This window comes from Anas acuta, chromosome 16 (genome assembly GCF_963932015.1).
Source record: "Anas acuta chromosome 16, bAnaAcu1.1, whole genome shotgun sequence".
Taxonomy (NCBI): Eukaryota; Metazoa; Chordata; class Aves; order Anseriformes; family Anatidae; genus Anas; species Anas acuta.
This window is the reverse complement of record NC_088994.1, coordinates 12,144,058-13,280,437: the sequence shown is the minus strand read 5'-3', so window position 1 is coordinate 13,280,437 and position 1,136,380 is coordinate 12,144,058. Positions and strand designations below refer to the sequence as shown.

The 1,136,380-nt window shown below is 39.3% G+C and overlaps 12 protein-coding genes and 3 long non-coding RNA genes across 28 annotated transcripts; 5 read left to right on the top strand and 10 right to left on the bottom strand.

Annotated features, from left to right (window-relative positions):
* Window positions 1–380: 380 nt before the first annotated feature.
* Window positions 381–36,138, bottom strand: OSBPL2 (oxysterol binding protein like 2). 2 transcript variants are annotated; one of them, XM_068700786.1, is made up of 16 exons: window positions 36,022–36,138; window positions 35,167–35,263; window positions 23,074–23,238; window positions 19,385–19,514; window positions 17,002–17,149; window positions 16,678–16,753; window positions 15,260–15,394; window positions 14,431–14,528; window positions 13,531–13,713; window positions 10,664–10,771; window positions 9,274–9,363; window positions 8,514–8,637; window positions 5,764–5,892; window positions 4,764–4,887; window positions 4,057–4,147; window positions 381–3,141 (listed from the first exon to the last, which is right to left on the bottom strand). In XM_068700786.1, exons 5-16 carry the CDS (start codon window positions 17,088–17,090, stop codon window positions 3,039–3,041), a joined length of 1,350 nt encoding a protein of 449 aa, XP_068556887.1. In that variant the 5' UTR covers window positions 17,091–17,149; window positions 19,385–19,514; window positions 23,074–23,238; window positions 35,167–35,263; window positions 36,022–36,138; the 3' UTR covers window positions 381–3,038. The 2 variants fall into 2 exon arrangements, with proteins under 2 accessions (XP_068556887.1, XP_068556886.1); XM_068700785.1 differs by lacking the exon at window positions 19,385–19,514.
* Window positions 36,139–60,479: 24,341 nt separating this feature from the next.
* HRH3 (histamine receptor H3) lies at window positions 60,480–65,010 on the top strand. Its single transcript, XM_068700723.1, has 3 exons — window positions 60,480–60,800; window positions 61,082–61,248; window positions 62,156–65,010. Exons 1-3 carry the CDS (start codon window positions 60,563–60,565, stop codon window positions 63,041–63,043), a joined length of 1,293 nt encoding a protein of 430 aa, XP_068556824.1. The 5' UTR covers window positions 60,480–60,562; the 3' UTR covers window positions 63,044–65,010.
* Window positions 65,011–75,888: 10,878 nt separating this feature from the next.
* On the bottom strand, window positions 75,889–82,337 carry MTG2 (mitochondrial ribosome associated GTPase 2). Of its 2 annotated transcripts, none has more exons than XM_068700732.1 (6): window positions 82,016–82,337; window positions 80,719–80,866; window positions 80,007–80,122; window positions 79,600–79,818; window positions 78,019–78,157; window positions 75,889–77,631 (listed from the first exon to the last, which is right to left on the bottom strand). In XM_068700732.1, the coding sequence occupies exons 1-6, from the start codon at window positions 82,163–82,165 to the stop codon at window positions 77,237–77,239; spliced, it is 1,167 nt and encodes a 388-aa protein (XP_068556833.1). In that variant the 5' UTR covers window positions 82,166–82,337; the 3' UTR covers window positions 75,889–77,236. The 2 variants fall into 2 exon arrangements, with proteins under 2 accessions (XP_068556833.1, XP_068556834.1); XM_068700733.1 differs by having other exon boundaries at window positions 80,719–80,990; window positions 82,016–82,142.
* Window positions 82,338–82,540: 203 nt separating this feature from the next.
* SS18L1 (SS18L1 subunit of BAF chromatin remodeling complex) lies at window positions 82,541–99,390 on the bottom strand. Its single transcript, XM_068700731.1, has 11 exons — window positions 98,736–99,390; window positions 95,367–95,443; window positions 93,811–93,895; window positions 92,832–92,976; window positions 90,166–90,363; window positions 89,044–89,208; window positions 88,033–88,134; window positions 87,595–87,687; window positions 86,225–86,344; window positions 85,024–85,151; window positions 82,541–84,817 (listed from the first exon to the last, which is right to left on the bottom strand). Exons 1-11 carry the CDS (start codon window positions 98,802–98,804, stop codon window positions 84,791–84,793), a joined length of 1,209 nt encoding a protein of 402 aa, XP_068556832.1. The 5' UTR covers window positions 98,805–99,390; the 3' UTR covers window positions 82,541–84,790.
* Window positions 99,391–99,405: 15 nt separating this feature from the next.
* Window positions 99,406–105,719, top strand: PSMA7 (proteasome 20S subunit alpha 7). The gene is made up of 7 exons (XM_068700734.1): window positions 99,406–99,580; window positions 101,544–101,670; window positions 102,642–102,766; window positions 103,970–104,092; window positions 104,497–104,616; window positions 105,158–105,220; window positions 105,494–105,719. Exons 1-7 carry the CDS (start codon window positions 99,485–99,487, stop codon window positions 105,584–105,586), a joined length of 747 nt encoding a protein of 248 aa, XP_068556835.1. The 5' UTR covers window positions 99,406–99,484; the 3' UTR covers window positions 105,587–105,719.
* A 2,990-nt stretch (window positions 105,720–108,709) lies between these two features.
* Window positions 108,710–120,331, bottom strand: LSM14B (LSM family member 14B). Of its 7 annotated transcripts, none has more exons than XM_068700724.1 (10): window positions 120,023–120,323; window positions 115,575–115,738; window positions 115,085–115,220; window positions 114,516–114,632; window positions 112,492–112,662; window positions 112,289–112,369; window positions 111,100–111,261; window positions 110,767–110,920; window positions 110,412–110,591; window positions 108,710–110,066 (listed from the first exon to the last, which is right to left on the bottom strand). In XM_068700724.1, the coding sequence occupies exons 1-9, from the start codon at window positions 120,141–120,143 to the stop codon at window positions 110,420–110,422; spliced, it is 1,278 nt and encodes a 425-aa protein (XP_068556825.1). In that variant the 5' UTR covers window positions 120,144–120,323; the 3' UTR covers window positions 108,710–110,066; window positions 110,412–110,419. The 7 variants fall into 7 exon arrangements, with proteins under 7 accessions (XP_068556825.1, XP_068556826.1, XP_068556830.1 ...); XM_068700725.1 differs by having other exon boundaries at window positions 112,289–112,366; XM_068700729.1 differs by lacking the exon at window positions 111,100–111,261 and having other exon boundaries at window positions 120,023–120,331.
* A 10,659-nt stretch (window positions 120,332–130,990) lies between these two features.
* Window positions 130,991–134,142, bottom strand: LOC137865370 (uncharacterized). Its single transcript, XR_011101876.1, has 2 exons — window positions 133,383–134,142; window positions 130,991–133,250 (listed from the first exon to the last, which is right to left on the bottom strand). It is a non-coding gene; the product is annotated as an uncharacterized lncRNA (long non-coding RNA).
* Window positions 134,143–134,216: 74 nt separating this feature from the next.
* TAF4 (TATA-box binding protein associated factor 4) lies at window positions 134,217–171,820 on the top strand. The gene is made up of 16 exons (XM_068700384.1): window positions 134,217–134,579; window positions 136,560–137,651; window positions 155,662–155,828; window positions 156,187–156,306; window positions 158,075–158,194; window positions 158,534–158,656; window positions 159,603–159,692; window positions 160,739–160,981; window positions 161,980–162,127; window positions 162,478–162,592; window positions 163,224–163,393; window positions 164,009–164,139; window positions 165,463–165,588; window positions 166,253–166,309; window positions 166,391–166,510; window positions 170,291–171,820. The coding sequence occupies exons 1-16, from the start codon at window positions 134,264–134,266 to the stop codon at window positions 170,456–170,458; spliced, it is 3,306 nt and encodes a 1,101-aa protein (XP_068556485.1). The 5' UTR covers window positions 134,217–134,263; the 3' UTR covers window positions 170,459–171,820.
* A 30,902-nt stretch (window positions 171,821–202,722) lies between these two features.
* Window positions 202,723–870,892, bottom strand: CDH4 (cadherin 4). Of its 4 annotated transcripts, XM_068700721.1 has the most exons (18): window positions 870,811–870,892; window positions 867,901–868,005; window positions 729,690–729,819; window positions 658,555–658,666; window positions 384,465–384,688; window positions 366,811–366,987; window positions 304,708–304,863; window positions 297,311–297,455; window positions 283,253–283,425; window positions 248,223–248,360; window positions 228,783–228,968; window positions 223,937–224,190; window positions 220,958–221,100; window positions 217,165–217,398; window positions 215,872–216,105; window positions 211,366–211,505; window positions 209,300–209,464; window positions 202,723–207,989 (listed from the first exon to the last, which is right to left on the bottom strand). In XM_068700721.1, exons 4-18 carry the CDS (start codon window positions 658,577–658,579, stop codon window positions 207,783–207,785), a joined length of 2,601 nt encoding a protein of 866 aa, XP_068556822.1. In that variant the 5' UTR covers window positions 658,580–658,666; window positions 729,690–729,819; window positions 867,901–868,005; window positions 870,811–870,892; the 3' UTR covers window positions 202,723–207,782. The 4 variants fall into 4 exon arrangements, with proteins under 4 accessions (XP_068556822.1, XP_068556823.1, XP_068556820.1 ...); XM_068700722.1 differs by lacking the exon at window positions 867,901–868,005 and having other exon boundaries at window positions 870,811–870,831; XM_068700719.1 differs by lacking the exons at window positions 729,690–729,819; window positions 867,901–868,005; window positions 870,811–870,892 and adding an exon at window positions 660,683–660,959.
* A 188,723-nt stretch (window positions 870,893–1,059,615) lies between these two features.
* Window positions 1,059,616–1,061,170, bottom strand: LOC137865482 (uncharacterized). Its single transcript, XR_011101920.1, has 2 exons — window positions 1,060,953–1,061,170; window positions 1,059,616–1,060,873 (listed from the first exon to the last, which is right to left on the bottom strand). It is a non-coding gene; the product is annotated as an uncharacterized lncRNA (long non-coding RNA).
* Window positions 1,061,171–1,078,438: 17,268 nt separating this feature from the next.
* On the bottom strand, window positions 1,078,439–1,090,209 carry CDH26 (cadherin 26). 2 transcript variants are annotated; one of them, XM_068700058.1, is made up of 15 exons: window positions 1,089,669–1,090,208; window positions 1,088,061–1,088,138; window positions 1,087,854–1,087,976; window positions 1,087,184–1,087,345; window positions 1,085,921–1,086,068; window positions 1,085,097–1,085,263; window positions 1,084,802–1,084,930; window positions 1,084,127–1,084,312; window positions 1,083,645–1,083,913; window positions 1,082,883–1,083,025; window positions 1,082,414–1,082,647; window positions 1,080,867–1,081,088; window positions 1,080,656–1,080,780; window positions 1,079,470–1,079,553; window positions 1,078,439–1,078,733 (listed from the first exon to the last, which is right to left on the bottom strand). In XM_068700058.1, the coding sequence occupies exons 1-15, from the start codon at window positions 1,089,699–1,089,701 to the stop codon at window positions 1,078,524–1,078,526; spliced, it is 2,313 nt and encodes a 770-aa protein (XP_068556159.1). In that variant the 5' UTR covers window positions 1,089,702–1,090,208; the 3' UTR covers window positions 1,078,439–1,078,523. The 2 variants fall into 2 exon arrangements, with proteins under 2 accessions (XP_068556159.1, XP_068556160.1); XM_068700059.1 differs by lacking the exon at window positions 1,087,854–1,087,976 and having other exon boundaries at window positions 1,089,669–1,090,209.
* Window positions 1,090,210–1,091,377: 1,168 nt separating this feature from the next.
* FAM217B (family with sequence similarity 217 member B) lies at window positions 1,091,378–1,099,496 on the bottom strand. 2 transcript variants are annotated; one of them, XM_068700067.1, is made up of 5 exons: window positions 1,099,415–1,099,496; window positions 1,097,860–1,098,063; window positions 1,096,554–1,096,659; window positions 1,096,377–1,096,462; window positions 1,091,378–1,095,978 (listed from the first exon to the last, which is right to left on the bottom strand). In XM_068700067.1, exons 2-5 carry the CDS (start codon window positions 1,097,952–1,097,954, stop codon window positions 1,094,790–1,094,792), a joined length of 1,476 nt encoding a protein of 491 aa, XP_068556168.1. In that variant the 5' UTR covers window positions 1,097,955–1,098,063; window positions 1,099,415–1,099,496; the 3' UTR covers window positions 1,091,378–1,094,789. The 2 variants fall into 2 exon arrangements, with proteins under 2 accessions (XP_068556168.1, XP_068556169.1); XM_068700068.1 differs by lacking the exon at window positions 1,099,415–1,099,496 and having other exon boundaries at window positions 1,097,865–1,098,062.
* Window positions 1,099,497–1,099,526: 30 nt separating this feature from the next.
* Window positions 1,099,527–1,105,084, top strand: PPP1R3D (protein phosphatase 1 regulatory subunit 3D). Its single transcript, XM_068700075.1, has one exon. It carries the CDS (start codon window positions 1,099,837–1,099,839, stop codon window positions 1,100,761–1,100,763), a length of 927 nt encoding a protein of 308 aa, XP_068556176.1. The 5' UTR covers window positions 1,099,527–1,099,836; the 3' UTR covers window positions 1,100,764–1,105,084.
* A 145-nt stretch (window positions 1,105,085–1,105,229) lies between these two features.
* SYCP2 (synaptonemal complex protein 2) lies at window positions 1,105,230–1,136,017 on the top strand. The gene is made up of 46 exons (XM_068700082.1): window positions 1,105,230–1,107,078; window positions 1,107,291–1,107,668; window positions 1,108,759–1,108,803; window positions 1,109,476–1,109,616; window positions 1,109,857–1,109,985; window positions 1,110,892–1,110,996; window positions 1,111,531–1,111,555; window positions 1,112,467–1,112,552; window positions 1,113,440–1,113,528; window positions 1,114,074–1,114,108; window positions 1,114,721–1,114,863; window positions 1,114,942–1,114,994; window positions 1,115,501–1,115,546; window positions 1,115,768–1,115,863; window positions 1,116,496–1,116,556; window positions 1,117,105–1,117,253; window positions 1,117,869–1,117,943; window positions 1,118,378–1,118,530; window positions 1,119,571–1,119,670; window positions 1,120,653–1,120,771; window positions 1,121,526–1,121,621; window positions 1,121,752–1,121,824; window positions 1,121,940–1,121,997; window positions 1,122,562–1,122,699; window positions 1,122,792–1,123,149; window positions 1,123,667–1,123,785; window positions 1,124,420–1,124,456; window positions 1,125,105–1,125,169; window positions 1,125,273–1,125,324; window positions 1,126,014–1,126,069; window positions 1,126,616–1,126,664; window positions 1,126,785–1,126,953; window positions 1,127,334–1,127,398; window positions 1,128,258–1,128,440; window positions 1,129,003–1,129,189; window positions 1,129,607–1,129,857; window positions 1,129,973–1,130,152; window positions 1,130,890–1,130,971; window positions 1,131,545–1,131,706; window positions 1,132,050–1,132,162; window positions 1,132,753–1,132,847; window positions 1,132,927–1,133,026; window positions 1,133,892–1,133,950; window positions 1,134,247–1,134,325; window positions 1,134,798–1,134,854; window positions 1,135,206–1,136,017. Exons 3-46 carry the CDS (start codon window positions 1,108,780–1,108,782, stop codon window positions 1,135,275–1,135,277), a joined length of 4,584 nt encoding a protein of 1,527 aa, XP_068556183.1. The 5' UTR covers window positions 1,105,230–1,107,078; window positions 1,107,291–1,107,668; window positions 1,108,759–1,108,779; the 3' UTR covers window positions 1,135,278–1,136,017.
* Window positions 1,133,453–1,134,386, bottom strand: LOC137865226 (uncharacterized). Its single transcript, XR_011101841.1, has 2 exons — window positions 1,133,864–1,134,386; window positions 1,133,453–1,133,803 (listed from the first exon to the last, which is right to left on the bottom strand). It is a non-coding gene; the product is annotated as an uncharacterized lncRNA (long non-coding RNA).
* Window positions 1,136,018–1,136,380: the final 363 nt, after the last annotated feature.

Sequence of the window (1,136,380 nt, the reverse complement as noted above, 5' to 3'; positions counted from 1 at the left end):
AAGAGGCCGATGTCTGCAAGCAGCTGCTCCCCCCCCGCAGCTAAAATCGCCTCAAAGACACAACTCAAAAGCCACCCAATTAATTTTTTCCTCCCACCACAATTCAGCAAAAGCCCCGGCCCTGGGCACGTCCCTGGACAGAGGGCACAGATCACCACAGCTCACCCCAGGGGCTGCTCTCACCCCTCACCCCACAGGTCCCCCACAGGACACCACAGTGGGTCCCAAGCTGCGATTTAAATCGCTTTTTGCCCGATAGCATCACCGTGATAACAAAAAGGGACCCGGCTGTGGCCGAGCAGCAAAGCAAGAGCCATCCCCAACAGTTTTCTTGCCCTAGAACGCGAGTCTCACTTCACAAAAACCTCTCTCTCACCACCTAGAGGCCCAAAGGGAATTAAGTATTTATTATAATCTCTTTCTAGATGGTTTCTCTACATAGTCGTATTAACATATACTAACACATTTATCTTATATACAGTGTTTAATCAAGTTATAAAAGTGACATTCTTTTAAAAGGTGCAAAGTTATTAAAGTTTTGACATGTAAACTACTGAGGCGAGATCTGCGTTTAAAATAAAACTTTTTCACTTTCAGAGCAATCACAATGTGGTTTAGGCATCCCACGGCTAGCCAGGCATATTTTTTTTGGCAGCAATGAGAAAATATTTTGTTAATGCTTTCGATGAAGAACAATAAATTAAAAGAACAGATTTGGAACCAATCTGAAATTTCACTAAGAACATTACACTAAGGGAAGGGGAGAACGGGGTAAAAGACATAACTAAAGAAGTGTTCTTATTTTAGAAACCTTTCCAGTTCGTTTTTAAATTCCATGAAAATGCTATCCTGAAGTTTTGATTAAACGTGTTGTTACATTTGTCTCTGGTTTTGCATAATGAAAAGGGTTTAGTTCTTTTAATTAGAATTACAACCTAGAGGAGAGAGATGCTAACCTGTACATTCCTTCTCAAAACCAGAATATTTCTTTAGCAATTACTCTTTTCCGTTCTGGTAATTCTATTTATATGTATTGTTTTAGAAACATGACTCAAACTTTAAACATATTATTTAGTTCAAGCAAGTTTTAAACTCCCAGATGTTAAACTGGCTTAAACTGAATATTTTCAACCCTCATCCAATATAAATGGCTCCCCAGTCAGCTTGCAGGGAGTCTGCAAGGAGGATTACAGTGCTTGGAACAGTCATTAAAATCCATTTTTTATAAAAAGGATGAAAGTGTTTTTATGCTGTCCCATACAGATCAGCAAGGACTTCTTAAAAGTGTCTATGCATTTATTAGGAGAAAATACAAACTTACTGTCTGAACCTTATTACCATGTCTAGCTCGTGTGTTTGAAAAATTTGCAATCAGCTCAAAGCATGATTTCTGACAACGGAATAAAGTTGCCATGAGCATGTTCAGATTTGGCCCTTCTTATTGCCCTGAAATTTTACAATTTCTCCCATTTTTCCAAAGAGGAAGAAAACAAAATCCCCCCAATTTAAAGTTAATCCAATCATTAGATGCTTACTTTGAGACAAAAATGTTTCTCTCTGTATGTGCATTTTCTTTTGCTTTTTAATCCTGTAGCTGGGATGGAAGAACAATATACTCTTCCGATGAAGCCACAAATGTGTTTAGGCATCAGTTGGATTCATTCTTCCACATATTCCTCAAGGTGCTGATGGTCAACACCAGCAATTTCTGAACTTTACCGTAAACCTAACAGTAGTGTAGCCACTCTCCATTTTTGCCTAGTTACTCGATTAGAAGCTTTCATAAAAGAACAAACAACCGTAGGATTAGTTTTAATTACTGGACCTAAGTTTTCAAGCCTCCTTTCCCCCTCTCCCCCCCAAGAAGTATACCACTTTGAAAGAAAATGAATGCATCAGTTCAGTAATTGATCTGTAGCTCAGTTATGTCCAATATTATCTGTCTTCGATGTTTCGATATGGAACAAAAAAATCCCAAGTCTATGACATCACGTGCTCACAGAAAACATGTAAAAGGTATAACTATGCCACAGCTTTAAATTGATTCTGCTTTTTCACAACATACAAAACAGACATGACCTAATAAAGAAAAACATGCAAACAAAAACATCCTGGAAATATGAACCTGTGTGGATATATATACCAAGTGCTTCCAAATAAAAGTTTAGTCTAGAAGCGTACACAGTGCCAAAGCTGCCAAAAGTAGTGCGGAAGATCTAAGCCTCCAAGTGGTAGCAAGCAATATATTTTACATTGTAACCACCTCTACATTCCTACAATTGCTTCTGAAGCTTCTCTTATTTTCAGAACAGCATTTGACTTCAGAAAAAGCACACAATTTTTAATGCACCTTTCTCTTCTCTTAACATATACTTTTATGTAATTTTATCACAGGTATACAGCTTAATGCTCACAGTGTCCAAAAATTGTGAAGACTCTGTAACAGACAACTACAGTTTGAGAAGCTAAAGTTGTTTCTTGTTTCTCCAAGTCTTTGAATTATTAAATCATGTTGAGAGAGAGGGGCCAGGAGCTCCAATCCCCGTATAGTGCTACATACCGTATGAAAGTTTCACATGCATCTCTTCACAGGAACAGTACTAGATTTTATCACGTTGGTACCATATCAACTTTTCATCCCTGCTCCAAGTTCAGAAGACTTCAGATTCTTCACTATTGTACTAAGAGGATATTATCTCTATTTTATTAAAGTTACACAGTTTTCAAGGATGTTATGAGCTCTACCAGATACAGCATACCTTCCTGACAAAAATGAGGGTGGAAAAAAATGAAGAACCAAAGGTCCCTCTAAAAATTAGTGAAAACATGATGATTTCGGGTGCAGCTTTATGGGAAGAACGCAACAGTATTTAAATATTTGGCAATCCAACATTAGTGATAATTAAATCCTTGATTGTTGACTGTTTTGTTAAAATTTACTTAGAAAAGCTGTTTTTTGCTATTAACAAAACCAGAGTAACTGGCTTAGAATGAAATCTAGTGATGTCCAGATGAGATGAGCAATTGGTTCCATAATTTCAGTATATGTCTGGACAGTCTGAGAAATTTCTATCAAAATAGCCACCTGAGTACAGCCAATCTGAAGTCCCAGTGTATGGGTTAGTGCCTTGATGAAACCATCTGTGAAAAAAATAATAAAAAGAAGGCAAACTGTTAGAAGAGCGGAAAGAAACAAACAAAAAAAGACTTTGTTTCTTTCACAAGAACGTTGTTAAAAGACACTGGTATTTCTTACTGGAAAAAAAAAAAAACACTCTGTAAATCTTCAAACATGAAAAATAGGGCATTAAACTTCCTACATTTTCCAACAGATTTTCAAAGGCATTAACTGGAATTAGTCTGTAACTGTTCCCCAGGCTTTGGAAACAGAATGCTGAATTCCATGAGATCTTCAGAGCAGCCCAGAGTTCTTGCCTTTGAAGGAGACACCTGCAGCAGCTGGCCTTCAGCGTACACCTTACTGTACAGCACTGGCTCCTGAGAGGAACAGCCAGCAGGAACAGGAGCCAAATCATGCCTCACTGCGATGCACTCTATGACTGAGAAGTCATTTTATGCAATAAAAAATGCAATTTCTGAAGTAACCAAGCCAAGAAATCCAAAGGAGTTTGAAAGTAAAAGGTCCTAGAGAGCCACAACATGTTACTCAACTTCCAAGCTGTACAGAAATTGGTTAAAGGAGAGATGAGACTTAACTTTTTATTTATTCTATCAAAAAAGATGACCTCCATAGGCTTTAGAACAAAAAAAACAACCACCACCAACAACAAAAAATAAATACCAACCACCCAGCATTACCAGTTACTTATGACAGGTTGCAGCATTTATTATAAAATAATTTCTCTAGGACAAAATTATCAGCAATTTTGCCTTCCAGCTACATTATTTAAATATTGACCCAGCAAATGCTTTAAGTGACACTACAAATTGTGCTGTCATGAAAGAAATCAAACACACGTTGTCTTGAATAAAAACATTTCAGGCAACAAAACCCCACCACTCCAAGCAGTAAATGCCCAACTCCCTCCTCCTTACCGTGTCTGCCACTCCACTTCGTCTTTTGCACGCTCCTTGCGAGCAGCTCTTTGTTTCTCTTCTAGCCTCTCTTTTTCTTTGCTAGCCACATCTAACAAACATTTCAATAGGAATAGGTTATTTAGTAAAATTGAAACAAAAAAAAAATGCAGAAAAAAATGGAAAAGACTGCAGAGAAATAAAACACAGCTCATTTAAACAAGAGAAGCCATTCGCTGTACACAATCTCACATCACAATGACAACTGCAGGTAGCAAATGTAAAACTGTCATTTCAGAAAAGTTGTGACTACAAGCTGAAATTATGGCCTTTTATCTTTCAGAAATACTGCACTCAGACACCAGGGAAGAATTTAATCTACAATGCGCATAACAGTGCTTTTTCCACTATTTCATCTTGTGTTCTTCCCAACAAACGTGAGAGCAGGACAGCAGGTCTGGCAGTTTTCCCCGAGTAAACAAACATGCAAACACACTGTAACCCAGGGCAGCAGTCTCGGGATCCCTCTTGGACACACTTGCTCTCCCAGGCATTTCAGAGAGAAAACAGACACGGCACGTTGTTCAAAAGCATACTCGTTAGCACAGAATGAAATAAAGTTAAGGCTGCTCTGGGAATGAGAAACTGAAGACAGTGTTCCTATATCCCTCCAGTCATTCCTCCCAAATTTTAGTAATGTTAAAGTATTTCCTCCAGCAAACACATACCCATGTTTCCGTTTTCCATATTCCTGATGTCTGGACGTAGCCGACAGTCGGTGGGAGCCAATATTGCTTCCATGCCCTTCTCTAGTTCATTGAGACTCACGGCAAAACTGGTGAAATTGTACATCTTAAAAGCAAATTAAATACAGGTTATTTTGGCAAAGTAGCACTAAGTTTCCTATACTGAATGGACACAACAAAGATTCCAAGAGAAATTATTGAGTCAAACCTTTTCCCTCTGGCTACCCTGAAAGCAAGTTTAGTCCCAAATAAAACTGACTTATTTTAATTTTTTAAGTGGAGAGAAGGCAGGAGCAACAAGGAAGGGCAGAAGAGAATGGAAATCACACCTTTAATTTTTTAAGCAGGCTTTGCTGCAGAAGATAAAGATGCATTTTCCTCATGCTTGATACTTAGTACAGTGATTTAAAAAAAAAAAAAAAAAGAATCCACACCTAAAACTAAAAAAGCAAGTCATTTTTCTCAGGAAAGCAGACATCCTTTCCTTCATTCCTTTCAGAGGACAATATTCTGGGCTTTCTCAAGGCAATAGCTAATTCTGTAAGCACCTGTTTGTGCAATTTCCAAAAAGTCTACTTGAAACTATGTAAGTTAATAGCCAGATGCACGGTTACTGCACGTTTTGTAAGCCTGTCTCCCAACAGCAGGGTCAGCAGAAGGGAACATGCAGCCATACTTTAGCCACTCCAGGTGCAAAGATCCTGACAGATCAGACAAACAAATGACCCCAAATTCCACTCTGAAGCAGCTGCAGGCAGATCACGCATTCTGTCTCCTTTGACACAGGAGTGATGCTTTCAGCACAGGGATGAAGCAGACAGTTTGTTGTAGTTTAATTTTGCTGCTGCAGCAAGAACTGCCAGGATGTGTCAATAGGCATGCCACAGATAGACACTTCTCCAGGGTTTCCTTTGAGCATTGCTCATGTTCCCTGGGATGAGTCACTACTAATAGGAACACACAGACTGATGGAAACAGTTACCTGTGATGAGTTTGGTGGTCTACAATTTATCCTCCAAAGCAATTTGCTGCCTGGCACAAACTGCACGGTGTCTTGAACTTCTGGCATATCATCAGCCTCATCATTTTCAGATTTAATAACATCTTCACTCTGAAATAGAGATAACATTTGGCAGAGGAACAGAGGGAAATTAGACAGTTTCATCTAGGGTTCTACAGGGTGACTGCTGGGGAGCCCGTTCAGATTTGAGATGCTACTCTCGCTCCTGTACTGCTGCATCATCCTTCACATTTGCTTTTCCTCATTCTTTACACTGTTCCTCCAACTTTCATCTTAACATCTTGCTTCTAATATAGAAGAATCTCTCACCACCTATGTGCAGCTTCATCATCCATTAAAAAAACATAACAGTAATGTCTTTCAGAAATGAGATTCCCTTCTATCCCATGCCAGAGCTTCATTTTGTCTAACTACTAATTTTGCCTATTACTTCCTCAGGTTTAGATGAGTCAAGGCAGCAGTTTAAACCAGTTCTCATAATGGCATAAGAAAGATAAACAGCACACGCATGCTTTTGGGTATTGCTTCATCACTTGCAGAAGATTTGGATGTGGGATTGAAAAACAGATACGCTCCTGTTCCAATCTGATTTTCTATGATACAGATTCTATTAGCCGTTATCACTGCCACTTCTCTCACTATGAAGACTTGGTACTGAAGTTAAAAATATGGTGTCTCTCTCTCCAAGTTCCTTCATAAAATCAAATGCAACATTCTTCACCGGGCTGCTCTCAGAAGGCCAAGTCACAGCAGACCTGCTCCCAGCTCCCTTTCATTGCTCGAAGTGGAAGGACAACAGAGAAGGCTTGCAGCTCTTATAGGAACGCAGTGATTTCTTAGGCTTCCAAGCACAGAAAAGCCTTTTTATCCCCGCTCTAGGTCAGATACGCATCACAGAAGCTACTTGGACCTTTAAGAGTGTCATTGGAAAAGACAATTATGTCCTTGTAAATGATTCCTCCTGTCACTCACAGCTGCTGACTTCTGCCTAGGACCTTCGGTACAACTCTGCTACCAAGTGAGCCTTTACAGGACCCCCTGACATTAATGCAGGCTGACATTCTAACCCTGCTTTTACTTCTACTTATTTTTCCTGTTCTTTTCTTGAAGTAGCTGCCACTTAAAATTCCCTGCTGTTCCTGGTGCCTCTGTGGAGGCAGAATAATTAACTTCCTAAACTAGGTGCTTAATGTGACAGAAGGCCTCACCAATTCCATCTACCTCAACCTAAAACAAGCCACTTCTTCACATCAGGACTCACAGCTCGCCTCAGTGCATTTACATTAATGAACATGCTGCCTAAATTGCACTAAGAACTCAACAGCTAAAAAAGAAAAAAAAAGTCTATTTTCCGTGGCTGTGGCCAGCATTCCCATTCTTGGTGCTACAGTTAAAGACAGCCGTGTGTCTTCACGGGCAGTCTCGTCGGGCTGGACTGTCACTTCAAAATGCTGCATGGGGGTGGAAAACAGAATGAAGAGTTTTATTTGATCACCTCACTATTTTTATTCCACTGTTCACTCCACAGACCTCATTCACTTTTGTTCTGGCTTTATCTATTTTAGGAAGAAAATACAAGCTGGTTCTGTAAGCAGTTAGAGGAAAGAAAGAGGCTGCACACAGCACGAACACAGTGGAAAATAACATCTTCCTTGTACAGCTGAAAAGCGAGCAGAGCACACACAACTTAAGCATTCTCTCTGCACAGGATCAGGCCAAACAACACAAGCTGTCAAGCTGTACCACCAGATGTGTTTTCACCTACTTGAACTCCACAGACCACAGATCACAGGGCAGCTTCCCCCACCTGCCTGAAAACTTATTTTCTGCATGTTCGGTTCCTGCCATCAGCCTGAACCAGAGGAGAATCTGACAGTCTTAGCACACAGCCATGTTGTGAGAGTTCAGAGGATTTCACCACGAGAACGGATTTAAAACCACACCAACCAGAGGAGAAGAGGCAAGAACATTCTAGAGTTACAGCATCGCTTTTTCCTCTCCCCTTTTATTTTCTTTCTGCCTCCTCTGACATGGCTCATTTGTTTTATTCAAAAACACCCCATTAAGTTAAAGAGGGCCTGTTTTATACACTGGAAAATAGCTCCATACGGTTAAAATTCTAATTTCAATCCTTTGGTTTGAGTAGACACTGTTCTAAAAGACTCTCTTTGACTACTTTCCATGTCAACATCTGGTTTACTGTTAGGCAGTTCCCCATCTAAATATAAATTCAGCAGGAAGGAAGGAAAGAAAGAGTTGATTTTCTTAAGATGAACAAAATCTTATTATTTAAAAAAAGTCAAAACATAAACCTGCACCGTGACAGAATCCAGAGCAAAAAAACAAGGCCTGTTGTTGCTCTAGATTCCTCTCGTGAATATCTAAAAGAAAGCTCAGGCCTCTTAAACAGCAGCTAATCACTCTTAACTTTAGTTATCATTTTCATTTTGTACGAATGACCAGGGTTTGCAAGACTTCTGTTGCCAATGGGCAACCCAACAGTCCTCTGCACCATACAGCATTTTGCATTTTTCTTCTAACACTAAGGCTTGAGAGTAACTTGTCTGACCTGGTCTACAAGTGATGAAAAACCCACAAGTCTCCAGACCCCTTTGTTGTCAAGGCTGCCTGCATCACAAACTCTAGAAGGCTGCAAGCCCAACATAACTGATTTAAGCATTCTTTACTCCCTAAAGAATCCTTCATCTTACCGGCTTCAATTTCTTCTGCTCACCGCCTCTCTTTTCATTCTTTTTGTAAGTCTCATATGTAGTGGGATCAGTGCACCATAAGCATTCTGTCCACTTGCCATAGATCACACACAGCTTCTTTTTGCTGCAGAGAGAGCGAAGGAGACTTAGCTTTTGCTTCTTACAAAGCCTAAGGTGAGTCATTCAGATTCTAGTCTATATTAAATACACAGCTTCCTACTGTTGTATTTTATATTTCTTTGCAAAATTTCTTAGTAGCCAGATACCTGATTAACGCAAAGAAAACAATTCACCTTATTCTAGTCTTTCTGCTACACAGTCTTGCAGAATGCATCCTCATGACTTAGTCACATGCTTTTTGTTACTGTTAAAACGAGTGTGGGTGCAGCGAAGCCAGCAGCTTACCATATAGACCCCCAGAGTCACATCACAGCTTCAGGTTTGATTAAGTACTTCCAATAACTGTATTCTCATTCTTTTAAACTGAAGACTGGAGCCGTGACTGTGAAACAGTGAAATCAATTGCAACTACTCTGCATATTCCCTGAATACCTTTATTTCAAATGACTGAACTGGAAAATTTCTCCTAATAATGCTTAAGGTGCTTATCCTTGAATCAAGGAGTTTAAAATCGATGCCAAGAATAAATGATTATAATCTGCATTGCTATCAACTTTGCAGTCACATCAGTTGTGGTCCAGCACTAAAGTAATGCCACGGTGCTCAGAAACAGAGAGGCCAACAGGAATTTATCACTTACTTTTTGTCCTGGATGTATCCCTCTACTCTGTGAAGCTCTTTCCCAAACAGTCCACACGGTTTAAAGTTAAGGACACATTTATCTCCAGTACTGTAGAGGAAATAAGCACACACTTAAGTAAGCAAGCCCCGAGATACATTAATAAATGCACTTTTTTTTTCTTTAACTACACCTTATTTTAGCTTTTTCTATGCAAGCACTGTGGATTAATTATTTATATCATTATTTTTATTTAACTATGGTTTATTATTTTATTAAGGCATTTCAAAACACCATAAAAAAGACAAAAAAAAAGCACACAGGAAGACAAAACAAGCCTGTGAAAGCCAACTGAAAACATGACTGTGCTTCTGTATTTCATGCATATCTAAAATTAACCAAAAATGTAAGGAATAAAATGGAATACAGTCTTGCATACAGCTTAACATACACTATTAACACACCAAGGTTCAGGTTAACATCTGTTTACAACTAACTGGAATTAAATAAAGCTTTATGAATGACCTACACAGGGAATCTCGTTAATGGCATTCAAGAGTCACCTTGAAATTGCACATCAAAAATTCTGAACTAAATATTTTACAAACACAAAGCAACATTATACGTCAGCATCTGAGATGTACACATGTGCAAATACTGTCTCCCAGGGAGGTTTCTGACCAAGTTGCTACATTAAGCACAAAGCACACAGAGACCATCCCAAGTCTTACATGGATGTATGAATGCAAGAGACAGAAACTTAGATCTGATGTGATGAGAAGCATCAAACCAGCAGCCCTGCTGAATTAAAGCTCTAATCTACTGACAGAAAAACAGGTGCAGAATTAATAGTTTTCATAAAATCCTCCCTACTTACAAGAGGTCATTCTCTCTTTTATTTTCTGTAAGGTAAAAAGCTTTTACATAGGCAGTTGGCAGAGCGATTGACACGCTTTAAGTTCACATTTTCCTACTCTGCAGTCATTTTTCTGTGCTGCACCCTTAAATTAAGGCATTCTCTATTATTAAAACTAAAGTGAGTGGTAAATCACAATCAACAGGTCAATCAACGGGAGGTCTCTACTGCAAGCCTCCAACAATTATTCCATTTAATGGTTCTGGAGTTAAATCTAATTTCTGTCCGTTGTCAATAAGGCTGAACGTGAATAGGTAACTCTCAAATGTAAAACCTTTGCAGCCCGTAAGCCATCTAGCCCTTTTCCTTTTATATTATGATGATGCTAAGCCCAATCCAGTGAGTAGCTTGCATTTGTCAGAAGGTGGAAGAAAAAAAAAAAGTCTTCAGACCTATAAAGGTCTGTGCATATCTGAGAAAAATTAAAAGTATCTGCTTTGTAACAACAATGCACCAGCCCCATAAGCCAGCCCTCAGTTCCATGGTCAGCATTACCTGTGATTTACAATTTCTACTGTTCCATATTGTTCTAGCCACAGTTTACCAATAATTACATTATGTACACAACAGGTTGGATTTGTCCACGTGTAGGCTTCGTTATGTCTGTAAAAAACATAAGTAGAGAAATAAATCAGGTTCTTGAGCTTGAGGCGGAATGTAAGCCTTATTACAATTCTATTTGTGGCAAAATATTTAGCACTCCTGAGAACAGCCCGCAGTTAACTTCAAAACAGAAAAGAAACAGACTTTTCTTTATAAGCCAACAATGTGCTGTATGTAAACATTAGTGTGAGTTCATAAAGTGATATCCCCTTTACTTTTCTCCCCGTTACATAGTTGAAGTAGTCAGTTTTTATAGTTGCTGCACTTTTGATTACAAATTCCAGCTCAGCTTAAAGAGCAGCCCAGGAATACATCTTCTTCTGTGCTTTTAAAGCTATACGTGACAGGTAATGCTCAGATGAGAACTGGACAGACAAAGCCTAACATTGTCTTCTATTCAGCTACTGCAGCAGCATTGCAAATTTTACCCTAAAGCTTTCTTGTAAACCTGTACCATAACCTAGAGAGGTTATTTTTATTACTGAAGATGGATGTCTGAGTCTTCCAGCAGAGGTTAGTCACCACCAGACCTGACAAAAGCACTCGAGGGTCGGTCAGACTAACCACTCAGGCAATTTTTCATACAAACTGTGGGTGGTAAAGGCTTTTGAACCTGAGAAGTACAATAGGAGTCAGAAAACTGCAGAAATGGTTTCCACAAACACGGCATCAGTGTGTGAGGCCTGAAGGTGGGCCTCACCGAAGGCAGGTTTGGGGGGGTGAGATTAATTTTTGTTTGAAATCAGTTGGGATGTGACAGCACTACGTTCAGTCACATAAGCATGATGTTTAAATGTCAAATTTATTATTCAATTCCTTCCTTCTCCCAAAGATTTACTGAGGAGGAAGAGTCCAAAAAATGGAGGAATTTTCCACTTACTTTTGTCTTTTTTCGTTTGTTTGGTAACATTTTGTAAAAAGCTTTACGAAGATGAGTTAACAGATCCTAAACCCTTAAAAAACATTCAAAATGTTAAGTAACAGGATTCCTTTTATCACTAGCCTGGCAGCATCAAAGCCTCCTATTCTTATGCCTCTTTCAATACTGATAAAAGAAATACAAAAGTTACCTGGTTAGCAATCAACCCATCTTAGAAAAGCTTGCAAACTCTATTTTAGTACCAAAAACACAGAAACAAGGAGCGTCCTCTGTGACAAATGCCTTGTGCTTCTACTTCCATTAAGCATGGAGAGAACACACATATTTAATATTTCCACCTGTCAGTTTTCAGCACAGAGAAAAAACAGATCAATGATGTCTGACTATTTTCCACAGCAAACTATCTTCAAGCATACTTTAGAATAACGACTACTCTTCAAGTGGAAAAAAAAAACCTGCATCGTACCAGCCTTAGTGTACATTTTTATTCATGAACTACTTGACAGCAAAATCTTGTGTAGCATAAAATATACCAGAAGACACTCATGCCCTGTGCAGACAAATTGAAACGTTTGTTTGTGCTGGAGGAGCGAGGAAGGTGTGTTTTCTAACACACCGAAAACAGTTGTTTTTAGCATAAATACAGTACTTAACAATGACTACAATTTTGCTCAGGCCCCGTGTAATTCTCAGACCGCTCAAACCAACAGAGCAGGATGAATCAAAACATTAACAGGCTCAAAATTTGAGCTCAGCTTCTGCTACTAACCTGTGCAAATATTTAAAACAAGTGCTTTAGTTGTTTACACTCCGGTTTAAATCTGTACTGTGATTTGATTAGGCAGAGCAAGAATTTTAATAGTCTTCTACATAAAGGCTCTCCCTCCACCAAATATTCTTGCCAAGTCTGCATCCTACATTGAGATTCATAGCTACTTCTACATTCAGAAGAAATTTCCTCTATTTACAGCACCATTTATATTCAAGACCAGCTCGTACTTTTATAAGCTTTGGAAGATTAGATGCCAGCAGCTTGACAAATAAACTGTGCTTTCAAAAGAAACTACAAGAAGAGTCGATGCTTGATGCGGCAGTCAAGTTGCCTCTTTATTGAAACCAAATGTTTAGAAGTTTCATAAGATATTTCAAAACAACCTCAAAGTCAGGCCTGAGGAAAACTTTTGGAAAAGCACCTTTAAGTGTTCAATTGCAGAATGCTTGTTCCGTGGTAGTGCATGCTTGTGACCCATTTTGGAAAGCTCCACAGTCTTTGTGCCACCAGGGCACAAACCAGCTTGTGCAAGGTCGCCTTATTTGAGACTGCTAGGCTTGTCTCCAATCAAGCACGTAACCTGGAAGGGTACTCATGATTTTACTTGGAAAGTGATGGTACACAGGGAATATTAAATAGATGATAGAAATCCTGACAAGTTCCTTGCATTCACCATCACATAAAGCAGCTAATCCGAAGCAGCAGTTCTTTTTAACCAAACATGCACACAAACAATCAAAACCAGCAACAATATTTAAAAGTGAAACGAGTTTGAATAGCCTGGTAATAGAATTTTAGTTCTGATTGAATTTTAAGTGCCCTCACAGAACTAGCTTTCAATTGCATTCCATTTTAGGAAATGTTAATTTTCACGGTGCAAAAACTGGGTCAAATTGCAACAGCTACACAAGCATGGCATAATTCCAAAACCAGAGTTCTTACATTAAGGATTGAAAAATAACCTGTAAATAATTTTTTACCATCTCTTCAGCAAGAGGTTTTCAGATACTCATCAATGAAGAGCCAAAAGGAGGATATCACCTGTATTTTTATTCAAGTTAAGTGTTAAGGATATAAGCATAAAAGATATTGACTTCTTATACTCACTTTAGAAGCTCCAAAGTAATTGTTCCCCGAGGCTCCGCTTCTATACTCTTTCCCCAGAATTTTAGTTTGGGATAGATTGATCCATGAAAAATAAAGTCCTTATTGAGGCCTTCAGAATAAAATGCACTAATAGGTGGGTGATGGCTGACTTGCTCAGATATAAACCTAAATCCTAAATCCTCCCTAGTAACACACACACAAAAAAAAAGAACATTAACCCCTAGATCAACCTCTTTTCTTTTCTTTTTTTTATTGTTACAGAATAAAAAAGTAACTTTTTTTTTTTAAAGGATTTTTAGATTACTCTGAAGGTGAGTTTCCCTTTTCTAGTTCCATGACACTTTTACAATTAATAAAATGAAAGCAATTATACACTTAATACTTTTTCCCCTTTAAAAACACTTCTTTATACAAAGAAACAATCCCCATTCAAACACCTAAGTGGCTTTCTACCCAGAAAGGCTTTTCAAGAAGTTTGACTGAAATAACTCTTGAAAACACTGAAACTGCTTGGGCAGTAGTAGAAGATCTGACTGGAAATTGATTTCTTCACCATGTACATATCACTCATTTAAGCACACGGTAAGTCTCCCAGACTAACTCCTCTACCTGACCTGATCAGCAAAACACAATTTAAATTAGTTTATAGTCTCTGGTCAGGTGTCTTTGTCAGAAGAATTTAGACCCTTTTTTTCTGAATAATTCAAAGAATATATAAACACAAAATTATTAGCTTTTATGAAACTTCTTAAATATTTAAAATTAGTTTGGGGAAAAACAATTTTAGCTTTAGTCAGAAATGTATGATTGTAGATTTTTACTTATTTCCCTGAATAAACACCTAAACTAGCATGAGAGTGTGCTCCCACGAATAGCCTCAGCTCCCACTTTAATTATTACCTGGTTAATTCATAGGTTTCTCCTAACAGTGGGTTAAATGGTTTGCCAGTTCTCTCCCACTGAGAAGCTACAGCAGAAACTGCAAAAGCAGCTACAGCCTATAAGCAAATAAAAACACATTGTTATGAGAACAGTATATTAAACTCGTAATTTCAATGTATTTGTTCTATATTGCAGTATTTTATTATTCGCACCAAAAGAAAGCTCTATATATTGCTTAAGGCCAAAAACTTGGTCAGGCATGCATCATTTCCAACATGGATGAGGTTTCTCAAATATTAGCAGATACAAATGAATCTTAGAATCTCTTTCAGGCTGGTAAGTAGGGATATGTACTACATACACAAAAACAGAATACAAGTAGTACATCTCAATTTCACTCATGTAAAACAGAGCTGTAAGCAACACCCAGGCCTAGTATCACAATATTCATTCAGTTTCTTGTTGTGAGCCTAGTACTACAGAATCAGGGATTACACATAACGAATAGAATAAAAAACAGTTACTGGAACAACAGAACAACAGCCAGTCTGGAGAAGAAGAATGGCGAAGTTTGTCTCTGTCACAACAATTTTTCGTCCAGTAACTTAAAAATCACAGAGCCACTGAACAAATCAACTTAAAACGTTTTAAAGCCAAGATCTCATTTTCACAACAAATAAAGACATAACAGGAGCCACAGTTAAAGCAGTCCTGAAAAAGTTAGGGCCTTGTTCTTATGATAGCACCAGAGAAAAGAAACACACTCCAGTCAACGTTTTTTAGAAAATGAAAGGTGACTGGGAGAGAGCAACTTCTAACCAAACAGAAGCTGGTAGCTGGTACTTACCTGCATTCTTTCCAAGGGGTCTGCATGACTACAAGCCTTATTAATGAGGTATATATGTTCCATATATTCTGTTATCCGCTGAAGGAAACTCAATGGCTCGTTGAACACAATGGGCATTGTAATCTTGGACAATTCCTAGGTAACAAAAGGATACGTTAGCTTTTTAGACACTATACTAAGTTATCAACTGAGAAGAATTTTGAAAAGTTGTGGGTTAGTTTAGTTCATAGAATCATTCAGGTTGCACTGACAAGTGCACCACTACACCATGCTACTGAGTTCTACATCTACAAATGTTGGCATAGCATTCTTCAAAAGACATTAAGCAAGGCTGCAGCACAACTCTAATTGCTATAGCTGGAAGGGGTTAAAAGCACTGCAGATACTTAGCAGCAACCTGAAAGAATAAAAAACCTTCAAAAATTGATCCAGCTAACCCAGTAAATTCAAGAAAAAAATTTACCTTCCGTTCTGTGTTCTTCTTAAAACAGAATAGGTTTAAATTTATGTAGATAGCAGCACTGATGTGTCAACCAGCTCATTAAAGGTATTTAAGTACCCCACATTCCTTTGAAAACCTCACGTACCTATTTGCATAAAATCTAACTATTTTAGATTACTGCAGGAAGCACAAATTCTTTTTCAAAGGAACAGTTATATAAAGAATACTATTTGAAGCGCTCTAACAAATTTTAGGGGCTTTATTAAATCCACCTGTTCCTTGCGTCAGTATGTTTCTCATTTCGCATGTGGATACAAGACAGAGACAGAGTTCAGGCGGATTTCCAGCTCCCCAGGTCTTACACCATATCCAAGCAAATCTGTTTGGTTGTTAAAAAAGTTGCACTCATGACTGAGCACTTCAGTCACAACTTACAACTTAGGGGAAGGGAGAATGCCAGCAGACAGGAATAAAACATTTTCCTCACGTTGTCACAGGCATTAAGGAAAAGCAACTCCAAACTAACTTGATTTAGTTCAAGCAAATTGTTCTAGCAGATGTGTACTCATCCTAACAAAAGGAGTTTAGACAGTGCATTTCTCTCTCTTAGAGGACATAAACTAAAATGGCAAAAAATTGTCTGTTGCATTCACATGGTACTGCACTGGCAGCCCTAGAGAAGATATGAATGTAATTGCTTAATGCTTCCAAAAAGCATCTGTGGCAGCAAGACATCAGTGTAGAACACCAAGAACTACATTCTTAATGACTTCAGTCCAATTCTTTCAGGACAGCATTAGAAATGCCAAACCATATGCTCCAACATCTAAAGCAAGTAAGGCAATAGAGTTGCAGTTTCTTACAGGAAGAACGCAAAAGGTAGCAGGTACATTCTGTAGGCAAGTTCTAAGCAGTACAGTTAATGAGTTGAAGTTAGGAGACTTAATATCAGCATATTTCATCTAGGCTAACTTACCAGTCCAATGCATTTTTTTAATATGCTCCACACACTAAAATCACTCCTAGAAAACATTGGGGCAGGTAATGATGTCCTGTAATTGGAAAAAAGAACTGTCACCATAAGCCCCTTAAACAACAAGATATTTTAATGTACAGGGACTCAAGTACTTAACAAAGAAAGCAAAGCATTAACCCACAGCTGACACAGGAAGCAGACAGGTGAAATCTGTGTTCAGTTCCAGAGAATAACTTCTTCCAATGGTGAGAACAGCAATGCCCCAAGAGATCATGAGCCAGCACGTATTCATTTCACGTTTATTAGGCAGTACTGTGTGCTTACCTGTGTCTCTTAATTCCATTTTCTTGAATCTCTGTCTCCCCGTTATGCTTTTCAGTCCTATTGCTTTGGTGCGGATCTAGATCGAGCATTTCTGTGACTTTATGATTTGCTTCTGAAAAGTCTCCCGAAGAATTGTCAGAATCAAAGCCTGTAGAAAAAACATAAAGTGGTAATTTCCTTAGGAACATTATTACGCTACAGAGTGCCACTCACATTTTACAACTCTCACAGCATAAGTACACTTATACCAGGTTATTTTATTTTAAAAAACATCAGAGTGAAGAACATTTATTAAGTGACCAAAGAGTATTTAGAGCTAAGCATTGCATTAGGATCAAGGATTCTCAACCATTTTTTCACACTGCTGAATCCCACAAGTTCTTCAGCAGCTCCTGATCAGATTAGCTGTATTGTCTCTTCTTCAGAGCTGCAGTGTGACTGCAATAATTTTGTTTAGTTATGTAGTTCTCCTTAAAGACTCAGAAAAAAAATTTACTTTGCCTACTCACTGCTAACAGCCAAGGAGCAATAAAGAGGAAAAAATACGCATTTCACAATCCAGCGGCAAACATCCAGACTACTTGAGCAACAGAAACATAGGATATCTAAACTTCTTTGTTTCCTACACCCAATTCCATCCACTTGGATAGACAGCTACTTTTTAACCCACGAAACCATTGTGAATGATGAGTCCTGCTTTCCTGGAAGTGGCTGAACATCTGCCTGCTGATGGGAAGCAGCAAGTTAACTCTTTGCTTTGGTTGCACGCGTGGCTTTTGCTTTACCTAGTTAACTGTCTTTATCTCAACCCATAAGTTCCCATGCTTTTCTTTCTGATTTTCTTCGTGATCCTACCCAGGGAGGGTGAGCAAGCAGCCCTGTGTACACCGAGAAACAAAAAGCTACTTTTTCTTTTAGGGATAAAAACAGTAACATCCAAAACTGGGAAAAAGAAGTACCACTGATACGATCCTATTTGGTAAACAGCAGTTATACAGGGTGATGTAATGTATTAAACCCTCTCCTACATTTTGATGTCACAAGCGTGTAATTATACAGCAATAACCCCACCTTAAAAGGTCGTAGTACTTAATTGGAAAGTATGATGGTTATAGATACTCAGGTTATGAAAATGAAGATTACCCTGAAACACCTGTCTTTAAAAAATAAAACAACATGCCTATCTTCAGCCAACCCACAACAAAACAACATTTATCATTTCAAAATGTCATTTCTAACCACATATTAGTTTTTTTGGAACCTGTTATGGTGCAAGGAGATGGAAAAGGCAAATTCTGTAGGCCATAAGGATATAACTTTGACTGATGAAGCGGGGGAAAGACACAAGAGCTTTCCGGCACACATGCCCTCAGCCAGAAGGCTGATCAAGCGCACACAACATATGGAACTGCATCACATTTAATGGGCATTTCAATTAGTTGAGAGCCCAGTGTTTAACTGTGCCTTCAATCTTCACTAACAGCTGCTACAAGCCCAACCACAAAGTTTTAAAAGCTGTTCCTCACTGAAGCTCTATACTGATTCGGAATAAAACACTTTACTGAAATGCTTTGGTACAGTTTCAGTAACTTCCAAAAGTCTTTCTCCAACTGCTATTAAAGCCCTGAACTTGTAAAACGGAGCTTTAGCTTTAATACAGGCTAGCTTTTGTAGTGAAAGGCCACTAGGAGTGAAGAGAAAAGCTGGGATTTAAAAGTAGGAGAGGAAATCGCACAGAGAAATACAGTTTCAAAACTCAGCATAATCAAAAGCCCCAACTTACATGCGGAAAGGGTCAAACAAAGCTTTTAAAAAGTCTTAAATTTTAAAGTCAGATATCTAAGCTGGTTGACAGCATTAATCTACTTCAAGAGCTTAAAGAAAAAGGACTTGCCAGTAACTCTAAGTTTCATGGTCTTCTTCTTCCCCATCCTGCAAATGAAACAAGTCCCCTGAGCCTACGTTACATATCCACCTGGGAGGGAGCGCAGGCACAGCACTGAGTCACCGGCAGCCACACGACTGCCCCGCATGCATTCAGCAGCTTCCTCACATACTAATTAAGCGCTGTCACTCAAGACAGAATAAGAATCAAAACAGCATCATCCTGGGAGTCCTCAAACCTGAAAAGGGTATAAAGTCTAGGAAGAGAAATATGCTGGAAGTGTACGTAGCAAGTAAAAGAAGTAACTTTTCCCCTGCCAGAAGTTGCCAGGGTTGGGTTTTGGTTTTCAACCCAAGCCTTTGCCACCCGCAGCCGTGTCATGCTGCTTCCAACAGGAGGCAGGCTGCGCTTCCACAAGGCTCTCAGTACTTAAAAACTGGCAGAATCTGCTGATTCAATCCGAACATTGTGAAAATATATACGTCTGGCAGCAGGTACCTCACTTCTTGCTCCCCAAGAGAGAGTTTACAGCGAACAGGAGCCAAGCAGTAGGAAGCAGAAGGGCAACACGCTCACAGATGCTCCGGGCCAGATGAACCTCGCAGGCACACAACAGATTTCCCTGGAACTGCAGGTCATTTAAAAAAATGAAATGAAATTGTTAGCCAAACATTTTGCTGTTCTATTGCAATCCTTCCATAAAACACCTTGGCAGAGACAGATCTGGCAGAATTAATGAAAGATACAGGTCCGACCCGGCAGAAGCTGATGGCACACAGTCCGTAACAAGTTTGTAATGAGATTATCAATCCTGAAGTGACATAGGCCAGAGGCAAGCGATCAAAGCTGTGTGCTCCCTGTCTCGCAGAAGACTTCGAAGAATCTGAATTCCTCCAGGAACTGGATTCCTCCAGGCGGTTTGCCTGCTCCAGTCTCAGAGCATGCTGCCTCCCGAACCTGAGAAAAAGCAGACGCCGTGTTGCCAAGAACTAACTGACCTTGCAGGTAACATTTTCAAGATTCCCACGGCAAGTACTCATTGCTGCAGTAAGATGCCACGTGTCCAGCTAATCGGCAATGACAATCACCTCTGAATGCGAGGAAACTTCACTACAGAAACTCTCTCCATCAGTCACAAACCTGACTCACCACCTGTACAACACGGCCCGTCCTGGACGTTTATGAGTGTGCTCATCACCCAGCCACCATGAGGGTGAGTCCCAGCCACGCAGCACGGAAATCCATCCCATGAGCGTGACTTCTGGCTGTGATGGGGACGGTGTCAGAGCAGGAAGCTTCCCAGCCTACGAGATGAAATCCATCACAACAGAAACCAGGTGTCTCCTTAGGAGAGGTTTACATTCTAGGAGTGGTTATCATCAAGGAATAACTAGAAGTTATTTTATAACTAGAAGAGTTGTGGCTTCCTCAAGGAGCCAATTCACGTTTTAGAGAACACGCTACAAGGGCTGCTGCTCAGATTGCTGCAGAATTCTAAAGCACAACTTCTGATGGAGCTCCGTTGCCCTCCGAAGTCTGGTTTGCTATTTATAGGGCAGAAACCACAGTATCCCAATCACTAAAAGCAGGGAACCTACGGGAACACATTGCAACTCCTCCTGGGGAATGCAGGGCCCAGGATTCTGGGGGAGGAAGTGGAGAAGAGCACGAGGTACACACTGTTTTCGTCTCCACATGGAGGTGAGGCACAGCTGGAGAATGTGCTTGTTCCTGGTAGCCACATCCCAGCCAGAGACTTAGAGGAAAACAAGTACACATCTAGGACTGGCTTCTGCCCATCTACTGATCTGACTTAAATTATGGAGAATGTTCCTGGAAGGAACAGACTGAGGAGTCTGCCAATGGCATTTCATTTTTTTTTTAATCAGAATTTGCAACCCCAAATCCTGAGGTTCTCACTGTGGAACCCAAAAGCTTACCTTGACTCAGAAAGGACCTCAGTTATGAACTTGATCTCCTGGCTGAACTAGGTCTACGGCTACTGTTTCCAGACCATCCAAAAACTAAAAGAATAGGCAGGCACAATCAGGACCCATTAGAGTCTAAAGAATCCAACACAGCGCTGCCTGAAAGACACAGTCCACAGAATTAACAGGAGTAAAGAGTTGCTACAGGCACCAGCAGCTGGGAACACAAATGCAGATAGACACAGTTAGAGCTGCTCTTAGCATCACACTTCTGTACGACTTGGACAAGACACAGCTACAAACAACTAGGTCTGGATTTCATTATGTTCATGCAAGTAATCCATCAAACTGTCAGTAATTTCTAAAGCATCTAGCTGAACGAAGAGATTGAACACCTGTCTTTAAAAACAGTATCAAGGGAGGAAGAAGCTGCAACAAGCTTCTCCAAACTGAGCACTCCTGGTAAACCAAATACCTGTGGGGCATGCTCCAGGGCAACACAGACCAGGGAAAAAGTTCAACCTCATTTAGTTCCTGGAGCAGCTGCTGCAGACCAACACCCTCCGTCAGAAGAGGGCTGTGCTGAGAGCACATCAAGACATCTGATTTTCTTTTGCTTTGAAGCTTCTCTCCTCCCATCACATGTCACCTAGTAGAAGAACAAGCTGAGGACAGGACAAGGAGCACTCTCAGAACTGACGTGTTACGTCTCACTCATGAGCAGAGCCAGCAGAGACTGCAAGGCACAAGAACAGCTCTCACGTACAGCAGCTCAGAAGTCATTACCACTTCAGCACTTGTAGGGCAAATCAGCCTGTTGGGGTTGAGGAAAGAGAGGAAAGATGAAAAAAGAAAATTCAACTGCTCCAACACCGAGGGCTGTGTGTTTCTGCAGCAAGAGGCAAAGGAACACACCAACATCAAAACGGCAAGCCACAGAATCCAAGCTTAGATGCACATTTCTGTTCAGCTTTTTAAATTAAGCAATTTCTAGTTCATTCATGGTTATGGACCTGAAATCCTGGAATTATAAGATCACCAAAGATGCACTGGAACAATCCATAGTATTTTCAAGATTTCTACAGCACACTTTACAGATTTTACAGAGCAATTTGGAGTACTAGCCCCATCACTCCTAGCTAGCATGAACACAATCCAAATATCCTTCTCTTCCCCCTGACATAACTGTGACGAGTCCCGTACAGTTTGCTGTCGGTCACACTGGTGACCCAGCTCCCACTGTTCATTCCTCATAGGCCTCTTCAGCCATGTCTAAGTCACAGCATCATCGAATGGCTCAGGTTGGAAGGGGCCTTACAGCTCACCCAGCTCCAACCCCCTACCACTGGCAGAGATGCCACCCACTAGATCAGGTCACCCAGGGCCTCATCCAACCGAAGTCCACCTTACCCACTTGCATCTACATGCTACTTCCATTCCTTCAGCCTTCCCATTATTCTCTGTTCATTCCCTGGCTTTTACATTAAGGGCTCTACACTCACCGCTGCCAGCATTTCTCATTTCACCGCTATTACAGAATTTCTAAGGAGACAAGTGGGAAAGTTATATTGTTCAGGATCTTTGAAAGGGCTTTTTTTTTTTTTTATTAGAATACTTTAAGCATTTTGTTTCACAGCTAAAAACACGTAAAGCCCTTACGAATAACCATTTATTCTTATTAGTTCAAAGAAAAGTACTATTTGGTACACTGCTTCAGTGTGAGGTGATCACCGTTTGCTTTGCTAGTAGCAACACTGGATTGCAAAGACTTTGGGCTCCCTATCTTGAAAGCCACTTTCACAGCAATTTGTAGAAATGTAAAAACACATTTCTACTTCAATTCTTGGGAATAAGTTTTCTATTAAAATAAATAAATAAATTACACAACTGTAAAAATAATCTACAGAAGATGTTTCACCTTTCAAAGGGTCTTAAAAGCATTACTTCTCAAGCTGCTATAAAATTACCTGCATTTTACTGAAAATGAAAGCAAGACTCTGGCACTGAAGGACTGTTGCAATGATAAAATAATAGCCAGCATTGAGCTTTAAGGAAAAAAAATTAAATCATTTCCAAGTCTGAGCCTGAACCTAAATTATAATTCTACCTCTCTTCAGAAGAGGGTGCTACAAGTTTCACCAGAAACATTTTTATTTTAACCTGTAATGGTAACACACTACTAACACCTCACCACACACGGAGTGCAGCTCATGCCTTCCCCCCACACCTTTTTTTTTTGGTAGTGTGCCCATCACTCACCCGTAACGGCATCATAGAACTCTTCTTCACTATTCATCCTTCAGTGTGAAATCTCTGTACAGCCAGGCCAGCTTCCTCTAATGCATTGTTGAATCTGATTGAGAGATGAAGTATCTGTACGCTGTTGAAGTCTTCTTTTGCAAATATCCAGCTGCTTTAGATGATCTATTTGACAAGACAGGAACAAAGAATTAGCAACATCCACGCTTTTTGTACTCACAAGCGCGCACACACTCGAAAAATACTGATTTTCCTATTTCTTCCACAACAAAAGGAAGTGCACACGCCTGGATTCTTGCATTCGTGCTAAAGAGTCACTTCTGACACCAAAGTCATTCTGAAGATGATCGCTACCTACCACAAGAACAGATGTGCTATGCCACGCTTGTTCTCTCTATATAAATAGATTTTATACTTTATTGGAAAATACACCTTATTTACTGCAAGTCACAGTTCAGGCAAGTCCAACTAGAAGAGGAGAACAAAAGGAAGAAAAGGACAGCTGGCCAAACAAAAATTCTCCTCTTCAGCAAGAGGATAAACCTTACCGCATCCTTAGCAAAAAAGATGGGAACAAGAAAAAGACCCTCACATGCCCAAATCTCAGTGTTGCATAAAAACACAGGGCCTCACGCACATTATGCAACTGTTATCTAACCACAAGTGCAGAAGTTTTGTCGGGCTGCTGCTGTGATCTCTCAAAGGAACCACAAGAGGTTTTTCCCCTCGAGATGGAGAGCGTAAAGAAACACCAACTTTTGCTCAGCGAAGCCAAGCAGGCTGCAAATAACTTACAGATTGGTGAAGCATTCCAGCTCTACTTTACAGACAGACCGAATTAGATCTATTCCAGATGGCTGGCGGTGGTGTAACGCAAGCAGTTTTACTTCACCCACTTTTAGGCAAAGCAGACTCATCAACTAGCTGAGTTTCCACTCTCCCTGGTGCTCAGCAGGTACCAAGGACGAGCCAAGCACACGGTGGTGAGGAGCAGCACGGCTTGCTGCCGGGATCTCCTCCAAAACAACCTCAATACGTCAGTCACAATTTTTTATGACCCTTGATGATCCCACTGCTTTTGTGAGAGTAGCTTTTCCAGCGTAATTATAACTTGCACAACTCCATCCCAATTAAGAGGAACAAAGCCAGAAGTGCACTCTGCTCCTAGCAGAAGAGCTTGCCATGTTTCAAGCCAATTCCTCTTCTCTGCGAGAGACCAAATTACACGATTCCCCCTGTACTTCAAGGCTTTTCACCTTGCTGCCCAGAACAAAAGCTGTTTGAGTGCCTCACACACAGAGAGTTCTCCCAGCTCTCTGTTCAGGAGCAGGAGCAGCCTATTTCAGACCTCAGCTAAGTTAACGAACGCGGCATTTGCCTTAGAGCATTAGGTCTCCCAGTGCCAGGTATCTCAGTTTCTCCTTAGGAACCACCTATTTTGCCCAGCACCGTAGGATTTTACATCAATCTCTGCATCATAGTTACTATCTGAGCTCCCACACAATCTTCAGCAATTTCCCCCCTTTACAAATCCTCATCTCCACGAGGAGGAAACCTTCTGCACCTCCTGCAGCTGCCTCTCTTGACTGTTGCTACCACGCTGTTGCAATTGCTCTCAGCTGAAGAAGTTTCCTTCCCTTTTCCCTGGGCTCCAGCCACAGCCCTTTAAATCTTCTTCAACTTTCTTGCCCACCAGCAACAGGTTTCTGATTTGGTTTTGTCAAAGTGCCTCATTCTTTCTCAGGAAGGATGCAACAGCTCAGAAGATGCACGCACAGACAGGGATGGGTGCAGACTTCCAGCCAGGGCCATCAGCAAGTGCTCTGCCTGCAGAGGCACCGCAGCAGCAGCTTCACTTCGAGAAGATCCAGGGCGTTCAGGCTGCTGACAGAAGCAGAGAAAGGGAGAACTGAACTAATACCTGGTGCAAAAGCAGCAGCTGGCCCAGATCTCTGGGTGAACTGACCAGGATGCCATGCTCCTGCATTCAGCTGAGGATGGGGGGAGAAAAGGGAATCCTAGGAAGCTACTGCTTTCAGCTGCCCACAAATACCGCATCCTGCCAGCACAACAGCAGCCAGCAGCGCCAGAAAGCTGGCCCAGCACAACACACAGCACACAAATTCCCTGATTTCCTCCACGCTTTCCCATCTCCAAACACAAGAAAAGTGCAGTGAAAGACTTGAGAACGAGGAGGAGTGATGCCGCGTTCTCCTTGTGATACAGACCTCACGACTCACCCTACAAGGACTGTTACTGAGCACAGAACTTTGCCGTATCCCTGGAAGTTGCATACAAGCAGTGATCTACTCCCTAAAAAAACAAATATTCATGGATGTCACTTTAAATAATCGCCACAAATTCTTTTAAAGCATTAGGAGCATTTCAAAAAGGATAAAGCAATGTTTTTTGCATCGGAGCTGCACTAGGAATAACTTAACGCTCCTATCACTGCTTTTAAATTCGGTTCTTTTATTTAGCAGAGATTACCATGAATTTGCATGCATCTGAACACACAATGATACCAGCATTTGGCTTTCATGAGCCAAAAAGCTAGGATTAAGTCCCTTTCTTTTTCTAAAAGCAACAGCAAAAAGTTACTTTCGACCAGGCTGAAATGCCCAAAGACAAAAACATCCTGTTTGCTTCAGATTCAGTGCTTGTAATCTGTATTTCCTCCCCCGTGCCCATCATGTTCTGAAAAGATTTCACTTCCACGCTAGCAATTGTAGCTAACAGCTCTTCTCAAAGCCGCCACAGAGCCCTTCGAGGAAGGGTGCACAACTCCCACGTCAGACAGACCTCGGGGGCTCAGGACTGATTCCCATCCCTGAAAGCCTTTTCTGAAGCACAGACACCAGGTTCTGCTCACTCCTCGTCCTGCAGCACAGATGAAACACAAAGCACAAGCCAGTGTTTTCTCCGCATTCCCGATGATCACTGTGTGGGACATAAAAACAAAACGGTTTTCCACGTAGGGCTTCCTTCCCACTCGCTCATTGGAAATTAAGGATGCAGAGAGAGGCAGCCCAGCCGTACGTGCCTGCTGATGGCAGGTGGAAATCAGCTCGCTGGGTTTCTGTGTAACAGCCAGTGCCAAAAGGCTGTGCCCAAGTAGGAGGCCCCGACACCCAGAACGGTGCTTTGGGCTGGGGATTATGCTCTGGCTGTCTTGCCACATTTATGCCTAAAGACAGGCTGCACATAAATCACTTTACGAATAACACGAAAAAGCTGCGAGTAAAGGCATTTAGCAGCACTGGAAATTGGAGATTTAATGATGACAACACACTCCTGACCACAAGCAGCACAGGCTGCGTGGCTCACAAGATAAATGACAAAGCTCATCTATTTTCTCCTATTTAAGGCTACAGGTTGGTAAATGCTAATTTGATTTATTACGGGTCGTGTGCGCATGCATATAAAGTGCCACATTTACTTTTATTTTTCTAATAGATTGATTTCCCTACAGGAGAGATGCTATTTTGAAGGTCAAACTGGAAGAGACTACAGCTACACTACAAGAACAGATTAAAAAAGCCTAACGCCCATCGCAACAACTTCGTAATTGCTTGGTGAATCTGTACTGCAGGCTGTAGCAGCCTGTATTTTGCTCTGAGAAATTCACTATACAAGGTTATTACGAATATTCAGAAGACAATTTTACTCAAAATCTATATATAAAGTGGGTGCAAAGCAATTAAGAGAAGACAACAAAGTTTAACATAATCTACTCAAGCAAGCCTTGAACAAGCAGTTTGGGCAGAAGCTGCTTTTCCTGATCATTTTGTTGATTTGCATGGCACTGACTGCAATATGCAAAACCAGCCTAGCAAGAGTTAAGCCACACATTGCATGTGGAGGCCAGAACTTGGAACATCTTCTGGCTATCTTCAAATCAAAGGACTGCCACTTCGGGTCCCCTGACAGGAGCTTTGCGCCTCACTGATGTTGTAAAGCCATCCACAAACAGGTTCAGCAAGACCCGATGCTCTCTGATAACACAATCTGAAACGTGAATGCCAGTGCTGAAGTCAGAATTCCTTGCTGGTCCCAGGCAAGTAGCCCTGAAAGGCAAGGGGCTGCCATGCAGCTGCCTACCAGTCACCCGGGCACGAGCTCTGGTTTGCTCCTTCATTACCCAAAGGTGTCATCAGTGCTGCAAAACCAGTCATCAAAACCAAGTTATTTCATTAAACGTCTTTCAACTCTCACAATTTATTAGGGAAGCTTTGCACGCTGCTGTTTGCCCCATGACCAGGGCCAGGCCTTTTCATTAAGGACATGAGGATGCTCTGCAGGGGCACGGCAGTGCTCCCTTTGGGATCCACGTGCAATAAGCATGTGCGAAAGCCCCGAGGGACACACGCAGGGTAAGGCACAAGCAGAGGGTGGCCAAAATAAGAGCTAACACTCACCCGGTTTTTAACAGGTAGTTAAAAAAAACAACAAAAAAAAACTCCTTCAAATGCAAACTCCTTGCAAGAAGAGGTGGAAAATGCTCATCACCTGGGATGGTGCACAAAGGAGCATGTCCTAAAAGCCAAGAGATGGACTGGGCAGACCAGGAGCAGGGCCCTGCTCTCTCCTGAGGAAAAGCATCATAAAAGGCAGCGAGCTGCCTAGCAGCCCCTTTGCCTTTCTCTCAGGGAGGGAAATAAGAATGCAGGTACAGCAGAGATGGAGAAGCACGCAGCTGCGTTAAACCCCGCAGAAACGGGAGCCGATTCCTGCAGCAGCCTGTCCCACACCTTGCAACCCCTACAGAGAGAAGGGGATTCCCCAGACAACTTGCTGCTTTCCAGAAGCACATCCAGCAGGAGAACTGGAACTGACAGCTGTCCCCAGACACACATGGCACACCAACGGTCACAACAGGCACCACAGCACACCCCAGAGGGCTGCTCTTGGGGAAGGCGTGCTTCTCTCCAGGAGAGAACTCTCACGTGTATTTACTATAAAAACCAGGACAGCAAGGCACAAGACTTTGCAAGTCACCTTAGAAAGCACCTCATGTGCTCAGGACACTCAGTGACACATAGAAGTGCCGGTAGGAGAGCAGATGCAGACACTTGTTTCTGAGACTGGTCCATTCCCTGGAAGCAAAGGTGCGGGGATGCTCTCAGCAGCTGCACACTCCAACACTAGGAGCCAGCTGAGGCTGCAAATATTACCTGCAAAGGCTGTCTAGAGCATCTCCATTCTTCAACAGAAAAAAGAAAGAAAAGGAAAAAAAAAAAAAAAAAAGAAAACCAAACAGAAAAGTTTATATCTGTCTTGCTAAGATTCTGGATCCTGACCACTTGTACACCAATTTAAAAAGAAACAACACCAAGCCTTGTCCAAAAATAAACCCCTAAGAGCCAAACATGCAATTACCATGCTTTAGCTGATCTAACATAACGAGTTACTCCATACTAACTTGTTCTTCTACGCTAATCACCAACAAAGACCCAGCTGGTTAACCAAAAGCTGTCACTCCTCCTCGAAGCAGCATTTCCACGCTGCAGGAAGGGGAGCTTTCACAGCTGGAGCAGCTTGTTGCCCTGGAATGCAGCTCAGCAGGAGCTGCTTTGAGGTCCAGCTGACAACTACACCTGTTCTGTTTCAGTCCTCCAGACCTGAAGTTGAAGTTCTACACCACGCTGCCATCCTGGGAAGCAAACGCTGTACTGACACCGTCCTGCCACCTTCACGAGGCCTGGGTTTTCGCTCTAAAAGTGCACGTTCTGCCCTATGAGAAATAAATAAAGCACACGGACACGTTCATCGTACAGCCAGCGACTACAGACACTGCATCTATTCGTCAGATGGAGGAGCACTGGAGTAAAAGCACACACGGGAACAGCAAGCACTTGCGCACATGAACAGGCGCTCGCCAGCATAAGCAGGTAGGGTGTTAGAAGTTCAGTCCGCTGGAATTAACGTGCCACCAAAGAATTAATGAACCAGCACATTCATTAGGTTTTTCACATGCCTGGCAAGGTTCTGCTGGATGTGCACTTCCAGAGCAAATTTTAAAACAAGTTGAGTTGGTTAACTTGAAAGGAAAATACTTGCAAGCAAGAAAAAAGTTATAAAACACACACCAAAAAAAAAAAAAAAAAAAAAGGAAAATCAAACGAGGTTTTCATCACACACAAAAAGAGAATTTTCTTTCCAGTCTCATATGGTAAAAATGCTACACAGATATTGCCAGCAGGGAGGCAGAGCAGGGGCAAATCCCACGAGCTCTGAAAGGACACTCAGTTTTCAGATTTTTGCTTTTCTTTAATGGGTCAAAAGGGCACAGGCTCAGTTCAGTGGAAACAGCTTGGTCAGAATTCAAAATTAGCTCGGTACAAAGGAAAAATAACTCCGTGGCCTGCTTAATCCACCCGACAGCGTACGTTAATAAAAAATAACATTTCCATTAGTCTGATATCCTGCATCCAGGATACAGCTTCTGTCCAGAAACAACCTCCAGAAGAGCCAGGGGAAGATCAAATACATCCAGCCTTCACATCCACACTTGAAACAAAAACACAGAAACCACCAGACAGCAGCCCTAAAACACTGGTGAATAAGAGCCAACCCCACCTTTTCTCAAGTTGCCAGCTGAAACGAAGCATAGCTGTAGTACTTCAAGGGACAGAAATAAACAGCTTCAACTAGAAGATAAATATTAATGTGGTTTTGCTTCTTCTGTATCTCCTGAAAGCATCAGACTGCAGTGTTTCATCTCTGAATGAAAGCTTCAGCAAGGATGAATCTTAATTGACTCACGAAATTAGGTTACCGACAACAGTGGATCTAAAACATCTATAAAAATTTGCCAAGAAGTCATTTTAATTGGCAATTTAGATGCCTGCTGTAATTATGCACTTGAAATCTCTTCACCCAGCGAACAGCTCCACAGATGGCAGAATCCAGAAGAGGATTTTATTTACCAAGTCGGAATTGTTTCTTACTCCAAAGTTCGAACGTAAAAGCATCTCCCACCAAGATACCTTGGCACGATGCAGCTCACCCAGCGCTTCCAGCAAGAGGAGGCAACTTCTCAAGCCTGGCAAACGGAGAGCACGGAGGGCTTGGGAAGAAATCGGCCGCAGGCCTGGCCCCCTGCCACTCCTCCAGGTCTTTGAAGGCTGCAGCTCTCCCTGCTGCAGGTGGTTTTGCACCACCTGGCTTTGTTTTATTTTATTTCTGGTTTTTCCCCTGTTGCTTATTACGCTGGGGGGTGGGCGGCTGCGTGGGGGCGAGCTGCCTGCCCGCTGACCCCCTGCACAACCACAGCCAGCAGCTTACCTCAGCCTGCTCCTGTAGCAGCAAAGCGAACATCCCAATATTCAGCCTTGGAGGCACGTGCCAAGCAGGTTTACGGCAGAGAGAATCGTGTTTTGTTCTCTCAGGGCTATAGATCTTTGGTAATAGTTCACAAGGATCGGAGCCAACTGAAATGCCAGTGCTCTGCTCTGCAGCTGAGGAAAGGCTGCAAAATTGGCTTCGTTCTGCATCAGAACCAGCACCAGTACCTGCACACACACCCAGCACAGCCCTGCTGTCAGCAGCATTATTTATTGAGCACAAACACTTGTAAAGATGAAACTGGACAGAGCAGACCCTAGCAGAAGGGTGAGCCACTGCGTTAGGAACCGACAGCTATCCCCAGCTCCACTCCAGCCAAAAACAGAAGTGCAGAACTGGTACCAAACCTAACAAAACAAACAGACCAAGGAAACACGATTCCAGCAGATCAGTATTTCACTGATTTTTTGTAAATGCTCTGACTTTCAACACTGCATTAATATTTGAGACGCTTGGGTGCAGCGTTCTTTGGAGTCTGTAGCCTTCTCTTGGAAACCAGGTCACTGTTCACGATACTAAAATATCCTAAAATTCTTTTACCCGCCTTCCCTACCCATGGTGCATAATGCTAGACTGGATGGTGACTGACACACCAGCTCATTTCTAGCCATGCTGTTAAAAAAAAGTAATTCAAAACTGTCTTGAAAAACTAGTTACTAGGCTCCTGCAGGATTTATCTTACTTGAAAGAGGGACAAGGTAGGAAGCAATCAGTAACTCCAAGCACAGAGGCTTTTTTGGTGTATCTATCTCTGTCGATAGATGGACAATCAACCATTTATGAACTAGTTATCTTTGAAGCAAAACTTACTTGGAAGGTAAAATTAAGTGTGTTTCAATATTTCTCATCATATTGTGACCACCCCTGTAAAGTGATCCTTGGAATGTAAGGATACGAAGGCAGTTCCAGCATTTAAGATCACCAGAGAAAAGAAAAGCCCGTTCCAGTTCAGTTTATAGGTTTTCCTACTCAAGGGTGCTTTTTAAGCTTTGTCTCCGCAGACCCATTCTCTCCAAGCAGGCACAGTCTTGCATTTATTCTCTGCGAGGTACTGGGCTACTTCTCTACTCACAAATCATGTTCAGGAGCCTGTGAAAAATTCGGATAGTGATCATACTGTAAATAAAGCAGGACCGCACAGCTGACTAACCGAGTGCAAAGCCCCACAATGTAAGCAGCTGTATTTTAATGCCTACCAACAGCTCCTCACGCAAATTTTGCAGCACCAGCTCATACAAACAGCGCACAGAAACGTTTCTGTGAAGCTGGCAGGCCGTTTCTTAAAGAGTTTTAAGATTATACCAGAAATTCACAAGTTTTATAAAGTAAAGGGATTGCTTTTATAACTTTCAAGGGTTGTGATTGCTTTGGTTTTTTAAAAAAAAAAAAAGCTAAAATTTGACTTCATGACCCAGGATATGTATCTCTGTTGCTTAGTTTTAATAAAAATTCCACCTAATTGTCTCCTTAGTAGCCTTAATCCTCTTTGATAATAAGTTTGTACAGCACCATGTTTAAAGCCATGTATATAAGGCCATGTGTATAAAGTTATTTGCATCTTTGTATATAGACAGCATTTTTCTTTTATTACTAAACCACAAGGTCCACTAGCTTTCCTGCTGTTCTGCAAAGTCTGGAAAAAACACGCCCTGGCAGAAGAGCACAGCTTCTTCCCCGAGTTCGGCTGTCCCACAACCAACCACGTTCGGTGAGCTAGCTCCTCAGCAGCCTCACAACATGCAAGATTTTTAATTGGGGGTTACTGAAGGGATCCTTGCTTCCACTTACTCGCTCACTGTAGGGAACAAAGCCTGCGCTGGCCTCTGCCACCTACGTGCCCCTTGCTGGGTAGGTCTGAGGCGACTGACACGAAGCACAGAGACACGGCGGGGTTCACACGCCTCCCGTCGTCAGACCTTCATAGAATAATTAGTTTTGAACTACGATGAGAAGCAAAATACAATGAGCTGTGGTACCGGCTTCTTTTGGGAGCCCTTAAAACTGACCTGGAAGAGTTAAAGCAATGGTAGTGAAAATACAGCCAAGTTACCAGTTCATGAACGCGCACTTCTAGACTGTGCCATGAGCGTGGAAACTCCTCGAAGCTTGACCCCATCCCTACAGCTCCAACCTCACCTCATCCCCATGGCCCCAACTTCACCCCATCCACATCTGAACACCAGAGCAAAGGAACTGAACCCAAACAGGAATCCCACAGCTCAAGGATTCCACTAAGCTAAGCAAACACATTACAAATCCAACAGTTTGGGACTATCAAGGCAAGAGGGCCAAGATTAAAAGGCCCACCCAGACGTATTCCTGCAGCTGCAGGAACAATTCACCTCTTGTGCCCGCTCCCGACAGATTATAAACGATCACGGGAGGAAAACACTGCCCAGCCTGCTGCATTTCCTGAAGGGAGGGCAGTTGTAACTCGCTGAAATCTGTCTGAATCGATTACGTGCATAACAACGCACACCGAAATAACCTAAGGCTCTGTCTAGACAAGGAAATGAATTTCCAACCGTATAAAAAAAAGCAAATTTAAGGAAGCTGGGTCTATTCTTGTACCCTACTGATCCTGCAAATTAAGCCATTATCTTTGTGCACTGAATCTACAACACGTTTTTGAGGAGCATAACTGAAAGCAATGATCAGCCACGTTTGACACATCCTAATTGCTTGCTGCTTTCACGCAACGAGGCTCTGAGCCTACAAAGTAAATAATTACATCATCATCTGCTCTTCTCACGGTAAGCTGTTAAGAATTAGAGGTCTGAGATCCTGTATTTTTTAATTCCAAATTCCTTAGTGGCCTCTTAAAAACAAAAAACACATAAATGAATCAATACAATATATAACCTTCCTTTTTTTTGCCACAGGAAGCCTATCAAAGCCCTGCATCTTCCTAAGCAGGAGATAAAAAGTGACCAACTTTCTCAGGGCTGCCACTTCCCAATTTATTTCGCCTGGTGACGATGCCCCCGTGACCAGCTGTACATTCAAACTCAGCGAAAACATTCGAGGTGAGCACTCCGTATTTAACACATTCTCTCTGCAGGCCTGATGTTGTGCATTGCTTTCAAAAAACACTGAGAGAAACCATTTCAGGTATTTCACAGAAAACAGACCAACCAGTCAGCACAACAGTGTCAAGGACAGATGTTTCTTTTCGGTATCTCTGTGGCTCAGGTGACAGCACTGACGCTCAGCAAATGACTGCAAAAAAAGCCAGCTGGTAAATGAGGTCCTAGCCATCGAGCAGCATGATGCAACATTGCACTGCTCCAGACCAAGTTACTTCAGATGCCAGAGGTAATGAATTATCTGCCGAAAAACAATCAGCGGACTTGCAAGCAAATCCTGCATTCAAACAAAAAAAATCATCTGGCTGGCACTACAAATAGCTATGTAAAGACGCAGCCTTATCAAAGCGAAAAAGCCTGCCCGGGATGTTTTCCAGCCAGCACTAACCTCGCAGAGAGCTGAGCTTTTCGCCGTTGTTCTAGGTCAGCATGTGTGACATTCACACAGTCGGATTCACAAGAAGAAAGGCTGGAAGAATTAACAGCTCCAACAGAACGACCCGGCAGCTGGAGCAGGAGCGCAGCACAGAAAGCAGTCCCAGTTTTAAAACTGGTTTAAAGAAACCACCCAACCCTTAAAAGGACCCCCCGGGACCACAGTTCCCAAACCAGCTCCATTTGCACGGATGTTAGCAAACAAACAGCTCCCTGCACCACGCTCAATTTTCCTTTTTCAGGATCACATCAAGGGAAGCCTTTAACCTGTCCAGCCTTCAACTACTTCCAGGCAGGGTTTGTTATTGAATCATTTTCTCTCCTGTTTACAGCGTTACATTGGCGTGGCTGAAGAGCTCATTTTGGAAGAAGCAGCCTATTTATTCCTGGACAGCAGATGTCACGTCAGGGAGAGCTCAAAGGAAACACCGAGACAAGTTCATTACGAGGTACTGCTGTCGGTTCAGGAAAGCAACACCAAGAATCACTGCTGATCTTAACCCAGATTGCCCTCAGCTCTGTCATGTGGTCAGAAATCTGTATGACTTGACAAGTATTTTAAAGAAAAGCTATGTTTACAGAAACTGAAAACCCAGGGGATTACTCAGGGATAAGTCTCTGCTCGGAATTTCTTGCCTCTGTGCTAGTTTAGCCAGTTCTCCTACTTCCATCCCACGGCTTTACGCTTGGAAGTTACCCAAGTCACTGCTTCCAGAAATCGCCCTGAGGTTTTAGAAGTCCCAGAGCACACTGGCATGAAGTCTGTAAGACGATACAGATGTGGTTGCCCCCAGTAACAACAAGAATGTGGGGTTACCGAACTCTGGAAGGCTAAGCTGGAATTAAACAAATTTAATTCTTCTCGCATGCGTATGTTTGCGAAAAGGAAATGTTATGAGATGAGTAGTGCACTAACGCTAACCCAGGCTGCAGATCCAGTCTCTTTTTGAAAGTTTAAGTGAAGGCCGTGTATTTTAATCAAGAAAATTCACAGTGAACAAAACTACTACCTGCCTGCACTGAGCGTGCTTTGGTCAAATACTTCTGAAGGGAAATGCTAGACTAGAGCAGCCAGAAAACAGACAGTGAATTTCAGCACATATCCGAAATTCTGGCCTGCGAATGCTGCAGAGCGATGAGCACTTCTGAAAGGAGCCCTGAGTCTAAACAGATAGCACAAGCATCATTAATATCCAAATTAAGTAAGTGGCAATGTAACTTGTACCTTTGTAACCATGCAGAAGTTCTGGTGGCATGTTATTTAAACAAAAGCCTTTTTTCCTGCTGTTTTTCCCATCTTGTTCGCCTCCCTTTGAGGAGCTCTGGAAGAGAAACATTGAGGTGACTGCAGAGCGACAACCAGACTCCTGCAAGCCCCCACAGCTCAGGCCTTCAGCCGGGGCCTCAGGGGCCCCTCGAGGCTCCCACATCGCGCTGAAGCCGGGCTCAGCGCGTTCACCTCAGGGGCCGGGGCTCAGACTGCTTCCCGCAGCCACCCGGCTCCAAAGGCAGCCAGGAGAAGGGGAGAAGAAAAGATAAGGAACAATTTGCCGCGGCAGGGCTCGTGGGGCTCCAGTGCCTTGCAGCCTGTGCTGCACGCAGAAAGGCCTGAGCCCCGTCCTTGTCCTGGGCCCTGCTGTGGTCTTGGTCTCTGTCCCCTGTCCTGGCCCTTGTCCTTGTCCCCGTTCCCATCCCATCCCTGTCCCCATCCCATCCCTGTCCCTGTCCCCATTCCCATCCCTGTCCTTGGCCCCACTCTCACCCTGTCCCCATCCTGTGCCCTGTCCCCATCCCTGACCCCATTCCCATCCCTGTCCCTACCCCGATCCCTGTGCCTGTCCCCATTCCCGTCCCTGTCCTGCTCCTTCTCCCTGCCCCTGTCCCTCTCCCTGTCCCCATCCCATCCCCGTCCCCCTCAGGCTCTGCCCCCGTCCTGCTGAGGCCCCGTCCCGGCCCACCCGTCCCCACGTAGCCCCGGGATGCCGCTGGGGCCGTGCTGTCAGGACGGGCCCCCCACAGCTCCCCCCAACCCCCCTCAGTCCCCTCAGTCCCCTCAGCCCCGTCCCGGCCCCGCCATTACCTGGCCCTGGCCCTGGCCCCGCCGCCGCCGCAGCCCCCCCGCCCCGCCCCGCTGACACCCAGGCGGAAGTGCGGCCCTCGCGCCGGCGGAGCGACGTGCCCCTCCGCCAATCGCAAAGCGAGGCCTCGCCCCGCCGCCGCGCGGACGGACCAATCGCTTCCCTCGCCCTCTCGCCAGGGGGCGGGGTTAATGCTAATGAGGCGGAGAGCTCCGCCGTCGCGAGGGCTGCACGGCCGCGGGGGTGGGTGCTGGCCAATGGGGCGGGGTGGGGGGCGGGGATATGCAGATGAAGGTGGGTACCGTGAGCCCCCGCGGCGCTGAGGGGGGTATTCGGAGCATTTATGGGGGGAACGGGGACGTTTTCACTGCACAGACGAGCACGGAGGCGTTGTACGAAGTGTGGGCGAGTGTACTCTGTGGGGTGGCTGCACTGGTATCGTGTCTGTGGGGAGAGATCAAATCACCATAACTTAAGTAGCACAAAGCCACCTTCTGATTGATGGGCGGGGAAGATAGACGCTTCTTTAGTCCATTAGAAACCTTTTTGCGGGCGCTCTGTCAGGGGGTGTTCTCCTCAGGGCTGTGCGTGTTCTGGTGTTAATTCACGTTTTACATCAGGGGTTGCCTATAGAATCCAAACTATCCTACAGAATTCAGATTTACCTTGTTTTATGTGGTAAATTCTGTTTAGTTTTAGGGTACAGCGCGTCACCCACAGGCCTCAGTGCCCAGGTCTTTCCTTTGCCCTCTGTGGCCTCGGAGCAGGTTAACGGTGCCTGGAGAGCCCAGCGAAATGCTCGGGCTCAGGACTCAGAGCTGTGTCACCAGGACAGCAGCCAGCAGGTGCCTTCGTTTCTCTCCCCTGAACTCGCACCTGTCCGTACACAGCCGCTAACTCGAGGCAGGTTTGTAATCGCCCCCCTCGCTTCAGAGGCAGACTAAAGCAGTTGACGTTGTTTGTAAATGTTGATGCAAGTATCAAAACTCTGAGTCAGGAGCTTGAAGTGAATTTGATTCATAACATTTCTCTTAGATAACACCTATTCTGCGCTTTTTATTTGCCTTCTCGTTTCTGAATCTGCAAGGAGCTTTGCCTTCACATGTGCTTAAATGTCTTTCATGATCAAAGAGACTCAAAACTCTCATCCTCCCAAATGTCTCCCGCCCTCCCTCTTCATACTTGAAAGCTAACAATCAAACGGATTCTCACTGGACCCAGCAACCACGACTTTAAAAGGAAAAGGAAAAAAAATATATGCATAAACTAAACAGAATGTGAAGCGTGCACAGAGCGAAGTGCTGCAGCTCAGCCAGCCATAACAAGCATCCTTCTGAGGAGTTAGGAAACCAGGCGGTCTGGATGAAGTACGTCTCCTATCACAAAGACGAAAAGACCCGCTGGTAGTGACCCAGGGAAGCCTTGTTGTCCTCCTGAACGGAAGTCATCCTGGACATCAGGAGGAGCAGGCACAAGAGTTAGGAAAAACCAGTCAGGAATGACAAGCTGGAGACTGAACAAGGAACTGGAGGGAGCGAAGGAGGGAGATGAGTCACAGAAATACTTATCCTCTAAATGATCTTTCCCAACAATTGATGCACTTCTGAATGCAAAGCAAGTGGAGCATTTTGACTCTTTAGCACTGAGGTTTTTCATCCGAGGAAGTTACAAATGCTTTTAACAGGGAATGACTCCAAGGCCAGTGAGGAAATCACTGCCGGAGACCTCTGCCACCAGCACAACTCATTGTGTCGAGGCTGGGATTAAGGACAGGAGGGCCGGGCAGGGTTATCTGGTTATCTGCTGTAGACAGCAAGGAAGTCTTGCAAGGATGGATGGTGGTCAGAGGTAAGACTGGAGGCAGAGACCCCGATCGTGACAGTTTCTTCCTCCACCTGCACTTGTATAAAGTGAGTTTGTTTTCAGAGGTTCAATAGCAAAACCACAAACCATTCCTTTGCTACCTGGCTCCCTCCTACTATCTCCAAGCACTTTACGTGGCACACTGTATGCCAATTCTGGAGTATTACTCACTCCTAAATGAGCTGACAGCCCCTGGCCATCAGCCACATGCTGACAATACATGAGACATGAATTAACAATGACAATGCTCCTCGCTCTGGAGCAAATATAAATTCTTAAATAAAATCTCTCTGGAGAATTTCTCACACACATTGGGATTCAGGAGTGTTCGGGGGAGCACTGCTGGCTCTGAGGATGTGTTGGTCTCTCTGGATCCAGTCTTGCTACACCCACACGTTGGTTTAGCCCTGCAGTGATGCAGGCTGTGTTGCAAGGCAGGTGTTGTTGGACTTATCTTTTGGGAATGCAAAGCTTTGGGAGGAGAGGATAATTTGTTTCATTCTAAGTCCTTTTACAAGATCTTACTGATTTGCCCAGAAAGGTGTTTTTTTTTTTTTTTTTGGTTGGTTTGTTTGTTTCAGTAAGTCATTATTCAGCAATCCATCAGAATTTAAGCTCACCATGTGGTACATAAATACTTGTACTGCAGCTTTTAAGCAAAGCCATTGTCATGAGTAAGCAGCTGATCTCCAAGAGTTCTCCAAAACCATCATGGAAAGGGAAATCCACTGATATATGACTAAGGAGTACTGGTTTCTTGTACCTGTTCAGATTTAATTAAAGGTGTGCACATTTGAGCTAAATGCCCATGCTTAGGAAAAAAATACAAATAAAATGAAATTTTCTTCTGTTGCTAAACATTCAGGGTTATTCCTCTCTAGCAGTATTAAATCAAATGTATGTATGTATATGGGGCAGCAACAAGAATCTAGATCCTTATTTGTTTCCGTCTTGTGCTGGCAATGAGGGGAAAGAGCAGTTGCCTTATAAAGGAGATGGCATTGAAAATTTTGCCTTGCTGCCAAAAGTTTTGCAATGTTAAACATAATTGAAATGGGGTTTTACAGTGGAAAGTACGGAGCAGCTGCCTCATACCTAGGTGTAACTGTCAGCTCCACCTGTAATAAACCCAACTCTTCACCTACCGTGGAGCAATGCAATCCACTTCAAAACTATTCCAAGAAAACCTTGTCACTGCAGCAGGCTTACAAATGACGAATTGCAACAGAATAAGGGAGGGCGAAGTGGAAAAACAAAACGCATTGATCCTGTACTCTAGAGGTAATCCCATTCCTGTGTGGCGTGCTACTGCACAAGTACACATAGTCCTTCACCGGTCGCAGGTAAGCAGAGACAAATGCCTCTTCTCTCCTCCTTGAAAGGGAGCCAGCCTGCAGAGGCAGCCACTTCAGTCACGGCGTGTTTGGGCAAGTGCTCACCCCTGCCACTGGATGACTCCTAGTAAGGGCACTTCAAAACCCAAACCATTTGTTTAGCAAGCACTCCAGTGACTTCTGCCTGACACCGGCAGTCCCTCCTCCACGCTGTGCTCATCTGCAGCTGACCCGGGCTCCCCGCACGCCACTTCTCCAGACCCACTCGTGCTATGGGAAACCCAGAACGAATCTGGAGCTTCCCCTTGCATCAGAGAGTTTCAAAGACACGGCGTTGTCCTTGTGGGTATGTGCTGAGCGTGCTTGGAAGCATTCTTTCTCCTGTCTACCAACAGCTATACTTCACAGGAGCACGGGGCTTGTCCGTGCTTGAAGGCTAATTTGTTCTGAGGGAGGGTGTGAATTAAAAGCGTGGTAGCGATCCAGAAATATCTCTGAGCAGATAAACCCCAAGGTATCACAACAATGGATTAAACACACCATCGCTAAATGCAAGATCAGCGGAGAAATGCCCCAAACAGTGCACCCAGGAGAGAAGAGGGTCGTGCAGCGTGGCGGGGACGTGGCTGCGGGGCCTGGGGCTTGTCTCCTACCACAGCTCCAGCCTGATGGAGCTGTGCCATCAGCCACACAGCGAGACTGGGAACTGGGTGGGATGGGTGGAAGGAACAAGCCCCAGGAGAAAACAAACAGGACTGCAGCGAGGAGCACAGACCCTGGTTGTTGCCCCTTGGGTGGTGCCTTTTGCGTGGGCAGATTCCGGCCTGGAGAACTGCAGTGTGCCTCTGACTCAGGTGGAAGTGGTGGTTTTCCCCCTCCTGTTCTCTGCAGTCCTGCAGTTTGCTTGTTAAATATTAAATCGTGATAATTCGGGTAATAAGACGGCACACCCCGTGCCACGCTGTGCTGGAGGCTGTGCAAACATGGAACAGGAAGAAACTTTCTGCCTCTGAGAGCTTGCATTGAAGGCACTCCCACTTTCCAAACGAGAGCAGGCTGCATCCAGGTACCAGTGAGGCAGACACAAGTTTGCAAAATGTGAAACATCCAAATGTTCCACAGTCTGAATAATGAAGGTTTCCTTCTATAGCCTGTCCCATCTTGCAAGACAGACATTATAAATTCAATTGACTGGAATACTGAATTTCAAGCTCCTGGCACTAAAAAAAAAAAAAAAAAAAAAAAAAAAAAGAAGATTGTGAAGCAGCTAGTGTCACATGAATGTATTCAATATAAAACAGACACTAAAAAAGCAGACATTGGTAATACTGATAAGGCTTTAGCGGAGGACACGGTAATGCTGAAACCACATGAATTTTAACCAGCATCTCGAAGAAAAGCAATTCAAGAGAAAAAGGAATCCATAAATAATGGGGAACATGGCAAAAGCTGAATAAGTAGAAATAGCCAGTCTGTTAAAAGGCTGAATAAGCATGTTCTTTGTAATGGCATGTAAAGGAGAAGGCACAACAGGCTGTGTCCTCCGCTTCAGTGATAATTCCCCTGGGAGCCGCACACATTCAGCTGAGGGCAGGGCAGGGTCTGAGCCACTTCTCTTCAATGTAAACTAAAGTCTTGAAATTCTGCATAGCCAAACTTGTGAAAGCTTAAAAGCCAAAAGTTGAACGTACGGGGACTTTCCAGGGTAAGTGAGAGCGTTTCTTAAAACATTTGCTTTCTCACGAAGTCTAGAGGTTGCCCTGCCGAATCCTGAACTCCTCTAATTCCAGATACAGCTCTTGGCACTGGACACTTCCACTCCAGGAGCCAAGCAGCGATGAGCAGGAGGCTGTGCTCTGGATGAGAACAGTTGTGCAAAACTAGGTCAGCTCCGTATCCCGCCTCACCCTCCCTGCAAGGATGGTCCTTGCATTCCTTCCACCTCCACAGAAGGGAACATGGGGACAGGGCAGTGTCAGCTCCCAGCTTTAATCACCCCCCCCATTTGTACAGGGCTTGGGAAGCACCAGAAGAGTCCCTGCGGAGCCCAGTCTCTGGAAACTTGCTCCTGCTGCAGGCTGGGCACCAATATGCCTCGGCTCTTTCTGTTTCAGGAGCAAACCTGAGGATGCTCCATTTTCCCAGCACCCATGCACCAGCACGCTGCCACCAGTTATCTGCCAGCAGTCAATGATGCTTTCTATCCTAATAGAGGTTTATTTGTCAAACTTGGCCACAAGAGTGCCTTATTTAGAACTAATTACAATGTCTGGTTTTAGCTACATGTACAGCAGCGTGGCAAGTCACCTTTGTACTCTCTGGACCAAATTTCTACCTATGGATGTCAGCATTTACATCAGAGACTAATTCAACAGCTTGTATGATGCTTTCTTTCTGGAAATTTAAGTCAGTAGAAGCTAATTGTATTTATTGATGCAAGATCAGAACTGATGTGTGAGTAAGATTTAACCTGACTGAGCGCTTCCTTGGTAACTTGTCTCCGTCTCCAGGATCTCACCATCACCAGCGGCTGACCGGGATAGGTGTGCACGAGGCAGGGCGAAGGGATGCTCCTCACAGCCCAGAGCAAAAGGGTACTTTCCTTTGGATTCTCCCCACAACAAGTCAGAAAAACAAACAGATTTCTACTGCCCAGGTAATGCAGAGGTGTTGCTTATGTCAGGTAAATTAATTTCAGTAAGTTCCTTGTAGAATTAGATACTATTAACTCAGTAGCACAGTGTTTCCCCAGCTCAGCACCAGTTCCCTCTCCACATGCTTTGTGGCTGAAATGACAGCAGAGGAGAGTTTCCTGTAGCATGCACGCACCATTCCTGTGTATTTTCAAGCACACCTGGTGACACGTCCACACTGTGCCCCACAGCACGGAGAGGAGCCACCTGGACTGGCAGAGGTCCCAGCATGGGGACAACTGCCCTCCAGCAGGGTGTCACCTCCTCACCATGCAGCACAGAGCTCAGGCAGGCACTACCCCTGGGAACAGGTTCTGTAATTTTATAAAAAGTCCCTGACTTTTACCTTACTACTTGTAGCTGCCAATAACACCTGAAAAAAGAAAAGGTGGGGGTGTACTGCAGATAAGCTTTTTTACTGATAAACTCTAGGCTGCTCTGAGTCAGTGCAGCATGTAATTTTCTTTATCTTTGCAAAATTACCACCATCAATCCAACAAATATTTATACGCACATATTACTTGCTGGGACAGTTTTCTGTGCTGAATGTAACAAAGTCCTGTTAACTGGTCCCTAGGCAACCACTAGAACTAATTAGTAACCACTAATTCACACACATCCATCAAAATAAGATCCACATTCATTTTGTGCTTCAGTATCTTTTGTGCTTGAAAATCATCACGTAAACTTTCCAGAAATAAATGATTCTCATTTGCAGATTGGTTAAAAAAGGAAAAGAATAAAAATGGTCTCATTGTGAAATTCCACAAAAGCAAATCATAAAATATAAGGAATATTTGAGCGTGAACAAAAAAATCAGCTCCTGTCCCAGATGGAGTTGGAAAGTTTGGCTCGGGATCTGACGTCTGCTGTACAAGCAACCCCGACAGGCAGAGTAACTACGATGCCTCTCTCTTCAGCTTCTGTGTCAGCTACAGCTGACTGTGCTTGCTTTTAGCCCAGAGGAGGAATGGGGAGCAGAAGGAGAAGAAAACCCTTAATTGATATTCACAATGATGTCTTACATGTTCAGCATTATTTTTGTCTAAGGGAGCTCTTCCAGAAAATGTGAGAAAAAAAGTTATTAGGTAAAAGAATGGCCATCAGAACTGAAGAAAGGACTGTTGGGAAGGAAGGGACTGCATAACTCGAGGTATTAAAGTACCATGAATCATTTTGGTTATCGTGTATATATTTGGAAACTGAAAAGTAAGACAGATTCAGATTGAGCACAGTGCAAAAAAAGAGCCCATTACCTTGTCTAAGCTAAATGCCAAACTGGAAGTCTCTAATGACCAAGGCAGATGGGTTGAATTTGCAGCTGACAAGTAGCCATTCCCTTGTGCTGCCAGCATACGAATGCTAAAACCTCTCCACATCCCCATTTCCATGCATAAAACCCAAAGTCCTGAACCCGAAGCCAAACCTGCTGCAGCCCTGGGGGCTGTGACACCAACAGGTGGCCAAGGCCAGGGACAACATAGTCGCCAAGCTCTGTGTGGCCACCAAAAACGCAGCCCTGCCTGCCGTTTCCCAAGCCCAGAGCACGATCCCTGTGTTCCAGCCACCCAGCCCCAATGGCCAGGGCAGGCAGGAAGGAGCCTCGCCAGCTGGCTGCTAGCTTAGGGCTTCCAGCAGGGAGAAGCCCAGACAAAGAGCCTTGCTCTCCCCCAGCACTGCCCAGGGACTGCTTCACGTTTGGATTTATTCCCAGTCACCAGCTCTGCCGGGGACGGGACCTAGCAGTAGGGCAGGAGGGGAACCTGGCTCACCTCTGCTGGGTTTCCTCGGCCTGGCCATTCCCTATGCAAAGCGTGCTGCCATTTTTCAAGCCCTGCCACTTGGAAGCGGATTTTGCAGGTACTCTCTCCTCGTTGGCACGCGGGGAGGGCTTTGGCTCGAAGCACGGCATTTACCCTGGCATGAATAACAGGCAAGAAGACAGAACTCACAGGAAACTTCTAATTGACCGAGATGTGATTCATTACCAGTCCTGCGCAGTCTGAATTAAACCAGCATTACAAAAATAAATAAATAAATAAATAAAAACCTACTGAACCCCCAGGCTGTCTGGCAAGCAATACCCCGATAACCCAGCCGTTCTGGTGGGGATGGTGAGGGCTCCTGGCAGGCAGCTGCCACAGCCCCCGGGCACCGAGCTGGGCTCTGCCCACGGCTGCCACCTCTCCGTGTGCAGCCATATGGCTTCGGGCAGGGCCTGACACGGGCCAGAACCAACTCTGCTCTGGGAGCGTGGGAGCGGAGGGAATGCAGCCAGGCCAGAGGGAGAAGAAGGAAGGAACAAGGATCAATTAGCCTCTCATTTCCTCAAATTAGTGTTTCAGTTGTCATGAACACAGACCATCCATTCCAGAAGCAGAGAGCAGAGATTAGGAAGGATTTCAGGCAGCAGCAGAAGGATGGACTTCAAAGGAAACCCCAACTCCTGCCTCCAAACTAAAGGCTGGGGCGAGGCTTGCCATCACCTACCATCACCTCCACCTTGACCAAACCCTTCACTCACCCACAACCAGCTGTGACATGCCTTCCCAGAGCACCTAAAGGACCAGAAGCATCGGAGAGCAGAGCTCTTTGCTCCCACCCTTTCCTGTCCTCCCCTGCATACATCTCCCCTGGAGAAGGAGCTGGGGCAGCTCTGTGTGTCAGCCCCATCCTTGCCACAACAGCCAAGGAAACATTTCAGCCCGGACCATGTGCACACAGGAGCAGCAATCCAGCCCTCCCTGCTATGGCCAACCCTGAGCTCAGCTCCAAACCCTCACTTTGGGTTTGGGAATCCCGTGGAGCTGTAGCCAAGAGTCTCACCAGCATGTGCCCCCCATCAGCTCAGCACAGAGACTTTGGTGAAGAAAAGCCTCTGGGGAGAAACCTCTGCTACTTTGCTTTGGATGGCTCCATATGTGTGAAAAAGATTCCTGAAGAAGAAGAGCAAACGCTTGGCTGTGCCATACATGAGCTGATGCTCAACCCCCTGTCCAGCTGCAGGGGATCAGAGAACAGACACGTTCTCCAGGAGATTGCGGTGTTGAGTTTTCCAGATTTGCAGGCACCGAGGTGACAAAGTGCAATAGGTGGAAATGAGACAAACAGCCACCCCTGGCAGCGCTCGGACCAGCGCTGGATGTTCTTCTAGCCCAAAGGGGGATTAGTCTGGAGCAGCTCCCTGCCAAGCGGCAGAGGAGACAGGGCTGCCCTTTCAGCTGTGGTGAACTTCATCAGGTTTTCAGGAAGAAAAACAGATTATCTGCTTGCAACAGCAGCCTTGGAGTGCCACACATGTTCTTGTTGCTTCAGGTGAATAGATGCAGAAGGGCTTTTTCCTATCTTTTGTATGTGCAGCCGCTATTTAATGTAAATGCACTTACCAGAAATTGAATAACTCCCACACGAGTAATTTTATACCCATCCGACATTTAAATTGTGAATGCAATAATCTGCAGCACCACGAGTTACAAGGCAAGGCTAGAATTCCCAAGGCAAGAAGCCTATTTTTAGACCTTTCAAGCTCACATTTTTACTAGGTGCAGAAATTTGCTCCCTTCTGCTGCTTTGGAAGTTAATTCGCACTGAAAGTTTCCGGATTCGTGTTTCTGACTTTTGGGTGCTGCCTGGTCAAAACAAAACTGCTGCTTTCTGCCACCAGGCACTGGGGAAAGTGTGCAAGGAGGAACCCCCAGCTTGTGGTTCTGTAGCTGGTGCCCAGGTCGTGATTGCCTAATGTGGTTGCTCTGAAAGCACGGGGAAATGAAGAAATTGCTTGTTTCCCTTGATGACATCCTCCAGCTGGGATGTGACCTGGCTCCGGAGTTGTGTGTTCAGCTTGAACAGGGGCTGTGCAAATGCTCGCTGAGTGCTTCCAGTTTTAATCTGCGTGACTGACAGCAGTTGTACAACTCTGCTGTCTAGAGACTGCATAGAAGATGCTCCTGAATCTCATTTGCAAATGCTGTTTAAATTCATGGGTTATTTTCTTCTCCATTTTTGGGAGGGCTTTTTTTCCTATCGCAGAGACTTGATGTTTTACTTGTTGCTCTTGTTCTGTGTGCGAGACCCAAGAGAGACCCAAACACGATGCAGATCTCTTGTTACCCACTTGTGCGTAGCAGTCCCAGAAAATAAATGAAAGGGAGAAAAGGCTCAGATACACTACAAAAACAGAAGACCCTTTCTGCTGGTCTCTGCAAGGGGTCAGTGACATCTAGAGCATGGAAAAACACTGCTCTGGGAAGAGCAGCTCAAGGCTGAATCACTTTTTGCTTCATGTAAAGCCCTTTATCTCAGAAGAGGCAGGAGGCAGGGCTGATAATCATCGGCTGCCAAGATGTGATGCTCTTTCCAAATCAGGACTGGCAAGCAAAGCCTTCCACGTGAGTCTTGGTCTGGAATTACAGCGAAGCGAGAAATCCCAGCTCTGGCTCTCTCTTCCCTGGACAAATTGTCTCCTCACCATTTCTTAATCAAACAGTGCCAAACCAGGGATGCTGGTACTGGCTCAGCTGCCGTGCTGGCCAGCCCTGAACCCAGCTGTGCAGCAGCTCAGTGGCAAAAGCTGAGCACCGCTGTTGAGCATCTGAATGTTGTGTGGGGGGCACATACGGAAACAGAGGGTAGGGCTCTGCAGGAGCCCAGGCTCCCCAGTAAACCCCCAAAGGTTCTAGCAGAGTAGATGGACCTTAATTTCCTTCCCTCTGCAGCGAAATGCACTGCTCTCCCCCATGGCATCAGGCTTTTGCTGTGCTTGGAGAGAAAAAAAAAAAAAAAAAAAAAAAAAGATTGTGGTGCAATTGAGGTGCAATTCTTTTAAAATGTTCTTTTTTTTTTTTTTTTTTTGAGAAGTAGCAACAACAAAAATTACACGAAGATCAAAGAGAAAGGAGACTATATTCAGAGACAACTCAAAAAATAATATGGGGCAGTTGCTGAGCAACTCTCCGATGCAAAGTATTGCTATTTTCTGGTGCCTCCCCCAGCTGTACAAGAGGGACGGTGTCTAGTATTAGTCAAAGAAAAGTCTGTGTGATTGCCTGAGCACAATTAGATCTAAGGTCTTTGCAAACAGCTCCTATCAATCAACCTCCAGCCATTGATCTTACATCTAAAGCACTTATTGAAAAATAAATGATGCTTTTTTGATCTAATCAACTATTAAGGATTCTTTTCTTCCTTTCTGAGGCTAGGTAAATAAAATTCTTCCATCAGAAGTTGCTTAATAATTATTCTGGACACACAGCGGACCAAATCCTGAGTGCGAAGCAAAGCGATGACTCAAAGGCTGATTTCTTTTTCTCCGCTCCTCATTTTTTGTTCGAATATCTATTCTTCCACCAGGCATTCACACAATTTGGTGCACAATGCTAAATTCATTCCCATAATCAGGGCATTGTCTGTTATCTGACTGGAGTCGCGACGCACATGTGCCGTGGGGATCTGCCTGCCTCAAAGTGGTGCCCAAGGACTTCACCTTCCGCCTCCTGCCTCCAGCCCGTCCCCGTCCCGCTTTTGTGCCATGTCGGTTACAGCTGCAAAAACGCTTCTGTGGAGGGACAGTGAGTTTCCACCCGTGGGGATGCTTCAGCATCAAGATTGTGCTAACGCCGAGTGCTGTCACAGCGCGCGTGGCCTCGGGGAGGGCCGGGGGGACAGGTGCCATGACAACTTGGCAGCAAGGCTGGGACAAGGAGCGCAGGCAGGGGAACGGGTCAGATGGTCACCATCCATCGTGCCTGCTGGGCTCTCTGGGGAGGAGATGTTTAGATCCCTGATAGCCATGGAAATAGGAAGCTTCTCCTCGTTTTGTAGTAGAAGTGAATAAATGTGGGACTACAAAGTGAGGAATTAGCAAGGCGGCGCTGGGGCTGATGCAGGCGAGAGGGGCAGGGATGGTGTCTGCGTTCATCCCTCTGCCACAGCGCGTCTGCAGGGCAGCACAGGGCCCACCATAGCACACCTGGAGCACAGCAAAGTGGCCCTGCAGCCCCTCAAACACACGAGGGGGTCACACCCAAAGGGACACAGGACAAAGAGCCCGCAGCTCCAGTGACCCCCGCCTCAGCCTGCAGAAATGGGGGCACCCCACTTTCACATCGGGACGGGATGGAGAAGAGACGTGGCGTGCATGAAAGGGCCCTGCGAGTGTGACCAAAGCGGTGTCAGCCACAGAGACCGCACAGCGCTTCTTCCCAGGGGCCAGGACCCGAGGCAAAACAGATGCTTGACCCACGCCGGCATCAGCACAGCAGGGCTTGCCCTGCTATTTTCCAGAGTTTTTTAAAAATGCCCCTTTGAAAGCAGCGCAGCCGGCTCAGCTCTGCCTCTTGGATGCTGGCACGCTGCCACCCTTTAATTAAGTCTGCTGTTATGTCTAACGCTGGTGGCAGCATTTCAGGGCGGCGGCGCGGAGGCTGTGGGAATCGGCACAGGAGATCAGGTGGCTGTGGAGCTGTGGGATGACTTGGATGTTTGAGTTAATATGCCAGAGTAATAGAGTTGATATTACCACACTTGCTGATCAGATCGATGGGGAGCACAGATCTAGCCAGGGCACGGCTCCTTTGCATGCAGGGAAGAGGACGGCTGGGAGCAGAAAGCATTGGTTTGAAACCCAAATCCTCTTTTCATGGCACAAGGCACGGAGAGAACTACTGCCAGAGGCCTCTCTAACATCCCCTGGCACCAACGTGCCAGCTCAGCCCCAGACACCTACGCCCCTTGCATGCTTTGGTCTGTGCCTGGCTGCGAACTGAGCTCCCAGCACAGGCAAAAGGAGTGGGGACTGAGAAGGGGGCAGCTTCTGCATCTTTTTCTCTGTGCTGGAAAGCAGACCTCACGTCCAAGTCTGGGTGTTTTTGCCTCCACCTCTGGTAGCTCAGGGTGCAGCAGCGCGGATTCATGCTGTTTCTTATGGCTTCAATAAAAGTAGAGTCTGTGACCAAGTGCATTTCGCTACTAGAGAGACTGTTCCTTGCAAAACACAACTTTTTTGTGCTTTCTGCAGTGCCATTTCTCCTCACACCACCTCCTGGGAGGAGCAGCCTGTTCCTGCACCTCTCCCCTACACACGAGCTGCTGTGGTTGCACAACCCCAGGGCTGCGTTTGTATGCACAGGACAGGGTGACAAGGCACACCAAAGCCTATACCCACTTCCAACACAGCTTTCCAGCAGCCACCATGCTGCACGTCTGTCCCCACGCCGGCTGTGTCCTGCAGACAGGGTAAAGCTTCGAGTGGGCAGCCTGCAAAATCAGTCTTGCGTTGCAAAGTGCTTTGGGATCGGGACTGGGATGTGAGACTCTGCCTCCACCAAGTGATCGGCAGAAAGAAGAGAAAAATCCTGCCCGAGGTTGCACTTCTGCAACTGCAGACTGTGAGGGGCAAAACCCAGCGATTTGTATTCTGCCGCTCGTTTTTGTCAGCTGTACCCTGCTGCCCCGGAGAAGCTAACCTCTGCTTCGTCCCCACAAGGCAGTTTGATTTGATCTGCTCTGCTTGTGGATAGTGCCACGTACAGAACAGTGTTGCAATTAAATATTTTCTCCACTCTATGCTAATGAGTAGCAGGAAGAGCTAACAGAATGCACAATGGCAGATAATTACAGCCAAGCAATTACTGACACAATCCTATCTCCTTGTCCTCGCACTGCTTTTTCCACTGCTAAATGCTTGCCATGAGCCTGCCACAGCAGCCGGAGCTGCGAAGGTGGCGAGCAGAGTGGTGGGAAGGCTCCTGGAAGCACGTCCCCTGGATCCCCATCGGCCCTGGCCACCTGCCCCTTCCATGGCTGAGCCTTGGCAGGGCTGCATCGCCAGCACAGGAGGGGCCAGGCTGACTGCATCTGGTCCAAGCTGCTAAAACTAGGATCATCAAAGGAAAAAAAAATCTTAATTGCCATAACTGAATGAAAGGAAAGCTAGGGAGCATTTCCCGCTTGCTTTCATGAGGGCCTGTATCTGACTAGAACTTTGTGAAGTCTAGTTGCCCTAAATGGCCCCCCATGTGCTTTCCCAATCACTTTTATTTCTTGCTCAACCCTGAGTTTCTAGGAGCTGCTGTTCAAAATACCCACGCTTTGCACAATTACTTGGGATATAAAACCCTGTCGGTGTCTGCTGATGCTCAGAAAGGGCTGTGGCAGGCTGAGGAAATCACACGTTTAACATCAACAGAAGTAAACAAATGAGCACTTTTTTAGACATGCAGGCTCAGACAGAATTGCTTTAAGCCAATGCCGTAACATTCTTAAATGCCAAGCGTCACATGAAACCTTACCCAGAGCCACCTCCTTCTTGCTCAGAGCCTGCTCGCAGACAAGTGGGACCCACGAAGCCTGGCTGTGGGCACTGCAAAGAGCATCAGCTGCGTGTGGTGCATTATTAACAAGAGGAATTATGAACTCTGTTCCAAAAAACTTCTCAGAGCCAACCCCAGTGCCACTACACACGATTATTTGCAAAATTAGAGACCATGATTTGAGTTGGACGATTCATCTTGTACCTGAACAAATGCAATTAATTCAGCACTGTGCTCTGCATCCCCTCCCTTTTTCCATTGCACCACAGCGTGCTGTCAGACAATGCAGAAGGACAGCATGAAACAAAGAGAAGGGGAGAACAGCATCTGATATTACAGGGAAGCCTTTCCTGCAAACCACCAAACTCACAGCGTAAATCAGAGCAGGACGAAGGGAATTAAATGAGAAAGATGAATGTGCGAGGACAGCTTGGTGGGACAGAAAGCTGCGGATGCTCGCATCTAGGGAGATGAAAACCCCAGCTCCTCACCTTCTGGCAGAGCTTTAGCCACCAGGGAAATACCAAAGGTGACCGGTGCCAACCTGGTCCTGCTCCCTTCCCAGTGCCCTGACCGTGCTCCTTCACCCAGCCCCGTGCGCTTGCCCCAGCTGCGGCTCTGCACCTCATTCCAAGCTTTGTTGTTGTCCTCTGTTTTCTAAGCAAATTATCACGGAATCCTTTGCTCACCTCGCACCACTACAGCCTTCATTAGCTACTTCCACATGGAAGAATTGCACATCGTTGTCTTCTGTCTGCTTGCCACAAATCTTCAGGCTCACAGGTGTCTCATATGCCCTGGAAAGAAGAGCAAGAGAGACAGGTGGGGAATTATTTCTCGCTTCCCATCCCCTGCTAACAGGCAATGTTTCACAGCCTCAACTCAACTGAGACGTGTGGGAAGTGACAGAGCCAGCAGAATTTCTGTGGCTGTCGGTCTTGAGATAATCAGGCACGGGGCATTCAGGCAGGCTTAAAGGAGACCTGGCTCCCAGAATCCCCAAATTTTGGCTCATGTAGCGCAGGAAAATTGCTGATTGACCATCGTCCCTTGGAGGCACAGGGATCAGATCTGCAACCCGTGCATTACGGGGCATGCTGAGACAGAGAACAACAAGGGGGTAATGGCACAGGTGCTCCAGGTGGAAGACCTGGCTCCCATGCAGTGAGTTTTCATACCCCTTGTGTGACTCAGTACCTTCCCTCACACAGGAGGCGTCTAACGTTGTCTCTTGTCCTTGGCTTCTCCCAGCACACCACATCCTACTTCAGTGCAGCTGCACCCCTGCCTGGGGGGGTCAGCACTGCAGGACCTGATTTCTTACTGCAGAGGGGAGGACTTTCAGTTTTCTTTTTTTTTTCTTTTTTTTTCCCATTATTTCTTCCAGGACGTTCTGAACTTGGTGAAATCACCATGCCTGTTGCGTTCAGCAGCAGCTATGTAACATTTGAATCTCCCGAGACAGCTTAGCTGAGTGGTTTCACAAGAAGAGTGCCATAACTGCGGTAAGGAAAATGAGAATCTTGTTATTTACAGCAGCAGCAAATTCCCTGTCTTTACAGGGGAGCAAGGGTAGCACAACAGGCCAGAAACCTCGGCAAACACCAGGCTGGCTGCTGAAGTGGCTTTTGTTGCTAAAATGCTATTCATTGCAAGCTAATCCAATAAACAGTTCTGCTCAGGGTTCCAGCTCCTCTCTGGACCCAGGGGAGCTCTGGTTTCTTTGTCCTCTCCTATTTTTCTGCACCAGTCTGACTCCAAATTACTGGCTTGTCTGGAGGCCAGAGCAGCCCAGGAACGTGTATTTGTGCTTGGAAGGGGAATGACAGCTGAGAGCAGCACAGGCACAAACATCCTGGGTGTTGTTGCTGCTTCGCCTGCAGTGAGCTGATGCTTCCTAAATGCTTTACCTTCCTCCTGTCGCCGTATCCCTTTTAATCCCTCTTTGCCGTGCTTTTGTAGTCGGGTGCCTGACATACTCTCTATTAGTCTCTGCTGGCTTATAACAAACATCAAAAGAAAGCCTGAAAAGACGAGGAATCAGAGATCAGAACCTAGAGCAACAGCTAATAGAAGAGAATACATTAGGCACACTGAGGCTCAGTATGAACTACATTTTCCATCTACCTTTGTTAGACAGATCTAAGTGCAGGCTTGACATCGACGTGAGCAGTCAGAGATGTGGCTGAGAAAAAGGTTTTTTATTAGAAATGCCAGGAGTCAGGGAAAATCCTTGCACAGATGCAATTCTTTCTCAATTACACTGATCTGGAGACCAGTGAGGCATAGTTCTGGCTTCAGGAGGAAATGGGCAGGTGGAGGAAGCAGCATCCTTCTGCTGGCAAACTTTAACTGAGGAGCTGAGCAGGATCTGGCTTGTTCAAACAGCAAAAAGGAGGGCAGAGGAGCCAAGGGTGACCGTGACTCACAGAGGGTGGGACAGGGAATCCAGCAGAGCAGATGAGGGCTAAAAGGACAGGCAGGAAGGGTATTTTCCTTTGAAGGAAGTGCATTTTGAGAAGTGAAAACAAAGCTGTTGGATTTAATTGTGCAATGCCTTTCACAGATTGCCCTTGAAAGTACTTTTAGGAGCGCAGCCACTTAAAATTCCTGCAGACCTGCTACAAGTGGCAACAGCTGCGTCTCCAGTGACGTTGGTCTGCCCCTCACCCTCAGGAGATGGATGTGGGGGCGAGCCCAGGGTGACCAGGTAAGCCTTCTGATGAAGGTGCTGATCACAGCCCGTGACTGCACAGAGATGTTTCAGACACTGGGTGCAAAGGCAGCTTCAGCCCAGCCAAGCTGATTCTGCACTTGCACCTCCCCGGCATCTCCTTCTTCCCAGGCAGCAGAGTGGAGGTTTTGATGCCCTGTTTTCCCCTCTCGGGGCAACCTGCACGCTTCAGACAAGATCTCCAGCCACCACGGAGGTCACTGGTGACAAGACAGCAGCCTTCTGCAATCAGACCCCTCGAAACAGCCTCTACTGAGGAAGGGGCAGCCTAAATCCAACGTCACCTTTGCTCTCTTTCCTTTTGGCTCTGGGGGACCCATGCACCAGGCTCAGGGCTCAGTGTGTGCAGTGTCAGATCATTTTCAGGGGCTGCCTGCAAACAGAAGACTTTTCTGGTTCTCATGGCTGGTTCAGATGAAGAGTCCCCTACCCCAGGATGTGTAGCCCAACCCAGAACAGCAAGGACAGCTCTGGGTGCAATAGTGCCTTCACCCTCGCACGGAGAGGGGTTCTGGTGAGTGAGAGCTCTCTCCATAGGACTTGGACAGACTCTGCTTGAACATTTCACAGAGGCTGCTGGGGAGTTGGAGAACAGCAACAAGCTTCAGTCCCTGTCGGCTAGACGCTGTCCAGCAGCCTGGAGACAACAGACTTCATTATCACGGGCCTAGCAGAAGTCAAATGATCAAAGAAAGCAGAGTTAAAGCTAGTCAGACTTCTGATTTTCCTGATCTTAGCAACAAAGGCCTTGTTTGCCTTCTGCTGTACAGAACTACCTCTACTTCTGTGCTGCATTTCTTCTACAGATGAATATGATTGTGAAATAAATACCAGACTGCAAATCCAAACCTTGACTTGTAGAAAAGCTCTTCAGGCATTGTACCCAAAGGGCCTTTCAGTTTGCAAGACACTGAGCACCTGACGGAGGATTTGGGGACAGCTTCTGCTTTCAGTGACACCAGCACTACTTAGCAGGAACTCCCTTGGTTCAATCAAGTCACACAGAAGTGAGAGCAAAATTGCCTCTACATTTCTGCTTGGAAAGCATCTGGAGGAAAGAGAGCTTTGCTTTTCTCCCCATTGCCCACAGTGAATAAACATGGTTGCATCTTTGTAAGAGAGGAGAGAATTGGGCCCACATGAAGTGGCGATAATGAATTAAACTGAATTAAACTTTGGTACATATTAGAGAGATGTTAGTTACTATATAAAGTAATATAATTAATTAGCCCAGGAAATCTGTTAAATATTATATGAGGTTACCAATGGGTTTCCTGCCTCTGGGCCCCACAGACCAGCAGGAAGCGAGGGAGTTGACATTTGCAGATCTTCTCCCATAAGAACCTCGTGGCAGCTTGGAAGAAAATCGTGGGCTCCATAAGTGTTATTAAACTCTACCCCTCTAATTGCTTAATGTCATTTAGTTTTATAAAGTTTGATCAAGCGTTAAGAAGCAGACTGCTCTGCAGCTTGCACCAGCCAAAGTCCAGAGGAACCCAGCTGGTTTCTCTTCAGCTGCTCCAAGAACAACGCTGGCTGCAACAAGAAATTGTTCAAATGCTCCCAATTAGCTCCTAACCAACCCTACTTACCACCACTAAGAGCATTAGGAATGAAGCCCAGCCCTGCTTTTTTTAAAACGTCTCCTGATGGAGTACCAAATCTAAGTGATATTTTTTCAGCAGAACTCTAATGTTTGCTCCTCCACGTGGCAAAATGCTTCCAGCAGCGTTGGTTACAGCTGTATGTGGATCTCATGTCTTGTTACTCAGATCCTGCTGCCTCTCTCTGCAAACATCTATTGGCCGTAACAGCTGATGCCAGCTCAGTCCAAGCTGACAGATGCAGAATGACTTTTGGTTTTATTCCCCTTGTGCTCTGAAATTTTCATTTCAAAATGCAATATCAAATTGGCCCTGACAAGAACCAGGTGTTAATTCTGATCAGACAGTTACTTCATTACTCTCCGTATTACTCATCCTGCTCTACTGCCTTTTCCTTTCCCAGAGTAGCTAAACTCAGCATCTTCCTGCTCGTAGAAGTGCAGTTGGTTTCCACAAGACTGGAAACGTGACTTTCTTTGGTGACAAGGTGATTTGTAATTTTAGGGAGTTAGTTCCCACGAAGAGACCAACAGTCACTGATGTTAGGGACAGGTCCAAGTACCAAAAATCCCCCTGTGCAAAAAGATCCAGTTGTTTTTGTACACTTTGGGAGTCTGGGTTGGCAGGTTAGAGTTAGAGGTGGGGGTGAAGAGAAAGAAGGGTGGAGGAAGAGAAAAGAAGGAAGGGGAAAAAAAAAAAAGGGGGTTGTTGAACACTGATGGACCACAGCCTGCCCAGGCTGGAGGCAAATCCTCTCCAGTGTTTGGGGTCTCTTCAGGTGCTGCTGGCGCTGTGCTGTATGGCTCTCAGTGCTGTGCCACTGTGAAAGGAGAGATACCAGCGCTGTCCCTGCCTTTTTGAAAGCTGAGTTCACAAGTGCATCTTCTCATTTTTGAGAACTATTCCCGTCATCGTTCTCTATATCCAACATGAAACTTGCTCAATTAAGTCCCTTGCAACACAACAAGGCAAAGACCTCCTGCCACCAGCAGAAGTTGTTTTGACATCCCGCTCAGCAGCAGGATGAAGCACACCCAGGAGCTGATTTCATGACATCCCATCCAGGTTTGGATTGCCATGCTGTTTTTCAGCCCTAATAGCTCTCCAACTTTGACAGACAAGCTGTTGTTTTTATTTTATATATCAAAGAGTAGCATCTCGCTGGAAAGGCATCTCTAGCATTGGAAATGCTCCCCTGGCATTTTCTCTACCTTATCATCTTATCCTAGCTATAAAAAATTCATCTTTGGGTTTGGCTTCCCTGTTTGCACAGTGGCTCAGTGGTCTGGCAAAGCAGGAGCTCAAGGCCTCCTCTGGAGATTTCATCCTTAGCTGCGCCGAGTTCTTTTCTCCGCCACACTGCCCTTACCCTCACCCACGTGTGCTGGTAACTTCTGAGAGGATCTCAAAAAGGCAATTTTCCAAACTGAGTAAACATTTCCTATGACGAAAAGCAGAACAAAAAGAAATAAAACAAAGGGATGGGTCCCATAGTGACAGATACTTGTGTGAATGCCAGAGCACTTTAAACCCTCATCAGTAAAGACATGAACACAAAGAGGTTATTAAATCATCTCTTTCTTTAAAATTTGTTTCACAGACAAGCTGGCTCCACAGGGCAAAAATAAGCAATGGAAAAAACTACAATCATGCATAGCAATAGCAGCATCTCTTCTGGAGGTTTGGGGCTTGCCCTACCTCCAGTCCTGCACTTTCTCACTGCTCTGTAGAAGAGCAAACCGCTCAGTGTGAAAGTGCCAACTTGGTGAAAATGCAAAGATGGACATGCAGCAAGAGAAGGTGTCAAGAAAGCTCTTGTTTCGCCTTTAAATCTTCCTGTTGCTAATGTGTCTTCTGATTGCCATCTCTCTTGATTTCAGGACACAGCTGTCCTCACCGTGTAATGGCAATGATGCGTATCTAAGCCTGCACCAAAGTGCAAATGCCTCCGCGGAAGGGTTGGAAGAGGCTGATCAACATCCAGGGGAAGTTACATCCATCCATGTGGATTATGGATAACCCCCTCATCGTCAGCACCTTATAAACCCATTTTATTGTGTTTGTTCCAGGAGAGATGGGAGCTTCCATCTCTCCCCTTCACAAAGAAGCGAGTGAGAGCAGCACGCAGACTCACACACACCTTTGCTCCTGCACAGCTGAGCTCGCACGAGGGTGGGATATTTTGCCCAAACACCTGTGCCCCACAACAGAGGCACTTTTACTGATGTCAAAGCGCCTTAGGATTCCTGAGCTGCAGCCAAGAGCATTAGTGCAAGCACTGAATTATAGATGTGCCTGGAACAGAGGGGCAGGAAAATTTTGAACCTTTTCAGCCAGCTGCTGCCTGGTGGAGGCGGGGGCTGTTTGTTCGTAGAGCTTGGCTGCAGCCATCGCTATTGGTTTTGACTGGGATGCGTGTGACAGCGATTCCAGGTCATGTATTCTCCGAGACAAACCACAGGGAGACTGTGTTTTTGTCTTAATGATTCAGGCATGATTATCACTTTGTCATTTGTAAAAGATCACAGTCTCTGAAGGTGGGAGATGTTGTCAATTATGTAGCCATATGTAATCAGCTGGCTATGGAGGAATATCCTCCCACCTCCAGGTTTATTACATTGAAAAGCTTTCTGTGGGCCAAGAAGGTGCTGGTTTGAAGAAATTCTTTAATGGACTCTTCTAAAAAGACATTTCATGGAATAAAACTTAAGTGGATTAGATAAAAATACCAAAGCAAGCCAACGAAGTTATCTCAGCACAGACATACTGACATGCCTCCCAGAGAGGGGAGAAATCCAATTCCTTGCATCTGGATTTCCTGGTTCATTAGAAAGATACAGAGCATCCAAGACAATCTAAGAACTGAATAAACATCTAACAGAGCATCAGCATCTCTACAACTCTTCTAAGAAGCTGAAAACAAATTTTGTAGTGCGGTGCTCCAAGTCCAATGTTTTGGCATATGTTGTCTTGAGATTTTCATGAATTGCAAATAAATGTATGAGGCAACCAGAAGAGAAAGTGACAGTGCCCCAAGACAAAACAGATGCATGTGTAATAGCTCAGATTTGGCATGGACTATAGCATATGCCTTGTAGACCAAGGAACACCTCAAGTGTTACAGGGAAAACATCATGGTTTAATAAAACCATGGGTTTTATTACACAAATTATGGGGATTTAATAAAACTACGCGATGCTAAATTTGAGAAACAAGAATAATTAAACCTGGCCTGTAGAAGAAGGTGCTCCGCTGAGATGAGCAAATCCCAGCACTGTCTTCGGTGGTCAGAATAAGCAGCCCACATGGAAACTTCATTTATTTGCACAAGAGTTCTTGGGAAGGCAGAACTTCTCCATTCCTCCTCTGTCCAGCTTGTAAATCTATGTGCAACTCTGCAAGTCACAGGAGAAAACAAATATGAGATGCTGTACAGAGGAAATGCATCTGTGCAAAGGAAACTCCAAATTGGTCCCTCTAGGACCTCCAAACTAAAATAACAAACAAGAGGAACAGAAGCCAGTGGCACTAAGCCATACGCATACAAAACGTGTACAAACCACTTGGTGAGACTGAGCGATTGTCTGCGACCAGCACCAGCAGAGGCACTGGGCACCGGCAGCAGTCGGTGGTCCTGCGGCAAAGCTGTGATGCGGCACTGCACAAATCCTGCTGTGCCCAGAATCCAGGACAGGGCCAACTCCAAAATTATGTCCAAAGCTCCTTAAACATCAGGAGGCTGCAGAAGCTATTTGTCTCTCAGCCTGGAGGCTTCACAGAGACACTCCCAAGAAAAACCATTTTCCAGGAGGGTTATTCACCCCTTCTTCACTCGCCACTTGAATCTGAACTTGCAAGGGCAGACTTCTGCTTCTTTATAAAGCAGCCTTAAAAAAGTCATGTATAACCTCTGTCCTTTTTGAAAGGCATAGAACATCTGCAGAATTCACGTTCAAGCTAAATGCTTCTCAAACATCAAGTAGGGAAGGAAGCAGAGAGGGGAGGAGAGGTCCCAGTCCCCTTGATCAGGAGTCTCCCAGGAGAGGAGCTGCCCAGCAGTGGCTCACCAGGAATTGCTTACCAGTGGCAGTGGGGCTGCCCCCAGGCTCTTCACCCCTTCCTTGGGGCTTCTAGGACTTGTCTGCTGGTGTAGCTGGAGCATGAGCCTGGGAAACATCAGATCACCTTAGCACCTTGGCTGCAAACTGTGGCTCCTCAACTGCCTCATCACACCCAGCTGAGATTCATGGACACCTTTAGGAGCTGGGTTCAGGGGGAGCTCTGGGCTAGGAGCTCTGCATTGGCCACCTAGGGACTAAGTGGTGTACAAGCTGTGAGGCTCAGGGGGCTCCCAGCCCCGAAGAGGACCCTAAGGGGTGACTACAGGGTGATCAATACACCCCGTGTGGACATACCTAAGCACTTGTGAACATTTCTGGGATCTCCACGTGACGTATGTATGCCTAGGCCAGGTCAGCACGTTAGCCATCGTACTGCCTGCTTGCATGGCCTTACGTGATCTGCTCTAACTGGCGCTCCTCAGCTGGCCGACGCCTTTGCTTCATCACCAGAACAGCACGTCTCCTGAGGGCAGTAGACAGATAGTTGTCCTGCTGCTGAAGCAAGAGAGAAATATCTAGAGCAGCAAAACTATAGTCTGCTCGGCTCTCTCATCCTTTATTTATCTGACCTGCCAGGCAAATTAGTCTGGATAAACAGTAATTGAGAATCGTCCACATTACGTTTTACAAATCACTTTGTGAATTACCTTAGGTACAAAGCACAATTCCTGCTTTCTGTTCGGATGGCGAAAACTCTAAATAATGAGTGACAGCTAACAAACGGCAAACAGCTCCTAGTGATCGTGCTGCAGCATGCACACAATCATTCGGCATTTGTAAACATTTTAATGAACACTAATGATTGTCTGAAGAGCTGGAGATTACAAATAACACGAGATCCTGAACAGCCGCAGAATAAAAGCAGTGTGGTGCCTCATTACGACATCCGCCCTCCCTCAAAAAAAGAAAATTTAACTAAACGCGATTCTCTGTCCCATCTGAGGCAACACACACGCAGCTTGGAGCCTCCACAAACTGTTGGGTGCTGCCAGCTGGGTGCTGAGCTGGGAAAGGGGAAGGAAAAGGGAAAGGGGAAGGGGAAGGGGAAGGTGCAGGACGCGGCTTGGGTCCCTCGGGGGCGCCCTGCTGCGAGGTGCCCTCGCCCCCGGCCCCGCGGGGCTGACAAGAGCCCCTCGGCCGCCCCCCAGCAGGGCCGGGTGGGCTGAAGGGGAGCTCTGCGACAGCTCCTGATGGGAAAACGGCTCTGGGAGGAACCTGGAGGCGACAAACCTCCCCGCGAGGCAGCCTCGTGCGCGGTTCTGGGTTCCCAGAATTTTGTTGCTTCGCTTTAATGTTTGGTCTGTGTTCTTCAGAGACGTTCCCAACTTCTCCGACTTCCCCAGAAGAGAAGGAGCTTGGTCGGGGCCCCGGCTCTGCCCCACGCCGCCCCGTGCGCTCCGTGCCCCGGGTGCCGGCGGCAGGAGCCGCATCCCGCGGCACCAGAGCCGAGTTACTCCCAAAAATCCAACACGTGCGGTCTGGAGGGGGGGCAAGAGCATCGCCCCCTGCCCCGGTGCTCGAGGGCCGCTGGCTGGGTGCTAATTAAAGGACAAATGAAGCCTTTATCGCCTCTCCCCGCAGCCCCGGAGACCTGCGGCAGGCACCGGGAGCGCTCCCCACGGCCGCTGCTGCCTCCGGGGGCGCTTCGGGGAGGCGCTGACACGGCCCGGGGGGGCTCGGGGGAGCGCAGGGATGCTCGGGGGGGGTGGGGGGACGCAGGATGCGGCCGGTTTTGGGGGAGAAGGGGAGGTCCGGGCTCCCCCCGGGGGTGGCCGGGGGGTCGGTACCGGGGGGGCGGGGAGGCGGGGCCGGGCCGGGCCGGGCCGGGGAGGGGCGGCGGCGGCGGCAGCCCCGCGGCTGCGGCTGGGTGCGGAGCGGCGGGGCCATGGAGAGCGGCGGGGCCCTGGGGGGCGGCGGGGCAATGAACGGCTCCGCCGCCGCCGCCGCCTCCGGGCGCTTCGCCCCCGGCGGTACGGCGGCGCTGGGAGCGCTCATGGCGCTGTTGATCGCTGTCACCGTGGCCGGTAACGCGCTGGTGATGCTGGCCTTCGTGGCGGACTCCAGCCTGCGAACCCAGAATAACTTCTTCCTGCTCAACCTGGCCATCTCGGATTTCCTAGTGGGTAAAGTGCCGCCCCGCCGCGCCGCGCCCGGCTGCAACTTGGGGACGGGACGGGACGGGACGGGACGGGCAGGCACCCGGGCTCCATACCAGCCAGCACCCCAGGGGCTCCCCGCTTCTCCCCCCGGCACCCCTCTGCACCCCCCCTGCAGCCCCGGGGCGAGCAGAGCCGGCAGCGGCCACGCTCCGGCCCCGGGGCTCTTGCGAGGTCGCTCCCGGCCCCCGTGGCCTCCCCCGCGCAGAGTCCCCAGTTTCGGTGTAAATGGCCCCCTCCGGTTGCAGGTGCCTTCTGCATTCCCCTGTACGTGCCCTATGTGCTGACGGGGAGATGGATCTTCGGGAGAAGCCTCTGCAAACTCTGGCTGGTGGTTGATTACCTGCTCTGCACCTCCTCGGTCTTCAACATCGTGCTGATCAGCTATGACAGATTCCTCTCGGTGACAAGAGCGGTGAGTCCTGGCATGGCAGCTGAGAGGGGAATAACTCTGCCCCTTCTTTATCCTCCCAGATTCGCTGCAATAATTAAAAGCTTTTTTAATCCTTCAGGAACCATGCATCTTTTAGCCCGGTGATGGAAAGCAATAATTATCCACAAATACATAATTCAGTTGTGGCCTCAGATTATTGTTTCTGGCATAATTAAATCGTTTAAGGTTCAGACCGCATTGTGCAGGTGTTCCCTTCTCAGATAACAGTACAGTGTACAAAGTGAGTCAGCGAGGTAAGCAGACCTATTGCTAACTTCCAGGGGCTTGTTATCTCCAGGACAAAGAAGCAGATTGTGATTGGACTCAGCTTCTTCCTGGCCACCAAAGCCGAGATTTCAGTACCAACTTCAGCAGGGCACTTCTTGGAGGTCATTGGGCATGGGGAGATGAAAATGCTCAGCCTTTTGCAGGAAGGAATGAGCAGCTCATGGGCTGCTTGTTTTTTTCCGTGACTCCAAGTATGAAGTGGATTAACTATGAGGAGCCTGGGTTCAGAGAGACCCAGAGCTAAACGCCTGCCTAGCCCAGAGTTTGAGGCATGCCTCTCCCCGGGAGTTGCAGGGTGTAGCTAGGGACAACTCACACAAGTGGCTGGGAGCAGCAGCCTGCCGGGCTCAAACCAAGTCAGTACATTTCCACTGAGCAGAAGCCACGTCTGTTTTTGGAGCTGCAAGACGAGGGTTCTAAGTCTTCCCTGCAGGAGTGTGATTTATCTAGCAATTGCTCCCGTTGCCTATGGCATATGAATTTGTTACACTGCTGGGAGATTGCCTAGCAACTTTACCAGAAACGCTAACAGTTCATTTGTGAAGAGCCTCAACCAGTTGGTGTCTGTGGCCATCCTTAAGGAAAGGTTTCCCCACTGCAGGTCGCCTACAGAGCCCAGCAAGGCAACACCAAGCGAGCAGTGCTGAAGATGGTGATGGTGTGGGTGTTAGCCTTCCTGCTTTACGGACCTGCCATCATCAGCTGGGAGTATATCTCAGGCCAGAGCATCATACCCACCGGGGAATGCTACGCTGAATTTTTCTACAACTGGTATTTTCTCATGACAGCCTCCACGCTGGAGTTTTTCACCCCTTTCATCAGTGTAATGTTTTTCAACCTGAGCATTTACCTGAACATACAGAAGCGCACCAAATTACGCCTGGATGTTTTCCATGAAGTGCACAACCAATCCTTCACTGAAGAGATGGAAATGAGCCCAGAAGCCAAGCTTTCTTTGAAATGCTGTAAGTGGGAGCAGCAGAAGGAGCCCGCTGAAACCCTCGACCTCTCTAAGAGCAAAGCACAAGCAGTAGCCTCCACTGCCAGCCTTGGTGCAAAAGATCTGCAGACGCCCAGCTCAGGGAGCTCTGAGAAACCCAAGTGTTGCCACAAAAAGAGCTGTAAAAATTCAGCGTGCACTCTGTCCTTAGAGAAGCGGATGAAGATAGTTTCCCAGAGCATGACTCAACGCTTCAGGCTCTCTAGAGACAAGAGAGTGGCCAAATCACTGGCAATCATTGTGGGCATTTTTGGAATTTGCTGGGCACCATACACCCTCCTCATGATTATCCGTGCCGGCTGCCATGGCCACTGCATCTCTGATTACTGGTATGAGACTTCCTTCTGGCTGCTGTGGATCAACTCAGCTGTCAACCCTGTCCTATACCCTCTCTGTCACTACAGCTTCAGAAGAGCTTTTATTAAACTCCTCTGCCCGAAGAAGCTAAAGATCCAACCTCACGATCCTCTCCAGAACTGCTGGAAGTAAAGCTAGCTCTGTGTGCGGATGAGAAAAGCCTTCTGTAACACAGGTTTTTATAAAAGAACAGTACTGTAGCTTGCTTCCTTGGAAGAAGCTGGGGCCACTGGTCTGGCACACGTGAGAAAGGCAGCAGTGAGATCACTGTTAAATAACTCTAGTTCCTCACCAACAGAAACAAATGGAATAGAAGGGTAAGGCGGTTGTTTTTTTTTTATTTTTATTTTTTTTTGTACATTAATCACGGACAGTGAAATAAATCTGTGTCCTGCACCTGCACAAAAGAGCACAGAAGAGCTCTGCTGCCACCTAGTCAGCCTGCGTGGCAACAACATTTTGTTAAAATAAGTAACCTGAAACCACTGGACTAAACTCCAGTTTACACTTAGGATATTACCTGATTATACGGAAAGAATGGACCTCAGAAAGAAAACCACCTCATTAATCATTGCTACTACAGCAGCTTCAGCCATAAGATGGGTCCCCACTGCACGTGGTGCTGCAATAGATGTCCCTTCCACTCCCCAAGAAGGGACAAATCTCTGCCACGAAGAGCTTATGGATGGACTTAGGGGCACCAGCTATCCTGAAACATTCTGTTGGCATTCCCTGCTTCAAAATGGATCTGATTCCCTTTGTGTCCAGCCGCACACCAGCCCTTACTCCCATGATATGTGGGTGCGCTTCTCTCCTGCCCTTTGCCAAAGCTTCCTCTCCTCTCTCAGAAGCTGTCCTTCCTCAGGCACTGCCCTGTGTCCTGCAGCAGCTGTCTGCCTTCCCCCCTTTTGACTGTCAGCTGCTGGACCGGCTGTGCCGTGCACCAGGTGGATCAGCAGCACAGCACCACAAGGTGAGCAGCATCCAGCCCAAGGGCGTGCAGCAGGAGCAACAAGCACAGTCACTGGCCCTGCAGGATGGTGGGAACCCTGACAGCCTCAAAGAACAGGGCTGCTGTGCCTACAGGAAAGGCGTCAGCAGGGTTTCAGCTTCTCCACGGGCTCTCCCTCAGACTCCTAAGTCTCATCTGCAGGACCTCATATTTACTCTTCCAGCGATGCGTTACCAATGACAAGTACTGGGAGAAGTGAAGTTTGCATTCCATTTTTTAAGGTAGTTTCAGACCTCCTAACTTCAGCAAGCTCTCCAGAACTCTCACATGCTGTCTTTTAAAGCACATTATTTTGAACAGAGACCCTGGTCAAGCTGTTCCAAGCAACATAAATATCTTTTTACTATTATTTATTTGTAAAGCAGTCAACTAATTCCACAGATAAAGCACCAGATTCAAGAGACCAGGGATCTATTCTCAGTCTTAACAGGAGATCTGGGGCATTTTATCTCTTCTTCCCATCTCACACTTTATCATGCTTGCCCATGCAGTCTATAACCTCTTTGGGAACAGAGCCAGAATGACCATAAAGTGAAAGACTAACTCCCGATCTCTGCTGGCATTGTTCAGTGCTATAGTAATACGAATACATAATTAGTTGCCATGGCAAACACTCATATTTAACAGTATTGTACAAGGAAGCTCAAAATTGTAAGTCTGAAAACTACATTTATAAATGGAAACCCAAATGCCGTAAAGTAGAACCCAAAAGCTTCTGATGTTGTGATTGCCCATTACACTTGGCTACTGTGAGCAAACTGTTTCTTGGCTGTTGCTAGGAATAAAGTAAATCACTACTCAACTTTTTTCCAGTGACATTTGCTGAGTAGATCAATATTGTTGTCTGAAGTCAGGTTTTAAATGAAGTCTTGTTTTGTATATATAGTTCAGTCTTGTGACATGTTCAGTCAGACCATTATGTATGAATTCAAATATATGCTTTGAAGTAAGTGTGCTAAGAACTGCCAGTACACACTGTTGAGCCTGCTTGTACCTTTCCTTGTGTCTGCTACCTTCTGAGAACCCCAATAAAGTATTTTTCTACAAAACTTGCCAAATATTTTATGGTAACCAGTGTTGCTGGAAACAACGAAAACCAACTGAAAGTAAAACCTCTATGGGTTTGTCTGAGGAGACAATTAAAGCCTATACAATTTACTTTAATAATAATAGTAAAAAAAGCTCCTGAAACAGCTGCATTTCGCTTACCGATGATTAGTAGGTTCTTGATGGCACACACAGTTGGTGGTGAGCGCATAGCACTTAATTCTTTCCAATTCTAGTTCTTTTCCAGAGCACATTACATGAAACTTAGATCCGAAAACATTACATTAACCTTCTCTCTTCCTGTGACTCATGAAATCCACTAGTCTGCCTAAAAACAGACAAAGTCAGAACGTGAACAAGAGACTAGTTTCCAGCTGTGTTTGTCTTCATTTGTTCACAAAGAGAGGACTACTATATTGTTCAGTCTGATAAAAGAAAAGTTACGTTACTTTAAATTACACCTAAAGAAAAGGAAGGAGGAATCGTTCCTGTCTGTTTTACCTAGTATTCAAAACAGCAGGTAATAATCAAAACCCTTCTCTATCTGTCTGTATCCTATGGTTCTAAAAGATGACTTCTGATACTTACCTAAACTTAGCTGTAAGTGATTTCATTCACTGGCAGATTTTGCAGGGAAGATACTTCCATTCCTTCCTCCTGCCTTGCCAAATACAAAAGCAAAATAACTACTTATGCCTGTATGTGAGGTCACACCTGAGCCTGGTTTTCATACTCAGAATGTTATCAGCTAGTTTGAAGTTTCAGGGTAGCTGATGACTAATTCAAATAAGGTAAAAGGAATATTGGAATTCTGCTGGTTTTTAGTGTTCGGAATATAAATGTCTATATGCACTTGGAAGAGGCAGGGAGTAGGGAGCATCTCGGCATAATCAAATATGAACTGTGAAAAAGCGTTACCATTAGGCAATGCAGGGCTCCTCATCAACTAACCTACCAAAACACACACGTATTCTCTGCTACCGTACCTCTTAAAAAAGTTGCCCAATTTCTATTGTCTAGACACAAAAAAGCAGACAGGACCTGTTTTCAAAAATAAAATAAAATAAAAAAACATAAAAGATGATTTGCTGTAATTTTGAATATGCACCAAGTAGTTGTGGAAGCACAGACACAGAGGAAAAAAAAAACAAACAACTATTTCCAGAGAGAAGGATCCAATTTATGCATGGAGTGTTAGTAAACAGTATTCATGCAGTTATAAATTGTACTCAGGAGCTTTTTAAAGAAACAGGCTAAATGACTTACTGTAAGACCCGCTTGGAGGCAATGTCAGCTCCCTTAATACAAATCTACACTCCATTAACTAGAGGATGGAAAGGGCACAATAACGAGGTCTGTGGTCCTTTCATAGAGCAGTGTCTGCATATCAATAAACTATCAAAGAACATTTTTCATCACAGCTACTTTCTTTTTGGCTCTGTGATGCTTCCTCCCTAATCACCAATAATGAAATATCTCTTTCCACAGATAGAAGATCCTTGCTCACACAGCCTCTCTTCAGTGCCCTTCCTCAATTATGATTCCTTATTTGTTCTCACCAACCTGTAGTTATATAAATTGCTGCATTGTGTTCCAGAGACATCACTGAAGCTTCATTAGCTCGTGTAGGAGGCTACACAGGAAGAGACAATGCAAGAAGAGCTTTTGTTGAAAAACACCTGTCTGGGATAATCAATGAAACTTGCCAAGAGGGACAGGCTTTGAAATCAGGAAGATGTGATTTTATTTTGATTTGAAAGAGTGCTAACGTTTTCCTTCCTTGTTTGGAAGGAAACATTCAATCTCAGAACTAGGACGGAAAAACACTAAGTTAGTTTCATTCATACAGAGAAGTTTAACAATGTGGTTTCTAAGAGGGAGGAGCAATTTTTCATAACCCCAGCCCCTATGCAGTGATACCAGAACAACTTTGAAATTTGGAACTGGCCTTGAAAGAGACCTTTCTCCTTCACCCTACTGAAATTATTCTGCAAATAGATGGAACAGAGCAAGGAGTATTTTTATATTATTATTTTTACTTCTGACCTAGGAAACACAGGCAAGAACAAAAACACTTCACTAGCCACCCTGGATGAGAGCCAAAAGAGAGAAAAACTCACTTGGTTTCTGACACCACAAAACTAGCATTTCTCATAAAGGATTTCACAGAAATACTTGTGGATAGCAGGAAGCTCATAATGCTGCTGTGTTCCCTCATCCTTGAAGGAAACCTCCCTTTCCTCCATACCTTTGCACAACGTATTTTTCTGCCAGTACAGCTGTATTTGCAGCATTAAGGCAATGTTATATTATGAAAAGCAATCAGGAATTGTGCAGGGTGAAAGGTATAATCTATAACCTGTTACCACAATTTTATCAAAATATTCAGCTACCATGATCAAATCCCACCACTGCCTGGGGAAAGGAAGACTTGGACACACCACGAAGGCAAGACAACCAGGTCTGTCAGCAACCCGCTCCAGTGAGCTCAGGAATGCTTATGACTCATTAAATCAGCACCATTTTTGACGCTGTAGTCCAGGATGTATGAATACTACTTATTACTAGGTATTTACAAACCACACACTTTTACTCCATAATTTACAACCTGTTTGCACAGCCTGAGTATAAAAGGGAACTGATATTTAATCCAATTACCAAGCATTATCGGTAGTGCTATGCATACACATTTGTGGGGGAAGAACGGGACTATTATTTTTCCATTTGTAAAATTCTACAACTTGATACCATTTAACAGTGACTCAGATGCACCAGGCAGGACTTTTTGTTGTAATGTAAAGGCTTTTCTTACACATCAGAAACCTGTCAGTAATTCCTAGCCCCCCCCGCCGTAACGGACAATGATCATACATTAGAGATGGCAAGGCAGTGCCATGGAAGTAGGCAGTTGCGGTGCATATGTGTACAAACACCACAAGCATCCATCCTGTGCACGAAAATGTAAAGTTCATGGCAAAAATAGTTTTTATAGGCAGGCTGTGTCCACAAGCTGACACCTGTCCTTTAAAGCACAAAAATGCATCCATGATGTGGCATTGACTTCTGAATTCTTTTTTAACACAGTATCCCGGGATTCAGCAGCACAATTAACACTGAAGGAAAACTGATTGCCGTGTAGTTAATAATCTCAATTCAAGATATCTCTCTGAGCATTCACAAACAACAAGCTCTCTGCTAGAAGGGCAGTGACAGTTCTGGCAAATACTTTAGCCTTTAAGTAACAGCTCACACACAGCTTTAGTCATTTGAAGCTGTTTATTGAACAACAAACAATGACGGGAGTTGCATATATAATTCCTTGAACATGAGGTTGCACAGACACCCTGCAGCGTTCATGAATTGATGATGGATTGACAAAGCAGAGCTATTACCCTCCATTATGAAAATAATTTACTCTCTAAAAAGCACAAATTCAATAGACCATTACAGCTAAAGCACTGTTTAATATCTCTGATACAGCTTGTATTCAAAATATACAAGGATAAAATAATATGTATAAAACTTGCATGAAGCCTGTGTTAAACAGTCTCATAATTAGGAATTAAGCTGTTATTCAAGAGCTTTCATGAATGTAACAAGCAGGAAGATCCTTTGTTGTTGCTTTTGGTACTTGAATCTATATGACAGTGGCAAAGTGCTTCACAGAACCACATGGACAGAAGAATGCTGACATGTAGCTCCTTCTAGAGTAAGGTAAAGGCTGAAGTCAAACATGCACAGATGACGGTCACTGCCTGCACAGAGCAACACAGCAAATCAAAACCTCGACAGAGGGACAAAATGCCCAACATATCCCTTCTGAAATTCTCAGCGGGAAGAACTCATGCAGACAAAAGCATGCAGAACAGTTCATAAGGAGCTTAAATCCACTAGAAACTCCCCTTCAGAAATCCCACACAGCTTCTGAGCAGTTTCAAATTGGCCATCTCAAAAATGCTTTCCGAAAACACAGGTTTGAGTAATTTCCTTGGAATAAACTAGAAGCACAACCTTTTTAACTCATCTCTTGAGAGCTAGCCCCAGCTGAAGTGTTGAACAAAAGACTACGAAAGTAGAAATCAGCTATTTAAGGTCATCACGACCAACTCATCCAAGTAACTGTGTTTTCATCTCAGCAATTAATTCACCAGGTACTCACTTTTATAGAGTGCCATTCAATCACAATTCATAAATAAGGACATTTTCTAATCAGTGTTAACCACTCACAAATCTGGCATGATGGGGTATGAAATCAGCAAATAATACAACAGAAGAATTGCCTCCTCCACACCAAACCAACCCAGAACATGAACATTAGCTAGCCTAAATGCAAGCTAGACAACAGTGTCTAAAGAGGTATTAGTTTTGCTAGGTTCCACCAAATCGTGTTAGAAAAATTGATATATTAAAAAGAAGAGCAAGCATAAATTATTTGCTAAATCTGAAGAAGTTTATTCTTTATTCCATGATATTTGTGACCCTCTGTAATTATTTCCTTTCTTAACATGGAGGCACCAAGGCTTTAGTAGCATTCCCACTTTCACACCAATATTTTTTAGTCTGAATATTCACTAAAAGCAAATTTCAAATTGGATACTCATTAATCGAGTGATGAATTAAGTGACCCAGTTAGTTAAATGTATTATTGGTTTTGTTCCAGACTTAGTACATTAGGAAATTGACTTATGTAACACTAACTTCATTTAGTTTTAGTATATTCTAGAACTGTTCTACATCGATCACTTTCATAAACCACTTGAATACATTTAGCAAGCATTTAAAAAGCAATCATTATCTTTAGAACTTACATGAATTAGTAGCACCAGTTAATAAGCTGTGCAGGTTGATGTGGCAATATTGTTGCCCTTCTACAAATCAAGGTTTATTTACCATGGAAAACAACCTGAATGCCTTCAGAAAAAATAGGAGATAACTGAAGTCAGCTCACAGAAAGATCCTAAATGCTAAAAAACGGACTGCAATACCATGAATATGGACACTGAATATGGCAAAATGGGTACTGAAGAAGTGTAATACCTCGCAAGAGTATTGCCTGTTCTGGGGAAGGCAGATGCGTAGCAGCACACACAACTGGCCACCTCTTCAGTAAGTCAGGTATTTCTGTGCTTCTCTGTAAACACCTAGGTGAAGTGCTTTGAGGCTACAAATACAAACGTGACATATCTGGTCAGCTGTAAGTTATGCTCATACAAGGCTCCTACAAATAAAAGATAGTGTTATTGCAGGGCTAGCACCACGCTCAAGTTTTTCCAAATTCCAGGCCCTCTGTCTCGTCACACATTTCCTGTGTGACTTTGCACATCACTAGGGTACAGATCCACAGGTCCACAGGGATATTTAAATACCAATTTCTTAAAATTTAGTGGGACATAGGCTTACAGCTAGACTTGCACCTCAGTCTTCTGTGATTCAGTTTCCACCAGGAAAAGGTGGTTAGTACATCTAACATAAGGTACTGTATTTGAAAAAAAAAAAAAAAAAAAAGAACATGAAAAGACAGGATGTAAAATATCAGTTTTTCATCCCTCAAAGCCATTTTCCTGATGGCAATAAATTATTGAAGCTGCAAAATTTCTGTTGATATAGAGACATCTTCACTTATAGAAATGAAACAAGTGTATGTATAGTTAGAAGGGTTGTATGGACCTTTCAAAGCTAGCATAGACGTAACCCATCGCGTGGATGTGCAGGCTTGAAAACCGCAACTGCTGGCACCGAAGTTACATTTAGCAACTCTTATCAGTTTTTGTTTTTCTAGACAGAGCTCACTGTCCCAATAATAGTTTGTTTGAACTGATGTTTTAAATTTCCATTACATGTCTGGTGTGGGGGCGGGTAAATGAAGAAAATAAACATTTTCTAAAATAATCCAGTAAAAACATTGATTTCACGCAGTGACCTTTTACCAGGTTATTTTTTAAATGTGATAAATGTGTGTCCTGTCTGGACAAAGCAAACTAGCTGCCCAAACTCATCTTCCTGATTTGTAACAGAGGAAAACAGCAGGAAATGAATAGCCACAAAACAATATGATTTCATGAATAAGATAATCAAAATATGGATACTTCATCTGTAATATCACAGATGTCTTCTTGACAACCAGTGTTTTAGCAATTACATTGCCTCATGCAAATATTTTTCTTCATAAGCATTTTCCACTTTTAGTGGAAGATTAATTTATCTAGATTTAGACAATGAATAGCTAACTTCTATCAATGGTTGATTAACGTGTGTACAAAGGATGTACTGGGTGGGGATTCACATGTCTTTGGAAAACAGTGATGTTCCAATTTCAATGGGAATTAAGCGCTGAGGAACCAAATGTCAAGATTCAAATGAAAAATCTTTAAAATTATGACCAAGCTTTTCCACAGTAAAACCAATCCAAGCCCTTTATGTTTTCTAAAATGCTGACTCTTCCCTATGCATTTATTGGCTGTGCATTTCTCTGGTTACCAAAATAAAAAGGCATCCACTAAGGATTTGAATAACAGGAGATAATTTGTTCTGCTGGTAGTTTTTCAGCCGTGCTTTTCAATCAGTGTTAATATGTCTGGATCTAAGTGCATTTCTGAAAGGTGATTTAATCTGCATAAAACATTTTCAGCCTATGTGAATAAGCACAAGACTCTTCATGTTTTGTGTGTCTTATTCTACCCAATAACCATAACAAAATGACGGCATTTGAGCACACTGCAGTGCTGCATTTTGAAGGAAAAACACAAACAAAAAAACACAAAAGCAAGCAACAACCTGGACCTGGGTCACCAATGCATTATGCCAGAGTGACTCCAATTAAAATTAATGGAATGTTACCAGAATAAAATGAATTGTAACAAAGTAACCAGTCATACCATTACCTCTTACTGAAATTGAGCACGCAGAGATGAGCTAGTTATTAAACCGTAATTATATGGTTTAGTAGCATGGCCAGCCTTTTGTCTTTGCTCCAGGGAAATCCAAATGTAACACAGGAATAATTCCATCTTGGTGACAGGAAGAATATCGCCTCACAAGGAATGCACACTTCAAGGAGTCCAAGTGTTACTTTGGATAAAAAAGGGCAGAGGGAAAAAACAAACAAAAAAATGGAATAAACCCAGCAAACCTGGTGGATAAGGCATCAGATGCTGTTAAGGTCTCCTTGGACAATTCTATTTCAATAAGGAAAGAGGAGATGAAAAATTACTCTCTGTGGGAAAATGAAGGACAAACACAATTTCAATATTAAAACGAGCTCGATAAAAATCTCCCTGCCTTTGTCCTACCAGCTATGCTTTATACCTCAGAAAAATGGGCACATACCACATAATAAATCTCAGAACTGCACAGAGAAAAATCAGGAGTGCAGCCCGAAGGTAGCTTTGTTCTGTTATCAAGAGTTACCAAATCATCCCTTATCGTTATTGGCACACATACATAACCTGCCCTCCAAATATTAATAACTGCAGTCTTTCCAGATCTTTGTAGTGCGGGCACAATTAATCCCTGTTTAACAAGATGGGGAAACTTGTTAATGGGGAACAGTGTTGGCAACTGCAGCATGGAAGAGAGAAGAAAACAACGCTGGTTTTTAAAGGCCAGGCACACAGCAGTATTGGGGTGAAGTTTTAATTTATACCAAAGCCAATTTCACAGTGGTGATGAATTTCATCATTAACAGAGGTAGTCCACATCCCCATCCATTTAAAAACAAAATATGACTTCCAGGGACATGACAGGGCTGCAGACCCACTGAAGATAAGCTAAGCTCAAAGTTTACCAACTCTCCCTGTGCACGCTGTGCAATAGGCCCAATAAAGGAGATTACCTCTCCCCTAAAGCCTCGCCTCTCACAGCCTTTATGCAAGACAAAAATCTGCAGATTACAGACTATAGAGTGCCCCCCCAAAATAAGAGCTCTGCATGTAAAGGTTATCTTGCTGTTGGTAAAAGTCCATTTTTACACAGCGATAATTTCCTTACAGTGATTAAACCAAAACATTTATTCATTGTCTTTTAATTTCCGTTGCAGAGTTCACAGTTCATGCAACTCAACAGCATTCCAGACCTTTCTGCCCCTTATTTACATTCCACCTGCCATTCAATTAACGACGCATTTGAGTTGCACACCTGCAATGCACCAAGCCCCTGGCCCCAACATCAGCTTCACATTACAGGTGTCAGCATACCAAGGAGCTCATTTAGCAACATGATGTTGAAGACAAGACAGACAAGGAGTTTGACTGGTGTTCTGCAACCAGTTGTTCGTAAATGTTTGTACAAACCATGACCAAGTCCTGTTCTGCTACCACTTGTATCTGTTTCATAGCCGTTCCTGGAAATGCGTAATTTGAGTCAGTTTGTTTATAAAAAAAACAAAAGCAAATAAACAAGTTACAAGCCTTTAAACATGCCTGAGTCAGAGAAAGTATTCACTTATCACAAATTTGCTTAAAAATAAGCAAATATTTTTTATATAAAATATGAAGAAAAATCACCTAACACACACACAGTAATGAAAAAAGTAAGTTCAAAACCTTTTCCTTGCAACAGAAAATGAAATCCTGAGACCAAATGAGATTCGATACCCCTGGTAGCCTTCCCCCTGCCCCCAAACCTCATAAGTTGTTTGTTACAATAAATCAAGAGAAGCGTTAGTAACCCAGCTTCACCAGTAGTAACAGCTAAGCTCTTCAGCCCAGGAGAGCAGCACCAATTTCCATTTGCCTTTCATCAACCATAGCTCTTTTCAGAATTTCAGGTGCTGTGGGGGCTTTTCATATCTCACTCCCACATCCCTCCCATGACATTTCAGGGACTGCCTGGTTTGCTTCTCTCCCATTTCAGATTTCTCCACTCCAAACAACCGTGACACAGGAGGGTGGGCAGGCTGACCACAGCTTAGGATACCACTAGGTCCCAGCCCTACAACCCATGGAGTGGCCAAGAGCAGGGCACACACATGGAGCATCTGGATGCACCTCAAAAAAAACCATCAACAAATTATCTCTACAGGTGCCTCTAACTGCTAAGAATTCCATTTGCTTGTATCACTGGTTACTGCCCTTTTCTCTCTTCTCTTCGTTCTGAGGGCTGTTTTGGTGCCACTTTATACTTCAGTCTTTGATAACCTTTCTGTAAGTGAAAGGTTCGCAATCCCTGCGTTCAAGCAAGTGGAAACCTACCGCTGTTGCTTCAGTACCACACCTCTAAGCATACATATTATCAGACTGTATCTGGTATCATTCCTGCATCTCGCTGAGACCCTGAGCAGAAATGCTAAGTGCAGTTCCAGTGAGACTCAGTTTTACTGCTGGCAGTTCACTTCACTGCAAAGATGTCCTGCTTCACCTTAAAAATATTATGCTACATGAAAAAGGGCTTAACAGAACAGTGTAAGTAAACAGACTGCAAACTAGGCCATGCTTAAACACACTGATCCAATACATTTTACATAATGGACTGCAGTGAGTCCTCAATAAGCATATGTTTAAAAAGTGTGATCGTTTTTTGTGTTTTTACATCAATATTTCTTCTTCTGTTCAATTGATGCTACCTACACTTTCCATGAATCTACAAAGGGGGAGATTACAAATAAATATAGAAAAAACAATTACGTCTAAAATACTCCTGTAATCATTTACTAAAAATCGTATCAAAAAAGATGAGGAGTACTAGAACTGCAAAGTGCTAAACTCAATTATGGTTCAAGCTTCTCTATGAAATATTAAATAGGCTGAGCTTCAATTTGCACTAAAGTAAGGCTTATTGTCAGAATGAGAAAAAAATCCCCCATCTCTTTCCTCTCGTCAACTTGAAAAGCACAGACAACATCAAAGGTTTCAGTAAAGGAAAGCAATAGCTACTTAGGGAAAGTCACCTAGAAGAAAGTCACTGAAACCACTCCAAAACCTAAAACAAAAAGAACATGCTCCCCCTCCAAAAAGGGGAAGAAAGCCCGCAGTGCATCATTCTTCTCTGAAACCATTCACCCAATTAATCTGAATAATTTTTTTTCCTCTTCTCCTTCAAGTGGGATGAGCATCCTGTGTAAATTCCTTATTTTCAGCAGAAACAGAGTTTACTCTTCGGTTCTGTACCACCTAAGAATTATTTACAGGAGATCTTCACGCTAATGCAGAAGGAGCACTATGGAGAAAGGTGAGCTAAGCTATTAAATCAGTGCTGGGTTGAGCAGCGCGCAGTCACACCTTTTGGTTGGCATTAACTTAGGGACCTGTACCATGAGCCCACTTTGATAAAGATCTATATGGGCTACAGAAAGTTCGAGCTCCTATGAACAGTTGTTCCAGCAACAAAGCTGGAGCTATTTGGCACTTTCCATCAACACATGAAGGGATACACGCTCCTGTAAAACCTCTTTGAAACTTCTAAGCCTGCGGTTAAGAACTCGGTCTGTCATCTCAGAACAGGTGGCTGAACACGTTAAGAACAAAGAAACCAATTACACGATCAATAGGACATTCTGTTAAGCTGTCTAGCATCCCGCTGCGCTGTTTGCACATCGCTACACAAAACACTCTCCACTCTCAGCGCTAAGGCTGCATGAGTGCTAGGAAGGCAGTGTGAAAGCTCCTTTGAGTACAGGGGCTTTTAAAACGGTCTCTGTCATTCCCAAACACTGGCAAAACACTACAGTGCAGTCAGAGCACTGAGTACCTGTAAGTACTGAACAGCCTGCAAAGCAGCTACCCCAGCTTTTGTGTTCAGGCAACCTTCAGGTTTTATTAAATGTGGCTGAAAAGCATACACGAACAGAAGAGAAAACCAGTGAGACCTAGAAGTGCTGCACAAAACCAGTCGGAAGGACAGAAGTGAATATTCTCTTCCACCTAATTCAGTCTGGGAAATCCCTGGGATGAAGCAAGTAGGAAGCAAAACACGAGAGCAGCTCTGGGATTTAATGCTTCTGTTTTAATTTTTTCCCTGATCATATTTATAAAGATATCACTGCTTATGATGCATAGATTGCTTTTCACATCTGATCAGATACAAGTGTGCAGAATAGGAATTTAAGAAACATAATTACTTATGCTGATAATTTTCTTTAATTTAAGAATCTGACTATTTGAGTTAACCTTGTTCAGAATAAAAAACTGCTGCTCTTAACAAGAAGGAGCATGCACCTGCTTTCTTACACACACACAGTTCTAACTCAGTCATAATCACATATCTAATCCCAACAGCAGGAGGATGAGTTGAGTTTTAATATTGAAATTGAACAAGATTGCTCCCTTCCAGTCATAGGGAAAGAGTTATGGATGGGGAGAGGAGAGAAGACATCATCCAAGAAAGCCAGCACTTTAAGGAGCATTAATAAGACATGAGATGAAATCAAACAAAACATGCAAAGTGACAGAAACAGAATTATCACTTCTTCTGTAGTACATATAGACAGAAGTTAAAGGAACGCTACAGCTTTATTTTCTTTAAACACAGTAATTCCCACTAGTGGTGATACAGTAGAAAGTATGACAGTCAAAAAAAAAAAAAAAGAGCTGACACCAAATCATGAAAGTACTGTATTGTTCTTTTATTTGGAGTATCTAAGCCTAAGACTCCTCAGATCGTTACTGAAGATTCCTCAAGGAAACTAGAGAGCTCAGAACTGAGTCTCAGATGAGTGTTCTGTGGCTACTTTATACAGCTATTTACCTGCTGCCAGCATTTAAAGATAGTTATTTATGCTAATGAGGAAATAATGTCAATCATTAATTGCAGCTGTTTCACCACATTCCTCCTCCAAGATGGTAAGCACCTGTACTTGTCTGAGTTTGAGACAACTGAAAGTAGTCGTGGTACAGAGATAGACACGAAGGACCACCTTATTTTTATTTTAGAATCTTTGACAAACACAAATTGAGTCTTCACATCACTCCAATTCAGCCAACCAGCCAACATACCCTGCAGCTTGTGCATTTCAGTAATTTCCACCAGATATTCTTTTATTTCCACAATTAACTACCTAATGCCAAACAAAATCCCAGTTTCCAAATGAACTTCCAGCATGATTAAAACTTTCAAACTTTGTTGGAAAACATTTGAGACACCTCAGAGGTGGAAAAAAAAAAAAACAAAAAAAAAAACTTTCCAATGAAGCACTCCAAAACATATCGACAAGCTGTGTCCAATGCATTAAAAACAAACAAAATACAACAAGGAGAAAAAAAAAACAAACACAGACATTATCTAACCAAATGATGACTTCTTCCTTCCAGTACAGTTCATAGTAGTTCTGTGTCCTACCACTTGACTGGCCTTTGCCCTTGTGATTGTTCTGTCTTCACATAAATGTCATACAGTTCTCTCAAATGCAACAACAGTTCCTCTAGGTTGTCTCCTGTCAATGCAGACAGCGCAATGACCCGGTCATCTATCTGCTCTTTAAGGAGTGGGAGATTAATCCTGGACTGAGCAAGGTCAATTTTATTCCCAATGACAACACACGGCCTCTCTGACAATCCCTTTTTGTATTGTTCCAGTTCATATTTTAAGTCTTGCAGCTGAATCCACGGCCGAGGCACAGAGAGATCCACCACATACAAGAGAAAGCGGCATCGTTCGATGTGCCTTAGGAAGGCCACCCCGAGGCCCCTGTTTTGATGAGCACCCCTTATGAGGCCAGGAATGTCAGCAACTACAGTGAGAGAAATTTCACAGTGAATTGAACACATTCAGCAACAACAAAGTCTTTCACTGTCCAGCGCAAGTACTTTCAGAATGACATCTCAATGAATCAATACCAGAGCATACCTCATGTTAAGTCTGGCTATCATGTTTTACAACCCCCAGATTTAGATTATTCCACTGAAGACAGGATTCAGATTGCTGGTTTGATATTAGGGGCACGTAGAAGTGAATGACAAATGGGCTTTCAGTTGTTTTCAGCTACATTAAGCTTGAATTCTTGCTATTTTTATTGGACTTCAATAGAATTGCTAAACTTCCTCCTACAGCATTTCAAAGATAAAGCCACCTGACACCGACTGCTATCAAGGTACAGACAGCATCCTGTAATTTTTACCTGCCACTTGTTCGTAGTCTTCATAGTGGACAATGCCAACGTGGGGGTTGAGGGTTGTGAATGGGTAGGCAGCCACCGCTGGCTTCGCGTTGGACAAGGCTCGCAACAGCGATGATTTCCCAGCATTGGGAAAGCCCACCTGGAATACAAGCATTTATTAGAGCCACGGTTCCAGGTTAACACAAAGAGAGGAAAAAAAATGTAAGCTTTTGCAGATGTGGAAAGATTCTTTTGGCAAGAATATAACACTAATTTTGCATGCTTGGTTCTGAAAAGCAACTTGGTTTCCTTTATTTTTCCTAACTCCTCTTATTCATTCTCATAAATATTAAAAAGGTCAAAACACAGAAGGATCACCTTATTTTTTTTTGTGCACACAATACATAAGTATTTATTTTGTTCTGAGTCAAAACGGTATACCATAAAATCTTTTACCCTGAAAAAACATTATGGCTTTGTCTTGCAGTTCACATTTTATCCATTTTCTAATTGTGTGATTTATTATTTTCCAAAATAATTCAAAGTTAGTTTTGACCCTAACCAATTCAGTAACAGCTTGGCCTGTAACTAACCAGAAAGCTTACAAGTCTGCAATCTTACAGCTCTCAGTCTTGATATCCAAGAGCTTGGCCTTCCGAGGAGAAGACAATTTAAACAAACCTATCCTACAAAGGAAGTTACTCTGGGATATCCTAGAGTTGACATACCACAGATAGACAGATGGCCAATAATCTGTAGATGGAAGTAGATCAAATCCTAGATTCTCCCGTCTACTGATGCCAAACACACTAAATACTTGTCAGAGGAAATACAGTACAGAATTTTATCAGATTTCCAAATTTGGTCCACTTCTCACATTTTTGGCACCGAGTTTCCAGCTGGACATAGAATTAGATGTTTTGATCCACTAATGCTCTTACTCTAAATAAATATGTGAAATTATGCTAGACTAGACAGTTATTTTGCCCAAACAGCAGCAAAACACTTGGCAGAAATGCGTGATTGTAACAGTTTTACCAAACAGGGTCAAAATGTTACCATACTTAAATACAAAATCAGGTTAAGCCCTAAATTGACTTCGCACTCATGTCTAAATGGTATTTTTGTTTCAGAGGATGCTAAGCCAAGAATTAAAAGTCAAATGTTTAATATGTGAAAAAAGATAAATATGAGTATTAACTATAAGATAATTATAACTTTATACTTTATTAAAAAAAAAAAAAAAAAGAAAACAAAAGCTAATTTAGAAGAGTTTTCCACAGTCCATCTGCAGATTTTCCAGAAAAAGCCTGCCGTACATCATCAGTGAATCTGTTAATCACTGGTGAATCTTGAGCACTGCTTTTCTATATATACTGTTGATTTTAGCAGAAGTAGAATGACATTACATAGCAAGACAGTGACAGCTCTGCAAATCGCTTTGGACACCCTTCTACCAAACAACAGCAAGAAAGCATCAAGTCGTATCTCTAAATAAGCACACCAAAAGGCTAACAAAAATGTTACCAAACATTATTTCTTCAGTCAGTCAAATGTCACTGTACAACGCTAAGGAAGTTGAAGAACCACTGCTACACTCACCAGTCCTGCATGAGCTGTTGTCTTCAGTTCCAAATGGAGCACCCTTTCCTGACCTGGCTCTCCTGGAGTGAATAACATCGGAGCTCTGTTTTCATTGGAAAGAAAAAAGCGATTCCCCTTCCCTCCAGCTCCTCCGTAAGCTGCAACGTACTCTTCACCATGTTGCGTGAGGTCAGCCACAACTACCCCGTCCTCCTTAACCGATGTACCTACAGGGACCTTAAAGTGAAGGGACATGCAATTCAGTGTAATGCGTACAAAGCCTTCAGCAGAACCAGCTAATCTCAGATTTGTCGAATGTTATATACATACAAAGCTCCTTGTAAAAATGTACATGAGAATTTTCTTTCATCCACCAGGAAAATCAACAATGTCAATATAAAGCTAACATAGCAGCCAGAACTTACCTTAACATACACACTTGCACCATTGGCTCCGTAACAGTTTTTGCTTCCTCCTCTCCCTCCATGAACACCCTGATAGAAAGGGAGGACTGAAGAAAGCGATTTGATTTGCTGGTCAGCTGTAAAGCAAAACACGTGGATCTTAAATGTATTGTTTTAGTACAACAGGCAAAGTAGAACAACCTCTTAGCTGTTCTTTCCTTTCTGAATATCTGATTCACTGTGCCAATGTAGCATATCGAGGAATAGTGATATTAATTTAAGTTGTGATTAAGTTTAACTGCCTTTACTTATCTTCCTAGGTTTGTTAACAATGCATTTCATTAAGTGGCCATTCCAAATTGGACAGAACCATCACTAAATACTCTGAGAAATGCATTTGACAGATTAACAGATTTTGCAGGAGGGCAATAGCAGAAGCAGCTTTATCTAACTTAAAAGTAAAGTTTGTTGGGTTACCATTACATGCAGGTACCAGCCACTAAAACTTCTGCAAAATACCATGTTTTTTAAAATGCTTTCTAGAGACTCTTCTAAGGCTGTTGCTGTCATTTATGTCCTTTTTACCATGGCTCAGGACAAAGCATAAAAAACAAAGGCAGCTTAGAGAGAAATTACCTTTCCCCCCCCCCCCCCTTTTTTTTTTTTAGGTAGGGGACTAAGGTGTTAAAAGATATGACGGTAGGAGACAAAACAGATTTTACTTCACTTTTACCTTTCAAAACAACGTGACCTCCATCACCCCCATTTCCACCATCAGGACCTCCAAATATTTTTCGAGGTTCACTATAAAAGGAATGACCGCCATCTCCTCCTTGTCCTCCAACCACACGCACTCTCCGGTGATCCACAAAATAGCGTGTCTGCAAAGAGGATGAGGTTTGTGCCTTGTAAGTGCAGTTCATCAGAGTCATCTTCCAGCAAGCTGACTGTTCTAAAAAATATAATAATATGCAGACCTGCTGTTTTCTGTCATGCTGAGTTCCACTGAACAGGTGAAAAATAACTCTGCTGTCATTCACAAATCACTTAAATATAGCCTACTAAGCATAACACTGAAGAAAATCAGATTTTTAAAGTATTTTTAAGAACCCCCTTAAAATATTGAAAGTACATGCCAGAAGTTATGCTGATATAACCTAATAAAGCAGCTCAGATACAAGAAGTGCAGAACTCACATTAGGACAGCTAATAACAGGGAAAGTATCTTTTTAATACAGTTACATACTGCTAACACAGACGGTTTAAGAGAGCTACCACACCACAAACTAGAATCACCCAGTAATTGTGTTCCTATAAGTGAAAATCAAAATGGAAAAAAGTCTTTTTAAATTGAACTAAAATTTACAAAGGGGACATCGTGCCCGTGGGGGAGAGATGTTCTCACAGCGACTCACTGCCTTCTATACCAGGCGATGAAAGTAAGGCAAACTTCAATCTTTGAACAATTAAGAAAACTATTATAAAGAAAAAGAATAATCTTATTTTCAAGCATAATAAGTGGAATTAATTTTAATATATATCATAACCAGTTGCTTAGGGGGTAAAGAAGATACAGAGTGAAGAGGATTTCGGGTTCTGGCCCTGTTTCTGACAGGAACTCGGTACCTGACTTCTGGCAAACCAACTGTCCCACACTGTGCTTCAGCTTTCCTGTCAGCAAAGGAAGGTTTTGCTAATTAAATAGCCCAATGAGTATACGTGGGATAAAGAGGCATTGTTATATAAAGGTAAACAACTGCAAAAGTACAGAACTCTCGCACAACTCGAGTCACGTCAATGCCCTGAGATTTCTTAAAAATCCTCTCTTAGAGAAGCGTTTGGCACCACCATACGGCAAGACGGGAAACTAACGCTGCCAACTGAAAGCGACGAATCGCTCGCTCGGACATAACAAATTCTATTTAAATCGAAGACCACGAGGGAGGAGCTCTCCGCACACCCCGTACACAAAGCGCAGCCAGCCGGGCAGCTGATGCCACCCAAGGCACACCGTTTACCTCAGCACTTACCAGTTTCCTTTCCGAAATGGCTCTTTTTTGCCTCAGCCGCCTGTTCTTCCCGCAAGCGACGCGTGTTGTGGAGAAAGCCGGCTTCCCCAGCAGCAGCAGCCCCAGGAGGGGAGCGCCCCGGCCGCCCATGACGGCCCCACACAGCGCCATGGCTCCGCCACGGCCGCCACGCGCAGCCGCGGCCCGCCCCGGCCCCGGCCGTTGGCGAAGGGCGGGAAGGCGCCGCCCGCCACCTCCCCTCAGCGCCGCCTCAGAGGCCGCTGCCCTCACAGCGAGCCCGCGACACCAGCATAATGCCCATAAGGATGCCGCCGGGCGGCGCTGTTTGCCTCGGGGGTCCCCTTGAGTCTGTCAGCCCTCTCGCCTCGCTCTACCCAACGTTAATTGGGCGTTAATTAGGCACCCACCCACCGCCCTACAGCGCTGGAGCTGGGACAACCTCTGGGTGCGACCCCAAGGCATCTCCTCTTGCCCCTCTGTGGTTTCCCCTCAAGAAGTCTGCGTCGTAAGAAAAGCACCACCAACTTGATTTCCAGATCATTTTTAACCTAAACAATTGTCAAGCATTCTGTATTACAAAACAGAAGATGATACACTTAATGGGAGAAGTCAAAATGCTGGCATCACTTTGTTTCCACATTGACACATAAAAATGAACAACACATTAAATAAACGTTTTGTTATTAACAATTAGAAATATTAACACCAAAATCATGTATAAATTAGGAAATAAATGTACAAACTATTTCCAAAGTGCTCTTTCAAATACATTATATACACAACATTCAAGAAGTTCTTAATGTAAGACATTTCAGATTGATGTGATGTTGCTGTTTCGTTTTGTGTTGATCGTATTCTCTCAAAAGTATTTCAGCGCTTTCAAAAACCACATAAAAAGGCATATTTCCAAGCTGGCAAAGAGCAATATTGCATTCTTCTGGCTACCTGTAATATTAACATATTGTAAAGAAAACAATCTTATTTCCTTTCCGTTCCTTGATATTTGAGAGTACTTATTTGTATGAAAACACCAGCAGGAAAGACGAGAGACATGAGGACTGACCAGAAATATCTTCTGTTTTATCAGTTATTAAAAATGCTAATGTTGCAAGGGCAGTGCTTGGACAACATTTGATAGCTGTCACATTTGGTAGCAACATTGATCTTTAGCTGTCCAGTTAAAAGATTTTCCTCTATAGGAAAAAAAGTAATGAAGTGAGAGTTTTTTTCATTTTACTTGTGGTCTTGGTTTTTCAAAATACGGAGTACCAAAACTCAAAATCCCATAAATACACCAGTTCAGACAAATGAAAGGAGAACATCCTACAACATAGGGCAAATTTACTCTATATTGTAAATTTTCAATTAATCTCTATTCAAAATTGATCACGGATTATAATCATCCTAGCCTTTTGCCACAGAGAAGTTTGGACATGTTACTTCATTCAGCAGTTATATAAGCACTTTATAAGTGCTTTATTCAACACTTTATAAGGACATATAAAACCAGAAGTGACTTCATTTGTTCATACTGGCTTTTACATACCACTAGTTCATATTTCTAAAATCTCCCTCTATAGGTATTCTCTCACTGGTTGACCCCATTAACAATTCCCCTCTCTATATGTATATTGTTTCACAATTCAAGATGAATTTAGTTGCTTTCCTGGGAAAAGAAAAAAAAAAAGAATTTTTCTTTTTTCTTCTGAACTATTTCTGTCAAGGTACAAGAGAAAAATGAACATGATGTTTAAGCTGTAAGAACAGTAAACCATAAAACTGACAATATTTATGGTTATAATACTTGCTGGAAAATCTGAGCAAGGGCTATGGGAGAATCAGAAATAAAGGAGGATGCCAGCCACCTGCCTGTGAAATTTGGCATGAAAATGTATATATGCAAGTTGTAAAAATCGGAGTAGCATATTTAAGACCAGAATTCTGCCAGATGTTTTTCTCAGCTAAGCACAATATGAAGCAATATTGACATCTAGTAGGCTGACACTGCAGATCTCAGAGTTCCCTTCTATTTTTCTTTCCATAATAGAAACATCTTATATATGATATGCATATATAAAAGGTGGGCCTAGTGATTAATGTATCTTTAAATATAGGTTTTGATCATCTTTCTGTACCGTTTATAATAAAAACAAGGATTTATGCAGATTGTTGAATTATAAGACCTGGGTAGTTCGCTCTGGTAGGTATTGCAGAAATTGCAATTAGTCTTACTTTTATCACATAGCATGGAACTGTCTTCACATAAGGAATGTGACCTCCCCATTATTCTTAAGAAGTAAAGTCAAGAGCCATGTATTTCAGCAGCTGGCAGGTAATCTGCAATGCATTTAGTTAAAAAAAAGATCAATGACCTACCGTAGGATACTTCCTCGGGCTGAGATATGACTGAATGGCTTTGTATTTAGCCAGAATGCCGAACAGCCTGGCTGTCTTCCAGAACGGGGGGCACAACTGTGATCAAATGATCCTAAAGCTATTTAGAAACATCAAGAATGGGGGGGGGAAATTAAAAACTTCTGCATCGTATCAACATACAGTACTATACACAGCACCAAATATCAAACCATTAAAGCATTGTCTTGTTACCAGTAGTGCACTGCTTCATATCCAGCATGAAATGAACACTGTTCACATACAGACGCTGCTTTGTGCTAAGGGGTAACCAACATATTACAATTAATCAAAACTGTCGGTACATCCAGTTCAAAAGATGGATATACTATTGAAATGAATCTGACACGGGATCATATTCTTTTATTGCTGATAATTTCCATACTGTCCCTATAAAAAAAAAAGAGAGAAATAAAGATGTTGGAGAATAACATGTCAGAGGTTTACAAACAGTGAGTTAATTTTCTGTTGGTTTATTAATGTTCAAAGACCCACCCAAGCATCACCAATATGCCTACACCAAATTATCAGATGGATTGATGTGAGGAGCTAATAGATCAATCTGCTTTCTTATAGGAGAGATTTAGATGATTTACCTGCTCGTAGCCATAAGGCCTCTGTTGCTGGGCGGATGGTCCCGTCTGAGAAGCTCTGTAACTTCCATATTGCTGCCCCTGTCCCTGTTGGTAGCTGGAATACTGTGAAGATGCTCCTTGTGCAGGACCTGAGAAGACAGTGAAATCTATTAATAGGGCTTGATTTGCTGGGGTGAGTTCTTATGGTTAACAAAATGTAAAACGTGATGGTAATAAAGCTTTGCGAGTATGAACTGTGAGTAGATTTTGCCTAGACTTCCACAAGTTGGTTCTACGTCCCTCTGGGAAATCCTATATTTCTCTGGTCTTCTAAAACGTTACCCTGAATCTACGGTTTTGAGAAGCATCAATAAGCTCCCAGCCACAACTTCCCCCTGCAAAAACAGAACAGGAGCAGAGTACTGAAGCCGTTTGGAGTGTCAAACATGAACCTGTGAAAAATTAGCAAATTCTGCACCTTTAGAAAGAAGAATCCAAATGTTAACATTAAAAACTGAGTTTTGGGTTTAATAGAAATGCTTTGCCTTGAAGCTAGTATTTAGAATATTCCCAATCTCTCCAGCCCATTTTTGTCCTGAATAACCTGAAATGGTTACTTGCTTTCAGAGACTCAGGATGCATGCAGCTGTCCAGAGAACTTAAAGGCAGCTATCAGACTTAATTTGATGACAATGGGGAACACAGCTCCTGGTGACCAGAACAGTTCCAAAGTCCTGTGCCAGTGTTAGCTGCATGTTCAAATCACTTCCACATTTTTCTTTTCACCTCAGTTCCAAGTTTACCAAAGATTAACATGACATTGCAAGAAACCTAATTGAGGGAGTAGTGATTCTCCGGATTGTTGATGTTATTTTTTACGCCAGTTGCAGAACTATTTGATGTGTAGGAGGCCTGAGAATGCATACAGTGACCTCCTACCAAGGCTTGTCAGGAAGTCAACATGAGGCATGTGTACTGGGTAATTTTCTCAGTTTATCAAGAGAGAAGACTCAGGATGCTAACATAACAGTATGAAATGCAGTGCTCTGCTAATGATGTTACTGCCCAGAATTCCTTTTCATGCTATGCTGTTTGGCTATTTATAGCATGTAGATGTCCAAGGTTAATCAATAAAATAGTTTACACCATGTTTTAGATTAGGAGTGGAAGCATCGGGTTGAAGTATTGCAAACAATCGACCGGTCAGTGACGGTTTCCTTACCATATCCTTGCTGTTGTCCTGGGTAACTTTGTTGATTCGGGTATTGCTGCTGGGAATATGTTTGCTGTTGTGCAGCTCCCTGTTGGTATCCTGCCTGCTGCTGGCTGTACTGAGAATTTCCTAAACGGGGAAAAATTGGAATAGTTTGGTTATGGATGAAGCAGGTATTTCATCATACATGCTAATCATAAAGAAAATAAGGGAGTGAGGAACGCTGGTGTGGGACCCATAGACAAGTACTCTTTTCAGAAGCAGATGTTGCATTTTGCCAATCACGATGAGTTTATTTCTCTAGTGACTTCTAGGATTTTTGAATGGGAGAGAGTTGTTTATACACATCATTAAACAAGCAACCTGCTCCACCAGGATTTGTTTTACTCTGTGAGAGTTTCAGAGAAGAAAGAGTCAGAGCTACAAAGATAAGGCTGCCAGGGTAAATAGCTGTTTTTTCAGGAAGCCCTCCCACTGTATTCTGTTCCAGATAATGATGTTTATTCATACAGCCCAGACAGACAACACATTTAGTCGTTACTGATATTTTTAAAAACATCTACAATGGAAATTCCATTTGTGGTATCCTAAAATAATAATGAATGGAGACTATACGGAAGACATTGCCTTTCCAAATTGCCACCCCGCTGTATCATAATAAAGTTAATATTTTTACAGTTAATTTACAGGTCAGACGCCTTAATAGCATCACTGATTCAGTTTTGTAGTGGTACAACTATAGACTCAAAATCTTGGTGATTTTCAAGGATCGGTTTCATTTAGCATGTTGTTTTTCACAATTTGTAAGGTGAATTAAGTAAGACCAAAAAACAGTTGGTCCTGGAATAAACCAGTAGACTTTGTCACTCCAGGGAAATTTTCATTCAACTGCAGCAGACTAGTTTACCCTTAGTTAAGCATAACATTTTACTTTAATACAGCCATTTTTATTTGCACTCTATAAAATGCTCATTAAACAGTTTTATAAGACTAGAGCACACACTCAGATCCTGGAAGTTTATTCTCTCTTTGCAAAAAAGGTTCACTATTCGTAGTGATAATTCCACCTGGCTCAACTACACCTCAGCATCATTTTTCTAAGGAATATCAGGCTATGCTATTAGTGATTCCACAAGGCTGCAGAGCATAACTACCTCACCATACCATTACTGACACGATACTGTGGATACAGTCTGATACAGTATTGCTACAAAAATGCTATACATAGCTCAATTCTATTTTCTAGACACTAAATAGCAGCCTTGTAATGCAGACACTGCAAGTCACGTTTTATATTTTGATAAGGACATTGTATCCTTGGTCAGTATTTTAGGGGAACAGAGCTTTGTTTTATGAAAATTACCAATGTATTTTCCTACCTCCTTCATAATAGTGTTGTGTAGAGTCATCAAATGACCTGTCATAGCTCTGCTCTGTATAGGATGACTGCTGATAGGCATAATCACCATGTCCTATAAGAAATTGCAAAGATTTATCACATACATTATTAATATAACTTCCTATACACTGTTGACTCCATATATTATGAAGTTGATTATGCACAAATATGAGGCCAAGAGAAAGTCTGAATATGTGGCAAGGAAAGTCACACCCCCAGGGAAATCACTTGGATATACGAGTCCCAACTTTGCTTTGTGCTCTTTCTGAAGTGTGGGTGTGCAGGCTCCCATGCAGTGGAATTAAAATTTTCTAGCATTTAAATTGGAAACAAATCTTAATGTGTTTGCCACGTCCTTGGCAGTCATGCTGGTCTATGCTTTACCAGTATTACAGTGACCAGAGCTTAGAGGAATTACCGTCTGGATAATATTGCTGATTCATAGGTTCTGATGAGCCTTGTCCATGACTGTACTGTTCGCTGTAATATTCTTCCTGACCCATGTACTGCTGTGAGGAACCTGCAAAGCAAAGGCAAGAGAGAGCACACTGAGCCCGTGGACTCCTAGGGGATGTTTTTTCTTATCTAATTTTCTTTCTAAGAAAACAATGTTTACATCTGGATAAGTAAGCAGGCTATGTATGTTCAGAGCGGTTTCAAAGATGCTTTGCCCACTGGAAAAAGGAAACAACTTTGTATTTTCAGAAAAAAAAAGCTAGTTGAAACAGAAATTATGCAAGTGTCAGCAACACATCCTAAAACCACTCACTTGGGTGTCAATACCGAAAGAAAAGGCTACAATTCATCTACTGATCTGAGTTATTAGAAAGCACAGGAACGTATGCCATGCTCAAGAACACAGTTAGAATTAAATATATTACAATTAACGTATTCATTTCTTTCTTAGCAAAATTCACTTTATATTAGAATCAGTCTAGCAGTTTTATTACCTCTATGAAGTTTTTCCAGAGGTGTTAGAACATGGTGGCTATCCTCTGGAATTTTCCTTGCTTTGGCCTAATTTTTCTTATTAATTGCTGGCAAACTATATCTTGTTTGCAGGAATGTGTTCCTTGTTAACTCTGCCATTTTACAGCTGATCCAATACCATTTGAAAGAAACAAAAAGGTTCCCAATGACTTCAGTGAGCTGTATATCAAACTTTTCTTCTTTTCTTTAGAGATATATGATCTCTTCTAGACAGAATTATTTCTAAACACCTGAAATAATTAAAAAAAATACACTTGAAAAGAGATTAAAGTTCTGGCTGTCATGGTACTTCCAGCATTTCAGATTTTCTGTCTTCCCAGACGGGTTCTCTATTCATAGAAGTAGCTTGGAAATCTTGGTGACTTACCTGCCCTACATGATGGGCGGAATATCATCAACCTACTGGTAATTATATCAGTAAGCTACTGATAGATTTTACCTTGCTGTGAAGCTCTGTAGGGGCCCATCGGTCGCTGCCCCATCATACTGTTGCCCTGGTTGCTCTGACTCATCATGGCAATGGAGGACTGGCCCTGGTAGTGCTGGCTCCCTCCTTGCGCCGAGTTGTAATGTGATGTTGCTGCTTGCTGGTGCATCATGGAGACTACAATGTACATGGAAAATACCATTTTATAAAAGGATATAACTCTTTTCCCCCTAATCTCTTTGGAATCAAGTTAAAACCTTCAACTCACAACCCGATCATTCTGTGATTTTTCCATAGGGGGAGACGTTTTCCTACAACATGCATTTAACTCTTCTGCACTGTAGTCAGAAAACGATGTTCTTTACATGGTTAGTTCTTCCCATTTGTTTCAGTCACACACTTGAAAATACATCTAACCTTGATAATTATTACCTTACTTAAAATAATGGAATCGTTATTGCAGTAGGATTAAAGAAAGAACTGATATTTGTTCCTCACTCCTGACTCATTCATTGCTGCATTTGTTTTCTAGTCAATTCTTCCTTCTACTTTGATCTTACTACATACCTGATAATTATACAGTTTAAATAAACTGACATTCCAGGATTTATTTGCTCCCTACATTTCATACTGTCTGAAAGAACAAGCATTGGACATCCCATTCAATATTCAGTAGCAATCATTTTTACAAGTCAAGAGGTAACTTCTGAGTTGTCTGCTAGCCTCTCTATGCATAAAAAATGTGGTAGTAACGTATAAATGGTAGATCTGCAATACCCTTTGGCTGGCAGGCCCTTTCAGCTAGGCCAAAGGTGCTTTTCTGAGCTCTCCCACAGGCGTGAGATTTGCCACCAGGGCCTACTGGATAGCGCTGCTGCACCTTTAGCTAATTAATCCTCTTTTGCACAACTCATTGTTAATCACGGCAAGTCAATGGAAGTTGAAGCAAGTCTGAAACCGTTCTCACTTCCTCTGGTGCCCAACACCTTAAAATTCAGAGACATCTTAAAAGCTTTTCCTCTTGCATGTTTGCCCCTGTCTACAGAAAATATTTACAGAACACATTCACCTGTGGTAAACCTCTGAGGTCACTGAAAAGTCAAGTTGGCCCAGAAGGAGGAAGAGGGAGTTTACCTGGATTAGACTGCATGTTGATGTTTGTTCGAGAGACATAATTGCCTATTGACCCCTGGCCTTGCATTGGCACATTCTGAGATGCAGGCACTGTATGGCTATAACCAGGCCCAGTTCCATGACTGCTGACAGTCATACTCAGAGAGGTTGTGGGCATAGTGTTCTGGCCTGACTGCTGCATAGACACGTGATTAGGACCTAGAAAAATTAGAGAGAGCAACAAGAAAATCTGTGCTATTATTGGCAATGTACAGTGAGCATTAAAGCCCTTGCGGCCTTTCTAAAATATGATAAGGCAAAACAAAATGAAAAAAAATCCTCATTATTAAAATTCCCTGGTATGTACAGACAGATTAAAATTGCCTCCTGCAAAATTAGAGTGATCTTCCTCTTCCTGGCTGCCAAATCTAGGTATACAGAATTGCAGACAAGAAGAAAAACATCAGCAGCACCAGCCTACAGCCAGTTTTCCACGGGCTGCTGCAGATCTTGCAGGCAGCAGAACGAACAAATGTAAAAAGGAATTTCAGATACTTCAGAAAACACACACACACTCTGGTAACATCCCAGCCTTCTGAAATTTGTTTCTTTCCTTCCTCCTGTCCTGCTGCCAACTCATCTTCCCCATTCACACGAATGGTGACGATGGGGGGCACAGCAGTGGCTGATAAACTCCTTGCACATTGCTTCATTCAGGCAGCCCTATAACCATGGCTGAGACTTAGTAGCACCGAGGGAACCTTCCCTCCCAGGGACAAGAGGACAGGCCTGCCTCTCCGTTTCCTTCAGCTTGCCTGGAAGAACCTCAGACTTTCAGAAGATAAATCTTCCAAGCCACCATAATCATCATCACTACTGTTACAGCACTCCCAGTCCAATATCCCAGTATGTAATTATCCCACTGCTCCAATTGTATCCTGATATTGTGAGTTATCCTCCTCCTTACCTGGCAGTATGCTTATTTTTAAGAAATACTATTGCTGCTGGATAACTAACATTGGGGAAAACTGGTCCTGGTTTTTGCTGTTAGTTGCTGCAAATACTTTTATGAATGAGTTTTGGAAAGTTGTTTTCGCTGGGTATTGTTACTGTATAAATTGTGATAGTGTGCATTGTTGCCTATCTAAACTCAACCATGTATTGTTGTCTATCTAAATTAATTTAGATAGAATGGAAGACATGCAGAATTCCTAGAAGAGACAGCATTGTGTTGCAATGTTTAGATAATGATATTTCAATTCAGTTATTAAGCATATCTCCAGCCTCTGAAAAATGTATCTAATTTTCTTAGTGCAAACCTGATTAATTACTCTTAATGATATTTATAGACATCAAAATGAGAAAAATTGCTGTTGATTATTATATTTTCCTCTGATGGAGAGAAGCAAGCAGCATTTTTAACAGGAGATGAACAGATCTAGGCCTACAGAAATCAGCAGAGCCGGAGATACACATACTGCTACATGTTCTACCTGCTCATTACACACCTTCATCTCCACTAGATGAAAAATTTTCACAATTCCATGTATTCATAACTGTTTGTGCATACTTACTCCTAACTTGCAAAAAATGCTGTCCACTAACTGTTGACAATCGTTAAATAATTTCTCAGTCTATACATCGAGTGATGTGTCACACAGCAAAAAACAAAATGATGTTTTGACTGATTTATTCTAATACTTGCACTAGTTAATAAATCCTTCAAAAAGAAGGCTCAGCTAAAGTTAAGAAGTTCCTTTTACAGCTGGAACTGTTTAAAGTAGATACCTCATCCATTAGTTTAAAAGGTACCATCAGCTTGACCACAAATAGATTTTTTAAAAGTCCGAAGTAATTTCATGGTTTGCATCTGCTCTTAAGTCCCCCTGCCAAGGTCTGTGATTTTTACAGTCAGATATTTCTATTTATAGAAACTGTTTTTCTCTCCCCGTCACTTTGGGAAAGACCCACATAAACAAGAGCTAACTAAATAATCGTTAGATACAAAATAAATAAACAGATTATTCATACTATAAAATGCACAAAGTAAAAAAAAAAAAAAAAAAAAAGTCTTTCAGTGAGTTTCTTTTCAGTTATGAGAACAAAAGAAACAAATAGATAGAGTTGTATATTTATCTTATCCATATAAAATGTCTGTGCAAACTCTTTGGCTACATAGTACAATCCCTGCAAGCTTCTGCAGAGGACAAAGACTGACATTACACCATTTTATTTTTAAAAAGGCATTTCTCCTAGAAAGCCTTTGCAATCTAAAGGCTTGGTTGTGCAGTCAGTTATACAAGCAATCCTAATTTACCCTGGCCAGCACCACCGCCTTCAAGATAAAAATACTGCAATATATCTTTTTTTTTTTTTTTTTTTAACTTAAAACTTGAAGGCATCTTTACTTGGTGATTTTCATTATGCTTTTTTTTTTTTTTTAAACAAATGCTTTTTTTTTTTTTTCAATTTCCCCTACAGAAATACTGAGCAGCCTGGAGTCCTTGCAGAAGCCAACATCATTACTGACTGTAGCCATTTTGTGATGATTTCAGCATGTGCCTGAAATCTCCATATGCCTGAAAGGTGAGTTAGGAGAGGTCTTTTACAGCTCTCTAAGTATATTCTGCATTAATGATTTTGTTGCCAAGCAACAGCAAAGCAGCACAAAGGGGACCAAGGCTCACCATTGCTAATCTGACTCTGCATGAGGGAGGAAGGAGGAAGGCCCGTCCCAATTGCATCACTGAGATTGCTCTGTGAATGGAGAGATTGGTTGGATGCACTCTGAGTCATTCCTCCTGGGCCCAAGTTTATGTTTTGCGTTGGAGGCTGCAAATAACAAGGAGGAGAAGCAAATTTTTGGTTAGGTTTTATTTAGAAAAATAATAGCCCCCCAAATTAGCCTGACTATGACTAAAAGCTGCCTCAACTAAATGCGTGCTTTCCTCACTTTTTAGGCTTGCTTGACTAAACCTTTTTTCATTTGACTAGGATGTGCAAATGACATTCAGCATGACACAGGGAAGCCAGCAGGCAGCACAGCGAAGATCTCAAAATTGGGCTTATAATAGAGCCTGGCTTCTGTGCCCATTCTTCTGTACTAACGTGAATTTCATTTTGTGCTGGTCTGAAAGTAACCGCTGAGGGTGTAAGCGTTAGCAGAAACTATACAGAAGAGCGTTGACAAATTGACCCTTGTCAAGCATAAAGCTATTTTGTGTTTTGTGACAGGTGGGATACTTCCAAACTCAATCGCTTTAGCAAGAATAACACAACGTTTAAAAACAACACAATGCCCAAATGCTAAATTAGATTTTTGATATAAAACAGTGGCATTTTTTTCCTGAGTAAAGAATATAGCAAGAATAATTAAAGAATAAGAAATCTGGGACAAATGGATTCTGTTCAGATCTGTGACACTGCGGCATTTATAGGATATAGACCTTAGGTCACAGAGCCAGATATTAACACTAACATCCTGAAGAATGGGTTTCAAATACAGTTAAAGTAACTTTTGATTTGTTTAGTGGCCTACATGACCACTTCAAAACTTTTCACCGGAAAAATACTAAAAAATGGTTTGCTGATGGTGATCAGTAACAGTATGAATGAACTTTTCCCTCTGGCACTGTAAACGTTTCTGATGGTAGCACTGGTACTTACAGCAGGAAGCAAGGACTGCATATTCTGGTTAGAATCTGCTATTGTTGCCAAGTAAACGAGGTTTCTGTGCAAGATTTGTTGGTATCTACAGAATAAGGAGCAAAGCTTATTTGGAAAGGGTTAACAATACAGAAAATTACAACCTTTTTTTTTCCTTTTTTTTTTTTTTGGTCTTTATAAATGGCTAGTGAAGTTACATTAGCCCACTTTACATCAGTCATAATAAATAGTACTGGCCTATATCTGTGCTGCCATGCTTTTCAACAGCGGGTTCAACACCCAACTTACAAATGGGTGAACCCGGGGGAAGGGGCAAGAAAAGTACACAGTTTTTTGAAAGCACTTTGAGTGATATGTAAAGATGGGATCTCAGGATTTCTTTGAGTACTGACACTGGATCAGCTGCTCTAACTGTCAGCCACAGCTTCTTCCTCTCTTTAACCAGGGTCCTAGTAGTAATGAAACTCCAAAACCCAAAACCTGTTTGCCTTTCCAGCAAGATATAAACAAGATTTTTTTTAAGAGTGCTTTAACTGGAGTGTTTACTCAAGTTAGCACCACCAGAACCATGTATGCTTCTTCACAGTTCTCGATGAACTGGAAAAGCTCCTAAGGAAGAACAGGAGAGCATCCAAGAGCAAACTACAGCTGTGCCACTGAGCAAAGTGAAGAGCCAGACATGGAGGGTTCCATAACAAGGCAAGAAAAAATACTTTTTAGCATGATTTTTCTTCTGATAAGGGGAAAATGTGTGGAAAGCAGTAGAAGTGGCAAAAAATAAAACCAGGACGGTGATATGAATACAAGAAGCATGGAACTTGGTATGCTCCTCCCAAATGCACACATACTCCCGTAGTATTGAAGCATTCCGTGCTGACCCTTCAGTGCTCAAAACATTCAATGGATTCATTTCCAAGCAGGCAGTGCATGCATTATTAAAAATAATTCAAATCTTTTGTGTTGAATTCAGCGAGAGCTGAATCATAAACTCATATAGACAATTTTTTGGAAAGTACAGCTCTTGGATTTGGTCTCACAACTTGACCTGTCATGGTACAGACTGGCTATTCTTCCTGAGACTTAACCCATAAGGTTTATAAAAGCATTTTACTTTCAAGATTAGGAATAGTAAATAAAACAAACCAGTATGTCTATGTGCATATTGTTTTAGCCATAGATAACCACTGGTGATCCTTAACATTTCATTACTTTCTGACAAATCTGTGTTGTACCTGATTCTACTCATATTTAGTGAGTCTGCATAAAGCAAGAGGTCTAATATCACCAGGGTGATAATCCTCTATAATTATTTTAATAAACGATCTATTAAAAATATTCAAAATAATACATTCTTTAATATTTTGGAGGAAAAACAAAACCAAAAACCACTAAAACCTCTGTCCCAAGAACAATCTGCATTTCTTAATACAAGTGAACCTAAAAAGTCAATAGTCCAGGTATTTTCTTAGTGGCCAGTAAGCAGAGCTGTTCACAGTACTTCTTGAGAAAAAGTACACCAAAACTCTCCAACATACCCGAAAACTCGTAATACTCACTGAGTACATTCTGCAGTTTTCCCCTTGCTCTGGTAATCCATAATACATTGTATTAGGTGGTGGTTTTCATCTAGCATCTGCATAAAAGAAACATGATCAAAACACGTTACTAAAAGAATCATATTCAAGTCCCATGTTTTTGACATTCCACGTTCACCCTCCTTCACCATGGATTGTGTTTTGTACACTACTGTTCCTTTGGGATATTACAAAGTGCTTTTCAAATCATTCCTTTATGAAGTTATCTTCAAATGAGTTAGCTGAAATATTCAACAAAGAAGAATTAATGGACTTACCTTTTTTGCTCCTTAAAGAAATGCCAGATAGATTTTATGCTGAAGAATGAAAATACTTCCCCTACAAAATAGGTCTCCCTCGTTCTAAAGTTATCACCCAACCCTCTGAAAAACTTCAGACACTTATTTTCAAACAGGAGACATACTTTCAAACAATTTAAACCTACTTGTTTTCCTGCATGGAACTTACTTGTGCCTGCAGACTTTTGCACTTTGACAAAATATAAAATTTGCAATGCTAGATCCACTGAAACCACATTTAGGAAAATTACATTCCAATAAGCCCTTTGGGGTAGTTCAACTGAAATACAGGGAGGGCTTCAAATGAAAATACAGAGTAACTATAGTGCAGTTAATTTGCATGTATCGGTGGCTGCTAGCTTAGCTTCATTCCGTAAAATCTAGTCACTGACTTATTTCAAAAAAATCAGGGCTGCTGGACAAAATACCACCTCTCATTTAATTAATGAACTTACGACACAGTAAAAAAAGTTAAAATATCCTATTCTTGCTTCAGAATTTCAAAGATAATAGTTTGTCTCTTGCCCCCAGCTTTCTTGAGAACGTGGCAAGCTTTCTGCAGGTGAATGAATGGAAAAATAACAATGGTATTTACAAATTTATATTTGCCTCTAGGAAAAACCCACTACATAATACAATTTGTGGGTTCCACTGCTATTAAGTGCTTGCAAGGTTGGGCCTTTGAATTTGGGCATCAGGACATAAGAACTCATCAGGAAAGTGTAACATCTTTTATACAAGCTAAATATGAATTCATCTGTGTGGGTACATGTTCTGATCAGAACAAGTTCCTGACCCATTTAGAAGCAGAGAGCTAGGTAACAGGAAAATGAGCAGGAGAGTTTTTTCTTTGTGCCTGGTCTGGTCAGTAACTCCTTTGGTGAGCTCGGCTCATCCTGCTCCTTGCTTGGGACTTGCAAATTGGCCAATCTTCGCTGGACACCCCTGTCCACCACTGGTTGCTGCTGACACCTGCAGCGACCTTGTCACCCAAGCCAGTGAGGGGCTGAGGACCAGCAGGATGCCTGGGTGGTGTCCTCAGCCCTGGCGGGGAACGTTCACATTGTGTTGGATGAATCCCTGCTCCTCTCGCACATGTGCCTGAGCTCACCTGGGAGCAGCAGGTTATCTTAAGAGAAAATACTCCTTCCTGACTCACAGTGCAGCTCCTGGCTTCACAGTCTGTATTCATCGTTGTACAGAATTTTCACCGGTGCCAATGGAATTCTGTATGCAGAATTGGCAAAGTATTTAACGCTCTCCTTATCAGCTTTCACTGGCAAAAACATTTTCACATTCAGTGAAGGTATGTACTCCACACCAAGAGTCCAAGCAGTATCACAGGTATCTGTCAGAAAAGGGTTATTATTCTTCCACAATTAGCTGAAGAACATTTTGCTTACCGAAAAAAAGGAAACAGGAATCACCCTTCTCCTAGCTTCCTAGGAAAAAAGAACTGAGTTCTGATCTCTGTTGCACACAAGAAATCATAGTTCGCTGCCCTAGAAATGCTGTTTGGTGAATCATTTTAAAGCATCATCATCACTGCTGTGTTGACAAAAGCTCTAACTTCCTCCGCATGATTTATTTTAGGATGATAGTGTGTACTTGAATAATAAAAGCTTTAAAGGACTATTAAAACTGAGTTAACAAAAATACGCAGCTTATACATTACAAATGCAAATAAGAATGATGTTGTTTCTCAATAAAATTGGTGTGTTCTAAAAAGCTCACTTTAATAAGAATTTTAAGGAGTCCATAGCCCAGCATCTGTTCCCTCTCTGAGTGCCCCACTCCTTGCACTTGGCTGCAAAGTCTGCTCGGTTGCTGAGCCTGCCCGGCAGCACTGCTTCAAAACAAGGAAACCACCCGAAAACACCAGGGAGCTGTCCTGAAGGAAGGTGCCAACAAACCTACCCGAGATGGGAAACGGTTTTGGGTGTTATTTGTACAGAAAGAACATTTTGAAGCCTCCATAAAGTTTACGGATATGAAAAAATTGGAAAGTGCTTGAAAATTGCAATGAAGATACTTCGGCTGCCCGTTGCTTATGGATACGATGGTTGTGTTTTTCCTAATTCCACCTGAATTAGGAAATTCCGCCCTAACCTCATCCAATCTGGAGGTTTAGCAAAAAGCTGAGCCACGGGAATGTTTTATTATTTAGAACGAACCAGCCACCAGCACACACGTGCTGCAAGCGCTACGCAACGCGGGATGCGTTTCCCAACCGCGTCCTGAGCTCTCCCTCACGCTTCCACCTCTCCCAGCAGCTGTTCTGCCCCTGCATCTCTTCCATCCCAACCCTCCAAGGACTTTTTTCCCCCTGAAGCCACCAAGTGACACCAGGCAATGCCCCCGACCCCCTGCCCCAAGGCACCGAGCACCGAGGCCCAGGGGCGGCCGGAGCAGAGCGTGCCCGGGCTCCTTCGGCATTTCCAGCCCTGCCTCGCAGCTTTGCCTCCTGCAGAGGAGCCTGAAGGCTGCGTGCATCCCCCGTGCCCTGGGGAACAATACCTCCCGGCCCTGGGCTCCCTCAGCACAGCCGTGCGGGGCTGCCTCTCCCCGAGCTCCGTCGCCCCGCACACCCCCAGCAGGTGGATGCGCGCCCTCTGCCTCCCCCGCCACCCAAACCCCGCAGCCAGATACAAAAGAAGCCTCTCGCAATTTCCTCGTTTTCATTCATTTGCCCTTTTTTGGACAGAAACCCCCCCGAGCCCCGTCACGCACTGCGGATGCCCGGCAGCACCTCACGGTCCCCCCCCCCCCCCCCTCCCGGCAGCGGGCGAGGCGCCTCCCGCCCCTGCCCCGCGCCCCCCCGCAGCCATCCCCGCACCTCGGCTTTGTTCCTCCTCCTCCTCCTCCTCCTCCTGCCCACCTCGGCAGCACCTCCATGAAGGAGCCTTCCCCGGGAGCCCGCAGAGCGCTGCCTGCACCGAAAGCATGCTTTATTTTTTTTTTTTTTAAATTTTATTATTATTATTATTTTTTAATTTTATTATTTTTTTTATTTTTTTTTTTAATTTTAAATTTTTTATTTATTTTTTTTTACCTTCTGGATAGTTTGCTGGGTGACCTCCCCTTTGCCCCTCGGGCGAGCAGAAGCAAAGGCGACCGACATGGTGGGGTGCACTAAGTGCCTATCGCATGCCGGGCGGGCTGCGATAATGTTGTTATTACCCGGCGAGGGGAGCCGCAGTGCGCGGCGGGGGGAGCCACCGCCGATGGTACGCTCCGCAACGGGAAAACACCCCCGGGCTCCTCTCCTCCAGCCTCCCCGCCCCGCCCGGAGCCCTCAGCTTGTACCGGAGGCTCTCGGCGAGGAGGCGGTGGTGAGGATTTGGGGAGGTCGAGGAAAAAAACCCGAGTGGCTGCCGCCGGCTCCCCCCCGCCGGCCGCTCCCTCATGGTGCGGCCCAGCCGCCGGGCTCCCTGCCGCAGCCGGGCGGCTGCTGCCGGCCTCCTGCCGCCGCGCTGCGCCAACTGCGTAGGGCGGCCGGCGGTTACGCCAAGTGCGGGAGAGCGGGGGAAACGGGGGGCGGGCGCTGACGCCTACGCCGAGTGCGCAGCGCCAGGTTGGGGCCGCCTACGCCGAGTGCGCAGCGCCGCCCGTCCGCCTACGCCGGCTGCTTACGCCGAGTGCGCAGCGCTGCACGCGTACGCTAAGTGCGCAGCCGCGGCCGCGTTGCCTTCCCCTTAGCCGCCGAGGCTGCAGCGTACGCTGTTGGCGCAGGGGGCGCCGTTGGCGTATCCCGGAAGCGGGCGGGGGGATGAGTGTGCGGTTCTGAGGGAGGCGGCGGCCATGAGCTACGACCGGGCCATCACCGTCTTCTCCCCGGACGGGCACCTCTTCCAGGTGGAGTACGCCCAGGAGGCGGTGAAGAAGGGCTCCACGGCGGTGAGTGAGGGCCGAGAGGCGGCGGGGGAGGCTCCCGAAGCCCGGCTGGCTGAGGGGAGGCCTGGGCCTGAGGGAGAGGCCGGGAGCGTGAGGAGGGGGCGGGCGGGGAAAGGGGCCTGGAAAGGGGCTCCCGGGGGCACGGAGCGGCTGGGGAAGGGCATGGAAAGGCTTCGAGCTCCGGCCCCTGCCACAGGTAAGGAAGCTGCCCCTTAGGTCGGGTTGCTCAGGGCCTCGTCCGGCCTGGCCATGAGCACCGCCGGGGTTGGGGCGCCCGCAGCCAGGGGCTGGGCTCTTCTCACAGGGAGCCGGGGGTAAGAGCAGGGGGAACGGCCTCAGGTTGTGCCAGGGGAGGTTCAGGGTGGAAATAAGGAGATATTTCTTCTCAGAAGGAGCAGCCGGGTGTTGGGACGGGTTGCCCAGGGAGGTGGCGGAGTCCCCGTCGCTGGGGGTGTTCAAGGAGTGGTTGGATGTGGTGCTTGGGGACGTGGTTTAGGGGGTGACATTGCTGGTAGGGGGCTTCACAGCTCAACAGGGTTTCGGAGCTGTGTAAAAGTGCTGCTTCTTTCCTCCAGGAGGGGCTCTGCGCTGTGTGCAGGGCTTTGCCTCAGTTTCACACTTGTTGGAGGGGGCACGGTGGGGTTTTTGTTCGCTGAGGTGGGTGTCCTGGGGTGGTGGGAGTGATACGGCAGCTGTGGGCTGGCCGCTCAGGGAGGCTGAGTTAGCAGAGCAGCCTCATACCTGCCTCAGGGAGCAAGACCTTCATACCTGCAAGACTGGCAGAGCTACAGGAGATAATGATCCTCGACTTTGTAATTTTGCACGTGGTCAAAATGGTAACGTTTTATCCTAGTGAAATGTACAGATTCCCAGCAGATTGGGAAACATCAATACAGGCACATAGGCACGACTTTCTGGCTGCCAGTTTCAGTCTTCCAGTTGCCCCAGACTTTTGCTCAATTAAGAGTTTTACCATTGGGGAAAAACAAGACAAAACTATTAATTCCCAAATAACAAAACGCCAGGAAGAGAACTTACTGCTTTTGGGATGGGTGTAATTCACAGCATGACTGGAAGGTCTCTGAGGACTGCAGAGCTTCTGGGCAGCCCGTGCAGGTCAGAGCCCCCTCACCCTACAGCACGGATGTGCTTCCTGGTTTTTGGAAACAACTTGCTGTGCCCCAGTTTGTGCCCGTGGCTTTTTGTCCTGGCACTGGGCACCATTCCCTCCCCCCCCCCCCGCCCCCCCAGAAATTTTTTCCCCAGAAAAACCTTGTAAAAGTGGAGTTAACACCTAATGTAATCTACCTCTGTCTTGCCTCTTGTCGGGTAGTTGGTTGAGTTTAATGTTTTAGAAACATCTGTAACATAACTGGGGACACTCATAAGAAATGACTGGTTCCTGTCACCCTGTGAAAAGCAGTGGAAAGAAAAGTATGAAAGGTTGACTTTTTTTCCCTTCCATAATGCTGGAAAACACACACTTGAAGTATGCATTTGTACAGTAAAGAAGCAGCCCATTGACGGGCTGCTTGTACGTTTTGTTTGCTCTAGTCTCAAGTGGCTTTAGTTGTGACTCGAGCAGTATCAGCGGACCAGTCACAGTGGCAGTTTGATTGTTGATCCTGCCTCTGGCTGCAGAAATCAGTCAGATTTCCCCTGGTGTCAGGGAAAATGGTCAGTGGGAGGAGAGGGAATCTCTCAGGAGCTGCACGGATTTAAATTGGTGAAAGCTGATTGTGAAACTCAGAAACCTAATGCAATTTTGGTTACATCAGTTCTTTTCCAGCTTGTAGCATTAGGAAAAAAAATACTGGCTTCAAGTTGAAATCATGCTTATAATGTGTTTTTGTGTGATTTTCCCCCCCCCCCCCCCTCCCCTAATACTCATTTCAGTAAAGTCTGCAAGTATGAGGTCCTTCAGGCCTAGCTTAACTTTATTTTTTTCTCTTTTACTGCATTGAAGGTTGGAGTCAGAGGGAAGGATATTGTTGTTCTAGGAGTGGAAAAGAAGTCTGTGGCAAAACTTCAGGATGAAAGGACTGTGCGGAAGATCTGTGCTCTCGATGACAATGTCTGCATGGCTTTTGCAGGTGTGTGAACTCCTGGGGTTTTGGTTTAGGCACAGCAGTTATGGGAACACCTTCTGTAGGTTTATGGTTCTGAGGACGTAACAGTGTAACTGGCTGGCTGTGTTACAGGAGGTGTAAGAACCATTCATCAGTTATGGGGACTTTTTTTTTCCACAAGCATTAAGCCAAAAAAGCTGAATTGCATAAAACAAAGAGTAGTCTTTCATCTTCAACTTCAGAAGATTCCTTCTAAATGAACATTTATGTTTGAAGCATAAATAGTTTAGTTCCACAATCTTTCTGTTCCAAGTGACTCAATTCCATTGATCAGAGCTTAAACAGGAGGCATGAAAGTTTAAAACCAACGTAATTGGAGAGAAAATGTATTTCAGAAAGTTTCTCTCATCCTCAAGTAATTCAGAATCTTTCAGTCAGTATTAATAATGCTTTAAGGGGAGATTTAACAGGCAAAAGTAGTGTTTTTTAGATGTAGCATGCAGGAGTGATAGGCTTGGCCAACTTCTGCTGCTTTGCTTCCTTAGCTCAGGATCCTCACGTGTGCAGGTGGGGTCACAAGCTGGAGTTGTGTAGTCGAAACAAGTCGCAAAACTTGTGAGAGTGGCATATTGCATAAGAAATAGAACCAAAGCCATGTGAGAATTGAAATTGCTTTGATACTTTGCTGTTAGATGGAGTGCTTTCAGCGTGTCAGTAGAGGTCTGATTGCCTGGCTCAAAATTGCACGTTACTTAACTCACAAACGTGAAAGCTGTAAACAAAAATGGTGCAATTTTGCTGCATTAAGTTCCTATTATTGTCTCTTAAATGCTGTCCTTGCTCAGCAAACCTAAGAAATGATGAGCCCTTGTTTGCTTTTTTCCCACTGCTGTTGACATTGTCCTCGTCAGCCTTTTAGGGCGAGTGTAGTTGTTTTGTGTGTGCGAGTGGTACGGAGCCTGTGTCTGAGCATAGCAAATGCGCTGTCGTTGCAGGGCTCACAGCTGATGCCAGAATAGTTATAAACAGAGCTCGCGTGGAGTGTCAGAGCCACCGGCTGACCGTGGAGGATCCTGTCACCGTGGAGTACATCACACGCTACATCGCCAGCCTGAAGCAGGTAAGTTGTACTGCGTGGAGATGTTGAAAATATGTCCTGGTGAGCAGCGCCTGATTGCGTGAGTAGAAGGTCTCTGCTGGCCATGTTCTGCTTAGCTGGTAAAAAGCAGTGCAACAAAGCACATTGTGGTGGCTTTCTGGAAACAGAAATGTTGTAATGGGATCGATCACTAGTTTTCTTCCAAAGATGAAATGAATTGGTATTTGTAATGGCTGCGTGAGCACATTTGTGATGTTATCGGGAACACTTTGCTAATCTGCAGCTTCAGTGCACTCTCAGGGTGCCAGCGCTGTGTTACCGCCAAAACATCCTCATGGCTCCTGCTGTAGTTTTCCTTCCACTGAGACATTGCAGGGAGTGATAAGAGGGGAGCAAAGCAGTGCAGCACTTAACATATTCTTATGTTTTATATTTATGAATTTTAAGCAAACTAGTGTCACAATATGCCCAACCACATTCTATGATTTAAAGTTATTTTCTAGTGTATTACAATAATTTTCAGCACTACTTGGGATCAGCAAAAATCTAATTTACACAGATATGTTAGTATAGTGATAGTGTAAATCTTGTAATAATTACCTGTCTGCCAGAGCAGAATACCACTTTCCAAAATGTCAGTGTTCCTTCACAGTAATTCCACACTTGTCTTTCATTCTGGTACACTGTCACTGCCATAATGCTGCCAGCCTGGGGCCTCCTTGCCTGGGGGCACTCCTGGTGCCTGATGTGGCAACTACTTTGCTAAACCAGTAAAAGGGCTTTAACACCGGTTTTCCTGCAGCCAGCTATCATCAGAGATGATTCCATGCTTTGTAACTCACAGAATTGTTGCAAATTGTTAGTGAAAAACTGGCTTTGTGTTCAGTTGTCATCCTCCTTCTTGGCTTCCTGAGCATGTTGTCAACGCACGGTGTTACTAGATCTGTCTGTCTCGCAGCAGCTGCCAGGAGAGATTCTTCCTGATAGCTGTAATCATGCAGAAAACCTGAACAGATGTTAGGAGAAAGGATTGAGCAGTTACTTGCTCACTTTGCTTGTGGCATTCTGTAGGATATGGAATCCTGATTTTAATAGGTAGATTGTTAAGCCAGCCTCCTAAAATACTTCTGATGCCTTTTCTGGTTGTAACATCTACAGACTCTGCTTTTTACTTCAAAAATGCTTAGAACTGCTTACGAAATCAAATCTCTTCTTTCTGATTAGAGGTACACTCAGAGCAACGGTCGCAGACCTTTTGGTATCTCTGCTCTGATTGTGGGATTTGACTTTGATGGAACCCCCCGGCTGTACCAGACTGATCCCTCTGGCACATACCATGCTTGGAAGGTGAGTTGATTCCATCTCTTACGGAGAAATAATTAAATATTCAGGGAGTTAATGCCTCCTTTAAAGAGGGACTGACGTAGAAAGGAGATCTGACTGACCAGATGGTGCTGGCTCACAGCAGCAGAGATCCATAATGATCATATTGACTGGGAATGGCAGTCTGCAGCTCAGCTCTACTTGGGACATCTGTGTTTCTTGTTTACCAAACCCATACCTGTGCCTGGCTACTGTCTTTGAGTGATGTGGGGGAAGAAACGTGTTCAGTCTCCTGAAAAACACATGGTGACCACAAAAGGGTTTTGGATTGTGTAATTGCACAATTCCTATTTCTTGCTTACTGTATGAATTAGGTCTTTTTCCCCTAAACTTCTGTGCTATTTTTTTCTTCCCCTCACTGTTTCCAGGCTAATGCCATTGGCAGAGGAGCTAAGTCTGTACGTGAATTCCTGGAGAAAAACTATACTGATGAAGCCATTGAAACAGATGATCTAACCATTAAACTTGTTATCAAGGCTCTTCTTGAGGTGAGTCAGCTTCAGAATGCTTGTGTGACTCCTCACTCTATGTCTGGATTAACTCCTCAAATGTTAGAACACCAAATCTTCATACAGTAGTATAAATACCCATGAAAACTGTCCTAATTGTAGACTATAAATATACGTACTGCCAGGTTAAATTCAGGGTGCTTCAGGTAACGATTCCTGTAGTTTACATGGAAGAAGTTGCTTGCAGTTGTCCAGGGAAGAAAACAGATTTGAGTTCTGGCAACTAAAATAAATGAACTAAAGGTACTGCATATAAAGCCTAGTGCACATCTGGCTTTTGTGTTAAAACTTAAGATGTAGCAAACTTAAACCCAAAGTCAGATTGTGGAATTGTGGTGTTCTTCAGCACCACCGAGCGCACTGAGGCCAGCAGGAGGGCCCCTTTTTTTGGGGGGTGGGGTTTACACTACAGGCTAGGGATCTTAGAGCTAAATAGTGAGGTACTTTCCCCCCTCTGAAAGGGGGTTGTTAGTTAATCTAACAGATGTGCTCCTAATACCTGCCCCCAACTGTTGTTAAGGTTGTGCAGTCTGGTGGGAAGAACATCGAGCTGGCTGTGATGAGACGAGATCAGCCGCTGAAGGTAAAAGCTTTGTTTTGCTTTTCTCCCCCTGTAGCCTGTTTCTCTGATAGCGTTGCTGTAGAGCCACCACAAGTTTTAGTCCTTAATCTCACAGTCTGCACTGGCAAATATTTCTATTTCATGTCAGTGGCCAAGGAATGTTGTTGTGTCTGCACAATGTACCTGTGTCTCTATAAACAGCAGTTAACTTTCTTTCCATGTCGGAGTTAGAATCACTTAAATAAAAGCCTCTGAGATGTATTAGTATCTTAAGGGTCACTTTTTTCTTTTAAGATTCTAAGCCCTGAAGAAATTGAGAAGTATGTTGCTGAGATTGAAAAAGAAAAGGAAGAAAATGAAAAGAAAAAACAGAAGAAAACATCATGATGAACAAAACTCAACTGCTTAGCTGCTTTTTAATTCAAGCAATGGGTTACTCTGTATAGACATCATGTAGGCATTCCATTATTGATACTGTGCCCCTCTTGAGACCTACAATAAACCTACTGATTTTTTTTAAGCTCTTATTTTAAAAAAATCCGTCTGTTCCTTATATTAATTACCAAGGATCAATTGGCTACAGAACAGCAGTAGCCACCCATTAAAGGAGGAAGACTTTGTTTACAGTTTTCTTCTAACACCTCACTTAATGTGAGAGTCATTAAACAGGCTCAGTTTGTTTTTTTTTTTAGTGGTTGTCTCAAGCGTGCACTGGCCTTAATAGAACTAGTATGGAACTGTGCTTCCCCCCAGCATTTTCACATTTGGAGGGGTAGAGCCCAAACATGAAGCTTCTGAACAACTTGCACTAGGTGCTTGACTTACACTAAAGACTTCAAGGTGCAGTGTTTTGAGGAAAGCAGCATGGGCCCTGGCTTTTCTGAAAGCATGTCATAACAGAGGAGTGCATGACTTGCTACTTGCATAGACTTTGCATGATTCATCGGGTTTAGAATAAAGTGTTGGTGTTGTGATTGCCCACTAGGGGATTTGTAGACCAGTAGCTTCCTAATGCTAAAAATAACTCCAGAAATGTTACATGCAACAGCTGAACGATAAAGCTCTACTCCAGTTTATCCTTTTGTATTTACCCTCATCCTGCTCCTTCCACACACCTTACCCCCGGGACAGATCTTGCTGTTTCTGGTCCAGCCTCTACACAATTAAAGCAGCTTCCTCTGCCACTTCTTTGCCTTTCAGCAGAGGTAGATCAGTCACTCCCCTGTAAGTGGTTAACACAGGCCTACCTCTGCACCACTGTGTGAGAAAGTCGCATTGCACTTGAGACAGGATCTGCTCTGTGCAGTCCCTATTCTATTCACTGACTAGTAACCAGTGTGTGTAACAAAACTGTAACAATACATTTAAAAGTGGCAGGTAACAAAAAAAAAAAAAAATAGCCTGAAGGGGAGACGAGTGAATACCCAACTAGGAAGGTTCAGCTGGATAGCTATCTGTATCATAGCACCTCCAATATCCTCAGCTGAGGCCTTTGAAAGGCCATTTCCAGTTGACTCACCTGCTTTCAACATCCCTGCTCTTTAAGGAAGCTGATCCCAGCAGGTCTGAGCTCAGCCCTGTTGATTAGTCTGAGGCTTTCTGCAACACAAAGACAACAAAAAGGGGCAGGGGTGGAGCTGGAGTCTTGCTTTAGCCCAGGTGAGGCTTTTCCTGCTGGCCTGGATGGGGTCTGTGGTGCTTAGATCAGGTGGGGTTCTGGGTCCGTGCTGCTCTGAAGCAGGAGGTGGGTGTACAGCAGAGGGGTCTCCCATCCTTTATGCTGCAGAGAGGACATCAAGATTGACCCTGGCCCCTTTTCCTTGTCTCCACATTAAAAATTGTCTTTTTTTTTTTTTTTGCTGCAGCACTGTTTGTCTTTTCCTACAGCCCTGAAGTTGTGCACAATAAAAGGCTTTGCCCATCACATCTGTATGCCTGAGGGAATCTGTTTACTCCCAGCACTGAGGGGAAGCTGGCAGGAAGGGGGCCACTCATGGCTTAGTGCTTACCCCTGCTCCCACTGCACAGAAACCTCCCCTCAGGAGCTCTCACCTACAGGGCTCCTCACTACCTGCTGCAGCAGTGAGGGAGCTGCTTTGTTAATAAATATGGAAACTTTTATATCTGCTGAGGGGTTGAAACAGGAATTAGAAGAGCCTTTGAAAGCAGTTCTTCTGTAACTGACAAAGGGTTTTTATAAATATAAAGCAAGAACTCGCACCAGAAGCAAATAAGAGACCCAAAGCATCTTATCAGTACCCTGTGATGTGGAGCTCAGCTCCCCGAGCCAAGCAGCGGGACCTGCAGCACGATGTGCAGCGCTCCCTGCGAGGGAGGCGAGGCAGGCTCCCGTTTGACTATCCCACTCGCGCTAACTCACGTGCTTTCCCTGGCCCAGCACACCACAACGAAGCTGTTTACAGCTAACTCCTGCAAAGCAAAGTGTGGGCTGATTGTGGTACAGGAATCAAGGACAGGGAAGCTGCGGTGCTACCATCCCCTGCTCAGGAAAGCAGCAGAGAACAAACCAAAAGAAATGGAGTTACCAGAGTACTGTGTCGGTTCATTTATCAGTCCTCAGACTGGAATTTTGAAAGGAATGGATAGTTATTCTGCACTATCTTTGCCTCGTGTCAGGAATCTTCCCCATGAAAGCTGATAGTGCTGCAAGGCAGCCCTGTGGGCAGCTGTCTGCCTCAGACCGCGCTGGAATGAGCGCTCCTGGCAGACGAGGACAAGCAGGGAATGAGCCCCAGCATCCAGCAGCCACCCTTTGTCCCCACATCACTGCCACAGAGTGAGCCAGGTACCATGCTCAGCTCAGAGGGGCCAAGATCTGTCCACAGGACAGCAGCTCCAGGAGCGTCAGCAGCACCAGTTGTGTCTTACTTATCAGGTTGAGGTTAAGTGCAGCACAAAGAGAGCTACTGCCTTGGAAAGGAATTACAGACGTTGGAGTTGAGTTCTCATTTCACCACAGTCACACAGGACAAGCTCTGAAGCGCTCACCACTCCGTTGACTTTGGCAACGCAATTCCATCTTCACACTGCAGCACCCCAGTGGCTGTTTTGCCATCACAGAAATGAAAGGCTTGCAGCAGCTCCCAAATAAGCTATTTCAGCACACGCCCTGTGTGCTGCTCTGAGCCCAGATAAAGGCAGTTGTGGCTACCGAACCAGAAGCCACCCAGAACAAGCTCTCATTAAGCTCCACCAGCACAGACTCAGGCTGCAGGCTCAGGGCAGTTTGGGCCACAGCACCATTCCTTCGGGTCACAGCACCCTTCCTTCAGGCAAATTCTCACCACCCAGACCTCCCACAGGGGGCAGAACACAGGATACCAGTAACAGCAGCATTCAGTAGCTGTACCAGAGGTTTTAAGCACCCTTTCTGAACACTGCACGACCCTTCCCATCAGTTTCCTCTGACCAATTTGAGCCCTGGACATCTGACAAGTTGTACAGGCTGATGCTAGCAAGCTACGGACAGAACAAAGTAGGAGGAAAACATTAAACATTTACATGTTTATTATAATTACAATTTACATTACTCCAAAGAGCAGCCCCACTGCTATGTTCTAACTCTTAGCAAGAAAGTCCTACAAAAATAAATCCAAGCTTTTACAGTAACCTAAGTCAATGCATAACTAAAAAAATTCTAGCTATGTAAGGGGTTCAGTCATCAAGGTGCTTTTTCAACAAAATTCCCTACCAACCGAAAAAGGGACACATGCCTATAGCAATTTAACCCACTTATTCATGCAAACAAATGTAACCCCTTCCCTCCCAGCCCCTCTCCCCACATACAGATTTTTAAAAACAAAAAGAAAAACAACTAAACTATTTACAGTATGGGGGTATAGAGGAAACAACTTAAACATGCCCGTCTGTTAAGCTTCATTATATGGACTCCCCATTCCTAGTTTAATGAAAACATTCCATAGTGTTCCACCACAGTCTACTAGTGTACAGAGAACTGTTTGCATTCAGTACTGAATGAGCAAGGTACAAATTGAGGCGAGGAGCCAGAGCTCCAGCCCCCCGGCAGCCAGCTGCTGCCACGGACTCCCCACTTGGTGCACATCCACCGGCTGCACACAGCAGCAGTGTCCCCGCTGCTCCACCCTGCTGAGGACACAACACACTGCCCTCCCGCCCTGCCCTGCCCTGGTGAGAGGCTCGAAGCCTCTGAGGAGTGCCCAGCACCCTTAACTCAAGGGAGAGTCATGGTTCTGCACGAACCTGCTGTACCTCCACATCAGTACCAGGTGGCAAACAGTTGTACAGTCGTTTACACTACTACATGATCAACAATCCAGTATTCCCAAGTGACAATATACATAACTCCCCAGCACCAGGAATCCACTTTTTTTTTCAGATGCCAAGTGCTACTTCACACATGCTGCCAAGAACAGTAAGACCAGCAGCACCAAAGAATTCATTTGGTTACTCAGAACAAACAAGTTAGCTGGTTTATTTCAAGTGAGCTTTGGTTCCATGTTAAAATACCATGATTTATCTTCTTCAGGGTTCAGAAAAGGAGTCTGACTTTGAGCTTAGACTATAGCAGCCTTTGAGAGACCCAGAAAGAAGAACCATGTAAATTAGTCTGCACTTAAAAAGAAAAAAAAACAATAAAGAAAAGACACCCTGAAGAAGGTACCCCTGAACACATTCCCTCTTCCAAAGAATACTCCAGCTGACAGTTGCTGGTCCAAAAAAAGTCCAGAATATAAGCAGTAGTACATGAAGTTCTGTCACTTGAGCTGAGACAGTAAACAATATGAACCATTTTCCCACATTAGTGCAGCAGTTGGTTGTTTTCTTTCTATGTACAGTTTCATCCTCTCAGGAGAGAAGTTCGAACCTATGCAGGAAAAAGGCAGAATTAGGGAAGATCCCCTGGATATCAAACCTAAGAAAAAGCAACAGAAGTTTATATTTGTTTATCAACTGACATGCTTGGCTGGAAAGCCTCACTGAAACAAACAGCTCTCACTTTCTGGAACAGGCAGAAGGTTAACCCCAGAAAAATTAAAACCACCGGTATTTCCCTTACATGACTTGTAAGGGCAGATCAGACACAGTAAGGGATGATTCTTGATACATCAGAGACTGGAGAGCAAGGTGAGGTTGCAAAGACAGTTCAGGTAAAGAACAAGAGAAAAGCCAAGCTCAGGGACAGTATTTGTTCCTGCTAAAAAAAACTTGCCTCTGCAGTTACACTCTGCCAGTACCAGCTCTGTGAGTGGTTTGGTTCCGTCTTGCTGCTCCAGTACCCCTTCCACCTCGAAATCCACCACGAAAGCTGCGGCCACGAAGGAACCGGCCAGACACTCCAAACGTCTCAGTATTGAGTTTCCTTTCTTCAGCCCATGTGGTACGTCTAGAACTGAACAAGACACCATTCAGACTTGTGTGGCCATACTCCCTTCTGAAGATTTTGTTCATTTTCCTGTTTTTTCTTCTTGCATTTTGAGACTTAAGAGTTGCATATTACACCATGCTACACATTTAGCTTTTTACACAATTTTAGTTATAATTCAAGTTTTATTAGACATACTCACCTGGATTTCAGTTCTGAGGAGATGTTGTCAAAGAAAGACTTGGATTTATCATAATAGCAGTTGGGTCCCAGGAGGTCCTCCTCTGCATTACCATCGTTGTTTTGGGTTGCCACTCCAGGGTCCCCTTTCTCTTCCCCCGTCTCTGCTTTGTCATCTGAAGATAATAAAACGCATTACACCTCCTTGAGGCACACCGAAGAGCCATTTGTTCTCTTGCTCCCTCATACAAGATTTGAGATGCTGCCACATGTAATCACGCGATTTCTCAGCATGAGTTTTTCTATGCAGTGTTTACTACTAGCTCAGCAATTCATATTTAATGAAGCCACAAACCTTTAAAGTTTAGTTTCTTCTTGAATTCTTTATCAAGTTCCTCTCTGTTGAATTGTGCATTTGCACTTTCAAAGTCAAAGTCACCTTCAAACTTTATTGTATTTTCCTTCACAGTAGTTGGTCTGTTTTGTCCTCTAGAACGATTTCTGGTTCTCCTGTTTCCTGAAAGCAGGAGAGTTTAAACACTTGGTAACGTGCAGGGAGGTTAAATGACTTGCTCAAGACCAGAGGAAACCAGGATTAGAACTCGGGAGTTTCTGGCTTCCAGTCCTGTGGTTAGGCCACACCTCTTTGAAAGTAACTTCTGAACTTGGCTGTAGAAAACATATTACAGTGATATTTTACCTTTCTGAAAAGCATTCCTGAACGTCACTCTTACCACTAAGACAGAGCATGTCCAACTTTCCCTTCAGCATGAGGACAGAAAACAAAAGAAGTACTACACCGGGTAAAGCTAAGGGAAGGGACAGGCTATCAAGTCTGCTTGCTGATTTGTGAGCATGTTACCTATGGTCTGTAAACCTGTTACGATGGGACAATACCCAAGACTCATCTACCCACAAAGGGAGCTTGTACTTTGTAATTTCTTAGTTGTAAAGCAGAAGCTACCAGCTCCTTTCTGAAAAAAAAAATATATATATACACACATATATATATATATATAATTCCCCTTCTAAAGCACTGCCTTCAGCCAAACAAATTTGAAGACCCAGCATCTCAACTTCTGTTTCCTGCCTTTTCTCATGTTGCTTGGGCAGGGATGTCTCCTTGAAGTTAACTTCACTTTCTTTTGACCTGTGCTTAAACTGAAGTCATTATAAGAACTATGTTCTACAGAACCAAGAACTCCCAAAGACCTTTCTACTTAAACGTATGAAATCTTTAAACAGGCTGCCCTTCCCAGTTAAAAAGATAAATCAGGTTTCAGAAAAATCTAGTTGTTGCTGCCAAGTCACAGCATTAGTTTTTTGTGATGTACCTCTGGTTTCCAGAAGACACCAGAATTTTGTTCCTGGAAGGTTCTGAACTTCTATGGCTCCAGAAGCTATTTTGTTAGGGAAGCACCTCTAGATGGCCAAAGACTTATCAAGCTTTACTTTGCCCCTAGCATTCTGTCCAATAATCCTTTGTTCAAATTAACATTTGCTTTTATATGCTAAAGCACATCTTTGGTGTCAGATTAACCTACCCGATCTTCTCCTTTGAGGTCTTCTGTTTTCATCATTCACCTGCCCTTGGGGTTGCACAGGTGGTGCCTGAACTGTATCTACTGAACAAGAAAGCAACTCAATGAAGGAGCACAGGAGCAGAACTGGAAGAGTTGAGTCTTGCTATACACCTTTGAAGGATGCCTAAAAATGGCACTTCAAGGCTCGAGTGGTACATACGCACCATTTGTCTTAGTGTTGCTCTGCGGAACCTGCCGTCCATTGCGCTGAACCCCCGGAGTTACTTTCACTGGGGGCGGCTTTTGTGAATTCATGTTGTCAACTGGGCCAGTCTGAACAGCCTGCTCTACCATGGGGCTTTTGCGGACTGGGTGAACAGGCGGAAAGCCAGCACCTGGAAAAAATTCCAATGATTAAGTGCCTCTCAGACAGTGTGCCGATGTTACTCAAATCCTACCCACTCCTATGGAGAAGCCATTTTGTCAAGAATTACTCAAAACCTTGTGTTTATCATTGCATGCTATGCTTAAGTGGCATATACACTAGGTAAGGCACTGCTGCTGTAACAAGCCTTGGCTCTCAAATCTAGAGCCTTAAATCAGAAAAAAACTACACATTTCTTAAACCAAGTTCAGAGACACACTTCAGATAAACAAACCAGGTCAGTCTCAGAGTTTATACACCTAGAAATCAAGTTTTGCTATCTTTGGTTATGCAGGATTGTACTTTACATGATACTTTATATCTGAAGCAAAAAAAAAAACACCCTACCACTTTGAAATCACTCAAGAAAAAGCTTCCCCACTTTTTTTTGTCTAAAAAAAAAAAAAAAAAAAAGTTTGCTGCAAAAGTTCAACAACCTCAACAATATCCCATTCTGTAAGCCATTTTAGAAGCCCTTTAACTACTTGAAGTACTGTCATTGCTTATTGTTAGCTTTCCAATAAAGAAAACCTGAAACCAGACCAGGATCTCAAAGTTACCCTTTTAAATTCCTTCTTGGTCAAGGCCAAAGTGTTACCAAGACTTCTGTTGCTCTTCCATCCAGGCTTATTTATTCACACTACAAAACATGTAAATACTTTTCATGGTTTGGTATACCTTACACCAATTATATTAGAAAGTGACAGTCTTCAGTACTCAGAAGAAATACTGCATTCTAGGTTTAAGTAGAAGTTTTGGAGCGCTACAGCTTTACGTAGTTATGCATAGGAACCACTTGGAAGCGAACTTTAACTGAATACACTTTACGAGCAAGAAAAGTGAAAAAGCTGAAGAGTACACACAAACCAAGCCACTGACACTTCTGGGTCACCCAAGTCCACATGAGATATACCCAGTAGGTAACATCATGCAGGTTCCCAGTTATGTACACCTGGAAAACTTGCAAGGAAGACAGACACAGCCTAAGGATTATTCAACAGGACAAAGCTGCTGTGCAAGTTTAACATGAGAAAGTTTCAAAGCGTAGCCAGAATATTGGGAAAGTACGTACAGATGGATGGCCAAAACCAGAAAGTAAGTAGAAACAGTTTCATGCCAACACAAGCATACATGCTTAAGTTAAAAACAGATGAAACTAATTACCATGTTTAAATGCAGGCTGCACCTGGACACTCTGCTCTGAGGATGGTCAGTCTAGTTATCCCTACTCAAACTCCTTTAAAATTTGTTTAAGCATAGAAGCAGGCACCCAGAACTGTTACCTCAGCTTACCACAACTCAGAAATTGCTTACTGTTAGTCATGCTTTGCTAACTGGGAGTCTTGACAAGGTACACTGCCCCATCATGCACAAAATATATCCTGAAGTTTCCTCAATTACAACAATTCCCCTGTATTTTCTACTAGGTTATTTATTTTTTAACAGCAAGGCCACCCACAATTTAAGCAGTGTGCTTGTCTTTCTAGGAAAGACCAACTAATTCCTCACCCAGTCCCTAAGCTGACGCATGCTCCTGGGCAGGATGTAGCACAACATCCCTAAGCCTCAGCCCTCTCCTGATACTTACACAGGACGATCCACAGTCCTTTACTTTCCTTTCTCCTGTTTCCTCTAATTGATACTTCTGGAACAGGAGGAAGTAATACTTCATGTAAGGAAAAGCAACAACAGCCAAGAACAAACTCGTTTGACTAGCATTACCCATGTAAGTACTATCGTTCTAGGAGGGGGTTAACAAGAACAGATTGTTTGCAAGTGCCATGCAGTTCTTCCAAATATTTGGAGTCCTCAAACTGCTGTTACCCTTGGAAGAGAGCTGATGGGGCTCTGAAGACATGTCAGGCTCTGAAACAGGTTGTGGAGACGGAGAAGAACTAGGGCTGGAAGCAGCTGCTGATGCTGGAGGGCTTACCAATTTCTCTAAAGAGATAGAGGGAAGAAGAGAAAGCAAAAAGATATATGGATAAGATACAAGGTAGTGAAACATCTGAAGGACTTGGAAAAGAGATACAAGAATCTCTAGAACAGCATTAGAGCAGCTTATTTAGTCCTCTCTGGGAACACAAGTTCTTTTTCACGTGTGCTGTGTGTGTAAGGTATGTTAGACTAGAAATAAACTGGCCTCAATGTTAGGGATTCACATTACTTTCAGAAAAAAACTTTAACTCTTTAGTCTCTTTCGTGTATGCATGCGTCAATGAAAGATGGGCCTCCTTGCAGTAAGAGTGCTGCACAAAGGTGTTAACTTATTCACTGGTTGCTGCAGCCTGACACTCGGCAAGGAATTCAGCATGAGTTACTGTTATTTGCTGTCACGGTAGCTGTGTACAAGGACCGTACCTTTATTCTAGCAAGTAAAAAACTGTACTTACCTAAACCTAATGAAGCTGCGTACTGCTGGCTAAGTAAAGAGTTGGCAGCAAGCTGGCTGTAAGGTGGCATACCTCTAAACGGGCTGTAAGGCACATGTGGCTGAAAGGAGGATGTGGAGGCAGAGCCCAGTGAAGACTGTAACAAGACAAAGTACATTTCCATTTACAGTGTCCAGAAGTCAACTTGCTTTGGTAGTGATTCTTTACTTCAGTACAGCGTTATTAATGCTTAAGAAAACACTGAGAAGCGTTAGTTTGCCCACATCCTCAGCTAGTAAACTCTCTCAGGTTTTCTTGACAGAAGTCTTTAATCCTGCTAATCTAAACATTAAAGTGAAATTCAGAATGCTTCCCAAAATCTGAAGATTCTGGATTCTGAAGATTCAGGAGACATTGACTGGCTTTCACTTCTATCACTTTATATCAAAATCCAGTCTTTCATCGCCAGCGTTTTACCATAGCTGCCTAGCTCCACTTCAGGCTAACTTACTTGAACAATGGCAGGATCTTGTGGCAGGGTATGTTGAGCTTTTGGAGGTTCACAGACCGTGATGTCTTTGATGTCGCTTCCTCGGAAAATAATGTATTCATAGATTTCTTCTCTTGGAGGAGCAGGTCTGTCTGTGGGCCGGTCTTCAGTACCAAAGGACCGCACTTTAGCATCAGAAAGATTACCATTAGTCCAGTATTATCTTTACAACACTGCACAAGTTAAAACTTACACAATTACAGTGTTCTCGTAATGCTTTGGCTCCCCTTATCCCACACAACTCTCAAATGCCAACTTTCCCAGCAGCCTGCATAAACATATTTGTTTACAACTAACTGTGAAGGTGAAGACCATAGACCAGTTGCAAAGAAGCCTACCAAAAACCCGAGGATTTCCCCACAGTGCTGTACTGCCATAGTCACCTTCCCTCCCCATCCCATATACACACACAGCTTGAGACAACTGCCACTGCAGAGAGGCCTCTGGCAGCAGGGAAAAATTCTTAGACTTCAGGGCTCAAATTCGTACCTTTGGTTTCAGTTATTTGTTACTCAGATTTTTACAGATAAGTTCATACAGATATTTTTTATTAATAACAAGAGGTTACTGTTGAAATTCACTCCATGCTAATGGTTTCATATTTAGCTTTTTAAGGGATAAATCTAAGACCTTAGCACCTACTGAGGCTTTGCTCAGTTTCAGGCACCAGAAGACTTGAGCAGGTACCAGGCAGAATGATGTCACACATTAGAGTGGAAAAAAGGCAGTAATTGAGTGTGTGGCTGCCAGGGAGGAGCGTAAATTAACTCAATCTATTAAACAGGAAGAGGTCAGACTCAGACTTACTACTTAGTTAAGGAAGGAAAACAGGCAGCAGTCACTTTAGACACTGGAGTATGAAAGTCTGGAATTAGCTACAGAATGAGCACATTTGCAGATTTTTTGCCACAACTTAGAGAGGTTTGTTTTCCATCTTCATGGAGCTTGGTCAATTCAGATAAACACCAGCACAACTTCACCTGATATACGCACTCTGGCATTGGAAAAATTCCAGGCTGGAGTTGCATCACTCAGTTCTAGCAGGTTACCACCTAACTACCCAGCCTTTCAGCCAGGACCCAGCAGCAGTCCTGCAATACCTTCACAAATTCCATCCTAACCAGACCTTTCCCAAGCACCTGCCATATCACAGCCCGTGGTGGTGTGGCAGCCAGCCACCACTCCGACTTCCCAGCTGGACAGATAAGCACCGACAGCCCCGTCACGTAGACGATAGGGGACAGCTCCCTCACAAAGAAGGCTGCAAGAGCTGGACCAGCTCAATCCTCCTGCTGAGCATCCCTGCTATCCTGCAGCAGCACTAACTTATTAACAAGTGGTGATGGTTGGAGGCAGGACTGCCTGTCAGATGTCCTCAGATGGAAAGCTGCGTCCAGGCAAACTCCCCCACGAAGCCAGGGTTCATACTGCACCGCAGTCGTCGAGTCCCACTTATGCCCAACACACGTGAGCTCACACAGAGCATTAAGCTCAGGTCAATGCCAAACTTGTCCCCACCTTGCTGTTTTAGCACCTCAGCTTATACCTAAGTGGTGCAAGCACAGTCAGTTGCTTCCTCTGAATGCCATCTTCCATTAGTTACTAGGGTAGAAAAGCCTCCAAGTTATTTTAGATCTCCAGCTGCTGTTTGATCGTATTACAACTGTAACCTAGTCAACTAGAAGCAGATTATAAACTGAAAGCAATACTTACAGCCTTTTAGACATGAACCATACTGATATCCCTGGTCAAGATTAGATTATTACAGCATCCAGCTCAGGGCAATGGATGTTAAAGCTACCCAGGAGCTACTGCAGAATCCCACAGCTAGCTGGGAAAGCACAATGCCTTCTCTCAGCCCGTCACTTGCCACATGGAGAAATTGGGTACCTGCAGAGCCTGAAGCTGTGCAGGCAGCCTCTCAGTTGGCTGGGCTCAAGGTTCCCAACTGAAAGGGTGGCAAACGATGTCCTTGTTGTAGACAAAACAGCAGTGATGGCATTTGAGAGGCCTCTAGGAGTTGAGCACACCCACCCCTGTATCTGAAGTGTTTAATGATTTTTGGCACAGCCCAAAGCACAGCTTCGGGTTTCTGGGAGGACTGGAGGGCTGTCTCCCATGAAGAGTTACAGTGACTATTGTTTACAGATGAACAGGAAATCAATCCCACACTGTGCTGCAGCTAGTGCTCCACGACACAGTTTGTATTCACATGCAGGACTCAAAGCTAGACCACTGACGGGTCAGGAAGCACACAGAACAAGAGGGACTGGATGCCTAGAAGAGCTCACACGGGTGTTTCTTGCTCAAAACCTGTAGTTTCTTCAGACTTCTGCAGAAAGTGAAGTTACTGGGGCTCACTGCCAGCAGGAGGCTCATTATCTACTGTGTTCTGACCACTGCTTGTAATTTAAGTTTAACATCTAACGAGATGGACAACTTTCTTTCAGCACTTAATTAAGCACATGGAATCTTCTTATCCAGCATTTAAGTTGTTGCACATGTTGAGATTTAACAGGAACAACGTTCAAATCAATTGAAGTGAGCTCTGCTTTGAGTAAGAAGCTGAACCAGAATCCTTCCTGAGGTTCCTTTCAACCTCGGTTGTTCTTTGTACTATTTGGGATGATAAAAATCAGGAGAAAAGCAAAACACAATACATGCAGTCTGTATTAAAGTTGTCTGAACCATAAACATTGGCATTTGGGGATTAACAATAATTTACCCGCTATCTAGACATCAGTTGCCCATCAGTAGTTGGTGGCAGTGCTTTTTTAACCCTCCAGACCACATGCTTTCAACCAAACCCACCCAAACAGTGTTGGCGCTGCTGTCACTGACTTCAGCACCGTTGCCGTGCTCGTAATTCTGACATTAATTTTGATATGAAGTCTCAGAATTTTAAAAAGTCTCTGAGCTGCAACAAAAAGCAGGCTTTGCACTGCAAAGTTTAAAGCAGCAAGTGGAAAAATTAGCATTTTTCCATGTACCGTAACTACTCAGAAATTCCAGTTCTTCAAAACTGAACGCTGAGAGCCCGATAAACACAAGATCTGGCAGATTTATTATAAAGAGCATGTGCTTTCTCACACCATAAAACATTTCATCACATGTGCCTTTGAAACATACCACTTCAGCTCTGCAGTAGCAAGTGCTATATGGAAGCCAGAGCTACATGAGAAACCATCCCTGCTTTCTGCTGCAGGAAGGTGAAGGCCATTCTGCACATACAGAAAAGGAACCGCATCCTTTCTGAGGTATCTCACTTAATTAATAGCAGTTTATACATTTAGACAAACAGCCCTAAAAAAAAAAGTGAATTCATGAAAACTCACATCCTTAACTCCAGATTAAATACCAGCAGGTTTCAGGTGCTTGTGCTCAACACAACCCAAACAGCAGTATGCTGAACCCAGACTGGCCTAGGCTGCCTCAGGTAGAGCTGAGAACCAGGCAAGCCAGCGGCTTGTTCCAGCAGATAGTCACGTGAGACAAAAAATGTTTGGTTTCTGGACAATCCCAATGGGTTGTTGAAGGCAGTGATGAAGGTTTGAACTTCCAGAACAGAGAAGAACATAACTCAGGGACACAAAAAGCTGAGACGCATTAGCTAGACTAGCTGAGCTGGACCATAAAAGCAATACAGAAATAAGACCTTGTTTGAGAGACTAAACAAGATAGGACAGGCTTTTCTGAGAGTAAATACAGGAGGCTCCCAGCACAGGTGACAATCAAATGCAGATTACACCACACAGCAGGAGACAGATGACTATTTCTACACGGGACCTTGGGGAGCAGCCTGCTGGGTAGGACGAACCAGCCCCACGTGCAGACACCCCACAGCGCTCTGCGTGCCCGCTCCCAACCCCTCACCGTGAGCAGAGCCCAATTATTGATCACAGGAGGAACAAAGACCCGCCGACAGCCGTGCAGCTTCCCCCATCAGCGGCCTGCATCCCTACCCAACCCCAGCGCTGCCTGGCACCCAGCTGGAGCCCAGAGGGGCAAACCCAGCCCTAACACCACCACATAATTTTTTAGGTAACAACGCGAGGGGACAGAACCAGCCCCTCAGAGCTCTGCCACCCCCGGGCAGGGGGGTAACCCCCCCCTCCCCCCAGCCCCTCAGGAGCCCCTCATACTGGGGGGGGAACCCCCGGGGCTGAGGCAGCTCCGGCTGCTGCTGACTCACCCGGAGCCGCCCCCCCCTTCCCTGGGCAGCCCCCGGCCGCACCTCAGCGGCGAGGCCCAGGCTCATTGTTCAGGCCCAGCCGGGCCCGAGGCGCCCCCCCCATCCCCTCACAGCGCCGGCCTAGGCCCTGCCTCCCTCCCCTCCCCCCCCGCTTCCCAAAATCTCCTCACAACACCCCCCCCTCCCCACCTCACCCCCCTACCCCCCCGCGCCTCACCCTTGGCCAGCGCCACGGTGGAGTTCTCGGTGTCGATGGTGTAGAGGATGCCCTCATAGCGGATCTGCGCCTTGGAGATCAGGCTGATCTTGCTGCCGATGTAAGGGGTCCCCGAGCTCATGGCGCCGCCGGGCCGGGGCCGGGGCCAGGACCGGGGCCGGGCCGCTGTGAGGGGCGGAGGCCGCGCGCAGGGGGGGTGCCACCGCCGCCGCCGCCCGCCCACGCACACTGCGGAGCCGGGAGCCCCGCCGCGCCCGCCTTATATAGGGCGGAGGGAGACGCGCTGGGGGGGAGGCAGCGCGGGGGCGTGCTGCGGCCCGCGCCGCGCATGCGCCGTCTGCGCGCCGCTATTGACCAGACGGGAGACGGGGTCAGACGCGGAGGGATAGGAAGGGGGGGGGGGGAGGAGGAGGGAAAGAAGGAGGAGGGAGGGAGGGAGGGGGGGGGGGGGGAAGCCCGCGGCTCGCGTCACGTGACGGGCCCAGGCCAGGTTGCCACGTGCGCTGCGGGCGGGGCGGGGCGGGGAGGGGAGGGGCGAGGGCTCGCGCGCTTCCCGCCCTTCCCGCGCGCTGTGAGGGGAAAGGGGGGGGGGGGGGGGGGGGGGGGGGAGGCGTGACAGGGCTGCGCTGCGCCGCCCGCCCGCTGTGGGGGGGGGGTTGGTTGGAGACATAAAGCGGGTCTCTGTCACACAGCGTGGGGGTGTCACACACCTCAAGGTTCTCCCAAAACACGGGGTTTCTCCCCAAACACGAGGGGTTGTCCCAAAACGCGGGGGTTCCTCACACAACTCACGCCCTCCTCACAGAACCTCCCCGGGGGCTGCCATCGCCTCAGCGCCCTGACGGGAGCCGCTCCCCCCCCCCTCAGCCCTCAGCCCGCTCTGACAGCAGCCCGGGAGCTGATGGCCGCCTCCCAGCCCCTCGCCCTCATCCTCCGGCTCCGTGCGGCCGGCGGAGCTGTACCCGGGGCCTTTGTTCCCGGAGCCGGGCCGCAGCTGGAGGACGGGGCCGTGCCCGCCGCCTCCCCCGGGGAGCTCCGCGGCCATCTGCGGGGCAGCCGGGGCCAAGCGGCGGCATCTGGCGGCCCGGGGTGGCGGGAGGTGAAGCCTCCGTGAGGCGCTGTGTGTGTGTGGGGGGGGGGGGGGGGTCGGGAGGGACGGGGCAAGGCGACCGCCCTCAGGGAGCGGGTCGCTAATTCGTGTGACGCGAAGGGAGCGGAGTCAAAGGCGGCAGCTGGAGACAATGCAGCGGGAGCCATTGTCTGGGCGGCAGGAGGCTCGCCTCCAGCCCCCGGTTGCATCTTCCAGCAAGGGAAGGAGGCGGCTCCGGCCTCCCGGTACCGGGACCCGTGGGCCGTGCCTGGGAGCCGCTCTCTGGATGCTCCCGGTGTGGTTTTTGTGGTGGTTGTGGGGCCCCAAGAGCTGCCCATCCCCCCCCAGCCTGAAGTGGAACGATGCCTGCCTCGCTCTCCCTTACGGCCACAGGCTTTCTCTTGTCAAATCTTCATTGTTCTTAGCTTGGAGACAGTTGCTAAAATATCAAATAAATGGTTCCATACATCCAAATCGGGCAAAGTTTTTTTTTTTTTTTGAATATAAATTCAGCCTACCTGTCCTTAGCTCGGCCTTGGGTACAACCTATACAGAGCAAGAAAGATCCTTTTTTTATTGAGGTAAATGGTGCTCCTCAGTGGGCAAATTGCTGCTTAAAAACTTACCTGATGGAATAAACCTCATCTAGCTTCCCTATATGAGGAGTGTCTCGTTTAAGCATGTGGAAAAGCTCAAATGGAGAAAAGGCAGGGTGAGAAGGAATTACCAAATGCTCAATTCACAGGCAAACAAATAATTGTTCTGAGTGGGGCAAATGATATTAGTAAAGATAACGTAACCCAAGGCAGAGCAGCAGTACTTCTGGCTTATATTCTCAAACTTTTACCCTTTCACTTTTTTTCCCAATAGCAGTAGAGGAAGGGACCATCCAGCAGTGTGGATCCTGCAGAGAGCCTAATTAAAACAGTGTGAAAAAAGAACGATACATGAAAGTGGCATAAACTATTCACAGGTAAGGAGAAATATGTAAACGTATGGAATTTTAGTTATCATCATGGCCATAAATCGACCTGTCTCTGGAAGATGCTCTTATTATAATGAATTACCTCAGTATCTTCTGACAACAGGCAAAGATAACAAGTGAGCAGCAGGACGGAAGATGACACCTGACATTTTAAATGCCCTGTTAGTTTTATTTATTCTGCTAAACAATACAGTTCTTCATCCCTTAAGCACTGGAAGGGAGGCCAAAAGAACATGTTTCACTGTTTAAATTCATGACAAGTATGCAATCCCGAGCATCCCTCATATAAAGAGGGAAGATTAAGCTTCATATCAAGAAGCTGATTGCAGTTCATTCTGGTACCAGAAAGAAACCTCACAGAGTGGTTGGTACCTGATGATAGCAGCAGACACAGCTTTCACAGAACAGCATTTTGGACCACCAGTGACCACTGGAGCCTAGACAAAGGGTACGGTCAGAGGAAAACTATGTTGCCAGAACTAAGAAGACTCCCATGACAGCTGGAATGCAACCACTGGCATTTGGGATGGTCACCACTGATAGATCTAATATCTAAAATCTAATCTAACTATCTAATAGCTAAAAAAAGAGATGTGTGACTAAGAGCAGTGATGAAAATTTGTGGGGTTTATGATGGAGAGATCACAGTAATGTGACTGATGGCAGCGTCCATGGCAATGTAGGTTGAACTGGCATCTGGCAGAGTTAATGACAGAGGGCAGCTGTTGGAAAGACGTCTGCAACAAACTCCAGCTGCTGGAAGAAGGGAGCCAGGCACTGGCTGCTGAAACATCTCCTCTTGTGCCTGGGTTCAGTGGGATATGTTGGCAGTTAGTTGCTGGTAGTAGGAACTACTGGGATACTCACAGCTGCTGAGAAAAATGGCTGCTGGTGGTAGCAGTGGTTGAACTGGAACCTGTAGCAACTGGAAGAAAACTGGTGACAGGACAGGTAAATTTTTGTTAGCTTGACAGATGGAAAGACGTCAGTGGAATTTCGAGTACAATAATAATACCACTCTGTATAAAGTGGGAGAATTAACAATAGGAGGATTGTCATTGCAACTGGAGGAGAGATCAGGGATGTGGAGTGCTACAAGTGCTATTTGCTGGTAGGAAAAAGATGAGTATCTGAAAGAGGTAGTGATTTATTTTGTGCTGCCGTATAAATTCTAGAATTTGGTTGGACGGAAAAATACCAGAGGTGGCACAGGGAAGGCTGCAGTCTTAAGGGCCTGCATCCCTTCCCCAGGGAAGGAAGAGGGAAGAGGAGGGAAAAGAGGCTGGTGTAAAAAATGGAGGAAGTGAAAGTGGAACGGAGTTTTGAGATTGGGTATAGGAAACAGCACACGTTATATAAAGGAAGGCAGAAGCATGAGCCTTAGGAGAAGAAATGTTAGAAACTTGCTGGTAGTTTCAAAGAAAATGTGGTAGCTGCAGGGAAGGAAGGTAAGGTCACCAAGTACAGAACACAATTCTATAGTGATATGGGGAATGTGGAGTAGGAAAGAGTCCAGAAATGAAGGAGGGACTAGAAAAGGAACTGAAAAGATGCAGGAAAGATGAGATTAAAAAAACAGGATCCACGCATGTAAATGTTTTTATCCTTTAAAAGAAAAGCACATGAAGTAGAATAAAGAAAAAATATGTAAAGTCAACTGAAGAAAATTAGAATAAAGGGAAAAGAGAAGGAACAAGAATTAGATAGGAAATGAAAAGGAAAAATAGCAATATGAATAAGTAGAAAAAAAGAAAACTTGGCAACTTTTCTTTAGATAATGGATGCATCATACCGTTAGTTTCTCAGTGTCCTGTAGTCTAAAAAAAGGAGACACGATGATGTATGTAGGAAATATTGCTTCATTACATTAGTTTGTCCTACATCTCAGTGAGAGGGGTATCTCTCCTGAAGAAAAATATACATGTCATAACAATAGATGTTTTCTTTTTTTTGTTGTTCCAGAAATAAATACAGATATTTTAGTGCACGTAATGCTGTTCTGTCCTTTCTCCCCCTTTGTTCCTCTCTTTTTCTCAGTTTTGAGTCTGTACCTCAGACATTTCAATTTTGACATCTTTCATTCCACCCCCATACATCAAATTTAAAGTCAGTTTAACTTCTGGATTTAAACGAAATATTTTATAAAATGCCATAGTTTTAGGCTTGTGTGGGATTGTCTCTCCTAATTAGTACGTTGACTGCATAATTAGTGGGACCAGCAAAAATCTGCATTATTCCACTGCATTTCTCAGCAGTCCATATGTGTTGCGCAGTCAAGACAAAAGCTATTTCCCCAATAAGGATGCTGTGGTAGAGAGCTTAAACCTCTCATCCAGACCCACAAAGTTTGTGAGGATCAAAGCAAGACCATAATTTGGGCATTTCTCTCTCTACAAACCCTAACCAAAACCCCTAACCCTGGCCACAGTGTGCTGTATCTAGCCACAAAGGTTCGACTCTGGTCCTATGCTTGAAACATCCTCAGCGTCTATTTCAACAATCTAACTGTAAAAAATACAAATATAAGAGGAGGAAGTGTTTGCGTGAGTTAGGCTGTACAGACACAGCCTTTATAGCGTAGAGTTTCAGTATCTAAGGATAAGTTTTAGCTATAGAGATATAAAAGGAGCATTTGGAATTACCTACTAGATTTAACAGGTTCTTAATACTTTTAACCAGCTTTATTATAAATACATTCTCATTAAAATAGCATTTATTTCTTTTCTTGTTCCATGTATGCACTTTCATACTGTAGTCAGTTTATTCTTTTCCCTGCTAAATCAATCATTTTCTGCGGGGAAAGACAGTTCTTTGCTATACAGCAAAATGACACTTTCATTTCTATTTGTGAAAGGCAACGGTAAAATTACAAAAAAAAAAAAAAAAAAGAAAAAAAAAACCTGCTGGAGGATTTATTCTTTTTGTGTAATGCTCCCAGGCTGCCTCTATACTTCCACGTTTTTTTAGAGGAGCTTGATATCTTCACATACGTTTATGGGGTAAGTCAGCAGTGCCTCTCTCACCTGCCCAGTCCTTGCTGCTTCTACCTCACAAATGCACAGGGCCTCCTTGTAGAAGTTATGTTTCATTACCTGACCTGAAGTTAGAAGTCAATGCGATGCTTTTGATGCGACAGAGTAAGGAGGGAACATTTACTTATTTTAATAAAACTGAAATATCTCTGACATGTATAGCACCTTTTATTAGAATGAACACAAACTGCTATTCCAGACTTTTTTCGTACTTACCTCACTACCCTACAGTGCCTACTTTACAAGCTGTGAAACTGAGGCTAAAAAAACACCCGTGGCACTAGACATAAGACCAAGAACATAACCCCAGATCCTGTCCACTCCTGTGATTCATCTCATCATCGAAGCATGCGGAGGGGGAGTACAGCAGTTAGAGATGTGCAAACACCTTTTATATTGAGGTGCACATTTTCTGAATCAAAGATGGCAAGGTGAAGTTATCCTGGGTTACCGGATGGTGATTTATTCATGGGTTTGGGAGCTGGAGATAATTTTATGAGATCCTTTCATGAAGCTGGGGAAATGGATAATATAGGGGATAAAAAAAAAAAAAAAAAAAAGTTGATGAAGCTGAAGTTTGCAAATTGTTCACAAAAACTGAAGGATGAAGTTTCACAAGCCAGACCTAGATTCTAAAAAAGGTGTTTAGGCATCTATCTTCCATTCAGATGAGTAAGAAGATTCAGACCTAAGTTTAGAAATAATTAGGACATAAAGAGAGATAGCTGTCTATCTGGGACACTGGGGAGCACTGAACATAGCCTAAAATATGAAGTTCCATTAGGAAAAAGCTCTGACTGTTTGTTTTGCTGCATTGGCTGTTCTTTTTTTTCTTGGGTAGCGGTGTGCTGAAGTGAACTGCAAGCCTCTGTATATCCTCAACATTGGGCTGAGAAAACAGAGAGAAAAGAGCTCCTTTATTTGATGTTTTAGTTCAGGGACCTCTTTAGCATCAACTGTCTACAGTGGATTCTGTTCTCGAGGCACAGAAATGAATCTCCCTCTCCTTGCGTGCTTTGCAAACAACTGGTAGATTCAGCTTCTCTCTCTGCAGCTAGGTAATGTATCGCTTTACCTAGCCTCGGCTGGATGCTGTTCTTTCCCTGCGTAACATCTGCTGCAGTTTTCATAGCTCAAATTGTTCTTTGACTGGCTTTAAAAGGCATGTTGCAGAAACGTCTTTGAGGACGTGAGTTATTATTTGTTGTTTCATCTGCTAGAGTGTTCTTCCTTTATGTTTGTTATTTGACTCCTTAAAGGAAAACTAAACAGGCTTTCGAGTTTAAAGTTTATAGGTTTTAATTGATGTTTTTAGTTAAAGATCCCAAGACTGGTAAGGCTAAATCATAGCAATAGGATTTTAGAGCAGCTTCAGAAAGTAATTTATTTTTGTATGACAATAAACTGGCATTTAATCTCCTTCGTCTTTTAGAAGCTAAACTATAAATCAGACTTCACTTAAGATGGCAGCAGCACTCCGGTTGGTCAGTTCTCCTCACTGCTGTGGTATTTGTGTGCACATTTTCCACATACACCTGGAACTTCTGACCTTTGCTGTTCCAAAGCTTTTGCATTATTTGTATTTCATACCTCATTTCTCTATCACTTGAGGCATGGCAGGGGGTTTATTAGTACAATTTTAAACTGCGTTTTTGTTCTGTAAAGTGATCACACCAGCACTTGTTCCAGTGTGCAACTTGACATAGCTTTTAGGGTCACAAGGAAGTTAAGTTTGATGAGTTCTTGCTGGGGACGAGGGTGTAGCAGAGACAGCTTCAGGCTGCCAAGTCCTACAATTCTACACAGACGGCTTCATGTCAAGGAATAGCAATGAGTGAGTGAACTTACTGGCCCACTAAACTGTACAGAGCAGCAAAACTAGCTCCCTCTTCTGCTCTGCTGAAAACAATTAAGAGAAACAAGGTTTGCAGTTTTGGAAAAACAACTTCATTTTCTTCCAGAAGAACATACAAATTGTTGCTTCCCAAAGTAATCATTTTCTTTAACCAAGGTGTGGTGTTTCTTGCTTGGCATTTTGTCCAGTTGTTAATAATTGGTTAGCTCACACAGATGGATGGGTTTGCTGTCCTAGCTAGAAACCTAAGTAACAATGACTCACTATATATAACTCTGCAGTAATGAAAGAGTATTGCAAGTAACCCCATGCAGAAAAAAAATGACAATAAAGAATAACTTGACATAAAAAACTTGGCCCTCCATCTGGGGTGTCATTTCCTTTGGGTTGGCAGTTTTCCCCATCTCGTATTTTGAGAGAAAATATCTGTCTGACTTGTTTCAAAAGTTGTACTAGTTCCTTCTCTCAACTGTGGGAACTCATCCCATATTTAATTGAGTTATTGGATTTGTTTGGAGCTTCAAAAATGAGCAAAAGCTCATTAGAGGAATAGGGGCCAGTCCTTGAACTCTGACAGTGAGGATATATTTTAGGTAGTGTAAGAAAGTAACCTATAGGCTGGAGTAATATCCCTAACTATTTTAGGACTGCTGGAGAATTCAGAAGAAAACACTATATAATAGCCTTTGGTGCTGTGCTTTCATAAAGCTTGAGGCAGCTCAGAACAGAAGATACAGCATGATTTATTTTAATCAGTTAATACAGAGAGTTCACTAGAAAGTAAGAATAAAAAAACCTTGGCAAAATCTTGCTTACATACTTTTTGCATTCCAAATCCACAAAATGTTTAGATACAATCTCATTTCATCATAACCAAAACAAACCTCCTTTACTACATTTCTTGCACTTTTTTTTTTCTTTACGTGATGATGTTTCCATACCTCTTCTGTCTCCACTGGCTTTCCAGTTCAGTGTCTTTCGTGTCTGTTTTCTTTATACTGTCACTAAAATTAGTTGGGTTGCTCTGAGGAATCCTATCGTCTCATACTGCTTGGTAACAGCATTTGGCAGACTACAGACTAGAGATGGAGTAAGGAAAACGACTTAGCCATTTCTGTCATCCGAAGACGACTTTCAGAAAAGCTTGTACATGTGACTATTTTTCCAATTAAAATCTACAAGAATCTGGATCTCAACCTATGTGCTATATGTACACTGAAAATTTTACCACCTCTTTGGCCTGCTGTTTCCATTTGATGTTTTTTCTTGTTGAGCTCCAATGTGCATATTCAGGCACACAGCCCTCCTTTGAAAGAACTCTATTTAAAAGAGAGGTACCGGGGGGCTATTGAATGATTTAGATAAGGGCAGAGGGACGAAGAATGCTTCTAGCTCTGTTCCTGTAACTTATGGTCTCTAGGCATTGTGATAAAACAAATGCCTATCAAATTCCATGGGACAAATGTTTTCATCTACAGCAACTGCTGTTTCACAACTGGCGTGACATTAACTGTACCTGTTCTTGGCGCTGACCAGAAGCAAACAATGTGAAGATTTATCTTCAGTTATTCCATTTATGATCCATTTTATTACTTATTTTTGAAGATGAGTGAATGGAGGGCAGCATGTGAAGCAAGGGGATAAATCTGCTTGCCATAACCGGCCAATTGTTAAACAAGGGTCTGGTACAAACTCTTTTTGAGAGGGCAAAAAGGCAACAACCTAAGAATGCCGTATCATTGTATTGACTGGGAAAAGCTGAAGCAGCCTTCAGTTCTCTAGGGAGCTCCGTTTTAAGAGTGCAAATTTCATAGAGCCTGCTGTATGTCGTATGTAAAAGTGGCAGGAATACGTTGCATCCCAAGAGAATTAATGGAGACCAGGGAATAAAGAAAACCTTAGAGAAGACAGGTTTTTGTTTTTGTTTTTCTGCAGGGTTCTAGTGATGATCCAACCTAGAAAGGTGAGGCTGTGGCCTTTGGAAATGCAAGCCAGTTTGTCCAGTTGCTAGCACAGCAGAGGCTGGGGAGGTAAGGAAGAAGTTATACCTTTACCTGCCGTTTTTTTTTAGAGTGTTTGGGGGCCTGTTGAATTCAGCTTATTTTCTTAGAATAGTTTTGTTCTCAAAGTTATGTAAGTCAAAAGCGACTGGCCCGTGTGAGGGAAATCTGAATTCCAGGAGCTCTTTGCTCTCTCAGTCACTTTAGGATGAGGGTTGGTTCCAGGCATGGGAACTATTCTGGTTAACCACGACCCTTAGCAGGAGATAGGGCTGGTGATAGTGCACGTGCTTTCCAGATGGGCTAGAGTAAGATGAGGGGAAGCACATAGGCCTGTAAACAGACAAAATACCTCTGGCAAAGCTACTGGCACTGGGAAGAACAGTAAACAGGACAGAAGCTGCCTTCTGACCTTATTGGGCTACCAAGCTGGTGTCTGGAGGCAACAACTGATTTACCTATTGGTTTTGCGATGCTGGGAGGTGGAAAATTGAAGCCTAATGGAGCTGTAAAGGAGGAAGAGGACCAGTGATCTGCGCTGCTCAAAAAGTAAATGGTGAGGACTGGGGAAAGTCAGAGAAGAACCAAAGCAGCTCTGAGCTAAGAGGGCTCAAAAGAGTCCAGAACTGAAAGATCCATTGCATTATTATACCAAGGACCTCTGAGAATAATTGTTGACAAATATCCCTGGCAGGGTAACAGTTTGCTCACAAAGAATACCGATTGAAACTGAAACTGCCAAGGCCACCTCACACTAAAAACAAGTATTTCAGACATATTCTAACAGGTCCAGACCATAAAATGTACAAATTGGATTTGCAGTAATGAGACAAATCACTAGGCACAATTTCTTGACATATTCTGTCAGAATATCGCATGGAAGGAGGGATTGAAGTTTCCAAAACTTACTTTAATTTACTTAGAGAGGAAAGCATTTTCATTTTGCCCAGTCAGTTCTAATCGTTTGCTAAATTCAAAATAGAAAATTATTGAAACTAGCTGTCATGACCAAGAAGGACCATTCATCCTTTAACAATAGTTTTTCTTCCCTGAATCATGTCGATTTGCACAAGTATTTTTTTTTTATAACAGATAAAACATAAATCTTTATTGACATGGCTGCTTCTTGTCTCTTCTACAAACATTATTCTGGACATTTGCTAGTAGTCTTCATTCAGAAGATTTGCTTTAAAAGAATCTGCTTGCTGCTGAGTGCATAGTTGGAAACTTACATCTTGTACAAGTGCTCCTTTTTCTTAGTAAGTTTCCTAATTCTTCCCTTGTAGATGAGTCTGGATTTTGATGCTTCCTATCTTGGCACGCAGTAGCGAGCATGACAAGTTAGATTAATAGCAGTTGGGAAGGAAAACCAGTATTCCACAACTCTTTGATACTGGAAAGCCTTGAAGGCCTTTAGACAATGATCCTTTATCCCACAGTATATTCTCTGGGCATCCTCTTTTGGGCACAGGATGTTGGGCTGCATGGACTTTGGTATAGCCATACTTAAGTAACTCCCACATGAATTGCATGTGCAGGGATGCACTCCTCAAACTGTCCTTTAAAAACTAGAAAAGATTCACAAGGCAGTTGCATGCTCAGCTTTTTTTTTTTTTTTAAATCTAGTTCATTAGTAGCCTTTCTCTAAGAGGTTGTTGTTATTTATTTCCCAATAACCAGGTACAGTTAAATAATTTATTTTTTTAAAGGGAGAAAATCCATGAAGTTGTCACATTTTTATTCAAGCATATGTCACTATAGATCTTACTAGCATCTTCTAAGGAAAAAAGTTTTTCTTCACCACTTCTGAAGTTACATCTACATAATAGTAGATGGAAATCCTAACAAATGGATTATTTTGGTGTACCTTTTCCAATCCCTGACTATTAGGAACACTAGACTTAGAGATCCACCAAGTGACAGCTGAAATATATGCTGTGATTTTAAGACAACCAAGACTTCAACGGTACCTTGAGTTTCCAAGAAGGAGACAGCAAAGTACAAACTACAAGGAGGCACTAAAGTTGTTTTATTTATCTGCATGTGCTTGGGTGTAGTAAGACTGCATTTGCCCCTCAATTCAAAGTAAAATGTTCAAAAGGGGAATACTTTTTGTACAGGTTACTGTCAAACTTTTTCTATTCCAGATGCACATGAAGCCTTGCTGCTTTAGCTCAATGCTTGTTGGTGCAGACTGACACTCCTTTGCAGAAGGATCAGCATGCAGACTCTCAAGCTGACAAACTGTTTCTGCATAGGTCTGCATCATCCTCAACCAGAGCTCCCTTATTTTGTCTCTTTCTCTTGACACTGTACTTCTGCAATTGTCCATTAGCCTCCTGTGCTCCTCCAAACAATTTGGAAATGTACACACAGACGCAAACATGGAAAGAAAGTGTTTCTGCAGCAGAACTTCAGTTTTGTAACAAGCCCAGAGCACTGTGAAACCAGGGTGTGGACATCAATGGGACAAAGTATTCTCCTCCAGCCACGCTAGGTGAAACACAGTCGCTTTCATAAAACAAACACTCTGAAGTAAAGCAAGTATTTATTTTGAAAATAGGTCTTAATTCCATGAAAACTGTACAAAAATGTCAGAATGATGAACATTAAGTGTCCCTCTGTGTTACCTGCTACCAACAAATTATTCTCCATTGGCTCCAACCACTTCTTGAAATGTTCTGATTCAGGTTTGAGGTAATTACAGAAAACAGATTTGAGGAACATTAGAGCAACTTTTAGAGTAAGAAGGAGGCAGTAGAATACAGAGGAGCTGGAGTCCCAGGCCTGAAGAATCCCATCTAAAAAGTTACTTCCAATAGCAAATGAAAGGCAGAGTGCAAAAAGATAAATTATCCAGTAATAAATCTTACACACTTACAACACACAAGTCATAATGCATTTCAGTTGCTCTTGTAATTTGGTAAAGTTGTTTACCTAATATGGTAAATGTGCCATATGGTCTACTAACGAGAGTGCTAGAACAAAGACTGATGATTTCTAGGTTTTTATTTCTAGTTCTGTAATACAACTGTAAGCTACATTCCAGCTGCCCTAAAATACGAGCAGTAGAAGAACATAGGCTGCTCTAACCCTTTGTGTTGACTACTGCTGCCATGGGATAATTTAATCCATCTCTCATGTCGCTCACTCTGTTCCTCCATCACTCTCACCAGCCCAGCTTTGGGCTATACACCCATTTAGGTGCTGCAAAAGAAGGATGTGCAGCCACTCTGCACCTTCAGGCTGCTTCAGCTTAAGCCTAGCTCTCCCCCATAAATCATTTGAGCAGCTGATGTAGATTAATTCTTCCACTGTTTGGGGAATGCAAAGAGACTTCTATTCTAGATAGTTCTTTGGTATGTTGCTTATAGAATTTCATCACAGCTAAAACTGGCAGTGTGCTTGACTGTGGCAGCAACAAACCGGTAGACGTGACTCTGCCTGAAGTAGCATTCCTGCCTTGCAAGAAGTGGGCAACTACTTAGCAGCATTACAATTTGGCAAAAAAACAGATAAGATTGAAGGTAAAAGCTGTGGAGATGGAAGGGGTATCTTCTTTTTCTCCCTGAGTTTTGAGTGATGATTGAGAAAAAGTATGAAGACAAAAAAAACTACTAAGTATAAAATATGTGAGAGCAAGGATAAAGGATTACAAAACCCTAATTTAAAACTTCTCAGAGGAGCTATGCAGTCCCTTCTAGTGACATCTTGTAAAGGGCTCAGAGCTGTAGGAAATGCTCAGCATCGTAATTTTAATTCAGCAGCCGCTTTGTGCAGGTGAGAGGGAGATGTGAGAAACCACAACAGTTATTGAAATAGTTTATGGTAAGGGCTAAAACTTGATTTAAAGATACTTACTCACCTTATTAAGGAATAGCTATCAGTTTTTACTGTTTCTTGAGTGACCTTTTGGCAAACATCTCCTGTAGACATATTTACGTGTTTGGGAGCAGGGTAGGATATGGAACTACTTCAGGACTGTTCCCATCGCTTACTGGGCCAACTGGTGAGCAGGGCAATTTGTTCCATGTCACAGCACTAGGAGTTAAGTGATCACCACAAACTGTCACACAGAAAGCACTGGCACCCATCTTTGGGCCACCCTAAGCAGAGAATCCTCTCATCCCTGACCTATTTACAGCAATCCAGTCTCAGGGAGCTCAGAGCACTTACTCTTACCAGTCTCCACCACTGCAGCCCTGCTGTCACAGCCAGCAGGCCGGTGAAGTCTGGGCAGGGCATTAGCAGGTGCTGAGTCGATCCCTGCAACGCAATTCCAGCCTTTAATGCCATCCATTCCCAGCACACAAGAGCAGAGCTGGTTTTATAACCCTGGACCCTGCTAACACCGGCACACGAGGCCCTGCTTCAGGCTCGCTACCTCCCAGAACTTACCCGTGCTCTCTCTTCCCGCTCATTTCGCTCCAACGCCTCAGCCGCCTTTGGAAAGCAGCACCTGGCCAGAGAGAGCGTTAGCGAGAAGCCAGGTCCTATTTTTTTCCACCCCGACCCTATTTATTGACTTCCTTGATGGCGCTTGCACAACGGGGTCAAAGTGCGGCCCCCCCCTCACCCCCCCCCACCCCATGGGCGCGGAGCTGTCCCCGCAGCAAGGCCCCAGAAGGGAAAACCCGGGGGGGGGGAGCCGGGCCCATCACCCCCCCACACACACACCTCAGCGTGCTGCCCCCCAACCCGGAGCCGCCTGTCTGCCTGTCCATCCGCCCGTCTGTCCATCCCTTCCCCCCCCCCCCCCTCCCGTCACACGCCTCCAGCACAGGTGCGGGGCGCCCTTCGGAGCCGGGAGCGGCGGGGGGAGCCGCAGCCATTTTGCGCCGGGGCAGACAAAGAGCCGCGGCCTCCCCTCTTCTTTTTCTTCCTCTTCTCCCCCCACCTCCCCTCCCGCCCCCTCCCACAGCGGCCCCCTCCTCATCCTCCCCCCTCCCTCCTTATCACCCCCTTCCCTCCCCCATCCCCTCCGCCACCAGCGCCGCCGCCGCCCGCCTCCCAACTGAGCCTCCGCAGCCATTTGCCCCGCCTTTTATAGGCGGCCGCCGGCCAATCAGCGGCGGGCGGAATCCCTCTCCGGCCGCTGAGGTGAGGCCGTGCCCGCGCGCATGCGCGGTGGCGGAGCGCGGAGGGGAGGGGAGGGGAGGGGGGGGAGAGGCCTGAGCGTGTGTGTGTGTGTGCGCGGGGGGGGGAGGGGGGAGGAGTGGAAGGGGGAGGGAGGGGGGGGGGGAGGAGGGAGCCGCTCACAGGAACCCTCCAAAAAAAAGATGGCGGCGGGCTCGGATCTGCTGGATGAGGTTTTCCTGAACACGGAGGTGGACGAGAAGGTGGTGAGCGACCTGGTGGGCTCCCTGGAGTCCCAGCTGGCGGCCTCCGGCCACCACCACCAACACCACAAGGCGCAGGAGCCCCTGCGGGCCGCTGGGGGGCTGCTGGGGAACCATGTTGTGAGCAGCGGCAGCCCCAGCCCCAGCCCCAGCCCCGCCGGAGCAGGAGCAGGAGCGGGAGGAGGCACCGCGAACGCCCAGCCCGAGAGCGGCGGCGGCAAGATGGGGCTGAGCGCCCCGGAGCTGGCCAAAGCAGGTACCGCCGGGGCAAGGGCTGGGCTTGGGCTGGGCTTGGGCTGGGCTGGGGGGCGCCGGGGCCCTCCCCTCCCCCGCTCTCCCCCCCTTTTGCCTTCCTCCCTCTCCTCCTCCTCCTCCTCGCCCTGCCGGGAGGTTGAGGGGGGAGGTGGGGATGGAGGCTGTGGGGGGAAAAGCCCTCACCCCCCCTCAGGGTGTCCCTGTGTCCCCTCAGGGCTGTGTGTGCCCCCTCAGGGTGTCCGTGCACCCCCCCGGGGCGCCCCTTCCCCTTTATTCTCCCTCCTCGCCTCAGGATGTCTCCCCCCTCGGCTTTAGGGCCCCCCCAACACACCCCATACTCCCCTATGAAGGGGTTTGGGGTGACCCCGGCGCTGAGGGAGGCTCTGGCCACCCCCCTGCACCTCGTGGGGCGCCCCCCGTGCCCTGCCCGGGGTTAGGGGCTGCTGGGGGGGGGTGTTGGGGGGATTTCCCCCCTTCTTCCCCTTAGGGCCGGCTGGGGCAGCGCTCCCTCCCTTCCCCCGGCCCTGTTCCCTGGAGCGCAGGGGGTGTTGTGGTGTTATTAATCATGACACCTATTTCCTGCGCGGGAGGAAGCCAGGGGGGGATCTACGAGGGGAGGAAGTCCCTCAAAACGCGCTCTCCCCCCCAAAAAAAAAATATCTACCAACCTGGGTATTCCACCCCGCACCCCCCCCTTTCTCTCTCCCTCCTTGCGGGGGCTTCAGGGGGCAGCCGCCACCTCCCGTTCCTCCTCTGCCCTCAAGGGGGGGTTGTCACAACGCCGGGTCCCCGGCAAGGGGGAATTGAGGCCATGGCACCCCACCTGGTGCACTGCCCCCCTCCCCGTCCCCCCCCACCCCGCTACCTGTCTGTGTGCTCCCTCCTCGCCTCCTGCGGATCCCAGGGGGTGGGATCGATGCTAGGGGCTGAGGGCTCGCTCCATGGGAATGGAGGGAAGAGGTTTTTCCAGGGAATAATAATAATAATAATAAAAAAAAAATGTCTCCCCAGAATCTCTCTGCAATTCCTCCCCTCCCCCCATTATTTTTTTTTTTTGCTTCTTTTCTTGTTGCTGAAGTGTAAGAAGATGTTACAGACCTTCCGTCATGATTAATGAAGCTCTTCTAGGAGGATCTCCTCGACCCTCGTAACGTGCATCTTGATGTTTGCCTGTCACTGTTCTTTTCCCCTTTCTGTCTCCGTAGGGCCAGGACCCAGGCTGTCTGTGATTGTACTTGTGGTAACGCCAGGCCTCATCAGGGGGGCGTGAGGATTATTCAGGACAAGAAGCTACATCATCTTGTCCCTTCTTAAACTCAGCTTTGCTTTTCATTTGTTTATTTCGTGGCTATCTCTGGCTGTGGGAACTTCAGATCCAGCAGAACAAATCCTGTAATAAGGGGGAGGGGACTTCTTGCAGCCTGCGCCAGGCCTCACAGGACTTCTTACCTTGGCAGGCTGATGGTTTTGTTTCCCTTCAGTTTTTCATATTTTGCTCGTGTTGAGCCTCCTGCTCTGACTGACTGTGTAGGAGATGAAAGGATTAGGGGATAACATGTGCTGGGCATAAGGAATATGTCTTATTAACGTGTCGTCTATTGCCATTTGCCCCTCTTGCAGTTGCAGTCCTGTTGATAAATGTGGTATCAGGCTCTAGAATGGGGAAGAGGGCTGAGATGATCTTCCTTCTTCCTTCCCTCAGATCATATCAAATCTTTTTTTCCCAATTTTCTCTTACTGTAGCGATGAGGGTTGAGGGTGTTATGGCTTGTATTGAAGCTACCAATCTTTGGTGGGAAATTGGGGGTTTGAGGATAATGTCTTTAAATCCATCTTCAGTTTATTCTCTATCTCGTTCTCTGGGTTGCGTGCAAGTAGCCTCGGAGATGGAAAAGACTTGGTGATGAGGGAGAACGTTCTGCCTTTGCTGGAGTTCTCCTCCTGCTCGTTCTCTCTGTTTAACCTTGTTGTTGTTTTGCAGGAGCAGGAGCGGTGCAAGGGGGTGTTATTAATCATAACACCAGGTCCCAGACTTCAGCTCTGGATGGAGCCACCACGACGAGCACCAGCACCACCACTGCAGCAGCAGGAGGATCTGAAGTCACTGCTGCTCCAGGGACCCTCAGTCAGGGCAAATCGGTGGTTATCAGCACCATGGCGACTGCCATGTCCACCAGGAATGGCAAGATCGGGACCACGACAGTGCAAACTCTGAATGGGAGTAACGTGGTGATGAACTCTCACCACGCGGGAAGTGCTGCTTTCTCTGGGACTCCTGTGACTGCCAACCCCGCTTCTGCACCTGCTGTTGCCCCTCTTGTTAACAACGGACCTGGATCTGTGGGAAAAGGAAATACTGTTAATGCCGTTTTGCCCTCAGCTTCCAACACTGTCATCCAGACTTCTTTCCTTAATACTGCTGTGTCCTCCGCATCTTCCTCCTCGCCCACAGTTATCTCCTCGCAGCCGCCACCGAGCGTTGGAAGCGGGGCCCCTACGGTGACGCTCGTGAGGCCACCGATCCACACAGCAGGACCCACAGTGGCCGCAGCTGGGGCGGCCACTCAGAATGGGAGCAATACTGTGATCAATTCAACCATCAGCGTGGGGAGTTTTCCTGCTGTTGCTACAGCCACTGTGGGATCTGGAGTTTCCCTCCAGACGTCGTCGCTTGTGAACAGCCAGCCTGGTACCACTGTACCGGCAGCTCCCGCCACGCAGGTCATCAAAGCTGAGTCTCCTAAAACGATAGTCCAGGCAGTGTCCCAACAGCAGACGCTGGCTACTGCTGGCCAGCCCAGTACTACAGGGGGTAACATGATTATTGGGCAAACTATGCAAGCTGGGCTCTCCAATGTTGCTCCCAATCCTGGTGGGATACCTCCTGCAGCACCTGGCACCCCGACGGGAATGGCTAAAGGCACTGCCAACACCGTGGCACAAACTCTGCCAAGGACTCCAACAGCAACTACGAGTGGAATCAGAGCAACTTTGACTCCTACAGTTTTAGCACCTCGTTTGCCTCAGCCACCTCAGAATCCAACTAACATTCAGAATTTTCAGTTACCACCAGGTAAGCAGAAGCTCAAGGGCTTTTATTTCGGGAACGTACTTGCAGGGAGGAAGATGTCCAAATAAGATTTCTTGCTGTTTAATTGTGAATTGTGGAAAAGGCATCGCATTTAACAATGAGCATTGTCTGGTGTTGAGCAGTAGTGTAGTAGCATTCTACTACTAAGGGTATGATTTCAGGTGGCCAGAAAGTCTTGTGAGAAGGAATAATTCAGAAATAATTCTATCTGGTGTCTTCGTTACAGCATTGCCTGTAGATGAAGCTGCAAACTGCCAAAGTGTGACAATGAAAAATTATCAAATGAGACGTTGCTGTTTCATTTTCACAGAAGGCGTTTTAGGGTGTTTTTTTTTGGTAGTTTGTATAACCTCTGCGTGCTGCTCTGTTCCCTCCCTGTCCCTGCGTGCCCCCAGTACCATAGAGCACTCCTGAATAGAGGAGCGGCAGATAGAACACAAGAAAACCACCTTCTTTTCCTTTAAACACCTTCAAAGTCTGCCTTAAAAACTCCCAGATTTGAAGCTTACGATTGTCTTTTTAGTCACTGGAGTTCTGATACAAAAGGCAGTCTTCCTATGTCCTTACCTCACCCTGTTGTGTCTAGGGTTGCAGCTTTTGTAGTAGTAGCTAGTATCGTGCTCAGTGCAGAGCATCTCTGGGCACGCAATCGAGTCCTGACCTCAGTGGGCGAGTAAAAGGCAGGATGAGAAACATTTCTCTTTTGAGAACTGTTCTGTCCCTTCCGGAATACCCCAGATTTGGAGGTGGAAGGTTATCTATTTACTAGTATTTTGAACCTGGCTTGTACTTGTATCAATGCTTCCTTTCGAACTGAAAGTAGGAGTGCAAGCCTACACATAATTCCCTGTGTTTTTAATAGTGTGTGATAACAGGTAGATTCTTACTGTTTGCAGGGCAGTGTACAAAGAGCAACTAATTAAATTTTACTACCAGTACCTAATGGAATCAGTTGTATTTGGATATTATCTATTTCATTAGTCTTAGTAAAAGCGTGTCTGTTGAGACACCTAACAAACGTGAAAGCAGTGCACCTGCTGTACAAGGTAGAACAGCAACCACACCGTGTGACTGCACACGAGCTTTCTGTCAAACATGCTATTTATGGTGTGTGATGCCATATAGTTCGATGAAGTCTATTGAGCATTCAGTACCTCTGAGTTGTAACTGGCATAAATATTCCATGTTTTTTTGTGGAGAGAGCTATTCTCTGTATGAGTAATTTGATTGAGACGTGCTAATTTAAAAAGCATCACTGCAACTCAGACCTTGAATTCCTAGTGCTTAATTTGAAGCCTGTAGGTTAATAGTCTGGAAAAGCCTTATTTATTTATTTATTGCCACAGTGTATCAAAAGATTTTTCAGGTTTGCAATCTATTGCCATGTATACATCCATTTTCACTAATACTGCATTATAAATCTGATTATGGGACAAATGCTACTGTGGAGCCCAATGGGACCTCTTTTCCAGGTAGCTGATGTTTTCATACCACCATTGCATACTGAAATGTGTTACACATTGAAGCAGCCCTGCCAGTCCTTAAGCATAATTGGACCAGAAATTGCTCCTTTGGAGGTCTTGATAGATCAAAGTACAGCAATATAGTTTCTAAACACTTGGGGTTTTTTATTAAGCACTTTTCTTGTCTGTCCTACACTTTTAAGAATATTTATAACTTCAAAAGAATAGCACGACTCTTAATATAAGCATATATTCATGACTGAATAGAAATAGGAACTTAGATTTTTGCATGATAAGACAGACTTAATATTGGAAAGGATTTTTTTTTTTTTAGTGGAATGTTTTATGTTTAATTCTTTTGGTTTACATTTTTATACTTTGCCAAAGAAGCCAACTTTGCAAATGTTCTGCACGAAGCAAAGAACAACTTGAGAACTGATGGATGCTGAGCTCTTAACATCTTGCAGGTGCAAGGGCTAAGCACTTCTGAAAAACCTAACCGTATGCAACTGCTTTAATCTTTAGCAGAGTTCATCTACATTCATAGTGAAAGCAGAATAGATGAGTATGGTTTCAAAATCTTATTTCAAATTACATTGTGATAGGCCAGAGTTTTAAAGGCAGCTTGGCAGTGTGAAGCTGCAACTGCAGTGCTTGTACGCTGGGCAGCCACTGTGTGCACCGCATTTGCATCCACAAGTTTGTGCCTAAAAGTTAGTGGTGTGTCTGTACCAGAGGTGGTGAGACTTAGTGCATGAAAGAGCTGGAGATTAAAGACTGAACACGTCACTTTTTACACTGCTATTTACAAATACCTGCAAAATCCTCATGGAAGGTGTGACCAATAAGCACCCTGTGTTTTAGAGTTATTTTCATACCCTGATACACTGTTTCTGGCCCTCCAAAGTACAGTTACAGTTTCTCATTTATGAAAAGCGGAATGTAAAATGTCAGTAAGTGTTATTAGCTTGCGCTTTGGCTAGAGGTTTCTAATGTTCTCTTAAAAAGAGCATGTGGAACATAAGTTTGATCAGCACGCTCTAAAATACGTCACTTAGAATAATGTTTTGTATCGCATCAGGGTGGTTGTATAACAAACAAATCATGTAGCAAATTTATTAATAACAAATTGGAGGTGTTTGAATTGCTAATAGGATGAAGTTGTTGTGAAATTGCGGGATTTTGGTATATGGTTTCCCAAAGAAACTGGACTGTTCAGAGCATCTGTGCGTTTATAACAGTTTCCCACTGATGTCTATCAGGAAGAGAACTACTGCTCAGTCTTTTCTTCAGTAGCTTCATGGTCCAGCTGGACAGATCAGGGTAGCGAAGGTCCAAAAGTAACCTTATTTATTACTTTATAGCAAAGACGTGGAAATGTTGACAGGTAACTTGCTAGGGAGCAGGGAGGGGGTAACACAAGCATGCTTCTCTTTATGCATGCGACTTTGAAGATGCAGCATCTTTGAAATTGTGACTGAAAATAAATTAGATCCAGTTCTTTGTTTTGGAGTACTTCAAGCAATAATATGAAATGTGTTGTGTATAATCACCTGTTAAGAGGTAGGAAAATTTGTGAGTTTGTTAAAAACATTGTCAGTGTTTTGCTGGTACACTTTTCTGCTGGATCTTCTGAGTAACTGAGACTTTGCTGTAAGATTAATCTTTTGCAATGTAGGGGTTCATAAAGTGATTAGAGACCATCACCAGCATGTAGTAGAATCATCTTGTAAGGTGACTGACTTGTGTGCTTTAAAATCCCTTTTCAAAATACTATCTCCTCCTGCAATGCTGTAATACAATTTCAAAACCAAAGTCCAGGAGCTTATGCTCACTTTAGCAGTATTGTCAGCTTGAGGGTTCAAAGATTTGGTTTCTGTTCTTGGTGGAGGTGCTTTCTGTCGCTACTCTCCTGCTTCATTTTTATGTCCAAGCATCTCCTGACAACCTTTAAGGTGCCTGCTTAGAGAAAGGAGCAGCTTGGAGAGATTGCTGCAGGTATGCAGTAAGAACAATATGCAGCTGGTAGCTCTCTTGGATGGTTTTCTAGCTCAGGTGAAAATGAAATCTAGAAACCTTCACTTCCCTCTGCCCCCTTTTTTCTTTCTTTTACCTTCTGAGTGAATATTAGTACACACAAAAAATTGCCAGCTTGATCCTAAAGTTTTTTTTCTTTTTTCTGATTAAGCAAGATTGCGACATTCCATTCTGTTTGAAGATAGGACAGGTTGTTTTTATAGTTTATGTAATTTTTTTTTAACTTCTGAGCTCCTGATCAACGTTCTCATTAGCAGTAACGCAATTGTGCAGCTATAGCAGAGCAGCTATACAGGCTTGTTTTGCTTTGTACCTAATGATAAAACTTCTTCATTGCTTCTACAAGACTTGGTTGAACCTGCCAGGAGCTGCTGCTAGGGGTGAGAGTAGGCTTCTCCACCTTTTCCTTTGTGGGGGCCTTTCCTGTTCTCTGTGTGTGGTGACTTCGGGATGGGTCATTTCTCAGCCCTGGGAACCATGGGGCAGTTTGAAAAGTTGAGTGTTCCAGAACTCCGAGCAGTGCTGGTGCAGCTGCCCCGGCCGTTGGTTTCAGCTTCCTGCTGGTGCTTCTGAGGAGCAAGGGGAGCTGTCCGAAAATCGGGGCCCTGCATCAGCATGCCTTGGAGGATGGCATACCACTGGGGATGCCTCGAAGGTTTGCTTTACAGCCAGAGAGGCTGGATACTGAATTCGGTTTGAAACGGGAGGTTAACTTTCGTAGAAACCACCGTTTCTTAGCTCGTGTCAGTTGTTCAGTGAGGATTGTAATGCCTCAGGCCTCGGTTATTCTGCGTTAGGATGGGAAAAGTACCTAAGCACGTGCCTAATTTAAAATGTGTTCAGGTCCTGTCAGCTTGAGCAGTGATATTTTTTGGAGCTGGCATCACTGAAAAATAATTTGTACAGGACTAGTTTGGTTTCCTTCAGTAGGGAGTTGGGGTGCTAGGCTGTCAGGCAAAAGAGTAGGTAGGGATAGGAAAAGGGCGCCAGGCTGAGGAGAATCAGACCACCTTGTCATTGTAAAACACTTGGTAAACACTTTGTAAAACGCTTTTTCAGTCCGAGGGTGGCATTTTTCAGGTTACTTTGTACTTGAAGTGTACCCCAGAAGTGCCTAAAATAATTAGACAATAGGAATATAAACATATAAAGGATCTACAGCCTTCCATGCTCTAAGAAATACAGAAAGGAACAGAAGAAAAATACGAAGTAGTGGAATGTTGTTCTTTCTATTTCTTACTATCAAGCGAGTTCAAACATATCCTGATTATAGCTTCCCTGCATCACGCACGTGCTGCCAATATTTTGCCTATTAGTTGTGTTGGCATGGCTGTGTTTTGCTCCAAACATCTCGAACATAAAGTGATAACGGGAATTTCGTGCAGCACGCGTAGTCTGCTTTACTTTCAAGGCATTTTACAAAACTCGATCCTTGCAACATGCCCGTGTGGTTGGTAAATAAAGTAGTATGAACTCTGCTTTAAAGCTGGGGGAAAGAGCGAGTGAGAGGAGTTCTGACTTGCCCAAGGCCATGAGGGAATCGATAGTGAGCCAAGATTAGAGCTTTGGGAGTCCTGTACTTGGCGCGTGAAGTGGTAGCTCGCTCTCTGAAGGGTAACCGTGGATCTCGTCTGAGTGTGGGGTGGATTTCATGTTCAAATCATGCATCAGCAAAAGGAACATTCTGCTTTATTTGAAATCTGTTACATCAGATCTGCCATATGTCACCAGGCTGAAAGTTCTCGCTGCGACTTCTCTAATTAAGGAATCCTGCGTGCTTAGCTTTGTACCCCAAGGAACCTGAAAATGAGAGGGGTGCCTGGTAGGATTTCTGTTGTTGTTACAGCGAATGTCACAAGGCAAACAAATGCTTTGTTTGTACACATCTGATAAAGGTGTCTCTTTAAATGTTGAGATTTAATGGGAAATATAATTGTGATTCGACTAAGCTGAGCTATGAAAGACATTAACTTTGCTTACTGCTCACTTCTGTTATGGAAAACGCTGCTGCTCCCTGCAAGAAGAGCACGCATGGATTTGTTTTATATACCTGTCCACACTTCAGGTCACCGTCTGTCTATGGCTTGGATATCACTAGTTTTGTGATGTTGATAGGTGAGTAAAAGTGAGCACGTTGTGTTTTTGGGGCATTTTGCACTCTGCTGTTGTGGGAAGCTGTATGGTGTTTGCACGCTCAGTGAGCGAAACGAGTTTCCCATCTCTTGAAATGTCTGTGGGTTACGCTGAAGTCCAACTTCTTGGTTAGAGGACCACCAATTTGGTGCTGCCTGGGACTCGAGTCACTCATGCAGGAGAGCACTGCAGCAACGTTAGCAGCTGAGAATGAAAACGTACCAGCGTTGGACACTGATGTGATAAGACACAAATCAGTAGGTAATGCAAACGCTCTTCAAACGAAACCTTTTGGTGTATGAAAATCCTTACTGTTGTTTGTCTGCTCTGTCTCGGGAAACGATATGTAAATATAATCCTAAGAAGCCCGTGAAGGAGTTCAGGAGCACAGATAAAATACTGGTAGTAGCCCAAGTGGGTTTTAAGAGAAGAGATGGGCTGGTGGAGAGCCTGCTCTCTGCTCTCACCAAAACTGACAAATAATGCGAGTCTCTTTGGTATGAAGCAGGCACAGAAACCACATACAGGCAGGGCACGTTAAACACTTCTGGGCTGCTACTTGCAGTTCTTGTCAGAAATATTTGAGACGAACAGTTTAACCTGAAAATAACTCATCTTGTCAACTCTCATCAGGGTTGTTTGGTGTCTTGAAACTTTTTATGAATGTTTACGACTCCATTTATCTGTCTGCATCCGCTCCCTGAGTTTGCTGTCACTGCTTGATGTTAACAAGAAGGCTTCTGCCAGTTGGAAGGCACTAAGTGTTGCCGAGCTAACTTTTTGGTAGGTGTGCTACCCCTTGTGAGAAAAGATTTGAAGAAACAGCTGGATGAAAACATGTAACTTTGAAAAATGTGTTTCCCACAACTGAAGGCAGTGAGAGGAAGGAATTTTCAGTGGTACCTTGCAAGCGGCCGCTTGGTTTGTATCACAAACTGAGAAGCTGAAAGAAGACTGAGCTCAGAGAGCTTACCAGGAGCTTTGTGAGTGCATGGCCACCGTTGGGATGTTCCTGCCCGTGAGTCCTGTCACCTGTGAGCATCGCAGCTTTCCCTCCTGCACGTTGGGACTGAAGCCTCGGCACACCTCTGACAGGTTGCACACGGCTGTTTTAACAAGACGGTGGCTGTGTAGATACTCAGGAGCTGTGTTTGTATTGTTACGAGTTGTTAATGCCCTGACTTGAGTTTGGTTTTAAACTAATTAAGTTCTTGATGAAATGCAAGAGGCTGTAGTTTATTTATACTGATACAGGCTTCCTAAAAGCTGTATAACCTTTTTTTGTCTGGACACAGGCTTTACTGCATCGCCCCTCCTGCACGTTTCCTCCTGGCAGCAGAAGGGAAACGGTTCATACAGCAGGCGGCTTTTCCAGAGACATAGTTGTGTCCCCACTGCGTGTGGTTACCCTGAAATATTGGGGCAGAATGGTCCCGTTTCCACCTGAAACGTTGAGAGAAGTACAAAACCTGTGTACAGATGAGGCTGTAATTAAACAGCTGTAAAGATCGTGTGATCACTCATATTTCAAATGAAACGAGACCTTTTTCATCGAGACCACAGACACATGAATAGGTTAGCCTAGAAAAACTGCTGCCTCAGGAGCAAATTATGATTATTTTTTTCCCCTTCCAGGACAGTTTTACCTCAGCTTAATTTCAGTTTTTCACCCCAGTTCTATTCTGTAGTAATTTCCTTCCAGAAATGCTGGTCTTTTTCTGGAGGCACCGGAGACTCGAGGAACCGAGAGCCAAGTTTTTACCACAAAGCCTCCTGCCTTGGAGTAATTTTCTTCATATGTCTTTAGTGGAATATTTAAGGTAAAATAAGTCTCCTTGAGGCCTTAGTTGTGCCTTTAACCAAGTGCTTTTTTAATATAGATTTTTTTGGTGAGGACAAATCGTTGATTATCATTGCTATGTAACGGTATAGGTTATCAATATATAATCAAGAAAGAAGTGATAACTATAGGGAGCTGAGAGCAGGCTCAGCACTGCCTTGGCAGAACTGTTCTTAAGGCCCTGTACAAACACAGACATAATCTGTCGTCCTGGAGCTCTCGTCAGGTTAGAAATAACATGTTAAAAATACGACTTTCTGCACTTGTATTACCAGTGATGAGAAAGTTATGCTTGGATTATAAAGGGCTGACTCTCAGCAGAGTGCAGAAGTAGGCTGTAAATCCTTGTACCCAGGGACAGTCCTTTTACTCAATATTTGTATGGGGTTTAGCACAAGGTTTGACTGTTGCCACGTTCTTTGTGCTATTTAGAAAAGTATATTGAGAAAAATCGAGTAACTTGTTAGTGTACAACTCTATAAATATATGTATGTTATTTATAAGTTGATGAATCAGAACCATACGTTACGAGTACCACTTATCTTTAATTTTGATGCTTTTTTCCTTAAAATGCATTCCTAAACGATTCTTTTTTCCCAGTAATGCATTGCAGCTGGTACCTGGACAACTGGCCACACAACACTTGCATGAGTGAGCGGCGTTGTTTCACGTGGCAGTACGACTGCTGTAAGGTCTTGCCTCGAATCTGCCTGCCTGTAAAAGCGGTCCAGCTTATTCCACCTGCTCTGAGAACCTCACACTGCCTGAGTTACGCTGGTAAAAGCCATCCCAGGCCTTCTGCACAGAGCAAAGCACGTGCTGGGTGCTGTGCAGCCAGCCAGCGCGGATCCACCTGCAAAATGTGCTGGAGATAGCAGCGAATAAACAAAAGCTCAGCGCTGAGCTGCCGTGCCGTGCTCCCTGTCCTTCTTACACAGCTCGGGGGGCAGCGGGGCTGGGGCAAGCTGTCTTCACGCCTCTCACACTTTATGAATCAAGCAGCTCGGTGAGGGAGGGTCAGGTGTAGCCCGGCGCTCAGCGGTACCAGCATCAGGTGCGTTGCAGCTGAGTGGCAGCGCGGCGAGTGGGACCAGTCATGCCTGTGAGTCAGAAGCGCAGCTCCCAGGAATTGCAGCACCCGTGGCGAGAGGCAGAGGAGGTGACCCAAGAATGTTTGCTGAGGGATCGGTGAAGGAGGCGGAAGGGATCTCGAGTCTGAAGGCTCGGAGCGGCCGAACTCTGCGCGAGTTTGTAGGGACGCGTGAGCTCTTCACAAGCAGCCATGTGTCATGTTTGCTTTGCGGTGGTGTTAAAGAGTGGACCAGGAAAAGAGGCAAGCGGTCACGCCACAAACTTGGAACTCCTATTTCCTAGCATTCTTCCTTTTTTTATTTTTTGCAACGTATAGTTGGGTTTTCTTCCCTCCCTCCCCTCCGTGGGGGAGGGGGAGAGCAGGCACTAATTATTTATAAGTGTTAGTCATACCCAGTCATTAAGCTTAGTCATTACTCAGGACTGTGCTTTTGACGGTTAGTAAAATCAAAACTAGGCTTCGTTTCACTTAAAGCGTTGCGAGCGTGAGCTTACAGGTGTGAAAATACTTTTATTTTTGGGTTCGTACCCTGGCCGAAACAGCAGCACTGTTTAATAAACGTTGCTATCAGCCAGGTGATGTGCAACATCACGTCCATGGTGAACATTTGTATTTGAACTTGCAGGCATTGTGTTTGGTGTGTTCTCAAGGCAGAACACCTCCTGTATCGGCAGCAGGAGTCGTAAAATCACAGGCTGCTTCTGCAGAGGAGGGTTGGAAGTGAAAGCTTGCACTGGGGCTGCCCTTGTCCAGGGAATCATCCAGCGTGGGGTCCCTGTGGCTCCATGTGAAAAGGCAGCACCCGCAAAGCTTCGTTTCCCTGCCAAAACTGCCAAGGTGTACCCAGAGCACTCAGCTCTTTTAGGGTGTCATTTTTAGAAGGAGGGCGATGAGCATTTACTGCGGCGTTCCTCGCTAGGTGTTTGTGTGCAGGCTGTGGTGAGCTCAAAGCAGCGTGCCCATTTCCATTCCATCGCATGCTTGAACAGCTCCCGTGTGCTGGTACACCTTGGTGTAGGCAATCTGTTGGCCAGAAAGGAAGGCTGGCTGGGTTGTAAAATCCCCGATTCAGAACGACATCAAAAGAATTAGCAACCCTCTGTTCAGTGTCTTCCTTTCTCAAAGGCAAATCTGATTCTGGCATCACTGTGGTGGTGTTTGCTGCGAGTACATTGAAATTAGCAGCGGAGCTCAGTCTGCATCGCTTCGAGATCAATAATTAAAGTAATTGGTTTAGGACCTGGTAGTGTTTTTCTTTCTTAGCTCTTTCTGCACCAGACGAAAGGCAGATTTGTGTGCTGGTTGGGCTGCAGTTCGACAGAGCTCGCTGCTGTTCTGCCCCGATCTGCCTGACCAGGAAGGAAAGCTAGCACGCTTTCAAGGAATATGGCTTTCCAGAACAGTCAAAAGAGTTTCAGTTCACATCATGGTGTTGAAGCATCTGTCAAATACTTCTTTATAAAGAAAGAGGTGTTTGTCAGAGCACTTGCACACCTTTCCAGCTGAGCAGGTAACATTTCCCTGTATGGGGTCACTGCTGAACACTGTGGCTTTTTGGCATTCCAGCCTGACATTATTCCTTTCAGCATGTTCTTGAAAGACTTGGGAATCAATACTGACAAGTTGTTCACTTTGCTACTTGGAGAATATGGTGAAGTTTGGTAGTTTGAAACTAACTTCTTGCATAGTAGGAGTAAATAAAAGCTTTTCCTATGCAATGGAGTCCCTTTTGTCTCCTAACTCTTTATGAGGAGTTATAAAATTATTATTATAAAGAAAGTTATTATAAAATAATCTTTTATTAGAAGTTTTTCATGATGCAGACTTGTGTACTTCATCTTAAAAAAAATAATTTAAATTTCTTCTGCTGTAGTCAGGATTCATGGTGATTTTTGAGGTCTGTTTCAGCTTTTTTAGTAATAATCATAGGTCAGCTATTCAAGAAATAGAGTTTCAGTGATGGTCTGTGTTGTGTGTGCACATGGGATGCGAGGGGAGAGCAGTGACAGACAAAAGGACTGGAGTGCTGTAGGAAACCAGAGCGGTACCAGAACTTTGAGGCTTTGTAGCGCGGTGAAATCTGTGTTTGTTCCACCTTAAGCCCAGCAGGTGCTGAGCACTTAACAGCCAGCCTTAAGGTGTGCGCAGCATCTTATGGCTGTGCGTTGGGTCCAGCTGCACAAATCCTGGCATTTGGTGCTGTAGGGTGCCCGTAGCTCTGGTGGACGTGGTCCAGGGGCTCGGTGTGCTGGACAGCTCTAGCACTGCCTGGCAGCCTCGTACTTGCAGGCCTGCTTCTGCTGGTTTGTGTTCCTACAGGCTGTGTGGCACAGCGAGCCGTGGGTTGATTTTCAGCCAGCTTTGTGGGGTCTGAGACCTGCACTGCACCATTAAGCACTGCAGTAACGCTTATAGGGCCGAGAGACTCCTACAGGTGTCCCAAACCACCCAGGTTTGTTCATGAAGCTTAAGAGCTTGCATTGCTGAACACCTCAGAGATTTGGGCAAGAAAATTCAGGTAATGGTTTTCCCAGGTTGGTTGTGCAGTGCCTGAGGTTCAGAGCACCTAAACTTTGCTCGCTCCCCGCCCTGTGCCCGTACCCACAGCGTGCCAGGAAATGCACGGCGCGAGGAGGGGTCCAGGCTGCGGCTGAGAAACTGCCCCACTGTTAGGTCCTGGCTCCCCTTCTGCTTCGTGGCGTGGTCCCCTCTTGATGAACTGCTGTCACAGTCTGCATGTGACAGAAAAATGGATGGAAATTATTAATGCAATTAATGGAAGCTCGGCCGAAGTCCTGACCCGTTTTTACAGCCCCAGCAATATGTCATGTTGAATCCAAGCGACTTTCAGTTTCCCTTTGAATCTGTGGCTAGTACTTGGCACTCTCTGGTGGGGTTGTGCAATAATTCAGGGTGGAAGGGACCTTTGAAGATCACTTGAACTAAACCTCAGCTCCAAGCACGGTGAACTTCAAAGCCCGGTCAGGTTGCCTGGGGCCCATTCCAGCACCCTCACCTTGCAGTGCCCTGTGCTGCGCTTGTTCCACTTCGTCAGTATTTCTCCTGCTCCGGGGGGCCCCAAACTGAAGATACTCCACATGCAACCTTGCAAGTGCCAGTTAATGAGACTCACACTTCCCTGATGAAGCTGGCTTCACGTGTGCTAATACAGTCCAGTGTGTGGTTAGCTGCCTACCCTGCAAGGACGTGCTGCTGGCTCCTTTCAGCTTGTGTCCACCAGGACCCCTGTGTTTCTTTTTTTTTTCCTGTAGAGCTTTGGTTTTCAGCCTGTGCTATAGCATGGGGTTCCTCTGTCCCAGGTTCAGGACTTGTTTGTCCATAGACTTGGTGAAATTCCTATTGTCTTAATCCTCTAACTTGTTGAATTCTCCCTTAAAGGCTGCCCTCCCTCGTAGCATATCAGCACCTCCCCCGGTTTGTTGCCCTGTGCAGACTCGATGAGTGTTTTCCATCCCATCACCCAAGTCACTGATAAAGCCGGTGAGAGGTTTTGGTGCCAGCATAAAGCCCTGGAGGCTGCCAGCAGTGGCAGTCTGATGATGGTGCACAGCTCTCAGCAGGTACAGAACAACGCATCCCTGGTACCATCCAGCCCACGGCTGCGTTGCCATTGAAAGTTCTGCGCTGTTCATCGTGTTTGTAACCAATACTTCTCATGAACTGCTGTGCAGATGGTCCTTCACGAGTGCTGTGCGCCTGATGGTTTATTACAGAAGCTCTTTGACACACATAAGCAATTCCAAACCTGTCTAAAGTTGTCCTGTGCGAGGGGAGGCTTCCTTGGCTTACTGAGATTATCACGGGGCTGCCAGGAGCTTGCAGACCCGTAGCCTACACGAGCTGGCTTCAGTAGGTTCTTCCCTCTTTTACTGGCTTCTTATTCCTGCAGAGTGAGAACTTTATAGGCAGGCCAGTTATCATAAGAGGAGTTAGTGTTGGTGTCAGCACCAGGCTGTCCTTCCCTCCCTGTACGAAGGGCCACTGGCATAGATGTAATTGCTGCTGAATGCTCGCCCTGTGGTTAATCTAGGCAGCGATCCTTTGCTCCAGCTGTCTCTCCACTTTTCTTCCACCTTTTTTATATTGGGAAAATCTTAAAAACTTCTTTTTGTAAAGGTTTTGTTGTTCCAGGGGTCTCTGTGCAGCTTGATCAAATCACCTAAAGAGCACTGACTCACCCCTCTGCTTCTTAGGGTGTCTGGTGTGTAGGGGATCAACTTGCAGACCCTTATGGACACTTGCTTTCCTGTTCATTGCAACAATCTCTTCTGACAACACAGAGAGGATACTGATACTATCATAAAGCTTTCTTCTGCTAATAGGGCACTGCCCGTGTACAATTACTGTCAGATTTTTATGCCAGCTCGGAGTTCGTAACATCTTGTCGCAGCTGACTGTGTGCCTGAGAGCTGTGGGTGCTAACTGCTTTGGCATTAAGATAACCTCTTAGGTGAAATTTCCTGGTAAATCTAGATAGGATTTGAAGATTTGTCAGGTTCCAATGAACTTTAAGATCAATTACCTTCTTTTCTAGAGATATTTGTTCAAACTTTGGTTTCCTGCACCTGGACTGTCAATCCTCTAGTTATTCTTTGGGGCTTGGTCATCTTTTCTGACATGGGCGCTCTGTGTTGAAGGTGATGCTGTGCTGTCTAACAGTGCTCCCTGAGCCTAAGGGTGTGTGTGGTTTTTTCTTTTCCTGGAAGCAAAGCTCAGTTCCTTTTTTGCTTTGAGAAGAGAATCTCAGAGAATTTCCTCCAAAGACTGGAAAAGTGTATCTTTTGTGTGATTCCAAGAACATGCGTCCATTAACTCCTCTGTGTCTGTCTCAGCTACAAAAAAAAAAAAAAAAATTATTAGAAGTCTATGTTCATTAACGATGATTCTGAGTAGGTCTGGATCAGACCATGGGCTGTACTGTGGGTAGTGAGCAAAATCTAAGTTTCAAGCTATTTGTTCTTCAGGTCGGTATCAGAAATGCTGCAGTTGCTTTTGATCTGATAGGACACTTTGTAGGTTTTGTATTTCACAGCTACGGAAGAGTTTCAGTCCTTCATGCAGGTATGACAGGAAGGAATGCCCGTGCCTGCTGTCCTCGTGCTGGGTGCGTGCTGCAGTTTCAGCACCGCCTGGTGTGCGAATAGTCCCTGAGCAGCGCATCCAGCGCTTGCTCTGAGCTGGGCTGACACCTGGCTGTGTCTGCTGGGTGTGCTCATCAGGATGACACTTCTGGACCCCACAGCTCCTCAGGGCTGTAACCTGCAGATGCCTGCTGTACCTGCTGGAAGTTTGAATTCTGTCATTCCAGCTCTTGTACCTGTTATTAATCCAGCTTTCTAGGTTTACCAGAGAAAACATCTCTGGTTCTCTCACATATGGAGGTTCCCTGCAAGAGAGAAGCTGCATATCTCAGGAGTTACCCAGGGTGGTCTACAAAGGCTACAAGATCGCTTTTTATTTTTCTATCTTTATTATTCTGATAGGAATATTTTTTTCTTTAGCCTTTGCTAAGGCATGACATCTTTCAAAGGAAGGGGAAGGCGTTAGAAGAAAGCCTGGTTTGTGTTTCTCTGACATGTCATATGGGCAGAGCTCTTCACATTTTATTCCACTGCACGATTTTACAACTTCTATTAATTTAAGAAAAAAAAAAAAAGGAACAAAACCCTTTGAAAATAGAAATGCCATTAGCAAATAAAATACAAATAGCAAGAGGCAAAGAAGACAATGTAGAGTCATGCCACTATGCCATATAGTAATGAACTTTTCCACCCAAAACGCCTCTTGAAAATTAACAAGATCTGGAAAGTTCTCTGCAACAAGAGTATGTGAGATGACCATTGCACTAGTTAGGAGGACAAATCCTTGTCGGCGTAAGGAGAAACCCAACTCAATTTTGCTAATCCTTCATTTGGAGTCGTGATGAATTGTTTAATTCAAACTAAAATAGGAGCCTCTTTCAGGATTCTGTTAAGCCTCAAACTTCTAACAAAAATAGTAATTAATTTTAATTTTAATTAGTTTTTTAATGAGGGCCTTGGAAAGAATGCTTGAATGTTTGCATTTTTAACAACGAATATGATTCTTGTAGTACATATTATTAGACTTTCTAGGAAAAAAAAAAGGCAGCGATATTTAATATATGCAGGGATTTTATTGTCACTTCTTTCTAAAAGAACATCTGCAATGATCTTTGTTAACTGATTGGCCTGAAACAGCGATTCAGCCACTTGGGGAACAAAAACCTGGATTGTAAGCTTGAAACAAAAAGCATTTTTAATTCTTAAGTAAATGTGATGCTGAGTTTAATGGAGAAGTGAAGTACCTGGGTACACTTCTAGCTGTCGTCTAGTACCTGCTGGTCCTTTCTGGTCCTGATCATACAGCATTTGTACCCTTATGCTGTGGAGTGTGAGATTATGGTATTTCTCTGTATATCAATATTTAAAATATACATTTTTGGAACTGAAAAGATGTATATATTTCCTTCACATGTGAAGGTGTCTCCAGCTCCCTTTTACAAATTGCCAGCAAGGTCAGAGAGATGTGAAGTGGTCAGTCAGAAATTAGTCGCCCTCCTTGTGTTACGGATGAATTTCTGCATGAAAGTTTCACTAACAAACTTCATCTCCAAAAAAGGTGTAAGAATTTAGATGAAATTATCTCTCTTCCAACAAGACACGATTTCAGGCAGGTAATATGTGTGAAATCATCGCGCTGTGATTAAAGCTTATGCAAGGCTGGGCTGCTGCTTGTAATTGTCTCTGCGTGTACACGTAGCCGGTGAAGTGCTATTGCACAGCAATTTATCTGTCAGCGGTAGACCCTAACTTAAAGATATATTAGAAACTGTATAAATTGAAAATAACTGTGTATCAAACAGGAGTGCAGTATAAAGGAGCTATTTAAACAAGGACAGATAGGAATGTAGCTGTGCGTGAATTACTTTTTTATTATGACTTCAGGACTGGAGTGAAGATTCAGGCTTGCCACAGGTAGACATCTAACAGGGCAGTGCCCAGAGCCAAGGCTTCGATTACAGCTGATTGTTTTGTCTGTCGACTGCCAAAACCTGAACTTCCTTGGTATGTTCTGTAAGGCTTACGCTAACCTGCTTTTCACCTGTGTCAGCAGCTGTGCTGTGTCACCGTGTAGGCATGCTGTAGTTTGCGTGGAGCTCAGGGAGAGCATCTCATGGTCCTGGCACAGTGCTTGCCCTGCAGTGCTGGTCACCTTTGCTTTGGTGCTTATCTCCAGGTGGTATCTGTTACACTGGGCTTCTGGAAGGAGAGAATACACAACTCCCCTAATGAGCTTGTGGTGTGTTCAGTGTAGCAGGAAACCCCAGAATTAAGAAAACTTTGTTATGGATGTCAGTCTACTTCTGTGCATTTCAGGGCTTAAGCGAAGCCCTATGTAATTGTGCTTGACCTTTTGATTTGCTAAAAGTTAAATGCTAATCAGCCAGATTTAATATTTGATGTTGTCTTGAAAATAGCTCCTCTAATCAGGCTTCCACTGTCCTTGTGTCTTCAGCTATAATAATACCAGAGATTTCCACTGATGCAGTGTTCAGTTTCTTCAGCTGATTATTAAGAAAGGTGACAACATTGGGCAACAAGAATTCATCACCTAAGATTTCGTATTTACACATTGGGAGATTATTGCCAAGTTCTTTTTGTGCAGGAATGAGCTTGGCAAGCTAGCAAGTCACTTCTTAGGCTTTAAAATACTGAATTTCTTCTTATTTTACTTTTTTTTGGGTGTTGGTAACCCTGTTCCTGTGTTGTGAGGATTTTGTTAAGAACCTGTTGGTGGTTCTAATGAGCAGTAGAGAGGAGCAAGCTCTGAGGTTATAAAATTTCTTGTAAGCTGTGCTGGTGATGAGTGGCTTTGCTGTTGTAATTAAGATGCATCTCTTGACATAAGTCACAGGAAAAAAGACCTTACTACTTGTGGTGGCATGGACAACGGTTTTCCAAGCTTGACAGCTAAACTTAAGCATATTTAGTTCTGCAGTCTTCAAGATTATAAGCATTTTCCCCCTCCACCATTCCTTCAGAAAGACAGCTTTAGAATATGTGCTTCTAGATACAGCTCTTGTCCGTAGCACGTAGTGCTCCCACCTTAATGCTTCTAAACAAGCTGTGATAGAAATTTACCATTTTATATAAATGAGCTTTTTGATGTAAATTTTGTATGTAAATGATGTAAATTAACATCTGTGTAATACTAATATAATAATTTTTTCCTTTTGATCCTATATTTGTAAAAATCAGTATATGGATTTTGTAGCTGAACGCTACTTTTCAAACCATCCAAGCAAACTTTTTAAGGCGCTGTCTGTAGACATTTCAACACTTCGACTAGAAAACCAAATGAAAACTTGATTCTTTTGTGGTAGTCATGCTATGAGATTCCAGAGAAGAGATCTGTCTCCATAGAACACATATAGGCTTTTTATCCACAGAGTAACAACTAAAAATGCCTGGTTTCAGTAGTGCCTCTTCATTGTTGTGGTGAAGTTTCCTCCTGTAGTTCGTTGCTCCAACAGGCTAACAGGTTTTGGGTGCCCAGTTTGTTTCCTTGGGTGGCTTATTCGGAGCTCCCAAATTCCTGAGACTCTCACAGACTGAGACATGAGGAATGAATGAACCTTTGAAAAAAGTTCTTGTTGTCCTGATCCTGTACGTGCTTCAAGAAAAAGAGACTAGCATCTGAAAATCTGCCTGTTTGGGTCTGGTTCCCTGGAGCTCTCCGGTGGGGTGAAGTGCATCGATCGGAGTGATTGAGCAGGGAACGGCTGCCTCGTTTCCCTCTCCGTTTTATTTCCCTTTTGGGGTGTAACATGGCACAGTGCAGTCTGTTGCTGATGCACAGGAGAAAAATTACAATTTTATAACTGCTTTCATTACTAAATTTGTTGCAGGGAAATTAATTTAGAACTTAGACAATTGTGTTCCTCTTGCTGGTGAAACCTAGTTTGATTTTAATTTCTCAAAAAGTAACAGGAATCTTGCTTAACGGGAAGATTTTGTTTTAGTTGCTGTGTTAAATAAAGCATCTTTTACTAGAAAAACAGCAGCAATTTTTATGTGATTATCAACTTTAACCTCTAGTCTTGTGAGATGTTTGGTTGGGAGGGATGTGACTCGTGTGTGCTCATGGACACCATGCAGAGCATTTTGATGAATAAAGAGTCCTTCAGCAGTTAAGCTATTCTATACAAAATATGGTAACACATCAAGGTATTTTGCTTTTATTCCAAACTACTTTTGCTAGCTGTGTAATACTTCAATAGCGCATTCATTCCGCTTACATATCCAACTTGGATAAACCAAAAAAATGTATTCTTTCACATTTGAAAAAGACGGTATGTTTCTTGACTAATTTCTTTTTTAACAGGCATGGTCCTTGTGCGTAGTGAGAATGGGCAGTTGCTGATGATCCCTCAACAAGCCTTGGCGCAGATGCAAGCACAGGCACATGCCCAGTCTCAGCCTCAGAATACTATGACTCCTCGTCCTGCTACACCTACCAGTGCTCCTCCAGTACAGATATCGACGGTGCAGGTTTGTTCAGTCATTTGCAGTGTTTAAAACAAAACAAAACAAAAAAAAAAAAAAGAGGCTTTACCTGAGAAGAATATGCCAGAAAGTAACATGTATTTGAAGATTTGAAGAAGCCATCGATGAAACTGGTGATATACAGACTTTCCCATGTGGCATGGGCATTGAGTTTTGTTCTGAATCTGTTACAGTTTGGCTGGCCTTCATCAAAAATATTTTTACTTGTATGCGTGGCATTAATTTTAAAACTTCTTTATATCAATAAAACCATTCAAGACCAAATATGGTTAATAAGGGATTTGTAGATTATATTTCAATTTAGGAACTACCATGTTTGATTTTTTTTTTTCTCTCTCCCTAGGCTCCGGGAACGTCTATTATTGCACGACAGGTGACACCAACTACTATTATCAAGCAAGTGTCTCAGGCTCAAACAACAGTGCAACCCACCACAACGCTACAGCGTCCTCCTGTTGTGCAAGTAAGTCCATAGAAACAAAAGGTGTGCCTGAGGTACCTCACTTGTTAAGATAAGGTGAAAGCCTTGAAACTGTCAGAAGTACAGGAATTATAATTGGAAGCTTAGTGCATGGAAGAAATATTTTATGGATTATCCTTTCTAAACCATTTGCAAATCTTAATTTACTTTAGATTTTGGATGAGGCTATAAATATACATATGTGATTTTTTAGTATGTATATTTTTCATATTATACCTGTCTGCATATGTATGTAAAGGTGTCCTGCTATAATTTTTTATAATCGTATAACTGGCCAAAATAAAGGAACTTTTATGCCTTCTCCCTCCAAAAAGTGACACTATTTTCCTGTAGATTTGGAGGTTTGGCAGTAATCCTCTGATGGATCTGAAGTCCTCCAAATCCTGCAACAAACTTTACAATTGCAAACAAACAAACAAACAAAAACTTGCTGTGGTAGCCTTCTCTTCCACAAGCCTTCTCCCTCTTCTGAATTTGTGCTTTGGTTTGTGTACTTGTGGAGATTCTAATAGCCCTAGGATAAACAGTGATGTCTTAGTATGGCGAGGTCTCTTCTAATTGATCAGCCTGTATTAATGAAAGGCTTTCTTGTTGATTTATTTTTTTTGAGGGGGAGGAAGGGGAATGCCAAGTTTAAGACGCAGTACAGAAGTGTGAAATTCTCCCGTTGACTTCCAGGCAACAACACGATGTGATTGCTGTTGCCTAATCATATAATAGTGCTTTCTTCATCCTTGGAGTAGAGAGGATTAGAGAGTTTTCATTTAATACATGCAGGTTTTGCTGTGCACGCTGTTAACCTTTTTCCCTCTCAGATCCTTTGCCTATGCCAGTGGTCTTTGCAAGTCTAAGAGTTAATTTACCCGGGTCTCACTCATCTACACTGCTGTTGTATGGGAGGAAAAAAATCATTCCATCTGCATATTTTGTCCTGTAATGAGCATGTCATGGTCTTCATTTATCCTTATTACAAAAGAATGTGATGTGTTAAATCCTTATCTCCTTTTCTGTCTCCCAAATACCAGTGAAGGTTATCTTTGGCACCACTGGAGCTTTTTTTCTTTGTGTATATTTGTATAAAGAGCAAGTTTACAAATAAATTGTTAAAGTTCTGTGAGTTGGCTTTAGCTTGATAAGAATTAGTGTTTCTCTGATTGGGTTGTCATTAGTAAATAGAATGTGTTGGAAGTCTGAGTGGGGCTGTACGTCTGAAAAGTTCTTGTTTACAGTGTTGTTTCTTTTAAGGTGGTATTCCTACCTTGAATTACCAACTTGTCTATGAAAGTAGAAAAATGTTTTGTCCTGTTGGTTATCAAAAAGACCTAGAGAAGACCAGGGTATTTGTGCCCATTGTGCTTTTTAGAAAAGTCTCCTTTTGAAAGTAGCATTTAAGGAAACAGGCAAAAATAGTTACTACATTGACAGAAACATAGTGCTTTTTTAAATCATGTTGTGAAACAACAGAGTACAAGGGTATGTTTGTGGTATTATTTTGCGATTTTTATTGAGTAACCAAAAATCCTGCAATTGTTAATCAACTTTTGCCATTTCAGTTTTGAATGTGTAGTGTTTTGTGCCATCTGGTGGCTCTTTCTTTCCACTGCAACGGATAGTAGATGAGCAACTTCTTTTTTATAGTAGCTGTGAAAGAAGATGCCCACTGCCCTGAGGCATGGTTAATTTGATGGTCTGTTAGAAAACAATCAGGTACATTCCAAGTATAATAATTTTATGTTTGTATTCTCTGCAGCCTCAGATTGTTCTGGGTGGTACTGCACAAACAACTACGTTGGGGACAGCAACAGCTGTACAAACTGGAACTCCTCAGAGAACAGTGCAAGGAACGACGGCAACCTCCACTGCTGCCACAGTAAGATACTGAGTGCATTTAAAAACCCTTTTATTACAACCATGTGTGTATATTTATGCACATATACACACACAGGCATTGGTCTGAGTGGAGAGTAGTAAAGGTATAAGTGTTCTGTTATCTGATGGCCTTGGGAAAACAGTAAATTTTTGGCAGTACAATATAACTTACAAAATGTGAACACTTTTTGTAATTCGGGGACCTGAATTAATAAATATTATTATTCAGTGATGAACTAGAGGAGGACTTTATTTCTCAGAATTCAGATCAGAGTATTTATGACAAAGAATTTATTTTCCTTTCTGTTTCCCTTCTACTTCCCCTGCCTGCCTCCATCAGGAAACTATGGAAAATGTGAAGAAATGCAAAAACTTTCTATCCACATTAATAAAACTGGCATCATCTGGAAAACAGTCTTCAGAGACTGCAGCTAACGTGAAAGAATTGGTACAGAACCTGCTGGTAAGGAAAGCTCATATGAAAGTTCATTAAAAGTTGTAAGAAACAATATGTGGGCAAATTTACACTCAAAACTGAGCGTTTATGATGAGGAGGAAGTTTCTAAAATGTGAGATAAACCAAATACTGCTTTGCATTTATTACAGTATATGCAAAAATTTTCTTTTGAAGCTTGTAAATCAGACATTGCTGCTCATATTCGTGCATGAGAACTTAGCCATGACATTTGTTAACTTATTGTAATGGACCTATGTGAGTTAAATTCAAGTGCAAATAATATAAATGATGACTCTTTAAATTCTATGATTTTTATTGATAAAGCAATGAATAAAGAGATGAGTTATGAATTGTCCAATAAGACAATGCAGCTAGTACAATAGCTAAGTGTAGGAAACCACAAACTTTTACAAAATAATAAATAATATTACCTAAAGCTAATGTTAAAGCTTGACTTACATAATATTTATGGAATGAATAGTAATACTACTTATTCTAGTTGTGAGCAGCCTTCAATTTAAGGCAGAGGTGTGTATTCCAGATGTTATGAGATAACCAGAGGTGGGTGGTCACAAGACCAAAAGTCAAAGTATCCTCCTAAGAGGAATATACAACTAGTTTTGTGAAAGATATGCCACCTTAGTATATGATGGGCACACCTTTAATTATTTGAAATGGAGGAGCTATAGTACTTTGGAAAAGAGAACACCAGAGATGGGGCTGCCAGGCTGTTCAGAGCAGTTGATAGTTCTTGATAATTCTCTGTGGCTGACGTTTTAAAACTGCATTCAGAAATCATTGCTATGATAAAACTTGATAACTAAAATTAGCGGGGGATGATAAAACTGCTTATTTTCTATAGATTGCTAAGACTTAAATTTTTTGTTTGTTGTTGAATAAATGTAAAAGGTAATTTCTGCAAGTTCATTTATTTTGTTTTTCTGTTCTGAAGGATGGAAAAATTGAAGCAGAAGACTTCACCAGTAGGCTCTACAGAGAACTTAATTCTTCACCTCAACCTTACCTTGTGCCTTTCCTGAAGGTAATTTGGGTTCACAAGTCCTCATGTATAACTGTGCTTATCTGCCTGCAGCAATGAGCACAAGCACATCTTTTACCAGTACAGATGGAATTCTGAGATGATGTAGATGGAAGTTTTAAACAGTGCCTGGTTAGACTTCTGCTCCCTTTGTTAGCGTGATTCATTGGCACAACCAATAACACAATTTCTATTAGTGTCAAATCATTGCTACTTTTAAGAAATCTGAAAAGTGTGGGTTGTCTTTCTGTTACTTACAAGCTGTTTCCTTCCATAGCATCAAGCCTATGAATTGATTTATTATCATCTCTTTAGCCTCTTAAAAAAAAGTGGGGATTGAATGATACAGAAAACTGTACCTTCTGGACAAACTCATGCTCTTATTCTATATACCATGTATTCATACAGATGAATAGGAAATTTGTCATCTCAATAATAAACACCATTTGTCCTGAACGTTTTAGTAATTCGACGCATTTCAAAATATTGTTTATTCTGAAACATTTACTGTCTGAAAAATCAGAGAAAGCACAACAGCACTATGGTAAGAGTATAACTCTGCTTGACTAATGTATGATTAAGGGATATAGTTGTAGGTGTGTGTTGACATTTCTGGATTCTTAAATACTTGTTCATACGTGAGTTGTTCGGAAGGACAAAAATTGCAACCACAGGTAGCTAATGGAAGAATTCAGTAAAACTGCAGTCTTCTAAGCCATCACATCTCATAGGTTGCTGTATGCAGTCAAGTGAGGCAGCATGAGCTTAGACTATTAAATACGTACCAAGGGTTCCAGATGGGCTCAATATCCTTAGATGCCTGATGCCCAGGTTTCCACAACTAAAGGTCCTGTTGCTCAGTCTAGCTTTAAACATGAAGTGTCATGGTATTTCTGTGTGCTGCTGTCATATTTTCTCTTCTGATGTAGATGTCCATGCAGACCAATGCAGTACATTGACATTAAACGCATTGCTTTTTATGATTAATGTTTTCTTCTGTTATCTAGCATTAAGATACTCAAACAAATTCTTTCCCTTCCTCTTTTCAGAGGAGTTTACCTGCCTTGAGACAGTTAACACCAGACTCTGCAGCTTTCATTCAGCAAAGTCAACAGCAGCAGCCAACGACGCAAGCAACGACTGCACTTACAGCAGTGATGCTAAGCCCGTCAGTTCAGCGCACAGCAGGGAAGGCGACTGCAACTGTAACGAGTACTCTCCAACAACCTGTAATCAGCCTAACTCAGCCTACACAAGTTGGTGTTAGTAAACAAGGGCAGTCTACACCACTGGTACGTAAGTTGAAGCGCGTCAGCTGTTACTACACAGTTGTTTTTTCAGAATGCAGTGAGTTTGCTTCACAAATTGGTTGTTTATCTCAGTCGGATCTTTAACCTTTTTAGAGAAGAGAGCTACTAAAAAGAAAAAAGGTATAATTTAGAATCCATTCACGATTAAAGTACTGTATTTCCTGCTTTACCAAGAAATATTGACGGATTTTTCTCAATCACTGCATCCCATGAGCGCAGTGTTACAGAGCATTTTTCAATTCCCATTTCGTAAGCCTAACAACAAATTACCCCAAAAGAGAAAAGAGAGGAATTTTCTTAGGCCTGCATGTAAACCTTAAAGAAAACCATATAAGAATATTACAATATGCACCGCTTTTTTTCCTGTTCTCATAACAAAATGGTATCTGCACCCAAGCTATTTCTAGGATATGTATTAATATGTGTTATTAAATTGATAGGGTTTCTTGCTGCTTAGTGCATAAGCATTGTGTGTAGAACATTTGCCATTCATCTGAGCTTCTCTATCCAGAAATTTTTAAATAAGATGAAGAGATTGCTTCTGTCAATTTATAAATACTTTCTACTTAACTTGAAAGAAAATTGGTGATCATATCAGTTTTATGGTCTTTATAGCCTAGGCATTACAGCACAGGGTTAGGGACCTAGGGAAGAAAAAGAAATTGAACACTATATATATTTCTATATCTAATGCAGAAATCACAGGTAGGACTTTTACCAGTGTTGTTGTGATTATAGGTAGTTTTTTTAATAGCAGTAAGGCTTTTTTTGTATCACAGAAAGTGGATTACTTTTCCGCTGAGTAATAATTTGTCTAAAGAAACTCAAATACCTTAAAATGTGCTGATTCTAAATCAAGGAACAGATGTGTTAAGATGATAACAATTTATAAGTTTATTGTTGGGCTTTTTTCTTCCCACCAGATTCTTAGGCTTAGTTGTTTCAGATTGTTCACAGTTCTTCTTTTTACTTATCTGCAGGTTATCCAACAGTCTCAAAAAGCAGGGACATTGATAAGGCCTCCACAGGTAACGTTGACACAGACACCGATGGTAGCGTTGCGGCAACCACATAGTCGTATTATGCTTACTACTCCTCAACAAATTCAACTGAATCAGCTTCAGACAGGTAGGAGGTCAAGATATTTAGTACATATTGCATTGATAGCACTAACTGAAGTCCATTTTATTACTGTCAGTTCTTAAGTGCCCCGTAGCTGTACGCTGGCTATTACAGTACAGATAAAATTTTCAGTGCATATTGCCGTAGTGGCTGGGGGTGTGCATATGGTAGGGCAGCATTTACAGTCAAGTAAAATGTCTGGGAGCTGGAAGTGCATGGGAGGGTCCTGCCTTAGGTGGGTGAAATGCTGGTAGAAACTGAGTGTTTGTGCCAGGCCCCTGCCATTACTACCCATGACTGGCATGTAAATCTGAACTCTGAAATTTGATGTACAAATGTTGTCTGTCTTCTTGCAGTACCTGTGGTAAAACCAACAGTATTACCTGGAAACAAGGCTATTGCCACTGTTTCAACACAAGTAGCTGCTGCTCAGAAGAATAAACTGAAAGAACCTGGGGGAGGTTCTTTTAGGTGAGGAACCATATGCTTATTTGTACTTGTACTGCCTGGGCAACCTGCTGAGCTCAATGGGATTCTTCTGTGTAGTCCAGTGGTGCTGAATCAGGCTAGGTAAACTCGCAAGAACTAGAAGTGAATTTTCTGTAGCAGGTTTGCTACTTAAAGACTTGTACAAACAGCTGTGGGTATACTTGTGCCAGACTGGTTTTAGCATTTAGCTGGCACTAAGGGTAGATATCAAACCTCACAAACAAATCTTGTCTGGACAAGCAAATAGAATTCATTCCTCTGCTCCTGCCAACTCTGCTCAGGTCGTTTGGATGTATGGCCTGTTGTACAGTGATGAGTGCAGTTTATTATTGTTTGGTGGTAGTGATGTCTAGTCTCCTGTTTCTCAAGATGCTAAAATGTTGCATAAGAAAAAAGCTTAAGAAAAACAGTTAGAAAGTGCAAAATGGCAAAAATACTTTGGAACCAAATGTTAGTTTTATTTTAGTGTATAATAAAAAATAAAATGTAAAAATGAAATAAAATATTCTGATTTGTTGTGGAACTTATGTGCAGTTGAGGTTTTGTAGCAGCGTGTGTAGATACAAGAAGTATCATGAAATGTTATGGTTGTAATGAGTTCTCGTTTCTTAAGGGATGATGATGACATTAATGATGTTGCATCAATGGCTGGAGTCAACCTGTCAGAGGAAAGCGCTCGAATATTGGCAACAAACTCTGAGCTAGTGGGCACGTTAACAAGGTCCTGTAAAGATGAAACCTTCCTCTTCTCAGCACCTTTACAAAGAAGGATATTAGAAATAGGTATGTTGATGTTTCTAGAGATTTAAGAAACATTTAAAAAACAAATTTCACTAGCGTCAGGTGTGCTTGAAGACATTTTCCATAGAAATTGATTTGAATAATTTTGAAGTTGCTAGAATACCTTTTGTGTATTTGGATGCTTGTGTGGGCAGTCATTCAGCTTATGAAAGTAGAAAAACAGTGTAAGCAATAACAAAGCTATAGAAATATTTCCTAAAATGATGGCAACTTAACATCAAAATTACTGGACCTGGTTAAAATTCTGACTGTATAAAATGATAGAGCAGCTAAAATAATCAAATCTGTTTTAAAAAAATAAATCCAGAAACAACTTTATCATATTTATGTACAAGTTTAAAAATGATAGTATAACTAAAAATGTTCTTAGGTTACTTGCTTTACTGTGGCATGCAACATTTGTTAAGTCGTAAATTTTGTTAAGCTAATGTAAACTTTTATATGCATACCGTTTCCTGTCTAATGCTTGTTCTCAGAAATACATGAAGGCCTAATTTTTTTTGAAGTGCTTAAATTTTCACGATTGAGATTGTCCAGATGTTTAGCTGCATGTTATAATTTTTTTTGTTTTTTTACAACTTTCTGTCCTGATTGTAGGTAAAAAACATGGAATAACAGAAATCCATCCCGATGTAGTTAGCTACGTTTCACATGCTACACAACAAAGACTACAAAACCTCGTGGAAAAATTATCGGAGACTGCTCAACAAAAGAACATTTCTTATAAGGTAACTGTATTTAATTGCACAGATAAAATTGCACAGTTTCCATGCTGTGATACATGTGTTTAGATGTTCTTCATTTTGTAAAGTTTGTTTGTTTATTGTCTCTGACTGATTTACCTTAGACTAAGATTATTAATATACATAGATGATTAGAGTACTTCAGCTTGCCTTGCAAAATTTTTTTCAAGACCATGTTTAGGAGCTGTCCCCACCCCTTTATTATGTCAAATGTTTGAAGTCTGAGTGATTGTACAATGAGAGAGGCAGATAAAAGATGTGATTTAGTATTGTTCACCACACCCAAGCATTATGTGCCATCTGGTGAAGGTCAGTCAGCATCAAGTCTCCCAGTGTAAGGCTGAATGATGTGATGGATGAGCATTTTTCATTTCCTTTCTTCAAGTGCACAGCATCTTTGCAAACAAGCTTTTTGATCTTCTTCTGAAACTACATAGAGGTGCTCATCTCCAGAAGCCTTTTTTGTGCTCAGTGATGATCTATTTGTAGAGTCCTTGTGTTCTTTTATTTCTGTAATTCAGTCTATATAGGCCCAGCAGGTACTGGGAGAAAGACTTGGGGGGAGGAAGGTGAATCATTGAACATGCAGTTAATATTCCCTTTCAAGGAAATATTCTTTGGCTATGCTGACCTTCCAAAAAGGTATACACTAAGTCACAGAAGTACAACTCTACAAATGCTCAAGCATGAAGAGGATGCAGCAAAATTTAGCATTGAGGCTTATACCACATTATATCCTTTCTTCCCCCAATGTGAGCATATAGGAGAGAAAAATATATCATATTTTCTTCTCCTTTTTGGTGGTAACCCCTTGTTAAACAAGGCACTTTGTATGGGGCGAAGTGACTGAATGTAAAATGAGCTGTTTCACCTGCTCTTCGTGCATGTGGCCATGTTGTATTAGAATGAGCAGACTGCACCTGTTGTTAATGCTGTTGGGATCAATGTGGGACTAGGGAGCACTGCTCTGAATTCTCAAGAGACTTCTATCTGACAGATGTGTGTTCTTAATAGATGCAAATGCCTAAGCATTAAAAAATAACAAAAACCAGTTCTCTCTGAAATATGTTTGGGAGGTTAAAGCCGTGATGATATTAGCATAAAAGTCAAAATCTGATGAATTCATGGAATAGAACAAAATGCTTTTAAGAGCTCTAGCTGGTTTGACTGGTGTAAATATACACTTGCTATTTGTTTGAAAAGGACAAAGTGAACACTTAGCTTTAAATGTATATGTTCTTCTACAGTACAAGCTAACAGCTTTGTTTTTAAGATACATAATGAGAAACATATTTGCTATGTTTTCAGGATGATGAAAGATATGAACAAGCAAGTGACGTTCGGGCACAGCTCAAGTTCTTTGAACAACTTGATCAAATAGAAAAGCAGCGTAAAGATGAACAAGAAAGGGAAATTTTAATGCGTGCAGCAAAGGCAAGTGCTTGGATTTCACACACACTTTCAGTGTCATTTTTGACGTCAAAAGTGCAGAGTTTCTTTGCATTCTAAAGGACATGTGATGAAGGGAAAGACTAATCTTCAGAGGTAGAACTTGATGAATGTGTTCTTTAGATACAGCTGTGTTCTGCTTTCCTTGGTAAAGCACGTGAGACAGCTGCTCTACCATTCTTGTTGCTTTTTCTCAGATTTAGTAGATCTTAAAAACTAGTCCTTGCCTTTTTCATTGAGGAAAAAGGTTTATTTTATATCTTGGTGGTATGCATAAATGAAATGGTATAGAAAAGCAACAAGTATGTTGGAGAATAGAAATAGTATTCAGAAAGATTTTGACAGGATGATGAAATATAATAGATGTGAAGCAGTTGATGTAAGCACTAGACTTTGTGGTTGTACTCAGTGACCTGAATATAGGATGAGTATGACTTCCTAGGCAGGACCACTCTAGAGACAATTCCCAAAATAATCCAGGATTTCTGATAGGTTTAGGTTGTGTTATTGTGTTATTAATCCAGTTCCCACAGAAACTTAAGAAAAGCTTTCATACACTGTGTAAAACTTAACATGCTTTCCTGCTTTTGTAACAACTTTTTTCCTTCTTTTTCCTTGTCTCTTCCATATTCATTGTTTATCAACACAGTCTCGATCTAGACAAGAAGATCCAGAACAGCTTAGGTTGAAACAGAAGGCCAAGGAGGTGAGTGTTCAATTTAACATAAACTTTTCTTTGCAAAATTAAAAGAAAAAAGATTAACCGTACTTGTTTTGACAAATGCAGATGCAGCAACAGGAGCTAGCACAGATGAGACAGAGGGATGCCAACTTGACTGCATTAGCTGCAATTGGTCCCAGAAAGAAGAGGAAAGTGGATTCACCAGGATCTGGATCAGGGACAGAGGTACAGTGCAATTGCAGTCCTTGGTTTTGCTGTGTCACTCTAAAAGTCTTTTTCTTCACAGTTTTCTTTACTAGTTTGTAGAAGTTTTTGAGTAGCAGAAGTGTATTTTGAAATGTGCTAAGATTTGCTTGCTTCAAGGCCAGAACCAATTTTTAGTATCAGTGTGGTGGCATAAGGGATAGAATTTGAGTAGTCATATTTCCCAATTCATGAAACTTGAGGAATGTTAGAAAGCCATCGCTGTTCTCTCAAGTTGTGCTGCTTTGGACCTAATTTTAAAACAGATTGTCACAGCTGTATCCAAACTAACCGAGAACAGACTAATGCCTTTAATGAGGTGGGTGCAGTGGTAGAATTGAATCACTGCTGAAGTTTACATCTGGACCTTCGGGTTATAGGAACTTGCCTAATTTCTTCAGCTTTTGATTGCCTTGTAGTTTTAGGATCTCTACAGCAGATCTGTTTGAGTGTTTCTATTTGATTAGCAAGTTTGTATATATCCCTTGTATGTTCTACCATTTAATCTTGCGTTTTAAAAATTAAAAATGCCTTTCCTGACAAAGCTATTAGGACGCTCAGTATTTGTTTGGTTTAATGTTCATTTAAATTCAGGTAGATTGATAGACTATCTGCTATATTTGTAAACAAGTTAATGAACACGGAATAGTATAAAATTACTTTCTGCATGGAAGATATTGGATGAAGAATCTCTAGTGCTTGGAAAGAACAAAGTCTTCTGAAACTTATCATTAACAGGTCGAAAAGCACTCTCTTCATAATTTGAGACTTTTTTGATGCAGAGTTTTGTATCTGATAGCAAGTGACAGGTTACTAATAGTTTAATAATTTTGCTTATTTACTCCATGAACATCCCACATTTTTGCTGCTAAAGCAACTCATTATATAGAAAAGTCTAATTTCAGAATAGTTCACTTTCTTTTATACTAAGTTACTAGAAGCAATAATTTGTGTGCTTGATATAAAATTTACAAAACAATCTGAATACTAACAAATTTTATTTTTATATTAAAAAATCAAACCTTTTGAGCATCCTCATAAATAATTTTGTGTTTTGAATGTTACTGAAATGCCTGATATTATTAATAATATATCAGGCCTCCTTATTGATAGACTTGTTTTTATATAAGTTAATTAATTATTGTGTTAAAGTTTTATAAACATAATTTAAAATTAGAAAAATTGCAGAATGCAGCACTTGGAAAGATCAATATGTTTATAAATGATGTGGTCTCTGAGGAATATCCTGAAATATTTCATGGAGTGTTGATGTTGGCATTGCCTGCTTATGCATGCTCAACTGTGCAACATTAATAGTCTGCTAATGTCACTTAAGTTATGGAAAGTATTTTGCATCTACTGCGAACACTTGTTTGTATTTCATGTAAATCTGACTAATTTAGTTATCCTAGATTAATCACTTACTGGTTAACCAATTAACTACAGGTTCCCTGGAAATCTAATCTTTTTGTCTGTTTAATTAAGAACCAGCTGCTTTTGATCTGATAGACTCACAGCTGTGCTTTTGCTGCTGTGTCACTTAACATTTTTAAATTGAGCTCCACTTGTCACCATTTGTATGCAGTTTGTAGTTAAGGCATGTTAGAAGAAGTGTGGAAAAATCTACTTAGACACAGATTTGTAAATGTAAGCTTCTGTTGTCTAGGGATGCGGAATCTTAATTACATGTAAAAATCACCTCTAATAATCGTACTGTTTCAAAATTCGATAAAACATGTTGCTGTCGGTTTTAGAATTTTAGGTCCAACTGATTTTATTGAATGTTGTAAGAAAGCTTTGTAATTTATTCTGGGCCTAAATGAGCAGCATAGTTCTGTCTTTAAAAGAACTCCTGATGTTTTACTTTTTTATTTAAAAAGCTGTAGTCTATATAACCAGGATTGAGCTAAGGTATATTTAAAAGCAAACAGCTAACCACTGTATCTATAGACCTTTGGTTATTAACCTGTGTGCATTTGAAAAAACTTATTTAGCGTCCAACGTTGTCCTGCATCTTCTGATGTCCATTGAAGTAGATGGAAATTAGGCACCTAAATTGTGCAAGTGCTTTAGAGTGACCTTTTGAAAAGTGTCCTTTGCTGTTAGTGGTGTGTTGATGTAAGAAGGGCTGCAGTGAACCCAGTATGCCACCACCTCAGAGATGGTTTCTTAGTAGTGTAAACTGATCAGAAATGCATTACTTTACCATGTGGAGGGCTGTGTTAGTGTGTCTCAGCAGCTTATTCACATGACTCTGGTGCTACTCTAAATATTTTTGGCTTTTCTCCACTCTGCAGTGTTCTTATTCAGAACACTTAAAATGCTCTAAACTGCAGGCAGATGAATCTTTATCCACTACTGGATTGTATTTGGGACTTGTGGTGTCACCTAGTTCTGAAGTTTTATTTAAAAAGGAACATTAGATTATTCTAGTAAATGTAATAGGATGGGGAAAAAAGTATCCAGAAGTAAGTGATAGAAATATAAACTGTTCCTAATCGTCAGAACATCTTCATTATCTATATAAACAGACAAATAAAAAGGTATCAGCAACAAGCAACTACCCAAAATATTTCTGATTTTAGAAGTTGAGCTGCAGGTTGGCTTTCTGGTCTCTTTGTGCCATCTACTGGCGACTGTGCCTCACTGCTGCTGCTTCCACCCTGCAGGCGAGGAAGAGCCAGGGAGGCTGGTTGAGAACTTCCTTGGGGGCTGCTGCTCTGATGCTTGCTGCTCTTTAGCTATCGCCAGCCCCAAGCCAGGCTGCACCCCGGTGCTACCAAGGAAATGTCTCTGCTGCATGTGCTAGAGAACCCTGGCTGTGAGAAAACCCCAGGCTTTCTGGAAAGAGACGCTTTGTTATGGGATAGTGTTCCTGCCTAATCTGATGGCTTTAAAGCACTACAGGATTTCCTTGCTGGTGTAAACAAAAGCATAAAAGACATAAAAGAGTTGTATTTATCACATGTATCCTACCAGAGCTGTGACTGCTGCAAGCGAGAATGCATGGGGAGCTCGCCCCAGCAGAGCTGCTCTGCAAACTCAGTCACCAACCAGTCTGTATCTAAACAGTTTGGGCATCTCTAAAGAAATCTTAGGTTTCTCCTCCTGTTTTTTCAAAGGAACAAATAACACTCTGCTTGTTTCTCTTTCATCCTGTGTGGCAAGCTACCGGTGTGTACCGATGAGGGATAAGTGCTCCTGAATGATAGAGAGGAATTCAGAGATCATTAGGGAATGTCTGCCGGTGTCCAGAATAGCTGCTGCTTAATATAATGCTGAGCCTGGTTATAGCTGGTGTCAACAACAGGCAGAGCTCGTGGCACTCTACTGGGAAGATCAGGGGAGACCGAGGATATTCCTTACGACCTCACAGTCAGGCTGCTAGGAGTGCTTCCCAGCTCAGCAAGAAATTCAGGGCTGCCCCTGGGATCCGTCTGCTAACCTGGTGAAGAATACTGAGAGTAGTTGCGCTTGGGTTTCTGCTTGTTGGGATTGTTGGTCACTAGAGCCTGCCAGCAGATAAGAACAGCACTTTGCTTGTGTGTTTTCAAAACAAATCTATATTAAACATCATCGATAGCTTCTACTTATTCAACTATTGTTTCTAAAATAGTAATTAAAGTGAAGTCTCTAATCTTGTAGCATACACTGTTTGCTAGCCTCCTGGACATAGTTTTTACCCCACGCGTTTTCTCTGAACAGTTTTGGAATACCTGTGGCATTACCAAGTCCTGATTTCTCTGCTCTTCTCATTCACAGGGATCTGGTTCAAATGCAGCAGTCCCAGGCAGCTCTGGAGTTGGAACAACCAGACAGTTTACGCGACAAAGGATAACGCGGGTGAACCTCAGGGACCTCATATTTTGTTTAGAAAATGAGCGAGAGACAAGCCATTCACTATTGCTATATAAAGCATTCCTTAAGTAAAATGGAAAAGATCAAGGTATTTTTGACGGAGAGCCGCCTGAGGACATTTTTTATATATTTGCAAATTACGCCTTTTTGTAACAAGCAAATGGGATATTGTTTAAAAAACAACCACCTCTTTACATGGAACAGTTTTATATTCCTGTTTATAAATAAACTCTTCAGTATAAGAGAAATACATTTCTGTAACAGTGAGGATACTTACAAGGCCTGTGGATACTATAAAAGGACAATTAAATTTTAACTCATCTCTTGATTGAGTGGCCTTCTTGCCAAACAAGCCATATATAAAGACTGATGGAATCGTTTAGCAAATAACTAGCTACCCTTTGTCAGCCCTGTAGCAGTTTTGACATTAATTGTGCATTTTAGTTCAGTTTTATTCAACTAAATCAATTATATAGGCATATGTCTACAGCAGATGACCTCATTTCATTTAGCTTTTTTTTTTAAACAGTCAGTTAGCAAAGCAAACTGATTTTTTAAGAATATTTATCTTTCCCCAAAATGTTCAAAATCTAGAGGGATATACAGTTAATTTTAAACATAACCTCAATTTTAATCACATTATTGCTTATTAGAGGCCCTGAAATCCCATAAAGGAGGGTTACTTCTGAATGTTTTAGCAGCATCTGTAAAAATGCATTTTATTTGCTATAGTTTGTAAAGCTGTAAAGTTAAAAAAGGAAAAAAAGGAAAAAAAGAGAAACCTTTTCAGCATAAATATATTTTACTTGCACTGTGTTTTTTAGCTAAAGTGAGAGCTTAGATTAAATAAAATCAAAGTTGAGAGGAATCATCAAAAGACTGTTTCTCAGTGTGAATCAAGTGTTGAAAAATGGTTGGTGTATTTTGTCAGTAATTGTACATAATTTTTGGCACATAACATAAAAATGGCTATGTAAACTATAATTATTTTGCTAAAAGACTGTATGCAAGCTGTGGGCCTACTTTAAAGATGTCCAGAGCAAAGTCCCTTCTTTGTACCTATTTTTTTATTACAAATATACTAATTGGTTCTTTATATTTTCAGAGGTTATTGTATTAAATTGTCTATTGATAGTACTTTTATGACTGTAAATACTTTGGCTTTCTTTGTGTGAACTCTCATGGTAGAATTTAACTCTCTTGCGTGTAAACTGAATGCTGATCAGTATTTTTATCAACACCTGACAACTGTTACACCCCTTTTATTTTGTCTTTTAGGAATCCTGTCTTTCCATTTTTTTTTCATGTAAATTTTGCACAGTTACTTGTTCATATGTAAATATTTTACTTTCAAAAATGAAGTTTTTAATTGCTATTGTTTTATATAGGATTGAAAGAAAATTAACTCCTTTATTAAAAACAAATTTATCTGTATTTGCTAATGTATTTTTCTCTCTAAATCTTTTCTCTTCTTGGATTTATTTTTCTTGGTACAGTAAAATACTAGTCTACCTGAGGGGATGTTGTTTCCTAAAGATGCACTTTGGTTTTTTATATTGTTTTGTTTTGTCAGTGTTTTGGAGGTATGAAACTTTATGAATCTTAAAACTTCATTATTGTCTTAGGGATCTTGGACAAACATCAATGGATAGTGGTTTTGTTTTGTTTGCTTTTTAAGCAGGGAAACTTTTTGAAGAGATCTTCAGTGTTTTGTTTTGATCCAGTAAAGATTTAATAAAATACCCTCTCATTGAGGGCAAGCCTACTCCCTCAAACACAATTAACCACAATGGGTTTCAGAAGAAGATGTGATATAAAACAAAGAATTTGGAACACAATTATGAATATCATAATAAGGAACACATTTTTGATTACTAATATGAAAGTCAGAGGTGTATTTCTGATGCTCTGTACTGAATGTTTAGCTTTATTTTTTTATTTTTCCTCTCTATGTGGGCAGCTATAAAAAAAAAATCACAATTTTGAGGGCCCAATCCTGCTATTAGATGAATAGAAAAATCATATTATTTTGATAATTATTTCTTGTACATGGACAAACCTATCCACAGGCTACTGCAGCAAGCACACTGCTAGTGAACTGGCACTCGGCCCGGCACTGATGTGGTCCACGTGAGACCGGTTGTCTCGCTGAAAAAATGGATTAGCTCCAACAGTGATGTGTTCACCTGATATCATGCGCGACACTTACTTGAAGATTTTAATTGTTTGTAAACTCCAAACTGTCTTTGGAATTATGTAATGTTATTAAGTGGAAAGAAACTACTTTGACTTTTGGCCAAAATATTGTCATAGCCTTCCTTTAATTGTAAAAAAACAATTGTGAATGCTAATCACTGACCATCCAGCGAGCGAGCACGCTAACTGCAAAGCTGTGGCAGGTAAGTTGAGAAGAAACTGACCTTCAAATGTGGCTTCCAATAATAAGTGGGGGCTAAGACATGTCTGAAAAATTGAAGTTGTTACATGGTGTGCTATACTGTGTCTTCTTTGTGCAGTAGGTGTAGTAGCACTTGGTTTTAAATAATATCTTCTTAAGTGCACAATCAGCTCTTCACTCTGCACAATTTTTTTCCTGGCTTGTAAAAGACTTTATTTTAGAAGCTGGTAGGGCCCATCTCCCTCCTTCAGTTCAAATTGATATAATTTTTGGCTGAAATACCGGCCCTCGACTATCATTGGTGCTGGATTGCTTGCCTCATGTGGCTGTTGGCATACTTCTGAGATGTTCTTGTGTGAGATCAGCTGCTGATTTTATTTTTTAATTATAAAGATAGCGACTCCCTTTTGAAGCATTTCAGGAGTTGTATGTTCCAGAGCAAACCCACAACCGAGGAGGACTGACATTTACAGGAACCGTGTATGCAGAGCAGCTCTTACCTAGCATGTTAGTGACATGTAAAGAGAGAAGCTGTGATCTTTACCTGGCCCCAAAGCTTGCACAGCTCCACCAAAATGCAAAGGTTCATTTGCCACCAGGCTTGAGCTTAAGGCTGTCCCTTTCCTTTGTCCCCTCAGCACCTACCCTGGGCTCTGTGCTGCGATTTCTGGCACCCCTGAAGCTGGAGGTGAGTGCTGGGGAGACTGCTGCAACTGGCAGGCTCTTCCTCTGCAACTCCCCAGTTATTTGTTAGACTTTCAGCCCCACGTCAGCAACACCTTGCTTCTCTCTCTTGTTTCTGAGTTTTACAGCACTTCTGCAAGTGACCTAGAGGTGGGCTCTGCACCTTGTTTTGCATTAGCCTTGATATCTCTGTTTTAACACCTTTGATTAGGTAGCGCGTAGCTGTAATGTTCCTGAACTATCACTATCATTCTTTTCCTAGCCAGTGGAACAATTAGGATATAATAAGGCACTCTGGATTCAGGTTTTCATATTTCAGAGCTGTATAATTAATGTGCTTTCAAGGCACCTACTGAAATACGTAATGAAAGATGCATGCCTGAACACTGAAAATGCCATCAATTTCACAACAGTTAAGATTTCATTGGAGATTATTTGATCCAAGAAATTTTCCTATATTTCTCTGATTGTCTAAATTAAAATAATGGTGTGAGAGTAGTCTAATGCAGTGAGTGTTGTAACCATTTTCTTATGTTTACAGATATTTGTCCATCTGTAGAGAAGAGTTAACTTTGTGGGTAAGCCAGAAACGTGGTTGGTTACACAACCATGGTTACAATTTCAGCAGCATTTTTTCCCTGGACTGTGCATGTGTGCCTGTGTGTCTAGATAAGTGTGCAAACCCTTACACTTGTGGGTTTGAGCTGGGAAGGGTCTCTTTAGGGATTTCCAGTGCTTATGCGAGGATATTTATGTATCAGGGCTTCAGGCAGGTGCAGGCCAACCTACTGTATTAGCATGTGGTAGAAAGTGTGAAGAGGGAGTTAAGGTATTACAAGTTGATCCTAATCTTTAGATTTCTGAAAATGTCAGAGAGACAGCACCCTGTATAAGACTTCTCAGTATTTTGGGAGAGTTTATTTAGCAAGTGACATTTCCCTGTCTGCAAAAGTTGCCAGGCTGATTTATTTGGGGGATACTCATTCCCTGAAGGGCTAGGTAGGGAGGGCAGCATGCTGCTCCTGCTCGGCCTTGCTAATCCGTCTTTAGTTTGTCCAACAAGGGCTACGTACAAGTCCTCCCAGTCAGAAAATCCCTCGGGCTGCAGATTGTGGTAAGTTGTGAAGCAAAATTTGAAGCCTTTACTTCAAATTGTGTTTTAGTAGCACAGACCTGTCCTCCATTGAGCTGCTGTGGCCAAAATCTGCTCTGCTCTCAGCTCCCCCTTCTCCCATTGCCCTCCTGGGCAAGCCAGCGCTCCTTTATTGTGTGTTACTGAGACTACCCGATAACACACCGAGCCACGTGAAAGGGAGGACGTTCTTTACAATTTGCTTTTAGGAATTCAGTCGCAGTCCTTGTGTTTCTGTGGCTGCTGAATGTTGCCTCGTGCTGACGTGGGAGTGCAGGTGGGAGCTCTGAGCGCGCTGGGGAGGCTTCATGCTTCACAGCCACCGCCTGATTTTACTTTTGTTCTTCTACTTCAGAAATAGCTTTCCTCATGAAACCCGGTATATTTTTCCTTTTTTTTTTTTTTTTTTTTTTCCCCTGCACAGCATATTTACTGTTATTTTTTTTTTAAAAGGAGCTAGGTTGCACCCAGTTTGGTTCCCTCCCGGGAGTTTCCCTGCTCTGAAGTCAATTGCCTACTTGTACAAACAACGCGAGCAGCGCTTGGGCTGTGATATGTGCGGCGGTTCTCTAAAAGTACTGCATAAATACATAACAAATCTCACTTTTACAGCGTCTCTGCGCTGTGATAGTACTATATGGTTTTACTTGAGCACTTATGTACTTTTCAATGCAATAACAAAATTAAGTTGCCAAAAAAAAAAACCCACCACTTGTAAGTGCTTTCTAGTTGCTTTCTAGTTTACTGTGATGCATTTGGTGCTCTAATTTCAAGCAAGCACGTTGGAGCATTGCCCAATTATTGCAGATTGGTCTCCTGGGAAATTAGATATATTGTTCTTCACGGCCCAACTCAGTGATGTTTAGATACAGGCTCTTTAAGAGGAAATGAAGATGCTGACGGTGTCACCGTTTAGCGTCCAGGCTCCTTTACTCCACTGTGGGACGGACTAGGGAAAACTCTGGGTAAGTTATGGGTTGAAGGCTCTTCACAGAGATGTGGACTGGTGGGATTAATGATTCACACTGGAAAATAGGTGTTAAATGCCCAAACCATTAGATTTCCTTGCTCTTTTCATACCTATGCACAGCAGCATTAACTCCAGGTGTGTGATTTTTTTTTTTTTTTGTCTTTATATAGTAGCTTTTCCCCTTTGCAAAGGTAGGAAAGGTATGTTTGGTGTGTGCATTCTTAATCTTAATGCCCCTATTTCAGGGTCTCTGCTCAGAGCACAGCCCTAGAAGAGTGGCGTGAGTGCTGGTGGAAGCGAGCCCCATCCCCACCCCAGATGGTGGTCAGGGAGGAGGGAACCTGGGGCCTTGCCCCCATAAGCAGCTCTTCATTCAGCTGGGGCAGCGATGAGTGACGGGCCTGGGGCTGCACCCGCTGCTTGGTTTTATGGCTTGGTTGGTTTAAATGGGAGAGAAGCTCCTCCTGGGCATGGTCTCTGCAAAGAAATTATATTAAAACAATAGCTAAACTGGGCACCCGGAACCTGCATGCTGTGAAAGGCAGGGCCGTGCGAGCATCCGCTGTCTCCTTGGCAACTGAAGCAAGCAGGAGAGTGCAGGGGAAAGTGCGTTAGCGTGATCGAGTGAGTGTGAACATGATCGAGTGAGTGTGAGCAGGGCTAGAGCCCTGCCTGGCCAGGTTCGTGTATGGCCCAGGGCTTTCCTTCCCAGCACCGCCTCGCTGAGCTGTGCACTGAGGGCTTGGGGGTTTCTAACAGACCCAGGCTGATTTTTTTGTGAGCTTCAGAAGTTGCTTTGCTGACACAGAGCAATGTCAAGGTGTGCTGTGTGACTGCTCTCCCCATTGCCCCAGCCACGTCCCGCTGCTGCCCTGCTCCCAGGACCCTGCCCTACCCCAACCCTGACCCCATACACACAGGCACTGGGGCACCTTTAATAAGCCAAGTAAGCAAGGAGAGCTCAGGGCTTGATTGTACCCTTCCCTCTAATGCAGGGAGGATAAACTTTTTTTCAGTTTTGATTAAAAAAAAATAATTAAAAATGCAAATATGTAAAGTCTGCTCTGCAGGGAAGCTCGGTCCTCCCGCTGCGGGGCCAGGTGTGTGAGGCAGCCGGGCTGCTGCGCCCGCAGCCCTGCCTAAAGCTGATTTTGCAGAATGAGGGAGTGTAAGTTGTCGCTCAAAGCCGCTTAGAGGTGTAAGAGAGGATGGTTTTTGACTGTGCAGCAAGGAGCTTCGCAGGTGTTTCATCCTTGTGCATGAAAGACGTGCAGTGGGATGCTTGCTCTGGGACTGGGGGCGCAACAGCTGCTTTGAGAAAAGCTACTGTTTTTCCGTACTCATCAAACACTTCTGCTGTAAAGCATTTCGTGTCTGGGTTTGGAAAGGCAGGGGGTGAAAGTGGGCGAAAATGAGAAAAAGGTAATCAAAGGATTGGAGAAGTAGCACAAAGCCCTGTGGGAGCCTAATGGCAGTGACCAGGGGTCAGTGTGGAGTTAGGGCAGGGAGTAAAGAGGTCGGTGGTGGCCTTCTGGAGCCCTGTGGTTGATGGAGAAGAAAATGATGATTTCTGGAAAAATAAATAAATGAAAAAAAAAGGGAGTGGGAGACATGAAGGCAGCTGGTGCTGCAGCAAGTAAAGGCTGGGGTGGTTGTGGTGTGTGGTCCATTGTGGGATCATGGCCTGTCCCAGCCCTGCTGTGCCAGGGGTTGGGTCTGCATCCCCTTTGACACCACACATGGGGGCAAGGAGGATTTTCATGCTGCAGCCCCCACCCCAAATCCCCGTGGGTCTGGGGGCTGTGTGGTGCTCCATGTCCTGTGCCTCTGCCATCTGACGGGATTAACGCCGCATCCCCTTCCTGCCTCATCACCGACGGCTGCAATCACCCTGGGGGAACGCACGGAAACCCCTGGGCTGGGAAATGCTCTGTAATTGCTGTTATCTCATTAATACGGCGCCGTTATCCCTTCCCAAGCCCCTGCGGGGAGGGAGGGCCGGGGAGAGCCGCGCTCAGGCGAGCTGATGGCGGCGGGCGGCAGGTGGAGCTCCGAGCCCGGCCACGCCGAGAGCCCGGCCCTGCCCGGCTCGGATCGGCCCTGGCTGGCTCACATCGGCTCTGCCCGGCCCTACCCGGCTCTACCTGGCTCGGCTTGGCCTTGCCCGGCCCTGTTCTGCCTGCTTTGGCCTTGCCCAGCCCTGCTTGGCCTTGCCAGGCCCGGCCCTCCTCACCCCTACTCCCCATAGCGGCCCTGCCGCAGCGGGAGGGGAGCATCTCAGCTCAGCATAAACTCTAAATTATTAATTTGCCAAGTGCTAAATAATAGCAACTGGGAAGGGGAGAAAGGGCGGGTGTAATTTAGTCGACGGGATAAGAAAAAAAAAAGAGAGAACTCCAATTAAAAAAATTATAATAAATAATGAGGACATCCCTGTGTGCTTCAGCTGGCTTTGATCAGAACGACTGCCCCAGACTATTTATTTATGTATTTAAGGCTTTTTTTGGAGGGCACAGTCACCGAGTGTAGCAGATGTCTGTGAGCTTACAAGTGCAAGCGCTCTTACAAGCCGGGGGAATTAGTCAAGGTGCAGAAGAAAGCGTGCTGCGAGATTAGAACCGTTTACAAAACGGGACACAGCTGTTCAAAGGGAGCTTCTGGTGATGGCAAGATGTAAGAAAATCAGTGTCAGAAAGCAGAGTACACACTGAATCAACATTTTAACCACAGTCTTTTAATTTCCCTTCTTCTTTCAAGTGCTATGATTTCTACAAGTTACAAATCTGTAAGGCTTGATGCAAGATCCTTTTGAAGAGGGTCGAGGTAAGCCGAAACCAGGAGTTGCGGCTGCTGGAGGTAGAAAATGCCAAATATCTCAGGAATGGGATTTGTGAGCGCTGCCAGGTGGTGGGAGCGGCTGGATTGGCATCGCCACTGGGTTGGCATCACCACGGCTTTGCGCCTTGGCAGGACACCTGTGCACAGAGGCACGGGAGGCCACATGTGCTGCTCCGCAGCTCTCCTGCTTGTCCCTGTTTTAGCTGGGCTTTCTTTGGCCCTAAATCCCAGTTAATCTGCAATGAGCTGATACAGGGGATTTTCTCCCCCTTCGCCCATCGCTGTGGGATGCCACGATGGGAAGAGATGGGCACGGAGCCACTCTGCCATAACCGATGTGGCCCCTGGCGAAGGTGAGATGGCATCAGGGTGAGCCCCCTTCGGTCCCATCCATCCACACCGCTTGCAGCAAGCAGAGGGGCGAGCCGGCCCTGCCGCCTCTCTCCATGGATGCTCACCCCATCATTGCTGCAGGGGCTGGGGCTGCTGCAGATCTCCCAAACATGCCCTCACGGCCCCCCACAGCTCCTGGGCTGGCTGAGCCCCGGCTGCCAGCACCACTGTGTCCCGGCCCCAACAGCAGCATCGATTCCAGGTCAAACTGCCCCAAGGGCAGCGCAGTGTCAGGGAATCGTTGTGTTTTCTAGGTCGTTAAGTCCTTTGCTCTTTAGCTTTTTGCCTCGTGAACACCCTCAAGGTGTGTTATAATCACCCCAGAATGCAGCCTCTAATTGTTCTGTGTCCCCGTGGGGGAGAGGAAGAGCAGAGTCGCATTAAATCACAATAATCAAGAGCTTTTGCAACAAATAAACTCCAACCTACTTGACAGGAGGAAGCAGAAGAGCTGCCTCGCTCTCTGCAAAGGGCCATGTTTAGTGGTAATCTGATTTGTAATCTAATCAATATGTTTACTGAGGGAGAGAATATCATCAAGTATTACTTTAAGACACTTAGGAGATGTGACACCGTTCACAACGCAAAGGTAAAGGTATTAGCTGACTGCAATTGCTAATAGGAAAAACAGGCTGTGTTTTTGTGAAGGGCGGCAGCAGAGAAGGACAGAGGTGACTTGGGCCTTTCCTTGGGCTCATGGGTGCACGGTCACCTCCGCATGGCTGATGTGGGCACTGCTTGGGGCAGGCATCACCATCTCCTGTCCCATGAGGTCAGGGAGGTTCAGCTTGTGAAGGTGATGCTGTTTTTTTCCATAGGACGTCGATGGGAGATGACAAAACCTCAACCTCCTAGTGCTTTCCATTGGGAAAGACAAGTGACATCACCTTGCTTGCAGTATATCTTCTGCTTTCTCTGTGTGCTTTGCTTCGTGCTGACCCTTGACTTGCTTGGGTGAGCACCAAAGCTCCTGCGGGGCCACCTCCGTGAGTGAATGAGGTCTAGAATTGCCTCTTTGAAGGAAGAGGCAGATCGAGCTTTGGAGAGGAAGAAACACTTCTAAGAGTGAAATTGGGCTTATGTTGGCTCTGTAAGTCACCGGAGAGGGAGATTTTGGTGACTTTCCTGCTGGCCAGGGGCGAGCAGAGCAGGGCTGGTGCCAATGTGCCAGGGACTTGGGGCAGCCCTCTAGGGGTCGAGTCTCCTGGAGTCGAGATCTCCCGTCCAAAGACCTGCTGGCGGAAGGCTCCCAAAATCCTGGGGCTTGGCCACTTGCTACTGGAGCACCTTTATTAGCACCTTCCCTGTGTAGCTGCGAAATACCAGCTCTGCAAATACTGCAGGACTGGGGGCTTTCGGTGGCCAGGGAGGGATCCAGGACCCTGTGGTGTGTCCCAGCCGAGTGCCAGCCTGTCACAGCTGCGGGTGGCCACCAGCCACCTCCGTAGCTGAGGTTTCTCATCTATAGGATGGCGCTTGGAAGGAGCTGTTACTAAAACAGGGATTCCTGAGAATTGCTTGTCTGCCACTCGCAGGGCTGTCTGAGTGGTGCCATGCTTGTGCTGTCAGAGCTGCGCGCTCCCAGCCTGCCAGGGCTGGCGGTGGAGGCTGGTGATGGACAAATGACACAACCAGGGGGGACGTGTGGCTGTGGGGAAGAGCACAGGCTTTTCAGACTCTTCAGAGCCACAGCCCGCAGGCAGCCCCAGCTGAGATGGGAGTCAAAAGGATGAAAAATCAGGCTGCTGATGCTTTTTTTTTTTTTTTTTGGTCAGGAAAGTTTGGAGGTTTTTGTAGAAATATATAGGGCAGCATATAGCATCCATAACAAACAATTAGGTTCTAATGTGCCCAGTGGAGGACTTTCCTTCTCACCCCAGGCAGTTAGAAGGTGCCTTTTATCCTGAAACATGAGGGTTATATGTATAAAAGTGTATATAATGTTTCCCTTATAAAATTTTTATCCCATCTAATGTATCCCAGAGCTCTTTAAAAACCAAAAACACAAACTCCAGAGGCTTGGCTGCAGTTGCAGGAAAAGGGACGGATGCTTAATTCATTGCAGTCATTGCAGACCAGCAGGCAGAGAGGACATTGGGTCCTAGCAGGGCAGAAACCTTGTCCAGGAGAAGTGGGCTGGGACCATCCTGACCCCTCTTGGCTGCATGTGCTGAATTCCTGGAGCCACTGCCAGGGGCTGGTGCTCATCGCCTGCGCTCCACCTCACCCCCTCCTTGCCTTGCACCCACTCCGCCACTGCAAAGCCCCTTAAATCTGAGCTAAACTGACAAGGAAGCTGGTAAGGAAATAAAAACGACAAGGAAAATAAATGCTGCCCGTTTAATTATTTAAATTAAGACTTATTTGAAAGCTGTGTTTGCAGCAAACACCCCCCACCCCCTTTATTTTTTAATGAGCTCCAGTGCATTGAAAGGGGAAAAAAAAATCCAATAAACTCCCCCTTGCAGTTTCTTAACATGTTTAATTAAACAGGTAGGAAAAAACCCTCCATCCAGCGCTTCCAGAACAGGCGCTGTCAGCACTCCTTCCCCAGTACTTTATCCCTGACCTGCGGGAAAAGGCCCTGGGGGCTTCCCTGCACAGAGAAGGGGCCTGGGGCTGGGCGGTTGGGGCTGGGGGACCCCACGATGACCCAGGAGAGGTTTTGGGGGTGCTGATCAGAGGGGTCATAGAGCTTCTCCCCAGGGAAACTGAGGGCCAGCGCCAACCCTGCTCATGCAAAGGCTTTCCCGCATCCCCGGCGCTGATGATGCAGAGAAATTGGCTCGTCTTTTCCCTAGAATAAAGGAAAAAAAATAAAATAAAAACAACACCAGGGGAAACACATGTCATTTCTTCCCTCCTTTTGTCATTTTAATTGAATTGTGTCATATTGCTTTACTTTGCTATACATCGTAATGGAGAGTTAATTAGCAGCTCAGAGGCTGCCGGACGGGAGCAGCGGGCCAGCGGACGCGGGGCGGGCTCGTGTCGCTGACGTTAATGCGGTACCAGCGGGGCTGAAGTGGGGAGTCACATAAAATAAATAATCTCGGGTAATAATGAAATGCTCGGAGATTGCGGAGCGTGAGGAGGTGGAGGAGGTCAAGCGTGTGATTAAACGCTGGGGCTGTTTGCAAGCTAATTGCAACCGGTTATTTGCGTGAGCAAAGAGGGGCCGGTGGGCTTAGGTGGGCTCTGAGCCTAGCAGATAGCAAAAAGCAGCTGGTGGGAAGAGCAAAAAAATCAGGATTTTGGCGTGCTTTTCTCCTCTCTGTCTCCCTACCTGACTCGTGCTGTGATCTCGTTCGGGAAGGGCCGTCTCTCCCTGTACAGCCCCACCACAGCGGAGCCCAGTGTTGGGAGAGCCATGATTCATTGCCACGTTTCAGGTTATTAAAACCAAAATCAACCCAAAGTGAACCTTTCTGCTTCAGCTGCACCCCAAAGGCAGGAGGGCAGCGCAGGGGGCCGGGCTGCTTGCTGAAGCCTCTCATTTCCCATTGCATCTCCAAAGGTGCAGCCTCAACTTGTGTGTGCTTCCTTCAGCTCTCCCAACCCGCTGGCAGTCCTGGGGCTCAGCTGCAGGTCTGACCATCTGTGAGAGCCGTTTTGGAGGGGTTTGGACCACGCCGGCAGCTGCAGCACAAAGCCCAGACTCTCAGGCACCAACACAGCCTCGCCTCGCTGCTGCGGCGGCTGCAGGGGGTCGGCTGCAGCATTCCCACCTGCATCCATGGAGAAAAAAAACATTCAGGGAGGTGGGAAGGACTGGGCGAACCAGTATAAAAAACACCGCAAAATGGCATTTACCAAGGTCCCCAGGAGGCTGTGAGGATGGTGGATACACAAGTACCCAGACAGAGGGGCCAGGAGCAGCAATCGTGTGTCCGGTGCTTTTTGCAGGTCCTGTTCGTCACACCACAGCCTGCTCTGAGGCCGGACAGCATTTATGTTCCCACGTCTAACAAATAGGCTGAAGTTTAAACTGCTGGGGGGGATGGGACACATTGATCGCTGCTGGTGGCACTTCCACCTTCAGAAACTTTATCCCTGGCTGCTGTCCCTCTGTCTCTGCCTATCCTTGTAGTGCGGATGCTGTGCTGCTCCTGCTGGTGGGGAAGGACTGGACCAGGTCTTGGCATATCCATACCTGGGAAAAGGATTTTGCTTTAGTTCTGCTAAATCAGATACACTGAGTCACACCAGGATAAATAACACCGGTATTACAGTCTGTGTGTGCCTTGAAAAGATGTATTTGAATGCTAACGTTGCTGGTTGTCACCATGTTTTGAGAAATGTTGTAGAAATAGAAATGGAGAAAATATAATAGATTCTTCAGATTTGCAGCCTTAATAGCTTTACAGCACATCCTAATTATTATATATCTCTCACATCAGTATACTCCGGCACTCATGTGGTATTTTTATTTGGCTCCATCTGGTGTATGATAACATGCTTCTGATACCGAAACGAGCATGAATCGGGGAGAAATCTAAGACACACTTCTGCGGAGAATTGCCTTAAAAGGCATCCTACAACAGGCACGCATCGTGTAAAAACAATGCTACAGCCTGAAGAAGGGTGGACAGGAGGGGTGTGATGGACTGAAAGCACACCGACACCGGGACACTGGTCCAGGTTTCCTGCTGTTATCCTGTAGCTGAGGTGTGGATGCAATGCTTGCTCTCATCGCAGGGTTTGTGCCAGGCTCTGAGCTCTCAGCAGGGCTTTGGACAGGGCTGGCAGCTGGTGCAGGTGGGTGGCAGTGTTGGCCAGCTCTGCGGGAGCTGCAGGTGGGGAAGGGACAGTCGGATGGACACAGGGGACTTAGAAACAAGATGGGAATGGGCCAGCTCATGGACAGTTATTCCTGGCGTGTGAGCTAAAAAGGAGCTGAACCTGGTAAATGTTTTGAGTGTTTCTGGTGTGGAACATAAACCACTGCTGCTGGGGGGTTGGTGGTGCCCTGATGTGAGCAAAGCCCAAAGGACGGATGGAGCTCTGCGCTGCAGGATGTCCATGCCCACCAAAGGTCCTGCTGTGGAGGGCAAGATCAGCCTGCTAGGAGGTGTCAAGGGTTTTGTTTCCTAATTCCAGTAAGGGGAAGCTTGCAGCTTGCTGCAGGGCATTTGCCCTCCAAATCCTCTCCGGCTTAGAAAAATGGAGCAGCATGTTCCTGCAACATGCCCTGCGAATATGGGCAACATGGAAAGGCATAAATATTGAACAGCGAAAGAAATCCTGCTTGCTGTTGACTCCTTTGCCAAGAGTTTCTGACTTCCTCAGCTGTGTGGTTGAGAAAATGACTTTACTTAAATGGTAGAAACAATAAAATAAATTCCCCACTCGCTTCCCTCCCTCTCCGCAAATGCTCGCTCCCCTGGGACACGCATCCGCTGCCAGCAAACAAGGGGCCGTGGCGCTTAGATGCTTCCAGCAATCACGGCGCCATTAAGTGCAAATGGAACAAAACTGCGGCGCATTGCAGGACGCATGCTAATAGGCAGGAAGGTGTTTTGTGGGGGAAATTCCTTCCTGAGCTACACGGGGTGGAGGAGAGGATGCGTGCGAGTTAAGAAGGAGCTGAGACCCTCCTGGCTTCTCCGCTGGCTGAGATTCACCATCGCTTTCTCGCAGCCGTGCCCCAGAAAATGCAATTGCTTTTGTAGTGAATGACACCGGTAATGAACTCCTGGGCTCTGCGGAGAGTCTGTTTATAGCCAGCCTAGCAATGAGCAAGTCTTAAACACCTGGCTCCATCCACCCTCAGGTGCCCATTGCAATGCCCCTCCAGGCTCTGAGGCCACTTGTGTATGCAGTGAGGAAGCAGTGGCTGCATTTCTACCAGTGAGCAACTGCACGAAATTTTCAGGGAGTGCTCCTACCATGAGGTACAATCTTTATTTGACACAGGTAGCTGAGCTACAGCCTCCCCATTTTGGCATCTGTGGGTTAAAGTGCAATTTTACAGTTAAATCTCTCTTCACCTCAGTCCCAGGACACGAACATATCCACACGTTGAGATCAGGAAGGGCAATTATATTGTATTATACATGAAGCTGGCCCATAGCATCATGCTGTTGGTCCTGCACTAAATGCAGACACTTGCTTGACTAACCCGTACCATCAGATGAATTAGGGGCTGCCCTGTATTTACTGCTGGACTGCTTCTAATCATACATTTTCCTCCAAACAAAGAGTTGCCAGCTTGGTACTTAGAGATCAATACATTTTAGTCATCACCTCCAGGCAGGCATCATTTCCTATTAACGCTTTTCCCACTTTATAGTCTAATTAAGGTCATCCAACCAGCAGAACGCTGCTGGGTTTGTTTTAAACTACTCTAACTAATTATTTTTTTTTGAACCTTGCATGGGTACCCTGCGTTACAGCGGCATGTCCGTGCTGCCGGCTGGGGGCTCAGCATCAGCTTGCTCCTGCAGCAGCAGCCAGCACAGGGGCTGTTAGGGATGTAGCACATGGTATCTCATGATACTTTTACTTCTTTTAAGATTTGGGAGCTCAAAAGAGGCCCTGGAAGCTGCTCAGCATTGGTCCAGCCTTGTATCCAGAGTGAGAACAGGGCGCCTTGCTCCCCAGCCTCTTAAGAAGGGGAAAGTCCAATTTGATCCTGGTGGTCCCGAAATGCCCAGCAGTGGTGCATCTCATCTAGTTTTTGTCAATGTCATCCCCGTGATCCCAGCACCGGCTTCACTGAGCTCAGCTCGGTGTCGCATCTGGTTTAGTCACAAATAACCTCAAAATCCTTTGAAGGGCATGGCTTCCCCTAAGCAGATTGTAGGACCTCCACCCACCTCTCCTCTACGTTTAAATCAGACTTCTCTGAATATATTACACCGCAGAGCCATATGTTCAGTGCCACTTCCCTTGGCATGTCACGTATTTCATCGGCTATAGGCTTCCTGAGGTATATGGACATTGCCAAGAAAGGGGGCGGCGGCCGAGCCCTCCTCCTGCTGCAGCAAGGAATGTTTTCAGATGGCCGACGAGGAGAGCAGGGCTGGGAGTGGGCTAAATCCCATGCTTGAAGGCTGATGGTGGGTTTCTCCTGAACTGTGCTCCATGGACTGCTTTCTGTAAATGCTGCAAGAAGTTTTGGATTGTCCCTGCAATGCTCTGCTTGGCAGGAAACCTCTGCAGCTTTCTGCAGATGTTCCCTGGTGCTCACTGAGCTCTTGGAGCTTCACACCTGCACCCCAGAGGGGCTTTTGCCACGCACAGCAGTAGGCAGGGGGATCAGCTCCACTCCCCAGCCATGCTGTGATAGCTCCTGTGGGCACCCCCACGTCTGTAGGGTTTTCTGAGCATCCCTGTTAATATCCAGTGCCCTCGGTGTAGCCCTGTCCTATGTGACATTTTTCATGGCTTTCGGTTTGCATTTCCATGTAACACTTGGCTGGATAAAGAAATTGGAGTGAGTCAGACAAAGGCTCCGAGGGCATTAATAAGTTACTGCTGCCGTGGGGGGACAAACATGCTCCCTTCCCACCTGAGGAGAATGGGATTTGTCAAAAACCCACCGGCTTTCATCTTCGCTAATATTAACAGTCTCTCGATGGGTCGGTCGGGTGCCCAGCCCCATCCCATGGTGGGGATTGTATTTCCCACCCCCTCCCAGCGCCACCACCATCAGACTATTCCCTCCTCGCTTCTGCCACCCAATTTTCCGCCTCCTTTCCCCCCGTCCCTGCTTTCTGCACCCTTCGGGGTGGCTTCCTCTGCTTGGTGCCCAGGAGCAGTCATGGCGCTGCCAGCCCTGCTGAGCGGGCGCCATCGAATGCAATTACGAGGCTGAAATGCACTTTTCTGTGACTGTGTTCCAGTGCTGGCTAATATATGCTCTGATATTGGCACCGCTTTTGCTAATATTCCTGCCAGCGAATTCTCTGCTCTGCTTGAATATTCATGGAAAGTGAATGCAAAGAGAGGCACAAGCCTAAATGAGGTGAGTTCATTTAAAAATTCAGGCTGAAAATTCAGAGGCTATTTCTTGCAGCACTCACCCAAGCGTTTGCTCCCGCACTCTATTAATTTGGGTCTGTGTTTCGGACTTCTGAGCAAATTTTTGGTGTTTCTCCCTCACTGCATCTGCAAACTCTTCCTCCCGCTCCCTCCCCAAGATCAGTAGCTTTGTATAAAAACAGCAGCTCTCCATGCTGAACTTTGCAGTCAAAGGATTTGTTTTCCCTGACTCTTATTTAAATTATTCTGCTTTCACCTCCCCGTGCATGGTTCAGAGCATGCTGTGGCTCTGTGCTGGGATTGAAATGATTCTTGCTTAGGCAAACTCTCATTTGAACTTGTCAAAGGAATTCAGTGTGTTTGTAATTAAATGCCTATCACACCTTCTTTAACCTTGCTTACACGAAGTCAAAGCACTAGAAAAGCCTGTAAGAGGCAGGAAAGGCTCATTTGCACCTTGAAATGCCCATGTTTTTGGAGATCAGTGCTGTCTGTATGGAACAAAACTATAAGCAACTTTCAAGCGCTTTTCTTCTGTAGAGCCTCTTTTACAAATAGGATTTATGTCTGATTATACATTAACATGCAAAATTATATGAAAGCAGCCTCTAACATACTAACTGCTCTACACACTTAGTGCATCTAACATGACCCCGTTGATCTTTCTAGTGTTTACCCGTGTTCATTCTCCCCTTAATATAATCACGCCCAACTGTATGACAGAAGAGAAGCCCTAACATGACCGAGCCAGGCTGATGAAGCTCAGCCTGTGTCAGAACAGTTAATTAGGGTTTGCCCAATGCTGAGCTGTGTGGCTGACGCCAGGTGTGGGGCTGCTGGTGAAGCAGTAGGCCTCGCTGCTCTCCTTGTCGTCTCCCAGTGGGTGAAGTCCCGGCCTCATCCTCACTGTTGGGCTACGGGGTGGCTGGAACCACTCTGAATCCTCGTGTCCACGCTGAGCTGGGGACGGAGCAAGATGCCTCTGTCCCCCTGAGGTACAGCTCTTCTGCGGTGTGGTTTCGTGGCCGCCTGGGAACAGGAACCTCTGCAATCATCTGTGGCCCAACCCTGGAAAACTGTGAAATTTTCAATTACTATGAAAAAATTGTAGATAAGCATGTAATTTGCAGTCCAAATTGAATCAAGCTTCCTAGCACGCTGTTCCCTCATCGTCACCTTATATCCACCGCCACTATCTCCCTTTTGTTTTTCTTTTTAATTTGCATCAGACATTATCCTTGTACTTAAAACTCGGTTAGTGGGTGGAAGGAAGGGGCCCATCTTCCTAATTTGATATAAAGAAAGGCTCTGCTGTTGCTGGGCCCCAGTACTGAGGCTTTGTTTGGGTCTCAGCACCCTGCCGTGTGGGCTGGCTGGGCTGCAGCCGGCTGGCTCCGGGCTGGCACAGCAGAGGGAAGCAGGGAGCTTCGTTCGAGATCGGAGCTGCCTCGGCTCAGGACAAGGAGCTCTAAACCTGACGGTCAGAAAGCTCTGTGGAAGATATGGAAGCTCTGCTGAGGAGTCAGGAGGCTCTACCGAAGGGTTGGGAAGCTCTGCCGAGGGGTCAGGAGGCTCTGCTGAGGCGTTTGTGTTACAAACATGTTGACACCTCTGAGTGTGAAAAACAGTGATAATATAAATGGCCCGTTTCTTAAAAATCTCAGAGTCCACAGATGGTCCTGTAGGGATCCTGAGCAGCTCAGTGATCAGGAAACGAGATGGTGTATTACACCTGCAGGGTCAGGCCAGTGAGGCCAGAGGCGCATACAGGCCATGGCAGCAGTTAGGCCTCCCTTTGCTCAGCACAAAAGCTCCTGTCCCTCTCACCTGGACTGAGCGCCCTTCCCAAGGCTTTCTGGCATTCACCGCCTGTCAATATTTAGCAAGCAGAACCCTACACAGACCTTTTTTAATTCTACCCCAGCGTGAAGCTATGGAAAATGTTGAAACCGCAGGGATGGACAGGGAGCCCGCTCCCAACGCCGGGCTCGTCAGAAGAAGCACCGATCAATTATTTTTCTGTCTATGCGGCAATTGTTCCTAATTGCTGTCTCTGTTGCGTGCGTTCTGGTTTCTAGCATGGCAAGTGGGAGGTTTGTGCGCAGCTTGAAAGGATGCAGGCTTTTAATGATCAGCTAAAGCTCCAGCGAGCTGGAGGTTCACAAAGCGGCGCCCTTCTTTCTGATTTCCAGGACAAACTTCTGGCTGCAGCTCCTGTGATTTAATAGCATGGGGGAGCTGCAGGCAAGTGGTGGATGGGGGGTGCTGCTGCCATCGGTTTGGGCTTTGAAGCAGGATTTGGGGCTGCTGGCCAAGCGTGGTGGGATGGCGCTTAGAGATCTGCGTGCCTGGGGAACTCGGCCTCCTGCTGTACTCAGCAGGATCAGTCCTGCAGCCACCAGGATGCCCCTGGTGGTGTGTTAGAGATTTTGGGGCAGCTGGGGGGGCTCCACAGCAGCCGCAGGAATGATGGTGCCTACAGCAATGCCAGCCAAGCGCTGCGCAGCGAGACAGCCGGGTGGAATCGATGCCTCCTGCACTTATGCTGGAGGCTTGGCTCTGCCTCAGCACTTGTGGAACAGCAGAAGAAACCTGGATCCTGCCACAATGTGCGTTAATCCCAGAGGAATTCAGCTTGGGCCAGGTGAAAGCGTGGCTTGGAGCTGCAGGAGGAGCAGGCCCATGTCAGGTCACCCTGTCCCAAAGTGGCCTTTACTGGGAGAACAGGAGCCTTGGTGGGACAGCCTGGTGGGGCAGCTGGTGACGATGGCCATGGGTGATGGTCATGGGCTCCTGATGGAGGCAGAGGGCTTCTCGGCATGGGGCAGGGCTTGCAGAGAGCTGGAGGTGCCACCAAGCCACCTCCTCCAGGCCTGGGTCTCATTCAGCCGGCTGGGTTCAGACGTGATCCTGCTCGTGGTGATCGTGGGGTAGCGAGAGGCTGGGAAGGGCTCCTGCAGCTGCACGACCCGATTTCCTGGTGTAGCTCCATGGAAATGGGGATGACTGTCTGGTATTAACTAGGTGGGTTTTGATGGAGAGCTTTGCTCCTGTCAGAGGAGACAGGAGAGTGATGGGAAGAGAAAAGAGCGCGACAAAGGGAGCGGGAGGTGAGGAGTGCTGCTGAGGTGCTCCCGGCAGACAGGGAGGAGGTAACAGGATGGGGGGAGATGTTTCCCTCTGCTGCTTACATAGGCAGGGGGAAGACGGGGGGCTCAGGCTCTTCCTTAATGTTTTCTCTCTCTCAGCCCCGTGATCACATTCCTGTGCTTTGGCTGCTGTTTTGGGAGATGCTCCTGAGGGAAAAGGCAATGTCAATGCCCTCCCAAGCAGCCCCATAGTCTTGTTTTCTGTTCTTCAAATATGCCTTAAAATGGGAACTGAAACGCTGAAAGAACAAGAAACTGTGGCCTCGATGGGGGAAGAGCTTCTCAAATCCCTGTTCCCAGGGCAGGGATCCACGCAACCACAGGGAGTCCTGGAAAAAAAGGCTGGTGATACCCAGGACATGGGGAAAGAGCCAGCAGGTCTCAGAGACTTGTGCTTTTATTGAATCCTCCCAAAATGATGCATTCTCAGGTTTGTAGCTGCTGTGTGTGCAAATCATCGGGTGTGCAAATCCCCCACGTGCTGAAGGATGAAAGAGCTGCAGGATGAAGCAAAACTTGTCTCAATCACATCACTTTTGTAAACGCGACCCTGACACCTCCACACATTAACACAGCTCTTCCAGCTCGCTGCTGGAGGTTTTGTAGTGGAGGCTGCTAAAAGGGGGGAAATTCTGGCATTATTTACAGCTAAAAAGATTGGGTTTGACACATTTATGGCTGAGATAGTAAATATGACTTACGGCAAATCAATTTGCCGCGTTCGACTGCGACACCGGCGCCGCCAGGGGTGTGATTGAGAACTGACGGGTCGTTTGCTGGAGGGCTGGGGGTGCTCGGTGGGCTCAGCCTCCCCCACCCACCCTGCACCCTAACCTGCTCCTTGCACCCTGACAGTCCCAAAGCCACAGCCAAGATGCCAAAAATGCCAAAATGCTGAAATGTCAGGTCTTGCCCGCAGGAGGAGGATGCTGTGCTGGCATTTCCTCAGCTTTGCCAAACTTTCCCCTTGGTTTTTCCATCCCTCCCCCCTCTCCTCAGAGCCCGTCTGGGTTTCTGAAAGCAGAGATGCCGAAAACTGAATTTATGCTTCAAACAGAAGTAATATAGATAAGGGGGGAAGGGGGAAGTTAGAAAGGCAGCCTTACTTTTTATTTTATTTTTTTTTGCTGATGGCAAGTGGTAAGCATGTTTTATTTATGTATTCAGAGATCCGCCAACGTTATGTTTTTCTCCTGACTGATGCATGGGCTGCAATGACAGCTTACACCAAACCGGCTGTGCACGAGGCTTATTTACCCTCCACAGAAGGCTTCCCGAGATTGACAGTGAATTATTCTGCACCTTGAACTGCTACTCACTTAATGCAATGCAAATTTTGCCTCTTCATTAAAAAATGATTTTTAAAAATGCGCAAATTATTATTATTATTTTCAATGAAAGGGGCTAGAGGGTTTTCTTAGATGAAAAAAAAAAAACAAAAACAAACCCCCCCAAAAAACAAAACAAGCTGTCTTTACAAAGTTTACTAATTCTACTTTCCACCTATCTTGCTTTTTGCTTGCTATTGGCATGTAAATGCTAGGAGGGATTTGAGCGATGGCTGTGTGCCTTTTTCACTCCTCCTATTGCTGCTGAAAAAGCAATATTTGTATTGTACAGAACTGAACGCCTGTGAGAATAGCCCCGTGCGTTTCCAGTGTCTTCTCTCCTTTTCCAGCTACACTTGTGAAACATGAGTTATTGACTCCTCTCGGAAACACTTTTTTGGGTCCTGGTTGTGGAAACCAGAAATGGGCAAAGATGGAGGCACAAAATGGGAGTGAAATGCTGGGGGTGCACCTGGGGGGAGCTGCTCACGCTCAGGCATGTGTGTGCATGGTGCACGTGTGTGTGTGCACACACACGTGTGCCAGGGAGAGGCTCACAGCAGCAGGAGAGTTGGTGCTGATACCACCTTGCTCTCCCTGCCACGGCATGGCCTCGCTCCTGCTTCCAGCCCACATTTGAAACTACTTTGGCAAAAATCAGCCTAAACGAGGTTTTTAGCAGCATGCAGTATGGAAGGCATCCAGGGTTGTGGTTTTCCAAGGTAACAGCCGAAGGAAAGAAAAAAAAAATAACAAGGTAAGAGTGAGCTTTTGTTAAGTAATTAAAGAATTGAGGCTTGCTGGAAAGCCCCAGGGCTGTGCTTCCGTGGCTGATCGGGAGCCTTTGTTTGCATGAGGCTGGTAAACAATTTGCAATTCTTGGCAATAACCTGAATTATGCGGAACAAAAAGGAAGTTGTAAATGATATTTTCATATATTTATTTCAGGCCAAGGGAAGAAATGAGGGAGGGGGTTTCTGACAGCGGATAGCATTCACCGAGGTCAGCGTGAGGATGCCCTCCCTTCTCTGGCTCTGTCCACTGGATGTTTTTCTGTAAATAAATAAAGTTCAGCAAGAGCAGGGAGCCCAGAATTAATCAGAGCCCGTGCTCCTTCCTTTGGAGCAGGTCTAGCCGGTGCTTTTCAAACAGCAGGGCTCGACGCACAAAACATTAATATGCTCCATATGTATTCTGGCTGTACGCTTACAGCACAGAGATTTGCATGCTAAATCTATGCTCCTGGAGCCTGTACACCCACATCTTTAATTAAGCAATGCCCCACGTTTCTGCTCTATAGGATAAGTGAATATATGCAACTCTAATGCACAGGAGATAATTTTGTAATGATTTTTCTGTTTGTTTAACTGAGCAGGAAGTTAACTTTGTGGGTTAGCCTTACCGCAAGCTACATGTAGTTGGGAAAATAAATAAATAAGCCAGGCTGTGATTTCCCAGCTGGCACCAGCTGCTGAGATGGAGCTTGCAGCGGAGGGAAGGAGGATTATCTGGGGAGGCCTCATCGCTGCTCTCGTCCCCTCTCGGTTCTGCTTTGCGGCTGGGGTTATCCCAATCACAGACTCGTTCAGGTTGGCAGAAACCTCTAAGAGCATCCAGCCCAACCTTTAACCTAGCACTGAAGTCCACCAGCCCGTGGGGCATGGTCAGGGGAAAGGTGAAATTTGGAATAAAGGCAAGAAGTGCATCTAAAATACGCGTAGCACTGAGCCACCCTCCGAGGAGGACAGTTTGTGGCCTGGGGCCAGGGAGCACCAGGCTCTTCAGAGGAGATGCCCCCAGGTGAGTCTCTGTTTTGAACACAGTTGCCTCTGCCCAGGCTGAGGCCAAATGGCACTTGCTAATGGACATGAACCTGCTGGGCTTTGTGAACCCACTGGAGGATTTTTGTTGCTGCTGTTTTTTTTTTTTTTTTTTTTGGTTAGGTACAACCACCCAGAGTCATAAAAAGCTTCTGGAAGAGACGCCCTTCCTCACCGCTCTGCGGAAAAGATCATCTGAATTAACATGAGCTTCTTGGCTATTAAACGGAAATTTTAAATGGGAAGAAAATTCTGCAGTGGCTGCTAAATTGTGTGTCAGCAGAAAGGGAGAAAAAGCAACGTGTGTCATTCCTATTATCATCTTGAAATCCATCTTCCCTCTACATGCCATGACGGTGGATAATCCCCAATATGATGCCTGAATCACTAATATTTGCAGAGGCAGAATTCCTATTTCGGAAGACTTTTGTTCTGCATATCTTCCCTCCACCCCTGCAAATACAATTTCAGGTGAGGGCCCTGTTAAAGGGTGGGTTTGTTTGCGGTTGTGGGGTAAAGACAAGGAAATGGCACTGTGGAGAACCAGACCTTGAGTGTGCACGGTGTGGTGTGTGGCACAGAAGAACCCCAGGACAAATCCCTTGCTCAGCAAAGTGGCCTCAGTGCTGATGAATCCCCCCCAGCCCCCCGTCCTGCTCCGCCTGGCAGACAGCAGGAGTACAAGGATGGCCAGGAGGAGAAATGTGTGCAGGGGAGGATGATAAAGGGGGGAAAAAAATAACAAGCTAATGATGCCGACATTTGTGCAGAGGTTAAAAATGAAGCAATAAAACCTTTACACAAACTTCTGCAGTCACACACTGCAGCTCAGAGCAGGGAATAAATAAGAAAAAGCACAACCCTTTCTGGGGCTGGGGAAAGTTGATAGAGCAATTACTCGCTCCTGGGAGCAGCGTGGCGAGCCGCAGCTTCAGCAGTGGCAGCATGAGATGTGTGTCCCCACGGTGTCCCCACAGCATCCCCCTGCTGTCCCTGCAGCCCCAGAAACCATTCAAGGTTTCCTAATGCCCACGAAGGCAGCAGGGGCTGCCCACAAAGCTGAGTGTGGTCCCGGGCTGCCGGTGCCGCTGCACACCGAGCCGCTCTGCCAGCAAATGGACGATTTTTGCATTCAGGATATTGACAAAACCTCCAACTCAATCAGCTTTCAGCAAAAAGGAAGAGAGCCTTATTCCCCGGGGGCAGCGAGGAAGGTAAAACCGGAGTGTATTTAAACCGAGGGTTCTTGGCATGTGTACAGCTCGCCGCAGGGTCTGGCCCGATAACCTCGTTTGCTTCCCAGCCCCGTTAAGCTCTGCCGTGGTGACCAGGAGCCCCGTCCTTGTCCTTAGCTGCTGACACGGCCTGGGGGGGCTTCAGGGTGCAGGTTATTGTTAAAACTGGCTGGATCCTCCTGCCCCCGTGTCCCAGACATGGCAGCAATGAGCACTCTCTCTCTCGATTGTGGTTTCCAGCCCTCTCCCCACCCTTTCCCAAACTGACACCTTCCAGCACTGACTGCTGTTAACAACAAAACTAAGCCGTTGCTGACCTGTGCGGCTTTTTCACATCCACTGTTGGCCTGGACTGAGCTGTCTGGGATTTATTAACAGATGCTTTAGTTTCTGGGGTCAGTCGTGCCATCCCAAGGAGCAGTGGAAGCGGCTGAGCAGCCGGGGATGTGGCATGTGCCGGGGCTCTGTGGGGCTGGACCCTCCCCACAGAAATCTCACAGCGTGTGGCTGGGAAAGGCCAGGGAAAGGCTCTGTCCATGCGAGAGGGGATTCCTGCCCATGTGGCAGCCGTCTGAAGGGCAGGAAACATGGTTATCTTTCACATGGCTTTAAGTGGCTCAGCGTAATGGGACTGGTTTTATCCTTTTACTCTTTGCCTGGGGAGGTTTGAGTTTGATCCTGCCTCCCGAGCTCAAGAAATTGGTGTTGCTAACTTTCTGCTCTTTGGGCAGCTTTCCTCCCCTTTGCTTGCCTCCAGGAGATGGTTGCCTTCATCTGTTCCTTACCCGGCCCCATTTCACCCTGCTGTCCTCCCCCACAGAGCTTCAGCCACTTGCGATGGAGGAGAGCAATGATAAAAAATGCTTTCTGAGCACAGTCCCTCTTCCTAAAGCTGATGCACCAACGATCCTTCAGCCCTGCCTTTGCTTTGGCTGCTCTGCCATGAAGATACTTTGCATCGGGCTGGTCCAAAGCAGCTCTGCACCTTGCTGCCAGGCTGGGTTTGGGATTCCTCCACCAAGAGGTTATCAGGGTGCTGGTGGGAAGCAGCTCGTGGAAGGGCAGCCGTGATTCTGCACTGCACCTCTGGGGGCTTTCATGCTGTTCACACCACCACAAGGCTTTTCTCAGCTGCCTCTCTGATGAGAGATGCTGAGGTGGTGTTAATCAACCAGCAAGTTTCCAAAGGCAGCGATGTGCTGGGAGGGCAGCTGGACCCCCCAGCTCCATGTCCCACACCCCTCAGCTGGGCTTTGTTCCTGTGAGCCGAGGGCAGCCCCTCTGGGAGATGTGCGTGTAAGGGACATGGGAGCGTGGCGCGGCTCCCCGTGAAGCTGCTGAACTTGCCGGCTCCTTAGCTTAAGGCCTGGTAAAGAACTAATTATTTGGACCTGAGCTTAAATCTCTTTCCACAGAGATGGATTTGTGACTCTTGCCAGCTGCCCCCACAGGATTCCAACCTCATTTTTTTTTTTTTTCCTTGTGAACTTCTGCTGAGGTGTAAAATAACAACAATCTGGAGAGCTAAAATTGCTGAAGGATGGATTAAATTGTAACACAATCAGTCCGGAAGACCTTCTGTCTGCAAGCAGCAGCACCACACCACCCTGGCTGTGCAGGATTACCCAGCCTGGGCCAGCTGCTTTGTCTTCACCAGGAAACTGCATTTCTTGGGCAGGGAGATTACGTTATCATTCCCTGAGTGCGCTCCTTGGGAGCCTTGGCATCACCCTGCCCAGACAGAACTCACTCTGTGAAGAGCTGGATAAACCCCGAACAAAACCCACAGCCAGGACAATCGACAGTTCGAGGTCTGCAGTGAATTCCCAGGCAGAGATTGCAACTCAAGAAGTGAGCCTGAGGTCTGTGTGTGGTATCTGGCACAGCAGGGCCCCGTCCCTTTGGAGGCTTTGTAGATCTGTCTCGTGCATCAACAGGAGCGAGCCCCTGGGGTGTTTGTCACACGTGGGGCATTTGAAACCTTGAGCCCCGGCTTCATTTTCCAGCTGGGGCTTGGCAATCCCAGCTCCTGGTGGGACACTGCCAGGCTCTGGCCCGTAACCTTGTAAGAAGCCATTTCACAAGTGCCAAAGCAAGGAAAAGTCGGGGGCCTTCTAGCTGGCTGCAAATCCTGTTGGAAGTTTTTTCCCTGTTCAGGGCATATTAAGGTCTCTTCGCCACAGAAGGTCTTTTTTTTGCCTGTTCATGTATAAATTCTGTTTCAGCTGCTCCTTGAATGAAGCGTTTGTAGGAGGTAACACTGACGAAGCTCTGCTCTGGCCCTTTATTTTCCACAAAAGGTGCAGGGACTTAATTCCCTCTCTGACTGTGGCCAATTTGGCTGCTCCCCATCCATGAGCTCAGCGAGGCAAGTCAGGGGAGTGGGGATGCAGGCAGAGCAAGGCTGCTGCTTCTTAAGAAATGCTGCTAAAAAGGCATCTCCTTTCTGGATATGTCCCTGTGCTGCCCCCTGCTCTGTGCTTGGGCAGCAAAGAGTCTCAGTATTTTTTCTCTGCCTTTAGTGGGGTGCTTTGGAAAGGTGAGTCCCTGCCCTAAGACACCCCTGCAGGAGGCAGGCTGAGCCTGGCCTCGGTCCTTTGGCTGATCATCTGTGTTGTTCCTAGACATTGCAGTGAAGATTTGCTTTTGAAAGGGACCTCTCCTGCCTGGCCTGAAGTCTGTGGGCTTACCTCATCATCCCCAGAGCAGGAAAGAGCCCAGTCAATGGAGTCTGCAGTGGGTGGCACTGCCGGGGCTGTCCCAGGGACTGGGTGCTGTTTCCCTTTTACACGAGGTCTCATTTACTGGTTCTTGGCTGAGCTGCTTCCCCCGTTGTTCCCCTGCAGACTGCCTCTGTGCCACTGGGTCCCCTCTGCAGCTGCAGCCGTGGGAGAACAGGCAGGAGGGACAAGCAGCGAACAGGACCAGGACAAATGGAAAACCAGGATGCTCGGTGAAATATTTAGCAAGCCATTTAGAGCAAGGCAAAGATTGTACCTCTTCTATTTATTATAAGGCTCAGAAGTGAGAGGCTACCAGCTTGCGGAGGGCTGAATATCTGCAGCGAAACCTTGCCTTCTATTTACTCATTTCCTCGAGTGAAGACATTAAAATGCTTTTGATCGGCGGCACTTTAACAGCAAAAGCCTGCCGTACAAGTGTGTTCTGCTGCTCTGATGTACTTCAGAGCATGTCTCGCACGCCTGTGGTGGTGGTGCAGGCGGGGTGGTGGCACCTCCTGCTCGCAGGCCCTGGGATGTCCCCTCCTCAGGAGCAGGAGGTAATGCAGATTTCGTGTCAGCCTTGTTTTGGGTCCCCAGAGCCGGCACGGCCACTGCGCTGAAGTGATGTCTGCTTGTTCTGGGATGGGTACTTGCTCCTGGCGACGCGTCTTTTACAAGGGCACAAATGTAATGTCAAAAGAAACCACTTTGATAATGTACTCGAAAGTTAAATATTTTATACAGTACTACAACAGTGTGATGTCTTGCCTTCATGGCACACTTTGCCTTCAGTCTGGGGCTGGGGCTGGGCTCCTGCTCACTGCCTGGGCTGGCACCCTGCTGCCCTGAGCTGCTGCCCATCCTCTGGCCCTGCTGGGCTCTGTTCAGGATGCCTCTCTGTCCCTGCAGAAGAGTGAGAGCAACTCCAGCTCTGCTCCTGGAAAACACTGCATTCTGATCATGTGCTGGTTATTGTTTGAGGCTCTCAGGATCAATAGTGCTATATTAAAGCAAGGTACCTGCTCCTTCTCGAAGTGCGGTGTGAAAGGAGAGCCCAGATGATAAATGCACCCCCGTACAGCAGCCTGCACGCTCGGTGCAAGGACCTCGGCTGGGGAATGGCTGGCTGACAGGCCAGTTAGTCGTCACCTCGATGAGTACAGATACAGGTCTGATTTGCATCTCCTGGTGCCCCAGCTGAGAGGTGTGTGGCTCAGCGACCTTATCATAGGCACATCCGATGCAGCGCATGCTCTGGAAGGCTGGGGCTGTTACACACGGTGTCAGCGCTATATAAAATGTACTGGCCCGCTTTGTGCAGCCAGCAAATTGCCTTCGACCAAAACCAAAAGACCTGCACGGCACTGACCTCACCAGACCTGCCCACCTTAGCAGTATGAGGCATCCCCAGCAGTGCCTGGCACTGTTTTACCCCCTGGCTGGGAAAAGCTTTATGGGATGTTGCAGGAATCCCCACTTGGGCTGTGCCATGAAGCCCCAGGATGGGATGTCAAACCCCTAAAGCACAGGATTTGCTCAGCAATACTGCTCAGCACTGGGGCGGATGCTTCAGGTGCACGTTGCTTAAATTTGGTCCTGGTTAATGCAACATCTGGCTCTGCCTTGAGTTTTGGCTCTGCCATCACCAGGGATGGAGCTTGCTGGTGTTTGCACAGCGACGCCCTTGGTTTGCACTGACGGGGCTGTGTTGTGTGTGATCACTAAAACTGCATTTTTGCAGAGGGTTTTACATGCTCTTTGTATTACCTGGCAGTTAAATTCCAATCAATATGTTTTTCACAGAAGAGGATTAGTTATGTCACCTTTTGTACTCTAAGGTAACTCAAAGTACTTCATAAAGTAATGAGTTAGCTATAGATAGCACAGGTTAATGGCGCGGCCATTATGTACTCAGTGAGAAAGCTTCCTTGTGGCCTCAGATATTATAAATCTGGTTTATTAAGAATGGAAATATTGACAGAGATTGGATTCTTCCTTATTCCTCCTGCAGCTTCGCAGGGATTTTTGACAATCCACTTCTGGCAGCTTCCAGTACAGATAGAAAGAGACTTTAATCTCTCCGAGGAAAACTGCTATTTTGAACAACGCAGCAGCTCCTGCACACAGGGTGAGAGTTAACCCACTGATTTATATTTGCAAGCAACTGTTGGGAGGCTAAAACCAAGCAAGGGTAAGCATAAACCAGGGGGGCTGTGCTGATGCTGCTGTGGTAGGTTTGAGCTCTTTGAAATGCCGTGTGGTGTGGCCGGCTCATCTCTGCCCAGCCCCAGCATCACCACTGCAGCTGCCCCAGCTCGGTTTAGCAACCAAGAACGATCCCTCTGTTATTATTTTACTTTTTTGGCCAGATCTAGAGGCAGATTTTTAACAGTGCAAACGACAAGCGAGCACCCAGCAATTCAATAACTACAAATGCTCTTGGTGGCAGCTGCTGCTTTCGGTTAAATTCCTGCACGAGCTGCAGGTCCTGCTGCCTGAGCAGGGCTCTTGGTTGCTGGCTGTGAGCAGCCAAATCCCACACACAGGAGCTGAGATGCTGCTCACAAAGCAGGGGGACACAGCCTTTGGCTGCTCCATCCCCACATGGACAGGTCCTGCCTTTTTCCTGTGCTGATGCTCCCTGCAGTTATTTGACTTCTTGCATAAACCTGTGGTGGATTAAAAATATATATATATATCTCCTTAGCTCTAACTCAGCCTTCTTTTTTTTTTTTTTTTTTTTTTTTTTTTTTTTTTTTTTTTTTTTTTTTTTTGTGGCCTTTCCCACTGTTATCCATGTGTGCAATGCCCAGTCGTGCTGTTGGCCACAGGGCAGGGGAGCTGTGTGCTTCAGGCTGGACGTCTGACGATGCAGGAGGGACGGGTGGCTTCCCCCTCTCTGCAGCTGGAAGCGGCCCTTCCTGAAGCCAGCAGGACGATAATTAACGCAAACCCACGGCCTTGCTTAAAGTGAGTTTTTTTTTCCCCATCCAGCCCCCTTAACTGAGTGTAGCTCACGAAAGCTTCCAGGGTTTTCAAAAAAAAAAAAAAAAAAGCTTAGGGGTCACTGGGGTTAGGCTGGCTTAAAAACCACCTCTCCGAGAGGCAGATGAAAGATGTCAGCTCAGGCTTCCCTCTTCCCACGCCTCTTATCTCCATCCAGAGGGGCTGGATGATGGCACCAGGAGGCAGACCTGACAGCAAGCCACGGCCTTTCAGGAAAAAAACATCAATAGCAACTTCATCGCATTCGTTTTTACTTTTCAGCCCTGGCCTTTGCGTGAGGTCCTTGGCACCACGCTGGGTGTGTGCTATATGGCAGGCTGGGCGGCAGTGCCATGCGTGCCTGTCATGGCTACGCTGTCCCCCAGGTGAATTTCTGGAAAACTATGAAAAAAAATCCAAATTGGGCTGAGTGGGAGGTGAGGGGGAGGCAGGTGCCTTGGTGAGGCCTGTCGGAGGCCTCAGCCATTGCTCAGAGCCACCGGCCCACCACCGGTTCCCTGCTCAGAAAAAAAAAACACAACAAAACACAAAAAAATCGTAGCAAAAAAACGCAAACATTTTCTCATTAAAAAAGAAGGTGGAGAGGTGGGGAGGGAGAGGCAAGAAGCGGGCGAGATGGATTGTGCTGTGGTGCTGAGATGAGTGCGGGGAAGCTGCACATTAATCATCGCGAGAGGGGAGGGGGAAGAGAAGAGCTCCTACAGCTCTATCAGGGGAAAGCGTTCGCTGTGGAAAACTGGTGTGGGTGGCCTGCCTCGGGGCCTGCGCCCTGCTCCCTGGCTCCAACGCCTCCCCTCTGCACCCTGCACCCTCTGCTTGCACCGAAATTCAGGTCCTTGATGGGCCGTTGGCTCTGCGCCCCGAGGATCTGCTGGGAGTGGGCAATGAGGTGGTTGTGAATAAATTGTGAGCATTGTCTGAGCGAGTGGGCTGAAGTGCTGGTGGGCAGGCATGGCGAGGCTCGTTCCCCTTTGCTAACCTCACTTCTCCATATTTCCTTGCAGTTTATCCAGGACTGAGAGAAATGCTGCTGCTCTGGCTAATGTGAGCACGTGGTGTGTTGCTGCCACTGCTGAGGCCTTAGGAGCCATGCCGGAGGTATTTTAATGGGGTGGAGCAAGGCACCGCCTGGGGAGGTGCCTGGTTCCCACCCGTGTCTGTGTATCCCGTGTCCCATGTGTCCCACAGGCACCTTGCTCCTCTGCAGCACTTCTTACCCTGCTTGCCTGGGGGATTAGTACCTAACTCAGCTGCACGTGGGGCCCCCTTCAATATGATTTTTGTGCACGAATAAAATAAAACATAATAATTGTAATAATTAATAATAATATATCAGTGATGTGCATACCAAGAGGCTGCCAAGGTAAGAGCACACAGCTGACATGAGCTGGCTCACATACACGAACAGAGAAAGTTTGTGTGACACAGAGAAAGTTTGGCCAGTGGTTAAAAAAAGGCATTTCATCCTCCTGACACTCCTCCTCTCCCAACCTGGGGTCTGTTCTGACAGTGACATGGCATTAGAGTTTTGGGTAGATATTTTATTGTCACATAAAACTGCATAATGAGTCTATTAACTTATGAAAAAAATGCTTTTGATTTGAAGAGAATTGGAGAAAAAAGGGCCAGATAACTCAAGGGTTTTAATCCAGATAACAAATAAAAGTTTTTTATTTTAGTTTATTGGGAAGAAATACACCAAAACCCTGTGTGCTTTGGCTTGATCTGAACAAAATTCTATTGCAAACTCTGGTGTCTGCCTCTGACTTGGGAGAGCTGTTCCCAAACCCGTCTATAATAATATCTTTAATAATACTTGTTATTATTTTTAATTTTAGTACAAAAGTCAAGGGATTTAGAGGAGGGTGGCCATTTTCATCAGCTTAGTAAAGCTATCCTCATGGTCAAAGTTACGCATGCAGCTAAATCATTTTAGGAACAAGACTTTCTCCAGGCAGATAAGAGCCTAATAACAGGATGATGAGAGCACAGACTTCCACAGATAGCAGAAACTAATATTTGTGATGCAACAGTCTTGCATTATTCAGTAGTTAAAGATAATTCTAAGAAACAGAACAGCTTGAGAATTAGCAAAACCAGCAATAAAATATTCTTAGTTGACTCTGGGGGGAAGTAAATAGCTACGTACAGGATTTGTATTCATCTTAATGTTTATTAAAATGAGACAACGCTGCTTTCCACGTGCTTGCCTGCAACAGCTCCATGCCGTGCTGGAACTGCTCATCCTTCCTGGCCCGTACTCACCCCAGGGTGATGAAATGGGGAAAATGCTGGAGGACGGACAGGGCGGGCAGAGGCCACTTGTCCCAGCCCCTTGACATGGTCTCGAGGTGCTAAAATGCAAACACCTGGTGTCAAAAGAAATCACCACCACCCATGCTCCCAAACAGGCTCAGAGGTGTGCAGCATTGTGGGACCAGCAGCCCGCCATTCCTTGCTTTAAGGAATGCAAACTTGCCAGCCCCCAGACAAGTGCAGAAGCACCTGGGGACTCCGAAAATACCATTGATGCCCATGCACACAGACCCAAACCTGTGGCCAGGCCATTGAGCTTATTTGCCTCACAGCAAGAGGAAGTCTGTCATCAGCAAATGCAATGGGCTGGGCATGGGGGAAAGTGAAATGGAATTAAAAAGAAAAAAAAAGCAAGTGAGACTATTCAAAAGGGGGACTTTATTTTTATTACACTGGAGCCAGGCGTCAGTGCGCCAGTTCAGCTTTGATACACAATAAATCAGCAAAGCTGTTACTCAGTTTGGAAACCAAGATTGCAGTGGCACTAAAAACACATTGAAAACATTTACTTTCTTCCCTATTTTTTTTTCCCTCTTTTGATTTTGGTACAAAAATGGTACAAACAACAATACAAAATATTTGTGCTGTTGACGGTTACAAAAAATGGTTTTTGAACTCGGTTAACGGACGCAAACTGCTTTTGCGCTTCAGCGTGAATACAGCAGAACAGCAGAAGTCTTCCTCGAGAACAACCACAGTCATGCGGGCTGCTACACAGCTTCTCCATCGTTAAAGGAAACATGCAAAATCATAATTAAAAGAAAGTGCTCCAATTATACATCTATATGTCATCGTTGTTTTTTTTTCACCTATCTGCTTTGTAGCTTCAAGCACTAACTACATTATGTACACATCATGGTGAGCAGTTGGGCATGGGGTTTGTGTGTACTTGAGATAACTTTGATTTTTTCCCCATGAAACTGAGTTAACTTTGCGTGGGAGACACCTACGTTGTCTAGCTGCTGTTTTAAACATCATGTTCATCGTTACACAGCATTCCCCCCATTTTTTTTCACACTTACAATGAAGAGCTTCAAAAGACATCACAAATAAAAGTCCCGTATTTTACCTTAATATGTTTCTTGAGACTAAACAAAGTCGCAATCTTGGCATATTGTGTTGTACAGACCCTGCCTGCCCTGCCCGTCACAGTTCTCCAACGCCTGGACGTTGACCCTATGCCAAGTGGGTGCAGGTGACACAGCCACCTCCGACAGCCCACTTACTGCTGGAGGGTGAATTTGGACCCGAGTATCCCCGAAAGCTCAGCCACAGAGGCTCAGGTGACTGCTGCACGGACATGAGCTCCCCACCACCCCCTTACAACCATCAATGGCATTGCCTGGTCCAGCAAAAACAGGAAAAACAAACAAACAAACAAACAGGAAAATGCAAAACTATAAGCAGAACTATGAGTAGCACTTAGGACACCGATAACAGACTTGCCTATTTACTGTCATTAATTACCTGCTGAATTTCCTTGTTGCCTTGCAAAGCATTTCCGTGACAGATGCTTCTCCCTTTCTACAGGCTGTGCAATTATCAGACAGGGGCCGTGCCCCAGGTGGCTGCGGGCACAGTGGGGACCTAGGGCATGGATGGTCCTGGCTCAGAGATGGGTAAGCTTCATGCTGAGGAGGTGGGAGCCACACGAAGCATCACTGTCCCTGTCCCTGTCCCCTAGACACTGCTGAGAGCTGTGGTACTGGCTCCTGGCAGTGGTGCGGGGTATGGGGGGAAATTGGGTGTGAAAATGCTCTTTTTGGGGTGGGCTCCCCTTCATCTGTCTGAAACCAGTGCTCTTTCCCCCGCCGCCTCGTGGTGGGCAAAAAGTGGGGCTCCAATGTGTGGGCGCCACTTATTTCAATAGTTTCTTGAAGTTGGTGCTTCAATTTATTTATTCAGAGAATAACCTTGTGTGGCCTGTAAGAAAAGCCTGTAAGTTTAGGGAAAGTTGGTGTTTCCCCCCCTCAGCTCCTGGTAAGCTGCAGCCACCTCCAGCCGTGAATGGCAATGCCACTTCTTCCACGGGACCCCTCAGATTAATGTATACTGCATTATCTTAGCTGGTTATAAAGTGTAATTCATATTAACAAGCAAAAAGCTTTGCAAAAAGTGTTCTATTTTCATTGCTAGATGTGTTGCTCGCTTACCTTCTGCCTGTTCCACCGCGAGGAAAGGGGCCGGACCCTGCGGCCACGTTTGTGGGACTGCAAAGGTGAGTGTAGAGGGTGCGGGGAGGAGGAGGAGGAGGAGAAGAAGGAGGAGCAGGAGGAGGTTGTCCTATGGAGGGAGACTGAGCAGAACTGGGTCAAAAGATAATGAACTAGTTGGTTTGATTTATAGGCTTATGGGGTTGGAATGTCTGGATTGCAAATGCTGCAGAAAAATATCCGCTGATTTTTAAAGAAAAGTTTCCAATGGAAGCAGGCTGATTTATTTTTAATCACTCCGACAGTTTTGTTTGACTTAGGTTGCATAAAATGTTCTTAAAATCCTGAACTGTTTAGACAAGCTGAAGTCTGACAGCGTCTCCCTCCTGGCTGGGGAGGGAGCTGCTCCTATCTGCAGTGCTAGGGGGGCGGCTGCCCCCTGCAGCCCTGGGTATGGCCCCTGGGCACACACCACAACCTGTAGGCCATCGCCATGGCCAACAGCACGCCAGGCATCAAGCACCAGGTGCTCTGGAGCCCATGTTCAGCTCCTGCTGATATAGCCAGGTGTCCGCACTGCTTGGCATCCAGGCCAGCAGTGCTGTGGGAAGCGGGTGCCATCGGCTCCTCCTGGCCTCCATCCGCCTCCTTCACCTGGTGGTGAGGTTATGGTGATGGGCACAAAGCAAGGCCGTGACTGGGGAATTGTTATTTATTATGCTGCTGCTGTGGCCGGGTGGCTTCAGAGGAGGAGCACACCGAAGTTGGTGCCAGCCTGCAGACAAGTGGAAGGCCTGAGGCAGCAGGAGGGGGAGGCCGAAGGCTCAGGGGGACCCCAGCAGCTGGAGGCTGGGAGCTGCCAGGCCTGCCGGAGGCTGGGGGGGACAAGGGCGGCCAGGAGGAGGGGAAGGCTCACGGCAGAAGCACGCCAAGACCTTCATGGTGGTTACATGAGACAACCGAGTGCCCAGCTCTTGAATAGAAACCTGCAAAGGCCGCCCTTCATGAGGACAGGGCGTGTGCTGCTTGCAGCCGTGTCCTCGCCTGGCTGCGGCCACCGCTCCCGGGTCTGCCGGGGCTGAGCCATCCATCGCCCCCGGGGCTCCTCCAGAAACTCATCTGAGCGTGTGTTTGCTCTCTGGGCCAGTGAAAGGACAAAGTGACCGGGCGGCTAACTGACCGACCAAGAGAAAAAGAAAGATCGCACCCTCGGTAATTAATAACATACTGGTAACGGTTTGAGTCCCCTTGGGCAGACTTTTACCACATTCCACTTCATACAAGACACATTTCAAATGCTCGTTAATTTACAGAAATTGCATTTTATAGAAAATATGATACAGTGAAATATAAAATGCACTAGGAGCATTTCAAAAATCTATAGAGACGATCTTGCAGCCTAGTATACCCTCTGAAACAACGTCCACTCGTTACCACAAGCTCTCTTCTTCTCATTCTCGCGCTCTCTCGCGTGCACGCGCTCGCTCCCCCCGCCCCCCCGTTTAACTCTTAGCATTCAACTTGAGAATTAATCAAGATATCAAAAAAGCATGATTATCCCCTGGATAATCACCTTCCAGTACTGTGCACATTCTTGGATTTAAATGAAAATATATCTAAGCACTTTTACAATTTTTAGCGAACCCACTGCAAAATCGTCTGCAGAATATAAAACACAGGTAATCCAAGATTTCATAGCACATTAATTAAGTGGCTCATAATCCATTAAATGTGGTTTATATTACACATCCATGCAGTCTAAATCATTTTACAAACATTAGACAGAAACCCACTAGTCCAAATCAGTAAAGGAAAAATGTAATAAAAAAAGCTAATAACTATTTGTTATTGGTTAAACTGACCCTACATATAAACTAGGTAGTATGCTACCATTTATAATACTGATGTTGAATTATGCCTGGATGCTGCAAAACCTCTTGCTTGCTTGGCAATGCTCGAGCATATTAACCACAAGATACTTAACAGGCCCTCGTTGCACTTCTTCTCCAAAAAAAACATTTACTACAGATAGCAGCGCCTACCCATCGAATATAAAGGACACACATTAGCTGAGTTACATGATGCTGTTGAGCTTTGGCTACTGATGCTCCAAGGCATTAATGTCGTTCTAGGCTAGCTCCATACTTACGGATGGCAAAAGTGCTGAGCGCCGGCTTCTGCCCATCGCGTGCCCCAGCCTGCAGTGGGGCAGAGACACGTGAGAGGCAAAAGAGCATCGGCTTCGTGCCTACGGCACCACTGGAGACGTGGGACAGCACCACGTAACCCAGCCGGTATTTACACCACTCGTGGGAGCCAAAACACGCCGATAGCATAAAAACAAACAAATGGGCCTTTGGTCATTTCACGATTTACTTGTAGGGTTTAGGCAAGGGCTGTTGGAGAGTTCTGTGGCAATAACCAAAGGCTTTATCAATGCTATAGTTCTATGCAGCTACATTGAGTGTGACCAGGTTACAGCAGAGCCCCCTAGTCGGTATTTTGCATCTGATAACACTGAATTATATACAACATGATGACTAGTTCACCACCTGCTGAGGCTTAAAGATGGCTGTTAAGATTTCCACTCAAAACATCTCCCCCTCCCGCCCCCCATCCTCTCCACCCCAGAGTGAGTCACCCCCTTAAAAAAAAAAAAAAAAAAAGGCAAAAAAGAAACAATCTCCACAGTTCCTTTTTGTTAACTCCTTCCCAGCTAGAACTGGCTTAGGGTCACAGGGAGTGCTGCCCAGGATGGTTGTATGTTTGTTTTCATCACTCCTGAGATTGAAGGGAATCTGATACATGCACCAAAAGGCACTTTCAAATATATATATATATATATTTTAAAAACAGTGCTTCTGTTCTAAGAAATTCAAGTTAAGACAGAGTGCCTTTCACTCTCTTTAGTCATAAAGCAGATAAACGAGCAATATCCCAGCTGACATTAAAAAAAAAAACAAAAACAAAAACAAAAAAACCTGCAGCAGAGACAAGTGTTCATGCGAGACAGCTCAATATTCTAAAAAAAAAAATTGAAAAGAAAAAGGAAAAAAAAATAAACCTCCTAAATCACCACTAAAAATAACAATACAGTCAGCAGGGGATATTAATTAAAAAAGCTGCCACATCTGTACAGTTCTTTGCTTCTGCATCGGCTCTTTCTGTTAACGTTGTCGTCTGTGGGTTTGTTTTTAATTGTTTTTATTTTCTTCTTCTTCTTCTTCTCTCTCTTTTTTTTTTTTTTTAAATAAGTGAGGTCAGTTCAATCCTCCTCGCCTCCCCCGTACATGTCCGCCAGTTTCTTGAACCTGGGGCCCCAGTCGTTAAGGTAATCGTAGTCCTGGTCCCCGGAGCTGGAGGAGTTGAGGGAGCTGACGGAGCCGGCGGTGGAGCCGCTGCCCTCGTAGTCAAAGACCAGCAGGGAATCGTAGGGGGGGGCCGTGGGGTCATTGTCCGCCGCACGCAGGCCCTTGGGGTGGCAAAGAGACGGTGTTAGTGCCCATGTTTCATGGTGATGGTGCTGGGGAAGGGTGCTGGGAGGGTTGGGATGCCTGCAGCAAAGCTAAAGGAGGGTGGTTCCTGGGGATCTAAGCAAGTGGGGGCACAACGCGCGCCCTCTGCTCTGCATCCAGCAGAGATGTGGGGTGTGAAACACTGGGCAGGGGGTTCCGGGGGAGGCAGAAAAGCATTGCTGCTCCAGCTTGTGCTAAGTGAGTGTGGTGTGGGCAGCAGTCTGGGCCAGCACCAGAAATGGCCTTGGGATACGGAGAAAAAGAATTGCTTTGCTGCAGCCCAGCGCCAGGAAAAGCCACGTGGAATAGACCTGCAATAAAGAAACCTGGTCTGTGCTCACACGTCCAGAAACTCCAGCCTCAGTGTGGGGAGACGGAGTCCGTCTTACTGCAGCAAACAGCAGCCAGAGCATGCATGAGAGCGAGCCTCCAAGTGCATGTATGTGCATGACTTTGAGTGTGAAGGATGGGCAGGAACAAAGGAAGAAGGCATTTTAGGGAGGAAAATGAGAAAAAGCACAGCAGGAAATTGATATAATAATAGAAGTAAATCGCCACAACATTTATTTTTCTGACTTGCAGAATGGATGGTGGTTTTTGTCTCAGAGGAAATAACGCATTGATTGGCTTGCAACCACTCAATCACTCATTTTAAAACTAAAAATGAGGTGAGATGCTAAATTGATAGATATTTGTACAAGTAGATAAAGGAACAGTAATCTGAGGTAAAACAAAGAAACCCTCTCTGATCTGTGATGAATCTCTGTGCTCTGCAAACTCTTTGAGTTTGAGACCAAATAGAAAAGACACAGACTGGTGAAATAATTGCAAGTCCAGAGCCACAAAAGGCACTTCTGGCTTTAGGCAAACCATCCGGCTGTCCGGCCACATGGCAAGGAAATTCCTCCTCTGTCCCCATCCAGGCAGTGTATTTACTGACAGCAACTGCAGCACTCAGAGCAGTCAAAGGGAGAGCAGGAGCAGGTTATACTGCCTGGATGCTGAAAAGTGTGCTGTTTTTGATATCCGCAAACCAGAAATCTCAGGGTTTTTGTTTGCACTTTGGCTTTTATAGGCTTGGAGCCTTTCTTAGACCAAGTCTTGCTTCCTTTGCTCATTGTAATCGTTCCCCGTGCTTTGATCAGACTTCTCGTGGGAGGAATAGCATCATTTGGTCCATAAAACAGCCAGGAAAATGTTACACAGCTGATGCTAGCTGGCTGCTCAAGCTTTTAAGATGTGACACAGGACACCCTTAAGAACATACCTCATTTATAAAGTCACCAATATCCCCGGGATGTGGGATTACTGGTCTTATAGGATACTGCGGTTCAGCACCAATAGGCCTCTCATCCACCCTTCTGACTCCAGGTGCCTTGTTCAGCACGTGATCCATGGTCTCTGGCTGCTGGAGCTGGCTTAAATCATAATCCTGTGACAAATGGAAAGGCACGAAGTGAAACCAAGGTTTTTCATTCAGATCACCTACGCTCCTGACATCGCATCAACATACAAAGAAGTTGAGGAGGCTAATCTTTTCTCAGCTCAAGTTCGATGCCAAATCTTGTTCCTGGGTATGTAGCGCCTCCATCTAAATTACAGATGAACCTGACCTCTGAGTAGCTCATAAAATTGACTTCATAAGACTGTATCTTAAAACATAAGTTAAATCAAATATTTAAATACCTTTTGAATATTTAACACAGTGTCCAAATCTTTGGGATAAAAAATTAGCTTTGGTTTGCATGTGCCTAGATATGTGCATAAATTTTGGATGAAATACATAATATAATGTAAATACATGGTGTTGGTAGACATATTATTGCAATTACATTTGTACAGAAGTAAAAACATTAAAATGTGTACTGCATTTATGCATGTAGGCCTTTTAAAGTAATTATGTTCTTTCTGCTTGTGAAAAATCCCAGCAGAATAGGTTTCTATCAGGGAATGAGAACCAGGTAATATTCCATTAAAAATGTATTCATGTAGGTAATGGTGTTTTGCTGCTTTTCCTCTGCTGTTATTTTTAACGAATCCTTTCTAAAATATTTAAGCTTACAGTGTAGTTGCCTGAAACCAGATACTTCAGCGAGTCTGAATGTTTATAACAGTACTTTGTTCTACTGGTAAAACTGTTCTTGTGCTCAGATGGGGATGATTGAATCTCCAGGAGCAATATTTATAAATATCTTGTCAGTGACAAGAAAAAAGAAATGCTAATTGCAAGGATTTTTCTGTTGAATAAGAACTTTACAAATTTTGGGTGAAGTCCCTGCCTCGGATCCCTGGGGTGGCTCTCGCCGTGCTCCCTCGCTTGCTTTTGGGTGCTGGGGGACCTCCAGGGCAGGACGTGCTGCAGTGCCTCAGTCAGCGCCAGCCACTGACCTCGGGACTCCTGGACACCAGCCCTGACTACTATGTGGTCCATTTCAGCAAGCAAAAATGAAGCTGTGACATGATGCAGAGACATCATTTGCATGAACAAAATATTTGAGAGTGTCCTGGGCTCTTCTGTTAGGTGGGAATAAAATAAAAAAACAGTGACCTAAACACAAGAGGCCAAACTTTGGAATTTTAGCCAAGGAAATACATCTGTAGCAGAGGGACAGCACATCCCCAGAGTGCAGGCCAGGGATGTCTACATGTCACATCAGCAGTGCTGTCTGTAATAAGAAGCCGCCACAGAAGAGCTGACACGTTCGGGCAGACGTGGCTGAGGGCTCTGTCCCCCAGCAAAGCTTTGCCATTATAAGCTCTGTGGTGAGAAAGAAAATCCCCAAATGTATTTAGACATTTCTCACAAACCATGTCCAGAAATTAGAAGAAATTAAAGGCACACCAGGGACAATTAAGAAAATACAGGGGAAGTCAAAAAAGCTTTATGCTCAAGCATACCAAGGCAGGTGCCTCCAGCCACAGGGCTGGGGTGGGCGGTAGCCAGTAGTTGCTTTTCCGGAGATCTCTGAAGGGGTATGGGAAAATACATGCCTTTAATGACCAAAACAGCAGAAATATTGCTTGAACATGAGTGTCTATGGATTGATTTATAACCCCTCCCCAAGAAGCTGGGCTGGGGATAGCAAAATCCATGTGGCACCGTGCTCCTGGCATGGTACTGCTTACACAGGAGCATGTCCCAGAAACATGGTGAAAGCCCTGGCCCTAGGGTGGCTCTCATCAATGCCTACCCCACACTGGGGAAGACAATAAGGCTGCCTGGGCATAAACAAGGGGGGACACAGCCCTTTGCAAATACACTAGTGAAAATGTGGTTTCTGCCCTTTTTTGAGAGTAGAGATTGCACAGCTACTCTGGCCAAGACCTTCTCACCTGATCTTCTTCTCCACCTCCCTCTTCGTCGTACTTCAGGATGTTGTCCCTCACGTCATCCTCGGGGTCGATCAGGAGCTGCTTGGTGTGGCGCTCCTTCTCCCGGCGTTTCATCCACACCACGAAGAGCAGCACCATGGCTGTAAGAGTGAAGGAGCTGGGTGAGCTGGGATGTCCCAGGCTGCATGGGTCAGAGTGTGGTGGCACCTCCTAACACCTCACCTGCGCTCTTCTGCTGTGGAGGAGGCTGACTGCTAGCTGAGAGGCATGTCCCCTGGGTTTATGCAGCCACCAGGAGAGGGAATAAATACCCCTCTTGGAGTAGCAGCCCCATTTTATGAAGACAAAGGATACACTGACATTAAAAGCTAATGATATTTTGAATAATTTCCCATGCAAGAATCCTCTGCACATGTCAGCGTGTGCTGAACAAATGTTGAATGAACTGCATATGTTGCAACTTACAATAGATTGCAGACCACGATGAGTTTGGGGAAGAAAACTCACTGACTGCTAGTAAGAGGAAAAAAATGTTATCCTCTTGCATGTTCTAATTTATAAGGGAGAGATCAGTGAGAGCTGTAAATGCTATGACAGGCCTCCTCCAAACAGTTCTTTAAGCTCCATCACGAATGCTGATTGAGCTGATGTTTATCAGAAGTAAAACACACAATCAAAGGAAAAGCAAACGGCAAGTGTGAAAACAGCAGCTTTCTGAAGACATTTGATCTAAATCCTGAGTTTTCTACAAGAAGCATAAAATAAAAACAAAGGAAAGAGAGTTGCAGAGCTGCTGAGAAGCAAACAGGTACAGGCAAATGAACAGCACCTTTGCACTAGTGGTGGTCTTGCCAGTGTGCACACTGATGTCAGCTCGGGTTGTGAGCCCTGGCCTTGGCAGTCATCCTGCTGAGCTGTCTGCAGTTTGCTAAGGAAGACTGATTTGGGGAGGTTTGGTAACACCGGGTTGTGTAATTTGATTTATACTCACTCATATTCTTCTTTGGTAAGTGAGGGTGGCATTCTAAACTTCTAAAATCATATTAGCCAGGCATGAGCATATGCATTTTACCATCGACTTGCAAAGCAGATCTAAGATCACGGGAAACCCTTTCAGCTTTGCAGAAGGGAGAGCAAATCTGGTATCACACAGCAAACCTCTTCAGCCATCAGCATTTGCGTGCCAGGCCCTGGCTAATCTCTCAGTACAGTAACAGAGAGAAATGAGCACTTGCGTCTTGAGAAAGTTTTCTCAGCTTTAACAGCTTTACCCAAAGGGAGCTGGCTCCCTGCTCCGTAACCACCTTCTTCAGATGGCCACGGCCTACAGGCTGTTAAGTTGCTTTGGGAACTTAACTTTCCACTAATGTAAAGCAACCAGACCTCATCTTCTCCAAGAACTTGAGTCACTAGCTTTCATCCTCATCCTCTGTAGCTGTAAGAAATGCAACAAAAACTGCAGCTACACCTCCTGGTGTCTGCTTTCCCCTCCATTCCCCATGAGAGCTGTGGTGGTGGCAATCAGCAGGAGAAGGGAGAGACGGACAGACAGTGTAGCTGGGAATGGGTGGCTTGGCTTCATCTCACCAGGGTTAACCTCAACCATGCCAAATCAATGCAGCCAACACAAGGAAACCCAAGTAAGATGGAAGATCCCAGGCCATCACTGTGCTGTTAGCTGCACGAGGAGAACAAGCAGCTGCTGTTTCCCACCATCCCATATTTTATTTCCCCTTGCCTCCTCCTGGAGCACGTAGGGCAAGCAGAGGGGAGCAGCTCGAGGCCTCCTGGACCGTGGGGGCTCAGGCGGGCAGCCCAGCTGGCAGCCCCCGCCACAGGGGGAGGTGGTTTAGGTGGATCTGAGTTTTTCCTCCCAGCAACGAAGCGTTTATACCCAACAGGAATTCACTGAAGAGAGCAGAAGAGGACTGGACAGCTAATTACCGCCATTGTGTGCCAACTGGCTGCCATCCTTGCCTGCTAGCTAACAGAATTGTTTTCAGATAGTTCAGCATTTCTTTAATGCTTATCCTAGATCTATTCAGGAGACAAAAAAGAAAAAGGGAAGAAAATGTAACTCTTATCTGCAATATAAAACCTCAGCTATTTAGCAGACTATTGAAGTCCTTTTCTCGTCTTTCCTTTTCAAGTCTCTCACAACAAGATACCTGCCTAGTCCACAAAGACAATATTATAATGGTTACCAGTTTTTTTTTCCCTTTATTTTTTTCAAATGCTACTTTTTCATGCACTTGTGGAAAAAACTGTGCCATTAACGCCTTTACAGCTACCTTGAAAAAAACCAAGACCTTCAAAGTGTCAATAGCGGATGTAGTGCACTCTCCTTCCTTTTATTCACTCTGCAGAATGGGAAGTGCTATTACTGCTGTTAGACCCATTTTCACTCTGCATGTAGTTTTTCTTGAAATCTATTGTCTTCACCCTTCACAATTTTTTATTGCATTGCTCTTCTCCTAAATGTGTTATTCGTGCAGCTAATACATCAGGTATTAGGAAGAAGAAAAAACCTTTGAGCAAAGGTAAAGGCAGAAACTTCCTTCACCTGAGCAACCTCAGATCTGTCCCCTTGCTGCTCCTTTCTTTTAAAGCCATCAAACTTTGACCTGCTGACTCTAAAATGGACAAATAGCACAAAAAAAAGTCCTATCTGCCTTTTTGCAGGCTTTTGTTCAGAGGTCACGATATAAAATAGATACAAAGGCGGCAAAACACTAGAAGGATGTAGCTGAAAAACTCCGTTCATCGCAAATTACATTTTTCATCACTGATACAGTGCTTTGCAGCTCTTGAAGATAAAAAAAAAGTCAATTAGAATTACAATGAATGTAAAAATAAGCTTTTGTAATAAAACCCATAATTTAAAAAGGGATAATGTATCTGCGAATGAAAAGAGGAATCTCTTAAATCAAACGTCCTTCAGCTGATGTTAATTTCAGTCAATAGGATTTTCAACTGCTTAAATCATATTTTAGGACTGGATTTAAACAAGAGAAGCAAAAAGAAGTCCTGTGTTTTATCGTCTCTGGGACTTGTGGTGCAAACTTTTCCCGTGCCCTCATCCTTAAAGTTAGGAACTGATCTTCCATGGGGTGGTGAAGCCTGCAGAGCGTCAGTCATAGGCACATAAGCATGCCTGCAAGACCTGCTGTAGAAAACGTGTTGGGAACTGATGCAAGCCACTCCTTTTTCAAGGTGTGTAATTGCAGGTGCCCACATTCACAACAAACATGCATAGTGAAAGGGACAGCCTCAAACATTTCGCTGCTGGGACCCCACATCCAAGAAAGGGCAGAAAGCGTGCATCAGAGCTGTGCACGGGGATGTCTGCACCTGCTTGGATGGGCTGGATGAGGAGTTGGGGGGCTGCACAGCCACAGGCACCAGCTTTGCTGCTCCCTCTCCAGACTGGTAGGGTAAATCAATTATACGACTGTGTATTCCATCACTGGCCCAGGAGGGTGGATGTTTGCCCAGAGATGACCCATTCTCTTAATGTACCATATCGTATCTGCATTAGGTGACATTTGTAGCATACGTTGCTCTGTCTGTTCTCTGTTTAAACACATTGGGGGTAAAAATTAAATGTGATTTAACACCATAACTCCCATTAGCTTTAATGGGAGTCCCATGGTTTCATCCTGTGTTTCTTGATGAATATTTACCTCATTGTTCATTTCAGCGCTCATTTTTATCTATCCCTACTGTGCCAACTCCTGCTTGAAGTTATAATGATATCATTTTTATTTTTAAATGTGCGCACACATGGTTATTGGCAATGCTCATGAAAGCCCGGGACTAATAGCATTGCTGGGCAATCGGGAGGGCTGTGCTTCTGCCTTGGCTGACAGCACCCCCAGCCCTTGAGCTCTCCCTACAAACCAGGAAGATCCTTCCTCTGCAAACACTAACAATCCACCTCGATTCTCCAATCCCTTGCAATTTTACAAGCAATAGGAATAACTACCATTCTTTTTTTTTTTTTTTTCCCTTTGCATTGAACAACTGGAAAATCACAGCTGTGTACTGGCTCCGGCAGGGACCAGCTGGACTCCCATAAGTGGTGCATCTGGAACTGGGAACCAGTAAACCCCCAGTCACATAGGGACAGGCAGTGCCCCGAGATCTGTGGGGCATTCTGCCACAGGACTGGGGACAAGTCATTCAACTTTTTTTCTGCAGAATGCGGAGAATCGTATCATACTCACTACCTACAGGATGTTGTCAGATGCAATGAATGTTTGTAAAGTTCCTGGAAGTCCTAGAAAGAGAAGTCTGGCACACGCAGTCCGTGGTCCAGCTCTTGCTTTGCTGACACTGCACTGAAGGAGGTTGGAATGCAGATAAATGAATCCCCACCCGCAGCACAAAGCTCACAGCTCTGCCCTTTTCATGGAGCTTGTGAAAAATACAGCATATAATGGGACCAAGGGGAACAGGACGGGAAATGTGACACTTCCCAGCAGCGTCACCCCCTGCGGCACTTACTTAGTAAAATAATGATGCAGATCAGGATGGCAATGATGGCTCCCGTGCCCAGTCCCGCGGCAGCTACTGCCCCGATGGTGGTGCAGTCGCCGTTCTCATCGCACGGGCACACCTTCACTTTGATCACGGATGTGTTGTACAGGGGAGGGTTTCCCGAGTCCGTCACGATGATCGGCACGTCGTACACACCGGCTTCCAGGTACATGATTCGTAAGCTGAGCTGGGCGTAATCGCCTGGAGAAACCAAGACAGGCAGATGGATGGCAGACACTGGGGGAGCCCTGCAGCCGTATTCACGCGGGTAGCGCTCCTCTGATGGAGCAGGCTATGGAGTCCAGAAGAAGAGGCTGCCAATACCACAACTGGGCCCCAATGCTCAGTCAGCAGTCAGCCTGTGGTTTGTAAACTAAAGTGTGTCTCCGTCACCACGCTAACATACCTTGGTGCCATTTGCAAACCCCATTGCATGCGTTTAAAATGGGAGGAAATGCCAAAAATGAAGCACGAGTGGTGGTCCCCTGGTCTGGGCTGCACCTGGCCTCTCTGCAGGCTCTCTGCTTGCCCACCCTCCCTCCATGGGGCTTTAGGGAAGCCCCAAACCCATCGAGGACATGCTCAGCCATGTAATCCTCCTTGTGTTCCTTCCCATTGCAGCACCAGAGCTGGGGGCTCAGCCCCAAACCACAAGGGCACAAGGCTGGCAGAAGGTCCCAGACCTCAGCGAGAGGGAGCAGCTTTGAAGACAAAACCAGCCCTGAGGCTCCAGGATGTTTTCAATCCTCTGCTGAAACTACCAATCAGAGAAGCAATTAGGGCCAATTGTGGTTGCATGCTGCAATATAAAAATCCTTCACATACTGGTAATCTTCACACTTACCTAGCCCTCCTGGTTCCATGGTAAATTAAAAGGCTGCCTTTATGCAATTATGGTCAGAGAAATGAACATTGATCCTGATTGTGGCTTATGACAATTACACTGGAACATAAGGAAGACTGATAATAGCTTTTTTCCCCTTGGCCATTATGGATGATTTATACTCTGTTCAGTACTGATAACCGTTCATAATTATGAACTGCATTAAAAAAAGCCAAGTGCCAAGGCTCTTAGAGTTATGCTGCAGGTCTGATACAAATCATTTCTGATTAACTATCTTGTCTATAATGTCAGCTATAATGTGCTTTAAAAAATAAAAATCAGATAAAAAAGTAGGAAAGTTTGGAAGTTTGAAACCACACGTGGCCTCATTAGCAAATCAGAGTCCAAATGTCCTCAGGATTGCCTGCCCCATTTACCATTCAGCCGTGTTATGGTCCAGTTCTTCCTCACCGCAGATGGCACACTTGGCAGCTCGAAGACAAAGGGCCCAACGTTTGGATCGATGTCAGCATCTGCGGCTGTTATGTTGATGACATTCAGGTTCGGCTTTTCACAGATCTGTGCCTCCTTTGGCAGGAGCTCAGGAGCGTTATCGTTGATGTCGATTAGGTAGATCTGCAGCGTGCCAGTGCCACTGGCTGGGGGTATACCTGAGCGGGAGAGGCAGAGCTGAACAAGGACCGATGACCATCACCTGGGAAGCAGCGGGTACAACAACACCATGGGCCAACCCACTCTCTGCCTTCCAATTTTGATAAATCAGGATTTTTCTCCCTCCCTCCTTGGACCTTACTAGGGACATGCTGCACTTTCATGGTCCCTTGCTTTAAGAGGCATTATTAAACTTCCCCAAGCCTCCTAATGGTGCTGTTTTTTTGCTCCAGCAGAACATGGATGTTCAGCTCTGCAGATTTGTAGCCTACAGCAATGTCTTTAGTCAAATTCTAAAAATACAAGGAGGTGACGCCAGACTGTTAGTGTAAATTTTGGTAACTGTTGCTCTGAAGAGGAAAAAAACATCGGAAAAAATAGCTAAAAGGAGGAAGAAGAGGGCTTGAAAGAAAAAAATAAATGGTGTAATCCTTTAGTTAACATTTACTGTGGCACTGGCTAGCCAGTTTGTAGATTAGCAGACCACTACGCTGCTTCAAAGATGGTCCACCTCTACAGCCCATCTCACAGTAAGTCCTAGCTTTAGTGAAAGGTCCTTGCTCAAAGCCTACAGAGTGAGCCAACCATCACCAAACATGTTGGGCTGCTACTAATCCATGGCAGCAACAGTACGTCCCAATATAGGGTTCTTCAGCATCTCTACATTTGTCCCAACCACTGGGGATGCTACAGCACAACAGTTTTGGTCCTTCAATCTCTTGCTGGTGAAGAGCCACATTTGGCTGGCTGGTGACCAGTTACCCAAAGTAAGGCCCTCCCTGGCATGAAAAAAGAGCCTTTCCAGAAATGGTGTGGTATTTTAAAATTTTCTCCCCATGCATACATCCAGCAGCTCTGCTCAGGCTTGCCCACTGCCTCCCTTTCCAGGCAGCTTTCCTTCAGCAATTCTTTTTTAAGTTTGTATTTTTAACTCTGGCTCTTCTTCCCAGTGCTGGATACAAAGCTACACAAACCATCCCCTCGCTAGACTTTCAAACATTGCTTCTGCATCCATGGGCTTTCCTGCCTATATTCCTCTCCTTTCTGCTTCCTTTTTTTAAGGGAGCGTTGAAAACTCTGAAGGAGCCCTGGAAATCCTTCTTTCATGATTCCTACATTAGCTCTTCACTCATTGATCTCACCCTTTCATCTTGTAAGCACTGGGTAGGTCTCCCTCTAAAACAATGTCTTTGATCAGCCTTGAAAGTTTCTGGAGAGACAGACAGCTCACCAGGATACCGGGGCTGAACAAGAAAAGAGACTTCTGGGACCAAGAAAAGTGATTGCGCTATTTTCATGTTGCCTAGAGTATCTTCTGGGATGAATGCAAGGCCCCCACACATCCACAGCTTCTGAGATTGGTTGAAAGCAAACTAGCAGTCCTGAGAAACTCTAACTTGCATCTGGCTGAAATACCCTACAATCGCTTCATGTACAAATGCAGTTTTGTGTGGGTATCTGGGTATCGCTGTGCTCAGGTTCTGGGTATTTTTGGCTCTTTGTGTTCCTGAGTGCAGTTCTGGGCCAGGCTCAGGAAAAAAAAAAAAAAAAAAAAAATGTCCAATTATTGCAAACCAAGTAACATTTTGCATAATTTCAGCTGTTATGTGGAGAGAGCAAAGGTGTGGACAGAGCAGGTACTGATGTATTACAAGGGATCCTTGGACTTTATGCCTAAGAGATGTAAACTAGCACAGTGCTACTGGCTTCAGTGGAGAAATTGGTTCATTGCCTGGAATTAAGATTGACATAGTAACGAGAATATATATATATATATTTTTTTAAAGGGAACATACCACTGCTACCTCTACACTTAACTGCTGTATTCCAGGGAGTATTTGGCTAAACTGCTTATCACGCACTGAAAATAGCAAAAAGAACTTGAGGAAACAAGATGCTTCTGCTGCAAGAAAGAAAGAAAAATCCCCACAAAAACACCCAAACCAAAGCCTTTCTTTGATGAGTACATGGTGCTGGAGAAGCTAGAACTTGGGAGAAATGTGAAAAGGGTCTATTAGTCTAGATGAAACTTTTGCTGTTATCCTAAGCACTCCAGACAGAATTTTAAATAAGGTGTTGCTTTATGTGCATTTTAACAGCTGCAATATACCAGTGATAGATTAATTTTTCAGAATAAGAGATCTATCTAGGTCCTCACTTTCTGAGCTGCTGAATGATGGATGTGGAGGTGCTGATGTTGAGATGCATCAGCACCAAATCCAGGGAAAGGGGTTAACTCCGCATCACCTTGTACTAAATGCTCTGGCTTTGCAAGGTCAGATGCTGAGTTTTAATTTGATGGGTTCAAGCTCTACCACTGCTTTTGTGTATAGCCTCAGCCAACTCATTTGACCCATTTTGCCCTGGGAATCTCGCAAACGCTGCCAGAACTCATGGGGCTATTTTGGATTTCACTGTCCCAGCTGCCTTCACAGGGAAGAAGGTTAGGATGGGCCCACACCAGCCCTACCACGGATGGCACCAAGGTGGAGTAAAATTTGCTGCTTGGTACTGCTGCTTAGCACCCAAACTCTTCCATGACTTTGCCTTGCCCCTGTGACTCAGGATGCAATGAAGTTGGAAAATCCCAACCAACAAAGATTTTGTTAGCCCTGAAAGCATTCCCGTATCTACTTATAGCAGACACAGCATCCACCAGCCTGAGGGATGGCAACAGCTAACGCAGAAACCAGCCTGAAGCACCTACAGGGTATGAACAACACACTTAGGTGCCCACAGCCAAGCCTAGACTTAATTCTGTTGCTGAAGCATAACTCAGGTTCGGTTTGAGCATCCAGCACCCTGAGGGGAAAGGCGAGGATGGGAGAGGGGGAAGAAGGCCTTCTGCTTGCCCAGGGAAGCTGCTGCAGCAGCAATGGGCTGCTTGCCCTTGAGTGAGGCCAGCGCTGAGGTTCACAGTGCTAATTTGGCCAAAAGTGCTGTGTGATCTTTAATGAGTAGAGAAGATCAAGCCTTAACTTCTCCGTGAGAAGATCTGTATTGGTCTCAGCGACTTTGATAATAAAGTACAGCAGCATCCAGATGCTCTGATGATGGCTGGACATTTCAGAAATGGTAACAGACAGAGAGAGACTAGCACTGATGACAGACAGACACCTTTCATGAAAGCCATAGCAGTTCAATGGATTGGCTTATTTTTAATACCCTCCTGCCATCCCCTGCAATTATTTCTGGTTTCCCAGTGGAAGGCTTCCTGAATGCTCTGATCAGTGCCTTTGGGACGATTACCAGGACCACTGTGTTCAACAGCCCTTGGAGATCACATCCCTTTGATATTTTTTTAAGTTCAGGCTACACCACTACACTGAACTCCCCAAATCGATTTTCCATTTGCCCTCCCTTTCCCTTAATAACACTCTCTGTATACTGTGCACATTTAATTTACTCCAGCAATTTCCCGTCCCACTTTCACATTTTTGACCATAAAAACCTGGGGAAAAGATAACTTATACTGACAACTCTGTCAGGGCATCATTTCTCTTAATGCATCACATTAGAGTCTTATTGAAGCATGAACAATGTGAAGCCTGGGCTCACCGTTGTCAGCCGCCAAGAATGTGGCCTCGTAGACATTATTCTTAATGTAGTCTGACTCTCGATCAAGGACAGCAGCGGTAGTGATCTGACCATTTGTGGCATTAATGTTCAGCCAGTTTGCAGGATCTGACAGCTTAGAGTATCTACAGAGAAAGGAAATAAATACATGGCAGTCTTTTCACTGACATATCCTTAATATTGCTTGAAATAAGGTTTTTCTGGACTCCTGACCCATGATTCAAAGGACCTTTAGATAACTGGTTTTGTTGACAAACAAAATGCTAATTGAGTATCCGGTTTTTGACCTCCACAATTATTCAATTTTTCTATTTCTTTCATTTTAAAGGTTTTCCTTTCTGCTAAGTGCCACTTACACGCCAGCTTCCCCCAACTGGGAGTGGATGTAGCCTGAGGACTTTGCAGCCAAGAAGAAATGGGGTCTGCAATGACCACTGCATATGTTTGCCTGAATTAGAGGACAGATTCCTGCTCTTTCTCTTATATTGCTCTTCCTGAAATAGCTCTTGCTCTAAATCCATGGACATTCCTGTTTTCTGCTGCTCACAAATAAACAACAGGTTGGGAAATACCACTTGGGAAGAACGGCAGTTTTCAGATATGTTAAACACTGTTTTGGCCATGCCACTCCTTCGTATCAGAATCACATCCTCAGGAGTATAGCGGGAACTCACAGCTCTATTAAGGCATGGACCAAAGGCTGAAGCCTCTCCTGAAGTATTTTATATGGCTTTGATACAGCGGGTGAGGTGGTGCTATGCACAAGGGACGTTTGCAGAGAACAGCAACAAGGAGATGGCTGGAAGGGCCGAGGGGCACATTAGTAAGAGTGCTCCCCATGGGCAGCAACGTGGGGCTATGAGCAAGAACAGATGCATGAAGACAGAGCCCTTATTTGATACCAGTGATCTCAGGATCAACAAAGTCCAAAAGCACAAAAGAGAAGCCTTCTGTGGGACCAGAGAGTAGAGACAATCTACTTTCTGGACCAACATGTTCTATTTACCTTTCTCACTTGCTTTCTTGCTTCCATTTTCTTCCTTGCTTTGGATTCCTACCTCTGTTTTATAAAGCTTGAGTTGAGATGGACACTTATCACTTGTGGTTCAACTGGAAGCTAATAAATGGCCAAGCTATAAATCACTGAAATAAGCACACGAAAGATGAGCTTATTTTATGAGTAACTCAGACCTGCTGATAGTTTGATATTATTTTTTTTGGTCTTTATATATGCAAGCAGGAGAACCTCCAGCTGCTGGTGAGTAACCATTTCCAGAAATGGGCTGTTTGAAGCTGAAACTCAAAGTGAAACTTGAGCTGTGTGAATCCATGTGAGCAGGAAAGCAACAGCACAGCTGCACAAGCCCCTGCCAAAGGAAAGAATTACATTTCATGGAGCTAGACTCTTTGGGATGTTTTCATTTCTTTTTAATATCATTGCTGTACGTCTCTTGCCCTTTCACTGCTAAATGACCAGGGATCCAGTTTCAAAGCTGGCTTTGTGAATGCATCTGTGGCTAATGAGGATAACTTGAGGTGTGACATTGGCCATGCCAAGCTGTGCCTTACTGGAGATGCTCCTGCTTCCTTACCTTGTATTTGTAAAAACTCCACTTTATCAAAGACTATTTAAAGCACAGCTCTGACAACAGTGTGCAAGGCTATAACAGCTGGACCAGCTCTCTGAGAACTGCTCACCATGGATCCATAGGATTAGCTTTTAGGGTATCTTTTTTTTTCCTAATTTACCAGTGCCAATGATGAAGGAAAAACAAAGTACCTTTGGATAGCTACAGGACCCTAGCAGCATCCTGCTGCCTCTTGCAAAGCCTTGGCATCAGGCTGCCCTGATGAAAAGAGGGTAAGAGAGACTGTGCTTTTGTTTGGAAACAAAGCACTCCTGGATTCACAAAACATGTGTCCTGGGAGCACTGCGAAAAATCAGCTCAAGTAATTTGCTGTTCGTATTTACAGCAAGTCTTACAAGAGCCTGTACAGGCACTGTGCTATCCCAGGAAGGGCTCAGCAGAGCCAGTCCTACCCCCTGAAATGGATGCTCATTCGGGGTTACAGACCGACCACCTCCGGATCAGGGGAGCATTCAGCCAGAAACGAACTGCTCTCTCCTGTGAAGAACCAGACTTCCTATGGACTTCAGGGAAATAAAGACTCTTCAAAGGGCAATATTTCAAGAATAAAAGAAAAACTGGCTTGTTAGTTAGGAGGGTCTCTCTCCTTAGAAGTCGCAATACCTGTCTAAAGACAATGAGACGAGGCAGTGAATAAACAATCATTTTCTAGACCAGACAGTGCAGTGGCAGGTGAAATATTTCAAACTCTTCCTGACACAAAATGTCACAACTGATGTAGGTTTAAGAGGCCTCTGCTGTGGTCACATAGTATGCTCACACTGTGCTTTTAAAGACAGGCTAAAGCTAAAGCCTCCATAAGCAACACCAGGCATAATGAAAAATCCCAGTCACTTCATCTGGAAATCTAGCCCTAGCCCCTTCTGTGCCTCAGTTTCCCCTCCGTAAAACAGAAATAACAAAGCTGTCTTTTCCCATATTGTGTTTACAAAGTGCAAAATCAACATAGGTCAACAATTTTATGACAAGGCAGTGTAAAAACATTTCATAAAATGTAGCCTTGATCCCTGTCTCTGTACTGACACAGGGACCCCTGCTAGTGACTGGTGTCACAGGAAGATGAGAACTGCCCTTTTGCCATCTGGTAACATGGGATCCCATTCTACCTGCCCTCCTGGACCAGAGCCTGGCTCTTAGAGGGAGGATCAGATGTTCACCAGCTTGTGGGGTGTTCTGCAAGCACTCGACTGGGGCTGCAAGTACCTGCCAGTTATTTAACTGATACCACATCAGTTAGTTCACAAATTCAGTTTCAGCTCCTGCTGAAATTCCCCTCGTGTACATGAGCTCCCGTGGCTGTCTGGTCTCCCACCTTACTGCTTGCTGCATGAAGCGATCAGGATCCACAGCAGAAAACGTTGTCAGGACCGTCCCTGTGGGCACCCCTTCCTCCAGTCTGATCAGCTTGTGGTTTGTTGGGAAATACGGCGCTTCGTTGACGTCTGTAACCGAAATGGTGACTCCTGCTGTCGACTGGAAGGACATCTGGATTCCACTGGCCAGGGGAGCTTGGTTTGATACCATCACTGTCAGCATGAAAGCTCTGTTCATCTCGTAATCGACTGCCTAAAACAAACAAACAAGCAAGAATTGAACCAAGCAGAGAACAAATTCAACCTTCTGGCTGAAAGCTGCAAGATTTAGACGGCGGATGATACCAAAATCATTGCCTCATCTCATTTCCTTCTGAGCCCAGTTCTTTTGACCAGCTTCAATCCTCCAGTATTTGGAGGACCAAATAGTTAAAAACCCACAAAGTAAAAATTGCAAACACCAGGGAGGATTTGTGTTGTGTTTTGCTCCACTGCTCCGTGGTTTCCAGGACAGAAGCTGCCAGTGCTAGTTTAGCACTGGATGAACAAATCCACTGAGGGCTGCCATAAAACCAATAGGCAGAGCCTGGTCAGAGGAACTGGACCAGTACTTAACGGTTCTGTTAGCACTTAAAGCTGCTGACTAAGTAGCCAGGACAGTCTAGGTGGACCCACGAGCCTGAAGTGCTTTTCATTTTCCCTCTTAATTAAGATTATAAGCAAAGGTTGATCTGCAAGGAACAATGCTTGGTCCTGCTGCTCAGGTGGCCCCTCCAGTGGGACCTCTCGTCCTTTTGCCTTGTGATCTCTGGAGGTTTCCTGCATGCTTACACACTTGTTGGGTGGCCACAGATCTCTTTCAAAACGCACATAAAGGTGATGTGCCTTAGGAGCCAGGAGGAGTGAAAAGCCTTTGCTGGCACGACTGACTGAACTGCAGTATAATAATAATTTCTAACCCATCCCACTAATTATTATGAGGGAAGTCACTAATCATCTGCCAGGGATGCTTGAGTTATGCGGGATCACACCTCTGCTTCTTAAAAAATGCTTTGCTGTAATTTATGAATTTAGAAGCGTAACATCTCCTCAGTGCTGAGTCTGCAAGGCGTACCCTCACTGGTGTAAAACGCCATAGCTACACTGACTTTGGTAATGCTATCCTGATTTACATCAGCAAGAGCTGGCTTCCCTGTTCTGTTTAAAATACAGTATTGTCAGGAGAGAAATCAAATCATAGGAGGCTACAAGAGAGAAACAAATTTCAGGGGCAAAAGGTAAAACAGTGGAATCTCTATTCAATTGAAGTGCAAATGCTCCTATTGCTAAACGGTTTCCTGACAGGCAGGGCCAACATTTAATAAATAAAAGGAAGCATAAAGATTCCCAATACACCCACCAGCACTGACTCATGGACTTCTACCGCATTCAAAAAAGATGCATGGTAAAAGTTCCCATTTAAACACTATTCACGGCCTTGAAACAATTTGACTAACACATTTCCTCAATGTCTTTCATGTGCCTCTAATTTATATTCCCCCATTTTTTATATATATATATTTTTTTTCTGTGTGCTGGCCTGTTTGCTAACCTTGCCCACAGTCTGTACCCAGTCCCTGCAGGGGCTCAGCTGGGGTGGGCTGGGCAGCACCCAGGGGTTGATCCGAGCAGCCTCTTTTGCTTCTTTTCTGGGAAGTCCCAAACCAGGGATGCAGAAATGCAGCACAGGGACTGGATTGACCCCATAACACCCATCCCATTGACTTGTTGTGGAGGCATCTGTACCCCATGGTGGCCTGTGGTGGCACAGCGTCTGACACTTGTCTGCACGGGACAGCACATCTGCCTCCCTCCCTGCTGCGCCCAGTAGGGTCCCGTTTCACATCTTTTCTTTTTTCTGCAACATTTGCCTGTAATTCCCCTCCTTCACGCCCATCTCCTATCCAGATGCAGCAGAGTCAAGCTGAGGGCTTGCCACGTGTCTTCCTTTACTCAAGGTACTTTTAACTAAAGGGAACAAATTTGCCTTATGTTATTGTTGAAGCAAATAATAACTGAAGCTTTGGAAGCATCTCCATTATAAATTCACAGCTCTGATCCATGCAGAGTTTATAATAACATTTTACTCAGCTGGCTGCCACAGGGCAGCCACTGCTGCTCTTGGAGATTGTTTCCAGACTCTGCGATGTCTCAGCTGTGTGCGAAGTTACTCTCTCCTTGATCAAGGCTTTCTTTGAAGATTAGGGTCTTGCACAGATATGGAAATGGTTTAGAAAAGGCATGAACAGAAAAAGGAAATGCTATGCTTTCAGTGATTGGGCTAGAGCAGCAGATGAGATTTTGCTAAGAGAAGCTGCAAAACGGCCATCATGAGCATCGTGTAAACTCCAAAGGGCTTCTCGGTCTGGAAGTATTTCTGGCCCCAAACTGCTGCTAGAGGAGTGGGTTTCTCCACAACATGCCCTTCTCTGCACTGTGTCTGCCACTGCTGCAGCCTAGACACAAACCCCTTTGCTTGCAGTTGTGGGAACTGTGTCGTTACCTGTGTTTTCAGCCTATACTAGGGATGAAAACAGCAAGAGACTGCTCCCATGCCACGAAGAACAAGCTCTGGCTGGCCACCCAGTTTGGTGTGCATACATTCCCCTAACCTTTAAGCATATTCACTTATTAACGGAGAACAAAATATTTCAAAGAAGAAGGTGGAATCCTAAGAGTCTTCCCTTCTTCACCATGAAAATTTAATCATAAGCATTTTCACTTATTCTCCTTGCTGAAAATACACCAAAAAACCTCTCAGCTTGATAAGGGGAAGAAACTCCGGGCAGCCAGGGGGATAAGGTGAGGTTATACAGTAAAGACATTCAACGCAATTTCAAGCTCTGAGCTCAGCTTGACAAGATGGGATTTTCGGGTGGTTCTTTGCATTGTGATCACTGTGGGTTACACAGCAGTGGAAAGTCAACACCAGCATCAGAGGTGCCTTGACAAATCTGCCCGGCTTTCTGCTTGCAAGTTCTGAATAAGGGACGGTTCATTATGCAAAAGTTCTTGTGTGGCAGAGATGATCTTGTAAATCCCCTGTTCTTCACTTTGATGTGGCTTTAAACTACAGTTGTGACACTTTACTAGATTAAGTCTAAGGAGTCCTCCCCTGCTTTCAGTCATAGTGTTGGCATTTTGATTTCAGACTGGCTGCTGATGTCAACAAAAGTTAAATTGTTCCATTTTACTTTGTTGAATGTTTTCTGTTTAAGCAGAAAATACATACATATGGATAAGTGCATACTTAGATGCATAAATGCATCCATATACATGCATGTCCAGAAATACTGCTAGGCCTGAAGATGTTTTATAACATTGCATCAGATAAGGCTGTCAAATGTCATTACAGAGCAATAAAGAGTGATAAATACAGGAACCCTGCTGAAATATCATCTAGCAGGTAAGATGATGTCTTCCTTAAAGTGGCAAAGTGGCAAAGTGGCATCTGCAGACACACACGCATAGCTTAGGGGCCAGGGAGCAGGACAAACTCACAAGCTCACACGTTCCCACCAGTGTAACCTCACTGGCATTTCCCTGGTGTCATTTTTTCGCATATCCGAACTGTAAGAAATAAGAATGACTGCAACTTATTAGCCACAAGGGAGTGGGGCTCCTTTTTTTCAACACGGAGGTATTCTTTGATCAGGTTGCTCTCTAAACACCAGCGTTCCGTCCTAAGTAGTTGATTACAACTTCTTGTTAGATGAGGCCAGGCCTGTCAGAAGATAAAGGCTTTGTCCATCCCAGCATGTATTATCCATTTCGGGAGCAGCACACGGCACGTGCAGTGCAAGGCCCTACTGATCACAGCAGCCTATTCATGATACCTTCACTTTCTTGGTAGTCAGTGGGAGCATCCATAGGCATCTTATCTGGGAAGAGATTCAGGGAATGCTGAATGAACCTGGTTAGTTTCTGACTGTGTGTAATTACTGCAGAAGCATTCATTGCCTGGGCTGCTGGTCTCAGTAACCGAGTGGGGAGAAAACTCTCAAATGATGATAAAGGCATGTTCTCTGGAGGCAAGAAAAGAAACTGAATTTGATACTTGTGGAAATACCTGGAGGGTCTGTGATCTCCTAATGTGGAAGGCAATGGATGGCAGAAAGAAGGGGTAGAGAATATTTACAGTCTTATTTCTCAGAGCCTTTGGACAAGATTCTCTGATGATCTAACGTGTGGAGCAGCCTTCACTGAGGATGTGGTCCACACTGTGTGTTTATTGCTTGATACTAGGAAAGGAACATTTCTCCAGCTTTTTATTTATTTATTTTTTTTTCTGAATAGCTCAGAGGAAAATCTTCTCTCTTCTTCCCTTCTGTTACCAAGAAATTCTCTCCTTCTGAAATGCCTTCTGTACTCCCTGCAGATCAGTTGGCTGATCCCCTACAGTGAAGTGCTACCCACTGCTTCACAGGTAGCTGGCAAATTTCTGGCTCAGAAAGGAGAATCACAGCTTCTGCCTCAAACTGCCAAGCAGGGCAGGACTGGACAGTCCAGGCACCAGTCCCGCTTCCAGAGCTCAAAAAGGAGCAGGTCAGGCTCTGATGCTGGCTGTTGCCTTTGGCACGTGAGAGTTTATGAAGGCTTATGGTGGGAGAAACCCAGAATCATTGGCATAACTCAAAACAAAAATATTCAGGACAACTGCACAGAGAGAGTGGGTAAACAACAGCTTGAAGCACTTGTACTCCCAGGTAGGGAAGGCATGAAATAACAGCAGGCCTCTGGCAGTCCTTTTGGCCTTAGTGAGCTTAAAAGGTGACAAATACATCTTTGCTTTGGCTTCCCACTTACCTTTACGACGGTTACCATGCCTTCGTTGGTGACAGGGTCCGTCCGGATGGTGAAGTGCCCAGAGGGGTCCCCGCTGATGATGCGGTAGATGGCATTCCAGTTGGGGGAGTGAGGCTGGTCCCGGTCCATCACCGTCAAATTTGCAACCACAACCTCCACTCTGTTCTCAGGAACTTCCCCTGAATACTGCAAATAAAAGACAGGAGCGGTCACAGTGGGATGTTTTTGTTGGTCCTCGTGGCTACATCCCCTTAACCAGCACACCAACAAGGATATCAGTCCCATGAAGAGGACCACAGCTGCATACTGTGAGCAACATGTTCCTTTCTCACCTCTGCTTTGCATACTGTTTTTCTTTGAATATTTTTCCAAACCTTTTTAATTCTAGCCTCACTTTTTAGCCCAAAGGAGAACAAACCCGCTATCACCCAGCCACTGCCCACATTTTAGCAAATGCTTGAAGCAAAACGAAAATGTTCCTGACACTCATTCATTTACAGCAATTGGAGAGTTAATTCTCATTAGAGGGTAAAATGGCAGACTAAAATGTGCTGTTTCTACGATGACTATGTCCCTTTAAAACAAGGTATTTTGCCTCACTCAGATTCCCGTCATGGCATTTGCTTTTTCAGCGATTTTATTTCATTTTCTTTCTTTCTTGTACTTGATTTGATTTTTGTCTCATTATTTAAAGTGTTTCTTGTGATTTTGCCACAGCCTTTCCCGGTGCTTAATTCTCTCATTTAGCACTGATTTTCATGGAGCATGTCCAGCTCAGGCATATCCTGATGCATTAGCTGCATTCTTTTCTGCTTTCCAGTCCTTGATTTATCATATGGCTGATCAGGGATCCTGCTCTGCGAATACTTCCAGTGTTTGGGGCTCAGAAGCTGCCAGTAAGACACATTCCCAAATTTTCAAATGTGCTCATCCCTCAACATTGCCTATTATCAGCACTTGCAAATCAACACTCTGATTGACATATGGCAAATTAAACACTAGGGAAACGATGGGAGCGGCTGGCTCGGAGTCTGCAACTGAAAGCCTGGCCCCAAACTGCAGGAGCAGAGCATTTTGAAAATCTGGCCTTTGGTGTGCACAAATGCCAGGTTATGTAAATGATAATAAATCATTCCTTTGTTAGCACAAGAGTCCCTTTCCAGTACTAACCCATACCCATCCTTTGGAGTCCTTCAGCTATGTGTGCTTATATTTAGTATACATTATTGCACTTCTGCCAGGAAAAATACTCAATCTGCCCTATGTTAATGTAGATTTAAATTTGCCCTTTAGTGGTATCTTGAATGGCATTTTGCCCTCTTCTCTGGTATGCACCTTTCCTAAACAAGTTTTTGTTAGTGAATGCAGATGGCATCTCTTTCCAGCCATGCTGAGTGGTGGGGAAGAACAGTGGGAAGCTGCGAGATAATTCTAGTTCCAGCACATGCTACAGTTCTTCTTGTCTCTTCATTTCCCATGATTTCACGGGTTCTTTACCCATTCTCGTGCCCAATTTGGAATCTCTGCGGCACACAGCTTAAGCAGGGGAAAATTTATATGGAAATTTATCAAAAGCCTTTTGAAAAATCCATTAGATTATGTCAGATGTACACTCCTATTACCATTTTTTTTTCTGAATCCTGCTCAACAGAACTCAAGGAGATTAGTTAAGTAGGATTGTCTCTTACTAAATCCATACTAGTTATTGCCTATTACATGAATTTTATGTTGTATGGCATGCCAGCAACGACAAGCTGATGAGCCTCCAGCCTCTTCTAGGAGATGGCGGCACTGCTAACATCAAGGCATCATATTTGTTGCAATTTCAAAAGATTTTAGCACTTTATGCATCTATCCCAAATCTCTGACCTTAGCCCACAATTCTTTGTCCACCACTACTAGGCTTACACCTTGCAGAACCAAACAGGATTAATTCATTAAGAGCAAGCTAAAAGCTCTAAGACACTTAAGAGGACCAGAATTGCAGACTGCTGAACACCTGTAATAGATCATAATCCAGGTGTCACCAATGAGTTTGAGTCACCTGGAAAAATACCACACAATTGCCACCAGACTTTAGAGCAGCTTTTTGTAAAAGCCATCACAATACCTGTTTTTGGCCTGTAGCAATGTAGTAAAGGCATATTTTAAATATAGGAGGTACAAAAAAAAATTATAAGTACACAAGGACATCTCAATATAAAGTCTAGAGGAAGATCATAGCCCTCTATAAAGCTTTTCCATTAGTGTAAAGATGAAAATGCTCTGCATATACTGAGGAATCCAGGAGCTGATCCAGTTGCAATGCCTACTAGGCATTAGTAAGTTCTTTTAGTTCTATTCAGCGCTAAGGGTAAATATTGTCTATTATGCTTATAAAGCCAAATATTTTTCTGATGACAACAATACCTACTCTAGAATCAAAAGACCCATCCAAAGCTGTGCAGGTCAAGAAGCAAATACTGGGGAGATGCACCACAAAGAAGAGAACAAATTTTTATCATCTATCATCAGCAGCTACTGGGAATCCAAAACGCAACCCATCTTTCCTCCTGCTAACACTCCCCCACTATCATTAGTGTAAGTAAATGCTGTAACATGCATTGTCCACAATTGTCTTTACTGTTAATAAAATTAAATAATGACATTAAATTACATTTGCTAAAGGAAGGATGGCAGCTCAGAGCTACCCACACTTCTTTAATATCATTCCCTCCCTACCCTGGAGTAATTTAGGATAATGAACAATGCCATCTTTCACTGTGCTGCTTTACAGCATTCCCTCTGCTGTAAGTTTTCTTTCATAAGATTACAATTGATTTTAAATAAAGAGAAGCATATCTATTCAAACAAGGTAAAACAATGGGCAACGCAGGAGCTGCTGAAGTAAACACAAGATTGATAAAACACCACTTGACCTATACTTGTAGCATTTACCCGTATTCCCCTGTAATTCATTTGGCTTCACTTTCAATTGTTGCATTTGAAGTCCTTAATTTCCAGAGTGCTTTTTTAAAGACCATTCGCAAGGATTTCTATGGCTGATTGTTACACACTCTGTTTCCCTTCTGAGATAAGAATTTGTTCTGAGCTTGGTATGCTTTTAAACTCTTAAATTCTGTAGGGTCTTTTTTGTCCCTTTTACCATAAAAGTATATGCTGGCAAAAGTCTCTCTCATTCCTGTAGAGCTGGCCTGTCTGAACTCATGTCTTGCTGAAATGGTAATAATTCATTCTGATATTCTGGTTGCATCAGATTCTACTAAAATTGTTTAATTCCTGAGTTTGTCTTTTGTCTCATGCAGTGTTTGACAGCACATAAACACGCAGACCAGTATCACTTGGGAAGAGACAGGGATTGATGTGGGGGGACAAATGATGAATTCACACAGTGACTCAACTATGTGCTATAAATCTGGAGCCTGGGTTGTGAAGCCACGCACAGCAGAATAAAACCAATTAGCTCACTGCAGCCACTCCTAGGAAGGTGTTGAATTGAGATGGACGAATACAGAGATAATTCAGGATTTCTTCTAAAGGGAATTCCTTTTTTTCCAATGTTCAAATCTTTTCCTAGCTGTTTTTGATAAAAAGCTGTGAAAGCAATGACTTGTCCATATGAGCAGCTGTGAGAAAGATTTTTTTGTTGTGTTTGCTAATGACGACACAAAATTTGCCATAGGCAGACGCATGTTATGAAATCTGGATTGCCCAGAGGCATAGAGTGTTTTGTCACCTATAGCTATGGATTCACTTAGAAGAATAAGGGCATCTTCATTCTCATATAAGATTCTGAACCCTTTCCTGGACAGCTAAAATTACCACAAAGTGTTACTTCTCTCTGGGTCCCCTAGGTAGAGAGAAGCCCAAATGAGAGGGCACAAGCACACGTGGGCATGTGGCATGGGGTGTCCATCTCTTCCTGCCTTCTGCTGCTGGGCCACCCCATAACACAGCAAACCCAGGGGACCTGAGGGACCTTCACAAGGTGCAGCTGGGGAACCCAGTGCCCAGAGATGCATGCCAGGCTGCATTTGCCTACATAAACTGTGATATACTCCCATTGAAGTGTTGGCTTGTGAGCCAAATGTTTACCTTTTCCACATGATATTTAACAAAGATGCTTGAATAGCACGCAAATTAATAAGCCACTGCAGTCTGGTTGCAGCAATCTGTGTAAAATGGAAAAAAAGGCGAAAATCTCCTAATAAATCATTAATTGTGATGTGCCTGCCCAGCTGCAGCACGGAAACAAGCAAATGCCAACCTAATTGATTGCTTCTTATTCCATCTTTATAGGCCTGCATTTTTTATTGTGGGGGTTGAATAAGCCCAGAGGTGTAAAAAACCTCTAGATTGTACTCTGTGTATCTGCCAACTTGATATTTAGATCAATAATCCTCTTTTTTTTTTTCTTTTTTTTTCCCCCTACTCCTACTACTGGTAATTTAGCTTTTCTTCCTAGATGCCTAATTGCTGTTTTCTTAAGCCTTGCTATCAATTCTCTGACCTTTAATTTCCAATATTGTTTGCTGTATGGATGACTGTACTAGGTCTGCAAGTTATCCTGCCCAATCTACACTGCACAGTCGCATTGGGCTATCAGTTTCCGTGACAGCAATTCACTGAACTCCAGGTTCTTGCTCCACCTTGGCCACGGTGCAACAGAGGCAACAAATGCACTTGAAACTCTGTATTCTGAAAAAATTGATCCGATACATACAGTCAACCATACTTTGCATGCAAATCGATTTTAAAATGCAAATTTCTTAATCACATTTCATTAAAGAACTACTCTTGTGTGCTCGTGAAAGATGATCGTCTTCTAAGTACCGAAGTCTGCATGGTTTTCTGAAGCAGCCCAGTGTCTGCCTCTGCATTTCGGAGGCAGCAAGCCCCTGTGTTTGCTGTTGATTTTTTCAGGTTCATGCCCACAGCAGACCCTGCACCACAACATCCCTGGTTCAACTCCATGCTCATTTGGGTCTACTCCACAGTCAATACACGCACACATAGATAACTTCAGATGAGTTAAATGCCATGTGGCAAATGTTTCTCCAAGCGTTATCTATAAAGCCCAACGTGCTCCTGCCAGCTCGCAGTTTTGCTCCACTGGTATGAAGCCCAGCTGTCACAGAGCTCAATCAGAAATGAACTGCCGAGGTTGTAGGCACTGGCTTGTCATGGTCTGGCAGGAGTCAGCCTCATCCAGCTGAGGGCATGACAACCAGCTCACCAACTTTTGGAAGTTCTGCCTTCATCTTCAGCAGTTCACATGCCACTAAAATGCCCCCCCTTGCCAGTAAGGAGCTCTCCAACCTGGGGGCAAGGCTCTACACATGGTGTGGTGGGGCCAGGCTTGTTTACCAAAAAGTTCTACAAGAACACTGGATGATGGATCTTAAAAAATAAGAACAAAAAGCATTAGAAACACAAAAGTGAGCCCTAAACTTTCACACTTCTAATGTGATCCTCTGATGGGGTGCAGACAGCATCCACTTGGTGCCTGTAGCTGACAACAACCACTGGCTTTGGGCTTTTTCTTTAAAGGTGTTATTTTTTCGAAATCATGAGTAATGACTAATTTTGAATTAAATTACAAGATTTACTCTTTAAATATGAAGACAATGCAGTAACAGAGGAGAAGAAAGCAATATCCTTTCTTTCAGAAGCAGCAGATGAAAACCCTCTCATTTCAGCATCTCCGGCATGAGGAAGGAACGTGCAGGTCTAGCTTTCACCTTGGTTCAAAGACTCTTCGAGTACATGCCAGGAGTTCAGAGACAAGAGCACGGAATAGTAAAAGGATATTAAAAAAAAAAAAGTTCGCATGTCTGACAATGAGCACTAATTTTCTTCATTATCAGATGTTACATTCTTGTGACAGTCTGAAAAGATGCCAGAGAAATGATGACACAAGACACTACTCTGCTGCAAGATAGCCATTTCCAGATAAATATATCTTATGGAACGAGGCTCAAAGTTTGCATAGAAATTTAGATATTTTATAAAAATGCATTACAACACAAAGGAGCTTTTTACAACATTCTTATGAAAGGTTTAAAAAGAGATTAAAATTAAGTCCTTGGAAAGGCATATAGCCTTGTCAAGGAAAAAAAAAAAAGTACATTAACCCCGTGTAGGAAAGTTGTACTTTATCTGTATTTCAAAGGCTATAAAGAACCACTTTAATCAACCTACTTGACTTTGGGGACTTGCATGTCTCACTGAAACTCATGAAATCTGGCATAGTGTGGTTTCCAGAACACAAAAGCCTTTAATCTGTAACCCAGCACTCTTGTACATTCAAATCCTGATACTATCTCCTTGTTAGGAAGAAAAATTGTGAATTTATCCAAAATGGGATCTCAACTCATCTAAATGATGTAGCCTTTGCAACAGTGACCTTTAACAATGGTTATACTCAACCATAAAAGATTTTATCATCTCAGGAGCCAATGGAAACAGTATATGTTAAAATTCTGATCTGATAGCACAGCCTTTTATTTTCAAGTTTTAGACAAGAATCCTTTGAACATTTAATTTGCTTTCTTGCCTAACATACCTTTGTTTCTTGCCTACAGAATGAACAGTAAGAAAAGGTAGCTGATACCTTTCTGCAGACTATTTGATTGTCAGGTGTAATTAGCAATGCTATCTTTTAAATAAAGGCATAGATTTTAAAGCAGCTGGAACTGCCTACAAAAGGCGCATTCTTAAAGAAATGCATACATTTATATAATAAAACATTTTTGCACAGATACATCAGTGCTTTACAACAGCTGACAGCCCTATGCTTCCCTTTAGCAACAGCATTGTAGGCTAAGTGAGTTGCCCTTGTCTCACGAGTCCTAAATCTGGTGCTGGAGCGCCTGGGCTGGATTGGGATGCTGAGAACATTGTGAAGATCAGTTTTTTGGTCTCCCCATTGGGTTGTGTCGCAGCTCTGTGATACCTGCTGAGCTATGGAGAAGCTTCGAGATAGGCAGGCTGGCAGTGAACCCTGTGAATGGTGGGCACCGTGTGGGGTATGAGCTGGATAACCAGCACCGCTCTTCCCTAGGCTCTGCAACGTGTTGGCTTCAGCAGAAGAACCTGAACATATTTCAGATGTATGAGAAGAGACTTGCAGCCACACAGGACTAGCCAGCGTGCTCAACTCCCTGTGCCCGCAGTTAGGCATGTAACTATGAACACTTCTGAAGTGACCTGATGGTCATTTGTGTCCAAATTTCCTGCCTGTGTAAGTTCTGTAAAATAAAAAATTTCCTTAAAAGCAGGTGAAATTGTTTAATCTGTTGAAATGTCAGGTCTCAAACGTCTTTCTCTTTGCTCAAAGCCCAAAGCAGAAAATAACTGCACTGTTTTGAACAAAACCTTGAAAATGCATTTTTCCCAATTTACATGTGAACCAGACTGACAAAAATGGCGTGACAGCATTAAGCTCCTAAGTGAGCAAAATGTACTTCACAGGCCTGACCTGTATTTTTTGGTGAAATGTGTATAGAAGAGAATGTTTTAATTCAGGGCCCTGTAATGAAGTTTCATAAAGAAAGGCCTTAAGCTGATAAATCTGGTTTAGGATTTTCTTATTAACTGCCCACTTCATAATAAAATAATGAGTTTTTAATTTAATTTTTTTAAATTTAATTTAATTTTTTCAAATTTTAGGGCATATAAAAGCTGCTCTTGTGCCGTTGGGATCTGAAGATGAATATTCGGGAGAGAGAGAATTTTAAGAGTACTGAAGCTGAATTTTTTATGCACACCATAATCCTGGTATTGAGATTTTTAACAAGTTTCCTGCGTAGCACAGCTCAGCCAGACTGCATGATGACTTCAGCTCAAACCTTCTCCACGTTACAATTGAAATCTCTGTTGTTTCCAGATTAGTCTCAGAATTAGCATACCAAGGATTTTTTTTTTTTTTTCTTTTTCTTTTTAATGACTAGTGTTGAACTCCACAATCAGGTGCTGCAAAACCCACAAGGGCTGGTCATAAACAAGACACAGATCCTTGTAGGAGACAGGCATGGAAGAATGGGTTTTATTTTAGAAATGCTACTATGGTTTAAAGTTGTGACTGCCTCAGCTGATGCCATGATGATCTTTATATTATTACTGCTGAGTGAAATGTAAAGGCACTGCCTATCAGTGGGGCTGAGAGCTTCTGCTTGCAGGGAGATTTGTAGGTCCCCCATCTGCACCCCTGTGCCGTGCTTTCTAGGGGAAGGTGGCCAGGAGGGGAGGATGCGCTATGCTCTGGTCAGCCCTGTGGTCTGGAAGGCAGCAGGTCGGAGCACACCCTGAAATGCACCATCTCTGTGCAGCAGGGGTTGCTGAAGGGTCCCCACAGTTTGCAGACAAGAGCAGACAGATGCAGCAGCAGCACAGCCCTGGAGTCGCTAAAATCAGGCAGAAACAACAGAAAAATGCATGCCTGCCTGCTTAAAGTAATTCAGAGCACAGAATGAAAACTAAATTAAATGCTGTGCAATTCATCAGACTTGCCATGAGAAAGAGACTTCTTGCTGGAAAAGAAGGGAGAGCTACAGGGAAGTCAAAGTGTGTGTAACAGAGAAAGGAAAACAGTGAGAAATGGGAGGGTGGTGGATCCTTGTAAAATTAGGAAGGAAAACATTGTTTCTTCTCTGTTATTTTTTTGGCAATTAAAACATTCCTGCACAAAGCAGGAACAGTTTGAAAAACTCCATGATGCTCAAAAAACTGTGGGAAATCTTTCAAACTTCCTCTCTGTTTTTAATTCTCGCTGCAGTCTGTGTTCTGACCCTTTCTTCTATGGCTGGAAAGTGTTAAGGCATCCTGGACAGTTAGAAATATTTGATAAGAGAAAACTCACAGCACTGCCAAATCCTTTGCTAAATCTCTCTCTTTTTTTTTTTTTTTTTTGTATGTCACTAAAGATTTCATAACCAAAACGTGCTTAATGAAATTCCAGATACACATCCTCTTAAAATGACACCCCTTGGAAGCAACTGTTTTTAAGGCAACAGAATAATGAAGAATTAAAAACCTGCCGACCCAAACAAGTTAGCAACTCCAGAAGGGGATTTATTTCAGCTCCTCGCAATGACGGAGTTACAAAACGCGTTTAAATTTCTCAGACCTGCATCAGTGCCTGCGACGGTGTGTACTTTTAAGATAATGAAATAATCCATTTCCAACGGGTATTTGCCTGGGACACCTGGCAGACACGGAGGTGTACCTGGCAGGGCTGGCTGCACGTCCTGCCTGACCAGGACCCCTGGAGCTGGCTGGCTGCGCTCGGGTGGCCAAATTATGCCCTCTGATTCCAGGGATGGGCTCAGGAAGAGAATTAGGATTTGGGTATTCATCCAAAAGCAGAAAGAGGTACAGAGTCTATGAAAGATCCTTCCGATCTGAGAAAGACATTTCAGATAGATTTTAGAGAAAAAAAATTGCTGGTACGGGTAGATATGGGAGCATTAATGTCTGATTTTCTCCTTGAGGTTTTAGCTTGACTGATGCACGGGAATGGTCTCTAATCAACGTGTACCTACCAGGCAGTGCAGAACACAGGGATTTCCATCACAGCACAGCACAGAGCAGGAAAGGTGGGTGATTTTCTGCAAAGATGTCGTTTGACCCTGTGGATTATGTCATGCACGTAATGCCTGGTACAGAAAGCATGGCCTGGGGGTGCGGTCTCCACCTTTCTGCTCCAGACCCCACACACATTAAACAGGGAGGGAGAAGGAGGAGAGAAGTGACTGCTGAATGAGACACCCCACCAGGAGATACAGCTCTGCCAGGTGCTGCAAATGAAGGGGCTCATGACAGATGGGTGACGGGAAGGGAGAACTGATGTGTGGTGTCACGCCGCATGGTTGGGGGTGCTGTTGCCAGCGTACAGCTCTTGCCTGTGTTTTGACAACATTAACCTGACCATACGAAGCAGCAAAACAGCAGGCAGGAGGCTCAAACATCCAAACAAATTATTACATATTACCACGCTGCTGCTGATGGATATGCATGCACTGCTCTTCCCATTAACAACAGCTTCCTACAAGAACCACAAGGAAAGGAGAGTGCAGAGCCATACATTACAGGTGGGAATATATTTACGAGGTATGTAGGCACAGAGACTGTGCCGTAATTTCTGGATTTTGACCACTTACGTGCTGGGGAGCAAAAAATGAGCAGCGCCGTGGGCTCAGCCCCCTGGTGCTGCTGTAGCTGTAATTGGCTGAGATTGTGCTCTCTTGTACAGAGAGCAGAGGTGGCATTATTCTTGATTTTACACCAAGCAGTACATGTGTCCAATTTGAGAGAGACCAATAGAGCGTTTTTTTAATATTCCTTTTTTTTTTTTTTTTGACAGAAAATTGAAATCTGTAATGAAACTATCGTCCCCATTTTTTAACTCACTGGTCGTTGGCAATTTAAACTCCAAGGTCTGAAAAATTCATTACTACTAACTTCCATCAAGGGTGTTCCTGAAACCAAAATTACTTAATCAACTCAATTTAGCTTCTTGTGTAGACCTAATTCAGAAAAACTTTATCTTCTTGAATTGTTATTGCAATTAATTTCCCCCCCTTCTTTTTCTGCAGCAGACGACATTTCAGTAATTAGATATTTTATAAAAATGAGTTATTCATTCAGGGTAGCTTCACTTTTATATTTGATTAATCATATTACCACTGAGGTCTGGGGCTTGTCTCCAAGGAAAGTTTAATGACCTCATTTTAATCCTTCTTTTAACCACCAGGCAGGTATCAATGAAGAGAAATAAAATTATATTCTTTTTTTTTTTTCCCTTTTTCTTTCTTTTATTTTTTTTTTTCAATCTTAAGATTACATTGGATGTTTTTTTTCTGTGTGACTGACCCATTTACAAGGAAGAATCTATCTGATTTCAGTCAGATTCAGGACAGAATCAGGCTAAACAGAGCCTTGAACTATGCCTTAAGAACTAATGCTCAGTGTAATGGAGAGGAACCAGAACTGTTTCACCAAATGGCAGTTGGTTTCAAGTACTGCAGATGATTAATCTGGTGATAATTTGAAAATGAATGTACTGAAAGGAAATAAACAAAACAAAAGCCATTGTAAATTTAGGTTTTGATTAATGGAGTCTATTAGTTAGAGACTTCTATCAAGGAGACCACGTTCTTTTAATAAATGCATATATACCCCCACAATGTAATGGAATAATTCACATAACTGCAATTTATTTGGGAGCAGGGACTTGGGTTTCATTGATGACTGTTCGCATTATATCAGTGTCTATCTATGCTTTGAACCTAGCTATGTGTATATTTATCTCTGTGTATTTGTATACGTACATCTTTGTACCTACCTATCCATCCTGTAGATTACCCTAAGTAGTCTTAACATTATTTCAATCCCTTCTGTCATATGCTATGCTGATGAAATCACTGAAGAGGCTGATGCTCTTTTCATTAAGACACGGGGAATTACTGTTTTCTCATAAAGTGAGAACTGACTTTCATTATAGATGAAAGGTGAGAAAATAAAGAGCAGAAGTTGAGTATCCACAAGGGGGTATGCGGCATGGTTTGTTTTCCAGAGCAAGGCACTGAAAAGGCCTCCAGGCACCCCAAGAGGGTAGAAGGCACCAGCAGCCCTCTGCCCTTGGCTCCTAGCACCCCTGGACCCACCCAAGGGTGCTCAGCCCCAGCAGCCACAGCTTGCACCTGTGCAGAAATCCAAGCAAGAACGAGGGGTGAGGTTTCAACAGGACAAACTACCAGGTTTCCTGACACTACCCCAAGGGATTTTGCCAAGCTGTAAAACCTGCACCCTGAGGTGAGGCTCTCCTTCGGTCCTTATCTGAATGAAAACTGTGTGGCCATCACAGCTCCTGGGCACTGATGGGCAGGCTTTGTGGTTAGGTTGGGACTCATATCCCAAGGCTGGTTGATTCAAAAAGCAGGTCATGCTGTCAGCAATTTTCACCACAGTGTTGCTGCTTTCCTGACCAAGGCTAAGCTGCCTGTCTGTGGCATTGAAGCCTCCAGACGTTAGCGTAGTGAGTCCTGGGTAAGGCTGAGACAAGAATCATAAAATCATAGAATCAGACAGGAAGAAAGAACAATTTTTGTTTTTCTGTTTGTTACTGCTACCTCTTGACCCAACATCCTTATTCTAATTCATTGTTTTATGACAATAAGCAATGGCTTTCATCAGGACTCGAAATGTAATGAGAGGCAGAAAGCCCATTTCAATTTATGAACACCGAATTCTTATTTAGGAGAAGCAAACTGATTTGTAGTTTTTAGACTTCACTGACTATGTATTTAATTGAAATGCACACAGAATTAGGTAGATACTCATGTACTCAAATGCTACTGGGCATATTGGATTCACTTGAATATAATAATTTATTTCAGTTAGAAGATGACAGTTCTATAACAGCCCGAGCTTTACTGTGTAGTTCGGCTGAGCTTCATTTTGATTGGAAAATAGCAAGCAAACGGCAGTCACCTGGGATTTGCCATGAAAGCACAATTGATTTTTAACAATAAATCCTGTCTGCAGGACCATACTGAACTCCTTCTAGCTGTAAAACAACACAGTCCTGTTAAATTTTCTCACTGTGGTATTAGGTCTTTCCCCTTGCCAGCCATGACCTGTGCTGTTCACCTTGATTTCTGGCTCCTGTGACAACTGCCTCTAAATTATGCCATGGGCATTTTGATGATTTTAAAATACTGTGGCGTGCAGGCTAATCTATATTCAAACATCACCGAATGGCACAGGTGTAACGACAAGCACTGTGTGAGCTGAAGGGGCAGAGGCACTGGGTCCCTGCCACACTGGCAGCCTTAGTCCTTGTGCTGGGAAATTGGTGCGTGGCGCTCAGGATTGAAGCCCTTGATCTTTTCCAGATCTGGACATGTTCCCAGGCTGTGGGAGGTAGTTAACTGCCCGAGTCCACTGATTTTCCCTGCATTGGGTATGTTAAGATCTCTCTTTAGGGTGCTGCTTGGTCCATTTTGGACCATCCTGGTCTGTTCTTCTTTCCATGGGAACCTACTGAAATCCGGCTGGATTCTCCCTTCACAGCATAAGATTAATTTGTGAAACACTAGCATGCATGTAAAAGGGATTTCTCATAATGCTCACATGTACTGAATGCCTCCTGGTACATCTGGCTATAAATGTGCTTAGGAAACCCCAAACCACTAGCAGGCTTACTTGGCTTCCTGTTCTGGTTTCCTGTGGCCGTTTAATATTATTTCTCCAAACTAGGGCTATTTGCATTTTTGCACTGTAGCCATTTGAAAATCAATATTTTTTAGCCTGAATGAAAAACTGAGGGAGTCTCTCTGGCACTTGCTATTTCTGAAGTCACTGTTAGAGACAGAGCTCAGCAGGATACAACTCAGGGAGCTGGAAACCAGGTGAAGCATTTTCTCAATTCTTTGCCACTTGAAAAGAAGTCATCACATTTTTACAGCTCAAGTCAGCATTTTCTGCAATATTGGACAGTGTTGCTCTTTCTCTGGTTGATGCATGGTTTTATTTTGTCTTCAGTGTTAACATGAGAAGAAATACACATAGAGGAAGGAATGAGATTTTGGCTTGCTTTTGTTTGCTTTTCCAGAATTTTGGCAAGTTTGCAGAGCAGAAGAACTCTTGTTTAAGACACTGAAAATCTCATCTGAATTATTATATACAAATCTGGTCAAAAGAAAGAAATCTGAGCAGAATCTGGTGCACAGCAGGGTTGCTGAGATAATCACAGGAATGGAAAGCTGTGATGTAAAATGGGTCTTGAGGAGCTTGGCTTGTTTAGCATCACAAAATACTGTCCACTGGTGTATCAGGGTGGAGATGGGAGAAAATGGGAAGGAAACATCGAAATGGGAGAAAGAACTATTTACAGTAAAGGACTATGTTAGTGCACCCACGATGTCCTGAGATCCCGTTTCACTTTCAAATTTCAAAGCACTTCCCAGAGTGGGCTCATTAACATTTTCCACAGTGCTCTGAGGAGCCAAAATACCTGCAGAGACAGAGGTCAGAAATTTTTGGCAGCGCACTGCCAATAACAGAAGCCCTTTTAACTTGGGACTCTCTCTTTGTCGTTTTGCTCATGAAGCACCGAGCTCACTGCTGACTGATCCCGTCCTGGGTGAGCCGGGTTACCACCTCTGAGATCAGCCTGATCTGACACTTAGTAATTAAATAGCTCTGTTAAAAACTGGCAAAGACTGCTTTTCGTGATGCACTTGCAACAAGTGTTTGTTCCTCCACTGATAAGCCAAATCCACTTTGCAAACAGATTAACCTTACCCAGCGACACGGCCCTTTCTGTTAGGAGATGAGCATCTCTCTGAGCACTGAGTTATTCTGTACTGGCTCTTCTGCTTTCACGCCCAGCCTTTGACCAGACTGCCTGCCCAGGCCACAAGACTCACCACTGCCTGACAGTCCGGTCCTAAACCTTCAGAGCTGTTCCTAATGGGAGATCAGCCTGAGAGGTGGCGTGGCAGTGAAGGCAGTCCTAGAGAGGATGCTTTAAAATATGCTCCACTGGGTTCAGCCTCGCAAGAGAAGATTCTCAAAGCAGTGCCAAAGGGCAAATTTTAAAGTAGCTTTAAATAAGACCTCCTAAGGCTCAGGAGCTTAAAGAACTTGAATAGCCCAGATTCTTTTTTCCCCTTTCTTTCTTTTTTTTTTTTTTTTTTTCCTTTTCTATTTTTTTTTAAAGGAGAGGTTGATTGCCAGCCAGGTTCTTCCAAGAATCCACAAGCTCAACTAATCACAAGCACTTCAGCCCTATGAAATAATATTTCCCTTACACGGGCTACTATAAAAACAAGTTCTGCACAGTAGGCAAATTTAAAATAACTTTTAATTAACATTTAAGACACAGAAGTCTGATCATGCAAATTCATCTGCGTCTCCTCTCTGCGCCTGATTGTTCCTGATTGAATACGATAAAAATAGACTTTGTAAGAGTCAAGTGTAGGCATGGATTCCTTTTACTTCTCCTCCCCTCTGATTATGCATTTCCTCAGATAAAGTGGAAACCCTTGGATGGCTATTAATGGTATGATGGGTCAGACTGGAAAGGGCATCCTGCTTGAGAGGAGCTAAAGATTTCATTGACATTAAAGGTATTCCTTCCATGAGCCAAAAAATGCCTCTCCCTTGCATAAAATCTCACCTGAGACTATCCTGCATTGTTCTGTCTCAGCTGATGTTTAATCTTTGAAACACCAACACTAATTTCACTGTGCCTTCTCTGTATCTGAGACGAGCATCTGGCCAGAGGCTCAGCCATGGATCTATATTAATGTGAAGAAAGCGCAACTCGCCTGCACACAGGAGATAAATATTTGAAGGGAGGCAGAGGAATTTCTACATCGAGAAGTGTCAGAGGACATGACCCTGTTATGAGTAGCAGAGACTCTGGATAGCAGAGGGCATGCTGATACCAGTATCTTTATCGTGTAGCAGTTAGGGAGCAAGTTTCCCAGTGAAACTTGCTACAAGGTCTTTGCAATGCAGACCAGTTAAAATTTTACTATTTTATACCACTGATGATCTGGGAGGTGCAAACCCATCAAAAATGCCACAAGAATGAATGAGTGCAGTGAATCACTCCAAAAGGAAAACTTGGTCATGGGAGGTGAAACTTTTGCAAGGCGTTCCACCCAGAGCCTGGGGGCGCAGGCTGGTTGGGCACACAGTGGAGAATTAATGTCACTGCTCTTTGGCAGAGGGAAGAATCAACTCCATCCATTTATTTTTGCAAGCAGCAAAGTCACATGAAGAACACAACACAAAGAGCCGGCTGCTGAAGTCCCTTAGCTAGCCAGAAGAGCATTCCCTGGGTCACTGTCCTGCACTAAATCATTAAAATTGCCCAAAATAGCTGTCTATGATGTTTACAGCACCATAGGATGCTCCACTCTTCTGGCACAGATCTGTTTCCCACTCTGTGGCAGTATCTCACGGGACATTTCCCCCCGTTAGCTGCTCTCTGATGCTTCTCAGCATGGTCAAGTAGCAAAGCAAATTGAGGATGCATTCACCATCACAAAAATCAGAGCTGTAAAGGACTAGAGGAGGTCACCTCATCCTTGCCGTGCCCCAGTGCCTCCTGCTTTGATGCTGGTAGGCCAGGTCACGATGGCCACAACTGGTCGTGACTCCACTGATGGGGACTGGGCTTAGCGTTAGCAGCAGACTTCAACTCAGAATTATTCCCTTTACAGATTGTGATTTTTTCCCATCTTATAACTTCAGAATCCTTTGTGTGAGAAGGTGAAGATTCTTCTTCCCCTGGCCTTTCATGTAATGTACGAAAGGATATGAAAAATAGATCGATCCACTTTCATGTAAGCAAACAATCATTTCGGAGTTTTATCTGACTATCTTTAATTCAAACGTTTAAGGATCTTCTGTGTGATTTTATTACTCGTTTCTGACTTCTCCTCTAGCACTACATCATGATCACTGCCTGCTTAGTATTTTGGATGGCTGTTAAACAAAGCACCTGGGCAGCCCATACCCTCCCGTGGATGTGTGATGCTGGCACTCATACGCTTGTGTCTGGCCTTCCACCTGGTCTGTGCATGCAGCCTCCTCAGCCGTGCCTGACTACCAATGTGATCCAAATTTCTTGACCATCACAGGGTCTGCTTTTTCCCTTTCCTGTCCCGTTGTTAAGTTTTACACAGCAACATTAATTCCTGCTGCTGAACACATGAGCTGTGACACCAGCATGGAGCAGCGTCCTCCCGAGCAACATTCTTATCCAGAAACGATTAAGTCTAAAACCACCCTGGCTGAATGGCAGGTAATTTAGGAGCGCTATAGGGTTGGCCTTTGTGTGCTTCAGAGCTGAATATAGTTGCTCCAGTTCCTTTCATCTGGCAACTTTCCAAGAGCAAACCATTATTTCAGTTATTCAGCCTATTTTGTTTTTACAACAGCGTCTCAATACAGAAGTATTTTAAATAAAAATATACCGTATCTCTCCAAACAGTCTCTGGTTTTAAAAGACACCATGGGCTTTCTTATCCTCTGAGAGCTGTAAATTTTCTGGAAAGAGATTTTGCCTTTTTTTTTAGAGGTGTTAAAATGCAGATCAGACTATTTGAGGACAGCAAAGAGATTCAGCTTAGGTTTAAAGAAACTGATTAGCCTGATGCTTTTCTCTATGCCAGACAGGGAAAAATCGTATTACACTTTCATACTCACATGAAATTCATCCTGACTATACCTGGGAGTATATCAAAGATATTTGTTTCCATAGAATCAGAAAACATTATTGCAAGGCACACTTGGTTTTCAAATCTTTATCAAGTCCCTAGTGCTACTGTATAAAGCCCTTTGGCCTTTGCAGAACTCTTTCTTTAGTGATTAAAATTAGAGAAATAATGGTACACATCAGCCCTGCTTAGAGGAAGAGTAACATTTTTTGATCCATTTAACACAATCCTATGGGTAATTCTCTTGATGACTTTTATTCCTCCTAGGCCTTACAAACACTGAAACATTAAATACTTAGAATTCACCTGAAAGCAAATCTCTGTTATCTTAACCTTCCATCTGATTCAGCTTTGGAAAACATTTTGGACAGACTTCAAAATACATCCCCTTCAGATGTGGATCACTACCTGAGGGGATGCTGCCCTGCAGAAGGCACTACCAGAGACTTCGCTTCCTACCTTTCATTTGGAGCTAAGGGTCATCCAGAACAACCTGTGCTTAAATGATGTGGCCACTAGATGTCATTCCTTTTTCACTCAAATGAAGGTTAAAGAGATATTTACCTGGCAGAATAAGCCCCCCACCCAACATTAGCATGCACAAGTACTGTTGTGGTAGAAAGTCCCATTGCCTGGGAGATGCCAAATTGTGTAAGACCAGCCACTACAAAAGTTTCCAGGGAAAACAATCCCATACTGGCAGGAGAAGGGGCCACATGGCTCAAGATCTGCATCGCATTTTTACAGCTCTCCACAACCATATGTATCATATGTAAGGAGATATGTAATGACAGCTTCACAATACAAAGCTCAGTGTATTCACCGCAACAGATAGGAAGCACATGTGCTGTTGTAAAACCCAAGCTCTACCCGCTGCAACAGCAACAGACTGGAGGCTGAGGGCCAGACCTGAAAATGTGTAGGGTGCCCATTTCTCTCTCATTCAGGAGGAATTTAGTGCCGCTCTTTTTCTGAGAATCTTTGTCCTAGTCACTTCATCAAAAAAATGCTGTCACTGCTCAGGAACTGAGCACACTGTGACCAAGAGCTCAGGTGATGGGAGGAAAGGATCCCACAGCTGGCATAGAGCCCATCTGGGTCCATGGTGGGATGAAGTGGGCTTTTGCACGACTTCCTTGAGTTCTGCTGCATATTCAAATTTTGTATGGGTGTAAATAAGGGGAAACTCTGACACTATGTGAATAAATATTTGCATGTCCTGTAAAATGGAATGAAAATTCATAATAATATAAATAATAAATGCATTCCTTAAATGATATTCAGTGACATGAGCACAGTGCAGTTTTGACTTCTTGTATTTTTAGCGATCTGGTATCTGTTTGAGATACATCATTTACCACTCCTGATTGTCCCTGATATGCATATAGACAGTGGTTACACAGTGATTTCTCTTTTATTAGCATGTAGACCTCTATGGTCCTTTGTGGTTACTATCCATGTTTTGGATGTCTATCTCTACGGATTATGAAGGCTGGAAAGAACCAGACCACATCATTTCTCCTTCCGTCTTTTCATTTTTATCTTAACCAACTCTAATCATTTGTCATTTGCAATCTCTTTATCTTTTCCACTTCCTCCCAAATAATAAAGACTTGGAGCACGTAAGAATGAGATAGAGAAATACTGTACTAATTTAAGTAAGATCTTACACTGATTAAAACCAGATGTACTGAAGTATGTCTGTGCGTTTACTGCTGGCACACACAAACACATCTGTTAGAGCTATCAGTGTAATACAAATTTTACCAAATAACTGTTACCATTTAGAGTATTTACTGCTTCTTTGAAATCGTATCCAAGCTACTAAACCCAAAATATCTCTTACTGCTCAGGATTTCACTTATAAGTAATAATAACTCTGAGACATCTACAGCCAATTGCTGTGAAACAACTGTATCCTCTTCGGTGCAATCAGACATAGTCTGTTTGCCACATTATTTCAGCTCCTTTAGTACCTCAGTGAAATTGGTTGCCAAATAGTTTTGCTAGTTCATAGATCATTCTTTTTTTTCCTTTTCCTTTTTTCCCCCTTTTTTTTTGTCCCCGAAAATCTTTGTCCCACAGATCTATCAAGTTCCTCCTGTCTGCCAGACCAGCAAAGGGAGATGACTGATACATAAATCCATGAATTCTAAACACGCTGTGTGTCCATGCATTGCTGTGCTGATATATTGATACTTACAGTGCTCGTAGTGAATTCGGGTGGGTTGTCATTCACATCTGTCACCGTAATGATTGCAGTTGCCGTGTTTGAGAGACCATAGTTAAGATTTCCTTCCATATCTGTGGCTTGAACAATGACTATATACTGCTGAACTTTCTGGAGCAAAATAAAAGAAGAGAAACAAAAATACAGCCTGTAAAATGCCTGGGTTTATTTTCCATACACAAGTGCAGTTATTATGAAGTTAGTTGGACTCAAAATGTTAGTAAGAAGACATAAAATTTCCTATCATATTTTTGAATGGATTTTTGCATAGATTGGAGGTTATCACCAATTTTATGGGAAAATAAAAATCTTAAATACAGAAATTATAGGTTCAAACAGACGTTTTTGTTAATTTTTAAGCATTTTCAGCAACATTAGTTTGTGTCTTTTGAAAACCAGTAAAAACTTGGCTGATGTGTTTTCACTGAAAACATCACCAAAACATTATACCCCCCAAGCTGAGAGCAACATTGCTTGGTGGTACTCCGGGTGGTTCTGCCAACAGTTTGATGCCCACAAAGCGACACTTAAGATATCCTCTCCGTTTCAAACCTTAACACAAACTGGGTAAAAAAAAGAATTTAGGTTAAGAATGAAAAAAAATAAATCTATACAATAAACAAAATTGGAATTTCAAGGAATTTCAGAGGAATTCCACGCTATCAAGGAAAATGTCTTACAGAGCAAGCCATGAAAATCATTCACAAAAGTTCTTCTGGAAGACACTTAGACTGTATGTTAATGCAATAGGAAAACAAACCTGAATAAAATAAAATAGGAGAGCAGCACCTGATCTTGCATGTTTGTACATCTCCCTGCAATGACTCTTTATTTGTGAATATCACCTGAGAAATGAGACCAACACCCTCCTCGCTGCACCCTCCTTTCAGGTAGTTGTAGAGAGCAATGAGATCTCCCCTCAGCTTCCTCTTCTTTAGCCTAAACAGCCCAATTCCCTCATTGCTCCTCATAAGTCTTGTTTTGTAATCCCTTCACCAGCTTTATTGCTCTTACAGGCAGATATGACGGCAAAGCTCCTGTCCTCTGTAGGCAGCTGGAGAGATGTGCAGAGGACCAGGGAGGGATCCAGCCCAAATCCGTGTGGCTGAGAGGAAAACTAAACCCCCCTACCCCCCCAGGACCTTGCTCTTGGTAAGCCCTACAGCTGGTGTGCTCGCAGAGTGAATAAGTTTTGAGGGGACAAGTAGGAGATGCTGCAGGATTTGCTTTGGATGCCTACGGTGTAATTACGGCTGTGAGTTGGGACATGGGGATCAAGCTGCCCTGGTGGAGCAATGGAGAGCCCAAGGGGTGTGAAGATGAGATGGAGGCACAATGTTATGCAGGAAAAGCTTTTCGCAAAGCCAAGTGGAGGGACTTCGATGGGAGGAGAAACCTGCCCGGAGCAGCCGTGTGCTGGATTGCTTCCTGCTGTTGGAGTCCGGTTCAGCTACTCGAGGGCTGCCCTTTTCCTTGGCAGATGTTGCAGGCTTGTGTAAAATGTCAGATGTCCTTTGAAACTTCAAAGGGTGAGAATTAGGTCAGTTAGGTCTGTTTACTCCCATACAGACACTCTTGAACTGCTGTAACTGCTTTAATTCTTGAATTCTTCTGAATTGCTAGAATAACAGAGATCTGAATTTTAGCTTTATCTTGATTCCAGCTCATTTAATTGACAGATATTAATCTGCTAAATTGACAAGACATCGCACATAAGGATCCATCAGCACCTTGCGACTAGAATATATTATGGAAATGTACTTTCATTATCTCTTGCTACCTTGTCTAATAAAACATGAGGGAGAAACTATTGTTAGCCCTTGTTTTTCCTCCTGCAAAAAAGTTGCCATTCATTGCTCCATTTGCAAAGCACCGAGTAATCGTAAGGCTGAAATGTCCTTATTAATGAACATAATTTCTATTTCATATTTTGCCCTGTCTTCCTTCCCTCTTACAGACAATTTAGGAGACTGACAGAAGTATTCCCAAACCGGCCAAATGCTTGCAAGCCAAATTAGGTTTAAATCATAGAAAGGGGAAAGATAGTTAAAAAATAGTGGCAATCAGATTCCACAGAAATTAGAAAACCAGGTCGGAGGCCCACATTAGAGACCACAATTCAATAGTACATTTAAATGGCAAAGCCACCTCTAATATTCCTGGCTGCAGTGAGACGGAGCTGTGTAACGTGGCGTTTCCTATCTGATGGCATAGCTGTCGCCCAGCATTTTAAAAGCTCCAGTACTTCCACAACCTCCGTTTGAAAGAAACCCACACACTTTCCTTCTTCCCATCAAAGAGGGCAAGGAAACAGCCTTCAGCAGTGGGGGCTCTTCTTTTTTAACTTTGCGATTTTCAGTTTTCCCCTGTCTGCAGACTGAGGTTGCATGGCCAGGTCCAGCAGCAGAGCGGGGCTGTGGGAGCCGAGGTGGCTCGAATTCTGTGCCAAAAGTGGTCTTGAAACCCTGCCACTGCCAGGCAAACTTTCTTCTGAGCTCCGAGAATGAACTGCAGACCTTGGATAAGGTCACATGTGGTCTGCACAGAACTGACTTATATTGGGACCTGGGCTACAAGCCTCCCGCTGCCTTCATCTCTTTTCTAGTTGGCTTCGTTTGGCCCTTAAACAAAGCTTCCCCCGGGAAAAAAAAAAAAAAAAAAAAGAATCCTCTCATACACGAGGGGGAAAGGGACTAGAAAGTCTCATTTAAGAGTTCTGTTAGCCTCGCCATTGTGCTCCATGTACAGATATTAAATTATACGCACTCTGATGACATGCTTGCATGTGTGTGTACTCAGAGACTCTGTCTTATTAATCTCAGATTTACAATTCGGGTTTTTTATTTAACAAAATGCAGTTCACCGAGCATCATAGCACAGTGTTAATAAAAAATCCAGAACAAATTCAGAACACTACTTTAAAGAAATTTAAAAAAGAGATTGTATCTATCAGATAATACAAACCCAAAAATGAAAATGCCCAGAATTTAGTAAGGTACCAGCCACAAAGAGCTGGTTCACGCGGATGGGAAGAGGGAAGGAAAACACAGAAATGCTGCATATGTGAAAGCAAGCACAGAGGCAGATGAGAAAATGTGAAGTATTATAGCAGATAGCAAATGCATGGAGTGATTGGACAGGATCGTTTTGGGATCGTTTTGGGAGTAGAGAAGTTTGAGACAGGTGTTCAGGGTTGGAGGCAGCTGCAGCAATCAGGGACCAAGCCAGAGCTAAAGTCCTGATGCAAACTTCACCAAAGGTGCTCTGATTTTCCTCAGCTGAAGACACAACTATCCTATTTAGAGCAGAAGTGTGGTCTGACAGAGAGAAAGATCTTGGCTGGCATGTAAAGTTGTGTCAAACAGGAAAACATGTAAATGAAAGTAGACTGGGATTTGTCAGACCTTTAGGCACTCGGTTGCCATCCACATCCAGTTTCATCTGAAAGCCTCCAGCGTGGGCATATAAAGGTGGCACACTCAAGTACCTAGTTTAAATTTATAACTAATTCAATCTTCAGTGAGATTGGCCCCAGCAGACAAGAAATTACTGATTTTTTGTTTTTCTGTAGCTAACCTTTTTGCTTTTGTGCATTAAGCTGATTTTATTGAACTATTCAATCAATTTCAATTTCAACATGTCTTTCCAATTTGTCACCGCATCTCCAGGGGCATCTTAGTTTGTTGTCCTACTATTATTATTATTGTTACCACTATTAAAAAAAAAAGACAGCCCTGTGCCCCCAAGCATACGAGACATTTTCTTGATGGGGTTTTGATCATACAGAATAATTCTGATATTCCCTTTCTTTGCAGAAGTGACATTTTAAGTAGCGCAGGGCAGAAACTACAGCATGGATATAGCGCTGAATAGTCTTAACCCAGAAAAGTAAAATAGTTCCTATATGTTTGCTCTGGTGGTGATGCTGTGGAACAGAAGAAACAAGTTTCTGCCCTGGCTGGGGCAGACTAAAAACCCAGCCCCAGTGAAGTCATTGGAGGTCCAGTGGCCGGTATTTTTAATAAATCTAGCAAATCCTCATGCTAGATGAAGGTGAATGTGCTACTTCTACTTAATTCATGGAAAAAAAGAAAAAGCTGATCTTGATAAGTGCTGAGCTTTTAGTCTGACCTAAAAACTAAGAAGGGCTTTTGAAGGAAAAAAAAATTACAAAGAAAAGAATAATTTAAGCACTTGTGGCAGATCTAATCTGTCTGCTCTTCTGTCAATCACCTGATACAGAGCCACAAAGACATACATCAGCTAAATTCCAGAGGATGGGAATTAGCTGAAGAATTGGTTTAAGCTGGTTAATGGGAAGTTGATTCAGGGCTTGGTGAAAAAGTTAGAAGTGCCTTGTACAGGAAGAGGTAACAGCTTGGAAGAAGGGTCAACAGAGAATTAAATAACAGAAACAAGATAGGATTTCTTAGTACAAAACAGAACATAATGCAGCAAGGGACCAACAAGAGGACTTTTGTGGCAGCTGGTTTAGTGGACATGAGCAGGAAGGACTGGCACCACATCCCATCAACTTCCTGCTGTGCAGCAGGAGACAAACAGCATTGGCAAACGCACCATGTACAGTATTAGCCTTGCAGATACAACGATAGTATTTCTTTGTGCCAAGCACTGAGGGCTCATCTGGATGCTGAGCACAATCCAGGTCACTTGTATTCACCGCTGAGCAACCCGGATCCGACCAGGTGCTGGGAGTGAAGAGCCCATCACCGGAGAAGAGCCTAGAAGAGCTTGGCTTGTTTAGTCTAGCAAAATGAAGGCTGATAGCAGATATGATTGCTGTCTATAAATACATCAGGAGGATAAACACTAGGAAGGCAAAAGAGCAATTTAAACTAAAGGACAATGTTGACACAAGAATGAATGGGTATAAGCTGTCCCTGAATAAATTTAGGCTGGAAATTAGTAGGTCCTTCACCACTAAACCCGTGAGATGCTGGAGGAACTATCTAACACAAGGTCTGGGGAGAAAAATGTTCAAAAGAGTATATTAAATTAGGGGTAAAGCTTTTTTGGTCTTGGTAGAAATTACAACAAATTGAGCTAAAGCAGAAATCAGTTCCCTCAGTATTCTCCAGCTTCAAACAACTTTTGAAGACAAAAAGAGAAAAGCCCTTTCAGTCCATATACCACAATCTGTTTGGATGAAAATGGTTTAAGACTTAACACCGATCAGTAACGTCAAACCAGAATGTTACAAAAGGCATGAACAAAGGAATAGGTGCCCCCCTAAAACTGCAATTATTGCAAGCAGCTCTGCCCATCGTGGTGCAGGCTGGCACCGCAGACAATACCTCACATCCCCTTCCTTGCTGAGAGAGGTTAGAAACCAAAGTAAATCACACTCCGAGAGACATTCTAAAAGAGCAAAGTAGTTTCTAAATGAAATTGTAGTAATGAAGTGCTATCTGTGATCCCAATTTCCAAGTCTGCATGCACAATATTTTTAGGAATATGGCCGTTCCTGGTTTACACATGCAATTATTATATATCATACACGTGCTGGGTAACTGTGGAAGCCAAAGCCCAGAAATGCGGTAATTATGTGATTAAATTAATCTGCATTATGGACAAAGGGTTTGCAAAATTAGGACCTACATTTTCAAAGCTCTGTACAAATATTGTCCAATTAATTACCACTTCCTGAGAAATGTATGACTAACTAAATTTAGCATCCTGTCTGTTAAAGCAAATAAGGTTACCAGGATGTTGCTGTGGGATTTATTGAGTTGGAAGATATTGGTGAAGGAGAAAGGAAGTCTGAAGTTGTTAAAAAAAAAAAAAAGAAAAAAGAAAAAAGAAAAAAGGTTGTATTTCTTCTCTTGGCTATCCTTACATCTTCTTCTTTATATTTATGTATTTTTTCATGTCCCCTAACTTGTACATTGCCAATGAGAAGGGCATGGCATGTTCCTCTGGCTTGTTTTCTAAATCATTTCTTCACTTGCTACTGAAATTTTGATGTTTGCTTTTTTGGTATAAGACAGTTGCCCATGAACACATTAGTAATAAATAGTGTAACATGGCTGGGAAAGTCAATTTGAAAACAAACAAATACCCCAACAGTCACTTGACTCTAGCAGAAACACTTTATCCAAAAAGACCTAATTAGCCATTGTTTAAAGAAAACTCACAGGCAGACCTTTCAAAGCATCTGTAACGCTCCCTACTTAGCCATGGCTAAATATGAACACAGATTCCCAGAAGAAACCCTTATGCTGGGAGCTCACTGCAGAAGGCAGCTTTCACAGAACAACCAGAACGCCTGACACCTCTGGCAGCCCCCCCAGGGACTGGTGGGCAGCGAGCTTCGTCTTCATGCCCGAGCCGAGCCTTTGATAGAGCTTGACCTTTTCCTTCCTTACATGCGGTGCAGCATCGTGTCATGTAGGCAGCACCTTCAGCAGACTTCAAACCCTGGGCCCATGAATCTTAATGCACACGCTGCTGCTGCCTGAGCTAAAAGGATGCAGTTTGCTCCATCCCGATGTCTCTATACAGGTCCGGCTGCTATCAGAGGCATTTCACGTTCTGCTAGGACTGTAAAAAGGGAGAGGATCCCAGCTTTAAAATGAACCAGGCCACACATTCCTGCACAACCGCTAGCCGGGAAGCAAACAGACAAGTTTATTTTCTCTATTTGGCTGGGGTTGTGTTTGCTTTTCTTCCCAGCATGGCACAGTATACCCTGGCTGTGAGCATCTGGGCATATTTGATTTTACAAGCTATCTGCAACTGCAGAGCTCTTGGGCAGGAGTGGTGCCTTGGTCTAACTCTAGTGATGCTGAGTCTCCTCTCCTGGAAATGGTGGTGTGTTAATTAAGCTCGTTCTCCTCCAAAAAAAAAAGGTGTTGATGAGAAACATCCTGGCTTCTGACATACAGGTCCGAGCCCTGAATTCCTGCTCCCATCAGACTGACCCGCCTGCCATCCTCACATCGATGAATGCCTCCAGCCCTTTCCCTCCTGCAAGCTGTGCTGCTAGAAGCAGGCAAGAAGCAGCCTTGCATTTGGAGTGCTGCAGAGTAGCGTTGCTTTTCCCACCTCATTTCTACATCCCTGCAAAAGCTCACGGCCAGCCTCCACCACCTGCAGCTCTCCAAACTGGGCTTTGCAGTGCCTTGGACAGCTCCTGTGCCATCCAAACCACAGCTCACAGCCATCATCCAGTGCCTTCCAGCCTGGTGGCCCAGCGCAGAGACTGGGAGCGTGGAAACGCTGGTGCACATTGGGCCAACTTCAGCAGATTTTCTCTGCTCTTCTCAAAGGGTGAAGCCCTGTGCCATGGCTCATCCCCTTCCCACTGTGCTGCTGCCCCATAAGACTTATTTAACTGGGACTGAAAGAGGAGGCAGGGAGTGAAGACCTTCTCCCACTAACCTTGCATCCACCCAGTGGGGGATTTCTGCCTGCAGAACGGAGTTGCCGTGACTCAAAAAGAAGGACAGAAGGACAATATTTATTCAGGAGTCATCCTGATGAACAATTCCAGTGTTTGCTCTGACTCACTGGCTGAAACAAAGACGGCTTTCACCCACGAAACTATGCTGGGAGAACTGTCCCACAGATCTTTATAAATCAGTCTAACACATGCCAATTTTTTTCTGAGACAAATAAAGGTCCAGAGGCCACAAGCTAACCTCCGGATTTTCATTTGGTACTGCACATATATTGACAATCGACCTTTAATAAGCAGCTTTCATCTAGCAGTGTGATTAACAACCATGAGTTAAGCTTTTTTTTTAATGCTTTTCCTCGCAGCACCTGGGCTCTGTAACCTGGGGGATCTCACACCTTACAGATCTCTTAAGCTACTGCAATTTAAGGCAATATTTTAATGTGTTGCAATTTGCAGATTTTTTTAACCTGTTCACAACCAGCAGGTACACAATCAAATCTTTCAGCTTTGACCAGGGTGGGCGTTGAATTTGAAGTGCAAATGTTCCCTGTTCCAGCGCAGCAGCTATTTTCTGTGTGGTGGCTTCTGAAAGCACAACAACGCCTGGTGGTGTGTGTAACAGCCAGCGAGAGCTACCTTAGCTTTCATATGAAAGCACGAGGAAGTGTTTTAAAAGTCACCTGAAAGAAAGTGAGTATGATCACAAAGAGGTTAGAAAATCACAGAGAGCTGGAAAGCCCTTTGGGAGCCTACTCTGTTTGGCCTCTTAGTAGTGTTAGACCAAGCAGTTCGGCTTCTGTTGCCTCTGGCTGCTTTTTTTCTGTTACTCAGGCACTGGAAGTGGTGAGTGGAAACCTTCCCTAAGCACACTCCAGGTACAGAGAAGACCCTGACAGCCACACAACAAGCCTTCCAGCGTCCTGGCTGTGTCCACAGCCCCCAGGACAGAAGTTATGTGGGCCAAACTGAATCACTCACCTCCCTAATTTTATTGTGAGAGTCATGATTTTGCTGAAGAGCCAGCTTCAGGAGTTGTGTTATTGAGTGAGAATCTCATCTCTGAAAGCGATCTGCTAGTTGTCAGGGATACAAAGGGAAGCTTAGAAATATCAACTCCAAACACTAAAAAGCCCTGAAACAAAAACAAGTTAAAAAAAAAAAAGCAACAGCAGACATACCAAAATAACTGAAAATGGTAACACAGACTGGTTGTCCTGGTGGACCATTTTAGTTATGTTCTTAATGTTTTGTGCTAGCAATACTGTCCATAAGAAGGACTGTATTAAACAAACAGAGATGAGTGTGATCCATCTGATTTTTATTTTATTTAATTATTTTTATTCCTTGGGGATCAGGCACTGAGCCTGGGCTATCGAGGTTTTGAAAAAACTCAGGTTGAAACCTCATTGTATTGGAACACATGAGGAATATCAATGCAGAGATTTCTGTGTGAGGAGAGGACCTACTGGAAAATGCACCCATCAAAACAGTCAACTGACCCAAATGCATCTTGCAGAGGGTTCCCCGTACTCTCGCCCTAGCTGGCCTCTTCTCTTAAGGCAATGTCACATTTTCAAATATACTATATACCAGGTTAATACCAAAGTAGGGGCTGTTTAACCTGGCACTTATTCTAGATTTTGAGTTGCAAAGGGCGGGGATTGGAGGTATAAATATTTTATCTGATATGTCAGCATAGGAGAATATCAGAACTCGAATGCAGCTGTTGGAAAAACTTCAGCCCACGCAATATTTTTGGATCTGAAATATTGCTTTAAAATCAATTTCATTCTTTGAAGTTCACTCAAAATCTAAATGGTACCTCTGTTTTGAAGATTGTGACAGCGTTTTCCAGTTTGGAGAGGTTTTATAACATGGACACAATATTTGTTGAGCCTTTTTTTTTTTTGTTTTTCCATTCAGCCTTGGCAAATGAGACACCAAGCCCGGAGCAAATAGAAAATAGGGACTGGGCTGTTTTCAGAAGATAAGTATGAAAACAACAATAACTTCAAGCAGTAGCCACTGTTCTGCAGCATTTTTTTTATCTAGTCTTGAAATGTTTTATTTACTGATGCTGCTACTGATGGACCTAACAGGTTTCCATGCCTCCAGCAGTCCTATGAAGGCATCTGGGTTGAGTCTATTAAAGATGTTCAGGCACTACAGACTTACCTCAAAGTTATTATCAGAATTATTAACCAAATTGTTATCAGAAAATCCACTGTAAGAATGTCTGTAGTTCTTGGACAGTATTGACTTTCCTATTTAGAAAGACTGTCAGTAAATGGGCTTCTTATATGGTTCATATTTAATGCGTAAATTAGAATCAAAGGATCATTAGAAATAGGTTACATCTCAATCTTTAGTGATCAAAACTACAGATCAGACACAAGTCCACAAGGAAGCAGGAGAGGAATAAGAAAAATAAATTACATACTTCTGATTGTCACCACTGATAGTCATGTGAGGGGGTTACAGTGAGCTGGTATGAGCTACAAGTAAATTTCATTTAAAGTAAGAGATATGACGAATATCTATGATAATGTATTTTGATTATGACTACAGCCAATGAGTTGGTGCCAAAAAAGAGTAGGACTGTGATTAAGGCTACAGGCTGCAGCTTGGATTTCTTTTGCATTTTCCCAAACACTCCCCAGGTGACCTTTAGTAGGTCATTTAATTTTTCTGTGCCTCAAAGAAATTGAAAATAACACTTCAAAATGAAATGAAAACACTTTCTTATCTTACAGTGATATCGTGAGAATAAAATCCATTAGTTTGCAGAAGCACTCAGACATTTCGATGAGGAGAGCTGCAGAAGGACCCATCACCAGCACCCTTCTGCTGGAGGTAACCGTGTGCTGGGTATTGCTGCAGGAGTTGGTATTCTTTTGTATCTCCACATCGACAGGAAGCAGCTCAGACCTAGCAGACACTGCTTTCAATTCACATCAATATTTTGCAGCCTTTATGCCCCAGAGATGCCAGGTCATCCTGCAAAGCACTTAAAAGGAGACCTGAGGAATAAGCCTTCTATCTTTTGGCTGAGGCAATTTTTGTAAAACCATGAAATTACGTCCAGCTTTTCTTGGACAGGAAGAGACAAGCAATAGTTCAATGTCTAGGTGGTCACACAGCAACTGTCGCTGCTGAGAGGTGCCCTTTGGAAAATCTGCCAGCAGTAAATTGATGCTGCTTCCAGTTTCTGTCTGCCACTTTTTGACAAAAGGAGTGAGTGTTGAGAGAAAGGGAAAAAAACAAAAACCCCAGGCAGACCACAGAAAAGGGAAAGCAAACAACAAACCAAGAAACATTTTTGAAAATAAAAAATAACCTTCTTTGGACTTGTGCAAAACCACATTCTTCCTCTAGTGTGTATCTTCTTGGTGCTTACCCAAAGGCCAGGCTTTAGGAAAAAAAATCCTAGTTATGTCCACTGCACTTTTATAATCTGCAAAACCTTTTCTGTCAAATGCTGCCAGAGCAATTTAATAAACAGGGAGAATGCCTTAATGTATTCTGAAACCTGAAAACCACCCATCATTAGCCCCACATGCTGTTTTCTTACTTTCTCTGCTTTAAGCCATTTAGCTGTTACAGCTCTTTTTCTTGTAAGCCTGACTTCTGTTTTTATCAGCCTGATTTGTTTTCTGGTATATCTGGCTTGATTAAAAAGAGGAAAAAAACTTTTACAATCCAGGTAAAACTGCCTTCTTCTTTAAGCTCTGTTGGGCTAGAAGCTTGAAACAAATCATCAAGAAGATCAGGGTAGGTCAATAAATATTCATAATATTGCTCATAATTTATACTTGGTCTCATTTTTGCAGATAGGCTCGAAATGCTGCGCTCATGGCACTTCTGCTATAGTCAGAGCTTTTTATTCTTAGCAGCATGAGGTTTTCTAAATCCTATCAATGCAGCAATTAAAAAAATAAAATCAATGTAATATATATTCGATGTAATATATTCAAGCCATTTCTCTACTCCTATGTGTTTACACATGGCATGCACACCATAACAAGGATCCTGGATTTTAAAATTTATGTCAGTCAGAAGAGGAACACAAGTCTTGGGAATCTGTAGGGTGTTGACTATATGGTCAGGATAAAATAAATTAATTTGGTGTTATTCATTATTCACTGCTGAGAATCATTCCCTCTCTTTCAAGAAAATAGCTTGGCTAAGTTCTTGCTAGCTGCATATCATATATGCCTTCACCCTTATGAACTGAAAGGAACATCCAAATAATGGAGGAACATGTTATAGTCGGAAAAGCAGCTGATTTAATTAAATTTGGCAGAATGAAAGGTTAGTGGAAAACAATCAAATAACTGAGAAGAGATTAATGTGAGATGCTCCCTATTGTATTTCCCTTAAGAGCTGCTTTACACAGTATGGGTAGGGTCATGTTGTGTCGATTTGCTGAGAGAGAATTTGATTGACAGAATTACTGGAAAAGAAACTCGGTTGGGTTGTGAAGCTGGAAATACTAATGGGGGCTTCTGTCAGAAAGAGCTCTAGCTGCAAATGGCCTCGCTTCTCTGGCTTTTAAGAGGGCTATGATCTTCTAGGTACAATACACAAATACTTCGGATTTGATCAACTGAGCTAGTTAAGTTAGTGGAGGCACAACTGGAAGACCCTGGTTTAAAGGCCATCATGAAAATTATGCCTTGGTGCTATAGAAGATCACTACGCTCTGTCTATGGGACCGGTGCCGGGGATTGAGCACTTAACCCAAAAAGTCCTGTATGCCTCCACCATTTCTCTCCTCCACAAACTTTGAACCCCCAAACCCCATGAAAATATGCCAACCTTTTAGTTAAAGCAGAAACTGTTGGGTTGCTTTGTATGGCAATTATCCAGTCCCTGCTCCGACTGCAGCACGGAGAGCTAACTTGCAAGCATCCTAGAGAGCATCCTAGAGCTAACTTGCAAGCACTGCTGGGTATGGAAAAGACAAATTTTATGAGAAAACAGGTGCAAAGGAGAAAATTCTCAATGCTGTGGGAAAAGTAGCCAGAAGCTTATTCTGTGAGTGGAAGAATTTTCAGCTGGCTGGAAATTGTGACCCATGCCATGAAACGACGATGTTTGAACATGAACAAGATTTGATCTTGTTCACTTTGTATATATTAATCACATCAAAGATGTAACGTGCAAAAAATGAAAATGTGCAGTTGACTCAACACTTGATGGTTGTACTCTGTCTCAGTGTAGAAGAAGGGATACAATTCAGACCGAATCTGATAGAAAAAAATGAGCAAGAAGAGAGCAAAATACAGTAATTAGGGACAACTTACAAAATGCAACATAGCTACAGTCACTTAGGTGTTACAAATCACTCACTGAACAGGATCTAGGATTAATGAAGGATAAAATGCTACATTTTTTGAAGTAAAGCATTTCAGTAGTTTTTTAGAAGCTAATGATCCTAATGTTTATATGTAGATGTACTATATTATACAAAAGAAAGTTTTTTTTTTTTTAATTAAACATAGCATTAGTGAATTTAAGTCAAGTCATGAATGAATATGTGTACTCTTACAAAAGGAAGGCCACCAAAAATAAAAGAAATTTTGCAGAGAGCAGTCAATACTGCAGCGCTTCCTACGGAGCTTGCTGATGTTCGCAGTGCTCCCTGCTCTCTGGAATACAACATTTGGGGAATGAGAAGCAGATAGATCCTGGGAAGATATTGATCGATACATTGAACAATCATAGGTTTGCAATAGAAAGTGCCTGCAGGGCATTTGAGCAAACGTAGGTTTTGACGATGATGTCTGCAACTTTTGAGTTTTGGGTTCAATTGTGCTCAAAGACTCAGTAGAGAAATACTGCAGTGAGGTCTGAAACCCAGCCCCTGTGGACTCAGAGGCTTTGCAGACACCTATGGATGTCTATGATGGACACGATGCTGGCTCTGTGGGAGCCCAGCTTCAGCAGGGCTTCAGCACCCTGCAGGGTGGGTGCTTGCTGCTTTGGAGAGTAACGACCTGTACACCTCAAGGCACTGCCTGCTCAGGAGGTTTCAGACAAGAGAAGGTTTCAGCCTGGGAAAGTGAGGAACTGGAATGAACAGCATCATGATAAACTGAGAAACTGCTGATAAACTAAATGACTGAAAAGGCAGGCTGGCACAGTGCCACTGCGAGTGTTCTCTGAGTTGAGCAGGACATTTTCCTCTCCATATTGGGCCTGTCAGCCTTAATCAAATATCCTAGAGCCGAGTCACCGTATGTCCAGGTGAGACTACAAAAAGAGTGATCATTATCATCCTGGAAACAAAGTGCTCAATGTCAACTGTGGGAGGAGAAGCTCAGGTCAGAAGAGCTTTTTTTTTCATAAAGTACTCCAAAAGAAGTGTTTTGATGTACAAAGTGTGAAATGTAAAGGCCATTTTTATTAATTTGATATAGAAGCGAGTAGACCCTCAAAGGTCCCAACTGTAAAAGAGACCTTTGGCAGGGTAACTTGGGCTTCTTCTTGTGACTATATGTAACATGAGGATTGCATGGTAGCCACAAGCCATTCCAATAACTGAAGGCAGAATTTAATTTTCTCAGATCAGAGCCTTAATCAAGCAGCATTTAATTGCAATGCTTTTTGTCATCTAAGGGATGCACGGGATCTTTGCAAGTGTCAAAGGCCTTTAAGTGACCAGGAGCTGGTTCCTTCTTATCAGGGGAAATCTTATAAAGGAGTCAGCACCACAGAGAACCACTTGACAACCTCCCAGATTCTCACAGTGTGGAATTAACTTCACCTTGCCAGAAGGTATGAAAGTGGAACATGCCAACCATCTTTATGTGATAAAATGTAATTCTTGCGGTTATATAATTGGAGAAATGTAACAGTTTCTTGGCTATTAGCTGCAAGAGGGAGTTTCAGCATTTCAGTTTTCTCCATTTCTGGCTACATTTTCTCTTAAAAAATATATTTGTATGGAAAAGCTGAATTTCATACAAGAAGCAAAATGACCCTGAATTTAGTAGCATACATTATAAGACATTCAAAACTAACAGACTGGAATGAAAAATTGCAATGCATAATTCTGCCAAGATAATTAACCCATGACCTGATCATATATGATGCTGTTCTGACGAGCTTTCTGGTACGCTATAAATAATGCTGGCATATTTTATTTTCTTTGTAGGCATAAATATTGACAAATTCATACTCATTAAACTTCTGTGAACTGGGAATTATCCCTATTTCTCAAATGAGGAACAGACAGAGGAATTAAGACTATTTTTTCAGTGTCATTCATCAGTTTGGGGAGCCCAGTTTGGGATACTGAATACAGTTTCAAGCCGCCTTTATGCACAGAAGTGAAGCTATATTGATCAAATCCATCCTGGCAATGTTATTTCCTTTCTCCTTGCTCTCAGCTGAGACCTGTTTCTATGTGCAAGAAAAGTCCTTTTGCTGAGATGCACCAAGTTTCCTGAGCAGAATTCCTTATGGCAGGGAGAGACTTTTTGCCATTGTAACTAGATCTACTGTAAAGTTTTGGCAGCAATTCATCGCTTTATACTCCTAACTGACAGAACTAGCCCAATAAAAGTTAACTGCAGACTAAGGATATATAAAAATTTTATTCTGAGACAAGCTGTGGTATGGATATACAGTGGTTTTGTCACTTCTCAGGACCTGCTTCCACTCACCCCTTCACCCACAGAAAGTTCTGGGTAACTCATTTCACTTCAGGCTATGACGCATTAGTGGTTATTTGTCCAGGCTACCTTAGCTGCAAATGTTAGTCCTTATTCTAGTTCTGATACTTCCCGACAATTAGAAAGGAAATGGTATGCTGTGGTATGAAGAATTCCTGGTCATTATGGGGAATTCAAATAAAACCTTCTCAGCTGTAGGACTACGTATGGAGTGTCTGCGGCCCCACGCTCTACAAACTGAGCATCTTGTGGGACCATCCTCTTCACACAGACTGTGAAGGGATGGAGGGCTCTGATCCTTGGTTTCTCCTAAGAAAAAGCTGGAGGCTGTGTAACTATGTGTCAAGGTTTTTGTGAGATGGATTAACTCCCTATCGGGAATAAGGTAAGATCATGAAATATATTTAATTTTATCATAAGTTGCACTCACATTTGTGTCCCAGAGGTGAAAAGGTTTTATCTCATCCCACCAACTGCTGTGTTTACCTTATGCTCAGTTAATGGGAGTAGTATAGATTTTTTATTTCTCTTTTCTCATAGCAAATGTCAGAACAGTCCAGGTTTAGAAACATTATTATCTGACAGCAGAAACAAAGCACTAACTCAAACCAGCTGTAACAGGTCCTTACTTTGAGTCCTTAGGGTCTCTAACTAAACCATTAGCTCATGGAATCATTGATTTAGATGATAGACCTTGCCCCAAACAAAATCAGTCCTGGCACTGGAAAGGTAGATGTGGAGAAAACAACGCCCATCATACAGATGCTATTTTCACCACTTGATTCAAAACCCATCCTGGGCTCCACTGGTCTAAATGCTGAAGGCGTGCATCTGAGGGGGGCAGAATTATCCAGGAATTATTGTGTTGCCTGCAGAGGAGACGCGATGTGAGCTCAAGCCGAGGCCCTGGCATGCTGTCAGCAGGCTAGAGTGGGCATGAAAGGGATGAGAGGGGATGCAGGGGCATCTCCTCAGGTAATCTTCTCATTTGTTTTACTGGGTACATAACACTGAGCCTGTGGTTCCCAGATGCTCTGGGGCCAGGTTGCTGCTCTCTGGGGCTGTGTATACAGCATGCAGCAGAATTGGGCCTCGATGTTTTTATAAAAGGAAAAGAAGCAAACAAACAAAACCAACAGATGGAAATCCTCAGATGGAAGGGGACATACTGGTTATTTATTTAAAGAGCTGCTGAGGTCTAATGGAAATTTTCAAGAAACGTTCCATTTAGAACTAGCAGAGGTTTATTTAGCCCATATTTTCTGTTTGTTTTCAATCATTTTTCATAGCAAAGAACATTTGCTACCAATGCTCATTCCTAGCATCTTCAATTGTCTGTTCCCCAGCACTACCCTGGTTGCTACGGAGACAACTGAGATGTCACAGGCAACAGCAAGGCTCTTCAGGTGTGGAAGCAGTGCGCGAAGGAGAGAAACATCCTTTGGAAACAAGAGACCTCCCTGCCCTTGGGCACAGGCATGGGAGCCGGGTGAGGGTTACAGGACACACTATGTGCTGGACCCTGTGTCTAAGCAGTGCTTCCCCAGTTGCCTCCCCAGTGCCAGCTGCTTTTCAGGCTGCACAAAAGCCATGAACCATGTCGTTCCAGCCTCAATGCCAAAGAACATTTTCTACCTGGATTTGAATAATGTGAATATATTAATTAAAGTTGATAATGGCTGGTAATGATTTCCATCAGCAGTAGAATGATGCTATATTTATCATTATCTATGAGATTCTCGTACCTAAATAATTTATACAGAGACTTGAAGTAACGTGACTTGCTGTCTTAACAACTTTTCTGACAACTCCTTTAAAGTAACAGAACATTGTTTTCTCAGACAACAGAGTCCATTTCTTGTTACGTGAAGGAAAGGAAATAGAGGAGATCAAAACCTCCAGGTTTTGCTATGAGCAGGTTACGCTTGAAAAAGAACTGATTTTGAGACTGGCCACAGCATTGGCAAGAATCTATTTCAGAGCAATTTAGCTTGTATTTATTACAGTGACATCGTTTTCAGACCCAAATAAGGCTCAAAGTAAAAGGAGATGGAGAGAGGGAGAGCCGAAACTGCCTTTTGGGCTGGAAGATGTCTTCTGCAGCCCAGCTCTCAGGCTGGGATGGTGGGAACGCCTGGACCTAGCCTCGAGGATGCAAAGTGGAGACAATCAGATTCCACTAGGGAAGCATCTGCATCCTCCAGCGGTGGATCACAAAGGACTACAACCCAGTGGGGTAAAACTCATGGCTCAGCTCTGGTGCCATCTTGATCTGGATGTGGGAAGCCTTTGTGCTGCTGTTGTGCCAGAGCTCAGCAAATTCTGGTGGGAGAGCCCCTTTGAGAAGAGTCTGTACAAAAGGACAGCCAGGCACTGCACATCGGCCACTAACTGTGCTCTCATGGCACTGCAACTTAAAACAGCCAAACCACCCCTGACTTTAGAATTATTATTATTATTATTTTATACCGAGTCACTGGATATAGCCATGCAACTGAAAATTCTGGAAAAAAATGGAAATAAGCATTTGCTATAAAATACATCTCAGTGATATAATGCGCTTTCATGAAATATGCAAAACAGATTCACTTTTAGCTAGTAAGGACAAGATTCAGAAGCATCGGCAACTGACAAACAGAGGTCAGAACAGTTTGCAAAATAAGATAGGAAAAAACCTTCCTGGAACCTCAAAATCCCTCAAAGCTGATGACATAACTGCTCTTGATTTCAGCAGTCTTAGACTCAAAGAGAGAACAACAGGAATCTTCTTAAATATTTGTTGTTAAGGTAAATCTAAAATGATTGTCTAGCACAATGTTAATTACATTGTACAGCAATCAAAACAGAGACGCTGAGTCTAATGAATCCCTACTCTCACCTTTGGAACAGAACTGGAGTGTCTTGTTCACCTCCTTATTAGCCCATAAATATTCTAATTAGGAAGCAACTCCAGATGAATAGGATTAGCAATAAGGACATTTTAGACTAGGTACACAAGAGATACTCAAAACTCTCATGTCTTATCTAAGGCTCTCCTGACATTTATAATCATGTAGAAACGCTAAATTTACATAGCTCTGCCTAATTAGACATGGTTGCAATTATGTTTGTGGGCTTTCTTTTTTTCCTGCCCAAGTATAACTTACCCTGTCAAAACAGGAAACAGGAACTGAATAGAATTCAGCAGGAAATAAAAATATATTCTGCTATTTATTTTTTGCCTTTTTTAATTTTTTTTATTTACTTTTTTAAATTCATGTTTCAAACCCACTTTTTAGATCCCAGGTGAAAATTGGCTATTATGGATCTAAGTCCAGATCACTGCTGCTTTAAATGTGAAAAAGAGCTTTTTTTAGATCAGGAGCATTTCAAGAGCAGGCATTAAAACAGGCCAAATTCTGCAAAAGGTCATACATGCTCTGCGTGTACTCAGTGGGTTGCTCCTGCTCCTGATGAGAGGAGGAAGCAAAGATCCCTGAAATTTTCCCCCAGCCTATGAATTTTTTCTGACTGCCCTGTGGTTTTCAGATTCAGCCCCTCTTCTCCAGCCTGAAAGAGCCTGAGCCTGACATTTCTGAAAGAATTCTGTGTTTGCCTTTCTTGGCCTTCAGAAAGATGGTGAGAAGCAGATAATCCATCAAGATATATTTTCTGTGCAGCAATTGCTGGCATTATTAGGCAGGGACTTGATAAATGATGTGTACATTATAATAACTGAATTTCAATATATTGTCTTTGATGTCTATAATCACAGAGAGCGTTCTTTCACCTTAGCTCAAACATAATTCAAAATAAGAGTATGCACTCAATTCAACATCGAGCTGAACCATTGACATCAAAACTCATCTGTGTCAGCAGACTTCCCCTGCACAGAGCTCACACTGGATTCAAGGTGGATGGAGATGGCCATGCACATGGACAGACACCCTGGATTAGGGCACTACTAGGGCAAACAGCCACAAATTGTATTGACTGCTTAAGGTCTAATTCTCTCTACTCCTAAATACCTTGTTTATCAGAAAACCAGTATGCTATTTGATTCACATCATGTTTCAAGCTCCATGCAAATGATGCCAATAGATTTACAGAGCCCCTGCAAAGCAGGCTTCCTGGTGGCAAAGGTCAGTGGCCTGAAGCACAGCAGCACTAACGAATGCTGTTTTTAATAAAGACTCACGAGGAATAGGAGTATAACTGAGGAATGGTATCGAAAAATCTCCTGTTTACAGCTTAACTGCTTGGAGTGTAGGAGAGGTGGAGAAACAACAGTTCTGCTTGTGCAAATTTGCAAAAGCAAGAAGTAATCAATTAAGAAATCAAATGACCTCCTTTTACTGATCTGAAGAAAAGAGAATCATGCAGTAAACTGATTCATGTGAGCACTCTCAAACTGTTTAATGCACAACACAGGTCAGTAACACACACCAAGTCTAGGGTCAACCCAAAACTTGCTGAAGCCCAGCTGCAGTCTTCCGATGAATTTTACATTCATGCTCCACTGAAACAGAAAGATCTGTCATGCTTCTGAATATCTCCATGAAATAAGGCCAACAGTCTGCTTCTAAAAGGATGTAACCGGTATATTCTCTTTGGGTAGGACATCAGCCTGATGTCTGCTTTCTTATCAAGCTTTCTAATCAAGAGTTGCATCAGTCAAGATAGTTGGATCTGAAAGCTTATGATGACAGCCCAAGGAGTTGAAACAAAATCAATAACCATACAAACACCACTCCCATCCTCTGCTCTGCTATATTTAAGATCAATCAATATGCATAAACGACTAGCGCCAGGCACATCTGCACTAGTCTAGCACATAATCAACTTTGTCTTGTCTCAACTTAATATAATTTTCCACCATATTAGCAGTCTTTATGATATCCTGTCTTTTCAAATAGACATAATTCAGAATCACTACATAGTTCAATTGGATTATTTTAGTTGCACACAGACCTGCACTTGCACACACACAAATCTGCCCTTCGGTCTCTGTTCACTCCACTGCAGTCGGGATTATAGCCACATTTAAAGTGTTCACAAGGAGGTGACATGTGAAGCTCCAGACAGCTTTTCCCAATACCTCTGGCAGAAAAATGTATGTGTGGGTGTATATATGTATACTTAACGGACTGGGAAAAGAAATGAACAAACTTATCAAATGCCATGCTGAAACATCCATTAAAAATTGCACACACTTTTAATGACTTGGGTGAGGGTTGCTGTTGCATAAATTTGTTTAACGTTAATGTCCCTTGTTTGCTGTAAATTTCACACTGTGAAATTACCAGGGCAATTCTAATGGTGCTGAAGCCTACAGCTGCTCTCTATGATAAAGGAGGAAATAATTATGAATTCCTCTGGGAAGCCAAAGAAAGTCAAAGATCTCCCTCAAAACTGCTCCCCAATGAGCTGCTCATCAGCCAGCTCATGAGGTGCAGAACCGCTCTCCAGAGCCGGGGGAAGCAGGGAGCAAGCGGGACGCTCGTGCTGACAATGACTGCACCATCAAGTGACATTTAATCTGAAAGGACTGAACACTGGTGTCTGCAACAGCTTCTGCCAAGAAACGTAGGAACAGTCAAGACAGAGCACGGAAGTGTTTTTACGTTCCAAGTTAGGATGATACTGTGTAATTTTACATCTAATCAGCTAGTGTGAGACATAACCACCAAGCACACAGCTCAAAGAGCTCATGCTTGAAGCGCTGACAGATGCCTGTATCATAAGAGGATGCTGAATTACATGGGCTGTCCCATCTAGAATGGGACAGAATCTTTTATATCTTCTATATCTAATCTTCTATAGAATCTTCTATATCCCTCTGAATCCAAAGCTCATAACTTTTGCCAGAGTTCACAGGAGAAGTGCAAAAAGGGCAAAAATAGTGACTGCAGAAAGTCGTATCACTATGCACGGAAGACAGGGAGCTTCAGCTGAAGCATCCTAAATATGCTTCACCCTTATTTGATTTCTTTCCAAGCCTGCAGTTGTGAGCATTCACATCTTTCATGGGTTCTAAGCTTTCTTCCTTCAACATAAGATACCCTACACTACCAGCACCATTTACATATTAACCGGATTTGATTTTGATCAAGGCTGTTTATGTCCCATCATCACAGTCACTATGCACTGGGATAGTTTTGGTGAGATGATCCTAAACCTGATCAGGCTTTGCTAGTAAGCCCTTTGTGCCAAACTCCTTAATCCCTGCAAATATCTCCTCCTCCTCCTCTTCCTCTTCCCTGTCCTTGTCCTCCCCTGTATCTCCTCACCTGTGGAGCAGCAGAAGGGTGCAGAAGGGATCTTTTCTCCAATCTCCCTTCCTTCACATCACTATGGGATCTCCTGGCTGCAGTGCTCTGCCTGCAGATGAGTGGGGAGCCCTGTACTGGGGGCACAAGTGGAGACCCCAGCCCCAGCACTACACCCTGTCTCCCTGTGCTGCAGTCAGGATCCTCCCTTCGGCTGGCTTTGAATTCAGACCCTATAACAACTGACTCAATAAATGGTCAGAGTGCACTTCTGAAATGATAAAGCAACTCATTCCTGGTAAGGAAAGAGGAGAAACATAAGAAACAAAATCACCTAATGGAACAGACAGGCAGAATTTATTCAGTTGCTCCCTGTGCGTCACTCACAATAACGTGTTGCAGTGCACTTCAGGCTTGTTTCCTGAGAACAAATATAATTCTTATTTATAATGCAACAAAGGATAAAGCAGGTTGCAGGTTTCCTGATTCTGATAAGTGACTCTCTGATTATTTCTTCAATAAAAACCACCATGTCTTTCAGATTATTCTTTCATGTTTTATTCTTGTTTGGAACAGAGAAGTTGCAGACAAGCCTCTCTGCGCCTTCAGTCACTTCATTTATTTTCTCATTTATAAAACCCAGGGACCCACTGGAGAACACTTCAGTGGTACTTAAGAACTTTTGAGCACTGGATTGAACTTTGTGGACTGGACTTGCAGTGGCGTGTAACCAATGCATGGCTATGGAAAGCGTTAGTGGTTATCAGGTAATTGCATCCTGTGAGATGATGATGCACCAGCAGTAGGCGGGTGGTATTATCACCGCGGATCATGACATAGCACTCTCCTTGAATAGCAATAATCTGGCTTGCTGAATACATGGTGAACCAATATGCTGCTGGGAAGCCTGTCAGCAAAACCCCCATACTGTAAATCAGCATGCTCCAGGCATCATCTTGCTGTGCTGAAAGGGGGTGAAAGATGTTAAATGAAATGTAATCACCTGTTTGGACTTTCTACTTACATTCAAATTTCTCTAGCAAAAATGTATCATGTTATTTACTGTGTCTTCTTCTAAGGTATCTGTTACCATACCATTTAGAAACACAAAACACACCAAAACTAGGATTTTCTGTGTCAAAGTGTCCCATTGAAATTCAGACACCTCCTTCTCACAGTCTGTGCAATGCTGCGAAGTAAACAGGGCCTGGACCTCATCAGAAAAAATCCCTCAACAAACTGCGTGTTTATGTAATGGTGCATGTATTTAGGGCCACTCCAGAGAGATACAGCTGGTTAGACTTGAAAATAACTGCCTGCGAAAACACAAACAATAATTTATGGAACTTCAAATGAGTTTTTGCAAGACGTTTTGATGCATTTTCTCTGAATGCTCCCTTGCACATCGAGTTATTAACTATGCCATTTAGCCACCTTATTTCCTATGGACATTGTACGAAAAGCACTGTGCCTGTGCTCCACTCTAAACATGCTCTGGCACAGCATCTGGGGTCAGCACAATAATGCAAAATCCGTTTTTCAAATCTGTCAGCCTTTGAAGATGCTAATACTGCAGGCGATGGTCACTCCGAGTTACATTAATAGGTTCTTATTGTGAACAGTGGAATTAGCTCTCAGAAGAACATCCCTAAATACCTTTTTTGATATGGTGGGATGACAGTAGTGGCAGAGACCATATAGAGAGCTGAAGGGGCCTGAGGATGAAATCTGGTGGAGAATATTATGACAAAGTGTTTTTTTATCAGAAGTCACTAATGGTGACTGCTTCCAAGGAAGGACGTTCAAAATCTCTCTCTTACTTGAAATTTATTTCTATGTTGCAAAATAGTCTCTTTTTTAAGGATTTGAGACATGTTTTTAAAGAATTGATCTTTTAAAATGTCAAACATCATTTCAGAAGACCAATATCAATGTGACATTTTTGCAGCTATTGAAATAATTTTTTTTCTTCCAGCTTTTTTTCTGATTGGTAATTATGATTTTTAAGATTTATTATTTTGCTCTAGTCTGGGGGCTGTGGAACTCTTATGGGGGCATTTCATGCCTAATCAGGACCATTTACATAAATGACTACTGCTGCTTCAATTTGCAATCACATGGCTGTAGCTGAGATACTCTCCAGCTCTCCAGTCTGTGTGCTCACAGAAACTTTGCCATGACAAAAGCAGCTCCAGGTGGGCCATCTACCAAAGATCCATTCAATGTCCTGCAGATTTTCCTGAACTTCAAGCTATTTTACTAGCACTCGTAAGACTAACTCATGGAATGGCAGTTTAGATATGTCTATGTGAGCCACAGCCAGGGCAGTGATTGCTTTGTAAATAGCTGGTATGTTGGAGTCACGCAGTCATTCAGTGCCTCTCCAGCACATGCTGAGGGAAGCTGTCTTCTCTTGTCATCTGTAGGGCAGATTTTGGGATAGTGAGGAGCCCTGGTAACCCTTTCAGATTTTCTCTTTATGCTTCACAGAATCACAGAATTTTCTAGGTTGGAAGAGACCTCCAAGATCATCGAGTCCAACCTCTGACCTAAAACTAACAGTCCCCACTAAACCATATCCCTAAGCTTAAATATGTATTCATTCAAACCACATCTAGCTGCTGATTTACAAGCAAATACTGTTCATTACCTTTTCTGCCAAACATCATGTCTTCTGATATCAAACATCAAGGGGGGAAAAATGCACATAATTTACAAATCTAATAACGCATTTCCCATCACACTCCTCTGCATTGCCATGGCCACAAAAAGATGGAATCAGCCAAGATGAAAGCATTTTCAGGGCTGAAGTTTAATGGCTAAAATAATTGCAGAAACATACACATCTCCAAAACAAACCACTTCCAGAATGAATAATGTGTGGAGTAGCCTCTCATCTACTACTCCACTTCACCTCAGTACAAGCTCCCCTGTGAGCAAAACACATACAATATATTGTAGAATATTTCAGACCCTGCAGATCTCTACAGCTGGGACAGCTCTAAGCTGCTGCAAACACATTGCAGGGTTTGCAGGGAGTTAAACAAAAAAGGATGTATTGCTGCTCTTCTTATCTCTTCAAAATCCACTTTCAGAAGGTGAAGACAATTCTTTCTAAATAAGCATTTTATTTTTAATTTGACACATTTGCTTGGGTGGTACAAAATCCTACCTTTAGAAAATCAAGTATCCACCAGAAAAGTTTTACTGATTCTGCAAGAGTCACTCACAGCTAAATCACAGACTCTGCTTCCCTTCCTCAGGCAACAGAAATCAGCCCAGCCAGAATCTCATAAAATGAGATTCTTCCTTCTAAACTGATACAACTTCCATGTTGGTATGAATGTGAAACTGCAATCTATTTATTTTTCATAGACTTACATAATTAAGACTGTAAAGGCTGACTTATTGAATGCCTGGATAATATGAGTCACCACATTTTATCCAATTAGTTCCCCTTCTAAATTTTAGCCATCCGATTTAAGGTCTCTCAGTATGTGACCTGTTTATTTTAACTGAAAACTACATTTATTTTTCTAGAAAGTCATTCAAAAATAGAAAGCATTTTAAGTGCGAAAAATGAACGGCTTGAATAAAACATAATTGTACTGACATATACTTTACTTAATGAGGATTTCTCACATTAAATCCCCACTGCTTTGTAGAATTGGAATAAAAGAACAACAATGAAAAGGAAAATATTTACCCTAAAGTTTAGGGAAAATAAAGAGAGATTATTATGACAAAAGAACAAAGCGCCTTACTACTCTGCTACTACGAGCTCCTAGATGCTTTAATGTGCAATTCTGGGAAAGATAACACACAGCTCCTTCCTGCCTGCACATGACACCTGGTTGGCCTTATCCAAGAGATCTTCTCTCAGTCTGTGGCCATGGAGAATATCCCAAACATGAAGTTGTGTGTGGTTATTTATAGCCACTCCAGCGATGCTTGGAAGTGTCTAACAAGAGAAATTGTTCTCTTCAAAGAGCTACCTTCTGCCACCTTTTTGGTACTAATTAGTACAGAACTCAAGGAATTAGACAGTATTCACGGTGCAGAATAACGAACTCCCACATTTTTGTCCTTGTTCACACATTTCTCTCTTTTTGGAAGTATTACCTCCCCAGCAACTACATGCTCTGTGATCCTGACACTATTCCAAAGCTCTGATGAGATGCACTATAAAGACAGCAGATATACCAACGTTTTAATTCCAGTTTACAGAGCACATAATAGTCTCTCCTTTGTTTACAATGATAACTTTCCATTCTAAGAATACTTTCAGAATACAAGACTCTTTATCTGTCTTCTGACAGTTACATACCTTTGCATTTACACTGCCTTTTTCACATGCTTTGTTAAGAAAAGTAGCTGCTGCAGACTGAAACATCCTGTAAACTCATTCACGCTCTAGGAAATGTGTCATTGCTAATATTTTAATAAGAAATGTAGCAAAAGATGCTCATAGGAATGGGTTGTATTATCAAAAAAAATACTACTATGTCTACAAAGAAGAAGTTAACAAAGTCTCTCTTTAAAATGCTAATAACAGACAATGGTCTGTGGATAAGTTAATTAGCGGAGCCAGCTTGTGTTTAATTATTTCACTTGACCTGGTGCAGATTTAGACAATAATCCCTTTAGAGAGGGGAAGGGGCTGTTGGAAAGTATGTGATGTATCAGAGAAAAAACTTCAAATCTGCCTGAGCTGAGCGGGTAGTCTTCTATCTAAAATTGGAATGATACACTATTCTCTACTGTAAGACAAGCTCAAATGGAAAAAGAAATGCAGGTCTGAACTAGAGAGATTATGCTAAGGACCTGGTGAGCTTTCCACTCCGATACTTAAATTTTTTTTCTCTCCCCATTCAGCTGGGATTTTACTACTGAATAATGTATAAACCAACTCACTGTAGTCAGAGGTGGGATTTTACGAGCAACTTGAAACAAGTGCAACCAGACTGAACCAGAACTCTCTGAACATACTAAAATGTGTGTGAAGAAAGAAAAGGGTCTATAGACTATTAGTATATATGGAATGTTCTTACAGGAGAGGCTCTGAAGATTTCCACATTTTTTTAAAAAAAAAAAACTGATTAGGTTGGGTATCAGTCCTATTCTTGCTCAGACTCTATAATCGGATCCAATTAAACTCAAAGGTTTGTTTTATCTGAGTAGGTCAACCCCAAATCAAGTAGCTTTTCAATTTGGTAATAGCTCTTCAGTAGCTTGCCCAAATATGAAAAAGAAGTCATTACAGTTTAAAATGTGAAACGGTTACAATCTCCTCCAGAAGCTATAGCATCTTAATGCCAGCAATACTTAAAGAAAGCCAAGTGTATAAAAGAAAGTACAAGCCAAATGAAAAAAAAAAAAAAGAAAAAAAATACCCACATATTGGGGAGCTGCTCTGGCAGGCAGTAAATAGCTTCATACACAATGTGTGAGTGGAAAGAAACTCTTCATTTTAGCCAAAGGGTAGGACTCATTCGTGGTGGAATCAGCTCCACAGGAGATGAAACTGGTTGTACGTTTACTTTTATACTCTGGTTGTTTCTGTTTTGTGGCTAGAACATCCTCCTGCATGCATCGCTGGACAGGACACAGTGCACAGGGACTTGAGATGAAAAACTTCACAGAACAACTAGACTGATAAAAGTAACACCGTTGCTCTGTTTGATCCTCTTTATTAAAAACGTAATGTGATGGGGAACAAAATACCCTAGGACAGGAGCAAGGCCAGACAAATGCAGGCCACGTGTGGCATATCACCTTGCTAGATACTAACTGTAGAAAAAAGAGCTATGGTGCCAAAGTGGGATCCCCGTCAGCTCTTCTGACAGCCACATTTCACTGGAGCATGGGGACTGTCAGCCTAAGGCATAAAACTCCTCATCATGAAAAATGAAGCCTCCTCAGCTACCAGTCTGCATACATGAAGCCAGCCTCTGAAGCTGATCTGCATGGCAAAAAAATCACGGTTCCCTCTTCATCCCTCACAAACAACTCAGCCACAGGACACCCCAGTCATGAATTAGGCACCTAAACAATGACAACAGCAAAGCAAAGAATTGCTGAAGATGAATTCAAAATCACTGTTAACAAAAACATTAGAGCAGAGAGAGTTTGTAAGACTGCTGTCCTGGTGAAACGTTGACCATGATTTTCTGAGTCCCAAAGACTTTGTGTTGCATAGATAAAATAACAGGAAGAGTGGGATAAGGTTTCATGGAAACTATCAGACCAAGCAGCTCTCTTAAACAAACAGGCATTGTTCAGCCGTGTTTTTGCAGGGCACACAAAGTGCCCCTTCCCCAAAAGCAGAGACATCAAGGATTAAAAGACACACATCTATCAGAGGCTAGCAATACAGGCTGCCATAAAGCATGCTCTGCCTGTCCAGGCAATATGATTAAATATGTGTTCTCTGTCTTAATTCATTAGTGTTTATCTTTGTCAGTGTTATTAACTTCCTAAAGCCCCCAACGACAACAGGGCCATTAGTGTTTAAGCACAGAGAGGATAATGAGTGCATGTGTGCAGATGAAACAAGAGTTAGGCTAAGCTGCACATTTGCTTACAAAAACCCCCTCTTGAACTCTGACAACAGATCATCACCATTTGTACAACCAGATAGTCTCCAGCCGATTACATGTGTCCTGATCATCTTGAACTTCTTCCTTTTTTTTTTTTCTTTTAAGATAAATTCTGTGAAAAGTTTCTCCTATCGTCTCCAAAAACTACTTTCTTTTTTGTATGTGTGAGAAACACATACTCACACTACTGTCTTCCAGGCCCACAGCTCAGAGCCCCATCTCTATCAGCCTTACCACTCTACCTATCAGTTTTTTTTTATCAAGGAAAACCAATCAAACATAACTTTCCATACACACAAGCTCTGAAAACTGATTGACAGTGTTGTATTCAGAGAGCTGCAGCATAAGACAGAAAGGTACAGGTGATGCTGGAAACAACTACCAGAGAGACAAACCACCACTGCTCTTTGGGAAATGCAAATGGGGAGAAATATTCTTTCCAGGTATAGTACCAAGGTTTCAGAACCACTGACATAATTCCATTCTAATTTAAAACAAAAGGCATTGTTCCTTTGATGAGGCTTTGCTCACATCTCTCCCGTACTGCAATGACAGCTACTGAGGAATCCACTAAGCGATGCCGGGCCAACAGCGCATGGAGCAGACCCGAGCCCTCCCCATCTGCTAACTTCTGGTAGCTCAAATTACTACAAGTGGCCCTCCACTGGGTGCATGATGCATTTCCAAAGGCACTAAATGGGGTTAATAAAATGAACCTTCTTCACTGATGAGTGGGAGTGCTCCTCACCATAATTTGCTGAAAAAGGTCATTCTTGCCTGTAATGAGAAAATGAAATGCATGCTGGAATGATGGAGCAAGCTCAAATCAGTCCTACATACGATGTAGAAACATAAACCAGAATCAAGCATAAATCTACTGGCTAAATTCAGCTTATGGCTAATCAGCTCTTCCTTTGACAGGATATGCTGCTGTGGAAATGGGATAATTTTATAACTGAATAATTTAACCAGTTTTATCTTTAAGTAACGATTTCAGACATATTAATATATAAAGCCTTAGTATTTACATTTTTGTTACATGGACCTGAGAAATTACAACGTATCAGGAATAACAGCATTTGGTGATAAGTGACATCTATTGAGTAGCTTTCATTCCCCAGAAAGACTTTGTGTTTCACAAATCCCCAGGATGGAATGTGCCAGGGAGGGCAGAGCCTGCTGTGTGGCAGGTGGGGAAGAAATGTGTCTCAATAGCAAAGCAGGCAAAAAGGAACAAGAAAGGGCACATAAAGGTCTCTGACCAGCTGTACTGAATATTATATTTTACCTGCTTACCCCTGTTAAGACTCTGGTAATATATGTCTGTCTACAAGATACATTCAAGAAAGACTTCCAACCATTATTTGAATACTGCAAGAAGTGGAGAAGCCACCTACCCTTGGAAGTAACAGTCCTTCATCATCTCAGTCACAGGAAAATACTTTGGGAGCCCTCAAGTCTAGAAGCTAAATATGGAGATTTGTGGTCCAAATTCACAGAAATGGATATGCCTTACAGGTAAAATAATTGCTAGTCTCTCACTCTCGTTCTCCTCCTGTGAGCTCAGCTGCAGATGCATTTTTCTGCATATGTTTTAATGCAGTGATAGAAGAAATTCATCTTTAAAAGGACGATACTTGTCTTCAGCAAAATCAAACAACCTTGTTTTAGTTCTTCTCTGGGAAAAATAATAGAGAGAACATGAAAACCAGAATCCTACTAAATTTACAGAACTCCTGCAATAGATACAAATAGCAAATGCTGTGCACACTAGATTGTGCCTGTCAGAAGGTGATATCCTCTTACCAGCTCTGCATTAGTCCTCACTGCTCCTTGGAGATGGCTAATTTGAGCACGGAAAATGAGAAACAGAAATTCTGACGATGCAGCCAGGCCATCTAGATGTCACTTTCCCTCACTCTTTGTATTTTGTCAGTACACATACACGACTGATAATCTGCTCAGATTCACCATGTCTCACCTGCATGATGCAGAGAGCCTTCAGGCTTGTGCTGCAGCAGATGTTCCTCCAGCCCCACTCTGGGGAGGAGGTGCAGCTTTGCAGAACATCGCATTGACGTGCAGTGAAGTGGAATAATTAACACAGATGACCATGATTTAGAACAGAATAAATTCCTTTTGTTGTATTCCAGGGGTGGAAAAGGGATTGAAAGATGCAGCACCGTCCTGTCACAGGAAAACTTCCTGGTGTTGCAAGCAAGGCTCAGTCTGTGTTCTCTGTCTGCTACAGTTAGGGTATCCGCTGGATGGCAAAATCCAGATCAAACCCAGATTGGCTGGCAAAAACCAAACCTAGATTGGCTGGCAAACCCAAATAAAAAACACCATATGGGATATTCCACAAAGGACAAATTGTAGCAGTCACAGTGGCTAAACTGATTCCCAGCAGCAGCATTGTACCTTATTTAATCCTAGTCAACATCAGAAATCAAGTTAACGAGGAGATTTTGAAAAGATCTTGCAATGGCCTGGAGATACAGATACCCCAAATGGTTACTGCAGGTTGTAGACACCAATCACAGCTTAGTTTTGGAGGAGCAGAGCACCACTTTTTTGTTGTCTTTAACCTAACACTTAAAAATTCTGCTCTACAAGAAATGTCTAGTTGCACCAAAACCATAGCACTGGAAAAGAAATCAACTGTCTCTACCAGTAAGAACTTCTCTTCCCTGCAAAAATCCTGCCACTTCGTTCAGAAATCAAATAAGGCACTAACTCAGTTGCTGGCAAACTCTCCCTTTTATCTTTCACTCGCTTCAGGAAGGCTAGCAACATCACATTTTTGGAAAGCCAAGTGTAGTAATCATAGAATCGGATTGCATGCATTTTTAAAAACATTTGCAGCAGCAGAGCGCCAATCACCTTTAAAAGAAATACAAACATTCAGAAATTCTGAGGAAGCAACTTAGAGCTCCCGACTGTCTTCATTCGTTTAACACCAGATGAACGTGCTGGGAAGGGTCCCCGTTAAAAGAAGACCTCAGAAAGTTAGCAACATTACACTACAAGCTCCACGGAGCCAAAATACTTATTATCTCATATAAGGCTGGATGACATTTGAGATATCTCAACGTTTATTGGCCTGCCAGCAGAATGTGGAATCAACCAGCTCCTTTTCTCTCCGATCTTTTTTTCCCTTTTCCCCTGCTTGCTCAAAGTCTGTGTTCATCAAATATTTAGTGGAAGCTCTTCAGAGGATGATATTGCCTATACTATAGCCCCAGTGTGGGTTTACTGTGAGACAGATATTCTGCCACCAGAGAAATCAGAAGAGCTGATCTAGTTGAGTGACTGCACTGGGAGCTCACTGGTGGCTGTCAGACCCAGCTTCTGGGCTCCATCCCTGCCCATGACCCCAGCAGAGCAGCGGTGGACAAAATAAGTGAATGTGCATAGCAGATCTGGTCCCTTTGCAATGCTTATAAGGAGAAATGTTCCTTTTCAGAATGGAAAACAGAAATATCAGTGTTCTGCCTGTTTCCAAGCCCCAGCTGGGGACAGCTGACCCTTTTTTACCCCTTGTTATTTTCTTCTCAGTAGAAAAGAGCAAGGACATCTTGAATTCAGATAAACTGCTAAATTAAGCTATCACTTGGTTAGCAATTCCAGGTAACCCATTTCTGCAGCAGCCTGCCATAAACTGAATTAAATAGCACGGTTCCCCCCGCCCTGCCCTGAACTTTGTTACAACCTGCCCATTTTCCATGTTCGTAGCCTTCCCTATTAATCCATAAATTTGTGTTCCAACCACTATTTGATCTTTCCCTCCTAGCTTTACTAAACCAGCTACATTTTCTTGACATTTTCCTGTATTAGAGCAAGTATCTACTTTTAACCTTCTCATCTCAGCCTGGCCGTTTGAATGTACCTTTGAACCTCTGTCACATTCTAAATCCCTATGATTTTCCCTATTAGTTCAAGGGGTAGACATTTCTTTGTTCCACCTTTGGCATTTTTCACCCTTAGGCATCCAGGAGCTTAAATCAGACTGTTGCCAAACTATCCTCCTTTAATAATTTTTATGAAGTGCAGTCCAATTATCTTTATCTTCCTTGGGGATCCATTCAATTAAGCACAGTCGTAATGAGTGAATGGACACAGAGCATTGTAACCATATTTACATCCAGATTAATGGGAACCAGGTAAGATAACTTTAAAGCCATCAATATTTTAATACCTTGGCTTTTCATTTTGCTATCTTCTATGTCAGACACATTTAGAGAGACCAGCACAATTTTAGAGGCTGAGTTTTTAATTTCCTCCTTGGTTTGTGGAAATGAGGGTTTAGAAACAGCAGTAAACTACATGAATTTGTCTTTAAATAGGTTTCTTGCAGGTTAACTGAAACACTTCTTGTGATAAAAAGCAACCTGGAAAGCTTAGTCCAGCTTCTTGGACATTTCTTGAATTGAACATAATGGAAGAAAACAGTAAATAACCGATTGGTTAAGTGGAGATGCTGAGATGACTGCTAAGCGTTGCTTAGAGAGCACACGAGATGCTGAGCTTGAAATACCAGTTTTGAAGTGACTTTTCTCCCTGCTGAAAGACAAATGTTGGATCTGCACGACGGACCTATCCCTCAGATACAGAATAGCTTTGACAGTTACTTTCACACCTTCTTTAAGGCACCTTTGCATCAAGGTGCCTTAGTCTCAATTTGATCCTTCAAAAAGGTCCTGCCAACCTCGTTCTGTTTCAACACAGCTTAACATAACAGTGTCATAGGCACTGATAAATGTGTCAATAAGCATTTGGAGAAATATCTGGTATCCAGGGAATTTATACTGGTTGTAGTAGCTTCAGCTGAATAGGTCAGATTTGTTAACATTTTAATTTACACAAATCTGCATTCCAAATACTGCTCTTAGGCTCCTTTTCCTAACAACGAGAAAATGTCAGCAGCAAAACCAAATTTACTCCTCTAATAGCTTTCTCAAGATTTGAGGAAAAACAAACAAAAACAAAAAAACAATCTGTGATAAAGCCATGTAGTGCTTAAACACATTTTTTCAATTTAGCCCTAATATAATTTTATGTTAATAAAACAGAAACTTTTTGCCAATTCCAGATGTAATCCTGAAAGACAGCGGAGAGCACTGGGAACGAGCATGTCCCATAGCTGCAGGGCAGCCCCAGGTCTGTGCCCAGGGCTGCTTGTTCTGCCTTGTTCTGAGTGTCCCTCGCCCATCCTGTGGGATGCTCAGTGCTGCATTTCCACACACAGACTGCCAACTTACCGTCACTTCCCAGACCCGGTGCAACAGTGGGCCTAACACGAAGCATATGGTTCCCCTGAAGTTTTTATTATACTTCAAGCGCAATGAGATAAATCTGAAAAAATATCACCATTCTGCTTTACCCTTTTCCCCTATTTATCGCCTGCCTCTTTTTTTTCAGCTGATTTGCTGAGATTAAAACCTCTCGCCCAACTCGCTATAGCAATCCATGTCTCTGAAATTAATATAAACCTATGACCTTTCTCTATCTGTAAAGCCCTACATTGCAGTGCTGGCCCCCACTGATGTCAGGGGGGCAATAAAAGTTCTGTCATTTCCTTAAAGCCAGCATTTTCCTGCCAGAATTCAGATCCCTCCTCCAAGTCCTCTGCTGCCGTCCCCTGAGCGCAGCCAGAAATCTCTCCCGCAGCCTCCATGCAGTCCTGGAGCAGAAAAGCAGCCCCACGTATGCAAAGAAACGGGCACAAGACTTTGAATTTTTTATGTTGATGTAAGTGAAGTTTGTGAAGATTGTGTGATGAATGTTGATGAATGCGTATTTTCATGATATTAATGATGTGCACAGCAACGCACATTGGCTATTGCTTGTCAGAGCATTGCAGCAGGGCTGACGGTGCCACTGGGGCTGAACTGTAAAGGAAAAAAATTCTTATGTGCTTGGGGACACAGATTTCATTCCTTCAAGGCTGATATCCCCATTGGTCACAGGGGAGGGAAGAAGAGAACAGAAGAACAAAACCAATTTCTGGTGCCTTCTCTTAGAAATGCACACTTGATGCTCTCAGAAATGGATTTTGCAAGACTTCTTGTCTCTGTGGACTGCCTCAACTCAAATATCTTGACTTATGGCTAAAAGTAAGTCCTTACTTTTGTATATGTTGCATAGCCATACTATTGGTGGCTATCCATTCAGTGAACAAATGACCTTTCCTATCACTTACAATCTGATCTCCTAACGGCAGTGGACAGGTGACATTCCATGAATGACACAGTCCAACGGGGGAAAAAAAAAAGTAGAATTTAAGTTTCCCCTCTCACTTCACAACCACAGACTGCTGTCCCCTCCTTCTACTCCAACCCACCCTCGAGTTTTTTTAACGTGTGAGGTATAAATGCTTTCTCCTTGAGTTATACTCACAACCAGAGAAGGCAGAGCTCTAAGAATCATACTACGTAGCTTACACCACCAGACCATATTTTGGTCCTTTGTAATGGTATTTTTTCTGTATTTAGAAGAGCTGTAACTTGTAAAATGCCAGGAAAAAAGGCTATTAGAAACAGGACTGTACACAAAACCAAAATCACATGGTTGATAACATACATCAGAAGACATTTATCTAGTTTGGAAACAATACAAGGATGCCGTCATGAAACACACTACATGTGTGGAATATAGGCTGTGTAACTGCTTCCAAATAACATACAGAGAGGTCTAAAAAGGCCTATAGTCATAAACCTTTTTATCTGTCCCATGACAGAAGGGGGAGAAATGCCAACTTATTCATCCCCTTTTCCTTCTGGAGTATTTTCTGTCTTTGAGTTGTGCACATTTACACAAGGCATATACAAGCATCTCGAGTCTGAAGACTCTCCCAGGGTTTCATTGACCACTATGAATTAAGACAACAGTATCACACCGAAGCCACAATGCCCCATGGTCACTGCAGGAGCAAAGACCATGATCTCCACACTGCAACGCAAACTTTTGGAAGGTTTGGATTGGAGAGAGGATTTGGGCTTTGCAGGTCAGTAACCCTCAACAACTGGAAACGTGGTGTGATGGTTTTCAAACTCACCTCTCTGTCAAGGCCAGCAGCCACGGTGACGATGTCTCCTGTCTCGCTGTTAATGGTAAACATGTTTTGTGATGGGCTCTGTGGGGTCTGAGTCACAATTCGGTATCTCACCATCCCGTTCGCTGTAGTACTGTCATCAGCATCATTTGCAGTCACCGTCATCACATAGGTACCTTGGACCAAGAGAAGACAAAATATCAGGACTATCACATGGCACAGCAGATTTCAGTCTTGTTGACTCAGGGTTGTGCATTTTACTCAGAAATGCACAGAGTAGATACCTCATTTCAATCTAGACATTGCGAGGATTATGAAAATAGTAACAGTGCCGAGACTAGATGATCAGTAAGGATACTGATTACATGTCACCGATATATGGAGAGAAGTTATATGGGGATATCTATGATTAACTACTAATTCTTTCAGTGATTGTAAGTCTAAGGGCAGCATTTTTTTGTCCTGTAATTTCATATAAATTCTCCCAGGACATTTTTTTTCCCATTTGCCAATCACTTCATTCACATATATTCAAAAGTATTTCCATAGTTTAATGGAAGAAAGCCTGTCAGAGTTCTCAACAGCTTCAGAAGGATGCCACCAACATGCCCAGGACCCCATCACGATGCCCAGTGCAGCAACCTTCTGCTTCTTCCCGTCTTTGGAGAAACGTCCACCTTTCCAGCTCCTTCCAGAGAAAAAACAACATTTCTGCAGAGCAAATGGAACAGCTGCTGCCCAGCAGGACAGAAAATCAATGATTTGGTATGTGTGGCCAGTGATGTATTGAATCATTGGTTTGTTTCTTGCTAATCATCAGTGTCTTCATTTGCCTTGCAAAAAAAAAAGAAATCCCTACTTTCTAGATACTGTTGGGAGCGCACTGATGCACTGACAGGCTCATTATCACTGGAGTTTGGCAGCAGGGTGTTCTGCTAAAGTGGGAAATTATCATTATGAGGGTAAAAGATGTTACTTGATTGGATGGACTCCTGCAGATGCATGGTCCTGTGACCCCCCTGAGCTCATAGGGCCCAGCTTTACGCTCGTTATACTGGTAGGAGAGAAAGACTGAAAGGGCAGACACATATTGCTTGCAAAAAGCAATCTGCAACAGTGTATGAATCTAATGATATGAGACCTGAAAAGGAGGAGTGGGAGGCAAAGAGACAGTGAAACCAGACATAACCTTGCTTAACAACCATCAGAACTCAACAGCATCAATGGAAAGTACCGCTTGTACACTGCTCATTTGGGAACTCTGAACACAATGAACCAACTTATGAGCGTGCCAAGCTGGAGGAGATGCAAAGCGGTCCCAACAAGAACCTGGGCTCAAGACATGGCCATGTGTTGTTTTGCAAAAAAAAGAGCTGAGCTCGTTCTGCCCACTTGGTTAGATGTGAGCTGCTGGCAAACTTGAGGCCATGTGGCTACATCAGCATTGCATCATGTCTGACCTAATACACCCAGATTCCCAGATTGATCACAAAGTTAACCAGCTTCCAGTTCAGAGAAGGCATGGAGAACCAGAGGGCTTGTATCTGTTTGCAGGAGAATTAAAGAGCTACCCCTTGCTCTAAATGGGCAGCTCTATCAACAGCCGCAGCATGCCCAAAACTGCAGCCTACTCAACTGCCCTGAAGACAGCATGTAGGCAATGCCCCCAAATGCCCCCAGTATCTTCCCCAACTTTGGAAAAAACAAAAACAAAAACAAAAACCCAACAAACACATTTTTCTGTATTAGTGGCTTCCTAAGTTCATATTTTTGCAATGTGGAAAATGCTTTCCTGAACTCCTTCCATCTGGCTCTCTCAGGCTCTTTTTGTTCTCTGCGGTGATAACATATCCCTGTGAGTTTTCTTAGTTCAATAGGAATTATAGATTAAAAAATAAATGAATGTGTAAGGCAAATTCTTAATGATGAATACATTCCTATCATTCTGTGCTAATCCTGATTCACATTTGTGAAATGAAAACAAACTATTCAACAACTAACATTTTTCCAATCAATAAACGTCAGGAGGAGGAAGGAACACTGCACTGAAACAAGGTTGCACAGGCAATGGATTTTATCCTTTCTCTTCAGGCATTTTTTTTCTCCTTTGCAAAACCAGTTATCATGAGACAACTGATACAAATAAAGAAGCCATTCCTTAGATAGGTACAGGGGAAACGTACAGGAGAAATTTAAATAGGAAATATGCTGAATGAGGAGATGTTTGATTTGAAATCTATGTTATCTTAATGCATTCTATACTGAAAATATCTCTGAACAGAATGTCAAAACCTGGGGCTAATGAAAACAGAAGTGGAAGAGGAAAACAGAATCTATTTTAGGACACGTGCAATCTTAGGACTTACTCCAAATAACAGGTGGTATTTTGTGATTCATTTTAAGTGCAAGAAAAAGCTCAGAAAGAAAAGTTACTGGGGCTCCTGCAGTCCTGGTCCCTCCTCGTTCAGGGTCTCTCAGACTGCACCATAGGAGATGGGGGGTTCCCACCCTGGCAAGAGGCTACAGCTGTGGTGGGCATGGGGGTGACCTGACAGTAGTTCTGTTGTGGATGGGAGGACACATATACAGCAGATGTCTTTCGCTCACTCCCTCACCTTCTTTCTTTTCTGCAATGTTGTATTTTGACCACTGGACTGAGCTCATCTGCTCTAAAAGAAACAACTATTTTGGCAGCATTTGACCTACGTCTCCACAAGGGAGATGGGAGTGGACAAATGTCTCTAATGTCATGAACTGACACCAGGGAGCTGTATTTCAAGGGGCAATCTGCTCCCTATCCATCTCATATCTTTAATTTCCCTTATGAAACCCAACCGCAGAGAAAATAGAGGAACTTGGCATTAATTACTAACTTGTAACTTAATAAAGTATCCTCTGCAAAGGGCCCTGTGTGGCTGCAGCACTCGGCAGCACATGGTGGAAATCCAGCAGCCGCTTCCTTCCCCGGCTCTCCACCACTCCCTGGGGCTGCTTGTCTGACCACAGTCTGCTGGAAACCAGTTTAAAATTATTTCTTCCTTTCTGCAGTCTGGATGGTGGCTGGGAAGAGCTGATATGTCCGTTCCCATCCCTATGCGTACACATTTCCCACTTGGCAGTGCTGACCCAAGTGCAGCAGCCTGATGGCATCTCCTGTTACCCTGCTGAGAGCTATTCCCGAGCACTGCTCCCAGGGGATCCGTTGCTCTAACCTGCACTCACCGTCAATGTTCCACTCAGTTTTCTGTATATTTACTTTGTCTTTAAGCAAGACATATCCTCTGGATACCGATGTGCTGCGGTGAATGACATAAATATATATCTGTGCACAAGAATTGCAGTAGAGTGCTGTGGATATATGCTGCTACAGAGCCTAACATCTTCCGGGTGCTATATAAAGTCTCCCACTACAGGAAGGTGGTTGGTGATGATTTATCTACTATAAAGGTAAATAATGTCATGTTTCTATGTTGCATGGGGATATATCTTCATATACTTTATATTAAAATAAAGGAAATACATCCTCACATCTAGCCCGTTACTACACAAATTAGGCAAACATACAGTGGCAGACTGTACATTTCTTACACACTTGAGGGCTGAGACTGCTATTGTTAGGATTCAAGCGAAAAAATCCTAAAAGTGTGCCAGTTTTGGGTCAGACTTGGCCACTGGTGATGGAGAAAAAAAAGAGGTGTACAAACACGACAAGAGGGTCTTTACGCATTTGGTGTGTGAAAGAAGCATTAGCTTTATTTTCTGCTCTGAAGAACTTGCTTACAAGCATGCTGACAACATAAAAAAAATGCACAAAGTGAAAAAACTCAGGATTTTGCCCAAGTCTGTGCTGTGTATCAAATAATGAACACCCAGTCCAGACGGTGTTTGATATAACTGTATTAACTTATACACCTGGCCTGCTAACTCAGGTAGATAACCTGTTGAAAGAAAAACATTTCTCATCAAATCAGGCACATGGTATGTTAAATGAAACACCTAACCTAGTACATCATGTCAATATTAAATCACATTTGTTGCATGTTGAACAGCTCTTCTAAGAAGCAGATTGAATTATCATGCACAGCTAGTGATGACAAGATTACTGTGCATTAGCTTTTCATTAACTAATGTGCCAAGTTCATATATCACCTGAGTTAAAATTAATGTATGGCATGATGAAGGAAGTCTATCAGTAAAAGGCAAGACCCCAAGAAACTGAACTTCACAGTGCATTCCCTTTTATTTCCCAGAGACTGCCATCTCCGAGATATTATTTCGTCAAATGAGATATTTTTGTTTCAACCTGACAATAGACAAGAAACAAGAGAGATGCTTGAAAGCACCCCTAATGGAAAATATTCCCATTAGATTAATCAAGCATTCTACAGGATGGGTAAAATAATACCTTACAGAAACTGGGGAGATAGAAGCAAAGGGAGATCATTTTTTACCCGTATATTCAGTTTTATTGATTTTAAAATTAATTGCATCTGTTTGTAAAAGACTGCAAGAAGATTTGATGTGCACTACATCTCATTCGATCTGTGTATGTTTGTAAAGTAAAAAAGGAGCAAAACAAGGAAGATAGCTTCCCCGTATATATACGAGCAGATAAACACACAGTCATAAACAAATGTCTCCTGAAAATTGCTCTGGAATTTGAGAATCAGGGTGATTCTTTCTAGCTCAGATGCTTCCAAAGCATGCCAAAGACTGCTGATTCCCATCACATTGTCTGCAATCTCTGCTCTCCCATCTATGCAACTGCATTTCTCTGTAAAGACTGGGCTGTCATGGTTTTAAGGCATACAAACAATATCTCAGCACAGTTGTGCTCCCAAAGTCTTTGTTACAACTCCTTCATAATTACCATTTTTCTAAGCTGGTTTGATATCCATTAGTTAGATTTAATGCATGTAAAAAGAAAGAGCTAATGGGCACTTATCAGGAATACAAATAAAAAAAAAGACAAAAAACCTTTCACTTTGCCCTTTATACCACATATTACTATAAAAATACACAATCCTCTCTGTCTACTCCTGTGATATAAACAGAAAAGCTAAAACTTCATCCTATCTTTTTTTTTTTTTTTTTTTACTGATAATGCTGATTCCTATTGAACTTTATCTTACAATTTATGTTTTTTAATGGCTGGTAAATGGTTGCAGAATCATTAAAGGTTGGTTAACCTTCTCAGTCTAATTTTGACCTACAAGATACTTAATTTAATCATTCCCCCATAGAAAAGGATTGAATCATTATGTGCAGACATGTGGTGATGGCCATATTACATTAGATCTTCATTAACCCAAGTTAATAATGGCTTTGTACTAATGGAAACCTCCCCTTCCTCCTATTTTTTTTTCCAAGTCGAGAAGCTCACTTAGAGAATACTCTGCATCCGATGCTGGATAGAGAGAAGACAATAATTGTTGAGGGGAAGATTGAATACTGAAAAGTAGTGTAAAATTTACAACACTTCCTAAAAATAAAATTTTCAGTGCAGAAGAGTTTCCTGATATTGGCTTTCTTCCCCACAGAGGACAAGATCTCATGGCCCTACTCACAACAGGAACACTTTGCCCATTAAGTGTTTTCATGCATTGCAGCAGGGTTTCAGGAACAGAAAGACAGCATGTTATAAAAGCAAAGTGTCAAAATCAGATTATGATAACTACAATGGGATCCTGAACAAGTCCTCAAAGTACAACTATACCCATAATTACTTAAATACAATTTTTCTACAAACAATGCTATTTTATTTCTAATGAGCATGTAGAAGTGTGCTTATTGCATTTGTCTTTTTAATTGATACATAAAACTAACAAGATTCTTCCATTCCAAGTGTATGGAGGGCAGAGGCTGACTCCAGGCATTCAGGTTGTGATGTGCAGAGCAGTCTTGAAGATAATTTTACCTGCCCTAACTCGGATAGCAGGAGCAGTCTAAATGGTACAGCACAGAGCTCCTCATGGCAGAATTTACCTTGCAGTAGGTATGGATGTTAGAGCACTATTTGCAGAACTGCTGTAGCATCAAAGACTAAAATGGCTCAGCAAATAAACCTGCATCCTCAAGTGAAAAAAAATATCTATTCAATGGGTGATTTGAAGCACTTTCACATATTCATTGTTAAAGATTTCAAGTGAAAAACGAGGAGCAAACTCACCAAAGGTGTTCAGTGGAGTCGCATAAGTAAATAGGAACGTGTGCAAGACATCAAGATGACAAGTGCCTGAAACTCTACTGCAGATGTAATAAATTGCAAATATACTTAAATTAAACTGCATCCCACACTCTCTGGATAGAAAACTAAATAGAAACAGCACTTTCCTTCTAAATGATATTCCTTCAGTCATAACTGATAGCTGCTGTCATTCTCTTTCCCCATTATTTTTGTAATCACTGGCAAATTTTGACCTTTCAAGCAGCTAACCTAATTCATAAAGGATGCCACTTCCTAATTAGTGGAGACATCAGATCCTCAGCCTCAAACAATGCAAGAGTCAGCCTAATGAGAATAAAGAGAGCAAGTGGGTCTGGAGAGATGACTGAGCAAGATGAAGCAGCTGCTGTCACCCGGAACTGAAATAATGCCTTCTTATCATTAAAAATAAAACAAGTACCTCAGGAGAGAAAATGAAGTGATGCACCAAATACAACACACGCATGGGAAGGGCCAGATTTGAAAATAACACCTGTACAGCAGTCTGCAGCCTGCCGAGACCCCCAGCACCACAGAGAAATAACAGAAGCAAAACTTCAAGATGGGCAAAAGCACACTGAGCCTCCGAGCAAACAGTTCTGATTGCATAAATCGATGAACCTCGGCTCGGCTGAGTTCCTGCAGATGAGTCCTCTCCATTCCCACAGGCGAATACAAAAAACGGAGAAACCATGACTTAGGATGAGATATCCTGAACACCACCACCAAACTGTGCTTGGACGTATGGCTGGGTTTTGTGCATAGCTGAAGGCATATGCGACCAGTGAAACCACGCAGGCCAGGCTGAGCAAAACCTTGTGAGCAAAACACAAGGCTTGAATCCAACCCTTGTATTTTGACTGAGAGTAAGAGCCATGCAGATTCGCAACAGTTTCTCAACGTTTCCAGTGCACAGCAGGAAATTTTGATGGACATCTGTAGACTGCTGGTGCAATCAAGTATTTGGGATTTACAGTAAGCAGCGCTCGGCTTGGCTCAGCGTGAGAGCAGGAGGCAGAGGATGCGCTGCTGGAGCGCTGCTGCCTCCCCTCCCTGCGTGACGGTGAGATTCTGGCGGCATCACAGGAGGTCTCTGGGAAAACAGTGAGATCTGCTCCGTCCCCTTCCAAACCCATCCAGAACACTACATGTGTTTTCTTTTAAGATGTGGTAGCAATAGGAGATGAGGTACCAAAGAACAAAAGTTCACTGATTTCATGGATTCAGCCATCAGACCACAGCTGTGGTAAATGTTCGCTGGCTGGTGGAGGCTACACTTGTGTTCATCATGCGAAGGACAAAAAAAGCAGAATGCACATGTCTTTGTACACGTACACATGCAGACACCTGAACACCTAAAACACTGGAACTACATTTTTGTATTATTACAGGTGGGCTAAATAGCATTAACCATGTAATTCCCTATCATCTACAAATTTTTGTTCCTTTTCTCTTGTATTAAGTGCATCTTTAGAACAGTTGTTTCGTAGCAATACATGTAATATAATGTAATAAAAATGTAAATATAAATATATATAGTATATATATATATATATATATTTTACTAGATTGTTTGTAACTGCTGGTTAAAATGTAGTGGAGAGCAGACTACTGCAGAGTCATAACTCACTTCAAGAGTGGTCTCAGAACATGATTTCCACATTGTTTTTCTTTATATCAACCTGACCATTTTTTTCTGGAGAAGAAAAACACCAGTCAGGGGATTTGCATTTTTTTTTTCTCACTTACAGTCCTATAATTCACTTCCTTGCCATTGGGACTAGATGTTTCTGAAAAGGAAATTAAGAAGAGCACGGATTTCATAACCACTCACCTCGAAATAAAATGGAAAGCTCTACGATGTGTGTGCAGAAAAACAATTTCTTAAAATTGTGCTTGTCTGAGCAAAAGAACTTAAAAAGAATATTGTGTATCCCTAGTCTGTGTGTAACAGAGTCGGGTTGGACAAAGGTATTTTTAACAGCACATAACGTGCAAGGACCAGACTAGCACCTACCCAAGATGAACAAGATAGCGCTGCATTGGGGCGTATGCTCAGGCTTCTCACGGGCCCAGAAGTAATGCACCCAAGCTGTGAAGAGCTCTGGGAAGACTGGAAGAAATTGTCAAAGCTTATTCTGGCACATGAAGATTTTATCTTTACATGGTCTCTCTGAAACACGTCGAATTTGCATTATTCCTAGCTTTTAGTGCTATCAGCAGGAAAACGCACCTGCACAGGCTCCAGACTCCCCTGAGCGATCCCCATAGTGAGCAGCCTGAGCTAGCTGAGGTCTGCAAACCTGCGTGGGTGCTCTGGTCAGCCAGGGCTTTACTTAATGAAGAATACCAAATCTTATTTACTTCATGCTGGTAAAAGAATATTAAACATTTTAATTATGAGCAGCACAACTGTGTTTTTGCAATGATTCATAATGGGAGAAAGGGGTTTGCACTCAGCGCCCCACTCGTTTTCAAAAACGAAGCTGCTTCTCTTTGGTGATTCCAGATTTTGGGCGCTGCCACTTTCCTTTCATCCTGTTCCACCCAGTAACACCTGCCCTGTTTTTCCACTGTAAAAACAATCTGCAGGGCACCAAACACCTCGTCACTAATTGTACTATCAGGATGGAAAAGAGGAAGGAGCTCAAAATGCAGAATCCAAATTCTTCACATGAATATATATATATATATATACACATGCAACTATAGGCCTTAAAAGATTAATTTCACATGCCTTAAATTGCAGTTTAATTTGAAAACTAATTCAGCCTCATAATTGGCTTTCTGCTCAAATCACTGAGGCTAAAGATTTAAATTCTTAATATTCAGATGACTTTCAAGTTTCTGGCCCCATCTGTGCGTTAGTCCATGGTGTTAATCTCTGAGGGAATCTCTGCTAGCATAGATATAAAATAAACAAACTGGGACACTAATAGAATAATCGGCTTTTTAAATCCTTGTTTTTTTTTAATATACTGCTTATTTTTATGAGATTTCTTTAACTCAATTTGCCACATATAGATTTGGCTCCCAGCTATTTCATTTTTCACGTGGCATGCTATCAACAATTATTCTACCAGAGTTCCATGAAATCAGGAGCAGATGGGGAAATTTTGAATTACAGCATTTTTCACGTAAGAAATACTGATTTTCCTTTATTTTGGAGGGCTATTTGTACTTTCACAGCACTTGTAGGGAGGGTGGCCAGAATAAACTAACCTGGAATTAACAACACCATAAGAAAGAAGAGCTAGCTGAAACCCGAGTTTAAAAGAAGCCACTTGGACTTTTGCTTTATTGACTTGAAAGGGACCAAGATGCATCCAGAGAGTTAGCGAACTGGAAAGGATGAATGAGAACAGAAAAGGCCAGTCTGACAGGAACAAATTGTTTTGGAGAGATGTGTTAATTTTTGACAATCTTTCTGTTAAAACAAAATAGATACAACCCTGAGCAAAGCACTCGAGTCACCGCAGAGCATTTCACATTGACCTTTTCAGAACTGAACGCTTCAGTTAAGTAAGACATCCCCATCCCACTGCAAGGTACTTTTTGTGTCGGTTTCATCAAAACCGAGCTTCTGCAGTGACCAAGTAATTTTTCTCCATCACATTTTGTTTTGTGATTAAATTCCTTTTTTCCTTTTGCAGTTAAGCATTTTCACTTTATCTTATACAGCCTGATTTTTTTTTTTTTTGAAACTGTAGAATTTCATTTGAAGCAGCACTCCCCTCCCCTGGGATGCCCCTGGGATGCTGCAAGCCCAGCTGTGCCAGCACAGTGGTGGGGCTCCTGGAAGGCAGTAATTGGGGTTGTACAGAGGGGGAAAAAAACACCCCAAACCTGTGCACAGCCACAGGCTTTGAAAGGGCAACAGAATCCTGAGCCACAGAGCTGTGCAACCCGTCCTGCTTTATCAGCGCTTGAAAGGCAACTTGGGCAGCTCCAGGAGAACTTTGCTGATTAAGGCTGCCAGAGGGACCAGGGGAATTTCAGCTCTAGCTTGCAGCTGCATTTTTAAAACTTGTCTGTGTTCTTCATATAGAGGCAAAGTTCAAAGAGGCAGAACATTATTCAATATGAGTAAAACAAGGCCTTTTAAGATACACTTTCAAACAGTGGCTTGTTAAATCAAAACAACTTGTGGGGGATAGAGACAAAGGAAGAAATATGGTCCTGTGGAATAGAGAATCCTGCATTGCTATTCCTGTTCTGCATTTTTGGAAGAGCCTGCATGTACACATTTAAATTGTCCAGCTGCACGACCTTAGGCTAGATAAACTAGAAATGCATTAAAATGCTTTCCAGAGAGTGTCAGAAAATGAAAAAGAAATGCAATTCAGTGTAAGAGCCAGCACACATTTAAGGATGTACATGGGCCAGGCTGTGACACACGTGTTCACACTATCGAAAACTTCATGTGTTCTTGATTTCAAGAACACTATGCTCTGGTGCAAGACATTATTTCAATTAAGTTGTTATAATCTTAGCCAGCACCAACAACCTATTACAACCTATTATAATTAATAATACTTGATTTCTCTTCTATTCCTGTCAAGGGTTGCTTCAAGGTGACTTGCACACCGCAGAGAGCTCGCTCCTGGAAGCTCAGGTGTTTGAGTGCCCTGCAGTCTGGGAAGCTGGGTCACTTAAACCCCAGTGACTGTCTCCAGCACATCTCTTCACACTGCTGCCAATTCTTCAAGCTCTTGGACAGTCCCCTTTGCAGGCTATTTGTATGCCTGAAGCAAAACTTCCATGGGAGATAACATGCCCAGCAGTACCACAGCACACCAGAGGCTGAAGTACACCATCCTGTCTGCATTCCCATTTTCCTGGTTAAGGCTAACTCCTTTTGCCTTATTCACTGCAGATTCAGTAGGTCACATCTTATTTGGCCACCCTCCCAGCCCTGCAATGGCCAGGCATGATATCCAGCTGTCCTGCAGGACCAGAGGTGGCAGGGCACCCTCCTCTAGCTTGCTGCATCCCAGCTTCTATGAGGGGACCCGGCTGCAGCATCTCCTGAAGGTACCATCCTACCTGCAGTGTCCCCGCACCAGATACCTTTGCTTTGCCCTGTACTTTGGGGTGAGCACTGACAGATCAGCAGAGCCTTTCTTATTCTCTTTGAATGCAATGGGCTCTATTGATCCTGAAAATCAGCCTTGCAGGGGCCTTCTTTACAGCTCAAGGTCACTGCATCCTGCTCAACAGCATATTTTTGATGGTCTTGCTCTGGGAAATTTCCATGGGTAGAGATCGAGCTCCATATGTCCCTTTTCCTTTTTTTAAAATCTGGGCAAAATTCCTACTGACTTCAAACAGACATTGGCTGCTCATACTAGCTGCCCTCAGAGCCAGCATTTATCTGGGATACTAACACTCTAGTTACTTTTCTCAAAAAAGGTGTACAAAATCATGCAGAACTTAGCAGATACTATGCTAATCGAGGAACACCGCACTTTCAGTCACAGCCATTATAAAGGGGCATATGGAAGATGTGAGAAATAACAATTGCACAGGATGTCCAGGGAAGCATTTTCAGTCCTCAGGCATACTTCAATGCCAATGAATAGCAGAAAATGAATGCTGAACTCCTGGATCACATAATAAGGTTTTTTAGTTTGCTTGAAGCAAATCTCTACTTTGTACATGGATATGCACACATATGCATATATATTTATAGATGCATGTGTAACTTAATTTTGAATCAATATTGAACACATTTTGCTGCTACCTCTGAGATTACACAATGTCTTTCATTTGTTGACCACTGCCACAAATAATGTTGAATTCTGGCTACCTATTTTTCCTTTTGCAAAGACTCATTAGTTATTACAATATTCTGAATTATCTTGAACTATAAAGAAGCTTCTGAATCTCTTCAAAATCTATGCTTAACTAAATACACTGTCTAAGTTTGTGTCTATGCAGAACAGGGATACATAACTTTGAGGTAAATGAGGAGCGCGCAGACTTTCACAGTAAGTATATAACCTCTCTATCATTTCTCTCAAAGACATAACATCATGTTTATTGCCAAGTACATGGAATGAAGGCCTCAGATACCCAAATTCCCAGGTGGTTCTACAAAAGCAAGGAACAGAAATTCAATACTAATATAAACCTTTAAAAGAATACCGATTAAACAGGAAAGGGGAGAAAAAAACAAATACATCAAAGACAAATGTAATTGCTTTTGAATAAAACCAGATTGCTTTCTACCTACCTGCCTTAAAGGCAGACACAACAGACTGGGATACAGAATACCAAAAATCACTGCTGGAAGCAGAGGCACAACCATTTTGTAGGCAAAGGTATCCTACTCTGATTTAATAGCTCAAAGGCTTATCTGGATTTCAAACAAGAGGATGCAATTTACTGCTTCTTTCACACAAATGAGCAGAGCTAGTTAAAACATCTGGGAACACTTTGAATATTGATTTGTCCTAGAATAAGATGTAAGAAATTTGATTTGCTATGGAAATGTATTAATCTTCTAACCTTGATATGCTGCAAAGTGGCCTTCAAGTGAAAGGAGGAAAAGTCCTCCTGGACGATGCCATCTGAATGAGCAGCTCAGAGACTTCTCACATCACCTCTGCAGACAGGATTTGGAGCAGCACTTTGAAGCCTGGCATGTCACCATCCAAAGCATATCAGAAAGGAAGCCGTACATATATTCCTTCCTCAAAAATAATGTCACACGCTGTCCCCAGTACGTGTCACCACAACAGCCTATTCCTCACAATGCTGAAAGACAATCAATCACGGCTGCAGTTCACCTTGTTAAAAATAGTGGCCACTGGAGACTTTTCAATGACACCTCAGGCAGTGGAGAAGCCATGACAGATGTTTGCTGCCACAAAACAAAGTCACGTGGCATCTAATCCCTCTGCTGAGGATCAGTTTATCTTGGAAAAATCTCACGCGGATTTCAGGAGATGTACTGAAGTACCGGTGACAGTTTTCAAAATATAATTTCAGCTTAAGTAATGAATACATTCAGAGCAGTTATGTTCAGCAGCAAGCTAAAACCACCCTGGTTGCCATATTGGTAACTGTACATCTCTGCTGCACTTAAATAACAAATCAACAATACAGTTGAAAAGAAGACATTAAAGTTCTTTACAACTGTATTTTTCCAAAGATATAAACATACTCATGTAAAAATCATCACTTGCATTCTGTGTATAGCTTACATCCTCACTAACGTTTCACTCATAATTTTTCTGAAAATCTGCCTCAGATTTTTTCTACATTTTGCTCTTTAAGAAAAATCCATAAGAATGGAGGGTGACCCAGTAATTTCAGTGGGAACATTCCCACTTCAATCGGTCTGCATTGGGCCCAAATAAGACAGTAATTCCTTCACACCCTGGGACACAGACTGTACTGAAGGCTTTGGGTGTCAGATACAGAGTTTGTAAATGACTAAATTAAATACCAGGGAGTCAGATATTCAGCATTTTGGGCACAAGGTCAGTGAACGGTCAGAGATGGGTTTGCTTTCTGTACTTTGTAGTTGGAATAACAGCACTGTGTGTTTGCAACAGGCATATGGGAGAGGCAATACCAAGCATTACTCTACACAACTGATGCTTTTGCAAAGTCCACATCTAGGAAAGCACTACCAGGATCCAGGTTCCCTCTAAGCCAAGTTTGCATTTTCTCTGCATCAGGAGAAAGAAATACCAGCTAAATCATTCTCATCTCCATCAGTCTTCAACAAAGGAGCAAGCAACAGAAAACCTCTCTTGTGTTTCCTCTACTTCAAGAGGAGGCAAAGCCACAAAGTCAGATTAATGTTTGAAAGCTTGTGATAACTTTAAGACTTTTTTCAACCGTACCTGGTTTAGAGCCTTCATCAACAGATCCATTATAGACTTGGTTTATAAACTCCGGTCTGTTGTCATTCATATCAATCACATAGATGTAAAGGTCAATAGGATTCTCCACTTTGTTTCCATTCATATCCACTGCATGAGCCCGGAGCTGGGAATAAGCACAATGAAAGCATAATATCAGCAATTGGATTTGTTGCAGAATGAGAAACCATGCTTTGTAAGAATTGACTTCAGCCCATAAATACCTTCTCAGAATTGAACTAAGAGGGTATCTAATTCCAGCAGAAAGCACTGACGTGGTTTCCATCTGAACTTTACACTCTACAGTTTTTCAAGGCTTAACATAATATTGAAATAATATTTTAAAATATTGTCAGTGGAAACACGTTAAGTCTGGTGCAGCGATGCTATCCCCTTTACTGCTAATAGATCACTGTTTTAATTTTAAGACATGGTGAACCTTGTCTGACAAGCTGAAGAGCAAATTTTGCTTAGTTCCAAACACAGTGAGGAAATGAGATTGACTTGAGAGGTTTCTTGTGGGAACCTGCAGCCTTTCATATCCACAATAACAGGGATTAATAAGCAAAGAGATTTCAGAATGACATTAGTATTGTTTATTCTTTGTATAATCACAGTCTCTAGTCTCAGCAACAGCAACCAACCCCATCACTTTATGCACCGAAAGATATAAAAACAGTCCCTTTCTCTCAAATGACGGGAGCCCCTGTGGCACTAAGAATGAAATATTTTCTCCGGCTTAACTAAAATATCAGCGATGAAGCATTACAATAACCAGAGCCACAGTGTTAAGTCCTCAGCTAAAGTGGAACTGCAGCTTTATCTTATTAGCAATAACCATCAGTAATAATGCTGGAAAACAAGAGCATCTGTTTTCTGAACAAAAGGGACAGCTACAGCATGTCAAAATGAGTAATTAATAAAACAAAGCAATCAACATTAGACTGGAACAATCGGTAATCAGGTGAAAAAAATGGATAGCTTCCTCATTCAAGGGAACAGATGGCTACTCTAAATGGTGTGAGCACTGAACGTCGCTGCCGGCTTCAGGAAAAAGAAGACAAGCGAAGAAAGAGCCCCGTGGCCCCTGGCTTTGGGTGGGCAGCGGAGGGACGTCTGCCTTGGTGGGGGTGCTGCAGATGTTGTTAATCAGCCCTCTTTGTTGGATAGTGGGCAGGGACAGGGGACCTTAAACACCTGCATGATCTAATCCCTGTGAGCATGCCGATAGCCAGCAGCCTGTGGCTACTGAGCAGCGAGGGCTCTGGTCCCTGCCAGCACCAGCCCGGGCCATCGGGATGCTGCCGGCATGGGAGCTCCTGTGCCACGGAGGTCTCCAGCTCTCTGATGCGTGACGAATAAATGTGCTAATTGTATTAGCACTGGTTCCTGGCTTCCACTTCCCTGTGCCTGTGATTGATTCAACTTTTGCCTTCATGTATGGCATTCAGAAGTCCAGAGCTTAACAAAAGAAACTGCACGCTGTTATGATGGGCTAGATTAACATTTAATCAAGCAAAGAGAACAAACTGCCACGTGAAATAGGCTGAACGAAGAACATTTTTTAAAGGAAGTTAAGGAGCACTTTTTCTTTAAAGACTGAAGAAGTCTGGCTTCGTTTTCAATACAGGATGTACCATTTGTATTTCTTGATTTGTAATGCTCTTAATATCTGCATTTCTTGCCGGAATATAAACTGCTTTGACTCCCACCTGTTGAGCTATCCTTCATCATGTCAGATGTAGCAATTCAATAACTTTACAAGTCAGAGGTCAGATTGCCTTTGAAAAAAAAGTAATTCGGAGCTAAAATTAAAGTTATTATCTTCAAACTGAGGCAGCACTGGGCTGCCTCTTGCTGTATTTCCAGGAGCGGAAATGGCTCCATTCAGAGATAAAGCAGAGAGCAAGGCTGATATCTTTCCCCTCAGATCTGACTCTCCCCCTGCAAATTTTTAATTACATTTGACAGCTTTTGTTTGAAACCTCCAGGAGTAAGGAATTTCTCAGCAATGCACATCTATCTGCTTGTTACACTTAGCACACATTGCTATGAACAGGGTACTTACTGCCTGCGCTCAAGGAAAGAAAAATTTCAGTGAGCAAGGCTGCAGGAATCTCACCCACCTGCATCAAGCTAGCACCTGCACCTGGCTGAGCTATGGGAGGCAGGATGGTGTCCTAATTCATGGCATTTGGGCAGCCAGGAGGATGGCACTCATCTCGCTACCCGCCTCGGTGTAGCAGACACTGTGCCTTCATGTCCTGGGTTGTGCTGGTGTCTGGGTGCACACTCCTCTTTCCTATCCTGCTCCCTTTTTGCCTCATTTCAACGAACTTTTCATCTTTTTTTTTTTTTTTTCCTCTTGCACTTGCTTGCATGAATTTTCTCTATGAATATTCTTTTAACAATTTTTCCTGGTAATATCTCAATATCATTTCACAACATGTTACTCCTCTGTGGTCAGTGCCAACTGCAGCAGAGGGAAATGTGGTGCTTGAGCCAGAGACTGGAATATAAACTGTGCTCAGCAGGAGGTCTTCCTCATTAGAGACCATTCCTAATTAGACACCCCTCCCAGAGGAGGGAGCAAAGGGAGATGGACTCCAACTCAGCAATCTGTCCACTGAGAAACAAGCTGTACCTCCAAGGCAGATCAGATACTGCATTCCCTTTCCTTAATTCATCTTCTCCCCTGCCCTCGGGCCCTGCTCTCCGTATTCATCTTGCATCCTCAAGCTGGACAACACTCTTCCTTTTGGAGTCATTCTTCAGATGCTCAGATAGGGCTCATTTGTGCAAGGCAAGAGCCTAACAAGGTGCTCAGCAGAGCAGGCTGCAGTCTGCTCCCACCTGTACCCAAGTCGGTGCTTTGGAGGTAGAAGGACGGGTGGGCATGAAAAGCAGGTGCATGAGTGTTTCACCATGGCTTGTGACAGTGGGTAAAGCACAAAAAGTGATGGCTCTGCTCAGTCAGACACAGACATCACTTAGAGCTGGAAAAAACAGCTCTGAAAAATCCAGTGAGCACAGCCTGGACCAGAAGACACACACCACACACAAGTGTGCGCAAGTGTTCACAGGGAAGCTGATGGCTAGCTGGAGATACAGCTAAGAAACACTTATAAAGTTAGCTTGAAATATTTACATTGTCCCTAAGAGGGAGAACATGACAGGAGTAGAGAAGGAATAAATAATAAGTGAAACACCATGCAGAGGATTCTTAAAAATTAATACAGGTATAGCCGGCTAATCTTTAGTCAGTGTACACTGTACACCAACCAAAGAGCTGGCTCAATATTCTTTAACAAACATTGCTTAAAGGTATGACAATTGTTGCTATCATATTCAGCAACAGCTACCACAGGTCTCTGAGGTTTTTCTACTGACAGTTTCCCATGTAAATGTAGCTGTTGGCATACAAATGATTCAGTATCATGATTATTGATTACACCGGAGGCTGGTGGTATCTGAAGGTAGTTAGTCAAAGTCAACAGAGTAAATTGTGTTAAATATGAATATTACTTATGCACTAATACTACTAATACAAATATATATTATCAATCAGTGACAGGGACTCTAAGCAATAAGCATACAATGTCATGCCTAATTTGTGTGCTCTTAATTGTGATTAAAAGTGCAAATTAGGACATTGTGACACAAATGGCTGGCATTACTCACTAGAACTTGGTTAAAAATACTGGAATTAGCTCTTGTATCCCTGACTTTTGAGAGATCTTTTATGCCTTCTTGCACTGCAAATAACTCCTTCTCAGACTATAACTAACCTGTCCTGCTCCAGCCATTTCTGAGACAATATTTCATTAGTCTGATGCTGAAGGCATACATGTGTCTGGGATTGGATTAGGACTTGCTTTAGAGTTCCCTCATAATGTACATTACTTGGGTACCGTAAGCAATGACTGCTTATTGACACGTTGATGTTGATGGCTTTTAAAAACAAAGCTTGCAAAATATCTTTGGAAAAGTAACCTGCCAGTTTGCTATCCCTAGCACTTGCCAGGGCTAAATGCAGCTTGCTATGAAACCCATGTGGATCAGAAAAGACATTCGGAGTCACTAATTCAGGCACCAGTACAAACAGGGCTTTGGGAACGCAGCTAAATAAGGCCAAGAGAGCTCATGCATATTAAATATTACTACCTGCTGAAACTTACTTGGCATGCAATAAACATGAAGGGCTGACTAGAGTAGGAGAAGCAATGACAAGCCGTGCCTGCCGCAGCGAGACGGGGGTGAGCTGGCGCTTGTGCTGGGAGCGCGCCCCGAGGCTGCGTTCCTGCACACGCAGCTCCCAGCACACCGCTCAGCACAACACGCGCTTCTGCAGCACAACGTGGTGCTGGTTAAGTGGCTGCAAAGCCCTTCTCATTTTTTCCTGATCATATTTGCAGCTGACACTGCATCTGGGATGTCTGCAAGGTCCCCGGAGAGTTTGCACTCTGGTTTCTAGTGCAGACGAGAAAACAGATGAGGCCAAAATGCGGCTGAACTCGCGATCTCTGCCCCTGCCAATTGTGCTGGTGAAGTTAATGCAGGGCTGCTAGCACACACTGCACCTGGGCAGACAAAGCAAGTCCCCGAGGAATGTATGTCTCTGCATACATCAAACTCAGAATGATCCTCCCTAAAAGTTCATGAAAACGTATGGGGAAGTTCTGCTAGAGAACTCCTGAACTAATTAGAAAACATCCATTTCTCCTTAGGGAAAAGGTTAGGTTTCATCAGACAAATGGCCTGCTAAATGTGGGGAGAGTTAAAACACTAGTATTTTTAAAATGGTAGTCCTGAAGCAATGCAGATAATTATGCATAAGAAAATATGTGTTGAGAATGTAGGAGTTAATGAAACAGAACTCTTCATATGTAGCCTCACAAACACTTGCAAATTATTATTATTATTTTTATAATTAGATTCTAGATTACCTGGGAATGAAAGCAATGAGGACAACACTCAGCAGTGACAGAGATGCTGAACAGGCTTCATTCTGTTTAGAACTGCAGAAAACCTGAGGTTGTATAAATACCCCCATTTTCACCCTGAACCACCAGCCCCTGTGCTGCTGCGGACCAGGGGCAGTGCCCAGAGCTCCGCTGCCAGCCTTCACCCACTCAAGGGTTAGATCCAGAGCTACTAACTGAGCTAACAAAATCTCCACAGCAGATGTAAAACCAACTTAAAGATGGCTAAGCTTTATAGTCAGGATCCAAGCCTATACCTAAGTTGTTGTTTTTTCGGTATGAGCCTAGCTTCAAGTCTGTCTGCCTTTCAGTTAAGGGTTTGGCCATTTGAAGTGGCATTTATTAACCAACTTCCCTGAAACTTGCAACAGTCAAGACTTGGGACTCTATCTTCTTTCTGGAGGCTGGATTATTGTTTCCAGCTTCAAGGATCATCCATTTCTACTGTAAATTTCTTCACTAGTGCTTGGGTCATTGCTTTGGAGACAGTGTATTTATACATGCTTTGTAGAGGATTATTAAATGAACAATTGATGATTCAGTAAATCATCAATCAACTGCTACTGAGGCTAAAGGATCTAAAGGTTGTTTACAGCCATGACTAAAATGATCTCCATCACCTTCTACTGCTCTGCTAACAAAGATTTTCTATCACTCACTATTCTTGTCTATAAGGTCTCACAATGTATTTATCAACTATTCACTCCATAAACTATAAATTCCTGTAACCTGCAGATTGTGAATATGCTTTCTTGTGCCTGGAATTGCCAGTTCAAGGTTTTTGTAAGAAAAAAAAAAGACTGGAAATTCTGCAGTGTGCACGAGGCAGACTTACCAGTTGCCTTTGTTAAGGTGAGAATTCAGTCTACTGAATTTCCTGTAACCAGCAGATTAACTTTGTTATTAAGGCATTGCATGATTTGTTATTACAGGGGACAAAATTTTTTTCATCTTATTTTTTTTTTTGACTGAGAATGTCCATTACTAGACATCATAGCAGCTCCATCAAAAGTGTTAACTTGTGCATTGTATTATTGACTGCACTGTTACAATAACCTGGCACTGCCGAAACAATATCAGCAACGATAAGATGACACTCAGAGTATCTCAAATATTTCTTTTTCAAAACAATCTCTCTTCATATTTTCACAGGCACAAAAAAACAAAATAATTGTTCTTGTTCACAGAGGATAAAATAATTTTCCTTCGGATTCTCTTTTACACAGGGGAAATCTCTTTTTCCACCCAACTAAAGAGGTAATCTATTTTCTTTATCCTTCCACCCCAGTCCAGAAGCTGTGTCAACATGGTTAACTGGATACCTGATAAAGCTGACAGAATGTGCATCTCCGACGGAGCAGTTAGGAATATGGTGTCACTGGAAGTGACCCGTACTGTTTCACTGACATTACAGCATCCCTGGGAACGGCTATTATGATGCCAATAGATGTGGCTAATGCTGATACAAAGCAATCCATGAAACAACCTTTCACAACCACTCTGGGAAACAACTAAGGCGTAGATGCAGGAAGTGCTTGAAATTTTGCGGGGCTATCATGCAAGGTGCAACACTGCTTTTAAAGCAATTTGTGAGACTGGATTCGCTGTGCAATTATGACATGCAATACATGGGCTATGATTTATATCAAAACATAATGACCAATTGCACTCCAAGTATTCTGCAGGTAGGGCATTTTATCAACTAGGGTAGTGTAAGGCAGCACTTTTGAGTGTAATTAATCTTAATTAATTCCCTCATATTCAATATTAGTCTATCTGCATATTTAAAAACCTATCTGACACACCCCCATCATACTTCCTGAACATCTCCTAGTGATTTAAAATGAAAAATGACTATGCCAATTATTGCATGTTTAACTGCAGTAATGATTCCTAAATTGGTAGTTTCCCAAGACACGCTAATGTAGCGGTTGGTTTCTCATGGTTTTGGGGGGTTCACTCCACAGACAAATTTACAGGGATTTAATAAGCGGCATGAAGTTGCATCACTTTATACAAGTGATTGTAACCTTATTTCAGAAAAGGAGATTGGTTTAATGCTGCTTTGCATTGATGCAGCTGATAAAGCAAGGGCAGGTTATGCTGAAGAGAAGCAGAAACAAAGCTAACGTCTCCACACACATACACAATTGCTCCAGCACAGATGGCACTGAGACTTGTGGTGTTAGTTAACCTTGTACACCTCTGCAATCAGCTCCTCAGGGCTTTGCTGACACAGAGATACCAAACTGGTATCTGGGCTCTGCTTTTGAATGCAGATCCCAATATTCTCAAAATTACGTGTTCCTAAACAAGATGAGACTCCCTGAACCCGGCAATTCTGTGAACCTAGATAAAATCCAAGATGTGTTTTTTCCCTTGGCATCTTGTGCTTACATGGTAGGAAGCTCTTTCTTCTCTGTCCATCGGGCGAGTCACATACATCCTGCCAGACACAGGGTCAATGCTGAAGACTTCCATTGGCGGCTGGTCGGCTCCCACTCCAGTGATGCTGTACCTGATATGGATCTCTTTGTCCTTATCGGAACGAATCTAGATGAAACAACAAAGACAGCAATCAATAAGTTTTGGACAAAAGCCATATGGATGTTTAAACAACTTTAAAGATCTGAGCCTGAAAGCTGCATAAATGTAATACTGCTGTCAATTTTGACAAGGGAGCTGTACGCCGAAGGTTTGGAAAAAAGCCAGTACAAGTGTATTCCACATATTTTCAGTTATTTTTCTGCTCTTTTATTCATGATGATTCTCTAGGAATCATTGAAATTCCAACTTTTTGCCTTAGATGTAGAAGAATCTATATGCACAAAAAATGCCATTTACTTGTTATTGAAACCATAAGCTCCTGAAAATGTCCAAATTGTTCAGCTATACCTGGCGTCTCACAGCCATTAATCACTTCCCAAAACACTCTGCTGTCTCCCCCATCACATTCTCGTTCCCTGTAACCGTGCACACAAATACTCCCATGACATTTGGAGAGCAGAGCTGCTCACTCCTGCTTTGTCCAGCCCTGCTGGCTTGATGAGGCAAGGATGGGAATGCCGGGTGGGACATTACCATTTCATTTGACTATTTGTTGAGGAAAAATGCATTTGGTACATTGCTTTTGAAACTCTTTCCCTCCCATGCCTTGAGAAACACGACAAATCAAATACAGCTTGATGAATTACAGGAACCTTGGATTCAGAGAGAAGAAAATAAAAAAGGGAGGTTAATATGTTGTCCTAGCAACCCCGACTATCTCTTTAAAACCAAATTTAATTTTCTGATCAAATGCTGAAAGAAGTTCTTGCAACACCATGACTATTCCTGAAACAAAGTGCAAGGTACAAATAAATTACCACCCCCCGCACCATCACAAACTGTCTTGGCAGCATAAAAGTGGTGTATTTTTTTTTCCCTAACAGGTCTATGAATACAACAAAGTTGTGGGCAGATAATAGAAATCTTGTAGCTGAGGGCACGTTAGCGTCTCTGCTCTGGCAGCTGCTGGGTGGGCTCAGCAGGTTGCAGGAGGCCCCCATGCCCCTGAAAGCAGCCCCAGTCTGGGGAGCAAAGGTGTTTTCCCCAGGAACAAAGGGTTGGGATGGGGCCATGGGCTGCTTTCACACTCCTCCTGCAAACAACCTAACGTTATTTCCTCCTTTCCTGACATGGAAGGCTGGCAAGATGCTGAATGCGTCGGCGCAGAATCACACCAGTTCCCCCAACAAGCATCTTCAAGAATCTCCTCTGATGCTTTTGTCCAGATCATTACCAAGCTTGTATGCTGGTTTCTTTGCACTGCCTCCACTGAGCAGCCTGCTCCTGTTAACAGCTAATAATGTCAGTTATTGCTAGGCACCGCCAGGATTGATTCGTGCTGCACCCACACTGCTGGAGCTGAAGGTCAGGGAATACAGACAGTTTCATCTGTCTTTTCTCTACAGGATTCACTGCTTGTTTAGGCTGTTAGCACCAAGAAAAACTGGACGTGCACTTAAAAGAGATACTGGGGACACTAGGAATGTGCCCTCACGTTGCACACAAGCTTATATGGGGTTTTGTGTGCCTGATGGGTATTTGTAATATGGACCCAAGTAGACAGGCAAGAATCCAATTTTCATTAGCAAATCCATGGGTGAAAAAGAGTATATTAAAATTAAGCTTTGCTTGCACAGCTGTGGTATTAATGATGGCAACTGGCTCCTCAGTTCAATAACTGCAGTCTATAGTCCCCATTTTTAGAAAGTCAGCTTTCACCCTGTCAGGTAGGCAGGGCTGAAAATTGAATTTATGTGAATGTCTTTGCAAATGAATAGCTCAAGTCAGGAGTTCAAGCTCTAACCCACTATGTATGTGTTTGCAGCTAGGCTCAAGGTAAGAGAAAATGTAGACAGCTCCATTCATGCTCCAGCTTTGAGTCTGTACAGGGTTCCCATATTAGAAATTAAGAAGAAAGAACAGAAAAGGGTAACTCGGGACACATAATTGAGTACATGTCTCCATCAATGCACCTGCATCAAGGTATCTGCACGTTTCCTGACCTGTCCAAGGTATCTGCACATTCCTCCTGAAGCCAGGATGGTGTCCCCAGGCCTAGCCTCAACCCCCAACGTCAACCCCAACCTGGCTCAACTACTGGTACGACTTAAGCACAAGCACCAGCAAACCAGCCTCCCTCCCAGAACTAAAATGGAAGTAATTTTAACGTGAAACATGGAAGGGGAGAGTCTGTTAGTTCTTCGTGGACATTTTTATGCTCTATTTCCTGTTGCATATAGTACCCAGATCCCATTGTGATAGAAGCATTACAAATGCATAGAGAGAGACAGAAACATGGAAAAGGAGGCTAGATTTAAATATTCAGTGCTAAAGGCACTATATTTTATTTTCAGGAAAGAGAGATAAACAGAAGCTCTCTAAGAAAGCTATGTACAGTTTAATAAAGTGCATGCTATAGGATGTCCTTGCAGCACTTTATTAGCATTAATAGGGTCTAAGCTGTCTGTATGTAAATCATTGCAGATCTAGGAGATGAAATATATCACAAGACCCACACAACTTACCCAATTATGCTAAGAAAAATACATGAGATGATTATACTGCACTGAGCAAAACAAAGATAGGTAAATACGTTGCAAATATTCAGCAATGACTCATTATTTGTTGTTAACTGCCAACGTCCTACAACAGTTTGCTTGTTACCTGCGCTTAATTCCATCGTCATTAAGAACACAAGGATGTGAAGTGCTCAGAGGAAACACACAAGTAGCATTTGTCACAGGAAGTTGCAAAGACCATTGACAATGAAGCATAGTACGTATTACTACCAGGGAGATATTCATCGCACAAAGACACATGCTTTTTATATTGCAACATGTTATTTTAGTGCTTTTAATGAGATTTTTTAAAAAGATTTTTTTTTTTTTTTACAGAAATCCTGTAACATTTTGACCAAAAGTTTCATTTGCATAATTCCCAGGGTGCAATTTAGTAAATCTTGTTGAGAAGTTAAGAACATTATCTGAATACAATGTAAGGTTTACTTCTTTTGTTGAAACCATTACTGGAGCAGTTTACCATAATAATAATAATAATAATAATAAATCTCTATTCCCATGAAACTCACTAGAACGGGAGAAAAAATTACTGGTTGGGGAGAATTTACTAGCTCAGGAGAGAGTTTCTTTTTCATTCATTTATGCCTGGGAAGTGAGAAGATGGCAACATATCCATATTATAATATTCTGACTGGAGAACATACAGATGAATTTTATTCATTTACCTTTCATAATGCAGTCAATAGCTATGCAGGTTTCTGGGTTATAAAGCAGAAGGCAAAAGGATAGTTTTCCTTAGCTGTATTTATACATTTTTCACTCAGAGAACCCTTAGAGCTTTGAGCTTCTCCAGTGCCAGGCACGGTACAACCCTGCGTCTAGTGCTGTGAGCAGGGTTGATGCCTCATGAATGTCGTAAGAGAATTTTGCTTGTAAAGCAGCTTTTACTCTCAAAAAGGAATGGAGCTCAGATTAGATTGCTACACTGGTGAGGAAAAACACCTCAGAGAGAAAGCAATTTATGGTGGAAGATGCCATCTTCCATCTGATTGTATCTCATAAACACAGGTGAAATTTTCCACGCGAGCAGCCTGAGAAGCAGAGAACCCTTCTGTGCTGGTAGAGACACATGGACCATTTGTACCCTGCAGCCTCGCAGCTGGAGGGTGAAGTAGGGGTCTGACCTCCAAGAATTGATGCTCCAGACAAAACAGAGCCCAAATGTGGCAGCCAAAGTTTGCAAGTCAGAATGCCGAGAGCCTGACTCAGCTCTCGTTTCTATAGATCCCAGAAACAGAAGAAATCAGAGTGATTTCACAGATGGGTATTTTCCACTGCAGGTTCTGATATAATAACTAACGTGTGTGAAAATGAGCATTGCAGATCTTGAGATAAGACAGAGCTAAGCCCTTCAGAGCTGGCTTGCTGCTTTGTAGCAATGTCACATTTAGATGGGCTTGAAAAGCAGCCAGCTTGTGACACAGGATTGCATCCCATTTTTACAGATAAAATCTTAGGGTTCGTGCATCTCTGCCAGCGTTTAACGTGGAGCTAAACTGTTCTCACAAGTTTTACTGGCAAGCAGAATTTCCACTGATGAGCTTCTCTGAGGCACCAGATTTTATCCCTCTGTTTTGCTCCTGCTGATCCGTATCCGTTTTGTGCTCTTAGCACCACCATCCCTTGCTGCTGTGCCCTGAATTCACAAATCCTCTCATCCCGGCAGCTGACAAAAAGAACCACAGGGAACGTGGACCACTGAAAGTTGCGTGGTCAGCACATTGGAGAACTCCAGCGAGTCCATAAATTACATAGGTTTTGGAGCATGACATTGCCAGAAAAAAAGTGGCTCAGTAGAGGTTGTTTAGAGAGTAGTAAGGGAAATGCCTGGAAAGGTAGCAAAGAGGGAATGTAGGGAAAGGCTGAACAAAGGAGGGCAACTGAGCCTACAGAGAGAAGACGGGGGCTGTACCAACAGCATTCCTGTATGTAGCAAACTATATTTAGAGGACAGGAATAATCTCATGTTTATTCCTCTCTTCTGGATATCCACAGATTTTCTACAGCTTTCAAACCACTATACTGGTAGTGGGTTGGGGCCCAATTTAAGTAACACAGCAAAAGGAAGAGCGTGCATGCAATTGCAGTGAAAAGGCTCATGTATTTTATCCTTGTGGATGTGCACAACAACCTTAGTTTAATTTGTTTTTTCACACCATCTTCTCAAATGAAAGGGAGCTGGCAACAAGCAAATCAACCCATTTCTTATATGGTCTCCATACCTTCAGATATGCAATTGTCTTTGACTTTTAGGACCTCTGATTTAAGGGGGCAGTGTGTGATCATGTGGATCAGTAAAATTAAATCTGATGTTGGCATTTTTATTGTAATGTAGCAAGAACCAAGCTACAATCTAGATTCACTGCTAAATCTGAGGATATATCACCTAATCATTTCCATGTAAGAGCAGGGACCCAGGACATTGGTGGTGGTTTCTCTTGTTCACAGTTCGTGGGAATTAATGCTTGGTCTTCTGAATGTTTATTAATCAAACAGTCAAACTCTGCACAGAATTACCTTGGTGACTTGCAATGTCTTCTGGTACATACAGGAATTTAGATGACACGATGTATTAACTATGTCCCTTTTTAAATCACAAGCTGGTTTCACTGAGCTGTACACGGTCTGGGTTCTGCCTGTCACTCTGGGATGATAATGTGTAAACTGCTGGGAATGCATCAAGAGAAAGCAAAGCAGGCAATTTATACTCTGTTGCATTTTCTGTTCACAGAACAAGCTAAAAAAATAAATTTCCTTTAAAATACTTCAACTTGTTCTATAAGGATAGGATGTCAAGAATGCCCTTCAAAAAGACTTCATTTCCCAAATCTCCCGGAGAATACTATGCAACAATTGCACTAACATGACCTGTGGAGACCAGGGCCTGATTTTTTTGTTTTATAAAACCCACTATAATTATTAATGACAACATAAAATAATGTAAATGATAAGCAGTAAGTGTCTTCTATTATTAAGCTCTTAGCTATTTTGCCCATTAAGAAAACCAAATTAAAATAATTGAAAACTATAATCTGTCATGCATTCAAAATGCTCCATAGAAATTCAGACAGGCAAACATATTCAAAGTCTTTAAATGAGCACACTTAAGAGTCAGTCTAAGCATTCCAGGATTGGCTCATTAATTTTAGTGGAAATATTTTAATTCAGCTACTCTTACTGCTTATTGAAATCCCTGCTAAGGACTGACTTATTTATTTTTAACTGAATCTGCAATATGTTTAAGAGTCATTTGTATAGAAGTTCTTAACTCTTATTTCACAGTTGTTTCAGAAGCCAGTAAATAGACACATCTCTAGCTCTGTTTTTCCAAACAAATTACTGCATATTGCTTACTGAGTCACATATGTTTTCAATAAATATCTGCAGAAGTCAAATGGACAGGGAAAAATTAAGACAGATTAAGAGACCCAACCAGGTTAAAGTAATATTTATGAACTCCTGTCCCCTTTTATCAGACCTGCCAATGATCATCCCTACTTCCCAGAAAGGAAAAAAAACAAAAACAAAAACAAAGACAAAAGATCCTCTGAAATACTTCAGCTGTCTTCAGAGAAAACAGAATCTATTCAGCACCTTGCAAAGCGGCTGCTTTGAGATGGCAAGGACAGCTATCAAGTTTGACTAAAAGGAAAGCTTCCATTAACTACAGCGCTGGGTGTAGCAGCAGCCTGAAAGTCTGTATCTACTGCTGGACAAAACTCCTGTCAATTGAGCTAAATTCCCCCTGCTGGCACTATTTGCAAACAAGGTTAAGTAGGAAGAGAACTCTATTGGCAAAGAAAGACAGGATGGAAACACCACACACATTTATAATTGTGGGTTTCTTCCTTCCCCCAGCTGGGACTGGTTTCATCTCATACATAACTTTCTAAAAACTTTGTGTCTGGTCTAACACAGACAAATAAACATCTCAGAAAAACACTTCCAGAAGAAAATCCATCCTCTTGCCTTAAACACTTCAGTATACGTGAAATTTCCTGGAAGAAGTGGTTTTCTGTTTCTACACATTATAGAGAGAAAACCCAGGGCTACACTTAGACTCGATGCCTAATTTTTCCATGGTTGAAATGCACTGTGATGAATGCTGCTCTTCATGCACTTACAATCAGCATTTAGCTACTGTCATTATTACTATGCAAGAGCTTAAGTTTCTTCCTCTTCTTTTATAGAATGTGAATCCAAAGCCAAACTGTAAAAATGCTTGCTTTGTCTTAACGGCTGGATGTTTTTCATGTCAGGTTGTATTTTCCTCTGCTCCTATTGAAATTTTTGTAAAATGACTTATAATGTATTTATTTTTGTGATGAAACAGAGTAAAACTAATACATCAGAGATATTAAAGCTTTCATTTAAGTTACTGATGTAACTAATGATGCAGCCTGTGCTAGGGAAAGAAGTGAAGCTACCAAGTGTTCAAACCCTAAAGAGAAACCATCTCTCACTGCCCGGCTCCCTGCATCGCCGGGCTCTGTCCCCGCAGTCCGCAGGGGAACCCAATTCCCTTCCAGCTCATCTGCTTCTTACCATGAGGAGTTTACTCCCTCTGCACTGACCCCGCAAGTGCTTGGCTAAAGCAATTCACCAAATGTTCAGCTGCGGAAAGCTTCCAGCCTTTCACAGGTCCTTTGGCTCTCAGGCGGCTGCCTCTGTCCAAGGGCTGTTGGCCAAAGCAGTAGCTCCCTTCAGGCCAATTACATCCATGTGGATCTGTTTCTCCGGAGCTTTCCCCATGCCTATCAGTAGCTTTGATAGTCTTTGCTCCCTCTCTCCCTTCCAGGCTTTTTGAATTGTTTATCAGTGTTTTTCTCCTGTACCTGGAGGAAGATGTAACATTGAGCAGATGGAGAACAGGAGAATATAAATCAGGCTCAATAAGGAGACTGTGATGCAGCAGGAAAGGAGACTTTCTGCCTGTGGTCCTGGCCAATAACCAGGTGTGACCCCAAGTGTGAATACAGGATGAAAATGAAGCTGTCAGACTCACAGCCCAATTTAAAACTACCATTATTCTTCTTGGGATAAAAGGGAAATAACGATCCTCTTGCCTCGGAAGCCTAATTTCTCATGTGATCAGATGAGCCATGGCAAGCTGAGAACACCTGGTACGCAGCTCTGTAACTGGGCTCAGGGTCTGCTGCATTTAGATTTTGATTTCATCCATGCTGCAAGCGCAAAGAATTTGTTTTAGCGCGAGTTTCCTGGATGCAATGAGACTGAGGTCTGCAGGATCTACATAACCCTCCAGTTGGGCCAAAGCTTCCAAGTGGTGACTTGGGACTGAGAGCAGCTAAGACAATGCCAGTGCTGCCAGGTCTGTGTCTTTACCAGCAAAACCTCAGTAAATTGCAATTTGTTGCGTGGTCTTCATGATTAAATAATTAAGCAATTTTCATTACTCGCTATTATGAAGGTCAAGAAGCTAATGTGTCTGTATCAGGGACTGGCCAATGCTAATGGATCTTCCACATCTAATGATAACTGATACGGCAGAGTAATTTCTAAAGCAACATGTGCTTTTCTTCAGGCCCTCTGCAGCCAGCTTGGGTTTAAAGTACTCTGCTGTGGAAATGCTTCAGACTGCAGCAAGGTGAGTGAGAGGGAGGAGAGTGGCGGTGATGGGAAGAGATTATTACAGATCAGCAGAATACCGCCATGTGACCAATGTCTTATCACTGCCAGAATGGTGATAGCAGAAGCAACAAAACTCGTTTTTACTAGTCTTTCTCTTATCTCTCTTACAAGAGAGCAGATTCTTCAGTGTTGTGACTGAAGGCATCCCAGTGGAGCTGCACATGCTGCTATCTGGCGAATTTTGGCCCTGAAGAACTGAGTCTGGTTCATACTGTGCTAGATGCGAGTGGCTGATATTAAATAACTGGGATTTGAACCAGCTGCACAAGCCCTCCTCTGCTGTCAAGGATGCTCCATGACAAAAGGTCAAAGAAAATACCTCTGAGAGTTCAAAACACTGCCTATTCCTCCAATAGAGGAGTCATGTCAGACAATAGATCATTCCACGTAATCTATTTATGAAGGGCTACACGCTGTTATCCTAACGTAGGACATCCTGCAGTGTCTTCTTGCAACTGACCCCGCTGCTGCCTGCCACAGCTATGCCTAAATGAAGACTAAGCCAGGGAAAATAAATCACAGGAGTTTGACTTCATCCTGATTTCTTTTTGTAGTATGTCTGCCCCTAAACCTCGTACAGCATCTGCTGCAAAGTCAGCCTGGCAAAGAGAACCCAACGCCCTCTGTGTGAAACTGAGCAGGACACAGAAGCGCTCAGTGCCGAAGGTAAACGAGGGTAGCAAACAGTGACCTTCCCAGGAGTAACCTGAGCACTGCAACTAATGGTCGAAGCCTTCAGCTAGTATAAATCAGCGTACACTTGCTGGCTTCAAACACAAGCATGTTAATTTGTTTCAGCTGCAAATCTGGTCCATGGCATTTAAAAATTAAGCTGCACGAGAGAAGAACAAGGAAGAAGGGTCCTTGCACAATCTCACGCAGAAATTCAACACAACAGCATTCCTCTTGGTAGAACAGTGAGCTTGGACACAGGAAAAAAACATTCACTGGGGAACAAACACACTCGTGTCCTAATGAAAAGAGTTTTTCCCAGACTCAAGGGATATAATTGGTCTTAGTATGACCTTTGCTTCTATAATGAGTGCTGGCTTTCCCCCACTGATTAGTTTTTCTGACCTTATATTGCCAAGCATTGAATTTACACTCTGCACAACACCTACAGATATCACTGATCATGGAGAAGTGGTGCTGTGGCATGATTGTGAGTGCTATTCTCAGCATAAAATTAAGCTTTTAGACCTGTCTGCAAATAGCTAACAATAGGAAACAACAATGAAATCCTTTAGTGTGTATGTTTTGGAGAAAAATATATGCTGAGGCTCATGTTTGAGACACTACTTTGGGACACTTGCAGAGCAGGATTTAAAGCTCCACAGTTTTCAAAGTCTCGCTAATAAGTTTAATTATAGGAACAACAAACCCATTCATTTGTTCTGTAGGGCTGATTACCCCACACAGTGTATATAGAAGATATTTCAATGGTCAGTAAATGGAACCATCAAAGCTGAGAAGGCTGAAAATGAATTTCTTCCTATGCACTACAGGAGCAATGCTAACGGGCATCATTGCAGATTTAGTCTATCATTTATTCTCCACTAAATGAAGCCAGCGTGAGATGATGTTGGTTTTAGGATTCTTATTCTCGTGTGTTATGCAACTCTCAGATGAAATACTGGATCTTCTTGTTTGCCAAATTCTGTCCATGGATGGAAATATATATATATACACTTCCTTCTGCAAGACAGGAGCAGCTAAGCAGGGAATGAGAGCAGCATTTTTCTTTCTGCTGAGCAAGACACTGTGAGAACTCTGTGGTCAGGAAAATCCGGCACAGTCACAACAAACAAGCAGAAGCCAGACCTGTGTCTGCACGTGCAACCCCGCCTGCACCGCACGGCCCAGCACAGTGCCCACACACACACTCTGGGCTTGCACGTCTATCTCCTAATACAGACTGTGCACAACCACCAGTGCAAAAATGCTAAAGGCCACACGCACACACACACAGAAACCACATGTATGGCAGCTGCATTCCCCATCACTACATCACATCTGCTTCAGAACTGCTCAGATCCACCACAAAATAATTTGCTAAGACTTGCTCCACCCTTTCAGGGCAGTCCTAAGATCAGTCCAGCACCCCATCTACCCTTCCTGCAGCTCAGCTGGGGCCATGCCTCCCTCCCTGTGGCTGCTGTTCCCATGCTCCTGCCCCAGTTTTAAAGATACCTTTCCCTCTGGCTCTCGTTATGCTGGAACACCCATCATTTCTGCAAATCTGCTTTGTTCATTAGGGAAGGGAGATTGCCTTCTAGGAAATTTCAGACCTAGCTGAACTCTGCTTATTTGGAACATTTTCACAGTGCTAAATTTTTGGCAAATGTTTCTTTTTCATTAACTGTACTTCTGTGAGGGTTAGAGCTGAGACCCTTGCTTACTTTGACTTGAATTCACATTAGACTTATTCATATAATTTATTGATGTGCTCCCTGTCCACATGCTTTTAACACAAGGGGCAGACAGACCTGCTCAAGGACATGGCGCCATATAGAGCTTTTACTGAAAAAAAAAAGAAAAAAATAAGAAAAGAATGCCATCACTTCTGACATGGTTTGGAAGCTTTTTCTGTCTCACTTCCTTTTACAGCACATTCAGAGTTTTTAAATTTAACCCCCAAAGCAAGGAACAGTCCTCAAAAGTCACAGGCACAGAGGCAGCCTCAAATTAATACTCCAAAGACCAATCTCGAGAATCTCTACAATCAGTACTGTTCCCCTTACACCTAATGTACAGGGGGTACACATTAATTTCCTGATGCCATTTGCCTTTCCAAGCACTTACACAAATAAAAGCTAGGTGCAAACCCCCTGGCTCTGATTTTTCTGTGCAGATCTACAGCTTAGTGGACCTGGCAAATTAGGACTGTGGAGCCCAGACTGATTTGAGATTCCGGTGCTTGGCTGTCTTTTTAATTGCAGACACTCTGACAGACATACTGAATTTCTTGTTTAATTTTTTGCAGTATTATTAATTGATAATTTAATTTCCGATCTGGTGAATTACATGCAATTCCTTCACCATCAGTTAAATGACAAGTTTAGAGCAGAATAGTTTAGGTAAGCAGATTGTCAGTGCTTATGGCTGTAAGACATAATTATGTACAGCCAACTGTGTAACGCGCTTGAAAAAATTACAAGCCTAGGCACAGAAATTAAAATTATTTCAAGATGAAGTTGTACAAATACAGCTGCAAAAAGCTGCAAAATCCTATTAATGAATTCCAACTGTAGTGGGTAGTGCAGCAGGGTTCCAACCCCCACCATCCTGCTGAAGAAAGTTTAAGTATAACACACAACGAATCAAAGGACGGATGCTTACATCTAAACATGGCTCCAGAAAACTATTTCAGCTATTATTTATGTACTCAGAAACTTCTGGGCATCAGCTGGTAACTTGGCATGATGACTCCCCAGCACGTCAAGGCAAACATTAAACGCTAAATTACCATATGTCAGCTTAGGGTAGTTAATAATTCTACCACATCTTGGACAACTTGAAGGCTTTTCTGAAACTGCTGTCAAATCGAATCTTTCCTTCGATCAATAAAGCAGCACAATGAAATCCGCTATTTGTAGTGTCTGAAAGAATAGATTAGCAAACTACAGTAAATGCAACTGGCAGGGACTAACTCTATTTCTTAACCAGAGATCCCAAATACGAGTACGAGTATTCCCAGTGGTTTCAGCAATGCAGCCCACGTGAAGGAACGGGATCACCTAGGCACCTCTTTGTTATGTGCACCTCTGGTTTGTTACTAGCCCCCTGAATGACCCCACAGCTGCACATAACCTGCGGATCCCACAGGCAGCAGTTAATTACGGGAGCAATGTTTTGTTCCACACTGCTGGGTCTGTCAATCTCAGCCCGAGGAGTAAAATAGAGAAAGACGGAAAGCATAGAGAAACAGTCTGACCTCCTGTTTGTTTTCCAAGCTGGATAATAGAGATATCTCTGGCAATACGGAGAAGAAGGCCGAGCAATAATCACTGGGAACAGCCAGAGAAGGTGGACATGCAGAAGTCTGCATGCTGGACTTCATTTAAACAGGTACCATGAACCCCAAATCACACGTTTGCTGTCACCGTTAAGTCAAGTATGCCTACACCTACCACAATACAACAGTAAGACTGATTGGAAGAAAATATTACCTCATTCTGTGCATTGGAGAGCATCAGTGACACATTTCAAGGTATTCAGCGCTGGCAAATCAGGGTGAGACCTTCCGTACAGTTGTATTCCTGCCAAAGCACTTTCAATGAGAGTCAAATTATTTCTAGGGCTCGCTAAATATGTTATTATGAATCTTTAGAAAATCTGTCCCTGGCTTCCCTTAGTGGGGCCACAGGTCACATGTATCCTCCAAATCCTGGTAAATGAGCCCTGAAAGGGGTTTCTACTTGACACAAACTGAAAGCAAAGGTATTGTACTGTCGACATTTTCATTGCGTAGTACCCAGCCTGGTTCTCACTCACGAGAGCAGCCCTCAAGGAGCAAAACAGGGAAACTATGCTCTAGTTCTTGTTTAGAAGGACAAACAAAATCTGTGCTCTTACAACATTTCTGTGTTTTCTCATGCTCTCTGGTCTGTTTGTGATATCCACTGTTGTGTCTGATTTTATAGTTCAATTGTAAGCCATAAATGCGTCCTCCAGGCCTTACAGAGCTGTCCTGTACAGCACCTGCATCTTCATCAAGCTCTGCTAGAGACCAGTGAGGGCAGGATTGGACCTGAAACAACGGTCCCCAACAGACACTGGCTGGACACACAGCTACTACTCCTGGGTGTACCTACTCTTCCTTGCCAAAAATGACCTTTAAAGCCATCAGCGGTGAATAAAGGAAAACCATTTCTTATAGAATGCTCTTTTGAGCATTTTATTTTTTCTTAATTCAAGTCACTCCATCCAATTTTCCTTTGCTGGTGGATTCAGCCGTAGGGGCTGTTCTCAGGCTGCAGGGCCCTGAGGAAGTGAGGTGAAAGTCACCGGTGGCAAGAAATTGCCTTCATAATAGTTTCAATATAAGTAAGTTGATAATAGTGCAGGGAATAGGTCCTGTGGGAAATGGGAGGGTTGAAAATACTCCACCAGTGCAAAAATTGTGAACTGATGACTTTCAGCATTTAATTGGGATAGATCTTTATCCATCAATCCTGCACATGCTCGAAAGGTGATAGTGAAAAGGAACAGATTATTATTACTTTATGCCATATCTTTTTTTCTGTCAGAGGAAATTAAAAGAAAACAGTCTGTCACATACCAAAATCATGCAGTTGCTTTATAAGCCATGCCTTGCTCTTCAAGCCAGTGCAAATCAGCATGGCTTCTTTGAGTTCAGTGGCTTTACACTGACTTCAACTGCCTGGCAAGCTGACCCAGTATTTTGGTGGTGATTAGAGTGAGATATCTCTTCATGTTTATTTCTAGGAAAGCTCAAAGTTGGCTCTTGAGCTTTTGAGAAGCTGGATGTATGTGGGGAAAGATTTTTTTTTTTTTTTCAAACTCTAAATCTTCGGGGCTCTTTTTTTCTTCTTTTTTAATAAGAAACAGGAGGAAGATTTCCTGACCCTCTGAACTATCCCTGGGCTTGAATAAGCTACATGGTAAACAGAAGAAGAAAGCTCTTATGTGAAACTTCTTAAACTGAGAATGAAGGACAGTAAATGGGATGCAAGCCAAGGAACATGACAATTAGCACAGAGAAAGTTTTCAGGGTTTATTCCATCAGTCAGCACTTAAGGAGGCTTTGAAGGGGAAAAAGCATCCTTTTATATATTAATCCACTACTTCTGCACTTTCCCCCTATTCCATGGATTTAGTGCTTAGCTGCTAAATATCTATATGCAGAGCTTTATTAAGAGGAGTTGGCTTATTTTTTCTGAAAGATTCCACATCCATTAGTTTATACGGAGAAAAAAGGCAAAATCATTTTGCCTGCTGCAGTATCGTGAGTTTAAATGACAATTTACTCTTCCCCAGCTAATAGTACTTAAAGACAGGGGTGAGAGGAGAGCAAGCATTTCTCACAATGCTATTGCTGGTCACCATTTTACTTAAGAGTCAGATTGTGCTACTGATGATAAAGGAACTCAGTGAAGACAAAGAGAAAATCGCCCACATTTCACCCCCTTCCTGCCCTGTCTTGGCAGACTTCACATCTGAAGAGGCACCTTACTGTTCCAAGATAAAATATTTTCCTTTTTCTTTAAAAAGAAAAAGTTCTCTCAAGCAAGAAGTTGGGCAACAGCAGGGGACAATGCCATGCCAGTATTAATTAGCAAATTCCAAATGAATCATAGTTTCTGCTTAGCGGGGTATGCTTGAAAAGCATGTGAACTTTTAAAATGCTGTGTTGTGCATAATAGTTGTAGCTTTTTTGTTGTTGTTAGTCTTATTAAAAATAATAATAATAAGAGAAAACATTTCTTTGGAAAGGTATCTTATTCATTCTCTCCATGGCCCCATTCCCAGGCAGTTTTGTTCTTGCCCATCTCTTTATTCAGAAGATGCCAGCTTCCCTTAGCCTGTCCCTTTTGCTCTGAGGCCACCACTGGGGGGACAGCATTTTCCCTCTAATTAAGAGGTGGCATGTGCAGTTGTCCACACTGCACCCCCAATGCCTAGCAGGGGGCCCTCTGTGACACGCCACACTTGTCATTTCTGCAGCTCTTTGATCCCAAGTCCCCGGGACTCTGAAATCTGCCTTCCCCACAGAGGAGTGGTGCTCCTGCTGCCTGCTGCCTCTCTGTGCCAGGGCTCCCACTGCTCCGCAGGCTGGAGCTTTCATGCACCCAACTCTCCGCCGCTGCACGGGAGGCAGAGCTGGGTACTCACTACATATGGCAGCAACGGCAGTGGCAGGCTCCGATCTTAATTTCAGGATTATTTAGCTTGTGATTGAGCTGGGGCACCTGCCTGTGCAAAGCTCATCAATTCTCTTTGATTTGGAAGACTCTGTGCATCTGTGTCAGACTGTGAACTTCAATTTCAATGCAGAGCTTCATTGCTGTTTTTCCTCTCTTTCACTTCAATATTGAGTTTAAAAGACACAGGAGTTGAGAAAAGAAATTTGTGCTTCAGTACAAGGTAAGCAGTAACAGGAAGCTGTGAACATTCATTCAGACAGCATATGAGGAGAAAAAGATGCCCTTGGCAATCTATGAAATGCCAGCATTTCGGCTCCTAACTTCAGGGTGATGGTGAACAAACAACAGATCAGAGCATGGGCGTCTTTGACTGTCTGAGCTGAGTTCCCTCAAAAGCTCAGGAATTTGGTATAGGAAAGGTTTCACTGGTCAGCTTGAGGGCAAAAAGACAAGGTCAAACCAAACCACAGGTGCTTGGGACCAGCTGGTGATTCAACATTACAGGAGAAGATGGACTAGGGACCCTGTGGTGTCCTATGCGAGGGGCTTTGTGGTGATTTAGGGTGGTCAAACATTGGAATGAGCTGCCCAAGGAAATGGTGGAGTCCCCATCCCTGGAGGTATTTAATAGGAATGTGGATGGGACACTAAGGGATATGATTTAGTGATGGGACTTGCCAGGTCAGGTTGATGTTTAAACCTGATGACCTTGAAGTTCTTAACCAACCCAGATGATTCTATAATTCTGCAACAGGAGATCAATGCCCCCTTTCCAGGGGAGAAACTCTTTTGAGGTAGGTAAAGGAAAGGAAAGACATGTCAATTTTCAAAGGATTATGGTCTAACCCCCAAAATGTTCCACAATGAAACACTTATTTTTTTCTAGGCCTGTAAATTTCTTGAACCAGTTAAAGGAAGAGCAGTCTTACAAATTGCTACTAATCCTGTGTGCTTATTTGCCAGGAGGAGGAAGACAAAAGGGAAAGCAAAGAAGATATATATCCTCTCCCCATTCCTGTGTCCACGATAACCCCACTGCTTGCAGGAAACAGGCTGTGGAAGGACTCTGCCGCTCACACCCAGATCTCACAGCATAGATTTCATGTAACTGAAACTTGTCCATCACGATTTAGCAAGAACGGTGAGAACTGAGAGATTCACGTCTCCTTTTACATTACCTTGGCAAATAGAATTGACTGTGCACAGAAAAGCTGGGGGCTATTGCAACCTAAAGAACAACTGCAAGGTCCACTGGGATCCAGAACATTCAAAGCTATTTTAATCAAATTACTATCGATTAGGGACAAACTAGAGTCTATTGAAGTTAATGGACAGATTTCCATCGACTTCAAAGGGCTCTGAAACAGCCTGTAACGCAGAAAACAAGCAAGTATCAAAATGAAGAAAATGCATTTTAGTCTAACCCTAATTGCATGAGATGAAAGAACTGTTTCAGCTGAAACTTTTCAAAAAATATTCTGCCGGAGACAAACATCAAACATCTCAAATGGTCAAAATCCAGCAAAGCTACCCGTGAATAAGAAAACAGCCTGATAACAGCAAGTGCAGTCAGCTACGGGTACCAGAGACGTACCAATAGAAATTTTAGCTCTACCAGCAGCCTCAGAGGACCTTTACTAACAAATATAGGAAGAAAAAGAACACACAACAAACCTTCTCAAAGTTGTGCATGAAGAGATATAAACACTGATTTAGCTTTACTTTCCACTCAAATTTATTTTCTCTAAGATAAAGAAGATCCCTCCCCAGCCCCAGCATTTAATTCCTGGCTACAAATACATCATTTACCCTTTTGTCTTTGCAGGACCTAATCATCTTTTCTGACAGATGAAGATGAAATCATGACACAAGCAATTTCTTTAAACTAGCTTCTCTCTTATTACTTAGCACATTTTGTTGTCTTTAAGGTTATATATTTATGTGACAGCCAGACATCCATTAAAGCCACAAATCTGAAGGTCTAAGAGGTATAAAAGGGATTTCTTATTTTAAATTTTATAAGAAAAAAAGTCAGGCCTGAAGACCAGGTGGTCATGACTTTACTAACCTTCACAATATTAAGGTTCTTCCCAGAGCTGGTATAATTAAGTACTGAGTCTGTGGAAGAAAGGTTTTTTTTTTTTTTCCTATTAAAGAAGCTAAACTGAGAAAGCACTTTAAAGAGCTTGTAGGTACTAGAAGCACCATGTTTTCCTCAGCTCCGGAATTATACTTCCCCAGCTTTCATTCACTCAAGAGGTTTAGCAAGTAAACAGATACACCCTACTCAAAGCCTCCTGTGCTGTGCTCAAATGACAGCAGAGGCTGTACTAGCTCTTTTAGCCACACACAAAAAAAAAAAAAAAAACAACAACCAACCAACCAACCAAAAAAACAAAAGCAAACAAACAAACAAAAAAAACACCTTGAGAAATTTTGACGTAGTAGTTAAAGGAAGAAAGATTCTGGGTTAAAACGGTCCATCCTGTGTTATTCCTTTTTCTGTCAACACTCCATAGGACATTTAATTCAAAGTGTTTCAGAATAAGTACCAGAATCAGTCCATCCACATGTTTTTAATGGACAGATAAGAATCCCAGCACCACCATGATCATCAGAAGAACACAAACATCCAACAAATATGTAGCTACCAGAGCCCCTGGAACCTGGTCTTTTGGTAGAAAAGGAGCCAGAACATTGCTCACCCTAGGCTCCAGGCCCAAGGCTTTACAGACAAAGCTGTCCTTCACAAAAACCCACTGAGAAGTACAAATCCAAAGCATAGCAGGAATTGGTGGAGCTCAGGAGATGCTGTTTATTGCTTTCCTTCACATTGCTCTCAGCTAAATGGTCACCTCAGTGGTCATCTCAGTGTGTGCCACAGCAGCATTGGCCAAACTGCACGTACCTCCTCACTGCTTTAGATAACCATGGCTGGGATCGAAAGATATGATTCAAATACCTCTTAATGTCCTATTATCTGTGGATCACCGACAGGGTTGATTATAACTGTTTGACATGACTCCAAAGGACCTGTTACAGTCTATTGTATCAATAGGTACCTAGGGAGCCTTTAATCCACAGATACACATGTAATAACAGCCCACTAAAACCACTTTTTTTTTTTCCCTTAAAATTTGCTACTGCTGAAGCAATAAAAAGAAGTGAAAGTAATGTTCATTGAAAAAAAATAAAAGCCCTGTCATCTTTCACATGACAAGAGCACAAAAAAGTCTGAAACCCAAGATTGCTTCCCCTTTCAGTTGTAATATAAAAATGATCCAAAATGTTTATGCCAGGAGACAATTTGGAATGACTTGTTTTCCTGCTGAGCTATAATCTTGATCAGCAGGAATGCTACTGATGTGACTCAAACTGCATTGCTGCTGTACTGCGAAGGCAAGAAGGGGCGAACTGTCATAATTCTTAAATTAACGGAAACGTTTTCTGTGTACATGATGTGTGAAAGTATGAAAATAAGCATGGGGGAAAATTGTTTGTTTCCCTTGGAAACTGGTAGATGGATTTGATTAAGAAAAGTCTACTTCCATGTTAGGTTCTCCTGAGGTTCCTGGATACTGCAGAGACATGTGTGATGTAGAGGTGCACATGCAGAGATACAGAACGGAAATAACACCTAGAATATACAATTATCACTTGTGAAGTCATAGGCTCTTGTTTTTCTTTTTTCTTCTTCTTTTCCCAGAGTAGATACCTTCAAAATACTTATTTGTTCAAGGAAGTCTATGAGAAACCATATAACCAGAGCACAGAGACGTGCAAATATGTATTCCTGGAAAATACTGTTAAAAATGTTTTGCATAAAAAGAACTCTGTTTACATGAAGGGAGCTAGAAGATCCTTTGGAAACATTTGATTGCTTATTCTTTAAGAAATATCTTTTGCAGGTACAAGCTAGTTTTCAAAAAAGGGTATAAGGTACACAAACATCTGCTCTCTCTAATGAGAAGAATGTCGACTGTTCAGCCTTATTCCTGTTTAGTCCTGACACAGAAACACATTCACAAGAACTTTTGTAAGAGAATAAACATTCATTATGCTAGTAGTTAAAACCTTCTGTAAGGGTCTTAATGTTTCCACTGATGGTCATGATAGAAGAATGTCAATATCTCCAGAGAATTTTAATGAAAAATTCTTGAATATGGAACTGCACTTGTGTGATTTGAAGCACTTCAGTCTCTAGGTCTTCAGGGAGAAAAGACTGGGTCAAAACCACCATAAGATAAACAAATATTTGACAGCGTGTTTCAAAACATTATTTAAATAAGACTTCTGTTCATGTTATTAATGCTTTTAATATGGATTCTCATCTCCTCTTCTCTTTTTATTACTTTGTGTGTCTTTCTGGTTATTTAAAAGTTCTGAAAGAGCTGGTCAGCACTTCAGAGCTCCCACTGCTCATCAGCAACAGATGCTGACCATAAACTTAAAGCCAACACAAAACAAAACAAAACAAACAAAAAAAAACCAACACACCAACCCAGAATACTTTCTTCTCTTGAGGGAAGGAAGGCAAACACATCAATACCTCCCTGTCTTGCTTCTCCCAGCTTCCTACCAGGGAGCAATAGCAAGACAGTGCTGAGCTCACTCAGTTGTTTTAATTCGGAGTATGGGAGCACGAGCTCTTTGCAACTGTTAAGCACTGTATCACCTGAACCAAATGTCCTGTCCCGTCAGTTCCCACAGGAGCATTAGAGAAGCCCGTGAGAACATTTCACATCCTCTGAAGATGAATCTGTGAGTGCTTGGGCAGCATGTGGCCCCTTTCCCCTCCTATGGCGCTGCCCTTTCCTCGGGGCAACAGCTGGCTTTGACAGCCTGTGGGTTTGATGGTGTGGATGTTACACACATGGGAAAAGGGTCACGGTTTCCAAATCATCTGGTGGAGTAATGGGAGGAGACAGCTCCCCAGCAGCAAGAGCCAGAACATCTCAGCGCTCTGACATCGCATCAGGGCACCAGCACAGTCAAAAGAAAACCAGACATCTCCCGTGCACTGAAACAGCTGGTCATCCACATCAGACCGGGGGTGGTGTCAGATCGTGCCAAATGCATCTGGGCTGCTTTCCTGTTTGCTTCATCTTCCACACCTTCACTTTGAAATAATTCAAAGCATAGATCAGCTGGTGAATTTTTAGTGATCATGAAAACTGGGACCATTAAACACAGGCAGAAAGGGGCAGATAGAGTCTGAAGGTAAAAATTCAGTCCTATTTTCTAATACATGTAATATTCTACTCTCAGGTTCCCTCAGTAATAGTTTCTTATCCTGACAATCCAAATATTTACATAACATTTTTCACATTAGTAACACAACAAGGAAATAAAGAGCCAGACGGTTCGTGTTCATGAGCAAACTAACTACCAGGCATACAAGGATAGCAAGAGACCTAATCCATTTGGAGTCTGAAATCAGATCTCAGGGGATGCTTTAGATTGTTGCCCTACAGGATGCCTAAGTTTTTTATCTAATGTAGTGGTTTTCCTAATATCAAAATGCTACTAATGAATTATATGGTTGGATGAAAGAACTTTTATATAGTCACTTGCAACCAGATTAAGCGTATCAAGATGTTTTCTTTGATATTGTCTTGTCAGTTCATATCAAGTGACTCTTCCATGCTTTCATGTCTGGTAATTCCCAAGAAATTCATGGCTACAATCTAAAATAAATGTGTGACTTTCAATTCAGTAAGAGCTGAATGATAGGAATTTTAAATTGCTGGGATAAAACTGCAAGCTACTTCATAACACTCATGCTGCTTCCAGATTTAATACCTGCCTTTTCAAACACTATCAATTCACTTAATATGTCAGTAGGGAATAACATTATTTTATTTTCCTTTCCAAGGATCATGAACCATTTTCTCTTACAGAAACGTACCAATTACCCACATGCCAATTGTCCCAGACACACTCTGATCTTACAGCATGGACATTCAGATCAGACGCACACAAAGCTTTCTGATGCTACAAAAGAAACACTATGGGCTAAATTCAGGACTGATGTAAGCAGGCAAATTTCTGCTGACATCAATGGAACTGCACTGCTGAATGCTGGTTCTGAATTCTGCCCTCTGCCCTAAGAATCTGACAAATGCGGATGGAAGTCGGAACAAAACCTTTCATGTGAAAAATACCTAATTTAAGGAATTAGCAGAGCAAAGCCAAAAAAAAAAAAAAAAAAAAAAAAAAAGAGGATAGAAATAAGAGGCTATATAGCTACAGTTATGCTGCAATAGACAAGTTGTGTCTTAACTCTGCCAGCAGGGACACTCGAGGATGGGGAGCTGCTGCTGGGGCAAGGCATGAGGTGTTGGTACTGCTCCCTGCCCCCCCCAGGACCACTTGGCAGGATGAGCACAACAGCAAAAAGGGGGCCAGACTTCAGGAAAGGCCTTGGTCATGGAAACGTCCAGGGGTCAGGCATGCACAGTGACACAGCTTGGCCACTCAGCATGTAACACTTGATGCAATGGCTACAGGGCACAGGAGTTAGCGCCAGAACGGGGAGCCGTGTCTCTAAGCCTGCCCTCGCTAATTAGTCCTGCTGAGAATTTGGGTACAGTAGCCAGGGCAGAGTGCCACACTAATGAAGCTGTACTGCTCCTGAGAGAGGGGCTGGTGGCTCGGTAGGGCACTGCCCTGCACTCGGCAGCCTTTCCAGGCTGCCCCCAGCTACCGCAGTCATCTCCACCTGCCGCTGCCCTGCGCCCAGCTGACTTTCCCTGCGGCTGTGCCACGGGGAGCTCTGCCTCCTGCACGTGCTGCTGGTAAAGCAAGCTCTGACCAGATAAACGAGCTTGATTATTCTGAAGCTGCAGTCCCAGGCTCCATCCCAGAGCTACTGCCTTGCTTTACCTTTTGCATAATCCCATGGAGGAGGCAGGGCGCTGCACTTTGATCCTGAGAGAGCTGGCAAGGCTGGGAACTGCATTAGGTCACTGCCAATTTATTTCTGATAAACTGTCCCGCTGCTTCAGCATTGGGTACAGTAATTTATTTAGAGGATATCTGAATATACATTATCTATGCAGTTCCCACCGACGCGTGGTAGACCTTATTCTGCATTGGCTGGGACATGCTGGGAGACATGCCAAACATAGTTAGCAAAGAATATCACATTCTACTTGGAAACATTTACCTTGAACTATGAACGTCTTTCAGCAATGAATACTCACCTGTCCTGCTCTTTTGAGAGCTATTAATAAAGCTCTAGTTCAGGAATTTGTGTTATATCACTGATGCTAATGCAGGTTATGAACACACATACCATTTTCATCACGGACAGATGATCTGCATGTGATATCCTAAGCACTGGGGAAAAGAAACCCAGCCCAAAGAAATAAACAGGGCTTTTTAGACTTCAAAAGTTTTTGAGATCTAGATGACATATTGAGAAGAACTGAAATGCAGAAGCCAGGCTTTCAAAACCAAAAGTGTTTTTCTTCTGGAAACTGAGCACTGCATAATATTCCTCAAAGGCAAAAAATGATGGGATCCTCAGACTGAAGCCATGACAGGGCTTTTTATCCCAGCAAGGCATCCTTTATCTGGCTGCCCATTTTCATAGTATGTGTAAGAATGAATTCTATGCCTCTGTAACATTTGGTTCAACCAGCTAAGAGGTTCAGCAGACTTGTTTAAGAAACAGGGTTAAAAACAGTTCACAGTAGAATTATTCCTCTGTTTTCCAAATATTCAGATGGCTCACACTGACCAGCCTGACAGCTGATGGTAAGCTTGTGAGCACCTCTCCAAAACCATACATCACTGACTGCTAGAGCAGCTCTTGCTGAGTAGAGCTGCCCCTGTTTGTGAGGCTGGTGTAACATTAAGTTCTTGGAGCAAAACCATAATGTAGGTCCAACACTGAACTGAACTACACATTTGTTTGACACTGTGGCAGGGAAAAATTAGGCAGAAGTGATGGGAAAGAAATCACACAGAGCAGCATGATAAAGGAGAAGGACCTCACTGTATCTGCAGACTTTACTGTAAAACCTCTGTGAGCCAGTAGGAAAGATATTAATGAGCATCAGACAAATCTAATAGGAGGTATCAAAAGCAGACACCAAATGGGATGCAAATGATGAAAGAGAGGAAAATGTGCAGTAAGAGAATAAGGATACTAAAAATTGTGTTTTATATCTCTCAGACCACAAGAAACAATTTAATTTGCACTGACCTGCAAGAAGCAGTCATAAATTTGATTTTAAATTAGCAGGCTGCAGTGTCAGTGCTCACTCGCACAGCAGACTCCTGCTCACCTCCTCTGCACGGTGGTGGAAGATGAGGGATTGAGAAGACAGCTCCGGCTTGAATTTTTCAGCCATTTCTGGCAGAGCTGGGGCCAAGTGATAAAAGCCCCGGCGCTGCAGGAGCCAGGGCTGTGTCACGGCTGACTTGTTTTCCTACTGGCCAGCTTGTTCATGGCATATTCCAGGTTGCTCCGGTATTGACTCAAATCAGTGAAAACTGGATTGCTCCCCCAAAGGGCTTGAGTGTTAAATACGAAAAAAAGTTCAAAAGACCTGATCCTCCTTATTTTTTCATTCTTATTCCCAAAGACCCAACAGGAGAAAGCTCAAGAATTGCTCTGTGTTCCTCCCTTTCGCTGCTATACCTCGAAAATATTTGAAGAAAGTTATCCTCGCTTGGCTTTGGCACACTGGGCAGCCGAATGCCTCTGTGTAAGATGGGCTGGCGACCTCTCCATGCGGCTCCCTTGGATGCACGCCCTGCACGCATGCTGGCTGAGCCTGAGGCTGGCAGCCAACCTCCCCGCGACTCTGCTTGGACAGGGACTGGTTTTGTTTTATCGGTCTTCATTTTGCTTTCATTTTAATGTGACGGTAAAAATTTTATCTGATAATCTAAACAAGGTAATAATTTTGCGCCATAAAAGTGCCTGTCTTCCGTTGTTACCGCCACCATCGTATATTGAGAGTAATATTTGCAACATTATACAAAATTGTTATTCTATTAAAATGATAAAATGGCAGTGGTTTTATTACATGAGTGATTTTCCAGGCACTGAGATGCCCTTTACTGCAGACAAGAATAATAAACACATTATTCACCAACACATTAGGGAACAATCCTGTGATTTTGGAAACCAGTTGTAACAAACAAGTAAATTATTACAGCAACACGCTCAGGAAATGCAGCCCCCAAATCTTACCTACTGTAACTAAATGCTGCTAATGGCCAGGGACTCTGTGTGCTTTGCACTTCAGCAGTTTGTTCCCAAGCAGATCATAAGAAAGATGCTGAGAACTGTTCATGCACTTTTTTTTTTGCAATTCCATCTAATCCAGGCCTTGGGATTTTAACCCTTTCTTCCTGACCAAAGTATTAAGGATTTGCCATCTGCCTCTGACGCATCCAAGAGGATGAAGAAGGGGAAAGGATTAAATTAATTAACAAATTCTAATCCTAAAACAGTGTTGGCAATGTTAGGGCTCTTTGAATTCTAATGAGCATTTAAATTAATGCTGACTACTCCCATACCAAAAAGGGAGGAAAACAATGTCACGTTAGCGCATCCCTGGTCTCTGGCCACCCTGCTCAGCACTCAGCATTTTATCCGATGGGGTTTCTTACATGGAGCACTGAGTTATCTGAGGTGCCTCCCCAGCCACATGTGCAGCCCCTCTGCACAGTTCAGAGTTATGCCAGGCTTGAAAATGTTATCAAGGTCACACACATTATTGTACATCCGCTAAGGTTTTTTACAAGGCAATCCTAAATCAGGTAATATATCTGACTGGCAAATAGACCTTCAGTTACATTCCTCTCTCTTCACTAACTCAAACACACTTGCACTCATGGCCACCCAGAAGTGGCAGATGCTCTACGTCTGCAGTTAAGAAGCAGGAGGACCACAACAGCAGAAACAGGTCTGAAATGCCTCAGGTCACCAGTGATTCCAGTTTCATGCCAGAACACAGCAAACACAACAACACGGCAAAGCAAAGTAAGGCAAAGAGTGCTTCAGCATGGACAACATAGCGTTCCCCTCCTAACGTGTTGTGTTCTTGTCATAAAAATCAAGCACCAGATGAAAATCAGATCTTTGCCTGCACTTCAAACACCTAAGTGTACTTAAGGACAATGCGGCGATATACAATGTACCCTCTCCACAGCAAGCAATGCTACATGTAATAGAACAATTGTTCACAGCCCCACATGCCATTAGAGGCACTTGACTTCTTGCAGGAAAGTGCAAATTTAAGTCATGGTGGGAAAGGAATTTCACCAGGGGACCTAGGCCCTTTGTGCTGGGAAGTGACTTTAAGTTTCCTGACGTTGCTGTGAATTTGGAAAGAAAACATATGGAAACCAGATGACAGCCTTCACAAACTGCCAAACAGATTTTGTGCGGTTTTAGAGCACGCATACTCCAGGGAGTGTCCACAGCAACTCAGTGGTCCCGATGGCTAACATTTGTTCTGAATCCTTATGCAGAAGAACTGAGACACGATCGTTCATCTGTCTCATGTTTCCATTCAGGTGCACACTTCCCAGCCGTGCTACAAAAACAGATGTTGCTAACAAATATGTTTTAAAGGAAGGAAAAATAATGGGAGGGAAGGAGAGAGAGAGGGAAGGAGGGAGGGAGGGAGACTACTCAAGCGGATCGGAAGTTTGGATGCTCTCTCCTGGAGAGCCCCAGTGGGGAATGCAGATGCACTGGCTGCAGCAATCGGTCCTTGGAGCATAGGGTCTTTATGGAAACTATACACTACACTGCAAATGAAATCTGTTTTCTTATTAGTCTCCACGGTGGAATAATAAATGGCAGAATTCAGAGTATCTAGAGACCAGTGGCTACATTTTGATTTTCCAGCTTTTGCAACCTCCGTGCGCAAACAAACTCTTCAAAACAAATGCAAATTTGGCAGTTCATGCAACAGCGAAAGCCACTTGGGGGGATTAAAGGCTGATGTACTATCAGCTGAAAAAATGAGTAACCCTGAAACACAGAACTAGAGCTCCAACATTTGTATATTGATCCTCGATATACTAGCGCTGTAAGTAGATTCTGAAGGACACCAATTCCTTATTTTTAAGCCTGCTAAGTAGGAGGAGGCTGAATAGATTTGACTGTTTACATGTTGTGAATCCCATTTTCAAAACCAGACCCTGAGTTTTAGAAGCAGAGTTTGTGGCATACAAGATGCCCAATTCCATTATTAAAATTGATACCAACACTACCAAAGCCTTTGAGGTCTTATTAAAAATTAAGCCTGAAGTATTTTATTTATATTTTGATGCTTGCTTTAGAGGAAAGATTGTGATGCACAATGTGATGCATTTGTATGTATTCATCCATCTCTGTACCCCCAAAGGCTAGCTTTCTGAATTTTAACCCAATTTAATCTCAATCCAAAATCTTAATCCAAAGGAGTATTTATCCTTCATTTTTAATAAGGGATGGCCCACCTGCTCATCAGAATGAGAATGTATAGCTGCCAATGTACTTAAAAACACTGTTTGAGAAACTAAATAAAAATTTAAGCAACAGAAACTTGAATCCTATTCAAATCAGCCTGTCTCCTTTGAGACATACTGTTTGCCTAGCAAGACGACCAAAAAAAAAAAAAAAAAAAAAAAGGAAAACCTTTTTATTCTGCACATTGTGCCTTAAAATATTGTTATCTTTAAGACATTTTGTTCACTTCTTGAGAAAACCTTATCAGGGAGACACAGTATGTTATAAAGACTAAGTTGCCATGCACCCAAAACGCGTGTGTGTGGGTGCATATCCACTGGCAGAACTAAAATAGATTAAAAATACTTCCACTTGGCCAAACAAAACTGGAATAGGGGCTGGTAATTATATGTGCATTCCAAGTAGACTACACACAGTGGGGGATTTAAAGCATTCATATAAATTATACCAATCAGCACAGAAAAAAGAAAAAAACAACACTGAGGACATCAAATATGACACTTCCCTATAACTGATACACACAAGTACTAAATCACGGCAAAATAGTACCTTAGAAAACAGGGACTGAAATGTCATCCTAAGATTAGTTCCATCTACAGCTTTGCTGCCTCTCTAAATGCATATGATCATCTTAATGATGTATTTTCAGGAGACATGATAAATCACTGAGTTAAAAGACCCCATGGAATGTGAAGACGTGGAGATTTTCTGTAGAAAAAAATATGTATTGCAAATGAACTGGAGTTTTACATTTGGAGTATTACAGTTTTTCTTGTTTGTGTGTGTGCTTGGTTTTGGTGTGTGTGCGTGTCTGCGGTTAAACATTGAGGTTCAACAGCTTCTGGGATGCGATAAGGAAACTGGTTTGTTAAACCCCATGCAACCGCCGCATGGGATAAATGACATGGGAAATGATGCGTCTGGAGTGCCTGACCTACATGCCAGGGAAACCAGCATGACAATGTTTTGTTAGGAGATCTCCAGTCATGGTGCCTCGGGACAAGAGAATTAGAAAAAGAATTAGGATAATCTTTCCAGGCAGAAGATTTAAAGTCTGCTATAGTTATACTTGATCGATCCCCAAAAGATTGCCAAGAAGTGTGTATCTTAAAACTGCTGCTAATTAGGAGGTTTTAAGACACTGTTATAAAATACCTTCTGCTTGGCTTGTAAGGGAAACCATTTAGACTAGTAGTATAGAGAACAAAACAGTCATAAAATGTTATTTGTAGCTTCTATTATATTACCATTACACTATATTATCACCAGCATAGTTACATACCTAACATAAAACCATTTAATGAAACATTTGAACTTTCAGAAGACCTACCAGTAACCTGCTTGTTTTCAGCAATGGGATGACATTTGTTGTTTGCTGCAATGCAAACAATAATAATTACATATAGAGATGTTAATGAAGATGAAAACTAATATTTTGTGCTGCCGTCAGCTCATGACCATGCACATACTTCTACAGAATTTGGGATTACTAATTTAGAAGGAGTTTTTATTTTTATTTTTTACTAAAATGAAACTGATCCATGCTGTATGGGATACTTTTTAAGTTTACATTAGAAGCAGTAACAGACATTTAGAAAGGCTGCTTGAGTGAACGCATGAAGGAGACTTGATTCAGCAATCTGAAGAACTCAACGTTCTTTTCATTCCTGTAAGAATGAAACAACCTTTAAAAAGTTTTCATGATCAATTTGCACTCTACGCATTACAGCTGTTTTAAAACATGTATTTGTAATACGTTGCATCTAAATGCAAGTTGTGATGTCTGAATGTTATTATTTTTTTTTTTAGCCTATAAAGATGGTTAATCTTGCCTGGCCAAATTGCATGACCTTCAGCTATTCCTTAAAGAGGAGCTAATGGAAGTTCATCCCAGTCAATTACTTGAGATGTCAACATGAAAGGTTAAAATAAATAAAGATGTTCCCTAATTTTCTCATGCTTTTGCTCCCCCTTGCCATTATTTGCACTTTTCTCCTTACCACTTGCTTGTCTGGATTTCATTAACAAGCCAAAGGCTTCTGCTTTTCAACTCTGCCATCAAAATGCAAGTTTTGCAGGATGTTTATAGTTTTTGGTATTCATGCTACATGAAGTACCATTTACAACAATCAGATGTGAGAAAACATCCTGAAATAATATAGGTTGCCCCAAGAATTGATTTGTGTGGGGATGTGGAAAATGATTTATACTATTGTCTGTTTGTTTTCTTGCAATGGCTCACAGAAATAGCTTTCTTAAGACTTCTGTAAATGGAAAGAAATCGCAGGTTTAGGTAAACAGAATTATTCTTGATCACAATTCAATTACAATGCTCCATCTCTAACAAGCGAAAAGGGTGCAGACAGCAGGTCTGACTTGACTTTCCATTTGAAAGCTCAGCTACTCTGATGTCTTTATGTCTCTTTTTTACATGTTTTCTCATGATAATTTAGGATTAGCAGCTCTGAGAATCAAACCCTAGAACAAAGTTTCTTGAGCTTAAATTTAATTCTGGCTTGATTCTCATCCAATGCCTTTGTACATTCGCCAACTGTGCCAAAAAAACATCACTGAGTGATCTTTTAGGCCTTGCAGATTTTTTTTTTCTTGTTGAAAAACAGAAAAAAGATTAGGAATTATGTGTCCTCAGCACATTTCAAAATATTTAACTAGATGTTTAATATTACAGGATTTATCCCTTTTGAGATCCGCTAAAGCGGTTGTGTTTTAATACTGCATCACTGAAATCACCTGGTATATGAGAGGGACTGGGTCAGCTCTTGGTCACGAAGAACCAGTATGATTGACAAGCATTATTGCAGCACACCAGCAACTTACAGGCACACCAGTTTGGCTTTAGAGACCACCAGAAAAAGAAAAGATAAAGCTCCTCAAACACTAAAGAGCAGCATGCAGACATGAGATATTAGTAAACTCAAATATAACGACGTACCGACCACTGGACCATAGCTATGAAGTCTGGGCAGACCTCTCTGCGTCACCCAGCTCATCGGCGTGTCCTGCTTCTCTCCTGCTCCGTGCCTATTTCCCACTATCACTCCCAGGGGTGATATTAGCATTAGAAATGTCACTGTGGGCGACAGCTTATTCCACTTTCACAGTGAAATACTCCTTATAGACTGTCTGCGTGCAAATAATGAGGGTGCAGTAAATTCCCTCTCTTACTGCACGCTCCCATTTGATCTCTGAAGCTTTTAGCTACAATATGGGAAATAAATAACCGGGAAGAGCCATCCCCTCCCCTTTGAGCAACGACTGGCCTGTCATTGAGAAATGACACGACACGGACCAAACTGCTCCCTCTGCAGCCTCTCTGGATGTTTAGCTCTACTAATGCCTCTGTACTCCCCCAAGAGCAATACCTGCTGCAGCGTGAGGTGGAGATGGGTTATGACAAATGTGAGACACCTTGATCCGGGTGCAGCTGGAGATGGGAAGGAGATTCAACAAGCAGGAGCTGGCAGTCTATCTGGAGGAACCTATTTCAAGTTGGATCAAGGCTGACCCTGCTCCCAGTGGTCATGCACTTCACCTCATAGCGTAGTGCAGAAGAACGTAAAAAAGCAGAGGCTGCTGGGTCTGATAGCAGGAGACATTGTTATGTATTAGGGGGAGGCCACAGGAGAGAAATGGTGGAATTCAGAGGAACACTAGCTTTCTGTGAAGAGGATTAATGCAAGAAAGCCAGGGGTTTAAAATAGCCTAATTGACCCAAGCATAATGTAGTTCACAGTCACATGGTGAAAGTCAGGCAGTATTTGAATGCCTCCTCATCATTTAATATAACATTTCTGGTAATAGAATATTTAAATTCTATTTTATCAAAATCTCATCACTCAAATGTAGGAGTCTTTTCCATTGCTGGAACATACAGTGTTATAAATTCATGAAGGTTGTAATTATGAGCAGCTTCAACACTGTAAATGTGTTTGGCAAAGATATTATGCTCCTTCTAAGACTTGAACAACTCTAGCACACAGTCAGAGTTACAGGGGTTTTGCTTTTCACGTGGTTTGCAAGCAGCAGACTGCTTCCTTGAACCCAAGATTCCCGTTCAGAGGGAAATGCCCTGTAGCAAGAGGCCACCCCAAAAACACTGCCACTGCTTACCCAGCAAGCCTGACAGAGGAACACTCCTTCTTCCTCAAGAAACTGGAAAAGTAGCATGTAAAAATCTTTAAATAAGAGATTTCTGTTTCACATCTGAATAGTTAGGTACTATGTTTCCCAGGATGCAAAAACTGATCACCCTTGGTGCAACTTTTGCTTCCTCAGACCTGTGCTGCAAGAGGCTTGGAAGCCCTAGCACCAGCCCTGCAAACTCTCCTCCCTCTCAGGAGGAGTGCTTTTATTTTATTTTTTTCTTTTATTTTTTTTAAATTTCTTTTATTTTTATTATTTTTATTTTTTTGATAGGCTCCTCTCTGCCCAGACCTAACCCCACAATGTCCCTCCAGAGCCAGCACCGAGCTGGCCACACTTCCAGGCAGGGCTTGGATCTACACCCACTGTGGGGCTGCTGGCGGCCCTCCTTGGTGGCACCAGGAGTACACAGGATGCTTTGCTCAGAGATGGAAATCTGAGCACAGCCTGCAATGCTGCAGAAGGCAATGCTTGTTTCAGGTCCCCCCGTGCCCGGGGTTGCTCACACACTATAACCCATAGAAATAGTGAGCGAGCATAACGGCACATAGATTTCTCTCTGTAACACCTGGGCAATCTAAAAAAGATTCCATTTGGGCTTTGGGGCTGCTCTGGATTTACATTGTAAGAAAGGAGATGAAGCTCCTGTGACAGGGCTGGCTCTGAGCAGAAGGCTGCCATGTGGGGAAGCCAATTTGTGAAGCTGTGACAAAACCAATGCTGCTCCCTTTAGCCTCGTTTAGTTATTTCAGTGCCCTGGAAAACCAGTCTGGCTGCTGCCACTGCTACCATCAAAGGAATAAAAAAAAAAAAAAAAAAGAAATGGCAGTGCTAAAGGCTGGGGTGACCATTTCCATGCACATCTGTCTTTTCTGTAGGAACACTGCTCCTCTCAGCCCTCCCAGGACTCTCTGTTCCTGCTCCCAGCTCCATCCCCTCTCTGTGGCATCCAGCCACTGCAATTCACCTGCAGTGCTGGGAAGCCTTGATCTGGCTCCAGTTTAGCATCTTCCCAAAGAAGGGCACATGTATAGCATGTATAAATTGTCCTTCCATAGGGAAAACTGACCAAGAGGTTAAAGTCACCTGCAAAAAATTCAATGGCAAATCAGTGTCAGCACTGAGATTGCATTCACAGAGACTAAGATCAACTTCTGCTTTGCAGTTTGTGAACTTGAATTCTTCGAAGAAGTAGGCACCCATTTCTCCATGCTCCTGACTCATTCCCCATGACCCAGGCCAGGTGAGCCAGCCAGCGGGCTCTGGCTCTGTCACTGAGTGTTTCAAGGCGAGCATCACTTGGGAGCATCCTGGAGCTGCTCTGTGATTAATTCCTTTGCAAACAATAAATCTTCCCATTCCATCCAGCAGGTAAATCTCTCACTCTGTGCATGTTGTTATATGCTGTGCAGCTTCTATACACTATGTATGCACATCCTAGCGCCCAGCTACCCAGTACTTTCTATTTATTTATTTAATAAAATAAAAAAAAGTACTCTCAAATCAACATTAACTCAGTCCCATTGGCTGTATCAGTGCATACCACAAAATAGTATTTCAATTCCTGCTCAGGCAACCAAGCTCATCCACAAGTTAGACACTTAAAATAACCCTGAGTTATTTTATTTTTATCTGCGTGCTGAGAAATTAGTGCCTGCTCTTTAGCACTACACAGCATGGTAAATTAGGCACATCTTCATAACCTATTTCATCAATTGTTCCCTCATGGTTATTAAGAACATATTTTTTTTATACAATCCTAATGGCAAATTCCAACAATTTTCCAATTCTACAGCTGCTCTAAGACTACTGAAATCAGTGGCAATTCGCACATGAGCAAGCCACAGTTGGACTGGGTCCTAAGCAGGTCCTTATTTTATAAGATTTGACTCACAGTTATCAGAAAGAACTATTTTTATCTGAAAATGCTCATTGCTAAGTAAACTGGGTATGGTGGGATTAGAATGATCATCCTACTAAAGTACCTAGTAAGCTTGATATGGTAAAAAAGTCAGAGGTGACCTCCCTTTCCATTCAGACCTTAACTTTTGCACACAAGTATCACGTATATAACTTTTCTATTGCTACAGTCGATGGTAAAGTCTGTCATGAAACACAATGAAAAAATCACATTTAAGATCTGCAGAAGTAAAAGGCAGCACACATAAAAGCTACCGCAAAAGCTACTAGTTTTTTTTTTTCTTTTTTTTTTTTTCTTCACGGTCATGACTTCTAGGTTGCTTTCCAGCAGGATACAGCCTTAAAAGCCTTTTGTTCACATTCTTTATTCTCTTCCTACTTGCAAACATTTAATATGAATGAAAGCCAACCAGCTACACAAAGAAGATAGCCAAAATGCTCAGATGCAAATAAAGGTTTGAGATAGATACTTTTTAATAATCAAAGCCAGCTTCTAGAATTTCATACTTCAGAACCGAGAAGAAAAACCAAAACCTTTGGTATCTTAGCTATAGAAGATGGGCAAGGGGACAAAGGCTGACAAGTAAATGTTGAATCAAACAGAGCCCTTGGTTAATATTTATGTTCATGCTCTAGATATTCTAACATAATTGATCAGATCTGCAGTTTTAAGACAAAATTCTGAACATGCTTTCTGCAATGTGTATTTTAGCTGAACAATGAGGTTTTGTTGAAATGAAAAATATTCTAGAGTTTGAGCATTTTGCTTATAGGAAGATGTCCACAGTACTGAACTGTAGTCACTTCTCATCAGAGACACAGAGTGGAAAATTCAATCTAACAACAACAACAAAATACCCAAACAACATGACCTTTTTGATTAAAGAAAGGAATGCTTTCACACAACTTAGCTTTCCCAAAGTAAAGATGTCTGAAGTGTTTTATTTTCATCCCATTATAAAACAAATTCAGGAGCTTCGGAAGCTCTTGCTGTGGTGGATTTTGGGAACACACTAGAACAGTGGAAGGAACCTGACACAGGGCAAGGCTGATGCACGGTGTTAAGGGCATGAAAAAATGGGTAAGCATTCCAGGAGGGCCGTGCACATAGACCACAGCACATCCCTTGGTGATTTCTGAACCACTGATGCTGGGTCTAGGTGTGGGGTTAAGAAAGGCACACTCCCAAAGATGGGTGGAAAATTGTCTAGCAGGATGAAAGGAGTCAGAAGAGTATAGGATAGGTGGAGAAGGAGGTCTCAATTTAACCCTTTCTTTGTTGATCACTGTCTCCAGCCAGCCCTAAACATAAGCAACGCAATTTTATTATACTACTAAAGTGACTCTTGGAAGGCTATTATACTGATAAACATACCAGAACTAAATTCCAAAGGAAGAAGTGAAAGTTGTTATACTAACAAGACAAAAACCAACATAACCCACTGAGTTTTAGAAGCTGAAATCAATCGAAGTCTTTCTATTGACTTCAGTGAGAGCTGGATCAGGATTTAAAGAGATTACAGCTCTGAAGTTCATCTCTGTTGCAGTTCAGAATTTTTCTTTTGTTTCACATCACATTAAAGATTCAGCATCTCTCTTCCTAATGCTCTGAAATATAGTGTGATCTATAAGAGAACAGAAAACAGAACTCAAGGGGAAAAAAAACCCTCCTACACCTCATTAAGATCTAAAGTTTGTCCTTAATGTGCCTATGAACTCAAAATGAGTGTCTAAATGGAGACATTTTTTTCTGCTACAGGGTAAAGTGATTATAAATGTCTCTTTGTGCAAAAGCTTAGTGGTATTTTATGCAGCTGGCACTGCAGAGTTTGAAACAAATCCAAGAAAACAGATTGTATCTTTAAGGTTAGAAATCAAACTTTCCATTGCTAAAGTGCACATTTCCTGGTAACGGGCTAAGCTCTGACACCAGAAGCTATGCAAACGGGATCTCTGGTGCTATGTTAAGTGAAGTGTATTGCTGTCTTTATTCCCTATTGCCTTTTTATCTGTTCATTCCACTCCCAAACTATCATTAAATGGACATTTCAAAGTAATTTTTTTGCATTTTTCTATTCTTTTTTGTATTTCTGACTTTTTTTTTCTTTCTAAATACCCATTTAGAAGTCTGCTATACATCATTTCCCTTAAGCTTTTTAGATCACATTTTCCTACACACCAGCAAATACCATAGGTGCCTTTGTCAATCAGCAAAACCTTCAGTTTACAGGTAGCAATACCTTATGCTGCTAAACCTTAGCTACGGGGAACCTTGCACAAGAACAGAGAAAGCCCGCATCCACATACTGCCATTCTTCCCAGGCTTCAGCAGGCATTTCGATGCCAAGCACGTATTTTGTGCATGTACCTTCTAGCTGGAGTACCACACACAAGCCCTTCCAGGACTAGGGAGGAGGGACTGATCTGCAAGGGATCCTGAACTGGAGCTCACTCGCTGCCCCTCAAGCAACTCCCTCTCACTGCTTGGTGATGTGCAGGTTAAAAACAGCCTCTTGAGGTTCATTTGACTCCCACGCAATCCTGCAAGCCATGAGGGGGGCTGCTCTCTGCATGATGAACTACTCAACGACTGGCAGCTGTGTTCTAATTCGAGCTCCTGACTAGTCCTAATGAATAACCTCATGTACAGTACGGGCAGCAGAGGAAGGATTGGCCTCCTATTCCAAGCTAGAGGCAGATGAGAAAAATCCTATTTTTGCCTACAATTGGTGTTTGATCTTCCACAAGCAGCTCTGCTTCTAATAAAACTCCACACTCAATTGCGCTCAGTGGGGACACCATAGTGAAGAGCGAAGGCCATGGAAGATGCAGGCTTGGAGAATGGCAAATGAGTCTGTGAACCAGCTGGATTTATGACCCGCAGTTTGATCCAAAGAGGTTTGTGGCCAGTAATTCCTGCCGGTACTGTATAGTAGTGGCTTTTAGCTAGCTCCGTGCTACTTCTGCAGATGAGGGGAATCTATTCTTTCCAAGACGTGTGATTGCTGCCGAGAAACTTTGCCTGAGCTGTCATCTCACCTCTAGAACTTGCTCGGATGTATCCTACACGGGTACAAAGCACATCCTCTACGTAGGCACATATAACAGAGACACCACACTTTTTCAGCACATTACTATTAGCATTCCTTACATACTTGTAAGTGTGTGGGTTCGGATAACATATCATGTTAATACACAGCTCTGTGACTTCCATCAGCTCGGTGGGTATGGTCTGACCCAGCCACACAGACTGGACATGCTTGAGGAATGAGCATCCTTGCAGGGTGCCAATCTCAGCACCTCCACTCCCCTCACTTCAAACCAGCTCCATAAATTCTAGCTTCTCTGTGAATCACTACGGGAAAAACCAAGCAGCTTACATTTAAAGTTTACCCACTTGGCCTACAGCATAGGAAAGGTGAGTGCAAATATAGTGTATCTCCCTGTTGGCATAATTCAGAACTGCGATCTCTTGTCACTGATACCTGCTCAAACATGACCTTGACTCAGTCTCTGGCAGCCGGGTGCCACTAATAGCTGATAGACAAACAGGCATATTTACTTCATGTTTACCTTTCCCTTTACCTCCATTGCACCAGCTAATGCTGCAGAACCAGGCTCCCCGATTAGTTCTGCTGACTGCAGTAACCCTGTGGCCTTCGTTAAAGAAAAACATTTCAAGAAACTGTATCCGTTCCATTTTCTATCATCAGTCCTTTGTGGAAGTTGAATTGAAAGCACCTCGGTGGTAAATCTACCTCTCCCAGAGGTAAAATGCAAAGAGCAGAGAATGATGTTTGTCAGTGGAGAGAGGAAGCGATTAAAGGACAGAGAGGGAGAGAACAGAGGAAGAAATGTTGCCTTTAAGAAGAAATTCTTGGGATAAATATTGAAATTCTTCATTTTCAAAGCGGCACCTTTATTTTGGTTTCTCCTTCAAGGAAATCAACAGCGCTAGTCCCAAAAGCAATAGCACGAATTAGCCTGTTATCATTTGGCAATCAGAGACAGTACCCTGCTTACTGACAGTGGGAATTTCACTGTTCCTACTAATACATTTCAAACATCTGGATCTTCCTGTCATATTTACTATTTGCATAAGCTGATACACTCCTTTAAAAAAAAGGAAAAAAGGGAAAGCGTTCTGGGGGGTAGCAAAGATTAAAGGAAGACTGTCAGTCTGGCTCTGCCTAGTTTTTATTTTCACTCAAATGAGTGGAGTGCGTATAAATAATGCCTTTGATTGCTTCAAAGATGGGGCTGGTGTCACCATGGCATTTGAATCATGGCACTTTCTCTTTGTATTGCTTCTGTCAGTCAGGAACAATATAGAACTTTTTTGTTAAAGAAGCCTTTAATTTCACATAGTAATTACCTATTTGATCAGACAAAAGGTGCTGTGAATGAAAGTCATTTAGTTGTTTGATGTGACTGAGACTGAGTGTTACTACAGCTGCGAGACTGTCAGAGAAAACACTAGTGGCTGATTAGATAAGCAGTCCTATGCAGGGGGAGGAAGGGTGAAAATGGAATGAGGGGCAAAATCAACTTCTACCTGTTCTCAATACATGGAAAATGAGAAGTCCCTGAGAATATAATTAACGTAATCACCAGAAGACGCAATTCCCATATAGCTTCATTGAGGTCAACTTTCCAGCCACTGAGTTGAATGCCTCCCCTCTCCCCCCACTTCATCAGACAAGGCTGATTTACAAAGCAACTAATGATCTGGTGGAAACTTGCTGAACACCTGCTGCTGTGTCACACATGTATTCACGCAGCCTTAGAAATCATACTACAAGGACATGAAGAAGTATCATCTGCTTAAGCCAATCTACCACTATTCAGACATTTTTTTCCTCTTTGAAATCAGAGATGTCTGTTTTGCCAAGAAGAGCCTTTCGGTACCTTCTGGGTTGCAGCAGTAATTCCAGGCTGTGCTGGGGATGATGTTGGTTTGTGGGGACTGAATCCAGCTGTTCTTCCCCAGGTGGATTGCATCTAAAATGTGGAAATCCAGGATGCTGAGCTGGACTTTCAACTCACCTAGACCTAAGCCCTGAAAATCTCCCTTTCAGGTTTGGTTTTGGCTCTAGCATGGACCCAGCTGCAGATAGGAGCAGAACTTGGATCTGCATGTTCAGATCCTGTGCCCTACCCCAAAAGCAGCCGTCTACCTCTGAGCAGTCAGGCTGGGTTCATCCCTGATCTCTCTGAGAAATTATCAGGATTTTAGGGAGGGAAGGACCATCTTCTGGATGGGAAACTGATGAACCAGAGCCCGCAGGATGAACTCGCTCCCCTTTTATCTCTACTTCACGCAACAAAACCTCTACTCTGCAGTGCAGCAGCAGCACCTTTCCCCGTTACGTGCAGGAGGGCACATAAAGCACAGGGCTGGCGGCTTCAGCTCCCCAAAAGCTTTTTTCCTCTCCCTCCCACCCCCTGTAAGAGCAGCAAATGAAGGGGCTGCAATTTCCAGAAGTTCTTTATTGGTAAGTGTAAAACAGGAGCAGTTTGGGATGCAGGCTGTCTCATCCGTGCTTGCTGTTGGCCTTTCTGCACTAGCTGGCTAGTGCCGAACATGTTTAAAACATTGACTGGAAATATTTTATTCTGTTGGATAACATATCAAACACCAAAGGAATGAAACTTTCAAGGGCTTAGAAACTGTGCCTGCAGGTACTTGAGAGGTCTCGTGGACTCCTTCAGCAGCACAGCCAAAGAATCCCCAGGATGTGTTTTTTTTTCCTGTGTCTTTTAAGTGACTCAACACGAGTGACTCATGTAGCATGGAGGCTGAACACCTTGATTTCTCTTTCTACACGCTCTCAGACAAGGCAGAAGGTAGGCATTCAAAAGGAAAGCCCTCAGCTAGCTGACCTCAATTTAATGTTTCTCGGTGCATCCTAAATGTGGAAGGCAACTGGTGTGATGTGTGTGATGCTGGGGAAGGTGGGACCCCCAGTGAGGGGCCCCGCAGCCTCGACCAGCAGGTAGCACAAAGGAGGGCATGTCCTCAGCTCCATCCATGTGAGGAAGGCTGAAAATAGGAACCTGTCCTGCCTCCAGCTGGCATTGCTCAAAGCACTTGTCCGTCATACATGATGCAAGGTGTTCTCACTGCCTTGTCCGTTACCTCTGCTTGGGTGCTGGCTCTGCTGGACCAAGTGTCCTCCAGACTGATGAGTCTCAGACTTCACGTTCACTCTCCCTAACCTCAGCTGGGAATTGCTTTTGAGGAGCTGCAACACCGTCTCCCATGAAACACTCCAGAGCTACAGAATCTCACAAAGGCAAAGCCAACACCATGGCAGGAACAGTTCTCTAAAAAAAGCAAATGGACCCCTTATTTCTTTTTAAAGCTTGCTCTCAAAACCTAATTTCACAGCATGATCAGTTACTGCAGTGGAATTACTTGCCTTCTTATTTGAATAGCATAAAAATGAACATATTAACAAATCATACTCATAAAATTCACCGGACAACACAATGGAAAAAAATTACACTGCATGAAGAACTAGGTTACAGAAGTTACATCAGCATTTGAATCAGATGTAATATGCATCAACCCGGAGAGCCTGTATATAGAATTAAAGAAATCATTTAATTTTAAAGTAATATTTTATTCAATGCATCCCTCAGTGCATGTAACTGCTAAATGAAATGCACTGCATGCTCTACAAACACATCATCACCTTGTAAATGAAATACCCACGATATTAAAACCAATATAACATTTATTAAAGCCATTATGCAAAGAACAAGGTTGGATACTTGAACTGCTGAACACAAGCACTAGTTCTGGCCTCTCGAATGTACATGAACTAAGCAGCTTGTGCCTCTGAAACAATAAATGGAGAAGCCTTTCCTACGGGTGAGAGTTCATTCCAGCTGGAAAGAAATCAACTTTTCCTTCCCCAGGATGAGTAACGAAATGTGCTGCAGCATCAGGCAGAGAACTGTGCAAGATCAGAGGTGCCACTGGCTCTGATGAGCAGCATTACTGCCCCAGTGTAGGGCACCAAGGTGGCTGGTTTGTTCCACATGAGGTCACTGTAAGAGCATGTTAAATCCTCGACAAAGCTGAGCTATCTGGTTTGATATTGTTTCTTCCCTCTAGACTAATAGTAAAGTTTAATAGTAACGTCTTTCAGGATCAGAATGTGACCTGTTTTCTCAGCAAGGCAGAGGCTGGAGTGCAGAGAGGATTTGGTCTCTCTGCCTTACAGATCTCCTGTGATGGCCAAGGGATATTATAATCCCCAGACTGAAAGAAAAGGAATTATTTATCTGAGAGTCCCAGAGTGGGTTGAGGAGAGGCTGCATGCAGGAGGGAACAGCATGCCGAACCCCAGAAGGCCAATGCTGCCTTCTCAGGAGAGGGCACGTGGCTGAAGCATTTCTGTGTGTCTCTAGACATCTTTCCGCATCCCTGCAGAGCATCCTTGCTGGCTAGTCTCTCCACATATTTTCAAGACTTTTGGCAAGTTTTTCAATCCATGCACCTTTACCATCTTCCTTTTTCAAAACGAAGTGTTGTACTACTAATTAATCTGTAGGGGATAGGTCTGACTGCTTTAAAAGCACAGCTCTATTGTGTATGTTTGAAGTATATTTTTAAAGGAAAATCTCAGAATTTTACTTTATACTATCATTTCATTCTAGCCTATGACATTTTCAGCTTTGCACAAAGGATGTCTCTCTGCAGAACGCTAGCAGTTCAGCTGAGTTACACATTATAAAACCCTTCTATTTGCCTTCGAGCCCGTTCAAAACGAATTCTGGTTAGGATATGTGAATGTAAAATGCTCTTGTTTCCTAATGAAGCACTTTGAAATGCACTGTAGGAGAAGCTTGATTTTACCCTTCCATGGACACAAAGAGGAGTTCTTGCTTTTAAGTGTTCTATCCTGAAAGATGAATTCACATGAGCCACATAGAGCTCAGGCTGTAAGAAAGGCAAATACAAACTCTCTTCCCCATCCCTTTCAACAAATCTCAGTCTAGAACAGAGAGAAATGAAGCATACATTCAGCAGAAAGGGATTAAGAGACAGACAGGGGAAAATCCTTTTAAATACTAATATCCACTGAAATTAATCTCCAATCACATCACAAGTGAGGCAGGTCCTTGACAAACAAAGAAAAAACAATCTCCCCCCATCTAAGCATACTCCATGCTGCCAGCCCTACATCTTCCCCAAGCCAAAGTCACAGAAATCTATGCATTCCTAGACAAAACTTATTAGCACAACCCAATGCAAGCTGTGATTTCAGTTCATAGGCATTATACGCCGTTCTCCACATATGAGGTTGTCAGCACTTGGTTATCAGAAAGAGCTAAACAGATGCAAACCCAATCACGGTCACTTCTAAAAGCAAGGTAAACCTGGCATCTCAGCATTTATTATAAACTGGTGAGGGACCTAATGAGACCAAACAGTTTGGAGAGACTTCACACTAGGATTTGTACCTGTTTTTGTATGCAGCTGGCAGCAGCTGAAATGGAAAGGTGGATGTCCTGCAAGGAAGCCTGCTTGCTGTGCAGCTCACGTTTGAAAACTACCCATGGCTGTGTTTGAACTGCCCTTCTGGCATGTTATCATACGCTGGATCAGCGGCACTACTCTGTCTGGGAGCTGCCAACTTTTTTTTTTTTTAAAATAAATGAAAGCACACATTGGTGCCAACCTCATACAATTTCCTATCAACTTTGTACAACCCCACATGGGACCCAGTCCTCCAGCACCTGCATGCTCTGCTTCAGTGAGGCAGGACAACCATGGGGGGCAGGACCACATACTCCCAACCATCCTTACGTGCAATCCAGTGACAGTTCTGTATTTTGCAGCAAAACCAAGTGACTGAATTAAAACATTCGAGAACACAAGCTTGAATTTAAATACTCCATGGATAAAAGTATTAAATCTTTTGACTTTCAAATATCTGAGCATTGGAAAATTATGTTGGAGAAAACATGCCTGGACTGACTTTTTCAATAGCACCACCATCAACTGCTCACTTTCATGAGTCACACACACTGTCCTGAAATGCTGTAGACTTTCTGGTCAGATGTTTTTAACACTGACCAAGAGAACACGATGACATTTCATATGGTGACATGCTGATGACATGCTGATAAAAGCTCTCCCATGCTTAATTCTGTAAACAGGTATAGTTGCTAATTAATGAATTAAAGAGGAGTAAGAAACCATTGGCAAGAACGGAGCCTTGGCCCCAAAACTCCCCTGAGTAATATCCAATCAAGTGAACAAAGTCCTGTTAGCACCCACTGGCAGGTGCAGTCAAAGCAGCCACTGAAGAAAACCAGTGTTTTCCCAATTTCACATTTTTCCTCTCCGTTTCCCAGCTACTAAGAATTTTTAAAATCCTTTTGCTTTACCAGCACACAGCTGATATCATTACATATGCACAACAGCACCACACATCAGGCATGAAAACAAGGAGTTAAAGGTCAAACAGCACCTCTCCAACGACAGCACGCATCCGAGCGGTGCTATCTTCTCCTAACCTCCTGCCATCCAAACACGGCAACATGTTCAAAACATAGCGAAGCCGTGAACGCAGCAAGCTGTTCAAATACGCCTTGGCTGCAGATAAATCTTAAGGAAATTAAGGAGTGTGTTTGGATTCAAGTAGAGCTTTCAGCGTTTCCGTGCAGGAGGGAGTGGGACAAAGTTATGAGACGGTAGGGAAATCATTGTGTGGTGGCAGGGAATACACACTTCTTGCTTCGATGCAAGCAGTAAAGTGTTAAAAGAGAAGTATGAAAGCTGTAACCATGCTGGGTAGAACAAGGAAAAATTACTCTTTCGATCATACTGCAGGTTGCCTTGTTTTTATGCGATGATATTCCTGTTTAGTTTAGAGCTCCTGTTTTGCATATGAGGATTTCAAAAGTGCTATTAAAGCTTTATTGTAAACATCAAAAGCAGCACTGTTAGTCCAGCCCTGAACTTCTGAACATTTTTAAGTACTATACTCTCACCAAGAAGAAAGTGGTTGCATTTTTACTATACAGAGTTCAGAAACCTTAGGCTGAATGAATTTGAGAGTTACCAGTTAATATTTCAGGAGCACAACACAACTATGTTCTAAAGAACAGCTCTTGAGAAATGGGGCTTTTCCTTTATCTGCAGAAAAGCAATGGAAAACAGAAAAAAAACTTCGTAAAAAATATACTCTTAATAATTTCAGCCAAAACACTGTCAGATTTTGAACACTCAGACCTCTGTTCATTATGAAAAATACATCAGTAAAGATGATAATGTGAATGTGAAACACAAACTAAGTTTCAATTTGGTTTAATTTTATTTTTAAAACTAGATTTGATGAAAATTTCCTGTAAGCTCTGCTTAAAAGTTACCACCATCAATACCTTAACAGCTCCAGAGCAAACAGAAAACAGGTAAGGCAGTGGGGGATTACACTAGGGGATTTGGTTCAGTTCTCAAATACACCCTGGATTTCCCTTTTGACTTTTTTCAAGTCATTTAGCCTCTCTCAGCATCAACAGCATTTGTGTCTGCAATTCAATTGTGAACTGAAGTCTGAAACCACGTACTACTAAATATCTGAGAACAAAAGTCAGGTAGCTAAAGCTATAGATTCATCCACAAATCAATTTGCAAGTAAGAACTGGAGCCATAGGAAGAGAGGCTGGACCTCAAACTTGTTAGAAAATTCCCTGCTTAATTTCTATCAATTCCTCATTTTACATTTTACCAGGTGTCAGCCATAATTCAGCTGCAATTGGTTTTGTGTACTTGTATTATGAATACGCTATGCACCGTTTACTACTCAAGAGCAGTAAGAGCTACTTGGATTTATACAACATTTTAGCATATCTAGTGCTTCAAAGAGCTTAAGAAAAGGAGATAACTCACCAGGACGGCAAGCCAACCTATCCATTACAAAATAAATAAATCAGTTTTAAGTTCAGACTTCAAAAGGGAAACAGGAGATGCCCCACGAAAATCTCGGTAGGTGGAGGTTTCCACAGAGCAAGAGCTGAGCGGCTGCTGCTGCAGCATCCCTGGGTGACACATCATGGTCCTTGCCCAGCGTAGATTAATGAACAGCGGGAATGGAAATGCTAATAATTAAGAAAAGGTTAAAATGTTCACACTGTGTGAGAATGATGCATAAAAGGATACAACTGCTAAAAATCACTGCAGCAATGCATTTTTTTTTCCTTCCTTTTTTTTTTTTCAGAAACTCAATTCCAACTGGGAATATATTAAGACAAGAAGAAAGGAAACCTCAGAGGAGAAAACCAATGCAAAACAGCCAGTGAAAGCCAGTCAGCTCTGTGGCATGAGGCACTATGCACGTTATAAACTAAAATTCTATTCTGAACTAAAAGCCATTTGAAAAACAAGTTCAGGGAAACATCCAGACACGACAAACCCAGAAATTACTGCTTGAAAATTATTATTTTTCTTTAAAAATAGACACTTATCCACATGAACAGTTTGTGTTCAAAGCAGTATTTGTCCATTAAAACTCTCCTACTCCGGCTGTAATGCAGACTAAGAAACTTAGGGCCAAATTTTCAAGGCATGCATTTAGTACTACTGCTTATTCCATCATCCCATTAAACACTCAAGTGATCAGCTCTGCATCAATCTAAGCAGTCGCTTGTGTTTTCACTGACCACATTTCCCTGGTCCATCATGTAGATTTTATGCAAAGCTTCACACACAAATTTCCACAAGTTCTTGCATGCCAAGATTTTAAAATTTGCTCTTGGCATTTTTTTTAAACCCCCCTCTCCCTCCCCCCCAAAAAAAAAAAAAAAAGACTATATACATGTAACTGCATAGTAAGGAAACTAAACCTTGCAAAGATCAATTATTTTGAGGACTCTGTGAGGGCAGTAATACACAGGAGATTCCTCTTGCTTGTCTGGGTTAAGGGTGGCCCAACTCCATCGTTTAACAGGGGTGCATTTGTCAAAGCCTTTGTTGCCAGGGAGGAGCATTGGTCCTGCTGCCCACAGAACAGACCCTCTTCCTTCCTTCACAGCTGACACAGAGATCAAGGTCTTGGTGAGTATGTGATAAATGCTCCTTTACACCCCGAAGGTCAGGAGACCTTTCTGCTGCTTCTGAGCAAGCACTTCAAAAGCAACAGCAATAGCCCTGGGCTCATCTGCCTTTAGCGATAGCTGACCAGGGCTGACACACAACCTCGCCTCAAGGGTCTCTGCTCTGGACAGGCTGGAAGCCCTTTTTCTTCTGTGTATGTCATGGTTTTGTTATTATTGTCCATTTGAAAGGTTATTTGAAAACTGAAGATAAAATTACCCAATAGTGATATCCCACAAACTGTCAGGTCGAAGCCCCAGCTTTGATCTCTCTCCTGCACTTGAAAGTCTTGGCCTGCTGAAAGAATGAAGCCGTGGATCCTCAGACAGCCCATGTTGCCCCTCCATCTCCCAGGGGTTCCTCCTGGAAGCCCTGTACTGGTGGCTCAGTCCCGTCCCATCCCTTCTGGGCTCACTAGGGCTGGCGCTAATACATCCCAAGGCACAGCCACGTCCTGACATGGTCCTCCATTCACCATGTCTTGCTACCACACTCGCAGATGCGTGGTTTACACAAACAATTACATCAAATCCATCCTAGTTTATAACATATATTCAGAAATTGCTTTTGCTATGCGTACAGAGTTCACTATGTGCTGGCTGTTAAAACACTCGTACAGATCACTAACTGCAAATTATACCTGACTTTCCATCTTCTCCTAGGCCATCCACTAGTACCTGGGACCTTGGCAAGTCCATTAATTCATCTGAACCTCAATTTACCTATAGGTTGAATTGATATACTTATTTGCTGTAGAGTCCTTCAGAATTGCTTTATGAAAGGGTTATATATAATGGAAAGTGACCATGAATTGCAAATAGAAAACTATGGTTCCATCTATTAACAGCCCCTCTGGCAGGCTTTACAGTTTCTCTGAAATCTCAACAACAAGATGCTACAAGAATGCAGAATATTGGCAAAGCCTCATCAATTGTGCACTACATAGGTACTTGCAAGTTGAATTTATGGCACTACCTAAACCACACAAGGAATGAATGTATAAGGTGTACCACGCATGCATACTACATATGTCAAGAGAATTAATAAATACAAGATAGCTTCTTTCAAAAATTTAGCAGTCACATTCACTTTCTGCTCCCCAAGAACTGCTTTTGCAACATGATGTAAGGGAAGAAACTTGCTATCACTAGTCAAGAAGTAGCATAAGGAATAGTGATGACCCTTCTTCAAACAAGCGAACCAGGATTTTATCTTGTCTTGTCCATTATTTTCAAATACTTGTCTGAGATTAAATGATTATCTCATAATTTTATTTTTACAGAGAGTTAATTTCCACTTTCATAGCAATTATTATTTGCAAATCCCTAGACTCGAACACAGAAACCAGCACACAAATTTTCCTCGAAGACAACATTAGCATTATAGCAGAGAACACCTAAAAGGAAAGCAGTGCCTGTAGAATATGGATAGTTCCCACCTGTCCAAGGGATTCTGTTAGCAACTGGTTTCCTAATCACCACAAATTCATTCTCCCTTTGCTTGCTGCAATTACGCTATTGAAACCTGCAGGTCTTTTTTTTCCTTCTCCCCTTCCCTTACTCTGAACAGAATTCGTTTTTAATGTCTACTGCAGAAGGCCAATGTGATACAAAAACCCAAAACATTTCACTACTCATACACTCTTATTCATAATATCACATCAAATTGCTGAAGTAGTACCATATGGCGCTTGAGCACCAAGCCAGAACAAGTTGTTCAGCTTGTCATAATCTCAAAAGCTGCATGAAACTTAAATAATTTCTCTATGAAGTGGAAGATCTTTGGGTTTAATATAACTCATCAGAAATGGCTTCTGCATTTTCCTCCTATTATTTCCCATGTTTTCTCTGATTCACATTCCGTTTTCCAGTGCAAGCTATCAGTTTAAGTGGCTACAACTACAGGGATGAAAGGCTCTAAAAACATCCTGTCCATACTTTCTTCTTGATCATTCATCATCAATTTGAATGAATAAACAACTTTCTCAATCACATAGATATATAATTATAAATTAAAAAAAAAAAAATCAACCAGAAGGGCTGAATGAAAAAGATTAATGAAATCTCCCACACTTAGATTCAATCCTTAAAGCAATACCTTCAGCTGCAAAATGTCCACACTTCCACCCACACTGTCCTGTAAGAAAATAACAGCAACCTCTCAAGAATATTGTAACTGGGACATTTAACTGGTATTTAAGTCCAAGGAGCGATGGCAATGGGAATTCTCAAGGTTTCATCATAGATTGTACTGTATTTACATGCTCAATTCCCAAAGACATCGCAAGTCCACTCAATTTTTATTACTATTATTTTTCAATATTTCTTACGCTTATACGTGTAAAGAAAGATTTGGAATGAAGTACGAATGGAGACTGTAAGTGCAAGAACTAGAGACTTGGCTGACCTCACAGCTCTCAGGGACGACGACCGACTCTTGGTTTTGAATGGCTGAGTAGCAGGATCGATGCTATCTGAGATGGAGAATGCACAGAGGGAAATGTTCCCAGGACTGCACAACAGCAAAAATGAAAGCGTGAAGGCAGAAGCAGATAAGACCACCAAATGGAGGAACAGGAGACAAGTCCAGCACAGGGAATGTCAGAATTCATTGAAGAGGGAGGCAGGAATGTAGGCTACAGCATTGCTCTGTAGGGGAGGAAAGCATTGCAGAACAGCTCAGAGGGAAAGGTCATTTTAGCAGCTGCTTAATCAATTGAAGAATGAATGGACAGCACCAAATCAAGCAGAATTTCCTAGTCTTTCTTAGCATGTATGTTCAAGGCTGTTTCACAGATGGGGTTGGGATAGGCAAGAACTGGTGCTGAGAACCATAAACTGGCACATGTATTCCAGACTGCTACTACACAGCCTTTTGCTTAAAAATAAAATATAATTGGGACTTGTCTTCTGGAGCTAGCATGCATTGGGAGTTTCCAGAAAAACATTTCTATAATGGTTACATATGTGATTGTTCTTTTTTTTTTTTTTTTTTTTCCCCTAGCTATATGGAGAAAAAGCTACTTGTCACCAGCCCAAAGGGAAAAGCATTTGGCTACATGGGGGAAAGACAGGACTTGTTACATCTGTGGCTTCACAGAAGGAAAGGAAGAGCTCTTTAAAAAGGCAAGGCATGCAGAATATATCTAGGCTCTATAAGTGAAAGGAATCAGTCCTCCCCTATGGAAAGATGTGAAAATTAGCAAAACCCCCCAGTTGCTATGCACATGAGATTGGCTACCACCAGGCAGAGGCAGCCTGGTGGTCCTAGCCACAGAGCTGGGACAGCAAAACCTGCTGGAACCAGACTGGGACCAAAACCAAGGTGTGACCTGGTGTCCCCTGGACAGAGGAAATGGTGCTGGATGCTCAGCTTCAGAGATTGTTTTTTTTTTTTTTTTTCCCTTGGCCTGGCCCAGGTGGGTTTGGGCAGCTGATGAGCCAGAGGGGGCTCATCCCTGTCCACAGAGGTCTGCATCAGCCCGTGTTACTGGGAGGAACTGGGAGGGTGCTGGAATTGCTCCACAGATGCTCCAAGCTGCTATGCTTTTTCTTTCAAGGGCTTTTACCTTTAAAGATCTAAAACAGTATAAAAAGACAAGAACCACCATTGCTACCTTCTGTTTTTCTTTATCCTAAGGGTGTATCACCTGACAGAGCACAGTAGTGGAAAATGGTCCTGAGCATCAGAGATCCGCACATTAAAGGAATCTGGGCATAAGACAGGATTTGTTAACGCACCCAGCTATCCGATTCCCATCAGCCCATAAGGGAATCTAAATCAACAAGGATTGATTCTGTGCTTTGCCCGATGCTCCCCCGCAGACCGCCTGAGGTACAGATGTAGCTTCCATCATCGCAGTGCTCCTGACACAAAGGAACACAGGAACGTATTTGTCTTCCCATCCCCTGCAAGGTACAAGGTACTTTGTGTGCCTGTCTGGGCAGTGCAGGTGAGCGCTGAGATGGAGTCAGGCAGGCTGCATCTCCGCTGCCTTTGAGTGCAGGGGCAAGCTCTGCTTCTGCTCCATGCTCGGTGAACAACCCCTGCTCTGGGTGAGGGTTTTGGGGCAGCTATCAGAGAATTAAGTATAATGTTGTGTGAAGAACTAGGGGAAGGCTGCAGCAAAACAGCGAGTCCACCCACAGTCCCACTCTGGGCTACCTTTTTCTACCTTCCCAACAGCCTGGCCCTGGTTTCTTCTATTTGTGTCTCTTAATAAATATAGCAGCTCCAAGACATATATATTTAAATCTGTACAGAGTAAAAAGCAGAAAGCAGAATAAAATATTTGATATGGACTGCTCTGATGAGCCTTGGTGCAGGGCTTCCATCAGCACAGCCCAAAGGCAGTATTCCGAGCAGCGCATAGAAATGCAGAGCCTGCCTTGCTTACAGCAGGTGTACTGGCTTCAAGAGCTCAGACAACACAACATTTTGCATTATTTTAAATTATGTGTTGAAAGCACCTTATCCCAGAAAAGAAAAAGGGAAATGAAAAAGCTGTTGTGTGTAATTAGCAGCTCCCTTTGATGAATCCTTTCCAACACTACCACCTTTGTGAGAATACTTTGCTTCTTGAGAAACAGTTTTGATGCAGCCAACATGGGCAGAACTTCAGAACAGGATTACCAGAGAAGATGAATTGTCAATTACAACATCCATTAACCCTGGTAGAAAACTCTCCCCAATCTGGATTAACTCCTTAAATGCCCGATGCACAATCATAGTAAAGACTGATGGAGAGGGAAACTCAGGTTTTCCTTACTTCAAGATCATACCACTCAGCAGTTATTCTGTTCTTTCAACAATATACACACTCAGTGCTCTGTACTTATGAATACCCTCTATCCAATTAATACCCCATTAAGCCGCACGCCTGCCGTGACTTTATCCTCAGACCACTGTATGGTAGCTTTTAACTCCATAATACCCTGGCATTATTACAATATTAGACTACAAGGGATTGATCCAAAGCTCACTGAGGTTAATGAGGGCTCATTAAATTTTGAATTAGGCCCTAACTGCTCCGCAAATACAAAGTGAAGTGAAACAGTACGTGTCAGTTGCGATGACAGAGGGCATAGTAAACTTTAAGCTGTAATATTGAATGCTGATCATGACAAAAATAGGCAATAACGGGAGTGTGTGTGGAAAACAGCTAGGGGAGAGAATTACAATGATGTTACACCTCATATTAAGCAGCTTAGATTCACGCCTGTATAAATAGATATTGCCTGGTCTGACTCTGATATGATTTTGTCATCATATGCTCAGACATAGCATAATATTGACACTACAGCTTTCCTTTAGATTTTAGTCTTGAGTTTCAGTTTGAGAGTATGATACTAGAGGCTTGAAATCAGTATGACTCCTTCCCTAATTACTGATTAATCAAGAGCTAAGGTTGCTTACATAAAGAGTCGTGGGGAGAAGGAGGAAGTCTCATTAGGAACAAGAGGTTAAAAAAAAAAAAGGAGGGGGACATTTTAACAACTGGATGGATGGATACAGAAAGAAGAAAAGAGCTGATTTCCTAATAGCATGTTATACCTGAATGTTAAATTTTGTATTCATGTCTAATTAAAAAATTATAAGAAAACATTTTAATACTTGCAGATACTGTGGGTTATGGTTCAAAAGGAATAATAGAAAGTTTTTTTTGTCTTTTAATGACTTCAGAAATACATATATGTTGTGTCACTCTGTCCCTTAGGTGCTCAAAAGGCACAGCAGCTGTTTCATAAATTTTGAATTGCCTTTTCCTTTAGCATACAAAAATCTGTACCATAAACATAACGCTGTCTGAAAAATACTCAGTAAACCTAGACAGTTGTTGGAAATGCTTCCTCCAATATTTAAATTCCTCTCTTAACAGGAGTTTCCCTGCAAAAACAGATGCTAACGAATAGTGTTTTTGCCATCAAGCTGAATGCGAAAGCTTTGGTGCATTATTTCTTTTTCTTTTTTCTTTTTTTTTTTTTTCATGGAGACAATAGAGGGTGCATTTCCCATCACTGAAAGAAAACTGCCACCTTGCTTCTCAATTGTTTGCTTTCAAATAATAAATAACAGCTATAATCTTCCGTTAAAGATTTATGTTCTGATGATGTCTGATGTTTCCACTCTAATTTCTTTTTGTTAGATGCAGCTGAATGCTATTTACTGGTAAGTAAATTGTGTCATCATTTCACTACAAACCACACCACTGAAAATGTTAAGATGGCCAAACATTTATTTTTGCTTTCCAACTAGCTGAAATCCCTAAAGAGAGTTGCAGAATAACCAGCAACACTTTTTAGTTAGGATCCTTAATCTTAATTCCTTTCCCTCTCTCACCTAATATGCTTCCTTCCAGCACTGTTACTTCTGAAATAACTCCAAATAGCTTACAGTGTGTGCAGAAACACCGCCTTTTAGCTGCCACAATTTCAACAGTGGCTTGGAAATACAGCAGATCGGCCATTTTCCCTGAATTGTTTGAGCGGGGCACCGCAGTGAGCCGCAGCTTCACCGCTTCCCACAGAGGGGCTGGAGGACCACGTGTGGCCAATTACTCCAACAGGGAAAGTACTGGCCCCATATACAACTTTCTCACAGTGTCACTCATGCCTTTTGTTTCATAGGCAAAAACAACAAGCCTGCCCAGCATTTCTTCTGCCTTAAACCACCCCACTTCTTATGACAATAAAATTAGCTACTTTGCTTAAGTAAATGTTACAGCTCACGAAGCCTTGGAGCACAAATCAAGTAAGTCAACTGCAAAACAGCCCAGCAGGGCTGTAAAACCAAGTACAGGTGCAAACACCTCCTCAGGTCATTTAATATTTTGATTAAAATGAGCAGATCGCAAGTGAATAATGGCTGGAAGGTGAACTGTCCCTGTGATGCCTGCCAGCACTACAGCATTTAAAGCTCCGTTAATGTTTCCAGTGTAAACTTTCAGTTTTGTGTGTTTATAACTCAAGTCACTGAAGCTTTGTGCTGGTCTCCAAAACCCAATACCCAAAGCAGAAATACTCAGGTGAAGCTTTGCAGGGGGAGGCCATGCCCTGGTGGTTTGTTTTGGCAAGACCGAACATACTGAGTGACTTTCTCTTTTACTTCTAGATGTTACATATAATCCAAAGTATATATCCCCCAAATCATGCATAGAGCTGGAGTAGGGAGAAGACCCTTTACACACATTTATGGAAAAGTGCTCTAAAGCATTCTCTCACCGGAATCACAGCCTGCACCAAAGCACAGCCCCATCGCACATGGGGCTCCCACCATCTCATACCCAAGATGTGATCAGTCACTGGCAGGATGGCACCAGGGGTGTGCAAGGCTAGGTCCATGCTCAGCAGTCCCTCATCAATATTAAATAATGCCAAGGCCTTGTTTTCAGTTTCTACCCGCTCATTAGCTAGCTTGCTCTCTTTCACATGAGACATTTAAGTTTTGGCCAGAGCAACTTTGCTCTCCCCTCCAGTCTTTTGTAGCTGAACCCTGAACACCCTCTGCACATTTACTCACCTTGAAGCTCTTTGCCAGCATCTCTCCCTCATCCTTAATGAAGGACAAACAGTCCCTGATCTTCCTAGAGGCTTTTTCTGCAGAATACCCACTGTTTAGGTCAGCCGTAGTTAAGCACACCTCATTCCTCCCCTGAGAGGAGGACTGTATCTGTTGCACCTGCAGCCAATCCTTGTCCTCTGCAAGGCTGAGCTCAGTCTGAGAGGCAACTGCAGGGGCTTTCAGAGGATGCACAAGTTTCTTGTGGTTTGTGGGGGAGGGGGGAAAGAAATTCGTATTTCTTTAACTAGTACCAAAAATATGAAACCGAGTCCCCAAAGTATGAAGTCGAGGTCTACTGGATAGCTTTCCAGGGCAGGCTCCTGGCTTGGTGTCTGCTAGACAGAAAGGAATATACTTGCATAGCATATGTGAGGCTTGGATGGGTGTGTACATCTGGAAGCATGGCCTCTGTATGCCTGCAGTCTGTGAACAGAAATGTGAATAACATAGGGACTGTCAGGAAAACTATAGGCATGGCCAAAGAGGTTGCTGCTGCATAACGCTCAATGGTTGGTCTTAATCCAGTAAGGCACGACTCGTGTCCTCAGCTTTCAGTCACTAAATAGACTCAGAAGAGACATTGCAACTATGTAAAGGCTCAAATTTAGGCACGTACTTGAAATCTCTGCTGAACATTGGCCAAAATGTTCAGTACCATCTGCATATACCCAAACTGCCTTGGGCAAAATGTTTCCCTTAATATAATCCAAGGTTTTGTTTGTTTGTTTTTCAGTTGTCTAACTGTTCGGCTAGGAGGAAAATGTCCTTTAAATTAAGGAAATTAGCAGCAAATATGAATCTTATTAAAAATATGGTCATTATTAAAAATATGGTAACAGCAATGGAAAACAGAAATAGCTAAGAGATGAAGACTTTAACAAAACTGTGGTAAACTGCTGCACATCCACTCTTTACTGCTCCCCAATCTAGGCATGGCTTACACCTCTCATCAGTCTGCATTAGACATAGCTGAGAAAGGATTTAGCCAGTGACACCTTTACCTCTGAAAATCTCAGCTGTTATAAATAAAACAATTAACTGCAGCAGTGAAAGCTTAAAATTAGCCCAAGAGTAAATTCTCTCAAATCTTAAAAGCTGGCATCTTAAATTCCAGGGTGCTGAATTTAATTCTTCAGCGGTGCAGACTAGTGAGAACATATGCAATAGTAAGGAAAGAAAAAGTGTGGATTTTTTTTTTTCTTCATATCTTATTCCAGCTTAAAACAGTGAATTTCAGCAACAGCTTATCTGTCAAGGTTACATCTGCACCATCATTCTGCAAATCCAAACTCACACCCACGCAGCCCCCACTACGTCTTTGGGACTCCAATTCATCAAGGAAGCCTCGTCCCACAGTAACCTATTACTAACGCGGGTGATGAGTGTTAAATAATGAACTATTGAAGCAGAGAGGCAGATTGCAAGTCCTTTGTTTGTGTCTTAGTTTTATCATTATTATTCTTTGGAAAAGGCATGAGCAAACCCAAATCATCTTCTTAGCAAATTAACCCACTGTTTGTGTGTACCCTCTGTCTTTACAGATTTTCAATAGCTTTCATGAGCTGTGTACATTAGCTCAGACTATGCCTTCCTGCCTTTGCCTCTACACATAATGACAGCCATACTGAGCGGCTATTACAGTTATTTCACTTTCTGTAGAGGATGGGGATGTAATGATATGCTGCAATATGTGCAATGGGGTATTACAGCTAAATACTCTTTGGAGTGATTGATGAACTATTTTGCAGTATGGCTGGTACGACAGTTCAAGGCGAGGGGTACTTATCCTTCTGTGCTTCCTACTTTTTCTGTTCTCTAGGTGAACTCAGAGCAGGAGCTAAAAGGTAATGGCAAAATGGGGGTTGTGTAATCAACTGAGAGCAAGCAGGGAAAGAGAGCTGCTGCTTAGTCCCTGGATGGTGGCAGACAAGCACCTTTGCATCCCTGTACATTAGCAGACCAGATGTGCAGACCTTGCAGCTGAACTCAGACATGAAATACAGTGACTGAATATAGCCATCAAGAAAAGATTTCTGAATACTCAGTAAAACCTGAATCCATTATGAGATTTTTCTAATAACCCAAGGACTGAACCAAATGTAGAGCTTAGGGATATGGTTTAGTGGGGACTGTTAGTGTTAGGTTAGAGGTTGGACTCGATGATCTTGAGGTCTCTTCCAACCTAGAAATTCTGTGATTCTGTGATTCTGTGAAATGCTGATACCTGGAGAATGGTGCTCATGGTTGTGACAATACCTCTGTGATCTTGGACAAAGTCTCTCTCCCTTTCAGACTTGATTTCTTATTTGTGAAACATAGGCCACCCTCACTTATGCAAACAGGTTGAAAAGATCAGCCCCTGTATAGAAAAGCAAAGACTGTATAGATATAATTTTTTTTTTTTTTTTTTTAAGTAGCAGTTGGTGTTATGGTCACCAATAGCTATTAGTGTGGCCCTCTCTGCTGTACCGTGAAGATTCTGAATGACTGCAAAACAGATTAAAACATCATATGTGAGGTCAGACCAAAGGTCTGTTATCAGGCTACCCTTTCTGTTTCACTGACTGTACCCCAAGTTTTCACTGTCTTTCACTCTTCATAACATCTTAGTTTTCACGCTTGCAATATTAGTAGTTACATGTTGCCTTTGCTTTTTAGAAATGTATGTAAGCACCTGTCTGACCAGGATCTGTACCATTAGGTGACCACACATATACATGGCTGTAAGTTTTAAGACACAAAGTACCAAACACAACCTCTGATCCTGTAACAATTGCACCTGAACAATCAACTAAAAACATATCATCCTAGGATTTCACTTAAGTTTTATCAATGAATTTTGATGCTTCTGAAATTTTATGCTGATGCTTCCTGATCTGAATGGGAGCAGAGTCTCATTGCTGCCAATGGTGTTAGAGAACCTCAGGTTAAAAATTTGTACTTTTTTTTTTTTTTTTTTTTTTAAAGCCATTGGGACTATATTTCATGGAAAATTTATCACTTCCAAATTGCATGGCATTTTAGGATTTGGTTTTATTTTATGATTTAGTGGGTCTTTTTCCTGCTTACATTACTATTCCCAAAGTGTTTTGGTAAATGGCAAAATCTCAGGGGAAGTTTTTTAAGCTGTATTGGGCAATGGGAGTTCCTTGATATTTGTCCGCAAAGTGTCAATCACCTTAAAACCCCAACCTCATTTTCAACAGTTCTCCATGAGTAAGTAACAAGACTGGGCTGGCAAAATAGAATTCTTCAGTAACATACCAACATATTCAGAACCACAAGGCACTGAATTCCCCCTCAGTCTGGATCTGAATGCATAAATAAATAAGGCTCTTGCATTTCTTTCTGCTAGAAGATTGTATTATTCCATTCTGCAATTATGGAAAAATGCAGAGCACAGGCAAGATTTACTGTCTGAGTTTTTACTGCAAGACTTATGTCAGTAGAAAGGCATTTGTGCTCTTGGGAATCAAAGTGAGATTCACCCATTTGTGGCAGGTGTTTTAAGCACTCAGCCTAACAATCTACCCACGCATGGCACTACAGCAATTCAACGACTAAATTAAATCTCTGAATATTAAATTAATGATGGAAATCTAAAATATTAATATATTCTAATTGAATATTCTGCGATAAATTATCTGGGCATTCTCAGCAATTTGATTTTACTTTCATTTCTTAAGGAACTTTCAGCTGCATAAATACAGCTATTAAAGCAATTCAAAAAGGGAACATTTTCTGCTCAGACAAGAGAACTCTAAACACAAAGAATCTAAAAATTTCTTTCATATGATTGATTAAATCATAGAGCCCAAGACAGCTGAATCATTAAATGACTGCTTTCCTTCAGTCCCTCTGGCTTTAGCAAGGACAATATAAATTCCCCATGGGTCTGAATACAAGGAAATACAATATGTATAATTACAGTATAGGCTTGAATGCTGTTGTAAGAGAATTTCAAATGGAGCATTTATGCTGTAGCTGCACTTTTCAATCCATAATGCTGTGTGTGCGCATGCATGTAATGCCCATAAAGCACTGGGCATCTGCTTTCTTCGACCTAGATTCCCAAATGGAATACGCTGGTGTAGCCCCACCAGCTTTGGCAGAGATGCCTGAATTCACATCAGGATCTGGCTTGCAATTTCTGTGAAATGATGGGAGAGTTAAGGGTGACATCCAGTCTTCATATGCCAGCAAGAATACAGACAAAGGAATGTAGTTTGAAGAATGTATATAGTGTGGTATGTATTTAGGAACCTGCTTTAAACTGCCTGCTTATAAAAAATTTCGAATGGAGGTGTCAAGAGTAGGTTTTCCTTTCCCCATTCATCCAAAGTGTGCAGATTCCTGCTTTGAATGCACACTCCAAAAGGACAGGTTCATACCAGAGCTGGGACTGTGGCAACACCTGACCGTGCTTATTGAAACATTTTCCTGCTAATCTTTCTCCGTTTGGTTTCAAGCTGGTTTGTGTCATGAAATCACAGCCAAGGGCTGTTGCCATCTACCATCCTTCAAAGAAATCTGTGGCTCTACAGCAACACCGTGTGCATGATGGCCCATCTCCTCTCCACCTTCTTGGCTTGCTCCTTTTCATCTCTCTACGGCTGCCACAATAGAGACCAAAGTGCCTAATTTTCAAATTTTGGCCAATAATGCTCATAGTGGTACCAAAGATGACATGTACTGAGAGCCAGAATCATATTTTTTGTTGTTGTTGTTTGTGGCTAATAAGGCAAAAGAAACACCTGTTCCCACAAAGAATAAGGAAGATCTAGGCCTATTTGTAATCAAGGCTGTCTGTGTCTCTCTCAGGAGAAGTGAGGTCTGACATCCTTGGGGAAGCATTTGCGAGGCCTTTTCTCAACAAACCTTCTCTCACCACAGACAGATGCCATCTGTCTTGCAGCTGGGAGTTAATGGATTCTGAACTGCCAATTTCACAGCAGTAAGCAACGTCATTGATAGAGGAGGCATGAGGGATTTCCTACAATAAAACTATTTAAAAACAGCACAAAGGTGCATGCTGAAATACCTGTGGATGAGCAAGGGAAATGGCAGTATTGAGGGCTGACAGTCCATGACAGTGGGGATTTTCTCAGTATACCTTACATGCACGTCCAGCAGTGGGATTTTAGACTTTTGGAGAACTGTCTCACTACGTCTGTTTCCTGAATTAGGACAGGCTACAGCACCCAAATAGTCCGCAGAGCTCAAGACTCTGTTATCAAGTCTTTTCATATTAAATATCTGATTTCACCGTATAGCTTAACGTGTGCTAAACCCCATCCACAAAAACCTTGGGGTTCTCCAGCATGCTGAAAAGAGCTCTCTGTTCCATTAACATGCATCATGCTGCATGAAACCCAACCAATCAATTGCACCTCTGCTAAGAAGCAAGGCGAGAGTCTTCAGGTATATTATATTCTGCCAACTTTCCAAACCACTTCAGGACTTTCTGATTAAATTTACATAAAATGCATCCTTCCCTCTTATTCCCTGTTATACACATTAGATTATTTATAGTATTCTTGTGTCTGAGATTACCAGCGTTCACATATGAGGGAGCATGCTGTGCCTGTAGCACGCAATCAAGGCAGTTTGTAAGGGCACTGAGATCCCGTCTTGGTCATCCGCAATGGATTTTCTTGCCAGCGTAATGAGAACAAACAAGTTTTTTATTGTAAGAGATCTCACAGGCAAAATTCACCTGTTTCAGTTCCAGATTTGACACAGGCAAGTTGGGAAAATTAGGGTCACTGCAGATCAAGATGGAGACAGGCAGCTCATAAGAGCTCTAGAAAGAACCTAGAGATGAAGCTGGAAGTTTGGAGCATTCCTAAGGGTGTATACAGTTGCAGTGGTTGATACAAGAGCCTGTTATCTAAGCTTGCCACCACTAAAAGCTGCTGTCTTTTAAATGAATGTTTTTCATACAGCCCAGTGAGACTGGCTAAGACTTCAGCATCTAAAACCATCAGAATATTTCCATCAGAGACTGATGGAAATCAGAGACTGGACCCAAAACTGAGGTAACTTTTTGAAGTTAAAAAAAAGATGAAATACAGGATAAGCTAATAGATGATTAGATAATAGATAATTAAGAATTAGCTACGCATGTAGCTAAAAAGCATGAATCAGTGAGAAACTAGAGGGTACTCTGCAAAGAAGCAACTATTTAATATGCTATCTTGGTTGATCAGTGTGCCTGCATGAGTCATTTGCTTGGGGAAGGATAGGGATTTCATATTGTTTTTGTATTTTTAATAGGCTTTTTTATGGACCTCATAGTTTTAATAATGAGAGTACCTGACAATTAGTGATGAAATTATCCTCACTACAGTAAAATATTTCACAGCGTGTAAAATATTATTCCTAATACAAAGGTGGAAATGAAGCACAAGGAAATTAAAACCAAGAATTTCATAAATGTTTGCAAAATAAATATGCATATACCGATAAAATTTAATAACTTTCTTCAGCTTGAACAGAAAACCAAAATTTGAAAAACACTGATACCAATAAAAAAATTATACCTTATACATAAGATGTTTATTTACAATCTCCGAAGAATTGGTCTTGTATTTGTATTTATAGGTAGATTTTTTTCAGCCACTGAAACTCATCAGAAATTCCTACTTTTTTTACATACTGTTTTTCTTAAACACATTTCCTAGTTAGTGTGGTTGATGCATATGAACAGACACGGATGTTCCTTTGAAAGAAAAAACCCTGTAATTAACAGAGGGTTTTTTTGGCAGGAATAATGTTGTGACTTCTTCCTTTTTTCATTTTTTTAAAAGTTTTTCATTTAACGTATTTTATCAGAATGAAATGCTTTAATGAGCACAGAATTACAGTTGATCCCAGCTGAACCAGATAGGGCTGCATTTTGAGGTGTGTGACTCCCATCAAGCTACGTTCACCTTTGCTATAATTTAAACTTCATTCAGGCACAGCCTTGCTAAAAATACTGACAAGTAACTAATCAACTTCCATAAAATGGAATTTTTACCTTCACAATAGGAAGCAGGAGTGGGAGGGAACCAAAAAGATTTGCCTATGCATTTCAAATTAGTCTGACCTATAAAAACGCAACCAGCAAGTGGTACAATGAAAATGTACCTCTGGTAGGCCTTTTTTTTTTTTTTTTTAGTATTCAGATTTTTCATGCCATCCCTTCCTTTCCTTCCATGTAAGCAGAACCAAAGATATGATAATGGAAGGACTGGTTTCCATTAGTTATACCTCTAAAATGGAAATACAAGCAGGGCTCTCTGGAGCACAAAAAGTCCAGTGCCCAGGAACTGGCATTAAGTTTGAACACTTTATAAAAACTAGCAGAGAAAACTGTGACAGACTTCTTTCCATACAAATGAGATTTGTGCTGTAACTTCACATGTGCACTTCTAGCTCCAGTTTGTGAGCAGATGGACACAAAAATATTCAGCGCCCAGTGAGCAAAAGCATGGGAAATCAGATCAAAACTGTTACCTAGATCTAGGAGACAGCAGAATGCTCCAGGGCAATCTGAAGATTATGTGGATGGAAATAACCAGATAGTGCTGGTCTTTGAAGATGTCTATTTGTCCTGTTCTGGATAATTAAAGAGCAAAGCCTAACAGAGAAAGCTGTAACTCCTGCTAGGAATCACCCAAGCTTCATATTCAGGGGCCAGCAAGTAGGCCAGTTGCTGCAGATGAGCAGAAACTTGACCCAAGCCCGAAACATCAGGGGTTCTCATGCTTAATCAAGTTACACCATTTGTACAAAACTATGATATTCCCTGTCATTACAATACTTTCTGCATGTCAGGAGAAAAGGAAAGCAGCACTTTATAAAAAAAATTCTCACTTTCCTACCCTATTTTTTATTTTTATTTTTTCAGTATTTTCTTTAGCATCTGTATTTAAAAACCACAATGGAGTGTATTTTCTTGACAATCTGGGAGCCCAGTGTTTCCAACAGCGAAGTTGTCTTTCCAAGGTTACCTTTCCAAGGTTACCAGTAGTATAAGTGATGAATATAAATTCTCCTGTACCTATATAAAATTTAACATTTGCCACTTCCATTAATACTGGTGTATTGTATTCCCGAGGCCTCATGTTTTATCTCCAGACTGTAAGAATAAAAACTGCCACAGAGATTTCAGTCCTTATAAATCAATAAATTTTCCATGGCACAGTGGTGTCAAGTTGTCCTCGCTGTCTAGTCAAACCCAAAAGAAATCAGCAGGGAGTGGGCCAGGGCATAAGATCATTTTGCAAGTAGCCCACTTATTTTTCACAGAAATTCAGGAATTATTCTAAACTATTAATCTGATTTATGGAAATATTTTGACACATTCAGTAATCTTCCTCTTCAGACATTTCTCCAACTTGCTAGGCCAAAACATTAGCAGGTCACTCCTCACCCAGCACTGAAGAACATACAGTGACTCCTTGGCAGACTCCTTTTTCTAGGACACACACAAAAACATTTGCCACCTGGTACTTTTTTTTTTTTTTTTTTTCCAGTTATTACTATTCCTTGTAACATCTCCCTAATTACACAAAGAAATGTCACCAACAATTCAAGTGTACCTAATACTCAGTGAACTGAGCACCTGTACCTTCAGTCATTACAAGAGTCACTGAAAGTTCACTTGGACTTCTAAAAGACTCAGCCAGCTCCTTGTGTGCTCCCAGACATTGGTTGTGCATAACAGTTTGAGCTAATTCATGTGAAATGGATAATGATAACAACTCATTTGAATCCAGGCACTGTTTCAAGACAACTAGGTGAAGTTCCTGATGCCAATTGCGCACCACTGTCACTCAAAATAAGTTCTGAAATTTTATAATTGTCACCATTTTCTTCAAAGGGAAGAGCTGAAACATCCTGCCAGAGAATTCTTTTCTTACAGTCAATATTTCTACTGCTCCAAAAAATACAACCAGCGCCCGTAAGAGGAATAGCAATGTGTAATTGTATTTTACTAACACTTATCAATAGCAATAATATATCAACCAAATGTGTCTGTCAAGGCTTCTTTCCCCTTCTTTTTCTTTTCCTGTCATCCAATAAACCATCACAGAAAACCACATGGGCAAACTTGATCTCAGTGATCATCCTTGTAAAGAAAGAAACCAGCAACATGCAGAGGATGAGGGATCCATCTGCGGCGGCAGGCAGCCAAACTCCTTGAGCCCCGCCATGCATCTGCACTGCGACTCGGTGCAGGAAGGGAAGGATGCAGCACCCCCTCAGTGCTGGGTGTCACCAAGCCCAGCTTTACACCTGCAGCCGTTTTCTGGATGAGAGCGCGGGCAAAGTGCCATCTTGGCATCAATGCCGGCGTCTCCTGGGGGACTGGCTGGAAGGAGGCGATTAGGCTGCTGTTCAGCTGGGGGAGGGAAAACTGGGACAATTCACTTCAGAAAAGCAGTGCTTCAGCAGTGTGCAAAAGGCAACTTTTCCTGCACAAGGAAGGAAGAACAGAGAGCCCCTACTTCAAATCAGCCTTCCCATGCCACGAGCTTGGACTGCACCTATGACTTCACTAGACCCATGGCAAAATTACCATTTTCTCCATCTCTTATTTTGCCTTACCCGAACCAGCTGCTGCGGAAAGGGGCCTCTCGAATTTTCTGGCACGTTGATCGGTGGGATGACCCAATCTCGCTTTTGCCGCCGGAGGCCATTAGCGCTCTGATGCTGGCGCCATGGGAGGAGGGTGTCACTTTGCTGCTGCGCCAGCTCCCCGGGTATGCTCTTCCTTCCCTTTGGCTGTTTAGGAAGCAAGAAAACAAACCCAGTTAGTTTTTTCCTCGCTTCTTAGGACCTCTCCCAACAGCAGCGCTTCCCTGTGTGCAAATGGTCACATGTAACTGTGAAAATTATTGTTATTAACATGATATATTTCTGCATCACAAAGACACAATATGCTTTACTGGCAACTCTGCTGCCACTTCATTTTCACAGATATATGGAGCTGTCACTCTCAAATCAAGATGCCTCCCAGAATATATCGTCTTCATTACACCAGCTGCAGGGAGCTTTAGCAGCACTTTGGGGTAAAGACGTTTCTGCAAATTTCTAATAAATGCAACCTACCAGAACACAGTAAAAAAGAAGAAAATTCCTTTAATGCCTATGTCATGGGTTCAGGTTTTATATTACAAAGTTACCCTGCTCCTTGGCATTAACAGGGTTACAACAACCTGTGGTCTGTGGTTCTGCAGATGTATCCTGCCAAACCAAACAAATCATGACCAGAGGGAGAGTCAGCTCCACGGCTACAAAGGTGAATTAGTTCAACTTCTTAGTACTTCATGAGAAATGACCTTTTTATAAGAGCTGGCTTTTGAATACAAATCCCGAATACATATTTTTCTTTGTAGCCTGGGAAGTGTAATATATCTCAGTCAGTAAGAAATTTTCATTATTTGGAATGCTTTTGAGTCATTCTTTGTGATTTTTTTTTAAACTTCTGATTCTGCCCATGGCAACCTTTGGTGTTGTTCACATTAAAATCCTGCAGCATAGAAATGGAAATGGTGGAACCATGTTTTAGACTTCAAGAGCCTGGTACAATGTTAGAAGATTTTGCTCTACAGAACAAAGAATCAACAAAATGCAGATTTGGAAATCTAGGCCCTTCAGAAGTTACTGAGTCCTGATGTTTAAATACTCTGTGGCCTTCTAAGATTCCAGGAGTTACTGAAAAGTCCAAAGAAAAGGATAAATAACAAAGACAAGCTTGTTGAAAGCAATTTCATGGTTCCATATGACCTGCACTACCAGAAGAAAATATTTAAACTTTCAGAGATCAGAAAGATTGGAATCCAAATTCTCTCGATTTGAGGTAAGATCCAGTGGGAATACAAATCTTTGAAAGTTAAAATTTTCAGCTATTTTTACTCAGAAAATTCAATCTATCCAAAACTCAATGCCTCATGTTAGGTGAGGTGGTAAGAGCATGGCCACCTCCTCCAGCCACTGCTGCCCAGCATCACCCCTGTTGGGCGCTGCGGCCCAGCCGGGTGCCCTGGGGTCTCCGCCCACGTCGGGGGATGTGGCTGCTACATTCCCCTTGTAGGTTCAGGCGGTAGCCAAGCTGAGCACGTATCCCAGAGACACACAGACACACAGAGAGAAAAAGGTCACTGACACAACTGGCCACTGACTTGACCAGGGCAACCTTTGAGAGCACTTACACACAGGGCTCACATAAAACACAGACAGCCGAGACCCCTTCCTGCTCTCTGGCTGGTAGGGACTGAAGTTCACTGGTGCAGGCACACACAGTGTTCTCCAGCTTCTCCAGCACATTCACAGATTCCTTAAGCACCAGCACAGCCCCTCTGTCAGCCCAGAAACCCTACCTGGATCCTGGTCCCCTTACCCACCTCCCAGATCTCCTCCTCCCCAGCTGGTCCGGCCTGAAGTTTGCTGCACACATACAGCACCAGCACTCACACTTGTCCCTCATGCACACCACATTCACACATCCACCAGATGTACAGCATGGACCCCCCTGCCCACCAAATACCCCAGCCTGGACCCAATGCCCTGCTATTCACCAGCTGGTCCAGCTTAGGATTTGCTAGAAAATATACATGCACCATCTTGGGGAAGATATGGACATTTGCACGGCCAGCAGCTGGCACCAGGCGCATGGGTTGTGGCCTGTGGCCCCATTCTGGCTACCAGTGTGGAGCCCATGCTCACCTCAGTCATGCCAGTCCCCCCAGCATCTGGTTTGGGAGCACACACTGCTCCCACTCCAGGGGCTGGGGGCAGAAGGCCCCAGCTCGCTCCAGTAGCTGATGCTTGGCCCCACTCACTCCAGTAGCTGGCACCACAAGTGGGGGACCTGCACTTGGCTCCCATCGCTGCCTCTTTCTCCTCATCCCTTGCTGCCTTGGAAAAGGTCATTAGTCCTTTAGGGTATTGTTAAAAGAGCAGACACTTTCCCTCTGTAAACCCTTAAACCCCAAACCCGAGAACACCATTAGGAATAAACAGGGAAGGTGTTTGGGAGACTCTTACAATTTTAAGCTACAGTAACTTTGAGTTTTACTCCAAAGGTGCAAAATAAAACATCCCACACACATTTGCAAGCAGTTATTTATAGGCACTGAGTTCAGTGAGACTCGTGGCTTTGGAGTTTATAGTTTGATGTAAATCCATCCACTAACACATTTCAATTCCTGATCTGGAAGTGGAATGAAGCAGGCAGTCACCTGAAAACTAAACAGTATATGCATCTCAGCGGTGGTTCCCAAACTGTGTGAACCTTCTGGATGCTGAAAGTTGGACATCGCAGCAAGGAGGCCATTCTCACAGCTTGATTGTGGCCCTGATTGGTGTTACCTGTGGAGTGCGAACATCTACTGGCTGCAACTATTGGAAGCATTTGTGCAAAAATGCATCTATTTTTACTGCAAACCTTAAAAATGAGCCAGTTCGAACAGAGCAGAGTTTTCACAGAAGAGACAAAATGCAGTCTTTTTCAGTCACACGCATAGCCACATTTCTCAAATCCTGTCTCATGCTAATTCATGCCACCGAGGTGACTGGTGTTTTGTGTTTGCTTGAATGCTGTTTTATACACCTTCAACAAGCATCGTCACTAAGCTGCTGCAAGATCACTACAGTACTGCTCAATATTTAGATGTTGTTCTAAAAATATTCACTTAAGTGTGTAATGAACAAAGAAAGAGCACCACGCTACAACAGCAGGAGACTTTTTTGGGATATTCAGGAAATTGATAGGTACTGTTGAACTCATTCTTCCTATGGGATGCAATATGTGACTTCCGATAGAGTTTTCATCTAAAAGGGGCTTTATCACCAGAAAGATATCTTTTCTGAACACAGATGAAAACAATGTTATCTCAAGAAGATACTCAGAAATGAATGTCAACATGAAATAGGACTACCAGACAAGAGCTACAGAAAAGTAGATATACATCCCCCCCCCCTTTTTTTTTTTAATTGGTTTGTGATTCCCAAATGGGATTCCTTTGAGAGCAGGTATTTGGATCAGTTTATATAATTGGCAAGTGAGCGTGGGGACAGATTATGAAAGGATGGTCAAATAATTTGTGCTCTGCTGAGTTTACACAGTGGAATGAGTCTGAACTAAAGACAGACTTGAGAATTAACATGAATCCCAAAGCTCTGCGTATACTGAAATAATTAGTGTCAGCTCAGCAAGGCAGTACCAGCCTTTTTAGTCTTTATGAAATATTTGCTGGCAGGTGACTAGACAGTGACTAGCTTGCTTGTCACTCTTGATGATGTTTTCCTACATTAGAATAAATCATCAACATGACTCTGAATTTGGTATGTAGAATTTCAAAAGCATCTTGCAACAACAATTTTTTTTAAACAACAGTTCTTTTTTATCTTCATTTGTTGACGATGCATTCTCATGACCTTAATTTCTCTGGTGTTGTTTAAATACGTTGTACATGTTTTCTGCTGTTTAAAAGCTGTGAGACAAATGCAGTAACAAAGTCTGGTGAGTACAAATGCCAGAACTATTCAGATCTCTAACTGAAACATCCAAGCGCATCTCTGGAATAACAGCAACAACTAACCACGAGCCCCAGAAAACTCTCCTGTACTTTTGAGTTTTCAGGGATCTAAAGTTCAACTCAAAACCAGAATATGACACCAAATTAAATTAATTATAAAATACAGCTTCAAATTCTGTTTTTGCTGAATAACAGTTTTCACTGAGATAACAACTGCTCCTTCTCTCATTGCCTTACTGGCCATACGCTTTCCAGAATATCAGGCAGAGATCTTTGAAAGATAAAATATTCCTCTACCTTTTGTAGTGTCATCAGAACACAATCTGTCCACAGTCCTTATCGCTATCAAATCAAGCATATCTGGTGCTGCTGCTTTAGGGTGGTTTCCCTCCTGTTGCCTTTGTGAGGTGCTTTCACCCTGTTATGCATGAAGAAACAATGACAGGCATTTGCAGCAAGATAGAGAGAAGTCCATGAATTCCCAAAACTCCACCTAGTGTCTTAATTATTGGGTTACAGGAATTATGATATCCTCCAATTCACTCTGCACTCACAGCCTAAGAAAGACCATTTTATGTCCTAGGATCTGCTGAGTTCAGCAGCAGAGCAGACAGCAGCAGCACCAAAGAGATGCTCTGCACCATCGATGCAGGCTGAGACTGAGCTTGTGTCCAGCTGCAGGAGGTTCTACTACAGCACAGTATTGTCTATCCCTCCTCCATCTGCCCCAGCTGCATCCCCAGAGCAGGAAAAGAAGCTAAAGCTGTACCCTGACGTGATACTTGAAGGCTGTGTTCGCACAACTGGATTTTTATAAGTATGTCTGTATTATGTATAAAACCATCCTCTCTACACCAACAAACAACATTGCCAGCATTCATGAAATGCCCCCAGCCTAACCCACTCTTCAGCAACTCCCACATCTCAGATCCATTCATGAGCACAGGGAAGACAAATCTACAGCTCCCAATTTTCCTGATGAGCTGTAGTCTATGTCATCTCAACATCAAATTCACCAGACATACCGTTAGAAGAACCGTCCTTCTTGCGTGTCAGGAAATCTGTCCAGAAGATACTGCAGAAGATGCTGCATGCTTTTCCTGGTCTCTGGCATCTAAACTTTGGTTTTAGGCAGAAACTAAAAACCAGAAACCAAGAAAAGCAGATTTTCTGTTCAAAGCCCACATGCTCTGCTCTGATGAAGTCACATCATCTCCTTAAGCCACAGGCCAGGAAGACTGTCATTGAGCATGATTCCCGAACTCTGTTCCAGTGGTTTTCAAATGGCATCTACAAACCAATACAGTTCAGGACTACCTAATATGTCTGGAACAACTGAATTTGTTTTACATCATGTTGGAGATATCCCTTTAGCAAGGCTACAAGGGTAATGAAATCCAAGTTGCAATACCACAGCTCATTCTACAGCAGAAAGAGAAACACATGCCAAATGGAAATTTAAATCCACTTTCCAGTCTGAAAATGACACGGTGACGTTTATAATTCGTTACAACGCGATCAAATACCAAACATAGAACATGTGAGCATGGTCTTTGGCAATACAGATAATTAAACAAGCATACGATTCTATGATATAAAATTGTCATAATTTAGTAATTATGCCTGTCTATTACTTCAGGACATTGATAAGCTAGAGAAATACAGCTAAACCAAAACGGATGAAAATCTTCAAGTTCAAAGAGAAAAAATGATTACAAAGTGTGGGATGAAGAAAAACAACAGGACAAAAGACCATGCTGAGATGTAAATTTCTTATGGATTTGGATTTGGTATGATTTAATGCCTTAGTCTTCCTCTTAGGGCAGAATTGTTTAAAGCTTGCTAAGGAAGCAATGCAAACCACTCAGTGCTAGCTGTATTATTTAAAACCTACATCCTGCAAACCTGGGATCACCTATGTGCTGCTCTGAGGTGTCCCACTGACTCTTCCAATAGGCTTGCCATCCATACACATATGGACATCACCACTGAGGTTAAATCAAAATGCAGCCATTGCATCTTCTGCTAATAAAATGTTTCCTTCTATGAAAAGTGCATCTACAGTATTCATTGTGAGCAGTGGTTGGACAGGGAGTCTGTCTCAGAGCACATCCTCCCTGTGTTTGGTCAGGAAGTCATTAACACATGGAGAATAAACTGCAGGACAGTGTGGCAGAATTAATTCTCTTTGCAACTCTTGTGTTTATAGGGTGTCTATCAGTTAAAATGAACTTGAGATGTACCGAGGTGAACTCAAAACCTTTTACTGAAATGGCAGGTCAAGCTCTCAGAAAGTAATGTGAGGTTGAAGGTAGAACAGCCTCATCTGTGAGGACTGTGGCAAAGATCTTTCTTCTCAAAGGCCACTTTGCAGAAGGTGTAGGGCCTTCCTGAAGTCCATGCCAGTGACTTCAGTGGCATCTTAATGGAGTAATTTTCAATGCCTTTTCAGTCTAGCATTGCATTTAACGATGCAATAAAACCTGCTGCATTCAGAAGAGGACATTTATCTACAACCCTAGGGACTTGGGTTTCAGGCTTGAACGCCAAATGGATTTAGCAAACTTTGCTCCAAACGGGTGAGGTTGTTAGGTGCTCCAATGGAGCCCATTTATGCCATGACACCGAGAGCTCATAGAGACTCCTTGCCTGCATTTAGCACTGGCAATAAAAGACAAGGGGGAATAGCCATGTAGCTGGTGGCTGGTTTTAGGTTCCTGCCACTTCAGTCCGTGGCTTAAGACCTTTAATTTTTGGGAAACTCAGGCTAAGCTCAATTCCCACTCGCAAAAGAAGTTGAAAAAAATACATAGTAAGGAGAGGACATGTGGGTTCCCTGTAATACCAAACCCTATGTCTACTAGTGAAAAGAAGGCTGTGAACCACTGACTTTCCACTAGTGCACAAATAAAACCAGTGAGTGTGAAGAAATACCAGCTTTCACCTTCCGCTACACTTAGCAGTAGCCAGTCTCGCCAGCTGGCACGTCTCCCCTCCCAGCCAACCTGCCTTTGATATCCGTCAGCCTCTGGCTACAGAGACATCTGGAAGTTATTATCCAGCAGAGCGTATCACAAACCCATTTACATAATATAATATCATATTTTGTGTTCCTGCTTAGCTGAACATTTTGGATCACTCTAATGTTTGGGTAAATAAGCCACCATTCTCTGCATATAAATAACTGTGCGTCTTAGGGTATGTTTGTTAGAGATTATTAATTTTATAGGGCTCAATCCGCAAAATGGATGGATGCTCTGGATTCAGCAATAAAATAGACTATTCCTGCATTTGAAATAAAATCTAACTGTGATAGAAGGTGAGGTAATATGGCTTTTATTCCCCAAGTATCAGTATTATTTACGATTTAACTTGTTTTATTTATATACCAGTCTTATTATTTTTACAGAATCTTTAAGATTTTGCACTAGACATTTTTCAGGAAAGAAATAATACTTGGCTTGCTTTGTTTCAAGTGTCACTCCTAGCGTTTAACTGAGGGTGCGTGTTTTTAATACACTTTTATTAATGCTAGGAGATACAAAGACAGCTTTAGTCCATTGTTCAAACATATTCACCTTCATCTCTGTTATCAATATACATTTTGAAAACTTCTACCATTTTCTACCACAAAAAATCGATTTAAAAATATTTAATCTGAAGCATTTTTGCTTGTTTCCATGGTAGCTGTGAAAAGGACAGGAGGAAATGGTATTTACCAAACACAAAATAAGACAATGAAAATATAGCTTAGTTCCTTAACAAAGGGAACATGAGAGCACTGCTAAATAAACAGTTGCACGAATTCTGTTCTAAGAAGACAACATTTTGCTGACATCAGGGATGGCAGTGGAGGACGAATGAGCTCTTTTTTCCCAAAATACACCATTTTCCCAGTTTTTGATCTTCTAGCAGAAAGAGATATTTCATTTTGTGTTTTCATACAGTATAATGAAAGGGTTGCAGAACAAAAGGCAAATTTATTTATTTTAGGGTAATTGATTCTTTTGTATTTAGGTCATTGCTGAATTTGCCAAAGTTGAAGGCAGGAAAGTATAGTTTTAAGAAGATGAGACTTCCTATTTTAGACTTTCTTTTATTACAGTCTGTCTATGTGAAGGTATTCTTTAGGAACCATGCAGGTAAGGAATCCATAATTTGTTTTTCTCCTTATCTACCTCCTGGAATTCTGCAATGACTATCTATATTAGCTCTATTTACTAATAGTTTTAAGCACAGTGGTAAATTTAATCAAAGAGAGCATCATATCACGTCCCATTGCCATCAAGACATAAATTGCTATTCATGAATGATTTGTGTCAAAGTGTTCTAAAAACTAGTGTTTTAGCAGCAAGATGTTCCAATGTGCACAGTACTTCAACAGGGGCATTAAATTAATGTGTTTGCAGAGAAGCCACTAATTGACAATGAGACGTGATTTTGGCAGTAGACTTCCACTTTAAAGATAATGAACAGTGTTCAGATATAGAGCAGAACCCCCTCTGCTCCTAAAACTATACTAATAATTCCTGGTGTAAACAGGAATAGAGGGAACCAATCCTGACAGGATATTTCAAGTGCCAAATCAAGCTGTTTGATCATCACGACTTACAAAAGCAAACAGTGGAACCTCAGCATTTGTGACCTTTATCAAATCTGGCTACATACAGTCAGGAATGTTATGTTTGGTTAGGAACTCATTAAACAAAATTACCTCTCCATTTATAGAAACCATACAATTACAGTATAAAACATTTTAATTAAATCAGCTAGTTAAGCAAAAATTCATTACTTTTTTTTTTTTTTTTTTATCAGTTAGCAGTGGGGCTGCATAGAGCAGTTCACATTAGAGTCAATTAGTAAGAAAAATTGTCAGATTTGGCAAGTGCATGAGCTTCCAGAACACATCAGCTGACAGGGAAGGAAAAGTTTGACTAAAATCGAACAGAGTTATGGCCCCCAGAGGAGGAGAATGAGCCATGTAAAATGCACACACATGCATCAGGCATGCCAAACACACAAGGAGTCTGTGTCAAAGCTGAGCAACTGTCTGAATGTGCAGTGTTCCTTGATTTCTGAAAAACGATGCATGCATGCAGATTTAGGGTTGTGAGGTACCTGGCTGGCTTTGCAGGCTTTGGAAAATTTTTACCAACACAACTAATAAAACGTGATCAGAGTGACTGAGGAACCAAAACGTTCTTTAGCATTGTAGGGACTGCAAAGCAAGAAAAAAGCTGAAAAAGAATACAAGGTGAAAGCAGGAAATATTGAAACAGGTAGACTATAATGCTCGTTTGTAAGTGAGGCAGGAAAAGATCGCTTTTTTGCAAAAGATGCAGCAGGGCCTTTACTAGGCAACTGTAATTAAATGCGAAGTCTGGACTCCAGAGAAAAGGCACCCACCAGCTCGCGGCAAAGCCCACGAGGTTGCCACAGAAGACTCTTATTCAAAATGACAAATGCTGTTTAATCTCTTTGATCAGAAAACCTAACAAGGTCAGTGGTGCAGATAAGTAACTTGTAGACACAGACGGCAGCCAACGTGCAAACTTGTGTCTTGAGCCAGCATGGCTTTACATGTGGCTGCTGACCAGGAGACCCACTTTGGGACAGAACACATTGATTTCCCAGTACAATTTAATCAATTTAATTGAAATTCAGAAATTACCTGCACTCACCCACACCTTTCATTTGCCCAAACCTTTGGTAAATTATCATTGTTTTAAGTCAAAGTTTGGTTAACATCACCAAGGCACCTCAGATGCTTTGCTTTTGTATTAGCAGAATAGGGAGACCTGCAGGCAACAAACACATTACCAAACAGTCACAAAATGCAAAATGTATGTCTCTAAGGGGAGAGGAGTTTTGACTGGGTTGGAGAGGCAGCATTGTATTGAAACTTATTCTGTAGTACCACCCTGCACCGATGATTAGAGGTATTGCCTGTACTGTGCACGGCTTTCAAGATTTCAAATGACACTCTTCCTCTTCCATTCTCTGGAAGAATTGCATACCAAAGCAGGTACATAAGAAATCTTTCTGCCTTTGGTAGAATCTTTTATGGTTCCCACAGGTTTCAAGCACCTGTGATCCTTTCTTGTCATTGTCAGGCTCTGAATATTACAAGAGCTTTCAATGAACAGAAGAAGATGACATCATCTACAAAGCATAGCTCTTGATGTACTTTTCTTTCTCATTTTAAGGCTTGAACATCTTATCCCAACATGAAAAGTTCTGATGAGGCTGTTTCCTTGTAAAGCTCCCCACATCAACTTGACCTTTTCACATTCCCTTTGTAAGATCTAATCTTGCAATGCTTCTTAGGTAGGATTGTTTAAGAAACATCTAAATTACTGTTGTACTCTATCTTCTAGTGTTTACAAAAAGACACTTCTACCTTCAAGTTAATGTCATTCTCATAATTGGAAGAAGCCATACACAATGGCTTCAGAACTACAAGTACTTCTCAAGAGTGTGACTATTAAATTGCATAATACTATGTGCTCTTCTACATGTTACCTGTTTTGATATCTATAGGACAGGAATAAAGGTGGTGGATCTTGGCATATATTATAAAGTACAAAAAAACACACACAAAAAAAACCCTAAACCGACACACTACTGTAGCTTGATATTAGCTCTCTCATTCTGCAAGTATCTCATCGAGAAAAATGCGTGAAATATCTGGGCTGGAAAGCCTCTTCGTCTACACCAATAAAACTTCTAATGAGTAATTTTATGGGCAACATTTTCAAAATTGCTCCAAAAAGCATTTCTGTTGCTTCTAGAACTCAGCCTGTTACAACTGCACTTCATCACAGAAAGAAGCAGGAGAAAATCTACCCCTTAACAATCCTGCAATCCTGTGAAACATTACTTAATCTCTTTTTATTTTTCTAAAGCCATGAGGTTCAAAAGCTACATGAATTAAAATAATCATAACGAATTAAATGTAACAATATTCCTTCTCTTCATAATGTTTGCAAGTAAAAAGATCACAAGAGATTTAAGAGATCACAAGCACCACTGCTCCTTTAGCACAAAGCAAAGTAATTCATTCTGGTACTTCTCCCCAGTGCTAGCATGCGAGTTTGCCCTTTCAAGTTATCCTTTGGTTATTTCAAGAGGCTCTTGAGAAAAGGCTGTTCTTCTTTTATTCCCCAGTACTGGAGTGCACCTAAGCATATGCTTAAATTTGAACACATGAACACATTCAATTTATCCCCATTTGCATGCTGAAATTTAAGTGAGTGTTTAAATGCTTTGCTGGACAGAGAGAGTATTCGAAATCCCACAGCTACCTGGTGGTACCAACAGCCTGCTTGACCCACCTGGCTATGCTGGACACTCGGGGCTGCCTGCTGCTCCTTGCTCCTTCAGCTGGTGATGCCCAGGAGGCAGAGCATGCAGCCGCTGTGCTACCAGCATCCAGCCAGCAAGGACCTGACCTCCAGAGGCTGGGAGGATCCAAATCTCGTCCTCACCCTGAGCTTGTAACTGTGATACTGTCTCAGCTCGCTGGGCAGAAGAAAAGAAAGGTGGACTCTCAGGGCCCCTGACAAAGGCTTTTATTTATTTATTTATTTATTTATTATTTTTTTCTCTAAAGGATGTGGCTGCATGAAGGCATTTTTGTCTTTTACTCAAACTTGTGTTTACATGCAACATGGATCACCACAACAGCGAAGAGGTTTTTTTAGGAGATTCAGTCCAAAATGTTTTTTTGAAGCAGCAGTCAGACTCAAGCAGTTAACAACAAAGAATGTGAAACCAGAGGTCAAGCGCTTTGATCTCGCGAGGGCACGGCGTACATCACAGGCAGGCAGTACGCAGCAGTCCGAGTGCTTTGTTTTATCAGCAAAGACTTATTTCTGTGTAGGTAGTTCGATCCTTACGACTTCTTTTTGTTTGAAGGAAGACAGATCTGGAGTGAATTTCACTTCAGGATGATCTTTCTAGTATGGCTTTGAGCCTGACCCTTGGTAAGATGCTGACTATTTAAGAACTAAATGTAGTGAGTGCAGTGCTCAGAAAGTTCACGTAGTGGGCTGATTTTCCAAGGCAATGAGCACCTGTATGTCATATCTTATCTTGATTTCAGTGCAAGGCAATGTGATTGAACACACCTGAAAATCAGGTCAAGAAAGTTCACATGCTGTCACAAACAGCACTTTCTGCTCACGCGACGAGTAAATGCTAGATGTTCAAATTCACTTAAGCATGAAGTCAGACAGGCTCACCTGATGTGTCTCCAGCAGACTTCCACAATTACCATGATCAGTTTCACTGGTAACAGCTATATGATATTAATGTATTAATTTACCCCCAGAAGCGGTCAAACAGGGCGGTCTTGGGGCATCCATTGGACAGCATAATGAGCTGGTCCTGAAAATGTGCATAAATAGGGCTAGAAAAAGGCAGGATGAAAAATACAGTCCTTTTTCTTCATCCCCTCTCTAGGGATAACACAGCTTGCCATAAACTCCATCCCCTTGATGCCATGTATCATACCTCATCCCAATACAGGGGAAGGAGGGAAGAGAAATAATTGAGGCAGCTTTCCCCCCCGCTCCTTCCAAGCACACCCACTTGAAAGTGTCAGGGTAAACGGGAGCAATGGAAGCACAACTCCTGCTCAAGATGTCATTTTCTTCCATCAAGGGAAGGATACGTCTTCATCGCTCCCAGGCCCCGTGCAGAGCATCCTGGCTAGCACAATAACTGAGGTCATAAACATGATCGGTGCTGAATAAGCCTTTCCTTGCCTGGAGACCTTTGTATTTGTGATCAGCAATAAAAGGCTGTATTGGAATTTAAAATCTCAGCTAGGTAAAATGCCAGAGATGATTATTTAAAGGCTTTAAATCAAAAAAGCTGGCTGTAAGAATCAGCTTTTCACATTCATATTGTATGGATGTGGATTCCTACCTCAGTAATGAAAGAAGCCCCAAATAAGATGAGACATAATAAAACACAAGCTAGGCTTAAACAAGGATTGTTTTTTGACAATATTTCTCAACGTTTTAAATACTAGCTGCATATCCACATATTTGCAAGATTTTAATTGCACGATTTCCAGTGATTTAACAGTGAAAATTAACAGTTTTAACAGTTAACAGATTTAACAAAAATTTACATATTTCCATGCTCAGAATTTGAGAAGCTAAGACAATGAGAAATTTAGGTTTACACAAACAAAGAAAAGAAAATCAAAGAAAACTTTTAATTTTTTTCTTAAGTAAATCACTAGCAGCAAAGATGACTGTCATCCTACATGTCCTGAATTTATCTTGGATGTCCAAGCTCTTTTGCTATGAATTCCTTTCTATGCTGCATTTCTGTGATCCCAATTTTAATTCATAGAGAACAACAGAGAAACAGGATAAACTAAAGAAGAAAAAAATGCCAGAAATGTCTTATTTTTACATGCATGCAACCACTGAAAAATAAAGCTCAAAATGAAAGAGTGGGCCAGAACCTCAGACGAGACAAAGCAGCACTGGGAGTGAAGGATACGGATCAGCACGGAATGACAAGGAGCTTGGACTGTATGGACATGGGGATAGTGTGGTAAGTGGAGCACGAAGGGCTATACATGCATTCATGCACTTCGGAAGACTTGAGTTTCTGCAAATAAGAAGCAGAGGGCACTCTGAAGACTGAAGTCTTCAGCAATGTCACTGTTCACAGACATAATCTTCATCTGTGGACTTGTGGTTAAATCAATATCCAATTGTTATACATAACAGCATGCTCTCTTAGAAAGAAGACATTGCACTGCTAATTCCAGATAAGTAAAGTGTGGCTTTACTGGGTTTTCTTCTGGAGAATTATCCCACTCAAGTTTATCTTTCATAAATGCTGACACAAGCTACAAGGACTTAATATTATTTCATAAACAAATTTTTTTCTTTTCTTTCTTTTGCTTCTTTATTCCAAATTATACCCACAGGTCTGACTGATACTTTCAATTGGAACAACAGGCAGCCAGACAAGAACAGTGTAAGAAACTTTATCTTAAGTATTTATTGTTATGCTAGAATATCACTCAGTTTCCTCTGGGGTAATTCGGCACTCCTGTGGGAAATATGTGACCTCATTTGCATTTTCTAATTGAATTGCTATCAGGTTTCCTGCAAGACTGAACAAAAAAAGTTCCTAGACTTACTAACACCACTTGTATTAACCAAAAAGTTTACCTTCAAATGCTTTCTGGGGAGGAAGGGAAAATGTATGCTTCATGTATCATAAAATGTGTTTTTAAATATTTACGTTCTTTGCCATGATTTCATCCTATTAGCATTAAACTTTACTGTAGTCATTGGATTTTATTTTATTTTTTTAAAGCAGTTGCCAGAGAAAATTTGCAGATTTGCCCAGGTTATTCAGTTATTCAATGCAATTAGCACATTTATTACGCCAACATTAAGAAGCAGAGGAAGCTGTCACTGTATTGGGTCACTTGCCATCAAAATGCCAGCTTGCACCCAGAATAACTGCACAGCTGTGGAATCTGAGGCACAGGCACAAACACTGATTTTGCAATGAAAGCACCCCAGGGGATGCCTATCCTGACAGAAGCTACACTGAACTGATTTGCTACTCACCCTGAGGACATGCTGGCCACCAGCAAAGCTCTCCAAACCTGCTATGTGAATTTCCTTTCTTAGATACAGTGATAATAAAGGACCACAAACACAAAGTATCGCGTTCTTGAGGGTCTTCTCATCTGAGCCCTCCTGGGAAGTAGGCTGCTTTTTGCAGGCAGGCTATGGAAGACAAGGCTTGGTCCTTCAGGACACACTGTGAATTTGCAGTAGAGCAGGGACCTTGCTTCTGAGCCCCCAATAACCTTGGCTGCTACCTCAACAATATCAACTTCTATAGCATTTGCTCCGTACTAACCATTTTACTCTGTACTAACCTCCACAAGAAGCCAAATGTATAATAAGGGCCTTTCAAGGTGTGATGATCATATATTCTTGAAGCTTTAATCCATAGAAAATCATAAACTAAATTCAGATTTGGCCTTTCAATGATGATTCAGGAAGGAGAAGAGGGGCAGCAAGATTTCCTGGTGCAGTGAGGCTGCCCCAGCTGAGGGCCGCCAGTCACGGAGAAGCACCCTGAAACACAGATGCTGGGCGAGCGAGCCAGAAGGACTTGTTTGTGCTGTAGGTGCCAGCAAACAGAGATCACTAGGTGCAGTAAGGCAGATTTCATGCCAATTATTTTTAATGTCTGGGAGCTGTTTAGCATTTTCACAAAATCAGTCACATATTTACCGAGTAAAATGGAAACGGATGCACGCACTAGAACAAAGAGTTGGTCTCTCTCCCTCTCTCGTTACCTCCTCCTTTCTCTCTTGCATTTGCCATCTCCATACCCTTAATATACCACAACAGTGTGAAAAGTCTTTAAAACAATGATGTAGTTATGCTTGAGTCATATTATACCTTACAAAAACAAATGTGAATTCTGTTTCTCGTAAAAGCCATGAAATGTAGTATATTAGGGTCACGGCCTGAAACATATTATACTGGATATTGTAGTTTTGTTTTGTTTTTAGCATAAACACTATTATTTTTGAAATAAACTCATAATCATATTTATTTCTTTAGTAAACAAAGGATTATTTTGTTGGCAAAAAAGCACGAGCATTTAAATAAAATAGAAGTCAAATGCCTGCTATAGGAACCCACAATAAAACTCCTTGTGACCTTGTCATTAGTCTTGTTTTCTATATTTTTTCAGCCTCAAACTACACACTAATAAGGCTTTTAGAAAGGAGGGATATGAATTTTAAAAAGCTTAACGCTCTCTATTTTGAACCAGAGTTCAGCTTATATTAACATTAGATGAGTGTTGAACCAAATATTTTACTAAAGCAGAAATGTGTACTCAGTTTTCTTTCTGCTACAAGAAGAAATTTAAAGCAGTATATAAGACACCTTACTTTGTGCCTTCAATATTTAATTACTTTTAGAGGGAAGCAGTATTTCTTTGGTTAGAAAACAGCAAATACAGCTGACATAATATACAGGGCTTAGCTCTATCTTGCACAAGCCAGACTTTTACTGAAGAGCAGCAGAAATGTATTTATATGACTCTAAGCCATGCAAAACCTCAGGGGTCAGCCCACCGGGTGACTAATAGATTTAAGCCTCTCCAAGTCTTTTCCATCTTGTCTCACACGTGATAAAAAATTTCCCAAATGTTGCAAACTGTCACGTTGCAGCATTCTTACAATAAGACACAAAAAACCTCTCTCATTCTTTCCCCTCCTCTGCCCTCTCTGCCCAAGCGCTACAGCAAAGAGGAGAGGAGAGGGGAGGCCAGTCTTGCTATTTGACAGCCACCACCGTGCATTAATCCAGTCTACAGCCACAGCCAAGTGGCTCTGCCGGTCCGTTCCCAGGTGACATCCACCTTCACCCTTGCTCTGCAAGGTCTTCAAGATCCAGCAATAAATCAGGCTCCTCAGCCAATTTCCTGCCAAATTTATGCTAAAGGTAACCCCAACTATAACAATGTGTTTAAGCAGTTTAAGCATAACTGCCCAACCATCAAAGTTGTTTTTTTTTTTTTTTTTAACAGGCAGCAGACAGCATAACCATGTTTACTCAGTGTCACACATGATCTTCAGCCCAGACTAACATTGAAAATGAAGGAGAACTGCTGCTGAAGATAATATGGAAGAGGTAGGCCAGAGACAGCTATGCAAGGAGCAGAGCAGAAGAAATGTGTTTTTGTGGAGCAGTCCCTGATTTCATTGCCACCATGCAGCCCACGGCTGTATTTAAGTGAAGCAATATTGCTGTCAGATTGCTGGGCAGGGACAGATCCTTCCTGCTTTTGAGCTATGTGTATGAAACTAAGAAAGCAAGCAAGCAAGCACTGATAAACTCCTGTCTGAAACACAGAATGGTGCAGGCTTTGGAGCTGGTGTTGATTCCAGCTGTGAAGGGAGAACGCTGGCACTGAGCAGAGGGGATGTTTGCCACTGCGGTGCCACGTTGTGTGTCGCTGCCCTGCTGGTGCTCACAGCCTGTGAGCAAATGTCCCTTAGCAGGCAGCAGCAATGCTCCCTGTCCTTGCTGCTCTGGAAGAAAACAAGCCCAGATCTCCATCTGTAAGCCCTGCCTGGGTGCACGCATCACCCCTGAGGAGCTGCAGGACCATGCAGAGTGCTCGTGGAGAGCAATGAGGCACTGTGAAAGCTGGGGAGATGTCTGCAGCGCAGCAGAAGCAGACAGTGCATGACTCCAGGACTACACTGTCACAAAGAAATCTGAATTTAACCTTGTGTTTTTCAAGATTATGGTTGACTTGGCCTCTGAAGAGAGAGAGGCACCTCCTGTCTGCAGGTTTTATTTCAAGTTGAGGTAGAGTATTAGCAATGAGAAGCAAACACAAGGTATATAATAGCATATACCTGCAGTACATAACAGATCCAAGTGGTTATTTAAATATACAAAAGTATGAGCTTAGAGAATGCTTCCCCACTGGCAACCTAAAATCATTTACATCAGGGAAGATCAAAGAATATTTGCATGAAATTTGCTGCTGCTTGTGCCATTTTCTACCTGGACACATGCCCTGGAAGCATAGACCAGATGACACAAACAATCCTATGCTGCATGTGACTTTTAAAGGCTTATGGAACAGAGGCAAATGAAGAACGAAATAGGAAAACGAGTTCTGAAAATATCTTACCTTGTGTCCATTGTGTTGCAACTTCTCTCCCACCAGAAACCTGATGATTGCCTCCCATCTGCCCAGGGTCTGGGGATCCCAGGCGGTCACCATCAGGATCAGCTGCTTTGAGGGCATTTGCACCTGGTGGACAGCATACATGGTCCCATCTGCTCTCACCTTGAAGTCCAAGCTGTTGGTTTCATACCGAACTCCCTTGTTACCGGCACAGTTATTAAATTTTACTAGAACAGAGAGCAAGAGATGGAAGAAACGTGTGAGATTGGCGTGATAAGAAAAGCAATCAAATACAAGTTTCAGACATTTAATTTTCACTGATGTCTTCTATATCTCTAATAACCATCAAGGAAATGATTTAACTGTTTCTTCGACCTTTCAGGAGTGCTCTTGCGCTTTATCTCCATTCCCAGGGGAAGAAGTTGTAAGCCATTTTTAAAGTATTTGATACAGTTTCATTAGATCTCAAACACAGCTGTTCCCCATTTCTACAAGTGGATTTCTCCCTTGTTGCCATTATCTTTTAAATTCGGCTGGAGTCTATTACCCACACTGTGGGTATTTTTTTGCACAAAATGTTCTCCATTTCCCTAACCCTTCAATAACCTACTTACCAGATAGCCTATTTGCACATTCTTAACTGAAATTTAAAAGCCCAGAACAATTCCATTATCAGAAATATAGAGGCAAAAAAAATTACATGAAGAAAAATTAAAACAATTTTGGGGAGCGCATCCACTGCTGGAAGCAGGTACCCACAACCAGAGCTCCCATCCCACCCTGGCTGACCACTCCATACATTACAGCTACAGCAAAGAGGAACTGTAAAACTTTGCTTCACAAACCACAACTTGTCATTTAAAAGCTTACACTGTCAGATCCAAGCTCCCCAATGGCTGGTATTTTTATTTTTGGCGTTTTTCGGTCAAATTCATTTACAGTCTAGTTTGAAAACTGTTTTTATTGGCATTATGAAGCATGTCACATACATTAGGCTGGAAAAAAACCAAACTATTGTATGACAAAATTGACAAATCTGATAGAAATTGAACCTGCAGCTAATCACATAGGAAACAAAACACTTTCTGCCATTCAACTAATCCACGGGGTGGAACACACATGTGGTGAAAGAAAACATATTGTACCCGTAAAAATATCTCAAGTGAGTGTGAATGGATATACAGCTTCCTAGCTTGTCCTGTTACATGGGCTCTGTAATGCTGCAATTTCTGAGAGCTTTGCAGCAATGCTCCAAGATAAGGAATACCATCTAGCCCAGGTTTGATGTTGCCTTGGCAGGCACTTTGCAGAAGAAAAGCAAGGTAAGATGAGTCCTGCTTAGACTGGCTGTGGTGGGAGAAGGGATGCAGAGGCAATCCAGGCTAGAGGAGCTCCTGGGGCCAGTTTGACCCCAGCCATCTCTTTCTCCCTGTACCATAGCTGACTGCTTGTGCAGTGCTGCTTTGAGCTGAATCAGGGACTAATCTGGATTTAAAGGAAAACACCCAGGGGATGCCAAAGGAGAAAGAAAAAGGAGCGAGGAAACTGCTAACTGAAAAGCCCCCAGTACCACCATGCCATGGAGAAGTAAGAGGAGCAGATTGTGGTGGAACTTCTTTCCATAACTGGGGTGCTGTGATCATGCTGTAACTATACATCTACAAAGGCTTTTTCAGGCTCTGTATTTATTTGAGCCACATTAGTACTTTTTTTATGTGTGTAAACATATATATATTTTAGCATATAATATATATATAATAGTAAATTATTAAGCACAAAGTAATTGTTACACACTGATTTACAAAAAAAGAAGATGGCTAATGTTACCTAGTATATAAAAAAAGTGTGGGTAATGCTTTTAAGCAATTTCATTGTTATAGACTACAGCTCTAGATTCTGGAAAGCCAAGGAAAACAAAAGTCCCTTAGTTTTGTTTTTCACTGTCATTCAGCCTGCAATAAATAACCTCCATGTCTATCTCATCTGAAATGCTTTAGTCCAGACATTTGACCAGTTATCTCTGCTTTCTATCTCCAGAAGCATAACAAATGGTTTTCGGTGTAATAGGAAGCAGCATCTCCTGCATTACTCACAGTCTGAATGAAACATTGGCCACCATTGTTGTAAGGGACAGGATATAACTTAATTGCCACTTTGACCACAGTTTGAAGCTCTTGGCATCTTGCTTTCAGTCAGTGAGTGTCAGAGCAAGGTGCAGATAGAAGACTGAAGATTCAGCAATCTGGAGTGGAGGATCTCTGTCTTATGAAGGTAAGACTTCCACCAAGCTCAATAAAGAAAGAAGAAAGCTTACACTTTCATGGTTCCCAGAGCAGCTAAAACTCATCTCAAACTTCAAAGTTCACGTATACAACTTGAAGCAAAACTTTAAAAAGTTTTATGACTCCGTGCTGAGGCTTCAAACTTCAGCATTGCCAGAGCTGGAGCTCAGGCCCCTCTCAAATTTTCACATGCCATGAAATTCATGGGCCAAACCCAACTGGTGCCAATGACCACCAGTCCACACAAGTCAGTGCTCTGCCTTGAGATCAACTGGCACACAACGGCTCATCTCCAGTAGATCAAAACTTCTTATCTCTATTACTTCTAAATGATTGACTGAGAATAATGCATGGACCACATTAACTTCAAAACTCTGCTGTGCTATCATTGACCTGACCATAGGGACAATCCCAGGCCAGTGCGCAGACCTGTGCCGGTACTCACTCTAACAGTAAAAACACAGCCAACAAGCCTGTCCATTGCCTTCATTTAGTTTAGACTAGCCTGAAATATAGCAACTCATGAAACACTGAAGGTCACACACAGAGTCACTGGCAGCTGCAAGAACCAGCACTGGACACCTGGAGCAGCTGTGACGGCCTCAGAGACCGACGAGGTGGCTGATATCAGCAGGGAAGGTCTCAGCACCCCTCGAGACCACCCTGTTGCACTTCATCTATCAGGAAATTCTGAAAATCTCCCTTGCATTCACAGCTATAACAAATATGTGCGAACACACTGAGTGCTTCGCTGCTAATGCGTTATTTATTTTCAGCTCCATGCCATCAGCATTATTAGAAAGAAGGTACATCAATTGGCGTATTATTGCACTCTTCTGTTATATAATGGCAGTGCAAAAAAGCAACTTCTATCTATACCTCCTGAAGTACCAACATATCATATAAGAAAAGACATTTGAAGAAGAGAGAAAGGAGTGATAATGACTGCACATTAAAAACAATTCAGAGCTTACTTTGATTTTATTGAGATTAAAAGAAAGCCCCACAGTGTACTAGTAGTCTGAGAGAAAAAAATAAAATAAATCCCTTCCTATACATGTATGTAGTGATTTCAGGACTCAAAGTACTTAAACATCTGCTTAAGACACAGCGCATTGCTCCAATATGCTGCTCTGGTGTCATATGTCACTGTGTCGACTTTTATGCTCCATTATCTAAAAATGGCTACCTCTTAGACAAAGTCCCTCTGTGCCTTGCTAATTACTTCCATTAGTTTAAAACAAACTTGACTAGAGACAGAGAAAATCCTGAGAGAAATTAAGTTTAATTTTTTAAACAAGCAACATGTCTGCTCCACATTGCTCTTCCCAGGTAGCACAGGTAGATGAATGCTCGGCAATAAATCAGACACAGCCAGCTCCTCCGAAGAGGCTTTAGGAGCTGAAAGCACAGGAAGCTTTCAGGGACATAGGAATTCTATAACACTTAGTCACTGCTGGGGACTGCACCTCACACGATGGCCTGGAAGGCAGCGAATAGGCTGCGGCTCACCCAAGTGGCACCCCACAAGCTGCATGGAGGAACTCTGGGGACATATGTGGCAGTATGAAAGTGTTTTAACGCCAGGCCAGGTGACGTGGCATGTCCCGCAGTGCTGTCCCAGGCCTCGCTGCTACTACAAAAGCCAGGTAGGAGCTCAACACTGCTACAATTCAACCTCTCCGTGATGAAATGCACCGACGCTTTTGTGACAAGTTTTTGACTAATCAATGCACCATGACAGGCAGCAATTTATGTTCTCAATTAGATGATACACGATTGCATGTCAGAAAAAAATGCTTTAATAAATCAGTGCAGAAAGCCTAGGCCGATCCCCTGACACACCCCTGTGGGTGCTGCTATTCTCACTGCTGAGGCCCTGCAACCACAGTGGCCATGGGTGAACGCACCTTTGGTGGCTCCGAGGACACCACCACTGAACTCCAAAGCATCTCTCACAACAATGAAAACTAGATATGTCTCTCAGAAAACCCCACTGTACATTAGTACCACCTGAAATCTTCAATTAACTGCTGAATCCCTGTGACTGCCAGGTGGTGTACAAAACTCAGTACTAAATTCAAATAAAAACTTCCACTATTCCACCAGTAAAGACCCTGCCACACTCCCAGGACATACTGCAAAACACACAGTCATTCATTGTCTTGTGTAAGGGAGTACAATAAATGCCTCAAAAATTGCTAATCATCCTTCGAACTAAGCCCTCTGCTTTCCCTCAGTTTGAGGCAAGGCAGCTGTGGGGGACGTCCACAAACAGATCTCAATGCAAATGTTCTCCTACAGCCACTACTAATAAGAGAGCTTAACTTTGCAGATCACTTCAACCACAGAGGGAAGACAATTCAGAAACTCATCAGGGCCTGAATATTAGGGACCACCACGTTGAGCTGCTGTTAGGTACCGCTGCTGCTATTGCTCTAGGCACCATTTGTACACAGCACAGATGCAGTAAAGATGAACTGCTCACATTTTCACAACATGGTTGCAAGGACTGCCATTAGTAATCCTATGCTCATCCTCCTTGTTTCCCTGTGAAAATGATTCTTTGGAATGTTACATGACTACTAGGAATCAGTTTTTATATGTATACACACACACATATGTATTTTTCTATGGATATACATATAGAATCACATATATACATATTTAATATTTTTTTTCAAATATTTGTGTATACATTTGGAAAAAATGTTGTTCTGTACTAAACAGCATAACTCAAGGAAAGGAGGCGTCTTCCATATTTTCAAATTCCACCTCACCTCTACTCTATGCTCTCATCAAGACAAAAACTAAAATTTCATTCAATGGCAGAAAATCATTTTTTTAAATTCATCTAGAAAGCTGTAAATCTATGCAATTTGCAGTTGATGCAACTCTTGACTTTAAAATAATTTAATAAATAAACAAACATTGGCTCTGTTTACCAGACTTAGATCTCTCTGTGGACACAAATCTATCTTTCTTTGACCAGTTTGAAGTCTAAAGAACACTGCATGAATTTAACATTCAAAAGCTGGAGCATCAGTAATTAGGATTTCAGATAAACAGCAGAGCCACACATCTATCATTTTTACAGGACGGTAAAAAAAAAAAAAAGAAAACTTTTTTTAATATACTCTGGAAAAATGTTCAGTGATGCTTATCGAAAGCTTATGCTGAAAACAGCATCAAATGCCTGATGAAAAGAAAACCAAGAAGGCACCCTCATTAGCAGGCTTTTAGGTTTAACCCTTTACCCTCATCATTTTTAATTGCTTCTCTATGAAAGGAGGAAATACAACAATTTGATATGCTGAAATAGGTATTGAGTGATGGGCAGAGAAACTGCAGGAGTCTGCAGCAAACTGCTGGGCATCTAAGGAAAAAAATGGTATCTTTCTTCAAAAAAGACACAGGGTAAAAAAAAATTCAACAAGTTTTGCATTGTTCCCTTTTATTATTTAGCTTGTTAAGCTAGCTGGACAGAGTCAAATGATCAAGTGAGGATCTTGAAAGATGTACAAATACACTGAACCTCCTTGCCCTCCAAATGTCTGAGAAATACATTGAATTTAATAAGACTATAAATGGTATAAACCAAAGAATTCACTTTAAGCCTTATCCTTCTGGATTCTCCTTTAACTTCTCCTAGTCCATTAAAAAGTGCCCCCTCTGGCAAGCTGCACAGTGCTGCAAGAGCTAGAAGGATAACACTTATTTATTAGGATATACCCCCTGGCATGCCATAAGCCCACGGTTCAGGATATGGGTCCCTCCAGGACTCTGTTTTCACCATGGTTTCAAGTATTAGCACTGCAAAGTTGTTTTGTTCCTGATGAACTTCAAAGCAGCAAATACATACCCCTATTTATAGTAGGATCCTCTCTCTCCCTCAGGTCGTGTCTCTTGAGCAGCTTCCCGTATGCCTGGTGTGCTTGTGATGAACCTGCACCACCAAGTCCACCCTCACAAACACCTCTAATATGGGGATAGCTTAATGACGACCTCTGGAAATTTGGGATGTCGGGGTGAACTGCAGAGTCCTGAGCATGTACAAAAACATCCCTTTTATGCGATGTCTAGCAAATGGCTTCTTTTCCTGCCCTGGCACTCCCAGCTCAATGCTCCCACACACCAGCACTCATCACCTGCATGGGGCTGTCAGCAGCCCTGGTCAGCATTTGCCGGTGTGTCACCACATCAAAAATAAAACAAAACAAACAAGAACAGAACTTCTTAGTGGACAGGAACCTGTTGTCTACGAACAGGCATGAAACCACTCAGTTAAGCAAAAATACCTGCGTGTTCCTCAGCACCCTGTGAGCCCACTGCATGCTTCCAAGCTGATTTCTCCATTAAGTGCTAATGCTAAACAAAGAGCGCTGTGCCTCACTGGAAAGTTTCATTTGTTTGAGAAAATAAGTATGTAGTACAAACTTTTACAGGGACACATTTTCGAGGCATATTTCCTTATGCTCACACAACCCCTCTATGATTCTGTGAGGAAATTCTTTTACATCAGTGGGAACAAACTACAGTGAAGAGAATTCCCCCTGGCCACATTGGAACCCACAGCAAAGCTGGGAGTTGAATCCTGAAATTCAGGCTCACAGTTTCTTATTCAAACTGTTAGACTGCACTGCCTCAATCACCCATACATAGGCTAACCAAATGTAAGAGAGAAAAATTTTAAATGGGAAAACGGACTTTTACAGACACTTCAAAAAGCAAATTTCCAAATTAGCACTGGGGTAAAAAATTAAGACATGTCACACAGCTTATTACTGAAATTGTTCAATAAAGCAGAGTCCTACAGAGAAACATAAATGCTTGGTGGAATTCTGGGACCAAAATATTTTATGTACAAAAGGCTAATGCTGAGAGGAAGACAAAAGGATCCTGTTTCTCTTGTACTAAAAGAACAAATACATACAGGTACAGCAGGCTTTTCCAGCACTATGAAAGAACTTGGAAATGTTGCTGTTTCAGTGTTTTGTGGAAACAAAACCTAATTTGAGCCATTCCACTTACAAGCAATGCAACATATAAGTCCTGAGTGCTATTTCTGTCGCACTCCTGCTTACAGTTAATCCAATATTATCATACAAAGCACTAGATTTGCTTTGCAGTTAATAAAATACTCAGAGCCCTTCTTCTTCTGTACAAGAAAAGCAATGCAAAAACAAGAAACAATGATAGCCGTAAAACCTGATAGAAATAATGTATAATTTTCAACCTGTCATTACTAATTTTATGGGTTACATTTTCAACCACATCCCTATAAAAATATTACACTAATAAACTCTTAGTGTCTTTATTTAATATTTATAGTACTGTGGGAAAACCCAACTTTACTGGTAAAAGGTAAAAACAGCTATTCAAAAAGCTACTTCAGAGACTAATAAACATATCCCTAGTGATCACGTTTAAGAGTGTACAGTTTAAGAAAATGCTTTGATACAGAAAAACGTTGGAAATAAATGGATGTATGTTGGTTGGTATACAAATGTGTATAAAAAGTGTGCGTATCCACTCCCTTGATAAAGCATTGATTACTCTTTAAGGGTTCACAGAGTGAAAAACAAAAACAATGAATGAGTTAGCAGAATTAATGAACTGCCCAACATGTATCAGCTGCTGAAAATGTTTAGCATGATTTAGCATTTTCTTTATGTTACTTTCTTGCAGTACTGCTTCAATTTTACCCATTTTCCATATCTCAGGTCAATGTTAAACATCACAACCAATTTTCTGAGGATTATTTATGATCTCTGAGCTATGAATTCTAATATTTGCCTTACTGGAATAATAATAAATTACCATAACAATTTACCATTTGTAATTACATTAAACAAGATCTTTATTTATCTTCTTGTAATCTTCAGATACAGTGAATCATCCTATATTGCAATATATATATATGCAATAATACAAAAATCCTGGCATTTCCAACCTCTTGCATATGTGTTAGAAGTGACTCCATGTGCTAGTCAACCAGTAACACCTCTGCAGCAGCCAATGAGGAGAAATCTATCTCCAGCAGCAATAAGATAAATTTGAAAAGGCACATGAAAGTATTTTACATTTAAAAATGTATTTTGAATTTCCGCACTTTGAGTTCCAAAGCTCAACCCCCTCCACGATCAAATGATCCATACAGGATTTGGGCACACGTTATTAAACTTCTAATGACCTCGTGTTCAAGTTCATGTTGTGCCCTCACACAACCAGTACTGCCTCCAACAGGTTTTAAACTGCAATCCTTGTTCATGCACAGTAATTTATTGAAAACAAAGCAAAACAAAACTGTGGGCTTGGTAGAACTGTACAGAAAATTCATCTTTTCATTTCCAGAGCCACCTAAGTGCTTTCAATGCCTTTTCCAGCTTTATATTCAGTTTTAGCAGCTCTTGCTTACACACGGTTTCTGTTTCTATGGCCAGATGAAAAGAAATAGGAACAATACGTTTCAACACACTGAAATCGGGATCCTTTAGAAAGTCATTCTGTCACCTGTACAGTCAGCCAGTAGCAATGAGGAGTTGAGAGTACATTAAAAAAAGATCTAAATCCCATTCAAACAAAACAAAACCAGCCCTACAGTAAACAAAACCCAATTCCCAGACACTGCCTGCCTCCTTCATATTCCCACCAGTGCTATTTTTCATTTACTTGAAGCCAATTCAACTAAAATATATGTTTTTAAGAGGGGAAAAAAAAAGTGTATTTCACTTTTGGTATTGGAATTGGAGGGGAGTACAGACCCCCTGGAGAGAAGGACTGCAGAACATGATAGAAAAGATGAATCACTGTGGCAACAGCCAGCCAGCCATTAATTTTCAGCAAGCCAGGAGTTGGTCCAATTAAAGCAGGCTTCTTTCTCTACATTAACATGCTTTATTCATTTTTTTTCTTTCTTTTTTTTTTTTTTTTTTCTGAAGCTAAAACATCATCTCGAGACCCCAAAGGCTTTTCTATTTAGGATCAATCAATCTACCTTGCTGCACTGTAAAACACACACTGTCAGCTCTGAGGCTAGCTCAAAAAAAGAGCAACAGCGGAAAAAATTTGATAAATCGACACGTTCTGGCAGTTAGTTGAGGGATTCTTCCTACACTGTCACTTATTTTTATCTGATTAGAAACCAGTATTAGTAAAGGGAATATTATCCTCTATTCTCTTCCTGGTATTTAGAATTGTGCTGGGAGGAGTCATTTGATCCCCAATCTTCTAAATCCAAGCCAGAAGCTTACCACAAAGGCAGAGATGCTACCCAGATTTCAAAAGGCAGTGAGTTTGTATTGGATTTGCATGATGTGGAACTCAAATCTGAGCCTTTCCCCCAGTACAGGAACACAAACCTGCACCTATTAGCGTTCCATGTTAGAGACAGTTGCTGCTTTCCACATTTTTATGCTTAATACTCTACCCTGGGTATGCAACCTTGCCTCTGGTTTTCCAGCACCTATTTTGGCAACAATTGCTTTGCCTGGGATTTCCTTGCCCGTTTGAGATCCTATCACTCTCCTTCCACCCTCCTGAGACATTTCAAAAATTATTAAATAATAAATGAGACAGAGGCCAGTAAGAACACATATATGGTCTGAATTCCATTGTGTGGGAAGGGCAAAGCAGCACCATGAGCTGGGATAACTTAGAGGATTACCCCTTTCTGTGTTGAATGCCACAGTAAATATGCTGTTGTCTTCCACTCTTGTTCTCAATAGACACTTTTATCTTTGGCTAAAAACCTTGACATAGTTTCATTATTGCAGTCCTCCTCTGTTCTTAATAGTAAGGTAGACCAAAAGCCATTGGGCTGAGCAGATGTAGCTTTTGATAAAAATGCAAATAAAGACAACCCCAGTTCAGTAAATTTTGATCATATCAACTGCATGGCACTTCCTGTCAAATGTTAACTTTTTATGGACAACCATTTTTTACTCTTTGCTCTTTAAATTCCATGCATCTGTAGGATAGTACCGAGATTCACGATGGCACTAATGAGATCATTTTGCAATTAAAGGCTAAGTAGAAACAAACCTCTCACCACTCTACAGGAGAGTTTGGGTTCTCTGATTAAGCAGCAGTAAACAAACCTATTTCAGTGTTGGTCCTGTTGCACACACTCTCTATGATTAACTCTCCAAACAAGATGGACTGATTGACCCCATGGATTAATCAATGAGTTTCTCAGCTTCAGAGCAAAGTGCAAGTTGTGGGAGTTACCTGCAGTAGTATGCATTTTAATTATTATTACTACAGCACTGAGTACGTAAATCCCAGGGCACTTTATCTGGACGTTTTACCCGTAGCGCTAATGATTTTCACAACACTCCCATGTTTGTCCAACTGCCTACATGGGAAAAGATTTTAAGCATCACTACATGATTTTAAGAATCACTACATGATTCTTGAGGAAAAGCTACAGATTTTATAGCAGCCTAAGGCCATAATTATAAAGGGAGGATCCTATGTAATCGGAGGGCAACCTCTAGGTTAAAGACCCCACCCTCCCATGCAGGAGCATCACCGTAAGAAGCTATGGGGTGGAATGGACTGAGGGAAACCTGGGGTGTGCTGCACCAAGCACCTTCCCCTAAACAATTCTGGGCAGAGCAGAGAGCCCCAGCCCTACCACTACCAGAATCATCAATGGTGTGGAGCAGTGGTGGGAGGCGGGCGAGCACGCACAACATCTGCACCACTGCAGCCATCCCCACCAGCCCCACTGATAACAGCCCCGCACCTCCAGGGATTCTTCCTCTGTCCCAGATCTATCTTATTGCAACTTGCCAGAACGGTATTTGAAACACACAGGGAGCTGAAGGAAAATTTCAGGGAGAAAAAAAAATGTGAACACAGGCATTTGCAGCCTAGGAAGAGAAGTTGAAAGAGATGCTCTGACCGCAGCTGTGTCAGATAGCCTCCGGCTCTTCTCTTCTCCTGCTCTTCAAAAACAAACAAACTCTCAACTCCTAGAAACAGAGGCTGCACATGTCAGGAAAAAAAAAAATCAGACGTACCAGTAAAGACACTGAACTCCTCACTGACTTGACTTGCGTGTAAACAATGACAACTTTGGGCTTGACTGTTCTCATCTTCCTGAGCCTGGCTCAGGAGCAAACATGCACTCATCCAGGGAGGCCAATCACAATATAGCAAATTAGATGTTTCAGGCAGGAATATTAGAATTGGATTTATATATATATATATTTATCTGTAAGAATCAAGGCTGTATTTCACCTGCAGCCTGTGCACCTCTGCTTGTCTGTCTGTACAAAACCAGCAATAGTCCTTTCCTTCAGCTGTAGCCTACACAAGAGTTCAGGTTTCAAGAGAAATTAATATTATATGGACTCAAACACTGTTTGGTACTCTGTGTGCTCCTCTGCTTTGACGTTTGGACAAATTTAGGCAGCTTTATTTACAGATCCAGAGGCTCTGGGTTCTGTTTCTGGCACTTGGTCAGAGGGAGCTGAAGAAGTGGCCGTGGTGCTGGAGCTGCACTTCGACAGGTAATAAATACTGGGCACATCGAGAGACAGAGGGGCTGCACTGCTGCAGAGAGCCGTGATGCTCCTGCCCTGAGGCCAGGCTAAAGTGCCCACTGACTTCATGGGAAATTCACCCACACAGCAGGAAATTCACAGCAGAAGGGACACCACGATCATACACAGCTCCACGCTTTCCCATGTTGGTCACTGGCCAAGAGACCACCCTGCTGTGGCCATGTCCTGACATCCATGTCTCTGCAGCCATGGGCTCAGCTGCTGGTGTTTTGGATGGAGGTAAGCAGATGAGTTTTTTCCATCATTTTTCCTCCCCCCTTCACATGTACCCATTTTATCCCTTCTTACTGCAGCAGTCCCCACCCGAAAGGCAGCACTGACCTCCCCTGAAGAATGACCTCGGGACTCAAACGACCTTAAAGTTGACAGAGTGCTTTTGGAAGGGCTCGCCATCCTCAATTAAAACAAAGAGAGACTAAAGCCAGTAAATTAGAGGACGTGACAAATGCAGCACAAAGCACTGCCGATCCCAGAAGGTATCAAATTTAGTGTTAAAGTAAAGAAACAATAGGGAAGTCCAAGACATTTCAGAGTGTAGTGAATCAAATTAAATTGCCTGAAATTCCACATGGAATACATTTGACAAATTTCTTTCCCCCTCTTCAGCTTTCTGTTTGAGATGAACTGTCGTCTGGCAGCTTCAAACGTCTGGCACAGCTTCAGCTTCAGTTTGCTGGGGCTGAATCCAAACACGAACCTGAACTTTACCAGTTCTGCTCTTTTTGTAAACATACTTGCTGTGGCTGCCAAATGCTTTCCAAAAGCACACAAAACCCAGAATCCAAAAGGAAAACATTGTCTTGCTGCAATAAAATTTGCATTTTACCCCCTGTTGGTAGCAGCCCGTTTGCAGAGCAGTGGGGCAGAGCCCACCTTGCCCCGTGTTTCGCCAGGCATTTTGGAGGGGACAGCAGGGAGTAGGGATGTTTAGTGGGATGGATGTGAATCCCCTACAGCCAGGTACGAGCCCATCCCACGGTGCTGCGGCCCCGATCCTGCCTCGTCTCCTGGGGCTGCAGGCAGCTCATAATGCAACAATTAGCAGTAGGATTCTTCAGACAGGCTGGCTAAGACAAGCAGTAAAATGTCATTATACACGTGTCATTGACAGCGAGGACCAGTTTAGATTACCCCTGTGAGTAGTCTCAGGAACAAATTCATTTTAAGGTAGGGAACTTCAGGCAGGGGAAGAGACAGATATAAAGAGGGTTATGATCAAATTGCTCCTGAGAGCAGATAGCATCAGCCTTGATATATCAGATTTTTTTTTCTCATTTTGCTTTTAAAACAGACCTGTTTTTGCAAAATGGTTATAGCGATGGCATAGTTCTTTGAGGCAGGATGCAATTCCTCACTGGCAGCAGCCCACTACCTATGCAGATTCTCTCTTACAGGCGATAATTTTTTTTTCCTTCCCATCTCTAAAGCTTTTTACAACTACCAAGTCGTATAAACTATACAAGTGCAGAAGGCTAAAAGGAAGACACCTTTAGGATGAAGAGCAGCTAACGACAGAGGTGGGTGGATTCTGGCACAAGACAGGCAGGCAGATGCTGTTAGAAAAGCGTATTTTGTTGTCCACAAAGCGTCGGCCTCATCTCTCAGAGCCACATGGAGTTCCCACTGCTGCCCAAAATAGACAACATCTGGTTCATATACACTCTGATTTATTGCATCTCTTCTCTCCCCCTGGATTTTAATTATAACTAGATCTTGTAACTATTACATTTGTATTTGGTTTATCCATCTAGATGTTTTTCCAAGCTATTTACTACAAACTGAAAGCTGCATGTAGTTCTAAAAATAGTACAAACCCACAAAAATATGTGCATGGCCTTTATTGAAGAAAGCCCTCTACTGAATATTTAGACAAAGTAAAAGTACCACTGAAACCAATGTTTTGCAAGCAAGTACTTACTTGATTTCCTGAATGGGAAGAGACCAAAGAAATTGCTTTTTCTTTCAGTAAAAAAACAAGGAAAATGACACACAAAACTGACTACTGCTGCTAATGTTAACCAGCATGGTAATGGCCAAAACTCACTTGTTATTGTACCATTCTGCTCACAGGAATTGTTTTGGGGATGCTGAACTAGTTTTGATGGTCAGGTGTCAACACTTTAAAGAAGCTATCGAAGGTGGCACTTTTTCAGCAGAACGGACATACTGACTGTGCCTGAAGAACAAAACATCCTTTCTCCCCCGGGAAAGAGTAATACAATAATGAATGTAGTAGTTAGAAGCTTTCATATTGAGAGGTTTTTAGGATTTATTTATTTTTTTCCTGATGAAACTCTTGATCTTTCTGGGAATAAGTTGATTTAGAAGGAATTTTTGATTTGTACGGTTGAATAACTAACACCACAAAAGAACACACTGTGCAATAAATAAATACCACTTGTGAACTTCAGATCTCTCTGCCGCTGCTTCATCCATCAAAACTAATTCTGTAAAAAACAAAGGATGTGACAAACCCAACCAGCCTTTCCCTTATCTTACAAAAAGACTGAAATCTATTTCTGGAAATGTCATAATGTTTCTATTAAATGATCGACTCTGCTGAAAACGTTTAGCGGTCCTACAGAAAAGCCATGAGGACCAGCAGCCCTCCTCCCTGCAAAACAAATGCAGTGACTGAGCAGCTCAGGTCCAAGTGCTTGTGCAGAAATCCTGTGTTCGTTAATTCCTCCATGACCCTATTCACGTGGCAGAATCTCTGGGAGTACGATGGAAAATAGACTTTGCCACAGATACCGAAATTGCAAAGATATGAAAGCAGAAAGCACCGACAGCGTGCTGAGCCCATGTCTGTGCACTGACAAACTTGTGAGGTGGAGTAATACACTTGTAAGAAATATTTTGGCTCAAAATCATCTTTTCAGTTCTAAAGTACCTCATCCAAACAGGTATCTTCCCTTCTTTCAAATCCACACTGACATCCACTACTTCTTTTTTCTTACTAGAGGAGATACTATTAAAAAAATAATATTCCAGGGCAGTTTTCTTAGCTCTGCCCATCATTGTGCTGTCTGGTCCCTTTCGTTTCAACTCAGTTGTGAGAGTTTTAAGCTGACATCACAAAGTCAGGCCATGTAAGGCCATAAAAGTCAACTATGAGGTATGCCTTTTTATTTGTTTTTTATTTTTTTATTGATTGGTTGAAAAAGACACATTGACTGGCTGATTTATTTTAAAGGTTAAATGAGCATGATGAATGGTATCAAAAAAAGCCCTATTCAACCCTGATACCCCTTTCATTTATGAACTATACAGACATCAATAGCCTAAAGATATAATTATCCTAATTTACTGATAGGTACCAGAGTGTCATGAAGAAACCAGAGCTGCAGACTCATCCTCTTCTTACAGATGTGAAGGGAGCAGCTGGCACTGACCCCAAGAGGACACTGTGTTGGCTCTTACGTGCTGCTACCAACACTGGTAGTAGCACTTCAACACTTTAAAGTCACACATTTGCAGTTTTTTTAAAACCAGGCTTTAGTAAGGACTGCCAGCTACTGCTGTCAGTAATGTCTAGCTCAATGTAAACACTTCGTTAGTAACGTGATGAAACTACACCTTAAGGTTTATTCTAACTACTAAAATAAATCTTTTCACAGAACACATATGCATTTATTTATACTGCACTTCTATGACCACACTTTTAATTTTTAATATTTAATTATTCATTGTGGATCATGTCTGACTTTAAGCTAATATGCAAACATGAGGAAGAACGGGCACTTGTTTATCTCTTTATCTCATTTTTTTCCAATTAACTCAAGTTGTTCATTAATCACATTACTTTTCTGCTATGTGATAAGAAAAAAGAAAGAAAAAAAAAAAACAAACAGCAAACATCCAAACAAGAAAAAAAAAAAAGACGCAATTTATAGAAAAGCAGGATATTCTACAAAATTTGCTTTCATGAATAAACTCCATTAAAGCAAGTATTTGTGTATAGGGATGGCTCATACTATTGACTTAGACTGCAAGCAGATTTTTCCTTCTTTTTTTTGCTTTTAATACCCTCACCACTATGAGTGAATTGACCTAATAACATATTATATTATGGAAATTAGCACAGTTTCATGAAGAATTTTGCCTTCTGTTCCATACTTGCTATGGCAATAAATGCTGCATCAACTAGCAATTTCATTTCTATTACCAGGTGCTATACCTGAATTAATTAAAAACAACATTTTGGGGAATTGGGGGCTTAACTACAAGTAACCAGCTTCTACATTTGTGTAATAAAAAGCATGTGAAAGGTTGAAATAAGAAACAAGAAAGATATTATTCAGTCCATAAAACCATACAGTTTTAATGACATTTCTGACCTTTAAAACAAACAGTATGAACAATGCATACAGACCACTGGGCAAATAATAATAAAAAAAAAAAAAGATAAGAAAAGCCAGCAAAGAAAAGAGGAACTACCCATGAAAAATCCTCTGAAGCTTCAACAGGACCAAATTTCCACTTAAAAATAAAAAAGAAAAAGAAAAAGAAACCCACCACCAAACAGCACCAGCCACTACCACATTGTCTGAAGAAGGTTCTTATCAACCACCGGGGTATTCCTATGATTATTCTGATGTCTAAGAGTTTCTCATAAGTATTAGAGACATTTTACTGTTTGAAACATGGTTGGCAAAACAGAAAATGACTCTTTTCCTTGCACGTAAACACTAGGAAGAGCCCACAGTCTGTCACCCAAATTACAGTTACTGAAAACTGTCCAGAAGTGGATACAAACATCAACAAACTCTTCTGATTCTGACTCTTTGAAATATTAACAACTTTATTTTGGTTGCATAAAACATCACGGTCCTGGACTTTTAAAGATATCCCACATTTCAGTGCTGAAATACGTGACCTTGATTATTTTTATGCTCAAGCATAGCACCAGTTGATGTTCATTCACCACACTTGCATGCAAAAGCCAGTTAATTATGCTGCAAATTATTCTATTAAGCCATTTGCAGTTGCTCTTATCTGACCAGCCAGTGCTATCTGCTTTCACAACCAAGCTGTTACGCAGATGATGGGACAGACATTGAGCTCCACTGAACCCCCACCAGCCACAACATAAGCCTAGAATAAAGATGATTAACATCTGCATAGCTATTCTTCATGTCTTCCTGAATGTTTATAAAAAACAAAGTAAAATCAGCAAACTTTTGCACTCTGTCTTACCTCAGGAACAACCACTGCCAGTCTCCCCTTCCTGCCCAGGCACGTGATGGCCGGATGCAGTGCTACGGGGTAGCCCCCTCCAACCACAGACTCTCAGGACCACCTCTCCCTCCTGCTATTGATTCTCCCTGATGGCCAGCATTTCGATCTAGCCAACTTGCTACAAGCCAATCTCCAAACCTTTCCATTTTCTGAGCAGTTAGGCATGTGAGCACCTTGGGGCTGAACCTGGCTGAACCCAGCTGCCATGGGCAAGTCTTTCTGCTTTGCAGGATATTCCCCCCCAGATCCCCTCCCCAATATTCTGTGGCCTGTGTCCTCACATGATGAAAATAAGGTCATAAAGCTGCACACGGACAAGAAGGTGGGATATGCAACAGGGCGTGTGCACACAGCCAGGAAACCTGCCTGGCACCTACCTGCTTGGCTTTTTAGCCACTTATTTCCTTGAGCACCAAAGGTACTGAAGCTGTAAAATGAAAAGGTAGTGGGGAGGAATGTAACCATCTGGGGAAGATCCTGCCAACTAGTAGTTTCAGAAAGAAAAATACAGGCTGTCTTGTTTAAAACCACTGTCATATGTTTATGCAGCCCTCCTCCTTGGGTATTTGTGCTACACGACACCCCCATGGAGCGGTGATATTATATGTTAGCTGTCTACCCTGTTATTTCTGGCTGCTTAAGCAGCAAAGGACCAATATCCCGTTTGGCTATGCTCAGTTGGTGCAAGAGAAAACAGTGAGCTATTGCTCTGCAGCTCACTTCACACACTTCTCGTCCTTGTGTGCCACTGCTGGTTTTTGACAATGATTGACGACTTGTACCAATCGCTATTACTAGGAACTGAATGGATAAATTTCTTCATGAGCAAACCCTTATCTTGCAAACTCTGTGAGCTTTAAGGTAGAAAGCTTATCCTCTGAAACAGTCTTTCCCTTCCAAACTACCTCCTCCTCCTTTCTCCTCTGATTTATTGTTCATCTTTACTGGAAAGCCGATATTTCTGAGTTACAAACTAGAGACATCTCAGGCTCTAGTTGTGGAAAAGCCAGCCACGGAAACCCGAGAAATGAAAAGCCAATGCTCCCACCAGAACATTAGCTGTTTTTAGCCCATAGCTGATGAGCTGTCAATCATACATGATTTTACATTAAATTTCATTTACATTTAAGTCACAGTGGATTGAGCAGTGGTGTACATATCCATCTGCCAGTTTCCAGTGACCATCAATAATTAATAGCCTCTGCTCACCCTATAATCTTGTTTACCAAGTTGACATTGACATCTTCCAGGCAGACCTGCTCTCATGAGCATGTTTCCCCCCAAAATAATTCACACCTGAAATGTAGAGCACACACACAATCATTCTTTTAATGATGGCTTACTTCCATTCCATGCATCTCCCCCCTATTCCTGGGTACAGGAAAAGCACTTAGGTCATTTTGATTTAAAAGAGAGCTTTAGTTGTGCGGAGTCAAATATCTAGAAATGTCAGGAAAGCACCTAAGGCATTATTAAATTGTATTCACCTACTACTCCACATCCCACAGAAGAGCCAACAAAAGTGCTCGTGCCCTCTCCAACCTCTCACCCCCATGTCTGGTGGTGACAGTCTTGAAAATCTTGGTTCTGTTGCCATTGTCTGGTTTTCAAGCTGATATCTACAGGGAAGACTGAAAGATGAAGGTCCTTGGCTTGGCCAAAGAGTATTCTTTTTGAAAAGTCACATCGCTTGGCAAGCAAATACCAACACTTCATCTTTTGGAACTCTACCAGGGAACAAAGAAGAGCCAACTGAGACCTAGCAGGTTTAGGGCATCCAAAGCTGGTAGGCACCTATATAGCAACCTTCTGACCAGAGGTTTCCTACATTATTTGTTCATATTAGGCAGTTTCCTGACAGTGTTCAAGTGGCAAATTAAGGGCAAAAGATGATGAAAAGTCTGCAAAGAATACACTAAGATAAGCAAAGAGAAAAAGCAGTAACTCTTATCCTATTCTTGCATTCTGCTAGCTCTAAGCATTAAAACTTAGGCTAAACAGTATTCAGTGATTTATTCTGCTTAGCTCTAGGTAGACAGAATACTAAAATATTCTCTTCCATCTTAGCAGCAAGGCAGGGTGTGGGCAAGAGAAGTGAAATCATGTCTGTTTACACCACCTTTTAATTTAGCTGATTTGGGCTGAAAGGATTACATTGGAGATGAATTATCCTTTAAGAGGCTTCTTTAAAGCAAAGAATTAAAAAATAAAATAAAATAAAATGAAAAGCTCAGGGCCTCCTAATACATGTGAATATTTTGCTGAGTTCCTGCCCAAGAAAAAAAATAATAATTCTTGAAGCAACAAAACTCTATTTCTTCTAGTAATGAACAGTAAAATCTTGTCTAGGGGGGAATAGTGATTAGATTGCAACTGCATTCCTTCCAAATGTAAAGTCATTTTGCTTGAGACAATATTAAGATGCTAGGATGCAAGGTTTGATCATTAATTTTGGCTAACACTACACGTTAATGTTGTTGCAGTCAGATTTTTTTTTTTCTCCTCTGGTTTTAGACAGCCTTAATCATGCTTACAGCCGGTTCTAATTGCTGAATTGTATCACTCTCCACCTTCTCTAAAATGCTTGGGGCAAAAGAAATAGTGAAGATTGATGACAGACGTGTAATTAGAAGAAAATGTAAAGATCTGGTGTTAATCATTCAGAAATAATTTGATAAATATGAAATTCTGAAGAGCTCTCAGAATAGATGATAAAATGAGTACTGTAGCACAAAGCTAAGCAAATTTATATGTACCACACTCCTTGCAACTGGAAAAAGAGAACTCACATGAGCACACACAAGTGTGTGGGTATGCAAGGGAGGCTTTATTAACATAATGGAATTCAGCATGGAAGACCATCTGTTTTAATTGAGCAAGCTTATTCGTACAATGCTTTGCTCCACTAATCTTGTTTAGATTAATGTTAATGTTCTATTAAAAGGTAGTTTATCATCTCACAATACTGAGTTAAAGTGATCACACCCATAGTAATATTCTCAGCTCCTATGGAGGCAGAAAGTTCGCTCATTACCAGGCTATTGATCTTCGTATAGCACAACTGTTAAGGCTGGGACCTTGGCTAAAAGTAACCAGAGGTTTTTCTTCCTGTAAGGGAGAAGGCATAGACAAAAATATTTTATTTAATTTATTTAAAATACCATAGAGCACAGTCTGCAAAATGATTCTTAATTATGCCTTTAGATAAATACAGGAACAATACTTCAGCTAATAATATCTCTCAGGATGTAAGAGAGAATAAGTATCTGACTGTGATGGTTTCTGTAGATGGCTATTTTTTCTTTTTTTTTCTGTGACATGTCTTCTCACTGTAATGCTTTACCTGTCCTCAGCCTTTGCTTTTAATTAGAAAGCAGGAAGTTGAGTTTCAGTTGGAAGCATGCCTATCATTAAAAAAAGGAGACACAGTGAGTCAAAGAAAGTGCAGCAAAGCACATTTTGTATATAGATCCCAAATTCCCAGATTGTAGGAGACATCAATATATCCTGAAGGTTCAACCTTTTTTTTTTTTTCTTTCCCCCTCCCCCCCCCCAAATATGGCTAAATCTGAAAATGAACTCTTGCATCCTCCCTGTCTGGAGAACACTGTACCTAAATGCTATGGCTATTACTTTTAGAAGGTTATATTTGTATAACAATATTATGTGCCAGTTAAGGCATACACTACACCATCATTTGTTTGGGGTGGGTGAGCTGGATTGGAAAGGGATTAGAAAATGGACCACAAACAACTATGTTTATAATAAAATTAGGACTATAATCAGAAAACTATGCACATCTGAGTTGGGTCATATTCAGTGACAGAGTGGGTTTTCTTCCTCAAAATACTTAACAGTGCTCGTGCAGCTTCATCCCTGCCTACATCCTCTCAACTCTGTAGATGTCATTCTCATCTGCTTGAGTCCAGCCTCAAGCCCCAGTCAGGATTTTGCCTCCAGGCTTTAATGATGCTGTTTTCTTTCACTGCTGGACCCTCTTTTGCCATCGCACCAAGCAGCAGCTCAGTGTCCAACCCCTTGAACAATTTTCACCATCCCCCCCAGCCCTGCTCCTGTGCCACCGGGGCGTTGGCATTTCCTTGTCATCTTCTCGAGCAAGCAGCCTTACCCTTCCTCCCTTGCTGCTCCATCAAATGATGGAAGAGCTGCTGGTGAACAGCAGCAATGCTACCTTCACATTTCCCTTTGGAGTACTCCTTCAAACATCTCCTTTGCCAAAAATCTTGACAGCGGTTGGGCAGCTGGTGTGCTGGATGACTGCCTCTTCTGTGGAAATTGTTATCTCTGTTTCTGAGGACTCGCCCCATCTGTCCATCTCAATTCATCAAACATACCCCATTGTACATTGAAATGGCAAAGCCACAAGGGCAAGGATCAAGTTTTCTGTGTTTATTCTGTACAATGGTTTCCACAACTGCAGTTGCTAAATACCACTGTGGTACAAACAAAATAACAAAATAAGTGACAAAAATAACCCTCCCTCTTCCCAAATTTCAAGCATGGCTTGAAAGAGTCCACTTAGAATTTTTATTTCCTAAGGGAACGTTTTGTAATTACATTTTGGACATATGAACAAGGAAGATGAAGGATACCAAGAGTAGATGAAATATATGTGAAGAAATTCTTCACATGCCATTCTAAAAACAATAATCTCACAAAGCAATAATTCAAGTGAGACTTTTTCCCCAAGTACCAAAACATGCCAGTCATTAATTAAAATTCAGAAAAGCTTTGTGGTACAAAAGCATCACCATTCCCCCTCTGCAAAATCAGGAACCTGAGAAGAAGAAAAAGCAAATGGTTCCTCCAAGAAAGCCCAGATGACAGGGTCCAAACTGTGAAACACTCCCTTTGCTCTCACACTGGGTAGGAGGTTACTGAAAGCTCCCCATTTTAGCCTGTGTCAAGCTGTAAGTTTCTCAATAGCTAAAGCTCAGAGTAGCCTGTGCACTGAGGTTTTGAAAATCCCATCTGAGCTGACTCCAAAATGCACTAATTATATGGATTATGTAGGACACAAAAGCATCTTCTCATTAAAGAACCACACTCTGAGATGAAAACCACTCTCAAATTGGTGTGCTCTGGTGCAAACGAGGCCAGATGAGAATGCCTATGTAGGAGCCACAATTTTTCACGAGACTGTTGGAAGAGACTTAAACGAACCCCTCATTTTGCAGAGTAGAATTGTTAATGCTTCCCTCGAAAAGACAAGATGCATTTCTATCTCTAACGAGCAACATGCATCTAGAGCTAACAAGCCATACAACCTCTGAGCAAACGTTGACAACTTCACAGGGGAGATGCACAAGCCGGAGATTACACTGGAAAAGCTGATAGTGATCAGGGCTACAAATCACTGATTTCCTGAATATTTGTCAAGTGCCCATTCAATGCTTGAGGCTCTGTCCAACATGCTGAAATTACAAGGGACAGAATAAAATGAAAATACACCAATATCTCTGCCCCCATCTGTTTGCACAGCTTATCAGCCTTTCTGAAGAACTTCCCTGTGCTGAGCACCATCTCCTACAACCCATCCCTTTAGCAGAACAGCTTGGGACTGGGGACATATGTGGTTTGCCTCACTATCTTTTTGGACATTTTCCACAGTTTCAGGACAGTTTTCCTGGCACAGACTGTACAGCAGGAGGGCTCCGGATGGCACAAGGTCCTGCATGAAGTTATAAGGTCACCTTTCTCCACACACGTTGCTGCTTTAACCTAGGAGAAGTGGGAGAGGCAGCCTGGGAGTGTGAAAATGCTGGGGCAGTGTGAAATTGTATGGGAAGTGTGAAAGGACAGGGATGACACTCTTAAAGTATCACACTTACCAAACAATTAACTTCCAGGCTTGCTGGAGGTGGTCTCTGCATATACTTTTTTTATTGCACTCCCAGCTGTATTAAACATTAGCAGCTCACAAACACTTTTTTTTTTTTTTTCTTTAGATCAAAGTTACTCTGTGCAGTGCTTTTTCATCATGGTGCGCAGGAATCCATCTGTCCATCTGCTGGACTCATTACACAAGAGAAGAAACCACATAACTTGTGATGGGGGCAACCTTCGCTCCTTCCCTTCCCAGGGTAGCTTCTTCCATTTCCTTACATGGAGGGGAGAGAAGCCAGCATCCCCTGGGGCTGCTCCTCCCCAGTGAGAGCCCTGACTGAGGTGCCTGCAGAGGGGCCAGGTGGATGCATGTACCTACATGAAAGACACAAACCTGAACACCTTGTTCAGTCAGACCCCATTTTGTCATTAATACAATTCTGAATGTGACTTGCATTTTCTTTCCTCTCAAGACAGACAAGAAATGCATTCAGGAACCTGTGACTAAGCTGCATGGGCGATTAGCCAATGCACCGTACCTACACATGACAAATTATGCATTCATCCATTGTTTGAAAGTTTGGAATTCACTGTTGGTGGTAAACTTTTTACTAGAACACACAGATGGTCCTGCCTGATCTTGTTAATGAAAAACTCTCACACAGCTACAAAAACAGACGTGATCATCTGTTTTTCAACATTCTGAAAAAAATCTACAGAGGTGTAAGGTGCTATACAAATGAGAATAATTAGCTTGTGCCATCTGTGGACATTAAAAAAAAAAGAGAGAGAGAGTATCTGTATTCCTATGTTTTATAATGATAAGTATTATATCTCCAGCAAAATATGCACTTAATAACTTTTCAATTTATTGTGACCTTCTGCTCTAATTTACTTAAGGAACTATAATACTAGCTGTGCCTCACACCTTTTCCACCTTATAATTAGCAAGTAATAAAAAATGCTATTAAAAAGTAATAAGTCTGAAGCTCTCTGACAATTCACTGATTAATTCTGAAGATTTTAAAGCACATTGGAACATACTTTGCTAAAACATCAATTTTATCCAGTTATCAACACTGGTGATGAGTGCTGGTGCGTGATCAACTCTTACAGCTCACCTACACAAAACGGCAACAGGAATTGAACCCTGGTACATGGCCTGAAGACAGAATAACATTTCACAGACCATTCCAATCTGAGTTTAGTGGCGAGCTGTATTCTGTCCTTGCACACACAGTGCTGCATGCCTGGGGTCTTCAGGGAGGAAGGCACAACACTGCAGCAGTTTGGGAAGGAATACTTTTAGCATCTGATGAAGAATACTATATATTGATGAGTGCCTCAGAGGGACAGCAGTGACACTTATCAGCATCCAGGACTGGATTTCACCTGATTCTGTATAACAATCCCTGGAGACAATTAAACACAGTGGGGATGCAGAACACATATTTTTCAGTCTCCAAAAAATAAGGGGTGACCGGGCAGGCTACTCTTGCAGCCTGCACCCGCTGGGTTCTTGCTAGCACTCCTAGCCCTAGGAGAGAGATTACTGCTGCAAAAGCAGTCTGGTTATTTGCAAGAAAAAATGACTAGCATTTTAAATTCTGTACAAACTTACACTTGTCTCCAAGCTGGAGACCCGGATGAGAAGGTGGAAGCCCAGTGAGAAGGGCTGAGAGCAGAGTCTGAATTATGTAGATGTCTTCTGAACACCAGCAGCAGGACACCTGGAGAAGCTGCTCCCCCAGCTATTCCCAACCTTCCTCCCAGTGGGCTCTGGTGTGAAAAAATCCCTCCGTGCACCATTCAGCTCCTCTCTCTGAAGTGTGTACTGGAGTGCTATCATATTAACGGTTTTCATTTCATATGAAATGAAAACAAATAGTGTACAGTGAGCAAATGCCAATTCTGTGTAATGCCAAGCTGGAATGCTGCTGCCTTAAAGCCAAGCAGAGCACACAGTGCTGCCATTTCCAGGCCCGGTGCTTTTCCACTCGTGAACTTCTCTTGTATTATTCACACAGACAAAAGCAAACAGCCTCCAAGCATCTACTGGAATGCAGTTCCTCTCTCAACAGCAGTTGCTAAAAAGAGAATTACCCATTACAAATGGTCAAGTTCAACAGTGAGAACAGGCCAGGCCTAACTCGTAGCAGCAGCTTGTGCCCTCTGACAGAACCACTGCCCAACCTTCTCGTGGACAGAGCTGAGCTCTGCCCTGTCAGTCCAAGACCTTTTAAACCCTTTTAAAGCCTTAAACCATTTCCTCCAACTGACCCATTTTCATTTCTATTCCTAAAATACTCCCCACTTTCTCTCCCCTGACTGCTTTTGTTTGTGGGATGTGGAAGCATGGCCCTGTTTGCTGAAGTTTTTAGAGTACTCGCCTTCATTACTGCTGCTGTACTCATTTAAGCTGTGTTACATCCTAATTAATTTGTTTTAAAACAACTTTTTCCAGACTCCCACTGGATAGAAAGTAGCACAACTTTAGCGTGAGTTGCCTTTGAAAAGCATGCATGCATTGCTATCTCCTAAGTGTACTCTGAAGTCATATCAATTCACAAAGTCATCTTCATAAAATGGGAAATGATAAGAAAAGAGTGAGTTCTGTTATACAAATTACCAGCAATTCACTATGGCGCTTTAATGTCATTCCTGTTCTTCAAGGATGTCACTGAACGCACCCGGCAAGTAAAATGCCCATATGAAATTAAGACACTAAAAGTAAATGTTTGCTCCTGCATTGTAAAGAGCCTCATAAACGTCAGAGGTTTTCATTTCATGCACTCCACAGCTTGTAGAGACACCAGGAAACATTTGGTTCTAATGGCAAACTGATGTTCACTTCAGCACTGTCTGGCCATTAGCATCCCAGCGATGTGCTGCAGGTCTGAACAGGCGGGCACACCAACCTACAAGGACAGCACAGGAGCACGAGTTTAGTTTCTGTGGTGTTCCAAGATGAGCAATTCATGTACTGCTCAAAGAACACTGTAAATCTTCTGTCCCTTAAAGGTGTGCTTAGAAGATTCCCATTTTAATTAAGCTGTAGCTCAGAAGTTCATCAAAAGTTTTGCATCATGCCCCTTTTCTACCCTCTGTTATTAACAGCTCATATCCAGTGGGTGATGGGTGACAAAACCAGGTAGGAGGAGAAACAGGATTGAAGGTTTTTGGAGGTTTCTTTGCCTCCATGCTTTAGATGTTCTGCACTGGACTATTTCTTGTGATTTCTTTTTCACCCACATTACTGAGCACAGGAGGAGCTGCTGTTGTCACTCCACCAGTCAGAAAAAAAATACTGTTTTGCCACATAGAGCTGTAAGTCTCCCACATGCACATACATCATTTCATTCCAGTTTACTTGACAAAGGTGCAACTGAACGCATAAACGGGCAGGAGGTAAGGAGAGCTTAGGAGACACGTACTAGGGGAAGACACAAAATGAGCATCCATGATGTGGTAAAGTAAATGACTGCAAGGGAAAGGTAAAATGGTGCTGACTCCTTCACTGCTATGTTCTTGCATCACATACCGTTCCACTCATTTGTAGCATTTTGGGGTGTATGAGTTTTTTGGGGTGTCCTAACTACATTACAATGACTTTGGCTGAACACTGTTACTCTGCATTACTTTTTAAATTGGATATCCCTATCATAACAAGGTACCTACATACATTATTTATCTCCTAGTATCAAGCAATGAAGTAAAAGCCCAGTGTAAACAGACAAGGTCAGACTTCCAAGAGACTAGCTTCCCAGTAGTTTCTGCTGAAACATGGGTACCATGTAACTAAGGGCATCATACCAGAGATGCTCCATTCCCACTACAACACATGCAGACAGATGGTCAGCCCCCAGCGGATTCAAACCTTGCTATAAACCTGGTAACTTCATTAGGCGTTTCAAGGACAGCTCTGTCCATAAAAATGTGGTTTTAGTTACAAGAAGGGAACATCTGAGTACATGACCCCATCCTCCTTTCGCAGTGGAGAGTGAACCCTCCTCACCACCCAGGCATCCCAGGGAGGAGAGGAAGGAGGAGATGTTCATGCAGAAGTTCAGCCTGCTCAAAGGCAGACACCCCTTTGGAAGAGGAAAAGCCAATACACACTCCAGCGTATATTTTTCAGTCTTGGAAATGCTAACAAGATTTGTGTGTTTGATTTTTGGCTTTAAATGAGTCAAATCAAAATTAAGGGATTTCCGTGTGTGATACTGAACACACACATACTTTTGCATAAGGGATTTGTGTTTTGTAAATTATACCCTTTAGCCATATCACTAGTCATTAACCTAATTTAAATTTCAATAAGAAGATTCTCAGCTTTTATCATTAAAATTAACTAGCTCCTCACTGCGAAGATACAATCAGGATGCTGAGGTGAAAGGATATCACCAAGTAAGTCTGATTAAATCCACTTTTTATTCAGCAGCTACTTGTACTCCCCTGCAGTGATACAAAAGCAACTCCCAAGCGACTTCGCCTCGCTGACGGATAACGTGTCAAAGTATCCCTTTTGCAGGTGTCTCAAAGGCCACTCACTGCCTGCTGTTTCTGCTAACTGCTGTCTGTCATGTATTGCTAAGATTTATAAAGACACTGCTGGGATCATCTCGCAAGTGCCTTTCTACCATGTGTTCAAACGCAGAAGGTCGTTCCGGGAATTACCCGTGCAAGTAGCAGAGGCAATGCTCAGGAACAGATCTGTTCTCTCTCTGTGCCAGCCTTTGGGGTCTCTGTAGTCGTGAAGCTATGTGATGATCACAAGTTTGTGATCAGAGCGTGCAATGACCCCCTTGACTGCACGTGGCTCCCCAGGTGCTGGGGGACGCAGCTGAAGTCAGGCGATGGAGAAGGGGAAAAGCCTCATCGGCCAGGAGCCAACAGGTTGGTTGCCTGCACAAAAATCAGTCAAGTGATACTGCCAGCTATAGAAACAATCATGAATAGGAAATCCCAATGAAGCCGTGTGCCAGGGGACATAGACTTTGGACAGAAGAGGTGTCCTCAGGGCCTGGTGGCACCTGGCCCACCCAAACTCCTCCAGCTTCAAGCAGCGGCACAGGCTTGCAGGGCTTTGCTGCAGTTTGGGAAGAAATTCACAGGCAGGGGCTGCCAGGGTGCTAACCAGCAACTCTGCACTCCTCTAGCAAAAAGCAGGAATAGCAAGCAATGAAATCCTGATCATGCTGTTTTACAGGGCCTCAAATATTTGTTTAGAAAAATGCTGCAAGTTCTGATATGAACTAAGCAGGTAGAGTGCAAGTGTTCAGACAAAATTTTTTTTTTTTTTTTTTTTTTTTTCCCCCCAGTTACAGGTGAGCTTTTTCTATTAGAATTCTGTCATATTAGGCTCTTAGGTAAATTAAATATAACAAATCAAGACAGAGGGAATTCCACCTCCTCTGCTGACTTGCTGTGGAGCCCTGACTCCAGGCAGGCTCACTGTCCTGCAATTCTGGACCAGCAGGCGAGAAACCACAGGACTTTCAAAGTGGATTTGCCTCAGAACATGTTCTTCTTAATTTTTCCTTCCAGAAGCAGCTTTAGAAAAAGGGGGCCAGCAACAGCAGCTAACAAAAAGACAAACATAGAGGGTATCTGAAGCAAATGCAAAAGTAAGACTTTTCTATGGCTTCATCTAGAAAAAAAAATCCTCTGCAAAAGGACATCTCAGAGCTAACTGAAGCGTCTCAGATTTTATGGGCCCTGATGATGTGGTAGAAAATTAACAGGATCGTGTACTTCACAGAAAACAGTAAGGAAGGATGTTGAAGAGAAATGTTATTTTAATTGGATTTCTTTGTTCCCCTGTTATCTTCAGCACCTCAACAATGCCTATAGAACTCAAAATCTTCTGGGACTTAAGAAAGCTTCATTTCTTTGATTCTGTTTTCATTTGAAACTTATATAAGAAAAGTTATTGGAATGTAAGAAAAAAACATATGTACAAGAGTATACAAAGGACACACCACGTTAACTGTTGTAGGGTAAACCTGCTCCACAAAACCAGTGACAGATGTAACCCAACAATTCTAAATTCCAATCAAATGAAACTGAAGATTAATTGCAAAATCCATCAAAGTACTTTGGGGAAAAATGGTAAACTGTACATAAACATTCAGGGACTTCTGCAAACTCCCGTAGCCTATAATTAGATTTACTGAACGCTATCAAATCCGAGGCTCCAGTGCAAACATAGACAGTTTTTGTTGTTTTAAGATGCGTACACAGATACATGAAATGTGTCTAATTACCAACAGTTGTTTTGCTTCCCTGTTTAATTTCAACAGCACAAATCCACTCAATGCAAGAGTTTCATGTACACTGGAATAATTAACTGCAAAATCTGATGTTTACAAAGTTAAAAAGTAAAATACTAAATTGGAAATAGTCATAAGCACTCAATGAAGCTGTTTTGCTAGCAAACAGGGTAGAGATCATGGTGTCTTTGCATCTTTTTTTAAATTTACACCCAGCTTCATTAAATTCTCATCTTTACTTTTCTTCTTACTGAGAGATATAAACAAAAGCCCTTAATCCTCCAATTTCATCCAGGTGAAGAGAACTGTATTTTGTATGAACTCCTTACGGGTTTGGCTATGCTCTGTAGCACTCCCTGACATCTACAGAGCCCAGCCAGGTCATTTCTAGCTGCAAGATCTTTGGAAAGGGTCATCATTTCCCCCCAAACCCCTAATAATTTTTTTTTTGTGAATGACTTTTAAAGAAGATTTTAAAAGGAAGCTCACTTGGCCACATGTACCTGCATTACACATACAAGTTGCCTAAATGACAATGAGGGTGCTCCACTATTGTCTGTGCTTTTCAGTGAGAGACATATTTAACCCATTAGTATTTTTCCCTGCAAAGCAGATGCACTGTACAAATACATGAATACTGAATATACATGCAGACCTAAAACAATGTAGGACTTGCTGTTTCTCATACACAGTCCATGTCTGCATCCATGTGTTTGAGTAGTATTTTTAGCAAATGCAAAATTACATATGATTTTAAGATTGCAGTCACATCATGTTTAAATACACACACACCCAATAGATGTTTTAGGAACAAAATTATAGATGACATTCTTCAGCCTTTACTATTCTTTGCAAAATATTTCCCAAACTTGAGGAACAAGTACAATACGTTTGCTAGCTGAAGTAATTTTAGAATTAACTAGAACACTTTTTTATTATTACTTTTGGCACTTGTGTGTTTAATTTTAGAAGTGTAAATCATATAATTAAAGCTTTGACATAAGAAGTGATTATGTTCAAATGCAGCTCTCCATGCCATGAGAAAATATGAAGGGATGTTTTCAAATTTCTGTGTTTAAAAATAATTCCATGCATTTCAGAAACACAGGAAAGAATACTTTATTAAACAAAGTTTTTCTGCAAGTGCACTAAAATAAATCAAAGGGCCTCGCCTTTATAAGTTTGCTAAGCTGGCTAAGTATTTTGGCTTTCAGTGAGGCTTTCTTTGGGGCTAAAAAATGAAAAAAACCGTGCAAACTAAGCACCTTACCTAAACTCTGTGGCGATGGCTGAACATGTGAAGTACTCCGGTGTTCACTAATGCTTCTAAGTAGGTATCAATAGCTATCAGAGATCAGCTGGCACACAGTAACTTGTTACTCCATTATATCATGCATCTGGTTCTTAGACTCCAAAATCAATGGGTGTTTCAAGAAATTTTGCACTCCACCTGTTGTTTGCTGGCATTATTTGGGATTCAGAAGACAACATAAGGATTACAAGATCTGGATGGCATCAAGGACATGATTTTTGCCCTCACTTTGTTTCTATGCCACAACACAGCTCCCAAACTCAGCATTTTTCTAAAATCCTCGTCCCAGCCCCTGCAGGACTTCCGTGGTGCAGGCACTGGGAAGACAGTTCCCAATGTGTCTGTGAATAGGGCAGCGACACTACAACCAGCTGGGGCTGTTAGAGCTGGGGATATTCCAGGTAGAACAAGCCCTGACCCGACACGAAGGTCCCAGGGGCCATCAGCTTTGGCTGAGAGTCTCTCCAGCCCCCAAAGCAAACCATGACTGTGACAAACTGCCCACGACTTTTAGCCATTACAGCCATAACGAACAGCTTCCCTATGAGACCCGTGTCGCGCTTTTCAAGGGAGCATGACAAAATCTCCTCTCTATTCCCAAGCAGGTTTAACTGCCAGACAATTTCTACAGCTTTCTCTTCCTTGTCGTCTCCCTTTTTCTTTGAAAAGGATCAGCATTGTCAGGTTGAAGCAAACTGATAGCTATACGAGATAACTTTTTATAAAACACTTACAATTTCATATTGCATGAATAGGCTTAACATAATCTTTTAGACTTCGTTGTAAATTCTACCCTAAGGGAATTAGAAGCCTAACTCACCTTGACTTTCCATTGTATTTTGAGTCTAATTGGCTTAGCATCCTTTGAAATTTCTTGCTTTAATTATTTGTTACATTAGTTCTTAAAGTTACAGCTGAGTAAGAAAAGTGAATACAAAGCTGCTTATCCCACTTTCTATGCCGGGAAACAACCCTACAAGCACATCAGCTGAACCCTCTTTTAGAAGAACACTTTGGCCTCTCCAAATCCCAGGTTCCAGTAAACCAAATACTTGGAGCATCCTTAAATCCAGCAAGCCAAACAGCTAGAGCAGTGAAGTTAACCTGTGCTCCACAAGTTCAGTTTGAAAAACTGGCAAATTGGGGTATCCACCGACCTCTGTGACATGGAAGTGATTCTGTGAGCAACCTGTTTAATTAGCAAAACTAATTGTCTAATCAGACAACAATAACTACCCCCCTCCCAAGCTCTGCTTTCATCCTCAACCATTCTGTGATACTTCTCTAGAACAGAATTACAATTCGCAGCCTATCTTCATCCACAACGATGGATGCTTCTATACTGTGTAAACTAACTTAAATCCTGTGGTCCAGATACTATTTCAGTTTCCCAGACTCTTGGTGTCTTTCTAAGAAATACTCACATTAAAAATGAGCTTTGCACGGAACCTGGAACTAGCTGTCAGCACAACTGGTATCCAAATCACCCAATCTGTGCATGCGGAAAGGCCATGACTCAGTACCTCAAAGGAAAACAAGCAGTATAATGCAATCAGCTGGCATCCATGCATGAATTAATGGTCTGCAATTTTTGAATTACATATATTAATGCCTACAGTACTATGAACACTATGGACAAGAGTAATGACTTCCTGGGCTTTTCTCAGAACTGCTTACTAATCTCCTTCGCAGTCTTTTTGATGTTTGTGCAGTTCCTTTTGACACTGAAAAGATCTATTTTTTAGAAAGAATGAAAATAGTAAGTGCCACTAACTTCTTGCTGCCATACACTGGAAAATGCACAAACTGCAAAAATCAGTGAGCTGCACGATTCTCTTTGCTTACGGAACTTTTACATCTCACACAGCTTCCACCATGGCTCAGCATCCAGCCTGCCTAAAGGTCATAATATAGAGATACTTGGATACTAAAAAACTTTCATTAAATCTGCACCAGATTTATTTTTGCATCTAGATTTAAAAGGGAATGTCCCATGACGTGAAGATAACCAGGTGCTACTTCACAGACATTCCCATTTCCCCTAACATCTATGAACTTACATGTGTGACTTTAGATTTGCCCACCACTACACACTTTCTGCCAAGCACAAAGGACTGGCATTTTATTTATCACCATTAGCAGGACACCAGGACTGGGCTTTGATCCAGTATAACCCAATCTGCTTTTCTATTCCTTCTCCTGACAGCAATTTCAGAGAGTTACAAAATGAGGCTGGATCCCACAGTGGTAGGCAAGGCAGAGGCACATCATAAACAGCTTTGAAAGAAACATTATGGGATTGCCTCTGTCTCATTCTTTTCACAGACAAAAAATGTCAAAGCTACACATTAAACCACTTCAAAACAGATGGGATGTAGAGCGAAGGACAGGAAGGTTACATGTTGTAGAGGAGAACTGAACGTGTTCTGTGAACTGTTATGGCGTGACTTGCACCTTCTTCCACTGTGTTCCCAATTTGTTCAATTAAATATAAGATAGGCTGCAAAAAACAATACTGGGATGAAGTATTCCCCTGCATCATCCACCCAGTGAGAGCTAGGCTGGATCAGCAGGGACTAAAAGCTGGTGCTGTGTTTGTCCCTTTTGACAGCAATGGCCAACGTGGAATTACAGCTGGCACAGGCGGGCGCATTTCCCATCTCAGCTGGAGCTAACTGGCAACTTCAAGGGCAGTTTCATTTGCTCATAAAGCGCTAAGCGGAGAAATAATATGAATAAACTATACATAAATGCTGCAGTTTGTAATCAAAAAGGGGAAATAAAAAGAAGAATGCACTCAAAGGTGTTTGCTCCTTTGGTTAATACTGCAAATAGCCAGGGCACATATCCATAAATGCAGCTGGAGCCTAATTTCAGCCTTAGTTTAAATAGTAGCACATTCACTGCTTTCACTGGCATTATTCCCAGTTTGCATTCCAGTAAACTGAACTGTCTCCTTCCCTGCTTCCCACTAGGAGCAGAGTTCCCATGGACCCAGATCTCCAGAAATCCCTACAGAGGCTGTGTTTTTTGGCCAGTCTCTGAACCTGAGAACTGCGTGCTTCCCTAAAGCATAGACCTGGGATCTGTAGGTGTGCTGGCCCCAGGGCAGAGGGGCGTGTATAGAGGGTAGGAGGTGAAGGAACACACTTGTCCCTAAAGCTGGCATTTTAGAGCAGCCTCTCTGCTGATAGCCTATCTTTTTGTGCAAGCAGTGTTACAGGACCAAGGTGACACGCGACTGTGAAATACTTTAGAATTATCCGTGTTAGAAAGCACCTTTCTGTAAATTATTGCTATTATTATTAGTCTCTAAAGTGGGTTTCATCCTGCAGAAAAGCTAGTGTAATAAATCTGAAGACGATTTTACAATGTAAACACTTTGTGGGTATGTTCAGCATTCAAATTCTCACTCTCACTGCTAGAAAGGCAGAAGTTTGGGAGAAAAGCAGAATAAAGCTGAAAGCTGTAATGAGTGCGAGTTAACTTCACACCTCTTCTCAGTCTTCCTGCTATCCATGGCATAGCTATTAACTTGGGGGCTAGATGTGTTTCAATTACTACGTATATTATTGAGTTAGGACATCACACCTTGAATGCTCTGAATGTTTTTTGAAATGCAGCAGTGGAGTGTGCTGCTCTGGTTTTATCAGTATTTTTGTTTGTTTGGCAGGCCCCCACACTGCTCTGTTTGCAGCCTGGGTAACCTACATGGAAGTGTGCAACGGTCAGCCAGTTAACACACAAAATACTTAAAATCTCAAAGTATGACCTAGATGACCACATTTCCCATTAAAATTCAAATACATCATTGTTATGACAGAAATTGTAATGAGGACACACAACAGCATGGAACAGTGTTTCTGAGACAGAGGGATAAATATAATGATTTTCCAATATTCTGTGAAATTTGAAATCTTCCAGGCCTATTTTCATAATGTGACATTTCGAAAGCAATCATAATTCCAGAGGCATATGATTTCCACACTCACCCAAATGAAATCTTTTACATTTGCATTTTCTATTGGGAACATTCCCCACTGGCTGCTTATGTCACCAAATCACAAGTGAAAAGGTAATATTACATATTTGACTTGTTCTGGGTAACATTATGGGGAATTAAAATAAACACTCAAAAAATGTAAGTAATGGAATTTTTCCTTAATTTTCAAGCCAGAAAAAAACAGTATCTTTTGTACCATTATCTCACCTCAATACCATTGGTAAGTGGAGCTGCTGTCTGGGGGACAGGGAAGGTAAAGCAAAAAGTCAGTCCTGTCCTACAGAACTCAAAATTAAGAGAAAAGACTGCAGACGGGTAGGGAAAGATGGAAAAGGGAGGAGATTTGAAAATAGGGAACATAATTGATTGCTATGATTATTTTTCTTAATTATAAAAGGACAAAATATAAAATGCCTTTTTTTATTCTTAAATTCCACAGCTCCATGTTCTCTACGTAGAATACATTTATGTATTGGTTTCCATGTTTGCCTGGTTACTTTTTCTGTAAATGCACGAAAGCTCAGATCTCCTGAGAGAATAAATTTCGCTGATCCTCATATATAGAGAAACAAATATAGTTTCTAGTAATATTGGCATCAGAGAACATCTGTTTACTTTGAGTTAATCGAGATTAATATTTTATTTTCTGTCTGGCTAAAACACCCACCTGTAAGAAGTGTTTTGCTTCAGTTGCAAAGATGAAATCTTTAAGCAACATAATATTAGGCACTCGCCAAATTTTTGACAGGGTTGTATCAGGCTAGTGTATGATTAAGACTGGCTGTTTTCTTTCACAGTCAAGCCTGTCTCGAAATCTTGCAATAATTTGGGAATATGTGATACATGAACACAGCCACACAGCGGTATGCTTATGTAGACAGATCAGTGTGGACACCTTCAGGCAATGTAAAGAAAAGTTGAGTCATAGCTGGAACCTCCCTCCAATTATTTATTTTAGCAACAACTTTGGCACAAGGCAAAAGAGGAACGACAGGGAACTCTTGAGCCCTCTTGACCCATTTTTCCTCAAGTGGTCACTGCTAAGCTTAGGGAGAAAGCTATTAATTACTCCAAGTAGGTACCCACCGTACATCATTAATATGGGCAATCTGGATGTAGGATTTCAAAGCCTTCAATTTCTGCTCTCGGAAAACACGTCTGTTTTGATCTTCCTATGCAGCCAACCAGTAAAAATGTTGCACATATTTTCTGCACCTATCCAAAGAAATTTATCTTTCACACCCTACTTCATGCCATATGTTGGAAGCTGAAAGAATGAAGGATTTAGCTGTCAGTCTCTGAAGGCAGCACAGGCCCTCTTCCAACTGCACACAGCGTTAGATCTGAAAGTATGACATTTCACTTTAGCTTCTGTCAGCACTATCTGCAGTGTATCACTGGTGCACTGTTGAAAATATTCTTGATAGGCAGCTCATATGCGCTGGATAAAGTGCTCATTAATCTTTCCTTTAAAGTACTGAGAAGTTGGGTGGTGAATTTCTTAAGTGAAGGCGCTCCGCTCGGCGCAGAACGGATATTCCCACTGTATTTCCTCGCCAACAAAGGCAGCCTGCAAAAAGCCGCCTGTGAAGTTATTTCAGCTGGCTTTGTTTGCTTTAGGATTTTCTCTGCAGAAGCCCTCCTTCCTCCTGCTTGATTCTGGGGTGCCAGCGGGACATGGCCATTGCCACCACGGGCTGGGTGCCCTGGGCATGGGTTCCTGCTCACCCATCCCTGAGCCTCACACCTCTAGGGGCGGGACACAACCACAGCTCACAAAAAACAGAACAAATCCTCCCACCATCGCACCAGAGCTACATTTTAAAAGAACACTTTCAAACTGCCTAAAGAAATAAGTGCAGTGGGGTGTTTCTTCTAGCTGCTCCTCACCCTGGTGCTGGAGTATTTTGGTATTTAGCTGGGATATCTCAGTCTGCAGGAGCCTGGTTCTTTGTCAAATATTTAAAAAATGTTTCCACAAAACAAGGACACTTCATGAAACATTTAATGCATATGGAGATATTCATACGAATATGTTTTTAATCCCTCCCCTTTAATAAAAGATTCTGTTTTTTAAATATTTATTTAATTATTTATTTATTTTTCTCCCTCTGCAAACTAATACAGTAGAAACAGACAGTAGGTTAGGCATTTGCCAACAGCAACAAGAAAACAATAAAATGAAAGAGAATAATATTTTTTTTAAGCCTGTCCTCCACCTAAAAATCCCCTGGCAGAAAATGTATGTTATGAAATTCATATTGACAAAGGACTATCAATCACTTCTGGGGATGATTCTTCAATTTATTTTTATTGTTAAGTTATTTTACGCTTGTATCAGCATTCATATGAGAGGACCTGGCTTCACAAAAGACCACACTAAATACTTTGCTAATAACTGAAATGCTGCATTTTGTAATAAACTCAAGCTCTTCTTTTGGGCAGAGTCTTTCAGCATAAATCTATTAGGAACAAAAAGCCAAAGAAGAAAACAAAATACCAGAGAGACCAACTCTTTAAGACAAATTTATACTATAAATGATACTCATACAAAAATAATTGAATGCCATTTATTTTAGCCTTATTTGTCTCTGTAGCTTGCAACTATTGCCGCACTGGGTAGATGTGCAGATTAAATCCTGACATACCTCCCTACCAAGTGCTATACCAGAAGACATCAGCCTTCAGTGGTCAGCTATCGCCCTGCCTGATAAAGCTTGAAACCTCCTCAAACAAAGCTGATAGGAAAGGGGCACCACGTCTGCTGGTGGTCCTGCAGGGGAGATGCTGAAAGCTGTTCTTTGATTCATTCACATGAAAATATGAATGAATCAAAGAACTTACCTGGAAATGTTCCTCATCCTCATTCATGCATGTGAAACAAGCACAGTCTCACCACCTCACTCTCACTAATACCCATGTGTTATTTTCCCATGGCAAAGCAAGTTTTGGTTTATAATCTGCCTGTGTTTACTACCCTTTAAAAATGTCCACTCTGTGATTCAGATGCATGTAAAATCCTAAAACATGTACGCTTTGCTAGGAGACCTCTCTCAGTAATAACATTCAGCCACAAACTCTTAACAGCTTAGCATCAACCACTCTCCGCCAATATCTTAACATATATATCCTTCACAACCCATCTGCTTTGGAAAAACCTGGCAGAGGAGAACTTCTGGCAGTGCCTATAAGCTGTGCCCTACAGCACAGTGAGGATATTGGGAACAAACTGCAGAGTGCAGGTCCTCCAACAAAAATGTCGTGTTCCCCCTGTGCAAGCTGACTGACAGCTCAAGCATCGGAGCTGTGCTGCAGCTGTACAAGCAGAAAAATGATCTCCAAGTCTTTGCTGTATAACAGCTTTCATTCCTGTGTCCCTTTAAATAGTTCTGGGCTCTGAAAATATGTGACAAGAATAATCACTGGGCTGCTAATGCTGGTGAAAGTGCATTAACGAAAGGGGGAAACATGCACGGCAGAAATATGCCTCCCTTGGGAATCCTCCTGCAGGGAGCTTGGAAATGATCCAGAGGTGCCCCTGAACCTATTGCTCACCACTAGCTTAAGAAGGGAAGGTTACAAGGGCTGAAGTTCACCACCTGCTCCATGAAACTACTCAGGATGGAGCCTTTCAATATTCGTTAGCTGGCTGGGATCACAGAGAAGGAAGCACGTTTATGAAGATGACAGGCATTTCAGGAGTACAAACCAGACAGGACCACACCAGTGGAAGGAATACTTCGAAGAACAGAAAACACCTGCTAAGTCAATGACTCATTATCACCCAAATGATAATACAATTGTCAAATGACAATTATCATCCAAATAACAATGACTTTCTGCCATGCCCCAGGATGCAAGAGGCTCAGACCAACAATGGGTGAGCAAAAAGTGAGACCCTGCAGTACATCTGCCTCCTGATTCATTAATCCAACAGAATGTGTGGAATTGGAGTTTTTGACAAATAGGGCTTGACTTAGCCTGAGAGAAAGTAATAAGAAACTCATATAAAATGCCTTTTAAGTAAAGCCTATTGAAATTTTAGACCTCCATATTAGGTCTTCAAACACTCCATCTTATAAAGGTCAAGCATCCAAACAAGAACTTGACTGATGTACAAATTCAGTGACAGATGTCTGCACACACTCAGTGCGTGCGTGCGCTCTGTGCATCGCTGCCATTCACACCAAGAGTCCCTGAAATGATCCCAACCTACAGGTGCACAGCTGCACAGGGATTTCTACCTGCACACATACCTTAACAAAAAGCTGAGCTTAAGTAAATATGCTCAGCAGATAAGGCTTTGCTCATAGCATCTAGTTCTGGTTCTACCCAAGGCACAGGCTACATGAGGAGGAATGTAACACGACAGATCTTACCCCAAAAGCACAAAGCACTGGGGAGTTTGTTAGGCACCTATATAAGGTACATGCAAACCTGGTGGGTCTGACTTGTCTGGGACAATTTAATTGTACCACACAAACTACACAGCTCTGTGCCATGTCAAAGCGTGTAGCTTCACTTATCAGCACCTAAGCCATTTTCGGTGAAGCAGAACTGAAGTGTTTACGTGAAAGCTGCTTATGTGGCCGGCCACTTGAGACTTCTCACTTTAAAGTACCATGAAATAGGCACACTATTATGGGAATTAGGGACATTCCTCAACAGGGCCAGCTGGCAATCACAGGGAGACCTGGCTTCATCACGGATGTGACTGACTTTGCACGTCTCACCCCAACCCACCGCACAGCCAGACAAACCCAGAGCGTGTCGAAGGTTTACCTCCAGAGGTATGGCACCCTTGCTGGAGCTCCGAATCAGCAGCAGCATGACAACACGAGGAGAGACGCTCCTCTGCAAAGCCTGTGACAGACTCCTGGCAGCGCCTCTGAAAGCGAGAGCCCTGGAGGCAGGGATGTCGGAGTGGTTTGGGGATGCTGGGGAATGCTTCATGAAGCTGTACTAGATACTGGCTTATGTTGTTGATTCACTACTACTTTACTTAGTAGACACATTTGGAAGTGTTAGAGTTTCCTCTGTGAAATTTAACTCACAGAGAAGACTCTCTTCTGACACATTACAAATTTCAATCAAAAAGTTATAACTTGATGGAAGTGCAGTGTACGGTTTCCTATTAACCTTTCGATGGCTAGCATCCCAAAATATTATATAGGAGATTCAGTTACATTTATTTCCCCGAGGTAGTATTCATACTACCACAAGAGATAAAGGTGGCTTGAAAAATTCTGAAAGAGCCTGAAGTATATCAGTCCAGTGACAAAGTTGCCATAAAGTATTTTGATTTCAAAACCTTTTTTAAGGATTATTTAAATAATTTCTAGTTGATTTTTTTTTTTTTTTTCAGACACCCAACCTCATGAGAAACTTCCATTCCCTTTTTGGGTGTGAAATTCCAAAATTTTCCACCCACAATGTGTATTTCCAATTTTACTCTGCTCCTGCCTGAGGCTTGGTCTGCCCTTGATTCAGAGGGTATACTGAAATTCAGTATATTCCCATTAATAAATCAGTATATATGTTACAAAATTCATTCTGGTGATGCCAATTTCTTCCTCAGTAGACACCTACTAGTGAATAATTTCCCAGGTCCTTCCAGACGCCTGGCTACACAGCTACTTCAGTACTTTGGAGGAGACCCAAACCCCGTAGCTGCAATATTTGCACCCTGCCCACATAGGATGCAGCACACACACAGGCAGCAGAACCTGGCCCATTGGGCACCAAGGTCCATCATCTTTCCAGCTCTTCCAGCAACCTGCCCCGAGGCACCGCGTGAACCACCTCTCTTTCAGCCTCCCACCCCACGGACATCGATGTGTTCCTTAGCAAGGGTTTGGAGATGATGGGTTGAGGGATCCCAGCATCATGGTAAGATCTTTCCTAACCCATCCCAGCAGCTGTAAGAATTTAGCCAAAAGGCAGCATGGACACACAAAAGGTAAAATTTGCAAATGAGCCCTTAGTGTTTATATGTCTTTGAACTCCAGGTGCTCCAACTACACCATTTCAGATATGCCTCCACCTTGCTTTTCATTATGACTAACCGCAAATCTAGCAATGAATACAGAATAGACCCACTATTATAACGTGTTTGGCATTATTTGTCATTTCTGTTGTGTTTCATGTGAATTTCTACCCACAATGTTATGGATATATTAATGACAAGAAAAGCCACTTTTTAGAACAGCAATACACTATCCCAATAAGGCTTTTGTTTCCAAGTATTTTCATCTCAAGACTACAATTTCAGGCAATTAAGCATTTCAGCATCCCTGGGAAACAAGTAATTATTGTCAGTTCCATCTAACAGACTGAGGATCTGGCAAAAATGCATTGCTGACTAACCCAGAAACTAAATGTGATGCTGAAAACTGCTGCCCAGGATCTGTCCCGGGAGCTGCCTATCCCAAGATGCTGCACCCCATCAGGGCCAGAGGAAGATGAGGAGGAAGATGGCAGGGAAATGGTGTAATGTGTCCTGACCCCAAGCATGGCACGTCATCTCAGTCCCAAGCAGTTTCAAGCTGTCTTCTATTTATCAAGAATGGTATTTCAAAGCTGAGGGTGCTTCTTAGCCATTTCAATGCCATATTTCCCTTTGAAGATCGTCAGTAAATTCTTAGTGTCAGTGACATCTTGTGGCAATGAACTCTTTGCTACAGCATATGGTAAATGCCAGCCCATCAGAGGGATAGGCAGAAAGCTTTATACAAAGGTCTATCCAAGTTAAAATATATAAGCTTATACCAAAACCAGAACATATACGCTATTTTTTCAAATTTCATGTCCTTTGTACCCCTTGAATGCTTGGGCTTGTGAAGTCCCATTGAATCATCTCAAGAGCTTCCTAGCTCAGTATGCACATGTGGCATAAAATATGCTTAACCAAATTGTTTGAGTTCATAAGGACTCAAACAATTTTGTTTTCTCTCTTTTTTTTTTTTTTTTTTTCCCATTCTGTCTTTTGTAGAATAAAAAGGGATTAGTGCATGTCCAGCTATCTAAACTGAATCCTTTTAGGAAAAAAAATGTTGACAAAGGAGAATGTATATTTTTATAGCTCTGAAATCCATGCAGAAAATAAGTATTTCTAAGATAAGTACCACAACTTCATAACTTCAAAAAGTATTTGATGAAACAAAATCAATTTTCTTTAGCTGCATTTCATTTCCTTCTGTTCTAATGCTTCTTTTTTTTTTTTTTTTTTTTTTTTTTTTTTTTTTTTAGACTTTCTTCTGTCACTTTGTGCTGTTGGTCTAGTGAGTATAAAAAAGCACAGAAAAGTCTACAGCTTGATACACAGTCTGCCTAAATAAGTAGGAATCTTTTTACTCTCAGCAAATCTGAGGTCAAGGCCTTTGACAGCCTTAAACAGAAGGGTATTTTTACATTATGGTTGTTTCTAAAACATTTGCAATATTCAGCTTATTTACCCATCTTTTCACGTATCAGCACTTGCTGTCAGTGGAAATTCAGTAGGATTATTAAGCTAATTTCCATACGGGTTACTTTCATGGGATTTTAAGAGTTGGGAGAAAGAAGGATCCTGGAAGGAGAGAAGCAGGGGAAGCACACCAGCCTAGAACCATTATGTACAAATTGCTAAAAAGGGCACGATAAATGACACGTGAAATATTTAGGAGGTTTCATATTTCTGAATGTAGAGTCCTGAATTATAAAATACAAAAGACAGACAACAACCAGCCTCATACGGCCTGAGGAGAAAATGTTTAGCAAAGGCAGAAATTCTAACAGGCAACCTGCAAGGCATTAAATAATGCCAAGTACATCTCAGTCTCTTCAGTTTGGAAAACTGGCTGAATGGTCTGCTCAGTGTCTAGCACTTAGAGATTTCAGGCACTGGAAATCCCTCTGAAATATGTTACAGCAAGGCATCTAGAGAGCTCTGTTTCTCACTGCAGTCATGTGTCTCAAAGCAAACAGAGCGTTCTAGAAAAAACACTGAATGAACACTGAATTTTTGTCACTTCTTTAAACATTTGTTCAGAATCCTGCTTACTCTCCTGATAATTGTTTCCCATTTATACAAGTAATTAAAAAGCAATTGTGTTATTTTACACGTATTACCATTCATTTATTTTTCCACTGCAAATCTGAAAATATGCAAAATGAAAGCACTTGAGCCTGGATTTAGATGGTCTAAATTCCACTTGAGTTCCTGCACCTAATGTTTCCAATTAGCGAGGTGTCTCTGCAGACCCAGCAACCAGGAATAAGGAGGCAGGAAGCCCAAAGTCATCAGAATCTGGACATCCGTGCAAGCACCTTGATGCAAAAAAACATGCCTTTATCTCTGAGGGCTTGAATCAGCAGAAGGCTTTGTGAGACAGGATGTTACTTTCATACACACTTTCAGTGAAGGTCACTTGTTCAACTGGATTTAAAAACAGGTTGTTGATGATTTATATCATAAAGAGGACTTGTGTTGAAGAAAGCCTGAAGAACGAGACTTTTCCTACAAGGAATAGATATATGAACTAGATAAAGAAGGGTTTGTGAGTACTGAGGGAGGTGACTAATCTGTATTTATCAGCAAACATGAAGGAATGTTATCTTTTCCCTGAAGTGGTTCTTAGCTCACAATAGGCTGAAGATGAAATGTTGATGACAGGAGTCTGGAAGTCCCATCCCTTCAAAAAGCCAAAACTCTGTAGATGTTTGTCACCAGGAACTGGGTTTGTTTCCGTGCCAGATTATGTCTATTCTGTATTTGTTTGTTCTTAAATAATACAGAGCTTTATGACAGCCCTCTGTGTTTGTGTAATCCAGGGTTACAAAAACAAGATGGCTGTTGGCACCTGTGGCCTTTGGAAATGTGTTTTGTAGCATCAGCATGGGAAGAACACATGACAAAGTCTGCAACCAGCATGAACTAGAGCAACTCCAGAAATGTGCAAGACCAAAGAATTTGTGCATGCAACAGCTGCTGGGAGAACACTGAGTAAATTAACTACTCTTTTTTTTACTTGTTTTGATCAAGACGGACATGGCAAGGATAGCATTTCATTTGCTTCATAGAAAATAATCAAGAGTTGACCAGTGTATCCATGTCAAAGACAAACACTGAGTACATATGCAGTGGAGAGAAAAAGCATTGTTATCTCCTAAGCACTATCAAATTCCGTGAACTCATCCATGACGCCTTCCAGGAACAACCCACACTCCACAGTCGATGCAAGTATGGATGAAAGTCAATAGGCTCAGTAATCTTCAAGAAGGCAAATCACTGTAATTGCCTTTCAAGGCAAAACAATTTCAAACTCATCCTGAAAGTTAGGCACCTAAGCACAAGTGGCCTTATTTCCAACAGTAGCAAGCACTGAAGCTCTCAAACAGATGAATGGAAGCTGTGATTGCTCACCACTGCTGACAATCAGGTGGCTTGTAGTTAAGTGTCTACATCTGCAAAAGAAAAAAGCTGGCTCAAAGGCTTCATTTTTCACTGCAAGTGCAAGCTGGGGTATTTGAGTGCAGCCAAGAGTCTGAACGCCTTCCTTGCAAAGTCTTGCAACCTCCAGCAAAAAATGCTAAAAGCACGGCACGGGTAATGCTCCTATTTGCAATTTGCAGTTGTACCTTCCTAAATATTTTAAAAGTTTAACATCAGTTGTAGGCATAGGTACCCAAGACCTATGTGCCTTCTGCACTTCGGGTTCCCACGGGATCCCGGCGTCAGGCAGCTCTGTACTTACACTGATGGCAATACTGCTGACTGAAGCCCATTTGTTGTGAAGGATGGCTGAGAAACTAACATTTCTTTAAATAAATTCTTCTAAGTTGGATCCATTAGGCTGGAGCTTGCTTAGGCTGTATACTGCTATATTTGGGGTGGGGCTGTGACTTGTCAAATACTCCTAATAAATCTTCTCCCCATTTAGTCCACTTATTTTAAGCATCAGCTCCTCAGTAAAATCCAGAGAAGGATCGCTTCTCACCCAGAAATCAGAATCAGCACTCCTTATGCTGAGATCCTGCCCTTCATGCACAGAAATGAGTGCCCATAAATCTAGAATGGTGGATCTGAGGAGCTGAAATAGGATTTATTTGGATGCCTTCCACACACTGCAGCTATATTTCATAACCAGTTACAGAGCTTACTAAATTTTGACACGGCTGCTCTTGAAAATACACACTTTCATCAGGGGGCACAATTAACTGTACACCTTCTACCTACTCAAAAAGTTTATGACTGACTACACTATGAGCAACATCTGAAATCTGTTGCTACTGTACCTTACCTCTTGAAAAGGTGTTTAAAGTTATAAGCAAGATGACAATTCAGAAATATCCCAAGCAACGTAGGCCCCTTCTTTGCATTCTCACCAGTATCTCTGTTACCATGTTATCTCCCTGTTCACTGTCAATTTTTCTGCTTCTGCACAATTAAAATCAGGAAGCATTATTCTGAGAATAGGAAATGCCCTGACATCTAAATAAAGTAAAAGAAGATGGAAACAAAAATGTCTCTTTTAAAAATCTTTTTGAAACAAAAAATAAAATCTTTTCATCACCTACAGCACAATACACTGATTCAAAGCCTGACCTCAAGGAAAGCAAGAAAGAAGAAAGTGAATATTGAGAAGGGTGTCAGCTGCTATACCTAGGAGAGAAGGAATGAAATTAATGAAGAGAAATTAAGGCTGCATATTAAGACAGGGGGAGGAATTCCTCTTAAGGAAGGCCTCTTTCCCTTAATGCAGCACAACACTTGAATGCATACTTTAGCCTTATGGAAAGATTTACCATTTCTGAATGTGTGTACATTTGACTTCCTATGGCATTCCAAAGGAATTAGATGCCCTAACTGTCCTTTGCACCTTTGGAAGCTTTCTCCTCAGACCCTAACTAATCCTTATTCATTTCACTTGGTCCATTTCCAGGCTGAAAATTAAGCACTTAAGTGCTATGTATAAGATTATGGGATGATGTTGTAGAAGCAAGGCTGAAGTCCCACCATGTGGAACATTTCAAAGCACCAGCACCTTGGTGAACACATGAGTGACCAAATGATCTTGCTGGGTAGGCAGGAAGGAGCAATTTCACAGTTCTTTTCTCTCTCTATCTCTCTCTCTATATATACATATATTTTTAATAATCAGAAATTCAGCTACACAATGACAAACAGTAGTTTCAAAACAGAGTTGCACCTTCTGTGCAAACTGAAGTTTTCCCTGAAGGGAGTCTTTTTTGTGCGCAAAGTACAATAGTTAGTCATGTAACTAGGAGCCACCATTTTAATTTTTCTTTTTGCCTCATCAAGCACTTACCGAGCAGAAAGTACTACCTGTGATAAATGCTACCTGTCAAGACTTAACTTTGATCATGCTTCAGGAAGGAAGGGTTTCCAAATCATTTGCTTAGAAATTTTTAATTCTTAAGTGGGTTGTTTGTTTGCCTCAGAGGAAGTAGTAACCTATTTTAAATTATCAAAAATCTATTTTTACACAAGTTTTCCTTTGTACTTTAAGCATTCCCTAAAAATACTTATGTTCATTTTGTAAAATTAAAACGAAGTGGATGTTTAAACTATCATCTGACTCAGCAGCTCTGTCATCGTGCTTACCCACTGCCTAAGGAAGGATCAAATCTGGCCAATGGCTCTGTTCACCTGAATTAGGATGTTGAGTTAATACTGTCATTTGTCATGGCACCAATGTCCCTCTAAGTGTGTCAAATCACCAACAGGAGAGCTTCCTAGTTTTGCTGAAAATTCTTTTAAAACTCACAAGCAGAGTGCAAGTATTACAGCACTCTCACCAGCCCTTCCTATGCTTTATATTTAGTGTCAAAAATAAAAGTAGGAGGCTTGGTGCGGGAGGTGGTTTAAAAGGTCACCTCTATAGCTTATAGAAGGGATTTGCCTTGCTTCACTAAGCCCCAGACACTGTACTTCAATTTTACCAGTTAAATTTGACTTTGCAGGACTGGGTGGGAGGGGTGCAATTTATATGGCGTGGTCAGCAGAATCCATGGTGCCATGCATCACTGCCGAGCAGCCGCAGGAGCTCCTCAGGCTTTGTGCTGTATAGGATACCTTTACAGGAGACAAGCTACAGCAGACTGTATTTCTTGTAAAATAAAAGATTTAGAAATATACTGATATTCCGAGCTGTCATGCTGAAAGTGACTGGTAGCCTTTTTAAGGAAAAAGACAAGAAAACAGACAGAATCCTATTACAAAACAAGTAGCACCTGCTAAGAGAGGAATCCTAGCAGCAGTGTTACTTATTTTAATCAACAGTAAAAGCAATTGCAGCAGAATGATTCTCCTGGTAATGGAGACTTTACTTTCTGCATTTGGAGTACGCTCTCCTCCATTCCTTCATGTCATGTCAAAGGGAATTATTCAGATGAAATACAGGAGCTAGACCCTTTTGTTTTGCGCTTGCTGTTCTTAGACTTAAGAATTTCATTAAAATTCTTTCATGTTAAAAAAAGGAAAATCTTGGAGGAAGGGAAAAATAAAGCTTTCCCCCCATTTTATTTACAGACACTGCTAAGCTTCCTTAAGCTACTTTTGACTTGCTGTCTCATACCCCAACAAAGCAGATGTGAAGAAGGCAGATATATAACAGTACAGCACGCACAGCAGGGCTGCCAACTGTCAATAAATTTATGAACAGTTTGTAGATCTACAGGAGTTTTGTGAAAATTCTTATTCTTTCAGTAAAAACTGGCAAGCTCTCCTGCATCTTGGCAAAAAAAATATATATACAAAATTACAATTTGAGAACATACTGCATTTTTTTCCACCTGGAAAAAAAAATCACCCCAAAACATAACCCTGTTGTTGCTGGATCAGATCATTTCTGTATGGAGCTCTCTTCCAAATTCCTCCGGTGTTGGAATGGATAACAGAGTTGCTGATGTTTAAAAGTAACTGGCAATTGAATTCTGCAGGATACTGAATATTGTGCAACAGAACGTGAATGCAGTTTAGTTAACCACAAAAATAGAAATACTTTGTTTCAAAAATAACTTACTGACACTGGAGTTTTAAAAATAACCACCTAAAATTACTTTTATGATTGATCACATGGGTTATTTCCCTTTCTGCCCCAAAACTGGCTAGGTTGATATTCAAATGCTAATTTGCACAAACAGCCATGAGCTTTATTTCCACAGTTGAACTTGAATGTGCAAAAGCTCTGCTTCCAAATGTAAAGGCTGTACTGAAACTGTTTTGCATAACTGGCTTAATATGCATGAAATTATAGGGGCATCCTAGAAATTAGTCATTGCGTGCTTTGTACTTGCACCTGCTTCAGTATCTATTACCTGCTATTTGCCTGTACTGGTCCAGCAGGCAAAACCACACACCTGGATATACTGCATATATAAATCACAACGTACAGCCTAGTGCAGGTGTAATTACAGAGGTCAGCTCACTATCCAAATATATTTAAGATACCAAACCCCAAGCTCCCTTGCTCTACAGTTAAATCTTAAATTTGGGTTTTGCCTCTCTCCAACTTTATAGATTGCCAAGGTTTGATTTATAGGAGTGCAGCAAGAACAGTATTGGAGAGAAGCCTTGCCTACGAATTTTTATTGTAACAGAGTTGAATTTGCTCCAGCTGGCTTTCTGCGAATGCGAAGAGGACAGCCAAAGATTTTACATTCAAGATTAAGCAGAATTTTGAAGGCAGGAAGCATGTCTGCCTGCAACAACATCTCATGAGGTTCCACATCTCCTAGTGTGGTTGAAAAAACATTATGGAGAAGCTACAAAATAAATGCCTATTCTTCTCAGTAGCTTTCCTGGGCATATAGCAAGAACTAAAAGGTTTTCAGGGTTCATACTATTTGTCAGGCTTCAAAATCATTTTGAACGCTTATTCTAGGGACTGAACACCATAAATGTATGGAACCGAGACTGTAAATTTGAACATCGGTATGAGTGAAGTCAACTGCAATGTTCCTTAGCACCCTGAATGTCAGAAGTGGTGTGTGTATGTGTGCATACACAAACACCCTACCTGAGGAAGGGAGGGAAGGAGAGGGAGTGAGGGCACACATACATATACCAAGAAAAGCATTCTGGTGGGAAGAAAAAAAAAATAGCCTTATATCAAGCTGAGATTAAGTGAATTTCTGCCACTGCTGAATGACTTGGGAACTCTATTCACTTTAATGCACTATGAGCTGTCATTCCCATCTTTATACAAAGACACTGAGTTTCTCAAGAGCGGTTTGAAAAAAGTATTCAACATTTTCTGTACTTTCACATATTTTTCTGGGTGTATTTTTGACCATTAAAATGATACTGCTGCAAGTTAGCAGAAATAACACAGATCTCGTCTCCCTTGGTTTTCTGTTTGTATATATTATTTATAGGGAGAACAGACTCCAACCCTTGGACTTAGACTATCTAACACTTGCTACTTTAAAATATTATTGTGACCCTTTTTGAGTTCTTAACACTGTCATTGTTAGCAGCTTGCCTCAGAAATTCAGAAAAAGCCCTGAAGGCTTTTCCTTGGTCCATGAAACTCATTTCAGATTTGACGGGTAATGATTCGAAAATCTCCATTTTGTTCTCTGCCTTTGTCAGCAACGTTTTGGTAGTATCCAGGAGAGACCTGGACACATCGAAGTGCTGCACCCAAGGCAATGCAAGGGCAGCAGCACACTTAGCCAACCTGGAAGAGCAAAGTTTCAGATAACTTCTGCTCTAGCTAGGGATATGGCTGGTGTATATTCAACATGGCACTACTGGGCTGTGACACTGTCTTTAGCCCATCTGAAGTGAGTTCTTCAACACCGTTGCTGGCCACGTGGCTGCATGATGCCTTGGGTCTACTAAACTCTGTCTTTAGATTACACCCCTTTAAACTCATGACTTCATGCTGCCAAATTCTGTGCATTCTGTATGACTTCACGTAATATGCGCTAACAGAGAGCCTGGCACACTGACACTGACCTTTTTTTCCCCACTTGTGCAACAGGCAGAACAGGCAGAGCACTAGAAGCAGCTCAGCTGTGCATACCTGCATACACAGCTGGGAGTCTCCAGACCCACATCCTACCCCCAGAACATCAGACCCAGCTCTCACTCTTGGTGAGACCCAAGATTGAGGCAAGACGGAGCTGCAGCTGCGAGCAGCGGCTGCTTGCAGGAGGCAGCCGCAGCCCTAAAAGCCATTCAGCAGCTGCCTTGTACCAGTGACAAGAGCCCTTTCGGCTCCAGTAATTCTTTCATACCATAGTAGGGACAAGATGACAAATCTGATTATATTAATGTCCATTCTTTCACCCTGCTTTCCAAAATTTACAAGTGTACCATATGCTTTAATGGAAGAATAACTTGTCTCTTTTTAGGTAACTATTGTTTCATTTTTAACGGATTCAATCCTTTCATGCATGCATTGCCATGTCTGCTGAGAAGTCAGCTCCTATATATTCACAGGCAAACAGTCATTTTGCCAAAACCCAGTGATGTGTGCCTAATATCCGATGGGTAGCATTAAGGTAACCCTTCCAAATTGGTCTTCTCAATTTAGTACCCAAATTTTGAAAGATACTCAGGTGTCTGCTAATTATGTCAAATTAACATTAGAAGTATATATGTATATATATAAATACAGGGAGGGAGGAGGAAAGACAGACATGGAGACGGAGAAATTATTTATCGTATTTTGCCACATTGCAATTTCACCGTATTCTACTGCATCAGAATATATGTATATTTAAAACAAAAAATCCAAAGAAGATGTTATACAGTTTGTCAGTAAGAGCAAATTCATACTAGGTATTGCAAAGAGCTACTTACTGGCACTGGGTACAATCTGTAGGTAATTCACATTAAATTATATCTCCCATTCCACTGTGTATTGCAGAACAGAAGATACGCCTGCGAGAATGACAATGTTATATCTGCATAGGGAGTCTGTGATTATTATACAATAAGGCACATTCTTCCCACATGGAACCTGTGGAGAAATGGATGCCCTAAATGAAGGGCCACATTTTGGTACCATTAATGGGACCTTGCTACAAAATAGGACAATAGGACACAATATAAATTCATTTCCAAATTACTCTGAAAACAGCTATACAAAATACACTGGAAAGAACATTGGTGGGTTTTGCTTTTTTTTTTTTTTTTTTTTTTTTTTTTTTAAAGGAGGGTTAAGTTACAAATCTAGTCTCATTTTTCTTTTTATTTTTTCTCTTCTGGTACGTGGGTGTCAGGATATCACAGGTTCTTCTTCACCCAATGAAGTATGATTTTGCTGATGCTTCCCTCACACTGTAACAAAAAGCTAAGTAGGTGGTATGTACTGGCTTCCAGAAGTGCAAAGTCCCATTCTTCTCTGTAATAAATTCAAATACAGTCTAGAGGAAACAAAAGAGTTTATCCTGGAGAAGGGATGGATTCACACTCTTCAGGCAGCACACACCTGCATCTCTTTTAGTGTGTGCATTAACACCAATGAATGCCCATGCTGGAATCCAAAAATAAGCACAAACAGCAGCAGAAACTATCTGTTGTACTAATCCAGGAGAAAATTCTGGGGCATGTAGGTGTCAAGTTATTTAAAGAATTTCCAAAAACGTCAAAATGTTAGCAGTTTTTTTGTTTTTGCACCTGCAAAGTGGAAGTTTGCAAATACTCAGTTTTTCAGCACACATCGAGGCTGTGCTGAGACATAGGTAAACACTTCAAGTTTGGGTCAAACACTGACTTTTTTCTCCTTCTTACATAAAGAAAAGAAAAAAAAAAAGCAGAATGGCAGCTTATCAGAAGGCTTTTACATAAACCTGAAGCATGGAAAGCAGAAGTAAAAATATAGAGGATTCATTTAATGGAGTAGCCCTTCCTGGTACTAACAGCAAAACTCAAAGCCATTTCAGCAAATTATCTTCTAGGAATCTCCTCTGTGAAAGGCTATGGCATTTACCCCGAGGTGGGTGGCCTGACAGGTAGATGTTAGGGACGGTGCTGCAAAGGAATCACTGTTTCTGCCCTCCTCCCTGGTGAGAAAGAGGAACCAAGGTGGGGAGGAATGCTGCTCTCACCCCTCTGCATGTGCCTGCGAGGCAGCTCCGCATGCCTGCAGCATCTCACCAGTGGCTGTCACTGCCCCCAGCTGCAGCAAGAATTCCTGAAGAGCACTGCAGGCACCGTGAGGGGAGCGAATACAGTGAAATATTTTCAAAATGATTCTTTCCCTCGTGCTACTTTCATCAAATATATAAAAGATCAAATAAAAATCCTAATTACAGTATGCATATACAGGCTAGCTCGCACATAACCAATCCCCCTACTAATGACTGCAGTATTTTAACATTTGAATTCTAAGGAGCCAAGTCTTCGGAGAGCTTTTTAAAAACACCAAGCAGTTGGGTTTCCTGATGTGCTTCCTCCTGAGGTTTTGTCACTTCGAAGATATATATGAAAATGTTCATTTCCAAAGCAAGGCCTCAGATGAAATTTTTGCCCCAAACGCCATCCTTCATAATTTGCATGTAGTTAAATACTTTCCATTTTCTGTCAATTTTAGCATTATTTACAGTACAATGATGCGTAGTTTTAATTGAATGTTTAAATAAATGCTTTCTAGTATATGAACAATTAGTGTTTGCAACAGGAAGAGGCAATCTTGCTATAGATAATTACGTCCTACTTTGGTGTGGAGTTTATTTCAATAACAACGTGACCGAAAGAAGGGGAAACCCAATTTCAGCTAGAATTGTATGTTTACTCATATATAATTAATAAGGCCCATACCTAATTTGCATTCCAAACTCCTGGAATAATCTGTTTAGGCAGGAAACAAGCGCAATTGGTCTAAATGGGCAAGCTGCATCTTGACCACAAACCCTCCCAGGTCGTGTCACATGGAGTCCCTCTCATTTGCTGTCCTGTACGCTTAACTTTTGGTAGGACTTGTGGGAAAGGGGTATTTGGGATGGAAGAAAAGGACAGTTCCTACAAGGCAAACAAGTAACAGGAATAAATTCCCTTCTGCTTGCATATTAATCACTTATATGTGAATAATAAGCATGCCCCATGAGTCTAAATGATCCACTCATGTTTGTAAATGAGCTATCCACAGAGATTATTCCCACAAACTTCTAAAGACCCAATCTTGCTGCTGCTGAAGTCAACAGTAACATCTCTATAAGCCTCATTATGCTTCTGATTTGCCAGACCCATAATAAAATATTACACTTTTACCACTACAGGATAACACTTCTCAAACTTCAAACTTACTGACAGTTTCTCTACACTATGAATGCTCAAATCCACACCTCCAGAAACAACAATCTCATGAGTTTCTTTCAGAAGGAACGCACACACATATACATATGTTACTCAAACCAGTTGAGTTTGGGAGTCACTCTGTGCAAGCTAATTCACTACACAAAATGCTAATCCATACAGATACTTTTTCAAAACAGCTACGGCACATAGGAGAATTTCCAAATTAATTACTTGTAGTAAAATTCACAAAGGTGCTGTCTTACTAAAAAAAATATTGCTGCCAAATGTGTAACACTTAAAACTGAAATGGTGCCATGTATTACCAAGTTCACCACCGCTCCGCTTGCTGGAGTTCTGCAGATAATTAGAAGCCACTTTAAGTTACATAAGAAGATTATTTTTTTTTAGGAAGCAGTACTTTAAAGACTTCAGTTTGCTTCCACAGCACTTCGAGATTTGTTTTGTTTCTTAGAAATGTTTTATTTTAATAAGTGCAGTTTTATATGGGTTCTACTGCTTTAATGCAAAACACATGAATATGAATGTGCAGTATTTACAGGAGATTTCCCCCCTGCATTCTGCTCTATTTTGTCATATTGTCTGCAGTAGATATGTGATTTTTATTTTCCCTTTAGCAGTGAGGTAATTTGCCCATGTTATTTGCTCTGTGGGCATCCTCATAACACATTCTGAATTTATTTCATGATGTCTCTTGAAAGCACTGTGAATCCAAGACATGCCGAATCAAACTAATGAAGTAACCCCTGCACTAACAAACCCTCCCTGTCTCAACTCTGTCAAAAGCAGAAAGGACGTAAAACTGATAGACAAATATTAAAGATATAATTCTTTTGGACTTGGTCCACATGTTCACGAGATAATGAGACCTTAACAAAGATGTAGATACTCATATGAAATATTAGATCTGACATTTCATTTGAGGTGAAAATTGCCAGTCCTCCTAATGACATCTTTTCTTACCAGGTAAAAGAGAAAAAGGACTGAACTCTAAAAACTTCCTTTTTTTTTTTCCCCCCTCAGCACTGATTTTGATCTTATCACGCCAATTTTCACTGAAGAATTTTAAAATGAATACAATGAAAAGCCTGGAAAAAAAAAAAGATAAAAAAAGAAAAAAGAAAAGAAAGCTGCTGGTTATCCACCAAGAGGTCCTTTAATTTTAAAGAAATCATCACCATGAAACAACCTTGCTGATATCACCATTAGTCCCTAATTTGTGGCTGGCTCAGGCCCCTAAGATTCAACATGCTTTATAGGAAGCAGAGAGGCTGAATGTAAAGCAAGAATGTGCCTCCTCCAAGTTAATGCTATTTATCTTGAAATACTGAGGGAGTTAAAACCAGTTTACATCAACCTGGACATTTTCATTCCTCAAGTTGCATCTTCAGCTTGGTCTGTGACCTTACAATGCAATGTGTCAAAAGGAAGAGGCATCTGAATCTTTTATTCCAGCTGTAGTATTGCATCCTGAATACATTTATACATTTTGTTTATGCTCCGATGTCACATCCCATTCCACATAGGTCACTCAAACAGAGCTGCCAAAAGTTATTCTCATTAAAGCCTTTCAATGTGTTGGTAGGGGGAGAAGGTCAGGGCTGAGATGCCTTCTTTTTTGTTTGCTTGCTTTTTGCTGATTTTTTTGGAAGAGAGGAGAAAATATCAAGAATACAGAAGAAAGGAAAAGCTTCCCAGACAATACTGCAGAACAAGTAAACTCCATGGCAGATATTCTGTCCATGAAGATAAAAGAGATGCTCAAACAAAAAACTCTATTTTATGCCTTTATTCTTTAAGAGATGACAAGACTTGTAATACAATAATTGTAGCTTCACACAACTCCGTAGCTTTATCACAGAAAAAAACAAGGGTTCCCTACTGCAAATGAAGAATGTGGCGAGATATCCTCACAACCGGATCTTTTTCTAATCTGCAGCCACAGTGCAGCAATTAGCCCTTAGGGTCTCTGCAGAGCTCCAGTATCATTCCTGAAGCCTGATCTCCAAATCACCGTGCACTCTGGTCCAATCCAGATAGAATGCCAACAGTGTGATTAATTTTAGTAATTTAGTTAATATAACTGCAATTATTGGCCATATTCTTCCTTCATTCTCCTCCTCATGCCTTTCAGGAAAATTTTGAAACATGGGTAGACTCATCCCTGTAGAAGACGAGCTGTGCCAGGCCTTAACTCCGGGACAAGGCTGTGAATAGGATTTGAACATACCATAAAGGTCTGACAAATGTTTCCACGCTTTAAGGAATGAAAATCCCTGTTTCAGTAGTTATGCACAATGTCCTGGAGATCCCTGTTTCCCAAAGCCTTGTCATTAAGGAAAAGGAACAACATGACGTGAACTAAACCCCCTTGCTGAAACTGCAGTAGCACTCCTCAAGAAAGCAATTTTCAAGGTTGCAACTCTATTACACTTATTTGGGGGGTTAAAGTCACTTTTCCGTAATGTCCACAACCTTTAATATGATTGCTTAGAGCAACTGCTCCTCATAGAGTTACCCCTCTGTCAATGTTAGCTTCTTCATTCAAAAATGAAACTCATTGTAAACAAGTATAATTTTGGAAGATTCAGACAAAAAAAAAGATGGTAAAGGGGGAAAGGGGAAGACAGTATGACACGTGACAAGAAACTGCACCAGATAAAAATGTAATCTTTGCACATGGTAACAGCACATCCCTAGCATTATACACCGAAAGGTCATGGACATGTGTGATGCTGAATGACCCCAGCAAATCACAAATCAACCTTGCTCTCCTTGGCTACACACGCTTCATGAAAGATGAATAAACATAAGCTGGTCTGCTTTCTTGTATGTGTTCAAAGAGTAATCTTGAGGTATTATTGTGAATCCTTCCAGACCGTCTAAGCCCCTACGAAGGGCATGTTATAAAAGGCATTCATCATCTGCTAAGAAGCTACATCTGGGACTTTCCAGCTCCTAGGTAGTCACTAAAACCATTTAACAGGGAGAAATGGCAATCAGCAAGATAATCAACTTGTACCACCCAAGAGAGAAATCACCCAATCCCTCTTTTGAACATTCATGTCTTCTTAAGGAGATTAAAATCTGGAGTTGATTTTTAAGTAAAGCTACAATCTAAAGAGGGACAAATATATTTTCTTAATTCTTCCAGAATATTAAAGCACAGTCTGGAATGATCAATATCAATAAGTACCAAAAGTGGTTTTATTTGTTATGAAAAAATGGACTGTTAAATGCTAAATTGGAGAGGCTAAAAAAAGACAAAATCAATGCTTATTTATAGCATCATTCCTTTGATAGCCATAAATAGCATCATCTTCACGGCTCTAAAATGCACTGACATGTGCTCTGATTCATTCAGCACAGGTCACTAGTTAGATTCAGGAGAGGAGATAAGCTCTGGCTTAAAAAAAAAAAAAAAGGGTATGTGTAGGTCCAAATGATGGACACTCTAAGCAGCAACACTACTAACATCACTACCTTAATACTTGTAAAGCATCTTCTACTTGAGAAGAGAACTTCTGCTCAGATATAACTATAAATACACAGTTCTCAATAACTGCTGGTGTTTCTTAATTATTTTTGTTGCTGTTATCATGCTGGACATATTCCACTGCATTTCATAGCCTCCCTTGGAAGAACTGTTTATCTTAAGTTATAAATTTTTGTTGTGAACAGCAATATCGATCTCTGAGCAAATAGCAATTTTATTTACTCAATATCCATAAGAACAGGCTTACAGAAGTAATTTTAATTATTAAGTCTATGTTCAGCAATTACTTGTTACGTACAAATTTCATTTCCTTTGTTAATTTTAATAAAAAGTCCATTCCGTGCCTGCTGTGTTCCTCTTCTACAAAAGCATTTAAAAGATTAGTCTTAATTATGGGTTTCAATATACAATGCGAGGAGAAAAAAAGCAACAAAAACACCAACAATGATGGATGGACTGCATGGCTTTCTGCTAATTTCTCAGCAGGCACAAGCCCCGTGGCATTAAAAATACAGAATGAAAATGACTTCTAAAGTTACCGAAGGGAAAATATCATCTAAAAGCACACTCATGCAGTATCTGTGTCATGCAGTGCAAATAGCACCGGCTAGATCTGCAACATTTCCTGTGCACAATCAAGCTCTTTTTAGATGACTTTTCTTGGTCAGATTTTCAAAAAAGCATTTTGCTGGCCCAAAGATTCAGCCCAGTGCCTTGTGACGAGTGAATTACGTACCTGATCAAACTCATTTCAACGGGTGTTAGGGAGCCACCTGGTTTTGGCATTTTATAAATCCCACCAGGCACCCGCCTGCATCCTTGGGGAACTGAATCTCTTCAGACAGACAGATGAATGCTATACGTGTCTGCACATCTGCACAACTACAGCCAGAGAGGAACACACATGCACACGTACTGCAGGGACACCTATGCCTATGTGAAACACAACGCACTCCTGGGTCTTACCCATGCAAATGTGTCAGCAATCAGCACCACTGGATCTTTGCACTTATATGCAATCACAAAACCTTCCTCACTGCACTCTGAGGGAGAGCTAGCTAGAAGCAAGCATTAATGAAGGAGATATGATGATGATAGAGCTATGTGAGCCTGATCTGTTTTGAAAGTTTTTGCCACTGCTACGTCCTTATTGCAGATGAGTGCTAGAAAGACTTGATGAGCATGTAAACCTTGGGGATAGCTCAGGACAGAAGCTCTCAGTTTTACATTTCCACCACTCTTGTGCCCCAGCCCAGATCACTTATGGAACCCTGACAGACTCTGATAACTTCTGCAGAGCTATTCCCTTTGCATGCCCAATACCTCTGAGCTCAACAGCCATGCTGCTTTCTTGGATTAACCATTTCACCAGCCTCACTCTATTTGTCCAGGGTCTCAACGAGCTCATTTTTTTTCTTCTCCTCTCTGCCCCTCTCCTCCAGTTCAGTTTAGTCTGAGTTTCATAACAGCCTTTCTTCCCAGTGTCTCGGTGCAGCTACACTGACTCTGAATGGCAAAGTCTCACTCTCTGTTGGGAATGCTGACAACAGATTGTTTCATAATTAAATGAAAGGCAAAACCTGGACATTCTCAATCACTGCTGATGGGAATTACTTTGTCCAACTTCAGTACGTCAGCAGTGTGCAGCACAGGGAAACCAATGATCAAGTTAAATGTGTGTTATTTCACTGCGAACTAAACATACAATTTAGAATTTGTGCTTATTTTAAGAAACCTTCTAAAAACACTGCTTCAATGGTGAGCAGTGTAGACATTTTGGGGTAGATTATATCTGGTTAAATTAGCTAATATTTGCCTTCAAGACAGGATTACATAATATTATAGCTTCCACTTTCAAAGTCACTGTGGATGTGCAACAGGGATCAGACACGCACGGTATACAGCTATCCTAGCAGAAACTAGGGGAAAAGGACTGTTTTTACAGCACCCATAAAAATTTAAAGATCAATTCAGTGCATATTTAATCCCTTCAGTGCCCAATGGCTGTAACATATCAGTGACACAAAGGATACAGCACACAGTATTTTGCATACGTGCTCCTGTTTTACTGAGTGTGGACTAGATTCTAGTTTGGGTAAAGCTGAAATAACTCTATATGAAGTTATTCTATATTAATGTTAATGCGATTAATGTTCGAGTCCACCATGTGAACTGTGAGATGGAGATTGCTGTTGGAGATGAGGCCAATGGCCCAGAACCTCCCCCCAGCTGCAGCCCACCCTGCGCTGCAGAGCCCATCTAACAACCTCCCTGCTGCCAGTTACGGAAGACATCATCAGCACAAGGATGTTGCTCATTACTCCCTTAATTGGAGATTGCTCCAAAGAATGAAGGCTTATAGTCTTTACTAATCATACTCTGCCCATCCTTCTTACCGAAGTAATCAGGTATCTCACAAATCTTATCAAGCTTTATGTCCCGTAAGATTCAATACACTGGAGCAGATCAAAGGTCCTGCTATGAACCACATCTTACCACTGCCAGGGCTGGTACTAGATATTTTAAACACATAATGCAAAGGCACAAAAACAAACCTACTTACACACATACATGTGTGTATTGGTATACATGCACATTCGTGTGTGTGTGTAAATGAAAACACAGAATACTTATAATGCACATATACGTAAAACAAGCTTCCTAATAACAAACAATTTACAGTTCTTCAATAATCCAACATGCAATACTAAGCAGCAATCCCACATATGTGCAGGTGAAAACAAATGAAAGAAAAACTTGATTAAATCACCATATGAATCTTGCAAGCTGTACTTAGTTCCTTTGGACATGGGAGTCCATTTTGTTGTGTCAGCTCAATTCACCCTTTAGTGAGGTGCACAACATGCTCTTTCTATCCTGTTGGCTGCATTTTTGAATGGCCATGCCCTAGTGCCACACTCGCTGAGTGAGTAAGACCGTCAGGGTTTAAAATAGACATATGTAAAGGTCATGCCCTATTATTTTAAGGAAGAAATTGGGAAAAGGGGCATGCTCCACAAAGAAATTCAGCACTTTTTTATTATTCTGAGAATCTAACAGAGGAGCAATGTTTTCAAAAGGAATCAACTTTTGAAAGGAACAGAGTACTGAAATATTTAACCTTTTGAAAGGCCAAAGCTCCCTATATCACAGCTTTCTTATATGCTCTTGCTAGAGCGAACCACTGAAACAAATAAAGGTTTATTCTCTTAATGTTGGGTTTAACCAAATTAACAGAGCTTTCGACTAATAGCTTTAAAATGCTCCTTTTATTCTATTCAAGATACTTTATGAAGTATGAATTAATCTCACACTATATATTAGAGCATTGTACCTAGTGACAGTATAGTAAAGGATCTGTCAAGGCTTTTCATTACAAAACCCTATTCTAAGCCATAGGAAAAAAAAAAATCCCTCTGGGCTGAACCTTGGCATACAAGTAACTTGAAAGAAATCCATTTCGTGGTTTTTGAATTCTAAGAGTGCAAAGAAAATTGATTTAAAATGTTTAAGAGACTATTCTGTGCTTACGTAACTCAAAAATAAAATTAATGTTTTTAAACAAAATTTTGCTGGTTTATTAGTCTCCACCATAAGCCATGCAGACTTGCTTTAAAAAAAAAAATAAAAAAATACACAAACGTGCCCCCGCAAAAATTAGAGATCTTCCCACCTTCCCAAATGTACTTTCTATATATAAGAACTTGTACGAATGTTATGTGCTATCCCACAAAACTCAGATGGGCATCTGATCTTTCCTGGATACATCAAGAATATGCTCAAATGGGTAGAAATAAATGATTCAAAAAAGACATGAAAGAAAATAATAGAAAAGGAAAAATAATGATGACAGCAAGTCTGGAAGCCATACGAAAACAGTCTGATTTCTGCCTTTGAAGGAGGGAGGGATATTTACAGCATGAGGAGGAGTCGCTGGATGTCTTCTCTGAGCAGCTGCCTCCTGGCTGCTCCCACAGTTTGGGGAGAGCTGCCTGGGCCGATTACAGACCCGTGTCACACACTATGGGGTGTGAGAGCAAAGCATAGCATTGCTGGGGCAAGGCAGCACCTCTATGGGGCAGCCAGACACTACCTCAGCAGCCAGCTGCCCTGCTGCAATCCGCAGCCCCCAGGGACCCCACTTGGGTCATTCCAGGTGGGGTGGCCTCCAAGCATGAGCAAGAAACTGGTGGGCTCCTCAATTCATTTGAAGTCACTGTGCTTAGCTTGGGTTACAGAAAAATGAAATGTTCTTGGCCCATTGGTCTCTCAGCACCACCCAGTTTGGCTGTTGAGGGTGCAGAGCAGTGCGGAGAGTTGCCTCATGGCCCATAAAAATACGGACCAAACATTCCCCATAGCTCTCCCCTCTTCTGTGGCTCCGTTTAACATCCTGCAGCCCACACGGCCCCTGCTCCGTGACCAAACTCAGCCCAGAAACACTGCTTGTTACCTCATGAAGTTTGGGAACTCTCGCTTGAAGGCCAGGCCGCCTCAGGGAGGCTGACATGGCCACTTGGCAGCGGACGGAGGGCTGCATCCTGACTCAGGCCCTTCACTGACACGCTGCCGCTGAACTTGATGGGAGCTAATCTGTAAAATGGCTGGCTAGAAATTGAATCGGGATGTCAAAAGTCAGTTCTTTATCTTCACAATCCAAAATCTTTATTAAGTTCTCACTCGACCAAAACTTGGCAAAATCAATGGGGCAAATCTCAAAGTGCTTACTCAGTTTTTATAGCATTAGGACTAAAGCAAATTTCTATTGACTCAAGCAGAAGCTTATTTGAGACAGGTCTCAAAAAGCAAAGTGAAAAACCTGTGAGATGCTCAAAAGTAGTTTGAATTTTTTTTTTCTTTTTTCTTTTTTTTTTTTTTTTTCCAGCACCTTCTTCCTCTGTACATTGAGGAAATTGGGATACGCTCACATCAAAAGAAAATCTTTAGCGGCACGGTCTTGCCAAAAAGCTTTTGCAGAAACCTGAGTTCTTCCTTCAGCACCCTGCTTCCACCAGCACTGTTGTTCACCCATATAACACCTTCTTTTCACCCCTTCCTACAGCACGAACAAATATGCTTCACATTCCCTAACAGATTTTGGGGTAGGAGCAGAAAGGCTGAGAAATTCCTTGTAAGGTAGTTCTGTAGCTGTGATGGTGCTCTTGTTTCTTCTTTCCGTGCCAGATTTCCAGAGCGTGCTCTCCCTCATTTACGCTTTCTACCTCTGAGTTTTGCTGTGCAGCGTGACATCTTGAGGTTTTTGTTTAGTTCAATTCCCTGTTTCTCCTGCCCTTTCCTCCCCTCCTCAGCCAGGTATGTTTATTGGTGACTGTGATTTTGGACCGTTTAACTATCCCTTTTCTCAAGTCTATCAATAGAGCTTAGGGATATGGTTTAGTGGGGACTGTTAGCGTTAGGTCAGAGGTTGGACTCGATGATCTTGAGGTCTCTTCCAACCTAGAAATTCTGTGATTCTGTGATTCTGTGAATATAAAGAACCGATGCTGCCAAACTAAATTTACTGGTACAAAAAACATATTGAAACTGCATGGCAGTTTCATGGTGGAGTAGACGATGCAGAGCAATGATGGAGAAGGGAAGCAAATGTACCTCCAGACCCCACAAGCTGTGACCTGTACATTTCTAAGTACAGTCCCTAAGCCCTACAACACAGCCCAGCCCAGCATTTCCAGCTCCCGGTTTGTGTAACTAACTGGCTATATAGAATTAGGCATCTTTGCCACTACATTTGCAAAAGTGCTAGCAGAAGTTCAGTTACAGATCCTTACCTTCTTCAGTTTGCTCAAAGGACAAAAATGTCTCTTTTCATCTTACAGCTTTATTTTCATACTCTGAACAGGCTTGCAAGGTTTGGAGCTGCTGAAATGGATTCTGTCCTAAATAATCACCAAATGTGCCCTGTGCAATTTAATAATCTTATACAATGGGAGTATTTGTGTACACCCACTGAAATAAAATGGGAGCACAATCGTCCCCTGATATCATTATAAGGCTGACAGAAGTCATTCTTGAATTTAGAGGATATTTTATGCAGATAACTCTGCTAAGTACATAAGGAATTTAGGCACACAATATCAACAGTTTTCTGAGAAGAGAGTTCATTCTGAAATGAAGCAGCTCATTTATCTCTCTCAGTAGTGCTCTTTGCACTATCCACTTTAATTTTCCAACAGAAAGGTGAATAATAGAATTATTCAGATAATCCTCCCCAACCCCTCCCTGGGTCCCAAAATCAATACAAACTTTGATTTGCCTTGAATTTTCCCTCTAATGTACAATGAACACATAATTCAAATACTCACAGGTACGCACACTTCATACAATATGCAACATTAGCACCTCGCATTGCCTTTGATTTGGCATTCTTTTAGTAATGCAGGAGCTGCCTGGATGCTCTCTCCAGTACAGGCTAGACAGGCGCTCTTACACTACCAACCTTCATTTACAAACTGGTATTAAGAAACACTGAAAAGACAATCATTATTCTTTGTCTGCTTTCTAATGTATTCTGTGGCTGAAAGCCTCATTCCAGCACCAAGTTCTCTATCCAGTACAAATGCAAAGAACAACTTACAGTTTATGCAAGAAGGAAATGCTTTAATCTATAGATTGCTTAGCATTTGAGTATTTGTGCTTTGAGAGATAATTGCTTTCTTTGATTAAAAAACAAAGGAGAAAATCATCTGCATTATGGCACTGTTTGGTTTATTAAAAAACAGGACCAGGCGAGGCAGTAAATTTCTCAGTGTCCCAAGTCCCAGAATCTTGTATCAGGATACAGAGCTATTCTCCTGGCTCGCACTGTCAGCAAGACCAGATGGGTCTGATTAGTTCCAACCCAGAAATACAAATGGTTGACAGTCTGTATGAGACAACAGGGAACAGAGAATTCAGTGAAGTGAAATGCTAGAAACCTCCAACTGCACACAGCTATTCACTGCTGCTCAGCTTACAATAAAGGAAACGCCAGGAAACGAGTACGTTTGGCCCTTATTCAATAAGCATGCTGAGCTAAAAGTAGAATGGCAATCCAGTTACTGCATGATTTCCTTTGTCTAATACCTCAGTTACTTAAATATAGTTTAAATTCTAAATCCTGATTCTATACAGGCTGTAGAGATGGGAGGAGTCCCTGATCAATGATATGGGTATAATTACATTCTCTGCTGTAGATGGAGCTGAAAGACCTTTTGGTATAAAACATTTTTTTTTTTGTTTACTGATCTTACTGATGAACTAAATCTGTAAAAATGTGCACTTGCCATTTATGGTATCAAGTATTAGAGAAGTAAAAGATTAAATCTGCTAAAACTGACATTAAAAGTGTTGCAAGCTTCAAATTGCTGCAGTTCTGTAGGGCTGCTGAAATCCTTCACTACCATGGGGGGGAGGGATGGGGGGAATTACAAAAAGTAGATGACAAACTCTTAATAATTGTGGAATACTTGTTTTGTTTCATAAGCTTAAATTACTTTTAGAGTGTTGCACAGGAGGGAAGGCCCATCTGCCTATGAATATAGCCCCATGAATATTATGAGACAGCGATGACTGCAGTAGGCTGGATACTCGCTTAGGATTCAGGATATCAGAGTAGGTCTCAATTCCCCACTCTTCCAATCAGTCATTTCCTCTCTGTGCCATCTATATTCCTGGAGATGTACTGAAGATCGGTACTCAGTATTGGAGATCACGTAAATCCCTTAGAGAGAGAAATATAATCATCTATTTCACACACACACAAAAAGGGAAAAAAAGAAAAGAAAAAAGCTGCCTCAAGGACAGCCTGGTAAGCTCTGTCTAGTTAATTTGGAAAACACTTTAAAGACTCTGATAAGCTCATTAGTACCAATGACTGGGTATATGCATTCATAACCCTATAAATACAGGAGGGAGACATCACAGATAAGCATCTTTCTTTTTCTTTTTAATGAAGAGTTCCTATGCACCACGGATTACAGGATGCCTGGTCTCCCTTTGCGGGCACTCGCTTCCTGACAGTGGTGCATAAATGGGGCAGTTGTTTCATTTATTTTTTCCTGGTAGAAATGGAAATCCACTTAGAGAAATACAATGCTAACACTGCCAAATTCCCCATCTTTTGCTAGGTATCTCAGTGTAATTTCAGCAGTGCAGTTATCCTTCCTTTAATAAGAGGCAACTTGGCACAGAGCATCCCAAGCTGAGCAGCCACGGCAAAGTTCAAGAGCTGCCACTCCAGCCCGCAGATGCCTTTTCCAAACACCACATCACAGTCCATATTGCACATTTGTTAACCTAATTCCCACCCAATAGGCATGTCACTTCCAGTACGATTCATCCTCTCCACCTGAAAACAGTTCACTTTGACAGATTTGTCAGCTACGTGGAGACGAAGAACCTCTGGGGCTGTGGTTGCAGCCTCCTCGCTCAGCACCCGCACACCCAGGCTGTCACGACCGAAGAGCAGACAGAGAGCATGGGGCCAGCGGGAGGCATGCACATAGCACTGCAGCATGGAGAAAGATAATCACTTTTCTCTTACTTTTTCCCCAGAAATTTTCATCTTCAGTAATTACACATTGTATTAGTATGATTCTTCTATTAATCTCGGGGAAACCATGAAATCTGATATTTTTACCATGACCAGCCCATGAAATTTGTCAACCCTACCCAGGAGATATGGGTTTTACACAAATCCCACTGAATTTGATGACAGTATCTCTACCAGCTTCATGGGCTCAGAATGTAGTCCCTGCCTGTGAGTCTTGTGAAATGCTGTTAACTTCTTGAGGGGCTCCAGCCCCAGGAAATGTGACATCATTTCATTGCTCATTACAAGCAGAGAATTTTTTTAGTATTCCTTGCTGTCAAGAAAACTTGAAAAAGTCATCTCTTTGATAGCTCAAAAACGAGGACACAAATATAAACAACATTAAATGTGTCAGGTCCCTTCATGTCACTCTTGGTTTTGGAGGTCTGATGTTTGTTTTTGAAAAGGCTGCATCTGGCAATACTGCAATATATTATCTCCCATGCAAAACTGTATCAAAGTAATAATTACAGTATTTACCTACTTCACAAGGGTGTTGTGAGAACAACTGCAAATGCTGCCAGTGTTTTGAATATGTAAAGTAATATATGTTTTAAATATTATTCTTATTTACATACCACAATGCAAACAAGCTGTACTCTGGATCTCAAATTAAAAAAAAAAAAAAAAAAAGCAGCAAAACACAAAGCCACAAACCTAACTACCAGAATCGTAAATTAAGGAAGTGCAACTGACAGCAGTAATGGTTATGTGAATGGTGCATAATGCTTCAAATGGTCAGCTAAGGTCTTCAGAAAGAACAGATATGACGAGCTGCATATTCTCTGTAATTATTTAAATGATCACATCTCTGTTTTCTTCAAGTGCAGGGAATCTGTCACTCCAGCAGCACCATACCCCACACCTGAATACATGTACTTACACAAAAACGTAGCAGAACTGCCATTTATCTCTGAGAAGGTAACAATGATTTCTAGATCATGGGCTTGCATCTAGCACATCATTCAGGGAAAAATATTGTAGAAAAATCTTTAAAAAATGCAGAAATGGTCCTTCTGGGTAACATTCTTCCTCCTTTAAATAATTAGGAGTGATTTTAAATGGGCCGTGCTTTATTGGCTGACACTTATTATTCCATTGAATGGTATCAGAAGATGTTTAATCCTGCTACCCCTCAGGAAGATGAATTTAGTTCTGTTCTTAGCACAAATGAATGTCGATCATGCCATCACCTGCATCCCCCTGAGCATGGGAAGCCTCTGAGTGCAAAGGAGCAGGGCAGGTGCAGAGGGATGGTGCTGATGTATGGGATGTATGGATAACAGCAGCACACAACGGTGCTGAGCAGCCAGGCTCAGCCTGCAGAAGGTGGTGCTGGGAAGGTGCATCTCCTAATCATGGATTCCTCATTCGTCTGTGTTAGTAGTTGTTAATTTGTGTCTCATTACTCTTCCTTCCCAAAGTGAGGGAGAGAAATCCTAGACCTGCATCCTCTCTCCTGTTGTCCTCTGCCCATGGGAAGACAAGACAGGAAAACAGAAGTAACCCCTTTTCGTCCTGAAGTTGCAGAATCATCTGGGCTACCAGACAGAGAAGCAGTTGGGCGCTTGCCTTTGCAACAGTCTCAGAGTGATTAAGCTCATTCATCAAACATAGCTCCTCCCGGCTGCTGGGATTTCCTGAAACATGCTCAGCCCATGTTTCTGCCCCAGGCACAACTTCCAACACCCTCTCCCTCAGCCGGTGCAATGTGGGCTGTGGATGCTACCTCCAGGCTGCACACGGATTTCTGCACACCAGACCCAACGGCATATTTCCTTGGTGCAGAGCAAGAGAAAAACAGAAGGGAGAAGGGAAACACATGTTCCAAGAAGCTACTTGTAAAATAACCATGGAACTGTGTGCTGGAGAGAGAAACTGCCACCTGCACCTAGCTCCTGAAGTTTGATCCTGCAGAAGGAGGACAGCAAGCGAAAAAAGAGGCACAAGCAGGCAGTTGAGGAAGAAGCATCCCCATGAGCAGCAAAATTGCTGGGCTATGCTCACACTACCACCTAGGTTCTCTCGCTCTTTGGGGAAGGAGCAATTCCCCAACAAACCTGCATCCATCAATAAATGCCATTCTGCAGGTCTCAGATGGAAAGTCCCACACTGCAGCGAATATGCAAAGAAAGCTGAATTGCTGGAGGTTGACTGCTAGCTTGGGTATCGCTTCTCTCATTACTGTTTGACTGGGGAAGGAGCAGGGCAGGGAAATCTGGTATCTGTTACTTAGGCTAAGGATTTTCTGCACTAGGCAGCTTTTGCACATTTGCTTGACCGGACAACCCTTTCTTCCCCAACCCCAAGTGTAAACTTGATTACACAGGAAACAGCAACAGCTTAAAAGTCATTTCTCATGACCTTTGGAAAGAACATATGTAATAGTCTCTATCTGGAAAAATCCAAGTATTGTATCCGTAAGTGCAGAAATATACCATGTATAAAACAGGTTTATCTTTAACCCTGAAGTAGATACAAATTCCAATCCACACCTACAGATAAGCAAGAAGGACAAGTTTTTGTGGTTGACCTCAACACAGTCACCCACAATTTAATACTTCTACTATACCAACCTAGCTGCACTTAGCCTACAAAAAAGAAAGATGGAATAATTAAATTTAATTCAGGAATCCAAAATGAGGAACAGAGGGATAAATCTTAATAGGAACATGGGATTAATATCTTAGTATAAATAATAGTCTCTGGAATCACATTTTGATGATTCAACAGTTCTGCTATAAATAATTCACATCAATAAAAGAGAGATAACATCAAATTCAGTTGGAACATTGGTTAATTTGAGCATAAAGTGAAGGACTTCACTCAAACTAAAGGACAGCTATAAGTAACCGTTCTACTTTACAGGAATCAGCATCACGTATTTGCTACACATTCACGTGCATTACAAATTGCTCTCCAAGGTTACAGAAGAATAGATAAGGGGCAAAGAAGCATAAAAAAATTGACAGTGGATGGAGCTGAAATGCTGGCACTGCACAACAGGAAATCAAGGCAGAAGTCTTCTGGAGGATCCCTTGCATGCAAGAGTGAAACAGAAACAATAGATATTTTTGTAAATTAAAAGCAATGTATGTCCACTTGCAAAGGATAGTGACAAAAAGGCAGTATATACTTGAACCCACACATCAGGACTTTCTGGCTGCCCTCTCCAGCCCTACTTCACAGATTCCACCTCAATAGCACAAATAGAGAATAGGGCACTCATGCGAGCAAAAACCCCTTGTTCTGAAAAGCATAAAGATAAATATTAAATAAACCACAGAATAAGGAAGTACAAGGGACAGGTGAGGCACCAAGGGACACATGCCTTGTCCAATCACAAAGAGAAGGTTGGGACAGAGCCTGAAATCACACCCAGGTTTCCTAGTCCCAAAGTATAACACTTGCTGCAAGATAAACCTTCTCCCTGTCACTGGTTTTGAATGTGATCAGCAATGGGATCAATATTAATAATGTATTTGTAAGACTTATTATTTTTCAATGGTGTTCTTCACCCCAGGGAGGTTTCTGAAGCACTTGAACAATTATTTATATATTGAAGTCATTTTTCCCAAAGAAATGCAGCCATCCCTGTGATACAACGTGGCAGCTGTGCTGCGCTGCAAAGCAACAGTAAAAATAGTTGAGGCCAGAAACTAAGGAGACTGCACTGAGTAGAAACTGTGGGAAGTATTTAGGTAACAGGCTGCGAGATTTAATTACGCAAGTTGGAATCTGGCCAGCAGGCATGAACAAATGTTTTCAGTGTGTTGTGTTTAAATATTTTATTTTTATTTTTTATATAAATGCTATTGCAAAAATAATGAAAAATGGAAGAAGATACTTCTGTTAGACAGTGCATTCCCAGAAAATTAAATAAGTTCACATTTCAATCCTGTAAAAATGTTGTGAAATACATAAAAAGTTCATCTGCTATTGAGATTTCCTTGAAAAAAAAAAAAGGCACGCATATTTTTCTGTAAGACACAAAGAACATGATAATCGGAAACCCAGACACCGCTATCACTGTCCACAGTGATTAGTAATGACCTAATTTTCATTTCCTTAAGCATAATAAGAACCTCCAGATTCCTTTGACTTCAATAAAACGTGGGTTAGACTCCACGCCCTTAGTTCATTCACTAACTTAACTTACAAATCCTTCTTTCTGCAAGTTCTTCCAATGCCATTTTGTGTTAACGAACTGATATTTAATATGTCAGAGTACAACCTATCTGTCCTGACCCCACCTGACTGCATCCCTTCACACAAGGTGTACAAGCAGAGCAAAGGTGATTAAGACATGTCAGAGATCTTAATTAGCACCGCAGTGCCCTCCAAGCTAACCCGCCAATGCTTCAGTGTTCATCACATGCCTGGTATCACCTGCTCATCTCTTGGGCTTATGAAGATCTGAAAGACTGAATCACGGACTGATTTGAGCTGGAAGGGATCTTAAAGATAACCTAGCTCCAACCCGCCAGCCATGGCCATGGGGATGTAGGAAGCTATGTGACAGATCACGCATCAAATGCACTCTACCATGCAAACCGATACCAACCAAGTATCGCAACGCATTACCTTGGAGAACCCTGCTCCAATGTAGACATACCCTTTTTGACTGAAAGTTATTGTGTCCTGAGAGTGCTAGAATGAGATTAGTTTGTAGAGAGATGTTTAGTTTTCTGGTGATTAGTACTGGAAAAATTAGAAGTTACAGTGGAGACCTGCATTAGTAATATCTGCACAGAGAATGAAAATACATCAAATTTAGTACATTAGGTCTTAGCGACAGATGAGGATGGGATCAAGTGATAAACATGCACAGAGCCCTTGTTAGTGAATATTCGGTCACTGCCACATACTTATGAACAAGTGACAGATGTTGTGGGGGGTTGATAACACTCCAGCCCACCTACGAAAGAGATGCATTCTTCATGGTTGAGCCAAATCAAACCCCATAAATGATTTAATCATTTGTTTGCTATTAATTTTTAATCTCACATTCAGCAAGTCTTGACATCTTTCCACCACTTCAGTCTGAAAGACTTTCCCTAAAAAAAACTTTTGTGTGATGAAATTAATGTCATCAAGGGAATCATATCTGTTCACTGTTTTGAACACCATGGGAATGGGCTTGCAAAAATGGGGATGTCTGGATATACCATCAACCATACATGCCATAGGATAGCTTGATTTTGCCTGACATTGTACAGGTACTGTACTTATTTTCTTCTGAAAATGCAAAGATTAAACTTTCACAAACATGATACCAACTGAAAAAAGTAGCTTTTGAAGGCTAATATAATCCTTTGGCTTTTGCTTTTTATTTTATTTTTTCCACACAATTTACTTCGTTATGGTCCTTTTCTCATGCTGTTCAGTGCTAAGGCTATAATAGAACTGTGATAACATACAAATGTTATTTTAGAAATCAGAAATAACCTACTTGTGTAAGAAGCAACATGAAACATTTTATTGGTAGATCCTCAGTAACAGTATGTCACATTTTCCATGGATATGATGCCCTACTAATATATGCCCAGACTATCTCAAAGTTAGCTCTCTTACAAAATATCCATTGTTTAAAAAATAGATGGAGAAAATTTCTTTCCAGGATCCCAATTTTCAGGATCTGTCACATCTGAACATCCTTATCTAACATTTCTCAGCTCTCCTGCCACATGTGTGTGAACGACTTCTAAGCCGGAGGCATGCCCAGGCACTTCAATCAGCTTGGTTTCGTGCTTACATTTTCACCTAAGCTTTAAGTCACATGGACGAGGCTGGATTTACAGGGTGTCAACAGCACATAGGAAGACATTTCAGTCAACAAGAGTTGCTGTGTGCCTTTTTTTTTTTTTTTTTTTTTTTTTAATTTGAGTAAAAAAATGTGAAAAGCAAAGTAAAGGCATGGAAAGGCAATGGAGGAACAGAAAGCAGAAAGAGTAGAAGAGACACTACAGACACTAGAGGAACAGCCCTGCCACAACAACACATTGGGACTACTTCTCATTTTCTTTAAAATGGTTATTTATTTCTTCTAATTTAGACCTGAACCATGAAACATCAAGATATTAGTTAAAATACAGAAGTCTCTGAAAATAGACCAATCCTATAGCCACAGCTTTTACTGTTCTTCATACATTAATCAATAGTTCATATTTAATTAATTAGCACCAAGTTCACTTGCTGATGAAAGTAGAATTTCCATGAATAGGAAAATAAATTAATGTGAAAACTCAGCTACCAGACTGTTCTGAAGGCTCTCTCCCACTGACTTACATGTGATAATGGATGTCTCTTCTTTACATTATTAGGCTTTTTGAGCTTTTTTTTTTTTAAAAAAATATATATATATATATTTTTTTTTCAGAAGGAAAGAGAACGCTTTTTATTTATTTATTTATTTTTCTCCAGCTAGGCAAGAAATATTTTAAATTCTTACTGCAGAAAAGCCACCTGGCCATGATGGCAACATCACAAGCTGATATAGTTTGATGAACCAATGACAACAGTGGTCTTTGTACCACCAAAGTACCCATCAGCACTGACTTAAGAGAGCAGACTTAGGATGTATGCATCCTACCTTCACAAGACAGCACTTTAGTCTGAAAGTACAGAACATTTACCAATTAAAAAGCCAACCAAAAGCATTTATTTACAACCAGAAATTTAATAAACTGCTTATATGCTATAGAGTAAACACCTCTTCTGCAGCCAAGCAAAGTATGTTTAATATTCAGGATCTATCTGCAATGTTACCATGTCCTCTTCATTAGAGCATCAGTTTTGTTAATTAGCATTTACTCATGTGAGCAGTCCCCTTGACTTTAATTGATCCATTTTCATGAATAAATAGTACATAATTTTATAGTTAAAGAATTCAGTTCCTAGTGAATGCAACCAGCCGCTGTTCTCAAAGTTTAATTCTTTAGCGTAATATGGAAATAAAAATGAGTATAACACTTTTCATCAGATAGAAGAGAAACACATGTAAGGCAACAGTAGGAACATGCATGAGTCCAGGACAAGATAACTGGCTACCAAATCCATTTTGTTTGCTCCCTTAGCACAGCAAAAAAATGATAATAAGAAATACAAAATACATGTCTACATACAAAATAGTCTCTGTTATAGTGGCAGCTCCTTCACTACCAGTGCCTGTGCTTTCTAGAGGGCCAAGAGCATCTGCCCTTCAAATGTGGGGAGTTAGCAGACCATAAGATCTGCTGAGAACTGAGGTTTTAGAAGAGGAGCAGTACAAGCTCCATCTGCTTCCCAGGAATTTGTTCTCAAGCTCTCAGTTCTCGTATCAGCTTTGTGCTTATAACTGAACCTCCTTGTTTATACTCCTTTTTATTTTTCAAGCTAAAGGCTTCAAGATGGCTTATAGATTTTTTTTTTTTATAAATTCTGCATCATAGAACAGTTTAATAAAAGACTATAGAAACTGCAGTCCGGCTTTATTTATTTATTTATTTATTGTAATTAAAGATGGTAGCCACTGTTCTTGTTTCAAAGGTCCTTATTTCAAGAGTATCAGATTATAGATTTAAATAAAGATATGAGTATGGGTCACTATAAATTGCTGTAGGCTGACAGAGTCGTGGGAGCACTGGACTACCTCCGTTTGTAAAAACTTTGCAGCCATAGCTGGCAGTTGTCCACATTTCATCATGGGCTTTGTGTTTTTAATTTTATCCTTAATTCAGAGTCTGAGGACACAGAGTATAATATCACCAATAAATCTTTAGCTTTATAAACTAAAAAGAAGTCCCTTTAAATAATTCAGAGAGAATTAATACATTTCAGGAAGCAAGATGATTTACTAAGCTAATTGCTGTGTGTATTTTTTAGAGGATATCTTTGGAAAGGTGGCTTTAATCACCAGGTACCTTTAGAGTTTTCTCATGTGACTGATGGGAGCTGCACATCTAATGGCCTGCAAAGACATGAATGAGAAATGCTGCTCTCTCAGATGCACTGCTCCCTCTGATTACTCTGCGATCTTGCCACTGCCTAATTTTCATACGTAAGGTAATATTAACAATCTTCAGCAAATGTCTAAAGGGACAGAACTGAATTTATGTGAAATTGAGAAAATGCAGACTTCTTTAGCCAGTGTTTCTACCAAGTGATCTGGTTAAAAAATAACTATTCCAAAACCCTACAAAGAGATGGAGAAAGGAGAAAGCCATCTAATATCGCTTTGAAGACTCACTACAAAGTTATGTCTTTTAGTTTGGTAAAGCAAAAAGGCAATAGAAAAACAGACCAGGAAAACAGTTCTTGTCATATGACACAGATGGATGACCTACCAGTTCTATTTCAGACCACAAAATTATGTGTTGATGTATTAACTGTAACATAATATTTATCAGCTAGTATTATAAATTGCTTTGAAGATTAAAAACAACAACAAAGAACAAAAAGCAGTTTTGGGTACTTTTGAACACAATTAGAAAGATATCTTGAAAGAACTCACGTGAAGATATTGTGAGAACATGTTTTTCTAAGATAAAATCTATGAAAAAGCCTTGCAGCATGGCATAAAGGGGGCTTTGGGAGGTAGAGTTAGCAAACAACAATTAGCAAGAATAGCTCTGTACCATGGCAGGTTGGCAACAGACTGATAATTTGATGGCAATTAGCAGACATAGCCTGACACACGTGCTCCTTTAACTTGCAGAACCTCATTAACTACCTCCTGGAGAAAAACCCTATCGATGGGCACTTCGCGTTGTAGGCACTGCACTCCTTTTCCATGCAGGTATTTCACAGGTTCTTATCTTGCACTATAGATACAGTGGGAGGAAGACTACCAGAGTTTGCTCTGAGATTTCATTAACTGCTTCATGCATAAGACACAAAAAAGATTATTATTTATTAGCAAATTTATCATGATATAAAGAAATGCTCCACCCTTTCTCACCCTTCAAGACCTGAACACATCAAACACATTCTTCTTTTTCTACAGTACACTGAAAACCACAAGGCACAAAGTATTCACTAAGAGAGAAAGAGAGATAATAATAAAATACAGCAAATTATATATATATCCAATGAAAAAAAAATCCATTAATCAATGGGACAAAAGATGTTAAATTACCATGTGAGTTGATGTAGCCAATGGTTATTTAGCCTGTTGCTGGCGTAGGATACCACAGAATGCACATTATATAATTTAGACACTTCACAGTTTGGATCATAAATATATTGATTACATTAGCTATGGATCAGGTAGATAGATAATAAAACACTTTTGATCTAGCATATTTAATTCATTTCTTTTGATGAGCTCCATGAAATGTTTTCCAAATCTTATAGGCTGCAATATTTTTACTTGGGTATGTGCTGCATGTACATAATTTTTTTTTCTGATAGCAATATCCATTCTTGCTTGGTTTTTTGGTTTCTTCTTTTTATTCTTCACTATCAGTGGAACCAGACTTGATGGTGTCACTGATGGGGAGAGGGAGGAAGGGGGAAGTGCAGATGTTGCAATCAACTTTAAGCTGATGATGATTTCCTTATCAGAAAGGAAGAGAAACTGCTTTGGTAGGAAGTAAAGTGGATGACCAAAGACAGCATGAAATTTGGATTACAACTGAGCATACAAAAGGAAGTGGCAGCTGCAGCAGGGAAAGTAGCGTTCCAGTGTGCTAAAGCATGGGAGAGGGAAAGTTGAGCTTGCAAAAGTAGTTCTCCTACTGGGATACTAAAGACAGATCTAGTGGCATGTGAAGACCTCCTGAAACATTCAACCCTTAAAGAATTGATCTTCGAGCTGAATGTTTTTCCATATCTCAGGAGAGGATGTATTGTTTTAATGAAAAGTAGATGGCAAGTTCCCTATCTGTAATGCACAAGACTGAAAGCCATTGAGAAAAAGACATCACCTGTGGTACCTAGTGACCACCAGGCTGTGGTACTGGAAGGTCAGTAGACAGATTCCAAACCATTACTGAGCATCCGAAGCTCACCTGCAGCCCTCCAAAGCTCACAATTAGCACAATTATTTGGCATACTTCAGCCAATTTGGTCCATTGCAAATGCCCTTTTGTCTATCCACACATGCACACACAATCTCCCTGCCCCAACCCCAAAGGAAAGTATGGCTCTTCCTTTTCTAGAGTTTTACCAGTGATGGCATGACTTAAGGAAATTGTTTCTTTGGCAATGTTTTCAGTTCCACTCACATTCCACTTAGCTTATCCAGGAACCATTTTATTAGTTGGAGAACTCACTGTTTGAAGTAGAGGATAATCAGTTTAAAATGAAGGGATGCAGACAGATGCCAAACTATGCATGGAGAATTCCAAATATCTGTTAGACCAGGTAACCAAAAAATGAAATGCAGAAACATCCTATTTATATTGGAGTCAAGCTATCATAAGAATAGGGAAAAAAGTAACAAAAGTGCCAATTAATGCAACTCCTGCTGTACTAGAGACTAAGATTAATCAGTTACAAGGAGAAACATTGGGGTTTGAAACACCCACTGCTGTCTCACAGAATGGTAGTTAATACAGAAAATATATAGCAGGGTGATTTGTTTCTACTTTTTTTCCTCCACCATTTTCTTTTCCATTACAAGAAATATTTGCAAGGAAAACATGGAAAACTTTTTTTTTTTTTTTTTTTTTTTTTTTTTTTTTTTTTTTGTCAATAGGTAAAATAGTTATACTAGAATTATCTGGCATGATTCTAGGAAGAGCTTGATATTGATATTAATTGATTTTTTTCCCCCCTGAAAAATTTTAATGGGCAGAACACATTACATGAATAAAAACAACTGAAGAGTCATTCAATACAGCTACTAACTGTAGCACAAGTAACAGAAGGTATCAAAGAAAGCCTAAAGTGACCTGACAAGTCATAAAAGCCAAACCAAAAAGCTACTCACAAAGCATGCGGTCAGGCCATAAGCCCACATGCTCTACAGCTTCATGCTCCTTGCAAAATGCTGCAATGTTGCAAGCAGCTATAATACCATCAACATTGGTGCCAGAGGAAAGTCACAGAGAGGGGCAGACAGAATGCAGTGAAGAAGATGCAGATTCAACTGAGCAGGTAGAGAAGGCCCATACTGGCTGCTTTCATAAAAAACATACATAAAATAAAGATGAAGTGGACTGTGCTTGTTCATGTCCATGTGCAGAAGTAACTGCATGCAGTAGCATAAAATCCGGTATCATACCAGCAACTGCTGTGGGAGGTTCAGAAGGTTGCAGAATATAGCAACCACAGACAGGCTCACAGATTAAATTGCAATATCCTATTCTGAATTATTTTCTTAGCTGTATGTTAGGCACTCTTCTGAGAATGACTAATGATAAAAAACAAACAAAAAACCTTTGGATTCCTGCCCTGAAAATATCAATACATTTATTAGCTTCAGCATCAGTATTTTTTTCTCTAATTCCTGTCTATGACTTGCAGGGGTTTTTCATTTTTCTCCTTCACATTTTTTTTTTTCTTGAACGTTTCCCTTAAACACTGGTGAAGAAAAACAAAAACAAGCAAAAAAAGTGAAATAGAAATGAAATGTATGTGTGAGAGAGTATGGAAGAGTAGAGTTATTACTGGACTCTTCTGTTTTGTTTTTGCTGGTGTTCATGAAAGATAAATTGCTTTTAAGCAGAACCTCTCTAGCAATTTCAAGAAGTCAACAATTTAAAGAGCTTACAGAGCACAGGGCTTGGCTGTATCCACTGCTCTACCAGTAGATTACAGAATGACCTTGCACGCACCTTTCTGCCTCAGTTTCTCTGAGTGTAGAATAACTGTAATGATATTGACTTCCTGAAATGCCTCATTGCCTTGGTACCTACTCATGAAAAATACTATTAGAAGAGCTGAGCATAATTATTATTAGTTTCTGAGCTGTCTTCTGGTAAGGTGAATCAGCTGACTCAGTAATGAAAAGTCAGTTTTCCTCCTCAAGGCGTTACATGAAATTGTTATCTGAAAGGCTTAGGACTTGACCTTCAAAAGAATTCAGCTCCCTGGAGCTCCAATTTCTGGCACATTTTTAGACATTCAGAAACAACTGCATTTCCAAGTGAGTTTTGCCCACAGTGGATCCCACCGTTTGCAGAGCAGTTCTCCTAAAACTCCTGCAGCTCCACTGAGCTGCTGGGAGCGGGGACTTGGCTTCTCCTGAGAATCCATCCATCCCTTGCTATCACCATGGGGCTGATCTCAGCACCTGAACTCGTGTATTTCCACATGGAAAAAAGACAGCACACACCAAATTTCTCCGCTCTTGCTCTACAAATAAACCTGGCCACACAATATATGAGCACAGAGCTTTCTTCTGGCCTCCTCCTACACCTGTTTTAATCCCATGAGCAACTCCAGTTAGGGAAAGCAAAAAAGAGAACCACTCAGAAAGATTCAATGAGGACCCCCAGGCAAAATAGCTTCCTTACCCACAGTGTCTGCAGGGTCTTATTTCAATATGAAATTGCTTTTATCCTGAAAGGGGAATATAGTCTGAGGAAGGAAACCAGCATTTAGTCACTGTCTGGGTGTACAGGATGTGCGCACCCATGCAAGTGTGTAAATCTGATGCTGTCAGCAAAACTTGCTGCCTTCTGACAGACACCCTGTGCAGCCTTCAAAACTCCTCCAGTCGATCCTCACACCTGTCAGCCTGAAAGATAACCTGGACTCATCTTCCCTTTTTCCTTTTTCATCATAAAAATAAAAGAAGAGGTACGGTGCTGTCATTTGGAAAATATGAAGATTCTGGGATTCTCTGGCACAGTCTCTCTCCAAGGGCTTATTTTAAACATTTTTGTCTTCCAGCTCACTTAAAACTGTAACAAATAAAACTAAATGATGGTGTTAATTTTGTCTACTGCTCCCTGTATTGCTGCAGTCTTCAGTCTTCGGCTGCTGTCCACCCTCCAGCTGCACGCACAGCAGAGCTGTAGCAGTAAGCCATAGATGACTTTACATGATGCCTCAGCTAATAACAATCTGTCAATTTACTTTCCTCCACTGTTCACTACCGCTTTCCACAGGGGGTAACAAAAAATGTTCCCAAAGCCTTTTTTTCCTCTCTTTTTTTGGCTGCATATGTATGTCTATATAATTATCAAAGCATCACTTAACGTTCACTAAGACAGATCGCGTCACTGAACAATTCATTTTCTAACACCACAGCCTGGTATGACTGGGCCTTTTGGCAGTAATTGAATCCAGTCTACTGCTGTCAAAACAGAGAATTTATGAATAATAAATTGATTGTAGCCAGCAAAGTCTGAGAGATAGCAGGTTATGTCAAGGAATAAGAAGAAATTTAAAAACACAATAAAGATTAATTTAGAATCAAACCCGCAATGCTTCCACAGTGGACAATAAAAGCAAATAAAACTGTCATTCTTATACGATATAATCTATAGTGCCACAAAGTGCATGAGCTCACAGACAGAAATAAGGGAAGCAAAACGTACGCATACCCAAAATGATAGTGCAGATATAAGATGCGACATATGAACACAACACGGTGTTGCACTGCCATAGCTCTAATAGATTTTAGGTTAGGTTATCAGGGTCTATAGGAGGATGTAATGTGTTTTATTAGACTAACTGATATGCAGAATGAAAGCTGGCAAGCTTGCTAGCATGTACTTGTGAGACCTCTGGACTTGCAACAGTCACATTTCAAGGTTTCTGTAAAACCAAAAGGCGAAAATACAGATACAAAGGAACTCCACCCAACAAAGAAATGACAAGAATTAATGGTCACAGACTGAAGGCAGAAAATAAGCTGTAGGGTGCAACTTTCTTTACAGTGAAGGCACTTAAGAGGTGGAACAAAGGGTCAAAAGGAGGGGCACGCTCCATATCTCACTGCTTTCAAATCATGACTAGTTGCCTTTCTGGAAAGAGCATTTCAGCTGTATAGAAGTTAAAGAAGCAACAGAGTTATTGGGTAAAATCCTACAGCCTGTGATCTATAGAAAGTCACTCAGTGCCCTACTAGTCCCTAAAAGCATCAGACTGCATTAACCTCTGAATGTCCTGTGTGCCACCCAGGGCTTTGTGAGTCCAGACTCATGTTGCAGTTCATTGAGTGAAAGGAGCTGATTAAGACAGCATGGTTGGTTAAAAGATGATGCTCTAGCAATATCTAATCTATCCTGTTATTCTTTTTGTCTAGGAAATGATTTAGTTCTAGGTTTTCTCTTGTTCCTGGCTATGATTATAGACTTAATCCCACTAAGCTGGTTAAAATGGTTACTTTTTTTTTTTTTTTTAATTTACTTTTTGTTGTTTTCTTTTGGTTTTGCTATGTTTGGGGATTGCTTGCAAGATCAGAACTGGTCTGACTTAACGACATTCAGCACTTCTTCAGTAGTGGTTGAGAGTTTACTAAAGCAAACACTACAAGCCCACACCTGCCCAAACCTCCAACTTTTGACACTGGCCAAACTCCCTGCACATCACCTGCAGGTCAAACCACACAAATGGCATGCATGGACTAATGGCAGCAGATGGTCTTCTAGCTTAATGGCTCCCAGGGAGCGAATGGACTCGATAATCATTAGCAACACATTATGTTGGTTTCATGAGAAATTGTCCTCCAGGAATGTAAAGTTAACACAGGATCAAGACCTCTCTTTAAAAGTTGGCCATTAACAGCCAGTCAATTATTCTTCCTTTAAATAAAGTGAGCAATCACAACTGAACTCAATTTCTAAAAGTCATGCACAAAATTTCATAGCTGCCTTCAATTCATCCTTAATTCATCCTTTTTTTTTTTTTTTTTTTTTAGTGTTGAAATAATCCAAACAAGGAAAAAAATGGTATGATCTGGAATCACCTGCTCTCACGCTGTAACTTGGAAGTGATTATTTCCAACATAGAAGATTTATGAAGACAGACACTAGAATAAGGAGAAAACACCTCTAGGATGAGCTTGGAATGTCCTGATACCTAGCACAGAGACTTCCAGCACCCAGATTTCTAACCTGGCACTACAGGCACATCTGCAAAGCTCTGCAGAAACCCACCACAACTACAAAGCTCTCCTTTGTAGCTGTAAGTTTGGGGTGCATGTGTGTGCATGCAAATTGCTGGTAAATGAAGCTACAGGTTTTGTTAGTGAGATATTCAGGAAGGAAATGGCTCCCAGGAGAGGACTGAGTCCAGTGCTCAAAGACATGGGGCAAATGAGGATAAATTTTCAGAAGCATACTGCACTGAATACCTGGTTGCAAACCTCTGCAGATACTAAGAAACTCAGGTCAGTTCCAAGGGCAAAGCCCACAACTTCAGGACAACAAAAACAGTAGAGGCTTTCTGCAAACCTCTGTTGACTTTGTGAAGAACAAAGCTCTGGAAAAAAAAAGAAAAAAGAAAAAAAAAAAAGAGAGAGAGAAAGAAACCTGTCTAGACATTTATATGGATGTTGGTATTCATGAAAGATTTCTCCATGCCCTGACCTCTTCTTCTCATAGCTGATCTTTTTTATATTCTTTTTGGATGGTATCGAGTAGTTCTATCATTAGTAATAAGACATGTTTATATGACATTAATAAGACAAGCTACGTTCTCCACGGACTCACAGAATACCAACTACCTGATAGGCTTATACTTTTCCAAAATTTGTGGCCTTTTCTTTTTGATCAAATCTTCCCTGCCAACTGCTCTCCTTCATCATCTAAGAGGCTGGGAGATAAGCAGGATAGTGTGGGTGGAGGATGGAATCAAATCTTCCACAAATCTATGTTGAGGCTTTCCCATCATCTCCCCTCCTTTCCTCAAACCTCCCTGTGTTAGGATGAGGTAGTGGCAAGGTGCTCCACATCCCATGGAAGACCTTTGAAACACCCTTCAGTAGAAGCTCTCTCGGACACATTTGTCTTCACTTCAAATGTTGCCAGTGAACCCATGCATGTTGGAAAAGTAGATGTATTCAGAAGGAGAAACAACACTTTTTCAAGAAAGGATTGAAGTAGTATTAATGCTGAGTACACTTCAACCATCTTTTAGAAGATCTTAGAGTGCTTTGCAAATAAACAGCCTACAACATCTCTGTTAGTTTGATAAGCATGGTTAATTTGCAAAGTTGAACTTTGTGCTACATCACAGAGATTATTTATCCTTGTTTACATGTCCCCCAAATGCACACACACTTTTAAGACAGGGTATATAATTTATGAGATCTACTGTGCTCCTTCTGTAGAGAACATGCCATGTGCTTACTAAAAGTGCTCAAGTACCCACATGAGTACTGCATGAACCAATGCCTTGTACCAGCAGACAGAGATCTAATAGTTAAAACTCCTACCATGGTGTCATATAACACTATGTCAAATAATCAGTACTTAATTTAGGACTTTCACCACTATCCTGCCATACCTCAGTTTTCCAAGATGCTAAATTTTGCAACAGAAAACAGGCATGCCCATAAAAAAGCACTTGTATACGAAGCTATCTTCCATACAGCAGTTACACAGCTCACACAGGTATGCGTGTTTTTACAGCTATCAGCAATAAAAAGAGACATTTTCAAGGAAAGGTTTTAAGGAAGCTCCATTCTTCTTAGAGCTAGAGAAAAGGCACAGTCAAACTTATTTTAGGATGCTGTAATTTTCAACACATCTCATCCCTTTTAAGTTCTGCAGCTCTGAATGCTACTGGTCAAATTTTACCCTCTCATACTATAATAAAATCTAGACTAAATCCACTGATTTAGCTGGTATTATGTGAGTTTTGTGCTCGCTTCCTGGAGCATGAAAAATGTTATTTGTAGGAAAATGAAGTTATTGTATTTCTCTCTCCATTAACATTGATGTGTTTCATATAACAAATACTGGATGTAGTCACTGTATGCACTACCAATGATGAGAGAAATACAGTAGAAGATTGGAACCTAATTGTTAAATGATCTTTCTGATTGTCAGAAAATTAATGGCACACTGCGGGCCTTGTAGTGCATGCCTTGGAAATCTCAGTGCAAGTTCCCAACCCATTTAAATAATTTCAGTTTATACATTTAATTTGCTTTTAATGCAGACATTTAATTTGTTTTTGCCTTTTTTTTTTTTTTTAATAAAAAAGAAAAGCACCATGGAATCTTTATGCTTGCACATGTACATACACAATTTCAAAGAAAGTACTATTTTCAAGCAAATTATATGAAATGTAAAATTAACAAAATGCAAATAATATAAACAATCTAAATTAAATATTAAAACAATGCTATATCTGAATGACTGAATTTTATTTTCATAAGAAGCTAAACTATAAACCATTCTTACCAATGCAACACCCAGCTGTTTGGTGTTTAGCATCGGAATAACATTATTCTAGTGCAGCTGCTGTTATTGTTTGCTGTATTTCTGCCAACTCGTGGAAGCCAGAGATGTTCATCTAGCAAAGAGGGACAGCTCTGATGAAAGCTCCAGTTTGACAGATGCTCCCATCAACAACTTTGTTACTCTGATTGACTACATGGTATTTTAGGCAAATTAACCTGTCCAAAAAAATTCTTTATTGCTATGCTTGTGGCACAGATGGAAATATGAACTTGACAATTCTGGGTACTAGCTTAGCAATTAACTGAGATGTTTCAATAGACTAATGAACTTTCATTCAAAGCATGCTCTCTGTCAGGAGGAGAGACAGCCTGTTGTTTGAGGAAGTGTTATAGAATGTCAAATAGATCTCGACAGCGATGTTACTGTGAAATTTGAAATATTAGAAAGGCACAGAAAGAAAGTCATTTAACACCTTTATAATCTCAGGAGATCTGAGATGAATCTTTATTATCAAAGTCTGAAATTCTAACTGCACTTTACAGTCATCTTGCAGTAATTCATGCTCTGTATAATATTTCTCCAGTCACTAAGGCTGTTCAGTTTTGAATGGTCACACTATTAGAAGGAAAAAAAAAAAAGAATCAAGCCATTGTTCTTCTAATTCATAAAGATATTAACATCCAACTAAAAAAAAATATGAAACTAACTGAGCCTAAGAAACTACTATGGGGAAAATAAATTATCTGAAATAGTAAGTCAAGAGAGACTGTAAACTGAAACTGTATAATTACTAAATATGGATAAATATTAAAAGGATCATTTTGTTTGGGGGAAAATGAATGCAAGGTTCTAGGGTAGCCTGAAATCATATAGAAATGACTTGAAAACATGCATTTGATAAACTGAATGGACATTTTTGGGAGCCAGCTTAAATTGCCCATCTAGCACCCTTAATGCAATAATAATGGACAAATCACATCAAATCACATCTCTGTTGGCCTATTCTAACCTCTGTAAAAAACAAACAAAACCAAAAAAAAACCAACATTCTACAGTCCAGTTACAGTCATTCTGGCACCCTCAAATGTCATGAAAGGGCCATAATATCAAAATCACCACTGGGCAGGACCTTCCAACCATCAAAACGCTTCTTGCCAGGGCATGACTTCAGGCTGAGCTCCACTTTGCTCCACTCCAGATCTATGCACACTAGCAGGAATGGAAACAAACAGAAAAGGGCAGAAATAACATTATCCTGCATCAGAACTGAAAATCTGCCTGTTTCTGTGGGAGGCCAACCTTACCACTCATGATATACACATTCATATATGCATATATTAGGTAAGCATGTACCAGGTGTTAATAGCTCAAAAGCCCTCCTTGTACCATCTTTGTCAGTAACATCTGAACTATTTTTACTCCCCTGCCTTCTAAAAGAAGATATGATTATGGTAAAGATATTTCAAGGCATATATTCAACATTTACAATATATTCTTTATTTTTTAATAGTCACTTTTTGTGTCTTCTCTTGGAGAGGAGCTAAATTTGTTCCATTATATAGGAGTCATGTACCTAGCCTTGAGTGAAAACCTGCACTGTGACAAAATATAATTCACTTTTCTTACATACCTCGTAAACAGCTTGACTCTCATCATAAAATATTAAAGCCTAATATTGCAGTCAGTTCCTTCTGAGTATCAAGACTTGGAGTAGCCCCAAGCATGTCAAACTTGCATTGGAAACATTACATTTTTAAAGCAAGGCAACGTGTTAACTGATATACTGTAGTATTTAGTCTAAAAACCTTTGAACAGTCCTTAAAATTCTTTAAACCATTAACTACGTGATGAGTTAATAGCTCTAAAATGACCACTAAGGTTCAAAGTGGGCTTTTTAAGAAGAAGTCAATAAATAAAAAAAATTATGGAAAGAGGGCACTGCTTCTATATTTAACCCTACAACAAGCAAATTGCTTCTCCTACTTAAACCAACTGCAGTATTCCCACTGGTTTCAAAGTAATTCCACACATTAGTTGTAACTTGGAAAAGTGCCATACCACAGTGGTTCTTTGAGCTGACAAATTAATAAACCAGGCAAGATAGGTAAGCAGCCTTGACCTCTGTCTACACTTCACTTTCCAGGTATACCGCAGGCAGGGTTTGACCTCCTGCTGCCATGCACTCACTGCTCTGGCCCTGAGAGGCCAGAGCAAAGTCTAATCCCTTGTCAATATAAACCACTGGATAAAATATTTATCTTGATTTCTCTCTCAAATTGTTATATGCTACTTATTTCTATTTCTCTTGAAATTATGCTCATAGCCATAGGTAGTATAATTACTTATGCAGACTGTTATTACACACAGCATACCTATTTCTTACATTTAATCATCAGAGCAAGTTGTTTAGCAACTACAAATGGGTATATGTTTCTAGTGTTCCACTTCTTGTTAAGGGCAGAATCACAAAACCCAGTGTATTTTTGCACAGCAGAATCTTACAGGAATATTTTCTATCCATAGAATCATGGCACATGGCTCCCAACATTTCCACAATTTCCAGACATGCGTTTCTTAACCTCTTGACACATCACCTAAATCTCAGAGCAGCCAGAAGACACCCATCTCTTTAAACCTTTTTAGACATGATGCTTATCAACATGATCTTCACCTAAAACACTTGCCCTAGTACAGCTGGATTGAATGATGAGTGCAATAGTTTGGCATAAGTGGGACAATTCAAGCAATTCGTGTTTAGGAAAGACTGCTTGAGGAACTACTTGAACCAGAACAGTTAAGGCAGGTCGAGTCCCTTGAGAGACACAGCAGTCTTGTTAGCAGCATGTTGGAAGTCAACTGATAGCCGTGTAAGGAGACTCTTTTTGTTTAAAGGTGAAATTATAGCAAAAAGCTCCAACAAGTACTAAAACAGGACCTCTGGCGTACCAATGTAGCATGCTGAGATCAGTACAGAACTTCTGTCTCAACGTATTTGTTTTATATTCTCTGTCGCACCGGCCTAAGAGCATGATGTTATGCTGAAGCTCACCAGAACCTCTTTGTCTGCGAAGGCTTGGTCGTTGAGCGGGGAGAAATGGGCAGACGACCTATTGACTACACAGATCAATCCCTTTTGTCATCCTAGTCCATGAAACTCTGCCAGATTTTAGTACCAGTAAAATTGTCTGAAATTCCCTTTTAACTTGAGGATGAGGTTTCCAGCTTTTTAAAGCAGACTGCTCTGATAGCAGGTAATGGACAGACACTGCTGAAAGAAACACCGTAGTGAAAGGCCAAGAAAAGTCCTGTTTGCAGGGAAGTGGAGTTAAAAGACTTGCTTCAGTAACTGTAATCAAACAGCTAGATTAAAGGCAGCACTGGATTTCCTGAAGTCCACAGAAATTCTCAGGAAGGCCCCACTCATGCCCTAAGAAGAAAATGAGTCAGTGGCTGCTTTTTCTGCTTGGAAAGCTTTCCTATTTCTCCCTATTTTATTCATATCACACGGGAGATGAAAGACTTGGTGACTACTGTCACACGCCTGGTATCCCCTGCAGTACTGGGTGCATCAGTGTGTAGAGAAAATGAGCTCCATAACATGTAAGGAAAAGCAAGTGGGGAGGACTGGTGTGGTACCACCAAAACAGCAGAGAACAGTAGAGAACTGCAGCCTCATTTCAAGTAATTAATGGGACTAACTTTGAGCGAGGACAAATCCTGCATGTACTTTATGATACTTTGGAAGAAGAGAAGAATGCATTCTTGAACAAGGAATGTATCTACATATATATATATATACACATATATATAAAAGCATACGTAAATCAAAATATTTTCTCTTAAAATAGCAGCTATAAGTTTTTATAAATCACTGCACTGCCTTAATTGAGCCTGCAGAACATATCTGGTGATTTCAACAACTAATTAACTGGTACTTTTTTCTTCATTCTCCAAGTTCTTTATTCACTATAAAAATGACAACGGGAACTCCTATGAAATGCTGGTTTGATTCAACCCACTTGGTAAATTTACCACCAGCATTTCAAAAGCAAGATTAAGGAACGCCCTACCAACCTGTTCACGGTTTATAAATAAGTTGTATTTCCTGACGCAGAAATTAGATGTGTTGTTTGGGTAAAGGGGTGAACTGCAGCCAGACTTACATTTTATGTAAATCTATGATAAACAGGCTAATAAGCATTCTTTTTTATTATGTTGTGAAGATACCTCACCAATTTCACCTTTGCATTTGCTAATTCATTACATTTATCAAGTTCCATTTTTTTTTCTGTATGGATAATATACTGTGTGGAAGATTACTTTGAGCCTTCCTTTCCAGATAAATCTGATATTCACAATCGTTAACTATTGACTAACCAGAAAGAAATAAGCTAGTAATTAAAACCAAGCCCTAAACCTTTCTATCTTTCACAGGGAAGGTTTGTTATTTATTTTTTATGTCCTTGACATTTTAAATTAGCAACTACATTCCCATTTTGGTAGAAATAACAAAACTGTTTCAGTGCCTACTGCTGTCCATGAGCTCTTATTATAAGTGTAAGTGTTTGCTGTTGTTTCAGAACTAGGAGTTGGAGGCTGCATCCTGCCCATCATGTTTAATCACCACCAAAAGGCCACATAGTCCTTTTGCCTATTAAAATGACGGACTGTACTTCATACTACGTTTGTAAATTTTTCATGTAGCCACCATTTTTTTATTATGTTTTGCGTTGTGCTTAGCACCATAGGACCACAGGACTCTATCCCTATGTGGTAGCATAAAACCATAAGGATAAAATACTAGCTGTAATTATCAGAAGAAAATAATTAGACAAACAAGACTGTGACCTCCCAGCGACAAACCACAATAAAAGGCTGGTACATAAAGCATTCAGGATACTTAAAGCTTTAGTACCAGGAGAAACAGTGCTGGTGACTGAGACCAGGCAAGAGACCACAAACAGAAATACTCTTACACATTCTGGGAGCATTTTCAACCATTTTAGACATCTGTCTGTGCTCCTCTGTAAAGCAGAAAGATGGGCTCACCTGGAAGTTGGTGAATCATCCACAGATGGAGCATCTCTCTATGCACTAACCGCGCAGGACACCTGGGGAGAACAGCCCTCTGACTTAGTCACCTCATTTAGAGACCTGCATGAAGGTATTTAAGCACTCCCCTCTGATAAAAGGTAAATGGGGCATGGACTTCATGACAGAAGCTCCATTAAGGAAGATGTGTTTTGTGGCACTAAACCTGGAATGTTTGGCTCTGAACTTGCTTCTGTTAGATGATGAGTTAACTCAGTATTATTTGAGAGCTTTCTTAGTGAGTCACAAGATGACACATCAGGAAGCAGTGTGCACCTTACAGAGTACTTAATGCTAAAAATCAGAGACATTCAGAAACAGGCTTTTCTGAGAGTCAATGATAAGCCACAGCAGCCACCCCAAGTCCTGCCCAGATTCACTGGCTGTGTCAATCAATACATCTCCATTGATTACAATCGCAGTTAAATATTAGACTTGAGCTGAGGATTTGTCTCATGGTTTCTTTTGTTCAAAGGTCTCTATACACTTATTTCTCATTTTTCAGTCAGGCAACATGAAAACACTAATAGAAAAGAAGCATCCCCACGAAGGTGATAATGAGATGGTAAATCTAGTGATTCTCCTGGTGTTCCTGTAAGCAACAAAGAAGGAGCTGTTTGAAGTAGAGGTTTCCATCGGAAACACACAGGGTAATCTTTTAAATACTGCATTTATTCAATAAAAATATTTCTAGTGAAGTTGCATGGGCTGCATTCTTGCAAGGGCTCCTCTCAAATCCTAATTTTAATGAGTCTGTGGTCATAGCTATAGCCACAAACTCCAGGATCATGCCGCATCTGTTCAATGGCAGAAGGTCCAGGAGGTTTGACTCCAGCAGTTCATATCTCTGGGGCAGAAGACAGATGTGTCTGTGCCCCCGAAAAACAGCTACCTCCATCTCCACTGTTCTGGCTATATATTTACCACTCTCTTTTCCTTGTAATATCTAGAAATAACCTATTTATTTTATGTGCTGCTCAGTGCCTTAACAACTTTCCCTGCCATTATTAATGGTATTTCCATCCTTACTAATGCTTCTAATGGGGAATTATTAAAAATGCCATTAAAAAAAATTAATGACTCTGTCACTATATAGCACATTTTTAATGGCACCTTATGTATTAAACCAAGTATGCTGTGAGTCAAATGGATATTTATTGAAAAGTATGTTTAGTTTGGAAAGCTTGGGTTTTGTCCAGCATGACTGGATGTCTGCATCAAGCATAGATGTCCTGTCCATAGATTACAACAGTTTTCCCTCATCAGTGTAAAGTGAGTGACATCTCGAATTTTTGTGGGAAGACATTTCAAGAAATAAGAGAAGCTGGTGTCTGGAAGCTAACTGCCGGGTCATTACCGCAACAGTGCTGTGCAATAATTCAACAGCAGCTATGAAAATTGACCTATGAGACCTTACAGGGGAACAGTTCCTTCTCACTAGTCACCACAACTTGAAAAATATGCTAGGTAACTTGGTAGCCAGTGAATGGAAATTGTTAAACTGACGTGCTCTCTCAAGGTGGTACTTGTCTATCCCACTGGAAACAGAGCAGGTAGTAATGAACCTCTCTCCAGAGGCAGAAAAATTATCTTCCCTTTCCTACCTCCTGAAGGCAGAGAAGAGATGGACTTGTATCAGTCCGAGGCTGCCTCAGTCTGCGGGCTCTGCTTTGGGTAGGAGCAGCTGGCTTGCTTGCTTCTGATACCTCGGAGGCATCGTTCCCTTCATGAGCTGGAAGGGGAAGAAGCTTTCTCTCCTTACTCCCTGTTTGAGAGGCTCACAGATACAGCGTTACGTGGGAAGGATCGCTGGTACTCCATTGCTTCCCCAGAGCCCCTTAGCTGCTATAACTCAGCTGAGCACCATCTACTGAAACAATCGTTTGTTTATATTAAATCTTACTTCAAACATGATAATGGTATCATTTTATATTTATACAGTGCTATTCATCCCAGAGGATCCCAAAATGTTTCAGGTACTTATGGGCAGCAGCTGTTTAATAGTGGATAGTACGACTGCACAGCAGTGCAGGGCAGAAGCAAAGAAGAGCTCTGCATCCAACAGGAGCTACAGGGGAATTTACACAGGTGAAACAGAATTACCCAAATTGCAATTTAGCCAAGATGCCTGGGGCTAACATCTCTCTGCTCACAAAATGTTGCCCTTAACAATTCAGAGGGCATTCATCTGTTGACAAATAGAGAGAAATGTCTTTGGATATTCATGCAGCTTGCTGAACTCAAAAGCAAATTGAAAATTATAATAAAACCTGTTCCACATTCTTCATTCATTAAAACTGTGTCTGTGCCACGTTATTTCTGGGCATATTAGCATCTGCTGGGAAGAGCTCATTAAATGACCATTAGCCTGGTCTCTTTTCCTTCCAGGACAGCACAGGTTGAAAGTCTGTGCTTTCTTCATGGCACCACATACGTAAATGGCAATAAGACAGAATTTCATTTTGGCAAGAAAGGACACACGGGCACAGCAATTTTTGTTGGAAGCAACCATGAAATAGAAGGAAGGAAGTTCAGGAGAAAAGGCTGCTGAATAGCATGCTTAGGAAGAAGTACCACCATGGTCCCTCAGGAGTGACTGCTCTCACCCACAGAAAAAACAGAGGCCACCTTGGCCACTGATCTGTAGAGACTTGCCTCACATCCAAGGAGACCTGGCTTGTCTGTAAGTCAACAGACAACATCTCGTGTTGGATGGTCCTTAGAGCAAGGGTGCTAGGAGAAATGTTGTGCAGCCTCAGAGATTCCCCAGACATTTCTGCAACCAGAAATGCATCCCCAGAAAACTGGAAAAGGCTGTGTAACAGGAAGGCAATGCCTGCACACCATGAAAGAAGAAGAGAAAGTTGTGGGAACAGTAAATTGAGGAAAGAATGAGAAAGAATCAGATGTGACATGGGAAGCACCAAAACTCAAAGCAGTTCTCAGGTTCTCATGGTTTCCACACTACAGATCAGCCCTGAGACAACCTAGAGATTACACATTTACATTGCTTTTTTCTTTAAAAAATAAAAATTCTTACTCCTACCAGCAGATCATGAAACATGAGAGCTGGAGTCACAAAAACAACATTGCAGTTGGGGAAATGAGAAGAATGCAAGAAAAGCACAAAATAAACAAATTGAGGGCTAAAAACTGTATTCGGGAATTTTTTATCTTTTAAAAGGTTCTTCCCAAGAAGAGACTGCATCAGGGCATCATGCTTTTATGTCCTTGAGTAAACATCATTACCTCATCTCTTCTCCCTCTACCTCTCTTACCCTTTTTACTTTTTGATTTACTAGCAGTATTTATTAATAAGGAACAACAGAAATTGCCACATAAGATCATGGCACTGTAGTCATCCCTCTTGTTATGTGGTCTGTGACATTCTTGCAAAATATCTAATTTGGATCAAAGTTCAAAATTGTCTGTTGTTGGCAGGCATGGAATAATCTAGCAACTGTCCTCATGACCATTAATTCAAATTTGCAGATTTACCAGGCTAGGAGATTATGTCTTTCCCTGGCAGTATGACTGTTTGGTGCTTCAGCCTAGTTTCTGGTGGAAAGAGCACTCAAGCATCCTCTCTGCCTTTTTTTCTTTGTGTATCTGTGACATCCTGACTCACTCCCCTCATCCCCTGGGTACCTTCAGAAGCTTTTAGCCCATTTCAGCTGAATTTGCCAGAAAGACAGAGATTTTGAGAACTTTGTATTCCACAACAAACAGGCAGCTGGGAAGGGATTCTGTTTGTAGCTCCACTGGGGAAAGCTGTAGCATGAGCTCGGCTCCTGCTGCATCCCCACCAGCCCCCCGGGACAGGGCCACCATGAGCCCTCAGCCCCAAAAACACTGACATCGGAGTACAGGCGCCAGAGGCGGCAGCTCCCAGAGACACCAGCGGGGATCCAGGCCTCAGCTATTCACCTGCTTATAGCTATTTGCTAATCTTCCCCGTCACAACTGCTGTAGCCAAATAGGTTTTGGAAACTTCCCAATGATATTGTGTGTCAGCGAGCTCCACAGACTAATTAGAGGCTGCAGAAAAGCTTTTCCTTCGGGGTGCCTTCGGTTTCACTGACAATCCCCCCCTTCCTGGCGACCCAGAAGGAATTATATACTCTACATCTCAGACAGTAATTACTATCACCTTCTCCTCTTAATTGATCTGGCTCCAGTGAGCAATAAGAAATTAAAATAATTAGCAGATATGCCTAGTGTTTCTGAAGTCCCACCTACACTTTGTAGTCTATTTACTCTAGAATGAGCTGGGCCCATTGCTTTGGTGGCAGTGCTGCACTGCTCTGGCTCTCCAAGACATTTGACCAGCCAAGTCTGAGAACTCTTCCCAACCCATACTCAAATCCCAGCTGTAGCTGTTACAGGCAGTCATCAAATAATCGCTCACCAGCACAGGAGCTGTGGTAAAATAGCCCTTTCTCAAGCTCATTTTGAAAAAAAATGAGGGTCATTGCTCTCCTGTCCCCTGGAGAGACAGAGGATTACAAGGATGTCTTCATGCTGCCAACATTCACACATTTGCTCCACTTGCACTGGAGATAGAGAAATACATACATGCAAGTTGGGAAGAGAGGCTAAGGTCTTGGAATAAAAATAGCATATTTAAGGGATTAATTTCATTTTTGTTCCTAGTGATTTCTGTATTGCATTAATTAATGTTCCATCTTGACTGCTGAGCATGGACAGATTTATTTTTTTTTCTAATAGGAAGAGAGAGCTTTGAGCACCATGTGGTTTTTCCCAAGCACTTGTTCCTCCAATAGCTAAATGTGGAGATATCACTTAAAGCAAATTGTGCCCTCTCTCTGCCCTTAGCAAATAGACACTGACTTTTTTTTTTAAATATTTTTTCTTCTGTGCACAAATACTAAACATCTATTGCCCTCCTTTCAAGAAACAGGGAAAATCCAGATCCCAGCAAAGTTCAATCTTTTCCCCCTGCACTCTGTAAATTTAGTCAACAATATTAATCCACATCGAACAATTCTGCAGAGTACAACAACAAGCTGGTTACACAGACAGGGATGCATTTGGAATTTAAATGAGTTCCTGTTATTCTTGTTCTCTTGAAGCCTGCACAGTGCTGAAGAAGCCTAATGTCTCTTAAACAGTGGAAAAAAAAAATCAATTTTAAATATATTTTAACTATTCTGCTAGTACTATTGTCTGTATTCCTGAGGGAGAGAGTGTTTCTTGATTCCCCCCCCTCCACAATTAAAGGCAGTCATCAAAGATACACATTACCCTGGTTGTCTTGACAATGCTTTATGATTAAAAGACTCAAATACCTTCAGCTTATCATGCATTTAGAAATATAACAAAAACAAAGAATAATTTACCATTCTGCAAATTTGTCATCTCTTCATTCCTTCTACTTCAAAATTCTTTTATTAACGTGGTTTATTATTTCTATTGCAATACTACTAACGAAGTCAATTCATATACTCATTGTGCTAGGAGCTGTACAAACACAACAAAAATAATGATAGAGTATGTTAGTTATTTAAACTGCATTCACGCAAACGTATTCTCCCAATTCTGAACTTGAAATAGTGTCTAATGGTTGTGCTAATGCCTACCAGGGAAACGGTGAATATTTGTGCATATTTCTTTAAGTTGAACAAAGTCATTTGTGGTCCTTCCTGCACAATATTCAGTGAATTAAAACACATTGTTCCCTTACTTCCTTTTCCACAACACATCAAGGGATTATTCAAAAAGAGAAACAAAAACCACCTCGGCTACCTTTCAAGGTAGGCTCATTTATCCCTTTGTGGTCTCTTAAGCAGCACCAGGTTGTGTAAGTTAATGTGGACTGGACAACTTTAATTCTGGCTTCAAATCACACCTTCCAAAGTGCTTATTAGGGGAACATTCCAATTCAGCTTCAATAATGCCTATTCCTTGCCCTCTTCCATTGCTTAATATATCCTGAAGTGCTAGCCTGCTAGGAAAGCCTTTTTATTGACCCATATGAACTGGACACATGAACAAATTCGTCACTGGACAAACAAAGGTACCCACAGATCCCCTCCTTTCACTGGATCGATAACAGAAATGAAAGCAAAGACTGAAATGCTTTGAATACGGGTTATACAAAGTAATACAGCCATATCTCCACTTACAGATAAATCCCATCATTATAGTCCCTTGCCACAGACAAAACTCCAGTTAAACTCTAGCCCTACAACACTTTCCTCCAAAGCAAAAACCTAATCTAACTTACAGTGAACATTCTCACAGTAAAAGCTGGCTCCTATTTGTGCACTGAATTGACCATGACAAAAGAATGTCTCTGCTTTCCAAGGCCTAAATATTAAATTGTATTTTCTCTGAAATCTCAGCTTGGGAAAAAATCCCCTGCTCTCATTTAAGCTAAAAGTTTTCTTAGTCTTTTCTCCTGGGCTCTGGGAGCTCCTTTACAAATTTTATTGTAAAGAAAGATGGAAGACTTATGGTAATTTAATGTTTATTCTTCTTTGTGAACCACTCTCAGCTCTTCTGTATAAATAACTAAATGCTCTTATTAGTCCTAACATACAGAGAAATGTTTTCTATTTGAGACTGTCTCAATGTGAAATCTATGGAAAATCAACTTCTGTCTCTTACCCTTATTTTTCCCAAGAGTTTGATATTTGTCTCTAGTTTTCTCTTACCTTCTGTTTTGACAGCAGCACTCCTCCGGGTATCAAGAACAGAGAACCACGGTCTTACTGGGACAGCAGTCTTCTATCTTGTGACCAGCCTACCCAGCTCTTGGTTTATTTCAAGAGCACATTTCTATCAGCAGATGGGATTTGTTCTGCAGGCTCCACTGGGCTGGGGATGATGCCAAGAGAACAAAGAGCAGCGCCAAAAGCATTGATGCCACTATTCCCATGGACTAGAGAAGTTCACAGGACAAACATCACCAAGAGCAAGGACCTTGCCTCAGCACTGGGATGCTCACTGCGCTCAGATAAACATCACATGGCTGTACCTGTGCCAGTGGGGTAGCCAGGGTGCTGAGTATTGTGCCAGTATTGCACACTCCTCTTTTTTAGACAAACTGAAAGTTTGTATTTTCTGGAGGACACTTCACATATCCAGAGTATCTGCAAAAGTGAGTCAAACTGCACTTTCTCCCCCAAATCTGAAATTCCCATACACTTTCAAAGCACTTTTAAAGGAGCTTAAAGACACATTGGTTCCTGATGAAGTCAAGAAAGAGCAAAGCGACAGCTTGAATTTTAAACAGATTGAACTGCCCAGTGGAAATACCTCTCACTAACAAGGTAGAGAGCGGAGAAGCAACTATGCTCCTAACTGAAGTGAGAGAGAACACTAAGTTAGCATCTGCTTTGGCATCAGCTCTAGAGAACTTAGCAAAGAGGAGCAGAGATCGAGCCAAGCTGAATTTCAGCATCAGCTATGGATGCACCTTTTTGCCTTGGGGAAACTACTTCTCCTCTGCTGCCATTTTGCCATCTGTAAAATGATGATGGCAATATTAATTACCTACCTGAGATAGCTATGCTGAGGTTTTATCTCTGCAGTATAACACATTTCTGTAGAACTATACAAGTAGCAACATTTGAGCTGCTACAATCTTTTCCACAGCGCAGCTGTACTTGTGAGCTTGCACAGCTCATATTGCAAGTATTCATTCTTTATTCTCCTATTGATTTCAATAGGACTTCTGAGCACAGAGTGTTTTCAGGAGCAGTTTACATGCATAGGTCTCGGAGTAGCGCATCATCAGTGAATAGAAATAAATACATGGTAAAAAATAACAGCTGCAGAATACATTGGGGATATTCTTCATGAGAAATGAAAATTTACAGTCTCAAAAGAAGAAAACAGGATTTTTTTTTTTTCTATGAAGTATGGAGATTAGCAGGCATTAAACATAAATACATAATATTATACATGTATCTCTATAAACACATAATTTTCTGCCTTTCTAAAACTGTTTAAAATGGTAAGGAAGACTACACAAGTGACTTGTTGATTGCACTGTGAATCTAAGAACTCTCTAATTATTGCTGCCATCTACTCATAATTTCAGAAGCTAAGTTATTTTGAAAAATAAAGTCAAAACCTGACACTAATAATTGGATCTTTCAAGTTATTTCCCCCCTCAATACAATAACAACCGCTTGTTGATATTGCATTAATACTTCCTTTCTATTTGCTTTTAAATAGTTTTATAAACTAATGTAAATATTGATCGTACAAACTCTAAGAACAGACACTGTTTTTTTCAGCAAAGGATGTGAATATTAGGAAAAGGAAACAAAAATAGTAGCACATGCCAACACCTCACTGCATTTAAAGCAGCCTTCTCTGCAGTTGAGGTGAGCGGGCTGGGGAAGGACCTCCTGTGCTGTGTCTGCTCCAGGGCCAGGTGAGCTTGGGTGCTGCTTGCTCTCACACTACCTGATAGAAGCAGCAGAAGAAAGTAGGAGGCTCTCCACACCTCAGCAATATCCTCTCTGCCAACACACCTATTTATGGGACATCCCACCTGGCTCAACTGTTGGTGCCAACAGACCATGGCATGCCTACTGTGGTCCGGGGTCTTTGAAAGGTAACGGGGAGAAACCTCCTCATATGGATGTCAGCCCTTTTGGGTCTTGGAGCATGCAGGCATTTTTGGAGATCTATTCAGCATTAGTGGAAATGCAGAGATAATGACAATACTCACTGTTTGTCATGCAAAGAGTTATTTAGTATATGCTAGATGACAGCAGTAAGGAATACACAACTTACTTCATTAATCAATAAAATATGTTCCTTTTCTTCCTTGCAAATCACTTCCCAATGGAAACTTGCACAAAGAAATGTGGCAGCATTCTTCCTACCCAAGTTAAGGAAAATAAACTCTAAACTCTCCATTTTCATGGTATTTTCCTTTAGAGACACATGACTATGCAAAGCCATTTTTTTAAGGACATCATTCTGCCTATTACAGAGAGGTGAAATTGTATTGATGCTTACACGAAGGTGCTACAGAGACACTCCCACAACTGGGCTTCTGCCCAACAAAGTTAAATACTCGACTTTTTCAACAGAGGCAGTTCCTCAAGCATTTCACTGAGGCTGGATCAAAACAAGGGCGAATGCCACAAACTCCTAGTCTTCATGCTGATCAAAATATAACTTGTGCAGAAAGGGTTGGACGAACCTCAAGTGCACAGCTGCTTGTTTTACAGTTTTATTTTTTACATTCTGAAAGTTTATGTGATCTAATTAGCCATTTTATTTCACAAAAATACGTTTTGGCACTGTTGGACTTGGAACGGCTCTAATGCAAGGGGTTTGTCTACAAAGGAGGCAGACGAGTGCACGGAAAATAAGCATTATGCTTCTGATCAGAGACATTATGATGGGGAAGCACAGCTCTGCTACACTTGCATGGAGATCGCTTTGCTGATTTTAAGCTTTTAAATCCTGTTCATTTGTTTAAACCTAGCTAAGAAAAACCAGTGACAATGCCCAGCAGAAGCGTCTAAATATTATTCACTCTTAATGAAAAGGCTGAGAACATCAGAGACTGGCCAAAACCCGAGTGCTTTCCTGGGGTTGTCTGCACCACTGACCCCAGCCCCACCAAAACTCAGTGGCGGCACAGGCGAGGCAGGGGAGATCCCGCAGAGCTCCCCAAAGCCACCAGCTGCTCGTCACACGCCGCCTGCCCTTTACTACAGCAGCTCCTCTGCCTCTGATTTTATCTGGTTACTGGAGAATGTGGATTATGTGACTGCTCATTTCCAAGCCCCAGCACTGTTAAAGGGGTTATCTGACACGCGGGTGTTACCAGAGAAAACGCAGCAATTAAGTTCCTGGATCCGTGGCTGTTCGGCAGCACAGGCACCCCAGGGAAGACATCCTGGCCATGAATATATCCAAGATATCTAGATAAACAAAAACATATAGTCTCCAGAGCCAAATGTCAACCAGCTACTTTTAAAAAGCACCGAGATAAAATATCTACCTGTGCTCAGAGAGCTGACACAGCCTGCACACTACTTGACCCAACCCAACACTTAGGCAGGACCTCAAAGGCACGCTGCTCCTGCATAACTCTCGTTTGAGAAAAACTTTCTTTGTGGCCAGTGGATAAAAATATGCCCTTCCTCTCCTGCCTTATAGTTATGTCTTGAAGGAAAACCATCCAAATTAAAATGCTTGAACCGAGACATTGGCAAGAGATGTGCAAAACAAGACAGAGTCTCTTGTTAACATCTTATTTGCTGTTTTCACTCCACCATTTGTGATAAAAGCAAAGTACTATAGCATAACGTAGTTACTGAACAGCCACACACTTGAATCACACAGTCTACTTATATTTAACTCCCAGGGTCGTCCCCTATAATCTGAAGTCCTAGATTTATCAGGGTGGAAAATAAGGGAGCATGTTTAAAATATTTGTGAATGCAAATGTGTCTCACCTACACACTCAGGAAGAAAACCACGACCTCATTCTGTGTGTCCTTGCTTTCATGCAACTCACAGGAAATGTCATCTAGCTCTGATTGACAGTGACTGATAATAAGAATAAAATACCTTTTTACTTCAAATGCCTATCTATCACTGTTTAGAATACCCCTGTCCCTTGATGATGCATGAAGATGCATTTGCCTCTCAAACAGCTGATGGATTCATTTCTTTTAATTAAAACTATAAATCTTACTACTTATCTTACTGTTAGCAGCAATATGACAGTATCCCAAGTTGGATCAAGCCCACTGTGTTCAACACTGTACCTCTATATGATGAAAGATAGCCCCTACAAAACAATTGGCTGATCATGGGGATACAGGACCATCTTACAGAAACAAACAAAAAAAAGTGGCACAAATGATAAATGATGGAGCTGTCAGAAAAATAAAATTATACAGTTGAACATGAAGATGGGAAAAGGGATCATTTCTTTTCCCATCATTTGACTAGTTTTCACAAGATGCTTGCCAAAGTCATATCGCTGTGCTGGCCCTTAAGCCTTGACTTCCTTTGTGTACACATTAAACGTGCATTTCTTAAATGCCTTCTGCTATGACCAAAATGTTAAATACATTTCTTATCACTAATTTACATATTAAACATTAAGGCAGAAGTACTTTAAAAAAGCATAATGGCACGCAAACTCTGCTGTGTAGAAGTTTCTATGCAATATCCGTGGTGTATCTGCATTTATTATGAGACTCGGTGACGTGTTAAGATGCTTTTGACACTATTATTTGCTCTGCTGTTAAACTTCTCTAGGCCAAGGAGGTTGTACCTCTCCAGTACCACCAAACCCCACAGATTGTTTTATGAGGTTAACCATCAATTCACATTTCCTTGCCCTCTTTTCAAGCTAAATTTTTTGACAAAGCTTTCAGAAAGACAATGCAAACAAGCATTTTTAAGCAGTCAAGGATATTTAAAATCTTGAAGAAACAAATATTTTGAGTGAAATTTAGAGCTAGTGAAATTTTTATTGAAATCCTCATGTTCTTCAGATGGGCACTGGAAGTGGTGATGGGTTACCTCATACTCTTTCAGTGGCTGACTGATGGGAAATAGTTGCACAACAGGGCCACGTTACTGGCAGAGATGGGACGTTAAACATACTGGAGGCTAACTGCAGGAGGTGATGTGCCAGAATTTCAACTGTCAGTTCTGGCTGACCCCAGTTCCAGCTACTAACTGGTCTCTTGCCCCTACCCAGTAAAGACAATTTTCCGTAGTGAACCCCGTATAAACTCCTTATGCATGAGAACCCATTTAAATGGCAGGATGCAGTAATACACGCCCAATCCCATACACACATTACCAGTGCCACTGCCTGAAGATCTGTTGCGTTATAATTTAGGATAGGTGTTTAATCAACTGTCTTGATTTAGTAAGCTTTACTGCTTTCTAAACGAGTAGCAATACATAACACAATTTTCAGTCCAGTTTTAGAAACCTTGATCATTTACCCCATTAAATCAGAAGGAGAAATGCAGGCTGCTAGCGGGAGCATGTTCTGTTTCTTATATGCAATTCTCTGACAGCAAAACACACCATAAAAATGCATTTGCTGTTTCAGCTGACATATAACACAATATTCCAAAAGAAAATATTAGCCTTGCCACTGCTACAGCTAGTGATATGTCCTCTCGAATTTAGTACATGCAATAGGCTAGAGGATAAAAACATCCCAAAGATAGCAGAAGAATTTATAAGTCAATGATCTGCTTATGAGGAATGGAGACTGCTGATGCAAGCTGCAGTCTTACTGATAAAAAAAATGGATTTCCCATAGCATTGCCGATAGCGCTGGGAACTAATTGGCCTGAGTTTACTCCTGCTGACTATTCTGTGTTCATTTTGGCTTGCTCTGGAGGACCCAATCAATCACAAGCCCAAGCTGCAGCTGACCCGTAGGCAGCCACAATTAAAACAGTTCCTACTTACTTAAAGGTAGAAAGTGAATTTAACCTGATATAAGTAAAGGAGAGAGGGCTTGAAACCACTTGCAGTCTCTAAGATGTTACATCACTTCAGACAACTCTTTTCCTTTAAAGAGGAGCTTTTATTGCCCACAACCCTTAGGAAAGCTTACAGACCATTTCAGTAGATGGCTCCTCTCCCAGATGTAGGGCAGATGAAGCAGGATGCTACCACAGCTCAGGACCCTGAGATTCAAGGCCCATGGTTCTTAAGGAGCTTGCTGACTTGCTTTAATGAATGCTCTGTCTAAAACTAATTACGTGCTTGCACTCACAGCACATTTCTGGGCATTTGACAATTTATTTTGCCTACGTGCTACAGAAAGGCAATCCACAAGAAAAACACTCTTGGAATGAACCATAGGCTGTGGTTTGTTTAGAGACAGTCCCCGCTCATCTATTGAAATACAGGCACAAACACACTTGGACTGTGAATCTGGTCCCAACCAGGTGTTTCTTGGAGAGAGAAGTTCTACAGAGACTTATAAAGATGAGGATGGGGAGGAGGCAATCCCAACAATATGGGTAGCACCTCATTCAGGACATAAGGGACATAAACTTCCAGCCATTACAGTGTTTTCACATCTCCGTTTCCAAGAGGTTTTGCTGGGATGCAATGACTATGGTTATATATTGTGCCTTGCCACGGGGTGAGCCTAACCTAGCCTTGTATCTCTTCCTCTTTCTGGCAAGAAGCGAGCATTTGTTTATCTCACTAAGGCACAATTTAAAACTCACCCTTCTCATATGGTGCAATTTCACTTTTTGGAATTTACTATGGGATTAAATTTGGCTCAGTGCTTTCTAAATGTACAGTACACACATGAGGCTGAAACCAAACCACTCTAGTATCACTACTGACTCTAGACAAAAGCTGTACGTAAAACTGCAGGCTATAGGGAAGTCAAAAGCAGTTACATAGAAAAGGATGTCATTACCAAATAAAACAATTCTCATAATGGCTTATATTTGCTAGCTCTGTATTTTTGTTTTGCTTTAAATGAGTCTTCCAAAAATACAAATGATTTTAAATGGGTTCTGAATTTCAAAACTTTCACCACTATCTACTCAGTCAAGAACCCTCAAATCTCCTATAGTCTAGCACAATTTTCAGACTGTGCAGTTTTATTCTTCAGAGAGCAGCACTGCTTTCTCAAAAGCAATGAGTTAAGGGACAAGCAATTTGTATTTCAAGTTGGTCACGGTTTTGGTCAACTTTAAATCTATTCGTACATTCTTGTCTGAACCCTCTGCTCCACATATAGCAAAGAAACACACATCTGGTCAGCATAAAGGAAATAGCCATGCAGTCAAGAACAAACTGAAAAGTTCCTCTCAGAAGCAGAAGTAATTAGCTTTGGGTGCCTGTGCTTAATACAGTTCTGTTACTTAAACAACTGATATGGAAAGCATTCAGACCAAATTTAGGAAAACAGAAAAAAAAAAAGAAGCTAAAATGCTGTATAAGCTAGCCTCTTCTCTAGCTAATATTATGTATTTTCTCAGCACTGAAGTCCTTTCTCTTATGTAGCTGTCTAGAATAAGTTTGTTTCCTGTAAACTATAACAGCTGTGGGGTATTTTTTGGCATCCTCTGCATGTCCGATCTTTAGATCACTTTTAGAAGTATCCAGTACTTCCCACTTACAAGGTTACAAGAAGGAAGTAATTAGCATTTAGATAAAACAGAACAGGATGGCAGCAATTCAATTGTTGCCCAAATCGTAAGTTTTTCAATTCAATTAAGCATTTGTTCTCTGGTTTTGGTCACAGCTTCTGTTGGGGACAAAGCTGTGGTTAATTGGGAAATGACTACAAACCAAACACTCTTATTAAAAGCAGAATTCTTTTACAGCCAAGTTTCTGGGTTCTGTTACTTCTCTGCAGAGTTAACATCTCTGCAGAACAAACTGGAAAAAAAAGCAAGACACCAGACACTGAAAAAGACAAATCATTGCAATTTTTCACTGTTGTATTTCAATCATGTTCCAAACATAGATAGAACACAGGGAGTAAACTTCATTTAGAGGCTAGCTCCTTTGGGGAACAAAAAAGAGCAAATACTTTAAAGGCTACTGAATAAAAGTAAATTAAAAACAAACAAATAAAAAACTTGTCTGCTATATACATACCAACAGGCATACCTACGCAGAAGCTATACTTCAGCATGCGTTCTGCATGACATAATATAATTCCAAGTACTTTTCCTCTTTTTCTATGAAATTTTGGCTATTGAGTCCACCCACACTATTATTGTGTAGTCAATTCTGTTCAACAGCTCATTCACCAAAGATATTTAACAGTAAGAAAATTCAGAAACATGATATAAAAAACAAAACAAAACAAACAAACAAAAACAAACACAAAGTAATCACCAGAACCTGCCTTGTACTAGATTCCTGCACAGCAGCAGAGCTGAGTTGAATTCCCACCATGTGGGCAGCTCAGTGCTATAGCCAGATGAGTTACTGACCAGCACCACCTACATCTGCCAATTAATTCTGTAAGAAAAACACATAAAATATGTATTTTTAACCACTTTGCATTCATACGATTATAATACTTGTTTTGCAAAACCAGAGGCTTCTGAACAATTTTAATGTCTCTTCTCTTTCATGCACTCATGTAAATTATTTGTGACATCTAGATACTCTTTGACTGCAAAGTATTACCTGTATTTTTGACGAGTAACAACACAGAGAGCTGGGGTTGGTTTTGCTTTTCCGTTAGCATCAAGGGTGCAAAGCTCAGCTCAAACCTCTGGAAACCTTTGGCCTTTCTCCAATGCTCCTGACCTGGGCAACATTAACAGCCTCTGATACAGACTTTTAGAAGTTTCTGTCAAAGATCAGCAACTACTTTGGTGTTGCCACTGCTTTTGCAAAGCTGTTTCGGTTCATAGTGTCTTTGGTAGGTCCAAGAAGCAGAGATTTTCCCTGAACTTCTGCACTACACATACAGATAGGATATTATTTTGAAAAATAGTATATTTTCTAGAGGAAGTTCTGTTACCACCAGTCATTGACTTTATCAAGGACTACTTAAACTTGCACATGAAAACTGAGCCCCACCTTTCTTTCTCTTCCATTGGTCAAGTGGAAAACACTACAAAAAAAAAAAAAACAACAAAAAAAAACAACAAAACAAAAACAAACAAACAAACACCCTACACTTATACTGGGCTAGACCCCAGAAATGCCAGAGTCTGTACAAGGCTCAATACCACCGGGTTACGTTTGCACATGTAATCCAGGCTCACTGATGTTAGCAGCATAGTCAGAAGTGTGTCAAAGGTCTGCAAGAAGTCCTTGCAATGAACAGCAGAAAGGACAGAGCACCATGACCTGCACGAACAGAATCCTGCAAACATGCATGCTCCATCATAGCTACACTGTGTCCTAAAAATCAGTAATGGATGGTCAGTTGTTGCATTGAAAATATCTATCAGGAAAATACAGATATTATCATGATCAACTACATGGAAGAAATTTTGTTACATATTCTTATTATTAGCTGATCACAGCCTAAAAGTCTGTAAGAACCTCCTGTCTTTAGCTTTTATGCAGGACATGGTACCACCGCCGCAGGCAGTAGCAGTCCATTAATTATTTCTCCAGTGCTGCCTGATAGCAAACGTCACGCTCTTTCTTCTTGCTGCTTCTCCCCACATGGTGCAGATAGGCTTGGTTTTATAATTGCTGGGCCCTCCAGGTCAGAGTCACCACCCTGCCATCAAGAGACGTGTGAGAGACCAGCACAAACCCAGTAGCTTATCAAAAACAATGCTCCATTTTTCCAGCCCTGTTGCCCTTTCCATTAATGGGATTCTGCTCTATTCTGCTGTTCTTTGTGCTTAAATCCCTTGGGCTTCTCAGGCCATGACTGCTAAATTATAAAATGATTTTGAGAGGGTTGGATAAATGTACCATCTTGTTACATGATAGCTTTTTATAGGTATCATATGGGAAATGCCAGCCCCTGAGGGTGGCACTGTCCTGGTCGCTACCCTTGGCTCCATCACACCACAGGATGTTAAGCAGTACTTGCCCAGAAAAAAAAAAAAAGAAAAAAAAAAGATTTTTTTCTTCTTTTTCTCTTTTTAAGTTTATTAATACTGTCACATCAAATCTCAATGCAAAGTGATACAAAATGTCATACACTAAAAATAATGTGTTAGAAATGGGTCAGTACTGGAATATTTGCACTATCTACAAAGCCTAGTTTATTATTTCCTCCACTTTCTAGCTCTTTCAGCACAATTCTTGAGAATGCCAACAAAACAGAGTTAAATTCTGATGATTTTTAGGAGAAATCCAGACAGAAGTGAGCATTTAGGTCACTAAATTAGTGAGAAAGTAATGTCAGTGAGGTTGTTTTGAGAGAATTTCATCATTTTTATGTAAAGTAATTAAACTGATTGCTTTTGTCTTGACCACTCCAGAGCTTATGGTTCCATACAAGCTGAAACCATGCCAACTGTGTGCTCCCAGTGAGAAAAGAGGAAGGAAGAACATGGGAAAAAGACCTCTATTGGATAATTTAGGTTGGATGGACCTCAGGAGGTCACCTGGACTAACTCTCCAGCCAAATTAGGGAAAAATAGGTGAAGAAAAAAGGAGGAAAATGGCTTGGAACTTTTAACAAACTAGAGAGATATATAGAAAAAGGGAGATGGTGATGATGGCTTGAGAGGCAGAGAGAACTGTGTTAAAGCTTTACCAGGTAAGGAATCAGCGGAAAGGAAGGATGCATAAAGGATGAATGTAGTTCTCACCATGGAGAACTAGCATGGACAACGAACTGGCTGCGGGGGGATTATCACACAGACATATAGCAGGAAGTTTAGCATTTTAATGCAAACACGTACTGCTGCAATGGGCTAAGGCTCACTAATGGGAAAGTACCTCCTCTCTAAGAAATGTGTGCAATTTACTCAACAAATACAACCAGAGTTAACCACGTCCAAATAGCTGTCACCTTTTCAGTAAATAATTAACATGAGCTGGAATAGCACTCTGGGAAGTAGCTGGCGCATGGGCTACGCTTGGTAGTGAGCAATGACACCCAGAGTCCGCCACAGCAAGGACGCGCGCCCATTCCAAGTTATTTACTCCTCTACATGGCACATGCACATCCTTCGAGGAATGGCTCCCATCCACCTGGCACCCAGAAACGTAGGAAACAGTGTCATAACATTTTAGAGTTTAAAGTGCAGGCACAATGTGCCAAATTGAGGTAACAGATGGGGATCCAAACATTGCTAAGTGCTACCTAGCAATGCAACATATGCAGAGCCTGGAAATCGTGACATCATCTCATGGATGACAAGAACTTGCACCGATATTCAAACGCACACTTAATCACAACAAAAACTGCACATCAGCAAGGAACAATAGTACCAGAGGTAAGAAAGAAAATGGTGCCTGGAAGAGAAGAGGGAGCCACCCTGGTGTCTCTGTGTGACAGAAGTGTGGGCTCTGTGCAGTCCTCATCTTTTCCCCTTCCTGCTTCAACAGTTTTTGGCAGGCAGATAGAGACAACCTGTGAGATAGTTTTGTGTTGAGAGTTTTGGAAGGGTAGGCTTGTATCCAAGAATAGAAGATAAAAAGAAAGACTTGCAGAATACGTCCATCTCCCAAAAGCTAAATATGTACTGTACAATTTGAGGTTAATCAGTTGGATTTTTTAAATTATTAAACATGTACTAATTTTATGCAGTCTTTTATTTATACTTTTTGGAGGGATTATTATGAAGAAGAGAAAAATCGCTGCAGAATGCTGAACACCCAGCTTGAAAATTCTGGCCTTCAGTAAGAAGATGAAAACACTTTTTACTGATTCAACTTTCATTCTAAACTCATGTAATTTAATCAGATATGTTCACAGCTAGAATTGCTGCATGCTGGAAATCCTTCCTGGCAATATAGAAGCTACCACTTTACCACTCCACAGATAATTTTCTCATTACATTATATACTACAGTTAGAAAAAAGCTCAGTTATATTTACAAGCGTACAGTACAACCAGTGATTGTAAAAGTATGCATAATGCATAGCTAGCTTGCCCAAGTAATTAATGTGATTATGCATGCAAAGCAGGTAACTGCAATAATTGGGTTGCTCTGCAAGCTGTGCAAATGCATGCACAATTCTGCACACCTAATGTTTTGGGAGCTTTGCCCACTTGGGGAGATTCTGAAGTTCTGTTTTGCAACCACAGTCTAGAAAATAAACATAATAAACATAAGATTATTTCCTGTGCTATAAACTGACCTAAGAACCAATGCTATTTTCCCAATATAATTAAATGTTAAAAGCCTTTAATTAAAGAGTATAAATCAGAGTGAATCATTTCAGACCAAAGCAGGCTTACAATACAGGATGCATTTGTTGCTGAAAGTCTGCACGAGAACAAAGCCATAAAAATGCCATTCACACCTTTTAATTGGTACATTGGAGTATTCCTTTTATTGCTCTGCCAAACGAGCAATGGTACCACTTTCCGTCTGAAAATATTTTCAGACCCTCCAAACTTCAATCCAAGTGCTGACAAACAACAAACGATGGCCTCTGCTTCCCCGCAGTCCCACCCAGAAGTGAGCCGTTCTTTGTCCTGAAATGCCTGAAGCGTACCTGAGGTTTGAATTTAATTATCTTACATATTGTGTTTCCTTTCATCTCAAGCTGTTATTTTTATTTGTTTATGCATTTATTTTGGAGGGATAGGAAATGTTATTGGTTCTGTTGACATGGCTGTGCTATTACACGGCAAAGGAGCCCTTGTGGACTGGAGCCATGGAAGAGCACCACACTTGTACCTGCTGCAGGGCACGGTGATCCTTCTCCCTCTTTTTCCTCCCCCCTCTGTGCTCTACCCGGTTGTCATGCCTCCCGTCAGCAGTGGTGGGTATCCGTAAATCGTTGGCATAAAAATATATTTACGGATTATGCACCCAGAAAACTACAGTAGGGTAAATGCAATCAGATTTACCGATAAACTCCATGGCTCTGTGTAAATCTGGACTATGATAGAATTTACAGCTAGACAGAGCAGGAAAAAAATAAAAAAGGTTTCTTGAGTTTGAAAGCCAAAATACAGATTCAGCTCAACCATGTTTACAAAGCTTTTGTTACCACTTTCTACAAACATTCAAGCGTTCAGGTTTTGTAGCAAACATTGAGGAATAAGACAGCAACAGATTTTGAGCTTGTAAATAATTTCCAACTGCGTATTCAATTCTAAATTTTAGTTTATACTGTGCTAGGTAATTGTATAACAGTCAAATACAGAAAAAAGAAAGTAAACCATGGAATAATATAGAAATCCAATATCATGCAAAATTGGCAATAACTACAATCCAAAAAGAAAGCAAAAACACAGAATAATGCTTCAAAGACCTTTACAAATAATTCCAAATATGGAACCACTCTAGGAACGTCTTGGTCAAATCTTTAATAAAGAATTCCTCAAAGGAAAATACTTAAATTATTTATTCAGCCCTGATCAAGTGAAGTGAGAATGAAGTAAGGAAAGCAAATAATCAGAAACACTCCTTTTAAACTTGCCTTCAAAGAGCAGAATATTGCAAAATAATAGTAATTAATATCCTCATAAACTGTTAAGTATGCATAAACAAGCATGCCAGCTCTCCCTCTGTCCCTGCAAGCACAATATGCGTTTACATCTGGTCTCAAGAAGGAATGGGCAGATCCCAAACACTTTGGCTGCTCAGTTCAGATAAGCGCCCAGCAGCGTGGGTACTTATCCAAAGCTTACTCAACCTACCTGAACCTTTTGGGCCAGCAAAATGGAGCTGGCAGCCTTGTCACAACAGGCGTTTGCCTAACATTTCTGGCACTTGCTGCTTCCAGTTGGGCTAGAGATACTGCAGGAATAATCCTTCTCTTTTGACATTTCATATAGTCAGAGTGGCAGGAAGCTGGAAGTGTGGGGATACACAACATGTGGACTGAAAGAGAAAAGCACTTAAACACTCTGAAGCAGAGTTTGGAGTGGAAACCCAACAGCTAGGAGCTGCCTTCTGCAGTTTGTCATCCAGTCATGGCATTACAAACAAAAAACCAAATAAATAAATAAATATATATATATATATATATATATATATATATATATATACACACACACACACACATACTCCTAAGAGTTAAAAGGACCAAATATATATAAATATAAATATATATACATATTTGGTCCTTTTACCTCTTAGGAAATTATCACACAAACAAGTAGCTCCACACTGTGAAGTCTGAGGGCCAAACAGTGCCTGGCATTCCAGTGCTTGGGGTGCACACTACTGTGCTCAAACTGCACTGGCATGAACCAGGACTTTAAGTGGTGAAAAATGCAACTGCCTGCAATGGGGAGAGGTGACCTTTTCAGCAAAGGATCTCTGAAAAATAGCAGCTTCTTGTATAAGACCAGTGTTTGTGTAAATATCACCCATGATGATACCGATGCACCACCTAGCATTTGCAAAGCACCTGTTTACTGACCATAAGGCATATAAAAAGAACTGCTCTTCAGCTAGCCTGTGATTTAACATTAATGGCATGATGCAGTGAAGGCTTTCAAATAGCATGTGAACAAGGAAAGCTATTCCACACCTATGGACTTTTTAGGTAGTGCATGAATGATAAAGTATCCTTTATGACCAGCTGGGTGATCCTGGGAGGACTGGGGGAATCAGCTGAGAAGACAAAGTAACAGTTAAAACAAAATCAATATACCAAAAGGAAAAATTTTGATTGTGCAACAGATTTTCCCCTGGAGAAGGAAGACAAGATTTTCTGGCTGGGAGAACTCTAATGCAAGCAGCATGCATGACCAAACCCATCGGCTGGGCAGCACGGTCCAGCAGAGCACGGGAGCCACGGCGAGCCAAGAACTCGCAAGCTCTAATCCGAGATCTGTCACCATCCACTGCACAGCCTTGGGCAAGTTACTTAACCTCCTTGTGTCTCAGTTTCACCATCTGTAGGACTGGGCTAGCACTCACTTGGCCAGCAGATCGGGGTATTCAGACGCTTAATTAAGGATAGCTGGAGTGATTAAGTGCCAGCTGCTCAGGCTGTGGCTGTGGAGACTCGCTGCCCGGCGTGAAGCCCACCACAGCACTCAGAGCCAGGCGCAGTGCCCACGGAGGAGGGCAGGGCAGGGCGGCTTTCTCTAACACAATATGTGGGTCAGCATCTTTCAGCTCCAGCTGCCGGAGTGCTGGCCTGGCATCGCCCTCCTGCGAGTCCTTGGCTAACACGTGCTGGAGCAAGCCAGTCCCTCCCAGCCCACTGGAGCTGGGAGCAGAGCCAGGTCGTCCTCCAGACGCCGCCACAATGAGGAACGAGTGGACACCCCTCTGTGCATGTGAAAGCAAGGCCAGGTACATCCTGCTCCTGCGTGCTACAAGCAGCGATGGAAAGGGAAGGCCCGAGAGGTGAGCTCCATCTTCTGAAGCAGCTCCTGACCGGCAGCCAGTGCCCCTGGCCATAAGCCCAGGTGAGATCTGACCGCCACCTCTGCTCAGGCTGAGAAGCACAATGGGAGCTGCTTGGTCAATCCCACCATGGAACAGGGCCACCAGGCACAGCATGAGAGTCAACAAGGAAGCTCCTGCATAAAAACCTTTGCCAGCTCCGGTTTTGTGGTGCCTATCCCACCAAAATCTCCTGTTAGTCCTAAGCCCAGAGCCTGAACTCTTTCACAGAAGTCTCCCCAGTTCTGCTCACTGCATCTCTCGTCATCACTTTAATGGTCACCCTGTCTCTGCACCTCCTATTCTCCTCCATTCCCTCTTATTCTGGGCAGTTTACTCTAAGTTTTTAGTTATATTCAAAATATTCAGAATACCACAGTCCACTTTTCAGATTTTCTTCTGAGACAGTCCATTGGGAAGAGGCATTGAAACCCTTCAGTATTTATAGGACTATACAGACTAAAGAGGAACCATATATATGAACAGATATTAAATGTACCTCAGAGTAAATGTCACAAAAGTACAAGTGGCTGCACAAGGGACAGCCATTGTTGCATCACCAAAGAATGAAATCAAGGAGACACAATAAAATGGCATAGTTATAATGCAACATAAGGTTCCCTATAAACCCATAGACCAACATCACTTCAAAGACCTAGAACTAGATGGCAGGAAAGAATTTCCTTTATCCATACATCTTTTATTTTTAAAATTTCTTGCCAGTGCTCCAACCCTTCCTGTGACCTATCCATCTTGAGAAATCCACTTGCTTTTTCCAAAAGTTGAACATGATCAGAAACGCACTCCTACCCAGGACTGCTCTTTACAAAACAGAGTCATTTGATTTAGGAAGACTCCAGAGCACTTGCCCACTGCTCCCAACACATCCAGCCTAGCAATATGCACCAGTGTTTGAATTTTTCATGTCACCATTATCAAAATCACACAGGACAGCAGGGAGAAGGTCAGGAAGACCAGCCTCATAGGTACAGAAAACCAGCGTGTGCCAGTGCACGATCATTTTCCTGCTGGCTGTAATCATGATGATACTGGACCAGTGGTGTCAACACATTGTCATCAGCCCTTCCCACAGGTGGGCAAATACTGTGTTGCTGACTCTGAACCACAGCAGGAACAAGCCAGGGTTTTACCAGAGTAAACACCAGGAGAGGATTGCAGTATCTGGCTCCCAGTTTGTACAAACAACTATATTTCTCTCTCTGTCCTGTGACCCAGGTAATGAAATAGCATTTAAACTCAATTAGGGCATCTAAAATACAGATCTCTGCCTTAACAAGCAGACATTTGTGGTATTGCAAATTTAATATGGTAATGACTGAACAGATGTTTAGAAAATTGTGTACACTAGCTGATGCTGCCTGGCAAAGGATTCATATTTTAGGTGTTTGGCTTCCATGGTTTTAGGCATGCCACAGCCAAAAGTCTGTTTTCTGCTTGAAGATGAGTAACTACAGAAGTCTTTGTGCTTTGCTTTTGCGGCAGAGGAGCTGGACACATCAAATGTAAATCTCTCCTCCATGTGTAATCATTTCCAGCGACCCAGCTTCTTTGCACCAAAGCTGTGCTTCCACCATACCTGAAAGAGTAATTCAGGACTTGCAAAAACAGAACGCAGATCAGAGCCTGGCCCAAGTAATACCAGAAAACACACCAAATGGTTTTAAACCACCACATCACGTAATGGCACTTTCTTAGAGTGATGCATACCACTGGATTACAGGAGACTGTTCGCATTAGGAAGCATAATTCAATACAACAAAAGGTGGCAAAATTGAGCCTGGATTGATTAAGGAGATTTAAACTTCAAATTGACAATATTGCTGAACAGCGAGGGCAGGCATAATTTGGTTTTCTGCAGCACCACACTAAATGATGGCAATCAGTATTCCAATCAGGGGCTGATAGCTTTATTTCCCCCATGAGTTTCCCCAGGTCATCCCTGACTGTTAGAGAAGTGCTTAGTTGTTCGGGCTGCATTGAGCAGATGGCTACTGATCAGAGATTAGTACTGGAGCCTGGGGTCAGCAGGCTGCCAAACAAACTCATCCAAGGCTGGCTGTTACCGTCACCCCTGGGACAACAGTTTGCTGACCGCTACAGACAGGTGACTCGCTAGGCAGTGTTACTTGAATGCCTTCAGACCTCTCTGCAGTATAGCCAGAGCTTGCCTAATATATCATTTATATCCCTGTGATTTCACTGTCTGGTGCTACAATATCACTTTTGGCTTTGGGTCACTCAGAATAGACTTTTGAAGGAAATGGAGGGCACACGGAGGTGGCGGAACAGAATGATTAAAACCCACACCATCCCAGCTCTGCGAGAGCGGAGTCCCCACAACTGTGGTTAAGCCAGCTCATATTTTTCAAACCACAGATCAGTCAGCATGACAACAGCCATCTCTTTTCATAGGTTTATTATTGTTCCAACAACAACAAAAATAAAATAAAAGGAAAGAAAATAAGTGGCAAAATTAAAAATGTCAAAAAGCTTGTGGGCTGGGAGAACAGAAGCTGGTGTTTCAGGACCAGGGCATGTGGTTACTCCTGTGCATGGTGCTATCTACATTCTTTCTCCTGATGTTGTTCAAAGGTGAGTTTTTACACTGACTTAACACAGAATTTACATGTACATAAACCAGAAATGAGCCCTACCTTTACAGGTCTGGACTTTCTGAATGCTGCTCATTTTCACTAAAACATGAGAACTAAGTCCTCCTAAGCTCTAACGTTGCTTTCAACCTGGGGTATTCCATCTTCATTTAGATGGGGTTTTCTTACCAAAGGAGGAAGACAACAATGTTACACCATCATAAGGTCCTAGACCAAAACCAGTTTTCACTGGTAAAGGCAATGAGGAGTGAAGCTGAGCTTTGCTTTAGCACAACAGGCATTTGGAACATCATTTCTCTTTACTACTATGGTATAGGAAAAACTGTTCTATAGATGAGAGCCAAGAGTACAGTACATACCATATAAACATAACCCAGAAATGTGTGCCCTCCAAATCCGTGTCTACATAGAGCAGAGGAAAAGAAGAAAAATCAAGAAGATGGAAGCAAGTTGCTGAAGGTAACCAGTAAAGTCATTAGCAGAGCCCGAACTACGGTCTCTTGACCCCCATCTTGGTATCTTCAAAACCATCTATACCATAACAGCAAACACCTGTTTGGAGTCATCCATTTCAGGAAGTTGAAAAATAAAGGAAAACGTATCAGTTATTTTACACATTCTAAGAAGAGTATCTATTTCCTCCAATTATAATATCCTATAAAGAACGGGTACATGTTGCTTAGATACGGTACTACATATACAAAAATAGTATTCTAATGGGTTCCATTTAAGAATTACACAACACTATTAAGCTTGGGGACACTTTAAAGTCCTGTTTACTCAATTCCATTTTAGTCTACTTTCACATATGTGCCTTAATTTGTATATGCATTTAATTATGCACTTCTGTGACACTGTACTGAGTCAGACCGAAATCCTGCAACCACTTACATGCATGGTTAACTTAATGCACATCGAGTCTCACTGCAAATTTATGCATGTTGAATTGGAAATGATCAGGGTTTCATTGTTTCCCATTTTCTAGTGGTTTGCTTCATTCATTCCTATATTCTGATTTTTTTTTTTTTATTGATTTATTTTCACATTCATGCATTTATTTCCAAACCAGTATATCATTTGAATTTAAAAGAGAAAAACTCTTTGGGAATAAAATGCAACGTAAAATGAAAGAGTCAGACTTTGAAAAGAGGAAAATCAGGAAGTTATTCTCATGTTAGAGAAGTACATTAAAAAAAAATCACATCTAACTTGCCTTAAGAACTATTTTATGAACACAGTTTGAAATCTGTTCAGAGTTACCATGATTGTAACATTGCTGCTCAGATATTCTTCATCATCTCAAATAAGCAAAAATATGCAGAAATATTGAAAGAAAAAAGGTTATGTGATGTAGAATAACTATATTTTCATACTGTATCTCACATTATTACCACAGTAGTGCTTGCCTTGGATTCCAAGTCCATCATAAAACTCACTAGTTCTGAGTCCTGAACCAATGAAAGAAAGCATGAGCTGGTAAGGAGTTTCCCTGATGTCTAGCAACCTCTGCAAAATCCTTGTCCCCTGCAAACAAACATCCCTAACTACATTTAGTACTCCAAATGTTTTCTAATATTTGGTACTGTGCCTTTGAGCAATTGTACAGTGCAATCTGGAGCAACTGGTCAGCAGGATTTCTTTGGAAAAATAGGGACTTTAATAGAAAACATGCTGCAATAGCAGGGGAAGGACGCAGCTGATTTGAAGTCCCGAGAACATGAACAATAGTATATCACCAATTTAAGCTTCGCCTATACAAGTTTCTTCTTCCTTGTAATCTCAGTGATATTGGAAACCTTCCACATTTACTTTGGGCTTTGACTTCGCATCAGTTATTAAATAACCGTCATCCTCCTCAACACATGGGCAATGCCGCCTGCACACCGCTTCTTTCCCTGCCCACTGCTGGTACTGGCGACCCAGCAAAGATGGCTTGTTACACGGCGCAAGCTAATGACATGTATTATCCCACTATTTACCCAGAACCTTCACTACCTCAGCAACAAATAACTAAAAACCCATCTTGGGACAGAGGACTACAGTGGAGTAAAGCTGCCACATTTCTGTGCAGATTTTCCCCCAAATAAACATGTGCATAAGAACTGCACGAGAAAAAAGTCCTACTGCACACATGCAAACGAACTGTTTAACACACGAGCCCCTAAGTGTGGCTTTTTATCAGTAACAAACTCATAAAGCAGTGGCAAAAGCTGGAGGGATTTCAGCTGGCAGGTCTGCTCACACCTACAGCGCATGAACTCCTACCGAGTGCCACTTAGGGAAAAATTGGGTAAGACTGAAAAAGGTAATCAAAAACCTTCCTAGACAAATACACCCATGTAGAAAAAGAAGGTCTGTGTGTAGAACCTGCGAGAAATGAAAGCTCTGTTGTAGCACGCTAATTGGAGTAGAGCTGTGCTGTTTTCTCCAGGTTAGCAGAACATTAAAGGAATTCTCGTTGCTTCATCCAAGTGCCAGCCCTGAGCACTGATTTTAATTTGTACAAGAAACCCCAAACTGTGCCTTTCCTTGCACCCAGGAAACGTCTTGAAATAACCAGCAGCCCTAGGTACAGACTGGGTGGTCAAAAGCTGCTCTTACCAGACCCTGCAGCTTTCACAATATTGCTCGGCTGCCTCTTGCTGTGGTTTACTCAGCGCTGACATGGAAGCAACACTGACAGTTCAGTCCCATCATTAGGCTCCTGAGTGAGAGCCTACGAATAGCAAGAAACAAATTATGGCTTTCCCAGAACTTCTACCTCTGGTTGGCTGCAGAAAGGAAAAATGAATCATTACGTATTTCTTTTTCACACTCTGAAGGTAAGATTTTCAAGCCAGAACATTGCATTACTTGCGTGTCGGGGGGGAGGGGTTTTAGTGCAGATAATAAAAATGTAGATTCTGAAGCACAAGCTACAGCAAACAGAAAAAATGCATATGTCCATGCAGTACTGAATAGCAGTCAGCTCTGAAACTATACTCTACTTGCCAAAACTACTAGGAGTATACGTTGTTTATACCTTGAACTATATGTCGGTAACCTTTTGAAGTAGGATTGGCTTTTATTTCCTAATCTCCAAGAAAGATTTCAAAGTGATCAAATTCTACTGATGCAAAAGCTTTTACATACAGTTTGTTTTGCTTGAGTATTTACAAATGTTTTCTTATTCATGAACAAACTTGTTTGAACAAGTATTCCTGGAAAATGAAAAGTTACAAATATGATAGCTGATTAATCCATTTTCATATGCAATATTCAAGAGTTTGTCTTCTTATTTTGAGAACTAATCCATTCCTGTCTGCATAGAGCTGCAAAGGTGTAAAGCACCATTTAAGTGTTCAGCATTATCAGTCTACCAGGGTCTGAGCATGCATGCGGCCCCTCTTCAAAACATTCGTGCTTGCATTTCTTAAAGGAGAAAGCAAGAGCAGTTGGAGAAAAGCCAGTCAAAAAATCTATAAAGTGTACTTGTCCACCCCAACATTAATTTGGGTGAAATTTTAATGTATGATCAATCTTTATGGTCTGTTACTGCAGGGAAGGTGTAAATAGAATCAAGTTTTCATACAACTGCAAGTTGTATGGATCTTTTAAAAACATGATTATAGTGTTCTTCATTCCAAATCAATATTGATTATTCCTTAAGTTACATATAAATTGCTTTTAGACTGAGACACTTCATGTCATATGGATATACTTATTAATAGAAAATATCCCTCTACCATGCCACCCGAGTTGCTGGGCTCATTTAATAAAAAAAAAAAAAGGGGTTCTTCCCTTCCTTTCTCATATATTATTTTAAAGATATTTTAGCCAACTTGCCTGACCTATTTGATTCTTGTTACCATTGTTCTGTGCAGAACTTCACAAGGATAAAGAAAAACATTTGTGACATCTATGACTGTGCCCTGACCAAAAGGCCATTGCTTTCAGTACTATTTCCCCATTTTAAGGCTTGAGCCCACTCTGAAGACACACAGCCCAAACTCCCTTAGCAAGAAGCAGAATTCAAATTTTTATACTGAGGAAGAAGTCACTCCTGAGTGCACTGTCATGAATCATGCAGGAAACAAATCAGAGGAGGCTGCCCAACACTCTAAGTGCCGCACAGGCGTTTGGCCGGCTGACTTCTGCCAACAGCCGGGGAAATTCACACACCCACTGGGCTGAAAGCATGGAGGTAAGTGAAACACCTCTTCTCTTTCATCTTTCTGCTGTTTGCTCTCAACTTCCAAAATACACTTAAAATAAATTTAAAAAAAATCCACAACAGTGAAATTTAGGTTCTCAATAGATTGCAGATAAGACATAGGGCAAAGAGCATGAAAAGCAGCAAGTCACTGGGATGGAAATAAGGAATTCAGTAGTTTCTTCCTCAGTTGGCTACTCAGCCAGAGTGATGCAGTTTGCTGCATCTCATCTGGCATTCTGCTGCTGTAGCTTCGAATGTGGCCAATGCAAGACTCTGTTTGATCATCAGTTATGAGAGTGGATTTCTGCAAAAAGGAAATACAAAGTTCCTTTTGCAATAAAATGCTTTGTATTATCCTTCATGGTTTTATACCACAAAATACTCCTTACGTCTTCTCTCGGCATTTAATGTTTTTTAAGTTTACATTTGAGTTGCGATGATTAACTTTAAGAAACAAAGTAAACTGTATGTGCTTTTTTAGCCCCTAAGGACAATTATTGCTTGGAATATAACTGCAAAGATATTTTTACATTGTAAGAAACTGAGTATAATGTATATTACAGCTCATTTTCCAGCACTGGATTGCATCATAAATATGCTTTAAGCTGCCAGTATAAAATGATAGTGGAAAATTAACACAAGCATAACCCGCATTATTTAAGCTGAATTTTATAGCCAAGTACAAACCAAAATGAAATAACAACACTGTATTTGTCTAAGAAAATTTCATAGAAATAATACAAAAAAATGGTTTTGTTTTTAAGGATAAAATCTACTTAGCAAAAAAAAAGAAAGTAGATGAAAACATTTGCCATCTGTTGAGAACATGGAACTGGTTTCCCTATTACAAGCAATAATCTTAAAGCTAGGGATTAATATCTGTAGCAGCATCACCTCCTGCAAGTCCAAGCACAACGGCTCGGAGTTCTGTTTATCTGCAGCTATCACAGCCCCTGGTGTGCTGCTTTGCTCCCAGGACCACCCATTCCTCAGGAATTTGGTCTGGCTGTAGACATCTCATGCTACCATGGTCCGGGGAGCAGTGTGTGCTCATCAGGAGGTGGAGACTCAGATGTCAACAGGCATCTCTCACTCACCCGTGATTGAGAAAAGATTGAAACTGGACAGAAATAACTGGGGTAAGGAGTTTGCTCTGACATTTTTTTTTCCTTAAAAAAATAGGAACACTAATTCACCTGAAGATCAAATTAGTTGTGGCTAACACTACTGTCAGACAATACATTGGTCTTATGTTATACAGTGGTGGTAGTATCAAAGACCAGACAAGTAACGATGACTTTGAGTCCCAAGACACCGAGCCAAAGAACAGCTAGGACTATGTCCAGGAGTCTGATTTAACATTGGTAAACTTCATTGTTGTAGCAACAAAATAGAAAAGTTACAATTTCTCTATGAATCCAGGTTGAAAGATGGATTTTTGTCTTCCTATCAAACTATTATTATTATTATTTAATAGCACATTATCAGGGCCAATATTTTTTTCCACGTTTTTCATCTTCATGTCCTTAACAACCCAGTACACATTTTACTTCTTTGTTTCCTTCAATTTTCTCCCTCCAAATCTCTTTAACAAACTACCAGAATTTTCACTATCAGATATAAACAGAATCAGATGCTGGATTTTACATCAGGGTGAAGCATTACAGAAGATCATCAACACAAAATATTTGAAGAAAGTGTACAGGATCATTCATTGATCACTGGAAGCGTTTATCAGGGAAGAATCAAACTTCTAATATTCCCTAAGCATGTGTGAGGGACTATCACTAAAGACAAGTTTTTGAGCTAGCACCTGAGATAGCAATTATATTCCTTTGAAAAGTTCATAATAAATAAAATTCTCATCTTTTTAAATCAGCAAATTTATTCACTACATAGTCTTGCCATGACACAAACACTATTTTTTACAATAGATGCTTTCAAAAAAAATTCTGCATGGATTTTGATTCCTATGTTACAATTGTGAAGTTCTCTCTTGTTTCCAAAGAAAGATCAGTGCCTTTTATTCAGCATTATTAACAATGATTAACATTGTAAGTTTCTTGGGTATGTCATAATATCAATAGCTAATTTATTAAATGATCCTATTTGTTGTTTCATGAAGCATGTATTTTCTATCCTTAGTCACTATGCTATGCTGCTCTATCAATTAAAATTAATGCCATATCAGTCATAATTAAAATCCTCATATTTAAAGTTAGCTCATCGATGCTGAGCCTGATTTGGTATTCCTCAAGACTCAATCTGACAATGTTCTTGAATAAAAACATATCTTCAAGTCTGTACCTTGCTTGTTATTAATCCAGCACAGTCTGCACCTTCACCTTACTTTAGAAAGCCAACCCGATTTGTAAACTGAACATAAATCTTAACCACTGCTGATCTCTGGAGCATCTCAACTTTATATTTATTCATTATTATAAATATCAGCTTCCTTGGTGAACATGATCCCCCAAATATTTTTATTTATACAGTAAAGAAAGAAGGTCTTTAAAGTATTTCCTAAGTTGATGTATATTTGAATGAATGCTCAATATATTTTCCACTTTAAAGGCTCTCACAATCTAGGTCATTTTGAAGGAAGTCATTATAGCTGTTAAATACAAAGAAGTGAGAGAAGGCTTAACTCAAAGTCCCAAAGTTAAAAGTATGTAGGGAAAAAAGGGAGTAAAAAACAACTTTATATTATAATACAGAATATTTCATTACTGTTTCACTGGTTAGGGTGAATAGAGTGGAGAGGAGGGAGAACCCAACTTGAATGAAGAAAACACTTTAAGGAAGGGGAGAAGGGTAAAGTAACCTGTTGCATACCTACTGCCATTATTTGGTATATGGAAAATGTAAGTACATTTCAGATTAAACCAGAAACATCTTGAGTATTTCTGATGCATAGAAATAATTTCTTGTCTCCATCCTTATCCACAGCCTACAACATGGAGGGTATGATCTCCAGATGCTACTAGTCAGGGTGTGTCCATCAGAGCTACTGCATGCCAACTTCCAGCTTTCTAAGTATTTTCTGGCCATTTTGTTTTCCTCCTTACCATCTACTGTGGATGCAGGTGAATCAGTTTTCCAAACATCAGCGTTTAAACCAGGCACCATGCACTACACCTGACGAGGAAGGGGTCCCCACCATTCCCCACCGCACTTACCGTTCAGATATCCCCCAGACCCTAGGTGAGCTGAGGAAAACACACAGCATCCTTGTGGTCTCACCACCCTAAGAAGTCCATCACCAGAAGCAGAACACTTGCTGGCATGCTCAACGGGGTATGAAGGGCCGTGGGCTTTGAATTACTGTTTCTTTCATAAATGATAATGTTAGATTCTATTTAAGCAGATCCTCAGCTAATAGTCGTTATGATCTCAGTGAAAGTACATGCGAAAGTGATGTGGACGATAATGGCATTTTCCTGCCAGAGGTGCAAATGACTTGAACAGAGACATTAAAATAAGCAGCATGACATTAATAATTAATTCAGAATTCACCATAACAATACTAATTATGGTGCATAATGTGGTATTATGGATTACATAATACAGGCTTCTACAGGAAATCAATTGTAATTCACCAATTAATGTGGTGTTGTGAAATGTGCTTCTACCACTACCAGTAGAATTTAAAAGCCTGATTTAAATCTTCACCTCAGAGACATTTTCTGAAAGCAGAAAGAGTTTAGGCAGATGCAAAGGCAATTTTATCTGCACAAGATGCAGGGCTGAGTTTTTCAGCTAAGTAGCCTACCGGGAGAGGGCCCAGAGTTTTGTTTGGTATTTCAGAGACCATGCACTGTTCTTCCATAAAGCTTATCTCTCATCTCCTAGCTAGACTGAAGGATCTAAGAAATCCCTTGCATTCAAATCAAATATCAATCCAACTGCCATTGTTCCTTTCCTTATCGGAGATGCAATCCACTTGATAGAGAAGGATACACGGCGCTTCTTTAAGCACCTATCAATACGATATCCACAGCAGACAGCAGGCTTATTCAAGGCTATCCATCTCTGTGAGCAGCAGTGACAGAGGCTAGAAAGCCTATGTTTATGAAAAAGGTGAAAAACAAAATATTACTCTAAAGCCATAGGTGATTTTTAGTCACACTTTCAGCCCACAAAGTGAAACTCAGAGGCTTATCTGAGCGGGGAGACACATCCCTGCCACGCAAACGTGTAAGAACAGCAAACATCCTCTAACAGGGCAGGAGATTTGATCAGATTGCAGGTGAGGAAGAAAAATCTCTCAGGAGGCAAGAGCCAAATGTTTCCACATTCATCTAAAAACCTCAATCCTGCTGAGGCTCGCCAAGGTGTTCTCATTCTCACGTCCCTTGCGGATGGCATCTTGAGGACACCACAGCTCTGAGCAATCCCCCGCTGTCACAGGGGCACAATTCCCATGCTCCAGGTAACTGCACAGGAATGATGGCACCTCAGGAGGTGCAGACTCACAATTTAATTATGCAATCACCCACAGCAACATTAATATAAAAGTACCGATGCCCAGAGGCCCACACAGATGAGAGATGAAAGCAAAGCCCTCTGAGAAGGGGGCTGGTGACTGCCCCTCTCCTTCCAGGAGAAGAGAACGCCAGGGCACAAACCAACAGTCCAGCACACGAACCAAGACTGTCCTGTGTCATTGTATAGCAGAAACACCTCAACTCACACATACAATCCTTTAAAAAAACACGTTTGATAGCTTAATAAATTTGTGCCTTTATTAAGCCTGCCCCTTCCTCCTAAAATCCCAACCCCATTTCTCTTTTCAGCTGCTTGTATGTCTGGATCAAAGAAAAGATGGATTTTAGTGTATTTAAAAAAATGCTGAGCTTGGAAACCGTTCATCAAAATTATTAATTGTGTCTAGTTAAACAGCTGAAGCACATTTTCATTTAAGTGGGCAAGCAGCACTCTTTCCTACCCCCGCAGGTAGTGGGGCAACATTCTCATTTCCAAACCTGAACCAGAGCGAAGCCTACATAGTGAACAATGAGGGGGGCACTTTGGTTAATCGCTTCTTTGGGACCAGAGACAGATTTGCCAAAATGAAATCCCAGCACTTTACCATGGATAGTGAGCCTGCTTGAACTGTGCTGCTCTCCTCCCTGCCTTCCTTTGTAGGCTTTAAGCAAGGCACAAAGCTGACCCTACCCGTCCCCTTGCCAAAATGCTCAAGCTCACCCCCAGTGACATTTCTGCCTTTTATTTGGAGGAAAAGGGACTGGTGTCCTGCTCTCACTTGACAGGAAGATCATGACCAGATCAAGGATGCCGACACTCAAGAAAGGATCCCCCCCCCCCCCCCCCCCCCAAAACACTTTTTTTCCTCAGTAATGCCGAGGGGGGAGAAACAAAAAAAAAAAAAACAAAACACAATCAAACAAAACAAAACCACCACATCCAAAAAGGACATGAGTGTGAGGAAGCTTTTACAACAGGCCCATCACAGGGCATTCCCTTCCCCAGAAGCAAGCAGAGCCCTGCTACAGCTGTGTCTGGCATCAAGATGCTGTGGCCAATGCTCCACGTATCACAAGATGCCCTACACTGGCCCTGGGTCAAAGAACTGTGACAAGTCAGCCCTATTTTAGGTCTTCCTTGTAGATCCCTTAGCAGGCCTCAGTTTCCTTTGTGAGACGGACTGCAAAAGCCGTTTCTCACTGCGCAGAGCCATTATAGGAATAAAGACATCACCTGCCCTACGGTCAGCAGCGAGGACATCGGTTCCGCTCATTGGTACCAGCAAGGGATATGTGTGGCCCCTGCAGCAGGGGCAGCTCCAACTGCTTCACCTCTGTTTCAGGGAACAGATACGGAGATTACAAAATCAGCTGCTTCCCCAAATAGCCCGTAGGTACAATACACTGCCCTCGAGCCAGCCAGACTCTGTGTTCATTTTTATTACCTGGTTTTCTCAGCACCCTGCTAACAGAAAAGTTGCCTCACAACCTTTTTTGGGGGTAATTTTCCTTTTTAGCTCCATCTTCCAGACAGGCACACTTATCATACTCAAGGCTAGGCCTGCAAGCAGGATGTAAATCACTTTACCAGCTCAGCTGCCACGTATTTAATAACTTATTCACAGTTGCAGGAGGAAAAAAAGGTTAGATTATATGGGGGGAGACGACGAGGGAATATAATTTCCTAGCGTTATATGGGACTTTCCATAAATACCTTGATTAAGCATCACAGTGGAGGGAAGCCCTTTCATAATAACACACAGGCTAAACTTGGATTTGAAACTATGTTGGTGGTGGCTGATACCCCATGTGCATGGTAGGGAATAGCTGCTCATAAGAGCAAGAGAAGGGAAAGACAGTTTGCTCAGGAGAAAAAAAAAAAAAAAAGAAAAAAAAGGTTTTGTTTGTCAGACAGAGCTGTTCCGTTGTCTGCAAATGCCAAGAAGGGCAAAACTCTCTGAAGACATGTCAGGCCCCTGATCCAGCTGCCAATCGTTCTCGTCAGCAGAAAACCAAGGCTGACATGTGGAGGAAGCAGTGCAGTGGTGGTGTGGGGAAACCTCGTCCTCCCCAGCGGCAGCGAGGGGCAGCGTGCCGCAGATCACACTATTAGTGGGATTGACCTAATATTGGATGGCTCCGTACCCAAGTGCTTGTGCGAAATAATAAGCCCGGCTACTGAGCAATTATTAAATACAAGGAATTGTTAAATCCGTGCATTGTACATATTCTAAAGGAAATTAATCATTTTGAACTCTGGAGAATACAGTTTTATAAGAAGAGAAGAAATAGCAAATACACAATAGGGTATTTAAATGCTAATACAGTCAAACAGTTTAAAGCATGGCATACATTTTAATATTGGTTTACTGAATACTAATTATGCTCTGCTAAGTAGCAGTAAGTAGCATTTATTATGATTTGTTGAAAGTATTGATCCAGACAGTGACAAGTACAATTTCTCTTACTGTATATATCCTTAAAAACAAATATTATCAGATTACTGATAAGTCTTCTTAAAATGTGCCTTCTTGTGAATTTTCTGTTGCATCTACTAGTGGCAGCTAAATATGCTGTAGCTCAGTACTATTTTAGCTCAGTGGTGCGAGGCAAAGGCAGATTGTTATTTATGATCTCAAATTTATTCTCCTCTACTACTCGAGGCCGACGACTTTGCATGTGTTTGCATCTGGTCACACAGTAGACTACACAGGCTGGAGAGTCTAAAACAAATAGCCGTTTTGTCAGCAGAGCTAAAGCTTTAAAAACAAATGGCTCATCCCGCATCTGGACGGGTTGGAGCTGGTGTGCTCCCCAATGGGCTGTGTTCAGTGCTGAGCGATGCACAGCAGTGACGACCCCCACATGGGTTTAAATCACACGAGCAGGTATTCAGCCCAGCTTTCAATCAAATAAGGACTCTTTGCACCTTGGTTTCCTCCATAAAGAATACAGAGGAGCACACACTTCCATAGCCTAAATGAACACCTCTTGCTATTCAGCTACACTGAATCAAAGGAAAATGGTTAGGACAGAAACTAGCACAGGATTTGTCCCCTGGTCTCTACCACTTGGCCCATCTAGATCCATCAGGCAACGACCGGCACATACACAGAGCAATCCACTACTAACAAACATTTTTATATTCGATTAACATACAATACCTGCTGCATTAAATGCAAATTAAATAAGCATATAGGAAATTCAATTTAAAGCTTTTCTGTTTTCTTTTATCTGTTACATCAAAGATAGCAAAAAGTGGTGGCTTTATTTTTTCATGTGTTTCAGAAACACGATGTGAATAGAACTGACTTAACGGGAACATGAATGCAAAAGTAGATTAAACTCTATTAACTTTTACAGTTTTGCTGCAGAAATTGTTTCTCTTGATATTTTAATTTCAACTTTGCTGATCGCAGAAAGAAGCAAGGTCAAAACCTCTGCTAATGTTCCTCAGCCTGCACAGGATCACTTAGCATAATTCAAGTAGTTGTAAAAAAAATTAGCGCTGCGTGCCATGATAAATGGGTTTGTGTTTGTCTCTCTAATGTAACAGGATTAGGGTAAAAGAAAGTACCATTTCAGTAGTTCAGCTGAAATAAACATTACAAAAGGCCAATTTACACTTCCAAGATTACTCGTAATCACACAATGTTTAAGAAATTATTTCAGAGTGTAGTGTTATTCTGCTCTAGCTGTAAGTAGGCCATTCACCAAAATATCTTTGCTGTTTTTCTTAGCAGAAACAAATCACAGATGTTTTACAATTTATTTTTATCACCAAAATTAAAGAGAATAAAGCTGTGTTTACACTGTTATAGGGTAATGTATTGCAGCTGTAAAATAACAAAAAGAATCTGACAGTGATGAAATTATCATCTTCTTCACCTGGTAAAATTTGTTGCTAGAAACTTAACAACTAGAAAAAACTAATCCACTTATCTCAGCCACCTTGATACTAAAGAAACAGACTAAGTAGCTCTCTAATAATTTACTAGTACTGATCAGCAGTTGAAAATTCACCCTTTTACTTTTCTGTGATGGCTTTCAGTTTGAAGCCACACCTTTTAAACCATAAGGGTATTTGGGTATGGTACAATTAACAAGTTACTTAGTTAGATCCCCTTCCCACCCTCCCACTTCCATTTTGGAAAAGGCGTTATCCATGGCAGGTGATGCACAGAGACAAAACAGCTTTCAAGAGACTGGCAAAAAGCTTTTGACTGAATATTCTGCTTACGACTATATGCAACTGAAGGCGGTGCGATAATGCTGAAGCCATTCAGTAGCAGCACTGCTGGAACATGGCCAAAGCAATTAAAGGTTGCTGACTTGGCCATGACACTGAGGATATATAAAATAATTTTACACCCCTTCATATTTTGGTAATGGGTACATGCACCCGTAGATGAGGGAGCAACAACTGTACAGCATGGATTAAATTAACTGGTAGGACATTAACCGAGAGCAAATGGCTTTCAAATGAGAGGTAGAGCCTCTGTCACCAGCCTGCCCCCAAAGCCTGGATGCTCTTGGACTCACCACCAGCAGCACCCTGGAGACAGGAGTCTCCTTCTCCTGACCCCACAGCCATCCATCTTTTTGGGCACAGTTGCTGCAGCCAGAGACCAGCATGTCTTTCTGGTCCAGAGAAGAACGGATGATTTTGGTTGCTTTGCCTTGTTTTCATTCGATGCATTCAAATGACAAGTCCCTGCCAAGGAGCAGGTGCTGAGCTGCAATGCTGAGACATAGCCTTACACATCTGGTGGTGCTGGTGTAAAAATTTATATGTTTCCCCACAAATATCCCAGCCCAGCTCCAGCTTTTCAAGATTCCTGTTTGAACTTGGTGTTCCTCCACCAGCACTCAACCCCACCAAGCTGTGGAAGGTTTACCAGCCCAGAAAACAGAAGTACGCCTTGGGGAACACCCCCAAACATTTTTAGTCCTGAGCAAGCACCAAGAGGAACACGCAGGTGCCGCGGCAACCCTTGGGAAGGGCTCCACGAACCCAGCTGAAGACACGGCTCTTGCACAATTTAATATTGCTCTGGGCTATGTGACCCACCAGCCCATACTGCGATGAGGGCAGCACAGCATATCTGCACACACACAGATGTATGTATCTGCAAAATGAAGGATGCAGAGTTTACTGCAGCTCTGGGACAGCAACACAGCTCTGCACCAGCAAGCAGCCTTTACATTCTGCTTAATATAATTATCAATATATGAAAGAAAAAAAAAAAGGCAAGTAAATGAGGAGTTGCCATAGCAACTGCTACCTCCTAGGAATATGAAAGATACGGGACCACCCTCACGGAGGGAATATTTTATTTATTGTTTCACATTTTGAGTGTTCAGCAAAGTTCCGCTGCTGGACACTGCCGTGTGTGTGTTGGCGACCTTCACTTGGTACCACTTGGATTTTGTTGGCCAGTTCTGCCTCGAGAGAGGGTCCAGATTTCCAGTGCTGAGAAGCAAGAGTGCAGGCAACTCTCTGATCAGCGTGGTAACATCTGCTCGTAATTCAAGCGCCTGCTGATGGTCAGCACTTCCCCTGCTAAATTACAACATGCTCCCAATTTATAAACCATCTCAATAACAACAGAAAGTAGAAAGGCAGAGGAATTAATTTCAGTCTGAATTTCTGTGATGGGCATGAGCATATAAGGACCCGTGGGTTTCTCTATTTGTGTTTATTTTTTATTACTTAAAAACAAAAACAAAAAACATGCACTGCTTTAGCCCCAAATCACCTGTTTCATTGCTAGCTGGACTTTCACATGTTCAAAGCATTTTGAAGCATATCCCTAAAACTCTTTGGTATTAACGGGACAAAATCACATGTCAAAATGTTTAGCCATATAGGAATGGAGCTAAGCACATGATTAAAGTTAAGCACAAGCTTAAGCTTTAAGAAATTGCAGCCTTACACTGTTGGATTTAGGCACGTGAGCATGTCATGTTGCTACAGAGCTGAAAAAATTTAGATGTGTGACAAGTGGGACATAATTATTATTTCATGATCACAAACAGTTTCCAGGGCACGGAAAGATACTCTACTGAGAGGAGTACTTGGCTCACATACCTGGCTCCATTAACACAAAATACAGGAGGCTTCCTTCGTTGCATGTGGTATTTTATAGATACACTCTTTTCATGAATGGACACCACAAGAGAAGGAAGCAAAGCTGAGGGTAAAATACAAGATTTAGTAGCAGTAGTAGAAATAATAATAAAATGCTAAATTCCATGTAGCTACCTCTCTAAACCTAAATGCCTTTCAGGAACATAGGAAATGGTTTAATTTCTCACCATTTTTGAGGCTAACATTTGCCAGTGACATCAGAAGAACAGTGCCTTTCTTCTCTATTTTTGTCTGTATTTTTATCTCCTGCACAGCTTATATATTCCTCTTTTTACTCCTGCTAGTGTCCTTTAGAGATGCACTGATAATTCAGCCAGCAGAAACAACAGGACATTTGTTCCTACAGCCTATCATTTCCTTCAATAACAATCTAAATAATATTTCTAATCCACAGATTGATATTACATCAGAGTAGTGCAAATACCTTTGCGCGTAAAATGAAATATAAAATTCTAAAAAATCAATATCGCCAGCTGGAAGTATAAACAAGATGGTTATATTGAAATAAAATAAAACAATAATTAAAAAACAATAAAAAAAAGTCTCCACTCATGCATTTTCTCTTTTTTTTTTTTTTTACTGGTGAAGCAGACTTGAATTAAATCTAAATTTATGCTAAGTTTAAAAATAATATAAAAAAAAGCAGAAGAATCAAGCTCATTCTGTCTTTTGGAAGCACAGAAACACAATTCAAATGACCCTTCTAAAAAAAAAATCTCATTTCAAGAATGTCATGCATTGAGCCAAGGTAGCTGAACAGTTGACTGCGGCCGGGTAACATCCACTTGGCTGGGCTACACCATTCAAGAGGAAATTCACCCTATTTTTCTACCTTGAAAAATTGAGATGTTTTCTGGCCCTGTTAGATGCCTACTCACTAACCTAACAGAACAGAGACAAATTATGCGTGAGTGGAAGGGAGCTAACAACAGCACCAAGCCAGCAGCAGCTTTGCCACCGACGTTGCTCTTCGTAATGAAAGAGGGAGAGACAAGGAGCAGAAGTGTGAGGTGAGAGGGTGGGCGCGAGGGAGGCTTTCTGCGAGGAGGATGCATTACAGGACAGTCGTACAACACGCTCTTCCCTCTAGGCAAGAGACTGCCGGGGAGCAGCAATAACAGCTTTTACTGCGGCAGCAGCTGGAGCGGTAGGAGCTGCAGCCTTGAAAAGGCACATTCCTGCTTTCTCTTCTCTGAGTACTTCCTTCCCCAACTTTTTTAGCTTGCTTTTCTGCCAAGGCTAAAATAACATTGCTCTGTGCTTCATATCATTTTAGAGAGAACTGTTAACTCTTGCACTCTCAGAAAGGAGAAGCAAGCCTGGATGTGTAGCAGAACACTGGAAATGCCTGAGCGAGCAGCCAGTTTGCCCCTCATATCTCAGCATGCCGCAGCTCCCTGAAGAGGTGCTCAGCCTCTGGGACATGCCTGGATGTAAGGCACCTGGCCACTGTGCACCTGTAAGACACACAGCCATCTGCTCAGTACCCAGCTGATTTTTCAAAGCAGAAGAGTAGCAGCCAGGGAAGCTGCAAGCACCCTTTCCTCCTGTCCAGTGACATGCACATGGAAGAGGTGCACTCAGATCATATGGGAGAAGGGAAGGTGAGTTGGTGTCTTGCACACATCGAACTCCATAGGTAAGGATCAACAGATTGTTCAAGCGCAGCATCCTTTCACTGCTCTGCTCCTCAATTTTAGCTTCTCACCATTTCTACCATGAACTATCACTTATCAGGTCCAATGGAAGTTTTTCTCCAACAAAAGTTTTTTGTTCACTTTTCTTCCTCCTCCTCCCTGCCTTTATTTCAAATGTGAAGACAAAGACAGGGAGCAGAAACTCTTCAAAAGCACATGAATCCAAACAGATCTCTTTGCTTTCGTTGCCAACTTAGAAAATCACTTATTCATTTGTAAGCAGGAAGGGACCTTCAGCTGGATTTCTTGATGGGACACCACGAAGACCACGCTGGCCCACCAACACGTTAGCAGACACTGCTGTGCCATGCATGGGTCCCCATCCTGGGCTCCAGCACCGGCAACTTTCAACAACAGGTAACTTTGCAACTTGGCCATCTGTACAGCTGGACACCAGAAACTGACAGATGCACACCTCCAAAAAGCTGCTGTACAACATGAGCAGCCGTGGAATAGCTGAGGAGAGGAATGAGGGCACATCCACTTCCCCCCACCTTTATTTCGGCAGGGGGCAGAGCTCCAAGTGACTGCAAGGCAAAACAACCTCTGTAGCAAGGCTTTTCGGTGCCTGCACAGCCATGAGGTCTTTTTGATGTCAAGCACACACACTGACTGATGATGGCAAAAGCAGGTGTGGGGAGAAGTTGTCAGGATTTTATCGTACAAGTGAAAGACACTTCAAGGGAAAAGGAAATGTTCAAGTTATAAAAAAGCCTATTTCACTCATGTGCTTTAAAACTGCAATAATCCATTTGATGCCAAAGAGAAGAAAGAAAAAAAAGGAATCAAAGAACAATAAGAAGGATGCTACCGCTTATAATTTTTATTCTTTTCTCTACAAATTCTTCAGAAGCCCTCCAGCTACAGACAGGTTGCAGCCCAGTAAGGCTGTCTGTGGCTTTTTGCAGCTGTAGATCCATGAAGAAGGACCGAAACATCCTAAGTTTGCACACTTGAACAACACTAGAGATAAGAACAAACTTTAAAATCCTGGATAATCCTCACTTTACTAATAAGCAATTTTATCTAAATCCTTCTTTAAAAAAATCATGCTTCCCTGAGTGATGCTAGGGGAAGTAAGTTACCACGTCCAATTTCCAGCTCTATTCAGCAGGCATTAACCTCAGCCCCTGCCAACTCATGGGGACTCTGGTCCTGCTCATCTCAGCAGCCAGAGGTTTCATCCTCATCCTCTCCCCTGAGAACGGGAGGTTTAGCTCTTTCCAGGCTCCCTTCTGCGTGCTGCTGGGTCCCCTGATACCAGGGTCCACCCTACTGCTCACTCCTGTCTGTCAGCCACCAGCCTGCAAGACCACACTACAGCAGAACACATTTATTCCCTCCACACCCTCAGGCGATAAAGAAGTGGAGTTACGCTTTTATGGCTGTGAAGCTGCAGCAAAGGATGGTGAAGAGCCGGATTTGCAAAGAGACTTGCATTTGGGATTTTCAGCAGTGACTAAGCAATTCCCAGCTTCAGGCACCCAGAGCAGAACCTGTGATATTCGCTGAAACCCTGTATGTCCCTTGTAACTCCTTCACAGAGAAAGCCCCAAAACCCCATGTGAGAAGGAAACCTTCCGAGAGGTTTTCTTCAGCACAAGATCCCCAGGAACCTAGTGACGTTCACATTCACCAAATCTGTCACAGAACATAATCACACCCTCCATCCAGCTAAAGTGATGCACTTCATGTAACAGGAGGAGCTGGGGCTTGCCTTGAAGATGGAGCCTATGTCCAGAGTGCTAATTCAAATAACACACGCACAAGTTATTAATCAAGGAATGAGCTCAAGAAGCACCTAGAGACATACATCTTATTGCTCTTAATTTGTACATGCAGTTATAATGACAGTGCAACGCAGCCACATTTACACCACTAACTTATTAATTCTTAATAGCACCATAGGGAACTACCCTTAGGCACATTAAAAAAAAAAGGCACCACAAAGGTTGTCCTTCAAAGGACAGCAAGCAAAGGCCTTCTGAAGTGAATTAGGAGAGCTATGAAATAATTATAGTGGTTGTATTTATACTGTTGAGATGTGTATTGACCTGCAATATCCTTCATTGTGTAGCTGCAGTTGTAATGCACTTGTTCAAATATTAGCTGGAGTACAAGCACAGTTTGAAAACAGTTTCATTGGGGAAACTCTGCCTGGCTTCGGTTTTTATTTTGTGCCATGTTTAGAAGATTAACTGTGAACCACAATATTGTACTCCAGCTGGCTCTGCTTTAAGAAGCCAATCCAACAGCAGTGTAGGACTTCTGATCTGAGCAGCATCTCCTCGCAGCATGCTCTGCTTCCCCTTGGCTCACAGAGCCGTGCCCCTAGTTAAAGGACGTGCACACTCAGGTCAAGTAATTGCATGTGCAAACGGGACTGGCAGGTGCACTGCTGCAAGAGTTCGGTATGCAGACTTTCACGTGAATCTCCCTGCTATCAGGGCTGGGCAATGGGAGAACCATAACTGTATAATGCAGGAGGAAAGAAAATAATCTGTACTGAAAACGAACCAAGTACCACTGAACTCCATGCTGCAATCTTCAAGTAAAAAATAAAATAAAATAAAATAAAAAAAAGAGTGAATAATTCCTTTCCTCCTTAGGGTATAAGGGAAACCAGACCTTCAGAATTGGGGATTATAAGCAAAAAGACAAGACCTACTCTTGAACAAATACATCCATAGAGGAAAAACATTAAGTTTTTTTCTATTAAAACATATTTCTCAGCTTGTGAACTAAATGGAGCAAATTGCACATACATTTGAAATTCTGCATTAAAAATGTGTACAAACATTTCTGATAATCAAGATGACTGTAAAATGTGTGTGCCAAGTATTTCGATAGCTCTTCTTCACTTGAAGATGGTTTGTATCCATCACACGGTATTGGTTCCAGGCCCAGTGTTTCATCCCAAAGCGCTCAAACATCGTGAGTCAGCTCCCCTCAAAATCATCCCAGTGACTTCAAATCAGACACAATACACACATAACTCTTGGGATCTTTTAAGACTGCCTGTTACCTTATATGTATCTCTCGCTTTCAGGCTGCTTTTTTCTAACACGAGGCAGCTAAGAAATTTACTGCTAAAAAATACATTAAATATGAAAATAGCAATTTTCTCACACTCCAATTGTACTAGGAACCAGAGGATTAAAACACAGTTTATCACAAGGGACCCCTGAAGGCCAGCTTGCTGCTCCCTGACCGTGAAGGGGAGCTGAAGCCTGTTCACACCCCAGGAGCACGCTCACCTCCTTTGATTGCACGGGGGGGAACACGCAGCAGAGTGGCACCGTGGGACGGCACTGGCACCACACAGGACACTCTTCACCTGAAGTAATCCAGCTGCCACATAAATAAAGCCCTCGGCAGGGGACCAGATGATCTGTTAGAGAAGGAAGAAGCTGCTGCTCCTTCCCAGCACCGGGGCACTGCCACAGAGGACAGGAGGGAGAACTGTGATTATGGACAGGCCGCTGGGGTGCTTTACCACAGCACCCAGCATGCTGGCAGAGGGACCACACCAAGACTGTTCATGCAGAGCTTTTCCATCTAGTTTGACATTATGATGACCGAGCTTTTATGCCTCTCTCCTCTCACAACCCTCGCGTATTCATGTCGTCAATATCTGGCAATGCTAAAAATCCCAGTGGGAAGTGGCAGCCCCACGGTGCCTTGAGACACTTCTGTTTTCAGGACTGCAGAAGCCTACAATTGCTTGCTCAAATCCTCAGCCTGGCCTGTTCCTCCTCAAAAAACTGCTGAATTCCCACAGACTGAGGAAGCTGAGCAGACCAGAGCAGAAACAACACAGACTGAAACAGAATAGAAAATAAATTCTCAGTGTCCTAACACTCAGAACATAGCTGCAGGATGCAGACAGTAGGAGCCTGCCCACATCTCTGATGGACTGCCAGGCTTCCTGGTCACCTACGCCTCACACCCAGGAGCTGACAGCCAGCGATGAGATAGGAGGAGACTATCCTGAAATGAGGCCAGGCATGCTTCTGCCTATAGCAGTCGCTTCCTTCTGGCTGCCAACAGTTCTGCACACAGAACAGGCCTGGAAGCAGCTTCGGGAGGTTTGGCTCCAGGGAGATCCCTGTGGCACATCAGGTACCTGGGAAAGCTGCTGCTCCTGCGTAATCTGGGGGGTATGCCTTTCTGCTGATTTCTCCTTTTAGATTCTAACTCACTTCTTTTTTGTGGCACTTTCCCAGCAGTGATCGCCACCCCATCTTGTGACCAGCCTTGCCCAGGCTGCAGCAACTCTGGACTGCCAAACAGCCACGCAGCCTAAACACAGTGAGATGAGTTTTCGGCCTAGAAGGTTTCACAAGCTAGAAAAACAAAACACACCATTCCACCACAAGCAAAAATAAATAAATAAATAAATCCTTCACACCACCAAAACATCAGATCTAATGAAAAAAGTGCCAAGAGCTCATAGTGCATACAAAGTAAGTGGATGCACAGCTCTGCAAGGATTTTATTTATTTTTAAAGTCAAATGCTCTTTATCTCTTTGATGGACAGAACTTGTGCCTCTATCCTTCCAAATATCAGCTCAAACAATGTGAAAAGCTACTCAGAATTTTTTCTTAATCTGAGCCTTAAGACAGCCTCATGTCATTTTGGTTAGTTTAAAGCCTCAGTATTGAAATATTCCAGCAAAGTAACCACTCCGCAGCCTGTTGGACAGCAATGTCAAAAAAAAAAAAAAAAAAGAAAAAGAAAAAAAAAAAAAAAAAGAAAAGGGAAGAAAAGAACCCACCCTTATATTCTCCAGTGTTCGTTGAGGAAAGCTGCACAGAATTGTCACAATAAGTTAATATGACAGCATAAAAGCCAATACTCACCCTGGGATTATACAATAAATAGACTCCATTAAACTACTCTGTAAACTCTCCTGTGAGAAATTTCTCTTTGATCCAGAACTTAATAGGAATTATTTAATCATAATGAGATGGTAATAAAACAGCATCACCTGAATAAGCTATTTTACTACCTGTTTTATAATTAGCTCTTCTTCATTATAATTCTTTCAGATATTTCAAGCTCATAATGTAAAGGGCACATATAGAAATATCTAGAACAGCTGTGAACTTATAGATGTACTAAGAAATCCTTCATACAGCAAGAGATGTATTTTGGTATTTATAAAGATTACGACTATTCTCAGGGGGGACCTTGCTAAAGCAGCCTCATCACAAAGGCAACGGAGAAATAACGGTGTCCCTCTCCATGTTGACCTTGTAGGCAGACAGCAGGATGGGTCTTAGTTTGAGCTATCTTTCTTGTCAAAATTTTGGCTTTTACTGGAAGGGACAGCCTCCCTCTCCTCTCTTTCCTTCCCCTTTGGTGGGCACCAAGGGACTGACTCAGCTCAACTTTTACACTGCCTTGTTTTGCAGCGTGGTGGTGCTGGGTTACCTTTTGCTGCACAGCTACACAAGCTTGTGATAGTGCCAAAGAAGTGACAGTGAGCACGAGAAAGGTGAGACTTGTCCTGTCTGGTGTGTCCAACTGAATCCAACTAACTCATCTCTACTGTCCATTTTTATGCTTTTTTTTTTTTTTTTCTGAAGTCTAAGAGAATTTGGTTGCAAATTCTTACAGAAGTTGTACATCCCTTGCCTTCTCCAACCTTGCACCAAACGTCAAGTTCCTCCTCCAAGGTATGGGCATGCAAGACCCTAAGACCTGCAAATATGTGATGCAAGCTTGGAAAAATAGAATGCCTTTTCACCAAAGCCCACTGCAGACTATAATTGGACAACCATTACTGAAGCTTTCGAAAAATTAGCTGGTATAGGCAGAAACACACCTGGCAAAATATTGACTTAAGTGGCTTATTTCAATCGGGCAAAGTTGCAGACAACTAAAGAAAAGTCTTACAATGGAAAGCATCAAGAATCCTTAACTGAAAATAGGGGCATAGCATGTGCATACACCGAGCTATTTAAAAAGTAATGTGACATAATTAGATTCTACATTTCTGGAAAGGGTTTTTGATCACACAGATGTATAACCAGAAGCCCTTACAGAGCATCTTACAATTTTTAATGTTCATACACCCTGTACAGCTGCATGTCGCTTAAACAAGGCTGTGAAAGCAGTGTTTCACTGTCATTATCCTCCACTCCAAAACTTTAAAGATACCAAATCTTTCCAGTGCTTTGAATTTTCTGTCTCTGGCTACATCTCACAAGTATTTTCACACACATACCACAGAAGTTGAGGAGGGGAATAATTTTGTAAAACATGTTTTGGTATGGTTATTACTTTCCTTTAACATAATGTGAAGTCCACCAGACTCTGCTTGCTCTTATGGCTCTCCCTAATACCTCAAAATGTATTAACAGATAACTTGATAAGCCTTTAAACGCTGCTGAGTTTATAACAAAATCACTCCAGAAACCAAAGCCCTACTTGTATACATGCAAAGTGTTCAGCAAGTTTCACTCTAGTAAGGATGCAATTGGATTAAAACACATCATTTGATAATTTTGCAGTTAGTCACTGAAGTAAGCACTAAGTAATTTCAGTTTCACACAAAACTAGTCATCTTAACACAGTCGTACAATTTGGTAGAAAATTATTTTTAGGAAATTATCTAAGACTGCACTATTTAAAATCACGTCAAAAATCAAGGAAAAAAAGTGGTATAAAATTCTGTCAATATCTCAATTCATGAATTACTGAGCTCTTAGTATTCAACTCCACGAGAGTGATTATGGGCTAAGGCCAAGAAGGGGCATCTGTGATAAATATCTCTCTTTTATGCCTATATAAAATGCTCTTATAACATGAATAAAAAAATAGATAAACAATCTGTGGTGACAAATTAGCATTTAAAATTTCTAGGCTATCTAACCTCCCCTGCACGTACTCTGAACAAACACTAATAAAGTGTTCAGCACCACAATGTAGCTGTTTTGGTAGCTAAATAGTAATGGAGCAGATGCTTAATATCAGCCTTTAAGCCTCAAAATGTACAAATACAATTAATTGCCAGCCCAATTTTGGAGGCTGGGTTCTTCAAGAAAACATGTCTTTGAAATTTTGACTGTAGGCAGAATTTTTCTTTTGGGGGAGAGTTGTGTTATTTTTAACGTAATTAAAACCTCCTTTTTAGTGTAAGTATCACCTTCACTGATGTTCCTCCCACCCCTATCCATAGTTATTGAATTCTTATTTATATTCTTGTTGTTACATGAAGAAAGTCAAATCTCAGCAACTTCTGACAGTCTTTTTTAAATGGACAATTGCACTATTCAGCTCGTAACAATGCAAGCAATTTGAGGTTATCAGTCTGTTTGCATGTGTTTTCACTGTGCTCAGCACAATGAAATCCTGATCTTAATTACTGGCTATCATCGCAAAAATACCACTATTGCTACTCCCAGCACTGAGTCAGAAGCATTGTTTTATATATGATTACTAGAAGGTGAACCTCACCAGTCTCGCTTCCCTGAGCAAGCTGAGTGAAGTAATGCTGAAAATAAAATAGCCTGTTAAAATAAAATCAGTTTTCATAGTCTAAAGTGCTGCTGGAAATAGGACAATATAAGCTATTCATTCCTGACACTGTTTCTGCGAGTACAATCTATGGTTTATAATTAACAGATATACAATACTTTTCCCTTGTTACTTCTTTTCTGAGCTCTCCTACATTTATGACTGTGCTAATTCCCAGTGGAAGTGCCTACACTGCAATGCTGCTCAAACTCCCCTTGTAGCAGAGCCCTGCTAATACAAGGCATTGATCCAGCAGCAATTACTAGCAGGGTAGTCAGAAAGTTACGCTAATTCCCTGCCTTTATTTTCCCCGGTGCTGCAGGGTATCAATTGCTCAGGCTGAGCTGCGGGCAGTGCCTGCTGCTGCCGTGACCACACTGCCCAGGGGCAGCATCCTGGGAAGCAGGAGGATGGGAGCTCTGCTTCTTCCCTGCCCTGTTTCCTCCCTGTGACCCAGACCTAGGGAGGAGGCTGAGTCTGCAGCTGATGCCCTTCAGACAGGCCAGTGAGCTTTGTTAACCGAGGAGCACTAGCGATGCACTTGGATCCCTACCAGCTTTTTTTATTTCTATCCCTGTAGGAAGCCTGCTGAAGAGGTGATGGCACCCAAGCCATGGGTGGCAGCTGCTGAAGCAGGATTACCGTGCCTCCACCTCTGCAGACTCCACTAACAGCATCAGCCGGCCGCTGCCGGAGGACTTGCTCCCCGCGCCGCACTACTTGGCATTTGGCGCTTGAAAATTGATGGGTTTAGGGAGATGTTTCACATCCCTGCCCAGTCACACTTCTCCTGAGAGAAGGGGAAAAAAAAAAAAAAAAGTAAGGGCTGAATTACCACGTCTCATGCATCACTCGGAAGTCTATCAATTTCTTCTCTTTCTTCTGTAAAACGGAGAGCAAAGTACACGCCTTAATTCTGCTGACACTACTCCTGCTCAGTAAATAAGCATTCTGTATCAATATTTACTTCCCTCTCCACCAGGCAATGGACCACTGTTAGAATTCAAATCTTCCTCGCTCCCTTTCAGAAGTCTCGGCTACCCTGGAAAATCAATCAGCTGGAGCAGGCACTGCTGAATGGCTTGTAATAGCTTAGCTCAGGCACTGGGCAAACGTGAAGATTATCATCCCAAAGCTAGTTACCTGTGAATGCATCCCAGTGCTACAAATTCTTCTTAAATTTATCACCTGCTATTTTGCACAGCTATCAGTTCATGTTCAGTGTGCTTAGCAAGGCTCAGGTGAACACCCAGACAAAGGCTCCTGCAGCCAAAGCGCTCAGAGCTGGCAGAGCCGTACTTGTGGTGCACAGCTGGAGCATCCTTCCATCTGGGGACCCATCAGGAGACACCTCAAAACATGCTCAGTGTTTGGAGAGGAGCAGCATACAGCGGGTCAGGTGCTACCTGCATTACTATCTGGAGAGAAAGGGAGCACTGGGGCAGGTTATGGAGCACCATGCGATTAAAACAGCTTCTGTAGGCTGTGGCAAGGGAAAAGGGGGAAGATGCAGAAAGCTCCTGGCTTTCAGGTATACCCTTATTTTGGTGGGTTTTGTCGTCATTTTTACCCCTCCTCCCTCCCCCCCCAATGCTATCTCCAAGTGATGTTTTGCCCCTGATGGCAGATGGAAGGAGAGCGGTTCAATTAATAAATGACTTTTTACCAAGTTAACTAAGAGCTAATACATATGACATAGCAACGCACATGGCAGATTTATGCTAACCACTTCACTCTGGGATAGAAACACCTGGGCATGATATTAAAAAAGATAAAATTAAACTTTAATGACCACAACAGTAGGTGACAGAGCAGCACTTTCCCTTACAAACATCTTTTGACTATAAAGCACATACTTAATTTCCACCTGAATCAACTTCTCAACAAGCCCTTCTTGAACACCAAATGCTCTTTTCTGCATTACATCAGGTATTTTGGGGAAGGAGGCTGACACCAAAAACTGTCTTTCAGAAGTACTGCTGACTGGATTCCAGACCTGCAGTTTCTACATAATGGAAATACTTCATTTTTGCAAAGTAACATGCTGCCACAGCTTAAAGTTGTGCTGTAATAATGTAATAAAATATAATGGCAACACAAAGCCATGTTAGGAACCTATTGTTTAAACACTATGAACAGTATGACATCTTTCATCACTGCCAGCACAACGCAAAAATTCTTTTATTAGAAAAAAATCACAAAAGATGTAGAAAACAGTAAGATTCCTTATTATGTAAATGCCAACTGGGGACAAACAGCTTAATGTCTAACAACAGCAAGCACTGTAAATTTAGCTGCTTGGGGTGAAGGGTGTTTTGCTTATTATTTCTGCAATGTCATTATTACTTTAACCTTATTTACACACACACACACACACAAAGTACACAGATGAATGCATTGTATTCTTAGTGCTACACAGAAAATGCTCTTCTGTTCCCTGGAAATGGGATTTCCCACCCTAGACTGCAACAAGAGCACAGTCCCGAGGGACATCAAGGAGACAGCCAACCAAAAGCTGCTGCACACAGATTTTTTGAATTTTCAGCAACCCTGACTCCCATCATTGCCATCACATGTATTGTCATCAGCTTGTAAAATCACAACCCCCTGAGTTCAGCGTGTGCCTGCACAGGTGCCCATTGACTTCATTGCACATTTATTACAACAGTAGGACCTCAGCATCAATGAAAGAACACCTCCCCAAACTCGATTTTGCTAAACACCTAAAATTCAATTAGTTATACTTTATCTCTTCTTCTAAGGCCTCTGCAGTTGGTTTCACACTGTGACAAAATGCAGCTTGGTTTTGAATTCCAGCAGTAAAAGTTGACGGACCAAATGCTTGCAGAAAGCAATAACAAAGTGATGCAATTGTGGCCGAGGTGAATTCATTTAACTTTTAGATGAAGACTTGTAAAGAAGTTTCGTAACGCTATTCATCTTGTTTTCCTGCCTCCAGAAAGAAGCACCATTTGAAGCACCAAAATAATCCTCAATTTCATATTTATAGGTGCATATACAACATATTCTATTTTAATATCATCACATCTTGGAGGCTGTTGGAGATTTGACTTTAAAAGTAAAATGAAAAGGAAAAAAACACAACACCCTTAAGTGTATTAACTACTTATCTTTAAGCATAGTAGTAGGTCTGTTTAATTCCAAGGTGAGAGGTTCAAGGTGATATCGATGTGCCATGGATGAACAGTCCCCGTGGCACACTGGTACTTGAACATGCAGAAGTTCAAATGACTTCGCAAATAGTACATGGAAAATTGTCACCATTGTGGCATATCAACATATAATTACATCAAAAAATTGGGAGTTTTTTGTATCAAGAAATCTTTTATCTCACATCATGCTCCTGTGACTCACATCTCATTCTCCAGACAATATTTTTCCACCTGTAATTCTTGTATGTTCTCCAGAACCCCATGATCTACTCCCATATTGGGATATAAGGCACATGTTTCCATTCCAGTACACTTCACTTTCCTAAGTGCAAGCATAAGCTTCAAACCTTGCAATAGCATACATGTATATCCACGCATAACTGCTTATTAAGAAAAAAAAAACCCAAAGGAAGAAGAAAAAAGCCCATTACTTTTCTTCCTTTGCATGAAAAAGAAGTCAAATGCAATTATGGTCCATTTATTTGTAATTGCAAACAATGATTTATTATTATTATTTTAAATTGGTGACAGAAAAAAAGAAATTCAATGACCTGCAGCAGCCAGGCAGTCTTACCTGACTCTGCATCAGCTGAATCATTGTAGTTGTGTCCATGAAATTTCAGTGCCAGTGACATCTCTACCTAAAGCACACAGCTCAATTATATCTGCATGACAAATACCTAAAGCTCAAGAAAATACTACCAACAATTGGCATTTGCAGACAAATGGGCTAGGGAGACAGAAATTACAGCAATCACTATTCATTGATACATGGTACAGTGCTTTAGGTTCGGGGTTTCTGGCTGGCAGAAAGACAGCAACTTGAGTTAACTGATCAGGACTTCAATTTCAAAAAACACCTTGAAGCTGAGAAAGAACTGGAATATAAAGGTATTATTTACTGCATATTGAGATAATGATGTACTATTGTTATGAATCATCATGTAGTTACCAATGCTTCCAATGCTTTGCTTTGTTATTGCAATATAGATTCTGACGGCAAGACTTTGCCTTAAGATTTATCTGCAAAACCACACTGACTTCAATAGAAGTCTTTCATCTGTAAGAATTTTTTTTTGTGTGTGTGTGTGAAATGATGTGTGTGGGTAGAGTGGAGGCAGTAAGAGAGTAGCAAACAGAGGGAATGACTGGTAGCATAAAAAAAGAAATTGGTGTCATCTCACTGCATTCTTCTCCACTGTCACTGTATGTTGCAGTGAAACTGCTGCACAGAGTTCACATATGACCACTACCATAACTTGTGGCATGAATCAGAGATTTGCTTTTGACTTTATAGATTAATATTATAAAAGCACAGATTTATAAAATAAGGGGTGAAATATATTCATGCTTTTTCATCAGGGACACAAGCTGTTTAGAGCAATTAATAAGGAACTAGGCAAAAAGGTACAGTCCCATCCTGAGTGCATGGAGAGTTAGGTTTGTATTTCATAAGATGCCTTCATACAGGCCCAAACATCAGCAACTTCAAGGGTGAAGTCCCTGGGACTTGTACCAGTGATGGTGATGCAGCAGGGTCTCGCAGCCTGTCTGAACTGAGGAACATCCTCCATGGATACTCAGCTTCTTTGGTGCTCCCACCATAGCTTGGCTCTCCCGTGGCTCCAGAAGCAACAGGATTTCTGGAGAAATGAGCAGGATTTCTATAGCAGAAGTCTGTAGAAAAATAATTTTGGGTATACAAAAAAGGCCAAGAGCCCACAAATCCCCTTGATGGAGTAGCAAGATGCAGGAAGAAAGATACCTCTCAGGGAGACGAAGGATATCACAGAACCATCCAACACAATGTTCATGAGCATAACACGTACAGTGCGTTTTGCAGAATCACTGCTTAACAGATGCGTGCCTTTGTCCTACAGTATCTTTCCCCTCTTTGTGATAAACTTGTGCTTGTAATCAACACAGCACTGCCAGAACACCAACCGAGCTTCTTGGGGGGCTTCTTCAAGGGGTAAACAGCCACCCCTCTCACCTGGGTGAGATGGGGCATGGAGAAGTGATGGTGTTTGGGGCCAAACCAGGAGCAAAGCCAAGAACACAGGTCTCAGTGCTGCCTTGACCTTTTGAAGCAGTCCTGCTGCTTCAAGAATGCAAATATAAACAAAACACTTTGAGGCTACACCTGTAAAATAGGCTTCATGATATATTCCTCCATTTACCTTTTTATCTGAGACTTACTATTAAAAAAGCACTTTTGAAAATTCCCTTTGTCTATTTAATTAATCTTCTGCCCATAGAAAAAAAAATTAAAATGATTATGAACACATTCAATTTTACTTCCATTGATTTATCCCCATCTGATGGCCTATTTTATCTTTTATAAGACTTACAATAGTAGAACTGGGTCACCACGCAAGTAACACAGTAGTAAAACACATTTTAGTGAACCCTGTTATTAAAACCTCTCATTCCTTTCTGCTCTATTCAAAATGAAGCCTATTACAGCAATTGGAGTTGTACCACTTGGATAAAACATGGTCAATTGAACTGACTGAATTTCACTGTTATAACCTTAATCCTGCCATTCTGTGCACCAAAACCAATCCCACCAACAGGGTCCTAACACGGGTCTTTTTCCCTAAGCCAGACAGCACCACGATGGCCACAGCTGTGTGATGAGAGATTATCTGAGACACAGCGAAAACGAGAAGGGTAAAAAGGCTACCTGCAGTCTCTTTGGGGAATGCTCAGAATTAATGTTGATGTAATTTTGGAGCAGAATGGAAAGGTATCCAGAACCACTGAAGTTTGGCCTTGCTTTCAGCTGAAGGTCCAAGGACTGCTTTGGCCACCCTAACAGTCCTCACCACCAGTTACAGACACCTTTGCAAAGCTCTGTAGCAGAAAAAGAGTTTGGGATCATCCAACTTTGGACTGAAGCACAGCAAAGTCAGTGCCTGTGAAGGGCGTTATTTGGTTTACTGCTGAGTTTCAGTCCCAGAAGTCAAGTGTTGCAGACTGAAATCAAGATAAAATGAGCTGTATCTACTTTGCTGCAGGCTGCTTATCAGCAGCATGGAGACATCCCAGAGACTCATTATATACAATATACATGAGAAATGTGAAAATAGTTCCTTCCAATTTATTGTAGTATCAATGTCCTTAGGTGATAGATTCTGTCTCTGTGAATACTATTAAGAAAATCAGCATATGACTCCTCTGAAGACGTTTTTTCCAGGTGAGATCCACCTCAATTAACCCAGTGAGTACAAGGGAGATGAAGCACATAGGCTGTTATTCAGAAGTTGCTTGCATTTCATTTCAAATGGAAATTCATCACCATGGGTGAATTCACCCACTTTAGAGGGCTAATAACAAGGCATTCACAGCACTTCGGCATCCTTGTACAATAAGACCTTCAAGGAAGGTAAGTTTTGCACCCAACTTAATATGCTTCACTAGGAAACTGTCATTCTACGGGATCTTTCAGTGCTTATTTTTGTGTGTCTAAATACTACTGAATGCTTCAGACAGTATTTAAAGGGCAGTATTTGAAAGTTAACTCTAGAATTAATATACTCTGACAGTTTACATGAATTAAACACTCAGCTGCTGCACCAGTACATTTGGTATTTAATTTTATGCAATGATGATAATGGATAATCATGGCACTGAAAATAGGATCCCCTTTTTTCCCTCAGATTTTCTAGTTATATCCCACTTTGTAAGAAGGAAAGTGTTGTTTGTTTGCCTATTTTAAATAACCACCAGTCTGTCTCCTCTTGCTTTACAAACCCGAAAACCACAGAAGTCTTCTTGAACACACACACATTCAGAAGTAGAGTTTTTTCACGGCCAACCCAGACTTCAGCACCGCATCTACTGTGATGGACCAGGCAGCCTGTACAAAAGATCAGTGTGAGTTTTTTGCAGTATGAGCTTCCCAGACTCTCTCCTCTGCCTCTCCTGAAAGCAGCACCAAGACAGGTCTTAAACCAGGCCACTCCATCTGCCTAATTCCTTGTTCTTAATCCTACAGTCACACCTCCAGAGCCCCCTCTGCACCCCCAACACAACCAGCCCTGCACAGGCTGTTCCCTGAACCCAAGAACAACGTCCTCCCACTGCTTCTCGGGTCTATCACAGCATAGACAGAAAGGGACAAGCACTTTTCCCTGCTTGATTAAAATTAACGTTACCTCTGAACACGACACAGAGGTACTATTACTTAACCTAGTCTTCAAGGAAAGAGAAAATCCCATCAGCTTTATTTCGTCAATCTTTGAAAAAGTCTGTAATTCTTATTAATACCTCCTGCCTATGTTACTTCTGGAAGTAGTGTTAAAACTAGAACAGGTCCCCAAGTAGTATAGAATAGCCACAGTCACAGTAATAGTTTGAGCTCATGGAAATACTGCATGTCCTGATTTTCTCTCTCATTTATGAAATAGATTCAAGAGTCCCTCTCCAGAACTCAGTGAAGTGAGCAGGAAAAAAAAACAAAGAAAAACTTCCACTAAGCGGACAGATATGGCTCAGGACTTCAACCAAGCACAAAGACTAAGGGGGGCATTTATTTTTTTCCCTTACCCTAAATGTATATATATACCGACAGACTCATATATAACACACATGGTACATACACATATATATATATATGAAATATGCTGCTATATGTAGTAAGTAGGCAAACAGAATTCCAGACCAGTGTTAGCAATCCACCTTATCTGTATCATCAGTGCATTGCTGGATAAAAATGTATTTCCTTTCTGTGGCACGGCAAAGATACCTCTGTTCTCATCACAGAAACTACTGATTAGCAAAATTATGTTTTCACAATGGTTTGCTACCTCGTTTATCTTTCAAATCCTTCGTAGTGTTGTATTGTCAGGCATGTAAGAAAAATGAATGCTACAGGTGTTCCTTAAAAAGCAGTAATAATGCATCACACAGAATGCAGAAGTTCATGAAATAATGATGCCACAAGGGTTCACAGCAGAGTATGAATCGAGTACGATCAATTCTAATCTACTACAGGTGTGACTGTCTCACTTATTTAATAAAAGCAAGATAGGTGTGAGAAAGCAAACATGTTTTCCATTAGAGTGGGAAATAGAAACTGGCATTTTATGCTGGGCTACGTTTCCAGGTAGAGAGACAGCTCTTCATCAGCCCACACCCTCATGAAAACCAACCAACATTGTTATTCTGACAGCAAACACTGTCTGTTTTTCAAAGACATGAGAAAGTAGAGACAACAATTATATTTAATTTTCATACAAACTAATGTGTACTGAACATCTGCTCTCACAGTTTACTGAAGTCAGGTTATCAGAATGCTTTTTTGTGCAATATAAATCATTAAAAGGAACACGCTTACAATCCAAAGCTTTCCTTCATGTCTCATGTATATGGTACCTTTCAAATACATTGCAACTTGACTACTATTAAATTTCATTCTTCTGTAATTTTTCTGAGCCATTTTTCACCATAGTGCTAGATGCTTGTTCTGGATGAGTTTCTGACTACTGTCTGAAACAGGTCAGCTGGTTTCAAGGTCACAGAGAATAAAATATTTGCATGCATTAAAATAATCTGGCCATCTTGTATTTGAAAAGACATTACCTGCATAATTTTGATTAGTGACTGCAAATTGAACTGAGTGGGCTGTGATCATGGAATAAGCCTTTTTCTAGCCTGGTGAAGACTGGAATCCATGATCCCACGCAATCAGCAAAAATGCTTATTAGAATGTAACTGTTCAGTATTTCATACCTAACAGGTCATCGCTCCTGGTGAAAACAGGTGACTGCCATGAAAGACAAAATGATTCAGGACAAGGCAAGGAGTCAGGCAAAGAAAGGCAAAAAGGGGCCTGAGGTGGGGAGAAGAACATGGCTGCAATGGGGATGGATGTTCACAGGTCCTGGAGGCAGTAAGGATTAAACATGCAGGAGCTGAGAGATTCCAGTGGCTGATCAAATGGTCTCAGGCACGTATTTAAGAAGCCCCTGCCAACAGAGTCCTTCCTCACCTTTATTGGCGCCAGCCTGTACAGAGGAATTCACTCTCTCCACTACTGTCTGTGATTTCATTATGTTAAGTGCAGGGGCTAAATATTCACAGCTGCAAATGGACTCAGTGGGAGCTGCAATTTGCTTGTGTGAAGTGCTGTACATTGCTAAGGAGCCTGAAAAAAATCCAACAAACCTACGGATCCGAGGCACTTCAGACTGGACGCTTAAAATTAACAGGTAGTTTTGACCTTAATCTCTTGTCGGTCAGTTAAATTCCATGACATGGGGAAAAACTGGAACTTTCTCACCTCACAAGGAGTTTTAATTCAAGAAAAGAAATTCCCACGTGCTTATGAACCAGTCAAATACTAAAATGATAAGCACTGCAGAAGAGCTCAAAAGGAAATTAATAATTCTGTCTCCAGAACACAGTTTGAATTATGAGCAGAAATAAGGCATAGGGGACACATTGATTAATGAAAAGAAAACAACATATTGAATAGCCTTTCATTAACTGAGCATCCTACTTTCTGTGCACTGAATGAGACCAGGGTCCTGTGCAAAAATAGCATGAGACTGCATGAAGACATTATTGTAATGCAGATGCAAATAAAGGTTGCATAGACAATCTTAATTTGAGGATTTCTTAAGGCTTTGGTGCTCAGTTTAGCCCCTGATATTCCTTAATTCAGGTACTTTTGCATATAACAATTTACTGAGAATCGTATTCTGTGAATGCTGAATATTTCCACCAGATAAATCAATTGTCTAACCTCACGAATGCTGATGTGATTGAAAAGTGTATTTAACGCGTAATTTACACATATGCAATTCTTTAAACACCCAAGTGTGCTTTCAGTGCTTTCTGATCAGCTAATTCAAATAGTTACCTATACAAGAGCTCCTTTGAATGGATACAAGCGTAAAGGCAATATTTTTATGTGATATGGAAAACAACAGGGTCTATCCAATTAAGGAAAGATGCCTGTTTAATGCACATTTTGCAAAATGTGCCAGTGTTGTATGTGCCATTAAAGATATTCAGCATTACTGACTTTTGAACTTGGTAATTTTCCTCTTACTATGGTCATAGTATTATACTTTTAAAATGGAAATACATTTCAAAGAAATAGCCCAGAGGTTATGGAATATATCACCAAGCTAATCACAGTGAAGTAATATAGCAGGTGATATTAAAACCCCAGTGATAATTGGCCCAGGTATTTAAAGCAACAGCAGCATTTTCCTGTACTGCAGTCAGAGCACAACAGCCAGTGCTGTATCTGAAACAGAAATCAGACTAGGAAATCAGACTATACACTTCCCCTCAGGATTTAAGAACTTTACACTGAAAGATGCAGACCCCTCTTCGGCTAACGTTTTATAATAACCTAACATACATAAACATGTATCTCTGCAAAATGAGGTCCTGTGTTTACTCATGCAACAGTGCTCTACCAACATGAACTTGCGCACCCCAAAAAGGTACTTCGCAACATGCGCTGGGCTCACTGGATGTCATTCTTCCTTCTGCCAAAGGGCCAAATGACTTTCACTACATGTATGTTTATTTGCCTCTTCTGAAGTTCAGCCAGATGTAAGAAGTAGGTCTCAGCTGAAGGACAATGAAAGATTTCAGAGAGTATCTGTACCTGAAGAGCAAACAGTACTACTCCACAGGAGGACACCTCCAGAAGTCTAACAAACTTAGCCCAATGGTACCATCCAGCTTGCTAAAATCAAAGAGGTCCAACTTTCTAGAGGAGAAGGGTCCATGACAGTGTCACTTACTAATAACATCTGCCCCAAAACTTGCTAACATTTTCTAAAAGTAGCAGTTGACATTGAAGGAGGAGATTGGGTGGAATTTCTTTGTTGTGGTCAAATGCATAAGTCCCTTTCATCTGGCTTCTGCTAAGAACTGAAAATAAAGCAGATCTCCTTACAAAACAGAACTGCAAAGTGCTAATGTAATGCTGCATTATCTGAAAGATAGTTATTATAATCAAGACAGATCTGCTTTACTCTGCAATCTCCTAATGAGAGGCACCAGCAAACACTATTCCAGATTTTGTGGTGAAAAAAAAAAACAAAAACAAAACACCTTTCATTATTTTTTACTTTTTACGTGTATACCAAGTGACACAAGAAACCTCACACAAACACCAACTTTATTGCTTCTGCTTCAGGAAAGTCAAATGGGCAGATCTAGTAAACGGGAGATTTTGAAAGTAATTTATTATTGCTGCTGTTACCTGGTGTTTTCCCTGTTGTGATTGAAAACTGTCTTAACTTACTGCTTCTTTAAGAGCCATACACAAAGCTGTTCCATGTTTAAGCAGTCAGAGGCATTTGTCTCCTTAAACAAGGCATTCTAATCATTCCTTTTGTAGCCTCCTAAAATAAGATTCTAGAAAAACTCTTCTCTAAATAAGAATAAACAACACAGTGGCTTGATCACAGCATACTGCCAGAACAATCGTACTTATAATCTTAGCACTGACGGTATATTTAGCACTCACAGTTACAATTACTTTGGTCTTATTTCACAATATCCTCAGGATGATGATTCTGACAACGTTACAGAGGAATCAGGAACTCTTCCCAGAGAGTGGTTCCCAACCACAAATTGGCAATGTAGACTATGGAATGAGAAAAGCCAGTGCAAGCATTTTTAAAGGAACAATATCCTTGAACAAAACCTATAGTTTTAAAACACTTATTTGTGAGTACTTTTTCATGATATAAAACAAAGAACACCATGCAGGAGTTGGAGGGTTTTCTGCAGGACCTCTTACCTAGGACATACTTCAGTGGTATAAAAGGCATTTGCACATTGCTTTTGATGAATGTAGACTCTGAGTAGAGTTTCTTCCCATGTCCAGTAGCAAATAGGACCAGAACAGACATGGGAATGTTGCTTGCTAGAGTTTTGTAAATGTCTTTTTTTTTCCTTTTGAACTTCAGTGTGGGGACAAACTGGTACTTATTTTCTAAGCAGATGGCTGTCAATTTTATTTTTCAATTGATTCCTATATGGCAATAAAACTAAATCACAAAAATCAAGTTTTATATCCAAGGGTACAATAATAAATGGCATTCTGTATTTAATAATATACTCAGTATTACAAGCAGATAAAGTAGTAATAAATAGCTAATACTAATCTATTTTTCTACTAGACTAATATTTCTGTGAGCTGACTGCTGTTTCACAGACTTCCAATTTTTGCTAGCAGTACAGTGTTTATATATGAAAGAAAAACTAGTCTCATGATTAAGGTGCTGCACAGAAACACCAAGGACCTGAGTTGAAGTCCTATTATAGAATAATGCTCAGAACAACTGTCCCTTACATTTTTTTTTTGTATACTCAGAAGTAACCCAAATATACTTGTGCCCTGGTTTCCCATGTTATTATAAAAGTATATTATTAAAAAAAGGTTTTAAGATACCAAATTCAGTCTTTTTAAATGCATTTTTGTTTTTCAGTGATACTTCAATCCTTCCACAGTGGATTTTTTTTCTTCTGAAAACGGGAAACTCACGAGAGAGGAGAGAAAAAAGATTTTTCCATGATTCAAAAGCTTCTGCTGATTTATTTTACTTATTTCTTTTGAAAATGTCATCATCAAAAATCTCCCTTTTTATTAAAAAAAGATTGATTTTTTTACTAGCTCTTGAGGTGAATTTGCTTCCTCTCACATCCCGAATCCTGTATCTTCAGAGGAGAACCTCTGTTAAATGGGAAACATCACAGAACTCAAAGGTACTGTGTAAGCAGGGTCTCAGCTTGGTTTCCGTGCCTCTAGGAGGCTCCTCCAGGACTCGGCACGATGACCATTTCCCACTGCCCTAACAGATACTCTACTACAAACAGACAGGAGCAGACAGACATGAGACAGAGAAGCAAGCAATAGCCCTGCAAGGTAGTTTTGAGGCAAAAATCTAAAGAAGCGTTCACCACTAAATTTTTGCTTTTCCACTTCATAGTTAAAGACCAACCTGTAAAGCCCCATCTGGCCTATTACAAAGGATGCTCTTCAATGAGAGGAAGGTGAGCAGCGCTGCGTGCTTGCCCTGCTGGACAGCAAGCTCTGAGAGCCTCCTGGCCAGCACACCCACTTGGCTTTACCAACTGTTGCAAAGGTTACTGGAAATGCTAACACCTTGAGCCCAAAGACACCTACCAACCTTGCTCTGCAGCACAATGAAGCTGTGAGGTTAAACGAGAAGCAATAATTGCAACAGGTTTTCTGCTAGTGCTTAGTTCTTATTTTTATGACATATTTTCCACTAGTAAAAACTGCAGTGTTGAAGGGATCCTGTGTCTAATTTTTTCCCTTTCAAATAAAAGCTCTTTCCAGTCTGGTAGCCTGATGAGAACTTTAGAGCATGATTTGTTAAATCAGATCAGTGCAATGATTCTTGCAGTAATACTCACTTTGAAACAAACGAAAGAAGAAATACATTTAAAATAATTTTAAAAGTGAAAATAGCCTGGCATCATATTTTTCTTAAGCAAAATAGTGAAGTTTAAACAACAAATTCTGAGAAACATAACCAAAAAGAAGCACCGTCTTTTACATTAGAAATGCTCTGAACTGCTGTCTGTGTTTCATCATTTTTTCCATTAAATCAGACACTTCTTCTAAATCAAGCCCTTGGGGAGTAAGAGACAAAAGTGATGAGAATGCAATGTGTGAATATAAAAGTGGAGCATGTGTTTTATAACTAACTCCATTCAGAGATCAAGGGAAATGTCACCGTTTATAGCCATCAGTAAAGAATCAATGTAATTATATTTGTAGTATCAATTCAGGTCATTATTCCAATATATACACCATAATGCTACAATTACAGTTTACATCTGCGTAGAACAAATTCATGTATCTATTAACCTTATGTATAAAGGAAACAAAAGCCTCTTCTTTCCCCTTCCCCCCCTACACGCCCTCATTATTTTGATCTTGAAGCGAGATGTAGTTCAGCATTTAACTATATCAGAATTTTTAAAAGTGCATCTGGATTTGTCTGAAACCTTTGAGACCTGGGTTCAGAGCACCAAATCTTTTTGTTTTCGAGATAATGGATACACTAAAAACCTCTGACCCAGGGGAAAGAGAAGTACTCCCAGACTTGGAGTAATTCCCACTCCAAAACGTTTAAAAGCACTGCACCAGGATGCTTTTTTTCCTTGCTAAGTCAGCAACCACTGGCTCATGAATTTTTTGGAAGGGTTGAATTTCATGGAAGTGATCCATCCTCTTCCAATGCACTGTTCAAAAACCAGTTTCTGCCACTCCTAACACCAAAACAAAATGCTTTGCAAAGCTGACTGCATACAAGAAAACATTGAGACAGCCCTCAATCCCCCTCCATGGCTAAAAGTATAGATATTCACGTTATAATATTTTTTGGGGCATCTTCAAGAATCCATCATTATGATGAAAGACTGAACACATCTTTTGAAGCTGTTCAACCACAGATACTCGTAAATACTCACATACAATTTAACAATAAATGTGACTCTGTAGTCATCTTAGCAACTGTAAATGCTAGTGCCTCTACTTAAATAAATAAAAATCAAAAACAAAACAAACAGCAATCTGAGGTTCTATACCTAGTGGGAGCATCATCCACAGAAGACCATCCCACACAACTACTGCATGTATATACTGCTTTTAATAGTATTTCTCAATACAAGGAAAAGAAGAATTGTCTGATTAATTCTTTAGCTTTCTGAGATGAGGGCATAGAGACCCTAGTTAATCACTTGTGGAACAAATATGCAGAGTGCACAGAATTTGGAAACTAACTTGAATTTAAATTAAAAATCCATTTTTCTTGTGAGCCCAGATCCTCCTTCAGGAGCCCACCAACATCCATTAGGCATGCAGAAAAATTACAAGCAGATAAGTGTTCTCGCAAACTCAGAAAACATTGCCAATCTATGAAAGACTTTACCAAAACTGAAGGGCATAGGAGCTCTACTTGTTCAGTCATCCAACTTTTCAGTATTCAGAGAACTTTCCAGCTGTTTAAGAATGAAGACACTTACCTAGAGGAAAAAAAAATAAAAATAAAAATAAAAAAGGACACATTAGGCAGAGCTAAAACTTCCAGAAAGCTTTGCCTTTTAAATGATGACATTGCATTGGACAAACTCATTACAGATTGTAATTACACAGTATAAATACTTTATTATATTAATATTTAATTGATAATTAGATAGCAAGTATTAACATACTATTAATAGATGGTTTTTGGAATGGCTAACCCATTTCAAAAAGCACAACAAAACTAGAAACTGTTGATAACTATCACAACTTTCAGCAGTGATTTGTTAATACTCCCAAATTAAGGTTTATCAACCCCTTGTTCACCAAGTTCAGGCTTGTACAAATCCATATATAGGATATATGCTAGCCGATATGAAAATAAAACATTAAGGCATGATGTTCCAATTCACAGGGACACCTAAGTCAGTTATTTGAAAATAACCATTCCACCTCTGGATGTCTTGTCCCAACAATGACATTCAGCATGCTCAGAAACAGTACCCAGTACAAAGACTTAGTGCAGTGACTAACATGTAGAAGAAAACAGAAGGAAAAATGGGGAAGAATTCTGAAAACGTATAAAACAGCATGAATTATTTGCAAAATCTGTTTATTTTCACTATTGCTTAGAAAGAGCTTCCTTGTAACATCAGTAAGTGTGCATTTTTCATATGCCCAAAGAATTGTGTTCTTTTAATCTTATGATTAGGGCTTGCAGAAATGTGGGAGATGGGCTCGGTATTTGTGGCTTCCATTCATTAATCTTCCTATTCAGGACAGAATTTAAGCACAGACTTAAGTCCCAGTGACATCAACTGGACTTAAGTAGATACGTACAGTTGAACATCTGCATAAATGCTACCAGGAAGGGAAGTCGAATGGGTTATATTGCTCTCATGCATTTCTCCTCCAAACAAGCTAATATTTCTAAGTTAAAAAAAAATAATAAAAATCCAATACTATTTTTATCCTTCTAAGCCTTCGGGACAAATGCTTTACAGACCTTCTAGTCTTACAGAGTGCAATTTATAAAGATTAAAGATTAACATTTAGAGAAAAATGCCTTTCCCTAATACTGTAGAGATGCCATAAAAAGTAATACTTTTCATTATAATACCACTTTATGGTACATGAGAGCTTTAGTACCCCACAGGTCTTTTCCTTCTCAGTATCTAGAGGGGAAAGAATACAGATTGCAAGTAGATGCTTCTTTCTTTCTTTCTTTTTCCAGCTCAGCAAATATATATCATTACTTCAGTCCCTTCAAGGTGAGCTTTGTTGTGAAGAGAGATAAGGCCCAAAGCAGAGGCAAGGTTTGAAGAAAATTAGTCATTGTATATGCATTTTTATCTGTTTTGACAATGTAGAATTTTAATGAAGGAATGCTACAAGGATTCTGCACTGAAACAAGCAGTTTAATTCTTTCTGTAATTCAGAAAGCAAGTTTAAGTAATGACTTTATAATTTTTAATTATCATGGAAGAATCCTTTTTCCTGTTTTTTCTTTACTGCTTCAAAAATTTAATTTTCATTTTCAACTCAGGCAATAATATTTTTCATCATTTTGCAAATAAAAAACCACATTACAATGAACGAATTAGAAATGGGCACATGCACAAAATGGTATCATCTAGAAAATACCTAAGATTTGCACTCAAGCAACTTTTAAAATCTTGCAATGCTTGTTACAAGTATCTCAGCCTTTATTCTCTTAACAGCTTTCCATCCAGTATCAGTGACCCTGGCAGATCAATCTCCATGCTCACTCTTTTTCATGCTGCATTACAAGGGATTCATGACCACTGTATCCACTCAGTGAAAACACAAAAAAACTGGGAATTCAGATGGATGACCAGGCACAGGTAAAGCATCAAATGAATCACTCAGTGAGTTTAGGGCAGAATTAGTGGGATAAATATTTACAAAAGCCTGTTCTCATTTGGGATATAACAGTTGTTTGGTGCCCAGTACAATCTACCCTGATGCTGAAGTCAGCTGGAGTAGTGTGGATTTACTTTCAGGCACTGGCTTTAAAATTCTGTTCTACATCTACACTCGTAATAAATCCTGTTAATTTTGGCTATTTGTTTGTACCCATTTGAGTGGATCTCCAAGAGAAAATTTACAATATACATCTCTTCATCTCTGCCCATGAAGAAGTAAGAGTTTAGTACAAACATTCAAAAAACTCAGACCTAATTATCTGCAATATGTACCCCTATTTTTATGTAATTTTGGCAATTGCCATCAAAACGCCACAGCCATAAAAAATAGATTTGCCTCCTATATGTATGATCTATTACCATCACAGCTCATGTTATTTCCTCAGAAGAAAATGAAAAGCTCCATTTGAAACTCACTTAGCAGCTGGTTATTCTACATTTCATACAGAAATCAACTCCTGTAAAGGTGAAAATGAATAATGACACATTTGTGAAGAAGCCACAAAAATTCAAATGCAAGATTTATCCAGAGCTTTGATACTCCAATCCTCTTAGAGAGTTTATAAAATAATGCTCTGTGCATACTGGAAAAAAAAAAAAAAATCATTCCACCCACTACCCTGTACAAAACCAAAGGAAATTTGACTTATAAAAGAGAAATATATTAAACAGAAACTAGCAGGCCTAGCAGGCCTGTAATTCATTAGGAACAGCCCTTAGGTCCCTAAGGAACAGTCTTACAAACTATACAGAGCTATGAAATGTGTAGATAACTATGAAATGTGTACATAAAGGAAGCGGGGACTGGAACCGGCTGAAAATTTTCAAAACCAGACAAGGACTCCCTCCTCCCCTATTTCATTTTGGTGCTTTTTGGTGCTGTGTTTGGCTCCTTCCCAGAAGTTTGCTCTCTGCCCGCCTCCCTGTCAGGCCAAGCCCCAGCCCTGCAGCGCCATAAGGCCATGGCCTCCTCCTGCCCAGTGTGGCCCACACGCACCCAGCTCACCCCACACTGCAGGGAGGGCTGCAGCTGCCCTTCCTGTCCCCATAACCCCTCTAACCCAGCACCTGAGCACCCTTGTAGAGGAAGGACATGCTCCAGTGCTGCTGTGCTGGTGCCAATACCACAGACAACCATGAGGAGCCCTGTCTGAGCTCACACCAGGATGGAAAGCAGGCACCAGCGGACTTGGCCTTTTCTTCTCTCAGTGGACTTCTGTTGTTTCCTGAAGGATGACCAACATGGTCTTCACTGATTTAGCTCCCTGCTAAAATAACTAAGGCTGTCAGAAGTGAGACAAGACACCAAAGTAACAGCAAAAGTGCAACAGTGCCAAAAACAAGAGCAAGCTGTTCTGTTTTCTAGAAAATTCTGTTCTTGATGAGTATTTTGCTCATCTCTGCTGTTTATAGAAAGGACTTCTAGCATTTGCTCCTTCAACAGAGCTCAACCACAGACTCAAGTGGCAACAAATACCCTCGTCCAGCAGAGAAACTGCTACGCACAAAGTTGTATTGAGACAAACCCCAGCAGGAAAAGAAGCTGTGTGGAACACAGCAGGCTCGGTCTGAAACATGGGTGATAAATATCTGAGTGGAATTTACAGTCCAACAGCAATACAAATGGTGCTGAACACCTCCTCTCTGAAATGCACCCAGCTTGACACAGGCTCGTCAGGCTACAAACTTGCATAAGGATTGGTGTGCAGCATCCAAGATTACCCATGAGATGAGAGGAGCGCTCAGCTGCTTGGGGTGGATTGCTAAAGCATTAAGGCAAAGTTTAACAGGCAGGAATGGGGATGCTTTTGCAGTCAGAGCACACAGCAAATCAGCTGCATGCGAAAGACAAAATCCCCTAGCAAAGGCTTATATTACTCCTTTATGTATATACAATATGGAAAATACTAGTTGCATTGTAAATTTTTAATGCATCCCATGTTTACAGAATATCTTATTTTTGCTAAAAGGGAGTTTCTATGCAGTGCTGCTGTCTGCACACCTTAAAACATACAATCTTTTTTTAACAACTGCAATGAATTGGATAATAGATGTGAACAAAGTCAGACTGTTTCTAGCTGCTGGGATAAAATAGGTCAGGAGAGCAGAATACTAGGAGAATAACTCCCACTGATTGGTGTAATGACTAAAACCACTGTTTGCACTTCATATTTTTCAAGCTGTCCCTTCTATTATATCACACAGCCCAGACAAGAAGTACAGAACAGCGTGCAAAGCAGCCACAGAGGTGTTCTAGCATCTGAAATAGGTGATAAAAGGATAGGGAAAAAGCAGAACTTTCATGCATCTCATTCTCAGCCAAAAAAAAAAAAAAAAGAAAAAAAAGGGAATCACCTTCTAAAATGAAATGAATCGATGGGGACAAAGATGTGGTTGAGGTCAAGAGGAATGATCCATATTAACTGCTCCCCATGTCTGAAAGGCTGTGGAGCACAATTCAAATAATGAGGACATATAGAGATGTATGGATTATATTGAAAAATATGATCCTGCCAGGAAACAAAGTACAAACTAACCCATTCTGTGAAGCTGCAGTGACAAAGGGAAGACATCTTAAACCAGTTTTGTTCTAACTCCCTAAATTAATGTTTTGTCATTGTAAAGACTTAACAACCATCAAGAAATGAGTACTTGGGATTTGTGTGTGTCCTGGAAGATCTTCACTCCCCAAAGGACAGCTGTTTGCATGTACCACGGCAGGACAAAATTTAAAACAGGGGCCCCTTTCATCTCCTGAGGTAGATAATAAATGAGCTCAGCTGCATTTCACTACTTCATGGAAATGGGTATTTTACACGCAACGCCTGCTTAATCTGTCCCTGCATCAGCTAAAGACTTCTGGTCAGAAATGGGTCACACTGACTACAATTAGCAAGTAGGAAAATAAACGGGGGTAGGAGTGAAAAGCTGCAGTACCACTGGGGTACCAGTGCCATGCGCCGTGCAACTATTTGATCTGTACAAGACCACGATTTGCTAGCTCAACTACACAAAGTATTTCTTTTGTGCCTAAAGAAATATTAATTTTCAATGTCCCATTTAAAAAGAAAGCAACAAGGGGGCAAAAACCCATCTGTCATTCACAAAAACCACAGCAGATTTTAGCACTATGCTTTGGAAGACATCCTCGTGACAAACTCGCACACAGGGCAGATCCCCGTCTAATAGCAATAGTGGCTCCAATAGATACCCAAGAGATAAATGCTACAAAACTGAGCCAAATTATAATAGGACTTTGTATAACGGGGAAAAATAACAAACCATTGCTGTAACCTTGCCCTGAGGCACTTCACAGGGAGATGGAAAAAAAGTCTGGATTCAGGCATTTCAATTTTTCCTTAAGAGAAAAGAGAAGCAGCTCATTTCCTTGGTCCTTCCAAAACCAGCAGCATCAGGCAGCATTAATCAGACTGCGGCAAACTAAATGACAAATCTCCTTCACGAAGGACAGGCTCATTGGGCAGCCTTTGGCCACCGTGCAGGACACCCCACGCTTATGACAGGGACCATTCACTTTGCACAGAAAGTGCGAGCAGCATGTTGGCAACTCACAGTGAGGGGGCAGGCAAAGATGAACCGAGCCGTTCATTAGTTCGTTCACCACACATTGGCTTCTTGCTCGTGCTAGCTGAAAGAAGTAGTGTGCAGTATTGCAGGAGCCTCATTAGTAAATGAGAGAGGCAGATGAAGAATGAAGAGAAAGCAGTCGCTCCCTTAGGCCAGCCAGCGACCAACACTTGGTTTTGGAGTAACTTAGAGCGGTCTGGCAGCTGCAGAAATTGGTTCCCTAAAGACCATTGTGAGGACTTCGAATTATCCTTGACACCATCCCTGTGGTGTCTTGCCCTTAAATCACAGCCATACTTTGCAACGCATCCAGGAATGCCCTGTGCCTGAGGCATGACAAAATGGATGGCACTCAGCTATTTGTGTCAGCTTGCAGAGGCTCTATAGCCAATTTCCTAATGTGAAGGGAAACTGTAGCCACCCAGGTGGCTGAAGAGACCAGGCAGAGTTTCCAGCACTGGGTCTGGAAAGAATTAGCTGCTGTTATGATAGAAAACTTTGTAGGACATAAACAATGACACAGATAAATTTCTTAATAAAAAAGTAAAGTAGTTGTTTCTCCTAAAAGAAGAGTGAAAACCTGTTCCTACCCAAGTATGAAACACTGTTACTAAGCTCGGCTGGCTAATTCCCAGTTGGTATTTGGGCTTTGTTCAATATTACTCCCCAAATCACCTTGACAGTTGAGTAATCAACCATGAGAATAGTTTTACTCTTTGTACTGCTTAAGCAAAGCACAGTGTTTATCTTTCTTTATTTTAATTGATAGAAGGGAACTTATCTCTATGGATAAAGATCATCCTGTCTAGACAACCATCATAAAGTCTCTGCTATACACCACTTTATTACATGCACAGATGCATAAAAGCCTGCGAGAATATTACACAGGTACAACACTACAATATAGGTTCACATCTATCAGAGATTAATGCCAAGCAACGTTCCACAGCACATGGACAAAAACATGCAGCTTTGTGCTCAAAGCAATAAATGTCTGTGTTGTCTGGGATTACAGCAACCTCATCTAGTTTTACAAGCACCCACTGGGACCTTTTGAACCTTGAGTCCTAGAGCACAAATACTTTTAATACGAGGCGTATACACAGTGATGTGATCAGGGTTCCTCTCGATCAAACGGGTATCAAATAGAAGCATGGCATCCAAGAACCAAGTTGAGCAATTAAATGTTTGCATTAACAATCAAGCCACAGGGCATACAACAGTGCTGGGAGTAGGCAGGACACTGGCTTTTGTCTCATTTGCCAAGACTTAAAAATGCAGATCAGATTGTGCATCCAAAACTTCAAGCCATTAACAGCTGTCAAGTAAAAAGGCTTGTAAAGGATATGCCAAACTCATTTTGAAAGTGTATCAGTATTCAGAGAAGTCGGAATTGTATTTGGTGACCACTGCATATAAATTCACCTACAGGCATTTGTGATCATTATCAACACTACAATTCAAAAGTGTGCCCAAATGGACCCAAGTGCACACCAGCTAAAACCAACAGCAAGAAAGAAAAGAGAAAATGGAAAGTGTGTAAGTTATTTGTCATGAAATTCCCTCCTCAAAATATCCTTCGAATTAAACCAACCCATCCTATCCCGTTTTTTGGTGTGGAGGGGAAGGATGAAATTTTAAACTGTATTGCTGAGATCTGCATCCCCCTGAGTCCACAGGTGCTCACTTCACTGCTAAAGAATAAAACTCTCACCAAAAGTTATCACATTAAAAATGAAGTATGCCAGTTTATCCTCTGTAGTTGAACTGCTCTTTGGAAGACTGCAAAGAGCTAATCTGTGAAAAAACATTTGCAAACACAACAGTATTAGCATTGATATGTGCTATTATTTCTTAAAAATAGGGCTTCCTACTGCAGAGATTGCTCCAACAGAAGCTCAAAAAAACCTTCCTGTTTTGAAGATGAAGAACCCAAAATGCTGTAATACCTCATAATGCAGCACTGTTCTCCTCAAGAGTTATTTTATGTATAAACAGGCTATGATGCAACAGGCATAAAAAAGGACAATATAAACCAGAAAAATTATATACTAATCTATCTCATTGTCTCAAATAGCGCTGTTAGGGGCACTTAACACAATATCATAATTCAAGATTATTTTAATTGTGTTTCATGCTATTTCAGGGCACACTAATTAAGGAAAGGGATAAAGAAGAAGGTCAGTACTGCCCTACACCCCACAGCTGAGATGCAGACCCAAACTCGTCATGCTCTGCTTTAAATCTCCTGTGACACCTCTAACTCAAGGGCCGTCAACTCCCAGTATCTTGGCCAAATCCCAACTGGATAATTAGATTGTGCCTAAAGTGGTTATTTATTTCTGGAGCTTTAATTGGATAAACATATACGTTTTCTTTTCTGGGTAATCATGAATATTGCTGAGCACTTGTCAGTAACTTCAGCCAGTTTACTCTGCAGTTGACTCATGCTGCTCTGGGTCAAACCAATTCCATTATGTCGTAGCTCTACAATGGCTAACTGTAGACTGATTTCTATCAGCAGCAACAGCACAACTCAAAAGAATAAAGGATTCCATCCTACTTCAAAATGAGATCATAAAGCACTTACAAATCAAATTTTCTCCCTCAATGCTTATTAATGATTTTGAAACTGCTCTATCCTCGAGCCTAGAAGCAAATTAATTCGTAGTGTACCGCTTGCAAATTTCCTGCAAAATCCCATTATAACGTAGCCTTCAGTTTTATAAAAGAGAACGTAAATTATCAAATCTTTTTTTTTCCCCAGATATAACTATCACACTCAAGAACAATGTTTATTTCATCTCCAATAATCAGCTAAAAGACTATTAATAACCATTCATATTTTCATATGGACAAAAAGTCAACTTACATAGGCAGAAGTGTATTCACACCATTTCACTGGGTGCGAAGTTTAGAGGCAGAGACACGAACCCAAGCTTCCACTCAGCTGATGCAGCCTCCAAAAGATGAGTCAGTTCTCTGGAAACTTTGTAGACTATCTAAAGAACTTAGGTTCCCAACAGATACCAAAATTAGATGCCTGTTTTGAGACAGTGTCAGTGTCTCATGTTTTCTACTGGATTAATTGTAAAATGTGCCTAAAGCTACTAGATACTGTAGAAAAAAACTCATTCTCTACTGCTAAATTCTACAGGTTCAGATTTTTTAATATAATCAGACAACTAAAACACTAGTTTCTGCATAAATATTTTCATAACTTTGACAATTACTTGAAAGTAGGAAATAAAATGCTCACCTTGACTGTAGACTTATTTTCTTATTCATAACCCATTCTTTTATTAAATATCTTAGGAAATCAAAAATTGATCCTTTGTGCAGCCACAGTTTCATACTCACAATTAAACAGCAGATTCTGATGTACAGTAAGCACATCAGACAGGCAATTAATTGCCTTTATAGCATAGAGTACTCAGTTATAAATGTCTGTACCAAGAAAACTGAAGATACCATTTCTACTGAGCATTACTAAACCTATTAGAAACACAACAGAGCAGAGCATTTTCACTGTCCCTCCTTACCCCCAAATATCCTGCTGAGAATATATTTAGCCTGCAGTGGATAAAAAACATAAATGTTGAATCATCATCACATTCTGGATGATCTTCTTTTAACCTAATCAGCCTAAACTGGGAAGAGTACTGCTGAGAAGTGTGTATTAATGTAGCAGAGGCATCATCATGCGTATCAGGTCCAGCAGATAAAAGGGCTCCAAGGCACATCATTCTACAGGAAATGAAGCATCAGTGATGAACATCGGTTTCTCATTTTAAATATTAAAACAGGCCATGGGACTTTGCCCTTTCAAACTGGTACTGAAGAGACAATTTGAAAGGTTAATTAAATGACTGACATGTAAGGGGGACGTTGCACCGTATCTGTAGAATGAGGTCTGCCTGCAGAAAGACTGTGCTTTAAGTTTGAAAGCAGTGTAGAGGGCAGGACCAAAGGCCACATCAACTTAAAGACATTCAGAAAAGTTGAGGCAAATCAACTAATAGCGTGAAGTCAAGGCACAGAAGTTGCAGTACATTAAACCCCAGTGTGAATGCTCCCACTCGAGAGCACAGCCTCCTGGGTTTTAGCTTTAAGGCTGCTTTTCTCCCAAGTGTCAATATCCACACACTATTTTAGAGTTTATATTTTAACTTATGCTTCATACTCACCACAGAAATGCTTCAACTTTCTGGAACTTCCTAAAGCAAACAAGGCTAGTGGTTTAACAGCAATGCATCTCACAACTGTTGCTTTTGTTTACTACAGATCTGATCTCCACATGTAAGAATATTTGGCTGCAAAGCTACTGCTTCATGTGTAGCTCTCAGCTGCTCACAGTCTTCAAAAGCACTAGTTTAAGAAATTAAATAAAAAATAGCAGGACTCATGTTTTACCTGCTTTGGATACAAGAGTGGTGGACAGCAGGATATTTGGAGTCATGAACTCTGAATGGCTTCCTTTGTATTTGCACCTTTGTCTCCATAAAATTCAAAAGTAGCCATGCCAGTGACTTAAAAGGTACCAGCATGTTACCCTTGTGGCATTTGACTTTAAACATTTCCCTCCAGCAGTATGAGAAAAAGCACATGCAGGGCAGATTTCCTGCTTCCGTGACAATTTGTAGAACTGTAGATTAATATAAGAACAACAAATACAAATAACCAAACAAAAAAATGCTCTTGATATTTAGAAATTAAGTTTTGCACAGAATGCATATACAAAGCTTTTCTTAACCTATATATATATATATATATATATGTATGTATATATATATATATATATATATACACACACATATATATATTATTGACTGAAATTTAAAAACCCAGATGAACTTTTCTTGGATTTCTGGCTCATGCTTTTATATCTCTTCTCAGCAAAACTATCCAATTGTGTACGAGTCATTCTAGCATCTCTCAGAAGCTAATTTATCCCCCCCCCCCCCCTTTTTTTTCCTTCTCTCTAATTCTACACCCTTCTTTTTAAAACAAACTGGTCAAGAAACTGAAATCCACAAGGAAAAGACTTGGCTTTATCTTACTCATTCAGGAGGGAGGAAGAAATCAAAGAAATCCACACATTTATTACAAGCTTGGGTTCCTACCACGACATCTCGAAGCGCTCAATAATTCCTCAAAAGCTTTATAGGTAAGATATATAATCTGCTGCAGAGTCACCAAGACTTTTCTCTATTGTAACACAGGCTGCAGGAGAAGTTCTTTGGAAGCAGTAAACAAAAAATGCTCAAGGCATTAAAAAATAATATTTTGGAAAAGAAAACAAAAAGAATTAAATGTTGGAAACAATCATAATTATGTTTTAAAGAGAGGTTTTGATTGCTTAACCTAAGTCACCTAGGGCATAATGATTACTAAATTCATAACTCTTCCATCAGAGAATAAATGGAAAAGTCTTAATAATCTAAAAAAGATTGCAGAATCTTTCTCTGTTAGGAGTGAATCAATGATATTTATAGCCCCGGAGGTATTGAATTTCTTTTGTATCAAAGAACACCAATAATAATGTACAATTCCATTATGGAAGTGCATCTCAAGAAAGTGAGCACTGTCTAAGATTACAAAAAAGGAGAAAAGTTAAAACTCAGTATCTGCGATCCCAAGAAAACATGCCAATCTTCTCCCACTAGATGGAATGATCTAATCATCTCAGGTGTTTGTAGGTCACCACATAAAAACGGGATGAAAAATGGGAACTACTAACTATTAAGACGTTTTATGTAGTTTGACAGGAAAACTTTACAGCCTAACTCCACCAAAAAAAGTATGCTGATCAAATTAAGCTTACCTAAAAAAGAATAATAAAAGAAATGAACAGAAAACAGCAGAGAGTTTGCACTGATTCTGAAACCCAAAGTAATTCAGAGATGCAAGCATTCCCTTGAAGCAGAACGAGAAGGCGTGATCATCCAAAGAGAAGAAAGTATCTGGCCTTTCAGTAAAACTTTTTTTTTTTTTTTTTTTTTGGCCTGCAAGACAGTATTTCTTTCTCTGGTTGCTCCCTGGCTTTTTTCTCTTGCCTATGAAGAGTCTCCTCAGGCATCATCCAGCAGTTACAGAGGGGACCTATGGGAGTCATTAAAGTAATTAGAACTGCTTGAATGTCAGAAGCAGATGATGCCATAGAGGACAACACATCCCTACCCTTGTGTTAATATGAGATGTTAATTTTGTGAAATCTTTTCTTTTGTGTTCTGCTTTGTACATTAACTATATAAAGCTGAGCCCAAGAGAAAAGATCTACAAAGATCTCTTCTGCAAGCAGGGTATCACAACGGGCTTGGTTACCATGACATTGTCATCTGAGCATTTGTAACTTTAAACTACTGAGCACCTTATTTTGAGAGACTTCTAAATATTATTTGTAAGGCAGTCCACACCACCTACTCAAATAATGTTTTTTTTTTCTTTCTTTTTTTTTTTTCTTTCCTGCTCAGTTTCAACAAGTGAAGAGTTAGACCAAAATTGCTCCTTTTGAAAAATCATCACTGTACTTGATTCCTATTCTTATGGATGGAAATATTGCATCACCTGTAGACTACCACTGGTACAAATGCCAATTTCTGACATTCTGGAAATCAAGTTCAGTGCCTGAGCCTGACAGCATCCCAGGACCAGGAGCTCCCCTCCCTGCAAGAGCAGCACAAGCTGCTGAGACCACCAGGGCTGCTAGCGAGCTTGGAGATGACCAGGACAAGAGTTCTCAAGAGCTTTAATATAAAAGAGGAAATTTCGTATTTAGATGAACAATAGGTATTTTAGCACAGTTAAGCAAAAAGTGCTGCTTATAGTAGAAATAATTAAAAAAAAAAACCTGCAATCCAGATACAGACTGTGCTCTTGGCCCAGATTTTCTGGGTCAAAGTCTGAAGTGGGCATATGAATGGGAAAAACAGAACAGCTCAGTGCTTCATGAGTTATAAGGAATATTACTGGCCTCCTAGAATAATAACTCATTATTATGAAATTGTGAAAAGTCATTATATTCTAAAGGAAAAAAATCCTGGATATCAGAAAGAACTAACACTTAAAACCGTATGCAGTATGAATTCATTTTGTTTCTCTTTATACTTTTCTATTCTTAGACAAATAGCAGCTTCATGAGACCCGATTTATTGTCCATATGTATCAAAATAGGAATGTGCTCTTACGTTTCAAAGCATTAAATAAGATTTACTCCACAGTAACTTCATTCCGACTTACCGAAGCAGGATTTTCCATGCCCAGTACTTCTTTCACAATAGAAAATCTTTTCCAAGAAATGCAGAGTTTAGTGAAAAAGTTACTATTACTAGCATCTTCATACTTAATATTGACAGCATGGGCCATCAAGTGTAACTAGTCTGACTAGAACTGTCTGGAGAAAACAATGGATTACGTAAGTGGAATGAGTAAAATACAGCAGAAAAGATGCAAGTGCCATCCTCAGTAATCTTTAGGACTTTCAGGGTCCTGAGCTGTGCCACCATGGTCTCTGTGGCCATGGCTGCTCCCTGCCAGTGATGGGATGGAAGGCAATGGACATGAACTTAAATACATGAACGTAAGAATGTCCCTCCCCACCCCGGTGAGGGCAGCCAAACTTTGGAATGGGTCACCCAGAGAGGTTGTGGAGCCTCCATCCTTGCATATATTCAAAACCCAGTTGGACACAGCCCTGAGCAACCTGCACCCAGTGACCGTTTTCAAGTACAGGCGTTGGACTCATCACCTCCATGAGTTCCAGCCTCGACTGCTCCATGGTTCTGTGACCTTGGGCACGTGTCCTCTTCAGCTCTATGAGCATTATTAGCACAACATTTAATAACTATATCCTTAGCTATGTATAGATTTTGATTTCAGTTTAATAGAATGATAAAACATCCTAGATTTTAATAGATCATCACAGTGACAGTGTGATCAATACAATCTCTGATTCATTACTTCTATCACCTTCTTCTGTTCTCACAAAATAAATTATGTCAGGATGAGATGGAAGCATTTATTTTTTATAAACTTTTTAACTGCTGTATTCAAAAAGTTATTTCACAACATCTATGTGAAAGAAAACGTATCTCACGTCACAAACAATTGGGGGAAAACTCAAAAATAGCTTATAAAGTAATTTTCCTAAGGCTATATAAAGCTAGGATTAACTGACATCACATTAATGAAAAAAAAAACTAAAATAGCAACAATAGGAACCCAGGACACATTTCATGAAGAACTTCACTAGCTTTGGCCACTCCATTCAGCTGTCAGCAGCTTGTTCAAGAAAATTCGGGTCCTTACTTTTGAATGTATGTAGGTATTTTGTGTTCGCGCTGCATGTCAAGTGCTGTTCAGTACCTATTCACTACTTGTTTCAGAGCTCCATAAAGTTCTACAAGATTAAATTCTACGCAAATGGCTGTAAAATTATGCAGCTGGAAGTAGAAACAAGCTGTGTCCATCACTTAAATATGTGCAGTCATAGAGCACTCTGTGCAAACAGCATTTGGAGTAAAAGCATGATACTGCCAATGACACCCAAACACCTTGATCTTGTACCAGTTCCATTCAAAGCTGCACCTCCTCTGAATCCTAGTTCTGATAGCTGCACGTTTTACCTGTTACAGCAGGCTCCAAACAAGTTTGACTGCATCCAACTATTTTCTTACTAGCATTATTTTAAAGAGCTTATACAGTAATAAATGGACTACCCAATATGTGGTCGATCATGGCTCACATAGCCTCTGACAGTGGGGTTATCACATGCATTTGATAAGTTTTGCAGAAATATATAACTTTCACCTGAACTGTCACCAAAGAACAGCTTACAAGGGAATGAGGTCTTCCTGAGAAGCATATTATGAAGGCAGCCTTTATGATATACATTAATGGAGGTCAGAGGCAAGGCTAGTGTTCTCATTTATGAATGGAAAGCACTAGATCATTATGATGGCATGTGAATAGTGAAAATAAAGTCATTCCCCGTGGTTCAAAGAAGATTAGCACATTTTGTCCTGCTAAGTTAAGTCCTCTTCACCATAAAATTACTGCCGAAGGGGGCAGTGAAGCAAAGGTCTGCAGGCAGTGTAGAACTAGATGCAGGTATCGCATCAGTTGCGGCAGGTGACTTTTTACCTAGGAGTCGCTGGAAACAGATACCCCATTCAGAGTGGAAAATCGATTTAATGCGCATGGCCCTTCCTGATGAAGACATGGTTCTTCAGATCAGAGCAAACAAACAACTCCAAAAGTAAACCAAAGCCTAAGTAACATGAAGCCTTACTTCCTGGCTTATATTTTATATGGCATTCACACACACAGGGACTGCTCAAACTTCCTTTTGAACTCGTAGATACAAGCACTGACACCTGCCTTTGAGGTGGTGTTAACCACTGTTAAATGCATACTTGTTACTCAAATAATTCTTTTCTAAATTACTTTTATCTTAAAGTAGCAAGGAAATAGCCACACAGAATCAAACATGATTGCTTTCTATTGAGTGGCTGTCAGTTCCACCAGATCAGCACCAACCTTGGATCAAAGGCAGTCACACTTGGACACTTTTCCTTTAATAGCGGCATTCATGCCTGGGCAGAGCTGGAAATCTTTATCTTTGTTCTGATGCTATCTCAGTACTTGAATGAGTACTGCGTGTTGTACTTAATGTCTCTGGATTCCTACCTTCATTCATTTTTGAAAGAATACGTTCACTGGCAGAGAAGTGCAAGCATCTCTGCAAGGAACAGCTACTCCCTTGCAATACAAGGCAAGTGCAATCTTGTTAGCATTAATGTTTGGGATGAAAGAACCCAAAGGTACACAACATTTACAAAGCATCTAGTAAAGTCACCACCCTCAGTGAACTGACCACAGTGCTATTTCCAATCTCACCCTCGCTCAGAGATCAAATTTGAAATTGCTCAGCCATTAGAAGAATTGGGTTTTAAATTCCAAGCGTGTCAACCACCTACTGCAGTAGCTTAAAGTTGCATTATAGTGTGAGATTTAAGCATTATGGTGAAAGTAAACAGGTCAAAACCACTGCCTTAAGCTAAAGCAGTGCAGATAGCAGTGAGCAGCTGAGGGCTCATGAAGAAAAAGAAGAGAATTATTGCCTTAATTTAGAAGGGTCCCAAAACCAACAGAAGCACCTGGCAGTTCTCTGATCTCAGGCATATCGGACGAGTGAATAGGAGAGAGTGCCAGTGTATTCCCTACAAACACATTATTAAATTTTATCTGCAGGTTTTAAAATTCAGAGGCTAGTAAGCTGGGTTTTCCTGGAAAAGAAAAACAAGAAAGGGAGGGAAAAAAAAGCCTGTCCCCTAGATGTTCTCCCTGGGCATTCAGTTTTGTGCTCCACAAGAGAACGCCCACTCTTCTCCCTCAGCAACCATTCATGCCAACATTTAAGTGTCTATGATCAAAGTTTCTCTTGGCTTTCAGTGGGGATTTGGAAGCGCAACCTTTAAATCTAAAACTGTGTTAAAGAAAAAAAAAATCCCAAACTGTCGTATTTTTAAGACCTGCAGCAACTCCAAAGACTTGCCTAAAACGAACACCAAATTCTACATCTTCAGGCTTTAGCTTATTAAATAGGGAAAATGTAAAATGCATGACCTGGATGAAAGAATCATTCTTTTCTGCTGTGTTTCCAAGTTTTTGAAGTTGGGGACTTTGTTCTTAGCAGAACTACTTTGGTAACAACTCTGTCCCCAGTGGATGAAAAGCTGCGTAATGAAACTATCCGACCTAGTTTGGTTCCACCGTCCAGCTCTGTTCTAGACAGATTCCTGATTAAACTCGGAGTTATTCCTTACTTCTTTTGATGGTTGAGACATTCAAGTTAGCTATTAGATACTTAGCAAAATTGGTAGGAATATCTTTCAACTCTTGTGCTAACTCAGACTAGTAGATGTATCAAGGACTGTAGTTTCTAGCATTACCCAAACCAATTAACCTTTGACAGAATTATGCACTACAGAGAACTAAATATAATAAAACATTTTAAAAGTATTGTTTAATTCATACTAAGAGCCATTTCTCAGAGGTAATTATGAACTGATAGGCACTGAGTCACAGCACATTACTGTGTTGTTCTGTGCTGCCTTCTATGCTTCACATTTGACTCCCCCAGCTACAAAAAACTCTACTCATACCCTGGCACTTGTTTCTCCTAGGTTAGCTAATTCTTTTGCAGATAAAAAGCTGGGAAAGAAGCACACAGGCCATATAGAGATTCAACAACAAAAAGAAAACACCAAACTACTCTGTCTCTTATAGAATCGTTCATTTCTACACCAGATACGTACATGTTTTTATATGTATTTAAAACACTATGCATTTCTGAGTTAACAAAATATATGTATCTTTGCCCTTTCAGAAGCTGGAAAAAAAAGGAAGGAAGGTAGGTGGATAGGGAGGACACATTTAACACATACCATCCTCATTTTCTTAGTTTGGATATAAAGCCAAAGATAGCTAGACAACACAGCATTCACAGGATTTCTTACATAAGAAAGATACACGTGGCAATGCCAGATAAAATGTCTTATATTAGCACTGGCATGACAATACTGCATTAATAAAAAGTGCATAACCTACTACTTAATAGTCAACTATTTAATAGTCAAAGGATGAAAAATATCACCCTTTAAAGTTTTCTCTTCCTAAAAACCTGAAGGCACATCCTTAGGAAATACCAAAATATATTAAGGCTGCTCAAGCAGGTTCAATAACTAGGTTAACAATTTACACATATCAGAAGGTACACATTTGGTATAGCTGATCACACACATCCTATAAAAGTTCATATGCATGCAGAAGGCTCATTGGAGCCTGGTGAACAAAGTGAGTATTTGAGCCAAGATTTCATTAAACAATCTACAGCTTATATGCTCTCAAATATCACCAGTAATGTCTGCACACAGTCTAAAACAGATTTGCCAAAAACATTACTTGATTTCCTCCCGTTAGGAGGTATATTGACTAGATCGTGGTGATATTTTAGTGTCTTATTCAAGCTCTATTAACTATGCCATTATTCTTTAACAAAGAAGGTTTCTGTCATGCTACAGCTCTGAGTGAAAATCAAAAGCACTATCCGTATGTGTGAATTCACTATTGAATTGCAGAAAGTTGATTTAAATTTTAAGATTTGTCTCAAAATATCTCTTACGTGCACACAGCTACACACAGCACTAACTGAATCAGATGGACACAATGTCACCTGACTACCCAGCAAATAGACAGCAGTTTAAGGTGTGTATTTTCTTTCCAAATCAGCCTTTTTACTTATCACCAACAGATTATCTAGTTATAACCGTGCTCTGTTTGTTTCCTTGATGAGTATGAGCTATGAACTCAAAACTTCAATGAGCAACAGTCTATTTATACTCCTATTCCCACCCCCCACAAAAAAAAAAAAAAAAAAGAAAATAAAAGAAAAAAGGCTTCCAGCTGACCACCCAGCAGTATCTAATCTAATGGGAAAAGGTGAATCCTATATGACATGCATTTTTTGTTTGGGTAGATAGGAAGCCTGAGGGTGCCAGAAAGGCAGAACAAAATCCTTAACAAACCTATAAACTGAAAAAAGCAACATCTGCCCATGGAAAGATAGGAAAAGCAGGGTCTAATACAGACTGACACATCATAACAAGTGTTTATGTATATTGCCAAAACCATTGCCCTCTGAAACTTCTAAGTAAATTTCAGATTTCTTCTCTTAATCACTTCAGTATTCTGTTCTTGTTGAAACGTCTTGTCAAACAGCATTACAGTGACTTAAAAACTTTAAGTTCAGAGGAGTGGTAGAGAAACTTAAACAACATCTATGAAACATGGCATTTCTCATCTTAATTTTAAAATAGATTCCACTTTCATGATTTGAGGCACCATGTTCTGTGCCCTCAGAATTTACACCACCTCCCAGGGCCAGAATAAGAAAGCATGTTGAATAATTCCTCTTATCACTTACTGCTGAAGTGTAAAGTAAATCTGCTGCTGTTCAATAAAATTCTTCCTTGAAATCACAAGTCTCTCAGTTACTCTTTCTGTCTCAGTGGCATTGAGTATTCCAGGTCATTGCACAGGTTAAGTGAACAACCTCACAAATGCAGAAATAACACAAACTGAGATTGTTCCAATTTCCCCACAGTAGCACTTTAAAAAAGAAAATAATCAGATCTACCATCTTCTCCCAGATCCTCACCCCCTTCCTTTTATTTATTTAAGGTTTTGGTACTTATGGACTCCTTAATATTATTGTCTCTCCCTGAAGCATTCATTTTACAGTCGACTTTTCATACTGAGTATCCCTACTCTTTGCTTTCATTCCTTCTGCAAAATGCCTTCTCTCAGAGCTAGTCTGATGTAACCAGTTTTTGGTTAAAACAGCTCTCTCTGATAATGGATTTGCTGAGTTCTGGCACTCAATATGAATTTGGGTTCGGTATCCTCAGGTTTTTTTTGATTTTTTTTTTGGTTGTTCTTTTCTTTTTGTAGTTCATTAACCCTGCATAACTGCCAATTAAGAGATTTTCTCCTCAAGAAGGAACATTCCCTCTATGAAACCCATTTAATTACAGAAAAATGCATAGCTTAAATATAACAGCCTCTTCTCCTGTTAATTCAGCTGTGGTGAATTTTGCATGCTATATTTTAGACCCTAATTATGGCAAAGGAAGGCTGGAAAATACATTTTTCCATTTTTTTTCCCTGTTATTTAGAAGTACCTGCAATTTGGCTGCATCCTGAAGGTTTCACTCATTTGGGGATTGTGCCTACATGGATCAGAAAATACAATTTTGGGAACCAACAATTTATTCTGAGAGCATCTGTGGGTCCTGTGACTGTACTAGCTGAATCCTTACAAACACGTCATGTTTTTATCCTATAAACATTCCTGTAGAAGGGAAGTTATCTTCCATTTACAGGAAGATCAGACTAGGCTAATTGTCCAGGATGACACGGGATGTATGTGAAGAGGTGCAGGACCTAAACTTAGCTCATCTGGTGGGAGGCAAACCCTGTCTCCATACCCCCAAAGGGACACGATCCGATAGCGACTTTCCTTATTGACCTATTTTCCTTCCTTTTCCTTGAAGGAAATAAGCTGGAAATAGGCAGGAAAAAAAAAAAAAAAAAAGAATATTCAGTCTTAAAAAAGGATGGAAAAATATTAGTATGCTCTGGACAACTTTGCACCTTTGGTATAAGTTGACCATATCTAAAGGCAGGAAGGCAGTTTTCTTAAAGCAGCTAGCTTGGCTCTATGAGAATCTTCACAATACTAAAACCAAGCCACTGACTGTTCAGTTCCGTTTTCTGAGTCTGATTCTGTGCTGGTATAAATTGATAATGTTGCTCTGGTGTAGTTCTTTCTATGTTTGCGTCTCTCTGTAGAGTGTTCTCAACAAAAGGCATGGCATTCGTGATTTTCCCTACATGAAGAGTGAACATATAATGGATAACAGAAGATAAGCAGAGTAATTAAAACTCATATTTAGAGCTATGAACTCTGAAAAGAAATGTATGCACACCAGGAGTTATCAAAACACAACCTCTAATGAAAAAAAGATGCAATTTGAATGGATTTATTCTTAGGCAGCAGTGTTCATTACTGTACCCTTTTACTATATGAAGAAATACAAGGGATAGAAAACAAACCATACAGTAGTTTAATAAAACAATATCAGATGTGATAACCTTCCTGCTAGGTAATACATGGAAAAATATACATCCCAGTATTGCGGTGGCTGTTCATTTCCATGATTTTCCAGCTTCCAGGTACTCTGAGCTGTTTCTTGTGTCATCCTCACTGTTGTTACATCTGCCAGCAGGTAAGGAAAATTCAAAGTGCTGCTTGGTCAGCATGACCTCACTTGGAGATGAAGCAAATGAGCTGAACATACATGCCCTGTGTGTTCCCTGTCAGCCAGAGCCCTAAAGTAGTTCCTGAACTCAAGTTTCCTACAGAGTAATGCAACACACAAATCACCAGGTGGCCCTATTATGTAGCAGTCATTACTAAAGAAATCCCAGCCTTACATAAGCCCCGGCTTTCATGTAGTGTAACACTGCGTGATTATTTGAATAAAAATGCCCCGTTTCCCATGGAGACAGCTCCCTGTGGCTTACACCTTGTTGGGGACAAAAGAAATGATCTGGAGATGCTGTTAACCTCTGGAAAGATGTGAGAAAAGCTCAGCTGAAGACAGATAAGTGAGTGGTGGTGAAGGCTAATTGTTTAGTGCAGAATTCATTGTGGTTACCAGCACACAAATTCTGACTTTGGGAAAATCATCTAGGGCAGTTTCCTTAAGGAACATAGCAAACTGAGGTTCAGGGGAGGCTTCAGAGTTTGCAGTGGGATAACAGGGATTACAATTAATCCTTTATACAATTTGAAGCAGGGCATGCTGCATTAAAATAAAACAAAATATCCTTCATGGAATATCTTCCCAGTCATTTCATTGACCATTGAAGCAATTTGTTTCAGATTTTGGGAATCAAATTTTGGCTCAATACAAGACAATTTTCACTGTACATTCAACAATCCTGTGCTTGAAGCACAACTTCTACAAAATTTTAGATGCATATGAAAAAGTTCCTATTCTTATATCCCAATTAAGAAGGAACATATTTTTCAAGTACATTATCTCTCTCCTGTGGACACTAAAACTTACAGCAAAAGCAATTGGATTTACAGCCACAGACTTTTTCAGGAGGAGTAGGGAAGTACAAATAAACGTAAGCACCAAATGACTTCAAAACTGGCACCAGCTCATAGCAGTTACACATCTTAGCTTTTTATTCTATTATTTTACCCATTGAAGTTAATATGATCACCGTCAGCGCATACTGCTAAACATCTGCATAAGTCCTCACTTGGTCAGGACTTAGTCTACGTCTGCAAGAGTAAGTGCCATAATTAACGTCAAGAAATTTTGAAAGGACAAGATTATGCATAGCTAAGTACTTTTTTCAAGCTGAAAAAGACCAACTTTGCTCATAAGAAAAAACACCCCTGGGTATTTTCAGATGTACTACATCCAAGTCACTTGGCACACGTTAATAAGGTAAGCCAATTTTCCAACAATCAGTAGGCACACTGATGTAATGGAAAAGCCATTCTACCTATGAAGGAAACCTCCAAGGGCCAGAGATTAAATTCTATTTTCCTTAGGTCAAAAGACCTACCTTAGTCCCTAGTGAGCGCTTGTGTACATCACAAAGCCATTGCACACTTCAGCAAAATTGGCAGTCAGAGGAGAAGTCGCAAACACTAGAACACCAGAGGGATTATAATTCAGAAGTGAGATGCTTTAGCTCAGCCACATCAAGGCAACTTCTTCCTCATTTGCATCTGTCTGTATCCAGATTGCGCAAACCTGACACATTTTCAGGTACCTAGCAATGACACCAATAGTTAACAAGAAAACACCAAAACAGGAGTTTGCCATTTCATCCTCTTTTATGTCAAAGTGTTCTTATCAGAAGGAAACATGAGATGTATTCTCCTAGAAGGCTAGGTACCCAAGTGAGCTCCTCAGATCACCACCCACTTCAAAATCCTGCACACCCTGCCGCATAAAGACCTCTAACAACACAGTCTTGCCCATGAGAGCAGGCTGGTATGCGTTGGCAAAGTTGGGGCTTAGAGCCAGCCAAAGAAATGGGGTGAACACCTCTGTAATGACACAAGTATGCCTCCTGCACATAGCATAGCAGGGTCTTAAGTGGCAACCTCTTATGATCGACGTAAGGCTATCATACCCCCGGAGATATGGGAGCAAAAATCATTGATATGGGTTCCTAAATCTACGAACCTCACTTAAAGGGGAGAGGAGAAAGGCTTTTCATGTTTAAAAAAAAAAAAAAAAAAAAAAAAAAAAAAAAGGCAAGAAATCCTAACAGAATATTTGTTAAAATTTAACACAATTCAAAGTACCTAGTCTGGGAAAACAAAGCTCAGGCCAAGCAATTTGAGAGCAAACAATATGGGAGAAAATAGCCTTTATATAAAGAGCTGTTCATGCTCTGCACCTTGGTTAACATAATGGGGGAAGAGAAAAGAAGAATAAAATGGTCCTTGTCAAAGAGCAGCTTGTCCTATATAATGAGGCTAAAGTGGAAACCGGTATAACAGGATATTTAAAGCTTTAATTATTTCCTTTTCTTCCAGTCTCATGGCATCTACCTGCAGCAAATCGAAAATGACCTTTGTTAAAGCCATCCTTTCCTCTTCTCAGCACACGTCTACTCCTGTGTTGAAGCTTCCTGAGGAGCTCACTGCTCAGCAGCATCCACCGGCAGGGCTGACATTAAGGCAACTCGCTCTCAGCATTGTAAGCCATGAACATTAACACTGCAATAAAGTAATCAATCACACACAACTCCCTCCCCCAAACTTCACCAGTCCTCTTAAGCCATTAGTGGCAATGACAATGACACTGCCTCGTCACATTTGCAGAAAAACAACAACCAGGGAACGGAATATTTCTGTTTGAACTCAGGGGCTTCCAGGAAAAGTCATCATCTGATCTCACCTGCACTTAAGTAAACTATTCGAGGTCTGAAAGCTGCTGTTTCTTTGTGTTCCCTAATAGTTCTATCCCATGTATCACCAGGCAAGAAAGCAGTTTTAGATGCTGCAGGTTTTTATACAGACTATTCCCATACAACAATATTTTCTTCTTATGACTTCTTTGTTGTTAGGTTTATTTTTTACTTTCTTCATTTCTGAGTTCTTTCTCAGAGCATGCATATTCTCTTTCAATAACAATGTAAAAAATATAACTTATCAGCAGAAATCATAGTACATTCCATTAAAAAAAAAGCCTTTACCAATATCTGTGATTAAATCAATTTGTTTTGCCCTTTTTAAAATACTTCTGGAGCTCTCAAAAAAAACATATTACATATATTTACTTCCAAACCAGCATAGCAAATACAAATCAAAATAAAATAGCATTATATATTTCCAGGAGGTTTCTCATGAAAAAAAAGCATATGCAATTAACTGTATCTTGCTGAACAGTAAATGGCAAATAACTCCATCCTGCCTTTGTGCTCTGAACTCTTGATTTTCTCTTTTCTGCGTTCTCTCATAAGAAACTGAGAATATCTGTGAAAAACAAGGAACATTTCTACTGTGCCAGAGCCCAGGATTGCCTACTGCAACCTCTGCTAGGGAGAGGATTTAAAGAGCATCTATTTAATCCACCCAGGAAAGACAAAATACTTTGAACTGCAGTTAACTGTAGCAACAGGTGGGTTTTTAAGCCTTAAAAGCAAACTGTTTAGTTGTGGCTAAAAAGCCAGTGAATTCAGTGGACAAACCGCCAGAAATATTCTACATAAAATGGATTGCTTTGAGAAAATTTCAGGAACCATTATTTTAACTTGCGCCACAAAACCCCTTCATTTACCCATGGGACTAGGCCATGCTGGTATTGACAGAAGATTGCACAGCCACTTAAACAGCTCTGACTGCAAAAGCACAGCTTTCTTCTGTGCGCTCAAGGTTGCACAGAGCAGCTGCTACTGTGCGGTCATTACCCTGCAGAGTGGGGAAGGCAAAAAATGGGAAATAAAAGGCAAAACAGGAGGCAAGTACACAACTCTATTAAGAAAACCAAAGTAAAAAAAAAAAAAAAAAAAAAACAAAAACTTTAAAACTTTATAAATACGATACATTTACCCACCCCCATATACACCCACTATTTTTTATTTTTCTCCCATAAAACTACAGTTTATGAAACTATTCAAAGTTAGCATGGCGTGGACATGCCTTTCAGCTTTTTGGTGGGAATCTGTGATCTTGGAAGGGATGAAAGCAGCATCATTTTTCTCTCTTACAAAATGCAGTTATATAACTTCAGTCTTCTCATATCCCTTTAATAATTATTCCTCAGTTATGAGCCCAATACTGGAAGTGCAAAGTGCTTCAACTGCTATAAACACACTGGTAATGAAGATTCCCCTTTGGAAATGTCATCAAAAAGGCCTGATACTGTCCCTACATTTTTAACCAAATTTGCATGTTTTTTTTAGGATTCCTTTAATATTTCAGATTTAATGTTGAGTTAGATAAGCAGTAACTAACAGCACAAAATCAAAATAGGAAGGTAAAGAGAGTGGAGATATTTGAGAATTCATGACTTAAGGTTATTACTCTTCTACTATATGTAGTACATTCATCTCGCTAACCAAAAAAAAAAGAAAGGAGGAATGACTAACATCACCGACTACTCTGAATATTGTTCCTCAACCTGATGGAGTGGGATTAGACAGACAGGACTGTAGGCACCTCAATAAGACAGCTGAGAAATCCAGTCACCTCAACTGCCAAGAGACATTACAGCAGATCTTTGCTATAAATCAAATGAATGCGAGTCTTCAGATATTTTTATTTTAATAACTTTGCCAGCAGTGTCTTCTTTTGAAATTAATATATCTGCTCTAGTGGTTTTCAGTTTTCCTTGTAAAATAATGACAGCTAATAGGAAAGCACTGTCATGCATTCTGACTAAAGGTAATGTATATGTGACAGCTCTGTGATCATCAGTAAGAAAGTATTTCCGAAAGACAAAAGGAATAATTAAAATGAGCCTGCAGTCCTAGCTTTGGATTTAAATGTTTAAATGTTTTAATTTGAAAGAACAATGGCTCCTTGAAGCTTCTTCACAACCAGTACTGACAGCCTGTCATTTCTTAACCGCTGTTAAATAACAGTTGTGCGAGTCTGAACACCAAACACTAGATTGTCTGATGATCCTTAAAACATCACTGATGCTTCCAGGAGAGCTTAAGAAACCAGAGCTTTACAACCTTTAAAAGTACTGACTCCAGCAATGAAGCATTTTTGGAAATTATGCTAACAAGAGAAATGCAGCAAGCCCGTGTAGTACTTATTTAACTCTTGTCTCAAGCATCATCCCCCATAGCCTGCAGGGCGATGAGGAGGCTGGGTGGCAAAATGTGCCCATGCAACCATGGTGGCTCCAATGCAGCTACCTACTCTCTTGCAGCACAGCAAGCAAGGCAAAACCTGACTGAGGTACATCAGCAAGAAGGGAAGGGCATCTTCATTACCTGAAATGCTGTCTCTAAAAGTCCACGTGCAATTACTTTGTGCTGCCACGCTGCAAAAAGCTCATTGTGCTGTGTGTTAGCTTCCTGCCCACCGATGCGGCACATGTGCACAAAGAAACAAAACCCCAAATATATAGCTTCTTCCACTACTGAAGACCTTGATTTTCAATTTTCTATCAGAAAGCCAAGTCCAAAATACGCAGAGACTGAGGCAACATGGGAAGCTCAGGGACACAGTTTTATTCACCAGGTAGCAAGGTGCACATCAGCTGCAAAATGTTTGCAACTAAAGCTAGACAAATGTTTTTCGCTGAAACATAGAGCTTCATTCAAAAAGCAGAAATTGTTACAAATATAAGTTTTTAAAAGTTTGATTTTTCCATAAAAAGATTAATTCTTTTTGTGGACAATTCTGCCTGAAAACAATTTGATTGATCTAGGCTAACAAAATATATTAATGAAAACTTTTCCCCCAAACAGATCCAGGACAAGGTGCAAAGGAAAAAGGGTCCTTTTCCTAATGAACTCATTCAAAAATGATGCAGCATTCCTCTGCTGTCTCCTCTTTTCCCTCTGAAGAAAGAAGGAACAACCCCTCTCCCATTGAAAATAGCAGCTTCAGAGCCACAGAGGCACCAGCATGCTTCAGATGGAGGTTTGCTACCCCTGTCCTTTTTCTCCGTGTTCAGAGAAATTTAACTATTGTTTTAACTTCTATTATCTGCATTAAGGCAGAAGGCAAAGCCTCAGTCAAAAAACAAAAAATTGCTCATGTCCGAAGGGTTTTCTACTACGCTAAAAGAAAAAAGTCACACATAGGATCAGTACCCACACGCAGGCATATACTGATAGACAACACTACCCCATGAGAAAACACTGAATAAATAACATGGAAGATAGATAGTTTGATTGCATTTCAGTGACATTAGTGTCACTGGAAGAGTTGTGACTCCAAATGTTTCTGGATCTTGCTTCCCCTTCTCCTCCCCTTGCATCCTTTTATGATAATGCAAAAGAAAAAAAAACACAGGTTTTTAATATAGCAGATGTTTATTAGAAAAAGGTCAAGCATTCAAATAGAGACTGAATTTTGAGACAGAAAAGCAATGCATCACCCAGCTGAAACGACATGAAGTGTTCTATTGTTGCTGAACTGTCTTTTAACCATATTGCTAAAAGGGATTTTTTTTTTTCGTTTTAGCTTATATGATTCCAAAATGAAAACACTGCTGTAAATATTTCCTTTAAGACACTTTTTTTTTTTTTTTTTTTGATTTGACAGATTTACTGATGACTAAAATAAATCCATCACAGCAGAGTAAGAGGGGAAAATACCAATCAAAGTATTTTCCAGTGATTTGGGATTTTGGTTTCATTTAGCTGTTTTAATTTTTCTAGCATGCCTGAATTATTTATTTCCTTTCCCCTTCGGCATGCACATCATGCTTCAAAACAAGTAAGAATTGGAAAAGCTTTTTTGGGGGTTGTGTTTTTTTTTTTTTTTTTTTTCTTATTATTCAACTGAATGGGCTGGTCATGAGACTACTGGAACCAAGGCAAACTGCTTGTCTAATCCATTAAATTTATGGTATTTCTACTTTTCAAAAGGACAGAACCTTCGGTGTCATATCTAAAAGCAGTGAACAAAAACCCACCCTGGTGGGTTTTTCTGTGACACTGCCCCTCCTGACACGCAGGAGGGTTAGGAAAAGCTGATGACCATCAGAGAGTGCTGCCCTGCTGCAGCACAGAGAAGCTCCTGTTTGAAAAGGACCCTCCAAAATACGTAAGGCTTCAGCCCCAACACCATCAGTCATACTACCTCCACACAGTACAACTCTGCAGCATACTCCTGCTCTGCCCAGGGTCTCCCATGCTTGCAGGGTCACGCTTGTCACCACCTTTTGAATGGGAAAGCCCAGCACAGACCAACTCCAGCACAGTCCCACAACGGTGCACTGGGATGCAAGAACTTCAGGTTCTCATCCCAGATGCCAGGGATGAGATTTAAACCTACCACCCAGCCACTGGGTGACAATATCAGACTGCAACAGTCAGGCTTCACTTGAAATATCCTTTAAGCCATGCTGCTTTCACACTCATTGGCATGCAATCCTTGCATGTTTATCCTCGATAAAATCTTCAAGCCACAGACAGTATCCGCTTAGTTGTATTTTAATGTAAAACAGCAGCTTTGCTATGGATGCTAGCAGAAGGACAAGTTGGATCTAAAAATACCCTATGGCCAGAGAACCAAATCCAGACCTTGCATGGCCTCAGAAATTGTACTGAACTGATCTGGCAGGGGCTGTTAGCCACATGGAAAAGGAGGCACGTCTATAAGCATGATCAGAAACACCTATAAGAGATTCATTTATCTGTGTGCGCCTTCCAAGCATGGTGAGCAGCACCACAGGGCACTCAGCATCACGTGTATGACTCCCACTTAGGCTGACAGTTTTTCCTGAGAAGAATTCCTGGTGGCGTCACCACCAGCCATGGAGAGGATCCTTAAAACCAGCACCAAGGCCAAACCTGCTGGTCCTCCACAATGCTAAAAGGTAGGTTTCAGAGCAGCCCCAAGGGAACAAGGAGGTGACAGGCAGCTGAGAACAGATCCAGTCCACAAAAATATGGGCACAAATGATTATACATGGCTTCATCAACCTCTGAGCTTTTAAAATCATCAAGATTAAGTAACAGGAAGCATCTATGCACCCTTCTCCAGAGTCCTTATTTTTCTCTTATTTTCCACATCGGAAATATAGACAATTCCAAGAACAATTCTCCTGTGTAATTTGCTGCAGCAAAGTTTCTTTCAAAAGGCCTGGCCTATCGTGCTGCAAAGTCTTGGAACTGGCCTTAGACTTATGCACTACTGTTATACAAGGATCCAAGGACCCTGTCATGTTCATAAAGAACAGAAGTACCATCAGCTCATTAAAGCTCAACAGCAAAATTCCCCACTTCAGTGGGTTAAGATTTCACCCGGAATATTTTTGCAGTAATTGATTTTATTTCTCTGGTTTTCGACATGTATCGATCTGTTCCCAGGCAATATTTGCCCTAGTTCATGGCAGATGATAACACATTCCAATAAATATTCTGGAGATGTTATTGAAATACAGATACTCAGACCTGCAATAAATTTTGCATAGGGGGTGATATACAGTAATCAGAAGACAGCATCAATGGAAAGCCAAGTTACTCTTGCACCAAGTGTGCCACTTTGCAACTTTTCAAGTGTTCAATAAAATATAGAAGTCTTCCAAGGAGCACTCTACATATAACATTTTCTTTTACAGTAAAATGCTTCTTATTGATTTATAATGTACTTTCAAGGGGAACAAAACAGTCTATAAAACTAAAATTTAGGAGAAAGCACGACTGCCTGTTAAAAAAGGAAAGTCCAGACCAATAGTGAGAGGGATACAGATTCTCATCATTTCTGATGGATGGATCATATTCTCTCATTGTTTACTTCACATAAATATGAAATAAAGGCAACAAAATGCAACTATAAGCTTAAAAAGTAAACAGCACTTCAGATGTAATGCATAATTTAAACAAAGTTTATTATTTAGGACATTGAAAGCTGCTAAAGTGCATTTTTCAAAGTATTAGAGAATAAGAACTGAGCCTTAAATAAGCACGAGGAAACAAAGTTGTTTGGTCTTCAGTTAAAACTGAAGTTCTCTAACAATATACCCTGTTTTGATAAGATTAATCAAGACCTGAGCATATTCAGAACACTTTGTTTTCCTTTTATTGACATTAACTTATATTTCATTTTTAATCTTGATAACACACTGCAAGTGAAGTGCAAGGAGTCCCTCATAGCTGGATATGTGTGGAAAAATTAACCTTTCAGTTCTACCAGTGCAATGATTAAATTTGTACAAAGTCACAGCCAGCTCCACCTTGGGAAGACCAGACCTGTGTTGGTGTTATTCAAGCCTACAGGGTAACTGCATTTGTTCTCACAATAACAGAAAAGTCTGCTGCTGTGCTTCGCAAAGCTGTATCCCAGAAAAGAGTTTGAGTAAAGCATCCTAGAACAGTGCTAAATACAATCAGTAGATAAAACAGCACTGTTATTCACTTGCTAGGCAAGTTTACTTAAGCTTACAATCATGGTAGAAAGAACTAGCACAATAATGACAAGTGAGAGACAGTCACACTTCATGGCTCAAAAACACTAAGTACATATCTATAAAATTCTTGTCCTGTTACTGCCGTACATATGCATCTCACAATGAAGACTTCTTGTAGGAAGTTTTGAGCTGGTATAGTTTAGATGTAAATGTGCAACTCCTGGATTTGCTGAGATCTGTGAGCAGACCTGATTGGGAGTGCTTTTAATATTTATATGCTGTATATTACCAGTCCATTTGTTCCTGACATATTTATGATGTTATATATCCTGGAAGACATATCAGAATTTTGCAAAAGCTGTTGTTCAAGTTACCCCTGCTATCCTTCAGAAACTGCACAGTCTCTCCTATGCATGGCAATACATGCTTACATGGACCTTTTTAGTCTTAAAGCATAACAAGTTGAGCACATCAATCCAGCAGCACCACTCCATGGGTCAGATTAAGAATCTGCCATCTGAAACAACATTATCTCATATTATCTAGAGCAATTGTTTTCTTAAATTTAGTTGGAAAATATCACCAAAATTGGAAGCCTTTGAGTCTATGAGATAAAATGAAAGCTGGGCCATTTGGATCCTCCAGACAGAAAAAAAAAGTAACATAATTGAATGCCCCATGGAAAGTAGGATACCTCTAACTGGGTTTCATTCAGTTTCTAGGGTTCATGACAGTTTTTTACCCCTCATGCCACTACATAAGATTCTCAGTTCACATCCACAGGATTTCTCTTTACTGAAAGCTGCAATTTTCTAACGGAGGATAGCCTTAGCAGGGACTAAAAAGGCACAGAAGACAAGAGAAAAAGAAAACCTCTGAAATCCAGGATGTAATGTGGAAATAGATTAGGCTAGTCTCCAAGCAGAGTCCAACAGAAATGGGCACTGAAGGCACCTCGGTCTGTGCAGTGACCTTAGCAACTTTCCTTTGCAATAGAATATTGAGGAAGGAGTTTGAATGAATTGCACTCAGTTCCTACAGATTTATTTTTTTTCCATTTAAAGCATATGCTCGTACAGTTAAATATCCTAAATTTCATGTTTGATAACACTTGCAATTAGACTTGGAAACTCACAGTGCTGCTAGTTGTCCTACATGGCACACATTTTGCCTCAAAAGAGCACTTAAGCTTAAGATTTCCTTTTTCTCTGACAAACTTGAAAGCCTAATAGGATGAAATATTCTTGAAGAAGAAAAACAAATTTGAAGGATTTTATTTGAAAGATCAAACTGTTAGAACAAGAGCGAAATAAATGTTTGGTTGCAACAAGTGACCTGCCGTATAAATCAAGCTCAGAAAGTATATAAACAAAGAACAGGCAAAAAAGCAAACAGATGTTCTGCAGATTCAACTTAAGAAAATGAAGAGAAAAAAAGAATCCACACAATTAAAAGGAGAGTAGTTATGAATGAATGGAGAAAGCACCAACTAAACCAGAGGCTCTCCTTGTCAAAATTCCTACCATGCACTACCACGAATGAGGGTTACCCCCACTGCTAACTGTACTTGTTAAACATAGTAACTCCAGTTTCACTAGGAGTATCATAGAGTGAATTAAGTTGTAATTTGACCTAAATACATGCCAAGAGCCTTGATGAAATTTTGTTTTAGATGGTTTTTTTGAGGGCAGCATAAATCAACATAAGCTGCATCACCCCCAAGACAAGCTTAAAATCTGAATCTTCTACCCAAAAAGACATGACAACATTGGTGCTTTGGGTCCAAAAGGGATGCTGTGCTATCGTTTTTCACCTATGCTTTACCTTTGTGCCAGTCACAAGTTTTGCTACTTGTCCAGCACAGTTTGCTATCTACTTTTCTATTTCTAATGACTTCTTTTGCCCATTGGCCAGCTCTTTCATGGATCCTGATACTCAATTAACTTGCTGTTCACTAAGTAAACTTCCTAGTATCTTTTATAGCCCATTGCATTGTGCTTTAAGGTGGAAGAGAAATAAATGAAGACCCTAACTTACAGCTATAAATATTTATTTTACGTTCCAAATGAATTTTCTCTGCCAGTTCTTCTGTACGTCAGTAGCTTGTTGATATGGGGATGCCATGCTGCAGGTATTATGCATTTCAGAACACATGGATGTACCATGTGTGCTGGTCTAACAGCTGACTCCAACAGCAGGTACTACACACAAAACAATGCAAGCAGTAAATTATTTACAGTACATTTTCCCATATAGTGAAACGCTCAGTGGAGGAAGAACTCTATTTGAATAACTAAAGTATTTTTCCTCCCCTGCCTGCAAGGCTTGTTCCCAAGTTCTTACCCTGGGCCCGTTTCTGCTTCATATGGTATGTTCAATTTCCAGTTATTTTTTGAGTGCTAACAGTGGCCCGTAACTTTAAGTACTGCTATTCAGAGTTGGTGCATTTTCCCTGATTAATTACTAGGGAGAGATGATACCTCTGGGAATCAAATACATCGTGTACTTAACTCCAGAATAGACAGTTCTTGTCAATAACGTATCCCAGCAGCTTAAAACTTCAATAGCCTGGTTCTTATATACTGTAAGTGGTGCTGAATATTCAGTTTTATTTCTCTGTTTCCCTGCCAGTAGGAAATAAAGAACACACTTTTAGCTAAATGAGAACTGAAGTGCATTGGAAGAGTGCTATAAATTATATTCAGGCCACCAAATAAAATTCAATTTTCAGGTAATGTGAAGGTGTAATGCGTCTGGAGAAGCTGTTTTGCATATCACACAAGACAGCAGGCAATAAGGAGCAGGGAATGACTAAAACCTGATCTGTCACATGCAACTCTTTGATTGTTCCCCCTACTTTACCTACTCTAATCGCACTGTTGCAGTGTTGATTCAGAACACGGCGGCCCATGAAAAATGTCACCGTTCTGTCGATGTTGCGGATCCGCTGGCAATTTCAGCAAGCACTGGATGCACATAAAGGGTGATAAGGCACTACATCCTGCCATGCTCAGCAGGTTTTCCATTTCCTCCTGCAATTACACATCAAACTGTTTTAGCTTCACAAGCTTCGGCACTATAAATGGCCTCGAGGCAGAAGTCTGCTTCGCACACTGATGAGTCTATCTTCAAAGCAGAGTGCAAACTCAGGTTTTGGGGAGAGATTTTTTTTTTTTTAAATACCCTTTTTCCAGAGCTTTTAAGAGTTTACTTAGAGATTATTCCTATCATTATCTCCATGTACTCCAATTAACAAGCAGTTTTATATCAACATTAACTGGAGCTGCCTCTAAGAGGAGATGAAAGCCATGCATACACTAAGAGCAAGCCACCGTCTGCACAAGAAGACTGTTTATAGCATTACATCTTTGCATAGTAGGCTTTTTGTTTTGTTTCTTTGCTACAAGGCTACCTGGAATTCCAGACTGATAATGGACAGGAGAGGCTGGTTTTCAGATGCTCAAAGCCTTGCCATATACAATAACAATGCTGCCAAAATTGTATCTTGCTCCTGTTACTCTGTTTTAAGCAGTCCAGCCATGTTGGTATAGCTATTTCAAACAGTTTAATTTCTCAGATGTAAGACCCCTTCTCCACCTTCAGCAAGGCTGTACTTCTTTTCTAAGCGAGGGGATGCAGCTCCTGACCTACCTGTGAGAAGCTGCGCAGAGCCAGCGTATCAGCACACGCAGGGTGCTGCAAACCTGGTAGCAGCTGCAAGGCAGCCACTTCTGTTCTCTCCTCAACAGTTCCTTCTCCTTCACATACAGGCATGAAGAGATATGTAAGTAGTACCAACAAGATTGCTCTAACTGACACTGCCAGAACACTATCCTCTGATTTCATAACTTGCTCCCAAAGTGTGCTAACACTTTGAGACTATAAATGTAGCTCTCGCCTTTCTGATAGGCTGGGATCTTTACAACTGGCAAAACGCTTGTAGCATCTTAATTTCCAACATGCAAGCTGAAGGCTGCGACTAATATTAAGACAGAAACAAGGAAGTATCAAATACAATTACTGCTCTCCACATTTGAGTATATTGACACCATGATTTGTTCCAGCTCAGGTATGTTTTTCACAATTTACATAAAAACAACAAACCCTAGAGTGAGCCAAACATAACTGCAGTGACATCTCTGTGCCCAAGCATTACAGAGGCAAGAAGAATGGGAAGGAGTGATCTCTTCCTGGTTAACCTCTGAACAAATCCCATCCAGAAATTACAGCTTTGACCTGAATGCTTGAGCTTTTCACACCAGCCATAGGAGGTGAAATAAGGTAAGCAGAAGCCATGGTCCTCACCAACATCTCCACCTCTCCTGATGTACTGCAAGTGAAGTTCTGGACTAACAGGGAAACACCCACCACTACCACAATGCCCATGGTCCTCCTTCTCAGCCCATCCCTGACCAGAGTTACACGGCAGGGATCCGAGCTGCCTGAATTACACCCTTCACCAAAGGATGTCAACAGCAACATAAAAGACAACTCTTCAGACAGGTCTGAAATAATAAATGGTTTTCGTCCCCTCCACCCCTGCAAGACAGCATGACAAAGGGACTGTCGAAGAAGAAGAGAGGAGTGAAGAAGCAGCATTTAGCCACTGAAAATGAACAGGAACAAACAGTTCCTTGCATGCCGTAACTGACAGCTTGCTCCTCAGCCTTCCCAGTGACCCTATCCATGAACAACAGGGACCTTTTAAAATATGCCCAAGGGTGTGTTAGTATTCATTTCCCACCTTCAGAAAGCTCAACCGTTATTGCCTAAAATGGGCTTTGGGTTCTTTAAAAACAATCATAAATAAATAAATAAATAAATAAATAAATAAATAAATAAACCACAAAATATTCAGAACTAATGATATTTAACATGCACTTAATTTTCTGATTAAATCAATTACCAAAGCACATTCATGCATGCCAGCCCTCCCAACCAGGAGGGCACCTTATCTGTTTTAAAACACGTTTCCACTTCCTAAAAGTAGCAAAGACATTTCGAGAGGGAGCTGGCAGCTCACCAAGAGCAGCCCAGTGATTATTCGGCCATCTGACTTGACTCCAAGCTGCCTGCAATTACACACGCAAAGCTCTGCACACACAGCCCCCAAAAGTACCACTGCTGCCAACCCCACCAAGCCCACCAGCAGGTAGCAGTGAGATGCCAGCAAGGAAGGCAGGCTGGGGTAGTTGTTACCTTGATAAAATTCAATAAAGCTCTGAATATTTGCTTGTTGGTAAGTAACACAGGGCCAGCCTTAGTAAGACAAGTCAGAAAGGTGCCTGAGTGGTAATTGAACAGCTGGCATAGCAGGAAATTTAGGTAAACATAGGGAAAATGTCACATATTCATTACTATTTATCTATCTCTGATTGTGATCTATGCCAGGGCAAGTACCGCATGTGCCCTGGATGTCTGTCACTGCTACCTGCATCTTGGACTCTGCCTTCTCCATCCTGCAACAAGACATTTTTCAACCCTTGTATTTATTGTAAATTCAGACATACTTGGCTTTGTTCTCTGCTCTAACTTAACCACCTGCTGTTCGTAATAAAATAACTATTCCTCTCTTTCTTGGCATCTTCTCTTAGGTGGCATTGTTACAACACTTGCTGTAATTCTCAAGTGCTGCTCTAGATTGAAGTCTCACCACAGATAAGAAAACCCTCTTCAAAGTTCCAAAAATAAGTTACTATTACAGCATATTTGAGTGTTTTTGACAGTATTTTTATTTTTTTTTTTAACATAGATGCAGTTTTTTCTTTAAAAAAAAATAGAGATATTGGGTGGTTGTTCCATTTAGGAATAAAGGAAAAAAAAAAAAAAACACAAGGAAAATGAATGAAATGACATGAGAAAGCAGGTATCGATGATGGACACCAGTCTGAAATAAAGACCACACTGCTACAGACAAAAGGAGAAAGCCAACAAATTCAAAACACAGTGACCATTTTTACCGAAAACCTGCTCTCAAAGAACAACTCTGGACTCATCACATGAAATGCTGTTTAAAAAAGCTTTAAGAAATTTTGCTATTATGGACTCCCCTAACCAATGCTGAAGCCCAACCAGACCCACACTACCCTGAATTTCTCTCTCAAACATCAGGTTGGTTCAGGCTAGCAAAGATTTCAGCAACAGCTCACAACCTATACTCTCACAGGTGAGGTTTGCTGAATAAGGAAAAAACATTAAGCCTTGAAAGTCTCCTTGTGAACAGAAGAATAAACAATCTGTGGTCAGAATGTAAGTGGCCTCTACTAAATTTACAGTACATCATCTGTGAATAATCCTTTCCCCCCTCATGGTTAATAATGTGGTTGAGAGGCACATATCTCACCTCCTGTTGTAAGCTGTTTTAGTTGTGGATGCTGGTCAAGTTGGTATCAATCAGCACTAAAAGCAAGAGCATCCTTCCATCCGCAGTTTCTCAGAAAAGCCATATTTCAAAGAGTCTTTAATGGACTATTAAATACTACTGAGGAAAACCTAACCATGATCACTCACTTAACCAAGAAATGATGAGCATTTTCAAGCAAAACACTCACAACATCCACATCAGTAAGTGATTTTAGTGAGTATTTTGTTCACTTTATTCAAATGTAAGCTTTCAACCATCCATCTGCAGTGTATTTTGCCTGAAAAATTATGTCAAACATATGGAAACAAAACTGGGAGAGGGAAGAAAGAGGTAGCCTGCCACACCAAGTGAACAGGACACAGAGTAATGGAAATTGCACCTATGTGAAAACATAGGGACTAACTACCACAGGCTCTGCAGACAAAACTGATGTTTCTCCAGTATATTAGAATTGTTTAAAATTCGAATATGTTTATATAACAAGTTCCTTCAAAGCATAAATTGCAAGAGACAATGTGCAAGCCATTTCAATTATCTTGACACTGTTGAAAAAAGCACCACCACTGAATGATTTTATCACTATATAAACTCATAATAACCATCAGCACACCACTAGTGGTATATGAGAAGCGCTCTATAAAATGTGCTGTGTGAAATTCAAAGTTTGATATACTTTCTATCTGACAACTACCATGTATCAAGCCCACCTTTTAGGTACAGCAAAAAACAGGTAACATCCAAGTAGCCTCGGCCACCTGCACTGACAACAACACCTGAGCAGATGGAGTTCAGAGAAGCTAAATAACAGTGTTAGCAGCACCTCAGTTCATAGTGTCATTCCTCCAAATCCATGTGATGCTCAGGTACAACATCAGCCATTTATGTGAATCCTGACAGGCAGTGAAGACTGGCATGTAGTAACAGGTGAAAATGGAAATTAATGCAGGTAGTTTTCTTCTTTGAATGTATGTTTCACAGGAAAGTTCACAGCACTTAATTCTGCATAAGCGTTGTGCACAGTAACACTAACAAAATTACAAGTATACAAACATCTTTATGTTTTGCCTACTTGGCAATCTATATTTTCCATACACAGATTTATTTGTAAATGATCCATATGCATACCATTCCCAGCCTTTGCATAAAGGCATACTTCAGTAGCAAACAACAAAAAAAGAATTACTTGGGGTGTGGTGAAGGGCAAAAATAAATAAATAAAGGGAGAGCTGGAAATAATGCATAAGACAAAGAGCTCACACTGACTCTAACCCTGATGGAAATAGTGGAATTAGCTCCAGAAACAAACAAAACCCTGATACTCAAAAAGCAATTATGACTTTTATTTAGGATTTCTTTCTAATGAAACAAAACAGTTAAAATTTTCAAGTTAAGGTTTTCTGTTTTCGTTCCCAAAACCCTTGGGTATTTTGTAATGCATATGAGAAGTCAAACCAATGGTATGGGGAAAGTCTGGACGTCTACAGACTTGGCAGTACTGGCTAGCTCCAGCTGCTCAGCTCACACTTCTCCCCTCCAGGACTAAACCACCTTTGTGTGAAACAACTTCTTCGTACATAAAAACATCCAATCCACCTAAAGGCTATAAATGATGAAACAAGGAATCAAAATTCAGGTTTTGCTGGATGAGTCAGGCTGTAGATCGAATTTGCATCATGTGAGCAAACAAAACTTCAGCAAACTGAAGCCTGGAGAAACAATGATACTTTTAACGTGCACACTTCTTGCTGTTTAATCAAAATTGTTTTCTGTTGTATTTTTGTGTATGCTTGATGCAATTATTGGAAAAGTTTTTAGCTTGTTATGCAGGCTGTCAGAATAGATGATCTACCAGTGCCTTCTGGCTTTAAAATCTATGAACCTTTGATATATAACTCAGGAGCTGGTGGAATATCACCATTACTTTTAAAATGCCTAGGCATACACTTCTCTGGCAACCTGCAAGTTATTACTCTTACTTCATTTACTTAATGCTCTACCTTCCCAACAACATAAGTGAAACTTTCTACAGGAGAGGCATGTCAGGGTATGCTCTCTTGTACTTCCCTGTAATTAAATTCTAATTGCAGTGTATTACCTGCATTGAAGAGAACATTTCAAATTGGAACATTTAAAAAGTCTTGCAGAGAATAATCCACCTGAAATGTCACTAGACCCTGCCTCTGTCCATCTCAGCCTGGTTGTGGCAAGGGAATTTGCCATGACTGACAGGATGCCCCCTGCAGTCAAGCAGCCCTCTGACCCCCATCTCACAGCCAGGGCAAAGAGAAGAGGCTGCAGCCCACCGCATGCTTCACGTGGTACACCAACGTGCTTCCCTTCCACCCAGCTCCTGCACTGACACACAGAGAGGTTGGGACTGGCAGTTAAAAAAAAAAAAAAGGCGTACAGAAAAAACACAAGCTTGTTTTAAAGATGGTCTGAAGCATCAATCTACGGAAAAGTGAGCTGGTTTATTACGCAGAGTGCAGTTCCCTTCTCAGCTAGTAACACCACTAAACTTGGAAATTCACAAGTTAAAATACATTTCTATCACACTGAAAAACATATGCGAAGCCACATATTTAAACTACTTCCTTTCTTATTTCCTCTCTAAAAGCCAGCTTACAGCAGCACTTATAATATTTAATGAGCTTATTAATATTGCAGCTGCACAACAATAATTACTATAACCAGTGCCCAAAGTGAAGCTACATGTAAGAGGGTCGGTTTGTCAAAATACCAACAAACATTTGTAACAGCAGAATTAGAGATGTCCTGAATACTTTCCTGCCGGCAGTGAGTCTCTGCCTTTTTAACTATTGACTTTGTTGCAGAATTGTCCAGTAAAATTGTGTGTTTATACCTAATCTGCAGCAACTGGAGCTATACGCAAACAGAAGCATTTTGTGAATATAGCATTAGAAGTCAAGGAAACATTTCTATAATGAGAATTACACTTCTCTCTTGAAGCTAAGCCACTTTCTGTGATCCGTATGCTGTGTGGTACTAACCATGATGTTTCTATACTACACAAAACGAAAACATACTGCTTCTACATAATTTATTTTAATGGCAATATACAGTAAATATTAATCTGTGGAAACACTTAAGTCCAAGTCTGAGATTCATTTCAAACATATCCAATGGCCAAACAGAAGCTTGAGGGAAGATTCTAGCATACCATTAGGACTTCCAAATAAATACATGGTTATCATCTTTCCCATATTTGTCCCATATGCATGTTCCATGAAGAGCAACTGTCAATGGCAGAAGCAGGATGAAGACACTGCAAAATACCTCTAACAGCACTGCCATGTCCCTACCAAAGTGAACCAGACTACAGAGCTTTTCTTCCTCACAGGACCATACAGTCTTTCTTCCACTTGGAGTTTACCAGTTGGTACATAACTTAATTTTATCGTTATTATATTTTGCATGTAACAGTTCCCAAACTGACCTTTCCCCTCCTCTGTTTTCAGTTTCAGGAAATGAACTTTCAGGCTGAATGACTGCAGTCAAAAGACATGACAAAGTAGCTTGGAAAAAATCTTCTGTGGGTGAAACCAAAAAAAAAAAAGAAAAAAAGAAAAGATGGAAACAAAAAGATGGAAAGAACCTGTCTTTACAATGGCATGAGAAGAAAAGATCTGCCACAGCCATGGTGCAAACCAGGGACAAAAATGAGATTCTCCCTTAGCAATGTGAATGTCCACACAACAACATTGGTTTTAATGCAAAGGCCCAGACCAGGTGAGGTAAATTCAACACTTCACACTACTGTTCGTTCCCCATAAAAGAATCTCCTTCCTAAATAGATGATCCAGATTGTAGGAAAAGCTACACAAATTTTCAATAGATCTTTCTCTTTTCATCATAAAAGCGAGCACCAGCAGCTCTCCCATGGAATTCACTGTGAAATAAAATTTGCAACCTGGCACCAGAGTCTGATGAGCATATACAATCCTTCCTGAAAGGCCCAGGAGGAATCTATTGTTTTGAGGCTTAATTTTCAATTTGCATCTTTAAAAAGGTATGATTTCATCCAAATTCACTGGTCTACTCATTTATATTTATCTGTAAGAGACCACATTTTAGTTCCTTTGAAAAGAAACAGTAAAAAAAATTATGTTCAAAATTATTCTAAGAGCACTTCTCATATTTCTTGTTTTATTGCAATCTGCTTGGACAGAGATGTGACTAATTTGTTTTGGAGGGCCTGATTCTGCAGGCTCTTGATAGTCAGTAATCCCTCTGTATCCTGTATGTAAAGAAGAGGAGGTCAAGTGGCATAAATCAGCAGTTTCATTGCAGTCAATAGCTTTAGGCTGATTTACACCAACAGAGGATAAAGTCCTATATGTCAGAATGAAAAACACTCAGATATTTTGCCCCATACTAAACAAGCCTCTCCTTAATGACGAGCTGAAAACTAACTGCAACTGGAATCAATTAAAATTCATTGCAAAGCACTTAGTACCTTGCTTCAAACCAAACAAAATGTTGTGCCTCGCAGCTTACAATATCTTGGGAATGTTCAAGCCAGCTCCCTTCAGACAAGACTCTTGACTGTGTTTCTATAATGAACAACTTAAGAACTGTAAATGCACTGTTAGCTAGTGGTAAAACCTTCAGGATACACAATGATTTTGAAAGAGAGCAATTAAATGGCTAGTTATTTTGAACCCATGTCCCCATTTAAACTATTTTCCTTGTAGTCCATCTGCCATAGAGCCTCTAAGGCAGACGAGAAGATGCAATACCAATCACAGAAAGCTTCTATTACACTAACATTTTCAAAAGACCTGCACTGTTGACTATCATGAGTCTCATTAAGAAAACACAAGTTGCTCCACTATCCTTAAATATATTAGTTTCATGGGCATTGTGTACATAAATGAAACTGAGCACTTCCAACAAATGCAACGAAGAACAGCATCATGTTATCCCACTCCTGCTGTTCTCTTCACATATCTTGAAATAAATTCAAGGTCTTGCTAATGGAAGCCCAGTCCCATCATGGAAATTTGATACTTTTTTTCCCCCACTTAAACTACTGGATTTAAAGAAAACACAGTATGAATGGTAGGGGGAGCCTTCGCATTTCTCTCAGGGAATAAAGTTTCCCTCTAACTCCAGACTACCAGATGGCAAAACTAATTCCTTGAAGATGATGAATTTCAGGGTTGATATTTTTATTACACAAGTTTAATACATTAAATAAAGAATGCTAAGATATTCGCACAACTCAAAGCAGATCCTCAGCACACAAAATAGTATGAACATATGAATTTAATCTACTGTACACGTAGTAATTTATTCTACTGTACATGAAGAAAGAGGAGGTTCTACTAAGGAAAACTCATTAACCCAAAAAACATCCATTTTAATTAGCATAACAATAACTTTAGGCTGTATCAGCTATTTGCATCAAAGCTCAAAATACTCTAGCAGAGCTCCGGAATGAAATACCTATTGGAAGCATTGGGAATTTGATAACTTGGGTCTAGGCAGGATTACAACATATGGATTTAATGTTCTTAGAAAGATTCATGAATGTGATTTTAGACTGATTTCCATTTGGAAACCTTCCCACCTCACCTTTCATTTCCTCTGCAACACTTTCCAATACATTCATTGGCAATTCCTCTCCAAAGGCAAAGAAAATCAAAAGGTCAGAGCCTTAATGTGTACAAATCATAACGTGCATGACTAAAAATTTACTGCTAACCTTGAGACTCCAATAATTGATTCCCCTACCTCACTTTGAAAGCAGTAAAAACAAACAACCGAAAGAAAACCATGGAGAATTCACTTAGTGGTTATGAGAATCGCTCTTACCAGTGACAGTATAAGCACTGGAACATTTTTTTTTTCTTTTTTTTTTTTTTCTTTCTTGTAAATCATGGAAATGAGATTACCTGAAAAGTTTTCCTTCAAAACAAATAAACAGAAGCCTTTGCGAAGTGCAACACAAAAAGCTAGGAAACATAAAGTGACTATATCTCTGAAGTTCTTGAAAACAAGGAGCAAATAAAGAACTCTAAAACACAACTGATAACTCCTTCAGCCAATCTCACAAACACCTGGAGACTGACTCATGAGTTTTTATATTTTCTTCTCCTTTCATTTTGAGGTTGGCACAACACTAATCTAGTATGTTATGATTTGGCCAAATTAATCCTTTGGATTAGAAGATATTGAAGAGAACAAAACAGATAAATACTATTTTTTTCATATATTTCACTGACTTTTTCAGTCAATGTTATCTTTGTGAGACATTCCATACTGCGACCTTCAAGTACATCTCTAATGTAATAGCATTAAGTAAGTGAGAATTGAACTAACAGAGCTGAAGTGTTCAGCAAAACCTATCACTGAGGCTGCTCCATCTGCTTTTACTTATTTAGGAAACAGCAGGTTTCACATATTTGAGATGAAACAAATGAGAAAACATTACAGCAACATAACTTCCTTCAACTGAAAATATCCACTTAACAGATTTTAAAACAGATTTCTAATACATGTAGGAAGGGTTCCCTGATTTTTTTTTTTTTTAATTGGCTCAGTAAAGTACAAAGATGTTTTATTTCTCACAGGTTTACTTCTGTAACACTTATTTGTTTAACAGTTTTGCAGTGGAATTGATGCTGCCAGCTCACGCTGCTTCTTCCTACGTAACGTTGCTAGAACCCGTCCTTTCCAAAAAATAGTGTAAAACATTTGTACAGATGCTAAATCCTATCCATACTCAATGCCACTGAGCAATTCCTCAAACTCATACTCTTACCTGCCTATGGCAGCCCTCTGATCTGTTGCTTCTCATCTATCTACATGCTGCTTGCCCACATTTCTGACTATGTGAGCTTCACTTTTATCAAATTTTGGATTTTCTATCCTCACACTCCATGTGCTGATCCCCATCGTGCCTACAGGATTGTCTTCACCTCCCACCTCTCTCCTACTCACCTCCTGCACGTGGCAGATTTGGCACATACTGGTCCCCCAAAGACTTCTGCAAGCCACCAGCCCCAAAGCAGTCAGCTTTTTGGGGAAAACCATTCTGGATTATGGGTGCTCTGAAAGCTTATTTCTGCCCTCCTTCCAAATCTCTCACAAATGTCCCTTCTTTCAATCAGTTTTCCAAAGATAACAACTTCAGTACTGCTCCGTTCAGTCTCTGCCAGTGCTGGTTAATTAGCCAAACCCCTTGAACTGTCTGTTTGGGACTTCAAAGGCTTCTCTCCAATAGGACAATTTTACAAAAAACAAGGCATTGTCAGTCCTGTGCTTCTGTAAAATAATCATTCTCCCAGTACCACTTGTCTCCTCAAATTCTCACCTCCCAATATTCTTACAAGCATCCTCCTTCCATTCTTGTTGCCAGTTCTTCAAGCTATTCAAAGTAACTGATTACTACATATTTCCATTATTTTATTTTTAAGGAAAAAAAAAAAAAAGGAAAACAAAACACTGACATTCCTGCCAGTAGAGAACGTCATACATTTTAAAGTTAATTATGGTAGCACTCAAAGCTCTAGTACAGGACCTGACTGTGCTAGGTGCTGCACAAACTGTGAAGAGGAGCCCAAAGAGCTGCTCGTCAGCGCAGAACTACACATGCACTTGAGCTCTTTGCTGAATTGGGTCTTTTCACTTAAACTCAGCATAAACCAAATACATAAGATATCCCACTCAAAGAAATTTCATGCATCTGTGATATATTGCACACTGTGGACTTTCTGAAGGATTGCAATCTCTGACTACACCTGCAGTTTTCTCTCTTAAATGTACTATATATTTTTTTAAAGTACTAGAGATGTAATAAATTCACAGTGACACTAAAAAACTGGAGGAAAAACATAAAGCAGCAAATTCTTCTTGAAGCTATTCCACACCTGACAGCATTACCATTTCCCTGTGCAATCATCATCAAGAATCATCATGTAGCTTTTTTGCAACCATCATAATTACAATTAAGTTTCAAAGAATTACCTCCAAGCCAGGTGCAATATACAGTTTTAATGTCACTGGTCATTTCTGAAATGCTAAGAAGCATAAAATTTCTCTGATGTTCAATGTGACAGCAACTCACCATTGTGACAGTGTGCTAACCGTGAAAATTAAATAAATTAGCTCAATCTTCGAAAGATGGAATTGTTAAGGATTTTCAGCGATTGCAGGGTTTTTGCTTATACAAGGGGTGAGGGAGGGGAGAAGGAAACCTCAGCTCTGAAAGCACACTGGAACTCTCTTGTTCTTAACTTTTACATAGAAAAGAGTCAGAATAATTGAATCAGATGGAAGTAAAGCCAAAAACATTTCTCATTTTCAGTCTGCCAATCTAAAGCAGTCTGGTATTTGTCACAACTCCATAAGCATTATGGTCAATAATAAATGATAGGGATATAGTAATTTCACTTAAGTTTACTATGGCCGCCAGTCATTTAAATATTACAATAAAACAATTAAATGCATGAAGATCTTTACAGTATGTAGACTTCAGAAAGTGTGATTTCCAGATTTTACATACTTAAAGAGCAAACCACAAGCTGAAATCATGCAATTATTACTTAAATGAGCAGAAGCACAGTACTTGGGGAGGTAAACAATCCCAAGCGTTTATCTATATATTTAAATGTAAAAATACTTTTCCTGGTAAGGTGTTTAGTACATTAATAAGAGTGAATTACATCATGTTTGTCCATGTTGTCATACTTGCAGAAAAAAAAAAAATTGCAGGAAAACAAAATTAGAACCTGAAAAACTGAAGTGATAGACATGTGAATTTGTAGTCTCGCATCAAGTTTAAACCAGTCTTTCTGCTTCAAGTACCAGGGCTCTGTCTGTCTGAACCTAAAAATGCCAGGAGTGTAACCATAGTTCCTTAATGCTACAGTTGACGTGAACTAGATTGATTAAAAAAGCAAGCAGAAATAATTTGCTCGTTGAACACAAAACAAATTGAAAAGTTGAATATTTAACCCATAAGTAGAACATTCTTTCAGAACTAATCCTACATGAGGAGTTATTTCTGAAAATAAATTAACAAAAAATATTTTTTAAGGTTTACTTTAAGTTGAAGAACAACAGGCATAGAACACTTTTCCCAATAGGGTCCACATCTTGTTTTATGATCAAGCTAAAACACCTCAATATTTTGCAATAAGGGTGCAGTCGAGTCATAACTGTCATTAAACACTTTGTTTAAATTCAGCAGTGAAATTTTAATGTGGTAGAATCAATCTTTTGACCATTTCTATAAAGTTATCTGTTTGTAATACAAACTCGTAACAAAGACAAAAACCACACAACTCTTTCCCCTTGGAAAAGATTCGGTTCTCTAAACTCTCAGCAAATTAAGAGAGAATCAAAACCAAATAAAGCAGTGCAACAAGACTGATGAAGGAGGCACCGCCTTGGCAGGAGCAGGACAGTGACCACCACCCTACAGAAACTCCCCCATGCTTCATGACTAAATTCTTCCTAAAAGATTTTTGAGAAAAAAAATGCTGCCACTAGGTAAAACTGAATCACACACCAGAAATGACCAAATAAGACTGACCTTGATTCTGTGAAAGCATACTCAGATGCATAAAATACCAATTATTGACAGCATATCCAGGGGCTATGAAATGCGCACGGTCGTGGTCAACTTCTTATCAGTGTCAACAGGAGCATCAGCACTCCTCCAGCACCAGCCGTCCCATGGCACCGCGCTACCACTATGGGGTGGCAGCCTAAGAGGGGCAACTGTCTGGACATACCAGTGAGATGAGTCTCTAAATATGCCTGGACTGTGGATAAAGCTTCAGCAATAACAGCAGATGTCTGCAGAACGCTTCATTTTCAACAAATTATCATCTACTTGCATGCCTCCTAGATTTTCCGTGAGCTATTTAAGGTGTTTGAGGTGCACGGGAGTTCAGAAATCAAATGGTCAAACATCAGCTTTTATTAGCTGGCTGTGGAAGAGCTACATCTCTCATCTTCCCTGCATACATAAAGGCAATACAACATCATCCAATTTTGTTTTGTCATTTTTCCGCATAACTTAGTAAGTTAAACATATATTTATCTCTCTCTTGAAATATCTTGCTAAAGGCTAAAGCTCATGTTTACTTGTACAGACAGAAGATACATCTCCCTACAACTGACAAACAATTTTGAGACTCAGAAAACACATTAGTAAAAAGAAAAGGGCAATTGGTTGATAAATTAAATATTCTGCATAACTCCTTTAATTGCTAAAAACATTTTGCTCAGAGAACAAGGCATTAAATGGACAGAGAGGCAAAAGATGAACTGTACATTATTTTTTCTGTCCTGCACAATGGCAAAGTTCACAATTCTAAAGAATTTCAAACACTGTTTTGGCAAACAAAGGGGCCTGTAAATCAAATTCCGTGTGACTTCTTAGATGGTATGGATCATTACACTGAGTGAAAAGAGACTAAGTTAAATCAGCAGTCCTCATTACATGCTAAACAAGGTTCTCATCAAATTTACTTTAAGAATCACAATGTTTGCAAAACAGCACATGGATGAAGGTCCAGCCCAGTCTGTTGCTTAGTGATTTAGAACGATTTAAAGAGAAATCCAGGAAAACAAAATTTTCCTGCTCACCCTCTCTTACATCCACTGTCCCATCCATCACAGCCATCAATGGCCATATTCCAACAAAATCATCTGAGAAGCAGCTTCACCACCCTACGGGCATAGAACTAGGAAACAACAGGAAGAGTGACCAAAAATGGCCTTTCAACCTCAGAAACATGCAAAATATTTTACAGGACTTTTGCAGCAGTTTTGTAAGAGAGCGAGCCACAAAATCCATCTAACCCATGAAAAAACAGCCCCCCAGGTTTGGCCAGTGTCTGCTAACAGCCCTGCATACAAATCCCACAATCACGGACCCAAATACCTACCACGGAACTGCCTGAGAAACAGCAGAGAAGTTAACATGCGGGCACTGTAGGTCTCACCATGTCAGGTGCCAGAACTTGGCTCCACACACAACAAAATCAGACGTGCAGCCTTCCTCTGCCACCCCTGAGAAGCTCAGCAGCCAAGTTTGACTGCACCACTATGAACATAACACAAGGAACCAGCCTCTCAAAACCACACAGCCATGTACAGCTGCCCTGGACTCTTTCCTGTCAAACTTAGGAATGCATGACAGAACAGCCATGCTGAAAAATATCAGCAAAACTAGAATCAAACCTAGCATTTGATTTAGAGATGAGGTATCTCAGGGAGATTTGCATTCAAATGTATAAAACAATTTTTACTTCCAGCAAAGATCTCCGGTTCAGTGAAATAAAAACAAGGCATGTACAAAGCATTATTGCAAATACACAGAAGAAAACCTCTGGTGGAAACATGTCACGGTATTTCCAAAACTTTTTTTTTTCCCCCACATGGTTTTATAGTTCTTACTTCCCCACTCAAATATGGTTACTGAAGTCTATCAGCCCATGACAGTCACTTATTGAGAAGAGGAATCCTCACTGATTAAAACAATAATATTGAAGACATGCAGCAGCTCTGACCCACAGAGCTGTACACCTCTAACAGCAACTGTTCATTCTTCCTATTCAGAAGAATCTCTGAAAGGGTAGAAAACTACCTAACACGTCACATTTCTCTGAACTGTGAACTGTATAATGCATTTTTCATTCCAGACTTTATCTGATGCAACCAGGTTGCTCAAAGATACGTGTCTTAATAGAAAGATCAGTAATAGCTTAAATTCCATAATGAAGCCTGGAGTAAACAGACTTTCACAGATCTAATAGCAGCAGCTGCCACTGATGCTAATGAAAAAATAATAAACTTTACTTGATTTGGTAAAAAAAAAAAAAAAAAAAAAAAAAGGAAAATATAGGCAAAGAAAGAAAGAAAGGCCACCTTCAAACAGTCCAAAGACAACTATTTTTATAAGACAAGTGATAGTTTAATTTACTGGCCATGGTAAGTTTTGTAGTGAGACAAACTGCAATCTAATTACTTGCTGCAAAACAAGAGCTTGATTTGATTTTAGGAGAGGTTCTCTCTAATTCCCTGTTATTGTTTTGTCACTGTAAACTTAGATTTTGCTACAGGGCCAGTGAGTTTAATTTTCAAATCAATCCTTGATTTACACACGCACCCTGACTGGTATGCATGTGTAATGTGTAAACAGTACGTCCCCAGGCATGGCTGTTATACAAACAAACATAATTGGAAAACTATCTATCTACCTCAATTCTATGCACATGGATCTTGGGGTTTAAAAGTAATAATTAAAGAAAGCTCTCAGCCACCTGCATAAGGAGAAATTAGTACTGAAAACTCAAGAAAATACAAAGCAGCTGGCACAGGAAGTGTTTGCCAGTAAATAAACAAGTCTTAGATGCAAGCTAAGTTTCTAGAATATCTATAAAAGCAGGTATCCAAAGGTATATTGCAAAGAAGAACCATTCAGTATAAGATATGGAAAGATTTCTGCTAACAGCAATCTCTTGCAAGTGATGTTAAATCATTTAGAACTGATTCAGTTTATGACTACTCTGATATTTATTCGAAAGTCATCAAAGAGGAACACATCAATTTTACCAGAAGATGATGCTCTTACAAGACTTTTTGAGAATAGCTTACAAAAATCACATGCAACATCAGCTATACTATTGCAAACTACTTTACACACTTTACATTACACTCTCAGATTGAGAATCTGAAACAATGCAGTTTGGAACTTCTTGGAGGAAAACTGTAAAGACAGCAGTAAAAAGTCTTTGGGCAGGCACTTCTGATAAACTATTTCAGAAGTGCCCAAATGAAAGCCACGCTTACTTCTCTGCCCGTAAGGAAATCTCCTGCCTGCTGCGTAGCTCAGACAGTTGGTATGCATCAGGTGAGTGTGGCAGGGGAAGCACTGTACCTTGCTTGCTAACATTGCAGGCTTGGTATCTGCCACTACTGATTGCAGCTAGAGCAAATGAAGAGAGCTCTGTAAATGGGAACTGCAGCAGAGATCTTGGAACTGGTTTTCTTCGATATAGCAATGGCATAGGACAAACAGAGCATTTTTAAATGGCAATGAAAAAGGCCATGCATACATCATCACCTTCAGCTAATCAAAGGCCTCAAAACATGATTTATCTAACCATTTACATAGTTTCAAATAACATTCCACATGAATTTTTAATCATTGATGACAACCTCCATGAGACAGAGAACTTTTGCCTCTATCCAACACCAAACGTCAGCCATCAGTTCACCATGTGCCATGCTTACTGAGACACACAGTTACAAACCAGAGGAGCCATGAATTGGAGATGCGAATTCCTCTCTGGGTTTAAAGTACCTTGTTATTTCTAGGACTCTTCTCTCATCCCCAAACTCCAGCAATGATAAGGCATAAAAGGAAGAACTGCTATAGACACGTAAAGCCCAAAGTGAGCAGGTACACAATAGCAAAGGAATCAAAAAGCACATAAGCTCACAAGCAAGATGCAGCAAAAAGCTGTTAATAAAAATCACAATAGCACAACAAAACTTCATTTAAGTTGACTTGAAAGAATGAGAGCACAGTTCAAAAATGTGCAGTTCAGGTTTTGTGCTGGGTAACCAATGCAAGCTTGATGTTTCCTATTGGAAAGGCTCCTCTCTCCCATTCCCCCCACCCGGCAATACTTTGTTAGAAGATAAGACGTCTGTAATAATTATGTATAAACACATCTAGCACAGTTGCTGAAGCCATAAATAATGTTAAGTATGAATTAAATGAATACACCCCATCTTCCCATCTTACTGAATAAACTGATAAAAAGAATTTTCCTATGGAGATTCAGTGGGAAACTACTCTGCAGGAAATTACAAGAAAAACAAACCTAGACATCACCTAACGATGTTAGCAAGTGTTGTGGATTTTTTTTTTTTTTTATAACTGTTTTTATTAGCACTTTCAGTAGAATGAAAACAGCAGCTATAGTTTGGGACAAAGAAAGCTCAAATTTTGATAGAAGCGACAGCATTAACTTCTAAGGTTATTCTTTGCACCTAAAAGCCTGGAAACATGCTTCCATTGAACAATTAGATCATGGTAAACAAAGAGACATGGTAAAACAAGAGTTGGATAAAGGGATGAGAGCGGCACACTTGACATTTCAGAAGGACAGTATGTTGAAGTTATTCTCTTCCTTTTGCCTTTCTGAAATGAATGGGAAATATGGAGTTTCTGGTGAATGCTGAGACAGTCCGAGATTCTTTGAAAATGTCAAATTTAACAGCATTGGGAAATGTCTTTTGAATCAGAAGATGAGAACTCAGGGGAGTTAAATTAACAACATAGCACAACATTTTACCAAGTAATAGCACTATATTTTTTCTTTTATGGAGCACTGCTCGGGGCAATATTTAATCTCTTGAGTTTAATGAACTTTTAAAACTACTCAATAAATACTCAAGGCCATGACAAGTACAATCATAAGATAAATTTAGCCCTACTCCAGCAGACTATATCACTTTTTGTTATTAAAAAATGTTAATTTTAATATACTAGGGGACTTCATTTCTATAAAATAAGGTGTCAAGGTTTCTAAATTCATATCACAATGGTTAGTTTTCATTAAAGATGTTAAGTACAGGGTCATTTTTAATAAAAATACATGTTGAGACCTTCTTTCTGGGCTAATAATAGGACTTTGGATAAATAGTGCTATCTACAAAATGTTCCAGCTCTCAGCAAGGCTTCCTTTAGTCACCATGGAGGGTAAGACTTCTGGAAATTACTTAATGAATTGAATTCACATAACTAAAGAATTTTTGATGATCCTTGAAGACTTAACTAATTATTCAATATTAATATATCATGCATATAAAATAACATAGCTATAATACTAGAAAAAGCAAATAGATGCTACATCTCTGAGAACACATATATATTTAAAAATTCATAGAAATCACATCAACAGTGAGGAACAAATAAAACCAATGAACTGGATCAATATTACTGCAAGATCAGAACAAATGGATACTTAGGGCACTAAATTATTTCACAGCTTTGGAGGGACTGAGAACCCCAATGGGCAAATTGGCAAAATCATAGTAGTGGTTGTCATTACATATTTGCCACTGTCTTCAGTGGGACAAAGAGTTCATACCATTTCCCTTTTCTGTCAACTTTTACGCAAACAGAGCCACTCTCAGAGCAAGATCACTCACAGATAGCACCTGTTAATTATTCCTGCTGACATACAGCCAGAATATATGTATTAAAAGAATAAAAAAACAAACAAACAAACAAAAAAAAAACAGTGTTAAGCAGTGAAGAGGTAGAAGGCACAAAAACTGAGGTTACGAACGTAGGCTGTCAATTATCTCTAACTTCAAAATATTTCTAGTTGCCATGATAGAGAATGTCTGCAATTGTTCAACGACAGGTTACAACTCTGTCTACATCAACACCTGATACCAAGGTGAGGTATCTGAGAAAACAAAAGGTATCTGAGAGAACAGCAGTCAATACATCAGGAGTTTTTGGATGGTGGCATGAGAAACTCTGAGAAACAATTCAATGTCTGTGGGTCATTACACTGAAACACACACCATTTAAAACATACCTCCAAGGACACCTTCCACGTTGTCTTCATACATAAATACATAGTTCCTTAAATGCGTTCAGAATTGACTACAGTTTTGTATATATGCTCTGAGTTATCAGACATGAAGTACTAAGTAGTCTTCCCATTTATTTTTCATTACCTCCCTGAAAAATGGAAGGAAATCAACGGCTGCAATTCTTTTTGAAATATATTTCTGAAAATCTGTATATTGATTTAACTTCTTTCATGCCACTTTGTGTTTTTTTAAGTCCCAGAAGCACGCCTTAGGAAAACATGACTATTAGCTTCAAATAGCAGGCAGATGCACTGTTTGAGTTATGCAAGAATTCTTCTCATGAGAAGTCTACCTCTGTGGACAGCAAATAAAGTTCTGCCTGCATTAGTGCTTTTTTTTTTTTCTTTTTTTTATATATATGCACAAAACTATCTCCCTAAATCAAACTTAAGGCTCTCCAGAAAATAAAGTTTAAATCCAGCACACATTTTTTAATCTAAAATATCTGCATGAGAATCTAACTGCATTAACACACTTCTTGCATTCAGAAAGGAAAAGGAGCTGTGCCTCAGTTATGTACACTGCCTCTCCTGCCATACAGATAATTTGTGCTGAAGACATCTATGAAAAGCATTCAGGGTTACAGAGAACTCATTTCACTACTTCCTAAATTTTTTCTGAGACCAATAAAAAGGTTTAACTGTTTTTATGGGACACAGGAGGCTGTCATTCTGGTCCACTACAGGGAGTGACAGAAGCGTTGTGTGTAATCAGTCACCACCGAAAACTGTTGTTATTCCCAGCAGTGCTCCGTCAACAAGCCAGTGGGGCCACGTGCCCGCACCTGGGCCTTCTTCATCAGTTGCCGTTGTCAGATTTAATGTGTTCTGCAGGTACCAAAGCAAAGCACTTATAGTTTCCATTTTCCCTTTAATAAGCCTTCTCTGCACCTTCTCCCATTTCAAATGATGTAGGTTCTTGTCTATTTGTACGAACTGCTCCGCCAGCAGCATTTCCCTTGCAGACTGCTGAGATTGGCCAAGATACTCGCATCTCTACATCTCCTTTGGGATGCTTTATCTTGGTTAGATAACACGCAGCCACAACCACATTTTAAAATATAAAACTGCATAGCTTTAAAATGACAATACACTGACATGAACCTAGCTGAATATTCAACCAATGTCCTGGATGATCTCTTAAATCAGGAGAGCTCCATTTATTTAGCAGTACCCCCAGTTCATACCTACTTCAAGAGGAGGTAGATCATACACAACATCACCAGTGCAAAAGCTTCAGCAGGAGCACTCCTCAAGGACTTCAAAACAGGTTTTTGCCAACAGCTTTCTAAATGATACTGATTAAAGCTACAGGTAAGGATGAGGGGGTGCAAGGTGCCTTTTGCTCCTGAGCTTCCTGATCTACACTATGGGCATCTCTTCTAACAACCCAACTGGAAGAGGGCTCCACAATTTTGGCCTTCTCCATGAGGGTCCACAGAGGTCCTCACGCCCTTCAGCTCTCCCTTCACCACTCTGTTTGCAGGGGTAGGTGCATACAGAAGCATTCAAACTGGAGCCCTCACGCTCCACCATCTCCCGAGCTAACTGTGCAGGCTGGGCTTGTCCTGCTCAGGGAAGGAAAGGCACAACAAATTACACAATTTAGTTAATTCAGCATAATAATTGAGCCAGCTTAGTCTTGTCTTTCTTCTGCACTCACACTTTTCAATTAAATCACTGGTGTCAAGGAAATCTGGATCAGTCCTTAGGCAATAATAGCTGGACACAAGCAGATAATTCAAAACTTAGGTTTTTCTCTCAATAAGGAGAGCGGAGTTCTCAAAGGCTACAATCTCATACACACATGCTATAAGTTCTTAGGAAAAAAATTGAGAATCATTTTTTTTCCATCTATCCATGATCCCTGGCTCTTGGGATTTATTGCAAGATCCGTTCTTCTAATTAACCTCTCTGCTTTTAGTTGTTTCCAATGGACAGACAATTCCAATATTTATATGTCATCTTTCAAGAAAAGTGGCAATCTATTTATGTAGTGCTCATTTTAATGAATTGTTCTCTTATTAGTATATTTAAAGAATGAGTTGTCTATTAGCTGAGCTACTCCAGGCAGCCCCAGTATGCATTATGAGCACCAGACAGCTAGATAAGCCTCATGTTCAGTATTATTAGATCCAAGTTCTGCTGCTTGTGCTGCTCTGAGCACTAGGTGACAAGAATAAATGAAGTAAAAAACAGTTCTTATATATAACTACTTAATTCACATACTTTGTGATGCCTGGAATTGCCTTCCCAGCTTTATGGGTGAGGACGTTTTAGGACTGGAAAAGAGAAATTGAGGGGTTTCTCCAAAGCCATAAGACCAACTGTCTGACAATGTCTATTCCCTCTTCTCTGCTGATCCCGTTACTCAGTGGACAGAGCTGTTAATACAACAGCTTATAAATTAAATACATTTACTGTATTAGACATACTGCACTAGACATTCCACATATCTGAAAAGATGTACTTTCAAACTTGCCAATTACCTTTGCTGAACATAATACCACCCAAAATAATTGTGTACATTCAGTGCAGTTTTTCTAAGGATTTTCTCCTCTTAATTATACAAGGAAAGCTGATTGTAGCTGATGATACAGCTTTGTAAAAATGGAGCCAGTGCCATCAAATGTAGAGCACAAAAGGCGAGATGACCTTTTTGCTGGATATGTAGCAACACTCTGAAGTGAAATAAATTGATAGAAAATGAGAGCTAAAGGAACCCACTATGATTACAGCCATGCAACTAAGTAGAAAATTTACACAAGAAAACCATGCTCGTGATTTCTTTTCAAACACATGACTCAATCCAAGAAAAAAGTTCTACATTTTGTATCTCAGTTGAATGAAACAAATTCATTTATTTGGGGCTGCAATGTTGACTCTTCAACAGATTAATCACTGAGAAAAAGTCTTGAACCCTCATTGCTTGCATTCATGTTGCTTTACACAATGTGCTGAGCTAATTTAGATTGCATCAGTCAGGACCCCACATATTGGTTTATACTTGAACTACCTTAAAGAATGCTTGTGAACAAAAATCTGTGTTTTCACCACAGTAAATCCATCTCTTCCAGTTTTAAACAAAGGTTTCCAGTCTCATAGGAATAATGGGACACAAACACTGGCATTATAAATCAATAAAAGGAAAAGAAATCATATCTGTCAGTCCATCTTTAGATCACAGGGCTTCTTTCTTGTTCCTCTTAGTTGACCTCTGCAACAAAGCTGTCAGCCTAGAAGAGCTTAATATCTTGAGAAGATAACCCCTTTAAATTTCTTTCCTGGCTCAGTGACATCCTGTCAACTATGAAAAAATGGTCCAGATTTGGGATTGCTGGGAATTCTTTCAGCTTGCACAGCAGCATGCCAATGCTGTATGCATCTGTCCAAAGTAAACTCCCAAAGAGCCTGGTCCCGTAAACTGTCAGGAGCCCAAGAACTTTACTAATGCTTCTTCGTACCAGGCTGCTTCTCAGATAGGAGATATTTCTGGGCAGGAGTTTAAACTGCATTTGGTCTTTTAAATGCATAGGTGACATCATTCCAGAAAATGCGGACCTCAGCCCTTCCACAGCTCTCAGTCCAAGTTTATTAACTTAATAATATGGACAGAAGTTTCACCGTCCTTTCCCCATGGGAAGGACTTATAGTCCCTCCTTGACCAACATGGGAGGCTCCACCACAGAGATGGACCTCATTTCATCCTGTGTGCTCAGAGCTCAGCAGGGCCCCCAAATCCCACTTCTCATTCCCCCTTACTATAACATAAAGGTTGGCAATGTAGCATTCATTGGCACATACTGTTAAAAAAAAAAAAAAAGCTATAAAAAAAACAGATAAAATATTTTTACATGAGGGTGGCAGTAACCATGGAAGAACAAAGAGGATAACTGAAGATCAATAAACAGAAGCATTTACTTCTTGGAAAGCTATCAAATACGATGTAAAACATTCAATGCCTGAATTTCAGCTTTTGTTGTGCTTTCTCATGATGTGAAACTACTTTTGATTGAAAGACATCCCTTAGTATCAAATTGTTTCAGTACACAGATATTATCTGAAGTTATTAAATAATTCAAAGGCTAAAATCAGAAATACCATGAGAGAAATTATGGTTTTAGGTAATTGAAGGTAATTGACATTTGGGCAGTCTACTTAGCGACCTCCAATGCTGATGTTTTGTTTTAGTTTCCTGATTTTGCTGTACTTTTTTTTTTTCCCCAAAAAGAAACAAGTCTTTGCCAACAAAAGCATTCCCAGCCTTAGAACTCGAATCAGTCTTTCCTTAACTGATGCTCATTTAACAAACTTTTTCCCAACCATTCTTCACTAAAATACAGCTTCCACCTCTCCCCTTCCCCTCAGCTGTGCTGCTTCCAGTCCCCTTTTACACGGTTGCAATTTCCAACACTGAGTGGGTGAAAAAGAGAGCCAGGAGTGAAAAAACTCCAGGGAAGAATGCGACAATCAATTGAATAGACATTTATTAAACTATATTAAGTGAACATATATAATTTGCCCGTTCAGTCACAAGAGCTGACATCTGCCCTTTGCTTTGTTACAGGGAAGTACGAAACCCTTAACTGCCGCCCTAATATTGGCATTTGGCAATTTGTATGTTTTTAAAAAGGCACCTAATGCACAAACCTGATCAGATCTCTCGAAGGAGTGGCAGAAGTTGATTTGAATTGCCTGCCATTGTGCACAGGAGTATTGTTGCTTGTCTTTGCTGAGCACAGAAAACAATACAAAGGATTTTGGAGGGGAAGTTAGCGGGGGCTGGAGGGTGTGTACATTTTTACTTCAAAATTCAGTGCATTTCTGACAAAGCACAGGGAAATGCCACACGTTTTGTGGATCTAAGGACACCTGAATAATGTGACTGCTAGCCTCTGACATTAGGCTTTGCATACAGAGATGGCCAGATTACTCTAACTTTATCAAGGAATATGGCAATATAAATTTAAGCACGGGAGTGGGATTAAGAAGAGATAACAATGATTAATGTATGAACATTGTCCACTCAACCACTGAGGCAGTAATAAAGGTATTAATTTGGCTGCAAACATTAAAATACGTACAAAAGGTGGATTTTTGAATGGTGCAGTGTGGCATAACCTTAATACAGTACATTAAAATCATTCATTACAATGAATAAATAGCTTAATGAGATTTGAAACATCTAGCACTCTCTGTGTAAGCGGGTGATGAAGTGAAGCCTGGTATCAGCACCACAGAACATAAATTATGCAGAAGTAATACTTTTAATGTCATCTACTCACTGGCATTGTTGCTTTTGTTAAATATTCAAGTGTACATCTTTCAAGGACAATACAAAATTAGTCTGTAATAAAGTCTAAAACAGTCATCTACCATTGCTTGATTTGCATAAAAGTAAACAAAATATAAGAATGCACATATAATGTGACTTCATTTAATCGATTTAATTTTTGTGAGAAGGAAAAATGTATCTTACCAGGGGTTCAACTTTTTTTTTTAAAAAAAAAAAAAAAGAAAAAAAAGAAAAAAGCAGACTGGTATTTTACTTCCAAAAGTTCAGCTGTCACATTAAAAGTGGTATTCTATGTTAAACAGCAGGAGAACGTAACATACCATGTTAAACTGCAGGGGTATAAGAAGAACTGCTGGAGCACTTTTTCCCCCCTTCCTATTAATTTAAACAACTTATTAACAAATCAAGCCGTTTTATTTAACTAATTATATGGTTAGGCACATAATTTAAGTAAAACTACTTAAAGCACATTTTTCTTCCCATTTTAAACTGTGATGTTAGAGCCGCTATATGATAGAGCAGAAAGAAAACCAATTATTCTAACAATGATTCTTAAAAAGCTCGTACACAAGTTCTGTGCAGCATAGACAAGGGAGCGGATTTTATTTAATGATCACTTACTTCTTTGCTGTGTACAGACATCTCTGAATTTTGGATTAATTTCAATAAATATAAAAATCTTTATTCTAACTGTTCCAAAGCACTTGTTATTTATATTTGGAAGTGCAGGATTACTCATGCGTGGCTGCCTGTCAATTAATCCAATATCACCCTGTGGATTTCCCCATTTGTAATTGGAAAATAGAGCTTTTCTGTTTCTCTGCAGAAACAGCAGCCATTTAACTACAGGTGGTAGTTGCAGTGGCAATGCACACATTTATCCAATGTTTATATATAAAATAAAAACCCTATTTCCTCCAGAGATAGCAAAAGCATTTTGGAGGTTATTTTCCTGTCTCTAGTATTAAACTGAACTTTTATAGATGACAGAACAGCACAAGTTAGAGTAGCAGCAACGGGGAGAAAAATTAACAGTCTTAATGGAGTGAGTGTAATTTCTTGAAACAGGACAAAACACACTGGAGAATATTAAAAGAGGATTTCAGGATTACTTCACAGTTTTATCAAGGATGCAATATTTTGTCATTTACATAAGCTGTATTTATTCTCCTAAAAGCACCCAATTCATTCATCTAGTTTGGAAAAAAATTATTTGGGAGGGCGCTTAAGAGACTGATAGCCGTCAGGCGCTTGCTGCTGACAGCCTGCTGCTCCTGCAAGGAATTTATCATGGGGCTCTCATTACTGGCAGGTCACTGACCTTGCAGGGCCCTGAGCCACGGCTGCTGGCAACACAGCCACAAGTCCAGCCAGGCTCTCCAGTTTCCACCTTGACCTTTACGTGAGGGCAATGCCTCCTTGCCCAGGACCCAAGCACAACCTCCCTGCAGGAGCTGCATGAAGAGCGGCTGCTCTGTGCAGAGGGGCCAGCCCAGCACATAACACTGAGCACTGCTCTTAAACATGAGCCTAGCTTCATATCAGTGTACAGGGACAGCAATTTATTCCTTCCACCACCACCCCCCCTCGCCCCCAAAAACAAATCCTTCTTCCAGACAACAACTGAGAAAACAGATTATGTTTTTGGCCAAAACCAAGAGAAAGCCACATTCTTGCCTTCCCAGCCCCACTATTTGTACTTAGTTTCCTACTAAGCTACTGTTAGTAGTGCACGCAAATTGCCAATACCTCCTCCTCCACAAGTACCAGAAGTGGAGGGAAAGTGACCCAAAAGAATGCTCCTCCAGGAGGGAGCTGGCACCGCAAGCACTCGTACAGCCAGGCTGCAAAAACATCATACAGAAAAGCTGATGGATTACTTCAAATACGGAGGAGTTCTGGGAGCCAGTGTTCAATAAAAATATAAATATATATATAAGCATATATTCCCTACAGAATCCCAGAAAACCTTGTATTTTAACAAGTTCAGAATCCAGCTAGTTTTGTCATGTCACCTATTCATCAGCTATGAAGGGACAAGGGAAAAAAATCAATATACCTTTCTAGTAGCCCACGTTTAATCTTTCAAGTCTCCTGAATTTGTAAAGGTATTTATAAATACAATTATTTACATTTCTTCTTAAAGAATCCTAGGAAGGATTCATTTTAACCATTGGATATTTCTCTGAGGACTCGGGAGTCAGTTATACTGACTGCTTACATCGCTACAATGGCCGTGGTAAAGCCATTGTCCCATTCCATACAGTTTGTATCCAACAGGATGTTGTAGGGCAGTACTTGAACTCACAGGATGACAAAAGGTCCATGAAGGTCCACAAAAGGTCCAGGATGATGAAGGAACCAGAAAGGTTCCCATTCTGTGAAATCGAACTAAGCGTTCGATATCTCAGCAACCCACGTGTTTTCTGCTCATTATGGGAGGTCAGAAGGTGAGAAAAGTGAGTCCACATTTGTAAGCTACCAGGAACCCTATCAAAGTATCATTTCCAAACTTCACAGAAAACACAGCATCCCCCTTACAGCTGCTAGCACTGACAGTGGGACTCAGATGGAGAAGAGTGACCGACCAACAGAGCTGGGGGAGTGCTGTTCAAGCACGCAGCAGGGCACACTGCATGCTCTGATAAGCCAAATAGAGTTTAATGTACTTCTTAAAACAAAGAAAAAAGTCTCAAAAAAACATGACTCACCACTAGGAATTTAATCTCAAAAAGTAATTTTGGGGTGATAAAAAACACAAAGTACTGGTACTATATACAGATCACTGCAGCATAAATAGCAAACACCTCCATTCAAAGCAGAACTCTGAGTTGAAGAGTTGTCTCAACTAACACAATAGCATTAGCACCGTGTAATTATTCACCAAATGCAGAAATGAAGCTTGCTGACCCAGTCAAACATCTTCCTTTTCTTTTCCTCGATGCTCATTCTGTGCCTGTCTCTGCAACGCATACAGAGACAAAGGTGGTACAACAGCTGCTGCAATAGGAGCTACCGACCCTTGTTTGCAGAACACTTCCCAACCTGACTACATGCTTCAACAGCTATCCCTTTTTAAAATTCGGTAGGAATTAATTCCTTAACAACAAGGGCAATTAAAAGGTCTGTGTAGTATAAAGAAAGAATAACTGCTGACACAGCATCATGGTTTTCCAGCAATGCCAACAGAGCTGTAAACAAAGCTGAAATTGAATGATATATTAAAGAAATACTTTCATACTCTGATTGTGGAATAGTTCATCTGGTTAATGAAACAATTCCTAGGTTAACAGAGTATTAACTCCAGTCCAACTTGTTGTACAATAAGTTACCTTAAGTAACTAAATTTTGTCCTCTAGTTGAAGGAATTAATGTGAAGTCAAAGAGAAAGCTTTCATTGAATTTGTGGTAAAACATCACTGTTAAAATGTAGCACTGAATTATGTTCAAAACAATCAATACAATCAGGATTTCTGGAGCTTATTTGTCATCACATTTTCACCACTCAATACCCGTTCTTTCAATCTCCAACCATTCTAAAACTCTGAGCAAAAAAAATAATGGTACTCAAAGAGGCATGCAGATGACTCAGTGCACCAATTTCGCTACATGCAAAGCAACAATTTTACTGAGAACAAAGTTGGGTAAATAGGGGTTTTTCAGAATACTGCAATGAACCTTGCTGGATTACTACTCTTCATGCCCTGTAACTGGAAGAATCACATCCAGCTTTGCCCTCTATGCCAAAAACACTGATACACATCACCAATACCTACAGGAGACAGGGGAGGATTTATTGGCTTTCTGAACTAAAACTAGAGAAAGCTAAAAGGAGAGGCAGGGGAAAAAATCGACATGGCCTGTGCAAATCCAGGAAGCAAATCCAGGAAGCAAATCCCTGTGGATAGCCGTGGAAAACGCTTTTTCCCCAGCTGAAGCAGGGCAGGAGCCACGAGGATGAGCATGCAGCACCTCCTGTACTGAGGCTCCTTGGGGAAACAGGACGTCCCAATCCATTAAACCTGACTGTAGTCCCTGAAACAGATGTCCTCTCTTCACCCTCCAAATATATAGGATGGAGGAACATCTTATAGGAATAACAACAATGTGAAAAGGCTCCCCTTCAGCTTTGTGAATAATATAAAGTTACCTTTTTAGACCTAAACAGCACAGTTAACAGTGAGTCAAACCATTTCTTTAGACCTGGGTTGTTTTATCTGGTTATGTAGCACAGCTACTTGGTGAGAGCCTGAATGGACTTGTAACACTGACCAAAGCAAGGCCCTACTGTGTGGATTTTTTTTGGTGACAGAAACCTGATCACATACTTAATCAGAAGCCTTACAGCAGATGAGCAGTGCTTCTCCTAATATAACAATTCCAGCCAATGTACAGGGAATCAAGATACCTGTAGTCAAACACAGAGCATATAGGCATCTCCACAAAGGCAATACGTTTTCCCTTCAAACTCTGGATGTTCAAGCTGAACATATTTGGGTTTTGACTCATCTTCTCAAGCCGCTGCCTTAGACCCCTGAAGAAAGCTCCTACATAACATGTCAAAAATAATAGACGTATGACGAAGTGCCTTTCCATATCCCAACATCTGGCTTTAACTAATTTTCAGTTATTGAACAAGGTAGTGCAGGTGTACAACATTTGTGGGAAACTTGGTGGCGTGCGGATAAATGAAAGCACCAGCTTCCTGCAGCTAACAATCACGCAGAACAGTGTCTGCGCTGGCTGCCACAACTACCGTCAAAACAGACACTGCAGGATGTAATCAGAATGCAGGTGGAGTACACGTGGTGGCTTTTCTTTCCATAATCATTTTATTAAGCAGCTTTCAAGATACCTCAGCTGCTGCCTTAACAGCTTGCATAGTGCATGTCTTTGGCCACACCTTCTAGAATTCAATTCGAAGAGCTAGTATTTCACACACAAGTTACTGTTTGGGGAGAAAAATCATATTTAAGCGCTTCTTCAAGAATAGAATAAGCAAGGCACATTCCCTTTTCCGAGCTTAGGCAGTTTAATGGTGTGGCTTGCAACATTTGACTCTGTCTCAATGCCACCACTGCTCAAATCTTTTCTCAAATCTTTTATTGTATCAAAATCACAGGTCAATAATAATAATATTACAGCACTAGAATATAAATCAGAAGTGAAATTCCCAGAGCCAAAGATTACTCAGAGAAGCTTCATGAAGTACAGGGGAAACAGGGCTTAAAATCAATTTTCTAAATTAACTTCTAAATTTTCATTTATCTAAATAATCTTCAAAGTTGCTTATGAAATTAGACCTCTAACATTGATAACTGCAACATTCTTGTTGCGAAGTGTCAAACTGATCCCATAGAGACATAATCGAGCTAGGAAAAAGCATTGGTCACAATGCAAAACAGTCTAGCAATTTGAGTGAAATTTGGAAAAACACAGTACAATAGACCTCAAAACTCTTGGATTTCATTTCATTTTCACATTCAAAAGTGAAGAGATCTGTCTGAAACTAGGCTAAACAGGCAAATGCAGATTTTGCTTGCCAAAAATGGGTACAATTAAAGAGGCAATCTTTTCTCAGAAGCCAACTTTAAATTTACACTCTTTAATTTCGTTAAGTTCAAAATTAAAGCAGATTTTTTCACTCACTAGCACCAACATGTGCTTCAAAATGTCTAATCAGGAAAAGTTCTGTATCAAGGACAGATGCTAGTGGTACATGCCAACTGGCCTGTGTTTGCTAGCAATCCGGCCCCAAGATCTGCTAAATCTTCTCTCCCCAGCATCACCATAAAGGTACTCCCTGAGATACATGATCCTTTCTTCACTGGGTCTCGTTCTACAAACACATGCGGAACAAATAATTAAGCTTGCAAATCCTTATGCTCAAACTTGTGGCTTTTCTCAGTTTGAATAAATGAGTTGTTTTAAAACTACTTTTGGGCTTAACTCCAGTATTTCAGGGAATACTCGAGACCTTAGTAAACTGGTCTTTCACCTAAAAATTTGTATGGAAACTGAGGAAACCTTATTCCAGAGTAGATGATGCAGTACTCTTTAAAGTGGGCTTTAAATAATTTTTATGGTCAGTATTTACAGATCCCATCTGTGCCTCTTCCCAACACACACCTTTCCTTCAGAAAGACAATTTAGTCCTAGGCAACATGACAGGAGAGGGGGAAAGCTCAATCCATTTGACCTCTTATTTTTAATTAAATTTCCCTTATTTCTACCACTTTATTCTCCACGGGATATAGATGAACTCATTTTCCTCTGCTCATTATTTTCTAAATCTGAATGGATGTCTAATAAAAAAACATAAAAGCTGTTTTGGTTCTTGAGGCAGGGGTAGGACAGCAGCGAGTTGTTTACTTGGCATTCCTAATGCAAAAAAAAAAAAAAAAAAGACATTAAAAACAACCTGCAGAAAAGATGTGCCCACTTCATTTACAAGCACAAATGCTTAAATTGCACATACAGCCTCACCATACATACCCGGACATTTTTCACAAACTCAATTAAATGCTCCAGTGCTTTTCAGTATTTTTCTCCTTGTCAATATAACGAGATGCATGTATACCAAAAGCTTTGCCTTTAAATCAGCCTTTTTATCTAGTCCCATTACTCCAGTGATAGCACTGTGTTTTGTGACATAATAACACAGTACTACAGAAATGACCATGATGAGCTTCATTGTGTGTTTCAATCTTCCAGGGTATTAAGCTTCATTTCAGACTAGAAACTTAGACATTTTCCCCCAGCACCTAATGCTTTGTCGGCTTTTCAATCTTAAGACTCTTTGAAGAAGCAAATAACGTATACAAATTATAAAGTCCCAAATAAAAAAATTAGACTGAGCAACACGCCAGCATTTTTTTCTTCCTCGACAGAGCTACTTCACAAATTTCAAGTAAAATCACACTTCAGGTCTTGGACATTCCGCTCTCAATTTCAGCTCATGAAAAACAGTAATAATAATCCTGAAAGATCTCCTATCATAGGACTTCCCCCCTTAAAGTTTCTGAATTATTAAGTTTCTCCTACGGGCCCCATTTTATGCTCCATCCAAATTCCAGCTACCAGCACACTGCACAAAAGCTCTTTTTATTTTTTTTAGAAATAGGAAATCTAAAATGGAAAGGAACTAGGTCTATACTGTGAGATTATTAAGGAAACATTTGTCTTTAAACCACCTCAATTCCCAGTTCGCTGCTGTACTGCAACACTAGGCTCATTGCTTTCTCTCTGCCTACAGCGCAATAGGTTGTGAGAGTACCAAGGGGACTAAAGTAAATTCTTTGTTATGTCTACACAAAGTAGTAAATGAAGCATGCAGCTCAAACCTCTCCTGCAGTGGCCAGATCCTTAGTGCCTTTCCCTTCAGAGTGGGGGATTTAATGCTATTTTCTTTCCCATATGCTTCATCTTTCAGCTTTAGCATAAAAGGAAAAAAAACCTAAAAGCTTCGTTTTGCACTAACTGCTCCCCTCAGATTCCGAGGCATGTCTTGATGAAAGCTAGGTTGTGATGGAGTGAAATCAAAAGCAGAAGATATTTCACCCTGTGAGATGATACTTAAAAGAGGGGGAAAAAGGCCTTGGAAAAGAAAGTTCTTTATTGAGTAATTAGCCATAATCTTAGATAAGACAACAGATCAAACAAGCACTCTTAAAAGACTTGCTGTGGGAAAGAAAGACTTTCTGCAAGGATTTACAAATAATGCTTAAAAAAATTAAAAAGCAGAAACATAGTAAACTTTTCCATTGAAATTAAAAGAAAATTTATATAGTTGGCTCTCTGCTTCACTTCAGGATTCAAAATGGATCTAAGAGAACTCCAGAGAAAAAAAGCTCTTCCCCTCCCTCCCCAAGGGCAGAGCTCAGGAGAGATTTCTGTTCAGCCAGGGATTTCCAGCTCCTGTTCTGGGGCCCCTTGTCCAGGTTGCCCATCAGGAGCCAGCTGGGGAGCCAAGGGGCCAGGACAGGCTCCAGGGTGCTGCTCTTCACCTGTAGGTCCGCAGCTGGTTTCTCTGTTCTCCTGACAACACATTGAACCACACGATACTTCAAATCATAAATAATGATGAATTCTACATTTTTTCCCTTCATCACAGCACTGCAGGGAGAAAAAAAAAATCCCAGAAGCCTTTTTGAGCTTGTAATCCTCACCGCCTGAAGACCTGAGCACACCGTATGAGGCTGATTTCCACAGGTGCCATCTCTGCATTCACAGCCAGGTGGGCTCCCCTGCACATTGGTCTCCATCAGCTGCAAACAAACTCCAGAAAAGCAGCTGCATAAGCTGGTGTCTAAACCCATTGGCTTGACTAAAGCCCTAAGAAAAACCACAGCCTAAATTTGCCATCCCCTAAACTTGCCATCCTGCAAACTCCCGCTCTAGCTATTCCCTTTCTGGGATACATCTACTACATCTGAGTAACTCCCCGGTCCCAAAATAGTCCCACTCGATTCATGAGCTAACACTTACCGACTCGCCAGATGCTTTACCTCAGATGACAAATTTTGTTTTATGTATGTGAAGACTCGAATCAAAAACCAACTATAAATATTTTAATGAGCTACTTTTTGTCACATTGTGAAAACTTAATTAAAGGGCTCGTTACATGTGTGAGTAAGCACTGTCTAAATAAAGCTGGTATCTTCTTGCCCCATGCTTGTTACAAACCCAAGCTAGAGATTCCACCCCCTACTCCAAACCCACACATGGCTCGCTCTCCTCTCACAAAGCCTGGGCTGCAAGTGTGTCTAACGGATCTGCAATGGCTATCAGCCCACAGTAAGTTTATTTAGGCTGCTAGATTTAGGACGTACATGCTGAGACAAAGTCATTGTGGCAGGGTGCCTTTGAGCTGGCTGCATCCCTTGTACAGAACAGAGCTCTCCGTAGTCAGTGGCAAACCGAAGCAGGCTCCAGACACAACAGAAGGGCTGGCACTGCTGTGATGAATCAGGCAGCACCAGCTCCGTGCTGCCTTTTCCCCCCGACCATGCTATCTGTGCTTTTTTAGCCAGATTAATTGCAAGTAGTTCAGACTGTCTTTTGCACCATTATTTGGTGTTACTCTCACATCTAAAAAAGCCTTAAAAGACATAAATACACACTCAGAGGGCAATTTGTTTCTTAAAATATTTCTAAAAAGGTGTTTTGTTTTTATCAGTGAAAATGAGTGTACAATGTTCATTTGCTTTTTGATATATTTTTAACTTCTGACTTCAAAAAGACTACAAGCAAAACTATTACATTGGAGTTTAATTACATGCCTGACCTCCTTTCTAAATGTTTCGCCCCTTTCATGCAGGGTACTATTAAGTTTCCAGAGGTGATTCGGAGTTCAAGGCCAGCAGTCACAGCCTGACCCTCCACGTATCAGTTCAGAGTCACTGACTAGCCCTTGCTTCTTGGCATGCCCTCCTCTATCATACAAAAGAGTGGCGATACAGTGGCAGGAGCCATGAATCAAATCATGATCTCAAGAGTCAAACCAAGAGGTCAAATTCTGGAATATTTTTCCTTCAGATAGAAAATACATAATGTGTTAAGACCTAAGTTTCTTACATGACCGGTTTTAGCTGTTCCCTCAACCGCTTCTACATCTAGAACTTTTTCATGTTTGCCCCTCACACAAATTATCTAAAAGTTAAAAAAAAAATTAAAAGTTAAAATGTAGGGAATACAATACAAGTTACTATCTTTAAACAAGTACTCTTCCACTGATATGATTAAATGGAATTAGGTATCCTGAGGCCCCTCCCTTACTCAAAATCCTGAAGTACTTGGAAGTTACTATCTCAACACTGGAGTCATAGGACCAAAGCAGCCTATGTGTTGTTCAGTAGTGATGAAGCACATCTTAGTAGATACAAGAAAGTATTGTGCCAGTGACCAAACGTATTCATATATGTGAACAGAAATGCATCTGCATGCAGAATTTGGAATAAAATAGACTTCGCGCTCTGGAAATGTCGTTATATTTTTACAAGGCTGATCTTGCACACAGTTATACTGAACAAAGAGATGCTAGCTAGCATACTGGCATTATCACTAAGCATCTTTTTGTTTGTTTTCAAATATGGACTATGCCAAACTTGGGTTTCAGATTTTCCAAGCTACAAAGATTCCCAGCTAAGAGGATTTGACTAGTTGGAGATGTAAGATATTCTGAGGCATCAAAGGTATTTGCAATAAATTAACAGGCACAGAACATTTCTGTTCATAGTTTGAGTTACATACCTGGGAGATATTAGTGTTTGTTTACAACTGTATTTTACATTAATTACAATCAATACAGATTAAATTAAATGTAAAGTCACAGTGCATTTCTGTTTGTCATCTCTCCTTAGTTTACAAATACTTAAGACAAAATGCTTTTTAAAGAAACTGACATGGTGTGTTCCTAACAAATACACAAAGAAATCAATGTGGAAAAAAAAAGCAAATGATCCAAATTCAGCCCCTGACAGAGAACAGGTAGGAAGAGATCTACCATGCAAAATAAATTAGTAGATACTTCCCCCCCAGTCATGGAAATAAGATCAGAATGATTTTTCTCTCCCCATGCTTTTGGAGTTGATACCATTAAGCTCGGTATGGTTGGATTTTTATTTTTTTATTTTTTTTAAATCTCCTCCAAAATACACTGTTCACAAATCAAAATATTTTACACAAATACATTTCAGCTAGCACTTTAATAATAAAAATGTAGAAAAACATTATATTTGTCTATTTGCCTTTAATTTTAGTAACATGTTCATTTTAATTTAAATATTTATTTTCAGTAATTTTTCTTTTCTGCAGAGAAAGGAGAAGGTTAAGAAAAAAGAATTGTTCCACTCAAACATTCATAGGAATACAGCTGAATATTTCAATCTGTGATAGACACAGGCATTATTGTAACACATTTATACATTAGCTAAATACAGTTATTAGACCTTATACAGGAATGAATGAGAATGACATTCCTTCATTCCTTGACGTGCTGCAAAGGAAATTAAAAAAAATTCTAGTTGGCTCTTTTGACCCTAGTATCTGTGAAATAAAGTTGATGGATTCACATTCACTTGACTTGCTAGCTCCATCCATGTTTCTGGTTTAAGAAGTAAACTATGTGCATCAAGGTCTTCATTGATTTAATGCTGTCTAACCTTGAAGCAATCAGTGTATCTTCAACTGGTTACGGTTCAGCCAGAATAGCTGATGCCAGTGCATGTCATGCTCTGTATCGGCAATAGAAATTAAGAACTTACTCAAAACTCACTTTCCTATGAGCTAAGCTTAAAGCTCCAATGTAAATAATGATTAGTTGACCCAGGACCTCATAAATTCTCACCTCAGCACCAAATCTGTCTTAATGATGTACAGGGAGACAGTTCTGGTCACAAGATCCAGAACAGGTTTCATGAACAGACCAGACCACACCAGTGTTGAATAGGGCTCCCACCCTAACAGAACCACAAATGTTTTAAAAGATAGTCCTAAAATTAATCAGCTTGGAAATATAAAGCACAAAAGCCGTACTTACATTCTTTTCTACTCTAATTATGCAACATTGAAATATCAAGGTGCCATACAAGATTAGGTAATTGCTATTCGTTAGGAATCAGCAGAGAGCTCAATTGCACCAGCCAATCGTGCATGTCCTACACTAAACACTGCAGTATGTTTGGGACTTTTGTTGTTTTGTACACTTGGCATCCAAGCTGTGCATTTCCAAGTGATGCGCTAATAACATTATTGCTCTTTAATGGCATTTTTGATTATATAATTACACCAGAAGCCTCACAGACATGGAAATATATGTGCACTGGCATTTAATTGCTTTATCATCATGACTATAATCACAAATGAGGACCTTCCAGAACTGAGAGCCAACTGAGGCTTTTAACTCAGTTGGTTCTACCTGTCACCACAATAAACACTGAAACCTCTGGAACTCCTTGGAAATTTCCTGTGCTCTGTTGTGTTTTGAAGTATTACATATCAAAGAGTCTCATTTGTGTGTTTTGAGTGGGTGGTTGCTTTTGTACAAAACTCTTTCCATTTCTCAGGATGATGTCCACTGTTCAAGAGGATGAACAAAAGCAAGTGTACATATTCACACATAGCTACTGACACACTTAAAGGCAAGTTGGCCATCCCATAACTCAGGGTGCCAGCTGGCCTATATCACCTGTGCTCTAACATGGGCTTCTGCACCCTCAAAATTGCTGATGAGCTTGATGAAATAGTCCTTGTATGAAGGCTGTCTGGAGCAAGCCTGGTCTCATCCAGGTACTCATATCCACCTTGGCTGCCGGTTCCCCTTCTCCTGCCGATGATGCTTGAGTGCTGTCCCCATCCCACTGTGAGCATCTACGTGAGGAGCAAGTTCATGACACAGAGCCGGATGATATTACTAGCTCTGTAGAAGTCTTCCAGGCAGAGCCCCCAAGAGACCAGAGGTGATATCAAAAATAAAAAAGGTATTCTGTAGAAGGCAAAGGAAAAAAAAAAAAAAAAAGACAATGCCCCCCCCCGACTTCCACTAGAACACACTGAAACAGACAGGATTATTTTTAAATTAAATAAGGCTTAAATAGTAGAAAACACATTTACATTTAAAATCCAGAATTTTAATAAGCTCAGACCTTGGAGTTACATCCCATCGTATGAAGCTGTAATCGAATAACAACTTCTACTCAATGAGAAGACCAGACAAACTCTTTTCAAGGCCATTTGAAGGTAAGAATTATTTTGCATGAAAGCAACAATTAATTAGCACTCAGCAAGGTTCCCTCCACTTTATGCTGTGAAGTAAGAGCAGGTCACTTCTGCAGCCCCTCACACCTGTTACAGGTCACAGACCCGTACCTGAGCACAGTATCTTCTTTGCTGTTTCAGCACCTCAAGGTTAAAGCCTATTTTCCTTCCAAAAAGGAAAGTAGATTTTGCTTGTGGAATATGGCTGCAACAGGGGGATGGGATTGGAAACTTTTCTGTCTGAGATATATAACATTCAAATCACTGCTATTAAATCTGAACATTTTATATACTAACAATTTTCTCTAAGTTACGCAACTAGACCCCAGACCCCACAGGTGGTCAGTACAACTTTCTTCAGGCTACAGACAAAGCCTGCTTGCTCCTTTCTACATCATTTTTCCCTGTTAGGGCACCCTTAACAGACATTTGTTTCTGATGCAGAGTTTGGGCTTAATCTGGTACTTTTGGTTTATACATAAAACATTGTGACTTACTATTCCTTGTACAGGATGTTTCAAAAATTAAACCTAACTGTACGTTCCCTGAGTAACAACAGCACACTCTACCAGGGGAGGAGTGGGAAAACATTGTGCATTGAGCAAGAGTGAAAAAAATTAGTTCTCTGATGCTCAAAATAGCCCTTTGACAAACACAATCCCACGCGAGGCTGGGGTAACCATCTAGCCAGCCAATATTGTTGTCACATCAATGTCACCGGCTTCAAGGGCCATCACACTCACAGTGCTTGTTGCTCCTGCTTAAAGAAGATGAGTTCTTCTCTGTCTTCACTGGAAGAGACAGGGGGCAATCTCCATTTGATTAGTTAAGACTGCTGGCTGGCAGACTTGAATTATTTGTATATCAGTATTGACACCGCTCCACATTTAGTGTAAATGTAATTATCATTAGGGCACTGAGAGCTATCAAATGAAAGTACTTTGAGGAGTGTCAGCTCTTAAGTAGAAATAAATGCGCATGCACACACAGGTGGACTCTGAATAAATCCTTGGGCTCCTTTTCCCCTCTTCCCCATCAGGCTTCCCCTCTATGCATTATGGCTCTCATTTTTTCTATACTTCTTACAACAAAAATCTAGCTGGGAAACCATTCAAATACTCAGGAGACAAGCTTATGATTTCCCCCACTGTCCCCTCTGGAGCTGCGATGGCTCCTATAAGAAGAGCCGTGTGCTCCAAAGCACCAGGAATGGCTCTGGTCCCGTTCCTACCACCAGCTGAGCTGGTAGCCTGTACACCTGAACAAGGTGTACGCCCCTAAAGGAAGATGTAGTGCCAGGGCTGCCCAGCAGCCATATCCCTGGCTGGGTCAAACAGGGAACAGAAGATCCATTGGCTAGGACATCAGACCACGATACACAAATGACAGAGCAAAGGTTGACCAGACTTATCCTATGCGACTGTGCAAGTGAGGCTCATCTCACCCTAAGCTCTGAACGGAGAGTCTTAATCAGCCTCAATGACCAGAGCAAGACACCTTCAACAAAGCGATCAGACAAGCCCACCAGCAGAAGACATGCACCATGCAGGACAACATACAAAACTAGTGCTGCCTACATACCCAACTTCTCCTGCCTAGCACCACAGGACATAGAGGAGCTAAGTCCCACAGCCAGGAAACCAGGGGCAAGAGCAGCACGCTGCCCAGCAGTGATGCAGGATGGATGGTCTGCAGAGCCTGCAAAGGGTGGGAGTTGACTAACAGATTACTAGAAGAGGTTAGTGGGGCAGGTTTCCCTGAAGCACAAAGGTATCGCCAAGCTGTCTTCTGAAGAACTGATTTCTTCCAAAGTAAATAGACCAGCAAATATTGGAAGGAATCAGAGATCCCACAGGGCAGGTACACCCATGTCAGGCACTGGGAGGAAAAAAACCACAACACACAAACACAAAGAAGCCAAAGCATAAAGATCCTAACCTTCCCCACCAACACTTTACTCAGGGAAATAACTGTGAGCTGCAAACAGAAGATGATTTCCAGCTACAAAGAGAAAAGAAATTACCCTGAAAAGCAAGAATTTAATAAAGCCACTAGAGCTTTTTTCATTGCACTATTAGTTAAGATTTTTGAATACATAAATGAGAATTATTTGACTGACAGCCTCTTTATCAATAGTATAATCAGCTTTCTATTGTTGGAATAAGTCATTTATTTCAACAGTGGAAACATTTATTTTAGCTGCAGAAATATAACCCTATTTATTTCCAATCTGTAAGAGTAACCCCTGGTAGTATAAACGAATTTAAAGAGAAAGGCAATTTCTTATCTGCAGAAAGCAGCGACAACACCAGCAAAGGACAATGGTCTGCATTTTTAGTAATGCAAACACTAGCCTTTTATTTCCACATTCGAGTTTCTAGCCTCAGAACAATATTAATGTCTGTAATGAAACTAAGTTTCCGCTAATCTAATTTTACCATATATTATTTAAGTATCAGGACATTTAACTATTAATCCATCCTTTTACCTCCTTAGTTTTAATATTCTCAGCCCGCTTACAACTTTCAATTGCAAGGCTGCTTCATCACCAGCTGTCATCACTTAAATTTTTCTTCTATTTATAAAGAAAGCATAAAGTAGTAAGCTGTATCACTAAAGCTAGACAGAACATACTTCAGCATGTAGTTGTGTGCCGATTCCTACTTGACTGAACATGATCATATTTTTAGGTACTATAATTAATAGCTAACAGCTTTAAAAGTCTCACTAAATATTCATTATTAGAGAGAAAACTGAAAAGGTCTAATACATTTTAAACGTGTCTGACAACTGCCATTAAAGCATCCTTGTGTGATTTGCCATAGATATTTATATTTAGGCAGCACAGAGAATGATCGTGGGAGTCCACACCCAGCATTGTTCTTCCTCTTTGTTAACGTGAGTGGAAGAAGTGTCAAATACACATTACAAAAACAAACACCTTATTCTTAACCTGTCTCCAAATACAGGTAGGTGTGCATTTGTATAGAGTGACAGGGCTGTGCCTTCTGCAAGTGAAGCACACTGGTGCCAGCTGTTAAGGTCATAGCTTTTTATTTTAATTTTTTCCAGGACATGAGGACAAACGGAGCAGCAACACAGGAGCCCACCCAGAGCCCCACTCTCACCGCTACTGCCCCTGGTTTGCTGCATGCAGCTGCCCCCCCAGCATGGGGCATTCTCCTGAAGTGCTAAGATGCTGCTGCGTCAGTCCTGCCCCTAATAGCAGAGACTCTGCCTGAGTTTTCATTAACTTCATTAATACTTTTTCCCAGTTGCTTAATATAGGTTTCAAAAGCCAGAGGTATAAAAGTTCACTTTGGAATTGATTATGATTCTGTTTGGCTCTAGTAAATACACTTTCCCTTGGCCTTGCAATTGCCCACTTTCAAGTCTGAGGGAACAAACAGGAAATCCACTGTACATAAGCAACATATACAGTCTTTTTCGATATATATTTTTCAAGTATTACAGTTCCATTTTTATTCCTTTTCTCACAAAATCACTTCAAAGTTACGCTGCAAACCTCAAGCGAAGCATATAGCTACTGTGAATTCAGGAGGCCCAGGGTGCCTAGTTTAAGTAGTTTAAGTGGCACGGACTGCTCTTACAATCAATGTGTTCTCAGAAAGCTAAAACTCACAATTTTTCAGACTGAAATGCACGACTGGCAGTAATCCATAATCCTGACACAGTGTCATGGGTGCCAAAGGGCCTCCAGTGAGTGCTGCCTTTGCATTTTTAGAAGTGTTTTATGAGCTTGAGACCCTAGAATTAAGTATCTTTACTTGCAAGCAACCTGCCATCCACTAATGCTATGGGAAAACCAAGCCAAAAAAAAAAAAAGCCAAGCGCAGAACAAAATCTAACCTATAAGTAAAGTCTCCTTATCCCCAAATCCTCCACTCCAAGGGCTCAAGTGTTAAAAGCTCTCAGCTTCAAACACATTACCGTACTATTTGCTCTTTCTAATCTGTCACCAACTTGTTTTTGTTGAGAATAAGCATTTAAAAGAAGATAGCAAGACAAACAGATGAGCCTACTGCATGGTCTGCTGATTTCTTACAAGTGTCCAGGGTTCCGATTCATGCTGTTGTAGAATTGAGCAATAAAGAGATATTTACAGTCATGGCAAAAGATGGACTATGCTATAGTGAACTAGGTCCCCAATCAATTCCCTAATTGCTAGACTGCAGCATTTATTAACCCGATTCCAAAATAACTTCTTTCCCTGCTCTAAATAAAAAACATAAAACAGCCCATTGGTTATTTAACTAAGAAAGCTGCCCATGCAGTTTCATTTATTGCGAGGGCAGAATATTTTGTTTATTTCCAAAGAATGTGGAGACACAGAGCTGCTTCTGTGCAACTATCATCCCTGCTGCCTTCCGCTCAGTAAAGCAAAGAGGAAAGCAAAAGGGCAAGCCTGGAGCAGCCTAATCAGAATTCCTCCCCCCCCCCCCCCCCAAATGTTGTCATAAAAATCAAACATTAGTTTTTAAGGAGAGTTACTGCTGTGTTCCTGAATGGAGAAATACAGAGCTGGTCACAGCCAGAATTTCATTAACATTTCACAAGGAACAGTGTTCTGGAAGTATTTCTCCAGGTAAATTCTTTAGGTACTTTTTCTTAAATAAGGTTATGGATTTAAAAAGAGAATACAGTTGCAATATATCAAGTATTCTCCCAGATGGGAGCATTTCAAAGTGGTACACTGACACTTTACACATTTTTCAAGCTTTGTAACTTTAATATTAAAAAAGCAACAAAAGTCTCATCACACAAATTAAGCAACTAAGCAAGACCAAATGTGCATCTCCCAAAGCCACCTCAGGCATCTTTACCGAAGAGCAAGCAACTCCACGACTTGTATTATGCAGGTGGGTTGAGCACAGGCAGTGCACTTGCACAAGCTGCCTGACCTCAGCTGTGCTGGACCAATATGGGGCTCCTGCCACGCACACACTGGTGACCCTCCATCAGGCAGCCTGTATTCTGCACTGGCCAAAGTGGCATCCTTCTGTCAATGGGGTTTTAGTCTCAAACAAGACAGATGTCCCGCTCTCTGCACATGTGCAGAGTTTCAGGAGCTTTTCACAACTGCACAGATGTTCATCATTGTCATCCTGTTCATTCTTAGGAAATTGTAACACATGTTACATGCACCATCTATATCTACAATCCATGTTCTTATTGTGTGAGTTAACAATGGACTAGAACCATAGAGAGAACCTAGAAGCAATGCAGGAACGGTGCACAAGAATGGACAGGGGAGCAGAAGCTGCTTGTTTTATCCCACCAGAAAGCTCTGTGATGCAGCCACATCAAACCCATGAAACAGCTTTAATTTAGCCAGCCTGTACTATTGAGCAGAACTGATACCTGTTGACCTGCCAAGGTTCCATCCAACTTAAACTACCCTACAGTCCTGAGCAGGATTGCAATCCTCATAAATGGAGTGCAGCTGCTCAGTGCACCTCTGCAATATTTTTCCCCCCACCTCTACCTTGTTTTTCCAGGCAAGGCACATCATGAAAGAAACTAGCACACAAGAAACCTGGAATCCAAAATAATTCCTTTAATTTAAGTATTCTCATATGACCCTAGGCATCAAGACCTTGAAGAAAGACTTGATGAATCTATAGCTTCTCAGATAACACCAAAAATGACCATTAAATCCTCCTGAAAAATGACTATATCAATTACCCATGACCATTTGAAAATGAAAGCCTAACAACACAAGATCATTCATTCCAATTTTGGTGTCTATGCACAATAACGAGGCTCTAAGGCACTATTTCAACACAACATTACATGAATTCTTTTTACTTAAGATGGTATCAACATACCAAACCTACAGAAAACTTATTAAAATTCCACATGTGTTACTGTTATTAAAGCACCATCTATCCCTCCCATTGAGGTTAAACGTCTGTCCTTCTCTACCTCCGGATTCTTCCAATATCCCTTAACAACACAGACTAGAAAATCACGCAGCATGTTAATGTGGAAAAGAAGAAATAAGAAACCTTTAAAACCAAGAATAACTAAGAATAAAAAATGAATAAAATGTAAGAAAGAAAGTATTGGTCCCAGAGTAGAACTTATGAGTAGTCTAGCAACTGGCATGTAAAGTTACTGCCCATTATAATTTTTAATGTTCTAGTTATGATAAAACTGGAGAAATTAGAGGTAGGCTAGAACAATTAGTCCAAATGATCCATCCTCTTGCCAACAGGCGATAGATATAAATTGTCTAAGAAAAAGCATCTCAGCACACAATTTTAGCCTGACCTGCAAGTCCAGTTTCATGAAGATGTGCCTTACAATACTGGGAAGGTAAAAATCAATATCACATAAGAAATGTTTACAAGAAGTCATGCAATGAGGAACTTCAACTGTTGTCTCTGTTCAGGGATACATATTCAGAGGAACTTTAAGGATGAGGAAAGCTCAAGGCTTTATGAAATAACTGGTAGTTCTGCCAGACAGAAAAAGCTTGACTTGAATATAGAAACCCATATATTGCTGCTTGCAACAGGACATTTAAGATGTCAGAAAGAGGCATCGAGGTACACAGCCATTCTGCCTGTGTTGGTGACTGGCTAAAACCTCATGCTGGTGAGAAAAAGAAAAGCTTGGAAAAAAAAACAAACAGATTTTTAATATCCAACTCTTAACCATTATCACCTGTTAGAAGAAAAAAGTTTCAGGTGCAAATTACATTGTTAAGTCCAACAGCTGGCTTTGAAAAGTTCAGTAGCACCTCTAGCTGCAGAGATAATGGAACACCCTCCCGGATGACTCCCAGAAAGTAAGATTTTAACAATTAAAGCTCAAACACCTTTTTTTCTCCTAGGTGCCTCAGACAGTTCCCCCTTAGATCCAGACCAGAGCCAGCATTGCAAGTAGCACTAGAATTCTGAGAGAAAGTGAAGCAAATGTCCAGAAAAGTTAGCATGCTGTTAAAGCTGACAGACAGACATACAACACAGCCATCTATCTCTAGCAGGTATCCGAATCCATTACAATCCTCTCTAAAACACTTGTGGAATCAGCAGCGTGCAATGTGACATTAGAGCTTTTGAGTCAACAGGGAGCAGGATGTCTGACTGAAAACAGTAATTTTTGTTTCATTGCACTGTCTCGCCATGCTAGGAGCTTGATATTCTGCAATTAGCACCAAGAACAGTGCTCCCTCAACATAAGCAGTGCAGTACTGCACAGCCGGGAGCAGGCAGAGGATACCACTTGGGGCACTGGGCTCTGCACTGCCTCCATCACACTAAACTATTGCAGATCACTGGTGTGCTAGAGACGGTCCAGGTATTTCACCTTCCTAGTAAGTAAAATACAAGAAGAATGGTTGAGAAAAGGGTTTAAGATTGGTCTAACTTTGCTTTTTGAAAACACTGTTCATGCTTCATAAGTTCAGTGAATTTGCTTGGAGTAAACCCTGTAAGGAAGTCGCACCGACCGCAGCCTCGGAAACACCAACGCACAGCAGTAATGAGGAGGCACAACCACCAGGGCTGACAGGCAGACAGAAACATTTCTCAAGAGGCTTACTCTTTGAAACAGAAAAATACAGTCACTCCATCTTCACTGAAGTTGCCCTTCTTTTTTTTTCTAAGCTTATCTAATTAAATCAATGCAAATACCCACAAAGCCAGACTCACTTCAGTTAAAGATGCAGTTACATTTCTTTTAAATTAACTTGGAAAAAAAATACTGTCAAATAGATTACATACATGTATTCCTCCAGTTAAATTAAACTTCAGTTAAACTGATGGAACAATTAATCTTAAATGTCAGAATAAAAAAAAGAAAATCTCATATTTACACACAAAACCAAGTTCTGCCAAGCACTAACCCAAGAACAATTTCTGCTGAACATCTGGCTTCACACACGGTTAAATTTCACGGTTACCAGCAATTCTGAAGTCAAAATTTTCAAAGAATTTATTGTTTTGCATAATTAAAAAAAAAAAAAGCATCTTACAGCACCGTAGGGTAGACATGGTGATCCACAGACAATGAGACTTTGAGGAGATTATGGGTTCCAGCTGTCTGCCTTGCCTAGCGATCTCCCTAAGGTGCTGTTTTCTCATGATACCAGTAAGCACTTTTCATGGGTTTACATAAAAGGTGCTATATATCATCGAATCAAAAGAAGGTTATTGCTACCTTATTACGCTGAATATGTGGCTTAATCCTAAAAACAGAAAGCCAAAATAAAATGTGCATTTCTATGTTACCTATTATTTTTAATTCCATATATATAAAGCCAATTTGTTAATGGGTAACTCCAACAATTGACTTCAACATTACATATCAAATCATGTAAATATATTCACATTTTCAGAGGTCAGACTTGTCCAGTATTGCTGACTTTTCAGGTTATTACTCCAGACGAATATGAAGCTCTGGCTTGTTAACATACTTTACCTTATTAGTTTCACTCAGCAATAGTATCAGTCATCACGTTTATTAAAACAGATCGTTCTTGCATCCTGCTAAAACCTGTGGGAGATTTGCCGTTGCAGAATTTTCTACTTCCTTGCGAGATCTTCTGAAGTTTAAGTGAAAACTCAAGCACTTCCTATCTCTTTTCTGCATCTGACAGAAATAAACCTTGCATCACTCTTCTGAGGCACCAAAAATACTCCACAGTTAAGCCCAGATAGCCATGAAAATAACAGAAAACAAGACATTAGATGGCTCACTCCCCCACTCTGCTGCCAGCAGCTTCTTTGGCTGGAGAAGCCGAGCAGCCGCCAGTTCACAAGAACTCTGTGACCTTCCCAGAATGCAGACCGAGGGATTCCCAGAACCTCTGTAAGCCAAAGATCAACCACCTCCCACTTGTTCCAGTTGGAAAGCCTAATTTTGATGATGTTACGCTGACTTACAGTAGAAAGTGATTTGAATACCAGGAAGCATCAACATCTACCATCAGGGTGACTCCCATGGAATGGAAATTGTTCTGGGCACCAAGAGCTACACTACAAATACTAATGTCTTAATAGACTCCCAGCAAAGGCAGAATCCACAGCAAAGCACATCTTGCTCCAACAGGAAAGTTGCGCAGACAGCATTGGTGCATCAGGCTTGATTAAAGGGCTGCTGCAGCATCTTAAAGCTGAGACCTGCACACTCAAGTGCTGTGGCTTAGCAGAAAAGTCTGGCATTTGTGCAACTGGGCTGCTGAGCTCATCTACAGCCCTTTGATACTAGGTCAGTTTTACATTAGTTTCTCCCAGTGAGTGCATGTAACAGACACAGCAAGAAGAGGGTGTCTGTGTTGGACAACTGCAAACTGACATGGGGAATAGGACAGCTGAAGCTCTTAGCTACCACGTATGAAGATAAGAGTTGGCGCCCACCAACAGGAACTCTGGTCTCAGACCCTGAACTGCCAAAACGCAAAAGGGACTCGGTACCACACACATCCCTCCACCCCCCTCTCCACTTCACAGTAGCATAAATAAGGATATTTCAGTATTATGCACCCTACTTTCACACCATATTTCCCTCAATAGCCTACAGCAGTAATTTCAGTCATGTTCATAAGGGTCTATAAACTTTTTATTTTTACACACTTCCCTGAAATACCGAGCTGGGACCCATGCAGAGACACGCATGGCACCTGGCTGCTGCAGTACATTGATGCGCTACCAAGCGCAGCACACAGCAGCTGCTTCCCTTCTTCTTGCTCCACAACTCAGCCCCATTACCTAACAGTGCTGCACCAACCCGCACATGCTGCTGGGATTAACTACTTACAGGAACTCCCCACATAAAATTATTTTTTCAACAATTAATCCATAGTAGCATTTATTACCTCAGTTTAACCAACCTGTACCGCACTTTGACACAGAATGAGTGTTCCTTCGTAGAATAATCTGCTGCTACTGCTCAATTAATCTATGGTTTATGGAAAGCAATTTATTGCTTATACTCTTAGAGCCTTTATTTCATCATTCAGGACATGTTATGACTGCAGTTTTGCTTATTGCAAGATCTATATTTTGATTTTTTTTTTTTATAATAATACAGGAGTCTGGTACTAAAGAAATGTTTAGAATAGAAAACCTGCACTGAGACTGTCATGAGTGAGAAGGAGCTTGGATACAAAACTTGCCAATTTCTGTGGTCTAGATTCTCATTTATAAGATTAACACCAAAAATATGGTTAGATAGTGTGAAGAATGTTATGTTTCACAAAACATGGACAGTTCATGAAAAAACGTTATTTATGAGAAAGATCTATTAGTGTCTACAGCTTAGTAATTCCAAAAACAGCTATTACATTCCAATAGATAGATATTTAAAGCAATCCTTGTAAAGACACCCTAACAGTGGTTATATACATCTTACAGCCTATCAGAACAATCTTTTATTAAGTCTATGATTGTGATAAAGATCATCATTAACACCTCTAAGCATTTATAATACTGGTGCAGATCCTGCACCAGTATTATAAAGCACCGATTATTTGGTATGCATGAGCTAGGTGCTAAGAGCAAACTCTCCAGCTGCAGTTCTTCATATGGGAGTTCATCTGGACATCTTAATAAAGATGCACATCCCATGGGGGAAATGCCAGAAAAGCCAGTTACAGTAAGCTATTACCTGATACACAAGAGGCAGTTTACCTGACGCAGACAAGCAGAATGGGGAGAACTCCATATGGAGTAGATGCTCTGGGCAAAGGAAATTTGCTGAGCATTTTGAACAAAAAAAGATCAAGTAACATGGATTTTATAATTTAAGGTTTTCTAATGATCCAGTCACAATCAATAAGGAGTTCTGTTGCTGACTTCAGCGGAGCCAGGACTTTATTCATGATGTACACGCACTGTGGACTAAAATGCAGATTTTAATTGTTCCAGGGTTTTCCCCAGTCACAAATATTTATTTATTTATTTTGACAGAGATCACACACAATTCTTGCATTGAAAGTTCGTATAATAAAACTAGCTGCCTTAAATTGATGGGTTACAGTAATTTTGTCATAGGAAAGTCTTCTGTGACAGTCACACAGGTCACATCCATCAGTGGCTCCCAAAAGGATAGTGGAGTGTACAAAATGCTCCAATCTCTGTCTAGACAGCTATGGGGAACTCCAGAGGATAGGACTGACACTGTGTCTACTGCTAAATCTTGGACAACTCCAACTCTTAAAATCCTTCCATCCCTCCTGCTAAAACAAGGGCAAGAAGTTTTGTGACCATCAGGCGTATTACTATGTCTTTTTTAAGATACTTGAAAGCAGCAGGGGAAAAATAACACAAATAAAACCACTCACCATATTTAGTGTCAGTCTTTACTGTCAGCACAGATAAAACTCCTCAAAATAACGAAAGCTCCACAAATGTTATTAGCAAAAAATTCACACTTTTTAATGGATATTTACAGTTTGAAGCAGTCTTTTAATTACTTCTGCTATTCGCATCTGATGGCTTCAGGAAATGTTGAATTCAGATATTAGACTACCAAGGATGACTGGATGTAGTCCAATGAGAAACTGAGATCAGACAAGTTAAATTAGCCATCTGTCCTAAACAAACACAAATCAGGACTACTTTTTAATGTCCTTTCAACCCAATCTTAACTGAAAGAAGAACTTTACTGAAGGCAGCAGTTGTGACAAGGTAGACTCAAGAAGTTTACAACCATACCTTTCTGCAATGTCTTATTCTCAACAGTAAGATGCTCAACTCTAACTAGTCTAACTGTCCTAGATATGGCACAAGAAGGCCACATGATAACAACCAGATTTCAATCTTTAAATTGTCATAAGAGCAAATTACATTTGTACCAGCCACTGTTCTAGTTAAAATTATCACCAGGAGAGTGGATTCATAATGTGCTGGTTCCTGTTCTCATTATAAGTTCTCGTGAGAGGGGATTGTAATCACAATTTTAATACCTCATCCACTGTGAAAGATAGCTGTAAAAAAATATATTAATTTGACCTTTTCAAAATTTTGTTATTTGATTTGGTGCCTATTCTTATTTGCTCCTATATTTGCTCATATATATAAGTTACTAGAAAATCGAAGTATGTTAGTAAGTCAGAAGACTTTTCTATTAATTTTTTCCTCCTAGGGTAAGGAGTACAATCTTATGACACTCTTTCAATACTACGTGCAGGCCAAACAAAGTCACAGCCTTAAGCAATCATTACAATTTGAGAAGGCTTTCACCCGTATTAAAGAAACAGGGATATTCTAAAAGTAAGTATCTTCAGAGAAATAAAACCAAATACATCTGCACAGGACAGAGCACATAGCAAATGAGTCCTTCCAGTAAACATTCCCAGGGGATGACCTAAATCAGAGACAATCTTAAAACAAAAGTAATGTCTCTGGAGACGCCTTCCGGTCTCTATAGAGCCTCACCAAGAGCCTCAAAACCAACTTAAATTACAATGTAAAGGTGGTTCTTGTCCTCCTAATTGTCTTCATTTATGAAAATATGCAAAGAAGCTGTGCTGTACAAAACTCCAAGGGAGCTGGTATTAACCTGATATGCTCCTATGCATAAAGAGATCTAAGAACCTGCCCCTAAGCAGCTGGTGGGAAGCAAGAAGCAATCGCAGCATACTCCTAGAGCTGTAGTGCCTTTCTATTGCTAGCCAGCAGCCCTGGGGGTTGCTCCCTCCCTCCCATGAGCAACACGGCAGGTTAGGAATTATTGCACCAACCCTCCACTCACCAAAATATTCTTTGATGACTTCATCTGAATTAATTTCAATTTTGTAGCATACAAAGAGGTTGACAGAAAGCAGATTTATCGGATGGCAGAACACGACCTTCGTTTCATAACCCATACCATACGGTCAGTCTCACCGTTCTGTCTGTAAATCTGATGCTACACAGATTTGTTTTTACTAGTGACAGGCACAAGGACCACTGGTCCAGAAAGACAACATTCAGACATTCTTTTAGGCAAGCTGTTGATCTGCATTAACAAATTTTGGGTGCTTTATGTGACACCAGATCCCAGAAATCATTTTCTCATTGGGGTCACAACACTGAACCAAACACTGAACAAAATGCTAAGTCACCTTTCAATCACTCATTTTGTTAAATACTCTCTAGAGTTCCACTTAGCCGATCTACGATTAGAAGTACACATGGTTCATTATGTGTGTGCTATCCAGTAAACTCACTATAAAATTCAATTGCTGCTCCATAGCATATGCTGCAAACTAACAAGATGATATTTTTTCCAGTACCGTGTCAGACTGGACAACCAATCCATTAAGGATTCTCAATTAAATAAATTCTCATATAATATCAGTACCCTTCTCCTCCATGGGGAGGTGGGGGGAGGAATTAGGTCCAACAGAGTTTTCAGGATTGGATTTTGGTTCCCATGTTGCTCAGGTACTTCTGAAAATTGCACCCCTAACACCTACTTCATTGCGATGTGACAAGAATTTGTTTGCAGCAAACCTGGCTGCATTACTGACCATATCCATCACACAGCTGACATCAAAGGAACATCAACCCCAAACAAAGATGGCATACAAGACATAGCTCCCCAACTCCAGTGATCTGCTGTGCCTGGTTTATGCACCATCAGCCGTTCCTTACCTATATATAAGGCTCTTCAGCAGCACAGCTCCTCTGGATACAAGACATTTGAGTACATACACACATTGGATAAGTGAACTTGTGATCCTCCTTCTCTGTGGCAGTACCACAGCTAAAAATAAATATTTTTTGCCCATGTCCCAGTGACCTACACAAAGCTTAGACCAAAGTTTAACTTTCTCATTTCAGATGAAATTTCTGAGTCCTGCTTCTAAGGATACATCAACAAGGTTTGGTGTCTTTCATGCAGGTAATGAAAAAATCTGAAAGTTGTTTGATGTTCTATAGCAAAGCAATTATGATAGTGTTATTATAATACTGATCCAATGAAGATAATAGCACACAGTGTTGTTACAGTGAAGCCATGGTGACCTTGGAGTGTTAATTCCCAGAGCCATTAGGGATTTGGGATGTCGAGGTGGCAATGTTTTGGCTTCCACAGGGAAGACGCGTGTTTGCAGCTCTGCTCTTACAGCAACCCCTACAGTTAGTGCAAGGAGTGGAACTGATGTCTGTCTCCATAGAGACCTCGTGTCCTGCTTTCAAAAACTGAAAGAAAATGGGAGCTATGACAACAGACAAACCTGTGGGATGAGAAGGCGTAAACAAGTCAGCAGGAAGCCCACAGTAGTACACTGGGGCCAAGCCTCATGTTTTCGTTGTTATCTGCTATTAACATAAACAGATAACTAAAGTACTCGAACTGTGCTGTTTGTGTAACCAGGACAGGCAACACCAGAATTTGCACCATCACGTGGCTGAGTCACAAGTCAGACTCACAGACGTCTGGGTTCTGTGTGTCCTTCAGACTGATCAGGAAATCTCTCAATTTTCCTTCTGTAAAGCCAGTCCTGGTCTGACAGCATTATTGCTGTCATCCTGCCAACATGCAGACACAAACACTTAGACACTACTAGACTGAACTTCACCCAAGATCATTTTAGATGAAAGAATGAAGGCAATATCATTAGTTGATGAAGACAAGAACCTGAATTTACTAAACCTGTCTTCTTTGAGACAACTTAAACCAATCTGATAGCCCTGCTCTTCTTGATAGATCTGGACAGAAATATAGATCTGGCTTTGCTCCTGCCTTCCCTGTATGAGCTGTTCCACACAGCCTGCTAAACTGGGAGAACTTTTCCACCTAAGGGCAGAAAAACATTCAAACCTATTTAATAGGAGACATTCCTAACTAAAGAGCACCCTTGGTATTTGTAAAACATTTTTCAGAAGTAATTTGCTTTAAGGATGATAAAGTCAGCTCTTCACTGTTTTATTAGAAAGCATCCAGAAGGTCGTTACCTCCAGCACGTTGGGATACATCTCCCAGACAGCAAGAGATGTGGCAACAGGCAGCTGTTCTGCAAGTCCTGGAAGAACTAGAGCTTGTAATCAACTTCTGGTTCTTTTTTTTTTCCCCCCCCTTCAGGTACTGTCGGAATGCACAGGCTCTGAAATATGGTGCTGTATGAGTCTCAACCTGATAGTTCTTAAGTAGAATTATTACAGAATGGTTTTATATGTACAATGTTTCTTCAGTGACTCCTGCCTTTACACACACCTATGCCCTTTTCCTACAGAGGAAGGACCACAGCACCGTTATTTAGGTATGCTCTTGTGGTAAGGTAACCACCTTAAATAAAGCTCTCTGTACACAAAATGCTTTCCTGGAAATACAGGGCCTCTCTGAGGTGAACAGTGTTCCCATTCTCAATACTATTTCTACCTAAATATCAGGGTTTGATATTTGCTCTTTAGATGTTTCGCTATTTCATTGGCTTCACTCAAAAAAATGCATTAGCATTTCACTAGCCTTTCAGTAACACACATCCTCAGTTTAGCGGATTACCATCCAGTAACTCTTCCCTGTGTAATGTTGTGCAGATGAAGTTGCATGATTTTTGAAGCAGTGCATTGTCCAGAACACTGCATGCAGAAACATTTTGTACTCACTCCATTGTCAGTAATTTAATTTGCTGTTCTTATTCAGGACACAATTTCCCCTAATTTCGCAACACAATCTTTGTCTGATTGCACAGATTGAGATGTTATCCTCCCCATTACATCCTGGGGACAACAACAAAAATAGAAATAGACCACTGCTAATGAGGTCAAGCTTACATATAATAAACAATAAATTGCCTAAATATAGATTTAGGTAACTAGATCCTAGGATGCCCTCTTGCAGGTACACATTATGTTCTAAGTATTATTGTGCTGAATTTAGGGATGGGAAGTCTATCATTTGGTAAAATAAATACTGTAATTAATCAACTTTACCATTTTATCAGGAAGAGGAACAAGGCTGGATATTTTAATGAAGGCATGCTATAGTTCCTATTTTTCTTTTTAATCATTTTATATTTTTTAAACCTATTAAAAATAGGCAAATATGTACAATAACTGCCTCCTGAATGCTTTCATCAAACAGGAAACATGCCTTCACACATGAAAACATGGGACAGAGTTGAACCCATACATGGGCATTACCAGACTAGTTTACTGACAGCAGCAGCACCACCACCAGCTTTGTATTTACCCCATACAAATTTATCCAGAAAATGCCATAATGAGATAAGGAAGTTCTTTGTGAAATTCCTCCATGTGTGACAGAGATGATAAAGAACTTCCTGAGGTCATACATGTAATTTATAGACCTACGAAAAGGGGGTGCTCAGGGCAAGCATAAGACTCACACAAAAAGCCTGTGAGGAGGTAATAGCGTGTAGCCAGGGACAGACACCACAATAAAGGAGGAACCCATTATATCAGATCTAAGCCATATTCCAGGATGCAAATCAAAATGCAAATGGTAGATGATCCATGACACAGACTCATTTTTCATGGGTTCACAGATAAGAAGCTGTTGAGGCAGACAAAGTGCAGCAAGAAAATTTATATTTTTGAGAGAAGTGCTTCTGCTCTTGCAAGTACTGCCAATAGAGGCAGGGCATTTCAGACCAAGCAGCTCCCTCCCTTCCCACGCTTTGTTTGTTATTAAAGGCTATGTTTAAAGGCATTATCCGCAGTCAGCTATCCAAAGGACTTAAAAACCATACAATTAACTATAAGCACCCTGTATTGTAAATAAGCAAAACCAAAAAACTGTAAATAGTTACAAGCCTGTTCCAAAGCCCATCAAAATTGGCAGAAAGACTCCCATTGACTGGGATGGGCATTCTACTGAACCCTTTTCATACTGGTGAACAAACCAGGGAAAAATATATAAGTTACAGTCTCATTTTTAATTTTACTTGTTGACAAGTTCATTTACTATCAAATACTGGAATCATTGACATGGCTTCCCCTAGTAAATCACCACAGCCAGACAGTTCACTCTAACTTAAGCAAACAGTGACATTTTTTCCAAAGATGCAGAATTTTTCAATAAGAATGAACAAAAATAAATAACAACTGAAAAGCTGAATTTATCTTTCTTTTTTTCTGCTCATCTACGTAACAGTCCAAAATTTGTTTTGTTCCCAGAGACTTGATTTAGGAGAATAAACTACCACTCCTTGTAGCACATGACAATCATGTTGACCCTTAAAATTCGTTAATTATCATCTCCCATAATAAAGCTTACCTGCCCACCCAAAAAATAAAATAAGATTCCTTCCATACTTCCTTTAAACAGGTTTTTCAGGAACAAAACCAGAAGCAGTAATAATTTCCAAGGATTTCTTTCTATAAAGTTAAGAACACTATCTAATATATGTTCTTAGGCTAGAACACTCAGGTGCTGCCAAATAGCTTGGGATGTATTCTGTAAATACCGTTTTACTCAAATGAGCGATCCAGTCTGGATACAGACTTCAGATGTGTACCCAGCCTGTTGTAAAGGCTCTGACATCCCTTGTGTTTCTGGGTGGACTGTTTCTATTTCTGACCTCTTCCATGGTCTGATGAGCAGCCCCTCTAACAGCCCAGAACACCACAAGCATACTGCAGCCACAGGAACAGTCCCTGCTTCCTGCTGCATCGACCATGCTAAAAGCATCCTGCGTACCTCATTGATAGCCTCTGTGGTAAATCTACCCGGCAGACACTAGTACAACTTATCAGATTTCCTCCAAAATCATCCCAAATATTACAAGAATCACAAAAGCAACACTGAAGCAATCCGCATGAAATTTTTGCTAAGGCTGAGCTCAGGCCACTTCAAGAGTAAGATACTATCACTGTGAAAAAAACTCTCGATTTATGATTCTCATCTCACAAGCTTTAAATATACTTACATTCATAATATCTCAAAAGACAGCTCAGGTATCTCTCTCAAGTTTTGTAGCTTGGGAAGTCTGGCACATGAGAAGTCTCTCAGATGCATTTAGAAGGAGGCTGCACCTGAAGTTGCTTCCAAGGCACCATGGACTCCAACCTCCAGGAGGCACATATTCACTCGCCATCCCTGTTTTCTTCTCTGGTCAAACTTTTTTTTTTTTTTTAAGCACACCAGAGCAAGCAGATTTCTTTGGTTGTAGTGAACAACTCTGAGCACACAAAGATCAACAAGATGGCAAGGAACATGAGAGACATGAGGGAACATCTAACAGCATGGAGGGCAGAAGGACAGCCATTACTGCTCTCACCAAAACAAGAAGAAAGACTAAGTGAGGTAGGATTCATTTCCTTCATTCCTGTCAGCATAACACATTTACTGACCCCTACTCAAAACAGGTGTATGCCTGAACAATTTGGGATACGGTTTTTAAGAAAAATTTTGGGCAAATCACTGAGAAACTTCAAAAACCGTTTCTGCCATTCTGTGTAATCAAGGTAATTTTCACTCCACAGCAAGTCAAATGATACTGAAAGGTATTACAGGCCAGTGCAAGCACCTGGAATATCTTAAGAGAAATGAGACTTAAGTATGCCACAGAGGAGCCCAGAATAATGCAATTTCTTAAGTTAATGAATAGCTCACCTCTTAATAGCAAGGACTTGCCTCACACAATTTATGCCTGTTGATCTGAGATTAACTGCCACCACAACAGCAAGATTTACTGCAGTTCATATTATAACTGGAAGTCAATTGACTGCTTATAATAAGAAAAAAAACACTAAAAATCAGGAAACCATCTGTAATAAGAGAGTATGGCCTACACAGCATTTCATCAGAGCTTCTGTGAATATGCATTTGTCTTACCAAACCTATAACTGCATTTTCATGTCAATCAATCACCACATTAATGGGCTATTTTCTATTGCAAACACATTCACTTACAAAAGACGCCTATAGAAGGGAAGAGTCAGCACTTACCTCTCAAAGGCTTCCTCCGCCTTGAAGAGTTGAGAAGGCCAACATTTATCTCACCAAAGAGAATGTTTGCCTCAGAGTTCTCACCCCTCACAAGGCAGACAGTATAACAGCTCTCGGGTTTGATGGCTTAACTCACTCTGCCACATCCCTTGAGCACAAAGGACTACAGTTCAGGAGCACCACTACATGAATGTTGTGTTTCCACAAGCTGGTGCACATCAAAAATTATCTCCACCTACACAAGATGGGAGAATTTTGTGTTCTTATTCTTTGCATTCAATTATCTTTATTGACTTTGCTTCAGGTTATAGGTTCATGCCATATGGCCTCTCAGTACATCTCCCTACTCTTCTACATCTAAAATATGCCTAATACATCAAAGTACAGAACAGGCTTATGTGAGCAAATGGTGGAAAGCCTATCTGCCTTAAACAGCCAAGAATATGATTCATAATTACCAGTAAATACATACACGGACATACAATTGGAAGTAATTTATCTAGCAGAAATCCAAGTAAGATGTCAACAGTTGACTATCTAGACTAAATATATTTTATGAGGCTCATACAGAATAACTTCAGGACAATTTCTATTTAAACACCCATTTTTTTGTTGTTGTTGTCTTTAAATTATTTTTACATTTTTCTCTCTACTGACCAGAAAAAGCAGAAACCGAGAGGGGTGAAGACCTCAGACAAGAGGCTGCAAGTATACAAATGTAGCAAATCCCTACACAACATAAGAATAGCAGATAGGAAATCAACAATAGTAGCACATGTGTGAAGGCAGCCCTAGGGCAGCTTTAGTTAATGCCTCAATAAGTTACACAAGTTTTACATGACTACTTCCTTTACAGTTCAATAAAGCTTGAATAGCAACAGCTCTTACATCACATGAAAGCTAGGCTTTACCCCTGAAGTAGAGACCACTTTCTCTGGTGAAACAGTATTTTGCACGCTTCATAACAATGGAAAAAGTAGCAGTATGTTCACATTTACAATATCATCTGCTTGGTATAAGTGGTTTATTTTCTCTTGAAGGAGCAATCATAAGATTCTCCACACAGATAAAAGTACACTGTTTTCACCAAAAAACCAGCATGGGCCTTTGCAAATTACTTCAAAAATTTTAGACTACGCAGCTTTAATGTCCCACACAGGTGCCTAGGAACAGGCAAAGCTAAGTTTCTAGGCTTCGTGTCCTCAAAAGGGAAAGCAAAGCCACACGCAGGCACCTAAGTGCTTCCTCACAAAAACAGATCTAAAAATAAGACGCAGGAAAACCAGTACGCTGAGCAATTTGCCTTTAAGAAATATAAAGGAACTAGGTAAAACCAGAATTCTGCCTATCTTATGGGTGTACTCACCTGCTTTGGAATCGCAGCTCCTATAAGACATAGGGACCACATCCTCAGCTTATCCCAGCAAACACCAGATTCCTCCCCTCCCCTGACCTTCTTGAGGAAAAACAGGTCCCTGTACATGGGACCAATCCCTTTTGCACACCTGGAGTACATTCTGCCAACCTGAAATCAATGTAGGAGTAGCTACCAACAGCTGCCATTAATTTTTAAGACTGTAGTAGTCTCAGGTGCATATCAACACAGAACCTTGCAACAGGGATTCAGTGCTCCTATTTACCTGCTCAAAGCTTGTCTGGGGTCAAATCTGCCCCTTCTTCTCAGCTAATATATTCCTCCAGAGGTCACCATGCTCTGCTGACTAGAGGGGAAGCTGTGATGAATTAGGGTCTAGACATCTAAGGAATTTTAGGGTAAACTAAAAATTCACTTGAGGAGGGAGAGGAGTCTCCCACAATTTTGGAATTTGCATAGTTCTACCCCCATCTTGTTTATGAAGCCACCAAACCACTATATACCAGGAGGACAGCATTGCTTCAAACGTTTAAAGAAACAGTACATTTTTTACTTAAATAATGTGTTCTTCTGTTCTTAGAGGAATATGAAACATGGCTTAATTTGGGGGAAGAGAAAGATCATTCACGTGGGAAAAATCAGTGCTTTGCTATAATGGCCTTTTAATTAACTGTATATTGCACTGTAGTTGGCATGATAAAGTAAATGCTGTTAATGTTTCCCCAACTATTGCCCCTATCCTATGAAATAAAATGCAATCACAGAATCAGCTGAGAAAATAACTTTATTGAATTTTCAGATTTATGAACAATAACAGACCCCAAAGCTATTACATGCCAGTAGATGGCAATCTTTAGATATAGTAAAAAAAAATGTTATTAACAAATATAAAATATAAAATTTGAAATTGAAGCTGAATTACATTAAAAAAATACTCTATTCAAGGACAGAAATTGTCCGCAAGTTGTTCACATTTACTCAAGTTTCATTTTTACAAAAATAAAAACCAGGAGAGTTTTATAAGTTTATTTTTATTTTTCATTCCAAAAATGTAATTTTATTTTATTTGTTTATTACCAAGTTGGGAAACAGGATGGAGACAGACATTAACCTGAAAATTGCATCTTTTTTTTCTGGACAAGTGGAGTATTTCAGTTTTTTATTAAAATTCACAGTTTTGATCCTCCTGCAAGTCCCCAGCATGGCCATAAGCACAGCCAGGTCCAACCCAAGCTGCAGCAGCTCCCATCACACGAATTTGTGCAACAGGAATGTGAATGTGCATCTACTTGTATCTTGTACTGGAGGATGTCTACGGGTTGTTCAAATGCTTCTGGCTACACAATGAGAGAAGTGCTGCAAAGCCCTTGGGAAAGAGGACAAAAATGTAGCAGTTAAGGGGTAAAAGAATTTTTTGTTTGAGCAAAGGCCTACCACTCACACCTGGGTACCCCACCTTAGGGAAGAGGAGATGGAGAATCACACTAATGTAAATGAGTTAAGTTTCACTGTTTCATTGCTACTAGGAAAGCAAAGAAAACTTAGTACTGAAATTTACTGGTTTAAGATCTAACAGCATCTCCATCTCAAAACGTGGTCAACACATCAACAGATATGCAGAGGAGTACACTGCTCTATGTTTAATTTCTGATCTTCAAAAAAGCAGCACTTGAAATTTTGCTTACTGTCTGTTCATGATTGCTTCAGACCTCAGGACACCGTGAAATGTGATCACACTTCTAACAGTAGAGGAAACCCAATAACACTTCCAATATCGATGCCGATCCCAGCTCAACACGGAGCCACAGGAGTGCTGGTAGCACATATACCATGCTACTCAGTCCGTTGATAAAAGAACATTTTGTAACACATTCAACAAGAGTATTTCCTATTTGACAACAAATTTTGACATAAAAATATTTCTAAAATGTAAATTAAAAAAATAAATGTTGTTTATATTACCAAATTTAAACATCAACACTTTGCATGAGATTTATTCCAAGTCGCCTCCCACATCCACTCAGAAGTACTTACTCAACTTGCTTGAGCACCATTTTTTCCCCTACTTTTCTACTTGAACAAGCACATTTTTTCAGACGTAGCATTCCACGGGTAAACTTGTAATCCTCTTAAAACAAACCAAACAAAACAAAAATACCACTGCCACTGACAAAAAAAAAAAAAACAAAAAACAACAAAACAAACAAACCAGAAAAACAAAAACAACAAGAACAAACTTCTTTGTTAACTGCAATTGCTGTTACCACATTACTGCTGGGAGAACCATCGGCACAAATGAGTTGCAGCCCTCAGCAACCAGCAGGTGCTGGTATGCATGAGCAGAGGTCTGCCTCCAGCCCTTCAAAACCAAGTGACTCCTAACAAAGGGCTGATCCTTCACCTTCAGGGTAGTATTGATGATTCCTTGCATGTCATATTGCAGATGACTGGAGTTCCATGGATAAAACTCATTACGTGATTTCAGTGATTGCAGCAAAAGCTGTGCAAGCTTCAAAATCTTGTGGAGTTTCCACTGCAGGATAATACTGGAAGGTGGAATTACATCCAAAATAGTATTTGTAAAAGAAGTTGCAAATTCACAGCCTTCAGTCCCCTTAAAACAAAGAAATGAACAAACAACAACAAAGCCACCATTTAGGTATAGCTCAGAAACGGAAACCTTCCAAGCTGCTGCCAGAACTCTCCAAAGGAAACTCTTAGCCTCAGGAGGAAAGAAGTGGGACAGTTTATCAGGTTCTGAGAGAATGACAGAAATGCTCAATTGGAAGCTGAAACGAAATCCATAACAGCTGGAGCAATTTTCTTGAAATTAAAATTAAAAAGCTTGACAGTGTCATAAAAAGAAAAGATCTCAGAAAAAAAGTGATGCAAAGGATGTTATTAAAATAAGGTTTATGAAGTTTGAGAATAATTACAGATAATATGTATTTATTACTCCTGTAGGATCAATCTGTGGCACTGATTTTCATATCTGAAGCCAAATGTACAGATACTTATCAGATCTGTAGTTATCTTTGCTCTCAACTCCCACTCATCTCCCTAGCGACACGTTTACTGTTCGCATTTCTGATATATCAATATTCTTCATTTTATTTATTTCAGTTTTCTCATTATACAAAAGAAAAAGGGAAGGATTTTTTTTTTTTTGCCCTTTTTATTACTATTTTTAATCTTTGATAAAAACCTTTAAATTTTGAAAACACCAAAGCTGAGGGATCTTATGTCCAGATTGTCGTACTATGTCGGCTACTTAATGGCTGATCCATTTGAAATCAGAAAATAAACCCTACAATTAAAGAAATGCCCCTATATACTAAATGCATTCAGTAGTCAGAGGAAAGAACAGATTTTCTGCTCTTTTGAGAGCACATATCCCAGCACATAGCAGAACAAATTAAGAACTATAAAGCCGAAGTACTACATACCTCACTGGGCTCCATATACGAGGAACGCTGTAGCTGGATGATGAATTCATTCAAGTCACAGGATCAACTCCAGACAAAAATGACTCAGCCCTGCTTCTCTGCCAGCTCGAAGACCCACTTCCAGCTATGCCCATGTAGCACCCACCTTGCAGGGATGCTCAAGACTGCAGTGTTTTTTGGCAGAAGGCCAAGAGGGGCCCATAAGGCTCTCTGGACCCCTCTGAACAGAGGTGAAAGATCTGCTCAAGATGTGCTCATCATACTGCTAACCTATTCCACCCTGTGCAAATGTGGATGGGAAACAGTGTAACTGGCAGAGCTTGGGATCGCTGTGGTTTGCCATGCAGCAGCTGTACACTGGAAGCACACCATGATTCCTCCAGCAGTACAGACAGCCATAAAGAAAGTTTTCCATCACTATGGTGAATACACATAACTTCATGATAACTGCTTGCATAAAATATAACCTTCTTTCAGAGGGTAGCTTCACTCTTTTTACCTAGCGTATAAAAAAACATCCAAGCACAAATGTTAAACAGGGCAGCAGAACACATTTGCTATTCAATTTGGCCAAATTTTCACTCAAGTGAAAATTCTTATACTTTCCTTTCTTGTACTCTTCACTTTTCTGAAGCATCCCTGCCACACTTGCTTCCATTAAAAAGCATGGAGGGGAAAAAATGGCATATAGCTTTTGGAAATTATATATGGCAGCAATCCTACACACTGGTCTTGCTTTGTAAGCACAACTTAAGGAGAAAAAAAATAGATCAAGGAGCCAGGTAGGCAAAACCTCACTGTTTTCTTCTGCTAAGAATAGTCTTTGACTTCTAAAGACAAAAGTGAACAAAATTTCCCCAAACATGTTAAGTAATTTCACTACTGAATAATTTCTTTTTTATCATTTTAGCATTTTAAAAGTTAACTTGATCAAAACACACCATTTAAACAAGTCCAGGCTGTCTCTACATCTTGTACCAATTATCCTGAAGTACCTACACCACCTTAAATACCCTCATTTGTTCTGAAATATTCTCATCTCCACATCCTATAGTGGCACCTAAGATCATTAGATCTAAATAATTAAAGAGAAAGAAATCCAATCCAGTATGAAACTTAGAAAAATTCAGACCAGCTAAGAATTTGACCCGGAGCTTAGGCAGCACATCCCACGGCGCTGTCCCTGACCCGGGGAAACCCTGCCCAGCTTCACTCCCATCAGCAGGCATCACCCTGCCAGCATCCTGCTCTCCTTGGAAATACTGCCAGCACGAATCCTGCCCCATTACATGGAGAAGAAATATCAGTCAGTGTTCTTGTATCAAAGAATACCATCAAATAACCAAATCTTCATCTTTTTAAGGACTGCTTCCAAATATTTACGATTTACTAAACTCCAACATGTATTTAATGCCTCTTATTTAAACCAGCAGGCATTCCAGAGATGGCAAACATGCTCACAGAAAATAGAAAGAAGAAAAACAATAAGGAGGGAAAAAAATGAAGTCTCTTTCTACTTCTGAAAAAAAAAAAAAAACAACTTTTAGAAGAATTATTCTTGAAGAATTAATGGAAAGAAACTATTTTTTATACACAGTATTAAGTGATTAAAAGCTTGTTCATCACTTTGCTTAGTTTAATTTTAGAAAGGCCTACTTGCAGATTCTTTGAAATGCATAATTAATTGATAGCAGCGTGGTTACATCAGTACAGAAGTGAACGATAGATGTGAAATATTTTCTTCCCCACACAAAACACAATCAGTACAGACCACAATTATAATATCCAGTTCACTCCGCCCTCCAGTGAAGCTATTTGATCTGCACATCTGATTGCACAATCAGCTACAAATATCACTTGCATTAAAATTCTTACTGGTCTGTAACTCATTTTGACTTGTGCAAGATTTTTTTTTGTCAATTGGATCTGACAGAAAAATTAAAATAATCCTCTTTTACCTCTGCATTATCCTTTAAGTACTTAAGTTTTAATTATATCTCAGTCTACCTGAAGACATTCCAGGCAACTTCCAATAATGTGCATAAGCAGTTGAATACAGTGTAAAAGTGCATGTAATTTCCAAGTCCCCAGTTGTTAATGAAATCCCAAACATTCAGATTTTAATTGAACTAGATAAAGATTAAGAAGCTTAGCAGCAGCTGGCATTGCGAATTAGTTCTCAGCAGATTTTTATGTTGTACTCTAAATCATTGCTTTTGTAATCTTCCTAAATTGTCCTTTATCTTGCTAATGCAGATATGATTCTCAGAAAGCATTAGGCTTCCACTGTTCCCACTGCCTGTAAAATCTTGAACTGTAAAATCTTAATAGTCTTTTTTAATAAGTATTATGATCTATATGTATAATGTGCATTCAATAAAATCTTACTGTAATTAGAAGAAAAGTTTTTAGTTTTTTTACGTGACCTGTTTTACAGATTAGATTTATTAAATAGCATAAACTGTTGGAGCTGCATTAAGACCTCTTTAGAACCGTCTGGCATCAGATGAAAAACACAGCGCTAGACCTAATGCTTGGGGCTTGACTCTCTAGGAGGTCATTAGGAAGTTTCCTTCTCCTTCTGGTTCAGAGAGCTCGGCATAAACACAGTTATGTACTTAAACGCCTGACAATATATAATCAGCAGTGATCAAATAATACTTTGCTTGCAAAGATTTTCCAGGACTCAGAGAAAGTATTCCGATTAATGCCGCAGTTAATCAGTTGTTCCCATTCTGTCTTCTCCCCCCCCGCCTCCTCTGAAGCCTGGTGCTACGAAGGGCACACATGGGTTCTTCCTGCAGCACCCAGACCATCAATGCTGGAGCCTCTCAGGACTTGTTCATGCACTTTAACAGCTCTTAATAGAGCTACGGGTGCAGCTATTACTTGCAGAGTAAAAGCGGTTATATTTATGCATTACAGTTAAGGCTGCACTTTTCTGATTCACAGTATTGTAAGTTAAACCAGAGTTCCTGTCCTTCTAAGAAACAGGTGGTGGGAGAGAAGAAAAAAGATACAATCATCCAAAAAGAAAGAACAACTTAACTCAATTTTTCTCCATTATATATATTAAAAATCTAGTTATTTTCCTAGCTAAATTGTATTAATCTTTCAAGTTTGTTGGTAAATGACTAATTAATGCAGTTACATGTACACTGAAGAAGAAAAGTATTAAGGGCTAATACAGCCAACTGGCACTCCGGTTTTAGAGCAGAATGGAATCCTAACAGTTCCACTAGGGTATTTTAATATCAAGAACCTTGTCTGCCCCATTTTTTTCCTAATAAAGGACAAGTTTGGCAGAATAACAAATGCGAGTATCAGAAGAGAAGAAGTATTTTCACTTGTAGCCTTTTTCTTTCCTTTAAATTAAGATTTGTGATGTACAGACATAACTGATGTCATTTCAGTGCATTCTGCTGTTCTAGCCTCTTCTCAGCTGCATTTTTGCTCTTTACCTTCTGTACTGAACTTCGAGGTAGCATTGATGGCTGCTGCCAAATAGTCAGTATGCTCCAGTACAGACGGCTGCATTTCAATGATGAGTAAAGTGATCATTAGTCTATACCTCTCTTCAAAGAATTATGTTTGGTTCAGCAAGCTTTGAGATCTTTGAATGAAAGATGCTATAAGTAGTGCTAAGCAATTTTCTCTCCCCTCAAAGTAAAATGAAGCTCCTAGCTTTTCATGTCTCTTTAGGCCCCTTATTACTTGCCATTTCCCCTTAGCAATCTTCTCATTCCAAATACTGACATTCTGGCAGCCCAGCTATTTTCAGAAACTATTATCTAAGTCTGAGGTAGTGAATTTTTTGCTAGGTATTTTTTCAAGCAACCATTTTGCTACCTAAACTTCAGCAAACTTACAAGATTCAGAGAAACAACTCTACTTACCTTTTTTGGCCACAAAACAAAGAGTTAATTTCATAATGCTGACTTCTCACTTAAGCCATTTTCTGAAGTACAGCTCCAGTTCTAGCAGTGACTTTGGTGGTTTAGCCTCAATTTTCTGATCTTTTTATAAAAACTCGACAATTTTTTCCTAAGATTAAATGACCCATTCTCTGGGTGTTCAAGTTCATGCAGGTTTTTTAGATGCTTGCTACTGATTTCAAGAGGCCCTAACTTGAGTATTCATAGAAAAGCCTGTTAAGAATTTTGTCCTTCATGTTACTCCCATGAGAGTCGTGGAACTTGTCTCCCAAATTGCTTTCAAGGCTGGAACTGGCTGGAAGGTTTATTCTTGCTTCTAGACAACCAATAACTAAGAGCATGAAGGAACTTCCATCCATTTTTTTAATGCAAAATGCATTATACAAAAGTAGTACAAGTATACAAAAGCAGGAAAAGGAATTTTGTTATGAACTTTACTAGGAACACATTCAGTTAAAGTTCTGAGAGTCAATCATCCCTCCTGTGGCCTTATCCTCAAGTTTCTTCAGTTTACTAACATGCTGTCAGAACACGAGCAACAAAATTGGAAATATTTTTCTTAGTACAAAACTGAAACATTGAATTTTCATAAACATACAAAAAGGCATGCAGAAGATCAATCATTCAGCAAAATATTTGTCTTAGTGCATGAAAATACATAGGGTGGGAGCTGCAAACAAATTATAATTATTTGGACTCCTGTTAAACAGACTAGTGAGCCTTATAATTAGCAACATAATCACTTTAAGACAAATATACTCCATAAAATAAAGGATCTTCAGCAATGCACAGCATATTAAAGCTAACAATACTGTTTATGCTTTATTAATTAGCTTATTGCTTTATCAAAGTTTGGATTTCTGAACCTCAGTAATTTGCAGTCTCTGTTGACTGAAGTATTTCACTCTCGATTCAAGAGACACGCAAGAGCAGAAAAGAACTTCCATCTAGTTCTCACATAGCTTTAAGACCTGCTTGTAGCGATGTTGATTGTACAGGACAATTGATCAATAAAATTCATGTTTTTCAATCCTTTCCTTCTAACATACCCCCAGTAGCCCTAATTGATTTCTCTGCTGGCTAATAACCAACCCAGATGCTCACTGACTTGAAAATGACTGACCAGCACTGAAAGATGTTGTGGCCATGTCCGCTGGGGAAAAATGATTCAAAACAGCTAGGTAAGTTATTTTTTATGATATAGAGCCACAAATATTAACCCATACTACTTTTACTACTCAAACCATTAGGCAAAGACTGTTTCACTGACTATCAAAGTTGCTGGAATTACTCACTCAAATGCCGCTTGCAAGTGTTAAAAATTCTTCCCAAAATTTCATGTTTAGGTGTGTTATGTGCTGTCTCACCCAAAAAAAAAAAAAAAAAAGTAAAAAAAAAAAAGTAAAAGAAGCAAAGACCAGACAGTAAGAGGTAGCCAAGGAATGCTCGCATCATCTATGAAGGGAAGGCAGAAGCGGGGCAGATCCACACCAACCCAGGCTGTTCACTGAGGAGCTCCACAGGCCCAGAAGTCGACACAGGCTGAAGCAGAGAAGCTGCCATGCTAACCACCAACACACAAAGCAGTAAAAGCAGTAATGATGCCTCAGGATCAAAATTCTCCATGTATTAGGGTCTTCAGAGAACAGAAAAATGGTCCAGTGACTATCTCACAGTAAAGGTCCGTCCACATTCCATCAGAGGAATTTACTAATGGAAGTGATTTTATTCAAAGAGCTCTCATAAGCATAAGTAGAAATCACAGGTTTCAGTGAGCCTCCACAGAGAAGCAGAAATTTACATTTTAAAATGCTGCATAAATTTAAAGGATTTATAAGCAATACTGGGGTCTTAATGTGGGGTCTCATATGCATGGAAGCCATAGGACATGGTAGTGGGGACTTGCAGAACTGTGCTCTGGAAGAGAACCTCTCAATAAAGAGGGGATTGTTATAGCCATTGATTCAAATTACAGTTCTTAAAAGTGTATACACCTTTTTACTTACTGACTGGTCACTAAATTCATCTGTGACTTCAATACAGTTAAAAATACAAGCTCTGACTCAAAATTACAGTTTTTGCTACTAGAATGATTTCAGGAATAAACATAATTTATTTTCTTAGAGACTAATTGTTTGTTGACTATTAAGATGACTTTTATTAAAGTAACTTCCTTCAAAAGATATTCAGAAAAGGCTCATCACCAGCAGACATTATTACCCAATTTATCCAACTGGAGACAAATACTTTATCCACCAACCTATCTACAAAATCCAGGTGCTCACTGTAGGCACCCAAAGGCTTGCATATTTTAAACATTAAACAAAAAAAAAACACATACGTTTTTACCTCTGCTTTGCTCTCATTTCTAATATATGAAAACAATTTACCTGCTTTCAGACTCTGGCTGTGACGACTTTGTTTTCACTTCATCTAAATGCAGTGAATAATCTTGGTCACGGCTCCTGAGATAAACGCTAAGAGAATTCATTTGTTGTTCCACGCAGCCATAAGATGTTGGTGACACCTGTAATGCTAGGAACGCAACTGCATGCTGAAAATACAATCTGTTTCATTTGTGGACCCTAACAACAGCCTCGCAAATCCTCTTTATTCATTTTTCTAATAATCAGAACAGTTTTCTGGACAAATATATAATGTCGCAAGAACAGATCTATACTGACAAGCAAGGCCAACTGCATAATGCTTGTCTAAGTGGCAATAAGATTCATTAATTAGGTTGCTGCTTTAGAGTGTTGTTCCCCTGCAGCTATATTCTGCTCAAGGGTATTTTCAATAGTATTGAATAGATGAAGCAATTACTAAGCAAAATCCACTAACTGATGGCCAGTGTCAGATTCCTCAGGCCATTCTTTCAAAGGGTATATATATTTACTTGAATGAGTGATTGAATTTAGAGGAAAAAAAGCAAAGCAAACAAAAATCCCCAGTGAGACAGCTTATGTGTTCTTCACTTTTAGGGGTGTGATCTTTAAAAGAAAGCTTCCAACTCTGCAGACACAATACTGCAGATACAATTAAGATGTAGAACGGCTAGCTACAGGATACCTAGCTGCCTGATTGCACATGCAAATCAGGCTGTTTGTGATCTAAAGGCACATACTTACTCTCACAATTAATGGCACGCAAAGAGCTTTATCTACAGTTATTTGCCCTCTTTATTGACAGCAGTATATGCAACTTGTAAAAATAATAAAATCTTGAGTCAGGCTAAGTATTTCCTGTTCTGGCATTTGACTTACACGCTACTTATTGGTTTAGCCCAGTAATGTCATTTTTATAAGATGACATATCCCTGAGCATTTAAGTTAAATAAACACAGCCCAATTATTTTGGCTTTACTGTAAACATGTGGAAAGATTTTCTTGTGGATTGTTGGGTTGGCTTTTTTTCCTTTTCACTGCTTCTGTTAGTATGATGTTTATACCGTGCCTCATTAAAGCCACAAATACAAGTAAAAGAGTTTTCAGGCAGGAACATTGTTTTGAAAGTTGGGGATATCTGTAATTCTATCTGATCTTACACCTGGCTTTAAAACCTGAAAGAATGTCAAGAAATATCTTAAAAACTGGAGATACTTGACTATACAGATGAGAAACAGATGTACCTCTGTCACTTACCCATAAACAAGGAAAAACAAACCTATCAGCTATTCGGAGACACTTCTATGCCTTTTTTATTATTATTATAATTAAAAAAAAAATCTTCTGAACCAGACAAAGTGCTGTTAAAAAACTTTAAACACATTTTTTATTATGATTATTTTTATTTTTAGAAACTCACTATGAGGAAGTGCCATCCCACAACTCTCATCCTTAAACTAAACCTTTAGCCACTGCCCCTAGCGTCCAAATTCAGTGGGAACCATATATGGTAGAAAAGCATGCATGCACAAAATACACAATTTCTTCTCCCAGAAATAGAGAAAGCTCAGTCTGCAAGAGTTTCCTTTAAGGTCGCAGCAACTGAACTGCTGAAAAGAACTTAACATCATAATGTAAACTATCATTGAAACCCAGCGGACACTTAACTGAATTCTCCTAGATTATTTTTCTTTCTTTTGGTCTCTTGTTTTAGGCATGCCTTTCAGCAGAAATGCACACACTTCCCTACTAAGTATTCATCTAACTGAGCAAAAAAGGGAAGAAGGAAAAAAACAAACAAAAAAATCAACATCTAAATTTGAAAGATATTTAACTAAATCCTTTAATGAAGACAATGATTTCAAAAGTCAGTTCTACAAATCAAGTTTTGGGAAGTCCAATACATGTGGCCAACTTTTAGATGTTCTCTTTATTCTTCACAGATTAATAAATATATGTAATATATTTAAGGATAGTAGACCCACTTCCTCCTCTTCTGCCTTCATCTACTTACCTAAAAACTAAAAGTGACCATGGACACAGCAGTAGAGCAGTATAAGTGGACTCAAGGACATAAATTAAAAGCTACTTCAAAGTAATCCTCACAGAAACAGCACACCCAATTTGGGAACTGTAATTCAGAACAAATCAGCTACAGACAAACACACCTGAGGAATTCACATAGTAGCGAATCCTCCGGGCTAATGGGGTTTCTGAGTTTGCTAGGAGTATGGCTAGGTAGGTGATCAGATGGGGTATCATTCTGATGCTTTGCTCTTTTAAGGAGGCTGTGCTGCTTTCTGTAATGAGCCAGAACATCGACATTTGAATTACGTCTCTATGAAGTAATCCTTTCATTCCCTTATCTAGAAGGAGCAGAATGAAAAGAAACAAAGAAATCAGCTGGTTTCTGACTAAAGATTTTCACTGCAAATTATGAAGCTGCGAATGGAGTAAGATGTACATCAGTGGCTGACAGCACATGAGCTCTTGCACTGTACTCTATTATTTCCCAGTTATCTTGTGTCATGATTATGGCAGGCTTCTTTCTGTTTCCTTGGCATTTTCTATCCTCCTTCAAGACAGCAAAACGAGACCACTGGAAACTTTCGCTGCTATGGTACCAGCCGGGCTGGCTTCCCGCAGCATCCCACAGTCAGCTCCGGCTGTCCCTCCCAGCCTGGCAGCTGCGGGCACCACCACCACCTCCCACCTGCCTCCAAATGCACACACTGTCATAGCTCTTTTATTATTTTCTCCCATTTACATCCATTCATCCTTGAAGAACCCTCATAATTAGTCAAAGCCAGCAGCTGTCTTCCTTCTCCTGCCTCACAGTCCTTTCAAAACAAACACCAGACCTATAAAAGTAAATAAATAAATACTGGACAGATTTTCTTATCAACCTGCTCTGACACAATATCTGAGCAGGAAATTGAACAGTTACCCAAATACATCTCCAATTTGTTTTTCTTAATCATTCATTTCAAGAAATAAACTGGGAGACTCCACACATGGCCAGGATCCCACTATGCTGATGCTTTATAAACACAGGTCAGGAAAACTAGAATCTCCACTTCAAAGATTATTTGCAGTTTAATTAAAGATAAAGAGCTAGATACAGAGGAAGACAAGGACACAGTGAGACTATTAGTCAATATGTGTAGGCACATAAACATTAACAATAGGTTTTAATTGCTTGTTTGAAGACATTTCTTTCTGTATGACCTCAATGTCATCACAACGTACATCTGAAAGTGATGAGGATGACTAATATCTGAACAACATTCATCAACACTTCACCATCAACTAGATTTTACAAAAAAGTCCTCATGCTACAATAGAAAACATATCTCAAATCTGCATTTGAGGAAGTAGTTATGAGCAGTATTCATAACTATTCTTCCTCCTTCTGTAAACTTTGATCATGGAGACTTAAGAAATACATTCTACTACTCAGGTTTTTTTTGTTGCTTAAATTAGTGAATAAAGATGACAGGCAACTAGAATAATTAACACAAGCATTTGTTTTTTGAAACTTCTAACAAATTTTAGAAGTCTTGTGCTCAGTATTATGATGATTCTATCCGTTACCAGCCCCAAACAAATATGCACCTTTCTTCTGCCACAGTGACAGTTTTCTCTCCCATTTGTAAAAGAAAGCGAGCTTTCAGCCTCCACAACATCCTTGGCCTCCCATGTGGAAGGCACAGGGTGCTCATGAAGTCGAAGGGCAGCAGCACCCCTTCATCCTCTTACTGGCCTCTCAGGTCCCACAGGGTCAGTAGTTTATATTTGGGTAACGCACATCTGCTGGCAGTCACTCAAACCAGATTTGCAAAGCTCAAGGGTCAAAGTGTATTTGATTTCACTTGGTAGCTTCCTCCCATGGTAAGTCCTCCACCTGTCCAAAAACAACATCAGGGCTCTTACTCAAATAAATTTGAGTATTTTGGTTTTCTGTCAAACTCCTGTTACTTCCTTCTCCAGTAAGGACTGAAGGGACAATAATTACCAAGATGGACTGCAAAGAAACCCAGTGGATCATGAGACTTTATGACAAAAAGTTTCATACGTGTGGCTAAGCACGTCAAAATGAATCATGACAGACTTTATTAGTGTGCAAAAGACGTGAGCACCGGCATGCCATCAGCCCGAAGCATAAGGCGGCAGAGCCCTCACAGCATCGAGCACTTGTGGTAACTGAAGTCTGAAAACATTTCACAGACAGCTGAAATACCAATTTGTATTTAAGCAATATTGAATTACCACAGATCACACAAAACGAGTGATTAGAGCAACACTTCTGTGTTTTGTTGTTGGACTTTTAGTTTCTGCTTTTGATTAAAGGCCATATAATTTTAGTTTTGTATTTGATTAAAAGCCATACAATTTTAACCTACAGAAGCTAGGGAGATTATTCATCTAATGTCATCTTTGGAAGACTGTTTCCCAGTGCTAATAAGGCAATTTAATTAGATGGACAAGCCTTGACAGCAATCCTTTTCCAATACATTTAGTATTGAAATAGGTCTGCATCGTCCAAGATTTACAGAAGAAATCCACTATTCAAGTTAATGGGGAAAAACATCTGAAAGCATTGACTATCCAAGATGTAAGTTCTCGCTTTTCCGATATCATTTGTTCCACACATCACAGCTACAGACAATTACACCAACTGCTGTGGTGAACCCCCCATCGCACATGCGTATGCAGAAAACCTTCACAGAACTGATTTCACCCTTGGTGTCAGGAAGACTTGCAGATCAGCCCAGGAGGACCGGGTACCAGGAGAGTCTCCTGGCAGCATCCTGCAGCAGCACCCAAAGCCCCAGGATGGGGCAGAGCCACTGTGCACGAGGGTGCAGCACAAATTCAGAGCAGCTCAGCCTCTTTCAGAGTATGCACAGTGGAAAAGGACATGCAGATGCAGGAAATGTGCAGTAAAGAAATGCACAAAGGTTTGTACTTTCTAAAATTGTGTGGGGAACAAGCCTGCCAGCAGGCTGATGAAACACTTGAGATAAAGTGCAATCAATAGTAGTGCTGTACCTTTAAAAAACAGCAAGTATAATGCGATCAATTCATATCACACTGAACTACCCTAACAGAAATCTGCAACTACAATACGCTAATTTAATGATAATTTATCAAGCGCTCACATTTTCAACTACTGTTGTTCACGGCAGAATGAAGCCTGTGTAAAAATATGTCATGAGTCAATATGGCATTCGACTGAAGAGAAAAGACCCACATCATTAAAATTTTAAGTAAGCCTTCATTAAATAAAATACATGAAATTAGCTCTTTCAAAAGAATTTAATTAGTTAACACATGCAGGTTAAATTTACAATCTGCCATTGTGGTTTCTTAAGCCATTCATTTTCTTAAAGCTTTGTCATAAGAAGGATTTTTTTTTTGTTATTATTATTTTTATAATACTGCTGGAAACCATGGTTCCTTTGTGAAAACGACAAAGTATCCCTTGCAAACAGCAAGAAACATTTTCATTGCTACTGTATATGAAGTGCTGCCTTGTTAAGGCAATTTCAATCATTTACGCATCTTCATTAAGTCCAAGCTACAGTTCAGCTTTCCACAGGGAGAAGCTTCAATAGCTGCAGAGAAAAGGCAGGACAGCAGATCCTTAAACAGAAGAGAGGAATTGCCAGCTATCTAGCTGGAAATGAAACCTCTGGACGACCCATCTGCAGTCTCAGTCATTACATATCTCAATAATTATGAGAGCTCTCAGTCCATATATGAAATTTCAATACCTATGAAGAGCTGCAATATTGCAATGTCCACAATACAAAAACATCGCCAGGTCATTTTGCAAAGCTTCAGGCTACGTGTAACACCGAGAGAAGATGAATCAATAAAATGCTATCAGTAAAACAGTTTGATTCCTGCACAGTTAAGCGTATGGCTACTTCTGTATTTCAATCCCCTCAGGTCAATATAATTTTACACAGTTACCCAATTCTCAGCAGTGAAATGATACTGGTGGATGTTTCAGATATTCTGGAGCACTTATTTCTACATGGGGATTAAAAAAAAAAAGTAAAATAAAAATCACTGTTTTCTATCTGGTTCAAAAACTTGTATCTTTAGCACAGTTTTAAACGTGAGAGGTTTTTTACCCTAGCTCCAGTAAATTCATTTACTCTTAACAGTTGACCAGGCCAAATCCTCTCTGTCCAATTCACCCAGCACTAAAACAGGAGTTCGAAAAGAAAAGTAAGTCCAACCTGGCTTTGGGCTTTCATCTAAAGTAAATCTGAAGCATAAAATAAAATGTAATATTTACCTACTTAAGAAAATTAGCCCATTTAAGCAAATTGAACTATTCAGGAATAAATTCTGCTGTGTTACTCACCATGAGGGCTGAAGAAACTGTAAATGCTACCAACAAAAACCAACTGTATCACGAATACAACATTAACACATACCAAGTAGTTCTTCAATCACACTCTTAACATCTAGCTTCCCATCTGGGTATGCCACCAGACAGCAGCTCAGGTTAATCGGACACCTCCAAAGAGCTCAATTTTTTGCATAAAGAGCAGCAGACAAGTACACTTTCAAAGCTGAAGAAGTAATAATTGTCATTTCTAACAAACTCCTGTACTCCAGAGCAGGGAACGTTTCCAAAGAAGCTCTTTCAGACACAAGTCCCCTTTCCTTGATTTAATTTGACAACATCCCAATGAAACAGGATAATCCTATTATGAGACCAGACAACCAACTTCAGCAAGACAAGACTGTATCCCCAAAACACAAAAATGCGTAATTTTGCTAACAATTACATCTCATCCATTTCTTTTACACCATCTACTCTCCTGTTATTGCTCCTGTAAAACATTTGGTTTCCTTAAGTACTTAAGGAATGTCAGATGTAAGACATACTCTGTATATACAGTGCAATTTCCTTACCACAACTCTCTTATTAGGAAATTACATTAAGGCATTTCTAGCATGAATTTTAATTGTTTAAAAGTTAGCAGAAAAGGTCTAATTATTAAGAAACAAGGCATGAATTTATGAAAAGCTGCACTTTTTTATTTTTTTTAATAATTTGTTACATCACCAAAGCTTGAAACTTTCCTCCCAAAATGTTTCATAATTGGAAATTCTCATACAGTAAAACTTCAGTGATCTCTGTACTATGCTTTGCTCCTAAATAATGAACTAAACTGTCAAGGATACGTGCAGGAGGCAAGAGCCTTTATATTTTACTAGACGACTAAGCTCATGAAAATCCAACTGCATCAATCCTTCTTTTATTATTATTCTTTCAAACTTCCAAAATCAAATAACTTTCTTGAACTTGGCTAGAGTCTTCTGAATAGAAATTCCACTGGGGAAAGAAGTTTTAGATTAACAGCACAATACACTCAGAAATCAATAGATAAACCCTTTGCTCAGCTACACTACCTGATATTGTGAGACTGGAACTAGGTCTCAGAAAATAGAAATAACTGACACAACTTTCCTGATCTGTCCATTTTTGTTTTGGAATTGAAACCAGCAACATAAACCTTATTTCTGTACCATACTTAGGGAATTATTATAATGAAAAATATTCTGACTGTATAATATTTTTTAATCACAAAAAGACATCCATCTTTGTGTTCAAACCAGGATTGTGTGTGTTTAAACAACATAGATAACACTGAAAAGCAGTAAGGCAACTCAAAGATAACCACATGTATGGTGTCCCTGTCTTTTGGATATACTGCAAGCTCGTGAAGTCAGCCAACAATGTGATTAGATACTCAGGCTTGGGAGAAGAGATGGAGTGAAATTTCTAAACCTATTGTGAAAATTCTTTAAGCCTGGTCTCAGCTTCATTTGAACATCTGGATTAGACAGCATCGACTTAAACTGTTCTTTACATTGGAAGCAGGCTGGCTTTTACTTTTTGATCTGTTTGACCTTTTATCCCCTCATTAACAGTGTTGCTTTCTCCATTCACCAGAACAGAATCCTTTTTGGATTGATCGTGAACATTGGAGAAGCAAGGGTAAATCAAAGCAACATCCATGCTCCACTAAAGAAAGCCTTTTTGCTATGAGCTGCAATCATGAAGCTCAACTGGAGAGCACAGCAGAATATGCACACTTTTTGAATACACGAAGCCAGCACTCATCATTGAGCAGAAAACACTCTTTATTTCTCTATCTATGTGCTGCAGTCACAGACGTACCACATCTCAGCCCTCAAGGATGTGAAAAAGATGCATCCCACAAAGTGCATCCCACTGCCTCACCCCCTTGGTTCAATTCCAACCCCATTCAGAATAGACAAGAAATGTCCCTATACAGAGACACACACAGACACACACAAAAAAAGGATTTCCAGGTCCCAAAATTTTGGTGAACCACTCCAACAGCTCTCATGGCACAATCCCCAAAACTCAGGATAACTCAGACAGGATAACTCACTGTGTTACATTCATTAAAAAACTACAGTCTTTATTTATTTTCCTGTAGTTCTGTAAGGCAAATCTAAAGAAACGTTGCCATGACAAACAAATACAGTGGAGTTTTTATACTAACCTGATCCTCATGATATCCCTTCATTCAATTAATGGAACCTTATTTTATTTTGCATCAACCAGAAAATCAAAATATTTTCAACACTGCTGGCATTAGCCTTGTAAAGACACAGATGAATCGAAAAATGCTTTGCAGTGAAGCAGAAGAGCTTTGCACACAGCCAGACCACTCAGATGCCATGGGCTGGGATACCATGTTATAAGACTGTAAAACCATGGCCTGTGGCTCCAGTCCAGCCTGCAGAGTAATTTAATCTAGCTCACAAAGAAATGAGGAAAATGGCCTCTGCTGTGCTGAATCAGCAGTGCTGGAAGCCATGCCACCCTCTATCACTTAGTAAGAGAAAGCTTTGTTTGTAGTGCCAACTCAGTGTAGAGCAACTATTGGGTAAAAGAAAAGACCAGCAGGAATATTATGTGCCAGATTTTCTGTAGATGTAAGTCAGAAGAGTTCCAATGACTTCAGGAGTTGCACTGATTTACATCATTTCAGGATTATAAGGATTTACATCCACTGGAAGTTTCACTTTTTTTTTTTTTTTTTTGTCTTTTAATTAAAAGAACAATGTAGACTTGGCAGTATTATGAGTCTTCAACAGACCGAGATTCAGGAAGGAAAAAGTTTTGTAAAGCTCAGGGAGAGGCAATAAGCCTTTTTTTTTTTTTTTTTTTTTTTTTAGCGTAAAAAGAACTGTGGCTAAATTAAAATTCATAAGACATACTGATGTATAGATCTGAATTTATGTAATATACATGAACACATTTTTCCTCTTTGGACCTACATAAATATAACAATGGCAAAACAAACAAACAAACAAACAAGCAGAAGAATGAAAACTTTGTTCATTTGATCTGATCATATGCCATGAAAAGCTACCAGTACAGATATTGTCCTTATTTATGAGTCACAACTAAAGCCAAAATAAATGCCATGTATTACCTCATTTTATTTTTTTTTCTCCCTACTTTAAGTGCCAAAGAAGTGATTGCCATTGGGATTAGGAAAAAACACATGACTGGAAAAACCAGGGGGTATTGCTTGTCAGGAAACAAGCCAACTGGGTCAAAGTTTGGTTTTCTCCGATTTCTAAATAAACTCATAACTACTACATAATGTCTCAGTGAACTCAGAGCAGTTTCTGTTGCTTATCTACTCAGCTATCAAGGAGAGCTCCACAATAAAACCAAAAAAGCTCTTTATCCAAGACTGAGAGAGCCTCAGAAATGCACACATATCAAATTTATTTCCTCAGCAGAATCACAGGTGACCATGATGAGAAAAGAACAGCAGGCAAGTGAGAATCGTTCTGGTACATGAGATCCTTCGATGGGTAACAGATGTACGTTTTAAGACTGAAAGTGAACAGATCCTTCAGGCACAGCCATGTGAAAAATGACATGCAGTTGCTCTTCACACTATTTCTGTAGCACAATGACCCACTCCAAAGCCAGCTGAGATTTAGAAACACTTCAGATTAGGCTTGTAAAAAAACCAAAAAACCAAAGAAACAAAAAAACCCAACAACAACAACAAAAAAAAACCAACAAACACAGAAGACTGCTTACTAGTGCAGCTTGGATGATGTGTTACCCAAGAATTTAAAAAAAAATGTTTCAAGAGCTAATTGTTTCAACTCAGGAGCTTAAACTAAAATGTGTCTATATTCAAGAAATGTAGCTTCAATCTGTCATATGTTTTTCAGTACTCATCTCCGAACAGGTGAGTATTAAATCTCCTCCTTCCAGTGTCCTAAGTAAAAGTATTCTTCAAAGGTTTAGAATACTATCAGAATATTAGAATTATTCTATTTTATACTTCCTAAGCTATTTACTAGCTAGGGATATATTTAAGTGACATTGATCACATACTAATGTTTTTTGAGCGTGAATTACTAATTTGGGTATATAACCTTTAGTTTTATTTAATGCATTTATTTTTTAGGACAACTTGCCCTACAACAAACAGTAGGTTCTTGGTGTGTGGATTCCCTGCACATTTTGAGGTGTAGATACATATTGCCATCAGAAACTGGTCACAAGAGACACTTGTGCAGCTGAAAAGTTGAAAAATCACCTTGGTGATAGTTAATAAACTGTGGCAGCAATCTTGTCTTCTCTTTATATCTTCGTAACACCCTCTCTTTCTTGAGTTGTCCAGGCACAACAGGAACCATGGCCCAGCAGGTTTGTGGAGCACCCAGGACTCCTGGTACTCTGCATTGCACGCCTCTTCTCTCCATGTCGTACCCCACCACCTTCTTTATTTATTTTTTAATATATATATTTTTAATTAAGATGCTACCCCACTCCACAGATGTTTAATTCCCCTCTTACAATTGCTTCGCCAAAAAGATGCTACTGCTGAATTAACAGAACTTTGCTTTGTCATCATGTCTCCCAAGGCAATGAAACTTGCTATGTTCTTATAAAGGTAAAACCAGCTGTGCCACTACTGCTCAATTCTGCTGCTTTTTAACAGGATACAACCAACATTATGTCTCATTACACAGTAGAAAGGGAAAATAAAACTTTGTTTTATTGAAAATGCAAAGAAAAAATATTCTAGTAAAATGCATTGCCTGCATCAAGCTTTAATAAAACACCGCAGTTAATTCCCCACTCACAGAAACTCCTGCACAGACTCAGGCAATGGGTATTCAGTGATCTGTTCAGGATTAAACCCCTCTTTTATGTCTGCAACAAAACCCAACATGTCTAACTGCCCCATACAATCTTTCTTCATGGTTTCTAATCAGCATGGTAAAAACCACACTGTATGACTGGAACAGCTTGCTTATTATCAGGTACAGCAACCAGTCCTTTAACTTTCAATTTCTATTATGTTTCAGACTCCAAGCAAACAACAAAAATCTCTCTCAGTAAACTTTACACAGATATAATCAATCTACTATCCAGTTATTTGAACAAGTGTGTAGAGTTTTCGTGATCTGGAGATCACTAAACAGCTCCTGATGATGGTTTCATGTTGTAGTTTGAACACAGTAACAGGAAATCCTTGGGTGCGATCCAAATATTTTCAGCAGTTGTCATCCTTGAAGAAGATTGCATCACATGAAGTCTTACCATGACCCATGGTTATTCCTTTTTCCAAAGAACTGTACACATAGCTTTCTTCATCCCCAACCTGTTCTTCTCTCCACAGAAAAGAAAAATAAATCCAACATCAAAAAGACATTTTTTAATGTCACTTACCCACATTTTTTTATCTTCTACAGAAAATCAAAAAGAAAAAAAGCATAGAATCAAGTGAAAAAGTCTTCATAAAAAGAAGAAGAAATGAAAGAATAATGCACCTCAATAATTCAGGCGCACACACACACAAAAAAAAGCTGATGGAGCTGAGCAAAACAGTTGCCTTTCATGTGTAATTTTGTAAACCTTCTGTTTTCAAGTAAACTACGCAACCAGCCACTGATAATTAGCCTCCTGAAAGACAAGTAGCAAGGCATGCAGGACCTGAAATGATGACTTTTTCTGATTCCCCAAGGAAGCACTTTCACTGCGGCGAAACACTAGATATAATTTTCCATCTTGAAATTCACTAGCCCTATTCTCTTTCCTTCCCCCTGAAGTGAGATGCTTCAGACACAGATCTTATCAGCAGAGGGAGTTTGTGCAGATCTGCATGCATCCAGCTCTTTCCAGTTACTAAAAAAAAAAAAAAAAGAAAAAGAAAAAAAAAAGTACCACACAAAAGCAGAAGTATGAGCAAAAAAACAGGCAAAATTGAAGACACTAAACTGTATAATATTTAAGTGTGGGCTGGGCCTTCTAGCAAGCTTAATGAATAATGCAGTTATGATAGAAACAGTGCTGTATCTAACTAGTTCTGCGCAGAGCAAACGCCTTGCCCTCATCTCATCACAAGATATAAATCACAGGAGTGGAAATGGGACACTGCAAATCCCCAACCCTTGGTACAGTAAGAACACAGATGATAACCTAAAAATCCACACTCTTCGTATAGGAATAATACTCCCATTTACTCCTCTGGCCTTAATTTAATCCTGTTCTTTCAACTCACATTGGGATTAGTAACATCTCCTTCAACCAAAATGTCATTTTCTGAGCAGACCTCACAGGAGCCCTGGGGGAGGCCTGCCTGGGGGACATGTCCTGTAGCCACAGTCAGATCTCTGGTGCTGTCCATCAGCTCCATCAGCTGGGTTGGGGCATTTAAGCAAACAAACTGTAAATGGAGTGTGCCCAATACTGGAATGAGAACTGAAGCACTCCTTCCCCTCCCATAGCAACAGCATGGTATTTAACTTGCATGAATCTATCCCAGGCTTTTAATCTGGGATGTTTTAGATGTAGGAAATTTGAAGATCCCAGTTTTTGTAACTCATGTTACAAACACTAGGAGAATTACTTACAACTGAGTCGTTTAGATTTAGCTGTGTTCCTACAGATTGCAAACAAACAATTTAAAGACATAAAAGGCTCAGATTACAAATCACTATTGTAATTTTAGTTAGTTCAATAACTATACCCAGAACATAAGTTTCAATGGTTCATGGCCAAAGCAGAAGGCTATATCACATGGGCTCAGCAACAGTCTGTTTGGAACTGGTTTTGCTCACTGCTTTTATTAACAGAACAGATAAAGGAATGCAGCATATGTTTGTTGCATCCATGAGTGATATAAAAACAGGGTGTAACTGCAGCTCTGTTGGAGGTCAAGAATAGAATTGAAAACAATCCTAAAGACAGAGATCAGACTGATTAAAAAAAATAAAATAAAATAAAATGATGCAATTCAATGGAAGAGCAGCAAGGTAACCCAATTCAGGAGGATTAATCAACTGTGCACATAGAAAATAACTGGGTAGGCAGCAGTTCTTCAAAAATGATGTGGGAGGTTATACTGGATCACAAGCTGAACATGAGTCAACAGTTCCATACTGTTAAAAAAAAATCCTCATATAAGATAAATCAACTGGAATATTGCCTGCAAAACAGGTGAAGTAATCATCCTTGTCTGGTCAGCACTGCAAGGCTTGGCTGGCAGTCAGATCAGCTCAGGTCATCATGCTAGTAGCAAAGATGAGGGCTCAGAGGAGGGAGCCTGGGCACGACACATGAAATGGAACAAGTAAATGGGCCAGCCTACAGAAGCTGAGAAGAAAACATTTTTAAGTGTGTTGAAAAAAGAAACAAACAAAAAAAAACAACAACAAAACCCAACAACTGTTCTATGATGAATATGACAAATCACAATGGGTTTAAATCATATTAAGAGACTTTCAGTCTAAATGTGAAGGAAAGAGAAGGAAGCAATACAGTGTAATGGCTGGGGTCACCTTTGAGGCCATGCTGAGGACCACCTGATTACAAAGCAGTGTGCTTAACAAGACTGAACTCTTCTGGCCTTACTTTTCTCTGAGCCCATGAAACACCCCAGAACAGACAGTAACTAGCATGAGTAGACTCAGGTAGCAACACGGACAGCTCTCGGTGAAATCAGTGAGACTTTCTGAGGAAGCTCTGTGGCCACACAAAACTACACGGCAGCTAGTTCTCAGCCACTCAGGGCTAATTTATACAGGGTCATCTATTAACAACTGCTTTGATCATACTGGGAACAAAGAGGTTATTAAATTTTATGCTTTAAATTAGTCCTAATTTGCAGTTATTGAAGTGCATCCATTTCTTTATTTTCTAAGAACCTCACAAGCTCATTTGTTGATGTTTTAACTTCATATACCAAGAATCCCGACATATTTTTCCTGCTAAATGGTGAGTAAAAAAATGTTTATTTCACTGACCTGCCTTTTATGATTCTCTAGACATGAACTGACAGAAGGAGCTGATACACAGCTTTCTCTAGAACAATTTTTGTAATCTCGACAATTTATCTTCGGATAATTGCTATATTCATTATTATTTTAAAGACAATTTTGTTTAATAAGGATTGAAATTGCTACTAGAAAAACTCAGTATAACAAAATATTAGACTAAAAGTAATTTTTGTGACTAATCTATGAACTGCTACGAAATTGTGATTTATAATAGGCATAGTAATAGCCTTAATGATTGCAGTGCTTCCGGGTATCAATGAAACGCACAGATTGGCTCATTTCAAAGCAGAAAGGGCATTTTTTTTCTGCTTCATGGGTGGCCCATACATATCTTCAGGGTCCTTGGAGGAGCTTCCAACATTCCCACTGTGCGTTCCACATACTGGCTGCTATTACTATGCTAATGTTAATAGGCTGTAGTATATATGACCCTCTGAGCAGCAGCGTAACTAGCAGAGTGCTGAATTACTGCCACTGGCTCTCTATTACAAAATGCTGGCAACTGGTGAGGAACAGTGGCAGGAAAGTAGTGAGGGCAAAGCAAAAATAATTAAATTTTTGTATTGGAAGGGAGCAGAAAGCAGGAATCTAAACAGGCTGGAAAAGAGAGAATCTGGAGCCTGGGGTCATAAGGCACAGGGCAGCAAGAGCGGCTGAAAGTCTCCATTTCCAATGACAGTGCAGCCCATATGCCAGAACATTTGCTCCTTCTCTCTCCCTCTGTGCAATTACAATTCAAAATTAATAAATAAATTAGGGACAATGAATATAAGCAAGATAAATCACAAAGCCTGTGGCAAAAAAGAAATCTTCAACCCAACTATTTTTTATGTTGCAGGAAAACTCACTTGGGAAAGATTCTGCTGAAAGAAGCGAAGCAGCCAGTACTAATGACAAATATTTTGGGAAAACAGAAACTCCATATGTTCTCCTTTTATTCTACTGAAAATAAAGAGGAAATCAAGAGCTTTTTGAATTTAAGTGTAACATTTCCTTATGCCGGGAGACAAACTATGCCTGAGTTAAGTCTGGACATTAATGGAAGCAAATCGCAGAATAGTGGTCCCTGGTGTTTCAATTATTCTCTCTTTAGAAGTTAGGCTTCCAAGAAGTTACAGAAACACCATTTCCCTGTAAGAATCATTTTTTTTGCAGACTGTTGCAATGTTTTTCTTTAAAGCTATTTGATCTATATTTGTGGAAAAGCTCAGTTTACCACTCTAACTTTTCATATACTCACCTGTGAAGTGTTTCATGGAACCAAGGCATGTTGAGGCTGGAAGCACCTCTGTAGAGCGCCTGGTCCCACATCCTGCTCAGCAGAGGGTCAGCTAGAGCAGGTTGCAGGACTCTATCCAGCTGGATTCTGCACATCTCCAAGCACGGAGATTCCACAACCTCTCCAATTAACCTGTTCCAGTATTTGATGACCCTTGAACCAAAAGTTTTTTCTTCTGTTTAAATGGAAATTCCTGATTTTCAGTTTGTCCCTTTTTCCTTCTGCCCTTTCTCTGTGTATCACTGAGAAGAAACCAGCTCTGTTGACCTTACACTGTGCCAGGAGGTATTCATATGAAATTATATGAAATATGAGATTATATGAAATCTTCCAAAGATTTATCTTCTCCACACTAAGCAATCCCAGCTTGCTCAGCCTCTCCTTGCAGAAATACTAATAAATAAATAGTTAAACAAAATATCAAAACCAAATCTCACTGTATTCTCAGCCATAAGAAAAACATCTGTTGGCACAGCTGGCCCATGACACTTCTGATCTTTACCTGAAAAAACAAAGTCTGGGGGGGTCACTTAATCACAAAAAAGAAAATTGAATGTGAAGCAGAATGGTCTTCATCTAGTGCATACAAGGTTTACATACACTAAATCCAGGTACAGTTTGAGTCCATCCATCCAGCATAAATTCCTACTGCGGGCCCTCAGAGACAGTCTCTGGTCCCTGGTAAAGGCTCTTAGTTTCCTTGTCAAATCATTCCAAACTACAGTTCCAAAACGCAAATATTAGTCTTTTTCAATTATTGCTTTCTGGCCTTTGCTCTTACTCTTACCATTTATGTAAAAAAATATTAAAAAAAAAAAGAAAAAAGGAGTTGCGCTATTCTGCATATACCTGTAGCCTCACATTGAAGAGAAATATCCCTCTTTCCCTTTATTATTCAAATTCATTTTATGAGATGAAAAAATATTAAAAAGTAAGTTTCTAATGAAATCCTATCCTCTGTACTTTAAATCTATTCCTACTCGTTAAATGAGACACTTTAGTACTATCTAAATTACTACAATATTCTGTGGGCTATGCACATGGCCCAGGCTACTGTAGAACTAAGTACTTCACAATCTTTAGTTTGCAATGAAATAAGCTACCTCTGGAAAAATATTATGTTCATTTTCAGAGAGAAAATTAAGGCAGAAAGAGGCTTGCACGTAAATATCAATGAAATTAGGCTATGAGAACTGGCATTAGGTCAACGAAAATTAAGAAAGAAAATATTTCATTGCTAGAATAAATAATCTGCATTTACCACATGCAGAAACAGAGTTTCCAGAATGCTTTCAGCATCTGCCCGGTAAGATCAGAGCTGGCAAGCTCTGTCAGCAGCAGTCAGCTTCTGAACACAGAAGTGACTGAAATTAACATTTTCTAACCTTAAGAGACCTCATCTTATTGGTCTGGACTTCAAAACAATAGGTATTTCACAATAAACAACAAATTTATACCATTCCAGGCATGGCTTATTTCCTAACAGCCTAAGCATAAAAAAATAAATTATTCATTAGAAATTGTTGTTTCATTTTCTTTCTTAATATCTGTTTGTTCAGAGTGCCTAATTTGAAGCAGCTCAATCCTTCAGACAAACTTCCCCCCACCCACCAAAAAAAAAAAAAAAAAAGGAAAAAAAGAAAGGAAAGAAAGAAAAAAGAAGCTCTGAGTCTGTTTTTGGAGAAGCAGATTTATTCAGATAAAAATCAGTTGCCTTTCCAGAATGCAGAAAAAAGTAATTTTACTTGGGTTTGAGGAATTTGGTTCAAAGCTCTGAACTAGAAAGCAATATATACAGTTATTAAACAGCGTAAGGGGATTAACTCTACAGAGTGTTATTGACTACTCTGGTCTCATTAACTGGCATTTTATTTAGATAAAAATGTCAAGTTAAACATCATATTTTTGCGTCAGAAGTTAGATCTGAAGAATAACGTTACAAATGAATATGCATCAGCAGCTCCCCAGTCTACAGCAGCTCTTTCTGGGGTCTCCCCTGAAATTCATGATTGAAGTTGTGATTTTCGTTTGCTACACGCCCATCAAGAGAAACTGCTTTAAAAAGAAGTTGTCCTGTGGAATGGGAGAAGGGTTTCTGAGAAGCAGCTTCACTCAAGCATGTACGAGCTTAGCGCAGAAAGCTGGTGTCTCTCTGCCTTTTTCCTCCAAGAAGGGAATGAAGAAAGGTTAGGGAAAGAGGCCCGGGTTCCCGGTGGACTTACGCCTGCTTTCAGATTTTATTATGAAACTGTGAAGCTAATTATGTGTATGATAACTTCAGTAACTACTTTTCATGCAGAATCACAGACCAGAAAATAAAGAAAACATGAATGGAAAAGCCTCCCTTTCAAACTCGGAGCAGCTCACAGAAGGCACTGGATACAGCAGCAGGCTGCAGCCAAACCTCCCAGCACGGACCGAGTGACCCCTCAGGGTGTTCCAAGCCCTCCTGAACACTGACACAAGTCCCAGCAGTCCTCACAGCCCGTGCTCCCTAAAAATGTCCACACAACACCAAAAGGCACTCTGAAAACGGAGGCATAACAGAGCACCTGCTTACCAGCGGGACACCGTGGTCACCAGCATGGGGCATCCTCCCAGCCATGCTCCAAAGGCCTTTAGGAGCCAAGCTCCTACCACAGTTAACCACAGTCAGGTACCTCTCTATTTTTTGGATTCTACATCCAAGAAGTGGGAAATCACGCATATAAAAAAGGGCAAACATCCTCATTAGCCAATTCACGTGTCGGAGCCATGCAGTACTGCAGCTGCACGCTCCCTGTCGATACCCCCAGTAAATCTTTGGGCACTTGCTAGGTTTGCATTTGTTACTACAGAGGCATACTCCTTCCTTCAGGGCATTTTGCTGACGTATCAGCATTCCTCCTAAGATACCGACCTACCCGTATCACTCTTTCTCAGGGCCCAGACTTCATGTATGCAGTAGTATTTTGTGGCTGTGTGATTATCTTCAAGTAGATCTGTTGGTCTGTTTCACTCATGTACTCCACAGGACACACTGTTTCCAGTATCATCTTTGCCACAACAATGCAGCACATTTACCTCCAGAAGGAGGTACAGCACATATCCCTGCAGCTACTGCTAAATGAATCACTAGCAACCAGCCTCAAACACAGCTTGCAAAGGTTTGTTCAGGTTCCACCACTATTCCCACACACCCCTTCTTTTAATTGAAGGTTTGCTTTTAGACCATCAAATGAAGACTGGGGTGTTGGGTCTAGCTGTTCTATACTTCCTAAACAGCATTCACAGCCTTCTTAAGTTTTACGGCTGGAGGTGATAAGGGTTGAACAAAGTGGAGGTTTTGAAGCCTCTGTGGGGAAAATAAAAGGCTTCCATGCTGAATTCATATGAAAAAACACACGTATTTCAGTAAAATGTATATATTTATTTGTTTTTAACCAAGTGGTATGTCACTGAAAACCCTTGTGTCGAAACAATTATGTTTTTATACATTTGCCTGAAGTTTGGCTACCTTTGGTTTCACACACTCGCTTAAAGCAGCACATGCTGGCACAGTTTATTCATCTTCCTGTATGAAAATAAACTGTGCTTCCACACGCTTTTACCCAAACGTAGCTGCCTACACAAGCAAAGTTGTTCTGTATAGGCACTATTTAGGATGGGCAACAGAAACATGAATCACTGCAGATGAAGAGATGCAAAGAAAAAACAAAAAATGGGCCGTATGTCTCAACTGCTTACGTTGTCTTCTTGGCTGTAGGGAAAGCTATGACATGCATGCTAGTAATGTTGTTTAGCTGTATTTCTGGAAGGTGACCGGGGATAACTGTGACGGTACTAGGCTGTAAAAATAATGCAGTTAACTGTGTGATGTCATTACACCCACTGTTAGTTGCCCTGGTCTCACCAATGTCAAGAAATTTTGAAATTCTAGTTTTGAAAATGTTATTTTTTGAATTATAATATTTAAAAATCTTCAAAAATGGCATTAATCCTGTACCAACAGTATCATTCCCCTTAGATCATGCTGCATACCAGTTCCAGAATCCTACTTCTAATTTTTTCTTTCCCTATGAGGCCACCTGGTCACCGTTCCCACTCACCTGAGCATCAACTCAGGGATCAGATCCCCTGAGTCAGTCCTGAACTGTCTTCAGTGCAGTACTGCATGTCTTTGCTCCTCCCCTTCCCCCCGGGACCAATGTTCTCACCACTTTAAGTTAACATTAATAATTAACAAAGAGAAAAAGATACCCACACTGTAATTGTCCTCTGTCATACAGCAGCTTTGAGATTTTTCCTAAGGCTAAGGAAGAAAATAATCAACCAACCTTTTAAACATTATCATGCATCAGTGATTACTCCAAGTTTATTATTCTTCAAACAAAAACAATGACAAAAATCAACTGATTATATCCCACTAACTTTTATTAGGAGATGGCATTTCAGAGGAAGGTACAGACTTCACAAATTGTCTTAGCTAATATCCCATCATCAGGCTACAATGTTTGGCAGTGATGTGTAGTATGTGGCATTTGTGGCCCTATTGGGGAAAACTATTTTAAGTCTAATTAACATGAAATTTTTAGAATGCAAATGCTTTTCATTTATACATAAAACAAAATGCCATGACATTTCTTCCATCCATTTATCATAAACAAGTTAATTACTGTGTAACAAATAGCTCCTGCTAGAATCTGTATGTTTTGAGGATGTTAGAGAGCTGACTCAGGCAAATAAGATGAACCACAAAGTAGTAGTTAATAGCTTATGGCATACTTATAATAAAACAATGACTCTGTAAAAGCTCTTGTTGTCAAATTAAGGCTAAGCTATTTCCATTGGAATAAGTCAATTATAAGCAGCCATTATCTGTTTAAACTTGATTCAAACCTAGAATACTTTACACACTTTTATTTTGATACATTCATAACACTGCATACATTTAAGAGCTGGATATTATAAAGCTTAAAAGGGAAATGCTTGCTTTATTGCCACACAGTTTATCCCCGAGCCATGTAGCATCTAAACTTCTTGACACTGGCTGAGGTTGATCGCTGTGCTGAGGGCTACATCCTACATAATTTCTGATGAACAAATCCTTGGGCAGTATAAACTGTCCCAGGACTCCTCATACCTCTTTCTGAAGGACAAAGTGAGGCTTATGCAGAATACAGATTTTGTGTTTGCTGGAATCCCCTGAAAACAATTTGAAGTATGCACACACTTTTTCCCCAAACCCATAAAATCATTGACAGGTGAATCCCTACCTACTTTTTTTTCCTCCAGGCAAACAGTCCCATTTGGCCTGAAGATGAATTACTGAATGCTGATGAATAAGATGGTGGTAGCTGGCAGCAGAGCTTTGCGTGGTAAGATGGTGTGAAACAGTACATATGTCAATCTATCAAACATGTTAATGTAAGCAATCTGAACCCATTTTTGGTCTGATCTATTGTACAATACTTCACCCAGATGGAAGAAAGAGATAAACATTTTATGCTTCAGACATATCAAGTGTTAGGAAGTAAAATTAAACCTAAACTGGAAAACTACCAATTTTACATGCTAGAGTATATATAAAGAACAACACAAGCACGAAGAATTTTTATGCAGCAGATTTTCTCCCCCATTATTGTACAAGTTAATTAGATATATTTGTTTCCTATGATAAATAGCAGCATGTATTTGACTGCTGATTAGAAGGTGTAAAGATGATAGCTTACTTATTAGCAAACACAGCATTTGCACTTTTTTCTTTCTCCTTCAGTTGACAAAATTCTTATAAATCATGTAACTAGTGAGAATGTTATCAGGACATGAGTCCTCCAAGTGGCGCATGCATACATAATATTTGCAGGGCCAGTTCAGCCCTAAATGAATGGCAGTTTTGCCATGACTAATATAAAACTACAACTGGACCCCAAGGATAAAATTAGCATTCATTAAATATATACTTTCATTCAAATCAACTTGACAGCCTATCTAAACATAATTTCATATTTAAAGATAATCAGTTGCAGCTGAAATGAAATGACAGCCACTACGCTGTCATTGCTAGCTAACTCCTCTAAACAGACCTTCTGCTCCATACCTATTGCCCAGCTACATAAACATGCAGCACAATATATTGAGTGCTAAACCGCAAAAAAAATACTTCTTCAGGCACGTATTAATGACATGATTTCCTAGTCTTTGAAGTACTCTGTATATCAAATGATTTTCAAAGCTAAAATGTGTGAAATATACTCAGTTTACAAACTGACCTGGAAGGCCATACTATTTATAAGTTTGGGAAAAATTGCTACTAAATATGTAAACAATTGGTACTAGGTCTCTAATATTTTACTATTTTGTTATATTCTTAGGTTTGTCTATGTCCAGTCCCTAGCTTTCCAACTAAAAATAACTCCCAAACATCTCCTAACTGATGCCAGGCCAGTCAAGAGAATTCCTAAACAGCAAAACAAAGACAATCAAGCTTAGAAACATAACTCATTGCCAACTCATGTAGAGAAAAAGCATCCAGTCCTGGATTCCGCTGAAGCCAGAAAGAATACAACTCCCCCTCTCCCTAGAAAATCAAAGTAACAGAGCAGGTGTTTGCTCTGGAGGAAGACAGAAATCCCAGCTTTCTGGCAGAGGAATATGCATGTGAGTAAATGTTCTCAGGAGAAAGTAGCAAAGGGTTTATAACCCCTTGTGTAGAGTACCAAAACCTGTTGTGCTCCTCAATTCCTGCAGTGTACTATGTTTTCAGAACTGCTGTAGCATCCACTAGTGGTTAGTGATTTAACTTAAAGGGGGCCAAGGAGGGGGGGGGGATTTTGCTCTTCAAACACTTGCTTCAGAGTAAAACCATGATTTTCTGCATCATGCAAATACAAAGTTTAATTATTTTTAACTTGAAAGAGAGACAGATCAATACACCGGATAATCTATTGTTATTTAGATTACGAAGACGTCTCAGAGTTTACAATCACAAAAGTGGTTATAATCCTGCAATTACTATAAAGCTAATTGGTAGTTTCTTTTTGCCTGTGTTTTCATGTTGTCAGTGGGGCAGTAATGAAAATGAATGCCACATTTGTGAACAGAATGTCTGTAGGCTTGTTTACCACATTTCCAACAACAACGTCTGCTTTATCATGCATTTCAAAGCAGAGATAATTTAAGGATCTCTGAATTTCATACATAAAAATACTTTCTAAAATATCAAATGTAGAGTCCCTTCAGACAGGGTGGGAGTGCGAGACTTAAAAGTGAAGTGATGACCTCGCATACTATAGGCAAGCATCCACCTGAAGCAGACAGCACATGGACTTCGAATGATTCATCTGTATTCAAAACCGTGCTCAGGTAAACCACTTAGTGTTTCATCCTCCTACAAACATAATTCTGCAGACAATTTCACCATCAAACCCAGCATCTTTAAGTCTCCTTTCAGCTCCCCAAAACACAGTTATTGCAGCACCCATTAAGCATTTTATTCCACTTACCTTTCAGTAGCTTCTGCCCTTCCATGATACTTTGGGAGACGAATGCTGTGTAGTCTTCTTCTGAAAAGCCAGGCTTGCATGTGGGTCTAACTGTAAGATCCCCATCGCGTGCCTGCAAAATCAAAGCAAGAAAAGCACACACCATGACTTTTGTGGTTTGGTACAACGCCTTGTGCCCAATGACTATGTGTTTAGGCACGGGCAAATGTGAACAGTAAAGCAGCGTGCAAGTAGAAAACATTTATGTTAAAGTGCCTATCTGTTGGACAGGATCCATACTGTAGCTGCAAAAATAAAATGGGCCAGAAAATAGTTGCCTGAGTACAATAGAAATCATTGTTTGTAGGAAGGCTGGGATACTGGGCACTGTCAGAAGAGGGGAGGAAACAAAGAGCAGCAATTCATCAACGCGAGCAGCGCTTACACTGGAGCCACGCAAAGGCCTTATGTTGCAACACCCAAATCACCCGAGTTTTGCTATTAAGAAACTGGGCAAGGCCCCGGCCTGGAGGAGGAGAAGCACCCCCAGCTCACAGCAGTCTCTGCAGCTCACAGCCTCCTAAAGCCTCCTCGCTTCCCCTGCAGCGGCCCCTGAGCTTCTGCCGGCTGCTGCCCTGTGACCCCCCAGGCTCTACACTTGCCCAGGCTGCAGGGAGGGATGGAGGGGAGCCCAATTAAAACCTAGCAATTAGCACAGCCCCTTGCACATCCTGCGGGGGTCCAGGGGCAGCACTCAGCTGCTCCGTTTTGACTTCGTACCACGCAGCCAGGGACAGCCCCTGCCACAGGGACAAGCTTGCCTGGCCGCTGCGGTCCGGGCTCCTCGGGATGGGGACACCAACCCCAAGCAAGGAGGGTCCAGACCTCACTCTTCCAGCTCCCTAGAAGCACACCAGCCTGTGATCCACACCAGGTGATTTATGCACAAGCAAGTGCTGGTGGCGAGGGATTTCTAGCGGTGCTGGGCTGTCAGCTGGGCTAGCCAAAGCGTCGCTTTGCGATGCCGGCTGCGCTCCAGACTCCTCCGGTCCCAGCAGGGCAGGATGAAGCCCGAGGTCCAGGAGAGCCACTTCCCACAGAAAGTGCAACTCCGGGCGCCCACCCGCATCCCCCAGGCTGCCGACACACTCCCGGGCACAGACATCGCAGCGTTACGGAGCCAGGAGGGAGGAGAAGCGGAGGGTCCTTTCGGACGAGCTTAGTTAGCAGAACGCAAGCCAACGGACTCTGCTAAAAAATCACGCCCGGGAGACGGATGCCAGCTACTGCATGGGAAGTGCAAGAAAGCAGCGGCTCTGGGGACTCTGACCGTCGCTGGCAAGACGTTGCAATTAGGAAACATTTCAAAGGGGCTGGCTGAAGATAACAAGCTCCGGATCGGAGATCTGCCCGTTGCCGTAACCGCGCTCGCTAGCCGGGAGCGCATCGGGGCCGCTCCTGCGCACCCAGCACCTCCCCGGGGCTCAGGCTCGGGACGTCGCCGACCCAACTCGGCGCTGGGGGATTTAAGCAGGAAAATAAGCGGCTCCTGTCCCTGCTGCCAGCCCATGCACGGCGCGGAGCAGCGGCCCCGCTCGCACCGTGACACCGCGGGCAGGCAGCCGGTGATGCTCCGCAGCCAGCCCCTCACCAGGGGGAGGGAATAAAAAAATAAATAATAATAATAATAAAAAAAAAAAAACACGGAAAAAAATAAAGAATAACCAACAAACTTTTCAGCCCGTCACACGCTTCAGGCCCCCTGGGGGCGTCGAGGGGCGCAGGAAAATAAAAGTTGGCGGCGGCGCGGGGCGGGCAGCGCGGATGCTCGCTCCCCGCAAGTTCAGGCGGCGCCGCGCAGCGCGGAGGGCAAGTTTCGCCGGCACCGCGGAGGTAACGGGCTTCGGGCGAGCGATGGCGCTGAAAATAATCACTGCAAAGAATATATATATATATATAAAAAATTAAATAAATGAACGCATGGGTAAAAGGGAAGGGAGAGCCCGGGCAAGCTGCCGAGACGCCGCTCCCCTCCCGGCGACCCCGAGCCCGAAGTTGCTGCGGATGCTGAGGGCGGGGGGCGGCAGCCCGGGGGGGAGGCGCGGGGAGCGCCGCTCACCCCAAAACCTCCCCGGGGCGCCCCACTTACCGCCGCCGAGCCCCAGACGAGCAGCACCAGCAGCAGCCGCGAGCCGGTCCTCATCGCCCCGGCGGCGCCCGCCCGCCGGGCTGTGGCGGTGCGGCTGGCCGCCCCGTGCCGCGCGGTGCCGGGGACAGCGGCTTGGCTCGGCTCGGCTCGGCTCCGCTCGGCTCGGCGCGATCGCGCCCCGCTCCTGCCGCCGCCGCCGCCGCCGCCGCTGAGCGCCCGCTCCGGGCTGCAGGTGAAGCGCTCGCTGCGCGCCGCCGCTGCCGCCGCCGCCAGGCCCCGCCCCCCGGCCCCGCGGGCACGCGCCGCCTTAAAGCGGCAGGCACCGCCCCGCCGCCTGGCGGGGTGAGGAGGCGGCTGTGGTAGTGAGGGTTCTGGTTCTGGTTCTGGTTCTGGTTCTGGTTCTGGTTCTGGTTCTGGTTCTGGTTCTGGTTCTGGTTCTGGTTCTGGTTCTGGTTCTGGTTCTGGTCCAGGTCCAGGTCCAGGTCCTGGTCCTGGTCCTGAACTTGCCCATGCTTTGTGGAGCTCTGCAAGCACACAGGGACAGCCGGCAAGAAAGCTCAGGGAAAAAACTGACAGAAAAGCTAGAGTATGTAGGCAAAATAACAGCATATCTGAGGGAAAGCTGTGTCCGGTGAGGGATAAACTAGTGTAACAGCATGAAAAAATGTATCCGCTGAGGAAAAAGTAGGGTCTTCAGGGGAAAAAAAGTAAAGTACTCAGGGGAAAGGCAACCAGTGGGGAAAAATCTAATGCATCCAGGTGAAAAACTCATATATCTGTAAGGACAGATCACACAGGGGAAAGATGAGTGGATTCTGTGAGGAAAGCCCAGCCTACGCCGTGAGGAGAAGGCTGTGTGCAGGGGGAGAAGCACATCCACAGGAGAAACCGGTGTGTCAGTGAGGAAAGCTAATACACGAAGAGAAGAAAAGCATACTCGGGGAGAAAAAAGCACAAATATCTGAGGAAAAGTGGCCTGCCCTGAGGAAACGCAGCCGCTTCGCTGCAGAGGCCTGTGGCAAATTTCAGCCTCGGGCAGCCCCTCACAGCGGGTCCCCTGCCTTTGGGCACTGCCCTCGCCTCAGTCCAGCTTTGGGCAGGAAAAGGGGAAAGGGAGGAAAAGGAACCGGCTCCTCGGTGGTTTAAATGACCCCGTCCTTCACCTCAAGGGAAACAGGCGTGTCAGGCCCGGTCCACATTCACATCAGTAGGGAGTAAAGCTAACTCCACTAAACGAGAGGGTTCCTGCTGTAAAAATACAGGCAGATCAAAGCAGGCCTGGAAAGCAACACTCCAGTCAGTTTGGGTTTGCGCAGTACTCTGGAAAGAGAAAGCAGCGATTTCAAGTGCTAGGTACGGCTCCTATTATTCCCATCCAGCCTGAACCTGGCATCCAAATATGATCTTTTCCCTTTCTGAATGCAGCTCAACTCTGCAAATAAGCGTTCTCAGGCATGTATATTTTGTGCATATAAATCCAACATCGATTTGCATAAATAGATGCATACTATCTGATGTACGTGCAAAATCAGACATTGCGGCTGAAAAATCTAGCCATTAAACTATTCTGTTAGATTCACACATTTTCTAAGGAATGAGACACATAAATCCACTGACTGCATCTTTTGCTATTGAGTAGATTTAATAGCATTGTGTTAACACCTAGAGATGTTAGCGACAAACTGTAGTAAGCTCTGTAGGCACGTATAATGAAAAGACTGTTCCTATCCCACCAATTTACAGTCTTGGTGGATTATAGGGTTTGTTTAGTTTTTAAACAAGAATTTCTGAGTACATTATATAACAGCAAATAAATTCCATCATTGTACTGAATTTAGTGTATACCCTTTTTTTATGAAACTAACAAAAATAATCAGTTGACACTATGATAGCAAAAATAAATCCTTATATATACATACAATAATCTAAATTTATTCCTTTTATTTTTATCCTAAATTCCAAAGTTTGGAGGAGGCTGTACTAGGCTGAAGGGCAGCTGCTCATGCTATGTAAATAGAACTACAAGTACTCTGGAGACTTCTGGGGATATTTTGGATTTGTGCAACTAAAGCGTGAATATTTCCTTCTGCATACCTATGGTCAGTTATTTTGACTCTTGCTGGACTACAGCTGTTGCTATGCATGTGCTCACTCTCTTTGATAACTTTGTTAATATGACAAGTTCTACAAGTATTGTCAAAATAAGTCTGACACCACAACAGATTGTGAAGAAAAGGCAGAGCAGTAGTGAAAAAAAAATAGAATTCTTCAACATGTTTACAGTTGATTCCTAATCTGATGGCAAATTGATTTTTTTCCCAAACTAGTTTGCCATCCCTCTTTCCTAAGCTGTAGTTACTAATTCTGTTCGTGGGGAATGACTGCAAATGGAGTGAGTTATTCTTTCTGGGTATGTTTTCCAATTGCATCTTCATTAACACTGACCTGTGTGAGAGCAAAGGTGTTTTCACAAAGTGAGGTGTTTCCAGGAGGATCAGATAATCTGAAAAGGAGAATACAAGTCCAGTGTTCAGCCAGTGGAAATCACTGGTTTATAGGTGTGGTGGTTTTCACTCTACCTTCTGCCATCAACCCTCAACACTGACGAAGTTCTGGAAGGAATTAAAGTTTTGCTAACTGATTAGCTAACTTTTAAACCATCTCCTTGTTTGGAAGCTATTAACATAAAGTGTTCAAAAAATGCCCTCCTGCAGGTCATTAAGGAAAATTAAAATATGCCATTTACGTTTTTGTAGTTACTGAACTTTCATAAGTTACTGCATTTAAGAGTACAGGTCTGAGCTGGGGCTGAACATGTGTTGTTTGAGAGGGTTAGCTTCAGACTCTTATTTCACTTTGAGTCTGCTGGGAGACTGGTTATCAATTGCTATTCTTGCATAAAAAAGGAAACGGGAAGCTCTCCCGTCTAACATCCGAATGCTACAATATGTGGATTTAGCTGGATGAAGACATTTAAGAGTGTATATGTGCACATTAAATCAACTTGCTAAACACCTCAAGAGCAAAACTGCTGATCCTAAGAGCCAACTTGCTATACTACACAACGCTCAAGAGAATAAAAGGCTCATAGATGAGACATCTACAGAACTGACTGTGCCAAGATAATGAGGAGAACAGAGTACACAAGGGATTTTTCTCTCCTTGATGCACATACGTAATTCCTATTGACAGCAGTGGGAGTTGCACGTACATATCAAGGGGACAATAGAACTGTTAGTAGAGGAGATGAGTATCAGATGTGAGCTGTGTTTCCATGGGTAGAGAAAGAGAGAGGAAGGTGTGATCACTGAGGGACAGTACAACACACAATAAAATTGTCAAGCAGCTATCAAATACATGAAAGCATGGGAATAACAAATTAAATGGACAGGAAGTGAGAAAACAGTCTCAAGAGACTTTTCCCTTCCTAGCTTAGGGCTGATATCTGAATTTCTTATTTGGGAATATTCCTGCTGGCTTAACCTGTTCAGTTCTCTGTTAAGTAAATGTTACACTGAACTCACTCAATACTTATGGCCTAGATGCTAAGGATAATAAGTGTTTTTATTAAAAAATCTGACAAACAAGGAGAAATAAAACATACATTGCATAGACCACACTTCAGGTATCTTCTATGTGATCTGATGATTCTTGCTTCTTAAATGGGAGATAGCTACTTAACTGGTGAATCAGAGAGTCATTATTACAAATTTTGGTTTGTGTCAAAAGCAATAACAAAGGAGTTCATATATGTGCAACCTGCTTCTGGATTGAGAATGGCAAACTATGAATTTGTGCCAGCAGTTCAAAACCAAAGTGAATGAGAAATGCCTTCAGATTTACTCCACATGTGGGATCTTTTTAGAATGTACAGGGCAGGTGGGACAGGATGAAACTGAAGAGTAAAGTTAAAGATAAGACAAAGCTGTGGAGAAATTACTTATCAGGAAGAGATGTAAGTACCTACCAGATCTAGACAGAAGCCAACACAGGAAACAAAGAAGCTCCTGAATAGGAAGAGTATAGCCACAGAGGGAAAATAACTAACAGTAAAAACCAGACTTTAGTACCTTTTTGTAATTCTTAAAAGCAACAGCAAATCGGAGGAACTACGTGAATGGTTGGGCACAGCTCAAGACCCTGGCTTTCTTATGATCTGGCTCCAGTACAAATCTAAAGACAAAATGATGAGTCACAGAGGAGAAAATGAATTGAAGAAAGAATACATAGTAAAAAGGAGTGCAGAACAAGGACAGAATATTCATTAACTAAGCTGATTCTGTACTCCCCTGCATGTGCTACCTGTGTGCAGGGATGGCAAGAACGATGCAGCTATCTTTCTGGTTAAACAGATCTTTTGAAGTCACATTTTCAGTCCTGCCAGATGTGCTGTGATGCCAAGGAATTTGAACTTTCTCTCTTTTACACTACCTTCTCATCAGTATGTTGTGGCTCCTATTGATTCTCCTTCTGAGTTGGTAATGTGAATGGCAATGAGGAAAATATGACTTCAGAGGCCCTATAGAAAACCTTCCTGCTCGGTTAATTACAGTGACCAAGGGAGGCCAACGTTAGTGCAGTCTGACCTCCAATTACGAGGCACGCTGTGGTCTCCTCACTGAACTGTGCAGGCATTGATGGCAGCTTGCCAGCAATGGCTATATTAAAATCAATTTAGAGATCCCAATTCTATATGTTTCACCATAGGTGAGCTAACACACCTTAAACTAATGTCATTCTTACTTTAATATTGTAAAACCCAATTGACCTATGCAGAACTACTTTTTTTTTTTTTTAAATTCATTTATTGTATTCTTGCAAAAATTAAGGAATAAGGCAACAGTAGTCTGAGCACTTTAAGATTTCTATCAATGCACTGAACTGCACTTTAAAGCAGTTTTATTAAAAACCAGGAACAAAACAAACTAACAAACAAAAAATACACAGAATTTGTGTTAGTCTCAGGAGATACAATGGGTGCTTATTTATGTCAAGATGCCCTTGCTAACAACTTCAGAGACAACCTGTGTGCCTCAGACAAAGAAAATCACAAGGGATGCCTAACACAGCACAAGACTCAGACTCAGTTAACTTCCCAGGCTGCTCTGTGATGCAATGCCTCTTATTCACAGAAACAATGAAACCCCACTAGATTTAGTGGAAAAAAAAAAAAAAAAAAAAAAAAAAAAAAAAGATTAATATCCATTGTGCCAATTCACAAGTGGGTGGAAGACCACAGTTTCCCAGTTTCCCAAGCAGCCTCGAAAAACTTACTGATTTTACGGTGCTCTTCATACAAGCGTGTGTTTAAGCATGATTGCGCCATCACCTCAGAAACAAAGAGTTACATGAAGTAGTCATCATCTAAAATGGTTGCATTCACAGTAGCCTTTACATTATAACAGCAATCTGAGAAGAACATCATTGAAATAATATAAAACAAGTGATTTCCTTCTCATCCTCTCTATGCACCCTCCTCAGCGGCTGAGGAGGGAACACTTTATCTAACAAGTCCTGCCCCTGGCCATGTTCCCACTTACAAATTCAACAAGATACCAGAGGAAGTGGGCAGGATTTAACCTCTGAAGATCTACGGTTCTCTAATTTCTACTCTTTGCACACAAACATTTCCAAATGAATATGAATGTAATTTAACTTTATGTCCCTGGGTTCTTATAGGGACTGCTGAAGGAGAATGAGGGTTTTCTAGACTCGCGATTTTCTGGTTTTGTTGTTTATAGCAGCAATTCTCATCACTTCACCATTTCCTTCCCTTCCCTCCCTCCTTCCCCCCACTTTTGGAGGACATGGCTCTATTGACATTGAAGTGCTCATATTAATACAATTTATTCCAGTCCAGTGCAAGCAACAATATTGGTAAAGAAACATGGTTTCATTTAGCAAAAACACAGGGTACAGATCAGGCTTTCTTATATTATTGACAATGTGTGGTTTTCTTCTTTATCAGAAAAAAAAAAAAAAAGAAAGAAAAAAGTTTTCTTCTGCACAGATTGTTAAAGCATAAATAGAAGTTACATTCTGAGCACTCTCTACCTTTTGTGGCTCCCAGCTTGTTTGTATGCCTCCCAAATATTTTCTCCTCCTGAATATATCCAACAGTTTTAGCACCTCAGTAGATACTCTAAATAGTGTGTGTGTGTGCATGCTAAATGCTGAGGCAGAGCTCCTCGGAGAAAGCCAGTTACCTTTTAAAAAAGAAGTCATTTTCTGGAGCTGTCAGCATTTTTGGTCAAACAACACCTGGAAGACAAAGCACTTCACAGGAGATAGCTTTGACAGCAAATGGACATGGATAGTAGAACTGTAAAAATGAGGAAATTTGAAAAGAGGAGAAAGAGAGGAAGAGATGTGTAAGAGATTACTTTATGACAAAATATCACACACTGAGAGAGATTCAGCATATTCCCAATTATAAACGTAGTGAGAAATGTATCGAGTTTGTTGTATAACTTCAGTCAAGTTCAAGATGTGTATGAAATTTCTGTGAACATCTGAATCCCTGGTTTGTCTATAAATGAGGGTAATAATATGGAGTGGAGGAGTTCTACTAATAACATAACATGCCCATGTTAAATAAAGCCGAGAGATGCAAGAAAGGGAACTATTTAGGAATTCTGTATGCATTGTCAAATGAATGATATGGACTGACTGTGAGCCAAGAATAATAAAAACAAGAAGTTCTCCACCCACACACACAGAAAGGAAGTGTAGACTCACGCGGGTTAAAATTTTGTTAACTACCACTGGCAGTCATCACCTAACTCTACTGTTCAACTGATACTTTCTATTTCTGGACGTTGGTGAGGTTCTTGCATGAGCCCAAAGAGTTCTGTCTACAGGATAACTGCCTCATTTGCCAATGTCTAGAAACATCTGAACTCTAAAGATGATTTTTTTCAAGCTCATGCATTCATCTAATGCTATAATCTGTGATTTTCCTGTTAGCACTCATGAGTGGATCCTGAGGTCTCACATCACCAGCTACACACATGCTTTCAAGCCAGGCTCTAACTTTGTCTAGGACACGTGTAGGCACTAAAAATATCAGTACATCCAAGACCAGGGATCCCCTGCCAACAAGTAACTGAGAGGCAGTGGATGAGGGTGTGCTCTTGGTCTCTGTGAGGGAGAAGTGCTGGGCAAGTGCCTGCACCATCTTCCATTGTGAGCTACAGGTGGCAGGCTTGTGGCACAACAAAGCTTATTGTAAATGACATATCTTCAGTTTTTGTGGTTGTGCTAATCCATCGTTAGGGGATGGCAAAATCATGTAACAGATTTTATTGTAGCCTAGGAAGAAGCACAGGATTTAGATGGGACATTTTTATTACAACGTTTAAACAACAAACACAAATTATGCCTGGTATGAGTTATAGGCTGAATCAGGAACCTGTACTTTAGCTACCTGGATATTTCAACAGAATGGTCATTTACACAGCTGATCCTTAAGTCTTTTATGAGAGATAAACCCAATAACCTTGCTATGAAACCTCAGCAGGATGCAGATGCTATGATAATCCATATGAAAGCTACCACATTGTGTTGCACACTGTCAGACAAGTCAATTATTTTATTCCAGATCTAACATAAGCTTCTGTTTAGTAAACATGATGAGAGTCAAACTTTTACATATATATATATAAAGTGCTTAATTTGCATGCAAAATTGCTGTAAGTATGTATGCAAATAGGAAAACTCATGCACAGATGACTAATTAAGTGCATTTATGTGAGAAATTACCCAATGCACGCATGGATTCTCCGTAATTGTACACACAACTCAGATGTGCGATTGCATATGTATTTTGGACACATAACTGATTGAAAAAATTGTTTCTCGATACTGTATTGGAATAACTGATGCACATGATCAGAAATACGACACCTGATAGGACTTTTGAAAGAAACAGCAGAAACTTGTGATGAATTTTACAAAATGAATGGAATTTGCCATCTCTAGCACTACCATTTTCCGATTTCCTTATAACCATAACACGTGAACTTATGGTTTGAAAAGAGCCATTTCTACAAGTACTGTAAGGAAACACTCAGCAAAACAAAATTAGTGTTACTGAACAAGAGACAGTAAACCCGAGGTTTGAACCTTACTATTGCCTGTCCTGTATGTGTTTTGGAAATAAACAGTAAATTTTACTTCATGTGTCTTGATTATGTCCCAGTTCTTCTCACCAGAGCAGGGTTTGCAATGACAGCACAATATCCCTTGGAAAAGTTCAGTGCATTTTGTTGAAAATATTGGCATCAGTCTGTTTTAATGTTCCAGGCATTATCAGTTATTATAGGTTCCTTTACCTCTAAATACTGATTGATTTTCTTTGTATCTGAAAAGTTAGAAAGTTCATGCTAACATTATTAACATGCAGTACAGTAAACAAATTGTTGCAAGTGTCACATGATAAACATCCCTGACCCCAATCTCCTGCGAAGAAAACTACCTGTCTGTATTGTTTTGATATGCTCTGGCTGCTGAATGCAGGCATATATCTTCTTTGTGATATTTTCCTATTTTCTGTTCTGTGCATTGTATTCAGAACTGAGTATAATAGAAGTAAGGGTAGCACCTATTTGTTTACACAAGACATACAACATAAGGTTTACTGTTTCTGTCAGCCACTAACATAGGCAAAGGATACCTGTCCGCCTTCTTGGGCACAGCCGAATCAGGCACACACACACACAGGGGACAGAAGAAAAGGGATGGGAGTGGGCCGTGCTGACTGCTTGCTCAGAGCCAAAGTGCAGTTGTGCTGGAGACAAACTCGCAGCAGCATTTTGAAATCTGAGGCTCTGAATGTAAAAAGTCAGAGAGAAGGAAAAAGGGACACGCTGTTTTGTTCTGACTTGGAACAAAATTTTTCGGATTAGATTTCGAGAGCATTTCAAGTAGACTTTCTGCCACTAAGTGGTGCTATATACAGTACAGCATCTTTATGATACTGCATTTACAGGGAGGAATGAACCAGAGCACTGTCAAGCTGATTAGACTGATGTAGACACTTAACAAGTGTCCATTATGCTGGTTTAATCCTTCTGTGGCACTGGATAAATCAGGAGGAAGAACAGGCCAATCCAGATGATTAAAGAAATCCAAAGACTGAGCCCAGGCATGCAGCATCTAAAATGGAGGATTATAGAAAACAATTCTAATTTTTTAAAATCTTTGTCTGGCTTATTTTATTCCTTTTAAAATTATTAGTATTGTCTTCTCTAAGCTTATGGGTGTTTAAACCTGAAATACACACCCAGTAATACCAGAGAAACAAACTGGTTTTAATTAATACTTGCTATTATTCTCAAACAACTAATATTATTTTTAAAACATACCATACTTTATATCAATTTACACACACACACAAAAAGAGTATGTTCCTTCTGGAGTACATATCTACATGTGTATTTACACCCTCTCACCCTCCAGAAAATGTGCACTGTAAAAATAGGATGTAAATTCGGAAGGAGAATGCAAGCTTGCAACTTTGTCTACCTCAGTCCCAGGAGAAGTGTAAATACAGCAGAGAAAAGAACTATGACATTTTGATACCCATACACTCTTTTGCCCCAAGCAATTATACATGTTGCCTCTCAGTCGTGGCTGGTGCAATACATCCTGGGTATGGATCAGCTGAAAAAACTGTGCTATCCCAAGAATGGGATATCCAAGAATTCAGGAATCACAAGACTTGCCTCCTATTCAGAAGAAGAAGCAGTTTATTCAGCCTCAGTGGGTGAAGCAGCTTTCTCCTTTTCTCTTCTCTACTACTGGTATGTCCTAGAAAAAGGAAAGATGAGGAGAAAGGATGGAGCAGTGAACCATCACTCATGTTCCATTACCCCTCCTGGTCCAAGACACAATCTGACATCTGGAACTGGCCATATTTGATCAGACCAAAGGACCCTAAAACATTTCCTCACTCTGAAGCCTGATCTATATGCCTATAGAGTTGTTCTGCTGAGCTAACTGTCCTTAAAAAAAGAGGTGGAACTTCTGCGGATAGGATTTGCTCCTTCTGTTGGCTGTGTTTGTGTGGAGGGTGCCAGCTTATACACCGTCTTCCCAGAGAAGTGATTTAAATCAAGAGTCACAAGCTGAAAGGGTATCAAAGCTGTACAGGAACCGATTACTGCTATAAATTTTCCTGAAACAAACCAATGCTTTGCTGATTCTTTGGTTGTTTTCAGGTGGAACTATTCAGAAGATGCTAGTGTTAACTCACAACATTGACTCCTCAATATTTTTCATTTTTGCTCCATGACATTATTTTTAGCTGCTGTGCATCAGCTCTGCTTTTGAAAATATTGATAGGTAGAGGTTTCAGGTTCTCCTCGAAAATAACAAATGATTTATTGATGGAAATACACTGAAACAAATATATCCATAAAATTAATGTTCCTCCCCCACTGTTTTTAAATGAAGTTAGAGACAGATGCTAGAGACAGATGTGAATTTCTCAGGAGAGAAAGAAATATCACAGGTAAATCAGTTTTATACCAGAAAATCTGATAACAATGAATAGAAGAGATGAAAAATAAGTAAACTTTTAACAGAAGAATGAACCCTTTTCAATTTTAGAGGAAATGACAACACACAATTAACTTTATATGAGTTATTTATATTATTAAATCATTTCTAAATCCCTCAAAGTAGCTAGATGTAAACACATAAAAAGAAGCAGAAGCTAATTCAAAATGTCCTAAGGAGAGAGCAGGAGAAATGCAAAATTAGAGTGTCACAGACAAGGTCAGCTGCAGATTCAGAAGCAACATGATTCTTCTGACAGTTACTTCTTTCCCATGTACCTCTAAAAATATTAAAAAAGAAATCAAGACTTTGCATAAAACAATGGTCTAACAGATAACTGTTAGGTGATCCTAGAAATTATTCTCCATCTATACTAAACTTTTCACATATTAAAGTAATAAGCTGTCCCAAGCCAGTAAAAACTTGAAATCTCAGTAAATAAATAAATCCTAGATCAAATATATGAATGAGTTAACATATAGTTTCACAAATTTTGAAATATTTCATTTACATATTTTAAACATCCATTTACATGTTTTCAGTTGAAAATATATCTACATTGGTCCAAAATTTCTCTGGCAAGCGTTTGACTATCAGTGGGTTCATCATCACAGAGCAGATCCTTAGCACCTCTGCATTCCAAAATTGTGGTCCCACCTATCCAGCTGCCTTGTCCTGGAAAATTAACCTAAAATCCTTTCCCACATGTATCATCCACCTCGTTCCTCGTTGGACCTGCAAGGACTTTCAAGTTATTTTTTGAATCTCTTCATTTAGGAGACACAAGTTGTACAAGAGTGCATTAGACAGTGAACACAGTCCTATAGTGATTTACTGTCTGGCTTTGGGAATTCACAGCTGTGTTTGCCCACAGCTGTTAATCCCAAGTTCAGTTCTGAAGCCCCTTCATCATTAAAGAGATGCTATATTTGTGAGCAGTTTGATGCTGTTGGGGCATCAGTACTTATATTTGAAATCATTGCTGGTGCCAACATGAACATGCTGTGTATGTGTGCTATACCCTGTGTAATTGCCATTTTTGTATACGCTCTCTGAAATGGCTTCAAAACAATGGTTCAGGAACTACAAGAATGTATTCTTCTTTGAAAGTCTAACTCAATGCTACTCTGGCTGAAGGCTGGCCGTCTTGCCTACCTAAATCTACTACATTTTAATCAAGTTTTCAGCTCCTGGCAATTCACACTAATAAATTCTGAGAATGCTTGGTATACATCAGCCCATTGCTTTTATAAACTGTACAGCTTTTGGCATTACAGTTACTGTTCTAATATTCTAAAAACTTGCTTTCGTGGACTGTTTTATCTTTAGTAATTACTTGGAAAAAAGTGAATACAACTACTTACGTTGAAAGAACAATCAAGGGAAAAATCTGAAAATATGGCTTTATACGACTAAGAGACTAAGATATTACTTCTCAGTGTTAGTCTCACTAAAAACTTTTTTTAAATATTAGACATAATTCCTGCAGTGGTAGAAATGGATAAGAAACTTGAAAGCTCCAGTTTGAATTTGCAAGAAGCTTTCTGCTAAGAAAAATAGAGATAATAGATTTGGAATATAAATGAAGCACCAGGTAGATTTTCCCACTATAGAATGAGTACATCTTATATGTCTACTAATCTGCACACCACAAACCACAGAATAGTACAAATACTGCTTAAAATCTGAGAGAAAATATAAAATGCCATTTATGCCAAATATCATAAACTACCCTTTCAATCCTTTCATCTATCAGATTTTATGGGGAGTGGAGACAATAGCACTCCCTCACAGAAACTATAAAGAAGTTTAAAAGTGAAATCAATATCATAAGAGGAACATCTAGCTGAAAATATTTAGCTGAATCCCAAGCAATATAAAAGGGAAATGTTTCTGTTGGACTTACTGCTTAGGGCTTTAAATTGCTGTATGCTATCATGCAGTATGGACTGTATTAATTATCTAATTTAGACATTTATGTGGTCATCAGACAAGTGGGAACCTGGAGAGAAATCCTTAATTAAGACTTGGGAATTTCATAAGGGGCTGTTACTGCATGGTGATAAAATATTATTTTTGTCTTTATCTTATGAATGTGTCAGGGCAGATTATGTTAAACGCTACCTACATGCATAATCAGATGACATATCTCTGGCAAGGCCCACAGATAACAGTCTACAAATGCATATTTTTTATTTTACAGTTCAGTGATAAAAGAGGAACAAAACTTTCAGATTCAGAACAACAGCAAATCCATCTCAGCTGTGTCTTGGGTGTCATACCACCCGCGTTTTCCTTAGGACATGGGGACGGGGTATTTAGTCTGCACTGATGGTTGCAACAGCTGGAAGCCTGTTCCTCTTCACAGCATCTGGAACCATTCTGTTGGCATTGCTGAACCCTCCAGAAATTCCCTTTCTGGTCCCTGACGTGCTTCTTATGCAATAAACCACTGGTAGGTGGATTAAAAACATCAGAAATTCAATTTTACACAAGAAATCCCTATCGGATTGCTGAGTTTAACCTTTACAAAGAGAGGAGAACAGGGCAGAGACTGGCCATTTAAAGCTCCACATTTCATTCCATTCAGATTATAACCACATCTCTCGGCATTATGAGTTTGTTGTGAATGCAAAAACACCAGCTTTGAAGGTCTTTTTGTCTTGATGAGCTTCCTGGATAAAGTCAGAGCTGCTGTATTTTGTGCATGCAGCCTTCCAATCCTTATTCTCAACTGCAGGATTGACTTGGACAACAGCATTCATTTATGGATCTCCTTCCTCATTAGGTATTTTGACTTCACAAAGACCATGGCTAGCTCTACCGCTGAAGTAAATGGAAGTAAATATAGGGAAAAAAGCTTATGGGACAGTTTTATTTTTTATTTTATCCTCTTGGCATGCTGGTAACAACACTGTTGATATCAATGGCAAAACTCCTGCTGTACCTTCCTGGACCAGTGCTTAGCTATTACTGGAAAAGTAAATGCTTATAAAATTATATTTTTATTTATTTATATATATAGGTATATATACACTTTACATATATAATTATATATATAATAAAAAATAAAAATACAACTATATATTTGCATAACAAATATATATATATACACATTTAACACTACAATTCCATTTTGAGATTATTCAAAGTGCACATTGCTAAAACTCCATCACCTTCCACCTAGATAATATCTTTTTTTCATTTTCTGTTATTTACAAGTATGCATAATACAAACTGACAAGTGCTATAGCTGAGGAAAAGAGGCGAGAAACAAGGACCAAAGGTCTTTGCTAAGTTGCAGGATGAAAGGTGGCTTTGTATAATTTTACAGGAAGGATTCAATTTCACAGATCTCCACACGAGAAATGGGGATATTAATGGGGGTTGGCAACCAGCAAACTCAATAAAACTCCTATTTAATTAAAAGTGCATAAGGCATTAATGCATTGTACCCCAGTTTATTTTTATTGGGCTGTATAGACTGAAGTGTCTATTACCCAAAAAAAGCACCTACAGTTGCTCCTGTGCTCAAACCCCACATTTGTTGGTGTACATCCATTACCATCAGCACTCATGGACATGCAGAATGATTCTACTTATTTCCCAAAACATGGACTTAGGTTCAAGCAAGTGATTTAGGAGACTTGAGATCAAGCATGCCCTCTGCTCAGGAAGCCCTTAGAAATCTCAGACCTGTCCTCTCAGCTCAGTGCATGCTTCTCCTCATGCGAAGGATCACAGTGCTGTGAGGTAGTGTCAGGAGAAATCTGTCAGATTCTGAAGGACCAGATATACCCAAAATATCAATGAGGATTGGAGCCACCAGTATTTACTTGGTACACAGCTCTGTGCCTTGAGAGCTCCATAACAAAGAAAGTGAATAGTTAATGAATATTAACTATTCAAAAGGTACAGACACCTAGTTGAGGAATAAGTCACAGTGTGATGGCCTGAGTATAAGGATGACCTCACCACCACCAACTGATTAGAAGTAGAGCAGTATTTATTTTATATCTAATTCCCAGGTTTTAGGGGAAAAAAAAAAAAAAAAAAAAACAACACCCACAAACAACCAACCAAACAAAAGCACCACCAACAAAAACTAAACCAACCATACAAAAAAGTCCCACGTTGTTTCACCTATCATTACATGCCTGCATAAATAGGTGATGGAAGGAGCATGACCTAACAAAACTTATGTGGGTTTGATTAATGGAGTGCTCCAAAATAATAATAATAAAAGACCTACTGAAAATCTGAAGAGAAATACAAACTTGTAATAGCATTTTTAAATTATTTAATCATAAAATCACTCCTGAACTTGTTCGATATGAAACTTCATTACAGCGTGAAATGTTAATATAGAGTTCCAACTGCATCATAAATTACTGATTCCTTCAATGATGCATGGGCCTGTCCTACTGTGTCCAACTGCAATTTTAATATTTTCTTAAGAAATGAAAAATTGAAAAATTTGCAAATAATGGCATGATCCTGAAATTACTGCTTTAGGTATCACAGGTTATTAATCAGCTAAAAAGAATAAAAACATTACTTGCTTCACACAGAAAATGATGCAGCTTTTTTTTTTTTTTTTTTTTTTTTTTTTTTTTTTTTGTGTGTGTGTGTGGAAAAAATCTAAGTGCTTATTCTTGAATAGATCCATTAATAACCAATTCAAGTGACCTACCTTTCTGCAACATGACAGGTCTGACAGTCAGCGAAGGAATTACTACATGTAACTGGCAATTTTACCATCAGAAACATTATTTTGTATACTACCAGCACCTTGTAACGACTTTAAAATGGCATTCACTGTTTGAAAGTGTAAAGTACAAACACTTGCAATATTTACTGACAAAAATTCTTATTTAACAACAATTGAAGCAAAACCAGTGGACTATCTATATGACTAGAGAAATCAAGGAAACTGTGAGGGCACTGTATTTTTATTTTTTTTTTTAACAATAAATGTTGTAAATACTACCCATGCATTGTTTGGATTTTTTTTGGTACTAGCCATGCACTGTTTGGAAAGAGTACTGCTAGAAGTTTGGTGGTCTTCAGAAACAGTCCAGTCCAATCATCCACTTCAGTCATCCAGTTTAATGGCTCCTGTAGATTTCAATATGAATGGGCTGAAATATAATTTTCTTTGCTTCATCGCTAATCAAAGCATCATAAAAAAACTGCAGAGCAGCTCTGCCATGGATGAATCAACACTGGCCTAGGAAATGTTTCACTTCACATATTAACACTTCTGTCTCGCTGAAAACTGAAGGTCCATGTTGTACATTATGTACCAAAGATTAACTGTTTGCTATCAGCACTGAGTAATAACAGGACATTCTTAGACATGAGCTAATAAAATATTCTGCAAAAAAATAAAATTTATTTTGCATTCTCTTGAAATTTGGATACTTCTCTGCTCCAAAAGAAACCTGATTGTTGGCATCTAAGTCAGTAATATTTATGTAGGTATGTATGCATGTATTTTGAAAAAGAAAGAAATAATTTTTATTCTAAAAGACATTTTTGTCACACAGTGAAAAGTTGACAGTCTGGAGATTCAATCACTTTGAAGACACAACTAATAAACATTTCCAAATAAATTTATTATTTTGACCAGTGCAAAGAACCTCACTCTTGCCCTTTTTTCCCTATATTTCCATGTTTGTAAACTATTCAGCATTCTTTTAAATCTGTATCAGATTCAATCTAAAAACATTTAATGTCAATAAACACACACAAAACAGTTCTGCTTTTTTCTAGGCTAGCCATCCAAATATTTGCTTGCCAAGAGGCAACAATGCTGAGCAATATCGTGCAAAAGTCTGTAATTTGCTCTATAATAACCTCATTTTGCTTTATTTTTTTATTTCTTCTGGCCATGAGACATGTCAGGAGTTTTCAAAGGCAACCCGTTGCCCAGAACTAATTGGCTGAAAATCACAGTAAGGGAAGAATTTCATTGTTTTCAACCATAATATTACACAACTATTTAGCAAAGGGAAAGAATAATGCAGAATAATTATTAATTGAAGAAAACACTCAGAACACATGAAACATGGAGAAACAAACTATTAGGTCCAATTATGCCACTAATGTGAACACTATTATGCAATCTTTAATGAACACACACTTGAAAGCTCAATTTTCTATTGGGCCATGGTTCAAAAACCAGAGACGTCAGTCCCAAGCATGAACAGTGCCAGACTTCAGCGTACTGACAGCACTTCCACCAGCAGTCTGGATTTACCTTAAATAGCTTCTGTATAGCTCTGACTCAAATCCAACTTCATTTAACTATGGAAATGCAGCAAGGTCACAATGCAAGACAGTCTACCTGCAGATAGCAGGCTTCCATTAGTCCATTATACAACCACAAATACAGAAGTTTAAGAGTAAAAGTACCAGATATCTTCTGTAGCAGCAGCCATATCAGCCAAAATTGTAAAATCCAAAATGTTGAATTTGCAACTGCGTATTAAACCATAACATAGTCTGCTTGTGAATACTACTGCTTGCATCTGTAACTATGAACTTGCACTTCATACTGCAAAAATATAACTAGGAGAACTAATATAACCCAAAGCGTAGCTGGACAGTGCCCTGTGTCAATTACAGAGACCAGAATTAGAGCTACAGAGAGAAAAAATAATGTGTGTTTTTCTGAGAAAGTCTTCTCTAGAGTTACAATTAAGATGAAATTTATTGCTTCTGCTTAACATCTGTTTTATTTTTATTCATTCTGGCAAAAATTATATCCTGGATCCAAAGCTTCAGCTTCTAATGTTGCGGAATAAATGTTAATTAAATATTTGATATATACTCTTTTAAAAACCCACTAAAATTATGCAGTTTACTTAAAATAGGACTCTGCATAACACAAAGGGTGGTATCAGATTCCATAATGAAGTCTTTTAGTTCCCTTGAACTCTTTGCATTTAATGTGAAATATAAAGGAGTAACTTTAATATTTGTTTCTCTCTGGTATAAACAGAATGTGTAATGAGCTGCTGTGTGATATGAACTCAATGTCACTCAGAAGGCAACACATTCACAGTTCACTTGTGGCTTTACCCCTCTTAATCTTCACCTTATATCTGAGATGTTCTTTCCCTTTTTCATGGATGCTCATTATGTATCTGTTACTCATTCACTTTGCTGGGTTCGAATGAGGATGGACTTCTAGATACGACATAATCTACCAAACGCTACTAGAGTAGCGAATGTTATATGCTGAAAAGCTTCATCCTCATGAACAGCTTGTCAGTCTGCTGGCTCCTCAGAGATCTGTTTCCCCATTAGTGCTTATTTCCCCGGTTGAAGATTTAAGGATTTTTTTCCACTGTCACAATAAAAAAAGAGGAAAAGGAAGCAGGTGGTGTCATTTCTAAAGTCCAAGTGTTTTTAATGATCGTGCTGTATTTCTTCAAGTGCAGAAATTTCAATTCTGATTAAAATGAAAAAATGACAAGCCATTTACAGACAGGCCTCCGTTCTCCAAATACCCTGCTCTGAATACACAATATGTTTTCCTATATAATGCATGCACCATATTTCAATATTAATTATATGCAGGTCTCTCGTGGGTCACATGCTAATTATATCTATTTAGAATTTATCATGCTACTTCCAATAATGCGCTGTCATTGTGTCCTGTTGTTTTTTCTTGCCTGAGGCATAAGGAAGCTACAATAAACCTGAAAATATTGGCAAGAAGCATTAATTTTAAAACATATGGGGAAAAGCAGCACTAAGGGCCCAGTCCAACGCTCATTGAAATCAACAGGAATCATTTTATTAACCTCCAGGGAAAATGGTTTGAACCTGTTAAATATCTACACTTCTATATGATGAGCTATGTGCATCTCTCACAATATAATGAAATGGTTATGTTTTAACGACCAGGCATCAAGGAAGCCTTCAGCCTTACACCAGTAAGGATATGCAATGAGAAATTTAAACATTGCTGATTCTGAGAAGGTTAGACTGGTACTAAATAACCACAAGATAAAGGAGAATCAAACACTCCATTTCCAGCCATCTCAAATGTAGCTTTCTCATACATTAATGCATAGCATTTTGTGATTACTGGATCTGTGCATCAGACAATAACAGTTATGACTGAATACTGTACAGTATTGGATTCAGATATGTCACCAAAAAAAAAAAAAAAAAACCAACACACAACAACTACAACAAAAACTCTATTACAAGCACTAAACATATCAACTTGTTTGCCAAACTTACAGACTGTGTTTTCCATTTCCTTGTACAATGACTGGTATAAATCAGTCTGCATTCACCAAGACATGGCATCCTCTTTATTCAAGGAATCCTTAGTTTCCTGCATGAGCCAGAACCAAAGTTAAGTGGTGCTCCCTTCATGCCAGCTGATGATCACAGAGGCAACTCAGCAGAGTACCTCACTGCATATGTACAATTATTAATGCTGAAGATTTGCATCTGCTTTCAAAAAAACAGGTGCCTGTGGGACTAAGCACAGATAATGTGCAGATAAAATGCAAACATTGAAGATCAGCAACTTGGACAAAAAACACACCTCATAACCTTTTTAGAATGCTTCTTCAAGCCTTCTAAATGGTTACTGCTACATTACTAATCAACAGTGACACAAATCAGACAGCCAGTGACTAAGTCCAATATGTAGGACACTACCTCATCCAAATTTCCATGCATCCTTTTAACCCATCTACTGCTACTATCAGTCCTTTAACTCTCTGTGCCTTTTTGGCTCATGGACCCATCACATCAGTCCTCTCATTACTTTGGTAGTGTCTGTAAGCAGCCTGACTCCTGGAAATAAATCTCACAAGGTACAAACACGAGCTGGCATTTACATGTCTGTATCTCACAATGGTGGTGTTTTGTTTTTGTAGTTTTTTTTTTTTTGTTTTTTTTTTTTTAATCTACAGTGAGATGATTTCAGAATGAGAAAAATGTTACCATTTAGCACACCAACTGTATTTTTTGCTTATAGGTCTCAGCAGAGAGTAAACTGATATTCAGGTACAGAAAATGAATTATCTGAAGCCAAAAGTAATTTTATTTAGGTGGGCCAAGAATCAATAGAGTGAAAGCATAGTCATTTCAGTAACTGCCCCAGCTTATGACAAATCCTCACCTGAAACTCGTGGCTAGATGGTCTCTTTCAGAAGCCCATATTGCAAAGCTTCTCTGGATGAAAAAGCAGTATGTATTTTCACTGTATGTTAGCTCGACTGTTCAAAGACGTATTCAAATGAAGCAAGCATGGATGCAATTTAGTTTTAACATCTAAGGTCATGTTCAGATTGTCCCACTTTGTATAGAAATCTAACTGGAAAAAGAAGCTCAAGTCTGAGACTTTCACTTTGCTTACCTACATAGGCACCATTAAATTGGTAAATAAACACACATGAGAACCCAAAGACTCTATTCCCAACATCTAAAGGCACAAGACCACCTACTCTTATAAAGTTTATTGCCTCCATACCTGCAAGACAGCATCGTTGTAGGATCCCTATTAGAATTAGCTCTGCCACATGAAACTGCAGTAGCAGCATTAAATTCTGCTTTGGTAACTTTTGAGCAAAGCGGGTCTCCCCTCTGGGGTCTGTCTGCTTCTTTTCTGCCTTCTGGTCTCTTGCTTAACCCAGAAGATTTTGTTCAGCGCACTGGGAGAGCAGATGTGGCATTCCCAGCTGTAAACAAAGGAAGGGATCTTGTTGTTGTAGTAATCAGACTGCCAAATACCTCCATCTATAACTGATCTTACAAAGATTACAAGGCTTGGGTTGTATTCTGTGGGAGCAGCTCCGAGTGATCAAAGGTGTTGTCTATAGATTTCCATATTCTGATGAGGTGAGGAAGAATTCAGACTCAGGAATGAGAAAGGAGAAGCAAAATGCCAGCAAGATGCTTCACAATGCTGAAGACTAAAAGCTGCATCCGTGCTATGAGAAATGTGGCTGTTTCAATATGAATGAGTGTGAGTTTTAACTGTGGTCACCAGAAAAGCAGAAAGGTTTATAGGGCAAAGAAACACGCCAAGTGCAATATAACCAAAAGCTGATCCCTGTCTGTGTATGGTGTCAAGGAAATGAACTAGTGATACAGCCTCAAGAAGAATCTCACAAGATAAGATTTTAATTAGGTTAAAATTAGCTCAGTGGTAAGACATTTTTTTCCTTAGTGCAAGAGTTCTTCCACTAAGGTGGTGGTTTGGACCCTTTGGGAATCTGGCTACTGTGGAAATTTATGGCATCTTTATGGCCTTGTGAAGATCATGTAAGACCTGATATTAGTCTGTTTTCAAAATACCTTTTAGGAAAAACAGACCAGTGCAATATCAGTTATGAGGTGGATTACAGATGAAAAGAATTAAAAGCACATTTTTCAAATGTATGACAGAGGATTGCTATTCTAATTTGCTAGAACAGATGAAATACTGTTCCACTTAGATACTTCTGTATTTTTTACCAATGCCCATTTGTCTCAGAGCTTTCAGTGATGCAGATCAGACACACAGGAAAAAGAGAACATGTTATTTTCTGTTTTTTCTTCCTGAAACAAGAAATATTCTTTATGCAGGGGAAACTCCAAAGTCTGAGAGAAATTTCAGATATAATTTTTCCTAAGAAGGAAGGGTATTTTATATAAAGGAAAAAAAAATAAAAGAGTGTTCAAGTAAAACAAACTTACAGTTGAGTGATGTTGGGAGAATAGAAATCTCTGTAACTAGAAATCTTTCCTAAAGGTAGTGCCATCTCTAGGCATCCTTTTTCAAATGTAACAGAAAGAAAAGAGGAAGGCCATTAATTATAGCATAGTTTTAAATGCTTGCAAGAAAAAAAGGAATAAAGAATTTTACAGTGTAGGACATAGAAAGAAGAAAATCACTTCTGGTTGGGAAAAAAAAAGTAGCCCAGTCATCATTCATAATTGTACATTAAAGAAATATTATCCTGCACCTGTCAATACAGGAACAACATGCCTCCAGATGGTCAGACCCAAAGAAAGACACAAAGTTTGTAAATTTGAAATGAGAGGGAGAAAAAGATACCTTCAAACAGTGAGCTGCGAATAGACAGGACTGCTGTCAGCCTTTGGAAATTGTTTTCAAACCTCCCACTGTGAAAATATAAATTCAGAGTTACAGATGATTCCTAACATCAAAATCTGGAGTATTGTTAGTTTAGTTCAAAGTGTCAAGGTTTAAATGCAGCTTGGATGCCTTTTTTTTTTTTTTCCCCTTGCTCACAATTGTGTCAATCTGGAGCAAAGTTACTTTAGTTGGCAGAGACAAAACGTTGATGAAAAACCTCACTTTAGACCATTCCTACAGCCTGATATCTTCAATAAACTGTATTCTCTTCTGCATGCAGGCTATGGTGCACTCAGCAACAAGGGAGAAACCCTAGAATTTTTCCATGTCCCTGCCTAGATGCAAACTAATGCTGTACTTCAGTATGAACATCGCAGTATCATCTGTGCCACCCTTTTTACACCTGCCTGATCTTTCTGTTCCTAAGGCTGCTGAATCTTCAACACTGCAGGCATAGGAAGGAAAGCTGACAAGTTGGCTAGACTGGGTCCATGCTTGTCAAAGCTTTCTGTCCATTTGAGATAATCCCTAAGGACCTGAGGACAGTTTATGCCTCTTCTGTCATATCTGTACACAGAAGAGACAGAATATTTAACCCATTAACTAATGACCAGGTTCAAAATAAAATCTGAGGCTTCCTCAGTCCCATACATGTTCCTTTCCTCACACATTCTTCTTCTCATTAATAAATGAGAAGAATAATTGAAATATACATTGCAAATGTAATAATTTGACCATTCCTTCCTGAAATGGTTGTTCTGTGTATCAAGGAATTTTATATCCAAAAAAAGAATCCAATCCAGTTCTGCTAAGGAAAAATAATGACTGATTTGCACTTTGTGTTTCCTAAGTATGTGTGATCTTCCTTTTTTTCTGGTAATGAATAGCCCCCATGCTATTAAGTATGAACTACTTCCCCACAAGTCTGCACATAGTTAACTATCAGTAAACATTTTCAGAATACATCTCGCACCCTGAGGATCCACACTTGATTTGGGTATAAAATGTTATTAACTTTGGCTGCTAGTACGAAAGGTCTTGATCAATAATTGTTTCTACCTGCCAATCTTATTTCTGTGTGTCTTCTAAGACACTTTTGGTATGCTGCCAACACATTTTTTGTTTGTAAGCAAATAACACTGTATCATATACCTTAGATCTGTGTGGGTTTATCTTATCTTTTCATTAGGTAGAAGACTTTTTTTTTTTTGTCTCCATAGATTAGATTAGTTTAAGGTCACACTGGAAAAAGAAAAGAAAAAAAAAAGTAAAGGGAGGAAAGGGAGAGGTGAAGGGGAAGTTAGGGGAAGGAGAGGGAAGGGGAGGGAAGGGGAGGGGAAGGGGAGGAAAGGGAAAAGGAGAGGAAGGAAAAAAGAAGAAAGAAGAGAGAATGTGAAAAATGAAAGGTAAAATAATGAGAAAGACAAAGAAAGGAGAAAGATTAAATTAAATCTGGAAAGTGGAACCAGATATGTTCTTACATAAGACATAACTGAACACTGCAACTCACTACCTCATCAAATCTTTCTTACTCATTTTAGATGTCTAGGAATAGAAAAAATAAAAGTACACAACCTCAGATGGGATCCTTTGGGCACTTACCCATATACTATCTCTTGGCAGTTCTTCACAAATACATTAACATGACATGACAAATACATGACCATGTTATTCAAAAGATCGAATAGGATGGTCAGATGATCCTAATTACCTCACTTCAGAGTTTATTCAGAGTTATATAAGAGGCAAAATCATTGCATGTTTTTACTTTTATTGATCACAATGGAAATACCATCAGATGTTAAAACAACACAGAGATACAGAAGCTAGTAGTTTCTGATCTTTTATTTTGGAATAGGCTATTCATAAGATTTTGTAAGCTTGCTAATAAGGATGCCAAAATAAAGGGTAAAAACTTCAAAAAAAAAATCACTTCAAAAATCACATCAACTTTGTTCCTTGTTAAACCTAAAGGCAAGCAGCATCACCTTGAGGGTGACAACAAGTAACCCTTTGAATTCTCCAATAACAGCATGCTATTGATGAGAATATTTACCATTTCTATAAAAGTCTTGAAAGAATTCATAGGGCTCTGAATCAGAAATAGAATCAGATTGTATTATGAGGGAAGTGTCTACCAACAAGTGGAAATCAGGAAGGTAGTACTGGCTGATAGTCCCTGAGGAATGTAAAATCAAAATTTAGCTTCAGAAATGAATAAACATTCTGGTCTCTTGGCAGATCGTCATCAGCTCTGTATTTCATTCATTCATTTGTAAGTCAAACTTTCAAATAAAACTTTCTTGCTGAACTCCTTTACTTGCTAAGAGCTCTGAACTAAACGTATTTTCATAATCCATGGTGGATTACCTTAGTGTCAATGCACCGCAGGCTGTATATTTGCTGACATCTATGATTAAACAAATATATATATATATATATGTATAAAATTTTCTGTGAGTTGTAAATATATTTTAAAACAACTATCCTATGGTGTTGTCAGCAAGGATGTGTTGTCAGCAAGCTGTCCACGGGCAAAGAGGTCATGAGCCACTCTGCCACCTGCATACCTTTAAACTTATATCTTGAAAGGACTGAGCAGAAACTACAAAACAGCATGAATTACACACAACAGATCAAACATTTTTTAGCTCATACCATACATGATATTTTTGCCATCACTACATTTTAACTAATTTCTGGGTGAATTATATCCTGCTAGTGATCTGCATTCAGAACATTAGTAAAACATTAAAAATTCTTCAGGGTGAAACAAAAATCAAAGGAGTTTTTGAACGTTTTGAAAATTGTGCAGCAAAAAAGAGGGAATAGTGAAGAAGAAAAAGAAGCACGCCTGAAGGTAGTGGGAGAAGTAACTCTTCTCTCTGTTCTGGTTGATAAGAGAACACTTTCAATTGCAGCATTCATTCTAGTTATTTAATGTTTGAGGCAACTTTCTGAGACAAAACATAACATGAGTCTTTGAACTCTTCATTGTTGAGAGTCAGCCTCTGCTACACCAGAAAGGGCAAAGAGGTTCCTCATAAAAATGTTGCTACCAAGACACAAATATCATCAGCTGGCTAATTGGGTGGGAGAGGTTAAGGGAGCAGGGCTCACACAGAAATACTGCTGCAGAGCAGGAATGGGTGTTTCTTGTGTGGTGCCTTAACCAAAGGGTAGACCACATTTATTCAAAGAGACGAAATCTACTTCTGTAGAAAGAGTCATACAAGTTCTGTATCAGTCTTCAACCTATTACCTCTACCTCAAGCTACAATGGGTTTAATTGGCACACAGCCCTAAAAATCATTTAGCATTGATATGTTTTTAAGAGCATATATTTAAGACCATTATGTTTAACACATTACATTTAAAAGAAGTTCTACAAAGTACATGATTTATATTAGATTCTCTTTCTCATCATCTACGTTGTTTCTCAAGATCTGTGCTAAAGATGGATTTTTGGAGGCAGAGAGAGTAGGAGGCTGTGAATAGTTTATTCAAAAAAAGTTAATTAGAACTGAAATTTTCTAGTCTATTGAATCAAATTTGGTGAATATATTTGGCTAAGTTAAAAAACAAAAGTGGGACTTAAGTGACCAGTCACAAAACTTGCAAGGCAGAGAAAACTGCGTGCCCACCATGTCTCAGTGATGAAGACTTTCAGTTCTAATGAAGGGACATGTAGGTTCAAGTCTTCCTTCTGCTTAGCCCACAGAAGGATTTTGGGAAGTGCCATATCCCATGTTTCAGATGAATGCTCGACCACTGGTCTATCAGATACATGATTGAGATCAGCAGCATCAAAGGATCAGAGCTTTTATGAAAAGAAAGAAAAAGAAATGGTGATATTTTGAGTTGAAATATTCAACGGGTCTGAAACAAACAAGATTCCTCATTCTGGGTTTGCTTGTTTCTGGTCAAGTGAGGCATTTTCACTGCCTCCTTTCCCTTAAAATTATACCTTATAAGGTATAAGCTTTCTTTCCAGGGTAAGCCTACTGATTTCAACAGACTTCTCATTTATGGGGAGTCATCTCACATAACTTCAGATGCCTGTAACGGAGACAATCTCTTTGAATTTAATTCTCCTGAGATCACTTTTATGGAGTCATTCATCTAAGCTTTTCTGTATATCTGCTGTCCAAAAAGATGAATCACATGTATGTGGCCTACTTTCCTCCACAGACTATCAAGGGTGATGAGCAGGGAGTGTATTTACATGGTAGTTATCAGTATTTGGTGACGTGAATCCCATCCTTGATGTGATACTTTTTCTCCACCTAAGACTGATATTAAAAGCAAATACAAAACTCTTTCATAATCCTGTAGCTTTTCTTTGATATTGAGATACTTTAGAAAACAGACAAATTGGCAACTAGTTATTCTAGCCAACCTTTTGATTTCATAAATGCAAATTAAAAATACTTATCTGCTGTATAAAGACTTGGCATGTTTAAATAACTATTATCCTTTAAATATATTCCAGTGATGTAGGAATCATTATTCTAACAGATAGAATAGGCATTAAATCCACAGGGGAGTCATTAAAAGATGGCTATTTCTCTCTGTTTGACCAAAGCAGCAGTTGTAATGTATTTATTCAGGATTTAGCAAATGGAATTCAATTAGAACTGAAATGGTGTTAAATTGAGTAATTCCTATTGTATTTGTCTGACAGACAGGAGTGGCATGACCTGAAAAGTTAAAAGGAACCGTATTTAGCCAGGATCTCTGCGTTCAATAGCACTTGTTGACAGAATGTCACTAAACAGGTATATATCCTTCTTAACTTCTTAATCACTTACTTAACACCCATAGTAAAAATAAAGACCAAACAACATATACTGGCATTATGTGATAAAGTCACACCTTAATAATCTCTTTTATTAATAATAATCTCTTTTTCATAGTGGATGAAATCTTTTTCATAGTGGATGAAATAAGGTTTAAAATTCATTGTATTATGGTCAGGTTTGTATCAAGAGTTCTGATATAGTTGTTCCATTCCATGCAACAAGGAAGAATTAAGTATTAAACAATTTTTTGCTTCTCTGGAATATTTTTTATTCAACAATGAGATTTTTATTTATGCAGCAAAATACTTTTTTTTTTTTTTTCTTTTAATGTGGTACAGAAGGCATATGTACTTACAACTTCTATACAAGTGTGTGCATCTACATAACTGAAGTGTAGAAAGTTACAGTGACATACGCAATGCAATTGGCATGAAGACAGTCAGACGCTGAATATATTGTTCATAAAGCAAGACATTACACATGATGTGGTATAAGTAAGTGTCATAAAACAAGGCAGGTGTGTGACTTCCCCATTTTTGTAAAACCTCCTCAATGTGAACAGATGGGGCTGGGGTGGCATTTCCTGTGATTATCCATAGGGAATGCAGCCTGATGCCATTGAACACCAGACGTTGCTGCTCATCAGTATAGTTGCATCCGTTAATGCATTTGCTTGGCTGTCCCTCATGTTGTGCATCTTTCACACACGCACAAAATCAGTCTGGAAATGACATCTGGCACATCTTGAACATACAGGAAAACAAAGAAAAATTATGTGTGAATAGCCTACTAAATTTATGAGCGTTGTTAAGGAATGAGCCATGATAACAATCCGCTCAGATACTTTAGCCACTGCTTCAGATTTTCTACAGGAAAATACTGCATTAAATTAGTAATCATCATAAACTTCACTTGTTCTTTGTTCACAAAGTTGGTTAGATATATATGCACACACAGAGATATATAGTTTTAGAGTGGCAAGTACCACAGTTCTCATATTTTGTTTCAGAATCACAGAATATAACCTCAGATTGGGGATGTAATTATATTTTACTTTTCTCTTGTTTCTATGTCTCAGATCATTCTAGCTTTAAGCACCTATATTATTTAACTCAGATTAGCAACCTTGGCAGTTGCCAAGTCTCTAATTCAACAAAATACTAAAGCACATACTTAATGTCAGCATTTTCAGCATGGCTGAAAAGGACCAGGATCTTAGTTGGACTTAAGGGAAATAAAATTCCAGCAGAATCCTCACCCATAAGCGGTTGTGATCCTGACAAAAGGTTTTTATTCTAATTAGCATGCAAATAATGATTTTTTCACAGGAGCAGAAGTTGCTCAATCAGGTCAATAGAATTTACAGTTGAATAAAGCTAGATTTCGTTTGTTCTTTTAAAAATGTAGATGTGAATGGATACTAAAGAGCATTTCTGAGAGCATTTTTGTAAGCAATTTTAGGGGACTAATTCCAAAGCTCCCATTTTAGAAAATGTGTCCATTGTTTGTCAATTTAATATATTTGCAATGACTCTGTACTGAGAATTGTTTTTCATGAATATACACTAAATGCCCATTATTAAATTTTAAAGTATAAGAAGCATTTTATAACTGTAGCCTCAATTTGTTGAAAATATTTCCATGTAATTTTAATATATAAAGAAATATAGAGTTTAGGAAGAATTATGCCTTTAGCTGCTCTCTAAAATATTCAGATGTTCAGAAAAGGAGGCAAACATATGATAAAAATCCCGCTGGACACCACAGTCCCCTTTGGAGCACTGGAAAGCAGATGGTGTCTTTAAAAAACAAGACAAGATCAGTCTTACCAAAAAACAGATGCTATCCATTTTCCAGGAAAGATCACTGGCAACTAATAAATAAGTTCACACAATAAACTTCTGCTGACTCAAGAAATATATTAAAGAGTTTAGAATAAAGAAAATCATCTAGAAATATTTATAGGGAGAAATAACCTTAGTTTAAATAAAAACATTTTTTCATAACAATTATCATCTTCACATCAATAGAGAGCTATTTCCAAGACACAGGATGAAACAATAAAAGCTCCAGGAGGTGAAATCATCATCTAGAAATTTAAGCAAAGAAAACAATACTGTTTCAAAATTCTTAAACTAAAAATAAATCTGGGAGTATAAACAACAACAAAAATAAATAATGCAAAGCACTAAGAATTGCAATCTTGGGTACATAAAAGAAACAGTTATCCTTAAGTCCATGAAGTTAAGAGCACAGAGCAGTTTCCAGGATAGTTGCTGAATATTATGCATGACAATCGTGCACCTTGTTTGTTAAATCACTCCACATTTAGAGCAAGAGAACTACTATTATATTGCATGTATAGAGTCAGCATGGTATTTCTGTTGTTTTCAATATACAATGAAAAATGATAACCACGTTTTCTTATTTTTATTAGGAATATATGAGTATATGGACTTCACTAAAGCACAAAAAAGCTCATGAAGTAAAGTTTTATAATTGGATTTTATAAGGGAGAGTAAAGTAAGAGAAACTATATAATGTACATTTTAAAGACATTAAAGACATTTCTGCTTACACATTCAGAAGGAAAAAAAAAAAAACATAACTACTTCCCTGTGAAAGTCATCTGGTCACAGCAGGAATTTTCATTTGTTCTTTCCATATGCAGCACTGGATAATTGGCCAGTTGTGTTATTGCAGGGGATGAATATTCCTCCAAAATGTGAGATACGGATGTAATACAGAAAATCTCCTGAGTAAAACACTCCACTGACATACCCTGGTGCAGCTCTATTAATTCTGATACAACTTTTCACAGTTTATGTAACTTTTTTTTTTTTTTAAAGAATCCCAATTCTTACTTCAAAACAACAAAATTTATTCACATCACAAACTGAGTTGTTCATCTCTGTATCAGTCACTGAGATGTAGCCAAAGCTTGAAAACAATGTACCAAGTCTTAAAACAAGATGCAACACCCTTAAGAATTACTTAAGTGTCGAAAGTAAAGAGAACTGTATACTGCTGAATATTTAAGACCACATTTAAGAAGAAAAAATGTACTGTAAGAGATGAAACACTGTATAGGGTGACATGGATGTTTTCTTGCACAAAAGTCCTATTTTAAGTCATGATCTGAATACTCAGACTTGTACCTAGACAATGCCTTTGAGTCCACTTCATTTTCATGGAGTTTCAGAGCTAAAAGTCATAAACCTCTTTCCTTTGTTCGAGTGAAGGGGCTCTTCTGTCTTAGGTCCAACTCTTCTGTTGGTTGCATTGCAGTATGCTACCAGTGGAATGACCTTTAAACCAATGTACCCCTTTTTTCCTTTTTTTTTTTTTTTTTCTTTTTGAGTACTGTACGTAACGTTACAAATAAATATACATCATAAATGTACAGAGAAGAAAGTGGCTTATGACAAAAGTTTGATCCACAGTTCTTTTAGTATGACCTTGAGGAACATAGATCTGTGAATATAAGGATAGAAATAACAATATAATGTTTACAGATGTTAGAAAAGAGAAAATATTAATAATACTCCAGGACAAGATACATGGGAATGAACATTTAAAATAGGTATTTTTCAGCCTGGACCACAAGCAATTCATACAAACACAAACCAACAAAGGTGGAAAAAAAAAAATAAAAATGAACTTTTCACTGAAGGTTCCTGACTGCCACATTCCAGTCCTGCAAAAGTAATTTAAACTGAAAATCATTTCCATTCTGAACCTTTCACAGGCCTTTCGCAGGGCTCCTTTTAGCTTCTTTCATAACAATTCTGCATTTGGCTCATTTTCCCCTCCCTTCTTTCTTTTAAATCACAGTCAAACTTAGATAATAAAAGTTGAAAATAGAGAGATAAAGACTTTCTGCTACATTTTTCTTATTCAGGTTAGAAGATAATTCTGTTTACTTGGTTGAGGTAATATTCCTGTTGTATTGCAAGCTGCCGCAGAGGAATGAAAAATTGATTTTCTTCTTGTAAAGTATAGCGTACATGAACACCTATAATCTTTATACATTTACAGTGATTCCAAAAAAAAAAAAAAAAAGTTCACATAGTACATAAGTATGTTAAAACCATAAAATATTCTACAGGCCACGCTGTCTTTAGTCTCCTTTAAGTGGAGGTTGCAGTATCTGCAGATGCAAAAAACAAAAGACACTCCTACGTGTACAGGTTGGGTGTTACGCTGCCTAACTGCATTCACTGGAACAGAACATAGAGAAGCACTTAGGAAGTGTAACTATTGACAGTTTTTGTTGGCATAGTCTGTATTAGTGCTTTTTTTTCAAATGCTTGGGAGCAGGCAGGCAGATACGAGGCTAGCTGTTCCTCTTAACCCATCTTTGCACATTGAATGTGCTCAAACCCTCAGACAGGAGATGAATATTGCCTTTCTCAGACAGCAAGTGATTTTCAGATCTGTTAATTTTGTCTTTTTTTTTTTTTTTAAACATTAGATCTGAATTTTCCTATTGAAAGAGTTATTCTGTGTACATGAGAATGTTTTAGAGATTCATAGCCAAGGACGTGAGGTGCCAATGAAAGAAATGCTACATTTTTTTTATTTTTATTTTTTAAATCATTGCTCCCCATTTAATTGGGTTTCAGATTCATCTTATCAAAACTTGAGTCATGACAATTACTGACTCTTTGGAAACACATAGCTCAGATTTCATTGTAAACTTTTCATTCAAATGCCATCAAGATAATATTTATCAACTTAATTATGGTGCAGCAAACAACAGACTCTTATTTTTCTTTCTAGCAAGCAGGTTAGAGAATGTTAAAAAAACTATAATATTACAATTGGAAAATATGCTATAGTAAAATATGGCAACAGGGGAGTTGTTTTGTGTATTGTAAAACCGAATGCATTTAAGTAATATTTACCATGAAGGTCTGCCACTTTACACCATGATTGGTTTTGCATCCTCACATAGCACTGACCCTACTCCAGTCTTTAGTTTTGCCAGGCAGAGGTGAGATGGGAATGCCATCTAGCCTCATCCTGCTTAGATGCACTCAAAAAAAGCCACAGGCTGTGCAAAGGTAGCTGGGACAGCAGCTCATCACAGAACCATAGGGGCATCCACAACTTCCCTGGGCAACCTGTTCTGGTGTCTCACCACCCTCTGAGAGAAGAATTTTCTCCTAATATCTAGACTAAATCTCCCCTCTTTTAATTTAAAACCATTCCCCCTTTTCCTGTCGTTGTCTGTCCAAGCAAAAAGTTGCTCACAATTGTTTTTATAAGACCCCTTATAAAAATATTCAAAGCTTATGTTGCTTTGAAAGGTGTAATTATACCAATATAGTTACATTGATAAATTCCTCCCTGTGGACAAGTTCTTATGTAATGCCAAGCTTGTTTATTTCCCAATCAAATATTACAGCTTGAAAAGCTATCATTGTTTCATTTATTTGTTTGTCATTTACCTTCCTTTTCATGTTGATATTGCCTGACATATTGTTCAATTAATTGTTAGATACAACAATTATTCCCCTTAACTGCTATTAGAAATGCCATCTATTTTCTTTTGTTAATTTCTCTGCGTCAAAGTTATTAACTATCCAATCAACTGATGTTGTAACTACTGCACATTTCACTGCTGAATGATATATACTTGAACCAAACATAAAAGACAAACCCTGAATTGCTTTCCCAGAGACCAATCCTTCTTTCCACTGGTTTGTACTCTGCAACTCTTCTTCTATGCCCACAACTGAATGTATTTAAATCATTGACTGAAGGTAAAGATATTATATTATCATTGGATTCTGTCTTATTTTCATATGCTATCAAGCATGGATCCAAATATATGATAGGAACAAACAAACAAACAAACAAACAAAAAAAAAAGAAACCAACTCAAAATAGTTAGAAACAATTTTGAAAAATTTGCTTATGAACTGTTTGTGAAGATGCACATTGCAACTGGTGACACAGATTGCCTGTGGCAGTAGCTTCCTTTTCTTCCTATTTGTTTCAGCAAATAAAGATGGTAATATAAAAATCTGAGTTTGAATCAATGCTCTCCAAAGTTTTGTAAGCCATTTTATCTTTAGGTCACTACAGTATTTTGAATGCTGTAAAAGGCTGATTGTTATAAAAGGTATGAAGGGGATTGAGCAGTCTGTTAAAGGTCTGCAAATTCTAAGTGCAAGGTGAAAACACTGCAAACTAAGACAAAAAAGAAACAAAAAGTTCAAGTTTATGAAATAAATCAAAATAAATGAATGCAATCTGACACAGAATACACTCTAGGTCTTTTTCCTCCACTTAACCAAAGTATTTTGACATGGATGTGTACTAAACAGGAATTAGTCCATGTATACTAAATTGATTTTACTAACCTGAATTTTCCTTAGCAAAGCCCCATATCTGTCTAAATATCTGAGCTCCTACAAAAGCAAGTAATACTAAAATGCTTCCTTAATGGTATTCCTGCCCAATATTAGGGCAGATGGGTCAAGTAAGCAAAATAAAATCAGCAACACCTTCTCCAGCAGGTGTTGTTTTCCATTTGAAACATGTTTTACAATTGTGGGTCAAATATCTGTATCCTCCTTTTAAAGGTGGTTAAAGTAGGGTGCAAAGTGCAATTACTCTGCCACCAGCATTCACAAAAAAGGCAACCTACTAAGACCAAGGTCTCCTAAATCTTCTATCTGCTTTTCTATTATTAAATGTCCAAAATAAATATGGGAAAATAGCAGACAAGTGGGAAAGAGAGGGGTAACATGACAAAGACAGAAAAGTCCAGATGAAGGAAGTCAGTAAAAATAAAGGAAGGAAAGGATATAAAACCATCGTGTTTCTTTAAAAACCTCTTTCATCTCTCATTCTGATCTATGATTTATTGGTCAAACACAAATTAAGCAACAAAAGTAAAAATGAAAGACTTTGGCTGGAGAGATGGTCAGCCCTGTCCAGGAACACACCTCTGAACAAAAAACAGTCCATCACTTCTTTTTCAGGTGTGGCAGTTTCTTCAGCTACTGCAAGCATGTTTGTCCCTAACATTTTGTCCCACTCTCCTCTGTACACTTAATCGGCCTTTACACTTAAGCCCACCCCAGTATCTCCAAATGTAATAAATTCAGCTTTGCTATTTACCAGTTCTCAGGACTTCAGGGAGAGATGAGTTCCCCAGGAGCAAAGCATTTTCATTTAGAGGCAACAGACAGCAAAGTCTGCTTTTTTCTGTGTTGGCAGGCAAAAAGGACAAGACACACCGTGCTAGTGTTCCCTCTTATGGTGATGGAAATGTGTTGGCCAGCCTTGTTGAAAGTAACTGTGGCCTAAGATTAGCCTGTCATATTTACAGCTAGATAAGGCAATGGAGAGGAGCAAAGGAAAGGAAAAAAATATACATCCCCAAACCCTGAAGTATTCCCCAAGTATAATTTCATGGGATTTCTCATGGACTGTCTAACCAGTTGTGCACGGTAGGTTTGACCTGCAAGAAGAGCAGTACAAGAACGTGTTAACAGCAATAGCAATGCAATCTCTTGTTTATAATCAGATGTCAAGAGGAAACTTCATTATGACAATGCTAGGAGACAGTGATAGACAGACAAGTATTTATTGATTTTGACTGCCAAAACTGTTCTCTGTGTCTTCAAAAGGTGCATCAGTTACCCTGAAGGGGTAATGCTAGTTTTTGGGAAGCCCATTTCTGTGTGACCTGCCCTTCCACAACCCTAACTGGATATTTCAATAGAAAAAAATGTTATATCCATATTACAACTTTGGCAAGGTGAGAAGTAACATCTTATGATTTACTGTCTTCCATAGCAGTGTAGCATAACACAAGTGCCATCCATCTCTGGCATATACACTATTATATTCACCCCAGAGTGAATATGAATTCACGACCTTCTCTATAAGTTAGGTATTAGGAGTTCTGGAGTGTTACTGCACTCTGTCAAAATAAAATCATCTCCCCATAGAAAAGGGACATTGTAAATTAATATGAAAATAAAATTGCTCAGCAGCTTTTGCAAGCTAGGATGTGATGACCAAAAGACTGTTTCTAGAGGAGACAGCAAGTCAAAATAATAGCCCCTTTGCATTCACAGCATTAAAGTAATCAAACAATAACTGCTGCTATTAATGTGACTTGTCAGGTGTTCTTCCAAAGCATCTCAGAAAACCTGCAACAGGCTTTGTTGTGACTTTATTTAACACCCTAGTCAGTCTGTCATGATTTGCTTCTTACTTGTTATTGTAGATGTTCCAACCTCAAGCAGTTTGATGTTTCACAAACTTTGCAAGAAATATATTGAATTTGCCAAACAATTCTAAACTTGCCAAGTTTCTGACCATAACTTAAACCTACTTTTCTTCCCTCAAAGCCAAAAAATAACAAACAAGGAAGCAAACAAATCCAAGCACAAACCCCATCCCATCTCTGAAATCCTACCAGTGAATTCTGGGCAGCATATCTAAGTTAGCTGCACTTTATCTAAGCATGCATACTCTGGGATGGATTCACTGCATTCTCAGCACTTCCCACCAACTCTCAGTTTGGACATTCTTGGACAAAGCCTGAAAGAGGAAATATTCACACTGCACAGAAGGTACAGAGCTAGTGTAAACATTTAGCTTGCACTAAGTTCACACTTTGAGACTTGAAACCAGGGAGGTTAGGACAAAAGAAGGAACAGGGAGAATTTAGTGTTACATAAGTATCTATCTATTTGTCTTGTTTCTCCCCCTTGAATACTACATTCAATTAGAAATGAGTTTTGCTTTTTCCCTACCAGACCACTGATTGCCCATATCTGACTGGGAAATGCAAATGTTCCTTCAAAACCTTGAAGTGCAACACTCACCAGAACAAACGGCAAACAAAGCCATTGCTCTGCTTTGCAGTGATTGCTCCAAGCTTCCCGACCGACCAGCAACCCAAGCTAGGTGCAACCTCCCTCCTGCTAATCTGATCATTTGAGTATGAAGCAGCTTTCAGATGAAGCCCTCTACCCTCCATATTTTCAATCTAATATATATATTTTAAATTTGAACATACAGCTTGCTAATCAGTTACATAACTTGGATTAATTGTATTCCTGAAACTGGTGAAATGAGATGTGGTGGTAATGAAATCACATTGGACTGATGGTGGATTTGAGCATGTCTTCCTTCCAACCTTGTGTTTGATGGAAAATATGGCAATTGCCAAAAGACATGTCTAAAGATCACAGAGATATATGGGAAAACACTGACCAAATACTGGATCCAGCAGTAGATCCTTTTCTTCATAGAGCAGCACACCACTGAATCACTGCTATTCTGGTGCAGATTTTTTCTGTTTACACTGCTTTAACTTGTACTTGCTCTACAAAATCCACACTGAGTGCTGGATTTCAGAACAAACTGTTTTCACAGCTGACTGAGTAGTGGAATGATTACACAGCTTCCTATGGCAATACACAATGATGGTATTTGTAGCCAGCCAGGGCCAACAAAGATACAAAGACGTGAGCACGTAACTGGACTTAACAACCTTGATTAATGGCACATATCAGTAAAGAAGGCCAGACGGTGGTATTAATAATCAGTTAACAATGACACTAACTACTTTTAGGAAAAAGGTGAGGTTAAGTATCGTTTGAAAGAGATCTGTCTTTATTTCTATCTGCACAACATTCCATGCATCATTTTGCAAATACCAGTCAGTAGGACAGCCTAAATTTAAGTCAGGTTTACACAGCTACAGACTACTTCAGAGCTATATAAACATGTTAGTTTAGGGATTTGGGACAGCTTAGGGGTGGCAGTGTGTAGCTCAGTGTGGGTGAATTTACCAGGTAAGAGAGGTACACTGCGACTGCAGAGTATGCAGGTGCTATGGTGATCTACAACACATCTGCAGACATGGGTAGAAAAAAGCTAGACTTTCCACTTTTCAGACAAACTTCTCTCTTCCAATGACTGATAATTTTATTTATTTGTTTATTTATTTTTGGAAAGAATTCATCTTCCAGTCAGATACCTGCAAAAGGGTCATGTCTCTGAAAAGACTTGCTTATCCAAATATAGTGCAGTTGTCAAAAATTTAGAAGGTGTTCAACCCTCCTGAAAATTTAAACCCTCCTTTGGTGCCTAAGCAGAAATGTTAAAGCCATCTTTGATAAATGTATCTCCTCTATCTTCTCTTACAATTTATTTGAAAGAATTTGAAAAAATAATCTCCCATAGTAATCTCCCTTAGCCATCAAGAATGCACAATACGTGGTAATAATCGGGTTTAATCTGAAAGGTACAAATGTCCTAGAATACACTAAACTTGTGTTAGACTAGGCACTTTTTAAGTATTGTGAATTGGCCCATATTGTGGGGAGATCAAGGTAGACTAGAACTGTTCAAGAAGACCAAGTCTTGCATTTCAAATATAATGAAGAAAGAATAAAGTAGAAAAGCTCATTTGTCATCTATTCTTGTGTGGAAGGCACTTGGTCTGGGACTCAGCATGAATCTAAATCCCACAGCATTTAGATTATACAGTTACACTTTTCTTTCCAAATGCTATATCACAAATGTGCTTGTGTTATACACAGTAATTAATGCACTGAGAGTACCAACACAGGCACGTACTGTACTACAGGACAAGTACCTTTATTAATGTATAATATCTACTAAAATTCAGTAGCATCTGAATTAGCCAACAGTTCTAGTGAATGGTGCCAACAGTTCTAGTTAGAAACCTTTCTTTTGGGGACCTTTTTCCATTCCTTCCTTCCTGTTCAATGAAGATATTACTTTTTTGTTACTAATTGTACATTAATGTACAAATTCTTTTCTTTTTCAGTACATGACACAGAAATCTGGACCTTACACCCCACAATCTTGTGGGCTAATTTGCAGACAATATTGCACATTTTCTATACAGCTTTTTTTTTTCAGGTGCTTCAGTACTGAAGTGCTGCAATGCTGTGTAAATTATAGTTTACAAATTAACAGGGATTTGCACAGTGATTTATAAAACAAAGGCTGTCTCTTGTCCCATGGAGAGAGGGAAGACAGAACAGAGAAGGGAGCCATATGAGGATGTAGTAATTACAGAGACTAAATCTTCTGCTGACGTTATCCATTTTGTATACTAAATCACATGTACATTAACTATTACTGAAGTAATGTTGTATAAAATCTGCCCAATAAATGAGGCTCCGAGAAAAAAAAAAAAAAAAAAGTGTCCTATTTTGGTCATGTTGTTTGGTGTGTTATAAATAAAAAGGAGTATGTCAAGAATTTATGCCTCTGTATGGAATGAAAAACTTGACACAAACCAAAACCCAAAGACACATGGAATGAAAGACAATGACTTTTGTTTATGAAGATTTATGTGACAGAAGAACCAAAGAGAGAAAGCACCACATACAGCTTAGAAGCACTGGTAGACTAAGAAAAACTTAATGATCAATTTGGGACCAATTAATGACTGGAAACAGCCAGGAAGCCAGGAGTGATAAGCAAAAGAACTTTCCAGTGGTGATCATGAATTCTGCATGTTCTTTAAGGAAAAAAAAACAACAAACAAACAAAACAAAATCAAAACAAAAACCAACCAACCAAAAAAAAAATAATCTCTATCAGCATAACCTGCATTAATCTGTTTCTCTTGCCAAGAGAAATGATCTGCAGGATTATGAATCTTGATTTACCATTTAGGTCAAGCAAAGACCACAGTCTATATAGCACATCACTACTTTTACTTATGGTCTCTGTGCCACACCAAACTAGATATTTATTACATGAATTATGTATAAATATATATACATACATATGCATACATACATATATACGGGACCATGATCTATTCATTATTATTAAACAATCTGGATGAAACAAGTGGAAACCAGTACTGGAGGATATACACTTACACTGTCAGGGTAGAAGCTGATGCACATTATTTATGCAGCCTGTTCCGTCAAAGAATGTTGGTTTTGATGATCCTGTTTGAGTGAATGCCACCCTTATCTGTCAAGTAAGACACACCAACCTACTACTTCTCTGAGGGAGCAAAAAGTGCTCATGAAAAACACACAAATTCTTATTATAAATGCATATCAAGGCAGGGTCAGATAAAAGATAAGCCTTAATACATGCATAATTCTAATTGGTACCAGATAAAAAATGTACCTAGCATATATATGCAAAATCACATAGCCACAGAAAAGTATTTGCAGTTTTTAAATCAAGAAGATTTATATTTTCATTTCTGTTGGGCTGAAGAAGGCAAAGAAATAACTGTCAGAAAACTGGAAAGCAGAAGAGGCACAAGTAAAGATACTCCTCTTATTTGTCAGAAAATAAGAAGTTCAGAATCATCTTGTCATTGAAACAGTTTTGTTCTTAATGCTTCAATTTTCCTCCTCATAGTCGAAGACTATTATAGAAACTAATAGAGGTGGGCAGCAATCTGATTTTCTGTTGTATGTGTCATTCTGAGATTTTGACAGGCTTTAGGTTTTTATAATGAAACAAAACAAAACTAGAAAAGAAATTTATTGGGAAAGAAAATCTGATTTGTGGGTAGTTGAAATGTGTCATTCAGGTTTCAGGGATTTACATTTTATAAAAAGATAATCCATTTTCAGTTTTTCATAAACAGAATGATCAGAGCTTGTTTTTCTCTGAAATGTGTTATTTTGATTAATGAGAAAAAAATCAAAAAACATTTCACTGAAATATTTTTGCTGTCTAGAATTTAAATTTCATATTATGATGGGACTCTGGCTCAAAGCACTGATATAAAGCACTACAGAAATGAAGGAAGCTCCCTGACAGCATAAAGTTAATTCTGGATTTGCTCCAAAACAGCCAAGAGCAACATTTACCCCTAGATTTTTAATACAGAAAAATGTGCACAAGGTACAAAATATCCTCAGAATCACTAGTAATAAGAAGAACAAACAGCAAAAGAGTACTGAAAAATACTGCAGAAAGAACCTACATGTGAACCAAGCTTTAAGATTTTGCATGCAGTTTAATGAAGCAGCCAGTGGAGATTTTTAAGAGATGACAGCAAACATTATTTCTCTTTATTTGTATCATTACAGTTTCTAAAGAATCTAACTGGAGATTAGAGCCTTCTTGACCAAGAAAATGTGTGAATAATTCAGCAGGAAAGATAATTATTCTTCCCTTCAAATTCTGAGGTATTCCTTAAAAAATAGTAAAATAAAAATAAAAATAAAAATGAAATGAAATAAAATAAAATAAAATAAAATAAAATAAAATAAAATAAAATAAAATAAAATAAAATAAATAAAATAAAAAGAAGTTCTTGATTTATTTATTTTTATGACAATCTTTCCCATAGCATCCCAATAAAGAGTTCTTGTGTGGGTGGGTGTGGAAATCCAAATATTGCCTGTGTTCAGTCAAAATTTTTACAACAACAAAATTTGAGTGGGCTATATAGATCCATGACAAGAATACACAACATTAATCAAAACCATAAAGTCTGAAAGAATTACAGACTCCAAGTTCTCACTCCATTATTCCCACCCGTCGGAGATAGAGAATAATTTGTAGGTCACCCAGACTTTATGCAGCAAACTGTGAAAGCTCTACAGCAATCATGATACAAAAGTTCACTAATGATGAGATGACATTTCTGAGCTAGGGTTGCAAGTAAGTGCTACGTGGGTGGTGGAAACAACACACTCAGATATGACTTCCTTAATTACGTATTGTATTGAAAGGCATTTGTGAACAAACATACATGCATAAATTATATCTCTTTGGTTTTTAATGTCTTGCTTTAAGCTCATTCAGTAATAGAAAAAAAAGCAGTTTTTCAAGTGATTCATGTTGCAGATGTGTTGTAAATGAAGCCAAATCTTATTAACACAACTGTGGGTTTTTTTTTTGTTTTTTTTTTTTTTCTTGTAGACTTTGAGCTTAGTAGGTCAGTTTGTGCTGCAACTAATATTTGTTCTGCATAAATTGTACTCTGTAATAAATGTAATAAATATGATTCTGCAAATATGAAGAAATTGAAAATTCATTTTGAAATAAACTGAAAGTAAAGACTGGTGAATGTAGAAACATTCAAGTTTTTTTTGTATGTTTTTTTGTTTTTTTGTTTGTTTTTTCCACTATTGATTGTCCAGAGATGTTCAAAAATAAATAAAAATACAAAGCACAAAAATGTCATCTAATTTTGTTTTCATAGATGTTCATCACCTCCTGACACAAAGATTCCTGCAGTGGAGAGCAGTGGCTTGCTGATTGGATCGCTCTCCTGCTCCCATTGATCACATATTCTGACATTTGATTTACTTGTTCTTTCGTTACTGAATGAATGGGAGAAATACCTAACTCTCAAAATACCCTGTTCCTCCCAGAGAAAATATTAATCAGTGGGTTTCAATTACAAAAGTACTTAATTTGCATACTCAGATAAAATGTATTCTTCATTTTAGAGATACAAAAATCAGCTCAGACCACATCTTATGAAACAAGAAACTAAGCAAGTACATCAGTAGTCTACGTAGTAGCCAGCTGTGAATAAAATAATAAAAAAAAGGCAATTATCACCTCTGTATTGAATGCACAGGTAGAGAAAAATAAATAAATTATAATAATAAAAAATAAAATATAAAAAAATAAAAACCAAACAAAACACATCGTAGGCCCATTCTTTCAGCCATTTTGTGAACAGCAACAAAATTCCCTAATGTAGTTGCCATATAATTAGGAAACACTTCCAACCTTCACTGTAATATTTGCAATAATATTTTTTATTTTAAGCATAAGAAACATGTTAGATTTCACAAACAGTAAATATTGTAAATATTACTTTTCAATGCCATCCCATCTATTTTTAGTATTTTCCACAGAGTATGTAGACTCATACAGGAGGCCAGCAATATTTAAAAAATTTCACCATGTGAGAAAAAAAATAAACGTTAGGGAGAAAGTGTAAAGCATTAAAAAGACGGATTTGAATTTCTTAAAAAAATATATATATATATATATACCAAAATTGTTTATCTTAGTATTGCCATGAGTATACACTACTGAATAGAAGTAAGAGCTTCCAAAAAAAAAATTTTTTTAGGAACGAATTTGAGGCTGGTGTCTCTTAGACAGCTTACACTAATGAAACAACTGCCAAACACCTTTGTTTGCAAGAAAATGTCTTGCAGTGGCTACAGAAGAGCTAGAATGTTGAAAGGCAATTCAGCAATAGGTGCTGCAGTTTATGAGGCTATGCTGCATACATCAAGCAAAGCCAATAAAATGTGCCTGAACTAACATCACTTACGCTTAACAAAATGCCATCAAATTGCACCAAAGTCAATACTGTCACCTCACATCCACAATAACATGGCACAGACCAGAATCTGTTCCCATATTCTAACATTTCAGTCAATAACATATACATTTTTATTTCACATTCCTAGTTTTAGATCATACATGTTGCAAAACAAGTGGATGTAGCAACATTATTGACTATGAACTGTATACTATATATTACTGTAAATGCTATTATCATGTGATGGTACTGAAAGTGCCATTACAGTGAACAGCTGGGGAAATAAAAATAGCCAATAGGTGGTAAAATTGAATGGTACCATGAAAGATTTGCTGGAAAGTTCTCCTTTTTAATTTTGTAAGAATATAGGTGAAAGGTGAAAAGTCATTTTCCTTTTTCTTTTTTGTAAATGGATTACTTAAAGATGCCATCATGTTGTCAGTACACTCAGTGGTACCTTGTTTTATTGGAAAGCAGGTGAGTCTGCTTGGGTAGTCCTGAGTATATTTGATTTATTGTAAATAAGAATCTTGATCAAATATTTTATTTCTCCCAACCACTCCGTCCCCATCCAGGCTTTCTGCACTCAGTAGTACTCTAAGCACTCAGTAATAGTGATAATAATAATAAAAGCTACATTAGAACTGGCAACCCTTCATACACTTTCAAATAATCAGATTGGACTATTTTTACAGGTGTCCTGGCAGAACCCCAAGGTGTGTAAACAGGTAAAATTCTCATAAAAGTTATAAAAGTATACAGATCAGAATACCAACTTCCCCCCTTCCTCCACCCTCCCCTCACCCCCCAACCCCACCTTCCATCCCTGAAACTGGAATTAAATGGGGGAATCCATAGTGCTTTCACCACAGGCTGACAGCAAAGGTTGTTCTGCATGGAGAATTCAGAATTTGCGCCCCTATTTTGTACACACCTCAGTGGCTTGGAAAGCAATACTTTTGCCTTAACTTTGTCCTTCTCTATTTGGAGAATATTGATCTTTACCCGCTCTCCATTTTTCACGGAATTCAGCAAACACCGTAACATTTTATTTATCTCTTTGCTTCTAAGTTCTGTTTTTCTCCCAGAGCGGTCAATAAAGGACTTGGCTGTCTTTCTGTGAACCTCATCCAAACCTCTAATTGACCTCACCGGGTTACCCAGTCCCATATCATTGTGGACTATCTTCATCCTTAATAGTTGTTGTTTCAACACTGTATTCTCTAATCACATGAGGTGACTGTGGTGCCTGTACGATGAAAACACTATGCTTCTTCCCAATCCCATTAGAACAAATGAAAAAAAAATCTTATTCAAAAAATTGGTCTCTGAATCAAGGCCATAGTAGATGCTTCCAAGTGAAGAAAGCTTCACCTCACAAAAGGAATAAGTATAAGGATATGTGGAGTGAAGCAAAGAATTTCCTCACTTTTGGATTGTATGTGATGCTGAAAAAAGCACACTGCATGAAGCATGATGCTCCCTTTGAAAGTGAAGAAGCTGATGGAGCCGACGAATTTCCTGATAATGTCACTACTGAGCCTGCAGACAGGGGTGACTCCACATACACTACTGGCAATCCTAAAGACAGGTTATGGCAATGGCAGTGCAGATTCCTACTAAATTAAAAACAAAACAAAACAAACAAAAAACTGTAGATTTATTTAAAAAGAAGTGATGGAAAAAAGATAAATTCTAGCAACCCCTTAGAATGAAGATTTAAACAAACACGTATGTCTAGAACCAGCAGCCTCCATATGTGCACTGCAGAGTGGTGTTGAGTTGGCAGCTGTTTTGAGTAAAGGTCAGTATGAATAAGTTCATAGTTTCTAACATGCCCTTCTGTGGCTTGATACTACACTTGTTTTATACCAGATAAGCAAAAATGTCAAGTTCTGATCAATGAAGAATTAGGCCCCATAGCCAGGACTGGGACAACCTCCTTGTCTGAGCCTAACTGATATGCTCTAGCAGGTACCAAAGTCTGAATAAAAGCACGATGTAAAGCTGAATTTCATTCTATAGTAGCATATTTTTATACTGCATATCATTTTATCAATTCTACTCACCTTTCCACTACAGAAAGTTTTTTCCTCTCTCTTTCTTTCTTGATGCCAGTGATAACTGCAGTTGGCTTTTTTTTTTTTTTTTTTTTTTTTATCCTAGCATGATAATTTTGCAGTAATCTTTCATAAATCTCAGCATGTTCTCAGAAAGTAAATGATGGCATAATTTATCACTATTGAAAATGCATTTTGTGCCATGACAGTATAATTAGACATTCTTTTCTGGAGACATATTAAGTATATACCAATGTATTAAAGCTACTGTGCTGCAGATCCATTTAGTTGATTTATTCCTTGTCTCTGGCTACCTTGCCTTATCATGATACCCGCACAATCATGCATTCTCATTGCAAGGGAAAAAAAAAAAGAACGGGAAAGGAAGCAACACACTGTAAGAAGCAGTATCTCTAGGTTAACTAATTCAAGTGGGAACAGGATGCAATTTGGCTGCACTTTTGTACCAATTCAGAACACATTAATTATGCAGTGATCAAAATAATTTCACATGCATAATGCTGACCTCATTCACTAGAGGGCAACAAAACCCCAGCTTAAAAAGCCTCCACCTTCTACTTTCAGTGACAGAGCACTTTTAATAAGATGCTGCATGGATTTCATAATGAATACCCTATTAATTTTACATAAGTGCAAAGTTACTTCTGAAAAGCCAGTTAGGCTGCTGAATATACATGATGTAGCCTCTCAACAGGTGCCAGGAAGACATTATTCAAGTCATAGCCTCCCTCCTTCTCTCTCTCTCTTCGCCCCCCCCCCCCCCCCCCCCCTCCCTCCCGGCACATCAGTGGGTGTGTTCATTTGTTTGAGTATCATTGTTTGACTCTGGTTACCCTACTGAGCTCCGTTTAATAAAGTCCTCTTGAACGTTATACAGTTTTTGTAGATCAAAGCATGTGGGCTTATCTAGAGATCATAAAGCTACCATTCAGTGTTCAGGCTACTTAAACTGTAGTAACGAAAAGCTGTTATACAACTGACTGAGCTTTGCTTTTTTTTTTTTTTTGATCAGTGTGTTTTGGGGTGTTATTTTCTCTTCTCCTTAGCTGCTTCTTATATGACATTGACTTCTCATTTTGACTAAAGAGGATGCATACTTTCATATGGGTGTCTGCTTACCCAAAATATAATATAAAAGCTTTACTTGCAATTTTAAGGATATTTGTTAGGAAGCCTGAAAGAGTTGATACTATCTCTGCCAACAGTCTAACAACTAATTAGTTTACTATGGGCCACCATGTTAGCTCTGCTAATTTAATTTTGAAAAGTTCACTCTGCATATTAAAATCCGGTTGCTGGAACTTCTCCTCAAGTTGTAAATAAGAAATAGCTATTACTGTTATGGTCTATTGAGAAAGGGTTTCATACACTGTGAAAAAAATGATTACACAGACACAGACCCAACCAATTGAAAAATAATTATGTGAATTTGTCTTTTGTCCTTAGATACAAATAATGGCTAATGCAAATAAACCGCTAGCAAAGGATTTTTATGGGCTTTTTATAGCATGAATAAGAATATATTTTACCCACTTTTGAGGAATATCAGAATTATTTTTTTTCACTGGTTTTGATATAGATAATGATTATTAGGACCAGATGCAAACCCCCATGTTCTAAAGTTGTTGCTCCCAGAAAAACACCCTTGGCCTCTCCTTTAAACGGGTTAGTTCCAAGAGGTGACCAGATATGCACTCTTGTGTTTCAGAAGCACTGCAAAGATCAGGAAGGAGGAGGGGGCCTCAGAAGGGGAAAGATGTACAAATACATTTTTCTATTACACAGTTGACAGCCCCTTGGGAAAACAAGTCTAAGAAATGTGCAACCTTGAAATGTGTGCATGCTGCAAGGGATATTTTCAATGTGAACCCTGTGTTCTTATTTTCAAAGTCCTTAATCATTTGGCTATGCTGTAGAAAAGGGGTATAACTGAAGCTCCTAAAACAAACTGAAAGGTTTGATTTTGTTTCCCTCTCCTTGCAGAAAGACTGCAAGAATCCCTGCTATACCACTTTGGCAGTGCACTACAGCCTACACATTGCATGCCTAGTTAGCAATATTCTCCTCTCCAAACAGTACAGCATGACATGTCCCCCTTCCCACCAAAGTATTTAACAATTTCCTTTGAAATGCAACTCATTATACAAATGCAGAACTAAATAAAAAAAATACTCCAGAGAGAGAACAGATTGCTAGATATAGATTAGATGTGCAGTCTAATCCTTCACAAGCATTAAATATTTAACATAATCATGCCACAGGTGACAGGAAGATGTCTGCATTGTTTAATTAGACTTAATTAAACATAAGGAAAATCTAATACTAATTCAGATCTAGCTTTTAAATTGATTACAAAATTCCTTTTTTAAAGTACTTTTGTATCCAGAGAAATGTATTCACTCGTTAGCTTGGGAATCCTTGCCATGCAATGCTCAAAACCCATGAAGAGACGATCTGTTGTGTTCAAAAGCCCATGGATAATACTAACTTTACTCTACGGGGTTAAGGACGAAGCCAAAGGACTTGGCACTCCTAGCAGGCTATAATGCTGTGATCTTTTGGCAATATTTTGTATAAACCATTACACTCGGGACATCATTTTTTTCTATTACCTCTTTTATAGTCTTATTGTTTACAAGAAAATAGATAGAGCATTTAATTATGAGATGGACTTAATGTTCTATAGCAACTCCTGTATGCAATATATTGCCTCTGGAACTCTGCTCACAACTCACATTAATGCGACAAATGAAAAAAAAAAAAAAAAAAAGGTGTAACAGAGAAGATGCGTTGCAACAGGATGGTAGTATCTAATACTATGAATCATTCCCTGATAATGTTACTACACATCTCCCAGTTAAAGTTATGGTTCAGAACTGCATTTAAGGACAGACAAATACAGTATGTGTTGTCAAAGAAGCAGAGATGATTAGTGACAAATTACTTTGTTTCCCAATTGTCTTATTTAATGACATTAAGTAGAATAGCCTGATAAGTGTCCATCGTAAAAGGAGTATACACATGGGCTAGATTAGAGACTAAACTATAATTTCCTCTACGAAGTAAAAATTCAGAAGGATTAAAGAAATCAAGCTGTAATCTTCCTAGAAATGAAGAGGACAATTCAGTGACCCCCAACTTTGCAGAGCAGGCAGTCACTTCATCATTAGATGACTTTCATCACCTTAGATGAAATCATGCATTGACGCAATGTTATAGCAGCTACTGCTCTGAACATTTAAAAAGTTTTTTGGATATCTGATGCCATCTCTCCTCTCCTTCTCCTTTCTGATTTCTGGATCACCACAACATTTATTTATTTATTTTTGGGTAGAGGGCGGTGAATGCAATTTTCAGAAATTGGATATGCAAAACTTCAGTTTCTAATTGTGTGTTCTCTGAATGAGAGCCAGAGCTATGCAGTCATTCAATTTCACTGTGCGTCTCCTTATTATGTACACATTCATGAAAGAGTTTCTTGTACTATTAATATGTGCTTGCTTAGCTCCTGTATCTGGATCTGTAGAGCAGAACGTCAAGCCTCTTCTTTAAAAACATAAAAATAAATTATAATTAAAGTAAAAAAAGTTCCATACTGAAGTATAAGTTTGGCAGACAGAGGACAACTCCCTTACAAGCATTACTACAGTAAATACCTATAATGAAAGTAAGTATCAAATTCTTGCTCCGGTTGCACACAATGACTACTTTTTGCTGATTTCTGGCAGGTAGGAGGTTAAGACTTTTTGCTAGGGTAACCTTTGTCATCTAGTGGCACTGAATCACATTCAAGTTATCTTTTTTTGCGTCCTTAGTACACATAGTTGTCTGACATGTTTCTTTCTGCTTTGTTAGATAACACAGCTGATGAAAGCAATAACCATATTCATGGTGTGATATCTTATTCACTATTGTCCCAGTCAAATTAGGATTTATCTACAGAGAATAATTGGATAGGCTTTGGAAATTGCCACAGTTATAACAGAGAACAGATAGTAAGCTTACATGAAACAAAGAAATTTTAAACGATGGGCAGAAATCCAGGACAGTTTCTATTTTATCTTTTCCTTTTATTTTCTAAGAACAGGAAAAAAAAATATACAAACAGAAATAAAAGAATAAAGAGCATCAGTTGGTGGAAAATAATAAGAGCAGAGAAGAGTAATAGGAGTACACTAACAGAAAGACTGAAAATGAATGACCAGCATGGTCCTTCCATATAGAAAGCATAAGCTAATTTATCCTAGACACAGGAGACTCAGTTTTGTGAGCTGAGAACTTTTTACACGGGGTGAACTGGGTAGAAGTTGGGAACATTGACATCTAACAGAAGGTATTCAGCATCTCAGCACCTGAAGGGAGTGGATTACACCGTGGAAGTGATTAATTCCCAATTACACAAACTTGGCTCAAGGTTGATATAGTACATATATTTTAGGGCTCTCCTCACCAGAAGGTACATTGATAAACTAGAGACACTACTGAGGAGAGCAATAAAAATGAAGTTTACACCTTGCTTGTTCTAGGAAGGCAGGTTGCATGAAATGACTATATGCCATATGCAGAAGCAGAGACGAGAAGGGGAGAGGTTACTAGCATATAAATTACTGAAGGTTAGTAGCTGATACTCCAGCTAGATGTTAGTGCATTTTAAAGAGTCAAAATTCAAATCCCAGAAGACTGTGATTCAGCAACAGCCATCTCTAAGGGTTCTCAGACCATCCCACAGAAATCCAAACAGGAAGATAATTCTTAAATATATGATTAAGTTCTTCCACTGCATTGCCATGGAGAGAAAGGGGAGGAAATGATCCTCCCCAAGAGAAAATTCTGATGAATCCTCTCCTTCCCCAGGCCTCACCATACAGGCATACTCATATGACCCTGCAGTAGGGAGCAATCTGCCCATCCCACCCAGTCACACAGAAATAGTCACTGGGCAGCTCCAGTCCTACTGCCACATGCCAAAAATGCCAGGTGACATCCACAAGTAAATACGGGCCATAATGTTCCATTCAGGTAATCCATCAACTATGGGCATAGTTTGGGTTTAGTTTTAAGACAGAAAAGAGAAAATGTAACTACAATAACAGGAAAACAAATTTATGTGAATTTCCTTATTATCAGTGCAGCAACAGAAGTGTACAGTTTTTCTCCAAGCAAAAGTCCTGTACAATTAAAGCGAGTGGGCCATCACCAGGACACAGCATGTGCTGTCTGAATGTCTCCTGACAGTGCACATTCTTGGTGAACTGTGCCCATGCAAAGTCTCACCAGTATGTAAACAAATTAATATTTAAAAGAAAACCCCGTATTTATGATTAACCCCCTATCCTTTCAGATTTTGAGTTGCAAATAAGGACATTTTAAGGTAAAAACCTCAATCCACTGGCATATATCACAAAAAATCTAATTATAAAACATGAAAAGATATTTTATCTGTTGACGAACTTTGAACTGTTGTACTTCCTGTCGGCAGCAAAACCAGATATACATGTAGTTCCCTGTTCTATTGACTAAATCACAGACATCTAAACACTTGAAAAAGACCATTTAGGTTTGGCTGCAGTTCTGAGACAGCTGAGATGCTCTGACGCCTTCCAGCAGAAGGCAGCAATGTGCAAATGCACCAGATAGTCTAGTGCACAGAAGCTGTTTCTTGCTGGCATACCATGCCAACTTTAGCAGCTGTTTATTTAACTACTCCTATGTGATAACACACTTCTGAGTAGTAGAACAGGAGAAAGTGAGCAACATTGCACTTCCTTCAGGTGCAATCCAGCTACTTAATGGGTATATAATTTCCAAATGAATGATGGAATTTATCAACATCATTGCTGCAAACAAAATCCAATCTAAAATCTTCCAAGGCATAACACTCTTCAGTAGGTCTTAAACTACCTCCAGTTATTCTGAAGCTCCTAAACTTTCAGCACTTCCCAACACAAGGCTTCTGGATCCCTGAGAGAAAAAATTGCACATATTACACAGCACTGTAACAGAATATGACAGTTTTAGCAACAATAGTGCTAGAGAAAAAACCTGCCCTCCTCCCCAGAAGATGAAATATATAAACAGCAATGCAAAATAAAATTAAATATGGTTTATCTCCTATATGACATATCTATTATATATACTGAACTGGAAGAAGTTTACAGTAATGACTTTCCCCTCTGTAAAATGATACTTTTTTCAAGCACTTGAAAACAGAAAGTAGCTAAGAATGTTTTTTGCACCCAATCCAATTTCTCATTTCTCTTTAAATTTCAGTCTTAATCATAATTCTCATCCTGGTTTGTTCAAGAGCAAGGACTCCGTCTCCCATAGAAATTCTGGTGGCTTTCCAAGAAACAGATGTTATCTGAATTTGACACTACTGTGTAAACCAGGGGTTCTGTGTAAGGTTTCTGATACCGTGACTTAGTTTAAGACTTAAATTGCAGAGCAGTAGGCTAAAATTACAAAATACAGCCATCTTTGAAGCATTCAGTTTAAACACTGTTCAGATAAATTTAACCAAATGGGTATTGTTTTTTTGTTTTTTTTTTCTCCTTATGGTAATAGATTTTTCCAGTTATGCCATTGCTTATAAATTGGAACAGAAATTCCAGAGAGCCTAGTTCTACTTTAAGACAGACCAGTTCTCAAGCCTACTAAACACATCACCTGTATATTTTTTACCAAGATTTGCAAGAAAAATCAGACAACTTTGTGTCAAGCAATTCTGACCCTCAGTCACCCAGTGAGTAAATGGATGTTGTTACAGATGCATCATTATTATTGAACGCAATACAGCTTAGTTGCTCAATACATCTTTTAAAAAGCACCACTGTATATTAGTGATATGTTAACACTGCATACTGTCAAATTAATTCTGTTAAACACCAGGTCTTTGTTTACAGTACAAAAATAATCTCTTGAACAAATGAATAGGTAAACAATCACAAAGCTGGAGAAAGGACTGCATTTCTGAAGTTGGGGTGAAGGTGATGCATTCCTTTGCTCTTTAAGAAAAACTAGCACAAAAAATATTCTGATGCAGTCACTTTAAGTAGAGTGACTTTGCATGGTTAGTTTTCTTCATGGAACTAAGTGAATTTGAGTAAAGTGCCAGAAGGAGCACTGCATTGTGAAAATATTTAACTTGAAAGCAAAGATGCTTTCTGTATAGATAATGGGCTCATTGAGCAGACATCCAGATAACACATTTCCATGAAGACTGGGCTGAATATAGCACAGCAAAAGGAGACAGGGCATCGTTACCCTTAGAAGGAAGGTCTGGCTCCTTCAAATGTCTGCACTTCTGCATATCAGATCTGCAACAATGATTCTGTCATCTCACATCTCCAACAGGTATCAAAACCCTCCGAAGCCACCAGATGCAAAGGGGTTGTAAGACTGAGCATGCTGGCTCCATCAGAGAGTGAATTGGTGAGAAGCTTTGTGTAGTCCCATTTTCCAGCACTTTTTTCTGCCTAGCCTGGGTCTTTCTCAAAGCAGTAGTTTTTATCAGGGTCTTACTCAAAGCAATTTTCTATTGTGACCTCATTTAAGTCAATGGGGCATAAAAGAGCAAAGTAAAGCAAATATATAGGACCTGTATTTTTAGCAGGCTGAGCTCAGAACTCCTTTAACCAACAGAATTCTGGAATTCAAGTTCAGCCCCATGAGATACTATTCACGTGAGGACATTATTTCAAGGAAAGAAAAGAAGTCTGTACCACTTGCCACGTCCTGAGCTTACTGATCTGACAAAAAGGTATCCTGATGCATCTATAATCATGACTATGAAACAGATGAAAACACAGAAATATACATAATTAATAAAAGCTTCATGGACAATTTGCAAAACATGCCATTCATCCCTGTCATACACAAAAACTGGATTAAATTTAGTGCCCGTCTTATTCCTGACCTGGAGTTCCTTCTACCATTGACTGACTTTCACAAACATCCTATCACATTTTTGAAAAGCAAAGGCTGGTATAGCTGTACTGTGCTTACTGCCACACATAGTACTTTAGTGTAATGCACTATTTGTCATGGAGCAGCATTGAAGGCCCACATACATGAAGATATTTTGCTCTGCATACATCAAAATAATAAAAAACTGAACATCAAGCTATTTGCATTGATTAAATCTATCAGCTCAGCTAAACCAGAGCAGAGCCTTTTTCTCTGCCATCAGAGAAATGAATGTGGCAATGTCAGAAACCAAGGGTCCTGTTTCTGCAGAAAAGGCAAGCTACTGATGCACAGCAAAATGCAGAGGCTAATTCAAAGTCATAGAATGTAATAATCCACATTTATATCAGGCTTTATTGACAAGAAAGAAACATTGAGATGGCTCCTTCCACTTCAGGCCTTTGGCCTGCTCAAGGATAATGTCCCAACGAGTTTGTTCCCACAAACCCTTAAGACAATTGTGTTTCTTAGGTCTTCCAGCTTTTCCATGTCAACTTATTTAGGGATTCCTCGTAAACATAAAAGGGGAAATTAGAGAAAACATTCATCTTCAGCAAATGAACTTTCACACACTCTTCATTTACTTTCATTATCTTGATACCTCTATTTTGTTCTATGAACTCTCTCAAAGGCCAGACTGCTTTCTGTCAACTGATCTGTCTGTTGAAGCTGTGTTTTCTGCTCAGGTATCCTAAAACAGATCATTGCTGTCAGTCCTGAATTCCTTGGGTGTATATAAACCAACATGCTCAGACCAATTGGTGCCTACAGAACCACAGCGGCACGCTCAGTGAGAACTGCAGTTATCCAAACTCTATATATTTACAGTGGCATGCACATACAGTAAAAGGGGTTTCATGCAGTCAGCATATGTATATGTATATGTATACGTATATGGAAATCTAGAGAGGATAATTGAGAAAAGTACCTGGAATAAAATTTTGGTATCTGAAAATAAATTTCTGGAATCAAAAAATTTGGACTATGATACCCAACTTATTTATAGACACTAACCTACTGATATTTGTGTGTATGGAATATCATTAATATAAATAAGCTCATAATATTTTGGTAGTGATATTAGTCTAATTTGAATTTTATATTGCACAGTAGTATTGAATGCTAGACCTGATTTTTTTAAAGTAATTAATGAGCCAAGTTACCTGATAGAAAAACAAAATGATGATTATAATTAGAAGTGTTCCATGACTGCTACCGACTGTTTAGATGTACTTACAGGTAGGATTTCTAATTAAAACCCTCTTGATGCTTAGACATCTCTCTGTTCATTCCTCATTAAAAAAGTGGGATTTTTTGCATTAAGGAATTCCTTAATAGAAAAATAATAGAAAAAGTTACAAGTAATTACATTCTCTGTGCTATTTGTGGTGAGCTGTTCCTAAGAGAAAATGAGCTGCAGGTGTGTAACTGTGAGATACGCTGGCATTGATTTCACTTGTTTGGAGAATTCCACCTGAAAAAACTTTGAATTTAGGCTATGATTTTCAAAGAACCCTCATGGAGTTGGGAGAATTTCAGGGAGACTTGGGCATCTAGCTCCCTGAGGGCTTGATAAAAATTGCATTACTTAGGGGAGAGGAGGGAAAATAACTCACCCCAAGCTATTCTATACAGAACTATGTAAATACACAGTAAGTTACAAGCACAGTCCAGGATTTCCCAAAATGAGCCTAGGTCACAGAAATGTCTGACAGATATTAGATAAAATAGAGGACTGCAATGAATGAGACCGATCAATGTTTTCTCAGTCAAACTGTATTTCAAGCCTCTGTCTTCAAACAAAAATTCAGTCCTTTGTGAAAATGAAAACTGTAATGCTGCAGCAGTGTTCAGTTGTCTTAGTTATTAGCCAAAAGACTCCACTATTCTAATTTCCAATAACAGCTGAAATATTCTGCATACAGGAGAAAAATCTGCAAATATATTTGCCAAATTTCTGAGCTGGCAGCAAAAGTTTCAGTTATACAAAAGATTTTTCTTTCTGGTAATGCCCTAACAAGACTGAATTTTTTTCTCCCATACTCTCTGCCTTACTTAGATATGGATGGCTGTCACTGATGTTCACATTACCGGTGCAGTTATATTTATGATCCTGAAATTCATTAACTTGCAATCATAAAATGGACTAATGGAGTAGCCCTTCTGCAGATGCAAACTGTCATACCTTTACTGACTTCACTAAACTGATGCTGGTTTATATCACATGAGAGTCTCATCACATAATTTGCATTATTATCCTTTCTGAGCAAGAGCAGTAATGTTAATAAGCTCTAGCAGTAGTAAATTCAGCCTCCCACTTTACATCAATGCCAAAAGGTGAAGAGGAAGCTGAAATAAGGTCTAATTCCATCCAGAACTGTATGGTTGAAAGAGGAACAGCTTCAGATGATTTGAGGAGCTGGGAGATAATCCATTTCCTGACCAAAATCCTTTTCCTGAACCAGGATTTGTCTCTAAATACAAAGGATATAAAACCAACCTTCCATCTTTCTCCAGACTGCTATTTTATAAGACAGAATTTGTACACATTTGCTGTGTTCAATCACTTCATGATCATTAGGTATGAACTTTTTTTTTTTTTTAGTATATATTTTGAGGAAAAAGTCTTAAAAGGCTCTTGGAACAACAGACGTGACTTTGAAGATGAGTCACCAAGTGCAAGATGCATGCTCCCATCTCCCAAACCACTCAGAACTTTGTAGCCAGAAAAAACAGTATCACAGTGTGAAGTGAGGGAACCCGTTTGCTTTGATAGTAGATGCCTTGTTGTCCACATCTCACACACTGGAGAGCTCTGGGACAGGACCACATGTACCTGAGTGTCAGAAGAGTCAGTTCAAGAGGAGGATAGGAAAAGGAAAAAAGAAATGAGGGAGCGGAAGAAGCAATATTGCTCACTTTGAAGGGACAGGCTTCTGGAAGAGAGCAATGACTGAATAAAGCCACCCTGCTAAGTTTAAAGTGCTCTTTTGATATTAAGTATGCTACTTTCTCCTGTGGGAGGAATGAGGAAAGACATAGCTCTGATGATTTACTTTATTATTTTTTTTTCTACTGATTTAGAGGGGTGGGTTTTGCAGCTTAATTATCATTACTTTCATTTTTCTTCATGAATTACATGTCAAAACTGTTCTCAGCTATGATCAGTAATTCTGGAGTTTGAATGCTTCGATCCGGGTCATCATAACCCAGAAAAACTATCTAGACTAGAATTTTTCCTAATTCCTCTAAAATGTTATTCTTGCTGCTACAATAGATATCAAATGCTGTGGGCAGGTGCTTAGATTTATGTTCTTATTGACCATGTTTGACCTTGATTTGGCTAGTGAAAATGTAATATTCATATTGTGAAGTCCTTGGCCTTATTTCTGATTTTCTCTCTCTTTTCAGTCACTTGCAATATGCTTCCTTGTTAATCTGGATCACAATGACACTCAATTTGCAAACAAAGCAGAAAGTTGCTGGCTTTCCAAGCGGTGCTTGGACACACATAGCAGAGTATTCACCCTCTCCTATGTGCATGAAGCCCATGAAATATGACTCTCTTCTTTGAAAAAAAGGTTGGAGTTAAAAACCAACACTAGTAAGGAAATATTTATCATGCATATTTTAAATCAAAATTAAGCACATCTGATGTGAAAAAAAATGCAAGATGTTTCATTCAAAATATACTGTTGTGCAAAATGCAATACGTTCTCCTGTCATTTATATGCTGTGCAATACATGCTCTTTAAAGAAATTAATTAGCCATGTATGACATTTATTTACTGATGTGCATATTATAACATTACAATGCAGGTAAGATAACTGCACCAAACAAAACTAAACTCTCATGCACAGCTGGTGAGTCACGGAAACGTACCCGTGATGTACTGCTAGTTGACACCCATCAGTTTCCTGCTATGAATTAGCTATGCAGTATCTTTCAGCAGCCTATACAGTCTTATTAAAGTGTTGCGCTATGTGTAACAACAGAACTGATCTTTAATCTTTACATGCTTCTTCAACAGTTCCTCCATATCAAGTTGATGGCTTATAAAACAGGAGTGCTACAGGCAAATTAACATGTTAGAAAAAGAGAGAAACATCTTTAGGCTCTAACAGTGTAATTAAATCTTTTGCAAATCCTAAGATTATGTTATATACCCATCAGACAGTGACTACAGGTTCAGTATTAGATGGAAGAACTAAAAAAGAGTAATGCCTATTTCTGGATTTGATTAGGAGAGAGAGAGGCTTTTCCTTGTTTCACTTATGCCAATGAAAGCTTCACAGACACCTACATGTAACAGAGATATGTGGCGTAATCATCTATTACATCTTTTAATGTTCTGTTCTTTCCCTGCTTCCCTGCTTACTGTTGAAATTGGGAGGGAAAATAAAAAAAAAAGACGGAAGGACATCTGAGCCACAAAGTGAGAGTTCAGATCCAAAGCTTCTTCAAGCACAAGGATTCGTCCTGGCTTATTATACAGGCTAAAAGTCATGAAATTTGAATGGACTTTCCAAGGTTAAAAGATGTTAGGTTTCAGGCCAATCTTTAGTAAAAAAAGTTTCAAAGACATGGAGGGAGGTTATGGAATAGCGGGCAGTGGGTGAAGGAGAAGCTATTGTATTATCTGCTATTCTGTTGCCATTCCCTCTCTATCTAACTCTACTTTTTCTCTTGAAGCCCCTTAATATCCAAGGCTGTGTGTGAGCAATGGCAAAGTGCACAATGGCAGCTGCAACTGTGAGTGCCAATGAACTACCAGAATTCCACTCATCACTTCACAGAGTGCACTGGACTACTCATGCATAGAAGTCTCTGTGAAATTGAATTCACTTCTAAAATTCACTACATAAAAGGAGATTTGTTCCTCAATCCTCCACACCGCAGTCTTATCTCTGTTGTGCATGAAAACCAGGGAAGCACACTGCTTTATCCAGACTAAAATGTCAGCAAATCATGCTTATGTTATCATCGGGATATTCATACAGATTCTAAGAAAAATAGTCCTAGATTCCACATCATTTTTTTGCTATCATCTAGGTTTAAATCCAGGTCTGTAACATGAAAGCAGCACCAAATGTAAAATACGTTCTGCTTCCCATGAATGTTTTAGCATTACAGGAAATGTATGTACCTTGTCCTCAATTTCAGGTCTATGTTTGTGAATACTTTTGAGTTTAGAGAACAAAAAGCCACAAAAAATGGCTTATATCTAGAATTATTAAAAATGTCACAGAAATATAGTTCTCTATGGTATGCCATTCAGTTTAACAATGAAAAATTTAAATTCTGGATAAATGACACCCATAATAAAAACTAGTAAATCAAGCTGTTTATTCTGACAACCTGGGTGCAAGGCCAAGGTAAAAGCCAATTCATTAATTTTGTCTTCTGAGAAAGCTGAAATTCAGAGTCTTGATTTTTACAAGCAGACCTAAAGAAGTCAGCAATAGAAATTTCTCTTTGAAAATATTTTTCATCTGAGCCAGCCCTGAATTATATCTTCCATGACACCACACAGCTGTGCTAATAACAATTCCATGTAAGCTCCCTACACTGCTCATTTCCTGGAGAGCTGCTTTTAGTGTGCATCAAGGTCCAAGCGGCAACAAAAAAGGAGCATAATCTTCTTTTGTATTGCAGCTAATGAAGCCTAGAAACTATGCTCCATGATTTTAAGTGGATTTCTAAGATACAGTGAAAAATTCCTGGAGAATAAATGAAGCACATACCAGTCCACCATGATGGCAATGCACACCACCAGAACAGATAACCCAGCCAGCCATTAGGCAGTTATAGAGACAGAACTTGAAAGACAAAGTGTTTGTATGACATTTTTGTGGGGAAGGCAGAGTGGGACATAAAGTAGTCAAATATTTGGTAATGAAGCAAACCATTTGTTTGTCATCCACTGCATGACAGCTGACGTCAAAGGCATTGGTGAGCTTTTCCAGAATTTCCTAGAGTCATTACTTTTATTATAGGAAAAGTTTGCAGTGTGAGAAAGTTTGATTTGATAATGTTTACATGATATTGTCCACAAAATAAAAAACAGGCAAATAAAAACTGTGTGTATATGTAATAATCTGATTTGCACACTCAGTCAAGCACTTAAAGGCTCCAGGGCTTTTCCTATGCAGTAATAAAACTGTGAAAAACTTCCATAAAGAAGAACATCACAGCTAGTACTGTAGGCAGACAAGGCTTATTGTCAGAAGTAACATTCTTTTATTAAACCAAATGTGACAAACAGGGAGTGGAAGGGGAAATGTTTCTAGTAGACAAAAGTCCTTTAGACTTTTAGAACTCTTAGAACTCTTAGGTCATAATGCCAGCCTACTTTTGTTTCTGACACTGGTCGAACTAATAAAAGATACTACCACTTCCCACAAGAAATATGTTATCCAAATCTGTTCATATTCTGCCATTTAGGGTCATCCCCTGAAATCTCAGCTCATATATGACCAATAAAAACTTGTTAGAGTTTGGCACCTAAAATCTTTGATAATTCTTTCTGCACTGGCTTTGCTCAATGCAGAAAGATGTTAAGGACTTTTCCTCTTTCCTTCTCCTTGCTGCCAGGGACTACAGCAGTATGAAACATCAGATCTGAGAGGGAAAAAAAAACAAACAAACAACAACAACAACAACAAGAAAACAGCCCTCTGGCAGAGTCCAAGCAGCACAGACAGAAGGAGGAAACAGCCGCAGCGAAATGCTCGGGGATTGGGAATAGAGAGAGATTAGGACCCCAGGGAAAATGGATAGGCTGTGATGTTGATTCCACTGAATACTAGTTCAGCAGGCCTCTGCAAGCCACTTGGAAACAGGAGCTAAATATGAAATAATACATCAGTCTGGAACCAAAGAATATGGTTTCAAATAGCATTTGTAACCATGCTAGAGTAGATATTTTTCATAATAGAATGCAGCATGGAACTGCTATATATGGGTGCTCTGGGTGAGATGAGTAACATTTCCAGAGGATCCAGTAAGACTTTCATGAATGCCATTTTATCACTATCATCATCTGTATTAGTTCCCAAAAGCTGTAGTCATAGATCACAATCCCAAAGTGCAAAGCATTGCACAAAATGCACATGTCAAACCCGTGTCTATGCTTCACACAGCTTACAACCTCAGTTTCAGATAAACTCCTTTTCTCAGCTCTAATCTGTTTTGCAGACATTTTTACAGGACCATGACAAAGAGATACAAGGAACTTTCTGCAACAATAGCAGGAGTTACACTAGCATGGTCCAGGGACACCATGAAAGGGTTCAGATTATGACCTGATTCTACAATACAGCATACATAAAAATCACAGAAGCTATAGAGGGGGCAGGTTATACCTAGCACATCCATCAGCAACAGAGACCAGAACAAGCAGATTACCAGCAACAGCAGGATATATTGTAACATATCTCTCCTTTTTGTCACTAAGCCATATGAAGCATTTGCTGTAGAATTATTCTTACATCTCTTCTGTTGATAAGCTACTTAGCAAGGTAGAGTTGAAGCTAATCTGAGTACTGTATGAGAAATGTGATGTGCTATTTCACTGTGCCACTGTTTGATATTCGGTCCTCTCTTTCCAGGCACTTTTTGTAAATTGCAGCTGCTATCTCAAACAGAAATCCCTTGGCCCATACAAAGGTCATTAAAAGGCTCTGAATATAGAAGAATCTCCTGAAAAGGAGGAAGATAGCACATTTTCTCTTAGTTTGCATCTGAGAGCCAGGGAAGGAATTTTGATATCTTTAAACAAATTCCTTCTAAACTGCACAATAAAGCAATAAGATTCTGCTGTGCTCAAGTTTGATAAATGACTTATTAATACAATTGAATCCCCTATATTAGATCTATTTCTGAAGAAGAAAGTTCATGTAAATATATCAGGCACTATTCCAATGCCCATATGACAGATACTCTACAGTGCAGCCAGTATCTTGCAATTATTTTCTACTGTAAATCTTTTGACAGTCTAAAATAACTCAATCAGAGTTTATAATTTCAAGGTCCCCCCTGCCTCCCCCAATCAGCAGTTTTATAACCTACCGATCTTCCTTCAAAAAGAGCTGGTGATGATCAGTGTTTATTCCAAACCATTTAAGAAGGCAGCTGTTTATTAAAGTGCCAACAGCAATGATTGATTTCTGATGCTCATGAGTGCATCTGTTTTCTATTTAATGACATCATTGCAAGCAAACAGATATTGCAAGCTGGGACTCTAATAGAGAAGTAAAGCAGACATGTCTTCTCTATAAAAAAAAATCTATTTTGCTCAGAAAAAAAAAATCTATTAATATGTCAAATGTTCAAGTTATATTCATGCCAATTGGCATTCTTCTATGGAACTGGCATTTCTTCAAAAAGAATCTGTGGGTTAACGGTGTTTATATTAAAATCTCTAAAGAGGACATCTGTTAGCTGAATTTCCAAAAGTAGTGACTGATTTATGATCTAGTAAATCACATCTGTACAGGGAAAAAAAAAAAAAAAAAGAACTGAACGGCAGTGAAACTAACATCTGTCATCAGGCAAATACAGACCGTGATAGTGAATGAAAAATGGAATTATTTCAGGTTGGGAGGGTTGTCCTTAATTCTCTCCTTTTTTAAGGTGTTTGAGATAAGGAATAAAATTGAACATGCTCCAAGCTCCACTGAAACATGCAAAAGCAATGGCAGTTTAAACCTCATTTCTTAGGACTAAATTTCCATCAGGTGTAAACCATCTTGGTCTTACCAGCTTTATATTCTCCTGCCTTTTAAAGACTGCACTGCAGCTCAGAGAAGCATCCAGAAAGCACTTGTTATATGCATTTAAAAGTCTCTTTATAATATAAATGGTGTTAAAAGAATATAAAAAACGTACATAACCATTTCCCTGGCACTTCCCTGTATGCATCAAACAAGGATATGGAGCTGAGAACAGTGCAGCCAACTCTTGGAAATCCCTAAGAAATATTTTGTATTTTACAACTAACATTGTTTGATGTGCTCAGAGAGCAAGGCCATGACTCAGAAATACAAGACTGTGAAGAGCCTATCCTGACCAGAGCTGTATCTTTGTGAGGATGCATCAGGAGGCAGAGTACTGTCTTCGCCCTTGCAAGGAGTTCTGCCTCCCGCTACCACATGCCTCTGTGTCTGCTCATCTCAGCATTTTGGTATTTCCTCCACAAGTCCCTTAAGTGTCTGACTCTTAAGTATATGTTTCATTTGGTATTCATGTTGTTTGCCTTACTCTGTAATACTGCATACTGTCAAGGGAGAATTGAATGAGAGACACATGATCTTAAAAAATAGCCATTTAAAATTCTGCACATTGGAAAAAAAAAAAAAAAAAAACAGAAAAAATGCAATCACAGTTTGAGGTCTGAAATAAAGCCTGCAAATTTCTTGGCTTTTCTCCTCTTCCTTGGCTCTTGACCTGAGTAACAGAAGACTCTGAAAGCTGGAAACATTATTCTATAGCAATACCTGCTTTCTCCCTATTATTTCATTGTCTATGCTTTTCTTTCCACCCGCATTCTTCTACAGGAGCACCAGGGAACATCACTGTTCTCTTTACAGAAAGCAGGAGATGACCTATTCAGAGCCTAATGAGTCCCCTCATTCAAGTTTGAATCCTTAGCTTTAAGACTAACCTTAACCCTACCCAGCCATTTTCGTCCTTTTTATTTTCTAACTTTTCTCTCATATAATAACTGCATCTCATCTCCTTTCCCTGCTTCACTCATAAGTTCCATTCAACTACAAATAGAGTGTGTTACTCCCTTACTTCCCCTTATCTTGTTGCATCTTGAAATAATTAGCAAAGCATGTTGGAAACAGTAGAAGGCACTGGAGAGTCACTCTGGCTGCAATAATCTTTCCCCTGCAAGGTGTGTCAGTGTTAGCTCTTTTGGTTCAGTCTGTGAACCTCTACGTCTTAACCTACAGAGGCATGCCATAGCACAGTTTGATCCAAAACTGGCAGAAGCACCAGATGCTTACGGGCACCAGTGAGCTTGGAATCAGCTCCCACTATTGCTTTAAGTAACCACTTGAAATCTGTGGCTACCTTAACTTGTCTCATTAATGACTCCACAATATCATTCACAATCAATAGTAGGATAATAAAACTTAATTTGTTTCAGTGCAAGATTGTGTGTAGTATTATCAATATTAAATGTAACCTGCTAATGTGCATAAATCATCACACCTCTCAGAATGAAATACTTCCACATTGACGACACCTGACATTTGAAAGTCTGACTACTTCTTTTAGCTTTCAGACAGGTATCTAAGCCAAGGGAATTGCTTGAGAAATCTAGCCCTGTCTCTTCAGGGAATTTCGATATATAAAATATCCCTTCCTATGATTACAGTGGAAATATTTAAAATGTAGAGGAAATAATTATTTTACAGTAGGTTTTGATAATTCATACTCATTATCAAATCAGTATTCTCCTTTTGCAATGTTTGAGACTGTTTCATTATATTAATTAGAAAAAGTTAAATAAAGAAAATAAGCCTCTTAGAGTTTTGGAATACACAAAAATTAGGGTTGCTTTCTCATGACTTTTTTTAGTTATTGTTAATTTGCCCTTCATAAAAGTCATGGGATAAATTCTAAGCCTTGACCTTTTCTGCAGAAGCTTAAATAATTATGCTGCCCTTACTCCATGGGTAAGTGCTTTTCTAGGCATCCCTGATGCTGAATTTGATATCCTAAATATTTTCATTAAAATCATTCTTTTGGGCATGCATTATCACTTCAGGTAGCCAAGCAGCAAGTGAACTTCCTGCTGTGATTATATGCAGCAAGCCATCCAACATATTTAGGATACACGTGGCAATTATGCAAAACAAGCCGAATTGAGACACACCCTTAAGGATGGTTTGTGGGAACATACTGAACGACTTGAGATGGGAACTATCTACTAGCAGAAACAAGACTACCACTAAAGCTGATTAGATCATTTGAGAAATTATATTGACAGTTTTTAAGTCTTGCAATTTCTTTTCCATCATTTACCATCAAAGCTCAGATCATATATCTCAGGATTATAGGCAATGTATGCACATACAGGTCGCTGTAGGGTAAGAAGTTACTGTAGGTGAGTGCATCTGTACAGGAAGCTTCTGCAGAGCAGATGACAGACACTGCACTTTGGCTTTGCCCAATAGTATTCAGCAGACTTAAAATACCGGAGGGACAGAAACAACTTCAGGGGACTGTAGGCAATAAACCAAAGGGATTCATGTCCTGTTAATTCTGCTGCTTAGAGAACAATTTAGGGTTTTCATTTATTTTTTGTCTCATTCTCAGATGACATATGGCTATGCTTTCTAAATATAGCCTGCATTTAAATATTGACTATATAAAGAGAAAACACTTTAATTATTTCAAAGCTTTAGGGAGCGTAGTTTTGCTGCCCAGTTTCCTCTGATTTTGAGGTGGGGAATTGCCAACCATCCTCAAGCAGCTGACCAGGGTAACCAAACAGATGCATTCAGCATTAGCACATTACATGCTTTCAAGATTGTGACTTGAATTAGAGAATAAGAACGAATATGTTATTTCTGCAGCTGTCAAGTTATTAGGAGGTTGTTGTAGCTTTTTTTTTTTTTTTTTTTTTTTTTTTTTTAAATTCCTAGTAAGGAGAACATACAAGTTCAAGATGAGAAGAAAAATGTACAACAAGGTAAATGTATTAGTTTGATCCCTAAAGCACCTAGCACCATATGCACATGTTTGTGAGGGATTCTGCTTCAGTGAACAACTTGAACAACACATAATTTCTCTGATCCTGTTTGATCCCGGGAGAAACACTTGCAGGTCGCTGTTTAAATGAGGAGAAAATTGGTTATAAATCAACTTAATTTTCAAATGTATTAATCCAAACACAACCCATTTTTTGTGTGAAATGGTAGCATTTAGAAAGGAGTAAAAGAAAATCTCAGAAACAAAACCCCTTAACTTTAATTTTACTAGCACTGAAATTTAAGTCTAGATGATGCTGTCTCTCATTTTTCAGGTCTCCAAATTTCAGCAGTAATAAAGAACATAAAGGCATAATTAGTCATAAACAAATTACATATGCATTTATGTTTCTGTAAAGGTAAGTGTAATGTAATATTTTATCCCCTTTTCCTGTCTAACTTTGGGATAAAGTACAGCCTATCAAGAATAATTGTTACTTGTAATTTCTGAGGCCTTGTATTTCTTTTGAAAAGAAATGGTTTTAAGTCAGAGCAAAGTGACTTGGTTGCATTAACACCACAATTTTTAACCAGCAGGAATAAAGATTTGAATTTAATGCCACATTCTTCTCTCTGCTCTTCCGTGTACCCATTGAATGAAATCAAATTTGCAATTGTGTCCTGCACTGGCACACAGGAAGGAATACTGTGTACCTCTCCAACTTCTCTCTCTCCCCAAGGAACTTGATAACAGTTATACCTCTAAATGGCTTTTGCTTACATCACAAAACTACTACACAATTCATCACAATCCAGCTGTGTTCAAAAGAAAATTGGCTGCTGTGATGCGACTTCAGAGCTTCTCCTTTCCCTTTCTTTCTATGGCTTAAGTGTTGAAGAAGTAGAAAAAATCTTCCAACTAAGATCCAACATTTGTGCATTCGGTTATTGATAGAATTTTTCACAAGAAAGTGCAAAAGGGGGGCTAATCCTGCAAAATACTAGCTCCAGTCAAGTAAAGGGAGCTTGCCAGAGATGCTCAGCATCTCACAGATTGTACTGCAACTGACAGCACAGGAACAAAATGACTTCAAGGTCAGAGAAATGCAAAGAGCTTAAATCTCTGCATGCTCCAGACATCAGCTGTGCAGAGTGCCTATATTTCACATTAGAAGTTGCCACATCATTTTAATAACAATTTTTGTAAAATATAGAAAAAAAATATCAGCAAAAAATAAGCCTTCAAAGGCATTCCAGTAAATACATACTAAAACATAGACAATTTGGACTATATGGCTTTCTCATTAGCTGGAGGACAAATTCTCCTCTCTTATGCTGATACAGCTGTTACCAAGTTAATGAGTAAGGTCTGGTCCAACTGGCTTCCTGAAGCCAGCATTTTTTTAATACCAATATGTGGCATGCTGGTACTTAGCAATGGGCTTCTATCTCTAAACATAGCAGCACCCTCAAAATATTCAAAAAACAACAAACAAATCAATGAACTGATATGAAAAATCCAAATGGTGCTTTATTGATGCCCACTTGAAGCCTTCAGTAGTCTTGTCTTTCTAGGTCCAGTAATTATAGTATATAAATAGGTGTCAAAATCTCACCAGTGCTCACCACTGATTTACTCTATGAAAATAACCCCCTGGTCCTGCACACATGCACACTCACCCCTCTTTTCAATCAAATAACGTAGTTCCTGACATTTTTTATTTATTTTTTTTTTCTAACCACATGGTCAGGAAAATAGTATTCCCATGTTTCCCTATCTCATACAACTTGTGAGAAACAATTACTGTTTGTGAGATGCTTTGAATACATATTATCTGAGCACAACTGAGGAAAATAATGGTAATTATTCCTAGCTTTCATTTTCTGGCACATTTAAAACAATTTTCTGTGCCTCAACTAAAGCGATCACACCCAAACCTGATCTCCCTTAAAACCCCCACTCTCAACATGCAAATATTACAATGCAAATGTGTAAAACAGATGAGACAAGTCTGAGAGTCTTTAGTAAATATGTTGCCTGTTAGATAAGATGAATTACAAAGTTATTTTCTTGAACATTTGCATTTACAACACTTTCATCTAATTCAAACCATTCAAATTCAGATTATCAAGCATTCTGGATAATGCTGTCTACCAAAGTATGCTAAATACTTAAAAAGGCAAGAAGACCTTTATTCTTGAAGGAAAGAGAAATGTACCTACATATACATTTTCACACACACACACATACAATATAAAAACCACGCAGATATATGTGGGTATATAAAAACATGAATGTTGCAGAGAAATCAGGTATCTATAGTAACAACTTGCTGATATTCTAATGTCACTGTACTTTCTCATAATGGGACCACTAATGAAACAGTTGTTTGATGTTCCATTGCATATAATGATAGCTTTTTGCACCATAAGTAGACAGCTATACAGAAGTGTGCAGATACATTGTTACTGACAAAAAGAAAAAAAAAAAAAAAACTAAACCAGGCCATTAGAAAAAAAAAAAATCCATCATTCTATCCTTCTTTTCTTTGATTTATAGTTAAAATATTTCCAAGGCACATTCAATTATGGTTTCATTTATACTGCAATACAAAAAATAAAAAATAAAGAGATATCAAAAATACAGTAGAATAAGAATTTTCAGATGAGGATAGCAATATGCTATCACATTCTGTGACTTACTTATCCTGGAATTCTCTCTCATTCCCTGGGAAACCTAATCCTCACTGGCAAAAAAAAAAAATATTTACATATATTTTTATCTGACAAGGAGATAGAACATAGTTTTGGGTAATTCACTTTGGGATTATTCACTACATTCTTTTTTTCCATTTGTTAATTTTTTTCTTGCTACTTCTTCCTATGCTATTTCTCTTTTATTCTTCAGCAGATAAAGCAAAATTGACTCACAATAGGACAAACACTCTTGTCTGACCAGACTGTCAAGTCCTTCACTGACAGAAATTTATATGTTGCAATACAGAGATCTTCCCCTTTTTCTTTTGGTAGTATAGTGGAAAATAAGGTTTAAAAAAGTTTTAAAGCTCCAGATATGAAGGTGGAATAAGGCTCTCTGTGGTTCGTTTGTACCAACACACATTAACAGAGTGTTTAATGCTGCACTCATTTTCACTTTTCTATACTCCAAGGGCTAATGCTGTAATTTTTCACAGGGAAGGAGCTTCCTGCTGTTCTCAAGCCCTATGCTGAGGAACAGATCAGCTCATTAGGCATTACAACAACTATTCTGACATGCAAAGCATGTCAGCATCCTATCCTCTTCTGTAGACTTAGAACTTCTGTGGCAGGCAGAGTCTTGTTTGGAAATATTAATACAACTATTTCCAACGATTTATGTTGTAAAGAAATGAAAGTTTGGAAATGTTTACTGCAGATGGTGGAATACAAAGGGTCATGCACATGATATAATGAACTGTCTTTAACAAATTACTGATTTGTGTCCTATTTTCCACTGAACATGTTTAAAAGCAAGGTTTCACTCTGGCTCTGAAATTTCACTGTGACTTCTAAAGTAATAATTCTCTGCAAGACTAAAACTTCCAAAAACATAACAGCACCTTGAAAACAAAAGCCAATGTATTCAGACATCTGTGTAAAGATGTAAACAAACACCTTCAAGTCTTAACAAAATCAGACTCTAAGTACATATAATTCATACAAATGTGTTCCAAAGAAAATGATGTTTTGGAAATGAAGTACCATGTATGTGCTGTCCCTTTCAGTCTCAAACTAGTACATCCTTGGAAATGTCACATTTTTGTCTATAATTCCTACATACTGCTCTTCCTAACCCACACTATAACTGCAAGCAGATTTTTTTCAGTATTAAGGCTGTTAAATTTAGTGCAGTGAATACACTGATCAGCTCTTCTAGCAATAAAGAGCGCTAAACATTCTCTAGTTTACACATGACATAAAAACAAAGGAGATTCAGAACGTGTGAACAGATGCTGCAGCCTAGCCCACAATAACAGCACAAGAAGTCAGGAGAGTTTCACTGTGTCACAGTTGGCAGTCAAAGGGGATACACAACCTCAGAACCTGAATCTGCAGCCTTTCACCGATAGTGCCCATGGATTGACATCTGCAGTGCTTTCTGGATATTTTTTAGGTGGCATTCTTCTGTTACTTGTATGAAATATGTTCCCCTCTATTTCATACTTACATTTTCAAGGTTGGACTAAGAGCCATACCACACAATACAGAAGTGTACATCATACCAACCAGTGCTAACCAAGGGACTAGCCCCATGGCTATCCTTATAAAGCCTTCTTATTGTGTATATCTTGCACAGGAGTTATTCTATTGCATGTTTACTGACTAGAAAATTAACTAGGAAATAGTGTTAAATCAATGGTTTTAAATTTTTCAGGAGGAAATGCTTCTTTTTAATAATGATATAGTGTACATACATATAAATAATTCTGCAGGAAAAAAGGAAGTGATTGTGTCACCAAAGCAAAAATATATGCAGAGCTTTTATAACAAAACAAAAGGTGGATGCCTTACTATGTAAACTACATCCTTACTAAGGACATTTTCACCTTGAATCCCATCAGCCATCACTTTCAGATGAATTCTGTTATTGTTTGTGTGCACTCAAACAGCAAAGGATGTTTTACACAGCTACAGTTTTATAACAGTTTGCCCTTGGCCTAGGCCCATTGGAATAAGCAGAACTAGTAAACAACCTACACAAACACTGCATTTCTTTTGTTATCTGAATTTAAGATGTAATGAGTTATTTTTCTCTGAGTAATTACAAAGCATTCTAAGTTTTCAAACCTTTATGACATATAGCAAAATATGACTTAGAGCATAGAAATAATAATAAAAAGCTCTCTAAAAATTTATAGCCTCCTGTATGTTGTAAAAATGCCTTGCACATTCATTATGTCTCCCACTAGAAAATTATTTCCACAGTACGCTTTAATGAATCTGGAGATGGTTTCAACACCTAGCTTGTTGTGAAGCAAAACTACTATTTTCCCTGTTGAGAGACTGAGGCAACTTTGAAGCTTTCATCCATTTAGTAACTGAAACACTTTCAGACACAAAAATAATACTCCACTTTCCTTATAAAAACTGAAAATTAAAGACATTTTTGTACATGGTGTTAAATTTAAATTTCTCAAATATGGCTTATTAAAAAAAAAAAGGCAAGGGGTGGGGATGAGAGAGTGATGAAAATCCACAAACTATCCAGAGTGCTGAGTTTCAGATGCAGTCTTAATTTCAAAGAGAGAACAAACCGTCACTGATTTTATCCCAACTTAAAATATCTTTATAACAAATGGGATAGATATCATTAAATAATATTTTGCCCATAACCTGAAAACCATAGCATAGACCCAGTCTAGTCAATAACAACTGAAATTCAATTCTCTTAAAAATATCTAATACAGGCACAGATACTTTTCCCATCTGTATGTATGAGGGGAGGTACCTCTGTCAAAAGCAGTCTTTGGGCGTCCTTGCAGGGTGAAGAATGATACAGCACAGAAGTGGGTCATGTGTAGGTTGCGCTGGTCTCAGTACACTTGTGAGTGTTTGAGTAAGCTGCCAGTCTTGCTGAGCTGAAGTGGAAGAAAAAGAAAGTCTGAAGTCAGAGTGACTTTTCACAGTACAAGTCTAGTTCTGGTCACAGGTGACCATAAAGTTCCCTAAGCAGCAGCCCAGGCTATCAGATTTTGTCTTTCATGTTCTCATCATCGTGAGTGTGCACTTAAGTGAGGCTTCAGCAGGGTCCACGCTATTCTATACTGATTACTGGTATTATGGTTCCTGTCAATATTATGCCTAAAGGACACAAGCAATTCTACAGCCTGGAAAAATATTAAAGGTAGATATACAGTGACAAAATGACATTGAAATATTTTGTTGATTTTCAGTTACATTTGCAAAAGTTTTCAATAATTTTATGTGTTATGATGAAAAAAATTAAGATGCCCGAAGGGTCACTCTTATGCTACATTTTTGCTGTATAATGAAGGATTCCAGATTAATAACCTTCCATTAGAACTCAGCTCAATTTACATCCTTATACATTTTCCTAAAAGTCTAAACACAGAAAATAGGTACTGTAAGTATCTCTATGGAGATTAATCATTATTATGGCTTTACTCAGCCCTGTCATGAAATGCAAAGATTTTCTTTGAGCTGTAACAAAAATACATCACAAGCATTCCATTTGATGTAATTTCAGCCAGGATTTTGTGACACCTCTAAATTGCATGGGGGATATGAAAGTGAGATGTTGTCTGAGAGTAGTTGATTGCTGTAAAGATTCTTTTTGCATCTTTGTTTTGTGCTTCCAAACATTTATTACACACACACAGAGTTAAATAATGTGGTATCAAGACCACTGCTGGTATCTGGGCTCCTCGTGGGCCCATGCAGAGTCTTCTGGAAGTCTCGTTTCAAATAGGCAACACTTCTTGCCCTTTTTCCAAACATACTTGCATAACTCAGATCCCATGTACAGATCAAACTTTTTTGCAGATCCAAGCCAAACGTGTTGTAATGCAGGCAAGCCTACTCTAAGTATACCCAGCTCACAGAAAACAAAAAAGAACTGAACTCCTGACAAGGCAACTAGGAGTAGCCTGCTCTCCTAAGGCTATCATCTCAAACAAATGATATTTCTCCCCATCAACATTATTAAAGCCTTTGTGTCTTGTGATCTATTTATCATTGTCTTTCTCCCTTTCCTCATATCACACATCTTGGTCTAACCAAATTCAAACATTAAGGATCTCTCACGAGGCAGTGGTTACAGCCTTCCTGTCTTTTCCAGCAATACACACATAATTAATAATAATAATAATAAAGAATAACTGTGTGCAGCTGGATGAATTATTCATAAGTGAATATACCAAACTGCTTGACATTATCTTCATCTTCATATATATCCAAGAAGGATGACTATGTCTCTTTCAAAGTAATTTTTCTAGTAGATAGAAGAGTTAGGTTTTTGATGTGTGCACAGTTAGGTACAGTTAAGTGTGCATAATGCAAAGCAAAACTTACCCCAAACCCACACACTTTTTGCGAGGCTGGGCAGCTTTCTGTACATACACAAGCTTTTGTGCATACTGCCAAAGGACTTATGCACATGTGTTGCTCACATATATAGATTAATTGGTGTGGATATGACCACTTTCGTTTATTTTTATTTTTTTGCATATGCTACTTTGCTTGACAATTTATGAATGCTTTTATATATAAACAACTCACTTTCCTCCTTTTTGCAGAGCTGAAATTTTGGAAACTGCCTGAGTAATTTTTTATTTTTATTTTTATTTATTTTTTTCTGTTGCCATACTGGGATCCTTTTAAGGGAATAGAAGAAAATAATGCATCTTTCCTTATTCCATCTTACACTTTAAAATACAGAGTCAAAAAGTTAATCAAAAAAATGAACTGATGGGACCAAAGTCTCAGACACTGTAAACTGGTACAGATTCATTTACTTTGGCAGAGCTAGAGCTCACAGCTAATAATTTGGCATAGAAGCTTTATGTCAATTAATTCATTTAAAACTGAATTTTCACAGAAAAAAAAGTTTTCCCTCTTACCATCCTGATAAACAAACTTGTAAATTTAGTATCAATGTCTCTGATGTTGTGTAAGCAGCTATAAATGATTCTGTAATCAAAACACTGTTAACAATTCTATTACTGATGTATAAGCCAGACTCAGAGTAGACTACCCCTCTCAAACCTGCCCCCCATATTCGCAGGTCCCTGTTTTGTGCTGTAAACCTAGCAAAAGCAATGCTGAATTCAGACAGCAATATCTACTGGTACACCAGAAAAATTATTTTATTGCTAACGTTTTAGACTTGACTCCAGAGCATAACTGCACTTCTTGAGCTTTCATCCCTGAGTTCTCTGGACTTAAAGACACATTTATTTTTGTCCTGAAAACCTCCTACAAAATTTATGGTTGTCTTCCAGGAAAGACAGTAAGGAAAACATAGCTCTTCTAAAGTAGTAGTACTAAAGCTGGTGGTAGAGAAAACAAAAGATGGAGAATACATTGTTGGATACAGACTTTTAAAAAGTTATTTAAGTCCTTGTTTAGATCTGTGGACAAGAGAATAAAGCAGGCCAGGAACTACCATGAGTAACCCCATGGAGAATAAAAGACTGCTCAAGATTTTTGAGGGACTTGTGGGTCTGACGACACCTTTGAGCAAACCTCTCTAGTCATAGTATTTACGCAAGATGTATGCCAATATCTGATGACTTACAGAGTCACCTGCTTTTATGAAATGTTTCTGACTTCCACAGTTAAGTAGCAAGTTTTTGTCTCCTCAGTAAAAAGGGATATGGAGAACAATTCATGTTAATAAAGCAACCTCTGAACGAAGTCATGTGCACATGATCATTTTTGTATATTTCTCATTTCCACAAAATGAGATTTACCTAGAGCTCTAATATCTCTAGACACCTAATAATAGACTTCTAATACCAATGCACAGTACAAGCAGGCATAAGTATCTAGGTCATATTAGTTTCCAGTGTATTTAAAACATGCTAGTTATACCCCTAAGTGATGTAAACCAGTGTAGCTCCACTGATAGCAGAAGTTCCAAATGAAGATGAGGACTGTATAACTGTCTGCTAACAGCCTGGAGGATGCATTGCCATTTTGAAATGTAACTGGATAACCTCCTTGGAAGCTACTTTTAGAATTCATTTTAATTTCAGAGGCTTTCCTAACATGACTTGCCAGAACAGAGTGTTCTGTTTATTAATAATTACTATTGTTACTATAGAAACGAGCAAAATAAACAGAAATTACCTATAATTTTCTTTTGCTGAAGTTCACATTCATGGTTGTGTTACTGAAGTAAATCCCCAGGAATATTTGTAAAATTATGTAATTATCTCCAAAACATGCTAATAACCCTAAAGCAAATGGCTTTCTATTGCATTTGTTGCTTGTGACCTCTTGGCTTAGTAATTCAGGAGAAGGTGACTGCAAACACTTTCATACTAATGGAAGGGGTAAACGCTGTTTGATTTGTGGTTATTTCTGGCAATCTCCGATAATTAATTCTCTAAAACAGAGAAAGTGATACTAGATGGAAAGATGCATAGCTGAAGTATTGTGTAGCCACAGAAAAACATGGCTATTCCTTTGCTACAGAGAGTCAGTAGCAAAGAGTAACAGCTAACTGTGGAAAAGAACTTTGCCTACTCTTCAGAAAGAAAAAGGACTGCACCAAAGCAGTAGTTGACTCATTAGTAATTGATAATCAATATAAACAATGTCTGATAGTGAATTGATTTTTTTCTAAGGAAATCAATTCAGAGACAGCCTAATTCCCTCCCTTCCAACCATCCGTACCAACAGGCAACACCACAGAAATGTGGCATTCTAAGTCCAGCTCAACCCACAGACCATTCTGTACTCCTGCTCAGTGAATACATCTACTGGATTGTAGTCTTCACTCACAAAAGACATAGTCTAAATGAGATTGTGACACAGCAGTTGGACCTTCTTCCTCTTATGTGTTATTGTTGTCACCATTTTGGTATCACAGACTTTACCCATTATCCCTATTTAGTTTTGCTGACCATCAACAAACCCAAGCACAACATTTTGCACAGCTCTTTAAACAGAGGCAAACCAGTATCACTGCCAGAGACTCAGATCTCTTCTTTCTGAAACATGTAATTATGGGAAACAAAAATCCACAAATAGGAAACACAGACTGTGCTGCAAAAGTGAAACTCACTAGTAATGGGAATATGTGCTCAAGCAGTATGAATTTTTATATATATAACCATATGCTGTCGTATAAAGTGGTAACAGAGAGACTAGTAGACATCTCCCTTTGCAATGTACTTTTTCTGTCCTCAGGTGTTTTCTCTAAACAATCCATTGTAAGGTGGGGTTGTGAGGGGATAGGACAGGGAAGAAATTGATCTTAGAATTCATCATTAAATGTTCTTGCTTTCTAACTTACATTTTTTTTTTTTTCCCTCGGATTTTCTAATGAGAGTATAGCAATGTCTGAAGACAGTATCAGCAAAGAACTTCAGAGAAGCCTGATCAGAGCATTGCCTACATGTGTCTATCTGTATATTTTAATTCTTGAAACTTTATTATATAAGGTATTTGCTGGGAACTCTTCATGGAAACTGATTTTTCACAGCACAAAAATATCCCCACAGTCATGCATACTAAAAATAAAAAATTTTTAGTTAAATGTTCTTGAAGAACATGGACTGTGATGACCTTTTCATCTTTACTAGTTAGCAGGTCAAATGCTTTACTGCAGCTCTACCGTGGACTCCTAAAAGCCTTTTCAGCTTTATGAACAAACTGAAATAAAATATGTTAAGTCTGACCCTGTAATTATGTTGCATTGAGCAGGATCAGCACAGTTATTGCCTCTTGCAATCTTCCTTTGTTGGTTCAAATGCAAATAGCACTGATAAACACTAATGGCAACCAAGTCATAGTTCAACCTCACCATTCATTTGTAACCTTACTGTTTTAGTAAATAAGTCCAGGGACCACCATTTAAAGATAACGAGACAGCTGTCAATGTCGTGGATGAGTTATAGTCACACAAAGCTACATGGAGGATGGACGAATCAGCAGATTCCAGTGCTTTTGATTATGTTTAAAAAGTCTTATAGGAAGAACTTTTTTTTTTTCTTTTTTTTTTTTTTCCCCGATGCTGTATAAAAAGAATAAAATATAAAATGGAGGTGCTTCCCATCACAATGACTACCTTAGATTTGAAATTTCACATAAACATTAGCAAGTGTTTATGTTTACTTTATTTCACAAACATGCTTGTGAGATGAAGTTTTCCTTCGCAGCAGAACATTTACCCAGAGAACCACACCAGACACTCTGAGAAGCAGCCTTCCTGTGCTGCAGAAAAAAAAAAGAGCCTGACCTGGCCCAGTCTGGATCACCTCTGCTCTCACTGAAGCTAATGGAAACAGTCAGTAGTTGGTGGTGTCACCCCAAGCCAGTTCTCAGCAGCTGAGCAGCAATTTCATAATGACACCTAAAATGCCCCTTACCAGCATAAGTAATGTCCCAGCTTCAGTGGCACCAAAGCTGGTGTTTATTCAGCAGAGAATATGTAGCAATTAGTGGGAGCCTGTCAAACTATGCACAGCAAATTACATGCATCATGAATTTTGGGTTACTTTACTTCTGTTTTCTAAATCATTAAGAAGTAGTTCCAATCTCCAAGAACGTATTTTTAAATTGAAACACTGGCATGTAATTTCTGGTTTGTTTATGAGCCAATCACTTCAGATATCTTAGCTATAAATTTTATGATTAATATTACAATAGTAACTGAAATTATCTCTTCAAGAATAGCAAAAGGTACTGTATGCCATCTGAGCCCTCCCCTCAAAGCACAGTATTTCTCAGAACGTCACTTCTTATTTTGTATCATATCCTTCAGTTTCTATGCCTATGGACTAAGCCACAGGTCTGCATAGAACAGAAATGTGGAGAGTACAGTGTGAAGTAATCACTTAGTATTTCCTCAAATTTACCTGCTTTTCATAAGCTTTTTGTCCATTCTCATTCCTTTATGCTCTCCTGGCATTTACTCTTGATACCACAAAATACAATGTTTTTAAACTGAAAGCATATGCTTTGGACAATTGCTTTTTAAAGCATTACACACTCCATCTCCCACATCCCATTTTAAAGGTACAACTTTTCTCAGCTACAGGTCTGAATCACATCCACGTAACATTACCTGCCTTCATACCTATCAAGATCATTGTGTTTGCAAGTTTAAAGTAATAATTTCACTTATACTTAGGGTGGTTATGACACAGTTTAAAGACTTCATTAAAGCAAATTTCAAAAGGTCATTAAACACCACTTTGCACTTGTGATGAATAGAAAATCTAAGAGATATAGAAACTAACAAAAACCCTAAAGCTGGTTATAAAATTAGGCAAATCTCCTGTGGCTTCTGATATGTAGTGATCATTCTTCTAATTTTAAAATCAGTTATTATTGTAGGCTTGTGTATCAGGAAGTGTGACTTTTGGCACCACACATGCAGTTACTGAAGCGAGTCCTGTTTTTTCTTTCCTGCGTTTTTTATTTAAGGTAAATACTGTGCAAAACCCTACTAGAAACCAAGGGACAGATAAGATCCAGGACAGGAGGCTTTCATTCACAAAATTCTAGAGATGCATGACAGAAGTAGAAATGACTAAGGTGTGGTTTTAGAAGAGTCAGATCCTAATCAGTTCTTCAGCTACCTCCAGAACCTCTCTCTTTTTTTAAAGCCAGTTTATAGTTTGGAGGTGAACTGGATTGCAGTTGACACAAACTTAGGATCTCAGTTGTCACCTTACGACTCATCTGGTACCACGGGAAGCCTGCTGACACCTTAATGAGATGCTAACTGCAAAGGCAGGCCCGTTTGGTTTCCGAAGTAAAAGCTGCAGCCTGCCTCCCCAGTAACTGCTGCTAGGATGAAGCGGTCCTCTTTTCGGAGCACTTTCCAGTGCGGCTGTGGAAAGCTGTAACCAAGCAACGAGCCAGCTCTGGCCCCCAGTGCTGGCCGATGAGGGCCCTGCCGGCCTTTCAACGGGAACACGCTGCTGCCCCAACAGGCATGTTGTCTCCATGAGGATATGAGGACTGTGGAGGAGAAGCAGTAGTGAAGAAGGTGGGGGGCAAATAAGGTACCCCAGATAGATTTGCCACTCAAGCCACCACTTCTCCAGTACAATCAGACCTCTGCCTGTCAGGTACATCACTTATTATGCAATTGGTCATCTTGATGGATCAGAATGTCTTGATCCATTTCCCACTAATGAGCAGTGCCTATATTCCCCACGTATGGCTTACAGCTCTGGTATCCCTTAGCCCTGATGGATCACGTTTTCCTTCTGTTGTGACTTCAAGCTTGAATGGATACACAAAGTCTTAAGGTTTACTTTACACAGACCCCACCCAGTCAGGCTGTTTCTAAGAGCACATTTCAAGCTAAAAAAGGTATAAAAAGAATTAAATCATGCCTATGGTATAACTTGAAAGCTGTGAGTTGTAATATTCTTTATCTTATTCACTGTGTCTGTTTTTATCCGTGTCAATGAAAACACACAGGGAGCCAACAACTTCAGCTATAATTGGTGGGAGCTGTAGGTACACATACAAACCAGTTTTACTCTTCAGTATATACAACATATGGAATAGTGCTGTAGGTCAAGAGAATTATTTCTCAGTGTTCTGTGAGTAGGTTTCTGATAGCTGTTTTATTTTTTCAGGGTTGCAAGCTTTAAAAGAGTTATGACATTATTGTTTCTTTGTAGATTGCCTTGATTGAGATCAAAGTTCAGGGGTTGTATTATGTTACCCAAAGATTGCTTTGCTCCTGTTATTTTCTAAGAATTGCATGGATCTGTACTGAACAGCTTAAGAAATTGTAAGCTCCGACTTCATTCTTGCTAGTATTAATGAAAATCAGGAATAGAACAGTGAAACACAATTAAGCTTGTGTAAAAGGGAACAGACTCCAGCCCACACCACTTTTTCATTGTTTCTCTGCTTTGTTATTTTCTGAGGGTCTAAAAAGAAGTTACTGAAAAGATGCAACTTGTTTCACACTGTTTTCATTGTTATATCATCTTTCATTACTCTTGCTTTTCAGGCCAAAGACTTGCAGAGTATTTCTGACTTCAATGCCCTTTATACTTATCATACAACTTCACAAGGGAGTTATTATATGCAGTGGATAATTAAGCATCTTTGCTGATGCTAGTCTGACTATGGCAAGATTCTTACAGTTCTAGTCTTATTTTCTGAACAATTTTGTCATTATCTAATTAGCATCTGGCCTTAAGGTCTTTTAGAAACATTCTCCTGAACGAAACTTATTATGCAAAACTTTTCTGTGTGTTTTCCTAGCCATCATACAGCAGCTAACTGCTAATGTATATATACTCTTATCAACAGGAACTTTCTTCTAAGTGAGCAGTCCTCTTTTCCTGTAATGAAAAGTTGAAACCTGTCACTCTGAGAAGGATGGAGAACTGATTTGTTCAGTTTCAGGAACAAAACAATATTCTGTTGCTATTTCAGAGGAAATAAACTTAATTCTGAGAATTCTGTGAGTGTCTGGAAATTGCTCAGTAGGAGCCATCAGAAAATGAGACTTCTGCGGACAAGCTGATGTGTGCTATGAAATGCAAGATCACTTCAAGGTGGAATCACCACTTAGAAGACATGGAACAAAAGTCAGGAGCAAGTTTTTAGAGCTTGATTGCATGAAGACTGTATTCAAATTTATTTCACATACACATTCACATTTCCTTGTAAAGCTAAACCACTACTTGAATATTTAAAATTAAACACACAATTGAAGGCTTTTCTAGATTCCAGCCAGATTGCTCAGCAACTTGCTGTATTATTCTTCTGCAGAGCAGTTAGTTTTTCTTTTGAAAGCCAACTTTTCCACCCTGAGTGAATTAATTCTTGCCTCTGTCATGTGTTTTCTTTCATTAGTTTTTACACCTACTTTCATGAGATAAAATGGCCATCCTGCCACCCTTCATACACTTCTGACAATCCAAATATTCAGTCCAGGGAAGTGTTGAATCCAAATTCATGACAGAGTCAAGATCCATAACATTACCTCAGAAGCACTAAGTGTGAAGTGCATAATCAAACTATCCTTGCCAAGCTTGAACAAAAGTGAAAACAAAATTACCACTCAGGAGGATGAAAAGAGAAATGAGTCAGTCACCATCCCAACTTTATCACAATACAATGTTTCTCTTCTGCTCTACAAAAATACAAAACACGAGAGAATATGAAGAAAAATAATCACTAACAGGCTTATATACTTCATAAACAGATACCTAAGAGAACTAGAGCTCTGCAAACAATCTGCCTGTGATTGACAAAACATTTATTAAATCAAACAAGATGCTCTTGGCACTTCCAAAACAATTGGAATGAGAGGAGAAAGGATGAAGTGCAGTACTTGGACCTAGTGAAACTATATGAAGCAAAAGTATAAAAAATGAAAAAAACACAGGGCGTTCTAAATACTATTTTCCCTCATTGTCTAGCAATTCATTTTGCTTTAAGACAGGCATAAAAATTTATGACAGCCCAGCTCTCTTACCCACTAATTATTTCTCAGGATAAAATACACACTGTACAGTTCTTGTTTCACCCCTTCCCACCCTCACTACAGCAAAACTAAAATGTCTGACAGTTACAAGAGGTATCAATGCATTCCCAAGAGCAAAAATAAAAGTTTAGACAAACTACAAAGACTTTGCAACTAGTAAATACCTGTAAACTCAACCTATCAAGAGCTCTCAGGCTAGACCCTCAAATGCAAGAGAACAGTAGAAGAGTGTTCAAAAATCCTGTGCCAGTAAAACAGAAAAATTTAGCTCTTCCATGTCATTAGTTACATCCTCTACTGCAGAGATTGTATTTGAGAAACCATCAGGAGTGTGTCCTCTCTGACCAGAGCACTGACAGAGACCTAAGCAGACCAAAAGGCACTGTGGAAATTACAGGAAGGATAAAGAGAATGATGTGGGTGAGATATTTTAACAGCAAAAATAGTCCCTCTATCTGATTTAAAGTAAGGCTTGTAATACACAGAATTGTTTGGTTTTACACCTCCAGTTCCCCTATCTGATTGTATCAGAAAGATAAAGCTGATGAGAAGTGCTCATCTAGTGTTTATCCTGAGATTAATAGCAGTGTAGCTCAGGCAATCTGGTAAATGAATGACGACACAGTTCCATATCTTTAAGCTTGTTAAAAATGCCTCTTGGCTTTCTAAGGAGTAATTCTACCACATGATATATTTTTCAGGAGAGGCATGTTAAAACTGTGGTAGCAATACACACACTGTCAAAACAAGAAAACATTTTGTTTGCATTACAGCAACTAAACTTGCTGAAACACCATCTGAAGCAGAAGGTTCCAGCCCATCAAATCTACTGTATATTCATTATATGCATGAGCACTCCTTGTATCAAAAATTAGTTCATGACTATGAGGAAAGTCTAAAACAGCAAGGCAGATTTTATACTTTAACACACTGCCTGCCTTGTGATGGAAAGACAAAGCAGCTGTTGTAAGGACCATCTAAGATCATATGCTATGCATACAGTCTAGAAAAACTGAAGACACAGATGCAGATGGACTGAAATTTCTTTTCCACCTGAAAGTAAGAATTGAATAAATTTGGTCACCTGCAAGAGTTTTATTTCTGACAGCCTTTGGAATTAGCAGTGCTAGGAAATCTGCTGTAGGAAGTGTTAGGAATGTCCATAGCTGAAATGGATACTGTAATACTGAATGACATTTTATATTTTTGGCACAAAACTGGCACTCAGTTATTTTAAGCTGTCAAAGTGCACCATGCAATGGCAGGGGGAGCCAAGATGATAAAATACCACCTACAGAGTCTAAGACCTATTCTCTCCATCTATTTATAGGTATTCAACTTGCTATCAGCTCTTATACCATTACTAGGAGAAACAGCGTGACAGACCAACAATTCATTGGAGGGACTCAGAGCAGCCTGTCAAGCTCCAGCTGTCACAAAGACCCAGTTTGTTGGTATTCAAATTACTGGCAAGTTAGATGACCTGAATGTAGCTCAGAAGGCAAAAAAGCAATCTCCAACCCCAATAACCAAACAAAGGCCATCACAAGAGAGGTATGCAGGAAGACAAATTCTGTTGAACTTATCATCTACTCCCTATTATCTTCAGTTACCAAAACAAAATCAAAGTAATAACCAGATTATTGAATACCAACAAGATATATCTCTGTACAGACTTCCCACAGATGGAAACTAAATAGGTGAAATGTGACTGAAATTTACTTCAAAAGTTTCTTAAATTAGACAATTTCATAATTGGATCTCTGATACTTATGACCAGCTACAACGTTTGCAGCTATTTCTAAAGACACAACTGTTTTTGGGCACACAGTAAGAAAACCTTTTCAGAAGTCTGCAGCAAAATAAAGGAAGGAAATGTCTCTCAACCTACCTAAAAATTCCATCTATTTAAAAGTTCTGGTTATACCTCAGAATGAGTACACATAACCTTTAATACCTTCACTGTTAAGATTTTTCAGTTAGTAAAGTGCTATTATCTACTTTTTATAGATAGGGAAGAGTATACAGGGAGCCTGACTAACTTGTTCAGTGTCATAAAAGGATCACACAGCAGAGCTGAAGAAGAATTAAGAATTAAAGAATTAAACTTTGTTCTTGTAGGTCTCAAATAAATGTCACAGGTTGTGAGTTCTTTACATAAGAATCATTTAACACGGAAAAATAGGAGGGAAGAGGAGTATTTTATCACTCGAGATAAAGAATTGGAAGGGTTAGATGAAACAAAACTTAATGCAATTTAATGTAGGGAAGAGACTTATAACAAAGAAATTAATCTGACCACAAAAAAAAAAAAAAAAAAGAGGGAATAATATTTTCAATTCTATATTTAAATAAGAAATCAGATTACATTTTCGATGTGAAACAGCAAATGTTATTCATTCCTATCCAAAGTTAGAAGTGATATACATGTAGGAATGTATCAGAAGGCCTTCAGAGCATTTAAAGAACATTTGAATTCTTGAAAGAATTCTTTTGATTCAGACTCACTGTCCATTCTACAATGTTCAAAAAGATCAGCAAATTCCAACCTACCTGCATACATTTATCTTGTTATAATTTATAAAATGGTAAAACATATCAGTTAGGAGCTGTTCTGTGGCAATGTAAATTTTAGGAGGGAGTTTTTCAACTTGAAATAATCGATAATTTAGTTTTAATCAGTTCTAATTTCCATGAAAATCAATTCTGTAATCTGGTTCATCTATTGACTGAAACCCACACTGCATAAATCTGATCACAAAAAATATCACTCTAACTTGATATTAAAGTGAAAAAATCCTAGTGAAAAGCTGATACATGGACTCAGTCACTTAGATACCATGGGTCTGGCCTACTAAAAGCATTAGAAAAAGAGAGATTTCAAGTGTGCCCTGACATCCAAGAGGAAACTAAGAAGCATAGTGGGTGATGTGCTCTTGATATCCTGAACATTTTTTAAAAGATATTCTCCACAACATGGTGATTTCCATGAGAATACTGTAACACTGTATTTATTTATTTATGCATATCACATATTCTTGCCTGTCAGGAGATGTCTACATTAAGATTTCCTTTAGCAGATATACTATAATATGCTTCCAAATGATACCTCTTTTACTAGTGGTGAAACACGGACAGCATGCATCCTGATGGTTTAAAATTTTCCCCATTAACATGACCTTCCTAAACAGTTAATTACCGCTCTTGGATGTGTTTGTAGCATGGCTGGTGTAAGGCTTAAGAAAAAGGTACTGCAGAAAACTGTAATTTGGCCTGTTTTCAGTTTTGACCTCCAACAAATATTTTCTGTTTGCTTCCTTATTATTTTTCAGTTATATTCTCTGCTGCAACATAATTCACATACAATGGTTTATGTTTGTCACTGTCTTGGATGACTGCAATCAAAAACTTTTGCAGCTACTAAATGTTGCCATCATCATGTGTTCAATAAACAAGCATTGTCAATGAACAATGAAGAAGGAAGCACACACACGTGCAACAGAAAAAAATAATACATTAGAAATCCTATGCACTTCCCTGCCTCAATCAGAGGAAAGATCAGAAAACCCCCACCAAAACAAGGGAATAATTCCTGAATCACTAGGAGCTTGCACTGACAAACTTGATGAAATTTTCCTTCTGGTGCTCCATTTTAGTTGTAAACCAGCTTGGAATACATTCTGGAGTCTCCAGATACACATTTAATGAGTATGACATAGGGAAAAAAATCTCCTTAGAAATAATCTGAATGTAAGACTGCATTGTAAAAGAAGATTTTTTTCCAAGCCATATTCTGACTACACGTCCCCATGAGAGAGACTCCGTTCATCATCTAAATGACTGTAATTAATTGGGAAAAAAATAACTGAAGGCGATTACTGGGAAACACATGGGAGGTGAGATAGGCTATTAAATTTATTTCCAAGAGGAGATGGGGAAAGTATTACATTTCCCTGTCCAAATAACCATAGTTAATATACATTGATCAACTACTGCATCAAATATATGCACGGCTTATCAGTTTATCAACATCTCAAGCTTTTGTGCCAATTGTTCTGACATGTTCTCAATAAATATAATAATAACAAAAGGACAAAAAATAAATGGGGAGATCCATCTTTTCACTGACTACTACCACCTCAGTAGATCAATACATGTCATAACGCTCTTATCATTTGGGAAACAGAAATCTTTTTATGACAATAAAGCTTTAGCATTTTAGTTATTAATTTAGATCAACTATGACAAACCCATGAAATTTCACGTTGGTACAGGAAAAAAACATAAAATTTGTCCAAAATAATTGTGAAAAACTTTTGTGATCTCAAGTGAAAACTTCTACCTCTTACATGGGTTTGAGATTTATATCTACATTTCCAACTGTTTAAGGAGGCAGATTCTGATTTTACTGCATGATGGGATTCTGTAAAGTAAGTAAAATAAAGCTGCTATTGTGCTTCTTTATATTAACATCACTGAGAGAATAATCAAAATTTCTGTAACTGGAACAAGAGAATTGTCATAACCAAATAATAGAATACAGCTAAACGTAAGCTAGAAGATAGTGGCTGTAAGCAGTGGGCAGTAGTATCAGCTACAAAAAAAAAAAAAAAAAAGGAGGGGGGGGGAGATGGAAGTTCAGTTTTCCCATCTGGAATTTGTGGGATTTTATTTGGGATTCTCAAATCCTCCTTTCTCAAAGGCAAATAATATTATATATTTTAAGTAGGAAGGTTGCTATTCCTTCTAGTTTTAAGTAGATTTAATGTAATTGGATACTATTATTATGCACATAGCTATCTTTTTAATGTCATTTTTATTTTCTTGAGAACTGCTGATTATATCTGTATGGTACTTTTGATCTAGCACTTTTTATCTGAAAATCTCCCAGCAGTTACCAATTGTTAATTTTTACAACTTGAGTGAGAAAGAGGTTATTAAACTTTTGGTATATGTGCAAACTAAGAAACAAAAGGGTTAAATAAGTTTCCCAAAATATGTCAGTACCAAATAAAATCCAGGTCATCTTGACTTGTAATATTGTAGCTCACTCAGCATTTTTATGGAGCGATAAATGAAATGTTTTTTCCCACAAAGATAAATTCAGCTCATTTTCATGATTAGAGTAAACATTGTTAGCTACTGTCTGGTTGTGCTAAATATTGATGCAGACATTCCTGATATTAGTTATCAATTAACACAGAATACCAACCAGGATTTAAAAGCTAAATATTTGTATTTCACTTTAGCCTTATGAGCTACTGCTTAGACTGTGCAGGTTTAAAGGCTGCTCAGATATAAAAAGTATATATAGATTGTGTATGTTCACATTAAAAAAAAAAAAAAAAAGAAAGAAAGAAAGAACGAACTATGATACCAAATATCAAATTTTTGCTCAGCCAAAGACTGGAATTTATACAGGAATATAAAGTCTGGAATATATTTCAGGAAAAGACTATGGCTGTATTTTAAATTTGGCTGTGCTACCACAGTGGCAATACTAATCTTTGGCACAGGGGAAAGCTGTCATGTCATACAAACTCCAGCTGTCCACTTTGCCTGTCACTTCCTTCATCTTCAAGTTTGTAGCAGAGGAGTGGAAGGAATGTCTGTGACCACGTTAGCGAGGACTCAGCAGAGAGTACCCGAGGGAAAGGAGAAGGGCAGAAGTTAGCTGAGTGGGGAGGAGGGAATGGAGAAAAGGGGACAAGCAAATTAGAAACAAGGCAAGTGTTACAAAGAGGTAGGATGGGAAGAAAATAGGAAGCTGGACAAGAAATGGAAAGGAAAGAAGGATTAGGAATTAAAGAGCCATTGGGCACCCGTAGGTTTATTTGTTTATTTGCTTTTTTTGGAAACACACAATTTTCAATGTCCTCAGTGTGCAGGATCTTTTAAGGTAAATCTAGATGTCTCTTGGCTGGCTTCCATGTCACTCTGAAAAGATTCCACCCCCCAGAGTAATGACATCAAGGCATGCATGATGGACTCCACCTGATGTCATCATATGCATCTCTCAGCCATGTGATTCTCAAGAACAAAGCTAAAAATTTTGGAAGGTTATTTAGAGAGAAGAACAGAGAGAATTTCAACGAGAGCCATTTACCTCTTGAGCCAGAGACATAATCTCCTTTGACCCTTAAGTACGCAAATCTCAAGCTGAATAAAACCTTAAAAACGCACATGGGTTGATTAATGAAAAACCTGGATTCTGATTGTTTCTGTAGCCAGATATCATTGCCATGACCAGAAAGAAAATGGTCTGACCACAAAGATGAAAGTGCAGGTAAAAAACAGAATCCTTACACTACAATACTATCATAACCTCCTTCTCGCTTGTCATCTTGCTGGAAGGGAATCAAGGACAGCAAATCAATGTTGACATCCATAATGCATTGAACATGGCAAGGGTTAGTGTAACAGACAACACTACCTAATGGACAAGGTTGCTTACATGTTGCTGTGTAAGCAACATGTTAAAACATGTTGCTTACATGCAAGGTAGTCTGAGCCCTTGGGTGGTGGCATAGTCATTATGAACAGCAAATAGAGAAAACATAATAACCATTGTGAGTCTGTGGAGAATGTCTTGCACGGTTTTCATACTCTATACAGCTATAAGTGGGAAATCCAGAAGCGATTTTTGAGACAGGTGCTCCTACTTTCCATTACAGACTTAATGTCAGTCCTCCCTCAAGGACATTACTTCTGTATTATGAGAGGGAGGGAAAAGAGTCCTTGAAATCGCATGTTCACTCATTATTCAGTGTATTTTTGAAAAATATTTTCCCTGTCTTCAGATAGAGGTGGATATAAAATCCATCCACAGTTGAGAGTATCTTCACCCACAGACAATGGAACAAGTAGCCTAAAGGCAGTCTTTCCCCTGAACTTCTTATCAGTGATCCTACAGATGGTCTTGAGGCAAGAAAGAAAAAAATAACAAAACAAAAACCCACAGATTTACTCAGCATTGAGTATTAAAATACTGAACATTTTTGCAGATTTGTACTTAGTCTAGTATTCTATTTGTCTTAGTTTGATAAAATTTTGGTCTATAAATAAAAGCACCCTACAACATCATCCCAGTTTTCAGAGGTTTGGAATATGCTGGCATATGCCCTTTTGTGAAATTTTAAATTGCCTTCCAATCTTTTGTCATAAGTAGTATGTCCTATGCTGCTGAACAGATTTTCTTTTCAGTAAAAAAGATTATTTCTTAGAACATAATAGCATCTATAGTGTCATTTAATTTTCTTTCAAGAAGGGTCCTCCCCTTCAGTTTAGCTTTTATTTAGCTTCTGAAAACTGCACTTTAGGCTTTTCAGATGTGCAGACATACAATTTTGAAAGGCTGGTTCATTAATTTTTTGCAATTATTTCATCAACAGATCATACAATGATATGTGATGATATTGAAATTCCAAGGAACAAATGATATAAACCTATAAAAATATGAAAATGACAATCAAGAGCCAAATAAATCTTAAACACTCTTCTGAGTTAAAAAGAAAGCAGAATTTTGTGCTTTTATAATATTTCTGTTCTCTCTGCCAACAGACATAAGATTAATCTTTAAAGGAGCTAATGACCAGCCCCAATGGGCTGTTCTATGAAGTGGCACAATAGACTGAATAATACTTGGAAAAAGAGCCACAAATGCAATACAGAACTGAATCTGCCTAATTCAAAATAGCTAAGGCAGACTAGAGGAATGTGTTACAATCACACATTTTTACAAAGATAATGATGATCAACTCTCAGAATACTTTTTTTTTTTTTTTTAATTCCTCTAAGAATTTTTTTCTGCAGTTAGTTTTTAGTAATTCCATAAAATTCAAAACTAACTGACTCCTTTCACTGGTGTTTTAATTAAACTATCAGGATCACATACAGAATAGTTTACCTAATTTTAGGACAAGTTCACAGTGTTTTTACAGAATTTCATTAAAACTCTCTGCAGGTGCATTAAAATTTGTAATTTTGTTTTTGACTATTTGTCTTCTGTGAGTGATGTTTCAAGGGCATATCAGAAACATCCTAAATCATGAAAGACTCTATTAAGTGAAATTAAGCTTTTCCAGTGCAGAGCAATTAAAGCTCTGCAGGCTTCCATGGCTCTGTACAGAGCTTAATCCTCACTGAAATTTAAAAGAAATAAAAATAAAAATAATAATAATGTTTACCACTATTACTGAAAATATTCATTATCTTTGTATTCTTGACCTTTTCCCAACAAGTCATTAGAAATCTGCATACTGCCACACAATGGGGGAAGAGGGTCTTTTAACCACAGTGCTGCACCAGCAGTCAGGTAATAATGTTCTCATTTCAAGGGGCTGCCATATACATTGTGGATGACCTTTCCTCTCCGTATATCCTAGTTCCTAATTGTCTGAATGAGAATGATAACATATTGCTAAAGCACAGGACTTACAAGATGCCAAAATAACACCACCCCGTTGAAAAACAAAACAACATAACAACAACATAAAAATAATAATATTAAAAAAGCTTCAATATATAAAAAAATAGCTTCATATTTACAAAAAGGATTTAGCACCTCCAGGATCTGAGTTCTAGTCCATCCAAATGAAGAAATGTTGAAGATTATGCATTGTTAATTGCTCTGCTGGGAAGCTGGATGTGGTGTGGTGACTGTATTTATTATAAAGCATCATTGATGTCTTTCTATAGCTATTTCCTAGGTTGCTTCAGTATTGCCAGTTTCACAAAATGAATCTGTAGGCTGAGCAACAGTCATTGCATAAAGCTAATATAGTTTAGTGTCTTTCAATAGATGAAAAAAACACAAGTTTTCCTTCACAGTTTTTCATTTCTCTGAGTCTAAATTAAACTTCAAACATCCTAGAGTGCATAGAGCCTGAAGCTTCCACTAATATACCTGTTTCCACAGGAAGAAGCAATTTTTTGTCAAGAAATGATGGTGAAGACAACAGAAAAAGAGTGGTGATGAATTTGATAAAGATAGCAAATGAAGAACTCTGCCATTATTTTGCATGTTGCATCCTGCTTTGCATTTTTGCATCATATACTGTGTTCACAATCCACAGATGTTGCTACAAATATACAACTATGCCAAAAAGAAAAAAAAATAAATCCCTTCCTTCTCGCATGTTCATTTTATTTTTCACAAAACTCAAAGCAAGTGATGAATAAACCTTAATGCAATTCTGCCTCGGGATATTTTGTTTCTTGCAGTCATTTCTACCACAGAAGTCAAAACTATTCATTTTCTGAACATTGGCAAACCAAACTACAGCTGCTTTGCTGGTAGAGTCCAATGTTCTGGTAGCTGGTAACTACCATGTTCTACTAGAGGACATATTAACAGCATACATCATTGTCTCTAATTGCATGCAAGGAAGGTTCAGGTAGCTGTTCTGGACGCACCTATGAGGACTGGCTGCAGACTGACATTAGCAAATTCAGAAGCAGGACCACTGACAGTATTGAAGATGAGAACCCAAATGATAAAGACTAGAAATGATGATGTGCAAGTGGGTTGGCAAAGTGGTAAAGTAGAAATGAAACGTGGTTATGATAGACAGTGGTACCCAACCATTTTGCCTGCACTCATATGAGGAGGGAGAAGAAGAATCATTGAAAACCAAAACCTTCTCCTCTTTTTGAGCACTTGCAGCCACTGCTGTTTGAATAACACACCAAATGTGAGCATAACTGATGAACGAGACTCTGAATCATGCATGAAGTAGGCATGCATGCACATTCATGCAAGAAATTTCACCCAGCACATGGATGGGAGTACAAGCATGTGACAGTAGAAATAAATGTTATTAAACTTGACACATTTTGGTATGCCACTGACATCTTGCTAATTCAGTGGTGATAAACACAGGATGTAGAAGAGACGGGTAAACAAAATGTTAAAAGATGTTTACATTTGGTCCAACAGAGAAGGAAAGAGAGTGCCCAGACAATAAAGGAATATATGGATTAGTCGCATGCTTTGTTCATGTGATGCCTCTGTTCAGTTAAACTTGCCCTTCCTGACCTGCCTTCAAGATGTGTTATCATATTTTCTCTGAGCATTATTTTGGAAAAAAAAAAAACAAAAAAACAACAAGACAAGCAATTCTTTTTTATTGATTTTTTTCTGTCAGGTTTCTTGATGTAGAAGTACATTTTATGATCAAACTTCAGTCTTTACTTTTATCGTGGTAAACAATATACGGTGTATCTTTTTTTTTATTTTTGTTAGAAGAGTACATGCACATATGATGAAGGAGGTAGAAGAAATGGGTTGTTTGAAATCATTCAAAGTTAATTCTTTCTATATTTCCTGTTCATCTGCTTCAGCCTACTTTAAAATAACTTTCACTAGGAGTTAACAATCTAACATTGCCCAAAAGGCTAAAAAATAAAAAATAATAAAAAAAAAAATGTGGAAATGAACTTCTTAAAACTTTCTTTTTCTAATTGCCAATTAAATATGAATTAAGTCTTATTTAATCTTTATATCTGCAATGCAGCTAAGTACTACCAGAACATGAGTCACAGCTCTCTTTGATGACTGGCTAATGAAGTCATGACTAGGTAGGCATGTATGCACATTCATGCAAGAATTTACTACTACTGAATTTAATTCTAGGTGTATTTATCCCCCTTAACAAATTGCAAGTAAGATTCCTATCTTGCCCTTTAAGACATCTGTGCATGTTATTGTATCCCTACTACAAAACCAGTGTTATGTCTCTGCATGAAGGTTTTTGAGAAGCCCATGAGGTTTCTTGCACAACTTTGAAAGAAAAGGACAAAACAAAAAGATGTAGCAGGTATGTACACTGCCACCTCTAACTAGAGAGAGAGTTTTGATGTCTCCCAAAAGAACGTTCAAGAAAGTTATTTAAAGAAAGAACACAAAAAAAACAGTCATCTGTTCATCGTGTAAGAGAAGATCCCATGTATTGTAAAGGAGTTGACAATAGTTAATATCTACTAGACATATTTATAAACTAAAGCTAAAAGAGAGTGGTTATACTGAAACTTAATATTGTATTTTGTCAGAGAATAGGCAAGGACAGAAGAAAGGATCATATGCAGCACCTGACTGCTACAGAATGTGGAATCACAGCATTCATCTATAATTTACAAGTTACCGCAACTGTTCACATATAGCTGTATCATATAGTTTTCACCCCAGTAGCCAGGCTATCTCTGACAGAAGGTTTCCTGATTTTCACAAAACGATGAGGATCATTTGTAATACTTCCAAAAGTTCTTAATAGGAATAAAGAAATAAGCAACCCTACAGATCTTTGTAAGCAACACTGTTTGACAGAATTACTTCAAGACCACTGAATTCTTGTACAATTGTATGCTGTGGTCATAGGGGGAGCAAAGAAACTGAATTGAAAGGGGAGAAGTAACAAAGCAAGCAATAAAAGCAGATTTATTTTTTTTTTTCACACAAACCTAACATAAATGCATTAAATGATTATTTTATCTAAGTTGAAATTACTTTTTAAAGATAATTCTGGATATCATTTTAGGAAAAACGTGAATGAGCTGACCAGTTATTCAGATGCTGGATTCTTTTCTTGACAGCAGCTGAGTGCAGTTACGCAGTGCTGGTTGCATCTCTTACCGTTAGGAAGCCATACAAACAGTGAGGAGTGTGTTAACTCTTTTCATTGTAAATGGAAAGGCATAAATTCTCTGTAACAAATATCTCAGGAAAAGAAGCTTCTTGTTGTCAAGTATTGAGTTACTTAATCAATACACAACAGTAAACAAAATAGAAGCACTCTAAAATACCGTTCCTCAGCAGGTATGAAAAGCAAGAGTTCAACCATACAGGTTTTGCAGTGAGAGTTCAGGTTTGTGTTATTTTTGTTTGTTTGTTTATAGATGGTCACAATAATAACTGGCCTCAGTAAAAGCCCTAGCGTACATAGCATTTAGAAAATCATCAAATGATTTAGATATCTAAAAGTAGATTTTAAAACTCTTCCCTGGCCCTTTCCTCACTTAAAGAACAAACAGCCCTGTATTCCTATAGAGAAAACAACATGCCTCAATATTTTCATGGTTTAGGAATGTTTTGATCATTTATAAATATGCTGCAAATACTGAAGAGGAAAAAAAAATTGGATACTTCACTAGCTTGAAATTTGAATTTACTGTCATTTAAAGCAGAAGGCATAGAGTAGATGTCAGTTTCATGATTTTCTGTTTTTAAATACACGCAGAATAACATAAACCATCATATTTTCTCTGTTTTCTCTACCACAAATGCAGTATATTCCCATTCTTAGACCAAAACACAAATATTTCCTTGACAGGTACTTTGCTGACTTTTCTGTTCAATTCTACTTTTAGAATGTTTTTATCTCAAATGTGTATACATATATATACACACTTCTTTGAGATCAAGGATCTTTTTCTCAGTAACTGAGCTCTTGCCAAGAAGCAGCAATCCTACAAATACTGTGTCGAAATCTGTTCCTACTGCCAAAACTCTCATTTTTCAGAAAGCACAGAGTAGATAAGGGAGGTACAGGGAAGACTCAGATCATTCACATTTATTATTCCCAGTTATCAGAGGTGTATTCACTGAAGCATGGGGACTCTAAGAAAAAACATTCCCAATTGCTGTGAGATTTCCAATGAAATTCAGAGGGTTCAGAACAGTATTTTCCTTGGTTAGCTCTCTCTTTGTGATAGTCCTAAATTCTTGGCTCTTCTGTTATTATGTTAGTAGATCTGCAAGTTACTACTTTGTTAGGAGCAAATGAGCTCCTTCTCCTGCTCCTTTGAGCAACCCTTGGTTCTGTTGTTAAAAGGCATGACATAACTTCATTTTGCTTTGGATTTTGCCGCTTCTCCACACAGCCACGTAGGAAGAGGACTCCCCAGAGTACCTGTTTTGTACTTTTCCTGGCCAAACAACAAGGTCAAGCACAGATATAAGGTTTTTGCCTGTGTTAAGGTGTAAGCGCTATTCCTTCCTGCTGTTTCAGTGTGCAAGCAGTAAGATAGAATTCAGCACACACCAATCACAGATGTTTATCCACAGGGCACTGTCTTTAAGGAGGATTCATAACAAAAACCTGAAGAACCAGCAAATTGTTCAACAACGGCAGTGACTACAGAGACAAGACAGTGATGTCTCCTGATGCCTTGCATGATCAGCCACGTCCCGAACAATGGCTGATGCACCTACTAGTAAAGAAGTGCAACATCTCTGCCAACAACAATGCAGTTGTGAGATCTGTACACATTTCTAAGACATTTTTTTTTTTGCTCCACAGTGTCATAAAACATGGCAGGATGCGGTATGTGGTGCTATGTCTCAAGCTAACCTGGAAGATAATTTTTACCAACTACCATGGGTGCCATCCTGATACCTGCCTGACTTTCCCTGCTGCTTACTGATGGACCCTTTTGTCAACAGATGCATGTGGTACATTTTCAAAACCAATTTTAAGTTAGCCTGGAGGCCAATTGACCTACCCTCCAACCAAATTATTTGTTGGTGAAAATTAAGATCCAAATCACTAGAGACTGCCAATTGGAAGGTACAACTCCCCACACATCATTTTTTAAAGGCAGAAAACAAGCCAAATGCAAACTGAGGTTAATGCAATATATACAAGAAAGAGAAATAAGATTAGATGTGATGTGTGTGCCAAGAGGCCTTCTGCAGGCAAGGGAAAAAAGAGAATAAGGTTAACATCTTTGATTTTTCCCTTCCCCCTTCACTAAAGCTGAGAGGAGTCCTCATAGCAGCAAGGTCAATTCTAACCTTATTTCCTTGTTTCTCAAAGTTATTTCATTACCTCCATTCCCATTTTTTAAACTTCAAAGCAAAAATATTTTTTTCCAGAAACCTCTGCAATTCAAGATCAGTTAAATATCACAGCAGCTCATTTTAAATAATTAACATGAGACATAAAAAGAAAAAACTCTCCTTTTTAACAATAGCCACCTGCAACAAATATTCTAAGGAAATGCACCCTTTTCTTCTGAATGTTTGCTGCCTCTCTCATGAAAACAGTAACATTTTGCATAGAAAAAATAATGTAATTAGAAAGAACTTTCTCTATTTCTGTTCCCATTATTGCTGATTACCAGAAATTATCAGGCAAATACTGGCTGTTTTCTCTTTTTATGATCAATTTATTCACCCTCCATCTGATTTCCTTGGTGATGAATTGAAATTTAGGCTCTTGTGTCTATGGCACTGAGAGAGAGAGAGAGATTAGGGACAGGGAGAGAAATTAGATAGTCAGTATGTGTAAAGTGTCAGAAAGCATTTAAATTATCCTTGCCAACTCATAATTTTTCTTCAAGCCCTGCAATACATTTTTACATTCTTGTTAAAATCATAGCTTCTAGAATCACCTGATTAGTTCAGACTTCATTTATTAATTATAATAATAAAAAAAACAGTTTCTTGAAAATGAAAAGATTGAAAGCATGTTTTCAAAATAAGCTTGAAATGAACAAAAACCTGTGAAGCTGCAGAAAAGTGAACTCCCAACCCCCCTCAAAATAAATAAATAAATTAGTTAATTAATTAAAGAGAGATCCCAAATCTTATCTCATTTCAAAGCCACTTCTAATTTTGGGGTGATAACTCTGATTTTCCAATAGCAGGGCAAGACACTGTTTCCATGGCAGCTGGCAAGAGGTGGGAATTGTGGGGATTGCTTCCACTTCTATGCCAAAGCACAGTCAAGTTTTAGCAGTTGTAGCAAAAGCTATCTGGGAACACTGCTCAGAACACTACCAAAAATAAATAAATATAAATAAAAATAAAAAATACCCTCAAACTAGTGATGAGTTCTACATTGCCAGAGCTATACTTCCATTCCTATCCAACCACCTAATTTAAATCTGTTTCGCATACATTTTTGCAAACTGCATTCAATCTTTAGATTATTACACAGATGCCCTCCAGACCCCCCGTTTTTTTTTTCTGTGAGGACTAGGAAGGATTTCTCTTGCTTGAACCATTTGATGCCCCACTGTTTAGGGAACACTTGAGCAGGCTCATCTGCCTGGGAAGACACCCCCCTTGCCACCCCAGTGCCCTCCAGGGAGCTCTTCCCTGAGGGCACAATTGCAGCTCCCATATTTAAGACCAGGCAAAATGATTTGCTTTTCAAAATGGAGAAAGAAAGAAAAAAAAAAAAAGCACGCTATTCTCAGCCTGAGACTTTTTGCATTTTAAGCTTTAGCCTGAAGCAAATTATTAAGGCAGAGTTACTGTCTAAATCCCTGGAAATGGGGGTTTATAGTGAAAATACTGACAGATCCATAACTATAGCCATGCAAATAGAGCAGATAAAAATATGTATAAATGATAATGTAATTTAATGGCTTAAAGAATTTTTACTGGGGAGGAGGGTAATGTCTGTTTTATTTTGACAGTGTAAAATGTCAGAGCAGAATTCAAGGATGTAGCAGAGTCATACTCTATACTTCTTGGAGATTATTTGACAAGAACAATTTCAGTGTTCTATTTAATGCACTTACGACAAATTTAAGTGATGAATTGATGCCTGAGAGACAGTGTGGCTAGAATTAGGAGAACAAATTCTCTTGTTATGGGAGCAGCTACAGGCCAGTTCAGTGCTGATAGGCATACTAAAAGTTAGGTAAAGGAAATCTGAAAAGAGTATTCTGTCAGTGGCAGCAAAAGTGGAAAGCTATATATTTATTAAGTCATAATGTCACCAGGTTGTACTTTCAAGTACCTCAGAAGCAGTGTCTTCTCAAAGTCTGAGAGTACAAGAAAGAGATCAGAGTCTTTTGGAAAAGCCAGTTTGCTGAGAAAACCAAACATTACTATGCAGCTCCAGATGTCACTTTCCATCAAATATCATATTGTTTCATTGATATCCTCTAATATGGAGAAATATGGAGAACAAGCCGTTAAGTAAAAATGAACCTTTACTTAATAACAGTGGAATGAAGTCAGACATCACTCTATAAATCTGATTTTTATATCCTTTTCCATGCAAAGTAAATAGCTACAGCCGTGCTGAAATCTGCTATCACCGGAGGTCTAATCCTGCCAATGTTCAAGTCACAGTTTTTCATGGGAAGATATACATACACAATGAATATTGTACCGGACATTTTTAAATTATAATGGCACAGAAAAGCCACATGCAGGAAGTCTCACAGAACTTAAAAATGAATCATTCCACCTTGGAAAGATTTTCTGGCCAGAAATCTCTGGCTCAGGCTTCCTGTTCATCAGCATTATGAAAAGCATGCTCACTGGTTTTCAGCACAGGTGAACTGGTGACCTACTGTTGGAGACTCACAAGAAGAGAAAATGCATTTGTTTTAAAGGATAGAAAAAACCTTAGGGGTCTCAGTAAGCCAGCCAGCAGGGAAAGACCTGCATCCGGGTTTATAGCGCTTCCAGAATAATCAGAATTTGTAAGACAATGAATGAACAATTCAATAAATTGTTTTAAATTGTTTTCTACTGAAAATGAAACATTCTTACTCATAGCACTGCAGCAGGGATGTAAAACAAAATGATTAGTTCAACATGCTACATCATAGACACTCACCACAGAACTGGCATCAGCAGAGATTTAAACTAGAATACAGTCCAATGTGGAAAGAAAACAGAGATGCATGTTGTTCTATTCTAGGCCTTTCAAAGATTGAAGAAAGGAGTAACACAATGTATCTTGGTAATAACCACAAAGGAGTACACCAAAACCGCTACTCTTCTATACCATATTTCATCATTAATAGCTTGGAATTCAGATGAAAAATTTAAGATACTTCACTAAATTTTTTTAAAGAACAGAAAAGAGCTGGATTGCCAAGTTTCCACCTAAGTTATTTTTGGGGACTGAAGACGTGGGACTGAAATATGGGAAATATAGTACTCTTGCCTCTCATATGAGATTTGATAAATGGGATCCATGAAATCTAGACAGAAAACTCAATCCTGTTAATTCTGAAGACTGATCCTCATGCAACAGATAGGAAGCATCAGAACTTTATTACATACTGATTACAGCTATTGCCTGTTGCCCTGATACATCATGGTATCATAATTTGTGCAATTACTGCCTCAGGCAGATCATATAGCACACCCTTGGGAATGATGATTTAGGGAGATGAGATACATGGCTGATAAATACTAAAGGCAGAGCAATCTAAAATGCAGGAGTAGTAAAGTTCTGTCTGATATATATGCTCAAAATAGTTCATGTAATATATTGAACTTTTTTGTCCATTTGTAAAACAGAAATTATTTTTCCCTCTCAGAAATTATTTTTCCTTCCTTCCCTATGCAGAAATATGCAAATGTAAGAGAACATTTACTCTTCACAGCCATACCTAAGTTCAGGACCTGCAGGCATAAGTATCTAAGTGGTGACATCCCTAAGAATATTGGATGTGTAAATTAGGGGTGAAGCTTTGAGTGCATATTCAGACAGAATCAGACTGTACGAAGTTCAAGGTGAATACAGCAGAACCTGCTGTGATTACTGCTCCTCCTAATTTTTATGTATTAATGAAGTTAGAAGGAAGGATGGAAAAGATTGTATATGCTCGTAAATGCAGATACACATTTTTTTCCAAATTTTTCACATTTAGGTTTCATTGTTGAAGACTTATTCCAGAAATAGACTTTTAAAATGCAAATTTAAAAATAAACCATCAGAAATAAACCATAGATATATGTGATTTCAGGTAGTTCTACCAACCACAAATGTATAATTGTATGTACAGAGTTTTAAAGTTGACTTTCTTTGTTTTCAACTAGAAGCAATTGCTTGTTGAACTCTTATGTGTTGACTCCTGTCCCCAAGTCTAACACAATAACTAAAACTGAAGATCAGTTTGAGTTCCAACTTAAGCTAATATTATTGCTCCATCAGCAAAACATTCTATGAGATTTGTATTAAAGTGGAAAGATACATCCATTCATTACCGATTTAGAGCATAATGAAGTTATCCTGGACCAAATCTTTCTCCCTTTTATTGTCTAATAACTTTATGGTCACTTACTCAGCTTTGATGAATTTAAGAGGAAAAATTACTACATTCCTTAATTCTCTTATTTATCTGTTTTATCAAAATTCACACTGGAATCCTCTCTTAAGTGATCAAATTAATCTGAGGCATTTAGAGCAGGAACCAGGTGGTAGCTTGCAAAGCATTGTCTGTTCACGATAATTTGGGCATGACAAGTAGCCAAAGGACTGCTCACAAACATATGGTTATTTATTTCCACTAGCCAGTCACTAATATAGGCTGTTTGCTACATCGCTTTACTAATAGATCACGCTTCAAAAAGAAAAAGGACCACAAGTGCAAAAAAAAAAAAAAAAAAAAAAGGCAAAAAAAAAGCCCAAAACAGCATGTAGAATCATTAGCATACTGAATCCTAAAGTGATTTACTGAATTCTTTTTCGCTCAACAGATCCCCTGTCTTAATCTTTATCTACTGTTGCATGTTTGGATCCTTTGTTTAATCACACCTGAAATAGTGTCTTCTAGTGTGACACATCAGCTGAAAAAGTTTAACTGTTCTGAATACAGCAATGATCTATGTTTTATTATAAATGCCATAAGAAGTGTCTTTCTGAGATAAGAAGGATAGAGTGAAGTCCACCTAAGTGGCATGAAGAGCTGTGTTAATTTATTTTGGTAAGTAAGACATTCACTTCAATATGGATTTTATTTTTATTTTCAACTTTTTCCATTTACTTAGATTTTTTTTTGACAAGTGCCCCAAAGGGAATATTCAGTGAGACATGGGATTTTGGAAGCCAAACAAAATAATAATAATTTTTGAATGAAAATTTTATCACTGGGGGGGGGGGGGGGGAAGTAAAAAAAAAAAAAAAGTATGACTCTTGTAATCCAAATCACAAAAGCTTTTGTGTTACCTCCTTCTTCCAAAATGCCCTATATGAACAAGACATTGCTCTCTCAAAGGAACTTAATGCACACGTTGAAAGCAAACAGAAGAGATGCTGTCACATATTCCAAGAACTTTTGAGGGATAGACCAAGAAATTGAACACATTTTATTGCACAGTTTTTGTAAAACAACTGTGTAATCAAAGATGGAATGGCAGGAACCTGACCCTCTGCTGGGAAACATCACGCTTCTGGACTTTTCACTTTTTGAGCAGACAAATCATAGGGTGAAAGGAATAAGTGCTGAATTATGGTCTTAAATAAGAGTAATTCCCTCTGATGGGATCTCACTAGGGATCCTCAATAGCTCATTTGAAACTGCTGCTGCAGAAATCATAGTCATCGCAAGATCTGCTGTATGCTAATGAAGAAGGCTGACTTCACTGCTCAGTTACTCCAGATTAAATGACGTGATTTATAATCAGTAAATGTAGCTAGAGATCACAGGTCCTGAGGCTGCCACAATGAAGGAAAAGCAACAGAGTAATGTTTGGATTTGGTACTCAGTGAAGATAAATGTTTAAGGAAAAACTCTTGGATTAAATGACAGAATATTTTCTGGGTATATACAGTGACTTTATGACCTGTGCTATCACAGTCATTTATTTCTTCATTTCTTTGCAATATATGTTTACTTGTTTAAAAATATATTCGCCAAAAGCTTTTTTTTTTTTTTTTTTTTTTTTTACAAGGACATTTTTGTTGTTGTTACAGAAAATAAATGATCGTGATATTAAGCATGATCATAAACAAAATATTCTTTTACCATCTTCTGATGAAAAATAACTGAATGCTTTTTGAACCAAATTTTATGAAGTATGCAGTCCTTGCTTGCTAGAGACAGATCTTCTACATAAATTGATCTGTTTCCCAGGGTTTAAGCTCCTAAAAAAACCACATAATAATAATAATAAAAAATACTGGATAAGAGGAGAGCTGACACAACCTTATCTATAGTAGTGCAAATGGTATTAATTATACTAGAGGATAGGCTGTCATTTTGGAATTTGCATATACAGTAGGCTTATTAATAGTGATTGCTAATTTTCATTTATCAGACACTCCCTTAACAAATTCCATGGAAATAAGGAAATGAAGGCAAAGCAAGAAAGGAGAGAGAGAATATCAAATTTCCAATCCTGAGCAGGGAACAATACAACTTTCACAAAAGTAACTACATCTTCAAAACATGCAGGTTATCACATTGAGGGATTTTACTAGCCAGCAATGGAAACACTGTGATTTTTGGACAGTGGCTATGTGTGAAACCTTCACAAAAACACAAGCCAGTCTGGGAAGGCAGAAAGAGGAAATAAAGAACTATATATTGACAAAGCATCAATAATGTTTGTAAACTCAAGCTGCACTAGAAGACATCAGTACTGCAGAAGAAATTCAGGGCAACAATCAGAACAGGCACTGGCTTTCCTAAATTATTCAAAAAATGTCATTTGTTTGCATTCAGAATTTTTTCTTGAAAATCACCATGAAGATTTGAATCCAGCTTATAATTTTGGATAGATAAAAATTATTTCTCCAGGACCCATTAAGCCTAACTTTAATACTGCTATGGAACTTTCCTAATGAGTCCACTGGATATTTTCTTCCACTAACTTTCAATCACTATTGACATGTGTTTTAGGGCATCCACACAGGGGAGGTCAATCAGACTCTTCTTTACTCATACAGAATGCCAGATTTAAACAACAGTAAGACAACCAAATAAATCTGATAAATCTGATATCAGCAAAAGGGTTTTTTTTGTTTGTTTGTTTGTTTCCTTTTTTTTAAATTTTTTTTTTTCTTCTCTGTGTAAGTGAGTTTTCCTGTGAGTAAGCTTTTTGGACTTTTTCAAAAGAACAAATTATTTCAATATATCAAAAAATATGTAGAATCAATGTTGCTTATGGTAAACTTACAGCAGAATGTTTTCCTCTTTTCTGAAGACTGCTTGACTTCAGATCCTGAAGTCCTTTCAGGCAGAACTTCTGCTGATAACAATGAGACCTTGCCTAAGAAAAGCCTTAGTATCTGATTCTGATGACAAACTATCCTTACTTTGATATACACTATTTCCAGTAAATTAGTACATAGTGCTACACTGTACATAGTGCTTTTCTCTACGGTGATGAGCTTGAACTATTCCCCCACATTAGAATGTCCCCATACCTTTATCTATTCAAAATTCACGATTTTTTTTTTCTCATCACCCTGTATCTGCACTTTTCCTTCAGTATTACTTGACTGTGCAACTAGAAAATATTGTAAAAAACTTTGACGTCAGAGATTTGTCAATTTACACTTTTTAAAACTAATTATCAACTACTAGCATCTTCTTAAATACATTTTACAGAATTACTCATCTAACATTCAAAACATGAGTGCTACATCAAATATCTACAGCATTTTATCACATGTCAAGTTATAAGATGATTTGTTACCATTTCTTTCTTTTATACTACCTCCTAAATTCAATCCAAGATTTCTCTGCCTTTAAAAGCATGATTAGTTTAAATTTCTGGAAGTGGGCTTTTTCCATTATTCATATTTAAATTAAGTTCCCTTGAGATGAAAGAAAAGCAAGGAATTTTCATCAAGAGACTAATAATACAACCACTGAAAAATCCGAGCATTTTTATATTGAATTTATAAATCATGCTAGCAGTAACCAAACTGTTTAAATAATATATAGAGTTTAACTATAACATACTTATTGGCATAAGTAATTTTAGTGCTTTTTAATGTAACAAATCACTCAGAAAATATTCTCAGTTAATCATTAGCATACTCAAATCTAGAAAGAGGTATATGCTTTGTTCACTTTATAATTTGGTAACAATTGTCGAGTCATAAAATTTCATATTGTGTGCCAATTTATTTATGATTTCCTAAAGACGTTTGGGTACCCTGACAAATTATCAATTTATCTCTTCATTATAAACCACTATCTGCAGATACAAAGGCATGAAATTAAACACAGGAGCAGAAATTAATTAAAATATATGTATGTGTAAGCATACACATGTATTTCTGTATAGGCACGTATTTGTATTTGTTATAGAAGCATTAAAAATTACCCAGTAGCATAGATACAGGTGAAATTAGCCTTTTCCGTATCATTGTTATTTGCTGCTGTATTTATCACAAAGCCTGAAAATAAGGCTTCATAACAGTGACTACATAAACATCCTGGGGGCAGGAGGGTATAATGTAGGGCTGTGATTGAGTCAAGCAGCAACGCTGAATATATTTCATGGTCTCATCAAGTATGCAACAGTTCATTCCAAACATGGAGGTACCACCTGTTCCCACCTACTCCAAAGTGCAAAAGCTGTAGGTCCTTATGAAGCTGTTGTTTTGCAATGTTTAGAGCTTGGAACTTGTCTTTGTAGCTTCCCTAGCTCCCCCCTACAAAGGAGCCAGAAGAGGGGTTACACAGTGTATAGCTCGGAGACCTTTTCTGAACAATTAGGTGGAATCCACTTAGAGCATTCAGTGCGAGAAGAGACCAGAGCTCAGAGAGTTCAAACCAGACATACTCCATTGTCAGCCTCAGTTACGTGACACGACACTTTAATTAGAAAGGGTCAAAACTGAAAAATTTGTGTCAAGACCCAGATCTGAACTTTCCCAGATTACTATAGTAGTAAAAGGTTGAATTGGGTGTTGTTTCTCAGTTCTGTCCCTCATTTTCATGTTAGAAATAATTCTCTATTTGGATTATTACCAATACTCATCCTGTTTAAAAAAAATAAATTAAACTTTAAGGAGTTTTTTTAAAAAAAATTAAGGAGTTTTGCTTAAACGTTCAGGTATCATCCCTATTCTGCTCAACTGATGCAGTAATTGTGCTAGAAAAGCATTGGTATTTCTGAAAATCACTATTAGAAGTACAAGAGTGTTTATTTTTTGTTTGTTTTTTGTTTTTGTAAATTTGCTTCTTGAGTACCAAGTGAATTGCTTACAGTTTTAAGATAGACAAAGTACTTCAGAATAGACTAAAAATACTTGAGGCCTCAGGTTTAGAAAGTCAAGGTTTCATTCATGTACAAGGTTTTAGCAGTGACAAATGTCCTAATTTAGCATTTTGTTCAATTTTTATACTACTGTATAAAATTAATGGACTTGTTTTATTAAGGGTATTCTATTATGAGATCTTCTGTAGTGAAGAGATTTGGGATGAAACAGTACTTACGAGAAGCCTGAAAACTGTCCACAAGCTTCAGTTTAAAACCAAAATTGTAATTATCAAATAGCTTGAAAAGGCTAGTTCTTATTCAGATGTCTAAATAGTAAAAAGGGCAAAGTCTGCAAAAAAGATTAAAGCCAAAATAAGTGTATTCCATACAAATATGAAAGATTAGCACAGCCATTACAAAAACAGCATAACAAGTCACTTGTTATAATTGTTTGAGACTATTTAATCATTGTATGATAGTCATTGAATGTTAACCACAAGAAAGAAATTCAAGAGAAAAGCATAAGCAGTTTCATCAAGATTTTTTTTTCTTAGAGCAATGTTTCCAAAGCTACTCTCTCATCCAGAAGCAGATATCTACAGATATATCTACAGATAGCAGATTCTATCCAGAATCAGGCCAGAATTGTAAGGCATACTTGGAGAGTGGAATGATTGGTTCTCATATAGGAGAGTGCTTACATAGAGCCCCCTATTCATAGGCTGTGAAATTAGTTCAAGAAGCACTATTTCTCCAATAGTTTAATATTTCTAGTATATAAATTTTCAAATAAAGTGATGGCTCCTTATGATGTTCCTTTGCAATTTGCTCAAAGGGAACTCTGTTGCTCTTCAAAAAACTCCAACTTTAAGAAGAAACAAATATACAAATGTTTCATATGAAATATCATCTGATTGATTTCATACTGATAAGAGCATGAAATTGTTTGGTCTTTGCTCCCTAACATCTAACACATCTTCCCAAATATCAAACAACCATTTCTCTATACTGTGCTAACCTTTCCACTACGATTCCCTTCATCTGTTTGTGAAATATATGAGTAATTTGCATCTAAGTTCTAGTGGACAGCGATGCTTGTCTTGATTTTATTTTAAAACATCAGGGACACGTATGGTGACTTACAGATAAAAAATATTATAACCTTAAGTTCACAGGGTCAGTAGCACTATGGTAACTGGAGGCAAAAGAAGGAGGTTAGTTGAATAATTCTGATCCCTTTCATCTTATCCAACCAAGAGACTAACATTTTTATTGAAATGATATGTCACTCTTATAAAGACAAATCTTTCAACTGTCATCTTTTCTCCTTGGTTGGAAAAGCTTATTCATACCAACTGTGAATTTCCCCATTCTTCAAGTCACATCTAGGGCTAGAGCAAGCCCAGTCACTTTGTCCAAGTTGTTTAAGTCATCTATTAATTTCAGTGTGATTAGAGGGTACACTCAAAGTATCTCAAGGGACTAGCATGACCTTGTTATATTAGCCTTTAAAATGGATATAAATTTTATTCCACGGTCCAGCAGACATGGTTTCTATTCTTGGTTCTGTGATGTGAACTTAGGAAACAACAACAACAAAAACCTCTAAAGGCCAAAATATTCCAAAATAAAAGCCATAAGGAATGCTTGAAATGTCTGTGTACGATCCTGAAAAATCAGCCAGCAAGCAGACCTCATATCCTACTACTGTCAGTCAGAACTAAAAGAGAGCAGGGTTCAGGAGGCACATTTTATTCAACAATCTACACTGCTGTGCAAAACGCACACAGAACAACATTTTTGCACCCAGGCAAAAATGGCCATGCTGATGCTTCCCTTGTTTGTTGAAGTGCTCTGAGTTGCATGTGGGACAGCCTCTGTTGTAACATGGAGTAGGCAATCTTGCACATGAGTGGCTCTAGCTCTTCTAGCGTTTAGCTGTCTCACCTAGCTCTGTAGGAACAGCAGCTGCAGAAGAGGAAATATACTCAAATATTTATTTTTACAGATAACTACACCGGTACTTTTAATTTTATTTATTTATTTTTTTTCTTCTCTTTAGAATGTAAGTAATTTGAACCATGCATTCTGTTCTGGAGAGCCCAATCCTCCACAACACAACTATCTGAGGTCAACAGTCCAGTTAAATTCAAATCATGAAGTGATATTCTAGATTTTCAAAAGACTTGGTTTCAGTTTAACTCAATACCCATGGAATTCAACAATAAAAATCCTAGCCTTAGAGGGAGCAGTTTTGGGTCAATACCATGTGGTTTCTTTCTGCATACTTTTCAAAAACAAGTACATATATCTTCCTCCCAGCACATTTATAGATTTTATCTCCAGGGCTGCATCTTAATATTGGGGAAAATTTCAGTTTAAACGTGGATGGAAAGGATAGTATAGATATTCTGCAGTCTTTACTCTGCTGCTGCCTTGTCTGCAAATACATGCATCCTGGGGACAAACAATTTATTACAAGCTAAAGAGGAACATTTTTGTGGGTGCCCTTTGACAAAGTTACCAGCAGAACACTGCACAGGGACAAAATAATACAATTTAGCCGATTGTATTCTTGCAAAGGAAAAGGTTAAAGTGGAGATTGAGTTTTTATGGCTCAGCTCAGAGGAAGGATTAGCCAGGAAAGGTTGTTGATACCCATTGAACAAAAACTACAGTTGCCTTTTTTGCTGTATTAATTTTCAGCAATAGAATAGCAACCAGCAGAGTTTTAAAAAGAACCGCTGGACCCCCAAATGGCTGACATCTCTGTAAAATCCAGGTGACTGCCTACCAGGGATCACAGATGTGCATTAAAACATGTTATAATATAAAATAACATTGTCCTGCATCTGACCAGTTGGAGTGCCATTTTGCCCTGTCTAGCACTGTCAGACAATCCCAGATAGCTAGATAGCTACCTTAGGATGAAACTGTTTAAGAGCTCCAGCATTTTAAAGCCCTGAAAGGCACACATGCTTCAAGCTTTGTAAGAACCAGGGTCTCAGTAGAGTGCTAAAGATGGAAATCACTAATTTTTCCTTAACTCCTTCCCACCTAGCTAATCAAGGATTTTCAAGTTTACTGAATTCAGTAATGCAGATGGAACACAAGGTTGGAACACAAGCCTGAAAAGGCTTATAGCAAAGTAGACAGCTCACACCTGGTAATTCAGGGCATTAAGAGGAGCAAGAATAAACCAAAGGGAAACTAACCAATATATATATATTTAATCTGTGAGGAAATATCCATGCTGAATACCCTCTTTGACCAATTTTCAAACTACACGTAAGAAAAGCAAGAAGTCCTGCATTGGACCATGTACTCAGGAATGACTTTGTCTTTCTGTCTGTTATCTTGGGCCTGTAAATTTCACAATAATTTACAGTTCTAAAGACCTGGTTTGGGACATTTCAGAAGAGTCTGAGGGTTGTTTGTTGTTGTTTTTAGAGAATCTGAGATGGAAAACCCAGTAAAAAGAAGAGGGATGAAGATGGTGAGAAGGGGTCGATGAAAGTGTTCCCCCAGGCATGATCAAGCAATAAGCTTCTTAAGAGACCCGGTGTCTGACTCAGGAACATGTTTTGAGCAGGTCCTGTATAAAGATAAGTAGAAAAAGAGAAAAGTAGCTGAAGAAAAAGCCATCACAGTGGATCCAATTCTTATTTTTTTTTAATCAGTTTCTTAAGGTATCTCAGCTTAAAAACACAAGCAGAGGGCAGAGACCAAATAACTAATGATTCTCAAAAACCATAGCCCAGGAAAAACAAAATGAAATGTAGTAAGATGCTGAATAAGCCTAAAAAACATACTTGCTTATGCATGGATCTTGTTTCAAGAAATTAGATTTTTAAAATATCTGCTACTGGCCATATAATATTTCGCCTGCTCTGTTTCAGAAATCTCATTTAGTCCCATTCTCAAATGTTTAGTATGCATAATGATTTATTTCTTAATCTACCATGAAAAAAACTCAGAAAATGTTTATCTTTATCTTTTTTTTTTTTTTTTTTTTTTCCATACAGAAAGGAAGAGAGTGGAGGTAATCACAGCATTGTCTCTAATGTAGTTTCATGCTTTCTTTATAGGCATTATTAGATTCAACTGATAGCTCTCAAACAAATTTTGCCAGAAGTGATAATACAAAGACATTTTCAATTATAACTTTCCAATATTATGCATATCATGATTATGACCTAGTAGATGGAAGAACCATGCAGTAAAAGCCTCCTTGAGGAAGGTCTTATGTCAATATTGAATACATTTTCACAAAGATTGATTCTAAACAGAAACCTATCAACTTGCACCCTTATTCTTTGGCTATTGGCACTAAGTTTTGAGCTTTTTTGCTATTTTTTTTTTCCCTGTCAAGAAAAACATTTAATGCTTCTGAAGTACATAGATAATATCAAACAGATTTTCACATTGGCCTATTTTTTTTTTTTTTAGCAAGACCAAGATTTAACCTTAATGCCTTTGTCTCAGCAAAACAACAACTCTTGAAATGTTCTGTGGTTGTTTTTCTTGCTGCTGCAAATTCTTTGCAGTGTTAAATTAATGGAATGTGTTTTGTGAACAAAATCAGTATAACAAGTTGTACTTTTCCTGCCAGCATGTTGTCCTTTTTACTTATGGAGTCTAAAATTGTAAGATTGTGTGTGCTCAGACTTTTTCCTTTTCTTTTTTTTTTTTTTTAATCTTTTGCACAGACACAGGCTGATACCATAGTTGTTACTCAGTCTATTCCCACCTTTCTCCATGAAAGGCTTCAGCTGTATGTTAGTAAGCAGCTCTGCCTGATGGATTCTCATTAAGCTGCAGCTTTTGTGAAGGTTTCAGTGCAACTGCCATTTATCTCACACCTGAAAGGATATGCTTCCTGTAAGACATGTGGATTTTAAGCATCCTTTTTCTGTCTCTAGTGCTTTCACTCACTTGCTAAAAACTTGTAGCACATACTGTAAGTTATTAGGAGCCGTCATAAAACAGAGGGATATACTGGGGTCTGCAAAGAGTCTTAAAAATCCAAGGTTGGATACAGGAAGGTGTTCAGAGATCTAAATTCTCTTTGGTGTCAATAGAACTTGAGGGCACTTGGTGCATCACAGAACCTTGTTCCTAATGCAGCTCAAACTGAAAACACATTACTGTTGATCCTGGAACAGGTGGGAACAAATCCTCTGCCTGGCTAGTATGGCTTCAGTCCATATTTTATGCAAAAAACAGCAAGTAATGATTTTCTTCAGAATAGTAAGTCCATAGAAATAAGTAAGGCAAGCCAGTGTTCCTTGTCTGGAGCCCAATAACATCTTGAAAGAAATTAAAGTTGATCTACAAAGACTTTTTATTTTTTCCTTATAAATCCTACAAACAAAGAAACACAATGGAAGAAAAATGAAACAATACACAAATATTTAACTTTGAGCCTTTTGGGGGGGTTATAGATGCCAGCATTTTCAACATCATCTGCAGCACTTTGACTTTTCTTGCAATATATCTTAAAAAGTGTAGCTGGTTCTCTGACTTAAAATGGTTGAGAAACACAGGCTTAAACAGGTATTTGCAGAAATGTAACAGTCCCAGACAACTCAAACAGCCTTCATTTATTTGTCAGCTGTAACTATAATCACACTGCTCTCTCACAGTATGTTGAGGGCACACTTGTTTGAAAGCTGTTAGTGGTATCTTCAGGTGTCCATGTTTTGAATATAGGTAGCTTTCAAAATCTTAGCAAAATCTTTCTCCGAGAAATACAACAGTTAAACACAGCCACTGCTGCATAAACCTAAACAACCAACCATCCTTTCTTTATCAAGTAACTTAACACAGAATATATCTATGAAGCTTTGCACAAACTAAAGAAGCTTGAAGGCACAGAGAGGTATGTATGTATTTGTGTGACCACGCATAAGATTAGCAGTCTGTACATCTGATATCAAACACAGATGCTGAAGCTCTCTACAGGTACCCTACATCTGCAAAGATGCAGTTGCAGAACTGAGTGTAATTCAACAGCCATTATGTGTGGCAGGGTTAAGATGACAATGCAAAACCCCTGACAATCTGTCAACTCTCTGATGTGATAGCACATGATTCCCTGATGTTTACAAGGAGCCTTGAAATAACTACTATTTTGTTTCAATTGTGCTGATACAGACAAGCCTGGGCATTTATTTGTAATAAATAACAAATCTAATATGTTCATGGCAAATGTTTTGGGAAATATGCAAAACAAATACTGGACTGAGATCAGTGATCCAGCTGAAGCTAGAAATCAGCTCAGGGATCAAGACCACAGGCTTGCAGAGTTTTATGTATGTGCCTTATTTTATAAAAAGCTTGTATTTTCCTTTGGCTTCAGTGGAAATATTCACTGTACAAAATTACACAGATGCCTAAATCTGTGCTGGATGTATTCCCAAAAGCTGAACAAAGAGAAGCCAAGAAGATGGACTAATTCTATAGTACAGAATAGACCATTCTAAAAGCCAGAATATATATATATTATTTTTTTTTTTTTGTAAGAAAAGACTCAAAATTTCATCCATGATTTCAGATTGAACAGCACCTAACCACATTAATACTCTGCAGAATTACAGGTCCTTACCGTTGTTCACCCAACTTTGACTACAGTGTTTTGAACTAATTTAAAAAATTGCAGTGTCCTTCCCCTTTTTTCTTTTTTTTTTCTCTGTGTATGACCACTGATAGATGGGACGTGGTAAAGAATAATTGCTTGCATTTAAAATGCACATTTTCAAAAGCAAGGCTTTATTTTGGGGGTACAATTTATACCTCCATCTGCACATGAATTGCTGGTGCAAATATTAACATTTGAATGGAAAATGACCTGATTTATGAGTATATGCCAGGTTGCTAGCTATGCAAGTGCTAAATCCATATTCCCAGTTCCAAGGGCAGACAAATTCTGCAAAGCTGTATCTCAGCCAGGACAGAGACATGTTTCTTAAATATCTCTAGCCACTGATGGTGAGAGGTGACTAGAAAAGACCAGAGATAGCTTATTCTAAAGTACAAATGACAGAAGTTTGGTGCACAGATATGTCATGAACATAGTACTCTTTGTTTGCACTGGTTTAGGAAGAAAGGTAATTAGATAAAGAAGGTAAATTCAGAAGTATAGGCATTCTCCTGTCCAGTAAAAGCATATAGACTGCCTTCTTACTGCAATGTAGTTCAACTGCAAGTAACATGTATTCATTTTTATTCTGACATTTACAATTCCACCCTCTACACCTCAAACTTACACTGAGCACTTCGTCTCAAAAATTCTGGGCATTCCACCAGTAAAGAATCAAACTCTTTCTCCAGTACTGACAATCTACATACAAATTTAAGTGGTAGGTGAGCTGGGGCACAATGGAGGTAACTATAGTCTCTACAGGGTTTTTAACCGATAGGCTGGTTTTCTATTTTCACTTCCTAGTGTGTTCCCTTAATTAATAAGTATGCAAAATATTTGCTTCTACAATTTAAAAAAAAAAAAAAAGAACATTTATCAGGAAGCACAAACATTGGTCAGAGACCAAGGAGGCAAAGGAAAGTCATCTATGTTCCATTCGTTTATAAAAGACAGAAAACCTTCACTAAAGATCCAGAAGCCAAGGCAGAATTATCTCTATGCTATTATAATATGAACATAATATTAATATAACAATTATAATATTAATATGAATAGCCTGGCAACCAACAAAGCTAGATATCCCAACAAAACCAGCAGTCCTCAGGACAGACTAGCAGCCTTCCTCAAAAGAACAGGCAAAGGGAAAGAAATATTTTACTGGGATACCACAGCATTGTTGTGGACATTCACAATTACAGAACTCTTATGTAGACTCTTACTATCACAGTCAGTATAATCTGTTCTGTAAAATCCTTTCTAATTAAACTTCCAAACAAACAAAATAAAATAATTACCATGCTCATTTATCTGAACTTATTAAGATTATGTATATACGTTCATTTTGATTATTACATTAACAATCTGTTGACAGTCTTCCAATTAAGAAATTAGAAGTCTGCCAATAAAAGCAAGCAAAGGGAAACAAAATACAAGATTAAGAGAAATAGTTTCCATAGCTCCTGAACAACTTTGAGATGAGAATAAAGACTGTTACTGAACAGTCAATCTGTCCTAATTTAGAGCTACAAAACAGGGATGCACGTCTCTTTTCTACAGGTTCAATATTCCCAGTGTAATTTGGAGTTTATTTTCTTTTTGACAAACTATTTAACCTTGGCATCTCACACCATGAGCAAAAAGGCTGAGGGATGGCAGTATTCTACTGCACAGAAGTTTAGCAGGGAGTGATGATTGTTTCAGATTTTCAACACTTCAATTTTTAAAAACCATCTGATGCTTATTATTATTAGTCCTTAGGAAGAATATGTTCCCCCAAGCCCAGCGTAACCCCAAAAATGAAAAATAACCATCCTGCTTATACACAGCCAGATCTAAACCTCAAAGTTCCATTAATGAAGATGCTTAATGATAAAACATGCCCATTGCATCACTGAGGGAAATGAAGGGGAAGCTGCCCTCCTGTTAAGCAGCTTAACCAGTCAAATACAAGAGATAACACTGTGATCTAACAAAATGTCATAGGCCCCCAAATACATAAGAAAATGGTTTTCTTCAGTAGGGGAGGGGCAAGTTATCTCCAGAACACACGTGAAAGAGGGGGTATTAAATCAGACTGGACCTTCGATAGTTTTCTGAAAACGGTGACAAAAGCTCTGTCAGAAAAAGGGTTGTTCTGATGAATGCAACCCAATGCTTGCAGGGATGCAGGAGGACAGAATCTGTAACGAGGTGTATGTCAGCAGCTGGATACACGGAAAGACACCCTTCAGATTTAATCTAGGTAACAGCAGATAAAGTATATTCTCTTCCTTTCCTCATATCTATCTTTTAGTTGTACTGTCTTTTAAGAATGTTGCATGTAGTTCATTTGCATTTTATTCAGAGTTCTTTTTGTTATCAGTGAACATTTCAGGAAAAAAAAAAAAAAGGTATTATTTATATGTTCGTAAGATTCTAAATGCAGTTTTCCGTGCCTGAAGAGGTCTGACACTTGATCAGGCAGAATCAGACAATACTGTCAGACAGACTTCATTCAAAGTACTGTGACTGTGACCCAGTTAAAAGTTTTATGATCTCAGCAGTGTTGCATTTCTGAAATGAGTTGTGATGTTAATGAAAGGTTAGTAGCATATACTCTAGTAATAGTTCAAAGTATGTGTTCTCCACAAAGCACTCATGAACATGGGAGTGTTCATTCACAAATAAAACCTTAGAGACATATTAGTTAAATGTGTAAGGAGAAGGTATATACTACATTTATCCAATCTGACAGTATTGCAAAGTTCTGAGCTGAACCAACTTTTGGAAAATAAATACTAATTCTATTTCAGATATTTTGCATCACTTAATGTATAGATTGACTCAAGCCAGTAAATAATTATATATTTTTTTTATATCTCTTATCTAAAAAAGCACAGTAAGATACAGTGGATTAAAATCCTAATAAATTCATATACTCATCAGATTTATATGAAACTCTCCACACTTACACTGACAGCAAACAGTTATAAAGTTAAAAGCATAATAACCTTATGTTAAACAAGCTACAGTGCTACTGAAAAAAAATACTACCTAGAGAATTCACCGATCACACAGAATGGGCATGGTTCTGACAAGGCCAAGGTCAGTTTTCCTTCCTCAGACTGCTGATTCAGTTCCCCATTGACCTTAGTGAACACTGGCATAGAGTGGCAGACCATTTGGTCACTCTGAATTAACTACTGAAAACATCTTTTCCTGACAGTTTGGTTCTTGGTTTCTCTGCCAAGGAGATTTGCCCTCAGTGAGCAAATATTCTGAATTATTCCACCGTGATTTTTTGATGCATCATTTCCCAAACTTCTGCCTAGCAAGCCATATCACTGCAGGTCACCAAAAGCTGTGACGATGATCTACTAGAAAGGAAGTAGATAATATTTAAACTGATCCATATCACCCAATCCAAATATTAAAAAGACACATGAAAATATAGTTAAAAGATGGAAATATTTCCATATGCGACTTCATTTTCTTGACCTGTATCTTATTCCAAAGAAGGGCGACGAAGCTGGTGAGGGGCCTGGAGAGCAAGTCCTATGAGGAGCGGCTGAAGGAGCTGGGCTTGTTCAGCCTAGAGAAGAGGAGGCTCAGGGGTGACCTTATTGCTCTGTATAAGTACATTAAAGGAGGCTGTAGCGAGGTGGGGGTTGGCCTGTTCTCCCATGTGCCTGGTGACAGGACGAGGGGGAATGGGCTAAAGTTACGCCAGGGGAGTTTTAGGTTAGATGTTAGGAAGAACTTCTTTACTGAAAGGGTTGTTAGGCACTGGAACGGGCTGCCCAGGGAGGTGGTGGAGTCACCATCCCTGGAAGTCTTCAAAAGACGTTTAGATGTAGAGCTTAGGGATATGGTTTAGTGGGGACTGTTAGTGTTAGGTCAGAGGTTGGACTCGATGATCTTGAGGTCTCTTCCAACCTAGAAATTCTGTGATTATTAAATATGTTAGGATACAGCCATTTAATAACTGGAATAACGTATACTATTGTATCCCCAGGAACTAATGAGGTCATGAACATACTAACAAATGGCACAGGTCAGCGTATCAAATCAACTCGGATATAGCCACAGATAGATCTCTAGAACCATCCTGATAGTCAACAATTTATTCATGGGGATTTTGGCAGCCTCACCTGGTTACATCAACAAATCTGACTGAATAGCTGCTTGATTTGTTATTGATTTCCCAAAGGTTATTTCTGAAGAGGCAATTTTAGCAATAGATCTTCAGAGTGGAAATGCAGGGTGAAGAAAAAGCTTTGCTTATAAAGAGGGATTCAAATGGTCACTCTGTAATACAGTTAGAAGATTCACTATTAATAATAAGCATCAGTTAGCGGCTTTTTCCAACTGAGACAATAAAATCTTAGCAGAAAATCTGAAGTTTTGGGGAAAATGCAAAAATGTTCCAAAGACATCATTATCTACTTTACTAGAAATGGAACTGGTCAAAATTCCAAAACCTGACTGTTACCAAGTCTAACAACAGGTAACTTATCTTCTCATTGATTTCAGTGTACTTATTCTTGGTATATAGATGTATGGATTGAGTTGAAGTTAAGTTTCTCAAAAAGTACTCTCAGAGTAAGAAAAGTAGTGGAATAACAGCTTTGTTTTCTCCCTTAGCAGTACTGACTTTTAATGCATGCAATTCATTCAAAGCTGCTTCCCTCTTCATGGAAAGCCTGAGTTTCAGCCTGGATTATACTGTGGCATGTGATGTCAGGTTGCACTCTTGCTTTATTCTGTGACACAATTCACCATGAGTGACACAACTCAACGTGATTTAGCACAAAAGAATGTCTCAACAACAAAAAAAAATCGAAAGAAAAAAGAAACTATTTCTTTACCAACCCTATAGCTTAGGCAAATGCAAATTTAAGAACAAAATGTCATTGCCTTGAAAAAAAAATACAAAAGGATATGCCTAAAAAAAACATACAACAGCATATATGCTCTAGATGCTACTACAGATTTTATTACATCTCTGTGTGACATACACATACATTCTAGTGCAATGCTCATGTCTGTCATCTCCTAACTGCCTTTGTACACATGAAGCCAAAGGAAATCTAATTCAGGAGGAGCAGAACTGACATACACACATACTCCTGCTTTCTTAAATTGATCAGAAGTTATTTCTCTGGATAGGACTGAGTTATCACCTCAAATGATTCTCCTATTAATTCCTACAAACCCCGTACACACAAAGGCTGTTTGGAATTTCCCCAAAGTAGTTTGCTAGGAGTTCTCTTGCTAAATTAGGCTTCTTCTTCACTGATTTTTGAAATAGGAAGCTTACTTTTCACTTATCTCTTTGTGCTACTGACTGTACTTTTATAAATGTAACAGGCATAATGCAGAGACAAGAATAAGGTTCACAGGAGGGCTATTCGGACAAAACAGCAAGTCATGCATACCCAGTTTAAAAGTTAATTGATGTATTATAACACTATCCAAATATTTCTGTCCTTTCTTTTTTCCTCATGCAAAGAGTCAGTACTAAAAGTTCCTTTGTGTCCTCTCTCCGCCTTAACCCACAATTTTCCCAATTATAAAACTCAACAGAGGCAAAATTCAAAGCTTGTATATTAGCGCAGGCTGTGATTCCATTGCAGGTACATGTAATGGGCATCAGGTCAAATGTTGAGATGAATTGTACTTGACATCTTTCAGGGACATTTTTGCACATCTGAATTGCAGAATGTGCTCTGTGCCAACTTAATTCAATTGATAACAGAGGCTTCATACTGACCATGACACATTTCACATGTACAATCATTTAAGCACAATGGGATTTTCTTTATAGAATAGATTTCTGGAAACATAATGATTTGCAGATTATATTAAGAGTATAGTACAATACAAGGTTGAAATCTAAAGTGTTATCTTTAAATTTCCTGGGGAAAATAAATAAATAAATAAATAAAATGCAAATATGCAATTTAACAGGACTTTCAGAATCATTATTAAAACAATAAAATTACCTCTACATTGCTGAGACACAAAATACACATTCTGTAAGAGGTAGGATTTGTTAGATATTTGCAGGTATGTATGGACATAAATGAAACAATTGTATTTTCTTAATCTATTTGGTCTCAGTCAAAAACATCCTACATAGTGTCTAGAAATACTACTTGTTATCACCACTTCAAATGCCAGTCATAATCTACACATCTGTAATTAGCCAATCAATACTCTCCTTTCATGAGAAAATAAGAAATCATTTTCCATATATCATCTAAAAAAGACGGCATTTAATTCTACAGAATCATATGCCTTTTAAATTGCTATCCCTAACTTTACTCCCACCTATAAATCAAAAACCAGAAAATGTACCAATATTTTATGCATTGCACCGTAAAAATTTAAAATCAGATTAGAAAACATGGTTGCCATGGCACCTGAGAACTACACTTTCATGCAAAGCAATTTAACAGACGTGAAAGAATTGAACCTTACAGCAGGCATGGTATAATTTTTAGATAAACTTAAGAAGAACCTGTAACGATATTTCCAGCTCAGTCTGATGGCTGGATAGCTTCTTGTTCTGTATTTCAGGAAGCCGCATCTCTATATCTGTAACAGCTTCGATCTCTCTTGAAGGGCTGAAATGTTCCCAGGGTGAAATCTTGACATTATTCAAGTCAATGGGGGTTTTGCCACTGAATTCAAACAAGACAAGGTTTCCCCTTGGCTCTTTGAAGGTGGATGGCACAAGGAAACATTTAGGGAGAATAGCAGTCTCAAGCCAAGAAGGTCAGGCTGAACTGCAGTATGGCATTGCATCTTGGCTGATAGAAAATGTTCATGAAGCCTGTTTTTTTTAACAAAAGCTGCTTGCCTGGATCCCCTGAATCAAATTTAAGGGGAAAAGGTTCACTGATAGATGAGGTTAATTTCAATTTCACAGTATGATTGTAGGTGCTGTATACCATGTATTCTTTGCCCAGGGGTATCACTAAGGCAAGCAAAGAACAAAGGAAGAAACACCAAGAATACTCTGGCAAACTGGAGCCAGAAGTAATAGGGACTGAAAAATGATAGCTTTCCCTGCAATTTTGTGCCAAAAAATGCCAACTTCTTGTACTGTCCAGGAAGCTGTCCAGGAAAAATCTGCTCCTTTGACAATTAAGAACCACCAAGACTGTTAACTTAGTCTTCACAAGCCTGGTCTAGGTTTGAAAATTGTTTAGCACTTACTATTTTCCATTCTGGCAGCTGAATTTGTAGTCTGAAGAACAAGCTAGATTTTCAGATACATCTTTTTAACCCAGTCAAAAGACCATGGTTTCAATGTTTTTTTAAACTTGGTCATTTCAGCATCACTAAATATTAGAAAGGTTGTTTAAAACAAACAAAGCTCTTCCCAGCAGTTTGTTCTGTGCAATTTACATATCTTGGTCTGTGAGCACATTACAAGCAAAAACTGAACCTGAACATGAAAAGCAACCTCTATATTGCCATGCTACCAAGATGCAGTGCTCTGTCCCCCACTGCACTTGATTTCTGTGCTCACCCAGGAGGAGCAGATGTGGCCAACATACAGCTAGATAAAAGGGAAGGCAACAGCTTCTTTCAATGCCTCAATGAGATTATTTACTCTGAAACACTCCTAAACAGACTTCTGCTCATGTCAGTACCACAGAGGGTTTGATACACTAAAAGAATTTCAGAAGAAAGCAAGCTAACAAACAGGGACTCTGCCCCAGTCAGGTGACTTGATTGCTGTTATTCTGCAGCCCAACGGGATTGCTGAGCAAGAGAAAAGATAAAGGAGCCCTTTGTAGATATTGCAGTGACAAAGCACACGTGCATGCGCATCATGTAATACCTTTCACTTCTTATCCTTTGCTGCTGGGGTTTAGTTTTGAAGGAATTATCTCACTTTATAACACAGAGGATTGCCAGTGGTTTTAGCAAGGCTTTTATATAACTATAACTCTTCTTAAAAATAGCATTGGAACAGGCAGGGGAAAAAAAATCACTAGAGAGTCCTACTCCCTGAGTGAATCACTTAATTTTGCCAAGAAGAATTAGCTACTGTACAGCATTACTGTACAGTAGCATAATATGTTGCTTCAAGTCTATCCACATGTGAACTGCTGAGACAACATCCTGACATTGAATTTGAAGGGCCGCATTCTTCACTGCTCAGATGTTTCACCGGCTCCATGTACAGCCAGATCCCAGCAAGCCACCTTATGCTCGTCATTTCCTTTTCTATCAGGGAGGCAGAAGGTGAGAAATAGGGATAACCACCCACAGCAACCAACAGCTGGAGGACATTGGGGTTCACTGGAGCATGCTTGCACAGAAAACCACCCTCATTTTAAATAGACTGCTACAACTAGAATGTATGTTCAAGAGAACTGAACACACAAAGATGACACTGCCATGCATGCTGTCTAGCAGACAGAGGGAGGGAAGATAGACTACGGATTAGGGAGACGCACAAAAACTTGAGGGAGCAAAGATACATTCCTGATTAAGAAGACACACAGGAACTTTGGATTTTTAGTATGTTTCCAGATTGCATGGAAAGAAGAGAGGCCATCGCCATCTGGTGTCTGTCCCTGCAAATTCAGGGAGAAGATGTGGGAGAGGTGCTCTTATGGAGCCTTTCCCTTTCTGTCTCTTTTCTTGCACTTTTCCCCTGCAACCCTTCCAACATGTTTGCTGTGTCTACAGTTGATCGACCCCACAGCTTCTGCCTGCCAATAACAGAGGTCTTGGGCCAGCTTCTTCTTGGCAGTGCAATGTTGCGGGGATGCTTCAGTTTCTGTGCAGAATCAGCACTGATGGGACATGGGAGAGGAGATAGGGTTGTGACAGGTATCTGCTGAAGTGTCTAATTTGCAGACAGAACAGGAGGTTACCTGAGGTTTTTAAGGCACCATGAGAATATTCAGTCTCCCACAGGAGATAAAAAGTCAACCATTATTAAATGCTTACTTAAGAATTAAACTGTAGATGAAACAAAGAGCTTTTTGAATTCCTCAGAACAGCTGAGATGCTATTTAGAGTACATTTGAAGGGATCACCTATTTTGACATTTTATCCATTATTTTTAGAAATTGTCAATGACCGCTCTTTGTAGAAAATTACGTTTTTTTTTGTTTGTTTTTTGTTTTTGTTTTTGTTTTAGAAAATTAAGTAGTTGAGGACAATGGAACAGCAATAATATCAAAGATTTTTCTTTACTAACCTTTAATGTGCTTATTTTGGTAGTTCACACCTTCTATTTGTACTAGAAAAGAGAGTAAATCTGATAAATTACCAACAACTAAATGATGCCTTTCTGCACTCCATGCAGAAAGATATATCAGGAAAGATATATAAGATATTATCTTTATACTAAAACACCTATTTCATCCAAGTCTCTGCTGCTTGTATAGATGAGAACAAGGTTCAGACTTACATTTCTGATTCTAATCAGTAAGGCCACAACAGTGGCAAAACTTGATTTTTAGGGGAAGCAACAAACATTTCAATTTCTACTCTTCTTTTCTTTTCCTTGTTACCACTCAGCCTACTGAGAAAAATTACCTAAGGTTCAAACCGTTTAATTCCATTTTGAAGAATGCATTCAACAGCACTTAAAAAGTGATACCATTACCTATTCATTTTATCCAATACATTTCTTATTAACAATAATCTATCATAGTGCATAATGATTATTAAAATCTAAGCAATAAGAGCTTTAGAATAAATGAACTGGCACACTTGACTAACCTTGAAACCTGCTTTATAGATTAAAAATTCTTTTTCACCATGAACACTTAAACCACTTCACTTTCCTTATATCCTTCATATCTGAATTGTATTTTCTATTTTCCTCTCATACACTTGATTCTATTCAGACAAGCCAAATCATTTTAAAACATTGAATGCACACCTGAACACTGAGTTTTCCTGCTTTTAGGTCACTAACTGTGGATTTGTACTTGCACTGAGGTTCTCAAAGCTTCACCAGTGGATGTATAAAATCTACATCGATGTGGACATTTTGAAATCTGTAATATATTTATGTAGGTGGTACATTTAAAATTTATCTCTAAGGAAATTTACTACCAATTCACCTAATTTTAATATTGACCTCTAAGTTTAAAACTGAATAATTTAGAGTGCTTAAATTAAGGTATCATAGATACAGACTATTGCTGTTAGTAACTATATAGCATGAATTGTGATGTGAGCATATCAGAATGAAAAACTTCTTCCATCCCAACAAAAGCTGTTTTTCTATTAGGAAAAAATAAATAAATAATCCAGGAAACAACTTGGGACAAGATATCTCACGACAAGATATTACCAAATATTTATAATTCATAGGGCATAGGAGATGTATTCTAAAATGAGGATAAAATTGATAAGATATAACAACATACAAAACAGCAATAATAGAATCATAGGGAAGAAATAGAATGGAAAATATACACTCATATACTTTAAGCAGAAAAATGAAAGGTAAGCAACCAAAATTACACAGAAATCAACAGAGAAAAAGGTTACTTGAAATAAGACAATAAGCAAAATCAATGTAAAGATGTTAAGTCCAAACAAAAATGAAAAATAAATAAAATGAAATTCAATAACTTTTAAAGGATTAAAAATAATAGGGTAAGTACATAACACTTTTTTTTTTTTTTTTTTTTTTAATTGACTAACACATAGAGCAAACAATACAGGTCAGGGTGTTGCTGGTGGCTGCACAGCTGTTTGTTTGTTTGTTTGTTTTTCTGTAAGGAAGGCTTTCAAATATGTTAATTTATCTCATTAGAAATACAAACAGTTTTATCATAGATGAGCACAAAAGCCTTTGACATTCTGAACCTGAGTAGAAAGAGCTACTCTGAGCTACTGCTGGTGTGCAGTAGCCTGTACACAGATTTGCAGCTCAGAAGCAGGGTTGGGGTTTTTTACTGAGGTCCTTGTATTACCTGCAGACAAAGGACCAAAATTCCTTCCTCTATTAAGCTGAAACAGCCATATTTTGTAGAGGAAAAGAGGTCTTGGAAATCTTTTCTACTACACCACCCATACACAAGTGTATTTCTGCAAATGCAATCATCTTTCCTCACAAAGGCCGGGGGGGGGGGGGGGGGAGGGAGGGATAGCTAAAAGCAATAGATCCAGGCAGCCAACGATCTGTCACTTTTCCTCATTGTTGCTCTTCCAGCTACTCTAGCTACTACTTCCACGCTCTGATGGATAGTAGTATGTAAGAGAAATGCATTAAGCATGAAGGGCACAAGACACACAAACCCTGTTCTGACCCCTCTCTTCCAAGTAGCAGAAGCATACGCAGGTCTAGTACAAGTGGGGGCCTTTGGCCATTACAACAAGTTATAGGATGAAGTTCTGCGAATGGTTTCTTTGACATAAAAGGGGCTGTAGCTCATGTTTAAAAGCTTCAGTTCTACTGTATCTATTCTTATTTTAGAGAATAAAATTACTCCCTCATGTTCAGAGATCTACATGCTATCCTGGAAAATATATAAATAAATAATTTCCCCCTTTTATTTTGCACTAAGCCCCAGCTTATTTGCTGTTCCATGTAGACAGCTGATTCCTGGCACTATCTGGCCAAACAATGACTAATTGTTACTGACTTCCCAGATGGTCATTCTAATAACTGGAGAAGGGCAACCAACCTAGCAATCAGGTTTCATTTAGTTGAAGACAGCACAACAGCTGTCTTTTTCTTTCCTACACACTCATGCAGAGCTTTCTGTTGTTCCAGTACTCTCTTGAGCATGCAGCAAATAGAGCTCCAATGAGCTGGAAAGTCCTGCTTTAGATGACATTTTATGGAGTTCCCATTCCCTTCTCTGTCCACTTTGCTCTGCATTTTTGTCCACTACAGTTGCACAGTAACTTTCAGCTTAAACAAGTGTCATCTCCAGTTTATGCAAAGCATTGAGTTCAAAGGTAAACATCTTATAAGAGAGCATGCCAAAAAGTCAGTTTGTTCGTATCCAACTCAGGATACACTGGTTAGCTCCCCAAACTGAAAGACAGCATCCAGAACAGAAAGCTAGCACAGGGCCTTGGTAAAAGAGTCAAAAAAATATCTCAGGTGTGTAATGAGTAATAAAGTCAAGATTCATATTTCATCAGCCTCACAGAAGTTATTATTACAGGAACTTTAAAACTACATGTTAAAATGAACCTTATTTCTTTCTATCCTCTGTCCTCTTACAAAACATCCTTTCAAAATCTGCTCCAGAATTGTTATTTATCTTAAAGAAGATATAAAAAATTCCACTGTGAATCACTGTGGTTATTTCAGTTCTATCACAGTCCAAATCCACATGCAAAGGTAAGGTCTTTTCTCCATACCAGCGTTTCCTGATCATCAAACACATCTTCTGCCACCTCCAGCTGTTAACGTATGCACTAGCCGGCTGTTACCCCCTTAACATGCAGATATTATAAACGATTCACTACATTGCTTACTTACCTTGGGACACCAAGTATGGACATAAGAGAAATTCTAACTAAGCATGAAATTCAGTTGATTCTTCTAAACAATATCCATCAGGCCAGAAAAAATCAACAAACAATCCAATTAACTGGCCTCTATCACAATACATTTACAGGAACCAAAAGGGTATTGAGTTTGTCTGCTGCCGCAGTTCTTGTGGCTACCCTCTGTCACCACATCATAACGTGATAGGATATGTGAGGCAGCACACTCACCATACTAGTCTAATTTTCATGTTAGTGCACATTCAAGCCTTAACTTTATTGCATTTTATGCTGCCTTAAAAACCTCATTAAAACAAAAGTCCCTGCACATGGGGGTGGACTTTGCCTTTATATTTTTATAACATATAAATAAATATAATATAAAAGTATTTATTTGCTTAATTTATTTATAAGTTTGAGAAGTATTTCTTTGCTTATTTTTTAAGTCATGACCCATAAAAACAAATAAGTTTTATTAACAACAAAAAGACTAACAAGGCAATAGTGCAAGGAACATTATTCCTGTGTTGAGAAGAAGAAATGCAATCTTGATTCCCTTGAAACAGGTCCAGCAGAGACTGTACCAAAAAGAGGACAACTGATAACCAGGGGCTGGTTCAAAGAGGAGGCAGATGAAAGACTAAGTGTGGAGAAATGTAAATGCTTACAAGAAGGGCAAGCTCCTCTGTTCATTGACATAATTCTGCCAGAAAGGCATGGATATCTCAAATGGATAGAATGGAATGAAGAATATTACAGCAATGGAAAAAAATAAAGAGCTTAAACCTTTGCTAGGTACAAACTGTTCTGCCTCAAATGCCAAATAAATCAGAGAACCTTCTGGCAAACACTCGGTTCCAGAAAACTAAACTAAAACCAAAGCAATTCCCCTGAACTGAATTAAAACACTTCATTGTGTGATTGTGTGTTTACACTTAAGCAGATAATCACTTGTATCCTAAGCATATCATTCGAGATGTTATGGTCCCTGACTTCCAGTCGGAATACAGTTCAGTACAGTGCTGATCTCAAAAAGCGATCAGCTTGGATCCTAACATGGTCACCAATGAGAAACCTACTCTTCATCATGGAGTTTGAGTTTGTCATATTTCTCTCCCTAGCCTTTTAGACAATGTATTTTGGTCCCATATTAGCCAAGAAGCAGCAGACTTGCTAGGCCACATGCACATCAAGAGACACAAGATGCACGTTTCAGAGAACTGAGGGAAGAGGAGCTTGCTCACAGGTACAACTCAGGCTTGCCTGAGACCCCAGCCATCATAGCCTTGCTGGGAGCTGGAGAGTCAAGTCCCAGGATGACCAGCTGTGCTGGCAACAAAAGACACTGGCTGGCTTCCTCCTTGGATTACCCTGCAAGTCCTGGAACAGGAGAGTTCCTCAACTAATCACATAATGCAGCTCTACCACTGCAAAGCATCCCTTCTAAAAAGTCTCATGTGATTTACCCTACATTAGCCATTTGCAAAACAATTACAATGGTAAATGCTACAAATAGGTAATTCCAGTAGTTTTTTCTTTGTTTCTTTTCCTCCTGAAAAAACCTCTGACCTGTGAGGTCAAGACGCAGAATACAAGAAAATTCCAAATTACTTCCTGCCTTATAGTTTTTAATCGCAAATATGCTGCAAATAAAAAACTAGAAAGTGGCATTATGAGTTATTTCTGGAATACTTTCACTGTGAAATACTCTTACCTAAATACCAAGAGATTTAATTTACAAATAACAGGAAAAGCTGCTTGTATATCTAAAGGGGAATTGATTACTCTAAATTTTCAAAGCAAGTCACAACCATTTTTTGGGCTAATAAATCACTTTCAAGACAGATACATATTTATATAAATAAAGTTAGTGCTAACCTTTCTGATTTGGGGACTGAAGAGTGTTTCAGCTAGACTTGCATTGCCTTGCATACCCCAGGTGGGGAGGAGAACACAACCCATGGATACATGGAGTTTGCTCCTGACAAGAACTGAATGTGAAATCTACTGATAGGGCTAGGAGTTTAAACAATTACCACAGGAATGCAAAGATTCAGCACCTCTATAGACTAGGCATCGAAAGGGCACTTAACCGTGTAGTAAATAGGTGTGCTTAGGGAGATGGTTAATACCCAATAAATATTTATTTCTTTAAAAACATCTCCAAGTAGAAGCCTAAATCAAGCCAAAACATTTCTGGATCTGAATATGAACATAACCTAATAAAGTGTTTTTATTTTTAAATTATACATTGCATTCAGGATTTTAGAATACATCAAAAATTCTCTTTGCTAGCTTGGATTAATATTTTAAAGCTGGAAAGTATGACAAGGAGACAAAAGGACTATTGTAGCAGATTAAACTAAAAACACCCTTGTCACATTAAAATAGCTTTTAGAAATAAAGGGACAGCTGTTCACAGGATGAAAAGAAGTTGGAATAAATCAAACAACTACATGATGTCTTGATAGCCTGATGTATACACTCCAATGCCACAGATTTCTCTTTGTACAATATTTATATTTGTTTCTCTAACATTAACTGTGTTCTTATTATTCATTTGCATTTATGAGTCAGTTTCAAAACAGCTCTCAAACCCCCTCCACATCTGAAGTTTGCCTCTAAGCATGATAGGGAAAGAAAAACAACACCTGAACACCTGTGCCCTGCAAAAGAACAGAGTGTTCTTTCAGAATATACACTAATGAGAGGTCAGGCCACTTTAATTTTATTTTTTTTTATTATTGGTAGTATTTTTTGAGAGAGAGTCTGAACACTGGTGTATTTTCTAATTTTATCTCCGCAATAAAAGAAAAGTTAAGATTTTCTGCAGTCTCTTTTGGATAAGTAAAATGGTAAGTATTGTGACTGTATTTGGTAGCCCAAAGGAATCCTATAAATACTGGCACTCAAGCCAAGGATAGCTCACAACACAGAAGCTACATCTCCATTAAAAGGTAGTGCACAGGCAATGTGACTGCAAGCTATGGGGGAAAATTAACATATTTTCTGAAATGTTGTTAAGTGAAACACAAATCACATTCCCCAGAACAGGTACCATTGTTTGCTCTATATCCTATACACATCATATGTAAGCCCACTCTGTAAGCCAGTTGTATCGTCTCCCTGCATTCAGGTGCCTGGGAATGTGTCTGCACTGCCCCTCTGCACGCTCTTCACCAAAGCACAGATTGAGAACATTTTGAATAGAAGAAAAGTATGACATTATATTAATGACTTTAACATTTCAAAATAGTTAAAGACCTTGGTTCCATGTCTAGCTGTACATTAAGACAAGACATTGTTTAAAATACTTCAGAAATTTTTATCTATCCCCAGTGATCTGTATTTTACTCAAGCAGCTATGGGTGTATTGGCCCATATCTTTTAACTCACAGTAAATGGGATTCTATTCTGTCTCTGCAAACTAAAATTTCATCACTTTACCCTTCAGAAACATAGCATTTTGTCTGCTCGCAAAATTACTGCTTAGGATATTGATCCATGCAGGCGGTGTTTTTCTCTGAACTTATTCATTAGGAAAAGATTAAAGTGGGCAACAGAAAATAAAAAGGCAAAACAAACAAACAAAAACCCCCAGAATACTTTGGAGTATATAAGCAGTGTGTTAGAAATTAAGCACCACAAAAGTGAGTCATAGGGTTGAGCAGATCGATAGTAAAATTCAAATGAATGCTCTTGCAGCTAACAAGTGATCCAGAGATGCTGATTCTCACTGCAGGGCAAGTACTATGCTGTAAAGAAAACAAAACAAAAATGAATTTATCATACTGTTCTTCACTTCAAGCAAACTGTGAATACTTGATAAGAAAAATGTAGAAAGTTGAAAAGTTAGAATATAAAACAATTTTCCTTTGCTTCTTGTCCTCCTGCTCACAGTGAAGCAATGCTTTACAAATTATTAGGCCAATATAAAACATGAAAACTTTCAAGAGAAATCTCTAGAGGAGTCTTGGAGATAGAACGGAAAAAAAAAGAAATACAAAAGAAACCCCTGCAACCACACCTGATTTCTTGCCTTGTACACCTCACTGGTCCTGCCTGCATATACCCTGCCTCAGACAATAGCTAGTAGGACCTACGTAGAACCTTCATTATTATCTCCATGAGTAAGAAAAATGCCTATATGTTGTTATGAGATCCTTATGTCATCACTACCTGAAGCTCCTTAAAACAAAGGATGAATTTGAATGTGCATTCATGCAGAGGCAGAGGCTACTTCCAGTGTTTTGCAGGATCTTGCACCTGGTATTGTTGAACTTCATGAGGTTTGCACAGGCCCACTTCTTTAAAGGTCCCCCTGGATAACAACTCTTCCCTCCACCACACAGCTTGATGTCATCTGCAAATTTGCTTTGGGTACACTCAACCCTGCTGTCCATATTGCTGACAAAAATTTCCCAAGGCATGGGAGTCATAAAGTCAGGTTTTCCTTTTTATATATATATTTTTAATGCCTCCACTAGAGATGACAACTGTCTCCATTACTGGTACAATTCTTTGTACAAGTCTTTGTGAACACTAAAGATTGGCTTTTTGGTCACTGATATTAATGTTTGGAATTATTTTTGTTCAACTGTTCACAAAAAAAGGAACTATTAAACAGCTGGCTAAAACATCCAGTTTGCTTGAGAAATTACTTCATGGTGGACACAAGCTCAGAAAGATGGTCATTCTTCTGAAAACGTAGGCAAGAGTTACATGGGCCCATGTGATCTGACGATACTGCATACATTAATACAGCAAGATATGTGAATAGGTTTTTCCCCACCATATCAGTCACAGTCGTGCGACAGTCTGGGGACTAGATCTTTACTGATTGACAGCCTACAATATGTGTGGCATTCACATTATACCATGTCTGGCACATGAATCTCACTGATTCAGTGCCTTCATGAGTAAGGAACACATGATAAATATTGGAGGTTTTAGGACATATTTACTAAACAGGACTGACAGAGGTGGTTTTTGTTGTTGTTATTTTCAGATTAAGCTCTTTTTCTTCAACTATGTTAGAAAAAAAACAGCTGAGATGAAATGAATTGCAGACTTTTCTGATTGTATCTGCTCTCTTGCATGATGATAATGCATTGATTCTTTTAGGGTCTTATTCTAACTTGATGGTTTCCACAGTTATACCTTTCATACTGTTTTGAGACTTGTCTGATTTTTTTTTCAAAAGGATTTTCGTAAAACTCAAGAAGGTGAGCAATTCCTAAGTGTAACTTGTTGAAAACATAACAAAAATGAAATTTGACTTGACTCTCCTGTGGGGAGTTACACAAAGCAACTCTAATATGTAAATACTGCTACATAAATTATTTGCAAATTATGTACCATAGATATGAAGCAAAAAGAAATAATGTTACAAAATACTAAATGTAGGCTTAAAGCCAAAAGGGACCATTTTGAGTGCACATGCTTTATGTCCTCAAAGTCAAGAATTATTTCTGCATTACATCCATACCTTAATTTGCAAGCGCTTAGTGAATCAATATCATGAAGAACCTGTGGCATATCTAGATACTTTGGAATCTGTGCCATCAAGTCATCTGCTAATTCTGGTTCATCACATCTAATCCCAGCCAGTAATCAGTTATGTCATCCATTTCAAAAACAAACACACAAAAACAAATTAGCAAACCAACAAACCCACAAACCCACACATCTCTTGGTTTCATTTCAGCAGAATATCTTAATTTTAGCCATTGAGCAAAAGTCACTTATGAAAGAAGAGGAATAAACTAAACGAGGGGGCTTGATTAGTGCATGCACTACAACATCAAGAAACAACAATTTAAATAAAGTTGAAAAGAAACCCTAACAACACTGTTACATGCTGCTCATATCCCCTAATTTTCTGCGCGTCTGGGATTGTCATGGAATACTCTACCCTGGTTAGCCCCCCGTCTTCAGTGGTTACTGTAATTATGAAGGGGCACAAACAAACAGTGTAAATCAACAGTTTACAAATAAGACTGCAGTTTGTCCAGATAAACAATCTGCATGCCCACATGCATTTTTAAAGCTGAAAAAAATAGAGTAAAAACATTAAAGAAAATCTCACCGAAGTTCAAATTTCCTCCAGGCATCATGATGTAAACACACTTGTTCTGCATCACAAATAATACATTCGATCAATGTTCAGTCTTTGAAAAATCTTGAACAAAGTTTCCTTCAGAATGATCAGAGGCAGTCACACTGTGGGTTGCTGCTTAAAAGCTTTTACAAGCATGTTCATGCTAAGTTTCATGTGGCTCGAATACCTCTTATGATTATCTTGGAAATTTAGCCATGTTTTCAAATACATCCCATGGATGTTTTGATAGCTCTGAAGCTGCTATCCACAGAGAACTGGTCAGCTTTCTGGACTGATGCTAGAATATCACATAGCAGGAAAAAATTTGTAGGAATTAAACAGCAGCATTGGGATAAACAATTATAAAAGAAAAGCCAACATCCAGTAGAAAAAGGCCAGAGATCCAGATTTCTAGATTCCAAAATGACACAACTTAGTATTTTGCTGACAGTACAATAAAATCTGCAAGTGATCAATCCCCTGATTATAGAAATGTCAGATATATACACACACACAGACTTATATTCTTATAAACCATACACACGTTATAGAAACACTGGGTCCCCAGAAAGGAAGATCTGAGCTGTTCTGACAAATGTGCTTGATTTCTTTTGACACACACTCTATCTGATGCCCTGGTTCTTTCTACATCGCATAGTGGTTATAAACACAGATACAAATACCAATGTAGCTCTTCTACTACTACCCTTGAATCTAACCCTGCAGTATCTTCTAGTTCATCTAGGGTTACAGGATAGCAGAACAACTCTCCAGAGACCAAACGTGCTGTCTTTTGAAGAATTTGAGTTTAAGCCTACCTTTATTAGAAAATCTGACCACTTATCTTGCTGCCTGCCACTAACCTTCAGCAAACTAAGTTGACTTCAAATAAGCACAATCAGCACTCACTCACTTAATGCTGATATAAAAGCAGAATTTAGCCCTGTGATACTGCTGCAGTCGGCTCTTACGACAGTGCATAAAAATTATTGATCAAAGTGCAGAACACTTGGAGAGACTGAGGAATTGACTATGAAATACCCACAGAAAACATGACAATTCCACAAATATTTTAAAAGTATACAGAATGATAAATAATAGCTGTGCAATATTAAGGAATGTCTTAAATAATATATACCAATAATAAAGATAGGACTGTGGTACAGAGAAGCTTCTTCATAAATAGAGAAAGCGTGGATCTGGAAAAATTTGTCCTTAAAATTGTTAATAATTCAGCTATAAAAATCTTTTCACGTTTAAGAACAATAGCTAGAGCAACACCAATTCCCCTGTGTACTTGAACTACTACTAAAAAAAAAAAAAAAAAAAAAAAGGAATATTTATAAACTTACAATGTCAAAATGAAAATCTTGAGTGTAAATGGTAGCTACACTAAATCTCCAGAAGTTAGCTTGGCCTTCTATTTTTTGTTCATAACCAGACACTGTAGGGACAATTAAGAAGTCCGTAATTCAGAGATACAGAGTGCTACAGAAAGGTGATGTATTCCATTCATTCTGTCTAAAAATTACTTTATTGAGCATCAGTTATCCTAAGAACTCACCCATCAGGGTACTGTCAGTCACCTCCACAGCAAATCAAATGCTCCACATTATGAAACAATTAATAACTTTTCTACAGCGGGAAACTTTTGCTGAATGTAATTGACCCAAGCTGGAAGTTTGCCAACATACTGGATTGATAGCTGCTTCTCTAACAAAAATAAGCTTTCCTGAGAATTTTAATGACCAGAGGTGGCCAGAGCTTTAGTGTTATATTTTGCATCTTAAAGCTGACACTGCCAGCCACCGCATGCCTTCTGTGATGAAGTTGTGACTCAGAAGCACTGGTAGGAGACTGAACTCTGTGACCTACTCACAGAGATATGACAAAGGTTATAGTTATAGAGGTTTATGACCTTGTTAGAACATGGAACCACTAGCGCCCATAGGTATTTTTACACCCCCGAGTTCCATATGTTGGCATTCATTTCAGATATAACTCAGAAGGGCACAGTTCCTCTTGAAATATCAGAACTGTGTTTAGATACCACAGAGACAAATGATAAGAAAGAGTAGTTAAAATCAGTTTCTTTGACAAGTTTTCAGTCAGCACAGAAAACAGTTTCTCTGACCTTTGCATTACTGCATTGCCCAACACATAGAAAAGGCTACTACAGCTACCCATGAATTGTTTCTCCTAATCTGACTACATTTCTTAGAGTAATTCATAGTAATATAATAAATGCTTCAGTGGTGTGCCACTGTTTGCATGTAACATCTCTGTTACAGTGTAAATCACAACATAAAACTTGCTTATATACCAAATTCTGTAACAAGAAACAAAAAAATATTCAGTGCTTGCTTAAATAAAACTCCTTGGGTATTTTATCATGCAGACCCTAAAACCCCTTAATTTTCACTAAGTTATATTTATTGGTTAAATCATCAATAATGATTTCCTGCTTGACGAACCTGATCTCCTTCTATGACAAAGTGACGCGCTGGGTGGACGAGGGAAAGGCTGTGGATGTGGTCTACCTTGACTTCAGCAAGGCTTTTGACACCGTCTCCCACAGCATTCTCCTCAAGAAACTGGCTGCTCTTGGCTTGGACTGGCGCACGCTTCGTCGTTGGGTTAGAAACTGGCTGGATAGCCGGGCCCAAAGAGTTGTGGTAAATAGAGTCAAGTCCAGTTGGAGGCCAGTCACTAATGGCGTCCCCCAGGGCTCGGTGCTGGGGCCGGTCCTCTTTAACATCTTCATCAATGATCTGGACGAGGGCATTGAGTGCACCCTCAGTAAGTTTGCAGATGACACCAAGTTAGGTGCGTGTGTCGATCTGCTCGAGGGTAGGAAAGTTCTGCAGGAGGATCTGGATAGGCTGCACCGATGGGCTGAGGTCAACTGCATGAAGTTTAACAAGGCCAAGTGCTGGGTCCTGCACCTGGGGCGCAATAACCCCAAGCAGAGCTACAGGCTGGGAGATGAGTGGTTGGAGAGCTGCCAGGCAGAGAAGGACCTGGGAGTGATGGTGGACAGTCGGCTGAATATGAGCCAGCAGTGTGCTCAGGTGGCCAAGAAGGCCAATGGCATCCTGGCTTGTATCAGAAACAGCGTGACCAGCAGGGCTAGGGAGGTGATCGTCCCCCTGTACTCGGCTCTGGTGAGGCCGCACCTCGAGTACTGTGTTCAGTTTTGGGCCCCTCGCTACAAGAAGGACATCGAGGTGCTTGAGCGGGTCCAAAGAAGGGCGATGAAGCTGGTGTGGGGCCTGGAGAACAAGTCCTATGAGGAGCAGCTGAAGGAGCTGGGCTTGTTCAGCCTGGAGAAGAGGAGGCTCAGGGGCGACCTTATCGCTCTCTACAGATACCTTAAAGGAGGCTGTAGCGAGGTGGGTGTTGGTCTGTTCTCCCACGTGCCTGGTGACAGGATGAGGGGGAATGGGCTAAAGTTGCGCCAGGGGAGTTTTAGGTTAGATGTTAGGAAGAACTTCTTTACTGAAAGGGTTGTGAGGCATTGGAACAGGCTGCCCAGGGAGGTGGTGGAGTCACCATCCCTGGAAGTCTTCAAAAGACGTTTAGATGTAGAGCTTAGGGATATGGTTTAGTGGGGACTGTTAGTGTTAGGTTAGAGGTTGGACTCGATGATCTTGAGGTCTCTTCCAACCTAGAAATTCTGTGATTCTGTGATTCTGTGATAATCCATCAGTTCTTATTTCAGTTAATTCAATACTTGACTATAATCTCTTCTTTTACATCTGTCTGCAATGCCTTCACTGTTTTTTGAACACCACCTCTTCTGAAAGAGAGGTATAGCCTATGAAATATCTTTAGTATTATGATGTAATTGCTAATTATTAAGTAATTTTCCATGGCTAGAAAATTAGAAAGCTCACAGACTGTTGTACAGACTTACTATTCTTCCAGTTACTACTAACCAAGGTCCAAATACACTAGTCATTTGCCAATAAGTTTCAGAGATACGTTTAGAAAATTAAGAAAGAAAACAAAGATGACAGGCCCTTTTCCCCTGTACTTACACCCCCACAATCTAGATTTCCTCTTCCAGCCCCCCATGACTGCTTTTGGCTGTGCCTGTCAGTCCTGAGCACATCTACAACATCAGGCATCTTGCTCACTTCCTCAGTCACCCTTGTAAGGCTTTCTTGTACCAAGGGGCATCAGGTAGGGTAAAGTGCCTCTGTCCCCCATTTCTTTTCAGCAGTTCAATGGAGAACACTATGTGAAGGAGAATGATGTCAAATGAGGTGTAAGTTCTCCATTCTCTCCTTTTATGTACTAGCTATGCTCAGAATAACGGAGAAGAGAAAGGAAAGACTCCCTTCCCATTTTAATAGAATATAAAATGAGCAAGTGATAAAATAGCAGTACGAAGTGAAGTTTTACAGCAGAAACTGTAACTCATGCATCATCTCTTTGTGGTTGCTCTCAGTGTGCCCACGATGCATTCTGTGCCATAAGTGATAAACGGCCTAACGCTCATCTCCCCTAGGAGCTGCCTACAACAGCACCTCCAAATGCCACTATAAGAAAATGCTGTCTGCTTAATTTTTCCTGCCAACTGCTGCATGTCACCGTTGAAATAAGGCTACTACTCTTCTTTACGTGAGTCACCTCAAGTGCTAAGCAACTTTACTATAAACCAGGTAAAAGCAGATGAAAAGAAGTATTTCAAGCCATAGCACCCCAAAGGAGGTAAACAACTTACTTCATAACTTTAGAAAACACCGAAGCTATATAATTTCATCAGCAGGATCTAAATGTTCCTATTTCAGTGGTCCCCAATGTATTTTGGATGTGTGTCTCACTCACAACCTTCCCCTCCTTGCTTCTGCCATTTAGATCACAGCTTTCTTGATATTCCCCTGCTTTAGCGTTTAGAATCCTGTTACCTTCTTCTCTGGCCTACTGTGCCATATCCTGGTGCTGTTACAGCTCCCTTGTACCATTCCTCTGTATCTGTCACCTTAACCATCTCAGCTCTGCCTCTTGCTTCTTGAGCTTCAGAGAGCTTGTTATCTTGGACTCATTTCTTACGTGGGCTCACCTCGTGATGACCAGACATGCCAATCTCTCTTTTGGAGCTTTCTCACAAAAGTTTTCCTTACTCAGTAAGTTCTGCAGCAATTTCACAACTCAAAGTGGATATTTGCCAATTCTGTGATAGACTAGACAGGATTTGTATCTCTGGACTGCTAAGTGTAAGAGTTTCAGCTAGTTCCTGCACCCAGAAAACAAGCCTGTCACTTTTTGCAGGTAATGGTAAAGTATTAAAAGTTAAAAAATAAAACCAACAACAATAACAAAAACAGGTTGGATTTTCAGAATTGCTTAGCCCTTTGCAATCTCCACAACACATCACATTGCAATTTCTTCTGTGAATGGTTCTGTAAGCTGTCCTTACGTTAGGGTGAGAAGCAAGTGCTGTACCTGAGTATGTGACTTTTATTCAATGAACGAGATCGTGAAACCTCATGATTCTCAATCCTAATTCATATGGATGTCAGGCAAAACTGCTGCGGAAGCAAGGCACAAGGCTTTGATACTACGAGCAGGTCACATCCCAGGCACACTCTACACATGAATGTCTAAAGAACAGAGTAAAAGTTTATAGATACTCATTTTCTTAGAAGAGAGTTTATCAGAATAGTCAGTATTCAATATTTAACATCTTCCCCCGCCTCCAAGTTTACACTTAGGTTGAAGGACTGCCTGAAATAAAATATTTATGTGCATAATGTCAGAACCACCTGCTCAGTGCAAAGGAATAAAAAATATTGAGATGTTGAGCCTTAAACACATCATTATTTCTTGTTGGCTTCTTTTATGTCTCAAGTTCTGTTCTCTAGAATACCCATAGGCTCTACCCTCTTTGTATAATACACCACTTCTTTCTTCTGCTTTCAGATTTTTTTTTTTTCAATTTATTTGGGAGAAAAGCAAGTTTTAATGACTTTTCTTGCCCTAAAGACAATCATTTTTTTTGTCTATATTCAATTAACCATTTTCAAGATCCAAACTCTGTCCTTAATGTGCTTGTTTTCTGTACATTTATGTACTTGTTCATATGATATGAAAATTAACATCAGTTAAATCATTCCTAATTTCTTTTTCATCCATCAACACAGAAATCCATCAACCAGAAATGTTTAAAAGATTACAGAATTTTGTTCTCACTCTCTATAGAACAGGCTTTAGAAACACATTCCTTTATGTCTGAAGAAAAAATGGTTGGCAGTACCCACTGATAAAATCTTGCTGTTAATGATTACAGTCTAAACATTAGAAAAACCTCACTTACCATACACAATATGAAATAAACATCAACATTCTGCATGTATGCTGAAAAAACATGAAAGACAGAGTCAGCTTGAGGCAGCAATTAAACCCACCATACATTACTTGCGCCAGATCTATTTCTTTTTGGTGAACAGGAAAAAAATAGAAAGTGAGACTGAGAAGGAACAAGACAGCCCGGCATATAAAACCATACTCATTTGGGCACAGATCTAAGAATTTCATCAACATCAGACCAGATGCATACTTTTTTTTTTTTTTTTTTTTTTTGTATTTTTGGCTTGCTCTGTTTCTCAACATTTGTTCTCACTACTACTTTCTACAGTAAACCCCATCCAGTTGTGACACAAAAGCACATATTTATCATAAAGTCACATCATAGAAAGCACCTGACAGAGAAAAGAAATATCGCTGGTATTATTTTTTTTTGTTCAAAGCTACCATATTCAATTTTTAAATGCCTGAGTAAATTAGGTTAGTGCATTTCAGCTGAGAGTTAGGTAGCTATAACACTTATACCTAAAGTTTTGAAGCTAAGGCAAAGTAACCTCAGTAGCTATAAGTGCTTAATACCAAACATGAGAGGCCAGTGCAAGCATTGAGAAGATGAGAATCTAGTGTTCTCAGTTGATTGTATAAGAAGAATGCAGTGATATCAGAATTATTGTCACCTATTAGGGATGAACTTCTATAAACTAATGAACCAATGGCTTTGCTTTAGCAGTTATACATGCTAAAGTTATTTCTATTCTGCTTAAAATGAAATGTTAACAAAGATCTTAAAATGCTTGAATTCCCATAATTTTCTAGATAGAACCTATAGCGTTATAAAATAATTAAATGTGCAGGCTGAATAAGGAAAAGAAAAATAAAATAAATTGGTCTAGCAACACTTAAATGATGGCAAATGTAAGTTTAATATAAAGCCATATTAGAACAATTGAGAATCATGAGGCTGATTTATTATTTATATAGCACACTAAAAGTTATCTGTAAAGGAAATTGTGTAATATGCAGTAAATTAGACAAAGCTGCACTATAAATTGGGATTAAATCTTAAACTGGTTTTAATATTTAATATGCTATCATGACTCACATTTTCAATAACGGTTGTTCAAAGTTCAGGAAGAGGCTTGAAAGCAGCCAGAGGAGGATGAGTTGCAAAACCTTGCCTCCTGATGATACAAATTAAATCAGATCTTCTCTTAATTGCTAAAAACAGACAAAACTAGCACATCCTCTATTGAGGACCTGGTCCAAAACTCGCCTGAGAGAGTGGAAAAAGTTCCTAAGCTGAGATCATAGTTACTATAAGTTACATAACTACAAGGACTAGATGAAGTATATTATACAGGAATAAAATAATTAAACGTTAATTCAATTTATTTTTAATGACTGTCCCAGTGGACCACTGGCAAAATCCATCCTTTGATGGGAGCAAAATCTGCATGTTAAAAAAAAATAAATATCCCAGGACAGTATTTGGAATTATGCTGCTTAGCTCTGACTTTTTTTGAGCCAAAGTTCAAGTGCACATTTGGATTTCAATCTACACACTTAAGCAAGTAGTCATGAAGTGAAATATATATATATATATATATATATATATATATATATATTTTTTTTTTGGTGACAAGAAGATGCATTTCTGTATATACTAGAATACATTTCCCAAGTTAAACCTATTTTATTTGCTAAGTTTTACTTATCTGGAAAAGGTGTGATCTGCATGGCATAGTGCAGTCTCAGACATTTATTACTTGCACTACTGTGAAAAAAATAAAATAATAAAAAATGCCTCACTTACGGTCTATGACCTTAACACACTGTGCAAATAAAATAAATCAGTCCTTGACCAGAAAGGTTTATAGCAGAAGATGTCAAACAACACACAAACAAAACAGGGACAGTTCAAGGAAGCTATGACATAGCTTTGGTCAGCAATTTAGACAGTGGTCTCAGCACATCAGCAGCCTAACTCCCGTCAGGAGAGCTTTAAAGAAAACATTTTTGTCAATGGTAAATATTGTCAAAATTGTCAATAAACTACGGACAGTTTAAGAAGAGATTGTCAGGCTAGGGATAGAAGTCAATGTATTAATACTTCCTAGAAGATGACAGGAAAAGTGGGATATGGCTTTACAAAGGGAAAATGATTAATAGTTCACTGGGTGGTGGAGGAAGAGACAATCACACAATCTAGGGCATGATTTCAACAGCAATAGCCTGAATGGAAATGAGACGATGAAGTTAGTCATTACAAGAGAAAAGGATGCTGTACTAATAACCAGGACATGAAGTGATAAGTTATTTGAACAATACTTGCAGATGACAAGGAAAAATCATATCATAGGAATGCTTTACAGAAAGAAGTTGCAAAATATAAATATAATCCTATCTGTGTGGAAGAATAAAGAAAAGTCAAGGCAAAAATACCATGTGTCAACTCTTCTCTAACATATCAAATTGTCACATGTCTAAATATATTTATGGATCGCCATGTAGAATCACAGTTTGACCAATATGGCTGTTGGTAATATAGTTAGATGGTTCCGCATTAAGCTGGCTGAATGTCCCTTGTTGCCCAGACAATTCCTCCAAAATTTTCTTGAAGGGTCTAGGCCCCAGTTTAACTCCTCTGTACTGCTCTGCTTAATGCAACATTACCCACCCTAGAAAACATAGGAACTGTGAGTAGGGTAGGTTACACAGAAGTGTTTTTAACTTGCAACTTAGACTTCAATAATCTTTTTAAGTTTTAGGTGTTCTGCCTAGGAAATCATATTGAGTTGTCTGGAATGCTTTGAGCTGCTTAAAATTCTTAATTGTCATTTTGATGAATGTAAAATAGGCATTCAGCAGACAAATTTGGTCCACAGTGAATTTGCATTATGAACGACAGCACTTTCTAGCACTACCACCATAAGAAATGTCAATTTTAATTAACATTTTATTTTAAAAGACATTGTTTTGCACATGACATCCTAGAAAAGGTCTCCTTATCTGTGTGAACTTTAGACTGCTGTGCTAAGCAGTGTGGCTGGAGTTTCTTCTGTGTGCTTAAAAGAAGCCTCCGCTAACAACTCTCACGGGGACATTGCCATTTTTTCCACAGTCACCTGTTTCTAGGACAGAGTAGCTATATTAAAAGATGTTTCTATCACACAAGACAGCTGCCTTCTTGAGTCACCTCAGCTCTTGCAGCTTATTTCTTCATTACCTCTAAAACGAAGGTTTGTTCATGGCTACTTAGGATTCTAGACCGAAATGTGAAACAGATGAGAAATTATAGTGTATCAATGGAATATATTTTTACTTATCTGTCTTCTGTTAAGATTGGCCAATTTAATATCTAAAATCATATAGATATCTGGATATCTAACGATAACTAGGCCTAAATAATTAGTAAGATATTATTATCACATATAGATAAGAATATGTAGAACAAAAAAAAACAACTATTCACATATTTTGGAACCCAGTAAGACTTTTTTCCCCAGGCCGTCGTCCATAAATCCTTCTTGCTACAGATCAAGGATGATAGGAGAGACAAATAGTCCATTAAAATATTTTCAAGTGTGTATATCTACATATTATTATTGCTTTATCAACAAAATTTATTTCAGATAAACACAAGCCAGCCTCCTTATGGCAGAAAACACTGAAATACATTTTTGGTGCTGATTATAAATAGCAAAGATGACATATATATATATATATATAAAAATCTCACCAAAAGCATACCCAGCCTATATCTTGATATGAAAAAACATTATGATTTCCAGTCTAGTATTATTTTTATTATTCGGTTCCATTCTTTTGTAACAGATACTTGAATAAAAACTGGCCTGGCCAGACCTCGATATTTTTTCTCTTTTTATTGTAACCATTAAATTAGCTTTCATTTCATTACTCTAATTATGCCTGGGAGCAGCAACTGCCACCTTAAGGCACATAACCTAATTTAAAATGCTCACAGCTCATTCCACCTTAAAATATATTGCAGTACTTAGAATCAGCACAGCAGGTCAAGCTATACAACAGCACTGTTGCGATCAGAGGAGTTTTTTGACAGTTAAATCAGGAGAAAGACTGAGGCAATGTGAAAAAGTAACATTTCTCTTGCTTAAAAGATACACAGCAGTTGACATAACCATTTTTTATTTGTACCTTAAGCGTCTCTAGAGCATTCTTATTTAGGTAGAGATTTCTCACATAAGGAGAATTTCTCGGCACAGCACACAAATGTCTAATTCACTAGGATGATTTTTACCATGGGAATTATACATGTAAAGAGCCACCTTGCTGGGCCATGAGGGAAAAATCCATAATGATGATATATACGTCTGTCTCTGCTGCTTGTGTGGGTCCCTTCTCCTGGTGTTTCTGTCTTGCAATCTTTATCTGTTCTAAGCCTCTCTGTAAATTGCATATTACCTCCATTTTACTGGTGTGGAATTGAGAGAAAGAAAAAATAAACAACTACCTAATGTTACATAGGGGTGAAAAGACAGAGCTAGGATTTAAATTTAGGTCTCCTAATTCCTGGGTGAGTGCTCCGTATGAAAGGTGCTGTCGTATCTATTATTTCTTTCCTTTTTCATTATATATTAGCAGACTTATCTACATGTCTACATTCCCTACAACATTGTTTCTGGAAGACTTTTCACTTCCTAAATGAATTGAGCTCTTGTAAATAAGATCATAAGCCATATGCTAAATATTCTGCTTGGACAGATTAGCCCAAAAGTCTAATTATATATCTAAGACTTCTTTTAACCTTTGATAAAGGGGCAAACCCAGCAATTACAGTCTTTAATATCTATGGAAAGACTGGATGCACATCCTACCTAACCTGATGTTTGCTAGTGTGGAATCTCTGCCTATACTGCTCTGCAACCTGGAGCACAGTCCTGTTCAGACCAAAGGTAAGGTAAGGTAAGGAAGCCATGGGTGCCAGGAGGGAGACAAATCTAGGAATGAAACCAGGATTTGTGTGATCTACAAGGTCTAAGGGAGTTCAGTACAAACAACTGATAAATATCTGTTAACCTGGTAAAAATCAAGGACTGCTTTGGAGAGTACACCTCGAAAGTAAGAGTGGGATTCTTTCCTTTGTCTTGCAGTGAAGAAGAAAGGCAATAACTCACCACCATTCTGTGGATGTTACCAGCTAAGTAGCTGCTCATTTCACCAGGTAAACAAATGCAAATTGTATCAGAAAGTCAAGGACAATGATAGCAGACTGAGCAGTCACTGAGCTGGGACCTAGTAATGACTGGATCCATGCTACTTATGATACTGTTTCAGACATGAGAGCAAGACATGCATCAGTGTATCTTGATTAAAAATATTCCAACTTTGAACATGTGCTGCAGTGTAACATCTGTAGAAGTACTTACATAAACATATATGTCCTTAAATACACCGAATCACTACCCATATATAAAGGATAGAGATTCTCAGGAAAAGTACTTAAACTTCTGTTCAAATTTGTGTTCAAAAAAGGCAAAAAAAAAAAAAAAATCAAAATCTCCTCAGAACTTTCTTTCACAGATATTTTTAAACATTTTTTCCTTCAAACAAATCAGCATATTTTTAAAATTCTTCAGTTTGAAGTGTCATTGATGAAACACTCCAGGCTTGGGAACTTCGTTATGTGACTAGAATGACTTAACTGTTAGTTTAGACATTCCAAAATGACAGTTTTCAGAAAACCCCGATGTTGTTTTCATAATGTAAATCAAATGATTGAGTGGCATATGGTTATCCTGTTGTCATGACATAGCATGTGTATCTTTCTTTTCTTTGCATCAATAAAATTAGAACTTGAAAGAGGCACTCATTTAAATTGGAACTTGGAAAAAAAGCACTAAATTAAATACATCATAAATACAATGTGGGGGTGTTTATGAATAAACATAAGCCTGATACATATTACATCTGACATAACTTTAGCATGTTTCAGAGGTTTTCAGAGGTAAAGAGGCAAAATTTCAGTGGGCATCCAAGGTTATTCCGCCAACCAAACTGCTAAATGCTTCCAGCATCAAATCATGGGCTTCTCATTGTATTCACAGTGCAGTAAGGGGCTGCCTTGCAGAATACATCATGTATTTATTTGAGTTCTTGATTATTAGGTGCCTGATTCTCACTGTAATGTTTTTAGACTTTGAATGATTATCCACAACAGTGAGAAACATGGTGAAAATACTTTGTCTAAACTTTCAGCACCTTCCCTCAAACATTATTGATCTGACCTTCTCATCCCTTGATGAATATTTAATTAATTTTATTGAGTGCAACAGCTCAAGCAGTGGAGACAATAACCAGTTGAATGAAGTTTGAACAGTTCATCGGTTTTCAAGAAGCAGGGGTTCAAAATGCAGCTACAACTCTTCTATCCACAACTGCTGGGATCTTGCTATCCAGGAGTAGTACATGTGTGGTTGCTACATACAATTTAAACAGGGAATCCACACCAATAAAAACAGCAGATCATTAATTCTGCATGTATTTTCTCTGAATTTTCCTCTGGGCAGCTCTGTAGCAGAACACAGACATCAAATTCATGATTCATTTTTATCATATAGATTCCACACAATAAAATGTGTAATGTAAAAATCTTACACATTTGGTGATACCCAGGATGCATCACAGTGTGGGGAAGAGTGGTCATTCTGAGTGATTTCGGAACCTAATTTAAAATATAGTTTACCTGAAAAGGCAAATAAACCTGTTAGCATCAAGGCTTTTAGTCCACATTCAGACAGAACTAGCAATCATCTCAGGAACTGGCTTGCAGTTTGTTTCTGTGATGTGGTAACTTTTCTGTACATATTGGCAGCTTGCTTCTAAACTAAACTTTGTAAACCAAGTCTCTAGCATGTTTAGAATTGCAGATGTGTGTTCTGAGAATTTGCAGTGTTTGCCAAAAAGACACTATATGATATTAGCACAGTTGGTTCTGAATTTTAAACCCAAATCTGATGTGCTATGACTCACAGCCTTAGGAAAGAATTAGATGAATAGCTCATAAGGGGAGAGACACTACCAGAATATCTTTATAGAGGAGATATTCTGAATAATAACCATTATCTCCATACCACCAGCTACCATTCTATTTAGGATATGGTGTGCTGCAATACAAGCAGAGTGCCATACAGATAGACATATCTGAATTATCTTTAATATACCTAGAATACCAGAAAGCATAAAACTGCAACAGCACAAACCTAACTCACAGCTTGTTCTTTCAGTTCATGTCCAGGACACCTCCTGACATCTTTAGATAGTTCATTCTGAAATCCATGCTGTCACAGCAACTCCAGAGCTGCTAGATTCAAGCTAGCCCAGATGTGTTAAATGCTCATGATGTATGTAATCACACCTCTCACTGAAGTACGGGCATAATCCCAAATTAGCTATGATACAATAAACCAGTAATTGCAATATAGATGAGATCTGCAACACTGTCACAAGCTAATAGGCCTTTAATTTAGTAAAGTCTTAATTTACATGTACGTCTTTCTTGTAGTGAACCTCCCTCACCTTATCTAAGAATTATATGTACAAAGTGAATCCAGCCCCATGTAGGTCTGTGTGGAATTTTTGTAAACAAAAAAAACTTAATATGTATGGTTCTGAAGAGTCTGGGTCATCTGTTTTGAAAGAAACAATAAATGTTTACATAAGCTGATTATTAATCACAAGCCTTTAATGACTTACAAGGAGAAACTGTATGGGTAGGAAGAGCATTTTCATTTGGGTAACTTTACTAGTTAACTAGCCTCACATTTAGAACACCATGATTTATGGCACATTCATAGCTATAGTCTTGTGAATGTTTTAAGAAAATAACATGGAAATACTTCCATTCATTTTGCATTTTTAGAGAATACCCATACAGACACTTAAACAGTAGCTAGCAGTGAGAGATTTCATGACATTGTTCTCAAATGTCCTAAAATTTGGCAATAAGATATAAAAGACAATAACAATATTAAAATAACAAATTATTTACTATATTTAATATTGTAACCAGAATTAAAGTCACCATAGTACCTTGGTGCTACAAAAACATGCAGTATGGTGGTGTTTGTTTGTTGTTTTTTTGTTTTGTTTTGTTTTTAATATACAAGGCAACCTTGTGTACTAAGTAGCCTAAAAGGACACACAGAACTTGGAAGAAAGGTGGTTATTTAATTTTTTGTTTTGCAGCCCTTTAGGGGTGGCATGGTACTTCCGGGAAGTGCTATCAGCTTACCATTTTATTTCTCACTCACATTTTTTTACCCTATTGTCTTTATCGTATCCAATACTGAAACTTTCACTCATTTACCTTCCAATTTCTCATGACAATTATTATGAGAAGTCAGGGAGCTGTAGTAGAAATAGGTACATTTTAAACAAATATTTGGCACTCTTTCTGGCCCTGTTCTTTTACATCCCTGTTAATGTTTCTAGACTACACCCAGGATGGGTTTGTGTGCTAATGCTTGCAGATTTGGCTTGTGAAAATGGGTCCATAAATAGACTGTATCCTTTAAACATCAGTCTCTCTCCTTCCCTGCTGTGTTGCATGTTTCATTTTTCACAAGGTGAAAAGAGAACCTACTGATGATAATGGCCTTTTGCTTCTCCAGAAAAAGAAACTCTTAAGTCCCTCCAGCAAAATATGTCCCTGTTTAACAAGCAACTGAATAAGCACAATCTCCATGGGGCTTTGCTTAATGGGGCAAGCAAGTACTTCTGTTCTACCGCAGCTGAAGAAATCATGGATGCTAACTTAGGAATATTCCTTTCTCCTGAAGAACAGCTCTATGCATATTCAAGGAATGAACTCAGCTGAAAAAATATAGTTATGCAGGAAAAAAAAAATCACTGAATTTCAGATTTTTTTTCTCTATTATGTTCTTATGCTTTTGTAAAAACATTATGTACATACACTAAAGAGAGATAAATACCCAGATTTATTTTTGATTTTCTTTTTTTTTTCTTCCACATTTTTTTATGATGGAATTTTCAGCCATTTTTCGATTCTTTCAAAGGTACAGAATGGACAATGGAAAAACAAAACCATGGAAGCTAGAAGCATCCAGAAAGGAATTCCAGCATCCAAATAGTAAGGGGTGGATAAAACCTGAAGGCCTTGGTAACAAACTAGGTATACTGAAAATACTTTGGTACATATGCATAAAAATATATACATTATTTTTCACCAGGACAAAAAAAAAAAAAAAAAAAAAAAAAAGAACAGATGTAAACAGATGACATTTCATCAGAAAGTACACTGGAGCGAAGAGACATGACTGAGCCCATGAGAACAGCCCTGTTAAGAAAGCACACCTTGCAGGCTTTGCCAGACCCATATAAACTCCAGCAAAGCCTTCATGACCCAAATATCAAACGTGAAAAACTTTTTTCTTTGTGCTGCTCCCCTGAACAGAATGATTAGTAACATCTGCAAAGGCACTTGTTGTTTCCCTTTACAACCCTCTTTAAAATCTCCAGTGCTGTAATGGACCTACAAAAACAATGACAGCTTGAATCGGACAGCTGAATATTGACATTGCTGTATTGCAGTTTAAGAAATATTGTCTCCAGGGCTATTCAAGATCCTTCATAAGCATCTGTGGTCTTTTTCTTCTCCTGAGACTTTGGGAGAAGAAACTAGATTTTGACTACAGTTCCTAGGTATGATGATGACAAAAATATAAAGCAGCAGCAATGCCTCAAAACTCTCATCTCTTACTACACTTCAAAACTCTGAAGAAGTTACATTTAGTTTCTCTCCTGCATATGGATGACAACTCTGAGAGCATATACAACGTCCACGGTCTACAGCGGGTGCCAAATGGCACTGTTAGAAAAGATTTCCTTTCAGCATAATCTGCTGTTGTTATGGATCTCCTGGATGTCATTTTGAGGCTCATGCCAGAAGTTGCAGGGTCCAGAGAGTGATGTGTGGCAATATAACAGAAAGCTCTCCAGAGAAGTGTGGAGCAAGGGGAAAACATTAACCTAAACATTTCTAAGGGAAAAAATTAATGGTGATAAAGTGGTAACAGGATTAAGTTGGATAGAACAAATTATTCATATTAGGGGATGTGAACAGGAGCTTGCTTTGGCACTAAGCACACTTACTGAAATCAAGGAAGAGTAATAAGCCCAAATATGTGCTTGCTTAGGGGAAAGATTTTCAATATTCAATGTATGGAAGTAATTGGACTACAGATAAAATTGGAATGGGAAAAACAGCACCAAGTCACTCTGAGTCATAGCATAAAAAAAAATGCAGATTCTACTTCATCTATGACATACATCGTGGATTAAACCTCCTATCTTCTGATCAATTTTGCTTTATCACAAAGACACATTTTCTACTCGTAAATGACTAGATTCATTTGAAGGATATGTTCAACTGTCAATAAAATTCAAATAGAAGATTTCTCCACATTCAAAAAAAAACAGTAAAGATGATCAATTACTATCAGAGGCTGCTATATGTAAAACTATTCATACACAAGAATAGAATTTATTCTGCTACCGTGATTAATGTAAAATGTGTAGTCTCTATTACTCTGCTGGGGGTTAATTTAAAGAAAGAGAAAAATGATAGCCCTCTCAAAGGTCTAAGGATTTTGTTTTGCTTTCAGCGACAAGATTACAACAGCAGCACAATGCATATATGCAGAGGTATCATCATTTATAGGGTGACTTAACAGGTAATAGGATTTCGCACCTACACCCAAAAGTTATAAAGTATTTAGTGAGTTTATTTGCTTAAACTGCCACTTCATTAAGTGTGGTGAAGCTCTGTTGACATCTCAAATTAATTTACTTAGATCAAACTGCTACATTTAAATATATGTATTATTAGTTTTAGGCTACCTTCTAGCTTATTCCATCTGTTGATATATGCACTATCAGTAAAATATTTCCTTAAGAATTTGATCTTGAAGTTGTATTGAAACATATTTTTAATTTGCTTGGGAAGGAATATTGGTTAACATTTTATGTCTTACATTTCCTGAGATCCACAAAAAATACACATCTATAGTACAGACTTACAGGGAGATTCACCATTATAGAGGTTACGTACTGCAGCTTCAATCAATACATACCTTTCAGTCACCTGTTCTATCCTTCAGCTGTTAAGGACCTATGCCCATGATGTATTGGTGCCATTTGTGTGTGTGTGTGTGGCATGATCTATTTATTGTATTTCTTCAATGAACAAGAAATGTTCTTACTGACTCTGATATCTGAAAAGACTTCCCTTTAACAGCAGTAGGGATAGTAGGGGACATACCAATGGATATTGGCTTCTCATAGAAAACTTTATTCCTCAAACAGCATGAGGAACTTTATTAGGATTTCTCAACTGTCAGGAAGCACAGTTGCAATTCCCTGGTTAATAATAAATGCTAACAGGTACACAATAACCTTGAAAGGCAGTGTGATTCTAAACAGCTTGTAGTTTGTTATTGCTAGACTTTCGATTTATTTATATGTATTTTGGCCTATTCCCTTAACCCCCATTCCGCCCCCTAAAAAAAAAAAAAAAAGAAAAAAAAAGCAAACAACCAAAAGGATCGCTTCACATTCCTCTCTTTTTCTTCAGTTATGTATTTAGTAGGATTGTTCTTTATTATCTTCCCTCTTCTATTGATCTGGGGGGGGGGGAAGGCACAGAGGGAAAATGACAAATAGGCTGCATTTGTCCGATCCCTTCTGTCATTTGTTTCACGGGTAACTGAGTAGAAATGAAGACAGCATGTTCCATTCTGAATACTGAGAGCATAGAATATGGCCTCTAGCTAAAGCACAAATTTCTATGCATGATGAATCCTTTCAATAACAAGAGCCCTGCTAATGTGGGATCAAATCACAGTCATTAGCTCTTGGCACTGTTCTTAAAAAGATATAGAAATCCAAACAACATCCAGCTATAGTAAACTATCACACAAACTAGCCAGTATTTAAGTTGGTAATTTACTTTTCTCATCAATATACTGGTATAATTAGAAAAGAAAAAAAAAAAAAAAAGAAAAAGAAAACCAAAAAATCACATCCAACAGGATAAAATCTTCTAAAAGCAATAGCCTGCTTAAGAAAATGATAGATCATTCTAAATAAGGGACCGCGGAATAATTCTGTTGATGAATACAATATCACTATATTAAGACCTGTAGCCATGCGTTTTCTGTGGCAGATAACACACATTTGAAACAAAGCATGTTTTTCCTTCTTTTCCTTTTTTTTTTTTTTCTAATTGAATCCTAATTCTGTAATAAACAGTATGTAGCGTACACATTACCAAAAGAGATCAGCTTTCACAGTTGAACAGGTGGATTCATAAAACAGAATCTCTTCTTGCAAACTCTTCTTGTAGTCTTGATAAGCCATTTCCTTGCTTCTGAAGTAGTAAAGCTGTGCCTACATGGGCAAAGTCCTTTACATTATTTGAACTACATGTCTTCTATTATAATTCTCATTAAATAACAGAATCAACAACAGAAAAAATCAGTTTTTAATGAAGGAGACCAAGAACTTTTTATCTACTTTCTTGTCTAATTTTGTCTTCATAGTATGTCTTACACAATATTGAATGTTACAGGCAACTACAGGACAGTGTATTATTTAGAAGCCCATCAGAAGTAGACAGGGTAACCTCAAAGTAAGAGGAATGGACACTTTCTACAAGAGACCCTGCTGTGAACCAAGTTCCAAATGTACAAAACTGTCTCATCACCAAAGCTTCTTTGAAGCCTCTGCAGAACTGACACTATGAGACAGCTATTCCAGTGTTTCTTATTTTGAGTCAACAGTGCCTTTTGAAACTATGGTAGTCATAGAAGAAGTCACACTTACTACAGCAAAAAAACACTTTCAAAACAAGTTCAGGCTCTTTGACCATGATCCAGAAGCTTTACATAGTCATTTAGACAGACTTCTCTTGACTTCTCTTTGCCTCAAGCTATCTTGTCTTAATTTTTACTTTTTATTTTTAATAAAGCTAGTGCTTATTTTCCTACTTCAATTTATAATTACTGTTCAATATTTTATCTATTGACAACTTTTGCTGTTAATAACCTGCAGTGTGCAAATGATATAGCTGATATATTCTTCTGTCAATTAGTTTTCTTCAGTTTAAATGTGCATATTTTATTTTTCATCAGCACTTATTTCCTGGATTTTTATTTTTATTTTAATTTTTCTTCCACTTTCTTGCAGTAACTCTGTATATGTAGAGTATTTTATATTTTATCCTTAATGTGTTTTTTCACAAAAAGAAAACTAGCACTTAGTAAAGAGATCTACTTAGAGGTTGCTTCTGAGGTTCCACAGAAAATTAAACTTCAGCTTGTGTTTCACATTCTCTTATTTCAGGTAAGGGATACTTCCAATATGTGTGTCTACATGAATGTTAGTGCTAGTAAATGCCCTGGAGTGACTACTGCTTTCATAAATTGACACACTGATACTGAATTTGCTAGTTTCATATGCTACAGACATCCTAGGTCTGTTCAGAGTTTGTCAGATAGAAATAACTCCAATCATTACCCAGTTAGGCTGTGGAAGAAATGCTCATTAATGGTTCACTTTAAGTGCCAGCTGAACAGTAATCATGTGGCCATGCTGCCCACTGTTGTATGTAGCAAACCTACTGATATCACACAGCAAGTTTGTTGCCTTCCTGATATTCCGGAACATTTGATTCTCATTCTGTTTAAATAAACGACAACTTAATAATAAAGACCAACCTTCCAGTCTGTAACAAAAAACCTGCTGACCAAATAATTCCAAAAATCCTTAATGCTTAGCTAACTCCAAAAGAGTCAATAACATGAAAAATTAAATACTTGAACAAAGAAGGAAAGACTACAACTGATCCACTGTGATTTAGTGTTTCATTTCAACGCAAAACATGCTTGAACTGCTTTTTAGATCTAGAAGACAATCTAAGATGTTCAGATTCAACTAGCCTAGGCTATGACACAGATTACACCCTCCCCAACCCTTATTCAATAATGTAATAGAAGAGATAAAAAGTTATCAGTTAACCATTATGCCATCATGCACTGTTATTCTCTGAATTATGTATAATACTATCCTGAAGAAGATAGTAGGAAACTGTGTGTGTGTGGGGGGGGGGGGGGGGAGAGAAGAGGATTAAATATTATAATATTTTAAAGTTGAATCAACTTGTTTATTTTGAAAACAAGTTTTTATGAAGGTGTTATATGATCTTTTGAATAAGAGAATTTTTTTTTTTTTTTTAATTATTATTTTGTTGGCTTTCTATGCAAATTTAGGTTAAAGAAAAAAAAATCTTGGAAGTCATTTATGACCAATGTTTACATGAAAGACAGTCTTTTCCTTTTCTTTTCTTTCCTTTTTTTTTTAATGCCTTGACTTTTACCTCAAAAATAAATAGAAGACAGACTTTTCACCCCTCCTAAAAGCTTAAATACTAAATTACTTTTTTTTTTTTTAAAAAAAAAAAAAAAGCCTTTGGTAAACCTTAAGTGAAATACAGTAGATATGGCAGACAAACATCTAGGACATAAGACCCTTGCTTGGGTCTCTTCATACAGATCAGATCCCATTCACAACTGAGCAAGTCAATTTGAGATATTTTTTAACTGTGATACTAATTTTGATCTGTGTTACAAAGACCTGAACTAATGTTTCTGTTACATCCAGGCACCTCTCCTCAATGGTCTTCCTTGTCCATTATGTTCTTTCCAGCTGCTATTTCCTACACATATATCCAGGTCCTCTTATGAGGCCACAACACCAGCAGTAATCATTACAGCTGGCAGGACTTGAGAACTTTTACATTAGATATTTTCATCTCATTCCATACTTGATATAAAGTCTAAACAGGGAATGGATTTTGTTCCATTTGCATTAGCAGATAATTTAAAGAAATCTATTCTTTCTATTCATCTTGCTGTTAAAATTATAAGACAACTGAACATCATCTGTGACAATCACTGAATACTTTTTCTTTTGTAGTTCCACTACAGGAATTGCATCAATAGGAGAGAATTCTAACCAATAGATGGAAAATATAGTGATTTCAGACAGCTGATTGTGTGTTTGCCTAATGATAGCAGTAAAGAAGCAGTTGTATTTTTCTGTTTATGAACACGGGATACTGTTCTGGAAATCATCTTGGTGATCAATGGATCTAGCTCTCTTCTGTTGCAAGCTATCATACTGCACATATCCCCTCATATAAGCTAGAATTAGCATGCTATAATACCATATGAAGATGAAAATTAGAATAGTTCCCTCTTCTAGTTCATTCAGTTTCTTGTCTAAAACAAAAATTACAGCTTGAACTGTGTCATCTCAGCAAAAGGAAAATCTCAGTTTATTATGTACCACAACTTCCTAGTAAGCCATTTGGCTGAGTTAAGCTCATCTTTTTTTTTTTTTTGACAACTCATGTCATGACATTAAAGGTCGTGCTCCCTCATTTCTGTCACTTTAAATTATGCCATCAATATAATGAAGTGATTCAACAGAGAATTTAATAAATGTTACAGAATTATTAAAATTGTACTAGGTGACTGCCTTTCATGTATTCATGCAGTTGCATTTATGATTTCAACTAACATTTTATGTTCCTAACAGGAAAAACAGGTGGCTTGAATATAATAGGAAATAAGTTGAGGATGCAAGTCTGGGGAGGAGGAGTAACTTAAATTCTAGTCACGCCATGCCTATAATCATAGCAATAGCACCACACATGCATTCATTAAGGAAACATTCAGTTACCCTCTTTGCAATCAGATTTAAAATGATTTAGCTCAACACTCTATCCCCAAAAGCATACATCTGTACTAAAGAAAGAAATAAATAATTTAAAGGTATAAATGTTTATTGAAAATATTTGCATCTGACTCATTCAACTGCTTACTTTTATACTTTTCAGTATGACTATTTTACTTCCATGTTGTTCTTTAGTTTTTTAAATGAGAAACTCTTAGATTTCATTTTTCAAACAAAGCACCTTTCTGCTTCCCCCACCTTCTGGCAAATAGTCCCAAGCTAGTTGCTAGAAGATGAGTTGAAGTTTCCCCACTGGAAACACAAATTGAAGGTGTAATGCAACTGCAAACATACCATTTATGTTAATAGTTGTGAAAAAAACTGGAGAATTAGCTGCCACACGGTATCGTAACACATGCTTCCCTAGTTTGAGAAAGCAGCAAGTACTCCAGGAGAAAGAAAAAAAAAATGTGGTTGCAGATTAAGATATGGCTCTTTCACACAAGTGTAATTACTATAGTGTCAGAGATTCCTATTTCATAATTTCTTTTCCTTAATTGATTCATAATTCTATTTAAGTTAAAATTCTGCATACAACTAAATGTGTTACATGTTCCTGGCAGCAGAAAAAGTCATTCAAAATGACCAGCTGGATGTTTACTATAACTGAGTAGCAGCGAAGCATGTATAAGGTTGTATAGAACCTTCATTAAAATCCTAAAATCAAAGGGTGTGAATACACTTCACATGACATTGGAAACATCTGTGTGAAACGGCCTTTTCAAAGCATGTCCAACTCATCCTGCAGAGATGGTGCCTACTTCAAACAGACCTGCTTGGTATTTGCATTTAGTCTTGGTGATCAAATGGCTTCCCAAACTTAGACAGTCTGTTAAACTAATGTAATTAATAGGCACCAGTTTTTTAGACAGGGAAAAAAAAAAAAAAAAAAGATGCTGGTTACTTATTATCATATTATCATCATGATTGGTTACTTATGATTTATTTGCTCAAAAGACTAATAACTACCTTCAAGCTGAAACTATAAGGAGAGTTTGTTTTCCCATTAAGTCTAGACCAAAGATCCAAATCCTACCTCCTGGTTCATATTCTGACAATCCTTCTTCAGGCTCAAGATTCAATGACAGCAACAGAGATTTCTTGATTAAAATTATCGCAGATACCAGAAGACAGAATTCAGGTTTCTACAGTGTCATTGTTTGCATCCTTGATTGCATCTGCACAATGCTATCCTGGAACTGCCTTTCTTACAAGAGTTCCTCTTACTAAAAGATTCTTATGATTGACAGACTCGAAAAGCTCTACAGAGGTCTATGTGATTGAGGACTGGAACACTCTGTCCAGAGAGGTCATGGAATCTACATCCTTGAAGATATTCAAAAGCTGCTTGGATGTCATCTAAGCAGATAGACTGGACAACATAACCTCCAGAGATCCCTTCCAAGCTCAACCGTTCTGTGATTCTGTCACATACCATAAGTAACTGACCACAGTTTGTTTTGATCAGTACTAAACAAAAACTGCCTATGGCCAGCACAGCCACCTAACATTCATCAGATTATAACAGATTTCAGCGACAATGAGGTCAAAGTATGGTCACTTTGTATGTGAGATCTCAAAACTAATACCATCCAGTGTTTCTCTATGTAAGAAAAAGATAACAAGCATCCCTAGTCTCTGCTTGTTTCCTCTTCCGTATCACAACTGTGTGCCTTACCCATCTCAGAACTCTACACAGGTGTGAACTGTTATCACAAAATACAGATACTCCATCACAATACAACACCAGTTCCTATTCAGTTGTGATTAATACATTTCATCTAAGTCCAGAGCAATACAAAGCAAATAGAAATACCCTATTATTCCTCTGATTTACATGTTAATAGCACATAACTTGCAATACCTGTCAGAGGACGTGCAAAATCATTTTTCTTGGCATTGTTACTCAAGACTTAGAGGTGTAATAATTTTCTAAATATTTCTGAGTAGCAGAAAATGAGTTGCCACTTCAAGCTGCTTAGAAATCTCATATTAAGATACTGAGTAGCCTTAACTCCTCTAAGATTCCATAAAACTACCACTCAAGTAGCTAGATAACTTGTTCCAAAGACAGCTAAGCTGTTCCTACTGCATTATTTGGCAAGTGAGCGTCATGAAAAGCAGTGAACATCATAGCAAATTTTCCATGGAGGAAAGGGTTCGGCAACAGAATCGACAAATCCCATCAACATTAAGTTCCAGGAATACATTCCTGAGTGCTGTTTCTATTTTGACCTTTTTCTAAACGTTTAAGTGATATATGGAGTATGCAATCTGTGTAAGTCGTATTTCCTTAGTGGAAATATTTAATATTTAGCTTGTCAACCTGATCTTCTGTTTGTTTTTTTTTGCTGTTGTTGTTTCTTTCCTTGCAGGCTTAGACCCCATCTAAGGTGAGACAGTTAAACGCACCAAGTTTCCATGCTGAAACAGATCATGCGTACTATGACACCTTCAGCATTAGTTTTAACGATTATACAAGTGCTAAAACAAACAAACAAACAACAACAACAACAAAACTGTTCTCTCCTGTGGCATATTTTCTTTCAATGTATCATACACATTTCTAATCATTGCAGTTTACCTTAGAGATCCCTGTCACTAGTTCAGTTATCAGCTTATTAGTTTCAGTGGCTGTTATGAATGTGGTATCTCAGGATAAAAATCCATTTTTCTAAACAGCGTTCAAGTACATAGTATAATTTAGACTATATGCTAAAGTGTGTAATAGAATCATGGGATCATAAAAATATTTTGTTTGGATGGAACTGTAAAATATCATCTAGTTCCAGCCCCGCTGCCATGGGCAGGTACACCTTCTACCTTTCCACTAAGATCAGGTTACTCAAACCCCTATCCAGCCTGGCAGTACAATTAATTCTGCTTCAGGAATATAGAAAAATGTAGAGATTAAATGACTTAGTTCAAGGGCACACACACAAAATAAGTGGCAAGGCTGGGAAGTGAACTTAATTTCCCGAGTTCTACTCCAGCAACTTAACTACAAAACCATCCTTTCAGTCTACCTGATTTTATTTAGACTAATTTGTTGAACATCCAATCAAATAAAAGCCTGCTTAACAAAAGCTATTGAGTAAGGAAAGAGGAAGAAAAAGGACCTCCCAAACAAGTTAGAATTAACTGTTTGTAAAATTGTTTAAAATCTTTTAGCTGTTTAAATAATATTAAATATATATACAGGGTTGTGGGGAATAGGAATATCAAGGGAGAAGTAGTACTTGAGTTGGAAAAGAAAGAAAAAAAGACCTGGATATAGAGCATGACAGTGAAAAGAGGGATGCAAGAAGGGGAAAAGGAAGGTTGTGGCAGTGGAACAATGAAGGAAAGGCTGGCTGGGTTTGAGGGAAAAAAATAAATAAACAAGATGTCTATTATGTGCTGAAATACTTTTTTTTACCATCACTTTTTCACACCTCACACTTTCTCTCTTAAAATCATGTTGAGGGTGGATGCAGTACTGCTAACTGCAGGTTTATTTTATCTGAATATGTGTGAGGAAAGGAACAGCACAAGAAACTTTTTGGCTACTTAAAACCTAACGCTAATATTTCCCTTTGCAGATAAGTCCAGTTTCTATGGGGAAAATTAGTTTGACTCAGACACTTTTATACCTAAGCTATTTGAAGACAAGTCAGACAACTTCAGAAAATAAAAACCTAACTTCAGCACAAAATAAGCAGGCAATCCAACTCAGTAACCCTTTGGGCTGAAGGTGCAAAGTCAATTGTTAATTAAAATATTAGCGATAGCTGTTGCAAAAATAATGCTCAATGGTCACAATAATATTTAAATTCAATTTTTGCTTTCCTGATTACTCACACTCCATGTTTCATTATTAAATTTATTAGCTGTTGAAAAACTTGATGCTACCACAGAAGGAGAACGTACCATTGTACATACATCTGATTTTCAGAATCACTGTCAATTTTCATTTTGTTCAGTTCTTACTTGTTAAAACTGTTACATAGGACAAAACTGCTCACTCTGAGATCATGCCTACAGCTTGACATATAGACATTTGTTTTATGAGTCAAAAATACTGCAAAGGAAATTCACAGCTATTACGGAAAACTTTGCTGCATTCATTTTAAATTGCATTCTTGACTACCTCTGAGCATTCAACTTTAAATCTAATTTTATGAAGGACAGACTGGAAGAGCTATATAGGATTAACATTTCATTAATCTTTTGTGCCTGAATTATTATTATAGAAGGGATGCTTTAATTTTTGCCCTGATTAAAGAGATTGATATGTTTTTTTGTTTGTTTGTTTGTTTGTTTTTTTAAATGGAACTTAAAATTTCATTATTTTGCATCTAGAATATTTCAGCAACTTCCATTCTTGAATAGTACATGCTATACATCTTTGTTCACTCTATCATATCAAAATTGTGTAGTTAATTCTTTGTGAGTTCCTGTATTTAGTTTCTAAAGTATATGAGAAGTAAAGAGAAAGTTTTCTCCTGTCTGGGAAACAACAGCCATTAAAATATCTACTGTTTGTCTACCCTCCAATAACAGGCAACACCACTTTGGAAAATTAGAAATCAGTAAAGCACAATGCTCTTTGTCTTTTAAGCAAGCCTCACCTACAGACAGATCCAACAAACCCTTTTGCATATGAGTAACCTTTATTCATGCAAATCTTGTTAATAAAGTCAGTATTTCAATTATAAAGCCAGCAACTAGCCACATGTAATCTTAATAGTACTGAACGCACTTAGGAAAAAAAAAAAAAAGCAATGATGCAGAACCATCAAGCTGTATGTATTAAAGGCTTATGTCACAAAATCTTTTCAATTCATTAGCTCAGCAATAAGACTTCCACTGCATGCTAATCATTCATTCAATGGACTTGCTATATTTCTTGAGAGAAAGGAATACAAACACGTGCATTTTACTTTCTTGTTAAAGGAACATATATATTATGTGAGCTACATACAGTTAGTGGACTTCAAGAAATAATCATGAGTAGCTCATCAGACAGACATATTCTGCAGGGAACGTTAGTGAAAAGAAAAAAACTTTGAATAATTTACACTAAAATCTGCTTGATTTACAACCTTCTGTTCTCCCCTATCACTATGGGAGACAGTGTGTGGGAATGAATCCTCACAATAAATCTACTTTTAACAAAAGAGAAGTTACTAAGCCCCAAAAACTGGCCAGGCCAACTTAAATTACTCTGATAACTAGGTACCTAAATCCCAGAGCCTCCAAGAAAAAAAAAACAGACAGTGATCTTACAATAGCCATTTTGAACTCTACAGACTCACCATTCCTATGTGAGTTATCACTACACTATAATAGATCTGGCCCCCATTGTGTTAGGTGCTGTGCAAATATGTAACAAAGACTCCCAGGCCAAGGAGCTTACAATCAAACTACAAAACAGAAAAAAAAAAAAGATGAATACAAACGAACAGTAGAGTCCAAGGAAAAAAAAAAAAAAAAAAAAAACAGCATTAGTGAGGGCAGAAGATTCAGCACTACAGCAAGCCTTGCTATTGTGATATTTCTTGCAGCAAAGGAGAGTTTGAAGGTGAGCAGAGAAGAAGAGGAATGTGTCTTTCCAGATGTTGCCTTTGTCAAGCACAAGAACAGCACAGAAGAAAGCAAAGGCAGTCCTGCTTCTACGTTTCACATTGGTCTCATCAATACTGGAATCGCTGGCCACTGTTCAAAATTCTTTATTTGAAAATTTTCACCAGTTCTTAAACTTTTACAAAGGCAAAAATACAACTGAACAAGAGAAGTGTTTGTCAGAAAACGGAACAAATAAAGGATGAGCAAGACTGTCAGGTGGTATAGCCTAACTTTTAGAACAGCCTTTCTATGGAGTCTGGGGACACATTAAGTAAATTTGGCTCCACTAGAACAAAGAAAAAAAAAGACCACAACCCTAGGTTCAGGTTTTTTAAATACTACCATTTAGGAGGAGATGAATTCTTGTATATTCATTATCTTCCTGAATTAGAATGAGTGTTTGAAAATGAAAAATCAGGAGATGTCAGAAACAGGGAAAATAGCCAGACTTCCTCTGTGTGAAACATATGTGCTAGATTTGTAGAAAAATGAGGAGAAGAGTTCTTTAGATTACAGCACATAGGTAAGCTATTTACAAATACAAAACTCATACTGAGATCTTTGCCTTTCCTGTAGTCTATTCTTTGGAATCAACTCAGGCATTAATTACATAAATGACCCTGCCACTAACAGCCATGTGTGGAACACAGTGCAGAGATCATCCTCTATTCGAGACAACAGGAATTTGGCCTTCAGGAAGCTCCCGGCTGCAGTCAGCTATTGATATCGGTTACTGCTGGATGTATACAGCAGCTACTTACACTGCGTAAGTGTTAAATGGAGATATCTGCTCTTTACATGGGTGAACAATACAAGCAATAGCTATGAATGCAGAAAAATTGTTTGTTGTACCTAAAGAAGCAGCTTTCTGAAGGCATATATAGCCTGAAAGACTGAAAAGGTCATACATTCCCTTCAACAGAAGGCTCAAGGTACCAGTGCAGGTTTTTTAAACCTGTCCTACAAATGAAATTCTTGATCCTACTAAGGACCAATTCGGAAAGGCTGTTTATTAAATGTCCTCTTCAAACACAAAGATATAAAGGACAAAAATAAAACTGTTGAAGAGAAGGTATGCAGTATGCAGTGCCAAAGAGGATGCTGAGATATGAGACAGCTAGGAATGACTTTCATTGTACAGTATATTTAACTTGTACACAAGATTTCAGCGTCCAGGCATGGTTTCTTTAGCCTATTTTCTACAAGGTACCTCACTTGATTTTAACGTGATGATACCAAGTCTTTCCTCAGTAATTACAAAAAGACAAAGTAATACAAACAAAGTGAAACAAACTGGAAATACTTGGTGCAGGCTTCTAATATAAATATAAATCAGATCTAAAAGGCCTCACCCAAAGCCACATGGAATAAGGGGAACATTCTCATTACTTGTGTATGATCTGAAAAAACTCTGTCATGAATTCAATTCGCATGGAACAGTTCTGAGCTCTTTTACACCTAGGTAGGTGTAAAATGCAAAATTTGCTCATAGGAGTAAGGGTTGTTTCTCTCTAGCCTTTTATTTTTACTTCATGCAGTATCAAGTAGTGCACCTGAATGCCTGTGAGCACATGTGCATCTCTCTCAATTCCTTTACCTCTAACATGGGGGACAGATTGAGTTTAGACTTACCAATATTCAAACTACATTTCAAAACATTATTTCACCTTCAAATTTCCAGTCTCCATGTTACCTTGAACAAATGCATGTTTCTCCCTTACTTTGTGTCTTCTACCAAGCACTGTAGTTCAAGCTTAAGTTCACATGGAAAAACGGTCATAAAAGAAGGGGAAAGCAGAGTTCATTTAAGTAGAAATTATGTAAGATATATATCAATCAAAATTAGATTTGCATATCTTTGGTTGTTGAACAGAAAGACAGAAAGGGTCATGGCAGAGCCCAAGAGTCAAGAAGCATAACCAGTGCAGGGAAATTGGGCATAAATTTCTTCTTCATTTGACAGGAAAAAAAAAAAGAATAACAAACAAGAAACAACTCCCCACACCTAAAGTTTAGATTTTTGTTCATTTTTTAAAATGGCTTGTGCTATGTTATTATAAACCTGTATTCAAAGAGTAGCTGTTGTTATTATTATGGACACAGCAGGGGGCTTGTATTTGCTGTTACACTGCTTTTCAGAGGAAGATGCATTTCCCAAATTTATTTATTTTTTTTTCATGCATACTAACAAATTTCATTTAAGAGCAATGATGAGTGAAACAAAAATCTCCAATGATATATTATGCACAAAACATGTTGCTTATGTAAAGAAAGAGATGAAGTGAGAAAAATCTAAACTTCTTTTCTGAATTGTAGGTACATGGGTCTAAAGATGTTCAGATACAGACTTCACATTCAGAAAGAGCACAATTCTTACTTAAGAATTAAGAATCTTACAATTCTTCTTTAAGCTGTCCTGTAATTTTATATTGTGGTTTTAAATGAAGGTATAAGAGAGAAAAGATTAGCATTTTGTATTTATGAAATTAATTATGTTATGCAGTATAATTATTCTGATTAGAGGACTGAGTTCTAGAATAGCCTCTCTCACTTCCTCAGGCAGTCTGATTATCTGTAGGAAAACTGACATGGGTGTTTTCAAAGAGATATGTTTAGGTTTTGCTAAAATACCATGACAACCTTCAGAATTATTCACTTTCAAAGCTTTTCCAGAATAATCTGTAAAGAAACATCAAATATTTCATACTATTATTGCAGAAAATGAGAAGTGTTCCATTTCATGCTTAATTTATTTTGTAATTATGAATGTGTTAGTAAACAGTACCATAATAGGCTTTGCTTTGTGCCTGTTTATGCTTTTAAACTATTTAAGTTTTAATATGTTTTCAATACAAACAACATGATAATAACTGTTCTTGAAAATGACTTGCTGCAGAGGTTCATTCAAAAGTAATATTTTAGCATTCATCACATACATCTGCTAGCAAGAGACATTAAAAAAAATATAGAAAACTGAGTTTGGTGATTTTTAAACTGCAGAACAAAAATTGCTTGTAATAACAATTTGATATTAATTCTACATAACAATAGTCTTTCCAGAAATAAGAAGACAGTTTTCAACTAAAAATATTTTTGGTGTAAAAATGTTAGGTTACCCTTATAGCTGACGTAGCACAAAGACATGATCTCGTATTTTACTATACCCTTTCTGAGGTACTCCTGAAAAAGCATTGTAGCTTTCTCCTGACACAGAAGACAGTACTTGGGTTTTTGGTTGCTCTTGTTGGAGCTTCATAATCACTTAAGATAAAGGGGCTTGATATTTAAACATTTGTATGTTTAAATACCTGCTCATCAAACTGAGCATGAATACATAGACAACCTATACTGTATTTTAGAAAAAAAAATCTTTCATTTCACTTAATCATAGCGGTACATTTTTTTCCTTAAAGCAGGCATAAACAATGGGCATACAACTCTATGTCAGTCAATCATCAAAAGAGCATTCTTACTTAAATATGCAAAATATACGTTTAAGTAGAAATGTTTTGAAAAAAAAAGTCTCTTTTCTATTAATATTTGCTCATGCCTGCATTTAGTCTTTACTGATCAGAGTATCAACATGTCCTCTAATAATCCTGACACAGAGCAGTACTTTGCATAATTTCACCATTGCCAAATTCTTAACAGCTTCACCTTCAGCCCCCATGAACACTACTGCTTTGTGCAACAGACAAATATTAGAACTTCTTCACCAGCAGAAACAAGCACAAATACTTGCAAGAGATCAAGGTGTCCAGAGTTCAGTGACAAGCATTACAAAAAACAGAGGTTTGTGTATAAGATAAGCAATTCAGTTTATATGGCCTGACATAAAAATTCAATCAATTTGGTCATTCATCTTGGCTGAGTAAGTTTAAGTAGTCAGCTCCTTTCCACCATTAAATAATTTATCCACACAACTGCTCAACAGACTCTAAGGCTTTTCCATCGTTATACTCCAAGAAAAAAGAAAAGCATACTGTATTTAAGTTGTATGAAGTTGCTCTTTTTGAGAGAGTTACTATGATATGAATATGAATTGAGAAACCAGTCTAGTTAGGTATTTTTGATGTAGAGAGGGCACTGCAGCAATTTCTCACTGAAGTCTGTCAGGACTGTGCAATCCTGAATATATGCTCTCAGTAAGACAGATCTCAAGTTAGTTGTCATTCAAATAAGTCAAAACATCAGCTGCATAGAGCTATCCTAACCACAGATGGGAATTCCACTGTAGCCCGCCCTCTTTCAACAAATCTGCTACTAAAATCAGTCAGGAAGTGCCTGTAAAATTTTGTTGTGAATATATATATATGCTCACAATATATATTTAAAGTGGTCTGTAATAACAAGAGAAAACACAGATGAGAAGATTAAAAAAAATGAAGGCAAAGTTCAAGTGTGATGTTAAGGTACTTTTAAAAAAAAAGCTGGGTTAAAGAAGCAGAAGATGTTCAGATTAATAGTATTTATTTCCCCAAGAAGACACGTCCATAAGTATAGAAACAAACACATTTTGTATGCTAAGGGAGTTGGCAGAGGTGATTGCTGAATCACTCTCTATCATCTTTGAAAGGTCCTGCAGAACAGGAGAGGTGCCTGAAGATTGGAGGCCAATGTCACTCCAGTCTTCAGGAAGAGCAAGGATGAGGATCCAGGAAACTACAGGCCAGTCCTCTGTCCCTGGAAAGGTGCTGGAACAGCTTGTTCTGGATGCCATCTCCAAACAATTGGAAAAGAAAAAGGTTATGAGGAGTAGTCAGCATGGATTCACCAAGGGGAAGTCATGCTCGACCAACCTGGTTGCATTCTACGATGGCATCACCAGCTGGGCAGATGAGGGGACAACAGTGGATGTCATCTACCTTGACTTTAGCATAGATACTGTCTCCCATGATACCCTGATAGCAAAGCTGAGGAAATGTGGGATAGAGGAGTGGACAGTAAGGTGGGTTGAGAACTGTCTGTCTGGCTGAGCTCAGAGGGTGGTGATCGGAGGAGCAGAGTCCAGCTGGAGACCTGTGACTAGCGGTGTTCCCCAGGGGTAAGTGTTGGGTCCAGTCTTATTCAACATCTTCATTGATGAGGGAATAGTGTCTGCCCTCAGCAAGTATGCTAATGACACAAAGCTGGGAGGAGTGGCTGACAGGCCAGAAGGCTGTGCTACCAGACCTGGACAGGCTAGAGAGATGGGTAGGAAGAAACCAAATGAGCGTGAGAGTTCTGAACTCTCCTGGTGGATGACAGATTGACCATGAGCCAGCAGCGTGCCCTCATGGCCAAGAGGGACAATGGGATCCTGGTGTGCATTAAAAGGAGTGTGGCCAGCAGGTCAAGGGAGGTGATCCTCCCCCTTTACTCTGCCCTGGTCAGGCCTCACCTGGAGTACTGTGTCCAGTTCTGGGTTCCCTGGTACAAGAAAGACAGGGATCTCCTGGAAAGAGCGCAGCAGAGGGCCACTAAGATGATACAGGACCTGAAGCATCTTTGTTATGAGGAAAGGCCAAGAGACCTGGGTCTGTTCAGCCTGGAGAAAAGAAGACTGAGAGGGGATCTCATCAATATACCTGAGGTGTGGCGGACAGAGGGATTTGGCCAACCTCTTTTCAGTGGTTTGCAGGGACAGGACAAGGAGTAATGGCCACAACATAGAGCACAGGAAGTTCCGCACCAACATGCGAAAACTTCTTTGTGCTGAGGGTGATGGAGCACTGGAACAGGCTGCCCAGGGAGGTTATGGAGTCTCCTTCTATGGAGATATTTAAAGCCCGTCTTGAGGGGCTTTAAATTGATCTTTCAAGGTCCCTTCTCACCCCTTCAATTCTGTTATTCTGTGAAATACATATTTTATTTTTTTTATTGAATTTTATAGAAAATTTAAGAAGCAATCTTTCCAGGTTTACTTCTTTCTATAATCACTGTATAATCACTATCTTTATTGTATATTTGTACTTTTCAATACACAAGTATCTAGGTTTATTTGTCATATTCCAATCTGTATGCTTTGTCATTTGTCAGATTTTACATTAGTTGTGTACTTTTTTTCTCATTTTGTTTCTTGGAAGTAGTATTGTACCTTTTGATGCCATAACTGTGACAGAAATTTGAAAACTGATTTTTATGCAACTAAAACCTAGACTAAAGAAAAATGGTAACTATAAGATCAGATGTATGTGTTTTTTTTTTTTTTCATGTTATCCTTGTGCAATGTGAAAGAAGGCTGAAGCTTGAGAACTTAATTGTTATTCTAGGATATGATTCAATGATTTTCATTTATACAGTTTATTAACAGACTTCTAACATTAATTGAAATATTAAACTAGTTATAACAACAGACAAAAATGAAGTAGCATAATTGAGAAAATTATTCATGAGCACATTGTCATACCAAATAATCTTATAATTTTACAATTTCACATGAAGCCAAAATACTGCCTTTCCCGAGGCTTTCCAAAATTTTTCAGCACTAACTCCATATATTTTTCTTACCAAGAAGTAATTACCCTTTAATGACTTCTTTTTTTCCACATAAGGGTGGTGGGTGGTGTGTGTAAGAAAAATCAAACCATGAAATTCAGTCAGAAGTTTTATGTAAATGACTATGAAAGCAATAGCATGACAGAAAAGGAAAAGTTTTTGAAAGCATAACAGGTTAGTTAGGGTTGAAAGTCAGCAACAGTTGGAGCACCTCTTTTTTTTGCTACATAATCCCAACCTTCCATGAACTGCAAAGAGAGCAGTTCTAAAATAGTTGACAGTGTAAATTGCCTGCAGGAGTAACAAACACATACAGCAGTTATACCTATATGTATCTGTCTGCATGTGTATATACAAACACACAACTAAAGAAAAAAACTACTTTTTGCATAATTCACAACAAATTATTCCACTAACTACTTAAATGTTATTAAAGGGATAATGAATTGTGTGTTAATAAAATATGCAAAAAAACACATGTGCTTTCTGTGTTTACACAGTATTAAGTACAATGAGATCCTGATGCAGGACTAACAGCTTTTATTTCTGTTCTTTTTTTTTCCTCTCCATTTGCACTCTTCATAAAGATATATTTACTTTAAAAAAATCTTAATGGATGTCACTATGTTGCTGACTTAGCATTAACAAAACTTTTCTATGCAGTTATAAGGAAGGATTCTTAGCATATCATGTTTTCTGCAGTATTTTTGAGAAATTATTCAGACCTTTATTCATTACAAATGCTGGGAATCATTACAAGTAAAAAAAAACACATGGATTTTATAAAATGGTGAATTATATTAGTGAGACCACAGGACTGATGGACAAATAATAAGTTGAAGAGGTTACCAGTAGATTAGGTACTGCATACCTGGAAACATTCTTCCCTCTGGAAATATTTTATACAAAAATGATGCATCAAATGAAGGAAAATGAGGCAAATAGTTTTAAATATCAGTACAACATACCTTCTTAAAATCAAATTACAGAAACCAATCATCTTTGTGTGGGTCTACTTCAACTATACAGTTAATATTTCAAAGTTTCATGGACTTCACAGGTTTCATTTAAGCATCTATTTGCCAACCTGGGACTTACATAGGGGGTACAGAAACTTTTTACAATAGAATCTCCACTCCAAGGATGTCAAAAAAAAAAAAAAAGATGAAAACAAGCTGCTGCTTCCAGACCTAACACATACTGATTTGTTGGCACATGCTCAGAAGTCTGAGTGAAAATCTGGAACTAAAAATTGGATTGGCCCCTGTCAACTTGTAAAAATGTTGGGATTGGTAGCCATACTGTGACTTTCAAAATGCTGGGATTTCTAGAATATAAGTGTGGCTTTCCAAAACCTGCAAACACTATCTCCCATATGTACAAGAATCCTGATGCTTACTTTGTCAGTAAACAAAGTGTGAATTATAAATTTCACATACCTTTGGGAAACCCCACAAATGCTACCTTACTAATGGACTGTCTGGTGAAAATGTCTACAATATCTCAACTGAATTGAGAAAGGATCTAGGTTTATTTTCCCTGTACTGCCCAAGTAGAAGGTCATTTGAAAAATCTTTTAGGCTATTTTGAATGATTTTGTCATGAGAAATTAACTTACAGGCTTATAGACTTCGCAGAAATGATAGATCTCTGAAGACTTTTTGAACAGTTGATAATGAACTTTGTCAGCCCCCTCAACATTGAATGATTTAGTTTCCTGAGTAAGTGAGGCAAGTGGTGGTCTTACCTCTACACTCAGGTCAAATGACTTATGACTGGAAGCAGCAAAAATATAAGGCAAAACCCTCCATTTTCAAAACATAATGACACAGTTGTAACACCACATTTCTGCTTCTCGCATGGGAACACTATTCAATCATGTCTAGAGCAATTATTCTTGAGAATTATAAAAAGAAAACCTTTGCTAAAAAGTGGCAATGGAAAATAAGAAGTTTATTTCCTACCCACACTGAAGAAAAATGATGTTTGAGATCTAAAGCATGCTAAATTTCCCAACATTTTGAGGGAATACCAGAATAAAGTTTTCATTTTTTGAAATACAACCTCTTCTCTTCAGCACCATAGACTTTACATCTAAATACTGCATGCAAGGACTGCCATTTGGGGGTAGTTTTTTTCCATTTTATCCTAATATTTCCTGCATTAAATCCACTGCATTAATGCAATGCAAATGAAAGATTATTCATGTGCCTCTGACATGGAGGAATACGTTAGGGAATTTGATGGTTCTAATAAGAACTAAATCCATGGCATTGGCTTAAGCTCTGTAATAGACAAAAACCTGAACAGCTTTGATTGTCCAGAGGTGTTATCCTAAATCAAGATCAGCAGACAGCATGACTGAGGCTAAGATATGTCTCTGTTTATTTATACCTTTATCAAAATTTTGCTCTTTCCGTTTCCCACTTTACAGCTCTAAAGGTCACCCGCTCCCTATGTTACACTCTATCCATGTTGCCCCAGTACCATTATGCATTATGAATTCCATGATTCTTTAGAATACATGAATTTATAGCTTCACTTTTGTCCCAGAACCAGCTACATTTTTGATGAATGAGATCTCAGACTAGATAGGTAAATAGAAAAAAGGGTGAAGGATGTAAGCTTGCAATGTATAATTTATTATAAGCGCCACAAAATACCAGTGCTGAGAGAAAACAAATTATTGGCCTCTCATGCAGTGACCATGACAAGGTGATAAATATTTCATTATATAGTACTCATCAGACATTTGAATAGCTCATCTGTCCTATTTATGCCAGCTAAAATGAATTCAACCTATCAGTGGCAAATGTATTTTTAATGTTTCTCTTTACCTTCTGTGGAATAGGCAGCTAGAAAGTCCATCTTCAACAAGAATTACATTATTCATTTTATTAGATACTGTAAACAGTTCTTATTCTTGAACAGGCTTTTTCTGCTAAAACCAGTCTTTTATATCTTAAGGAAATTGCACTTCCAACGCTAGCCCTCGTTAAAAAGAAGCAGAATTTACCATAATTGTTTTATGAGACAAGAAAATGTGGTATTTTTGAGGAAACCACCTATTAAAAACTAAGCTTTATAAAATGTCTGGAGATGTCCATATGGACTTCCTCCACTGAAAAAGAAAAGCCAATCTGGACACCATTATTTAATCTTCTTAAATGCCTTCTTAAGTGGAGAAATTACATCACATTTCCGTTTAACACTGCATTAATGACACTTGCAAAACATCTCAAGTTTTCATATATGTATTATATCATAATTTTTGAACCACAACAATTAAAAAAGGAAGAAATCTGAGCAAGCTGTAATGCTATCTCAGCCTCTCAGGACTCAGACTGCATCACAATTAAAGGACTGCCCTTATCATCCTATCAACAATAATGAAAATTTGTCAGGTCCTCCCAAAACTCTGCAACAGTGCTTTATTAAGTAGCTGCATGATCAACAGTCATTGGATCTCCATTTTATACCAATTACTACTTCTCTGAAACTCTGTCTTGAAAGTACGTGTGGCATAGAGTCAGTGCCTTTGAGGAAGATTCTCATAAAAAGAAAACAAGAACTGCAACTAGAAACTGTTAATAATGGAGCTTACCATGTAACTACAATATATAGAAAGAACGTGAGCTTTATGCAGTAGCTCAGAATTTGTACCAGCACACAAAACAGATGCACGCTTTTGCATGCACATATTCCTGTGGGAAGCTTCAGGACATTCTCCACCATGTTTAATTTGAGCTAGGTTTAGACTTTGTAATGGATAATGTTCTTGCCAGCATCAATGTGAAAAGCACTATAAGATACTGCTGAGAATCTGAAGATAAGGTTGAAAGCCTGTATGGAAAGCTTCTGACATAACATTTGGCTCCAAGAGTGTATGAGGAATGACAACTTTTGGATATGGAAATTCATCAGTGAAAAACAAACAAACTACAACAAAAACTTCACTCATACAGGGAAGAGGACATAACTCCAAGTTTAAGAAAACCTTTTGTACAAAATGCAAGCTCGAAAACCAGCAACTGCCTGAAGAAAACACAATCGTGCCCCCTGAATTCCTATCTGCTAACTCCCAAGACTGTATATTTGTTTTCCAACTGAGGACAGAGCTTTCAAAGACATTCAGAAACTCCAGCAGGAGCATGAAGTTGTAAGACCCTATTACAACTCTTTGATTAGACTAAATAATAGGAAGCCATTACTACCCAAACCTCAGAAAACTCTTTAGAACATGACAAATACTGTAACCGTTCACTTTATTGTCCTTACCATTCTTGACGCTAAACTCTATAATTACATAAAACCCTTTTACAACAACAACAAAAAAATAAATCAATCAAGAAAATTGAAAGTTCTGTCACTAAGTCTCAGTTTATTTTCTAGAATTTGCAGTCAGATATCTACACTATCCTTAATCATAAATATAATTCTAGACTGAACATGAGCTTCAGACACTATAATTCAGAAATGAAGACTAAAGAAATCATTCTGGAACTTCCTGAATACCACAATTCATTTGGCATCTGGACTTCCTAATTGCATCTAGTTAGACTTAGTTTCTAACCCAATTTTTGCTGAACCACAGTAACCACTCAGTAGCAAACAGTGATTAATTTGATTCTATTTACACCAGCCCTAAACTTGCATATTTAGGTCTTGATGAATACTACAATTATTCTGAAAGACAGCTTCTACTTTTCCTCATCTTGTCTTTATTCTGGCCTCACCATTTAGCTTTAGCCCCATTACAATCTAGAGAATATAATGCGGAATTTAAAGCCACTTACCTCTCTAGAACTTTGTATTGAGCTTCTACAGACTTTTCCTTCCTCTATCCCCCTCTTCCCCTTCGATCCCCCCTAGATTAAATAGGCAGGGAAACAAGAAGAACTTAGAGTCCTGAAAATACAACTATCAACAGCTGTTTCAAGGTTAGCTTTGGGCTTCAGAATGGGGAACTTCTTTCATTTCTATACATCTCAGATATCCATTGACTTGCATTACTTATAACCATCCTTCTGTTGCCATGGTGCATATCAGGCTCGCAATAGTGAACAGGCTCACTGTTTCTACACTGACAATAACACAGAACACAGATGGTCACTGCTATTATTTCCACTCCCTCAAAGTGTCCTTGTGCACTTGATGGGGTCTGGAAAATGTCTGTGGTGGTCAATACTACATGGGTGGAGTAGCACAAAAGCCATTGGAGCAGCAATAACAGTGTTTCAAAATTTTCTGCCTCCCAGTAACAAAAACTGTATCAGAGACAGAAGGTCCTATCAAGGATATTGAAATGAGAAAGTAGGAACAATATGCTGTGATAACAAACACGTGCTGATGAATCAAACTCAGGGAGTCAGCAGGGCTGTTGATAGGAGCTCAGTGCTCTAGTCCTTATTTGAATAAAACCACCATTGAGACTGACAGTAGGTTAGCAGGGGAAGGAGAGGAAGAAAAAAAAGAAACACCAGCATTGTGCCAGGAATCATCAGCTACTAAATGAGCTGATTCACTGAAATACAGAAGAGAACATTTCATTCTTTTCTTGCTCCCATACTCCTATGAAACTTTCCATCTTTCTGAGACTTTTCAAATGCATTCTGTCTTGGCTGTGTCTGGAAAGATGTTTCTGCGGTGGAGGGAGAATATTTTGGACACTAGTAAGAAACGAATGTCTGTCAAGACTAAAAGATAAAGTTAGTAAATAATTAATATCAACCAAGCAACTTAGAAGCAACTTTAAGGTGCAAAAATACTCCTATGGGTGACTTCAAATTTAAATATCAGAGCAGCTTAATTTTAAAAACTGATTGTGGTACAATGTAGAATTCTTGCCTTAGTATTTTGTGTTTTAAACATTCTGATTCTGCTTTTCTCCATTTTTTCAAGTACCCTAACATTAGCACTACTCTTCCCTTTTCTAAACGTTGTTGAAGGAAGCACAGGTGCTTCCTTCAACAAAGCTTGGAAGATATATATATAAGTTTATATATATATATTTATATTTATATATAAACTTATATAATATATATATATAAACATATACATTTATAAGTTCTCTTCAAGCAGCGTAGAATGAGTCTCTGTATCTTTTTCATAAATATGAAAAACTGAATTCCAACACTGGTTTAAAACACAAATGTACAAGGGCTTTTTAATAGAATCTATTATAAACTGTAATTACATATTGACATTTATTTCTCTTGTAGGATTTTGGTAGACACTCTCACTTTTCAAGAGTAGCACCAGCTAGATGTAGCTACATACTAAGCAAATTCAGCAACTTTGAATGTCTTGGTTCCACTGTATCTTTGTTATACCTACTGAGCTGCGAAGCTGTTAGCAGCCCAATAGGTACCTGCACATCTAAGGTATCTAATTAAGATTTTCTTGTTAAGATACATCAAGATTGGGTCAACTGTTTATCTTGACCAGATCTGTCGATTCTTGTTTCTGACTGAAAATAGAAATCAAAAATGGTATACAGCCTGTTTTCTTTAATACACAAAAGGAGAAACTTTATATTCACTATTTGCAGTAGAATTTATGATAGGCAGGTAGGTTTTTGAAAGTCATTTTCCTTAAAGAATTGATTTTGTTTCTGCTGTCCCATTGTTTCGTATTTATTAACAAGTGATTTATGAAAGAAAGCAGTTAAGTATTAGAAGTTCTGTCTTTTTGTAGTTCAGTATTTCCTCAACAGCTCCTTATATGCTTTTGCTCTATTACAAATTTTGAGTTTCATATTCAGTAATCATTCTTTATGACAACCTAAATACATACTGCATTATTTGTGAATTAGAGAGCAATTTATTTAGGAATCTAACAAAATTACTTTTCTTCTAGGTGCTATTTTACAGTCTATCCATTTTCTCTTATCTACAATTGCCTCTTCTATGTCACACAAGTCTTAGCTATTCCATACAGACGTGAACTGCAGAATTACAAAAAAAAAAAAAAGTTTCAGAACCAGCTCTGTTTGTTGCCAGAAAGAAAATGAAAGCTCTGCAAATACCAGGAAATACCTAAGGAACAAAATTGGATTCTTTACAGAGCCACTGTGGACTGGGTCTATATAGAAAAATATAGAAAATATGTGTAAGATCAGATGCCTATAGTCAGGTCTAGATCTGACAATAAATCCTAAATTCCTACTTCAGTAAATTCCTACTTCAGATTGGCCAAGCATCCGCCTAAACTTTCAAGAATTTCCTCACTGAGACACATTTTTCTTATGAATTGGGAAACAGCACCTGACCCTAAAGTATTTTTCAGTTAGATTTTGTGAAAGCTCTTCACATACTGAAGTGAAGTAAGCATTAAAGGCTCAGCTCAAGACTCACATTTCCACTAGATACCTAGTGCATAGGTTTAAATATAAAATAGCTACAGAACAAACAAACAAACAAAAACACTACATGCATTACCTAATAAGAAACACTTGGAAAGCTACATCATTTGTCAACAGCCCACAGAGAGCAGATAGAGGAAAAAAAAAAAAGCTATACATTTAATGTGATGTGAATCAAATTAAGTAATTAACACTTAGAGTTAAGATAATGATTTATCAGTTCATTTTCATGTACAACATAGGTGCCAAAAAGGCCATTTTTGCCTTCTCCCATCTCACTTTAATGAGCACTGTGTAGAATGGGAAAGAAAACAATGGCTTTTGTATCTCCTCATTAAGGAATAATGATGAATGAATTTTAGTGTTTCAAGAGCCTGGACAAAAAGCTTGGTGAAAGGGCTTTATTAACCTGGAATTAAGGTTAACTTCATCTTTTGTCTCCTTTCCCAAACTGCAAATTTTACAGAACAGTTTACATAAACAATACAGAAATGCAACACCCGCAGAAGAGGACCTACTGGAAAGAAGAAAAGATGCTATCCAGCTGGTCTTGTGCTAAAAACTTACCAACCTGAAAGTGAGACATTCAGGAGTGCTACATTCATCCTGGCTGCTAGCCACATAAATACCCTTCACAAAGCTCTTTACTTCTCCCTTGCCATGTCCCATCCACTAGCCAAAAAATAGTTTTGCACAACTCCTCAACGCTTCCCCTCCACAGGGTGGGGGGGACTCTCCAGCTGGCCTCTTCCTGCTCCCACCTTCTTTTGAGCTCTTCCAGGAACCTAAAGACCAGGATAGGTCTTTTGTCTCTACTTTGACTCAAGGTCCAGTGTATGCCAGGCCAGATATCAATAAGACTTCAATTACTTTTCTGTTCAGTGACATGAAACTCCCTGTGACCATGACACATACAGTGCCAAATGACTGCATCTAACATATCTGTAGTAATGTACTTAAAATGATGCCATGAGAGAGACCTCATCCCGGAACATCAAGTTTAACATAATTCAAAAGTAGCATAAATGACAAGCTGAACTAAACAACTAAACAGTGGTCCAAACACTGAAAGCAGGTACGTCAAATTTCCAGCAGGAAAACAGAAAGGCAAATAGCTCATGGGGTTATAGTGGGAAGGCAGACAATCCAACTGATAGAAGATATCAAAAAATAGGCAAAAAAAGAGGTCAAATTATGTTGATGAATCTAAATAATGAGATTCTATGGCATGACAATCACATTATGGTTCTCAAGCAACTCAGTTACATTTATTCCCACAAAAACACCCATTGAGGGGTGGGAGGTTTACTTGCTATACAAGTCATGACTTGTTATACAAGTCATGCAGAGGCTTTAAACACCATAAAGACTGATATCTATGAGCTGTACTGACACCTTGATTAATACATTAGGAATCCATTTTTGAAAGTTAGTGACAAATTTCCAATCACGTTTATCAGTAAATCTTGCCTATGTCTCCTGTGGAGGTTTTTGGAGTCAACCCTTTTAACAGGCTCCTTGGTGGCATTTAATTGGAAGTCTGGATAGTGCATTCAGCCTCATGTCAGCAAAATGCCTTGGGTGAACAGCAGTAAGCAAACTTCGATGGGTTTATTTACCACACAGTTAATAACTTGGGTGAACTATTTGTCATAAGCCTAATATTTATTTTGGCAGAAAACTTGGTACACACGCTTTATTCTTTTTGACTGTTATACGTACCTAAATTTTGGAAATATCCACAGACAAATAGCAAAGTTCAGAACCTTTCCCTGAAAATAAATACTGTTCTATTGCTTTTGTAACAAAACGTTACAAAGCAATGAATTCACTCAACAGAAAACAGAAGGTTCTCTTACTGTCTCATACTTGCATCCTTTACTTCTCTTAAACAAACAGTAACACTCACTCAGGAGAACACATACCACATTGAATTGCTTTGTTTTCAATAGAATTCAGCAGTGGTACTATAGTAACTGTCTTCATCATGATTAACGTAGGAAACATTTGGAAAGCATGTTATTATTATTCTAAATTACACTTTGCTTGAATTAATTTTTATGCATGGTTACTAAGATATAAAGAGTTCTGAATTGCAAATTGTAACATTCTTTCTTGTGAGATAAAATGAGATTCAAAGAGTGAGTATAGTTTGCTAAAAGATTTTTAGCATGAGAATTTCCAAACTGGAAAAAAACGGGGAAGGGGGTGAGGGAGCAACACTGTAAGAGTCAGCCTAAAGGCTACCAAACCATTAGAAAATAGTGCCAATTACAAGATATATATTTTTTAACATCAAGACTGCAATGTCTAAACTAGCTTAATAGCCTAACAGAAAACAATTTTATTCTGTACTTACATAGTGTTTTTTTCTTATCATTGTTAGGTGTTAAATATTCTCTTTACCTCCAACTTTATCTCTTTCACAGACGAGGCAATGCCCTTTTTCATGAAATTGTGACTGATTAAGATGTACTGGGATTATCAATCAGATATTATAGAGAGGGACCTGGGCAGCAGTTCTTAGTGTAGATTTTGCAAGTTGGCTTAACCTTTGGAAATTCTTTACCTTCAGCTCATTCTTTGCCCAGTAAATTAATATTTTACTTTTTTTTTTTTTAATCCATTAGCCTTAGTTTTTAATACTTTTTTGTTTTTCTCCATATCCAAGGAAGTGTACACACATGACTGGAAAATAACATGGAAGACAACATTAAACACCTTTTTTGTCCTTTTCACAGCTGTGAACAATTGACCCCACAGAAGACAGATCTGGAGATGAAAGTAGACAAAACAACAGGTATATCAAGGACCAGCTCTCACCCTCTCCAGCCAGGCAGGAGGGATACAGGCAGGCAGTGAAGTTTTTTCAAACAGAAAATCCCATCACCCCTCATCTTTCCTACTAATAGCTAGGTTATTTAGCCAGAAGAAAAAAAAATAACAATAAAATTAAAAAAAATATCAGATAAGTCTGGAAAGAAAAAATCTTTAACCATAAAATTAACCACTTGTAGCATTCATATTGTTCCTCTGTGGTTACAACTCTTTCTCCAGCTCGCACTCTAATTATTCCATGTTTCAATATCCCAAGGGCAATTATGCATTTTTCAGAAGTTATGGATAGTAATCAGTACTTTCAACAAGACTTCCAGATAAAGCCTATCCAATGCCTTATTTATTAATAATGGCACATACTTTGATTTATATTGTATGCATTCAGCAAAGCAACACAATGCCTCTTGTGGAAAGAAAGTTCCTTCATTTAGTGGATAAAGATGTTCCACCTCCAACCTAGACAGAGTTACTGAGAGGTCATCATCAGTCAGAAAAAAAACTATGTTTGCAGCCTTGTAGAGAAAGAACAAGTGTACCATGGCAAGAGTAAGCTAAGAACAGGGAGAATATATGCATTGCATAGAAAGGTACAAAGTGGCTAATATCATGGTACGGTTATCACATGCATAATGGAAACAGCAGAACTGTTGCCCAGGGAATAGATAGTTCTATTTGCATTTCTCTTTTCTTCCCCTTGACTTCAGTGAGCACTGCTTCAAATTCAGCATTTGCCATTCTCTCAAAGTTGTCCCTCTTCCTTACTGCGGTTCTCCTTTGTGGCTGGAGAAACAAGGAGATTAATGATTACCTTCTTATTCTGCTAATAACTTTGCTAGCTAAAAATCTTTCTAAACTGTACTTTTTATAGTATAGAGTTTATTTATTTTTCTTTCCTGCCAGTTCAGCCTTCAGTACACATCCTGAGAACATTCTTTCATAAACTGCAATGATATTTTAGCCTAAGAAATAAAAGGACTTAAAGACCACAGAAAATTGAAATTCATGTTTCTCTTTATGGAAAGTGGATTGGCCATTCTGCCCATTTTAGAAACCTCTCAAATACAATGAATCAATTTGTGAAGTTATAGGAGAAACAATAAAATAATTTGAAAGAAGAGTAGAATTGTAAGGGGAGGGAAAAAGAAGAAAAAACAAGTTTAAAAATACATTACTGGTATCCACTTGACAGTGCTAAACTTTTTGGATACCCTTTTATGCTTAATACGTACCATTAATTTATTTTTAAGCTACCCTATACCCTTGTGATAGCTCTCCAAGACTCCATTATCAGAACATGGCAGCACAAAAAGAATTTGAGAAACAAATGGAAGGGTATCTTACTGGCCACTCCACTAAAAACAACAAAAAACACACCACCACCACAGACACCTACAACCCGTGCATGTTATACACTGCTAGAGTATCTGGAAAGGGTAACTGGAAAAATACCATTGATCAGGCTTGCATCCTCAAAATATTACAGAAGCATTTACCCAGAGATCACATTCAGAGTGAGAAAAATGAGAGTTCCACAGACTTACTAGGCGGAATTCACTTGTCACTGTGATGCACAAGATGTCACCATGAGATGAGAGAATACAACATACAAAGAAGTTTGTTTTGGAACACTTTAGGTATTATCTAGAAGCCAACTGGTTGTCAATAACTGAGAGTACTAAAAATATAGTTTAAAAAAAAATAAAAACAGACAAGTTGAAATGAGAGAATTGTCCCCATACAAATATGCAGGCTGAGCTAGAATATCTAAACGAAATTAGGGCGCCATCCTTGGAGAACAAGATGTTCTCCAAGGATGATTCAAGTTAAAGGGTAGTTTTGTCCCCAGTAATTTTATATTTCAGTTGATATTAATCCTTGAAGATACTCAAAACTTGATGGACAAGGACCTGAGCAGCCTGAGCTATTCTGGCCCTGCTCCAAGCAGGAAGCCCAACCACACGGCCTCTTCCAGTCAACTTTTCTAGAATTGTATTTTAAACTGTGTTAAAACCATTTGCTTTTAGAATAGCCCCCTAATGGAAGGTATACAAACTTCACTGCTTCAAAACAGTATGGAAAAGGCAGGGAAGATGACAGTGCAATTGATAGCAAGAGCAAGACTTAATGTCTGTGGTTTCTTCTTGTCTTACATTCCCCAAAAATATTTTTAAAATACAATTTCAGAACATCAGATATTAATATCCAATAGAACCATTCATTTTAAGGCAAGGTGGCCTAAATTTCTTTCCTTTACATTATTTGCACAAATAACTGGCATTTCAAAGGGAGCCTTTGCACGCAAATGCCCTGTGTCATTTTGAGTTTAGCTTTTACACTTTAAAAAGTCTGTTTTCTGTCTGGAAAAAATGTGAATGCTAACTTAACAGCTAATACCTGTAAGGTGAGGAAAACTCGTAAATGGTAAGATATTCATGTCTGAACAGATGCTGTTGAGGAGTTCATCTTAAATCACTGCAAGGCCAATATATTTTATGCCTATAATTGCTGCTCAAAGTTCACAGTGGCATTTTGCTGATTTGCCTAAAATAGTCTTCATGGGTGCCATTAGACCTGATTTGACAGTAGTTAAGGTATAAGGGGCAATGATCCAGTTGAATGCCTGTCCAAGTCATTTTGATAAGTGTACAGCCTGCACAGAAACTTAATTGCTCCAATATTCTTCAGTTGTTTCTGTTCATAGAGCCCATGAAAAAGGTCAATCAATCACAGGGTATGTGAAGGTTTTAGGTTTTGCTTGCTTAACAAAATACATTTTAAAGAAAGTAAAATCAGTTAATAAGAACTTACGGAGGCTGTGATATTCTCTTTCCTAATAGTGAGTTTTGAACATGAATCATTTAACATCTGTATTAAAGAGGAGGCACACAGTTACTACTACACCTTGCTCTTATTCTCGTTTTGCAACAGAAAATATTTATTTTATTGTTTTATTTAGATATGATACAGTAATAAGTGGATCCACATTAATTTAAATGTTGTAATACATTAAAAGATCTGATTATGTGGTAATGTATGAGATCAGATGTCAGGAAATCCCGTGTACTAGTCCTGGGCTTGCCTCTGACTGAAAAAGAGTAGCTCTGCATTTTTGACCATCCGTGAAAGAAAACAGCCTAAATATAGCCACAGATGGGTAAGTGATATGTCTACAGAGGTCTGAAAACATAGAGCACTATGACTTAAAGGATGCTGTCAATGCTACTACATGACCAAGACATTACCTGTTCTTAATCTGGGAGCACAAAAGGAAGATAAGCCTAGGTTCATGGCACTTTTTTTTTCTTGGCTACAAATCCAAACATAGCTATGAAGAAGGTGATAAAAAAGTTAACCAGTTGACTTTATTTCACTGGACCATCCCTTTTTTTTCCCTTTTTTTTTTTTCCTCCTTTTTTGGAACAGTCTTGGTGCACAAGGTGCTTCTTTCTTCCATAAAGAGATATTAGATCCTGAAGTTGACTCTTTGCATCTAATATGGTATACATTTCAGATCCTATCATGGTTGCCATGGTAACAAAATTTTGTTATTGAATGGCAGAAATTTCAAAAAAATACAACATATGAATCCTGCATAATTTGTTGACACTAAATATTCATTGCCTGAGGCTTGTATCACACAAAAATTACACATTTTTGCTAAGAATTTTACAGAATATGTTCTCCCCTTTGCTGCATTTGGAAATAATTTTGTTTTCTTGGTACCATCTCCAGCTAGGCCACTCTCCTGAGTTCTGCCAATGGTGACTTTAAACAGGAAGAAATTTGTCATTTGTGGGGTGAAAAAAATTAGAAAAATTTCTTTCTACCTTCCACCTTACTTTTATATTTTTCCTTCCAGTCCAGTCATCATTTTAAGAACTTCTCAGATATTTACAAAGTAAATAAGTACAAAAATATCCTTTTTTTCTCTATTCCCAGAAGTTTAGTAGCCTAAAATCTGAACTCTCCTGTTCCCTTTTGTTGCAAGTATTTTTATATCTACAACTGCATTTCAACCTCAAAGTTTTTTCTTATATGAAAGAAACATACCAATAAGTTCTCCCTCCCCCCCTACCACCACCATTGTCATTTAATATAGTGGCAGATGGATACCAAACTGTAGAAAGACACCTACTGATTTCAAATCTGCAAGGTTTTAAAGTGCATCTGTAATGTGCCAATCCACATCGATTTCACATTCTTATGGAAAGTTACGAAGCAGTAGATTTTAGGCTCCTGATAAAAGCATCCTGAGAAAATCCTTTTGGCTATAGCGTTTCGTCTCTAAAATGAGAGCGAAATACCACCTGCACTCTACCAGTTTTCCAGCTGCCAAGCGCAGTTATGAAAATACAGATGATGTGAGTACTACACCTCCACCGCATTACTCCTCTCTGACATGAGGATCTACCCCATTAAAGATCTTATAGTCTCACTTCCCTCTTGTTTCTCTAAGAGCATCTGGCACAATGAGAAAACCCATAGTACTACATACTAAAATTCTTGCAACTGCTCGAAAAAGCAATTCATTGGTTTTGTGGAAAGGAAGTCTTATCTGATATTGAATATGAATAAATAAAAAGCTTCAGGATCACAGTGGATTAAAACAGGTGGAAAGATTGGAAACAGTCTCTTAATTCCTGTATATGTTTACCAGCAGTTCTTTGTGTTGGTGTAACAACTGTTTCAACAATTAAGGAGTTCAGGAATTTGCTATTGTCATTGACAGCAAGGAACAACAGGAACACAACATGTCTTTCCATTATTTGCAGCTAATATTATATATCACTGGGTGTTAGCGGCTCCATTACTTATTGTGATTCAGGTTTATCATATTAATGTGATACACAAGGACAGTTTTTCCAAATTCTACTGTTATAGTCTGTTATGGTTCTTTGTTGAGTTTGGCAAATTTTGAATTCTCCCATGCACTTCTATATAAAAATCCTACTAAATACTAATCCTAAATCCTAAAAATCCCATGTAGACCTCTTTCTATTAGGATAGTATTACACTAGAAAGACGAATGATATTGAGATGAACATCCAGACTTTTGCCATGCAGGGCTAATATTTAAATATTAAAATAATGGAGGTCAAGATCATCTTGGGTGTATTCCTGCCTCTTCAGGAGTTAATTCAGGATTTAAGGAAAATTGGAATTTTCAATGGCCTGTGCTCCAGCTGGCCAGCATTCTTTTACATGAGTTACTTTTATCCTATTCAGATACCAAATAGCCCTTTTAATACCTTTAAACAATGTTAAAGAAAATCTCCACACATACACTCCACGATGAAGCTGACAGAGTGAAGACCATAAATAGAAGTAGTTTGATTTTGGTTCGATGATAGGACAAAATATTCTCTTGTACCATAATATCTCCCAGTTCTTAAGTAAGGATACCCGCCCCTCTCATCTGTGTAGGAAAACAGAAATAAGCTATTCTGATATTTTTATTATTATTTACTTTTTAAAAGTTGAGCATTCCTTTCACTAGCAAATATTTCTGCTTCAGAGAGCTTGTACTTTGGCCTGTACTGTTCACAGGAGGCACTCTTTATTTTTACCTTTGTGAACAATTGAATTTTTTAAAAACTCTTTAAAATATTACACTAGATATAAATGGGTTGAACTTTGCCTCTTGGCTGATCAAGAATGTCACCTAATTAAATAGCTTTGTGTTATTGCGATAGGTGTGGCAAAAATTAAATAAATACCAAGCAATTGTATTTCCATAAAGTGTTGTCTTGCCTGCATTTAAAGAAAGAAGTCATAATTCACAGCACAGGTGGAAAATATTTTCTTTGAATGAATTAAGTTTTGCATTCTACACTAGAAAGAGCAATGTTGAGTGTAACTGGTAGAAAGTACTCTTTTTTATAGCAGTGAATGAAACTGCATTCTGAAGGAGACTACAAAAAAATCTGTCGATGTATTCAGTTTTTGCGTGTAGATATTACTTCCACATATCACAGGATAACATGAATAGATTAAAAATAAAGAACAGCAAAAAAAAATTAAAAAAAAAAGCTCCAACTATCTATGTAAAAGCCATAACAGTATGGAATAGATCAAAAATGTCACTGATGTTCTCCATCTTGAAGGGTGTGAAGATAGAATAATTAAAAAAAAAAAAAGGGAAAACAAAAAAGAATGTTACTTTTTTGAATCCATTTCCAGACATGGTGAAAGTATATTTTGAGATATTTGGAGAAGTAGTATCCAGCGAATTCTGGGACTGATTTCAGCCATAGGTCTAAGGTAAGTTTGAATCTCCATTTAACAACACGAGCTTCTCTGAATGCTTTCTTCCTATAAGAACTTGTCTGACCTCACCCAAGATTGAGATAGTCTGAAGTATCTCATGATGCTTTTTTTTTTTATATCTCATATACACACACAGCATATGGTGTTTCTAATCTAGGTTTTGAATGTTCAAAACATCTGACTTACTCCATAAAGAATGATCCAAAAGAATCTTTGTTGGTGCTCTTAATTTTTATAACAGAAAGACATGACATAATAAATAACTCTAATGCATGCCCTATGCCCTGTTTAACATTACATTAACTTCTTTTTTCTTCTTTCAATAACAGAATCACATAAACACCCTTGAAACTCAAATAAAGATGTTATATTTATTCTTACTACAGTGCTTAGAAAGAAATATTCAGGGTCCTAGCATGCTTAAGATCTTATTATGTATTTAAAAGGTATATCTTTTTCCCAAATATCTTTGCTTATTTTCATTATCCTCTTCAAGTAAAGAATTATACATGGTATTAACAAGAAAAACTATAGCATTGGTTATCTGTCTTGTTACCAATTCACTGCAAATAAGCTCTTAGCTAGTCAAAGGCATAAACTTGCATTGCGTTCCAGAAGCAACTTTAAAAAATCTTGTTTTAGTAAAGAAACCACTTCACAATCAATGCACATTGATCTACAATGTTTCCTAAGACTGAACATTTCAATAAATGCTCCCCACCTAAAGACAGCACTGTCATGTGTTCTAGCAGAGAAGGCAGCAAAGCCAAACCAACAGAGTCCACAGAAACTTTGCTCTATGAAGTTATACTCTGTAAACAAATACCAAATGGTTCCTTTCGTCTCAGTGTTGCATTAAACATACTAACATCTGAGTTGTTGTTCTGTTGGAGAGGAGATGCATGCATCTAAAGCATGCCTGGAACTGAGAATGAAATATGTATGGTTTAACCCTTTCACCTCTGCAGATATTCAACTGCTAAAAGTTCCTACCTTTGCAAGTCTGCCCTACCTATTTACTAAATACAAGCTGAGAATTTGTAGCGCTAGTTTGATATACGGAAATAATCTTGACATCTCGGCAGCAGCACTGGACAGTAAAGTTCCAACAAACCTGGAGTGTCAGGTGCTACTCTTCCTGAAATATCTCTTCCTCCCCATTATGGAGCATCCCCTGCAATGATGCATTTTCTACAAGGACATTCTGCTGCTGCAAAACTCAGCCAGCCTTGCCCTTGTTTCCCCAACCCACCTTTCCTACCCTCCCCTTTCTGCTGGTACTGTGTAATCTGAAGGGAAGCAGGGGGTTAATACACTTGGGCAATACAATAAAGAAATGACCAGAATTATTAGCAACAGTAGTGTGTGGTATTTTGTCAACACCAAGTATTCCAATTTCATTCTTTTACATTCTAAATAATATAATCATTATTATTATTGCTGTAGTTAATTCTCCAGTTAACTCATGCTTCAGTCAAGTTAAAATTTTAGTTCATAATTAGTGTCTTCTATTCTACCTATTAACCTCCTCACACTTTTTGAAAGTAGTTAACTACAAAGAATTTATTCTTTGTTCATAATTAGGAAGAATTTCAGTTTCACAATTTTTCTTAATCTGAAAAACATCTAAGATCTGATCAGCCAGCACTTTATAAACAAAACTTTTGTATATTTATGCAGAATTTATATGCCCAGAAGAGATGGAAATCCAGTAACATTTTTAAATATCATTTTCAGAAATTTCCTATTCAAGCCTCATACATTAAATCTTACCAGTTCTGATTTCCATGAGGACCACAGGGTCTCAGTTTCCTATTAACAATCCACTGATTCTAAAATCAGTGTTATGTTTTTTGTTTCCCTTATTCTTCTTTTTCTTCTTCTAGACAAGTTCTGAGTGCATCTGGACTGTTACCAGAATGCATGCGTCTACAGGCTGGTAACATGTTAATATAAGGAGTGTTGCCTCTGGGGTTGAAGACACACCATAAGGTATACTGTTGTTCACAAGTTATTAGGTTCTAATACGCTGTATTTTACCTCTAGGATCCAACCTGGGCAAGCGGGGGAGCTCAACAGACATTTAAAAATTTGTTGGAAATAAATTTCAATCTTGCATTCAGAGCACCAAAAGTAACATACTTCGCATGGAACAGTGAAATCTCACAACAAATCTTTCATGAAAACAACAATAAAGTGATCTTGGTATTTACCAACACTTTCAGAAATATATTTTTCAAATGAAGTAGACAGAAAATGAAGTTATTTTCCCACTATTAACTATGAAGGTCAGAGAAAATTGCAAAACTTCACAGGCAATGCCTTAGAGACATTTTATACAGATTGAACTTGTGTTGTGCTGGCTGCTGAGAAGAGAAGTGGTTCCCAAAAATCTTTCTATCAGATGTCTCATTGAAAAGTGCATCAAATCATAAAAGCATTCCTCTTACTTGCATTGTAAAAGTCAGAAGAGAAAAGAAACAGTACTATATGATCAATCATTACCAACCAATATTTGCAGCACTGATTTTACACTAAACCTTTATCGCAATCAACAGAATTATACCAAAATAAGCTGCAAACTTTGTCGAGCAAATTATACTACCAAATGAAATCATTTTGATCTTTTTGTGGACATTCTAGAAGTAGAAAATAATTTATTCCCTAATGTCCTTGAATGATGCATATTTGGATTTATTTCAGAAGGAATCAAAAGAGCCAAAGAGTGCATGAATGTAATGAATTTTGTTGCTGATACTGGGTAGCAGCTCAAATGGATCTATCCTCTTGTTTCTGCTGATTAATGCTAATGCATGTGCATTGAAAAGAGAACGTAATCCATAATATATGCACAAAAATCTGCATTATTGTTGGTACAAGAGTTACACTTGTCCTTGGGCTTCAGAAATATTCACTGCTGGTGCTCTTTTGTTTAATAAAGGCTTCATTATTTTTCCTTTTAATTGAATATTTGTACTTCAGAGCAGCATTATTAAGACCATTTCCAACTGTTTTTTTTTTGTTTTCTGTAACTCAGACATTTTCCTGTTTATCCATCTCTTTAAATTAGACAATATGCCTCCAAAATTTGATAGGAACCAAATATAAATGTCTCTGAAGGTTCAAAAAAAGTTGAATTAAGTACTCTTCCAAAATCATTTGCGAATTTCTACACACCTTCAGCCTCATATAAAAGCTACAACTATCCCCTTAAAGGAAGTGATTTCCAAGACTATTCCTTTCCAGCTGAGCAAAACTCACTGACATGAGCTGGGCCAAGATTTACCTCCTTAAAATTCTTTGGGGAGGTAGCAGGGACAGGGGGAACAGCGTAGAAAATAATATAGCACATCCATTCTTTCCTAAGTCCAGTCATGTGTCACCAGAGTGACTAAGCATTCTGTATGCCTTAAGCCAGGTTAAATAAAAATAAAAATAATGTAAAAAATAAAAGAGAGAGAGGGAGACTTCTAGATCACATCTCAAGCCTGAAAGAATTAGTTTCAAATATTTCTCTAAACATCCAGGTGTGTTCCTTTACTGTTTTTCATGTCTTGTGTTGCATGGACTGTAGAATTAGGCTGAATTTGCTAAAGCTGAATCTTCTATGAGAGATATTACATTCACATCTATCTGTTGTTATCAGCATTGTGCAGTTACCCTGATTTATCAGGGAAGGAATATTTCTCGAAGAGCTCATCCGTTTATAGAAGTCTGAATAACTACAATTACTTCTGCAATTTTTTCACTGATAGCCCAATGTTTTGCTTCATGATTATAAAAATGAGGTGGTATGTTTATTCAACAAGCACATTCTGAGCTTGTCCTGTCCCTAGTGCAACCCCCAGAGTTCCACTTTCAATTGTATCAGAGCAAATCCAATACAATGTACATGTATATAGCATTAACTATGGTCTTTGCTGTTTTAGTTTTACAAAGACAGTGAGCAGTAATTATTAGCACCCAAATACAGAAACTGCACTATAATTGACTGTACAGGGAGAGAGGGGGGAAAAAGACCAGAACAATTCACAGGCAGAGTATGCCATATGGTAAAAGTATTTCTAAAAGCCACAGTGGTTGATACATGCAGGTAAATTACTATATGGCTTTTCCAGACAATGTTACTTGCTTCCTTTCCTCCAGCTGAGATATCTTAGTGGGAAAAGTCTGCATTTGGTAATAAATAAGTACAGCAAGTAGCATTTTCACCAATTTATCTCTACAAATTTCTATTGCAAATACTCTATGGCAGCCATTATTTAGCAATTCAGTAGATGACAGGTAGTCTTCTGAGCCAAGTATCTCCTGCCTATGGAGCTTTACCACCTTCCAGCATGTAAATCTTAGACAAGAACGTTTCATTTGAATGCTTTTATAAAGCTTCTACAACTGAAACTGGCTTTTTTTTTTTTTTTTTTTCTTTTCTTGGTTACATTTGGTAGCAAAGAAATAAACCTGCTTCAACACAGCACACCCCTAACATAGCTAGAAGGAGGCAGGGATAAATATATTAAAAATTACATTATTTTCAAACTATGTATGACTGAGTAAGAGGTAAAACATAATGCCAGAATCAGAAAGGACTCTTAAAAACTATCATATCTTGTGAAACAAATTTTTCAGTTCAGGTCGCATAATGGAAATGACCCCAATTCAGATACTTTAAAGTTTGCTCCTTGACATCAGCTTAGATCTTAGAGAACATAAAAAAAAAAAAAAAAAAGGAATAAAAAAGGTATAAAACCCTGCTCATGAGGTACTGCAAAAAAAAACCAAAACAAACAAACAAAAAAAACCTTTACACTATTAGTAATTTTACTAGAGGAAAGTGGTGAGACTTTGCACTAGGCTGGTGCAACAACAAACAGCTTATTAATGCTAAGAAACTGACCACTTGAGAGGATAGTTACCTTTATTCATTTGCTCAGCATACAAAAACCTGAGGCACAATTTTTGCATAGTTATGAATTGCAAAACTGTACAAAAGCTAGAACAACTCTTGTGCTCTCATTTGCAGGTGTTTAAGAGGGTACACACATGTAAGGGCATAGCTAGATATGCTCTTAATCAGGTTAGAAGATTCAGTCCTTCAGGGCTTAGTCCCTGCACAAAGATATTTTTCAGCAACTAAGATGACATTAAGTGACCAGTTGCTCTGCTAGCCACTTGGGATGCAAGCCAGACCTGGCTTGCTTCACATATCTTCAGTTTAATACCTGGGAGTTTAGGAGTGTGTACCTATAGAAGCTATGAGAGCAATTGATTTAGTGAGTGAAAACGATAACATTTATGTGAATATATTATTTATGTGAAAATGTTATCTCACAAACCTCAGAGCATGACAGGGCAGTTAAAAATTTTAGTAGGTATTAGTCCCACAAATGGCAAAAACATGTTACATTTGCACAGATCTCCTAGAATCCAGTTATCAACACCGTTTATTGTTTGTGCCTTAAATTGTGACGTTATTAAAAATTGGATGACATTCTTATAATCTGAATTTAACAGGTTGTGTGGTTGTACTTTAGACAATCATTTTAGGAGAATTCTGCCATGCTTTTTTTCCCCCCACCAGCAAGTCCCTATTTTTACACAAAAATGTAGCAAAAGTGCACTGAAAGGATGCCAACAAATACACTATTACAGATGAACAAAATAATGAGGCAAGAAAAGTTTTGATCCATTATTTTGCTGTCTAGAAATAACACAAATGAAAAAAAAATCATTCTATTTTTCTACTTCCAAACTGAAGAAAATAAAGTCTGCTTCCACAATCTTCCTGTTGGTAATGAGCATTCTGCACCCAGAACAGTACAGTAACTGTTTTTTTTTCTTCTATTTAAATATATATACACACACACAACATACAGCTATCACCTGTATTGCTGGAAGGTATTTTCTTCCACTTCAAAAACCCTTGAAGCTATTCATGGGCAGTTTGCTAACAAGCGAGTTCTGATTTTCAGATTTTAATGAACATAGGCATCATTTTAAGAAGTAAAACGGAAGCATTAAGGCCTCTCAGCATCACTGTTATTTCAGGGAGGGTGAATGGCATTTTCTCTTCTGTATTCCTGCTGAAGACTCACCAAAAGAGGAGGGCAAAAGGCATCAGAACAGAGCAGTTACCTTCCCAGCAGCACAAGGTCTATCCATAATGACTCAAACCTTCTCTTCCTGATAAATTCAACAGCTACACTTTGAAGCTCTAGCCGTATCTGAGTGGGCAGGCAGAAGCACAGACAGGTGTCTGCTCCAAATCAAGTGGCACCAGATCTGCTCAGCAAACTGCTGAAGGTATCACAGCTGCCATTGCCCTTCTTCATATCAGTGTTCTTCAATAGTCAGTTCTCAAATATTTAGTTTTATCCAGCTGCTGACATAATAAGATAGACCTTTTGCTTTGCTTTTAGTAGAATTAGGATTCCCTTGATTGCAGTTGAGTTGCACCAAAAAAACAAAAACAAACAAAAAAAAACTTCTTTATTTCTAAGATTTACAGTAACATTACTTCCACTCACCACCCTTCACTCCCTCAACTCCCCCTTCCCCCCCCCCCCGATTTTAATGCTTACATACATGATTTGCTTGGAAAGTTAATAGGTCTTGGTTTGCATACCTAGTATGAACTGAGATCAAATCTTTCAACACATGCTCACAAGCCTGGCTACCAACATTTTCCATTTTAAAGTACAGAAATACCAACAAGATGCCATTCAAACAGACTTACACTTCCCATAGGTTGCTGTTCCAATGCACAAGGAAAACTAAATGCAAATGAAAAAACAGTGTGGAACAAAATAATAAATTGCATCAGACAATGTACAAGTTACTGTTCCTTTCTATTACTGGCACTTGTAGGCAGGCACAATGCTACAGAATGCTTCTCTTCTGCAGTTAGCCTTTAGGTGTCACATAAATTAGCCAGAAAAAAATATTTAACTTCCCTCAGGAACAGGCTGTCTTTGTCACCTTATCTTGACTTCATCAGACGCTGCCTGAAGAGTTCTTGAAGGCTCCTCAACATCAGAAACAGAAGCTTCTCACTTTAAATCATAGTAACAGCAAAGCCCAACTTAGCTGGCAAAGCAGAAGGAAAACTGTCTCAACTGCACCATTCACAAGGTCTACACTAAGAAATTCTGGTTTAAAAAAAAAGAAAGAAAAAGAAAAGAAAAAATGCATTTTTCTACTCCCCTATTCCAACTGAAGTCCAGGGAAAAGTGACTAAAGAACAGACGTTTTTAACTGAGAGGTCTTTTTGAATTCTTCCCCCACCCCCTTTAAAAGAAATAATCAGAAACCTCCATTTTACAAAACTAGAAGTATTTTCAAAATACAATGACAACTATGAAATCTTTTGGTGAATATAACTTGCATTTATTTCAGAAGTTTTTCAGGTATACCAAGTTCTTGCATGTCTTTGTAGTATCATGAATAGAGACGAAAAAGAGCCAGGTCTTTATATAGTAAGATGAATATATATATTCACAAGTACAATCTTACTGAGTCAAGACAATCAAGTCATTGAAAATATCACAGAACTGAATGATAAAAAAGGATCCAGATCTCTCTGATGAAAGGTGTTTCTCATTGAATAAGGTATGAATGTCAAGTACCTTTGAAATGACTCCTTACAAAGCAGGCGGTTTCACAAATATATTTTTAGCACCTACAAAATACAAATAATTCCCACTGAACATTAAATCTTCAACTACGTTAGCTCTACAAGACCAACAATCCATCTAGAGAAAAGAGCTTTTTGGAAATGTATTTGCAGACAAGGTGCATGGGTTGGGTGGGGGAATGTACACTAACTTTACTCCGTCACAACGTGTTATCTATCACGTGATGTTTTATTATTGTAGAATCATTTTGGTTGGAAAAAAAAACACCTCTAAGATCTCTTTAAGTTCATCTAGTCCAATCTCTAATGTAGCACAGCCTAGTACATCATTAAACCTTGTCCCTAATATGTCATTTAGGTATTTTTTTGAAGACCTCCAGGACCTTCCCTAGGCAGCCTGATCCAATACTTCACCACCCTTGCAGTGAAAAAACTTCCTAATATTCAACCTAAACCTCCCCTGATGCAACTTAAGGCCATTTCCTCTTGTTGTATCACTTGGTGCTTAATAGAAGATACTGATCCCCAAAGTATGTTATTTCAGTATTAAGATAATCATCTTCAAAAATGTCAGATAAAACATTTTTTCTTGCTGCTATAGCCTGTTCCAATAGATAAAGAATCATTTTTAGAAAGAGATCATAAAACAAATTGTAGTCTCTAAAGATTAGTATATACATATGTCTAGGTTTTTTCTGCTGGTATTTCTACACATATCTGAACATTGCTTTCTTAACATAATACTGCATTAACCAAAAATATTTCAGGCTGCGCATATAAGAGAAATAATCATGAACTACATTTATTTAAATAAGTTCATTCCAAAAAGGACTCTGAGAGGAAAAAATCCCAAAAGCCAGGCATTAGTGGACAACTTCTTTACCGTTACACAGGATTTAGTATGGATACCATCACTAGCAATGGGATAGCCTAACTACTCGTTTAAAGAGTTCATTCAGACATAGCAAAAATATTACTTACTTCCTTACCTTAAGACTTTTTATAGTTGAAGAGATGAAATGAGAGTTATTTAGAATCTCTTTCAGTTTTAAGTGGGGGGAGAAAAGTGCAGAAAAACTTGAAGAATATGATTATTACAATAAGCAAGTGCCTTTTTTTACTCAGTTACTGACTACCCTGAAGTGTCCCTATTACTGTCCTCTTACAGATGCTTCGCTTTACGTAATTAAACGTTCATTGATTCAGAATGTGAAAGACTACTCACTGTTAACACGCATTTCAGATGTAGAAAGTCTCTACTACGCATACAATAGCTTGGCAGCAGGCTATATATAACAACTTTGGCAGCAGACACCCACTCTCCTGGTCATTGCTCTGCACACTAGCACCTTTCCTCTACTTTCCTTCTCATCTTCCTAATCCCTTGCCAGAACAAAGCGTTCAAATCCAGTACAAAAGCTTAGGCTTCTCTACAAAAGCACTTATGTCACTCCATCTGCTGTGACAGATGCACCATCATCCTGGCATTTAACAAAATACAGCAGCTACAAAGGCAGGCAGAAAGACACCAACACAAACTATGTAACCTTCCACTGGTCCACATGCTTGAACATAGTGGTGCATCCTCTAAGTCTCAGCAAACCACACCATGAATTCAAACCTTATAGTTTTTGGAACGTATTTAAGTGTTGAAACAGGATACATTTAAGGGACATATTGAAGACTCTATGATATACTGATACCACAGAAAGACGGGCACCAAGTTTAAGAGTTACCCACTACCTGTTTTAATGCCACCTGTTAACATGTTAAAATTTTACGTTATGCTGAAGAGAGGCAAACAATAGTGACCAAAATCTAGCACGGACAGATACCACATCAGGGTATTTCAAATTCACTGACCTGGACAGCATTACATGCCTAACAGGTCAAGTGTATAGTGTATAAATATATATATATATATATATATATATATATATATATAGTGTATAAGTAAGTATGTATATAGTTCTTGCATGCATATAAGCAACATGCTTGTGAAGAACGTTCCCAGCATCTCACTGTGCCGTGCCACCATTAGACATGGCTTGCTCAGTTCTATTATTCTTTTCAGAGGTGCAGCCAGAAGACTGCAATCTCCCCAAGACTGTTCACATGGACAACATTAGAGTCTCTTGTGACTGGATTCTGCATGCACAGAAACTTATTTTTAAATACAGAGATTTTGTATTGAATTTATGATTTTATTTATAAATTTATTCTGTATTGAATTTATGTATTCTGCATTTGAATTAAGGATCTTGTGTGTGTGCAAGCGTGCGCATTAGAAAAATGCACTGTTCAAGAAAAGATAAAAACTGGGATATACAGGAGGCTTATTTCAGAGGAAGCTGTTTTAAAGAAGCTTTTTTCCTAATTGTGCTCCACTTCTGCAGTCCATACATAATTTAAAAACAATATATTTTCAATTATTTTGAGCTACTTAAACAAGAGAATTTTTATGGATGTTAAATATAACCAGGTAATCATTAAAATCTTGCTTGTGTTGCTTTTTCAACTGAAAAAAATTGGCAGTATTAAAATTTCTTAGGAGTAAATGAGACCTCTAGGGAGTAATGGTTAGAAAGAAATTTAATCAGGTTTTCTTGAAGAATGAGGGAAAAAAAGCAGTATTCAGTTTTGCTACTCTTTTGGAAAACCCAACCCCAATATTACAGACCATACACGTAGTAAAGTTATTCCAATAGCAGTATGTTCCTAATTTCATGAAAGAATACTGTCCAATGGAAGTTGACTGGAAGCCTTTTGGCTGCACTGTTTAAACTGTTTTGCTTTGCAGTTTGACATGACCTCATTATCATTAAATTAATTCAGATCCTTGTAGGATGTTTGAAATGCCTACCAAACGGTACTGAACTGACAGCCTAGTAAGTCATATTTCACTGATACATGAGAAATTAAAAGAAATCAGATTGATCTTCCTCTTCCTAGACAAATAGTTCAAACTACTAGCAGGTGTCAAATGTTGTACATGCAAAAAAAATACTTAATCTATCAAAGATGCATAAGTCTGAGTTTTCTTGCACGTATAACCAATTCCACAGTGAAATTCCATATTTAAATGTAGTATTTCCTCAAAGTTGATCATATAAACACTGTGGAAGAGTTTGTATGTCATGCGTTAGGAACACCTGCTGATCAATTCTAAGCAATGAAAAAATGCTGTTTCCTTTTTTATTTCTTGGGGTAATATTTTCAAAAAGCACTGAAGCATTGCAGATTCCTTGGTTATTCAAGTGCTTTTGAAAAATGTTTCTTTTTTTTTCCATTTAAAAAGGGATTGATACATTATGAAAAGCCAGAGATAAGCTCTCCATTTTCATAGCACATTTTGAGACTGGTAGATCTCCAACCTTGTGAGACACTTTTTCCATTGAGAGTCCACTGAGAATACATAGCATTATTTAAATAGATGCAGCACATCCAAAAGTTTTGCAAAGTGTTCTCGTCTCCATTTTATGCACAGGCATATCAAAATCCAGATATGTTGAACACGCCTTCAGAAGTCTGACTCTGACAATACCTTACCTTTTAGCATTATTAGACAAAAAGGTGCATCTATTTTTTATTCTATTTTTTGATTCTTACCTACAGTAAGAACAGTGAACTCCATGCCCTTATTTTTTAAGAACTTGCTATAGTTAACCAATAACTGAAAGCATATACCACTTCAAAAAAGTCACAAGGAAGAGAAATTACACAAATACATGCCGAAATACCTCCTTGCTGTCTCTGTTGCATGGTGCATAAATTGCATTTTATTAATTCAGGGTTAAGTTCAACACAAGGGGAGCAATAAATGGTTCCACACTCTCAGGGGCATTAAAAAAATCCCATAGTCGTTATGCAAGAACTGTGCTTATGCAGTAAGGCAGTTTTGTTCTCCTTCACTGACCTCAGAAAAGAAAATGAAATAGCATCTTGATTTTAAAGTTTTTCAAAGTGTACTTGTGTGTGCCAGCCAACACTGTCACACAGGCATGAGGCTTTGCACCTACCCTCTCTTTTCTTGACATTGAGAGGTATATAAAATTTAGCCAAATATTTCTTATAGACTGTACTAAACTATTAAAGATGAACATAAGTATTAAATGAATGCAGATAGATCAGGAATTTCCTTTTAGCACAGAACTCTCAATTTCTGTCACTAGGAAGAGGAGAAAGAAACATGAGTTTCATGAGACAAGATGACTGTTACATTGCTCAAAATATTAGATATAAGCGTTTACTGTAAAAACAAATTAAACTGTCAAGAATTCTTTTGTTGGTTTTTTTTTTTTTTTTTTTTTGGTACATTGAAGAAATTAGATCTGACGCATTAAAAAGAAAATTTATCAACAATATAAATTCTGTCTTCAACCTATTTATACACCAAGCAGTAATTGCTAGTCAGCAGGAATGTTTTATTATTTACTGAACAATATAAATATAGTTGAATAAAAGCCTATTCTTAGTAAACTAATTTACTCTCAACAAAGTGCATATGAACTTCACTTATTGCTATTGAGCTATACCCTTAACTACCATCCTCATTCCTTTTAGAGGAACAAGATGATGTAGAATTTAAGCTACTATTGAAACTCTGATCCTTTGTGTTGATGTTTATGGCTTCAAAGGTGTCTTCCCAGGTAAATTATATAAGAGGACTTGGTGTACCATCATGAAGGAATTATTTCCAACCAAAATGTCTGCCAAAATTTATAGACAGATAAATGTCTTGATGCAACCCAAGAAATTGTACAATCATGTACATTCACACCATTTTAACGTCTATTTAATCGGTATATTAGCACTAATTATCATTATCATAACAGTAGAAGCTAATAGCCAAATTCTCTGCTGTCTCAGGCAGTGGCTTCTGGACCATATTACTTTTGCTGCTGTCTAAGCAGGGATGGTAAGAAGATCCATCCAAAAACAGATATCTGACATCTGTGGGTTTTTTTGTTTGTTTGTTTTTAATATCTTGTTTTACTTATTATGTCCAGAAAGATATTGATGAACTTTATCAATTACAGTCAGAAGTTCACCCTCTTCTACAAGTATTTCCAGATACAAAATATGTAGACAGATAAAGAAAAAGGCTTACATGAGGATTTCCTTATGCACTGTTTTAAACAATAAGTACTCTCTTGCAGGGAAAGTGCTTGCCACCATTTGATTGAAGATACTCATCAGTAGGATGATCAAACTCCAGTTTTCCCCACTGAACATTGCAATCATAGGAGTTTTCTAAACTAAAACCTGTTATACCACATGACATTTAGTCTATTACTTCAGCTGTTGCCTTCCTCTCTTAACATAGGGTTGGTAAGTTTAGTAAGTATGAAATGTTCTAGTAAAGATTTCCAGCAGTGTCACTAGATATTAGCATTTGCTGTTGTGTAATCAGTGTCTCCGCACATAGTTTTAAGAGTGGATCTTACGAAAATAACTGGATATTCACTCTGCAGTTTCATGCTGTTTGATTTATTTATTCTTTCAAAAGATTAACATACAGTTCTGAAAATCAATAGTCCACATGGCAACTTCATATTCAACAGATCTCCTACCTGCAGGTGCTCAATTATTTCTGCTGACTAACTTGCCAAAACCAAGTTTCGCTGGTCTAGCATTCCAAGTCCCAAGAGCGTGCCTGAACCATGCCAAGTTAAGGCTAGGTCCATTTCAAATGGAAGACTCGATTCAGTGAGAGGATAAGTAAAACATTAGGAGGTCAGGATACAAAAATAAAGAATTTAGGGAAGAACTCTGAGTAGACAAAGATAGTATCATGGCTCAAACTGGTTGAAAAGCCATAGTAAAGACATTAGAAAGAGAACAACAACTCCGGAAAACTTATAACTGAGGAGGGTCTGGGGTGAGGTGCAAAGAAGAAAAACAGGATGACCACATAACACACACTTCAAATAGAGTGTTAAACTATCTATCTATCTATAGATCACAGAAGAAATAGTATTGGAAAAGCAAAAAACCAAGAGCCCATAAATTATTTTTCAAGGTAATATTTGATAGGAAGCTTACTGTTAGGATGTTACAAAAAATAATACAATAAACATTAACATGACTATATTGGAGAGACAAGATGGAACTGGAACATATAATGAAGTTCCTAGAGAAAATGGAAATGCCTAAGGCAGGGCTGGTGATGTGCCCCATATCACGGAGAGATGATGAGAGCCAGAAAGCTATCTTCATTCATGTAAATGATACAAATTTCTAAAATATGCATCAAATGGAATACCAGAGAGATGAAAGGCCCCTCTTAGCAGTAAACTCTAACCTTGCTGCTGAAAGAGTGCTAGGGAAGCAGCTACATATGGATAGCTGACTGCAGAGCTGGTTTCTTTGCCTTGAGGGATGTTTCTCTGTCTATGAGCACCATTTATCTTTCATCTAGATTCAACAAGCAGAAAGTGATATCCTAAACAGGCAGCATAATTTGTTCCACAAAGATACAGAAGATTTGTTCCTTGAGTACAAAGAAATATGCTCCTAAATTACCTGATTTGAATTTTATTTTACCAAAATCAGGCACCTCACTGGAAATAAGACAATGAAAATGAGTTTTCTGAATGTCTTAGGAAATGTTTTTCAGGTTGACAGTGTGACTTGAAAGGACCTTTACAGCTGGAAAAAGTCAATAGTTGCAAATGCTGTAGTTTTTATCGTGGATTTTCTGTATTTCATACTATTGAGGACTCTTGTTTCTGACTATTAGAACAACTGTTAGATATTAGGGGTATTAATAAGAAAATGAATGCTTCTCATGCTTGCATAAAATTATAACCTATGTATTTTTCTAGGAGCTGCTGCTAAGAGACTGTGTTCTGTATGTTATCTTGCACTTTATGATGTTCTGAGCAATCAAAATGTATACACAGAAGAAATCATTCAAAGCTCATATTCCAAAAGCAACCTTACCAACAGTAGTTTTCATAAGGAACATGTAAGCCAAATACCTGAGTTCAAAATTATTAGGTAAAAGCTTGGCTTTCAGAAATAAAACAGTGAGTATTTCAATTAGTTACCTGTAGACATGATGCCTATGGACTGGACCTAAAGTAAAAACTACTTTGGGAGTGGGTTATTATTACCTAATGATAAAAAAAAAGCTAAGGAATTTTGTTTTGTTTTTAAATAAACTAAACACTAATAAATCATCAGAAGACAACAAATATATGTATATAAATGTTCTTTCTTAAACAAGCCCAAGATGCAATTTACATGTATTTTATAAATACTTTTTTTTCCATAACTTGTAATCCATTTTCTCAAATTTGAGGCAGAAAGAGGTAGATATGAATAAAGAACAATGAATCTGTAATAGTTTATCTTGAGTCTCTGCTTAAAGAAAACAAATCAAAATTCATTTTGAGAACCATGGAGGCATTGCCGAAGTTTTACCTTGTATGTCAAGCTGATTTGATATTTAACATTCAAAGTAAACCAAACAGTGCAAACAAGCTTCCTTTAGAACTCGAGATGAAAAGTAGATAGAAGCTTATTGATTTAGTGAAACTACCTTTTTTGTACAAAGTTCAGCTTTTAACTTGAACCAGAATGACTGAAATGGAAAAAAAAGGTTATTTATTAAAAGCAGATAGAGGTGAAGGGTGTGGTGAGGCGGGGTTGAATTCTAGTTTACTAAAAAGGGGAAAAAAACAGAACACCTAATACAAAAAAATGTCTGTTCTACATAAGTCTTTTCTTCTGTTTCCTTGACATATCTAGACCAAATTTGTTTGGATCAGTGCTGTATAACAAGCAAGTCCTCAAATGTTTATTTGTTCACCTTGAACTACTTCCTCTGAAGTACTTGAGCAGCTTTTCTTCTTGATAGGATGCTAATTCTAAAGTTGGAAGGCTCCAAGAGGAGAATTGTGGGCAAGGGAATAAGGTTAGTCTTTAATATTCAGATTCTACTAAGTTACATATTTTGTTTCACTGCTACCAGCTTTGCATCCTATAGCCATAAGACAAAGTAATGTCTACAAAAGATATCAGTTCCCAAAATTACAGTAATAAGTATGAGCTATAAATTACTCTGCTGAATTTAAGAATAACAAGTATTTTAGTAATTATGAATCAATAAGTACTATCCATTCAGGAATTATCTTTTTTTAAATGGAATTTCCTAAGCTGATTATGTAGATACTAGCCTACAGGACTGTTTGAACGGGGCAGAAACAAGTAGACAGTTTGATCATTGTTTTCAAGTCTCTTTTGTGGGTACAGATTACACAAACACAAGTGTGCTCTCTCACACAAACTACTGTAGATGGAAACACTGAGGAAGGTATACAGAAAACCCAGTCACCCACAGATTATCTCTATGTTCGAAATATCAATCCGTTCGATTTGTCAAATTTAGGGCAATATTTTCTAATTTTAAATAAACAAAAGTATGTATACACATCTGTGTACACCCTGTTTAAGAAAACTTTGCTCAGAAGAATGAAATTGAAAAACTAAACAATGTAACAGCTTAAGCATTACTAAATTTCTTGTAACTTCTGTGTAAAAAATTAAATAAGTGAAAGCCACTGGACACACATGCACTTCCATATCTTGACAGATACATACTGTAGTCTTAAGGTCTGACAAAAAGCTCACAGCCCTCTCAGAATTTTTATTTTTATTTTTTTAAATTTGATACAAATATCCATGACAGAGTTCAACAAAACTAACAGCAATCACTGAAATGGTCCCTCCTGACTTCAGTCATTGTTTCACACAGTTAACAGTCCACACAGCCCACATTTTCCAGTAGGTGTCTAGCAAATCTTTTATTTCAATAATTTGTTTTATTTGGTATTTAGATGGCAAGTTGGTTGTTACTGTTCCCCAGATACCTGAAAAAGATATACTTTGTTCAAACTTCGTACTGTAAAGTTTACCCAGACTTAAAGTTTTACCCAGTTGATAAAACTATTATCAACTATTATAGGAAGGTTTTTTTTCCACCTTCTTTTTCCATTCATCATCTCCAACAAAGGCAGCTACCAACCAAGGGCAACCAGAGAATGAAGGTACCCTGGTTAAATCTACCTATTGTTAACAATATGTAGATAAGCTATGAGAAAATAGAACATAGCATATATGAAACTCCTAAGCCACATCTCATTAAGTACTTTTGCTGCTCGAGTGATAGGAATAAAAGCCCATCTGCTAGGTAATAACCTATTTTTCATGAAAATACATGCATATTTTCTCTCATTAAACTCTTTTTTTTTTTTTTTTTTTAGATAAATGAGAAAAATCATGAATGAGCCACAGAAGACCCTTTGAACCACAAGAAATAAAACAGATGAAGCTAATAACAGGACTGGGACATAAGCAGTTCTACAACATTATTGCTGAACTTTCTTAAGAGACTACAGTACTTCCACTGCTTACCATTAATAACACTAGAAGAAAGCCCTATATTCAAACTCCTGGAATTAAGTCCTGTGCAAGGAATAAGCATACTCCTCATGATTTTAGATGCTAAATACAAAAAAAAAAAGCATTCTATAGACACATATTTGAGTTATTTCCACAAAATTTTGCAATTAGAAGAAATATCTGACCCCATTATCAGTCTAGCACCATCCAGTGTGCCAGACAGTTTATGAAACCTTGAAACACAAGTTATGACTGCATTTAAATCAAGCACCTCCACATGCTGGTAAGAAGGCAAACTTTTCCAGGAAAGTTCTTACAAACCCTAGCAGCCCTTTCCAGGTTTTTGGAAAACTTAACTCCTAATTTCATGGGGTTGGCAGGAGGGGAAAACCAGAACATGATAAAGTAAGATACTGTATGTTTTGAAATGAAGATCAATATCTTCTTTGTGAGCTACTCAGAATTTGCTTTGATTTTTGAATAAACTAGTTTTTTGATTGATCTCTCCAGCAGAAGAGACAAGAGGATACAATTCACTGTGCAACATCTTCATGTTATGGTCTGCCTCCTTGTTCAAACACCAAGCTTTAATGATTAGCTGCAAACCAGCAGCCGCATCCAACGCAGGGAAATTTGTAACTGAAAGTGTTATTTATAGCATGTTAAGTAGTTCGATGGCTTTCAAAACTGATTACACATAAAGTTTTTACTTTAACTAAAGTTTACTAAAGTTTTTACATTTTTACCTCTCCAGCTGCTACACCAGGGATGACTGCATCATTTAGAAAGTTTAGCTTTTTAGGTTTACAGACATCTTCATCTGTTCTCAGTCAGAAATCTAGACTTTAGTCAATTAGCTTCCTTCATTTCTTCCTGCATTGAAGACTGCTATGTACTGCCAGTTCATACTTTTTTTTATTATTATTTTTTAATTATAAGTGCAGTTATGAATTGTGAAGTGCTTATTTACTTTAATTGGGAGAAAAAGAACAAAACCAATAAAATCAAAATTATTTGAGATTTAAGTTTGTTTTGTCTGGGACCTATAAAAGCCATCTACAACAAAATAAATAGAAGGGTCTTAACATTTACAGTTAGTCAAACTGAGGAATATGTTATTCTTCACCTGTAGCAATGCTACTGTGCCATGCACTCTCAACAACAATAACTGTTTAACAGTCATTGTTCACATTGTCTAAATGCCAGCAAAAAAAATTTCCATGTTTTATTTTGGTCTGACAATGCATCTCCTGCAGCTATTGTCATCTCTCTCAAAATTAATCTAAAAGCCAAGTTCAGGGCTATGAATCATTCTTATAACTATCTAAATGCTATCCTGAATTTATCTAGCAGATACAATGCCTCATAGTTTTAAATTACAGAATGCATCTATTGTTAAGAATATGTTAAAATAACACAATTTTCCTTCCCTGGAGAAGGAATTCTCAGGTAATCCATTCACCTCTCTGCTATATTTTAAATGATGTGTTTATAAATTATTATCAAGAAATGAGAATATAAACATTTTAGTAGCAAGGTCATTAAAACTACTATAAGCTCAGTAAAATTTCTCTTTCAGCATCCTGTTCATGAAGTTCATACACACTAAATATATTATTGATTAGATGTTGGCAAGTTAATTATTGATACTATCATTGTTCAAGAAAATTCAAGACAAGTCCTTAAATGCAGCCTGCCACCTATTATATTAAAAACGTTCACACTTCCATACAGATGCTGCCAAAAGGATTTATTTGTCTTGGTCAGATTGCAACAAATATAGGAGAACATATCACATAGTGGTCTTGGTTTATAAAGAGATGAGCAACAACATATTCGTGGAAATTAATGAAACCAATCTCTCTCATTACATAATGAATTCCACTACATTTTTACTACACTAACAGTAAATGTTAGGTGAAGAAATGAAACTGATATTTGTCAAGAAAGGATCGATGAAGAAGAAAATTCCTTTTATATCTAGATGTTCCTTTGAATTCAAATACCAGGAGATAATGTCTCCATGTATAAAAAGTAATGATTTACTGTTTTCTCCTGTAGTGCAAGATTTTTGCTGGAGGAAATACATTGCTGCTGAAGGAGCACATATTCAGAAGGGACTTTTTTTCTTTTTTAAATAAATAAAAAAAAAAAAAACAGGGCACAACTCTACTCTCAGTTACTTCTGAGAAACATGTAATTCAATTCCACTTAAATACTCAGATTGGGTATCTATATGTTTGACCCAAAACTAGTTTAAAAAATTTGCTTAAAATCCTTTGAAGCCGCATAAAAACCTAAGACACCAGGCTTCTAATACCATGGGAGGTTTAGATCATTTGAATGTTCAGGAGACAGCAAGATGTTGCATTCCCTGTTGAGGCTTAAATAGCTCCTTGTGGAGGCCAACAAAATAAAGTGACTTAGATAACCTTTGAATTTGTCCCTCAAAGTCCCCATCATTCATTCCATTGGTATGAAAATGCAGCTATTAAGGTTCCAGGCTCAGTTCCTCCTTTTAGGGATTTATATTCTGAAGGAATAGTTTGTATAAGCAGGTCTGAGTATGCATGCCACTGTACCTCTGAGAAGTTTCTATCTACTGTAGAAGAGTATGGCTTTTGTAGTGGGTTTCACTACCACAACCACCACACAGAGTAATTCAAGGGTGATAAGAACTCTATCAGAAGGAGCAGTCATTGCACACATTGAGAAAGGATCAGTTAGGAACTGCTGGAAACACTACACAGGCCATTTGCAATTTGCACTGAAGTGGTGAAAAAAGATATAAGGTTGTGGTTTAGTTATTCAAGCCCTGCAGTTTTGCTGCCACAATTAATTTCCTTAATTACACTGAAAATCATCTGCCCTAAGTGTTAACAGATTTTTTTATTAGTTTTTTCTTCAAATGGTAATATATGTAAAAAGCCTTTGGGGCATAATGAATTATGGAATATATGTTTTCCTTCACTAGGACTTGAGATCACACGTGCAAATTTCATAAATACAGAAAATTATTATTATAAGAACTTGCAGAAGTCAGGTTGGTAGAGTTCCTGTTCAGCCTTGTGTTACTTTTTGTTTGCTCGGTTGGTTTTGTTTTAAAATTTCTCATACTTGTTTAATAAGCCTATTCCTTAAAACTAACATACATACAGCCAACTCAGTGTGGCTTTCATATCTCAGTATCTTTGCTCTGTACATACCTCTGTGATAGCACACCAATATGTTTTCAAGGACTGTGCTGCATTTCCTGCAAACCTGAGGGCTGTAGAGTAGGCAATATTTTGAGGTTACAGAAAGTATTCCAAGATGCACACATAGGGTGAAAATAAATCTGGAGAAGCAAGCAAAACAAATGCCAGCTAGCCCTATCATGAAAACAGATAAAGCAAATCAGTCCCCTTGTAACTGTCTCCAAGAACCTTTTAAGAGGACAGTTCCTTCACAAACTGAGTCTGGAATCTTCCTTTATTTAAAAGAAAAACTTATGGCTATGTTTGCATTAGAGGAAAGCTAGGAGAGAACCAGGGAGAAAATTACAGAAAAAAAAAAAAAAACAAACAGGAAATAAAAACTCACATGCCTTGATAAAGTAGGTACTGAAATATACCGTACTTAAGTGAGATTATACATTTCTCTATATTTCCTAGCTGAAACCAGAAATCCTGAGAATACAGCTTTTTGGCTAATCATCAAAAAAGAACTAATTTTGAATGCCTCCTGTTCTTTTCCTGCTTCTCTTCAGAAGATGGAATATGTCAGAAACACACAGCCAGGGTGGAGACCAGTAAGGACAGTCACCTCAAAAGTCCAAGATACCACGCGTGTAGTGGAAATTGCATCAGAAATGTTCTGCTTATGTGAAACATTCCAGAGTTTGGTTTTCTGTGAAAAGGCAGATTTTGAAAGTAGTTCTATTCACAGTGTCTGACAAGCATAATTCAGGGAACTTTTCACATTCTTGTTGAGTTGAAACAGCAAACTGCTACTCCTTTCCAGGAGACATCCAAAATTCATAACATACAATGGCCTGAAGTGTCATAATTTTAAAGTTAGATTTTGACAGTATCGGGCAACTGCCAGCTTTATGTTGAATGTTACATACTGATGCAGTTATGGAATCCAAAATAAATTCATGTTTATTGTCCAGAAAGAGTGAAGTTCATACATCACCCTAGCCCTCCCTTCCTTTGTTATTAGGAGCAATAACTACACATGGATGAACACACTTTAGAAGTTCTTTTTTTTTTCCCCATAAGTTACCACAGGCGTAAAGCAAGTAGAGTTTGAAAATAATACCAATTAGATCTTAAGTGTTGAAAATAAGAAATGAAAATGAGGAAGACATGAAAAAAGGGGAAATACTACAGCAATTGAAGTTAAAAAAGAGCTGCTTGTTATCATTTTTCTGGAAATTGCAAGCAGTCTCAGCATAAGGCTGCCTAAGGAACTGATACCCACTGAAGAAATTCTCCATTTCCCTTCTCAGAACTATGCACATTCACTAACCACACATTTGCAGGACAGTAAAAAAAAAAAAAAAAAAAAAGCACCACCAAACACCTTAATTTTCAAGTGCCATCAAGTTCACATTGTCACTTTGCTTCACTTCCGTAACATTCTTAGTCTTGTACTTCCACTGTGCTACTACTATTCAATCTACTGCACTAATTACATTAACGGGACCCAACAATAGCTGTGCAAATGAAGCTGCATATGGGAGCAGAGAAAAGGAAGATGGCAGCATATCAGCAAAAATCATATGAAATAAGTTATACTGTGCATTCTTTTGTTCTCTCATGGTAGCTAGATTTCCAACCATTTTCCTCAAAAATCTCCAGTCTGATTTTGCAGCTCTGTAAAGTCACTTTCCAGAAATCCTCTCTTGTCCCCTCTCAGAAGAGCTATGGTCAATGAACTAGATTATCATAAATTCAGCAATCAAATTTACATGGCTCTGGAGATGCAAGTAAAAATAGGCATTGTATCTTCATTTCTTTTGTCATACTTTATCAACCTCTTTCTCTGCTGGTGGTAAAAGTCAATAAAATCCTATTAACACTAAGATCTTGTATTAAGTTTGAAATGAAAATCCCTGTAATTTGTATACTGTCAAATGTGAGCAGCTTGAGATACTCTGGAGTTTCACTGTATAAAATTGTTAAAGTTTGAATAAAGCTGATAAAATAATTTGAATGTATTTTTCTCCTCTCCTTTCAAAGAAGGCAGCAGAAACAAATCGAACAAAGAAAAATCCTAAAATCCTTTCTGAGAGACTCACATTAGCCTAACCAGGAAAATCGGAAGAATCATAATAGATATATGTTTAGAGCAAAACATTTATCTGATCTCTCCATGGGCCTGATCCAACTGCTATTTCAAAATAAAACAATCCTTCCTATGGACTCCAAGGAGTTTGTATCAAGCTCTATTGCTCTCTATAATCACAAGTAACCACTCTAGCAAAACAAGTAACACAGGCTAAGAGAAAAAGGCTTAAAACAACTGAACCTTTAAATAGGTAAATAAAGATTCCAGCAGCTGGGATGAAGCTGGCACCTGCAGAAACAGCAATCAAGGGTATGGCTGACCAGCTGGCAAATGAATTAGGAGTTGTTCCAGAACAAACCTGGGGACAAGTCTAAAGCTATTCCAGCAACTGGGCAAGCTGCCATAATTTCTGCACTTATTCACCTCATGATTTAAATTCATGTTAACTATTATTTGAAGAAGACACCACTCCCAGCTTGTGCTATTCTTCCAGTACTAGCTTTCTTCACTGAAAGACAGTTTTCATAGTTTCTCTCCAAGAGGAGCATGGCAGCAGAATGCATTTGAGCAAGACATAGAAAACTCTCCCAAACAGGAAATACATCAATTGCAGGTGACTTTGGGGGGGGGGGGGGGGGGGGAAGAACCAAGTACACCCAATTTCAGGAAAGCCTCCAAAAATGAGCAACATACATGTCTGACTTCCTGACTAGCCTATCTATAGAGATAGGCTAGAGACCTTCATAGAGAAAAAAAGGGGGAGAATATAAACAAGAAATAGAAGGATGAATAGAAGAGAAAAATGTAATAACAGCAAATGAGAACTAGGGAGTGGGACATGGATAAAAATCAGCAGAGATGAAGGCTAGGCAGAGAAGAAATAAGCAAAGCAGCAGCTGTGGGAAGCATCCCTGTACTTTAACCTCTTTCCATGGAAACGTACTTGACCTCATTTGATGTGGATTGTGAGCAATAGCAAAGTCACTATTAGAATGAAGGGCAAGAAGGTTTTAACACAGCTTTAGGTTTAAATTCTGACATTCTTCTCAAAGTCTTTTCTAAACTTACAGCCCTATTTCTGAACTAATAGAAGATATCCTTTATTCCTTGCAAAAGATATTGCAGAAGTACATTTTTTTCTTTTCCTGTCTTATAAATAAGGTCTTGACAAATATTTCCCTCCCCTCCAATTCAATGTAATTGTTACTTTGAACAGACTTTGAAATACGGGGAGGAGCCTCACTCTTGGATTTCATTCCTAGTTTTGCATTACTCTTTTTATTGAAGTTAATGATCAAAACTTTTTTTTTTTTTAATTAAAAACACACACGAACACTACACATTTGCCTTTTAAGCAGTTTCAAATTCTGTCAGAAATGTAGTACCTACTGGACATCCAAATAATTTTTTTCTGATTAATTAGTTTACTGAATCAGGATTACACCACTCAACTAGATGAGCTGACCAGAAAGTAATTATGCATTAACTATCAACACTCTTTTCAATGCAATTAAAAATATCACATAGAATTCACGGCTACCCAGATTCCTTAGATCACCACTCTTACTGCATGCCCTGGACTGTTCACAAGACATAGTGGGAGGCTTTATTTTGAAGCAAACATTGCCTCTAGTAAGGATGTTTGCACACAGCAATAACTTGCCAGCATTTAAGGCCAGAAGCATTAAAAACACCCACTTATAAACATTCAAATGTATCTTTCTTCGCCTAGAAATTGTACTTGGTGTACAAGAGAACTTTTCCTGCTTCAAGTAATTGGCTGAATAAACCAGTTAGACACACGAGCAGTGCATCAAGCATCTGTGGACACTTTAAAGTTGCTGCTCTGACATCTGACGCTGTCTGCTGTTGTGTTGTCCTTGAGCTCAGGGTACAAGGACAGAGTGACAGAATTCTGTGAATTCAGCACTACAGTTAATTTGTTGGCACAATGACTTATCTGCGTTAAGTGGTTAGTAGTACAATCTTGCAAGTTTAAGTTTCTTCCTAAAGAGCAACATAAAAAGATGCCTTTCTATGGCACTTAGAGAAATCTGCAGTACAGGTATAACTCCAGGGGTGAAAACTGAGAAATATATGCAAATTTTCATTTTTTAAATGGCAGCCCACCTAAGTTGCTGATTAAAAGTTAGAGTAGGCTAGTCAAAGCATTTCTATTATAAATCCCCACCCTAATACCAACCTTAGTGTTTAAGGTCAGGATTTGAAAATTAATATCATAAAACCAGGAAAACACAAGCATTTGAAAGCTTTTCATCCAAAAAACATTGCTTGACCTTCATACTACATCAGCTGATCAAACTTTGCATTCAAAGCTACAATCACAGTACATATGATCTGGTGAGCCACATTCCTTTACTCCAGGCACAGTTTATTTCTGAGCAACAAGTACAGAGAATAGGTTAAGCACTCAAATCTCTAAAGAAAAGGTGTGAAGCTATCTTTATTATGTTCCCCAACAAAAACTTAAATAACCATACAGTCAAGTTATAAGTGAAATATAAATGTAGTGCATAGGACTAACCTCTCTGCCTCCTTGTGATACCGTTATGAGCAATTCATTTTCAGCTTTATATCAGTAGGGATCTCTTCAACATGCTTTGGTATTTTACTGCTGCACTGACTAACTTAATACAGCATGCAACCCCTTTTATTCTCAGGTTCATCAGTTTTATGTTTTTATTTACTTGCCATAAGTTTTAATTCTGGTGGTATCCAACACAGGCAGCTCAGAATAAGCTGTATTTTAAAAGATATTGGTTGACAGTCTCTGATTTTGTAAAAGCCAACTTCCAAAAAAAAGATTATCTGTGAGCTTATTTTGTTTTTATAAATACATAGCACAATGGTCAAAGGGGAGAAAAGAAGATACAATGAGACTCCCCACCACCGCCACATTTTTCAGCTTGTGGAAACACCCTGTTGTGCTCTTGCAAAGGTTTATTTTGTACACTCTGCTGGAACAGGCACTTTCGTTTCCTTGCTGCAAAACCCAACAACACAATGGCCTCATATAGGGCTAGATGTCACAAACTGACAGAAGCCTGTTGATCTTCACATCTGCCTGTACATGCATTCAATCACACACCTACATTCTACCAAGGAGAGGGCAGGGTGTCTCCAGCACATTCCACTATTCCAACCCAGTTGCTTTTGCTTATCCTGCAATTTCAAATGGTGCTAGGAAACCCTAACTGTGCTTAGAAGTGACAAATAAGAATATTTTCAGTTTACCACTATTGTAACTCGTATGATTTTGCCTCATCTACCAGAGTAAGTGATTTTCTATGATAATCAATCGTCATATCAACTGCTAAACTTGTTACTATTTAGCAGCACCCTTTTGCAAGAGGATGACAACATGTTATTAGGCTCAAGAGCTTAAAGTCAATGCTTTCCAATGACAACCTTATCTAATAACTGTTCTGTGATCCTCCCATGGAAATAATTAATACATTGAGGATACCCCTAAATAATGAAGTTGAGCCAAAAGTCCATTAATCATTTGGACTTGGGAAAAATTACTACCCAGATGGAAAGAAACACCACACCAATCAGAAAGCATTCTACAAGTAGGTAACAAACCATAAGTTTAAAGTATGGATCTTCGAAAGAAATATTTATCAAACAGGTTATATTTCTGAAGTTCAGTTATACGTTTTAAGATTCTATCCTTTCTTAACAGCTAGGCAATTTTATCTAGGCTTTGAGACTTATCAGATTTTAAGATAAAACCGTATATTCAGATACTCTCCAACCTGTTCTGATTAGTTGATTAACTTCAAGTTGTTGTTCCATATGGATCTAGTATGTTGGAATCCTTGACTGTATCTCCTCTATGAGAAGAAAAACTAAGAATGAAAATATTAAAAGTATTGACCTTTAAAATAGAAGTACTTTGCAAGGTAACAAGAGAAATCATGTTTAGGCACACATCTGATTTAATTTCTTAGTTATTTCCCTATACTCTTCCCCCAAAAAACAGCAGAACTAATTCATCAAGCCTCTGCCTTCCTTCGCTCCTGTATGCTTTCAATGATTCAGCAGGAACCGTCAAACACCTGGTGTTTTGCTTTTCCAGAGTAGTCCAATTATCATTTGGATTGCATCAAAGTTAGGTTCTTTTTACAAATGGCTCAGCTGTCCTCACTTGAGATCATTCTTCATGCTGAGACAGTGGCTCTCAAACAAGGGATGGTGTACAACATGTCTGAAACAAGTTTTGTCTGTCTTTTTCAGCTTTCCTAGACTCGTAGCTACCCCATGTAACTGAGGCTGGGAAACATAACATGAGAATCAGAAGCTCCAAGGAGACAGAAAGCTCTCATTACAGAAAATAAAAGACAACAGGGCAGTTCTAAAAACCAGTGAGAGTCATTCTAATAGAAGCATAGTACAGGTCAACCTCCAGTGGATCAACAGGGGCACTTCTGTTCAACAAACCCCTTGCCACACCCTCCCCCCCCATCCTTTGCATTGTCATACAAAAAACACCCACAACCACACCATCCCCACTCCTTTCCAAATGTGCTCTAGAAAACTTACAAAAGCATTCAGAGAATAGCTTAACCTTCTTCCAGTCATAATACCATGTAATACCTCCAGACAAATGCAGAGACTATTCCATGCTGTAGTATAAATATTGGTTATGGCTATTAGTCAATAGATTATGAATAGAAAATGAAACAATATGCCCAAGTGTGGAATATTGTTAAAACAAGATTTTAACCAGAACTTAAAGAGCTTTTCCTGTGCCTAATGTCTATTTAGGAGTGTACTTCAAGAGTAATAGTGCAAAGTAAAGTGTGCAACAGCAAGGGACCAGCTACATCAAGTTTTTATTTTATTTTTATCATCAGCCATTTTACAACACTGACCAGTTTTTAAAAAGGCAGCTCTTGTTATAAAAAGATTTTTTTCTTTCAGCCTCTATTCCCATATGTTTACAGTATCTGTTCATAGACTTTTTAAATCTAAATTCTTCGATATCCAACCAGCTACTTCTGCACAACTTTGTAAACTGAAATCTAAACCCCATAGGAAAAAGAACAAATCAGTTCTTTAATAGAGTACTTTTGGTAACAATTTGCTATGAACAGTCATGTTCACTGCTTTGTTTTTCAATGCTCCAGAACATCACAAGTTTAGAAGACAGACAAATGAATAATAGAATTCAGCATTTTGCTGATGTGTTTATAATCGTCATTTCCGAGTAATAGAAACAGAACTATTCACATTTCTGAATTCCAGAGAAAGGTTCTGGACGTACTGATTGAATGTGGGTACTTATTTCTCCTAACAAACACTGTTCCTGAAGTAAATGTAAGTCTTTTTGGACTTTATTGGACAAGTCCTATAAAGAGCTATCTTCTGGATTTAGATCCTCCTTGTACATAAGAACCAAGAAATAAGCTTCAGATTCAGTTCAGAAATCCACCATTTATACAGGCACATTAAGCTAGGAATTTGCAAGTGAGAGATGGAGAAAAATCCCATTCATTCTTTGCATGGTTTTGAAAAGAACAAAGCTATCAAAGAACTCATGAATCTGTTTGTGAAATTATGCCTTATGTTGTCTACCTAGCTACCTGTTCTCTCCACACAGATAGACTGAAATAGTTTGGGACTATCCAACAATAGACTAGTTGTGTGTGTTAATATTTCATACACCCATTTCCAGTCCTTCTAGACAAGAAACCCATGCTAACTTCATTATAAATCAATTAAATAAAATAATCGTCCTCCATTTGTGGTTGATATAAAAATCTTGAAAATTAAATCCACTTGGAAAACACTTTGGTAAGAGCAGACAAGTATATGAAAATTACTTCAAATTGTTAACCTATCTTCAAAATATATAACACATACTTTTCAGAAAACAGGAGTTTAAGAAGCTTGATAGGAAAAGAAGCTGTGAGGAAAAAAAAGTTTCTGTAACTGCATTAATTTTTCCTACTACTAATATTAAGTAACCATAATTTGATTTATTACTTGTTTATGGTAAACCATGCATTAAGTGCAAAAATTTACACAGATCCTAGAACAAATGTAGTACTACATTTTCAAAACAAGCTACACAACACTATTTTGAAATAAGGCATTGAAATGAGAACAAGTTATCTTCCCAATCAAAGGCAAAAGTAGACTCAGGAACTATGTAGAGCTGAGAAGCAGATATGAGCAGATATCAGCACAACTACTGATCACTGAGCGTTAAAAACAAGGCCAAACATGGATCAAAAGAATTCTTTAGTGTGTCAAGTATTTAAAGAATGAAGTCCAAATTTAATAAGACGCAGTTCTGAAAGCAAGGAGTAGTTCATTTAAACTGCTCATCTTACCAATAGTCCTAAACCCCATCCACAAAACAGCATTTAAACCTGTATTATTTCTTCAGGAAAGGGGTCTTCACATATCCCTCTTCCTCTCAGCTCAGAATTTTAATTGGAGCTGAGTTCTGCAAGCCAACTAAATGATGCATGAATGCGTATAGATTCAAAGTTCAATTTCTTCAATCAAAAATCCAGAAGGCATTGCAAAGTAGGCCTGGCAAAAGAAAAAAAAAAAAAAAAAAAGAAAAAAAGAGAAAGAAAAACAGCATCTGCTAATATTAAACTCAGACTTTGCCACTCCAAACAGAATTACAAAACCTCATCTAATGACAGAATAATTAGGCATACATAGAGCAATCATTGGCACATTGTCAGAAATAGGGTATTTAAAAAAAAAGAGATACAACTATCAGCAGTTTCACTAGTAAGTCTCTAGCATTTGCTTCCCCCGACTAACTCTAATCAATGAGTCAACTGCAGCAGGTCGAAAGCAACTGTGATAAAATGCCACCTTATGAAGTAACTGCCTTCATAGATCTTACCAAATGAGTCATAAAACTATTCATCAATATCACTCCTTGTGCAGTACAGCACCGTTATGAGGTAAGCTCAGGGAGTTCTCTGATCAGAAAAGCTTACTCAGTTATTCCATTTGCAGGCTATAAATCATGATTTCTTACATTCCATACCACCATTAAGTAAGGCATGAAAACCTCCACTATCATTAGTCAACAGCTAACAAGCCATTAACATTTTCATTAACAGTGTTGACAAATTCAAATTGATTATAAAAGCTCATTCATATCATATCCTTAAAAAACGTGAACTAGAAGATCATTAAGTTGTCAGGCTGTTGCATTCTATATCTTCTATATACATTTTCTTAAAAAAACAACATTAGTATTTCCATGTGCTTCTGAAGCATACATGATGTATGGTTATCTTCTAGCCCCCCCAGATTTTTGATTTGCCACTGCTATATTAACTTACAAATTTACAGTCAGTAGCTATGTGATGTTCCAACTTCAGCCTGCTTAATGAGAGGTTACATACACATGAAGGAACCACCCCAAAAACCTTGGGTTCCTCTCACCCCTGGGAACAGAAGAAAAAAAGTGGAGAGATGGAAAAAGATGTCAGTTCAGCACTCAGAAGGTTCCAGAGAAACTTTGCTAAAACCAGTTCTCTTAAAGTACAGAGATGATCTATTTAATTCCCAAAATTATTTAGGAATTTTATCATCTATGCAATCAGACACACATTTCAAAAGTTACATCTGCTCTTTTCTTAGTGTATTCTTACCTAGTCATACACCTTCACCCCACCCACTCCAAAATATCCTTTAGTTTCAACAGAATGTACAATGCAATAAAAAAACAAAAAAAAAGCTGCTTTTTACTCTGGACTTAGAAGGAAGACTAATACAGAGTAAGAACAAGAAGAGGAATGAATCAAAACCCACATTGGGCAAATTTCTCAGAAGATCATTCAGACAACCAATAAAATTCAGATTGGGATTTGTGAGACTACGGAGATACTACCAGCTGGAGTAGAACTTCTATAACAGCAAGTGTGTATTTCCATGTGTTTAGGCATCTACTTACACAGGAAGAAAAAAAATGGTCAGAGTAATTTTGAATTTAGACTTCCACGTTTTTGAAGACATTGGAGAATTTCAGCTATAAAGTCCTTAAGACAGTGTTTTCCTAACCAGAATTAAATTTAAAAGAAGGAATAGTTGTGCAGAAATATGAACAAAGAAGAAACTTTAAGAACAGATTATTATTTCAGTTAACAATAGCGAAATCAGTACTGGAGCTATTACACACCTACCTTATAATATAGTTTTGCACATGTAATTAATGTTAATGCCAGTTGAAAAAGAACATCTACCTAGTCAGCTATTTCATACATGTTTTTTTGTATAAGGAAAGAGGTGCCTTGAGTCACCATAAAAAGTAGAAGACCTGATTTACTTAAATATATTATTAGAAAAAAAAAAAATGTCTGCCTTCAGATTTCTCAGCAAAATTGACATGGACTTCCAAATACTGTGTTTAAAGAATGCCTTTTCTGTTAAAACAGCAAAACTTTTGGTAATTAGGTAATAATGTAAGAATATTTGGCACATACAGTTAATTCAGAGCAGAATTTTTCAGCTGCTGATAGTTTTAATGCGAATTACCTCAAAATGGCTTTCATAACTTGCAATGCATCATTCCCCCCAACAAAGCCCAAATAAGAAACTACAAAGAAATAAATAACATAGAGCTTGCTCCTTCAGTTTAGGTGAAGACAAAAATAAAAGGCATTTATAAATTTACTACAGAGAATGTAATTCAAAGTCTACCTCAATTCACATCATTTAACATTCATGAGATGAACATTTTCCCATATCTGACTTGCCATAAAATGGAAGTACCCAGAATCACATATTCAGTTAGGGAAATGCAGATCTTTTATACTTGCAGATTTAGAGCAATCTGAGACAAACATCATTTATCAGATAAAGACTTCGTTATTTTTTTATTATTAAAAAAATACAAAACACATATATTGCTGAAAAGCTGCTGCTACTACCTGTACCACAGGCAGAAAATTGCCTGGGGTACAACAAGCCTCTGCACATGCTCCGTGGTCAGATTTACTTAGGCTCTAATCAATATGTTCCATGCATCTTGTCTATATTGGAGCTCTTATTACATGCTCAATTGATTCACTGAACAACAGCAAGCTGTAAAAGGCTGTACTCCTGTGGATAAAGCAGATGTTGTTCTGACCTCCACCCACTGACTCAGACAGCAAGTTTTCTGTCTGCCTTCAGTAAAGAAAAATATCCCAGCTACATGTTTTGCCCTTGCACAGTAGTTATTACATTCATTATACAAAAGTTCATGCTAACTAAGAAACACAACCACACCCACAACAACTGCCACAAACATCATAGTAAGCTACCTATTCCTAGCAATTTTAGGGAAGTTACCTGGCTAAGATTTTGTAAACACACAGACCAAGTTCCGTAAGAGAAATCTTAAAGCAGAATTGAGTCTGGCTTCTGAAATTAATATGAGCTATAGATTAACAAGGAAATACTGCCATGTTATAAACATTATAGAATCATAGCAACCTAGAAAAGTTTCTATTACGTTAATTGTTACCTTTAAAATTAAGGCAGCATAAAGTGTAGGAATAAAGCCCATCTAATAGTAAGCTAAAATACAAAAATATTCCTCTTCTCCCCACCCCTCATCTCTTCCCGCTTCTTTAGGGAAGAAGATAATCTGAAAATAAATAAATAAGTAAGAAGTAAATTAGGGAGGAGGTACAGAAAAGATCCCAGAGTTAGCAGTGATCAAGGAAATAAAGATATAAAGTGAGAGTTGCAACATTAAAGGATAGCATATTGCTTTCAACAACATCTGATGTAAAGAAAACTAAACAGAAATGGAGATATTGATATACAAAGTATTTGCTATATTTAGAAGGGTATTTAATAGGTTGATCTGAACTCTGAGAAAGCTGAGAAATAAACAAAAGTCCCACAGTTTATATTAAAAAAAAAAAAAAAAAAAAAAAAAAACAACTAAAGAGCTCTTAAGCTTACTACAATACAATAATCTTTATTTCTGTACTATGAGGATCACTATGAGTATCTTCAGAGGACAGACAAAGCAAATCCATAAGAAAGGTATCAGTAAGACATCCACGTTTTAAAACAAGAACATGCGTGAGAGATAAAGATACTCACAACTACTTCACCCTATTAATATCACAAGAATTAATAAAAACCCTTAGGAAATTTGATGAAATTTTACTACCTTGAAGAATTCATAATCTGCTTGCACCAACACATACATCCACCTCTCTCAATAAAAATACTTCCAGCTAAATACTTCATACCTAAAACAACCCACGCAATCCACACGCTGATTCAGGGAGAGCAAACAATCACAGAAACTAAGGCATTCACCATTTAGCTTCAATAGACTCCTGTGAGCCTAAGGAATTCAAATGAAGCTCAGATGTTACAGTTACTTAACACAATTCTCTACCAGATCAGGGTTTAATTCTTGACAGATGTGTTACCATATTTAAGGAATTTAGAGTATCAGGTGGCTATTGTGTTGAAACCAAACTGGAGTGTTTGGTTAGTGGCCTTTCTATGATTATGAATGTGACCCAGGTGCTTTAAATCCATTTACTCAGGATTAAAGCTTAATCCTGTTTCTAGTGATGTCAACAGGACTATACTGTAAATATATATTTCAGAGCCCTAGTTATCATTAAAAAAAAAAAAAAAAAAAAAAGGTGATTTGATATGGATAGAATAATAATAATAAAAAAAAACTGGTTTCTTTATCCCTAATACGTATTGACTGTATGTTCCTTTCTCATGTGTTTTGATCTGTCTTCTATCAGATCCCACTGTGTCTCACCCTTCCAGCTTCTCAAGTACAGAGTATCTAACACAAAGAATCAGAGCACTTTCTCTTGGAGTCTCTGCAAGGGATGAGTGCACCTGTGAAGGTTCTGACCCTTGCTACTACTACCCTGGAGGGACAGGAGAAGAGTAGCAGCTACATACTTCAAAGCTGATTTCTTGGAGAATTTTTTACAGGCTAACCCAGACAGCTTTTACAATATTTCTGATAGTAAATAAACCAAGGAACATCTCATAGACAATGCAATTTGTAATAAGTAAAATTTTAGGTACACGGTAAACTTCCTAAGGTACCATCTGTGTACATACATATTCATAAAGAGGTTAGGGAGGGAAGAAAGGTGTTTCTCCTCCTTCTTTCCTGTGTGTTTTGAACCAACCAGTTCTAAATCCTTTGTGTAAACCTCACTAGATCAAAATCCACGTGCTATTTCAGTTTAGTAAAAACTCTGAATCAATTTGGAAATGATGTTTTATCAGGATTTGAGGATTTACTGTGCTATTAGAATGTTATTTTAAAGTAAATATTCCAATGAAACTATTTCTGTGTGTGCGATTAATGAAAATATTACTTTTCCCCCTGTCCTTGTGGAACTATCAGGTGTACTACTACTATGTAACAGTTCTTATAATATGTTTATTCCTTTTAACTACCACTATTATGTTTGAAAAAAATACTTATAAAAATTATATAAGAAATAAAGTACATAACAAAAGTTAACAAAACTCAACAGCATAAAGACAAGAAAACATAGTACCAAGCAATCAATTGCAAATTGCTGTTGTAGTTTAAGAGTTGTATGGCCATCTTAAATCTTCCCATAGAAAGGAAAAGGGAGAAAAGCCCATCATAACTGCAACCCTTTATTTGAAATATATTACGGACTAGGACAATGAAAAGTTACCTTGTTTGATAACAGGGTTATTTATTCATATTTATATTAGTACCCTAACTGGTACTCCATAACTTCTGGTGTATTCTTCAGTATGAATGTAAGCTGGTTATTTTTGTTGTTGGATGTGGTTGTTGCTTTATTTTTTTATGTTAATTTGTTAAAAATCCTGGCCTCTGTAGCTCAGATATGTAAAGAAACGTGAAACATGCATGATTGCACCATCAAAGAGCTTTCATTATTCCTTATTTTAATGTAGTATGAAGTGGAGTGCTGCCCTGATTACAGGTGCCTTTACTGCATTATATTTATGTTATATGCTATGTTACGTATAAATTCTGTTAAGTCTGTTCTGAATTTTACCATCACCAAACAATATGTATCACCAAATTATGTTAGAAGAAGAGCTTTTATCTCCTGTTCATGAGCAGCTCGTTTCAGACTCCATTTTTACCAGAAGATCTCCTTGCAAATAAATGACCTATTTTTTCAAGATTGCCTGGTTTTGGAGGAGAGCACAAGGTGATGGAATGGATGATACATAATGACTGTGATATATCTGAAACTTCTAAGTGTTTCTGAAGGCAAAACAAGAGTGAGCAGACTGAAATTGGGACCTAAGAGGCCCACCCTCATTAGATTCAGAACTTTGAATTTTCATACCCGTCTCATGAGGCTGCACTGGCACAACAGATTCAGCTCCTAGGGCCAGACACAGCATACATGTGTATCCTCTCACTCATCTTGGCAATTCAGACTCAAAGCACAGGCCTAGGAGGAAGTGTTTGGTTGCTATTACTGTATTTTGTCCAAACAAGCACATCCCACTGTAGGCCCACTGGAAGAGTGGCTGTCCTGGAAGAAGAAGCATAATTATTTAGGGAGGCCAAGCTATGTTTTCTTCCTATTTCAGGTTTCTGTTTATCCTATTAGGATGATTGCTGGTATGTCTGTTGGTGGTCAGAATGCCAGCTTATGTACTCACTCATCCACAATACACACATATGCTCATCAGTGTAAGTGCTAGTAATATAAAAAACACATCATTACTGACTTTTGATTTTAAATTACAGCAGTTGATGATGGCTACACAGAAGCAATTTTATTTGTAATCCTACCATGGCTAGCAGTAAAATTATTAGAGTATACCCTTTCTTTAATATTTTTTTTTTTTCTAATTTGAATTTCACTTTCCCCTCCCACTTGTACAAAAGTCTAGCACTACAAAGCCAATGAAACAAGAAACATTATTTTGTGAACAAGCTGTCTCACCAGAGATTGAAAGAAAGTAAATGGTAAAATATAAATACCCAAGTCTTTCTTTAACTCCATACTTAGATTTCTTTTTGTTTTCCCTGGGCAGCTGCAGGAGCTTCATTTTAGTCTTTAGCTATTGCATTATCAGCAAAAGAAAATGAAAGAAACTGCTACAATTACTTGTCAATCCTGCCATTTCTCAATGCTCAGTAAGTAGTTCTGTGATTCACTCCAAGCGGGCTTCAGCTTAGGTCAGGATGTGAAAAATATTCTTGTCTTAAGCTTAAGAAAATGCCCATGTTTACAGGCAATCAAAGCCAGGCTCCATCTCTGGAACACACATGTTACCCGATATTAAATTTGAAAGAGAAAGTCTATAATTACATTATGTTCCATCTGTGGGTGTAGGTGTAGATAATCTTATTCACTCAAGTGGAGGATTGGAGAAAGTACAAAAGAAAAACGTATAGCTGAGGACATTGCAGAAGTGATAGGTATTAATTATACTGCCTGATGGGATGTCTATCACTTTTCTTGCCTCGTTTAGTGTTTTTACAAAGATATACATGCATTTTTTTCCCCTTCCGCAAAACGTTTGGAGTATTGATGTTTACTAAAGACTAAATCAGTTATGGTTTAATAAAACCCAAGAGGACAGAAAAACAAGTGAAAATCTTCACACTTTAGATGCTCTTAATCTCTCATGCTTAACTTAAGCAGAAAAAATAATAACAATAAAAAAATAAAATAAAAATGGAGAAAGATGGTGTTGGGGAAGCCAAAGAGACTATTCCTGACTACAACATCTCTTTCTATAATGACATCTAAAAGTCAAGTCAGACACTACTTTCAAACCCTTAAATCTTGCTAGAATGCTAGAAAGAGTATTAAAGTTAGTAGTTTGAAAGTTTGATAGATTAATAGACTCGAGGTTAAGCTAGGGCCTAATGCCTAGAGGAAAAGGGTAGGTGAATAGAAGATAAAATTCCTAAACAGACTAGTCTCAGCTTTTGCTTTGCATTGTGACACACTCTGTCCTCCAGTTTTAGAGGTCACAATTTACACTTAAGCCATAAGTAGAAAAATATTACTCACCAGTTTCCCCTGTATAAAAACACTACAAATATATATGTCATGGAGAAATTGTCACCAACTTGCTAAAATTTTGTGCTTTCCATTTAGTCTTTGTTTCTGTTAGTAATCTTGTACAGTTTGCATATTATAATTTCTTTGTGAAAAACAACAACAACAACAACAACAACAACAACAACAACAAAACACCTGTACTTTAAAAGCAAAGAGAGTGCAGAGAAATGAAGGCCTAACTTTGGGCTGAAGTCTCCGTGTGCTATCACTTTTAACAACTATGAAATTAAGCAAGATGATTTATGTCTGAGACAAAACTGATAACATTATAATCATTTATACATTGTATTTCCACTCATTTACAATTTTAAATTAGATGTATTCAGTATATTTGATCCATTCCCTGGATTTCAAAAATTGTTAACTGACAAATGTCTTTTGGTTTTGTTTTAAAGGAAAAATACCCTTTTCCAGCAGGTGGGCAGGAAGGGGAAATGTCTCTATAGGGCAAAGGAAGGAGGAACTCTCAGAATAATTATTCTCTTGTCAAGTGCCATCATTGTTCTGACTACAAAGTGAAAAGAAAAGCAACCTTGAACTGGCATTTTAAATAAAATAATAATTAAAATAATAATTGATACAGGTTGGGATGTATTCTGGATGCAGTGATCTAGAGACTTCACTTCAAACCTTTCATGGTTTTTGAAAAGAAGTCAATATATGCTTAATTATCAGGAAACTAGGAAACTAGTAATGAAAAAAAAAAAAAAAAAAAAAAGAGAAGAGTCCTTTTCTATTTAACTTTCTAATTTAAAGGATGCACTAAGCAAAAGAGAGATCCTACATAGTTTAATGTAATTGAGGAAGAGAATTAAAATACAATTTGCACTCTTCCATCTAATAACACTGCTCTTTCAAACTCTGGGGATGTTGTTTAAGCCAGAGGTAGTGGTTTCCTTGACAATTCTAGGTAAGAATAGATATTCTTAAAAGAACTGAATAGAATAAAAGGGCATGAATAAGTAGCATTTACTAAATTGAGGGTTAAGGAAATTATGAGAGATCCCTGAAGATTTAACATTGAAGATATAATATTAGAATGAAGAATAAAATGAAGGTTAATCTTGATAATGCAGGACTTGAACCCAGAGAAAATATCATTATCAACATGTTAACATGTGCAGAGTTGGGGTGAGAATTGGATGGCTCAAGACAGCCAGTGATACATGTAGCTGCATCTTTGGACTAATGTAAAACTGCTAGAGTGACTGGTTTGTGAAGCACTTTTGTGAAGGTGACAGTCCTGAGCAAAACAAGGAGGCTAGAAGAATTAAACATTTACTTGTTTATAGTGCTTATAGTGGACAGGTTTTTTTGTTGTTTTTTGTTTTGTTTTGTTTTTCTGTGTGAAAGCTGTTGTTTATTTTCTAGTTATTAAAAATGTTGACTGCAACTCTGATCTAATAGGAGTATTAGCCCATTACCCCAGAAGTATAGACCAAGCTTGAGAAGATCAGTGCAGATAATTTTAAGAGCAGTGAAACACCACAGACCCTAAAAGATAACTGACTAAAAATCCCCGCCTAACACAAATTTTTAGAAGTTGCCCCTTCCCACTGTATGTAATAGTAAGGCTGTATGGGATACTGTTTTGTTCTACTAATAAATAGCCATGTCAGTCTTAACAATTATCAACAGTTACCTTTGAGCTGCAGTTCACAGATTTCTTGAAATAGCAAGTGACATCTGTTGAAAATGTGTTGTTTTCCTGAAAATTTCCAGTGAAATACCCATTTTGTGTACCCAAATGAGTGTGGATAATTTTATTTTTTTTAATGTTTTGTTATCTAGTTATTGCTGACTGCTGAGATCCCAACACTTCCTTGGAGAAGCACCTGATAGGATTCAGGATTTCTGCAGTTCCAAGCAATTTTATCAGCTTAAATATCTGAAAGCTCTAAGAAGGGGAAAGAAAAAAAAAAAAAAAAAAAAGAGAGAGAGAGAGAGAAAGGAAAGAAAGAGAAGCAAGGCAAAGAAAATGGCTCTCAGAACAATTGCATGTTCTGTGGTTTAGTTTAGGCTTTATGTTTTGGATATTTTGATATTTTAATAAAAAAAGTAGATTTTGGTTGAGAAAAAAAAAAAAGGTTGAGAGCTCTTAAAATTCATTTTGTGCAGGAAGACATTGCTGCACAATGTCCTCATTGCTGTTGTGACAATGGAAAGCTCTGATAGGTCAAAAGATCACAGTGAAAAGGATGAAAGAAAGAAGAAGACTCCACTCAAAAACATTTTTTAAAAGGAGGGAGAGAGGGGGAAAAATAGTGTTGTCAGGAAAAAAAAAAAAGGAGGGGTGAAAAAACTGTCTATGAGATTTAATTTAAAATTTATAAATGGTTGATCAATTAAATGCTAAGCCTTAATGACTAAGATTCAACAGCAGAGGAAGGAAGACAATGAAAATAATAGATTTTCATGATCTGGAAAATCAGATCAAGAATCAGATAAGATTCTTAGATCAGATCAGATCAGATAAGTGGCAAGATCTTAGATAATTCAAAATAAGCAACTGGTGAGGGAAATTGCCTATTGATTGCTTGTTTGCTCTTTTATCTCTAACTAAAATTATAAATTATTGTTCTTTAAAATTCAATGTTATCTACCTTTTATTTTCCTAAGATTTTTTTTTTTATTACATTTTTAAGGTGATTTATGGTACTCTGACATAGTTTCAGTAAATTGAAACCAATCCGGAAGATGCTCAAATACTGAAAATAATATTCTTCCTGGCCTTCCTCACTAAAATTTGGTATGTATTTCCAGAATTCTGACAGAAATTAAACAACATTGTTATCAAAACATTGTTGGTTTTGTCTTTAACTATGCTTCTCAAAGTTTTGATTTTTTGATTATCGATTAAAACCCTGCCTATCCTGGTATCTCTCTCAGCTGCTATCCCTCAGGAGCAGCCAGCCCTCTATGTGCCATGACATTCTAATTAAGTTTCAGTCTAAAATATTTCAGTAAACAATATTGTTATAATTAAAGTTTTTGAATAACATTTTCTGAACACAGAGGTGTTTGATAAAATTGCTGAAACAAAGTGGGGTGACGTGCCTAAGCTATAGACAAGTGATAAGATGACTACATGATGGAAAGGGGTCAGTTTTACCATACTCATTGCAAGAATGCATTTCCTTAACACAAAATAGTAGAGACCTTACTTGTTTCACCCTAACAAAACAGACTAATTTTCACATTTACTCACATATGCTGCTTGTTCATAGACCAGCTTCTTCAAAACTTGGACAATGAAACAGCATCCCAATTATGTACTATATTTAACTGGCCTTAGAGAAAACCCATAATATTGTGGGTCAGAAATCCACGTTTAATTTCTCAGGCTTTCTGAACCTGGTAGTCATTTTCAGTGGAGTCTTGAACAGTTTTTTTTTCAAATGATGTGGCAGGCTAAGGAACCTAAGTAACTCAAACAGAAACAATTTATGACCAGCAAGATAAATAACTATATATCAATGTAATGATTGAAAGTAGTGCTATGGGTTGTATTGGACCTTCGCATTCTAGGCTAAACTTTTACTGATCTCATCAGGGAGCTCTACTCAAAAAGGTTTGTGAAGTATCCTGGCCAACAAATTAAAATGTTTTACCACTCAGTTTTATACTGGCATCTTAGGTCACATTGCCTTTTTAAATAATCATAAGGCACTATGTGTTCTATTTTGTTTCTTTTTTGTTGATGTTGGTGCTTTGCTGTTTTGTTGTTGTTGCTCATGGAGGGTTTGGGGGGTAGGGGATGGGGGGAGGATATTTTTAACATTCTGTATTTTTCTCTTCCTTTGTATCTTAAGTTGGTGATACTTCATTGTGACCCACTGTGACCATCTGGTGCTTTTAGCAACACAAAAAAACAGGTGAATGCAGACTTTTACCTGAAGCAATGGCAGTGTGTAAATTATTGATATCTGTCCTTTATCAGTGAATGAGAAACAGCAAATAAAATAATTCAACAGGACTCTAAAGCATATATCAGTATGCATCCTCTGAGTAAAATTCTTGTAAATTGCACCGTAATATTTTTTAATTTAATAAACTTCATGGAGGCAAATAAATATTTTTAAAGTGTGAAGAATCAGTAAACATCACTATCCCTAGAGGTTCCTCAAGTGCATGGTTCATTCCATGGCAGTAGAAGACAAAATGACATTTTTAATCTTACGTCCTATTTTGTCTACAGCGTAATGCAAAAAGATAACATCTGAACTAGACTTTAAAAACATTCAATCAAAAAAAACAAAACAAACAAAAAAAAAAAACACAACCACACAACTTGATATACATGTGAGAGTTATATAATTGTTTTCTTCATTCTACTGAATAATGTCATAGCTGCAAATGAGAAAGAGCTTTAAATAAAAGTTTTTCTTTTTCGGAAACAAATAAACAGAAAACCCTGAACCTATTTTTTTTTCTCCATTTCTTCATTATTAATTGTTAAGAAAACAATTGCTTTGGAATTTGAGGACAATTTTAGTGTTCTTGGAAATATGTCATTTTCTTTAACCACTCTTAGTGAAAAGATACTCAGAATTGAATACCTACAATACTTTTATACCCCATTATTATAAGCATTCATGTGGATGTAGATGTTCAAACACCACTTTCCTCCAAAACCAGAATAGAGATGCAGACTTTGAGCACTCAATGAGTGCCTTGATCAGAATAATGGGAGTACTTTGAAGAAAATGTAACTAGCCTATCTCAGGATAAATAAGAAAAATCCTTCCCAAATTCCCCCATATCATACAGCTGATGGTCAACTAGTGGATTAGAGTATGCCTGAAAAGTATACTGTAATAAACTAGAGTATATAACTGTTGATAAGTTTTTATCCAACCACCAAGGGATTAAAACAACTCGGTTCTTCATCCTTTTCCTAATTTTCTTTAATTTATTCCTTTATTTTCTTGAGACATTTGGTACTTGACAGTGTTTTGATATTTTAATTTATTTTTCTAACATTTTTCTTTGAATAAATGATGAAGTGGGTTTCTGAAATATCAACGGACAATATGGTATCAAAGAAGGGTTGGATGTTGGTAGAGGTTCATAATTTATTCAACTATCTCTTTCATTTACATTTCAGAAATAAAGCATAGACATCTGAAGGGCATCTGACTTCCATCAAACAAAGCTGACCATGTTTTCCAAGTGTACTGATGCTAATGATCCATTTTCTTGCTGTGTGTGATTTGAATGGTCTAAACAGTCAAAACATTTTAAAAGACTGATGATTTACATCAATGATAATTATTGAAATAAGATCTCCCTGAAAACGAAAGTGGTCTTGTATTGTGATAAGTAAAGTCTAGATACTTATTTTTCATTGAATTCTCAAGGAACAGCTTTTTTTTTTTTTTTTTTTTCTTCTGTATAGAGGGATAAAATTCCACAAAACAAAAAAGATAGACACTTTTCAAATTACATTCTTTCAACCCACAGCAAAAACATATGTCTTGTGTTGGAGAACTATCTCTTGTTTAATGTCTCCCCCAGCTCCCACAGTTTTCTTGTTTATAAATCTGCCTATCACTTCTTCTGGAAAAATTGCTAGAATTTTTCCTTTACTCTTCCTATGGTTTGTAAAGCTCTTTTTTGTTTTCCTTTTTAATCACTTCTTGCCTCTGAAACAATTCCCTCTTTACCTGTTCTTCCCAAATTCCTGTTCTGCAGATATCAGAATCAATGGTATATCATGCGAGAGCACTTTTATGTATCACTTCCAGCCTCAGTGACTCTGCATTTCCCATTCAAAAAGCAGCTATTAACTTATGTTCTTAGTTCACTACTGATAGCTGCACACAGCTTTTCACAATAGGGGCAGATGTCTTGTTTCTGCTGCCTCATCTCTAGGATCTTGGCCTCCCCGGTCATTTGTTCTTTTGGTTTGAAAACTGTTTTCTCTTACTGTGAGCAATTAAATTTGTAGTGAACGTTCTGAAAAAAAAAAAAAGAAAGAAAAAAAAAAAAAAAGATGCTTCAAGATGCTTCATTTTTAAACCATTTGCAGTACAATTGTGTGAACAAAGTTTCCACATGGCTGCTTACTCCGTGTTGTTTACATGATAACATATGCACACAAATTGGGTAAACTGTCTAAATTCAGTGACTTCAATGTATACTGACAATGCTTTTTGTCTTCTGTAGTGTATACTGCAAGATTTACTCTTAATTACAAGCCATAAAATGTAAAATATGCAAAATAATATATCCAGAAGTTTGCATTCCTGCCCACCTACTGCTGCCAGCACTATTTTCCCCCATTGAAAAAATATCAATTACCCGAGGTATTTGCCATCCTTCTTAAAGTCATAGCTAAAGGAATTAAGCAGCTATGCAAACTTTTTTTTTTTTTTTTAAACAGTAATTGATGAGCTCCTAGCTGCAGAGAAAAACTTGAGAGTATTAAGTGATACACCTAAAGATTCACAAACTAGAATGGAAATACAACTTATTTTTTTATTTAAAATTTGAGAATCCAGTGTTTTAACTCTGCTTAAAATACTGCACAATGTCAACTCTAAGCAACCAGAGTAAAATCAAAACCAAAAAGTTCCTGTCTCCAAAGAGATCACTGATAAGGCACCTTCCAGCTTATAAGAATGAGTAGATTTTCAGCCTGTGTAGAACATTGCTAGCAGCTATCAATACAAAAAACGCTATTCAAAGATCGCTTCCTCTTACCGCTGGGTGGTTTGAGTCCCCCTCCAGAATGCAGTTGCCACTGCATTGCAGGGGAAGAAGCAGTTCCTTAAGTAGCACTAGTTCTGACTTCTATTTTGTTTAACTTCTTAATTTGAAAGATTTCTTCAACCCATCCAAAACCCAAATGACAACACTTGTAGCTGAAGCATTAAGTTATCGATTTCCACTCTGCTGCGTTTTGCCTATATCTTCACATGACTCCTTTGTTTTAAAATCACGCCCATTGATATTTCAGATATTCTGTAAAATAAGGTTGTTTTGGGTATTTTCCTGCAATATATTATTTGGCTTTCCTTTCAGAAATATGCAGAGAATAGATGAAATAACAATTGCTATATTCTCTCAACAGTGTTCACAATTTATGATAGACAATATTTGGGCTTGGGAAAAGGGAGGGGGAAGCACTGATAAACATTGCTTTTGTTGAAGAAGTCTGTAGAGCTCGGAGATAAGAAAATATTCTTCAATTTGCAGTGAAAATATTTTCTTATTTAAGTGTGTGACCAAAGAACAAGTCACAATGAGTTACTCTTGTTTAGATTAATCATAGGAAACATCTTTTCACAATGACCTGCCAGTTATCAATGTATACCATGTGTATATATCGATATATATAGACACTGCTGTATAAGGTGTTATTTAACAAGGTAATTTTGAGCTTTGAGCAACCTCTCCATGACCATAAAGATGACCATCCAGTTCTTCAACATATACCTGAAGTTTTCAGCAACTGACAATTATCAATTTATCTTTCTGTTTTGCTAAAGGCTAAATAAAAATAAAAAATCAATGCAAATGTGGAGTTAAGACTGCCAGCACACTAGAAATAGTGAGCAAATGCAATGACTTTCACTTTTCAGCCATTCCACCAGGAAAAATCTTCATGGGTGTTGGATTAAAGTTTCCAGCTATGTAACACTTGTTTACTGCAGTGCTCAATACATAAGAAATACACCTTATATAATGTACCAAACATCCCTTCTTTGCTCCATTGAGGTAAAAAAAAAAAAAAAAAAAAAAAAGGCTAAGATCTCCTGTTGGTGTGAAGTTGATATCTGTTTTATTCATCATCATGAATAGTTTTAAGTTGATGATGTTTAATGAGTTCTACATCATGATAGCTTTCAAGCTGTGACTCAGCAAGAGACACATATTCAGCCTCTCTAAACATACCTTTAGCTTCCTTTCTCTGACTACTTCATGACACATAAATTACTGTTTCATTGAGCTAATTGGATCCTTGCAGCTCTTAATTTTTTGCAGATATACTATTTTCAAAATAAATGATGAAACTTCATTTTTGAATACCAAATCAAATGTTTATTGATGTTCATCCTGTTTATCTGCTCAAGGTAATGTGGAACTGTGCCACTACTAACTGATGGAAGGTGCGAGCTCTCTACTTTCTGGCACCCCAACCTAGATATTCTTTGCTGGTTAAGTCAGTTTTTATTAAATAGGATGGACAGGCAAATCCACGCAACTTATTTACTAGGCCTAAGAAATGAAAAAAGGTAAATGTAACAACTTTGCTTAAGAACCTTGCACTTTCTTACAAAATCATCATATACAATGGTACATCTCTCTCTACTTTCTGATTTTTTATTTTATTTTATTTTAGTTTCCTTCTCCAGTTTTGTAATAATCTTCAATATCTTTTAGAATATGTCTTCAAGGTATTGTGGGACAAGTATATGACTCTGTAGCAGCCTCAGGCTGCCTGGATAGGAATCAGCTCTGACCTTGAAATTGTGGAATTCATATTAGTGTGGTACTCAGCTCAACTTACTGTTTGTACCTTGACAGAATTTATGAGGTTAGGTTCCGCAACCACCTGCTTGCATGTGCCTAGCTTCTGACCCATAGTTGGCTTCCATCTAACTGACTTGAAACAAACATCAGATACAATCAATGAAGGCAGAGTCCTGTTCAGTTTCTAAAGTAAAATCCCATCTTTAGATATGGAGGAAATTATAAAGAAAGTATTTAATTTTAAGATGAACTTCTATCTTTCACACAATGTACTAACCTTCAGGGCATTCTGCAACACTGTTTCTTCATTCTTGACATGAATAGACTACAACTTCTGCTGCAGTACAAACCATCTTTGGTCAGTCCTGGACAATATTCTAACACAACAAAACCTTACAGATTTCCCAGCTATGTTTATAATTTTTTGGTACTTTGTGAGCTTGGAAGATGTTTGTTTGGATCTGCCTGATCCAAATGAAATCCATGTAGTCAACTGTCAGAAACAAGCCAGGCTGACTTCCCTAACAGCCACATGGAAGTCTTTGCAGGGACTCAAATTAAATAAACTTTACACCTGTTATCTTCATCCTTTTTATTTTCCTACCACAGCCAGAACTGTCCAGCCCACCATAGCACAATACAGATAAAGCATACAGCTGAGCATACAGACTCCCTGTATTTAAAGATGGAAATGAGTATAGCCACTAGAATTTTAAAAATGAAAAAGAACACACTCAACCCTGCTAATAACACCTGTTAGTGCTTGATCGACTGGTTTCATTATTTTCTAAGCATCACTACCTCCTCAGGATTGTATTACCAACCTTAACTCTGTGGTCTGATGAAGAATTTACAGGGTTGTCTATTTTGACCTGTCATGCAAGATGTTAGGCTGGATAACTGTAATAATCCCTTCTATATCCCAACTCTCAAGCTTCACGTTTATGCCTTTGTGAAAAGTGCATTTTAATAGTAACTATTTATTGAACTGGCCAAAATATTCACGCTTAGTCTCTGTGAAGAGTTTGGCACATCCTTCATGTTCTCCAGACAAAACTACTAGGTATCCTAAACATCAAGAAAAAAGGCAAACTTTCTCTAAAGGCAGCTCATTGAATCAAGCACCTTTCTTTACAGTTTGGACTTCAGAGATAATGGTATATCCATTTCAACAAACTAAGAACAGTCTGTTCCACTGCTTGTAAACAATGCTAAAATTCAAGAATTGGAACAGAAAACTCTATTCCAGGATGTCTCAGCTCTCTGCATCTCCACAGGCATAAAAGTAAAAAAAAAAAAAAAAAAAAAAAATGTTAACAAAACCTCACAATACCTTTATCATGTCTGAAAAAGTTTCTGCTGAATAGGTGTGTATGGGTCTAACTCTCTTCTGAAAAGGGTTCTCAGCACGATGCACTGTAGCATGAGAACATTTAGAAAACCACTAGTCTGAAATCCTTCAGATGCTACACTGAAATACTTCAGATGTTCTACACAGCAGTATAACTAGTAGCAAAAATGACTGCTGAATAAGTAGAAGCATAATATTCAGTAACCAAGAGATTACATGGAGTATGTAAAAACTTCGCATAAAATTTAGAATTCACCTTTTTAGTGAACACTGTAAAATCTCTGAAAAGCAATACAAGCAATACTCACTTCTGGAAACTGACAATTTGTTTCATTTTGGTATAATGATGCTTAATGGCATACTCCCCCCAGTAAAATTATACCAGTTTTATGAAATCAATAGGCTGTTCCTGAGCTAAAATTGGCTGAACTAATAATTTTTACTAAGTTTAGCATATATATTTCAATATATATTTATGAATAGAGCAAATCTGATGCATAGAAAATGCATGAAATCAAAACATAAAATCCATCATTTAACAGCATTCTCTTAAACTCTTAAACTCCCTTGCGAAATACGTTCATTGGTATAACTTGCAGATTTTCATACTTCAGTTCTGTGCTCTTTAGAAATATTCTTTAGAAATATTTTGAATAAGGTTTCAGCTGCCCTAAGCCTTTGTACATTGAAGCTTTCTCATAGAGATTATTTAAAACATATAATGAAAGTTTCTAGCAAAAGTCTTGAGGTTTCTTATCCTATTTTTATTGGACAGACACTGCATCAATGAAGCTTGGAGCATATTGATCCCAAAGAGCTGTTTATCTGTGAAGGCAGCAAATGGATAGTAATTCTCACTATATGTAGTTGTACATGCATCAGTGCTACAAAAGGCCAAAAAAAAAAAAAAAGAGGAGTTTCTTAGGTTTCTGTTTTCAATTGCTACGCTAAATCTGTATGTAATTTTTTGTTGCTTTGTTGGAGAAATGATTATATTAAACATTTTTTTCCCCTTTCTCTTTAAAATGTAACGCATTTCAGAATAACAAAATTCATTGACCACTTTGTAGTTACAATGCCAAGAATCAAGACTTTAAAGTATGTATGCTGGTTTTGTATAAACTGTACAAACATTTCAGTGTTCTTGCTACCAAATGAAGAATAGATTCTTAATGCAGTATGACATAATGAATCATTTCTGCTTTCTCTTCTGACACTATATCCTTAAGTGTACCAACAAAACAGCTGGCCAAATTTTTTAACTGTCTTTTGGCCTTCAACTCTCCTTTTATAATATCAATTAGCTTTGATGGCATTTTAACTTTTATATGTTCTAAATAACATAAAGCATTATTTTATGTTCTTTTAATTCTGACCATTTTATCAGACCTAATAAAATGCAATTAACGGTAAAAGGTAACATTATTCTTTAAACCAGCATCACAGAATCACACTTCTTTTTATTTTCCTTTATAGGCTATTAGGAGCTTTAGGAGCTATTTTTTTGAGCATCTTCTTTACATGAATACTGCTGTGTTAACTACAGTCTCATCAACTTGAGATCTATTCTTCAGAGACTTCACGTGTTCGTAATGTAAACTCTCTCTTCCCATACCTACCTACCAGATAACTCAGAGACTGAATCTATTGTTAGAAGTCTGCCTAGCTGGAGCATTGCAAGTAACATTTGTGTTTATACCTGAATGCTCGCAAGGGAAGAATGAAGTCTATTGTGTCAAAACATATAAAGACCACAATCAGATGTATTTCCCCATTGTGTCACTGAACAAAATGGTGCCTATCAAAAAAAAAAAAAAAAAAAAAAAGTTATTGGGTTATTGGCAGGTTCCAAAAGCTCAGTCCAGTGTGTCATGGCACATCTTATAGATTGAATCTTCAGACATACACAGTTTTTCTAAAGTATGCTGCATTATTTTGAATATTCTATTGTGATTAGTTTTCAAAAGACTTTGAAAATTTTTTCTCCAACAGTTATGCAGCATTAGCCACATTAATTCAGATTGTTAGAGCAATCAGACACAAATATTCAGAAGTTTGTTAAAATTAACTGAAAAAAATGTAACGCAAATCAGCAAATATACTACAGATTATCTGTTTCTTTGGCCTACTCTCTGTTTCCATATTTGCTAATGTATTGACAATGCTTTTTTGCTAATGCTTTGACAAATCTTAAATACCAGTTTTTATTTTTGGTAGCTGTTAACACATTGACTTACACTGAATTCATCACATTCATTCATGTGAATTTGACGTTTTGAGAACTGGAAGATAACGTAAACTAGATTTTGGTGTTTTGAAATTTTGTTTTTAAAATGGCAGGAATATACCATAAACAAATTTTTAGGGCTCCATAAGTCCATAAGAAAAAAAATATATATATTTCTGTTAATATAAATATATTTCTGTTAATATAAAAAATCTAACATGAGGAAAAAAATGTAGTTTCCTACTGACACTTGAATAATTGGTGACACTTGTGCTTTAACCAAAGGTGGATACTGATCTGGTCTGTTCTTTGAAATCTGCATAATCACAAAGCATCCAAATATTCAACCACAATAATGAGAAGTATTCTAATATGTGTTATTTGCAGCAAGAGCAAGATGATACAACCATATTTTTCAGGATTAAATCTCCATACTGGAATGATTTATGAATCAATAAAATTTAGCAAAAACTAATTTCAGGGGGTGATACTACAAAAAAAATAATGTTCACAATGAAAAAATGGAGTAGAACTATTCACCCTAATGCAGTACTCCAACTCACTATAAATTCTGCAGTCAATTAGTACTCTGTATAATTGTACAATTAATGAACATAAAAAAATTCCACAGTTTATTTCCACTACTAAATTTATTTACTTATTTAAATCGCATTTTTAAAAAACTACAAATACACAAACATGCAACTCAGTTCATATATTACTAAGATTACATTAATCAAGTACATGTGGAGAATTTTTTAATTGTTAAACAATTCATTCTGTGTTGTAACATGCTGATGATGTAACTGTAAACTAATGTGATATTTTTTTTCCCAGAAAATAAACAAGTATTAGTTTTACCTGTACCAATGTACCTACATAAATTGCAATCCCTATACCACAAAATCCTAAACAACCTACAATATCAATTAAATTTTTTATTACACATCTTATTTTCCATCCCTTGCTTTTTTGTTTGTTCATTTGATTGATTGATTGTTGGTTTTGGGTGCTGGTGATTGTTGTTGTTTGGGTCTCTGCTTTTATTTACTTCAGGAAACAAAAAAGGGGGGGGACACCCTTACACCTGCACTGACGTATACAGATCATATCTTATCCTCCTAATAACACAATGTGCAATTCAAATGTAGCTCTTTACAATGTAGTCTACTATATTTAAATTATTGTTATTTAGGACCACATTAGCTTCACACCAGTTCTGCCATTAATCTTTCTTCTCCTTTATTTAACCTTTCTCCACAACCTAGTGCTCTGAACTAGCGTCTGAAAATAACTGGCTTTTACGCAGTGAATCACTGGGCATCCAGCCCTCATTTCTGTACGTACAGAGCTAAAGACCAGAATTTTTCTCTATATACACTGTACTAATCCAGCTATACAGAAGTCTTAAAATAGTGTTAAGTTGGATGCTATAAAGACTTTTCCATTTTCATAATAAGAAAAAGCAACTTAATGTAAATTTAAATCTCTCAATTTAAACAGATAATAGAATAGATACAGTGGGTGTTTATTCAGTACATGCCACTTCTGAGACTTCCCTTTGTGCCCTGATTTATTTTTTATTAGAGAGCATCTAAGCAGGTGCTATCAAATTATTTATATTCTCCCCAATAACTTCAATCCTTTGGTTTCTTTAGGGAGACAACCTGACCCATGAATCTGGCTAATATCCACGCTTGCCAGGGCTCACACATTCTGGAGAGTGGCCACATCCACATCACACAGGATTTGGCAAGGTTCTCTCTCAATCCCAGATGCTGCTCCTGGGGCCTTGAGACACAGTGCTTTACTGTGGTTTTCAGCTCAAAATGCTCACAGATTGCCAGCTTGACAGGGGATTCTGATTGACTGTTCCATGCTTAGGTTCAATTGAGAGAGAATTAGTTTATCAGGAAGTCTAGGAATAAATTTGCAGTAGACTAGGGCCTGGGAGCAAAATAAGTCATATTTACAGCCTGGGTACATTTATATAATACAGTTTCAAAAATCCCAGGAAGCAGACAATGAAAGAAAACACTAGCATTTTGGGATCCTTATACTAAAGAACAGTCTTCAAAAGCATAACCACTCCCCATGTCCTTTCTGAATCCCCCAAATCAGACACTGACTATATACATAGTAGCCCTTAAAAACAAAAATCCTCAAATATGACCCTAATATAGGTCCTGTTGAGAAGTACTCCTGATTATTCTATCAGATGTTCCAATAAAATATATTTCCTTTTGTTCTGTCAATGACTTTTAAACCATATTATCTAAACCAAAATACCACTGGAAGAATTGAGTTCATCACAGAATACCAATCCTAAATCTTTCTACTTAGGTGACAAGATGAGGGCAGGGGCAATACCGTTTATTTTAGTCTTCACTTTTTTCTCTGTGTTAAGTGCTATGTGAGAACAGTGGTTTTTCAATATTTATCTTGTTGCTTTGTACTGTGTTATTCCCAGGGAGGTATTTCTATATAACATACTCTCAAGGGTTATGTATATTCCCTAACTATACGTTTGCCCACAGCAAGTACATTAGGGGAACTGATGATGAAAAAGTGAAGGAAAAGCAGGAAGACTTGAAGGTATGAAAATAATACAGCCCTTAAGGAACAGATAAGCCACAGGCTGAGATTCACAGAAATTTTAAACATATTAACAAAGGTAAAAAATACAGAATTAAAAAGATTGAGGTTTGAAGATATTTTTCAAATACATGAAGAACAATAGATTGACAAAGGACTTAAGACTGAAGGTCAGCAAGAGATACTTACCACTGAAAGAGATGTTTTAAAATTAATTCTAAGATAGGAAGATGTACAACAGAAACAGAGCAATTGCATTCGTTCAAGTTTAGCTTATGTGATGTGAATACTTTGAGTTTCACATCCTTTAATCTTTTTCAGTGCCCCGCTGAGAAAACCTCTGATACAGGGTCCCCTATCAGTAAACTATGGCAGCATCCCATAGGACTTATTTTCAAAGAGTTAAAAAGTGAAACCTATGAAAAATACTGAAACCCATGAAAAATAATACAAGTCATTTTTGTGAAGAGAAATTGAATTCATAAAGAGTGTTACTTATCAGGAATTAGTTTTCCACAGATACTAGCATGTATTTAAAAATCCCTTACCTGCTGTGCAGCAGCTGGAGAGTGAAAGGAAAAAGAGGTTAAAGATGGCCTTGGAGCATCTTTTGTAAGAGACCTATGACTGATGGCTAAAAAAGCCTAAAGCAAAATACAGAGATTTTCCTCAGGGTGTAAAAAAAAAAAAAAAAATCTGCAAAAAGTTTGTGTTTTTTTTTTTTTGTTTTGTTTTTGTTTTGTTTTGTTTTGTTTTCCTCTCTCAAAAACTGGAGCTGGGCCTTTATAATCTTTAACAGAAACTCAAGATAAATTTGAAGTGATTTGTGGCAGAAAAAATTCTTACAAAAGTAAAAAGTTGTCATACAACCAACCTAGAGAAAAAAAAGTTTTCAGATACTGGCAAATTAAGTGCTGAAATAGATAAAGCACAAAGCATACAAATACTGGTAATGTTGTGTATGAGGGAGTTTTGCTTAAGCTTGCATTTCCTGTTTGAAAAATTGGAAGGAAAATTAAAAGCAGATCTACCACAGTCACTTACTGACTGACTTTTTTCCTGTAACCCTTTCAAGCAATATTAAGCTTTTGATGCAGGTGCAATCCCAATTCTATGCACAACTTAGTTATTTTTATTTGTTTCCATTAAACCAATTATAAATATGTTAATAATTTGTAGGCTTCCATTGTCAGACCTTTGATCACCTTAAATTTCCTTGGCTTTGTGCCATTGCCTCACCTCCTATCACTCAATCTTAGGGAAAGATAGAAACTCCTCTGTCAATACCTCCTTCAGTTTCATCTAGTATGCACTGCTTCTCCAATGAAATGAAAACGAGAATCTGAGGATCACTTGTCATGAAGTACATGAATATAGCTGAGCAAAGAAGGACTGCAGTTAGCTTAGCTAAAGTTGTGTAAATGTTTTTCATTACTCAGTGTGAACATCCTACTTCAATCTTGATAATATACAAGCATTCTAAGTCTTGACATTTAATGTAATCATATGTGATCACTATGACTGACAACCATAATTGCTCACCGTAACTTAGTCTCCTACAGCCAGCAAAATCACTTAAAACAATCTTTCCTCTCGTCTCTCAACTATTTTTGTTTCCTTTCATCAGAACTCGAATATGCTTGGCCTTGAATTTTCTCATTGTTTTACTGCAATTTATCCTAGTGTTTTTGTTTGTTTGTTTGTTTTTGTTTGTTTTTTTTTTTTTTTTAAGGCTCTTGGATGAAAAAATCATGCCATCAAAGAACATTGAGAGAACTGCGGATACTAAAGCGTTTATACCATGCACATTTTTTCCTTTCAAAAAACACTCTCCAAAATCTCCAGAAGCACCTGAATCATAAAACCAGGCTATCAACAGCTGTACATAAACATGGTTCTCATGATTTTAATGTGGTTATGCTTGGTCACACTTTAAATACAGATTAAAAACATCAAAAGAAAATCGAGTACATCTTATCCTCTGTTACTCTCAAAGACACAAAAATTTTCTTTTGGCCAAACTTATCTCTCTTTTTTTTTTTTTTTTTTTTTTTTTTTTTTTTTTTTTTTAAGGAGAATACTTCCACTCCATCTTATAGCAGAGCTTGAGAAATTGATGCAATATTACTTCTCCAATACAATATCCATAAGCACATACAGATATTAGAGAAAGCAACGCTGGAAGAAGGGCACAGAAGTAAAAATTTACATCTGTCTAAATCAACTCTTTTACAAAAAGAGCTCACATATTTATATTAAATATATATTTCAAGTAATAATAAATTAAAATTTTACCTAAAAGTTCCATTGTTTTATTTCTTATTGAAAGCTCATATTTGCAAAATATGATATATATGAAGTACATGATTTAATTTCAGACTATGTTTATATTACATTTCCAGCTCACAATTTGATTTGATTTTTTCAAGCTGCTTTCCTCAAATTTATTTGACCTGTGCACACAGAAGAAATGGTCTAATTTAAAATGCTCTAAATAAGTTTCAGCTTTACACTCATGGCCATATTGGATACAAGCATGCCTCATAACTCCTGATAGTGTCTGTTATCTGTGAAAATATACGAGATCATTCTGGTATAATCTTTCTAGGCTTTATTAGTCTTATAAATTATGTGTCAACATTTTTGCCAGCTATCCAGTGGCAAAAGGCATATGGAAATAACTACTTTTTCTAATCATTCAACCACTGAAAATTAGAAAAGTGGGTTTTCTTTGAAATATGAAGAAAATAAGTAGATCTTCACAGAGTATCTGAATGCTGATATTGATTCCTCCTATTGTCCCCTTCCCAGGGTGAAGTTTCTCCACACTACTGTCTCCTATAACAGATAACGTACTTACAAAAAGCGTTGGTCAAAGATTTAAGCTTTCCATAATGAATGTTCAGACCATTACGTGACCACCCCATAGATGCACTACATGTACCCATGCATTAAATAATAAGTTAAAAATGCATATCATAAGAAATTTCCACTTTTCCCATAACTTTGCAGGTTTTTTTCACTGTTCCTCCTGCTCCTTCCTTGTTTTGTTAAGAACCACCAGTTACTTGAGAGCTTTGAATTCGACACAAAGATCCAGAGACGAGGGAGACACGAGGGTTGGGGTGGTTTTAGTTATAATTATAACCTTATAGAATATATTCAGCATTTATATTCCTTCTTAGTAGTTATCAATTTGACCTCTAATGAATAGAACAGATTTATGGGAAAGTCATTAAGGAGACAGGTTATGACTTCAGTGAATCATACTGACTGATAATTAACAGCATATATTGAGCAATTTATGAGAGCTCAGAAAAAAATGAACTTCTGCACTGTGAACTTTAATATAGTACAGAGATGAGACAGTTAATCTACTATTAGCTGTTCACAGGAACAACAAGAGAAAGCCGTGGTCAGTCTTGATTCCCCCAAAGGTTTGTTTCTCCCCCTTAGAACTCCTTTCCACTCACTACAAGAAGAATGCAAAGGAAATGATAACCAGTAGCTAAGTATCAAACTTGAAAGGGTCAATATACTTACAAATTGTATTTACTAATTAATACTTGTATTCAGTAATTATATAATAATTACTGTAAGTTGTTTACTGTAATGTTATTTCAAATGTTTTAGCTGAATATATAAGCAGAATTCTAGGCTTAAAGAGAAAATTTCAGTTTTCAGTGAAACTGAACAACAAAACATTGAAAATTACACGAGCATAACTACCTTCTCCAGACTAAAAATACTATTGTCCTTTTCTAATAACATGCTTAGACTGTATTATTCATAAATTGCCACTAGAATGAAGTGTGATGGTTTAAAAAATAAAAATAAAAAATCTTTATTGCTGTAGAAGAAAATTTGAGCCTTTCTGGAGGACATGCCCCACAGAAGTCACAGAGAATACTGTTTTAAAGTAACTATGTAATTTGCTTACCCAGAGTCATCCAGGTAGATCCAATGAAAGGCTGGGGCCCTCAATCTGTGTGCTACTGCTCAGCCTTGTGTCAGTTAAAAACATCTGACTTTATTTATGTAAACAATCTCACTGATGCCTCAAACTCACAAATCTAAAAGCATGATTATTTCATTGATGCTACAATGAATGCTAACTCACTGCTACAGTATTATTCTGGTTCTTATTATGAGAAAAAATAGCATGACCTTACATTTTTTCCAATAGTGAAATACAGAAATAATTCTCCATAACAATTCTTAAAGGCAGCAGAAAAACAGGATCTTCAGTATTCTACAGTTTGGAAAGAAAAGTTATGTTTTACCATCTTGCAGAAACACTTTCCTCAGAAGAGAATAGCAAGATATGCAAATAATAATTTTTTTTTTTTTACATTTACTTCAATAAGGAAAAACTATGCACAGTGCCGATCAGGGCAGCAAAGAGGCAGTCCACTAGTATGAATTCATCAAGAAATCTTATGTCTGATTTGTGACAGAATCCTTCAAGGGAAAAAATTTTAAAATTCATGGTGAGCCAAACATAGGAAGAGCAGTACATAATTTTCTTGGACTTCAATAACACTTTATCAAAAGCAGCACACAAAAGAAATAAATGTACTTGATGATCTTATAGTGGGAGAAAGCTCCTTGAATCGACATAGAAATGCATTGGATTCAGTAGAAGAAGGGAGAATTAAACTGTTAAGCACTTGAAAAGAAAAAATACTGTGGAGATTACTATTCTTAAACATTTCATTATACTTTTATTTGAGAATGCCTAAAGTTTTATCAGATTTGTCTACCAGGCATACATTGAACTGCAAAGTGAAAATAATCTCTAGCTGATTTTTTTTCAGAAGTTTATGGCTAGTTTTTTTGTTTTGGTTTGGTTTGGTTTTTTAAATTTTATTTTGTGCAGAATCTGAAATAGAAAATCAAGATGCAAAGGTCAAGGGGGGCAGCAATGGAAAGATAGTGTAGGTTATATGCTCTGAGACCATATCTGTCATAGACTTCTGGGTATATCATTTAATTTTCCTACATCCTTGTTCCTTATATGTTAAAATAAGGTCACACTACTTCAACAGATGAAAAAGGATAGGCATGATGTCTCACTGACTTAGGCAAACAGGTAAAGCTTAAATAGAATAAAAACTTTCTTGCCACATAAATGCAAAAATTACAAATATATACAGTAAGGATATTTCAGTTATATGGTTCAAGAATACAATGGCCATTTAAAGAGATGTTCCCTGTGCAAACAGAAAAGAACTCACAAAAAAGGCCCATCACTGCCCTACAGATGTGGGTAAACTTATCTTAACAGTTTCTATTATTTATTTACTTCAGAATGATATAGTAGAAAGGCTTTACAGATTAGCGATGCCTTGTGTATTTATCTTCCTTTTCCCACTTCAAGCACAGACTAACTCCTGCATTCATGTTTTCTTGAGACAAGCTACAGATTTAATGAACTGTTCTACTTTTATTTTGTTTCTGTGAGGACACTCTTTGGCATGAACAGCTCTTTAAGAAAACCATAGATAGAATTTTGCTTGTTATTAATTTCTACTGTTGGAAAATGTGACAACTACACAAGGATTCAGAGCAAAGTTACTTTGAATATTCTTTATATTCTGAATTCCTTACTCCATTATATACTAAAACTGCTGTGAGAACACAAATCCAGTTGGATCCAAACTCCAATTTGAAACCCACTGTAAAGCGCATCCTTCCAAGAATGCATAATTAGGCAGCATTTGTTAGAGTCAATTTGAGTGCATAAATTATTGAACATGGGTTAATTTTGGTTGGATTAAAAGCACCACCTGTTCACTCCTATAAAAAAGTGCAGTAATTTCTGTCTCAGTGAAGTATTTAATCCTTATATGTTTGGTTTTATCCTTTCAGTATGCAGTTGGTTTATGAATACCCTCCACTGCTCAGAGAGTCAACATGTGCCCCATTTATTGAAAACATAAGCAGAATATTGCCTTTGCTCTTCACAAGCCTGATAGTGAAGTACTACAATTCAAAATGTGTTTTCCAGCTGGGGAAAGCAGTGAAGATAAGGGTAGCTTGGACACATGTACCAGTGTGTGTAAAGGCTTAAATTGCTGGAAGGCAAACTGCTGTTCATCAGTAAAGTTCAGAGCACTAGTTATAGTTACTGCTTTCTATGGAGCTCTTGAGATGCAAGACTTAATGACTGCTAGAAAACACTTACTTAACTAAAGCCTTTCACAGAAGTTGTAGCATTCTGCTCCTAGCAATAGCTGTTGCATACCAGTCTGCTATGGAAAATATTCCTTTTGTCTTCTCCTGTAGACTTTTTTTTTTTTTTTTCCAAATGACAAGCTTAAAAATGGTTTTACAACTGTGAAGTTTAAAAACTGTCTCTGTAGACTGCAATCACAAACAATCACTATAGATTTCAATGCAAATCTTTTTCCACTGAATTTTTCATCCTTGATGCTCTGATGAACCCTCAATTTGCTTTGCAACTGATGAGACCATGAAAATTCACAACTTGAGAGGAGAAACAGAAGATTATGAATCGCCTAAAATCTATGTGGATCCACAGGACATGAATCCTGTGGTACTTTTGTAAACAAGGAGATTCATAGCCATACCTTAAAAAGAACACCTGCTATCATATACTGCTCTTTTTTTCCATCTTAGTGCAGATTGTATATACTATACAGTCCTTCCCACCTGGAAGTGGCTATTTTATCACGGTACAGTGTTAAAAGTTTATAAGGTAACACTTACTGAAATAAACACTTTAACAAAAATATTCATCAAATGAGGTTTTGAAACAGTGGAAGAATTTATACAAGAATTTATCCTTTAAGAAGTATTCCAGAGACACTGCCAGTCCTTCAAACAAGACAAAGTGAGCTCTACATATTACAAAAGCATTACTGTCAGAAGCATGAGATGTTCAAAGCAGTGACACATTTAAAGACTCTCAATATAGGGGACACTGTGGGTATTCTGTGGAGACTGGGCTCACAGACACCCTCTCTCCTCTTCTATTCAATCTGACTATTGGATTTAAAACCCCAAGTATTCAGTTTCATCAGAGATATTAAAAAAGAACCCAGGAAAACAAGCCCAGAACAAATAAATAAATAAAACTACCATGGCTACAATACATGAACATAGCAACAAGGTAGCAATAAGATTAAAATGTTCCTCATAAATGAAAATAAGCATTTTAGGATTATTATTCTGACAGAATAGGATGAGAGCACAAGAGAACATGCATGGGTAGGAATCCTGAGAGTGGCAGCCAGGCCTTCCATCTTCCTCGTGCTTCTGTTCATTCCTCCACCCTGATGTCACATTTAATTCTGTGTCTTGAGGGTTTAACTGGCAGAGAAGTGCAAAGAAAGTAAAAGCTTTATGAAGCATGCATATGACAGAAGTAACAGGACACAAATTTAATATGAATCAAATTTTGAACAAAGATAAGTCATTCAGTTTTTCTTTGCTAGAATTAGGCCTTTGTGTTTGAAAATGTTAATTCAGGTAGCCTTATTGCCATAAGCTTAAACCGATCATTATAGTTCTGGGAGTTCAGTCTGAATTCAGTAAAGTGATATGTAAAGTACTGGTCCCTCAAATCCCAGCAGTTTTCTGAGAAAGTATCCTTATTCATAAAAACAGTTATGCCACTTCAAGGCATGAACTTCTAGAAACTCACTCAGCTGGACAAAGAGTATAGCCCTTTCTCACAGTATGTAGCAGAGACTGGCACTAAGCACTAAAGATATGCGACTCTTGGTGATCTCATCCTGTAGCTGTTCATGCAAAAAATTGTTTTTCTCTTTCACTTCCCACAGATCCAGGCCTTTTGATTTTGGTTTGATGTGAGGATTCAAAAACATAACTGTGAAATCAACTTGGTTTCACCTGGCTTGAAGTCAAAACCAGTCAGTTTTATACACTTCCCATCACACTTAAAAGCCTGTTCAGTCCAACCAATCTTTTCTTCACAATGCTCACGCAAATTTTCAATTTGTTAGTGAATGCAAAGTAAACCTCATTGATGTAGGAGGTCTACAGAACCCTCCAGTTACTCCAAGTCCAATTTACAAAATCAGCACTATAGATTACAAGCTCCAGCATTTGCACTTATCACATAGTAAATATATATATATATTTGTTAAGAGTTTTATTTTTTATAAAGTAGCAAGAAAATTTTAGCATTTTTCGTTTGATGTCAAGTGCCATCTACCAGACAAATCCAGGCACTTTTTTTCCTTTCCTTTCCTTTTTTTTTTTTTTTTTTAAATTCAGGAGGATGCAAAATAGGTAGAGAGACTACATTTGAATGTTTATGATTTTTATTTAATAAGTAGCAGCTTACATAAATCCTCAGGTATGTAAGATTAATTCTTTGCTTTCTAATCCTTGTTCAAAAGAAGGCATTCGCTTTTACATTTAGATCAGGTTTTAGCATCTCTTTTAAAGCATTTGACTAAAATTAAAAATGCAGATAGCTGTACATCCAAAAAAAGCCCTTGTAATTCTATTGATAGTCATCTACTATTTAGTACATCTTTGCAAGAACCATGATGAGCTGTCACACATTACCTGTTTGTTACAATATTTGCCTTGGTGATATTTTCCACTAAGGTAGACAATCATACATATTTTACAATGGAGAGATTGGCATTTCAAGCACTAACACAGATCTGCGTTATCAGGCTAAAGCCTCAATATTAAATGGGAAAGTAAGTCTATGGGAATATACCCCCAGTTTAGCCATTTCGTTTAGAGAATTAGCGAACAAGCAAGCCTGTGAAAGTATGTGGAGCTGAAAAAACTCTTGACATGGCAATTCTGCTTATATGGCCAAGTCTAGTTAAATAAACAACCAAGACCTTCCTAAAAAACTTGGTTCCACTACCCTACAAACTTATTTCAAAGAAAAAAAAAAAAAAAAGCTTAAAAATGCTCATACATCCAGACTCAGACTTTCTACTCTGCCAAACCAATTTTATTCACTTCCTTTTAGTCATTCCTTTCCTGAGATTGTTCACATTTACATGCATTTGCAGTGCTCCAAAAACGTGTTCCCTTGGACAGGTGCTTCCCTTGTCTTGTACTTGGGTGAGACAAAGATGAAGCTCACCTGTTCCTCAGCAAAACAGTTGAGCAAAAAAGTGAACTGACATTTCTCACTTTCCATAACTCAAATTCATACTGAATGTTTATTTGAATATTTCAATCTAATGACCACAGAAATGTGAAAAAAATTCATAAGGGCCAGGAAACATCTCACCTCATATCCCAAGGCAGAATCAACTATCAACATTGAGACTCTACACCTGAAACACTGCTTGTATTAGTACCTCCTAGCTTCTGCCTAAGTTGGAAGTTTTTCATTGAACTTGAGAATTGAGGTTTTCTTTAATACTTAATTACTCCATATTTTATTGAAGTAACTCTACATTTCATAATCTGAAATAACATAATACATGTCAAACCAGTAAGTCCCTTCATGGCATGTGCATTGGCATCAAGCACACTGCCAGCACTGACTCAAATATTTTCCATTCAATTACAGAACACACTGATTTACCTGCTGATTCACCTGAAATTCAATATGCCATTGAGAATTCATCTAAATTACTTGCTCATAAGTTAACATTGAATGCTAACACAGACATTGAATTATATTATCTTTCAGCAACTAGAAGATATAATTGCAGCTGACAAGGTCTGCTTTATTTCTTCTGTTTTTCAATTTTTATTTAACTGATCCTGTCTTTTAAATTCAATACTCTGTGGCCAAAAGAAATACTTTATTTTGTAGGACTTATGATGCATCACAGCAGGTCACACAATCAATGTTTCTGTTTCATCTACTAAATATGGTTCAGACATCTCATGAGCAGTCTGGTGGACTGCAGACAAAACAGTCTGCTAACTGTTCCTGTTTTTACTCACTGAAAAAAACTATTACCCTGAAATTACATTTCAGTACATGAAACGGATATTCTTCTGTTAGCACAGTCACCAGCAGGCAAGTAAATTAAATTCGTAAAAATATAATCCATGTAAGATCAAACAGAAGTATCTTGATAATTCCTAGAAGGATGAGCACATTATCTGCCATATCCTTTTTTTTCGTTCATAATGTTCTTTGGCATATGTAATGAAAAGCAAAATTCAAATAAAATTTAAAAATTAAATCCAAATTTTAATTTATTTTTTCCAGTGCTACATACTAAACTGAAACAGTAATCCAGAATCCTGAATATTTATAGTATCTAACCAAACCTGATTAGCAGTGAAAATTTCATCTGTAATTCATTAGAAAAGTATTTTTTGCAAAGCAAACAGGATAATCTCTTCAACTCTTCAATGGAAATAACACAAGATTGGTATCTGCTACAGTGTTTTGAACATCTTTACACTAACACAATGAAAGATGCATACAAATGCATCTCTTACCCATAAATTTCAAAACAGGCAGATGTATTGTGCTTTTTTTGTTTGTTTGTTTGTTTGTTTTTAATACAAATTGTCTTCCAAAAGCAAATTCCGTGTTTATCTCAATGGAAGGGGAACTAAAAACTTCAGTTATTTGTATGTTACAGAGCAGCTGAACCTGTGATATGGTCTACATATGGCCTATCCAGCAGATATTCTTTCATAAAAAAGCCATAAAAACTATGGTTTCTAGAGTATCTGCAAAGAATTTAATGATTTAGTTGTCCCAAGAATCAAAAGAAAATTTGGAATACTGAAATCTTAGGCAGGGCTACATACTGAACAGAAAGTTTGCCAAAGTAAATTATCCAGACAGGAATTTTCTAGCACAATTAGTAAGTTGGTGCATTCATACATGTATTACTCCAAATTGCAACTGCATTTTCCTATGCTGTATGTGAAAGATGTTATTCTAAATATACTTGCCCAAAACATATTGAGGAAGTTATTCTTCCATGTAGATTACAAATGCAGAAAATTACTTCTAAAAGAAAACTTGAGACATTAAGAAAATGTGTACTGTTCCTTTTATGTTAATATTGCCCTGAATTTTGGCATATTCAGCCTCTAAGTAAGTTAGTGCCTGCAATGTTTTGTCTGCTGCATTCTTAAATTAACATGTTACTAAAAACTGGCTGAAGATCTGCTATTTTTAATGATACTTATATCACTAAAAAGGAATAAATTGCAAGACTTGTTGCTGTTGACTATGACACTTAATACTTTTGGTTTAATACATTTTCAGGGTTGGTTTTCCCCATGGCATAAGAAAGTCACCTTCCTGTTTTTATTCCTTAATACTCATGGATAATTTAGTAATCGGAAAGGAAACTCCAATCTATTTTTATTGTTTATACTATAGGCTGTTCAAAGAGTCTGCCTTCAAAGTCAGTGTTTTCATTTTGAAGCAAAAATAGGGCCAGTAGTTATTCTGCATGAAGGAACTTGGAAGCCAAAGATTTAGCTTCATGCAGGGAGGGATGGGCACAGGATCTGTAATTTCAGTAGTTTTGAAGAAGTATATTCTTCCATTCCTGTCACTGGTTACATCAGCTTTGCTTCTAAGTGATATCTACCAATACAGATATATCACTGATACAATTCTGTAGATGATATTAGCTAAGGTTGAAAGCTGTGTTAGAGACAAAACTCCAGCATCAATTCAGGTTACATCATAAAATGGATCCTACAAAGGCCTGCTGTTGATTCCAGAAACCAACTCAAATCCTGTTTGATCCAGGTAGCTGATGCCAGTGGGCTGAACTGGCAACCACCTCTGCTCCTACCCTCTGCAATAGTGTTGGCAGAGGATTATAGACCAAATTGGTCCTGGAAATCTCCAGCAATTTGGTAAAATAATAGAGTTTAACAAATTCATTAGCAAAATGCTTATAACACTATTGTCCAAACACGGATGTGTACCTATCAATGTCAGCTGAAATTGCATAGGTCTTAAGCCATGAGGTAGAAAAGTAACTTTCCATCAAGACATGTCTTCTAGTGGTCTTTCTGTATTCAAGTATTATAAGTTCCTGAATTATTACAAACGCTGACACTTGAGGACTGGCTAAGCTTGTGGGAACTAGATGTACTTCTCTAGATGATTACAAACCATTCATCTGGCTAACGTGAGGCCAAATTTGGCCTGACTGCCTGGCTCAAGGGAATATAATTAACTCTGCAGTCAGGTTGCATTTGGAAAGTAGGATGAGCCCCAAGAGGTGCACGCACATGTGAGAGAGCTAATGCTGCCACCCAGCGTATAGAAATGGACTTGCAATGAACATTGATTTTTTTTATATATATGTATATATATATATATATATTACACACACCCTTCTAAGCAACCATTCGAAAGAAAAAAAAATAGGAAGATGCATAAATAGATTTTAGAAATGCCCTACATTTTTGACCTGTTGGAAAACAATTCCTTACATACTAACACTAAAACACCCTCACCAGTAAGGGATGACCTTAGGAAACCATGTTTGAAAACAGCTAAGTACATTTAAGTGTTATTGATTGCACAAGTAATAGCGCCAAAAGTGATTACACAGTGTGGTACTTACAAAGATAATTACACTTCAGAAAATCAAAATTAATTTGTACACTTCTGCTACACTTTTAAAGTTGTTGACATTTCATTGTAGTGCTTCTAATGAAATGAAAATTATTAATAATTGTTTCTACTTCAGTGTGACAAATGTCATTTAGGTTGTGAATTTGTCAGTGCCTCATCAGATGACTAAGTTGACTTTTGGCTCATGTTAATATTTGAAAGGTTATTTGTATTTTTTTCAGATGCCAGCTTACACAGTCCAAATGAATTATGATGCCAGTTCCTAATAGTGAAGCACCTTGTGTTGTGTAGTCCTCTTTTCTTAGAAGTCACCTGAAAAAGTATTTAAAACACACCAAATACACACAATGCAAAATGATGTTCCCCAAAGAGAAGATCAAAGAGCTTATTTTACACTGTTTCACTGTTAAATTGGATTGAAGGATTAAACTAGTACAAGTCGTGTAACACCAGGAACACTATTTAGTCCTTTCCAAACTTGAGTCTAATTTTGATATACAGTGAATTATATGGCTCAAATATGGAAAATTATCAAATGAATAAGAAAAATGTAGCACACAGAATATCTACTGTGTAAAGTAAATGTTGAATCATGTATGCCTCAGTGTTTGGCTTGCACAGGATGCTCCTATATACATTTATATAATCAGTATAAATAAAATAATGATGTTTCAAAAATATTGCAGGGAACATATTTTGTCAAATACCCTTAGAGTACTTTAAAAGCATTAAACAACTAAAATTCACATAATCTCTGAAGACCCTTACTATTCATATTTCATAGTCAGGTGAACTGACAACCAGATCATATGACTAGGCAATTACAGTGAACCAATCAAAAAGCTACAAACAGAATTTTGGAAGGCTTGCCTCCAAATGACTCAAACAGTTCTTACCTACTGCCCACAACTCTGGCATGGGTCTTTCTGCTTCAGAGGATACTCTATCAAGATTCAAGTTACTTTCACATAGTTGATTTACAAGAGCACTGAGCAAAACTTCCGATTTTCAGTGATTTAAGGGACAAAAGCCATGATACTAAAAACATATAACCTTCATTATTTGGCAAACACATTTTGCACCACTACCATTAATTCATAGATGGACAGAAGTGGATAATTTATAACCAAAGATCAAAGCAATTGTTTTGTCTAAGTGCTGTTTGAGCAGCACTTTCAGTCATTATGAAAATGATGACATTAGGCTAAGACAACTTGCCTGAATACGTGGTGGTTTCCTAAGAAAGAAATATTATCCAGAGCCAGTTTTGTAAAATCAAAGCCTTGTGCAATGATGGCTGTATTAATATTTTAAAAGTTTTCTCATTTTTCCAGAACTTATTTCACTAGCTCTGATTGATGATAAAACCTTGGTTGCAGATGCTGCACAGAATATAGCAGTCTGCCACAGATCTGCTTTGCCTGTACTCAGGGGAATGAGTATTCCTACTTTTCCAGTTGTTGCCATAAATCCAAATGACACATTAGCAGGTTTGAAAGAACAGCTTGCGTAAAGCTAGCCACTCTGTAAGCATATCTTTGTTTACAGGAGGAAAATAAATAAATAAATAAAAAGTAATAGTAAATGTGTTTTTAACATCTTTCCTCTAAATCTGGATAGAATTTTTATTCCTTTGTTAATATTGTAGGCACATCATCAACATGTTTTCCTTCAATCTGATTTCTATTATACTCCTTGCAATTAGAGACAGCAAAGAAAGGGCTATTTAAGCAACTTGTTTTCTCCGAGATAAAATGAGTATCTTTTCTATGTATTTTCCTGAATATCCAACACGATGACAAAAACAATGTGATTGGCCAAATTATGGTTGCAAGTAAGCAGTCAAATATCTCGCATGGCCAGATATCTTTTGATTATAAGAATGACCAATTTCTCATCCACTCTGATAATGAGCCATTTCACTTTCAGTACATGAGCACAACAGAATGCGTGCCTCAGTTCTCCCTTTACATTCTCATCAGCAGCTTCCTGATTTGACTTTCAGCTAGTCAGTAAAAATTAATATTAAATAGGCTGAAAAGCTACTTTTTATTTTCATCGTAAGCTTTTTTCTTCTATTCTATTCACCTGTAAGACTGTTTTGATCCCCGTTCAGCGTTATCACACTCATGATATTTTGATTGGTGATATTTATTTCCCCTACAGTCCCTGTTCTCAGGCTCTTAAGATTGTTTGAGAATCCCAACTTCAATTTAAAAATCCTTATATTGCTAGCTCTCAGATTCTGGAGAACAGTATGAAAGCATGACTCAAGTGTACTCTAAAAGCTCTATATGAAAGGCAAAGAAAAGGTTTATCCTGACACCACCACCACCACCCATTCCCCCCACCCCCAAATAATATAAAATAATATAAAATTCTTAATGTATTCTCTGAATAGGTTGATTTTATTATCATTATTATTATTATTTTCTCTTAATTGCTAGGTTTCATGAAGCTATTATCTTTAAGTGCTGCATTCTGATTGTAAGTATGTGTTTTATACAAGTGTTGCAAGCCTGGTGCAATATAGAAGAGGCCACGTATTTCTGGGAAATACTGTCAAGATGAGCACATGGATGGTATTAAACAGCCAGTGACATTACCTCAGTTTTATCACATTTTCACAACAGTGATATGTAAAGAGGGAGGCACTGGGGTTGTTTTTACTTCGGTGATACAGCCCACTTGCTTATGCAAGCTTTGTGACCTGACAATACTATTTATATGCAGTCTCCTCCACCAAAACCAGCCTTGAACTTTTATTTTGCCATCGAGGTCACTCAACAAACCACCTTCCCTCAGGATACCTGTAAGGACCCTGTTGGGAAGAACATTCCAGACCATATTCTCCTACTTTCACCTCAATGCAGGAAAACAACTCCACCAACACCTACTCTGCCCTAGCTACCTTTACCAGAGAACAATCTAGCTGAAGAATGTTTCTGTACAGTTTGTTACAATAACACTGAAAATATTGACTAAACTTCTGCTTAAACAACATGCTTCAAGAAGAGCTCTTATTGAACCATCATTGAGTTACTGTATAGCTGTCACCTCCTGTGAGAGAAAAACCTCTTAAGGCCTACCTCAACCAGCTACTCCTAGCTTCTGAGCAAGAACCAGGCTAGTCTCTCCCTTCATGATTTATAGGTGCAGAAACAAGTTAAACAGGATATAAAACAAGGAAATAAAGCCAGAATTATTATTATTTTTAAAGGGGGAGAAGAGTGTTTATATTGTTATCCCTCACCATGCTATGGGGGGCAGTTTTGGCTAGGATCTCAGGATGTGTTGGTTGAATGCACTCAGGTGCAGCTCCAGCCTGGCTAAAGTGAGCACCAAATTTCCACACCTGGAAGGGAGAGCTAATGGGTTGCAGCAAGTGTTGTTGTTCATCATATTGCCTCACAGACTATAAGAGAGTCTGTGAGGCCCCATATTAAAATAGTTTCTGTGGGTGCTTCTGAGGCCTGGTGAGGGGTTCTTCTATTTCAAGGTTAGCGCAACTTGTCTAGGCCTTACTCTACTGTGGTTTCTCTTTCTTGGTGACAAAATTGTCAGCCATGTCTTCAAGTAGTAGTGCCATGAATCTGGAGGACTCTGGTTTTTAGCCTTGTAGACTGTAAGCACTGCTTGTGCCTAATATGTAGCTCTGGTGTGCTGTGGAGAGTCTGCTGCACTGGGGTGCTGCTTGTGGCTTTGGGATAGATGCTACTACAGAGGGAGCTAGCAGCCCGAGTTCTCAGATGCCATAACATGGAATTACCTGGCTTTCAGTAAGCCTCTGTCTCACTGGAGTTTTATTAACACGTGGCTGCTATAAATTCCTGGGTGTGCAGAAAGGAAGAAGCTTCTTTTTTGACCCCAAAGCCTCACTTTCACAGCCTCAAAGAAATAATACAGAAGTGCTTTTGTGTTGAAACCCATGTGCGGCCTGCAATGCCTTCGTGTGCATGTGTTTCTCACAGGCTTCATGCAGGATGTGGTGGTCCTTTAAGTCCTCTGCTAAAGAAGGTGAGGTGTGAGGGAAGCCACTTCTCTCCGTTGTGTTTAAAGTAAATGCATATCTGGTTTAGTCAACTGCATGTGGAATAAAAAAATAATAATAAACTAAAATCTATTTTAAGAATTGGTATGCATAACAAAATTGAAAAGTAAAAAGTCCAAGGGTTTTTTTTGTCTTTTTAAAATCTGTGGCCTGTTAATCTGGGGGGTGGGAAATCTCAATGACCACAAGATGGGAGAAAGGAACAATATATGGTATTGCTGTTTCTCTGGTTCAAAATTGCTTTATTTTCATGGCATGGTTATTCCAGGGTTCATAGTGAAGCCTTGAGCTCTACACAAATGCTTGTGTCTGGAGAACTTATGAACTGGTTTGCTAATTACAGAGCTGGGTGGAAAGGTTACAGTTAGAAAGCTATAATATAGGCAAATCTGCAAACCTTAATTGTACTTCAGTTTTGCTCCTATTCAGGCTCTAGTTGGAAAATCATTTAGAGGTTAGTATATTGCTTAGGGGTATGAATAAAAATCTTTAATTAACGCAATAGCAAAGAGCTTTGGTTTCTTATTTGGCCTGAAATATAAAAGCTAGTTAGCTGAGAAACAATATATTCCCCTGAAGTGAAAAATTAGTGCCTTGCTAATATTTCTTTCAAAACCTCTTGATTTTAAATTAAGAATAGTAGTTTTGTGATTAAAGTCCTGGGTAGAAATTCAGTAGATTTGAGTTCCATTCTCAGATCTGAGCCAGACTCATTATGTGACCCAGGGTTGTGTGTTAGTTACCAGGGCTAGCTTTTCAGCACCCATCTGCTTTTAATTATGGGCACAGTGCGCCTGAGAAATTGCCACTGGGACTAGTAAGACTTTTTCCATTAGCTTCAGTTGACTTTGGATCAAACACTTTTATCTGTCCATTTCCTAAATGTATGTATGGAGAACCAGGCTCTCTATTTAACTGGCATATTGGAAGGGTATTTTAATTAGCATTGTGTGCTGCTGAGGTATTCCAGAGAAGGGAGTTGCAAGTATTTATATCGAGACATACATTTATTACAATAAATTACAATTGTAATTTATTACAATAAATTATCATAATGTAATACCACTGTCCTGGTAATTCGATTTGTCAGAGTAACAATTTTGCAACTTTCTAATCATTATGAGCTACCATTGCTTGGTTTTAAAATCTAAGTTTTTATGCCAGTATGGAAGGATGATTAAACTGTATCCAAATATTTACAGCCACTAAAGTCTTTGAGAACACCTAATTAACTGAAAAAAAATATTTTTACCAAAAATATAGGAGGAGAATTCTAGAGCACATCTGCTTATGACAAGATCTGGCTTCTGCTAGCCTATGCAATAAGACAAGTAAATAGAGTTTACATGGCTTATGGCTTTTCCTTTCCAAAATTAGGACATCTATATATGGAGAAACCCATTGCATTACTACTGGAAGATGAGAGAAGCAGACAACAAATTGTATTGGTGCCCAAGTGATGAAGGTTTCAAGAAATTCCAAAAGTTAAATTCTTCCAACTTTCTGAAAGGTAAAATTCATTTGTTATTGAGAAACTTTTGATATTGATAACTGCATGTAATAGCTCCTATTCCTGAACTGAAATGAATGGATGAAAAATTCTCAAGCTTAAAATTCATAAATTACTGCTGCTTGTTGTACCTGAAAGGAAATAAGCACTTTGCACATCTCCGTACAAGGTGTGGGAATTTCTTCTACTGAAGCTGTGCATTTCAGTAGATAGAACATAGTGAGTGGCGTCTGAGCTGAAGCTTTATGAAGTTGTGATGGTGCTCATAACGAATGGAAAGACATAAGCATAGATCAATCTGCTCTGTACTGTCTGAACAGCTCTCTAGCTTATCTTGACCAAGAGATTACAGCAGTGAGCCTTCTAAATTAAACGACAGTTTTGAGGCAAAGACTAGCCCTAGTAACACCTGTGGTCACTTAAGAAGGTTTGATTCGTATGCTGAGATGAGGTCAGCACTTTCTAAGCTGTTTGTTCTCTCCTAAACTCTGCAGTGAGAAAAAGTAAGGTATGAAAAACTCTAGACTATGAATTTGGCATTTGTTTCAGGCTGAGTTCAAAAACACTGGTTAATGAACAAAATTGAAGTGATCACCTTATGGGATTTTAATTACCTTGCATACTTAATTTCTTACAGCTTAATTTTCTGTTCTTTCTTACTATTTACTGTGCATTGTTTTGTGATGTGCTACGTATTTCCTTGTAGTATGGTGAACTGGTACTGTTACGCATCAGTGGTAGAGAAATCAAGCATGAATTTCCTTATGCCAAATGACCAACAACTTGTAGGATGTATTCCATTTCCTCTGTCCCCTCCTGAAGGGACATAAAGTCTCATCAGTTTGATGGGTTAGATGAAGAGAGAGATTAAGTTGATTAGGAAGTAATGACTGAAGGAAAAATGTATTAAGCTATTTTCATATTCAGAACAGGATCATTATAACCAGAACCTCAGGAGCCATTATTTTAAGCATTAGTGTATAATGTGGTACACTACATTAAGTTTTATGTACAGCAGTTGGAACCTCAAGATGACTACTGTAAACTTTTCATCACTGCTAGTTTTAGGAATGACATTTTATCTTCATTAGGTGATACTCTGAAATGGTTCTAAGTATACCAGTATGGTTTCTTTGTTAGTGTAAAACAGACTGTATAGATGTTAATGGAGCCATTCACGTTTATTGGTATAAATTAGTTTCATTATGTTCTCACATCATAAATCATAATGGACATCAGGAAAGTCATCTGGCAGCACTGGTGTAAAAACAGTAAAAATGGGAAATGAATAGACCCAACTATTCAATGTTTAATTGCATAAATGTGTTTGAAGCATGCATGTGCATTTGTATTTCCCAAGCTGTCTTTCATGATATGAATCATCAAACAGACAAGAATGGGGACAGAAAATGTAATTTTTTCCTTGCAAGAAAAAGGCAGTGCTCACCATGATCTGCCCATTCATTCAAGCATCGTTCTTTTCTTTTCTGGTTCTTGAGTTTGTCTTTTGAGTGAAACTTGGACGTAATGACATTAGTCTCCTGTACATGCACATGTTTTAATCTTTTTGTCTATAATGTGTACTGATAGCTCAGTTGACTGAGCTATCTGACTTTATTAATTAAATGACTTTATTGATTGAGAAATTACAATGAACTGTGTAACAAGGTCACTTCTAGCTTGACCTTGTCATGACATCTGCTCAAAATAGTAAGATAACTATTTCTCGTGTGGATTGAGAAGCAATTTTATGTTCATCACTCTAATGAAGTCACTAGACTGGAAAGGCTGTTCTAAGTTAAATCTAGAACCCCTATTGTTACTGACATCCACATTAAATATTGTAAGTGTTAATGTAAAACAAATGCATACTATAAATAATTCACAAGTAAACGTCAGCTATTCAGGCAAGCCTGAACGCAGGTTTTATAGTGAATAAATGTTGGATACATCTAGCAACTAGTGCTCCATTTTCAGCTCTCAAATCCATACAAGGTTTAAACCTGTTTTCATGCTGTATTTTGATTCATTATTCCATGTCCATATAGATATCATAAAAAGCTGTGCTTTCCTTATGCATAAAAAACTTTGTGCTCATCAAGAGAATTTGTAAGCAAAATTTCTACAGAATACAGAAACTTGAGGTAGCAGAAAGTACTTAATCATGGCAATGGCTTCTTCAGGTGATTTTTCTTTGTGACAAACCAAATATGTATTGTATTATTTGTGGATCAGTATATCTAATGTCAGCACACATTCCTGTTTATTGACTCATTTTATCATGCTGAACTGTCACAAGCTCCTTATTAATCTGTCTCTGAAGGATCAAAATGCTTTAATAAATATGTTAGTTCCTTTAGATCTTAGGCTGAAATGAAACTGTTTGTTAAATGCACTGTGACTTTGAGTGAAGATACCTTTAGAGATTTAAAATGGAACATGTCATATCTAACACTGACAAAGGAGAATGTATTTTCTTTTAATGGCTAATTAGGACTCAAAGTTTAAAAAAGAAACAATTTTTCTATATGAAATTAAATTTTGTACAATTGATTTATCAAAGGGATACTGGATATTGCAATTTTACAGTGAAAATGTGTTGCTCATGTGAGCTATTCAGACATCAACAGATTCATATGCTTTGAAGTCAGTACACGTGTTTACATATATGACAAGGGCTCAGGGAGGTTTCCATCTTATTATAAAAAGATACATGTATTTAGGAATTTGAATTTTTGCTTTATGCAGGGACATGAAAATGCATACTACTTTCTTCACTTGGCAAGGATAAAAAGGATGGAGTCATCCATTATACCTTAGATCTCTCCTTTTGTGGGTCAAATTTTTCAGCTTGTTGGGAACTCTGCAGCAAGAGGGTTTTTTTTTGATTTTTCATATGTATAGGTTTGGAAAATAAACACCTGTCCCCCCCCCCTTTTTTTTTTTCAGAAGTACCTGAATATTTCTGCATATCCCACTTAGTAGTTTATATGGCTAGAGTTTAACAAATACTTTCTCTTGTAATGCTTGTTGGTTAATTGAGTCTGCCTCTGGAGATGCCCCACCTGTATCAAAAGATGGTCTTTATTAAAAAAAAAAAAATGGTCTTTGATATTTTACTCACTGTTGAAATATTGGTTGTAGTTACCTAAGTCAGATTAACATCCAAATGTGAAGATGGATTTTTACTGTATTTGTATACTAGTGAACATGTTGCAGATGATCATGTGTGAATAGCCATGCCTGTAAAAGTTCTTGGGATTGCTCTTGGCAAGCAAGCCTCCAAGGGCCTACAAACTGATTTGTTTTCCAATGCAAGTGTTTGTGTTTATTCAGCTACAGAAGAATACTTGCTGTATTCACGAGGGCTTAGTTTGCAGAGACCACCCATCCATCAGTCTCCTTCCTTAGAAAAGTTAACAGCCAGTGCTTTCCTTCTCTTAAATGTAAGCATCAAAACATGATATTGTTACAGTATATTGTGTGGCTTTTCTTCTGTTATCATACATTGCCATTGGGAAACAAAGCATAGAAGAGCTGTCATTTGATCACATTGTTATATAAAACTGCACAAACTCCAACTGTTGAAAAACTGATCTGTTCTGTTCTGAGTCAAAGATGTGTTATCCATATTTGATTTTTTTTTTAGTACAAAAAATCTGTTTCAACGGTGTCTTTAATTTTATTTAATTTTGATTTTAGAACTTGTGCGCTATGGTATTGTTCCTTTTCTTGCAAAGGAAAAGAACAAAGCGTACAGAATTCTAAGCATGTGTACTAAATGTGAAAGAGTTAGAAATTAGCTCTCAAGTGCTGTAAGTTTTCTGAACTATCCAAAAATAATTCATGATGAGGGGTTGTCCTCTTTTAGTAGGATACGAAGTTGTCACAGTTGTTCAATTGCAGCAAGAAATATTGTGAGATCTATCTTGCACAGCATTTTGCAGTTGTGTTGAAGTTGTTCAGTTTGCTGGTTGACATTTTGAAGTGTTGGAGTTTTGCAATGGTATATTAAGTTCTCCAACCATTTGTCTGGTATCCTCTTCCACAGAGATATAGTTCTCCATTGAAATGTGCATGTTGTGAGATAAAATTAGATGAAAAATAGTAGATAGTGCAAACAATGCATGCAGAGATGCTTAAGCAGTAGCTTCTATTCTGTCTGTTCTCTCCATTCTTGAACATGACCTGAGCTGTCTATATCCTTTGGCTTTTACTTAGGTGACATAATCATAGAATCATAGAATATTCTGAGTTGGAAGGGACCCTTAAGGATCATCAAGTCCAACTCTTGACACCGCACAGGTCTACCCAAAAGTTCAGACCATGTGACTAAGTGCACAGTCCAATCTCTTCTTAAATTCAGACAGGCTCGGTGCAGTGACCACTTCCCTGGGGAGACTGTTCCAGTGTGCAACCACCCTCTCTGTGAAGAACCCCCTCCTGATGTCAAGCCTAAATTTCCCCTGCCTCAGCTTAACCCCGTTCCCGCGGGTCCTGTCACTGGTGTTAATGGAGAAAAGGTCTCCTGCCTCTCGACACCCCCTTACGAGGAAGTTGTAGACTGCGATGAGGTCTCCCCTCAGCCTCCTCTTTTCCAGGCTGAACAGGCCCAGTGCCCTCAGCCGTTCCTCGTACGTCTTCTCCTCCAGGCCTTTCACCATCTTCGTAGCCCTCCTCTGGACACTCTCCAACAGTTTCATGTCCTTTTTATACTGTGGTGCCCAGAACTGCACACAGTACTCGAGGTGAGGCCGCACCAGTGCAGAGTAGAGTGGGAATGCCACATCTTAGTCTAGAGCAATGAAGTTCTGCCTTGTGGATGCAGCATGAGAAAATGAACAGCCCCGTTCTCTGAATTTATTTTATCAGAGCAATAGTCATCCAAGTCTTTGAACAACTTCAGACCATGTTGGATTGTCTAAGACTTGGATGATGCAGGGGATGGTTCACACCGTTAAAGATATGGCTACAAAAAAGACTTTTCATGTTATGTCTGATTAAAGGTAGAGAGTAGTAAATTTAGTGTTTTTGCATTAGGCAAAACTGACTTCAGAACTGGACCTTAATCAAAACATTTCCCATTAAAAGAATAAGGAGATATCCATAAAGCTATAATGTTTTAACAATGCTGGGAAGGAAGAAGAGGGGCAGGAATCAAGCTGTGAATTTAAGACTACCTCACTTCTCTTACATGAGACCGGTTTTGGAATGTCTGGGATAAAAATATCTGCTAACTGAATGCATGCAAATCCTCTGATTAGCTAAGTACAGATTTTGGTGTTTAAGTAGGGTTTTTTGAAGATGTCTATATAGAAAATTCCAAAATCAATGGGATTTCCAGTACTTTGTTAGTTTTGGCATTAGAATAAGAACTTTCTAACTTATTATTAGGTACCTATATGAAGACAGTAGGTTTAGTGAGGAGAGCATAGTTTCCCTGTCATAATACATCAGTGCTTCTGTGTTTGAGCTGAGAACAAGTGCAATGCCAAATCAGTTTGTTCTATAGGTAAGCATATAATTCATGTGTTTGTTACTGAATGATGAATTTGGAAACATAGGTAACATATATCTGTAAGTGATTGTATAACACAGCTCAGACCTCAAACTTCCACAAAGTGAACATTTGCCTCATTTAAACAATTCATTAAAGGATTAAGCTTCAATTGTGTAATTGAAGCTAGACAAGAGGGATTTTTCAAGTGTTTTTAAACAGTTACAATAGCAGCACTAAGGGTGACAAATGAGTCAGATTCCATACCATGAATGATCATTTTGATCACTGTGTACTTTTAGCTGCTCTGTTGTGAAGTGTATTGTGACACTATTGATCACAAAGACTAGGTGAGTCTGACTTCTTGCCAAAACTGTTTGAGCCCTAAACCCATTTTTCATGCTGCATGACAACTGTCTTGTCTCATTGTTGGGACTTAATGACTCAACATATAATAGAATTTAGGGAACTAGGACCTGATATCCTGGCATATTTTTTATTCCCCAAAATTGCAGCATTCCAATTTAGGAATGTTATCTACATGTCTCCTGGGGCTCAGAATGAGTTTAGCACAGTAATTGGTCAAAATGCACAACAGTTCATTTACTAAAGTGAATAAGGTTACAATGCTTCTGTTTTCAGACACTACTATATTTAAAATACCCTTATGTTTTGTTATAGATCTCATCAAATGCACAAGTAATTCACAATGGCAAAATAATGGGTATCGAATTGTATTTAAATGGAATACCAAGTGATTATAGAGCTGAACTAGTCTTTTAAAAAGTAAAGTAATAGTTATCAGAGGCCTATTCCAAACTTCATTACTAGTTTCTGCCTAAGGGATCATAGAAAAGTAGAAATTGCAGCAGAATTCTGTGGCTGTTGCTTTATTTCCTATGGAGGAGGTACAGAAGTTCCTAATATTAGTGTGCATGAGGAGCAGTTTCCTACTGTAGGAGAATGTAAATGCTGAATATAGGCAAGTAGCTTCATAATACTCTTTAAGCTAGTTGGTTGACTTCAGTTTCCTTTTTTTTTTTTTGTTATCTGGTCAACATTCAGTTACTCAGATCAGAACAAGAGAGTTTTCTTCTGAAATCTGCAATATCTGTCTCTATTTGCAGTTAGAATTACACTTACAGAAAAGACCAAAGTTTTCCCTTTGGTAACAATCTGTTCTTGTCAAAGTAGGATTTGCATTTCTCAGAATTAGTATAATATAACCAGAAAGACAGAAAAACTGATGCATCATAGTGTTCCGCCTGCTTTATTGACTCTTCATTTTTTAATGTTCATTGCATGTTCTCTTAATGTATCATGCCATTTCACATTAGCCAGAATTCTTTCATTGTTCATCACTATCACAGAAATCTTTCCACAGTCCCCTCTTGGGCTGTTTTTCAATCCAGACTGAAGAAACACATTCTGCATAAGCTATCTAAAATAGACTGCTTCCTCCTCTAAGAGCAAATAGGCCTCTGTCACTAAAGACAGATACTCCATTTCCTTAGTAAGCCAACTCCTTTTTATAATTGCTGTATACATGGGTTGATTTTGAGTAGTTAAGGAGCATTCATGTGATCAAGGTGGCTGAGATTCAAATTATGAAAACCTACGTTTCTATTTGGAAGTTTGATTTCTTTGGGAAAATCTTATTAACGTGGGTCAAAATTGTAAGAATGCAGTTTTGCCGGTAATCTTTTCCAAAACCCTTTCCCCGTTAACCCATCCTGCTGTGTGCATTGTGTAAATGTTTAAAACTGTAAATCTAGCAACTGTATGGGATTCTTTTGTGGAATCACTGTTTCCTCTTCCACATTTTTTTTGCACGCTTGTCTGGAAGAGCAAGTATTGACTAAAAATAGTGATACACATTGGACAGACAGTCCAGTGGTAGGATATGCACTTGGGAGACTGACTACCCATTCCATCATCTCATTGCAAAAACTCCCAGTCTGTCCTATGGGTGCAGCTCAGTTTGTGTGACCTGGGACTCCTCACTGTATAGGGAAGAGTTTTGAGGTATGAATACCTGCAATATTTGAAAAATAGTTGATAGAAATTCATAGTCATGCTTTGATGTAGTGCAAGAGTTAAGAAGTTGAGCTAGCTTTTTCAGTTAGCTTGACTTCGTAAATGCTCTTTTACAAATGAGGAAACAAGTATGACTTAGGAAGTCATAAAGGTTGGCACCATGAAGTTGACAAAGCTCTAAGATGTTTTGTTCTGGAAGATGAAATACTGTTTGAAGTAGAAGCTGTTGTCTGACCTAGTCAGAAAAAATAGCTACCTAGCCAACTTCAGGATCATTCTCTCTAGTGAAAACTTCAGAGAGCCAGAAGGTCAGTTAATCTCGATCATTTAGCTAGGGTTAGAGTAAATTCACCTCAGATTTTTTTAAGTGAAGTTATGGCAAAAAAAAAAAATAGGAGGAAAACGAGGAGGATATAGTTCAATGTTCAATTGTGTTAAATACGCTGAATATTCAGACCCAAATCCTGCCCGTTAGATATGTGGTTGCTAAATTTAGGTGTGGACGTGTCTGAGCAGTCAGATAAAATATGTTCTTGGTAGTACAAACCTGTTCATGCAGAAGTTGCGTTTAAGTTTATAGTGTACACTTAGTTCTGAACACTTCCCAAGAGTGTTCAGATACTATAACTGATAACATGTTTTGAAAAAAGTTAAAATAATCTGACACTAAATGGTTATTTTTTTTTAATACTCAGTGAGTATTAAAAAAAGTCCCAATGTTTTATCGATTCCCAAAGCAGATCTCATGCATCTTTTGTTTTTCTTCTGTTGCTTAGTCTCTTCTGTGCAGTGTATTTGCAATTGATGTTACCCAAATAACATTGTGTGTGGAATGCTGCTTTTATTAAATGTTTGTCCCATAAACAATGAAAGTTATTGAGGCATAAAATACTTTGGCATGAAAGTGTTTATTGCTAAGATACTAAAGTAAAAGGAATATATTCTGGATTGAAGGTGATATAACACTATAATATGACTACTGTAATTCCTAGAAGAACAAATATTAGCAAAGGTTAAAGAGAAGAAACTAATTCAATCACATCTATAAGCCAATATTTAAATTGTATCTTTATTTTTCTCTGAACGCTTTGATCTTTTGGGATATGAAAAGTAACTGCCATATTTTTGACTGTATGGAAAGTTTAGGGCTCTAGAAAGAAGCTGCAGGAGTAAAAAAAAAAAAAAATCCATTGTTAAATCCTCAAAGAAAAAGATCATGGATGAAAGCAAAACTGAGATACAAAGAGTCTTTTAAGGTATTTAATGTTTCAAAATGTTTCTAGCCCCTGCCTACTGACTAGTTTCAAATTTACTGTTTAAGAACTGAAATTTCAAAGGTGATTTGGAAATAATTTTTTCCTGCATTAACTAATGTGAGAGCATATGGCTCTTTAGTCTGAAGACATGGCACTAAAAATATACGTGTGTGGAGTGCTTTGTTTCAGAGTCACATTTTTTTTCCTTTCATTTGTTTCTGAAATCAAAGGGCTTTTTTTGTGTTCTTTAAAAGCCCGAGGCTGTGTAATGTCCTGCTTTGAAATCCTGTTCTCTTGACATTATACGACTATGAAAGGTGGAACTTTGACTGTATTATTCCTTCACCTTAAAGAGACACTGTCAAGTGTGCTAGGCTCTAAATATGACCCACCTACTTTTGTTTCCTTTACTTCTTATTCTATTCTATTACAAAGCTTATTTGATTCTTTTCCATGCATAGTGTGTCAAAACTTGCTTTAAAATAAATAAATAAAAGCAAATAAAATTCCAGAAGCTTGTTTCAAGTGATTTCTGCATACTTGGGCTCAATATAGGCAGGTGATTGCAGTGTGTAAAATCCATTTCAGCTGGCTGGTTGTTATCAAACAATGAGCAAAAGTGATTTAGGACAAGTTATGTCTTTTGATGTGTGAGTACACTGCTGATCAAAGTCAGTGATAGCCAGTCACGTAAATCCCAGGACAGGTTTTCTCCCCATTAAAATATTCCACCACAATAATTGTCAGGCAGCTCCCCTCCCTTCTAAGTGATTTTTTTTTTAATTTGATGCCTTTATATCAAAAATAAAAACAAATGCATACTTTTGTTCTGAAATGGAATACCTCTATCCAAGGAAACTAAATCCCTAATGTTTTAATTAATTTTAGAATAGATCATTATGGTTTTCTTTTTATTGTGGCCCAAAAGATGGTCATATTGAAAAATACGTACCACCTTTGTATGTAATAAATTCAGGCTGGCATATTCAAACACTGTTGCTCATTGGGTTCTGCAACTGTAAAAGATGTTTGTTTTTTGACATTGTCATTTTTATCCAAATATCCAGCTAAAAGCATGGCCCAGATCTTGGTACTTACCCAAGTTCACTTAAGTAAATAGTTGTGTAAAACTGACAAATTATTTTGTATTGCTCAAAGATGCAATACCTCATTTTTTTCATGTTTTCTACGTTTTGAAAATGAATGTTGGAAAGTTAGTGATTAGAAAACTGACCTCAATTAAAGAGGGGGGGAAAAGAAGCCAAGTAGAAACAGAAACACCCAGGGTTTAGGTACTTCAAAAGTACCTCAAAAAGCAAAGATCTGAATGAGTCTAAAATCTGGAATCCTGTATAACAAGTTACATACCTCACTGTCTGATAGGCTTAGATTTCTGGTTGAATATATATTAGGTCAATGATTAAGAGAAAGCTATAAATTTTAAAACATGCAAGTCCAAACCATAGACTTTGCCGTCTTGAGCAGACCACCAACAGAACTCTTATGCTCTTTGCCTTCATGCTTTGGGTGAATGTATGAATACTTGTGTTTGATGGGAGAACTCCAGGACTAGAGAGTTTTTTATTTTAAAAAAAATCCCACCACAGGGATGTGGATTAGGGTGGTGTAGTGGACAGGCTGATATTTCAGAAATTAATCTCATTTCATAAATTACAGATTAACTCCCAGATTGGAGTGAGCTTTACCACAAATATGGGTGATAGTTTCTAAAATAAAATTAATGTGATATTTTTCAAATGAGAATACATTGTCTGCTGCTTTGTCTGGTTCTTTCATTTCAGCTTTGTTAGATCTTTTGTTTCTTTGATGCTCTGAGTATTGCACCATTTGGCTCTAAAACCTACATTAGAAGAGCATTAATTAAAGGCAGACAGTGCAACGGAGACACTGTTAAAATTATGCTTGAAGGTACAATGTAATTAATTTTGTACAAGCAAAACATAAAAGAGAGAATGAAACCAGAGGAAATAGCAACATATCATCAAAAAATGATAATGAGAAATACAATTACAAATCAGACAAAATATGAAAGGACATATGGAATAATTAGACTTCAAGAAAGAAATCAAAACAAAGGGTAATGTGTTAAGTGCTCACTGAAAAAAAGAAAAAGGTGAAGAATATATAACAAATGTTCAAGGTTCTTGGTTGTTTTTTTTGGGGGGGTACTTTTCTGTGGAGAGTCAGATTTGTATCAAGGACCTGCCAGCTACAAGACTGTGTACGTTTTACAGCATAATTCCATGTCATGCAGAGAACTGAGGCTATTTATATGTATGTACAAAATTAAGAACACCTCATTCACTTAAGAACAAGTTCTCTGTTAAAAACTCTATGAGAAGATAATGGGCTGGAATCTGGATTATGGTTCCCAAATGGAAAGTGAGGGCACAGGACAGAATTACAGTTAACTATATCTATGGAGTAGAAGAAAAGGACTTTAGGAGGCTGCTTTACTTTAATTGGTCATTATCAGTAACAAACTTTTCCAAATCTTCTAAGAACCCCTCTGGTTCACCTTAAGTTTTGAGTGTTCTTCAGTAAAGCAGTTTAAAAAGTACATTAAATGACTCTTGTTCATCCTGAACTCCAGAGTTTAAGTGCAGCCAGAAGTTCTCAAAGGTCTTTTAAGCAGTCTTTTAAGTCTAGTGTAAAGCAACATAAAACACAACGAAAGATTATCATATGTTTAAAGATCTCTGCGTGTGATCAACTTTTGATGGCAGGGATTGTGGAATTGTTGGTTTGTCTGCAGAGCTTTCATTCTAGCTGTATGGAAATTGTAAATTGGGATGACCAGCACATTACTAGCTATGGGAGAACTGTACCACTTATGCAGTAGTGCAGCTGGATGGTAGATGGTTATCCAGAGCCCTTGTTTTCTTCTGCTTAGGTTTAAACTGCGACAGAAATGTCAGAAGGTATTCCCCACCCCACACACACTCGTACATCCTTCCTATTTGTGATACAACTGAGCTTTGTTAAGCAGCACAAGATGCAGACTTCTTTATCCTGCAAGAAAGCAGTGCTACTAGAAATTCTCATAGCAAGTACTTTAGTTTTACATCGTTGATAAACAAATATAGTGGACATTTATAGTGACAGAGACCTGAAGCTTCTTTATAAGCGTGTAGGTTTGTAGTACATTAATCTGAAGACTCAGACTATAAATTCTAGCCAACTTTTAAAAATTCCAAAATTTGCCTACCCAAATATATTCTAATAATTCTTTTTAAATGGGGGTTCCTCATATTCATTTTCGAGAAAAAAACAGATTTTATCCTGCAATTCATCACAACCAAAATGGCCCTTAAGAGTCAGAGAGAAATATTTCTAGGTGGGGAACTGCCAAAGTATTGTGCTTTCCTCTAGCTGTGGATTAAAGTTGCACACTTTTAAAAACAATAGTCAAGTAGGAGCATTCCCAGGTTGTCTGGAGGGCTTCTTGGAAGACTATGATGTTCATTGCCCATAATTTGAAGAGATTTTAAAGAAGCAAACTTAAACAGTTTACATCCTGTGCAATGTTATTGACCTTTCCAGGGCATTTTGAAAACATTTTGTCACAAATTCCTGAGCTTGAAAGCAGTCTAACTTAGATGATGATAATGCCTTCTCCATTGTGTGCATTATATTTTTACAATGTCATTAATTGGGGTTTTTATGAGTTTTAAATGCAAGTCCATTATTACCCTTTTTTAGTGTTATTTAGAAGATCAGTGCAATAAACTCATTTTAAATACGTTGCTTATAGGGTTGTGCAGTAATACAAAGGACAACATATGTTTCAAAGCAAAATATGTCAAACTATATTTCTAATGCCTATAATTATATCAACCAGTTCATTCTTCTCTCTGAAATGTCAAACAGCACCGTTTCAAAATCTAAAGAAATAAATTAAGGGAAATACATAGACTGCTTTTTTTTCTTCTTTCTGTGGTAAAACTCCTAATCACTACAATATAAAAACATCTAAGGGGAGAACTGTATGGATGTATAGTACGTAGTAAAAATCTGAAGATCCTTGATCTTATACATTGTCTATTTTGTCAAGATTTCCTCAAAGTTGTAGCAAGATGTGTTTCAAAAGCTGGCAGAATGTCCACCTATTAATTTTAATAACAGAACTTTAGAGACAACTCATTTAAGTGATAAGGCATTTAATCTTTATTCTAGTGTCAAGACTTTCTGCTACAGTAATTACCAATGTGTTACTGGCCAGCTATATTTTTTTAAAGATATCATTTGAAGTTGTTTATTAAGTCAATACATGTTTTCTACCAAAGTAGCATAAGCATCCAAAATAATGTATTCTTTGCATCTCATTTATAGGAGTATGTTACTGTTGTTTGAGTAAAAGATCTGTAGGAAATTGGTTCTCTGATTCACTGTAGTTTGCAGGTTGTTTTTTTTTTTTTTTTTACTAAGAGCAGATCTTGTCTCTGCCAATTAATCTTGACAATTTTTTTCTCCGTGAATGCTCACAGAATTTTGATAACAAGTAGATCTAATTCACTGCTTTATGAAAGGGTTTTTTTATCTGTTATGTTTTATACTATTTCCCTGAAGAAACCTACTGAATTTCAAAGCAGTTATGTTTTAATGCCATACAGAAAATATTTTGAAGGGTAAATATACTTCGTTACTCTTTGTGATGGGGGAATATCTCTTCCTAAGAAAAACACTTTTCCTAGTTAGTATTTCACTAAGGTTTTCAGACAGGTTGCAGAAAGTTATGAAATCCTGATCTTTTGCAAGTATAATCAGAAGAGCTGGATTGTGGTGCATTCACCCACCTCCATTCCATCCACACTTGATGCTCTAATGCTGTTGTATTACAGGTTATGAAAAGTTCATCTGTAAAGCCAGTTAGCTTAAATAGCCCCATAAAATTACACACTTATTAATTGCCATTAAATTCCTGAACATTCTAGGACTTTGGTGGCTGCTATTATTGTGAAATATGGAATGTAGTCTACAAACTAAGCTGAGGCAGAGAAATGTGGAACGTTTGTGTGACTTTAAGCTTCTTTTGTGTAGCAGTGTTATACACTTAACCTATGGATACTCAAGTAACTCCCTTAGTACTCCATGATGCTTTGTCTTCACTGTGATCAAGTTTAGAAACTATATTTTGCAAGCAAAAATAAATAAATTCCCTCAAATAACAAAATCACAATATTTCGAAAGCATCTTCTGCTGTGAAGCTTTGGAGCATATAAGCAATTTCTGTTGCACTTTGTAATTTTAACTTGTAGTGCATGTAATATTTTTTTTTTCCAGTTTTGGCAATCTTACAGTTATAGTAAGTTTTTGCTAAAGAAATTTTGAAGTAGACTACTTAAAGTAACTGTAGAAAAAAATATTTTTCCTCATTAAAGTGGATGCTGTGATTTTTTTCTTGTCTAGTAAGGAAAATTTGGTGTGTCCAGTAATGGAGGGCATGGCAATGAAAGCCACACCATTGTGGCTGGTCATGTTGTGTTTTTCTTAATTTTTCAAGAGCCTATGCCCAGTTGCTAATGCAATTGTTTGGTGTCTTGCAGAATTCTTACAATGACAGTTTTCATTCATATTCTTGAATTAACACAAATGAACGTTAAACAGCAATATTATTGCTGCCATTGAATAATACACTCACTGAAGCAGTTGGTAAAGGCAGTGTCAATGAGGAAGGTATATCAAGCACAGTACTCAAAGTTTACAATAGTCTGGTCTCGATTTGTATTTCTTCATTCAAAGGAATACATTTCAAAGAGCTCTGTCTTCAACCAAGATTGCAGCTTGTTTCAAATTAGGTTGTGGTTGTGGCCATCTGTCATTACACTGCCAGCTACTATTAAACCATCAAAGCAGTATTTTAGTTGCTTTGATGTAGACTAGAATTGTATCTACTTCTGAATGATGATTAGATTAACTTACAAATGCATCCAAAGGGAATAAAAGTACTGTTCTACTCTTGATCCACCACAATTTAATTTTAAATGTTTCCTTATTACGTTTCTATTATTGCTGATGCATTCCTTTGTATTTTATACATGCTAGCACAGAGAAATGGTCTCTTGGAATATCGTTAAAAAGCTGCTATTGAGAAGTCTGTCTTATTAACACAGTGGTTGATACATTCTGACTTCAGAATTACATCAATGGATTAGATTAAATGTGACTTCTGTTCTTGGAAAGAAAAAAAAAAGTAGAAAGCTCTAGAAGTTAGCAGGGAAAGAAAAAAAATAATAGATATGGGGGAAAAATACAGAAGCAAAATAAAGTTATTTTGTTCAGGTTTTATACAGAAGTTTAGTTCATGCTTGGGACTAGTTGGCTATATCTGTGCTTGTTCAGTTAGCCTTCAAGTACGGTCTTTGGGTTTGCTCCCAAGCATCCATTTTAGCCCTTGACTGTGTACAAGCACCCTCTTGCCCACAAGTCAGTTTAGGTATCTAAGCTATGTATACAGCACCTTTTTAAGAAGGATGCTAGGGCCACCACCAAGGTTGCTCTTTCCTCGTAAAGGAAAGTGGGAGTAGCTGGCAGCTCAGACTCTCAGCAGCACAGATAAGCATATGTGGAAAAAAAGGACCAACCATCAGAGGTACCTCAGGTTTCCTCTGCAGGATATCAAGAGTATTGTGCCAGAGCCATCTTTCAGTGCTTCTACACATGGATAGTACAGTGGTATTCTATCGCTGAGTTGCGGGAGAGCACTTCATAGTGCATGATTGATAGATCTAATCTTGCCTCTGTGTCCTCGTCAATATTTGTTCCTTTAGTTTCATGACTTCGCAGTTGTTAAATTAACCTGAAAAGTCCTTACTAACCTTATTGGGTAGGGTTTCCAAAAGAAGATATGGATAACTTCTGTCAGGGAACACTGGAAATGATGGTCTACTTGCCAAGCAGAAAATGTAAAACAAAAGCCTAACTGTAAAACAAGGCAATAGAACAGGGAACAGGAACAATACAATCCTGATTAGCATGATAGGCATTGTTATATCAGCATGTGATTGGCCTGAACAAGATGAATATTTTCAGGCAGCAAGTCTTGATCATTTTATATTCAGATTTTGGCAACAATTTCAGCTTCTTGTAGTTATTAGTGCAGATTCCTGGTTTTCCTTTAAATCGATGCATGTAAATCCTTTCTGTTTTAATCAGATTTTTAGGTTTTAATAACTATTCAGTTGGGAATCATAAGATCACTAAAATTAGAGTTGGCAGCAGTGCTTTTTCAACTCTAGGCAGAGTGGAATAAGACATCAGAAAGAAGGGGAAACAAAAATACAAAATGAGACAGAAAAGGGGTTTTCAAACCAGAAGGAAAAGGCATTCTCTGGTAAGATAAGATCAGTTCTCATGAAACATTGAAGAGAAAAGTGAGAGGCCTGCCATTTTCCTCTGAAGCGGTGGAGGCTGCTTGTTTGTGCTGGCTTTGTATCACTTTTGATGCTAATACAGGGAATGCTATGCTAATACAGGGAATCTGGCTGTTGAGTGCTATTCACTAACTGAGGCTGTCAGAAGGAATCCATTCCAAAAAAAAAAAATATATATATATATATATAGAACTTAAAAATTCATGGAAGTGATGGTAACTGTATCATCTGCTTGCAGAATTGTATGGTGACTTCTTGATGTTATATTAATACAAGATCCATTAATGTGTCTAGAGGTAATAATGTTGGTAGCAGCCAAGACAGTAATACTTGAACTATTGGTAAGGGAAGCAGAAGTGCTGAGAACATTGGTATGTTTCAACAGAAAACATCTTTTTCCTCAACATGCAAAATTTTCCTATTTTTTGGAAGAGTCCTTGGAGATAAGTCTGTGGATACATAGAGAAATAAATAGTTTTTATGTGTATGAGAAATCTGAGTTAAAGGCATAGGTTTAGAGAGATTTGAACTTTTGTCTTATGCATCTGATAAGCTTCTCTGTCACAGTAAATATTGAATTTATTATGAAGTTCTTTTCTTTTTTCTTTTTTAAACCAGGTATTACTGCAAGTGAGAAACATACTTTAAACCCTCTATACCATTAGAGTAATGAAAAAAAAAAACAATTTTTGCAAATTTGTTTTCATAGTAATAAGCTAATTAAATTAAGCACTTCTCAGAAGCAGCATTTTAGCAGTTCCTGAATTGTTTTGTAACAAAAACAACAAAGACCCCCTGATCTTATCTGATTGTGTATTTGGTATTTATTTAAGTAGTTGATTAGATCCTGACTGTGGTCTAATGGACTAGTGGATGTGTGGTTCACATCCTCCTAGAAAATAATTAAAAACTGGATGCTGACAGTTTCATCTTTCTGGAGTGCTACCTGTACCCAGATAGGGCACCCATTAGTAGTTAATGTTGGACTTAATGTTTTTCAGAGAAAATCAGTCTCAGAACAGAGCCTGAAAACATCTGGCTTTTTGTTTGAGGGAAAATTAATGTGGTATAATTACAGAAGGGCAAAGATCCAAATAGAAGAAGACAGAAGAAAAATTTTAATATCATGAAATGCCTGATGCTGTATTGATGCATTTCCTTTCAGACAAGCAGGAACACTTTTAAGCTCAATTTCATTTTTCAATGCTTCTGATTTTCAGCAAATTGCAATAATAGAAAAAGGTTAAGTATAGGCTTCAAATGAAGGCTGTTTTTATGATTAGGAATATAAAATATATCTTTTTCTCGTGTTTTTTTTTTCTTTTTTTTTTTTTGGCTGATTGCAATAAAATGTAGACATGGAATTACTTCTATTTAGACATTTTTATTTTATTTTCTATGACAAGAGTCAAATGTACTTAAAATCGTCCTTCCAAGCAGAATATCTACGTGATGTGCAGCTAATGCTAATGTTTTAATTGTAGTAGGTCATGGAGATCTTTCAAAACAATACATGAATAGGGCTATGGATAAAACTGCAGTTTGTGCTGTGTTTTATTACAATGTGAATGTGTCTCAGTTGAAAATGGGATAATTTAAATTGGAACACTTGAAAACTGTCATTGATATCAGTGCAGCTGAAGCCTAAGCGTCCATGGTACAGTAAATCAGACACGTTGTGGACACGATATTTAGGGCTAGGTGAACTGCATTTCTACCAAAATCTATGAATGTGTTACGGCTGACTTCAAAAGAATTTGGAATGCTCCTCTTATAATGAAGCCCATTGTCCTACAACTCAAACATATGCTGAAATAAAGGTACAGTTAGGTGCTGTAGTATATAGTTTTACACTTTGTATAGGCAGCCTAGAGAGGAGTACATATTTTGTGAAAGCTTTCAGTACCTAATTCATATTTGAAATGGACCTTTGAGCTTCTGTCATTATTACTTTTTCTGTAGGACTGCATGGGAACCAAAACTGTAAAGCTGCATTTGCTTTATAGAAATAAATGGTTCTGAGTTAAAATGTCTTTTAATAATTTAATCATTAAAATGTCTTTTAATAATAAAAAATGTGGCAAAACCTTATCACAATTACTTTTTTTTTTGTAAACTGGATAGAGTACAAATTTTGTTCTAATGTAGTTAAAACGGATTGAGGATTCTTAAAATGAGTTATTTCAGATTTTAAGTACTACATAAGTCCTCCTTGAAATTATTTTATTTATTATTTTTTTAACAATAGGGACAAATAAGTAAATTCCAGCTGCAAAACTTACTCTGTTTACATTATCCTGAGGTTACAAGAAATCTCAAATAAATGGTAAGTGACTAACTCCATAGAGAAGAAAAAAAGGCAAGCAAGGGCATTTAGTGCAGGTGGTGAAGATACTTAATGTGTGTGTGTATATGTATATACTTTAACCAGCCACATTGGGGTCAATCTTTTTGCCTGAACTTAGAAGTTATTTCAGTAAATAATATACTGAATCCTGTGGATTCATCAAATCTGCAATATGGTGCTAGGTAGTATATTTTAGCCACATAGATGTTTCACTTCTGTTTTGAAAAATAACTAAATATGTAAGAAATTGAACAGTTAGTCTCAGTAGTGTTAGTCCAGTGAGATTGTAGTATTTCTGTAATTTGCAGTAGGAAAATAAAATCAAAATGCATTGTTTTAAATAGGAAAGAATGTTTCCTCAATGGGAATTTAGACAAGCATTCATTTTCTGCATCACATTTACTTTTTCTGTATAACTCATCTATAAATGGCTCAACCACTGCTGAAAATAAGAGTATCTGAAATCCGTACTTTAAAGTAAGGCAGAAATTCATTGCTTCATTTCCATTTTACTAAAGAAAGCTTACAAATTTAATGCCACAGTGTTTCTTTAGATAGCTCCAGTGTATTGTGTCCTTCACTTCAACAGTCAAACTTAGCCTTGAACAGTTTGTTTCTTAACCAGCAGTAAAGTTTATACAAGCATTGAACTTGACTGAAGTGGATATACTTTCACTATGTTAATCTGATGAACTAATCACTATTTAAAAAAAAATAATAATAATAAAGGAAATATACTTTGGCGAGTGAAGACCTTGGCCTAAATAACTTTACTTTGGTAAGCAACGAATGGTATACAATCCTTGAAATAATATTTAAAGGCCAGAATATTACTGCTGTGAAGGCAGACAATGGTAGGCAATTGCCCTGGTTAACTGAATTTTTAGCATAAGGAAGATGACTCAGTGATGGAAATGTTAGAAGATTGACACTGTTCTGCATGATTTATGATGTAGGGCTTCCTTCTTGTGCATAATCAGAACTAATTCTAATTGTCAAAATAAAATGCTTAGTAGCTGCAGAAAAATTGTTCACGAGTGATGCATCCTAGAAAAAAGGGGCTTCAGCTGTTGACCTTTCATACCTTTCTGACCTTTCTGGGATAATGTGCTTTTTGTTTGTTTTTCTAAAATTTGATGTGATTACTGCTATAAAAAACATCTGTTTTTTCTCACTGAAATAGGCTTCCTAGTGAGGTGGTTGATGCCCTATGCTTACCAATGTTCAAGAGGCATTTGGTTAATTCGCTTAATGATCTACGTTAATTTTTGGTTAGCCCTGAAGTGGTCAGGCAGTTGGACTTTATGATATTCTAAACAAACTATTGCATTATCTTTTGGATAGTCCAAGTAACTGCAGTCAGGTTTGTCATATTCAGTTGATTGTACTTTGGTCTAAAAAATATAAATAAAATAAAATTTTATTTAGCCTACTAAAACTAGGGATTTTTCAAGTGGTCTATTCAACAATCTGAGGAAGAAAAGTCATATAATCCTCCAAAATGGAAACATGCTTGGGCAGGGCATTAAAAAAGCATATTTACTGAAAAACTTAAGTAAATAAATAATAAAATAAATCCAATAGGATGTCTATTTTCAAATATTATGATAAACAGAAAAGTAACTATAAGAATGACAGGTTAGTATCTTTTATTCATTCCTCATCAGTGACCTTATATCAGATACACAGCACTTACAAGTCAAGATTTTTGTGACAGTTGTACAAACTGAAATATACATCTAAAAAAAAAGTTGTTTTTCCTGCTTCATATTTGGGTTGAGCAGACAAAGTGAAAAGGTGACTGTGTCAGTTTTGTATTTCCAGTCTGTTGTGTTAGCAGAGGCTGATTTTTTTATTTTTTTTTTTTTTAAATTAGGAGGTTATGAATATCTATAAAACCTAGAAGGTTTTAGTAATCATTAATGCCTAGAAAAATCACTCTACAGACTTTAAGAACCAAGTAGAAGGGACCATGACATGTATTCTAATTACCTCAAAGGAGTGAAATACAACTCAACTCTCTTTTTGATATAACTGCTATTATTTATATCTGTCTATTTAAATAGGACAAAAAATAAAATTTTAAATTAACTTATTTTTAAATAAAGTTAAAAGATTCAACTGAGAATTAGGATAACTACAAGTGACTTGGAGAAATGGGAGAACAGAAGACTCAACTCCTAAGAATTTTGATGCCTGCTTCTTCAGGAGGTCTAAAGGCTTGAAGGCTCATGCTGTATTGCAGTCTCCTTGAATCAGTTATACTATTTTTGCCAACAGTCTTTTTCTAAACATCTTTGCCGCCTTGTATATTATAAATTGGTCATTTCTGTTCAAGGAAACCTTAGACTCCAAATGGCAATACTCAGCATTTTCAAAGCTTTAGAGTAACTTGGTGGTGGAGAAAGATTCATAGCAATTTTAATCATATTGTCAAAAACAGAATAGGCTAATGTATCAAGTTGAGAGGTTTTTTTCCAGTTTTATGGCTTAATTACTTGTGTATTAGGCCAACAACAAAAATAGTAGCTCTGCAGTAACAATGTTTTAAAAACTTCGTTAGTGCTGTTTGCCTTAAGATAAAATGAGTAATTACCAGCCCATTAAAAACTGACAGGTAACCAGTTACAAGGAAGATGTCAAGTTATTTCAGCTAAGTAAAATCAATCTTTCCCTGTTATTCTTAATTAAGGTAATTCCAGCTTGGCTATTATGTAAAGCTTATTTGAAATTCAGCAAAAATAAGTCTTGAAAAAGAAACCATACTTCTATAGTGCACACCATTTTGGAACCAAATAGTTAATAGGTAATACTGATTTATGACCATTCATAATTAAATGTAAGGCATCAAATGAACAGCATTTCTAAAAAATCTTCTAATTTTATTTAGGGACCAGATCTAGATGCATGACTGAAAGCTGCCAAACTCTTAAACTTTAAAACAAAAAAAAGTGGTGGTTGAGTGTGGGTGAGTTTTTTTTTTTTTTTTGATTCTGAAAGAACTAGAAATGAGCTACCACTAATGCATAAAACAACATCAGTGATTCCAGTCTAAATTTGTGTAGGTAGTTACTGATCCTGCTTCTAGCTTTCATACTGCTGGACTTCTGTTTTTGTGAAGAAAATACTGCAACTCCAGAACCCACTGTGAATGCCTAATGCTCAGGCATTTATGTCTAATTTTCAGTATCTAATGCAAATGATGAATGGCTAATGTACAGGCCTTAATGTCTAATATTCAGCACCTACTGTAAGTGTTAACTGCTGAAAATTGGAGATAATTAATTTATTGCTAAGCTGTTGTAGGTATGAAGGTTCAGTCTATATTTCTTCCAGTAGAATCTCATGGTTTAATTATTGCCCTGAGTTTGTTCTATCTTTGAGATTTCTTTAATAGTGTCTAGAACAATAAACAAGAAAACAGTATCTCATTTTTTGAATGCTGAAAAGCTGATTATTATTGTTGTTAAATTATTTTAAAATTACTTGAAAATAAATAATTGTGTGAGTTTTATGTAAACAAACTGTTACGTGTATTTGTGGGGAAGAACTAGACATTTAATTGGATGAAGTGATTATTTAATACAATGCTTGGCCAGCTGATTAACCCTATACAGCCTGCACAGTGCCATCAGAGGAAGAAGTCTGTCAATGAATTGTGGTAAAACAGCTGAATCCCAAATCTAATTCTATTGACTTAAAGCTGTCAATGAATGTTGCAGTCTCATAGATGCAAAAAGTCATTATTTGCTCTGGTATGTCAAAATTTGTTATCATTGGAATGAGCAGAGAATATGCTCAGAGAATTGGAATATGCAACTTCCAAGCTGATTTTTCTTTACTCTTACTTTAACAAAGTAGTTTCACTGATGAACTCTGGACTCTAGCAGGAGACCCAGTGAATAGGTAGATGTTGGTGTAACCAGAAGCACTTTATTGTTCAGCAGGGTGGTAACGTTACTTCCTCAAGCAAGTTTTATGCTTGAGGAAATTAACTTCTTAATATAAACTTAGTGATCCTCTTGTTATATCTTAGGTGTACAGACAAGCATTTAATTACTTTGTGATGTTTGGCAACCAGTTTGATGCTGCTAAGACTTTTCAATCAATATGCTGCTATATTATTACCTTACATATTAATTGATGTAATTAGTATAATACATAGTCGATCTTCACATCGGCTAATTAACAATTTGAGCATTATATGGGAAAGCATTTATAACTTGTTTTGTCTTTCCGTCTTGCTAACCTCTTGTGTTTGCTTATCGCAGCATATTTTCTAATACTTGTCTTCTATTCTTACACAGCATTGCTTTCCGTGAATCCACCAGGTTGTCCGTGATGTAATATATACATCATTGCTAGGAAGCTTTCTCTTCAAAATAATTATACTCCCAGATAATCGCTTATTTTCACAGACTGTTCCATATTGTCTGCTCTCAACCAATCTAATTTTATTTTGATGGACTGGAATATCAGCCATGCCATTCTTATGCCTGAAGTTAATGTATTCATTAGTTATAATTGCTTCCAATGTGTCCTCACCAATCTTAGTCTTCTGGTTACTTAATGATTGTGATTGGATGTTCAACACTTATCTGGGTTAATTTGCTATTCACAGTACAATGATGGATTATTCATTTTGTTACCCAGATTACAACTGTAAATGGAGTTATACATCATCAATGAGAGCACCACAGAATCATTTAGTTAAAAAATGCCTTCTAGTTATCTTGAAGCAGCAAAGATAGCCACATAAAAACTTTGTGGCTGGCAATGTTTCCTGCCCAAAGATGGTTGAATTCATTAGCCTGCTCTGAATTGCCATAAAAATCCATAAATGCTACTTTAAAACACTGTTTTATGTGCTTCAGTGCATATGTGTGTACAAATTATGTTGAGGGAAACATAATAAAATGTAAAAATGGAAGTAGGGAATTAAAAAAGGGTAGTGGATACCAGCTTGCTGTTCTCAAATTCTGCTCAGTAGTTTTGTGTATTCAAGGAGGGGAAAAGAACATAATAATAATAATAATAAAAACACTTTTTAGTTTGGAGTCACAAAAGGAAAGATGCCTCAAGTCTAGTATCTCCAGTCACTAATATAACTATCCCTCTAGCTGCAATAGTGCTGGCAACTAACAACCCTAACTTTCTTTCTACCTGTTAAAGTTGTATATCAAACGTTCTGGATTAGTGTGTAGAGGATTTCAGAATAGTATGTGAGCACCTTTAGGAGTGATGCGACTCATATCTTGTACATTTTGTCATTTCTTGCTATCTAAAAAAAAAATAAATAAAATCAGAGCTTACTTGTAAGTACTGCAGAAGCTACTGAAATTGTGACGCTAGTTTATCTTCAGGAATGAAAAATGGTTTACTTGAGCATGAAGATTTTAGATTGAAGAAAGAAACTGGCTCAGTGCAAGGTCAAGTTCATATTTGTGTGATCCAGGCAGTTTTGCATCCAACTTAGCTTCTATGAATTGTACAGATAAGTTAGTCAAGTGAAGAGTAACAGTACAAACTAGTGAGGCATTCTAAGCTCAAGGATAAATTCTTGTTGGCGCTTCACTGGGAGCAGTGTTGAACTTCAGTATTTCAGTAAGTTAGAATTTCCAAAAGAGAACAGAACAAATTTATTAGAGTGAGCCCCCCAAAATTTCAGAAAATTGTAGTAAGGGAAGAGAGATTAAATGGAACAGCTCGACTCACAGGCTATGATTCAAAGTATTTTACAGGCTGCCTGTGCTTACAGTATTGTGCAGAAGGATCTTAGTAGAGGCCTTGCAATTTAAAAGTGACTTCCATTTAATATAAACCTTTCCATATGATGTCTGCAGCCTTCCTGTGGTGCTGCTGTCATTTTCTGCTGTGGCTGTTTGAGATGAGATTCACAAATTTCTTTTCATTCCTGCTTGAAAATATACAGGGCAGGTCCCATTAAGAAGCAAATCAGCATTTGCTCATGTGTGCAATAGGTGTCCATTTTTAAAAGTGCTATAACAAACAGGAGCCAAGAGCTGGTCAGTTCTGGTCACTGAAGGATATATAAAGCCCTCAGAAGCAGCATTCAAGACTTAATAATTCGTGCTGTTCACAAAATGTGCTTAAAGTCAGTGATAAACAATCCAGTAGCCCTGTGTCAAGCTTTGCTTGGTGGAGGGAATAATATCACTGAATTAAATTTAGGTGAAGCAGCCAAATAGGAATAGTTGTCTATATAAACGCTACAAATAAACTAATCTCTCTTTGGGGAGTAATTATTATCACAGAATGAATTTCACTAGATTTTAACTGGAAAAAAAAAAGTCTATTCTGTATTTCCTCAGTTTTAAATGAAGAAAAATAACTAATTATCTTCAGGAAAGAATTATCATTAAGAATCAACTGCCAGGCTTATTTCTCAGCTAATGACCCAAAGGAAATTCAGGGCAGTCAATATGATGTCAAAGCATTATTTCATGTAGTGTGGAAACTGAGTAAACATTTCATGGCCAACAGTTTATTTGTCATGATTTGTCAAATAATTACTAACAAAAATTATAACTTAAAAGTTATAATTTTTATATATTTTTATATATAGATTGAATTCATAAACATATTCAATATAATTTTAATGTCTTGGGGCTCTTAGGGTAAGATAAGTTTTTATTATTTCTAAATAAAACATGTTTGGTGATAAGTTATTTAAATATTCCATCAGACACTCAAATATAAGATGCAGAAACATTCAGTAGGACTTGCAGCTATGAGTTACACCTTGCATTCATGCATTGGCTCATGCTTTGAAACTACGGGAAAATAAGGTTTCTTGCTTACATATAATTTTATGTTACCATAAAATGACTAATTTTGCATCTTAATTGTCAGTATAAGTGATATTTAAGGAAGGCAATAGCTCTGCTATATATTTGTGCAGTTCTTAGCATACTGGGGCATTGATGCTTAAAATGAAACATCCATTATGAAACACCACAAATATTGTACAATTAGGAAACTGTCTTGAAGGAAAATAATCATTGAAAACATCCTTCTTCCTTATTCTCTCATAAACTACACTTCAGTCACTTTGAAGGAATATGGGGAAATTTGAGGAGTTAAAGATGGAGTTAGAAACTCAGTCAACTCTTAAAAAATCAGGAAAGAAGCACAGATAAGGAAAAGATCCCTCCCTGTGAAACTGTGTGCAGGTCAGTATTTCCAGCCTTCAAACTCTTGTGCATGAATTATTGATTATATGCATTTCCCCTAAAAAGGTTTAGAAAATGGATGTGGGGGGGACATGATATGACACCTAAGCTAGCATATATCAATATCCAATTTCAAAATCTGTGTGATAAATAGTCTTCAAGGGAAGCCATCTTTTAATTATTGTGAATAAACTATTATTTTACACCAGGAAGGCTTGTTGCGTCACCATTTTATTAACAACAACAGGAAGAAAAAAAAAGTATTGACTCTTCCAAATGATGCTTAAATCTTAGCTGGAAAACACTGCTTAGAACATCACTATTTTCATTTGATAAGTACCAAACCTCTTCTCAGCTATTCTGAAAAAAAGGCATCAGATTTCTTGAATTTTCCAGATTTTGTAATTGTAACTGAGTTACTGCACTCACCTCGTACAACAGAAGCATTTCCTCCTGCTGTTAATCTGAAGATCAAATCAAATGATCAGTATGAACCATTCGCTCCTAACAGCAGTGATGGGATGAATATACTCCAAGAATTGGTAAAGATATCACTTAGGAATTGAGAATTTTTAAAAGCTTTTCTTAAGAGGCATAAATTTAGTGTAGAACAGATGTTCTAAAAATTCAAAAATACCCTAATTAATCCCCACTTTTTAATGTCCCGTTTCATGCTTGCAAGAGTTTTTGCATTTAATTTATTCTCCAATGTCATCAATTTTCTTCAAAGATGTATTTCTTTAATTAAAATAGTTATTATAGCTGTCAGTGATGTAACATCATCTTTAAGTTCCTCTTGGGCAGCATTTACAGCTAAGCATTCATTGGAAGTCTGACTGTTGTCAGTTTGGTGTTTGAAATCTTGTAGCATTCTGGGACCATTTCAGTGTCTTTGCAAGTGAGCCTAGGGGAATAAATGCATAAAGGAAGTCTTTCATTACTGCGTTTCCTATTAAGTGCCTTAGTTTTACTTGACAGTTGGTGAGGGGAAACAGCAATTTGTTAAATGGGTGAAGATGTGGTAGAAGGCAATGGGGGAAAGGAACAGGAGGGGTAAGGAAGGCCCTGAATTTGAGTATTCTAACCTGACCTGATACAGGTTCCAGCTATTTAGTAACAAAATAGACTTGTGGGTTTTCTCCTACCTCCTCCCTCCCCCCCCTCCCCCCCCCCCCCAAAAAAAAAAAAAAAAACGAGGCTGTTTTTTTTTTATGTAAATTGGGAATAAATTGGAAGTAACACCTCGGTAGCCACAGAGTAAGGCTATGTCTCTGTGTCACCCTGGCATTTTTTTCTTTCTGAATTCAGTGGTCAAAGGCTTTGTTTGAGAACTGGAAACTGATTTCTGGACTGAAACTGAGAACTGGATCAGGCTCTGAGTCAGCATAAACTAAAGGCGTGAGAACTACAAGAAATGAACCAGGCAGTCCAAGAATAATATAGGAAATCTTTTCCCAACTGTGGAAACTGTTTTGGAGAGGGAAAAAAAAAATGTGTAAAATGCTCATCAAAACCTCCAGCTAGCTAGAATTTAATCAAAATCAAGGAAGAATATAAAAACAAGGAACAAGTCAGAAACAAAATCTAAAATCCTCAAATGAATCTTGAAAAACTATAGAGGTTCACCAGTGGTCGTCATTCTGAAAGGCAGAACATGTCAAAATAAATCATGCAAGAAGAAGCAATGTAGCATGAGGAGTTGCTTGGGTTTTTCAGACCTAACTGGTTTTATGGTAAATGGTGGATAAACTTCAGCTGTTTTCTTTATTTTAATTCTGCAAATACTCTTTTAAACTGTCAGATTCTGAAATCTTGTATTGGGAAAAATGGTTTTAAAAAAAGGGGAGGATGGATCAGAATTCTTGTTCTACATAGGAAGTGATAGAAGAGCTGCCTTTGTAATTGTGTTCACTTCAGTTTTAGTGCTCACAAGGAAAGCATTTAGATGCACCCTGCTTTGAAAATCACTGGCTTGATAAAATGTAATAGGTTGAAAGATGAAGAAAAAACATGTGCAGATTTCAACAAATACCTTCATTGTCCTTTGCATTCAACCTGCTGTGTGTTTGGCAAACCCCGGGGGATAGCCTGTGATCACTTAGAGGCTGTGCCTGAGGCATGACTGTGTAAAGGGGAAGTTTTACAGGTTTGTTGTATTATGTGCTAGCAGCCAACCTAGCACAGATTCTTGGTGGTGTTTTTTTCTTCGTCTTCTAACATTAGAAGTGGTGAATTTCTTTCAGAAAGCAGCAGTAAGCACTAACAGATTTATCATTTAGGGTGGATGTTGTTTTGCAAGTATGTAAGGGATATAGCCTGGTGAATTTGGAGATCTTGACCTTAAGCAAAAACATGCCTGAAAAGCACCAAAAATGCATCAGTTTTCAACTTTATCTATTTCTTTTCAATTTGAGGTCAATCAGTGCTCTGAATGGACTCCTAGGCACATTTCATGCCAGTTTTTTTCATCTTTGTATTTGTAAGGAATTGAAAATCTTTAATTAAGCACAATCTTATTGAAATGTGAATTACATGCTTCTGAATTTTGAGGACGAGAACCTAAATTCTGCTATTACAGAAGCTACTTCTTAATCTGTCATGGGATAAACACTGGTTTGGCAAACAACACGTAGAAAATAAGGTTGCCAAATCCGAGTATTTGGGCTTCTTTTTTATTAAAAAAAAAAAAAAAAAAAGAGAGAGAGAGAAAACAGTACCTTTACTGAGGAAATAAACAGCAATCATATGATGTGACCTTTAAAGAACAGTTGAATAAAATTTCTTAAAATATTTTGAAACACTCAAGAATATGCTTTCTATAGTATTAATCCGCATTACATATATGTACTTGTATTACTAGTCATCTGACACAATTAACTTTTATTTATTTTTTTTACTATGAATTCCCTGTAGCATTAATGTTTTCCTGACAACATAACAAAACACAGGCTGGGATTGCAAATACAATCTAAATAAGCATATCCCTGTATAGGAGATTGGGAATTTATTTTGAATGGACACTTTGGTGGTGTGATTATTTACTTCACAAAATACATAATGTTCTATTCAGTTTTTATTTTAATTTGATCTATGAAATTATGTAAGTAGTCACATTAATGGATATGTCATAAAAGTACCAGAACAGTTGGATATCACTTACATGTATGCTTGTATTCCAAAGGGTTGGAATGTGGGATCCATGTGTGCAATCAAAGCAGAAGTATTAGACGAGATTTTGGATGAGGCAAGTTATTATATATTAAATCTGTCCTCTTTGATATGAGGTAAGGCAGAAGGAATTGCATTAAAGTGGAACCTGATTTCAGACAAATGTGGTTTGTTAGAGTTTTAAAAAATGATATATAACCAGGACTTTCTCAATTTAGAATTTTTATTACAATCTTTCCCTTATTGACTTTCAGGGAGTGAAGTAAAACTAAACCATTAATTTTTCTAATTTTAATTAAATCTATATGTTTTTGTCTATGTCAAAAAAAAAAAAAAAGTAAAATGGAAATTCCTGCTTTCTTTGAATACACCATCCCAAACTTGCGATTTCCTTTTAATTTTTAAAATTAAGCTGTTGAATCCTACAGGATCTATTCTACATAATTTTGCTATAGTTATGAATAAACAGTAACATTTATCTCCATTCATTTACATTCATTAGCTTATACTTTTGCTCACTTAGTTACTGCATCCATCGCTCTGCTCCTAGTGTTTTCTCTGAACTGATGCTGACTGTCAGCAGTATGCTGGAAGTCAATACTAACCCATCAGAACTCAAGAAGCACCAAAAATGTCAGCAATAATTTAAAGGCCTCCAAAGGTGCAGCCACCTGTGTTCTTTTTCCTTCCCTTGGTTCACACAAACAGTTGACTCTACAACGAATGTGATCCAGATCTGAAATGCAGGTGGGCCCTTCTGCTAATTTGCATCCAAATATATTTGTATTTATATTTAAAAGTATTTGTAAATTAAATTTAATCCATTGCAAAATTAAATCTGGAAAAGGTGGTTACTATCTAACACCAAGTCAGACTTGTTTTATTTTTTCAATGCAGGAAAATGATCCAAAGCTTCTTATCTCCCTGGATATTGCTATCTCCCCCAGAAAATAAGTCCTTATGTGGCCAGTACAAAGAGAATTGTTTATGCTTTTCTGAGTGAGTGCCAATGAAAAAAGAACCATAAAACAAAGACAAAAAAAAAACCCTTCTTGAATTTACTGCTTTAATTTTTTGATGGTCTGTCAGACAGAGGCATAGAAATCCTCAAAATTTAGTTTGTACATATCCTTTAAAATATTTGGAAAAGTATGCTTTAGTCTTTGAAGAGACTATAATCTGGGTTGAAAGCATGAGAGGTATTTAAAACTTTTTTTCCTCTTGTTGTCTCTTAGAAATTGAATGGGACAAATAAACATAGTACTGTTCTCTCAAATGCAATTGAGCATCTGCCAAAGGACTGTCAAGCTCTTTAAGTCTGTGACTGCAGAATTTTGATATGATCTCTCTTACTTTTCTCTGACAGTGTTGCAATTCACAAGAGGATGTTACCTCAGGTTCCCTTCTTTTTCTTTTGTCCATCTCTTATCATCCAACCCTTCTAGCTTCTTTACTACTTCTGTCTTTTGTAGATCATTGCTTTTTCAAGACCTTCTGTTTTCACCTTTTTGAAAATGAAAGTGGAATTCTGCAAGAAAGACTTTTAAAGTTTTTTTTCCAACATTACTCATCTTTTGGACTTTTCCTTTTGGTTTCACAAGGAAATTAGGCTTTTGCTGCAATGGTGACATTCAAGTTAAAAGTCCTTACCTAACAGAACTGAACCATGGACTATTTTCAAACAGGTGATGAACAGGTATAAAAACAAACAAGTCTGTGCTTTCATTTTGGCCATGGAAGTACCAGTCAGTCCATCAGCATGCCTGTAGATCAGAGCTACTTGTTTTATATATTTGAGAATATTTTGAGATATAGTCATATTGGAGTTACTGTTTATCAGTGTACTATACTGTATATTAATATAGTGAAATAATCCATACCAAAAGTTATGCAAAGTAGATGAATTAAGTGTAGCGAGTGCTATTTGGCCAAACAGCCAAATCACCTTAATCACCTTCTCTGCAGACCAACTAAAAATCCTTGCAAAAAAAAAAAAAGCAAATCTGTCACAGCATTTCTCCAGAAAATTTCTCAAGAAAATTACTACTGGACATGCTATTTCCTGGAGTAAAATTTCAATAAAGCAGATAATTTAGAGATCTGGAAGAAGCCTGCCACAGATACAATGTACAAACATTAAAGTACAGAGTCCTCTGTGCTTAATCAAAACATATTAGTTTAAAATATGCATTTCAATCCCACACATTTCATGTTGTATATACATGTATTGGTAAAATAAATATAGGTCTAGTATTGTTTAATAAAAGAATAACAAAATGATTCCTGACATAATCACCTTTAAGCTTACCCCTGACCTCATATATTTTAATTATGTATAAGAGCTAGCAGATCTCCTGTGCATCAAGGAGCCCTTCATTACCTGTAATTCCTATTTTATAACTTTTTTGTTTGATCTGCTCTAGGATTCATTCTGAAGAAATTCAACAGAATAAATTATCATTCTCCCCAACCATTTGACTGTAGCTTTGAATATATAATGTATCCACCCATGTATATTATTTATGAAAGATTGATTATTCTTTCATCTCAATATCCCTTTTATGCCAAGAGAATTTCAGATTTAACACTTTCTGTCCTAGACATAAAGATTAGCTGTCCAAATGCGTGACTGCATCCCCCATGGATGTATCAAAGCTAGTTGAAAGCTAGTTTGGGTATGTCAATGTGAGTTGAAGTTACACTTTTGACTCATTGTAGGCTACTAAAGGTAACCCTAGGGATAGCAAGGTGAATAGGTGAATGGACTTCTTGTTCTAATCTATGCCCTGATTGATGAAATGCAGGCTCTTAAAACTGAATCAACGCAGAATTTTAAAATAAACCTTTGGTTCTGCTTTGCTGCAATAGTTTTAAACAAGTAAGTGGGATAATACTGAGCTGAAACTAATGAATCAAGGAAAATGGGAATAAAATATGAACTGAAGGCATATAGTTGGAAGCTGTTTGGGTTTCACTAGGTTTGTTATGTTTTGTAGATAATTTTTTCTATAGATGTTTTAACAGAGTGAAAGTAAATCAGAATAATTCAGAGGAAAATTCTGCATTAGTCTTTACTTCTAGGTTCTGGTAAACCTGAGAGATCTGTGTTTTTCAAGGACAGATGGCTTCATTACCACTTATACTGCACTGCTGTCATTTGACAAATTTCATACCAGACATAGTAGGATGGTGTTTCTTTATCAAACTATAGTGAGAACTTCTGCTTTGTGAATGCATTATGTTTCTTTAGATCATTGTTAGGATGATTTCACAAGAAAGGGTAAATTAAGCTTTCTACTGATACAGCTTTTCAAACATACATGCATAACACACGCACGGTTCTCTGCGGCTCAGATCAGCTGGAATTTCTGTTCATGCCTTAAAAAGTAATACACCAAACACTGATTATGCATAGATGCAAGGAATGAAAATGCAGTGCTTGAGAAATCCAGGAGCATTCTTTAGATAAGAAATAAATTGCTTCCATCAACCAGATAAATCTTCTTTGTGATTACAAACTTTTCAAAGTGGTTTTGTTTGTCCACCCTCTAATGTTTGTCCAGTATGGACTCAGCTTCAGCTACTTTTTATATAGAATCAGTCCTTATCTAAAGACCAACTTTGTATCATTGAGGTAAGTTACTCAAAGAATACATATTGTTATGTGAATTGTCTAATGCCCTATTGTGTCAAGTACAGCTATTTCTAAAGGTTAGTTTACTTCAATAGGCACGGTTTTGTTTTTCATCCTACTTGTTTGTTTTTTTGTCCAACTAAATTTTGCCTCCCTGCTGTCAAGCTTGAGTGAAAAATGAATGGTCAAGCAATAGTTAATCTTGTAATTCAAGGGTTAAATTCAAAGGTGTTATTCAGAACACCACAGCCCTTTTTTTTTTTAATTTCCATTTGTTCTGTCATGTATTTCTCAAATGTGATTGGTCATGACAGGCTTTGCAAAACATGCAGCTGCTTTAGCTGCTTTAATTTCTGATGACTTTTGTGATGGTCAGTTGTTTTCATTCCCCTTTTTCTTTTCTCTCCAGCAAAATTAAAATTTTCTTCATATTCTTTGCAGAATGTCTATTTTAATTTACTGGGCAGAACTGTTGTTGTTGTTCTACACCCAATGTGAAAAAAGAAAATGCTAATAAAACAAACGTTGTTCCCTAAATGTAGACTTTTAAAGTGCAAATAATGAAAATGTCCTACAGAGACATTTTGAAAATGCTTTAGTTTTTAAAGTGTTCAAAGTTTCACCCAAAACTGGCTTCTGTGCTTTATGATAAAAACATGTTGTCAGGTTGTCCAGTAAGTTTATCATTTGAAATATGTTGCCGAAGTAGTAAGTAAAGAAATTATCCAGTCATCACCCTGTCAGGGACTGCTTGATTCCCACTGGCATTTTGGAAGATGACACAAGCAAACCAAAGCCCTATTTCTGTAGAGATAATACATCCTCAAGCTTATACACAACAGCCACAGCAACTTCCATGGGACTTAACTGGAAATAAACTGTGTTGATCCTGTAAAGGCCTTGCAGTGTTGTACTGAAATCCACTTTCATAAAAGCTTTCTTTATGTCCTAATTCCTGCTGATTCTTAACATCAGTAAGGGGTGGAATGACAGTACAGGTTAGTAGTACATTTGCTCATCTGGAGTTCAAAGAATTTTCTTCACAAACTTGCCATGCGTTTATTGGTTGAGCTAAGCAAATGACTTCAGTTCTTTGTGCCTCAGTTTATTCCTCTCTAAAACTGCTTTTAATGTCTGAGAAAAAACAGAGCATCATCAGCAGTGATAGAGAAGAAAAATCGTAGGTCTTCCATTGCTTTGAAACAGTAAAATAGTTCAGGAACATCTGTAATATTACTAGCTATTGGCATATGGAATACAACAGTACTACATTGCATGACTTTGCATTTCCTTTTGTATTTAAACTGTTCTAGAATACGTGTATGCCTGCTGAATATATTGTCCACTAGTAAGATTAATTTGGATTTAACGTTGTGTAGCTTTTGTAGCAAATAGCTTTCAGTGTTTTTTATTTTTGATGTTTTATGTTCCTCAGTTTCTTTATTCTATCAGTCTAGAAAGTTTTCTCCCATTTCTGAATCCAGTTCTCATTTTCTTTGTCTTGATTTCTTGCTTAAGTGTGTGGAGAGAGGGAGTGTGGAGAGGGAAAAGAATAGGTATTTTGATGGTTTCTGTCCCACTGAAATTCTTACAGCTTTTTCCCAAGAACAAGAAAATCACTCATTCCTTTTGCTCTACGCAAGGCAGTTCTGCACTATTATGAAGCTGTTTTCTGTATGAGATTTATAGTGTAAACCAAAGGCAGGCAGTCCCTTCATTACTAATACCTCTGAATGACTTAATCTAATTCAGGGGTTACATTTAGCTGAAGTGCTTTGTCGCTAGAGGCTGCATTCCTCCCTCACAGTTTCTGAACTGCAGTGTTTGACATGGCTGGCTAGGGATCTTGTCTTCTACAAACACAGTTGATGCTCAGACGTGGTCTTTTGGCTAACCAGCCGTACTGTTTCCCATCTGTTACCATGGCATTGTTGCTGCTCACAAGGTGATACACCAACTCTAATAGGGCAGAGGTGCCAAATAAATATTAGTTAGGGTTGATGGACTCATTTATTTGTGCTATAAAAGCCCTGTATTGTGCAAGAATTGTCCTCTTCGGAACTGTGATGTCATGCATACACTGTGCTTTTTTCCCCCCCTACTTGCTCTTGCTAGTTTCTATCTGCACAGTACTAGTTTAATCCCAAAGGTTGCTCCCAAACACTTTGAAGTCAAGGTAGCCCCCAGCATTACTCTTTCCATCAGCATGCCCCAGTGAACTGGTGCTGGTGTCTAACTCAGTTTTAGTGAATTGTTACATTTCTTTTAAGGACTAACCAAGGATGCCATGGATGATTGTGGTAGAACATCCTGTTAGTTTTTACTTCTTAGTAAATCACGCTGCTTCTACATGATCATTGTCCTATTTCTTAAATAAATATTGCACTACCATAAACTTAGTTATTCAAAGAGCAACATTTGGGGCTTTTCAAAATGTTTTTAATTAAATTGATGTCATTGTTCTAAGGTCCTGAAGCCATTCTAATTGATCCTGAAACTCTTAAAAGTTCCCTTCTTTCAAAAGATATCAATTTAAATAATTTATCTATTACTCTTCTAATATATGTTTCTTTTGAACTTGTAGTCACCTTTCAGGGAAAAAGGCAGCTAACAATGAGAAAAATGTATTTGCAATCTTAGACCCCTTTTTCTGTGTCTTTTTTTTTTGGAAATGTTTATCTGTCTCTCCTTTTGGCAAAGACTGAAGAATTTGTTTTTCAGGGTCCACTTTCACAAAGGTTTGTCAGCATGATATCAGGTAGCTGTGCTAAAGATTTGTAGGTCAAATATCCATTTGGAAATTTGTGCTCTGTATCTGTACATTCTGAAGCTGCTAGGAAGGTCTCCTGCTATTCTAGTAACACTGGTGCAACCTTCAATAATGCTTGAACTATCACAATCAGACTGAAAAATCAGCAAGGATGGAGTAATTTAAAAAAGAAACGTAAAGACTGGCTAGAGAAATTGTTATAAACACAAACTGTAGCATTTATTGCAGCAGGAAAATGATTTTACTTCATGGAAAATGAACTATATACCAATTGAACAAGAAGGCAATTATTCTGGATGCTTAGTTTGCAGTAGCTCAGTGTATTTGCCTCCCACTCTTAGTCTCTTTCTCTCTATTATTCTACAGATATTTTTAATTTTTATTTATGATCTCCAAAATTAATGAGGTAATAATTATTATTTGTAAATTAATATGCCTGAAGATGAAGGGATTGTTACTGAAACTTCTCAGGACTGGAGCAGACCTAAAGCTTTGTCACTGCCCTGTAACATTCCTGGAAGCTTTCAATTCTGCATCTGTTTTCAGCAAGGAGAAATACAGGTTACACCTTTTTTTTAAAAAAAAAAAAATTAAAAAAAAAAGTCTTTCTGTTGGACTTCTGTGCAAAAAGGGATAAAATGTGCATTTTACCAAGATTCTACATGTACTTGAATGGTCAACAGAGCTGTTCCTGGTTCTGCCAGAACTCTAATGTTCTAGTTAGATCAACATATTACTATTCTCAAGAAAACCTTTTGCTTAGCCTTATACATTATGGGATTATCTATACTTATACCAAACCAACTTTCCTGACTAATATACAAAATTGCAGAATGCTTTGCATCAGTAAAGGTCACTTTATGGAACAAAAGGTATCCACCCCTGACTGTTCTTGAAATTTGGAAGCAGTTGATCTGGAGTTTGGTGGTCAACTTCTATTTTTGTAACCTTTTTCTGGAGCATTGAGAAGGGACTTGGCTAAAGTAAGTAAGTGGAATGGATTTGCTTGTTTTCTCAGATGCATAGGCAATGGCAGATAGCTGTATTATGGTATGGCCTTTACTATTTTGCAGAATATTATCTGTGTGCAGTGTACAGTAGTCTGAACTAATATTTGATCAGTCACAAAAACAAATGAAGACCAGAAGAAGCCTATTTGACTTGAAAAATCTGAACATCTAAAGCTAAGCGTCAATTAACAATGTGTAGGAAAAAAACTAATGAAAAGAAATTTTGAGAAGCTATGCTGCATGTAGGTTTCTTCTGAGGTATATGCTATGCACAAACTGGGTGACAGGTATCTCCTCTGCAGAGTTCTGTTGTCAGATGTCATGCAGAAATTTACTCATGTCATATACACAGTTATAAATAACTAATGTGCTTGCTGGGAGGAATTGTACATGATCAACAGAACACAGAATGTCAAGTACTACATTTCTTTAATAAAATTCCCAATATGCCTCATAGCAGAGTATCGAGTGTCTTGAAGAAGTCCTATTATTCTTTCAGCAACACAAGAAATTGCTTATGTCATTTGCTGTTAATTTTCATACAAACTGACATCCCAGTTTCTTTTGTTACTAAGTTTTTTCTTTAACAATTTATAGGAATCATTACATATGTTAAGGAATGGCTCTTAGAATGCATTCTGAAAGTTGTATGCACATGAAAGTGCAAAAATGTGTGATTCACATCAGCTTGAATTTGCATGTTATCCTTGAATAATACAAAATTAAGGCAATTTATTTAATGCTTTTGCATGATGCACCTTAAACATTTTCTGTTGAGGTTATTGTCAGTTCAAATACCTAGTAAAAAAAGATGGAAATAAAGAAACAGTTGACAAACCAACTGATGAAGTAGTGTAAATGATATTAGCGTCCCATTCCATATTTAAAACTACAAAATTCAGACAAAATTCAGAAAAAACAATCTCATTATTACCATTCATGCAAAAACAAATGCTAAACAAGTTTGATTTTGTTTTAGCAATGAAAACATAGCTTCACCAGCAAGTATACTGTCTCCCATTTTCCTAAGTGATTATATTTGATATTTTTTTATTTGGTAATTGGAAAAATATATTTTCATTTATTATGATTTCATACTGATGGATAACAACTGTATGGTAATGTGGTAGCCTTAACACAAACTTTATTACATATGTTTTGGATGACTACATTAATATAGTAAAAAATGCCAATAGAAAGTTTTATGAGCCATCATATATGACTTGAAGTAATGCAGAATGAATGCAGAAAAGCAGAATGAATAACTGAACATCTGCTGAATCAAGGTGATGATTGTAATAAATATTTTATTTATATTATTGAAAGACTCTTTCATGGATAGTAGGATATTGGAACTTTAACTGCAGAATAGTGGAATGTTTAAAGCTTTGAAAACCTGAAGTTGGAGATCTAAAAATGAATGGTTACAAAATCCCTAACAATTTCAAGAAAAGAGTATGGAACGGTCCAGACTTAGTCCCAATGTATATCTTGTGGGATCTTTCCCAAACACTGTTCTTTAAAGGATGGTGTTTTAATAGCATGTTCCTTCATTCTAAAGCATTTGGAGATTTTTCTTTGAAGGAAATAAGTTTATTTATTTGATTATAAGTTATTAGCATTTCTGGCTCTAAGCATCTACAACTAAATTTGGTATCAGTACTAAACTTCAGATTCCAAATGGCTACCAGTGCATTAAATCTAGAATATCGCTACCTTCTTCTAATGACATTTTTGCTGTATATGTGAATCAAAAAGTCAAATAAAATATTTCATTTTCATCACAACATGATTCTGTCTGACATTAATACAAGGTCAAATAAACATTGTATGGGAAGGAAATAAATCCAAATTTGAAGTCTGAAAGGGCAGTCATATTTCTTGAATGTTCTGAATGTCAGCTTTTTGATAGAAACCTAATACAATAGCAAGAAGTGTGTACATATGCCAGCTCGAGTTGTCTTTTGTATTCATACCAAAGTTTAATTTCTTTGAATCCTTTGTGCTTCCCATTCAGCAGTATCTTCTGGCATTTATAATGTTTCTCTTAAACTGCAGCAAATGAAAGGCTTTGAAAGGTCAGACATTCTTTACCATTTAAAATAAAATAAAGCTAAGTTAATATATATTATTTAATAAAACAGAAATTATGTTTCTCACAGATGTGTTGTTAAAGATGAACTTCTTGTAGAGCTTTGGTATCATATGGTATATTGTATATACCTTTTTTAAAAGTTTTTCTGACAAAATATTACACTGAGAATCCTAATAATAAATAAGATTTTTAAAAATACCTGAGCTCCATTGTGCCTTGTGACAATAATGGTAAAGTTACCACTCAGAGGTAGGCAGATTAATGCAGTCATCCTGTGACATATGTACTAGAAAATGAAATCAAATCTTAAAAAAAAAAAAAAAAAGTAAATTAATATTTAATTCAATATCTGAGAATAGGCAATATTCTCTCACTTTGAAATGTTAGACTGTTTGATTTTATTTAGCATGTATGGTAACAATAATTAAACTTGAACTTCAGTCCAAGATTTCCCCAAAAGGTTTCATTTTATGATTTTCCTAGGGAGTCTACAGTTATTTCTGATCAAAAGCTGAGACTGCCACTCTTCCTTGCCAAAATGGGTCATAATACTCAGCAGACTTATCTAGTGTTCTTTATAAGCTTACCTTGTAATGGCCTGAATTTTCTATAACTAGTGATGAATGTGGTATGAGAACTTTTTTTAAATTTGTTGTGTTATTCCTAAAGAACATAGCTTATACTGTTCTGCATACTGAGTAACAGTTTTCTTTGGAATAATGCTTCTAGAATGATCAATTGTCTTTGTGATTATAAGCATCTGCTCTTATCTTAAATAAAACCAGGGAGAAGTTATCAAAAGGAAAAGTAATAAAAACTTTAAATAGTTTAGAAGACAATACCATGTTCTTCTAACACCTCTCTCTCCGGTCCTCTTACTACTTAAAGGTATGGTGTTAACATGGAGCACTGTTTATTTCCACTTCAGATGTTCAAAGTCCACCCTCACTTAGCACATATCTGTTTACTTTCATGTTAGAATGCTCAGTTGCTAGATCGTTTTTCCTAAATTTGCAGACAATCTGTAATTTAATAGGAAAGTGAGTATGGTTCTGTAACTCTTATACCTTGTGTGTATAAGAGTTATATCAATTGAGTATCAGTAATATCAGTTGAAGATCTGAAGAAAAGAATCCATCAGATACATTTTCTGCATTTTTTTTTAAACACAGGACAATAATAAGGATTTTTATTATGCCTTACTAAAGAAGGAACTGGTGAAAAAAAATATAGTACATTCTGACATAGGCAATCCAGTAGGTAAAAATATTCCCAAACCCAGAAAAATGTTAGTCCATATTCTCAAGTGAGGCAGATAAGCTCTGGGAGCACAGAGGAGCTATTGAAGTTGCCCTCAGCCATGGAGCAGCCTCACTCTGTGCTAGCCAGGGGCATAAACTGCTCCATTTCAAAGGAAACGGGATGTGAATCCCAGTGCACAGTGCCAATGCTCACCTTGTACTTGCTGATTCAACCATATAGTAACAAGGAATGGGGAAGCTCGGGGATGCTAGCTTTTGGGTTTCTGCCAAAACTTTTATTCATTTATTTTTAAGATCTTTCTTATCTTCAAATGGTAGATGATCATGTGTGGAACCATCTATTTCTAATTTCAACTGATGTGTTTGAAACAAACAAAAAAAATCATATAGGAAGAAAATATTTGAGATTTTTTTCTTAATTAGTCATTCGATACTTCTGTTTTCTTTGCTCTGAAAGCAAAGAAACAACTATGAGTGGAAAGCAAATCTTAGCAATCCCTTGTTATTTCTTTAAATAAAGACCTAGATAGAAGGGATTTAATCTCATCCTCTTTCATTATTGCCTGTGAAATGAGGTGAGAATATATAATCCTCATACTTATACCAGTGGCTCAGTCAGGACACTGTGCAAGAACCAATTGTTACAGTAATTGAATTTCAGCAAAATTTATGAATGCTCTTCAATAATGTCAAGTTTATTGAAATCTAAAAATAAAGAAACAGAATACTATTCTGAATTATGACTTAAAGAATTGTAATATATACAACTTGGGACACTATTATTAATAAGAAAACATGCTGAACTTCACAGGAAATTAGTTTTCTAACTATTTGTGCTATTGTGAAATGTTAATGCATGTAATCATTTGTAAGGAATATTTTCTAAAATTTATCTTCAGTGCATTATACAAAACATTAAATGAAGATCAGTGGATATTTCCATAACATCATGATGGGAGTGAACAAGGGGAACTGAAGATAAAATATTAAAACCTTTCTGTCATAATATTCTGGTAACAGGCTGGATGGGTCATTGTGCCTAGTATACAACAAGAAACTTAAAAATCCTGAAAAAATATACTTTGGTTTACAAAAAGTGTATTTGTTATTATTACTTGTGGGTGGTTTAGCAGTGTTGGAAGAAGGGAGGCAGAGATGAAAGGCTCTGATAACCTGTAGGGTCAGCTGGTGGGATGGATGGTTTTGAAGCGAGGAAGTGTATTTCTTTAGGCATTGCTTTAAGTCTTAAATGTTTTATAGACCTGCATATAATAAAAACACAAATATAAAATTGGATGCAAGAATAAATAAAACCATATTTGGGGAGCAGAAGGTGGCCTTCACTATCCATGACGAAATGGTTGGTGACCTGGTACGGCACTTGAATGTGCGCAAGTCAGTGGGGCCGGATGGGATCCACCCGAGGGTACTGAGAGAACTGGCAGAGAAGCTGGCCAAGCTGCTTACATTCATTTATCAACAGTCCTGGCTATCGGGGGAAGTCCCAGTTGACTGGCGGCTAGCAAACGTCCTACGAGGAGCGGCTGAGGGAGCTGGGCTTGTTCACCCTGGAGAAAAGGAGGCTCAGGGGTGACCTTATTGCTCTCTACAGGTACCTTAAAGGAGGCTGTAGCGAGGTGGGTGTTGGTCTGTTCTCCCACGTGCCTGGTGACAGGATGAGGGGGAATGGGCTTAAGTTGCGCCAGGGGAGTTTTAGGTTGGATGTTAGGAAGAACTTCTTTACTGAGAGGGTTGTTAGATGTTGGAGCAGGCTGCCCAGGGAAGTGGTGGAGTCACCATCCCTGGAGGTCTTTAAAAGACGTTTAGATGTAGAGCTTAGGGATATGGTTTAGTGGGGACTGTTAGTGTTAGGTCAGAGGTTGGACTCGATGATCTTGAGGTCTCTTCCAACCTAGAAATTCTGTGATTCTGTGATATTTGCTAACTGTATATGTAGCCTTACAATCCATTTGGAAATACGTCTGTCAGGGTGCAATGTAAAAGTATGCATATGCAAATGCATAAATCAGTATATTCTGAACAACAGGCAGGAGAAATCTCCATTGACAAGTGACTAGAAAGTGGTATCTTATGATGGGTAGGGTAGATAGGAAACTCTGCACTATCCCTGCACCAGTTTAAAGTCCTGTCCCTATTTCTGCCTGTTGCACTTATCTCTTTGTCTCCCCATCCTCTATGCTATTTCTCCATGGCATCTTTCCAGAATAAAAGCTAGAGTTCAGCATCTATATCTCCTTGACTTTATGAATTGCAAGTTAATTGAAATATAATGCCAATTGCAATAGGACTTCAAGTTGTTGTTGTATCAGTTAGATTTCTTCTGGATCAAAAAATTCCTAGCTCAGGAATGAAATAAAAGACGTGTAAAAAGGAAAAACTCTGGAACAGAATACGAAGAAGGAAGGCAGAAGAAAAAGGTTTATGAAGAAGAAATCTGAATAGAACCCAGGCTACGGCTCAAGCAGCTTTCTCTAAGCAGCCTGGTCATTTGTGAAGCAAAAGGGACTGTAGATAACTTCCTCACGTTCTGGTTTACCTCTTCTGCAAACCACTGGTGATAAGAAGTGTGAGAAGACTTATTCAGGTCAGGCGCAGAAACAACTGTTTGCTGTTTCTGGAGACTATTTTCCTGATTTGGATGGAAAATTCTCACATTTTTCCATCAGCGTCTTAATTATAGCATTATCACAGAGTTGAGCTGTACTCCCATTTCACAATACATGCAACAGTTGCCAGTTTCTTTTGTAATTTACACAGACTAATGTTTTGCTTGTTTAAGTTTTAATTCTTTTAATTTTAAGCTTGATTCAAAATAGAAATAAATGAAGAAGTTCACAGCTCAGGTTGTGATGTTGTTTCAGTCTTTGTGGCTGTAAATTCAATAAGATAGCAGTGTACTCCCTTACATAATGATGTCTAGGGTGGCAGCTAGGTAGGCTATTGCTCTTTATTTAAACTAAAGTTTAGGTTTTGTTTTTTTTTTTGAGATCATTGCAAAATCTGACAGACTGTAAATCTCTGAAGTCCACACAGTTTGGGTTAAATTCATTAGTTTTAGTATTAGTATTTTAGTATTAGTATTTATTAAATTCATTAGTATTTTGTATTAGTATTTTCACTCCAGAATTCTTCTACTACTTGGATGGAAAAGTGCATCTACAAACTGAATTTTAATGTCAACATGCTATCATTTCCTACAAAACAATCGTACCGAGGAGCCTAAATAAAATAATGAGGATGAATGGAAATAAAGTTTAAGGATTTTTTTCTTCATTAAGTAGACAAATTTTGAAATGGGAAAATTAGAAAATGTGCATTATACCATAGTAATGAATGTATTCCTCCTGGTCATTGCTTTTAGCACGACTCAAGTAGAAACTGGATCATTATCTCACCAGATTGATTACCTATACTGTTATACTTTAGCAATTACTTATGAAATAATTGTCCTTTTGCAATAGAACAACCTAAACTATTTGCCATGAGAATAAAATGCAGCATGACATCAAGTCTGATTTTGTTTCTAGTTTACAATCTTAAAGAACTAAATATATTTTAAAAACTAGAAATAGTCAGTGCTGTCTTTACAGTTGGTTCCTCAAGGGATGCGAGAGAGTTTGCAGCAGTATTTTTGTTGTTGATTTGTTGTGTGTTGTATTGTTTTTTGGTTTTTTAAAAAATGTGCAATGCTGAACACATAACAGGTTTATTGAGGACTGTGTATGCGTAGTAAAGAATTGCCTGTTGGTTTTGGTACATTTAGAAGAAAGTGTCAGTGGAAACCTATCTTTGGAACATTTAACACATTACAATCATCTAACCTCTCCTGTACCAGAGGAATTAACAATTGGGTGATACAGACTTGAGAAGAGGATTTGATTTGTTACAGGTATGTTTTCAGTGGGCTGTGCTGATAGCAGCTGTTCCAAGATTGTATCACAATGCTGAGTATTTCCACTTCACTGTTCTGTTTATCTGGGTTGTCTGATAGAAAGTCTGTCAGTCTTTCAGCAGTGGGTCTGGGCCATAAGAGAGACGAAGCCAAACTGTAATGGAAGATGGCTGTTACACACAGTTAAGTCTATCTCAAGTTAAAGTCCTCAGCCAAAAGCCTAGATCTGTGAACAGCTTAGACTGAAGTTGCTGACACAAAAATCTGAACTAACTTGTGTGCATTGTACCTGGAGGACAAAACACATTCTCATTAATACAACGGTGTCACCTGTGATGGGATTGATGGAAATGATTTACACAGAGTTAGGAAATCTTGTTCTGTTTTACCAATAAACAGTGTTACATTATCACATTTCGATAGCTAATTCTATTGCTGTGCCTTTTTTCTTGAAAATTAACATGAATTTCAGAAGGAAAATAATTACATGTCATTCATAATCCATTAACTAGATTTAAAAAAAAAAAAAAAAAAAAACTCATTGGGTGCTTATTTTTTGTGGGAGAAGTCTAGAGTATCTACACTTCCCCCATGTGGTAGTTCAGTGTAAAGGCTTTTGGCAATACCATTAATCAAATGCAATCTGGTAGCTCACGTTCCTCTCATCTGAGTTGAATGATATGGGCACATCAGAAACGGGATTTAATAAAAGGAGCTTTAGTTGAAGACTTTTGCCAATGTTAATACTAATGAATACTGAAGGAATTTGGATAAAGAATTATTTTAATTTTGCAAGAAAATCAAGTTGGAAAACATAAACGAGCACCTTTTTGGTGTGCATACAAGTAAGAGAAAACATTAATGTTTCTCTAAAAAACATAGAACGTTGGAATTTCTTTACAGAAAATATCATCGCTCCCATTTTACAGATGGTTGAAGCTGAAGCACTAAAAAGGAAAAATATTTACTTTATTTATAGTCAGAGGTGATTGCAACGCTGTTTTGAGATCTCAACTCCAATCTGTTCCCTGACTAGTCAACTTTGCTGTCACTGTTGTAATACAGGTTACTTCTTCACAGACTTAAACTAGTTACTGCGTACTTTTGTTAAGGACAACTTCATTAATATCATTCCTTTTTTTCATTAGTAGTGTATATTTTCTTTAGCCTCCAAACACTTTATGAAGCACTAGCTTTTTTTCCCTTTTTTTCTTTAACTCTAAACTGTGCAGGGAAATTTATTTTTTTCAAATGCATTTGTTGTTTTTAAATAGCATTTGCCAAAAAACATTTGAACTATGATTAATTCCTTCTGTCACAGGGAAAAAAAAATGAAAATAAGCCATGAAAAAGCTGCAAGGCTTTTAAGTATGAATAATTTGCTGATGGTCTAGGAAGGGATTACAGTGCTGAATACACATCTCTATAAATATTAAAAGCAGATTTTTTTTTTTAACAAAACTATACTTCAGGACATGCTTACAACAGCTAAAACAGCTATAGAATTGTGTTTTATTCCTATTCTCTGTCAACTTTCAAGAAATTGATGTTTCAGAAGAGCCATCCTGCTCTTAAATCAATCTAACCTACTTTAATTTTAATCTTTAGAAATCAGCCAAATCAGACTTCATTTGCTTTTCAACTTCATGTCGAAAGGTTTATGTAATTCTGCATCATTATTATTCAGTGCTCCATTGCAACTCAAGTACTGATTTTGTTGGAGATCTCACTGCCTCATGTACCTTTGTTTCTCCGCTGGCAATATAGGATTTTAGTCTGCTTATCTGAGTATATTACTGAATCTTTTGTTTATCCTTTGTGAAGGCTTAGCTCACTGAAGTCAGTGCAAGAATTCCCACTGTTAGCAGAAGACTCTGATTCTTCCAGGCTGGTACCATGTAGCAGTACTTCCAGTAGTATTGTACATACAGCAGTCTAGAAGCAATGACAGGAATTTTGCAAATTATTTTTTTTTTTTTTTGCATGGAATCTGTTGTAGCAGGCATACAAGACTTAGAAAGGAGGAGGAAAACAGTCACTCTTGGTGTTTAGATGATAGTGTGTGTCACAAAGCAGAACAAATGTCTGGGTATATATCTTGGGCAGGTGTAAGCTTCCATCAAATAATATCAATTTTCAGTATGTGTTTTGATTTCAGGCAAACAGATGTTGCGCTGATATTTTTCACTAATACTTGAATTGCTTTGCTTCCATAACCTCAGTTGCTAATGCTTCACTTCTCTGTCCTTCAAAACTGTGACTTTTGCCTTTATAATGCTAAGACCTAACATGCAAATAGTTCTTGCTGTAGAGTTAGGCTAAGGCTGTGAATGTGTGAGGTTTGAAACAGAAAGGTAGAAGAGAGAACTTTACTGGTGCATGTTTCCTGTTCTTCCGATCTATGAACACTGAAATAAGTTGCTATCTCTTGCAACTAGCTTTAAGGTCTGCTAGGTACATAAATACATTTCAACTATGACTGTGTGGCCCAAAGCTGGTTTGTGATAGCTATTGTTTGCAGACAACGTGACAAACATTTTAAAACCATTTATTCATTCACTTCACCTGTATCCCTTGGAATACAGCTTTTAAGTAAAATCATTGGTAAAAATGGGGTATTTTATCCTACCGATTACAAATTTACAGCACCATATGGATCATTAGGGCCTACAAATACTTTCAGTAGGGCTCACGAGGAGAGTGCAAGTCAACTACATTCTCTGAATAGGCATTACTCCTGGAATATTATCCTACTGGGGATTAGTTTGTGAAGCATAGAACTATACTATGAAAGAGCTATTAAATAGCCAGTAATCTATTGCAAGTCAACACAAACATGCTCACTTGATAAGAGTAGGTTTATTTAAGAGACAAATTATAACAGTTCATTATGGAGGGAAAAGACTATTAATGTGACAGTATCTGATGCAGTGTCCCTTGTCACTGCAAGTCACAAACTAAATAAACCAACATTATTGAAAACTTTATCTTCTTGTGCCATACAGACTGTGGCACTCTGGGATGCATCCTGATGTAAGGATGGCAAGAGGGATTTGCAGTGAAATTTGTGATTCTAATGCAATTGTTGGCAAGAGGTTACTATGCAGATTCCGGTTATCTAGCATGCCTTCCGTGTCTTGGCCATTTTCACCTTCATGGCTGTCTTTCCCTTGTCTGATGCTGCTGTTTTCTGGGCTTTTCCTAATACAGGCTGTACATTTTACAGTCTAATTATTTTTGACCTTATTTTGTGTTACTTCTATATTAGTCCAGAAGGGCCCCTAGGACTTCTGCGTCCTAGCTAACACGATGTTAAAAAAGCTCACATAAACCAAGTATCAGTGTCATAAAGGCAAAATGCTTCATTCATCTACTAACTATGCCCATCCTCTTTAGTCAGTTAATCTCCAGATGCATGAATTAAGCTTTGTGAATTTTCTAAGTGCCTACTTAACTGCTGGAAGAACATGCACTCAGCATACTATAATGTAAATTAAAGCTAAATAAGTTTTGTTATTCTGTAGTTTTGGGGTATTCTATTTATTAATTATGTTGTTGTCATGACATTCAAAAGAACTGAAGCATGCGTAGTTAAGGTGGAGAACAGAATAATTTCTTAATTTTGTCTAGGTAATAATAATTCATTATCTGCAAGAAAGTCAAAAAGTAATTAGTATATTGCTATAAGCAGCAATTGAAATAAAATCTTGGGAAGCATGTCAACATTTTCACTTAAAATAAAATGCTAGCTGTGGCCCTAAGACTTTTTTTTTTTATGGAGAATACTAGTCTGATCTTAAATGCACTGAAGTTAATAGAATGGTATCATATATTTTGATGGTATTTCAATTGAGTTCTACCTGAGTATATTGTACAGTCAATAATCAGCACTTTGGAGCTATATTTTTCACGTTATCCTGAAAGTTGCATCCGTGAGTGCATAACTGCAAATGCACCTATCCCCCACCCAGTGTGTCACTGAATAGTCTTAGGTAACTCCTTCCAGCCAGCAGAAAAAACTTTGGCAGAAGCTTTCTGAGGCTTTTAGCTAAAATTACAGGAGTGAGAGACTGTGAATAAATTACCTGCATATTTAACTCATGCTCAAAATACAACCTTTTCATTCCATCTCCACCCTCTGTATACAATCTCACTGTATAACATACAGTGCCTTTTAAAAGTGGAAAATTGTCTTGTTAAACAGATGTGCCATAGATTAAGTCTATTCTGTGTCTTCAATTTTGTGTGTTAAATGTCTTAATCATGATTCACGACACTTGATAACCTATAGTTAGATATTATCATAATCAGGTACAATTTTATCACAGATCTCTACAAATTATGTTAAATAATTGTTTTGGAATTGCATCTAATCATGTGAAACAGCATCCTGGGTAATCTTTCAAATACAGTTCAGGTTACAGTCCTTGGGAGGTACCTAACTGATACCTAGCTTTTTCCACATCTAATGTTCTTTCACCTGAAAATATGAAGTCCACACAGTCCTGGTTAACCTTTGAAGCTTACCGAAGAAAATATTTTTGCATTCAACTGTAAATGGGAGAGATTATTTTGTTTTATCTTTTCAGATGTAGCGTTTTTCTTGACATAGAAATCCTCAAGATCAGGGAAAGCAAAGTAGTCCCTCAGTACAGATCAGACAGCTAGGCTGGGGCCTGTGTTAAAAAATGGAAATGCATAAACTCAGCAAAAGGCAGCAGAAATGAACAAAAGGTCCTACCACGCAAATGGCCCCATGTTTATAAGTCAATACTTCTGAATGAAAAATTTAGAAAATAAATTTGACCTCTTTTTTCTGCATTCTGAATAGTATCAAAAAGAACACTATTTTGTTCACATTTATCTATTATTCATAAGTAAATCCTCCCCTGAGATTGATTGCTATTTGTACTTTGAAATGTTTGCTGTAATTTTTCCATTAAGTCAAGTGATATTATGTTTGTATTGGTTTGATGAGTGCTCAAGAAGCCCTACTGTCTGTATTCAAATATACCATTTCTCTTAAAGAATCATGTCCTTCTCTTCTACATGGGCTCTTCAGCTACTCTTCCATCTTTCAATTTTCCTTCTCAAATGAGCGTTACTAAATTAAATACCATTCCATAATACTACTTATTACTTTAATTCTGCAACTTTGAAACTTTGTTCAATGGCTGGTTTTTGGAAACCATCTTTCTTCCCCAATTCTAGCAATTCAAACATTAGATATTTTACTATATTTCCGTATATGCTATTAATGATAAAAAGATTACAAATATAAAGTTGATTTTTTGTGATAAACTCTGTTGCCCCTTTGAGAGATGTAGCTAAAAGCTCATTAGTTTCCATAATAGATTAGAGATCATTTGGATGTTGAATTTAAAAATAAAATAAGCCTAGGCATTTAACATGGTATGAGAAAGGTGATAGTTTTTATCAATGAAGTAATGAGCTACTTAAAACTTTATTAGAAAAACATGCTGATATGCCAGAGTTAATATACTGCAACACATTAGTCTTGATTTTTCTTTTCAGTGGGTATAATGATTTTCTAGCATTGTGTCATTATACATCACTAAGCTGTATTTTCAAAGTTACTTATGAGACAGTTGTCAGTATCTGATGACATTGTGTGCCTGGAAACTTTATGGGGAAAATGTAAATGTTTAGGTTAACAAGCAAGGTACTCCAGTTGGAGTGTGGTAGCCATTTCATATGGCTTACAAATGCATTTATAGTGCTTGTACAAATTAGATGTTTTAGGGAGAAAAACAACATGTTTGAAGGCTAAGCTAGATCTCTGATAAAAAATCACTTGTATCTGTAGGTCAATAGCTACTCCTGTAGTCCTATAGATCCTATGGATCTTTAGTTTTTATTTCTACTATGTTTATGGGATTGTGAATATGGCAAGAGACTGTTAAGAATTGCTTTTAGAATACCTACAAGATGAAAAAACTTCAGGAACTGTTGCTTTCAAACCCAAGTCTATGGCTTTCTTTTCTTCAAACCCAAGAAAAGATATCTTAGTGTGTAAAGAAAATATAAGTAGATTAAAATGACATGTATATTCCACGTACAATTTAGGTACAAAAATGAACTCTGAAGTCACTCACCATATAGAGGCAATGGTCTTATGAACCCAAATTCCTTTGTTTGTGGGACAAATTCTTTGTATTCTGTTATTGCTACATGAACATCTAATGTTAAGTTTCTAATGCAAAAAGTGGTGGTTATGTTAGCAGCTGTTTTAAATACAGAACAAAGAATTTTTAACCACTTTGGAAAGATATGTAGTAGGGGAATGTGAAGAAAAGAAGTAGGAATGATAAGACAAAAATTACAATATCAAAATTTTTACTTTTTTTTTTCTTTTTCTGTGTGTCAAATACATACATATCTTTTCATATTTTTCTCAGATTATCAAGCTATTGTTCAAAGATAGCTTCTTTAGCTTTTATATTCAATCAGTAATTTACCCTGAAAATATGAAGAGAGTGGTAAGATGAGATCTTTTCATTCTTAGATTGTTTTTTTTTTTTTCATGAATAATCATAAAATGGCCTTTTGATTAGCAGTTGTAAAAACCCTTAATTAAATAGGAAGATTTAATATCTTTTTCTAGATATCATGTTAAGTTTCATATATAGATATATATACTATAAAAATCAATGGGAATACACGATTTCCAGACCTGAATTCCCATTTTTTTCAGTATAAAGAAAATCTCAATGAAAGCTCAAATACAGAGACAAATGTTTTCATAATTGTACACTTCAAGCATTTTCCATCTTTTCTGAAGTATTTTGCACTGACTGTTTGTCCAAAAAAGATACAGGGTCTTGGCTGCATCTAGTCCATTTTTCACATGACGATTCCTCTGGTTTATTTCCACTGGCTTAAATGAGATATCCAGTCATGCAAGGAATGTACTTAAATAGGAAAGTTTGGTTAAAACCTGGTTTTATGGGTTTTTCCTCTTAGTGCTGATAAGGTGAGGAATTTTATCATGTCATCAAGAAAACACTTAAAATCAATTATAAGCATTTTATATCTTACTTAAAATGTCAATATTACCAATAAAATAATTATCATCATGTGTCATTGCCATTGCCACTAGATTTAATTCAGTTAACCAAGAGGATGATACCATCAAACCTGAGACACAATCTAAGAATATATACATTTGAGGAAATTCTTTAAGTTCTAGTTGCTGTGAAGAAAGACAAATGTATCTCATGACATTTTTTTTATACATATTGTTCTTCTCTTTCCTTCTCTGAAAAAATGTTTTTGAGGTACCAAGTTTCAGCCCTGGTTTACAGATGAAAGTACTAGTGATTATTTGTAAGATGGGAAATACGCAGTTATTTAATCTCTGAAAACTAAAAGACTGTCTTGCTCAGGAGCATTTCACATCAATGCAGTGCAGTTCTGCTGATTCATCATGGCAGCCTAACGTCACAGAATAAAAGGATGTTATTTCTAAGTAAAGATTATTACATTTTTTTTTTTCATGATGCCTCTTTTGTTTTGTTTTGTTTTTTGGGGGGAGAGGGGTGAGAGATCACACAATATTTTTTTTTTTCTTGGTGGAAATTTTCCAAAAAGATTTATTATCTATAGTTCCAGCTGTGTCTCTTAAGATTCCTATCTGTAAGTGAAAGGAAAGGTTAGAAGAAATTAGGCCAATAGATCTTACATGAAAAATCGGAAGCAACCAAATTAGGAGGATATTTAGCTTTAATTTTTGAAGTGAAAAATAAAAAAAACATATTTTAAAAATTAACCCAGTGGTGGCCAGAGGACAAAAGCTGAAATACAAATATATAGATAGATAGATACACACACACAAACATTAAAACTTACATATGTATACATATATATAAAAACTGTGTGGGTGGTCAAACACCATAATAGGTTTCCCAAAGAGGCTGTAGTCGTCCCCATGCATATATTTAAAACCCAGCTGGATACAGCCCTGAGAAACTTGCTCATGGTGATCTTGCTCTGACCAGGGAGATTGGACTACACAATCTCCAGACATCCCTTCCAGCCTCAACTGGTCTGTGATTCTGTGATTCAGACATCCCTTCCTAAAGCAGCCAAAAGTTGTTTGGGACCATTGCTGAATTATAGATGCATCTGAGGTAACATTGTATTTTTGGACTCTATTTTGTGGTCAGTTGCCCTGTTTTCGACATCTACATGTTATATGGGCTTCTTTTCATCATTACCCTTATTTTCAATCTGGAATGGAGTATATCTTTAAACAGGTTAATTTAATGACTACAAAACTTAATACAGGAACATCCAATAAAGTATTTTTAAACAAATCCCTGTTATGGTTCACACTCCACACTACTGGCCACTTTTTCTTATGATCACTCATTCTTTGTCTTCTTTAAAGTGCTTAGTTGTTTACACATAGAAGTTTTCTGGTAATAACATAGGCTTTTTAAGAAATTTTTGCATTAATATTTTATTGGGAGGTACTTTTTCACAAGCAAAGTAGATTAGTTTTATGGGATTTTATAGAGCAATTACTATTGTGAGTGGTTTTCATTGTGCAATCAAGACAAATGTTCTGCCACATTTGTTAATTACTGGAAAACTGAAAACACCAAACAAAACAAAGCACTCCGTCTTGAAAATAATTGAAGAATCACTTAAGCTAGAGCACCCTACATTGGAAAATGCAAGGTACTAACAAGCAGGCTGAACATCTGCTATCTATATTACTTCCTTCTTCTGCAACAGAACTTGTCGAAGATATTAGAGGTGCTGCCTACCTCCAAATATGTACGGCTTCTAAAAAAGTTACTTCTCAGTAAAAGTTCATGAGGTTTGTAATCATTTATCATTAACAGATGGAATTGCTGTGATGAGGTGGCTCAGAGAAGGACACTAGACGTATGGATCTGGCTTCCAAATACTTCAGACCTATCCCAAAGATGGTACCTTAATAGACTATTACTTTTTCTAACTTCCAGTATCAAATGTGAGACTTTTCATACCTTCATTTGTCTTAAAAGTCAAAACAATGCCTCTCCCCATTCCCATGGATGTGATGCCATGAAAAAATTATGAATGTGAAACTCAAATTCCTAAAGTTCATTTCTAACTATCATATATTCCAATTTTCACAAAAGTAAAGTGGTGATTATTAAATCTATGACAACCATCAAATCAGCTTGCCTCACAGGATTGTTGTGAAGGTTTTCAATCCTTATGCCCTCTTTTCTCAGTTTTGGATGCAGTTCATCTCAGTGCCAGTGCACCACTTAGGGTTTAATGTATTTACCATCACAAATCCCTTGTAAGGTAGGGAAGCAGTGTTAAACCCAGTACAGAGGAGGTAGTGGATGTATAAGGAATCTGAAATAGAACAAAGATTGAATTCTGCTGTCTGAAAGCTGTCACTCCAGCCACTGGATCAACTATAATGTGCACCATGTGAGCCTCTGAAGAGGCTGTGTAGCTGCTGCAAGAGATTTTAATCATAAAAACTATTTTAGTTAATAGGAAGCTGGATTTCTTTCTCAGGTTTTAGACAGTAGAAATAGCGAAAAAGTATTTCATTGTGAGCAGTAATCCCTTACAAGTTTATTTTCTCTTCCATTTTGCTTTTCATCTTGCTCTTTATTAGATGCATTAGGCATCCTAATCCCATTATGGAAATGAGCTGGGAGACATCCTCCCCAAACAGCATCTTCTCTAGAGAGTTAGAGAAGGGACAACACCATCTTAAACCTATTTCCAGCCAATCAGAAAGCAAGCAATCAGTGACCAAAGCCATCTTATAATAAGGAAATTAGAACTGAAACCACGGTTTTCAGAAAATCCATTTTCGGGCTTTAGGAATAATTCTTCCCTGATGACTCCTGTTTTTCAAAGCTTGTTTGTCTGATAACAATGAGAAAATTCACTCCTGTGCTGCATAATGAAGTGCCAAAGTATACAGCACATCCAAAAAGATCATTTCAGTACTGAAATCATCTGTCAAATACCATAATATCTATCTTACACAGCTGAACAAATTTGCCAATCTTTTAGGAGAATATGATAATGGTGATGAATGCATTGACAAGATGACATGCACTCAAGCAGCAAGCAATATTTCAGAGAGGGATTTTCTTTCTAAAACAAAGTAAGAGATCACAATCAACCCTGTGGATAAATTGCTGAGTAGAAATTCAGGGAGATTCTTGATAGTCGTCTGTCAAGCATCCTTCACTACGTAATGGTTAATCCTGTGGCAAACAGCCTGACCAAGAAGCTGTATATTTCTGTCTGCTGTGGGTCACAACTGCCCTAATGAAGTTTTTATTGTTTACAAGATTACATTGCGGTGCTTGAAATCAGGGATTTTCTATACCTACTGAATTGAAACAAAAATGTGTAAATAGAAGACTTGCGATTGGAGTGTTAACATATTTTTCAAGCAATATAAAATGGAGTGGTTCAATCGCTTCGATCTCACCCAATTTCTTGTGGGGAAAAAATAAAATTAAAAATATCATTGTGGCTTGCCCTATGTAGCCTACGCATATTCCTGTCATGCACATATTTGCCTTTACGAGGCACCAGCCCCTGATTTGCATGACTGAGGAATGGGTAGAGCGTTGGTCTCACTGTACAACTTAATGACCTTCAGTGACAAGCTAATCTGGAGACAGTATAAGAAAAGACAAAATTGCTTGCTTCTAAAACAAGGAGACTAAACCATAGACATGACCTTGCCTGGACCCTGGACCTAGGGTCCTGCTCAGAATTTGGCCTCCAAACTAAGTCTGTTGTTTAACTCTTTCTTCTCTCTGAAAGAGGACTATAAAGGCTTCACAACGCTAGCTCTTGGTGCGTTCCCCTCAAAGTAGGTCATGTTCTGTTATATATAGGAATGAACTGGGATGGGATTATCAAGTTTATTGATAAAATTGTTTCTCTAGCTGCCTTTGATTGTGGATCAGATGAATGTGAACAGATGAATGTGATTCTATCCAAGGTGTGGGATGTTCTTATTGTAAGGCTGTAAACCTCAAAAGTTTCATTAATATTTTGTTATCATAAAATCTTTACTAAAATGGGAAAATCAAGTCAACAGTTTTATCACAGATGACACTACCTAGACATCTTAATAGAGCAGCTTGTTTTATTAAGTTTTTCTGTCAATCTATAATTTTGTATAGTGGGAACTACTCATTTGTGCATCATTGAAATAAGTGACTGTTAGATGAGAGACAACTTGAGACCCACTTTCATTTGCATTTAGCAAGTCAAGCTGTTGTTTTTCACATAATTTATTAAACGAGTTTCAGGAAAATATACACATTTTGATATCCTAGGAAAAGACTTGTGATTCATCTCCTGTGTCTGTTCTCATAGATTCCATAGGAAAAATCTTACAGGTTGCATTTATCACAAAAGACTGGGAGGAGAGCTACACAATATATTTGAACAGCACCCTTTCTCTGAGATAAATAGTGAGAAAAGTAGCCCTGCTTCAGGTTTTATTACATGCTTGAAATTCGTTGCAAAATATTATCAGAAGACCTGTGAAAGTTAAAGAAAATGCATTGTAGATTGCATTGCCAGAATGCATTGTGCCATTTCAGATTTTTTGGCACAAACAAATTGAAGGTTGAAAGATGATTTCAGTTGCTGACCTGAATGGAGCAGTGTCTGACACCAGACTCTGTCTTTTTCCCTGTTGTAGGGATGGAGGTAGAACTTCCCTTCCCTCTGCAGCAGCTGTGGCCCTTTCTCAGCTCTGCCCATACCTCACCTAGATGACAGTGCCCATTTATTCTGGCCACTTCTGAATTAGCAATTATTTGCTTGCAGTGAGTAGCAGCTAGAGACCAGCACTTCAGCATGGAGAACACTGCTCTGAATGTGGAGCAGAGCATAGACGGTGCAACCTACGTACAAACCCCTAGCAGATGCTGGGTGGCAAACCGTGCAGCGAGCGCACAAGGCAACAGTGAGGTGATGCTGATGTTAAGCAGAAGTCATGGGTAAGCTGTGTGTAAGGACTGAGCTGAAGTCACAGTCAAGTTACATGGGCCCTGAAAATGCAAATTTAGCTATCAGTTCCTGCAAGTGAAAGGCTTTTATTTCAGCTCTGCAGTATCTGCCTCTCTCACTGCTTTACAGCATTAATCAGATTTACCCACAGTTTTACAGAACAAGGGAGAGACAGTTTAAAAAAGACAAGCTGCAAATTGACGTGTTCAGGGAGTATTTTTTACATCATATTTATAATAGCAGATATTTATAGAAAAATAGCACAGGAAGGCTATTAATAGTAGTAGGAAAGAAACAGTTCCCCTAGAATAGGCACTATGTGTAGAAGTCTGTTAGCAAAACCAAGGATATGGATGAATGTGGTAAGTGAGGTAAAAATTCTAACACTTTAAGCGCTAATGATTTCTGTTGCATTTATTCAGCAACAGAAGTGGAATGCAAAGGAGTGAAGGACATAAAGGTTGATAAACAAAGCTGTTTTGGTAGATATGAATGAGAAATAGTCTCCAAATGCAAAATAGGAATTTGCCAAGAAAAGCCCAGCTTCTGGTGGTTTGGAAATATGGTTCCATTTAGCTACTAGTCTTATAGAAAATAAAATATTTGATGACTTTTGTCTTTTATTTGAAACAAAGAAATTAGTAATGAAGCATTTTATTCTTTCTCTCTCAGTGATGACACAGATCCTTGGGGAGTTAATAGAAAGAAAGAAGACACTTAATGGCAAACCTGTTGAGCAAAATCACTGTACAAACTACTGACGTTCTATCTCTTTTAGCTTAAACAGTTCATTCACAACCATCAAAAGCTTTTCATGAGATTGATTTAATCTCTGAATACTAGAAGAAGTTTTATTATACTACATTGACAGGGATATTTCATTATGGTGGGGGATTTTGTTTTTTGTTTGGGTTGTTTGTTTGATTAAGAAATGGAAATATGTTGTTAAATCTAGAGGCTGTTGTGTTTTGTTTTCTGTTGTTTTCTTTATCTTAGAAATATACTACCAGGGAGCTTAACAGGTCAAATACTTCAGTGTACAACAGCTAGTTTGTGTTGTGCCTTGTGAACACTGTCATTACCTGGCATGTGAAGTACTGAATTTTGGGGGAGGCTCTAGTCTCACACATCTGAGAGAGATGAGATCCTGCTGTGTCTGAAAGAAGTCAGCAAACTAGTTTATGTGTATGTATAATTCTGCCCTCCTCTGGATGGAATTAGAACTGATTATGTACCTCTTTTTCTCGACAGCCATTTGAGGTTGTATTTCTGGAGTAAAGGGGTTGAAATTTTGGTTTTAGTGATACTGTGTTGTGCAGCTGCTTCCTAAATGATAGCCAGTCCCAGGAGAAATCTCATGGAAACAAGCAGAACTCCTGGGTAAACAGTTGCTTTTAAACAGCTTGTATAACTCAGACTACAGTAAGTTTTGATTGCCGCTACTATGAGTGCAAAGTAGAGATGACCAAGTGGTAATTAACTTGTTATTGATTTCTTAATAGAGTTGTCTCTTTGTTAAAAATAGGGTTGTTTAAGTAAGATAGCTTATCCCTCCTGACAAACTTTTGGAGAGGTATACTCAGTCTGCTAACCCTGAGGCACCTTTCTATGCTGTCTTGCTGTAAAATTATTTCCAATTTTTATCTATTTTGGTAGACTTCTCCAAGAACATCATGACTTCTTAAAAGGCTTTTCACCTAGGAGCCACCCTCAGAAGTTTACATCTATACAAGTCAGTATTAATTTTCCAAAATGGTTTAAACAGATTTATCCAAGTCTGTACTTGGAATTACCCAGGTTTCTGTATTTGTTAAGTCATGAAGATGAAATATGTGCACTGAGGCTGAAAGAAATATATCCTCAGTGTAGATCACATTTTTATAATGAATACTTTTGAGTCAGTTGCTAATTCTTCTGGTTAACTGAAAGTGACTTTTGTGGTCTTTCTCCTCTACAAAGAGTATTTAGTGAGTTTAACTAGTGGCTGTAGTCTCCTGAAGATATGGTATCCATGGTTTAAAAATTCCCTGTTCAGAAGTTGAGAAAGAATTTGTTTCCTCTGTGAACAGTTGTAATGCTGTACAGCAGATTATATGAGCAACGTGGAGGTAGACACCAGGCAGAGAGAAGTGCTTGGAGTTTTGTTCTTCTGCCTTTCCTCATCAGATCCCAGAGGCAGGAAAACAGAACCCCAAAGGAAACTGCTTCTCTTCCCAGTCATTCTGATTGTGGCTGTTGGATCATGCAATTACATGGAGGGGGTAAAAAGCGTGCAATGAAAACTTGTCAAAAGCCTCAGGACTCCTAATGTCTCTGTCAGTTGTTGGGATATAAAACCTTCTGTTGCAGAACATGCTTGGATAATTGGGACTGAGATACCTGCTGCCTTCATCAGCCTAAATGTATATAAGTAAAGTAAATGTACATTGGTAGTGATTTCCTAATGCCTAGAAAGATTTTATTCTGAAGAAAGGGAAAACTGAGTCAAATATTCTATAAATCCACACACGATTTCTAAAACTATTGATTTAATAATGGTAAGGATGCAAATGAAAGCAGGGCGTAGTATTCAGATGATATAGCTATACATGTACAATGTTTCTTTAAATTTTGAGAAGATAAATGAAATGGGATAGTGGAGAAAACTAATGTTGGATTAATGTCAGTATGTCCAGTCTTCTTTTCATCAGATTTGCCTTTGTTTATAGAGAGGAAGCTAGAGAGAAAATGGTCTATTATTGTGCTATGCAAACAAGAAAGTTTTGTAAAACTACGAATAAAGTGAGAATTTGCATATCAGTTTCTTTGGCACTAAGATCCCCAACCTGTGAAACACAGGAGAAATTAAGAAACAATTCTGATTCTTAATTCTGGTTTGTTTCAGAATAATAAGCAATGCTGTAGATACCCAGGACACCAAAGGTAAAACTGGGATGTTACATTCAGCCCTGCAAATTCAGGTAGAATATATGAAACCTAGTGAAAGAATATCCTCTGTTGTCACTGAGTTCAGCTGTCATTCACAAAGCCACAGTTCAAGTCTCAATTTCACAATAACAAGTGAAATAAGGTCTTCCAATAGCTTTTGTAGTACTGCTTACAGCTCCATCTGAGATGACTGCCATCTGGGGAAGGATGATTACTTGAAGCTCTATAACCTACTCTCTTCTTTAAACATCATCCCATCATGCAAGGACTAAATCCAGTGCAGGAAGAAAGCCCTTTGGTGATCCATACAGCAGTACCACAGTGTTGAGGAACTGGCTTTTAAGTAGTAAGGAGATGAAAACTAGAGCGTCCTCTCTCCTGTCCTTATTCAATGGTGGGAAATGATGCAATTTTAAACCACTTCTTATTTAAGATGTAGTCAGGAAAAAGGGAAAAAATGCATGATTTATATAGCAAACTTTTTCTTTAAAATAAAAGTACTCAGAACTGTTGCATCCACCTACTATGTAGGAGTATAAATGGACACAAAACACATTTTACACATTCCAACAAAATATATTTTTATAAATACTAGATCAATGTTTTGTTCTTTTATTTTTTTATTTTATTTTTTTTCAAATATTTGATCTCAACCTTCCCAAGTCTCTAAAAGAGGTCATAAACTGCTGCTACTCAGCAGAGTCAGCAGCAGTTCTGCTCCTACAGGGCAGAGGAGTGTGATCAGGCTGTAATTACTGGCTTCAAGTGTTCTCAGTAGTCAGGGACCTAATAGCTATCATTAATTGGTGGCAACATTTCAGGCAGTTGTAAAACGACATATGAGCCAAAAGTTAAAGAATCACTGCACTGGAGCAATAGTCCTACCCAGGTAAATTGAAAACATACCCCAAATTCACCCAAAGCTCCTACTACTGGTTACAAATCTGCTTGCAAGGAAGGCATGTGTTACTGCCATTAAATGAGTATTGTATTACATTGCCATTGCATTTCCATGTTGCATTTCAGCAGTGTAAAGTGGACCTCATGAGCTACTGAACAAATAGTGGCCTGATAGTGAACATCTCCAAACGATGTATTTATGTCATATTCAGAAAGTACTGGCACAGCTACTGCATAGCATCTGAAATACACAACTCGTTACAGAAAAAATAAACCACAAAATTGTATGAGTCAAGTCACCCTTTTTTAAAATAAAGATTAAAAGACAGGAGACTTCACTATTCACTGAATTCTTAGTCCTTCATTTTCTAGGTGGTCCCAAATGAGGGAGTCTCTTTACTGAAAAGTGGAGTCACAGGTCCACTGCCACAGAGATGCTCTTAAACAGAAATGCTCAGACTTGCTTAAAAAGAAAGGTTCAGCATTTTAACACTGAGTTTCCCAGTATTGTCAACCATTAAGCCACTGGGTTCTGAGGACAAAGTAACAGGTCTCTTCCCATTGAACTTTCAGACACTGAAGTATGTAGGACCCTAGCTGGTATGCTTAATTGTGAGATGTATTAAGGCCCTACACTGAAGTGTTACAAGGACAGTACCACATCTGGTTGCTATCCATTACATATCTTTTACACCTTTGCTTCCTCACTGGTTTTATTGATTTTTTTCCTAAACAGACAGAATACTTTCCCATTTAACTGACTTAAAATGTTTGTCAATGTCAATTTTCAATGCAGACTTAAGATTAATTGTGAAGTTACAAGTGATTCATGGCACAGAAGTATGAATGACTTATAGAAGACTCACCTGCATTTTTGTCTTGTTTCTTTGTTTTATATTTTGTTAAATAATTAATTTCATGTTATTTTAATGTAGTTTTTAAAAGATTTTACAGTCACTGGCAGGATTCTCTAAGTACTTCTACAAGACTATCCATGATGAACAGAAGCTCCCATTAATGTCAGTAAAAGCTGAAGATCAATAGCAAAATATAGCTACAGGGGTCTCAGATATGCTGTAATAATCAGTGTGTCCTCATGGGAACTGTAGGGCTGAAACAGGAGAACTGCTTTAAGTGGGTAGTATTAATATAGTCAGATCCAGTGTCAGACTGGTCAACATCTGACCTCAGGTCTCGTTGTCACAGAAAAAATCTCTTCTAGAACAAATGTTAGGCAGGTTTTAACATTGAACCTTACAGGTACAATAGAGCTTGGATTTTCTAAACTGCGTAACTTCCTAAACTATCTTTAAGATTATCCTTCAGATCTGTCCTTCATGCAGACCTGTGATTCAGAAAGTCTACTTCATGCTCTCTTTTCTTGTTGCAGATATTTTTTGAAGTGCTCTGGCTTCCAAGAATTCTTTTAATCCTTTTTTTTTTTTTTTTTTTTTAAAAGGAGAGATTTTTTTTCTTTTTCTAAAATATTGTATTACACTTTGGCTTTTATGTCTCTGGGCATGAAGTTGTAGCAGCTTTCTTATTGACTGCAGTTGGGAGCAGAATTGAGGCTCTTGAATAATCTCTTTGGAGGAGATCTATATATTAATCTAGGTCTTGTGTAGCTCTTTATATATTTATGAAGCTATTTAATGGATTATTAATAAAGTCTACTCAGTTCTTACATGCTGTCATCATATTCTTTGTCTGTTTGACCAGTGATGCCAGCTTTAAGAGATTTTTAGTTGAATTTCCCACAAGCATCTTCTTGTTGCCTCATATGCCAGGAATGTGATCCCTGTGAAACTATGTAAAGTTTCTACAGTACCTTCCTAATTTTTTCTTGCAACTTGCATTTACCATGATTCCTTATGAAGAGTTTGACAATGATGTCGTTCCAGTTACTCTTGAATCTTTTTTTTTTATACAAACGTACAGTACTTGAGGGACTGTGGGGTTCCAGTCTGAAAAGAGCCATTACTTGTTACTAAAATTGTGATGGCTACTGATTTTAGTCATCAAATTAATAGTATGTAATAGTTTATTAGATCAATTATCAATTTAATACCTAGAAACGGTTTTAAATCAGTAGTTAGTATGCTGTGTTTATATACAGATATATTTAGGAGGCCTAAATGAGTTCTAACATGTTTTTTTTCATCTGTTATTAAAAACTTCATTGGAGCCAGTTCTTGGACCATTCTATGCAGCTGTGCAACTGAGAGTAATGGAAATGTTTTGTTTCTGTTACTGTCCCTGGGACCTGAAGGAAGTATTTCCCTGGGATACTGATAGAGGATAAAATATAATAGAATGAAATCAATGTTACAGTTTTAAGCAGACCCACACAAAGAAAGTTGTGTGGATCTGTTATCTTGGGGAAAGAAAGGCAGGTCACATCTTTACCCTCATTAACAGTGGAAAAGTTACCGTGTTAATTGGTAAAATAACCCAAGTCCACAAATTCCATCATTGTTTGTATATATGGCACAGTCTGGGGACAGCAAGTCCACTTACTCAAGCTTTTTCAGTCACTGAAGGCTCAGCCCCATTAGAAATGGTAGTCCTTTATTGATTAAACCATAGGTCATTGTTCAGGAAAAAAAAATGCTGCAAAATGCTTTTGTTAGCCACTAGCTACAACTAAAGGCCATGATTTGTCTTAGCATCATGTCCAACTGAAAATTAAAAAAAAAAAAAAAAAAAAAGAGAAACATATCCCAAACACCTGTGAGTTTCTGAAACTCTCATCTGATTTTTATCTGACCTTTTCCTAAAACATTATCGCACATGTTTCTACAGTCAGACCTTAGTTCTAAATGGATAAATGGACCAGAGAGAAAATAGGATGTTTCATTTTGTTGTTTGTTTGGTATTTTATATATATAAACCTCCAGTAAATATATCTCTGAATGAAAAATTGATGCCGTTTTTTTTTCTTTTTTTTTTTTCTTTTACCTTTCTCTCCTTATCAGAAATGCACTGAGCCTTATCTCACTGAATATATTCACTGATCTTGGCTATTCATTAAAAGTAATAGAACAGCTAAATAACTTTGGTGCACCGCAGCTCCAACATCTTTTGTTTAGTTTCTTCAATAAATCATATTGTCAGAGGTTACTTTATTTTACTATTGTGTCACTGTAAAAGAATGAACTATATTTTGAAAATTTCCATGCCTGTTGCATAAGCTCTGCTCTACTAAGTTTAATACCCTGACAATCCAGCCATAATTTACTCGTTGGAACAGGTCATTAAGTACGCGGTGCTGCTTCAGACTTCTTTGATCCATTGCCTTTTATAAAATATAGAAACAGTCTAAATAGTCTCTATAGAAAGAATTTTCTTTTAGGTTGGTATTTAGCAATGAATCATAATGCATAATTCACCCACCCATCCAGAAAAATTTCTTGCACCACATAGACATGTTGCTCTCATTCTCAGAAAGCAATATGGTGCTTCATCATTTGCCACAGTGGACTGATTCAGAAATAATAAGGTTAATCATATTACCATAGCTAAGTGAGCAGATATGCAGGTAAAGCAGGTAGTATCTTCTGTGTTACCTGGAAATAATAGAATTGCTCTATGGCAATCTGCCAAGGATTGTCAGAGTCACTTACAGGAATGTGATGGGATTTGGTGTGTAAAACTATCAGGGTAGCTTGGCTGGGGATGCGTGATAGTGTTATAAACTTCTCCCATGGGCAGATCAAAGAAGTTAATAACACATCAGGGAATGGTCACTGTGATGATAAAGCTAATCTCTAGGGAGGAAATTTCATCTTTTTCCTCCAGAGGATTGTAGTCAATTACCATGAAGTAAGAATATTTATGAATAAAATAATAATTTTACAGTTACGGGATCATTTCCATCACTCTAAACAGCTCTAGCCTTCAGAACATCCCATTTGGGTCTATTAAATTAGTTTAAGTATTTGCAGGACCCTGCACTGAGGAAACATCTATTTCTACATTCTTAATGGGTCAGATTCCACTATCCTTTTTATGTTGATAATATCTCTGGTCTCTTGCTAATAACATCAGCCCTTAAACTGTCCTTAGAGTCACAGACTTTTTTAGTCAAGAGCCTTTTTTTTTTTTTTTTTTTTTTAGAAAGACCAATATTGTCTATAAATACATATGGGATAACTGCATAGGTGATTTCACCCTCCTAATGTATGTATAAATTTTACTATCCATCATCCAAATAGTCCATGAATCTTCATCCAACACTTCTAGTTTATCCATTTGTCATGTTTATTTTTTTCATAGATATTAATCATTTAAATCTATTTATAAAGGCAATGTATTTACATGTCTAGACATCTGAATATTCAAGCTCCATTTCTCATTCCAAGCAACAAAAATTGATTAGCCCTACCTAGAGAAAATTTGTCAGAGAGTAACTGCCAATATTAACATCTGCCAGCCAATCTTCTTTATAATCAGCAGCAAAAAGAAGTGATTTTGCCTCTTGGGAGAGCTTTCAAAGTTTCCTGTCTCAATTTGCTGTTTGTATCTCTCAGGGGTGTGAATATGAATAATATTACAATTCTCCATAGCTTCATCTATCAAATGTGTAAACTGATGGCAGGATCCATGTAACAAAACACTGGGACAATGACATCCCCTAGGATGCTCTATTAAGTGAAAAAGAGACAGCTTAAAAGACTTGTGTTCTGAAGTGAACTTTTGGAGTAGAACTGACCCATGAACAAGGGGATTAAAAAAGTTAAAAATAAAAATAAAAATAAAAACAGTGCAAATACAGAAGCAGTTATCCTGACTTGGTGAAAACAATGTTAGATCTTAGCAGCAACATTCAGCTCAGGCTATGCACACTTCAAACAAGCCAACAAACAAACAAACAGAATGTTAAAGCTGAGACATCAAAACCACAGAGACTTGGTGGATACCAATTCCTATTAATTTTAATGGATATCGAGCATCCAGATTCCTTGGGATCATTTGAAATTCAGAACAAAGCATTAGTAAATGCTTGTATTCCCCCCTGTTCTCCTTATTCACATCAGCAGTGACTCAATGCAGTAACCAGAACCCAGTCAAAGGGGAAGTAGTAAGGGTAGAGTAGAGGTATGGTGATGCCTCATCAGGCCATGGCAACTTCAGTAGTTCATTAATAGCATTGGCAGAGAAGCATATCCAGTTACTTTCACTGTATTCAGAATAAGAATTGAGTAAAAATATTCCCCCTTTTGCTAGAAAGCTGCAGGGGTCCTTCATATCTATAGAGTGTGGCTGGGGAGGTTCAGAGACAGGTCCTCAAGAGCAAAGGTTGGCAGTGTGGGAAGTCACCAGCAGCTGTATGCCAGTCACTGACAGACTTGAATATTTCCAGTAGTTTACACACACTCACAGACTCCAAACTGGAGTACATGTGCCTCTGCTCATAGACATGGGGACCAAAGGAAGGAGCAGGCTTCCTGAGTGGACTTACAAGCAAAATCAGAAACCTACTTCTCTGTGCCTGCCTGCCCTGAAAAGCCACTGACTCTGCAAATGCAGCTGTACATCTCTTCCATACACCCTGCATGGTGTCTGCCTTTCCCGAGCTTGGCAAAATAGCTACCTTTGCAGGGCTCACAGCATGCAAGAACATGTGTAACCATGTCCGGATGGGCTCTGGTGCCTGGGGTGTCTATTGTTATACTATCTTTCCCCTTCTATAAAGGCTGAATATTATGAATACTGGACTATTCATCAGGGAATTCGGACTGTAAGCTAAAAAATTATTTCAACAATCATATTGATGTCCCAAATGGCATTTATCAAAACTGTTAGAATGTTCTGGTCTTTTAATGATGACCTATTTAAAGACTGCATCTGCAATACTTAAAGGAACTGGCCTCAAAATATTTTACAAAAGGAATATTTGTATTATTTCATTTCTTGTATTAATTTTCTGCTGTAACCGTTCAATAGAAGAGCAAAAAGCTTGAGGCAAACTAGTAGTTATTGGTCATATACAGTATTCATTAACAGAATGTATTGGGAGATAAATTTATGTTCCTTAGTTATTTAAGGTTGTTTGAAAAGAATTCTTCATCATACTTGAATTCAGATTATAAGAAGTAATCAATGAATCACAAGTGAAATACTTTTCCTTGGCTGTAAAGTGTCTTTGTTACCACTGTTAGACATACTAATATGAAAGGTAGAAAACAAGTAAAATGACTGAATCCTCTATAAAAGATAATTTGTTGTAGACTAACCACTGCAATCAAATTGAACAAAACATATCCTCACAAATAGTTGTAAATCAACATAGCCTCATTGACCTTAGTGCAGCCAGACTGATTTACAGCAGCTGTCCCATTGTACTTATAGACTAAGCAACTATTTTATTCATAAGTGTATTTCTCTCAGAGATAAAAAGCTATCTTTCTACTTGTCCTCTCTTACTTTTTTTTTTTTAAAGTGTCTGTTGGCATATTATTTGAAAAGCTAACAACTGACTGAGCTGTGCTCAATATAATGTCATCACTTATGCTTCGACTTGGAAACATGTGCACTGAGATTGAAGTTATTTTACTCCCACAGGGGTAACACTCTATTTTAAGTGCCCATTAACTAATCCTAAACAGCAGTGGAAAATCAGTGGAAATACATGTGACATCTACATGAATACCAAGTGAATTCATGAAGATTACTGCTGAATACAAAATTATTTCACTATAGAAGGGATACTTGAAAGAAAAAGTTGCTGAAATAAGGAGCTAGTCATGAAAAATAAGTGTCCTTCAGTAATAGTTCTTTTATATTAGAGAGCTCTATTCATGGCAGTTAGTCTGCATTTCTACTATAAATACCAGCTTTCAGGAGCTTAAAACTTGCCTAATAAAATTTGGTCTATGACTTGGCAGTAACATATATGTATCTGGGATAAAATTTTGTTTAAAAAAATAAAATGGCCATTTATCAAAGTTAAGGAAATCATGTGCTCTTTAGTGTTATTAATACCTTGTTTTTAAAATGATATAGATGTTTTTATATATACTTGTTATTGATTGATCCTATTGAAACAGTTTTCAGGAGAATGTCAGTAAATGTCTGACACTGCTCACACATCAGTGATCAGTTTTAGTTTCTGTTAATGCCAACAGAAGGGTATGATCTATTGAGTCTTTCTATCGGTGTGAGAGGCAAAAATCTATTTATTTAGCTCTTAGCAATAGATCTTATTAGCTCTTACTAATAGATCTCAGTTTCTAATGGGTTGGGACTACTTTGTTGGTACTTTGTTTAGATGCTTAATCTGTATGTAGCAAGCTTGACTTGGTTTTTAGAAGTGCTGAGTTCTCCCAGCTCCCATCAAGATTAAACCAGGCCATCAGATTCAATTTATGTGATGATCTAAACATGTGGTTATCATTATACGTGCCTATCTTCTAAATTTTGAATATGTAGTTCCAGTTAATGGGAAGGGGTGGTGACCCGTCTTGCTGTCTTAGCTGAGTATGCTAAGTAGTTATGCCACTTCCTCATAAATTGCACGGAAGGCAGAGCTTTACCCCACAATGTAAGCACTATTGGCAATAAGCTGGAAGAGAGGATAGAACAGACTTGCACACCAACTCCCTTGGACAGAGTTCACGAGGCAATTCAATTCTCATTGTAGAAGCCAGACTACAATATGTAACATGGAACAATGCAGATTTATAATTATAGCGAAAATGGAGTTGCTGCAATCTAGACATGTTCAGAACAATGAAACACATTTCAAATATGTGGTTATTATCTGCTAACCCAATTTACTACACAAGTTGATTTTCCAGTCAATTTCTCTGAGTTAAAATGACTAGGATAGAGTACAGAAGACATTCATTCACATTTATTCCAATATTTGTATACAAACAACTGTCATCTCTAAAATGTAAAGACGTCTCTCTCACTCATTCTTATGTCTGTCTTATTTTTTCCACTCTAGCATAGCCCGTCTGTGCGAACATTCTCCCAAAACTGATATATTGATTTATTGATATATTGTTCCCATTCTAGATACCCTGAGATTATATTTCTTCAGAGAGTAGGCAATGCTGAAATTCAAAAAAAAAAAACAAAAAAAAATTACAAGAAAATTGCTTTCCTCAAAAGTTAATATATGTTGGTATGAACACAGTCTTTTTTGCGCAATGTCCATACACTACTTATCAAAGGAAGGTCCCAGATAAAGACTAGGCATTACATGCTACTACAGTATAACACAAGTCAATCTGAAAGTCATGTTAAGTGCTAAACAGAAAACAGCTGGGGTGCTTGATCTTCTGCAAAACAGAGTAAAACAAAACAAAAACAAAAAGGAATGTATGAGCTCTCCCTGACCATTTTTTCTGTCCATCCATTACCACTTCTGTTCCACCTCAAGAAAAAGTTACTGGAGTATTTGTTCTATCTCTACAGTAACTTGCACAAGAAGATCATGGGATTTAAATATTTAAAGCTTCGTATATCAGTTTAAAGCTGTGTATCAACATTGCTCTGGAAATCTAGAAAACTCTGTATCTATCACCAGTTACTCTTTACTCTGTGTGTAGATACTGCTTCATGGTTTACCATTTGACCTTTTTCTCAATGCATTAAATTGCAGTTGATTTAAGATCTTGAAAGAAACATTTGCATGGAAAATTGCAGTTACTCCTTTCAACATCATTGCTAGCTGCTATTTTCTGACACGTCACAAATGAAATTACAGACAATGAAATATATTTCATCAACTTTCACTACCATTGCTACAGTTCTCAAAGAAATTACTTTGAACTGGAGCTACTGTGTTTGGATCAAACATTGTTTACACTTTTTTTATAGTTCCATCAGTACTAACTGAACAATTAAAAATGTGTTGTTTATTGAGTACAATGATTTTGTACTCCTTTTTATGCCCTATGTATATGAATTGCATGCAATGCATTTTATGTAATTACTGGAATGCTGTCAAACCAATTGTTTTATTCAGCTGTGTAATAGTTATTGTAGTGCCTTTACTCATTTTTAATTAAGGTAGAAATAGTTACACGTTTCACTTGACTTTAAACTGAGGGATTCAAACGGTTGAACAAACTATTTAAAATCACTTTGAATTTTGTGCAAGTGTTTGACTAAAAGAAATACAATTGTCAGATTTATTTATTTTTAATGTAGTTTATCTGACAGCACAAGTTCTTACAGCTAAGGTATGTTACCTATTTAAGGAGAAATGAAATCAAAACACACAGCCCTTTGCAGAATAGAAGTCTTTGGGAAGCAGTCAGGCAAATATGATTAGGTGGGATGGAGTTGTCCCCTCAGGAAGATGGCTTGCATTACTGTTGTAATTCCCATACCTGCTGCTTCTCAATCTGACACAGTGCTTAGCTAGTGCAGCAGCATAGGCAGAAATGTCTTGCACTTCTGCCCACCTGTCCTCTAGATTTCTTTCTATGCTGGCAGGATAATTTGGTCTGTGGATTGATCACTGAAATTAGAAAAACGATCTCATATAAATATAAATAAATAAATAAATATAAAAGGGAAAACCATTACTGAGACCTCCAATTCCTGCATAATATGTAACACGAATAATTTTGTTAAGACTTTAGCTTCCACCACTTAACACATCTCAGCTGTGTTTTGTGTGTTTTATATGACTGTATTTGATGTGGAAGTATCATTTGCTGGATGGGATGTTTTAGTTGCTGGTTATCATGACAATGGCTTCTATTCAGCAGTCTGAGTCACAGCCTCTTACCTTTGGTAAAACACATCTATCCTTGCATGAGGTTGGTGCATGTTTTACTATGGAAATAAGAAATGTCCATTCTTCTCATTATTCACAGATATTAGTGATGGTGTTTCGGCACAGAACACAATTAAATCCTGAATGTATGTAATTATTTACTTCACAAATATTTGAGTGGTTGTTTTCCTGCTGTCATAGATTAAAGCCTGATCTAATGTATTTCATCAGTAATCTATGCTACGATCTCAGTGTAGCTATAACCTTGGCAGATCTGGGACAAGGTTAAACCCCAGGAAGCTGAGTGTCACATTACACACAATGCTCAATCCAGCTTTTGAACATCTAGATCCTCTTCAACAAAATTCAGAGCATATTGTGGCTTTCCTTTGGCTATTGTGTGCCATTCCTATGTGTGGAAAGAAAGCAAAATGTGTTTCATGCTGCATTTTTTAAAGGGTAAAATATTTGTATAGGTGTCACTGGGAAAAAGTACTTAGCTAGCATTCCAAGCAGACTGTAGAAGACCAATATGTAAGTTTTACAACCTTCTTAGCACGTAGGCATTCTCCTATGAACTCTTTTTGTTTTGGCTTTTCTTCAGTGTTTCTCTTTAAATCCTGTGCATGGTGTGGGTTTTATTTGTTTTTATTGTTGTTTGCTTTTTGTTTTGTTGTTTTTTAAGGTCTGTATTTCATTTGGTATTCTATTCTACATGGCCTGTTTTTCCTAGAATGGACTTTGTCTTGTTCGTCTTCCAGTGCAGTAGCATCCATGAGCATATATAAAAAGACTTTTTGTCTCTTCGCTAAATACAGTGTCAAGGTTATTACAGTGCCATGTAGAGATTTCTATGGTATACACACAAGATATCTGGAAATCTCTGTCTTCCTTTGCAACTCTAATCTCCATGATTAGAACAACAGAATTGCCTACCCCTATATGTGATCAGTGAGTCCACATTATTTTAAGCAGTCTCCATTCTTGAAACTTGCTACACAATACATAGGAATGAGCATGGGCTGCAATTTGGTGATCAAATTCAACGTGTTAACGCTTTGCTAAAATAGCAATGGTATTTATAAAAAAAGAAAAATAGCATGCAAAAAGAGGATAAAAATACTTTATTGTAGAATGCCATGACACTGAAGGAGATCCAACTACTTGGTTAATTTGGTTTATTTTATACTTGATATAACCCTAACATATTAAGCAAGATAACATCCAAGCCTCATAAAATGGCAAATCATATTAATTTGTTGGGCTACTAGATCAGAATTTCACTAGTAAATTTTTGAAAATATGAGAAATTTTAGAACAGAGAAAAAAAAAAAAGCTTGTGTAATTTGTTTGTATGTGTATTCTTACATTTTTCTCATGAAGTGTAATGCCATGATAGATACTGAGTAGCATACTCTGAATGCCTAATTGTTCTTAGTGTATCTTCAATATGCCTAAAAACTAAAAATTTTAACATTGATTCTAGAAATGCATAAAGAAAAGCAATACCAGATTTCAGTGATAAAACAAAACTGAACTACATATTTCTGAGTGCCATCTACTGACATTTCTTTCTTTAAGTACTAAGTGCATTCATATGTAGAGAAATCTTTTAATGGTTTTACAGTCTAACCCATAATCTGTATCATTAAACTTTTCAGCTTTAACATCATTGTCTTAATTGTGGCATTTTTTTTCACAATCTGTAAAGTCAAATAGGCTAGGGTTGGAAAATGCTGTTCTCAGAAACAGTTTTCTTTTGCAGAAGTGTGATTATTTGCTTGGCTTATGTACTCAGCCCTTCGTATTTATGTTTCAGTATGTCACTGGGAAACATGAGGTAACACAGTTTTTTCTAGCCAGATTGGATCAACTCCAGTATCATTTTTCCTGCAGTGATGAAATCTGCCTTGAAAATTATGTCCTCAAAATACATTTCCTAGTGGGATTGTGGAATGATGCGTATGCAAGGGGTGCATGTGGGCTCTAATAGTAAGATTAAAATAAAGAACTGAAGTCCCAGCCATGTATTAGTATCATGATTGTTTCTTCTGGATGTAAAAGTATTTAAATACCTAACTTGTCATGTGTCTGCCTGTTTTCTTCATCTTATTTACAATCCACTAGGTTGGATACAGCTGCTGGGGCAGAAGAGAGGTCTTCCATGATGCTTCCATACCATATAAACCCTGCAAACAGGTTTGATACTAGGCAATTTTAGTGAACAACCCTTTTTAGTTTCTTCCATTAGTCCATGTATGAGAATCTCTCATGAAACTTAACTGCTTTTGCACCTTTTTTCTAGTCTAGTTTATAAATACCTCTGTCTATGTCAAAGACATGTATCAATAAATGTCTTTTCAGATGAGAAATAAAAAAACTGTGAACACAAGAATATGCTTGCAGACTTCTTTACTATGATTAATACTGTACTCCTAATAAGTTCCACTTTCATAGTCTGACAGAGATTTTTTCCTGATATGTCCTGACATAACATTTGCCTTTTTCATAGCCACAGCCATATTGATGGTTCATAGTCATTCTGTGATCAGGTAATATAGTCAGGTTTTCTGCCACCTCTGTCATTTTCAAGCTAATGAGCTCCCCAGTTGTACCAGAAATTCTTGTTATTCATCCCTATGTGAATGGCTGTGCATGTTGTACTATAACATTTCATCCTATTTCCATTACTTCAGTTCTCAATGTCATCCAAATTGTCCTGTAAGGTATTCCACTCTTGCTTTGCTTTGGTATCTCTCATCTGCATTTCAGCACCAAATGTCATGAGCATTGTCCCAACTTTTTTGTCAGTTTAGTAATGAAAATATTATATAAAAAAAAAAAATGAACACTAATCTATTAAAAAAGAAAAAAACAAAACAACTCTATCAGCAATTGTCCTCTCTAACTGACCTTTAACCTGAGCAGTTGAGTAGGTTGACTGCAGTAAGAAGAATAAATTTCACTTGTGGTTAATTTTTGTTCTGTTGTAGTTAAAGTAATTGACCATTGTTGTGAGAAGGGAGAACTAAAATCAAGGATAACTACTTACATGTTTAAAGTTAAGTGTATGCTCAAATGTTTGGCTATAATTAGCAGAGGTAAAATTTCCCTCTCTTTTTGTATTGAGTGGAATCTTTTTGCCTGTGTATCCTGTTGCCAGAGCAACCTGCACTGGCACTGGTACAGTGGAAGGACCTGTTACTGCTTTCAAAACATACATAATGACATAAATGTGTGCATTAAGTATGATTAAATATGACACTCATGCCAATATATCTAATTGGATTTTCTTTTTTATGTATTTTTTTCACATCTGAAATTAGTATGGAACAGTGGACACAATTCCTTGGTAACATCCAATATTATAGCTCTTGCTAGTTGTTTATTAACAAGTGTTATAATCTGAAAATTACAGAGAGATGCAGTGTTCTAGTATCAATCTGATGTCCACACTGTCAGTAGCTGCAAAATTGTAGCAGATATAGCTTGTGATGATGGAAAACTTGAAGGAAAATTTACACAAAGCTTTTTTGATTCAGTCTTTGATCCTCATCACAGGATCACAGGTCCTGTGATCCTAAGATCAGGTCCACAGGTCCTAAGATCACAGGTCCTACACACCTAAAACTTCCTAGGTTTACCTATCCCTGGAAAGATAAAGAAAGCTCAGAACATACAAGATAGGTAATTCCCATCTGAACATAATTCAAGCAGTAAATTTCTTTCTTTTGCAGCTGAATCTCCTCACATACACAGTCCAGTGTCTATCAATTAGATACTTGGTTAGAATTTTATTTTTCATAGATTTATTAATTCTTTTTCTACAGCAGAAAATCAAATCATGCCTAACTGGATGTCTACCTCTGTTATTCTTTGTTCGGTACTTTCGTAGTAAAAATATCAAGTACTACAAATTGTCAGTCTTAGTGTACCACAGAGACAAAAAAAAACTGACACACAAATATTGAGGGATTTTAATGTTCAATGCAGTTAAGTATTCAGCTATGCTGTAAACTTTACTGAATATGCCGGTGAAAAATAATACAAAAACTATTCAACCATGCCCAGCAGATTTTGAATGCTTTTTTGGGGTGTAGCTGCATAAATTAGAATAATTTTTGCTTCATTTCCAACAGTAAAAGGAAGAATTAATGTGGAAGTAATTTTTTAGTGCAAGTTTCAGAGCACAATGCAACATTAACCAAATCATCTGAAGAACCTCTTGGCTTTCAACATAGATATAAATACTGTGATCTCTTCAGGATCTCTGACACAATTTTTATATACTATTTACAATAGTTTTCAAACATCCTTCTACTTGATCGAAAGTAATTGATGAAGACAACCATCTCTGTTTCATAATGTTGGAGACATCAGTTAGCACTGATATCCTTTTTTATGTAAGTGTTGTAACTCCTTACTCAGGACCAGATTCATCAGAATATCTTTAGTCTCCATATTCATCAGAATATCTTTATCTGTTTCCTCTTTTGAGTTTTTATCCTATTTCACAGTGTACGATGAGGCAAAGGTTCTGTGAAACAGAAAGGTCCCTTACATAAAGAGTCTAGAATTGATTATCTTTGAAGTTAGGGTCATGTTTAACCTTGGTCTGCCCTTACTGCAGTACTGCATTGGGACCAAATGTTCTTAACTACTCACAGAATGGTTCAGCAAATATGTATTTTTCCTGTGTTCAGTAGGGTTTAAATGCATGTTGGAGCCCAAGCCATGAGTTACATTCACATTTCATGTCATTAATTTTGATGCATAAGTGTGTGTAATCTTGATCTGATGTCAGATATGTAGAAAAGAAAAAACAAACAAACAAAAAGCTTCTTAATAGTTTTATCGCTTTGTTCTGAGTCAAAACCATTTATCTATTTTGCACAATTTGTGGTCTGTATATTTTAACTTTAAATTATACAAAAAATTCTTTTGTTTTCTACTGGTAAATTTTCAGTCAAATGGTCTCTTAGTGTCCACTTTTTTCAATATTTAATGTTTGTCAGCTTATCAAGTCTGAGATATGTGCCTGTACCTACAAGATGGTACTGGGCAACAGTAACCACAGGTCACTGCTTAAGCTGATAAGTACAAAATACAGACATTCTTCCACATCATCATTACAGAGTGATCAATTATGATGAAAACAGAGGAAAAAAAAAATGCATATTTTTCCACTATACATTCTACAATGCAAGAGAATTTAGGATTCATCTGGCCTAACTGGTCAAAATTTTCACAGTTGAAGAATAAACATAGAATTTACTTCATATCTACCTAACCTAAATAAAATTAAATCTTTCCAGATTATTAGCTTTCAGCCTTCTATAGTTTATTGCTTCTTCTTTCTTCACTCATTCATTAAATACATAAACCAGCAAATATCTGACAGCTCTCAGCTGTATCACGCTCTTTGCTCTTAGCAGGGCTTACAGCAGCGGTCCTCACTTTTAACTGAATTATTCCTGCAAATAAGCACAATTTAGAGTAAAGCCTACAGTGTGAAGTCCTAAATGTGTTTGCTAAGAGCTAAAATTAATTCTAGCCTGGTTTCTGTGTTCTCAGCTTCTCATGTAATGCCTTCCATGGGTGTTTTGAAAATAACATTAAAGGTCAGTTAAAGAACCAGTTGTAAATGTACTGCTAAGTCTGAATGGTTCTATAGATTCCTGCAAGAACTTGTCTAATATTATTCACCATTTTAAGCACAGTTGCAGAGGTTAATTAGATTTCTGACCCCTAAAAATTTTAAGTGTCTCTGATGACTTACTTTCCAACTGATAATTTTGTGTGAGAAACAGAAAAAGAATAACAAATAGACTATGAATAAATAAACTCTTCATATTCATTCATATGAGGACAGAGAATATGTTTCTGACATTTAATTAAATATCCAAACGTCCACAAGATCTATAATAAACCACTTTGCAAGACGTCTAAATGTCAGAGAAAAACACATTTTACATGAAATGTTTTTCTACCACTGAAGCTGTGAAGAAGATACAGCACTTTTTTTTTTTTTTTTTTTAAAAAAAAGCACAGAAACAACAAGCACATATTTTATCTTGAAAGTACTTTTCAAAGGCTTCTGAATAGCAAGTTGTTTGCAGTATGACGAGTGGAATTATTTTAATTTATCACATAGGAGTTTGAAACATTGGTTTTACAGATATGCCAGGCTGTTCTAATATAATTCAAGTCCTGTGACTCACACTATTCAATGCATAGTAAAACAATGAAAACATTAAATCGATCCTTTTACTTAAATCACCTGGAACATTTCACTGGGATCTGGAATTTTTTTCCTATATTTAAATGCTGCAGAAAAACTGTTCTAACCTCTTCCTCATACACACATTACCTCTTCCTTCCTTTTTTCTCAAAATCTTGCCTGTAGATCTTTTTTCACATTGTGAATGATTACTGCCCTCCTCTCTCCACCTCTGTAGGGTGTTCACTACTATCTGTGTATTTAGTTTGCCAGCAAAGTACATGAATGTTCCTCAAGCCCACAAGTGATTTTAAGCCAGTTGTTAATTGGAAGTTCTAGGAGAAAACAGAAATGCACAGGATGCAACTAAATAAGCAGTCAATGTGCTCACAAAAGATATTGAAATGTCAAGCCAAAGTGGAATCTCTGAGGTGTGAGAAGTAGAGAAAACATCCGACAATCATTCTCAAGTGATGCACTATGTACCTTACCCTTCTAAATCCACCCCATAGTTGTGATCTGTAATTGCAGTGGAACATAAAAGTTTTTTATATGGGTTTTGCATTGCATAGGAAACACGGGTGAAACTGCACTCCTTTCCTGCATTTGTGGATCCATCCACAGCATTGTTCATGCCCTGTTAGAATAAATAAATAAAATAAGAATATCCAAACTAAGATCTAACCAGGGTTTGCTTTAAGTGTCATTGTGTGTGGAGAGATCAGAAAATTTAGGAACTCATCAAAAATGAAGTCAGATAAATGTTAATGATTTTCATAGCTTTAGTTTTTATACACAGCATGGTTACACTTGTGGTCAGCTGCCAGCTCAATCAGCTTTTAATGGCTACCCAGTTACTCTTACATAGTACTACAGTATGTAGATATCATTATAACATTGTGGTGAGATAGTCTCACTTTTAAAAAGGTGGGGACAGGAGGAGGTTCTTCTTCCATCTGAAAAATCATTATATAGTCATAGCTTAACTGAAAGCTGTCTGCAACATGGCCAGAACAGCAGATGAAGAAGAGAAAATAGGTGTCCTCATCATTTTCAGAAGGAACTAGAAGGGAAGAGGCCATGAAGAAAACCGTATGTTCATCAAATGCAAGAAGGCTCAGGCTGTCATTTTGCTTCTGTGGTATAGTTTTGATGTTCTGTGCAAGCATATATTTCTTTATTTCCTTGAACAAAGTGTTAAATATAGAATGGAGCTACTCAAAAATGATGCAAGTTCCACTTGACTCCATTACACCTAATCAGCATTTTGCATCATTTTAGAAGTGACATTCTGGCCACCTGCTTGGAGACATTGGCTGCTACTGTTGACCTATTGATAAATGCCTCCAAAAAACAGTACTATCTCCTTTAAACTGGCAGATACAGCATGACAGCATTGTATGGAGCTAGTTCATCTCCAGTGGTGTCATCCCACTTTGACCTGTCATAACATCATGCGTATTGACATAATGCAATGCCTTTGTCACTTTATATCACCAGCCTGGATGGTTAGATGCTCCTTCTTTCCAAGGACAGCTACTATAAATGTCATTGCATTTGCACACCATGTCAAAGCAAATACAGTTGTTTTCACATGTCAGTCACCACTGTGTGTCTGCTGTTACCTGTAGTGTAAATGGAGAGTTAATTAAATTGCCTTCATGGAGCTTAGTAAAAAAATCTATTAAACAAAGAATCACTGGTATAAACAAACAAGCCTGGGTCACAGTTTCAGCTCTTTGACCTCTTTAGTGGATTTTCTGTTTTCATACATTTTTTCCTAATTTGCCACCAATATTTTAAAATAGATTTAAAAAAAAATAAAGGGAAAAGGAAAAAAAAAAAAAAGAAGGATAAAATTTGGCACTGATTATTGTTAGTCTGTTCAGAATACAGGAGGAAGGTTAATTAGCTTTTCTGACCTGAAGAATCTAGGAAGGTATCCCTGGTGACTCACTAATTGCTGCTCAATGCATAATAGTGTCTGTGAAGCAAAGTGCATGAAGCTAGACACTGATAATAATGTTACTTTGATTTAAAATTCTATACCTGCAAGGACATAATGCCGTTTCAGTACAGCATGCACTCCACTGATAGATCTAAATATTCCCCAATTATTCATTTATTATATTGGCAATGCTAGTCACTAATTTGAATTTATACCAAGAATAACTGTGTTTCTCAGATTGAAAGTAAGTGCTATTTAGGGTATCATTGAAGTATATTCTGAAAGTATTTTCACACATAATAAAAGTGTTTTCCATTAAGAATAGTATATGTGCTGGTGTTGACTTATATATTTAGCTATGTATGCCAGACAAATAATATATCATTTCTAATAAATGAAAATAAAGAATTAATGCATGTTAGAAAAAGTGATTCTCAACCATGAGACAGCTATTGTGTTATTTTTAATAATGGTGTGAGACCAATATAGCATAAGGAATTTTAGGAAACATATGGAGTTAAGCTCAGGGTGCTAGAGAATTGTTCATTGCATATGTCCCTCATTTTGATATCAATTGACGGTTAACGTTGAGGATTTTGATAGGCAGCATAGGTATGTACTATTAGTCCAGTTAATCAGTAGCTGTCAGATCTGCTTTTGAAAGTCCACAAGAGAAGAAAATACCAATTCGCTCTTCTTAGAAGGTCCTGTAGTGTAGTTTTCTTGAATAGTCTTTTGTTTAGAACACTCCTTCCCCTGTAACAGCACATTTTTCATCTAATATATCTATTTGATGATAGTGGTACAGTTTTCTTTAAATAAGTATTCTACGGATACTCTTTGGACCAGTTATAAAACATTTCTTTATCAGTCTGTCCTCCCATAACAGATTCCTACATAAACATCTAAGTCTTATATGCATTAAGAGTATTACTTCAAGTTTCCTGGTCAGTGTCGGAATATCAGGTGTACCATTCACAGTTTTGACTACATATAAATTGCTAAATCAACAAGCTGGGTTCATTCAGTGACAAACTATAAGCTTAATTTACATGCTTCCAATTTGTAATCCTGAAGTTCTAGGTTTATGATATATTTTCCGTCTCAGAGGCTTATGATATAATTTAAGGGGGGTTATGTAGTTACCCAGATCCATCTGCCAGTTTATTCTCTATCTTTCGTTTTTGCATCTATTCTGCACTGATCCAGATGATAAAATTGAGTGAGAATTATACATTAAGAGCATGGTGCTCCAACAGGAAAACCTCATGTTCTCTTGCCAAGACCTCTTACACACAGGCAACTGTCAATAGCGACATAGCCCGAAGATGAAGTAGCAGAAAGGAGAGAATCTAAATGTTCAAACATTTCTGCTGTTAAGGCTGGCACATTGTTTAGTACTGTTCTACGTCTGAGATATAAATGAAAATAAATAGCTTGAATGATAGATCTGTCCTACCCACTCTTTCTTTATTAGGATAGCTTGCTAGTATTTCAGGCAGTCAAAGAGTTGGACTGCAGATGACTAGTTTCGCTAGAAGCACCATCTCAGTCACAGATCAAAATACCAGGTCTGGAAGGTTTTTGCTTTCCCTGGGCAGACTGTGGACCTTTTGCTGCACACACATATAAAGACACCCCATCTCTAATACTCCTGTTCTTTAAGGAGTTCTGTTTGATGCTGTATGGCATACCTAAGTAGTGTGGGGAGAAAAGAGAGAGAAAGAGCAGGTCAGATGTCCTTGTCTTTCTATTCTCCTGCTCATAGCAATGCTGAAAATGCCATGATCTAGCATTCTGCATGTCTTTATACTTTGGTTCCAGACACAAATGAAATATCCCTGACGCTGTCTCTCTGTTGGCTATGGACAGCAGCAGGAGCAACAGAGGCTTCTTCAGTGTTTTGGCATAATTAGTCTATGATTCCTTGGGACAGTAATGACATTGCCTGAGCAACCTGCAGGATATTTACTAAATCAGCAAGATATGGAAATCATATCTTTGTCCTGCACTCATCTTTTCCTTGTCATTTGTATTTCAGCTCAGATATCCAATAGCTGACAGACATTGCCAAATCACAAAAGACCTTACCTATATCTTGAATTTCCTGACTTACCTTATTAAGCTACAATCTGTTGCATAGAATCACACAATAGATTTGTTATAATGTAACCTAACTTACTCCCATAATAAAAGCCTTAAGGCATGCAAAAAGCGAATGTTTTTGTTATCATCTCTCAAAGCAAACAGGAGATCAAGTCAGATGAATCTAGCATGCATTTAATTTAACAAAAATTAAAGCAGATGTCTACTAATGTATGGGATATTATTTTTAGACTTTTCCTGAAAAGCCATATGTATTCAATCTTTAATATGACCCTTTATTGATTATGTTATCTTACTGCTTGCTGAAGTTGAATTATTTTCATTCCCTCCAATGAAATCCTCAGTTTTTGTTCAGGACCAAGTTTTGTTATCCCTATTCACCTCTTAAACTGGCAAATCATTATTGTGCATGAATTGGCCACAGCATGCCTGTCCTGCTTGTCAGTGTAGGTGTTTTATGTCACTTGTATAAAGTCTCTGAATTGGGTGTTTCAGAGCAGAGAACTAGAAATCTAGTTCTCTGTGGGCTTCTCAGGTGAGAAGTATTCTGCTGACGAGCATTGCTTTGCTGCTGCCAATTTGCCCAGTGTCACTATGGAAATGCACAGTAAAAGAGTACCTCTTAAAAAGCAAAATAATATTGTCCTGAGATGGTCAGCATTCTCCATATTCAGAGGACTTATCCTCCAGTCCTACTATGTAAAAATGCTGGTTTGATTCCTTCAATAGAAAAAAGAATTTAAGGATGAGGAAGAAATGTTCTGCACAGAGGCAAACAGTGCTCCAGTACAGCTTAGGCTCATGCTAATTCTGCATCACCCACGTTGGTATGTGGTACATAGTAATATGTGTATTTTATAATATATATATTTCTACTTCTATAATATGTATATTTTATAATATTTACTATAAGTTGAATCAAGCACTAACGCTATAGCTGAAAGCAGAAACAGATTGAAGCCTCCTCCACTGTCACAGACATCCCATGCCTTAGAGGAGAATCATGTGTTTCAGGCCAGACTTACAGAACTGCCCTAGACCCACAGGAGCACTAGCCTTACTCAGGCAACACTTCCAGAAGCACAGGTAACTTCCCAAGTGGGATGTGTTATCTCTGACCTGGGCTTCTGAAGAGTCCCAGCAGTACTGGAGGATAAACAGCATGAGAAGGTGGGACAAGAGAGAAACTGCCATTATAAAGATTACCTCATTAACTACTCCAGTGTGTGAGAAGGAAAAAAGGTAAAAATTGCTGGCAGGAAATTCTAGGGCACTAGGGTCTTACCTAGAAAAATTGTTAATATTTATCTGTAGTTTTCTGAAATTTCTTTTGTTCACTGGAGAGCATGCTTTGTTTTAAATTAGTAAAGCCAGAGCTTTCTGAAGTATTATTTGTCAAGGGCACCTAGGGGAGGTAATTTTGTTCTCTCAGGTTTCTGGGTGGGGGCTTATGCCAGAGTTGTTTAATTTTTCCAGCTGGAGCCTCCAGGTAATTGAACCTGACAACACCTGGCAGAAGGGTTCCACTGAGTATCTCATTCATTGTGTATAGGCATTTTTATGTCACCTCTCATCACAATGTCTGAGTAATGAGGACACATATCTTCTTTGGGGTTTCCTTTTTGTCTCCTATCTTCCCAAAACACTACCATAATCTTTGGTAACAACACAGCAGAGGCAAAAGATATGCACTAAAATGGGGTTCTTATCTGCGGTTTTATTATCCCATGCAATATTCTTGCAGAAAATTACTTTCTGAAATGTGCTAAGCTGCTCTTTGGCTCTCCAGGGCTCTGTTCACAATTTTCTGTAAGTGATTTTTGTTTAATTTGTAGCAATACAGGAATAGATATCTTTCACCCTGACTGCCATCAACTTAATTGTAGCTATAGGAAATGTAAAGGCTATCAGACTGTTTTTGTTACCAAGAGTGAAATGATGGGGCATTGTTTGCTTTTTGTGTTTCTGTATGGCCTAGTGGTTAAACTGGTTCCTAAATTCACGTAACTTAGCTCCAGATAAAAACATAATTTTAGTATAAATTAATTTTTAGATAGAGGAAGACCATGTTGCCTGCAGTCCTTGTTCCTAATTGCCAACTTGCAACATGTAACTCAGTCATTAGTAACCATTAACATTAAGCCAATTACAGGTGTATATATATGAAGGCTGCCTTTTGCTTTTTAAAAAAATTAATAATAATAATAAAAATATAGAGACAGGAAGTGTTCTAGCAATTAACAGAAGCAGATTAGTTCACTTTTCATAGTTTGTTAATTGTGTGCAAAATTGCACACTCAAGCAAAGCGAGAAAACTAGAACAGGAAGATGAACCAGGTTCTCCTGAAATAATGGGAGGACAAAGAGACCCAGACTCTTCTAATTCATACTAGGTTTTGCATCAGACATACAGAGGAACAGCCTACACTTCTGCTGTTGGATTTCTATAGGAAGAGAGTGTTATGATACACAGTGTTGGCCTATCTCTGGCGGAATAAGAGCTTTGTAGCTGTGAAGACAAGGGAGGGGGTGTGCTCAGGATGTGTGCAGCCATTAGGAGCAGTTGTGTGGTTATGTCTGAAGTGCTGGGGCAGCACTTGTGTCTAAGGAAGGAAGAAGAAGGTAGGGTCAAACACCATCTGTAGAGTGTAAATACATCTGGAGTGGCAGAAGCTGCTAGTTTCCATGGGCCACACTCTACCTTTATGTTTCTAATGTACAGGGTCCCCATTAGTCTGCAGAGAAATGCAGTTTTTGCTCCTGTCTGCTGCATCCTCTGTTCTCAGAAAGGAGAAAGATAAGTGTATGTATACATGCTCCTGTGTGCATTTCAAGGAAAAGCCCAACTGTTTTTAATATATTGATATTCACATCATTTCAATAGAGATTACTTTAATGACGCCTCAGCTGGGGTAATATGTCTAACTTGGCCACATCACTACAAAAGGTATACAGGCTAGAGAGGAAAAAGTATCACTAGAAATGTACAGGACAGACTGAAAGGTTTGGGATTATTTAGTCTAGAAAGTGAAATGTTTACCCTTTACATGCTGGGAAAAAAAAAAAAAAAAAAGAAAAAGAAAAAGAAATAAATAAGAGAGAGAGAAATTAAGTGGTTTCCACAGGCATTGTGGAAATGGCAAGTAATAGCTTAAGTTATAGTGGGGAACAGACATTAGGAAAAACCTTTTTAATGGTGAGAACAAATTTGCAATATGCTCAGTAGGAGGGTTATGAATTCTCTGTCATTAGGTGTGTTTTTTTAAAAAACATACTGTATAAATGTCTCGTGGAAATGCTGTGTGTACTTGCTGTCATCCCTGTAAGAAGGGACAGTGTTAATGTTTTATGGTTACTTCAAGTCTCGTTTCCCTGTCACTTCGCTTTTATATGGGGAAAGTAGGTATGAAGAAGCTAGTTTGCCGACTGTCAAGCAGTCTCCCTCCTTAGGAAATCTGTTTAAGACCTGTTCTTACAGAGGTACTTTCCAGTTTGGGGCTCAGGTAAGGAATACCCTCAAATAAAACCTAATCAAGCATAGTCTGCCTGAAGAGATTCTCCATTGCTTCTTTTAGACACTCTTATTTTAGCAATATGTGTAGGATTTCTTAGTTTCCTGAAAATGTGTACTGTGAATTTTAATGTTGTAGGGTGGCTCTGCAGAGGAAAGGAAAAGATGCCTCACCTTTGCCTGTCTTATGTCTGTAGCATTTTTAGGTAGCATGTAGCAATATGCTTTAACATCATATGCTTACTGTATAGAAAGCAGTATTTTTTTTCCTTCATTGTATAATTCCAGAATAGATTCTTTGTGATAAATTATACAGAAGTATAATCATCCTGGCATTTGAGAAATTCTGTGCAATATTCCAAACTGAAATGCTTTCATGCAAAGATGTTGGCATGGTGCTTTTTACACCATCCCCCAAAAAGTATATAGAGAGAATTTTTGGATGGATTTTTGAACAAACCATGCTTGTAGCTTTGTATCTAAAAATATCTATGAATAAGTTAACACCTGAAAATGTACGTTTCTGTACATGGCTTACATAAACCATAAAAGGTATATTAAAGTTAATTATTATTAAATGTTTATAAAGGATAATTTTCACTGTGTCTGAAATTTCAAATGTAAATCACCTTGGGAAGAAGTTCTGTCCGGTGACAGTGAGTCTTAAACTAAAGTAAAAAGTTGTCTCTGCAGTTGACGTATAAAAACCCTTATTCAAAATTACTAGACTAATGTCTGCAGCTGTTTTCTTTTTTACCTACAGTCAATACCTCACTACTCAAATAGACCACTACCACAAGTTTTTCCAGCAAACAATTATGATTTTTGTTCTTGTTTACTTTCATTGTAATTACTGACTTGATTGCTTTAAACAAACCACTCTGATAGTGGTTGATATGATGGATGAGATTTTTCCCTCAGGTGTCTTAGTTAACCTTTGATTGATGTTATTCAGGGTAAAAAATCATCAAAATGAGGGCTTAAAAAATTAAAAAATCAGGATTCAGTCCACTGTAAGTAAATAGGTGGTTTTATTAATGCTTTTAAAATTCTTTTACCAAAATGTAACATAAACCAAACCATGTTTAGATATTCTCTACTTTTTCTCTATGGTAATTCATCATAATGTATTAATATATATCACCTTTTCATACTATTAAGACTCCATACTGTGACTAATCTTATTCATTTTTACATTCCCTGAAGGAGCCATTACATTGTACTCTGCAAAAGAGCCTTTTATAAATGTCTCCACAGGGCAGATTGACACAATATACCCTAATGGCTACTTGGAAGGTTTCATAGTGTGTCCTGGGGATGATCTATTTAATAGCTTATTTATGCTATGGACTGAACTCACAAAATGTATTGTGGCAAGAATCCGTGAAGTGGCATTTCAAGGGTACATCAGAGCTAAGTTGCTGTGTGCTTGGAGAGAAAAGGTGAAAAGAGGTACTTTGCATTCTTCATTTATCTTCCTTGGACAGCAATAAGCATGAGAGATAAAATACAGTATATTCTCTGAATCCCTTGAGATCTGGTGTTACAGCCCACCCAAGTATCTTTCTTAATTCTCTGCATAAGAACAGCATAAGTGGAGAGTCAGCTGAAAGAGACATTTGGTTGGAGTATCTCCCTCTTCTAGACCTTCTGTGGGTTTCTACCAATGAGTATGTTTTAGCATAGTTATGAGGCTGCATTAATTTGTACCAGCCTACACATTGGCAGAAAATTTATGTTAAATTAATAAAAGCTATCAAGTACTGGGAAATAATAGCTGTTTCCTATTTTCATATTTCTTGCAAATTACTCTAGCCAACTTAGTTAATTGCACTTGTCTTCAAAGATCTAGCCTTGGCCCAGAAAAGTAGTAACATTAGCACCTTCTATATTATTGCAGATTTGGTATTCTTAATAACTATTTTGATGGGATGAGCATTTTGTTTACCAAAGGTCTTAGCATGCTCTTCTCCAGCTTGAATCACACAAAAAAAAAACAAATATGCAGAGCTTGAAGAGCAAAAGAAATCATGAAACCTCTTACAGACCTCTGTAGTGTGATAATTGTGATTTATCTGAATGATTTCCTTCCACTAATTCCTCAAGTCATTTTTATAAGTTTATCCAAAAATCCAGGACTCATCTAAGCAAATTTGACTAGGTATCTAAGCCACTTGAAAATTGCATCTTATTTTGATTCTATTGATATAACATCTAACCTTGCTAGAGCAGATGACAGAGTATGTCACTTCTAACATTCTGAAAATATAATTATTTCTATTTTAACATAGTGGCAAAGAGAAGGCAATATATCAAATACTGAAGTTTTAGAAAAAATACCATGTAAACTCAGATACCGCATGATATTTTTGGCAACAAATCATCAAAAACTTCAAAGCATGATCACATTTTCCTCAACACTCTCTTATCTTACAGCACTCCTACTCTTTGCTGGAGTAAATTTTCTGCACACACATATTATACACATATTATACTAATTGTGGAATAATCTCTAAATAGTCTTCAGACGCTTATGTCTGTGTTTACTGACCTTCCTTGAAGCTCCTATTTTTGTCTCCATTGGTTTTAGTTTTTAAAATATTTTACAGAGTTTTGAGGGTTATTTTCAGACTGTGCTTGAGTTTTCAGCTCTCCTTAGTTCTTTATCCCAAGCCATAACGAGACTCTTATACAGTTAAATGAGTGTTATGCACGTATTCACCACAGAAATATATAGAATAGACCTAAATAAAAATTTAATCCAAAAAATTGTAAAATATCAAGAATTAGATTTTATTGCTGTCTACAACAGCCTAACGGGAGGGTATAAAGAAAATGCAACCAGACTTCTCAGATGTGCACAGAAATAAGAAGCAACAGGCACAAGTTGCTACAAAGGTAATTCTGAATGTACATTAAGGGAAAATATCACAATAACTAGAACCAAATGTTGGAATATTGCATTCTGAAAGGTTGTGGAATATCTGTCCTCGGAGGTATTCAAAATTCAGCTGAACAAGATCCTGATCAGCCTGATGTATGTCAGCTCTGTCTTGAGCAGGAGGTTGGACAATGACCTCCATACATCCCTTTCAGTCTAAATTATCTGCAATTCTGTGCCTCTGGCTTGTTTTAGTACAGTTATTTTAATTCACATGTTTTTATAGCCATAATATAATCCAATGAAATTATGGAAGGTATAAATAACAGACAAAAAGAATCTATGCAGCACAAATTTTATTACTCTTTCTAGACAGTTAGCTGCAAGTCTTTAGTATCAGTCTATGTGTAACACTGCCTGTTGAGAGTTGCAATGAGGTGATAAACCAAGCCCTGAATTCTGGGAGTGGGGGAGGTAGGAGATGGCATGCTGTTTCAAATCATTGTGCATGCAAACAATGAATCTCAAACTATGCTTAATACAGAACTAAGGGTGATATGAAGTTAATTTAAACAATGCCTTTAGTCATCCCACACACCCTTGGAAATAGGTGGCATTCAACAGCCTGACTTACTGTTTTTCAGTTACAGTAGTCACTGAAAGTATTTAGTATTTTTATGATTTCAAGTTCTTACAAGTTCCTGTAAGGGATCACTCTGTTCAAAGCTCTTGGATACTCTTGTTACTACTGTTGAGTGTAACATCCTAGGTTTCTATTCAAATGTGTTTGATTTCATTAAGTTCTGGTTAGTAATGCCATTGGTCTGGTACTTGTGGTTGAAAATAATTCTTATGAGAGAACCTGTATCCACTGAATATTATGAAACCTCTGGGTCCATAACACAATTTGTCTAATCACAGTTATCCTGGTTATTGTATTATCAGTTATTATTATATTATCAGTTCTGTGAATTCTCTCCAGCTCTATATAATACGCTAAAACACAGCTTTACGCTGACCATGGCTGCTTCCAGAAAGAAAAGGATGTGTAAATCTTGAGAAAAAGAAAAATGGCTTTAAAATGTATTCCTTGATCTAGTCCTCCATCACTAAATTAAACTTCAGCAACTTGCTCAGAAAATGTGTTCTTTTTATTTGCTCGTATAAATCACTCATTTCAATGTTATATGTATCTTTTTTATTATAGGGGAAGCAAAAATAAATAATAAATAAATAGCCAACATACAACATAGACAGTATTTCAGCTCCTAAAAAACTAAGTTTTCTAGGTACTCAGGCTGCATCAGGCCTGAGAGTGGAATATTATTGTAATTCTAAGAGATAAAAGTCTATCCTGTTTAAAATTATTCCTTTGGCACATGTTGAGATTATTGATTAAACTATATTACATCATCTCTTAGAAACAAAGTACTCCAAGACATATAAATGTCTTTGCCCTTGTTACTTAACATAATTTTGAATAATTTAACAGGTTATAGTCCATGAAATATGGTCTTTTGTTGCAAATTTTATATCAAAATATAACATTTGATACAAGATATGCCATTCCTTTGAAGTTATTCCTTAACATTATTAGTAGGTCAAAATTAGTTGATTAGCTGATTTTGTATAACTCTTATTTTTTACAGCTAGTATACAACCTTACTGTTTTTCTTTGCAGAAGATGAAAATTTGAACACATATTAAGTATAAATCCTTTCTGGCAACTGCAGTCCACAAGTTCTTTGAGCTCAACTACAAGGATACTTGCTTTACAGTTTGGGTGACCAACTTCTTCCTTCATCATTTTGCTGAAACACAAATGTATTCAGGACAAGGTAAGTCTGTCTAAAAACGATCTGTCCTAGTTACTTTCACTAGCATAATGGTTAAAAGACTTTATAACCAGGTCAGCTACACGAGTGTCAATATGTAGAGGCAGATATGTCAAGTAGGTTTCAAAGCTTTGTTGAATAATTTGGGTTTGTTTGTTTTTTTGTTTTGATGGATACTTATAAACTCTCCCGATGGGAATTTATCAGAGGAATAGAACAAAAAAGTTATGAACACTTCAGGAATCTCACAGAAGTACAACCTGCTTAGAACAACCTGATTAGAAGTACAACCTGATTAGAAGTCTAATCTAAATGATGTTTTTCAGGAGCCAGGTTCTACAAGATTCAAATGCACTAACCTTGTATTGATGTCCATGGCACTACCATGTACTACGTATTACAAAGATATAAATTGCATCTATAAAATTGTACCTTTTACTCTTATATTTTTCTAACCTCACAATATTTTTGACTACAGCAAGACTGTAGGAAGTGAAATGTATGTCAAATCTTGTTTGAGGAAAACACATTTTTGTATTTACACCACATTGCCTCTATAGCCTTGTTAAAATTGTTAATGATGACATGCCTAGAAGTCATGTTTTGGGAACAAAATATGTAAGTGAAAAAGGATGAAGAACTGATATCTCCGCAGGTGTGTGACTTTTCCTGTATTCAGAATTCTGCTGTTCAAAGGTGGTCAACACCTCCTGCTGCCATTTATATTCATTTCAAAAGACTACGAGTGCTCTACTCCCTGTAAAGCTAGCTCTTACTGAGTACTGCTTCGTCTCTACAGTTCCTATGAAAAATCTGGAATAAGGAATAATGATGTATTTTTCAGAAAGTATCTTCTGACCAAACAAGGCATGTGTATTTAACTAAATTTATTTGGCAGAAAAAAAAAAAAATAGTTGTGGACTTTTCTGCCAAAAATTTTGATTTTTTTTCAACACATGTGAAATGCTGTTCTAGTTAGGCTTTTCTTTTTTTTTTTTTTTTTCACAAAAGGTTAAGTTATCTAAGGTGAAAAATATCATTCTCTCATCCAACAATATTAAATAAAAGCATGTCTTACTTCTGTGAATAACAGCAAATGAATACATTCTTGGCTACTGCAAACATTTCTGTGGATGCACATTTTACTTCTGAAAACTGAGCTTTTAATAAGAGGATATAACTTTTTAATTATGACTGACTATTGAAAAGAAAAAGGAAAGAACACAACTCTCTCTTGCAGACTACTTACTTTGAATTAGAGTGGCAGTCTTAAGTTTCATTGGGACTGACGGTTTCTTCACAATATTAATGAGGCTGACTAATATACTCTGTCTCCCTCATCTATGCAAGTTAGAGTTGAGGCATAAAGGATCTTTCTGACTACTTGACTGTAAAGAGTTTAGTAGTGCTAAAGAAATGGGGGGGGGGGGGGAAGGGCAGAAACTTGCATGGAAAATTAGAAAATTAAAATTCCTTTCTTTGTAGGAATGAAAGCTGCAGCATTTTTCTTTTATTTCACATGTGTATTGAACTTCTTGTGGTCCATAATTCCAGACTCTAGGTATATCTATTTTCTGGACACATGATAGAATCTTATCTTGCAATCTAATATTCTTATAATTAGACTTGGAGACCATATCTGCTTTATGCCCAGGGCACAATGTTATTTAGGAACACCAACTACTGTCTGCCAGCTAACCATTGCAGTCTGATTTCATTCAGTAAATGTTGCATCATCAACCTTTACTCTAACTAGCAATGTCTTGTGATTTATTTCCCTTACTCCCACATACTCTCAGAATTGCAGCAAAGAATAGCATACAGTTTTCTGCATGCAGTGATTTGTTCCAGAAGGCTACTTTCTCATGACAAGTTGTATCAAATGAATACTTGCTGAAGCTTATTACCTTGTAGTAGCAAAAAATATTAAATTTTGTTTTTTCCTTGTAGTTCTGTGGTTCTACAAATTATAATTAAACTCTTAATTATGGTAGCTGCTTGAGTGTGACAAATTAAGTTGACTATATGAAAAGTCACTCTGTACCCTTGAAAAATGCAGCCTTAGTTTAAAGGTATTGCACTGAAAATTGAATTTTTAACAGCAAATTCCAGACACTGTTGAAACTGTGAATAAAAAATACACATTTCACACAGTGCAAGGCCCATGCATATACTTCTCCTCCTCTTTATTCTTCTCACCAACCCTGTCCTGTATCTTGGTCAAGTTTTTATATGCATTTCACACCAATATCTTCTTACAACTATTTTGCTGATACAACCAAGAATCTTAGTTTTGAAGGTTAGTGTACAGAGAAGGTGAAAGTCAGCTGGAAATAGGCATTATTACATGAAAGCATGTTAGAAATAAAAGATAATAGTTGCACACATGATCAATTCTGAATTTTTATACTTGTTTTCTCTGTCAACTTTCTAAAACTCTTGGCAAGTTTTTTTCTTTGTAAAGAGACCAAAATTAGTAAAAATGGCAAAATATAATTTGTTTTTAAAGGTGGGAATATATATATATAATTATCTTTATGTTCTTCTAATTAGATTGGTCAAATTTTGTCAAATTCTAAGGAGACAAAATAACTTTATTTTCTTTTTAATTTTTCCCAAAAAAAAGGGAACAGCTACTTTTTAATGATGTACCATTTTGCTCTATTTTAATATGTCTGCTTTTCAAAGACCGGTAGAAATCTATGCTGCAGGTTTCGTGATTTCTTTAAAGGAGTTAATAGGTTCAATAGTATCAGACAAATAATACACTTTGCAGCGCAAAAGTTTCCTGAAAACATTGCATTGCTTAATATGTCCCAAGCCTGATAAACAAATTCTACAGAATTTTAAAGTAAGGAGAACTATTTAAAATGCAATTTATTAGAATCCTGCGCTCCAGTTATACTGCCAGTTGGATTTTATTGCTTTGGTTTGATTGCATTCTTTCATTCTTTGCACTAGATTCAACCTTGACACTCAGATCACTTCTAGAAAGGCACTGGACTAAGGTGCAGTTCCTAAAATATTCTTTTAGTTTAGTTTAAGTTTAGTTGAGGTTTCAAGTGTGGCTTTGAATCTCTCTGACTCAGTTATCCACCAATAAAGCTGGAAAAAAAAAAAAAAGTCACAGCTTAGATTTATCATGTCATTTTTAGCAGAATTTTTTAGCTTGAGTAAATGATCTCATTTTATTTCTGTTCTCTAAGTGTCTGCAATAGGAGTTTAACCTGAGTGAGGAATGAAGAAATTGCTCTGTTTTAGAGAACAATTTTTAAAATAGTTCTGTTATTTCTGCCCCATTTAAAGTTCAATAAAGCTGTTGAAGTAATTTGATTTTTCAGCTGAAGACAAGCAGAAGGCTTGTACTTGGACAACAATTTATCGTTCAGTAATTGTTTTATGGAAAATGTTGAAGTATCTTACATGCTAAAGTCAGAGAGGGAAAAAGTCATCTATTTACTTCTTGCGTATGTAATAAATAAGTCTGATAGCTACAAAATATGTCACATTTAAAACCTACCTCTTTGTAGAAAACATCTAGTCCAACCACTCAGCTCAAAGCAGGCTCATCTAGAGCAGGTTGCTCAGAACTGTCAAACTGGGCACTGAATGTCTCCAAGGCCTGATACTCCACAAACTCTAAGCAAACCATTTTGGTGTTTGACCACCCTCACAGCAAAAAAAAAAAAAAAAAAAAAAAAAAAAATTGTTTAGTTTCTTTAGTGGAATTTCCTGCATTTCACTTTGTGCCCATTGCCTCTTTCCCATATGGAAGTGAGGCTGACAGACCTCAGATCTCCTCCTTGCTCTCTAGTTTCTTCCCATCCTCAGAACTCTCCCCAGTCTCCACAACCTTTGAAAGATTATTGAGAATGGCCTAGGATGGTATCAGCAAGCTCCATTAGCACTTGTGGCCGCAGTTAATTTTCTATTAATTTTTCTAGAATAATATGATACATGTGACATAGTGAAAAGAGATAAAACTGTAAAAATAAAATTTTAATTTTAATTTTAATTTAATATTTTATTTTTTTTTAATCTTTTAAAAAGATTGTTTTGATGGTACTCAATATTAGTTTTTACCTTTGAGACATTTGCTGAAAAGTTCTAGAACAAAAGGTGTTATTGGAAAAATTTAGATTTACTGAAGCAAACCTATTCTGAATAAAGTTTTGAATCTGCAACAGAGCCCAGAAAACATGGTGTATTTTCTAGTCTGAATTTTCTTTCCAATTCTCTCAGAGACCTACCCTGGGTAAGTCTAATAACTTGCAAGAGCTGGCAAAACGGTGTCTAGGTAGCTGTAAATCTGACAGAAACCACTTCAGTTTCAGTCTGAACAATTTCCAGTGAGTTTTATTTTTTTATTTAAAACTATAATTCTTTTGTAATTTGGGAATATTTATTGTTGACTTTACAGCAGTAAGGTAAGTGTTACTGATCATTTCATACAATTTTAGATGATTACATCACTGGCCAGACGTGCATATGACTAGTTTTCTGATATATTTCTTTAATTTAAATTCAACTTTTGTTTGACTTGAGTGTTTCTTCCAGATAGTCCAAGTTTCAGGCCACATATTCCTAATAGAGGTATGGTCAGCATAAGGTGTTACATATTACCATATGCCCCCTCTAGAGGCATTAATCCATCCTGAGATCTAAATAACTCCATGGAGGTGATTCTCTCTTTCTATGACTTCATAGAAGCTGACTGTAAATATGATCGTAAGGTTTGGAAGATGTTTAGAAACCTGAAAATAAGTAGAATTAATCCAATTTTAATTTAATTTGAAACAAAAGGAAATGGAGATACTGTCTCTTCCCTTGAAAATTTGTTTCTATAGTTTACTAGCATTCCTGCTGAAAATAAGCACCTGTGTTTTCTTGTTAAAATCAAAAGCCAACTTCTATTTAAGATAATTTCTCCTGATAGATTAAAAGCCCTTCTAGTATTCTGAGTTTCCTCTTTACGAAGGTATACATACACTGTAATCATGCTAGCTCTTGATCTTCACTTTGAAATTATGCTTTTGAATTGCATGAAAATTCATGTCTTTGGGGTCAAAAAGGGATGGGGAGTCAATACCAGAATGTTTCTCTTGTATTTTCATGTGGCCAAGCAAGGAATAGCTCCCACTGACTTCAGTGAAATGAAACTTTATCTTTACGGTTCAGTTCTCTCCTTGAACAAGTTTGTTTGTCATAAAGTGTTACGCTAAATTTGGGATTCTATCAGCAAAATCTGTTTCTTTCTCCATTCCTTATTGGTGGTATTTTTTCTGAATCCAGAACTCATCAAAATTTAAGTCTGGTAGCCTTAAGCCAAGCATTGTCATTATAAGTGTAATAATGATTCATCATCCCCCAGAAACCTCTAATATAAATATCTGTCTGTTAATGAATTGTTTGGATGAGTCACAAATTTATCAGACAAGAAGGGGAATCCTTTTGTAGTTCAGTAATTAAGTTCTTTGTTCACTGCACAGCCCTCTCTTGGCTTTTGCATATCAGAAGTCTAAGCAATATCTTCAAGGAAATGATCTCACAAAGAATGAATAGCCTGGCATGATATGGCATTTGGATGGAGAATTTGTTGAACCATGCTTAATTAAGGATAATTTACACAAAAAAGAAAGCAGAAAAGATACAGTTAGGATGAATCAATTGACCAGTACGTGCTTGGGGCAGAGCATGTGTAGAAGAGGGTGTAATCTGTTCTTTTTATCCAGTATTTAAGACATTGTGTGATGTATGTTAGAGTTAGCCTTAACCAGTCCAAAGTTATCACGCCCTCTTTTTAAATAGTGTGTTTACCATTTTTTCTTCGATCAATGTAAAAGTTGTTTTTTTGTTTTGTATTTGGTAATAATGAGAGTAGAACACTTTGCCTTGATTTTAACAGAAGGACACCCAGAGATGGGCTTAACACCGTGGTAAAACACCATGATGCTGACAATGAAATCAGTAGAACGAACAGCCCTGGAAAACGGTCAAAGCACTAAGTACATGATCCTCTATTCTTGGATGGCGAGGGCGGTGTCTGTGGTGGGTTGTTTGTTTCAATGTCTGACAATGGAATCACAACATAGGAATTGACTGGCTGAAACCATTGAATAATGTATTCCCTAGATATAGGTTTGAGAAGTTGGGAGGGCAAGCTTTAAAGCCACAGTGGAGGTGAATTTGTATCACTGTGACCGATACTTTACTTGTGTCGGCATCATTAACAGAAGTGGCATGTCTGATTTACATGTTGCTTTCTGCTTCAACTGAGTTGTTGCATGGCCAGGTTTTTTGTTTACCTGTGCACAGTTGGTATCCTTCACCTCTCAGAAAATCTCTGTATATCAACACAGTGTGACATACATAATTAAAATCTCATTTAAAACTAAATCCATGTAACGTTTGTTGGATAAACTGATATAAAGCAGAATTTACTTAAATTCATGAAATAAATTATTTCAAAGAGATACACCTTATTAAGAGATACAACCACCCACCCAGATAGTTCCACTGAAGAATGCAGTGGATCTCAAAGAAGCAGTAGCAAATTAGAATAACTCTACTATAAGCTTTGAAAAAATAAATTTAACATAAACAAATGCCCAGGCCAGAAATATATTTCTGAAACCTTAGCTCTTTCTTTCTTTTCCTTGTTTAAAATAAAATGAAGCAGATGCTTGAATGCCTTCCTAAATCAGGACAAGAGTTTGAAGTCTGATCCATTTAGGCTATTCACTTAATCTCGAGTAGAAATGGAATACCTAGCTCCTTTTTCAAAGTGTTGAGTCTATTACAAAAAATGAATATTGGGTATGTCGTTTTTTTTTAATTTTGTTTTTGCTTAAATCACTGTAACCATTTCCGTAAAATATACACTGTCAGTATACATACATGAATAAAGTGAATATTTGTATCAGTGTTATCACATTGTAGTTAAGTACAGGCTTTTATTCCTAACAGGGACTTATTCTTTAGGGAATATGACATTTGCTAGGAAACCTAACTGGCAAAAGTAATAAGTAGTAATAAAGCAGAAGGAATCTTTGTAATCTAAAGATTAATGGATAAAATGTTTATGCTGAGGGTTTTCTTCATCAGTAAACTGCTGTTTCCACCTATTTGCATTTTAATGGTTACCCTAGTTCTGAAGTTAAAATTACAGACTTTTCCCAGCTGCTCTTTAAATGCTACATTATAATTTTGAGGAAGCATCATACGTAATTATATTTAATAGACACAGAATTGATTGAAACACTTAACGAAAACAAAAAGCCCAGACCTAATTTTGTAAACATGTTATTGTACAGTAACCCCCAATGAGTTTGTTCTTAAATCTCCTAATTAATTTTTAATTAAAAAGCTCAAAGATGCCATTATACTACTTGTTGTAAATAGCAGCCTTATGTAAGCATAAAGGACTTAGCTGCTCAGGCAAATATCTTCCATTTAAATCCATGTTAATGAGAACTCCTGAACACAGTATTTGGGAGATTCAGCACTAAAATACTGTAAATATCACATGGGGATTTGTTCTTTTTATTCCTTCTTTCTTTTTTTGTCCCACAGAGAGGTTTGTGCAGAACACAATAGGCTTGCACATGACAAGCTGTCCGAATTTCCACTTAGGTGCATCAATCCTCTCCCTGTTTCTACTATCAGCCTATACACAGACTTAACTGGCGAATTGTAGGGCTGATGTAACTAATCTCTACATATGTGAGGGTAAATGGGCACCACATCAGTAAACTTCTACACAGATTTCCTCTATTAAATAGATGAACACTCCTCTTATTAAGAAAACACTAACCTGGTGAATAAAAACAAAGACTAGCCATATTCCCCGCCTCGCATATAGAGGATTCAGCTTTCCATGATTTTAGTCATCTTATCATTAAAACCAGCCAGAGGATCTGAGCCAGTAGTTGAAACAGTGTGTTGCTGTGGGGATGGGCTGATGTCACAAATAGAGGATTATTAATAGCATGAAAACAGCAAGTGCTCCTTTCAGAGAAGCGTCTTTAATAGCGGGGGGGGGGGGAACACTTGAGACAAAATCTCATGTGCTAAGTTTTTAACCAAGGAGAGATGAGGGGTGGAAATGCAGTGATTTCCACTGTTTAATTATCTGTCTTGTATATGATTATTAACACTGCACACAGAAGCTGCAGAATTTAGAAGGCTGGAAGTTGTAAACTCAGTTTTGAAAAACTGCAGTTTTCATTTTAAAACACAAGAAGTTTTGTTATTAGGACAAGGGATTAAAAATAGTGGTTTCCTCTGAGAATAAATTCACAACACCTTCTCCAATCAGAACTTTTCTTGTCAGGTTCTTGGTATTTTAGAAATGGAATCTGTCATGAAATGACTCAACTTAATTAGGACTCCTTTTTATATATATCTAAATACATCAGGAATAAATCGCACATTTCCACTACATACCTTCAAAATCAGCAGCAATACCTATGTACTTATTAATGCCAAACATCAGTTGCATGCTTTCCTTTGGACACGAGGTAATATATTTAGTGTAAACTATACACACACACACACTCCAAAAAAAAAAAAAAAGTCTAAAACTATAGTACTTATTATTTATCTTGCATGTCTTTTTTGGACTATCCATGAGGTAAGAGGGAACTCTCAGACCTGCATTCTTGAAGTGAAACATCCAATGCAGTCTGTTTTCCTGCCAGATCTATCACCTCTGTTTTTGATATTGTGTGGAAATACACAGTTGGATCATCTTATGGAAAGTAGCACAAGGAAATGGAAACAGGGAGCCAATAGTATCTGCAGGACAAATAGTTCTTGTAGTCTTTGGCCATCAAAAGAATTTTAGAGGTATACAAAATGTATGCCCAACAGATGTTTTACTTGCCCTATCTAAAGAGAGACGTTCTCTTTTTCTGAGCAGATTTGTACTGATGCAATAATCAGTCCAATTGGTACACTTTGTGAAATTTGCCTCAGAGATATTTGAAATACCTGCTAAAATTTTCATGCATACTTAATTTCTTGGCTGTTGGTTTTTGTTTTTTGTTGTTTTTTTTTTTTTGTCATTCCTGTTTCTGTAATAAAAGTTGTGAGTCAACCTGTGCAATCAGTTTCTGTGTGCTATGTGTTGTTCATTTTGTGCTTGACTTAATGCTTTGTTGGTGACTTGCTAGTTTCAAAAAATCATGCTCAGAACATTCTTCTTCTGAAATTAATATTCCTCTCGTGTTAAAGGTAACAGTTCCAAAAACAGTCAAAACTTTTTCAGTTCCTGGAATGCTCCAGCTGCTCTGGTATAGCTCAGTCTCTTAAGATGTGATACTATAAATCAAATGTGTTACAGTATATATTTCTAGTTGCTAATGGTAGGCTTTTACAACCATAGATGGTTTTGTCATTTCTTCTTTTTTTTTCCCTTGTTAAAATCTGTAATAGTTACAGATCATGTGTGTGTGCTGTAAATGCTATCTAAATTACCTATTTTACAATTGCCCACAGGAGATGCTTGCCTGGAAGAGAGCTTTATTGTGAGAGCATGTAGCTCATCACACTCCAAAATAAAATCTCTCCTATTTCAGAAGTTGCTGCAGCGAATGCAAGTAAACCAGCACTAGCAAATTGTGCTCTGTAGTTTTACTATATTGTAGATCTTTATGAAATGATATTGGGTTGCATAAAGAAAATCAAATGGTTTTTATCATTTCTTGTATTAGCCCAGGGCTTCTACAGTTCTGGAGATTTGTAATTCTCTTCCTTAAAGGACTTCAAACAAAACTCTTTTTTTTTTTTCTGGAGAGAGAGGGAGGTGGAACAGAGGTCGCATGGAGGTCATGCTTTGTACTTTCCAGTGGTGGTGAAAACCCTGTTTCCCTCAATACTTCAGGACTTACTCAGTGACAGTTTCTCATAGTCCTGCTTTTTCCAGTGAGAGATACCTCTGAAGAAAGACAGGATATTTGTGTGTTTTTTGTTTTTGTTTTGTTTTGTTTTGTTTTTGCTTTGTTTTGACAGTGTCTTTATCTTTTCTCCAGTTTCTAAAAAGACAGACACCTTGTGCATTGAGACATTGAGCTTTCAGATCATCATCAACTCGTGTACACTTATGATTTAGATGTTTGTTTTTGTTTGCACATAAGATATGTAAGTGTCTAAAGTAAGGCTGGTTTCAATTACACAACTTGTAGCAATACCGTTTGCTAATCTCTGTAAGAAAGAAGTCTGCTTCCCCCCTTCCCATCACAGAGGCTAGAAGATGTGTGAAAAACATAGCAGAGTAGCAGCCAAAATACTTAAAGTACTGTATATTCACTTGAGTCCCTCTTCTTTGCCAGTGCTTAGAAACTTCTATAAGTACACCAGCTGTGCGACTTGTCCACCCAGCTGATAGTACTTCAAATCTGCTTAGCTTCAGAAATTACTTGCCTGTGTAATCTAATTTTACCCAATGTTCTGTTTAGAAATAAGTCCATTTACCACTCACAGACTGTTAGTTTCCTGATTTAATAGTGAAATGATGAAGAAAAAAAACAGTGTTTCTCCCTCATAACTCATGCTTTCATTCCACTTGTTCATACTCCAGTAATTGAAATTACAGTCTTATAATTGTGCAGACATTGATGATTTTGCAAATGGAGAATTATTAATAGCATAAAAACAAGAAGGACCTCTTCTCAAAATGTTATTCCAGCAGGGGAAGAAAAAAAAAAAAAAAGAACCAGAAAAATATCCTTGATTATTTCTTCATTTTTGTGCATTCTTAACATTTTAATTAGGCAGAAAAAGTAGATAAGATTTTCTTTCATCCGCTTGAATATTACTGAATCATAGCGAAAGAGAATCTTATGGGAAATAATACAAATCGTGAACTTAGATTAAGCATATTCTAAGATTAAAGAAAAAAAAAATTGAGAAAAGTAATGCAAAACAGAACCAAATCTTTATTGGTGTTTCATTAGCAAATTGATTTATTTGTACAGTTAAGTGAAAAAAAAAATTAAACAAATATAATTTGTTTAATTTTGTAGGAAAGATAAAAATTTATGTGTATTTCTACATACAGATGCTTTTATTGTTAATTTGCCAAGCCTGATATTCCATACATACTTTGTGGCCAACGGGATCTTTTGGTCTTTTTTTAGGAAGTTATATTTGTTGCGTCTACCACAAATGCATGCATTTGTTGCATGTATTTCCTAAGTTTTTGAATATGTATTTTCAATTAGGAGCTGGTCAGGAAAACTTTGCATCTCACTTTGCTGGGAGGTCCCTGGGAGGGCCTGGCTGGTAGCTTTGGAGTCCCCCTTTGCAGGTGGTGCTGCTGAGCCTCCTTCCAGTTGGAGCTCCTGGCTGAGCACCTGCTCTGGAGATGCTCGTGCGTAACTCCTTCCTCTCTACACAGCCAGCATTGTGGCTGGTCCCAACCCTGAGCCACAAAGTGGCTCCAAGGAGGTAGTTTGTTGGAGTACAGTGCCTGAGATACTAGTTAGGAGAAAGTGAATATGGAACAATGAAAGAGCCAGAGGACAACGAAATCACTAGTCTACTTTTTTTAAGACAAACAAAAGAAGTATTTTTAACACATTGTGTAACTGCACTGTGGAACTCATTGTGCTGTAATGTCAAAGAAGCCAAAAAGTGTAAGTAGGTTAAAAAAAGAGAGCATACAAGGAAATGACCACGATCCATATTTGTCACATTTCTTGTACTCTTTTCCTGACTTTTTAAGCTGTTGGATACAGAGAGAAATTGACTTTGGGCCTAACCAAGCACTTCTGTTCTTATGAATGCAATTTTACTTTTCCATTGTACTTGAGGTAGTTTTATCTTTGTTTTGTAAGTGTATATTTAGCAAAAGCTTTTAAAAATCAACCATGCTATGAGCATCTCATTGCTAAGCAACAATGTATTCTTCCCTCCCACCTGCCTTCTTGCTATTATGTGAAAAATAAGTATAACAAATTTGTAAAGAGTAGGGTTCTTTCCTCATAATAGCATAATCAATAGAGAGGCTGAGCACTGAGCAGTTCTGGTCACTTATTTCTGAAACATACTGTGACTGCTATCTGGGTACTTACTAAAGCAACAATGGTCTGTATCCTACAGTTGCATTCCTGCAAACTTTTATTGAGATATCTGCTTGTGCATAAATTGTTCCACACAGAACATTTTTTGTAGTTTGTGTCTTTTGGTGGGCATGGATGGTTTGGGTGTTTTGAGATGACCTAATTCTGCATGATCTGCTGTTCAGGCAGGTGGATCTTACTTCACCTGAGGAAGTTGAAGCCTGCAGCAACTTTAGTAAATCCATCTTATAAATGCATTGGCATACAGCGTATTGTTTAGGGGCTCTCATTCTGGAGTATTACTATTAGCTCTGGAGTTTTCACATTGATCAGAAGACAGTTAAGTTGTGGTGGACAGGGGAGGGGGTAGAATTGTGCTTTGTCAGCTAACTGCACTTTGGGAAAATGCTTGTCAAACCATCTGTTGTTTCACCATCATTCTGGAACTAAAGCAATTTTAAAGCTCTACAGTTCATCAGCTTTAGGAGGGGGGAGGTATTCTGTGGTGCTGCTCTGTTTTATCAGTGCTCTTGTGAATGCCTTCGAAAGCTATTCACATGTATTCCACGAACTGTGATTTTTGCTTTGCAATATTGTATGAACATCACTGAAACTATTGTTGCAAGGTCACTGTGTTGAACTAAATGCTGGCTAAGTGTTAAATATGGTCAGGCAGTTGTAGAATAGATTGAACTTTGTAGGAATGCTCCCTGGCTTACAGTTTATACCCAAACTCCTGCTCTCCTTGAGTTTAGGAGCTGTAGTAGTAACAGAGACTCCAGTAGCAAACGACAAAAAAAAAAAAATAAAGCGAAATAGTTGCTGTTTGGTGACTCTTTCCAAGTACTTGAAGTGCAAATTGCTTTTTCTCACCTTTCATCTCTTAGCCTAGGACACATATAGGTTGCATTTTCATTGGTATCATGTCAAAGACATCCTTAACTTCCTCTTTGCCATAAAGATAGCTACAGGCTGTTCGTTTATTTTCAAGCATCTTTGCTCTGTTAGAGGTTTGCCTCCAATTCTTGGTGAACTGTACTTATCTGTGTGAGAAAGCAGTTGTGAAATGAACTCAGGTGTGAACTTGAACAAAATCCTGCACACTAAGCTTTGATGTGGCTGTTCTTATTTCTTGTTCAAGGAAGAGAGCTTTTAGGTTGTTGATTAGCATAGTATGAATTGCTATCCCAAATATATTCCTATTTTGTTTAGTCTTCATAGTCTCGGTGTACAATGCTGTGAAGCATTTTAAAGATACTAATACTCCAAAATATGACAGCAGAACTATTTTAAGATATAAATTATGCAGTGTAGCTTGCTAGTTAGAACTTTCAGTGGTAATAATATTAGTATTATAATAGCAATCTTCCAAAAATCTTCCAAAATATAAAAGTCAGTGGCAAAACACGGGGATCTTCCATATAGTGGCTTTAAGATCAGAGCCATGACCTACCAACCACTTGCACATGGGAAAAAAGATTACAGACACCATGCTGTATTCCTATTTGTACTTTTTTTCATTAATGGGTAAATAACAGGTGGGCAAGTAAGCAGTAAAGAGTCATAGCCTAACATGATGCACGTATAACAACTGAGTTAGCACAGAATAGAAGTAGGTTGTGGAACAAAAGATACATAATTTCTCCCCCCTTCATAGCAAAGGAGAAGCACCATCTTTTTCAGAATTTATTCCCTGTTTTTCTTCCAGTGCAATAACATAATACAGCTTAATTAGAGCAAAAAAGTTAATATTCTATTTAACGTACAGCAAAGTAAAAATAACATGTGCCAATGAGGTTACAGTCCATTTACCCATAATTCTTCTATTCACACTCTTCTCATTCATTTTTAATGATCATTTTATGTTTTTCCTGTATTTCTTCCTTCTATGTTATTATATACACAAGGGGAGAAAATGAACAAAGTTAAATTGTTTCTTGGGTTTTGCTGAGCTGCCTGGTGGGTAGATAAAAATAGCAAGTGCCAGTGGCAAAGTCTCCCGAAAAGTGCTAGCACATTGTGAAAGTGCTAACACATTGTGCTATTGAATCAGCACTGAGAAATCAGATTTTCCTCACAACGCTTCCTTTAAACTTAAGGTGACCTTTAGGAATTCATTTGCATCAATGTAGAGAACCTTATTACTTTGTCGTATCAGAGTATGTGCTGTCATCCTAAAAAGAGCTCAACTATGGGTCCTGGAAATTCCCTTCTTTTGTCCTATGCTTGATAGAACAATATTGATTCTGGTAACAGAATAGACAAGTCAAAAACACACAGTAATGAGGGAGATTGTCTTTGGAAAAATATCGTTATGCAGCAATTTATATTTCAGTATTGCAGAAAGTTCCTATTTATGAAAGGCTCCATTGTATGGTTTCTGAAAACTATTTCTATATACTTGATAATTCTCCCTGCTTTTCTGAAATTCCATGGAGCCTGAGGTTATCTACAGTGCAGACACTGATACAAATTTAAAACAGGGTTTGGGGCAGCAGAGCTATCTTGGATATGGCTTCTGTCTTGCATATTGATTATGTAGAAAAAGTTTTACCTTACGGTGTCAAATTCTTAAACTCTTACTTGTGGATCAAATTAAAAGAGATTGAGTGCTGCTGTGCCACCTATTGATTTTGAAGGAAGCAAGAATTGCAAGAATTGCTCAGAACTTCTTACAGTCAGGACTGAATTGATCAAAGTTCTTATGGGTTTTAGCTTATGAATTGTAAAATGACTTAAATGTCTGTATTGTCTGGATTAATGTTTTTACACATTGCCTCAATCCATGGTTTACAGAACTCAATGAAAATATTATCTTACACTGCCATGGACTTCCAGTGAAGGTTTATATTATAAGCTAGTCTCAGAACAGGTCTATGACCTGCTTGGACAAACTGGACAAATATTTCAAAATTTGGATGATAAAAATTAGGCTCTCAAGCAAAACACAATATCAAAGAATGAAACACAGCTAGATAGAGGAGGCTATAAATAGCCAGTGACTTTGAAAATACTAATACTTAAGTAGCTGCTTACATGTGGAATTTAAAGAAGTCAGAAGAAACCTGAAGAAGGGCATTTTTGAATGCAGTTACTCAGTAGTATGTCTTCTTTATATACCAAGGGAAGAAAGAATATGGTTTTCAAAAGGCAAAAACATGTTTTCAGCACAGCAGATAGAGTTTCATTCCATGTTGTTACCCAAGACCTCCTTTGCAATGTATGTGTGCTTACAGTAAGAAGCACACTAGCATCAAATTAATCAAAGTATAGCATAGAAACAGCAACAGTGAGCTGGGGAAAAAAAAAAAAAAAAAAAAAAAAGTGTGCCTAACTTTTCTGAGACACACTATGCAGTACTCCTTTACTCAGATTTTTTAGTAATATATTTTGGCCCAATATGCATAGCAAAACTGGCCCTGTGAATTCACTATGGAGACTAAAAGTAGCAGTTACTGATCCTATCTCAGTCTGATGTATTAGTTTAAATAACAAAATAACAGTTAGAGAAGTTTAAAGCAGATTTCATCAGCATTTCATCTAATTTATGACTAAGAGCTGCTGCACTTTGTATTCGTATTTAGAATGCAATAAAATCATTACTGACTTATAAGAAGTATTGATGTCAACAGACGAGTATTTTTCTCTGTCAAAGCATTACTTTTGGACTGATCAGGGTGTCTTGGTTTCTTGTATAATATTTTCTCCTTTCTCTTTCTTTCTTGCATTTTAATTCAAATATTAAAAAATGAATATGTTGCAAATTTATTAGTAAGTACTATTTTTCAGTATCTTCTGTTTATTCAGGAAATGGCAGAGATATTTTACAATTACTTAGCATTTATCTTTACAAAGCAAAAGGATTATTATAAATAATAGTGAAAGGGTTTATTGAAGGCCAAAGAGGTATGAGTACTGAATTATCTGATGATCAGAGCAGTCAATGAATAATTCATTATTCCTGCCTTTACCGGGAGCTAAACTTAAGAGCAGTGGCCACTGTAATTGTGGACACCAGGTGTCATGTTATTAAGCTATTAATTTGCTTATGCAATGTCATGCCACATTATATCATGTCAACGCTCTGTGTGGCCTGGCATAATAGGGAATTTTAAGTGTTGTAATGTGGCACAGCACAGCAGGGACATAAATCAAACCAGCAGCACTTCAATAGATCAGCTGTTTTGTAAAGTGTGTGTACAGGCTATCCCTGTGGTTGTACCTCTGCAACAAAACTGTTAAAATGGAAGTGGAACGGAGAGAGAGCTGTCTGCTAGTCATCTCCACTACATTCAGGTACTTTGGCACATCCCTAATTAAAGACACTAAGACTTGAGTTCCAATTGACAAACCACTAGATCCAGACAACATACTCTCAAGTGTGCTTGAAGAAGTAATACAGAGATGTGAGGTGCTAGTTGGATAATTTCATGGATGATTTCTAATTAGCTTGTACTTTAGAGGTGAACTCGTAGGTCTAATGGGAAACTAGCCAAAGAATAATGGAGTCCCCAACACTGCAGGTGTTGCTTTTATGACCTGACTTGGATTTTATGCTCCTGAAGAAGTGCAGTCTGCCATTTAAAGAAGTCTACCTCTGCCTTCTCCTTGGACTGATGAGGAACTGCCCAGCAGCCATGTTGCGCTACTAGATGCTGATAAACAATAGGCGTAAATCAAAACAAAGCTCCAAGTCATTGTTTAGTAGGGGAGGTAAAGATCTCAGAATCTTATTTTGTTTTATTCTATCACAATCCAAATGAAGCCATTATTATAAATACCAGACTCTTTAACAAGGATTCTGCAAAAACATCCATAAACACAGCATAACTAAGAAGCTGGCTTTTGCTTACGCAGGTGTGTATAATCAGTAAGAGTTGGAATGACGCTGTCACAGATGCCTCTAATCTAGTGCAGGCATTCCAGTAACAGTCCAGATATTGTGTGTAAATCCTAGAACATAGTACACTGAAGACAAGAACCCAAGATTCATGCTTCTGTTGTAATTTTTTTATTTCTTTGTACACTGAAGAAATAATGCATCTTATGTGGAAATCTTTCAGATTAGGGTGAGAAAATAATAGACTTGGAAAATTGCAAAAGTTGTGAGAAAAGTTTATTCATGTTAAGTTTATTGTCATGGGGGAAAGGAGACTTTATTAAAGATTTAAATTTAATAAAGTAATAACTCAAGGAAGAAATAAAAATCTTGATAAAGTTGATCCAAAAGAGCCTGACAATAAGAGGACTTAATCTGAAAGCTTATGAAATGAAGAGTCAAATACAAACCATACAGAGCAGGTTCATGTAGCAAGTAATAAGCATACACCCTTGCGTAACAATATAAGAGAATATATTCAAGCAGCATCAAGATATAGATGAAAGAATTAGATGAGATTCTTGACACCAGGGATTAAGGGTGGTGGCAGGAAAATAAGAAAAGGATGTGAATCAGTGAGCATGTGATGTCTCGAGCTGATGACTTTCTCATTCTTAAGGTTTTATTTGTTTTTTAGTACTTTCTTTGTTGGAGGTAAAACACCACTGTGGTTTTTGACCAGGCTTAGACTCCTGCCTCTTTTGCTGTCTGTCAGTCCGATTTCCTGTTTCTTCTGGGGGTCAGTTCACAGTTCTGCATCACAGCAGACTTGCAAGATTTCTTATTCTTTATCACTAAGGTAACAACGTGCTCTAAATCTGAGCACATTGTACCTGATTTTCAGAGGTGTTCTGTGCTCCCAGTTCTTGCAGCAGGCAGACTTCAGAGTTTCATCTGAAAATGAAGGTGCCCACAATCAGTGATCTAGTTTAAAACTGTTCACTCTGGAAATGGCTATTATGATTATAATGATTGAGCATCCCAGATCCCACAGACTTTCCATTTCCCTCCTTGCATTTTTTGTTACACTCTTTACACATACCATGAGAGAGCTGAAGTGGCTCTGTGGCAAGGATAAATCTGCATCTTTTTCTCTGCATGCATGTTGAAAAGTTTACAGAAAATACTTGACCTTGAAGTATGAAAATGTAAAGGCAGTGGATGAACATGGTTTCCTTTGAATTAGATTACATTAAAATTTTCAAAGCTTCCTGGCCCTTCTGATTTCTTCTTCTGGCTCTCCCAGCTGGGAAACACTGGTCTGCATGAGCCACCTGAGACACACACACTGCTAAATCAAACCACTTTGCAAGCACAAAAAAGCACATTTAGAGCAGTTTGAATCAGGCACATTTTTTTCTGAGTGTTGAGTGAGGGCGGGAGTTAATTAAAGCTAGTCTTTCAATGGAAATTCTTTTAGTGCATTTCTGGTATCTGTGGAGATAGTGATTGATGAGGACATAAATAGGCTGATTTTACTGCAAGTTATTAACATTCCAGTCCTTGCTGCATCGCCACTGATCCTGCTCAGCAGAGACCACTCTCGAGTGATGTCACTGAATATTTCTCTGCACAATCAAATCAATAGGTAAAGAGCATGATCATTGCAATTACTGCTCTGGTTAACCCCCCTCTGCTACCTGAGATAGTAAAAAATAGACGTTTTTTTCACCTAGTGGCAAATCCTCACCACCAGCCTGTCAGTAGCAGGGAACCAATATTTATAGTTGTCTTTAGGGAGCTCTATCCCATCGTGCAGTTAATAATGATAAACTGTTTTATTTGTAAAGGAGTTTAAAATGGCTTTGTACTGTGTCAATGCCGGGCTATAAAAGAGCTGCTTAATTAGGGTGGTCAAGCCAGCAAATGTCTACTGCAATATGACAGGAAAGGCATCAAGACACTTGTCTACTCTGAACAGTAAAGGTGTGATTGTAGCATTCTCTAATAAGACACTTGAGTAATGAGGAGGGTGCAGGTGAAGGCAGGTGTTCTAGTGCACCACCACCACTGCTAACTGTGCTGAGCAGGCTCAGGTTGTCTCAACAGTGCAGGCAAAACTGGATTATGGCTCCGTGAAGGACCTGAGGTCCTAACATACCTGTCGTGTGGCAAATTGAGACATAGATTTCCAGCTGACAGGGTGAGGCAGAGGCCCATGGAAGGCTGTATTGTTTCTTTGTATGGAAATGGAAAGATTGTGGACTGTTCACCAAGCATGCTTAACCCCCTCCTGGTGCTGGCTGTTGCCCCCCCAGCCTTGTCCCTTTCTCAAGTCATTTGAGTTTCCCTTGCTTGCTGGGACTCTAAAGCAGATGAAATAGGTAGCAGGGTCAGGGGAATTGCATTGCCTCTTATCATCTAGCAGTTGACACAAGGATAAGGATGGCCTGAAAGCTTGTTAGCTAGAATGAGTTGGCACAGTCCCAGCCGAACGTGCATCTCTGTTTTGCAATAGATGCAGTCATTGCTTGGGCTTTGCACAAATAAACATCTGAATTCACGTACAGTCCATGGGCCCTAATGCAGAACCGGTTAACAAACATGAACCCATGGCAGGATCCAGGCATTAAGGACTGCTACAGCACCCTCTGAAATCAGTCTGAGTCCTTCTGTTGCCTTCAGCAGATCCCAAAATGTTCTGAGATTCATCACAAGAAAACAAATGGGTAATTTATGGACATTATAATGGAGGGTCTAGATTAGGGAACTTGCTGGGGCCTTTTACTGGAGGAGATTCATTAGCATTTATACAGTAATAGTTGAAAAGCCCCAGTACTGCCTGTGTTGGCACACATCAGTGTCTTTCATCATGACACTGCAGAAAGGAAGACTTGACAGGCCATCTAAATTAAGGCTGCGTGAGCAACAATATTCTTTATCTTGGGGAAAGAAAGAAATTATATTAATATATAATGCCCTACATTTAACATTCCCTCAGTACCCTCCCACTTCTGAGTTACTGTAGTTGGAGATGTGATCATATATTAAACACTGTGAATTCAAGATCTTTTTATTTCTGGCAGTTGGTCTAGAGCTATTCTATAGAATGTGCTCAGCTTTTATATTCATCTCAAAACTGAAATTTATTGGAATGATATATTGGTTGGTATGTCTGGGAATATCTGAAAATATTGTGCTTTTACTCTTCTCTTTTTGTCTTTCGTATACCTGTCAGCAGAACACATGCACAGACATATGCACTTTCCTTTGCAGACAATAATGAACTAATTAGAGCATAATTAGAGCAACCATTGCTTTTCACCGCACAAAATCATAACATCTCAAACATGTGTCACAGACTCGCTAGTACAAGATGCACAGGTAGTTTGGCCTGTGCTTACTGGTAGTTTTCCCTAAGCTTTAATTAGAGCTTCCAGTCCTAGGTTTTGATCTTTCTTGCTGGCTCAGAATTTCAGAAATGGGAAAGCAGAGTTATGGACAAAGGAAACTTTTCTTGGTCAGCTGCTAAATCAGCAGCAGAGCCACATGCAGGGCTGTGAACCTTACAGCCCAATTTCTTGCCTTTCAGTCGTATTTAATCATGAAATTAAGAAACTATAATGCTGCAAAGGAAAAATAAAAGGTATCAAAATTTTAATTGTATTTTCCAATTATTGTTTACTTGTAAAATACTGATACAAGTCAGCATGGACCTAAAATAATTTTGTAAAACTTGGTAATCACAGATAAAAAAGATTCTTTTTACAAAGAAAGATGAGGCAGAGTAAACAATGAAAACCTAGAGCTTTTTCATAAAACTGTCAAAGTTTATGAGGCTGTCTGTCTGTGCTAGATTGAAGAGTATGCTATGGAGATCTGCACAGGGAAGTATTTTTTAAAAAATCAACTGCAACAGCAAGAACACATTTAAGAGGACACGTCTCTTCAGATTAAGGTGCCAGTCGAGATCATGATATAAAAGAAGTTAGCACAAACTCAGGTGTGGACTAATCTAGGGCAAGTTTTCACAAGGCAACCAGTTTTATGGATGAATTGATACAGAAAAAGAACATGCTGATACAGTAAAATTAAAAATAGAATTTAAAAAATATATATAAATCCAAGTCAAAAGAGAAAGGGTGAAAAGATATATAGATATATTATTTATTTATTTATTAACTGCATGGTGCTTGAATATGCTTTTTAGGGCTCTGTGTGCACTGCAAAGAAATAAATTAATCTTACATAGCAATGAATATTTAAAGTATTGGAAATTCCATGTAGGGTCCAGCTTTTATTTCCTGTTGAGACTGAAGCATACATTTCTATAACAAAATAAACAGTTAAGTTGTTCTGGAGATGTATTTTGTTTCAGTTCTAATAAAAATTGTATCAGTGAGGGTATAAAGGTGGAATTTGGGATGAGTGGGGAAAGCCCCAATTCAGCAATCCACCACTGTGAGCAGCCTGCTATTAAAATGACTTCATGTGTAAGCATGTTTCAGTCCTTTAATCAGTATGGATAGATGGAAGAATTTGCTTAAATAGCTATCTGAATACCTGGGGTCTAGTCACTTGGAATCATCCTTTCATGCAGAAAAGGTGTTTTTTAAACACTCAGCTAACAGTGGCTGGGGTAAAATCTTTGCTCAGTACTCATTCCATGTTAAATATTAATCTTTGGAAAATGGGTTTAACTTTACAAAAGGTTAAAATAGTTCTCTTTTATTAAACAATGTACTAATGCATTTTTCCCCAAAACTTATTCAGGACCAAAACTTTTCAGATGAGGTTTTGGACAAAAATGAGCATGGCAGAATAGTGAGAAATTCTGGTTTAATGCTTGTATTTGATTAAGGACCTGAGCAAACTATGTCTTAACCAAACATAGGCATTTTCCTGACTTTTTATCTATCACTTGAATATAGGATAATGAAAATAGAGTTGTAAATCTCACTTTTTAATATATAAATATATATATATATAAAATTAAATTAATTGAACAGTTGCTAGACAATATGAACATGTTACATAGTTAAAAGCAGTACTTGTCATTCCTTCGTCTTCTTTCTGGGTATGCTTAAATTACTTCATACTATTTCTGTGAGTTGGATTTTATTTTAACTGATTTATGTAGGCTTGCACACAACTTGACATGGACAGGAAAATGACAAGCAAGGGAAAGGCTAGAAATAATTTATTTTTGTCCTAAGCACTAAATGGTACTATCTTCTTCGAATCAAAAATTCTCTCCTTCACTACCTTTTAGCTTCAAAATACCCCTTTCTACCAAGTATATATTCCCTAATCACATGCACAATCTGTTTAGTTATTCATTAGCTATTCTGAATCAGCATATTGGACCCTTTCACTGGGGAAAAAAAATAGGGTTCCTATTTCTGAATGTATCAAAAATTTCCCTGAAGCTGATAGATCCCTCTGTAAGAATTAAGTACAATTTTCAGATTTATATCCAAGATGTCACTACCACATATGCAATTGCACTTACATGTTAGTATGTAGATCCTTTAGAAGTACCTATGGGAGATAAATTACTGGATCGCTTAACATCATTGTCACATTGCTGCAGCTAAGAGCAATACATTGAGCAAAGGCTAATACGCACTAAAGTTGCCAGCTGGAAGGTTCAGACTTATGTAATTGTAAGCATGCACAGCTTTGCAAATATCCTTTTTGAAACATGTAGCTATGATTTCTTTTTTACTTCTATTCACTTTTTACATACTTACCAGATCCTGGGTTGTCCAGGATATTTTCCACTCTCTAACATGTTACAGATTAAAATCTGTTTCCTGATGTATCTCAGCATTTCTGCTGCTATCCTGTATATGAACAGCTGTGTGGTTCATGGACTCTTAAGTTTCTTTAGCTACAGAAAGTTCTGTAAAAGCCACATAAAGCTATGTAGTATATGCTATCTTCTCAAGTTGCCATGATGAGGCTTCACAGAAATTAGCATTATTGTAATCCTTTCAGACTATTGAGAATAAGAAATAATGCAGAAGAACTCGGCTGTATGCATCATATGTGATTCTCCCTGTCCTGTTTTTAATTCATTTTCTCATATTTGTTGAAGATGTTTTTAAACTAGCATGAGTTAAACTCAGCTCAGCTTCGACTGGGGAAGTAGCTGGAGCAAAGGGCAAGCCTTTGGAGATTTATATTGTGCTGAAGCCTCCTTTGTAAATCCCTAATTCCCTTTACTCTTACGCAGTAGAGAAATCCAGTTGCAGATTATAATATTTAAATATGAATGTCCTTTTCCTTACTATCTTCTTCCAGAGGGATAGATCACATGCTGGGAACCTCTATAAAAGAGAAGGAAGGATGGCTTTGGAATTAGTGGTGCAAAGTTGTTTTCTGGTAGCATACTGCAGTCACCTGGTGCCTCATTCTTTGTTCACTGCAAACTGTGTGCAGATTGTCATGATATCTTATTTTCAAGCTTGTTGCACGTCGTAGTCAGTCTTATGAAAAGAGTTCAGAAGTTTAAATGGTCAGAAACTAGATTTGGCACAAGCCAAATTTGGCTTGTGTTTGGCTTGGAAAATTTAGAGAAAAGGAAGTGGAACCAGTAGGAACAACAAATTGTCATGTAGTGCTAGCACACAACTGAGTTACGGTAGAGTCATGATCACCGGTGGTTACATTCAGAATGCAAATAAAAGTCCATTTATGAAATTTTGGAACTCTGGTGCTCTAATTACGTACAGGAACTTGAAATGCATTTGACAACCTAAATGGTACAAATGATGTACCTTGACCAAATCCTAAGATGGGCTTTCATTAAAATGAAAGAAACCAAGAGCATGCTTTGTGTTTCACAGAACTAGAATAAGAATATATATATATATTATATATATATTATATATTATATATATATATATGTTCGTTTGCCTTCATGAATAGGTATGTTTTTATTATAAACATTTGCATTTCTAAGTTTGGCATCTATGGACAGACAGGCCTTGTATATATACATGTGTGTGTGTGTGCAATTTCTTCTCACAGTCAGAAAATGCCCCCCCCCCCCCTTTTTTTTTTTACAATCAGGTAGTCTTCACATCTTTCTTAAAATAATGTAATTATTCATGTTCAGCATAATTCTGGAACTGTTAAATCAGACTGAATGAATGTGTGTATGTGTGCACAGATACATATGTAAAAATATACCAAAATTTCAGGCATTAGGAGAATAAACACTAACTTGGACCACATGTTAATCTCTTTTGGTATGCAGTGTCTACTACTGCCTTCATAATCCTCAGCTTAAAGCATAAGTAATAGTTGCTCTATCTGTTGCAGCAAACAATAAGCACAAAAGGATTCAGAAAATAATAACAAAGATAAATAACTTTGCAATAAAATTTCAGCTCCAGTAATTTCCCATTTATATTTTCTCACTGAATCATGTAGTCCCAAGCAATGCACTTTTTAACATCTGGGCTGCATCATACAAAATAATTTTATATCTAATACTTCTCAGTGTATCCAAAATATAACATCACATGCACAATGCATGACAAGGTAGTTGATGAATTATACAGAGCCTTCAAATAATACTACCGTGAATGTGATTTCATAGGCTTTCTAAGGCAATCAATCTTACCATATTATGAGGAATGAATTGTCAGTCAGGGTTTTTTTATTCTTCCAGGAAGGTTTCAGAAGCTGTTACTTAATGCTACTTATTGTTGAAGGCTGTCTGCTGAATGTGTTTTTCCTGTGTGAAACCACTGATATGTTCTGTGTGTCTTAAAGCGTAGCTCTTGTTTAGCACAGCGTTTTGCCAGAGTGCAATACCTGAGGCTGTAGGAAACATTAACAAGGGAAAGGAAGTGGAAAGTTTAGAGAAAAGGAAGTGGAACCAGTAGGAACAAGAAAGTAATAGGTTTAAAATATAAAGGCTTGGTTTTGTCATATTTAAGTGTAATTTATCTTATCTTTCTCCATAGCACACATCCTCCCACCCACATTTAAAATATGATTTGAAATGACAACTGAACTGTGTCTTCTGGGAGCAAGAAGACGAAGCTGGACTTCCCTTTCTCTATATGAGTATCGGGAGTGTTTCTCCATATTGTTCTTAAAATAGCTGTGGCAAAAGAATATATTTTCAGATATATATTTACAGATGAATATATTATCTTAAAGCCTCTGAATGAAGTATGTTTAAAGACTTGTTTGTTTCTATGTTTATTACTAACACGCCACTTCCCATCAGTAATTTCTCATTCTTGTGAAGAACTAGGTGCAAAACATTTATCTTTTACTACTCAGGCACATTAAAAAAAAATGTTCTTAAAATCAGTGAGCCAATTTTCTTCTCCAATGTCCATTAAACTTAGGGTAACATCAGGTTAGTGAACCCAGATTTTTCCCATCTCTTATTAACACCTTGAGCTGAAAAACAGATCACTTCATAATTTGTAGCCTGTGAGAGGTGTTGAGCTGAGAGCTGAGAGCATTAGAAACTAAAATCTAATGCCCTTTACCAGTAATGCTTAAATGTGGACTTGAAGGGCTCTTCATTAGGGTTAATGGCTTTTCATACTTCCTCTGATCTTGCCTGTTTGAGAGGGAGACCATTGAAAACCTGCAGCTGTGGCACAGCTTTTCTCATACAGACACCAATTTGGTGTCTTCTGGCTAATTTTACCATGGAAATTACAAATTTAGGGCTGCAGTCGAACTATTACAGGTTGATAACAAACATAGTTATGAACTGCAAGTTCAGATATCATCCCAGCTATTTCCTTACAGCAGCAAGCCCTCTTTTCCATACTTTATATGCTCTAAAAGATCCATTGACTTTGTAGATAATGTGCAAAAAATAGTCTTTGGGGAAGGAGCTTTGAACTTAAGAAAGCATGTAAACAAATTCTGCCCCCTTCACTTTCATGTAGAGGGGGTAAGACAAGTGTAGTGTAGTGATTTCACCCTGACGGACAGCTAAACACCACCACAACTGCTCTCTTATTCCTCCTCCTGAAAGGGGAAGAAAGTATGATGAGAAACAAAAAAGCTTGCAGGTTGAGATAAAAATAATTTAATTAAAGGGAAAAGAAAGATTGAAAATGCTGGCTGCTATGGGGAAAGTCAACTCCATCCCAGCCAGACCCAGTACAGCAAGTATACAAAACTTTGAATTACAGAGACAGGGATGTTTAATTGCAGTTTTATTTGAACATTTTGTGCAGTTGTGCCTGAGCTCAAGACCACTGATTCATTACCTATAGATTACTGAACAAATCATTCTCTCTTCTCTTAATTATTAATGTTATCTAGAGATATAATTGCATTGCATCCATGAGCCGAATATAATAAATTTGGATTTTACTTCTGGGCAGTGATCGTTTAAGTCTGCTGTCCTCACATTCTGTCTCACATATTCACCTGGAAAGGAGTGAAGGTGTTATTGACCTCTGAAAAGCTGACAGTTTCACAGGAAACTGATAGTATCCACTCCCATCAGTAGATTTCAAAATAAGAAGCAAAAGTGACAGAGAGTGAACCAGCCAGTACTCCACCTCATGCCATCCTGAAGTTGGAAATCTTCTTTTAGATTCCTTTCATAAATAGAAAATTGTTTTCTACTCCAGAAAGGGGAAAAAAAAAAAAAAAAAAAAAAAAAAAGAGAGAGAGAGAAGAATATAAGAATATTTTATGATAGCACAAACTGTCAGAAAACTTTTTAATATAGATAATTTTTTTCCCAGTGGGGCAAACATAATCTTAGTTGGTTACAGCAGGTATACAGATTACTGAGATGGAAGAATCCTGTGAGTGTGAAATTCTGCTTAGTATTTACCTAGATGCTGTCATTTTATTCTTTCTCTAGAGACAAATGCAGATGTGTGCCATGGATTTTAAATACGCCATTAATTACTGAACACTGCCTGCCTGCACATAGTCAGTGAATTCCATAAATGCTTTTCATTGTAAGGGATACAGGGAAATCGTGCAAGCGTTTTTCAGTGTGCAACTTACTGTTACTTCTGGAATCAACTTGTGACAACAGATGTTAATTCTTTGCTCAGTAGAAAGCCTCAGCACTTGTAAGCAGCAAAGTTAGCAAGAACAATTGTCATAGTTCAGCACAGTCTTAATGTTTCCAGAGACTTTTATGCTCCTACTCTATTATACCGTAGGAAATTTGGTCTTGTAAACAGAAAACCTGTTGCATTAGCATAAAAGACACAAATCTAACCCTAACAGTGGCAGATGAGTGAAATGTGTAAGGAATCCACAAGCAGAAATGAATCCACTCCCTGAAACAAAAATATAGAAAGACAATCACAGATCTAATTCATTAGCTAAAACCAGGACATGCTTCAAATTAGTATTGTTCTATAAAATTTATATGTAACATCTTTCAGAAGTGTCTCTTCAGCTTTTTTTATTTTAGAGTTCCTTCTCACCTTCTTCTAAATGTTAGTCTCAAACTCACAGCATAACACTGCTCAATCACCAAATAACTCCTATTTATTGCCAGATAAATTAATGCTTTAACATGAAGACATTACCTTCATCTTGCAGATCCTTTCTTGTCACTTCCCAAACTTGGAAAATAGCCCAGTGGTTTCAGTTCTTGTACTGGATATGTTGCTTCATTGAACTGGCTACTGTTAACAATATAACATGTAATTTCAGGTATATATAATGTAATTTCAGACTTTTTCCCAGCCTTCCCAAGAATGATCTATTGCACACTAACAGGCCACATCTCCATTAGCCTATCAGCTCAGAGCAGCAGTACAGTATTTAAATGAATTCCCCCATTGTCCCCACTTGCCATGTGTTGGGTCAGTTGCAGAATAGTTTTGATAAATCCAAACTAGATTCTTTTCTGAGAAAATAAATCAGAAACTCTGCTACCACATGCCATCCAACCATTAATGTGGACACTGAGTCAAAACCAGCATTTGTTCCTTTAGACAGGTTTGGTCTATATGCCTGATGGGAGGTTTCCATTCAAGAAAAATCCAGTCCAGAGTAAAAATCCAAACTACAGATGCTTTCAACAAACTGCATCACCAACAGCTTTGTTCTGCTGATGCTTTCCTTTTACACCCAATTACTTGCAGTGTAGACAAAGCCTTTGTAAGCAAATAATTTTTAGTGGTGGTAGAGGGAAAAGGATGGGGAATTAGCACATGAGATTCCAATAAACACCCTAGTCTGCACAGTTTTGCAGCTGAAAAATGTCATGGTGCCCTGTATGCAATGCACTCTTAAAAAAAAAAGTTGATCTCTGATTCCAGAGGGGTGAACAGGAGACAAGTGACATGTTTTTTTCAGTAGAGACGCAAATGCTAGCCACTACAGTTCCTTTTTATTTATATGATGTAATATAAAAAGATGTGTAATGGTGTAAAATTGGACTGTATTTTTTCATTCGTTGCATATTTTCATTAATCTGATTTATGCAGTTTACTGAAAAGTGGACATTTTCTCAGGAAAAATGACACAAAGTAGTTCAGCAGGCTTATGTTTAAGACAGCTTGTTAAATAGCCAATATTTGTGACTGATGTTCTGCTTCTGAAATAAGTGCATTATTTTCTAATATTTAAGAATATTATATTTTGCTTTCAAAGTGGATTGTGTGCAAGAGGCTTCTGTTTGTGAAACAAAGCAAAAACAAGCCAGACTACTGTATATCTAGAATTAATTCCAGTGACTAGAAATCTGGGCCTACGTTTACCCCAAAAGCAGAAATAGCTTTTCATTTTACACACACAGTTATAGTAAACAAATACCAAGTAAAATATGCTGTCATTTGAATTATTCTTCTAACTCTTTTTGTTAAATAGTCTTAGAGATGTGCACTTATTGAATTAATATTTGACTGCTAGAACCAATGAGAAAATATTTAAATGATGATCCAGTCTGAATTAGGTATATTCAAAACTTTTAATCTTATACCATGAATTTATATTGGTTTTATAGACTCTATTTTTAAATGCTAATCTTCTATAATAATGCATATGTTTCCAGTTGTGGCTTGTTTTATTATTTCTTTTTTATGAGTGGTTCAGATGTTTGAATTTCCTTGAACTTTCTTTAAACATTTTGAATTGATTTTATATGGGCTTAAAAAATTTACAGTAATCACAGGAACAAATACACACAATCATGGATCAAAGCGAAGTGTTGCAAAAATGCACAACAACCTGTTTCATACCCTTACTATCAGAATAACATTTTCTTCACATAGGTGAGCACATACAATATTTATTTTTTAAATCAAAGCATCATGAATTATTATGTAATGTCTTTTAAAACATTTTAATATGTGTTATTTTCTTTGGTGTTAAAACTTGGACTTAGACTAAAATTCATGCAGTTTAAGAATTGTTAGTCTGAATATTTGCTTATGTCACTAATTCTGGAATGGACTTTTAGGCTTAATCAAACCAGTAAATTTAAATTCATTAACTACAGTCAATATTTAAGTTTTATTTATTTATTGCATGGTATCATTAATCCAAGTTTATTGCCTTCTGTGCTAAGGTCAAGGTATAATGAGAAACACATCAGGCTTTGAGCATCATACGATCTCAAGTCAGAAGAAATAGAGGGCAACTGCCTTCATTCATGGGCGAAGGTCAGTAATAGCTGAGCCCAAAGCAAATTTAAACTCGCCTGGATCTCAGCCTAAAGCATTCTTTCATATTTCACATTGCCTCTACATAAATATTCTGTTTTAATTTTATATGTATCAGCATTGTCACTCCTAACTAAAAATGAAAGCATGAAGTCACAACATTGCTGTCCTTTCTGGCCAGCTGTAATCAAAAGTAGTGGAAATGTCGGATAGAAACACAGTTTCCCAGGACATTGCCAGGCTAGGCTTGTGAGCAAGACTAGTTCAGATAGCACTGATAATTTCTGAAATGCAGCTCACCATTTTGTTACTTGTGAACAGGGCAGTAGCTTCAAACCTGCAGGGGGGAACCCTGCTGTTCCTGCAAAATAAGGAATGGTAGAAAGACAAGATGTGAAACAATTACAATATTGAGTCTAAAAGGCATCTTTAATGTTATACTTCAAAGTTGATATGCTGTCCTTATGCCTTAAATTCAGGGTGGATACATTTGATCCAGCATAGTAATATCTTTTTCAGTTTCATGTATTTTGTTAAAGAAACCCATCAACCTGTAGTCATATTTTACTGGAAAAAAGGGAGAGAAGACAATTCTCATACACATACGTCTATATAATAGTGTTTAATCTTTCCCTGGCAGAGGTCATTATCAGTTTAATAAATATTTTAAAGTACATTTTCAAATCACCATTCTTGTAAAGTTATTGCAAATAAAATATTAGGTATCACTTTGCATAAGTGTGTTGTGTTTTTTTTTGCATCTCTAGAGCATTCTCTAAAATAGAGTTCAGGGTACACAGACTAACACCTGGATCTATCAGATTTGTTATCAAACCTTAGACCTCAGTATTAGTAGGATTCATTGATCATATCATTTGACTGGGCAGGTAAACGTATAGTTAATACTTGGGTTTTTTTTAAATTGTTGTACCTGACTACTGACTATATCAGCTCTCTCTCACTGTTTCCCAAAAATTGTTCTTTCATTCTTTTCCACCCTAAAAAAACACAGATTACTGAGCAAGCTGACACTCTATCAGATGCAATCCATTTTGCTGTAGCTGTTTGCTTGTCAGATTTATTTGTAGCAGTATCTCATACCAGACAACTCGTACAACTGCAGTTTCTTACAGCGACATTTCAAGAGAGCATGATGAATCTTCATGGCAATTTATATGGATCCAGATGTTGGGCATTTGCACAGAGTAATAGACAAAGTAGTTCTTCATGGAAACAGCTTTTAAGAGTACAACTTGTGTATTGTTTCACTGAAGAATTTGTTTGTTTGTTTCTGTCTATTGGCTATTTGTAGTATGGTTTCTTATCATTAAGGTAGGTAGTCCTGATGTTGTTCTTAATTATACTGGAATTATTTCACTGTTTCTAGATCCAAAACAATAATTTATTAAAGAAGGGAATATCATATGCTAAAACTGTACAAATATTAATTTCAGCACAGCGTACTCCTTGTCACTGGATTTATATGTAGTGTTGAGTACTGTTGAAAATCTAGTCCAAAGTATTTGCTGTTGAAACACTGTCAGACTGCCTTTGAAAAATAGCCCACTTACAAACTATTTTCAGTGTAATGTCCAACATTTCATCCTTGACCTTAGCTAATTGCAATTTTTGCTTTTATCATCAGTTTTTAGGTACAAATAGAGCTGTCAGGTGTGCTGAGTACATGAAGTACATGAGATTTTGATTGTACAGCTCCTTAGCACAGAAAGGAGTCTTTGCCTTTCCTAATCTACACTATAACTGCACTCAACTGAGAATATGCATGACTGCAAGGAAGTTATGTCGCTGCAGTATATGTCTGAACACTATTTAGACTGTTGAACAAATTCATGGCAATGCTTAACATGAAAACTGAAGCTGAGACTTGTGTTTCTCTGGATTCCTAGTTCCAAAATGACATGAAACTGTGAAATGTTATTTATGCTGCACAAAGCATTTCTGTTTTACAGTTCTCCAGATTAGCTCATACTCCAGAAGCATGGTACTTGATGGCAACTTCGGTAAGACAGAAGGTTTGGTGACACCACGCTTACTCAACTATACTGCTTTTGTAGCTACACCATACTGTTCTGCAGGATATATGTATGTTCATAGTCCTACTGAAATCAGGCAAGACATCATGCATCATGGCATCTTGCATGTGATGGTGCTTTTAACTGTGTAAAGCAGGTTATAACAAACCATTATTAGTTCAGCTATGAATCTACTTTCAATTCCAATGTACAGCACCAGTCCTGACTTCTGCCTTCTTATTCCAAGATCACTGGAAGGAGTAGCAACACAGATCATCACCATGACCTGGCAGGACTTATGCTTTGCGTTCTATGTACTTAGCAATTTTTTCCTGAATGCAGATGAGACTAGAGATATTGAGTAACCTGTTGTGGCATCATGATTTTCAGACCGAATCTGCACTGATCTTAAACTCAACTTGGAAACCTTCTGAGAGTTCTCCCTGTTATTTTTCATTTGAACTGCTTTTGCAAAACACTCCTGGTATTCTCCACTAACTTGAATATGCATCATATTAAATTCCAGGGACAGTATTGATAACAGCCAAAGAGCTGGGGCTCATAATTAATCATTTGTACTACCAACCTAGAACTGTTTATGCTGCATCCATATAGAGTTTTGGTCATGAAGGGTTCTCAGTGTTATTTCACAAAACTTTAAAGTCACAGGTTACCTTACCACATTTTAATGAATGTTATGTTTCTAACACAGCTGAGGATCTCTGAAACATTAAGGGTAGGAAAAAAGCGACGCGATCATTACAGTCCATTGGATTTAACTCTAATGTCTTTCTTTATATGACTGTGAAAAATATTGTTCTTCAAGTAGAAGCCTGTGGGTGGTACAAAAAAAAAAAAAATCAGTGGATTTCTGAAGTGCCCAAAGGTGTGTACATCCCATGTTGAGAACCCAGAAGCAATTTTGACCTTTCTACCTGGAATTGGGTATTTCTTCAGTAGTGGATTTTCTTCCTACTGCTCTGTTTGTTTATATATATATATAAAACAGAGGGAATTCTTTGGCCACACTGGCAAACATTAGTTGCTATAGAAATGCATAACTGTTTACAGGTGCAATATTGAATTTTGCTTGCTTCCTGGGACTAACAAGTTAGTTGTATTTTCACTTGTGGACAAAATAGCCTATAGCATTAAGGGAAATAGGAGACATACAGGTTAGAGGGGACAGAATACCTTACAGCTATTCATCTGCTGTTGTCTTGAAAGATAATGTCTTTTCAGCTGCAGCATCTTACACAATTTGTTATGAAACTTCAGCTCTAAGCTCTCCCAAAATGCAAGCATTGTACTTATTGATCTATATATAGGAAGGAAAGAGCACAAAGTTTCCTAATGTAGATGCTTCCATGTGTTCCCTGTTCAATTCATGACATGTGTATGTAAGCAACATTTTTCATCAGACACAGAATTTCTGTTCATACAAGACCACGCTCTTCTGATAGGATACCATTTGAAAAGATCTTGAAATTAGTCCAGATTTTATTATGATGGAAGCATATCTTCTCCTTGCTACTGAAAAGATATTTAAAATCATGTTAGAGTTATTTTAGAGCCCATCTGTCTGTTTCAGAGACTTCAGGAGTCCACATGTGATGCTGCAATGCAGTTGTGTTGCTTTCCAACACAAGCACAAGATAAGGGTTACAGTATAGTCACCTGTTACTTTTGGCTGCCAAAAACCAAAGATTATTTTCCTAATCTTGCCTGCTCTTTAATAGTTTTCAGCTTTAATGACAGTAACCTACTCTTTCTTGTGTTTGTACTTCTTTATACAACCATTCCTAGATTCTTTGGGCAAAATAAAACTGTTGCTTGGTTGGCAAAACTGTGACTTTTAAAACACTATGTATGTTTAATAAGTTAACTAAATATGCTAAGCATTATTTGGAACAACGATGTACAGTTCTACAACAATGATGTTATAAGCAAATTTTTAATAACTCTAATTTGAGAAAACCTTTAACTAATCTCTTGACCCTACAGGAGCTATTTCTTTTAAACGGTATGAAACTGAGGATCTGATCCTGCAGAGCAGTTAATCGTGTATATAATTTTTGTACACTGAGTTGTAACAAAGCAGAACTGCTAACAATCTCTAAATGCCCTATTAAATCATATTTAAGAGAAAAAGTATACATATCTGAGCAAGGTAAAGTGTCTTCCAATGATTTCCATCCTTTTAATTGTATTCTAAGCTTGACTTGGCTGTACACCTCATCACTGAATTCCTTTTTAAATATAAGCCTACAGTGGTAGATTTTATTTAAAGAAAGTTGTTGAAACAACTGTACCTGAGCAGGCAGCTTGGCCGAGTTGAGAGAATTGAGCTGATCAGTTCATGCCCAGAATACGTCTCTTCTATTTGGCGAATGAACTCAGTTTTATCAAGGCATCTAACAAGCAAACCACAAGGTCAGACAATTTCTGACCACAGACGAGCAAGCAAAAGCAAGATTTCACATGATCTGCTCTCTCTGATTGTTTGTCACTTTTATTCATGCAAGCCAAGAGGCAGAGGTCTAGTTTTGATCTTTCCTCTTTCAGAGAAATCAGCTTGGATCTGGGCCCCACTACCCACCCTCTAGTCTTTCCTATTATCTACTGCTTTCTAACTCTGCCTTCTCCTTAGTGTATTTGTGCCTGTAAAGGATTATGAATGAGCTGGGTGGAAGAGCCAGGCACATTATTGGGATACCTGGAAAACACATGAGCAGGTAGAGCCACGACTTTGCTTTGTTACTGGTAAAGTAGATGCTTACTTCCAAAAGGAGAAGTTTCACATTTTGGAACTCTGGGCAGCTCCCAAAACAAGAATATAAACTTACATTTGTGATTTCTGGGTTTTAAAAGCTGAAGTTTTTTACATTTTTATTTTCCAATGCTTTACATCTTGTTCTGTCAGCTACTAAATGACACCACCAAGGTGGGAAGCTTAAGCTCCTGGTGTCCCTCCATGTCTCAGATTTAGTGTGCTCAGTCAGTATTGCTCCCAGAATGTAACATTTTTATGCCCACTCCTACACATGCATAAAAATAAAATGTAATATCTAAAGCAGTAGAACAAATGTAACTAGAGCCTTGGTATTATTTTTTTTTCTTACAAAAATTAAGGTAATTATTTGAAGAAATTCATTTTTCAAAGTGCAAAATGCCACAATTTGTTGCACAGTCAAATAAAATCTTTTCCTTTTTATTTAGTTTAGGTAGACCAAAAGTTATCTCAGTTAGACAGGAATAAAGGTGAGGGGATTTTGATCTTTGAAGCAACTTCAATATTAAAACTACTGTAACATGACGGCACGTAGTCTAATTTCCTTTTTTTCCCCCCAATTAGGACTTTTCCATTACCAAACTAGCGGTAATCACAGTAATGCAACAGTGCCATCTCTAGGACAGACTCAACATCCCCTTCATTGTAAGATATGTCAAGGAAATTCAGTTACAGATGATAGAAAGTAACTTCACCCTTAGACTTTTACGGAAAAGTAGGATGATTGCAAAAAAAATAAAAAATAAAGTCTCGAGATTTTTTTTTCATTTGTTCTGAAGTCTGATGAAAGTGCCCAAAGTTTCATCTGAGCTTAGCTTCTCAGACCTCTTAGTCTTCTTGAGCCTTTTGCATTCCCCAGATGTTTTCAATCAGTAAGAACAGGCCTGCTGTTTTCACAACAAATCCTTCCAAGTGTTTTCAGAATGCAGCCATGGATGACAGTGAAAAGGAAGCCCAGGGTTATTTTTCACATTCAGATACAGCTAAACCACCATAAATATTGTTGGACTGACATGATTTTACATCCTTGCCACTCCTGGCATCTCTGTTCTTTAATGGTGGTAGATTTTCAACAGCAACATTTTTGTCTGTTCAATTAGAAAAGCAAAATGCCTTCACTACAACACCAGGGTTTGATCAATCGTTTGATTTTTTTCAGTTATTTTCTTCTAGTATAATTTTAATTTTCCTGGCTATTTGATAAACTGTCATCAAACATTTTGCAAATAAAATTCAAACTTCTATGACAATAATTGTTATTAAGTATATGTTTGCGAGTAACATAATTTCAAAACTGATATATGAAACAAAATTTGTCACAGAAAAAAAGAACCCATAACTCCGTATTTCTTTGTCATTCCATGTATGGAAATATCTGCATTAACTCTCTGTTAGCTTCAATGTTTTTATTTTTTTCCTGTAGTGTGTACATTATTTCAGAACTTCTGACACAGATTTTTTTAAATTTTGATATGAATTGTTATATGTATGTCCTCGAGTATACTCTCGAAAAGTCTCACCATATGCTTCATTTAGAAATGGCGTGTACATTTGTGATTCTAGACAGCCGCTTTCTTTAAATTCAATTACTATGGTACTAAAGAGTACATTTGCTATGGAAGCTACAAGAATGTTACAACACCACCTGCACTGCACATTAAAAAGGCTGGCTTGCTTGAAAATAGAAATGCTATATGCTGGCCAAAAAAAAAAAAAAAGTATTTATCTGGGAGATTTTTCCCACAGAGAAGGTAACTGTTACAATTAACCTCTCATTTAATGTACTTATTTAATTATTTAATTTAATTTAACTTAAATTTAATGTACTTGGAATTTCTTACTTGTCTTTGAAGAAGTTGCTCCTTTTTTTTGTTTGTTTTTGTTTTGCAGACGGAATATTGCTTCATGTGAACTCCTCTTCTGGAATACCTTTTTTTAGCTTCTTTACTCTACATCCAGGAATAATATGTGTTTGTCATAGTGTATCTTATTTGATTGTTTTTAATTATCTATTTATTATATTACGAGAAAGGGCATGTCAGAAAGATTAGTGAAAGGAGTGTTGTCTCAGTGACCATACAGAAAGCGGATATAGTAAAACCATAGAGTAAGGGTCAAAAGGTGAGGCCAAACAACTGTTCCATAGGTTCTCTTAAGGTGCAAAATGTCTTAATGAACAGTAAACCATAACGGTTGTGTGAGACATCTAGCTAAGATGCTTCTGGACCATTTTCCTCTTATATCTTGCCAAAGCAACATTTGCTGTTTGTCCTGTTTACAGAAAACTCTGCTAATTTGTTTGAGTAGTAAATATTTCCAAAAATTAAATATATCTCCTATATAATACATGGCATTTTAAGCTTTTCTACAGAACTTAGAAAAATTTGAAACCCAAAAGCTATCCTGTTTAAAAGTAAATACTACCATAGTCCATCTGACTCCATTTGAAACACCTTTGCACAGCAGAGTAGAATCTCTGTCTATCCAGAGTTGGAAGGGAGCTGCAAGGATCATTGAGTCCAAATCCTGGCTCCACACAGGAACACCCAAAACACAAACCATGCATCTGAGGGTTTTGTCCAAACACTTCTTGAACTCCAACAGGTTTAGTGTTGTGACCACTTCCCTGGGGAGCCTGTTCCAGTGCCCCTTGTTCTAGCCCTTTTTTTTTTTTTTTTTTTTTGTTAGAAAGAAAACGTCTTCCAGCATCAGTCCATCATGATCAATCACTAATAAAACAATGCATTATATAAGGTCTAGGGAATGTTCTTGTAGCCTTTCTTTTCCAGGAAATAAGAAAGGAAGGACTTGTTTCTGCTTCATCTATCCTCCTGCTGCCCTAGGAAAAATAAAGCGTAGTTTTCTCCTCAAAAGCTTCAATTTCTCCTCCTTCCTTTCATTATCATTCCCTTCAGTGAGAAGGTTCTTGTTTTTCTTCCCATCAGGTGAACCAAAGACAACTACTTTAGTCTTCATTTAGTATCTTTTATGTTGAGCCTTGGGGTCACAATCTCTTCTCTGTTTTTTGTTTTACAATACAAAGAGAATACAATTTGTTCCCGGTCAATACCAATAACAGGTTATTGGATCAGAGAGTTAATTCATCTGTGTAAGGCCACTCATGTTGCATCTAGTTCTGCCCATATCTCACCACCAAGAGATGCCCCTCATTGACTCATCTCCTGTTAGAAACTCTGTAAATGAAAGAAAAGGCAGAAGAATATAGTATGTAATCTTTTCTCTTCTGCCTGATTTTAAGGAGGTGGGGAAAAAGCTTATGCTGTCCTCTTCCCTTAGTGAATAACACTAGCAAAATGAAGACTTTCTCCTCCACCCCTATTTATTATTGCTTTGTTTTACAGATTCCTCATTCTTGTGGACTCATGACCACAACTGTATGTGACAGCTTGAGACTACCCAGACACCATTTGTTTTAGGCCTGTAGCCAAACCTTAATACAGGTCCTTTAGTTTATCATAGATATAGAGAACTTGGAGGACTTAAGGGCATTAGGAAAGGACAATGCTGATTTCCTCTGTCTGAAGGATTGCATTAATATTTTCTGCCAGTAACAGATTAAAGTGTTGGGAACGCAGAAGCACAGTAATGATCTCAATAAAACAGAATTATCCTATTCTGCTTTAATACATTAGAATCACTAACTACCATTTTAATGTTACTCAGGCTACGTGCTGACAAGACCTCTCCTCAAAATGGATGAGTTAATTGTTCCTTCTAATTGTTTTATTTCGTAACTGGAATTCCTTTCAGACTTCACAATTCTCTTATGACTTTTTGTATGGTTCCAGCCACGTGATCCTAACTGATGCGTGTCTTTGGTCATCTCACAGTTGATCTCCATCTATAATCTTGTTTCGTTCTAGGCTGACAGTTCTGTTTCTACTGTGACACTTTGTCCCTTTATTTAAAATGTTTCTGCACAACATCTGTCCCCTTGTTTTTCCTTCATATTTTACTCCAAAATGTCTAAGTGCTCATTAGTAATTCATTTACATACTGTATTTTCAAACACATCACAATGATTAGTGATGCGTATAGGGGCATGAACACTCAAGTTATATCCAGAAAAAAAGAAAAAGAAAAAAAGAGAGAGAAAAAAAAAAACATTTATGCATGCTATTGACAGTGAAAATTTATTTGGACAGCTCTCTATATACTTACACATATGCTTCATTGCCATGCAAATTTTATTTTTTCTGCCAGTTCAAATTGGTGGAGCTGTTCAGGGTAATGAAGGCACATGAGATTACAGGTTAGGGGCTAATGAAATAACAGGGTCAGTGCCTATGAAGAGAGCTTCAGGCAGTGAGCTCTGCCCAGTCCCCCCCCTTCTCCTTGCCTGGAGCCCTGCTGTAGTGTGAGGTTTGCCCACGTGGCAATCTGTGTTAAACCATTGACACGGACCACAGCAGAATGAATTCCTTACCTTGACTGAATACACCTACCTTTACAAGTATTTGGTGGACAGAATGGTATCTGTTTTTTCTGGAGCTGTTGTAATGGCTGGGCCAAAGAATAATGGCTTATAAATATTTTTGATATCCATATAATCTTGAACCTTCAGGAAAAGCAGACATTGTGGTGGTGATATGACTGTATAGCATCTGTGGTATGATCTTAAAATGAGTTTCTTTCATTATCTTCCTCTTCTGTGAGGACTTTCTGGAATTAGTTTGAAAGACAGCATACCCATTTAAGCATTTAAATAGTATCATGTGATAATTAAGTAAAAGTTAACTGTAAAAGGAAAGTAGAACAGAGGAAATTTGGTGCAAATCTCAATAAAATGAGGCATCTGTGTGATATTTTCAGTATAATATTCACAAATTCTGTGCAGTACTCACTGCTCTGTTATGTTCCCTCACTGTCCTCTACATGATTTTCTACCTTTTTACCCTTTAAAATATCTCTCAATTATTAGGACATTTTGCTAATATGAAACTGATACTTTCAAGAGAAATTCTCAGATTATATTAGCAATTTGAAAGTATAAAATAAATACATCCAAAGCATTGCAGAGAAAACTGTAGTAGCGCATCCTGCTGACATACGTGAATACAAAACTTAATTTCTTATTTCTTCTCTCTTGTCTTGCATACAGCACATCCTACCTGGGTTTCCACTATCATATTTCATGCTGTCATGTTCTCATAAGGTCTAACAGACCCTTCAAACACGAGAAGGAAACATTCTATACTTGCATTTATGTTTTACGTGTAGAATATGCCTTCAAAACCTCCACATTTTAATTTTACAATTTAAATACATATAGGAGATGTCATCCATGAAGGGTGAGTATTATGTTTCTTTCAAGAGTGTGAAGGACCCATAACTCACAAGACCCTCAGGTATGAATGAATTATGAAGGCCTTTCTCATGAGTGAAAGAAACATAATCACTCTTCAGGGGTGAGATATTCTATTTACTGCAGAGGTATTCACTTTAGTCTATTTGAAAACAAACAAACAAACAAATAACTATTTAAATCCCAGTGCCTGTCTTTAAGGGAATAAAGTGACATGTGTTAGATACATCAAAGCACCTATTTCTCTCAATTTTATTTAGACTTTCCTGATCATGATAGAAGCTGCAGATTAACCAGGTTTGTGTACTGGACTTACATAAGCCTGTTGAGATGGGATGATTACTGATTTGAAAAAGAGGAGTTGTGTTTTATAAATAATTGTCCATATCTTGTACCACTCAAAAAAAAAAGGGGGGGGGGGGGGGGGGGGGCAGGGGGGTGATATTGGACTAGTTTGTCAACTAGATTACAAATTAGCTGTGTTGTCTGGATAAATTTAGAATCACTAGCACAGTAAAAATTAATTTGTGTGTACCTGGGTTTGATTGTAATTTTCTTTATTACAATAATAGAGGTGTGTTCAACCACCTATAGACACAAAAATATGCATATCACTGTGTATACTGAAGATCATAAACTATAATCTTTAATCTGCTTCAGAGGACCCTAAAATTGAACTTGATCCTTGTGGTTACTAAGCATTTTATATAACATGGAAAATATCCCAACTTTGTTGACATTCATGGAAGCTGCCTTTGCTCAGTATTGGATGGAACTGATTTTTAAATGAACATACCATAGAAGGAAATGATTTTTAAAAAGATGTGCATGTGCAAACATGTAATTTGTGAATACTATGAATTTCAGTCTCAGTAAGGATTACAAGATTTCTGTTCCTCAGCACACCATGAATCCCAAAGTGTTCTGCTGTTTTGAGAATTAGGCACTTTAATGTGTTTCTGGAAGCTAACAGTAGTTTCCCAGTACTGAATAATTTGATCGACATTGCATAGCGATGTCCCCTTCCCAAGTGAAGGGGATTTTTTCTCTAAAAAAATCTCTTCTGCTTCCATTTTTTCCAATGTTTTGTACATCAGTACAAAATTTATACAGTAGGAGAATAGTATTGATTTACATATGATTTGTGGTAATGAAAAAAAAAAAAAAAAAAAGAACAATGAAGAAAACAGTCCTCATCTTTTAATGCATGCTGTACTCACCCATCTTAAGTCTACATGTGCAGTATATGCACTGTGCAGTGTTCAGCTGTGTGTGCGTTCTGCTAGTAAGCCAATATATTCTTGAATGATGGATCATAAAACTCCCAGATAAGGCAACAAGGGTATCTAAATCATCTGTCTATTCTTAGTCTAGCTAAAACCATGTAATAGACATGATTTACAACATTTTGTACAATCTGTGCAGATTAGGAAGAGGAATCTTCATAATTATATAGGCTTGCTGTTATTTAAATATTTACCAACATTAAACACCAAAGGGGCTGTGCAAATGATCCAGGGGATTCATATTGTTCTGAGCTAATATCTGTTGTACAATATTATGCAAATTGCGTAAACTTTATTTTGTTCCTTCTGCTCTGAGCAGTGTATCCCAAGGCAGCTATTCACTAAGTTGAAACAGATAAAGTTTTAATAATAAATAGTGATGATGAATAAGTCAGAAAGTTTGTGCAATGCTAATATACTTGTTGGCCCCAGGGTAGTTTATTAGATAAACAAGTTACATTTTATAAGTTGCCTGCACATAAGTGGCTTTTGTTTTCCAGGAATTGTTTATATGATAAATTATTTCAAAACATTAGTTGTTAACAAACAAGTTGTATTCACTTCCAATTTGCCATAACTTTCCTCAGACTTAGGATTTAAACAGAAAAATTCCATGTTTATTTTGCTTTATCAAAACGACAATACCATGAGAAATGAAACTTTGCTGTGGGATGAGGGACAGACCCATTCTTCTCTTTAATGCAGAATTTTTAAGCCAAGAGCTGCAGCGCTATTATACAATAGAGCTCTGTTGTATAATTTTTCATTAATATTCAGGGCATTTTTTAGACTTAAGATCATGGGATCTTAGAGAGGATAGAAATTAGATAAAAATAGTCTTAGGAATAGAGGATTCCCAGTATGCCCATATTATACATTTGGCCTCTTGGCAATATTGACCCATGGTAGACCAGCTGAAAAGTATTTGTATGTATGGGAAAGAAGCCCCACTAAACAAAACTAAATAAAATAAAACAAAAAATAAAATAAAATAAAATAAAATAAAATAAATCATAAAAATAATAAAAAAAATGAATTAATCATAAACAAGCTTATTTAACCAGCAAGTTGTAATGAAAAAACACCCAAATGTATTAACTACTCTGCTCTGTGCAGTGTGGTCCCATATAGGCCTCTCTACCTCTAAAGTACATTTTGAGCATCTGCATTCTAGTTATGCTGAAAATCTCCCTGATGATGCATCAGATCTTAATAAACACAAACCACCATCATTTGGATCTTTTCTGGATTTTTTTAATGTAAATAACAAAACAATTTTATATCCTTGCACAGAAAGAACAGATGGTGCACTGGTGAGAAGGGTCTCTCATTACATTTTCTTGGATTTTGTAGCAGCGGTCTATAGCCTGTCTAATTACTGCTGGACTGCTGTGAAACAGTGATGGAAACATTTCTGACATGGGACATGGCTGCCAGATTCTTGGAAAGACTGTTTCTCTCTGTACTTGATGACTTAGCTGACAGCATAAGTGATAAATTCCCTCCATTTCTACCATTCTTACCACTGGATAGATTCTGAAGCACTCCAAAATTATCAGGAATACAAAGTCTACAAAGTTAGTCAGAAAAATTAATGGATAGACATTAGGTTTACTGTTTATAATTTTGCACTACAGGAGACAAGCTTCTCATTTCTGTCTCTGCCAGTCCCTTGACACTAGAAAGCATAAGTCCTTTTAGTGCTTGTTCAAATAGTTTTGGGGTAGTTTTAGAGAAAAAAAATATATATATTGACATAGATAGACCTCAACTTCATTAGACCTAACTAGCAGGTCTAATGACTTTCAGGAGACCTAACCCACAGGCACTCACACATTCTGTAACCAAAGTATTTATATATATCAATTACAAGAAATTTGTAGAAAAATTCACATTTTAATTTTAAAGAAAACTTGTTTAGCCTCATAGGTGAGAGTTTACACAGAAAAATGTTTTTTTTTTTTTTTGGTTGTACTTCAGCACATGTTCACAAACTTAATTCAGATTGAGATATAAAGATAAGCAAAAAATGAGGGAGAAACATGGATTGTTCTTAAAGCTCAAAAACTTTTTGAACTTGGTTGAGCTTGGGCATAGTTTTCAGAGCAGTGAAAAGGACAGAGAAAATTTTACCCAGCTTTCTGCTATCTGTTCCCCAAAATTGATTTGATCATTGAGATACTTGAACATATGGGATCCAACATGCGGCGTGGTCTCCAACTGTGGAAAGCTTCTTTTACTCACATCCCTACTCAGTGCTGGGGCAAATTCCTGATGTTCAGGTTCATGTTATAGAGAGAGTGGTGGTTTAGAAATCCTTTTTTTTTAAATAAAAAAAAAAAACTTCAATAGTTGAGAAGCTTTCTAAGAGGTCTTCCAGAATAACACTTCAGTACTCGTCAAGTGTCTTTCTTCTGTTTGAATTTTCCACATTAACAGTTGTTGCTATGATACCTCATGCCTGCTGGTAGGAGCATACAACATGATTCATTTCATGGGCAGGAGATCCCATGACAAGGACTTATCAGAGCGGGAAATTAGAAAGATGCTGTTCCTGAAAGCCATTAGCATAAGAATGGATGTAAATATAATTTAAAATAATTTACCCTTACAAGAAAATAGAAACATTTAGAAAAAAGTCTGGCAAAAAAATCATCCAACTTGTTTTACTTTTAATATGCATTGTGAAAACCATCCTTCACCAAACTACTTGTGCTCTAGATAAGCATTAAAAATCCCTTTTGAAAACTTTACATACCCAAATTGTTTTAGTTCAGACCTTCTGGAAGCTTAGTGTCTTCTCTGATGAAAACTGAAACTAATTATGTACTTCCCCCTACATTCTCTCAACATTACTCTTTGTTGGTAAAAGATGTATCACTTTCATTCATCAATCTTCCACATCCTCCTAACCACATTAAAATAGTCAATCACAGTCCTTTATTTCTAGAGTGAAAGGTCCATTAGTTTGCAAATTTCTGCAGAACAGCTGAGCATACTAACTTTTGTTTTGACATTTGAGAAAAAGATATTCTTCGGGAGATAATGAACCAGATCCTCAACAGATATATGTCAAGATAATTGTTTGGCATGAATGGAAAAGAGATGGAGGGGATGACATGGCTGAGATGATAAACTGAGCAAAACAGTTTTTTTAATGAAATTAAAATAAAATCATAAAGGTTAAAGAGAAGCTGAATAATGATTTTGCACCAGAAATAGAAAAAAATTGCTCAAGGATTTCAAGGGGAAAGATGGCTAATCATAACATCTGGTTGGATGTAGACTAATGTAAAACTTCACCTCAAAATCATAACCTTCTCTGGAAATAATAGCAGATGTTAAAATATACTGTTTCTGATTTGTGATCTTGATCTTCTTGTTGAATCTCCAAGTAACACAGTTGCTATTGGATTCATCCACCATTGCCACTGTGGGAGAAAAGTGAGTTTCTTATGTCCAGCAAGGAATTGACCTATTCCAGAGTTAAACCATTATTCTCGTGGTTTATGAATATTATAATTTTCCCAAGAGATAACATAATTATGCAAAGTAAGCATGTCTGCCTGCTTATATAGGCTTACATATCCATGACCAGTGTGCTTATAGACATAAGATGAAGAACTGCAAAGAGTTCTTTTATATAGCACTGCTATAATAGTTAATTAATTCCTCTTTCTTCCTACAAACACCAAAGGGCTTTTTTATGTGTTTGTTTTGTGTGTTTTTTCATTTTATAATTTATGATATTCCAGTCTCTATGTGACCTCTGGTCACATTATCCTCCTAGGCTATTTAGACAAATTATTTGAGTGCCTATTTGCATGAAGCTGCTGAACTCCACCAAGCAAAAATGCAGTTTACAATCTTGTTCAGAGGATTTGCTCAGCACTGCAGTGAAGGGAGATGAGATTTAGGATTAGAAGTCACATTGTTTTCACTAGTGAGATATACTCTTGAAATAGCTGATAAAATGCCAGTTATGCTGTATTAGGTATAGTATATATATTGAATCAATCCTATATGTAATTGCTCCCTTCTTTCAAACCAAAAGAAACATGTACAACCTTCAACACCCTGATGCGTGCCTTTAGGCTCTGTTTTAACAGCTTGCATGTAATTTGCATTTAGCGAGCATCAGCTATGACAATTTTTGCACTTAGAAATACCACAAGACAAGTACACCAGAAAAAAGATTCAAGATAAATTAACACATCTTACCGATGATACAGCAATAAAACCTGCATTATGTCACTAACCTACATACGGTGAAAAATATTCAAAGCCACTTTTTCAGCTACTCTCAGGATAGCTTCTTAACTTACTGGCTGAATTCTTGTTTCCTGAACTTTACATGTATAAAACTGAAAGTGGAATCAGACTGGGTAGCTGGTTGACTATTAGATTGGACTGCATGAAACTGCCGTAGCTCTACTTTACAATCTTTATAATGTTTATTATCATAGAAGAGAAGAGATACTCAGATATACTTAATCCATACTTATCACCCAGTTCTTGCCCTCCTGCCCAGAATAGTCCACAGGCAAAGAAATAATATTCAGAACTCTTTTTTTTTTTTTTTTTTTTTTGCCTAATAACCTTTCTATCTGCTCTTGCTCTTGAATTAAAATCTTCACCAGAGCAACTCCATAATAGTCACTCAGTGGCTAAAGTACTACTGAAGTTTTCACTTGTTTTTTCTCTTAATTAAGGAAATTTTCAAATATAGGTAAATATATCCTTGCAAAGACTACTTGTGTGGTATGAATGGGACACCTGCAGCTAAACTTAATTGTGTTCGCTTGTGTGTACAACACCAGTATTTGTCAGTGGCAGCAGCATGTCCTAGTGTGTGGTGGTGTTTTTCATCTAAACTGAGTGTTAACTTTTGGGTTTGGTGCTCTGTATGAAGTTCATCAAGGCAGCTCCATTGGTTTCAGCAAATACTGGGTAAAATATTGGTCATGTAATTGTTGAAAGTGTTTCAGTACAGCTGAAAAAATGACTTTTTTTTTTCCTTGGGAAGAAGCATGAGAATTATTCCTCTTCCAGTATTTATTCTTCTACAAGCATGGTTCACATAGAAGCAATCTCAGGACTTGTAAAGTGCTGAATGCTCTTGTGGTAGCTCTACAAAGACCAGAAGGGCCTGACAGTTGTATTCACTACCAATAGATCATCCATGAGTAGGTTAAGATGAAAATTAGTTCATTACAAAATTATAATATCATGTTGAAAACAACATCCTTTTCTGCACAATAAACTTACAGCATATGTCTAATATGGAAGATGCAGCCCACAGACAATCACTTGCAGAAAGCTGTATTGCATATTAAACAACCAGAACTGCCTCCTTCTGGGCTATGTGTAAATAAATGATCACAGTATTAGGCTTCAAACAATCTGACTTTAGAGAAGAGAAAATAAAAGCAGTGTAATGCTGACACACAAACCTTACAAAAGGCTCTTGGCTTAACTCAGATCCAGTCTTTTTACTATTAAACCAAAATAACTCCAAAAAAAAATCATTAGTGGAACACTGTTCCCTGGTGGGGAAAGCAAGGCTCCTAGGGCTCTGTGAATAATTGATTTTCTTTTTTTTTTTTTTTTTTTTTTTTTTGGTGCAGCTGCTAAACTGAGGGAAAAATAAATTCTGCTTGGACTGACCCTAAATGAAACTCTTTTTTTTTTTTTTTGCTTGGCATATAATATTGGGGGGAAAAAATATTTCCAGTCACAAACATCTGCTCAGTACTACTGTGGTCCAGATTTTCAAGACTTTAGTCTTTGTTCTGACCTGAGAGCTGACCATGTGGCAAAATGCTGACAAACAGACAAGACAGGGGATAAGCACTGTGTCAATAGCATGTTGAAATGATAAGAAACTTGTCTAGGCAGGTAAGTGAGAAGAGGTGACCTGTGAGACTATGTATAGATTTAGAACGAGATGCAGAGAAGCAGCACTGCAGCTTAATGTTTTTCTATTATTTTCTCTTTATTTTTAGTAGTAGTTTATTTATTAGTATTAGCTATTATTAGTTCATTATTGTTTTTATCTTTTGGAAACTGTGAGTTACCTTAAAATAAGGCTGTTTTATATTTGGCCATCATAGCAGTTTCTTACCTGCATTAACTTACTAAAGTTCAGTATTGGTGCTTGCCAGAGCTCATAACGTGCCAGCCACTGTGCTATTGCAGTTGCAAAAAGTGATGTGCTTTGTATACTCGGAGCAATACACTTCAGTGTAACCTGGAGATGTCAATACAGTGTTGGTGTGGCAAAGAGGACTGCAATCAATTTATGATTTGCTATATAATTTTGAAGCCAATTCTGAATAGAGTTTAGCCAGTTCATCTTAAGTACAAAATACAACAACAGTATAAAATAGGTTATTTGATGTGATTGATTTTGTGAAACTCCTCCATAATCATACCAGGTAACCCATTACAATGGTAAACTGTTTTCCAAAGGTGTCTAAATAGCAGAAAGCATGGCATTAGTGGGATGTCTCCACTTACTAAAATTGCTTCATGATATAGTTTGCTCCCAGACATTTGAACCAGATGATCAGAACTTTGTAATCTTTGGTGTGGATTGTGAAAATGGCAATAACCATAATCATCTGTATCAGAGGATTACATGACCACAGAGGCATGTTCTCATTTTGGTGATACTGGAACAAAGCAGTATTCAAGACAGGATGTCCAGCAGAGGGAGGTTAAAGTAGCATTGCTTTGGGGGTCAGCATGGGGGTGCTTTGATTGATCGCATACACATTGCAGCTTCTACCTGCAAGGCTCTTATGTCCCCAGCAGTGAGAAAACCTCTTTATCCTTCAAAGTGTTACCTTTCTGAAAAAGTGACTCTGTAGGGAAAACTCTTCCTTCTTGTTTGAAGAGTTCTGAATCTAGCTGAAAGGCAAAACATATATGTCCTTCCTTTTTAGTATAGGGTTTAAGAAAATACTAAATGGAAAAAGGCAAATATCTGAGCCAACAAATAGAGAAAACCAGATTATCAAGCTAGCCTAGTTCATTCTAAATCATAAAAATGACAGCTGGAAATTTTGTTTATTGTCTTACAAAAACATTTGAACATTTCTGGAATTACAAATTAATTTAAAATCTTTAAGGTAATTTCGCAGTATGGTCCCTCCTCCTTCTTCTCTCCATCCCTTCCTTCTTTCTTCCCTCCATCTGTCCTTCCCTCCCTCCCTTCTTCTCATCCTCCTTCCCTCCTTCCTTCCCACTGCTGACTGTCTTACAATCCTGGTGGTTTCCACAACACTCCTTGTTCTCCCTCTATATCAAAAGAGGATCCCCAGGATGTTCCCAAACCTCACTGGGAACATCCTATTGTGTGCACAGAATCATAGAATCATTTGGGTTGGAAAAGACCTCCAAGATCACTGATATGATTGATATGATCATGATGATTCACATAAGTAGTTAATCTACATGTTCCTATGCACTTGTTAATGTGTGCGTTTACTGCTTGGTGGGAAACACTGTCATAGGGTTTTTCACCTTTTAACGGCATATCAAAAACACCCTGGGCCAGAATGCTCTCTCCAGTACTGAAAGGCTCTTTTCACACTGTGACATTCATTCTCACACCTTTCTGCACAGTGCATCCTGTGGGGCTTGTCACTGCTCCACCTGCAGTGATTTGCAGGCACTGCCCTCTTCTTGTTGCTGTGGTGGGAAGAAGGCATGAAGGTGAGAAGTTCCATTTGCATTGCTGCATATTTGTGTTTCTGGTACAGAGAAGCTGACAAAATCTTACTGATACTTACCATTTTTGGCAGAGAGGGAAGGCTTCTTAAGCTGTAAGAGCAAAAGATACCAAAAGATCAGCAATTGTCTCAGCACAGATATGTCAATATCAACACTATAAAATGCCTTTCAGGATCATTTGTAGCCTAGCCCATTTCACTTAATAGATAAGACTTTACTAAGGGCACATCTGCAACATTAGAGAGGAATCCTCACCTGCCCAATCAGTTAAAGTGATCATTTACATGCATATTTTGCATTGTGTTGCTGTTAATAAACCCTAGGTACTACTTACAGATTTTCTCCCAAACAAACAGTGCTGTTTCCAAATATGATGTTCTTCCTCACTTTCCCACTCACTTGCACCTTTCTGTTTTGTGTAAAAAAGAACAAGTGAATACGGACAAAATTAAATAGCACTTCAGTAAGAGTGAGACAAATACTTGTACTTTGTTGGCTTATTCCAGATCCTTTACACAAAGGAAAGGACTTCTTAGGAGACGTTATATAAAACCATCACTTTTTCTTCTTCTATAAGACTTCACTTGAGCAAAACTAGAATTAATGTAACAGAATTGCAAATATACTGCAAGAAAAGATGTTTCTGGAAATGGAAACAGAGGCTGAAAATTTAGAACAGAATCTGAGTTTGTAAACCAACATCCTTTTTTTTCCAGCTGGCTTGAAATAAATGCTACACTATTCGCGTGCCTGCCAAAGAAAAGCAAATGTCAAGGGAGTGAGAGGAGGAGGGAAGAGAGAGACAAAAGCAAAAGGGGGATTTCAGAGGCTTCTGCTACAGGATCCTCTCCCAGGATACATTCATGCCACCAAAGAGGATTCATTCCCTTGCTTTGAGAGCCACTGTTTGGGAAACGTTATTTTTTAATCTACTTCAATTTCCACAGTAATATGCAGAGAGAGTCTTCTGGGTTATTTATTTAGTTAGTTAGTTAGTTAGTTATTAGAATTGATTGGCAATATAGAGAATTTTAAAACTACAAGCTTTTAGAAAAATAAAAATAGTCTGAACTATCCTTCACGATATTTTGAACACTTACTTTCTCTCCAAGTTGATGCCTTTTCTCCATGTCCATCTCCTTCAAACTCCAGTTCTCAAATGCTGTTATGTCAGCAACATTTTATTTGAGGTCTATACTCAGGACTCATCTGTGACCTTTTGCAAATCATAATGTGTTGGCCCAGGATGAGCATCAACAGTGCTTGCAACTCAATACCATAACATTGGAATGATTTAAATCTCATGTGTATGTATAATAAGGATTTAAAATATGAGATAACATAGAGACAGTCAGTAAGCATAGTCTTCTACTTTTCATACTGAAAAACAGCTTTACTGTTTTCTTGAATTTTGCCATCTGTCTCTGCTTCTTTCTTTATCAGCTATTTGGATTGCAGACTCTTTGGACATAGGTGGTTTTTTTCTACACTTCTACAACAGCTAGTGTGATAATGTAGTTCATTAAAGGCTCCCTATCCCAGTAGAGCACAAATTGTTAAATAATATATTCTTCAAAAATTTTACCCCAGTTGTGAATCTCCAGTTTCCTCATACCCCAAATTTTACTTTTCATTTCCCAGACTGTAACATCCATAGCAGGAACTGAGCATCAGCAAGCCCTAATTTCTAAATTTACTTTTCATTCGGCTGGTATAAAGTTTTGTATGGTGGCCTTTCCATGTCATAAATATTAAATGCTAATGTGTAAGCTCCATCTGGAAGACTCTTCATTCTCGAATTCTCAGCTCTGTTTCCTCACATAACAACCAATAACAGAGATCATTAAATGAGAAGATTTTTATTTAGGAACACTGAGAATGTAACCTATAGTAGGCAGCATGTGCAAAATATTAAGGAGTAATGTTTTATTGACCAATTTTTCTTTATTGCTGCTTATCTATGAAGAAATGAGAAGAAAATCATTAGAGCCATAAAACTACCATACCAAGTATACTGTTGCAACTGAATTTACTTTACTTTTTTTTTTTTCATGTGGCTAAAGTACAATAAGGAAAATATGCCTATAAAACATTTCATACTAACTTTTCCAGTGTTGCTCACTGTAATATGGAGCTTTCAATTTCTTGTGTTCCTATTTGACACTAATTATTCCCATTGGAATGCTCCATTATGCTCAGTTTTCTTTGCATGTATACGTGCTTTCGCGTGTGAAAGAGATGTAAAGTCTGTTGTTCACAGTAAATTTTATTCAGATTCAACAACACCAATTTATAATCATTTACATTTACAGAGCACTTTTCATTCTGGATGATCCAAATGTGCTTTTCAGACTTTTATATACAGAAATGTAGAATGCAGCCAACTTCATGTGGATTGTTGTTCTATCAAACAGCATCCAACAGCATTACACATGTGGTTCCCAACTGAAAGTGAGCATCCATTAGCGATATTGTCAGATTCTTGTAGGATGGGCACAAGGCCTCATAGGTTCAAAAATAATAGCCTTCTAATAAAAGTACTAATAAGTCCTTAATGGGAATCGCACTAAAGGTGTGACTTCACACTAAGGACTAAACTCCCACGGCTTGCTGCCAAGAAAAACAGAAGCCTCAATAATCACAAATTTTTGTTCACAATCACATACTTCTGCAGTGCTGCCTTTATACTGACTGTGGTGCCCTTTGTTAAACTGAGTTAATCCAGAAAAAATAACCTGAAGGGATAAAACAATATACGTGTATAATTTTCTGATGGATAAGTGAACTGAGTTAGCTCACCAAGTACGTGACCAGGAGCCAGGGGAGGGAAAGCAACCCTCTACATAATTTCAAGAGCAGAGAACTAATAGGTTGGCTTGGTTTTGTTTTTGGACTGCCTGGGAAAGTACCTGCAGCAAGATCTCCTTTTAAGCACCAGCTTCAGAACTGGACGGTTAAATTCCTTTCTGAAAATCACCAGAACTGCTTCCTACATACAGAAACTTACCTTCTTTTTCTCATGAGCCCCTAGTAGACAGATTTTGCTTCCCTTTGGCTACAAGATCTCCTGTAAATGCACAATGAACACTGAGACACAGCTGCAGTGGAACCAGAATGTATGTGCGTTCAGAGTTCAAGTCCAATGCACAAAACCACAATGGTCTAGATATCCAACTGCAAATCGTGGTAGTACAGAATTTCAGTATTGAAGTGGCAAGGGAGTGATAGATAAAAAAGCAATACACTTTGTGGCCTTATGAAAAAATAATTTTTATGGTATTTTGGTTTCTCTTGTAAAATGAAGATATTTTAAGGGAGCAAACTGTCACTCTGATGTAGATTTATTATGTTCTCTTTGTAAAAATTGAGTTTAGCTGATGCTATTATATAAAATTCATGATTTTCCATTAGCCATATCTAGCTGACAAGTTTTCCAAACTCTTCCTAAAACAATATCAGATATCACATGAGCAAGCAGAGCTATGGAAATTAGTGGAAATATTGATAAGAATAGGGGTAAAAAGGATCTATCCTCATCTCTGTGAGTTCAGAAAACCTGAGAACTAATCATATTTTCAACATCAACAGCATTTTTTTTCTTTTGGGAAGGGGCTCAGGAGATATTGAAAGCAATATAATTTCCTTCTTGTTCACAAAACTATTACGACTAGAACTGTAGAGGACTTCTCCAAAATACTCAAACATATGTTATATATGTCTAAATTGTTCTTTTAAAGACAATGGGGCTAAATATAAACGTGTTGCACATGGTGGAATCTATGCCTAACATTGATTATCTTTTTAATTTATATATTCCTCGTCTATTTAGTTTGTTGCGTTAGAAACAGCATTGACTTTTTTTTTTTTTTCCTATTGATTCAAGTTGCTTTCTTTACTTCCACAAAAATAAAAGCAAATTGAAAGCAACTCTTGCTGATTTTCCAGTGGATAGATTACCAGTGGTTCACGTTGTTTTTCCTAAATACTTTTTGTAATTCCCTGGACCAGCTGTTACTTTTAATGTACATCACAATTCCATTAAGCATGAAACATAAATGTTGCAAACCACAGTGCACCCATCAAGCTGATGTTTACCTGAAGGCCTTTGAATAGATTTTGTCAAGATCAAAAGTAATTACTTTGTAAAGTTCATTTCCCACCTTGCATGTCTTTTATGCCAAATAAATATTGCAAAAGGATGAAATATAGAAGGGTCATTTACATCTATCGCTTTTAAATATTAGCAATAGGTTTATGTAGCTCATTGTGTAAAAGTCATTTGGATACATTATTCCAAGTTGAATAACAGATTATTTCAGATAAGGAACAAAACACAGGCTCTCTTTGTCATCCTGTATTGAATAAAGTGAAGGAAAGGGACTGTCTATTAATTTTATGGCTAATATATCTTCCCTCTAAATGGCTACACCTTGTAAACATTTTTGTTAACAAATATTATTAAAGTCTGTATCTGATTCAAATACCTATTATGTCTTATTAAAGTAAATCTACTAAATTACCTACAGGGACACATAATAATGCAGCATTTCGTTCAAGTAATGGATATTTTAAAATTACACCTACTTTTGATGTAAAAACTACATGGGAATGTAAGTTTTCAAATTATTTTTTTTGTATGTGTGTGATTTGAAGGCATCAACGAGTGGTCTCCAGTGAAGTTTTCTATTTGTCAGGCAGTGGAAAAGCAGAAAATGAATTGAAAAAGTTTAATATTTTTGTCCATCTTTTTTAATTTTGCCATCATTTCTTGAAAAGTGTCTTAAGAGTCTGGATTTCTCATAGCAACAGTATCAGAAATGATATGCTAGAAAAACTTTCACACAAAACAATGGAAGGTGCTTTGGCTTTATTGTGCTGTGGTTTTGTTTCCTCTTACTACTCTTATTCCAATAAGGTTGGAGTTACTTTACTCATTTCGATGGACTAGTATTTGTATGTATTTGTAAAAGAAGTCAAGTAGTGGTATGGACATGACCGGCTTCTAGGAAACGTCATAGCATGATACATGTATGACATTACAGTGAAGTCATATAAAGGGACTCATTAAATACCAAAACAGCTTCCATCTTTAAAATGAGGTCATACTTTACACAACTTCATATTCAGTGTTGATGTTATAAATCATTTACTGACTAATAATTTGCTACTTAATAATAATTTCTTATGTCACGACTTTATATTAGAGTTAGGGAAACAATAGACTTTGTGTACCTCTCCCAACATATCAGCCATGTTTAGCATAATAGTTATGTATTAGGTGGAAAAATTATTTTTACTTGCTAGACATCATCGATATGCATGGGAATGCATGAAATGCATTACTGGATTTCAGACGGGGAAGCCCAGATTCTACCTATGATACAATGTGCATTTTGCTTGAAAACAGGGAAATAAAATAAGATTCTTAAAAAAATAAAATAAAATAAATAAGGCATGATGTAACCTGAGTGATTCAAATCCATTCTGCTTCAAAGTTAGCTTGTATCATGGCCATTACAATTTCTAGAGACAAAGCAGTCTTGAACACAGTGACATGATTTGAAGACTCACACTGATATTGGCACATGGCTTTTTGCAGGTAGACTTCCAACATGATGTTGATTTTTTTTTTGTCCTTTTAATTGAGATCTAGATGGTCATGTCCACAGCTTAACTAATCCTAAACTGGTTTTAGTGGGTTGTCTTTGTTTTTCTTCTTCCCCCAGGATAGAATTCCCAGACATTATTGTATAAATTAAAAAAAAAAAAAAAAAAAAAAAAAAAAAAGCCACTGGGTGAGGACTAGGATTTTTAATGCACGAACTTGCTTTGTAAACAGTTTCACAGAGACTTTAAAAAAGACACAGAGTATTTTGCACATATTCTATCATATAACAAAAAGTTCATCCATAACATTTGTTAATCTAGGGTGATGTGACAAATTTGAAGTGCTTGAAAGTCTCTCAGGACAGTTCTTTAAAGTGTGTTTTGCTCTCTTTTTCATTAAAGAACTAGGCTCATGTTTGAAGTTGAATCCTCAGCTGAAAAGTTGCTTTTAGTTTTAAATGGAGAATTGACACATTTTCCTCAGTCAGGTTTTGGCTGCAATCCATCCTTGTCTATCAACCTTTCTAGAACTCCAATTTCCTCCTCTCTTTTCTTTTTGAAAACTAGGGAATGAAATTAAATAAATAATGTGTGACATTCAGGAAAAAGTAGACTAATTTGACTAAAAAAGTAGACTAAATTGGTAGACTAACTACCACTTTGTGGTAGGTTGTAGTAAGACTTTCCAAGAAACTAGATTCTGGGTGACAACAAACTTCTAAACGTATGTGGACTCACAGTGAGCTCTAAATTAAATGGCTTAGTCTGTCTTTTCCCGTAATAAAAGATGTGAACACAAGTCATTAAATTGCCAATAGAATTAGGTCTTTCTTCAGCAAATTCTTTGTCCTTCATTGTCTTTCTCTACATAGATTAGGAGTAACACAAAGCTAAAATTGCTGACTCTCGATCTCCTTCTTTTATTGCAAACAATTTTGGAACTTCTTGGATTGTGCATTTTTGACTGAAACTCATTCAGAGTTCCTTGTCTCAGTTTCCTCACTGACTGTATATTCATCTAATACCTGTTTTATTTTTCTGCTGACATATTCATCTGTCCAGCCTGAAGTAAAACGGTTTATCTTCAGTCATTACATCAATTCTTATGGCAATAACATTCAGAGGAGCCTTTTACTGAGACATAAACTGTAGGCTAAAATGTCACAGAATTTTATTAGACAATCTAAACTTAATTGCAGATAAGTTGATGCACTCATAAAAGATGATGCAATGTTTCTATTAACTCCAACATATGGTAACTATTCATGGGAGGACAGTAAATAGAGATATCACTTAATGTTACTTTAAAACAATCACATTAGGAAACTTTTTTTTTTTTTTTAATGGAAACTTCTCATGTATTAATTACCAGTGAGACTCTACCTAGCATTAGAAGTATTCAAAGGACATTGCCTGTACAAAACTGTGGTAGGAGTATAGTTATTCTTACTGAGGCATTAGGAGAGTTAGAATATTTTCCTATGATATGGGAAAAGAGTTCTGTTTCCCTGACTTTGTCACATATTGCAGAGTCCATCCTTGTACATCAATCTTTTTTGTATTGTAATATTATTCCTACCCTACTTTCTATTTAATAACAGTCGGTAACATCAAAAATGGTTTTACAGACTAGAAAGAGAAGATTTTGATTGCAAATTGCTGAACAAATTCCCTAGGAAATAAGAGGAGTGACAAATGTCTTGCCTCTTTACTAGCAGTTGAATTGGAAATAAACCTTAAAGTTGTTGTATTCAAAAAAGAGGCAGATTCTAGTTTCAGGAGGGAGATATAGACAGTGAAAAGCTTCTGTTTAATTGTTAATGTTCCATAAGATATGAAAATTACACACATGTAACCAAACTATATATATATATATGTATATTTTACATATACCAAATCAGAGAAATTTCAAAGGCTAAAATGAAGAGTTGCAAGACTTACTTAATCCAGAGGTCTTTCAACCTTAGATGAATTACAGTACATGCAGTAGTAAACTACAGCACAAACAAACAGATGTATCTGCTTTGGCATTTCATCCCGTAGTCAATATTCAGCACTGTTACAGTCATGATTGTTGAAATTTGAATACTCTATCAAGAATAAAATGGCTTTTGCTCATTGGAGCAAAGTTGGACTGGCAACCATGGCATTTGGCTTGTTATCACATTTGCTACTAAGCCATCATATAATCATCTCAACCATATAAGCTCACTATGTTTCAACAAAAGTCTTGAACATGTTTCCCTTCTTTCACTGTGGCTCATGTGAGGTTTAACTAAGTAATTAATTCTACGCTGAATGATACTTGTAGGTAAAAGATATTGCAGATAGCATTGTTTAATTATTTGTGTCATTACTATCCCCATCTTTAGAAATTTTAGTGATAAGCCCTAACAATTAAATGAACTGTGTTAATTACAGTGCAAACTTTATTCCATCTTGTTCTCTTACTGACAAGTTCTGTACCATCCCACTTTGCCTTGATGTACAGTTTTAATGTTCCATGGTGACAGGTTAACTTTAAAGCTGTTCTGAGTTAATCACATGCTGCTAGAGACCATTGCACACAGACAAGTCCTGTGCTAGCAATTCTGACAAAGCATAGACAATTATATTTTACATTTGCCTCAGCTAAGATATAGACTGAATAAAGTGAGAACTAAAAACAGCTCCAAATGCTGCAATTGGTAGTTGGTTAAAGTAGATGGTTCATTTTTTTTTCTTTCATTGCCAAAAATCAAGATGGTTTCTGAAGACATTTTAAGTCTATATAGACTTGGCTAAATTATAGTTGTTCTACAGCAACTGTAAAATGTAAGAGAGGACTGGAAAAGATCCAGGGAACTTGTTTTCACACCAAAGATTCTTTATAGGATTTGAAATCATACTGGAAGGGCAATGTGCCCTGGAGGATCAAACACCATGGTGTGAGTTCATATTTGACTCCATGATTAGTTTGATGCTGCATAATACTTACATAGCCACCTCTTTAGGAGATCAGATTAAAGCTTTCAAATTATATCATATATGTATTCAACAGAGCTGAACATCCCCATCTGAACAGATTGTTACCATGACATACTTCCAGTTTTCTCTTTGCTCACCCAAGTAGCCAAAGGACACTTTTAAAGGTTTAATAGAGTCCACTGGTAATGTCACTATGGAAACGTAATCTTTTAGAGACTGCTACTTTAGCAGAGCAACATCTTCGCTCACCCAGTGAGGATTTACAAGTCTTAGCTAGAAATTCCCTGCAGCGCCAGTGAAATGTATATTATTCAGGGCTGTCATAATCATACAAAACACGACAAGCTCCAGAAATAGGACATCAATGAAAAAGTATACTAAAGAGTTGCTGTTACTGAGTGACTTAGGTTGGTAAAACAAAGCATGTGGATTGCTGGTGGTAAGGGGGTTTTGTAAGAAAACAACTAGTTTGAAAGGCAAAATTAAATCAATTTACAAGTTAACGGAGGATGCAGAAAGAATGTCTTCAGTACTGGGGAAGAGGCTTATACTCCCTCGGGCAGATGGTCAGCACAGAGGATAGAGTACTGTGGTTGCCACCTGAAAGATTTGTTCCCTTCACTCCACAGGAAGTTATGCTCCTGCAGCCAGTGGCCAAAAATCCAATATCCACTTCCAATAATTGCCTGTGTTGTCCCATATTTGTTCTACTGATAATATTTAGACTGCCTCCTGATAATAGTTAGACTGCTTCCAAGATCTTTCTCTGATCCTGTTTCATTTCCAAAGGTTTAGGAATCTTCACTAGCTGAAGGATCAAGAAATCTTGGACTAGCTAAAGCTAAAAGACTGACAGAATCTCAAGGAGACAGACACGGAACAAATTAGGAATGAATCAGAATATTCTCCCTTTTCTTCTGGATAGTATCAGCTACCTGTTGAACTGCACTTCAGACTTTTTAGTATTTATGCCTCAGGAGCCAGCCACTGACTTCATCGGTGCAGGGTCACATCCTCAGCTCAAAATTAAATGCCATTCATAAATGGAAAGGGGATTTCACTTAAATGGTAATATAGTGTGAGGAGAAGTAGTAGTAAGAGCTAGAGGAAAATGGAGGACAGGGTATACCAAATATTATAGCTTTAATAATATGCCAAAATAGGAAATTAATGTCTACATGACTATTTAAAAATTCACCAAGTAGAAATAAATTAAGATGCCAGACCTAAGGGCAGTAGTGTCATGATTACTGAACTACTTCCCAGTCATGCCTGAGCTTAACGTAGATTCAGCAGTGCAGCATGAGGCATAACCTGGTGTGGATAAATGAATAGCCTTGAAATGTGCATACCTACACCTCATGAGAATTTTCCATAAACATTTGTAAATGTTGCAGGTATTGCTAAGTATGCTTTCTTTTTTTTTTTTAATCCTGTTGTGTTCTTAAGATACTGTTGACATTTTTTTTTCTTTTAATTACAGGTAGAACATAACTTTTACAACTATACTAGATGTGGGCAGATACTTTGTCACAGTTTCTGCCTAAACATCACTTCCTCCCCCTCACCACCCCCCCCCCCTTCTTACAGAATAAGCATCCAGAACTTTTATTTCCCCACTTTACTAAAACTGCGTATGTTTAATGAGGCATCCTTAAGGAAACAGAGGTGATGTAAATAAATTAATGCATTCTATTTGTGTAATACCTGTTCAGGACTCCTTGTATTGTCCAATTTTGTCCATTGTCCAATTTCAGCTCTGTGACAGGGGAGTAAGGTGTAGAATATCACCTTGCTGGAAGCTGGGAGAGTGTCCTGGGGAAGCATCTTTGTCCTGCTTTGTCCTTATCCAATTCCTCAGTTTGTTATTTTTCACTATGAAAACCGGAATACAGAGCTGGCTGTTCTTGGGAGTGGACCGCTAGTAGAATGATTTGGAAATGCACTTCTCAAGCTGTTGAGTAGTTGTGTATAGAATTTTGGAAAACTATCAGCATTTTTTACCATTCAGTCTTTTACTCACCACTTTTGTCCATCTCTTCATTGGGAATTGGGAATTTTGTAGCTAGAGTCATAATACAGCCTCAGACTCCAGTTGAACACACACAAGCCATACAACCTAAATGCAATAAAGTATATTTTAAGGTTTCATGTAAGTGAGCTTATAAGAAAATAAAAATTAAAGCTGTGAGGTCCTGGTGGTTTATCACATAATTCCACCAATACACAATCTTGTGCCTCAGTTACCTCTCCTATTACAGGAAGTGTCTTTCCTGACTTTTTTAATTAAGGTTTTAGAGATTCATGTAATTTTTATTTGCTATTGCTCTTCTGCTCTTCACTCCTGTTATCTTTTCTGGTATTTTAAAAGACGTTAGACCCCTGCTACTCAAATAACTAAGCTTTTGAAAGGTCCTGCATTTGTTATAGATACTAAAAAGCAACGTAGTGATTTTTTTGATTCTGTTCTGCCTTGATAAGGTTGCTGTGATAGGTGACTTAAAAGAAAGTAAGTTGAACAGATGTAGTAATAAATTACTATCCTGACAGATTTGACATATCTCCACCCATGTACTGAAGACAAGTTGAGAGATGTGTGTGTGATTAACATTGCTTAAATGGGAGGTGCCTGAATTTGCATATTGTGCTGTAGGCACTTGGAAGCTTCTATATTCTCTAGTAGCACTTAGCAATTAAATTTCACTTTACATCTTGAAAGAACTCAGATGATGAGAGATCATGTTCCATTAAAAATAGTGATGGATAGTCCATACACTGGAGACAGAGCAAATACACAATTCTGACCATAAATATTGACGTACTAGTGGTACAGAGACAAAAGAAAAATGCTGTGGTTCAATGTTTTATAACAAGATATTTTTGTTAGTGAAGACTATTATAAAAAAGTTGTCCACTGAGAGCTTTAATGTACTGTAGGAAGACCTGCTTATTCTTTCTAGTTGGAGGTCTAGTTCTTGAAAATGTGTAGGTATATACCTAATATAAATAGGGAATATTCCCATTTGATTTCCGCAGTTATGAACATGGATCAGGGAGAGAAAGAAATGTAGGTTTTCTTTCTCCTAGGTATACGTACTGAGTGCAACATGTTTGTAGATAATATACCTTAACAGAGTCATTAAGTATGTTAATACTGTATTTCATATATACTATATTTGATTAATATTTCATATTCATTTTTCTTTTTTCTTTTTTTGTGCAAAATACATGTTGTTGTTGTTGTTAGGGTTTTTTTTAATCACTTCTTTGTGTGGTCTCACTCCTTTCTCGAATCATTGAAACTCAACTGAAAATGTAATGTCAGCTTTTGGAGCAGCCATTGTCTTCGATAGGAGAAACCATGTTTTGGTATATTTAAGTGTAATCCAGTGGCAAACTGATAGGCTAGGGAGAGTGAAAGTGACTGGGAGAGGTGAAAACAAAAGCACAAAAGAGATTTCAGATTCTTCTTATCCTCTTGGACTTTCTTTGCCTTTTTAATTATATGTACCAATAATAAAAATTTGATGATATTTATTTAAAATTGGATTATGTCATGTGTTTTCCATATAGTGGATCTACACAAATAGGGGGAATCCATCCAACTGTACAGCATAAATATGGGAAAGGCAAGACATAAAGTGCTGACAAAGGTACAAAGTCAGCTGGCAGACACAACAGATAATTTTCTCTTTTTCAATTCCATATAGGGTAGATAGTATTCATAAACAAAACAGATTTTTTCCTCAAATGTAATTTTTATTATTCCTGTTTCTTTTGAAATATTGCAAGGGGGCAAGCACCATTTCAAAGTGTGTGGTGTGATATTAACCCTGAACAAATGAACCAGTGGACAAACCTTGAGTGATTCTAAATGTTTACTAAGAACCAGCAGCTCTCACTGCACACAATAAAGCTGCAGGAGCTCAGCACTTCATTGTGTTTCAGATCAGCTGCCTTTAATCCAGACCTATTTCTGACACAGTTTTAATAGAATCAGTTTCTTTAATAGCTGAATGTGTTGCATTCTTTTTTCTTTACCATTGTTTCCTATTTTTTTTCTTCAAAGAAACTTTTTTTAGATTTACAAGAGAGGCAATGAAGTCCTTTGATCTCTACAACGTATGTACTATTTATACCAGAGGTGGTGAAACTGCTTTTGTCTAATTATTTTTGACATCTTGCAAATATTTGCAAAATTCTTCATGGGGATTAAAAAGATCCACAGAGCTCTATCTCTGGATGACAAAGAAACAGTGTTCTCAAAAGGCAAAACAATTGTTTGTCTGTTTTCTCTTTGAGAGATCCTAGGCATTTATCTTCCAACATGGCACATTTTATCTGAGATAGCAAATGAATGCATCCCATTTTTAGAGGATCACTAAGTTTCCATAAATAGAACTGTTCCTTACAAGATCAAAATAAAATAGTGCTAAAAATGAAGCACATTTGGAAAGCATCAATTCCACCTCTTTAGAATGTGTGATTCCAGCTTTGTAGAAGCTGTTCTTTGCAGAAGCTGCCATTTTAGGGTGCGGTATCTTTGAGCTTCTGCTAAGTTACTTACTACAACAAAGTTTTTGAGGTAGCCACTAATGTTTTCATCCCTGTTGGTTTACAGAGCATCTAATAATTTACAAGTATTTATTTACTTATGCAACATGACTTCCATGTCATTGTTCTTCCACATCAAAAGAATAGCCAGGGTTACCAACTCTCATTATGATAAAGTCTCATAATTTTTTGTTTGTTTGTTTTTAACCTTAGTCCCGAGCCTTAGATTAATGGGGGAGTGGGGGAGGGAGGTTATATGCTTTTACTGGGGGGAAAATAAAAATAAAAATCTATTCTTCGCAGTTTCTGAGAGATCCTTCACAATGTGATCTACATGGTGAAAAAATCAGAAACTGAAATTCATTTTTTAAAGCTCTTTATTCTTCCTTCCTCATGGAATCTCTAACACTTGGGATTGGTGGTAGTAATGAAGACCACAGAAATCCCTTAAGATTAGGCAAGAGATTTGGGGAGTGTAGGGAAGCTGTCAGAAATGTGGTCCACATCAGGACACACCAGGCAAAATTGCCAGTGGATGCTATCTTGGTTAAGAGTAACTCATTAGATTTGGAGATTTCTAGATAGTTTCCACAGTGAAAATGGATACCTTCTGCTTCAGCTAGGCTCTTTTCACTGCTGAAATTTCTGATAGAATTTTCTGTCTAGTTATGCAAGTGTGCACTGACAGATCATAATAAAATAATTATATAAAGTTTCCCACTAGTTGTCAAAATTTTAGTTTTTAAACTATTGTACAAAATGTGGAAAACTTGGCTCGTAAGTTATTTTGCACTGAAAAGCAGATATTTTGCTACATTCTCAGAAATTTCTGTGTTTTGTGTATGGAACTTAGAGAAGCATCATCAAATTAAGATAGGTAACTACTTTAATAGTACAGTAATGTAGACTTCAGTTCCTCAGTAAATCTTTTTAGTTTCTTAGAAAAGTTATATTTGTTGGACATGACATGAATCATCCAGTACAAGCACTGTGGTAAATTCTAGACAATCTATTAAGAATGTCACACTGTGTTCTTCATTTCACGTCCTTTCCAAGGTGAACAGAAGTGTCATCAGCAAGTGGTTTGTGAAGGTGTCTGCGAGTGTTGGCAGGTAAATAATTTTTTTAAACCAAAGTTAACAGTCCATGTAATCATGTGCATCAATCTGATTTCTGTAGAGGCAGCTGTTCTACTTAATCTGCTCTGGTAAAAAGTCCAAAATGCATGAGACAAATGGGAGCACAAGACTGGCAAAGGAGCACAGTGAGAGCATTCACTGAAGACGGAACAGGGTGTTATAAACCCTGAAAGTATGATTACAGAGGGGCTATACCAGGTCTGTTCAAAAGGAATGACAGATACTAGGGGCTGTACTGGTTTGTAGATGGCTGTTTAGATAAATTTCCTGTTATTGCTTGTTGTTCCTTTCTGAGAGAGAAAAACAAGAAAATATTTAAGATGTTAAAGCTGTGTGCAAGAAATCTATCTAGTATTCAAACAACTTTCAACCTTCAGATGTCTGCATCAGCTGCTTCATCTGAATCTGGATGGGTGTTTTCTTGGTGACATAGAGCTAGTGGGACAGCTAGAGCCAAATCCTGCAGAAGAACAGTCTGCACTCTCATCGCTTTTGTAGAGTTTCTTTAGCCCTGACTAACTTGTGTTCATGTAAGTCATTAAAAGGGAAACTTCCTCAGCCTTACGGGTCTGTTCTACTGATTTTAAAGGATGGCTATAGTCTACACATCAGACCCTGAGATTTCTCTGATGGTGCCATGCTTGGCACTGTACATCCCAGCAAACCCTATCCTTACAGAGGTGGAGTAAGTATATTTTAGGTAAATAAATCCTGCATCACTTCTTTCTACCAGAGACCAGCTTGAGGAAGCTTCCATCACCAGTATAAGAGGTTCCTCAGGACGAGGCAGAAATTGCTGAATATTACATTCTCTGTATATTCACGCTCTGTGAAAATCCACTGAATCTAGCTACTGTTCATAGTATCTCCCATTTGTAAACTATCAAGAGCCTAAAGATTGTTGAGGCCATTTTGAAAAGCATTAGTTTCATTTTAAGAATCAGTGAAGAAAAATGTGTAATCAGTGTATTAATTACTCATACTACAGAAGTATTCTAAGATACAAGCTAGTGCTCAGATTCCAGTATGCCAGGTGTGTTATGAATTCATTGGAAAACATGATCTATGAAAGGAAAAGGTTGGTGTAAATAAAATAACTAAACTTTTCACTTTGTGATATGTTATATCAGCAACCTGCACATTTTTGTAAACATTTCCTGAAAGTCTCCCTGGCACAGACCATACAAATGCACTGAGCAGCAGATGGCACCCAGCAGGCGTCTGCATGAAATGCTGCTCCTGAAGAGATTTCCAAAAGCAAGTGCTCTGCCTTTACCTTTGATCTTTTCCCCAACCAAAAGCATGTTGTGTTTTTGTTTTATTCTATTCCCTCTCTTACTACCTCATTCTCAGCCACAAATGCATTCTACAGAATTTCTGCCCTTCATGTTTTTCAGCTGTGATGAGGTATTTGAAACTTGACTGGCAAGGTTAAATATATTATTTCATTGTCTACACAGCAATTATTAACAGGAATCTTTCATTCTTCAAGTCGTCCAGAATGTGTCTGATGGCTCTGATTATGAAGACAAGACCTCCAGTTACTGAGTAGCATAGTTAATCTTAATGTAAGCCTTATAAAATTAGGCAGCCATTTGGAAGTCAGAAATTTTGTCTCATAAATTGTTATAGATGTTGTGCCAGCTTATCAGCTGTTTAATATTCGTATAAAGATATTACTAATAAAAATAAATATAGATTCCTGAAAATCTTCAAGTACTTAAAGAAAAGCATATGTCTCACAGTACAGTTTATGTGTGCTGCCATGCTACCTTGTTAGCAAATACAAAGGCATAATACCAGCTGTAAAACAAAAGTTCACCATCTGAAGTGGAGAGAGAAATTTTAGTACTAATGTGGAAGTAAAGCTTGGCCATACAGAAAGAAAATCAGGTTGTGAATATTAGAGAATGACAGTGTTTCTCCTGTACTATACACCCTTTTCTTTCCACAGCAAGAGTGAGCTGCCTGCCCATGTTTCTGTAAGGAATGTCGAGAGAGAATAACAGGCACATACAGCCACGTCAGGATCAAGCCTAGCATTTAAGCTTATGTTTAAAATGAGGTGGCACAGAGGTTCTCAAAGCCTTTTTCTTGATGATGGTGTTATTTTACTTTATTTCTGTGTAGTCATACTCATTTGGGCAATGAATTGTCTATTTATTTATTGAAGCAGCTGGATTAAGAGGTACCATCTTGGCTGTTTTTAAACAGCTGCTGTAATTGTCAAAGGGATCTGAATAGTATGTTTCCAAGAGAAAGAGAAAATGCAGTCCATGCAGGGATAAATGAAGAAGTGTTCCATGAGATTTTCTAGTAAGAACCAAGCCACGATGTGAAAAATGTGACAGCATAGAGGATGGAAAGGAAGGTAGCATGTTCCAGATGATAGGGCATGCAAAGAGCTCTCTCATGCTTTCAGGCACCACAGTAATTCTCATTTTTTAATCCAAAAAGAATAGTCACTCACATCATTTCCTTCCACGGCAAAGAGCTGACTCAATAACACAAGCTTGTATGTCTGCTTGGGGTTATAGATCACACAGTCATTTCCTTCCTCTCTTGTTCAGCCCTCACATCTAGTCCTTTCCCTGTCAGGAGGGAGTCCAGGTCACTTTACAAGCCCCCTCACCTTTCCTGGAGACTGCCCAGTGAGCTGTGGTCTGCTGCTCCTGTTTCACCCAATTAGTGCCTCTCAGTGCAGTGTCTCCTGTCAATCATTGTCATGCCAGTGGTGTTGCTTCCAGCAATGCCAGCTCGACAAAGAAGAGACAAACAGTCTAATGGTTGCCAGCAGCTGAAGCAAGGGTGAGGTAGAATAACCGTTTCAAGTATTTTAGTCATTTCTGAAATACATACACAAGAACAAATTGCTATACATGTATACGGATGGCAAAATGACATCCCAGTTTAGCTCTTTGATACCAGCTGTAGTTCATTCCTATGGCCAGCAGCAGGGGTGTTCACTAATTGAATGGAAAGCTTTAGGATTTGCCTGTGCATCCTCTCTTCCTTGGAAGCCCGAGTCAGTCAAGCACAATGCTTCCATGGCAGGGACTTTTGCAGCTCCTCAGGTTCAGCGGGACTAGCGCTACATACCAGCAGGAGTCACGTTCACAGTCTGGCCCACAGAGACCGCAGGCCCTGATCTCTGCCATCATGTGATTAACAAGGACAAGCAACAGCTGTTTTACATTTAGAGACAGAAATTAATTGTTCTTGATGGGAAAGAAAAATAAATGAGTCTCTGAACAAACCCACCTGCAAGCACTACTGAGTGCTTCACCCAGGTTCTTGTTCCAAGCAGTCTCTGGGCTACGTGATATGCTATGAAAAAGATGTTACCTCCCCGTTCACACCCGATAACATTTCTGCAGCTTCACTACACTATTTAACTCGTCTGTTCACAGCTGCAGCACAAACTTTAGATTTTGTTTCCTTAGGAGTGCCTGATGAGAAAAAAAGCATCTCCTACCTTACCAAGACTGACTTTGACTTACTAACCTGATATTTAATGGCTGAGATTCATTTCTTCCTGCGTTGTTTAAAATTTCCTGATCATATACTCTCTAACTAGATCATAAATCCTGAAGATAGGATGGCAGTGTCATACTTTATATGCTGAGATGAAATCCTTCATCTGCAGGCATGCAAATTTCCTGCAGATACGTGATCTGGTTTATGTGTGCACACTAAAACACAGAAAGTAGTTGAGTCACTACTTGCAAAAATCAATTCAAAAACTAAACAAAAAAAAATCCCCATTTCCAGTTTCCTGCTCTAACAACAGTTCTGGTTTCCTAACATGTGCTTAGCCTGTGTTATAATAGTAGCAGTATGAAGTCTACTACCACTGAAAAAAAAACATCTTTAAGCTAAGGTCCTCAAAAAGTCATCTTTGCTCCTGGATGCCATATTTCCTTTAAACCACTTGCAGATTGCAGGCAATTAATACAGATTGGGAACCTCTCATCTAGTCCACTTTCCTCTTTGGATGATCAGGTATGTTTTGACAATTCATACCAGACGTGTTTTAAATTATTCAAAGATGATGATACCACTGTATCCTTAAGCAGTCTGTTCCTATACTAGCATTAGAAAATTGACCCTTTCCATTTTCCCTTAATGAAAGTGAAATGATATACTACTTGTCCTAGTCTCCATAGACAGAGAGAACAATTCAATGGCAACATATATGAAAAATGATGTCATCTTCATCTCTCCCTCAGTCTTCTCTTTTCCTTGGAAAATCAATCCAGGTGCTTTGTTCACATCTGCTGCCATTTTTTGTCACTCTTGTCTGGTTTCATTTTACAACAGCTTTCCCAATTAATGAATTTCAGATCCCGAGATAATATATTTCAGCTGAATCATTAGTGCTAGCTGGAAATAAATAATTGCAATCTCTATTTTAACAAAATTATATTTATTTTATATTTTCCTGTCATAACATGACCTTACTGACTGCCACAAACTTTAGTGTCCACTGTACTTCTTACAGACCTGCGTTATGGAATCTGTTATATACTTGTCTTACTACAGTCCTTAGCAATTATTTGATTGGATTTCATCTTCCATTTATCTTGTATCTGACTGGTCAATCATACATGGAAAGTACCAGCCTCAAGCTGAAAAGCTGAATAATATATAATACCTCCAAAGCTCAAGCTTGCTAAGGAGAGAAAATGGGTACAGTAACTCCACCTGACAGCAACGACTTAGAATCTCTAGTCCAGGCGTGTTAATAATTTCCTGTTAGAATAATACTTAAAGAAAAATTCAAATATGAAATGCTAATATAAAATGTTACAGTTTATTAACTGGAATGTGGCTCATTGACCTGTTTAGTTTTATATCAATGTCAATATATGTGGGATTTTTAAGCATCATTATATCCTGTATTCTTGTTGATGCTTCTCCATGTATTGCTGTGGTAACATATTTGGCACAAGGGACATATATAATGCTAGCATTTCTATGATATACATACCCAATAAAAGCTTTTTTCAATTTCATTATTTTGACAGGCAGATTCCATTAATACATCCACAACAATCATGTTCCTTTTCTTCAGAATCTAAGGGAAGAGGATTATTAAAAATTACAGACAATACCCCCATACATTTAATCTCTCCAAATTCACTTTACAATTGCTGTCAACATCAATAATGTCAGATGGTATAATCAGGTTTCCACAAAGCATCAGAACTTGGGTATTCTCCAGAGGGGCTTTCTTACCTCACCCAACAATGTAGCTGGTTTGTTTGGGGTTGGGTTGGTGGTTTTTTTTCGGTCACATACAGATGCTCCCAAATGCATGTGGAAAAGCTGTGTGCAGTGTGATGGCCAGTTTGCAGCTCCTTCGTTTCAACCCATTCTCTTTTTCTCCTTCCTGTACCTTTGGTCCACGTTTCCGTTTCAAAAATTGTTTCATAGGTGATGTGAGGACTAGGTCTTCCAATACTACATGAGCTTTTCTTTGGGAGGGAGCTTAGAGAATCTGCGTCCCTCAGCTTTCATAGCTTGGATGTCCGCAACAGAAGCACGAGGCTACTAGCCGGTGAAGAAACTACTTAAGAGACCATTGAGAGCCTATTTGTTTGCATCACTAGTTTATCTCTCAGTGTAGGACGTAAGTTAAAATAATTTATATGGACAAGTAATAGGACAAGTAATTCTTTTTCTGTTTTTTTTTGTTTTGTTTTTGTTTTGTTTTGTTTGTTTGTTTGTTGTTGTTATTGTTGTTGTTGGTTGGTTGGTTTTGTGGTTTTTTTAAGGATTTTTAAAGAATCTTTGTTGCACTGTTATGCTGTATATATACAGTGCATGAAAAGCATTCTCATTACCAGCATGTATGCTGCATGTCCAGCTGCTCTAGTGGCACTCTTAAATCCAGTTAAAGCTGGTTGAATTTTGCCCTTACTAATTTTGATACATGGAGCATGGAACAATTTAAAATCCACATTTTCATTAAGGAATTATAGGAAAAAAATATTATCTTCCTGTATATTGCTCTTATATAAAAGTATGTCTTCTGATTTGAACTTTATTTTTATTGATACTAGCTTTTCAATGTCACTATCAACTCTTCTTCTGACCAATCCTGTATGCAACATTTATAAAGTCAGTTTCTATCACAACTTTGTACAAAACAATTGTGTGCATCCATTTTCATACCATGTAGCTTCTGCTTTAGGTTCCTTTAAAGTCAAGCTAAGCATGAACAGCTAAGTTTTGTTGCCAGTCTCTGATATATTTTTCTAGCAATTATGAGTTGTCAAGCAAAAATAACTAAGATACACGGGTATGTGTATCTTAAATTAAAAGTGATTAATAGTGGGAAGTGACTTTTACACTGCTAAATGTTGTCTGTACAGGTTTCCAACAGTGTGTGGTTAAGTAATGATTACTTAATGGCACTCACTTTATATTGAACAAGGCACTTTTATCCTTTTGTATTCTAGTGTTGTCTAAATGTATCGCAAGTATCTCTGATAGGGGAGACACATAGCAGGGAATGACTCCAATGTCTGAGCAATAATACAACATCAATAGCATATATGCTTAATAAGTTTAACATGAGTGATGACCCCTTGTCCCAGCCCAGTCACTGCCTCAATCAGATCATCTGATTCCTTCTTTTTAATGCCTGGTTTGTAAACCATATGATAGATACTTCACAAATATGCATATGGATATAGATCAAAAGGGTGACTGCACACGTTGACAGGACACTAATTAAATTGATCCACAGTTAGTGATTTATCTATCCAGAGCTGTTAATTTTGCAAGTGATAAGATAGGCTGCCTTCTTACAGGCTGCCTTCTTTTTTCTTATTGAAGGTGCACTGATACTATTTCCTCAAGACAGTGAGTGCCACCTACTGTGCACTCACTGCCTCAGAACTGCCAGGAATTCATAATGTGAGTCCACCTAAACAAAGGGAATATTCTGCAGCAATACAAAAACTTGCTTCTTCGTCAGAGCTAATCTCTTAATTCTGACATATGTTAGACACAAAATTGACTGGAATTTCTGTGGAAGTGTATGGAAATATGGTAAGTGATGGTTCTCCCATCATTTGTCCTACACAGTCATGCAAATGTTATTAATGTATTTATTTATTTATTTATTTATTTTATTAAAGAGACGACTAAAGAATGTTTGTTGTAGTGATGAAGAGCTACAGGAAATCTAAAATCCATGATCAGGCCACCTCCCAGTACTAAAGTATTGTGTTTTTTTTTTCTAAAAGCGTCATAGATATGCAGTGCTCAAACCTTGATTAAAATCTGAAAGTATATGTCCTGAAGCAGTTGCCAGTGTTGATATCTTAAAAAAATAAAACCTGGTTATATTATTGATAATAATCATCCCGGTGGACTAAAGTAGGAAAAAACAGATTATATGGAACCTGTCAAAAATTCTTACCAAGAGAAACTACATGGAAAAATCACAGAAAATGTGCTTTGTGGGGGTTCAGCAATCCATTAACTGGCTGTGCAAAGATGAATACTGGAAAAATACTTGTAAAAGATTTGACCCTGTTAAGAGTAGTTGGATTTAATGGTCTCTTTAAGATTCTGTAATATGCCAGACACAGCTATCATTTTGCATCCTTAGAAATAGTACTCTTGTCTCAGGAAACAATACTGAGAAGAGGCATTCTTGACAAACTGTTACCAAAGAAGCTACACAAATTCACTTTTATTTGCGTGCAGTTCATTTTTCACAGTGAAGTGGCATCTCCATGCTGAAAGGAAATGGGCGTGATTTCTCTGATGGATACGATGGGACAAACTGATTCTGATCAAAAGACAGAAATGCTGAAGTTAAACTAAAATCAAAAAGAATTCTAGTCAGTTCATTTTGCTCTGAATTACATGCTAATGGGAGATTAGAAGCTCAAGATGTACTTAAAATATCTACACAAAAAAACTTTGCAGCTCTTCTAAAGGAGGAATTTGCCTGTAAGCAAAAAGATATAGGTTTGCAAACCTTCCTTAGACACTGAGCCAATGATCATAGAATGGATAAAATAATTTTTCTTCCTTCAGAGAATTTTGATTTAGATGGTTGGCAATAAAAACTATAATAATAATAATAATAATAATAATAATAATAATAATAATAATAATAATAAAGTTCGTGAAACAAAAAACATTCAAGAAGGGTTCAAGATCAGAAGATTTTATAAGTGATGAGCAAACACATTAGAGTTGTGTATGTCTAATATATATTGATCATCTTCTCATGAACAAAGGATTTAGGTTGGATCCATACTTTTTTTTGCAAATCTTTCTTTCAATCTAATATTTTTTTTCTGTTTATAGGCCAGATTTTTAATTTCAGATTTACAAGAGGAGCCTAAAGGATGTAAGCACTCATCTGTTTATGAAGTTCAGTGGCATTTGAGTATTTGACTCCTTCAGGCTTTATTATGAACTTCTATTCTAACCATAACTTATTGACAATAGTCTTCCAGTTCAGAAAGCACAAAATTGTTGCCCTTTACAATTACAGAATATTTGTTTCGTAGAGGCAACATCTTCCTTCCAGGGACTAGCTTGTGGTCAAAATCAGGGTAATTTATACAATTTAACCCAGTGGAAAATTTGGCTTCATATATGTGGGAATACTTATTTTACCACAGATTTACATTCACAGTTACCTGCCTAAAAGATGTTATCAGCTGCTCTAACTTCTCACATCCAAAAACTTCTCTCTTGTCTGCTCCCTGACCACATCTAGTCAGCAGGTCTTCAGCCTGGCTCATAAACGCTTCCTCAGTATCTCTGCCCTTGCCCTGATCCAAGGTTTCACAGATTTTTTTCCCAGCTACTTTTCCCCCGACAGTGGTCTGATCCTAGAAAACACCCCAGTCATTGCTGCTGTCTGGCTCTGAGAATCCAAGTTACATGTTCTGACACAAAACGAGAAGTGAGGTGTGTTGGAGATCTAGAGTATTAGGTGAAAATCCTGCTTGTCTTGCAGTCTTTATATGTAGACTTTGCAGAAGCGAGCTCTAATGAGCACATGTGCACAAAAGTGACTCTCCTTCATTAGCTGAGCTACACTTGGTGTGAGATCTAGAGGAAAGAGCAAGAAGGGCTTAGAGACATATTTTGCTGTCCTGAGAGCTGGGTTGGCCAAAGGCAGGGACAAATGCCTGTTTTGCCATTTTTCATGTTAGATAAAGGATATTAAACCTTATAGCTACCACTGCACATAATTTTTGACCACTAAAATGTCTGTTAAAAGGTGCAAAAAGACAGGGAGGAAATTGAATGCCTTTACAGTAGGACCAAAATAACGATAGTAGTGTTATGGGAGTACTTAATAAGGTCTTTGAGTTGCTCTAGCAGCTCAACTTATCCTTTTGACAAAATGCCTGTAAATAATGATTACTGCTTGACTGAGGGTGTGAGGAAGGAAATTGTAAGACAAAGTTAATTTACATCTTAAAAGAGTTTCTTTTTAAAAAACACACCATGGTAACAAAATTTCAGTATTGTAATGATTAATGTCACCACATTGTACTGACTCTACTGCCTCATAATTAAATAGAAGATATTCAGTTGTATAGCACTTGAATTTGATAATGGTTTATATATTAACTCATTCACCTTGCAATTTCTTGACCTATTTTTCATTTTTAGAGGCACATAATGATGGAATGTATACAATACTCAGTGAGCAGACTCTGAGCAGTCTCTAAGCATTCAAGGAGGAAGGAAAGAGTGTTGCTTTTGGCTTTACATGAGCCTTCCTGATAAAGTGAAATCAAATTTTGGAAGTACATTTTACAAGGGCTTTCCAAGTATTCCAATCTAAGTAAAGTCACTGTATACTTATTTCCCAGAGCATGGTTCTAAAATAAATCTTAAAAATAAATATTTTTTTCATCTGAGCCAATGAACCCAATGACAGCTGAAATGTAAAACTGGGAAATATGCAGTTCCTGTTGTGAATTACATCTTGTTGTTTGCCTTCTTCCAGTAAAACAGAGAAAATACTTAACCTTCTGTTCAGTCTCACCTTCCTTCTGCATCTGCCCCCATTTCTCCCCAACTTTGGCAATAGTTTTGCTTCCATCAACATCAAAGGAAACATTTCCATTGCTTGAGTAAAAAGTAAACTGACTCAATTTCCATTGGAAAAAGATTACAGATTTTATGCATAAACCCCTATTTTCACCAAAATGAAGTGCTTGCATTCATTTTCAGACCTCTTCATACCCACTTCCTTTTCAGGAAATTCATAATGCAAAGCTCAATTACCCACTCACTAAAATATCCTGAAAGTATTTTTATGGAGTCTCTTTTGTTGGCCTTCACTCTTGGGAAGAGGTCCCCATAAATACAGATCTTCAGTAAAAATATACACAGAAAATGTAGGAATGCGTAGGCTGTGAGAGAGCCTATCAAAACAACTGATTTTGTCACATTTTTAGATAATGTTTGTTCATGTACTACCACATCTCTGAATATACACACCTGTTGTACCACTTATTCTTATTAAGTAAGCTTCCTTGGCTGGGGCCATCATTTTTCCTGTGTGTGCACAGCATCTGGGTATAATGGGACTAAAGACCAGAATTATCACATACAAGTATTAACAGTGATAAAATTTTCTACACACTTTCTTGAATTGTGTATTACTCTTCATGCCTAGATTTAAATATTGTAATTTTTGCTCTTAATAATAACTTCTCTCACAAATCAATTGTAAACTCCTGGCAAAAAAAAAAAAAAGCCCATGTAGGGTGCTTTGTTCATTATCTTCTTCAAGGTTCTGCTGTGGCATATAAGCAATGGCAAAGAAAAAAGGTAATGGCACACTCTGTTTGCAATGGTTATAATGGTTTCCATAACACTAGTTATAATGGAAAAGCATAGTGCAAGGAGAACTGACGGGAAGGAGTCTTACAGATTGCACTGTGAGTTAGCAGGGTGCTTGGGATGAGGAGTGGTTGAGGACAACTCCCTCTCAAAACCTTGTGGAAAGGTGGGTTGGCAGTTAAGGCCTGGAGATTTCATTTCATTGTGTTCATTTCGTGCTTTAATTCTTGGAGCACAATGGCTATTAAGGAGATCAATGGGATTAATGTCTTAGTTTGGATTTTTCGTAGGGCATGCACAAGGGATTTAATCCTTAATTTCTCTGTTGAGGTGGAACTCCCACTGGCTTCTGTTTGGCACGTTGCCTTTGTTAGGAGGGCATAATGGAGCCATAAAATGATAAAGGAGTAGGTGTATAATTGTTGCAATTCAAATGTCAAGTAACTAGCTAGCCTATTGTGTCTTTCCTTCGTGTATTTCCACCTTCTGCCATTCCAAACTGTGTTTGGAGTCCCACCTATTCAGCAAGATCAGTCTCAGTTTCCATCTGCTGGTATTCAAGTGGGAGAGCAGTAATACAGCAAGTGAAAGAATGTAGTCTGCATTTTGAACATAAGACAAAATCCCCTATAATGGTAATTCTCCACCATGTTAAAATCACCTACATTGCAAAAGCTTAGGATTTTAAATCAGGAGAGCTGTTTGTTTGTTTTGTCTGTTTCTGTCAATGACTCACTCTGTGATGTTTGCCAGCTATCTTAAATGAACTATTTGAGAGCCTGAGGTTAACCATTTAAGTTCAACAAGGTACTGAAATACATCTTGTTTTTTTCAGAGGTGTTGAGCTCCCACACTCTCAGTTCAAGTCAAGTACATGATTGTTTCACCCTCTTCATGGTCTTGTTAGCAAATATCCAGGAACTCCATAGCAGGGTGTCAGTTTTCCTCCTCATTTCTGAAATAACTTGTTTCTCTACATGAAAACACCGACTATAAATAATATTGGATCTTTAGCTTAAAAAATGCATATCCTGTTGAATATTTATTTAGCACATTAAAAATATCACCCATGCCTTCCTTTCATTTGGCTCATAAACCTGAGTATTGCAGGAAATACATAATATATATACATTTAATCCATACTTCAGCATAGCATCAGTTAAGGAAAACGTCATATTTCTCTTTAGAATACTTACAAGCTCCCTATTCCTGTCCTGTCAGGACACTTCATAATCTTTGGAAGTATTTCTTTGAGACAGGAAGGACTGTTGTTCCCATTTCACAACCAGAGAGACAGAGTAGACAGATTTATGGCATTTAATTTCCACTAATTCCAGTGGAGGTAGATGCTTAATACTTTGTAAAAATCTGTCTGCAAGTAACTTACCCAGGGTCACAGGGAAATCTCATGAAACATGATTTTCAGAGCTGCAGATTAGCAATCAATCTGTTGGGACACCTAACTTCCTAATTTTCCCCTGGTTTTGAGAGTACTTATTTTTAATACCATGACAAGGTGTACACAGCAGTATTAACTTAGGCTTCCATCACAGGCTTGAGCCCAATTTCCCCATTATCCATCATACCACAGTGGTAGCTTGCTCTCTAGCTCTGTTTTGGAGTAAGCCATCTGGATCTCAAAGCAAGAGAACTTAGATCATGTCTTAATTATTGGTCTTGGCAGTGCTTCCCTGCTCCCGCAATAGATGCATGCTCCAGTTACCTTTTCTTGCTCTGTTGGAACAAGGTGCAAACATGATCTGTCTCCTCCGCTAAGGTTCTCATTTTCTTTGGCAGAGACACTGCTGTGTCTGGAAAGGGATTTTGCAGTTTGAGTACTCCTCCATGTATGGAATTGCTCTGGAGACACAGCACCTCTCTAATACAAGTATGTCTAGGTTTACCTTACACCCTCCTCAGTACAGTCCTCTGTTAACAGGCAGCATTAAGCCCTTTTAATTTTATTGTAGAGTCACTCCAGAATTCTTTTTTTTTTTTTTTTTTTTTCTTATTCCAGTTTGGATTTGAAGAGATACTGCTTTATACGATGTTTTTCTAGGAATGTCTGAGTAAGAAATTGACAAGGTTCTTCATTCTGTACAGATTTTACAATCCAAGCTTTTTCAACTTCTGACATCATTGGGAAAGTTTAGATTTCTTTTTTTTTTTTTCTTTTTTTTTTCAAATTCTTTACATTTGTCTCCTTTTAAGTACATACATTCCAGAATATCCTCTCATCAACAAAACCTATAGTTCTTACATATTCATGGCTGCTGCAAAGAGAATGTCCTGGTCACAGCCATGGATGCTCTGACCAATAAAGCCCCGTCCTCTCCATTGATTCATTTGATCACACTGGCTTTCCTCGTATCATTCCTGATTTACCCTTACACGACAGAAAGAAGGATCAGGCACTGAAGTGAGAAATTCTTTCCACTGTAGATGGAAATAAGAACTCACTTGTCACTACTGCTTTCAAATGAATTTCTAAATGAAAATACCTTTTATACTGTCAGTAATATAATGCAGAGATGACAAGTTCTGTTGGTTTTCCATCAGTTACAGCCTGTGTCAGCAGCTTTTCAGGATCTGCAATACACTTGAGCTCCTATACTAAAAGCCCTTTTTTATGTTGGCTTTTTCCTAGGAACAGCTGTGAGTGCTAGTGACTTTAATACCTTTGCTGTTTTTTTGTTTTTTGTTTTTTCTTATAAAAATCTGTAAATGTGTTCTTTGGAAGATTTTTTGGTAAAGCTTCTACAATCATCTTCTATTCTTTTCCACATCTCTTCTAAATGCAGTTCAATTAAATAGGTTGATGGTACTTTTATTAATGTAAACAGCATTCTTGGAAAGATGGCACACTAAGCTAGATGAAGTTTTTGTGTTTTATGGCAGCCCTGGCCATAGCTGAAGTTTCTTAATCAAAATGTTTAAAAACAAAAATGTGTTGTGTTGTGTTTTGTTTTGTTTTGTTTTGTTTTTTTTCAAATGTGAGATTCCTATCTCTGTTTATACAGAATTTTTTTTGCAGGAGGTTAATTATTAGAGAACATCCTTTCCCAGAAATTGGCCAAAGTATGTGGGAATATTTTTCAGAAGCACAAGTAGTCGTTCTGTATCTGACTGCCATTATTTTTATTTTAGAAACATCTTGGAACCCTAATTAGAGACTAAAATCTCTTGTTTCATGTACTATAAAGAGGTAAAAGACAACAACAACCCATACAGTATTGAAACTAAGGTTGATTGGTGTTTAATGGAGATTGGGAAGAAAGATCCAGTGGTGGCCCACAGCTCTGAAAGAAATAGGTATGTTTAATATTTTTTCTTCACTTGTATATTAATATGCTCGTCTCTTACAATCGAAGACATTTTACCTTTCTTACTTTCTTGGATCTGATTCAGAACGTAGAAATGTGATGCTTGCCTTGCCAGCAGTGTACACATCTCCCTGTGTAACTGAACTATTGTATCTCAGAGCTGATTTGCAACAGCCCTACTAACCCAGCTCTTGGCCTTTTGTAAGAAGTGGTTTCAGCTATGACTTTGTGTTAGACTTTGTAAACGGTTAGAAAAAAAAAAAAGAGATAAATTCAGTGACCATCAAGAACACTTTCAGCAGCTGCCAAACTAGGATTTGACCCAAGGTCTAAGAAGGTTTGCTTGTTTAATTACCTTTTGTACATCGTTTCACTTTTGGACAATAACGTTAGAGGAACAGACAGTGTAGTTCAAGTTAGTAAATTTCATACTAACCCCAAGGACACTTGTATCATCAAGAACTATAGTTTGACACTATAAAATGTCTCCTTGAGCCATGATATAGGTATTTAAAAACACTGAAGAAAATGAGATAAACTATTCTCTCCTTCTGTTTCTTCTTTAAAATATCAATTACTGCAGTGTGCAGAGCATCTTATCTTCACTATTTATGGAATGTATAGGTTTGAATACTGAAAATACTGCTTGGAATATGTAAATTGCTCATGCAAAAAGTTACATCTTTGAGGCCAGTTGCAAGCATAAATTCCCTTTTTGTGCTCATAAATGGTTATTTGCTGGTGTAAATAGATTCTCCCATATGCCCCATAATCTTAGAAATTATCTGAATAAAACTCCATGGAAAAGCAAATACTGTGTAATGAGCTACATGGAGTACAAAACATAATAGATACAACAAAGTATAGATATATGTCTTCTCAGTCTTTGCTACTGTCTCTTCAAGAAAAGAAAGAAAGGAAAATCCACAAATGTCTGCTTAAAATTTTCATATTACTCTCTCCATTTTCCTTTTTCTTACTATTGCTTTGTAGTCATTAAATGGTACATTCCTTGCATGATGCTGAGGAAAGGAACTCTTAAAAAAAGAAAACTCTTCTCCATTGACCACATCAAAATATACATTTTAATAAGGAGATTTGTTTTGAAATAAGGTACTTGTATAGAAACTTCTTAGTTTTCACTTTTTGCTACGTGAAGGTAGCCTGGCCTTCTTATAACTGGCCTACTTATGCCATCTTCTGGATACTTGAAGAACTTTCTTTACACAGGAAAAGCTTTTATCAAGAAACATTAATAATTATCAGTGCCTTGGAATAATTTGCTAATTGCATCCCAGAAGTAATTTTCTTTCTTATTTTATCGAATATAGATCAAAGCAAAACTGAATTATTAATAATGTATCATATTCAGCATTTATGAATAATCAGTAGATTGTAACAAAAGGTCTTTGTAAGTGCGGTCCCAAAAATACCGATATATTTAGTGATGTCATGTTTTAAGAAAAAAATACTTTATTAGTGAAAGCCCCATTTATTCAAAAGACTGGGCTTCCATCCCTTGGAGGTAAGTCAAAAGAGGGAATAAATATTAGTCATGTTGCTTAACATGTTCCTGGTGATGGCTCTGCTGTGTGACACTGTTACTATTCTGATGCAAGTGGTAGAAGAACCTGCGATGAACAGATGATTTTGTATGAGCTTCTGGAAATTTTAGCTATGGTATTTTATTTTATTCATTTAATCACTCTTGGCAAATCTCACATTGGATAGTTACATCTCTCCAAGGGATAGGGAAGAAGGCTGGAGAGCCTTCAATGTCTTCTGTAGCCTCAGTCTGCATTGTCTTCCCCAGTGAAGACTGGATATCTTGCAAACTGGGGTCTCCTATAGGATCCTCAGAGGGAGGGACAGGAAGAGCAAAAGAAATGTAGAAATGTGTCCTTCAGAGTACAATATACTTTGCGAGTCTGGGATTCATTTCACACTTTGTAAGGTAACTGGAGATAGTAGGCTCCTACCACACATGTTAAGCAAAACAAAGTGGTCACCTGAAATGTTAGATATTCAAATTTGTCAAGTGCCTTCTCTTTCTTGAGAAATGTACCAGTCCCTAAGAAAGATTCTTGCAGGCTAGTGGTAAGTGTTTACACTAGACACTGCATTTATCTTATTCTAGACATCAAGAAATTATCCAGGTGAGATCCAGGTCAGATCCAGGACAATATGCCATGTTTCACTAGCATGGTCAGCACAGGAGAGCTAAGGTTTCCGTTTCTAAGACTTCTCAACACTTTTGAAAAGTATAAAATAATGTGCGTGTGAAGGGCAGAAATGGCACAAGGATGTGGTGGTACAGCATCCATTTGCCTGTGCTTTCCAAGTGTGTTCTCTCACTTTTTCTGAGTCAGCAGTTTTCCATTCCAAAAGCAATTACAGGCTAAGATGGAAATCCACTTCGGAATGGCAGTGTTATTGGCATGTCTTGTTATTCTCAGACTTCAGCATCATAACATAGTAAGAAAGAAAGCGTCCATTTTTGGTTTCTTTAAAGGTAATAGTGGCTTTTGAAATGTGTTGAGAAACTTTGCCACTACCACAAGTGCTACAACATCTGTTCTCTGCTTCCTCACAGAAAACCTTGAGAAAAATCCCCAGCTTGGCTTATGGGATTTTTATTTTTTTTAATCCAACACTCTATTGCAGGGCATTTAATTATTAGGACTGTGAAATACAACAACACCTAAAGCATTAATGGAAGTAACTAATTATAGTCCACTCAGCATGTGGTTTACTCTTCGCTTATAAAGACTCTTGTCATTTATTTGTCCTTTAAATGACTTCTTTTGATATCTTAGCCAGGACAAATGTGTCCTTCAGAAGGGAGATGACCTCAAACTGGCACAAAAAGATTTGATTAAAACATATACTCCCTCTATGGCAGCCTAAAAATCCCATGGGATCTGCTACTGCTCAGCAGAGTAGAGGAAATAGCAAACTGGGGAAATGCTTTCTTTGTGAGACAAAAAGATTTCATTACTAACATGCTGACATCCACTCTATGTAGGACCATCCTGTGATCATTCTCTGCTGTTTCCTTTAAAGCTTAGAGGCAGAAGTTTAGTTCCAGCGTGATTAATTTCCCTTTTACTGATTGTGTGTCATTTACTTTCAAGCAAGATTTTTATAAATGAGGCAAAACAAAGACAGAGATGAAGATTGTGCAGAGATAAACATTTGTGCTGCTGGGACTCCCACTGACTTGGGCACAGCGGGGGCCAGAAGTAATGGGGATTCACAGGCGTCATGATTAGACCTCTCACTGTGAACAGGTAATTGAAACACTATAGCCCATCACCAGCATTTACGAAACGGCAAGCCATGAAGGTACTTAGTTTAAAGCAAACCCTGAACAAACCAGAGGCTTCATACACTCACTCTGCCATTATGTACGAGCAAAGCATAAGCTCAGGCCATCCGTACTCTATACTTTTGTTTGCATGCAGTGCACTCCTGTGATGCCAGCCTGGCATTGTCCCCCGAGGACTGGCAATTTTATGTAGTTCCTTTTGTAAGCAACATGTAAGCTGTCTGCCTGGCCTTGGGGTACACCAAGCACAAGCAGAGGGGCTTTGGGAAGAAATGAGGCAAGTTTCCTTGCCTCGATGGCCTGGCTGTCAGCCCAGGTTTACTGCAAGGCACTTGCAGAACAGGGGTATGTGTCGTACCAACCTTCGTGCAAACATCTGAAAGCTCCCTCAGCCACTAGCAGCCTGGTGGTTTGCTGTCACCCTCAGCAGAGACAGGGCAACAGCAATTTTGAGGGCCCAAAGACTGACAGATAATATTCACTGTGTGTTGAGTCGCCTGTCTCCATCTGCTGACGTACACCCCAGCCTCACATGATTAAGAGCTGTTTAGTGACTAGCTTCCTGCAAATGTGTGACTGATAAAATCTGTGATGTGAGAAATGCTCTCACTCCTATTTTTCACTACTTATTAATCGCCATGTCTCTTAAAAACCTCTAACTAAACCTTTTTGATTCTAGTTCATAGCAGTGAATGTATACCTCGTCAGCCTGGGCCTCCCTGCTGCCAAACTCCACTAAAGTCACTGGTATCTCAAGCAGATGTTTCTAGCTTTTAAAACAGTGGGCAATTACTAGACTAATTTAGGTTTCCTTCACTCTCATTAGAGTAGAAACATCAGCTCAAACCTTATTAGAGATGAAGAGATTGGAGAAAGAAGAAATTTTCATATGGAGCTGACACACTGACCTGACCTACACCTCAAGACTTTGTGGATCTTGCTGAGTTTTGTTGTTGTCCAGAGACCCCAGCTGATGCATGACAGTTTACCTGCCCATATTTTGGCAGCAGGGACAATATGAGATTTCAGCAGATTGAGTGGAGTTATTCAGGTGCTTGTATCATGTTTGTGTCATGTATTGTTACATAAAATTACTCATTCCAAATAGGGGGAGAATAGTGAGGTAAAAAATATCACTATAATTATTCAAATGAGCTGAACACCACAATATTATGTACTTACATGGTACGTACAGGTAACATAGATAAAAATATCAACCAACAGTGTGATCATTAGTGGGAGTTCAACTGTCACATTACTGAATTTGTGATTGCAAATGGTTAATGAGTAAAAGGAAAAACATTTTTTTGTCCAGGTAATTGCATAAATGACAAGCTTGACAGGAATTATGACTATAAGTTATGTCAATGATTATAATGCCAAAAGATTTCTGAAAAAATATTCATCCACTCTGTCTCTTTTTGACTATGGGAGCTGGCTTACAATTTCTGTGAATTGGTATCTTATCTGTAAAATGAAGATTTTAATTATTTATTATTTGTTAAATTATGTTAATTATTTGAGTTTTGGTGTTTGTTGTGCTACAGACCCAACACAAGTCTACATGAACAGTACACACACAGAACGCTTTGATTATTATTTTTAATCTTGCATAATTTTCAGCAGAGATAACAAATCAAAACAATTCTAATCTTACAACTATGGTTACAGTTCGCAGTAAAAAAAAAAAAAAAAAAAAGTCATCTTGCTATTGTGCTGTTGGTGGTGTTGGTGGTGCTGCTGATTTAAAGTCTTCCATCCAGACTTCTAAGTTAAGGGCAGTTTATCAGACTAGTGATTTACTGTGTAAACAGATCCTGCTGCTGGCATTTAGGAAAACTTAGCTGCCTGCCATTCAGCCAGATTCTTTAATCACACTTGACTGAAGTTTCCAGCCTTGAATTATTATTTAATAACATCTGAGCAAAAGTCTAATTTATTGTTTAAGTAAACTTTGAAACAGAAGAACAGTGCCTTAGATACCAGACTTAGTGCTTGCCTCAGGCGGAGCATTTTTCTTTTAGCACAGAAGTGGAACAGAACAGAATACTGTGACTAATTTCACCTCTTGTTGCATGCATAACTTACCTAATGGCAGCATGCTATCTTCTGAGCTGTTATTTCCTCATTCATGTTTTGTAACACTGTTAGCCATCATGCTGTAACTAACCACGGGCCAGTTGCACACAGACAGGTACAAACCACGCAATTTAAAAGTAACACATTTGTTGCTATAGGGAAAATCGATACCATCCTTTCTTTATCATATCATCTGTTTTAGCAGTGATGCCTGAGGAAATCCGTGAATTTCCTTATCATGGTCACTTGTAGCTAATTTAGAGAAGGTTTCTATTTCGATGATAGCCATACCTTGTCCTCCATCAATTTCTTACTACTTATCGTTTACAATGGTGTAATAATACTAAGAGCCACCAGATGCCAGCACAAGCACGCAAGCACTCAATAAGTGCCTGTTCTGGGCTAAAAGGCAAGGATGGTGCAGACCTCTCAGGTTATTATGCAGTATACAGTCACACTAACAGTACAAGTGGGCTTTCTCTTAGATGTTTCAATATCATTTAGGAAGAAAAGATCTTATCATCAAGTCAGATCTGCATGGATAATTTTAGATTTAAAGAGACCATCTACTGGAGAAAGGACTGTATCAGTGGCCTAACTGGTAATTGCCTTTGCTGTTCAAGAGTAGTTTAATTCCATATGGAACTTTCACTTGAATTTCCAGCCAAATAGCCCTTCTCATTGTGCAAGTCTGCACAGAATATGACAAAATCACTCCATCATCTCTTCAGAGTAGACTGTACCTTCCACGTGTGCCATGTTCTCGGCTGCAGGCATGCAAACAGCATAGGCAGGCAGAATAAAAGACAGGTACTCATGGTGCAAATACAGTGCAACACTTTCAAACATCGATGGGGGGGTTCTTTGGAATTTGTCAGCACTGCTGCCTTTGCAACACCGTAAAGTACTCACAGCCTTTTGAGATTAACTGAATGACGAAAATCGCTTCTGACAGATTTCATCCAGAGCAGAAAACTTTGGTCCTAGAGTGTTCAAAAAATCTGTGGGCAAGTCGTCACTGCCCATGGAGAGAGAGTGGAAGGAGTTACTTTTCTCCAGTTCTCCTTCCAGTGCATATATGCAAGGTGCATAGCTTGCCCAGTAAGGTTCCAGTGCGCTTTGGTCATACAATTTCTAAAAGGAAGAAACAACACAAATCATCATGGAAGCTCCTACTACCCTTTGGGAAATTAAAGGGATTCACAGTATACTGTTATCAAACAGGCAAGCAGGAGGCTACAGTGAACAGTATAGGTTTCTCTCTGATAAAGAACAGTTGAACTGAAACTCTCAGGTGGAAAAGTACAAGAGCCTGATCTTCCCCTGAAGTGCCAATGAGGCAGAAAGGAGACTTTAATATGCCTTGGAACAAACAACTCTAAGTAAGCATGAATGTGTGGAGGCATGCAGTCTGGTGCAAGGAAGTGTGTAGAATAGGCCTGTTCAATGACCAGACAGAACATGGCAAGAGAACTAAGATTTCTTTGCTTCCACAGAAATGAAATAGCAAGAAAACAAACTTTAACCCTGGTATGGTCATATAAAGTATTTTAGCCCCACCACCTAGTCTTGAAGTATTCATTCCAGGTGAAAGTCTCCAGCTTTCCAAGAACTGTTGGGTGACCAGGTATATTCAGCGAGAAGTCTAGGAGACATGGCATCTTCAGCAACTAAGAGTCCTGACTGTCCCTCCATCCAATACATTCCCTTTTTTTTTTTTTTTTTTTTTTTTTTTTTTTAATAGTAATGCTTTTTAGGTGTGGCCAGACAGAGTAGCTGAAGCAATAACAGCTTTTCAGTTTTGCAAGCTTTTTTTCCTATTCTTACAAGCCACCTCAACAAAAGAGGGATTCAACATCTGCTTTCTTACCTGATTCAATATTTTTTCTACTGTCTGTATGATGTGATCATGGTGTCTTACTTGGACTGTCTTTTGTATAGTGTACAGGCCACTCTGAAAGATAAACACAGTTTCTCAGGTTTCACCAGTGTAAAGTTGCCTACTAAAATTTCTTTCAGATACAGATAAATCCAACTGCTTTCTCTCTGTTACATCCATTTCTCTTGTGCTGTCTTCTCTTTTAGATTGCAGCTTTTCCTGGTCAGGAACTGTTTCTTCTTCTGCATATGTAAAACACTTCCTGTATACGTGGAGCCACCATGTATGTGTTTTTTGTAATCTCCAGTAGCTAAATATGTTTCTTCCTCTGAATTTAGTGAATTCCTTCTTGCTAGTGCACCAACATGACCTCAGAGCTTTGTAATGTCTACTTGTATAGGTACTTGTAGCTCTGATCTACAGACTAAGCATTGTGGAATTAGATTCTACATACATTAAAAAAAAAAAAAAAAAAAAAAAAAAAAAGGTTTTCATTTTCTTTGTCTGCTGTAAAACAGAGGTTATTTTTAGAATCTCTTGATGAACATTACATACTTATGACCAGAACACATGGCAGTCACTTACTGATGTAGACCAGAATTTCCTTCAGGGGTTCTTTGCAACAAAAATAGACGTCTGTTGCATAAATTAGAGAATGCAGCACAAAAATCTGCAGAACAAACTCAAAAGCCTTCAAAACCTCAAAAGTACATCTTCCAGTTAAAATAAATAAATAAATAAATAACTCTTAAATCCTATCCACACAGGACAGGATTAGCCAGTATGCTAAGTCAAAGATGTTGACTGGCATGTTTTTGATCAGATGAAGAATGATGGATCCTTTTCACTTATACCAAGAACTAAGTTAAGTTTTATTTAGTTTTATTTTACTTGTTTTATTTACCTGCATATCAATTCAGGTACTGTGAGAAGAATTTTAGAAGAAATTGCACTTCCAAATATTTAGGACAATTACTAATGAAAAGAAGTGTCAGTCTCAAACTGAAAGTTGCTGGGGAAAAAAAAATGTGTCAACATTTTTTCATATGCTGCTGGAATCTCCAGCAAGTAAAATTTATTTCTAATTTAGCTATATTGCATTATTTTTCCCACTATAATTTATACCAAGCATCATTCTCAGGATTCTAGCCACAAGGATATATGTTTTTGCACTTACATGACACAATGGCTTACTGCTCTCTTCATTATAGTTGATAAAAGTCTGTTCACCTTCTTGAGGTAGAACAACAGCTTTGCTTTTAGATTGTGGCACATTAAACTGACAAAGTAAAATACTGGAAACTGTTGAAAAAAGAAAGGAAATGATGAAATTTATGTTGCGAACAGATCTGTATGGTTAAGCACAGGTGTCTGGTGAGGCTACTCACCCAATAGTAGTAAGAAAGCTGTCAGTATTATTGCAATGGCACCACCTCCAAATCTCACAGCTCTTTGTGGTAAATCTTCACATGCATGCCCATCTGGGCAAAAGCAGAGCCTTATATGCTGATTCTGCCTTGTAGAAAGTCCTCGCCTGTCCCGAATAATGAAGGGCACCACATAGGTACCTTGTGGGAGGCTTCTTAACATCAAAAGTTCCACCGACTCCACTAAAAAGACAAGCAAATTATTTCAAAGAATCACAGAATGGCTGAGGTTGGAAAAGACCTCTAGAAGTCATCTGATCTGCCCTCTGCTCAAGCAAGGATACCAAGAGCAGGTTGCCCAGGGCCAGGTTCAGGTGAGTTTTGAAGATCTCTGAGGAGGAAGACTCCACAGCCTCTCTGGGCAACCTGTGCTGGTGCTCCATCACCCACACAGTAAAGTGCTTCCTGATTTTCTGATGAAACCTCATGTATTCTAGTTTGTGCCCATTGCCTCTTGGCCTGGAACTGAGCAGCAATAAAAAGAGTTTGTGACCCCTTTGTACCATCCCTTTACATATTTATAGACATTAATGAGATTCCCCCTGAGCCTCCTCTTCTCCAGGCTGAAGAGTCCCAGCTCTCTCGGCCTTTCCTTGTAGGAGAAGTGCTTCAGTTCTTTGATCATCTTGGTGGCCCTCCACTGGACTCTTTCCAGTATGTCCATGTCTCTCTTGTACTGGGGGGCCCAGAACTGGAGACTGTACTCCAGGTGTGCCCTCAACAATGCTGAGTGGTGGGGCAGGATCACCTCTCTTGACCTGCTGGCAATACTTTGTGTAATGCATCCAAGAACACTGTTAGCCATCTTAGTGTCAAGGGTATATTGCTGACTCATGTTTAATTTTGTGTTCATCAGGACTTCTAGGTCCCTTTCTACAGAGCTACTTTCCAGTTGGGTAGCTCCCAGCATATACTGGGTTGTCCCCCCTCCCCCCTCCAGATACAGGACTCTGCTGCAGGACCTTCAAAACTCATGGAAAAAAAGTCTGATGCTCCACAGTGCCTTCTGACAATAAAAGGAAACTCATCTGCAACCCAATTTCAAACAGTTTTTCCACCCTTAGTGCATCATGGTGAATAGGACAAAACCGCATCCTGTTCTATCACCTTGCTGAGCCTTCTGGGCAAAGAGGTGTGTCCCAATCTTGCTGCATTCTAGCACAGCTGCACTGACAACTTCTAGAATTCATCAGAGGTCATTCAAATGCAGAAATTGTTCCTCAGATGTCTTGTCTCCCTTTCCACAACTGGAGTGTATTGCTTCTGGCCCTGTCCTCAGTAGTGATGAAGAACAATTTTTTGTGTTTGGTGTTTTTTTGTTTGTTTGTTTGTTTGTTTGTTTTTTCCAAATTGAAGAAACTTTGGATTTTGAATGCTGTTCTTCCATGTCCTTTCAGTCTCCTTGAGACTAACCAGTAACAGACCATAAAGTAAGTGACAGTGAAATAACTAGAGGGGATGTAAGTGACAATAGGCTTCTCATGAAGGGCATAGACAGAAGAACTCACCAAAGTTCCTTCCTAATTTCCAGGTACTCTTCACATCTTCAGAGTCTTCAGCAAGCTCAAATGTAAATGGCCAAGAATGTGAATGGACCAAAGGAGACTTAGCTTTTATAATGAGAGGTCTCATTTCTTTTTTGTCACATACATCTAAAGAAGGATCCACTAACGTTGGCATATGCTCTTTAATGTCAGACAAATAAAGCAGGATGGTGCCAGTACCAGTCTGTGGTGGAGTATCTAGAAAGGAGCAAAAGAAACAGTAAAATACTTATAACTGGCTATTGACAAAAGCCATTCTATTGGCAGGAGCTCTGCACCTGGTATCCTAATAGTCACACATGACACAAGTGTTTATTGGGGTGTTCTGAATAACCATTCTCCACTTAAACTCGTAGGCTTGCTATCATTTTATATCTAGCATGCACCTCATCTCAAACAGTTGTGCTTGAATATTTTCTGACTGGCTGCTTACCATGACCAATACCATGGACGATGATGGTGTACAGGCTGTTGTTCACATAAGGGGATTCTTGATCAAACTCTTTTACTACAGTAAGAACTCCAGAATTCTCATCTACACTCAGCCATCCAGCTGGGTCACGGGATAGTTCATATCTTAAAAAGAAAGGAAAAAGTTACAAGGAAGCACATTTCTTTAAGTGAATTTTGAAGAAGAGAACATTTCTGCTGCATCTTTTTTCTTTCAAGCTCTGTAGGTATTTTTGTTAGTGATGCTTACTTTTGCTATCTCTATCACAGGTTGAAGGTTTCTGCATAACCAATAGTTCCCCGTGTGGTACTAATATACCTTGCACAGCCCCGTCAAATCCATTCTTAGGGGTTCAGAATGTATCTGTTTCCACATCAGATTATTACTCTTAAAGCCAAACATACCTTAGTCCCTTCTACAGCATCAAAATTTGGTAGTCAAAAGTGACATATAAATAATGCAGCCTGTTTTTAGGCAAAACTGTTCTGAAGACAAGAGAAACATTGAGCGACCAAGGACTGACAAGGCCTATAAATTTCATCTTACAGAACCAGCTATCTGGATCTGCAGCATTATTGGTAGTAAACCTGCACCTCTAATTTGTATCTTTATATAACTGTAAATATGCATGTGTATGTATATATACACATTTGAATATATACCATATAAAACTCAAAAAAAAAAAAACCACTTTATATTCTTAAACTATTTCTTATTCTGAGAGATGAAAGCATGTCCACTTACCTAATCTTATTTGGCCCACCATCTGGATATGTAGCAAGGTACTTTCTAAACATTCTTCCAGGCTTCATCTCATCTTCTTTTTGGACAACAAGTATAGGAGGATGAAACTGAGGAACATTTTGCAACTCTGTAACCTTGATATTCACAGTTGTGTTCATGGGTTCTAGGCTTGAGGTCATCACAATGCCATTTTCACATGAGAAGAAAGGTTCTTCATTTGCTACAGAAATTATGAGTCTCTTCTCAGAGTCATCTTTATAGCTGAGAGGCTGAAAACCCCAGACAAGAGTCGCATTAGCAATTATGATCTTTGATATGGCAGTCATATTTTTTCATACTTCTGTATGCCAGGGACTGAGAGGACAGCCGTGAAACAGTTAAGATGCTAAGCTATTATTCTTATAGTCAGACTGACCATGTAACACATTGCCATGTTGTAGTTTATCTATTACAGTTCCTCCAGTCTGCTCAATAAATATTACCTTGATAACACTCAAAATGCCTTCATTTGTGTCTGGGTCAGTCTCAATGGTGAATTGTTCCTTCTCATTGCCTTTTATTATTGTGTATTTGGCTCTCCAAGCTGGAGTGTAAGGCGAATCTTCATCTTCCACTTGTAGCCATAATGCAGCTGAGTGTTCTCGGCCTTCTGAAATCTGTAGCTGGTACTGGGAGCAGAAAGGAAAGAAATAAAGATTATTTCCATTTCCAAGATGAGAAGTCTGTTAGCTCATTCTGAGACACAGTTCCAATACCCAGACCATGTGGAACTACTTTATAATCTTTATGAAGATTTATGAAGATTTATGAAGAATGCATTGTAATCTGGACCTTAGCTTCTCAGATATATTAGAATAAGCTAGTCTGTCACCATTGCTATGCTGTGAGAAAAAAAAAAAAAACTTCTAGTGCTGTACATAGAAATCTAACCAAGTTTATCACAGTCAGTAGTCAAGTGCTCTCTTACCATCCACATTTTAAAGAGGTATTTCTTCTAGCACTATACCATTATATAAAGTACATTTGCAAGTGCTTTAGCCTCATCCTGTAAAGGGTCTGAGGGTTCCTATTTCTACTGCGTAGTGCCTTAAGCACTCCACTTGAAGGACTGAACTGTATTTAGGAAGGCTAAATAAAGTAATAATGTTTTTCCTTACATTATCCCTAGTAAATACAGGGGGGTGGTTGTTTGCGTCTTCAATAGCTACATTCACTGTTGCAGTAGATGACAGCTGCGGAGTTCCTTGGTCATAGGCTTTCACCAGAAGTTTGAAAGTGCTGGCAGTCTGAAAAACAGAAGGAATTTCCAACCTCAGGTCAGAAGCAGTTCACACCTTTTACCAGTCATAGCTACAAAGCTGGATGTGAAACTGCCCCTCTCCTCGTACCCAGTTAATATGTAGTTAATATTGATTAGGCATTAAATTACAAGAAGCTGCTGATGTACATCACCTTATAATTCAGGCATCCAGACAGATGTATTGTTCCTGTGGTAGGATCAATATCAAATGGGAATCCATCTAGAAGGGGTATTTGCGTACTTAGAGAATAGGACACGTGAGAATTAGCAGTGCCACTTTCATCTTTGTCCAAGGCAGTAACTTGGAAAACCGGGTCATCTGGAATGAAGAATCGAGACATTAATACAAGTGCCTAGTCTTGACATGGAGTTTCTCAGGCCTATCTACACGCTCTTGGACACACAGGTCCTAAGAGCAACTGCAGCTTCTCCTGTGGCTATGGTTATACCCAGAAAGACTCAACTCCACCTCATTTGGGTGGTAAATCTGCCCACAGTATCAATGGACAATAGAAAGGGTTATCGCACTCCTGAATTACTTTGTCAAAAATATTCAGTAGTATTTATGACAGTTCTTGGCCAGCTCCAGAGGAGATAGCACCATGCCCATGTGTCTACATGTCTGTTCTTTGTGAACACAAACAGAGATTAAGTCTTTGTCTGAGCATTTTTCTGTGACACGGTGTGCACACAGGTTTCAGATCCGTGGTTCAGATCAGTCTCCTCTTTCCTCGGCTTACAGTTATGAGCAATTTTCACAGCAGTTTTTCCAGAATGTCTCTGACATTATGTTAATGTACAATCAGACAAGTCAAGCAGGAGGAAGTAGCCCTTCACATGAAATAAGTACTCATAATTTTAGGGACTAAGTAAAACATATGGAGAAGAATGGATTTGGTAAGTAAAAGAAGGACAAAGGAATTAAGAAAGCATTCATACACAAACCAGTAGTATCCATTGTTTGGGTGGCATTTACCTTCACTGTGGTTCTCCCTTATTGTAATGCTGAATTCCTCTTCGGGAAACTCAGGTGCGTTATCATTAACATCTTTTACTTTAATCTTGAAATATAAAGGGCGGTCCAGTGGCTGACCAGTTTCTCTGTGCACAATATCGAAACGTATCTAAATAAACAGTGACACAGTAGCTCATTTAGATATCAGAATAGAACAAGAAACTTTGAATTTTGAAACATCATCAGTCATATTTAGCTAGCATTTGGCTTTGCATTGTTAAGACGTTTATTCATTTTTCAAAGGTAGTAGATGCATAATGGTCATCCATCACCTTAAACAATACTTTAAAAAAATCAGTTAAAAAAATCTGGATCTGCATTGTTTGAAATAACTGCTTAATGTAAAATATGTAAATACCCTTGAGGCCAAACACAAGAATGATTTCAAAGCTGCTTCCCAACTCTGAAGTATTTAATTGAGTGGTACACTCAGTTTTCTCTAGCTGCATTTCAGTTATAAGTTCTGAAGTCCCCTTTGCTACACTTATTTCTGCTTTAAAACCAAGCAAAAAATGTCCTGGACCAACCAGATGTCCAGTGAGGGGGAATAAAAGGCTCTCCAAAAGTTGTCTTTTCAGTGTGGAAGTCAGGACTTTGCACTGAGAACAAGGAACTTTAACTATGAAGTGGGTACAATTAATCCACAGAGATGCTTGTATAAATCATCATAGAATAAACAAAAGGAGACCATAACCAATTTTTTTTTTCCAAGAAGAAAACAAACCCACACTCACATATTTCGTTCATACACTTATCACATTTCTTTTGTCACACTTACTGCTTATGAACACTTTCCTGCTTTTTAAGTAGGAACATATGCGTACCCATGTAAAGTTACTGTAATAGGACTTGGCAGCTACTTCCTTTTGTAATGCTTAACTTTTTAGTTCCATTATCTTGATTAGGAGTTTGGGGGTTTAAAAAACAGCTGTAATACACTTTGAATTTCAGGACAAACTTTTCATTTGTAGGATATAGCCAAGGTCAAGTAAGAAAAATGATAGAACACAAGTATACTGATACTTGAAATCCAAACATGTCACAACAGTAGTACGGTGGAAGTTCCCTATAGGTCTCTGCTGAGACAACTATCTTTGCAGGTTTCAAATAAGAAAATACACCCTTAAAATTCTTATTGGTCTGCCTCATTTCTGTGAAGCATTTGGCCATGAGAAAGCAGTTAATATTTGCAAAGAGTTTTAGGTATTCTTTAAAGTATATTACCTGAAAAGATGGAGTCTTTTCTCTGTCAATGGTACGATGTACATACACATGCCCGTTTTCATCATCTTCTATAGAAAACAATCCAATCTCTGGAGATTCATCTACCCCAGGTCCACTAATTAAATATTTTACTGATGTATTAAATGACCTGTTATTGAACAGCTATTGAAAAGAGAAACAGCACAACACGGTGTGAATAGGGAAGACAGAACAGAAGTAAAAAAGCTTTAGACCAACTATCTTCCTGCCCACTTTGTCTTTGCAGATGAGGCCATTATGTAGGCTTGTTCTCAGCCAACTCAACAGTTTTCTGGGTTGCAGCACCACTACTCTCTGCACAATGTGCAGGTACACAGCTCTGTACAATGACTCATACCTCTCCCACCCTATAGTCTCTTCTTTTCACTGAGTATTCCTAGAGCCTCCCATAAAAAGAAGCAATCTCTCTTCTACACCACACAATCCTACCCACTACTCTGTTTAAATAAGCCAATTCTTAACAAAGGTTTTGTTGTTGTTGTTGTTTTGTTTTGTTTTGTTTTAAAAAATAAAGCTGTTAAATACACAGTTCTTACCCTCTCCTGCTTTTGGTATTTTATAGAAAAATCCGTGTTGGTGAGTACCTTACTGTGAGGTTCAAGGTAAACTTTTACTAAAAGATTGGTTGTACCTGTCCAGCATGTTTTGGGAATGGTCCTTCCTCCTCCTCTGTAACATCAATGGTGGTGATAACCCATGTCCTTTTTGTACGTCGTAAAGGACGTAGACTGTCTAATTGATAAGAATCTATCAGCTGTTGGATAAATAAGTGTATTTAGTGTCATAGTTTACATACTAACAGTTTTGTATCTGTTATTAAATAATATTGACTACAAACCTGAGTATTCTTCTTTTGGACAGCTCGTCTTAAACTGAAATTTTCAACGTCATGAGAAAAACTGTTGGTGGCAGTAACCTTATTAAAAAGAGAGGTCATTGTGAGAAGTATGGTTAGCTAGAAACCATTGTTATGTTGTCTAGGAGGACTTGTGCTTCACAGAAACAGATTGATTTGGTTTTGACAGCATTGTATTAAGTTGTAGCTGAATCTAGAAACCTGTAGAAATTCTACAAATATAGTCCATCTCATTCCAAATCAATTGGCTTTAGAGCTTGAAACTAATTTCTCCGGTCAGGTGGTGCTGGTTCCAGAAATACACAAACACTGCATCTAACACCATGGTACTATCTCTATGGATTTTCTTAAATCAAGTATCTCAGTTTTCAAAATATTCACCTCTGTCTCCGTCTGTCTTGCACTCCTTTAGACGTTGTCTGGTATCCACTCAACATAAACCTATTAGTGGTGAAAGTTAAGCCTGGGGAGTATTTCAGGTTCTCAAAGACTGTTATGTTACTCTAAGTGTCCCAAACATAGCTGATCTACCAGAAGATGAACACTGGACAAAGTCTCCAATCCAGGTGAGAGAAATAAATTGAGAATGGGGACTATACCCTAATTGGCTGAATTTGCCTTTTTCTAAGCACAAGCTTCCTGCACAGGCTTCAAACACCTGCACAGGCTTCAAACACTGCTTTCTGTTTAAAATTTCCACCACAAGGGAGTATGACAGTACTCAACTTACACTGTCATCATTAGCACACAGGTAACTTGTATACCTTCCTTTCAGCTCTTGCTGCTTTTACAGGAAAGCTTGTTTGGATTTTTTTACGACCCATCAGATGACTCCAGCATCATATAAGATAGGAAACCAAGCTCTTACTGGCTCAACTCAGGCAAAGGTCAGGCCTTTACCTCCTGACCTGTTTCTGAAAAAACAATATACTGATAAGGTCATCATGGTTACTAACTTGCCAAGCAATGAGGTTTCACAAGTGAAGCCTTTGAGCTATTTTATAAAACTGTTGTATGAGCTGGAGAAAACCTCCGTGGTGTGGAAACAGCAAGCAAGGCTTTAACCTGGCTCTTGCAGAGCACATTCATTAGCTTGGGGGCAGGTTCCCATCTGCCAGACTCAGTTAATTTGGTCTGTACTAGACCCCCCAGCCAACCTGCTTTCCTATTTGTCTATGTGTAGCTACTGTTAATTATATTGGAGCTCAGTTATGTATTTTATGGCTTCCACACTCTTTCACACACACCTGTTGTACAGCAATGGCTCTGGCCAGATGTGGAGTTGCTGCCAGAAATACAAATCAAGTTCAGGCCCACAAACCCCCCAGAAACACTTATGGAAATGCCACAAAATTACTGCAAGGGATCGTAAACCCAGCAGGATCAACACCAGGCACCCGCACGCTGTGCCAGGCATGGAAGGCCCCATATCCTCACCAGGAGGACTGAAAGCTGGAGCCCTGAGCCCGAGTCTAGGGTCAAGGCAGCACCATCTCCTCCCTGGGGGCACTGCAGCAGGGCCCAGCATGGCAGAGGGACCCCCAGTACCCCAGGGGCAGCACAGCACCCTCGTCCCCATGCAGCACCTACCTGCAGGAGAAGCAGCACAGCGAGGAGATCCATGGGGCACGCAGTGGGACGGAGGGAGCAGCACGTTCCCGTGGCTCTGCCAGCCCAGCCCAGGCGTGACAGGAGTCGGTGGGCCCACTCTGGTCCTCAGGCACCCCTGGTGAGCTCCGGCTCAGTGCTGGAGCATAACCCACAGCCGGGCTTCCCGGCAGGTGCTGACTGCACCCTGTTGATGGGCTCCCCAACTTCCGTCAGGTTCGGTGCCCCCAGACGCTGTTTCCTACCTCAGACTGCACCTTGTTGGTACAGGAAAAGCCTGTTGTTTAGGAATGTCCTCAGAGCAGCTGTTCTCGGAAGAACAGAGCGAGTTTCCCCAAAAAGCTGTCTGAAATTCGGGGATGAGAAGGCAGCGCAATGAATCCCAGCTTGTGTTCTGCCCAGCTGAGCGCGAGCACGCAAGGCTGCTTGGTTCTTTGACGTGCCAGGCTAGAGGGCATAAACCAGGCAGTTGGCACGCTGCAGTGGAGTTATTCCTTCCTAGGAAGTTCATTACAGTGACTTATTACAGGGAAATTAAAAAGAAACCAAAACATTGAATACCTGTGGTGGCTTTATTGACAATCATATAGCTTGTGTTGATAATTACTTGGAATCATAATTTCCTAGTAACTTCACCGTTTGCAAAAGTCCAAGCATGTGACTGTAATGGGAGCATGCTATTACCTACACTTGCGATAGTTCAGAACCCCAAGTTATGTTTATCTGCCATGCTTAGGAGTGCTATTGTATTACTTCAGACTTTGAACCTTGAAAGCTGATACAACTGTTACTGTCTTGTTAAACTCAAAAGCCATTAAGCAAGTTTGAACTTGTATGCCTGAAGCTGACTTCACACCCAGCTTACAAAAATACTTTCTAAATAAAACTACATAAAGAAGCAGGAAAGCAAAAATAAAGTCTTGTAAAATCATGTAAAAAAAAGACTGAGTGGCAGACAGTATGGGAAAGGTCCTGGCTCCTACGAAAATAATAGGTACTTTCCATTCCACGTCAGCATTGTTTTTACTGGGGACTTCTTTGGAACTGGAAAATTTAAGGTTGCAAAAGTTGTGAAAGGAAGACTTACAGAAGAACTGATCTTCTGCTAGGAGAAGAAAAGCAATAGATCGTGTCAATTAGGCCACAACATTTTAAGTTGAAAAGTGAAAGTGAAATTTACTGTTAACAGGATAAAAAGTAAGGCTTAAATAGCAGCACAGGATAGGAGGATTTAGACATTAAGAAAACCTCCATAGCAAGAATGTTGAAACACTGGAGAAGGTCCACACCTCGACAGCACTTGCAACACAAGAATGTGGCTGAGACCCCACCTGTGCAAGCATCTACCTACATGTGTTTGCTGTGCACTGGATCATGATCTAAGTGTCCTAGAGATTAGAACAGAGAATGTGAAGCATTTTGATCGCTGCATTAAAAAAAAAGAGTATGATGAATTATGAAAATTGAGTATGATATTTAAGGCTAAAATGATGCCTTAACACAGCCATTACAGAAGTGACTGCCATGTGGAGCAGAAATAATCATGTATCTTTTAGCCAGGTAGCTTGGCCATCAGCAGCAATACAGCTGAGATATCACTGAGCTAAGAGCCTTTGCCGTAGTAATGTTTTAAAAGAAAATTCAAAAGTGCCATCTTGTGGATGATGAAAAGAATACAACTAAAAAACAAGTAAGCAGCATCTCACTTTTAATATAATAAATACACAGTAACTTTGAATTACAAGATCACTTTCCAATGAAATTACCAGCAAAAATATCCACAGAATCTTCAGATAAATAAGAACAAATGATTGCCAACATCAAAAGCTGGGCTCCAGACAGTGGCCTGTTTACTTATTTTTTTTTATGAGAAATTATTTTTTCATTAAGAACAACAGTTGTTCAAAGTTGGTATATATATTGGTATAACTGAAGTAGGATCTGGCTATTTAAAATGCAACCTGAGTGTATCAGTTTTGTAGGTAGTACTACAGAACGCTATAATTACATAGAAAAAAAATCATTCCATTTAAATAGCTCAAATTACAGTAAACTTGCTCTTCAGCATCTTCAGTGCTACACTTAGATACATGTGAATATAGGATAATATTGCTATATAGAGTGAAAAAATATAAATAACCACCCAAACTGTGCTGTGGAATTATTTAAATTCTGAATGTAATGTACTTGATGGAATAAACTTTTCTGTTATATTCAGAAGTGTTTTTAAAGAAAATACCCATCAATAGAAAATGAAGGGAAGATAAACCATAGTCCTCTTCATAAAAGCAGCTCTTTTCATCTATAGGCCCAGAACACAGACAAGTAAAATAGGAGCAAAACTGCTTCCAGATAAAATCCAACACTTGCAGGTCTGCTCACAGTAAGAACAGTTTTTGAAAGAAAGCAATTTTGAAAGTATCAAATGAACGAACAAAAATTAGAATCAGAATCGTGTGATTATCATGTGAGACAAACTTACTTGTCGTGATCACAGCCAGAGCTTAGTGATGAACAAGTATTCAGACTTGTTTTCAGTGCCATCACCATCTCTGCCCATTAAACTTCTTAAAAAGTCTCCAACAACAGATTAAAGTGCATTAGACCACAAGTGCTACATTAAAACAATACTTACTAATTCCTGGGTCTGTGAGAAAAAAAATTCTCAGTGCCAATCGCCTTTGCTCTAGTCAAAGCTGACTGAAACACCATTTATTTATTTATTCTTTAAGAGGTGATCATGCAAAATGCGTATGTCTACATGCTCTCCATGTAATCTAGGAAAGCACCAATATAAAGCCACATTTCAGATAAAAATTTAGCATACACTAATATTCAGTGTCATAATAACATGCTGAATTATTTACTGCATCTAAGAGAATTTGTTTTTAAAAACTGCCATTCTGATTATTGACTTGATCCTGCTCACCTTGCTTTTGGTGCCTATAGTAGAGTGCCAAAACAGGGTACTAAAATCATGCACTAGAACAGCGCTTATTACATAGTAAGAGCAGTCTTACTTTCACTACTCTTAATGTGAATCAGGAAAACTTGACTAATGAAGGCTTGGAGAATTTGGCCAAAGCCTGAAATTCCAGCAGTGGATGCAAGATCCTTTCATCTAAAAAAGCTGAAATACACAAGGAGTCTGGAACAAAACAAAAGGATGAAATGTGACAGTGCTGTGCAGTTGCTGGTATTTGAATGCCATCCTGTAAGTTTCATCACACCTGCAACACAGCCAATTTATTTGATCGTTGAGCATGTCAGATTAAGTTCCACTTTAATTGCATAGAGCACAACATACAAGCAACTACAATTTATTTTAACTGTATCCTAACAAATACTGAATATGGAAATATACTGTACATTAAATTTGTTTCCTTTATCAATTTAAAATTTCACATTTGGTCTCCAGTAGACTAGGAAAAAGCCACTAAAAATATTTCTCACACTATTCCTGAGCATTGTTTTTATGTACTGTAAAATAATCTAGTTTATTACTATATTTATTAATGTTCTCTCATTTTAAACTACATGTAAATCCATGCATTGAAATTTTACAAAGCTGAAGATCTGGTAGGCACAACGAATGAATAGAAACAGCTAAGCATCTTAAAACCAAGATGAGATCAACCAGAGAAGTGCAATTCAACTATGTACATAAATATATTCTTTAGCATTTGCTACTTTTTCATTTGATATCAAAATGGGAAGGATCCACTTGTAAAATTTGGTCCATCAGACCTCAGCTCACTTCTCATAAACAGTTCGCTGTGACAGGTGGCTGAGGATGAAGCTAATGGTGGTCAGGAAGTATTTCATTTTAAAATGAAAGTTCAAAACATTTTCTAGAACTTCGTTTTAACAGGATTGTGTCCCCAGATAACAGCTGAACTGACACTTGAATATCCACTGACTTATTTTTCACATTCTCTTGTATCTCACAGACACAATTCAAAATAGAGTCCAAGGACAGGACACTGCATTAAAAAATTGTACAATTTCTTTCTGTAGGGTATTTCCCCATGCCACATCACTAAACCCTGAAATAAGCCAAGCTAAGTGAAGTAGACTGGACCATGGAATTGTCATTTCAGTAACTGAAAATAGATATCTTTTGTATCAAAATATATCTTTAACAGACCTTAAAATAGCTTTCAAATTCATCCCGTAAGAGTCTATTTTCTATGTTTTGAGAGTTTATGAGTTCCGGACATTAGACGACAGAATATTTAGTAATATTATCATTTTGCATTAGTTATTGATATCCACGTGCGGTTTGAAATTTGGTCTTTTCTTCTAAATGACAAAAAGCATCAAGGTTTACAAAATTAACTTGAAGGAATACTGTAAATAAATACAGTGAAGGTTTCTGGGTATAAAAATATGCATTCCTTATTCTTAATCTGCCACTACAGAAGCTGTCTGCTCCCTAGTAATTGTTTGTCTTTAAAATAATCCTTTCTGCATTAAAATATTTCAATACTTTATTTCCATTCTTCTTCCTAGCAAAAAATAAATAAAAATCAAACACATCAAAAAACTCAATTTATCATCTTCTATGAAGAATTAGAGTTTGACTTTGTATAGATAGGTTACTCCATTATATTATAAAAACAATTGAGCCCTTTTTCCATCAGAAAACAGAACACCATCAAACCTGTCTCAAAATAGCACATCTGTTACAGAAAAAGAGCGCAGCTCTTATTCTCTCAAATACACCAAGGTAAGCAGAGGAAACACAATGGATTTCAATGGAGTTCAGCTGGTGCAAATAGGACATATTGTACATCTCTAAATTTTCATATTCTGCTAGTGTTATCTTCATTGAGCAATTATAAATACTTCTGAGGAAAGACTGATGGAAGACACACCTTCAGGGAAAAGATTTCCTGATGGCCTTGCTGGCTTAAGATCAAACGTATTGAAAAGAACAGTGCTGACTTAGAACCATGCATTGAGAACATGTCTTTTCAGGATCTTGCGATGAAGAAAACATGACCCTTCTGCATTGGCCAAATGCTTTCTAGCAGTCAAGAAACATCAAAAAAGATGTTGTTTTTAACATTTACATTTTTTCTAACATTTAAAAATCATTCTTCATTTTAATTTGTGCGATGTTTGCTTCGTGCCATTTGTTTTAATTTTCCTGTCCCCTGTTGGTTTTTTAGAAGGAACGTAATTGTTAGCATTGCCATTTTTCTTTGGGTTTGTACATGCATATGTTTTTACGCCTTTCATGGGAGCAGCTGAACCATGGTATACTGATGCTTGCTTAGGGGGTCTGATGTTACCAACATTTTGAATTTTAGATTTGTTCTCAGGTGGCTGAATATTGAGAAGCTGTTGCTTTGCAGTTGTTTTTTTCAGTTCACTTCTTACTTCACCAGATTGTCTCTGAGAAGACATTGCATATCCTATTCTCTCAGATAGTTTCAAGTGACCTGGATGTGAACAGAACTGTCGACTTTCTTCACAGTATAAATCTCCCCTGTGACCTGAATAGCATGCAGGGAGCTTTGTAACACTTTCCTGGGGAGCCAATTGCTTGCTAGGCAATGGGCTGAACAATGCTTTGCATTTGCCAGGGCTTTTTAGGGTACGTATGGCACTGGGAGCAGTCTGTGGTCTGGCTTTGGCTGCCTTTACCTTCTCGTTCTGTACAGTCTGCATTTGCAGCCATTCCAGCTGCAGAAGGCGATCAATGTATTTCTCCAGAAATCCTGTTGGCTTTGGTCGAAATTCAGATTTACCCTCTACATTAACAAAGATAGCCAGTTGCTTCAAGTCCCATGAGTTGAAAGGGGGTGGCAGGAAGTCTGGGTAGTAATATTCTGATTCTTTAAAACCTGTATCAGGTACATGCTCCAAACAACCTGGATCAATTTCCTCAGCTCGGAGTATGAGTTCTGGTGGTGTGCAGGGAGATGGAGGAATGGGAATCCTTTCTGAATCAGAGAGATCACTGGCACTATCATCTTCAGCATCTTCTTTAATAATTTGTACCGATTGAAAATCAAGAAACATTTCACCTGCAGATGCTCCTTGCCATTTAGAGGAGCATGGACCAGCTTCAGCAACATATTCTTCACGATTCTTTTCAAATTTTTCTTTTTTACTGCAATAAAAATGTTGTACTGGCACGTCTTTAACCTTACAGAAGCTACCTTGTGTGCTGCCTTTTATGGCAGGAGGGATCCTGTGCACTAAAGATTCACTTTGCCTTGCTTCTGGGAGACTCTTCTTTGATCCTTGTACTCTAGGAAGTGATGTACAAACACTCGTGATCCTTAAAAAAACAAAGATCATATCCTGTTAGAATGATTGATGTATTTGGAACAACAGGTTACAAAGTTCTTGCCACCTCCTTCAAGGACCTAGACCTACACAAATTAAACTACAAATGGCATGGAAATTTAGTAATAAGGCAAAATTAATATTTGATGGCAGAAAGAATGCTACCTACTACTATTTTTTTATTGTTTTATTTTATTCTGAATTTGCCTGAGAACCTATTAAGGCAGTATAGTTAAGTTTCCATATTGACTACGTACGTTCATTATCCACAGAAATTCTGAATTCTGAGTCTAGGGAAGTTAAAGGCAACAAAATGAAGCCATGATTTTATCACAAGCATTTAAATACCTGCTTGATTAAATTAAACAGATGATCTTAGCACAGAATTACCGTTTTGACTGAGCATTGTCATCCAGCTGGTTTCTTCCCTTCCTAAAAGTACTTGGTTGGTTGCCATATTGAGTATCGTGGGAAGTCTGAAAAGGTATGAAAATATGTGATGTTACTATAAAAGCTGACATAAACTAGGTACCCTTTTTCTATAAACAAAGAACTGGTTTGATTTACCTTTTCACTGGCACTTGATACATTTTTCCCTAATGTTCCAGGAGTCAGTTTCACATGAGAAACTGGTTTCTTTAGTCCTTTGGTGTTTGGATGGCTTTTTCCATTACTGTAAATAGCAAGGATTAAACTGAGTATGACACACAAATAGCAACCTATCATCATCATAATATAAATACAATAAAAGTTTACAGTGCCATTAAGTTTTAGAGAGCTGATTGCAACTATTCTGAATATTCACTGGAACTATGCTATGCTAACTTTTTGATTTTTATAGTATTACTATACTACTATACTTTTTACGCTATTATAGCAAAATGCATAATTGAATGATACGATAACAGAACTTAGCCCTTATATAAAGCCTTCTATAAGAGGATCCCAAAGTTACTTTGGGGATAATAAATAGTAAATATTAGAGATTGTGTATTTAATTACTACTGTATATAATAGCTGGTACTGATGGTCCTAATGCACTTTACCAAACTAATTATAAAGTACAATATGAAGGCCACCACAACCAAATCTTGCTTGCCTTTCTCATTTGCATAGTCTTAAAATTTAAAGGATTATTCCTATGATGTTAATGAGTGGAAGTGGGCAGGGAGCATACAGTCTATTATGATATTACTACAAACTAATTCACAACAGCGGCACAAAAAGATTCATCAGTTTGTTTTATACTGGAGTTGTACAAATATTAGTAGGAAAAAAATGCAAGCAAAAGAAATGGCATTACCAATCTGGACAGCTTAAAACTAACATATGTATTTTACTTCAAATCAGATATATCAGTGTAGTAGGCACACAGCATCATTACATCAGTGTGTTGTTTAAGAACCAGAAAACAGTGTTTGTTCTACAAACAAGAAACATTACTAATTTTACAAAAGAAAGTGTTAAAATGTCATCTTAGAACAGGAATAGGAAAATTATACTCCCCCATCTGATTTAGGTTGACCAGTTTATTTAATGTCAGGCAAGACATCTTGTTCACAGTTTTTAAGTCAGTATAGTTGTATTTTCGTTTTGTTCAAAAACACAAAACAAAACAAAACAACAACAACAACAAAAAACTTTAATTCATCAATTCAAGAGCTTGTAGCAGAATGAAAATGAGTCTGGTGCCTCCAGTGACACAGTCACCTCTGTCATTTTGTGACCTGCATGGTCCTACTGCATGATCTTTTGTGGTGGCGTGGATCAGAGAGGGAGATGAGAATCTCAACAGTACAGTCATGTGCTTATTAACTCTTCTACAGTACTTAGAGATTTCTATAACTAGAAAGAGAGAAAATAATTTCCTTACTTTACCATTCCTTTGTGGTTTTCATTGATTTGGATTTCCTTTTTCTGTGTCTTTCTGTGCAGTAATAAAGGATGTTCTTGAATGCCTGGTCCCATTATTACTCTTTTAAAATGGTATCTGCACCCTTATTTGTACATAATCTTCAAATGACTCCAGTCTTAGGTCCATACGACACAGTTTATCAGATGTAACCACCACCATGTCCTAGAAATGCGATAAACGAACACATGCAATTCCTCCCAATGTGATTTATTTTTAAAGCTGTACAACAATCGATAAGCAGACACCAAATGGCACTGGAAAGCACCATCCCCTCCCTGGGTGCTTGCGTATTATTCCCGCATTATTCCTCTTCCTAGTGTTGATCCGTGCCCAGCAGTCATCCCCCTGGGTACCAAGAGGCGAGCAGAGCAGGGGAGCAGCACCCGGGAGCAGGTTGCCCATTAACACTGCAATGCAATGCACTGGTAACACTGTAATGCTGGGGGGCACGGCCAGCCAGAATCGACACACACTTTGCTGCTGCAGCCACCAGCCCAGTGCTGTCACCCCACAGCTTCTGCAGTCAGTACCGAGGGGATGCCTGGCCAGCCATGCCGTGTTCAAGCCTGTCCTGGAAACGTGGTTTGTAAAGATACAGAGAAATGTTTTGAAGTACAGCGGCGTTAGGAGAGCTGCTTTTCATACTACAGCATGCTCTTCGTTTTGTTCTTCCTGCAGGGCCTTATGCGTGCTGACTGCAGCCAAGTACCAGCCAAATGGTGGTGGGTGTCGCTGCTCTCCATATAACACGAACAGCTGATCAGCCTCCCGCATCCTGTGCGCGCGGAGTTGTCCTTTTCTGAGCCAGGAAACGCGCTCATGGTACGTTCATAAATGCGAATTTTGTATCAAATGCTTAGTATTTTCCTTATTCAAAAGCACATCTCCCAGCACTCATAAACTGCTACCAAAAATGCTCCCAGCAGCGTGTGCAGGGATCCTTTCTCTTCCAGAAACCGCAGTCCCCTCCCAGGGCTGCACAGACACAGATTTCGGAAGGGGAACAGCTGACTTGCACCAAAATACCTCTCCTCACCCACCCACAGCTTGGCTGCGCTGCGCTTTGTGCTTCTATGTATTCGATGTGTATGTATGGGGTTTGTTTTTATATGGTTTGTGTTTATAGGATTTATGTTTATATGAACTCGATGCAGATGTACGTGATGTAGATGTACACGCTGTATTTGTACACGACGCAGATGTACATGATGTGGATGTACACGGTCTGTGTGCGTTACCTCACCCACCGCCGCTCCGTCACCCCCTGTCCCCTTTCTCCCTCCCGGCCGCCGGTCTCAGCGGCTCCCTCCCGCACCCCGCAGCGCTCCGCGCCCCAACACCGCCCTCCCGTGGCCCCGATCCCCTCCGACGGCCCCATTTAACGGCTGCTGCCCACAGCCCCGCTCCGCCCCGGGCACTGCCCGCAGCCCCAGCACGGCCAGGAGCGGCCGGGCCCTGACGAACCGCCCTCCCACCCCCCCCCTCCCTTCCCCTGCCCGCCCCGTCCCGGTACCTGCCGCGGCCCCGCCATCCCCCGGCGGCTGCGGGCGGGCACTGCGCGTGCGCGGAGCGGCCATGGGCGGGGCGGGAGGGGCAGGGCCGGGGGCTCCGCGCAGGCGGCCCCGGGAGGGCGGGGCCGGGCTGGGGAACCGGGAACTGGGAACCGGCCCCGGGCTCCGGCACCGCCGGTGGGGGCTGCGGGGCCCCCGAGACGGGCTAAGCGGGACCCCCAGGGCTCCTGCCGGCCTGAAGAGCCGCTCCGTCAGCCCCGAGCGTAGCGGTCGCAGGGCCCGGGTCTTCCCCGTGAGGCGCCAGCCCCTGGTTTGCTTCCAGCCGCTGAGACGGGTTCCAGGTCTCTGCCCTCGCCGCCTGGCTGTTACCACAGGGTGCGTGCTCCGGGGAGGCAGCGCTCGGTGCTGACACCATCAGCTCAGGATGGAGGTGCGAGGCCCTCGGAGGAACCCCAGCTACCTGTCCGATCTCTACCAGAACATGCTGCGGGCGGAGGGAGCAGCGGCACGAGGGCAGCAGCAGCAGGTACCAGCAGCACGTACCAGCAGCAGCACGTCTGTGCTGAGCAGTGCCTCAGCCAAGGGGGGACCTCAGACAAACCAGCTTAAGAGCAGCACTTCCAGCACCTGCGACCCCGCGTTACGGCCCATCATACGCCGCCGGGCGAGATCGTTGCCTACAACACCTGAAAGGAGGAAGCGAGCAGCGGTGCAATGCCAAGTTCCCAGGTGCCAGAGCCGTATGAACAGGGTGAGGTTTGCTGATGCTCTGGGCTTGGAGCTCACCGAAGTGAAAGTCTTCCAGACTGGGGAGGATCCATCCATCCCCTTGCATGTCCTTTCCAGGCTGTCCATAAACTCAGACCTCTGGTACAGCAGCTTGGACTTGGAGTTCACCATGCAGTGCTTAGTCCCTGACTTCCAGCAGCCTGCAGACTGCATGGATTTCTCTGCCCGACTTCAGGAGCAGCAGGTGTGTCTTGAACGAGTGACCAGTTCAGATCTGGGGCTCAGCGGCACCATCCAAGTTTGCAATGTTGCTTTTGAGAAGCAGGTGTCTGTGCGGTACACCTTCAACCAGTGGAAGAGCCTCCATGAAGTGGCTGCTCATTGGCACAGTAGCATCCCTGAGAAAAATGGGCAGGGTCAGGTTGATGTTTTCACATTCTTTCTCCCCGTGCCTCCTTTCCTCCTCCAGCTGTCTTCAGTAGTCCAGTTTGCAGCAAGGTACCAAGTCAACGGGCAGGAGTATTGGGATAACAACAGGGGCAAAAACTACAGTCTGACTTGCCGGACTCACCCCCTCAAGATGCCTAGAGAATGTGAGGAGAGCTGGATCCACTTCATCTGAATGAAAGGAAGTGGCTGCGGAGCAGCTTTGCGAGTTTCAGTGGCCCTCTCTGTGCTCCTGTGGCAACAGTCCCCTCTTTGAAACCTACTGAACGTGGTGACAGTGTTTCAGGACAGGCAGGTAGCCAACAACCTGTACAAACTGTTCTAAACCTCTCAGAGAGTATAAAGGGCCAAAATGTGTAGAGTTACATCTGCTGAAAGCCTGTGTGATCTCTTGTGTGTGAACCAATGCAATTCAAAGGGATGCTGCCAGGATATTTTGCAGAGATCAAAACAGGACACTTCATGTTGCTAGTCATATTCTAGATTTCATAGAATATTTCTAACAGATCTGTTTTACTTTTTTGTACTGTTTTTTTAAGTGGTCAGTGTGGCTTTACTCAGTTTTTGTTTCTAATTCTGTTTGTATTATCTCACCAAGTCTGGGCATTGTTCCAGTTATGCATAATTTGCATGGCAGACACTGTAGGGAAGTACTTGTATTTATATACTTTATTTTTAATTAAGACTGTTAACCATGTTAAATAATTCCATTAGTTTTGGGGTTCAGAATTAACAAAATGAGCAAAACTTACAGGAAAATGTCCAATCAGCCCATTTTTTTTGTTTGTTTGGTTGTTTTTTTTTTAGGAAAAAAAAGAAGTGCCTTTTCTTATCTCCCCTGTTGCGATTGTTACCGGAGTGTATGAAGGCAGGTCTTCCTGAGGAAGTTCTTGTCTTTTCCACATGACATACCAGTAGGTTTCTCCTCCAGGTGGTGGTACAGGAATTGTTCTTCCCTTGTGCAACCATTCTTACTAAGGGAAACTAGAGGGATTTTGCACTCGTGTTACAATTACACTTGTAGATCTCAAAGCACTGTAAGAATGCTATTGATCTTATACTCAAAATGAAGCAAATATGAAAGGTGAAAGAAAAGCTAATACATGGATCTGTAAGCAGCTCATTGGAACAGTGTGCTGGAATCCCAGCTGGTTGTTCCCCAGCATCCCAATGTCATTGCAGCAGTACTTTCTGAATGCTCTTAGCTACTTCTGGTTATAAACCAGCTGAACTCTAAGACTGCATTCCTTGCAACTCCAAGCAGGAACTCCAAAGTAAAGTGATGTTTTTATTTATCAGTAAAAATGATATTTACATGTGTTCACAGATTCCCTTCTATAGGAGGGAAAGCACAGCAACACTCATGTATCATCTACCCAATAGATGCTTCCTACTCTGCTACTTTTACTGTGAGGAGTTAGTGTGTCTTCAGATTGGCAACAGGCTTGGTGACAGACATATCTAGTAAGTAAAAGATTTCCCATTGCTTTTTTGCCTACATATGCAGCACTTCATGCAAAGTTTATGTATACAGCCTAAATTTTCAAAACTGCCTGGCTGGAAGTATTAGAAACGCTGCTTTTCAGAAAAGCTATACTATGAAAATCATGTAGTGTATTCAGGCACCTTATTTTAGATTGCTGCTTATTCATCAAAATCACAAGTTATTTTTAAAATCACAGATGTAATCAGCACGCAGCCATATATCAGTCTAGAATGTCCACTGAGTAATTCTGGAAGCATGCAATCCCCAAGAAAACTTTTGTGTCTGGCAGCTTCATGTTGTTACTTCGTTGTGCGACCTATTTAGCAAAACCAGGATTTGAAGTGAACAAGCTGCCCAGTTCCATTATGTCTTTGGCTTTCAAAGGAGCCAGTCGTGACTGATGGTTCTATGAGCTGCTGAGGAACTCTTTCAGAGTACTGAGAAAACTCAATCCTATTGGAAACCATTGAGAACTGGCTGTGTTGGAATGCAGTAGGATAGAACTAACCCTATGCAAATTAACTTGAACTTAGGCATTTTGCATTTTGTTCTTTGTTTTGAATTGCATATTTATAGTTTGTTCCATACCAGCAGTCCAATGTGTACAGCTCTGAAACTGATTTCAAAGCAAAACTGTTGAATTAGAGGTTATTCTCCGTGTTTTAGGGTATTTAGTCAGCCTTCTAGGGTGATTAAACATGCTTCGTTGGCTGTTGTCTTAGTAGGTAAGAGACATATTTTTAAAAAACTAATAGCATTTGCAAGTCGTGTTCATTTTCATTCTCTAATGTGGTACATTCTGGTAGTAATTGCTGTTAATGGAGTGGCAGGTTACATGCAAATTTCTAAGCTAAGTGAAATGTCCACAGATCATGCATTTGATTTATATAGCTTACATAGGTATTCAGTATAGCAGCAGAAATACAAGATGTACTTTTAATGTCTTGTTTTCAGCAGTACTAAGCACTTGTCAGTACTTGAATTCAGTTGGGGTTGCAAGGGCTTTCCCCCGAGAGTCAAGTTCTAATTATTGCTTTTACAGTAAGTGTCCCTACTTTCAATAACGATGGGTTTTTAACTTGTATCTATAGTGGTCAATTACCAGTGGTTATCTGTGGGTAGGGAACAGTAAAAATCATCATTTCTTTATTAATGTTTTGCATAAAAGAACTTTCATTTTCCTTTTAAGAGAAAATGCATGCCAGTGGTGCTTTAATTTTGTATTGGAGCACTGAGAGGTCAAAAGCTTAAATTGAAATTGATTTGAACAATCAACGCAACTACTCCATTGGGTATTTCATATCCATTAAGGCAGGCAGAACACTTCTGAGATGAGGGTGAGGCTGTACAATGATTGCTAGCTACATGGATTGAAAGAGTACTGCGTGCTTTCATTTCACCTGCATATTTTCTGCATCTGAGTTAGAGTGACCATTAATCTGGCAGCAACTCTTGTGTCGTAGAGAATCAGTACAAGGAACTAGAACTCTGGTCTTCCTCATATGCCACAAAAAAATGAGAGCTCCATGAGAAGGGGCACTATTTGATGTCTCCTGTGGTGGGCTTCGTATGACTGAATGGCATACAGCAACACAGGACATAGCGCATCTGAACTAGTCAGCCCGGGCTTTCTGTATAGTCAGTTGGGATGTTGCCTGTAGAGTTAGCAGAGTTGCTGTGGTGTGCCAAACTGCAACAGCCCTGCTGAGCGCACAGAGAACACCAGGGGTTGAGTCCTGCCACATGAAATTGTCAGTGTTCGTGCAGATCGTGCCAAATGATGCCAACTGGAGTCTGCAGGTGTCAGGTGAGGTGAAACACGCCTGCAGTGACTGCAGAAGAATCTTTCTTGGCATGACCTGAAATTCTTATCCTTACATTGGTGAAACTTTCTTGCTTAAGTAATTCCATTCAAGTTTATTGAATACTGCTGAAGTCCATAGAAGTGGAGTTCTTACATGTTTGTCAGCTAAGAAGAAACCAAACACGCAGGTACATACAGAAGGGCATGTGCTGAATAAAAGGCACTATTTATTATTCCCCTTCCTCTACTCTGCCTCCACCCCCACCTCCACCCCCCAATTACTGTATTTCTCCCGTTAGTAATAAAACTGAATTCTCTCCCAGCAGACAGTTAAATTCCTTCTCTGCTGAGCCTGCTATTTAACAGCAGTTTACAATGGATGTTGCTGAAGCCCAGTGTGACACTTGGCTTACTGGTATTAATATGCTGTTGCCATCTTCTGGGAGAGAATCTTTCATGCTAGCAAATGTCAAAATCTTGGTGTTATTGCAAGCAGGGGGAGATTATGTAAAGCTGAGACTGTCAGTTTAAAGGTTAAAGTCATGTACACCACAGTGTCAGGGAAATGAGAACTGAATGTCTCAGCAAAGTGATTTTGGCTTGTATTGTCTTCCTTCTGCAACTTCTCAGGGTATTTGCAAGTGCAAATTTTGAATATTAAAGTATTGTTCCAAGTTGTTTTTTTTTTAATCTCTTTGCACGTCTTGCACTGGTGGAGAAGAGCTGACAGCAGCTGTTACTAACTCAGTTGTCTGTCATTACTGGCTGAGTTGAGCAAGCCTAGCTTCTAATGGAACTGAGCATGGTCTTGGGATTAATTCAATATATGAAAAACGTTTTTCTGTAGGGAGCTTGCAAGCTGCTAAATATTCACTCATGAGGACTGAGTCCTGCCACATGACATGAAATTTGCACTCATTTTTTCCTGTCACATTCAGTAGTGTACATCAAAATAAGTCTAGTTGACAAAAAAAAAAAAAGGATTAAGCCATTAAATAGTGGTATTATGCACCTACAATGGAAGCAAACTTATGAACTTTCATAAGTTCTCAGGACGGCTTGACTGCTTGCACTGTGTTCAAACTGAGCACTTCCCTTATCATGAGGATTTTGTAAAAGTGAATTCTTCACTAGTTATTGTCCTGTAATGCACTTTCAAAAGCCTGTATTTATTATAGTCACACAATAAATGAATGTCCAGCAGTACACAGTTTCAAGGTTCTTTCAAGCATGCTTTGTTTTTGAAAACCAAACATGGAATTCATGTAAATGAAAAGGGGTTATTTTTCCTGATGGTCTTGTCCGGAAAAAAAGTATATTACACAGTATGTCAATAAAGTATACACATTAGACAAAAGGTCATTTTTTTTAAGTGGAAAGTTGTAAAATGGTACAGTGCTTAATTCATATAAAAATGGTACAGTGCTTAATTCATATAAAAACAGTAATAGAACTATGGCTATTTTAATACAAGAGATTGTAATAAAAGCTTTTCACAGTTTGTATTGTGTGTCAGTGGTGCTCTTTTTAGCAGTTGCTCTTTGGACAACATAGAGATGAGTTGTTGCTTACAAAGCAACATAGTTTAGGAAAATAAGGTGGGTTCAAGAACTGCTAAAAATGAAAACCATGTAAAAAAATACAGTGATTAGTCTATATAGCTTGAAAAATGACTGTGCTGCCACTTCTTACATGGAATTTGCTGCCATTTAACCTTAGATCTGTGCATATGGCTCTTGCAGGCTTAAGATCTAATGTTGGAAAAAGGCACGCTGCCACTTATTCTGATAAGTTTATAATATGGACTCAAGGAAAAGAAGAGAGGGGTATTTTTTTCTGATAGCATTTCCCAAAATTGTACTGGACGCCTCTTAATTGATTTTGTGCCTCACAATTGTGTTATTCTTTCTTCCGTTTCTTCTTCCAATTTTCAGTGCTACACTTTTTCTCAGCTCAGATGATGTTCTCTTCACTCACTAGTTTCTTGAAAATAGATGTACATAGAGTAAGAGCATCCTTCTTTACAGCACCTGATTTGTCTTCTACATGAAAGCATCTTCCTCAGTGCCAAGCATTTACTTGATATAGTTCAAGTTTGAATTAACTGTTGCCAGGTTTGTTGTAAAGCAAGACACAGGCATTTAATTAGAAGACATAATTAATAAAGACATGTATTACCAGTTACTTTTATAATCAGCAGTAATAAAATTACATTGCCAAAGTTGCTTGGGGGAAGACGTTATTGCAAATTGTATTAAATACATGGAAATGCTTATGTTGTTAAAGAATTTCAGTGCCATGTTTTATTATATAGAGATTGTGCTATAAATAATGCATAGAGATACATAAAGGAGGGTGCTTTTAGAAATACCTGGAATTATATTATCTGATCTTTAATACTTTTTTTTTTTCCTATGCTGCTGATGTGAATCTGAATTAGCAGTACCACCTTCATTGTTTTCACATTCCCAGCTATAATAGAGTATTAAGCATCACCTGCAAATAAATATGGTATCCACAGTGTAGACTAACCAGAGAGCAGTAAAGGATAGAGATAGCACTCTTTGATTTCAACATATCACTTGAAGAGTGTGAATTTATTTTAGTCTGTGTTTTGCATGTATGATTGCACAATGCCACAGTTCACAAGTACTTAAGATATCTGGATATCCTGCAATATAAATATCAATACTATTTTGCTGAGCTGATTTTTAACACTTTGGCTTTGTTTTTACTCTGAGCACCGTACCACGAGGTTCATCTTACAGGCAGTTAGTGTTATTTTTACATTTTAGTCTCAAATGTATTTGAATTTATCTTACAAAATAAATTCCAGCTTCCAGTAGTAGTAATATACAAATAGTCAACTGTAAGTACAGTACTTAAAGCAGTGTATCATCAGTGCTCGGTGCACTCAGTTGCATGCACTTTCTGAAACTGTCTGATAAATCCAGAACAGCAAGTCTGAGCGTGTAGTCATTTGTCACTGGGAGTCTAATGTTAGTACTGACTTAGGATTGACTTCTCTCCCGATTTGGCCTTCTCCCTATGACCTCAGATCTGCAGCTATTTCAGCTGACATTTGATATTAAAACTTGGGCACAAACGCTTCTGACCCTTCTCCATTCTGCACGCCCCTGGAGCTGTGCCAAGCCCTGGTTTTGGTGCCTAGAACAGCGTTTTCAAGACCTCCGTGCAAGGTACGTGTTCCTGGTACCACAGGGCAGCAGGGGCTCCTTCACACAGCGCTCCCCTACTCCAAAGATGGTTTTCCTTCTATTTTCTCTGATTTTTTTTAAGCATGGTTGGCATATCAATGACCCAAATAATCCATTTGAAAGGAATTATCCCCAGGAGAGTCATTGAACTCAGTGAAGTCATAATGTATTTTAACTTTCTACATTTTCAACAGGGCTCCTGGCATGTGGGACTTGCAAAACATTCCCCAAAGTTTGCGTGAGCCCTCGCAGCTGTTCCTGCGGAGAGCCTGACAGCTTCCATGGTTCGCCCCAGACCGGTGAAGGCCGAACGTGAGGAGGGTTCTGCGGCTCCTCACAGATCCCCGACACCGAGCCGCCGGCGCCCGCTGGAACCGGGCCGCGAGCTGAAGCCGCCCCGGGCGTTACCCGCTGGTCTGTCACGGCCAGAAGAGCCCGCCTCCCGCTGAACGCCTCCGACAGCGATTGGCTTGCAGGGGGCTCGCTCGAAGGCAGCGATTGGCTCGCGGACAGTGGGGCTGGGAGTGATTGGCCGGCGGGAAATGGCGGGCTTTTCCCCCTGTGGCGGTGAGGTGAGGGCCGCCATGCTGGCCGGCCTGCGGCAGCCCCGCTGCCGGCTACACCCAGGAGGGGCGCGGCGCGGCCGGGGGCGGTGCGGGGACAGTGCGGGGAGCTTTCCCCTCAGTAACGGGGCGCTGGGGGGGAAATGCCGGTGACTCCGGGTGTTCCGAGGGCCAAGGTGCCACGCCCCCGTCAAGGAGGAGGCACCTGTGAGGGGAATTGTGTTCGATGCTTTGGCTTCTCTGACTAAACAAGAGACAAGAGAACCGTGAGGTGATAGCAAAGGCTGCCCCGTAGGAAGGTGCATTCGTGTACTGGAAACAAGTGTGGAAAAAAATCACCCTGTATATATTGTTTCTGCATTACTTAGGAGAGTGAAAATGACGTGTACTTTCAGTTACATCTTATACAGCAGTCCTCCCCTGGTTTTAATTGGTATTTCCCTTTGTCTAGTTCTATATAACTTATGGGATGGGGAGACCAAAACTGCACATGGTAGATCACTAGATACACGTAAACATACAAAGCATCAAAATACTGTTTTATATATTAACTCTATCTAAAAGAAGTACTTTTTGTGCACTTCTAATTTTTACAATAACACTTAGAAAACTTAATTCAAGATATTTTTTGTTTGTTTTGTTTTGTTTTATTTTGGTACCAATAGGCATCACAGAGTCCATGACTTTTATAAAATTAAGAAGGCTTTTTCCACATATGCATTACCACATTTTTCTTAAATAATTTCATCTACCTGTTTATAAAGAGGCCCTTCAGGAGTTCTGCTGTTGACTTTCCTATCTGAATGACTCAGTGGTGATGGTACAATCTGCCATCCTGCTGCACTTTCCAAGGTCAAGAACAGTGCTGCAGAACCTCTGCCTTGCCCTCCTTGCTTGAGCTGATCGTTGGTTCTCCTCGTTTTCAATTTTAAGCAATTGCTTACCCATGAAAGGAATGCTTACCTTAGCTCCCAAGTTAATTTCATATTTAATATATTCCTGACTCGTTAATTACTGAAACATGTTTGCAAAACTTACTGGAAGTCTGTGTCAGTGCATCGTGTTTTGGTTAAGTGACGATTGTTCCCTTCTTATGCAGCTGAGTAGATGAACTGCCAAAATGGCAGCCAGGAATGAGACTCAGGTATGTGCCTATAGATCAAAATATGACTATTCATTGTTTTAATTACGAGTTTTAAGCATTTCTTTTGGTATTTAACTAAAAGTAAAATTTGCAGTGTGGCAGAGTGCATTAGGAAGAAATTTTCTGTTGACATACGTTAGTGCTAAGAAGCTGGTTGGAAAGCAAGAGTAATTGGAAGATTTTACTGATGAAAATAATTCATATGCATTGGATATGAATGGCTTAAGTAGTGAGGATGATAATTAAGATCAAAACGTTGAAATCTGCTTATAATTGCATTAGAAAGAGTAGAGAGGCAAAATAGTTGAGGAAACGTAGTAATATACTAATACCGTTTGAAGTTGCTAATGGGTAACTAGGAAGTGCAACTTCCTGAATGTACTAAGAAAAGGACATAAACACAATAAGCACTTATGTAAGCACTTGTTTGTAATATGAGGAAAGAAAAAAAAAACACACAGTTAAGGAAAAGTTGCAGAAGTAACTATTTGCACGATTAGTATCTTAGATATGGTGTTTTTTACTTCCATTTTTACACTTAATGATTTTGTGATTCAGTGTGTTTGCTGAGAATCTAGCAGACTACATGAAAAACATATATTAAACCTTATTAAATCAAGATCAGTCTTGAGCATACATTAATAGTGCTCTATTTTCTTTTACTCTTGACAGTTTGAAAAGTTAATCGATGAAGCTACAAGAAGAAAAGATTTTGAATTGCTAGAACAATATCTGGAAACAGAAGAGTGTGAAAATGTTTCTCACAAATGCAGCAAACAGTTTGTCAACAAACTAGACAAGCTTCTGTGTCAGGTAGTGTCAGTGGTACATGAGAATGATATATGCTGCTATTGTAATAGTCTGAAAAATATTGCATTTGACTTGGTTTATACCAGTAGATGATTTGAAAAACTGAAATAAAGTCTAAGAACAAAATCTCTATTTGAATTGTAATTAGGGTGGCTTTTGAGAACGCAAAGATTAACTAAATGTAACATCTAGTTACTAAACTAGTAATTAAAGCTGAAATCATCATAATAATTTCAATTTCAGGAGCTTGACAAACAAGAATTCAAAACTATTTCAACTTTACTAAATTCTCTTTGGAAATGTGGGGAAAAAATCAGCATAGCCGGCGAAGATGGGCTCCCAGCAATGATAAAATACGGTCTTATTGGAAAGATAAGTATAACCATAAACCATACAGGAACTTCTGAAAAAATATTAATGAAGTAATATTTTAATACTATGTACAATACAAAATACATAAGTAATGCTTCAGTATTGAACAGCTTAGTATTCAATTTAGGCTTTGATTACCTTCTGAATTGAGAATTTCTTATAATTTCACAATAAACATTACTCATTAAAATGTTTTTAGACAACCAGGTCCTTGTAAAGTGATACTGCTCTATTAAAGTGGAAGTTTGGCAAATTATGCAATATATAATTACTTGCGATAATGTTTTTGAGTCAGGAATTGTAATTTTCTCATGCAATTTAGTATTTTTTTTGGTGAATACAACAATAATATTGTATCTGTTCTTTCAACAGATTATAGTCCTATTCTGATTATTTTCTGTTATTTAAATGTGTACGGTAAATAACTTAGGCATTTGTAACTCAGTATATTAAATATACTGAAAAAAAAGAAAACCACCACTTCCTTAATGCTTTAATCAGAGAGTTCACTGAAGAAAGTTAATGGCAATGTCAGAAAGTGACTCTTATTCAATTGCCTACTGCTTTTTCCAGAAAAGTGGCAGTAACTTCCTGCTTCTGCTCACACCTGCAAACACTTTTTCAATCAACCACCATCCATTGTTGGCTGTTTTGTCTTGTGACAGCAGTTGCAAAAGTAGATCTCCAGGTTTTGTGTTAGAAAGCCACAGAAATGACTTACTAACAGATTTCAGGACTGAAACAACCTGAGTGTGAAATTTCAGTCACTCTAAAGTGTGCTCAGGGTGGTAACTGTTGTTGTTGTTATTTTAACCTTTGTATAGTTCGTTTAATTTTGTGTAAGTATAATACAAACTTGTCCTTTTTCATGCAATTAAAATACCTTTGCTTTTATTTTCTCTTTACATGGTTAATTGGTTTGAAAAGGTAAAAGGAATTTTGATCCTTAGAGGAAATGAAAATAATAAAACCCTTACAACTCTGGCTGAAGATTTCTTCAACGTATTGCTGGTAAAAATATGTTGACAAATAAAATCCATTGTGTGTATTTGTGAAAATTAATATTAGTAGTTTCATGACAAAAAGACTTTGAAACATTTTTCCACTTACCATCCTTCTAAGTTAATGTTACAATTACTTCCAAAATAGATTACAAGTGGATAAATACTTTGTCTGTATTCTTACTCATTACCATAAAGAAAAAAAAAGTTTTTAGTGAACAAAAAAAATTGACTCCTTGGTTTAATTTTTTATTGCAAAAATTAGCAGTATACTAATCTGTAATCCAGAGACCCAAGCTTTGTAAGATCTATGAGTTTTTTGTAAAAATGTCTGCATAAAAAATTATTGGGGAAATAATCCCCATAAATTTAACAAATATCTTTTTGGGAAACTCAAGTTGATAATAGAAAAGGTCTCCTGTATTCCTCATTAGGGATGCGATAATTTTAAAATCTGAGATGTTTTTTTGATTACTTGCTTTAGCTACATTGACCTAAATTTTATGCTGTAATATTTATAGTGCTTTTTGCTTGTTTATTGTAGGCTGTATATGATAGCAGACCTGAAGGTGAGCTTAAACAAATATACTCTAGATATGAGAGTTAAAATGTCTCTTTCAGAATACTTTTAAAATTATTAGTGTTAAAATAACTCATTACCTATGGAGCCATATAAAGGCAAGGTAGTTCTCAGTTGAGCATGTATAATAAGGCTTCATGATTAATGTAAGTATTCCACTTTTCTACATGCTGCGGTTAGTAAACTAAGATAAAAGGGCTTATCCTCAAGAGTGCTATTCTGTGCACAAAGAACCTCCTTTCTCTTTCATGTATTTTTGTTTAAAAAAAAAAAAAAAAGCTTGAATGTCAAGTGTAACTTTGTGTAACTGTTTAATTTAAGGTTTCTGTACTGACAGGTTTTCTTTGTAACTTGTTAGTATCTGTAATAAAAGGATGAAAACATCTATTTAGTGATGGCAACTAAATGGAGGCTTTATTAGAAAGAACCATGTTTCTACATAGCACAGTAGTATGTCTTCTTGGATATTGTCTTCAAAAATATCACTCTTACTTTTCAGTGAGGTAACACTAGTGGCAGAAAGACCATTTGGCTGTCACTGTCAAAGTGATGATTCCTTCCTTTTCCTTGGGAAGACATAATCCCAGGGTCAGAATTCTCTCTCAGAACTGAGTTACAGTGTGATGATGAGCTCCATGCACAGGGGACTCATGCAGTGAGAATGCGATAGAAAGGCATGTAAACATAGAAAGACATACCTACAATAAATTGAAGTACTATTCCATCTTGCATCTTCACTGTGAAGTTTAAGGCACTTGTTTTTATATATCAATAATCCTATATGGAAAGAAAGACGTGCTATGCTTACACCTGCAAATAAGAATCTTTTTCCAAATGCTAGGTGAGGGGGCACCCTAAAAAAACTGATAACCTTAAATCTATTTTTTCTCTCTTCCTTAGGTAAAATGCAAATGTTAGAAAATTTTGTTTTGAGAACATGTACCCTCATTGCGGATGTAAGAATTAGTATTTATGTCCAGCAGGAGGTAAACATTTCCTTTTTCTAAGCAGCTGTTTTCTGTTTAGTGTTTAAACTGGCTTTGAAAAGATAGTAATTTAATTTTGCAAATGCTATTAAAAAAAATAGTGTTGTAGTATAAGAAGGATGATTTAATATCTTTCTGAGATGCTCATTGTCATTTATGTTTTTAACAACTTTCAGCTACTGACCCTTATTTTTTCTTTGGACAATCAATTACAAAACGGTGGTAGAAAGATTCTGTTGCAGAAGCTATACAAATGCATAGAAAATAAGACACTGTAATATAGTTGCTATAAATATATTTGAGAATGTAATAAATACTTTAGATGCTTGTGGGAAACTTGTATGCCTTCTAGAGTACTCAAGATTTCCTTGTATTTATTTTACTTAACATCATTTTAACATCATTTTATTTAGGTTTTTCTTCCTCTTTGAATAAAGGAAAAGTTTTTTGTTGCTTTTTTTTTGGTTGTTGTTGTTTTATAATTGTCTTCTTTAAAGGCTATATCTCAAAAGCACAGGCTTTTTAAAGCAAATTTGAGGTATGCAACAGCCAGCAATCAGCTGCAGACAGAATTTAGCTCTGAAAGTTTGTTGCTATATTTAACCCTTGCAAAAAAGAAACATAAGAAACATAACCCTTTAACAACCAATACTCACATTAAAGGTAATGTAAGTTATGGAAGTTGAGGTAGTTATATTAAGATAGATACCATTTAAGGTCAAACAGGACTATTTTTTTTTTTTTTATTTTGCAATTACTTAATCATGTTATTTTCTTCAGTCATATGAAATGCTTTATGTAGGCCCTAAATGCAGGTAGAGAATAATTTAAACTTAAGCAATTTACTTAATATTTAATCCTACTCGTTTTTTTCCCACTCTTCTTAGGTAGTAAGAAAACTTAATTTAATGCTTGACAACATGCCTCGAGATGCCAGGAAAAAGATATTTTCTACAAAGGAAATGCTGCCTGTCATGTAAATAATCTTTGGTTTATTTTATTTTTTTAACCGTGACTCTTCATAATGCATACACATTAGTCCCTGTTTAACTCATTTTTGCATTTGCTGTTATGTAGCCAAGGGCAGTGCACAGGTATTCTCATAGTGTTTTGTTTTGTTTTGTTTTGTTTTTTCCCCTTACAACCCTAAATTGCCTCATTTTCAATCTGAGTTAGGTTTTATTTCATCCCAGTTGTCTTTAAACAATTACACTCTTAATTATAAGGATGTGTATAGAGCACAGTGAATCACTCACTGGAAGGAATGTCTTTGTGTGTTTGGAAAACTTTTTACAGCATTTAAAAACCAAAAACATACACATCAGGTGCTTCACTTCCCCAGTGTTGTTTTCAGTTGTATGTCCTTTGCAGATCAAAGATATCCCCTCTGAAGTCTGATAATTCATCTGAATCAGGGTTTCAGCTCACATGTCAACAGTTTGTAATTAAGTAAACTTTTCTTTTATGCTTTTTTTTTTTTTTTTTGCTGTCATAGTTTGACAAAACTGCTTACTTTTGCAGGAGTGACATGGGTAGGAGAATTTTGGATGCTGGAGGTGAGCATGGTTAATAAACAACCTAGTACTGAGCTTAAAAATTACATGTAGACCCCTTCAAAATTGAGAAGAATACCTTTATAAACTGCAGAATGTTGCAGTTACAGTCCTCTGAAGAATAAAATATTGCATGAAAACAGTCTGCAAACTGGAATGTATCAAATGTATGCAGAATATAGCTAATTTGTTGAAGCTTTTGGTCCTCTCCTCTAGCAAATAAGTTTTAAAATAGCAAAGATCAGAAGGAAATCAATCTTTAAGCATAGTAAATTGCTAGCCATGTTCAGTATTACTATAACATCTATCAGGGATCACTTCGGTTTGCCCCCATTCAAGTGAAAGTTGAAAATGTCTTATCTCTTCTTTATGTGCTTAGCATTGCTTTGACATTCCTTGAGAGATTGACTGAAATTTTATTTTGAAACATTAAGTTGTTCAGTTATCCTTATTCCTGTAATTCTTTATCCTTTATGGATTACCTGCCTGGATTTAATGTGGTGTGTAATATGAAAAGTTCAGCACTTCCAGTACCAGTTTCTTCTGTAATATTTTTTGGGGGAAATCAGTAATATACTTAAAATTACTATTCCTGCAAAATGTATTGTGTTGTAGACTATGATCTGCAAGTAGCCATTACAGAAGCTTTATGCAGAATGATACCTGAGAAACAAAGAAGGGAACTGGCATGCCAATGGTTTTCCATGGAGTTTGTGTCCAATGCATTTAAAGGAATTAAAGATTCGGAGTTTGAAACAGTAAGTCATATGAAAAATGTTTCCATGGAGGTAGACTTTTGTTTTACACTTATTCAAGAAATGTCTCTGTTTTAATAGGACTGCAGAAAATTTCTTAACCAGGTGAATGGCATGCTTGGAGACAAAAGAAGGTAAAACTGATTTATTTTTTTTACACTAATATGTTTTCTTTTCTGGACTCAATGGCTGTTCATTGAGAGTACCCTTTATGTCAAAAAAAAAAAAAAAGTGGTTTTGGTGAACCCTGAATTAAAACAATACAAGTAAATAAGACTAATATAGCTGTGGTATTAAGTCAAGTAACTGTAGACAGTTAGGTGTTTTTGTGTTTTGTTCTGTTTTCAAAGCATTAATTAGTAAAGAAATACTGTCTTTTGGCAAATTGCCACAGGAATTATCTTCTCTATCTAGATGTTAATTTTATGTAATTCCTACACTTCGGGAAAAAAAGACAAACAATGTCAGCTCAAATAAACTGTTCACTAAAGAACATTCATCTAAGTGACTTCTTTTGCTTACTGTGATCTCTTAATTTCTAAAGTACATAAGTTTTGTGCTGAAAGCAATCCGTTTGCTTTGTTCAGATATGCAAAATTTACATCATTTTAGTCTTTGACAAAATACCCTTTTCTTACAGGGTTTTTACATATCCGTGCTTATCAGCAGCTCTTGATAAATATGAGGTAAAGTGCAGACTTAATCATATATCCATAGATTTTTATTTGTGCAGATGAAGTATTTCTTTGCCTTCTCGTTCAGAGAAGTAAGGATTAAATAAGATTTTTCAGGCACACATATGGAAGTCCATGTATTTGTAGTTTGCCAACCTGTAACACAAAGCCTGTTAGCTGGTATAAATTGTTATTCTTAGCTCTCATTCTTTTATCTTAATTTTTCTGTTCAGCTACAGATACCATTAGATGAAAATCTTGAAGAATTTTGGATTGATTTCAACATTGGTAGTAGAAGTATATCTTTCTATGTGGCAGCAGATAATGCAGTAAGCAAAGTTTTGTCTGTCGCACTTGATTCCTCTAAGGCAGGAGATGCACATGGTTTCAAGTATATAAAATTTGTTTCCCTACATCAACATGTTGAAATTATATATGCATCTGGAGAGAAACAAAAAACATATATATATATATATTTATATATATGTATATATATATATGATTTTTATATATATATATATATATATATATATGATTTATATATATGTATATATATGATTTGGTGCAGAAATAGGCAAATGTTGCCAGTAAAAATTGATGTCATTATTATATCTTTTTTAATGTATTGAGATAAAAAAAAATCAAAGTAATGACCAATACTGTTTGTGAACAATTTAATATAAAATAGTACATGTGAACAAGATGCCATTTAAAAATTACAATCATAGAATCAAATGGCAGTTTAGGTTTTAACTCAACCATTTAAATGAGTATTTCTACCAAAGATCTTCTGAAAGATTACTGTTTGTTATAAATGAAGCTGATGTTCATTGTCACTTCTTCTAACAGAGGCTGCAGACAACTGAAAATGTATCTTGACTGAGTAGCTTTCTGGTCTATGTATTCCATTTAATTGTAATATATGTTTTTCTTTTCAAAATTATGTACTTTTTTATGTAAGGATCATCAATGGGAAACAGTCATTATACCAGAGGAAGAGGTAGTCCTGTACAACCTCGAAGGTATTGGTCATGAATGTGATCTTTTGTTATACACTAACTTGGATTTTCAAACTGATTAATAATAAAGTACTGACTCAAATTCTCAGCAAAGCAAAATTTTCATTGAAAACATTACAGGTACTGTTTTTATATAATTGCACTGCAGTCTTATTAGCATTTTAGGCACGCAGGTATGATTTAATTAAAATAATTTTAAACTGATGTCTTACAGTCATTTTATTGCAAAATAAAGCATAAAACAATGTTTAGTATTTTTCCTTTCAAATGTCTTAGAATGGTTTTGTAAATACCTATAATTTGCCTGCAGCTGTAATAAGTAAACTTAAGAAAAAATCTTACAGGTAAATATATAGAATAATTTTTTTTACTGGATTGAATCTTGAATTATTTCACTAATAACGTCTATTATAGGTTAGACAGAATAAAATAAAACATCTTAATAGCTTCACTGAAGCATACAAATAAGTATCATGTGTTTACAAATATTACATGAATGGAGATACAAAATTCTAATGAAAATATTTTTTGCAATTTTGTTTTTTGTCCAGAAAAAGATTCAAAAAAAATATTAACGATAGATCTAAAAAGCCCGATGAATGTGGGTAATCAAGAAGGAGAGAAAATTTTTTTAAATTTTGATTCTATCTTGGAAATCAAAGATGTAACCGGAAAGGTTTATGGATTAAGTAAATGTAAGGTAAGATTTAACCACTCTTCCTAACAGTTTTTATTCAATTTGAAATGATGTTTCATTGCCATATAAATGTTGTTACAAGTGTGATTATTTTATCATTATCTATTTATACGGATAGTTTCTGATTAACGTTGCCACTACAGAGCAGCATTTCTCCCATGATCTGTTAAGCTTCAGTAAAGTTGCCTAATAAATTTAAAAATAATTACAACAAAAATGAAGAGGCTGTAAAGGGTTCACTGTCAAGTTTTGCATATGCAAATTAGCATTTTGCATATATGACTTTGCAGAAACACAGGAAGTAGATGCTTAAACATACAGAAGTCTATCAGAAATGATTCATTACCATTTACGTACCCTCCTATGAATTGATTCATTTAATCAAAAACATTTAGCCAGCCATAGCTTGCTCCTTTTATCCTTGTTGCAAACTACTTTGCCTTGAACTCTTCCTGACTGAGAAATGTGTGAGCAACGGAACTGCTGTGAACTTGCAAGAATCTATTTTCCCCTCTAATCTGATTTCAGACACTACTTCAGACTTAACTGTTTTCTTTGTGTTTCTTGTTTTAAAGTGAGCAAAATGTTTATTTTACATAATGGTTACTCACTTTGTAGGGATTTAGTAAGAAGCAGTCTTCGTCAGTTGCCAAAACAACTGTGCATGTTGTCTTTGATGAAAGTGGATCCCAGGTATTTTACTTCAGTATACTGAGATGGCTGTTTTCTTTTTGTTGTTTACACTTAATTCTTAGCTAATTATGATCATTCACCATAAAACAGTAACTTTTAAAACAGCAATGAGCAAAGATAGCTCTAAAGCCAATTAAATGATTTCTATTAAGTGTGAATTGTATCTGATTTGTATCCTTTTCGGAAGGAATCATTAATATGTGGAACTGTGATTTGGTAACCCGTTCTTAGGTAAAGTAACAGATCGGATACTTTTCAAACTATATGCATATAAGCTCCAAAGTTTATTAAAATCTACAGTAAGGAAGGTGTTACTCAAGGTAAAGATTTTTTTTGAGTGTGTGTTTATATGTATAAATATAAAACGTTATATTATTTAGGATTTATATTTATGTGTGTGTTTATATAGAATTTTGATAATGTGTGTGTGTTAGGTTCTGGTACCAGAAAGTCAGTTTTCACCACATTTGGAAGAAAAATCTGAAGAGGAGAAACTCAGTAAGTACAAATCACAGCAACTTCCAGGGACACAAAGGACTCTTTGCACAAACAACAACCAAGATAAACACAAAGGTAGTTCCTCCAAGGTAAGCTGGAGTATCAGAACAGAAAAGAATACATAAATAAGTAAACTTAAATGTTTATATACTTTAGAATATAAAAAACTATTATTTTAAAATTGGAGTATAGTACAGATTTTGATTTCCCTATGACTTTTCACTAAGCAGTGTAAATCCTTTTTCAAAAAAGTTTGTCATCATTACTGTTATAGTTTCAAAATGCGTAACAAAGAAAAGAGCAGTTTTTGGCATTATTTAGTAGACCATTATCCTTGTAGAATTCTCCTTGGAGAAAAATGTTTTGAAGGTACGCTTAGACATCTTATGCAAAAGTCAAGTATAGCTTCTGAAGACTAGTTAATGATCAGCAATAGTACTTGCTCTAGTTAGCGACAAGTGCTATGCACTGGGTGTTCACAGATGTTTACAAAAAAGCTCTGATGTTGTCAAGATTAATCCTGTCGTGATTAACCAAACCACAATTTGATGGGCCTGTCCCTGTGCATAGCTGATTCTCTGGTTTAAACTGGGAGGGGTGGGATTGTGAAGCCTGGTATTTCTTTTGCTACATAGTTCTATAAAATTGTGAAGTTATAAATGTTAGTTCCAGTTGAACCATAATACTACAGCTATGTTAGGAGAAAAAGATGAAGCCATGTTGCCATTTCTTCATAATGCAGTAGTCATGCAGTGCGTGTCTTGTCAGAAGTTGTCTTCAGTGGACCTGTTCCTGAGGTTCTGCTGGTTTATGTGATAGGTTTGTGGAAACTCCTGGGTTTCTTTGATTGTTAACAAGGGACAGGATTTGGCCTTGTACTGTTGAATTAATTTAGGAACAACAATTGCTGCTCTAAGTTAAAAACATTTAGTTTCAAGTGTTATGGTGAACTTTTTTTATGGAAAGAGAACTGTGTAAAAAAAAAATCTGTTTCATTGACGAGTGTAGCAAGAACAATTGTCATTTCAATAGCAAAGTGTTCAAAGACTCTTGGAAATAGATTTTCTAAAAACTTGTGTTGTCATCCTTAAGTCCGTATATTATGGTCAAGTGTTTTTTGTATCTCAAGATAACCACATCTTGTAAAAGGAAAGTGTCTGAAGCATCAGTGCTTATTCCTGGAACTACAAGATTTCCCATGCGGAGCCCACTGCTATTCGTTAGTACATGTAAGTTTACAAGTACTTTAAGGGTAAAACTAAACTATAAATAGTCTTTGAGATGGCTGGTTGAGATAACGTACAAGGATGAACTGTAATCTACTGCAGAACTGAAAATGAATAATAGACTTCGTAAAATCTCCTTAGCAGGTGCTTTAAACTTGAAATTTTTAAAGTAGGCCACTTGCTACTGTTCCATAGACAGAATAGCATTCTAAACAGCTGAAAGCCACCTATTGGGTTTTTTTGCAGCTGTCAGTATGCTGTTTTTGCTGGAGCAAGCTGAGAAGTCAGCTTGTGAGGAAACATCCATTTTCTCTGAGTCACAGACCCAGTGCTTCTAATGCTTACTGCAGAAGTGCTTTTTACAGAGAAAAGGATAACAAAGATACTTTCCTTTATCACAAACAGGAGTCATCACTTTCCTACTAACAGTTCTACTGTAATAGATACTTTCTAAAGGAAAGGGAGAGATTTTTAAGACAAAGGCCAACAAAGGCTGGAGATGAAGCTGGTGGCCAAACAGCGTGACTTAACAAATCTAACTTTCTGTCTTTAATGGTCTGAAATGCAGGAATATCCTTTGTCAAGTGTATCCATGTGTCATACAAATTAAAAGAACAGAGGATAGAAATGAAAGCATTTTAATTAGGATGGAACAATACAGAAATTCTGTAGCTTTTTTATTTGGAGTTTACCACACTATCTGTCCCAGCCAAAATGTATTACAGTAAAATATTAAACAGATGACTAAGCGTTTTCTACTAGAGCCTGGCTGTAAAAACATTGCTTGCCTCCAGACAGCCACCATTGGCTCATTAATCTCCTTAATAACATAATTGAAATCAATAAAATTATTAAAGATGGATAATGAGTTGATATCAATGCTACTCAGCTTTTAAAAAAGTATATGCAATAAATGAGATCATGGGCAATGCTCTTCATATTGATCAAATACTAGAATTGTAACATGTCTCTTGTTTGCTTTCAGCTACTCCTTGTAAAGGACGATTTAAATTACCTTTGAAAATGATGAGTTCTGCTGACAGGTCTAACAGTAATGACATAAATGAGACCAGAACAAAAAATGTCTGTAAAGAACCTACTGGAGTATGCATGCCATCTGTAGCTAAGTCTTACTCAGATTAACATTAATCTGTATTCTAATATATTCTTAGTTTGTATTTTGGAGAGCTAGAATTTCGCAATCAGTAAATCACTGTTAGAAAATAATGTGTTACATACACGATGTATTATTGCCCTCTGGATTTCAAGTTTAATCATTCTAAAGTCAGATTGAATTCTTGCAAAAATAACCAAAACTTGCATTCAGTCATTAGTTCTGACCCCAAAACTTGCTTCTACTAGCAACCACAGTTCTTCCTTTGTGTATAATGTGACAATAGTGTATACATAAAATCTCAGTTAAGTAATGTTGATGTAGACTTAAAGAACATATAATACAGTCAGCTACAGTTGTGAAATGTTAACGTCTTCAGGTTATAGCATTTGTAGCATCAGTTTTAGAGCATTTGTGATCAGGCATCCATTAAAATCTAATAAAACTACATAGGTGTCACTGAATAACTGCAGTTTGAGTATGTGTATTTTTTGGTTCTTTTCCAGTTAACAAAGACATCAAACTAACATTTTTATTTTATTTATATCTGAATGTTTTTCTGAATCAGATTCAGGTCAAATCCCCAAGAACGGGACTCTGAAGCAGTTTTTGATATAGCTATGCTTCAGAAAAAGGCTTTGTTATATAGAATGTATAGTTTAGAATACTTCAAGTGTTAGTGGGAAAATTTGTTCTGTTTTTTTTTTTTTATGGATTGTAATTGCCATTTATTGTACTTTCTAGAATGAGCAAAGACATGTATCAGATAATGAATTTTTTGAAACAGAACAGAATGTCAGGAAGTCAAAAATCAGAGACGAGACAAAACTACCTGAAAAGGTATTGGAACCAATACTTCATTTAGAAGAAAAAATAATTCTCCGTTTTATTAGGGATACTGTAAGTTTGATGTGTCTTACTGTTTGTAGTTCTATGACAGTATTTTATTTTGGATGTTATTCTCCTGTAGGGAAAATGTTATGAAGAAGTTTTAAAAAACATAGAAGAGGCAGAAAATGGGGCCACCAGAAAGCAAGCCTTAGGCAAGTAATTTCACAAATGTTGATAGTCCTTACTTTAATTTTTTTAATCTTGTCTTTTTTTTCTTTTTTTTTTTTTTTTCAAAAATGAATGATAACAAATTAATGTCTTGTTTAGATGATGCACTAGATATTGTTCCTGATTCTCAGCCAACAGGGAGAAGCAACAAACATCTGTAAGTATTGCAAAAGAATACCAAGTCACTGCTGTTTTATGACTTATTTATGACTTGTTTATGACATGAAAAGGTTATTCTGTTGTCTTAAACAGATTCACCATTTAGTTAGTCTTTGATTGCTTTGAGAACAATGCTCATTAAGAGTAAGAGTGACATTTAGTAGTACCACAGAGAGTAACTCTCTCAGATGACATCAGAAGGTAAAATAAAAATGGCATGGGATTACATATAAGTAGGTGAACTGTGTCATAAGAAGCAGCAAACTTCATCTAGTTTTAACTCTTGTAGACACACCACAGAATTATCTGGGTTCAAGTTTAATGGTGGCCATTGGGTATTGCTGCCTTTTTGAAACTGACTTAAAAATGTGTATTGTTTATGAAGGTTTGCCATTTAACAGTGCATTGGTTAATTGAACAATGGTAGCAGGCTTAGCGCTAATGTAAAATGCACTGATATCTATAAGCCATCACTATTTTCCTATATTGTGATGTACATTTATTGTAATTCAAACACACTTTCTAAAATTTACTGATAACGGGATGGTATCATTTCTATTAGACTGCCTGGTCTTTTGGAAAGTTCTTCTGATAAAAAAAGAACATGGAAAAAAAGAGCGTGTTCTGTTCCTGAGAATAATATAACAACTGGTAGCACGCAAAAGCTAAATCTGTCATCAGGACCTACATCCCATACAGGTTATGTTCATATTTTGTTAATTGTTAGTGTTAAAAATGTTTGAGATGAATTTTTAACCCATGGCTCTGCTTTCTTTCTGTATTAGTTCCTGTTTTTAACGAAAGAGATGTGAAACAAAATGTTTTTTATTCAATTTGTGGAAATACCTTTCCAGATAAACAAATAAATACAAATAGAGAAAAACAGCAGCAAAATGGAATTCAAATCACGAGGGAAGAAAACTGCAAAATACTGAGTGCACAGTCAAAGAGTATTAATAATTTGGAACTGAAACAGTTGAGTACAGAAATTAAAAATATTTCAACTACTGCTGAAACATTTAAAACAGTTCTTTCAGCTAGAGTGTCAGAAACATCTTTGCATTCTGATTTTACAAAATACAGCAATACAGAAGAAGAAGCTGATGTTCTCTCAGGAAAAGAGACTACAAATAGTAAACAGTCGAAAATGGTGAGAGTTTCTTAACTTCATTTCTCTGACATGTAATTAAGGTAATTGTCAAATTTCCAGTATCCCAAATTTCTCAAAATGTATTTTACTTTGATTTACTCTCAAACTTATTTTTACATTATTTAATTCATTCTTTATTAGTTGAAAATCAATGTCAGGTTAACCGTTCATTTTCAGTGTGATCTGTTTAAGATTATCTTACTCTGAATTTCTTTTTTAAAATCAGACTTTTTATTAATAATTCTTAAATATGCAGCTCACTTGTGCTTCACATGCAGTGCTCATTCATTCACTTCCAAATGTCAGAGTACACAGAAAAAAAAACATTTAAAACAAAATATCTGCTAACCTCATGTCTTATGGCCCACTGTATGGGCAATGCAACGGAAAATTTTCAAACAAATGTTACTTAGAGCATCTAGAAGGCTTTTGATTACTGGGAAGCAGTAGCTCTGTTGCAGCTTTACCCGTTTGTTGCATGGGTTCAAAGCTGAATATTCAACACTTATTTTTCTAGAAAACAAAGTCTAAAGAAATGACAGATGCAACAAAATCACTAATTAGTAAAATCAGTGACAGATATAAAGAAAAGACTAACGAGAAAAGCAAAACAAGAGACTCCTCAGGTTTCAACAGGTATGATGTAAACTATATACTTTTATGCTTGTTCCTTTGTGTAGAGCTTCATCTGCAATCTACTTCTCTATCTACAGTTATTGCACATCAGCTTTGATATGAATTTTTGTTAATTTCTAATAAACCTCATGGTACGAAAGAGGCAAGTAGTTGTAATAGCTGAAATAAGGCTGTTGGAAATTCCATGCGGTGTTTTCACTCATTCATTCACAGAACTTTCCCTGGAGCTTTAGCTGGAATAGTTGATGATCACAGCATATGCTGAGTGTCTCCATCCTATCTTCTTCATTCAGGATTCAAAATTGGATTAATTTATCAATTTTCTGATGATCTAAAACGTTCCTAGTTCTCTTCTCCTGAAACAGTTGGCTGTTACTTTAAATTAACAAATTCTTAAATGGGAAGACTAGTCTTATCTTGCACTGATAAGTGGAGATGTGCGTTATGTATAATTACATATCCTCTTTTCAAGCACAAAAATAGGTGGGAGCTGATCTATTTTTAGCCACTTTCTTTACTATTTAAATGCCTGAATACATTTAAATTTGTGTTACATAAGGCTTTTATTTGCATAAACAGTAATTTTATATATATTCTAATTAGGATCTAACAAAATGTATCCTTATTTTTTCAGACCATGTTTAAGTAAATCTTGTTTCAGTGTTAATAAGGTAATTGGAGTTACCAATTTAGTTCCTTTTTTTCTTAACAAACGTGTGCATATATGATGGCATTTACTAGATGTAATTCGAAAGTTTACAAATATCAGTGAATGTTAAACAACTCTGTAGAAGTTAATGTTAATTCTGCATTGAGTGTTAACTATCTAAACATACTTATATATATGTTGTTTTCTGGAATATTAGTTTTATGAGCAACTGTTAGCCAGAGAAACCCCAATTAATTTCTGTTTACATATTCTGTATTTGAGTCTGTTTCCTTGTAATATAGACTCTTTAATTTTGAGCATAACAATACTAAACATTTACAATTAAAATGCTATAGTAATCAAGCTGGTCTAAAGGAGACTACAGAATCCTTAAATGAGATCTAGGTAGGATACAGAAACTACTCCTAATGTTTGGGGGTGTGGGGAAACAATTGATGTGAGGTTTAGTTAGTGTCATTAAAGGATAACTTCTAACAGATTTAGGTTCTACTAGTGCTTTTTTACATCTGCATTATTGCTAATGAAGTGCAAGTCTGAGAAGTTCTAGGTTTTTCCATAAGTTCATGCTGAAAAACTTGTTTTGTGAAATGACAGTTTGTACAAATGCATAGTCCCAATTTAACATGAGTAAATTCCAATTTATGTCTAGGAAAAAGTGCAGAATAGAAGCTTAAAAACTACTACTTTCCTTGATACAACTTCTGGTCATACTGTGTAAGTAGTTAAAACATTTTCAAACAAAATTTATAATTACCCTTATCAAACTATGAGAAATATTAATTTATGTACTTACAGAATTGATCTCTGTGTCTGACAGGGATGATGTCTACAACTTTAACATCAGTGGGTTTGATGAGCCTACAATAAAGGTAGGGGTAAGAATATAGTTGAAACCGATATGTAATGAATAGAATGTAAAGCAGCTCTATCAAATGAAAATTATGTCTACTGAAAGTATAGTTAACATCTAAAAATTAAAATTAGTGTCACTGAAGGGTGTGGGCGGGAAAATAGTTTGCCAAGTTCTTGTTTTGTACATAAGTACCTCCATCACTTTCAAATGTATAATGATATATGCTATTGTAAGGTTCTGGCCACTTTTCTGAATTAAGAATTAAACAGTTTGTAAGAAGTATTACGTATCTATTAAAAGATATAAAGAAAAATCATTATCACCTTCTTTCTAACGTCCCATCCTGTAAAGACATATTTTCCTAGCTATGTGAGTAACAAGAAAATGGATGACAAGAGACAATGTGTTGCCTTTTATAGCTAAGAGGAGCCTACTGAATAGGTGAAGGTAATGGTTGAAAGGCAAGTGGTTGGAAGCAAATGTATTAGCCGGAGATACACAAGTTTTAGTCAATTCTAGATGGTTTTAATTATCAGCTCTGTTCTTAAATAATTTCTAAGATAGAAATTAATCATAGCAAGTTAATTGCTGAGTACAAAAACTGAGCAGAAAAGCCCTTAATCATGTTATCTGATGGCCTGTTTAATTTTGCTTAAACTGTATCTTGAATGAAATTTGTCATTTATTCTCATTTATGTTTTTTAGATCCAAGACTGTCATGTTAAAGAACAGAACGTTCGTACAGATCCAAAGAAAAAAGGGTAGAGATGTTATGTTGTGTCCTAGTCTCCTGAGGATAAGCAAGTATAGTAGTCTGCGTTCCCCAGCATTCTGTTATGACAATCCAGGGAATGCATGCATGACGTTATCATCTTGACTGTTGTTTTTTCAAGCTGTAAACATAGCTGCTATCATTTCCTACTCTATTTTATTATTTTTTTTTGGAAAACATATCTAAGTTTTCTATAACCTGATAAAAATGAAAGATTGTGTTTCATGATGAAAGCAGCTTTAGTATTCATGGAATACTACAGGAATTTAACCTCCTAAACAGAGTGGGGTAGTTTTTGGTTAATGCCCTGCTTGCAAATGGGCTTACTGCTAAGTGTGGTGTTACTGATCATTAGCAAATACACGTCCTTTAGGGATAAGGTGAACAGAGCTTTCTAAAATAGATTTGAGAAAAAAAAGCAGGTACATCTGTTTGAATCCTTAATCCATACATCATACAAATAGCAGAAAGATTTACATGTTGATTTATTGTTTAAAGGTGTTTTTTCTTTTTTTTTTTTTTTTTTTTAATCAAGGAATCCAGATGAAATTAAAACTAGCACTGAAATGAAAGCAGGAAAAAAAGTAAGACTCAGAACTTTGTGGAAACAAAACAATTTGTCTTCCTGTGTTTAAATACCAAGTATGTAAGTGAAAGGAAAATTAAAAGTAAATGAGTAACTTAGAACTTTTTTTTTTTAATAGACTAGAAACAATCGGGACAAGAAGCATCTCTTCAGTGACACAGACACAGAATACAGAGGTGATGACAGCAAGACAGACATCAGCTGGCTACAAGAATCAAAATCTAAACCCCAGTTAATCGATTATAGTAGAAATAAAAACTTAGGGAAATCAATAAGCGCAGGCAAAAGTAAGAAACTTTCTTCATATTTAAATGCGCTGCAATAAAATTTGCCCATAGACACGAATTGTACAACATGTAATGTGCTTTTTTTGTATATATGGTAGGTTTTAGTTGTCCTGTTTCCGAGGATGAGGACGTTGTAGATTAATTATCCTAATCATTTAGGAAGGTTAATTTCCAAAAGGTCTGTATTTTCATATGGAAAATTATTGTAGACAGTGAGGCTGTTTTCAAGAAAAAACTTTGGATTTTTACATAGTGCACTGAAGGCAGTTTACTAACCACATTCATAGGCATAAAAGTGATTTCATGATTTTACTGCTAAACCTTGAAATGTTGAACATTTTATTATGTTTTGTTTTTCTAACTTTGTGTTGTAACAGCAGATAAATTCTCTGAACCTGCTTGCCGGATGGATACATCTAAAGGCAAAACAGCAAAAAAGAAAAAGGTAAATGTAAATTTGCAACCTGACTTCTAATATTCTAAATACCTTAACTCACTAGAACAACTATTTTAAATTTATTTCATAAATATATACAATTTCTCCATGCTTATTTCAAAATCATTTTCTAAATGCAGTTAGCTGTTTTCAGGTACTATATTTTTTAGATAGTATTTAGGAAGTATTTCTGGTGTAATACTAGCTGTGACTTGGAATGATTATTGTCTATCAAGACGTTAAGTTTTGTTACTTAATCATTGATTATGCTTATTTAGTGCTTAATAACAATCAACTCCACTGAATAGGTCATTAGCTGTTCAGTGAGGGTTTTCATGTGGCTAATATGCTTAATTGCTTTTTAATGGCTATGAGATTATAATTCCTTGAAAAGAATATAGGTAATGTACTGAAACTGAAAAGAAAAATGCTTGATGTTAGTAAAGAATAATAGTTGAAAAATATTGTAAGCCTATTGAAATTGGGGGTGTAATGAATTATGAGTGATTATGAGCATGGTTATGGAAGACACTTGTAGATATTTGTAAGCTACAGCTTAAAGACAAATAAAAAACTACCATGTTACCCTGCCCCACAAAAACACTCTTTGGTGTCTCAAACTGTACACTAATCATTCAGATCTATGCAATGTTAGTAGCTTAAAGCTATTTATATTAACACAGTGTAAATTGTGAACATGAAAATATTACTATATGTAGGTATCAGTGGTGTCTAGTCCATGTAAATAAAAACTGAAAAGTTCTTAAAGTACCTAATTAACCAACATTGAATCAGCCTACTGTTTACTCTCCTATTATCACTGATTAAATATTGTGATATAAATTGAGAAGTTTTTGTTATTCTGAAGGAAACTGAACGTAAAAAACAAGCTCCAAGACAAGACAACATGATAGAACAAACCTATAGAACAAAACGACCTCGAAAAGCAGCATTAGCAAAAAATTACAAAGAGCCTTCCAGCTCAGAGGAGTCAGAGAGTGAAAGGGAGTATTCAGCATGTACCTCTAAGAAGGAGAAATCAAAAATACAGGTATACAGTTGCACTGTATTCTTAAAAATGTACTTCTACTCTATTTTTTGAAATAGACTCTGGTCTACTTTTTACTTAGACTGTAGTAAGCCAGTGTTATTTGAGGTAATGTTATGCCTATTCTGTATACAATGGAAAATGCTGACTTGATAGAAGGTATGTCAATGCATTTGTTGAATATCTAAGTAGGGTTTTTAGTAAATTAAGCAATGACAATTGTTAAATAAAACTTCTTTGTTTCTTTTTAGCATAACATTTCAATATATACGGATAAGCCTGTAAACTTCATTGATTAAATCCTGAAACATCAGTATTTGTCTGTAATAATTAAGAACTTTATTAGAATAGAAATTCAGGTGCTGAATTATGCAAATTCAATGCTTATTAACATTAGAACACCTGATGACCTTGTGAATTTAAGTACTTCCAATGATCTTCCTATTTGGGCCTTACGTTTGTTCAACTGTACACGTAGATAATACACTCTATATATATACATATATATATGCTTATATATATTTATGTGTTTAGCAGTGCTTATATACACTTCTTATTTTAATAGAAACCTATGAATGAGGAAAACAGAGATCGTGATCAGCAAAAGAAATTCCAGAATACTGTATCTTTGGAGCCAAAGATAGTAGTAGACTATGTAAATAAAGCATTTATTAAATCAAAGAACTTTGATGAAGAAAAGGAAATTGAAATGTCATTACCTGAGAGTCCAGCATCTCTTGAGACAATGAGAGGTATGCATTTTGATTTTTTATATAGAAATACCATGTCAAATGTTGGAGCTTAAATGAAGCTTATCACAGTAATAAAATTTTATGTTTAATTCATGCTTTTAAAATGAGATCTCCCAATTCAGTGTGTATATCACATAATTTAAGAAAATATATTAGTATGTCATTACAACTTTTATAGGTAGTTGTTTCACATCAGCATAATACACTTATGTAATACATAAGTGAAAGTAGGCTGTTAGAATTAATCTGGTAATGTGGAAGATGCAAAAAGTTCAATGTGGTAAGAATTATGCCAATATGTAAAATAAAATTTCACCCATCTGACACTTGTAAATAGCTAGAGTAGGGACAGTTGGCAGTATGGGGCTTTAACATAGTATCATTCTTCACGCTTACAGTTCGGTCATTGTTTTCTAGGTGCTGAGAGATTATCAGAGGGAGATGTTACTCAAGAGCATATTTCTATTGAAGGATCACCAGGTCTTCAGGAGTCAACACCAAAAAACGAGGAAACATTAAACTTTGGGAAAGGAATCTCTCCTAATAATCTCTGTCCACAAAATAAGAGTTTTCAAAACATGTGTCTAAATCAGTCCCCTGAAATGACTGTTAAAAAGTTAACAGTTGGAAATAAAAGTTTCTCGCCAGTTATGACTGCATCATCTTTGGTAAGAATATTCAAGTTTCTCTACAGTTATTTTAACTGATGATGTTTCATTCAGCTGCTATATATTACGCTCTTGTGCATCTCATTTCAATAATGATTTTGTTATTTATGCGTAGCTCAACTTAACTCCAGTAACCCCATATAAAACTGTCAGTGGAAAACATACAAAGGAATCTGTATCTGAAACATGTGATGCTAATGAAAATTTGAGTTTTGGACATGGCTTTTCAGATAAACTTTCTGTTGAAGGAAAGCTACAAGATATCACTAAACCTATCATCAAAAATAAAAGAGAGGTATGTTACTAAATCCATTCCTCTACAGAAAAGAGTTGCAGCTTCTTTTCATCCATTATATCTACATTGCAGTTGGTGAGATTTTAGGGGAATGGATCTTTCTTAATGTTAAACACTTGATATAATGAGTACTTGTTAATTTTTATATATTTGAAATAATTTACGGAATTGTGTATCTGACAGATACAATAAAAGAACTAGGTCCCAACAAGACCAATTATCAATACCTTCAAAAAAGAAAAAAGCAAATATTTTAATCTTGACTTTCAAAAAGTAATAAAAGATCTTTTATAGATTACATAATTATGATATTGGCATGGAGAAATTCTTGGGGTGGATAAGTGCTCTCAGTAGTAACGTATTACTTGATATAACTTGTAGCACTGAGAAATAAAAACAAACTATACCTTCAACCCATTTTTGTAAGTATTTTTTTCTGGTGAAAAAAGCACTAGTGACTCCACTGAGAAAATAATTTTTGTTTTTTGTACTATTGCAAGAAACTGACCTTATTGGGCATTTATCTTACTGCTATTATTATGTATTAATATGGTAAAAATGTTGTTTTTCTCTTTGATGTAATGAGACTTAGTAGTAATTCACGTGTTTATTTTTCCTTCCTGTAGTTGTGTTCCTGTTCATAGTTAAATGAAAAGCAACATAAATGTGGATTTCTGACAAAGACTTCTAAAAGCATTTTCTTGTAGAAGCTAATAAATCAATGGCCTTTCTTGTAGGAACCATCTCCATTGTCTGTTTCCAGTGGAAGTAAAATACAGTCTTGGAGTCAAGAATGTTATGGCCCTGTGCATGAGTCAGGTACAAACACTAAAGGCAGCAGACTTTCTGTGTGTGTGTTAAGAACGGTTAAGAAAAAACATTTATTTGGCATAGAAAAATCTTGCAACTCTTTGATTTTTTTCCTTTTTTATTAAATTTTCAGTATTGTTCAATTTTTATTCTTATTTTCTCTGCTGTTTTAAGTCCTCCAAAAAGACTGAAACATGGGCTCCAGCATGTAGATACTCTAAATAGTAGCTGGTCTCTTAAGAAAGAGATCAAAAAGCATTCCCGCTGATACTGGGGAAAAAATGGGAAAACAGTATTATCAAGTAGCGAGGGCTTATAGTGAATGTCTTTAATGAATGAGTCTTGTGTGGCTCAAAAAGAGTTCTGTATTCCACTGAAGTTCTGGTCATTTACATCAAGTGCTTATACCTACTGAACATGCCCTTTATAAATGCAATGTTCATTAATTCTTATATGATTCTTGAGCTGTAAAGAAACATACTGCTAAAGTTTTGATCCAAAGGGGCAACACTCTTCTTTATCTTGCACTGTCATTGTTGTAAATAATCCTAAAGTTAAGCATTGCTTTCATGTTTATTAAAGGACCAACTATACATACATTTCTGAAACGAAGGTACCAGAGTGATACAGAAAGCCATTCTGATGAAGTAGAAACAAGCAAAAAGGAGGAAAAGAAAAGAACCAGAAGAACAAAGTTGCAGCCTAAAAAATTATTTAAAACGGATGACACAGTTACTTACAGAGGTTAACTATGAAATGAAAGTTGATTATAGTTATGCAAAAGTTGAAAAGAGCATAATAATTTAAAGTTTCAACCAAAAACAGTAACATCCATAAAAAAAAAAAAGTTTCAAAGAAAAAAATGCAAAAAAAAATAAAAAAGAACTAAATATTTAGAAACTATCTCCATTTAAAAAGTCAGAAAATTGATTCGAAAATAGAAACTAGCCCCAGCCATTTAATTGGTGCAATTAATCTGTATTTAACAAGAGCTTATCTAGGTTGTAACTACAGATAGGAAACTTCTTCATGCTGAATCGTGACATTACCATTATTTATATATATATATTTTTTTACATTTCTTCAGTGTCTGAAAGCTTATCTACTGCATCTGTTTTGGGTGAGAATGTCTGGGAACCTGGTTATTCAACTCTAAGTATGTGTCAGAAGTTCCAGAAAGAATTTACTAAGAAAATGGAGGCAAGACATTTTATATACAATATTAGTTGTGTGTGCAGTTACACGTACATATGAATAATAGTTTTGTCTTACACTGTGGAATTTACTTAAAAAAACATGAAGATAGCTAAGTGCATAGAACTTCAAGAAATCACAGAGTTAAAGTTGCTTTTTAAGTCTTTTTCGATTTGATTATGTACTTAACCCTCCAGTGGTTTTCTTATGTTACTAACAAGACTACTGCATTTTGGTTCTTTTCAAATTATCAACACCATGAATGTGGCTTACTAGCTAAAAGAAAAACATGAGCCTAAATAATGCATTTGTTCCTCTAAGACAGCTGCAAGCACACAGCATTCACTCCATGTGTACTTTACCTATTTTCAGGAAATCTATTTTTCAAATAGTGTATTTCTAATAGAATATCAAAAACATAAACCCATGATTATTAACATCTCATTAACAGAAAGTTTTTCCTTAAAGTAAAAGGAGATTAAAAAAAAAATGTACTCGCTACTATTAGTATTAGTAATAATTAACAGTACTAAACATAATATAGTTTTTTCTTCAAGTGAAAATAATCTGAAAGTAATGTTAAAATGTCTTTACAGAGCCGTTCACAAAAAATGGATCATTTTACAAAGCAATCATTAAGAGCTGCCCACCAGCATTTAGCAACAATGAATTACCAGCTTCACGAATGCAGGTGTGTAACAAAATATTTATTTTAAAGCACTTAAAATGCAATGAATATCTTCTAAAGGTAACTCATTCTGTTTTGGTAGGATTAGACAGCTGGACAAATTTCATTTAGTTATCCTTGAGGAAATTGAAAATTTTGAGAAAGATTCTCAGTCCCTGAAAAACATGGAAAAAGAATTCTTGGTTTGTATTTTAATTACTTTATCATGGGGAAAAATGAGTTTTTATGAAATCTATAGATTTCTCTTAGGATCTTTATGTTATTAATTCTAATTTTAAAAAGCTTTTCCGTTCTTCCTTAAATTTGATTCAGATTTCAAATAATGAATCTGAAATGTCTGGATTGGCTTATGTGGTCCTGTAAGAATTTCTATATTACCATTGTGTTTTTTCTTTTTCCTAGAATAAACTACTCATACTATTTCTAACAGGCTGTGTATACCATTTCATATGTGTTTTTTTCAGTTGGCTTTAATTTCATCTGCACTGTGTAGGCACTTGAAACCAATGTGCTGTGTGTTCTCAGACAAGTCAGTTGCCTGCCACTTGCTGTAATGTAAAATCAATATAATCAATATACAAATAATCATGTTAACAGACTTCAGTAGCTTTTTTTTTTTTTTTTTTTTTTTACTCTGAAGGCTTTTCTTTATTATTATTTTTCTTTTAATTACACTTAAGTGTATGGGAAATATGATTAAAACATTATGGATGTTCTTTTCCATCATTTTGAAACTCTTAGGCACAGAGGTTTACAGATTTATGGCAAATTGTTTCCGTGAAAACAGAATTCCTGAAGTGCCTTATCCTGCCAACTAAACTTTTTTTTTTTTAAAAAAAAAGTCTCTGTGGTTACTGTTTTACTCCTACTAATTCTGTGCTGAGGCTGTGACTATGGGTTATTTTATTCATAATAGATATTAGTCAGTTTTAGTTAAGAAAATACTATTATTTTCTTAACTAAGAAAATTTTACTGCTAAAAAAAAAAATTTTACTGCTACTGAAAACTTACTGCTGACTGTTAATTGTTAATATTTTTCTCTCCAGGCCTTTTGGAAAAAACAGAAGCAGACTTTAAGTACGTACCTGAAAAATGAGCAACAGAGGTTAGTACTTTTCACTAATGCTGTTTTGAAACTTGTTTTCTTCTGTAAATTCAAGATTTAAGTTAGGCCAGCTAACTGTTCTTTACACAATTGCTCTCTTCCATAAAATAAGGATAGTAGATGAGATGAGAAAATGAGATTAAAATGTACTGAAAAAATGTAATTTTTCTCTATTTGGAATAATAATTATTAATGTTTTTAAGTACTATAAAACTACAAATAATGGGATATACTCTTGATATTTGGGAAATGTTCATATGTAGCAAAACTCTTTGAATTGCCTTTTATTTCTTTAGATTTCAGATCCTTAAAACATCATTTGAAAAGAACATCTACCGTACCGTTGACTATGAAGAACGTATTTTTACTTCACAGGTATTACAAGCTTTCAGTTCTTTGCTGTTTTTAATCATATTTGTTTCTTCCATTAGAAAGAAACAATCTGCTAACAGATACCAGTATTGACTTATTTTTTCCCCAAAGAATTCCTCATCCTCACAATTACATTAATGCTACCTAGGTATTTTTGTAGCTTTTCATTGTCATAAAATATTTTTACTGTAACACTATTCAGCGTTTTAGGGCTACATTTAACCTGTCAGAAGGTATTTGCAGTTATCTAGAAAATTGCTGCAAGGCTTACACTGTATTCTGTGACTTTGTTTACCAGTGTAAATCATCCAAGAAGGAACAACTCAGATGCAAACATCCCTTTCCGTAAGCGGGTAGATGCATGTGCATCTCTTTATTTCTCACTTATAAACCATTTAGGGATGTAATTGTCATGTTGAAAATGTTACTAATTGCAAGCAGAGAGGATACATTCAGTATGAGTATCTTTTTACAGATGCATCTTATGAAAGAAGACATGAAAGGACTCCAAGAGAAATTTCTTAAAGAAATGGTAAAGGAAGTTACCTTTTCTTTTTATTTATTAATGATAATGTAAGTATAGTTGTTTGAATGTTAGAATTTAAAACTTCAGTAATTTGTTACTCTATCAAGAATAAAAATTAATTAGAATCCTCATATCACTGATATTTTATAGGTTAAGCCTTTTACTCGAGTGATGAAAGTATCAGGTAGATATGGATATAGTGTTTTATGTCTGAGTCTTAATATGTTGAATGATAACATGGAAAAGTATCTTATTTTGGATATGTTAGAAGCAGGACACTATGCACCAGAATTACATTACAATATTTTTAATAAATTTTATTTCAAATGTGTGATAATTGTAATGCTTTTTGCACAGCAAGAAGAGGAACTGATTAATGTTCGCAGAGGATTGCAGACATTGTTTCTATCAGAAGACCGAGAATTCTAAAGTAATATTTTCAGACACTTTCCTGAAATTTAAGCTGAATATAAAGTCATTTTAATGTAAAATTTGACAACTAGATTTATTTATTTTACATAAGGAAATAATTGTAATGAAAGTATATTTTCCTTAGTAAGATTAAAGTCTTTTGAATAAGACATCTTTTATTAGAGAGATTTGGAATTATTTTACTGAATATGCTAAAATGCAGTATGTAAATTTTTGGATTTTTAGCATATGCTATTTTGAAGAAGTCTTTATTAACATTTGTATAGGTTATTTAACTGACTTATAGAGAAATCACTTCAAATTTCATTTCAAATCTATGTTTTTGCTCTGTGTGTACAGAATATTTCTTTTGTCTGATGCAGAATACAGGCAAATTATTTAGGGTTCAAATAGCATGTGCTAATCTCAGTCCTATTCATCTGTGATACTTGATTTCAGTAGAAGTTTCTACCAGAAAATGACTGTAAACATTTATGGTTGAACTAAGTTGCAGATATTTGTATTAAATATTTCAATAAAAATATATGCCGTCTGTCTTGTTTTTACAAAATGGTGTTGTTACCATTCTGCTTTAAAGTAGCAATACCTTTTGCATTTCAGTCACAGAAAACGTTGCTGAGCAAATATTTTGTGTTGGATAATAGTAAGAGGGTGTACTGCCTATAGCTCAGAAATGTCCTATATACTCATATTGTCTGTTCCATGTGCATAGGACATCTTCTGAAATCTATGTCATCTGAGAACCACCAGTGAGTTACAATTTACCTTTTTCCTTTGTTGCCGTATAGTGACTACGATTTCTGTTTAATTTTAAGAGAAATAATAGCTTAGAGAAACCTTAAGAAACCTTAAACTACTCTGCATTTATAGTTCCTTAGCAATCTTTTTAACCTTTTTAACTGGCTATCCTGCGTATATATACACTGTAATTTTTTCAGGCTCAGAAGAATACCTTTAATTCCCGTTTTTTAACAGAATTTAAATGAAAGCTATTAAAAACTTACAGCTCATCAAGGAGAAGTAACAGATGTAGAGAATAACTCATAGAACATGCATGTCTTTGAGGCTGTCTACATCATCATATGCAGAGCTGCCTATTT

Coding starts and splice junctions, on each gene's coding strand:
- PPP1R3D (XM_068700075.1), top strand. CDS start 1,099,837: ATGGAGGTGCGAGGCCCTCGGAGGAACCCCAGCTACCTGTCCGATCTC.
- HRH3 (XM_068700723.1), top strand. CDS start 60,563: ATGGAGAGCGGCGGGGCCCTGGGGGGCGGCGGGGCAATGAACGGCTCC. Junction 60,801..61,081: donor CATCTCGGATTTCCTAGTGG/GTAAAGTGCCGC, acceptor CTCCGGTTGCAG/GTGCCTTCTGCATTCCCCTG. Junction 61,249..62,155: donor TCCTCTCGGTGACAAGAGCG/GTGAGTCCTGGC, acceptor TCCCCACTGCAG/GTCGCCTACAGAGCCCAGCA.
- SS18L1 (XM_068700731.1), bottom strand. CDS start 98,804: ATGTCGGTCGCCTTTGCTTCTGCTCGCCCGAGGGGCAAAGGGGAGGTC. Junction 92,977..93,810: donor TGCAGTCCTTGCTTCCTGCT/GTAAGTACCAGT, acceptor TGTTATTTGCAG/CCTCCAACGCAAAACATAAA. Junction 87,688..88,032: donor TCAGCAATATTATCCAGACG/GTAATTCCTCTA, acceptor AATTTCTTATAG/GACATGGTGATTATGCCTAT.
- MTG2 (XM_068700732.1), bottom strand. CDS start 82,165: ATGGCGCTGTGTGGGGCCGTCATGGGCGGCCGGGGCGCTCCCCTCCTG. Junction 80,867..82,015: donor CCATTTCGGAAAGGAAACTG/GTAAGTGCTGAG, acceptor TCCTCTTTGCAG/ACACGCTATTTTGTGGATCA. Junction 80,123..80,718: donor AGGTCACGTTGTTTTGAAAG/GTAAAAGTGAAG, acceptor TTTGCTTTACAG/CTGACCAGCAAATCAAATCG.
- SYCP2 (XM_068700082.1), top strand. CDS start 1,108,780: ATGGCAGCCAGGAATGAGACTCAG. Junction 1,114,864..1,114,941: donor AAGATTCGGAGTTTGAAACA/GTAAGTCATATG, acceptor CTGTTTTAATAG/GACTGCAGAAAATTTCTTAA. Junction 1,134,855..1,135,205: donor AGAAATTTCTTAAAGAAATG/GTAAAGGAAGTT, acceptor CTTTTTGCACAG/CAAGAAGAGGAACTGATTAA.
- CDH4 (XM_068700719.1), bottom strand. CDS start 660,736: ATGAGGACCGGCTCGCGGCTGCTGCTGGTGCTGCTCGTCTGGGGCTCG. Junction 217,399..220,957: donor ATTCTTGGCGGCTGACAACG/GTGAGCCCAGGC, acceptor TCTCCCGCTCAG/GTATACCCCCAGCCAGTGGC. Junction 211,506..215,871: donor CTGCATCATTATTTTACTAA/GTAAGTGCCGCA, acceptor TCACTCTTACAG/CCATGGTGCTGCTCTTCGTG.
- PSMA7 (XM_068700734.1), top strand. CDS start 99,485: ATGAGCTACGACCGGGCCATCACCGTCTTCTCCCCGGACGGGCACCTC. Junction 104,617..105,157: donor TTATCAAGGCTCTTCTTGAG/GTGAGTCAGCTT, acceptor ACTGTTGTTAAG/GTTGTGCAGTCTGGTGGGAA. Junction 105,221..105,493: donor GACGAGATCAGCCGCTGAAG/GTAAAAGCTTTG, acceptor TTTTCTTTTAAG/ATTCTAAGCCCTGAAGAAAT.
- LSM14B (XM_068700724.1), bottom strand. CDS start 120,143: ATGAGCTCGGGGACCCCTTACATCGGCAGCAAGATCAGCCTGATCTCC. Junction 114,633..115,084: donor CGCAGCTTCATTAGGTTTAG/GTAAGTACAGTT, acceptor CTATCTCTTTAG/AGAAATTGGTAAGCCCTCCA. Junction 111,262..112,288: donor ACCTCAAAGGAGAAGATCGG/GTAGGTTAATCT, acceptor TCCTGCTTTCAG/GAAACAGGAGAACCAGAAAT.
- CDH26 (XM_068700058.1), bottom strand. CDS start 1,089,701: ATGGATCTCCTCGCTGTGCTGCTTCTCCTGCAG. Junction 1,083,914..1,084,126: donor GCATTTTGAGTGTTATCAAG/GTAATATTTATT, acceptor TGGGGTTTTCAG/CCTCTCAGCTATAAAGATGA. Junction 1,083,026..1,083,644: donor GGTGGGCCAAATAAGATTAG/GTAAGTGGACAT, acceptor TTTCTTTTTAAG/ATATGAACTATCCCGTGACC.
- OSBPL2 (XM_068700785.1), bottom strand. CDS start 23,110: ATGAATAGTGAAGAAGAGTTCTATGATGCCGTTACGG. Junction 17,150..23,073: donor GTTCTATGATGCCGTTACGG/GTGAGTGATGGG, acceptor TTTTTTCTACAG/GCTTTGATTCTGACAATTCT. Junction 4,888..5,763: donor GACCACCAAACTCATCACAG/GTAACTGTTTCC, acceptor TTTGCTTTTAAG/ATGTACAATTTCACCAGTTT.
- TAF4 (XM_068700384.1), top strand. CDS start 134,264: ATGGCGGCGGGCTCGGATCTGCTGGATGAGGTTTTCCTGAACACGGAG. Junction 134,580..136,559: donor CCCGGAGCTGGCCAAAGCAG/GTACCGCCGGGG, acceptor GTTGTTTTGCAG/GAGCAGGAGCGGTGCAAGGG. Junction 163,394..164,008: donor AAGAAGGATATTAGAAATAG/GTATGTTGATGT, acceptor TCCTGATTGTAG/GTAAAAAACATGGAATAACA.
- FAM217B (XM_068700067.1), bottom strand. CDS start 1,097,954: ATGGGACCAGGCATTCAAGAACATCCTTTATTACTGCACAGAAAGACA. Junction 1,096,463..1,096,553: donor TATCAAGTGCCAGTGAAAAG/GTAAATCAAACC, acceptor ATACCTTTTCAG/ACTTCCCACGATACTCAATA. Junction 1,095,979..1,096,376: donor GACAATGCTCAGTCAAAACG/GTAATTCTGTGC, acceptor TGTTTTTTTAAG/GATCACGAGTGTTTGTACAT.